At 35.3% G+C, this 883,720-nt stretch overlaps 2 protein-coding genes across 5 annotated transcripts; both read right to left on the bottom strand.

Moving 5' to 3' along the window:
- Positions 1-65,980: 65,980 nt before the first annotated feature.
- Positions 65,981-616,015, bottom strand: B3galt1 (beta-1,3-galactosyltransferase 1). 4 transcript variants are annotated; one of them, XM_040294415.2, is made up of 5 exons: positions 615,877-616,015; positions 427,772-427,875; positions 333,634-333,681; positions 203,144-203,200; positions 65,981-70,975 (listed from the first exon to the last, which is right to left on the bottom strand). In XM_040294415.2, exon 5 carries the CDS (start codon positions 70,744-70,746, stop codon positions 69,766-69,768), a length of 981 nt encoding a protein of 326 aa, XP_040150349.1. In that variant the 5' UTR covers positions 70,747-70,975; positions 203,144-203,200; positions 333,634-333,681; positions 427,772-427,875; positions 615,877-616,015; the 3' UTR covers positions 65,981-69,765. The 4 variants fall into 4 exon arrangements, with proteins under 4 accessions (XP_040150349.1, XP_005315752.1, XP_040150350.1 ...); XM_005315695.5 differs by lacking the exon at positions 333,634-333,681; XM_040294416.2 differs by lacking the exons at positions 203,144-203,200; positions 333,634-333,681.
- Positions 616,016-651,666: 35,651 nt separating this feature from the next.
- On the bottom strand, positions 651,667-701,233 carry Xirp2 (xin actin binding repeat containing 2). Its single transcript, XM_078017528.1, has 9 exons — positions 701,102-701,233; positions 696,086-696,223; positions 673,581-673,667; positions 673,140-673,212; positions 672,039-672,172; positions 666,096-671,380; positions 662,026-666,017; positions 659,566-659,683; positions 651,667-653,536 (listed from the first exon to the last, which is right to left on the bottom strand). Exons 1-9 carry the CDS (start codon positions 701,156-701,158, stop codon positions 652,039-652,041), a joined length of 11,382 nt encoding a protein of 3,793 aa, XP_077873654.1. The 5' UTR covers positions 701,159-701,233; the 3' UTR covers positions 651,667-652,038.
- Between the last annotated feature and the right edge of the window lie 182,487 nt (positions 701,234-883,720).

Below are 883,720 nucleotides of genomic sequence, written 5' to 3'. Positions count from 1 at the left end.
CTTTGACCCAAACAATTTGGTATTTAAAACAATTCTGACAGCAACATTTCAATGGGGTATATAATATAAAGTTCAAAACGAACATGTAATCAGAATAAAATTGAGCATATTTAGGTAAACTTTTTATATAAATCTTTTTCTCCTCCAAACTTTACAAGATTCTTTTTTAAAAAATGGAAATAGGTGCATCAAAATGAAATGGAGGAATGAAGAAAAGTACAAGTATGTGACATACTAAAATGACATACTGCTCATGCTTACTGGGAAAGCCTGAATTTGGATCCATCTCTCTTTATTGTTTATTCTAGAACATTAAATGAAGCATAGTTCTATATATTTTTTAGATTTGATTCACACAATAGTTCTATGGTAACATATAAGTGTACTGTCATAATTTAAGATCTATTTTTACTGTGAAGTATACCAAAAAGTTTGAAAACTACTGCTTTAAGCCATATTGATCTTCTATGTTTGTGTGTTGTTGTTTGGTTGTTGTTTGTGGCCCAAAGCAGTCAGTCACTCTGCAAAGCACTTTCTATCATCTCATTTAACTTTAAGCAACGCTGTCAGATTTTTATTACTCCCATCTTAAAGTTGAGAAAACAAAACCTTAGAAAAACTAAGCTGCTCAAGAAAACACAGTAAACATTGCAATATGAAGCAGGAATTTGAATGTGGGTATATTGGGGTCCAAAGGCAATAGTTTCAATCATCAAATCTACCTCCTAATACAATACAAGAAGCATTTGATTGCAGGTTTGTTCCAGGCATTAACCAAATGCTCTTCCCACATTACCCTGCTTAAGCTTCATAACAATTCCAGGAAATCAGTGTTTTTAGAAGCACTTTATCGGTGAGGAAAAGAGATGTATAGAGTTCTTAGGTAACTTATTCAAAGTCAGCCAGCTAGTTGGTAACAGAGGATTTGAACTCAAATCAGTGCCCAAAGCAATTCCCCTGTCCATGCTGCCTCTCTGAGTGTACCTCAGGATAGTGGCCCTGAAATTGAGACAATTTGGGATAAGGGACTCAAAGTTTCATGTACAAAATTGTGTGTACAGAATTAGGCATAGAGCGTTGGAAGAGGCTCTGAGGGCTCCCTGTTAACTCCACAGTGCGATAGGCACTGCCCTTGCTTTTCATTTCGTTGTTTGTAGTGTAACTTTTTATTCATCAGACTCGTGATCTAGCTTCTAAATCCAGAAAGGTAAGTCATTTTCCCCGAGATCAAAGAACCAGACAGCTCTATGAGAAGAGACAGTTTCAGCCTGATTTTTAATCTTAGCCTTAAAAAAAGAATTTTTAAATAGAAAATAAATGAATTGCAGTCCATGGTATTAATATATAATATCAAAACCAAAATGCCTTCCACTCCAGCCTCGCTGTCTGTGAGATGGACTCACTCAATTTCCGTTCCACTCCACTGAGGCACGGGGTACTTGTTTTTAGATTGAGAGGGATTAATTAGTTGATCATTAACTTCCTTTCCAGCAAGAACATTCTAGGGGCCTAATTGAGCAGAAGAAGGAATAAACTGGTTGCTGCTTGACTGAACTGGTCCATCCATTCCCTTTTACTAATTGAGCTGCTGTTGAATTAGATTCTAGAAATTCCAATGGGCTAATTTGGATGTTTTATAATAGCAAGGACCTACCTGGTGGAAGATGAGGCATGGTGGAGGGCCAGGGTTCTACTACACAGCTGGAGCCTTGTGGAGGGTCGGGGGCCAGAAGGGGACGTCCTCCTCTTCTCACTGCAGACATCATCAACAGCCTTGGGCTGTGAGCATAGAAGAAAGTGTTTCTCAGGATGGGGCTACCTCTGTGAATATTATTGGAAGCGTCATCCATCTTTCTTGCTTTGAGCTTTCCTGTTTGGGGTGTGACTGTGAGTTGGGGAGTGAATGGTCAAAATAAATCTTGGTCCAATTGTGGACAGGAGTGCTGAAGAAGAAGATGCCTGGTGAATGTTCCTGTTTTTGTTCTCTCCCACCACATTTTGTTCCCTGTTTCCCATTCAAAACCCTAATCTTGGAAACTGTATATTCCTAGTATTTCTAGCATTTTTAATTTAGTGAATTGTTAATAATAATTTGAATTATTAAAGAATATTATTAAAAACAGTAACAAGAGCACCTGCCACATTCCAGGTGCTTTTTCTATGTATTATATCCCTTAAAGCTAAGAATCAGGTAAGGTGGGTATGCCTGTGGCAAATTTGCAGATAAAAAAAAAAAAAAAAAACCTTCTCAGTGAAGTTAAGTAACTATCCATGACTGCACCACTAGTAAATGGAAGTACTGGAATTTGAACTCACATGTATCTTTCTAATCTTCTATTGCCTGCCAGTTAAATCTGTGCTTCCTCTTATCTGATTGCTTTTCAACACCACCAACAGAGTGTAAATTTATAGGAGTTGTTTCCAATGAAGCTTGGAGATGTTAAATGATTTGGTATAGACCTTGACTCAACATGTGTTGAAAAATCCAGTACGTATAACTGGCAAAACCAACCAGCTAAAACAAACAAAAAAACCATCAGGAGAAGCATATTGTAGAAAAAAAAAATGATTGCAATCAGACCAACAAAAATTCAGGATATAAAAATTGCAAATGATAGTTGCAGGCAGATCTAGAAAAGGACAGTCTGACTGGTGGTAATATTTTCAGCTGTTTCTCTGTAAAGGCAGCCTTTCAAAGCCAAAACAACTCTTAAATGCATTAGAAGGAAGAAGATTGCTATAGTACACAGTCAGTCATGCAAAATGAAAAGTGATTGACAGATCAGTAGACTTTAAGTAGCAAATTGCTGACAAGATCAGCCAGGAGCTGTGAGACATAGATGGATACTTTACTGTGGGTTAAAAAAAGAAAAGAGTTGATTTATCCATTTCTAGAGCCACCTTAGGTATCAGCCAATTTTTTCTTGAATTTTTTGGTACTAGCATGATAAAGAATAAGGTTAAACAGCTTTGCAAAATATCAACGGGACAATGCTCACTATCACAAGGGGATTGCCTGTGAATCTCAATTTTTAGACAAAGCTTTTTGCCTTCCATCGGGAAGACAAAGATCTTGTTTTGAAACAGTGATTGAGTTTCATGAAGTAGTTCATTGCTGCCTTTTCCAAAGTGTATCATTGATGTATGTGCTCCATTAATGCAGGAAAACTTTGAGCCCTCCCTAGATCCCACTATCCCACAGTTGAAGTGAACTTCATATATGTCTAATCAGTCACAGCTCTTACCTTCATTGGTTCTTAAGGTCTTTTTCAACCCAGCAACTCATACAACCCCAACCAATTAAAACTGGCACTTGTCAAGTACCTTAAAGACAAGAACCTCATATCTATTTTATCCATGACAATATACATATGACTTAGCTAATGGGAATTATGCAATAACTTTTGAATGAACAAATGAATGAATGAATGAATGAATGGTTATATCAATTCCCTCAAATTTAAACTCTTTTAACAGATTGCAGGATTTCAGAGATAATCCAATGAAATCTGGCCATCTTCCTTGGAACTCTTGACTTCTGACTCACAGACTTGTGTTTCTTATACTCTTCACAGAAGCAATTTCCCTACTGTTAAAGAAAGATCATGCAAATATGAGATCAGTTTTCCAAGTGGGGCCAAAGGTCATGGTTCTGAAGTTTTAATCACAGAGAAAAATATTTTAATGTAGAAGGATCCCCAAAATGTCATCCCAGAGATACCTGGTCTAGAATAAGCACATCAGTACACAAGCAGATACTTGACATATAAACTTAATGTTTTACTAAACCACCTTGAATCCCTCAGCTGCAGAATTAATTTTCAACAATGAGTCAGGAAACTTTGTCAACACCTGTGTTCTGTGTTGCATACTGTGAAGGGGAGGCTCTGTATCCATTTCTTGTCCTTGAGTTTACAATTGATGTCTACAAGGTAGCTATAGTTTTATAAAGTCAAGCCCTTTGACCAAGATCCACCTAAGATGAGGAAAGAAAGTCAACCACTCAACTATGATGACTTCATTCAACACAGTCTTCAAACCCATTGTCTACCTAGCTCAGAACACAGGTTGAGAATATAGTTTCTAATAACTTCTCCAACTACTTCTTGTTGGAATATGAAGCTATACATTAACTTTTATTGACTTTGAAAAAAGTGCAATAAGCCTATGAAAACTTCTTATGTGCAAGATGAATTCCCTGTCCTCTGTCCCCTTCTTGGCCTCTGTTGAGACCCTCTTCTCTGCTGGAAGTCAGGGTAGGGAACTGAAGACCCTTAAGTTGCCTTCTTGGTTCCTATCCTCCCTATTCCCTTCACCCCTGCCACTCTGCCTTCCTTGATGTTCCCACAGCACACCAGTGTGTTAGCCCTTCTTTCTTTGGAGAGTCCTTCCTACACATCTCCTTGGACAATTCCCTCTCCTTTGCACGAATGTCACTTCTTCAATGAGTCCTCCCTGGATCCCACAGTTGAAGTAACCTTGAGCCCATCTTTAACTCTCTAACCCTATTTCTCTTTTTCCCAAAGCCCTTACAACGTTCTAACAGCCTACACAATTTACTTGTCATGGCTACTACACCTTATCTCAGTTGTTCCCCAAAGTTGGAGAACTTTGTTCTATTTCCTGATACATTTGAGCTTCCAGAACTGTAAGGAGGATATCATAGGCTCTCAGTGAATAATGGTGGATGAATATGAAGAATTTCTTAAATAAAATGTGGGGAAGCTGTCAAGCTAAGAAAGATCTACCCTGGAGCTTTTTATTTCCCCTTGAAACACAGCCTAAAATTTCACCAGTTACCAATTTATTGAAGGAATTTTGTCCTTTAAAATATAAATGCTGCAGTAATGGTGCTATATCCGTTACTAACACAATACTGTGAATCCATGTGAGCTCATCATATTCTCCTCTGTAGAAACCAGCTTCCTGGTGAAAATGGGAATATCAGAGGGATTCTGAGATACTTTGGAATGCAGATTATTTTAGGGACCATGGAAATCCTGACTGGGAGCCAGAATGGGGAGGCTTAAAGCAGCATAGTAGGGCTCAGCTTGAAGAGATGGGGATGGTTTCACATTAATGTTTAGTTTCTGTGATGATGGTTTCAGAATCCCTCCAAGAGAAGCTTGTTTAGATCAATGACAGCTTCCCTTAAATCGTTAACATCTGTTGGCCAAATGTAGCCTACGTCCCCAAATGTGGCCAGCCGGAACTTGTTTGGAGGAGTAAATGGGTCTGGGATGGGTTTTTGATTTCTTGGATCGCCTGATGTGTCTCTTGCCAGGACAATGAAAATGCTTATCAGATTGGCTTCATCTAGAAAGAATGATTCTGTTTCCCATGCAGCTCACTATAGACTGGTCCAGCTGATTAGCTACCCAGATTTCACTACCCAACATTGTGCACTTCCATAATTTATTTGGCCACCATGAACAATGCCAATGTCACAGCCCACACAAACATCACTCTATGGCTATTTTGTGATTGTTGGATTGTTAATGGGTCAAGCTGGTTTTAGAGTCAACATAACCTACCGTAGAGTCCAGAGATTTCAGATACATCCAAGGCTTGAAACAAACAACTTTTAGGATAATGACGAGGAGCTGTGGAGTTGGTACGTTGAGGGGGCTCACCACATAATAAAGTTCGTGATCATTATAGTTATTCTCATTCCATAGAGAAATTTAACGTGAAATCATTTTCTCTCCTTTTCCCAGAAACCAAATTACTGTTTGTAAAATTATTTTGAGATTTCTGAGTAAACAAGGAGGAGAGAATAGAATGAGAAAGCCCATGAACTCTCAGGGCATTGTGTTCCTGTGAGCCAAACTGAGAGATGCTTTTGCAGAAATGCTGAAGATGGCCCTACAAATGAGTCTGGACTTTAAATCTTCTACAGTAAATAATACAACAAACTATACCATTTACTCAATGCTCACTCCTCGTTGAGCACTGTACTAGCAAGGCTGCATGTAATCCTCACAGTAGCTCCTACAGGTGGTGTTATCCTCGTTCTGCAGGTGAAAACGTTAACATTCAGCTAACTGCGTAACTGCTTAGGTTCCCAAAGTGAAGAAGGGGCTGGGTGAGAGTCCAAGCCAGTGACTGAGCTGACACTCCTGCCTTCTTCCACCTGGTCTCACGCATCACATGGACACCAGGTCCCCTGAGTCTCTGGGCTCTGTGGAGAGAGTGTTTCAAGAGATTATTTTGCCCCAGAAATCTCCCTCATGATAGCTTGGTATTCGGTTTGGGGGGTATATGTTTCACTAATATAGGAGAGTAAGAAAAACTTTTAATTAAAAAGAAATTTTTAATAAAATGTGTTTACTTTTAGCCTAAAGTAGACTGTCCATGATCAGGAAGGTGTGTCTGGCTTTGCCACCAAGAAATGAAATTCTTTTAAACATTCCCAGAGTTGCAGTTCTCCTCTCATTTAGCAAAGCGCCCCGATCCCCGGATCCCGCAGGCTTCAAGGGATAAAAGGCAATGCAGAAAAGACAAGATCTTGGTTTATTTCCTTCACGAAATGAACCAAATGTTTTCTCATTTAAAGCAGGAACTCAGAGAGCTGTCATTAGTTGGCAGCACTGATATGGGGATTGGGCAACTCCGCACTGCTTCCTGAAGTGTTTTTAAAATGGGTTAATGTGAACAAACGTTACGTTTTTGTTTGCCAAATGCCTTTGGGGATGTGAAAATGAATGATGTGGGAACAAAGTGGGAAAATGTCTGAGATAGAGGCTTCTCTTTGCTCGAACAGGGACAGGACACGAGAGCCCTAATGCTCTGTATTTTGGAGGGGCTTCTGGAAAAGAGCCACATGTTTAAAAAAATCCAAGTCTATGCTCAGCTTTGATGGTGAACATGGTGAGTACTTATGCCATTGGGTGTCCCAGGAGGGAAGATGAATGAGAAAGCCCACAAGACAACACATAATCAAGAGAAGAAAGAAAAAGTGTCCTCTTCATTTTCCCTTGACCCACTAAATTCCCTAGATCCACTGGATGACTTCTTGAAGAAGTTCCTTGCTCCATATGCCTCCCCTGGCACCACTGACACAGTGCAGCTGCCAGGGAATGCTTTGCTGCTACCAAAAACTGTCACTAAAAACAATCTGTAATGGTTTTGGTGGAAATAGTGTCACAAAATGAAAGGCCCACAACTCTAAAATGAAGCCTGTATTTTCCAACTATATTGATTTTTCTGAAAAGTCAACACACAAATACTATATTTTAAAACTCCATCAAATGGCAAACCTTTGAGATGTTAATGAATTACAGTTCTTTAGTGAAGAAATTAAGCCTGTCATCTACGCTACAATCCCAAAAATGTAACTTCTCTAATCCCACCTTATTCCTACAACCCTACCATACAATAATGTTCCAAATATATCTTAGCCAATAAATGCTCTTTTTATCTTGTGTGCATTACAAGGTGTCTAACTAACAATTGTTTTTATTATAGCATACAGACTGAGTACCAGGAATTATTGATGCTTAAAATGAAACCAATATGGGAAATACAAAATATAGTAAAACCATCAATTAAACGAAAAGGAACATAAAAGATGTGATTTTTTTCAGTTTGACTGAAAAGGGAGAAAAATAATTCCAAGCTCTACTAATTTTACCATGAACCAATTTATCTGCTCAAGGAATCTTTCTGATCCCATGTGAATATATCTAAAGCTAAACACACCGTTTCTTATCTGTGATAACAAGTACCAACACAGCACTCTGAAGATGAGGTAGATCCTTCCCATCGTCAGTGATCAAGTTTCCCTAAGTTGATTGTGGGCTAAACAGACACCTACCAAATATTTGTGAGTAAAAGAAGGAATGGAAAAACACAATTACCAAGTCAAACAAAGCTCTGACATTTTTCTTCCATTTCTTGGATCTTGAAATTAATGGACATAATAATGCCTGAGAACTTCTTTGCTAAGAGTCAGGGCAATATTCCAACAGCAGTTACATTTGGGAATTCAATTCCCAGTCATATCTTTTCACATATGAAGAAAGCGGAGACCAGAATAAAAGGAAACTCATTGTTCATGTCCCATACCATGTTAGCAGCAGAGCCAATATTAGAACCCATAACTACAGTCCAAGGGTGTCAGGCTTCATTGTGGTTACCCTTCCAATACTTTACCAGGGACTTGCTGAATTTCCATCTGGATTTCCATAAGTGCTAAATCAATCTGAGGAATTGCTAAAGACTTTAGGGATGCAAGCAATTATGCTTGATGTTGGGAATCTTCCAGAATCCTGAATGCCAGAAAGGCCATGGAATGGACCCCATCCAATTGACAGTCCACTTACAGTTTACCTGCTTTTGTAGCTGGCTACATGATAAACAGTGTCATGGTGGCAGATATTTTCCAAGTTTCAACTGCCCCCACCTTCAAATACCTTGTTAAGTATTGCTGATTACAGAGTGACAATGTGAAAGTAGCCAAAGAAAGAAACATGTAACTGGGTACATATTGATGTGGACAGTCCTTTTTACCCCCCTTTGGAAGCTCAGTTATGTTTCTTTAACATAATGTGTTTATAGTGAAACAGCAGTTAATATATGAGCCATTATATTCCTGACAGAGAATGGAACATAGATAAATATAACCTTAAAAAGACTTCTAATTTCTGCACTCACACTAAGTCTTGGAGCTAGAGGAAAAGCAAAATGATACACAGAATTGCAAAAATATTCAACTGGTGGTGGAGGGATCCTATGCTGCCTTAGTTGTTGTATTCTTTCTAGATATACATGACAGTACAGTATATTTTGACATATTATACATACATGGACTATAACTTATTCTAATTAGGGTCTCATTCTTGTGGCTGAACATAGGAAAGTTATGTCCAATTCATTTGACTATCTTTTGACATTAACAAAGCCTTTTGGTCTGGACACATGTAGATGTGGCAAACAGAACTTTTTTTTTTTTATAACATGGAAGATATACTGAAGATATATTAGAGTTCTCCAGAGAGAAATAATCAATGAGAGAGAAAGAAACAGAGGTTGTGAAGAAACAAAGGGATATTATAATATTCACTCATGCAATTACCAGTGCTGACAAGTCTCAAGATTTGTGTGGACAAGCTGGAGACCCAGGAGGGCAATGGTATAGTTCCCATCCTGAGAATCAGAAGAGTTGATGTATTTTTAAGTCTGGAGATCCAAAAGGCTCAAGGCTCAAGAAAAGCCAATACTTCAGTTTGAATTACAGGTTAGGAAAGACTGATGTCCCTGCTTAAAGACAGGCAGTGTTTTTTGTTTATTTTATTTTATTTTTAGGATTAGTTCTATTGGCCTCCCCGTATTTTTATTAGTTATAATCAGTTATACATGACAGTAGAAAGCTCTTTATTACACACAAAATTTTTTACTTCTCTGGTTGTGCATGAAGTAGAATCACAGCATACTATAGTGATGCAGCCACTTCAATATTTATAGCAGCTCATGGAAGCAACCTAGATGCCCTTCAATAGATGCATGGATAAAGAAACCGTGGTACATATACACAATGGAATATTACTCAGCATTAAAAGAGAATAAAAGTATGACATTTGCAGGTAAAATGGATGGAGTTGGAGAAAATCAGGCAGAGTTTTAGATAGCTTTCTGTTTCTGTGACTAAAAGACAGGCAGGAGCAATTTTAGAGGAAAAAAAGTTTATTTGAGGGCTAACAGTTTCTATTTTTATTTTTAAAGAGAGAGAGAATTTTATATATATATATATATATATATATATATATATATATATATATATATTTAGTTCTCGGAAGACATAACATATTTGTTTGTATGTGGTGCTGAGGATTGAACCCAGGTAGCACATATGCCAGGCGAGCGCGCTACTGCTTGAGCCACATCCCCAGCCCAAAGGGCTAACAGTTTCAAAGGTCTCAGTCCCTAGTCAGAAGCCTCCATTCCTCGGGGTTTAAAGTGAAGCAGAACATCAGGGTGGAAGAGTGTGATAGAGGGAAGCAGCTTACATGATAAGCAGGAAGCAGAGAGACTCCACTCACCAGATACAAAGTATATACCCCAAAGCCATTCACCCAGTGCCCCACCTCCTCCAGCACACCCTACCAAGCTTTAGTCACCACTCAGTTAATCCCTGTCAGGGGATTAATTAACTGATTAGGTTAAGGGTCTTATAACTCAATCATTCTATTCTAAACTTTCTTGCATTGTCTCACACATGTGCTTTGGGGGAACACCTCATATCCAAACCATAACAGGCAGAAAGTCTGAATTCTCCATTACTCCCCTTTTTTTTCTCTGGCCAAATTGGATGAGGCCAACCAACATTGAGAAATACAGTATGCTTTATTCAGCCTACCAATTCAAATGTTAATCTTCTCTAGAAATACATTCTCAGACACACCTATGATAGTGTTTGACCCAATGTCTGAGAGCCCCATGGCCCAGTCAAGCTGGCATAAAAATATCTTTTTGCATCAATTAATGTCTGCCAACGTATTTTTTGGGGAGATATATCTAAACACGTAATACCTTGTTTTAAAAAGATGTAATAATGATAATGAGGTCAAAATCATTTGTATAGTTAGCAATCTGGTAAAAACTATAAGTAGAATAAGCATATGACTGTTTACAGCAGGATGAATGTTAGGAATGTCACTGAGATAAGAGCAAAAATATGTCTGAAGCAAACTGGGTTGTATGTTTGCCTTGGTTATATGGATGAAATGTCAGGTGCAGGGCTGTTGAAAGTTTCCTTTTGCTGTCTAACCCTAACCCTATCTCAAAATCTGACTAGGCCTGGCCACCATCAATCATGATTCAGAATGGGGAGGTTTAGGGCAGCTCACAGCTTTAGCACCAGTATTGTTCAACCACGTGGTGGAATGTCCTGCTTCTGACCTCCCTGATCACATTAGGATTCCCCCACCTCTATGTTTTACTCTTATAGCTCTATCCTTCTTCTTAACATTATCAAGGTTGTAATTAGATAATTGTGTTTCTAGTCATTGAATATCTGACTTCTCCATTAGACCAGTAGTCCTCCTGAGGGCAAAGACTGTGTCTCCCCTTCCTCACTGTGTTCCCACAGTCCACATTACAGCAGTTAACATTAGACCTTAACCATAAATGTATCATCAATATATGTCAAGTGCCTAGGAATTATACCAGAGACCCTGCACCTAATACAGGAAAAAGTAGGCCCAATCTTCATCACGATGGATTAGGCCCTGGATTCCTTAATAAGACTTCTAAAGAGCAAGAAATATAATCAAGGACTAATAAATGGGATGGATTCAAACTCAAAAGCTTCTTCTCAGCAAAATAAACAATCAATGAGGTAAAGACAGAGCCTACATTTTGGGAGCAAATTTTTGCCATACTCATGTCAGATAGAGAACTAATCTCCAGGATATATAAAGAACTCAAGAAACTTAACACCAAAAAAATAAACAACCCAGTCAATAAATGGGCTAAGGAGCTGAACAGACATTTCTCAGAAGATACACATATGATCAACAAATAAATGAAAATATGTTCCACATCTCTAATAATTAGAGAAATGCAAATCAAAACTGTTCTAAGATTTCATCTCACTCCTGTCAGAATGGCAGTTATCAAGAATACAGACAACAATAAAAGTTGGCGAGAATGTGGGGGAAAAGGTACACTAATACATTGCTGGTGGGACTGCAAATTGGCGCAACCAATCTGGAAAGCAGTATGGAGATTTCTTAGAAAACTTGGAATAGAACCACCATTTGATCCAGCTATCCCACTCCTTGGTCTATACCCAAAGGACTTAAAGTCAGCATACTATAGTAACACAGCCACATCAATGTTCATAGCAGCTCAGCTCAATTCACAATAGCTAAACTGTGGAAGCAAACTAGATGTCCCTCAATAGATGAATAAAAAAAAACAACTGTGGTATATGTATACACAATGGAATAAATAAAATTATGGCATTTGCAGGTAAATGGATGAAGTTGGAGAATATCACACTAAGCAAAGTAAGCCAATCCCAAAGAATCAAAGGCTGAATGTTTTCTCTGATAATTAGATGCTGATCCATAATGGGGAGGGGGTAGGCATGGTAAAAATGGAGGAACTGTGATTAGGCCATGGGGAGGGAGGGTGGGGAAGGTGCATGGGGGCAGGAAAGATGGTAGAATGAGATGGACATCATTACCCTAGGTACATGTATGACTGCACTTATGGTATGATGCTGCATTGTGTACAACCACTAAAATGAAAAGTTGTGCTGCAATTGTGGTGTACAATGAACGAAAATGCATTCTGTTATCATATATACCTAATTAAAACAAATTAATTTAAAAATTCTGTTGAGTGAACATAAACCATATTTCTATGAATGCTTAATATATGATCATTAAATAAATAAATGAGAAACATCCACACCCACTGAAATGGACCTTGTTAGCTTAAACTTTCTTGTTATTATTTTTAATAACCTTTAGAATATGCCACTGTATACTCATGGTAGAATGGAATTTAAAGAGGGTCATACAATGATTATAAAAAACATTTTGATTTTTTACAAACCCTTAAGAGGGTTCTCAGGGGTTCCCAAGAGTCCATGGGCTACACTTTCAGAACCACGACTGAGGAAAGAGAGAGAAACCAGGATCCCTGTATGATCACCTGGAGCAGAACCCATTAACCCCTGCTCCTCCTATGAGCAGAGACCTTCATGTGAATGAGAAATACATCTATCTTGTATTAGTTTTGATCTCCCTTTAAACAACCAAATCAACATGCTAACTAATATAATTCTTTGGCTGGCAATGTTATTTTTTATATAGTGATGAGTAAAATGAGTTATTTTTCCTTAATGAAATATGGGAATCAACTACAGACCCAGTAGAGATTTTCTGGAAGGAAAAAGAGGTGATTACAACAGTGGTTGGTCATGAAGATCATCTGATTACTGTTGGGAAAGTGAAGTAGAAAAGAGAGAGGTCCACTTGGAAAGCTATGCAGTTGGGAGGCTGCTACCAGTAGATTCCATGAGAATTAATGAGAGTCTAGATTGGGTCCTAGGTGGGAGAAGTGGACTAATCAAAAAATATTGATGTCTTAATTTCTGCAATAGATAACAATAGCCATAATACAAAGTATACCCCCAACTCATCTCACAGACACTTTCTTAATATGATTTCAGAATCCCTTCTATTTTCTGGACCATTGGGAACATCAAGGATTCCTTTAAGCTTTTTCCAAAGAGCATAAAGGAAACCCCATTTTTGTTTTACCAGAGCCTACTTACCATTTGATGCTGAGGGCATATGGAACAGAGGACATGTGTGGACACATTTCACCACTCCATAGGTAGCAGAGGAAAGAGGTGACCCCCCCCCCAGGATGTCCACATTATAATCCTACCAAAAGGTGTGCTTTCCAGAGCCAGGGGAAAGGACAAGAGATTCATTATCCTGGGTATGTATCCAGGAAATCCTTGATGCTTCTTGGAACATGTATCTTATCCTACCTAAGTAATAGAATGAACTATGAGAAATAAAAAATTTGTGCATGGTGATAAGAAGGATAATAATAGCTAAGATTGCTAGATAGCTAGCTAGCTAGATAGATAGGAGACTGTTTATAATGTGCCATGTATACCTCTGAGTGATTTTATACAAATTAAACTATCTAATACTTATAATATCATTCCCATGTAATAGATATAGGAACTTTTGTACAGAGATGCCCAAGGTCATATGTCTAGTAACTAAAAGAACCGGAATTTGAACCAGGTCATCTGTCTTGAAAAGCCTGTAGTCTTATTTTACTATCTCAAATATAGTGCCAAGGATTCAAGTCTGGGTTCTGGATCCCCCAAAATGTGAGCAAGGGAAGGGTTGATTTTATACATCTATTCACAGCACCTGACCCCTATGCAAATAGAATTGGAGAAAAGTCAATCCAATTCTCCTTCTCTGCCTTTGCACCACATGCCCCAAACCATCAGGATCTCCTGGGCTGGAGACAGTGGAACTGAGTATAAATCTAAAGTGATCCATTTGGAGCCCTGCACTATCGGTTTGGAGTCTAATCAGGGAGAAACATATCTGGTTCTAGGTTGCTACTGGGTTTCCTACTACACATCACTCAGAAAAAAAGAATCTGTCACCAATGTTGATATTTTGGTGATTCAAGCCTTACCTATATGCTCAGAGGAAACCATCAAAGAGTTCCCCTCACTCCCCATTGGGGGCCTACCTGACAGTTGAATTCCTAGGATCTCCTAGGTTTGTTGAGGGAGACTTTGGCACAGTTGATCAAAAGCCATCCCTATGTTCTTCCTGTAGAGTGATTGTGAGTTACATTTGCTGGATTCACATCCATATTCTTTGCTCTTAGGCAATTAAAAAAAATTTAAACAAATATCTATTTAAACCTTACCAAATGTGACAACATTTTCTTTTCTGACAGGCACAATCACCTTCCTGGGACTTTGGTGATGCTTTGACCACAGTTTTAACACCTGCTAAACTACATTAAAATGGATTATGTATGGAATTGCTCTTCCACTAAATTATGAGCCTAAGAGAAGGACTGTGCTTTTTCTCTTCGGCCCTCTGCAACAAGTACTACTGACACATACTAGTTCTGTTTCCTATGACTGATGACAAAAAAGAAATGGAAAGTTAACAGCAGATAGTGGTAGGAACCACCTTTTTAAAAATTTTCCCCTGCTGGTCAAAGCTTTATTTCATAGGGCACAAATCTCCCTACTCTTCCATGATGGACATATTTGAGTGCAATAATTATTATATGAAAGTATCATTGGGTGTCCCTGGGCAGGAGGCAAAATCCTGCAGTGCTATCTGGCTGCACCTGCTTGCAAGCAGTCAGAACATACCCCAAGAGTGAGACATCTCAGTGGTAGCTTTTAAGGAAATAGATGGAACAAAGAACAGGAAGTATCACGTAAAAAGTACCAAAATACAGTTATACCCCTGGTACTGTCCAGGTCCTCTTTGCCCCACTATTATATCCAGTTCCCCAGGAAGAGAAACATTAGTCCAATCTGTTCCCTTTCAAGATCAAGGTCAGTCATTCTGGTTGAGGATGAGTAAAACAAACTTCAGTCCACATGATCTAGTTGGAGCTGAAGTCATAATTAAGATTTATCTCCAATCTCTTCCAATAGCCTGTATGTCCCTCACCATCAACCTGCACATTAGCTCTATGGGTTCATGTTCTGGTAGGGCTGTACAGACCTTCAGTTTTAGGGGGAAGTGCCCTTGTTTTCTTTGCTTTTAGTAGGACATCTTGTTGCAACACAACTATATGTCAACTTGACAATGTGTAACTATTGTCTCATTGGACATTGAAGCACCAAGATGCACACATATTATGAAACCCTTAGGTTCTACACAAGCTTCTCCCCATCTCCATTAGGTACAGCAGGCCTATCTCTTTAGGATAATCAAGGGCTATTACTTTCATGAGCAGAATTTTTTTAAATGAACAATCTTTTTGATAGTTACGATTTAAAATGTTCTGAACATCACACTCCTATTCCTAAATTGTTTTCCCTAGCTCTGCTTCTACTATAATCCAGGAGTTGTGAAATTGCAAACAACATGGAGAAAACAATTCTTCCTCAGCCCTTCTCTGTTAGTATAGGATGGAATAATTTATACAGAAAGTTTCAGGCAAGACAGGGATTGGCAAAGATTGGGATTTGGAGGTGTGAGTCCTAGCAAGGACCATAGACATTGCCTGGATAAGTAAAGGAAGGAAGGATAAAGAAAAAGGGTAATGGAATTACAAATTTCCTATGTCATAACTGTCTTAAGAAAAAACATATGATCATCCTGCATATTATCATGGGTGCATTTTTGGAGTCCTGGTGCTTATTTTAGTCTCAGGTTTCCATGTAGATTACTAAAGATTTAACAAGTAGTCTAATTTTTCTGGCAATGTGGGACCCAATGAACCAAAGTGTTGAAGTGGATAATTCAGTGTTTTCAAGGCCAAAGCAAATGCTGCACATTAAGCCTTCCTTTTTTTCCTGAATAAATTAACTAATCAGTCCATTGGATGAGCCTACATTTTCTTCGCACAGCCAAATCTCACATAATATGATAATGATTCTCCAGCCCCCAGTGGTAGTTGAACCTGGAATTGGTGTTCTATATGATTTGGTGGCTTAGCAAATTCCAGAGACCTCTCTGACTGCCTTAGACCTGGGAGAACAAACTGCCCTGAGCTCCCATGAGCTGTGGGTGTGAGGCTGCTATCTGCGGAGACTTTAGCCCTCCCTGTCCCTGACCACCACCTCTCTTTGTTCCTATTTGATTCCCCCTTCCCTGGCTGCCTCCCTCAGGGTCACTCACTCTTCCACAGCCACCTGCTCCTCGACTCTGAGTTCCCAGGTGCCAGCTCTCTGAGATTTGACCTTGGGAAGTGCCAACTCAGAACTGAGATGGCTTTTCCCATCTGCAGCAAAAGCCATTTCAAAAAGCAGAGAGAGAGAGAGAGAGAGAGAGAGAGAGAGAGAGAGAGAGAGAGAGAGAGAGAGAGAGAGAGAGAGAGCTGAGCTTCTCATATTTTCCTTGCTGGATGTGTTGGAGGCTGCAAAAACCAATTACTGAAGCTCAGCTGTAAGAAATAAAATGTATTTAGTCACAGGTAAAGTTCACGAACACAGTATTAGCTACAGAATGTGTGTGGTGGCATCTTTTACAAATGAATGCATATCCTATGTCCTGCTCCTTTTACAAATAAGCTATCTCCAGGGCAGTATTGATGGCAAAAACAGAAACAAGTCTAATGGGCAGGCAGTCTCAATGCTGCTCAGAATAACAAGCCGGGGCATACAGTGCTTTATCTTCATCAGGTTCTTCCCTTTGCTAGGTTAAAGTATCTGAAGGCTTCATATTCTCTTGGGATCAAAGGGGCTTGTAGCCCTGCAGGATAAACTCTTTCCTACACACCTGGGTTATTTGAAGTTGTTGCACTACCAGAAATTGTTGCATTGAGGAAAATCAGAAAGCAGTTGAAGGCACATATGGATACATTTTGGCTACCAGGACCACTCATGAGAATGACTATAGGCTCCCCTCCAATTGACCAACCACCATTTAGGAAATAAGGAACCAACCCACTGGATTTAGTTGTCTTGTTCACACTGGATACAATTTCAATAAATAAATATATGTATAAATATATGTGAGTGTGTGTGTGTGTGTGTGTGTGTGTGTGTGTGTGTGTGTGTGTGTGTGTATTATTGAAAGGGTAAGTTGCTTTTGAGGATTTTTAGTTCCATAAAGAGGTTAAACCTGGAAGACCCTCTAACATCCATATTATTCTGGGTGGTCATGGAAAACTTTCTAAACTCATAGATCTAAAGGACCACAAAGAGTCAGCTTTCCCAGGCTGTAGGCTTATTGTTCAAACCATCAGATGAAAGGTATTTGTATGGTTCACTTAGCTCTTTGATGGAGTCATGGCCTCTGCTGTAGGGGGCTCTCCTTGGTTTGCCTCCCAGTAGAATACACACAGACTTACCAGGTTGAGGGAAGATTTCTACTGCCAGCTCCCTTATCAGTACTGCTAGGTGGCACAAGGTTAATCCTGCCATATTTTCTGATTGCTTTCAAGTCGTTTTTGTTCTTTACTTTTTGCTTGAAGCCAAGATGGGAGGAAAAAACAAATGTCTGAAGGCATTTTAAATTCGAAAAAAAAAAAAGTTCAAATGATTCTTTGCAAATGCTTTCAGGGATCCCTTATCCACTCATCGTTTCTAACTTTGGGCCAATGACCTCATTGTTTTTTCACCAGTAGGACAAATGTAGGTTTTCTTGTTCTCCCTTCAGTCTCTTCAAAATTTCATCTTCATATGACTGTTCTCTCTCTCTCTCTCTCTTTCCATTTTGTGGTGTCTGGCTCTTCTTTCCCAGGCTGATTAGTCACCTGAGTTCTTAATCCCGTTTTTTCTCTCTTCCCCTGAGGGCTTTGCTCCTTGACATTTGCTCTTCCCTGGACCTTCAGTTTCTCCTCCCACTTTGGTCTCTTCCCAATTGCCTCCATATAGACACACACCTGTGTGTGCCTCTGCTTCTTCCTACCAAGGTCCCCCACCAATGCCACTCACCATCCACTTGTAATAATAATGATATCATTAAGAATGATGAATAACATTTGAGTCCCTGCTCTGAGTGAAACAATTTACATACATTGTCCTTCAGCCTCTCAGAATTCTATTATGTGGGTATGATGATGACCATTATTGTCCCCATTTTAAAAATGGGGGAAATGGAGGCATAAAGGAGTCAAACAGTTCCTATAGGTCACATAGCAGGCTTGCAGAAGACAAGGGATTGAGACCCAGGCAGTCTGATCTCTAGATCCACAGTGTGCACCACTATCATGTATGGTTTTTCTCTCCTGTCCTGTAACCAGCACCCCCCCATCCTGCCCCAGCATTCTGAACCCACATGCAGAAAGCACACTGACCTTGTGGGTGCTGAGTCTGTGGACATGATCAATTCCTCATTCTCATCTACCTTTCTGCAGTATCACTACAATTGATCTGTCCCTGCCATCTTTTTGACCCTCTCCTCTCCTTTGGCTTCCCAAGGGTATGCTACTGTTATTTACTATCCATTCTTTCTACCTTTCTTTTTTTTTTTTGTTTCACCTCCTCCATGTCCTTCTCTTAAAAAAATATGAGCATGGCCCAATCATCAGTCATTAGATTTTGCCACCCAGTAGTCTCAACCCTCGCCTCATGCTTTCAATTGTGTATCTGCTAATGAACCTTAGTTCTAAACCTCTGGTTCTGAGGGCCCTGCTGGTACCAGGTGGGAATTTCCAACTGCATCTAGTGGTGAATTTTCCACTAGATTATCTCACTGCACTTCAAATTCACTATAAATTTATGCCAATGAATCATATTTCCCCCAAATTGCTCAGGCATTGTTCTCAGCTTTTGTTCAGTGGTACTATTACTTCTCCAGCTATCCAGACTTCAAATGTGTACTTCGCCTCTAAAGGGCTCCCACACTGACACCAGTTAGAAGTACTTAATCAAAATAATATTTTTCCCCAGTTCTTTCTTCCATGTTTCTCACAAAATTCTCCCTTAGTTCATTTCCTTTCCCCTATTTGCACCCTATCAGTGCCCTTATTAGCTAATGCTTGACCTACAGCTTAAGCCCGTCTCTGACCTTCCTGCGTCTGTTGCTGACCCCAATCTATGTGGCTGGCTGCCAAAATGTCATCAGTGTAAAATGCTACTTCCATCATGCTATTACTCTGCCCATAAATCTAAAGAAGCTTCCTATGAACAAAACCCAAGCTCATTAGCTTGGCATTTAGTGCCTGCTCTAATCTGACCACAATTTATCTTTCTAGTTGTATGTCCTCTCCTCCAGGTGGGCTCTTGCTCACACCCAAACATTTTCAGCTCATCCCTTCACCCAACTCCTTTCCACAGGCTACTTACCTTGCAGGCTCTAGCTTCAGTTCTTATTTGTTCAATCAATATGTCATGACCACATTCCCCTAGAAACAATCTGCTTCCTCTGAATTCTGTAGTAATGACCATCAACTTAGCACTTAGCATTTCCTGCCTGTATTTTCATGTGATATATATTTCTTCCTCAACATTTTTTTAAATGAACAGGTGTTATAGTCTGGGCATTATATTAGGTACTTAAAAACCACCATATTTAATAATCATCTTGAGAAGTTGGTATTTTTTTTTAGTATTTTACTGCTTTGAGGGCAATAGTCCAATTTTTATATCTGCTGGTATATTCTCTGATACCCAGTACAGCTCTGGGTACAATAGAATATACATAGTTAGTGTTCAGAATATTGTTGATTAAAACATATGTAGACAAAATATAAAAGTCTCCAACCCAAAAAGCCATAGAATAAAATTGCAGGACAAATTATAAAATGGAAATCCTTATCATCATATTGAAAATGGAAATAGTTAACATCAGTAACATATGGGAAAGATTTTTTTTAGTAATAAATTCATTTACATAAATGTCCTTAGCCCCCCACACGTACACACACATACATGCACATAAAAATATTGAAATTCAAAAGTTTCAAAAGAGCATTATTTTAGTTGGGTTCTGGAGGTAAACAAAATCTAAGATTGAAATTTGCATATAAGAAATCAATGGGCAGAGCCTTAGGTATGTCCATCAGCCAGGGGATGAAGGAAACCTGGTTGGACAGAGGCAAAAGCTGAAATGTGATATAGTTAAAAACAAAGGCCTTAGTTGATAAAACCATCAGAGACCCATGAGGAGTTTTGGATAAAATGGCCCTTCAGATGTGTCCTGTCTCGAGGTATGGGGACCCATCATCTTTATTAAGGCAGGCTGTTCTAGCCAGCTGAGGGCAGTTCCCAGAGAAGGGCTTACCTGGGTAAGTGATGTGCATGGGAAGGCTCCCCAGAGCATTCACTGCAGACATACAATGAACCATGTCCTTTCTGCCTATGTCTCCCAGCCACCAAGTTGCCTTCTCAAGAGATAACCAACGTTATCATTTCTTTTGTTGCTGTCCAAAAATATTCCATAATATTAAGCAAACACATATAAATAATATTTTCCTTCTTTTTACTCTAATAGGACTACACTATAAATATTGTTTTGTTTTTTGTTATTTTCACTGAACTACACTGGTTCAGTGAAAATAACATGCCTATTTAAAAAAATTAGTTATTGATGGACCTTTATTTCATTCATTTATTTATATGTGGTGCTGTGAATTGAACCCAGTGCCTCATACATGTGAGGCAAGCACTCTACCACTGAGCCACAACCCTAGTCCATCATGCCTATTTTTCAAGGATGCATCTTCATTGAAAAATAATGTCTTACTTGAGCCATAAAACATGAAATATTGTCATTTGCAAAAAATGAGGGAATTGGAGATCTTATGTTAAGTAAAATTAGCCAGACACAGAAAGACAATCTCACTCATATGTGGAATCTAGAAAGAGCTGATCTTATAGAAGCTGAGAGAATGAATGTTAAAAGGTTGGGATAGGTAAGAGGAAGAGATAAAGGTTTACCAATGGGTACTAAGTTATGGTTAGAAAGGAGTTCTGGTGAACTAATGTACAGCAGGGCGACTATGGATAGTAACAATATACTATATATTTCAAAGGCTAGGAAAAAAAAAGGATTTGAAATGTTCCCCTGTGTAGAAATGATAAATGTTTGAGGAGAAAGAAATGTTTAACTTGATGTCAACATTATACAATGTAAACATTTTATTAAAATATCACGAGACACCCTATTAAGATACAAGTAAAAGATAAATTTAAGTTAATTTTTAAGGAATTCATTGTTTGTGTATATATAACAATTTATTTAATTCATTCCCTACTTGTAAATATTGAGGTTGTTTTTAATCAAATGCTATTGCAAACAGTGCTGTAACAAATAGCCTTGTACTTGTCTCATTTCATTTACATGCAGACATATTATACAATAAATTCCCTGAAAGAAAATGAGTAGTTTAATATATATATCTGTGACTTTTATACATATGGCAAAATTATCTTCCATGTAGTTTATCCATGTAGGAGAAAGAGGTCTGCCTGTTTCCTCACAGTTCCAACAACAATGCATTATTAATGGTTTAATCTTTGCATATGTGATAGGTAAGATAATGGCACAGCAGTATAAGTTCAATTTGCAATTATTTATTTCACCTTTATAATACTATATGACTCCTCAGAGCATGTGTTAGAACATTTCAGAACAATTTCACAAAGACCAACTCATTTAATCTTCCTAAGTATCTTAAAGAGGTGGGTTCTCCTCCAGTCCTCAGTTCATCCACATAAAACTGAGACATGATGACATCAGGTCTCTTGCATATGGTCAACAATTAGTCATCTGGATATTGTTCTCCATATCTCTTCATATATGATATGGTTTAGATGTAAGTTGCCTCCCAAAAGCTCATTTGTGAGACAATGCAAGAAAATTCAGAGATGAGATGATTAGATTATGAGAGCCTTAAACCCGATTAGTGAATTAATTCTCTGGTAGGGATTTGCTGAGTGATGACTGTAGGCTAGCAAGGTGTGGTTGGAGGAGGGGGATTATTAGGACATGCTTTGGGAGTATGTATTTTGTCCTTATTGAACGGAGCTCTCTTTCTCTGCTTTTTTTTTTTCTTTTTCTTTTTTTTTTGGTACTGGGCATCCAATTCAGGAGCACTTGACCATTGAGCCACATCCCAACCCTATTTTCTATTTTATTTAGAGACAGGGTCTCACTGGGTTGCTTAGTGCCTCGCCATTGCTGAGGCTGGCTTTGAACTCACGAGACTCCTGCCTCAGCCTCCCAAGCTGCTGGGATTACAGTCCGTGCCACTGTGCCCAGCTTCTGCTTCTTGGTGGTCATATCCAGAGCTGTTTTCCTCCACCACACTCTTCCGCCATAATGTTCTGTCACACCTTGAGCTCCGAGGAATGGAACTGCTTTGACAGACTGAGACCTCTGAAACCATGAGCCACCCGAAAAACTTTCCCTCCTCTAATTGCTCTTGTCATATTTTTGGTCACAGAATTGAAAAAGCTGACTAAAACAATATCCTTGTCATGTCCTTTAAAAATATATTTGTGACCTTGTCATTTAGAGGATTAGCTCTTTTTACCTGCTTTTGCAAGTTTATCTTTTGCCTTTTGCCTTTGCTTTTAGTAGTTCAATTGCTATGTACACAATTCTAATTATGCAGTCAAATTTATCAGTCTTTTGCCAGGTGCAGTGGTGCACACCTGTAATCCCAGTAGTTCTGGAGGCTGAGGAGAGGAGGATCACAAGCTCAAAACCAGCCTCAGAAAAAGCAAGGTGCTAAGCAATTCTATGAGACCCTGTCTCTAAATAAAATACAAAATAGGCTGGGGATGTGGCTCAGCGGTCGAACGCCCCTGAGTTCAATCCCCTATTCTCCCTCAAAATTATCAGTCTTGAAATTTTTGAGTATTTTCCCCCCATGGTGACAGGGATTGAACCCAGAGCCTCCTACATGCAAGAAGTTGCTCACCATTGAAACTCATCACAGCCCATAAAATTTGAGGTTTGTTTTATAATTAGAAAGGCCTATGCACTTATAAATTTTTTTTTTCTAAAAATTGTACTGTTTCTTGTAGTAGTTTTTATAACAGCTGTTTCTTCTTCTTTTCCTTCTCTTTCTTCTTCTCCTCTTTCACATCTTTGATGCACTTGAAATTTATAAACAGTATAAACTCCAGGGCCTATTGATTTTCAGATGGTTTATCAATTGCTTAATAAAAACTTTGTCCTTGGCTGATTTTTTTTAAGGGTTAGCTCTGTCACTCATCTCCTTAAAAAATTTATATGAAAATCCAGTCAAAACCAACAGGGTATCTCCTTTGAAATGTCATTTATATGGACTTCCAAGTAGACCACAGGACTGTGTACTGTCTCAGAATGTCCTCAGAAGGCTCTGCCATTGAACAGGTAACAGAGTTAAAAACCCCAGAGTCTTTTCTTTCAAATGGATGCGGGAAAGACAGGGACAGAAGAAACTATTCAGTTTTCATCTTCTTTCCTTGTGGCTGTGGTCTCCTCCTCCCCCTCAGCCTGCCCAGAAGCCTCCTCACTCCCTTTAGGATCTTGACTCAGTCCAAGGTAACTTTTTTCCCATCAATCTCACCATCTTCCAAGGCCTCTCTGCTGATTTAAAATGCCCTTTCTAATTTCATTTTGCTACACATGGATTTCCAGTTTTGCCAGTGCCATTTGTTGAATAGGGGATCTTTTCTCCAGTGAATGTTTTTGGCACCCTTGTCTAGTATGAGATAACCGAATATATGTGGGTTTGTCTCTGTGGCATTAACTTTTTTTATGCCTCTATTCTGTAATATTGGTCTAAAAGTCTGTTTTGGTGCCAATACAATGCCATTTTTGTTACTATGTGATGCAACCACATCAATGTTTATAGCAGCTCAATTCATAATAGCTAGACTATGGAACCAATCTAGGTGTCCCTCAGTAGATGAATGGATAAAGAAAATGTTGCATATGTACTCAATGGAATATTACTCAGCTTTAAAGGAGAGTGAAATTATGGCATTTGCCTGTCAATGGTTGGAGTTGGAGAGTATCATGCTGAGCGAAATAAGCCAATCCCACAAAACCAAAGGCCAAATGTTTTCTCTATTATGCAGGTGCTAATTCACAATAAGGCAGGAGACACTAGGAAAGAATAGCATTACCTTAGATTAGGTTGAAGGAAGTTATGGAAGGGGAGGGGAAGGAGATGTGCAGATAGGAAAGATAGTAGAATGAAACAGACATTATTCCTGTATGTATATATATGACTACATGACCAATGTGATTCTGCAACATGTACACTCAGAAAAATGAGAAATTATATCCCATCTATGTATGATATATCAAAATGCATAAATGCATTCTACTGTCATGTATAACTAATTAAAACAAAAAAATTAAAAAATAAATAAAATGCCCTTTCTAATAGATGAAATCTCCTTAAGTGCCCCAGTTTCTGGATTCTTGTCACTTGGATCTGACTGTCTGTGCATACCATAATGTTTTTGTTATTGTGGTTTTTGTGTCATGTGTTTGCTAGGTCTAGTCACCCTTCACTACTCTTTTGTAGTTTTCCCCCCAGAATTTTTCTTGATATTCTTGCTTGTTCACTTTCTATTAAAACTTGCGAAGAACTGATTCATTCCCTATTTTGCCCTCCCTCAAAGTGTATGTAGGTCCCATTAAATTTATTAATTAATTTAGAGAGAATAAATATCTTTATTTCTGATATTGAAAATTTTAGCAAAAAACTAGTTATATTTTTCCATTAGTACAAAATTTTATTTGGTTAATTTATGAAAATTTTCAAATTCCATTCATAGAAATTTTTATATTTTAAGTTATACATATTTTGTTTTTAATGGGGTCTTTATTTTCATTTGATTTTATACCTGCTTATTATCTGAGTGCTCTTAATTTCAAATATTTATTTTATGTCAGATACCTCAGTCAATCCTCATTGTTGGTAGTCAATTTTTAGTTGATTCTGTATTTTCTGAGTATAAATTACACCATTGATATTGTTTTTATCTGTATAGTTTTGTCTGATTTATTTCTCATTTCTAATTCCATTGTCTAATAACCCCCAAAATATAAAATAACAGTGATAACTATGAAAACATTTGTTTTATTTCTAAATTTAGTGGGGATGATGTGAATATTTCTCCATTTGCCTAATGATGAATATATTTCATTAAGTTATAAAAATATTTATCTATTTCTAATTAAGATTCTTTAACATCACAAATGGATTTGGTGAGTGTGGTAATATTTTATCTAGACATATTTTGAATGATAATCATAAGAGAGATTGACTTTTCTTTTTTATGCCAGGAATTGGTTGAACCAAGGGGCATTTACCTCTGAGTCATATCCCCAGCCCTTTCTATATTTTATTTTGAGACAAGGTCTCCCTAAGTTGCTGAGGCTGACTTTGAACTTGAGATTCTCCTGTCTCAGCCTCCTGAGCCACTGAGATTACAGGCGTGCATCGTCACACCTGGCCTTGTAATGACTTTGTTTTGAAAATGTGTTCTGAATTTTGGAATGAAGCTACTTTCTACTTCATAAAAGAAGATGTTGAAGTTTTTCCTCTTTCCCTATGCTACACAACTTGCTCTTTGAAGATCTGTAGAAATCCTCATAAAACCATTTGGTCTGTGTGTGTGTGTGTGTGTGTGTGTGTGTGTGTGTCTTTGCAAAGAGGGTGTGGAATAGGAAACGCTCTTTGAAACCATTCTCCACTTTTTCTATTTAATATGCTTATATATTTTACCTGTATATAGGTCTGTTTTGGTAAATTGTATTTACTGTAAAATTATCTACTTTATCTGGATTTTCAAATTTAATTGAATGAAATTGAGAAAAGTTATGTTGTAGGATTCCTTTAATTTTTCCTGCAAATATAATTGCTTGCTCGTATTTATTTCTTATTTTGTGTATTTGTGCTTCCTCCTTTTTTGATTACATTTGTTATGTGTTTATATGTCTTATTGTTTTTTAGTTCTATTATTTGTTTCTTAATTTGTTACTCCTTAAATCTTTATTAGTTTATTCTGCTTTCCTTCAGTTTTTTTTTACTCCTTTTCCAAGCCCTAATGTTGAATATTTAATGGACTTGTTTTTGTCCTTTATTTTCTGTGTTTTCTTCTGAGTCCTGCTTTACCCAATCACATAGATTCTGCCCTGTAGTATTCTTATTATTTTCAAGGTATTCTAAAATTTGTTTAACAGTTTCTCTTTGGTAATAGGGTTTGTTTTCTGGTTTTGTTATTAATTTCTAGTTTTAATGCATTGTCATCAGTGATTATACTGTGTCTACCCTTGGAACATAAAGAGTTTTTATGAGCATTTCTATAGATTCTTGAAAAGTAGAAATGTTTTCTCCTTCTAGTACACAGAATTTGATACCCATATTTATTGTTTTATCTACTTACTTGGTGGCTGCCCAAGAGTAAGGAGCTAAAGTTTCTTCTTATTAATGTATTTTTACCTTTTTCTCCTTAAATTCCTGAAACTTCTGATTTATGAATGTTGCTGCCAAGTTGCTTGCTTCGTAGATATTCATAGCTATTACAACCTCATTATGCACCTTTAATATTATAAGGTGCCCTTGTGCATTGCTTTTATTGCTTTTGGTCCTGAATTATACCTTTCCTGATATTAAGATCATGACCTCTGCTTTCTTTTTGTTTGTACTGCTTGGGTGGCTAAGCTCTTATCCATTTTCAGTCTGTTTAAATTACTTTTGTAAAAAAGAAATATCTCCTCAATCTTCAGCACAGAGTTGGGTTTAGCAATTCCAATCCAAATTATTTATCAGAAAAAAAATCAATATTTACAAAGATTCACATGTAAGAATAATTTTTAAAAAACTGGAGGTTGGTAGCAGAAACTATTCTATACTCAAAACATATAAACACATGAACATTAAAGTCAGATGGATTAAGTAAGAATACTTAATGTCTTAACAAAATGTTTGAAATAGAGGTGTTTTACATTCTATATAAAATGTTAAGTGACAAAGTTAGTTACAAAATAGATGGCACAGTTTGATCACATATCAATATCCATACTCATGTCTTTAATTATGGAGTTATCTAAATATGAATAAAAAGAGACCAGAATTTGTGTATAAAATATTAATAATTGCTATACCTAAGTTATAATTTTATTGGTGGTTTTGATTTTCTTCTTTGTGCTTTTCTATATTTTCTCAAGTTTTGGTAATTGCATGGTACTGTTTTTATAATCTCAAGAAATGATTTTTCTCCAAAAAATGAAAACACTGTGAAAAGGCTGTCATTATTGAGCAATCCTGGCATGAGCTGAGGATCAGGCTTATTATCACCTGCTGTACCCTAACCCTAACCCTAACCCTAACCCTAACCCTAACCCTAACCCTAACCCTAACCCTTAACCTAAAGATTCTGGCAGAGTTCTGGAGGGTACACAGTCTTCTGAGAGTCCAGTCATCAAGACTTTGGACTGCAGGGAGCCAGGTTGCTGTTTCCCTGTCCCCCACCAGGCTATGCCCGACTGCCTGGGATGGAGGTGTGGGGCTCACTCCTTTCCTTGGAGCCCCCTGTTTTCTTTCAGCACATGGCATAAGGCCTCATTTTACCTTCAGGTTTCTATGGCTGCTCATTTCCCAGTATTCCTCACAAAATAGTTCCTAGGAAAAATGGGCGTTCTTTTTTTTCTTTTCTTCTCTCACTACTCTTTGCTTACTTGGGAGACATGAGCCCTCCTTCAAATAAAAACCTGTTGATTTTGCTTTTCTATTCCTTCAATGGGTAATTTAACTGTCTCGTTAGTGTTTTAATGTATGAATTTTACTAGACTCCTCTGAGTTTTTGTTGTCCTTTTACCAGTTGATGTGGGGACACAAGCTATCATTATAAAATCTCTTAAAAAATTAAAACCATTTCTCTGAAATAATCTCAATAAAGAACTGCCAAGATGTGTGTCTTACATCTCAGGTGAGACTCCCCTTTGATTAGATTCTTTGTCAGTTTCTGAGGCTGAATTGAAATTTATTGGTGCTTTGATGTATTTCAAATTTGGGGGATGGGCATAAAACACTTGCAAATATGTCTTTTGTTTTTTAGTTTGTTTGCTGGCTGGGCTTTTTATCTCTTGCTTTGTTTGTGTTTCTAAAGATTTAGCTTTTCCCATAAAGGGTTGAGCAATTATAAACCAGTAAAGGAAAAAAAAAACTGTCTAAAAATGAAACCAGACCAAACAAAATGAAATGAAATCTTTCAAACCATTAATCTCAACTTCTCTCAGCATAATTTGGGGTTGGGGGGATATTCAGAGTTAAAACCTATAATTTTGTGGTGAGTGTAATACACTCTTTTCCTCCTGTGAAATTTCTACATCCAATCCCTTAGTGAGTTCTTAGAGCAAGGGCTATATTGATTAGGTTTTTATATCAAATCTGTGCTAGCTGAGATAAAAATGACCTAGCTGATAAGACAAATACGTCCTTCCTTTTGTCTCATAACTAGGACCATATCCAACAGTTACAGGATGCTCCGTGTCTCTTCTATTATTTTGGCTCTGCCTAGGGTCCCAGCAGTAAACGCAAAGCATCTGTGGATCCCTGTGTGAACCCTAAAGTTAGATTGCCCATAGGTTGCATTTGACTAACAAATATATTTTGTGTAGTCTGTACATTGGTAAACGTCACATCAAAATCCAAGCATACAGGATCTCCTGGAAGACTATAGGAAAAAAATTCGGTCTATAGGAATTACAGTGCAAAACAAGCCCTCACCCCAGTAGGCTGGGCAAATGCTCTTGCTCTCAGTTTTGCCACACTCTGCACTACTTCTTGCTGTTCCCTTTATGTTCACTCATTTATATAGCTTTTGTTATTGCTGCTGGCATTTGAATCTGTGTCCCCAGTCCTAAAGCAGAAATAGAGGAAGACTTAACTTTAAGGTTGTGGTTCTTAAACTCTAACATATATTAAAATCAGCTGGAGAGTTTGCTAAAACACGAAGGCCTTGGCGAATCCCCCAGAGTTTTTCCTCTCTAGTGTCCACCTATGAGAGAAAACATGCCCCTTATTTTTCTGAGTCTGGCTTATTTTGTTTAACATAATGTTATCAATTTACATCCATTTTTTCTTGCAAATGACATGATTTTATTTTTCTTTGTGGCTGAATAAAACTCGATTCTACATATATACCACATTTTCTTCACCCCTTCATCTATTAATGATGGACACCTAGACTGGTTCCATAGTTTGGCTATTGTAAATTGTGCTGCTATGAACATGCATGTATCAGTATAATATGATGGCTTTATTTCTTTGGGACAAATACTGAGGTATATATAGTATAGCTGGGTCATATGGTGGTTCTATTCTTAGTTTTTTGATGGCCTTCTGTACTGATTTCCATGGTGGTTGTACTAATTCACAATTTCACCAGTAGTCTATAAGTGAGAAACACTGCTTTACGGTATCACTCCTTTAAGGAATTGAAAAACCAGCCTCTACCTCAGAGCAAAGCCTGTCCAAGGAAGGGACATGACCTTAGTCCTTGGAAAAACCCACAGAGCACTCCTAAGCACATTCCCACCCTGCTAAGTTGTTTATCTACAAATAACAGGAGAGATCTGCTGGCCAGGTGTTCCTGACTCAGTCAGGCTAGGTGGGGATCCATAGCAGCCCCCTAGCAGCCACCAACCAGCATGAGACAGGGAAATACCTGGGATGCCAGATGACCCTCCCAGTGGTTTATGGTGGTTGATAACAAGTTGGGAAACCATGTAGTTCAGCATATACACCCCTCTTGGCTTAAACCAATCAGTTCAAATGAATACCCCTTTTGTACTGACCACTCACCCTACCCAACTTGTTCCTTCCCGCCAGTGAATGTGCTAATCATGTTTTAGAGTTGTTATTTGATTTTCCCGCAGTGTGTGATGATTTACTATGATGTATGTGAAGTCCCTGCCCTCTCCAAAAAACTGTATAAAACTACTGCAAACTCTGGGCTCGGGGCCTCTCAGTGTCACCAGTTGCTGTGTGTGCATGCGAAGGACCGAGCTAGCTCGAAATAAACACCTCTTTGCTGCTTGCATTGATCTTGGGTCTCTGGTGGTCTTTGGGGGTCCCAAATTCGAGCATAACAGAATATCTATACTTTCATTCATTCATTCATTCATTCACATGCTCAATATTTATTACAAGGTGCTGTGATCTACATTGAAGATTGAGTAGTGACCAAATACATATAGTTTTGTCCTTTGATGATCAGACCAAGTTAGGCAATTTTATTTTGTACCTAGAGGTATAACTGCAGCTGTGACCGTGCTGTGGAGAGAATTCAGGCATGTCTTTCTTAAGGAAGGACATTGGCCTAAGCTGTGATGGATAAGGAGGATGTGGTTATCCAGATCTGGGGCTTCCTAGGTCACAGGGAGAGTGTGTCCGAGGCTGGAATCTTGACAAATCACAAATGGATCTCTGATGAGATTACAGAGACAGTGGGAAGCATTTCTGGTTGGGGTGCTTCCCAGCCAATCATTCCAAGGAGCCAGGTGCCTATTTTGATGACTTCTGAGGAGAGGATAATTGTTTCCCTAACTGCAGTGTACAGAGCCAAGAGAGGAGCCATCAGTACCTGTAGTCTGATCCAACTGTCCTAATGAAGTGGGCTGCACAGGGGCCCTGGCAGAGAGGATTTGAACGCCTCCATTTTAAGGGAAAAGCCCAGTGGCATGCTGGCAACTGTTCCCAATTTCCCATTATTCCAGTTTCTGGGCTTCTGAGCATCCCAGAGGGTGGGGAAGACACCACACTGCTAGATGACATCCCTGCCATTTCAGGCTCAGTTCAACTGCGTCTCTTTCCTGCTTGTTGCTCTTTTCATTCTCCATCATAAACCATCCCAGCCAAAGTTCTCCTGGGACCTCACACCTCCAGTGTCCTCTTGTCCTCATCTGAACTGGAGACCTCCTTCGTCATCTGTGGATTCTCCTTCATACTATCTGAAATCACTGATTTTTACTTATTTGACCCAGAACACTTTTTCTTATTATTTGCAGTGTCTGAGTATAAAAAGGCCTTTGCTTTCATTTGCCCTCTGCTTTCTTTTTCTCTTTTTTTCCCTCACGATCTTTACAAAACTACTTGCTGTTTTTGAAAAAAAAAAAAAATCTGCACTTCCTTATTTATATTTTCTATTTATGCACATAATTAAATTCACTTGCAAATGAGGATATTTAATTCTTGCCTCTAACCTTTTGATATTACTCTTCCTGTTGAGAAAATAGAATGTTTTAGACATTACCAGCTTTTGTTGGCTATTTTAAAAGCTAATTTGTTTTCTGCCCCTTCATTATTTCTCATAGATGGTTTTGTCTTCATTTTTTTTTAAGAAAGAGTGAGAGAGAGAGAGAGAATTTTTTTTTTAATGTTTATTTTTTAGTTTTCGGCGGACACAACATCTTTGTTTGTATGTGGTGCTGAGGATCGAACCCGGGCTGCACGCATGCCAGGTGAACGCGCTACTACTTGAGCCACATCCCCAGCCCTGTCTTCATTTTCTAATAGAGTGTTAGTGTGGATGTTCCTTAAATTCTCATTTCTGAAATACTATACTTACAAAGACTTGCCTTCTCTTCCATATGAACTTTGAATTATTCACTTTTAATAAATGAATTTTGCTCATTTTTATAGCATCATCAGAAAAAGATTGTACCTTTCACTTTGTATCTTACAGCTTTTCTCTTACCTTGATAATTAATTATACCAAAGGTACTAGCCAGCTTCCTCTTATGTGGCTATAGTTTGGACTCTTAAAGCGCATGCCTAAAGATGTGTCCTCTCCTGAGAGTGTACCTTACAGTGATTTTACATATTTAACTTTGGGGGTTGATTTGGTGTCCATCCAGGCTTGTATCAAGGCAGTGGACTGGTTATGCCATATTGTATGAGGAAGCAGAGCAGAGACTTCAAACACCTTCTTTGTACCCACCCCAGAGTGCTGGGACCCAACCCAGGGCCTCAGGATGCCAGGCAAACCTTTTACCATGGAGCCTCATCCCCAACCTTCCTTCGCACATTTCTTTAGGGAGAATATGCATTTTGGCAATCTGATTTTATGCCCTTCCCAATTTGAATATGTACATTCTCTTTTCAATACAGACTTAATAGATCTTACAGTATCTGATTGATAAATCAAAAGTTTATCTAGGGGGCTGGGGATGTGGCTCAAGCCGTAGCTCGCTCGCCTGGCATGCGTGCGGCCGGGGTTCGATCCTCAGCACCACATACAAACAAGATGTTGTGTCCGCAGAAAACTAAAAAATAAATATTAAAATTCTCTCTCTCTCTCTCTCTCTCTCTCTCTCTCTCTCTCTCTCTCAAAAAAAAAAAAAAAGTTTATCTAGGAATAAGCTCCCTTGATTCCTCTTTACCTAATATGCATTTGGGAGACATGTAAGTCCCCAGTCCTGAGCCTTTTATATGAACTACATTTTTCTTAGTCTCCCTACTTAAGTATGACATTTGTCTTTTTCTTTCCTCCTGGCTTGATAGCATCAGCAGTTTTGAGCTTCCTCAACCTTTTTGTTTTATTTTTCCAGTTCGGTTGATTTTTATTTGTTTGAATAAGATTTCCTGTGACCTCACAGTTTTCTCCATACAGTTTACCTTAATATTTTCATTTTCTTGTTTGTTTGTTTTTTTTCAGTGCTCTTGCCTTTTTTTCTTCCTATAAGGATTTCAGGTGGAGATGCACTATTTTTCTCTGATAACTTGTGATGCATGCATACTAATTAAAAACTGTTACTACTAATCTTTATTATGAACATATTTTAACATACATATATATACATATGTATATGTGTTTGTGTGTGTGACACACACACTATTTATTTATTTTCAGCACTGGGAATTAAAACCAGGGTTTCACACCTGCTAGGCAAGTACTTTATCACTGAGTTATATCCCTGGCCCTTTTTATTTAAGATAGGGTCCTCCTAACTTGCTGAGGCTGGACTTGAACTTACAAACCTTCTGCCTCAGTCTCCTGAGTAGCTGGGATTATAAGCATATGCCACCATGCCTGGTTTGATTTTATATTTCTTGAATTGTCAAAAACAAGAAAGAAACAGAAAAAAAAAAGATTCTTTTTTCTACATAGGTTTTAGCAAATCTTTATTCAGCCAATCTTTATTTCTTCTCATATTTTTCAAATACATTCTAGTATTTGTTATATACTTTGTATAGTTTTTTCACTCAGATTATTTTGAAATCATTAATTTAATCTTGAGTCTTCTTTAATTTCTAATTTGGAAATATTTTAAATTATATAGCCATATCATAAAATTTATATTTATTTAATCTGTTTAAACACTTTTCATGCTAGCCACCAGTGGTAATCCAATCTGGAATTTAACATTTTTATTTATTCCTAGGTCAATAAGACCATATCTTTAAATTTTCAGAAAAATTCAGTTAAAATATCTGAAAGTCTCTTACTGGTAAGAAAAAAAAAACCTTAAAAATATGTATATTTTGGGGATACAAAATTTTGACCTTCATAACTTTTGTAAGTGCAAAGAGCACACTTTGTTCATTGACATGGTCTAGTGAACTAGATAGTGGTCCATCCACACAACAAAATACTAGAATAGTATTTTTAAAAGGAATTAGTGAAAAACTCTCTGTAGATGATGTTGGGAAAATCTCCAAATTACAATGATGAAATGAAAACATCAGCATATGATGGACCCACTCCCATAGCAGTGCTGTTGTCAATAGCCAAGAAGCGGAAGCAACACAAGTGTCCATCAAAGGATGAGTGGGTACATAAAAATGGTGGCATAAACATACAACAGTTTGTCAGCCTTCAAAAGGAATCCTGACACATGTTCCAACCTAGAGGAACCTGGAAGAGGTTATGCTAAATTAAATGTCATCACAGAAAGCAATACTGTATAGTTCCATCTATACAAAGTATTCAGAGTAGCCAAATTCATAGAATCAGAGAGCAGAATGATGGTTTCCTGGGGCTTTGTGGGGAGTTATTTAATGGGTAGTTTCAGTTTTTATAAGATGGAACATTCTGAAGATGAGTTGCACAATGGTGTGAATACACTTCACACTACTGATATGTACACTTAGAAATGGTTAAGTTGGTAAATTTTGTCATAAACATTTTCATTATAATAAAAATCATAGTACAGTGTATGAAAATTCTGGGATAATAAATGTGTTAAAATAGGTATGTTTTCCTTTCAATAATACCAAACAACTGTACTCAACATTTTAAAAAGAAGTTGTAAACCTTAAACCCTTCACAAATCTTAACTCACATGAAGTAGAGCACAGACCTGATGTAGAAAAAAAAAAAAAGCTATTAAACTCCTACAAGATATCACAACAGGAAATTTAGAGTAACTTGGTTTTAGTGATGACGTTTTAGTTGTAACTCCAAAGACAGGATCCTTGAAAGAATGAACTGATGAGCTGGACTTTCTTGAAATGAAAGATTTCTGTTCTGTGAAAGGCATTGTCAAGAGAATGAAAGACAAGTCACAAATTGAGAGAAAATATTTGTGAAAGACATCTGATGAAGGACTATTTTCCAAAATACACAAAGAACTCTTAAAACTCTACAGTAAGAATACAAGATTTTTGCAAAAGGTCAAAGACCTTAAAATTTATCTCACAAAAGAAGATCTATAGATGGCAAATAAGATGCTTTACATCATATTTCTCCACATTTCTCTACATCAGATAAATGCAAATTAAAACAATGATACCACTATGCATCTATTAGGATGGCCAGAATATAGGACACTGTCAAATGCTGGCAGTGACATGGAGCAAGAGAGATTCTCCTTCATTGTTGTCATGAATGCAAAAAGCCTGAGTCACTTTGAAAGATAATTGTTTTTTACAAAACTAAACATAGTCTTACTATATGATTCAGCAAACATGCTCCTTGGTTGAAAACTTATGTTTATACAAAAACCTTCATGTAGATGTTTATAGCAGTTTTATTCATGATTACCAATATTCAATAGTTCAATATTTGGAAGCAAACAGGATGTCCTTTGGTTGGTAAGTAGCCAGAGGATGGACAATTTATTGCTAAAACAAAATGAGTTCCAGTCACTAAAAGACATGGAAGAAACTTAAGTGCATGGTGCTAGTGAAAGAAGTCAACCTTATAGACTACATAGTCTAATTCCAACTAGATGACATCTGGGAAAAGCAAAACTATAAAGACAATTAAAAAAGATTAGTGGTTTCCAGGGGTTAGACTGGCAGGAGAGATAAATAAGGCAGAACACAAAGAATTTTGGAAGCAAGGAAATATTAAGTATGGCACTTTAATGGTGGACACATGTACACATGCATTTGTTAATATTCAGAATGTACAATATCAAGAGTGAACCCTAATGTAATCCTTGGACATGGGTGATTATGATGTGTCCCTGTCACTAATTATAACAACACAATCATTCTGGTAGTGGATGTTGATAATGAAGGAGACTATTCATGTAGGGAGGCAGGAGTTAATGGGATATATGTATACCTTTAGCTCAATTTTTTCCATGAACCTAAGACTTCTCTGAAAAAAATAAAAGCTAAAAAAATAGATAGATGTATTTGTAATTATTTGAATATGTATAAACAGTGAAGTGTACACAAGAATAAATCAATAGTAGCTGTATTTTTTTAACCATGAAAATGTATTACTAATTAATTAAAAGTCAACAAACCAAAAAAGTGAGTAAATGTTATTTATGTTCCCAGTAACCAATTTCCTACTTGCTAGGGAGAGAGGCTGTATATCTGATAGGAACCAGACACTTCATGAAAGCTTCATACCCAGAATTCAAAATTTCTTTTACTAAATACCTGTTTGTGGCTATCATGCCCCGCTCCCAGATGCTCCTTCTATAATATCTGGAACGTATATGTTATTTTCCATAGCAAAGGGGAACAAAGGCAGCAGATAGAATTAAGATTGCTAACCAGGTGACTCCAAGATATCCATGTCATTTTGCATTATCTGGTGGGCCTTCTAAAACCACAAGGACTCTTAAAAGTGGAAGAGGATGCAGAAAAGGAGGTCAGTGATTTAATATGCGAAGGACTCAACTTCGTAAGGGGCTGTGATCTCTGCAATACCATGGCCTCTAGAGCTTGAAAGAAAAAAAAAAAAAAGGTGAAGAGATCAATTCTGCTCCAGTCTCCAAAAGGGACGCAGACCTGCCAGCACCTTGATTTTAGCCCAATAATAACCAGCTAGGACTCCTGACCTTCAGAATTGTCATATAACAAATTTGTACTGACTTAAATTGTTATATTTTTTAGTAATTTGTTACAACAACAATAGGATTCAGTGTTGTGAAGAGGGCTGAGGAGATGACTGGGAAGAAAACAAACTCAACTAGTTTCTAAAAATTCAAGTGTGTACTCATCTTCTGAATGAGATCTGGATAAAGATGTTCCCTGCCCCCATCCCTCTCTCCCCATTCTGTTATGGGTTGAATGTGTGGTGTCCCCAAATAGCGAATGTGTGAAACAAGGTAAGAACTTTCAGAGGTGAAATGACTAGATTATGAGAGTTGTAACCTAATCAGTGGATTAATCCACTGATATGAATTAACTGGGTGATAACGCTAGGCAGGCAGGGTGTGGCTGGAAGAGGTAGCTCACTGGGGACGGGCCTTTGGGTTTATGTTTTGTCCCTGGTGAATACAGCTCTCTCTTGCTTTCCTCTGCCATGATGTTCTGCCTCACCTTGGGATCAGAGTTATGGAGCTGACCATCTAAAACCAGGAGCCAAGTAAACTTCTCCTTCAGTAATTGTTCTTATTGGGTCTTTTGCTCACAGTGGCGAACAAGCTGAGTTAATCTCTCTCCCTCCTTCCCTCTCTCTCTCTCCCCCACCCCATCTACTCCCCCATGGACCTGCTGTCTATCACATGTTGAAGCATTTGCCTTCTACTGCTATTTTTACCACATGGTCTCATCTGGGATTTGTTTTGTAGAAATTCCTTTCAGAGTGTCAAATCCTTGATAAATATTTCCAATTTTCTGTGCTGTCACACCTTTGTGACTCATGGTAGCCTTTTATTGTTATTGCTACAGGAATGTTGAATGGGGTGAGTCAGTACCATGATGGTAACCTGAAGTTCCTTCTGCAAGATGTCTGGGCTGTGTAGTGCTTCCTGGTTTTGTCCTCAGCCGGAGTCTTCAGCTCTCCATACTGCTTTTCATCCCTAGCTACTTACTTTATTTTCCTTTACCTCCAGCTTCTTGATTTTTTTTCCCCATTTCTTTCTGAAGCCGGCCTTGGCTATGTACTCTTGAAGCACCAAAGGCTTTCTGTGTTCTGTTGGGCAGCTGTTAATGTTTTCATTTGTCTTCAATTGTGGGCCCTGGTGGCCTGACTCCCATTTGGGACCTTGAACACTTTGCCTACATATGGCCCTCTTTTATCCTTAAGGCTGCATACAATGCCCCCTGACCTCCAGAGAGCCCAGCAGAGCTGTTTTCTCCAAACCTAACATGCTTTTCCTGACTGTAGGCTCTGCTCAGGTGATTTATTGAGTCTCATCTGTAATATGTCTTTGATTCCTTTATGCTGTCTGAGAACCTTCTGTATCCCTAAATGAAAAGCACTTGGCAGGTAGTTAACCTTATCTTCTTTTACCACAGTGCTATTTCATGCTGCTATCAATGAAACCAACTCCTAAACTGTTTGCTACTTTTATTGAAACTATCCATATGTCACAATCTATCCTTATGAAATCACAGATTCCTCGACCCTTAGTGTTAAAAAGGGTCTTATAAGTAACTCCATTATATATAATGACTTGAGAATGGCATGTTATAAAATTAAACAACTCATGATGTGAAACCATATATACACCATGCAGGTATGTGTATATTGTGTCCTGGAAAGGTGTATGCCACAATGTTAATTAGGCTGTCTTTGGATGGTAGATTTATTGATGGTTTTACTCTTCTTTCTTACACTTTTTCACCTTTTCCAAATTTTCTACAGTAAGTAATACTACCTTGTAAAGAAAAATGGTAAACTGCTTTTAAAATTCTAAAGGGGAGATTTTTCTGTGTAGAATTCTATATCAATTCAATTATTTGTTGGTGGCAGGATAGAATAATCACATGTATAGACATGAAACTACTCAGAAAAGTTTAAATTCACTTTGATTTTTTTTAGGAAGTCCAGGGAAGATGATTTACTATAAAACAAAGAAATAAGCTAATAAAGCAGAAGGCACATGATGGAGCAAACTCAACCCCAAAACCAAAGCAGTGCTTGAGGAAATTCTTAGTACAACAGGCATGCAGGAGCCGTGGAGAGCAATCACTTTAGCCTGGAAGAGAGGCTGACAGAAAAGCTAGTTTATTTCCCTTGAAAGAAATAATTAAGAAGAAACCGCTCTGATACATCCCTAAGTGTCAGCGCCCATGCAGTGTTATTCACACCTTCGTTCATCCAGGTGATTATTTATTAAGCATATATTTTGTGTCATTGCCGTGCTAAATGTTGGGGATACAACAGTGGACCAAAAATATGCTTTCTTTTTATAGAACAGAAAAAAAAATGTAATAGTGATTATCTTCTTTACTTTTCCCACAGCCCCAGTTTATAAACCAGGTATTCTTCCCATGTTACAAAGAAGAGGTCAAGTTCAGATGGCTACATAACTCCATCAAGGGTCGCCAATTAGCAAATGTCACAGCAGCAATTCAAACAAGGAGTTAAAGGCCACATATTTTTTGCTTCTGTTTAGTCTTTTCTTCATGGAGAAAAACATTTTTTTTTTTTTTGGCTAGGAAACCTGCTTTCTTAGAATTGTATACTTAGCAGAAATGGTGAGGAAAATAACTTTGAACATTCTCTTGGCTGGCCATCGTGCAGATGATGTGTCTTGGTAAATCTGCACCTGATGGTCTGTGACCATACAGCCCCATACAGATGGACGCTCAGAGATGGTGCTGCAGCGTGCCTCCTGAATTACTGCTGCACAGCCCAAAATGTCTTCTCAGCATAACCGCAAATTGAAAATAAACTTGTAAACCATTGTCAGTGATGTAGCTCGAAGACTTTATGTGCTGAAGTGTCTTCAAAGCTGTTTTTCATTACACTGTGCCCTTTTTCAGTGGGCAGAATTTATTTTCTTCATTTTAAGTGTGCTCAGTGAGGGGAAAATGGATCTGGAAAGGAATGCACGGGTCTGATTCTTCAGTGCCAGGTGTGAAATGCATCCATTTCTTCAAAGATGGGAATCCTCCTCTCCCCACCCCGCCAACTCTGACAGTCTGTCACTCTCAGACTAGCAGCTCTAGGGTCCTGAATCTCTGCATCCAATCAAAAGGTATTTACTGGGTGTGGACTGGCATCTGCTCCATACCCAGCCTCTGGGATGGTAGTAGGTTTGATGCAATCCCTACACCAACCTCAGGCTTGATGATTTCAGGCTTTGATTCTGCAACCAGCACCACCAGCCTCTAATCTCACATCTGCCTCTTACTAGATCTGTGACCTTGGACAAAGTGCTTACATTTTCTGTGCCTTGGTTTTCTGTAAAGTGGGGGAAATATGCATAGCTCCTATTTTTTTAGTGTGAACCCCGGCAAAAGGTTTGATTTGGGGGCTTTAAGGAATGATTTCCTCGTGGATTTTTTTTTTAAAACTATGCCTCTGGATCCTCAACACAATCTGCCCCTGGATTTTAAACAAAAGATTCCCAAAGGCAGGTGCAATCTGTCTACAGGTAATTGACTCTGGATTTGAAAAGCAATCCATTTTCTTCACCAATCTGTTCTCTCTCATCCGACACTGTTTCCCCTCAGGAAATACAGGCAATTCAGAAGCCACATATCTGTAGGTCCTCTTGCCTTGCTAGCATTCCATCCTTAGACTATGATATTCTTTCTCACAGGACAGCCGCACCTTTCTCTCCTGAAAGCTGTCTTTCCCCGTCACCTCACTGCTTTCTCATGATACCTGCTAACTCTGAAAATCTGATTCAGGATTCTGGCAAACACTGAATTGGTAACTTTCTCATCGTTGTACATTATGGGACTGCTAAAGGCAAAATGAGATTTTGAAAAAGAAAATATTCCCTCTCAAACTCAGAAAAGGCAATTAGTATTCTACATTAGCTGTACAGGTCATTCTAGCTTCCACCTTGGGCATGTCGTGTGATTCAGTGGTGAAGTATCTGTGCAATTCCAGTGCTGACTTAAGTTCCCTGTGGTTGGCTAATCAGGAATTAAGAACACAAGCGGCATCCAGGCTGGTCCTTACCTTCAAAGATTCTGAAACCAAAGCCATCAAAAACCTCTGAAGGAAGTGAAAGCCTTTCTTAAAGTTTGGTGATTCCCCAGGGTCTGGCACAAAAGACTCATCACTATCTCCCTTATTCACATCCATGGCTTTAAAGACCATCTCCAAATGTATAGATATTTGGGAGAGAAGTCTTCATATTCTTCTTATTGCTCACAAGGCCAACTGATGACTCCCTTTCAATGTAGGCAGAATCACTGCATGTCGAGGGATCAGATCACAAAGATGCTGCCTCCATTCATTACTTCCTTTCTCCTGACTTCAAAATTAAAGATCCAGGCTCAGGAGTTCACTAGAGCAGACTCTGCTGCCTCCCTGTATGTTCCCTCCAAACATGTGGTGGGCTGCTCCAATCTGCTGCATCCTGGCAGAACTGCTGCCTTCTGATTGCTGTTGGTTCTTCCTGGACTTATGGTTTTCTTTTCACCATGGTTGGTGTGATTAGGGCCAGGGCCCACTTTGCATGGAGTAGCAATTCAGCCTTGTATACCTTTCTCTCTCTTTTGCTTTCTCCCTCTCCTCCTTTTTCTCTTTCTCCCACATACCAGCTGAGCTATGGCAGCTTGTCTGATTAAGCAATAGGACTTGGGAACAAATGTAAAAGGTGCACTTAAAATTTTCTAAATTAAATTTTGTTTCCCTTTTCTATTTCTCCCTGAATATATTTTTAGTTTGATATCCATAAATACTTTTTACTGCTATGTCTTGCTCTCCTTCTGTAGCTGATGGATATTTTTACTAGCATTTTCCATGAAGCAAATTGAGATTTCTAAGCTTAGAAAAATAAGGTTGTAGTGGAGCTCTGTTCCTTTGCTGTTTTTACCTTCTAGGGCCCATTTACTCTTCTCTTGGAAATGATGACCCAGTTTATTTCTGGGACACTTCCTTTCTCTCTATCCTCAATTCATGCTCTTTGGATTTTCCTAGAGCATGTGACTCAGGTCTGACCATAGTGCTTCTTTCAGAGATCAGAAACCAACATGAATTTTCCTGGGCTATTAAGCACAAATACTGTTTTCCACTGGGTTTGTTTGATCTGGGAAGATGTGATGTGCACTCTGGAAGCCACCTTCTACTCACAAGGGGACAGACGGCTTGCCTGAGAATGAAGCCAGTGCACAGATGTGTTAAGATATGGTAGAAAGATCCCTGCTCCTGTGACATTGAACTACCAGATGAAGTATCCCTGAAGCCAGGCCACTCTGGAAGTTTTTCTTTATAACCAATAAATTCCCTCCTAAACCAGTTTGGACATGATCATCCGCTACTTAAAATGGAAAAGAACCAATTGATGAAGGCATGAGGTGGTGGTACAATTCTAGGCTCTCCAGTTCAGTTTGCTAGAATTTCAGATTTGGGGCTCTTATCAGGTTAATCATAAAATGCTGCTTTGATTTCTTTGACTACTTTTCCTTGTACTTTTATCTTCCTCTGGAAGCTACCAATGGGGGCAAGATTTGGGCATCTTTTGATTCCATGGGAATAGTGTTATAGTGGCACAAGTGAAATTTTTCAGGATTTGACAAGCCTTAAAACAATATCATCAGACTACAGTTTTAGCTCTTATATTTAAGTCTATGGTCCATTTTGAGTGTGGACCTTTTGTGTATGGTGTGAGGTAATAGTCCAAAATCTTCTTATTCCCATATTCATATCCAACTTTTACAGATAATTTGCTAAAATTCACATATTTTCCTCCAATGAATTGCCTGTCACTGTTGTTGAACATCAAGGAACCATAAAATTAAGGATTTATTTCTGAATCTCAATTCTATTCCATTGGACTATATTTCTGTCCTTACACTGGGACCACACTTAATTGATTTTGCACTGATTTTTATATTGGGTGATGTAAGTTCCCCAAGTTGTCTTTTAATTTTTTTCATTGTCTTGGCTAATCAGGGTTCCTAATATTTTCATAGGAATCTTAGGATCAGGCTGTTAATGAAGAAAGAATACACCTTAGGTTTTAACTATTGAACATTACCCATGTGTATGAAATGTTTCTGTTTATTTAGATTTTCTTTATTTAACTCAGTAATTTGTTATGGTATTGAGCATACAGATCTTTCACTGCTTTTGTTAAATTTATTCATAAGGATTTCATTCTTTTTTGACACTATATTAAATGAATTATTTTCTTAATTCCATTTTTAAGTTGTTCATTGCTAGTATAAAGAATTAAAACTGGGTGTGGTGTCACATGCTTCTAATCCCAGCAGCTTTGGAGGCTGAGACAGAAGGATAACCAGTTCAAAGCCAGGCTCAGCAATTTAGCAAGGTCCTTAGCAACTTGGCCACACCGTATCTCTAAATAAAATATGAGAAGGGCTGGGGAAGTTGTTTCCAGGTTAAGGCTCCTGGGTCTAACCCTACCAAAATTTTTTTTAAAATAATTTTTGTATGTTAATATTGTGTAATAAAACCTTTGCTAAACTCATTTGTAAGTTCTGGTAGCAGAAAAAAGTTGTTGGATTTTTGTTGTTATTTCTCTCCATTCTGTAATCTTTTAGTTTTTCTTTTCTTGCTCTATTGCACTGGTTAAAGCAACCAGGTACAAGTTAAACAGAAGTGGAGAGAGTAGAGGTCCTTGCCTTTTTAGGAGAAAAGTCATTTTTTTTTCTTGTTTGTTTGTTTATAGATGATCTTTATCAGATGGAGGAATTTGCTTCTATTCCTACTTTGTTGGAAGTGTTCTTTCTTGTTTGATTTTGTCAAATATTTTGTCTGAGAAAATCATGTAGTTTTTGTCCTTTATTTTATTAATATAATAAATTACATTAATTGATTTTCAAATGTTAAACTTACCTTAAATTTCTGAGATAAATTTTACCTGGTCATGATGTGCATGTTGCTTTTGGCTTGCTAATATACTCACATGTCAGTTCACAAGACAGCTATGTTCCAAGAAATGTGTCATTAGCAATTTTGTCCTTGTGAAAATATTGTAAGATTGCACATGCACAAATAAAGATGGTATAGCTTACCATACACCTTGGCTATATGGCATAACATATATAACATTGATTACAAGTATAGTTACATCATGTAACTATACTTATAATACCATAGGCAATTGTAACACAATAGAGTTTGTGTTTCAAAACATATCTAAAAAAGAAAATGAAAATAGACATAACCAAATGTTAAAAAAATGAAGTAAAAATACAATGTACAAGAAAAAAATGATACACCTTTGTATTTACCATGAGTGGCATTTGCATAATTGGTCCAGGTGAGTCACTGAGTGAGTGGTGGGTGAATGTGAAGGTCTGTGGACCACAAACACTTTACACTTTGGCTACACTAAGGTTATAAAAATATTTTTTTTTACGTTTCGATAATAGATTAGTCTTTGCTTATTATAACAATTTTTTCTTTGTAAACTAGCTTTTTAAAACCTTTTTGACTATTGCAAAACAGTTTGAAATACAATGTATCTGATGTATAAAAATTTACTGCTTTATATCCTTGTTTTATAAACTCTTTTCTATTCTAAAATTATTTATTTTACTTTTCAAACTTTTTGATAAAAATCAAGATGCAAACATACATGAACCTAGTCTGCACAGGGTGAGAGTCCTCAGTATCACTGTCTTCCACCTCCACATCTTGTCCTGCTGCAAAGTCTTCAAGGACAGAAACAGACATGCATCTGCCACATCCTGGGAGAGCAATGCCTCCTTCTGGAATTCCTTCTAAAGCACTTGCCTTAGGCTCTTCCTGATGAGGTGGCACTTTCTTCAGAAACATGTCCATGTGGGTTTTTCATTCATTTCTTTTTGCATCACAGACATGCTTGCAGATAGATAATGCACCATGACTGTTCCTCTGCACTAATAAAAGCCTTTCTGTGCTGGGATCCATGTTTTCAATCTTTATAAGGAGTTTGTTGAGGTCTGCAAATGCTTCTGCTGAACATTTTTCACTGTGAACATTTTTGGGGGGTTCTTCGTCTCCTAAAGTTGACTTTCTCTTGCCTCTTCTTCAGTGATATGTTCCCTAGGTGACAGAACTATTTTCACCCCCTTGTAATCCTGTACGTGGTCCCATCTCTCATGTACATGGTCCCATCATTGACTGCAACATAGTTATATGGCACATCACTATGTTTTTCTTCATTTTCTCTCTCTTCTCTTCTTGGGACTCCTATTGCATTTGTGCTAATATGCTTGTCCTACAAGCTTCGGAGGTACATTTTCTTCCATCTTTCTCTATATTCTTCAGTTTGTATAACTCTTATTAACCTATTTTAGTGTTCACTAATTCTTCTGTCATCTCCTTATTATAGTTTACATTTCTTTATTGAGTCTTCCTCTCATTAACCATTCTTTTCTATTAACTCCTTATATTTATTTATTTTTTTAGTTTTATTGATTTAATTTTTTTAAATACATGACAGCGGAATGCATTACAATTCTTATTACACATATAGAGTACAATTTTTCATATCTTTGTTTTAATTGCTACTTTGAATTATGTCAACAAAATCCAATACCTAATCCCACTCAGCATCAACTTCTGTTGGTTTCTTTTTCCTGATGGTAGCTAATACTTGAATGTTTCTTTTCATGTCTTAGAGATTTTTTTTTTTAAACTGGGCATTATAGATAATACTTTATAACAATTCTGAACTATGATTATTTTTTTCCCTGCCAGTTGTTAGTGGTAAAATTTTGTTTGGCACCTTAGTTTGTTTCTTCAGTGCTGGGGATTGAACCCAGCACATGCTAGGTAAGTACTGTACCACTGAACTACATCCCCAGACACAGCATCTTAGATTTAATATGTGGACTCTTTTTTTTTTCTATAATGTGTGACAACTAATGCCTCTACTCAGCTTATGTTTATTTTATTTTTCATCCATGATGCTTAGGGGAGTCACATCTGCTTCTGTATAACTTAATGGTCAGCTAATGACTTGTCAGAGATTGTGCTATAATTCTTATCACTCTGCTGATGGATCTGTATATGGATTGATGGTTTATGTTCGAATTTCAGGGAGTTGTCAAGTGTGCATCGACATTTGTTATATTGTAGGCCATCTCAGTTCTACAGTGTGAATCATGTGTGTTTCACTCCAGCCAGAGATGGGTGAAGAATTTCTATAGCCTCTCTACATCTCTCTTGTTTTCCAGAACTCCCTACTAATGTTCTAGATTGTCCTCTGGCACACTACTGTGCCCAATGGGGGCTGTAACTTCTGGCTAGCAGAGCTGCTGCCTTTGCCTTGGCAGGGCTGCTGATTATCAGCACTGGCACTAACAGCTTGGTGGGACATGGATTTCTATCTACTCCAAATCAGCTCCAACCAGCTTTTTGTGGTTAACCTCACCCTTGGTGTTATTATTTGGCAGATAGCAAAATGACCCTCTTGAATGGCCTAGGGGAAAGGAAGGAAGAACATGAACCACTTGGACAAGAAAGCCATAGACTCCCACTGTTGTCCCTCTGTTGGAGTTCTAGCCCTTTTTTGAATTAATGTTCCTTTATTTGTTGTTTTCTTTCAGTTTATCTCCAGAGCCCTGAAATAGTTATGGTAATTTCATTCAGTGTTATTGCTGTTTGGGGTGAGGAGAGGATTTGCCAACCTCTTCACTCTACCACAGCCAGTGGTTGGATGTTTTAAAATGCAAAAATGACAGTTACTTATGTATATATTCCTACCTTTTATTTTCTTTGACTATTTTGAGTCAATAAGAAATGTCTGTTTGTCAAAACCATTTCTTTGCAATTGTCTAAAGGCTTCACAGATTTGGTTAATCCCTATAATCATAATAGTCACCATGTTAAATTATAAATTGCTGTTATGGTTGGATATGAAGTGTCCCCCAAAAGCTCATGCATGAGACAATGCAAGAAGGCTTACAGGTGAAACAATTGGGTTATGAGAACCTTTACTGAATCAGTGCATTCATCCCCTGATAGGAATTAACTGGGTGACAACTGTAGACAGGTAGGGTGTGGCTGAAAGGGATGGGTCATTGGGGGTGTGCCTTTTGGGTATATGATTTGTGTCTGGTTAGTGGAGTCTCTCTCTCTGCTTCCTGGCATCAAGATCCCAGCTGCTTTCCTCTGCCACACTTATCTGCTGCAATGTACTGCAATGTTCACCTCAGACCCTGAGGAATGGAGCTAGTTGTCTGTGGACTGAGACATCTGAAACTGTGAGCCCCCAAATAAAACTTTTTCTCTTCTAAAATTGTTCTTGCCAGGTATTTTAGTCACAGCAGTGAAAAAGCTGACTAAAACAATTTTTACCAGTGTTTTATTCCTTAAATCCCACAAAACTGTGAACTCCACCAAGGCGGGGACCATTTCTTTTTTGTCATGAACTCTAGTCCTGAGACCTAGCGTAGTCTGCTATATCGAGTGGTGCTCAGACTTACTTACAAATATTTGCTGAATAATTTTTCCTGTCGTATCCCTTGTCCTAGGTAGGTGAATCTGTGCTGAGGTAAAAAGGGAAGGAATATTGACTAGAAATATGCTTTTATATTATTAGTCACCTGGGCCTTCTTTGTTCAGGAAAGCACAGCTTTGCTCTCAACCATCAATATTTTACTTGGCAACCCCTCAACTTGTTTTAGAAAGCCCTTACATGAATTATAGTTTTAGGTAGGCAGTGTAATAGGGCTGGAAATATTGCTGTAAGTAACCAGTCGAATATCATCCTATTTGGGTCTCCATTTTTCCATCTGAAGAATAATAAATTTGGACTACATTAGCTTTATTAGTTTTCAAACCTGGCTGCGTGGGTGAATAACCTCTGACAGTTGTCCTGTTGTTAGAATCCCAGGGTCAAGGAATAGTAGTTGGCGTTTTTTAAAAAGTTCCAGTGGTGTTTTGTAGTCAGCTGCACTGGCAAGTGGGTGGCACTGGAGAATTACTGGAATAGATGATCTCAAAGGCCCTTTTCAGTTCTGAGCTTATCCTTTCCCATTCTTCTTAAAAAAAAAAAAAAAAGCAAGAAACTTTTTTGGGTTATACACGCAGGGTCACCCCCAACCTCTGTGCTGAGAGAGAGTCTTTGAAGAAGTCGCTTATTTAGGCAAAGAAAAGACAGTTTCTGGGTTGTTTTTGTGTAGTCATGTAAAATTTGGGTTTCGTATGCTCCCCAGAGTGAAGAACATAATGAGAAATGGGAATGGGATGAAAGAAACTTACTTCTTTTTTTGGCTGACTGATAATTGGTATAGGTTGAGTACTGCTAATTATCTAATGAAGGAGGCTGACAATGTATTTGATCACTCTCTCCTTTCTGGATCTGCAAGTGAATGTCTGCTATTGTCTCTTTCCTTTCCTAAGCTTTAGAAAAAACAGCATGAGCTTATTTTAAAATAAATTGAATGAAATCTTGCATTCAAAGAGGGTACACTGGGACTCCCTTTTTAACAAACTTCACAGATTGATTTTCCTGGGAATAGAATGAAATAGACTTTGAGAAGCATGTCAGAGAGTTGCCTTGAGGGAAGTGTGGCTTCCAGACCAGTTGCATGTTTCTGCTCAGATGCAGGCATTTGATTCCTTTTGTCCATGAGAAATTAGGACCTACCTAGGTCTCTTAAGGGGAAGCTGAGATCAATTTGGTAGTCTGAAAATGCTAATGATCCTGGTGTTGCTGGAAGAGAATGCTTCTTCTGGACACCATTCTTTGCTTAGCTAGGCTGTCACCAGGTAAGCCTAGGGGACAACTTCAGGATGGCTGCTCCTAAGACACCAGTGTGTGCTCTGTTCTCCACGTGTGACTCTAGGCCACATCTGCTCTTGCAGAGGTCCTCCATTGAACTTGGTGTTATTATTTGGCAGATAGCAATCCTATTTGAAAGGCAGAAAAATCATAAATAGTTTAAATATAAAATTTCCTAACCCAGGGATTCAGTCTTCTTGGAATGATGACCCACATTTTTGGACAGTGATATCTGATAATGGTAGGTATTTTGATGAAATCATAATATTCATCCTTGCAGAAATATAACATATTCACTAATAATAATATTTACAAAGAGTAGAATAATGCATAAAACATGTCTTTAAAAACATATTCAAAATAATGTAGAAATACTACTAATATGTAAAAATAGACACAGGAAAATCATTTGAAGGGAATGTACAGAATAATAAATGCATTACCAGTAGATAACTATGATTGACCACAATTAGTTGAATATTTCAAAATTAGCTACTAAAGAGGATTTTGAATGTTCCCAACACAAAGAAATGATTAATGTCTGAGGTAATGGATACACCAGATACCCTGATCACACACTTGAGAGAAGTGAGGCCCCGATCATTACATTGTGTACATGTATTGAAAGGTCACATTCTAGTCCATATATATGTATTTTGTCTGGGACACTATAAAGGTAGTACTAAGAGGAAAGTTTATTGCATTGAGTGCATTCATTAAAAATATAAAAAGTCAACAAATAAATGACCTAACACTACATCTCAAAGCCCTAGAAAAAGAAGACTAAATCAACACCAAAAGCAGTAGAAGACAGTAAATAATTAAAATCAGAGCTGAAGTAAATGAAATTGAAGCAAAAGAAACAATTGAAAATTTTGACAAAACAAAAAGTTGGTTCTGTGAAAAAAATAAATGAAATAGATAAACCCCTGGCCATGCTAATGAAGAGAAAAAGAGAGAAAATTTAAATTACTAAAATACAAGATGAAGAAGGAATTCAAACAATGAACATGTTTGAAATACAGAAGATAATTAGAAACTATTTTGAAAATTCATACTCTGATAAAATAGAAAATACCAAAGATATCAACAAATTTCTAGAGATATATGAACTATCCAAACTGAATCAGGAGATCATACATGATTTAAACAGATCAATTTCAAGTAATGAAATAGAAAATGCCATCAAAATCTTATAACCAAGAAAAGCCCAGGAACGAATGGCTTCTCAGCTGAGTTCTACAAGACTTTCAAATAAGAATTAACACCAATGCTCCTCAAAGTATTCCATGAAATAGAAAAGGTGGGAACCCTTCCAAACTCATTCTATGAGGCTAATATCACCCTGATACCAAAACCAGACAAAGACACATCAAGGAAAGAAAACTTCAGACTGATATCCCTGATGAATATAGATGCAAAAATTCTCAATAAAATTCTGGCAAATCACATGCAAAAACATATTTAAAAGATAGTGCACCATGATCAAGTGAGATTCATCCCAGGGATGCTGGGTTGGTTCAACATATGGAAATCAATAAACATAATTCATCATATTAATAGACTTAAAAACAAAAAATCATATGATCACCTCAATAGATGCAGAAAAAGCATTTGAAAAAATACCTTTATGTTTAAAACATTAGAAAAACTAAGGATAGTAGGAATATACCTCAACAGTGCAAAGCTATAAATTCTAAAGACAAGGCCAGCATCATTCTAAATGGAGAAAAATTGAAAGCATTCCTGCTAAAAACTGGAACAAGATAAGGATGTCCTCTTTCACCACTTCTATTCAACATCATCCTTGAAACTCTAGCCAGAGCAATTAGACAAAAGAAAGAAATTAAAGGGATACATATAGGTAAAGAAGATCGCAAACTATCACTATTTACTGATGACATGATTTTATATCTAGAAGATCCAAAAAAATCCACCAGAAAACTTCTAGAACTAAAAAATGAATTTAATGAAGTAGCAGGATATAAAAATCAACACCAAAAAATCAAATGCACTGAAAAAGAAACTAAGAAAACTACTCAAAAAAAAAAAAAAAACAAAAAACAAAAACACATGGGAATCAATCTAACAAAAGAGAAAAAAAATCTGTACAATGACAACTACAGAACACTAAAGAAAGAAATTGAAGAAAATCTCAGAAGATGGAAAGATCTCCCATACTCCTGGATAAAAGAATTAATATCATCAAAATGGCCATACTACTGAAAGTGTTATACAAATTTAATGCAATTTAAAATCCCAATGACATTCTTCATAGAAATAAGAAAAGCAATCATGAGATTTATTTGGAAAATAAGAGACCCATAATAGCTAAAGCAATCCTTAGCAAGAAAAGTGAAGTAGGAGACACCACAATAGCAGATATTCAACTATATTACAGTGCTATAGTAATAAAAATGGCATGGTATTGGCACTAAAATAGACTTATAGACCAATGGTACAGAATAGAGGACACAGAGATAAACCCACATAAATATGGTTATGTCATACTAGACAAAGGTGCCAAAAACATTCGCTGGAGAAAAGATAGCCTATTCAAAAAATAGTGCTGGCAAAACTGAAAATCCAGTTTTGGATTAAATTAAAATCAAACCTCTATCTCTGACCCTGCACAAAAATCAACTCAAAGTTAATCAAAGACTTAGGCACTAGAACAGAGGCCCTGCACCTAATAGAAGACAAAATAGGCCCAAATCTTTACCATGTCCGTCTAGGATCTGATTTCCTTATGAAGACTCCTAAAGTGCAAGAAGTAAAATAAAGAATCAATAAATGGGATGGATTCAAATTCAAAAGATTTTTCTCAGAAAAGGGAAACAGTTAATAAAGTGAGGAGAGAGCCTACCAATTGGGAGAAAATCTTCACCACATACACCTCCAATAAAGCATTAATCTCTGGGATAGATAAAGAACTCAAAAAACTTAACATCAAAAATAAATAAATAAATAAATAGCCCAATCAATAAATGGGCTAAGGAGCTGAAAAGACCCTTCAAAGAAGAAGAAATACAATTGGTCAACAAATATATGAAAAAGTGTTCAACATCTCTAGCAATCAGAGAAATGCAAATCAAAACTACTCTAAGATTTCATCTCACTCCTGTCAAAATGGCAATCATCAAGAATATTGGCAACAATAAATGTTGGTGAGGATATGGTGTAAAAGGTACACTCATATAATGCTGATGGGACTGCAAATTGGTGCAGCCACTATGGAAAGCACTATGGAGATTCCTCAGAAAATTGGGAATGGAACCACCATTTGACCCACCAACCTACTCCTTGGTTTATACCCAAAGAACTGCAAATCAGTGTGCTATAGTGACACAGCCACATCAATGTTTATAACAGCTCAATTCACATGAGCTAGACTATGGAACCAACCTAGGTGTCCCTCAATAGATAAATAGATAAAGAAAATGTGGCATATATATATTCAATGGAATATTATTTAGCTTTAAAGAAGAGTAAAATTATGGCATTTGCCAGTCAATGGTTGGAATTGGAGAATATCTTGCTAAGAGAAATAAGTCAATCCCACAAAACCAAAGGTTGAATGTTGTCTCTATTATGCAGAAGCTAATTCACAATAAGGCTGGGGACACTAGGGAAGAATAGCATTACCTTAGGTTAGGTAGAGGGAAGTGATAGGAGGAGAGGGGAGGGGAGGTAGGGGTAGGAAACAGTAGAATGAAACAGACATTATTACTATGTGTATATATCTGACCAATATGATTCTGCAACATGTACACTCAGAAAAATGAGAAATTATATTCCATCTATATATGATATAACAAAGTGCATAAATGTACTCTACTGTCATGTATAACTAATTAAAACAAATTAAAAATTTAAAAAATAATTTGATATTTAAAACAAAAATAAATAAAAAATTTTAAAAATATGTTAAAAATAATGAGTACATTAGAATGGTGTGGTTTATGGGTCTTTTTAAAATTTTCATATTTTCTGTAAGGTGCTTTAAAAATTATCACTATGTTTAATTAAGGATGAATGTTAATGGAGTGAGGACCATCTCACAGCTTGAGCAGCCATCCCTACCTCTATCTTCTCTTTCCTCACATATTCCTTCATTCAAAGAGTAACAAAGAAGGTGCTGATACACAAGAAAGAGATTTAGAAGTTTGAATTGGCTGTCCTAAGGCGATTTTGGAGATTTTGGGGTGTTGGATCACTAAGCACACCCAGACCATTGTACTAGTTGAACTTTTTTTCTTTTTTCTTTTTTCTTTTTTTTTTTTGTACCAGGGATTGAACTCAGAAGCACTTGACCTCTGAGTCATATCCCAAGTACTATTTTGTATTTTATTTAGAGACAGGGTCTCACTGAGTTGCTTAGCACCTTGCTTTTGCTGAGGCTAGCTTTGAATTCAAGATCCTTCTGCCTCAGCCTCCGGAGCCATTGGGATTATAGGCCTGTACCACTGTGCCAGGATAGATCATTGTACTAAATATGAGATACTCTGTCTTACAAAGAATATTGACAAATTGTACTGACAAGGAAGAATTCTGGTAAAATGAATGATGAAAATGTTACTGCACCTGCCCCCTCAGTCCCGCACTTGGGTGGCTACCTAAACTTGCTTTACTTAAATCCAAATGACTCTTCAGTTACTGAAGAGTCTAATATCCACTGCTACTACCTTTAATACCCTAATGTCATTACCTACTCTGCTTTAAGACCTTTAAGTAACTCTACTCCCCATCTTCTGAAGCCACTCTGTTTCAGCCAAATAGAATGTCATGGCATTTTTATCTTTTCTGTCTTTGCTCACACTATTCTCTTTACCTGATATTATCTGCCCTCTTCCTTGAGAAGCTTTTAATCAGTTTATTTAGCTTAGAAGTCACCTATTCTATAGCACTTATAATAAAGCCACTATGTGATGACTTGCTTTCTCATCTCCTCCTCCCTCACATTCTTTTTAGATCCTTAATAGGTAAATAATCACACTGTATCATCAGGATTTACTTAAGGTTTGTTTCCTCTGTCCCAACACACTCATCTCCCCTGGGGAAAGAATGCTACCTTATTAATCTTACTATACACAGCACAGTGGTAAGTTTTTTGACACACAATGAATAATAAATATTTGTTAAATGAAAAAGCATTCATTCATCAGTTATTATATGAATTAATGAATGAATTAACAAGCTGTCAGCATCATTTTCTAGAATAGTGTAATAAGAACCTCTGAAAATCCACTCCACCATAAAAACAAGGAGAACACTTGCAAAAACTATCAGATGTCAAAATCAACATATTTGGAACTCTTCAAATTAACTAAAGACTTGCAACAATCTGAGGAGGAGGCTTACTTAAGAAATATGGCTCTGCCTTGATAGAAATAGCTGACTTTTGAGAGGTTTAATTTACCCAATCCCATCCACCTTTCTCTAGCTTTGCAGTAATCTTGAAAATCAATGTCCTCATAGCTAATTACAATAGTTAAAGAAACCAGCAGCCTAGAATGCACTGGAGGAGGCATAATGGGTTCAGAGCTTCCATAATAAATTACCAGAGAATTGTTACCATTTTCCCTGTCTGGTAGCTTTCCAGTCAGTTTCATTCTCAGGGTTTCCATTTGCTGATCCTGACAGAGATCTCAGTTTGTGCAAACAACCCTACCCACAGGAATTTGTTCAAAACAATCAGTGGCAACTGTTTAATAAAATGGCTGTCTTGTCAAGGCTACCAGTTTGGATTGACAAGAGTCTTACCAAAAATTTAAAAGGGAAATCTGGAGAATGAGATGTTTACAAGGAGAGTTTGAAAAACTCTAATAAATAAATATGTATATTTGTTATCATAATATATTATCTAAATTTTCCAATATCAACAAAAGTTACTTATTCCTTTATAAAGGAATAAGAAGTATTGCCCAGTTAGAGGAATGAAACCAGTCAATAAAAAAATGTCTTGAGGAAGTCCAGATATTGGACTTTTGCAAAAGACTTTAGATGAGCTATTGTAAATATGTGTTAGAAAAAGACAAAAGAATCTACTTCAAAAGAAGTAAAAGAAAATATTTAAACAAAATATGTCTTACCAAAAAGAGAAAATCAATAGAGAGAAACTATTTTTAAAAGAATTAAACAAAAATTCTTTTGAAGAGCCCTTTAAACAATTTCCAGGTTACACAATATGCTTGGCCATGAAACACAAATTGCAATAAGTTACAATAAGTGAAATAATTAAAATATATTTGCCAACCACATTTGCAATTTAATTAGAAAGAAGTAATAGAAAAAATACTAGAAGATCCTCAAATGTTTTAAAATTAAACAGCGCACTTCTAAACAATATGTGAGTCAATGAAAAATCATAAATGATATTTATTGGAAAATATTTTAGTTAAAACAAAAACACAATGTATAAAAAATTATGAGGTGTACTTAACAGAGTGCATATAGGCAATAGATAGCCCAAAGTAGCATACATTAGAAAAGAAGAGAGGTCTAAAATCAGTAAGTTAAACTTCACCTTCTGAGAATGTTTTTCAACCTCTGTGATCGGGGATAATGAAATCAGTTTATTGGTCTGTCAGCAAATTTCCTTTCTGAAATAAGAGGGTCTAGAATAGCTAAAGATAGAATGGATCAGAGAAAAAAGAATAGAATAGAATAGATACACCAGAAAGGTCTAAAATCAGTAAGTTAAACTTCACCATAAGAAATCAAAACAAACAAACAAGCAAAAAATTAAGCCAAAAGAAAGCTGAAGGGTTAAATGAAGGAGACAAACGTACAAATCTATATAATAGGGAAACAAAAGCAATAGGGGAAAAATTGAATCTTGTATCTGTGACAATTAATCAAATTGATAAAATTTTAAATTATTGACTATCAAGAGAAGGGAAGGGAAAGACAGAAATTACCAAAATCAATATTAAAAGGAGAAACATCACTATTAAAACTATGGAAATTATAAATGATTGTAGGGAATAACAAGAAAATCATACAAATGAGGTCGATTTATGCAGTGCATATTATTTAGTCACAAAACAATGAAGCTCTTTTACCTGTTACCACATGGATAAAACTTGAAATATTACAATAAGCACAGGAGAATTGTGAGTTCAAAGTCAGCTTCAGCAACTTAGTGAGGCCATAAGCAACTCAGCGGGACCCTATCTCTAAATAAAATATAGAAAGAGATTGGGGATGTGGCTCAGTGGTTAAGCACCCTTGGGTTCAGTCCCTGGTACCAAAGAACATACATACAAACACACAAACAAACAAACAAAAATAAAGGTCAGTCACATACTTCATTTTATTTATATGAAATGTTTAGAATGAGTAAAACTATAGAGAGTAAATAGATTAGTGATTGAAGTTCCAGTTGAAGAGGCAAGATCCTTCTATGGAGGATGAATTATGGGACTCAAAGAAATATGCATTAGCCAGTACCACAGAGTGCAGTTGTCCAGGGAAGAACTCAGAGACTGAAGGTAAACCTCTCAACACTGAGGAACAGTCCAGAGTGAATAACAGAAACACTGTAGGACCAAACTTTTCACTCTTATGTGTTAGAATGTTTCAAAAATAGGTTCGAGTAAAAAAGATGTTTTACTTTTCAATGCAGTGCTTATATGTATTTATATGAAAAATTGAAATAATTTCCCACAAAATAAAATCCTTACTACCTCTGGTATAACTATTCTATTCTATACTTTTTTTCCTTATCCATCCTATCTTTATCTATTCTAGTCTCTCTTATTTCATAAAGGAAATTCGCTGACAGAACCCAATAAATTGATTTCATTATCCCCTATCACAGAGGTTAAAAAACATTCTCATAAAGAGCCAGATGGTAAATATTTAAGCTTCATGGGGAGATGATCTTTGTTGTGACTACTCAGCTCTGAAGTTCTAGCATGAAAACATCTACCAATAATTGTAAAAAAAAAATAAGGGCATAGCTGAATTCTAGTAAAATATCTTCATAAAAACATGTGGTGGGCTGTATTTTGCTGACTTTTGCCCTCATGAAGACCTGAAATTCAAATTCAGGGTCTAAAACCCTCTGAAAAGGAGCTGATGTCTGAGGGTTTTGTTGTTGTTTGTTTTACGTACTTGGGGTTGAACTCAGGACTTGCGTTTTCTACGTATGTGCTCTGTCACTGAGCTACATCCTCAGACATTTTTTTTTAATTTTATTTTATCATTTTGAGACAGAGTCTTATTAAGTTAACCATGCTGGCCTTGAATTTGTTATTTTCCTGCCTTAGCTTCCCAAGTAGCTGGGATTACAGGCATGCGCCACCATATGTGGTTTGAAATCTGAGTGTTTAATATTTATTTACTCATGTGATTTACTACTTTTAAATTGGTCTGCTCCACTATGCCATAAGCTGTATGACAGGAAGGACTAAATTAATTTTTTTCAGCACTATATTCCTCGCTCTTCTCACAGAGCTAGGCACACTACAAATGTTCAGTATATATTTGTTGAATTAACAAATGAGTTAATGAGCATATGCTAACTGTCCAGCACTGTTCTAGGAACTGGCACTACTAAAATACATTGTTGCATGAATACTACAAAACTACATCAGCAGAGGTTTTTTTGGTCTATTTGTTGCTGTTTTCCCAGTGCCCAAAATAGTGTCTGGCACATAATTGGCGCCAGTAAATAATTATTGAATAAATGCATGACTAACAAAACAAATGAATGAAGGCAGGTGCAACTTCTTCCCTCATAGAGCTGTCTGGGTGGGAGATAAAGAGAGGTATGCAAGTGATAATTCTAAAGTGTGATCAACAGAGTTAGAAAGAGTGTTTTGCTAGCTTAGAGTGAGTTGGAGGGTATGTCAAGCAAGGCTTCCAGAGGGAGGTCTTCAGAACTGGGAACTGGGAACTAAGAAGCAGGTATAAAGGGAACAGGTAGGAGAGTGGAAGAAGGAAGGAGGCTATTTTGATTTGGAGACCAGGTGTTCCCCAAAAGCTCCTGTGTTAATGCTGGCTGCAAAATGATCAGATTATGAAAGATGACACCTAATCAATGGATTAATTTTTTTGATGGATTCATACTTTGAAAAGATTAGTGTATTAGGTAGTAACTATAAGAAGGCGGGGCATGGCTGGAGAAAGTGGATCATTGGGGGCACACCTTGAGGATTATGTATCTTGTCAATGGTTCCTTCTTCTCTCTCTATCTCTCCCTCCCACCCTCCATGCCCCTCTTACCCCACCTTTTCTTGGCCACCATGAGCTGGGCAGCTCTTCTTGGCCATGCTCTTCTGCCATGATGTTCTGCCTCACCCAAGGCCCAGAGCAACAGAGTTTGCCAACCACGGACTGAACCTCTAGGACTGTGAACCAAAGTAAACTTTTCTTACTCTAAGTTGTCCTTGTTAGGTATTTTGGTCACAGAGAGGAAAGGCTGACTAACACAAGCCAACTGATGAGAAGAGAGGATAATGTGAAAAGTGCAGAGTTGAGAGAGAGAGAGAACACTCAATAGGATCTGGACACAAAGGCGAAAGAGAGACATGTGAAAAAAAGGGCCAGCTCACCAAGACCAGGTCAACTCTGCTGAACCCTTTGTCCTTCCTTCTGCAGTCTCCCAGTTAAAAACAACAGGAGAAAATAACATGACAGAACAGAGTTTTTTTTTTTTTTTTTTTGTCTATTGTGTCTGAAGATTATTTTATCTTCACAGAAAGGGAATGTATGGCCCTAAGAATGAGTGAGCTCTCTGCATCTGGAGTGAAGTGAAAGGTGGAGAAACATGTATCTGGACATCGAAACTGTCAATTTAGATTTTTCTAGATAGTAGATTTTTTATACTATCATTTCGAAAGGACTGAATAAGTTAAAAAGAAAATAAGACTGAGGTAAAATTAGCTTTGTTTAGAGAACTATTTGGAATTTTCCTTGACATTATAGAAAACTTTGTTGAGTTAGCTATTCAGTAGATGCCTACTGAATACCTTCTTTGTCTGACTCCATGTTTGTTGCTGGACACAAAATGTGGACAAAACAGACATTGTCCTGTCTTTATGAAGATGGTAGTCTAGATGAATAGGTAGACTTTAAGAAAATAAATTCCCTAAAGATGAACAGTTATAAATATTGATACACATGAAGAGAAATAGCCAGGTACTGTGCAACTGAGTGACAAAGAGATTCGTTTCAGACAGGAGAATCGGGGAAGGTCTCTCTGAGATGATACCTATACGAGTTCTGGGTCGGGTGGGGTTATCAAAGAGTGATCAAAGTTCCTGGGGAGAGGGAACTGTGAGAGGTAAAACCACATGAACAGAGTAGAAGTAGGTTCTGAGGAAGAAGAGTGCTGACCAGGTTCTTGGAAAGGAGAGAAGGTCAGTGCAGCTGGCATGTGAAGAGGCACAAGGTGAGGTCTCAGATGTAGTCAGAGCTCCAAAGGACAGGTTTCTCCATTGAAAGTGAGTGGATAGCTCATCAGAAAAAGAATCATGCAAGACCTTTTGGCTACATTAAGGATTTTATATTTTAATCAAGGTACTCGGGGTGGGGATAAAATGGTCTGATTTTTTGTTTTCAGAAGGCCTTGCTGGATGCTTTGTGGGTAAGGGATTGGAGAAGGGATGGTAGATTAGAGAGATGAGCAATCAAGCTACTAAAATAGTAAAACCATATTAGAGGACCTGATAAGGGACTCTTTGGGAGAGAGGAAGCAGATGTCAAGGGGGATTCCCACAGTTCCTCGAGCAACTGGGACTTCAGGAAAAATTGGGGGTGGGAGAAATATCTGACAGAAGATCAATAATGTTTGCAAGGTCCAAGGTTGGTAATCATTGCTTTGGTCCATTCCAAAGGAACTCATCAGCTCTTTTAAACATAAAGGGAAATGATCCAGGAAATCCTTCTCTTACACTGCTGGATTGATACCAGGAAGTATTTGTGGCTTCAGCATTCTATCTGGTGAAATTCATATTTGGAGAGATTAAGTGGCATCATCAAATGCATTGAGAAGCCCCACAACCCTCATAATAGATTATTGATTTCCTCACCTGCATGCTTTCTTTGAGTGATAACGAGTACTAAAGAGCTTCATGAGTAGATAGCATTTGACTTAGGTTTTTAAGTGTGAGTGAAATGGAGATCTGGTGTGGGAGAGTCATCCCAGATCATGGAGCAGTTATGTGTATAGGGGAGATTTCTGAGGGGCTTTTAAACTTATTGAGTATTTATGTGGAGTTCAATAAAGTTAAGTAAGAGACGCCTGAGCCCTTGTGGGGCAATTGATGAATGATCTGGAGATTGCAACCCATGTCCAGGAGCACATTTATGGCTGTGTATGTAGATTGGATGTAACTTCCCACTCAGGGCAGGGAACTGGGACGTATCTGCTCCCCTAAAGCTTTTCATCAAAGACTATTTCCCATTGTGCAATATGCTTCTTTTAATGTCACAGATGTTTTTATTTTAAATTATTAAACCTACTTTGAATTCTCTGTAATCTTCCATTTGTTCAATGACACCTAAGTATCACCTCAAAATGTAAATTAAACTTACAGGGTCTTGGTTGTGGCTGGGCAATGAGAATGAGTTTAGGATCTGAGAGACTTAAATGTATAGGACTAAATATGCATTATCATGCTTCTTCTCTGGCCGACAGGCACCAATCTAACCCACATTCTAACCCATTAGGTTTATTCACAAAAACAAAAAACTGATTCCAAGAACAAAGTTACAAACAATTCTGGCTTGGTGAACCCAGATCACAAGTCTGATTAAGAATGAAACGTCACCTACAAAGACATCCAGGTACTGGGTAATTTGAAGAAGTACATTTTGATTTTGAATATTTTCACAAAGTAGTTTGAACTTTGAAACAAATATTGGACCATCAGTTCCTAAATATATGTATATATAGTACTTGGTGCTAACATTGTGTCTGGTCCTTGTCAGCCTGCAAAGAATATTTAATAGTAAACGGTTGACTGAATGACTAAGGCTCCATAGACTTCCATCAACATTCTGCCATCTATCCAAGGGTAATAAAGCAAAATGACAGGTTTCCCAATTGAAATTGATTTTATAGTTTATCAAAAACTAAATATGAATCTCATTATTTTGACTTTAAAGCTAGATTTTAAAGTGAGAATTGCTTTAGCTTGTAACTGCCTTCTAATGTAGCAGAGAGCAAAGTATCTAATAACACCCTTCTCCGCTTAAAATGCTAGAGATGTCAATGATTGTTTAGTCCATGTCCTTGGAAATCCAAGCAGGTCTAATCTCTAGGATCTAATCTACCAAACATCTGAAAAAAAATTAATGAAAGAAAATGTCATGTTTTTGATTTGGGCATCAGAATCAACTAAGTTTAATAAAGTAAAGAAAAACAAACAAATAAGCAAAAAATAAGCTGATAAATAAGAAAATATGACTTGATGAACATATTACCTTAGCAAAAGGCTTGGGTTTATATCTGCCTCAGGGAAACACCTCCTCCCATCCTTCTTCTAGTTAAAAGAGAACTTATGGGAAGTGGCTATGGCAGTACTGTGTCTATGGCAGACACTTTTCACAGTGGCAAAAGCTAAGGAATACTACCCAACATATTCCCCAAACAGCTGTGACTCTTGGCTCATCTTCCATCTCACCCTGTGTAATTGCTTTCTACTCCTACTTTCCTGTTCTCCCTGCTCCTCGCTCGTTTTCTCTTTTTAAAATTCTTTTGTCTCTCTTGCTTCCTTCTCCTTTGGTTACTTTAAAGTCATTTTTTTTTTCTTCCCTCTATCGCCTTGGAAATAAGAAGTTCACACAGAGCCACTGCAAAGTGTGTTTTATGTTTTGTTGAAAAGCACTTATTTATGGTTACATTTGATTGAGTTATTTCTAGATTCTAAAGCAGAGCGGTACAGTCCTCCCTCTGCCTGTAGCCTACCTAATTCATAGTGGTTAGAAGTATTCATGGATGAAAGCTCTGCCTGAAAAATCTGGTTCTCTGTGTTTTGCCACTTAATATTAAGTAACTCTGATAGATTTTCTGAATCTATTTCTCTGACTCTTACCTGACTTCTGACCCCATTGTCTTAGTTATTTGCATGTCCTTTGGGCCGCATGTGTGGACTCCAGGTCATTTTCTTTTTTTTTAATGCTGACTTTTCAAACTTGTCCCTTACTCTTAGCACTGACTGCCCATTTGACCTTGGATTTATTGCTGATTCTAACCTTTAGAGCCAGGTTTTTCTGGTACTTTGCTTCTAGAATTGCAAATGGAATAGAGAGCAGTACAATAAAATGGGAGGAAAAAGCATTGGACTCCAGTCAAATGGGGTTGAATACTATCTCTTCAGTTATCAATTTTTTACTTTTTATGCAGTATGAGGGATTGAACCCAGGGATTTCACACACTGAGCTATCCCCCAATTTTATTTTATCCCCCCAATGTTTTATTTTGAGACAGGGTCTCACTAAGTTTTCCAGATGGCTTTGAAGTTGTGGTCCTCCTACTTCAACCACCTGAGTGGCTGGGAATTCAGGTGTGCACCACCATACCCAGCTTCCAGTTATCATTTTTTTTTTTTTTTACATTAGAAAAGCCACTTCCCTGACTCTTGCATTCTTCAACCCCAAAACGGTGGTAATGATAAATGCTGAATAAATGCTGAATCCCTTTTTAGGGAGATACCACCTAGTTTTTTTTTCTTTTCTGATTATTATTATTATTATTATTATTATTTTAATGCTAAAAACAAGATTCCTTCCTATCTGGTCCTCTCACGTAGTCATATTTCTGATGTGGATGCCCACTTTCTTTCTGTGTGTTTGTTTGTATTTTAGTGCTGTGCATCAGAACCAAAGTCCTCATGTATGCTAGGCAAGCACTCCACCACTAAGCTATAGCCACAGTCCCTGAATGGCCATTTTCTGACAATTATTTGGCCGCTCTCATGGGGCATGTAACCATTTGCTAACAGGTGACATACTTGTATGATTATTTCTGCTGCCTTCCTTCCATGATCTGGAACCAGGGGCCCTATAATCTGGCTGTACATGTTTCCCTTCTTAATCTCTTTTGCCTGCTGTTTGGCCTGCCCACTCTGTGTCTTGATAAGTGTTTGGTAGTTGGTGGGAAGATGAAGTCATCAGGCTCGATGTTGACCTGAGCTAGTTTATGAGCTCCAACTTCATTTAACAAAGAATCCTGTACAATAAACTAGGTACTAGATCCTCAAAATAGTAGTGTGATATCTTGCTTCAGTGTTTTTGTTTTTTGGATGTATTTCTTCTTCTTAGGACCTTCTTTGAAGTCCTATGAGGTTGTAGGGACAACTATACATAAAAAATAAAAAGGTCAAGTTTGTACATAAAACTGTACTAGAGACTCAAGCTTCATCTTTATGTTTAATTACAACAGGATTTTGTGAATATTTAAAGAGGCAATGTATGCAAGAGCTTCTGGTATGGCTCCAAATAGATGCTTATCAAATGCAAGTACACCTGTCTAGAATTTAGCCTCGAGTCTTAGAGCCTTGTTACTCAAAGGGCAGGCCATGCACCAGCAACAGCAACTTTGCCTGGGGGTTTGTAAGAAAATAATCTGGGAACACAGAACTACCCTCAAAATTTTAACAAGATTTCCAGGCAATCTGCGAAGCATGCCAGAGCTTGTATATCCCTCATCCTGTCCTTTCTGCTCCAATATCCTGTTTTTCTTCCATGCATGCTACCTATGGTTTGGACTCCCACAAGGACAGAGAAGCATCTTTTTGCGCGTGGCATGCTTTCCCAGTTCACTCAGATGCTTCTCTCAGTGAAGTTTGAAGGGCACCACGTAATTGTGAAGTTGCCTTTTCCTAAGGGAATTGTGAACTAGCATATATTGAAGAAACTAATGGAACAGAGGCAAATCAGATATAGAGAGTTTGTCTGAGTGTAGTTTGACACAGATGTGGAGACAAATCGAGAGCGCAGAGAGGGCTGGCCTTTTTGATGAACTAGCTAGTGATGGATGCCTCTCCAGAGGATCCTTTGCTTCCAAGAGGGAAATAAAGCATAATTGAACTTATAGATTGTTTTCTCTACTGAAATGTGTGTGAGAACTCTGATGGATGGAAGCTCTAGTAAAGTTCCTAGTGAACTGAACTAACCTGGCTGAGTGGGGTAATGGATTTATGGCTTGCATGCCATCACACACTAGGCTTGTATATTCTTGAATCAATGGTGTTTTATTTTAAAATTCTGAATCTTTCACTGGTACTTACATGGGGTTTATTTTCTTTCTTTTTTTTTTTTTCATTTGCTAGACCTTTTCAGTTTTTCCATTTCTTTGGTTACTAAGAAATCACATGGATTGTCTATAGAAATTTTTTATTTACATTAAATAGATTATGTATGATAACTCCTGGAAAACATGCAAATGTCATGTAAAATAAACATTTAGAAAGAGAACAGTTATTGCTCAGGACAAGATGAGGGGGGTTGATTTTCAGGGGAACTGAGTAAATCTGGGGAAGTGATAGAACTCTTCCATATCTTGATTATGGTGGTGGTTATCCAAATGTATGCATTTGTCAATAGCTCACAGAACTGTGCACTTCAAAAGGATGAATTTCAATGCATATCAATTACAACTCAGTTTTATTTTTTAAGGAGATTAAATTTTCCATTTGAAAAACAAAATAAGAAGCACTGAGTTCCACAGGAACTAGGGTCTGGGATGGTTTGGTATTGTGAGGTATATATTTTTTTATTTTGGGGAGCAACATGCTGTATTGGTTAAGAACATGGCCTTTACAGCCAGAGGACCCAAATTCCCCATGTATATTCTCTGTGGCCTGTTTCTTAATCTGTCAGCTGGAGATAATAACAGAATATACTTCATGGGGCTGTTAGGATTAAACAATGTCAACTACAACACAGAGGAATGGGCACTGAAAGCTTAAGGCTTTTCGACGGGAGAATTCCCTAGCAGTTTTCCCCTCACCTCACATTTGCTAAGGTCATCCTTGCCTTAGTTTGAAAAATAGTCTTCATCACATACCATCCCCTCAATGTAACTCTGCCCAGCCTGCCATATCCCGCAGCCACTGCTGAGTAAATGCCCTGGAATAAACCTGAGAGAGAGAATAAATCACCTCTTGTGCCATGTTCCCTCCAGGTGAGGACTGAGGTCATTGCAAGAGGCATAACAAATAGTCAACATAATGCACCAAACTAATAGATTCTATAAGGAAAACTAAATGGAAAAATTTTCTTGAATGCTGGGCAACTCTGGCCGAAGAGACAGTGGAGCCAGCGTTATTATAGATGTTGTTGAATCAATAATACTTTTTCATTCATTTCTTTTTCATTTCACAAAACTGCCCATTTTAACCAGCAAAGAGGTGAGGAGATATTATCAAGGGCCATTTTTCATGTTCATATGGATTATATTCTGGGACACACTGCTCTCCTAAATAGCCCTATTTCTGTTATTTTTTTTTCTACTTAGAAATGTATTCAATTCTCTTCCAGCAGTGGGAGTTCATTTGGAAATCTATGACAATCAATTAAGCAAATGAGAAAATAGAATGCTTGTAATTATGATAATCAAGCGATATGAAACCCACCCTCTTAGGTCTGATACCCATGCATCTTTAAGCAATATATTAATTAAACTGTGGATAATTGTTACAATTAGAATCAAGCTTTTATCATTTTAAAAAATCGCCCTGAAAAAGAAAAAGGAAATATTTTAAAAATATATGCAGCTGTCAGTTTTTGATGTAATTCATTATCATGACTGCTTTGTCATTTCCTTAGCTACATGGAGAAATGATTTCAACATGCTTTATTGATGTGATTCCTTATTCATACCTGGAGACACTTTGTCTGTAACCCCATTTTCTCCTATTTCTCCTGGTCAGAGGTTGTCAAACTTTTCCTATAAAGGGCCCATAGTGAAGTCCTGAACTTTAGCATGCATAAGAATCACCTACCGGGCTTGTTAAAATAGATTTTTAGTAAGGACCAAAGTTTTTAGTAGGGACCAAAAATTCCTTGCATTTCTAGCAAGTACCCAGATGAATAAAGTGTTCCTGGTCTGGGGACTATATTTTTAGAACACTGCTTTTGATGTTAGTCCTTTAAAAAAGTCAAGTGGAATACAAATCTGTATACTTGTGTTTTTGTTGTTTAATCACATTATTTTTTTCTTACCTGATAGATTCTACCTTTTGGAAGTGCAAGGAACAGAAGGAATACATCTGAAGTTAAATTTCAGTTAATAAATGAGTACCTGCTTAACTAGATCAGAATTGGAAAGAAAAAACAAACAAACAATGAAGCACCATTTTGTTTCTTAAATAGCTTAATCTCTTGTTTATGGAGTTAGGTATTAGCAATGTCTACTTGTCTTTGGTTAAAGAATGTCTGAATAGTTATTTCCAATTCCATTAAACTTTAAGGGTGTAAGCAATATTCCAAAGGATATACGTGGTGTAAGAATGACATCTCTTTTGTTTTAGATTTGACATGCCCTAATTCACCAAGTATGTTATCAATATAATGCCATTGGAATTTGTCCTTAAAACAGAGGATAGTTAAAACGCCTCTGTGAGGCCATCAAGGACAAGGTAGATACCTGTTTCCTAAATCCAGAAGTGGATTTAGCCCAAATTCTACTTATAGGACCAAATGGTGTCCAAGCTGACTGTTGGAGTTGTTCTGGGCTCTTGGGGATGAGCTGTGATGGGGATGATTCATCACCTACACTGAGGTTAGGGAGACCTTGGTAAATTGTGGACATCAATTAATTTTCACAATCACATTTCTCCAAAGAGATTCATGCACAAAAACCCCAACAAAATGGGTTATGTTCTCCTTCTGTTTATTTGCCTCAATGTTTAAAAAAATCAGCTTTATGGAATTGTACTCTTCCTCAGGACAGATGGGCCTGTACATTAGCATCGTGCTTTCAATTAACAGTTTACATTTCAAGAGGAAGGTGAAGAAACTGAATGTAAAGACATCTTCAGCATCTATTTGTCATTTTTAGTTTTATAACATCGATACAAAAAAATAGTATTCTGATTAGCAGCTTGATTGGCAACCCATGTAACCCTAAATAGTACTACAAACCGGAGAGTGCACTTTTACAGACAATTACTTTTGGCGAAACCATATGTACAATTTTGAACAAATAAATACATAAATACAATCATTCATATATAACGATATACCTAAATGTCAATTATCAACAAGCGTTTCTAGTAAATTACTTCTTTCATTCACAAGTTACTTTGTTGCTTATAAAAACTATCTTCACCTTTACAGAAGAAATGACATAATCAATTCCCCCACTGAACCCACATATTAGGAAAGGTAGAAAATATCCCAGATGCTGTACGGAAATATTCCATTGTCTTTTGGTAGAAGAAATTTGATTGAAAAACTCCTTCCTTGGCTTCTCTGTAAAGAGTTTGTTTTCCCCATATCGTATCACACAAGGGGTTTTGTTCTTCTGAATTTATTCCAAATTGAAAATGATCTTCACTTTTTGATTCTGGTTATTTCAAAGTACATTATTGTGTATTGAAACTGCTCCAATATAAGAAGACACAAAGCCACGCAAACTAGCCACCAAAGATAAAACTTCTTTTCAAAAAATAAATTTGGAAAAAAACCCTTTAAGAACATAGACACTGATTATTGATACCCATTGTTATCTGGTGCATAATGAAAAACAGGTGGGGGAACAGTTTTGTAAAAACTGTCTGAATGACTCCTGGTGGAATACTGCCATTAGTTATTTATGTCTTTGCAGTGCTGGGGATGGAACCCAGGGCCTTGCACGTGGCTGGCAAGAGCTCTGCCACTGAGCTACATCCCTGGCCCCAGAATACTGCCATTATTATGAAACATTATTTTATGTCAAGGAAATGATAATAATGGATTCACAAATAATTGTGACAATTTGACCAGTGTCATGTCAAAAAGTTAACAAAAGTAGAAAGTTAAGAGTTTTTTCTTGATCACTTCAATATTTTTTTTTTGAACATTCAGAAAAGAAAAGGCAAACATGCTTAAGGCTATTGAAATACTGGACAAATGGCCTTGCCTCACCGAGCTCCATGCAGAAGAAAATGTTACATAGCAGGCAGAGTCTAGCTGTACATACAGTTGGGGAGAAGAAAATAATGGCTTTAAAATATATACATGTGATCTTTGATGAATATTTACATATTTGTCACATGGGCACTACCTAGCATAAAAAAGTTAGGAGACAGTTTTTAAGATGTATGATTTTCTGATATTTGCTCCTTTTCAAGATTAGGGCTTTATTCATACTCTATACACACCTGTATAAAATAATTCAGAGATGTACATATATAATGTTTATAATGTGTGATTTCTTGACATCAAAGGTGGCTTGGCTGAGCGTGGGGTTGATGCAAGGCAGTAGTATGAGACGTGGACTTGATTCAGCTGCATGGTTGGGAGGTGAATCAAGAATGAAGTCATGAGACTTCCCCAGTAACTGGAACTCACAGCAATTGAGGCTACAGGGTGGGAGGATGGTTCACCTTGTGCTGCTCCATTTCTCCCAAGCTCACTAACATTGTTCTGTAATCAAAATCATCAGTCTTGCTAAACAGAGATGAGATGTATTAAGGGACAGGAAGTCCTGTCTTATACTGGGAACTTTGGGGCTGGAGATGAGAGATCCAGTGTCATCAAGAGATAGGCCTTGACTTCTGTTTGTTCATTTTGTTTGCCATCGACTTCTATGGGGGCTCCCAAAGGTCAGGTTAAAAAATAATAAAATAAATTAAAAGGTGTACTCTTTCAGCTAGGGACTTTTTTTTTAAAAAACAATGAGTTTTCTAATGAATGGGAGATGTGCAATGTGTAGGTTCGCCAAGTGCCTGTTTTTCTGATAGAAGTGATTCTCCCTGTCCTCAACGCTCTTAAAGATAATTCAGGCAAAATGTTTCCTGAGACCTAAGTTGTCATGATGCGTTTTGCAAGTGTATGCTTCACTTACTGTAATAGACTCCCAGCCAATGCTTCCCCTAAAGAAAGAACAATGCCTTCACCTACAGCCCCTGGGGCTAGCAAAGAAACACATGGAAAAGACAGCTTACTCATTGAAAACAGAAGAGATGGCAGAGAAATTGAAGCTTCGCCAAACAACTAATTATAGCCAAGGAAAAATCAAAGTCTTGGAGGAATTAAGAACACTGATAGTTCATAGTTCATCTTTATTTTGGTAGATTTTATATTAAGATGATGTACTACTACTGATGACCATCATTATAGTTATAGGAATCATTTTAGCATTTGGCATAATGCATGATATATTGCATTATGTAGCACCTTTTAAACTAAGAATCTCAAAAATCTTAGCAAATGCAATTAGCTCTCACAGCACCTGTGAGGTAGGTGTTTTTTTTTTTTTTAAACAGCCATTTTACAAGTGAGAATATTGAAATACAGCAATGTTAAAAGGCCTGCTCATGTGATTTGGTGGCATTAATAGAATCTGAACCCAGGCTTCCCCACCCTTCCTTCCTATGGTACTCAATCACATAGCCCCGAGAACACCTTATAATAGCTTTGCTGTTGAAGGTACTTGGATATTTCTGGTGTTACTATCACTTCTATCAATGGTAGGGCCAAATCTTTCAATAATCTGGTACCTGTTATGCTTTGCAAATGTGTGGGAAGGGCATCTTATACTATTTCTAAGCTTATGTTAATTATAATGTATACCTAAATTCATATTTTCTCAATTTGATTCATTGTTCTCTGGCTTCCTACCAGCTTGTTTTCTACATATGGAGACATGTGCTTGCCTGATCCAGAAACTGAAAAGCATTTAGCAGCATTATGCAGAAGGAAGCAGGTGAGATTATTACATTTGGCAAAGTCTCCTTGGAGGCACCATGTAATGTTCCAAAAGAGCAGAAAAAAATTTTTTTGTTTAAGTAGCATTTTATACACATTCTACCTGCTGACCAGGTTTAATCCTCGGATGAGCAAGTAGAGTTGCCTTTCAAACACACAGACTATTTGATTCTCAATTTTAAGTTCCCATCCATTTCACTGCAGCCTCTCTGCCAGTGTTGGAACCACAAATACTGTACACATTACATGGCAACATATGTAAAAATTCAATGTAACAATAACACACACACACACACAGTATTAATAATCACATCCAGTGTGTCTTCCTGACTGTGCATCGTTTCTGAATTGTTTTTGAAAAAGTTATTTACTTATCTACTTATTTTTGCAGAGATGATGTGAAGATGTTTCTGTAAGTTTCAGTTTCCCAGAACCAGATTTTTATCTCAGATGCACAGTGCATAAATCCTAGGAGTTGTCTGGAAGTCACTTTTTTTTTTTTTTTGATAAATTGCATGTCTTAGGACCTGAGAATGAAATTTGGTCCTTCTAATTCATTTATTGTTTCTAAGACAGAAGCTTAGCATTTGTGAATTGGTAATCCAAGAAGGAGCTAGGAGTAGGAGGCAAAAATCTGTACAAAACCCCTTCACCAGTTCATTTCCCCTGGGGACACCTGTAATATACCAACACCTTAGGCCCCATTTCTTAAAAAAAGAAAAGAAACATATTTACATGGGTAAAAATTTTAACATCTGAGGTGTTTCTTGCTTGACATGTCATTCCAGATTCTGTGCATTTCTTCTGGAGAGATCTGATGCACAGTGATAACTCGGCGATACCGACACAAACTGTAGGCCATTTTCCAGTGATTGAAGCCACTGTTCTGGAAAGGATGTATGCCTAGCTTGCGGAGACACAGTCCCACATATACATCTTCAAGGTGAAGCAGCCTTGTGTGCAGTGAGGTCTTGTAAATGAGTTCTGCCACATCAGCTGAAAAGATGTAGCCAGTCCCAGAACAGAATGGTGGGTAGTTGCTATCAGGGTACAAATCTCTGGGCATATACCACTTACTGCGGACATCCCGGATGGGCCCTCCGTTGATGACATAGCCAGTGAAATACCTTCTTCTTGGCTTGGTGGAGGGTTTCAGGAGTTTATAAATTAGGTTGTCCATGTTTACAAAAATGTCACTGTCTGTTTTCATGACGTACTTGGCTTTTGAGCAGAAAGTGGCCACCCATCTCATCCCCATTAATGTTTTGAGAGTCAGGTTATGGTAGGAGTCAATGAAGTCCTCCACAATGATGTCGTGGAAGATCTGGCTCTCCTGCTCCACCATCTGATTCAGAACAGGGTCTGCATTCTTGCCCAGAAGGAAGAGGGTAGCTATCTTGATCCCTTTAAAGTTGTCCTCATCCCCCCACGTCTCCCGGATGGCCTGGCGGGCATCGAATTCCTTGTGGGTTGTGCTGATGAGGATAACAAGAAAAGGAATGTTTTTCTCACATTTGTTGGGCTCGTTTATTAGAAATTCAAAAGAATGTGGGTTTATAGGTCGAGTTCTTATGTTGCCAAATGTAAAGTTCTTCCTGGCAACTGTTAGGTGGCTGAATGGCTTGGAGCCAGTGTAGGATGAAGTAGGACGAGTCACGCTCAAGTACCAGAGAGCGCTGGCCCAGCACACGACCGTCAAAACATATAAGCAGGAGACCTTTGAAGCCATTGTCTTGAGAGCGTGTCTATTCCAAATATTGAAGAATATACCTTCTTGGCATTAGATTTTTTTTGCTTTGCAAAGGCAGCATATTATTAGTAAATCTTAAAGTTTGATAGAGAAGAGTGAGTTGTGGATTGTCCATGGGCCTTAGCAGCAGTCTAGCATCTCTGCATTCAACTTACTTTCTTCCAAACCAGCCGAAAGGTTCCAGGTGTCATAAATCTTCCTCTTAACTCTGAAAAATCAATAAAGTATAGTTTTTGTTCAGATTTATTTGTCATTTTTTACATCCTCAAGTAAACATAGTAAGGGTATAAGAAATAACCATGATGGTTAAAATAAACATGATCATTCATTTTCATAAGTCCTAAAAACTTCATGATATAACCACTCCTCTCCCTATAACAGAAGTTGTTTATGAATATATATACCCAATAAACAAATACTTAGACTATAAACTCTAGATGAATATGAGGTAAACATCATTAGAAAAATCTTAAAAATATCCCCTTCTTCACAAGAGGACTTCTTTGCAGTTGAATACTTTCTGGCACTAAAATCTTCTTTCAAACAGGAAAGAATCACACATGGCCTCAGATCTCATTCCCATTTTTTCATGTCTGAGCTTTTGTTTGCTTGATTCTGATGAAGGAATCAATTATCAGCATCTATTTGTTTTTTCAAACTCTACCTTTGACAATGTGTTGATCACCACTGGAAAGTCTCCTCTAATACTGAGTCTCTCCTGGAGAGAAAGAATTCCCAGCTGTTCCTTACTGTCTCCTTACTTTGGCTCTCACAACTCTTGGCTCATAACTCTGCTTCCTATGAGGCTTGCCATGGGGCCTATCCTATCCTTCATGCAAGGAAATCATTATTACCCAAGCACCCTTTTAGACAGCTGGCAGCATTCACCTTGAGGTTGGTCTAAGTTGCCTTTTATGGTTTGCAACAATTCACCCATATGTTCCCTGGATGAGATTATCCTGACCCCTTTTAATACTTTTTTATTTAGCTACACTTGCCTATAAACATTGCAGAAGTATAATGGGAGAGATAACTGAACTTGAGGGCTATAAATTCAATGACGATGTGGCCAAAGAGTAACTGGTGTTCAAATTAAGAAGCTGTCCTCAGGAACACTAATCCTTTCTAGAACTTTTTATATTTCCTAGAACTTTTACATTTTATTCCAGTTAAAAATATATGCCAGGTTACAAAGTTCATTCATATAAAAATTATTTCATCCTTCCCAGTTAGAGCAAAATATAGTAGCCCTGGAAAGTAGATAGAGTAGATGATAGATATCAATTTCAACAAAGCCTGCTTCAAAGAAATCTATGTTTAAATGTGAGCTATGTTGAAGGAATTTCACTAGGATTACAGATTGAAAATCAGGCTTCTAAGCACAATAGTCATAATGAAATAAAAAGACACAAGGGGCAATAGCAGAGACAAAGTACATACTCTTATCTTCGTGAAGAGCTAATTGTGAATGTGCGGTCCATATGAGAGCTGCAATAACTCAGTGTGGTTAGGTTCTAACTGAGTATTAGAGTGTCTTCCAGCAACATGACTACGGCCAAAGTCAGGCCCCATTTGGCCCATAGTAAGTACTCTGTAATTACATGATCTAGTATTTTTGGCCTTCTGGAAGAACTTTTTGCTCTAAGGAGCAGGAAAGCTGATAAAAAGGACATGACGAATGGCCTCAAGCAAAGAAGAAAATTTTGAAACGTGGGACAGTAAGAAAAGGGAAGTGAGAAAAACTAATAATAAAGAAGTTAGGAAAGGGCTTCGCAACTTGGGATATACAAATATTGTCTCCATTTCAATTCCAAGGGTTTGTGAGTCCCAAGATGGTACTAGGAAACCAACTTTGTCTCTAATTGTCTTAGCCTATATCTCATCCTGTTGCTCTTGTCCCCTTGCTTACTAACTAAACTGCAAGCAACCTGTGACTAAGATGTCAAGGAACTGTGAAACAGCCTCACCTGGAACAGGCTAGGGAATTTTTAGGAGGCATTAACTAAGTTACTAATGGAGGATTTATTTCTTCTACATTTTGATCTCCTAATTATTGTCTCTTTCCTGACCTTACAAAGTCAAGTTACTATCCTCACTTCTGTAGGTAATCCTTCATTTAACGCTTGAATTTACATAGTCATTTGTGAGTTCACTTATCCGCCAATCACCAATTAATCAAATATTTATTGAGTACCTATTATATGTGAAATAATGAGAAGAGAGATAGAACCCATATTCCAGCATCAAGAACTCCTACTCTAGGAGGAAAGATTTCAAATAAATTATGTAAAAATTTTTATCATTAGGTTATTGGAGTAGGTAGAAGCGGTAGGGTGGAGAACAGAACATAGGAGGACAAGGTGCAATCCTGGAGCCCATGCACAGGACAGCTTCGGGAAGCCACTATCCACATAGGCTGTGATGTACATCTCAATCCCCAACCCCATCCCAGAGTCAAATAACCAGGGAACCCCGGGGAGGATGGCATGGAAAATTGAAAAAAATGTGAGCTAAGCTAAATATTCAGGTATTCCTACCTAGGAATTATCTGGATGGAAGTTGGGCATTCTAGGCAACAGGAACATCATATATAAAGGTATAAAATGAGAGGGAGCATGATATGTACCTGGGTATGAACTGCTGAGAGAAGAAAGAGCATGGTGAGGAGGGTGGGTGTGTGAGAGGAGGTTACAAAGATGAGCAGGGTCAGATGGTAAGTGGTATCCAGAGACATTCTGCTTGGGGTAGCTGGTTACCCATTTGTACAAACTAAAGGGTATGAGGAAGAACTTTACCTTCCCCAAATTGCACCCACTGACTTTAATAACAATTCCTTCTTCCATGCCAGGGATGTCTTTCTCCTATAGCTCTATGTACTAGAAGAATAAGTGAGGATTTGATTTATTTTATACAATGCTGTGAGATTTTTCTGGGGGAAAGAACTACATAGATATAGGTATCTAAGAGGTTAGGAATGGGCTTGGAAAGGGAAAAATATGAGAAACAGGTGAGATCATGAAGAAAATATATGTATTTTTGCCAAACACTGAACATCCCTCCTGGACAACTAATAACCATAAGACTTCTTCCCATTATTATTGGTAGCTATCATTTTAAAAATGTATATAATGGACTAGGCACTATGCTATGTGCTGTGTTCTATGCTATTCTATCCTATTTTATAGAGCTTCATTCCTTAGAATGTTATAAGAGAAGTCTCATTTTCTCCATTTTACAGTTTAGAAAGTGGAAACTCAAAGGTATTATAGTTTGTTCAAGATCATGCAGCTAGTGGATAACCTGGAAATGGTCATTCCCAGCTTCCTAAGGCCTGTTCGGAACACAGGCATTGACTTGGGTGGGAAAACCATCCCAGGCCATTCAGGGAGCCTCTCAGCTTGCTGTTCTTCCAGTGATCCACACATTCATTTCCTTAGATATGTGTCCATTGTCTGGATTTTTTTCTAGTCTATTCTGTTTTTTTATACACTACACTATGCTACCACTGTAGGGATTCTTGGTCACTAGAAGTAATGATTTGCAAAAATCACATTAAGACTTGAAGATGCTGTGGGTGGGATGGAAAGGTTTTGAAGTGCTTTGCAGGTCCTCTTCTCTGTGAACCCCAAAGCCCGCACACATGCACGGAAAGAATCACCATTTCATTTGGTATTTTTTTCCTTTTTCCTTCAGAAATGAAAACAAAAATAGGTATTGCATTATATCTTAGTCAACACTAAATGGAAATTAGTATTTACCAAATCCTCTATTTAAAAAGTGACAACAGAGAATCAGAAAAGTGAAAAGGAACCAGTGTAGAATCTGAAGATTGGCTAAGGATAATGTGGACTTATGAACCTGAGTGTTTAAAAAAAAATAGCCTTTTTGCAGACAACAGAACAGATTTCTCAGATGATCAAAAAAAATACAAAAATACGCCTTTGGGCAGGAAGTAGTACTATAACTGATGAAAGAGCCACGTGATGCGTAGAACTCTAAAGATCTATTTCATGTGTGTTGAAGTTGGCGGCAATGGGCCAGCTGCTCTGGATTACTTTGAGTAATCCTATATTGTGATTTGGATTTTCTTTTTCTCAGTAGTCTTAAATATAAGGTAAGAGAGAGAATTTTTGTCTGCTTTATCTCCAAATACATTGGCTGTATTAATAACTCTATTGCCGGACCATTTGAGCTTCTGGGGAAGGTCTTCTATGCAGGCAGTATCAGGATACAAAGAGCAGGACCTAGTGGGGACGAGGGGATTACGACAGTTCATCAGTTCATCGTTTGGGATCCTGAGCACATGAATTGATAAATTCTACTAAATTAGTAGGATCACTATCAGTGTTTTATAGATATTTTTTTCACCCAGAGCTGGGAATCAAACCCCTGCCTTATGCACACTGGGGAATTGCTCTACCACCAAGTCACACCTCCCACCCCGTAGTACAGATTCTCCTGCTAGAGAAATCTTTTCTCCCCTTATAAAACTTACAGTCAAAGACCCAGTGGAAAACAGAACAAAACACCCATTCCCTCCCCCCTCACACACACACACATAAAATCAACTGAGAAGATCTAGAGAAGTCACTGAGTGTCACAAAGTAGAATCCTCTGGGGGGTTCTTTTAGTTTTACAAGATGTTTAAAAATTCCTTCTTAACAGACAAGTTAATTTATCAGTGAAATGGAAAGTTGCACATATAACATTTGTCACTCCTTTTAGCAGCTTTGCCACAACTGCAAGACACTGACGACACATTAACTTGTCATCCATTAAATACAAATCCCTCCAAATAGGAACATTGAGCTAGAATACTTGAAAGATTTCCCCCCCAGGGCCATACTGTATTACAGATTACCTCATTCACAGAACTCTCCAGTAAATATCCACCTTTACCTTTCAGGAAGTTAATGGGGCAGAATTTTCAATTTAAGAAGCACATGTTTCTCCTAGAAACTGTTAAGCTGTCTGCTATTTTGTATAATTCATTTTAAAAGACCCAAACCTTACTAAAATATTTTTTAATCCAGTCAGAGTTAAGGCCTAGGTACAACACTACACATGGGTAGTGTTGCTGGTGAATTGTGCATAATTGAGTATCCAGTTCCATCATGGTGCAAGCAATATGATGGTTAATTTTATGTATCAACTTGACTGGGTTGCGGGATGCCTGGACAGCTAGTAAAACATTATTTCTATGTGTGTCTGTGAGCGCATTTCTGGAAGAGATCAGTGTTTGAACTTTTAGCTACACTGGTGGGCACCATCCAGTCTGTTGAATATCTGAATAGAATGAAAGGGTGGAGGCAGAATAAACTTATTCTCTTGCTTGAACTGAGTCATTCATCTTCTCCCCTTGGAGATGGGCATTCCTGAACCCAGACTGAGATTTATAGAACTGGTTTCTCCTTTATTCTTAGGATTTTGGATTGAGATTGGAATTATACCATTAGCTTTCCTTGGCCTCCGGCTTGCAGACGATAGATCGTGGGACTTCCAACTCTCCATAATCTTGTGAGCTAATGTCTCCTAATAAATTTCTTTCTATATATCTCTTATGGTTTAAATAAAAGCTCACATGTTAGACAATGCAAGGATTTTCAGAGGTGAAATGATTAGATTATGAGACCACAACATAGTCAGTGGATTGATTTACTGATATAGATCAACTGAGCAGTAATTATAAGTAGGTAGGATGTAGCTGGAGGAAACAGGTCACTGGGGGCATGCTTCTGGGCTTTACATTTTGTCCCTAGTGAGTGGAGCTCTCTCTGCTTCCTGGTTGTCATGTTCTGAGCTGCCTTCCTCTGCTACACTCTTCTACCATGATATTCTGCCTCATCTTGGGCCCAGAGCTATGGTGTTGCCTGACTATGGACTGAGCCTCTGAAAGCATGAGGAAAAATCAACGTTTCCTCCTCTAATTGTTCTTGTCAGGTCTTTTGTTCACAAAAACACAAAGCTAACTTATCAATGTATTTTTATATATCATTGTTTCTATGTCTTTGAAAAATCCTAACTAGTACAATCAAGTACAACACTGACTTCCTATGTCTTGGTTACCACTTATCCTGAGTTAGCGTAGCTATGATTCCAACTTCCCCCACCCATACACAAGTTTACAGGAACCTCAACAAATGGCCTGCTTGTCTCCTCCAGTATCTCAAATAATATCTCTAGGTTCTGATTTCCTTTGCATTTTTAAATCTGCTTCACTTCATCTATCAAAGATGCACTGAACACCTACTAGGTGCCAGGCACTGAGCTGGTTGTTTATGTGGAAGCTTACTTTCCAGGAGTGGGAGGCAGGAAAATAATATAATATGTTACACAAATACAAGATTCATCCCAGGTAGTAAGAAATGCCATTAAGTAGATAAAGTAGAATAATGGGACAGAGACTAAACAATGGTGGGAAGGAGAGAGGCTACTGAAGATAAATTGGAGGGCTTGGGATGTCAGCAGTAGAACACTTGCTTAGCGTGTGCAAAGCCCTGGATTGGATGCCTTGCACCAGGAAATGAATGAATGAATAAATGAATAAGTAAATAAATAAATCAGTGACACTCTAAGGAATGGTTCAGTCTTTGAGAACTTTACAACGTTTTTGTCACCTTTGCTTGGCTCTTTGTGGTTAATGCCTCAGTAGGAGCATCTTTCTACTTCTGATCTCTGCCCTCCTGCTCTTTTGGATTTTGTTCTCTTTGTATTTCCCAGCTATGACCATTCTGCCTCCTCCTGCTTCTAGAGCTAAAGATGTCACCTGCTGTATTATTTTGCCAGAGCTGCCATTACAGAGTACTACAAATTGGGTAGCTTCACAACATAAATTTATTGTGTCCCAGTTCCAGAGGCTACAAGGTTGAGAGGGTGGCCAGATTGGTTCCTTCCCAGCGCTCTGAGGAGGAATCTGTTCTATGCCTCTCTTCCAGATTTTGCCATTCTTTGGCTTGTAAATGTGTCAACTTTATCTCTGCTTTCATCTGCATGTAGCATTCCACTGTGTGTATATCTTTTGTTCCTGAGTTTCCCCATTTTATAAGGACACCATATTGCCCACCTTAATGACCCTTTTGTAACTTTACTTGTTTATAGACTCTATTTCCAAATAGTGTCACATTCTGAGGTACAGGAGTCAAAGTCTTCAACACATCTCTTTTGCAGGGCACAATTCAACCTATTGAATCCACTTTCCTGGGTAGCAGTAATGAAATACGTTGCTCCACAGACATTTCTCCTTCACACTTTAATTTTTCCTGATTTAAGCTGGTAAACAAGCAAGTAAATTCTTGGTTGGTAAACTAAACTTTCAAAGGTTGAAAAACTTGTAATTAGCATTCAAAGAAGAGTAAAACATAAATGTGAAAAGGGACACAAAATTTGTTTTTTTTTTTTTTAGATTTAAAAAGAAAGAAAGAAAAGTCAGCTTATGACCATATGAAGTGTGTCATAGTTTTAAGTAGTCCTTTAGTCCTGCCACCTCCTTTTTCCTCTGACTCCTTTAAAAATTCACACTAGTGGAGAAAGACAATCCAGGACTGTGGCATTTCCTAGACCGACAGTTCCTGAGATACTGGCTTGGTATCTGGAGAAAACGACCATTCTCCTGTGTCATCTCAAATTACCAGCATTTCTATTATTGGGAGCCAATTTGGGATATTCATAGAGTACATGGCACTACAAAAGTGGCTTTAATAAAAATAAATTTGCATACTAACATTAAAAAAATGGTGAAGAGAGAGCAGTTGGGAAAAAGTAAAGTCACTGCAACCATTTCAAAGAGAGGCAAGACAGGAAAATGGGGCAAGAAAGCACTAACTACTTCGGCTTATGAGATGCTTTTTCAATGGGCGAGGCTCTGGTGATTCACAGTACCAAGTAAAATCCCTTCTGAAAAATGTTTTCATCTCTAATGACTTTCCTCAGAGCAGGTAGATGAGTGAAATCAAAGTATCTTCATTCTTTGGGGGAAACACAGGAATTCAGACTGCAACAGAACTAATTGATGAATGAGCCCCCTAAGCCAGAGCTTCTAGTAGGCTGCATTAATTTGGCATATGGTTATCCTGATGTGCCCAGATCTCTCCTTTTTTCCTGTTCTGGTAATTATGCTGTAAATAAGCACAGGAGAGAAAAAAGTAAAGTACAATTAACACTAGATAATGGTCCTTCAAGGAAGAATTTCATAAGCCACTACGTTATCCAGCTCGATAAGTTATCATCTTTCTGAGTGACAAGGGATGACTCTCTCCAGGCTTTCTTTTAAGCAAGTCCTCTGGCTATGTAAAGAGCCATGCCCATCTGCAGAAGTTGAAATCCCCGAGTGCCCTTAGGAGCAAAGATAGACACAGAGCTAATTTGTTCCTTTTAAAAATTTAATTATGAATCTTTTCAAAGAGACCCCATAATTGAACGTACCCAATAGATCTTGTGCAGCAGGAAGTGGCAAAAAGCAAATGGTAAGTTCATCATGACTTGGCAGCTGAAATCATTTCCCTCCCAAATCTAGAAGAAATGGTTTGAACCTTTCTCCTTTCCAACTAACATATCTTGACATTTATTCAAAAGATCTGTATAAATCCCTGCATTGGGAAGAATAGGGCCAACTTGAGAGAGAGGAGGGATGGGGTGTCTTCGTGTGGGCTCAGGGCTCTTGCTATTCTGAAAGCCACACTTTATTTCACGAGGAGAATGTGCACTTCAAATTAGAAGGGAAGATTATAGCTTTCTTCAAATCAATGTGTTGCCCTAGTTCTAGAATTCAGAGAATTTTTTTTTTTTTTAACATCGCTACAATCCTCTCAGGGAAAAATGAAAATGAGGATATCTCATTATTTTAAATAAATGCTTGGCTTCCTTTGCAGTGATGGATATTGTATCTTATATAAGACACGTTTTTAAAGACAGGAAGAGCAATCACTTATTTAATCATAGGCGCCTGGAAGCTTGGCAGTCAGATTGAGCCTCGGGTGGAGCTTCTCTATTGGGAAAGGAAATGCCAGTATTTTTTATTAGAAATGTGGAAGAGGATGAGAGGAAAGACATCTGACTAATATAAACAGCAGCTGGGAGAATTTTTAAATGATGAGCTATGTGATACCAAAAGAGTATTCATTTGTCCCATTATTATTATTTTTTTTTGTGGGGGGAGGCTGATACAAATGCCCATCTTTAGAGACCAGAAAAAAAAAATCACTGTGTTCATGCATTTACTGTCTAAAATGTAAAAGTCTAGGGAGATCTCTTAGTTCATTGCAGAGAGGTAATATTAAGTACTATTTCAAAAGAATAATATTAGTACTATGAAACAACTGATAACATAGGGAAGAGAATTTGGGATTTTTCCTTTCCTTCCTTTTTGTTTTCTAACTCAAATGCTCCCTTAACAATATCAGCTTATTAGAATCCCAAATAGCCCCAAATAATTTTATGTAGATGCTGCCAGTGGATATTATTTTGTAGGTAATCAATTCTATGTCATCAAAAGACCCAGACTCATCTCCCCAATTTTAGTCATCAGATCTGAAGCCCCTGAAAACCTATGCTTCTATTTCCTTATTGATCAAATGAGAATTTTAAAAACTGGTTGGGCTTTGCAGAGTCATTGTAAGGACCAAGTGAGATAGTATGCTTGGAAATACTTTACAAGCTGAATAGTGCTACATGAACGTAAAGCATTGTCACTATTCATATAAACATGATAAATAAAGTCAGAAAGGATTGCCTATAAAATGTTTCATGAGGAATGATCAACCAATGTATCTTGACTGATTAGTACAAAAGTGGTTTTCTTACTTGGCTATTGCTCAAAAAGAAAAAAAAAATAGCACTTGGTATCTCCAGTTGACTGTTTTCATAAGAAGCTTGCAATTTCATTTTTTATGTCTGGTATAAAAAGGCCTTGCACTTGTGTTGAGAAAAAAAAGAAGGGGCATGTAGGTTAGAGGAAATGTCATTATGTCTATTTATCATTAGCACTAAGTGACAAAACATTAGAATTTTTTTCTAATATAACTTCAGAATCAACAGTTGATAGAAAATATTCAATATGAAGTTCGGCAATGAAATCTTGGGGAATTTTTTTTTCCTTAAAATATTACTTAGGTTCAGAATTGCATGAACCCTCACTGATGAGGAATTCTGATGCTGGTACTTTCTTTGCAATCCCCCCCTGAAGAAAGACATCTTTCACATTTGGGATTTTTAGTCTCTTTATTTGCTAGCTCCTCCTTTGTTTCTAGAAATGCTGTCTTTCCTTTGCTTGGAAAAATGACCAAGACCAACCAGATCTTCTCTTGACCCTGACATTACCTTCAATTATTGTCAGTTTCCTTCTTGATTTCACACCACGGCAAAAATGAGTGCTCTCTCCTGTGTCTTCCTCATTTCCTTACCTATTTAACTCCTGAATCTCTCAGAATAAATGGCATTCTGAGGAAAGCGGGAAACTGTCCCAGTCTCTTCCTCCCTGGTGTCAACTGCCTTTGATACACTGGGACACTCTTCACTTCTGCACTCACACTCATCAGCACTCACACTCTTGAGTACATGGCTTCTGCTATTTTCTCTCCAACATTGTTTTTTGGGAAGATGGGTTGATGCACTCACATCCTTCCTATTTTTAGTTACGGCCCTTTTCCTTATACTGAAGGGAGAAGTTTTACTTCTATCTTGCTCCCCCTCTCTTTGGAAGATGGTATATTTCAGAGCACAGTGTTTTAACCCAAACACACTTCAATTCTCATTCTTTTGTTACTTTTCCAGAAAAACTGGGAAGTTTATCTCATGGACAAGCTAAACCAGTGTGTAAGACAGAGTCTGTTGAAGACCACAAAAAAGTAAAAATGAATGAATAAATAGATAAATGACATTATGTGTATCTATATAGACTCGAACTTTGTTTTTCTTCAATTTTGAGATGTCACGTTGTTACTAAAACTGCTAAAATGTAAAAATTATCATGCAGAGGATATTTTGCTTGGACCATTAGAGATGAATTTCTATGAAATTCTGAGGCTATTTTAAATTTAAAGACTGTATTTTAATAGTCTTTTATTCACCAAGACCTGCTCAGATGATTATAAGTGATTTTTCTAAGAAATTTTAAGTTATTTCATTTCTTTTTCTCTTAGCACATAATTTGAAAGTCCATCAGACAGTTTTCAAGTTCTGTAGATGGAGAATTTAAGAAAGGTCTCTAATAGTATAGTTAGAAACTGGTCAATTATAAAAGGAAATAGTCCTTTTTGAAAATACACATGACACCATACAAATGCAAAACCATCAGAAATTAAAGGAAAAAAAATGATCTCTTGCCATTCTTTCCTATTTCCCTTCAGTCAGAAGGGTAACCATTTTCATGACTGGGTACAATACTATAGCATGTAATCCCTAAGATGTGCTAAATCAAATTTACAACATTTAGTCATTAATTCTTTTGAAATACTACATTAAGCAATGGTTTCTCTTTAATGAATTCCTACTACTTTCTAGAATTATATAATATACTTTATAAGTAAAATGTTATGTTATGATTTGGATTTGCATTGTTCCCCAAAGGCTCATACATTGAAGGCTTTGTCCCCAGCAGCAGTGTTCAGAGGTGCGACCTTTAGGAAGGGCTTTGACCTCATCCGTGGTTCAGTTTAATGAGGCATCATGATTTGAACGGTTCATTGGGAGGTAGAAGAAAGTGTAGTTAATGGGAACTAGTAGAAAGGGACGGTTCCTTGGGGGAATGTCCTTAGGCACTTTATCTTGGCCCAGGCTTCCTCTTCTTTGTTTCTGATTCCCTGCTGCTGACTGCCATGAACTATGCAGTTTTTTTCTCCTCCACACCTTTTTGCCATCGTGTTCTGCCTCATCTCAGGTCTAGAACAATGGAGCCAGCTATGAAAACCTCTAAAAATATGAGTCAAAATACATCTTTCCTCCTTTAAGTTATTTGGCTCAGATATTTGTCCCAGCAATAGCTGTCTAACCTATCTTGCCAACAATATTTCTACTAAGAAGTAAATTGTCATGGTTCCCATCTTATAGAAGAAAGTAAGTCCAGAGAGATAAAGCAGTTTGTTCATCTTCATATAGATAATGAGTGATTAAGCCTGGATTTGAACATACATCTACTAAACTGTAATATGTGGGTCTTTATACCACAATGTGCATTTCACTTTTTGCCTAGTAGACAGGAAATATTTTTCATATGTCTTTTAATTATCCATGAAGTAATGTGAGAGGTAGGGAAAATGGATTCATAGCTTCAATGCATCTCAGCTTGGCTCTGAGCTTCTGTTTCATAGTATAGATGTGTCAGTATTTTTTATAGAGCTAAACACAAATTGAAGAACCCATCTCCATTAGCTGGGCAAGTCCCTTCCAAATATTGATATCTTGAAAGTCCAATCAGTAGAATGCTTGGAATTCATGGAATTCTACATTAAAAGGAAATAGTTGCTCTTAAGGTCTATTTTAGCTAAGCTCTGAAGGCCAGGTGAGCTACTCATCTCTACCATTACAAGGCACTCATTTATTTTGGGAAGACTATAAGATTTGGTACCAGAAGGCTCTGCCATTTAACAAGCTAAGTGACTGTGGTCAAGAAATTCTCCATTTATGGACAATTTACCAAGTTTTAGCAACTCAATTCTCATGCCAAAACCACTTTAATATTTATTCCTGGAAATGGAGCAATTGTAAAAGAAGCTGAAATCTACAATCTAGTTTCCCAGGCTCCTTTACAACTATGATAAAGTTGTATGATGTAGTTGCTACCATCAGATGCCTCCAGGCGAGACATAGCTGCAGGAGGGAGCAACACCAGGAGGCAACAGCTTTCTGACTCTTGGAATCTCCTAGGAAGCACTTGGGAGACAAGGGCATTTGATTTTTCTTGAATGAGCAGAGAAAGATTTACAGCCTCCACAAGCAAACATCATAGCTCTAAATCAAGGCACAGGAGGTGGTGGAGCGTCCCATGAAACAGTTCCAGAGAATGCAAGTACCTTTGCCCGCCTTGTCCTTGACCATGATGTTCTAGCTGGGTAGTTGCCAAATCTGGGTCTTACCTTCTCGGAAAGTCCCCTAGCTACCTAATGCCTTTTCTACCTGGCCTATTTACAATGAAGAATTCCTGCACCAAAATCATTATCTCTACTTCTTTAAGGATAAAATGAGACGATGATCATCTAATTTTCAGACTTTAAGGCAAATGTCACACTGTAAAATGGCATACAGAGTTTAATTTTTGTTAATGTTTATGTCTGGTCACTTTGGCATTGCCTGAGAGAACTACAAACCACCATGAAATAAACAAATTCCTACTGTACTCACCTCAGAAAATATTACGTAGCATTTCCATGTGAGGAGCAGCCCTTTGAACTGAGAAATAGATTTTAAGGCACTATTTTCTCTTTTCATGTTTTCTAAAGATGTATGGCATGTCTTTTGACAATGTCCCATGGCCCTCATGTGATCCTGCCCTGAATGACAACCATTATCTCTGCTAGGAAGCTGCTTCATTTTAAAATAGTCCTCCTTAAGTATACTCTGAAAAATTGCTGAAAATTCATTTGGTTCTTTTTATGATTTGCTAGTCTTACTTTATAATCATACATGTCAGCACACATGATCCTACTGGTGAATTTGGAGACAGGCTGACACTTATTATTCTCCACTCCCCCTCATCTTTTTGTACTGAAAATGAACCACTATGATTTTGTGTGTATTTGTCCATACATTACATTTGAGAATCCCACTGCTAAATTTTATTAACATTATACTAAATACAAAAACTAAAATGTAAATCCCCTATCTTTAAGGAGCTTAGAGATACATTAATTATATGTGGGGAAAATAAGTGGTAATTAGAGGTACTATTTACATGCTATTATAACTGAAACAATTCTTGATGGGGATGACTGGATGATTCTTGGGAGAGGTAGAATTTGGCTTGATACTAAAATTTAAAAATAAATAGAAGCAAGGCATAGTAGCATATTCCTGTAATTCTAGCTACTCTGGAGGCTGACGCAGGAGGATCTCAAGTTCAAGGTCAGCGTGGGCAACTAAGCAAGACCTTGTCTTTAAATAAAAACTAAAAACCACTGGGGTTATAGCTCAGTGGTAGGATGCCCCTGGGTTCAATCCCCAGTACTTTGCTAAATAACTAAATAGAATAAAAACGAATACAGAAAGCTCAGTAGGAGAAAAATTGGTTGTAGGGAATGGTAAAGAGAAAAGATTTGCAATGCATTTGCAAAGAGACAAAGGTTTTAAATTACTTGATTTATTTCAAGAATAAATTCTCTATTTCAAGAATAGAGAGCTGTCTAGCATGGGATCATGGTAAAATGTACTTGAAATTGAGAATGAAAGGGAGTCATTGCTCATGAGTTCACCTTTTCCTCCATTATACCTTATCACTTCTTCATCTTCAGTATACCTCCATCGATTGTATTTAAGTAGATCATTTTCTTATATCATATGGGAAGATGTTTTAATCAATAGGCTAATTTTCTGAGTTGCTTTTAACAGTGTCTCTTTGATAAACTATAATCTCTTTCAGGGCAATGATTTTTATCTTTTTCACTATTTCCCCCTTTCATTATTATGTCTTTATCACTATGCTTTAGCATAATAGCATAGTTCAAGGAGCATTGTAGTTGATAAATAAATAATTGGAGTAAATGACATCCAGTTGGCCATGAACAGTAATTTGTTATCTGATAATAGCATCAACAAGAGTCCTTTGATGAGATATTATAAATAAGTGTCTATGTGCTGGAAAAATACCTCAAAAGGTGCTCTACATTTGCAGTATGTGATATCTTCCCCCATGCCTGATTCTTTTCACAGTGCCATTCAAAGCAAATTTCTGCCTCTGATTTAATTCCTGAACAAATATCACTTCATTATAATGTTTCTAGATTAAAAATGGATTTAAAAATAGATTTTACGGCTAAAATATAAAGTTTCTGTGTTTAGGAAAATATTCCTTGTGGAAGATAACACACACACACACACACACACACACACCATGAACACAAGAGAAATTCAGGAAATATAATATAGCATCTGACCCTTCTCTGAGGTGAATATTTATCAGTTTTTCACAGGTTGTCAACTGTCAGATCTTCGAATTATTCTTTCCTGAATGTCTTTCTGAACTGCTTTTTTATATATTATCTGACTTGCTATTGTGGTGGGTCATTGGTGACTACATCCGTCTTGTCCAGCTACAGCAGCAGCATGTGTAAATTGCATCTCTGAGGAGTGATAAAGTGATGCAAATAGTATTTTTCACCTTGAGTTACCATAGCCACAGTCATTATCTGCAGTAGCCACTGTGCTGTGTTCTATGAATTCCCTTAACAAGATGCTTCACTCCATGTGACATCCAAACTACAAGGAAGAATATCTACACTGAAAAGTTTGAAGACAACATAACTTCACTGCCCAAACTGCCCTTCTAGGAAGTTACCTTCTGAACTATTGTTAAGTTGGTTTGAAAATTATTTTCAGAAGCCATTTACTGAAAAATATAAAAAGCTATTTACCGAAAAATACAAGAGAAAAAAAATTGCATTGGGGGGTAATAGAAATGGGGTGAAGAATAACACTCTAATGACTGGAAAGTTTTCAGGGCATCATGCACAAATGTAATAATGATTTCCATGGCTCCCCAGGCATATGTCAGTCCCAGAAGACAAATGGAGAAGTATCTTCGCTTCTGGGTCCCTAGAGAGCTCTAGAGCAGTGTTCTAAGTAACTGTCAGAAATTAGAATTATTACTTAATCTTATGATTGGGTTATAGAGCTAAGCATGTCAGTAAATGCACAGTAGGAGTAGTATATTTGTAGAGGCTTGGGACAAGATTTTCAAAGTGCTGCTATTACTTTGGATTGTGAGATGCTAATGGATGAAAACATGGGTTAAACAAAATTCATTAGATGAATTCACAGCAGGAGTGCTCAGAATCTTTAATATGATCTGTTCCCTTGAAGATCGTAAGACAGAACTCTAACATGGCCCACAGAACTTTCTTGGGAACGTGTTTGGGATGCCACACCAACTTGGCAGTTAACATACTCCATGACTTCCCTCTTGAAATTGTAAATGACTATCATCACTGTTTTGTTAATGTACTTTTTTGTTGTTTTTATAAAAGAGAGGGGAGGGATGGACATAGTCTTTTGTCTGCTTTAATGGTGAACATAATCCTGTTTGAGCATCAATTTTTTTTTTAAGTTTAAAAATCTGGCACCTTGTAGCTCTTGATTTGCTTTGTCTTTCTCTTGCTAGTATTTTAAGATGGTTGATTTTGAGAAAGCTTTTGTTTTAGTGTTACAAAACTGATACATGCACAAGACAAAAAACACAGAGTATAAAATTAAGCAAAAAGGAAAAGAAAAATCAACTGTAACCCTATCAAGCAGATATAAGCATTTCTGACAAGTAGATGTAGTTGTTTTCCCATTTGTATTTTGTAAGTATGCGATCATGTTGTCTGTGCACTTTCATGTGCGTTTTTCCCAGTTAACAAGCATCATCAATGCTCTTGCACGCTATAATGTACTCTCATGCCATTCATTTCCAGTGACTGCTATATTCCATTTATGTAATCATTCCTCCACAGTCGGATATTTAGTTTAACACTTTCCCCCAAGTCTATTAGCATTCTCAGAGACTGCAGTGATGTGACTATTAAAACAGATGAGAGTGTTCTTGGTTCTAGAAAGCCTTATCCTAGAGACAGCATAGGTCTCAATTGTGGAGTCTGAGAACAAAGGCACCAACAATGATCTGCTGTTTGGAGTTCCTGAAATCATATTCATGGCACTAGTGCCAGTCATAACTCCCAACCTGACTCATCAATCTGCAACTACAACTTATTCCCAGGCCACTAGTATTTCATAGAAATGATTCTGATCATTGAAACCTGTAGTTTATGGTTCAAGTCCACAGAACAGCACTAAGTCATTTTTTTCTGGTATTGAGATAAGAAGAGTATGGGATCTGGAATCTTTAGGGTGGCAGTGTAAAACAGTTCCCTGTTTCTTTTCGAAGTCTTCCAGGTCATTTATCAGAGGTTATCCTGAAATAAATGCCCACATCATTTACACCATAAATAGCATCTTCAGCATCAGAGGGGCAGTTATTATAAGGATGAGATCAGCAATACTGGTAGTAGTGATGAATCAAGTCCAATAATGATTTGATTGACAAGTACTGAGGATTCCTGTCTGGAGGTTCACTGTAAGAGTCCTCTGGGTATCTGTTCAAATGTGGCCTGATGTAGACTGGTGCACTAGATTTCCCTGGTCTAAATGAAACTTTGCCCCAGATGTATTATCTTACAGACATATCTTAATTTCCTCTCATCTTAGTTTACCTAACTATGAAGCATCTTGAAATAATAGTCATATAAAGGAAGTCAAATTGGATTAGATATACCTGGCTATTTCTTAGTGTCAAATGTTTATGAAAATTTGCAACTACACTTTTTACATTCTGAGATTTTAGATTCTTGTCAGAGGTTTTGAAAAGCATGTAAGGGTCTTACACCAGAATGCAGAACTGTGAAAGGTCAAAGTTGTAGATCATGTAGTCAGACAACCTGAGTTCAAATTCTGCTATTTGTTGGCTATAACATCACTCACCAATTATTTCCTCAGCTTTAACATGAGAAAAGTGTGCCTACTTCAGATTCATAAAAATAAAATAAATCTCAGGAAAGCACACAATACCAGTCTTGGCACACATTCATGCCAATTAATTAATTTTAGCATTTAAAGAAAATCATAAATACTTTTAAATATTTTAATGCAATTTATTAGCCGTTATGGATGTTGTTATTATTATTGTCCCTACTATGTGTATATAATTACTATCCTCTAAGGAGATGAAGTCTACAGAGTAGCCACTTAGGATTTATTGCAATGAAGTGTTGGGAGTGATGAAATAAATGTCATGACATGTGTGTGAGATATTGTGTGGGGTACACTGCTTTGTGCAGGCAGATTCTGGAATATTTCCTGGAGTCATATTGCATGTGCAATGAATTTTACTCACAGGCAGCAGGAAGTGTAACTGAAAGGCTGTGGTTTCTGCTTCCCTCCAGGATTTTAAACTCAGGCTCATATCTGAAGAACTGGAGACATCTCATGTGTTTTCATCTTGTTTTGACCACTGCCTTTTATTGTCTTAGAGAAGATGTGATAAAATAAACTATGTTTCCACCATTCTCTGTACAAAGAAACTTTTTATAATAACATGTATCTTTATGTATCCCAGGGAATAAATTTTATCCTCAGGAAATGAATTTTAATTCATTTGTTTTTTTTTCAGCTTTGTTAACATTTATGCTGAATCACATTTTATTCAAGTATTTAAAAACCAGGACAAAGTCAAGTCAATAGTGCCGGGTGTTTAATGAAGCAAAAACAAGTAAAAAGAAAAGACAATTATTATCTTAAAGGTAATATGTTATGATATAGACAGTTACTTAAATATGTTAGCCTTCCCATCCTTATTTTCTATGGTTAACTTTATCTTCACTCTCCCTGAAATATTCTCTTTACAAATACAAAGTCTCAAAACCTATACTCATTGTAACCATTCTGATTTCTTATACCTTTGTCTGGGGCAACTTTCCTAATTAGGAAGATGGCTCAGTAGCTGCTGGCTAAAAATCAGCTGGTGTGTGAGTCTCACTGTCTATTAGAAGGAGGTATCTGGGTGGGGCCCCTGATCCTCATCAGATGGTTGATAACATTTCATTTGTACTTTGCACAGAAGTGCTCAGGCAAGTGTGGTGATGCCATTTTGGTCAGGTTTGCTAATTAGGAAATGAGAAAGAGTGCCTCTATAATCTCGGTGTCTCTGGAGAATTTGCCAAATTGGAGGTTTAATCCTATTGCCTTTCTTGTCCTAAATGCACTATCCCTTCAGATAAAAATGGGGTTCACGATGACTAAATTCCAGATGTGAATGAAACAGAAAAGTTGACTTTCTTCCTGGAAGGGGAAAAGGAAAAGTGAGGATCTTGTGCCTACCTGTATTGTGCCCAATACTGGGTGGAAGATATTGCTCCTGAATAACTCTTTAAAATGGTCTGTTTCAAAAATCTTTTGGAGGAGGCTATGAGTCTCACATAGGCATGTTGATCAAGCTGTCATTCTCAGTCAAATTAATGACATGGCATTTGCAGGTAAATGGATGGAGTTGGAGAATATTGTGCCAAGTGAAGTGACTCAAACCCCCCAAACCAAAGGTTGAATGTTCTCTCTGACAAGTGGATGCTGATCCAAAACAGGGAGGGAGGAGGCAAAAAATGGAAAAAAAAAACTTTGATTGGGCAAGGGGGAAGGAGGGAGTGGAGGGGGCAAGGGGGCAGGAAAGATGGTGGAATGAGATGAACATCATTACCCTAGGTACCTATATGACTGCACATAGGGTGTGATGCTACATCGTATACAACTAGAGAATTGAAAAGTTGTGCTGCAATTGTGTACATTGAATCAAAATGCATTTTGCTGTCATAAATACCTACTTAAAATAAATAAATTAACAAACAACAACAACAAAAAAGATGTTAGATGGAGGAGGAGCTTCTTATCTTGCTTGAAAATGTCAGCCCTATCCTTAAGTGCTGGGTTTGAGTTAGGATGCCATCATGTTTATGAAACATGATTAATTCAGAAACTTCACGACTATATCTTATGGAAGAAGGATTAACTGTTTGGGACTTAAGTAAAAGAATCTGTGGAATCTAAGCTAAAGCACAAGTCTTTGATTGTACTATGAGATTTGCTGTCTTCTGGAAAAGAGATTCCACTATGGCTTCCAGGGACAGATGAATCGGGACAAGCCAATCTTTCTCCATCTTCCCGTGTTGTGCCCTTACAAAGGATGCGATCTATGGTTATCACTATTCACACATGACTGGCTTTTTACAAAGAAAAATTTAGGCTCCATTTGGGTGCCATCAAGCTTAAGTTTTCATTGTGGACAGATGGTTATATAAAGCATTATTATATGTACTAAGTCTTCATGATAAGAAGAAAGGAGATTTCTTTTCATCTGAGTATTTATAAAGATCATACGGCCATAAGAATACCATTGCCTTAACTTGACCAACATTAGAAAGTGTTTTTGAAATGGAAAATAACATACCCTATTTTGTGCGGCAAAGTTTTCTTTATAAAAATCCACTCTCCAATAGAGTTCAACTCCTCAGTGATATAGAAATGCAACCTTGAACTTGACTTTTTAAAAAACTCTGATTTTACCCTTAAAATCCAAATTTCAGGTTGCAAGTGGTTTTATGAGATGATTTAGGACTCCAGGGATTACCAGAACCTTTTGCAAAAAATGTATTTTAGGAACTACAGGGAAAAATTTTTCAGTATTTCCTTTGGGAATTTGTACCTGGATCGTATCAAGTTTACTTATATCATTTTTAACATGTGGAGAACCTGTTTGTATAATTTCAACAACTATCTTCTAGTTTTTCCTGGGACTTGGTCAATTAATGATTTTTTTATAGCACTTACATTAGGATGGACAGGTAACTTCCAATTTCTTGTTTCCACATTAATCCTTGGCTATTTCAGTGGTGGAGGAAAACAGACTTTACCCCACACTTCGTTCTCTTATTGCCCAGGGTTATTTCAATGAACAAATCAGGAAATAGTTACCTTCAGGTAGTGATTTTGATCTGATCTGTAATCACTGAAATATTTCTGAATCTCATTTGAGATACTCACTGCATGTTCTTCAAGAATCACTGGTCCCTCTATTTTTGTTTTGGTTAAATTAATTTCCTAGCCTGTGAGTTTCAGGTTCAAAACCTCTGTGGGAGACACTGCCATCTGCCATATAGCTTAGCCTCTGAGCTGTGGGTTTAGATGAAACCATATTTCAAAGACAAAGTAGTCAACGAGGGAAGGGGAACATGTCTATTTTTACTTTCCACAGACAACAGTGGGAGTGGATGTAAATTCTGGCAGGGAGACTATGTTAGGTGGCAAATTACTGCCATCATTTGCATAATGTGTAATCTAAGGTGTTGATTCATCTCTGGTAAACAGGCATGTTTAGTGAAGGGAGGCGAAATTACGCATTGCCCTCTGCCTGCCCCTTAAGAAACCTATCACATTCCTTCTCTCCATCAACTCCACAGATCAGGAAACTTTTCTGCTCCATTGAACTTGCTTCCTGTCTCTACTTAGCAAACTGACTAATAGCTCTGGCTCATTCCCTGCTGCCACCTCTAATGTTGCTGCTCACAGCTGCCATTTCCCCAAAGGAAAGAATTGATGTCCATGTGATGGACTGGTTTGGGGGGAATTCTCAGAAATATAATTACTACACTGCACTTATCCCACCCCACTACTAAAAAGGACTTTTTTTTGGGGGGGGACACCAGGGATTAAACTCAGAAGCATTTGGCTACTGAGCCACATCCCCAGCTGTATTTTGTATTTTATTGAGACACAGGGTCTCACTGAGTAGCTTAGCACTTCATTTTTGCTGAGGCTGGCTTTGAACTCATGATCCTCCTGTCTCAGCCTCCTGAGCCACTGGGATTACAGGAATGGGCCACCATACCTGGCTAGATAGAACTTTTGAATACTCTGGGAAACTTATTTATTAAGAAAGTGTTTTGCTGTTAAAACTGTAACCATATGATGTTAATTCAATTATAGAGTAACTGACTTTTAATAGGCTGTTCATTGAAGGTGGGTGTTCTGCATAAAACTTCAATTTAAAAACTTGTCACATGGGTCTGGGAGTGCAGCTCAGTGGTAGGGTACTTGTCTAGCATGCACAAAGCCCTGGTGGGTTCTGTCCCCATCAGCACACACATCAAATACATGTTTGCCTGGTTATAAAAACGCCTGTGCTTCAGCAAATGAGACCTCTCATTGTAGTAAGAGTCCTAACATTAACCATGGGTGAAGTTTGTATTTTTAAATAGATGATGGTCAAAAGTGAGACTCTTGTAGCTTCTGCTTCATTGTTTTTACTTTGTCCCTGTTCACATTGCACAGTAATAGTGTCCCTTCCTACATTCACTGTGGGAAGTTTCCACATCACTTCTGCCTTTGTTTACACAATAAGTAATAACAGAGCGATTACTGCTACTAATGTGTAGTAACTTTGTGTCAGATACTATCCATTTTCTCTAATTCTCACTTTTATAAATAATGAAACTGAAGGCCAGAATAGTTTAGAGACTTTTCTAATTCCATTTGTTGGAGACACCTACAGTTGTCATTTATGCAGCTTAAAAATGGTCGAATATCAGCAACTTTATATGGGCTTAACCCACTAACTACTCCCGAAAGCCAGTATTCTAACTCAGGCCAACCAAGACCTAATGTCAGCCTTCCATACCTTGTCTCATACTGCTGACTTATTTATATTCTGTCTTGTTTCCAGAGTAGAGATTGCATGTATTACACACTCAATATACTATGTGGTTAATAAATATTTGTTGATTGAGTTGTTTAAGTGATTTTGGAGAAAATACCACAGATTTGTCTTGTAACCAATTAGCAAAACACTGGTCTCAGACTGTAGCACTGTAACTCTAGTGGTCATCAAGTCCTATTAGATACTATCTCTTGAATCATTAAGCCCTCTACTTGACCTATAGAGCAGATTTCCAAAGCTTGAGTAGTTGTCACTAGTGATGGGCTTTTCCTGGGACAGGTGAAATCTTGCATTTCTGTTCTCTCTTCCTATTTCTCTGCTTTCTCCAACCAGAGACACTTAACAATTTCACAAGTTTTATGAGATGGCTGAGAAAACATTTAGAAATCCACCTCTAAAATATCCCTCCCAGTTTGTTCTCCTTCTATTAACACATTATTTCCACACTCTCATTTTTCCCCTCTTCACCACTTTCTTACTTCCAGAGATATTATTATCATCATCATCATCATCATCATCATCATCATCATCATCATCATTATTTTGGTTATAGCCATTTACATCAAATCTTTATTTTGACCATTTTAAGAACATGCTTGCCCATTTTGGAAGAACCTAGATGATTTTAACATAATGTTCAAAAATATGAATTTTGAGAGCAGACCAGTGACTATACAATTTAGGTTGTAATTACATAGTAATTACTCAATTTGCTCATGAATACTGAATCATCTCCATGGGTTTCAGACAGATGTCACAACAGATGCACCTCATAAAAATGAGAATTTCCATTAACTGCAACAGTAGTTGAGCTTATAATCTGCAGCAGTGCTGGATTAAATTGCTAACAGAGGGCACTATTGAAAACAATTAGGAAGTATGATTCAAACAAGAGAGAGACAGAAGTCAATAAGGAAATTCCCATATATAAGAGCATGAAATAAAGTGTTAACATTTCAAAGCCTTAATGAATAATTGGCTTTAGGGTTATCTGACAATTATCAATAGTAATAACTGGATTTTGAGGAGAACATTCCAGTGGACATACTTATTTTCTTTTACTTTATGTCATTTGATTACCATCAGAATCTAGGATGTAGATATGGGATCCTCAGAGGTTCACTCAAGTTCTCAGTGCTGGTGTGTAGCAGAGCCCCAGCCCAAGTGATGGCTGCCCAACTGCTAGGTCTTTTTTCTTACCATTACATCACCCTGGGGGATAGTAGAGGATAGGAAAGGCAGCAGAATACAACAGACACTAGTATGGCAATATGTAAATCAATGGAAGTGTAACTGATGTGATTCTGCAATCTGTATACGGGGTAAAAATGGGAGTTCATAACCCACTTGAATCAAAGTGTGAAATATGATATATCAAGAACTATGTAATGTTTTGAACGACCAACAATAAAAAAAAACAATTACATCACCCTGCTTCTTCATGGGAATAGGAAGTTCAGTTGCCAAATCAATTAACTGTGCATGTGTGTGTTTAATCAAATTGACTGACCTTCTGACTTGTTAATTTAAAATCAAAGTGATTAAATCATCTGTTTGTAAAAACAGGTGAAGAAGTGCTTGTTTATTTTTGCATCAAATCCTCACCCTCAATTTTGCTTTGATGTAAAAATATTTTTGATATATTCAAACGATTACAGTTTGAAATCAATTCTTTGTGCAACACAGGAAGTCACTGAACATGAACCACTTTTTTTTAAAAAAAGTAAATCCATATACACAGCATATATTTACACTTGGTAGCATTATCTGTAACTATGCAGCACAATGAACTCATCTGGATATTGGTGGCTCAAAATTGTGAACAAGTGTGAAATAAATGAGTGTGCAAACACTCCTCAGCTGAAATCTTGGGAACATTTACTGAAGGCTAGAAAACCTCGCATATCTCCTTGATTTTCCTTTGTGACCAAAGTCTTTATTTATTTATTTTATCATGAATGAAGTCACTGAAGCTGGCCTCAAATCTGAAATCCTCCTGCCTCATCCTCCAAGCCACTGGGATTACAGGCATGTGCCACCATGCCTGGCTAAAATTCAATTTTCAATAATGGATAGAAAAACAAGACAGAAGATCAACAAAACAATAGAGTGTATGAAAGACTGTAATTCAAATATAAGGACTAAATATATTATATATATATTTATATATATTTAGTCCTTATATTTCTATATACTTAGTCCTTAAGCACACCACCCAACTTTATTGTCTGCACCTCTGTGCACCTACTTGGTGTCTTTAAACATCCAAATCTGGACAACGGTATGCCTGCCTCACTGCCTGCCCACTTTGGCCTTGCTCCTGGGTCTGAGGAAAAGGGTTGGTCCCTGTGAAGCTTGCCACTCAGAAGTCTGCTCCAGTGTTAAGGGCTGGAGAGAATCTGATTTTGCTCCAACTTTGAAGACATTTCTCTGGGCCAGGACTTCCTGAGGCCGGTGATGGTTGCCGAGGATGACAAAAATGATACAGTCATCTGACATAGGACTCCCCCACATTGGAGCTTGACTGGGGAAAACGACTTTTTCTCCTTCTGGTGGTTCTCCTTCTTCATGAAAACTCATCAGTGCTCCCTACATATTTCTTTCCCCCTTTCCTCTCTTTCCTAAAGACTCTGTGGTGCTTATAGCCAGCCCCTTCTGCTGCCTGTCAATTTCCTCCTGGAGAGAGCTGGCTCCCTGACTGCACTACTGCTCACCTCCTGCCCCACCTGCTCATTCCCTTCCTTAACTGTACTTGGCCTTCTGTGCCCCTATTGGAGCCCTTACCCTCCTAGGGCTTCTCTTCCTAACAATTCTTCCTGACTCATCCTATGCACCTGTCTACTTTCTTCCTACACATCTCAGAGGACTGTTCCCCCACACTGACCACATCTCATGGTCCATTAGAAAGCCACAGCTCAATTCAGAGGAGGGGAGAGCTGGGGATGAGGCTGGTAGAGAAGGAAACTACCAGGAGGAAGAAAGGCCTCAGTGAAATGTGCAAAAATGGGGAAAGGAGAAATCAGAGGCCCAGGAGCCTGAGGACCAAGTTTTTAAGTGGTGTAGGTCTTGGTCTCCCACCTTCTATCCTGCTCCAGCTTCATATTTAATACTTTAGATATGTGTTATTATTAGAAATAATTTCAGCAAAATGTCTGACCTAGTGGGACTGGGATTGTGACTCAGTGGTAGAGTGCTTGCCTAGCATGCATGAGGCACTGGGTTTGATCCTCGGCACCACATAAAAATAAATAAAATAAAAGGATATTGTGTCCAACTACAACTAATTTTTTTTTTTTAAAAAATTGTCTGACCTAGTGAGTAGAACACAATAAATAGTCAACAAAAGATAGTTATTGTCACTTTTTAGAACCCAAAGTGACTCATACAAATATAGGAGAACTGGGTTTGAACCAGAGGGCAGCTTTGACAGCTTTGACAGAAGGAGCACGGTTTTTGTGATAACACATTCTTTATATTACCATGGGCTGATTGTGGCAGTCAGTTGTGAGGAACATCATGGATTATTTATAAATGTAATCGCCAAGTGCTGGAATTTGAGCATGAGATACATACAGTCTTGGAAACATTCAGGAACCTTTATACACCTGTCTTTTCTTGAAATCCATCACCCAGGGAACCATCTAGTTCCAATAGACTCATATGTGCAAAACTCACGGCATAAGGCATAACACACAGTAAACACTCAATTAATGCTATTCCTGGGATTATAGTTTTTAACATTACAGCAGATTCAAGTTTGTCTTTGTAGAATTACCAGTTTGACATATTTGCTCCTGGGTGACCAAAAAAGGGACATGGGTTAGCTCGCCTGTTAGGAGCATCTGACCCATGAGAGATTCATCCCATACATGGACTTTAGCAGGAAAAATATCAGTAACTACTATGGTGGTTTCTCTTCAACTATATGACCTCTGCCAGTCATGTTTCTGACTGTTGTGAATTCTCACAGAACATTTTCTACAGAGTGGTGTTCATTAATTCATGAGGCAGTCCATCAAATGCTAGACTCATTTCACTAGAGTCTGAAGGCTGTTTCGTGCTATTAGGAAAGATTAGAGAAGCCATTTGCAGGATGGCAGGTAGACTCCATTGGTAAAGGAAGAGTTTTGACTGTTTCTTGTTAGAGGACATTCTCCACCTCCTGGGATGACATACAGTTTATGTCAACTCATTTGGCCAAAATCTACTGAACATTGACTTCTTTTCAAACTTTGGATGCCAGGGAACCAAGGTACATTAAGCATAGTCATAGGATGATGAGAAGCAAGAGTTCTGGTTCACAGCTGAATAAATATTTGTTGAGGCACCTGGGAAATAAACCATTAGTTAATTCTAAGTATTGTTTGAGAGCTCAGAACATCCTGTGCTCAAAAGGTAGGGAGAGAGCACACTGCTATGGTCGTGGCAGGTTTACTGCCTGCAGAGGTCTTCCTTGTGCTTCCAGATCTCTCTGTGCTATCTCTTTAGCATTCTCTCCAGGATTCTGTGACATGTGCTGAGAATAGCTGTCACAGAGTCCCAGCAAAGACTATTGGATGTGGCCAAATCCTAACCCCAACAACCACTCTCGAGGGCTTTAAAATTTTTTAATTTTTTAAAAACTTTTTGTTTTTTTTAAGTTGTTGATGGACCTTTCTATGTTATTCATTTAATTATATGTAGTGCTGAGAATCAAACCCAGTGCCTCACACATGCAAGGCAAGTGCTCTACCCGTGAGCCACAACCCCAGCCCCAATGCCTTTAAAAATTTTAAACCTAGAAATTATGGATTAGTATGGCTTCCAATCCGGTTTGTTCAATGCCTGATATGTTTGGGAAGGACTTTGGTTATAGTGCACTCAAGGCTGTAAATAAACACACCATCAGAAAAGCAAACTGCTGGGCAGCGGCCAGCCAGTGCAGGAGAATTGCCATGCCCACAGCCAGAGAGAGGCACAGGCGAATATTATTTGCAGAGAACATGCCTGGCTTCCTGCTTCTTGGCCTTCTACTGCCCACTGCTGGAGGTGCTAAGCTTCATCTTGCTGGTTTGGTCTCACCCAGGTGCCAAGTACACCAATCCAGTTCCCTAGTCAGGGAGAATTTAGGGGGCTTGAAGTCAATAACACCATGGCTGAGAATCTCATCAGATTTCCACCTGATATTGGGCTCAGCCCATGGGAGCTGAACCAACTACATTTTGTTTTGTTCTTGGTGACTGAAATGGACCATCTTGAATGCTGTTTGCTGTAATTGGCACCTTTCTTGTTCTTTGTACCCTAATCTTTGGAACCATATTTCCTCAACTGGCTGGTGGATGGTGGATGTGTCAACTTACTCACAGGGCTGTCTTCCTTTCTTTTTCGGCTGTGCTGGGGATGGAACCCAGGACCTTGTGTGTGCTATGTAAGTGTCTACCACCAAGCTATACCCCCACTCTGCAGGGCTATACTGAGCAATAAAGGAGATGACCTATGAGGCAACTGACACGTAGAAGAGGTACCATTTGTGCTGAGTCTTAACTTTTGAGCATTTTGACACATTTGTATTTCGGGGGCCTGGGGTTTTGCCTCTGAACATGAAGCAGGATTATTTTGGTATGGAGAATATTTGGTAGCTCATAGGGAAAAAACATTTACTTATTAAAATGTGCCTCAGACAGTCTTGCTTCTCATCCCATCCCTGATCTTCATCCTTCCTCTTAGCCTCATTCAGTACTGACCACTGGCTCACCCCTGCCCTTACCCCTCTCCTGAAAGAGTGTCTCCTCACTGGTTTCCTTGAGAGTTTGGGCCTCAGAGACCTTTTCAGGGGTATGGAGAGGCAAATGTTTTACTAAGCCCATACCTGTCTTCTAGAGCATGGTGAGTTGAGTCTATTAAAGAATCTCCTGCTGACTCTTTTTTTTTTTTTCTCAGCACTGGCTCAGATGCTTGGGGAATTGTCCCAGAAGATGGCCCTGAGAAACCAAAGAGTACTGGAGTCCACCCTCCCTCTCAGCTCCTCTTCCTAAGGCTCTGAAAGTGTGAAGGGTGCGGGGAAGCCTGATCGATGCTGGTTTCTAGGCAGAAGTAGAATATGCCCCAGGAACTCAGGGCAGATTGGTGGTGGGGACAGAGCACAGGATTAGGATCAGGGGATCCTGCTCATTCCCACTGTGTGACTTAGGCCTACCTACATCAGGTAGCTTGAGGACAAGTAGCTGAGAAATGCAGAAACTAGATGCAGATGTGGCCTGCCACTCTTCTCAGCTGAAAAATGTCAAAAAGAGCTCACCTTGAGCAAAAATATATGGCATAGGACTCTATTGAGAATAAAAAGCAAAATTGGAATCAGAGGAGAACCATTTGAATAATTATCTCTAAGTTCATCATGGTCCAAGATCCTTATCAGTGTTTAATTTAAAAATAAAAATAAATCAACTTGCCAACTTCACAGAAGCTATTGAATGATGAGCTGAAAAAATTGTCCAACACCTTTGTAATGTGTAGAGAATTAAGAGGGCTATTGTATAGGCTCCCTGCCTGTTATGGTTTAGATATGAAGTTTCCCCCCAAAGCTCAAGACTTTTCTGAGGTGAAATGATTGGGTTATGAGAGATGTAACTTAATGAGTGGATTAATCCCCTGATATGAATTAATTGGGTGGTAACTCTAGGAAGGTAGAGTGTGGCTGGAGTGGCCTGTGGCTGAGGTCACTGGGAGTATGCCTTTGTACCCCAGGGGTTTATATTTTGTCCCTGGTGAACAGAGCTCACTCTCTGCTTCCTGATTACCATACCCTTCCGCCATGATGTCCTGCCTCACCTTGGACCCAGAGCTATGGAGAAAGCCAACCATGGACTAAGGCCTCTAAAACCTTCAGCCCCAACTAAACTTTTCTTCCTATACATTGTTCTTGTGAAGTCTTTTGTTCACAGCAATACAAAGTATTACTAAAACTCTTCCCCAAGCCCTGGACAAAGAACATCAAAAGCACATTCATAATTTCTCTAATTTCTTAAAGAGCTAAGGGAAAGATTGGTGTGATTTCTGAACAACTGCTCTGGATAGATCAGAGAAAAGGGGTGGATCCCCATTTCAGAGGCGAGAGTGAAAAGGGTACCCTAAGGGTAAAATTATTGATGGCATACTCTGTATGACAGTGTGAAATTAGCAAGAGAATTGTCTTCTATTGTTAGCCTATCTCTGAACAAATTACTTTGGCTTATTATAGGAGAAAAAAACCTTAAAATTAATACTTATTTAAAAGCACCATGTTGGGGGCATGAGACATGATGGAGAGTGTCCCATGGGGTAAACCCTGGGTAGGGGAAGCTTCAGGGTTCCTGCTGTCTACTGGCCTCTTCCTGCTACCCTCCCTGTTCCTTCCTTCCTTCCAACTTCATCTCCCACTGACTTCCTAACTACCAGGAGCTTCTTCAATCCTGCATTAAGTTTCAGCTGGAGAAGGGCCTCCAGAAAAGGAAGTCACATAAAACTGGGAGTGGTTGACACCAGTTGTCTCAAGTAGGAGTTGCATTTTAACCGGGAATCCTTTAGGGCCTTATCAGAAGAGAATGAAGAAGGAATTTACTTCCAAAGTGTCACAGCTCACTCATGAGGCAGGTGTCTTGGAACGGAGGTAGAAGATAAACAAGTGCAGAAGATACTCCCTCTATGCATCAGGCCCTTGTCTGAGAAGAGGTTAGGTGCCTCCGTGGAATTTCCTTCCTTGGCATGGTTCTGTGCTCCTCAGACCTTGCTGTCACCAGTCCTTAACTATGATGAATCTTGCCTATCTTAAGAATAAGAGCTAGCAGTTATTGAACACCTATTATGTTCAGTCAGTTTTCTAGGAGTTTTACATTCACTAATTTAATGCTTACAACCATCAGAGTGAGGCAAACTCTATCTCCATTTTACAGATGAGGCAAGGAGTTGTTGAATAATTTGCCTGAGGTCACAGGACAAATAAAAGGTGACATTAGAATTGAAACCCAGGCTGTCTGACTCTAGGGCTCTCTTTGAAAACTGTGGTATAAGTCGTTTCCCTAGTACCTATGGTACAGCCTGGGAAGCAGTCACTTTTCTGGGTTTTAGTTCATGTCTCTGTAATATTAACTTTATGAGTCAGCTTGGCTGGGTCACAGTACCCAGATATTTGGTCAAATATCATTCTGGATGCTTCTGTAAGGGTTTTGGGGTGAAATTTATATATAGACCAGAGAATATACTCAGATTGCCCCTGTATAATATGGGTAAGTCTTATCTAGTCAATTGAATGCCTGCATAGAACAAAAGGCTGACATTTCCTGAGAAGAAGGGTATTCTCCAGAGCACTGCCTTTTATGTTCATCTGCAACATCATTTCTTCCTGATTTTATAGCAGTTGTCTTTGGACCCAGACAACAATCCTCTCCAAGTCTCCAGTCTGCGAGACCGCCACACCAGATTTTGGACTCAGCAAGCCTGCACAATTTTGTGAGCTGATTCCTTAAAATAGATCTCTTCACCACACACACACACACACACACACACACACACACACTCACACACTCACACACACACACACACACACACACACTCACACACACCACCCTATTGGTTCTTTTTCTCTGGAGAAGTCTCATACAATCTTCTTTGCTAACAAGTTCCTCAAGGCTATGTCCTAGGACCTTCCCCACCACCCTGCAAGTTTTGCTGGTTTTCCGAAAGCAAGTATTTTCCTGTCAATGGCCTCAGTTGCCATCTGCATGGCAATAACTCTTGAATTGATACTCTCGCTCAGAGGTACTGATGGAATTCCAGGCCCATATAGCTGATTGTGTACTTGACTGTGTCCTTGGATATCCGAGGGGCACCTGAATGCAGGAGGCACAAAGGCAAATTCAGGACCCTGAAACCCTGCCCTTCAGGGTGCCCATCCCTGTGAAATGTGCCTCTGTCCATCAGAAAAATCAGCAGCCATTCTTAACAGCTGACATCTTTACTTCTTTACCCACATTATTAAAGCTTTAGGCCTAGTTCATCTCAACTCCTATGGTGACTTGTCAAGTGATCTATCTATTATTAGTCTCTAATCCTTTTTCTCAACGCTTTGGCTACAGTGATCTTTCCAAAAATCAAAGCTGAGTCATACCATCGGTGCCATCACCTTTTGGAAACCACTCAGTGATTTTCTGTTGTGCTTAGGAATTATGTTTTATTCTCAGAACAACTACATGGTGGTTCCCAAGGATCTGTCTCTCCTCCTGCAGCTTTAGCATGTTCTTCCTGTCTAAACTCTAGCTACCCTGACTTTTTCCCCCCACTTCCTCAAAATGCTTCCTCCCATCATAGGTTCCTTGTATATACTACTTTTTGGTTTATTTCACTTTTAAAAAATTGGAACATTCTTCCCCTATCTTTCAACTATTATATAAAGAGTCACTTTCAAGGGCACCTGTTGTGTTTCACACACTTCTCTCTCAGTATATTCAGATCCCATTATTGCACAAACCATAGTATTTACCTAAGTTAATATGAGTCTTAACAACGTTGATTTATCAACTTGTTAAACTGAAGTGTTAAGCACAGTGCTAAATACTTAATAATTATATTTAAACATTGTCTAATTAAAAATTACAACAAAATCTGAGAAGCAGGCAATACTATTATTTTTATTTTACAGAAAGGAACCTGATATCTTGAGTCATAAGCTAAGTATGAATTTAGTAGTGAGATAATTTAATAGATATTTGGCTTCCCCAGAGGACTGTGAACTTGGAGTGAGCTGGAGCCAAGGTATTATTGATCAACCCTGTTAGAGGATGACCTGGCATGTAGAATGTGTTTGGGATAGTTGTTTATTGAAATAATGAATATTTTAATGATTAATAAACTAAGACACATTTTTAATATGGAAACTAATAGGGTATTCCTTTTGTTCTCTAATCCAAATTAGTCACCTGTGAGATTGTTTACAAAATTCTAAACAGCTGCTTGCAAATGAGAAGATGTCATCCCAGTCCTGGAGATGCTTTAGAGCATCTTCCACTCTTAATTTTGATGACCATCTGCTCCATTTCAAATGAGGGATCAATTCAGTTTAATTTTACTCAGTTAAAGGTGATTTGTTTTTTTAGTCCTATTTCTTCTCAGGCTTCTAAAATAAAGGGAGTAACATTCACACAAACACAAACTTACTTGTGTTAGGTTAAGTATATACTCACAGCTGTAACAAAGAAGTCCTAAATTTACGAGACTTCATATAATAGATGGTTATTTTTAATTTACGTAACAGCCTAATAGGGTTTGTTACTTGGTGACACAGTTTCACATCTGGTGACTCAGGGGCCCAGATACCCTTCCTCCCATGGCTCCCCCACCTTAGGGCCTGAGTTCTCTCACTGATGGCAGCAGGATAAGAGACATGAGGAAGTAACATCTACTGCCTCCAAACCCTGTCCCCTCCCCCCGCAAAAGCCTATCATTTCCACACACTTCCCAATGCTAACGTTCATCATATGGTTATATCCAACTCTAAGGAAGGCAGGACAATGCTGACTGTTTATATGCCCAGAAAAAAAAAAAAAAAAAAGAAAGAAAGAAAATGTTTGAGTGAATCATCAACAGTTTCTGCCCCATTTTTAACCTCCTAATATAAGGCAGAGAGATGCTCTAAGATTAGTACAAAGCACCCTGGGGGATGGGAAGAGGGAGCTTAATTTTCATTGTGAACATCTGAAAAGGTCTGCCAATGAGGCAGTTTTGAGTGTGTCTTGAAGGATAAGTAGGTCCTTGACAGAGATTGTAGCAGGTACAGCTGAGATTGTGTCAGTGGAAAGGAGGTGTGAAGCCAGGTGGGAGCCAGAAAGGAGAAAAAGGTGTGTCCGTGTCTTGATCTATGTGCATGTGTTTCAGAGTCAAGTAGAAATTATTTTAATAATCTCTTTGTCTTGGTTTTCCTGTGCTCCTTTTGTAAGTAATTAAATAACAAACAAAATTCCACCCTTCACCATAAGTATCTTGGTCCCTAATGTGAAGATATGAAATAATTACACGTTGTGCTGTGCAAGAATTTTAATGTCATAGACAACTTCTATTTTCAAGACTGTGCTAATTATAGAGGATGAGGCTGAACAAAGGAAGATGCACAATTAGCAGAGCAGAGCTTATTACAAACCAGCTCTGTTTAGAAGCTCTTCTGATTCTCTATAATTAATAGATCAATAATGATCTAGTGTTTATCTTTTAGAGGAAACCTCTGGAGATTTTAGGAGTGTGAGATTTGGCCATTTTGTTTTTCTGTGGTGATGGTATTTTTACACTTTTACACTCTAGTCTAAATGATACAGAGGAAAGAGCAAAGTCTTCAGAAGGGTGGGTGGGGAACAAAACCCTTGTTGCTTTTGTGTTCTGCCATTCATGGGCTGTTTGACCATAAGCTCTCTCAGCTGCTTCCTCTACTGCATGGGGATAATAATGTATATGAAAGCATCTAGCACTAAGCCTATACCATATTAAAGACTCAATTTTAATTTTGGATACCTTTCCCTTTCCTTCTCCTACTTTCTTTTTCTAAAGCAGGATTTTATTCACCTCAAAAATCCTTAAGATTTTAAGAACCGTATAAGAATGACTGTAATATCAGATGGATGTTCTTCCTCTAAATCTACCAAACTTCAATAAAAGCAGTTATAATATCAGCAGCTCTATCTTAGCAGTGTCAAGGATGAAGCAGGGCCTTAGTTGTCTAATCCCCCGAAGGCTGACTCAGCACTTCTTTTCTTCCTAAGAGGATGAACTACATTCCATGCAGTTTACTCTTCCCTAAGGGGCTTCTTGTCTTGTTTTGTTTTGTTGGCAAACAAGAGCTTAGGTGCAAAAGACAAGCTCTGCTCCATGAACATTAAGGGGCAATGAAAAAGTCCAGAAAAGTTTGGGATTTTCCCTAGATTTTGTTGCCAGAATAATGAGAAATAGATATGAGAAGCTGAGAGCATAACATTACATGTTATTTACTGGAAAATGCTGTGGGTTGTCGATCCTGATCCTTAGCTCAGCTATGAAGGGCCTATACACCCAAGTGCATCCTGGTATTGACTGGAGGGCTAGAGGCATAAGGATTACATTACCATATCAATAGCCCACATGCAAAGTTCTTGATAAAAATGATCATAATCCAGAGGCATGAGATAAAATATGAGAGTTTGATTTGTGTAAACAAATCAAAGGCATTTAGAGTCAAGCTACTTAATCTGCCTTCAAGCATTGCCAGGAATATAAACATCAGAACCGCCTAAGAGCCCGTCAGCCTAGAGCAGAAGGGAACTCTGAAGATTGTTTGCTACTTTGTTCTGATTTACTGTAATCTAGCCATATTGGCCTTCTTTCAGGTTTGTAAACCAGCCAAGCTTAAGGCTTCTTTTGTCTAAAAACCTCTGTAAATCATCCGTCTGCCTCTTCAGAGATGCCTCTTGGCCTACTCAGGACAATCTTGGTTATCCTGCATTAACAAAAGCTTCCAGACCTTGGTAGCTTGGTTTGTTTGCTCACGCTACAAGTCCTTTGTGAATTGCTGGGGGAGGCACTTTGAGGTTATATAGGCTCCAGCTGAATGTGGAACTATATCTTGAGCCATCTTGTCAGCCAGAATGCCATGGGGAAGAGGAGCTAAAGGTCCTTGCAACAGCAATTAAATGTTCCAGCATGAAAGTGACACACAGCATTTCTATTCACAATTAACTCATTGGCCAGACCTTTCCCATGGCCCAAGAAACAGCTAAGAGAAAAAAAAGGCTCTACAATCCTATCATGTACCTGGAAGGAAGTGGCACCTCCCCTGACCACCCTGTCTAACATGTGGTCCTTTTATTCACTGTCTGAGCACTGTTTGTTTCCCAGAATGCTTATCACAGTTGCATATTTATTTATTTTCTGTTTTTAGTCTGTTTTCTCTACTGAGCTCTTAGAGTTTAAGAGAAAGGACCACACAGGCAGGATGATTGTATGCTCAATCTGCCTAACATATTTAACTACTGAATCAATTTGTTTTGAATTTGAGAATCATTATGGCTATAACCTTGTGTCCCTCAGTCTCTGACCATCCTTTTTTTCTCTGTGCTAAATCTGTTCCATTGTTCCTTATCATAGGGCCCAGGGCTGAAGACAGAGACAAACTAAGTGGACACTCCTTTAAATGCTGTCATGAAACGAAGGGGGAAAGATGATCAAATAAAACCTCATGGAAATCTACAAAGGCTGTGAAAACCAACACATTCAGTGCAAAATGCTGTTTTTAAATAAGGAGAAAGGACAAAGGAATTTGGCGAATTGGCATTTTGTTGAGTTTGCTCTTGGCAAATCAGCTTGCCGGGAATGAGCTCAGAGCTGTCTATCTTGCATCCTGTACTCCTGTTGTACTTCAGTGTCGACTTGAGCTTGGCATCTAAAAGGCACTTTGAAATAAGTGTTCATTTTGTGCACAAGGAAACAGTAGTTTAAAGAGGGTAGGTGGTCAGCCTCAGGTCACAGAGGGTGATAAGGGAAAGAAGAAATCATCCAAGTGTCCTCTTGCCAGGTCAGAGGGAGGGCCTCAATGACTTTTATTGATTTTACATGCTATTTAGGGTAGACAGCATGTAAAGTAACCTTCTGAGTATTTGTCTTGCTCTTTGTCACTTTCAATAAAAACATTTTAACAATTATTTATTTTAGATATTTATTTTCATGTTCTATACAAAATTCTATTATTTTCAACTGAAACAAGAAATGATTGAAGTTCAACTGCCTGAGAGACAAGGTTATTTCAGTAAAGAAGATTCAAGAATCAATGATTGAAGATCAATTGCCTTGGAGCAACGGATCTTAGATAGAATACTCTGGGGTCACCCGAAGCATAACTTTAGTCCCTAATAGTTCATCTTAAAAAAGGCCTGTGTTAAAACTAGTCAAAGGTTTCACAGACACTTGTAAATATGATTTTAAAAATCAACCCTTTCAAGCTATGGTTTTGTTTCTCCTGTGTCATTCAGGAATAAAGGTCTTATGACAAGAGTATTTTACATACTGTAGCAAATAAAAATTAATAAAAGAAAAAGGAACTAAGCTTTTCTATTCATTAGTCCTTAGATGTGGACTTGGGGATTTTTAGCATGGCTGTTATTTTCCCTCTGGGTGGGCTGTGTAATGAGTGGTGTTTTCCTGTCCTACCTGTTGGACCAAGTGTGCCGTGTTCTTCTTACTACAAGGTGCAGAGTATAAGTATGGTCTCCATCTGTGAGGAGAACTGAGGGACTCCTGGCAGGAGAAGTTCTGCTTAGCAAACTGAAGAATCCTAAGTGGACACCAAGAAGAGGAAAGACTTTAGAAATGATGAAAATTAGTTGGGTTTGGAGAAATGAAGACAGAATTCTGTGACTTAAAAAAAAAAAAGATGAGTTCTATTTAGTAAAATGGCATGCGGGTAAGCCTTGAATAGAGGTTCATTGAGTAGAAAAAAAGAGATTTAATAAACGAATAAATGAGCGTTTGAGGTGTCCTAGGAATGCAAACCTAAATGACTATGAGACTAGCCAAGTAGGATAAGGGAGAGCCACCTGGGAGTGAGACAATGGGGAATGGTAGGAACTGTGGTGATCTAGGGAGAACACGCCCCGCATGGAGCAGGCAGCCATGGCCCAGGTCTAGCTGATGACTTTCATTAATGCCATAAGTAAAAATAGGCCCAGTAATGTCACAACTTCAGATTTTCAGGGGAAAACAGAAGTACAGATCTTTATGTGAAATTTCTTGAGTTCTATGTTCTAGAATTTAAGAAACAAATCAAAACAAGTTGGAACCAAAGCCTACACAAGGGTCAGGGTTACTCCATGGTGGCCAGCTTTTGTCTGTGGTGCAGTGTCTTCACTTTCCAAGTGATGAAAAATGGGTCCAGAGCACCAAGGCCCCTCGGGTAAGGACACCCAACTCATATGTGGCAGAGCTGGGGTTGTAGGCATGAGTATTTCCCCTTCGACTTATGACCTTTCACTTTCACCAATGACTGCTCTAAAACCGGCTGAAGCTACAGGACCTGCTTAGATAGTAGGTTGGAGGCCAAGCAGAAGATGCCTTCTGTTGATCTGATATTTGGGTCTCAAGATGTACGTATATAAGGCTTCATAATGGAGGCATAATGTTCTATTCTCACAATTCATATTTTGGAAAGAATGCTGGGTGAAGTTGAGTGAAATGCGATGGTCCGTCACATGAACTAGTACTCTGGAAGCCAGGTAAAGTAGCCATGCCTATAATCCCAGTGACTCAGAAGGCTGAGGAAGAAGGATCACAATTTGAGACCAGCCTAAGCAACTTAGTGAGACCTTAAACAACTTAGAGAGACCCTTCTTTAAATAAATAAATAAATACATACATACATACATAAATACATAAATAAATAAATACATAAATAAATACATAAATAAATAAATAGGCTGGGGATGCAGCTCAATGGTAAAGTACCCCTGGTTTCAATCCCCCTACCACACACACACACATAAAAAATAAAAATAAAAAAAAAGCAAACAAGCAAGTAAGAAAATTATTACTCTGATTACAGGCCTCTAATTTAGAGTGTTATTTGGGGTTCTATTGGATACATTTGCTGGCTTCTTATATAAAAGCCTATGCTTTGTGATGTCTGTGTATGAATTGTGCTTAAATACGGATTCAGACACTGATTGTAACTTAACCTTTCTAGGTCCCCATATGCAAGAGAGAGATAATAACAGTGTCTAAGTCATGAAGTCATATCGAGGGTTAAATGATCTGTATATAGAAAGTGCTTAGCATGGCTCTTGCACAAGGTAGGCAAAAGTATTCACTATATTGTAAAAATAAATGTTAGCTATTGTAACAGGGTACTGTAACAATTGCTCACTTTTACTACTCTGTGCTAATTTGTTTACATTTGTTATCATCATCACCAAAATCCTTTTTGTTTTCACATAATCTGTACTTTAATGATGAGAAAATCACGACCTTTGGAAATCAGTGGTGTAGACTGCACAAATCTCTTGGTGTTGAGGACCAGTGTTGGAGCCTGAGTCTGCCCAGCTGCCCAGTCACTACCCCACTTCTCCAATGCCTTCTCAGTGTTCATCTGAAGGTACCTCCAGATCTTCAAAAGAGAGCAAATCAAATTTTATCCAACACCAAGTACTCATCAAGTCAAATATGAAAGCCAAGAAGTCCCTAAGCAAACAACCAAAAGCACTACAGTATGTGGAACAATTTTACTTTATTTAAAAAATGTATTATTCAGGTGGATGTGGTGGTATACACTTATCACCCCAGGAACCTGGGAGGCTGAAGCAGGAGGGCTGCAAGTTCTGAGACCAGCCTGGGAAAATTAGCAAGATCTTATCTCAAATTAAAAAATAAAAAGGACTGGGGATGTAGTTCATTGGTAGAGCATCCCTTAGTTCAATCCCCAGCTCCCCGCTACTCCACAAAAAAGTAATGGAAATGTCCCATGTGACTAAGAGCATTCGAGAAAACAATTTTAAGTCTGTATGACCCTCATTCTCTTTCTTCAAGAATGCTAAAATTCTGTAGTTCTTAATAGGTTATTTGCTTAATGTTGGTAAAATAATTTCCATGGAGGTTGCTTTTAAGAAATTATAAATATATTGAATGTTGAGTTTGGGGAAAGTAAAAGGAATATCTTACTGCAGCTTATTTTAAATACTTCCTTTGCTTTTGTAAAATTTTCTATGTAAAAAAAGAGTAGAGGGCTAGGGTTATGGCTCAGTGGTAGAGCATTTACCTAATATGTGTGAGGCTCTGGTTTCAATTCTCAGCACCACATATAAATAAATAAAATAAATGTCCATTGACAATTAAAAAAATTTTAAAAGAGTAGAATAAAATATAAACATTATTAAAGTGTATTAAGCATTAATATGGAGCATCTTATAGAAAGCAGTTTTAAATGAAGAAAAAGAAAGAAATGAGAAGTTATTGAATGAAACCATAGCTGTACCCTAGGTTAGATACTGACATTTTTTTAAATCTTGTTATTTATTTATTTATTTTAGATATTGTTATTTTTATCATAGCTTTCACTGAGTGAAAATAACCAAACCAGTACCAAAAAAAAAAAAAGTGTAGAGAATGTGTGTATAGCTACTTCAATATTTCCTAGGCAGATATTGCAGTTTAAATATCTTGAATCTTATTTACTTGTCCCTCAGATCTTGAATACTCATTCTCTTTGCATTTTTAAAAGATATCTTAAAAAATTAACTTTACCCAGACAAAAGCAAGGAAGGAAGTTCCTTTAAGCCAAAATGATTAGTTATCATCAATGCCAGGAAAATAGTAACTAGGAAATATATAGACTCAATTTTTCTCTGCCTTAGGATAAACTTAACATTTTCCTAAAAAAAATGACATTTATTCACAGCAATAATATTGAAAACAGGAATGTATTTTATGAGATGAGATGAAAAAATGCAGCTACTTTTTACATTCTGATTTCTAAGGTATAATTTCAGTATTTAAGTTGGAGGCATTATAACTGTAGAATATAAAGTACATCCACCTTCAAATGTTGGTTTTAGAATAAGAAACAATATTTCAAAGTCATATAGAAATGAATTTGTTCATTATCTACTCTTTTGGATAATTGCCATTATTACTATTTCTCCTTGAGCAGATAATTGAAAATTGACTATATAAATTGTTGTGTTTTTCTGGGGAAATAGCCTAGACTCAACATTTGTCTCCCTCATTTTAATCTAATTTACAATTTTACCAGGCCTAAAAATTATAGCTCTTCTAGTACATTATTATATTACATTCCATTAATAATTGTCCTTTCTTTTTAGCTTCTGCTGACAAAAAAAAAAAAAAAAGGAATTTTGCCAGTGCCATTTATGGGTAAGAAATCTATTCATTTTGTGAATTTACAAGGGTGAATTTTAGTGACATAATACGATAAATAGGATAGTAATAATATTTGGACATGAGATTTAATCTCCCAAGTTGTGTTACAGCCCTTTTTATGGCAACAAAGAAATTTGCACCATGATTCTTTAATGTTAGCCTCTGGCCACATTTGATCCTAGTTTGTGTGTGGTCTGAGGTAAAGATCTCAACACTAGAAAAACAATAGCATTTGAATAGAGACCAACAGGACAAAACCAAGCCCTTCTGAGTGGCCTACTTACTAAATTGTCAAGGTTTATTAGGTGACTTAATAGGAAACCAAGTAGAGGCCATAGTTGATCTCTTGTCTTCAGGAGAGAGAACTGGCGACTTCAGGAGAGACTACTGGCGACTTTCACTCTTAATTTCAATGACAATGAATTAAACTTTCCATTTCTCTTTTTCATAAGTGGCATCCTTGGGAAGACTTTGAGACTCTGCTAGTCCCATGCAGGAAGTTTACCAGGGCCTGTTCTTAGGAACAATTACCAGAGATGGAAAAGGCAAAGGGAGAAGCTCACTGTCATACAGGTCAACAGAGACCTGAGCTGAACCCCAGGAAGGCCTGGAGTTGGACAGCTCTGCAGAATCCAAGATGTGCTGGAATCCACTGCATGGTCCAGGCAGAGCTGGTGGTACACATGTCTTCCTAACTTCATGTTGGGAACATCATAGTACCTTGAAATTGTGCACAGGTATTTGCAGCAGAGTCATAAGCAAATGCTGGAAGTTAGTGCTATTCCCACTCTGCTCTGCCGAATCCTCCACCCCTGGAAAGCTGAGTTGTCAGGGAAGAATTGCCTCAATGTCTGTGCCCAAATCCACATCATGAATTCTTGATTGTATATGAGGCCATGGAAAAGGAGTTATGTACTATATTCCTGGGCCATGTATTTCTATAACTTCTCCAGGCCAAGTCCCCTGTTCTCAAGAGTATTATTCTAATTTTAGCATTTGAGTTTTGCTGTGTTTCCAGTGATATTTATTTTTTCCCTTCTGAAAGAGCAGCTAACCATCTCTCTAAGGCATAATTCTTTGTTATGCCCTCTAAAGTCTAATTGACAAAGTTATTAAAGAAGTAAGTATTGGCAATGATTGAACCACATCCTGGATTAAATATTTAGAAAATAAGCAAACCGAAGTGATTTGCTTGAAAACAAAGCCATTTCTTCAGTAGTAAATATGGCTACTCATACTAATGAATTTTAAAAAATAATTGTAGTATGTCTTTGTTTAATAAAGTGATAAAATATTTTTGGAGCTGGCTTAGCATGTGTATTATAAAGTGGGAGGAGATTTTAGATCTGTTATCTAAGCCACATAAATATTTTAGGTTAAAATTATTCCAGCTATTTTCAAAGTTAATTCCTGAGAGGACCAAGTAAGCCAAATGCTATATGTAACAAACAGTATCTTTAGGAAATTCAGAGAGTTGAGAAAAGAGTTCAAGGATAGCAGAGACTTGGAGGTAGGTTATTATGCACAAAGATACACATCTATTAAAGTTATTTCTTCTTCTCTTCCTGTCAAAATTACTTCCAAATTGTGAAACATCTTTTTGCCCTATCTAGTGTGAGGGGACAATAAAGGAAGACAAGAATTGACTGGCACAAGTTCTTTAGAAATTCCTCTCAGCTTTGCTCTGTCCCTCTTAAGATACCCATGCTAAATCTTGGTAATGTAGCAATTGCAAAACCACCAGGAAACATAATATGTAGAGGGGAACTGGCAAAATTTTTGAAATAGATATAATTCAACTAGTATAGTAATGGAGATATTATAGCAGAGGAAAAACCCTTAACTGTGTGTGTGAATGTATGTATTGGTATGTGATTAAATATATTTTTGTCTATCAAATGAGATATTCAGAATATCGATAAACCAATTTAGAAAAAACAGTAGGCATGGAATGGAGAAGATTTTATGAATTTTTTTGTATATGAGACAAGAATTAGGAAACTCAGTAAGATGTTTGGTTGATTCTGAAATTCATAACTAAAAAAGTGACTCAGAATTGATCCTAGTCTATCAGCTACCACTTTTCTGTTATAGGCATCAAAGAGGTCAGGAAGTAAGATTTCCAACAAATGTTCTTTCATAACTTAATATCATTGGGTGCAAATTATCTTGTACATTATAACGTAGCACAGACCTTGCACACAGTAGGGGCTCAGTCTGTCTCAATATATTCATACATCAATTGGTGAGATAAATCCAGGAGCACAATTGGATCCCATAATCAGTTTCTCAATTCCTTGCCTGTAATAGCTTTTATTTCATTCATTGAGCATTTTCTGAATTACCATATCTTATTAGAAGATGAAGCTATAAAGGAACTTGTATCCTCTTTTAAACAGAGATAAATCAGATAATAATGGAGATATCCAGGCATATAGGAAAAAGCTCTAATTGTGTGCATGCATGTATGTCTTAGTGTGTTATTAAATGTATTTTTAATTTTGAATGAAGCATTCAATATCATGTAGATAGTTAAGTGAAAACTCCCTTTTTCTGACTGAAAAATATGAATACAGTCAATATTTCTGTTTATCAAATAAGGGACATTGGTAAGATAAGGAATGTAGCCTAGGACCTAAAAATAATCTGGCCTGTTTTTCCTAATTTTAAGCTGAATATTTCCATTTTTCTTTGATATGTAATTCACATGGTAGGTCTTGAAGTCTTACTAAAGAAGAAATTCCAAATATCTGATATGCCATGAGTTTAAATTTTTTAAAAAATATAATTCCATGATACTTTTGGGAAATACAAATGTTTATAGCTACTTGCCAAACTTCAGTCTAGATTAAGTGAGTTATTTCCTAAATGATTTGGATAAACAAGAATTTACCTTCTTAACAAGCAAACAGAACAAGGTGATAGGATCTTATTCAGATTTGGCTCTCAGACTTTTTAGATGTAGCTTTAGGTCTCTATCTTTTTAGATGACAGTTAGCTCTTAGAATAAAATTATTATAAGGCATATGTGCAAAGAGTTTTGCAAAGCTTGAATATTGACTGAGTCCACAGCTGCCTACCTGAATTTCTTAGGTACTCAACATAGTTTGAAAATACTTTCATAGTAAATTATACCCTGTCCATTCATGGAATTTGAACATGACTTCTGATTTTTGACATAGACTCTCTGGATCCATCAGTTCTGTTGAGAATTGAGGCTGCACCCTCTCTAGGCAGTTGTTTTGCTTTTGTTTTTTGCTATTTTATTTTCTACGGGCATTTTGTTTAGATCAATCTTTTTATAAATGGATATGGCATCTGTCACTAGGGACAATGGATGAGACAACAGGTCAGCATCTGTACACATATATCACCACTGCTGAAAACAGCAAAGTAAAACCAACAGCTTAAAGCACATGCCCTACTGACAGCTGAAGCAGCAATAAATAGAATCTTAATTCAAAGGGTAGCTTCTTGACCTGACATGTGCCTGGAAAATGATCCTCTTCCTGATTTAAGTGGTTCCCCATACTAAGGTCCATCTGGTGTGGATGCTAGCAGTCACATTGACCTGAGGGAGGCATGACCAAGAACCTGCAGCAGCTCCCACGGAAGGGAGGGGCTTGGGAGCTGGGATTCACAGAGAGTTGTCTCTTTGCTCTTCTTGGATCATACTTAAGGGGGATTTCATTATTCTAAGATTAATGAGACTTGCTAAAGTTGTGGTCTGGCAAGCAGCAGGCCAGTACAGGACAGATGTGTTTTCCTGTGAAACAGAGCTTTTCTCTCACCCTAGCTTTTTACTAATGAGTACTTAGACTGAAAGGAAAATGCACACCTGTTAACTTCCATATTGGGCACGTTTTCCTCAGCAGGCCTAACTAAAGATTGGAGAGTTAAACCTGCAGCTGTGAAAGTGTTATTCACATTTCTAAAGTCAGTTTAGAAATGTCATGAATAAATAGACAAATGGTTAGAATCCTTTTATTTGCAAAACAAAGACAGCTGTAGCCCATAGACTAAAGGTCTCACAGAAGAACCACATCTGAATATCACATACCCAAGCAATAGACTCATAAGGGAAGGCTTATAATTGTTACTACAATTACAAATGAAATTTTATACTTATTTCAGTGCTTGGATGAATGCTATTGTTTTTCTAGTGCTGAGATCTAGAACCTCCTGTTTGCTAAGGATGTCTAAAGGCTGCTTACACCTTTCTACCTCTATAGTCCTGTGTCACCTGGGTTGCCTTGAGCCTCTCTGATGTTTAGCCAGCCAGCCCATTCCTCACTGAGAGCAAGTGAGTGAGCTGTGGCCTCATGCTTTCTCTTGTGTTATTATTTTTGCCTGATTTCTTACTGAGAGAACACTGTACATTTAACTGGGAAGATCTAAGGAGAAAGAACTATTTTTCTGCCAAGATTACAACTGACGACCTTGGGGAATATGTGGAGTTTTCTGAAACTCTATTAAAAGTTATCTGATAAGCTGTCTCTGGGTCTGAGCATTTTCTTTGTGTGTGGCAAGAAGTGGGGCCTAGGAGGCTTAGTAAGCTTAGCTGGATGCTACTTAAACTCTAGGTAGCAAACAATGATGTGCTTTGCAGTACACAGGTGCTACAGTGATCCTGTTAGAATTAAGTTCCATTAAGAGGTACCCGGTTCTACCTATATTCACCAAATGTAGTGCAATAGTAACTTCAGCTATGGTCCCTTAAGGAGACCATCTGTTCTCTCTATTAAAACCTTCTCAGTCTGGCTGCTAAATACCAATCAGTTAGTTCACTTTTCTCTTTCGGTGTTGAGGGCAGGGGGAGAAGTTTTTTAAGAAGAGTCACATATCAGGGCAAATGTGTGTGTATTCCTCGCAGTACATTTTCCTCTGGAAAAAGTGGTAATAAATGCAAGTGCACCTGAGAAATATAGCTGCATTAGATAAACATAGCCCTTTTTGTGGGGCTAAATTTGTACCCTAGAACTGCCATTACTTAGTGGGATGGTGATACATGTTGTGAGACATGAGTGTGGCTGCGTCAATGAGAGCACTTTATAAACAGAGTATACATTCCTTGAGAGGGTTGGGAGGGATGGGCAGAAAGTTCTTTCACTTATATTCAGGAAGCCACTGAAACCTAGTGTGCAGAGCAAAACCTTCTGCTAAAGGTCAAAAGATGCATGAGTAGCTACACACAACCCCTACTTGCAGAGTTTTCCAAAAAACAACACAGTTAAGCCTATTGTGAAATCTCAAGGACAATAGAAAGCACCACATATGTCCACATGATACCACCACCACAGTGGCAGTTTTTATTTTTGTAAAGCGATTATCAACTTACGTATAAATGATTACAGTATTTGAGATTCAAGATCCTTGGAAAATCTGATGTTGCAATCAAAACATAATTGAGCTATTTCAGAAGAGAAAGTCTGTTTGCTCTTCAAAACACATAAATATCTAAAAATTAAATGATGACCCATTTAGAACAAATGCTTTACTGAAAGTTTTTCATGATTTATTCTGTGTGAATTTCCCGGCTCAGGGAGAGTTTCTATAGTCTGATGCTGTTATGTCGCTGCCCAGGGTTGTGTGTTGCAGGTAGGTAGCTGTGGCCAGCAGTGGTTGATTCATTTCCTCAGGGGATCTGCATACCAGTAATTATTTGCAGCCTAAATAATGTCTCAAACATGTAGGTGTTATTACCTTTTCAAATGTGTCTATATATCTTTGTGATAAAAAAAATTCATTGAAAAATGTTGCTAAGTTCATTGTAAATTTTTGTTTTTATTATTTTTTAATCATTAGATCATAAAAGCATAACAACTACTGGTTGGCCACTACAGAATTTTAAATGTTAGGCAGGACTTGAGAGCAATATAGTGATACATGCCTGTAATCCTGCATCTGGGGTCATTTAGGCAGGAGGAGCATACATTTGAGGCCAGCCTGAGCAACTTAATGAGACCTTCAGTGACATAGATAGAAAGTGTCTAAAAAATAAAATAGGCTGCAGATGTGGCTCAGTGGTAAAGACCCTCAGGATTCAATCCCTAGTGCTGGGGGGGGGCAGGGGGAGGGCGGGACTTGTCCTTTTTGGATCAGATGCAACAACCTAATCAGTGCCAATGTATTAATGTATTTCAAGAATTACTGATAAAATAGTTCTAATAGGAGATACACACACACACACACACACACACACACACACACACATATATATAATGGGAAAATTATAAATGTAATGAATTTTTAAAATTCTGAATGAGTCCTATTATAAGAATCATTAAAACACTTGGTTATATTGAAATATTTAGGCTTAGCCCCCAAATAAAACACTTAGAAAACAATTAACAGGCATTAATTACCTCCAGAGAAAGGAGTGGAATTGGGTAATAGTTGGTGCAAAGGAATTTTTTTTGTTCTCTATACATCTTTATTGTTTGAATTCTTTACAAAAACATGCATTCAATAATATGTGCATTCAATATTTATATTTTTAAAATGGTGAAATGAAAAAAAGTCATATAAAATGAGTTTGACAACCTCTGTGGAGGCCTGAGAGATACTGACTCTAGCCCCTCTCTTCTACCTTTTCTCCCCCACTAGGCTCTACCACTTCTGTTTAGAAGCTGAGAATTGAATTCATTCCTTGTAAACTCAGAAGCTGCCCCAAATTGGCAACCATGGAGCCTGAATCCACAGAGATGACGGTAGTGCAAGTCTTTTTACTCCATTATGTCTTTGTGTGTGAAGGCTACTGAACTACAGTATATCCTGCTCTCCTGTCTCATGGCACATCTAGATATGGGTACAGAGAGAAAGACTGATTCTTGCCCCTGCCATCAAACATGTATTGGGACACTCCTGAGAGTACTTAGGAAATTTCACTTTGTCCTAAACAGGAGATTACAGCTGGCTGATCTATAGTGGCTTCTTTCCAAGATAATTCTGTGAAAGCTGGTATTCAGAGTTAGGATGCACAAGGATCACGTGATTTTTAATGCAGTTACACTCAAGAAGCTGTTACAAATTCCATGCAACACTTGCTTGTATGGTAAGTGAACCTGAAATACTTTAAATTCTTTTCCCCCCAATGCTGCCATGCTGAAGCACCCCAGGTTACATATTGTCATGGTGTATTATGGCATGGCATTCAGGTAGTTCATCATAGCACAAGAAAACATTTCTATCCTTTAAGGAAATTTCATGGAAAGCAGATGCACTATTTTTTCCTAAGGAATTTAGTCCAATTTTAGTAAAGCATAAGTGAAATGGATGAAAACATCACAAATATGACTCAGGTTTCATATTTTGTCCATAAACGAGACCTTTACACTTTTAGTCTTGGGGGAGATGAATTATTAAATCTAAGGCTCATATTTTCTCTTCCATCTTCCATATCTATAGTGATTTTCCTTCTTCCTTGAAAGGGAGAACAAAACAAGATGGGTGATTTTTTGGTTGATGGGTTCTTTAATTTAGGAACAATATTTATCAGCTTGTTTTGCTTTCACTATTGTCCCTAAGTACTTATGTCTTCAGGCCCTGATGTTTGCAGTAGAGTATTTGAGACTCTGTATATGGTCAGCAAATAGATTGCTCTTGCAATGGAGCCCAAGAGCAGGTTTTGTCAAATAGCCAATGTATCAACTCATTATTTTTGTGATTGATCGACTATTTCACCTGTCACTCTGTCTCACAGAAACAACCCTCAGTGGATATATTCAGAGAGTGACTCTTTTGAAATAGTTTTTTTTGTGTGTGTGTATGGTTTATAAACACAGGTCCAGAGAAAGTTTCCTTTCTATAAACACTTTCTCTGGACTCTGCCTCTCAAAGCTAACTGAACTTAGGGCCCCTAGCCTAGGACATAAAAGCTGTGCATCTAAGCTCTTCTTGGTGGTTTCTAAGGTTTCATTCAGACAATTGCCCTTCCCTAGGCACAAAGACAAGGACCAACAAACTCCCTCTGGTTCCTCAATAGCAACTTCTCTTTGAAGTTGAAAAAGTGAGTTCAAATAGTGTCAGGCCGAGTTGCTTTCAGAGGGCCTTAAGTGCTCAGAAGTAATTTTACAGTTTCAAAGATCCGTGCCTAGATAGGGAGGCTGAGTTGTAGATAATACTCTTAGTGTATATAGTATTTTCTTTTTAGGTTGGGACTGAATTATATTTGTATATCTTTATGTTTTGCTTAGATTTTGCTGCATTGGGGAGGATGACTGGAGGGAGGGATATGAGGCAAGGGTTTTAGGTGGAAGTTTTCTCTTCCTAAACACTTGATTTAAGGGTAAGAAAAAGCTGCTTGAACATAGAAATAAATAATCTTGAGTTTATGTATTTTAAGTGGCATCATACAAGGATGCTGAGCACTGACAGTCTGGGAACTAACTGCTTGTTATGGCCCATGATTTTCCTCCTGGGCTTCCAGTCCCAATGATTATATAGTTATAAGAGAAAATGATGGGAAAAATTTAATTGTACTGCAATAGAGCTAATAGTGAAATGCTAGCTTTCACTCAGCATGAACTTTTTATATTGATTCAGCAAATGTCTACAGAGAACAGGTTCATGTCAGGCACTATTTTCAGCACTATATTCTATTAACAGAACTTTTATTGAAGTCAGGTAAAAATTTGGTTAAAACTAACAACCTTCGTCTGTGGGTCTTGAACACATTTAAGATTTCACAATGCAATTAGCTTGCCCTTTAACATTTACTTTAAACTTTTCCCCTCATTTTTAATAGCTCAATAAGAACATGCACTAAGCAAAGAAATAAAACTAGGGAAAGCTGCTTAGAATATCCTAGAAAGCATCATTTCTCAACACTCAAAATCATGTTTAATGATTTGACTTGAAACAGTTTCTAAACTCTGTATTTGCTGGACAATCATTTTTAGCAAAAGTTAGTAAAAAAAAAAAAAGGAAGAAAAAGAAGAAGAAGAAAGATAAATTTTTCAAATTGATTCTATCAATTTTCTTTGGTTCTAAAAATGACAGCCTGTTTTTTCAGAGTTGATTTTGGTACATTTTATCAACAACAAATGCTTGGCTATGGGCTTCTTTTAATTTAATCATTTCCTGTCCACAAATGAAATTATTTCAAAATTAAGGAACTGTATGGAGAACCATGTTAAGGAAAGGTATCTATGGCAATACAAGATCAAAGTACACTCATCAAAATCATCAAATTGAAAAGCACCTTGTAATATTTTTTCTTCTTTTTCTTCCTCCTTCCCTGCCTCAGGACTGGGGATAGAATGCAGGGTCTCATGCATGCTAGGCAAGTGCTCTACCAGTCTGAGCTCTACCCCGGTCATTTGAAATGGTTCATAAGAGATGAATGTTTCTGAATATGTGAAAAATCATTTTGCATTCAAAATACTTATTGAAGGCCTACTATGGGTCAGATATTATGCTATCCACTGGGAATGACTAAATCATGGGTCATATTCTGAAGAGGCCAACAGCCAATTGAGGAGTCAGAAACAGACAATCTAAGTATGACTCTGTGCTATAATGATCACATATATAAGGGAATGTGAAAAAATTGCCAAACCTATCCTCAATTTCATGGCCTCTGGAAAATGTTCATTCTAGCTCATTGGAGAACACTTTCATTTTTCCTCATTGCTTTTTAATGTCTAGTATAATCCACCACGCTCATCTCTGTTTTTCAGAGAAAAAGATAAAATACCTAATTTGCAATTTCTTTAGAAACCCTATATTGCAATTTCTTTATAAACTAGTCATAGATTTTAAAATCAGAAAATTATTACACCAAAATAAGGAATATTTTAGTTGTTGAATTTACTTACATGCCATCTGTTTGCAACCAAAGATTTCATGAACATAAAGCAAAAGACTTAATCATAAAGCAAATCAAAAAGAAATCGAAAAACAGACCAAAATTATAAAAGAATCAGATAAGTTTGTCATGAGAGTTATTACTGTCACGAATAGCTGGAGATCTTTTATTTTTATTTTTAGATTTGCATTGAGCTTCCTGACAGCCAGTGTAAAGATAAGAAATGCAACAAGTTAGTTACATGTTTATATAATATAAAAATAATAACCATGCCATTTCTGAAGTTATGTTCGACGTTAGATTCTAGAATAAGTTTCACATGGAAAGGGGAGGACAAATTATATAATGAGCACTATCCAAATGCTGAAGCATATTTCATACAACCAGTTATTAAATGAACTCCAATAAAAGCCTAGGACAAATATTAAAACACAATTTAGTGAAGGCCATTCTGGAAGGAACCAGATCATTATGATGTGAGTACATGGCCCAAGACACAAATACATGGATAGATCAATTGTCCTCCACTTTCCCTCAAATCACTCTTTCTTCTGGCATTACACATATCTCTATCCCTGATAATTCAAGGTTAGCTCTCAGGAGAAAACCTTGGAGATCTAGTTTTCTATCATGCTGATTGTGGTGGATCTATACGTTTGGAATTTAAATCAATGGGTGTCACAGTTTACTTTAAGAATGAGAATGCCAGCCAACAGAGACCTCCTGTTCAGGGACTGGGGCCACCGATCTTAGCCAAAGACCTTATGGTGGATTCTAAGGCTGGAAGGAATATCCTGAATATCACCAGAGAACAGAGAAAAAATGGTTTTGTGGGAGATTTTTTTTTTTAATAGCAGGTACAAAATAACCAATTATTTTAGGAAATTTAGGCAAATAAAGGGCAGTTCTGAAAACAAACAAAACAAAACAAAAACAAACAAACAAACAACAAAAAAAAAAACAGCAGCAGAAGAAATGCAATGATGTAACACTCGGAGCAAAAAGTAACCAGGGCAAAAAGGAGCAAGTTACATGCAAAAGAAAGTTGTTTAGTGGCTTTTCAAAAATTCTCCTAATTAAAATTTTCAAAAGGGAGCATTAGTGTCATACGGTTCTAGAATATGCTTCCCTTTAGATTTCTGTTCTGGAATGAAATAATTTCAGAGTGACTGTATTTTTCCTTATAATTCTGCTCTCTTAATTCTCTTAACCATATACCTTATGCATAGATTATTGTGAAAATATAAGTCATTGTTTGTTAATAGAATCTTAAACTAAATAATCAAGGAGCAAAGGAAAGCTGAGTTTGATAGTGGAAAACTGCTCAGATCTCCCCATGCAGACATGGTTGCCCACTGAGACCACTCTGCAGCTGGGGAACCTCTCCTCCAAGTCAACTGTTTGGATTCATTTGCTCTTGTTCAGAACCTATTGTTTGAAAGAAGAAAGTCAGCAAGTACCTGAGGCTCTGAAATTTATTTTACATCAATCCATATATAATTTCAAAGGCAGAAAAGGAAAGCCATTTCTTTTTTTATCTTGATATTGGTAATTGGAGCTCTGCTTGACTGTTTACCTTCCATCTTCCATGGAGGCAGGGAGATTAAAGCAAGGTGGGAAACAGCTTAGGCTTTGATCAGTCTGACTTTGTGGATTGGGTGACCAGGATGAAAGTCAACAGTTTATCACATTAGTGCAATCCAACTTCAACTTTTTAAGACAGGAAATAAAAAGGATTTGTTCAACAAATAGCACGTTAGAAAAACAGTGACAATGAAGTTGACCTTTCTGTTACATCAAAGGGGCTTTACTAAATTCCTTGTGGATAAATTTCAGGGTTGAGGATGATAACTGACAGACAGGAAAGGCTTCTCGTCTTTTGGTGTGTTGGGCCAGCCAGGAAGGGTCAGCATTTTAAGCTATCAATTAAATTGGGTGTCTGAGAAATGAGGCAATTTTCTATGTATAACTTGCTTATTAAATGCTCTGGTTAATGTAATACAAACTCCAGCAAAGGATCTGGTACTCTTTGTTGTAAGGGTCAATTGACAAGAATACTTTTGTTCTTTTACTTCATGAAGTAAAGGGGCATGTCCTATGGTAGGCATTTCTTTATTAAAAACATCCAATTTAACCAGACTTATTCGAATAAAACACAGATTGATTAGGCTCGCTCTGAGGTTTTAGTTCATTCAGTGATAATAAAGCTGAAAAATAATTGAACCAGATGAGTGTTAAACCCAGAACAAGCTTGGGTTTTGGGAAATATTAAACATATTTTTAAGTGGATAGATATAGCCCTCCTGAATGTGATGAGGGTGAGGATGATGAAGATTTCCAAGGTGGATATAAGGATTTCAGCACCAAAAAGTGCATATGTCTGCTGAGACTCCTTCCTACTAATGTATCTGGTGGTGCAGAATCTCCCAAATGCCCCCCCCTTTGGAAAATTCTCATTTGAGAAAACGGACTGGTTTTGAAGTAAAGGCAAAGTCTCAGTTCTGATTTCTTAACCTGTCCCCTGTGAGGAGGGATTAAAGTGACCTTGTTTGAAAGAGGAAGAGTTCACACGATTTGTAGAGAAATAGTCTGTAGCTAGAGACATCTGAACAATTGAAAGGAGGCAATGAATATCTATCACTCAGATGTCTGCCAAGTATTAAGGGCTAGAGATGTATGATGCACATCAGCTTAGAGGGCTGAAATTTTTTATTGTTTTAAATAAAAACAATGGAAGATGTCTTCTTTATCCTTCTAGTCTCCCAAACACGGATCATTTAGGCTATTGGTACTGGGAAAACTTTACTTACCACCTCCGTTGGAGAGTTCTTCTCTGCCCATCCCATGTGCCTGGCCTCCACAGCCTGACTGTGGAGGAAAGATGGAACTCATGACCTCCCTGCAGCAGCCCAGGTCACTTCCTGTCTAGCTCCTGTTCTTCCCTGACCTTTTCTTGGTGATGGGATTTTGTTCCAGTCTACCTTGCCTTGAGGAAAGGCAGATGTCAACCCCAGGTATCCGCACAGTCAGCCTAATCTAAACTGCTCTGTGAGGACCTTATTTCCTCTGTTATTGGTTGCGTTTGGCAGGACATTTGACCCCATTCTGGCATGGAGGCTTGAGAGCAGAGCTACTGAGCGATTCCAGGAATGGCTCCCCTTATCTGAGAAAGATGTGCCCCTGTGTACCTCCTGTTTTCATGCCACACAGGTTGATGTGTCTGCATGTAACACTGAGACTCAGGAGCGCCATGCTGTCTCTGAGCTAGTGGGGAGAACGGAAAGATGGAAAGATGGAAGGAAAGGGAACCCAGGCTCTGGTGATCTGGGTTGAATCAACCAATCCCAGGCTTCTCTGACTTGTACACTTGTGGTGACCCCAGTGGCTAAAGTCTCATTTGGTTTATGTTGTTTTAGTTGAGTTTTCTGTTATTTGCTCCTGAAAGCACCTTAAGTGATTGATTTCTTTCCTAATCTCAGAGAATGACACTATGACACTATTTCCCACAAGCCATGTAAGTGAGTAGTCATCTTCCATTTTTCATCCCCCAATCCTAATTATTTTACCTCCTTCCCCGCCAGCTTTCTGTTCCTTTTTCTTAATTTTGTTCCTGGATGTCTCTCTTTGGGGGCTTTCAGAATGATATCAAATCTGATCTCCTTTCCTGCAGCTTGGACCTCTCTATCTACCTGGCAGCCTGCAATCATTGTGCCTCTTCTAGAAGACAAACTAAATCCCCTCATTCAACAGCTCAAATTCTTTAGTAGTGTCTAACTGTTGCAAATGGTGAACAAAGTCCAAATGGTGTTTTATCATCTTGTTCTTACCAAGTTTTCTATCTTAAAATGCTCTTTTTTTAGACATTTTTCAATTGTCTCCTACGTGTCCTACAATATCTTGCTAAAAAGAGATTCTCTCTGAGTTACTGCTGACCCATTCAGATCAACTGATCACCCTTTTCTTGCCAACTCAGTACCTTACAGGTAACTTGACCAGTACTTTTCTCATAATATTTCTTATATTTGTTTGCAAGCCTGCCTTCACTAAACTTCTTGCAGCCAGAGGTCAGGCTTTGTTTATTTCCAAATCTCTGGTGCTCAGTCTAGTGACCTATACATATTAGATGTTTAGCAGGTACAGTTGGTTGTGCTCTTGAAAGCTTACAGCCTCCCTCTGAAATTCCATATCTTGTGGAGAGACCACATAGAGAGACCATATGGAAGTATCCACTGGAAGGAAGGAGAACCCTCCAAAACAAAGACCCCAGCAACAGCAAGAACATGGCACTGCCTCTACAGCAGTGCCAAACAATTCCAGGCACCCTGCAGCAGTAGCACCAGACATGTGAATGGAAGAGGCTTTTTGAACTTCCCAATCCCCACACATGTGGTACTGAGGATTGAACCCAGTGCCTCATATATACTAAGCAAGGACTCCACCACTGAGCTACAGCCCCATCCCAGGATGCCTGTATTTCATGACTAAATCTGGAGAAAGACCTATAGGGCAAAAGTGAAAAAGTTTAAGTGAAGACAGTGTCATTGCCAGTGTGAGAAATGTATACAGCATCCCTGCTACCTCTACCTGATGCTATCAATCCTATGTCATGATAAGGTAAGATCAATACCACGATAATAACAATCCCATCAAAGAGATTACAGTAAATTGTTCTTTTTTTATTTGTACTTGTTTTGGAAAATCATTCTGGAGTTATTGATAAGTGGCCTCTTAGAAGTCATAAATTGCACTAAATAATGATCAAAGTATGAATTGTTCAATAGTTCAATCCATAAAGAAGTAGTTACTGCATGTCTATTACATGAACTGTATTTTTGATTTATTCTTTTTTTTTCTAGGAGCAGGTTAAATGACTAAATGTCTTTGTGAATTCTTTTGAGAAATATATAAAATAAATACAAGGTCCAATGATCCAAAGGTCAAAACAATGTAATTTTCATTCCCGTTTACAGGGAGAAAATACAATTTCAGTTAAGTGTGCACCACAATGCTCATAGGAATATGGCAGCCTTGATCTATGATCATACTGTGTGGAGATAATTTATGGCTTTCTCTGTAATTTACAAAATGGATTCATTACAGGACCCTCTGGGCACCTGTGTTCTGCATTAGTTAAAGGCCGGATCTAATAACTGTATTGATAGCAGAGTGAAGTGAGGAAGATTCTATAGTAAAACTTCCCTCTCATTCATCCTCAGAGACTACCCTGAATAGACCCAGACAAGCAGTAGGCAGGTAGTCTATTGTAGCTAGATTTTGGGTTTACAAATACTGCAATAAATTCAAGATCTGCCTATTTATGACATGAAAAAGCTACTTAGCCATTTAAAGATCAGTTTCTTTCCATACCTAAAAATGATGACAAAATTGCCTTCATCCGGCGTTTTCTTTTCTTTTCTTTCAGTGAGATAAAGAATGAGAAGTTGGTTTGTATAACAAACCCAGGCAGGATGGACTATTGGTAAAACAGGGTCTCCAGAGCAAAGCTGCCTGGGGATGAATCCTCCCACTCATTTTAGCTATGTGACTTTGGCTGGGTTACTCAACCTCTCTGGGCTTTTCCCCATGTGTACGTGGGAGATGATGATAATGCCTATCCAGGGCTGTCACGGGAATTAAATGTGCTGATGTTTATAAAACACTTAGAAAACTGCCTGGCACACAGGAAATGCGATGTAAGTGTTTGGTGGATAAACAGTAATTTGTATTCATCTCCTGACACAGTTCCAGCAAATAGAAATCTGAAGTGGAGATCCTTGAGTTTATGCCACATCTACATAAAAGGGCAACTAGAAGAAAGTAATGTAATAACATAACTAGACAAAAAGAGAGGCACCTTGTTTAAGAACTTAATTAGGTCAATACAAACTGTAATTTCAAAGCTTTGGCTGGGTGCTTATTACAGCTGAGGGGAACAGCCATTAAAAGGTAGAAAAATTGTTATTTAAAAAAAAATCTTATAAGAACAAGGATAGCACAATTAAACAGGAAAAGGGAGGAGAGGTTGATGGAAGGCTGTAACCCTGCTTTGCATAAGAACATGCTCCTGATGCCCTTGTGGGTGGTGCGTGAGAAGATGGGGCCTTTCATCTTTCCACGAGGGAAATGCTTTTCTTCCTCTGCCTCTGAGAGTCTTAGTGCTTGGGGAGTCTGTGGTTGCATGTCGGGGAGGGTGGGAGGGGATGGGGATGCAATGGGTGGCTCAGTCAACTGTGAGACACTCAGCAAGGGAGAGTGTGGCTACCGCCTCCTTAGGTGGAGTGGCCCAGGGTGGAACCAGGCTCAGCAGCAGTCCCTGTCCTGCCTCACGGTGCCTGGAGTGCAGACCACCAGCCTGCCTGTCCTGGGAAGCCCCTGTGGAGGGCAATTCTAGGCTGGAACATTCAGCCTTTGGAAAGTGCCTTCAGAAAAAGGAGCTCAAACTTGAGTGGAGACCCTCGCTAGACAGAGTGCGAGGTCTCAGGAGGTGGCTGGCAGGTTGCTGGTAGACATGTGGAAGGAGAGGTAGACACGTCTGGTTAGGGGAGCCAGCCTGGGAATGGAGGGTGGCAGGGAGGGACATGTTTCTTCTGGAACTTCACTGGACTAGGAGCTTCATTGAACTAAGATCACCTGACGCAATATGTGGTTTCAAAAGACCCTGTCTCTTCCAGAAGTCTCTTTGGTTATAGTGCTACCCCAGTGAGGTTTGACCTTGGGTTACTTGTCCCTCTTTTCATGGTGGTATTCATGTAGAAAAATAAAGGAATGAGGCCAAAGGGGTATGGGCTGACCCCACATCCACCCTTTCTGTTGTGGATCAGTGCAGGTTTGATATTGTGTCAAGGATCCTGGGTCGACAATTCCCAGAGTGATCCAGGAGGTGACAGCTGATTCGTGGTGTAGCTGAGAACTGTGGGGGAAGGACGGAATGTAGAGAAGCAGCAGAGAAGGATGGAAAATTCTGGAGAGATCTCTGATGACATTCCTCTTCCCCAATGTGTACTATAGAAAAATGTCTATTTGGTGTTGGTGTAAAAATACTTATTACCCAATAAACAAAGACACTGGATTTGGTAATATCATGTCAATAACAATGGTTATTATTGTAATACTGCAATCATCATTTCTGTGTAGAATCTTCCATTATGTAGCATTGGAGTGCCACACACTGTGACAAAGGCTTCATTTATACTGTTTATTCAATCCTTAAAGCAGTCCTACAAAGAAAATGCTATGCCCATTTTGTTGGCAAGAAAATCAAGGCCACAGGGGTTAAGAAACATATGGACATGGTGCCGCTAGTGACAGAGGCAGGATTCAATTCTAAATCAATCTGACGTCCAAGCTCAGTCTCCTAACTTTCTCTATATCCTAGTGTGTCTGGGGGCCCAGGACCACCATCAGGGGGAACAGGTTCGACAGCAACACCACAAACCTTCTGCTGGGGCTGCAGGAAGAACTAGAAAGAGAGGCATTGTCCTGTCTCCTGATGCGTCAAATTAAACAAGAATTAAACAAATGATGTGACACGTGAGCTTAATGGCTGGCACCAATTTTTAAAATGTCAGGAAAGGCTTTAGCTTGAAAGAAATCAAGGGAGCTACTAGCACGGTCTGTGTTGGAAGAGCTCTGGTGCCATTTCAAGTCACCTGTGCCCTGGGAATCTAGATGTAGCAAGGGAGCATTGGACCCTCTGTCCAGGACACAGACACAGGAACATGGTGTGGGCTGGACAAAGTAGATGCAGTCACAAACTAATTCACGTCCCTCGCCCCCTTCTGCCCTGGACCTGTTCTATTGTTTCCCCCCTCTTCTCCCTCCATCATTATCTTGGTTCATCCCATAGATTTTTCTGGTCACTATGCAGCATTAGAAGAGTCTCCTTTTCAAGTTATTGAAAAGTCAAGTGCCATCTAAATCAAAACTCAACTTTTCATCCAATTTGAAAAAACTTCATTTCCCAGCTCAGAGCCAGCCAGCAGTTCGACAGAGCTGAGGCATGGACTTTTGCCTCACTACTGTACTTTACTGTTCTGTTATTCTTCTCTTCCTGCACCCCACTCACCATGCTGCCTCCACCTCCTACCAGGGGTGGGAAGGAGGTGAGTGATGAGCAGACAGCAAGGCCCCACCGGAATGATGCTCCTGTAATCTGGAATCTATATTCTTGTTAATGGCAGATACCTAAATGGTTGCTTGCTTTTTGGCTCATAGGACAGGCATATCACTCTCTGCCTATTACCCACCCCACATTCCCAGGTCCTCTGCACACGTTCATTGCTGATACCTGTGATACGCTCTCCAGATGACCTACTCTCATCTTCTGATCTTTAGGCTAAGGCTTCTCTGTCCTTAAAAGAGTCCTCTTGGGAAGAATCCTTCATTTAGCAACTTGCCCTGCCTGGCATAGTGATGGAGTTGGGGTCACAGAATCAAGTTTGCTACATGCTGTTACGTCTTGAGTGAGTGAGGAAGTACCTCTTTTTAACATGTGATGGTACATGAGTCCCTAATGTGTCAGTTTTAAGGCTTTGGCAGAGACATAAGACAAAAGACAAGCCTGCATTTAATCTCTTTTTATTTCAAGAGAACTGTAATCAGATATCCTTTTGATGAGAAAGTTTTCATTTGACTTAGATAGTAAACCTTATTCCCTAAAGTTAGTGGCTGGAGCATTTTTCCATTTGCCAGCCAGGTCATAATCATGTCCCAAGTATTTCTAACCTTCTTAATTCAGTTTGCTCATGGATGAGGAAATAGAGCCTGGTTTGTTGCATCAAGTATCAATAGAGCCTTCATTTTTGAGAGCCTGTAGGCATATGTGTCTTGATATAAAGTTCACAGTGGTCCTATAAGTGTTGTTATCTCTATGTGACAGATGTGGACAGTGAGGTCAGATCACTCACTCTTGGTAACAGAACGGGGCAAATCTAGATTTCAGCTCAGGCTGGCAACAGAGTCATAGTGCCTTTTATGTCCACAGCTGAATTTAGTTATTGTGGATATGGATGGTCCTCTCTCTTTTCAAAAATATAGACTGGCCAGGGTATAATCACACCTGGTTAATCAGTCTTGGTTACACGGTTGAGACATGTGGGGAGCTTAAAAACAAAACAATACAAAAGCCAGATACATGAGCATGCACAAGCGCGCCCGCGCGCGCGCGGCACACACACACACACACACACACACACACACACACACACACATCTTTAGAGAGAGAGAAAGAGAGAGGGTGGGAGGGAGAAAAAGACATGGCTAATGGCTGATACCCACACCAAAACAATCAAGTGAGCTTCTGAGGCTGCGGATGGGCTTCTGCCTGGAGTGCACCAAGCTCCCTGGTATTTCTAATGCAACTGGTTAAGAACCATACCTTTCTTACTTTGAGTACTTGCCTGTATCAGAGGGATGCATTATGGTTCCTAAGAAAATAGTCAAAATGTTTTTTAAAGAGAAATACTAGGAGATATGTTCATACCATCAAAAGGAAAGTAACAAAATAGTGCAGACTTGGTTTTCATTTATAAATACTGTATTCCATGTCCCTAAGTGCCACTCTGTGCCATTATATGTGACAAAGGAATAAAGATGCATTCAGTTGTATTTGTTAGTGCCTATCATTTAACCTATTTCAAATTACCATTTAACTGACTAAAATACTTATTATAATGTAGAAGCAAAACCAAAAACAGGAGGAAGATTTTCTGGCAATAACCTGAAGTCATATGATTGAATAAGCACTAAACAAGGGTAATAAGAATGCAGCCAATGTAGAAGATGAACCCATGAGCTGCCACCGCATCACTCTCTTCAAAAGAGCCAAATGGTGCTGTACAGTTGAATTATTGTTTCCCCATAGTTATTTGATTTGACCTTCATCACAGTTCTGTTTTAAAAAAAAGTGATGCTATTATTCCTGTGTAACAGGTGAAGATTCAGAGATTCTGAGTAGTGAAAAATCTATCCAAGGTTTGAACTAAAGCTTAGTTCTTCTGAAAATTGTTCTGTTTGCACCACTTCATGCTAACAGGAAGGATCTAGATTTAAGAGATCTTTTGTGATTTTCAAACCTGACCCAAATTCTGAGCAAGAGGTGTCTGCCATTTGTATCTGTGTTGATTTAATAGCTATAGTGATTCAGAAAAGCTGACTAGTAGGAATGACTTGAAATGAGCAGTGGAAATTGCTTTCAATGTAGCACCCATGAATCAATGGTTCTTGCTGATTTGAACAGTTCTTAAGAGTTTACTGATATGAAATTGAAAAAGCCGTCGTGGAAAAGCCCTAAGGGTGAACAAAGCTTTGTCAACCTTCACAGAGGGCTTTTGACTTCTCTCATTTGACTTCATGAACAGTGAGCAGAGTGAAAATGAATGCTACTCCCTAAAGGAGAAGTCCTATACCAAGAGGGAAACCAGAGTTTGCCTGACCACTGGATTCATAAGGAAAGCCCTATATAAATAATTCTAGATCCCAACACCTCTGGTAAATGCCTAATAAAGTTCATCATTCAAGGATTTTTATATATTTTGGTCCAATTAGGCATGTGATTTATTCCACCCATAGAAAATAAAATACTGCTAATAATCACGATTTACACCAGTGCATCGTGATGTCCTTTACCGAAAATTGTAATGTTCCATTTGAATCTCAGAATTCACATGGCCTCTTCACTATCTTCCAACCTGACTGTAGTAGTGTGGACTGGTCACTTACAAGAAAACCTAAGTGTGGGTCCTGTTCGTGGGGTAGCTGGGTAGCTGTGGTACTATCCTCTGAAATTTTTTTTGTGAAAACAAGAATAAGGAGGATAAAAGCTGCTCCTGAGATAATCTGGTACAGAAAGCCCTTTGAGGGCTCTGCTTCTCCTTGGATTCTCTGGTTATCTTTGGGTTTGGTATTCTGTTCTTCTTCTACACCCCTACACCTTCCACCTCCCCCACAGACCCCTGTGCTTCTAACTCAGGTTTGCTATCCCAGCTCTGAGTTTCTCTCTGCTTGGTTTCTTGGCTATGGAATTTTTGACCTTGATTTATATCTTGAGTCAAGTGGTGAACGTTGCCAAAAGCAGAGTTAGCACTTACTTCTAGGGCAGGCCAGTTATCTGTTGTTTTAATTCATTGACTCCTCCAAGGGCACTACTTCATGCTGATTTCGTGGTATAAGTGAGAAGCACACAGTCACAAACAGGCAGACTAATATGTGCAAGTTTCAATGCTTTTTATATCACAGTGATGATAGTATTGTTAGATACTGTATTTTAAAACAGCTCTACAGTTTATGTAAAAACAATACCTTAAACTACCTTAAAAATACAAAGTCCTCATTTATACTGAACACCAAATACATACAGATTTGAGCATCCTTAAACCAGAAGTCCAAACTCCAAAATGTCCCCAAATCTGAAACTTTTTGAGTGCCAATGTCATGCCACAACTAGAAAATTTCAACCTGACCTCATGTGACTGATCAAAGTAAAAACATAGGCATACTAAAAATATTGTAAAATATTGTATAAAATTACCTCCAGGCTATGTTTAAAGATGTAAATGATTTTTTTGTCTAGACATGGGTCCCATCCCTAAGATATATTTATCCATGCAGATATTCCAAAATAAAAAAAAAATGAAATCCAAAATAGTTTTGGTCCTAAGCACTTCACATAGGGGATACACAACCTGTATAAGACTGTGGCCTCTTCTTATCATTGTTATGAAATGAGATTGACATGGTTTTAATCAAGTTCGTGATTTTATATTGTGCTTGGGATACTGTGCGGTCTCCGGTTTAATGCCACATTGTTTTATGCTGGCTTTCTGAGTATTCACATGGTCTAGAAATTCATCATTTTCATTGCCACAGACTTTATTACCGTATTAAAGTTTCAAAGTTTGCTTAATCACTCCCTAATTGTTGAGCATTTGGTCTGTTTCCAGTTAAGTGCTATTACAAATAAGGTGGCTATAAAGGCTTTGTACAAGCAGGCTTAAACGCTACTTTCTTTAGATGATTCCCCAAGGTGGGAATGCATTGCTCAAGGCCTTGCTCATTTTATTGAGCCCTTGCAGTGCCAGAATGCTCTCTAAAAATAACACTCTAATTAGCAGTGTCACTGTTAATGAAAGAGGGCACCTGGGCATCTCCATTTTTTAAAATTTTACCTCTGTGAATATTTATACTATCATGAAAAAAAAATGACATAGCTTCAAGTGTCTACAAAACAATAGGCTTTGGACAAGTTCTCAGCAGTCCAGTGCCAAAGGCTTTGCTGCAGTGTGTGTCTCCTGCTTGCTCATCATTTGGCCTTTGTGCTTGTCAGATGGCCTGGAATTCAATGCTCTGGGGACTGCCAAGTGGACAGACCCAGGGGCAATGGTTTGGAGTCTGAGAAGAAAACAGACTAGGTAAGATAGCTCAGAATTCTCCTGGTGTTCCCAGCTTCAAATTCCTCAATGCCATCTATTTCATAGCCATTTACTTTGCTGGTTCCTCCCCAGCCCCTCCACTGTCGCTGTTGCAAATGATCCTGTTTATTTCTGCTCTATGCAGACACCAGCTCTGGCTTCTGCCAGAGGTTACTGGCTTGGAAAAACTGCTTTTAAATCTAATGAAATGGGTATTGTTCTCAAGAAAGTTAATGACCACAGCAACTTCACCGAATTCTATTTCACCTGACTGGAGGACTTGGCATTTGAAATCAAGATTAGTTAGAGGGCCACATGGTCTCTTTGGCCTCTATTTCTGCTCTACCCTCCAGTCACTGGGGAACCAACATGCGCAGGATCCAAGTTTCCTCCCATTTTCCCACCCTGTTCTCAATATTCATCTTGCCCATTGTTACTACTTACTCTTAAAGCCATCAGCTAGTTCTGTTGGGAATAAGAAATAAATTTCCAACTAGCTTCAGGGTAAGAGAGTGTGGAGAAAATGACTGTACTTTCTTTCCCTTCAGCTTCCAGAAAACAACTCCCACTCTATCCATGGAAGCATCACACAGTGACTCAGAGTCAGGTGTGGGGTGGAGGTGTAAAGGGAGTAGAATGGATCTTGCACCTCACTTGGCTCATGAAAATAATGACTGCAGAAACTCTCAGCCTTTACCATCTTCTCCCTCACGGCCAGCAGCTGTCGTTGACACAAAGATAAATAGAAAAATGTCTCCCCCGGTGGGTCACAAACATTTGGTATTTCTTCCCTCCGTGTGACTCCTGTTGAGTTCAATGATTAAACCTCATCGAAAGAGACAACACTTTCTTTATACCCTCTTTATTCTTTCTAATCACTTTTACGTTTCTTTCTAACTTCACTTCATTGCAATGAAATCAGGGGCATCACAGAAAGCAGAAGTGGTAAATTTAAAATTGTCTCCCTTACTCCCCCATGAATGCAGAATTTGCAGTGGAGAGCCTGCTTTCTTGTTCTCTGCCTGACCACCATAAATTAAACATCCCACCAGACTCTCTGCCTGTTCATTTGGGAGAGCTCCCTAGTAATCACACGAATCATACAGCCAGCAGCTGTGTCTAGTATTTAATTTACAATGTTTATTTCTTATTATATTCTTATTATTCTCTTTCTTCTTCATCCTAAAATAATTTCATGACTTTATGAACACAGCTTTCAAAGGGACTTTGATACAGAATATAATTATACATATTTAGGAAGGTTTTACAACACATTCCATGTTTTTAGAAATTATGTCCAGAAAAATGTTTGCACATATTATTACTGAGAATCTTAACATGGATGCTCTTTTATCTCTTCCCACCCAGGAGCTTGGAAGGACATATCATTAGCTGTTTTACTTATGGAATAACTGATATAAATATACCACACTGATTTGGATGAGCAAATTCTTTTGTGGTATTGATGTACTAAAAACGGCAGGAGTTGATTCGTTTGGAAAGGATATTTGTAAGGTGGAATTCCTGTTGTGGGAGCATGTGTGTTTTCCCAGAGTTTGATTAAGAGTGGTGTCCCATCTCATCCGACAGCTGCTGACACGCCTGGATGCGACTTAGCAGATGCCAGGTCCGGGCCACTTTGCTGGGTCTGAGTTCCCCATGTCTATCCTACTTGGGCTTATTTAGATAGCCCTGCACACCCACAAGAACCATGCAGGGATGCTAAATAAGTCATCAGGTACATCATCATCCCTCCTCAGAATTCCTGAGGCCACTTTCATTTGCCTGCTCTGTGGCTGCTCTTTCATCTCAGCAACATCCTTAAGCTAGGACTCTCAGTGTAGCCCACGCAGGCCCCTGTCTCCTGGACCTTGCTTGAGACTTGCTATTCTAATATTCCATTTCAGCTGACTGTCAGAGACATAGCCTCTGGTCTCTTACTTTTCCCATCACAGTTATGCACAATAGGTAGACAATACCCCTCACAGCCCAGGGGTCTAGACCAGGAAAATTCCTGACCACATTGCATCCCCTACCTGGGACTGGAAGGGGTTATTGGAGGTTGAGTCAAAATCCATTTGATTTTTCAGGTACTTTGCATCTTCCTCTTCCTGTTTGGTCCCTGAAGGTGTATGTACAGATATAGCTTTCAGAAGAATGGCAATGTGCCTTATTACATGGACTACTGCACCCATTTGAGCAAACTTGAACTTAAAGCTTTGGGAAAGATCATGTAAAGAAATCAACTAGATTTTGCAGGGAATCAAGGATGCCACCATGTCTTCCAGGATCCCACTGCCCAAAATATTTAAATCCCCCAAATGGTCGATAATCACTGTCTTTATTTGCCTCTGAATTTAATTGTGTTTCAGAAACCCGAGTACTAAAAATTCTGAGCAGGACTAATTTATAGTCATTAATTTATTAGGATGACTGATAAACATTCTTATGCTTATTTAACAATTTAAAAGAAAAAAAATTGTATGTAACTTTAGTTATCCTGAGGGGTATTCTATGGGCTAGACTAGGTGGGTTCTGAACCCTCCCTAGTATTGTATTTCCCTGATTTTCAATGTGTTGAATCTTTTTAAATTGAGGTTAAATTCATAGAATCCACATAGTATAAAATTAAAGATGTTATAGTAGTGGGGTCCTGTAATATTAATTCCACTCAAACCCTCCCCATTTAGCCCAGGCCACGTGCTGGAGTGACTACCCCAGGGGGTTGAGAGAGCTGACAGCCCCCCACCCAGGCTGCGCTACTAGGGCCTGTCAAATTTGTTGGTTAAGTATGGTTTGTTGCTCTCACTAGTGGCCCAAAGGGTCCTGACACATTCACTACAAGGACTGTGTGTTGTTAAGAAATGAAGATCTGGTTTGCCCAAAAGTGAATCAAAAAAATTTTGGGCCTACTCTCTCCTCCCCACTTCAGCTTTGGAATTTCTGAGGGCCTCTGACAGAGGTGGAGGTAATAGGTGCTGTAATCTGCAACACGAAAGCTCCTTTGGTGAATTAAATTTTCTCATGTTGACTATTAAAAAAAAATAAAGATATTAAAGCCTTATGTGTTTGGCTTCTTTTACTTAGCAGGATGCTCTGAGATTCAGCCATGTTGTAGCAGTCTCAGGATTTCATTCCCACATATGTTTTTAATAGCACATGATTCCTAATTCTTTCTAGACACGGTTTGATAATCAACACAAAAATAACAAATCCATTGGATCATATTTCATGTTCAATTTCTAGAAAACCAGAGTACAATGGAATGTATAGGTGTATCCAAAAGCTACAGAATGCTTCTTTCCATCATGTAGTATCTGCATCAACTGAGCCAATCCTGGTGCTATTGAAAGAAACCAAGAGTCATACTCTGTTGGAGATCTTCAACTTTGAAATTTTTCTTTTATTTGAAAGAATTTTCTTCCTGTTTGTCTTCATCCCTGTGATTCACACACATAGATACAGTAACTTTTGTAGGTAACTCTGAAAAGCCTCTCTCTGGTCTCTCTTGGCGTATTCTGTCAAGGACTATAGAGACACCTCACACAATGACTCAGCCTGCCTGTCAGCTATAGTAATGCCTACAGAACTGCAATCAAGTTGAAGTTCATACCTTAAATTCAGCATGCATCACATCTCTGGTTTCAGAAAAGTAGCATTTTGGTAGTGTCAGGAAACAATTCAGGGGAACAACTATGTTTCTAAAATATAGTAATTTAGTCAATGAATAGAGCAAATTATCAACAAAGTGTGCATCTGTAAGAGTATGTCAAAGATGTGCCAACCAAAAGATGTGAAAGTCTCTAGAAGCTTTATGGGTAGAGCACTGTTGTTGAAATTAATGACCCATTTGAAAGTGCATGGTAACGGGTGGCTATGTAAAGATGCGGTCAAAATAGCTGCCTTCTCTTTGTTAGCAGGTTCTTAAAATTCTAGTGGGCCAGCGGTATGAATGTAGCATGTTAAAAACAGCACTCGGTACCATTCCATGCCCAACAGAAACACAAGAAATGATGTGAGAGCACATTGAGCTTACTGGTTAGAGCTGATTCTGTCTGGAGACAACTGGACCAGGGGTTCTGGCTACCCCGGCCCCTTAAGCCACTCTTAGGGCTCAGAGCTCAATATCTGAGCACACCATCTTGGAAGTTCTGATCTGAAGATTTTGTGTCATGCAGTATTTGTCATTCAGGATTCTCTTAGCCACATAAAGTCTGTGTTGTCAAAAACTGCTTTGGACTCTTGCTTAGCTGTCTGGGAGCACTTTGTAGAATATGATGGAGATTAACAGGAAAGATAAAATAGACTCTCATATTATGTTTCCTTGAATCTCTTTGAAACTTGCCTACGATTTTTGATACATGCCATAAGACAGATTTTGGCAATTAGCAATCAAATAATTTTTCTACTGTTCACATTGCCATTTTGAAAAATATTTTAAAAATGTTTAATTTTCTTAAGATATGTGATATTAAATGGAAGGGACCACATGGGCTAAGTTTTTTAGTAGTTTTCCACAACTCTCTGAGCAGATGGATAGAACTCTATCATCCAATAATTATTCTAACAACAGTTATGAGTTTGAGTGGCACAGTGAGAACAATACAATATGTGATGCTCCAGTTCTTACTGTTCTTTTTGATGTTGTTTTCATAAACAGACATTCAGGTCTGGCTCTGCATGCTAGACCCTGAACCACAAAAACCCTGGACCCCTGAAATGACCAGTACCTACAAATTAGTGAGAGCCACTAATAATCCTTCAGAGCATCCATCCTGGTTTGTATTTCAACTATCTCAGTGGAGTAGCTCTGATCAATAAATTTCAAACAATGAAAAAAAGAAAACCAAGCTTATTGATCAGGGGCTAACTGCATCAGAAAAACAGGAAGTGACTTGTGGATATATTTTATGCAATTCAGAACCCTTCTACAATGGGAAAGAAATGAATCTATCATAGCAGGTAACTTAAAGAAATCTGTGGGACTTAAAATATTTACCAGCCTGAAACATTTCCACTAGCTTTCTGATGAGCCTGTCATTCCCTTCTAATCATGCAGATCATTAAATTCAGATTATACCTACACATGGCAAGCAATTTCAAGTGGCTCCAAATGTCTTTCTCCTTCTGCATGGCTTGTATAAAAGGACTCCAAGAATGTGTGGAGAGAAAGAGAAAAAAATAACCTGACGTGCTATCCAAATGCTTCACTCATATCTGGCATATAGTAACAGTCAATAAATGAATGAAAACAAGTGAGCGAAGAAAAGAGAAATGTATTTCTGTTTGGTAAGCCTTTCTTAGTACTTTCCTGGGCTTTCTGGAATAGTCGATCTGCATAGAACCAGCCTCCTTCTGATTTTGTGGTCAGATCCTTGCATGCACTGTTATTGTTAAGAGGAAGCAGCTGATAGGTGTCACAGGAAAACCTTGTCATATCCTCATGGGAAGGTAAAGAGAAGATGCAAGTGAGACTCTGCATCTATCCACCCTGACCTTTCCAATGAGGGCTGAGCAGCTCTGTGTGGGCCCCTCTCCTCATCTCAGAAGAACATCCTAGGTGGGTAAAATGGATGGCTGTAACATTTTATCAGTCCCTAGAGAACTGTGAGCTAAAGGATTTGCCACCCACACCCATTTGTTCAAGTTGGTACTCCTTTATACATTCTCCTTCTTTTGTGTGTGTGAAATGTGCTCTTAAAAAACCCATAAGATTCTGCTTGTTAAAAGGACTAAGATACCTAAAAATCCTAAGTTTCTGAAAATACTAACATGAGGAGAGGATAGCCAAAGCATTCAAATAGTTGTTGGGTCACTTGGTCCTTGGTCCACTACAAGTAATCCTTGTTCTGTGCTTCCACAGTGTTTATGCTTTTATAGGGAAGAATGTTTAAATAATGTGATCTTAGAGATCCTTTAAAATTAATCCAAAACCAGAGATTAAAACAGGACAGTAATATGGAAAGTACAGGAGGGGAGAAATACAGAGTGGGTTGTAAGGAAACAAAAGAAAATTGACATGGGGGAGTTGATGGAAGGGAAAAGAAGGGGAAGGAGAGGAGAAAATAGAATATAGAAGAGATTGTAGGGAGTAGCAGTGAACCAATTCAGAGCTGAGGAGATACACCTTTTTACTATGTGATTCAATTATAAATGTTCATCCTCCCCAAATCTAAATTATTGGTGGTAGCTTGCATTGGGATTCACAACATGTGAAGTAAATGCATGGAAATGTTACAGATTGTCCCTAAGTTCATTATTGTGTTGGGCCAAGAGTTTTTTTAATCTCAGAGCTATTGATGTTGGGCTAGACGACTCTTTGTCATGGGGGCTCCATTGTAAGATGTTTAGCAGCAGCTCTGGCTTCTGCCTACCAGAAGCACTATGTTCCGTGTAAATTCTGACAACTAAAAATGTCTCCAGACATTGCTAAATGTCTCCTGAGGACAAAATTGCCACTGTTTGAGAACCCTGTCCTAGTCCTGATGCACACTGGAATATACTTATTTGGTGCTATGGAATGACTTGATAGTTATTAAACTGTGTAGGCACAAGGATAAAAATATGGTACAATGTACAATGTTTGTAATTGAGAAATCTTTGAAGTTAATTGGTCTCATGGGATTGTCAATGTCTTCCTTCGGAAGAATTCTGCTATAATAGTTATTTTTTGCAAAAAATTATTTATTGATAGACTATGATTATTAATAATAATCATTCAAAATAGATGGATTGGGGGGCTGGGACTGTGGCTCAGCAGTAGGGCACTTGACTGGCATGTGTGAGGCACTGGGTTTGATTCTCAGCACCACATATAAATACATAAATAAAAGATACAGTTTTATCAACAATTAAAAAATTATTTAAAATAAATAGATGGATTGGTAAATGTCATTGGGTGCCATTTCCATGTTAAATATATGATTGCTCATTTGCTTATTCCACAATTTTGTAAAATTGGAGATACAAAAAATTTTTTTATAAAAATTCTATTATATCCTGTTTTCCCCAAACTCTGTTAAACTGTGGTACTGTATATTTTTAGATTCAGGTTAAATCTGCTATGTTCCCAATACTCAGAAAAAGTAAACAGTGGCTTTGTCTCTTATTCCTCTTGTTCTCTCCAGTCACTAGGAAGTTACTAACATCTATTTTACTCCATACTACAAGATCATTTCTTGATCTTTTGTTTTTGTTTTTGTTGTTGAATTTTTGTTTGCATTTTTTGGTACCAGGGATTGAACCCAAGGGCGCTTAACCATTGAGCCACATCCCCAGCTCTTTCTAGTTTTTATTTTGAGATAGGGTCTCACTAAATTGCTTAGAGACTTACTAAATTGCTTAGAGACTTTCTAATTTGCTGAGGCTGGCTTTGAACTCAAGATACTCCTGTCCCAGCCTCCCAAGCAATTGGGATAACAGGCGTGCACCACCATACCTGGCCTGTTTTGTTTTATTTTTTTTTAGACCTTTATTTTATTTTATTTATTTATTTTTAATGTAGTGCTGAGGATTAAACCCAGTGCCTCACATACATTAGTCATGTGCTCTACTACTGAGCTACAACTGCAATTTCTCATTTCTTGAACTTAAAAACAAAACAAATTAAAAATGAAAAAATCCAGTCAAGAGTATACACACAGAAGTAACACACATAAGTGGAGACAAACACCAACTGAAAGTATTTGAAGAGAAAGATTTTTTCTTTCAAAGACAAAACAAAACCAAATAACACTAAATGCAAGACAAACAATTCTGAAATGTATTTAGAAAGGTTTTCTAAATATCTCTCCCAATTCTCTTACCATCTAAGTCATATTTGCTTCTAGAGTCTCTCAGATATTTAGAAGTAGAAATTAAAGTTATATAGTATTCTCATTTCATAGACCAGGAACCCAAGGCAGCTGAAGAAGATAAATTCTGTGACATGTGTATCAAAGAGGGTGCTAAATAAAGAGAAGAAATCAAAATTAGTTCTTGGCCTGTCCACCCTAGTTAATCCCTGTCTAGGCTCTGAATCTAATTCCAGGTAAACTTATCGACCATCTACTCTGGGTCAGCATGACCCCAGCTCATTCACTTGTTTTCTCTGATTTACTGTTCAGAAAACCCCATGTCATCAGTTCTGTAGTTCAAACGTGAGAGAAGAGACAGGTGTAAGTAATTTAGGAAACTCAGTGAGTGGCAGAACTGGGATGTGGACAGGGGTCTCTTAATTCTAAAGTCAGGCCTTTCCCTCTACACCTTGTGAATCTCAGGAGAAGGATGGTTTGGGGGGAAAGGCATGGGATTTCCCCCACTGACACTCCCCCACATGGTTCACATCTTCACAGTCCTTCATCACTCATGTGTATGTCAAGTCATGTGAACTACATAAATGCTCAAAGCTGGATGGAGAGACCACCTCCAGGTCTGGAGGTGCTGGGGGTCAGAAAGGTCTGCAAAGGTGACAGAACCTTTTAGATACATGTAATTGTTCCTGTGTGAACATAGTTGCATAATAATCTATGTATATAGGTACTTATAAATATTCTGATGTTCTTTTTACACCCAGGTCTCTTCCATCAATAACTGGTCCCTGAAGTGTAAGGACTTGGTTGATTACCTCTCTTGGGCTTTTGACAGTGCCTAGAGTACAGTTCTACAGTAGTGAAACCACATTTCCTATTATTGTTTGACTTATATAAAGACATTGCTGGTCATAAAATCAGTTTTTCCAGAAACTGGTGATACATGCCATATTATTTCTTCATACATTTGGCTACAGAGACAGCTGTTGAGGTTTCCATGTGTGTGTGTGTTTGCACCCATGTGTTTAGGTATACTTTAAAAAATAAATTAGAATCATACTTTTTATAATTTATACATTCATTTAACATTATATCATAAATATTTCTTCATTTTTAAACACAGATTTTGTTTTGTGAAGCATATGCTGTCATTTGCATGTACCATAATTTGTCTCAACAGTATATTTTATTATTCAGAAATCTTTATCTACCTCTTTATTTATTATCCTTCTTATAGAGTCCTATAAATCTGGTTATGGGGTCAAAAGGTGGAAACATTTCTAAGGCTTTCCAAGAGAGTTACATTCTTACTATAAGTTGAACATGAGAATGATTCTCTAAAGGTAACTTCATCAGCATTAAACATTATCATTTAAAAATTAATGCTTCTGCTCTGAGAGGCAAATGATAATATCCTATTGCTACTTTAATTTGCATTCCTTTGATTGTTAGTGAGTTTGATTTTTTAATACGTTTATTAATGTAATTAAGAAAACCCAGTTCATTAGCTTAAGTTCAAGCTGAAGAATAAACAGAAGGAAGCTCCAGAAGCAAATATCCAAAGGTTAGTGGCTCTTCTAGGTATACACGGGAAAGATTAAACTCTTGGAATGGCAAAGGCAAAGAAAACCGGTTCTTCAGCCTTACATATTTTCAATAATATTCACATTTTGACATGGGATATAGGTGCTGGCCAGAGTGAGTTTTAAGAAAGGTAAGAGACTTTGACTCTTATGTACATATTTATCTTAACAGAGACTAACAGTAAATATTCAAATGATAATTATTATAGAATTTGAACATGCGGTCTCATATGGTTGGTTTATTATAATGTGGAACTCTTGAACCAGAAAAGAAATTACTTTCTCAGTGATTTCATTATCACCTGCTTAACAGCCACATGGTAAATAAACAAGTGAACATCAGGCTATGAAAAAAGATGTTGCAAAGTTTAGGCGTAAACAATGGTATTTCAAATACCATAAAATGGAATATCTGAAGCATGGATCTTTAAATTGAGCATTCAGAATGACTAGCTATTGGCTTACCCTTTCCCTTAGCTCAATTATCAATATGTCCAGGCTTGGGGTTGGGCCTCTTCTTGGACAGGAGATAAAAATTTCATCCAGATTACTCAATTGGCAAGCATGAATGAACACTGGAGACTGATAATCATTGCTTCTCCATCGTTTTACTTTGAAGCCTGCTAAGAAGAGTTGGGAGATAAAAATATCATATGTGCTTTACATGGCCCCTATTCCCTTTGGGAGAAACACCAAAGTGTAGTTGAGTAGCTTCCAGGGAGTGAGAAATCTGCAAGGTCAAAGGAGCACAGAATGATTTGGCCACTGAATTTTAAGTCTTTTCCTGGGGAAAGTCATGTGAAATTGAAGGATCTAATCACTATCATTCGGACAGTGTCTTGCTCTTCTTTAGAGAATTTATATATATTTTTTTACTTATCTTTAGGCCTATATAAGGTGCCAAAACAAACACTATCCTGCTGTTTACGGCTTCTATTATTTCATGAATCTTTCATGCAGTTCTTCTGCAATGGTGATCTAGTTTATAGAAAGCCACTGAAAAATGTCAGTCATGGAGACACATCTATGAGTTATAAATATAGTATTATAAAAATGCAAAGTAAATTAGAGCAAGTTAAACCTGATATTTATGTTTTTCTTAACATATATGCATGATATATATTTATGATCTTACATTTAAATTATAGACAGTATCAAAATTGCTTCTTTTTACTTCTAAAATGTATTCTAAGTAGGTAAACTTGCTAAAATTTATAAGCAGAGTAATTATTTCTTTTATTGTCCACCCTAAAAACACTTATTGAGTTAAAGTTTGCCATTCATTCACCAGTACAACAAATATTTATTGGATCTCTCTTCAGATTGGTATACTGTGCCATGATAAATAATATATTGTTCTTTTCTGAAGAAGCTCCAGGAAATTTTTTATAACAGCAAATATTAGAGACTCCAAAAAAATCTTCTTCACCTAAAGGGTTAAGGGAATGTTTTCTTTTGACTGGAGAAATTCTGCATTTTGCAAATTAGGAAACATTTGGACAGCTCTGCTAAGTGATAATTACCTTTTGACAGGTATCAATAATGTTTAATCAGTATCACTGCATATGTTTAGATGATCTTGAGAAGAGTAACACACTTGGTATGTTAAGTATTTGAAAGTGCTAAAATGTTTTGGAGATTAATAAGGAAACAAAAAACTAGAGTGACCTTTAATCTTGTAATTGCAAATTGAAATATATGTGCACCTAATCAAGGGTCTCGTGCTGCATATCTAAAAGTTTGGAATATTCCTGACTTGCTGGGTCTCCAAAATTTAGGGTACATGTTTTAGAGAGCATTTCTACATGCTGTAAACCATGCAGCATAAGATGATAAAGGAAAGCAGTTAAAAACAGAGCCCTTCCTCCGCTAATACAACCTTGAGTTCAAATTCTGCATGAATCATTTTTTAGTAGTGTGACCTTGAGGCAGATATTTAACCTAAGCCTGCAATTTTTCTGTTCATGAAATAAGGAGTCTAATAATACCCACTTCACAGGATTGTTATGAGAACTAAATTAGGTAATATACAAAAAGCCTCAATGACACTAGCCAGCATTGAACAAGTGCTTAATAAATAGCACCATTAATCGAAAAATATCACTTTTCTTTCAGATAATTTTTCAAAAACATCCATTTTAAGAGCACCTCAAGACACTGAATTGCCCTATGCTTCTGAGCTAACTAATTTTGGGGATTACTTTGTAGCTTGTCAATCAAGCAACATGAAGATTTAGTTTACTTACCTTATTTCTGGGACCAGAAGCTATGCCAGCATTTTTGATTCCCTTGGTTAGTCATTAGTGAATACTGCTAACTGAGAAGAATCCTCTTAGCTCAAGAAAAAAAAATTCTGGGATTTTATAAGAAATTGTAACACAACATATAATGGTAATGATTTAGTACACAAAGCATAAGCAGAACCATTCTTCCCCAATTTGTATTTAATTATTAGTTAACAATTAGTTAAATATTAGTTAAAAATTAGTTTTCGTTGTCAGGTCCTGATTAAGACTCCTTGCCAAAATTCAATATATATGAGTAGGGATTCTCTCATGAATGCTTCACTCCAGGTTTTCTCTTTACATACTCTCCACACCAGCCTGGACCTTTCTCTTTCCCTCTGCATTTGTGCAATGTAAGGATAGTCCTAAGAAGAGAAGCTACTGAAAATAGGTACATCTAGCCATTTTAGTTCCCTTTACTAAAAATGCCACGAATATATGAAAGAAGATATTCAGTGAGAAAATATGGAATATGCCAATTCACAGTGAGGTAGTTTCAGTTATTCAGAACCAGAGCCACTGGACTCTTAAACACATATGTAGTTTAGGATTTGGGATGGGAAAAGGAAAGAGGGAGAACGCAACTCTTCATAGAATCCTAAAATATGCTAGGCACTACGAGAGGACACTCTTACATGTCCCCACACACGATCTTCAAAATAATTTTGAATTTATAACTAGTCCATAGTTTTAACTCAGGAAACACAGCCCAAAGAACTACAGTACCCTTCCCTCAAGGTCAGAGTGCCAGTGAGACATGAGGCTGACTATGAGCCTATCTTTGTTTTACTAACAATGCTAAAATAATAAGTTAGCTTATTTAAGGAAATTTATTAAATCCTAACAAGTATTTATTAAACATCTAGCTCTTCACAAGGTTGGGGACAGGACAAGTCACAGTGATGTCACTGTGAGATGTAGCCTTTTTGACTTCAAGGAGCTAAAAATTTCCCCGACACCTTACACTTTCTATTTCCATGTATAATACTCAGATTTCACAGAGTAGTTAACAGTGATATATTACAAAAACAACACTATAAACTTTTTAGAGGAAAACATAAAAGAAAATCTTTGCGATCTTGGGTTAGGTAAAGATTGCTTAGGTCTAACCTATGAAAGAAAAATAGTTGATAAAATAAAAGTAGATAAATTATATATCATGAAGATTACTTTTGTTTTCTCTGAGAAAGATATGGCTAACAGAATGAAAAGGACAGATGGAAAAAATATCTCCAAATCATATGTCTGACAAACGGCTTGATATCAAGAATATCTAAAGAATTTTCAAACCAACAACAAACAATCCAGTTAAAAAGTGGACAAAAGATATGAACAGATATTTTGCCAAAGAACATATATAAATGGAAAAGGCATAAAGTAATGCCTAATTTCATAAGCCTATAGGGAAATTAAAGATCCACAGAAAAGGATCACTGTACATCTAGTAGAATGGTTAAAATGAAAACTAAACAAGACAAACTAGTAAAGACAATAACTAACAATACCAGATACTGGGAAGTACACAGAGCAACTAGAAATCTCATACATTGCTGGGAATTGGTGGGAATTCCCATTGCAGGTGTAGAAAACATATAATGGTTTTTTACAAAGCGACTTATTATATGACTCTGAAATTTCACTTCTAGATATTTCAAATGAAATAAAAATCCAGATTTTTCACAAAACCCTGAATTTATAGTTCATATATGTCTAATTCTGGAACATTCCAATATCCCTCAGCCGAGAAATAGGTAAACAAACGATGGAACATCCACACATCAGAATACAACAATAAGAAGGAGCAAATTATTGATATATGAAAGAACGTGTCTGAAGCTCAAATGCATTAGAGATGCAAAAGAAACCATATGATCCCATTTATATGCCTGTGTTAATCTGCTTTTCATTACTGTAATAAAACACCTGACATAATCAACTTTAAAGGAGTAAAGGTTTATTTTGTTCATGGTTTCAGAGTTTTCAATCCATGGTTGCTTGGCCTGTTGCTTTGAGCCCATGGTACACAGTACATCATGGCAGGAATATGTGGTGGAGGAGGTCTATTCACTTCATGGCAGCTGGGATGCAGAGAGACAGTGAAGAGAGGAAGGGCCAGGGTCCTAATATTCCCTAGTAACTTAACTTCCTTCCATTTGGCCCCACCTCTTAAAGGTACCACTACCTCCCAGTAGTGTCGGGCTGAAGACCAAGCCTTCAACACATGGGATTTAGGGGTTATTCAATATCCAAGCTTCAGCAGTGATACTCTGGAAGTGACAGAACTACAGGATCAGAGAATACTTTTGTTCTTTTTAAGGGGAGAGGGAGGTTTTGATTAGAAAGAGGTAGCATGATGAATTGGGAGGCTATGGTGAAAGGATAGTTCTATACATTAATAGTGGCTGTTTCTATGCAATTCTATCCTTTGTTAAAATTCATAAATGCCTACACAAGGAAGTAAATTTGACTGAATGTAAACTTTAAAAAGAATGAAAATGAAAATCCCAAACCACAAGGAAACACTAAGATTTATGAAGTTCAGCAGAGGACTCTACTCCTTCTCACACAGCCTTGTGAAGCATGGAAGGCACTGGCGGGGCAGGGCTGTGGTCTGGCTGCAGGCACTTTTCTCACAGCATGGTATATCTTGTACACTCTAGGATGTGGGCAGTCTAAAGTTGCAGCTCTAAGGTCTCAGGGCGCAGAGATTCCTCTTGCCACTGCTGAGTTGGTGCAGGATCTCAGAGCTGCTGGTTTGCCTTGCCCAGGGCACTAGGTACCCGCAGGAGAATCCAACTAATTTAGTGCAATTTCAAACACATATTTTTTCTGCTTCTACCAGGTCCTTTAAAGACAGATTCAATAGAAAAATTTCTTATATTAGTCCTTTAAAGGTGAGAAAATTAGGTAATTTGAAAGTATATTACTTTTCCAAAATGACTAGGATCCTGTTAAGCAATACTTTCCTAAATGGAATAGCAAAAGATTCTAATTTATGATCAAGGCATTAGTAAAAGCAAATAAGATCCAAAGGCACCTTGTCTATTGTAAAATTCTTTACACATTCACTATCAAGCACAGTCAAACCTGGCAATCTCTAAATGTCTCTCATAAACTTCAGACAATTTTAAATGCATTTGAAAAGTATGAAAGTTTCAGGTGTCTAGGTGAGTTACTGGTGACAATATCAAGAAAAGATGGCTTTTTATGAACTTTTCAGAGGCAAATATCTCCATTGCACACTGGGAATGACCTTTGTTTTTCTCGATGTCAATTTGAGTATATAACATTTTAATTTGTGTTCAGATATCTTCAAGAATAAATATGCTCCTGTCATCAAAATAATTGCTTCTATTATCAAAGGAATTTGTAACTGCATGATCATTCTATAGCCTCTGAACTAGAGGAAATGTGCCACACAAGTTAACAGGCTTTTATCAGAGGGTAATGTCGTAGATACGAAGGGCAGAGATTTTTTTTTTCCCTACCATTTTTTTCAGGTCATGATGATTTTATTTTCTTTAAGGAAAATCCTCCCCGACAAACAAAAGCAAAGCCAGAAAAAGTCCAGGCAGATACAAATAAACCCAGTCCTACAATTCAGAGCAGAGAAAGATTTTGGATGTTGGAAAGCATGGAGCTATTCAGAAAATGCTTTCTATGATGGCTGATTTTACATGTCATCTCAACTGTGCCGAAGGATGCCAGATAACTGACCAAACATTATTTTAGAGTGTGTTTATGAGGGTGTTTCTGGCAGAGTCTAAATTCCAACAATTTGCCAGGTTTCTCTTCTACCTGGAAAGTTAGCAAATAAATGAGACTTTTCTACCTGGCTGAAGTTTCTACAGTTAAGATTTATTCCCCTGACTTATGTTTCATTTCCTAGAAGTAATGAATAGAAATAATGCTAGGAGATTCAAGTGTCATTGGTGAGTTCAGATCACTGAATTTTACATGAATCTCCTGTCATTCACAAATCCTTCTTTTGACACTGGCTTCAACTTTGATTTCCCATTGATAGGTTTGTCAGACCAAGTCACATGCACCTTTCTTCCTTGGATACGGAACCAAGTAGGTAGAAAGATCTTCAATGCATCAGTAGTCTAAGGCAGCCAGGTCACTTTATATTCTGCCTGTTACGGGTGAGGGAAGCATTCTTTTTAAATACCTTGGAATGTTTAGGAAAACTATGTCCAATAACCTCTGCCTGCCCTTACTGTTGAACAGAGGGGGCTGCCGAATGAGTTTGCTGCCTGGTAAAGGACATGTGTGTTTCCACTTTGTCACAAGGGTGTTATTCACTTCTCTGTATTAATAGATAGCAGCAGAGTTTGAATATTTGTGAAAGATCCTTAGCCAGAATATGAGGAAGATGTCAAGAGGCTTCATCAGTAAATAATGCACTTTAGAAAGTCAGTGTCCCCAGTTTGTTAGTTCTATCCTTATCCGATGAAGAAAATGCATTTTCTAAGATGTATCATCTGAGTTTAATCTTGGGTTTTAAGGAATCTTTTTATGTATGTATTATCTAGTCTTCAGATTCGATATCCTGTTACATTGGCATGAAAAAGTATTTCCTCCATATACTCATGATTTTCTTTTTAAATTTAGTTTCACTAAGGTAAGCCAAATAAGAAAAGAGTAATGCTCATTTGGGTCAGTAGACAAATTCTAGTTATAAAACCAATTATTTAGAAATAAAACTATTCAGAATTTACCTTGTATCAAGAACAAGAGATTTATTAAACATTTCTATTTTCCCTCAGCAACATGTCGTTTATTTCAACTGGTCTTGACATACTAACACCTGAAGGGCTCCCACTTCCTTTTGGACACACCCATTTTCTGGAGCTCCATGTGCAATGAGAGGGCTTCTGTTTCTAATTGTTCATCTTCCATTCACACACATGCAAATGACAATGTCCACAGTCAGTCAAGTAGTTAATCCCATGGGGAATTGTGAATTGCAATGCGGACCCACCGCTGGCAGCAATCACCCTCACACTCGGCTGGTTCTCTGAGGTGCACTGATAATTCAGCTATTTCCCAGGATAACTGAGTCTGGTGACCTCAGAACTGTATGGAGTACCTGTTCCTTTCAGAATGACAGTATGACTGGCTTTTGAAATGAATAAAGATTCCCCTCTCTACATTTTCTGGTGATGGGTCACTCAAAAGCAGAGGGTGCCAGCAATATCTAAAGAAATAATTTATACTATTCTGTCCCTAAATGGTTTTTTTCTGGCCTTTGTGAAGCAAGGCCCACCAAAACTTCTTGGTCCAAATAGTCAGTGTACCAGCATGGATCAAGTTTCAGTGCAGAAAGCCCTTAGTTATTTTCATATCCTCATGTTCTAATACATTTGGGGCTGAAGGAAAGCAGTATATGGAGTCTTTCCTTATTTGCATTCATTATTTGCTCTCTTATGTTTTAGGCCCTTTAGCTAATTTGGAATAAATCAGGGAATAATTGTTTTATGTGTTTTTTTTCCCCTCACAAAAAGTGTGTTTACCTAGGAGTGGAATTATAAAACTCATTAAACTCTCAAAATGTATTTATTTTACATATTTATAAAAGTGAATTCAAGATGCATAAATAAAAATGAGAGTTTTTTATTTATGCCAACCTAATTTAGACCTTTATAAAACAATAAGAAGGCAGGATTATTTGGGGAAATAACTCATTCATGTCTTTGGGCATCAGTATGCATCTGCATACCTAGCCCTGTGTATGCAACTCTCCCCCAGCTGTGTAGACAACTGCTACTCCATACCCTCTTATTATTAATAACTATAATAGAAAGTGTGCATTATACCATACAACTGAAAGGGGAAAATGAGAAGCCAGCTGTGGAGGATTGTAAAGTCTTTCAGATTAATTTCTGAATATGATAATGGTGACTAACATTGGTACCCAGTGAAGATTATTTGGAATTTAGGAACTTGAATAGATCAGGAGACTTTTGTGAAAAGAAAGGGGCACTATTTGGAGCCTTAAACCTAAAAAAAAAAAAAAAAAAAAAAAAAAAAGAGTAACATTTTTATTGCAACAAATCTTCCTGTTGAAAATTAAGGTAATTGTGTATTTAAATGCAGGCTGTACTTTCCCATAGCACTTAAAACCTGACACAAGTAGATGGCATGTCTTTTACCCATGCAGTGATTTCATTTCCTACAGCACCTCCTATCATTCCATGCAAATGTCTCCTGGCTGTGTTTTATTCCACGTTTAGCTCTGCATGAGCACCCATCAGAATCAGAGCCCCTTATCTTTAGGACATGATGCAGCTCAGGTTTTCCTTTGCTCTTCTTAAGACTATTTAGGATGTTTCTGAATGAACTGGAGATGAATCCAATGATTAAAACTTTCTGTTTTCAAAAACACAAAAACACTAGTTTCTGTTTTTCACACACCTGAACAGTTTTACCAGGGATCTTAAAATGACTCTGATGGACATAGAGTAGACTATAGGGAAGGAAAAGCAGACCACAACTTGTCTCCTCTATTGTGATCACAGATGTCATCCAGCTTCTGCTTGTATAACATGTGCAGCTGTTATGTACATTCCAAAATGTTTATTTAAGTTAATTGATAAACTTATTAAACCAAAGTTGTTCCTTTATGCCTGTCTAATCACTAGCAGTAGAGTCAGTTAAAGTTTATAAAAATGTTAATTTCTCCAATCTTCACTACCATAAAAATTTTCAGCATTTATTTTATAATTCAAGACAGAGAGTGGGACATGGTGGCACATGCCTGTGATCCCAGTGGCTCCGGAGGACTGCAAATTCAAAGCCAGCCCCAGCAACTTATTGAGGCCCTCAGCACTCAGCAAGACCCCGTCTCAAAGTAAAAAAAAATAAAAGACGGGCTGAGGATGTGGCTCAGTGGTTGAAAGCCTCTGGGTTCAATTCCTGGTACCCAAAGAAATAGATAAACAAACAAAAAAACGAGTCTGTATAATTATTCACTCAGCACTTTTGGAGTGCCTAGTATTCTATATACAATGTAGGTATTGATAAGTGTTCACTGTTTAAATTGCTTCTGACTATAAATACATTTTAATAATTATGGAATCCAGAGGTCACAGGGGAATGCATATTAGGATCCTCTATGAAGGAAGAATGCATTTATTAACAGATGCAATTTTCCTACACCGCTGATGAGTTTTAGGTTTATTCACTCTCTGGGCAAGAATGATAGCTACTGTTTTAAACTCTCAACTCTAAAAGAGTGCCTTTTGTGCTCTAAAGCAAGCAGTTTGGGGCAGAAATTAATTTTTATAGAATGATCTTTCCTGTGGGATTCTTATTGGTTTTTCCATTATTTAAACCTTAAGTTAGCTAAATGGCACCAGCTAAAAGCCTTTGCATACCTGTTAAACTCATTAAGTCCCAAGTTTACAGTTCTGTGAATATTTAAGTAAAAATGACATTGGTGCATTGAAATATACTAGAAATCATAATCTAGAGCTTATTTGTTTTATGTTAATTAACATTATTATAATATAACTATATAATTATGCATGACATACTTTATATTTATATTACATATTTCAGTTGCACAATGAAAAACCTAAATAGAGCAAAAATATGCTCTTTATGCTAACTCTGAAATACTATTTGATAGCCAAAGCAATTCTTAGCAAGATGAGTGAAGCAGGAGGCATCACAATATTAGACCTTAAACTATTCTACAGAGCTATAGTAACAAAAACAGCATGATATTGGCACCAAAATAGACATGTAGACCAATGGTACAGAATAGAAGACACAGAGACAAATCCACATAAATATAGTTATCTCATACTAGACAAAGGTGCAAAAATATACATTGGAGAAAAGATAGCCTCTTCAATAAATGATGCTGGGAAAATTTGAAATCCACACATAATAAAATGAAATTAGACCCCTGCACAAAATTCAACTCAAAGTGGATCAAGGACCTAGGAATTAGACCCTGTGCCCAATAGAAGAAAAAGTAGGCCCAAAACTTCATCAAGACAGCTTAGGACATGACTTCTTTAATAAGACTCCTAAAGCACAAGAAATAAAAATCAAGAATCAATAAATGTGATGGACTCAAACCAAAGGAAACAATCAATAACATGAAGAGAGAGCCTACAGAATGGGAGAAAAACTTAACCACATGCACATCAGATGGAAAACTAATCTCCAGGATATATTAAAAAACTTAACCCCCCCAAAAACCAAAAAAAAAAAACCAAAAAACAGAAAAACCCCACAAATAACCCAATCAATCAATGGGCAAAGGAACAGAACAGACACTTCATAGAAGAAGATACACAATTGATCAACAAATATATAAAAAATGTTCAACATCTCTAGCAATTAGAGAAATGCAAATCAAAACTACTCTACGATTTTATCTCACTCCAGACTGAATGGCAATTATCAAGAATATAAGCAACAATAAGTGTTGGTGAGGATGTTGGAGAAAGGTACACTCAAACATTGCTGTGGGACTGCAAATTGGTGCAACCACTATGGAAAGCAATATGGAGATTCCTTAGAAAACTTGGAATGGAACCACCATTTGACCCAGCTATCCCTCTCCTTGGTTTATATCCAAAGGACTTAAAATTAGCATACCACAGTAATACAGCCACATCAATGTTTATAGCAGCTCAGTTCCCAATAGCTAAACTATGGAACCAACCTAGATGCCCTTCAATAGGTGAGTGGATAAAGAAAATGTGATACATATACATAATGAATATTAATGAGTCTTAAAAATAATGAAATTATGGCATTTGCAGGTAAATGGATGAAGCTGGAAAATATTATGCTAAGTGAAGTAAGTCAATCCCTCAAAACCAAAGGCCAAATGTTTTCTCTGGTATGTGGATACTGATCCATAATGTGTGTGTGTGTGTGTGTGTGTGTGTGTGTGTGTGTGTGCGCGCGCGCTAGGGAAGAATGGAGAAACTTTAGATTGGACAGAGGGGAAGGTGTAGTGGGGAGAGGGTGTGGGGGTGGAAAAGATGGTGGACTGAGATGGACATTATTACCATAAACACGTTTGATTGTACAAATGGTGCGAAATGAGTTGAAATGTATTCTGTTTTTATGTATAACTAGTTAGAACAAAAAAAATTAAAAAGAACTAGGGTGGGAATTTTGACAAGTAAAAAAGGAAAAGAAGAAGAAATACTATTTAAATATTTATTATATTTCCAGGATTCTTAGTTCTTAATGGGTTAACCAAAATCTCTCTCCAAATTCTCATAAAAAATTTGGTGGATTTTTCTTCAGAAAGAAATCTGGACATAACCCAAAGTCTAATGTAGAAGGGCTTTCCCCTCATCAGCATCTAAGTAAACCACTGAGTAGAAATAGCTGTCTTCTTAAATTTTCTCTTCAGTTTATTAGTGTGTGTAAGTGTGTGTGTGTGTGTGTGTGTGTGTGTGTGTGTTTTAAATTGGTTTAGACTTCCTTTGCATGCACACATCCATTTCTTTCTTTAAAACTGTCCTACAGCTTCCAGGCCATTGGGTTGACCTGAGTAGACAGGATAAGAACCTGCTCCCAAGGAAGAAGACTCATTTTTATTCTTTTGGAATTTCTGAAGTTATAATCTCAGGCTTTGTATGGAGACGGTAAAACTTCTCTCCAATGGTATGTACAATTGAGCAGGGAATCACAGTACTCACTAGAAATGCCATATTCTTGATGTATTAAATTGAATTTCATTTATTGATATTATTTAATGAGTTTACATGAAAATATTTTTAAATTCATATTTTTATCTCAAGTATCAAATGACATGTCATAGTATTAAGCAGTTTAAGGGAATAAAAGTGAACCATTTGAAGCAAAATAAAGAGATTGAAATTACCAGGTGGTTGGTTATAGGGATGTTTGCTTTTTAATTTCTTGTTGAATGTGTATACAAATATGTGTGTGTGTGTGAGTGTGTGTGTATGTATGTATGTATTGCATTATTCTATGTGCACATTTATTTGAATTAGAAAAGGGAAAAAAAGGGTTGAATTCTTGGATAATTTCCCTTTCAAATCTGGGATTTCTCAATCCCTCAATTCAACTAACATTTATTTATTCATTTGTTTGTTTGTTTATCTATTTATTTATTTTTGTGGGGGTACCAGTGAACTCAGAGCGACTTGACCACTGAGCCACATCCCCAGCCCTATTTTGTATTTTATTTAGAGACAGGGTCTCACTGGGTTGCTTAGTGCTTCACTTTTGCTGCGGCTGGTTTTGAACTCATGATCCTCCTATCTCATCCTCCTGAGCCGCTGGGATTACAGGCATATGCCACTGTACCTGGCAACTAACATTTATTGTGTGTCTATTATGTGACAGGCATTGTGGTGGGGAATCAATAATGAACAAAAGGAAAGTTGTTTAGAACTTGGATAGGTACAAATATAGTCTATCAGACCCTGTACCCCCACCTTTTTTTTTTTTTTCAGAAGGGCCTCAATAAGTTGCCCAGGCTGGCCTCAAACCAGCAATACTCCTGCATCCTCTTCCTGAGTTGCTGGGAGTATAGGTGTGTGCCACACACTCAGCTTTCTTTAAATAATTTGGTTGAGTATATCCATAGGACTTTTTATTCTATGGAGATTTATTTATTTAAGCAGATTTCTATTTACTTATCTATTTATTTGATTGAGTATATCTGTGGAGTCCTTTTATTCTATGGAGATGTTGAAAGTGGGAAAGACTCTTATCTCTTTTATTTCCAGATGGTGAACTGCATTTCTTTGGAAATACTTGGACCTCTGAACAAAGAGCCAGAAGAAGAATGCTTATGAAATAGCAGGGGTTTGGGTGCTCAGTTAGTTACAGATCTATGAAGCATTGGCTCAGTGCCCTGGGTTTTCTTTCACACAATGTCACCTCCTTCCTTCAAATATCCAGCTGACAAATGTAAAAATACCTTGATTCACAGTATCACAAAACACTTCCATAAGGATGAACAGAATTAAGTAAATGAAAACATAGAGAAAAGGAAAATGCAGTGAATCTACTGACCTAATATGTATTGTTTCCAGGAAGAGGTGTTCATCCTATAATAGTATAAACCTATAAAAGTATTCTTTTTATACAAGGAATAAAAACGTATTCTTTTTATATAAGGAATACTCTCTTTTCATGAATGCCATTTCCCCAGAAAGGGAGGGTCTGATAACGGCAAGAGAAACAGTGTCCCCAGGGAGACAGTACTTTGTATCAATCCAGCATCATAATTTGAAAATCCGCCTTTTGTTCCAGAACCAAAAACTGCTACTGAGGTTCAAACTTGAACTTTTTAAAAAAATATTTATTTGTTTATTTGTATTTATTTGTTTTGTGTTATTACAAAAAAGATGCTGATGGTGGGGAAAACTATCACCATGTGATGACTTTTCAAATTTTTTTTTTTTTCAATTCCTCTTTCATTTGAAAGCATAAGGTAGAGCCTTGGAACCAAACTGCCAAAGAATGCAACTTAGTTCTCATGGAACTTAAGGTCAAAGACTCACACGTGATATTGAATTATAAGGCCCCCTGTTGCACTTTTTGTTCAAATATGCTGCATCTCAATTGCTGCCTCCAGTGTCAACTAGTAAAAGTGTTATAAACTCCACATGAACACCAATGACATGGGTGACATCTGTGTCCCCTTATTCTTCCTTTTGTAGAACTTTAAATCATTGTCCCATTTTATTCATTAAGCATCCTAATACACCTGTTACAAAAAAAAAAAAAGAGTTCTGTTTATTACGTAGCTTAACAAAGTAATGAAGTAGCCAAGGTCTTGCAACAGTTCTTCTTTGGATCTGTCTATATCTTAAGAAATGTCTAAGGTAAAGGGATTTTATATAATGGAAGATAGTTATTTATGCATAAAAGAAAGATGGTAAGAAGTACAAAAACATTTAGTATTTTTTATCTCAGAAAAATAAAATGGAGGAAGTGATGCCTGAGTTTTAGCTGATTCTTCTTGTCATTTTAATGCATTGCTCTGTCCCTGATCACCTACTTGCTCAGCATGTTGCAGGGAGTAGCTTGGCCTAACTAAGACAGAGGACAATTGCTGCCGTGACACCTAGCTTCTGGGCTCATCAAAACAATTTGTTTTCCCACACCCAGGGTCCTTATATTCTCGGTGATTCACAGAAGCCTCACTGCCATCGTGATTCTGGTCATGTTAACAGTACAAACTGTGGACCTCTCGTCAAAAATTAGTTCTGTTCATTTGTTATGAAAAAGGACACTTTACTTTATTCAGAAGTTTAAACAAGTGTAAGTTTTCACTATCTGGTCTCAGGAAATCACAGAGAAAAACCAAATCTTTGTGGCTATTAGTTTTGTGTTTAATTTTTCATGTGATGCAAACCAAGTGTGGCTGTGTCCTGAAATGAACTCTCCTCCTCTAACAACCTTCTTGGTTGATATTTAGACTTTCAAAGGAGTACCCTGAGTTGAGTCTCCAACAAGGAAGTAAAACTTGTGCTAAATAAATCCGAGAGCATAGTCATGTATTTTTCATACTGTGTTTTTCCCTAAGAGCAGTTAAACTTAAGTAAACAAACCCTCAAAATGGTGGCTCAGCAATAATAACACCCGGAAAGGCCTAGAAGAACACAAAATCAATGCAAATCTATAGAAACTCTTGAGTTCTCCCATTACAACAGGGGATGCACTTTGCAAGTATTGCAGCAGTTTACTACAGATGTGGATGCAGTTGCCCTTTAGCGCATGGCACACCTCTATGATTGCCTCTGGCTTCCAGTCAGATCCTGGGAGAGAAGCTGCTATAGCTTGGGATGCCACAGGGCAAAATCACATTTACTGTGCCCAGGGTTTTAGCCTCAACCCTGCCAACCAGTGGCTTGGTCCTAATAACTAGCTCCTGGGAGAGGCTTTTCTGACCCCCATTCTATCCTTTTTTTCCTTCCAAGGCACTTTATGGATACTTTCATTTTAACATTTAGGTTACCTTGGAAAACACATGGATGGTCTTCTGCAGCATCTTTCTGTGTTAAATGATTGATGTACAAATTTATATATCATAGCAGCATCCAAGTAAAGGATCATTGCTCCCATATTCTCATTCTCCATGAAGCACCAGGCTGTGTGGCTATGGAGTCCATTTCCTGGGTGCTATGGTTTGAATGTGTTCCCTCAAAGCTCATGTGTTGATGACTTAATTCCTAAACCCTGGCAGGGTTAGGAGTTGGGGCCTCATGGAAGGTTTTTGTTTGTTTTTGTTTGTTCTAATTAGTTATACATGACAGTAGAATGTATTTTGGAATATCATACATAAATTGAATACAACTTCTCATTCTTCTGGCTGTTCATGATGTAGAGTTACACAGGTTGTGCAATCATATACGTAAATAGGTTAATAATTTCCAATTCATTGTGCAATCCTTCCTACCCTCATATCCCCTCCCCTCTTCACTCCATCTGTCTAATCTTCTGTTCTTCCCTAGTCCCACTCCCTTGTTGTGAATTAGCATCTGCCTATCAGAGAAAACATTCAGCCTTTGAGTCTTTAGGATTGGATTATTCATTTAGCATGATATTCTCCAGTATCGAAGGATTTTGCTGGTGGGGCCTAAGCCCTCCTGAATAGATTGATGCCTTCCTTGTAGGAATGGGTTAGTTTTTGCAGGAGTATGGTACCCTTTTGTCCTTTGTGTTCATGCCCTCTCCCCATTTTTTGACTTCCACCATGGTATGAAGCAGCAAGAGGTCCTCACCAGCTACCTGATTTTAGACTTCCTGGGTTCCAGAACCGTGAGCCAAAATAAATCTTTCTTTTATAAATTACTCAGTCTTAGACATTTTATTATAGAAACAAAATTTATTAAGATGCTGTATTTTCCCAGCACTCCTTTAAAGATGAGGAAACTAAAGCCTAGGAAGGTTAAGATCACTTTGCTTGTAAGTAGAAAAATCCATGATTTGAATGGGTGTCCAAAGCCTATGCTCTTAGCTATTGTTATAGGCTGTTATTCCATGGACATCTAGCGATCAGGGGCACTATTTTATTCAATCACTCTTCTGTGTCTTGCAGTGTTGGCATTTAGCAGTTTTTTTTTTTGATTTGTGCATATTTTCCACAGAGGTCTTTTATTTGCATGCCAAAAGCAAAAGTGTAGCCTACAGCCAGTTGGCCATACAAGAGACATTTTGGAAAACTTCTTTTTTTTTTTTTTTTTTGCTGGAGGGAAAGTATTGCAAGGCTGAGAACCCACCATGCCCAAAGTTTCTCTTAGCACAGAGTACAATGCCCAAGAGGACTTATTTGGTTCAGGGAACACAGTTACCCTGGACCAGAGCTGACTGTGTCAGAGATATGGCCACCTATAGACCAATCAGTGGCTTCCAGGATGACTTGATATAGGTGCCTCTGTAATCATTAAACTAAGTATATTTCCTTCCTGAGAGATTGAATGTTAGACACACACAGAAGTTACTGATACCAAGAGATACACAGGAAACAAGTGTACTAAGCAGGCCAAGAGACAATAATGGAAGATGTGATGCAGTGGTTTTTGGGGCAGAGAGCAGAGCAATGGTAGGGACAGAAGCAGAGGCAGAAAAGTCACAGAGACTGGAATCACTGTTTCATCCACAGAGGTGCTAGAGTGTCCCCAGGAATGATTAGTTCTCCATGAAGTGCCAGGCTGCAAGCTGCTGTAGGTTCCTTCTGGACTCGTTTGCTTTCCATCCCCAGAACTAAGTTCATCTCAGAATGTCCCAGAGCTGGGGCAGGGGAGTGGTGGGAGCTGGTGGTGAAACAAAAAAAGTCATAGAAACACATGATCCCTCCTCTATGAGGAGCTGTGATCTAATGAGGCAGATGAGATGCTCACAGGTGATAATGATCTAGTACTGAGTTTGCTTGGGAACCGGGTGAATGATCTCTCTACGGGCTCTCTCAAAGGGACTCCTGGGACATTGTTATATGTTCTCGTTACGGTTTTATTGGATGGAGCTGGAAGTGGAGGAAAAGGGGAGGAAGGGAAAAGGTAGAATCTGGGAAGACTTAAGAAAAAAAAAAGAAACCTATTATAATTCTACTCCCATTTGAATTCATATATTTCAGTAATTGCCTGCAGTGCTAAAAGAGAAGCTAACCTTTTTCTTAATATCATGTTTAATAAAAACTACCTCTTAGTGTATTTTGAGTGAGTTCAGTGCTCATTAGAGTGAGGGACAAATAGCAAATGAGTTACAGCAGTGCATAATGAAGAGGCAACCTGTGAAGGCTGCTTCATCCTCAGCCAGGGAACTTGTTACTTGCCTTGACTTGGGGGGAATAGAATCCTACATAGAATCATCGGAGGCTGGCTGTACAATATGCAGCCCAGATAGTCCAGAGCTAACTCCAGCCCCGAGGTAAAAGGCAGATAGGAAATCAAATTAAATCAACCACAGGCTCATCTTTAAATATTACAAGACCTAGGCAAGAAAAGGGCCCCCATCATTTTTAGATTGTATTCAGTCCTGTCTTAGATTATGAGGGAGATGGTCATGTTCTTTCCTAAAGTTAACTTGTCATTCCCCCCACCCCCACCCATCCATAACCATGCTACCTTTACTGGGAGAAACCTGAGGTCACTGAAGGGCAGCTTTAAGGAACAGTGGATCTTGCCACCCTGGACCCCCAAGGTCACAGGAGATGCAGAGTTGGCCTGGAGTGTAATGATTTTGTCTGGGTAGGTAGACTAAGGTGCTATTATACGTAGCCCATTATTACACTGAACTGAACAGGCCACAAAATTATTTCCTTCAACCTAATAACAGCTTACACTTCGTGAATGCTTAAAGTGTGCCAGGCTCCTTCAGGAATGTCTTCTTCCTTATGGCTTTCTCTGAGGTAGTGGATGATAATAACTATTATTAGTCCCATATTACAGATGAGGAGAAGGATACTTGAGAGAATAAGGACCTTGTCCCAAAGTAGATGTCTGAAAAGTGGTGGTGAGATGGGATTTGAACCTGCTCATTTAGATTTGAGAAGCCCCTCTATTATTGCTCCAATCCACTCCCTCCTAACATCAGAAAGAGACACATTTCACTCTCTTACAAAGAGAATGGAGTGAAATCTCTAAGTGTTTAGTTTGTGCAGTAAATACCAGTCAAGTGGCCCGTCCTTCTGGTTGAATTTTACTCACACCCCCAGCTTGGACAGTCACATAGCTTCTTTCTCTTTCCGCCTCTTAAATCCTTCTCCTGCAGTGATTATGTTTTTTCCTCTCTGCAGAGCTTTCTGGTTGAAATACAACAACAGAGTGCACTGATGTGGAATGATTTCTTCCACCCACCCCCCAAAAGCTTCGCTTGTCAGTAGCTTAGTCCAAGGTAAAGTGATATATATTTCAAATTCCCTTCCCGGTATAGCTAAAGTCTGCTGTTTTCACCAGCAGAGCCAAAATTAATTAGAGATGATATCATAATAGAACAATATTGATTGTAGTATATCACTAAGAAGTGCTGGTCTGTGTTAATTAACATGATTCACCATAAACACTCAGTATATTTACATACAATCAGCATGGGTGTTTGTCTACCTAGGCCAATACATTTTTCGGTAGCAGCAGAACCGTTCAGAAATGATTCCTATGTTCTGTTGGTATATATCTCTATCCAGTCCTTGCTCACCACAAACATATTGGTGGTCTCATTGCTTCCATATTGGATGCTTCAAAACCTAATGCATAGTCTTTGCAAAATCTAGGCATTTGAAAGTGGAATAATAGAAGTTATTGGTACAAATGTGAGAAAGACAGCTCTGGAGAGGATTCCTAGGCAAATCTCACCTATTATCTCCCTTCCCCCGCAAAGAATCTGAATATTTCTTTTTAATATTCATGTAGTTCTAATATTATGCAGCATTGCTTACCATTTCAACAATTAGAGATTCACTTTTTAAAGATTATCAACCTATTTTAAAAGGCAAATATTACTTGTAAGGGTAGGGGGCTTTTGACCATTTACGTACTTAATCGAATTTGTCCCACTTTCTCTTCATTACATTTAGTTCAAACCAACTGCATTTAGGAATGTGAGTTTTAACGGGAAATGAAGGAAGACACAGTACATTTTGGAACATGGAATCCTCCAGAGGGAAAGGGAGGGCAAGTTTTAGGAGGGAGAGTACAGAAAGTTCAGGGAAGTAATGCTCCGGAGAATAAGCAATGCTATAGCAAAACCAGTTTTCTTCTATTCAAAATTCTGCCTGGGGTCATCCTTGAATCTAGGAAAGAGAAAAATTCTCTCCTTCTCCTCTTCCTCACGGCTCCATAGGGGCATTTTACTGCCAGATCTCAGCTGGGTGTTTTATTGCACACCCTACTCTGGCTATGGAACATGGTTTCCAGAGGAAGCCAGGCTCTGAATTATGAACATCAGATTACAGATCAAGTTGTACGACAGAATCTGTTTGGACCTGGGGAGTGCCTGTGCATGGTTCTAAGCTGTGCCATCACCCCACACCCTGCAACATGCTCATCAGACACTTCGATGTCATCCAAATGAAAGGCTTGAATGAATGGCATGCTCTGTAACCAGAGCTAGAACATCTGGGTGAATGGAAACTAAGTACACTAACCAGATGTTTTCTAAATACTTGGTAGGGCAGGCAACATATTTGTGTGACTGCATTTTTATTCCTTTATTTTATCTGGGCATTAAGTAGTCCTCATCTTTTATCTGCAGTGTTGCTTACTAAAACCTGCCTTTATTCCTGAGAAATGAAGAGTGTTGAACGCAGTGGGTGTGTTAGAGACTGCGGGGGATTAGTGCTGGGTTCTCTTGTGAGAGGCGGCCTCGGTGTGGATCAGGTGAAGGGGAGCAAGGTGAGTGGCCTGGCTATATAGATTTCTTTTTATCCTTTCCTCTCTTTTGGCACTCTGAACCAGAGGCTTGATCTCGGCTCTGATTTCAGCTATTTTAAGCCTCTTAACTTTCTGTCCTCTTTCTTATATGTGTCCTGTGAAACCTGATTCAAAAGCAGGAGGTACTCTGTTGCAGTTTTTCTCAAACTCTCATCAAGAGCCCTCAGGATAGAAGCACGTGGGCTATTTAGTCTAAATGCAGATTCATGTGCACTCCTATAACTTCTGAATCAGAATCACTGGAGGATAAGGTACGGGGAATCCTTTTTAAATAAGCTCCCCAGGTGAGTCTAATGCAACACAAGAACTGTTGCCTTACAGCTTTCTTCTGAGTCCAAAGTTTCACTTTTAAATTTTATTAACTTATAGATTCTAGAAATCAACAAACATAAGGAAAACTGTAAGTCTGAGTATCTGGGTGCTTCTGAAAATGTACTGTAAGCAAGTTAGAAACTTGATAACAATTCATCATAGATACTTGCTCTGGAATCTATTCTTAAGCATGTCAGGCATTTTTTCTATCTGAAATCTGATTTCCATAGAAGATCGATAAGGGAATACTTTGCCAATATGGTAGGCATTTATTATTTGACTTTTGCAAAATCCTTGCTCTAAGCAATTGGCATTCAGAATAAATCATTCTTTCATCAGCATAATAATACTTCATTGCCTTTGTTCTGAAGTATTCATTTCATTTCCATTATCCCTATTGTATAAAGCAGGCAGAAAACTAGCAAAGACCTGTTTATCACAGGGCAAATTGAGTGGAGAGGTGAAGTGGATGTGATCTGGTGGGTCTTCCCTGAGATTAGCAACCAGAAGAGTTTATTTTTCTCTAAAGTCCCCAAATTGGTCTGTGATGAAGCAGTTTGTGTGAGGAAGGGTCTGCAATATAGAATAATACTTTCAGAATCATTGCTAAGGTAATTTATTACCATGAAAATAGTTACTGATAAGGTTGTTTGGATTGGAGGCAAACCATTTGGTGAGTAAGCAAATCTCTGTATGTTTCATAGGAAAGGCAGAATCTCCAAAACATGTGGTCTCAGTGGAGATACAGGTGCTCCTGCAAATACAAAAGCTTTGCAAGGCCTGTTTGGGTGTCTGACTTCACCTCTCCACATGGAAAATGGGAGGATCAGTGAAGGTCAAGACCCTCAGAACCAAAACCAAGCTTTCTTTCCTCTGAAGATGGTGTGCTTGGGTTTCTCCTGCTGGTCAGAGATGCTCCTAGCTTTGCATGGCTTTAAACCAGGAGCCACCCCAGACTCACTTGTAGTTTCTACTGAGGAGTATGACTGGATGTGGGGGGGTTCATTCTGGACATGTGTGAGTGGCCTTTGCTATTACCTTCATTTTCCTATATTTTTCTTTATTTAAAATGATTGCTGCTCAGATCCCTAAATTTAAAGCTCATGTGTATTGTTGCATTTTGGATCTCAGTTTCCACAGCGTTGTGGTTTAGATGTGAGGTGTTTCCCAAAAGCCTTCAATGCAAGAAGGCTTAGAGGTGAAATGATTGGGTTATGAAAGCCTTAACCCACTCAATAAATTAATCCCCTTGACAAAAATTAACTGAGTGGTAACTGAAGACAGCTAGGGTGTGGCTGGGAGATGTGGGTCACTGGGGGAGTGCCTTTGGGGTATATATTTTGTACTGGTGAGTGTAGTCTATCATCTTGTGAGTTGCTTCCCTCCACTACACTCTTCTGCCCTGATGTTCAGCCTCACCTTGAGCCCCAAGGAGTGGAGCAGGCTGTTTATGAACTGAAACCTCTGAAACTGTGAGCCCCCAGATAAGCTTTTTCTCCTTAAAATTGTTCTTATCAGGTCCTTGGTCACAGCAGCAAAAAAGCTGACTAGAACACATGGCAATTGCCCCTCTCCAATGTTTTGCATGTACAGGGACCTTCACTAATGCTGGTGGGCTGCTCTGAATATGGTTATTTTCTAGAATCAACTTGGACCTGGAGGTAGATGTTCTAACCTGGCTCTTGTCCACATCCGCTCTTCACATGTAGATTTATTCGTGCTGTTGAGGTTGTTCAGTACAATCAGTGTTGTGAGCACTGAGCTAGCTACCTTGTCTCTCCTGGCTCACTTAGGAGATGTTACAATTCAATTTATCTCGAATTCAATTCCTCTACTTCTGCAGTTCAACAGCAGCTCCTCAAATGTGGTTGTCAGAGAGCCATGTGACTAAGGTGTCAGTTCTCTTGTTTCCACTATTATGGGAATCTAAGTTAAGGTGTGTGTGTGTGTGTGTGTGTGTGTGTATGTGTGTGTGTGTGTGTGTGTGTGTGTGTGTGTGTTTTCTGTTTAGAAATCTGTTCACCAAGGAGGTATTAATTTCTTGGAACCAGGGTACACTTTTCCTTCCTGGCAAATCTTATCTAGAGAAGCCACTAATTGTGATGTTAAAGGGGGCTATTATTCTGTAGGATGGGAAAGGCTGCATTTTATTAAAAAACAAATAGAGTATCTCTTTTTGGAAAGTCTACAATAAATCTATATTAATGGTGCCCACAGTCACATGGGTCTCCTTGTGGCTATAAAAGCATGCTTCACCTTCATATTGCCTTTATAAAATTAATATCAAGTATTCTCCTTTACTTTCCCTTGTCATAAAAAGTAGAAATGTTTTTTTGAGTGTTTAAATATACACATAAGGTTAAGAGTATTGTTCTCCTTATTTTAAAAGTAGTCTACATTACAATAATTCATCCTCACTTGCAACGTCTACTGTACATAATACCTTTTATGCTGTTCTTTGTTTCCACTTTTCATCTTGAAACTGCTTCAATTTCCAAGTTCAATTCTCACTGCATCTCTTAAACTCCTCACAATGTAAAAGTTCTTCATGTGTCAAAAAAAAAAAGTAGAGAATATGACTTTCCATACATAAGATTCTCATGGAACAATGCTGTATTAGGCAAAGTGTTTGATTTTCCTGTGGAGGTATAAGTGAGACTTTATCAAAAAAGAGTTCATTTCAGGCTCTCACAGTTTTGCCCTAGCTGAGCATAATGCCTTTAGCCCTAATTCAGTCAGCGCTACATGGTTCTTGGGTTTTGATCCTCTTCTCCAGTCCCTGCAGTGGACATGCTGGCAACTACCTCATCTGTTGATCAGTAACTAGTTCACATACTCCAGAGGTGCCTTAATTAAATCTTTCAGTACCCCAGGAATTGTGGTGCCTCGGGGAAACCTGAATGACTAAGTTAGCTGCTGATAACACAAGTTTTCAGTTTCCAGGTTTCTGAGTTACTCATCAATCAATCCTTGCATTCCTCTCATGCCTTGTCCTCCATCAGCTCTCCAGACTTCCTCCCACCTAACACACATCCCTTTATCAGTCCAAAGTGGTGCTTATTGAGCAGTCCAATGTTCCTGCTGGGATGGACTCTCTTCTCCCAACTGCCTACTAGGCCAGGGCCCAATTATCTCTCTAGCTCCTACTTCCCTAAGTTCCTGGATGGATTCTTATTTGGAATGAACATATTGGCAAAAGTCTGGAACTTCTACCACAGTTAGAGACTCCCTCCTCTACTCCCACTTCAATGCACTTAACCCCTTCACTTTTAATATTTGGGAGAACATAATGGTGTACAACTGTCTAGTCTCTTTGCCTGGATCTCTCTGGTCATCTTTGGCCCTTCCCTTAAGAACTTGTTGCCTAGGCTCCTGCAAACCTTGAGCAAAGTCTTGCTGGTGTCAGGACACACTTTATCTACTTATACCCTTACCAAAAAAAAAAAAAAAAGATGCAGGGTCTCTCTAAGTTGCTGAAGCTGGCCTCAAACTTGTGGTCCTCCTGCCTCAGCCTCCTGAGTAACTGGGATTATAGGTGTGTACCACTCACCTGGTTTTGGTACACTTTTTAAATACCTGTTCTGTATCCAGGAATTCTAATATTTTCTCTGTGTGAACGTAACAGGGTAACAGGAAAAAGTGTATTGTTACTATTTCTTTAGTAATGTGCCAAAATATAATCCTCAGAGGGCTGATATCTTTTACCAGGGGTCAGCAAACTATGGTGCACAGGCCTCATCTATTCTGCTCTCTGTTTTTCTAAATAAAGTTTTATTTGGACATAGCCATGCTTCTTTGCTCATGTTGTCTATACCTGTTTGCATGCTGCAACAGCAGAGTTGAGCAGTTGTGGCAGGGACCACATGGCTCACAAAACCAAACACATTTATCATCTGGCCCTTTCCTACTCACTCATGACTTCATCTGTCTCATTAATTTCATTAATTCCAAGTAGTCTCCTACCTGAGGGGTTAGTTCCAGGTACTCAGGTATTGACTTGGTTATACCTCAAATCATTTTCACTAAAGGGGATGAAAATTCTTTTCAAATTAGTAACATCTACTAAAGATGGCATTTGTAAAATGAACACAAAGTTAAGTTCTAGACTTCTAAAAGAAATGACTTTTAAAAATGCTGCTCAATATGTGACCCTTTTAGAACTCATTTACACTGACCACGCCCTGCTGCTAGACAGATTCATTCTTACTGTACTGGAGAGAGAACTGGCATGGATTTCTTCCCATGAAGCCAAATATTTCAACGGCATGCTTACAAATGTCAATTGTTCCAAATAGACAAGATAAGAAATTTTTCTTAGCCTCCTATGCTAAGTTGAACCTGATGGAAAGAAAGCAAAATTTCTTATGTAAATCAAATGATAAATGTGCTAACGGTTAATGCTGCAAAATAGTGATTTTTACCAGGATGCAAATAAAACTCCTAAAATTGAAAATGGCTAAAGGAAGGGCTTTTACACCGTATCATGCTAAGTTTTATTTTTTTCCTCAGCATTTATTAAAATAAAGGAGTCATCATTGTCAATGGGCAGAGCCCATCACATTGCTTTTATCAAATGCAAGGAGGTGTAAATACAAACTGTAAAACAGAAGAGAAAGATCATGACTCACCGTCTGACAGCAAAGCTATTAAACATAATCAAAGCCTGAGAGTGAACTCCTGTTGCCTTTCAACACATTGCTAAAGAACCCTTTTCATTGTAAAACTAGGATAGAATGCTACAATCTTGAAACCGCCACAGGAGAAACTTGGTTCACGGCATTTAAAACAACTTTTAAGATGTACTTACCATAGGACAAGTCACACTGCTTTTAATCTGGACACAGGGCTTCTCAAATTGTAATCAATAACTGATTAAAGTTGATCCTCTGGGACATTATCATCTGATATCTCGGGACAGTTACTGGTGATTAAAATATATACTCTATTGAATGAACGAAGCCTCACCTATGTTAACAACAAAATCAATGTTTGTTGTCTCTTATGAGATACAACGACAATGATTTATTCTCAGGAAGTTAGTTGGACTATGAGGTAAGATACACAGTTCTATATTGAGAGGTGAAAATCCTGCCCATGGCATAGGATTCTGGGGCTTGAGTGAAAAGAACAGATGGGCAGGAGGATGGGACACGTAGGTGTAAGAGGGCAGACACAACAATCTGAGAGTACCCAGAAGTTACCTGAAAAGGGCTTAGTGATTTTTTTGCTCAATAGTACTTTAAGGCGTTTATCCTCAAGGTTAAATTGTTATAAAACATCTGCCTCCGAAAGGGTTGTAAACCAAAGGACATTTGTGATTAATCGTATGAGTTCTGTGAGAGGCTTAGTCAGGACTATTTGAAAGTTGAGGCTAGTCTTCTAAGGTCAGCCCTTGGCCAGCCTAAGGAAAATAGGTGCAATTGAGCTGAGCCTGGACTATGTGTTACACTGCCCTTGGCTTCCATTTGAATTTCTGTGTACACTCAGCACAGAGCCTGGAACACATGTGTTGCTTAATAAATGTGTATGACATGAATGACTGTGAAAGTGATTCTCACTTATTACCAAGTCACACGAGGACACAAGGAGAGAGATGCTGACCAGTCCAAGGAAGACTGGTTTGTCTGGCAACATCCACTCAGTCGCTGGCCCAATAAATTTGACCTCTTACATCTCTCCTGAATACTCCATGAAAGCGAGTCTCAAGTTCGAACATTTATTGTGGGGTTGAATGTCACTTAACATAGAATCCGGGCTTTGTACTCTGACTTCAATACCTGCTTCTGACTCTTTCTCACCTGTGTTTCATTGAATTTCTTCTTCTGAAATTCTGAACCATGCCCTTCCATATAGTGGCCCCCTTTGAACCTTCTTTTAGCCTCGGTACCTTCTGCTACCTCCACTTAGATCTCGGCTCTAACCTCAAGCACTTTGGCATCTCTCAATCCCCAACCCTACTGTACCATGACAAGGAGCAATCCTGACTCAAAAGACATAATGTCGGAAAAAGCTTCAAAAGATATTTGAATTTCCACTTCCTTTTTTTTTTTTTAAAAAAATGCTTTAGGGACCTTTGGGAATTTCTAGCAGAGGTGGGAGCAGAAATTTTTGTTTTTGATTTTATTTTTAAATCAATTGTTAATTTCCAAGATTTTGAGTTATCTCTCCTCCTACAAGATAACTGATGGCTTTAGGTGATCTGCATGAAAGTAATTGACACTCCCAACTGCCAATCATTATGGCAATGGCTGAACATGTGATTTATAATTAAAAGGTTGAACACTATTTAAAACTCAGCATGCCGTATGTGCTTCATCTGTATTTCCCAGAGAGCTCACAGCATAGTCTTAACTGGCATTATATTTATTGTTTTATTTTCTTCTCACAGCCCTTTACTAGCTACTTGGGAACAGCTCTTTTGTATTTTTTATTCATTGTATTCCCCAGAACACTGGCAATGAACTTTGTACAAGTGAAAATACCAGAAATACTTACTAAATATAAGATGAGAACAAGGGAGCTTGTACAAAAATACCCAGTCCTAGTTTGGTGAGATGACTATTGAAACTCCAGATTGAAATAAGACTTTTGACCAATTTTGTGCTTAGTTTGAGTAGTCATGATCATAATTCCCCATGTGTCATAAAATCCTATAAATGCAGTGAACAACCTCTAGCTCACCCTGGACACTTTCACACTTTTGATCACCTCTGAGTTCATTTTCATGGGTGCTTTCTACTCTCCATGACTCTTGCCTAATAAAATCCCAGATGAAACTGTGCAGGAAACCATGTCCCCTAGGCTACATCCATAGGGTATTCAGGTAGCTATTGCTTTCTTCACTTTTTGAAAAGTTCACACTCAGAATCATGGATAAAAAACAAAACAAAACAAAACTGGGCATCGGATGAGTTTCTTCAACCTCTGGTTGCTTTTGCTTTCCCTCTTCTCTCTATGAAATGGTCCCCTACTGCTGCTTAGATGGTTAGCAACTTCTTACCGAGTCCTGAATCACTTTCAAATTGGACCTCTTTAGTTCTCTTTAAAAAATTACTCCCAGACTAATTTGTCTGGAAATGTTCCAATACATGTATTAGTTGAATGATGTTAATGAATGATAACAGCTTAAGGCAATTTTTTGGCCTAAAGGAATTTGCATTTTGATAAGGGGCAATGCCCTGGCCCAAAGGAATAAATCGCTAATGTTAGAATTTAAGTCTTCAGGGGAAGTATGCAGGGTCAGAAAACCTTCCAACTCCACAATACTGGCTGCCTACTTTGGTGGTACAGGGGTCCCAATTTCCACCACACTGTCTCCCTTTATCACTAAAGTAATCAAGAAATCATTTGGATAGAAGTCCTAAATGCTGACACTGCTAACACTAAGCACAGTGCTCCAAGTCATTTTTGGATTTGGCAGTGTAGGACTGGGGTATGAGGAGGGGGAAGGAAGGGAGGGAGAAAGGCAGCAACATGGGGACTGCAAGAATTATCTCTTTAATTGGAATTATTGCAATATATTAAAGATATAAAGAATTCATGTATTCTAAATATGTCTTCTGAGATCAAAATATGTATTAGTCTAATTTTTCTATACAACTTTGGGGAAAGGGAGACTGCAAATATACAATGTTTTAAAGGGCTAGACTACTAACTATGATGTTAAAATTTAAAAATTAATCTCTCAATGATAGCTTTGTATCTTAAGTTAGTATATAACAAAGAGTACTAACTTTTACAAATGGATGCCTCAGGGTTGTTTTGCAAATTATTATTTGCTACCGCTAACAACAGTGGAATAGTAGCTCTATAGTCACAAACTTCTGAAGAAAGTCAATAATAAAAGAATTTGTTTAATAGGAGGAAATTTCAGCAGCATTTGCTGAACTCATGATTGTTTGGAATTTTAAAAAATTATTTTATTTTACTGTTTTGGAAAACCACAAATAACACACAGAACATGGTGCTGGCCTTTGATTAGGTCACACAGACCATATTACAGATGGGAGGAATAGGTTCCAGGGGGCTTAAGAGTTTATCATACATCAAATAAATCATTGCAGTGAGCTTGCAAATCCATGTTACTGCATTAACTATTTAGCTTCTTTGCTGAATTTTGATATTTAATATAAATCTCATTTTATTTGTCTTTTTAAAAGATAAGACAAATGTTTTCACAGAAAACTTGGAAGAAAGTTAAAAAATTTTAAGTGAAAAGTTAATGGTATAGCATTAGTTTTATAGATATCCTATAAGAAACAGAGGAGTGTTGAGAGTGGTTATTATTGCATGTTACCTAGGAAGGGAATTAATGTCTCTTCTATTTTTGAAATGACTACCATTTCCTAAATCATCCTTCTTTCTACTTCTCCATTTCTGTGCATGATCAACAGGTCAGACTCAGAAAATTAGACATATTGAAGACTTAGATCTGATAAAAAAATGAAGACACAAAAAGATTAAAATTATCAGAGAGTAGTTAAAAGACATGGGGATAGACATAAGATATTAGTCATATACATGTAATTGAAATTATAGTAAGAGAGACTATAGATAATTAAGAAGAAGAAATATTTAAATTAAATATTTGAATTTTTTTCCAGAACTGAATAAAGATGGGAATCTATCTGGACATAGTGGTAGGCCTGTAATCCTTGTGACTTGGGAGGCTGAGGCAGGAGGATCACGAGTTCAAAGCCAGCCTCAGCAATCCAGTGAGGTGCTAGACAACTCAGTGAGACCCTGTCTCTAAATAAAATACAAAATAGGGTCAGATGTGGGTCAAAAAGGAAGAAAAAAAGAAAAAGATGCACCAGCAAGCCTGCAAATCCCAACTACTCAGGTGGCAGAGTGAGGAGAGTCACAAGTTCAAAGCCAGTCTGGGCAACTTAGTAAGAATCTGTCTCAAAATAAAAAATAAAAAGAACTGGGGATTAGATGAGTGATAAAGCTCCCTTGGGTTCCATCCCCAGGACAAAAACAGAAACAAACAACAACAACAAAAAACCCATGAAATCACTGATAATGGAAACACATAATGTTCCAGAAGGATCCATGTGAGAAATGAACATCTAGACATACTAGCTGAGATTGCAGAACAGCACAAATTCAGAGATGGTCCTCAACATAGCTAAAGAGAAAAGAAAGCCCAGCTAAAAGAGACAAAAATTTGATCACAAAATTCCCAACACTACCAGAGAAACCCATAAGCCAATAGAACAATGTCTTCAAAGTGCTAAGGAAAAACAATTGCAACATAAATGTCAAAACTATCTTTGAAGAACTAAAAGTAGAGACATTTCCCTAAAAAAATAAATAAAAATAAATAAAATAAAATAGGAGATCTAATAAGTAATCAGTAGAGGAATATCAAAGTTATATGCTTCTTAGAAGGAAAATGATCTCAAAGGAACAGTCTAAAAATGGGGGCTGGGGCTATAGCTCAGTGGTAGAGCACTTGCCTTACACATGTGAGGCACTGGATTTGATCCTCAGCACCTCATAAAGATAAATAAATAAAGATTTTTAAAAAAGAGAGAGAGAGAACAGTCTAAAATGAAAGAAGCAATGGTAAGAAAGAACTGTCTAGTGAGTAAATAACTAAAAAGTCAACGCTATCTGTGAGATACCTAAGCACAGCATTTCTAATTTAGGAAATTTTTCAAAAAAGGTAGATCACAAGGTGAACATTAGTAGAGGGGTTATTTCCTTGTACTCCTTGTACTTTTTTTTTTTTAAGCATGGGATTAATATATTGAGTGACAATAGATTTCACTTAGCATACAGGTTAAAATTTCTAGTGCAAATGAAGATGTTAGGAAAAAAAACTTCCAGTAAAGTAGAATAACACATATAATAAGGATAAATTTTTAAAAACAAGTAAAATAAATAGATTAAAATATATGGTCAACAAATTAGTTATTTCTTTGAAGAAATTATTAAAAAGTTCCAATAATGACAGATTAAAAGAAAAAGAGAGAAGATGCAAATTTTTAAAAATTGGAACATAAATTAGACCAAAAGCACAGATATATGAGATATTTAAAATATATTAAAGGAAATTACAGCAATAATCTGGAAATGTGGACAAAATGAACAGGAACCATTCTTATCAAAATTGATTTAAAATATAGAAAAGCAAGATAGATCTGTAATTACAAAAACATTTAAATAGAAGAATGGTAAAAGACAAAAACATACATACCTTAAAAGGGAAAAGTTATACTATACTAATAATCTAATAAAATAATAATCTCACAGGAATACATTTACTAATAATCTAATAAAATAATAATCGCATATGAATACATTTAAAATTACATTAACTATCAAGGGTATACAAATAAATACTAAAATAATAACCATTTTATTGTTTTCTTCCTTGGTTAAAGAAGACAAAAAGTTTGATAATACTAAAGGTTGGTGCTGATATGGTTCAATGTTGGTGGATATTTAAGTTGGTTTAATTACCACAGAAAAAAAGGTATACTATTTTGTATAGTTGAACCTCTATAAACCTAACTCCCGGTAATTTCTCTCCTAGGTTTACATCTGAGAAATTCTTGTTCATATGCACCAAGATATGTTGCTATAATAACCAAAAAGTGAAATGCCCTTTAGCAGCAGTGTAAATAAATAAATGTGGGATGTTCACATTGGCCTATCAGGTAGTAATGAAAATGAATGGCATATAGCTAAAGGCTTAAAAGAAACCATCACAGAAAAAGCAAGTAATTAAAGCTATATGTAGAATGATTCAATTTTTATAAAGTTCAGAATCAAGGAAAACCAAAGGACATATTGTTTAGGGCTATATAGATGATATTCTTTTTCATTCTAAATAGCAAAGAAATGATAAAACAATTCTTCACAGGTGAGGAGGAGGTAAGAAGCAGGTTGGAAGAAAAGCAAATTATATACACAATAGTATAAGAATAATAATAGTATAAGAATACTTTTGGTTGGGTGGTAGTATCATGGATATTAATCATTATTATTCATAATTTTACATAGATATTTAAAATACATTTTTTGAATGTTCAAATATTCTATGATACAGAATGAAAAATAGAATTATGCAATTTCTGCAATCTTCCTTTTTTAAATGGGTCCTTATTATTTACCAAATAAGGACCCCAGTAATTAGCATAAAGTTCTAGGTGCAGCTTCTTTCTTCTATGATAGGTCATCTTTGTGCAAAGTCAAAACAGATTTCTTTACCTCATCATATGGTGCCACACCCCCATATTTTAGCTTTGCTGCTTTATTCTGTTTTACTGAATATACTTTTTTTTTTTAATGTTCTTGTGTCTTAAACTATTCCCTTAGCTTTCAATACCTTCACTTTATTGAAGATTTTCTATGAAAATCATTCTTATCTGTCAGGGTCCAGCTATTCCTCATCTTTCCTGTAAGCACTGAATTCTCCAGCTCTGTCCACCACTGCATTACTTGTATCTACACTGCAGTGTATCCTGCATCCTTCAGTAGAAAACAGCCAAGTCATCATGGTCAAGTAACTGTCTTTCATACCACAATGGACAATGACCACACTTAAAGTAACCTTGGGGCAAGTGTCTTGCTGGAAAGTAAAAGTGAAAACACTTATAGAGGAGTGACCTTCCTATAAGGACTAGATTTCAGCCCAATGGAATATACCCAAAAGAGCATAATAGTTTAAGCCGTGTTAGCAGAACCTCCTAGAGTTATTTACATTCATTATAGAGTTTTTTTTAGCCACGTCTAATCTCCTTAGTAAAGACAAATTGGAAGCATATATCAGTTCTCCACTTTTTGACATTAATACTTTGTGGCATATAATTTTCCTTATCCTATGATATACCTTCAGATAGTTTCAATAAATTCCTCAGTTGCCCTTGTCCAGCACTGAAATACTCTTTTACCAATATTATAATAGCTAGAAAGCTCTACTACATTGTTGTAATCAACTTTTGGCTCTTCATCTGGCTAAAGTAGTATGTTTTAGGAGGTTTATTTCTGTAAAGTGTGAACTTTATGGTACAAAGATGTTGCTACGTGTTTTGAATAAGGGTCCCCCATGGTGGCTTTGTAAAAGGCTTGGTCCCCAGTGTTGTACCTATGGGAGGTAGTGAGCTGGGGCCTCGTGGGAAGTCTTTAGGTCATTGGTGACATGCCCTCAAAGGGAATTACCTTACTCTGGTCTCTTCCTTTTCCCTTTTGCTTCCTGGCTGATGAGGTGGGCAGTTTTTATCTGCCATACACTCTTGTCATGATGTGGGCCTCATCACAGGCCCAAAGCAAGGATGGATTAGAACCTCTACAACTCTGAGCCATAATAAACCTTTTCTTTTATAAGTTAATTATCTCAGGTGTTTTATAGTAATAGAAAGCTGACTAGCACAGATATTTAGTTTGATATTAAAGTAGTTATTTAAAAATGGTGTACAAGGTTCAGGGGATGAAGGCAGTAAGAACTGCCTACTCTGACAGGGAGAAGTATTTTTATCACTGACATTATTTAAAATTGGGTATGCATGGTGATAATAAAATTACTTACAGTTGTTGTTGTTGTTATTATTATTATTATTATTATTATTATTATTATTATTATTAAAAAGCTCTGTAGACAATGCACCCCCTTATCTCCTGAATTTTTGATGTGCCATCTCACTTCAGAATCACCACTCACCTTGGTATTTACTTTCTGGTGTTTCTCACAAGATTGTTACAACTTTGAGGACATGAAAGAGGTCTTAATTGTCTTTGGACCTCAAAGTCTAGCATTTAGTAGATGCTTAGAAAAATGTTTGTTGAAGAAAGGAATTTAATTTGTTAGGAATTTCTTGGTGGCAAGTAATCAAACATCCAATTTACATTGACATTTATGATAAAGCAGATAAATTGACACAGGCAAGAAGCTTGCTTCAGTGACTCAACCCTGTCATCAAACACCTACTTTCCTTTTTCTTCCTTCTGGAGTGGGGTATTACCTGCATAGACACTAAAACCAGCTGCCAAAAAATCCAGGGGCTATGTAAGTCCTCATCCATGACAGAGAGTGTGAGGGAGGGTAGAAGGGAGGAGGAGGGAAGGGAGTGGGAGAGAGGGAAGGAGGGAGGGAAGGAGGGAGAGAGAGAGAGAGAGAGAGAGAGAGAGAGAGAGAGAGAGAGAGAGAGAGAGAGAGAGAGAGAGAAATACAGTTTCAGATGCATCCTCAGAAGAGCAAGGAAGATTCTTTTCCAAACCTTGTTCTGTCTTCTCAATGTTTTGCCTGGGCTAGGTTCTTATCCCTGAATCAATAACATCTAGAGTCAGGGAAGGACATACCTCCTCTCAGAGACTGAAGGAAAACTACCATTTTTATCAGATGAAGTAGGAATGGAAGTTGAGAAGCCACTGCAGTGCCAATCAAATGACTGAAGTGTAATTGGTTGTATTGTGGGGTTTTAAGATTTTGACTTGAAAGAGAGATTTTGATGACATACTGGGCAAAATCTAAGAAGTGATCCAATATCTATGAACCATTCATAAAAATTCTTTTAATTTACATATTGGTTTATTTATATTGGTGATATTTTACTTTTTAGAGTGTTTGGATAAAAGTAATTTTATCTTCTCTTTGTTGTCATTTAGAGAGGTATCCAGGAATGATACTTTTACTTAGTACTGTTTTTACTCCAATTTACCATGTGGGCCATTTCTTAATGCTTTTTCAAAATTTCAAAAAGTATTTATTATCATCCTATAATAATATTGTTTTAGTTGTCACATATAACTTGATTAAAAGGAAGTCCACAAAGGAGTTTTATTTAGTATTATATTGGATCCAAGTCAAGAATGACAATAGGATGAACCATATCTTATTATAAGGTGACTTTACTGGTGTTCAAGTGAAACATGCCTAACATTTCTGGAAAGAAATAAGCTAAGTAGTTCTGAAAATCACAGTTTATATACTTAAGTGTATGCTTCACTTTCTGGCCTGAGATTGGAAACACTGTGTACCATCTGTCCTCACTATTGCAAAAAGTGGACCACTCAGAGATGCTATTAAATTTTTTTCATAGTTCCCCTAGTAGAACTGCTTTAAAACAATGTAAAATTTAATAAAACAGGCTCTCACCATTCATGCACCCTTTCATTTCACAAATATAGATAATCCCTGCCTTGTGATGGTGGCTTGACTTAACAATTTTTCAGCTTTATGATAGTACAAAAGTGAAATGTATTCAGTGAAAATCATACTTTGAGTTTTGAGTTTTGATTTTTTCCTGGGCTAGTCATGTGCTATGAGTGTCTCTTTTGATGAACCAATACTCTGTGATGTGCTGTGTGGCTAACTATGGTGTTTTATAAGTTAGGTGTATTAAATGTCTTTTGACTTATGATATTTTCAACTCAAAATAGGTGCATTAGGGACACAGCCCCACTGCAAGTGGAAAAGAATATGCATTTATTGAAATTCTACTTTGGGCTCATCTTTGAAATTATGGAGAGTTTACAGTCTAGTTATATAGAGGCTGATAATATAAATATATGTTAGTTGGAGAGCAATACTAAGGAGAAAATAAATTAGACTGGAATCAGAGGAGAGAAAAATGCAAGATTTCTAGAAAATATGTGGTTGAAGGGAACACATGCCATTTTTCTGTACTTTTCCAAATATGGGAAATAAAGCCATCTGGACTACAGTTCTCTTGATGGCAGCTTCCAGGAAGAGTCTTTGGCCTTGGCACTATGGACAGATGTCTTCTGATTCCCATCTTCACTCATTCTCCCTAAGGCTTCCCTTCTTTGAAACAAGGAAGCTGCTACATCTTATGGCTAGATTTCTGACCTATCATCTTAGGGATTACTTAAAATTTTCATCATTATACAAAGCTATCCCAAAAGTTATACCAGAGTCACATGTGAATCATAAATTTCAAAATTACTGTTGCTTGGAAAAAACATAGGAACAACAATTCAGTTTTAAAATATGCCCACTCAATGGGGTGTAGTTTTAAGAGATAATTTTTTTTTCTTCATCACATGACTCCAATTGTTATAGCCTTGGCAGCTGAAAGGATGATAATCTTCAGCAATAGAGGAGGGATGGAACCTGGACTGAAATTAATCAGAATGAAACTGAGAAATGCAGTAGAAGGAACACCCAAAACATAGTGAGATAGACATTTCATGTCCATAAAGAAATGATTTTTATACTACTGTCTAAAACAGTCATAGATTTCAACCCAGAACTGTCATGGGAAACCTGGAAAGATATGCATGTCAGAATATGGAAGACATCAAGGATACATGGAGTTCAATGTGCAATTGTTTCTTGCTTTTAAGTACAAGTAACAGTGGTCCCACAATAGAAAGTATATGAGCAACAAGACAATCAGAAAGGAGATTATGACTTTTCTCTGAAACATCTAGCTATTCTAAAAGGTTCAGAAATCTAGAGGTATTATTTGAAATCTCAGATAGAGGTTTGAGTTGGAACCCTGTCTCTCTGAGAAGGATCCTGAAGTGTGTGTGTGTGTGTGTGTGTGTGTGTGTGTGTGTGTGTGTACGCACGTGTGCATATATTTGTGCATCTGTGTGCATGTGTTTCACACAGAAGATGCTGGTTCGTTTGAAATCAAAAGAGGAAAAAAATGGAATGCTACTATGCTGCTCTTTTTAAGGAAAATATCCCTTCATCAAAGCGAGAGATGAAAATGATGCTGCCTTTAGGGTATTTCCTGAGTGGATCCTACCTTCTAGTTGCATTCATTGTGAAAGAAGACTTTACTGCACTTAAAAAATGAATTTGATCTTTCAATTAATTTGAAATTTTCACTCATTGACCCATTCCATATATACAGTGCATGATGACATTTAACCAAGAAAGTTTCCCTGTTAATTAAGACTGTTGCCTCTCTAACTTGTTAATATTCCCTATAATTTCAATGGATTTTTGTTCCACCCAAAACATTTTTCTATGGGTTATCTCATTAGTTCTTTTCTCACAACCCTGTCATTTTAGAACTCTACCACAGGACCTGAGTGTCTGATGTTATTGTCATACATCATTCCTCAGGTCTTTCAGGTAGAAGCTTCTTGGGAAGGGAAGAGAAGAGTAAACATGGGATCTCATACTCTGAGGACACTCAGCACATCACTGTGAGGGTTTGAAATCATGAAGCATTTATGTGTCAATTTATGGTTCTCAGATCCAGGAAAGACATCTAGCTTAATCAATCATTCCATATTTAAATTTCCTTCCTAAAATTCCTGCCAGGTGTTTTTCTGGGCTGTGTAAGATATTCTACTGCTGAGTTAAGTCTGAGGCACAACTGACATCATCAAATTGTTCTGGCAGAGAACTCTTTCCATGCTCAGCTACCACGTAGCTTCTGCTGGCTCTATCTCTCAAATTCATAAGGAACATGTCGGAATCATAGACTGTCAAAGAAGCATGGAGATGGACTTTTCCAGGCTTCTTATTCACAGGTTCACCTTGCTTTCTCCATCACAGCTCCTCAAATATCTCAAGACAGGACCACGTTGAGCTTTCTCTTCTCCAGGCTCAATGTTGATGGCTCCTGAGATTCCTTTTCAGCTGAAGTGGTTGTGGACCCTTTGCCCTTTACATTGTTCTTTTCTGAGTACACTCCAGTTTATGTATATTATGCTTAAACTACAGGATCAGAACTCAACAGAATATGCAGCCCTTCCCTGATGGCAGTGATCTATTTTAATCTACTTCTTCTGAATATAATGATTTGACCAGCTATGAATTCAATGAATGCTGATTAAGAGCTCAGGCTCTGCAGTCAGAAACATCTGGATTTGAAGCTGAGCTCTTTTTAGTGATGTGACACAAGATAATTAACAAACCTCATTAAGCCACGGTTTCCTCATCCTTTCAATAGAGATTAAACAAAATCTACCTCAAATAACCTACTAGAAGTAAAGTTCTTGGCACAATGCCTCCACATAGAATAAATACTCAATGAAGGGAAGTTTCTGTACCTCCCTACTTTCTTTACCTCCTTAAAACTGGCATAGAAAGAGGTAGGAAAATCTAAAGAGTTAATCAAGAAATATTTTTTTGTGAAAAAAAATAATCCTCAGTGCTTGGAAACAGAGTTTCAACAAAGAAAAGAATAGGCATCATTAATTGCTCCTGTAAAAGGAATTGATTATAATGAGTTAAGTGGTTTAATTCTGTCGAGAGACCTAACATCTGGAGTTTGTTCTAGCTGAGTTCTTGAAATCTTTTGAATTTATTAATCCAGTTCAAGAGCAATCTAATTCTGCATGAACAACAGTGTCAACTAGATTGCTGGCTTGTAAGTTTAGAATGTGATCTCCTTTCCCCAACCATCACCATCTAGAATCCCTAGTGCATACTGGAGAGTCCTACCTATGCTGTAGTTAAGACATAATGTTAAGGAATACTTTTCAGATATGGGGAGTTATCTCTTGACATAATCATCTCAGTATTTGGGCCACAATGACATACTAGTCATGAAAGAATCAATTTTCATTATAGTATATGTAAGGACCCAGTTTTCTTAAATATAGTAATAATATTTTTGCTGTTAAATTTCCATTTGAATGTCTCAAGTGCCATGCTAATATACTGAAAAGCATATGCATTTGGGCTTGGCACAGCAGAATCTGAAGTCAGTTGGCTGTGGTTTAAATCCCAGAGGTTTCATTCACTGGCTTTGTGACTCAGACACTTTATTTTCGTCTATGCTATCTTTTTGCCTTTCATCAGTAAATTAGAGATAATATTACTTATATTAGCGAGTTACTGTAAATGAGATAATGTATATTAAATGCTAAGTACAGGGTCTGGTTTAGTAAATATTAGTCTTCCTTCTTCTTATGTGATGGGTTCATTCATGGATAACTCTACCACTTACTGGGTTACCCTTAGCAGGTTATTTATTTAATCTTCTTGAAACTATTTTTCTACTGTTTTGAAAGGTATGTTTATATGTGCTTCATAGGAAAATTGTAAGTTTAATATATATACACACTTGGGACAGAGTAGGGCCAAATGAATCATCATGCTTTCTTCTTTTCCTCTTCCTCCAATCCCTTTCCGAGTGTTTACTGATATCTGTCTAAATCCATAGGAATATATGTAGAAGACATGCATGTTTCCCTATTTTTGTACAACTGGCTTTGAGCCCATTGAAAATGTTTCTTAAATATTATGCTACACATCATCAAACATAAGCAGTCTTGCTAAGACAGCAAGGAAGCATAGAAATAGATTAGAATTCACATGCTCATTGCTTTGGCTTCACGGCTGGCCCATTGAGATGTTTAGCTTCTGTAGGAGCAGGAGGTCTCTAAACAGTCTACCAGAATTTCATCTTGCCAAATGCTGGAGTTAGCAGGGACCTAGGAAATATATTAAAAAGGCTTGACTCCCAGAATTTATTGGCAAGTCCAAAGTAATAAAAAAGCAAAATTTGATATAACCAGGGGCTCTTCACACTATCATTTTTCACCTTTGCCACCTCCTCTCTAGCTGGCCTCAGCTATTTCTTAATGTGGTTTTGGAAATCGGAAGGGGGATTTAATGCCTTACTTGAGCATGCTTTCACTTGGCACAGGCTGATTTATATTTAAGATTGTATTCCTTCCTCCAGAGACAGTTGGAATATTGTTGAAGTGATTGTTTCAAAATATAAAACCATGTGTAAATTCAGTTACTTGGACAGGGAGTGAGATACTGGCAGCACAACCAGAAAGGGAAGAAAAATAAAAATACTGAACATATTAAAAATAAGAGAAAGGCAGGAAAATGGAAATTATGAATGGGGTATTTGAAATCCGTCAGAAATCAAAGATAGATAGAAGACCAAATAGATGAGAAAAACTGTAAGAATAAAAGAAAGGATATGGGAAAAATAAGTCACATGACTTGAAGCATCTCTCTTTCTCTCTCTCTCTCTCTCTCTCTCTCTCTCTCTCCCTCCCTCCCTCCCTCCCTCCCTCCCTCTTGTTAATATAATCTATTTTATTTAAAAGAAAAGCAGTCGAGGAATGATATCTGTGGAACTGGTGGTTAGCAAGAAAGACATTTTGAAATAGAAGCTTTCAAATTTATTTTCAGTTCTTTCAGATGCATATTTAAGAACTTTAAAAAGTTACCATGTGGCTGTTGAAACTGCCAGCACCTCCTTGGGTGCTCTCAGAAATCAATGGATCATGGTGCTGATTTCATGGCCAAGAATTCATATAGTGTGTGGAACTCTTTCTCATATCATTTGTTTTTTTGCTGTCGTAGTCTCTGAAGTGTTCCTGTACATACAAGCCATGTCCACAGCTACTGAAAATTTGCTATTGCCTTAAAGCAATAATGTCCTGGAAATTGCTTTAACTTGATGTTACTGTAGCAGCCACAAGCAAACAAACTTATAAACTGGTAGCAAATGAGACAAAGGACCACTGTCACTTTCTTCTGTCTTTACATTATGGTTTGGGTGAAGGGTGAATGGACCAACATATGTTTACTTCCTTACTGATTTGTTCTAAAATATATGACTAGGCTTTTTTTTTTCTCCAGAACACTCCCTGGACTCATGTTTCTGTAACTTTATAGCAACCAATAGTTTTTAGAAACCTGTAAATAGGACTCTCAGATGTCAACAAACACATTAGTTCAATGTCCTGCCTATGCACAGAGAAAGTGATATATTGCTTAGGGACTGAGCAGCCTGGGATCTATCTGCACTCTGATTCACCTTAAATTCATACTGCCTGCTTCTTACTTTCCTGCCTTTGAAAACTGGGTAATATGAGTTATGTAAAATCAGGAGATGGAAAAATGCCTGCTACTCTCAAATGAGAGTACTGTATTACAGGCCTTCACCTAGCACCTTGCAGGGTGACAGGATATCATGGATCTTGTCAATTATCTCAGAGGATTTCAAGAACACTACAGTCTGAGGAAGCATCCACACCAGTCTCATCTGTGAAAACCTGAGTCAGAGATTAACAATGGTTCTAAAGAATCTTCCATGATAAGTTCAATGCTCCCATGCTGTTAAAGAGTTTTCATGAGGACCACCAACAACTAACCTTGCATTCTTATCAGTCACCTGGAATCTCTTTGTGCCTCTGCTGTTAGTCTGTAAAAAGGAGATGGTATGTCTGACAGAATTGCTGCAGCATTCAAACTGTATTCAACTGCATTGGTGTTAGAAAGTTAGGAGCCACTTAAATCAAGAGTTAGGTACTGTGAAAGTAAAGAGCACACTAGAACCAAACATCCTGGGTGAGAAACACCAGGGTGTCATCAACAATGTAGGTGAATGTGTGGGTGCTATAGGCTCCCCTCATGTCCTTGACTCCAGAGATTCTGCTAATAAGAAAATCAGGTTCTCTTCCCACTCTCACCAATAACTCTACTAAAACTGCCCTCTCAGAGGTCACAGATAAAACCCCTCGGGGCAAGACTCTGCAGATTGTTTTAGTCTATCTGCCACTTCCCAGCTGTGTGAAATCGACTTGCCTCACTTTCTTTACGTGCAAAATGGGAATAAAGACACTTCTGTCTCATAGAATACTGTGAGGATTTAAGAAGGTAACATCTAAAGAATTTGCACCATCCCTGACACACAGTAAACACTCAAGAAGTGTTAGTTGTTAATATAATCATCCTAAGTCTACAAAAGAATATTTTTTACTATTTCCTTTTTCTTCCATTAATTATGTTAAAGAGAGTATAAAAATTACAGGCATAAGAAAAATGTGTCACAGTAGATTGGGTAGAGAGATATGATGGGAGGGGAGGGGAGGGGAGGGGGGATAGGGAGGGCAGCAGAATACAACAGACACGAGGATTGCTGTATGTATATTTGTGGCTGTATAACCAATGTGATCCTGCAATCTGTACACGTGAAAAAATGAGAATTCATACACCATTTGAATCAAATGTATGATATATCAAGATCATTGTGTTGTCTTGAGCAACTAATAAAAAAAATAAAGAGTATACATACATTTTTCTACTTATACAAAGTAAACAACCAAATCAGCAGATTCATTTGCCTCCCCCACCTCCATTCAATGACAGATTTCCCACCAGGTTGACCATGGCTGAAGCCTTATGCATGGACACCAGGACTTAACTATGGAAGCAGATTTTCTGCCAAAGTTACTGATAGGCCACAGTCAGATTCAGATTCAGCAGTTTCCATCCTCAAGCTTATTTCCAGGTGAAGCTAAATCCCTGCCAATGGTATATCTGACTGCATGTTGGCTCCAGTGATGACTTAATTCTGGCCATCTGCTAAAAGTTTAAAAATGTAATTGTCTGGAGTAAGCACTGTGAATCCAAATAGGTTCAACTCCTAATCAAGTGCGCATCTCACACTTGTATTGTTTTTTCAATATGGTGCCCCCAAATGAGGAAATCTGACAGAAAGTCTTAATATAATATCTTGTAGTATCAATAAAGCTTATCCACATGTCCAATTTACAATTTTATGCTTTTTAATGTGTTCTAATTTTGGCTACATTGGCTGTATGGAGTGAGTTTACAGAAATATTCAGATCATAAGACATCTGTTCTAATTAAAGGCATTTGAATTTGTTTTATTGCAATGGCATTAGATTTGACATTGAGCTTAGAGATTTCATTCTGGCCATATTCCTAGAGAAATGCAACAGACACCGCCATACTGTGTATAAAATGTTGCCTGTTGAAATGAGTCTTAACACAAGTGTTTCACCAAAGCACTGTAAATCAAAAGCAAAGTAAAAATCTGTCTGGTAAAGTCTAGGGGCTGATGAAGGAGAAAAATAAAGTCTTGCAGGAAGACAATTAATAGTTGGGGCAAGCGAGTCTGAAAACAAATGCACCCAGGTGCAGAGAGCCATCAAGAGCCATGCTCTGTCTCTAAGAGATTATTCCATGATCCAGTCTATCAGCAGAAAAGAAGATGGAGCAGAAAAAAGAGGTACCTTCAGATAAAGCCTCTGATTTTAAATTACAGAGTGTAAATGGGAGATGGCTGTAGTGAAAAGCGGTTTCTTTTATGCACAGACAGTGTGCTCAAACAGCCCAGAGAAATAACCAAATGAATTCAGGCATATTGAAGAAGAAGACATTGAGAAAGATGGAGTGGTAATAATACTGTAAAACAACAACAACAAAAAATGAACAGTTAAACACCCTCATCTGAAACAGCAGCGACCCACACCAGGCTGAAAATGAGTAACTGTGACTCTGTACAGTGAGAGAATGGTTCAAATACAGAAAATAAGAAAGAGTGCCTGGTTAGCCTTGGACTCTGTTGTGCAGAAGAGATGGATCTTCTAAAAACAAAGTGTTCAGATAAATAGTCCAGTACCCATAGCAGCTGCTCAATACATATTTGAGGTGAGTAATGTCAATAGAACACTAGCTGAAATTTACTGACTACAAATTAGGTGCTGATTTCTGAAACTTATTTAATAATTTCACAAACAGAAAAGCCAAACTTCAGGGAGATTAACTATTTCCTAAGATAATGCAATTAGTCAATGTGCAGAAGAAATTCTACTTAAGGTTGAATATAAAACCAGCTCTATTTTTTTTTTTTTGTAGTGGTGGTGGGGATTGAACCCAGGGCTTCTGTATGTGATGCAAGTGCTCTACCAACTGAGCTATATCCCCAGCCCAAACCATCTTAATTGCAATGGTTCAGTGGTTAATAGCATACTCAATGGAACCACATGTGCTGGGTTTAAGTCCCTACCACTTACATGCTGTAGTGACTTGCATGATCTCTTACAACTTTGATTCCTCATCTATAATATTAGTACTTTCTTTATACGTTTGTTATTAGATTAATTCAGCTAGTACTTGGAAAGCACTTCATAATGAGTAATATGCACCATAACACTTAATAAATGACAGTCATTTGCATCTTTTAAAACACCTGCCACTGTTTTGTGTGTCTTGCTTTCATGCAGACAAAAACATGAAAAAAGTATTTCTGACCAAAATCTATGGTCCAAATAGCCTTCTAGACATTGAGATTTGTCTCTTTTCCATTAAATAATAATTATATTTTCTGTCTATAACTTCTTGTGTGCAAATCAATGGTCAAGAAAGGAGGCATCATTGGGTTGTATAACGGCCATAGACTTTGGAGACAGATAACCAGTTTCAGTCTCCATTACTTGTAGTTGTGCAGTCTTTGACAAACCAATTAGTGTGTGTGTGTGTGTGGGGGGGTGTGTGCATGTGTGCATGTATGTGTGCAAGAGAGAGAGAGAGAGAGAGAGAGAGAGAGAGAGAGAGAGAGAGTGTGTGTGTGTGTGTGTCTGGGGATACAACCCATAGTCTCGGTAAAGAATGTTCCTAATAATACCTCCTTTCAGGAGATGATATGTTTGAGAATATTTTGTAAATTGTAAAGCACTATAAAAATATTAGTTACTATGCTAACACAGTGAAAAGGTTTGAACGCAGTAAGAAAACAACACATTGCTGGTGAAGTTTGGAGAGCTTTCTAATTTGGGAGTTGTTGTAGACACCACTAGGAATTGAGACACCACAGTGTACTATATTTAGTTTAAAGCAAACACACACATAAAAAATGAAATGCAGTTCAACTTTGTAAAAAACATAATTTGCTATACATGAGGAAAGGACTCTGAATTAGATTCAGGAAACCTAGAGAGCAACATTATGGATGAGTGACCCAGTGGTTATAGCAAGTCAGAAAATAGAGGGGAGTTTTTACAATTTCATGCAGCATTTTAAAAGGGCAGTTCTATTTTAAGCTTTTATAAAGAGACAATGGACTCTTTTCTTCCTTTGGAGTTGGGACAATGCTTGCTGAGCCCCCTTCTGGGCCCTGCAGGTCAGCTGTGAGGCCAGGATGCCTCTTCCACCACACACACCATCTCTTGCACTTTATCTACCAGGGATAAATGAGTCTAATTGGAGGGGGAAGACCTAGGGAGGGCAGGGACTTGCAGCCTTGCAGTCAACACAATGCCTCTTAGCTCTTTTTTTGTGCCTTTATCAGGGGTTTTGGCCATTTCACCTCGGTACATGACTCTTTTGGCTCTGCTTGAATCTAAGTATACAGAGAGAAGGTAGGAAAGAAGTGATCACTGGGGATATATTAGAAAGGGTAGAAGAATACATTGATTTATAGAATGGAATGATACAATTTGAAAAGGCAACATGTTGAAGAATAAACCCAGGCTTCATTTATTAAAGATTTAAATAAAAATCTTAAATAATAGGAAAAGGAAGAAACAGGTCAAATAGATAGATATGCTTTTCTCTCAACAGGTCCCGGCCTGTGTGTGAACCTCTATGTGTCAATCTGGACATAGTTCCAGGCTGTGACCTTTCTCCTATGCTTGTGAACACTTGGTCTCAGAGCTGGTGTTTCAGGAGCCAATATGCTGCCTTCACTTTCCCTAATTGCCTAATAATATCCTATTTGAACCTGCTCTTTAACAGAAGAGGATGGGTACTGTTAAGTGCATTAAATTACATAGGGTGATCAGGTGAATCCTTAGGGTTAATTAACAATTAGATATTATTTGACTTCCACCATCCTCCATCATTCTTGTTAGTACCTTTCCTCACCTGCCCACTCAACAAGCTCATCTGCTAGTGAATCTTAGGTGACTGTTTGATGGGCAAGGCTGCATTTCACTTATACTTACTCCCTCATGGTCCAGGTCTTTCCTATAACCTTCATTCCACACAACTCACCAGGGCCATTCTTTGCCAGGTCATTCTGATGCAATGAAATAGACAAGTGTATATAGGTAAGGTGGGGTTTTTTTTGTTGTTGTTGTTGTTGGTTTTTTGTTTTGTTTTGTTCTGTTTTTTTTTCCCTGCTGTGACTAAAGGACCTGACAAGAACAATTAGAGGAGAAAAAGTCTATTTGGGGACTCATGATTTCAAAGGCCTTAGACCATAGATGGCAGATTCCAGGTGAGGCAGAACATCATGGCAGAAGAGTGTGATGGAGAAAAGCAGCTGCAAGCATAGAACCCAGGAAACAGAGAAGAGAGTTCTGCTGAACAAGCACAGAATATAAATCCCAAAGGTATGCCCCCAAAGACCTACTTCCTCCAGCCACATCCTACCTGCCTAAAGTGACCCCTCAGTTAATTCCTAAAAAGAGATTAATTCACTGGTTGAGTTAAGGCTCTCATAACCCAATCATTTAATCTCTAAACCTTCTTGCATTGTCTCACTCATGAGTTCTTGGGGGAACATCTAACATCTAAATGTTCCTAATTGATAATGACTTAATAGGCTACCCAATCTATTCCAACAACAAAAAATATTGTTGGCAAGTTAAAATAAGAGCTAAGAAGAAAACAAACCAGAAATTGAGATTTTAAAAATGCATTATTAGTATTTACATATCAATCCAAGATATCTCCCAAGTTCATATTAAGTTGTCTTCTGAAATAAATATTAAAATATGTGAATAATATTTCATATGAAAGTACATATTGCAAACTCCAGTTAAAGAAATATTGGAAACAGACTTCATGTTTGATTAAAAAAAGGTACTGGGCTGGGGATGTGGCTCAAGCGGGTAGCACGCTCGCCTGGCATGTGCGGGGCGCTGGGTTGGATCCTCAGCACCACAAAAAAATAAAATAAAGATGTTGTGTCCACCGAAAACTAAAAAATAAATATTAAAAAATTCTCTCTCTCTCTCTCTCTCTAATCAAATAATGTGTAGCCATTAACTATGACATTATAAAAGACATTATATAGAAATAACTACATCATCTTAAGTCTGAGATCCACATAGCTTTTATTTTCACATTTCTGATGTTGGAAGATATCTCTTACCTACCTACAAAAAATTTAACAGTTATTAAGTAGATAAGTCAGTTGTGATCTAAGGTGTTTGCATGAGCCGTGTAGTTGTGTGTAGAGAAAGATTTCTGTTTATCTGTGTGTCACTTAGTTATTTGAAATGATACAACTGTATATGTTGAATTTTCATCCAAGTTTGTACATCTGATTATCAACTTAATTATCTTTTTATTTTTAATGTTTTTTAGTTTTAGTTGGACATAGTATCTTTATTTTATTTATTTACTTTTATGTAGTGCTGACAATCGAACCCAGCACCCTGCACATGCTAGGCAAGAGTTATACTGCTGAGCCACAAACCCAACCCATCAACTTAATTATCTTAACATACACTTTCATACAGCTTTGACTTGGAAAATGTTGTGTATACAGAAGCTTAATGCAATTAAAGGCAGCAGAAACAGTCAAATCTCCAGGAATAGATTACAGGAGTTTCAAAGCCAGGAGAAGCTAATGTGACTGATTAAGATAAAAGGATGGGCTCTCACTTCAGGCACCAACATATCAAACATTTCTGACTGACTTTGAAGAGGAGCTGTTTAACTTTCATCCATTTGTAATACAATGAAGCAGAAAACAAAACTGAATCTAGTCAATGAAAAAAAAAAAACTTCCTATGAGGTCTTTGGGAAGCTTTGATTTCCCTCAAAATTTTAAAACTAACCCTGAAGAGAAAATATCTAGAAAAAAAAAAACATGTGTTATGAGAAGTGACAAGGAGAGGAATTTTGCCCCAGGATGGAACATACTCAGCATCTAACCCATTCCTGATGTAGATGATTTAGATGAGAAATCTGTATTATTGGAGACTTCTGAGATAACGGTATTTAGATGAGACTTTCAGATGAGATTTAAATGGATCTTGAATTGATGCCGTAATAGGTTGAGATTTGGGGGTATGCCAGAATGGTGTAAATGTATTTTGCACGTGAGTGGATGTGATCTTTGGAGACAGAGGATGGACTGCAGTTGGCTGGAAGACATGTTCCTTCCTAAAGTATATTTTCTAATTCCCAGAGCTGTGTACTATGACTTTATATGGCAAACAATATGAGTAAGGGAAGGACCTGAGAGGGTGTGATTATCCTGTGTTACTACTAGCTGGTGGGTCAAGGAAGTGCTTAACCCAGAATTTGTTCTTGGAGCTCTGGAAATTTGAAATTAGAAGGGACTGATGATTGAATAAAACCAGAAAATGAACTCTAAACATGTAAAAAAAAAAAGCTAATGGAGATAACTACATCTGGCTCTCAAAGGACGAAGCTTAAACCCATCACTTGTGAAACTTTCCTTCATCCTGGCCATGGGGCATTATGGCATTAATGGTATTTCTCAGCTCAAACAATGTTAAAAGATTCCTTGTGCTGGTCAATGAGCTTCTGACCTAGAGCAAGTGGTTCTGATTCAATTGCCTGTCACCTGGTACAGAGAAAGGGGTTAGAGGTTTTTTTATGACATAGCTTTATACCTGCACTCCATCATTTCCTATCCATGGTCAAACATGAATGAACATGCATCAAAATGCAAAAGTGCTCAAATCAAAGAGATAGTAAAAGTCAAATGCCGTGTGTTGTTCACATGTAAATATTCATGAAATTAAGGATGCCTCAGGTTCTTTGAGACTATTCTTTAAGGAAGAATGTACTAGGTGAAATGAGACAGGCTTCAGTACGAGACTGCTTGTGCTATAATACTAGTTGTGTTAAATTGGACTGACTATTAACTTCTTTGAGCCTTGGTTCTCTCAACTGAAAACTGGAGATAATAATATTGATCTGATGGGGACATTGTGAATATTAATTAGACAAAGTTTCTAAACCCAGTGTTTAATCCAGTGCCCTATGTGAATTTAGTCACTATTGTTCTCTGATGCCACATTCTCAAATGGAAGTTTAGTCACATTGCAAGTCCAAAAAGAGCTGCTTTGGGGAAGGGCGGGAATTCATTCATCTTTAAATCATGTTTGCTAGTTACTCTTAGATTCATTCTTGGCCACTGTTATGTATTAAGCAGGGCTGTATGCCTAGACCAGTGGAATCTAGTCCAGGAATAGAAGCAGGTAGGCAGGTTCTTGACAAAGATGAAGCTAATACAATACAGGAGAGGAATAGATAGAAGGTAGGGCTGGCAATATTAACCTGCAGCGAAAAATTTCTGGGCATAAGAAACATAAGCCCCATTTCAAGAAATAATCATAGCAAGAATCACAAAAATGCTTGGTATTCGAGAAATATTTGGAAGAAAAGCAAACCTAAACTTGCAAGGCAGTTTGAAAAGTGAGTACCTAAGATAAGGACCATGGACAGCGCCACAGAAACCCATTTCTTCCTTCCAGAACAGACAGCAACTCAAAACTGATTTTATGCAGGAGGTGCTATAAAGGTGCTGACAGGACCAAAATTGATTAAGGCTTACTTGATCCTCAATACCTAAGGAAATTTTACCCATTGGATATTTCCAAACAGCTCAGGAATGGCATAATATCTGAACAGAACTGTTTTAAATTCTTTCTCCTAGTAGAGAAGGAAGTCTATTGTGTGACCTTCATTGGTTTTACTTGGTGTTGATCTTCATTCTTAGAGTGTCTCAAATAATTCACAGTTCTGTCAGGAAAGTCCTCATCTCCCTCAACATGACTCTGATATTGAGAATTAGGGTTAGTGTGGTCAACTGTGGAATGTTTCAAACAGGTTAAGTTGTGATTATGGGAGAGAGTTCTGAGTATGTTTTCCTAAAGCCATATTCATCCAGTTCAGTAGATTGTCTAACTCCACTGATGTTCTGTGTCCACAAAGGAGTGGATATGAATTTTGACATTCTTTCCATGTATGCTTTTAGTCCTTCTTAACTAGAAAATCTTAGGATCAGATACAAATTTTTATTATAAAAAATAAAGTAATTTGGAGTATTTGGTTGAAAATTATTATTTCAATGATGCCAGAGATAAACAATATATCCCTGAGGAAAAAGAACTATAAAAGTATATAGAGCCTGAAATCATCCAAGCATTTCCAAGACCACCAAATATTGAGGTGTTACTGAGAAGGGGATAAGAGAACCCTAGCAGTACACTTGTACACTGCTGGTGGGACTGCAAATTGGTAAGGCCAATTTGGAAAGCAGTATGGAGATACCTGGGAAAGCTGGGAATGGATCTACCATTTGACCCAGCTATTGCCCTCCTCGTACTATTCCCTGAGGATCTTAAAAGAGCGTACTATAGGGATACTGCCACATCAATAATCATAGCGGCACAATTCACAATAGCTAGAATGTGGAACCAACCTAGATGCCCTTCAATAGATGAATGGATAAAAAAAAATGTGGCATCTATACACAATGGAGTACTACACAGCAATAAAAAATGACAAAATCATAGAATTTGCAGGGAAATGGATGGCATTAGAGCAGATTATGCTAAGCGAAGCTAGCCAATCCTTAAAAAAAACAAATACCAAATGTCTTCTTTGATATAAAGAGAGCAACTAAGAACAGAACAGGGAGGAAGAGCATGAGGAAAAGATTAACATTAAACAAAGACGAGTGGGGGGAGAGAAAGGGAGAGAGAAGGGAAAGCATATGGAAATGGTAGGAGACCCTCAATGTTACACAAAATTACATAGAAGAGGATGTGAGGGGAAAGGGGGGGGAAACAAGGGAGATAATTGAACAACAGCAGATGAGGTAGAGAGGGATGATGGGAGGGGAGAGGAGGGGGGATAGTAAGGGATAGGAAAGGTAGCAGAATACAACAGTCACTAATATGCCATTATGTAAAAATGTGAGTGTGTAACCGATGTGATTCTGCAATTTGTATTTGGGATAAAATGGGAGTTCATAACCCAATTGAGTCAAATGTATGAAAGATGATATATCATGAGCTCTGTAATGTTTTGAATAACCAACAACAACAACAACAACAACAACAACAACAACAACAAAATATATATATATATATATATATATATATATATATATATAAAGAGAACCCTAGCAATGTGCTTTGTTGCAAAGAACCATGATGACTTAGAACTAGGGATCCTGTCAGGTCTGTTGGGCTGGGAATTGATAGATATACAGCTTTACATAAATGAGTTTGAATTGACAGTTGTCCTCCAAGTTTTAAGACTTCTAGAGGACAAAATACAGGGGTTCACACAGTTCAGAATGTCTGAAGAGCAGCACATCAGAATATAGGAGAGTTGTTGCGTAAGATATGCCTGCTCAGATACACAGGCTTTGGGTTATAGAAACCACTGTGAAAAAATGTGGCTGAGAAGCTTGTGTATTCTTCTGGGTAAAGGGTTCTCGTTTTCACTTCTGAGTAATGAATTGAGACTTCTCAGTGGTCATGTATTCCAACCACTGAAAGGAATAAAGCCTTGTATTTTCTGGAACAGTGATTCTCAAAGTGTGGCCCTTGGACCCTTGTGAGTCAATGATATTACTTTAGGAGGTTCACAATTTTCTGCCCTTTTCCAATTGTATGTCTTCACAAGTTCTACATTTCTACTTACACTTCAACCAAAGCAATGGATCACAACAGAGTGGTTACAAAAAAGGCTATGAGAATCCAGCTGTTTTCTAATGGGTCAGGTAGTAAAGAGATTGGCAAACGTATAGGTAATGCCATCTACTCCCTAATTTGTTTTGGAAAATGTAGTCATGTTCTTTTCAAAAAGATGCCACTCATTTAAATATATAGTTAATTGCTTCTTAAAATTAAATAAGTTTAACTCTTAGTTTTAATTCTGAATATGGTAAATACTGATAAATATAACCCACATAATAAAAAGCTCTTTGGGGTGGCCATGGTGATGCCTGTGATCCCAGGGATTCTGGAGGTTGAAGCAGAAGGATCACAAGTTCAAGGCCAGCCTCAGCAACTTACCAAGATTCTGTCTCAACATAAAAAAAGAAAAAGGGCTGGTTAGAGTACTTTTCAGTGGTAGAGCACCCCTGGATTCAATCCCCAGGATTGGGGTAAAGAAAAGCTCTGAAGAGTCTTTAAAATTTTTAAGAGTATAAAGGGTTCAGAGATCAAAATTTTGTGAACCATGATTATAGTGGTATCAGAATTCACGTTTCTTTGAATAAGTAACTAACCCTTAAATAACAAAGTAAAAGTGAACGAAATCACTTGGTTTCTGAGTTCTTAGGAGATATTAAGTTGTATGGAAGATGTAGGGGTGGCTCTTCAGATATTTAGATTTTTTTCACTTAATTTGATAAGGGCTGATCCATCTGGCATGTGAAGTTTCCCTTTCAGGGTTCTGTATTCCCCCTTGGGTTGGATTTTAGCTTTGGAGTAAGCCTTGACAAAGAATATGAATGGCTCTGTCACTATTCACCTACATTTCAGCCTCTAGAATAACCCAATGATCTAAGAAACTGTCCTGCAATAGACATGATTGAATCAAAGGAAGAAAAAATTAAGAGAAATGCAAGGAAAATCTCTCTATTGATATTGATGTGAAATATTACATTTTGAAATATTATCTCTATGTAAGTGGTTTAACTTTCATCACTTAGATATATCAAATGTAAAAATAGTTCTCAGTATTTCACAGGAGTGCAATTTTTAGGAAACAGTAAACAATACCATTAAGCTTTATCTTTGGAGCAAGCAGATTTATGAGTATAGACCAACCTCAGTCAACAAGGCCAATTGAAATGAAATCCAAAATAAATATAGTATGGTGATACTATAAATAGTATAGCTAGAACACTATAGTAACATATAGTAACATGGTAATACTTTCATATAAAACGTTAAAGGAAATGAAATCTTAATGTTTTGAAGCATATGTTGTATAGCCAGCTACTACATAGTTAAATATTTTAAAATATATGAATTACTGGATTTACTTAATAAAAGGAAAACTTGGGTTTGAGATTTTGAGCAAGTCATGTAGTCTCTCTCTTTTTAAATTTTTACATCTCCTAAATTAAGACATTACATCAATTATCTCCAGGCCTAACATTCATTCCTACGCAAGCCATAAGCAGAGTAGGTTTCTTGGGTATAGTCTATTCTCTCATGTAGTTTAAATTTGTCTCCTGCTGGGTTATAATTATTTTTGTTTACACTGTGAACTAAATTTGTTATGAAGTTCAAAAGCAATAGGTGTCACAACCTTAAATGGATAATCCAAAATAGGGAATAGTAATACCAAGCAAATGACATTTTACAGAGGACGTTAAGACAATCTTCAAAGAAAAATTTTCTTTGCTATGATTTAGATGTAAGGTGTCTCCCAAAAGCTCACGTGTGAGCCAATGCAAGATTCAGAGATGAAATAATTAGATTATGACATCTTTAACCTAAAAGATGGATTGATCCACTGATAGGGATTAAGTGGGATGATAAGGATGGTAAATGTAAGCAGATAGGAAGTATCTCAAAGAAGTAGATCAGAGAAGTAGAAGGTATGCGTTTGGGTTTTATATTTTGTCCTTGGTGAGCAGATATTTCTCTCTTTCTGCTTCCTGATTGCCAAGTCCTAAGCTGCTTTTCTCTATCATGCCCTTCAGCCATGATGTTCCGCCCCACCTCAGGGACAGAGGTATAGAGTTGGCTGATCATAGACTGAACCTTGGAAACTATGAGACAAAACACACTTTCCTCCTTTAATTGTTCTTGTTGGGTCTTTCGGTCACAGTAATGCAAATGTTGACTAAAACATAGTATTTTAAACAGAATAGAATTTTGTTCCTTAAGGATTTAGATTTTTAAAAATACAATAATTTTGGATTCACTTGCCCTTGAGTATTCTTTGTCCTTTATACTTCTAAAAGTTTATTGTATTGCAGGGGTACATGCCTGTAATTCCGAGAACTCTGGAGACTGAGGCAGGAGGATCACAAGTTCAAAGTCAGCAATTTAGTGAGGCCCTAAACAACTTAGTGAGCTCCCATCTCAAAATAAAAAAAATACAAAGAGCTGGGGATGTGGCTCAGGACTAAAGTGCCCCTGAGTTCAATCCCTGCTATAAAAAAAAATGTACATATGTATTATTTTAATTAAACATGTTTGTGGGTTCTAAGTAATGAGCAAATCAGGGTCATTAACCATTTCCATCTACTTAAACAGTTTCTTAAAAGTCCTTTACTTTTTTTTTTTTTTTTTTGCTGGGTTACCTTGGAAGTGGTGGAAGTGGAGTGGAGACAGAATGAAAAGAAGAAATCATTCTTGGACCAATTCATTTTTTCCCTCTGGTTCACTAAAGCTTGTGCCATTTGATTTGGGAATTTTAGTTTTCACTATTTCTGATTTTTGTCCAGTTCTAAACAACCCTGTCCAACAGCACATGATTCCCAAGGCATTGGAATAAAAATCTTATCAAAGACTATGCTAATTCAAAGCCATCAGCTTACAGCTTGTCTACCACACCACTGCATTTTAAGTAACCAATTATTATGTAAAATTCTGGCTTGTGGCATTAAGGATATGCAGGAGTCATGAACTCTGTATGATTATAAAAAACTTGAATCTTCATTAAAAGGACATAGAAAGTTAATTAAAAGATAATTAAAAGGAATGAGGATTTTTGGATATCTGATATTTTCTACTTATCCTTTATATCTGCAAAGCTGAAAATTGTGGTCAATGTCAGGTCAAAGACACGAAAGTCTTTCTCTTGAGGTATTTTCATCCTCTTGACTTTGTTTGAGAAGAGGAGTCAATTGTTTGTATAACATAATCTACTCACATCATATCAAAGAAGGAAGGAGCATTCAGTCTGAAATGTACTGCACAGATTCATTAACTTCAGAATGTCCGATAGGAAATTCTCTGCTACAAGGTATCTATATTTATATTATAGTACATTTAGACTGTAGCCTGCATTAGAGCTATACTAAGATTCCGAGTAAATAAGAACTGGTACTACAATTAATTTGAGAAGACTAATTAGTTGACTTTATCCCTTAACACAAAACATTTATTTTTCAACAAAAGCAACCAAAAGTGAACAGTGCAGTCAAAGGTAATATTTTTGAAAAAAAAAATCAAGATGAATAAAAAACAGTTTACACTAGAGAATATTTATCATTAGAAAAAGGTTGAGGCCAAATAAGCTCATTCCCAAAGAGGTCAGCTGTTGATAAGTAAATGATGGCACTATTAAGGCAAATGCCAGTCCGTGACATCTCTCAACCTCTGCTTTCCTACAGGAGCAGGTTTCTTCCTCGACAGGACCAGTCCTGCTCAGGTTCAGAGCCACTGCTGCCTGATGGTAGTGTGTAGGAGCTCTAGACAGCTGTGAATCCCTGAGACACGGCAGCCACAGCCGTGCCCCTGAGATTCTACCTTGGTTTCTTCTTCTCTCCTGAGCTGTATCTGTCTTGTTCTGGGACCTGGACTTAGGCTCTGTCACTTTACACATTTTCCCCAATTTCTTCCTCCCTTCCTCATTTTGAGGTCTAGTTCTTGTCCTAACAATTTGTAGCTGCTGCCTGGTTCTTGTTCCCTTAAGTTGCTCATCCACAAAACATAATACTGCTACGCTTCTCTCAAGATATATCTGCCGTTCTGTGACAGGGAAAAATTTCTCAATTGTACTGTTATTTTCTGCTTCTGTCCTTATTTGTCCATAAAGAAGAATTTCTACAACAGGAAATCATCAAAGGCAATGTAGGCAGTGAAGTACACAAGCTCTCCCTTCACTGCTTTAAATTTGCTAAATTCCTTCCTGCTGTCCTTAGTTGCTCTTGTTCCTATTGGAGTTGTGGTCAGACACCAAGACTTCCTGGTGGCATTAAACAAATTGTCTGTAACTGTGTATTTGCTCTGGCACATAAACTAAATTGTCTGTAACAGAGTGTATTTTAAATGATGAATAACACCTGCACAGCATTTTCTAGCTGAGATAAGAGAGAAGGGGGCTGGGGAGAGAGAGAGATTAGATGGAGGGAGGGAGGGAGAGAGGGAGAGGGAGAGGCAGAGGGAGAGGGAGAGGGAGAGGGAGGGAGGGAGGGAGGGAGAGGGAGAGGGAGAGGGGGGAGAGAGAGAGAGAGAGAGAGAGAGAGAGAGAGAGAGAGAGAGAGAGAGAAAGGGAAGGAGGGAGAGAGATTGAACAATAATAATACACATTAAATGTTAATCCTATAGGATGGTTCATGTGAAGTTCTCAATACATTTTCCAAATGGGTGATGTACTCTTTGAACCTCTTCTCTAGGGAAACTTTTAGAATGATATACTGTATTCTCGGTGCCTAAAAGACAGGGATCTGCCAGTCAGAAGGCCCCATGTAATATACTCTGTCAAAAATCAGCCAAATCATAAGTTCAATGCTTATAAGGAGGGTAAATGTGTGGCAGGAAAATTTTTCTTGGAGAAAATTTAAATATATCACACTCTAATGCACTTCCCAAACCAGAGTCTGGTCCAAAGTAGAAGCATTGCATATACTTATTGGATGACTTATAGAGTTGGTGTTTGGTGTCCTTACATGTCCTGTCCCTGGAAGCCTTTCCTGGTGACTATACTGATGTTTATTTATTTATTTATTTATTTTTATACTGATGTTTAGTAACCTTCTTTTGGTTGAATCCCCAACTGAGATCTACTTCATTGATGGTATGCAAGTTATATGGCCCTAATATTTTAATGCAAGCAGTCTTTATTGACAATGACCAAATTTGGTATGATTTCTAATCATTTGAACAGTTTGAGAACGATTTTCAGTGTCCAGATGTTTGGCATGATATAGGTGAAATATTCATATAATTGCATATTTAACTTCTACCCAAATGTCTCAGCTAGTATCTCCATATTATACCCTTTACCAGCAAAAACAAAATAAGCAAATAAATAGTAACATCAAACCACAAACTAAACAAGCAACAACAACCAAAAAAAGGAAAAGAAAAAAGAAACCTTTTGCACAAAAATGTCAACTTCTCAATAGAACATGTTGAGATAAAATTAGTACCTTTTTATAACATGTTCTGTAGGTTTATATTACCAAGAAAGCTCAGTGTAAGAAAAGTCACATTTTAACCACAATATAGGATGGAAAGGAAACTACAGCATAGGTTGCTAGAATTTTAGAGAGCAAATAACACTGCTCTTATTGATGGATGGATTTTAATAATGCAATTGTTTTAATAATGAAAGTCATATCATTAGGCAAACCAAAAAATAGAAATGCAACTCACTTTGCTGAAGAGTGGTAGCTACTTATTCCCATTCACTAAGGAAACTGCCACCCACCAAGCCTGGCTTTTAAAACTACTCTCATCTTTATCCTACTTCTTTCCCCTTTTCCCTTCTTTTTCGTACAGTCCTAGGGACTAATCCCAGGGGTGCTCTATCACTGAGTTATATCCCCAGCACATTTTCTTTTTTATTTTGAGGTAGGGTGTCATTGAGGTGCTGGGGTTGGGCCTCGAATTTGCAATCTGTGTGGTCTTATAATCTACTGCTCTGATAAACAAAATACCAAACTTTTAAAAGAATAGCTAAACTGTGGAACCAACCCAGATGCCCTTCAATAGATGAACAGATTAAGAAACGTGGTATATATACACAATGAAATATTACTCAGCCTTAAAAAGAATGAAATGATGGCATTTGTAGGTAAATGGATGGAGTTGGATATCATGCTGAGCGATGTAAGCCAATTCCTGAAAACCAAAAGCCAAATGTTTTTTTTCTGATAAGTGGATGCTGATCCATAATGGAAGGGGGGAGCAAGGGAAAAATGGAGGAACTTTTGATTAGGCAGAGGGGAGTGAGAGGAGGAGGGCATGGGGGTGGGAAAGATGGTGAAACGAGATGGACATTATTACCCTATGTACGTGTATGACTGCATGAATAACGTGACTCTGCACTGTGTACAACCAGAGAAATGAGAAATTGTGCTCCATTTGTCTACAGTGAGTCAAAATGTATTCTGCTGTTATGTATAACTAATTAAAACAAATAAAAGCATCAACGACAACAACAAAAAGAAGCAGTTGTATCTGGTGATTAGCCATTTTTTCCTCTGTAGGTATGAGTTGGGGATTAGGTTTCTGTTATAACAGATGGTAACCATGGACATGATATAGTATTTTCTACAGACTTGATAAGCTTTTATTGAATTATATTATGCCAAGTTTGGTACAAGTAAAGTATTTGCAATAAGTTATTATGTATTACTACTGTTAAAGTACATCAAAAACATATTCACTGAACCTTCCTGTACATAAAACATTATAGTATTTAACAAAATTTATAATTAAAGTAGCAAAACTTATATATGTTATTTTAAAAGATATCTCAAACACCAGCGCGCACACACACACACACACATACACACACACACACACACACACACACACCTGACACAAATAAATAGAAAATGAGTAAAATTAAATTGTTGTTATGAAACTTGGGATAAATTTCAGACTCTGAATAGGTGTGATGATGTACTTCGTAGTCAAACTTAACTTATGGTATCATTTTGTTTGACGTTGATTGCTAGAATAACTAAAGATATTTTTCAGGTTGTTTCATATATTGATAATAAACCTATTAATGAGAAGATGTGGCATTAATCAAATATCTTACCTAATTTAGTGTACATTAGCATATTGCAAACTAGAATTCTTGTTTAACTATTGATGGGGTTAGAACATTCTATCCCCAAATGTGGCACATTGCCCATAAACAGAAGTTTTTCCTTTCCCCACTCTTGTCTCTTAAAGCAGGCCTTGTTTACTCTGCCCTTGAAGACTTTCCTGTGATGAGTGTCAGACTTTCCAGATACCTGGAAAGAAGGAATGTCACACAGGAAGGTCACAAAGAACCTGAACTTAGAGACCTTGCTAAGTTGCCCCTAGTTTATTACCATCAGATCACGCCCTTGGTCCTCCAATTATACTTTTGCATGATTGTCCATAAAAATACACTGCTCTGCCATTTGTTTGGGTCTTCATTTCTGAAGGTTCTGATGTTACCTAAAATAAACACTAAGTTAATTTGTATGTATTTTTTCTGTTAATCTGTCTTTTTTTTTTTTTTTGTAGGGATCTCAGTCATGATTCTAATGATGGGTCAAAAAAGACATTACTTTTCTACTCTACATGATCCTATATTGACATTCTAAAGTAGTGCTTATTGAGAACACATTCAACAAAATGCAGAGAGATGCTAACATGTTTTTATACAAACTTTGTCATGAAGAATGAAGAACATACTTAGTTGTTTCATGACTCATAAAGAAAAAAGGAGCCCAGGCATAGTGGCACATGCCTGTAATCCCAGTGGCTCGGGAGGCTGAGGCAGGAGGATTGCAAATTCAAAGCCATCCTCAGCATTTTAGTGAGGCCCTAAGCAACTCAGTGAGACCCTGTCTCTAAATAAAATATAAAAAGGGCTGAAGATATGGCTCAGTGGTTAAGAGAGGAAACAGGATTTATTACTGTTTATGAAATGACTTGGATGAATCCTATTTAAGAATTACTAATATATATGTCTGAAAGAAGAAAAGAATACTTACATCATATTGTGGAAGTCGCTTTTTTTTTAATTTTGTGATTTGGTGACAGTTTGATTTGTGTCTTTAGTTTTTGTTCTTCTCTCTTTGAACTCAATAATCCAATCCAATTAACATCCTCTGCCTTTCTGCACCTGTTCCTTCATCAACCTGGATTTTTGGTGAAAAGACCCTTCTAACACAATGGGGAAAACTAATTTCCAAAAACAAACCCTCCATAGGGAAAAAAGAAATATTCCTTAACATGTTGAAATCATCTCACTAGTAATAACAGAAAGGGAAATTAAAGCATGAAAAAAATCATTGATAACCTTTTAGGTTGCAAAGACAAAAGATGGATCAATAATCTTGTTGTTGAGATTGAGGTGAATCTGGAATCCTCACATATCACTGGTGAAAGGATTAATTGTTTTGCCTTTTCAAAATATTATACTCAGAGCTGTAAAAATATTCAGAAGCATAGATCTGATAATCTGACTTTTGTAAATTTATCCTAAGGAAAAAAAAAACCCAAAGACCAGACATGGTGGTGCACATCTGTAGTCCTAGCTACTCAGGAAGCTCAGAGGGATTGTGAGTTTGAAGCCAGAATAAATAACTTAGTGAGACCCTGTCTCCAAAATGAAAAGAAAAAGGGTTGGGGGTGAAGCTCAGTGGTGGAGTGTCCCTAGGTTCAATCCTCTATCACAAGGAAGGAAGGAAGGAAGGAAGGAAGGAAGGAAGGAAGGAAGGAAGGAAGGAAGGAAGGAGGAAGGAAGGAAGGAGAGGGGGAAGACAAGAGAAGAGGGAAAGAAGGAAAGGAGGAAGGAACCAACCAAAGGAATAGGGGAAAAAACTTGACCTATAAAAATACCCATTTCTAATATTTTTGATGTTGAAAGAGACTTAAAACCCAAATACTGGTAGCAATATTAATTAAATTATATAGAGGTACTTGATAGAATATTCTGTTGCCAAGTAAAAATTGGTAATTGTGAGGACAAGTGTGGTAACAAAGGAAAAGGGAAATGTGTGTTTTCTTGTGTATTTTCCAAACATATTGTAATATTTTCACATGGTTTTAGAGTAATGATTAGTTACAATAATTGGAACTCATTTTTATCTCCCAATCCCTTCCAAGAAAGCTTTCATAATACCTTATTTACATTTTAGTTTTAGAATTTAAATATATTCTTGCACTATTGTTTTAAGTAAATTCATAGTAAGTCAATAAGCTGTGAAGTCAATTGGTCCTAGATTTTGGAAATGAGCACAAGAGTTTTATAAATGGACCCTGGGTTTCATTAGTAGTACGCATTGTGAGTAAAATTGTGAGATTCATCTACTCATTTGTCTGACCTGCTCAGAAGAGATAATTTCCATATGTGCATCTGAAAAATTCATGAGGCCTCTTTCTCCAATGGCCAATTATTATCTAATAGCCTCAAAGAGGAATTTTCTATTCTAAATGGTTACTGATCTCTTCCCTTTATATGGTATTTTTTCCCTATTGACAGCAGAAAAGCTAATCAATGCATCTATTTAAAAGAATTTTGCTTTGAACACATTGTATTTCCCATAATTTCTACTATTTGAAATGAGGGGTCCGTTAAAAGGAAGCAATACTTTCCCCTAGAGTCTGAAAGGAAGATGACTTCATCCCTCACCTCAGGCAATCTTCCTGGCTTCAAGAAGTTCATGGACAGTGGAATCCACAATAGGATCTAAAAGGAAAAGAGAGAAAGCATCTTGTTTCAAGTTCAAGTTCTCCCAAGTAAGCACAGAGTCATGCAATTTGCTAAAGATTTAGTCCACAATGTCTAGTGAAATTCAGAACAACAACAAAAAGGTAGGAGGCTGGGGCTGTCGCTCAGTGGTAGAGCATGCATGTGGCACTGGGTCTAATTCTCAGCACCGCATAAAAATAAATTAATAAAATAAAACTATTGTGTCCATCTACAACATATATACATATATGTGTGTGTGTGTGTGTGTGTGTGTGTGTGTGTGTGTGTGTATAAAAGAACCACAGAATTTAAGACTTAAAGAAGCATTATTGCAAGCACTTCTAGCATGGGCCAAGCTGAGGATCAGGCTTCTCGGAGGAAATGCTGGGTTTTGCTCTCCTAAAGAATGTTGGCTGGCTGGCCTGTGGCATGACTAGCTACTGGCAGGCTCTGAGAGTGCAATGCTATTTGCAGGCAGGTAGACTCAGTGGATCGCACATTATTTCTATTCTCACTTCTTCATCCCATGCTAATCACAGATGGGTTTGTACTTGGAAACCATCTGGTAGGCATTGTGGTTATTGCATTCTGCAGCATAGTTGGATTCTTTCTTGAAAATGCAAATAGTAAATTAATTCAAGGATGCAAAAATCAGGTTCAGGGTCATAGCTCCTTGATCACTGTCTTTTCCTACTGGCCCATTACTAAAAGTTTAGGTTAAAATTTGGTAATCAACCCATAACTGAAAGGCAGAAATATTAAGAAAGAATGCTTCTGAAAGCCTTAAAGAAATTAGGGAATGAAAGCCAAACAAACAAACAAACAAAACAAAACAAAACAAAAACACAAAAATCTGAATACAGTAGAGTTAACAAAGTTTTGCATTATATATTCAAGGAAATGGTGACTTTAAAAACTTTAGTTTTATTTACAAGATTTAGGATAGTTATATATAACTCATTGAGATAAGATATTCTATCACTTGAATTACAATAGCAGGTTCAGACCATGGAAACAGTACTGAGTGATTTCACTTTATCCCTTAACATTTGGTGTTCCAAGTCTCTTTCTCACATATTCTTGGCAGTCTACAAGCCCTTTCAGTGACTCAGCAGAACTTCTCATATCATCCTTGCTACTCATAGTGCCACTCCTTCATTCCTTCATTCGACACATATTTATTGAACATCTGCTCTTGTCATACTTTGATGCATGTGCTGGGATTACAAGGATAAGCCGGGTAAATAACACAGGAAGATATTAGATGCTACAATGAAAATAAAACTGAGTGATGTGATGGAGCGTGACTAGGGACCCTGTTTAGATTCAGTGGTTGGGGAAGGCATATTTGAGGGGGCAATGAATATGTAGAGATGTGACATGCAGTAATTCGCTATGAGAGACTTTGGTAGAAGAATATTCCAAACAGAAGCAGCATAGCACTAGGACTCTAAGATGGGAAAGGGCTGGGAGTGCTCAAGAAAGAGAATAAAGTTGAGTATGGCTGGAACGATAGGACCAAATAGATGGTGGGCAAGAGAGAGCTTGATGAGGCAGAAGGAGCCAGTTCACACAGGGTCTTAGAGGCAGTGTGAGGCATTTGGATATCATTCTCAATGCAGCAGAGAGCCTTGGAAGATTTTACACACATCTGCTAAATTGATCTACACTTAGAAGATCATGTCATTGTGAAAGACAAGATGAAGCCAGGAGACCAGCTGTGAAGCTTTTATCTTAGCTCAGGCACAAAATGATGGCATCTTGGAATAGTGGGGTTTTTTTCTGGGGGGGAGAGGTACTGGGGATTGGACTCAGGGGCACTCAACTACTGCACGACATCCCCAGCCCTATTTTGTATTTTATTTAGAGGCAGAGTCTCACTGAATTGCTTAGTGCATCGCTTTTATTGAGGCTGGTTTTGAACTCTTGAACCTCCTGCCTCAGCCTCTGGAGCCCCTGGGATTACAGGCATGTGCCACCGTGCCCAGGAGGGCATGTGTTTTCAAGGTAGCTTCAGCAGAGTTTGCTGGTTGATCTGATGGGGTGAGGAATAAAAGGCAAAGAAAAAAAATCAAGGATGATCATGTTTAATAGACCTTAAGACTCAGTAAAAATACTCCCAAGTTTCAAAATGAATGACAAACAGAGAGATGGATTTGACAAAATTCCAGTGAACTGACATCTATATTGCATTAGGTATATACATTTTATTTTAACCATTTATGTCTCAAGAGCTTGGTCTGTTGTCCACTTAGGAGGACCTGCAGACAACACATGGAGAAGCACAGTCGATTCTAAAAGGTAGACAGGGCAAGGGCCTAACCGAAACTTCCTCGACAGTTCCACCAGCCCTTGGGTAGATTGGGAGCACACCAGGAGTTTCCCTGTGGAAAAGCCACAGCCTCCTGTCTGTAATAAAAGTAGTTTTAAAGAACACGTTCTCTAAATTTTGTTTTTAATTTGAAATTTCTTTGTCTTAACACCCCACCTGGCCTATTCCAGGGCTCTTGAGTATATAAGCCATATGTAATAAGTAAGTTACAGTAATAAAGACCTCCAGATAGATTTTTTATTTATTAATGTTTCAATCCCACACTTAGTTCTGGATTAGTTTTTTTTTTTTTTTAAATCTTGGTTTAGTATTTATAATTCTTCCGAACTGACAGAAAGTAAATTGATTCTGCTTGAACACAGTCTATGCTTTATGCTTGGGGTAAACTATTTTCCTTAGAAGTACATAAACCCCAATTAAAATATTTGCCTTTATTGTCACAAGAAGGTTTTTTTCTTCTTCTTCTTCTTCTTCTTCTTCTTCTTCTTCTTCTTCTTCTTCTTCTTCTTCTTCTTCTTCTGGGTAACTACTTGCAGGGTCACCTTGCTTGAGTGGGAAATATGTACTATGCATATGTACATAAATATACAGTTAAACATGTTTGCCATTACTGAGCATGTACCATGGGTCACACAGTGGTGTGGAGATGAGGGATTTCTGTACATCAGCTTAACGAATCTTCACCATGAGAGGTGGCAGGCATGTTTACCTCATTTCATAAATGAGTCATCTGGATCTTAGCATGTTGTGGAGCTAGGATTGCAGCCCAGTTCTGCTGGAGTCCTTGACTAGATCTGTATCCTTGGAAATGGGAGAAAGATGCCTGCTTCTGCTGCTGGGAGAATTAAGCTGATGTGATGATAGGTGGAAATCACTCAGTGCACTCAGTGTCTCCCTAGCTGTTCCTGTAGCAGCCTGGTGTGCAGGCAGCACTACACCTTTTGTGCTATTTGAGGCTGTAGCCATTCTCATATTCTCAAATTATTCGTGTTACTGCCCCACCAAAAATTCCCATCGAAGCTTAATACATCTTACTAAACAAATATCAGCACGATTTTAGTATACTCCAACCTCACGACTTTTTAAGCCCCTGAGTCCTGGTGAGAACAGGAGTGTATGCCACACCTGTGACTGCTTCCTGAAAGGCCTCTTTCTTTCCCTAATCACCTTTGTTTCCCTCTTTCTCACGTCATCCAAAATTCAGCAGAAGTCCACAGGGCATGGGACTCAGAAAGTGTAATCTGGTTATTAGTTTTTAATTTTCCTTGGAAACTCTGCAGCACTCCTGTCGACTACGGATTACATCTGGGTTTGTTATCCTTTCTGCCTTTGGCGTCATGCTATCCCGGGCCAAGGCCAGATCCTGGCAAGAATGCATTTTTTTGATTCTCAGGCACTCATTAGAGGAACTTCACCCTGCTGATTAGCAGCCTCCTCAGTCTGCCTGCACTGCCTGCTTTTTGGTCTCTGGAATCCAGTAGAGGGCAAGTAGCACAGGAGCAAAACAACTCAGAAGAGCATTTATCCTAAGGTCTGCACATCCCTGAATCCACAGGATTCCCCAAATACCAAAGTTACATAGATTTTATTTATGTTCATGTAACTGGAGGGGAACTATATTTTAAAGCAAAATTGACATAACCCTTTTTACCTTCGGGAGGCGGAGTAGAGAGAGGTGGTGGCATTATTCACAGTAGTCTGGAAATAAATCTCTTGGTCTTCTGTCCCTTTCTCTTAAAGGGACACTGGTGGGGGAAAGAAAAATAAGAAATGGGGCACAGAAGTAAACTTTTGGGCCACAGGGGAGGGCTACAGCTGAGCTAGGGAATAGGGGATGAGGCCATAGAATGATCCCCTTTTCTTTTGTTTTGCTGTAGAAGAGATAGCAGAGCCTCGTGGGGCAGCTGGCTTGTAGCAGAACTGGTATTCTACCAGAATGTCTAAAGTGCAATTCTGAGTTGCTCTTGTTAGGCAGACCCCTTCCATCTCTGTGCACCTTTCACCAAATCTGTCTGCAGTTTTATCTTTTACTATATTTGGCTTGATTTAATTTGCTATTTTATGACAATCAAGGAAAAGAGAGGAACTATGAGACATAGTAACAGAACCCGGAAACTATATGTAGGATAGTGAGAAAATGCATGATCTTATGAATTTAGGAGACACCAGAGTATAACAATGGAGGTGACTAGGAACAATGGAAGTCATCCTCTCCCTCACTAGAATTCTCAGAATGACTAAGAAGAACGTAAAACTCACATTGTACCAGACCTGTGGACGAATTTCACTTATCTCAGTGGGTGGAGTGTTTTGGCTACTATCTATAGGCCATCGACCAATTCGACTGCTATTTTTCTATAGTAATGCAGATTTCATTTGTTCTTTCCCCTATTCATTGTGATGACAGATAGTGGTCCCACAAACATATCCATATCCTAAACCTTGGAACCTGGGGATATTGGGGATTACATGGAAATGGGTAGCAGATAGACATGAGCCCTAGGAATATGAAGTTAAAGGGACACTGTGTTGCCCCCACATGCTTTCTTTTCTTTTTTTAAATCTTATTTTCTTTTTAATTTATTGTTTTTAATTGTACATAATAGTAGAATCTAATTTGATATATTTATATATTTATATTTGTATATTTTAAATTTATTCCTCTTATTGTACATAATAGTAGAATCTATTTTGATATATCTATACAGTATATATTTATAAGTTATATTTATATAATATTATATATTATTATTACATATATACATGTACACTATATATATATGAAATATATCTTATTCTAATTAGAATACCAGTCTTGTGGATATACACGATGTTGAGATTCATTGTGGTGTATTCATATATGTAATTAGAAAGTTATGGTCAGATTCATTCTACTGTCTTTCCTATTCCTATCCCTCCTCTCTTCCCTTCATTCCCCTTTGTCTAATCCATAGAAGCTCATTCCCCTCCACCACCTTGTTGTGTGTTAGTATCCACATATCAGAAGAATACTGGACCTTTGTTTTTTTGGAGGGATTGGCTTATTTCATTTAGCATGATAGTCTTCAGGTCTATCCATATACGGGCAAATGTCATAAAGTCATTCTTTATGGCTGAGTAATATTCCACTATGTATATACCACAATTTCTTTATCTAATCAGCTGTTGATGGATATTTAGATTGGTTTCATAGTTTAGCCACAACATCAATGTGGCTGTGTCACTGTAGTATGCTCATTTTAACTCCTTTGGATATATACTGTGGAGTGGATAACTGTGTCAAATTGTGGTTTCATTCCTAATTTTTTGAGGAATCTCTATACTGTTTTCCAGAGTGGTTGTACTAATTTTCAGTCCACCAACAATGTATAAGTTTATCCTTTTCCTCACATCCTTGCCAACATTTGCTGTTACTTGTATTCTTGATAATTGCTATTCTGGTTGGAGTGAGGTAAAATCTTGGTGTAGTTTTAAGTTGCATTTTTCTCTAATTGCTAGAAATGATGAACATTTTTTCATATATTTGTTGACCATTTATATTTTTTTTGAGAAGTGTATGTTTTGTTCCTTTGCTCATTAATTGTTATTCGTTCTTTTTTGGGGCAGGGGTCAAACATTTTGAGTTCTTTGTATATCTTGGAGATTAACACTCTGAGGTACAGATGGTAAAGATTTTCTCCCATTTTGTGCTCTGGATTGTTTCCTTTTCTGTGAAGAAGTTTTTTAGTTTGATCCTATCCCATTTATTGATTTTTTATTTCATTTCTTGCTTTGAGGAGTCTTGTTGAAGAAGTTGGTTCCTAAGCCAACATGTTGGAGTGCTGGGCCTACATTTTCATTGAGTAGGTACAGAGTCTCTGGTGTAATAACTAGGTCTTTAATGCACTTTGAATTGAGTTTTGTGCCAGGTGAGAGGTAGGGGGGTTAAATTTCATTCTATGTTTTCAGATAGGCAGTATCAATATTGTCAAAATGCCCATGATACCAAAAGTGCCCTACAGATTTAACGTAATTTATTAAAATTCCAATGACATTCTTGATAGAAATAGAAAAAAAAACAATCATTAAATTCATTCATAAAAATAAAAGTCTCAGAATAGCCAAACCAATCCTTAGTGAGAAAAGCAAAGGAGGAAGGATCACAATACCAGAACTTAAATTATACTACAAAGCTATTATAATAAAAATAGCATGGTACTGGCACCAAAACAGGCATGAAGACCAATGGGATAGAATATAAGACACAGAGACAAATCCACACAAATGGGGTTCTCTTATACTAGACAAAGGTGCCAAAAACATAGTTTGGAGAAAAGATAGTGTCTTCAACAAATGGTGCTGGGAAAATTGGAAATCCGTGCTTTCTTTTAAAAAAGCAATTTGCCAAAGGTCATTCTGGTCCTGTTCTGTTCATTCCTCCACAAACAACCCATTATATTCCAGATTTTCTCTCAAGGTGAGGCTATTCTTTCAGGCTCCAGAAATTTAAGACTCTTCTTCTTCTTTTTTTTTTTTTGTTTTTGAATTATTTCTTACATACATGACAATAGTGGAGTGCATTACCTAAACTGTGGCATAAAGGTGTATTAAGACTCTTCTCTGCTGATAAAAACCCAAGTTACACTGAAGGGGAAATTTTTATGAACTTTACACAGACCAAAGATTCCAGACTCATAAAGACAGGATAATTTAAAACAAAACCATGAACCATGAACTCTGTAAGAACAAGTGTCAGGTAGAACTAGTAAGGGCAGGGCTGAGGTGACCTAGATTTCCTTTAGATATTTAGAGTATTATTATAATAATATCCTCCCTGTCATGGGTTTTGCTTGGGTAATTGTTGGTAAGGCCCTGCCCAGTAGGAACTCGTCAATCCTACTGTCAGTCAAAAGTCTAGAAGAGGTACCCAGGTGGGACTCTCTATTGACTTTCCCCAGACCTCCAGTAAACTGGGAAACAAAGGGGCCATGTTGTCACTCTCCTCTCTGAGAGGACTCCCCTCTCTCGATTGAATATCTTTTCCTCTTTTCTTTCATTTCTAATAAAATTTGCTATACTTTTTGCTAAGTCTCATGTCTCGCCTGAAATTTTCTCACCTAAGGGCAGAAGAGCTGAGAACACGTCGTAATCTCCAGGATCAACGTCATGGGAGATCTAAGGGTGAAGCTGGAATTAAGTTTGCTAGCCACACGTGTTTAAAGGACAGTTTGTTCTGGAATATATAAAGTGGAGTCAATTTAATCCTAAAGGTCCCTAAAAAAAGAGGGAGGCATAAAAAAAGGCCCTATATGATGCTATGAGAGAAAGACTTTGTGCCATTTCTGGTTTCCATAGGAGGAGAAGAGGCCAAGAGTCAAGGAATGTGGGCTGCCTCTAGAATCTAGATAAAAAGCAAGAAAGTGGGTTTTCATGAGGAAACTTTAGAATGGAAGTCAGCCTTGCCAACACCTTGACTGTAGCCCAGTGAGACTCAGGCTGACCTTCTAACTACAAAATGTTAAGATACAACATTTGTGCTGTTTTAAGCCACTACACTTGTTAATGGCAGCAAAAAGCATATCTGTATTAGTTATCTCTTACTACATTATACATTACCCCATTACTAGTGGCTTAATAGCAATAATCCCTTATTTTGGTCATGAATCTGCAATTTGGGCAGGGGTCAATAGGACAGTTTTTCTCATTACTATACACTATCAGCTTGGATGCTTCTTCTGGGGCCTGAAGAGTCTACTTTCAAGAAGGTGCACTCCTATGGCTGAAAGATTTGTACTAGCTTTTGGCTAGTCCCAGGTTGGCTGGGATTCAGCTGTGACTGTGGCCCTGGGAACTCATTTGCTTTCTAGACTACACATATCTCTTCACAGCCTATTGGGCTTTTTCATGATAGGGAATATATGGAAGACAGCAATAGGAACATGAGGTGAGGAGGAATAATTCTACAAACTGGGCCCAGTCTGCTTCCTCCCACATGATATTGAATGAACTTCTAGTTCTGAGTGGCTTAAACAATTTAAGAATCAATACTCATTACATAATGTGAAAGTGAAGAAGAATTTTTTGGAAACTAGATGAGCTGATAGTGGAGTAAAATTACTCACCAAAGCAAATCTTCAATATGGACCAGATCTCCTATAATGGTTAATTTGAATGGTCAACTTGATTGGAATTAAGAGATGCCAGGGATTAAGAGGCTTCTGGGTGTGTCCATGAGGGTGTAGCTAGGCATGATTGGCATGTGGGATAGCCAACCGAAGTGAAAACCCTCCCTAAGCATTGACAGCACTGTCCAATAGGATGGTGGCTTGGATGGAATAAAAGTTGGAAGAACAAGGAAGCAGCAACAGATACAAACTCCATTCTTCTTGAACAGTTTCTTGATTGCTCCTGCAATCATCTGAGGATATCGGCCTCTCACTTCTTCACTCTCCCAAAGCAGACTCTGTCAGTGATTCTCCAGGAAGTTTCTTGAAGACTTCAGTCTTGGATTGGGGTAGCACATCTCTTTTATTCTGGGGCTTCAGCCTCTTGGACTGTGCAGCTACTGGTTCTTCCAGCTCTCCAGCCTGCAGATGGCCATTGTGGACTATCCAGCTTCTGGTCACATAAGACAATCTAATAAATCCCTTTTGATAATCATACTTCCTGTTGATTCTGTTCCTCTAGAGAACCCTGACTAATACACCTCCATGACTTCCTATTCTGGAAACAGATATCTGAAAAGAGTTTCATCCATAGGAGGCCTGGTCAAGTCCAGGTTTCAAGGCTTTTAATGACAGAATGACAGTTTTGCTAGGGGACAGTTTTGCTTGTAGGCTCCATATTGTGGGCTCCAAACCTTTGTGAGTGGCACTAGGGTCTTTGAGCATATCAACACACACACGTTGCCAGTGTACTACAAGGGCAACCAGAAGTCATGACCTAGCTCCTCTTCCAAGATGCCATCCTGAACTTCTATGCTAGAGAAATGGAAAAGTGCTATCTGGACAATAACATACCTTTCCAGGGTTTTCTCATTGTTTATAATGCTACTATATATCTTTCTTTTCGTCTCTTGATCACAGTGGTGTTTTTCCTGCAATATAACACTATTTGAGCCAATGAATAAATGAAAGATTATCAGCAGCTTTTAAAATCTACTGCCTGAGGATAAACTTTCCCTGGGTCATTGCTACAACTGAAGCAGACACTGAGAAGACACTGATGCAATTCAGGAGGGATTATAATATCCATGATATTATCAAGAACCCTGCTTTATCTTGCGGTGATACCAATAAGGAGTGTGTGAGTGGCATCTGGGAAGAAGATACTTCTTCAGTTTCATCCATGACTTCAAAGGATTTGCCAAGGATGAAAAGGTTGCAAGTATCAACAAAGGTTAGTTGAGATGGCAAACAGCTTTAACCTGTGTGTGCAAGAGGGTAACAATGATGAGGTGGGTCTTGAGAAATTGACTAATGAGGAGTTGAAATTCAACAGCAATGCACAGATGAGGAAGAGGCAAGAGCAAAGGAAATTACAGGAGAAGGAGAAGGAGAAGGAGAAGGAGAAGGAGAAGGAGAAGAAGGCTGGGGTTGTAGCTCAGAGGTAGAGCGCTCGCCTACCAGGTTCCATCCTTAGCACCATATAAAAATAAATAACTAAAAACTAAATATTAAAAAAAGAAGAAGAAAAAAAAAGAAACAAGAAATTCTCAGTGAAAGATTACACAACAGTTTTTGCAGATCTCAACTCACTCTTTAGAAGTCTGAAAGCATGGAGCCCAATATCAAAAGCTTTTCATCAATAGGAATTTTCCTGGTGCATTATGTGATTACTGACAAGGCTATGACAAAAATAGAAGCAAACTGAGCAAACTACCATGGACATATTTCTGAAAAAAAGTGACATCTCCTGCAGAAGAGCCTCTGGCAAATCCTTTGGGAGGGATTCCAGAAGAAGGCATTGTTATCATAGGAGATGACAGCTCCATGTGTGCTAATGTCCCCGAAGACCTTCCAGTGGGACAAGATGTGCATGGGGAAGACAGTGACGCTAATGCTCCTGGCCCTGTGTAGGACTGAGCTAATGTGTGTGTGTGTGTGTGTCTTAGTGCCTAACAAAAAAGTTTAAACAGTAAAAACAAAAAGTAAATTTTAAAAGCAGAAAAATCTTGAAGAATGAGGATATAAAGAAAAAAATATTTTTTTACACTCTACAACATGTTTGTATTGTAAGCTAAGTATTATCAAAAAGTGTCATTTTTAAAAAATATATTTTTAGTTGTAGATGGACTCAATACCTTTATTTTGTTTAGTTTTTTTTTTTTTTTATGTAGTCTGAGGATCAAACCCAGTGCCTCATGCACATCAGGAAAGCGCTTTAACACTGAGCCACAAACCCAGCACAAAAAAGTTTCATTTTCTTAAGCCTAAAAAGGTTATGAAGTAAAATAGTTATAGAAAGCTAATATTTTTTCTTTATTTATTACTGCTTAAAGAAAAATAAATAAATTAATTTAGTCTATGGGTGTAGTGTTTGTAAAGTCTAAAATAGTACACAGTAACACCCTAGGCCTTCACATTCTCTCACCACTCACTCATTTACTAACTCACAGAGACCTAAGTTCAGGTCCTGCAAGCTCCATTTATGATAAGTGCCCTACACAGATGTACCATTTTTATTATCTTTTAAACTGTATTTTTTACTGTACCTCTTCTATATTTAGATATGTTCAGTTATAATTTTAGCCATATCACTGAACTGAACTCAAGAATTTAACTGGACTTTGGATTTATATCCTGAACACTTTAATTTTATGAGGTTGGATTCATTTATCAAAGACATAAATATGCAAATTATCATGTTGTCATGGAATTCATGGCTGGTTTTTACTAGAAAAGACATTCTTATTTTTCTTTGAGGCTCCCCAGGTCTTGCCTTGACATTGGCAAAGTCTGCCTCAGGCCTGTAATGTCTTTCTCCCAGTTTTTCCAATATGATGAATAGAGCTCAGAACATTGTAAAAGAGTTCTTCAGGGATTGAAATTGAGATAAGTTTTTCTTTTGGATCAGTTATAACTACTATAAATCAGCTACTGCAACAATAACACTATGTAACAAATTACCCTAAAACTCAGTGGCTCACAACCTAAAGAAGTATAGGTTGATTGAGTTCAGCTTATCTTAGCTGAGTACAGCTGAATTTGGCTCCTAGCTCCAGATCACTCAGGTCTGCTTGTCTCTGTGCTACAGTTTGGATCAAAGGTTTGTTTGCTACCTTGTGGTGCTGTTGGAAGGTGGAGCAACCTTTAGGAGATGCAGCCTAGTGGAAGGTCATTGGGGGTGCGCTCTTGAAGGGGATATTGGAACCCCCAACTGCTCCTCCCTCTTTTGAGCAGCTTTGTTTGATCATGTGCTCCCCACCATGATACTTTGCCTCCCTAGAGGCACAAAAAGCAATGAGGCCTAGCAACCAAGGACTGCAACCTCTGAACCATGAGCCAAAGTATATCACTCCCTCTTATAAGTTGATTATGTCAGGTATTTTGTCACAGTGATGAAAAGATGACTTATATACTCTGTCTCAGGATGTGTTCTGATAGAGATTTTAGATGCTCAAGCAAATCACATAGCCAACCCAAGGGTCAAAGAGTGAGAAAATACCCTTTTCCCACTAGAAGGTACGGATGATGTGGAACGCTACTATAGGAAAGTGAAGAAATAACACCAGTAGTTCAAAACATCATGACTATGCCAGTATCTCTCATTTTCTCTACCCTACTGCCTCTCCTTCCCTTATTCCCTTTATTTTCTGGAAGCTATAATGGAACCAATACTTAAAAACAAACAAAAACCATTTTCTATTCCTGTAAAGCAGATGCTCTGATGGTTCTTTTTTACTTTTTTTTCTTTGGAAAACTTTTTTTTTTTAATCACATTAAAAAAATTTAGTTGTAGATGGACACAATACCTTTATTTTATTTATTTATTTTTATGTGGTGCTGAGGATCAAACCCAGTGTGTCACATGTGCTAGGCAAGTACTCTAACAGTTGAACTACAGCACCAGTCCTTAAGTCATACTTTTTAATGGTAAATAGATGAGCTAATTTGGTTATCTGGAAATTATAAAATACTCACTGTGGTCTTTAATAACTTAGTTGATATTCCAAGGGAGGCAATGAAATAATTAGTCTCAATGCATTGATTGATTGTGTTACCTTTCCTCTCTTATAAAGTTTTTCATATTTATTTATTTAAAAACCCACTCGTTTAGCATTGGACTTTCTGAAGCTAATCCATTTGAGGCCTTACATTATCTTGCTAAAATAATCCCAGCTCAGTCCAAGCAAAGGTTTTAGAAGCTAAATCTTTAATACAAACGCTGCTTTGCTATCTTTTTTTTTTTTAAAAAAATAGGTTAAACAGTTGTGTGTGTGTGCATATTACTTACATAAATAAATATTTGTGATTGTTTTGTGTATGTGTGTGTGCATGTGTGAGTGTGTGTGTTCACAAGAATGAGGAAAGCTAGGTGACCCCTAGGAAATGATGGTGATGTGTCATTTTCACTTTATCCTTTGCAAACTATAATTATCTGAGGGTTACTCAGTAAGCAAGCATTATTTTAATAACACAAAGTTGTTAAAAATAAAAACTATCCATCATTATACTTTAAATATTTTGACAGGCTGTCATAGGTGGCAGGTGAGAAAGAAACTTCATGTTACCTTGACTTCCTAGTTTCTGATTGTGAATTTCCTTTTCAGAGTAGTAGAGAAAGACACAAAGGTGCTTTTGAGGGGTCAGTAGGAGTTTTTCAGGGTTCAACAGGAGATTTTATTTTGTATTGCTCTAGATCCAACTAAGTTTTTCTGTGCTCCTTCATTTCTAAATATGTGTTACTGAAATGATCTGCCCTTGCAGTCATTTCTAGGCATTCCAGATTTAGCTCATCTTCCCTTAAAGGGATGTCACTTACAGGAAAAGTGACCAAAAGTTTCTGCTTTCTTATGAAAGCTCTGTGGTCTCTGTAGCATCATTTTGTGTCATCTTAAAATGATTTGTAGTTAGGTGGCAGATGTCATCTCTTTTAACAGCACAAGCTGCTTTCTGCAATCCTCAAATACTCTTTTTTTCCTTAAACCTTAAGATAATATTAATCCATCCATACCAACTGTCAAAGAGAAAAAAAACCAACAAAACCTGAGTTTCCCAGGACCAGGTTCCTCCTGTGCACCTTAGCATGGGCCAGGGATTTGTAAGTCAAATTCATAGCCATTCATGGAAGTCAGTCTCCCTATTCCAACCATTTGTGTACTTTGTGGGAATCTAATGGAGACTGGAGTGGCCCAGTGAGCAGAGCAACCCCTTTTACTGCTGAGTTCAAAATGTGGCTCTTTGCATTACTATATTGTATGACATCTGGCAAGTCACTAAAGTCTTATTGAGCTTAATTTTTCTCTCCTGAAATGTGGGGATGAAAACAACCCCTACCTGTTTGGGTTCTGGGAGGATGAAATAAGAGAGCACATGGAATAATCTGGAGGAGTGTCTGACCCTATGGGCACTCAATAAACTTAATTAGTTATTCTCTTAATGCCTTGAAGGGTTAATACAAAAACCGCACAATGAACACTTACTTTCTAGAAATTAAGAGGATTAAGTATTTTATGAGAAAGCCCATAAGTGTCTGTGATCTAAACCAGATGTACTTACATATGAATATTTTATAGCCACAGCATGCTTAAAACTGAGGTTTACACTGGAACAAACTTAGGAGCACATCTGCTTTGTAATGTCTCTTGTAGCTTTTCTTATGTCATTATAGAGTATGTACAGGATTGGAGAGAAGGGGAGAAAGAATCTCTTGCTTTGACATAAAATTGCTTTTAAAGTTTGAATTAGGGGACTGTAAATCATGTAACAGTGTTCCAATTTTATTACAATGCACTTCAGGGAATGAATTTGATTTTCTGAAAAATTTCAACAGATATGGCTTTATTATTCACTTTCTAGGGTTCTAGCTATATTGAATTACACATCATCACATAATGTTACCAAATTTTATTTTCATGTTATGTATTATCCCTTTGAAATCAATATGTGGAACATTTAGTTCCTGTAAATGGGAATTTGCTTATTAAAAATGCATAGGATGTTAAACAAACCAATGACTCTTCCATCTATACTAAGCAATATCATCCTCTGCTCTTGAACATATATGCACATTATTTTAATCACACTCTCCCAGAAATTGAAGATGGAAGAATATTGCCTCATCAAGCAAAACATTTCTCAGAGAAATAATATTATATAGGGATAATGTATATTTGGTGGGTACAGGAATGAATCTAACTTAGGCTTGACTATGCAATATGAAAATATCTCTTGTGTCCTGTTGCTTTTTGTCAGAGTTGCTGGTGAATAACCAAGGAGGAATTTGGAGCTTGGGGCATCCTGAGACACAAAGTAGGGTAAGTTTCTCATGGAGCCACTAGGTGGGTGGACTTCTGGTAGAAAGAGACTGCATCATGTAAAGACACTATAAGCTACTGCTCTGGAGTTTAAAGAATTGTAGATCCCAATGTTATGAATGTCTAATGTTTATTTTGCAAAGGATTTCAAAGTCTCAACTCCTTTAAAACTCAATCATAACTCAGACTGGTAACTGACATGCTAAATTTTAGTGGGCATAATTTGAAATGGATGAGAAATTATCACAGGTGTTAACCGGTCTAAATGTGATGCAGTAGTAAAGCACCAGAGCGCTTACAAAGGACTCAAAAGAGGCTTGATGGAGTGTGTTGTTCCCTGCCAAACAGCATCTGTCCTCAAAATGCCTGGCCGAGAAACTTCATGCCAAATTTGAAAGCTTATCTGAATTTTCGTCAAAGAAAATGCCTTGCATACCGAGCGCTATTTGCAATTATCAAAGACCACAGATTTGTATTGTAACTAATTAAATTTTGATCAAGGACATCTGCTTCAGTAAAAACAAAGGAGCATAAAGAAGTCATAAGCTCTTAACACTTCTTCCCATTTAACAACCCTTAGGGGGAAAAATTGGGTCTGAGACATAACTTATTTTTATTGTTACTAAACCCAGCATTCATTACTCTGCAGATGCACTTACAAAGGAAACTTTATGACCATCATAGGTGTCCTCATAGGAAGTGGGTAGTTTTCATAAAGAACATATTGATGGACTTGGCCTCTGTTGGCTTTGGGGCCTGTGGCCTCTTTGCCCACAGGTAGTTAGACTGGAAACCTTTAGTTAGTCACCCCACCATACTTAGCCCCAAGGCTGTTCCTGGCCAACTCCCTTCAGTCCCCACACCAGGGTAATTCTACCCTGGCTGCAACAAGACTTTCTGCTTACTCTTTGCTTTGGACTCTCCTGAGAAACTAACATACTTTTTGAAACGTTGTGAGCTACAACAGTAAACAAGTGTTCTACTAATTTATTCCCTGTTTCTCTTTGAATAGATAAATGTTTATGATACCAATAAACTTTAGAAACTCATCCATTGAGAACTAGCCTTTAAATCTCAGAAAATGCACATTTTTTTTTCCTAGTCATTAGTTCCCAAAGTTGATCTTTCAAAGATTTTATCTCTTTTGTGAATGACAATGTACTTTTCCTTTGGAGTAATTTTTCTAGGTCATTTCTTTAGTGGAGAGAAATATAAATGAAGGAACCCTAAATGATCAAGAAAAGCTAACCCTTTCCATTTTTATTACTATACTGACTAGTGTTATACTTGATGAAATATCATGTAGTAATAGCTATATTAAAATTTGATTTAAAATTTGTCAAAATATATCAGTTCATGTTCTCGGCTTTGCAAGTTAAGTGTATTTTATGTTCCCTAATATTTTATTGATAACTATGATGATATGATGACTAAAAGTAATTTTTTGTGAAATTCAGTTGTACTTTTAAGCATTTAGACACAGTTATTATAGCAAATTAAATATGTACTTGTATTGTCACATCTGAGAAATTTGCTTTAATATTTGCAAAATTTTCTTACTCATCTTTTAATCATTTGCTCTTTCAATTAAAAACAGAGTAGATAATATTATGGATAATTGGGATTTTAGTCAATAGTTTTGTTTTTTCATGGTGGTGGGGATTGAACCCAGGGCTTCACCCATGCTAGCCAAGCACCCTCCCACTGAGCTTCACCCCTAACCCAGTGGACAGTTGTTGTTGTTTTAATTAGGAATAATGACAAAAAAATCCTGTAAAACCAATAAAAAAATCCTTCAAAACATGTGCATTGCCCATTATGTTGATGTTTACAAGTATTTTCATTTTCTATTAAATAATTATTTTTTAATCATGTGAAAAACATTAAAAATTTAGTTATTATCATGATATCACTAAAAACACAGTGAATGCTTTTATCTAAAAAAAATAAAGATATCTACATCTTTTAAAATTCACAAGAGCTTCATGGCATATTTTTTCCCCATTAATAAAAAAGGTAGGGATTCCCTTTTGACTCCTGATGGTTCTTTAAATATAGACTACTTTAAAATTATTTTAAACTAAGAACAGTTTTTTTCTTTTCTTTTCCTTTTTTTCCTTTCTTTCTCCTCCTCCTCCTCCTCCTCCTCCTTCCTCTTCTTTTTAAAGATTTCTTCATTCCTCTTCATTTCCATTCTTAACAGGAAAAAAAATTCCCTTTGGGGATAGAAATTCCATAAAGAATCTTCTGAAGATGTATTGTATATTCAAAGGTAAGGAGAGAAAAATACAGTGGTAACGAAAAGCTCCAAAGTCCTGCCTTAGAGCAAGTCATAGGCCTTTGAGGCAAAAATGCAAATACTAAACCTCTAAATAGCAAAGATTTCTTAAGCAGTAGTGTTTTCCTAGTGTATTATTTTATTATGTATAATTGGGCTCTAATAAACCTGTTTCCACAAGATTTTCTTGGAATGGTTTACCCTTGAATGAACTTGTCAAAACTCCAAGCTTTATGTAACTTCCAGAAACTCTAAAATAGAAGTCAATGAGTCTATTGTTTTACTTTTCATTTTGCCTCAGGAATAACGATTTGGGTTGGAGAAAAGACCTGTGGACAGGTAGCTGGGTGACCTCTGTGGTTTGGTTCTTGCCTCTGCCTGGACTGGGTAGGTCCCTTAACCTTGAATTGCTGTGATAATTTGTAACAGGAGGAACTTTGCAGGAGATCATCTCTAATACCTCATTTAAAATATCTTTTCATCTAAATCCATTTACACACTAATGGATTGCAGAATAGGAAGGAGATGACCTTAAAATAAGTGCTTTAAAAATCATTTTCTATTTTTTCCTCACTAAGTTTATCTCTTTTGAATTTGAAAGTATAGCTTAATGAGCAATAAATAAACCACAAACAAAACTTTTAGTTGCTTTTAAACAAAATATCCACAAAATATTGTGCTTATAAACCAAATCTCCACAAAACAAGATGTTTTGTCCAAGATGATTCAAAATATTTTTCTTCTTTCCATAAAACTACTAATTTACAAAACCACATTGTTAAGTAATGAAAATAACTCTCTATATAGTCAGACTGTCAAGCTTTCTGAGACTGGCCCAGAAGTCACACAACAGGCATAAATAAACATGGTTGTTTAAAATTCACAGTTATGAAGAACACTCACAACAATATCCAACAAATAAATATGTTTTCAATGCTACATAATTTAAAAATTTAAAAAGCTTTTCCTTAGGAGAAAAAGAAAACTGAAACTGCATAACTAAGTGTTTCTGAAGACTATGTATTGATGGGTGAGACATCAAGTGGCAAAACTGCATGCCTTCTTAATGAACAACTAGTTAACTTCTTTGTTTCCACTAAGTAACATAATCAATATTTTCATGTATCTGATTCTCCAGCTATGCTCTTCTGGAGACAATGTAGGGCAATTCATCTCTGATCTTTTTATTTCCCTCTCCAGACAGTACTGAGAAACTGATGTGACTCCATTTTTGAAAATAAATAAATAATAGCAGCTTCTACCTTGTCCTAAGGAAGGGGGTGTGACCCTTGTCCTTGGAAAAACCCACAGAGCCTTTCTAGGCACATACCCACCCTGCTGAGTTGTTTGTCTACAAATAACAGGAGAGATCGGTGGCACTAGGTTAGGCTAGGTGATTCAGTTAGGCTAGGTGAGGACCCATAGCAACCCGCTAGCAATCACCAATCAGCATGAGACAAGGAAAATACCTGGGATGCCAGATGACCTAGTAGTTTACGGTGGTTGATAACATGTTGGGAAACCATGTAGTTTAGCACGTACACCCCTCATGGCTTAAACCAATCAGTTCAAAGGAATCCCCCTTTTGTACTAACCAATCACCCCTACCCAACTTGTTCCTGCCAGTGAAAGTGCTAATCAGTGTCAAGAGTTGTTTGATTTTTCCCACAGTATGGAATGATTGCTGTGTGATGTTGTGACGCATAGAGTATCCTCCCCAAACCTATAAAATCTCACGGAACAAAGGACTGGGACTCACTCCCTGGGATTGCTACATTGGGAACGGTTGTGAGTCCAGACTCAAACTTGCAATACAGACTTGTGTGATTGCATTGGATTCGGCTCCTGGAGGTCTATTGGGGTCCCACAAATCTGGCATTACAGTACCTATCTCTATTATAACATCTAGGTCACTGTCTCATAATACTTGATTTTCTGGTTAACTCTCTCACCATTTATGAGCTTCTTCTTAGCTTTAATATCAAACAGAGGCTGTGTCATCAAGACAGGTAGATCCACTAGGACAGACTGAGGAATTTACTGTAAGTGATAGTAAGATGTGTTTGGAAGAATCTCCAATGTGGAGGATTAAACATGTGACTCAAATGGGAAACCAGAAACAGAGGGCTCTCTCATTGAATAGGATCCCAGATTGCCCAATCAGATTACAAACAACCATACAAGCTCAGATGTGGACTTTTGAGGCTCAGATTGAAGGGGCTGGTTCTTCCAAAATTGTATGGCTATTTTGAGATATGGTTTGCTTTTCCCAGGTGACTCATTCTGTCAGTCTTCTCTGTCAATCTTTCCCAGTCATTCTTCTAATTATAAATGGTCATATTTAAACTTTGAAAATGGTATGCAATTGTTAAAACCACTTAATTTTACAACATAGTTATTTCCATGTAATATAGTCAATGTTATTTGATCCAGGGAAATTCTCCAGGGCTTTGAAATGTATCACAACTGAGTCATTCCATCAAGGCCATCTGTGTCTTGAGAGCAATGCATGAAAAACAACATCAATAATAACAACTGCTCAATATTATTAAGTTCTCACTGAGTTCAAGAAACTGTGCAAAATAATATTCATGCATTATCTCATTTAGTCCACACAATAGTGTTAGGAATCACTCTACATGGTTTTGTAGATTAAAATAAACAGAGGCCCAAAGATTAAGTCCTTAGTCCACAATAATAATTATATTAATCTTAGATCAAATGTATCAAAAGTCATTGTTGCTAGAATTTATTTCTTGATAAAAGAGGCTGATAATTATTCTTGAAAATGCTAATAACTATAAAACCTGTGAAACAACACTGCTTTTATTTATGTTCCCATATTCAGCACAATTTCAACATGTTTCTCAAAATAATATGGAAAACTTATAATATGGATGATATTCTTGATCTTGATCTTAGCTTAAGGTTGTTTTACATTAACCTCAATTTTGAGGGCATTGGACCAAATATACCATTATCTTTGGGCTGATGAAGTCGACAAAGTCTATAGAACAAAAAATACGACATGGTTTCTGTTCATGGTTGGAAAGAAGAAGCAATACCCAGGAAACAGGGGCAGCCTTGTTACATGGCATGGAACTGGTTACTAAATGTTTGAAATTGTACTGAAGGACAAGGAATTCCCTGAGAGCTAAGGCAGTCAGCAAATTTTTAATGAAGGAAGAAATACAGTGTGATCACCATAATAATTACTGACCACCAACTCCTACATGTTGAGTGTAGTTCTAGCTGTTTTATATGCATTATTCCTCTCAATAACTTTGAAAAGCACATAGTATTTTTCAAATTTTAATTTAATTTCTTAAATTCTTAATTTCAATGAGATTAAGACATGTTAAATAATTTGCCTAAGATCTTATGACTAATAAAAAGTGGGACTGGGATTTGAATGTTTCTCTGTCCAATTCAAGGGTAGAAGATAGTTGAAATATAAACACAATAAATATGTGAGTGATGTGTTGCAGAGATAACTTTTTATTCCCCATGTCCATTTTCTTCTGGTTTAGCAATAGAATCCTCAAATTGTACTTGGGCACTTGGTTGACGGTTCAAGTGTACTTCCCTTTATGTTTCCTTCCAGCAAGCCATGTGCCTGCAATCTAACCCGTGGGACATAACCTAATAGATGTGAGCAACTTCTTCACAGAGAAAGTGCATGAACTTCATTTTCCTGCCCTTTCTCTCTCTGGTTGGAAAGTGGACTTGATGGTGGGAGCTACAATATCTATCTTGAATGAGAACTGTGTGCTGAGAATGCAGGTCGATGTCAGATTTCCAACACCAGGAGTGGAAAAGCCAGCCCTGGAATCAGTATCACTGTTTAAATAGGAAGAAATAGATTTCAACTTGCTTAAGTTGCTGTCATTTCAGATTTTAATATTCTAGCCTCACCTGTATCTTAATGAACTCATCAAGTGAAATAACAAAGGTTAAGAGGCAGGATCAGTAATAAAAATAATTGTATTGGGGAAAAAATTAAAGGCAAGGCTGCATTTGATGTGTAGCAGAAAGTATTCTTAGAAACAGAAGTCAGGTTATTAAGGAATTTCTTTGGTTGAGTCAAGGAGAACAGATTTGCATTTCAGTAAATAAGAACAATCAAAGGGATTTGAGCAAAAATCTGTACATGTATATTTATTAATTTGCTAACTTGCTTGTTCATCAAATATATGTTCCTAAATACTTTGAGTGATGTGATTTAAAATCTCTGTTTTTTAAAGATTTCAGATAACTAATATTTAAGGATTTGGTGGAATGATGAGTAACAAATATCCAGGATACAGGAATGTAAGTTTGATTATCCTATAATATAGATATAGGGTACTGATTTATAAATTAGAGACTTTCAGACTGAACTGTATTCAAAAATAAGAGATTGACGGCTGGGGTTGTAATCTGATGCAGAATCCATGTTTTGCATGCAATCCTTAGTGCAATCCATACACACACAATGGGAGGTTAACTGAAGTCTATAAGTAAAATTTTAGAAGAAGTGATGCTTGAGACCCAAAGGGAGATTAGAAGTAAATAAGATAAGAACACAGAAGTGACATGGTAGAAAATATTTGGGGCAGAGCTTGAATGAGAGAGCATTGCTCATTCCAAGATCAAAAGCCATCCAGAATTGTCAAACTAGAAAGTGTTTGGAGATAGGTGAGGAGCATTTTGATGATATTCTCTAAGCAAAGAATTTGGAAATGGAGAAGTAGAAGGCTAAAAATCCAAACCTTCAACAATAGAAACATTTATTGGTTGGGAAGACAAAGAGTAACAGATGAATATAATATATAAAGGGAGCTACAAATTCTTTGTCATTGCTCCCATTGAGAGAGGGGGGTCTATGCCACTTGAATCCTAGCTGTCCCTTGAATCTGGCAACCTGCTTTTAGCAATAGAACGTACTGGGAGTAACACTGGAGAATTTTCACACCTAAACCTTGGAAGGTCTTGTACCTTTCATTTCTGTGGTCTTAAAGGCCTATACCTTGTCAGACATAACTCTGAGAAGGCCTAGCCAACCTTAATCTCTTCCAGTAGCCATAACTTCTCCAAACTTATTAGACCACCTTGAATGCTAAGTCCCAGCTGAGCTCAATCAAGTTGCACATAAACTCCAGCCAGTATCACATGGAAAGAAGAACTACTCAGTTTATGCCAGCTAACCAATAGTATTGTGAGAAATATTCAGTTATATTTTTAAGCTTCTACGTTTTGGGGTGGTCGATAATGTAGAAATAGCTGACTGATATAGTGGGAGAAACAAAAATCTGAGCCAGCTGGGGAGGGATCAGAATCACAAAGTGTTAAGGAAGGATGTGGAAGACAGACTTTTAAGTAGTGACCAATCTACAGTATCAAATATTGTCAAAATGTCTGATAGCATGTCAAATTTAGAAGACAAAATTATTATGCAAAGAGCTGATGAGCAAATTGAAATATCTGTACATGTCAAGGGTATTCAGTTGGTGAAAGGGGCATTTTCTCTTTTTCCTATTTAATAAAGCATGACTATGAGAGTTTCTCCCCTTAAAATTATGGTTCTATCAGCCAAAGAACTTGTAGATTGAACATCCTGAAGCAGACATCCCTTTATTTACCATTCTTAATGAGGTTGGATGAAGCCTAATGTTCTATTGATTTCCTTGTGTATTGCAGCTTGTCCAAGCTCACAGCTGTGGTATGGATGTGTAAGTGTGTTTCCCAAAGTCTCATGTGTTGGACGCTTGGTCCCTAGTGTGGAGGTATTAAGAGGTGGTGGAACTTTTAAGAGGTGGGGATGAGTGGGACATCCTTAGGTCATTGGGGCTTGCCCTCAGAAGGGATTTATGTAGTTCTCCTTGTAGAACCCTAGTCTCCAAAATTCTTTTCTCACATGCAGTCCCTCCCATGATGCCATGATGCCACCCACCATGGTGTGACACAGGCAGGGGCCCTTTTTTCAGATCTAGTGCCATGCTGTTTGGACTATCAGCCTCCAAAACAATTAGCAATAAATATCTTTTCTTGGTAAGTTTCCCAGTTTCAAGTTCCATTTAGTACAAAATAGACTAATGTGCTCGCTCATAGTCTTCCAGTAAGGGGAAGGACTCAAAAATCTGTGCCTCTTAAATATCAGATTTCTGTTTCCCTGGCTCTTCAGAGAGGATGTCATGCTCATTAGCAGCTGGTACAACATCTACTACTATCTCTTTTTTGTTCTAACTCCCACTGATTTTCAAGTTGGTATTCAATTCAGTCTGGCTCTTAAAAAAGCCTCTTGAAATGACTGAAATTAGATAACCATTTACCCACACTCTACAGGGTATTACACCAGGACCCTGGGCACTCTTGTGTTGTGAATTCTCATTTGGCTTACCAACATCTCAATGCTCCCACTGAGAGCCCCAGAAGATTCAATCACACGTTCAGCAACCCCTTATGTTGCTCTTATTTCTTTAAGGGCTATCATTTCACTTAGCATGCTGTCAGTCTGAGTTCTTACAGTCTTCCTTCTTTTCTTGGCTCATCAAACTTGCTGGAAATTGGCCTGAATTGCATATCTGTGAAACTTGAAAGAAGAAGAGCCCATCTCATCAGTTTTCCCCTGGAAGACCCACAGGCCATACGGAGTTCACTGAGTTAAAATAGCAGAGCCATAAATGATTGAAATAATTAAGATAATATTTTCTTTTAGAATCACTTATTTATAGTTATGCTATCAAGTAGATGACACTTGGCATTTGATTTTTATGATCTGGAGTAATTTTCAAACTCTTGAGAAGTTCTATTATTCTTAAGTTATTTTTAATCAGAAAAAAATATCTGAGCCCATTAAAGTTAAAATATCTGTTTAAGTGCAGAGAAGGACATGAAATTTAAACTACAGGGCACTTACAAAGCTTGTAGCAAGTTAATAATAAGTGTACTTTAGTTCTCAGACTAACTCATTGAAAAGAAGAAAGGGAAATTGTGCTGAGTTCTAAAATTTCACAAAGTGAGTATGCTTGCTCTTCTTATTACAAAAGTAATACATATTTGCATATATAATAATTTCATGAAAATTATGCCATGTGGGATATGATGCAAGGTAGACTCTGAGTACATGATTAAGCAAATTACCCTAAAGGCCACGGAACTGAAAGGCTCACAGACTAAATTAAGATACTTTGAATCACTTGGTTCATTAAATCAATTTAAACGCATAGTAAGAGGAAAGAGGCAAGAGATGGGGCAGAAAAAGCTCCAGCAGAGCAGGAGGCTACTATTGGAGTTTTGGATGATGCAATGTTATGTTTTCTCTCCCTGTGATGATATGGTCATGAGGACCAAGGATACATTGTGAGTAGAGGGGCTTAGCCGATGGAAGGGACCTAGATCAATACACTTTATAAAATAGGTTAGTATGCCTGGCTACAGCTAGAGGTTACTATTAGCTTGATGAGAAGCAATAGGTTTTACTTTCTAGAATGTTATGTCATTAAAGGGTAGACAACTTGATACACTTCGATCTTGAGCATACCATGTATCCACACATATTTAGCATATGATGCAAATTAGGTACTGGAACATAATGCTCTAATTATTTTATGCATGATTAATTTGTCAAATAGATTATGAATGCATTTATTGTGAAGGTTAATTTTAGGTGTCAACTTGACTGGAGTAAGAAATACCTAGAGAACCTGCAAAACACAATTTTGGGGTATGTCTGCGAGGGGGTTTCCAGAGGAGATTTTGTGTGACTTAGTGGACTGCATGGGGAAGATCTGATCTCAGTATGGGCTGGCATCATCTAAGATGGGGGTGGGTAGATAGAAGAAAAAAGGCCGAGAAAAGATCTCCTCTTCTTTCCTGTAGCTGAAACACTTCTCCTTCCCTTGCACATCAGTACTCAAGGCTTAAGGCCTTTGGACTCCAGGACTTACACCAGAGACCCCACAGGTTCTCAGGCCTTTGATCTTGTACTGAGCGTCACTCTATTGGGTTCCCTGGTTCTGAGGCTTTAGAACTTGCCCTGGGACACACTACTGGCATCCCAGAATGTCCACCTTAGAGATCACCTGTCATGAGACTTCTCAGCCTCCATAATCATGTGAGCCAATTCCCCTAACAAACTGTTTAGATCTATATCTATATCTATATCTATCTATCTATCTATCTATCTACATTGGTTTGTCTTTCCGGAGAACTCTAATACACTTAAAATGACATGTAAGTTCTTCATCTGCTTTAAAAGCTGCTCACTTATTCACTATTTTTATGTAAAACAACTTATTAAGTTTGCCTATGCTGTATAAGATACTAAATTATTCATTATCTATACCTAACACATTTATTCTATATTCTTATATTCCATAGCAAAATTAATATTCTGAACTACAGCAAAACACATATTATACAAAACTTATTTATTAAGTATATATTGAATATCTTCTAAGCACAAGGCAAATTTAAGTGCTGAGACTATGTCAGAGACAAAGCAGACAAAAACATCTGACTTCCTAGAACTTCTAGTGAGTTCTGAATGGTCAAAACTTTCTTTAAATCTTTACGACATGCACCTCCGATAGAGCATTAAACTCCAGGATATATAAAGAACTCAAAAAACTTAACACCGAAAAGACAGACAAGCGAATCAATAAATGGGCTAAGGATCTGAACAGACACTTCACAGAAGAAATACAACCGATCAACAAATATATGAAAAAATATTCAACATCTCTAGCAATTAGAGAAATGCAAATCAAAACCATGGAGATTCCTCAGAAAAGTTGGAATAGCAGCACTATTTGACCTAGCTATCCCACTCCTCAGTTTATGCCCAAAGGACTTAAAATCAGCATATTATAATGATACAGCCACTTCAATGTTTACAGTAGCTCAATTCACAATAATCAAGCTATGGAATTAATCTATATGTCCTTCAACTGATGAATGGATAAAGGAAATGTGGTAGGTATACTTAATGGAATATTGCTTAGCCTTAAAGAAGAATGAAATTATGGCATTTGCAGGTAAATGGATAGAGCTGGAGAATATCATGCTAAGAAAAAATAAGCCAATTCCAAAACCCAGAGGCTGAATGTTTTCTCTGATATGCAGATGCTAATTCACAAAAAAGGGGAGTTACTAGGGAAGAATAGAGTTATTCTGATTAGGCAGAAGTGAGTGAAGAGCTGGAGGGGGTTTAGGGGTAAGAAAGATAGTAGAATAAATCTGACTTTATTACCCTATGTGCATATTTGATTACATGACCAGGGTGATTCTACAGTACAACCAGAAGAATAAGTTATACTCCATTTATGTATGATGTGTCCAACTGCATTCTACTGTCATGTATAAGTAATTAGAACAAATAAAAATAAAAAATGAAAGAACTTAGAGCTAAAAAAACAACTTTCCATTTATAATAATGATATAACATGTTTTTAAAAATTTTTTTCTTTTAATCATCTTTAGGTTTTTGTTCTTAATCTTTGATATTAAATCTGAAAAAAAAATCAGGCGATCCTATACTTATATTTTGAATATGTTCTCAAGATGAAAAAAAGTGATTACACAGTGAAAATAAAATGTCACTTTTTGATATTGGTCATAGGTAACAGAGACAAATTTAATACTTGCAGGTGGGAATGTATAACTGTGATTAAAAAGGCCTCATCCCATGTGGGAAGGAGTTAAAGCTGTTCAAAGTTCAAATTGAATACTCTTTGAAACAAAGGTCATATTGAGCAAACATAAAGGTAAGCTCTGGCTAACTCCAAATACGAAAGGAAGGCTAGAGAGAGAGAGGGAGAAAGGAAGAGGGAGAGAGATGGAAGAGGGGGTTAGAGGGAGAGAAAGAGAGAAATAGGAAAGCAATCTGTAACTACTTATGAGGATTTCATTTTTGAGAACTTAGTTATAATTTATTAGAAAATTTAATACACCAAATTTCTATAGTCAAATGTTCCACTATTTTAAAGAACCAAAATTTTTTATTTGTATTTGTGTGTGTGTGTATGTGTGTGTGTGTGTGTGTGTGTGTGTGTGTGTGTGGTGCTGGAGATTGAACCAGGGCCTCTTTCATGATTGGCAAGTGCTCAGCCATTAAGCTACATACTGAGACCTTCATTTGTTATTTAAGATTTTTAGAAAAATATGTGAATTTGAATTATGTTCATCTTATAATTTGGTCAGAAAGTTTCAAACTCATTAAAATTTTACATACACAGAGATGCACCTGCTTAGAAAGCATTCTGCATCTGAATAAATTTCAAAAGAAAAAGAACAATGAAAATTGATAGAGCAAAGCTTCAATTGCACAATTAATTCTTACTTTAGTTCAAAGACTTTCTGAAAAGTGGACTTTCCATCTGTAAGTGACGAAGCTAAGGGAAGATAAATTGGTAGTATATTCTTTGAAACACAAATTGCAGCTTTCAGTCAAAAACATTTCAGCTCTTGCTGAAATATAACAAAAAGTTGTTAAAAATGATCTCCAAACATATCAAATAAGACATGGAATAGTTTGAAAATGAAGGAGTAAAAGGAAGATAGTGGGAGTTGGTTCATAACAATGTCCTGACTCTTCCCTTTTAGATTCAGAAAGATTTTTTTTATAAGAGCTAGAATAAGTGCCACAAAAATACACTTGAAAATCAACAAAAGCCATCTTGGTATTTTTTTTTTAAGGATTTCAGTTTTGGGGAAAATAAATATTAGCCCACATTGTTTTCCTTAAAGGTTCAATTTCATTTATGTTTAACCTTGTGAGCAGTTTGTTACATTTGGACACTTTATTGTAATTATTTTTGTTGGAATGTTAAGGTATGCCAATCATTCTTTATTTTATAGTTAATTATTACTTGATGTTTTATAGTGTTTGTATTTTAATATATTTCATGTTTGTTTTAAATCATGATGTTACGGTTTAAATATGAGGTGCCTTCCAAAAGCTCCTGTGTGAGACAATGCCAGGATATTCAGGTAAATGCTTAGATGAGAGCTGTAAAATAACCAGTGGGTTAATCCACTGATGGATTACCTGGGTGGTAACTGGAGGCAGGTAGGGTGTGGCTGGAGTAACGAGGTCACTGGGGATGTCTCTTTGGGAATTATATTTTCTCACTGATAGGTGGAACTCGTTCTTTCTCTCCTCTTGGGCCCAGAGCTATGGAGTGCCACTGACCATGGAATGAACCCCTTTTTCCCTTTTCCTACAATTAATCCAACAGCAAATTTTGTTGACTCTATCTTAATGTCTATACAGAAACCGATCACTAATCTCCATCTCCCGAGACTCGCTGGTCTCCGTCCCTGTCGTCTCAGTCTGGGTTACCCTGATCCATCTTGCTGTTCTCACCTGGTGTCCTAGAGATCCTCTTAAATGCTGGGTGTGGTCACATCATTCCTCTACTCCAGATGCCTCCCATATCTTTTGAAGTCTAAAAGTTATAACAAAGTGACCAGCCCTCAGGCCTTGCTGAACACTCAAGAGCAAAAGAAAAGACTTTTATTCATGCACATTTTTGTTACCCTTTTTTTCTTCCTCCAGAATATCCCAAGATACCTCCTTTTATTATCTCCTTTGTATTTAGAGACACTCCTTGTTAGGGTTCGGATGTGAGGTATCCCCCAAAAGTTCATGTGTGAGACAATGCAAGAAGTTTTATAGAAGAAATAATTGGGTTACAGCCTTAACCTAATCAGTGAATTAATTCCTAATGGGACGAAATGAATGGTGAGTGAAGTGTAGGGAGTGGCTGGAGGATGTGGGGCATTGGGGGCAGGGCTTTGGGGTATTTTATATGTAGAGAGGTCTCTCTCTCTCTCTCTCTCTCTCTCTCTCTCTCTCTCTCTCTCTCTCCCCTTCCTCATCACCATGTGAGCTGTTTCTCTTCTCCCAATCTTCTGCCATGATGTTCTACTTCACCTCGAGCCCCAAGGAATGGATCCAATCTTCTATGGACTAAGACTTCTGAGACCATGAACCCCTAAATAAACCTTTCCTCCCCTACCATTGTTCTGGTCAGATCTTTTAGTGATAGCGGTGGAAAAGCTGACTAAAACACTCCTACAGCCATTCTTTTATGGTAAGTATGTTTGTTATAGGTTTTAATTTTTCTATACACTGAAGAAGTAATTTTTTTTTGGTTATGTTTGAGAAAATTCACCCATTATTATTTTCTAATTTTTTTTTCCAGTTTCACCCTCTTTTTTCAGCTCTTCTCACAGGAAGTTAGATTTTCTTTGTGTGAGTCTCACAGTTACCTGAGATTGTGTTCATTTCTTTTTCTTCTTCTTTTTCTTTGATTTCTTACTTTTTTATTTGTTCTAAGAAGTTATACATGATAGAATGCACTTTGACACATCATACATAATTGGGATAAAATTTCTCATTCTTCTGGTGGTAGATGGTGCAGCATTACACCAGTAATGTGGTTATATATATAAATAGGGTAATATTGCCTCCCTTTCCTCATACCCACACTACCTCCTTCACTCCTCTATACTTAACCTAAAGCAACTCTAGTCTTCCCTACTCCCCCTTCCTTATTGTGAATTAGCATCTGCATATCAGAGAAAACATTCAGCCTCTGGGTTTTTGGAATTGGCTTATTTCTCTTAGCATAACATTCTCCAGCTCCATCCATTTACCTGCAAATTCCATAATTTCATTCTTATTTAAGGCTGAGTGATATTCCATTGTATATATTTACCACATTTTCTTTATCCATTCATGACTGTTGAAGGACATGTAGATTGATTCCATAGCTTGACTATTGTGAATTGAGCTGCTATAAACATTGATGTGGTTATATCATTATAATATGCTGATTTTAAGTCCTTTGGGCATAAACTGAGGAGTGGGATAGCTAGGTCAAATGGTGGCGCTATTCCAGTTTTTCTGAGAAAACTTCATACTGCTTTCCATAATGATTGCATCAATTTGCAGTCCCACCAGCAATGTGTAAGTGTACCTTTCCCCTCACATCCTTGCCAACATTTATTGCTGCTTGTTTTCTTGCTAATTGCCATTCTCACTGGAGTTAGCATTTTTTAAAAGTTTATTTTCTCTATATCATTTCATATTAAGCAATTTGTACTATCCCATCATTAAGTTCACTGATTTTTATCCCTCTATTCTATTGTTAAGACTATCCAGTGATTTTTCAAATTTTTCACTTCTTTTTTATATTTTCTATTTCTTCACTGAGATTTTTCATTTTTGCTGAGACTCTATCTTTTCATTTAAGTGTGCTCATAATTGCTTGTTGAAGCATTTTTATGACAGCTTCTTTAAAATCTTTGGCAGATAATTCTGACATTTCTGTCAGGCCAGTTTTGGTGTCTACTGATTGTCTTTTTTCATTGTTTAATATCTTTCTGGTCTGACAATGATCCTTTGCCAGAGGTGATTTTCTTATGCCTTTTTTCCACATAAGAGAACTGGGGCTCAGATGAGCCCCAAAACAAATTTTTGGAAGCAGAACTGAGACTGAAACTAGAATACAAATGTGTCTGACAGAAATGCCAGGCTCTTAAGCTCTCAAATTACAGGCAAATACGTAGAGTGTAATTCTATTTTTATAGGAAAAAAATATATAGCTACATATGGATTTCTGGCATAGAAAAGAAGTTAAGAATAGATCTCAAAATGTTAGCTGATATTTTAATGAATATGACCTGGATGATTTCCAGTTTTTGTCTCTCTGTGTCTTAAATGATCTACAATAATCTCATTTAATCACCTGTCCATCTTATGATTTGGAATAAAGCAGTGAATATCTCGCATCTTTGTTGAAAATTGTTGAAAGTTGTGCTTCAAGGATTTTATTTCTTATATTAATATTCACAAATTATGTGCTTTAGAAGCAACTCATTTAAATGGTAAAAAATATAAAATTATTCTCCATATCTGGATTCTTACTTGCAGGAAGTCAACTTAGCACATTTTGTGTTTTGTATTTATTTCTCATGTTCTTTATTTTAACATCAAATTTGGTTTTAGTTAAATTTATCTAGAATTTAAATCATATTATTTTCAAATCAGCATTTTCTTAATAAAATTTAACTATATTCCTAAGCTCCTCTATCTTTTCGTCCTCTTCCTTCCCCTTCTGCAGTTCATATTTAAAAGTACAACAAAAACCTTTGGAATGATAATATATTTTTTTCTAATATACTTGAATGACATGGTATATTTTCACATCATGTTGCCATGACTACCAAACCCTTTAGCTCATCTTCACTTTAATATGCTCACTGTTAAATTAGAAACAAGACTTACGCAATTTGGGATACTCTGGAGTTTTTGTTTAAAACAGTGGTTATATGATAAATCTCAAGTTCACTCTTTCAATGAGAATAATTGCAAAAGATTTGCTGGCTATGGAATATGTATTCTAGTTTTCATAATTCATCCAAAGCTAGCTTTTTTTTTTTTGTCTCAACATCTAACAGAGCTTCTTTCCATGTTTTGTGTTGGAATTTGTCCCCATCCACAGCAAAATTTTTGTGTTGAGAAATAAATCTGAGAGTTTTTCCTCAATTCCAAGATGTCTGGGGTGATATTAAGTCTTCTTACAAAACACAGCCACCCATCCACGTTAGAAAATGCAAAAACCCTGAAATGACAATGAAATTCTCCTCCAAGTTGATTCAGAAAAGTCTCTGTAGATTCGGTCCCTTCATGCCCTGTGTGTGGGAAGGAAGCAGGTTGATTTGCTGCTCAGAGGGAGCTCCACAGAAGAGAACAGTCATCATCCGGGAGTCCCCCCAGGGGAAGCTCTGTTCTGCAAACCTTCCGCATAAGGGAACAAGGTGGGAATTGACTGTGTTTGCATGTACAGTCGCACAAGGGCAAGCAGAAAGAACACGCAATAGAATCAGTACTGGGGCAGTGAGCACTCCAGGTTGCTTTGATGCTCTTTTTTTTAAAAAAATAAATGGCTTTGAGGTCAGGTTATACTTTACTCAAATACTATCAATTGAAAATAAAGACCAAATCTCTAGGTAACAACACAACAAAGGAAAAAGAATTGGTTTGTTTTGATGACTCTTAGATTTGATCTTTAAAATAATATTCTTTCAAATATATCTAGATATCTCTGATAGCTAACATACTCTCCTCTAATAAGGTAAAAAATATATAAACAAATAAGTATTAATGAATTTTCTGATATTATGTTTTAACATCTATTAAAATATTCATTTAAATAGGTGAGATTTTTGCTTAGGTGAGAATTATAAAATTAGTTTTTTTTATTAAGTTTACTATAAAGTTCAATAAACAATTGTGGATAAATGTGTGGGACTGTTGGGATGATATGCAGGACATGTTTTTAATAGTACACCTAATTTTGCATAAAATATAAAAGCGTCTTATTAAAATCAGTTGTTCATAGATCCTAATGCACTGTCTAATCTTTCTGCCTCCAACTTTTCTCAAAACAGAACGTGCAAAATAATTACCACATATAAGTAAGGAAAAAAATTTTAATTATCCTTCATTTTGAATTCCAGGATCATAGACTGACACTCACTACTTATTGCAAATGACACCTGATCTTATTTTGGTTTGCAGTAAAGCAAACCAATAATAAATAAATTAAGAGTGACCTTTTCATTTAAGTGAAGTTTGGTAGAATAAAATATTAAACAGGTTTAAGAAAGCAAACAAAACAGTGAGTGTCCTTAGTTGATTTAAATTTCCCTGAGAGACTGCCTTTCTGCTTAGTCCTTTCCCCCAAAGGGAAAAAGGAGCTTAAAGAGTGGAAGTTTGGGTCACTGCTTTAGAATTCTCCACTGCTTAAAATAAAGCTCAACATTTTTTTTTTTTAAGGTAGGGTCTCCTTATGTTGCCCAGGCTGGCCTCAAATTCCTGGTTCAAGATCCTTCTGCCTCAGCCACCTGAGTAGCTGGGACTACAGGCATCTGCCACCATGCCCAGCTTATAGAAAACTCTTAACTTTGGTCCACAATACACTTATAAAGTCCAGCTTCATTCCTGCCTCAGAGCATTTGTATGTGCCAGGGATTCTCTTCATCAGATATTTGCAGTGCTCAATTCAAACCAAAGGTCGTTTCTGAGCTCCTCTTAGAAACTGTGAAGACAATTATTTGTTCATTTGTTTTCATATGTTCTTGTTTCCAGTTTACTCTCACTAGAAGAATGACTGAGCTTCTTTTAGAACCATGCTGAGAACTGTTTGACATATATCATGTGCTTAAGAAGTATTTAGACACTGACCACCTCGGAAGTTGTTTCAAAGGGAGGCTCCATGGCAGCTGGAATCTGTCTAAGAACTGTCAGTGGCAGAGTCATCTTGCAACTTACCAATATTTCACTGTGTAGTATCTTGTTATATCCTTAGACCCTTAGGCAATCTGAGAGGCAATTAAGGTAAAGAGATTATCCTTATTGCTACGGTTTAAGAAGTGGCCATGTTGTGACTCAGACCCGAACTTAAGAGGTTGTGGTTGTGGTTATTTTGATGCCTTTTGCTGTCATATGTCCACTTTTCATGAGCCCCAGATGGCTCTGATTAACTGATGGGATGGCAATACATGGACTACAGATGGCCATGTGGACTCTGCTAACCAATCCTCCCATATTTGGCACCAGTGCTGCCTGATCTGACCACCCAGCCATTGCCATCACTGCTGGGCACAGGTCATCTGTTCTTTCTCTCATATCAATTCTGCTTAGAATAAAGGGAAAAAGTTTCTATGTGGTTAAAGTCATTGTATTGAACCTGTGAGAACAATCAAGGCTTATACTTATCAGTGGAGCAGGTATTTTACCTGAAATGGGAAGATTTTATTTTTGAACTCACAGATTTTTTTTCCCTCTCAGTCTTTTCAGTTTATACAATTCATTCCTGTGTTGATATTAAATCAGACAGTGGGTAATGTTTCAGGGACAGGAGGCACAAAAACAATAACAAGAAAAATTTAATTTGTAGGATGTGACTATTCATTAATTTGTATCAAATGCATATAACCATTGATTCACTGGACAAATATGCACTCAATGCCTTTTTTATTGTAAGTTCTATTCTAGACACTGGGATACAGTAGAGAATATGATAAAATTTCTCCTTGTGAGAACCTGCAGTCCAATGGAGTGACCAACCAGTCAATGTGTGATTTTGATACACTGGGTTATGTGCAATGATAAAGATAAGCAAAGACACGTGGCAGTTTACCTGGGTGGAGGCAGACAGAAGGGTTTATTGGACAATATGTCTTCAAAGCTCATATCTGAAGGATGAGCAGAAAGAGCTGGGTGAAGAGGGAAATCATTCCAGGTAAATAGAAGAACGTGCAAGGTGATGGAGGTGTGTTAGTGTATCTTCTCATCCAAGAGGGTCAAAACAAAAAATAAGGTAACAGGCCTCTTTTCTTCTGCTCCTCTTAACCACAGCTCTTTGTGAGAATTACATATGGTACTTCAGTGACCAGATCACCTTGGATGTACTTTTATGTGGACTTTTACTTAATAACAAATCCAACACCCAAAGTGGGTTATAGAGAGAGCCCACTGGCTAGAACTGCAGAGGAGCAGAACTTTACAAATTTGAAGAAATCTAGGTTCATTTCATTTTGATCATTCCCCACCTTCCTTGAAAAGCCTTTGGTGCCTTCTGCCACATGCCATTTAAAGTAAAGAAGGATGCACTCTGCCTGACAATACCAATATGCTGCTCCAGAGGAGCAACATCATTCTATATCACTTAAAGCATTTAGGGAATCTGTGCCTTTGTAAATTAACAAGTTTAAAATTCAAAGCAAATGAATTGCTTTTCTAAAAATCTACATGCCTATGAATCACCTTGCCAATAATCATAATAGTCATAAATTAGAATTTCCTCCCCTAAGGAGATCCTGAAATAGTGTTAATCAGAACCAAAGCTGAATGCTCTGTATGCTTTCTTTTAATCTTTGAACAATTGATTCCCCACCCCCCTACACACACACACCTCTCTCTCTCTTTGTACTGGGGATTGAACCCAGGGGCACTTAATCACTGGGTCACATCCCCAACTCTTTTTTATATTTTATTCAAGTTTCTTAGGGCCTCGCTAAGTTGCTGAGGTTGGCTTTAAACATGCAACCCTCCTTCCTCAGCCTCCTGAGCTTCTGGGATTACAGGCATGCAATACTGCACCCAACAACTAACAGACTCTTTTCAGACAATTGTTAAAACCTCACAAGTTTCTAGTTTTATCAAATCAGATAATAACTTCAAGTAGTGCTTCCTTCTTTCATTAAAAAGTCGTTATGGAAACCATCGGTTTCCCAGTGGTTCCTGTTGGTGCTAGGGACATAGATTCCTACTTGTGGGACATTTATAGCAAGGGAAGAGAGGGAGAGACAAGGGAGATGGTAGAAGTAGATGCACTGCCAGGAAAGGGCATGAGGAAGGCCCACACAAGGGTGGTGGGTTGATTTCTTAGTTGCATCTCAGATCACTGATCAGAATCAGGTTCTCAGGAAGTTTGGCTTTGAGAATTTCAATTTTTAAGAAAAGTTTCTCAGGTTATTCTCACACATATTCAAATGTGAGAACCTTTTCTTTGGCAGTCAAAGGTTTTTGATGTTTTGGGGGCAAGAGAGTAGAATGAGAGGTTAAGTGTCTTGGAGAAGCACTCCACACACTGTGTGTGGGGAGGCAGGCATCTTAATTTTGCAATGTGAACTGGACCATTTTGATAATATGACAGCATAAATTATAGAATGAAAGACAGGAGATGCAAAGAGATGAAACAATATTTAGGACTTGGATGAAGAATTAGCTTCACACCTTATTTGATCAATTTAATTAGTTGAAAGTTTAATATTTTACTTATTTTATCTTATGTAAAAGCTTATTCCAATGGATTAAAATGTCATCGTAAAAATATCAGGTAACAAAAAAGACAATAAATTGGAGCTAGTCAAGAACAGAGAAAGTGTGTAATAGTGCAAGTGAAAGGTAAGGAGGATGGGAACTGAGGAGATGGTAACAGGATGGGGAGAGAGAAGCTACATAAAACCACAGGGAAAATTAAAGGATTTGGTCTCCAATTAAATGGAAAATACAAGGAGAAAAAAATAGCTGTGGCCTTTATTTAAAAGTAAAAAAAAATCATTATTTTGGAATTATTGGAATATAGAACTGATTCAATGTGATTTACTTAAATGAGATCACATCACAAAAATGGTCCAATGCAAAGCTGACCAAAAAAAAAGTACAGTTCAGTATAATTTCTTTCTTTATTTTTTACCATTCTGAAAACAAGCTGCACTAATGACCAAGAGTTTGTGTGTTATCTTTGGCTTTAAGGCTTGTTCTGCTTTGGGCCTCAGCACACTGTTGTAATTGTATGATTTTGTGTGAGTTTTGCCCTATGCTAGGAGCAGACAAGCTGTTTGATCCATATTCTTCTTACATTGCAAAAGTAATCTGCAGATAGTAGGCTCTCCATGCATGGCTTTGGAATATATAAATTGATCAGTTAATTGTGGTTCTGATTGGAAGTAGCACTTTCTGGTTGAAAATAACTCACCCAGAACTCTTAATACATGCCTCTGTTTTCAACTCAAGGTCATACCTAAATGTCCTGCAGAAATCTGTTGTCCTGTAGCAGTGTTCTTACACTTTTCACTGGAAAATCCAAGCGAAAGGTGCTCCAGTTCTTCACAGAGTTATTAGGACATTGTATGGCATTGCAGGGAATAGTTTGAGGCTGGGAGCCCCTGCGTGAACTGTAGCAGATGGCTTTCCAGATGTTTTTTCTGGTTGAAACAGCCATCAGTTTGACTTTGGAGAAATGACCTGGGTTTGTTGATGGTCTTGCAGATTAAATTCTGCAAAGCCATTTCATGAAAAGAGTGAAAGTATTGCTGTTTGAAAAGACAGCAGCTATATTTGCTTAACTGAGTCTTTGAAAGGGAATAGGAATTATAAAGGATTTGGATTTGCTTTACTTATAACATCCTCCCAATTCAAAATGTTTTTAGAATATAGAATTGAATGGGACCTGCAGGATGATTTCATCTCATTTCTCATAGGCTAGAAAACTCAGATTCATACAAGTCAGGTGATGTGTGAGGTCTCTGGCTGAGCAGGGCAAAACCAGTTTTAAAATCCAGTTCCTGCAGCACTATGCCCAGCATGCAAGGATTTTATTTGGGGTTTATTTTGCTTAAGGGCTTATTTGACTCTTTCACTTATACCTATTACCTATTTCTTTTTGGGGGGAGGGGGTACTGGGGATTGAACCATGGGATGTTTAACCACTGAGCCACATCTCTGGCTTTAAAAAACAATATTTTATTTAGAGACAGGTTCTCACTTAGTTGCTTAGGGCCTCCTTAATTTGCTGAAGCTAGCTGAATATGGATCAAACAGCTTGGCTGCTCCTAGCATAGGGCAAAACTCACACTCAATCATCTTGCCTCAGCCTCTTGAAGCCCTGGATTACAGGCACCTGCCACCACACATGGCTATTACCCATTTCTTTTAAAAAAAATTTCTTCTATTTCTGTGGTGCTCATCTTTTTTTTTTATCTTTGCCAAGATTTATGATTAATAAAATGTTGTCCAATGGCATTATCTAATATAAACCAGCAAGTATCCTTACTGGTTATTTGACGCACATCAAGTTCATTTCTACATAAATCATGATGCATAGTGAAGCTGAGAAAGAAACTTCTGTGCTAAATGAAGATAATTACTCAGCTGGTATGAACTTGAGTTAGAGAAAAACATTTGGTTCTCCTGTTTGTTTAAATATTAGCACTGTGCTAAGTCTTCCATAATATCACTGTATTTAATCCTTAGGGTAAACATATGAGGTAAGGTTATCTTTATACTTTAATAAATGGAGACTCAGAAATATAAATACCTTCTTTAAGGTCACACTACTAAAAAGTGACAGAGCTTGGAAGACATTCAGGAACCTGGATCTCTGACTCCACATCCCCTGCCCTGGCCATTTCTGTCAACAGTCATCTCAGAGAGGAGCATCATGGGGGCCTCTCAGGGGACTCATGGGCTGCCCTGGAAATCTTCTCTCAGAGGGTCCTTGAAAGGTGGTAGGAGGCATTTCACAGTTTCGCAGACTATTAAGGTCATTAAAGGGGAGATAAGGGAAAAAAATTAATTGACTCAAAAGTTTCTGCTTTACCCAGCAGAAAATGCCAATTTAAAACGGATTTGGGGGATAAATGGAAAAATATATCTGATGGCTGCAACTTTACTCCTTGAAAGGAAAATGCCATTGTACAGCTGATATTTCTACATCAGTGGCCCTCTTCCAAGCTGCATGTTAGCCACAGTGCGGCAGACATGATCAGCTTTCCACATTACTACACCATCCATTCTAAGTCTCTTTTTTATTTACCCAGGGCTTCTTATCATAGCCTTTGCTATCATGCTTTTTGCCTTTAATTACACAATAATACTAATTGTAACCACCTTGTAAGTATAAGTAGAAAATTAAATAAGTGACTTAGCTATAGAATTTTTAAATGACTAGAAAGCATTAGAAAAAACAAACAAACAAAAACTCTACTTCTATATAATAGATTAGATTTCTACGATATGTTCAACTTACTTTGTGTTATAATTAATCTTATTTTATATATTTTATTTTATGAGAAGTATAGTGAGAAAAAAATTTCTTAATGCTTTCACTTCTTTGAAAGAGTAAAATCTGCATCAGGAATTAGGGAGAATGTGAAAAATGTCTTTACGTCCTTATTCTAGCCCTGACTTCACATTTTTTGTGACCTTGGCTTAGAAAAATTCCTTAACTTTGGGATACAGACTTCACTCCCTAAAAACTATATGAATCACAAATACATAGCTTTCTCAGAATCTCTGGACTTAGAAAATGTTAGAAAAACAGTTTTAATATGTAAAACCATTGGATAAAAGTGATGGAAATAGGTTTTTATTGTACTATAGTTAAAAAATATTATCATCCAGTGTCAACTGCTTATAAAGTTTGGTTATTAAGTCATCTGAACATTAGAAAAGCTACTCTCTTACCCTGCATCATGTAGACCACTGGCAGATTTTGATATATGCTTGTGAATTCATACAAAGTATTATTATTACAACTTAACAGATTGACTTGTTAATAACTTTTTATGTATAAGCTTCCTTAGAAAATATCCCATAGAATTGAAAGGAAAGGAACCCTTCTAAACTTACTCTCTGGGCAAGTGATACTGTTATCAAAATCTGACAAGGACATATCAAATAAAACAAAACAAAACAAACAAAAACTACAGAACAATTTCCCTGATGAACACTGATACAAAAATTTTCAATAAAATACTAGCAAATCTAATTCAACAGCACATAAAAAGGACCATGGCACTATGACCAAGTTGGTCTCATTCCAAGGATGCAAGGATGGTTCAACAAAGGCAAATCAATAAGCATAAATATACATACCATAATAGTACGAAGGAATAAAATCAAAGAGAACCTCAATAGATACAGAGAAAGCATTTTATAAAATTCAACATCCTTTTTGATAAAAAGCTTGAACAGATTAAATATAGAAGAATCAGATTTTAACCTAGTGAAGGCTATATATTTATATATACATACATTCTGTTGTATATATAAATATCATACATAATAAATACATAATGTGTATACATAATTATATATATATTCATTATATATATATACACACACACACTATATATATATATATATATATATATATATATATATATATATATGTATATATCTCTTCCAGATCTAACATTGCATGGAATAGGGAAACACTGAAAGCATGTTATTTAAGATCAGGAAGAAGACAAGGGTATGAACACTCAGTGCTCTTATTCAATATTGTACTAGAAATTTTAGCTAGGGCAAGTAGGGCAAGAAAAAGAAATGAAAGGAAATAGGAAATCAGGAAGCCAAATTTGCAGATGATTCTATACATACAAAAACCAGGGTCCCCACAAAAGACTATTAGAATAAAAAAATGAATTCAGCAAAGTTGCAGGATACAAATTTAAAAATCTCAGTAACTTTTTGATGCACCAATAATGAGTTTGCTGAGAAAGAAATAATGAAAGCAAGCTAATTGTCTCTCTCTCTCTCTCTCTCTCTCTCTCTCTCTCTCTCTCTCTCACACACACACACACACACACACACACACACACACACACACACACACAAACTTCCTAAGGATAAGTTTAACAAAAAAAGCAAAAGACCTCTATAATGAAAATTTAAAAATACTTAAGAAGAGAAGAAGACACTAAGAGGCAGAATATTATTCGAATATTCATCGATTGGAATAATCACTATTATTAAAATGTCTGTAATATTTAAAGCAATCTGGAGATTCCATACTGTCCTCATGGAAACACCAATGACATCTGTAATAGAACTAAAAAAACCTCATAACCTAAAATTGCTATGGAAGCACATAGACCCCCAAATAGCTAAAACAATCTTGAGCAGAAAGAACAAAGCTAGAGGTATCACCATACTTGATTTGAAGACATGCTGCAGGACCGTAGTAACAAAAACAGCATGACACTGGCATAAAAACAGATACACAGACCAAAGGAACAGAATAGAGAACCCAGAGAGGGGAAAAAACCCTGAACCATCTACAACTAAGTAATTCCTGGCAATGGTGCCAAAAACATATACTGGAGAAGAATAGCCTCTTTAACCAACAATGCTGAAAAAAACACTGGATATTCAATGCAGAAGACTGAAACTTGAACCCCATCTTTGACCCTGTACAAAAAAATAAACTCAAAATGAATAAAAAAACTAAATATAAGACTTGAAATTATGAAAGTACTGGAGGAAAATACAAGAGAAGCACTTCAAAATACTGGTATAAGTCATGATTTTCTGAAAAGGACTTGAAAAGCACAGGAAACAATGGCAAAATTGACAAATGGGATTCTATCAAACTAAACAGCCCTCAACAGCAAAGGAAATAAGCAAAAGAGTGAAAAGTTAGTCCACAGAACTAGAGAAGGTATCTGTCAGCTGTTAATGTCCAGAGTATATAAGGAACTAAAAAAACTTAACAAACAAACAAGGATACATTTAATAAAAAATTAAATCTGAGCAAGTGATGTGAATAGACACTTCTTAAATGAAAGAATACAAATGGCTAACAAATACATGAAAAAAAAATGCTCAATGTTATGAGCCATCAGGGAAATTCAAACCAAAAGTATAATGAGATACAGTGTCACCCCAGTTAGAATGACTATTATTAAAAAAAAAAAAAGAAGGAATAACAAATGCTTGTAAGAATGTGGAGTCAAAGGAATCCTTACACTTTGTTGGTAGGAATGTAAGTTAGTACAGCTTCTGTGAAAACTGTATGAAAGTTCCACAAAATAATGAATACCCATTCCTGGGTACACATTCAAAGGAAAGGATGTTGGCATTCAGAAGAGATACCTGCATGCCCATGTTTGTTGTGGTGCCATTCACAATAGCCAAGATAGGGACTTAGTGTTGGCACCTGTCAAGAGATGAGTGGACAAAAAATATGATATTGTATGTATATGATATACTATTCAACACATTATGGAATATTATTCAACCATAAAGAAGAACGAAACTCTTGTCATTTGCAGCAAAATGTTCACAATTAGAAGACATCATGTTAAGCAAAATAAAACAAGGAAAGATAAGAATTGTATGTTCTCTTTCATATGTGGAAACAAAACAAAGAACTACCCTAAATTGACTGGAAAGGAGAAGATAGATTATGGTATTACTAGGGAATGAGAAGTGGTGCTGATAAGGGGAGTGAGGGTAAAATTGCTATGGAAGCACATAGGGGCATATTTTTATCTTAGGGTCAGAGGCTGCCCCTAAGATAGGCCCCTAAGATAGTGCAAAGCTAGAGATATCACCATACCTGATTTGGAAATACCACAGTACATCCCATTAATTTGTATGCTTAGTATATTAATAATGATAATAATAAAATAAATCTTAAAATGCCTCTGTTCCTTGGCTCTTGGTGGTGTTGTTGACTCTAAATCACTGAGCATATTTATACATCTGTTCTCTGCATCTAAAACAAAGGTTTAACTTTTTTTACGTGATATTTTCTGGTCACAAAATATTTATGTAGAACTAATCCTACATCAAACGTATGTGTCTGGAATGAATTACCAGAGTGAGAAAAGAAAGCAATTAGCATTTAGAAAATGCCAAGCTCCAAGGTTTCAATAAAGAGCAGTGAAAGAAAAGTAATTTAGACATTGATATGGTTTATTAAGTAGAAAGAACACATATGTTTATGAATTAGAAAGACCAATATCAGATAATAACTTATTCTATCAGTAAAGGGAAAGTAAGGAAGAAATATACGCTGCTGGCTACAGAGGAAGGGACAGAGGAGGTTCAGTTACTTTTGTACCTAATAGAACATTGAGATATTTGCTTTAAAAAAGCAGCTTCTGCCCCTAAGATAAACACAGAATTTAAAAGTAATTAACATTTACTGAGCACATACTACGAGCCAGATATTAAAGTCAATATTTTGAACACATTGAGATAGAGATAATTATTACTAATAAATCAAATGCATTTCTATACATCAGTGACGAATCCTCTGAAAGAGAAATTAGGGAAACTACCCCATTCACAATAGCCTAAAAACACAAAACAAAACAAAACAAAACAAACAAACAAAAAAACACCTGGGAGTCAACTTAAGAAAGAGGTTAAAGACCTTTACAATGAAAACTACAGAACACTAAAGAAAGAAATTGAAGAAGACCTTAGAAGATAGAAAGATCTCCCATGCTCTTGGATAGGCAAAATTAATATTGTCAAAATGTCCATACTTCCCAAAGCTCTATACAGATTCGATGTGACTCCAATTAAAATCCCATCATCACTCATTATAGAAATAGAAAAAGCAACCATGAAATTCACTTGGAAAAATAAGAGACCCAGAATAGTCAAAGCTATCCTTAGCAAGAGTGATGCAGGAGGCATCACCATACCAGAACTGAAACTATACAACGAAGCTATAGTAACAAAAATGGCATGATATTGGCTCAAAATAGACATGTAGACCAGTGATACAGAATGGAAGACACAGAGACAAATCTACATACATACAGTTATCTCATACTAGACAAAGTTGCCAAAAAACAGAGTGGAAAAAAGATAGCCTCTTCAACAAATGATGCTGGGAGAATGGGAAATCCATATGCAGCAAAATGAAAATAAACCCCTATCTCTCACCATGCACAAAACTCAGCTCAAAGTACAGCAAAAAGTAGGGCCAAATCTTCATCATGTTGGATTAGGCCCTGATTTCCTTAACAAGACTCCTAAAGTGTAAGAAATAAAATTAAGAATTAAGAAATGGGATGATTTCAAACTAAAAAGCTTCTTCTCAACAAAATAAATGATCAATGAGGTGAAGAGAGAGTCTACATTTGGGGAGCAAATTTTTGCCACACACACTTCAGATAGAGCACTAATCTCCAGGATGTATAAAGGACTCAAAAAATTTAACACACACACACACACACACACACACACACACACAGACACACACACACACACAAACAACAACAGACAAACCAATCAATAAGCGGGCTAAGGAGCCGAACAAACACTTCTCAGAAGAAGATATACATTCGAGCAACAAATATATGAAAAAATGTTTGACATCTCTAGTAATTAGATAAATGTAAATCGAAAATACTCTATGATTTCATCTCACTCTTGTCAGAATGGCAGTTATCAAGAATACAGACAACAATAAATGTTGGCGAAGATGTAGGGAAAAAGGCACACTTATACAATACTGGTGGGACTGCAAATTGGTGCAACCAATCTGGAAAGCAGTGTGGAGAGTCCTTAGAAACCTTGGAATGGAACCACCATTTGACCCAGCTATCCCACTCCTTGGTCTATACCCAAATAACTTAAAAACAGCATACTACAGTGACACAATCACATCAATGTTTATAGCAGCTCAATTCACAATAGCTAAACTGTGGAACCAACCTAGATGCCCTTCATTAGATGAATGGATAAAGAAACTGTGGTATAAACACAATGGAATATTACTCAGCATTAAATGAGAATAAAATCATGGCATTTTCAGGTAAATGGATGAAGCTGGAGAATATCATACTAAGTGAGGTAAGCCAATGCCAAAATATCAAAGGTCAAATGTTCTCTCTGATAAGTGAATGCTGATCCAAAATGGGAAGGGGGGGGCATGGGAAAAATGGAGGAACTTTGGGCAAAGGGGAGGGAGGGAGGGAAAGGTGCACGAGGGCAGGAAAGATGGTGGAATGAGATGGACATCATTACCCTAGGTACATGTAAGGCTGAACATAGAGTGTGAAACTACATCATATGCATCCAGAGAAATGAAAAGTTGTGCTGCAATTGTGTACAATGAGTGTACACAATTGTGTACAAAAATGCATTTTTCTGTCACATATACCTAATTAAAATAAATAAATAAAAGGACTAGTCAATATAACATTATATTCACACTTTATGAGATATATTTTATTGCCTAATAAATGACCAATTGTTCTAATTCAAAAAATAAAATTAAAAAAAGCAGCCTCTACCCCTAAGATAAACATAGAATTTAAAAGTAACTAACATTTATTGAGCACATACTATGGGCCAGATATTGAAGTAAGCATTTTGAAAACATTGAGGTAGAGATAATTATAACCCACTTTTATAGAAAAGAAAACTGATGCTCAGAGATTATGAGTACCTTTTTTTTAGTGTCATCCAGCTAATAAAAGACAGAGCTAGAGACTAATGGATTCTGAGACCCATAGTGTTAACTACTAGAGCTCCGAATTCTGAAAATCTGGAAAGTCTTAGAGTCCTCTACAATACCTTGAGTTGAGAAGATCTGTAATTGAAATGTAATTGAAATGAGGAGTCGCAAAGAATAGGTATAACAAGATGGAGAAATTCGAAATCATACACTGTTAATATATAACTAAGGGAAATTACAAATAGAAATAAATTCATTCCTTATTTTAAAATATCTTATAGGGAAAAATCCATTCAATATAAAAAGACAAAAATATATATTACATGAAGAGATTCTCATTTAATATATTAACATAAAGTTAATACAAAATCTACTATTGAATTTATTTTTACATATTTTCAATTTCTGTTCTATTTGCTGCAAACTGCTGTACTAGGATCGATCTAGATTTCTTAGTTCTATCAGTTTATAAGAAGGTGAAAATTAGAAAATGAGAAATTGCTATAGGAAAGTCAATAGACATTTTATGAATTTTTAAGTTAAAGTCCCTCACTGGGTTGAGCCATGAAGAAAGCACTAATTTTGATTCTTTTGAAGATGAATGAGATCTAACTGATGCTTCAAGGAATAGCATAGAAGTTAGCTGGTGTTGAAAGTAAGAAAAGCACAGCTGCCCCATCCAGCAGACTTCCTAAATTCAGATCATGGTGCTTCCACTTCTGAGTGATGAATAACCTTAACAATGAGGACATGTTCTGAGAGATGTATTGCCAGCCTATTGTTGCTGTGTGATCATACAGAGTCTAGTTATGTGGACCTAGATGGTTGACCGACTATACATCTAGGCTGTGTGTGCAACCTATTACTCCTGGGCTACAAACCTGCATGTATGTTACTGAACTGAATACTACAGACATAGTAACACAACATATCTAAACACAGAAAAGTATATATATATAAAAATATTAAGTGAGAGGGCTGGGGTTGTAGCTCAGTGATAGAGCACTTGCCTGGCATGTGTGGGGCACTGGGTCTGATCCTCAGCACAACATAAAAAATAAAGAAATAAAATAAAGTTATTGTGTCCATCTACAATGAAAAAAAAAAAGATTAGGTGATAGGAATTTTCAGGCTAAATTATACTCCCCAGCCCTTACATTATATTTCATAGCCCTTCTTTATCAGGGCTTTCTGGTTCTTTGAAAACTTAATTTTCTTTCATACACTTGTGATAACAAACTTTAAAAATATTTTGTGAAAAATATTTTTTTCACTATTTTGCATATAGGACATGGTAGTAATTATTTGTGGTCATCATTGACCAAAATGTTGTTAGGCAAACATGAGTATAGTGTGTTTTCATGTAAATGTTTTATTTGAAGAAAAAGATGTATTTATTTAAAATACTTTTAAAATAAATGTTATTGTGTGTATTTGAAATATACAACATAATATGAGATACATACACACGTGTGTGTGTGTGTGTGTGTGTGTGTGTGTGTGTAGTTGACATTAACATACCCGACATCTCACATACTCATCTTTCCAACTGTGGCAAGAACAGCTATAATGTACTCATTTAGCAAAACTCCTGAAGACCACACACTGTTATTACCCATAGTCCTCATGATATATCTTAGATAGTCACACTTATTCATCTTTCATTTCTGCTATTTTGTATCCTTTAACCTATACTCCATTTCCTCCCTCTCCACACAAACCCTACCCTGGTAATTACTATTTTATTCTCTATCTTTGTATACTTGGTCTTCTTAAAAATATTTGAATTTAAAATAAATATTCACTGAAGCTTTTGATCAAAAAAGATATCTCATACTTGAATTTTAGAACAATTTTGAGTACTTATTTAATTATTTAGCAAAGATTACATAGAGCTTACAACATGCCAGGAGTTGTTCTGAACATTTCATAAATATTAATTAATGGAAGTTAAATGGGAGGAGGTGAGAAAATAAGATGAGAAATTTCCTTAACAATTCATTAATGCATCTTTATCTCTGAAAACCTTTATTTATTCACTTATATATAAAAAAGACGCCCTTCTTTATCATTTCATTTTCCTTCATATTTTGTGAGAACAAACTTTAAAAATATTTTGGGAAAAATATTTTTTTTCACTATTTAGTATATTGGGCTTGGTAGTAATTATCTTGGTAGTAGAAAAGGGCTTTGGTAGAGAAGTATGCAGAACACAAGAAGAGGTAAAAGCATTGCATTCCACCAAGGCCTGCATAAGAGAGACCTGTGCAAATTCACAATAGCTAAATTGTGGATCCAGTCTAGATGCCGTTTAGTAGATGAATGGATAAAGAAAAATGTGTTATATGTACACAATGAAATATTACTCAGCATTAAAGAGAATAAAATCATGGCATTTTCAGGTAAATGGATGGAGTTGTAGAATATAATGCAAAGTGAAGTTAGCCAATCCCCAAACCAAGTGCTGATTGTCTTCTATAAGGATGCTGATTCATAATGGGGATCAGAGGGAGCATGGGAGGAATAGATGAACTTTAGATAGGGCAAAGGGGAGGGAGGGTAGCAGGGATATGGGGGTAGGAAAGATGGTGGAATGAGATGGACATCATTACCCTAAGTACATGTATGAAAACATGAATGGTGTGACTCTACTTTGTGTTCAACCAGAGACATGAAAAATTGTGCTCTATTTGTATAATATAAGTTGAATTGCATTTTGCTGTCATATATAATTAATTAGAATAAATAAAATAAAAAATTAAAAACAATAATAATTAATATGATTATTCAGATAATTGCTGTCAGAATTTAGAACTATAGAGATTAGCAAGGAACAATGAGCACAAAATAAGAATTATGGAAATAGGTTCAAGCTGACAAGAGTTGCCTTCAGTTTGCTTCACAAATCTGCCTGACCATGGAAGATACATTATGGTAGCCTGAAATTTGTTAATAAGTTTTTCTTGTGAAAACCTGTTGAAGTATTTCAAGTTTCTTTTTAATGTCAATAAAAAAGGATACACATGCCAAGAGAGAGGAAGAGAGAGAGAGAGAGAGAGAGAGAGAGAGAGAGAGAGAGAGAGAGAGAGAAAACACACACACACACACACACACACACACACACACACACATACACACACCCCTGTGTAGCCAAAAGGCTCATTCTGATAAGCAGGAGTTGATATGGGTGTGGTCTAGGCCATGGGAGCGCTAGGGTGGTGCCAAAGTGATGAGTGGTGAAGTGTCAAGCCAAGAACCAGGAATAGCTCTAGCAACCTCAATACCCTTCTGTGGGGGCTGTTTTGGAAATCTTTAAAGATGGTTTTGGTTGATATAAAAACAGGGTGCTCCTAGGAAGGGGCTAAGGATGGTAGACATTGCAATATTCAGAGTAGTACTCCTCCCCCAAGGCTTCCCTATATAGATGATGGTGAAAAATCTAGATGTAACTACATCTGGAGTATGAGTTTAATATATACTGAATTTCTCAGAAATGGAGCTGCTGTAAATGGAGGAAAGGCTATGTTTTGTTCAGGGTTTTGTTTGTCCACTTGTTTTTGTTTTTTTCAGGAGTTGTTCACTATTTTGAAAAATAACTACATGGTAGTACCACTGCCCATGGCATTTGAATTCCTAAGACAATCAGTTAAACTAATCTGTTTTCGCATCTGTCACGTTTACCATGAAACTACAGTGAGTCCACCTCTGCATAGATAAATGTATCTAATTACTTCATTATGTCACACACTGTAGTTCTGCTTCAGGGCATTTATATATTTCTCCTTTAGATTGCAGGTAGAGCATTGTATTTATTCCTCTGAAACAGTCTGCGTGGATAGTTTATCTTTGAATTTATTTTAGGAGAATAAAGATGTCTCATAAAATATTTTCTATAAAAATAGCGCTTGGAGTATGACAAGGTTGAGAGCCAATGTGTCAGAGTAACATAAAACTGTTTTCCAATCATTCAGTTTCTCTTCTACTATTGTGAATTGGGAATCAAGTTCACTTTTTGATTTGACTTTAACATTGCCAAGCAAATGCCATTTTTATTCACATACTGTAGAAAATGGAAGACAATAAAGTATACCAACAGCAAGAAGACCCATGAGCATCAGTGGCACACAAGGGCTCAGCCATCAAGGTGCAGAGGGGTGCAGTGGCAGGTACAGATCACAGTTCTGGGCAAGATGCTTGAGGCTATTATGTGTCTGTAATTTTGGAAAACGTACTTCCAGCACCAGATCCCATGCCAGCTGCTTGTCTTGAAGCCCAGTCAAAAGTAATTTCAGAAAGTGATATATTATCGCTTTGCCTTATGTTTTGGAGGAAAAATGGTTTTCAAATAATTTGATAAAATATTTAATGTAAAATTAATCACAGATAGGGAACTGTCCATTATATTTAATATCAAATTGCCCAGTAGTTGAAAAAATAGTCAAAATCTAAATTCTTTTTAAAATTAGTATTTCTTTAAAAACAGACAAATTATTTTTTTTCCTTGGGTCCTTTATTTCATTGCCACGATATTTTTATCAAGTAATGCCCAATTTATCAATAATGTACTTGCCAGGATCTTATTTACATACGTTCAAAGCAGGATGTTGTAGACTTTTTAGAGTTCAGCTGGTTCTATACCCTCTGAACAAATAAACTCCAGATTAACTATTTGCTTGATTCATTTGTTATCCTCTGAAGGCTCATATGTTTTCAGTTCAGATGTGGCTCCATGCCCATAAAATGGCCATTTAATGTTACAAGAACACTTCTAAGCATTAAGATTAGAACCTTGTTAAAATTTTTTTACAAGAAAATGAAGAATTACATTATTACATTTATTTTCTCTCTCTCTCTCTCTCTCTCTCTCTCTCTCTCTCTCTCTCTCTCTCTCTCTCTCTCTCTCTTCTCTCTCTGCTGGGATTGAACCCAAGACCAGTGTCTCCTGCCTGCTAGGCAAGGGTTGTACCATGAGCCACACTCGCAGAAGATACATATCTAGTAGATACATATCTGCAATGAGATAGGAAACAGCAACGGAGAGTCAAAGACTATCCTTTTGACTCATTAACTTTCCATTAATAAACTAAAATAAATTCTTGCTTTATAACTCTAATGGGTATTTCTGAACAAAGTGTTGGCAGGCACAATCTTAATAATAAGTATAAATAGTTGATTAACAGTCATGGGGTCCTGAATATGAATGCAGATTTCCTTCCTCTTTTAATTCCAATATTATTAATATTATATACTAAATCCTGGTAATTGGTAGTTCATGTAGATCCTGAGACCACTTATTGCTATTTACTATGGTTGTGTCTTTAATTAAAACAATAATTTCCATGGATGAATAAAATAACAAAGCTCAAGTTAGAACTAGTTTATATCTATTTTCCAGTTTATCTAACTATTAGGATTAATCATGCATAGCTAATGTTACCATAACCAGTTATTACTTCTTATCTTTGTTCAGGAATGTAATGAAGGGGACAGATATTTTGATTATTCAGAAGATCTTAGGAATAGTTCACCCCAAAAGATTTTCTCAATTAGCAAACTAGATAAGAATAACTACCTGTATTCGAAATGTATCCTAAACATCGAACTAGATAATTCTGAAGTAGATAATTCTTGTGTCTGTTGTCACAAATTGAACAATTTCTTGTTAACACCTTTTTTAAAAATAAATATTTGTTAGGCCCTTATAACATAAAGATTTTGTTGTTAATATTATAAATACTTATTTATTAACTATTTACTAAAGGCAAGGTATTGGGCAAGATGCTAATTTTGTTCAAGTTCATGCTTAAGTGCTTGGATCATTAGGAGTAAATGGGTGGAACTAGGATGTTTAAACTGAGTAACAGCAATTACTCTTTCCAAAGTCACAGAATCAAATAAGTAGCCCTTTGATTTCATGTGACGGTGTTAGTTCTTCTTATTTCAAGACCTCATTATGTTTTGCCAGGGATAACACTTATCCTCTCAATTGTTTTTAAGCCCCACATGAACAAGTACAGCGCTTTAGTTTGCCATTTATCATTTTCCTCTTCTCTTTGTACTCTATGCCATCACCTTCTTCACAAAACCTTTTCTGAGGTCTTTTAGTAGGAAGAGTTCTTCTCCTCTCCCATACTCCACGATTTCTTCCCATACCTAACAGGAATCACTATATTTTATTCAGTTCTCAAATTCTTTATGTATATGAGGTTCCCCAACTTCTAACTCTGTTAACTTTCTGAAGACTGGGATTTTATACAATTTGTGTCTTTATTAGACATTCCCCACCTAGATACCCAACACAGAAACACACACACACACACACACACACACACAAGATTATGCTTTATTGAGGTAGAATTGACAAACCAAAATTGTATAAATTAAAGGCATGAAGCCTGATGTTTTATATACATTTATGTCATGAAACAAGTACCACACTCAAGAAAATTAATCTATTCATTACTTCGCATAGTTGCCTTTTTGGATGCATGTGGTGAGAACACTCAAGATATTTCCAGTATAGAATACAGTAGGATTAATTATAGTTACTATGCAGTGCATTAATTATGTCTCCAGACATCAACATTGCCCCATCTTATCCACTCTCCCAGTCAATGGCAACCACAATTCTATTCCCTAATTTAGGATTTCAAAATTTTAGACTCCACATATAAGTGAGATCATACACTATTTGTCTTTCTGTGTCTGGCTCATTCACTTAGCATAATGTCCTTCAGGTTCACTGATGTTGTCAAATGGAGAAATTTCCTTTCTTAAAAATCTCAAATTATATTCCATTGTGCATGTATAGAGACATAAATATACACATTTTATTTATCAACTCTTCTGTCAATGGATATTTAGATTACTTTCATGTCTTGTCTATTGTGAATATGCTGCAGTGAACATGGGCACGTAGGTATAGCTTTGAGATACTGATTTTATTTTCTTTGGATACATACCTAGAAGTGGGATGCTAGGTCATATGGTAGCTGTATTTTTTAACATTTTGAGGAAATACATACTGTTTTCCAACATGGTTGTACCAATTTACATTATAGTATACCTTGGTGTTATGTTTTTCACCTCCTCACTAACAGCTGTTATCTTTTATCTTTTGGATAACACCGTTCTGACAGGAGAAAGGTGATATTTTTAATGGTTTTAATTCGTATTTCTCCAATGATTAGTGATGTTGAAAATTTTTCCTATGTGATGTTAATTGTTCATATGTCCTCTTTTGAAAAATATCTATTCAGGTCCTTTGACCATTTTTAAATTGAGCTATTTATTTTTATGTTGTTGTGCTCTTCCAAGTTTTGTGTATGTTGTGGATATTAACACCTTATCAGATGTATGATATTTTCTCATATTTCATAGGATCTTTCTTTGGTCTGTTAGCTGTTTCCTTTGGCATACAGAAGGTATTTAGTTTGAAGTAATCCTGCTTTGCTGAGGGCCATTACCAAGTAGGAATGACGCATCGAAATTTCCTTGCCAAGCGTACTCCATGCTGCTTAGAGGACATTTGATGGAACATTGCATGCATGCTTTAATAAGGTGACCTTGCTCAAGGACCAAGGCGGATCTGGGTTTAGAGCTGATCAGGTTTGAGGAAGTAACCGGCTCCTTGAGTTTAAGGCGTTGCCAGTTTAAGATAATGGGTTTTAGGGAAGTTGGCGGTTGAAGATTATTGCTGGGATTAGGGTGTTCCTGCTGCTTGTTCCCGTTGAGTTCTTGTGAGATTAAAATGGGATTTGGAGATAGCCTCGTGGAGTAGGTGATTGTGCGGGTAGACGGCAGAACGTGTTTGCCCCTGGACCTGTGTGGAGGCGGTGTGAGAGCGGGAATAAAGAATTGCTGTTTGAACCTACAAAGCTGTGAGTGCCTCGTGATTCTGGTGCCAAGCCGAGACATTGGCTTTGGCACTGCTTGTGTATTTTTGCTTCTGTTGTTCATGCTTTTGGGTCAAATCTGAAATTCAATGGTAAGAGAAATGGCCAGAAGTTTTTTCTGTAGGTTTTTCTCATTTAGTTTTTGAGGTCTTACATTTAAGTTTTCAGGTCTTACATTTAAGTCCTTCATTAATTTGAGTTGATTTTGTATACAACAGGAAAGAAGAGCTCAGTGTTAATATTTTCATGTGGATATCCAGTTTTCTCAACATAATTTATTAAAGACACTATCCTTTCCCTGGTGTATGGTCTTGGAACACTTGTTAAAGATCAGTTGACCATAAGTGAGGGTTTGTTTCTGGGCTCACTATTCAGTTCCCTTGGTCTGTTTATTGGTTTCCATGCCAGTATTGCATCTGTTGGATTACAGACGCTTCATATATTTTGGAATTAGCAAATATGATACTTCCATCTTTGTTCTTCTTGCTCAAGATAGCTTTAACTATTCAGGGTCTTTTTTTGGTTTCATATAAATTTCAGAATTTTTTTTTCTAGTTCTCTGAAGAATGTCATTGGAATTTTATAAGGAATTGCACTGAGTATGTAGATTGCTTTGGGGCGTCTAGACATTTTGACAATAATAATTCTTACAATTCATGAACACAGGTAATTTTATTTTTGTCCTCTAGAGTATTGTCCATTGATTTTTATAATTTTCATTGTATATATTTTTCACTTACTTGGTCAAATTTATTCCTAAGTATTTTGTTCTTTTTGATGCTATTATGAGTGAGATTGTCTTCTTAAGTTCTGTTTTTGGATAGTCCACTATTAATATGTAGAAATGTATCTGATTTTTTGTATGTTGATTTTTATGTCCTTATTTGTGGCAGATGGTGGCCCATACGGGGAGCCCAGGGACACTTGGGGGTAAGTGACGAAAAAAAAAAGCTGCCCGTCCCTAGATAGGACAGGAGCAAATCTGCTCATCCCTAGGCAGATAGGGCGAGACGAAAAATGGCCGTTTTGAGAAAATGGAGAAGATTGATACAGTATGTTTGTGTCTTGTTTTGTCTCAGTGTATTGTATTGTCTTTATGATGAAAATATGGGAGGGGTGTTAGGTAAATTACTAAGGGAAGGAGGCACCCCAGTGGAACCAAGAGCAGTTACGGCATGTGTTGATGGAAGCCCAGGAACTCTAGTCAGAAAGAAAAAGAAAGTTCAGAGATGGAAGGATTATCAGGAAGAAAGTTGCAGCAAAAGGCTACAACTTTCTTCCTGAGGAGGGTGCGTGAATTGGCGAGAATCCATGCGGCAGCTGCCACGTGCTGGAGCTGGTCAAGGTGCAGCAAGGACTTTCCAAGCATCCGCAGCAGGCTCTTCCCCGCCCCCTGCCCGGTGAGAGGGTCGCCACTGCAAGAGCCCAAATCCAAACCTGATCCGGAGGCACAGTCTCGCAGGCTCTTGCTCCCTGTGCTCAGTGGCAGTTTGAGTCCTGAACACTCCCCAGGGCCATCTGGGGCTGCCCAGGACGCTGCAGGCAGAAGACAGCCGGAATCCCTGAAGTTTGATCATTTCCAAGGCCAGTAACTACAAGGGTTCTCCCACACCTGGAAGCTAATGAGTAATGAGCACTATTAAGGCTTATTTCAAATGTAAAAAACCTTGAGATAATGTACTAAATTGTTCAGAAGGTTGTTTTCTTATTGCCTACTGGAATACTACAGGATTTTCTTTAGCATCATTGCCGGAGTTCCTGCCTTCATCCCAGTGCTGGTGAAAACGAGGGTGGAAAAATTTCCATTGTTGCTGAGAACCGGATGAGACTTCAGATAAAGCTAGCTGCCTGCAGAACTTACCTGAACTGTGATTTAAGCTAGCTGCCTGCAGAATTTACCTGGACTATGATTTACCTGGACTGTGAGTTAATCTGTTGAGACACTGCTTTACCTGGACTGAGACAACAAACTGTAATCTACAACAAATTGTAACTCGGTATCTTTGCTAACAGTGTCATTGCTAGTATAATTTTTCCAAGGGCTTCTTGCATGGAGCCATCAATTGGCTTGGTATTGTGGCATTTTGTATCTTCCCCTTCTGCTTGTAGCAGATTATTTATGGTGTTTGTGTAAAAACCACTATGGTCCTTATTTAAATTAAACAAAAGGGGGAAATGTTAGGGTCTATAAACAAGTCAAGATGGCGCCTGGCATTTTGCCAGAGGGAGTGGTTTGTGAAGTAACACCAGCAAGCCACTATGTGTGGAGCTTCCTTATTAGTTGACTGCTGTATCTAGTTTATGTTAATTAAGATAAACTGTGTGTAATGTATATATACCCTTCCTGTGCTACAATAAATGGCTCCTACTCCTGCTGTATCAATGTACACAAGTTGCTTGTCACCCCTGGGTTATTTTGCTGCAGCCAGATTGCGGCACTTATTAATTCTGCTTTTTGTGGCTCTTTTTGGAGTTTTCTACATATAATATTATATCATGTGGAAACAGAAAAATTTTTCTTCTTAGTTTGTTTTTCTTGCCTAATCATCCTAAGAATTTAATACTATGTTCAGTAAAAGTGGTGAGAGTGGTAATCTGCTATGCATCAAATATGTGTCTCCTCCAAAATTCATGTTGAAACCTAATCTTCTTTGTGGTGATATTAAGAGATAGGGTTCTTTGGGGGAAGGAACAACTGCCCTGATGAATGAATTCATGCCCTTATAATAAGGACTACAGAAACCTCTCTTGCTCTTTTGCTGCTTCTGCCAAGTGAGGACACAGAGTTCCTCCTCTCTTGAGGATGCAACAACAAGGTGCCATCTTAGAAGCAGAGACCAATACCTTGTGAGACACCAAATATACTTGCACCTTGATCTTGAGTTCCTAGCCTAAGGTACTGTGAGAAATAAATTTCTGGTCTTTATAAAATAACCAGTCTGTGGCATTTTTGTTACAGCAGCACAAATGGAAGGAGACACTATCATTGTCTTAATACTTAGAAGTAAAGCTTTTCACCACTGAGTATGTTAAAATTGAGCTTGTCATATATGGCCTTTGTTATGTTGAGCTGCATTCCTTGTATATCTAATTTGCTGACACTTTTTATCATTAAAGGATGTAGAAATTTGTCCAATGATTTTTCTATATCTATTCAGATGATGATATGTTTTTTGTCCTTTAGTTCATCTTGTCAGCATGGATCACTGGTGAGAACATACTTAGTTTTTCATAGAATGGGAGGTTGATAATGAGAGTGGTTGTGTATATGTGAGGACAGGAGATATATGGGATATCTCCACCATCCTCTCAATTTTAAAGAGAAATTAAAACTTCTTTTAAAAAAAATAAACTCTTGGAGAAAAAAAAAAACATTGCCAACTATGGCTTAACTACTGAATTACTAAAGAACAGACCATTGGTATGCAAAAAGGTGTACATATGGTATGCCTCCAGATGGAAATATTTTCATCTGGATGGGAAAATCACTAATGGGGCAGGGGTGATCTTATTAGAATAATATTTTTGTTGTTTTCTATTATTTTTTTATTCTCCATGTTGATAAAAAACTTGCAGGATTTTTTTTTAAATACCATCTGTTAAAAAAAAAATAGAGTGCCAAGATTCATTGAACACCGAAGAAGACTGAATAATGTGTTTTTGTAAGTTCCTTCACATTTTTGCAGCTTTAGTTTTTTCTTTGTAGAAAATACGTAAGAAAGAGGAAACAGATGCCACACTTCTGTCCTCAACCTCAGCCCTGACTAACCTATCCCATAGTAAGTTTGTGTTGTGATACTAAGTCCAGAACCTGAAAACATCTGTTTTGCTGATTTTAAGGCTTTTATATAAGCTTTGATAGCTCATCCACTGGCTTTACTGTTGATTAACACAATCATATGGTAACAGATTCTTAAAGCATGTGATATTTTCTAGAACTTCTCCATCCTGGCAATCTAGAATAATGGTTCTCAACCGGGACATTAGTCAATATCTGGAGTCATTTTTGATGGCAACTAGGGGCTAAGAAGGCTACCAAACACCTACACTGTACATGACAGCTCCCATCAGCATAGAATCATCTAGTCCCAAATGTCAACAATAGTAAGATAAGGAAAACCTGCTCTAGAACAATAGTTTAGAAGTCCTTGAATGGGATGGGTAGTATTCCAAGCAGACAGAACTTCCATTAATTTGAAGAAATTAATCTGTACAGATTGGTCTTCCTGGGGCTAGAGAGAGTTAATATTGCTCCATAATGGGCTTTTCCATAGAGTAGCTCAAGCAGCAGTTCAGCACTTGCCGTAGCATATTACGGAAATTGCTTTGGGGTTTAATGAAACACAAAGAGCTATAAAAGCATCTTCAATAAAATACTAACAAGATTTCACACTTTGTAATTGAGGGATAAGAGGGTGACAACATTGCTTTCCAGATTTAAAGGAATATTTTCCCATGTATTCAATTAATTTCTTTTGTAGACTGAGTGATGGTGATGACTGTCCATCCTGCATTAGGATTAAGCTCCCCTGCACTATGAACACAAACCAGAAACTATAGCATATTCTTTTTTTTCCTTTTCCTTTCAGTTGATCAAACACACATCTGAAGACTCCAAATTGCATTAACAATGACAAACTATCAGGGACAATTCTTCAAAGGCTATTTATCAAATTTGTAAATGTGATGTGACAATACAGGAAAAATTTCCTCATTTCCTTATTTCATTGATTTTTTTTTCAGCTGCACATATTTTCACTTTTTAACCTTTCTGAAACAAGGTTTATCTTGCAATGGAATACAACCGTACAATCACTGTCAGCTGGATAGCACCCTCGATGCAGTTATGTGAAACCATTTGATAAGATAAAGAAAATGTCAGCATCAGTGTATCTTATACTCAACAGTATGAGGTGGTTACCTAGAAGTCAGCTCACAGGATATCACCAACACCTTCTGCCAACAGAAAGATTCACATGTACCCTGGAAGGCAGGTCCAGACCCTCATAACTTGTATTTTGAAAGAGTCTTCACAGATATTAATTCCACAGTCCTTTCATGAATTATTCTAGAAGTAGTATGCAAGCAATTAAGATATGGAAAGTACTTGGGTTTCTGAGATCTGAAGAACCAAATCTTAACAATGGAAACTTTTCTCAATATACCTTTCCAATCTTAGTGAACACCAAGTGTGTTCCTTTTCCTGAATCTCCCTTGAATTCAACTACACTGAAGTTCTGCCCTGACTTACCAGACTGTTTCTGGACTCTTAAAATGCAGGACAAGAATACCTCATAGTTCCCATCAACATTCCCATTTCCAAACAGTGGAGAACCACACAAATAGGAAGAGGGCAAAACATTAGGCAGAGGCAGATACCTGCGGTAAATTTTAAGGTGCGAATTTTTGATACAGAAACATCTATAATAAGAGAGAGCTCTCAAAGCTCAGGTAGTAAAATCTACTTTCTGGAAATGTAGTAAAATCTTCATGTGAGTCTGCCAAAGAGCATTACTATGTCAGGAAATGTCAATTAGTTTACAAACAGGCACACCATCAACCTGGGCTTGGGCAGTGATGTGGGAAAGTTGTATGGTAATAGCACTTTGCAGGAATCAACTGTCTTGAAGAAGATCATATTCCATCAAGACCAAAAGACCTCCTAAAGCCAAAATAAAATAATTGGGTGCCAGTCAGTTCTGGCATTGAGGGAACCATTACTACAAGTCATTGTTCACTAGTAGGACTGGCTGGGGCTTTGCGTTCAGAGTAATAGTGGCATTTTTCCTCTACATTAAAAAAAAAAAAAAAAAGAAAAAAAGGCGGGGGCGAGGGAGAGACTATTCCTTTTTTAAAATGCCCTAAGACAGCTATTGCTGAGCTGGTATGGTAAGGATTTTTATAGTGACTCCCTAAAAAGAACCTTCACGTAAGCAAGCCACGTGCAACTACAGAAATACTGTACAACTGGAGTGACTAAAATGATCTCTTTACAAATGCTTCTCTGGCTTTGCCATGGAGAAAGAGAGATTCCACAGCAGGTGGACTTTTTAATTTCACACCCACTCTCCACAATCCATGTGAAACATTATTTTGCTTTACATTTCTTCATCTTGTTGGTACAATTTATCTAACTGAAGAATCAAGGTTGTCTAGACAGTGTTGAAGAAACAATAACTAAAATAAATAATCTGCAGAGAGTTGACCAAAATTTCTAACATGCATGCTGTCAATTTTAAAGTTTTCTTTATGTTTTCTTTTAGTAAAATTTCAGGGTTTTCATTTAAGAACACTTCAGTATTGAAATTTTCATTTGGCTGCTCACTTGCCAAAGCTTATGTCTAAGTATATTTACTGAACAACCCTGTAATCTTTGCATTGCAACTCTGAGCCAAAGAAATATAGCAAAACAACTGTTAGTAAAGGTCAACAATTAAACATCTTTTAAAAAGGATAAATTACAAACAAAACTACATAAAGTTAGCTCAGTTTTTCTAATTGAAGCTTTTATACCATTTTCACAATTTCAACTATTCAGATACATATCTCTTGCTCTATCTCTGACTTGATTCTTTTGTTTTTCTGAATTGAAATAGTTATACATCATAGAATTATAGACTTTTCAAAATGAAACTCAATGAGCAATTGAATAGTAGTGATAAACAACAAAAACTGGAAAAGTTTAAGGGACTTTATATTTACATCTGTGGGGAAAATGAAAAATAGTTTCAAAAGACAAAATGTGAATCCGAATTTGTTCATTCTTAGCAATTACTTTTATAATAAAATAATGTATTTTCAGAGTTGGGTAGTTTCTGGGATCATCTAGTTCCATCTTTTACTAGGCACATAAATCTATATGGTGTGTACATGGTATCCAATATCAATAGCCCTTCAGATTTCATATAAATGTCAAGAATCTCACATATACCACTATCCTGATGATCTTGTTTCATACTTCAAAGAAATTAATAGGTTATCATCAGGCAGGAAATGTCTTATCTTACTACAGTGGACAATGTCAACTTATTCTTTCATGTTGTCAGGGATGTGTTGGTAAGTGTTAAGAAAACAAATTAAAAAGTTTCTTCACAGCAAAGGAAGCAATCAAGAGCATGAAGAGAGAGTCTACAGAATGGGAGAAAATCTTTGCCACCCGCACCTCAGATAGGGCATTAGTATTCAGATTATACAAAGAACTCAAAAAACTTAACACCAAAAGCCAAATAACCCAATCAATAAATGGGCAAAGGAACTGAAAAGACTCTTCTCAAAAGAAGAAATATGAATGACCAACAAATATCTGAAAAAATGCTCAACATCTGTAGCAATTAGAGAAATGCAAATTAAAACAACACTGAGATGTAATCTTATTCCAGTCTGAATGGCAATTATCAAGAATATAAGTAACAATAAATGTTAACATGGATGTGGGGAAAAAGTACACTCATACATTGTTGGTGAGACTACAAATTGGTGTAAATACACTGGAAATCAGTACAGAGATTCCTCAGAAAACTAGGATGGACTCACCATTTCACCATTTTACCCAGTTATCCTACTCCTCAGTATATATTCAAAAGATTAAAATCAGCATATTACAATGACACAACTACATCAATGTTTATAGCAGCACAATTCACAATAGCTAAGCTATGGAACCAACCTAGGTGCCCTTCAACAGATGAATGGATAAAAAAAAATGTTATCTATATACAAAATGAAATGTTATTTAGCCATAAGAAGAATGGCTTTATGACATTTGCTGGTAAACAGATGAATGTGGAGACTATCACGCTTAAGTGAAATATGACAAACTCCAAAAACCAAAAGTTGAATGTTTTCACTGATATCATATATGTGGAAGCTAACCCACAATAAAGAGAAAAGGAAAAATACAAGTTCAGTGGAGTAGACAATAGGGATTGAAGGGAAGTGGGTGGGGATGGGAAAGGAAAAGACAGTGAAATGGATCTGACCTAACTTTCCTAAGTACATAGATGAATATACCACAGTGAATCTCACCATCAAGTTCACCTACAATAAATTAATTTAAAACACTGCTGTGGATAAATGGCAGATAGATCAATAGAAGGAAGGGAGCAAGGGGTTGGGGGAGGTGAGGGGAAGGAGAGTTATTTGGTCTGAACTAGAACATGGTATATTCTATGCCTTTATTATTGTTTTGTCAAAACAGATTCTACTGTCATGTATAAGTAAAAAGAGCCAATAAAAAACTTTACACATTCATAAATTATGATGTTCTTGTCAAAGCCAATCACTTATTTAAATAAAATTTTGTCTGAATTGAGGGGGAAAAAAAAACAGAAAAAGGTCCAAAACATAAAAGCTGATTTGTATCGTTTGCTGATTCCAATGGCATAAATACTGATTTGAGGCTCTCAATGTGAAATTTCTGAAAGCAAAGCCTGGGAGGGCTGTATACAATCTGTTCTCATTTTGTAAATAATCCATCCCTTTTGATACTATCATGAAGCCTCAATTTGAGATTTGGATCCAATCCATTCTTCTTCTCTAAAAACTTCACAACGACAATTAAACTTCCCTTTTGGGGGATGGTTATTGGGGATTGAACTCAGGAGCACTCAACTACTGAGCCACATCCCCAGCCCTATTTTGTATTTGATTTAGGGACAGGGTCTCACTGAGTTGCTTAGCACTTCACTTTTGCTGAGGCTGGCTTTGAAACTGTGATCCTCCTGCCTCAGCCTCACAAAGCCTCTGGGATTCCAGGGCTGTGCCATCATGCCCTGCTCAACTTTCTGGCTCTTACATCATCAATTTCTCCATTTTTGGAGACTTTTTTTCCTAGTAACATCTAACATGTTAAGTGTGATCACAGCATTTATTTTATTCTCTCAATAACTCTTAGAACTACCTGATAGTTGTTCTTGTATGTTTAAATTTTTGATCACATTTCTATTTTGTCCTTCAAGCTTAAAATGTGTAGGGGCCTCATCTATTTTCTTCATAGCATTTTCTCCAGAAAAAAACAGTAGTGCTAAGGATCTAGTATATCCTTAACAAATAGTCATTGATTTTTGGAAAAAAATAGAAAAGTTTTATTTTTGATAGAACTTGTTCTTAAAATTGTCTTCTTTATACTGGTGGGGATGGATCCTCTTTTAATTTTACCCATTGGTCTCAGATATGCCCTGGCTATTGAAAAAATGAATCAATTTGTGAGTCTTTCATCTATAGAGTAAATAATAACATAGTATGAATCATCAAAATACTTTAACCACTACTTAAGGGAATCATACCAATTTATATCTAATAAAATATGTGTTTGGGGATTTTTATTTTATAGATCCTTATATGTTGCATATTTTATTTGTGACATAATGTTATAATTTAACATGAAGTTAAACTGATGTTTATTGGTAAACATCCTGACCATCAATGTTCAGGAAGAATTAAACAAAAAACCTGATTACTTGTTTTTTTGGTTATAACATTTTGTTAATGAGTTATTATGTATTTTTCCAAATTTAATACATTATATATTTTGCACTAGACTCTAAATTTAGCCAATATTATTTTATATGAATTCAAAATGATGGTTTTCTTACACAGGCTGGTAATAGATGACTCATCATGGTAATCCTAGCTCTCTTCTTGCTGTGTAGACACACTGGTGCATATCTTTCATTATTAATATTATCCACTTTCAGGCGATTGTATAGGCTTTCCTACCCAAGTCCATCTCTAAAATGCTAGTGACCTTGCACTTTCTTTTCTACACTCTCTACTTTTTCACTTGCCCTACTCTGCCCTGCTGATCTCAGCCTAGTACTGAGGTTTCAATGACTCAAAGCTAACAATTCCTCAAATCTTATCTCCAATTCAAATATCTCTCTTGCAAACACAATTGTTCACCTGACATTTCCATTTGAATATTCTACAGATACCTCAAAGGAAAAATGTACAAATTGAGTAGGTCTTTTTCTACTCTGTTCAAATTACATTTCTGTTTCCCAATTTTGCCTACTTTAGAGAATGATACTACCATCCATCTAATGGGAAAACCACTTCTCCCCATCAGAGTCCTGCACCATGTTCCCTCTAAGTCACCTTCTTCCTGTTTCTCTCCCTCACCAGAAAGTGAGCTCCATCTTCTTCACTGTGGTCTCTCCAGAATGCAGCACTGTGAATAACAAATACAGGTTTTTAAGACTTGCTAAATGCTGCTCTTTCACTGAGGCATTAGAGAAAAGTCTATGGATCCTTTCAGGCTTTTGTTCTTCTTGAAAATCCACTACATCTACCAAGGAAGTGCCAAAATTGAGTATTTTTAAGTGAATATGGTCAAATTTGGTGTAGATTACACACTATAATCAGTTTTCTTTTTACTGCACCAACAAGAAGCTTTAGGATGGCTAATCCAGTATAAGTCACAACTTTCAAATATGCCAATTCATTGCCTGAATGCCTTGTCATTATTCTCATTTTTGATTCCTTTCTCTTTCCAATTACATGCTTGAAGCACAAGACACTGAAGTACAATTCTTCTTCCTTAATATCACAGTGATTTAAATTTAGATCCCTTAGAGTTCTAAGGCAAATGCGTATAAGAAGAGGATTGAAAAAGTTGTTAATATTTTTGCAGGAAAATTGAACTCTACTAAGGATAATTCTAAAATAAAAAAAGCCAGACTCTGAAATTTCTCTTCTCAACAATGAACTAACGTTGCTTAAATTTGTTGTGGTTACCTTTTTTTTTTTTTTGTTCTTTATCTTATACTTCCCATAGGTTCATTATGATTAGACCCAAGTGTTAAACCACAGAGAAGACCTAAGATTGAATAATACCTCAAAAGTGAAACTAGGTTCTACTAGAATCTTGGGAGGGTGAGGAGATACCATATGAATAGAGAAATTATGGGCAGGAGGGAGATTATAAAGTGGTTTTCAATGTCCTTGGGATGAAAAGAGGAAAATTGGGGTTATCTGAGTCTCTCTGGACCATCTGATACCTAATCTGACTGTGAGGCTAACTGTCTTTGTCATTGGAAGAAGAGTGTTCTCGTGTGGCTGGCCCAATGTATGGAGTAATCTGACACTATCTAAACTAAGCATGGTATTTATATAAATGAAAATGTTAGTGGTGAGTGAGCTTGGATATTTATACACTCAGGCATTTTCATTAGCTTGTTGACATTTGAACAGACATTTAAGTCTTTTGGAGGCACTACTAGCTCACAGAACTATATTGTCAATTTTCACAAGTACCAGACAATATAAAATCAGTTCTAATAACAGCTTTGACAGAATTTAATAAAGCACAAAAAGAAAACTGCAATTTGCACAGGCTAATTTACACATATGTATAACTGAGAAATGAATTTGGAAGATGTTAGCTTTCCATCTGTACCACACAGGAAAAAAAATGGGGAAAAATGATTTACCAACTGTCAATAAACAATTTTAAATGAATTCTCATCCCAAAATAAATTTCCAATGCCCAAAATATGTTTTCTGAGCTCCCTTGCTAGGGATGGTATTTAATTTCCATGTGATTCCATAATTCTATATATGTGTCACAATATGTTGACTTTCAGTCCTGAAATTATTTTCTAAGATGGCAAAATCAAATTTAGTCAGTGTTATTTGTGCTGAGGAACAAAGAAAAATGATTTGGAGTAGGTCAAATGTGTGGGTTATTACTTCAATTTTATTTTATTTTATTTTTTTTAAACTCTTCAATGTACACCTCCTTCCACTCAGTTAATTCCTGCTCTGCAAAGCTATGTTATGGAGTCACACTATACAGCAGCCTGCTCTGGGCTTAAATTGTGTTTGGGATTCTATGTTACACAGGTAAGCAGTCTTATTCTGATCTTACTTGTGTTAAGATCCAACCTAAAAGCATGTAGAGCCAATAATTTTCACCAGATGGGATTTGTGCATCTTAATGCATATGATAAATTTTTTCTTTAGGATTAAGTAGGTTTGAAAAAGATATTAGTATAAATCTCTAGGTAAGAAGTTGGTCCAAATTTTTATAACAGAATACTGTTTCAAAGAATATTAGTCAATTCCCTCTGTCTCTATCCACAAGTTGAATTTGTTGGTTAATTTTACCACAGAGGAATTATCTGTTCTCCCCTGATAGTAAGAGCCACTGGCTACTGAGGGAGTGGGAAGTTAGTTGGGATGGAAGCTATATAAATGGTTATCATAGAATCTGGAAGCCAAAAACGACAGTCTACAGTTAAAAATAAAAAAGAAGAAAAAAAAAAGAAAAAGTTGGTTTAGGTAGAAGAAAGGAAATTCTAATATAGACTGGCAGAGTAAAATTTTAGCTGTTCTTTCTCAGTCATTTCTGGGCTGGGAGACATAGAGAGCAGAAGGCTAGGAAAAGGGTAGGGTGAGATCTCAGCATTCAGCCTGAGCAGTGTACCACAGAGCAGAAGTTGGTAATAAAGAACTATGTACTTTGTTCATCTAAGTTCCATTTAAGGAGGTTAATAGTAGCTAGCACTACTGTTGAGTATATTCCAAGTACCATTGTTACGGTTTAGATGTGAGGCATGCCTGAAAGGCTCATGTGTGAGACCAAAATGCAAGAATTTTCAGAGGTGAAATGGTGAGGTTATGACAGCCTCAACCTAATCTGTGAACTGATCCACTATTTTGGATTAACTGGGTGGTAACTGTTGGCAGGTAAAGCATGGCTGGAGGAGGTCTGTTACTAAGGACATGATTTGGGGGTGTATATTTTGCCCCTGGAGAACAGAGCTCTCTCTGCCATGTTCCAATCTGCTTTTCTCTACCACGTCCTTCCACCATGAAGTTCTACCTCAGCCCCAGAGCTGTGGACTCTGTCATCCATGAATTGAACCTCTAAAACTGTGAGCCAAAATAAACTTTTCTTCCTCCTCTATGTGTTCTTGTCTGCTTTTGGTCACACTGAAAAAAAAAAAAAAACCTGATAAATAACCATAAAATCAGAGCAAATTGTAATTGTGAGTATTAACTGACTTAATCCTCAGAATAATCATTTTATGAAAAGGGAAACAAAGGCGATGAAATTAGATGCCCAGGGTCCCATAACTAATAAGAGTTGAAGCCAGGATGTCACCACCTAACCCAGCATGAGAGGCTATCTTTAACCACCACTCTCCTGCCCTTCAGAATGGTCCATTCACTATGCTTTTTTTTTGAGGGGGGCGGGTATCAGGGATTGAACTCAGGTGCACTCAACTACTGAGCCACATCCCCAGCCCTATTTTTTGTATTTTATTTAGAGACAGGGTCTCCCTGAGTTGCTTAGCATCTCACTTTTGCTGCGCTGGCTTTGAACTCAAGATCCTCTGCCTCAGACTCCAAAGCCGCTGGGATTACAGTGTATGCCACCATGCCCAGCAGGATGGTCCATTCAAATGCCAGCCTTTGTGTAGCTTACTTCTTGCTTAGCAAGAATAACATCAGGACTTTGCCTAACAATCTCCCATATCTAGATAGCTCTCACTTCAGTGACCCAGGATGATTTTCCATAAAAGCAAACAATGAAGGATGTGACTTTCAAGAGCTGGTGGTGGAGAAATAAACAAGGAGGCTCTAGGAGCCAACTGGGGAACTCTCACTCCTGGTGACACACACAAAGTTTACTGTTAATAGTTTGGATACTTCAATGATTGTGGTTTTAAGGAAACTCAAACATGGTCTCTCTATCCTGTATGCAGGCCCTGCTCAGCAGACAAGGATGCTATTAGGAGGCCGAGTCTGCAACATCTCCTCTGAATAAAACAGTAGAGGATTGCAGCATCTGAGGAGGGAAGTTGAGCCTGTTGACTTCTAAAGTCCCTTGCTTTTGAAGCATTCCTAATCCTGTGATTGCAGAGAAATATTGCTGTTCCTTCCACATTTTTTTATCTTTTAGCACTGGCAGCTCAAACAGTTTCTGAGATGCTGAAAGCTACTTATTAAAAAAATAATTAACAGTGAGATCATCACCGGCAAGGCTGTGAGCCTTCGTGAAAAAGCTCCTGGAACTTTCAGGGTTTTAAAACAGCTGTACGTGAGCCTGAAGACTGAAAATAGCAACAACGAATAGGCGACTCCTCACTGTGGCCAATGTCCACGTTGACCACGGCTGAGTCACTGCCTGCTGTTTCAAATCTTCATTTCTTTAGACATTTTGATATTAAATGCTTTTCAGGTCATAAATAGACAAATAGTTACCCAAATTAAATGGCCACTTTTCATTTTTGAGGCACAGAAGGAGTTTTCATATACTTTGACTATTTTTAACATTTAACATATAGAAATAACTTTAAAAATCCCATTTGCAGGTATGCTCTTCAATGAATAGAAAAGGTATTCTCTGCAAAGCCTTAGAATGTGTACATATCCAGTTTTTCATGGGTGAGGAAGTTTCTTTTTTTCCTATACACAAAAACGCACATCTAAATGCATGTGTGCATATTTGTGTGTAGGCACAGGAACAATTTTCTCAAGGTGTGACTTTTTCAAGTAAAAAAAATGTATAAAAATGTGGAATATAGTGATGAAGGAATGGAATACAGAATAGTAAGTATTTATTGAGTACTTACTGTGTACAAACTATGACAGTCACTGGGTTCAGAGATGAATGAGCATTGGTCTGGCCTTAAGGAGCACCTAAATGGAGCAGCAGGGTGCAGGAGATGTGAGGGAGACTGATACATATGTAATAAGGGCCTTAGAAGATATGCCACACTGAGACAGAAATAAACATACAAGCCATCTGTAAGGCAGGCATCCTGATTCAAAACTTGACTCTGAATAGCAGAAGACAGACTGGAACTTTAAGAACACTACCGAGGGATTCATTTGCGATGAAGGAAGAGCCTTCAGAAGAAGAGTCGCTGCCATATATTGAATGCCTACTTTACATTCATTTTCTCCAATTCTTGCAACCTTGTAAGCTTGTTTTACAGACAAAACATCTAAGCTTCAGAGAGGTTCAGTGGTTTACACAATGTCACAGCAGGAGAGTGGCAGAGCTGGAATACAATCCCAGGGCTGGCCACAATTCTATGCCACTACAACAAGAACAAGCTTGTCTGGCTTTGGCTCTGCAGAACCTCTTTTTTTTTTTTTTTTTTTTTTTTTTTTGTGGCCAGAACCACTCTTTTCCCAGGCTGTCTGTTCTGAGATTGGCTGCTTCCTTCTTTCTGCTCTCTTAGCTATTAGGAGATTATCTCACTCTTGGCTGTTGAGATTATGCCGGGGACAGTCTCTATCAATGGCTTCAAGGCTTTGCTTCTCCCCCATATGTTCAGCAAAATGTTGGCTTCCTGCTTTCCTTGTTAACCCCTGGTGTGGCTCTTGTTGGTTTGGTTGACCCTGCAGCCTTCTGTCTATTGTGAGCATTCTGCATTCTCTGCTGGATCAGCAGTGTGGGGCCTGCTGGGGCAAAGGGAAGATTTATTCTACTCTCTTTGGCAGGAAGAATTGCTTCTTTGTCAAGGTTAGAGTTGCAAACACATGCCCCATTGTATGGTGTCATAATACTTCCTGGGTAAGACCATTAACTGTTTCCTGGGCCGCAGAAGTTCTGGGGTCATTGTTGAATTACCCTTTAACTTTCACTGGTATGTGGGCCTTCATTTTTCTTTTCTTTTCTTTCTTTTTTTTTTTTTTGTTAAACTGCACTATTGAACTCTGCACGTGATGGAAGTCAAAGTCTCCTGAACTGAGTCTTTGACAAAAGGAATCATGAGCTGAATCTCTGACAAGAAACATCTGTTTTAATCACCATTGTGAACTCAAAATTCAACATAATGCATGCGTGGCACATAGGAGGTGTTCAATAAAAGTTTATTGAATGAATGAACTTGGAGACGCAGGTGTGTGTGTGTGTGTGTGTGTGTGTGAGTGTGTGTGAGAGAGAGAGAGAGAGAGAGAGAGAACACTTATCTCTTTTTCTTCTGAATGGAAAGGCATAATTATCTATGCTCACTGTATAGGCTAAAAGATAATTTGGTTGACTCAGATTATAAAAGGTAATGGATATATAGGGAAAGTAACAAAGATGCAGGTTAGATTGAAGGGCATTTTTGGTGTGTAATAGAGTAATATTATCTTGATGAAATTCTACCATTTTTCTTAGTAGTAATAATCACAAAGAATTTATTTTATACTCTCCATCTCTTTCTGTCTCTCTCTCTCTCTCTCTGTACTGTCCCTGAGCCCACACACCCTTTCTGCTCCCAGGATTTAGATATACATATAAAGCTGATACACCATTTCCAGGAGAGGGACTATGACCAGAGGATGGATTGAAGAAGTGTGTTCTGAATTCCCTACCAAAAGCTCACTGTACACTGAGTGCTTTTTACAACTAGACTCTCAGGACAATCTACCTTTCTTAAACAAAACAAAATCAAAAGGTCTAGAAAAGACAGTGGGAAGTCAAATCTAATACCTGTTTTCTTTAGGAATTTTGCTACAAGTACATATAATTAGGAGCCATTTATGATATGAAAGGAGGAAATAGTTTCTTATCTCGTTTGGTTTGTTTTGGTGAGAAAAACTGTCTTAGGTCTGTTAACATATTTCCATTTAGATTTACTTCCAAATGGGGAACATCTTTGGTCTGACTGTCAGCTTTATTTAACCTTTGAAAATGTAATGAAAATAAAATGTGATTAAGTGAACCTAGAAACACAGAAGGTACCCAACTTGTTTAAGAAAGAATAGAAAATCTGAACAGAAATAGAATTGATTGAATGAATAATCAAAAAGCTTCCAACAAAGAAAAGCCCTTGATTGATGACTTCATTGGTAGATTTTTTTTTTTTTTTTTTTTTACTATTTCTTAATTGGTGAGTAGGGTTGAATCTTGGCCTAGGACATGCTAGACAAGTGCTTTACCACTGAACTGCATCCCTAGTCCTTTTTAAATTTTTTATTTTTTCACAAGATCTCACTAAACTAATAGGCTGACTTCAACCTTGTGATTCTTCTGCTTCACTTTCTTGAACACTTGGGATTATAGGTCACTGGTAAATTCTTCTAGCAAACATTTAAAGAACAATAAACATTTTTTATCAAACTCTTCTGAAGGAGAAAGAGGAGTGGAAGGAGAGAGGAAACCTTTGTAACTTATTCTCTGAGGTCAGCCTCATCCCAATACTAAAGCCAGACAAAAACATCACAAGAACGGAAACTAAAGACCAATATTTTTCCTTTAAATAAAGATGTAACACTTCTCAATAAATTACTAGCAAACTGAATCCAGTAGCATGTTAAATGGATTATATATTCTAACCAAGAGGAATTTATCCCTGAAATGCAAGGGTGGTTTATCATAAGAAAACTAATCAGGGTAATATGACACATTAACAGAATAAAGAGGAAAAACAGGATCATATTGAATTATGCAGAAAAAGTGTGCAACAAAATCCAACATGGGTTCACAATAAAAACAGTCAACAAAGTCAATATAGAAGGGAATTTCCTTAGCCTGATTAAGAGCATTTATCAGAAATCCAGAGTTAACATCATCCTTGATGGTAAAAGACTAAAAACTCTTCTCCTGTTTAGGAACAAGACAAGGATGACTGCATCCATCACTCAACCCACCATAAACTGTAAATTCTAGCCAATTTAATTAGGCAAAGAAAGAATTTTTTTTTAAAAAAAGAATAAGGTAGAAGCAGAAGCAAAACTATTTGTCAATGATCTTATCTATGTAAAATACCAAAGCATCTACAAACAAACAAAAAACTATTGAAGCTAATAAACAAATTGGGTAAATTTACAGTATATAGGATTCACACACACACACACACACACAAAACAAATAAACAAACAATTGTGCTTATATACAAGAGCAATGGTCAATGGAAAAGTGAAATTTAAAAAATAATTCTACTGTGGTATATCCATACAATATAATATTAATCAGTCATTACAAGGAAACTACTGATACATGTCATGACATGGAAGTTCCTACAAAATGTGATGTTAATTGAAAGAGGGCAGACACAAAAATCATGTACTGTACCGTTCAGTTTATGTAAAATATTCAGATTCTGTAAATCCATAAACACAGAAATCTGATAGTGTTTGCCAGGAGTTAGAGGAAAGAGAAAAAGGGGGAGTGACTAATTGATACTGGCTTCTTTTGAGGATGAAAAAGTGTTTTAGAACTTGAAAGTAATGATTGCACAACATTGTGAATGTGCTGAATGCTATTAAATTACACATTTGAACATGGTTAATATTGTGTTGTGTGATTTTTGCCTCAATGAAAAGTAAAGAAGGAAATTCTGTACCATATTGGTTCCTCTTGTACTAGAGTCAATGCAAATAGGAGAATGCTGAACTTCGTCTTTAAAAAACTGACTCATATTTAAAAAGAAAATAAAATTGTTAAAAGAAATTTTAAAAAGAAGGTACTGTCTATGGATAGATTGAGGACACAGAGCTGGGTTGATAAGAAAATCTCTACTACTAGGCCTGATCAAACAACACATATATTTGCTTGAATGATGTCCATAGCATGCCATTATATTGTTTGAGCATTTGAAAGGCTATAAAATCTGCTCTCCTCCTCTGCAATCACTAATTTTGTTAAAGAGCTGACCATATGTCCAAAGCCTCTCCTGGACTGGCAGGAAGCAATACAGTTGACTCAGGAAGAGTATTCTGACCTGACTCAGGAAGGGAGAAGGGTTCATGGGGTTGGGGACAAATCATAAAGAAGAGAATGAAATCAAAAGCCAGGGAAAACATCTAGTTTTAGTCCAAGTAGATGAGCTCAAGCAGAGCATGAGCCAAAGCAATTATATTGAGTAATCAGACAAAATGGAGAGTTTTCACAAAAGAAGATAAATTAGTGGCATATGGAAAAAATACAGATAATTTAAAAACATTTTATAAATCACTTGTGGCTTTGGTTAAAGAAGGTGTCCCTGAGAGCACCCACTTAAGTTGAACAAGGAGTATACAGAAAGTTAAGAATTCCTTGTTAAGTTTTACATATCTTTCTCTAAAAACAAGGGGAATTAATGGATTAGTGTTGGGTAAAGATGGGTGAGCATATTTCATATGGTAAATGGGATTTATATTATATTCTAACAAATGTGCTAGAATGGGTCACAGATAGTAATGAACAGAAGTAGATGAATGTGGGAAAAGATCATATATGAGACAGGTCTTTGTTTAGTGTCACAGTTTATGTAGGACAAGAAAAGATACTAAGCTTGGACATGTAAGTATAGAACAGACAAAGTTCCCAATTGCTGAGAGTTTGGTCATTATCTATTTTCCTCCATGCAGATGAAATCCATTAGAAAGTTTTTTTTGAGCAATGCAGTTGACTCAGGAAGAGTATTCTGACCTGACTCAGGCAGGGAGAATATGATAAAAATTCATATTGAATCTTGGCCTAGGACATGCTAGACAAGTGCAAGGCACTTGATAAACATATGATAAGAAGCCAAATTTTTTGAAAATAAACTTAATAGTATTTAATATGAATTTAAAACATGGTACATCACAATAGAGAGATGACTGGTTAGGACATTTTGGTTGTTATCTAGCCAAGGTGATCAAGAGGCTAGAAAGGTCACAATGAGATTTAGAGAAAAGATTATACGGATATAAAATGTAGTGATGGAAAAAATACATATACTTTATACTAAGATCTTAAAAATGCTGTCAAAAGTCCATACAAATCTGTTAATATCACCTGCTTCTGAAACTCATTATCGGAGAAATGTTACATTTGGCTAACTAACAATCACAGACCAGCCTACCGCTATTATTTTCTTTTCCTTGCCATTTTTCTTTCTTTTTCTTCTTACAAGGCTGAGTGGGTCCTCACTCACGCTTAGTGAATGGATGTCTTCAGAACTGTGCTGATTCAGTGTTGCTAGATGAATGCATTTTTACAAGTATCTCATTTTCCACTGCTGTAGCCAAGAGTCTTAATTAGGTCATGTGACGGTGGCTGAGGGTGGGATGGGAAACAGAAAACCCAGCAACCAGAAACTCACCAAGAGTTGTTCAGCACTGTCAGCAGCTGTGTCGATGGGTGAGACAGAAAGACCTTGAGGTAGACAGGGATGGGGAGAAGGCAAGGGGGCGGAACAGCCTAATAATAAGGTTACCCCCTCCTGTGCCCCCAGACCCAGGAAAAGGGCTCCTTCCTATGGAGACCACTGAACCGAGGAGAGTTTGGCAGAAATCACAGGTCCTACCCATTAGTAAGCCAAAAGTCTGAAACAAGGAGGCCTTCTTTTTCTTTCCCCAACTTGCCTGGTTCACTTAGGGTGGCTCTCAGCTGTTAACTAGGCCAGTGGCTACACTTATTAAGGTTGCAGTTGCTGCTCACAGTTTAACTTCAGGAAATGCAGTTCACTATTTGTACCAAACTGTTTCTCTTCATTGAGCCTCCTTTCTGGAAAAGGAAGGGTCGAAAGAGATAACCTCTAATCATTTCTCTAACTTAAAATTCCAGGGTTTCAGAAAAGGAACAGAAAACAGTTCACCAGGAAATGGCTGTCAAGATGACACAATTTACCAAGCCACTGCTCCATTTTCTTTTTTTCTTTTTTTTTTTTCCCCACCAGAGAGGTTCCGCTTTATTACAAAAGGCTGTGTGTTTATATAGACCTAAGGAGAGGTGGCAGGGCCGTTTATTGGCAAGCTCTTCCATATGTCAGTTCCAAAGCCCAAGAAGTTAATTCTTTTTTTTTATTGGTTGTTCAAAACATTACATAGCTCATGACATATCATCTTTCATACATTTGATTCAAGTGGGTTATGAAATCCCATTTTTACCCCAAATACAAGTTGCAGAATCACATTGGTTACATATCCACATTTTTACATAATGCCATACTAGTGACTGTTGTATTCTGCTACCTTTCCTATCCCCTACTATCCCCCCTCCCCTTCCCTCCCATCTTCCCTCTTTACCCCATCTGCTGTTATTCAATTCTCTCCCTTGTTTTTTCCCCTTTCCCCTCACCATCTCTTATATGTAATTTTGTGTAACAATGAGGGTTTCCTTCCATTTCCATACAGTTTCCCTTCTCTCTCCCTTTCCCTCCCACCACTCATTACTGTTTAATGTTAGACTTTTCCTCATGCTCTTCCTCCCTGCTCTGTTCTTAGTTGCTCTCCTTATATCAAAGAAGACATTTGGCATTTGTTTTTAAGGATTGGCTAGCTTCACTTAGCATAATCTGCACTAATGCCATCCATTTCCCTGCAAATTCCATGATTTTGTCGTTTTTTAGTGCTGCGTAATACTCCATTGTGTATAAATGCCACATTTTTTTTTATCCATTCATCTATTGAAGGACATCTAGGTTGATTCCAGAGTCTAGCTATTGTGAATTGTGCTGCGATGATCATTGATCTGGCAGTGTCCCTATAGTATGCTCTTTTAAGGTCCTCAGGGAATAGTCCAAGAAGTGCAATAGCTGGGTCAAATAGTGGTTCCATTCCCAGCTTTCCCAGGAATCTCCATACTGCTTTCCATATTGGCTGCACAAATTTGCAGTCCCACCAGCAATGTACAAGTGTACCCTTTTCCCCACATCCTCGCCAGCACTTGTTGTTGTTTGACTTCATAATGGCTGCCAATCTTACTGGAGTGAGATGGTATCTTAGGGTGGTTTTGATTTGCATTTCTCTGACTGCTAGCGATGGTGAGCATTTTTTCATGTACTTATTGATTGATTGTATGTCCTCCTCTGAAAAGTGTCTGTTCAGGTTCATGGCCCATTTGTTGATTGGGTTATTTGTTATCATATTGTCTAATTTTTTGAGTTCTTTGTATATTCTGGATATTAGGGCTCTATCTGAAGTGTGAGGAGTAAAAATTTGTTCCCAGGATGTAGGTTCCCTATTTACCTCTCTTATTGTTTCTCTTGCTGAGAAAAAACTTTTTAGTTTAAGTAAGTCCCATTTGTTTATTCTTGTATTTAACTCTTGGGCTATGGGCGTCCTATTAAGGAATTTGGAGCCCGACCCCACAATATGTAGATCGGAGCCAACTTTTTCTTCTATCAGGCGCAGAGTCTCTGATTTGATATCAAGCTCTTTGATCCATTTTGAGTTAACTTTTCTGCATGGCAAGAGAAAGAGGTTCAGTGTCATTTTGTTGCATATGGATTTCCAGTTTTCCCAGCACCATTTGTTGAAGATGCTATCCTTCCTCCATTGCATGCTTTTAGCCCCTTTATCAAATATAAGAAAGTTGTAATTTTGTGGATTGGTCTCTGTGTCCTCTATTCTGTACCATTGGTCCACCTGCCTGTTTTGGTACCAGTACCATGCTGTTTTTGTTACTATTGCTTTGTAGTTCAGTTTGAACTCTGGTATCCATATACCTCCAGATTCACACTTCCTGCTTAGAATTGCTTTTGCTATTCTGGGTCTTTTGTTTTTCCATATGAATTTCATGATAGCTTTATCTATTTCTACAAGAAATTCCATTGGGATTTTGATTGGCATTGCATTGAACCTGTAGAGAACTTTTGGTAGTATCGCCATTTTGATGATATTGGTTCTGCCTATCCATGAACAGGGTACATTTTTCCATCTTCTAAGATCTTCTTCTATTTCTCTCTTTAGGGTTCTGTAGTTTTCATTGTATAAATCGTTAACCTCTTTTGTTAGGTTAATTCCCAAGTGTTTTATTTTTTTTGAGGACATTTTGAATGGGGTGGTTTTCCTCATTTCCATTTCAGAAGTTTTGTTGCTGATATATAGGAATGCCTTTGATTTATGTGTGTTGATTTTATATCCTGCCACTTTGTTGAATTCATTTATTAGTTCTAGTAGTTTCTTTGTAGAACCTTTTGGGTCTTCTAGGCATAGGATCATGTCGTCCGCAAATAGTGATATTTTAAGTTCTTCTTTTCCTATTTTTATGCCTTTAATTTCTTTTGTCTGTCTAATTGCTCTGGCTAGTATTTCAAGGACTAAATTGAATAGAAGTGGTGAGAGAGCATCCCTGTCTTGTTCCAGATTTTAGAGGGAATGCCTTCAGTTTTTCTCCATTTAGAATGATGCTAGCCTGAGGCTTAGCATATAGAACTTTCATAATGTTGAGGTAAGTTCCTGTTATCCCTAGGTTTTCTAGTGTTTTGAACATAAAGGGATGCTGTACTTTGTCGAATGCTTTTTCTGCATCTATCGAGATGATCATATGGTTCTTATCTTTAAGTCTATTGATGTGGTGAATAACATTTATTGATTTCCGTATATTGAACCAGCCTTGCATCCCGGGGATGAATCCTACTTGATCATGGTGCACAATTTTTTTGATATGCTTTTGTATTCAATTCGCCAGGATTTTATTGAGAATTTTTGCATCTAGGTTCATTAGAGATATTGGTCTGTAGTTTTCTTTCTTTGAAGTGTCTTTGTCTGGTTTTGGGATCAGGGTGATGTTGGCCTCATAGAATGAGTTTGGAAGAGCTCCTTCTTTTTCCATTTATTGAAATAGCTTGAAAAGTATTGGTATTAATTCTTCTTTGAAGGTTTTGTAAAACTCAGCTGTATACCCATCCGGTCCAGGGCTTTTCTTGGTTGGTAGTCTTTTGATGGCTTCTTCTATTTCTTCCTTTGTTATTGGTCTGTTTAAATTGTGTGTGTCTTCCTGACTCAATCTGGGCAGATCATATGACTTAAGAAATTTATCGATATCTTCACTGTCTTCTATTTTATTAGAATATAGGGTTTCAAATACTTTCTAATTATCTTCTGTATTTCTGTAGTATCTGTTGTGATATTGCCTTTTTCATCCCGTATGTTAGTAATTTGAGTTTTCTCTCTTCTCTTCCTTAGCATGGCTAAGGGTCTGTTGATCTTATTTATTTTTTCAAACAACCAACTTTTAGTTTTATCAATTTTTTCAATGTTTTTTTTTGTTTCAATTTCATTGATTTCTGCTCTGATTTTAATTATTTCTTGTCTTCTGTTATATTTGCTGTTGTTTTGCTCTTCCTTTTCTAGGGTTTTGAGATGTAGTGTGAGTTCATTTATTTGTTGTTTTTTTCTTTTTTTGAGGAATGAACTCCATCCAGGAAATGAATTTCCCTCTTAAAATTGCTTTCATTGTGTCCCATAGATTTTGGTGTGTTGTGTCTGTATTGTTGTTTATCTCTAAGAATTTTTTGATTTCCTCCTTTATGTCTTCTGTAACCCATTTATCATTCAGTAACATATTGTTTATTTTCCATGTGATGCAGGATTTTTTCTTCCTTCTTTTATCATTGATTTCCAGTTTCATTCCATTATGATCAGATATGGTGCATGGTATTATCTACACCCCTTTATATTTACTGAGGGTTGCCCTATGGAATAATATATGGTCTATTTTTGAGAAGGATCCATGTGCTGCTGAGAAAAAAGTATATCCACTTGATGAAAGTAAGCTTTCAATGAAAAGAGTTTTCTTTTTTGTTTTTTGTCTTCATTATCTGATGTTATGTCTTCTACTTGATCTAGTCTATTTGTAATATTCTCATTTGAATTTTTAATTTGGTTTATAGTTTCCTGCATTTCTAGGATTACTGTTTGATTTTTTTAAAGATCTCTATCTCCTGGTAAAGTTCCTTCTTTACCATTTGAATTTGTTTGTTTAATTCATTTTCAAAATATACTTTTATTGCTTGGACTTGCTGTCTCATGTCTTCTCTAATATTCCTTTCCATCTGAGTTAGGTATGCCTTGAGTTCTTTCCCTATCCATGCTTCTGATGCTTATAGGTCCTCCTGTAGATTTAAGTTGTCCTGCATTGTTTGTACTCCTTTTTTCCCTTGTTTTTTCATGATGTTCACGTTACTTTCCAGCTATGTTTGCTGTGTTTTTGCTTTCTCCTATAAATTTGTTTTGGCTTTGTATATCTCTGTTGTCTCTCCTTTGTGGTGGGAGATTATGCCTAGAGATGTTGGGCTTTATTGTACTTTAAAGCTGATTCATTCAATTTATAAATGGCTTCTGGATTCTGTATGCATATAGTGATTTGTTGTTTGTTCTTAGGACTTTATGTTTAGGTTAGGTGCTATGAAGGTATAAGGGTTTGTATGTCTTGGCTACTTTAGAAGGTTGCTCTACTGAAGGGGGATACTAACCGTCAACTGGATCAGGGTGTTGGTAGTAGCTAGGTATTTAGGAGCCCTATAGACAGCCTGGAAACATTCACCTATTTGCATTTAGACAATTACACGTAATGGAAGACGTAATGCTTGGGATGAAAGTTGGGGGGAAGGGGAAGGAAGGTGCTCTTAAAAAGAAAGAAGGAGAAGGAGATAGATAGCACAGTGGAGAATGGAAAGAACAACAAAACTTGAAAGGGGAAAGAAAGAAGGGAAAGGGGAGAGAAAAAATAGAATAAAATAAAATAAGAAATTAAATTAGGTCTTAGAGATCCAATTTCTTCTCTTCCCGTAGGCAGAGCTGTGCCCTCCGGGCTGAGTTTTGCCCTCTATGTGTCAACAGCAATCCCTGTAAGGCGGCTCCTGGGAGTCTCTCAATCCTGTTGGTCCAGAGCCATTTTACTTCTCTGGCCCCTCCTCCCCTTCCTCCTACCAGCCAGCCAGGTCCTGCTCACCGGAGGCTGTTCCCTAAGGATCTGGTCACACTTTCAGCCCCACTGCATGCCCTATTTCCCTATTGGCCCTTACGGTCACGCCCACGGAGAGATTTTTGAAGTTTCTTGGTTGTTTGTATCTGGTGTGGGTGGGAGTCACACACCTGCACTGAGCACTCTATCATTCATCTGAGCCCCAGTGCTGTGGAGCTGTGGTCTGGGAGTCAATAGTTTAATTTTTCCAGACCCATTTGTTGGGCACGCCCTTGGAAGCTGGCGGCTAAGACCTTGGGTGTGGCCACTGGTGGTAATGGGAGTTGGGGGTCGAGGATCCCCTCTGCTTCCCTCAGCCCCTACAATCACGACCACTCTGCTGGCGGTAGGAGGAGTTGGGGGTCTGGAGTGTCCTCTGTTTCCCTCCGCCCCTACCGCCACGCCCTCTCCGTTGGCAGTTGGGGGTGTTAGGGTGGGGAGTCTTCTCTGCTTCCCTCTGCCCCTACAGTCACACCCACGTCACTGGCAGTAGGGGGAGTTGGGGGTCAGGAGTCCCTTGGCCCTTACGGTCACGCCCACGGAGAGATTTTTGAAGTTTCTTGGTTGTTTGTATCTGGTGTGGGTGGGAGTCACACACCGGCAAAAGTAGATTCCGCTGGGAAGGAATCTTGTTGGTTGAACTCTGGTGACTTCCCCTCTCTGCTATGGTGGGTCCCTGGCTCCTTGCCGGAGTATCCGAAGGGAGGGGTGGGACTGGCTTGTCTCTGGTCTAACTCAATCTCTGGTTTTAGTTCTCATCTTGCTATTTCATAAAGGCTTGGTTAGAGTCCCTTCATGTCACCTCCTGAGCTGGGCGGGCGGGGCTGTTTGCAGAGCCGGGCAGGCAGCGGCCATTCGAACGTTCACTGCAACGGGCGGGCGGTGGCCGTTCAGCAGCGGCCGGTGGGACTGGACCCCTGTGCCGCATGGCCGAGATTCACTCATCTGGGACAAACTGACACCTCCAATAAACTTACTAATTCCCGGCAGGTCTCTTTTCAGCGGAATTTTGCTAAAAGTTTCTCAGCAGGTAGAATCTAGGCATATTAATGGGTCTCTCTTATCCCGTTACTGTGGAGGTACTGAAAGTGCTGCCTCCTCACCGGCCACCATGTTGGGTCTCCCACTGCTCCATTTTCATTCTCAGTCTTTCAAGCCAGTCTCTTGGTGGCAAAAATCACAGACATTTCACCACAGCTCCAAGTCCCCCTCTCACATCCCAATTATAAATTTTTATTGCAGTGGCAGAGGGTAGGATAAGTGTAAACACATCTAAAACCACTGAAGCATCATGAGATGTGTTGACAACTTCGCCTTCAGTGTACTAGTGTTTGTTATTCCTGATAATGTCCACAGCTCCCCACTTCTGAGTTCATAATTTGATAGTTAAATATTATATCTTGTCTGCACCACTTTGCTTTGCCAAAAAAGCTGTTAGTGCCTTTTTAGAGACAAATTTTATATTGCCAAGAAGTTTAAACATTATGTTTCATTATAGTAATTTGTGTGTGTGTGTGTGTGTGTGTGTGTGTGTGTGTGTGTGTATGTGTGTGTATTGCTAGGAAAGATCTGAAAACCATGAAAAGTAAATCAGGCTGGTGAGCATATGGTGGTCAGTTCTGCAGGCAGCCTTTCCTGAATAGCAGTGGATAGCTAAGTCCCATTCAAAAGCCAGCCCCTTAAGCCTTGCCTTCTCAATAGGAGTTTTGCTTAAAAAGATAAAAGTGGAATGGATTATGGAAAGAGATAAGAAAGCTTGGGTCGGTGCTCTTTGTGGTACTGTACTCAGCACCAATGGCAAACATTGAAAAGTATTCTGAAAGTGAGGTTTCAAACTTTCTCTAGTAAATATTCAGTTGCAATTAAGCACTGTAGGTCAACATGACTCTCTGAATGTTACCGAGGCTTACTTAGATAACAAACCCAATAGGGTACATTCTAGAAAGAAGGCTCCTTTTTGGAAGTGCAAAGGAAAATCTATTAGGAATATATTAGTTAGAATGAAAGCTGGTAAAATGTTTTATAGATCAGTTCAATAGGTGAGCTTGAAAGATGTTTCTTTAAATGTCTGGAGATACAGGGTTTTCAGAGCTTTTTATTGGAAAGTGACGTGAATCAAATCAATGGTGATACTTGTTTCAAGTTTTGTAGGAAACAGTTCTTCCCCATTTTAATTAACCCGATGATATGTCTTTTTGTTTTCTACTGGTGAGAATTTATCCTATGTCATCTGAAACATCTCAATTAACCTTGTTCATATGTGTTGTTGCTGTGGACTCTAAAACTGGCATTTCATTGGCTTCCAGTATTACAGAAATTCAGCATGATAGAAAAAGTAATTACTGCTAACAATTCTAAACACTTCCCTCAGAACTATGAACACTGGACTCTCAGTGCTATTTTGTGCTATTTTATTTTACTTAACTTTTTGACTATAGATTGGATTTTGTTCTTCTTCTTTGGTTTTGCTAATCCCATCCAATTGACAGACATTCACCATATCAATACATGAAAGAGAGACGGAGGCAATGACAAAAGAATTCAAAACAACTGCTTCAGGCCTCTAGTTCACTTTGTGCTAAGAGCTGTAACCATAGGTTTCCTGTTATGATAACAGCTAGGAGTACCACTGTTCCCACAGGCCTGTCTGCTTATGGTGACTGAAGTCCTGAGATCTGTCTGATCATATTGTCAGTTCACCTACACTACAATCATAAACAGACAAAGTTCAGTTTAAATGGACCTCATAAAGGAAAATTTGTTGGAAGAATGTGCTACATCTAGAGGTGGGTGTGGGGTCCCTTCCATTTAGCATGATAACTAAGCAGGGAGAGGATCTGGCATGCTTGTGTAAGTCTTGTATAATTTAGCATCTTTGCCTTTTTCTTTCTTTCTCTTTTTCTGTCTTCAGTGGCCTGGGCCAGCATCCCAAGTATAGGTTTCAGAATGATCATCCAATGCTTCATAGACTGCTTTGGCTTCACACTTTTTCTTTTCTTGCTTCTACCACTTCACAAGAGAAAAGTCCTAAGATCCCAAGTCATGTCAATGCACCTCCATGACCAGCAATGCCCATGATGTTATAAATCATGGATGTCATGGATTTTGATCCATTCCAATATGTATTACATGCCACTTATGAATGGGATCAATAGCAGCAGAGACAAAAATCCCATTTGTCTATTTTGCTTTGGTTTCCTATGTGCTTTTGGGAACCAAAAAAAATCATACCAGCAATTTGAAAGGCATCTGCTGTTTTCTTTCTAGTTGTTCAAGTACAGGTCTTACCTTTAAGTCTTTGATTCATTTTGAAGTACCATATTTTGAAGAGGCTGTCCTTTTTCCATTGTATGTTTTCAGCACCTTTGTTGAGCAACCTGTGTTGGCTGTAATATGTGTATTTGTTTCTGGTATCTCTATTCTGGCCCTTTGATCTATGTGTCTGTTTTATCCTATTTTGGTTACTATGGCCCTGAAGTATATCCTGAAATGAGATACTTTGATTCCCCCCTACATTTTTTTTGTTATTTTGTTCAAGAATATTTTGGCTATTTGGGTCTTTTGTGCCTCCATATGAATTTTAGAATTGCTTTTCCTGGTTTTGTGAAGAGTGTCACTGGTATTTTGATGGGGATTGCAAGTAGCTTTGGGTAGTATGGACATTTTAACAATATTAATTCTTCCAATCAATGATTATAGAAGTTCTTTTCCATTTTGGGGGGGAGTCTTCAATTTCTTTCACTAGAGTTTTGTAATTTTTACTGTAGAGGTCTTCCATTTACTTGGATAGAATTATCCCATTATCCCGAGGTATTTTATCTTTTTTTTTTTTTGGTAGTTATTTTAAATGGAATTGCTTTCATGATTTCTTTCAGTAAAATTGTTATGGGTATATAAAAATTGTTACTCTTTTTTATGTTGGTTTTGTATCCTCAAACTTTACTAAATTCATTACTCATTTCTAATGGTCTTTTGGTGAAATCTTTAGGTTATTCTCAATGTAGGATCATATCATTTTCTAACAGGGAAAATCTAACTTTCTCTCTTCTTTTTATGCCTTTTATTTCTTTCTCTTGCCTAATTCCTCTGAATAAAATTTCGAGTACTCTATTGAATAAAAACAGTGAAAGTGGATAACTTTATCTTGTTTCAGATCTTAGAGGAAACACTTTCAGCTTTTCTCCATTTAGTGTGATGTTGGTCATGGGTTTATTACACATAGTCTTTATGATGTTAAGGAATAATACTTTTATATCTATTTTTCAGGGTTTTTGTCATAAAAAGAAGTTGAATTTTATCAAATGCTTTTCTGTATCTATTGAGATGGTCACATGATGTTTATTGATATTTTTTGTTGATGTGATGTATTACCTTTCTTGGTCAGTGTATGTTGAACCATCCTTGAATCCCTGGGATAAATATCACAACAGCGGAAAACAATAAAGGAATGAAGAGATAACCTACAACATAGGAGGAAAGAGTTGCCAACTATTTGACAAAGGATTAGCATCCAGAATAGTAAGGAACTCATAAAACTTAACAACAAAAGGTAAATAATCTGACTAAAAATGGGTAAATGATCTGAAGAGACACTTCCCAAAAGAAGAAATACAAATGAACAAAAGTAAACAAAAAAAAACCACTCAGTATTATTATCCATAAGAGAGATGAAAATTAGAACTACTATGAGATATCATCTCACTTCTGATTAGATATTACCCCAAAAGGCAAAAACAAACAAACAAACAAATAAATGCTGGCCAGGATATGAGAAAATGACAGTCTTATATACTTTGGGTGGGAATGTAAATTAGTTCAGACATTATGGTAAATAGTATGGAGTTTTCTTAAAAAACTAAAAGTAGATCTACCATATGATCCAGCTATTTCACTTTGTGAATATATCCAAAGGAAATAAAATCAGCACAGCAAAGAGATGTCCATATTTATGGCAGTACTATTCACAATAGCTGAGATATTGAATCAACCTAGGTGTCCATGAAGTAATAAATAATTAAGGAATATGTGGAGTACATACACACTAGTTATTGTTTGGCCACTACAAATGAAATCCTCATTTGTACCAAAATAGATGCAAATGGGGGGGGATTATATTAAATGAATTAAGTAAAATGTAGAAACAAATAATTAATCTTCTCACTCACATGTGGGAGCTAAAAAAAGTTGACTTGAATATAAAATACTTATTACTAGAAGATGGGAAGTGGGGAGAAGTGATAGAGGGAGGCTGAATATTGGGTAGCAAAACAGCTAAAAGAAATATAAGTTCTAGTGTGCCTTAGCACAGTGGAAAGACTGTAGTTCACAGTAAGATTTTATATATTTTATGAAGATCTAGAACACTAGAATTCAAAGTCTCCAAATATAAAAAAAAAATGATAGACAGGGTAATGCTAATTAACCTGATTTGATCAGTGCATGCTGTTTTCATGTGTTTAGATTTTTCATTGTATCCCACTGATATGCACCATCAATACATGCTTATTTAACATTTAGAGCAATTTAATGATAAAAACCCTCAAAATCTATGAATAATCAACAAAATGCAAAGGAGAAGCTTTGAACTTCTCATTTTTTTTTTGTGGTACCAGGTATTGAATTCAGGGGTACTTGACTACTGAACTACATCCCCATCCCTATTTTGTATTTTATTTAGAGACAGGGTTTCACCAAATTGCTTAGCACCTCACTTTTGCTGAGGCTGGCTTTGAACTCAAGATCCTCCTGCCTCAGCCTCCCTAGCAGCTGGGATTACAGGTGTGTGCCACTGCACCCAGCTGAACTTTTCATTCTTAAGTAGTTACATCATTTTTCTGTAAAACTCAAAGACAGATTTATTGTACATTAGTTTGCCTTGTAATCGAGAATTTCGTAAATGTCATATAAATAAAACTTACTTACATGAAGAACCATCTTTTCATATTGAGACATAATCCTTCTATACATGATTTGTTAAGGGTTCTTAACCTGTAGTGTTCCTTACATTCTTACATATAACAATAAGCTTAGATTCTTGTGTGATAAAATGATGTAGGATGAGCTCTCTGAAAGCATATTCAGTACATTTTAAAACATTTTACACATCAATAGTGTTTATACACTTATATATTTCACACTTCATTACTGATGTTTAATAGGAGTCAATGATTTAGGTGCTGGGAATACAATAAGAACCTACAGTGTGAAGCCCTCTTCCTGCAGAGTTCGTATTTTTAAAGAGGAAGATAGGCAACAACAATAACAACTCGAATAACAGCTATGACAAACATTCCATAAATAAGCATATAATATCTTAGTAGAAAACTAAGGCTGGTTTTTAGTTTTATTTTTCCTTCTCCTCTCCTGAGTGAGCAGAGAGATGGGCTGTCATTTCACATAAGCTTATGAGGGAGAACCTCCCTATTGGTGTCATATATGAACAGAGATTTGAATGGAGATTGCAGGAAGGAGAAGTTTGAAAATCACTGAAAGAAGGCTTCATCTTATGATAGATTGTAGTTATACAATCCAAGAGGGCAATCAGAAAATAAAATTAAATCAACTAATTGGTTTAATGAACATGGACAAATGATTTGTAGTCTGAACTTTTCACTTTTATATTAGCTATCTTCATGGCACATGAATATAAACTAAACTATAGCTTTAGGTTCACTAGATTTTAAAGGCAAGATAGAAATCCCTGGCTGGAACCCCATGGTGAAAAACCTTCAGTGACCATCACCCATTCTTTTTCTAGAATTTTAGCAGCAAGTGATAACCCAGGAAGCAGTTGGAAAAAGCAATTGCTGTAGAACTCAGTCTCCCTACCTCTGCAGTGAAAGTAAGTAGCTGTCACCAGCAGCAATGTCAACAAACTACATGGTGCTCACAGCAATCAGTCAACCAGCAGAGATGCACTGAATGATTTGAAACTTAAAAAATCATTCTGCTCTTTTATGGAAAAAAGATCCTTGGGAGAAAGAGTCAAAATGGGAGAAACAAGCACATGAAGGAAATCAGGAATTCAAATTGCGGATGCCTGATGCCTGAGAAGGCACTTGATTATTCTAGTTTGGGCCTTAAGGAAAAATATTAAGGATGGAGACATCATTTGGCAGTTATGAAAGAATAAATGGGATATAAATCTATGAATTGAGTGTGGTAACTGTGGAGAGAGAGTAGGCAGAAATAGAAAGGGGACCATACCTAGCCCTGCAACACTTAACTTTTGCAGGTGTGACAAAAGAAGTAGCCAGAAAAAAACAAAACAAAACAACAACAAAATAAAGCCAGTAATATTATAGGGCAACCAGGAGAGTGTGATGTCAGGAAAAGGAAACCAAAAGACAAAAAAGTATTCTGCTGCAAAATATACCAGAAATGTAATAATAATAGTGACTAGACTGTGTTGTACCATTATTATCTGCCAAACATTGTTTTGAGGGTATAGATGGACTGTCTCCAACTTGATAGGTAGTATTTTCATCCAAATTTTACAAATGAGAAAATTGTGGGAGAGATATTAATAACTTGTTTTTGTCATACAATCCAACTGTTAATGTAGGAATTGGGGAAAACTGTTGACTGAGCTCTTTAGTTGACCAGTGTGGAATCTGGACTGGCTGAAGTGGTCTATGGGAAAATGGGAAGTAAGATTAGGATAAAGTTAATGGAAGAAATTCATGTGGAGATGCCTTTAAAGATAGGTAGGGTTTAAATAGATAAAAAGGCCAAGTATAATATTCCAAAGATGGTCAGACCATTACTGAGCTTAATATATAGAATTTTATGAAATGTTAAGGTCAGTAATTTGTACAAAATGTGCACTTATGGAATGATGGCTGTCTGTCTAAATTGGAGGTCCAAAGCTCAGAAGCCTACAGAGACCAGACTCAATAAAAATGAGGAAAATGAGCCAATTTAAAACTTTGGAATGAGAAGATTGGGGCATACTGGAGAAGAGCCAGAAGATGGAAATTTTTATGTAAAATCTTCCACATTTTCAAGTACTAGCATCTAATTCAATTGTTTTGATGATACTGTTTAATTTATACAGAACATGACTGTGAGATATATCCTGTTCAAGGACACTAGTTTATGACTTCTAGTCTGTATAATGTCAACTTAGTGAATTAAAAGAGTTGTTTTTAGGGGAAATACAAATCTATAGTAAAACAAGTGATTTAAGGACTTTTTGACATAGATTATCAGAATTTTAGACAGCAACTTATCGTTTAAAAATAAGTCATTGGAAAAAATATTCACATATACATATATATGCAAATACAAACACACACACACACATACATTTAAGGCTTTCAATGAGTGCAAAAAAGAAAAGCACAGGTAACCTACCATCATTAGTATTTAACTTAGAGCTGCCTGACAATTTCTGTGCTCCAAAGAAAACTCAAATGCATGCGATGGCTCTGAGGACCACCAAAATGTTTATGATTACTATACCTCTCACCCTGTCCCCATTCTGAGACAACTGTTGAGGTGACAGCCTTAAGTGGAATTCACAGAAATGGGAGGATATGAGGTAATCTTTTTCTAAGGGAAAAAGAATTTTTTATAGTTAGGTAAATATTTTATCATGACTTGGTATATCTCATAGGATACTGCTTAGATTAAAAGAATACATCTACAGAATTGTTATTTGGTACATCATTTTATGCAAAACTATTGCCTGCTGCAGTGCTGACAAATAATATTCCAATCTATCATTTAATCTTAAAATGAGACTTTTCAGGTCTCTTAGGCACCTCAAACCTCTTTTATCCACTTTTACATGACATTCCATTTCTGCTGGTGGGGTCTTTGGGGTTTGACATCAAGGGAGTGTGGAACTGAGGTGTTAACCACATGCAGGGACCATCCAGTGATTTGGAAGTCAACTAAATTATTTCTTTTGATCAACAATGACAGCAGAATACTTTTTTGTCTTGGTCTGTGCAATGACATATAATTTTCACACAGATTGACTCTATGTGAAAAATTATGTATCCAAAAAGGCAGTTTAGGGTTTTTAGTGTGTTAATATTGGAAAGTTATTTTATTATCATATGCATGTATTAGAGGGAAGTCAATTTACCATAATATGGTCCATCTTTCCCTTTGTTTGTCTATAAAATCTTTAATAATCACTTAATATGTGGTTCCTGGATTAAATTATGGTCATAACAGTATATAAAAATGTGGAAATTCATTTTTATCAAGAATGATGCATGAATATGAAAAAATTACCCAAATGAATAGACTTTCTTTTCTTAACGTGTTTGTTTTGACTAAATAATCTTTGCAGTTTTGTTATTTGATATTTAAAATTGAATAGTTTTAACATACTTCACTGTTTAAATTAAGAACACAAACTCATTACTAAAATGTAGATGAGTTCTTTACTCCCAGGTAAATCAGGTATATCTAGTATGGGGCAGTAAAAATAGTCAAAATTTGCAACATAATATTTCTTAGGTCTGATATTATCACAATGATTCACTCTGGTTTATAATAACCATAACTTTACATATCATTGATCTATCATGGTTTATAATATGTAACTTTCCATCATTATCTCTCTTGGAGATAGTATATGTCTCAGAATGGAAATTTCATATAGATATCTATGAATACTTTTCATCTCTAAGCATTTTTAAGCACAAGTAAAACATATCTTAATTGAAAGTTTAAACAGGTGAAAATATTAATTAAGCATATCTTCTTAGTTAATATTAACTAAGCATATCTTCTTAGGCAGGTCTGTGGAATTAAAAATAACATGTATTCACAGAAGGTTAGAATGCATTGTGAGACAAGAAAATCAACATTCAGCAAAATAACTTGCCAGATTTGCCCAGCTATTCAATGGCAGGGTTGCAAATAAAATCCTAGATTTTTTTCACTGTATTTTTTATTGTATTAATTATTCTTTTAACATTAAAAGCATGATATTTAAGAAAGACTTGAGAACTATAAGTAATATTTTAATTAAATTTTTTCTTATTAACTTTGGATACTTGTTCACCCTTTTCCTTGAAAAGAGAGACAAAAGAAACAATAAAACCATAGAACTTAGTGGATCCAGTATTAACTTCAAAATTATTGGTCAAAAGTCAAAAGTTCAGGATCCTAATATAAGTATTTATTGAAGGATGGCTAAACTATTTTACACTGAGCACTAACAGCCATATGTTGACCATGAGCCCATCAAGAATTTGTTCCCTCTTTTCTTTCCCTCTCTCTGACTTATGAGGTCTCAAATATAAATCTCATTGCATGGTACAGTGAAACATGGAACAAGACAGCTTGCTGACTATAGAAAGCCAAGGAGCGTGGCAGCTGGCTTTAAACAAGGTAATGCAGATTTGCTTTAAATTCATATAATGTCATTTCATTAAACTGCACTTTCATTTATAAAATATGACAGCCATGCCCATGCTATTTTATTTAGCAATGAAAAAAAAAATGTTTCTTTATCTTAAAACAGCACAGACGTATTTTAGCTTTATTTTGTTGAAATACTTATGAAATTATGGCTTTCCAAAGCTTAATTTGGGAATTGATTAGATAAAATCCAGTTAGTCTTTCATCTACAGTCTGGCAACACATCTACAGGTCTGAAATTTACAGATATGCCACTTATTGCTCTTATTTTGAAGCCGAAGAAGTATTATTAAGTTTCCTTCGCGTGATAACTACTTGTCGCAGGTTGATAATGGAAACAGATTGCCTGATTCTGACTTCCTTCCTTGTTTACCATTGCCACTATTATTGATTTATCATTCAAGTTACTTCCATTTTTGGCCCAGTGACTGTAGGCCAGGTATTTCAGAAGGGGGAAGTATAGTGTGTGTGTGTGTGTGTATAATATAAACATGCAAAACAGTAATGAATGGAAAGTGGAGGTGTTCTGTTGCTGCTCTGGGCATTAGTATGGTGGTGATGGCTCTGAGGCAGTGGGACATTGGTGATAGAAGAATCCCTGTAATGTCCTAAAGAATAGCAAACTTTCCAATAGCCTGGGCACTAATGAATCAGAGCAGTTGAGAATGGCTGTGGGGCATATTGCAGAATGTCCACCTTGTCACAGAACATCTCTTCAGCCTAGTGAAGAGGGTCCTTCCCAGTTCCTAGGAGGGACTGGGCTAAACCTCTGCATTTTGCTGCTCTCTGGAGCTGCTCTGTCATGCTTAGAGCAGGCAGGAGAAAGACCAGTAATGGGAAGTTAATATTACCCCAAGAGTCTTAATCTCCTCTGCTGCTGACAAAGTCGCTTTTAGTTTGCCCATTACTTCTTAGTTCAGTTCAATTTCTTTTTTAATCTCTTCAGGAAAAGAGAGGTAGGTAAGAGGGAGATGGGGAGAAAGGCTTGAGAAAACCTGTAGCTCTCCTACTCTAAAAAATCTGCCTTGTAACTCAGGCAGCCAAGAAAAATATACCACAAAAGACATTTTAAGAATGGCATTATCACAGTGAAAAAGGACATTTAAACAATCCTGAATTTTAAAAAAGACAAACTGAAGAAGCCATGAAAAAAGTATCTAGATATTTTTTTTCCTATTCAGATAAATGGCAAGTATGCAGCAAACACATTCTCTTCAACAGCAGTTGGGTTCTGGTGAACTCACATTTTCTTTAGGGCTGAATCTGGCAGTCTGCACGACTGCTTTGATTTCAGAGAGTGCCCTGTCATACTCAAGGGGAGATTCCAAGAGATATTAGTGTTCAGGGAAACAAATGTTTGGTTAAGGAGATAGTCATAATGAACTTAATTTTTTTGGTTGTGACTTAATTTAAGCACTGAAAAATAAATTTAAAGCAATATATAATATGGAAAAATATCAAACTATTTAAAAAATAAAATGAAAAGTAACATTTTCTTTCTTTTATCCCCTAATTGAAATTACTCTTCTAAAAAATAAACAAGGATTGAAAGTTTCCTGTTTGTTCTTCCTACATAAGAAACAAGAAGGAAGGAAGGAAGGAAGGAAGGAAGGAAGGAAGGAAGGAAGGAAGGAAGGAAGGAAGGAAGGGAGGGAGGAAAATGTGTACAATGAGATTATTCTGTATATTCCTTATCCTTTGCTTATTTTTCTCCTTAGTATTTCTGAAACTCTTTTCCTATCAATTCATTTAGAACATTTAAAAAATGTTTTTATCATGAAATTTTCAAATTTACAGAAAATTTGGTACTATGAGCATCTGCACCCATATACCTTCATCAGGATTAAATTCATTAAAAATTTTGCTCGATTTCCTTATTCTATACTTCATTCATTCTCTCTCTCTTTTGCTAAATCATTTTGAAGTAAACTGCAGATAACATTTCATATCTAATTCTCAAAACCAACAACATTATCTTACATAGCCATTTTTGTACCTAACTAATTAACAATAATTGACAAATATAATCTAATACCCAGTGACTATTAAAGTATATCTAAATATTTCCCAATTTTTATTAATTGATTTTTTCCTGGAACTTGTATTTAATTAAGAAGCACATCCTGAACTTGGATTTCTAGTCTTTTAATCTAGAAAAATGTTTCCCTTTACCTTCTTTAAAAAAAAAAAGACATTGACTTTATGAACAAATCAAACTTATTTGCCTATTTCCTCTGTTTGTTGCTTAATTTGATCCTTTACTCCCTCATATTCTGCATAATTAACAAATATACCTACATATCATGAATCATGGTAAGTTTATTTTATGCAGCTAATCTCTTTTAATCACTATAACAACCCACAGATGTTAATAATGCTAGCACATCAATTTTACTGATGAGAAATAAGAGGGAGGTTAACTTAACTGTCTAAGGTCACATACTATATGTTTTCTTCCCTTTTCTTTATATGTGTCTCACATATAGTTTTGCCTATCACTATAACATTAAGAGTTAGGAAATATTTAATTTTTAAATATAAAGAAAAAGAGAGACTCAGAGAGACCAGTTGTGTGATATGCCTAGTTATGTAATTACTTAGTACATCATTTCTAGCTGTGGATTGCATGTAATGAGGGGGTGTCACTGGGGAATGTCCACTGGCTTCTTACTGGTGGGTATCATTTGCAAAACTGTCAAGATACAGAGCAGCTCTTACAAAGTATGGTACTTAAGCCAATTTTAGGCCCATGCAATTTTAATTTTCATAGTTAATTATTTTTATACATCTTAGTGAAATGATATAATTGGCATAATAACCCCAGTTATTATTATTTAGTTTGAGGTTCAGCTAAAAACAAAGATGAGTTAATTTAGAGTCAATTTTAAGAAAAACATTAAGAAAATAATGATAGGGAGGGCATATAGTTTTGGGAAAAATCATGATGATGGAAGGGAATGATTCTCTAGAGGAGCTTTATATTTTAGGGTGAGCCCAAGTTAATGTAATTCCTGCATGAAACACACTAGAGTTTAAATTTACAAATTCATGATGAGAAATAAGAGCAGTTGTGTGTATTGGCACTTTCATCTGTGTGATGAGTAAATTATCTGCCTGAAGGCAGACCTTGAAATTAAAACAAGGAAAGTTATTTAAATGATTCTAAGGTTTAATAACCTCAGGCCAAGTATGTATAGTTCATTCATCACCAGAACAGTACTAGCCTTGCCAATCAGTGGGACCTTCACACTAAAGCTTCACTGTAAAAACTTTTCTACTGCTCAAACTTTGCAAGTTGACTGGTTCTCTCTTTTTCTTGATTAGTCATGTTCAGATTCAATATGGCTATTGAAAAGTCATGTCTGAGAAGATATTTTGGCTCTTTATAGAGTTATTACCCGTCTCTGCTCCTACCCCTCGTCTGTTGGATATATAACTCAGAGAGATTACTTTTACTTTTCTTATTGTTACAAATACTAACAGTTCTTACTAGTGACTTTGGCTTTTTGTCTCCTTACCTTATGCATTTTCTTCTATGCCACTTAGCAGTATGCAAGTCATTGTCTCAGAGCAAATAAAATCTTGCACATTAAGGGATCGGAAACCTATAATATACCTGATATGACAGATTACCATCTCACTGCTTTTGAATATATTTATAATAAGTAAAATATAGGGCCTACTGCTTATAGTTAATATAATGAGGATGGAACCATGGTAACTTGCCACCAAGGTCCCATAAAATTTGAATAATTAATCCTTAGCTATTTCTCTGTCCTCCATTGACTTGGTACATTTAAATAGTTTAGTGATACTAAAGATAGAAAAGGATTTGGGGTGAAATGTTACAACTATTTATATTCATTGAATGGATCTAAAAATAAGATTGTTAAATCCACTAACCAGTTTGACTTTCATTTTTACTATTTTACATAAATCCTGCTGGTGACTATGAATCATGAAACCTGGAGGCCAGGTATGACCATCTTCAAAGTTTTTATTTTCAGTGGTTGGCCACATACCCACTTATGGCTAAAATAGAGGTTAGAGATACAATTGGAGTTTTTGAGTAAGTGGTATCACAAGCCAAATTTCCAAATCATGGGAATGCTTATAGAAGCAACTACCACAACTCTGTCCCCCAAAATTAAAGTGAAATCAATAGGTATACTGCTACATAAAGAAAAATTATATGAGAAAAATATATTAGAAAAAGTACATGAGATAAAAATCACAATGCAAAACCGTAAAGAGAATGAAAACATCAATTACAATCTGAAAAAAAAAATTTACAAAACACATGTATGATAAAGGATTGCTTGTTACAAAATGTAAAGAACTCTCAAGTCTCAATAAGAAAACAATCATCCTTGTCTTTAAAAAAGGACAAGAGAAATTTCCAAAAAACAAACTTCACCAAAAAAATATGCAGATAGAAAATAAGGATATGAAAGTTATTCAAAATTATCAGTCATTAGATGCATGCAAACTCACAGCACATTGACATACCACTGCATACCTATTAGAATGTCTAAACAAACAAATAAACAAACAAAAAAATCCTGATGATTTCAAATGCTGACAAGGATGGAGATCAACTAACACTTTCATGCATTGCTGGTGGGAATAAAAATGGTACAGCTTCATTAGAAATGTGTTTCCTAGTTTATTTTAAAAGTTAAGCATGTCCTTATCATATGACCCAGACATTCCATTCCTAGGCATTTATCCAAGAGAGATGAAGACATAAGCCTTAATAAAACCCATACAGAAATGCTCATTTCAAAACTGCCAAGGACTAAAACCAATTTAAATATCATTAAAGGTAAAGAGACAGACAAATTGTGTCACATTTGTGCAATGGTACACCACGGTTCAGTAATAAAAAGGAACAAACTTTGGATATATGAAGCAACATGGATAATTCTCAAGTTCATTTTACTAGGACAAAGAAGCCAGAATCAAAAGGCTACCCATGACCAGTTCATCTATATGTCATTCTGGAAAGGGCAAGATATACTGGAGACCAATGTCAATGACTGTTGACTAGAGGGGATGGTGTAGGGTATCAAATAGGATTAAGTATAAAGGGGCATGAGGGAATTTTTCAGATTCATGGAAACATTTTATATTTTGATTGTAGTGAAGACTACACAACCAAATAGGTTTATTAAAGTTCACAGAATGATGGATTAAAAGGCAAACACATCAAATGTAAAGTATACCTAAAAAACACTTTCACACACACACACACCACTTCATAAATGGGACATGTTTGCATTATTGAGACCTGATGTCAACTGACCTCACACTTAGACTAGCAGCATCTACATCTGCTTCATGATGCTGGGGTCTGGAAATAAAATGATGAGGGAAAACAACAGGGTCCACACCTTCCTAGAGTACTCACCTAGAGGAGACATTAATTAAACCATGGCATAATTATGAAAACATATACTATAATAGTTGGCTTATGTTTTGAAAAAAACTATGAGTAAACTGTTCTTGATTAAGTCTGGGAGGGCTTATACATGGTAGCTATCATTTCTGCCTCCTCCCTGGCTCATTAGCATATTAACATATGCTAATAAGATGATAATTACATATTCATTATCATGTTAACATATTAAAGACCTCTAGAGAGTCTCCACAGTAGCTATAAATACATTTAATTAAATGTTTATAAATGTAGTTGACTGAAATAATTTGCTTATTAGCCTATCACAGAATACTATATGTAAAGAGAGACAGGAATAAATAACCATATCACTTTTTTTAAGTTATCTTAACTTTCGTAATTAGTTTGATAGTATAAAAAAATTAGAAGGCAAGCCAGAACAACTAAGAGGGGAAAAGAAATACAGTTTTATCTGTTTCTTCTGGTTTTCCATCTTAGAATGTGAGAATGAATTGGGAACTGAAAGAAACTTTGTGATCTCTCCAGATATATTTCAAATAAAATCTGCCTGTTTAGCAACATTTTAATCTTTAAAATATATTATCCAGACACCAAAATTATTGACATAGAACAATAAATAAATTTTGAATTTTACTTTCATGCTTATTTTGCAATATTGCAGGATGATGCAAATGGATGAATATATTGATATGGTTGAGGGCAACTGTTCTTCCTGTGCAGGAAGGTATACACACTTACTAGGGGGCAGCAGAGAAGAGCAATATGAGGTGGGTTTCGAATTTGGGCTATTATTATGGGGACCTATCACTTATAAATTTACTATTTAATTTAAAAGTTTTAAATATGTTTATATACTTAGGATCCACTGTTACTTTAACCATTTTTTTTTAAATAGCACTTTGTGTTTCTCTTTAGATCTTCTTGTTTTCTTTTTCCTAACTCCTTTATTGTAGTTTCAGTTGAGCTGAAAATTGTTCCCTTCAAAGTGAAATTGTTTTGGAGTTTTCAGCAAATATAGCAGTGGTATAGATTTTGAAACTCCTGATGTGAAAAAAACCGATATATATATATATATATATATATATATATATATATATATATATATATATATATATATATATATATAAAGAAGCCTAGATGTTGATTTTTCTGTCATCCAGGTGTTTCTAATTTATATTTGTGATGTTTTCTTCTGCTTCAAGCAGAAGAAAACATCACAAATATCTCTCTCTATATGACCTCTGCAGCTTCGTCTCAATTTGCCATACCCAGAGATAATTCTGAAGTCAATGGCAATCATTACATTAACTAAATGGAAGAAGGATATAAAAGCCAGTTGCTAAAGATTAAAAAGAAGAAAATTAATTACAAGCAAATTGCAGAGAAACTATAGTTTGGAATGAATCATGCCATAGGGTTAATTACAACACAAATCTGAAGTTCTCCTTTGACATGGAAAATAGTTGGGTGTTAGCGAATTTTTCCATCTGAATGTGAAAATACAAATCAGTGTGTGGGTGGCTTTGATTAGTGTTTAATATCCATTTTCTTCCTCTGATAGTTAGCCTTTTTATTTTTATTTTACTGATAAAATAATCATGTTATATAAGCACAGATATTTTACAATGCTCCATTAAATAACTATGTTTAGTGAAGATAAATTATTTAGTCTATTACATAATATTTAAAAGCACTACAAATAAAGGAATAAAAAGCTGATATAAATGGATTGAACTGGTGAAGGTCAGAAGAAGTATGGCTGGGTTAGTGCTGCCTGAAAGGTTAGTCATCCATTTTTATTTCTATGGCATTTTGTGGCCTTTGGAGTTGCAGACTTGTCTACATAAAAATAAAATAAAATAAAATAAAAAAGTACATGACTTGGATATTAAATTATTGAAAGAAAAAGATGGAAGGGTTCATACTTTTCTATTTCTCTTGCATTTGCGTCTGTAGACCTCCAAAATTTTTCTGAAGCTCAAGGTACCTCTGTGACAAGTTATTTGTAGAAAATATAATAAAATCTATATTCTTCATGATGCATGCCTGAGATTTATTCTCCAATTAGGCCTAGCCCTCTGTTCTTTATGGAATAAAATTTGGCTCAAGAGAATAGTAAATACTTTAAACTGATAGAAAATCACTAGCTGCTTGATCAGTTGGGATTGACCAATCTTTAGACAGCTATTCAGTAATTTTTTTAAAAATAAAATAGGTAATTATAGGCTATTTCCTAGTAATAAATACTAGATAGTTTCTCATAAACATTCTTCATATGGTTTAATGCAAATAGCACAGTAAAGGAAACAGGACTTTGCAAAAAGAGCAAATGAACTAAAAGCAAGAGAAAAATACTTCTAAAGCAACTCTCCAACATGGCAAAATGAAGAGATAATCTTACCAACTTAAAGCCATACTTGAAAAGAGATTGGGAGGTAGAATAACATAGTTGGTATAAATTTACATTTGGGGGTTAGTCAGATCTATAGTCAAATTTTAGCTCTTGCATATTAGTTGTTTCACCTTGGGCAAGATACTTAAACTCAGTTTTCTCAGAAATAAAATGACTAGGTCTCTGTCATAAGGTTGTTTTGAATACTAGATAAAGAAACATGTAGAATGTTTTGTCCAGAGCTGGTGTACAAAACAAGCGGCTGGGGTCTTGATTTTTATTGTAATTGCTATTATTGTGAATGTTTAGTTGCAGATTCCTTTCCAGTGCTGTACAGTGCTGTTCCTGTGTCCTGGAATAATTGTAAAGAAGTACATTAAAGAAACCCTAAGGTTCAGTTCTTGCTATTGAGGGATTTCTATATAAGTGGAAGAAGGAAGGTGATAATCATCAGGGCTCAAAAGTTAGAATGTAATTACTGTCTTTCTGGAAAACCTGGGAGAAGGAACTTGGTGGTGAGTGCACATCTAACTCAGGTTTACCTGCTGCTCACTCCATCTCCTGCTATTCTATCCATTTTATCACCTTCCTTTGTGGCCTCACTGTTCTGGGAAAACCTTCTGGCCATTGTAAGTTCTGATTTTGCTTGGACAACTTTCTTTGGAATATCCTTAATCTGCTGAATCTTGACCTCTTTAAATGTATACATGTTTCACAACTGAGCTCGACTGATTCTTCTCCTTGCAGACTTCGCATTACCCCTGAAAAGGATCATTTTGACTTCACTGTGTTCTGGTAGCAGTTAATAGTTAAAACTAAGATTGAAACACTGCTGTGCATTATAGTCACTTGTCTGCATGCCTTAGCTTCCCTAAAGTTTTATGAGTTAGTGCATTACATCCTTCATGCCCAGTGAAAACATCCTGCTATGCAATATTCACAGTTGGCATTCAATAATTTATGTTTAATTAATTAGACATGACTTTGTATTTGGAGAGTAAACAGTTTTTTTCAATAGAAGGAAAGGTGACCATATTAAAATATATTTGTGGAAAATCAAAAGATACTACGACCTATTTCATCTTGAGTCCATGACTATGGTTTGTACTCCATTGAAGTTTTTTGTAACTAATATAATGTGTGATGGATTTTCTTATTTTTTTAATCAAGTGAATATTGATTTCCTTATGTTCTATCAATGGGTAGATGGCTTAGTGTCACTGGGATGCCTTTGTTTAACATATGATTTTGTATAATGTTGAATGCTGTTATGGTTTGAATGTGAGGTGTCACCAAAAAATTCTTGTGTGAGACAATGCAAGAAGGTTTGGAGGAGAAATGTTTGGGTTATAGCCTTAAGCCAATCAGTGGATTAATCCTTGATGGTATTAACTCAGTGGTAACTAGAGGCAGATGGAGTATGGCTCTAGGAAATGGTTCACCAGGGGTATAGTGATGGGGTATATATTTTGTATCTAGAGAGATAAGTATCTCTCTCTGCTTCCTGATCATCATCATCATGTGAGCTGTTTCCCTCTGGCACAATCTTCTGGCATGATATTCTGCCTCATTTTGAGCACTGAGAAATGGAGCTGGCTGTTCTGCTGTCTATTGATTGAGATCTTTGAAACCGTGAGCTCCAAAATGAACTTTTATTCTCCTAAACTTGTTCTGGTCAGATCTTTTAGTCACAGCAATGAAAAGGATGACTAAAACAAATGCTAAACTTTGCAAGGAAAAAAATGCCTTAAGTTCATCAAATCAAAGATAATCTCAATGGCAAAATGAATCTCCTTTTCAGAGATATTAAAATGTTGAAATATGTGCATCTCACAATTGATAAAGTATAAAATAATAAAATCCTACACAGAGGTCTATATTAGGATGCTTTAAGTTGTGAGTGAGAGACACTTATATCAAAATGACTTCAATACTTAAAATAACAAGCTGCAGATAATAAAATTTCCTCTGTAAGTTTGGTTAATTAAAAAAAAACTCAGAGGAAGTGACATGATATATCAGGCATATATCCTGAGGGCTTTAAATGCTTGTGTTCTCATGCTCGAGCCATGATAAGTGTAAATGGCTTACACATATTCTGCAAACACTGTCCCAGATAGGCTCCCAGTCAGAAATGTGTCTCCTTTCACATACCTTTGTACGAGTTGACACTCTCTCTCAAAAGTTATCTCAGTGGTCTTCTCCTCATGGTGCAGAGTTGGTTCCTATGACTTTTCCTAAGTCAGTTGGTGGTAGAAGGGATGCAGGTATCTTCACTGGCTAAAGTGGCTCAAGTTCCAAATTTCTGGTCTAGGGAGGGAGGGGTTGTCTTTTCCAAGAACTTGAACATGTGGAGGAGACTACCTACACAATGCTGACCCACTGCTAACATGAAAGGAGTGGTGATCTGAGCAGGTAACCAGCAAGTCTCATCTATGTTTACCCATATCTATGTTTATGGATATATTTCAAAAGCTCATGTTTTGCTAAAGTAATGTGTTTTGCCTTTACTATTTAATTTTTGTTAACTGAAATGTCCTAGATTTTATTGAAAGTTTTAGTGGCAAAAAGATTCATCAATAACTATTTTTGTTTTAAGAAATCTCTCTGATCAAGAAATAAAGTCTTAAAGAAATTGATTAAAAATGTAAAAAAATGGGCACTTAATAGATACCACAATTGTAGCCAGGGTGAACTGTTTTGTATAATATACCAAACTCCCCATTATGGAAAAGAAAGCACCCTCAGGTTGATGATGGAGAGGAAATAACTTTTTTTTGAGGCTCTCTAGATAATGATAAGGCAAAAAAAAAAAAAAAAGAATCTTGCTTTTATAGGCTGATTAGTAGCAGTATTACAAATTGATGAAGACATTTCCTGACAGAGAAGGATTTAATAGCCATTGAAAGCTAACTAAATGTATATCAAAAGAATACATAAATTAAGACTACACTAACAATATCAATCATAGTCAATATAAAATGGTTAATATCAATACCATTCTTTGAGGACTCTTTAAAAATCATTTATACATTAGTTACACAGTTAAATTATAAGCATACCTCTAATTTTCCCATAACAGTTATATTCAGTGAACTTCCTTGGGAGAATGGGCTCTGGGCACCTGAAACTAAAAATCTGACGTGGGCAAAGGAGCCTAAAGAAACTTCATTCCAGGTACCTCCAGTACCTAGAGTCTTAAATTTGTCTGTTACCACCTATTCTCCACCATAATCCCAAGGGCCACATGCCATTTTGATATTTACCAGGGTTTCTACTCTTGTCCATACTGCAGGCAGGCTAATCTTTTAAGCATATGTAAGTGATTCTCATTATTTGCAGTAGTTATGTTTTACAAAATCACTATGAAGTGAAAAAAAAAAAAGAAAAAGAAAACAAAAAACAAAAAAACAGTGAACACTAGCCCTTAGAGGAAATTGTGAGCTTTGGTCCTTGTGTTTTTTCATTAACCCATCAATACATAACCTTATCTCTTTTTTTAATTCTCTTAAAGCATCTTATTTAATATGTATTGTTAGTTCATTAACATTGAACTCATGGCTGATAGCACTATAAATTCCTGTCTGAATAATGCTTATCGACACATGTGTTTTCTCTGTAAGGCACATCACAGCTTTCCAACATTCAGAAACCCTAGACAGTCCTTCAGCACTACTCTTGGGTGTTATTTTAAATAGCTACCTTATCAATAAAAGCACAAACATTTGAAAAAGTGTCCCTAAATAAACCAGCAAATGAGAGCAGAAATAAGAGGACATAGTGGCACCTTGTTCTACCATAGTTGGGAATGAGAGCATCAAGTGACTCAAGATTTTTGCTGCTCTGTAACCATGAAAGTGCCACAAGTATTAATTTGAGGGTTACAAGCAAATTTTAGCAAGTAAGTGAATCTGCAAACATGAAATAAGCAAACAAGGAGAATTGACTGTACTTGGAGACACATGATGTCTCTGCTTAAAATCACTGATGATTTTCCATTTTCCTTAGAAAAATAAGTACAACCCCAAATCCTTAACGCAGCTTAGGAGGATCTGCTTATTTCAACTCCTGCACCTTTTCCTCTTGCATACAGTGGATTGGCCCCTATCTATGGACATCCTAAGTTGACCCCATCTGTGGGCTCTCACATTTGAACTTGTTTTTACATTTGTACCTCCACTCTGTAAGGCTGTCTTCTCTTTTCCTTCTCTCTCTCTCTCTCTCTCTCACACACACACACACACATTTATTTTCTCTCTCTGTCTCTCTCCCTCCTCACACAGTTGATTCCTTCTTTTCCATCAGATCTCAGTTAAACTTTCCTTTTCTCAGGAAGTGACACAGAGTGCTCCCTCTCTCACTGTGCCATGGAAAGAATGGTGGGAAGGCAGTGTCCCCAGATAGTCAGAGGACCCTCCTCTATAACGAAATCTGCCAGTATCTCAATTTTGGACTTCCCAGCTTGTCAAATTGTGAGAAACAAATGTCTATTGTCTAAGCCAAATAAACCAAACAGAAGCAAAATCCCAAAATAAGCAAGCAATAGCAAACAAACAAGAAATCCAAAACTCTCCAAAAAACCCAAAACTACAAAAACACCAAACTCCCCAATTTCAAGTATGTCTTTCTTGCTTTGTGCATTTTTATAGCTTAATGTGATTATTAACTAGGTAGAGATTTATTTTTTAAATGCCTATCACTCTCACCAGATTTGAAGCATGATGATGATAGAGATGTACCTTTTTGATTGCCAATGTATACGTACCCTCATCGTTGTTTCTGGACTCTGAAGTCCCTAAATAAATATTGGCTGACTAACTGAATAATCTAATGAATGAATAATGCTTTAAAGGATTAATTACTTTTCACTACACAAAAATCTTCTTATAATTGACAATTAGTACCTGGGAAAAACACTTATGTGAGACTTAAATCATTCATCAATCCTGCACACAGCCCGGAAATCTGTGCTGGTGACAGCCATCTGCAGAATGCAATAGCATGACACAAACACTGCAGGCAGAAGATGGCACATACAACACTGGCTCAAGCCTGGGAAATAAGATGTTGAGCCAGTTGATATCAAATCAGAGACACGGCATCTGATACAAGAAAAAGTTGGCTACGATCTACATACTGTGGGGTCGGGCTCAAAATTCCTCAATAGGACACCCATAGCACAAGAGTTATTAACTAGAATCAACAAATGGGACTTACTCAAACTAAAAAGTTTTTTTCTCAGCAAAAGAAACAATAAGAGAGGTGAATAGAGAGCCTACATCCTGGGAACAAATCTTTACTCCTCACACTTCAGATAGAGCCCTAATATCCAGAGTATACAAATAACTCAAAAAATTAAACGATAAGAAAACGAATAACCCAATCAAAAATGGGCCAAAGACCTGAACAGACACTTCTAAGAGGAGGACATACAATCAATCAATAAGTACATAAAAAAATGCTCACCATCGCTAGCAGTCAGAGAAATGCAAATCAAAACCACCCTAAGATACCATCTCACTCCAGTAAGATTGGCAGCCATTATGAAGTCAAACAACAACAAGTGCTGGCGAGGATGTGGGGAAAAGGGTACACTTTTACATTGCTGGTGGGACTGCAAATTGGTGCAGCCAATTTGGAAAGCAGTATGGAGATTTCTTGGAAAGCTGGGAATGGAACCACCATTTGACCCAGCTATTCCCCTTCTCGGTCTATTCCCTAAAGACCTAAAAAGAGCATGCTACAGGGACACTGCTACATCCATGTTCATAGCAGCACAATTCACAATAGCAAGACTGTGGAACCAATTTAGATGCCCTTCAATAGATGAATGGATAAAAAAGTGGCATTTATACACAATGGAGTACTACTCTGCATTAAAAAAATGACAAAATCATAGAATTTGCAGAGAAATGGATGGCATTAGAACAGATTATGCTAAGTGAAGCTAGCCAATCCCTAAAAAACAAATGCCAAATGTTTTCTTTGATATAAGGAGAGTAACTAAGAACAGAGTTGGGAGGAAGAGCATGATAAGATGATTAACATTAAACAGGGGTAAGAGGTGGGAGGCAAAAGGAAAGAGAAGGGAAATTGCATGGAAATGGAAGGAGACCCTCATGGTTATACAAAATTACATACAAGAGGAAGTGAGGGGAAAAGGGGAAAAAAACAAGGGGGAGAAATGAATTACAGTAGATGGGGTAGAGAGAGAAGATGGGAGGGGAGGGGATGGGGGATAGTAGAGGATAGGAAAGGCAGCAAAATACAACAGACATTAGTATAGCAATATGTAAAATAGTTGATGTGTAACTGAAGTGATGCTGCAATCTGTATACAGGGTAAAAATGGGAGTTCATAACCCACTTGAATCAAAGTGTGAAATATGATATGTCAAGAACTATGTAATGTTTTTAACAACCAAGAATAAAAATTAAAGGAAAAAAAATAAAGACCATTTGCCAAGGGAAAAAAAAAAGATGTTGAGCCAGAACATGATAGAGCCAAGTGACCAGAAACCCAATGGCTGATGTGAAGGAAAACACACATATTTGCACCCCCACCTCCCCCCCACCCACTTATCCAACAAGTTTTTCAGCTAGATGAGCAAACAGCCATTGAACAAATAGTTCCTGAGCACCACCTCTTCCTAGAACTGGACATTGAGGATAATATATCAGGCAATAACATTACATTGTAACAGAATGAGAAACAATGCTATTATTTCTTTGTATTGGGGCTTCCACATTCAAATATGCATGGTAGAAATAAAATGTTTGAGAGATTCTCCCTTTTAAGATCAGGGAACCAGTTCAAATCACTTCCTAATCTGTCATACTAATTTTCTCTTTTTGATGACTATGCCAGGGGGAAGAAAGCATAGCACAATGTACAAGCAGGTTTAAGTCTTTGAAAACATTTTCAGACACAGAATCAGTCTTTCAAAAAAGCAGCTGCTATGGCCTGGCACTCAACTGGATGCTGAATGAGTGAGACCTGTTTTCTGCCCTCATGTATCTTAGCATCTAGTGCCTTTCAGTGTGAGGGTGATTCTACATGATTGCACATAATTACCTAATTGCAAATTGTGATAATTGCCAGCAAGTGAAGTGAAAGTGCTAAGTGGGCATTCAGTGGGGCAGGGGAAACCAAAGGTTTTTCTGAGTTGGGGTTAAACTTGTGAAAGTTGTTGAAATCCTGGTGTGTTTTAAAGCCCCTGAAGAGGGTAAGTTCTTAACACATTTAGAACACAGCAAAAACAATCAAAACCTCTAATACTCCAGAGAGTGGTTGCTAGGCATCTAGCAACTGAATTACATATTGTACTAAGGCCTAGTTCTAAAACTCCGTGAATATGTACATCACATAGAGAAGCAGAGAAGTCAGCCCTGCCCACCTTCAAGCAGAACTTTCACTCACCCCAGTTCTACATAGGTCTATAGATATATCTTTGGTAAATAGTATTAATTCACTAAGATTTTGAGGTTTTGCAATGAATCAGGCTGGGAGCCAAGTGTTCATCCTGTGGTCATGCTGTTTAGGATAGAGTTAGGTGCTCTACCCATGGAAGAACTTCACCATCTGGATGAGGACTCTGGAGGTTCAGCAATTTACCCTAAGGTCATTCAACCAGTAAAGGGCAGAGCTGGGATGCACACAGAAGTCAGCTTGAACGTTTCCACTGCCAAAATCTGGGAAATTTTGAGTGTCAAAATAATAATTATTCGCATACCTTACAGGGGGAAAAACAAATCTAGAAATCTATATTGATAAAAAAAAGTAAATAAATGGGAGAGAAGGGGAAGCTATTACTTACAGTAGAATGCCATTTTTTTTTCCTTTTTTGGCACTAGGGATAGAACCCAGAGCCCTTTACCATTGAGCTAAATCCCCAGCCTTTTTCATTTTTTGAGATACTGTCTCCCTAATTTTCTCAGGCTGGCCTTGAATTAGTGATCCTCCTGCCTCAGCCTCCCTAGTTGCTGGGATTGCAGGTGTGAGTCACTGTGCCCACCTGGTACAAAGGCCAACTAATAAATGTACTGCAAATAATGGAGTCAGGAAATTATTTGTCAGTCACCATAGGAATAATTATTGAAGTGGTGGATGTGATAGATGAGAAACAGAGCACACACATGGTCTCTATTTTCCAATATCACCTACAAAACGGAAAGAAACATTAGATAATTTTTAATAAAATGATTACCATTAACATCATCTATAAAGGAAAATTGTCATCGTTTTCTGTTTTTTATTACAAATTTATAGTTGTACATAGCAGTTGGGTTCCTCCCAATGAATTCATACATGTATGGAAATCAATTTCGGTTTTTTATCTCCCCTCTTCCTCCCCTTTCTCTCTCCCTCCCCTCTCCAGCTCTCCTTCCTCTACTCTACTAGACCTCCTCTCACTCACCTATTAATTTGCTTTTGATTGGTTCCTTATGTAATCCCATCCTTCCCTCCCCCTTTCCTTTATTTTACTCTAGCTTCTACATGTGAGACCAAACATTTGACCTTTGAATCTGTGGGTTTGGCTTATTTCATTTAGCATAATATTCTCCATTTCCACCCATTTTTACTTCCCTGATGTTTCTATAAACAATGTTTAATTTTAATCTGATTATAACTAACATAAGACAAACTAACTTTGAGAGATTCTACTAAACAAATGACTTGTACTCTCCCAAGAACAAAAAAGAGAAACTAAGAAATGCTCTAGATTAAAGGAGATTTAAAAGATATGAACATTTAAAAGATATGAACCTATGATTCTGGATTGCTCTCAATTATAATTTTTTAAGTACATTAATGGGAAAATTCATGAAATATAAATAAGGTTTGTAGATTAGATAGTAGAAATGCATCTCTGCAGCTGGGGCTATAGCTCAGTGGCAGAGTACTTGCCTAGCATGTGTGAGGCACTGGATTCAATCCTCAGCACCAGATAAAAAAAATAAATAAAGGCAGTCTGTCCATCTACAACTATAAAAAAAGGATTTTTAATAAAAAAGAAATGCATCTCTGTTCCTTCTTTACTTTGATTATTGTTTTGTGATTATACAAGAAAATGTCTTTCTTTTAGGAAATACATACTCAAGTAATCTAAAGGGATATTGTGTCTACACTTTTAAAAGGTTCAGAAAAATCTATGCACATAGATGTTACATTACTATATAATATATGGTAAAATAGAACATTTGATGCAGGTAACACTGAGGCAGAGTACATGGGAATTCCTTCTACTACTTCTGTAATATTTGTCTATATCTGAATTTAATAAAAAGTAAAGTATCGTATGGTCCAATATTTTTTTGGAAATTTTATGTAAAAAGTTATTGACTCATTAACCATTAAGAATTTGAAACTGAGGGTATAGAAGCAAGAATGAAGCAATTCAAGCAAGAATGTGAAAATGAAGTTCAAAGAAGAGCTTTTCACAGTGGGACAGGCATCAGGAAGGAAAAAGAAGTTCCAAAGTATTTTATAGTTTTGTTTCTGGTTGCTTTGTTTTTTAGCAAGGAAAAATTTGACAAATTTTCATTTGGATTTAATAAAGACTAAAATGAGTGAAAGCAAGGAGATATCTGATAAAAAAAATAAATGAGAAGCCCATTAAAACATTGCTTTTAATTACCTAGGATCAATCATGCCACAGGCAAGAACTGGGGAGGCCCTATATTGAAGAGGAAATCAGGAGGCTGGCCATGGCTCTTTAATTTGAGCTAAGTGATGTGGGTAGATTATAACCTTGCTGGACCCACTTTTCTCATTAGTTAATTAAGTGAATTAGACTGGTGATTTTTTAGGCCCCCTACGGTTATAAAGTTCCGTGATTCTGTATTTTCCAAATTACACATGATAAAAGTGTGGTTATTAGAAATGTAGGGTAGCCTATTTCTCCAATGAAAGGCTTACCAAGATTTTGTACTGTTTTGCTTTATTGCAGTAATGAAAACATTTGGGTCTTGTGGCAGACATTATTGGTGGCCTGCCAATAGCGTTCACCCTTTTTTTCATTACTAACAGAACCCTGATTTGCACAGATGAGAGCAAAGCAATGTGATATTCCTTAGCTGCAGTGATGATCTTACTCCAGCCCTCGCTGACTTGTAATTTTTCTAAGCACACAGTGGGATTCCCATGCCTATTTGTCAAAGGTAGGTTTAAGGTAGATATGGGAGTTTGGCCTATGATAATAAGGGGAAATTTGCTGAGAGAGTAACTCTGGGAAAGATTTCTTTTCAGATAAGAAGAAAGAAATTCACAAAGAAGAAACATCTATCCCCACCCTCACAATATTTATCTATCCTTTAATGTGGTTGTATGATGGATGTGATGGTCACAGCTGAGGCAGCCATTTTGTAATCATGAGATTTTGAATGCAAATTAGAAAACTCAACATGCTGATGAGGGAACATGGAGAAACAGAAAATTCCTGTTTATTTGATGATATTACTTAGATACTATAACAAATCTGGAGTCTCCTTCTAAGAGTCCAGTTATATAATGTAATCAAATCATGGTTTTGATCTTCGATGGAGATTTGAATTATCAAAACTAACTGTATTTTTCTACTTATATAAGAATTAAAACCCTACTTAAAAATATCTCAGGAAACATATAGATTCCCATCAATAAGAACCACCATTAACATTTTGTTGAATATCTTTCTTTAAGCATACATGCACACACACACACACACACACACACACACACACACACACACTCACTCACTCACTCACACCACACTTGCTAAATGATTTCTTCAGGGCAGTAATTACTGGGTCAAAGTATGTGATTAAAAATTTTTATACAGTTTTCAAAATTGCCCTATAGAAATGTTTTGTTCATTTACCAACATAAGGTTGTTTCCCCACATCTCATTCCTCAGGATATTCAATCAATATTTTAATCATTACTGGTCTGAAAAATAAGATATTTAATCCCCTTTCATTTTTTGCTCTTTGATAGCCATTAATGTTTAACATTTTCTAAGGGCTTATTGACTATAATATTTTCTTTTTTGAAAAAGTGACTTTTTAATCTTTTTTTTAATGTGATTTTTTTTTCTTAAGTGATGGTAACTCCAGTGTTGAGTGGCATATATCAGTAGAAAGGGAAGAGAACAGTCTCAAGATCCAGTCTCTCTGGGTTTGATTTCTGGCTCTACCACTTACCTATTGTCTAACTTTGGGCAACTAGACATTTTCCATATTTCAGTTTCTTTGCTTGCAAAATGAAGACAATATAGTATCTACCACAGGGATCTCTTTACTTTTTGTTGTGTTGGGAATTGAAGCCAGAGCCTCATGAATGCTAGGCAAGTGATGTTCTACTGAGCCACATCCCCAGTCTCTGGGACCTCTCCATAGGAGTGCATTGGTTAATAAATTAAAGCCCCTGAGAGCAGTGCAGGACACATGATTAACACTATATAAAAACTAGTTATTATTGTTATTTTTAAACAATATTTGCATTCCATCCTAAATTTCTATATTATTTCAACTTTTATTTATATTTAATTCACAAATAAATTTATGGTATAAAACATTAGGTTTTGATACATGCATACATTGTGGAATGCTATCTATCATGTGAAATACCTTTTTTTTGTGTGTGCTTAAATGTACTTTCCTAGCAAGTTTCAAATACATAACATATTATATGAGTCAACATGTTTACAATATATCTCATGAACTTCCATTTAACTGAAATTTTGTGCCTTTTACCTATCTCCCCATTCCCACACTTTCCCATTCCCTGGGCTCTGATAAGCACTATTATATTTTCTGCTTCTATGAGTGTGATCATGAAATATTTTTCTTTCTGTACCTGACTTATTTTACTTAACATAATAGCCTTTGGGCTTATTCATGCTATAGCAAATGACAGAATTTCCTGCTTTTTAAAGACTAAATAGTATTCCATTTTGTATCCATACCATGGTTTCTTTATACATTCATCCCTTGATTTCAACTTTTTATGATGTCATATGTGCTGGGCACAGTTGCACATGCTTGTAATTCCAGCTACTCAGGAGGCTGAGGCAGGAGAATCTCAAGGTTGATCCCAACCTAGGTAACTTAGTGAGATGGTCTCAAAATAAAAATAAAGAAACAAAGAAAGAAAGAAAAAGGGTGAGGGTGTAGCTTAGTGGTGGAGTATCTCTGGGTTCAATCCCCAGTACCTCCAGAAAAAAAAAAAAAGATTTCTATGTGACTCACAAAGTTTTACATTTTTATGAGATCAACCAAACATTTTTTTCCATTTATCTATCATTTCTTATTTTGGTACTATACTTGAGCAGTCAACTCATTCCAATATTTATTTTAAAACTCTTAGTTTTCTTTAGTATAGTTCATATTTTTTAGATTCATGTCAATCTGGAACTTACTTTATTTACGAGTAAGCTATGAATACAATCATCCATGTATCTATGTATTTATCCATCCGTTTATCCATTCAGCTATTAATTCATACATGCATCTGCTGTCTTTACTATGGGTCAGTTGCCTCTGACTTACTAATTATTTTATCCCTTTTAGTGTTAAAATATGTTTATCTCATTGCTAATTTGTGTTTGAACTTTGATCAGCTTCTAGGCATTGCATGAAATCCAACTGAAGGTATAAATTTCCTGAATATTTATCATTTCACACTGTTTTAAATATTAGTACTTCGGAATACACATCAACAAGCTCACTCGCATTAACTTTGTTTCCAAAGTGTTTTTAAATCTATTTAAGAATATAGTTTTTGCTAGATTCGTTTTAGATTTATATTTTTCTAAGATCTCTGTGTCCCTCAATCATTCCAAGAGGATTTGTTTACATTCACAAGTAGATTTAGGGAGAATTAATGATTCTGAAATACTTGAACTCTATACCTAGTTTTGTTTTTAACGTCTGTCCTCATGATATTGCCATTTATTGCAAATTAAAACTACACTGAGATGCCATCTCACCCCAGTTAGAATGACCAACCATCAAGAACAGAAAACAAGAAATGCTGGAGAGGCTGAGGAGGGAAAAGGAATCCTTCCTTTTGCACTGTTGGTAGAAATGTCAATCAGTATAGTCACTATGGAAATCAGTATGGGGGTTCCTCAAAAAACTAAAAATTTAATTAACGGTACTACCAAAGCAATAGAACTAACAGTACCATCAAAGAAATAGAAGTCAGCATACTATCTATACTATATACCTGCATACTCATGTACTGTGGCAAAATTCACAATAGCCAAGTTATGGAATCAGCCTAGGTCCTTGTCAACAAATGAATGGATGAAGAAAGTGTGGTTTGTAGACACAATGACATATATTCAGTCATAAAGAAGAATAAAATTCTATCATTTGCAGAAAAGATGGATGGAATTGGAGATCATTATGTTAAGTCAACCAAGTAAAGCAATATATTTTCTCTCTTATGTGGAATCAAGGGGGCAAAAAAGACAACAGCTATGTAAAAGGGGACTGAGAGAAAAGAAAGGGTATGAGCAGGAAGGGGAGGGGATGGGGGTGGATATGATAAGACTATGTTACATGCCTGTACAAGCATGCCACAATGAACCCCTTATCTTGCACAATTACTAGGCACTAATAAAATTGGTCATTTGTCTCACAGAGGTTATATCTCTTTCAAGTATATTCCTAGGTTTTTCATCTAATAGTTATTTTATGTATCTATTTCACTGACATCCTAACACAGGCCTCTAATAGTTATTTTAAGTGGAAAAGATTTTCTCCCATTCTCTGCTATGATTATGAATGGCACTGAATTTTTGAGTAATCAACAATAGCCAACTTAATATTTTTCATAAAGCCTTTACTTGCGCAGTGACCATTAATTACATATACAGATAATAAACATTTTCATAATTTTCTTTTTTTCTGAGTTCATATATATATTGTGATTATTTTATTTTATGTACTAGAGCTTCCTTAAAAATACTGAATGAGAAAAGTATTAGTGGAATATTAATTTTCTCTCAGCCTTTAATTATTCTGATATTAATATTTATTTCCTGGCTTCTGATAGAAATTCAATGTCAAGAAAAAAATCACCTCAATTTTAGTTTCCTAGAAAATTTTTTTAGAAAAGTATGTTGGTTCTTTTATGTTTAATCAAAATACACTTGATTAAATTTTTTTTAATATTCTTAGTACAAACAATATTTTCTTATAAGATCTGTTGTATATTATAAATATTTCAAAAAATAAAATAAAATCTACAGAGTATCTGGACAGTACAGAGGGTTTCACGGTATCTTAATCAGTTTTTATTTTGGTTCTTTTTAATTTTTTTTTAAATATTGGTTCTTAAAAGACAAAGCACTAAAAGAAATCAGTTAGTTGTCCATTTCCAATTCTATCAAATCTGGGTTTCCCTTCCAATGTATCTTGATAGACAACTTCAGAGAAAAAGTACATAAGAGTCTGTTGTAAACATCTTTTTATTTTTCCTTTGAGAAGTATCATGTGTCCATTAATTTAAAAATGGGAAACAAGACAAAAGAGAAACAAAAACTCCTACGTTTACAAATATGGGATTATTAATGAACAACATTAGGCATTTGTTCTTCACATATTTTCTTTCCTTTTCCTAATATATGTGTATAAAATTTTAAAAATATAAATATATTTTATTTCTTGTCCCTTTACTTAACAATATGGGCTGTGAATAGCTTTCTATGGTATTAAATGTTCAACTACAATTTCATGGCCCTCGCCTAACATTACACTAAGAATGAACTGTATTTTATATAATCATTTATCAGTTACTGGTTATTTTTATGTGAAAATTCTTGTATCATAAAAAAATCCTGTAATGAGAAACTTTGTTAATATTCATTTTTTAAGTTTATATTTTAAATTATTTACTTGGGATACAATTTGTAGAGGTTGAATTGCTGTCTGGAGGAAGGTGTGCATTTTAAAGATTTTTCTGTTGCATGCTAATGCTAGTTTACTTTTTTCCTCTCTCTTGGGTATCACATAGGCTCTTACTCTTTTTCCTTTACCTGTCTCCATTACTCTGGGGAAAACATCAGATGCCAATTCTCTATTTTCTCATATACAATAATTGTCTTTTTTCTTCTGTCAGGATTCTCTTTGTTTCTTTCAATAATTCTACACTTTCCAATCTAGGACCATTGGGGAAAAATTCTCCAGCACACGGCTTTTCAAGGTTGATGGTTGTTTTATCTTCTAATAGTCTCTTCTGAATGGTTACCTCTTTTAAGAAGTGGACATATAATAAAATATGTTATTGAAAATATTGCATTTATTTTCTACCTGAAATATAGAATTCTAATAATACAGCTTAGCAATAGTAATTAATTTTGAAAGACTCCTGAAACAGAATATATTTTTAAAATATTTAAATATTGCTTTTAAAAAAGACAAAATAGGTGTTATTATAGAAGTTGCTACCTATATAAACAATTGTATAGTTGTAGTTAACTACAATTCCTTAACAATATCTAATACAGCATACTGTAAAAAGAAGGTTTAGAATTCCTCAAGTTAGTAAATCTTGATAATTTCTCTTATGATTCACTGTTAGAGTGTGACCTTGTTGTTAATATGAACATGGTATTCTTAAATGCATAAATGATTTGAAAACATTTACATAGTTAGATTCACATAAATATATCATGGGATGTGAAAAATGATAAAATTATAAAAATTTTTGAAAGAAAATGATAGGAAGTTGTGATTTTCAACATCAGACTTAAAATTCAAAGGAAGCTGTATTACTTACTCCATATGAAACAAGTATAGAGCCTACTGTACTAAATGTTTTAATGAGAATTACAACAGAAAGGATTATTAGAAAATAGATTGATTTGCATTATGGAATTTTATGCATATACATCATGCAAAAACACAGTGATCAACTTGTATTAGATAACATACTTCACAACTACAAAAAATAAAATAATAAAAAAGCCCTAATAATACTGGCTAAAACCATTTGACTCTGGTTTCAGGCAAAAGCTTTTAAAAAGTTAATGTCTCATTTACTGCAAACATATTACCACGGGAGAGAAAATATTGAATTTTTTAGGTTCACTATTCATAAATTAACCATCTACTGATAGAATCCGCAGAGTAGATCACTCAAAGAAATTGCTCTTTAACAATGGAAGATAGATCTGCGTTCTGCTTTCTGATGAAGAAGGTTAATTCTTTTGTTTACCCACAGGCTATCACCAACCCCCTAAAAAATCCTATTGTTAATGATTATATATGAAGACATTTTTATCAGCTGTCTCCCAGTAATGTTAGGAACTAAAGCAATTCATCAATAGGACCCTTGTTCTCTTTTTCAAATTGAACAATATGTTAGATATTCATTTTCTTCAGAGAAAAAATATGACGGATTTTATTTCCCTGTACACTCTATTTGAATCTCCGTATCTGAAATGTTTCTGTTTCAACTCCACAAGGGGAAAAATGCTTTAATAAAGCAAAATCATCCTTAAAGTTAAAATATTGTGTTCCAGGTACACTAACCCAGTTGTACTACTGCAGCAATAGAACAGAATGAAAGGATATTAGATGCTCATTTTAGAAGCCATGGGTACCAAATGTGAAAATATTTGGCTTTTCTAGACCAAGCAAATTGTCTTGTGGTGCACTGCAGGTCTGTGATACTTTTGTTCATTTGTTTCCACAAAGCTTTATCTTGTTTGGCCAAGAGGGTCCTTTGAGACCCCAGGGCACTCCTTGCCCAACAGCTTGCTTGGCACAGGGAACTACTCTCAGATATCCCTCTTTCACTGGACACAGCAGGTACACCATTGCTTAACTGCAATTCCCTGAGAAAGTCTATTTATTTGCACCATAAATAATCCTTCTATGTATTTTTCTACAGAAAAGAGCTGTTTTGCCAGGTACTTAATGCAAAAATGATCTTTGTACCTTTTCAAGAGTTTCATAAGCAAAACTCCAACATGCAGCCTAGATTTGGCCGAAGGAGAATTTTGAGAAAATGAAAGAGGGCTCTAGGAAACCTTTAGAAAGGGCAGCTTGCTATACTTTAACAGGTATAAAATGTTAAAATATTATAAAAAGTCTAGTTATTTAAAAACAAATATATTCTGAGAAAGCATACATATACCTATGGTTATGCTACATAACTGATATGATAGGTGAAACACTTACATAGAAAAGCCAACACAATAAAAAAATTCACATAATTGGGTTCTCGACAGTAGACTTTTCTAATTTTCCAAATAGACCAGGAAGAGAATTTTCTGAATTATCTTGAAAACAATTTAGTTCTGCAACTGTTAATATCTGACAGTTTGCTTGTCTTGTGACTCAGATTTTTTGGTTCCTAGATTCTATGTGATTTCCTCTTTGGTCCCATCACTAGCCACAGATACTTGTTTCAAACCCAACTATCTATCCCTTTCCTGAGATTTTTGAGAACTGGGTTGGTTCAGAATTAAACTTGATGAGGCAGACACTCTGAGATGATCCCTGCAACCAGATACGGTTCCAGAACTTAACTGTGCCCAGACTTACTGACAGTTCCTCCTTGAACAGGGGAATCTGTCAGTCTCCTTGGCCTACATATTGACATGTTTGGATAGCAACTGCATACATTTTGGAACTAGTATCTGCACACAATTTTGATTATGAAATGATAAATGTCTTCTTAGAAACAGAAATCCAAAAGGGGATGTGGAGCTAGGTTTGTTACAAAAACCTTGGGTTTTTCAGTGTTTACAGTGGCTCATTTCAGCATATCACAAAGACAATATCTTGGTTTTCAGTTCAGATGAGTATCTCATTACCTGTGTTCTATTTGGGACAAACATCCAATATGTCAACCTACAGGTAGTTAAAACCTCCCATACAAACAAAAATACATCCACATAAACAGGAACAATCAGTGTTTTCCATGTCTAAACCTTACCCTAAATCACGAGTTAACACAAACACAAGATAGCACTGTCTCCTCATTTCATCTTATCCTCTTTACTACATTCTCATGTTACTCTCAAAAAATCAACTAATTTTTATTAACAAATACAAAGGGTTGTAAATATTTAGTAGTCTACTTTTAAGATAAAATAGTACTTACCTATTCTTGATTTATTATTTCTTTTCTTATTTTAATATCACCTTTGAAAAATTTATTTATTTACTCTCATTTGTTACATATGATAGCCGAATGTGTTTCAATTCAGAGTACACATATAGAGCACAATTTTTCATGTGTCTGCTTGTTCACAAAGCAGATACATACCATTTGTATCTTCATACATGTACTTAGGGTAATGATTTCCATCTCATTACACCATCTTTCCTATCCTCATTTTTCTTCTCTTCCCCCCATCTCTGCCCCATCTAAAGTTCCACCATTCCTTCCATGTTCCCCCCACCATGCTCATTATGGATCATCATCTACATCCCAAAGAGAATATTCGGCCTTTGTTTTTTTGGGGATTGGCTTACTTCACATAGCACAATATTCTCCAACTCCATCCATTTACCTGCAAATGCCATGATCTTATTCCCTTTTAATGCTGAGTAATATTCCATTGTGTATGTATACCATAGTTTTTTTTAATCCATTCATCTACTGAAAGGCATCTAGGTTGGTTTCACAGGTTAGCTATTTTGAATTGTGCTGCTATAAACTATGGCTGCATCACTGTAGTATACTGTTTTTAAGTCCTTTGAGTATAGAAATGCAAATCAAAACTACTCTATGATGTCATCTCCAGTCAGAATGGCAGCTATTAAGAATAAAAACAATAGTAAGTGCTGGTGAGGATGGAGGATGTGGGGGAAAAGGCTCACTCATACATTGCTGGTGGAACTTCAAATTGGTATAACCAATATGGAGAGCAGTGTGGAGATTCCTTGGAAAACTTGGAATAGAACCACCATTTGACCCAGCTATCCCATTCCTTGGTTTATATCCAAAGGAATTAACATCACTCTTTCACTTGGTTTGTATTTTTCTTTGGTAAGAGTGGTCTCTTATCTCCTAACACTTTCATTTCACACCTATTTCTCCATTCTATCCCTGCTTAGTTTCCTTGCACTTATTCTATCCAGTAAACAGTGCCACTGGTTAGTATCACAACATCCATTTCCTTACACAGGGGAGGCAAAAATTCAATTAGTTAAGATTATTTATAATTAGTCTTTAGGAGTTGTATCTTTTTTTGCTGTCAATCAGTTCAAGAATAGTGTTTGACACACTAATGGACCACAAGATGTAAGAGATACTTGTTGGTGACCTCTAAGAAAGCTCTTCCTAGCTCTTAGGAGAGAATAGTTGAATCTCAGTTCTCTCTCCTGCTCTTAACTTGAACAGGAAATAGGCAGCTGCCACTGGAAGTTGTCCTGAATCAAGGGAACCAGTGTCAGGATGAAGACAGTATTCTAAATGGTAGAGCAGAAAGAAAGAAGAATTCTAGGATCTTGAAGATTTTATGGAGCCACTGGGTTTACCCAATCTTATGCTCTGCTTCCTTACTGCTTACAAAGTTAGCTTTTCTATTATCATTTGTAGCTCAACGCCCAAGTGGACATGATTTCCTCTATCTATTACTGGTTGGAACAGTGAAAGTGGTTACATTGGTAAAGACTGTCCATAATGGGAACTAGGGATTTACTTCTTTATTGTTACCCTTTAAGTCTAAGTCATGAAAACAGAGAAGAAAATGAATTATTATTGGTCTTTCTATTTAAGTAGCTTGGATATCTAAAGATATTTATATGATCATGATAATTAGTGAGCTTCTAGCTATATTAAGAATAATAAACCAAATAGCAGCCACAAGTTTATAAAAATAAATTATGGGTTCTATACTCAGGAAGGAACAATTAGGATGGGGATGAATTCATCGATAAATATAATTTTTGCTTCTCCAATGATAAACTAGCCCAGGATCCTTATCAACCAATCCCATCACTGAGTCATTGAGGAACTTTTACCTGCCAGATAAGAACAAATCAATCTGATCCAATTCTGCAGTCACAGTATCATACAAACTTTTCAACTTCCCAAAATATGTCTTTCTAGAAAACCTAGCAGTTTCTCTTGAGAATTTTATTTAAAAGTAAAGATATTTGAGAAATTTATTTATATAAATAAAAAAGTTTCTCTTGGTCACTTGAATTTTTTAAATGCTTTTAATTTTGTTTTTATTGGTTCTTTTTAGTTATATTTGATACTAGAATTCATTTTGATAGACTGGTAAACATGGAATACATCTTATTCTAGTTAGGACCCCGTTCTTATGGATGTATATGATGGAGGGATTCAATATGGTATATTAATATAAGTACATAGGAAAATTGTTCCGGATACATTCCATTGTCTTTCCTTTTCTTATCATTTGAGGTTTAATGTAGACCTCCAAACATATGATTGATTGGGTTTCTATCACATTTGATGTTCTTCTTCCATCATATCAACAGTATAAAGATCAGGAAAAAAGGTAAACAGGGATCTTAAGAAGTACCTAATCAGCACTTCCTATACTTTTCTTTATTACTATATGCTAAAACATTATTTAACAGTAAATTCCTAGTGAATTCAGAGTCAGTGTTAGACACAGCATCTTTCAGCTTTTCCTACCAACACACACACACACACACACACACACACACACACACACACACAGTTTAGACATTTAAGATATCAAACCACTTTAAGAGAGAGAGATCAGAAATTCAATCTCAAATGCAAGAGTTTTTACTCTTTAAGTTAACCAAGGCACTTTGTAACTCTAATGCCAATTTAAATTTAAGAAATATTATGTTATAGGTTAAATATACCAGGTGAATATGTACTTTAGAGAAAACTTTCTATTCCTCTTATAGAAAGAAAAATAACATCTTGAATCTCCACACACTAAGCAACTCCTTGGGGTTATCCATTTTCATTTGTTTTATTTTGTAATAGATTAAAATCTAACGTTGTTAGTTCATCTTTCTTTTGTCTCAGGAAGCAGGTAATCATAATATTAACAATTTATATATTTGGCTACACCTTATTCAATTTACATGGGCAGTTAGACATATCAGCATGTTGGAATGCCTTCTTTTCATAATTTTTTCTACGGGAACACTGTTGCATAAATTGTCTGCACTAGAGGTAGCCATGGGTGAAATGGCCTTTCTTATTAAATGTCACAAGATTTAATGTCACAGTATAATTGGGATGGAAGGATAATTGCACTAAGCTCAACATGTCTTTTTCTGCTAACACATTATTAATCCACAGGAGTGTTAAAATATGTTTAATAAAGGTCCCATTCACATGGAAATTGTTGGCACTTGCTAAAAATTATATTATTTCATTGCTCAGCCCTAAGAATTTCTAGTGGAATTCACAGCAAGTTTGATTTTCAAATGAAATTATAGTAGAAGAAGTCTACCCTAAAAAAATTCAATGGTTTTCTCAACTGTGTTTTTAAAGGATTAAAAATGGTTTTATGCTTGAGGCACTAAGGCATTTTAGTATCACACCAGTAGTGCTGCAGCTCCTGCTTTGAAAGGATGTATTTGGATTTGTTCCCACATTTATTAGTCTTTCTTCTGCCTGCACAAGTCCTCCCACCACCCCCCACAGAACAAAACAAAACAAACAAACAAAAAAACACATACCCTACATTACTCTTGGCCAAGTGTGACACCTAGATCAGCAGTAAAAAGTCAGTCAGGTAGAGTCACATGACTGAGTTCTGACTAATGGAAGGCGAGCCGATGTCAGAAAAACCTTCCCCAAAAAATTTCATGCAAAATTCTCTTTGCATGAAACAGAAGACTCAAGAGAGGACTCCAAAACCTTATGGTTAAAAAAAAAAGAAAACAGGAGGGTTACATTCCTGAAAATGTAGGATTCATTGCAATAGAGTAAATTACCTTGAGGTCATTCTTTCTTTGCATCTTCTTTCCTTTTGCCTGCCCTTTATATTTTTATGTAGAATCTACCCTCCAAAGAATGAATGAAAAAATTACCTTCTTCGACTCTCACCTTTGATTCAGGGATCTTGATTAAGCTAATTAGCTCTATTAGATTTCATATTACCAATCATTGACCTAGGGCTTCATATCATAGGGTCTCATAAAATTATAACCTAAAGGACCTTTTGTAGGTTGACTCCTCCCTCTGCACACCTTCACAGAGAATCTGTCTCTCAATGTTTGTAAAGGCACTTATGGTAAAAGATTTCATATCCTTATTTGAAAGTTGAGTCCAGCATTTACAATATTCTCTTTGGTAAAATTTCTCTGTACAGACGTCTAGCCAACACTTATTTTCATTTCATTAATTCCCAGTTGTCTTTTTAATAGGACATACACGTTCTTCCTATTAGTGAAAACACTTTTTAGTTTTCCCCAACCTTTTTTCTCTATGATAAATGAAATTGCACCTGTCTTTTAATCTTTCCTTATGAATGAGTTTCAACACTTCAAACAGTTCCAACTTTTCTGTATCTCTATTTTATAAGACCTAGTGATATAATTGATCCATTTGGTAGAAAAGTAAAGTGCAGCAGAAAAATCCATCCCAACAGCTGTTTATATAGACAAAACTCTTCTAATTGGATGCTTCTTTCTTACATAGTTTTTTTTAATAGCCTTAAAGAACAAAATCTGGAACAGAGTACCCAAGGAAAATTGTAATGAAGGACTTTAAGGGAATAATTTTTTCATGGACTTAAAGTGTTATTTGTCTATGCATATTTTATAGTACAACTTGTTTGGATTTAATTTAGTCGTAATAATAGTTACTTTCAATTCAGCTAGGCACATTCCCCATAGGTTTCTTTCAATTAAGGATATTTGATCAGAGTAGAACAGAACATGATTGAAAAGCTTAGAGGCGTATGATTTGCCCTAACCTCTCTTTGTAATTCCATGAATGGCAGGAACTTAACACACCCATTTATTTGGAAGAAACAGAAGGGGCAAAGACAGCTAGTGCAGAAAATCATGCCACTGAAAATTTTAGACAATTTAATCAACTTAGCCTTATAAGCTTAAAATATAACTTTGTGATCTTAAGATGAGGAATGAGGGAAGGGACCATCTCACAGTCTGGGATCACTAGCAGAGCCATACAACTTACCTAATAAATGTATATGCCATTGCCATTCCTAAATTCTTTCTTTATGGCTTGTTTGGGCTATGGAGTCGAATAGGAATCCCATCTGATTCAATTTTTAACTCCATAATTTAGTATCACTGAGCATTAAGTTTTTAAATTGACAAACTGAGCACAGTTTTTGCTACTCCTTCCATCTAACAAGAGTCTTCTTCTAATCCTGTTGAACATGGACCTCTCCTGAGACTTGTCTTAACCAAAAACACATGGCAGAAATATCACCGTGTAACTTCCAAAGTCACCAGGCCATAAGAAATCTTTAGCTTTCACCCTGGTGCTGGGAGGGCTACTTATTTGAATCTGGTCACCAGGTCATGAGAAATGCATGCCATACACAGCAGCCATCTGGAAGAGACACAAGGAACTTGATTGGGAACCTCCTCCAAATGCTCAGCTATCAGTACCAACCCCTGATCAAGGCACTGAACTATCCTGGCCATACAAAAACAGTCAAAGCTCCAGAGAAATGCAGTCCTGACCAACAACACATGATAAAGAACCACCCAGAGGCACCTAGGCAACCCACAGACTCAGAAGAGATAATAATAGTTTTGTTTTCTGAAGCCACTAAGTTTAGGGCAGATTGTTACAAGAGTAAGAGATAACTAAAGCAGCACTCAATAAATGAAGCAATTGTCACTGTTTTCCCTAGAGATTAGGAGATATAGCATATATCCGTGCATTTTTTTTCTTTGTTCTACTGATAGACTTTAGTGTTTATATGTCCTCTCCTGCCACTCGATGCTAAGACATTTGAGGAAAAAAGTAGATGCTCTGCCAAAATAGAAGAAAAACCGAAAGGCAAGACCTACAGCAGGACTGGAGCTTTCCTTTGTAAGCACTACTGTAGTGAGCATCCATCTACTCATTATCTCACATGTACCAGTGAGTTCTTACATGACCCTAAACAGCAGGATGGAAAATAAATTTGCCCTAAAATAGGATACTACAACCTCTATAAAGGATATAGCTCTCAAAGGCTCACTCACTCCTCTTGCCTTCTACCCTCTCAGATTTATATTGTGTTTTGCAGATTCCTATCCCTATGGATATTTATTAACATCACAGAACCAACATCTATCTGTCCCCATTTCCTACCTTCATAGATTTCCTGTATCTTCCTATTAATACATTTTAAACTTCCTATGCTCTTCCCTCCCACACTTTGGCCTTGACTAGTTACCTCCCTAAATCTATAACATCTAATAGATGCTCTTTTCAGCTTCTAGTCTTTGCCTTTCTTTCTCTACCCTGAATTGTTCCTGCTCTGCCGAGAGTGACACTAGGCATACCTACTACCATGTTATTTTATTTATTTATTTTTAATTTTTATTTTTTTTTATAGTTGCTGATGGACAGCATGCCCTTCTTTGTTTAGTTTTTTTTATGCGGTGCTAAGGATTAAACCCAGTGCCTCACACATGCTAGGCAAGAGCTCTGCCACTGAGCTACAGCCCCAGCTCCTGCATGTTATTTTAATTTCAGGTGCAATGTGTACACATTTTTCCATAAGACACAAGTAAATAAATTGCAATAATCTCCAAAACAAAATGGTTGTGTAACACAATGTAAATTTCTTAACAGGGGTGATAGTAACAAAATATACAACTGCATATTCAGTAACTAATCATAACCTTTGTTTTTAATCTTTAGCCAAACCTCTGAATCCTTTGAAAGTTCCTTCTTCTGGGGGAGCAAATTCTTGCCATCTTTGGTGGGGTTTATAATCTAATGCAACAACTCAGGGCAGTTGGGCAATTCTTGTGGCATGCCAGTGCTGATACTTTAGTTTCTCTGCTTTGGGAGCTACCTCTTACCCAAAGTGGCCACAGTCAATTTAAAAATAGAGTAGTGACTGCATTTGCAATCTAAAGAAAATGATCACTATGGATTATAATGATTTAAGATTTTTAGTTTGAAATTATGTTCAGTTTAAGAAATTCCCTCTTAGACATAACAATTCTTTTTTTTAATCAGTCCATCACAATTACACATAATATTGGATTTCATTTTGACATAATCATAAAAGCATGGAATATAATTTGTTCCACTTCAGTTCCCAGTACTTCCTCAGTCCCTTGCCTCCTTCCTCCCTTGTTCCCTTTCCTCCACTCTGTGGTCTTCCTTCTATTTATTCATAGTATTTTTTTAAACTTAGTGCTTATAGATATAAATAAAGATTAAATCCACTGTGGTATATTCATATATGTCTATTATATAGTTTCATCAATTTCATTCCACTTTTTCTCTCTTCTCCCACCCCCTGCCTCCCCCTCAATCTCTTTCCATTTTTTCTTTCCATTTTTTATGCTTCAGCTCTCCCACCCCAGCTCTCCCTGCCTTATTTTGGTTTCTGCATATAAGAGAAAGTATTCCTTTACTTATTTCTTCTCTGGCAGTTTTCCTATAGAGATTTTCTTGTTCTGCTTTAATTGAGATAACAAAGCATGGAGATTTTAAGCTATTACAAATTGCAGTAGTTCTTGTTCTATATGAATTTGAAAAAAAACAACAACTTTATTTGAAAGATATCAGTTTGGAAAACTGTTTTACATGGTTACTCCTTGGATACATGTCTCGGCTATGTGCATTTATATGGCGGCAGTCTTTTACAATTTGCAATAGTAAAATTTCCCAGTGAAGATGATGCAAACTTTAAGTGAAAGGGAACTTGAAGTAAAATCCAGAAGAATCAAAGAGGTAAAGATCACAGTCGGAGGTAGCTGGACTTGAACAAGGAAGCAAAGCTTACAGTTTTAGCAACTTGTCATTATCCTGGGTAGCTATATATATAATGACCAGCTCATAAGAGTCACAGGTCCAAACAAAGAAGCCCAATGAGGTTCCCTTCATTTTTACATTACTATAGCAATGTTCAGCTTACAAAGAATTTCCACATCCTTTATTGTATTTGGTCCTCATAACAACTTTATTAGGAGATAATCTAAGGAATAGTTAATAGGAAAGGGGTAACATTTATTTCTTCTGACTTTGAGACTGAGGTCCTTCCTGGGGAAGGGAGCTGCATCATTCTGTAGCTCTATTCAATTTTGAGACGTGGGACAAGTTTAAAAGTCATATCAAAGATCACATCTGCTGATACTGATGAAGAACTAGCATGGGTTATCTTAATAGAACATATGCTTTGTTAAACATTTCATTATTAAAGTATAAATGGCATATGCATAGAAAATCACACTTGAGTGACATCCCTGTTTATTGCAGGGAGAGAGCCATGGAAGCTCTCCAGACAGGAAATTTGATAACTGTGCCATTTTACTTGATCATGTCAATTATTGTGTCATGTGATGGCCTCACTCATGTGGATGGAGTACATAGACAAACAAGAACAAATTCTGCAGAAGAAATAGACGGGGGTGCTGTTTATCTCATCTGCCTTCTTTGTGAAAACTGTCATTTGGGAAAACCCCATATAAATATTCACCTCTTTTACACTTTCTTTTTTAAAATTAGGGAGTCTGTAAAGGCAACAGAAAGATTAAGATAATAAATGATTGCTAATGAAAAACCTTTAAACACCTGTGGTTAATAGAATTATTTTTCACCAAGACCAGTATTAGTATTATTAGGCCTTTTTTCTTTATTATTGATCTCCTTTCTGCTTGTTGTGTTTCTACATTGATTTATTGTAAGAAGACCATTTCCTTATTTCAAAGCCTTTAATACCAGTTGCAGACAACCCTGCCAGTTTTTGTTTCCAAGTCTGCAGTTCATTGAAAACAGAGTCTTAGCCATATTTATACAGTGGTTTTAATTTCCTTCAACGTGTCCTACATGTTGACCATAATGAGCAGTTGAGTCCCCTTGAACTCTCCATTTGTGTGACACTGAGTTATGTCTCTTGCTACACACATTCATTCTCTCTCTCTCTCTCTCGTACAGGGGATTGAACTCAGGGGCACTCGACCACTGAGCCACATCCCCAGCCTTATTTTGTATTTTATTTAGAGACAAAGTCTCACTGAGTTGCTTAGCGCCTCATTGTTGCTGAGGCTGGCTTTGAACTTGTGATCCTCCTGCCTCAGCCTCCCCAGCCAATGGGATTACAACCATGCCTGGCTTGATGTGCTCTCTTTGCTGGGAGCTCATTTAGAACTGAAAAATGCTACTTGCAGCTCTTTGAACACTGTTGTTTCTCTAAGCTGCCCCCTAACTTTTACTTAGCTGCTTCATGCTCTTCAGGCAATGGGAAGGAATTTTTGTAGTGGATAACTTTCAGATCAGTCTGGTATCAAAAAAAAAAAATCTGCTCTAACTAAAGATACTTTCTTTATGCTAATGTTTTAAAAATTATGGTTGGAGACCCTTGGATCCTGGAATCTGCATCTGTGATTGAAAATTCTGGTTGTAAGTAATGATTTAGGTTTTGGTATATAATATTTCAACTTCTAATAAAAAGAACTCTGAAAGATGCTTGTCTCTGTTATTTAATGTAAAAAGCTAAGTATTCAAATGTTGGAAGATAGTGGAGAGTCACCTTTAAGATTTGCATGCTTACTGTTGGATGTGTCTGTGTTAAAGTGAAGACTGAAGCATTTCTATAGAAACAATTTACTGTTCAAGTACTTCTCAATACAGAACAGGTTGTGAGAATTATGCTGGCTGACCTTTGGTTTCTAATGGACCTCTACCATAACCTGAGCCTGTGGTTAAGCCACTTACTTTCTTTGAGCATCAGATCCCTTCTGTTTAATACTAAAATATTTAATACTATTTATCCCACATGGATGTTTTAGGGATTACAGAAATGTAGATGGGACACTCAGCATAGTACCTGCACATAGTAAGTGGAAACTATAATTTCTACAGTGAAAGTTGGTTCATCTGAACTATAAAAACAAGTAATGGAGATATTGGAGTAATTTCAGCCTATAAGGAATGTGACTAGAGCAATAGATTTTTAAAATCTAAAATATTTAGAGAATTGAAATTGTTAAATCTGAATTAAGGAAGCAATAATTTCATTTTCCATAAAACCTGAGAGACAGCTATAAAGGAGGATCTACTTGTTCCTCACAGAGGTCAAAACAAGGGAATCTGACAGTCAGAGGATCTAGTTAGGTTTAAAAATCATGGCATTTTAAAATTTGAAAGTGACTAATCAATTCAATAATTCCACTTCTTGGTGCCTACTCCAGAGAAATGAAAAAATATTCACACACCCATTTGTTAATGTGTTCACAGCATCCTTATTCATAATAAACCAAAGGTGGAAACAACCCAACATTCCTCAACTAACCAGTAAACAAAATATGGTGTATGCATACGATGGATTTTTTCAGCCATAAAAAGGAATGAAATACTGACACATTCTACAACCTGGATGGACCTTGAAAACATTATGCTTGGTGGAAGAGACAACACAAAAAATCTATACATTATATGATTCCATTATATGAAATATCCAGCATAAATAAATCTATAGACAGAAAATTGGATCAGTTGTTGCTTAGATCTGGAGAACAGGAGGAGGGGGGATTGAGGAGTGATAGTGAAGTGGTACAGGGTTCTTTTTCTTTTATGGGGGCACTGGGGTTTGAATTCAGGGGCACTTGACCACTGAGTCACATCCACAGCCCTATTTTGTATTTTATTTAGAGACAGGGTCTCACTGAGTTGCTTAGTGCCTCACTTTTTGCTGAGGCTGGCTTTGAACTTGAGATCCTCCTGCCTCAGCTTCCCCAGCAGCTGGGATTACAGATGTGTGCCATGCACCCAGCTACAGGTTTCTTTTTAAGGTCATGAGAACTATAAAAATGGATTGTGGTAATGGTTGCACAACTCTGAGAATAGGTTATAAATCACTAGATTGCATCATTGAGTTGGTGAATTCTATGGTATAGGAGTTATATTTTAATAAAATTCTTACAAAAAAAAAGATAGCTAAACATTGGAAAAGGCTACAAAAGCTAAGAAACTTTAATACTATCCTGGGCTACTGGCTTCTTTGAGTAACGGAGCAGCCTTAGAGTTACAAAAGAAGGGTAAGGCCCGATTCTGGCATATTTTCATTGTGGTTGTTTCTTAGGGTTTCTGCTGAATTTTTTCCTACTTTGCTCTTGAAGTCCATTTTAATCTTTATCTTACTTGTTGCAGTTTCCTCCTTTCAGTTATTTATTATTCTGAATTGCCTCTCTCCAATCAAAACAGAAATAAGAAATAAATAATGCATCCAGTAACAAAAGAGTAGATTGATAATAATGTATAATGGAAATTGCTTACAAAGGCAAGCTACATATGGTAGGCACATTTGTACAATAGAGATAAAAAAGCATGAGATAAATGTCCCATTTTCACATACTCATATCTTTTCCCATATGTATAATTAATGATCAAAAACCAAATGTTTAATACCCAGGTACAAATAACTTTTCCACAGAAATATGCAGGTAATGATGAGATAATCAAATGTCCAGTTGTTACCACAATAGAATTCTTCAATTCTATTGTAGGATTTTAATAAAAGCAGTATATGATGCGATAAATGTCTTAAATTTAGTTTATGTTTATCTAAAATTAGGAATATATGTTAGGGACATATAAGTTAGGAGTATTATGTAAAATGGTATGTTCTACCACCAACTGATATAAACTGACACACAGTTTGGTGACACATTACAAAAATATTGCATTTGGGTAAACTTTTATGACATTTAGGGAGAATACCCACAAAATCACAGCTTTCTACAACACATGAATCATGACAAATTTCCTGTCATTTGTCACCTATGCAATGTGAAGTCTGGTCTATGACAAAGCTAATAATGGGCTCTTAAATGTGATGTACAGATAGAGATCTTGAATAATGTCATTGGAAGCCACAAAAAGAAATGTGATCCCTTGGTTTTTGGATTTGTTATCTTCATAAAGTGAAATCTCATTATTTGTCACTTCTTTGATTATTTTATGTTTTATTATGATAAACTATACACTCGAAAAGTCACACAAAACATAATGAAAAAGAATGAAATCCTGTTCATCATAAAATATTATTAGTTACAGGGATTTCTGAATCAATGATAACTGTGTATTTTTCAGCTAACAGCCAGTACTGACAGCAAATGAGACAGAGGCGGTTGGTGTAATAGTTAGGATTCAGAACTGAGGGGCACTGATTCTATTTGTTGGTGGCTCACTTTGAGCAAGTCAGCACTTCAGGGCCTCAGTCTTCTCACTTACAGGAAAAAGGCAAGATGACTTCTACCTATGCAACATTGCTTTTAAACTCTGGAAGTCTATAATTCTGTGACATGGCACTTGATAGTCTAAAAGATAAATAGAGAAAATAGAATGCATCTTCTTCTAATACATTTTAATTAAGACCCTTTATAATTGAGTTTCTCTGCTAAGAGTCTTAAATTTTATGATTTTGGCCAATAAGAGTGGAACAATTGAACCATTTCAGGGACTATTACAAAGAGATCTGTTATATATGTGACAAATGCCTGGATCTGATAAAGAAAACCTTTTTCAATAAGACATTGCACACATAACCTCAGAACATGTTAGAGAAACCCAACTTACTCTAGTTTTTGGAGTAGGCTGTTAGTTACACATGTTTATATTTGAGTCTATGATATGTGATATTTTTCTAAACATTATTTTTGAGGATTTTTTGGAAGAATATTCTCTTTCTATTTTGAGTACTTCTTTAGAGTCACAATACCTAAATTCCACATAACAGCAACATTGAAGTTTATTCACAATGAATCTGCCATTTACAATAGCCATGTCTCCCTGATTTTTATAAATTAATAGTTTTATCTAGATAATACCTTGGGATAATAAAACAAATACATTTTTTATGTAGTATTAGATTCAAATATAATATGTAGTATTAGATAAACTATGTATTTAAAGCATACATGTATTTAATACACACACACACACATATACATATATGTGGTAGAGAAAGAAATCAGAATTTTTGGTTTGACCATACAGGTGATTTACATTATCTAACTGATCTGGCTCTCAATTTCTATTCATTTCAATAATGAAATAAGCTTTCATCTGTCAGGATTGTTTAGTTTAACATATACATATAAATTCCAGCAACAGGGCTGAGGGTATAGCTCAGTGGTACAGCACTTGTTTAGTATGTAGGAGGCACTGGGTTCAATCCTCCAAACAGCAACAACATCAATCAATCAATTAGTTCCAGAGATATACAGATTAACTAAATACCAAGGCTTTCTTCAGATCAGGGTCAGAGTGAATTTCCATTTTGTTAGTGTGTGTAAGCAGCTCTCAGGAAGCAGACCTATGATTTAACTGGCATCCTACCTCTTACCATTACATACTCTTTCATATAAATACCAAGAAATCCAATGATATATAAATTTCTGAAAATAACTTGGGGATGTTATTTTGTCCAAACCGTTGAGTATATTCATAGATGATAATACTGGAGTTTCATTTAACATGTTTTGTCCCAGGAGCAGAAAGAATGACCTCAAACAAATATCATATAATGGCTCCCTAAATTGGGAATTACTTTTTTTTCTCTTGAATGAAAGTATAAAACATAGGACTTTTGCTTCAACAATACTTTGTCCTAGTGCATGCGCCAGGCCAGGCAAGCTATGGTGGTAGATTTGTAAAGTGCGGCTAGATCATCAAGGATAAGTGATGCAATAAGATGGAAATCCCACAGCTCTGTTGTTTCTCTTAGACATCCCCAGACTCTCTGAAAAGTCCATAGCAGCACCACTTCATATTGATTTTACACATTCTGCCCTTGAATGATAGATATGGCAATGTGGTATTAGAGAACGAGAAGGTTTTGAAATGGCCCATTAAAACATGACAATGAATACACATTAGCAATCATAGTGAAAGGTACACTGGAACAGTGGTCCCTGCACCCAGGGTTTTGCTCTGTCATTCACTAATTGTATATACTCTTGGATAAGTCACAAGTTCTTTCTCACTGTTCACATCCTTAACATAGGGAATTGTATGAACTTTAAAGGGTATTCCAGGGCAAATTTGACATTTTTATAACCCTTCGTAGCTTGTGAAATATTTGTATTCATATCACTTAATTCATACACTGTTTGTTATTTATGCCATTCTTATTTAATTATATAATTACATGAGACCTCCCCTAAGAAAACCTTTTAGTAAACATGTTAAGATTCTTGCCTTTTTAAAAAAATTATTCAGCTATTCCAATGTGGTCATCTTAACACATTTTATTATTTAAGTAGTACATTTAAGGTTTTATGTAATTTTTTTATTTTTATATTACAGGGGCAAAACTAAGGAGCTGAAAAATTATGTGGATCTCCAGAATAATAACAATAAAAAATATCATTGAAAATTTACTACATTTCATATATACTATACCGGTACAAACACTTTAGTGCTCATTCAACTATCATTTGGTATGCATTAATATTATTTTTGTTTTGCAGATGAGAGCAAGGAGGCTAGGAGTTTAAATACATATTCAAAATTTGTGTTATGAGTAAGCAGCAGAGCCATGTTTGGAATTTAGATTAAAAAATGACTCGAAAACATGTATTGTTGCTTATATTTTTGATAGTTGCCATTCTGACTAGACAGAGGTGAAACCTCAATGTAGTTTTGATTTGTATTTCTCTAATTGCCAGAGATATTGAACATTTTTTCATATATTTGTTAACCATTCATATTTCTCCTTTTGAGAGAGGTCCGTTTAGTTCCTTTGCCCGTGTACTGATCGGGCTATTTGTTTTTTGGTGTTAAATTTCTTGAATTCTTTGTGTATCCTGGAAACTAATGCTTTATTTGAGGTATAGGTGGCAAAGATTTCTCTCCCATTCTGTAGGCTCTCTCTTCATGCTCTTGATTGTCTTCTGTGAAGAATATTTCTAGTTTGATGTCTTCCCATTTATTATTGATTTTACATCTCGCACCTTAAAGAGTCCTATTAAGAAAGTCAGTTCCTGAGTGGACATGTTAGAGTGTGGGGCCTACACTTCCATTCCATTCCCCTCCCCTGAACTAATGTTCTTCTAGTAGGTGCAGGGTTTATGGTCTAATGCCTCGGTCTCTTATCCCCTTTGAGTCAATTTTTGTGCAGAGTGAGAGAGAGAATGGGGTCCTAATTAGAATTTTAACAAAATAAATCTATTGTCATGAATAACTAAAAAGAATCAATAAAAAATGTCCCCAAGGTGGTATTCTCTAAACTGTGAGGCCACTGCCACTGTTTTCTTAATTGAATGAACAAGTATGTAGAAATGCAACTCTAGATAGAGTCCAATGTGAGCATCACAGGCACAGTTAAATAAGGTGTTGGACACCTCAGGTGTGTTCTGTTTTAACCTGCATGATTGACATATGACCTGCCATTCTCTGAACCGAGGTCCTTCCATTCCATTCCCCTCCCCTCAACTGATGTTCAAGGTGTTGCCCATAAGCATAAATTAGATGAAAACATACAAAAACACAGCAAAAAAAAAAAAAAAAACCAACCAACAAACAAAACCCACTATGCTCTTCTAAGCTAAGAGGAAGAAATTAAATTTCTCTCCTCAAGAGACCAAACTGCAAGTGCACAAACTAATTAACCATTACCAGCTGAGGATGGAGACCAGGGAGTCCTGCACAATTATCTCTTCTAGAAAGGCTCCCAGGACTGTTTCCTTTCTCTTACTGAACAGCAGCATTAGAAGGTAAGAAGATAAGTCGGGAGAATTGAAAAGCCTAAATCCCTCTAGAATAAATGAGAATAACCATTACATACCAGCACAAAAAGGGACAAAACAGCCTTCTTAATCTCTCTGGCATGGGTCTGTGAGATTAAACAGAAAAACAACTTTCATTTTTATTATACCAGAACACATAAGCTTATATTTTAATTCACACAAGTACTAAACTGCGTGGTAGTCACATTTTGGTGTGATTCATGTTGAAAATTATATTTCTAAAATGAATAAGTTAAACTGTTCATATGTCCCAATGATGAGGTCATCATTAAAAAAGATACTGGCCATTGCGAGAGTTCTCATGGTATTTTGAGTTTGGAAATCAAGCAATTGTCCAGTTTTCAGTTTACTTTTAAGACAGAATAATGTAGAATATTTTAAATAAATTTTTGGTGTACATATTCTCATACATGAATGAAGGTATAATATTTCAAAATAGTTTTGGACAATCTGAGGGTTTAACTAGCCTATGATTTATCATCCTTGCTTTAATTTCATTCCAAGAAGAATTATAATAACAAGACATATTAATGAATTAATGTAGGGTGTAGGTGGGTGGTCTACAGCAGTCTTATTTTTGTATATTTTGCCCTATAATTCCCAAAGAACTTCAGGGCCAGTTTTAATCTCTTAGTGTTGACCTTCTCATGATACTAATTATAAAGAAATTTGTGGAAATATATCCAGAGAAGGCAAACTCTGTGACTCACTGAGCAACGTGTGAGAGGGTCTGATGAATTGTCTCAGCTTAGGGAACTCCATATAAGCAGGAAGCAGGAAGCCTTGACCTTGAAGTCTGCACTGTGCAGCCTCCCACAGCCAAGCTCTCTCTACTTGGGGGTGGCCACGGATACTTGCATTCTCTTTGGGCTTTCTTATTCTTATCTTATAAGCCTATAATTAAATGACTTTTTTTTCTGAGCCAAGTACTAATGAGAATTCATTTTTTTTTCTAATAAATGTATAGATATGGTCAAAACAAAGCAAACAGAAACTATGTAAATATTTAGGCTTCTGCTTTGTTATGTGTATTTTTACCTCTATCTCTGGGTGATTCATCCCTTCTCCTGGTTGAAGTCCATCTGTTTCCGATAACTCTCCAATTTATATCTCTGATGCCTTCTGCCTTTACCTTCACTCAATTTTAGCTTTTTTTTTTTTCCTATTACTTTAAATCCACCATTCCTAAAACCTTCCTTTGGAAGCTTACCAAAGGGGCTTCTCTTCAGAGCTCACTGACTGTGAACCATACCCATCACCTAGACTGTGACCTTGGCACTGCCCTGGGCCCATCCCTCCATCTCCTTCTTCTTCACTCACATTACCTCATGCTATTGTATTTCTATTTCAAATGCTTCTTCTCTGTTTCTTCTTTTATATTATATTTATTTACCTTTGATCAATTTTTCATCTCATAGGCACACATAAATTCATTTTTTAAAAATTACAAAAAATTGTGCTGTGAATGGATGATTATGAATGTAAGGCACTCCACGATTGTCATATATTTAAGAAATAAATTTAAAAAAGAAAAAAATTCAAATTTATCAAAAAGCTGAAATCATTTTACTATTATCCACATTCTGTTTCATATTACACTCCTATGGTTATAAATTTTATGCATATACTTTCAGACTTAAGAAATTATTTTAAAATAAAAGCTTTATACCCAACAAAGTAATGAGGTATTATATGATCAAATGTATACATTTAATATAAATTATATTATTTTATATGTACATTTACATGACTTGTTTTACTCAATGATATCTTTGGATCCAGTTGCATTAATATATATAGAATTGATTCATTCCTTTTAACTGCTATATAATATCACATGAATACGGTGTATTTTACCTAGCCTCTCCTTTTTTATATGTATTTGTTTGCTATTTTTTCTATTACAAATAATGCTAGAAATATTTTTTTCACAAGCTCATTTGCATTTAGTGTACTTAAATACCTAAGAGGAAATACTAGAGTGTTATGGATGTTTTCATATTTCACATTCCCTGACAGTGTTATGCTTTATCAATAAAAATATGCAATATCTGTATCTTAGTGACTATTTTGCTCTCCCTTAAATCCCTCTTTCTGTCACTCTCTCAGTTACAAACTGTTTGATGGGTGAAAACGTTATCCTTACATTTATATTATTAGGCATGATATTGGCCATCTTCTAATTTTTCTGCTCCTTTTGCTGTGTACTCCTTGTTCTGCTCCTTTGCAGCATTCTCTACACAAGTTAAGGAAGTTATTAGTCATTTGCTGTCTATATGTTGCTAATGCCTTTTGCAGGGATTAACCATGCTTCTCCAGTGAAGCCTAGGGTTTAACTTGCCTAGAGTCAGAAACCAGGGTGGAAGCAAAGGCCTAGATGGAGACTATTAACATGCAGGCTGAAGGATAAAACAAAGGACATTTTTTTGTGTGCATGAAATAGATATTCATACAAATTATTCTACCTTCCAAAGCTATGCCTGTGCAAATTCTCTGACTTTGATAACTAGCCCATAGAATTCAGTGAATGAAAAGAGACTGAAAGATCTTTAAGCAACTGAGAGCACTGAAATTGCAGAAAATCACCAAGTCTGTTGAATCAGTTGGAACCTCCATTGCTACTCAATGAAATTTCCACATCCCAAACCTGAACCACTAGAAAGTGGGCTGATAGAGATATGCGGCACCTTGCTGCTGATCCCAGGTGTACTTTCTATAGTGCTTGTCTGATGGAGGGCAATGGATAAGAGAGATCCTTTTAGATTAGGTAGCTGGAGTTGACTGAGCATGGAAGTCATTCCATTGTTAGGGCAGGGAGTAACTGTCAATGGGATTTCCACGTAGCTTTAAGTACTATAAATATACTGAAATCCTCCAAATTCATCTTTTCAGCTCAGACCTCTATTCTGAATACTAGATGCATATATTCTACTGCATTAATATCTACACTGGATGTTCTCAATCTTTCCTTTTCAAACCTATATTTCCCATAGACTTCTCCATCCCAGGAACTTGGAGCACACTTTTATCTTAGGCCAGAATTTTGTCATGATCATTAGTTTCTCTCTTTCTCTCAAACCCTATAATGCCAAGTCATATTGGTTCTACCTTCAACATATATTCAGAATCTGACCACCTCTCAATACCTCCCCTGATATCATTCTAGTAAAAGCACAATCACTTCTCCTTGGGGTCACTGAAGTAACTTACCTAGTGGTTAATCTGCCTCTGATCTCTCTACTTACTCTCATCACATCAGCTATAATGATTCTGATAAAACATGGGTCAGATTAAGATGATACCACGCTCTATATAGCTCTGTAAGAGACATAACAATTCACAAGTCCCCCTCATTGTCGGTCTAAGCTCATTGTTTACCTCACTGTGTTTCATTTGATCTTTTTGGACAGCAAGACTTTGCTCACATATCATCTTCATAGTAAGATTTTCCCAGTCACCCTAAAATTTCTATTTTTCCACACACATACACTACCAATTTCCCAATTCTCTACTAAACTTAGCAACATTTTACTCATTCTAGTTTTCTATGTTTTAATTATATCTCCTCCTATAAGAAGGATGACTTCACAGAAACAAAGATTTTTGTTTCATTCACTGTGTAAATCCTGTGCTTATCAGTAACTGGCACTTAAGGAGTGAGATACATTTTATGAATGTGCAGAAAATGAATGAATGAATTCCTGTCGATCAGTTTATAGTATGTGGTATAGACCAGATGCCACTCTCTGTTGTTTCATATTCTCTCTTTTGTAAAAACTAATGGCAGCTATTCTGAAAACAAGAAATATGCTATAGACTTTGCGGGTGGTACTTTATTTTGGCATCAGCCTTCTAGACATTAACATTTTAATTTTGCTTATGTTTCTTCAAATAATGTCAGAGCCATTTAAATCATGTGTTTTAAAAGTAACTTCGTGTCAAGAAATTTGTGAAATTACATTCAATTTTGGCCACTATGAGATTCTTTAAATGGTGTAGAACAGTAGTTCTTCATCTTTACAGTTATAAATTATTTTGAGAATTTGTTGAAAGCTTTTATGTATACTTCTATGTCATTTTAAACAGGATGTAAAGTGCTTAGCAGACGTGAACACAATACAATTTTTAAAATAATCAAACTAGGGAACAGAAACTGGGAGAAAATAAAGATAGGAGAAAATGATGCAGTTCAGGATAGGGTTCATATACAAAATAAGTACCTGAAAGCTCTCCAGAATTTTTGAAGATGGATCAAAATTACTGTTGCTAAGATGCCAATTATTCACAGCATTAGAGCTTTAGATACGCCTGATATAAGAAGAGCTGGAATTCTCCATTTTATGCCATTGAAAAGCTGCCAGAGCTTTATTGTATCCATAATAAAATTACAAAGTAAGTTATAGTACATTTTATATTATTTCCAAAATAATCTATAATTTTAAGGTAGACTAGTAAAAATCTCAACAAGTAGTACTAGTGTCAGGAAAGGAAGATAGATTAGTGAAAATAAATAAAAGTTTAGAAATAGATTCAGTTATAATTAAAAAGTATGTTAACATGGGGATATAAGTTTTTAGGCAAAGTGTAGGTTATTTAGCAAATAATATTAGAATCAGTAGAAAGTTATTTCCAAATCAAAATAATTTTAATCTCCACTTTATCCCTTGTAACAAAATAAATTTTAGGCATGTTTTATTTTGAAAGTAAAAGTAAAATCACAAAACAGTTAGAAAAAATGCACATTTTTTTTTTTAAATCTTGGAGTATGGAAGGTTCTCCTAAACATAACCTTGAAAGCACAAACCATAATAGAAAAGACTGATAGGTTCAACCACTTAATGTCAAAATCATAAAAAGAAAAATATATAAAGGAAAAATGATAACATATTTATTAAGTGGTTATGTGTATATAAACGGACACATGTATAAATGGATGTGTGTGTGTGTGTGTGTGTGTGTGTGTGTGTGTGTGTGTGTGTGTAAAGAGAAAGAGAGCTCACAAATTTAAAAAAAAAAACTCTAAAAAATATAATGGAAAAAAATCAACAAATAACATAAAACTTTCTTTTCAAAAGATATTCAAATGTCAACAAATACATGGAAAACATTCAACTCTCTGTAATCAAGTAAATACAAAGTAAAATATTGAGATGCTATTTAATCTGGTAAAGCTAGAAAACTAATAAGCATTGTTGATATGGTTGTGAGAAACTGATGTTCTCATAGGCTACTGTGGGTGTTGTAAGTTAGTTCAAAATTTCAAGAAAGCAACTCAATAGTATGTATAAAATATCTTAAATGTGCATTGATTCCACCAAGTCTTTTAGTATTTAATACCCATAATTTGTCAATTATGCCAAATATGAGAACTTATGATAGTAACTTTATATTCTTTTACTTAAATTAATAAAAATATTTACTTTGTTTAGGAAAAAAGGACAAAAAGTACAGCTATCAGTGGTAATATGGATGTTTGATTGCAGGTGATTTAAATTAGGTTTCTATTTTTGTGTCCATATGTTTTTACCAGAAGTCCTGGAAACAGGCGTACATCTCTATGCATGATACTACTGATATGGCTATTTTCAGGAGTGGTGGGTTTCCTGAACACAATTAGTATATGGTCACAAAGAATAGCATTTTTTAAAGAAGTGCAATGGCTTTATCAGGATCAGTGAACAACTTCTTATTAGTGCTAACTTCTGGTCCTTAAATATTTAACAGTGCATTCTCCTTCCATTAAATGAACCTCTGTGATACAACATGGCAGCTATTTTCTCTGACTCCACAAGCTAAGGGACCTGAATTCAGTTCCCAAAGGATAATAAAATAATTAGTTAAGGTTCCTCTTCACTTATACTCACAAGGTTGTAAATTTTTTTCTAATATTAAATATATTGAAGTACTAAACTGGAGAATTTGAAAATAGAATAATTAGTAGTGAATAGTCCAATATTCATTGCAGACATTGAGATCCAAATTTTGATACTGTATTGAAAATAGTATACTGAAGAAAATACAAATTTATTATTTAATGAGAATGGACTTTAGGTCCCATAGCTTTTAAAGTAGTCTGGGGTGTAACTCAGCAGTAGAGTGCCTGACTTGCATGTGTGAGGCCCAGGCTTTGATCCTCAGAACTGCAATAATTAATTAAATAAAAATAAATAAATAAATAAATAAATAAATAAATGCCATAGCTTCTAAAGTAAAAAAAAAATTGCTATAATAAAGAAAAAAAACAGTAATCTTTCATAAAAAATTCTTTAGACTCTTGAACTTGAAAGATTCCTTTCCTACTTTGCTATGCTGGGATAGAAAACGAAATCAAGAGGAAATGTATACTAGACTTAGCAACTTAGGTCTGGAGCTGCTAAGTTGGAGCTGATAACAACTGCACTTATTTTGTGTAAGACTTCCCCCTGCTTCATCTCTATGCTTCAGTTATCTGATTTATGAATAAATATAATAGTAACAATTCATATGAAGTTTATAAGAATTAAATAAGGTAATATGTGGCATCCAAAAAGAACAAACAGTGTCTGAGAAGGTGCTCATTAAATGATAAAGAATCAACAAAGTGATAATGAGATTGATTGAAAATTATAAATAAATATATATTTAATAATATTACTCAGACATGACAAGGTTCCTAGGCATAGAGTAAAGTATTTCAAAGAAGAATAGCAATGCTTTATAAAAACATAACTGGTGCTGCACAGCATATAATATAATGAGGATCAATTAAGTGATAACAAATAATAACAGAGAAACTGGAGTTTAGAGACAAGAGTAGTAATTAAGACCTCTCAGAGAGGAGGGGGTGAAATGCCCAGGACCGTACAAGGGAAATAAGTAAGGTTCATTCTGGAGAGCAGATGTTACATGGGATATCACTCAGTAAACACTAATGAGCATGGAATTTTCTTGTAAAACAAGGTAGAAACTTGGTTTTGAACAGAATCCTTTTCCTTATTCCAGGAAGCAGAACCAAATTCACAATTCCTTTGAGATATTGTGCACAATACAAAACAGGCATATTTTCATAGATGTCTCTCTATGGAATCATTTGTGATCATAACTTCTTTTTGCTAAGTTTTTGTAGTCTTATGCTATCAATATCACTACGGGACAGATCAGAATATGAATATCCATTTTAGGGAGAAACAGATGATTATGCTTTCCATCTTGCAAAAAAGCTTATGAAAATTTCAAAAACACATACAGGTAGAAAAGTAGTATAATGAGTACCCATATTCCTATACTCACCTTAAAAATGGATATTAATATTCTGACATTGTCCCATGTGACATATTGATTAGCATATGACTTCAAAAACTTAGCTCTTTGTTATGATCAACTTTGTGCAGTTGAGAGCATCTATGAAAATATGCCTGTTTTGTATTGTGCACAATATCTCAAAGGGGAATTGTGAATTTTGTTCATCCCTGCTTCCTGGAATAAGGAAGGATTAAAGGATTCTGTTCAAAACACAAAGTCTCATATAAATTGAATAACTCTTTTTAAGCAATCTTCTAAAAAATGCTAGTATAGTAAAAGTATAGAAAAATTCATAAATAAAAGTACATGGCTTCATTAGTGTTTACTGAGTGAATATGCCCATGTAACAATCTGCTACTCCAAGAAATGACACTTACCTAGGTATTTCCCTTGTACTGTCCTGGGCATTTACCCCCTCCAGAATAACCACTATTTTGACCTTCTACCATAGACCAGTGTAGTCTGTCTTGAGTTCCATAAAAAATGGATTAATACAATGTGCATTTTTTAATTTATTATAATTATTCAATCTTGGGTATGCTTACATTCAAGAGAAGAATCCATGTCATTTTTATTGTTGTATATACTTTCATAGTATTTATTCTAAAATCTTCCATCTTCTAAAATTTAATTATTCTATTATTGATGGCCATTTGAATTGTTTCTAATTTTTAATATGCTTAATGCTGTTGTTAACTTTTTGTATCTGTCTTTTGGAGTTCGTATATTCATTTCTGTTGGGTCGGCTTGGAAAAGCTAAATATACATCCTCACTAATAATAGGTCAGTGTTCACTTGCTCCAAGTCCTTTGATTTGTCCTTTGTTTACATGTTAACCATTCTGGTGGGCATGTTCCTTTGTCTTATTTGGATTTAATTTTGAATTCTCCCATGACAAATGAAGTAATGAGTATGAGCATCTTTCCGTGTGTTCATTGACCATTTGGATAGCCTCTTTTGTGAAGTTTTTTTGTCAAATTAATTGCCTATTTATTAAAGAGGTTTAAATTATTTCTGGTTAATTAATTTGTAGGGCCTACCTATATGAATTCTGTATGCATTCTGAACATGAATTCTCTGAGCATCCTGATTTTGGACCTTGAAGTTTAATTTCCATTTGCTTAGAAAAATGATACTACTAAGAGCCCTGCTTTTAGCTTGGTGTAATCTTGTGAAATACACTGGGTCTTTGTACCTATGTTTTATGACATACAGATCCTAAAACCTTTGGAATATTCAGAGGGAAAAGAGTGTCTTTTGCATATTAAAGGTGGCTAGAAGCCCCTAGGTAGCTTCAGGATGTCAACTGGACATTGGAAAGACCAAGGCATTATTGGAGAGTGGGGATGAAAGTCTGGGGAGTGGAGAGAGGCTAAACAATGAGTTGCTCCCCAATGGTCAGTAATTCCATCAAACATGCCTATGTTATATAAGCTATTCTGTCATGGCTGGGAGATAACTGGACATGGGACTCATAACCTGGTATTATTTCTAAGATATAAGCAGTATTTTGTGAATGTGAAAATATTTGGAGAGTAGCAGAGAATTCATAATTGCCAGATTCTTTAATTTTTTTAATTTGTTCTTTTTAGATATACATGACAATAGAGTGTATTTTGACAGATTATACATACCTGGGGTATAACTTATTCTAATTATGCTATAACATTTTTAAAATTTAAGAATTATTGCTCTGAATATTTAAAGTGACTCTTTAAGATCTTGTAGATTAAGTATATGTGATCAATATCAAATATAGTTTCTCAAATGTACTGATATCAAGTTTTAAAGCATTTATATACTCCAAATGGTGTTCACACTATATGGAGAAGTATGGACTAGAATGAGGTATTGATATCTGAAGTTGGAGAGTGAAAGTAAACAGATATAACATTTGTAAGTATAAATGGTTGCATTGTAAGTTGCTTTTTAAAATAGATTACGTTAGCCTTCCGATACCCCAGAGAAGGGGCAGGTGTTTGACACTTTAGCAAGGGAAAAAAAAAGAAAGAAAGAAACTTGAAATGTAGGGGATTAAGGAGGGAGGAGGGAAGGAAAGAAAGGTAGGAGAATGAGTGTATTATATTTCATCACAGAAACAAGATCCTCTTATTATGAAAATGACAGGTCACAGATTGTTTTCTTATAATATAAAGAACATGTTCCTTTTGCAACTACATCATTGTGATGGTTAATTTGAATTATCAACTAGATTGGATTAAGAGATACCTATGATCAAGAGGCTTCTGGGTGTGTCAATGAGGGTGTGTCTAGAAATGATTGGCGTGTGGTATAGTCAACTGATATGGAGACCCTCCCTAAGTGTGGGCAGCACTGTTCAATAGGATCATGGCTTGGATGGAATAAAAGTTGGAAAAACAAGGAAGCTGCAGAAGACACAAGCTTGATTCTTCTTGAATGGGTTCTTGATTGCTGCTGTGATTCTCTGAGGATATCTGACTCTCACTTCTTCACTCTTCCAAAGTGGACTCTGCCAGTGATATTCCAGGGGTTCTCAGAAGCCTTTGGTCTTGGACTAGGGTAGAACCTTCAAGCCCTCTTGTTCTGGGGCTTCAGTCTCTTGTGCTGCACAGCTACTGGTGTTTCTAGCTCTCCGGCCTGCAGACAGCCATTATGGACTATCTAGCTTCTGGTCATGCAAGCCAACCTAATAAATCCCCGTTTTATAATTATACTTTCTCTTGATTCTGTTTCTCTAGAGAACTCTAACACAACCATGAATTGTGAGTTATTGAATAGAAAGAAGAAAAGACAAGGGACCTAAGAAGTCCAACCTTGGGTTACACTGGCATCTAAATTCCATCCCTGTGGAATACACAGGGAGGGACTGGATGAACCATTTATGTGTAGATAGACTCCCACCAGCACATTCCCAAGGATCAGCAAGGGGTTGGGAGATCCCTCCAGGCCAATGTCCTAGATCACCTAAGCACTCCCCACTGCCCACATACTACCTTAGGAAAGATCAAAATAATAAAGAGAATGGGAGTGATATCAAATAATTTTAAAAAGAAATAAGATTTAACAAGATTTTTAAAAGAGACTAAATTATTGGCCTCAGGCTGTGTTTTGAATGCATTTTAGTACTTTATTTCTATTCCTTAATGTGTGGAGGCTAGTGAAAGAGGTGAGAATGGTTTCAGAGAATAAAGACAATATATTTTCTTGGCTTATCTGAATATAATGTGAGTAAATTTATGATGTCATTGCAGTATTCACCATAAAGCCAGTTGCATAACACTTATTAGTATGAACAAAGCCATAGTATACCACACCTGGAAGTCGATGGCAGGTAATGGCACTCTCAATTAAGAACCATTTGAAATTTTTTGCTTTAGAGTGAATTTGGAGTGAATGAAATACCAATGTTGGCTAAAAGAAGAGGAATCTAGCCAGGTTTCAGGATAATTAAACTGGTCAACCAACTCCAAGATTATAACAGCTGGTGTTTTAATCACTAATGAGATAGTCAGTTTCTGTAATCTGGGAGATACCAAAAAACATGGGCTTGGTTTTCCTTTCATCGCAAATCAGTTCATTGGAGAAGAGCTATCCTTCTATCTTGTACTGTCACTCTGCAAACTGCTGATAACCTGTGGCAGAGAAAGAACACTGCAATATCACCAGAACACATGCACAGGAGACAGAGCACATCCAGGGAGACCGTTAATAACAAAACACCAACACAATGTAGACCTAGGAAATGATTTCTGGGCACTCTAATTTTCCAGGGCCATGTGACTCCCAGTAGACAAACACATAAATAAAAAGGGAAGCTACCTTCTGGAAATATTTGGAGTGTGGCTTCTCAATAATTTGCAAGCCACTTTATGGTTTTTCAAAAGTCTCTGCATTCCTGAAATTAATGTTCTGAATTTATGGACATTATGTTGGATGTGCAATATAGTTCCCTGTCAGTACTTGGTTATTCATGATTTTTACTTGATAGAAGTACATGAATGGCACAGGAGGCTTGCCAAGGCTGGGATCAGAAAACACTCAGTGCACAAAAACTCTATCAGATCTAGTAATGCCTAGACATATTTGTTTAAGAAATGTATTAAAGCAACCGAAGATGCACAGGTATATTTAGTCTATTTCAGTCGTATCCAAGTATACTCTTCAGTGTATAAAAATTATTATAGATTTTTATAATTTATAACAGTTGGAGAAGTATGAAATCAATGATTATTAGCAATTTAGCATTTCTAAAACATATCATTTAATGTTTTGTATGTATTCTTATATATACACATACATGCACATATACATATTATGTGCACACACACACACACACACAGAGAGAGAGAGAGAGAGAGAGAAATTATATAATGGTTTCCATTGTTAAATGCGAGCATGTTTTGGACAGGAATAGTTCTAAAAAACTTACTATAATAATGGCACTCCATCAATGCTGCAGAATGATAACAAATGATCCCTTACTCTGTAGGAAGCAAACCTTTAGCATCAAATTATATTGCCACTCAATAACTTTAGGAGATTACTAATTTGACATGTTTTGTAATAAGTAGAATATATTAAGTTTTTATAATGAATCTGGAATGGGGTGAAAAATAAAAGAGGTGAATGCAGTATATAAGAAACTGAAATAGAGACCACTCTGACTCTTTTTCACCAATTTTTGTGAGATATACAATGGTAGAAAGTATAGTGAAAATATATCGGTGTCTTTACAGACCTGCTTATTTAGTCTCTTGAAGCCTCCTTTTTCACATCACAGGGCCACTGTAAGGGTAGAAGGCCTTTAGAAAGATCCTTCATCTGGGACCCTTAGTACATCCTCCAAAGAGACTATAGAGATTTGATGAACAAAACCAATCTCTCACCAATGGTAGCAAGTAATTTTTATCAGTTAAATATAGAGGATTGAAAAGAAGTGAAATTGTCAAAAACTTATGAATACGTTGACATAGAGACAGGTCCCATACACAGTGGTCTGAATTTCTATAGGATGGTTGGATGAGCAGGTTTCAGGCCTTCTGTCTCATTGTGAAAGATTTCCTAGGCTGGAAATGGTCTAATAAAAGGGAATAATGGAGTTTGGTCTTTGTTTCTAAGATCAAGGAAAGGAAAAATAACAATATTTAAATTCTATACTTAAGAACATAAAAAATGTTTAATTAATGGAACACATTTAACAGTCAGGTTTTATTATAAGAACTAAAGCAAAGTGTGTTTTTATATGTATTTTTTTCTTCAATTTCATCATCTGAAAAGATTATAAATCTTAGTAACTGACTCAATCGAAGTAAAAGCACAAACATGCTTTAATAGTCATCCTTTTTAGGCCCATTTGTAGCTTATAAAATGAATCTGGCTGCAGAAGATACAGTATACTACCGAGGATCTTCATCCCAATATTTTTATTTCATCTACCACAATATTGTGAAAACAATGTATGAATGTATTTGGAATGAAGTGACCTAACTTTTCACTTGCAACAGCTTAAGTTCAGTTAAAACATTGAAACCCATCATTTACCAGTCACTTACTATCAATCACCTACATAAAGTTTATGAACTTGAAAAAAGACAACAACAACAACAACAACAAACAGAACAAGTCCCTACCTGCCATCTAGGAGTTGGCTTTGAACAATCTATTATGTAAAAGATGGGGACTTGAAAAGCAGAAACAAATAATAATACAATCCTGCTCCTGGGAGAGACAAAGGGGTACAGCAATTAACATAAGATAAATCTTCTATTATCAGGAAGGCATGGTGGTTTTCAATTCAGTTACACCACTGGTTTCTCAGCAGTGTGTCTCAGGCCAGTAGTGAAGCCTGGGTAAACCCTTTTCTGTTTTGGGACTGGACCCCAACAGTTTTCAAGCCTTATTGAATATTAGTTCCTCTGGGGATATTTTGTAAGGATACCTCCATATGGATGGCCCATGCTACAGATTACTAGGTGTTTGATTGTTCATGGGTAGAGACAAGGCTTCAGAATCAAAAAGGAAAACAAAATAAAATCCAATTTCCCAAATGATTCTGATGTATAATTAAAGTTGAGAACCATTTTCTTCTCCAAGTTTGTCTGGTTATTACACAAAATTTAAAAAGAAAATAGCAATGGTTAAGGGTAACAGCTACTATTTTTATTTTTTTATAAAACTTCATTTAAGGATAGGAAAGAATTGAAAAAGGGTACAGAAACCAAAATTGGGGTCATCAGGTTAAACAAATTCAGCACAGGACATATGACATTAGCAGAGAAAGGCAAAGTCAAGCTGAGAACTAAATTCTGTCTCTGAAGACTTATTAGTGGGCAAAGGAAGTCAATGAGCAATGTAAAAAATGATTTAAGCCCTGCCACTGCCATCCTATCTGGGGGCAAGCTCTGTCAAAGACTATTTAGTGCTTTCTCTTGTTACTACAAACTTATCACCATCTGTTCCTTTGTATCTTTCTCTTTTCTGCTGAAAGGAAATGCTTCCCGCTGTATTATTAGGTTTCCTATTATACACATTCTGTTCTATGGTTTGAATATCAGCATTTTGCAAGGAAAATAATATTTGCCCTCCAAATTCCCCCACCTCTCTCAGTACTTGTTAATTTCCAGGTCACCAATAACTCTCAGATCTGATATTTCCTTGAAATATGTTTAAATAAAAAAAAAAAGTTTATGTTAAAGAACACGAGCATCAAGTCATTGTCACCTAGGCTGATTTGTTTCTTCATTTCTATTAGGACAAGAAGTGTCTGTGTGAAGGGGTCAGAGGATGCTGGAAACAGAACTCAGAGCCTCAGGCATGCAAAGGAAGCCCTCTACCATTCAGCAGCAACATCCCCAGCTCAGGAAGGGACTGTCTTTCTTTGTTTTTCAGTAATGGGGATTGAACCCCAGGTCTTAGGAACTGAGAGACATCCCAGCTCTTAAAAAAAAGATATATGTAGGGGTGTATACATATATGTGTATATATGTCTCTATATAATGAATATGTATGTGTAAAAGTATATATAAATTTTATTTTATTGCAGTACTGCAGATAGGGCGCTCTACCATTCTTCTATGTTTTATTTTGAGGCAGTGTTTCTCTAAATTACATGACTTGAGATCCTCCTGCCTCACTCTCCTGAATAGGTGAAATTACAGGCATGTGCCACCATTCCTTGCCACTATTAGAATTTTAAGAAAACCTTATTACAATATTTCATTTCAGTTGCTCTGTTTCCTGGAAAAAAATACATTTATTAAAAATTGAATTTCACATTAGATTGGATAGAGAGAAAGGATAGGAGAAGAGGGAAGGAGTAGGAGGGATAGGAAGGGCAGCAGAATAGAACAGACATTATGATTGATGTATGTACATTCCATGTATGTATTATATATCAAAATACATTTTGCTGTCATGTATGACTAAAAAAATAAAAATAAATCGTATGGTTAAAAAAAAATTGAAGATACCAATACTTTATATTCAGAAGTGAGTTTTTTTTTTTCCTAACCTGGGAAGTCTTAAGGAGATTAAGTTTGAATATATTGATACAAAGAGGAGAAAGTGTGGCATGTTTATTTAGTCTTAATTCCAGAAGCATTTAAAATTTGTTTCTCATTAGTAAAGTAAGGCTAATGGATACAACGTGGGTCTGGGGAATCCACAGCCTTAACACAACCAATTGACACCATTGCCTTTTGACTTATTCTTGGAGAGTCTTAGAACTTTCCACTAACAAGTTTTTACATCTGCAATTGAGAAATATTTCCTCTGATTCCATTAAAATGATTTGGGTATGTTCTACTTGCCAGGGAGCTAGGCTAGGTGACATCTGAATGGCCTTCCAGGAATCAATGCAGTGCTTTCCAAGCACAAAAGAGTGATAGCTCACATGCCAACGTGATGCTGAGTACTCATAAAAAGAAAAAATAATAATAAAATTTATTCACTAACATTTCTGCTGCTTAAGGTTTTCAGAACACAATAAATTTCTGCATAGAATTATGTGGGGTAGGAAAAATTTTATGGCTTCATTTATACAAAATTTTATAATCATTTTCAGAGGACAACTTACAAGTTAAGTGTGTAACAGGGCCAGATTTGTGTAATGTTCTCTAGGAAACATCTTGCTTGACTTCTCTTAACCTTTTCCAATAAATTATTATGGGGAAGCTAAGTTAATTTTACTAATTAAGAATGTTCTTGAATGAAGTAACCTTAGCAGGCTGCTTGATATTTCTTCCAAAACATACTGCATGACCTGTAGGAAATTCATTTAAATGTTTATGATCCCTGAAGCAATATTCCTTTTTTTTTCTTTCGTTCACAGAATGAAATTGATTAGGGGCTTTCAGATATAAGCTGGTGTTGAGAGGCAGCAAGATAGGAAGACTCTTGCATACAGAGGCAGGATGAAGGGGCTCATATCCTAACCAAGACAAAAGTGGGCTGCAGCCAACTGAATGTACCTAGGCTTTCTCAAAAGACAGTCTGTGGCTGGCACAAAATGCCTGGCTTTCCTTCTATTCTTAGAATCATCATAAACAAGTGGGAGGGTGTGCCTCAACTGTAAAGAATGCAAGGGGGGGCACCACAGCATCCATTTCAGTGCACACTTTGTGCCACGGGATCCATTTGTTTTGTATATTACATTCTGGGAACAACAGCTCCTTCAGAATTCTGTTTAGTCATTTTTCTTGTGGAAACTTACAAGATAAAGGAAATGGGAGGAACTGTGTCCCTATGGGGTAGCTCATACAGAGGTTGCAAGCAGTCTTTCTTTTTGAGTACTATCCCAGATCCTCTCCCCCATAGTTGGTAACTTCTCAAGTAGTGTCTAGGCCTGAAACAATATTCTACACACACAAAAATGCCACTGTGTTATAGGCAAATCAGAAACATAATTGCATTAAAAGAGGAATAGAAACATTCATTATGAAAGGTAGCTGCAGCACTGATTAAATAATCAATTGATGCATCTGAATTGATTATTTGAAAGCAAGTGAAAGCCCCATCATTCTTAAGCATGTTGTTCTGCACTTTATCCACCATCAAAATGAAAATGAAGGTGCTCATTTTTTAATTGATGTATATGCCATTATTAACCTAGTCCCATCTTTCCATTTTATAAGTGAGTATCTTGAGGTACAAAAAAGAAACTTTTTAAATGTAATTGTTAGCACTAGAATTCCAATAACTGGTTTCAATTTAATTGTCTTCCCATTATATAAATCCTTCTATGGACAGGTACTCCTTAAACACCATGGTGCAGTGAAGAGAGTGCAGAAGCTGGAGAAGGAGACTTCATAATTGCCCGTTGAGGTTATTAAGATTTCATATTCAGTCATACTAAGATGTTATTTTTACAAGCTGTTCATATGACCAGTGGTTGCCTGTTCAAGAAGATAGTGCTTAATATATGAGGAAAGGAGCAGAAAAGAGAGAAGAACATTGTAATGAAGCCCTTCAATGTATTAATCATGGTGCTGCTGGAGGTCTAGATTAATGGCAGGTGAGAGAATTCAGAGGTGGGATTCTTTCATTCCTCAGGTCATGCAATGTTTTTATCTGTGGCATGCTCTCCTTACAAACTGTGAGAGTTGGAGTGTAAGGATAGGTCCTATCATGCAAGGATGACAAGGGATCAAGGCAGTGTGAATGTGATGATAAAGGAATTAATTTCCCTTTTCCCCTTACTCTTGAATAGATAGGGAACAGGCCGACTTGAATCAAATGGTATCAGTGCAAGTGGCGAACAAAGCCAAGGGAAATAGCCAAGACAGTCAACTGCTGACAAATACTGCTCCTTAATAAGTGATGCCCTGTCAATCCTTTATCCACTCCACAGACATTCTGTGGCTGCCTTTTCCAAGTGACTATGATTGGATCTAAAATCCTTTGCTAGGACTCCTGCCCTAAATTTTATCAACTATTACTCAGAGAATTGAAAAAAAAAAAAAAGTTACCATTCTAGTAAGCCTACTAAACCTGCCGTCCCTAAAAAAAATCTCCTTACACTGTGCCTTCTCGTGTATAATTGAGATCAGCAATTACCTAGTTAAGTCAATCAGAGCAGTCTAATTAAAGTTTGAAAGTGTACTGTTTTAATTGACATATTTCTATATACAATATTTATGTGATCAAGAAATTGTTTATAGGGTAAATTTTGACATATTAATTTTTAAAGTAATAGAAAAGCATGTTTATTACATGAATCTATAATGAATCATCTTTGGTAAGAGAAGGATGTTACTGAATGTCAATAAAAGACTTCCTTCAGTATTTAAATAAAGAGGCCTATGAACTTTTTGCAAAGTCACCTCGAATGAAAAACTAGATTCCTGGCCACATCAAAGCTTACTAAATTAGAAGTTGGAAAACTATGGTTCTAACTTATTTATCATATGTTGCATGCATGGATTTTCATTTATGGAGTTTATTAAAAATATAGGATTACTTAAAGATAATTAACATGGTTGAAGGAGCAACTGCAAAACAAAGAGATGTACCAAAACAGAAATATTTCATGTGAATCCTGCAACTCAGAAATATGAAGTGCTTATTTTTAAAATATTTTGAGAAGCCATGAAAGTCAGGTTAAAATGATGATAATAATAATTTTTTTATTGTTGGTTCAATCTCCTTTATTGGTTATTTGTGGAGGATATATAGAGAGTGAGATAATTGAGTGAGCCTACAGGATGCCTATATTAAACTTTAATTAAGAGGCGATTTGGAGTCAGACATTGTTAATTTTATAAAAATGTATTTCAGAAAGCCATTTCACAATATCTGTCAGGATATCCTCACACACAAGATAGATATGTGTGCACTGAATGATAAACTGGCTAAGCAAATGCAAAGCTGGTGGCACTACCTAAAAAAAGAGTGAGATTAATGGATCAGTTTCACCCTGGCAAGGAGACCCCTGCTGGTGTGCCAATGAGCTCTGTACTCAGCCATGTCTTGATGAACACTATTATGAATGACTTGTATGAAGATGTAGAAGACACTGCTGTCATATTTGCAGATCCTGCAGAGCTAAAAACTGTAAAATAGCATCAGGGTCCCAAAGCAAATTGACAGGCTAGAATGAGGTACTGAAATGGATGGGGATGCATCTGTGACTAAAGAAAGTTCAATTCCAGGCTTGAGCCAATATTGGGACGTCAGCAATGGAGAATCCAATCCCTCACATAAAAGGAATAAAATCATGGTAGGGCACTTGCCTAGCACTCCCAATACCCTGGGCTTGGTCCCCAGCACTGCCAATAAACAAACAACAAGGACTTTAGAATAAAATCCATACTAAGTTTTACTGTGATCAGATTTTAATATTCAGGAACACATCTACACATTTCCATTCATTACTTATCTAATCCTTAAAACAGGACAATGGCAGAGCCTGTTGTTCTCATTTCAAGATGACAAAACCAAGTCAAAGAGAAGTAATCTCTTCTCTATAAGTCATAGAGCCAGCAGGCAGAGCGAGGTAACAGAGCACAGGGCATTTAATTCTAGAGGAGCCACACCATAGGTTCTACATTTATATTCAACCATGACATTATGGCCTGCATCCTTAGGAGAGCCCAGGTTTATGAGGTATCAGTATTTCCAAGGTGATTCACAGTATCTCAAGCATCATTTGTGGAAGAAAGTCAGCTAGAATAAGAGGGAAAACACTTTCTATGTAGTTCCATCCACACTCTAATATTATGCTCCCCACATTTCCTGTGCTTACATTGACATTGATGAGATTCTTAATTTGATAACAAAGAAACAATAACATAAAATAAAGCATGGAATAATTTAAGCTCCATGGATGAAATTGTGAGAAAATTTGATAAGTTCAAAAAAGCCAGTTGATGAAGGCAGCAATTTAGATACAGTGAAGTTGCACCCTGTGACTTTGGATCAACTGGGTGATCTTCATATTTCTAAAATGGTCAGACCTTCTTTCAACATCCATTTAATTTGATCAAATAATCCAATTTCTTTTTCCTTCTTTTTAGTTGAATGGTGCTGGTACAATCATGAAAAAAACAAAGAATTGTACTTTGATTTGTAGGCTTCAATTTACTCTGAATTTACTTTTCAATTTGCTCCAAATATTCAGGATCAACAATATTATCAGATTTTAAATTTTAAATTCAGTTTTGAATTAGTGAATTCTCCAATACATTTTTAAAGGTTTTGTTTGAATGACAAAATGCTCTTGTAACCTATTTTCTTTATACAGTATTACAGAGGAAATGCACAGCTCATATTTTATGGCATTGAATTTGGAATTTGCTCTCTCATCGTGATAGAAAGTTGAATTCTATAAACAAGATAATTTTGGAAACAAATTCAAAGAGATTCTGGAAGCACACTTAAGTTCAGCTTTCCATCTTCTCAGCTAGGAAGTTGTATTGCATTCCATTTTGCTCTTTTAGATATCTCTGCTTTTATAAATTCATATGACAAATTATTTATATAATACAAAAGAAAAACTGCAACCGACCTTTGAGGCTATGCACAGGATGCACGAAATTTTTATGTCTTGACTTGAACATGGTCAGCTTTTTTAAAAAAAAAAAATCTCTTTTCACCTAGTAAGGCAATGGTCCTGCTCTGAACACTCCTAGGTTATTGTACCATTGTCATTTTTGTAGCATATTCCCTTATATAATAAACTTCAGAACCTATACATTAAGTGAAAAATTAAGTACAATAGCCTATTTTTAAACACAAAGACAATACTAATTACAATTCTCCAGATAAATATACATAATTATAGTAATTACAATTGAACAATAACTCACTGGTATTACTATTATAAACTCATAAACTATTATTCAATACCCTATAAAATTCAAAATCTAATTGAAACTGCTAGTTTAGCATAATTCCCAGAAGCCTTCATTCTTTAATATTCCAGAATGAATGAGGTTTTCGTTGAGCTATTAATTGATACTGACAAGCAATAACCACTGGAATGAAACTGCAATTATGAGTGGCAATTAATCACATTTGCTGTCATCTCTAGTGTCAAACAAAATCCAATAATCTTCTAAATAGTTTTTAAAAGTTTATAAATTTGTATGTTTTAATTCACTTAGTGGAATCCAAAAGTAGTTTCCAGGGATAATCATGTAACACTGAAATCATGTATTTCTGTAAATAAGAATATTGTATTCTTTAGTTAAAAGAGCTTTTACTTTTCTTCTGAAATTATTTTAAGGATAAATTTATCTTTTTTCCACGTGGGAAAAGCTCCTCATTTTGTCTCACACCTGCTTTATCTTTACACTCATCCTTTTGATTCATAGATCACCTTCTGACACAGCAAAAATTGCACATGTAAAAGAAACTCTTGGGAACAGGAACTGAATAAGTACCATTGGATTTGGGATAATTTGAGAGGGAACTTCTAGAAGCTTCAATTGATCAATGTCTCTCTGAATCAGGTAAAGGAGATCACAGTATTTAATTTGTTTCTTTAATTATTTCTTATAACAAGGCAACTAGCAATATTCCTTCCCTATAATCTACAGCATCAATATACTAGTGTACTTCACCCAACCACTGAGTCCCTTCAAAGGTCGTGGGTGGGCTCCTCTGGTATCTAAACTGTGGCCTTAGAACTAAAATGTATGAATGTAAAAATTGTAAAGGAAGCACAGCCACCTACTAGATGATCACATCAAGAATAAGATTAAAAACAAAAGGTCCAATCCCAGACAAAGCAATACTCTGCAAAGTGGAAGTAGTAGTCTCAATAGACAAATATGTTTCAGAGATGCAAACAGCCAGAGAGCTTTACTTAAATATTCATGAATTCCTATCTTTGTCTGGTAGGTGAGACATATGTAAAAAGACAAAGTCTTGTTTCATTTTATATGCTTATAGTTTGTAGCAAGCTTAATGCACTAGAATAGCTAATCCTCAATAAAATAAGAAAAGAAGTACAACATCTGTTTGCTCTACATCCCAAATCTGAAAAATGTTTTCTGGAAGAGTCTTCCCATAAAACTGAAAATGTCAATCTTTAAAAAGGGGATGCTTTATGGACAACAATTAAAAACTGGAATGGTCATTTCAGAGTTACTTACTTAGAAATATTTCTGAACACATAGCATTTATATATTTTTCATGGGCTGTTATTAAAGAGAAAGAACTTAAGAGCAACCAGACATTTAGAGAAGAAAAGAACATTATAATAATTGCCTTACTTATTAATAATGTAAATAGAATGTTCTTCATTTTAATTATTCTGTTTTCTCTTTACTTTTGTGTACTAAGTGCATACTGACTTCTAATAATGTAAAGAAGAAATGGTTAGTGCTTATATTCTTACTGATCTGAAATTGTCTCAGTATAAAATAGCTTTTCTGTCTTGTTGTTTTTAGTTCCCATGCAACTAGATTATGGCATATTTTCACTTGTTTCTGTCAAAAATTATGTACTTTCTATTCTAAATTTTGGATTCTTCCCTTTCTCTTCTTTTGCCCCCCTATTTTTTCCATATTTATAATTGCATATAATTTCAAATGTCTAAATTACTCAATTTAGCAGATCAATTATTTTCATTTCTCTGGAGTTGCATGTTTTGGTTAACTGATTTTGGCATGTGTACTGCAATCAAAAAGTTGCTTAAATTCAGATGTGCCTCAGGAATAGTACTATGACCTTTATGATTGATTATGTACTCCTGACCTTTGAGAAGTCCAGGTTATAAAAATCTTGTTCCATATATTGAATCTTTAGTTCATAACTTTAACCATAATACAGGTATCTGATCAGAGCCACGTGCTCCTAAGGAAACTTTGCAGCATGCCTTTGTCTGAGGGGCTCTGTGTAAGATCCAAGAAGGATTTCTCTTCCTTCCTAATTAAATGTCAGTCCTGCCCTGTTGCCCTATCTTCATGTTGGCCTTCAATTAGAAACACAGAATGTTCAAACACTATCATCTTCTATTTTTTCTCTCTAGATCTATTAAGTATTTGGCTGCCAGAAGTGGTATTTTAAAAAGATAGTTGAGGGACATATTCTTTCTAGATGGTGTGAGTTCAGCCTTGTGACAAATTACATGATTGGTGAGGGGCACATCTGTACTACAGAAGATCATCCTCTATAGAATCACCTATGCAGTATTACCTTTGAATGTGAATGCAGACATTAACTGAAGGCATATTTAAGACAAATTGTACAAGGAATTCTATGTTTTCTGTTGAAGTTTCTGTTGTTTTTCAATGACCTTGTAGAAGTCCCCTTTGGTCCCATGGTGAATTTCCTTTAGAATGTGGTACCTGGGAGAAGTGCATCCCTTGAAGACAGCTCTTTTCATTGGGATGAGAATTACATAACAGTTTGCAAAATCAAAATTCAAAAGTTAAAGAGATTTCTTTTATATTATGGCATATCCTGGACTTTTGATTTGCTAATGTGTGTCAAGAGTCTCCAAGGAGATTTAGTAACTTAACATATGATAGGACACTGCCCTTTGTTTTTAGAATACTGATTAATTTTTTTCTAAAGTACTAAAAAAACACTAACAAACATGGTTTGGAACACTATTTTTTTTTGCATTTCATTTTTTACTTAATTGCTTAGAAGCAAAAATTCAAATATATCACTGAAAGTATTCAATATCTATATTGAATATTCAATATTTGATATATCTAAATATATTGCTGAGAGAATTCAGTGTGTCTATTTAATACTCAATATTCAATATATTCTGCACAATGTATTAAAATTACATTATTTTAAAATTATGCCTTACAGTATTTTGAAAGCAAATAATATATAAACACAAGAAACCAAACAACATTTATAGCATTATTGGAAATACTATAATGCTATAAAAGATGTTATTTGCACAAATTTGATAACTAGATATACTGGATCCATTTCTTCAGAAGATACAATCTGCCAAAATTCAAACAGGCAGAAATAGACATATATCCATTAAATAATCACATTAGTAATTAATAACCTTCCCCAAAAGAAAGTAGCAGCCCTACATCGATTAACTGATGAATTCTGATATTTAAGGAAGAAATTATATCAATCATCTACAATATCTTTTGGAATGTAGAAGCAGAGGAATAGTTTCTAACTCATTCTGTGAGGTCAGCCATATTTATTACCAAAACCAAACATAACCATTACAAGAAAATAAAATTGTAGAGCAACATCTCTCATGAACATAGATGCTAAAATCCTCAATGACATAGTAACAAATTAAATTCAGCAATGTGTAGAGGGAATTATACCACAACCAAGTAGGGTTTATCCCAGGTTTACAAGATGGTTTAAAAATTTAAAAATCCATTAATGTAATTCATCATATGAGCAGACTGAAAAAGAAGAATTACATGATCATATCAATAAATGCAGAAAAAGCATTTGATAAATACAACACTTACTCATCATAAAAATCTCAATAAACTAGAACTGGAGGGGAACTTCCTCAACTTAAGGACATCCATAAGAAATCTCCTGCTATGATAATACTTAATGGTGAAGCTCATAGTTTTAGTACTAGATCAGGTACAAGGCAAAGATATGCCCTCCCCCCATTCCTTTGCAAGATCATTGAAAGGGATCAAGATCATTCAAGATCACAGGATATTCTAGCTAATGCAATTAAACAAGAAAGGAAACTAAACTAGAGAGATTGGGAAAGAAGAGGTAAAACCCACTTTGTTTCCAGATAATATTAATCACCTATGCAGGAAGTTCAAAAGAATTTACAAAAATTTTCTAGAGCTAATAAACAATCATATCAAGGCTATAGGATACAGGATTAAGTCAATTGCTGTTCTATATACCAATAATAAGAGGAAATGGAAATTAAAACATCATGCATTTACATTAGTACTCACTCCAAATAAAATACTTATATATAATATATATATAAAAGAAAAGAAAACCTGGATGAGAAAAATAGAAAAAATAATAAGATAGGTATTTCATGTTAATGGATATGGAGACTCAATATTATTATTAAAATGTCAGGTCTTCCACACTTTCTGTATAGATTCAATGCAATCATAATAAAAATCTCAGAAAGTTATTTCATGTATGTGGACAAATTTATTCTGAAGTTTATATGAAGTGGCAAATGATTCTCAATAGCCAATATAATACTGAAGAAGAATGAAGTTGGAGAAGTGACTGTATTTAACTTTATGACTTACTAAAAAGCTACAGTAATCAAGACAGTATGGTATTCACAAAAGAATTAACAAATAGACCAATGGAACTGAATATAGAACCCAGAAATAATCCTATATCAGTAAAAACTGACCATATAATGCAATGGAGTAAAGATAGTCTTTTCAACAAAGTATGCTAGAAGAACTGGATACTGGATACGTATGCAAAAAAAAAAATGCATCTAGTTGCAGACCTTGCACCTTTCACAAAAAGTAATTTAAGATGACTTACAGGTCTAAATATAAAAAAGGAAAAGTACAAAGCTCTTAGATATTAACACAGGAGAAAATATTGATGATCTTCGATATAGTATCAACTTTTTAGATAGAAGTCCAAAGACGATTCATGCAATGAACACTTGATAAGCTGTACTTCATAAAAATTAAAACAACTTCTGCTCTGTGAAAGTCAATGTCAAGATAAATTCATAATCCCAAGAAAATACTTACAAAAGATCCATTTTATGAAAAATCACTTCCCTAAATATACAAAAGAGCCCTTAAATTTCAATAATAAGAAAACAAACAACCTAATTTAAAAGTAGATCAAACACTTTAACATATACCTTACCAAAAAAGATATATAATGGAAAATAAATATATGAGTAGATGCTCCACATCATGTTCATCAGAACAATACAAACAAAAACCACAAGATATCACTACACGCCAGTTAGAATCACTGACTTCAAATGCTAGTAAGGTCTGGGGCAGTAAGAACTCTTGTTCTTTGTTATGCGGAATGAAAAATATTATAGGCATGTCTGAAGATAATTTGGCAATTTCTTTTTAAACTAATATATTCTCATCATACAGAGTGTTTATTGGAATTTACTAGCAGTCACGCTTATTGGTAATGACCCAAAGGAGCAGATAACTTATGTCCACATCAAAACCTGTGCATTGATGTATTTGTAAGCTTACTCACAATTACCAGAACTTGGAACCAACCAAGATGTCCCTCAGTAGGTGAATATATAAGGAAACTGTAGTACATTCACACAAGGAAATATTACTCAGTGCTTAAAAAAGATATGACCTGCAAGCCATGAAAAGATACAGAGGGAATGTTAAATGCAGACTATTAAATAAGATACACCAGTCTGAAAATTTACATGCTGTATGATAGATCAAAGATTGCCAAGGGTTGGTGGGTACCGTGGGAATGAATAAGAGGAGGAGAGAGGATTTTTAAGGCAATGAAACGACTATGTGGTACTACAGTGGGGACACATATCATTACAGATTTGTGCAAATCTGTACAATTCAAACCCCCAGAGTGAACCATAATATAAACTATGGACTTTGGGTGATTAAGATAGGTCAATGTAGTTTCAGTTTTAGTAAATGTATCACTCTGGTGGGAGATATGTTGCATGTGTAGGGGTAGAGATATGTAAAAAATCACTGAACCTGACTCTAAATTTTGCTAAAAAATTAAGGTCTAAAAAAATGAACCCATTAATTTAAAAATAAAATAAAAAGCACTACAATAAAACATTCACCAAAACATAAACAGTGACAGTAGATTTTTTTTCAAAAATCAGTTTCCTCATCACTGCCACTATCATTTCACTTTATTTAATATTCAAAACATCAAGAAGGATTTCTTCATTAAACTGGCACAGAGAGTTTAATACATCCTTGAGATGGCCTTGGATTATGAAAAGCAAATAAAAATTCCTTGCATAATAAAAGACAATTCCCATATTTAAGTCAAAGGATTACATTTATTTGAGCACCATTTGAAAAATAATCAAGTAGTATTATCCACAGTCTGCAGATTAATTCTATTTCTGATTTTTAAAAAAGATTTAAAATACAGTTTTCTAATCACCAAAGTCACTGTTCAATTTAATATAGCTACACTCTCTTCAGCTTGAAAAAAAAAAAAGATACATTCAGATCCTACGCAGGGAAAAGATCACTTCCCTCTAAAACTTAGCTTCTTCACTTTCTCAAACCTATGAACACGTGAATCACCAAAGACCTTTTTTAAGAATGCAGATTATCTGGGCTATTTCCCAGAGACTCTGATTCAGTAATACTGGGTGAAATACTAGAATTGCCAAATTTAATAAGTACCCACTAGGTGAGTCACAGGGTGGTTCATGATTCAATATTCCAAAATTAAAGTTAAAAAGTTAAGTTAAAAGCAAAAATCAATTTTAGTTTTATTTAAATTCAGTTCCCACTCCTAGAGAGCAAAAGCAGTAAGGTCCTGCTTGGGGAGGGATTGTGGGTTTCTCAGTTCAGCATAGAAAAGTCCACCCTTCCGTCCTTCATAAGCCCTTCTCTCCCACTCCATCCATACTCACCTGCACTTTGTTAAGCCTGGAATTGCAAGTTCCTGTTCCAGCAATGGAATTAACTAGTTACATGACCCAACTAGCAAACTTCTGAACTTCACTCAACCTCATGTAATTCAAATAAGGAGAATGAATTCTAGTACATTATTCCTAAAATCACAAATGGCTTCAAAATTCTGTTAATCTGGCATAAACTTGCTTTTTCTTTCACTTTTCTCTTCAAGTTATTTTACTTTAACTGTGTGTTTTCAAAGAAAGAGGTTACAGACAGTTTTCCTGATAACCTAAGGCTCATCTTTTTCACAGTATCACATATTGAATCCATTCTCTTCCAGAAATAAGACATAAACAATGCACAAAATTAGAGATCATCGTGACTTTAACGAGAACTCAAATGATTTCCTTTTAACTGCACTTGAATTTGTGAATGACCTGGGAAGGCCAACTGTCCAGAAGAAAGGTTTATGTTCTGAAGGAAAAAAAATAAAATAAACAGAAAAAAATGATGCAATGCATTTTTGAGTTTCCACTCATTTTCTGAACAGGGAAAGCAGTTAGAAGGTAGGTGCAATATCATAGTCCTCCAGGTTTAGAATGAATATATAAAGCTACTGTGAAAGTGTGGCCAGCAAATAGATTTGATTCTTCCCTTCCAGGATGAAATTTCAATAAAAACTCTCCTTAGTCCCAGTCAAGCCAATGATGTCTGTTTATGTGGAACAGAAAAGTATATAATATTCATTTGTTGGCAAGTTAAAGAAACAATACGTGCCTTTTGTCCACTAGCGCAGTTACCAAAGTGGAATGACAGATATCTTTTGGCTGGAGTTGAGAGTCCACCATCACCTTGACCAGCAGGGGCAGAGCTGGGGCTTCACCGCTCTTCATTCTGTCCTCTCAGATTAGGAAGAAAGAACATGTCCTGCCAAACACTGGTCTGTTGTTGAATCCAAGAAGTATGATTTGTCAGTTCTACTGAAATTTTTGAAGCCAAACAATTTAGATGTTAAATAATATATAACAAACATAAAATTTCAGTCTGATAGAGTGAACTCCCATTCTGTGGCCAATATTTTATTACTCATCAAAATGATACAGTTTTAGTTGAGAAGGTAAAAATATCTGTGACTTTCCTTTTAGAAAAAGTGACACTCTTGGCAACAAAGAATATCTGGTTGGTCAATTTGTAATTCATAAAGTATGCAAAATTAGATGTTTAAATGAAAATGTTATTGATCACACAACCCATCTCCAAGCCCACTTTAAAATTTGCTTTGAGGTATACAAACAGAATCGTTAAAGAGTGTGTGTTTGTATAGATATCTAACTTGTCTAGTTAGGTTTATCTTATTCTATAATGTAGAATGACCTACCATGTGTAGCAAATATTTCATTTCAAGGGACAGGTTCTAGAATTATGGAAATCCAGAATTGAACCCTGTCTGGACCTACGGGGCACATTTTCACCTCCCCAAATTTCAACTGTAAAACAGATATTACCTACCTCTTAGGATTATTTTGAGAACTAAATATAATAGTACCCTGCAGGAAGCTGCCACACAAGGAGGAATAAATCAGTTTTTACACAGAGGACAATTATCCCTAATGGCATGCTAAGTAAAGAAGAAGATGCAGAAGGTTCATTCCTCCATGAAGTTGCTATTAGGGAACATTTTCCAACTAAGGGCAACATTGACTAGTGAAGATGAAGGATGGAGAGTCTATTCAATATGCCAGTTTCTGCAATTCCTCTTCTTAAATATTCCTTCACTGTCTTAGCTTCAGACTTTAATGAAGTAGTGATACTTTTGAGTCTAAATATCTTGATCACAATACAAATTTTTCAAATGAAATTAAGAAGATAAATTTAACAAACAGGAATTTATGAAATATTCTAAAAAGTCTTCCTTTTGTCACGTTAATCTCTTCACAGTGTCCTTATATTACATTTTAATATGTCAGCTTGCTCAATTGACAATAATTATTTCCAGAAAATTGTACATTCTCATTATTCTGCTCTATAGATAGGGAGATAAGCAGAGCTTTTCCACATTAAAATATTTTTAAAGTCCTTCCTTCAGTTCTTACAAGAGTGTTTAGCCTCTTCTATTCCAATATCTCTTTTGTGCTAAGCTTTAAGTATCACGATTAAATCAGTATTCTTTTTTATTAAACCTCTGAGTAGGTGAATGCTCCATAATTATTATTTTAACATATCCTAAATAATGTTGCTGAAACCTTCCATAGAGAGATTTTTTTTTCATTTGTCCCTCTAATTACCAATGAACATGCTAAGCTTGGTTATAATTATAAAGACAGCAATTCACAAACAAGTAGCACTTGGCATGGGTTCCTTCCAAGCTGTCCCTGGGATTCATCAAATACTCCTGGGAGGTCCTATCCTGTTGAAATATTTCATATTTGACTGAAGTCAACAGCTAGAGAAGGGTGCGACACACATCCAGAGTCTCCTGTTTCATTATCCTTGTTGAGTCATTGTGCATGTTGGTATAATCAAAATCCATTCAGACTGAGATGATTATTCAATACATTTTTGAAGGATTCCATTCTCCTTTCATCCTTAGTACATTCCCCAAGGAAATGGGATATATTAACACACCATATGGTAAATGGAATTCTTTGTAGCACCACATTGTATCTTCTATCATATGCTCTTTCACAATGTGAGATGCTTGAGTTCTTTTCTAATGAAGACTGTAACTCCTAATATAGATTTGGCAATATCACTTGCTTTTCTTCCCCCTTCACAGTCATCCCTGTCATTGCCATTAGCCTATTTTTAAGTTTGAATAAAAGCCTGTGTTTCTTCCTGGAATGCAGCTTTTATAACAGTGCATAAAAGTAAAATGTAAGCAAAAAGCTGAAATAGCTCCAGATGTGGTAATTCATTGACAAGGAGTCGAGCTATATGCTGGTAAGAAGAAAATAGCCATAAAAGATTGAATTGTACTTTATCCCAGAAACATGGTATAAGGGAAAGTACTGGGACTTTGCAATTCTATCTCAGCTCTATGACTAGTTCTGTGACCTGTGGGAAAGTTACTTCTGAACTCAGAGAGATATAGACACTGCATGAGACTGGCCGAGAGTTATGCATGATGATATGTGCAAAATTCCCACAGATGCATGCCAGGCACAGAATTAAAATGAAGTATGTTCGATAACTGTCTGGGTCTATCTTCTATATCCTCATACCTCCCAGAGACTTCCCTAATAGATTGGAATGAGAACTATTACTTTGAAAAGTAAATCATATATACAGTATAAGTTTTTTTGTGCACTGTTTTGACTTAGTTCACTTTGTTGAAATGTAAGTCTATCACACAAATTTGGGTTTGTATATCATTTAGCACATCATGTCAGTTCTGTGTCATCTATTTTAAGATAGAAGACTCAGAAGATAGAGCCATGCTTTTTACCTAATGTTTCATTGCTCATATGTGATATATAAATGTTAAATGATGAGTTGTAGGACCTTTTTTTCTGGCAATCAAATGGAAAAATATGTAACAAATACTCTGAAAGAGCATACAGAATGAACTTTCTCAATTAAAGTCAGTAGGTGTCTTACAAGTCATTCAACAAATAATTTTGCTCAATTGAACTGGTAATGTAGTCTTACATTTTAGTAAGGAGAAAATAAAACACAGGCTTAAAGTAATTTTTAGATAAATAGGAAAAGCCTTTTGTGGAATATTTGCTATAAGCTTTTTTTTTTTTGGATTAGCAATGAAAATCAGGTGTGAGATCCAAATTGCTAAAATGCTCTTTATTCTCATTGCATTTATTCTCATAGAAGGGGGAATGGAGGATAAAACTAAGAGTATGGATGTTAGAGAAGGGTGATCGTGTAAGAGTGTTGGTTTTTACAATGCTTAGTGTTACTTTGGAAAGTTAACTGGCCATCTACCATTGGCTCACCCAACCCCTGCTTCCTGCGCTCACCCTCAGTGAGCTGGCACTGAGCAAGATGCTCTGTGCTGGGTGATGTCGTTGTCCTAACTAATCACTCTTCAATGTAGATAGGAGAAGATATTCAAAGTATTTAACAACTTGTACAGCACAGGAGCTAACTACTCAGAAAGTACATTTCTAAAGTGCTAACTACATATTGGGCATGATAGTAAATTAATCTAAATATACTACTTCTGTTTATTCTCTTAGCCACCATGAGGTAAGTATTGCCCTTATTCCCATTTCACATATCAGAGAATTAAAGTTTAGAAAAGTCATTGGATCAAAGTCATATAGTTTGCAGGTAGAAGAGTCAGAATTAGAATCTAGGCCAGTACACAGAGGTCATGATCTCAATTAGGTTATGCCGCTACTCTCCTAATAAACATAGATCCCCAGAGGCAAATCCATAGCATGGTGAGTCATGGGACAGTTGAAACACCTGATGGTGCCCTTATTTTTGACATTTTGCCTGTACAGTTGTTGACTAAATGTACCATGTAATTATGTCCCTTTTATCCATCCTTTTACCTTCTCTTCAATCACTAGGAAAAGTGATTGCGAAATTTGTTTTCTGAATTTCTGAAAATCACATCAACTTAAGTGTTTAGAAAAAAATGCCTTGATGATTAAGAGCATCACATTCATAGTTCCAAAATTACAAGTTTAAATTGTGTCAAAGAAAAAGATCTGGTTTCTATTACCAGGAAAAATGATCTATGGCAAGGAGTCAGAGAAAATTAGGTCTAAGAAAGTTTCTAAGCCCCTGTCTGGTTCAGGCTTATAGTGTTACAGATGGGAAGTCCAGAAGGTCCAGAAGGGTTTCTTGATTGAGCCCAGGGCACAACATTAGGTGGCACTGGTTGGAATGCAGCCATGGATTCTGCAGGTTTTCTTGGGAACTCAGAAGATAGAAAGAGATCCTGATTGTGGTCAGTGGTCTTCTAAGTTCACGTGGGCCCCTCAACCGATGTGATTTCTTGGGTGTTGCCAAGCCTCTCTGGACCTCAATCTCCTCATGTGAAAAGAACCCCTTCCTACTTGAGCTCTCAGTTTACTTCTAGGTCTAACATTTTATTAGCCACAGTTCCCTTACATCATGTCCTATTGGTTTACTTCAGGTAGACCCTGTTATTATTTATTCATGTTGAAGGCTATTACTCTTCCCATTCACTTTTATGATATGAATAGCTTTTAGATTAAGATCTAAGGGTTGACCTGGATTCAATTATCCTTGATGACTTTTTAAAAAATCTGAAATTCTTGTCTAAAATCAAGGTTCTTCTTTGCATGAGGATTAAATATTTTAACAATGATATACAATAAACATTTGGTGCTATGTTTAGATCATATAATCAGGGATAGAATAGTATCTTCCTGAAGATGTTTAACAACACATTCACCACTTAAGGCTTGATGAGGACTGATATTAAAGGATAAGAAATGAAAGAATATGAAATTAAGGCATAAGAAATGAAAGAATATGAAATGAGAAGATAAAGGTGACCAATGAAGATGCTGGTGGGACTGCAAATTGGTTCAGCCAATTTGGAAAGCAGTATGGAGATTTCTTGGAAAACTGGGAATGGAACCACCATTTGACCCAGCTATTCCCCTTCTCGGTCTATTCCCTAAAGACCTAATAAGAGCATGCTACAGGGACACTGCTACATCGATGTTCATAGCAGCACAATTCACGATAGCAAGATGGTGGAATCAGCCTAGATGCCCTTCAATAGATGAATGGATAAAAAAAAATGTGGCATTTATACACAATGGAGTATTACTCTTCATTAAAAAATGAAAAAATCATAGAATTTAGAGGGAAATGGATGGCATTAGAGCAGATTATGCTAAGTGAAGCTAGTCAATCTTTAAAAAACAAATACCAAATGACCCCTTTGATATAAGGGGAGTAAACAAGGACAGGGTAGGGACGAAGAGCTTGAGAAGAAGATTTACATTAAACAGGGATGAGAGGTGGGAGGGAAAGGGAGTGAGAAGGGAAATCGCATGGAAATGGAAGGCGATCCTCAGGGTTATACAAAATGATATATAAGAGGAAAGGAGGGGTAAGACAAGATAATACAAATGGAAGAAATGATTTACAGTAGAAGGGGTAGAGAGAGTAAAGGGGAGGGGAGGGGAGGGGAGGGGGGATAGAAGAGAATAGGACTGACAGCAGAATACATCAGACACTAGAAAGGCAATATGTCAATCAATGGAAGGGTAACTGATGTGATACAGCAATCTGTATATGGGGTAAAGTTGGGAGTTCATAACCCGCTTGAATCAAACTGTGAAATATGATGTATTAAGAACTATGTAATGTTTTGAACGACCAACAATTAAAAAAAAAGAAAAAAAAGTGACCAATGAAGAAATTCAAGGAGTAGAAATGTTTCATAGAATAACAAAATAAAATTCACTATTCAATTAAAGTGTAAAGATAATATATTGTTTGGAAATATACCACATTTGTATGCTTAGTCATTTCAATTGGTTTTCCCAAAGGAAAAAATGATTTCAGTAAAGGCTCATTGGTACCCTTAGAGAAGGCAACACCCAGAATAAAGGAACCTAAAAACGCATTCCAAACTCCACAAAAATTCAATTTTCATTTTGAAGTATTTTTTATTACAGTTGGACTCTTTATTGGATAATACTTGTTTCAGTGAGAAAAGAGTATTCCTAACAGGAAAATTATGACAATAATATATACCTCTAGTGTGTTTGCTATGTAATAAACACTGTTCTAAAACATGTAAGAGCATGCATTAAACTGTTATGAATTTATTTTTTTATTTGCTTTATATTTGTACTATTAAGTAAAATAATTTAGTACTTAGTACTACTAAGTAAAATATCTACTAAGTAAAAATATTAGTGTTACTAAGTATAATATCTTTGAAAATACACGTTTTAAAAGATATTTTACTTTTATTTTTGAAATAATTGGTTTTATTTCCATAAAAACTGATAAAGTTAAGGCTGTACATTTCTAGATTTTCTCAATTTTTACAAAAATACCTTTGTCTAAAGTGATATGATTGCTGTGTACCCTAGAATCTGAAAATGTCAGATCTGAAGGGGAAATTGATAATCAGGCACTCAAGGAATCATCAGTACTAGCAAAATGAAGGCATTCTGCAGCTGAGAAAATATAGACTCATAACCATGAAAAGACTCTAGTTAGGGACAAAGTTAGACCCACTTCTCCCTGCCTCAAATTCTGGGAATTTTCCCCTTGCAAGCAAAAATTGATGTATTTGCAAGCTCTTAGCAGTAGCAAGTAGTGAAGATAAGGGTTTAAGAACAATCTCCTTATACTAAGTCTTTAAAACCCTAGAACATGACAGAAATGTTCCATAGTCTGACTAATGTACTAGAAAAAAAAAAGAATTATTTTAAATGAAATAGCAGTATTATAATGTGAAGATCCGGCTCTGAGACGCTAGAAGCCTTTTCTCATGCCCCTTCCAGTGTGCTCCAGGATGTCCACCTGGGGGGTATACACTGGTGCTTCTCACACATCTGCTTTCACTGGTGCAAGTCACCCCTATTCTTGAACTGGGCTGCTGCCAGCCCATTTGGCCCCTTTGTGTGAGTTTCAGATAAAATACCTCCTCTTGGTGGTTGAATTAGAAAAAGGCTCCTCATCTGGTTGCAGTTCCTTAGACAGGAGATGACTTTGTGCAAGAAAAACACACTGTACATTCAGAGGATGCAGACCACTCCCAGAAGGAGCAGCCTAAAGGGAGAATATTGGGCGATTTTCATCCCTTCCAACTTTCTTGGCAGGACACTCTCGTGCAATAACCTAAACTGCACAATTCTGCAAGGTGATCTTGCTTTTGAATCTGCTGTTTGTCTCCCAAGAGCCCCAGGTGATTAGAATGCAATGTAGTGGTCATGGAGTCCTCAATTGGGTCCTTATTAGGTACCAGCACTTTACATTTCCTGTTCTCTAGACTTAAAGAATGGATTTTTCTACCCCTTCCTTTTCAAGATGTTTACACCCATGCCTTCTATTTCATTTCCTGTTAGCCAAAACAAATATCTTTTTATTTACTTTCACCTTTTCTTGGTATACTGACCCTTTTTGAATTTAGAATCATCCTATGGCAGAGGGTGCCCAGCTGTGCACCAATACTTTTCCCCTTTACTCTTGATACACAGGTAGGGAGGCCAGCAGGATAGAAGGGGACAGGGAGAGTGAGGAGAGGAGGTAGTAGCAGTTATAATAATAAGGAGTGACATTGTTCAATTTATGTTTTACACATGTAATTAATATGCACCAATAAAAATAAAATAAATTATATGCCTAAAAAAAAAAAAAGCATCACTAAACCCACTGCAAAGTGCACTATTCAAACATTTGGTAGGCTCCAGTGAAGAACTGAACAACCACTAGAGGCCGCTATTCCTATGTGGCTTAAGAAACTTGAGAACACATCATAACTCCTTTGTCTTCCTCCAAAGACATCAAGGCTAAAAAAAAAAAAAAAAAAAAAAAAAAAAAATGGAACTGTAGGTACAGCTTATCAAAATTTGGGAAATCATGCAATTTCTACTTTCTCACGTAGCTATAAAATAACTGACTTAGGTTTTTGGTCTTGAGATACCTTCACGGTTACTGGGGAATAACACATGTAATTTATTTTATCTTAGTCATACTGCCACTGGTCTATCTTTCAAACTAAGTTGCAGAGATTTGTCACACTTTAGATAAAAAATCCAGGGTGGATCCTTAAACTTTACGGGCTTTCTTCACAAGTATTCAGACTTTCATCTAAACAATAATAAATATAATCAAATTTTTTTAGAATGAACGGACTATATACAAAATTATCTGAGATGAACTTGCATGTTTCATTGTCTCTTCTCACTCCCTTAGAGAAGAGATGAGATGGAAAGGATGTTCATGTTTGAGATTAGGATCACCTGTTACACTTAATTTTGAGATGATAGTAAAATAAGTAGTTTCACTACAAAATAGAAAAAGGAAGGAAATACTCGTACAGATAATAAAGGACTAGAGTTACAAAATTGTGTACTGAAAACCAAACACCTTAAAATATTGTGGAGAATATCAAATTGCAAGATAGGTCTGGTACAGCTGTTTATCTGATCAAAGAGCAAGAATGAAGGATAATAACTTTGAAAGCACTTGCATTTTGGTATAATGTAATACAAACTCTAAAGGGGAAAATGCAATTATGAGCCTTTAATGGTAATAATGCTGGGGACCAAAATTAGATTGGGAGATGGCAGTAGTTTCTGTTAAGTTTCAGATGGAATGGACTCAGATTCCCTGAGTAGATAAAATACTTACTATGTGGCACCAAAGTGTGCTGCTGTGACACTCATCGAAACATTCATATGAGCTGGCCTTTAGAGCTAGATGGAACTCTTATGACTAGGTGACATCCCAAAACAGCTCCCAGAGATGATCTGCACTAGGGAAGAGGAAGCAGGCTTGTTGTGGACAGCAAAGCCATTGTTGACATGACCCTAGGGGATGTGGCTAACAGTAGAACAGAGCAAGGGAATGGGAGGATTATTTGCTAATATGAGGAAATTATGTTAATGGTTTTAATGATCAGCCTCTAGGTGTCAGGGACCCCATTTGAAGTATGCCATACAGGATGAAGAAAAGAGCATAAAGCTATTTGTGAATTTAAGGCAGCAGTGTGTAGCGGAAGCTCCATATGTATCTGAAGGCTGGGGTCTGGTTCAGGCTCTACCTCTGGGAGCATCCTGGGAAGGTTAGAATGCAGATTCTGAACCTCTGTGATTCTGTTTCTATATGGAGAGTATACTATCCTGCTTCACAAATTTGTCTCTGCTGCTTTAGACTGTTATAAATAACTTACATTGATAACAAACATTAATAATTAATAATACAATACCCTAAGTATTTACTGAGAGGTATGTGTTTTCAGGAATGAGAAAACATAAGTTATTCTAAGAGATAATTGGACCTTGGTCCCAAATAGATTTAACATGCAGTCATGTGTCAAATAACCAACCTTCAGTCAATGTTAGACTGAATCCCACAAGATAATATTGCCCAGTGACTTCCCAGGCATCTGAGTTTGCATTAAGCATGTTGTATGATGATTGTACAATGATGAAATCCCCTGTTGACATATTCCTCAGAACATGTCCCCTTGCTAAGCAATGCATGCCATTATTCGCAGATTCAAGACATGCTCAGAAAGCAACAAGTATTAGTATAAAATTATATGTTGATAAGGGGGAATGTGAGTTATATGATGAATAATACAAAATGAGAGAGGAAATGAATTGGATCAAACACATTCTTGAACAAGAAATTTTAACTATTAATTAATAAGCAAAAGATAAAAACAGAGATCACTCAGATTAAGTCCTTTTAGATTTACCTTACTTCTAGAAACTTAGTCAAATATGTTTGGTTGAATGTGACAGAAAATCTAAATAAAAGCAAACTCATTTTAGATTTAGGACAAGATTTCATTTCTCACAAATAGACAAACACATCTAGAGAGGCAATCCAGGGCTGGAATGGCATCTTCTTGCTGTCTAACCCCAAGTTTTCTATCTTGATGCTTCCATTTCCATTGTAACCTTGTTGTTCATAATGGCTGCTAAAGCTCCAGGAATATATCGGCATTCCAGGTAGGAGATGAAACTCACTCTGCCTCTTCTAAGACACTCTAGAAATAGCAAATTATATGTACTGCTGATTGTTAGAACTTAGTCATTTGGCTATACCAAAATTTAGGACCTTTGGAAACTGGAGTCTTTAATCATTTATTAGAGCAGATAGACATGAGTATTTTGTGGGACTGTAGAAGGGGGTCGAAAGTCTCTGACAAGATTGATTTGTATTTTTTTTTATTTCCTTCTCAAGGCAGAAAACTAAAACATTCCCATAGAAGATGATAGGAAAGGAAGAACCAGATCTAGACTCTCATTCTAATCTGGCTATTTTGCTTATTTGGTGAGGGTCTCCACTTCATTTTTCTCATTTGTAAAATGACAGCTAGATTCCCTTCATCGGATCTGAAACTCTACAATTCCATTCTGAGTAACAGAAGACTGGTAAAACTGAACCCAGTAACTTTATGAAATGGATAAGATTCAATAATTTAACATTTAAGTGATTAGATTAATAAATTAATTAGGTCTTTGAGCCAGACAGAGGCTTAGAGTCCAGAGTTATGAAGGCAGAGGTCCCCTTCCTTGGCAATATTGGTCTTGGTTTCCTCCCAGCTCAGGAAGTTGCCATTATTAGATACGATGCTTCACAAGCTTCTGCACACAGAAAATCTGATGCAATAAAGTCTGCTGGACCTAGTTTTTTTTTCTGGCAGGGAGCCTGGGCAAAGCAGACAAAGAAGACGGAATTTCTATGCTGGCTCATCCACTCACTGCCTCTGTAACTTTTTCCAAACTATTTAACTTCTTTGGGTCTCAGTTTTACTAAGTGCAATATTTTTTGTAGATATCCTAACAAAATAATGTACCACACAAGTCTCCTGCTTCATTAAGGGCTTTCACAAGTATTTCAATGTGCAGGTGAGCAGTAAACCAGCGGGCTAGCCATCTGAGAAATAAAATGACCACTGATCTGGTGAAACATATGGCTGTGCCCCAGGTGGAAGGTTCTATTAGTAGTAGCAGCAGCCACAGCAGGAGAGCATCTGTTGCAGAGCAACTCTTCATGGTATTGAGGAGACCAGGGATGTGCTGCTGTGACAGGACTGAGCCAGCACAGGTGATGGCTCATCTTCCCATGCTAGAGAGAGGTTCCTTCCAGGACCTGTGCCCAGCTCATGGGGGCAGAGCAGCAGAATCCAGGCTATGCTGTTGAATGCTGAGAGATGGCCAGGGGCAAGGTAGGGCAAAGGAAAAGCAAAAGAATGAGCATGCAAGATGCTTGAGTAGGTTTGGCTCAATGCAGACACACTGGTGAAAACAGCATTTATTTTCTGGTACTAAGAATTCTTCCCACACCTCTATGCTGGCAGTATTTTAAGAAGCTTGATTGCACCATTGGACAAGATGGAGCGGGAGGAAAAGTTTCAAAGTTAAAACACACACACACACACACACAGGATAGGGAATATGGAAAGGGATATTCTACATTAAGCAGGAACATCACACTATGAATTGGTGGGTGGTACATTTGGCTGCCAAAACTATGTGCAAGTATATCATATGTTACCAGTTCTTTTTGTATAGTAAACTATTAACTTTATCCAAAGACAGCTTAATCCAAAGACTGGGGGTAGTGATATCTAAGCCCCTGGAATGTCCTACCTGATGGGAGTAACTGCTTGCCAAAGGCTTTGGACACCCTAGTCTAACCATGTGATATCTGATCAGAGCTTAGGAACAGAATACATCAAATTAGACCTCTAGAGGAACTAGAAACTAAACTCTGAACCTCTGGGATGGAGGAGAGATCAGACATCAGTACACAGGCAGTATGTGACAGAGCCCACACCAAGGCTCAGGTGAGCTCCCCTGCTTGGCAGCCCTCTCTGAGTTGTGTCACACTTTATAGTCACCAGGAGGTGATGCTACACGAGAAGGTGGCTGCAGCTCTGTTTCTGGACTCTTCCATGACTTTGCCCTACTTGTCTCTTTCTTGGATTGGTTCTAGTTTGTTTCTTTTTACTGTAATTTAAACTAGAGAACTTTTGAGTTATGCAAGTTGTCCTAACAATTATTGAACCTGAGGAGGTCTGTAAGGAATCTATGTAGTTGAATGGTCTGATATATGGGTGGCCCTGGGTACCACTGGACTTGTGGCCCATATCTGAAGTGAGGGCAGTCTTGTGGAAGACTGTGTTCTCAGCCTTGCTATTTGGCAAATTCACTGCAGTTTGTGTCAGACAAACTTGGTGATTGGAGGGCTGTGCCTTTAACTTTGAGTTGAACTGTGGGTGCTCCTTATCTAAAATCTCCTTCTTCAGTAGGGGCTGTAAGATCCTTGTGGATGATGGTTAGTTGGGCATTGGAAATCCATTTTCCTTTTTCTGACAGCATTGTACCGATCTGAACCAGGTGTTGGATCAACTTTGGTCAAAGTCAGTGATGACAATTCCATTTTCTGTTCTTCCTTTAATCAAGGAGTCTCCATGTGATCCAGTTCTGGCTACTGAGTCCTCAATAGATTTCTTGTGGGAGTACATGTATTCTGGGTAAGCTTTGGCCTTCCTGATAAGACATGAATAGTTTTGCTTCTGTTGGTGGTTTGTTTGCCTTGAACGTGACATAATGCCTGGAGGACAATAATAAGATTGCAAACCAACTGCTAGGAGAGCTGGCTTGAGCCTGGGGCAGTAATGACATTCCTAAGCCACTGCATTAGCCTTAAGCTACCCATTTTCAAACTTCCTATTATATGATGAAAATAAAACTGCATATGTTTAAAGCCAATATATGTCTGATTCCCTGTTGTTGTAGCCAACTGTACTTAAAACAGGCAAAGTCCTCACAGAAGGAATAGAGAAAAGCAGCACCCACATTCATGGGTTGCACTAAAACTGCTTCATCTCCTGATTCCTACCCCAACACCTTTCCAATGTCCTCTTTTGGCCTAATTTTATTTCTAAATGACAACAAGCATAATGCCGTGTACATTATTCTTCAAACTTAATTAAGTTCATGTTACAGAAACTTTATATAAGTTATATACAGCTCAATGTTCCATTACCAGAACCTTAAAACAAAGATTTAACTTGGTTAACATTTTAACTTTTCATTTTCAAATAATTTTTATTTTCTTGTATTTTTAATACATCATTTTTTCTGGACATTTATCAACTCTCATCCCAACATACTGTATATATTCATAAGCAGTGCATAATATGTTATATGTATTTTTCCTTAAGTCCAGTTTATTCCATTTGCCAGACCATTAAGACTTCAAAGAATTTCAAAAAATGTATCACCTTGTGTGCATGTATGGATATGTAACAACAAATCTGGCCATTATGTACAACTATAATGCATAAATGTGGAAAAAAGTATCAATCTGATCTCAGCTACATGAGAGCATATAGGCAGTCCGTGCTCAAAATAAATTTCTTATTTGATTTTAAATAAATATTAAAATGATTGCATTTCTGATTATTAAATATATTTTATATTCTGTTTATATCTTTAAAAAGTCAGTCCTGTTCTAGAGGATAAGTCCCATCATTCTAATGCATATAGTCCATAAATTATAATTTCCCTCTGTTATTTACCCAGCTGCAAGCATAATTAGCATATAGTTTCCTCCAAAATGTCTGAACTAAATATCAAACTATGAACCAATCACTATTAAATCTGATTCCTTATTATTCATATTTACCTGGGAAATCTATGAGAGTATTTGAAGCTATGTTTTTACAAAAAGGGATTTAAGTTCACAGTTTAAAATATTCTACATGGAGAATTTTTTTAACACATATTGTAAATATGTGGAAAAGCCTTAATATAAAATACTACAAAGATCTGTAGGATATTGTAGTACTTAAAAGATTTTGCTCATCCTATGAAAACTATGCAATTTAAAAACCAGATAGAAGCAGCAGATTCCACTTTACGGACTTGTTTTCCATCAACATCCTGGGTATATTCTTAACCACTTTGAGCATAAAGTGCTTTTCAAACAATGAAATCAGTGTCATTCCAAATACTCCTTCCTTTCTTTGTAAAAGCATTCTGCTAGATTTATATCATATTATTTGGGGCATAAACACAAATAAAGTCTTCTAAATCACAATTTGTCCTTTTGTTTCTAGGCAGAAACTGTGCCTGAGTTTTTCTCCCCCTTTCAAATGTGGAGATTTCCAGGAGGAAATCAGAGGACCACATTTTAAACAGAACAAGCACAATGAAAACAGAACAAGAATACCATAAAGACTTCCACTTGGGTTAGAGAGTTGTGTTTTGTGGGATACCTCATAGAAGAATCACTTCTTAAGCTTTATTTTAAAACTGGAAACATCTTAGAAAAGAAAACTGGATACAACTGAGCAAAATTTTTCAAAACACAAAATGAATATAAATTATGAAGGGAAGATTCTTTCCTCTTTTATCAGAGCAGGCAGAAAAGTCATCTTACATCATTTCTAGAAAAGAGCAAGAGAAACATTTAAAAGGATGTGCAGAAAAATGGAGAAGGCTTAATAAAAGCAGTAGAAAACAGTTCGTAGTTTGGGCTTATTTAAACATTGGTTCAGAAGAACTTATAAAAAGCAGTTAATGTCTTCAACACAGCCCTCTAAGTTCAGTGTCAGTCCTAATCCTGCCACAGACATGTGGAGTTCAGGTAGCTTTTCCCAGACCCAAAGCCACCAGCAGCAGCTTCAGGGCCAAAAGCCTTGTGTTGTGACTTTGAATCCAATTCTGTTTCAGCTAGATGACTTCTTGTTTAAGGGAAGGTGTCATATTAAAGAAATGAACAAACTCTGGAAATTCAAGACAGGTTCATGAGGAACAATGAGTTAAATAATTGCGATCTATATAGCCACAATTGGAAGTTGGGGCTGAGCTAGGAGATAAACATGGAGGATGAGGTAATCACCACATATAAAAATCTAGAAGACAGGCTCTTAAATGTTCTGCTGGCACTACTGCAGTGATTCCAGAAAATTCTGTCTGTATGCAGATGAGCTGATAGTTGATTTCTAAATATTTTATACTTTTCTAATTCAGAATAGAATTATTGAGATTACTGTAAATCTTGAATTATTTCAAATGTTCATCATCTACTTCATTGATACACAGTTCAAATTCTTATGTAAGACATAAGAAAAGGGTGGGAAAATAAAGTCTACTCACAAAGATTTTCCAACTTCAATTTACCTATAAAGGATATTTAATTCTCATCTGATTTAGTTTAATATATAATTTAGTTGCTATAACATTAATTAGGGAGGAGGAAGGAGAATAGGAATAGAGGCTGGGCAAGAACTGTTATCTTTAGTCAAAGTGAGTCAGAGAAGCTAAAATTGACAATCGTCTTCATTATATAATGAGTAAAATCATAAGAGGAAAAACTGTTTTCTGTGTTAAAGAATACAATGGTAAGAAAGCAAAATGAGTAGCATATTTAAAACTAAGGCTCAGACTTACTCTTCAGGAAAAAGCATGAAGAGACTATTTAAATTAAAATAAGAATGAGCCATTAATTAGAAAAATGCTACAAGTTGGCTAGAACAAATAATTCTGTTTTAAAGTAATTTCAGAATTTCATTCAAATAAAGTATGCTTTTGTTTTAGATTATTTTAATGACTTTTTTAAAAAAATGTGTCATAACTTTAAAGTGAAAATTCCAGATATTTAATGTGAATATCCATTGTTGCCATTTGGTTGGTGGCTTGTTTGAATGAAATTGCCTTCATGTTCCCATTATTTCAATCTCCTTTTTTCACGTCTTGATAGGTAAAAAAATTTAATTCTCTAGCATTGGATTTCATGAGGATTGAGATAAAATATAAAAGTAGATTTAATAATACTTTAAAAAATTATGTGAGGTGAAATATCTAACAATCTGATAGAGCCAATGGCATGGCAATAATAATAATAATAATAATAATAATAATAATAATAATAATAATAATTCCCCACATAAGTAATTTCATATTAATTTAGTCTCTAAGAAATAACAGACAACAAGCTTTGCATTTTTAGCATAAATTGAACCAAAGGAGCATGATATGTATTTTCCAATACTTATAAGAAAACCCACAAGCCTTAGGGTTATTGCTAGGAAGAGGGCACACAGTGGCCAAGAGGGGCAGCTTACACAGGTTCACGTGAACAGGAATCACTATGAGATGTAAATTCTGATTCAGTTGCTCTGGGTTGGGGCCTGAGAATTTTGTTTCTTCTACAGGATTCAAGGAAACAAGATTGCTGCTGGTCCAGGAGCCACTTTCTGAGTATCAGGGTATTATTACACAAGGTAGAAACATGTGCAGGTGTGCTTTTTTGGTGCATGGGTTGAATGAACTAAGCCAGGACTGAGGCAATCTGGGCAACTTCTAGCTGAGATGGTTCTCCTTCCCACTGATGGCATCCTAGAATGACTATGCACTCAGAGGAGACAAATACAGATGGCAGGATTCCTTAGAGAAAAGAAAGATTACTAGTATTCTACCAAGCACAAGCCAAGGGAAATGATCATTTTGTAATCACTTTAAACTAATTAGTTCTAATGGATTCTACCTGTTCTTAATAAAGAAAATCTGAATCATATTCAATATACCTTTTCTTCTGTAAATAACAGAGGTGTTTTTCATCGTTGGAGAAAGAAAAAATTCACTATTGATTTGATGATTAGCCATGGTTTGGAAAACAATAATTAAAGGCATTAAAGAAAATCATTTCTATTTAATTTAACTCATATTAAAATTGTATCTAGTTATTTATTGTCTAATTAATATTTTGTGTAAACCAAATTGTATTATTTTTGCTTCATCTTACCTTCTAATAATCTCAAAAATAAAACTCTAGAAAACAGAATGAAGGCTATTTTTGGTTAACTATGAACAGATTTATATGAGAAAGATATGGTATAGCTCCAAAATGATTATATCAAAATTCTATTCTGCATCTTATATGACCTACAATTTATGCTGTAATGTCAAAGAATAATCAGCACTATCTTGTCATCTCCCAAATATATGAGTACCATAAATCATATCAGGTTGAGGTTCAAAGTATGTATCCCTTTGCTTAAAGAGGTCAATCAGTTTTTGCAAAGTAAAGCATGGTTCTTAGCTCCTTTAGGATAATGAAAAAGTTTGCCTGAACTTTGCTTTATGTCTATACCTTTATCCCTTTGAGAAATTATAAATATTAACAGTTTGAATTTTTGTGGGTCTCATTAGTCTGCATTGTACAGAGTCACAAAGATTTTTCATTGGCAAAGCTTACTTTGTCCTAGTCTAAATCCCCTTCAAATAGAAAAAGAAATGACTATATTTTACTAAAGCACTTTTTAAAAAATTCTAATCATGTTTATACTATAGAGGAAAGATTAGAGGCTGACAAAATTCATATGAGCTTAAAAAGATGAACCTATTTTCATTATTTTTGCTGCTCTGCTTTCATTTTTCATTAATTTTTAGCATAGTGTCTTTTAAGAGTTAACAGAAGTAGAATATTCACATTTTTTCCATTTGTACACTGCTAGAAACTGAGTGTCATCAGATCTGTTTCCTTTGGATTGTTTACAAGGAACAAGGTAATAACTTGTGGCACAAGGACCATCTTTCACATAGATATTAAGGTGCAATCATACCTGATATATAAATGATGCTTAAAAGTCTAGTATCAACTGTATTGCAGGTATAGGTTGTTTTTTTGTTTTGTTTTGTTTTGTTTTGTTTTGTTTTGCATGACAACTAAGAAAACTCAAATATTTCAAAGGAATTCCTACTAAAAACCTATCTTTCAGTTTCAATTCAATAGTGTGAATGATTTCAATAATGTTTCAAAATTCTATTTGGGTTATAGAAGGGTGAAATGGAGTTGTTCTCTTTTTTAACTTTTCAATTTGATGAGTAAAGTGAACCTAGTTTGGAGAATAATCCAAGCAGTCTGCTCTAAGCAGTGTGATATCCACTGTTCTACCCAAGGTGACTCAAAGGAGATGTGCTCACTAATGTTTTAAAGTCCACAGCAATGAAGTACACTAGAGAGCAGCAAAATAATAAAAGGAAGTGCACCAAGGTTAAACTGACACTCTTAATGTGCCATCATCATTTCAGATTTCATATCCCAACCAGCAAACTATTCTCAGGACTTTAAAAGTATATCCATACACACATCTACATGTATGTTGTATACAACTTGTATACAATATGTATACAATGATAATACACTTTAAAACATATATCTACAGATATTTATATTTGAATGCACCTGAGTGTACAGTTGACTCAGCAAAATCAAGTGTTTTATTTACACCTTAACAAATCTTTAGTTTAAGAATTCTCTAGTAATTCTCTAGTACAGCATAAATCTTAGCATATCTAAATCAGTATGATGTGGATCACAGGAAGCATTCAGCAAGGTAAGAACCCGGGGGCATAGACAACTTCTGAACAAGCATCCAGGAATTTAAAGGATAACATTTAGAAAGAGCTTTAATGATCACAGTGTGGAGTACCATAATAGGATTGGAAGCTGGGGGACAGTTTAGAAAGGTGGAAACAACAGGCCAGGAAGGTTTTTGAGGAAGAGTTCAGAGAATCTGCTGGTGAGGCAGGAGAGGGATTGAGAATGACCCCTGTGTGGGTGGGTTATTGTCCCATTTATAGTTTTAGAGGAGGGGGAACTGAAGGAATAGCACCTATCATCTGTGGCTCTTTTAGACTTTATCTTGATTGTATTCTTTCCTACTCTGTTTTCCTTTAATTCTTTTAGAGATGCTGCCTCTACAGACATTATACTTTTTTCCTGTCTTCTTCAGTACCACGTAGCATCAGAGTTTCATTGTCCAAGTATATGGGACATTTGGCAGGTTTTTAGAAATCCAAGTTGGACAAAGTATAGGCAGATCAAATCTGCCACCCCAAATACAGTGTCAGTAATGGAAGGAATGGCAGCTAAAACTTTTCATTAACTTCTGCAATTTACTGGGTCAGTTTCTAGCTTCTTGTTCAGTCCATTCCTCCACAAGTGGCAGGAGGCTCTTTCCTTTCAGCATGACTGTAGCCTGTTTCCTGGAAGTTGGGGTAGCAGAGTGTCCCTTCTACACCTGGAGTCCTCAGGGGTGCAAAACCCTGTATAAAATGTACCAGGCATTTATTTTTTTTCCCCTTTTCTTGCCCATTCTGCTTTCTCTTCTTCCTTCTCTCAACAGAAAACACATTTTAATGTCCAATAAAAGACTATTTTGGTTAATAGTCCAAGGGATAGGGAGGCAGAAAGAGAAGGGCAGTGAGTTACCCTAAGAAACGTTCAAATATAGGTTGGAAGATGTTATATATAGGATTGAAATGAGTGAGATTATGTATTTATTCTTCTTTTTGCACATTTACCATCTTAGGACAAATAAAGCAATATTATCCAATCAGTATTTTAAAAAAGAAATTATATAGTTTTTAGTGACATATGCCTCAATTTCTTCAATGTCATTGACAATTGGTGTGAGTGTTTTTGGATGACCTGGATTATAAAATTGAGAGCATGTTTTAAAAAAGTAATTCTTTACCATGGCCATCCCACTCACTTTTCTTTCCTTTGTCATCCCTCCCCTATCCTTCCCTTCTTTATTTCCTATCTTACCATCTCTTTCTCCTATCTTCTTTTCTCACTTCTTTTTTTTTTTTTTTTGACTAACATTTAAGAAACTGCATATCTAGCACAAATCGCAATATCTAATTGTAATAATGCTACACTGGACATATTTTGTTGAGTAAGGTTCTTTTGAAACTGGACCTTTAGACATTGTATACTAATTAAGTTCAAAATACAGTTTGACTCATAATGGCTTTCATTACTATATTCTCTATAATCAAAGTTATTCAGTAGAAATAATATGTACAGAATCTTTAATACAGAAAAAAGTGTCCTAATCTAATTACTTTGAAAATACAATTAATGCCAGTCATTTATTTCTAGGAAGTAATGTTAGCACTTTTTAAATTTGCAAGAATTACAGGGCCTGCCCCCCCTTCCTCTCTTTATGCTTTTTGTCTATTATTTTTGCCTTCTTTCTAGACTGAACAGAATCAAAGGATTAAGCTGCCTCTTTCTGCAGTTGAGCTGACTGCCAGTAAAATTTTGAAGCACTAGATTAACTCTGTCAGCTGACCAAGATTGATTTTCCCTGAGATTCAAGATCTCCATGTTTAAGGCATGTCATTAGACATATATCATGCCTAATGCAGAATGTCATAAATGCTTGATAAATATTAATTTCCTTCTCCCTTACATTTACTAGTACAAATTTGATTACTAAAATTATAGAAAAATATATACAAATAACTCTTCACAAATTTACCTAAGATCACCCAATTTAACTGTAGCTCTGCCTCCACCAATACAAAATTCAACGAAATATTATTTTCTCTAAAAGTGTTCATAGATTACTTGACAGAGAAATTAAAGGTCCTTTCAGTAGCACATGAGTTGGTTTAACTATGACCTTGGGATCTCCTTCTGGTTTATTCCCTATAATACTAACTGAATTTGTAACTTATCAATTCACAACAAGACTGTTGTTTATCTATAGCTTACAAAGGCTTTTCATTAAAAATGTTCACTCATGTATGTATTTCTGACTAATACATCTTGCATAAATCAAGACAAATCTTGAATGAATTATTTTCAGTTCTCTAATTTCAACATCTTTGCCCATTCTCTTTCCCATAAAACATTGTATTTTTAAAAAGCAATAAGTGAACTAAATGATAGACCTGAGGGAACTAACTAGTGCACAACAAAGAGAGAATAAAAGCACAATATAGGAAACTAAAGTTAAGAGATGTAGTGGATACAATATGAAGTTCCAACCTATATCTACTGGGCAGATCAAGAATGAAAGAAAGAGAGCAAAACTTTCAAAGATAAGGACTAAAAAGTGATGAAAGACCTGTATTCTGAGAATTGTAAGCCTTGAAACAAATAAATAAAAATCCATACCTCTGTCTTGTAGGGAAACTGTAAAATCTCAGACAAAGAATGGATTTAATATCAGTGATAAAAAGGCAAAATACACTACATGAATAATTATAAGAAAACAGACTTTTCAATAGTGACAATGAATTCAGAAGACAGAGAGATATCAACTTTAATGGGTTAAGAGAAAATATAAACTTTAATTTTCAATTGTATGCTGGCCTAACCAATCAAAAGAGAGACAGACATTTTTAGACAAATATAAAATAGAAAATACTGTCACCTACACACCTCACTAGAATGTTTAAAGAGTGTATTCCAGGAAGAAGAGAAATGATTGCAAAGGGAAGGACTGAAATGTAAGAAGGAAGAATGAGCAAAAAAATTGGTAAATATGTACCTAAATAATTGATTATCAAAAAACAATACCATCCAGTTTCAGAGGTTATAAAAAAACTAAAACACTAGACAATTACCTAATCATAAAAGAGGCATCAATAGAAAACAACAGATCTACATTTCTTATCAACGTAGATAAAACATTCTTAAAAAAATATTAGTAAAATGAACATAGCAAATTAAGAGAGGATAGTAGATCATGCCAACCGGAGTTCAACAATGTAATATAAGGTTGGTTTAATATCTGAAATTCAATATTTATTATAATATACCATATGTTTATCCATATGGATAAAATAAAGGAGAAAAAGCACATTGTCATACCAATAGATTCAGAAAGAGTATTTGATAAAATTCAACACTCATTTATGATAAAGTATTCAAAAATTAAGAAGAAAATAAGTAAAAATATGATGGAGTTGGAGAATATCATGCTAAGCGAAATAAGCCAATCCAAAAAACCAAAGGCCAAATGTTTTCTCTGATAATGCTGATGCTAATTCACAATGATGGTGGGGGGCAGAATTAGGGAAGAATAGAATTACTTTAGATTAGGGAGAGGGGAGTGAAGGGAAGGAGAGGATATGAGAATAGTAAGGATAGTAGAATGAAACAGACATTATTAAATTATGTACATACATGACTGTATGACTGATGTAATTCTACAACATGTACAATGAGAAATGATACCCCATTTATGTATAATATATCAAAGTGCATAAATGTATTCTACTGTCATGAGCATGTAATTAAAACAAATTAAAAAATAAGGAATATATGAGAATAATGTGCATGGAATATAAGGTTGAAAGACTCAATATAATGATGCCCACATTTACTGTAGACACTATGTGGGAATTTTTAGCCAGTACAATAAAGCAAGTAGATAATTAAAGGTATGTAGATTGGAAAAGATTAAGTAAACTGCTTCTCTTCATATATAGATATATGAAGACATAAGAAAGCCCTAAGAAATTTTCAAAACAGTTTACAAGTGAAATATACAAAAATGAATTATATAGATTAGTAACAAAAGTATCTGAAAATAAAATGAACTGTTGCCTATTTTTTTAAAAAAACATTAATATGTGCAGGTTTTACATGCATAACATGTATGTGAGTATGAATCCTATTTTGTTTTTCCCCTTTTCCCAACACTAAGGGAAAAAAACTAATGGTCAATAGTGAATGAATGACTATGTGTTGTGTGTGTGTGTGTGTGTGTGTGTATGTGTGTGTGTGTGTGAAGAACAGAGTGACGTAAGAAAATATGTGACAGTGTAGACAGAAAACAGCATTTTACTTGATTTGAAGTAATAACATGAAATAAACTAGTATTTATAGAACAATATTGCCTATAAATTAAATGATTTGTGTCATTTTACTTATAAAAACTTGGATATAGTCTAACAAAAGATATTTTCTAATATGTTAGGTGCTCCAAGATCTTGACATTTCTCTGTAGTACTAACACAAATTAAATAGCAAATAAATAAATAATAGATGGGAGAATAAATTTTCTTATCTTGTTGGGAGAAATTATTTATTGATGGATTCATGTTAATACTGTACCCAACAGGTGATTGTCATATTGTATGAAAATGTCCCCAAGGAAGAAACACAATGACTAAAAGAAGAAAATGTTTCACCACATTTATAGTAAAGATAAACAAATCAAAATAACCACATATTTAAATAAACAATTTTTAAAATTATGAGAAATGCACAAGGAAAACACACCCACTGCTCTTAAGACAAGTATTCAGACATCCAGATTCTTCTTCATTAAAAGGAACTTATAATTTTAAACTTTGTATGAAAATTAATGATGTTGAAGAAATATGAATGGCCAACAAATATACAAAAAATGTTCATCATGTCTAGCAATTAGAGAAATGAAAATTAAAACTACACTGAGACTAAATCTCACTAGAGTCAGAATGGCAATTTTGAAGAATACAAATAAAAATAAATGTTGGTGAGGATGTTGGAAAAAATGTATATTCATACATCGGTGATGGGACTGCAGATTGGTACTACAACCACTCTAGAAAGCAGTATGGAAAGTCCTAAAAAAACTCAGTTGGACTCACCATTTGACGCATTTAACCCACTCCTCAGCATATATCCAAATATTAAAATATATTAAAATCAAATACTACAGAGATACAGCCACATCAATGTTTATAGAAGGTCAACTCACAATAGCTAAGCTATAGAACCAACCTAGTTGCCCTTCAATAGATGAATGGATAAAGAAAATGTGTGTGTGCGTGTGTATGTGTCTGTGTTTATGTGCATACCAAATTTTGAAGTATCACTCAGCCATAAAGAATGACTTTACAGCATTTGCCTGTAAATGGATGGATCTGGAGACTATCATGCTAAGTGAAATAAGCCAATCCCCCCAAAACAAAGGTTGAAAGTTTTCACTAATATGTGGAAGCTAACCCACAATAACAAGGGAGGTATAAAAAAATCAGTGGAGTAGATAAGGGGGAATGAAGAGAAGGCAGAGAGGAGGTGAAAAGGAAAGACAGTGAAATGTATCTGACATAACTTTCCTATGTACATATATGAATGCACCACAGTGAATATCACCATCATGTGCATCCAAAAGAAATAATTTAAAAGAGTAACCATGGTTAAATGGCATAAAAATCATTATTGGAAAGAGAGCAGGCAGTGGGGGAAGGAAGAGGGAAAAGAGGTACTGGGGTCTGAATTATAACAAGATATATTCCATGCTTTTATAATTTTGTCAAAATGATTCTACTGTGATGTATAACTAAGAGGAAGCAATAAAAATAGAAAAAAAAAATTAATGATGTTTAATACTAGAAGTAACCAAAATATCTATATGTAAATGGCAAAATAATTAGACCTTTATAAATTTAAAAATGATATTATGCAATATTGAAATTACATATTTTTAAGGAACAGGCTTATATTTTCATATAAATTAAGTCATGATATACAGAGTATAATACCATATTCTCATTAAGATTTAAAAATATGTATAGAACAAAGACAAGAAGAAAGTGTGAAAATATTAATAATTAATCTATCTAGATGGTAGGTAGCCTTATGGTATTTTACTTTCCTTTTAAAATTTATGTATTTTTTTTCTTTTTTATAATAATGCATATAATTTTTACAAAATTAGAAGTAAGTTGTGTCCTACTTATAGAAAAAAATAATAGGACTAGATTTTCTATCATGGAGATATGCCTCTGTGACTAGCTTTAATAATAATGCAGTCCCACCATGGTACTTCCCCACCACTGCAGGCCCATGTGCAACATAGTGGATGTGTCATTTGATTCACTCTAACACATTATGCAGAAATAAATACGATCAGATTACAAAGCCGTGCCAACCTCCATTCAATCCTTTTCAATGAAACAAATGCCAATAATGATCCTCAATTTCCAGACATTATCATTCTTTCTCCTCTGTGGTCCTCCCTTTTCTCTCTGTTACCTTCGCCCCAACCCTCAGATTAATGCTGAGCACTTCCAGAAGCAAACAGAAGTGTATTATTTAAAACTATAACATGTCATTTAGATAAACTAATTATTACCTTGACACTCAACAACTTGAAATTAATATTTCAAAGTTAGTGTTGCTAGGTGAACTTTGGTATCTATGCTTTGGTGGAGAATGAAACAGAGTATTTAAAGTTAAAAAACAAACCAAATAGGTAAAAACAGGTTTCAAGATCAAAACCCTCAAGTTCTTGAAATAGTTAAAAATATTCTTTTCTGTCCACACACATAATTCATCCTACAAATGTAACAAGCAGCAGTGCCATTATTGCTAGCTACCCCTGTACTGAACATGCAAGCTGATCTCCCTGAGCATTTTGCATGCAGAATTTTCTATTTCCCCAGGAGATCAGCAAAAGAAATGAGCTTCAACTCTTCTGATCAAATATGATTTGACTTAAACATATGTGTTCAACTTCAAGAATAATTAAGTTTTGGAAAAGTATCCCCATAAATGTTGTGAAAGGTTGAAAGAGTCTTAAAGGATGACAAATATTCAATAAAGAAAGATGGTGGCCAGAGTGCTCTACCTACAGGAGGACAGCAGCTGATTCTGAAAAGTGTTTTGGTTCTCTTTCATCCTTATATTTCTAATCACTATTTCATGGTCCCATTTAGGACATATGAAAGAAGGTGGACCATTCAGTCCAATCCACTGCAAAGGAGGGGCAAAATTTGATTCAAGGAATTAGCATAGTGCGTCTATGTACTATAATTATAAAGATGTCATTTATTCTTTCATTCTTTCCTTGAGAAGATGTCTAATGAGCACTGATTTTGGAAGTGGGAAATGATAGAATGCCTATGCTTATAACAAAATTACATCCAACTGGGAGAAACAAAGATATAGCAGGTACTGAAAGAGTAATAGACACAAATACTCAGAAAAGAGAGAGGAGACATGAATACCATTTTAGTTAGCACAGGAGAGTAGAGTTGTGAAATATTTAAGAAGGCATCAGTTAAGCAGAAACTTGAATGAGGGTGTAAGATCAGCAAATATCTTAAGGAAGACCATTCAAAGCACAGATCAATGTCACAGATGAGATGAGCTTTTGTGTTCAAGGAAGGAATGGTCAAGGGGAGATTCCTAGGAAGTGAGTTCTGAGAAGTAAATGGGCTGGATCAAATAAAGTTTCATGGGCTAAAGTAAAGATTTTGGATATTATCTAAAATTAAATGGGATTGCACTTGAGCTGAAAGAAGATGATTTTTATAATTTAAAAGATTTGCTTTGGCTTCTGTATGAAGGATGGACTTGGAGGTACCGTTGGAGACAGGGAGGCCATTTAAGAGGCTATTGAAATATCCAAGGGAGAAGGGGTGATGGATTCCACCAGAGTGGTGGTAATAAAGTGCTGAAAATGGTAACTGGAAAGTAGGATGAGAAGTGGTTAGGTTCTGCAATATATCTTAAGATATTACCGAAAGTATTTGGTAAAAGATGGAACTTGAGCCATAATAAAAAGAGAGTAGACAAGTATTTTAGTGTGAGCTACTCAAAAGATGAATTTGCTTTCAATGGAGGTAGGGATAGCTATTGGTGGTACTTTTGTGGGAAGATAGTGGGAAGCTTTGCATATGCTGAGTTTGAGAGTTCTATCAGATGTCCTATTGGAAATATGAAGGTAAATGTCAAGGATGTGGCACCAGTGTAAGGTCCAGACTGGAGAAGTTAATTGGATGTTGTTAGTGTATAGACAGTATTTTAAAACTTTTGATAAAGAAATCACGTAGCAAGAGAATGTAGATACAGAAGGAATCAAAGGTTTAGCCTGGAAGTATTCCAGCATTTGGAGTTAGGGAGATGATGAGGAATTAGCAATAAAAGCTGAAAGGAAAGATAGAAAGAAACCCAGGAAGGTTTGTATCCTTGAAGCTAGGTAAAGAATTTCTTCAAGAAGGACCAAGTGATCAAAGTGTCAAATTCTGTTGTAAGTCGGGTGAAACAAAAACTGATAAATAATATGGGTTTCAATGAGGCAGAGACCACTGGAAATAATGAGTAAATCAGTGAATGGGAAGGAAAGAAAACCCAATTGGAATGGCATCAAAACATCAAAGAAAATGGCAGGGAGAGTAGAAAACCATGTGAGGAGTTTTACTATGAGAGGTGCACAAAAATGAGAAGATTACTGGTCAAGACCACAAAGGTGAAAGACAGGAAATCTCCTGGAAATCCTAAACATTTTAAGATTTCTGTTTTGAAAACAAAACAAAATAAAAACTTATTTTCATAATCACTGCCTTATTTCACATAAAATGGAAGAATTAATGAAACACCTGTATAAAGTACATAGCTCCAATTCATGTCAGGCTGTATCATTGAGGATATTTTATAAATGAGAAAAAGAAGGCACAAAGATGCTAAGTAGCTTGCATATTGTCATATAACCTTAAGCAGACAACTAGAGTTTGGCTAGAGAGTATATATACTTGACAGTAACCAATTTTGTCTTCCTTTAGGAGTGACAAAAGGTGACTGTTTTTTTTTTTTAGAATATTGAACTAATATTTGCATTGACAGGTAGAGACCAGATCATGTCCAGCCTTATCGATAAGAGTGAGTAATGTAGACTTTACCCTAAGTGCAGGTGAAAGATCATGTTTACTTGTTTGTGCTATCTTCTATGAAGAAAACACATGGCTCACCTCTGTGGAATATTGCAATGTACATTTTCTGTTCCATTTTCATTTCTCACTAAATTTTACGTTTTACACTTCTATATAATTTCTTCCTTTACTTATCAAAAAAAGAACAATTTATTGAATTATTTTTTTAAAAGAAAATCCAAAAATAACCTAATTCACTCAAATGACATTAAAAGCATTCTTTCTCAAGTTAGAACATGCAAATTTAAACCAGATATCACCATTACATAGGTAGCTAATCCTAGGAAAGCCACTTGAACTTTAAATGCCTCTATTGCTTCAACTCTAACAGAAAAACACAAGGATATAGGGAGATTGTATGAGATCATGAATGAAAAATAATTAAAAACATCATATACAAATGCACACTATTATGGTTCTTATTATGCCATAAAAAGTATGTAAAGTGGGGTCAAATACATTTTATGATTTATTTATTTATTTATTTAAAATAAGGAACATATTCAAGTTTTTCTTCTCATTAACAAAATAGTATAAAATGATTTACATAGCCTTTATCTTGTATTAGGTATTATAAGTAATCTAGAGATGATTAAAAAACATGGGAGGACTTACACAGGCTATATGTGAATATAGTGTTATATTATTTAAGGGACTTTATATACCCTTCACAGATTTGGGTATCCTTGGGTGTCCTGGATCCAAACCCTGTGTATTTGGAGGGATAACTGAAATTACATGTAGAAGAGAGCTTGAGAAATAAAAACTGTCAGATATTTTCCCTCTAAAGGTGAAACCATCTCACTACCTGTTTCGAGTTAGATTATCCATAGTTTGATCATACATATTTCTTTAATTTATGATATTTCTCCACAAATATCAATTGTTTAATTATAATAATGTGAAATAGACTGAGCTCTTGGAAGACTATAAGAGATGAGCAAATGTTTTTAAACCTCTGTGTGACTACATGAAATCCCCTGTGAGACTAAATTAATCATCAAGGAGGAAAAAAAATGTTCTGTAGAGATGCAGACACTAACTAGGTCAAGTTCTTTTAGAAATAGAGTCAATACAAATCAAAGTAAGAACTGAGTAAATACTAAATTTATGGACACATACATGAAAACCAAAGATTTAGTTGTATAGCACTGGGAAATCATCCTTAACATTATTGATTTTTTTAAAAAAAACATTATATGTACTTGTTTTGCCCAACCATACAGAAGACTGTATTAAACATGTCCTCCACATAGCAAAAAAATGAGTTAAATAAAAATACTTTTATTCAGTGATATATAAAAATCGCTATATTTAACTTCATAAAATAAAAGCATTTACATGGGTAAAAACTACATATAGTTAAATGACAAGCTGAAAAAATATGTGCTCACATCATAGATCAAAGGCTAGTTTACCTAACTTACAAATGAATAAAAACAGGATAATAAATCAACTTTCAAATGCACAAAGAATATAACAAATGCTTAAAAGAAAAGCAGAAATCAAATATTTCTTATATAAATGAAAAGATCACTCAATTTCTTGGATGATATGAAAAGAGCATTTTAGACTACAACAAAAATTTTAATTGTTAAAATTGTTTTTTCCTGGGGATACAGGTTAACAATTCTAAAACTGTTTTACATGTTTTTTGGAGTTGAATAAATAAGTCAATGTATGGTGGATGGAGAGGTTCATTATCCACACTGTCAGAGAGAAATGTTGTAAATAAATAGGAAAGGAAGACTAGAATGAACCTTGTGTGAATGGGTTAGAGTCAAAGAAATAAAATGGATCTCATGTTTGTATGATTGTGCATATGTATATACATACACACAGAGGATAGATATACAAATAATTACAGATAAATATATATATATACACACTAATTACTTATTATTATTTGCCCATAATGACATAAATAAATGATTAAATAATAAATATTAAGTATACTATCTTATTTCTATGAATTCAAAAGTATTCCCAAATGATGTTTAGTAAAATATTATTGATAAAAATATATAATAAATGGGGGAAATCCCTCATATTTTGCTAAGTGAACAAATCAGACTAAAAAATAAAACAGATAATATAATTCCAATTTAGAAAATCAAAAGGAAAGGGTTTTAAAAAGACAACAACAATAAGAAAACCAAATCCCCAAACAAAAACTACAGTAAAACACAATTTAATCCTCTAAAACTGACAAATTTCAAAATATTGATAGTATATTAGGTAGTTCAGGGTGTGGGAAATAGGCATTCTGATACAGAGGCATGTGTAGGAATGGATGTATAATTGACATGAAGTACCGATGAGGGCAATTCAACATCATGAAATTAACAGGAAATGCACCTACTTTTTTACCCAGGAATTCTCCTAATAATTTATCCCACAAATCCTGTTGTACATGGAGAAAATATCATGTTTACATGAAAATTCACTACAGCATTTTCACGATTTAGTTAATTGATGTTGCAAATAACCTAAAAGTCCACTATCATGTATTAGAATATACCTACTCTATATACCACATAACTGTTAAAAAGAATGATATGGCTTTATATATACTAATACAAAATTTGTCCAAAGTATATTACTGGGGGGGAATGAAAGTAAGGCACTGACAGTGTGAGTATTTGGTTTGATAACAATTTGTACTTGCTCATGCACACATGTGCGCATACACACACTCACACACACACACATACATACACACACACACACACACACACAGAGTCTTCTAGAACAGATAATTAAGTGTTGTCTTCTGGGAGAAAAACTGACTGGAGGTAGATCAAAGAGCATAGATGAGTTGTTTTCATGTACCCAATTCTGAATTTGAATTTTGTAGAATGCTAATGGATTATCTATTTCAAAAACAGAAAAAAAAAACAATGTTGCCAAAATGTAATTCATGTAATGAAGAAAATAAAATTTGATTTTATTCTGCTAAGCAGTTAAACAATTTCACACATTGTAGATATTTTCAAAAATCATTCAAAAGTGAAACTGGTTTTTAACCAATTACAAATATAAACTAGATTAACTTATCATTTTATAGATATTGGGAAAGGAATTGTTTGCAATGAAAAGAAAATGTTGAAAGAGTATTTTCATATCAAAAAGGAATTCACTAAACAGTGGTGAATCTGCTATGCACATTAGATCTACATTAACTAGGCAGTTAATGTTGATGACCTAGGTGGGTCATATAACTTTTTTTTAAGGTTACATAGATAAGACTAGTTACCAGTACTATTACTAGTATTAATGGAAAAATATGTATGATAGAATGAAGGAACCATCTCTGGAAAGCATTAAAAGCATTATGACTGTTCTAAAAATATGTATAATAAAAACTAATTCAACATCTAATAAAAAATTTACTTTTATAAACAAGATAAAATTTTTGCTCCTCCTTGGCAAAAATCAAAATGCTTTGGTGAACACTTGTTATAATCTCTATTGAGGGCAATGTGACACCATATTTTAAAAGTTTAGAAAATGTTTATATCCTATGATTAAGAAAATCTTTTGTGTACTCAAGAACTCATCTGCAATTTTGCTTTTAAAAGTTTACAAAGATCCTCCATATCCAGTAATAGTGACTGGTTAAATAAATGACAAAAATCTATCCAATGGACTATGTCCACTAAAGAGAATGAGGCAGCTCCATATGTACTAAAGTATATCACTGATATCGTTATATTTTAAAGAGCAAAGTACAGAGCATTATGTATATATTATGCTTATACAGTTGTGTAAAAATCATATGGAATTCACTTAAATGCTTACAAATGAGTGGGATAACTCTGGAGGAATATACAAGAAATTTCTAACAGTGGCTGCTCTTGAGAAGGGAAATGGCTTGCCTTGGGACAAGAGTGGTAGAGAAAATTACTTTTCATTTATTCACCCTGTTGTTCTTTTGGATTTTATAGTATTAAAATGTTATCAATATTTTTTGTGGTTACAAGTATTGGTCCAGTTCTCATTGTATAAATCATACTTTCTGAAAGCTTGAGGCAAATAATCTCAATTTTATTTGCAGGGAATTATGAATTAGATGAAAGTGGGGATAGAATTATGGCTGGGAAAAAAAATGAAAGCTATTGGGGGATGAATACTCCGGAGATAGCAGGTACCGTCGAGGGAGTTGTGGATTTTCCAAGTATCTAAGGGGAAAGAGTGCCATAAGATCATCAATATGGTGCTGGTTTCCACTGTGCTCCAGGGGACACCTAGACAGAAGTCTCTTTAAGGTACTTACAGGACTCTTCCTTACAGAAAGCACTTTCATGCTTTGCAGTACTTCTACACACTAAATTGGAACATATAAGCACAGATTAGATAATCAAAAAACAGTAGAAATCATTCAAATTTTCACACTGATAACAATTGATAGAAAAGTTTCATGTTGAATTTAGATAGCTTCGGTAGTGACTTAATCTGTGAACTATCCTGTTCAATGCACACTGTGGTTTTTATACTTCCGATTCTAAAATACTGTTTAAGTTTCATTTGAAAGGAAGTTAAAAGTTGTTAGTAGCAGTGTTTTTTAATTTATGAATACATGCACAGACAGTGGTGGAAAATATATTACTGTGGAATCTTTCTTCTGTCTAATTTAGTATGTCTTTGGCTAGTAAAAAAAAAAAATTGTCAAAGAATGAGACAGAGACTTTCACAGGTAGCTTAGACTTTGGTTAGGGAAAACTCTAGGGCACTGTGGAAAATTTGCAAACCTACTGATAACTAAGCCTGTTCAATGGAATATGATTTTAATTGTGACTGATACATTTGGCTAGAATGGGAATAACAGATGTAAGGGAAAAAATAGTAAAAGAACAAAGCTGGAGGAAGAGAAGGCAAAACATAGAAACATGTGAATGACTAACTCTAGAAAAGAATTTGTGCACTTCCTTTGCCCCTGAGTCTGAGTATTTAATAACTACACTTTATTAGAGATATTGAAAGTTGGTCTCATAGAAGTTAGGTTATTTCTTTTCTACAAATCTCCTGGCTAATGTCACATTGTAATCATTTTGTGGTTATAATGTTCATATTAATAACACTTATTTTGGCAGTGTTCAAAGAATTTTACCTTCTAAATGTCACAAATAGAGTGACTTTATGTTCATATGTATTAATTAATTTACAAAGACATATGATATTGCTTTGTAACTGGACTTGATCTTTGTAAATAATGTTACATGATTGTTATTATGAGCTAAAAATGCATGGACTTATATGTCTTTTACAAGATCAATTGGCCTAGAAATAAAAGCATTTATGGAAAACAAGTTCTAGGAACCCCATAAAATTATAGTATTTATGACTTTAAAATAATAATAGAAGAGGTCAAAAGACTATAAAGAACAGAGTGTGCCTATACTGGGACAGTGGCAGGACAAAAAAAAAAGGCAATTTCAGAGAAAGAAAAGAAATTTGCCAATAAAAGAGTTTAAATTATTTAAACCTTTTAACCTAACAATTTCATTACTAAGACTAAAGAAAAAATAAAAGTTTGAACAGGTTTGTAGATGTAAGAATATTTACTGCAGCATTATTTCTAATAATGAAATAAGATTTGGATAATAGTTAAATAAATCATAGTATGTACCTAAGGTGGAATATTATATAGATATTAAAGTGATATTTTTGAAGAACTAAGACAAAACAATTGTGGAATGGGGAAAAAATCGCATGTGTATTTGATTATATTTTTCATTTTAATGTTTTTTTCTTAGGAAGAAAGAAGAAACTCAAGGAATTATATTGACATAATTATGGTTACTGAATAGAATGATAAATACTTCATATTTTCATTTTATTCCTATTTTTATGAATTTTCCAGACTCCCCACAATGACCATGTATTTCTATTGAAAAATACTATAAACTTTTTACATAGAAAAAAATCAAGTGTTTAAAATGTAATTTAATACAGTCAATAAGCCAAAAATGAGTTTGTATTTTTAAACATTTAATACACCAACAATTGACTAATATGCAGAAAACATATATCATACATAAAATATACTTAATAAGATCTATGTCGCTTGCCATATTGGAAACAAAAAGGGTGAAATTGCATTCAATTTCATTGTTTACTATCTTATATGTATCTCATAGGAATATAAATACCTTCAAGTTGGCATTACTCAGTTTGATGGACCATTTACAGCAATTAAGGACTAATCTTTAGTAATTGTTATAGCAGGGGGTCATTTCTAAATTATTCTCTGCATTCTACAGCTCTGATCTATGCTCCCTATGCCCACTGATTCTAAGTGATTTCCAGTGGTGTGGAGCAAAGGAGAAATGAGCTGAGTCCATATTCTACTTAAGTGTCTATTTAAATGATAGTATGTAGTCTGATATAAAATGACATTAGTTAACCAGTTAATTGCATGCTTAAATGTTTTTTTAAAACAATTGCATTTGTGTTCTTTTACTCAAGAAGTAAAGCTTACTTTGGCACAAGCTCTTTTCAGTTCATTTCATCTTATCTCATAAGAATTTCACTGGGGATGCAAATTATGGTATTTGATTAGGTTTCTTCCACATAGGACTACTCTATATGGGAGTCAGACATGTCATTTCAATCTCATTAGCACCATGTTCCAACCAATTTAGCTGACTCCTGCTTACTTATTTCAAAATTGGTAAATGGAAAATTATTTTCTTAAGCTTAGTATAAATTAACACTATTCCTTCTATTCTTTCTAGCAAAAGATTTCTAATAATGAAAGACATTGAAGTCATCAGACCTTCCTTTACACAAGTAATTTAAAATATTACAAAAAATAAATGTAAAAAATGACTTAAAGAGTAACTCAATAAAAAAAGAAAAATCTTTGGGATGTTAGGATAACGTGAGAGAGTAAAAAAAAAATGTACTGAGAACTGAATATTTGCTCTGTCTAGGTAACAAAGTAAATGACTTAGTAAGAAATCAGCATTCTGTGGATGACACCAACATCATCTTGGAAACTTCTTTCACAATGTTTTATCTCTGTTTGAAAGATGTGTGTCTGTTCTAGTCAGATGAAAATCTAGAACACAATCTTGTGATCTGCAGTGTATCAGTCAACTTCTCATTCTCTATTTGTCAGGAGTTCCCAGGTGTGTCAATTGGCAGAAATGCATTGGAAGAAAAATAGTTAATGCCTGATCTCTCCTCTCACAGTCTTAACCTCTCCCCTTGCCCTGGGAACTTAATCTTTTCTCTGAAAGCCACTTATGATCAAAGTTCTATTGATGTAAGCACATTGCATCCTGTGACCAGAAAATCCATGGCAAGGAGAGTAGGCAGATACTAGAATCAAATGAGATTACACTGGTATAATAAAATAGTTTTAATAGACTCGAGTGCCACACAATCAGAGGTACAGCTCATAAAATTAAAGATAAGGATTCGTAGGATTCTTTAGGACAGAGCAATAGATTAACCCATGGGAACACCTGCTTTGCTCATGTAAATCCAGCATGGTGTCTGTGGAATTATTCATAAACCTGTCAAGGAATGTAACAGTGGATGATCATGGCAAATGGCAGAAGCTTATGTCCACTACAAAGCCAGTTTAAAGTTTCATTTTTAGTCATCTGCTGACTGTTGAATCTTTAAAGAAACTTCCAGTTCACCTTAATTAAATTAGATCATGCAATTGGTGGGTTGTTTCTGGATCATTGCTCTTCTCACTCTATTGGAAATCAATGAAGAAAAATAAGAGGCTTACATATAAAACAGGAAATAAAAAGTATATATAAAAAATCAGAAAACCAATTCTTGATTACATGGGCAGTTTACTAACTGGCTAGAATTGGTTAAAGTAGAAATTTCTTCAGCAATAGTATTTGCAATATTTTTAACACTTTCTTGACTGAAAACTATTTTGTTTTGAGAAGATTTTCTAACTCCTATAAACAAATAGATAAGTTCACAATATAGATGACCCAGGGTTGTTGCTAGTAATCTGTTAGTCCTAAAGGGAAATGCAGGTTCTGAGTGTTGGATTTCTTTCCAGATGCATAGAAAAAACTAGCAATGATACTATGCCAAAGTAGGAGTGATAACTACCTTTTTTTAATAAGAGAAAAATCCAGTTGAGAACAATTTGTATCTTTCCCTTCATTTTACAAAATATAATAATTGAAATATCTATCAAGCACATGCCAGACTCTCTTTTGCTAGAGGTATAGATTTAAGCAAATGAAAAAAAAAAAAAAAAAAAAACCTCACGACCACTCAGTTTCTATATTGAATGTAATTACACTCTTGTAATGCAGAAATTTAAGAAAATTAAATGTTATACTATGAAGAAATAATTCTACATCATCTGTGATGAGCAGTTTATCTATATGGGGAGGTAATGGGATTAAAAAAGAAATAAATGGTGAAGATCAAGTGAGAGAGACTAAGGAGTGTCTAAAATGTATGATCAGGTCATTACAGTTACAATATGTTTGTCCATGGGATGAATAGGGCTCAGACTTAAAAAACAAAACAAAACAATAAAGAAAAAGAACTGAAAAAGCAACAAAAATAAAACAGTGGAAAATTTCATTTAGTTTCTTCTTTGTGTCAGGCACAATGTAAGCATGTAACTTGCCTACCTATAGGCGCTGGGTCAGAGTTGACCATTATGGGGAAAGCCTCTTACGGTATGTCACCATGTGATATAGAAGCATGAAAGAGTTTTAGCAATAACAAAAACAAAACTCAGATTTATATTTTAGAGAACTCTCTTTTAAAATTTTTTATTTCTAATATACATGACAACAGTGGAATTCGTTACAATCATAATTACCCATTCACATCATAATTTTTGTTAACTCTGTATATAAAGTATGTTCACGCCAAATTACGCCATTATACATGAGCTCTCTTATTTTTTTTGCATTACAATTTTTAATACACCTTTATACCACAATTTATCATATCTCTTTGTATATAAGGTATGTTGACTCCAAATTCACATCTTCATACATGTATTTTGTATAATGATGAGGGTCTCCTTCCACCATCCATGCTATTCCCCTTCTCCCTCCCTTTCCCTCCCACACCTATTATCTATCTAGAGGTAATCTTCCTTCCATGCTCTCCCTCTGTATCCCATTTTGAGTCACCCCTCTTATATCAGAGAAGACATTCGGCATTTGTTTTTTGGGGATTCGCTAACTTCACTTAGCATAATCTCCTCTAATGCCATCATTTCCCTGCAAATGCCATGATCTTATTCTTTTTTAGTGCTGAATAATATTTCATTGTGTATAAATGCCACATATTTTTTTATCCATTCATCCACTGAAGGACATCTAGGTTGGCTCCACAGTTTAGCTATTGTGAATTATACTGCTATAAACATTAATGTGGCTGTGTCCCTGTAATATGCTGTTTTTAGGTCCTTTGGGTATAGTCCGGGAAGAGGAATAGCTGGGTCAAATGGTGGTTCCATTCCCAGCTTTCCAAGAAATCTCCATACTGCTTTCCAAATTGACTGCACCAATTTGCAGTCCCACCAGCAGTGTATGAGTGTACCTTTTTCCCCTCATCCTCACCAGCACTTGTTGTTGTTTGTCTTCATAATGGCTGACATTCTTACTGGAGTAAGATGATATCTTAGAGTAGTTTTAATTTGCATTTCTATGATTGCTAGAGATGATGAGCATTTTTTTCATATATTTGTTTATTGATTGTATATCCTCTTCTAAGAAGTGTGTGTTCAGGTCTTGGCCCATTTATTGACTGAATTATTTGCTTTTTTGGTGCTTATCTTGTTGATCTCTTTATATATCATAGAGATTAGAGCTCTATCTAATGTTTGAGGGGTAAAAATTTGTTCCCAGAATGTAGGCTCCCTATTCACCTCACATATTATTTCTTTTGCTGAGAAAAAAAACTTTTTAGTTAAATCCATCTCATTTGTTGATTCTTGGTTTTAATTCTTGTGCTATACGCGTCTTATTAAGGTAGTTGGGGCCTAGCCTCACATGATGGAGATTAGGGCCTACTTTTTCTCCTATTAGCAGAGTCTCTGGTTTAATTCCTAGATCCTTAATCCATTTTGAGTTAACTTTTGTGCATGGTGAGAAAGAGGGATTCAATTTCATTTTGTTGCATATAGATTTCCAGTTTTCCCAGCACCATTTGTTGAAGATGCTATCCATTCTCCATTGCATGCTTTTGGCACCTTTGTCTAATACAAGGTAGTTCTAGGTGGATATGTTGAGGAGAGCTTAGAAAGAAACAAGACATTGGCAGGGCATCATTAAAGACATTCTTGCACCAGTCCAAACAAGAAATAACAAGGTCTGGATAGAAGGCAGATGACAAATGTCCACTGGCCACTAATTTCTATTGTTAACCCCAAAATTCTATTAAATTTTTCAGCATAACAGAATATACTAGCTATGGACAGTATCACAGGGAGTTAAATAGAGGGTCTACAGAGGAAATATGTAGGAGGAAAGGAACAAATATAAAAGAATGAGAGAATTAATGGAAAGAAGAAGATAAAATCCATTTGACTTAACCTGTGCTTCAGAATAGACAGGCAGAGTGATATTCCATTGTGTATATGTACAACATTTCCCTCATACATTCATCTGTTGATAGGCATCTAGGGTAGTTCCATAGCTTAGCTATTGTGAATTGAGCTGCTACAAACATTGATGTGGCTGTATCACTGTAGTATGCCGATTTTAAGTAAGCCAATCCCTCAAAAAACAAAAACTGAATATTTTCTCTGATATGTGGATACAAACTCACAATAAAGGGTGGGTATGAATAGAAGTTCATTGGATGAATTAGACAAAGAGGAATGAAGGCAAGGAAGAGGGGATGAGAATAGGAAAGAACAGAATGAACCAGTCAAAATTTTCCCATGTTGCAGTATGAATGCACAACCAGTGAAACTCATCATCATGTAAAACCACAAGAATAAGATCCCGATTCAAGTAAATTATACTCCATGTATGTGTGTGTATAATATGTCAAAATATACTCTAATGCTTTTTGTATACCTAAAAAAAACAACAACCACAAAATGAATAAATAGGCAGGCCTAGAATTTAGGAAGATTTAATAAAACTCAGTTTTAAAAGTAATTGGGTTGGGGATGTAGTTCAGTGGCAGAGCTCTTGTCTAGCATTGTGAGGCACTGGGTTTGATCCTTAGCACCACATTAAAAAAAAAAAACCACAAATACAATAAAGGCATTCTGTACATCTACAAATATGAAAAAAATTAAAAAGGAATTGTTTGGCTAGAGTATTTGTAAGCTATGTAATATAAGGGTTACTTGATGATAAAAATATCTTGATTGCTCATAAAGTTGAGGAGATTCACTAGGTAAACATATCCTGAAAAAGGTTCAATATTGAAGTTATCACATTATGCATTTTAGAATAAAGTTTGTACTTGAACTTGCCTTATGATGCATTTAATTTCCTTAGGAAAATAAAGTAATTGAAGACAGTTTAAGATAAAAACAAAGTCAATATAAATATTTCACACTAATAAACAATGTTGGAGGTGGCTTTGTTCTCAGTGCAAAGACAAAGCAATAAATAGCTGCACATCATTCTTGAGGGAGTCATCTGTTCACAGACACACTTTCCAGCATTTTGATTTATGATTCACTGTAATTTTATGGCTTATGACTTGATGCTTAATCAGTAAGGCTATGTTAACTAACACCATTCTTTTGTAAACTCCAACATAAACATGAGGACAATTTGAAGTAAATACCTTCCTATTTCAAGTGTTCGGTTTTTAAAGTATGCTTGATTAGCCTTAAGCATGTTGAGTGCAATAATAAAATGTGAAATAGTTATGCACATCAATTCCACAAGTATCTTGCTGAAATTTACTTATTTCTTTACCCCTTGAGGAAAATCTTTAACTTTTTTTCCTCTGGATTTTCCAGGCTAGTTTAGGTTAATTCTGGTTGAAGCCTTTAATTACTTTTGTTGCTCAGTACTTTTTTGATGTTTAAATATAGCATCATCAAAGATGAAAACTTGTAAGATAAATATGCAAATAAAAATTACAAAAGTAGTCAAATTTAAGTCTAAATTAACAAAACATTCACATTCTTATGTTTAACTAAACTTTTGGATGATTTAAAGTAAAATATACAAATCATAATATGATAACAAGATTATTATGATAAGAAAATACAAAAATTTATATTAATTAACCAGGTACTATGGCTCAATTTACATTTCACCTTCTCTTCAGAACAACATTATGAAGTAGATATGATTATTATTATCATGTTATGGATGAAAAGACTGGATTGGAGAGTTTCAATAATTCACCCGTATTTCCTCAGTTAGGAGTCAAGATTAGCTGCTTTATTCCAAAGTCAACATTATTTATAATTACTCTATAAAGTTTACATTATTTAATTACAAATAAAATCTTATATTAGATTATATTTCACTGCATAAAATCAGAGACTTGAGTTTGCAATTATTATTATGTCTCATCTCCAAATATCCTCAGTTGTACTCAGTCAGCTCTGTGATGCTGTGGCTCTTTAAACTTTCTTTGTTGCCATTTGGCTGCCAATGAGATTTTTTTTTTGGATAGGGACAAAAAAGGGATTGGAACAAAGCAAGAAAAAAGAAAGAAAACCTGTGTACCTGTTTCCTTCCAGAATACTGTATATGGTTATGAACAATTATCTGATATTCAAAATTTTAACACTGAAATGATCTTTCTTATTCAGTTTCAAACATTTTATCTTTATTTTATTAAATGGGATAATTGATATCCTCTTTAAAATGTGGTTTAATGTCTAAAAAATGTAGCTCATCATTGATGCTGAAAATTTTCTTAAAGGTTAAAATAATCCACAAACCATGTATAGTACAAAAGAGCAGGAATATAAATTTATACCTGCAGAAGAAATGAGTTTGAAACAAATACTGTTTATCTGCAAACTAGCAATCATTTTTTCCTTAAAAAATTACCACTTTTCATGATAGACATTTTTTTTTACAAAAAATTAAAAACATTAGTATAATGGTACGTTACATAAAAACTCACTTCAGTAAGTTCAGTAATTTTGGTTCATTTATCCCCATTCCTACTTTTAATTTTACTTTATTTGTTTTAGTTATGAAGTGTTTTAATCACAGAAATCTTATTATTTTACTTGAAAACCCTCAATATATAATACTAAAAGATAATTTTTGGAACTGTAGTACCTTTATAATATTCAATAACTATAATTTCTTAATGTCTTCTAAGAGGCAATTGCTATTCAAATTTCCACACTATCTCAAAGATGCTTTAGCCATGAATTTGTTTAAATTAAAATTCAAAAATTCTCTATTCATATATTTGTTGTGTCTCTTAAGCCTTTACTCCTCTCTTTTCCTTGTTATTCTAAAGATTACCCACTATAATTTGAAATTATAATAGCAAACGTTCTTTTACCATGTTTCTCATATTAGATGGAAAGATTTCAATATCTTGCCATTAAATTAGATTAACAAATCAGGCAATTTACCTTTTAAAATTTCTGCTATTTTCTACAGTATCATTTCTGCTATTTTCATGTATCATTTAACTTATTCCTGAGTCTCCCATATTTTCTGGGATCCAGTAACTAAATTAGTTTAAATTTTAATTAGTTTAAAATTGTATATATAGTTCATAAATAGTGCTGTGAGTTCTCCCCAAAGGATGTTTGATATCATAGTACCTATTTCAAATTATACTTTTAATTCAAAGTGGATCATTAATATGGCAATTTGCCCTCTATACTGCTTAATTTTCTTCATAATATTCACCACTTCTTAATATGTAAAATAAAAGGCATATTTTATTTTATTTTATCTCTGTCATTGTCAGAATGTGAGTTCCATGAAGGAAGGATCTTCCCTCCATGAGGGGAGCATCTTTGTGTCTGGAATATGGTAGGTGCTTAGTAATAAATGTGTTTTGAATGAGTAAAACTAATAAGTTCTCAAATGTTCTTTTTATTAAAATTCAAACCCACTTTCTTAGCTATCATTATGTTTTTCACATAATGCATTTCCCTTTCTTTTCAGATGGCTTTTTTTCCTGAATATATAATTTATGTAAAAAACTTGGAAAATACAGAAAAGCAGAAAAAGAAAACCTACCACTCAGCAATAACTCTTTGGTAACATTTGTAAGAATTTTCTGATATGAAAAAAATATATATGCCTTGATATATGTAAATTAAGTGAACACTGGATTTAATTTACCTATTTTGTCCATGTTTTCTCCATTAGTTATTGGATGAATGAATAGCAGATGAAGCCAGTATAACCCTGAGACCAAAACCAGACAGAGATACATCAAGGAAAGGACAGAGCAGATTAATATCCCTGATAAACACAAATGCAAAAAAAATTTAATAAAATATTAGCAAACCACATTGAAAAATCACAAAGTACACCATAATCCAGCGAGTTTCACCCCAGGGTGCAAAATTGTTTCAACAAACACAAATCAATAAATGTAATTCAAAACATAAGTAGAAATCATGGGCAAGGACCATATGACAATCTCAAAAGATGAAGAAAGGACATTTGATAAAATTCAGCACCCATTCATGTTATAAATACTGGAGAAACTAGGGATAGAAGGAACTTACCTCAACATAATAAATGCTACACGTGATAGTCTCAAAGCCAACATCAGACAGAATGGAGAAAAACTGAAAGCATTTCCTCTAAAATCAGGGACAAGTCAAGGAGGCTCATTCCCCCCACTTTTATATAATATAGTTCTTGAAACTCTAGACAAAGTAGTCAGGCAAAAAAAGGAAATTAAATGGATACAAATAGAAAAAGAAGAAATCAAATAATTTGTTATTGACATGATCTTATATTTGCAAGATTCTAATATGACACCAGAAAACTTCTAGAGATGATAAACAAATTCTGCAAAGCAGCAGAATAAAAAAATCAACATTGATAAATCATTAGATTTCCTATACTTCAATAATGATCTAATGAGAAAGAAATTGAGAAAAATATCCCAACTACCTTGGGGAGTAATCTAACCAAGGAGGCAAAAGACCTCTGCAATGAAAACTATAAAACACTGAAGAAATAAAAATTTGAAGAAGACTTTAAAAGATGGAACAATGGCCATATTACCAAAAGTGTGATACAGACTCAACGTAATCTCCATCAAAATATTTTTTATTAAAATTCAAACCCACTTTCTTAGATATCATTATGTTTTTCACATAATGCATTTCCCTTTCTTTTCAGATGGCTTTTTTTCCCTGAATATATAATTTATGTAAAAAATTACATTCTTCATAGAACTAAAAAAAAGTCCTCAAATTAATCTAGAGGAATAAACGACCCGGAATAGCCAAAGCAATCTTGAGTGAGAAGAGGTAGTGATGTAGGTAGCATCATAATACCTGACCTCAAATTGTATTACAAAGCTAAAGTAAAAAAACAACATAGTATTGGCATCAAAATAGACATAAAGACAAATGTAACTGGACGAAAGACAGAGAGACAAGCCCGTATATTTAGTCTAAATAAGTCTAAAACTTAACAAATGTGCCAAAAATATGTGTTAGAGAAAAGAGCCTTTTCAACAAGCAGTGCTAGAAAAACTGGGTATACATATGTAGAAGAATGAAACTAGATCCCCATCTCTCAACCTGCACAAAGTAAAATCAAAGTAGAATTAGACCAGAAACATTGCAACCACTAGAAGAAAACAGAGTCAACATTGTAATATATTATTGTAAGCACTGTCTTCCTTAACAATATCCCCAAATACACAAAGTAAAACAAAGAATAGGTAAACGAAATAACTTCAAATTAAAAAAAAACAAGTGTGTGAAAAGAGAGATTATAGAATATGAGAAAATGTTTTCGAGCACCTCCTATGACAGGGCATTAATATCCTGAATATATAAAGAACTCAAAAGGCTTAACACCACATAAATAAATGAATCAATCAATCAATAAATAAAAATTAAAATAACCCAATCAAGAACTGGGTAAAACAACTAAACACATGGTTCTCAAAAGATGAAACATAAATGGCCAACCAATAGGAAAAAAGTATTCAACATTCATAGCATGGAAATGCAAATCAAAACTCCTCTGAAATTTCATCTTACTCCAATCAAAATGGTAATCAAGGACACAAACAATCATAAATGCTGGTGAGGATATGGGGGGAAAAGTACACTCACACATTGTTGAGGGGACTTAAAATTAGTACAATCACTCTGGAAAGTGGTATAGAGATTTCTCAAAAATCTAGGAATGAAACCACCCTATGACCCAGCTATCCAACTCAATATTTTCCCCAAAACTATTGTGGCACCACCACATGAATGCTTATAACCTTTCATCTCACAATAGCTAAGGTATGGAACAAGGCCAGGTCCTGTCAATAAAAAAAAAAAAAAAAAAAAAAAAGGATTAAGAATATATGATATATACACAATAGAGTTTTATTCAGCTATAAAGAAGAATGAAATTATGTCATTTGCTGGTAATTGGATGAAACTGAAGAACATCATGCTAAGTGAAGTAAGCCAGACTCAGGAAATCAATTGTCAAATGTTTTCTAGAGCAAAGTACAGGAAACAGAAGGTTCAGATTCTAATATCATAAAGACAGAAAGGAGGTCAGTGGAATAGAAGAAGGAAATAGAGAGGGAGGGAGGAGCGGACAGGAAAAGGGAGGGAATGCAGAATGAATTTGATACAATTACACTATGTGCGTGTATAAATATACCACAGTGAATTTTTACCTTTATGAATATCTATAAAGTACCAATTAAAATAAATAAATGAGTGGAAGGAAGACCAGTAAAATAGAGCCAGGGGAATAAGGAGAGGAAGGAAGTGAGGAACCTGGGGACTGAAAGGAAGTAAATTAAATCCCATGCCTGTATGATTATGCCAAAAAGAACCCAACTATTATGCACAACTATGATGCACTAATAAAAGAAAAATATGCAAAACTACATGCTTTTGGTGTATGTAAAATTAAGTGAACTTTGAATCTATTTTACTTGTTATTTCTATTTTCCATTAGAAAACTTATAAAACCCCAAATTTCTAAATGAAATTGTATGCATCTTTTAAGACTCATGATTTATAATATCTTATCCCTCCCTTTTTTATTTGTTCTGCTTCTATTTTAAGTTGTTTTCTTACTCCACATTCTCTTGATTATCACATCCTATCTCATGGCTTTAAATACTACTTATATGCTAATGATTCTCAAATTTATACCTACATTCCTGATTGTTCCTGAATTCCAGATGCATATAGCCAATTGTCTAACTGACATTTACACCTGAATGTCTAATTTGCATATAAAATTCAGACTGTTCAAAGCTGAGCTCCTACACTTTCACTCCACAGGGACTGCTCCTTACTGTCTTTCCTATCACAGTTAACAGAAACTTCGTTCTAGTTGTTCAGGTGAAAACTCTTAAATATCATTGGTTGTATAGGAAAGCAAGGGTTAGAAACAGCCTTGCAATCTGTCTTCCCCCTTTAACTCATCTGGGAAGGAACAGATGAATGTCCTAGTTAGATCCCTTTGTAAACATGCCAATGACAATCCTTTAGAAACACAAATAGTATTTACTAGTGAGTCCTTATCTGTGGAGTGCTTCTAGTGGGATGTATCTGGTGTATCAAGACTACTTTATGGTAAGACATACCAACAAAACAATAACACATGCCTATGGATTTACAAGATGTGGTTCCTTGAAAAAGATCACAGAAGTCATGTAATTAAAGAGATAAAGATGGTGAATTATAACTGAAATAACTTCTGTGCAAGCAGTACATCATATAAATTACTTAAATGTTTCAATCTGAACCAAAACCTATCTATACGTAAGAAAAGAACATGTAATAGAAAGCTACACATGGCAGTTTCACACCTTTCCAAGGGAAAAATGCTTAGTTTGTGTTTGACTATTACTTTTATTTATGATTTATCAGCAAAATGATTTATTGGCAAAACTGGCAAGATCTATAATTGATCTTGATTCTGCTTTGACAATCTAGCCCTTGATTTTATCTCATGTGAATGTGTGATGAGTTAGCACACCCTCCATTTAAAAATGTGTCTGCTATTCCCCTACTTACCTCCCATTCCCAGCATACTACCACCATCTCTTTCTTGGACTGTTTCATGGGTTTTCTGACTAACATTCCTAGGTCTGCTCTTGACCTCTTTCATTCTATTTTAGAGCAGCTGGAATACTTAATTCTTAAAAAATATAAGGAGATCATGTCAACCTTTTTTTCTAAATATTCCAAATCATTCCTATCCCCTTGAGTAAAAGCCAAGATCCTTTCAAAGATTTGCAAATCTAGGTGATTTGAATTCCATCTCCCCTTAACTTTTCCACTTCATCCTTCATTCCTCTCCCCCACCTCACACTACTCCAGCCACACTGGTCTTATTCATGGACCATGCCAGGCATTCTCTCTTATTAAGGTCTCTGCACTTGCTAATGTTTCTAGCTAGATTTATGCATGTTACTTAATTTCATTTTAAGTAAGACTTTACTTAAGTATCTCTTTCTGAGAAAGGTCTTCTGTGGTTGTCTTAATAAAATTCCAATTCCACCTCAAATATTTTCTATTCATCTTTTTTTCTGCTAATAATCTTCATTATTTAATATAACATCTTTTACTTATTTATTATATTTGTTATCTCTCTCCCTCCATTGCAATGTAAGCTTCAGGGATTTTAGTTATTTGTTGCTTGCTATTCATTATTTTCAGATTCTAGAAAAGTGCCTGGTATTTAGTATAAGTGTGGAGTAACTATGTGGTGCTTAATTTGAATTTATTATAAGGGAGGTTGAATTCTATATGACTTTTAGCTATTTTACTGTGTTCTAAATTAATTGTTTATAATTTAGCTCATTTTTCTTTGGGGGTGTTGATCTTTTTAGTTTTGATTTGCAGGAACTCTCTGCATGTGAATGCTATTAAATCTTTCTTAAGTTGCTATACATTTTTATCTCAAAAGAACTGCTCTTCACATTGTCTTCCTCATTTCATTTAAATACTATTCATCCTTCCAGGGCTTAAAGTAGGAGGAAAAAAAAAAAAAAAAAAAAAACCCTGAAAATTCACCTTTGACTCTCTGGGAATGGAAGGTTTAACAGTAAACCTGTAACTTGTTATCTCCCTTAATCCATCTGGGAAATATATATATAAAACCTCATTCAATCCCTATGTAAATATGTCAGGGACAATCCTTAAAATTGTGTTTTATTGAAATTGCATTTTATTGCTGTCATTTAGCTTTGAATCTATTTCAATGTACTTGGTATAAGAAAATTTAATGGGTGTTAACTAGATTCCACCAAACCTTTCCTTTGTGATTTCTTTAAGTTTAGAAAATAAATATTACCACGTTATCTTCCAGACATTTAGTAACTATTTTTATATTAAACTATTTAATGCTTTATACAATATATGCTGCCACATGTCAGTCATTTCCAAATTTTGAGCATTAGGAGCCCTGGAAAAAAAAAAAAAAGATTCTCTATAGAACACAACTTCTAATATCCACTGGTGGGAAAACATTATTAAAGAGCATCTCTAGTTCTCTCATTTAAGGAATATTTTGAATGAAAATGACTTTTATTATCATGGACTAAATGTTAGTATCTCCTCCAGCACATATCCTTGATTTAATCCGAACCTCCAATGTATTAGGCTATAGGGTTTTGGGGAGTTAATTAGCTCTTGAGTGTACAGCCTTCTCGAATGAGACTAGTAAACTTATAAAAAGGACCACAGAGATCTCTCTTGCTCTCACTGTCATGGGGAGAAAAGGAGAAGTTGGTAGTGTCAAGCTGAAAGGGTCTGATCATGCCCCTACTCCATCTGAGAAATCCAAACACTTGGGCTGTGAGAAATAAATTTCTGTTAATGATAATCCAATCAGTCTATGGTATCTTTTTTGTAAGCCTAAAATAAGATATCTTCTAACTATAATGTCATGTCATTAGTAAGATGATTGTAATCTGTATTATAATAATAAGACAAATGAAGTAATTCTGAATTACTTAATATTTACCATCACTAAACATAGAAATCAAAGGCTTTGTGTACATAGTTTTATGAACCCTTAAATATATTGGCCTCTGCTGGTGCTAGTTAGATACTATCTTATAAGATAGTAATGGAAGTTCTTCCCTAATAAATGTCTGATCTAGTAAGTTTTATCAATCCTCCTGTGTGTGTTTTTTAAATATTATCCTTAATTTATTCTATTGTTTAAAATTTGCCAAGGTATGTTATTGGAATTTCTCTTCTGTTCCACTGATGTTTCTGTTCTTAGGGCAGAACTATAGTCTTTTAATGACAAATTATTTTTCTTTAAGCAGTATGTGGCCATGTCTATCACTGTTCCTTTTTATGTTGAAATTATGAGTCTTGCTAAAGCACATTATAACCATGCCCCTCAATTACTAAAGGTTCTACATTTACTACTAAATACAGTCATAGTGTGATAGGAGGACATGTACACTTTCATTCTTGCCCTGCCTAATCATTCTAGGTTGATCTTCTACTCATTTTCTTTAGGCATTCCACACTCAGATCAAGGAAATCTGATGTTTCTGACATGGGCCAAGAACATAAGCCCTTGCACTTGTTCTCATTTGTCTACCTGGCATAGCCTTCTCCACAATCAAATCCAACCCATATTTTAAGGTCAAGAAATATGGCTTTTTTTTTATATTCCTATTTTGCCATGTTTCTTGTATTGTAGATATTTATTTGTATGATTATCTCCCATATTAAAAAATAAAGTCTTGGTAAATCACAAGTCTTATTCATCTACTAAAACCCCTAGCCCTTACATTCATGAATAATTCAGCATATATTGTGTCTACCATACCTCACACTGTATGGTCTTACATCTTTTCTCAACACATGAAGTTTCATTTGTTTAATTCCATCTTTTCCTTATCAGCTCATCAAATTTCTTACCTAATACTTTTCCCTAAGCATTTCTGAAATTTGATTTTCTTTTTTCTAATTTTTATTTTTGCTTTGAATCCTGGCAATTCATTTTCCAGAAAACCAAACTATATTTTAAATCTTTCTAGGCAATCTTTCATTTTGCCTAGTCTCCTCTTTCTTTCGAAATCATTCATTCATTTAACAAATATGAAATGGCTACACATTGCACGGTATCATATGCCACTGATATAAAGATGAAAAAGAAGACTTTTTGAGGATAGCAGTCATGGAAAAACAGACTTGCAGTTGGGCAGAAAGATCTGTCTAAAGGTTGAAACAGGTATGTGGTGCTTGCTATTGGTGTATGGAGGATGGAGAATCTATGTATGCTTATGGCTACTGGAAAAGACGTCATAGAGGGATACTCCTTAAATTGGTGTGTGAACTTTAGGAAAGAATAGAATTATTTTTTGTGTCCCTAAGATTTGCTCAGTAGAGATACAGTCTACTTGGGTTTTTTGTTCTAGCTGTATTCTTTTTATTTTTTGCCCAGTTGGACCTCATGAAAGAGAACTGGTGAGCTCTAAATGGAGCTTACTGTCATGACTCAAATATGTACTCACCTTGGCATATATTGGACACCTCACAATCAAGTGCATCAGCTGTACAAATGTCTATGCCAATGCTCTCCCATATATAATCAGGATATTTTATTCCATTGCTCTTTTCCTTGGAGTCACCAATCCCACTTCCGTAGTCCAACATAGAAAAACTTTTGAATGTCAGCAATATCAAGAATACGGTTTTGAAGATGATATTTTAGATTCTTATAGGCCTGATATGAAGTCTACTTCAGAAAACTTTCGTTGACTTCATCATACTTAAAAAGTTATTCCTTTCTTTTGTTCCTCCTCTTTTATTTTTAAGGATTTTTTTAGTAGCTAATATATTCACGTGGTTCAGAATTCAGAAGATACAAAGTGCACAAAGAATATTCAGTGAAAAGTTTCTTTCTCATCTTCATTTTAAAGATCTCCTCTCCCTTTGAAAAGCATCTAGAATAATCAGCCCATTTGATAATCTTCTCAACACATCCTTTTCTCATACACAGATCCCCCATTTTTCTTTTTACTTACATTTATACAGATAGTAGCACATAATACACATGATCTGCACCTTGTTTTGTTCACTCAATATGTTTTGGAGACCTGTCTATTTGTATATGTATACACACACACACACACACACACACACACACACACACACACAAACTTATTCTCTCTATGGTTGTATTATTATGTTGCATAGAAGCATAATTTAATTATTCAGCAATCAACAGAAATTGAAGGAAGTAATTTCCTTTCTGATAAGCCATTTTCTTTCAATTCTTTCTTTATCATTACTCTAAGAGAAGATAGGCATTTTTATCTACCAAATAGTCTTATAATTTGCTTTTCCATGTAAACCAATCACGATGGAAACATAAAAGTAGTTTATGTTTGAGATGATTTATTTTGAGATTCTGAAACTTGGCTAGTGTTTATTCTAATAATTGACATATAACTGCCTAAAATATCTAATACTGAGTTAGTTGTAACTAATTTTAGGATATAGACTTTTAAGCTAGAATTGTATCCATTCCAGTTCAATGATCCACATAGCCTCAGGAAATGATTATCCCTAAACAAATAGGGCAACTAAATAATAGTAGACATTCAATCTACAGACTTGACACAGAAGTTTAAAAAAAGATCTTCATTATGATTCAAAGTGTAGCTTCTCTGTTGTGAGAGAATTTTACCTTCTTCATGATTGGTGACAATTAATCTCTTATGGAATTGTACTGACTGTATATTAACTGAGGGAGCCAGGAAGTTCCTGGTGACTGTGCTGTGGTTCTGTGGCTTATGGTCCTTGATGTGTATGGCTAAGTCTGTGTTCTCTTTCATTAAGCTGGCAGCATGAATTAATTCAGCATTGAGAGCACTCTGACTTAAGCATTTAAAAACATGGTAGAAGCTGGGTAGCTGGGTGTCATGGCAGAGGCCTGTAATCTCAGCAGCTCAGCAGGCTGAGGAAAGAGTATCTCAAATTGCAAGCCAACCTCAGGAACTTAGTAAGGTCCTAAGCAATTTAGTGAAACCCTGTCTCAAATAAAGTATTGAAAGGGCTGGGGATGTGGCTCAGTGGTAAAAATCTCTACGTTCAATTCTAAGTGCAAACAAACAAATAAAAATGGTAGAATGATAAATTTGACACTTAGACTACTAGAATACAAGAAAATATATGGATCTACTGTGTAAATGGAACCTATGTACATAATAAGAAGAATAAAGTGCACTTGAAATTATAATGCACTGAAAACAACAACAGTTTCACACCAAGTGAAAGACATCCATTACCAAGTTGATGGACATCCAGGTATAGGGGATGGCATTAGAGAAACTGTATAATTTTTAAAATTGAAATTCAATTTCAGTAGTTAATATATTCATATGGTTCAGAATTTAGAAGATACAAAGTGTACAAAGTATATTTCAGTGAAAACAAGTGCACTTTGAAATGAGATGGCCAGTGATATCATGAAGACTGAATAGGTTTTTGAAGAAGAAAAATTGAGTGGACATTGTACTCTCTTAAAAAATGTTTTCATTAGTCCATTATGATTATACATATTAGTGGGATTATTGTTACATATTCATACATACATACATAGGTAGTTTGATCAAAGCCATACAAATTGTGTTGGATGGTAGTAGATGCTGCTGCTGAAAATGTAGGTTAGTGATCACTTTAAAGAGTTTTAAGGGACAAGTTACTCTATTTTGACATTATGTCACAAAGTACATCAGCTATAGGAGGCTTTAAAGAGTTTAATGTGATAAATTTTTTTTTCTTTTTGTCAAATGTTCAGGAACCAGTAGGAGCCTTCCTGATAGTCAAGTGGAGGGAAGAGGACACTCTGTAGGTCTTGACCTATCCATGCCCCTGAGCTTTTAACAAATAATCACCCCTAAATACTTTCTAGGCTCATGCACTGCTGGTGACAGCATCAGTGATAGTTCAGTCAGTCCATGATTGGTTACTAAGAAGAATTATGAAGAGAACATTTAAGGAGTTTTAGTGGGTAGTGTGCCAATACTCTTAACTTTCAAAGTATCATGAAATATTTTTTATGTCAAAAATTATGAATTAGTATCACATAAGACTACATTGTGGCTCTACTCTTTGTCAGGAAATATGAATATAGTCCTAGAACCACATGGGTTGTTTGTCCTGTGATATTTCTCTTAGCTTTACCTGCCTTTCCCAAGGAGATTCCTCAATCCTCTATGTTAGAGCACTGTGTTACATCAACACATCTAATTCTATTCTTTTCTGTTTATAACTTCTTATAATTGTAACTATGAAGATATTGGTGAAATGTTTTCTTTTTTTAAAAGAATGACATTGTATTCTATTTTTTAAAAATTTTTATTGTTGGTTCAAAACATTACATAGTTCCTGATATATCATATTTCACATTTTTATTCAAGTGGGTTATGAACTCCCATTTTTACCTCGTATACAGATTGCAGAATCACATCGGTTACACATCCACTGATTTCCATATTGCCATACGAAATGTTTTCTTTAATGTGTATCTTCCTTAGTAAAATGTAAGCCTTATGCCTAGCATGCAGAAGACTTCTAATAAATATTTGTTGAATGAATGAATGAACTGTCCATGGTCTTTTATCATTTGTTTCAATTGTAAACAGAGAGAAAAATGGAATGTAGAAGTAATGAGACATTTCATATCCACATATTTCAGTAAAATACATGAATTTCAGTAAAAATCTTAAAACTTCAAAGGTATTAACACTTTTATAGTTCAGGGTTTTCAGGATGGTGGAATAAAGATAGACACTTTCATATCTGCTTCCTGGGAAATCCAAGAAAGCAGATAAGCATTTTGTCAAAAAGACCAAGTCTACCTAAGCTCCCTCCAGGAGCTCCACCAACAGAATTTCCTCTCACACTCCAGCAACCCCACCTAACACTGCTGAGAAGGGCAGATGAAAATCTTGTGTATTCCTACAGAAACAATTCTTTTAACAATGAGATATTTTCTCTTCTAAACATTTTTTTCCCCTTTTTTCTTTTCTCTGTTCAATTTTGACCTGAAACATTCATGAACATGTATACTTATTAATATTTGTTTCTTCTTTATCATTTCTAATATTTTTTGAAGGCAGTTATTTTTCATGGATCAGTATTTGGAGGCTAAGATATTTAATTTGTATATTTTGGTTTTGTTCTTTATTCTTTTATTTTTATTTTAAATTTTTACTATATATTTATTTATATTTTCTCTCAGTAGTCTGTTTCCCTTGATTCTCCTTCTCTCTTTTCCTCTGCTAACAGTCAATCTTTATTGTTCTTTCATGCTTATTTTAATTTTTTACTTCTATTTGCTTATCCTCTCTTATAATAATCACATCCTACATCATTTCTATTCTCCCTGTCCTGTATATAAAATTATAAACCCTGTTGCATACTTACTATTATTACTGTGGGCAAGAAAAATTCACATCATTTATGTTTATTGTGACAATTAACATTGTAGATATCATAGCAGGAACTATTTAGTTCTAGGCTGTATTGTTTTCATTGAATGTTGTTATTATTTGTTTCCCCATAAATGGGAAGGTGGGAAGGTACTGGAAACCTTCAGGAATACTGTAAGTACACAGGGTAGAAACTCTATTCCCTCAGATCCATAGTGTTAGTTGGGTAGACATATAAAGAACAAAAAAAAATCAAGGGAACAAATCACCAGAAACAAACCAAAATAATTTTATATATATTCAACACCACAGTGGACTAAATGTAAGAAAAGGAGTTTAGAATGTGCATAAACTGATATGCAAGGAAAAGAATATGATGTAAGGAGTGAAACCAGAGAGAAAATCCAGGAAGTGAAAGATCATACCAACAGAGATTGAGATTCAGATAAAAAAAAAAAAAAGCAGAAATCCTCCAAATTAATTAATTAATAAACCAAAGTAAAAATTCATTGGAAAGCATCAGCAGCAGACTAGAACATGTGAAAGACAAGAGTTTCAGTTAAGAGACCATGAACAGACTTCCAAGAAATATGTGATAACACAAAAAGACCAAATTTAAGACTTATTGGGATAGATGAAGGCTCAGAGACACAAACCAAAGGAATGAACAATTTTTTCAATGAAATAATATCTGAAAATTTCCCAAACCATAAGAGTAAAATGGGAAATCAAATACAGGAGGCTTTCAGGACACCAAATATACAAAATTACATCATATTCATACTAAGGTTCATTACTATGAAATGACTATGAAAATGACTCACATATAAAATAAGGATAGGATTTTAAAGGCTACAATATAAAAATTACCAGTAGCATGTAGAGGGAAACCAATCTGGATCTCAGCTGATTTCTCAATCCAGAACCTCAAAACTAAAAGATCTAGGAAAAATATATATCAAGCTCTGAAAGAAAATGGATGTAAGCCAAGAACACCAAAAATTAAGCTTCAGAATTGATGATGAAAAAAAAAAAAGCTTTCCAAGATAAACAAAAGTTAAAAGAATTCTAGTTTTAAAAAACTAGAAACTCTGCACTATAAAACACACTCAATAAAATATTTCATGAAGAAGAAATGAAAAATAAAAGTGAACAAAAGCAAAGTGAGGAACTACATTAGAAGAATAGACAATCAAATGAGAAACTAATTCAAATTCAAAGCCATGAATAAATCAAAATGAAAGGGAATAAAAATCATTTCTCAATAATAACATCAAATATACAGGGCCTAAAAGGCATCTATCAAAAGATATGGACAGGCAGATTGGATTAAAAAACAAGACAGAACAATATGCTGTCTCCACGAAATTCACTTCATAGTTGAAGATATCCACAGACTGAAAATAAAAGGACTGAGAAATATATCATTCACATGGACCACATAAACAATCAGGGGTTTTGTTTTAGTCAGATTTTTCACTGCTGTGACTAAAAGACCTGAACAGAGCAATAGTAGAGAAAGAAAAATTTATATGGGACACATGGTTTCAGAGGTCACAGACCATAGACAGTCCGTTCCATTTCTGGGGCTTGAGGTGAGGCAGAACAACATGGCAGAAGAGTATGGTACAGTAAAGTAGCTCACATGATGATCAGAGAGCAGAGAGATTCCACTCACCAGATACCAAACATACACCCCAAAGGCACATCCCTAATGACCCAAATCCTCCAGCCACACCATATGTGCTTTCAATTACCACTCAGTTAATCCCAGCAGGATGATTCATTCACTGCTTGGATCAAGACACTCATAATCCAATAATTTCTCCTCTAAACCTTCTTGCATCGTCTCATACATGAGCTTTGGGGGATACCTCACAACCAAACCATAACATGTTTCTATCCTCAGATAAGATCAACTAGACTACAAGTCAAAGTTAGTCAGAAGGGACCAAGAAGGCATTTCATACTGCTGAAGAGAATTATACATCCTAACAATCATAAATATTTATGCCCCAAACAGTGGAGCATTACATACATCAAACAAACCCTGCTCAATTTCAAGAATCAAATAGACCACGGCACAATAATATTGGTGACTTTAACATGACTCTCTCATCACTGGATAGACTCTCCAAATAAAAACTAAATTAAAAATTATAGAAATAAAAATATAATTAATAATTTATGCTTAACATATATAGAATTTACATCTATCAATGACCAAACATCCTTTCTTCTCAGCAGCACATGGATCCTTCTCTAAAATAGACAATATCTTCAGCCACAAAGCAACTCTTAGCAAATACAAAAAATATAGAGATAATACCTTCCATTCTATCAGATCATAATTGAATAAAATTAGAAATCAATGAAAAAATTAAAAATAGAAGTTACCATACCACTTGGAGTCTAAATACTATGCTCTTGATTGTCCAATGGATAGTAGAAGAAATCAAGGTAGAAATTTAAAAAAAAAAAAAAACTTAAGAATTAAATGAGAATAGCAAAACAACTTATCAAAATCTCTGGTAAACTCTGAAAGCAGTTCTAAGAGGAAAGTTTATTGCATTGAAATCATTCATTAAAAGAATAGAAAGTTACCAAATAAGTAACCTACCATTACATCTGAAAGTTGCAGGGGAAAAAAAAAAGAAATCATCACCAGAAGCAGTAGAAAACATGAAATAATTAAAATGAGATCTGAAATCACTTCAAACAGAAAAAAAAAATCACAGCTGAAATTATTCCAAATAAACAAATAACAAAATTTTAAAAATCAAGAAAATAAAAACTTGGTTCTTTGAATAAATAAATAAAATCGATAAACCCTTAGCCAAGTTAACTTAGAAAGAGAAAAATCAATAAAATTTGTGATGAAAAAGGAAATATCAGAGAGTGGAAATAACAGAATTTCATTAGATTAGACAAATGGGAATGAAGGGAAGGAAGAGGAATCAGAGTTGGAAAGATAGTTGACTGAATCAATCATAATTTCCCTGTTCATTTATCAACATACCACCAGTGAAATTCTAATTAGAGTTATACTCTACGTATGTATAATATGTCAAAATACATCCTACTGTCATGTATATCTAAAAAGAACAAATTTTAAAGGGGGGGGTGGAGTTTAGAACAGAAATGACACTCTAATCTTGTCATAAATTGTCATATGCAATTCATTCATGTACTTGTCTCAAACTCAACCTTACTTTGAAAGCTAAATGTCAAAAAACTAAATAGGCACTAGGAGCTGTGGCACTTGCCTGTAATCCCAGTGGCTCAGGAGGCTAAGACAGAAGGATCTCAAGTTCAATACCAGCCTCAGCAAAAGCAAGGCACTAAGCAACTCAGTGAGACCGTATCTTTAAATAAAATACAAAATAGGGCTGGTGATGTGTCTCAGTGATGGAGTGCCCCTGAGTTCAATTCCTGGTAACCTGCAGCCATAAAAAAAAAAGGAAATAGGTACTAAAAGTAAAGTCCAAGATATTTAAATACTACAAATGCTGTCTGGTCATGACTCGGCCTCATCAATTTTCTTTTTTTTTTTGCAGTTACAGATATGTAATTAACATGTCTGAGTCCTATTTTCAGAAGCAAAAATTTTCAATATGTGGAAAAAAATCAAATTGATTTAATATTTACATTATAACTGCAAGGCAGATATAAAATGCTTCATATTATTTAAGCTCCTTTTTTCTTTTTATAAATAAAGTGTATTGATTATTTTTAATTTTGGTTTTGTGTTTTTCCTTTTAAGTTTAAACCAAAAACTAGAAAAAAATTTATTTGAACTCATTAGTGGAAAAAATGAAAACTTGAGAACTGAAAACCAGAAACAAACAAACATCATCATCATCATCATCATCATCATCATCATCATCATCATCATCAATTTGGCTTCAATAATGACAATAAAAATCAATAAGGAATTCAAAATATTCACTTTAGAGAGTTTTCTAATTTTGTAAATTCAAGTCTATTTCTGTTTATTTCTACAACACAATTTCTTATACAGTTAGTTAAAAAGATTCTCGTTTAACCTGATGGATATATTTTAACTTATTAACATATACCCTGAAACTGATTACCTCATTGGCTCCCAAAATGTCTATTTTTAACAGGTGCCCTGTTTTAGTCTATATTATCAGCAAACCTGTAATATACTCTGAATGATTCAAAGTTAAGGGTCTCACTGTCCCAGATAGCATGAAAGAACTGTTTTCAAAAAAGGACAATGGTTCTAACATCATCTTTAATTACACCATTGAGATCAATCTCTTTCCATGACTCATGTTTCAAAAGATATTGCTGCTCACCTCAGGAGGAAGTTAGTATCAGCAAGTGAATTAAAGTTCTAATGTCATTAGCCCAAAGATGGTCAGCTATATTTGTCTTTGTGTCCAGGTATTAGTGAGATATTTAAGAGTTAATGAGGCTTATAAAAATGTATAATGGGAAAACCCCTTTGCTGGAATATCAAGCATAATATGAGCATTTTTTTTTCTTCTGAAGAAAAGTACTATCTAAGTTCCTACCATAGCACAGAGTCTCTTTGATCCTTGTGGCTACTCTAGTGGAGGATAAAACCAGAAATTCCAGGTATGGACAAACTGAGAAGAGTGCTTGTACTGGTCTCAGGAATCAGAAGAAATACAAAGGAAGATAATTTGTTGAAAAGTTCATTTCAATGACACTCCAAGGGAATTCTTATTATCACATAACATGGTAAGGTAAAAGTGATCATATAGAACCCATTATTTTAAAAATCACCACTGAACAAAGGCAACCTGAAATTATCTAGTCATTATTTGATTAACATTTTCATAATTTCCAAAGAATTATTCTTGCCATCTCTTCTTTGCCACTGGTAGCTTGGTAGATAACACCCATCAGGTTTTCAATTACTTAAGATTGTTAGAGACTGAGAATGTCTTTGTGGGAAGGAAAAAAAAGAAAAACAACAACAACAATGCACCCAACATCCTGAGAGTCCTTAGAGGCTTTTAGCAGGAACAATTAAATTGTTCCTGTGAGGCTATTGTGACATTAAGTGGATGTTTTTCGCAGAAAAATTCAAATGCAAGAAGCTAAAATGATGTTTCCAAAGCAACAAAAGCCATTTTGCCTGTCTCTTGGACTGTCTCTTCTATGCAGAAACACACATGCGTGTGGACAGGCTCTCCCCATCCCAGGATTCTGCTGATTCTATTGGTAGAATAGATAATCAGGTTAAATTCACTATGGTATCCTCATATTGCAGACCAGCCACACACACTCATATGATTCACTTATTTCCTCCACCAAATTGTTCTTTTGTTGCTCTTTGCCAGGAAAGGGAACACATAATTTATTTCAGACTTTCATGTAGGACTTTGAGATGTTTGATAGATGTTTTTTCCTTCCTAAATCTGCTTCTGTAAAGCTTAAGATTTTGTAATAATGATGGAAAAAAACTCATGCATATTTCTGTACTTATAGAAATGAAGAATTCTGTTTCTGATGAAACTGCAATGAGTAATTGAAATAAAAAGCATTTAAAAAGTCTTTATTTTAAGTAACTGCTTCTAGTATTGCCAGATTTGTTGCCAGATACAATTCAAGTCTCTTCCTCTTAATATAATATGCAAATTTTTTTTAACAAAGATCTATTTTTACTGCTAAACCCTTAAGACTCATAATACTGAATATACTAGATTACTATCTTACTATCCTGATTGACATTTTCCTCCTTCTGATGAACTAAAACCAATACCCTTATTATAAAAAAAATCCTGAGACAATGCCTTCAAGGATAAAATGGTGATTTTTATCAGAATAAAAAAGCCTAGATCTTATTTTTTTTTTGCATTCAAAACATAATAATGGAAGTAGTAAATAGTAAAAACAGCATGCAACTAGTGCAGTTGGAGTTTTTCACTTGCTAATAAACACAGCAAAATAAATTGTGGAGCTGAGAAAGAAAAAAGCAGGTTAATTAAAAGCAATGAGAATCTCATCATGTTGTAATTATGGGAACTACACTGTTCCTTTAATGCAAAATGGAAGCAAAAATAAATATAAAAGTGCAACCACCAAATAAAAAATATAACCAATAAATTCCTCAGGTCTTGCATACAGACTGAGCAGCCTGTTTTATAATTATCCTAAATGGGGATACCACCCTCTTTCCCTGTTTAAAATGTAAATACTCTTTGGAGAAATAACGAACTGTTTTAAATTGTTACAGAGTTATGAAATTATAAAAGACTGATAGTGGGCCTTTTCTTGTCAGGGAGTTTTCTTAGGGATAGGATGATGATGGGGCTGTGAAGGAAAAAGCAAAGGGGAAAGGGCTTGACCTTGAATAAGAGTTTGATCTTCTTCAGATAGTTCCTTATGACCAACCCTGAAATTCCAAATAACTATTGCTGTCTATTCTTGTCAACCTGAACACGCTTTCTCAATTTGTTTCCCAGAAAAATAAGCCCATCCTTTTCTTATGTCGTCCCATTTTAAAAATATATAAACCCTTACTTCATTCAGAACACTTTTTCTGATAGGCTTGCTATATATCATAGAGAGATGTCATTTAAGTATAAATTCTAGGTCATAGAGACAGCAAAAACCACAGCTGAATGTACCGATTTTATAAATCCCTGATTTCCATATACCTTTTTATTAACATTCTAACGGGAATGTATTCAGTCATTACTTATTGCTGTGTCTTAATTCCCACCAACTTAAAAAAAAAAATCTAATAAGAAGCTATTGAGAAGACTATCAAATATTGACAGGCTGCACTCTTAATCCTATTATAACCGTGTTTCTTCAGGCTTTTTGAAGAAAAAAATTAACATGTCTTATAAAAAAGCTTCATGCATTAATAAAATGCAAGCTTTGGCTATACTTTAGGCCAAGGATTTTCTACAAACTGAGCAATACAGCAATATCACTCCACCAAGAACAGGGAGACCTCAGTTCTTGAGCGTGTCAATACTGTGCCTTGTTATGAAATCAGAGCAGAGGGGAAGAGGAAAGGGGAAGCAGGAGTTGCACACACCCCAGTCTGAAGCCTAACACATTTAATTTTAGTCTTTCAAACTTGTCAACACTTTTACCAAAGCCCGATTTCAAAATGTTATTAAAATATCTTTAATGTAAGTTAAAAACTAATACAGTTCTTGTCTAAAGTATGACTAATTCTTCAAGTTCATTCTATCTAGTATAGGAAATATGACTGTTGGATATTTCAGAATCCTATGCTCTCAACTAACTGAAACTGATCTCTATTATAGAGCCATTAATTGATAGGTAGCAGATTAGGAACATGAAGTTAAGGGGATAATTCTATAAACTAGCCTATGTGCTGGCCCTCTGCAATGTTTTCTTTTCAAAAGTTGTTTACCCAAAGTTATTATGGCCCTGTTTTGGTTTAAGTCAATAGGATATGTTACATTCCTGGACAAACATCTGTTATCTTCAGGACTGTTCTCTCAGGAATGTTAAGGAATGTTAAGGTCCCTCCCTGCTGATAAGAGCACAAATTACCCTGAAAGGGGACTTTTGTGACCTTCATACAGAACAAGTATTCCAAGATTCAGCAAGACAGGATAATTAAAACCAAACCTCCAAAAACATAAAAATGTATGAAAACAAGTTCTAATTACTCACCAAGAACTGCCTTTAGATCTTTATTATGACATTTTAATTGCACTGTATTAGTAAAATCTCCCCCACCCCCAATGGATTTTGCTATTCCTTGAGAATCTGTGGGAAAATTGCAAGCAGTATGGACTTAAAGCTACTGTGTGTCAAGAGTTGAGCTCCTACCTGGGGGAGTGGAAGTCTCTAGAAACTGCCCTAAGACTGATTTAAAAACTACTGAACAAAGGGGTGCATTGTTGCTGTACTCTTTGAGATGCCCCACCACCTCCCTTGAGGTCATTTTCCTTTCTCTCTCTTCTAGTAAACTTTACTATACTTTTCCTGTGTTTTGTGTCTTGCTTAAAATTTTCTGCAAGAACACAACAGCAGAGAGACACAACAGGATTGTGCACAGGTTCCTGGATGCCAGCTAACACAATGACCTTCATAACCTCAACCCTTGATTTCCCAGCCCCACTCTTATTTGTTTTTGAGCCTAGGGAAACTCTGACACTGAACTACATCTCAAGTCTTTTTATCTTTTATTTTGATACAGGGTCTCACTGAATGCCCGGGCTGGCCTCAAATTTGTGATCCTCTTGTCTCAGCCTCCTAAGTTACTGGAATTCCAGGCATGAGCCCCTATTGATTTTTCAATTCTCTCATCTTTATTTTCCTTAACCTTTTGCTGCATTTGAAACTCTGTATCCTCCTTTTCTTAGTCAAGTCTCTGGACATAGCTTCAAGGGCAGGTATGTTTTCTGATTTTTCCTGGCTTTCACATCTCCCCCACTTTCTCTAACTGACTTTATCTCTGGGTATGCCCTGAAGCTGACCTCTTAATTCAATCATCTTCTATCTCTTTTGTCCTTTAGAAATTGAATGACTGGCCTGAAGCAGAACTTCCAATGAAAAACTTTTCTTCCAGCAGGTAGTCTTCATTTCAGCATTCTGCAATTGGTATAATTGACCATTTTGGCCAGAAAAAGATTTTAAATTTAAAGTGAGGTTGTTCTTGGGCCATTATCACAAGCTTCTACAACAGCCTCTTGGTATTTCCTTTTCCTCCTGCCTGGAATATTCTCCCTAAGTGTACAAGCTCACTAGCTTACCTTCTCAAAGTTGAGCTATTTGCCCAGATCTCTCCTTCTCAGGTCTCTACTCATAGACCTACTCTGATCAAATCTGCATTTTTTTTTGTTAACATTTTCAAATTTCAACATATTATAAACGTTTTAGTTATGTTTATTATTTATTACTCTGTCCACTGAAGTAAGTGGCTTATAAATGACAGAAATCTATTTTTTATACAGTTCTGGAGATTGGAAGTCTGAGATCAGGTTCCAATAGATCAGGTTCTTCTGAGTTATAGAACACATGCCTTGCCTTGTACCCTCAAGTGGCAGAAGTGGCAGAAAAAGAGTGAGCTGGCTACCTGTCCTCTTCTTACTAGGGCATTATTCTCAATGTCTTGCAAAGGGCCCATCTCCTAATACCATCACATTGGAGATTAGGGCTTTGACATATTCATTCTAGGGGAAACACACACATTTAGTTCATAGCATGCTGATAGAATATATTCTGCCACTTGTTCATTAAAATGGCCTGGAATAATGACTAGCACTTAGTAGGTTATCAACCAGTATTGCCCTAATTGAGTTAGAAAAAAACAAAACAAAACAAACAAAAACTTTCTATTATCTGCTACCTCCTTTCCCTTTTCAGAGCCAAAAGCCTAGTCCACTTTTCTTCTCATGCTAATTAGCTAATTAGCATGCTAATTGCAATTCTTGCTCCTTGTCTCTTTACTCCTTTACTGTTATCTCCTTTACTGTTGGCTAATTTTCTACTTCAAAACCAAATTTTATCATCTTATTATCCTTCTTAGAACCCTTCATTGTAAGTCAAATTCCTTATTCTGGAATTTAAGGCATTGCTCAATATGGCTACCAGTCACATACAACCTTATCTGTCCATTCCTCAATTTTAACAAGCTGGTACAGTGGTTTGTTTTTCTGTTTTTGTTTTGTTTTGTTTTGTTTTGTTTTCATGTAAGAAATATTTGTTGACTTCCTGGTCCTAGGTCCTACTTGTGGTAAAAATAATTTATTGTGAGTTTAGACAACTTGAATTGAAAAAAAAAATGAAAAATTTAATAACACTTGTATTAAGAAACTTCTATCATAGAAGAAAGATATTTGGCTTATTTACTTAGGCATATATGATCCTGAGATAGGAATTTAGGGGTACAGAGAAAACACTGAGTCTCAAAAAAGAAATGTCCATGAACCACAGGAATGCAGGAAATTCCCATGAACCCCTGTCATGGAGATCCAGGAACTCCAGAGAACCATCCTAGCCTAAGTCCTTGCACCCCAGCACCTCATCCTCACCCAAGCTTGTGGATTGGCTGAAAAGCAATAACACTGCAAGGCATCTGGAGGGAATATTCCTTTTAGGAGTTTAAACATTAAAGACTTTGGCAAGTGAGAAATGACCCTAGCCTCAGCATAATAGTAAGATACACACCCCTGAATAGAGATGTAAGGTGCTAATGAAACACAGCAAGCAGGAAATACGCAATGATTCATGCAGGCAATGTTCAAATGCAAGGAACACAGGCCCCAAACTGTAAAGCCCCAGTGACTTTACCCTTAGTTAGCCCTGTAGGTACTATCCCAGTATAAAAATTAGGACCATGATTTAGATGCTTAATTCTCTTTATGATCACAGACAATCTCATTCTGGAGTATGTACCTTCCGTTTATAATAAACTTCTCTGCAATTTTACTCATGTGTCCTTAAATTCTTGTCTGTGGCAGATCAAGAATCTGGAAGGTCAGAGTAGAGAACCCTTCCATTCCTGGAGAACTCTTTGAACTCCCATTTAGTGACAGTTCCATTACTGAAATGCCTACTACATCCACTTTTAAGTTCCAAGCAAACAATTCATGTCTACATTTAAAGGTTCAAGTTTAATTTATTCTGGTTGATTCTATGCATTTTAAAGGGCACAATTCCTCTTAACCATCACAATTAACAAAGATTTTGTCTTTTTACAAATATTGTTTCCTTGTGGCTCTGGGGATTGAGTAGCAGGGGCAACATATCCCTAGTCCTTTTTATTTTTGAGATTTTGAGACAGGATCTCATTAAGTTGCTGAGGCTGGCCTCAAATTTGTGATCTTCTTGTCTCAGCTTCCTGAGTGACAATGATTTCAGACATGCAGCACCATGCCTACCTCTTTCCACAATATTCTGATGTGCCTTTCCTCATCTCCCTTCCTCTCAATATAAGAAACAAATAATATGTGTGTTACATGTGCCTTCTTATCCAAATTTCTGTGTGGCATCTTCTCCTAGGAGGTACCCCTTGCCTCAAAATCAGGGTTCAACTTGGATGAACAGCCTGGAAAAGAACCTGAGTCTGCAGAAGAGATGTGGGGTTTATACTTTTAATAAAAGCTGGCATTCCCAAATGGTACTACCCTTTTATACCACCACTAAATATTCTGAGGTGTCACTATCTCACCACTTCCAGTCTTATCATCATGGAGGTTGTTCAAATCTAAATGCAAAGAGATGAATGAATACAAGAAACTGAACACAAATCGCTTTCACACCCTCATAATGTGCAAAATTTATAAATTTAGCTAGTGTAAATAAGGGACTACTTGTACAAAAATTAGGAATGGCTAATTTGATGTGGCTTATATATAACAGTACTCCTGGCAGAAAACCAGCTTTGAACAGCATCAAACGTGGCTTATTTTCATATCATCTATAGAATGTGCACATTTCATTTTTAGAAACAAAAACAACTTCAATATGCTCTGTATGTTTTATTTCCATGACATACTATTAGGGGAATCATTGTCTATTATGACAGAAAAAAGTAGGTATATACACATATATACACACAGGTGTAACACATGCTTATTCCACAAAATCACCTTACAGTAATTGATACTGCCAGGGAAAAGTTCATATTTTTAGTCCAAGATATTACCAAAATTAAAACTCAAAGATATTATCAAATTTATTCTCAAGAAGCAGCTGGTATCTAAGAACCAGAGTTTTGGGGCTATTATGATTGTTTTAATATAATTGACTTATGATTAATTATATTATAACATAAGACAGGACTAGGGATATAGCTCCATGGTAGAGCACTTACCTAGCATGCATGAGGCCCTGTGTTCAATCCCCAACACCACAAAAATTAACATCATAAATAAATAAAAGGCAATGAAAAAACACTATTCATCTATTTGAATGACTAAAAGGAAAATATTGATCCAAATTTTTGTGGATGAAGAACAACAGGAAAATTCATTGGTAGAGGGAGTGTAAAATGTTATAGCCACTCTGAAATGTAGTTTGGCAGTTTCTTATTAGTATTCTTTCTACCTGAGCCAATAAACATGTTCCCTCCTTTACACACAACTGAGTTGAAAACTGATTTCCATACAAAAGTATATAGACAAGTTTATAGTGGTTTTTGAAGAAAAAATAATTCTTAAACTTGGAAGTAACCAAATAATTCAGTAAGTGAAGGGATGAACAAATTGTGGTATATCCATACAATAGAATATTATTCACTGACACAAAGAAATGAGCTACCAAACTGCCAAAAGACCCGGATGGACCTTAGAAGCATATTGTTAAGTGAAAGAAGCCAATCTAAAAAGGCTTTATCCAGTATGCTTCCAATCATGAAATTCTGGAAAAGCAAACTATGGAGGAAATAGAGTGGTCATAACCAGGACTTCAGCCAAGAGAGAAAGGGTGAATATGGGGAACAGAGGGAATTTTAAGAGAAGTAAAACTATTCTCCACGAAACAGTAATAATGGATCTTTATCACTATACATCTGTTAACACCCACAGAATATGCAACAGAGTGAACACTTAATGTAGCCATGGACTTTATAAGAACATATCAATATTGGGTCCTGAATACAATAAATGAACCACACCATACAGGGAGTTAATAATGGAGGAAACTGGGTGAGTTGGGAGAAAGCATTATAGAATGATTCTTTGTACTTTCCAATGAATTTTCCTGCAAACCTAAAACTGCTCTAAGAAAAGAGAATCTGTTAATAATAATAATAAAGCAAAATCCGAGAAACAAAATCTTGGAAAACCAAACCAATATAAGACAATTATCCTAGTAAGACAGAACAGTTTCTAGAATTGTGACAAGACAGCATTTTTGGCATCTTTCATGTTGACAGTGTGAGGCATCTCACTTGATACCTCTCATCTCTGAGATGGAACCTTCAACGATACTGGAATAATACACAGACAGAGGAAACACCAGCGTCCAGGCCCTACAAATCTGAAACCTACCATTCTGCAGTATTCAGTCAACATTGGAATAAGGCCTCAAATCTTTGAAGCTTTCATCAGTTTTTGAATGACTACAGAATCAGGACTCACCCAGGTTTACACAACTGTCAAAGAGAAGCCTAAGTGTCTAAGAGTACCTCAAATCACAAAATGTCTAAGGGTACCTCATATCTAGCTTCACAAGAAAATGTAGAATTCAAAGTATTATTCTTGTCCAAAATGCTCCCCTTAAACCAGACTTCAATCATAGAGATGCATAAAAAGCAGGAAATCCTGTGACGCTTTCAAAGAACAGCATCCACTGCTTCCCAAGAGAGCCTCCTCACACAATGGTTCATGGATATACTAAAGCCTGATCACTCCAGCATCCTGGAGATGCTCAGCAGTGCCGGGAATCTCTCCTTGCAAGCAACTTCTCTAGTGTATTATAGGAACATTATCATAATTTTTGCTAATGGTGCTTCTATTCCAAAGTGGCCAGATTGGTGTTCTGCAATTACCCTTGCTTCTGGATATTATCCTACTTCAAAGGTAAGAAGGATATTTGCTGAGCAATTATTGCTAAACATACTTCACATAAAAGGGGTAAGTCATGAAATACTATAAGACTAGAAACAAATGCAAAGTATACTTAATATTTCCTATAATATTGTCTATTTTATACCACAGTTTAATTCCATTTTGAAGACTATAAAACCAAAGGAAGGAATTGGCTGTTACCTTCTGAAGAAATCTTCTGCACTCCTCTCAAGGTAAAGAGTCCATGTGTTCACAGAACCCTTTCACTCCTGGATTGAGCAATTCTTGAAGTGTCTCTAACTGACCTAAGAAAGAAAAATATGTAAGTAACCCTGGAGAGCATCAGAGAATATTAGCACTTTGTTGCAAGTTGTCCAGTTGTTGTTGTTTTTGTGTGTGTGTGTGTCACTTTGTGAAATTTCCGCATATCTTGCATCAAACTATCTGTGCAAAATAATAAACATTTGTTAAACACATAGTTTGAACAGGAATTTTCTTCCTTTACATAATCTCCCGCTTATACACTTTTGATTGAATGGTGTCTTTACATGTTACAAAGTTAGTTTAAATATTTTCCACAATTATTTGCTTACTTTTCCTAGACATAATTTTATTCTGTGGTCTTGTTAATAATAGCAAGACATTCTGCAAGAGAAGTAGAATATGGTTAGGCTTATACAGTCCTTGTCTGTGGCTTTTCTAAGACTGTTTTATTGCTGTACTCTTCTACGAGATAAACGAACACATTTTAGTCCCTAATCTCCTATGCCTAACTTTTTTCTGACCTAAAAATCCCTACCAGAGCCCTAAGTACCCCATCAAGTCTATAATAATGCTGACCTAAGATAGTGAAAAACTGTGCTCTGCCAGCTTCTTCTATAAGATAGCCTTCCATCAACTCAAAGTTCCAGGTATCCTTTTTTTTTGGAACTAGCAAAGAAAATAAGCTGGTTTTGGCAGTCGATCACAGACTGCTCTAATTCAATGAATCCATTATCCACAGGCTTTCCTTAGCCAGCCTCTTTCCACTGCCTGCAAACTGACTACAGTTCTTTGTAAACCTCTTTAGCAATTCTACCCAAACATCACCATTTATACCCCCAAAGTTCTGTGCTATGGAAAATACAGCTTAAAGAAGACTTTCTGTGGAATACCTAATTTTGGAGCTCTTCCTTAAAACCTGTTACACATATGTCACCATCCACAGACGTGTCTGGAGGAAAAGGGATAACAATGGTGTAGGGATGCACCTAGCTGGAAAGGTCAGGAATCCCAGGCCATGACACCTGCTCTAAAGTGGCCACTCTTGATCTGCTTGGTTGGTAAAGTCCTCTACTTTTGGAGGCTTATAGTATAAGACGTGAGATTGATGGCCTTCCCAAACTCTACTAGGAATAATCATTCTGTTTATCTTTGGAGTAATTAAGAGCAAATTGTTGGAGACTGGGAAAGATGAGATCAATAAATCCTCCAAGAAGAAGTATAGCTTTTCTACCCTTTTAAATAAATAACATAGTCTTTCATTATAAATTGTGTTATTTGCAACATAGGTAATTTCTTGACTCTAATTAAATATCTATTAAATATACACCATATATAAACTCTAGAAAAGACAAAAATAAGCAATAATGATAATCAGAACATCAAAACAATAGCTACTGTAGGGAATTAACAGGAACACAATATAGAGAAAACTTTCTATCATAATGGAAAAATTCTGTATCTTACTGGTTATTTGGGTGCATTCACTGGACAAAAGTCATGGCACTATGTCCTTGAAATCTATACATTGTAGTGTAATTAGTTTATACCTCAGTTAAATGAACTCTAGATAGGGCAAAGGGGAAAAGGGGAGGGAGGGAAAGGAAGGGGGTATAGGGGTAGGAAAGTCGGCGGAATGAGATGATCATCATTACCCTAAGTACATGTATGAAGACATGAAGGATGTGACTCTACTTGGTGTACAACCAGAGGCATGAAAAATGGTGCTCTATATATGTAATATAAATTCTAATTCATTCTGTTGTCATATATAACAAATTAAAATTTTAAAAAAATTTAAAAATAAACAATGAGACTCAAAGGCACTTCTTGGTTTTTAGAATGATTTTCAATCATGAAGTCTTTACGTCCTTCCTGACCAGTGAAAATATATTTTTCATTTTTCATATATTCAGATATTTAAGATAGATTTCACTAAGTATAAATATAACTGGAATTAGCACAGGGACTGAGTGCTAGGGAAAGTAGTGGTAAACAAAACAAAAGTAGCCCCACGTTTGCAGATCAAGGAATCTGTTGGGGCAAAATATGCAACTGAAATGGGCAAAAACAGAGTTATGATGTCAGCCTTGAGAGAAGGCCCACATTTTAACCAAGAGCTTGAATCAAAAAAGAACTACTCTATTCTAAACCCCAAGCTAATCAGAGATAAAAACATGGCTGTTCACTGAGTCATGAAAAGCTGATATTCAGACCAAAGTAAAATAAAAAACACATTTCTATTAAACCAATCTTGTATATTCTATAAATGTAATGAATCAAAATATTTTGAATCAAATTTTATTCAGGGATTGATTTTTTTAAACAGAATTTAGGTTTTCTCCACTCATGGCAGCTGTCTATGGGGATAAAATGGTGTTAACTGACCTTCTTTCCCATGAGCAAGTCCCAGCTGGGAAGACAGGTGCATCTACTTTTGGTGAGTCTGCTGCCAATGAGGGATTTGTGCATCCTCCTAACAACAGCATTATGCATGTTTTCAATAAATCCAAGCTTGTAACAGTTGCAGTATTTGATATACAAACCAATTACAAATTTCTATAAACTAGCATTTCAATATAAAATACTTTCAGGTAAATACATCTTCTTTACCATCACCCAGGCCCACACTTTTAAATGAAATCTCTCTTCGGGCAAACCCACTTAGAAAGCACATGGAAAATTTCCACACCATAACTAGTCCCAAGAATTTGTTTCTTTTTTCAGTTTTATAACCTATTTGTTACAAATTAGAGGAGTCATTTAGAAGATTAAGCAGATAAAAGAATATAATTAAGGAGGGAAAAATTAAATAAGATGTGAACTATGTAATTAGGTTATGGAATTCCCAGTCCTCCTAAGGAAGGCTATTCTATTGTTTGTTTTGTGAAACTATCCAAAGGAAGCAAAATGATTGGTTAAAGAATGCCCTAAGAGACAAATTTGGTGGCTCATGCCTTCTTGGGAGGCCAAGACAAAAGGATCACAAGTTCCAGAACAGTCTGGGTAACTTAGCAAGACCCTGATGCTTGTACAAGGCCTGGGTTCAATACCCATTACTGCAAAAAAGAAGAAGGAGAAGAAGGAAAAGGAGAGATGGAAGCACATATTAGTAACAGGATGGTTCAAAAATTAGCTTTGGAGTTAGAAGCTTACTTTGAACAAAAGTCATATGGATAACAAATGTTGTCAATCAAATATTCACAGTATCACATTCTCATGGGTCTCTAATCATCTCCTCCATCTCTGACCAAACAGGGTTTTGTGTTACATTCTTCTCACCAGGCTGAGAATGGCCACTTGAACTCCAACAGAACTGGGACTCTAAATAACTATATCATGTCAGAGACCCATTCTACCCTCTCAGAAAATACTGTCAGATTTCAGTCCATACTGCAGAATCACACTTTACTTTCTCACTCTTTTTGGTGACAAGTTGAAATGAAGTTCTCTGTTTCCTATTAGGAATTACATTCCTTGTTTGTGTGTTTTGCATATTTAATACTGAAGAAAAAGTATAATAATTTGCACAAGTATCATTGTAAAAAAAAGAAAAAAAATCTGTTTTACTTGTCTTGTATAACCAGAGTTGATGGTTAGAAGACTTACTGGGTTGATAATTGTGCTACAAAATTCTGGATGATTTTTAATGATGTTTGGACAGTTAACAGATTTTTTTCTCTACTAATTCCCAGAGACATCACACCATGACCTTTACTCCACAGGGCTTCTATGCATACAGTAGGATAAGCCTTTCCTGTGTCTTTTAATTTTTTTTTTTTAATAGCTCCAACGTACTGAATCTATCCAGTACTAAAATCTGCTTAAAAGAAGTGAGCCCATTTTGAAAACAGAAATAGAACTTCAGAACTGGTGAGTGGGGACTGAATTTTCCCAGAGGTTAAAATTGTAGGGATCAACTTTCCTACATATTAATAAGTTAGGTAAACTCAAAAGTTTATATTGAGCTTTTACTATGTGCCATTTTTTTTTTTCCAGCAAGGACTGGAGACACACGTTTCTTCCTCTAAAGTAACTCATAGCATAGTCAATGAAAATAAAGAGACATAAACATGTACAAAGATAATTTAATGCCATTTGTCAAATGCTATGACAAATGTATAAACAGGGCTATGAAACATGTTGGCTAGTCACTCAATTTCTTACATGAAATATGAATGACTAGAATAGGTTCCATAAATACCAACTGAGCATGGGACTTTGGGAAAACAGCTTGTGTTATCAAAACCAGTTCTTATACTGTCCTGATTTTTACTGACAAATCTCATTCAATGCTCGTACACTTGGCTTTTCCTGTTTTTGTTTTAATAATATTGTCTTTAATACTTATCATATGGCTAGTTCAAGCATAATTTTTTCATCCATTAAATGTATACACTTATAGGATTATTGTGATATTAAATTAAATAATATCTATGAGGTGTTTAGTGCAGTACCTGGTATGTGGTTAATTATCTGTACCTTAGGAGGAAGGGAGGGAAAGAGGGAGGGAGGAAAGGAGGAGGGAAGGAAGGAAGCAGAGAGATAAGAAAGGAAGGAAGCAAGCAAGTTAGCTATTAAAGCCTTGGCTTATGTATATAATTATCTGTCCTTAGGCAAAATATTTTATGTATAAAGATCTGAGAATAGTTTTCCCAGTTCTTCTCTGAGAAATCATGAAACACACACAAATAGGTTCCTTGGTGCTTATATCTGAGGGGCAAACAACACATTCCTTTAAGACTAAGGGCTCTCATGGAACCCTTTTGTGTGCCTACAGGTCAGTTCTCAGGGAGACAACAGAACTGAGGGAGCTTTGCTGTCTGCAGTAGAGAGAAGGTGTTCACAGCTTCCATAGGGAAGCAGGTTCCATGTGTACATTCTGTGAGGTATGCATGTTCCTCTTAAATTTTAAGATACACAAATATGAAGATGATGAAATATGTCAAAAGAACACTGGTTATCTTCTTTGGAAAAGGACTTATGATTCTGGGTAAAAAGGAGCTACAATTCTATAAGGGCTGATTAAACTTTTTAATTGACTATAATTTGTGGATAACTAATAGGAATTTAAGTGAAACTTATCCAAAGACATGCAAATTCCTTCTGGTGGAAGGACAATTGATTTTTCTCCCCATTCCAACTTTAGGGGGATAATCCAGCTTCCCATCTACTTGTAAATTCATCTCAATAGTCCTAACCTTTCCATACACATATGTGCATTACTCTGAATCTTGTACTAAATCAGTTGAAAACATTGTACTAATTTCCTAATTAATGATTAAATAAAATGCTTAATAATTTTAAAATATTTATATCAAAACCTTGAGTTTCGGGGCTGTTGATATAGCTCAGTTGGTAGAATGCTTGCCTCACATGTACAAGGCCCTGGGGTCAATCCTCAGCACCACTAACAAAACAAAACAAAACAAAAACCCTTGTTTCTGTGTCTTTTGAAAATTATCCTTTATATTAATTTGGATTTGCCATAATAATTTAATCAAACACTGCCACATAAACTCAGTGTTCATGTTGTAGATATAATTATTTTGGTTTCAAGAAATATTAATAATAAGCTCTCTTATTGATGCCAATGATGATACCATGCAAAGAGACTCCCCAAACATTAGGAAAATTAACCTCTCAAAACACACTGTGCTGTAGTTAGTTTTTGTAGCAGGTATAAGTATAAAGTATTTATGCCTGTATTTTTCTGGTTTTTTTTTTTGGTTGTTGTTGTTCTTTTTGTTGTTGTTTTGGTACCAGGGATTGAACCCAGAACTGCTTTACCACTGAGCTACAATCCCAGACTTTTTTTTTTTTTTTATTTTGAGACAGAATCTCAGTAAGTTCCATAGGGCCTTACTAAGATGCAGAGGCTGGCCTGAACTTGTAATCTTCTTGCCTCAGCTTCCTGGTTATGCCTCATTTTATGTTTGCATATTTTTAACTAGTATTGTAATAACATTGATGTTACACTGTCTTACCCAGGAAAGTTTTTGTCTTTGTTTTATGCCTTTAAAAGACTGTACTTATTGTACAAAATTGAGAAACTGTAACCTAGAGGATTGTGAATAATGCATATTGCAAATTTTTGATTTATAAAGATTTGGTGCTTCAGATATAAAACTCTGGTGTTCTGAAGGAGTTAATTTATTTTAAATTCATTATTGTTTTTAATTTTAATTCATATTGGCTTCTCATGAGATCATGCTCTATAAGGATAAAGAAGGCTCAAAATAAATGTCATTGTTTTAAAAACATATACCTAATAGGACGTTGAAATCTCCCCAATACAGCTATAAAATAACATTCATTTCTTTATATTTTTGATGTATTATTAATTTGAGTTTAGTAATATTAGAGTCAGACTCTAAGATTATTTTACTAGCAAGTGACTTGAAGGAGACATGAATTTATGATGTATCCATTTAAAATCAATAAATCAAGAAGAAAGGATTTACACTGAATTCTTGTTGCTTAGGCTAAAGAAGTCATCTCCTGCTTTTAAAAAACAACTTGTATCTTGGAAAAAGTATAACTGTTAGGGTGGGAGTCTGCTTTAACTATGTTAAAAAGTCATATATATATATATATATATATATATATAAAACACATATATACATATATATAACATATATACATATATGCATATATGCATTTTATATATATATATATATATATATATATATATATATATATATATATATATGCATTTTTTTCTATTTAGAAGAGTAGAACCTGTCCTTAAAACTACATATCTTGAGATAGCTTTCTGGGGTATGTCACAGACTGCTCTTCTTAGTGGTAGAGAAAAAAATACAAATATACAGTTAACTACTATCAGACTGAACAAGTGAGGAATACTCCAGATGTGGTCCTGAACTTGTTGAAAAAGAAGATTTTAGGAAGTTGTACTGCCTGGGTGATGACTTTGCTTACAAACAAATTCTCACCAGTTAGTAGATTAGGGATATATATCCATTGTTAAATTTCACTTATTGGTACAAAGTACACAAATATTGTAAATTATGTTTATAGCTAGAGGGATTGAATTAAGACAGCACACTCATTTCAAAAGATTCTGAAAATCAAGCTCAGTGATAGTAGGTGCAGCTCTGCTATAGCAAAAACATTTGAGCAGTAATTGGAGAACATTACTTAAGGTAGTTTAGGGACAAATGTAACTATCACATTTTTTGGTTTCACATTATTTGAGCATATAGACAAATAGATAAATAGAGAGAAGACATATCATTTTATTCCACCATGGATTTTGCTCTTTACTGAGGTATTTCTATGTTAAAGTATGTGCTGATTTTTTTTCAATTTATTTTAGTTCTATTTTTCTATTATATTTAAGTAACAAAGAAGACTTTCTCTATGCCTCAGGGTAAGGTTGATTCAGAAAGAATAAAGAACCACATTTTTGGCCTTTGAGCAATTAATTTGACCTTTGTAAGTCAACAGTGCAGACAATAGACTTTAAAACCAAGGCTTTGAATTGCAAGTACCAGCTGTAAGAGAGAAAAAATATTACAAAGGCTTGGATTTAAATATCAAGAGCCAAATCCTAGAGGACTTAGAGCAAAGGGTTTAGTCCACAGTGAAAGGGGCAAAAATAAGAGATGGCAAAGAAGCAATTTTCCTACAACACAAGGGAAAGTGAATCAGGAAAAGGAAAACAAAAAGATTCAGGTCCTATTTCCTGAATCTTCTTTGGGGTTGAAACTCTAGGGAGTTGTATGACAAACCTTCCCCAGATATTGAATAACTCTTTCACAGAGGACTCTTCCCCTAGCTATTGGAGAAGATAACCTTGCTGGTTACCCTCCATCAATCTAAGTAACTGCAGCAGATAGTAATTGCATCAGCCAGACAGGTCTGGGTAAAAAGAGGCACTAAGTTGGGCCCTTGTCCTACACAAGATTTCTTCTGCTTCCACAAGTGTAGAGACAGTGGATAAGTTCTCAAGACCATGTGTGAGAAAAAAGGGGAGCTTAGAGTTGAGAATCAGCTCACTGGAAAAATCACTCAGCTTGATATAAGGGGACTGCAAACATAAGTAATGTGGTAGGATGGGCAGCCCTGGCTTTCAAGTGCTGCTTGACCTTTAAGGATCACAGGGTAGGTAAAAGTCAAGTAGGTGCTTAGGTCTGTAATGGCAGTACTCTAAGGTCCCTCAGAGTAGCCCCCATGGAAGCACTCCTATAGGACAGATGTCAAAGAACCACTAAGACTACAAAGGACAGACCAGACAGTTTGGGTTTTGGAAAACACATAAGAATTCAGTAGGAGGAAGAAAGCAGAGAGGAGAAAAAGTTGTAGTGAAAAATCTTGAAATAAATCCAAAGAGGGTCAGTGTGAGATAGGAGGTAACTAAGTTACAGAAACTTGAAAGACTTAATTTTCTGTTACTAATCAAAAAAGGACCAGACAGCTCACTACTTAGAAATGAGAATTGTGTTTCACCCATTTTAATCTGTGGCTTTTCATATTTCTTTATCAGTTTTAAAATCAAATCAAATATATATATAATATCGAATACACACACACACACACACACACAATACATGCTCTTTCGTAAGTACTTATTAATTCAATTTCAATAATCAGATAGTTAACAACAGAAGAGATTGTTCTGCAGCTGCTGGATCCCCAACACTTAAAATAATCAGTAATGTAAAACACACATAGACATTTTAAAATATGTAACTGAAGAACAATTAATCATTATCTGGATAAGAATATATCATAATAACAAATGCTAATACTATTGAACATTTTGTTGGTAACAAGTCTTCGCCTATACTACATTATTTAATCTTCATTTTCCTATGCAGTAGTATTATTATTCTTATTTTGGAGCACAAAGAAATGTGGATTGTGGGGCTAAGTGATCTTCCCCAGATCCCAAAAACAGAAGTAGAATATCTGAAGAGTGCACAATCCAAAATATTGAAATATTGAGTCTTAATTTTTAAAAAAAGTGCTTGAATATTTAAGAAAACTATGGAAATTTGGCTCCACAGTACCACTTGTTTTTATTTGTCCTTTAATGTCTTTATTTTAGTGCTCTCTTAGCATCATAACCTGGTAGATCTAGGAGGGACTTTATAGGTTGTCTGGTCCAGAATTTTCTTTAACAATTGGTGACACTGACTAATCCAAGGGCACATAGCTAGTGAATAGTACTTTGTTTAGGAGAAAACCTTCATGTTCTCTTTTCTCTTTAGTTTTTCTTTTTCCTCTTATTTTTTTTTACCCATGTTAGTAATTTTTAATAGTTATAAGGTGAAGAGTATTGGTATTTAGAAAAGTAAATAAGGGACTGGGAACAGAAGATCAATGAATGACGGTTGAGGGTAGAATTGTTAAAGTAATTCCCTTTGTATAAATGTACTAGTATAAACTCTTCCTGAGCTATGCTTTTTAAAATTATTAATGTTCTCCAAATAATTTCACTGGAAGGCAAGTCTTCATTAATTTGAAGACTTAACTTTGTATATAAGTCATTTTAATGTTCTGTGCTAACTTGCACAATGCCCAAACTGTAACAAAATATCAATCCTGTTTGAAACAACTAATAGACCTTTCAAATACCATTCACACATTGTTAGTATTTTCTCTTCTGTCATTCAAAATGTGTTTTTGTTGTTTTCAATTAGCTTACTGAAAGGCATCTGTGAACAAATAGGCGTACTCAAAATTGATGATTCAATGGAATATGTCTGAAGAGAAATAATATCTTTAAAATGTTGAATAGTTTCCACAACTACCCATTCTTTAAAACCACAAGACACCACGGTGCATTGACAAATGGGTCTAATAGTTTCTCTGCAGTGGTCATCACAGCAGAATTGGTAATGCACTCTATTATTTTGTTAGACATGCACTTCTAGTGACATTATGGTGCACATAAAATGGTCTGATAACTTACAATCAGGATGAAGCTGAAGTAATATATTACAGACTTAGTAAAAATGTTTCTTTGGAACTTACTTTCCCATTATGATAGAATCTCACTGCATCACTCTCCCTCTTTCTTTCATATTTCCTGTAATTTTCTTCTCCTTAGGTTTCTTAAACTGTTCTTATTGCTACATTTGGTTTGAAGACTCAGGTCTAATTGTCCTGTATGCTCAGTCACTACATAGTTTGGAGCAACAAATGGGCATCCAGGTCTATGGGGTGGGCACAAGGAGACAAAAGTGGGTACATTAGGCAGTGATGCCATTTTACTTGTACCTTAAGCTCTATTTGCTAATATTGCTCTCTTCCTCTCCCTTCTCCTTCTTCTCTTTCTTCTTCTTCCTTATAAACAACAGAAATTTACCTCTCTAATTTTAGGATGCTGAAAGTCAAGATCAAGGCCCGGTAGATCCAGTGTCTGGTGAGGGTTTTCTGGTTTATAAATGACACATGGCCAACATGGCTTTTAAAGCACTTTCAATTTATATCCTTCTTACGCTTTGCCCAAAAGGTTAAATTGTCAACCTCTCTCCAATGTACAAGGATTTAAATCAGTCCAACACCCAAAGCACCTAAGCTCATAAGTGGGAGGATCTTAAACAAAAGCATTTGCCAGGGTTTGAGCTTTGTATCTTCATTTTTAATTATGTAATAGGATCCTTTGATGACTCCTAAAGCTTAGATAATTAAGAAAAAACATGGATATGATCAAACAGTTTGAAAGTAATTGGCCAATCTGTTCCTTTTATATTCTGCAGACAGAATTATCTATGAGTTTATGATAACTGATTTAAGAAAGGCTTTCTGAAAAATCAAAAGATAGTGTTTTCTTTATATTGATGATCCTTTTTTTTCTTCTTTGCCTCTTCCTCCTTAATTTCTTTCTTGTTAATGATTCCATTTCATTTGTTAAAATTAATGTCTTGTTGGTGATTAAATTAATTGATTAATTTTGTTCGAAATTTTAAGAAAGCTACTATCTTAATGAGAGGTATACGGGATGGAATTCTTAAATTTTACTTCTAATGGGCTAGTTTTCATTGAGGGAGTAAACACCTATATAGCATGTTTCATTGAAGCAAAGGAAGGGGGAATGGGAAAGGAAAGACAGTAGAATGAATCTGACATAACTTTCCTACACACATATACGATTATACCATAGTGAATCTCTCCATTGTGTACATCCATAGAAATTAATTAAAAAAATAAGTAACTATGATTCAATGGCAGAAAAATCAAGAGTGAAGGGAAGAGTGTGGTAGGGAAGGGGAAGAAGTGGTATTAGGGACTGAATTAGAAGAAGATATATTCCATGCTTTTTAAAATTATGTCCAAATGGGTTCTAGTGTCATGTAAAAAGTACCAATTAAAAAAAAATAACAGAAGATATACACACCCAAAAATAATTCACAGAATTTCACAACTCACAACAGTGCTCCATCCTTGAAGGAAAAGTTCCCCAAATTGGAAAGCTTTTTGGCCACTGTGAACAAAATATATGACAAGAAGAATTTTAAAGGAGGAAAAGTTTATTTGGTACCCAGGGTTTCAGATGTCTCAGTCCATAGACTGCCAACTCCTTTGCTCTGGGCCCAAGATGAGACATAACATTAAGGTGGAAGGATTTGGAGGAACAAAGGACCTCAGGATGTGACAATCAGGAAGCAGAGACTCCCCTCACAATGGACAAATATATACCCCAAAAGCATGTCCCAAATATCCATGTCCTCCAGCCATACCCTACTGCCTAGAGTTACCACCCAGTTAATACCCATAAGTGGATTAACATACTTAGTTAAAGCTCTCATAACCCAATAATTGCACCTCTAAAATTTCCTACATTATCTCACACATGAGCTTTTGGGGGATACCTATAAAAACATAAGCTTTTGGTGGACAACTAAACCATTAACAGTTTAATAGGACATTATCTGAATCTTTCAACATCAGGTGACTTTTTAGTTTCCAATTGCAAGACCCAAAACTGATATGACTTGAGGCCACAACCAACTAGGCAAGATATGATATTTTCTGAGCTCTAGATCATAAAAATAATAAATACTTATAATGATGTCCAGTGACATTATAGAAATGTTCAATACTTTCAGCTGTCCTGAGTCTGGCTGTAGCTATGGATAATTAATGCCTAGATTGCTTGCTTGAATGTTAAGCACTGCATAGCAAGAGCAAGCCAAATGCATGGACATTGAGTGTTCTTCCTGCTTTTATGGCTGGAATTTTTGTCCCTACACCAAACTCATATATTGAAATACTAATCCCCAGTACTTCAGCATATGGCCTTCTATGGATATAAGATTGTCATCGATACAGTTAGTTAATATGAGGTCTTACTGGGGTAAGGCACACCTCCAATCCAATGTGACTGGGATCTTTGTAAAAAGGGAGATAGTAGACACAGACATATTCTCAGGGAGAACATCATGTGACAACCATGGCAGAGATCAGCATGATGTGGCAGTAGCCAAGGAACACCAAGGATCACCAGCAAACCACCACAAGGCAGAACAGTGCTTGGAATAGATTCTCTTTCATGGTCTGCCAAGGGAACCAACTCTGCCATTGCTTCAATCTTGAACTTTTATTTCCAAGAACCATGAGATGATAAATTTCTGCTAATTGAGTCACCTAGTTTTTGGTAGTTTGTTATGGCAGCTCTAGTGAGCTAATAACACTGTAGAATACTAGGGAAATATAGAATTAGATGTAATATTCACAATGCATAGCATGTATGTTGATTATTATGAGACAATAAAATCTTTAATCATTCAGAAATAATACCTGAATTAGCAACTCAGAAATTTTAGAATCGCTTTAGAAAAATGTTTATGTACTACCTTTAGAAAACAAACTACACTTTGAATAATTTTCAATTTAATATCTAAGTCAGTCATATAAAGTTTTAGAAGTCTAATAAATGGTGTAAAAAGAATCTAAAATGTGGCTTCAAGGACTGATTTAAGTACTCTTGACATCTATTTTAGCTTGTACAACATCTTTTGTATCAGAGATAAATGCAGGAGTAGAACCAGGTTCTATAAAGCCTGGATCTTACACAACTTTGTGATTCCTGTTTAGAAGTAGAATAAAAGATTATCTGTCATAAATGAGATTCATATAGAATGAGCCCATGTAAAAGATAGTTCCTGAAGCTTTGTCTTGATTACCTACTCCATAAATCCACCTCTGGAGAGAAGACAGCCACCCTACAACCCAGGAATAATGCAATTAGTTTCACAGGGATGAAGGGAAACTTATAACTACATGGTACAAGAGGAAAGATAGATGGCAATACCAAAAGCAAATTGCAAATGTTCTACATAGATCAATCCACTCTATTTTCATACTAGCATCTTTCTACAAGTAAGTAGGTAAGACTTTGCCAACAAGTCAATTCACCTAGCCAACCAATCTGGAAATTTAATGCAAACAGAAAATCAAAATAGCTACTGAAGTCATGGACTCATTTATTTACTGAAAATTTTCCATATTCCAAGTGAGTATTCCAGAGACATGGCTTCATCTACTAATGGCTCCATCCTTTGGAGACAGAATCACTCTCCTTATGTGCAGAAGTCAATTTCATACGTGGTACTTGTGCTATCAGGCTGTTCAGGTTGTATGCTATTCCTCTGCCTTCTCAGTAAATGTGTCCTCTCACCTTTCTGTACACCACATGGTTCAACCTAAGACCTCAAAGTAATGGCTTGAGCATATTTGTTTATATTATTCTACATTATTCCAGGACAGTTAAGTCCTTGAAGCCATAGATTGATATATAATCTAGAGGAACCACACTTTAATTTTCCACCTTTTTCTTCCATTTATTTTCCATTTGTTTTCCTCAAAATAGCAACCTTTATTCTCTTCTTTTTAAATTATCCACAAACTCCTCTGCAGCTCAGTTTACTCATGTATTCCTTTTCTTACCTCTCTTGATTTCATAATCAATGAGCTGATCAGCCAAATACAAAACCTTTCTAGGAGGGCTGTGGAGGGAAAGAAATTAAGGAGTACCTGTAGCTCCAGATGGAAGGTAAATGTTGATTATGTGTGTTCCTTATCTTTTGAAAACTCACTCTCAAATACACTAGGGAAACATCTCTAGTGAGCAGCTGCCACTTTTTTTTTTTTAAACAATTAAATGATTACTTTGTACCAGTAACAAGTTTATGTTATTGTTCTTATAATATGTTGAAATTATCCTTTAAATCTGTTTCTGCCAAAGATTGTGAGCTTTTCTTTTTTTATGAAGTCAAGGACTCTATATTCTCAGTAGATAGTCCAATGATGGATGTGGAACACATTCTCAGGTAATGTCTGTAAGAGAATGAAATATCTTCACAGGTTAATCCCAATCTTCCTATTCTTTCAGGTCATTTATAAAAGAATCTACATGAAAACTTGGAATTTGGGATGATATATATATATATATATATATATATATATATATGTATGTATGTATACGTGTATATATGTATATATATACATATATACACACACATACACACAGATATATTATATATTAATTGTTCGATAAATATTTATTGATTGAAAGAATGAATTCACAAGACTTGAACTTGTGAATCATTAACCTTTGCAAATAGACTTTAATGCCCTATATAGAAGTTACTGCAAATTTCTAAATACAAAATGTACTCAATACAGATTTTATTATTGATTATGTAATTAAGGGATTTTGGATATAGTTAAACAATAAAGCACTTTCCTATACTGGATGGGGCCCTGGGTGTGATCCCCAACACTGTAAGAAAAGGAAAAATGAAAAGAAAAAATAAAAGAAAAAGAATAAAAAAAATTGAAAAATTATATAATTAAAGGACCAAATTTAGGTTAAATTTTCTTTGGGAAGCTTTAATGTTCTACAGGAAAATTACTTAACATTCCTTCACTTTTTCATAAAAAATGGGAAGGACATTTAGAATACTCCCACATGGATATGACAATTTGTCATAAGGAATTTCAAACAAATGGAAATACTGATATCACTGCAGGTGGTTGCCATTTTTCACCATATTTTACTTAACGTTTGACAGCTCTGCTCCTTTGATGCTGCCAACGAAAGACTATATGTCAGTTATAAAAATGAAGAGTGAGGAAGAACAAGGCAAAAGCTCTGAGACAAGAGGAACATAGAACATTTCAGAAGAGAAAGAAGGCCTGAGTATTTTCCAGACAAGACAGAGGATTTGGTGGACAGGATGACTTTTGTAGGATATTTTAGATTAGGCTCAGAGATTTAAGCTTTATCCTAAAGTTTAATGGGTAGTTTATCAGGGTGTGAATCATCAGGATGGATCTGCTGGACTTAAGGGACAGAGCCCATGTAAGGTGAGATATTTTAGGGAACACTAGCTTAGACCCGCAAATTTGGAATGTCGGTAGAATGCTACAAAGATTTAGAAAGGTCAAATAAGCTTGAGGGCTATAATCTTTAGCACAGGGATTCCTGCTGATTCATTTTAACATCTCCTACTTACACTTTCATTCACACCCTTTGAAACACACACATTGGTACAGCAGAACTGAAAATTGAAAATGTGTATGTATGAATTTTGACTTGAAGTCCCACAACAGCATCTTATCGGCATCAACATGTAGAGATTGCCTCATTTGTATATCCTTATAAATCCTAAAGCCAGATGTGCAGAAAAGTACTGTCAAATATGTACTAATTATACTTAGGACCAACACATGGAAATGATCTTGCCATTATATAGCCATGGCAAAAAAAAAAAAAAAAAATTGCAAAACCATCAGGGAACCAATCACAGAGGGGAGTTCCTTGCTACTTGCTACATAGTGTACGAACCTGAATTTTCATAGCCCATTAGCACTTTCTTCTGGCACTACAGTGTTTCATGCAGTGGTTGGTGCTCTGATTTCCTACTACCTGGCGAAAGGCTCTAAGGACTCTCATTGAGAGCTCTTGAAGTGGATACCACCCACAGGATTGGCCTAGATAGGAATCATAAAGAAAGACCATTCAGAAGTTTATCGACCAATGGACCATGTAAGGCACCACCAAGAATTTAAGATACTATGAAGTATCTTAAAAGGAATATGTGTGTGATGTATGTATTAATAGGAAATATAATAATGCTAGATATTCTAAATATATCAATGATATTTTATTAAGTAGATTTTGATGATGTTGAATAATCCTATAAATAATTAGAAAGGCTAACTTGGTCAGTTTCCATGTGCCACCTGGAATCTGATTCACTATAGGTGTTAGACACCCTGTAGCTTTGATAGTAATCTACCCAAGTTCTATATCAGCTGGGTTTCCCCCAAATCTCATTAGTTTTTGACAGAGGCTGCCAAATTTTTAGTTTCTACATCTGCTCTCTTAAATCTTCAACTCCAAAACCCATCTTTCATTTTCAATGCAAGTAATTTAGAAGATGGGTTTCATTATATAGATTTGTATTCCTTTTCAGCTAACTTTGAAAGGATAAAACTATTCTATGAAAGAACAGTTTGTGTATACAAATGTGTCCTACCACCAAGTCTCAATTCTTTTTTTTTTTTAGAGAGAGAGAGAGAGAGAGAAAGAGAATTTTTTAATATTTATTTTTCAGTACTTGGCGGACACAATATCTTTGTTTGTATGTGGTGCTGAGGATAGAACCCGGGCCACATGCATGCCAGGAGAGCGCAATACCGCTTGAGCCACATCCCAGGCCCCTCAATTCTATTTATGTTAGAAATGAATCAAATGTGAATTTTATTTTTGAAGTACACATATGTTTAATATGTACTAATTAATTTGTAGGTCTTATTTACAAATAACAGGCCATGGAAGAAAAGAAATCTAAAGAAGAAAACAGATCTCCTCATTTTGTTTTTTTGTATTCTGCTTATCTATTTTGAGCCGATTCTTCCTCACTTTTCCCCATTGGATAGCATCAAGGAATTGGAACTTCATTATAATCAATCTCTTCAATCAGCCCACTCTCCTTCCTACCTGAATAACAAAATATCAAGCTGCCAAAATTCAAAAAGCATATTTTCTATGTAGAATAATGAATGCTTTGGACAGAGGCTATGACTACTCCATTATAATAGCCATGTAAAATTGATCAAGCCCTGTGGAAAAGTAAGTGTCTGTCTTATTTCTAATTTTTCAATTCCCCAATGCTTTAAATAGAAATTAGTTCCAAGAAACTACTCTATTGTATCTCATAAAGTAAATCTATACAAATGGTGAGCATAGTATGAACTATGTAATAGTCTTCAACATGCATCAAATGGATCATAATTGTGCAGTAGGGTACAAGTGGGCTGTAGAGATTATGGGGCAGGTCAAATATCAACTCACAAAGATGAGTTTCAGTCCTCTTTTTGTGTCAGAATAGCTCCAACTGCAATTTAGATGCCAAAATTAATCAAAATAGAACACTAAATATTGATTAGTTATTAAAATAGCCTCACAGCACTCTCTAAAGTATTACTTCAAATCCAAATCTTTACAATATTTTGATGAAATCAAAAAGATCTATATATCCCTACTTAGGATTTAATTTTAGGCTGTTGGACTTAAAATATATTTCCTGTGTAAAGAAATGTAAGATAGGACAGATAAAGGCCAATATTTTTATTTAATTTATAGTAGCTAGAACCTAGAAAAGTGAGTTAATAGAATTTTAGGGTTTCCTGAAAGTATCTGACAGCTGAAAGATTAATGGGACCATTCTTAAGGATTATTATATCAGTGAACTTGGTGAGCTTTAATGGAGTTATTAAATTGATGACATCAAACACATTCTCTTTGTGATATAGCATGGATCAAGTTGAAAAACATGGGGTTTGAAGTTGGTGAGATGTACTGCTGAGCCCTTGTTACCAGTTTATGAATACACATCAGGATTATAGTTCAAGGGAAGATTTTTTTGATGGCAGTTCATTTTTGAAAGTGGACGAACTGTGAGTGTTCAGAAACAAATGACAATTATATTCTTGAGAATCAACATTGTGGGAAACAGCCTTTTGTTGCAAACCTTATCAAATTTTATTATATAATTTGCTATTAGGAAATAGAGAATTACTAATGATTTGAAAAGATTAGAAGTATAAAATCTAGTTATTTCTTTAGTGTGAAAAACAGCCTTTTTTTACCTGCCATGAATTTTTAATAATCATATATATTAATTAAATCATGTGTTTATATTGGAAATATGAATGATAATTAAAAACTGCTTTCAATATAGTTTCATGTTTCTGGGATGACAATTATTGTTTGGCAGTATATAATCAAAGCCTTTTAAGTAGGAAGTACTTCTAACTTTTATTAAACAATGATAAGTATTTGTTAGATCATATCTTCAATGCTATTTCTAGTGATATAAGACTCATTTTATTAATATTTGAATGTGTTTTAATCTTGGACACATTTTTATACACATACTACTTATTGACTAGTACACATAGACAGCATAAAGAAAGAAAACCATTTAAATACTAAACCTAACAACTCAAATTCCATAGTTCAAATTGTGATTGATTTTCCAAAGTATTCTCTATTAAATAAATGTACACTAAACATATATCAGGTACTATTTTAAATGTTTTATTGGCATTAATTTATTATTTATAATAATCTTGGAAAATAGATACTTAGTCTCACTTCACAGATGAGAAACTGAAGCAAAGAAGGGAAGATTCCTAAAGTTACAAATGATAGGAATACACTTTAATTGGTTAAAATTGGTGTGTGTGTGTGTGTGTGTGTGTGTGTGTGTGTGTGTGTGTGTGCATGTGTCTGTTACTGGGGATTGAACCCAGGAGCTCATGCATGGTAGACATTTGCTCTGCCACTGAGCTACCACCCCCAAGCCAGCACAGGCTGAGGTTTTTGCACAGCAGTAAGTTTGGTCCAGAGTGCACAATTTCATCCATTACAAAGTGCTGCCTCTCAGGGTAAAACTAAGAAGTGCATTCAGATATTTGGCTTCTACAATTATCTTAGTTTTAGAATGAATGCTTCAGGCTATTTCAGGATTAGCAGTGCCATAAAAGAACTCCTCTTGTCTCCTGAAATCACAATTTCTTTCTTTTTTCCAAATAGATAATCATTATTCCAACTTATAAGATGAGAAATTAGTTAGGTTTTGAATTTTTCTTGGGGGGGCGGGGGTGGATTGGTATGAGGGATTAAATTCAGAGACACTTGACCAATGATCCACATCCCCAGCTCTATTTTGCATTTTATTTAGAGACAGGGTCTCACTGAATTGCTTAGCGCCTCACTGAGGCTGGCTTTGAACTCATGATCCTCATGCCTCAGCCTCCTGAGCTGCTGGGGTTACAGGCATGTACCACTGTACCCAGCACTAAATACTCTTCATGATCTAATTGTTTTTCTGCAGATTACTTTGATTTGTCTTCATATACAATGAATTATCTTTTTTCAAATCCTTTGATGTTTGAGTTTTTAAAATTTTACTCACCAATTAACTTCTCCAGCACAATGCTGGATAAAATTATCTGTGATGGTATCCTTGCCATGTTTCTGATCTTATAGAATATGTTTTAGTAATTCATACTTGATTGAAATATCAGAAGCTTTGTCAGATTTGGAAAATGCATTCTTGTTATTAACTTCACAGTTGGTTTTTAAATGATGAAAAAGTGCTAAATTGGAATTCATCCCTTTACTGTATTTGTTTAAATGAACATTCATTTCTTCTTTTGTTTTAAATATGTAGAAAGTTATGTTGTTTTTAATCTTTCATCAGAATAAGCCTAATTTGACTATCATGTGCTATTCTTTCTATATGCCACTGAACTTGGTTTGTAACATTTTGGGTAAGAGATTTTGCATTTATTTTGGGGGCAGATTTGCCTGGGATTATCTTTTCTTGTAATGTCCCTGTCAGATTTTGATTAGATTTAATTTAAAAAAAATGTTTAATAGCCTTTTCTCAAAAGTAATTATCTTGAAAAATTGTTACAGACATGAAGTCATAAGATCCTGCTCTATAACATTGTAATTCTTCAGATACTGCAAATGAGTAGTCCTTAGAATGTTCCCCAAATTGGCATCAGTTTGGAAGGACCTACTCTTCACAATTCCACAGCCTGTGAAGAGTCTCCTGCAGAACAACAAAAGGCACCACCTTGGGTCCCTTCCTATTCCCTTGCTATGTCTCATGCTTCTTCTAAGCATGGTCTCTGACTGACATTTAATGAATTTGGTTGTTCTACTTTCTTAGTCTCCTAGACTAGCTCCATAAAGTTAGGTTCCTAGTTTACTTCAATGTCTTAAACATTGCTTGTAATATACCAGACATTTTAGTATACATTTTTGAGTGAATGAATATATGAATATCATAACATATACTCCAAATCTTATCTATATGTGCATATGCTCTCAAGTTCATGAATTCATTTGCTTACTTGATTTTTTTCCAGTTGTGAAAGACAAATATTTTTGACAAACAAAATAAGCAAAATGGCCTTTTGATTTAAAAGCTGATTTCTTAATCTCCTCATTATCTTTCAACAGAATGGCTTTCTGCTCTTACCCTCAACAAGGAACACAACCCTGCCAGTCATTTGTCATCATGTCAGATCTGTCTGACAGGACAAAACAAAGAATCACCAGCCAACAATTTATAACATAGGGATTTCAAATACAAGGGGAAAATAACTCCAAGAAGTAAGGCAGCCTTCTTTTGAGAATGTAACATTCTTGTGCTTTGTTGTTTGTTCTACTAGGTGTTATTATAACTCAACATAGTTGCGGAAAAGTATTTGAGTTATCAAAAATAATGTCTGGGGAAGGTCCTACATGAAGTATTAAGCCAAAAGAATACTTGGTTTCTGTGATTTCGTTTTTACCTTTTCCTGGGAGAATTAAAAAAAAGAGTTACAGAAAAACTCAGATACAGATGTCTTGTATTAATGAGGCCCTGAGTGGATTAGTCACCTTTGCTCTTTTCTTTGCTAAGCACTCTGGCTTGCTCTTCCCTGCAATTTATTTTCATAGGCAGAAATGTGAATGCCTCCCATCCCTGAGCCATTAGGCTAAGAAGGGAAACTGTGGATGGATTTGTATCCACCCAAAAGCCTACTGGTACAGAGCAGTGAGGGGTGTCTTCTCTTTTTCTAAAAAAAAAACAAACAAAAAAAACCCCAAGAATATGATAAGTTAATAATTATATAAAAATGGTACTTAGCATACTAAGACCAAATTAGTAGCTTTTCTTCTTTTCATGGCTGTCCTGCTTAAGATATTCATAAATAGCATGCAAATTTCCTAATGTATGCTGAATATCCCTGCATTTGATCATCAAATTTGTTGCTTCTTTTTTTTTGATATCTTAGCATCTTATTTCTTCTCTTAAAAATATTCACAGTAAGAGTTGGCATGGCAATTTATAATAGAGTGAGCTTTCTGAAGACAGCACATTGGGGTCTGATTGGGAGCAATGTGTTTTCTTGTCTTAAAGCAAAACCTATGACTGACTTGGAAGCAGCAGATGATTTCTTCAGGCAATGTCATTGAACTTCTTTCAAAAAGGTCATTGTGAGAAACGTCCTTGGAGATGGAAAGAAATAACCTATTGAAGGGAAGAAAAAGAAATCCAGCCACATCTTTATTAAATTGTCCACCTTCGCTTCAGGCAATAAGTTATATTCTATCACATGGTGCCATTATGTTTTACATTTTAATCTCAATTACTGGAGAGTGTTTTAGATAATTATATGTCTATTTGCTTCTTGGGTTTCTTTTTGAAATACATTAGTGTGTTTGTTTATACACACACACACACACACACACACACACATACATAAGTGTATATATACACATACATAGCAGATACATATCGAAATGCGTTGTCCTTTCAAAACTCATACGTTGAAACTTCATCACCAATGCAGTAGTATTAAAAGGTAGGCCTTTAGGAGGTGATTAATTTGTGCAGGTTTAGCCCACTGAATGGAATTAATGGCCTTATAAAAAAATGTGTGAGAGAGCTATTTGCCTCTTCCGCCCCTTCTGCCATGTGAGGATACAGCAAGAAGGCACCATGTATGAAGTATAGTCAAATCTGCTGGGCCCTTGATGTTGAACTTTCCAGCCCCCAGAAATATGAGAGATAAATTTATTTCAAAATTACCTGGTGTAAGATACTTTGTTATATCAGCAGGAACACATAGAAACAGTCTTTGATATTTATATGAACACTTTAAGCAATATAAAAAATATAATCAAACAAGTTTAATTGACTGATCTTTCTCTTTCTTAAGTACTTTCCTCTTAATACTTAAATAACATTCATTGTTACACTATAGAATGAAAAAAAATTGGATTCATACAAAGGACTACAATAAAGCAATTAGTAGGTATTTCCAGAATAACATGAGAATGCCTTGTCTTGAAAAACAATGTATTTATTTACTTCTTTATTTATTAGAAGAGATTCTCTTTGAAGATATTTTAAGCTAGACTCTTATTTATCTTATCACATAAAAAATTGAACTAAATGGACCACAATGCCAAATACAAATTTCAAAAATGTTCTTGTGTTCAATTTTGTCGTGAATAATATATGAATGAAACACAGAATGTTGAGTTTATCTTATATCCTTGTAACTTTCATTTACCGCACTATTACATCCTGGATTTCTCACCAGGATTTTTTGAGTCAACATTTCCATTCATATCGACACTAGATTTATAAGTGAAAGACAGGCAATTTTGGTAACTGAAAGTCACTAAACTAATGATAAGGAAAACTGAACTCTTCATTTCAAATCATCTAACTTTAGTCCCCATGTTCATAATCACTGTGTTGTGTTGCTTTGCTCTGCTGTAGGCTGGATGAGTTCTGATTTTATTTATCTAATAGATAAGGACTGGTAATTATTAACATTCAACATATACACATATATTGTTTCTACAAATAGATTGGATAGATTTTTCTTCTTAATTGTAATATAAAACTTTTAAGTTGATGAAATAAATTCTGATGCAGAGAACAACAATTTTAACTTCACAAGAAAAAAAGTCAGCTTAAAATAGTAGAAACTCTACTCTTGTCTGAAAAGAACTTGCATTTCTATTGCCTCAGTTTCAATTACCCCTCTTTAAGAAATACCTGAGAATGCAATAAGAACATTATATAATTATACCCATGATGTTTGGGGGTCTTTCTTTCTTTTACAGTGCTCAGGGTCAAACCCAGGGCCTCACACATACTATGCAAGTGCTCTGCCACTGAGTTACCCACCGAGCCCCCAAAATCATTTTAAATAAAAATAGATTCTTTTAAAAAATTATCACACAGGGATTTTTGCTTTTTGTTTCTGGTAATGAATTTCTAATATAAATCCCTTAAATTAACTATGCTTTGTCAAAGACTCTTTCTTTCACATTGGCTTTCTGTAGAAATGAAATTACACATGGAATAATTTAGTTTCTCAGAGCTGAGTAAGCCAGAGGCTTGAAAGTTGGTTCAGTCCAAATATCTTAGCTCTTTAGTTCCAAAATGTCAGGTTTGACTTTACAAATGCTTCCTATCTTTATTATAATATTTTAGAGAATTACAGAACATTCATTGTTTCTCACTTTCTAAAAAGCTTGTTTCAACTGTCTATATTATTCTGAGTTTATCTCGTATCTATTCTTACATTTGGCTTAAGCTTAGCATTTTCATATCTTTTGCTTGGTTATTCTTGTATTATTTCTCAAAGTTTCATTTTGTTTTGTTGCTTTTTTGATATCAGGGATTGACCAGGGGTGCTTACCCACTGAGCCACATCTCCAGCCCTTTATTTTTTACTTTCAGACACAGACTTGCTAAATTATTGATGCTGGCTTTGAACTTGAGATCTTCCTGCCTCAGCCCCCCCCCCCCAAGAAGCCAAGGATTACAGGCATGTACCACAGAGCACAGCTGCTTCACAAACTTTCAATTCCAATTTTACACACTCTTAAGAAGACTGAAATTCATGAATGCTAGGAATTTTGTTGGGAGACATTTGAAATTTGCTGCTCTTGCTTAATCACATCTGCATGTGAAGTGATAGGATGATTAATTATGAGTCCAGATTTTAAAGCCAAACTATCTATATGCCAGTGAGTCATTTTATACACTGTGAGAATAAGATTTTTTTTCTATTACCTAAAGTTCATAATGAGAATAATGTGAAGAATCCATGTAAAATCTTAGAATAGTGCTCAATATTTAGCTAGCACTAAACAAAACAGGTGATTAATTTATTATTAATGGTATTGGGAGGATAACTGTATAGATTCATGGGCAGAACATTAAACTTCTTTTAGTAAACTCAGAAGGCACTGCACAGTATGATGCTCCCGATGCTGGAATGAGTGATGGGGGCCCAAAGTAAAAGATTCTGTTCTATTGGATCTTAAAATTTGGCTGAGGTAAAATGATAATGAGAGAGTAATAGAATTATAATTTTCACACACACACACACACACACACAAAGTATAATAGATAGCATAAAAAGTAAATAAACTAGGAAAAGTCATTAGAAAGATTTTCAAAGAAGATGAGTCTTAAGTTGTGCCTTGAGGGAAAAGCTCAGGCTCTTTTCTAGAAGCTGAAGTGGAAATTAAATTTCATTCACAAATAAATTCTTCTTTGTATTAGTATTCACGTGCTCAGAAACCTCTGAGGGAAAGTGCCACAGAACAAACTCATATGGCACTTATCCAGTTGCCAGATTTGAAATTTAATTCCTTGATTAAAGTGCTTCCTTTGATGTCCTTTACTACAATATTTGAGACATAATGTGGACAGAATGAGTACAATTCACATTGGCTTTTTAAACTATTTAATGCATTATAGTGAGCTAAAGGTTACAAGGAGATGAGTCTGTATTGAAGTAATCCTTAGAAGGGTGAAAGAGCACCATACTACCAAGGCCACTGCATGGGATTCTTATTCCTGTCTCCATTGAGCTAATGACACGAAATGACAGCATACTTCCCCTCAGTACCTAAATCCTGTCCATAGGTGTACTAGGAAAAAGATGGAGAGAGTTCACAATTTTTAGGGGGAAAATAATTTGATTATTGAAAAGATCAGTGGCTGGAAATCAGATTTTCTTCTTTTCTACTTATTTTTTTCTTTTTATTACAGTGCTCGGGGATCAGGCACAGGTCCTGGAGCGTCCCAGGCAAGTCATCTCCCACTAAAGTGTATCCCCATCTCTCAGATTTTCTTCTTCTAATAGAGAAGCTTGGGGAGTCCAGATAAAAAAAAGGATAAAGGTCCTGAAATGGTTTATTACATTTGTCATTTTCTCTCATAAATTTTGAGTCAGCAGCAAGGAGCATAGGGAATGGCCTAAATCAGTGACTTTCAAATTTTTTGGTGCAGTTCAACTGTGGGCTTGAGCTGGCTCATAGCAGCTCCTGGGACCTGGTTGTTAAATGTTCAAGAAGCCTGTGAGACAGTTTTTAAGGAAAGGCGATTATTAAGCATCACATACTTTTAAATGTAATAAATTATATTAAAAGTAAAAGTATGTAAACACTGAAAACCTGCCACATTATTTTTACATTTTATTAAATGCTCTTAAAGCTATTTGCATTTACTATGTGTTTATAGGTTTGCTGAACAAACATTACAAAATGGTGTCATGGTCTTCTTGCCTATCTCCCTCTTCAGTGCTGCCACATTGGTAGGTTGACATTTCCTGGAGAGGGGCAGATGATTTCCTCCATGGAAATTGGAAAACTATGTAACCCAGGGCATTTTGCGTCCAGATAGATAGTTGTTAAAAATTTATTTTGCAGTCTAGTAAAACATGTATATTCATACATTTAAATAAATATTTAAAGTGAAATACCACAATGTTATATACTATTTTATCCTTGTTTTTCTTTTATGTTGTGGTACCAGGGATTGAGTCCAGGGTCTCACATACTAGGTATGTGCACTGAGCTACATCCCCAGCCCTCTGTTTACTTTATTTTCTATTCCTCACATAAAATAATCATTTAATTAAAGTAATTCTAAAATCACCCAAAAGGACCACAGTTCCAAATCTGAATAACAATGATGTAAACCAGTCCAAATAAATGAGAATTTATCTTGTTTAAAATGTATTTCAAGAAATTATATTTTAAAGTTTATTTGATAAAACATGATGCTTTTGAAAAATTTATATGCTTTATGTGTGGTTGACTTTATGGTTCTATCTACAATACATTTCAACTCTTTATACTTAATTAGTTGCTCTGAAATTTGAGGGTTTTATTCCAGATCTAGATATGACTATGATATAAAAAGAAATGTATATTTGGCCTTTGTCTCTGGTTTCTACTTCACAGCCCCTAAACTCCTTGGGATTTCAGATGTTATGCTAGTGAGCTCACTGATAGTTGGGAGGTTCTAAATAGCTTCAGAATCAGAATGGGAGCTGGTCATGAGAAAGACCAAGGCATGATTAGAGAATTGGATCATTTAGCCCCACCCCCTGACGGCTAGGGAGAGTGAGGGGCTGAGACAGAGTTAACCACTAATATATCAATCATGCCTACATAATGAATCTTTCACAGTAAGCTCTAACCTACAGGGTTTGGAGAATACAGTACAGGTGAACATGTGGGTGTGTTTGGAAAGAGGTATTCCTAGTGAGGGCAAGGGGGCTCCACCTTTGGCCTCAATATCTTTCCCCATGCATCTCTTCTATTGGTGTTTTTTTTTTTTTTTAGTTGTATCCTTTGTAATAAATTGGTAATATTAAGCAAAGTGACTTCCCAAGTTCTGAGAGCGATTCAAAGCAATTACCATACCTGAGGGAGGGGTCAGGAAATCCCTGACTTTCTATCCAAGTCTAATGGATTCCTTAACTTCTATCCAAGAAGTGTGGATAACCTGGGACTTCTGAAATGGCAATAGTCTTGTGGGACTGACTGAGTCTTAAACCAGTGGAATTTGGCATTTATTTTAGGCAGTTAGTGTCAACATTGAATTGAATTGTAGGGACACTTTGTTAGCATCAAATAATTGGTTGGTATGGGGAAAGCCAGCCCCACACATGTGGTGCCAGAAATGTTGAGAATGAAAAACAGTTCAAATTGACACACAGAGAGAGCAGAAGCATAAAAACAACAGAGAAATGAATTTGCTCCCTGAACCACCTCCAGATGTATTCAGTGGAGAGCCCTAAAATTCTCAGTATTACTTAAGGATAATGTGATCTGAATTTTCTTTTTCTTACAGTACAAGCTTCTGACCTAATATATCTATGTTCTTCATAAAGCAAAGTATTCCTGGTCACATGTCTAAGACCATGTCTAAGACCATTTTGCTTTTAAAACTAATGTCTATAAACTAAGGCATTCCTGTGGTGACCCCTCATAATTAAATGCAAAACAATTTCAGTTTGTTTTATTGCCATTAAGGAAAACTATACACATTATATTCCAATCAGAAATGTACATTTTGTATATCAAGAAAATAGAAAAAATAACAAGGTTGTTTTCACTAGCTGAAGTCCTCAAAATAATTGAAAACTTAAATATTATAAACATTTTATAAATATTATAAACATTTAAACATTTTAACAAAATGACTTAACTCCTGACTTTTGTAATGCTAATTTCTGAAGACATTTCTTGAGCTTTGCAGACATGGCATTTATTTTAGAAAAGAGAAAATAATAATTGCCACTTTCCCACCATAAACACTCTGTCTACAAATTTGGTAGCCTTGGAAATTTTGTGGGTTTTTTATTTTTCCCCTTCCTATACTAGACATTATTATGTTTGATGAGTCAATCCTTCTAAAGTCTGAAGTGCTTTCAAAGGCTAAGTAAGGAAATGTCTCACTTTGTTGACAAAATGCTTTTGTCTGTCAGTCAGTCTTCCTTTCATTTACTCCATTTTCTAGACTAGGAGTCAGCTAACTATGGCCCAATAGCTCACCTTATCCATCTCTGTATGTATCTGTCTATGTATCTCTCATTTATCTATCTGTATATCTATCATCTCTCCTTCCTCCAGCATCTGCACTACCTTTTCACTCTCATAATTAGTGTTTTAATGAACTAAAGTTCTTAATCTTTTTATTCCTTTTTCATTCAGAATAATGATTCTTATGTAGGAAATCTGCACAGATGTTTTTGTATTTTCCCCAAAAACCTTTATGTTTTTTTTAAAAGCATCACATATAGATCTGAAACTATTTATAGTTAGTTTATATGTGTATGTTAGGGGTCATATTCATTTCTTTTATATCCACTTGACCACTTATTTAAATATCTCTTTCCCCCTATTATACTGAATGCATCTTCATCAGAAATATTATGACCATATAGGATGTGATTTCACACACACACATATGCATGCATGCACACACACACACACACACACACATACACACATATATATATATATGCACACACATATGTGATCATATATAGAGGTGGGGAAATAGCTTTCAGAGTGATCCTTTAGAACTAATGGGGAATTTTGCTTTAAGTTGATGGAATAATAGAATTTTTACTTTACTCCTCATCCTTCAAGTTTACCACAATCAACTACACATGTATGATATTGGGCATATTTTTGTCATCTATTTTGTGACAAAATGATTTTAGTTATATATTCTAAATCTGGTGAAACATGGATTCAAATCTAAGGATACACTAAAAGCCAAACTTAATCCAGTTACAGTTTTCCCTAAAGCAAATGTCATCTACCTGAAAGGTCCAATTTGTGAGAATATTTTTCAAAGGGTTTCAATCTAGGGTAATCATAGGGCATAGGACAAGTATGCACTGTCCCATGTCTGGAGCCACTTGAGTGGGTGAGTTTCAATTCAGAAATGCTGGACTTAGGTACATGAAATTCTTGCAAATGGAGTTGGTGATAAATTGAAAATAAAGGCTTGGCACTTTGAAACATGTTCTCCAGGAAGAGAATCCCTGAGATATTGATGTTCTTTATTTGGTGTTAGGCACAGGAATACAGAATCTGCAGGCCCCTGTGTGAACCTCTGGATATTCAGCAGTGGGTGAGGGTTGAACACTGCCTGTAAAGCAGCAGGCATTCAATATACGCATGTTAAATTACGTGTTTTTAGTATGATTAGGTCCACATTCATTGGCCCTAAGTTTCTCATATGAAAACATAGTATTACAGTAACAGCGGTCATCTTACCTCAAAGGAATATTCATTTTTGATACATGGGAAGTTTGTTTTTGTTATTTCTATAAAATTCTATTCACAATGGTTATTATTTCTAATATTACTTTCTTCTTTTAGTATATTCAATTTTCCAGGCAACAAGGTTGATATTTAAATAAGAAGATGAGATTTGCATGAGGCATAATCTGAACTACACCTTACCTGTAATATTGATTGTATTGGAGAAATATGACTGAACTTTTAAAATATGTATCCTGCCATACAGCTCTCCAGATGCCTCCTTTCTACCCATTTAGGAAGTGATGGGGTTGATTTTACGTCTTCCCAGGCCAGCAGAGAATGCAATGGAGGGACATTTGGGGAGAACTGAGGTAGAGGTGTGTTGGCTTCTCCAGGTCAGTCTCCAACCATGCTGATATTAAATATGCAGATTGTGCTTTATTCCTCTCTCATATTCTCTCTCTCTCTCTCTCCCTTCCTCCCTCCCTACCCCGCCCCCCCCCTCTCTCACACACACACACACACACACACACACTTGTTATTCATATATTTGATAATTGGTTCATCTGCCATGTGTGTAGATATTTACAAATATACATGGACATGGTTATACTATTTAAAAAAAAACTCTCAGTGCACAGATACAAAAAATGTTAGCTTTGGATAACACTCTGGTGTGGATAAATAAAACACTAAACATAAAAGATTCTATTCCTAAAAATCTGTAATTTGTATGCCAAACAAGTAGAAACTGAAACTCATTTAAAGTCAAGGTAAATTGCAGCTGTTACTTTAACTGATATATCAGTCCTATCATTCTGACAGAGAGGAAAATTCAATTAGTCTGACAGAACTTCACAAAGAAATTCTGATTGCTAATTCCTTCCTTTTACATGTCTTCAAAATGATCTGTTGTTAAAATTGCAACTGAGTTTGATTACAGTAAAAGTTCATCTGAAAAAAAAAATAAGAAATTCTTGGTCAATCATTTCCCCACTTAAAACAGAAAGTCAGTTAAACACTCTATTTGCACTTGTCCATTTTTCAGGTTGAAGTGTTTTTGTACAAAAAGTGCTTGTGTACACATAATTTCAATTTTATGTCATTTTTTTTCCTAAATAGCATAAAGTGTAGGATTATTTTCTGATCCTAAATAAAGATATCTTCTATATACCACATTTCAGGTTTGCTTTCAAATATTATGGCTCTTGCATTAGCCTTGCGAAAATTAGTAATATATTGTATACTATATAACATACACATATACATACATATAACATACACACATAAATATATAAATTTCATACATTTATCTAATTGATAGCAATAAATAATTTAGGAAGTACAAAGTCAGTAAGCCTATCTAACAAGTTAGAAATGAGTCTTAATCTCTTTAAGAAGAAATTTTAAAAGCAGGAAATAGAACAGAGTGCTATATATGGAAAGGAAAACCACCCTAAAACATGAACTATGAAGTGGAGTGTGGAAGAGATTTTTGAACATTTAAATTTCCATGTAGGAGACTAAGAATTTGAGGGAGCTGGAAAGAAATGATTAAAATAAACAGGACAAAGGGAATTACAATTTTTGTGTGAAAATATGTTTTAAAGAAGGAAAAAAATTAAAGGCAGGATTGTGCACTTCAGTGCGGAAAACTGGAGTTCAAGATGCAAGAAAGTATTGACTGGAGAAGGCCCTGCTGGGCCAGGATATTCTATGAGGCAGGTATTTGCATCAAGCTTGGTTAGGCCAGCCCCACAGATTACTAAATGCTCTGTCTTATGAGGTCATGTTCTTCAAGCAGTTCACCTATTTTATATTGGCTCCCTATATAGACATCATTTCAAGAAAAGAATGTGCTGGTTAGTTATTTAATCTACTTGGCATTATTCTGAACATAATTCAGTGATCCTTAATGTGGCTGCATTTCAAAATGACCCAGGGAATTTTAACACATACCGATGTCAGACCCTTCCAGACTAATTCAATCAGAATTCCCTGGAATTAGGCTTGAACGTTGACTTTCTGGAGGTGATTCTCATGACACCGAGGGATAAGATCCAGTGTCCTATTAAGCTGGCAAATGGAATTATACATCAATCAGCCTCTTGTCTCTGGTTGTTGTGTGCCATTTCTTTACGATCAAATTCTATATGAACTGGTAAAATTGGGACTTTCTGAATTTGCAAAGTGGAGAACTACTCTCTAGACATTTTTTAAATTTGAAGTGTGATCTCTGAATCAGCAGCATTGGCATTATCTGGGAGATTTTTTAGAAATTCAAAATCTCAAGACAGGTCCAAGAATTTGTATTTTACTGAAAAGAATCTTTATTTTTAAACAAGATATCTATTAGTTCTTTTGCCTATTAAAGTTTAGAAGCAGTAGGCACTAATGTTTCTCAAAATACAATTCCTGTACTTAAATATCTCAATGATGCTACAAAAGTACATGTTTGGGCCTTAAACCTAGACTGCAGACAAAGAGTCCCTCAGTATTCTGCTAGCCAGCTTTCAACTGAGACTACCTTCTCACATCCTTCTCTTTTGCCATCAAAAAGTACCATGAATAATCCTAAGAGACACAGAAACCATCGTCATGATGAGTTATTTATAAAAAATAAAATAATTTTAAATTAATTATCCAACGCAAAAATATGAGTGGAGTAGTAATTTTCTCTTTAATGAGTCTGTGAAGTTGTTTAGCCACTAAGAAACCAGTGTGACAACACAAGTAGTTACTAAAAAGGAATAGAGAAAAAAGTTTTTTTAAATATTTAAAGATATTTTATATTAAAAAATCTGTCATTGAGTTATGGTTATTTGTGCAGCTGACAAAAGCTCTATTCAGAAGAAAATTAACCATCCAGTATTCATGCAGAATTGGTCATTCCACTACAGAGCTCTGAATAATGTATGAGGGATCCAGGGAAGATTAATTTGAATGAAAGGATACTCTGAATAACTTTCACTTTTTAACTCACATCAAAATTGAAAACAATATTACTGCTAAATCATTCATTCATTTCTGTTTACATTCTGAAGGTTGCTTGGCTGGGAGGCTTTACCAAGGAGAGGACAAAGCACTTTTGCTTTGAAATTACCCAGTGCATATTCGTTTTTCTTTCTTTGGTAGATAACGAGTCCCTAAATGTTCATGCTCTTATAAAGCAAGAGAATGAAAAATCCTTCTGCCATTTTAAGGAAATGGTGAAAAACACCTGATCATCAAGGAATTCAGGCTCCTGACTCATGAAGTACCTCAGAAAGAAAGAGCTATAACTGGAGAACTATTTGAATGTGAGCTTTATAGGTATGATTCCCAAAATACATTGATTGATAACAGAATAATGGTGCATAGGATGCCATGCCATAACATTTTTTTCCCCCAGGAGAATTTGCACCTTAAATAATATGTTTAATATTGTTTGTTTTAATGAATTACAAAATGCAGATATGATACCATGGTTTGCTAAAGTTAACAAAAGAAGCATGATTCTTCCTCTCACACTCTGTGGATCTCCCTTATTTGGGAAGGCTGAAAAGTTTAATCTGAATTCAGGAAGCAAAGACAACTGATATTATTATGAGTATCTCTGCTTCTCAATTTGCTATCTTGGCAGATTTTCAAAATAAATCCCCAAATTAAGAAATATGAGAAAAAGAACTCAAATTAGCTAAATATCTTACATTAACTATTTATAAGTCTAACAGTTCAGAGAACTAGATACCAGAACTCCAAGGCTCTCAAATGCTTATTTTGCAAATATTATGATACATTTTATTTAAAAAGATACAGTTGCTTTTTTAATAATCAGATATCAAAGTGCAAAAATGCAGGTCATTAAAATCAGAGGGCATTGAATATATTTTTTCTCAAACTTAGCTGAAATGTTAGATATAAATAAATGTAAAAATAAATCTAGTAGAGTAATGGTTAAGGAGGAGGTTGCTAGCAAATCAAATCTTAAAGAATTTCCAGAAGATAATATGTACATAATATAGAACTGGTGGAAAACCCCTGCAAAATTAAGAACTCACAACAGTATAAAAACAGAACTGCCAAAAGGTGAGCTTTCTCAGATGTTTGCAATAAACTTTCAGACTTGAGGCAGCAGGAACAGGGAAAAAGACTAAAGGATGGGCAATCAGTGGATCCATTAATAAAAAGGCTCCGAAAAACTGTTTTGTTCCCCTGCTCTCAGAATTGCTGGCTCCAGAGTATGTACCAGCTACTGATGAAAAAACAGCTGTCTAAAGAAAGCAATTTTCCACCAAAGATCCATCCTGTTGTTGCTGGGACCAAAGCCAAAAGTGGATTCATGCCCAAGGCAACTTCTGGATCTCTTCATAAAAGTTGAGATTCAACTAGTCATACATACCCTACTAGAGTTCACTTTGTCAAAACATATTCTGCTAGAACAGGTGACATCCAGGGATCCTATAATCAGAATCTAGATACCCTGTCCCTGAAGACCATTAGAGATAGATAAATCCAGTCTAGAAATGAGTACAGATCAACATAGACTTTATCCTTTATCATGTTAATCAATAATCACATTAAATAAGAATTCTCAAAATTTAAATGTAATCATTATTTTTTTAAAAAATCAAAAGGAAGGATTAAAATTGAATAAAGATTATGGGGAAAAGATGGATCCAAAAAGAGCAAAAAATAAACTAACAATTTAGAAAATCAAAACAAAAAATATCTCAGAACATAATATTAAGGGAAAGAGAAAAGAAACTTATGAAAAATAAGATATGAGTCAGAAAGAATAACTTTATGATATCAAATATCTAACCAAAATGGCTTTATAAAGAAGGAGATAAAGAGTTATTGGGGATAAGAAATGAAGATAAAATAAAAAGCAATTTTGAGAACAAAGAGAACACTTAGATGTAGCTAAGTTAAATTAAGAACGAAAATAAAGAAATGTATTTTAAAAAACCATACAGGGAATAAAGATTGGTTATTTCCACAGGTATAGGAATTAAATTTGTATCAAACTTTTCATCTAAAACATTAAATTTTAGTAAAAACAAGGCAATACGTATAAGGCAGAAGGAAAGATTAATTCAAACCTTCATTCTTGTTCCCAGTTAAATGAGATTTTTAATTTATACTCATATTCACATTCATATATTTAAAGTTGCAAAATATGATGATTGATGGGCCTTTAAAACTATTCCTTACTAATATTTTTCAAAATAACAGAACAAAACAAAATTCCAAGGTATAGCAAAATAAAGGATAAAGGGAAGGTATCCAAGAGTTTAGGAAAAGGTGTATTTAACTTCAAATAGCCATTTATAAAGTAGCTGGGAAGTAGCCTGCTTTTATTACATAAGGATTCATGAAAGTGGAATAATGGGAAAATATCTTAGAAGATATTGGGACTAAATTTGTAAACAATTACTACAAAATCCAAAAGGCAAACAGACAGGAAGAAGAAATGGATAAAATGTGCTAAATGTCTTATGCACAGCAGAGATTATAGATATTTATTGGATGTTTTCTTAAACAGCAAATGAAACTAGACTGCCAATGTGTTTTGATGTTTGAAAAGTGGTAGAAGAAAGGAGCAGAGAACACTGGGCTAAGCTGAGTGATTAGCTGGAGTCAGTCGTTTAGTGCTGACTTGAACTCCTAAGTGTGCTTTGTGGGTTCCTTGAAGAATGCTCCTTACTTGAGATCTCACTGAAATTATTTGCTGCGCTTTCTGGTTTGTTGTTTATGCTGACTACTATCAGTAGCTTCAGATTTCATTTCTTAATAATCCATGCCCATCCAAGAGTTTCTCTTTTGCAATTCCATCAGATCTCCAGGTTGCACTGTTAGGAAATATCCAAATAAGACAAGGCCAAGTAATGTTCTCCCTGCTTGTATTCACAGAAAACAGGCACTTTTCATCACTCTTTTAGAAAACAGTTATTCTACAATCACAGTCGTCTCCTACTGCCATGAGCAACTTCAATTTCTTGCCCTGTTCTTCTGAGTCACGCCAGATGCCAGTCAACAGTGGACCACTCAAGCTTCTGGGAAAACATCTCGCTTTCGGAATGGTCTCTTAGAAACCTCCCTTTAATATACTTGAGGTTACAGGAGGCAAACTCCTTCCTCCTCTCGTGGTCTATGTGGGGATTTGACAAATCAGTCTAACAACTTTTTACAAAGAAGTTCTCTCTCCAATCTCTAATTCCACTTTATCCTTTCTGTCTTCTTTAAGAGGTGACCAGAAGCTAGCAGTTATACTCTTCCTTTGCTAGGCAAGTGTGGGTGACATGTTGCTTCAGAACAAGAGAACTGTCACTTGCTGTTTTTGATTCTTTTTTATCCTCATTAGAGGCTTAAATCCCATTTTAACACTTTATTCTGTTACATAATGATTTGGCACTGGGCACAATGGGTCCACCTAATGTGGACTTTAATCTTCCAGTATCCAGGGTAGATCAGAAATCAAAATGAAGATGCGAACATCTCTAGTTCAGGTGATGGAAAACTGTCTTCCATGACAGGCAAAGCAACCTGGAATCCAATGGCTGATTAAGACACTCTTGATGAAGGAATTGCTGAGAATTTGAAGATGTGGCTGCAAGGGACAAATATATGTCAATGGGGAAAATGTGCACTGCCTCCATCACTTCAGGTGATAAAAGAAAGAGTAAACTTTAAGCTGATCTATCAAATGTACCAGGTCCACTTCTGAACCCCCAAATGTAACTTAAACAGTAAGTTCATAAATAACGTTTGTTCTTTCAATTCAAGGTCAGAGGGTACAATTGACCTTAATTCACGAATACCTCCTTGATACTGAGAAAATTTTATATGATTTTGTATATCCCAATGGAGAAAGAACAATTTAGGCAGCAATTCTCCATCACCATCACCACACTGCACAAGTTATCAGATCCTAATGAAAAACTTGTGTCTGCTGCTTCTAGCAGAATGTTCTGCTCACAAAGAGTAACACAATTCAGAGAGCATTGGGATTAGTGTATATAGGTCTTTGTCCTTGAAATAGGGTAGCTAGAAATCATGGATGAATGTCACCTTTTAGGCCCAAGCTTATCCTATAGAAGATCAGTGGCATAAAACTAGTACTCAAAACAAACAAACAAACAAACAAACAAATAAAAAGCTGTGCTCAATCTGCCAGTCTACCTGCAGGATTTCCAGAAACCCTTAGTATAGAAAGTGCTCCACCTAGTGGAAGTTCAGAAATTAAGAACTACCACCTTTCATCTCCAGAGGCACCTTTGACAAGAGAAATTTAATGAAAATCTACCAAGAAAATGTGTGCATAGAGTGTTTCCCCCAAATGGCAGGGATGTTGGGGAAAAAGAACCCTTATACACTGTTGGCAGGAATGTAAATTAGTACAGCTTCTATGGGAAACATTATGGAGGTTCTGCTAATCTAAAAATAGAACTGCCATATCATTCAGCTATCCCACTCCTGAGTGTAAACCCAAAGGAAATGAAGTCAGCATACAAAACCAATGTCCATGTTTGTTGCAGCGCTATTCAAAATAGCCAAGAGATAGAACCAGCTTAGGTGCTTGTCAAGAGATGAAGGGGTAAAGAAAATATGGTACATAATACACAGTAGAGTATTATTCCACCACAGAGAAGAATGAGATCATTTCATTTCCAGGAAATGAATGGTTTTGAGTCATCATGTTAAGTGAAATAAGCCAGACACAGAAAAACAAGTATTGCATGTTTTTTTTTTTTTTCTCATTTGTGGAAGCTAACATTGACAACAACAAAAAAGTGAGAAATTACTACAAAAGGGGAGAGCATGGGGGAGAAGGAGTCAGGAAACCTAAGTGAGAGGAACAGAGAAAGTGGTACAATCAAAACATGACACATGGGGCTGGAGATGTCACTCCGTAGAGGAGCACTTGTCTGAGTGAGGCCCTGGGTTTGATCCCCAACATCATAAAAACATGAAAAAGTATGACCATATATGTATGGAAATATTAAAATCAAACCCATAAATTTGTAAAATTCATGTTTGTTAATATTTATAATAAATAAGTAAATGTAAAAAAAAGAGAAAATACCCCAGGAAGAAAGAAAGGAAAGAAGAATGGACAGACCTTGGGATATATTTCCTTCAAACTGCCACGATAACTGTGCAGTGACATACTCCCTGGTTTCACACCAGAAAAACACATTGTGAATTGTGCATTGATATCTATGTAATGTGTGTGATTGGGATTTTATATCCTAAAACCAGTATGAAGCTAACCTTGGGGACAAATTTCAGGAATAATTCTTCTATCAGCAGTAGTTGGGCTACTTAACTAATGGCACCCAGCTGAAGTGAATTGCTGCACTTCTTGGAGTTGAGAAATTGCAGGGTAAGAGTGAAGTGGATGCCTACTAACAAGTCACACCAAGTCTTCTATTAGGTCTACCTGTTAACAAAGTGTGAGATGAGAATAAAGAAGCAATTATTTTATTCAGCCAATGTGATGTTTTAAGAAGTGAAAATATAACAACATAGTTTACATTCAATGGAGGGAGGCAGATAATAATTAAAATTTATCAATGAATTAATAAATGTGTAGTGTTCCAGGTTCTGATGAAGAGCAATGAAGAAAATTAAATCATAGTGAAAGAACAAGTAGGTGTTATTTTTGTTTAGTTGGCCAAAGAAACACTCATTAATAAGGACAAGTATTAGTAGAGACCAGAGAGTAATGAGGGAGGAAATCTTACACATACCTGGTAAAGGTGAGATAGTGAAGTAGCAACATTAGCAAGAGTTCTGGTATGGGGTACTCTTGCCATACTGAAGGAAGAGCAAGGCCATCAGAATATGTAGAACAGAGAGAGAAGAAAAGTAGCAAAGTGGCCAGAATGCTTATCATTCTCGGTCTTGGAATTTTATTTTTGAGATGAACAGTTCTCATAAAGAATATAACATCAATCATTTTCTAAAATATTTTTCTGATTATGTAGATTACAAGGGGGTGGAAATTAGATTAATTGTAGTCAAAATGGGAGATAATGGTGATTTGGTGTTTTTTTTTTTTTTGTGTGTGTGTGTGTGTATGAATGACAGAGGTGGAGCAATGCAGAAAATATTCACACCCATCAAATAGAGACTATGTTTTCTTTTTCAAACAAGTACATCATATTTATAAAGTGAATCACTTACTAGGAAATTAATTAAAACTCAATTCTACAAAGTACAGTGGAAACAGGTAACAATTTTTAACCAAAATGAAACTAAACTTACAATGAACTATGTTAAACTGGGTGAAAAATTTAAGCCACTGAAGACATTTTATGTTCTCTATGTAATTATAAGCTTACTACCTGACAGTGCTTATTAAACTAGGACACAACCCTCTTATTTGCCCAGGCACAGAGTAAAGCTGCCAAACAAAGAGGCTTAAAAATTTCTCAGACATGTCAAAGAATAAAATTTACTTCTGTCTTGGCCTTATTGTGATTTCCCCTCACACTCCATCTCCCATTATTTTAAAAGCATACGACTTCTTTGGAAGCATATATTTTTGAAGTGTGCATCAATTGGTGAAGATTTTCTGCTTTCTTTCCTACTTTATTGTCATTGCAGATCACAGTTTGCACACAGGAGTCTGAAGCTTGATTGAAGCTCCTCCGCACTAAGAGCAGCACTGGAGCTGCTCTCCCACATGGACTTGCTTGTGTTCTTTAAAGGATAAATTATCAACACTACCTTCTTATAAGGATATAGACATAGTTTCTATACCCTCTGCTCTTTGGTTAATTCTCCGGCCTCAGTCTTTTCTACATTCATTATATTTAGAGTTTCCCTCTCTGTGTACTTTAGCTGGCATCAGTCTAGGTGCATGATGGAAGCTCTTTCTTCTCATTTATCGCATTTATAGGTTTTCTCTCCTGTGTGAAGTCTCTGATATTGTCTAAGGACAGAATGTGCAGAATAGACTTGTCCACATCAGTGACATTCATGTAATTTCTACCCAGTATAATTTTGCTCATGAATTTTAAAGGACAAATGTGATTGAAGGCTGTTGCAAAGAGACTGTACGTACACCCCATGAGTCCTCTGATCTGTATCAAGGTTACCATTGGGTTGAAGGCTCCTCTGTATTCAGCACATTTCTTCCTGTGTTCTAAAGACTTTACTATATAGATAAGACTCACATGGTTTCTCTCCAGTGTGACTTTACCCATGTTGCTTGAAAGATGAATGGCTACTAAAGTACCTTCCACAGTGATTATAGACACAGGTTTTCTCTCTTGTATGAGTTCTCTTTACCAGCAGAGGGAATCCACTTGCAGAACACAACCATATAGTTTATTTGGAGAAAAAATTTAATGCCATAAACACTGTAAATCTATTAGTCGTAGAGCAGCACTTGTAGGACACATAAGGACTCATACTTTATATAACACTCTCAGATGACTCAATAAGGAATGCATTTAATGACACATTCATTCCTCAGTATCGTTCCAAGGATAGAACATTCCTAAAATTAAAATGGAAAAGACAGTAGCTGGAGTTCTCATGAGTATATTCATACTAGGAAGAAACTTTTCAAAGAGTCCTTTAGTACTCAGTTGAGCAAAATACTTAGACTTTACTTGAATAATCTATTATTACAAAAAGATACTAGATAGAAAATATAATATTTTCAGAAATGTTGAGCCCAGAATTTAGTAATAAGAAATAAAGATTAAAGATAAATCTACTTCAATAGCTTAATTCTTGTGAAAAACCTAAATAAAAATGAACAAATATATATATATACATATTAAAATTTGCTATTAATCTGGGGATGTAGTTCATTTGCCTAGCAAATGCCAGGCCTTTGGTTTAATCTCCAACATCTCAAAATAAAATCTGCTTTCTTTTTATTAAATTCTGCTTTTTAAAATTGTTCACTTTAATAATTTACAAGAAATGTTTGACAACCTTTGGGGTAAAAAAAAAATAAGTTTAGTATAGTTTTCTCAAAATCATTGAGGATGAGAGACTCTCACATTCCTACATTATATGTCTTTGCTTTGTGGAACCACTCAGGATATTTGGACTCTATGTTGTAAGGTTTGTATTAATTTTTAAACTTATTTTCATTTCCAGTTGTATATCACAGCTTTTTCATTTTAAGATTCTTTATTTCCATATGTTTCATTGCTAGCTTTTCAGGAGATTTATATGGACAATACATATACTTTTCCTGAACAAACAGATGATTAGTTGACTAAACAACGAAATTTCAAATCATGATATTTTCTAGTAGAAACAACTTAATTTTTCAATAAATAAACTGTCAAGGAAATTCAATGGGAGAAGTATCATGTATATAATTTGTGAATGTATTTGGGATCCTGATTTGAACAAACTAAAAGTAAATATATAAGCCAGCAAAAATTTATACTCTGAGCTATTGAATGATAGTATTTTTATCATAAGTATTCATTTTTAGGTAATTTGCAGTTACATTTTCAAAAAAGATGTTTTATATTTTATAATATACATTGAAGAGTTTATAGATGTAGTGATGCATTATTTTGGAAATGCTAACAAGGTTGTGAGTGGAGGAGTGGGTGGAGATACAGAGGAAACCAGGTAGCAATAAGTAAATAAATGGTGAAACTAGGAATGGGGATATTTGGGTTTATAGATAAATCTCCCTATTTTTGTATAGATTTAAAAATGTCTGTAATGGAACAAGATACAAAATGGGCTGTTCATTTTTTCCTCGAACTATGAAAGAAAGAGCTAGAAATACAGCTTTGTTGGCAAGCAAAGTGCTATTTATTCAATATTTCCAGCCAGAAGGTGTGTTGGATTCCTTTTGATTAAATTTCAATATATCTTCTACATCTATGTCTTGATATTTTAAAATTAATGCTGTTTTGTTACATGCAAAATTATTTTTAGCTTTGAAACATTTCTTCTATTAAATGTTTTAATAAAACATTAATTAAATGTTTTAATGTCATTTTTGTTTAATTTGTACTGGTTTATTCAAGACTTCTGTTGTTTTCCATGTCATATCTTTTTTTTTCTGCTCAGTTAAAGGTTTATTATTATCATCTGCATTCTGAGATCAATAAAACTCAGTTTTCTGTCATACAGTTTCTGTGCTTAATTACTTTTAAAACATTTAAGATTTTGCCATGACTTCAGAGTCTTACCTGCTCACTGATCTCTTCAAATTTTTTTGCCTCTCAATTTAATTTTAACACTGTCTTATCTTTTCTTTTCTTTCCTATATAGTCTGTTTTCTTCCTTTGTCAAAAGGACAAAGAAAATAGAGTTTGCAATTTCCTGACCTATATTATTTTTTTCAAGAATATGTATTTGGATGTTTACAGCAACTTCTTTTCATAACTGCCAAAATTTTGAAATAACCACAATGTTCTTTGGTGATGGATGAACATACTGTGGCATATCCTGACAAGGAAATATTTTCCAGGGCTAAAAAGAAATGACCTAACAAGCCATAAAAGAAATGGGGGAAACTTAAATAAAAATTACTAAGTGAAAGAAGGCAATCTGAAAGAGTATATACTGGATGACGCAACTTTAGGACATTCTGGAAAAGGCAAATCTATGGAGATTGCAAAACAATCATTGGTTGCCAGAGGTTGGGAGGAGGAAGGGATGAACATGTGGGGCACAGACGATTTTTTGGACAGTGAAAATGCTGTGCATAATATAATGGTGAATATTTGTCACGGCATGTTTGTCTACATCCATAAAATATTCTACACTATGAGTGAGCCCTAATATAAAATATGGACTTTGAGTGATAATGATGCACTATCATGGGTTTATTAATTGTTACCTCTATTACACTCTGTTTTAAGATATTACTATTGGAGGAGGCTATGCATCTGTAGGGGCAGGATATAGGAAGACTATCTTGTGCTTAATTTTTCTGTTAACCCAAAATTTCCTTAAACCATAAAGTCTATTTAAAAATGTTTTCCTGTATCTTTTTTAAAAACTGTTTTTATTAGTGCATTATAGTTATACATAATATCAGGGTTCTTTTTGACATAGTCATACATGCATAGAATATAATTTGCTCTGTCTCTTGAATATTTTATGCTCTGTTGTATTGTAAAATCTTTTCAGAGTCTCTTCTTTGATATTTTTTTTTTCTTTTAAAAGTGGCAAGCATATCTTATGCCTGGTGTTTCCCCACCAAAAAAAAAAAAAAAAAAAAAAAAAAAAAAAGGGCAAGGGATTCTGCTTAGGCTTCCTCATTTTCTACTTGCATGCTGTTAGGGAAATTCTTTTAAAGCCCAGACTAGAGGGCTTTCTTCTAGTGTCCTGCCTAGTGACTAAGGGGAGGGGAGCTGCTAGGGCAATGAATGATCACAGTAGGCCAACTTCAGCTCTGAAAACTTTCTCTTGTCTTTGTAGAAATGTCTGGGTCAGTGGCTATACTTGTTGAGAATCAGCCTTTTCTTCCAGGTGTATCAATTGTTTTATTTATTTATTTTTTATAAGTCTTACTAATTTTCAGTCAACAAAACCTCCCACTGAGCATCAGAATACCACTCTTCCAGATCTACAGCTACTGGTGTCTTGATTCAGTTTCATCTTGGCAGTAGACTATGGTACCAACCTCTTGCCATCATCATTACTGCAGGCTTTCTGATCCTTTGCTAATCTGAGCTCCCAGTCCCAGTGCTCCCACAGTATGCAAGATTCACATGACTGCAGAGGGTCCTATGTAGCCTTTGTGTGATCAGTGTCAGGGTTCACTCCTCCATGTCCATGTCCAGGAAGGTTTGTGTTCTTCAAGATACCCACTGGGTAGTTCCTCTGAGACAATCCTCCTGGCTAGTCACTGAAGAGAAGATCCTTCTTTATTTATGTCCCATCTACCTTGATTCATGTAAAAGCACATTGAGTGAGCAGCAGTTTTATGATTTTATTCTCTAGTTGTCAGTGTTGTGTTGAAGATTTCTCCCTCTTTGTATATTTTCTAGATATTTTATTGGAATACAGGCAGTTGAACCCCCTAGAAAATTCTCAAGCTAGCTTCTTTTTCTAGAAGATTGAACAAATTTCTGATAATAATTTTAAGTAGTCTGAAATAGCAGTATCCTTTGCCCCTCATTTCTTTACATATATCCTAATGACCTGAACTGGCTTTGGACTATTTGCATGCTTGCATCTCTACCAGAGCAAATAGGACACTGCAAATGATCTAGATTTATTATCCCAAAGGAGTCTCAATAGACAACCAGATAAGATATCCAATTATTGTAAAAATATGTCTAAGAACTAATATTCTAGAAGCAAAAAAAAAAAGTTCTACTTGGAGGAAGTACTTCCAACACTAAATTGAATCATAACACTGTATAGAAGGTTAACCCACTTAGCTATTCAGACATGCATTTTTGCAATTTAATTAGTCCTAAAGAATTCATCAAGAAGTTATATTACTTTAAAATTAAAACTCTCATGCATCCATTATTGACATTTTTCTATGATGGGTGATTGGTAAAATTGCTTTGAAATTTTGCCAGGCTAACATTATTAGAGCAATGCTCCATGGAAAAATATTGCAGGGACTTGATTTTCCCACTTGCTTAAGTGTGTGTGTGTATTTTATTTTATTTATTTTTTTTTGTGAAAGTTATTTACTCCTGATCATTTGCTCCCTCACCTTCCTCTATGTAAAGGTGAGGTGATTAGCTATTCAACATAGACTCTTTGCTTTTCATTTCCAGTGCAGATAATTAATTGTACTGTCCACTCAATTGACTATCAATGCACCTGCATTCTCCCTAGGCAGTAGTATAAAGGACACCGTGGTTTCATGCCAAAGACGTATCTCTGTTGTTTAAATATCATCAAAATTGTAAGAAATAATAAGAAAGTTTGCCTGAAGGATAAGCAGTTCATTTCTCCTGTCCCCTAAATTCTATCCTTGCTTTGTGCAGACTATCAATAAGCAGCACTCTTAAACTGCATTCTCCAAATAACAGGTTAGGTGTATGTCATCACTTTGCTACAAGGAAAACAGGAATGATGACAATGCGGAATCCAATATTATTCTCACCCAAACTGGGAAAGATCATGCAGTTGGTATCAACCATATTCTTCCATTTGCTTAGACCAAAAGCTTTGGGTCATCACTGCTTCCTCTTTTCCTCTGATATCACATGTAGTCCTTCACCATAGCTTGTTACCTCTAACTATAAAAAATAAATTCAGGATGCTGAGTATTTTCCATCACTCCCACAGCTACCACCATGACTTAAATTAATATTGTACTCACCTGAACACAACCAAAAGCCTCTTGATTTCTTTTTACTCCCTTCTCCTCTCTACCATGCACAGCTAGTTCTCCAGAGAGAAATCAGATGATCCCATTAAAATATCATTTTGCTCAAACACTCACAAGTAGTCCACTGTTTTGACAGAGTATCAGGCCTACTCTCTTAACTGCTAACTCTAACCTCATTTACAAATTGACACTACCCACCCCTAGACACTGTACATCCTCATTCTTGCTCCCCCACCACACATGCTTATGGTATCCAACTGTATTATGCATTTATTTATAAATTTTGTCTGTTGTCTGCTGCTCCCTAGTTTAACTCAAACTATCATTGATTGAGATCTTTTTGTTCACAGCTGCATGTTCAGTATGTAGAACAGAACAGAGCATGCTCTAGCAGAATAGATAATGCTTGAATACAGCAAGTATTCAACAAATGTCAAACATTCAAGACAAACATAAATTGCCACTTGGCATTGGTCTGGTATCATTCTTTACAGGAATTATTTATACCTCCCATTGTTCTGAATTTGGTGCTGTTACTCTCCATGAGAGGAAACTGAGGCTGTCCTAGGGGGAAACTTATCTGGAGTCACTCATAGAAATGGAAGAGCTGAAATTCAAATTCCATTTCTTTATCATCAATGTCTCTGCTTACCTAATCACAAAACGGTAACTTGCTTTCATCAGAAACTCATAAGGCACTTGATGTGTTTATGGTTTTAAGCAGAAGGCATTTTTCACTATTTGAGATAATTTCTCCTCCATACAGGACCAGGGAATAAACTTCTTTCAAGTCTCCAGCTACATTTCGTTGATACTTCATTTTTTTTTTTATATATTTTGAACATCGTAAACTATGTAAATGTTTGTGTTTCCACATAGGTTCTTCACTAGGAAAGTCAGAGGGAAATTTTCAGCTGTTTTAGCATGCAGTCTTGGGTGTTCTTCTTTACTCTTGCCTTATTCAACTTTCTAAAAGCTTTTGCACCCACATGCACTCCAAGTTTTTCTTTCATTTATTTTATATTTTGCAGTGTTGTATTTTTGTAACTTCTTCAAATCCCCTTTGAAATGGGATGATAATATAGAAAGATATATTTATTGATTTAATACAGGGAGTTGTATTCTTGCCACAAATTATCTTGACCACTGTAAAATTTCTTTTTCCTCAATTGTCCTTTAGTGTTGTTCTTAGCTTCCATTGTGAGAGAGATACTATGAGGAGCAGCCAAGAAACAAAAATAAACACACACATAAACCCACATACACATACACACACACCAAATAAACTAAAGCTTTGTGTATATTCAATATGCACAAGGAATGCCATCCAGGGTGTTATCCACTCCAAATCAGTATTCCTTGAATGAAGAAGGACATTAAATTTTGGGGGTGCCACAGGCCTCTTAGTAAGTGCTAAACTTTTCTCTTATACACATGTATAGCTGTATGGTTTAATCATATTCAAAGCCCCATTTTCTGTTCATTTCTAATAGTTGTGGAAGATTTCATTTAAGCATTGACTTTGTTTCCAGAACCATATTCTTGGCCTCTCACAATTTTCACAACTTTGATCATTTACTCATTTTCTTTTTTTATCATATGGTATCACCTATATTTATGTGTGGTTGGAAGACATTTTAGTGGCAAACTGCCGCAGTCTGGCTGGGCACAAAAATAACTGGGAGGTCACGAGCCACTTGTAGGTTCAAACAGGAACGACTTTATTGCCTGAATCTGATGGGAATACTCCAGAACTCCACGGAAACTCCGCAAGAACCAAAAGTAGCGGGCACCCGAGGTAGCAGGAGCTGGACAGCAGAGGTCCACATACACAACTGAATACACAGCTTGTTTCAATTCAGCATCATCCAGTTACAGCAATCAATCATTATCTTAATAATTATACACAGCTTAACTTAATTATCATCATCTTAATGGCTCCCTGGCAAACTTCTCAAACGCTCCTTCTGGCAAAATGCCAGGCGCCATCTTGACTTGGTTGTGGCTCTCAATAGCAAACACTCACTTTTTCTGCAAAACTTTTCTGTTTCCCTTAGCCCCATTCTAGCAGGTGACACCTGTTCTCGATGGCCTCAGTGAAGACATGAAGAAGGCCATGAGGAGAAAGAGCTCCCAAGTACTTCTCGATTTTATCTTCCAGATGCCAATAGCTTTAATAGATTTAAAAAGAACATAGAAAGTTAGTTTTGTGTTTGTTTGTTTGTTTTTTGAAGAGGAAAAGGAAGAAAAAAAGGTATTTCAGTGTGAAAATTATGAGAAATTTGGCAAAAGGGAGGAATGAGAGAAAGCAGAGAATCGCTGATGGGACAGAAGAGCAGAGATGGGCCCTGCTCCTGGCACTAAATACCATGGCGAAGTAGCCAGATCCCAGAGAGGCTCTGTGAAGTGTCTAGGCAGGCTGGACCCCCCTGGCCTTACAGAAACCCTGGAGTCCCCAGGTGAGCTCTGAAGCAGCAGAGAGATGAGGGTTATTTATGTAGCCAAGGAGAACAGAGCTTCCCTACAGACACTTGTCTAGATGAAGACTTGAAAGGAATGGCCATGGCATTCTAAAAGACACTGGGGCTGGGCAATGATCTAAGGATGGGCAAGATTACAGTAAAGATGGACATTAATTTTTCCCAGCTTCTGAGGCTTCAAGGTCAGAAATAGAGTTGAGCCTTAGAAAACAATTTTTTTTTTTACGAAGTAACACTTTTGGAATCTGAGTTGGTGAAAAGAGATTCATATTCCCTACATGTATGTGAGCTGCTTCAAGTTCCTTTTGGGACTAAGCATGGCACAAAGTAAATAATAAACCAATACATATAAGAAGAAAACAAAATGATACAAATGGAAGATAAAGAATTTGAAATTAGAATGACATTATAGTGAAGGTTAAAAGTGTAATCTCTAAATGATACTCAAATTGCCTCATTATTGAGTACCCTGAAGGCAGAATTAATATCTACCCTATCAAAATTTTCTTTCCTGAAAGATACATCTTAATGCAGTTGTGAGGAACCACCAATAATTTAAGGCACGTAACTTTATTAACCTAAATAGTTGTTACTATATTAATTATGTTTTTTTCCTTCTGTATTCTGAATTGTGAAACATGATCCTTAAGCATCATTTCTTTCATTTGTTAATTTTTTGTTGTTTTATAGAGTTACAGCATATGGGAAACTGAAGAGTAATGATCACAATCACGTTCTAAGTTAATTCAAATTTTACTATCAAATACCTCTGCTCACATAATGTTACTCTCCTGTATGTGTAGGAAAAGTTGTTCTTACAAATAACTGTAGCTCTTTTTTAATTTTTTTTGTCCCAAGGATTTGAACCCAGGGGGACCTAACCTCTGAGCCACATCCCCAGTGCTTTTTATAATTTTATTTAGAGACAGGGTTTCTCTGAGTTGCTTAGGGCCTCTCTAATTGGCGAAGGCTAGCTCTGAACTCAGGATCCTCCTGTTTCAGGATCTTCCTGTTTCAGCCTCCTGAGCTGATGGGATTACAGGCATGCACCACTGCGCTTGGTGACTGTAGCTCTTTTTCAATATTTTTTTAGTTGTCAGTGGATCTTTTATTTGATTTATTTATATGTGGTGCTGAGGATTGAGCCCAGGGCCTCACACATGCCAGGCAAGTGTTCTACTACTGAGTTACAACTCCAGCCCCCTGTGGCTCTTTTTAATGTCTTTCCAACTCTACTCCTTGTATAATCCTGAGTGGTTACATCTAATAAATTTGGATGACTTCTGTAAAGAAGGAAGGGCAAACTTCTGGGACACAAGGTCTTGGATAAAACAAAATTTACTTTTCCTATAATTTCTGTCCCAAGGCCCCCTGGGAAATCTGCCATTGCTACTTGGGCTCTCTTTAAGGACATGAGATTGGAAAATGCAGGTACAGTGTCACTGCACTCTTGCGTATACTAGGAGTTCTCTTCCTATGAAACAGGTCTGTTGTCACTACACTTCTTAAAAATATCCTATGTTAATTTGTCATTGATGAAGCGTATTGGAATAGATAGTCTTTCAGGCAGAATTGATTATGACATTTTAAAATTTTCTTTTCTTTAAATATAAACCACTGACTAAAAAAAGTTAATGTTATATAAAAGCTATATAAAAATATCCAAAGTTGCTAAAAATTTTAGGCCCTCTCTTGATTATTAAGTTATTATGTTATTTATTTATGGTACTGGGGATTGAACCAAAGGACGCTTAACAACTGAGCCATAGTCTCAGCCCTTTTATTTTTCATTTTGAGTCATGGTATTATGGTTTGTAGGTGAGGTGTCCCCCAAAAGCACATGAGGGAGACAATGCAAGAAAGTTCAGAGGAGAAATGATGGGGTCATGAGAACCTTAACCTAACCAGTGCATTCATCCACTTGATGGATTAACGGGGTGGTGATTGCAGGCAGGTGTGGTATGGCTAGAGGAGGTGGGTCATTGGGTGGGGGTGCCTTTAGGATATATATTTTTATCTGGTGAGTAGAGTCTGCCTCTCTGCTTCCTGATTATGTAAGTTCCACCACACTCTTCCCTCATGATGTTCAGCCTCACTTCGAGCTCTAATGAATAGAGCCAGCTACCTATGGACTAAGATCTCTGAAACCATGAGCTCTCCAATAAACTTTTCCTCCTCTACAGTTGTTCTGGCCAGGTCTTTTAGTCACAGCAGTGAAAAAGCGACTAAAACACATGGTCTAAGTTCTTTAGGGTCTTGTTTAGTTGCTGAGGCTGGCCTTGAAATTGCAATCCTCCTGCCTCAGCCTTCCAATTTTCTGGGATTTCAGGCATGTGCCATAGTACTAGCTTACTTTTATAAGCTCCATTAGAGCTACTGAAGTGAAAATGACTTTTTTTTGTTTATAGTTTATATGGTATGCGCCATTTATAAATATTAACATATTATTATACCTTATTATATTTTTGAGATTAAAACATATAATTCAATAGTCACACTAAAAAAAGAAAAAGCTAACTTCTAGTTGAGCTAGATTAAAAACATATAACTCAATAGTCACACTAAAAAAAGAAAAAGCTAACTTCTAGTTGAGCTAATCTTATCAAAATATCTGGTACATTTTTAAATAACTTAGAGACAGAAACTTTGATTCATCCATAGTTCACTGATCTGTGAATTTCATGCCAACTAAACCCAGTTTGTATTTCCCTTGGGCCACAGCATCAGAATCTCATGAATCTTTGTTGATTCATGATGATCCTGGGTCGTAGGATCTAAACTCAAACTATCACTTCCAACCTTAAGCTTTTAGTAGTCTAATGGGATCAAGAACTTTTTCACCAATCTAAATTTGTTAGAGTCTGTAAACAAGTCAGGATGGCGCCTAGCAAATGTTAGAGTCTGTAAACAAGTCTGGATGGCGCCTGGCATATTGCCAGAGGGAGTGGTTTGTGAAGTAAAGCCAGAGAGCCATTAAGTGTGGAGATTCCTTATTGGTTGACTGCTGTCTTGAATTTATGTTAATTAAGATAAGCTGTGTGGAATGTATAAATACCGCTCCTGTCCTACAATAAACAGCTTCCAGTCCTGCTGTATCAATCTACACAAGTTGTTCGTCACCCCCCGGTTATTTTGCTGCAGCCGGACTGCAACACAATTTTTGGTCAAAATCTTCACTTGAACCCTTTTGTGCAAAAACACTGATGATTTATTTTGTATACCATTTAGCTCATCAGTAAATATGATAAAGTAATAGCCTTATCCCATCCATCCTTCTCTTACTAGACTATGGAAGAAGAAAATTCAAATGAAAAGTATAAGATGAATAGCCACAGGCCTTCAAAGTCACCTAGAATCAGACATAGAAAGAGAGAAGAAATTTTTCCAATAACTAATTCACAAAAAGGGAATTTAGGAAAAACATGGCACAAGAAGGTGACTATTTCTGGCCTTTAATACTCAAAAATTTATCTAAATTTAGCCATTTCTTTTAAGGATCAGTGGCTTTATCTAGCTAGTGACATAGAGAGTTGGACACTACTGGGTGTGGTGGTGCACACCTGTAATTCCAGTGGCTTGGGAGGCTGAGGCAGGAGGACTGTGAGTTCAAACCTAAACTCAGCAACTCAGTGATACCTGAAGCAACTTAGTAAGACCCCCACCTCAAAATAAAATAAAGAGGGCTGGGGATGTGACTCAGTGGCTAACCACCTCAGGGTTTAATCCCTAGCGCACACACACACACACACACACGCACACACACACAAAATAGTTGGATTACTTGACTTTTGACATCAATATTTTATGATTCTAACAGTTGAGGTGATCATGACCCGATAAGTGTAATGTTAATTACCAAGAGAAATTATTAGTGATCTGATATGTTTGGGCAACAATATGACAAATGTATTTTCTAACTGCTTTAGGTAATTCTGTTAAATATGATTGGATTGAATTTTCTGCTTTATTTACAAAAGAATATATAAAATCTTCATAGAAAGTTTAATCAAATATTTTAAAGTAGTCACTAGTGTGAAAATCAATCAGGTCAAAAACAGAACATCAATGATACTCTGGGCCTCCCTCCAGCCTGATCACAATACCATATCATAGAGGTATCTAACTGGTCATTGATTAGTTTCCTTGTTATGGTAATTATGCTGCCTTTGTGTAGCTTGCCTAAAAAATATAGTTTAGTTTTGCCTATTTTTGAGCTTTGTATAAATGTAATCACATTTTGTGTTCCTTTGTGCTTTTCAGCCTTGTTCAATGTAATGTTTGAAACTTTGAGTTGTAGTTGTTCTTTAATTTTAACTGCAACATAATATCCTATTCTATGACACCACACTTTATGTAAATATTCTGCTACTGGTTAAATCCAGCTTGAGTATAGATAAAACAAGGCTGCAAAAAATGAATCTGTCCAGGTATTCTCCAATACATGAGCATTTCTCTAGGATATATATCTAGGAGTAAAATGCAAAGTCACAGAGTGTGCATATCTTCAATTTCATTAGATAAAGCTGTGTCATTTTTGGTTTTGGCAGTATACATACTTTCCAGCAGCGTGTAAACATCCCTGACACTTCCTCACTACCTAATGGTAGATTTGTCAAGTTTCTTATATGACTATTCCTACACACTCATTTATCCAATAATTATTAAGAATATCTATATCCAAGGCACTCTCCTAGGGACTGGGAACACAAAGGTGAGAACAACACATACTGCTTCACTTTGTCCATTATAAACTGAAGGAATAATACACAAATTTCAAGCACCCCTCATGCTTCAGATACCCATCAATACTCTAGTGGGCCAATAAACTATGAATTTGATATTTCCAGAGACCTACTATATAGGCCAAGAATTGAATGCACAATGCTAGTAATAATTAGAGACCATGTTCAGCAGCAGCTCAAATTGCACTTCTCTTGGCAAAAAATATGTGTTGTTTATGTATAACATTTTCTCTTAAGTAACAAGCAATAATCCTGGAATTTATTTTTTTTGAAGGTGATAGGTTACATGTCTTTCCCTGACAAGTTGCTGATGGAATAAAGAAGAGGTACTTTTAAGCAGTAAAGAACGGTATGTCATATATGATGTTAAAATAATATTTAATCAGTTCAAATTTTCAGTAGGAATTCTGATTTCATTTAAATTCAATGGACAACACTCTTTCCTGAGTGCCTCTGGTTTTACCCATGCATTTAGTATGCTTATAATTATAAAATTATTGCATATACATTTTGTACAAATGCACTGAATAATTATAGCTTTGGTACAAAGACACAAATATACATTTTGTGTGCATAAATGCAAAATCAAAAGAAAATTAAAAAGTACCTGAGAAAATCTGGCACTGAATATCAAGGAAAAGACTGTGCAGCATAGTAATTCTCTTATTCCCATACTAATTTGCCAGAAGAGTTAATTCCAATAACCCAAGTCAGGCAATGGTCTGCACAGCACACAATTGGAAAATTATATGTCATCTGGAGATATATGAAAAAGTGATTTTTTTCTAAACTATATTATTGCAATGTTCTTAATCCATTAAACTAATATTATTTGAAATAAATGCTTCTTTTATATAGATGTTTTTCCCCCCTTTGGTAGGATTTATTCTTTAATATTCCATGGTGCAGAATCTCTTGATTATTTTATGCAACTTATAACTGAATTACTCCATGAAAAGTATGAGAAAAGAATGAGTCATGCACAAAATAACCATCAAAGAAGTTTTATTCTTCAAAACTGAAGTGGTAAATGGATAATGGCCAAAGGAATGCATGAAGTTCACATTTTTGGATTTGCACTCAATACAGAACACAAACAGCAGGGTTCTGTCTGCTATGGATGAAGGAAGACTGCAGACTTTGCCAAGTGCCCATCATCCAGAGAGGCTGCCAGCACTGTTTTCAGTCACAAATAGAAATTATTTACTGCTGCACATTAGGTAATAGGGTAGATTTATGGGAGCAGGGGAGGCTGATAAAACTACTGGCAAGATGTAGCTTGTAGAAGTAAACAAATTAACCAGAAGGAGCAGCTGGGGAAAGAAGTGCAGGCATATGTGTGTGCATTTGGTTAAAATGCAATGTTGACTTCGCAATCATGGGAAAAAGTTCTCTTTCTACTCCTATGCTTACCCCAAGGCATGGAATTCAAACAGGATACCTTTCAAATTTCATTGTCTGTTTGCTGCTGAAAATCAGGTGTAGTATATGTAAGTCTTCTGTTATTGCTATAACTCCATGATCCCTCAAAACAACCCCCTGAGCTATAAAAGGGAATGGCTGTTACAAAAGTATACATTCTCCTTGTCAGTTATAGAAAAAATGAGAGCAGAAGAGAGAGCTCTAGGATTTACGTACTTGTCTCAATCTAAATACGGGCTCACTAGCTATTTAGGCTTTATCTTTTTGGAAGGTGCTACTACTACTACTACAAATACACACACACACACACACATACACACACACACACACACACACACACACACGAGAACACTTCTAAAAGTTCCAAGTTGGAAAATGAAAAGCTCTTCCTTGGATTATATAATTTTAATTATGTTTCCTTCTGGCATTTGAGCAGGTGGCATTTCAGTGATCAATGAAGCCCCAGCATCTGCGCTTCCCTGTATATTATGCTAGTTGCCAGTCTACTGATCTAGAATTACATTACTGTCACCATCATTTATACATGCCTATAAAAACCAGGTATTCTGGAACCTTCCCTCATTTTGTAGCTTGAGAGTTATTCTAAAATCCCTTCTATTTATTCTGACGCAGATATCCCCCCCCCCCAAATTTCTTCCTGATTACTTCTTTGGTTTCTTTCAGAACCCTTTCCCTCATGGCACATGCAGTACTAGAGACAGACTGGAATGGGCATGTCAGAACAAACAACGCAACATACTGGGTACTTAATAAATTATAGCTGAATGATTAGAGGTGTCAAGTCTGACTGGAAAAGAGAGCATCTGGGCATTTCATATCAATTCCATCCTGTGTAATCATACTTTGTGTACCTTCTTTCTTTCTCTCCTCCACTTTTTAAAGATACTCTGAATCAGGTATTCAGAACCATTTCCCCAGTCTTCAGATGACTCAAGTCAAGTATGCTCAAGTCTTTTTGGATTGGACGTAAAACTTAAAGCATGTTGTCACATCTACAACCTCATGTGTAAGTATTTTGGAGAGTAATGCAACAAAGGCATCCATTCAATATCTGTTATCTCCTGAGCACCAGGTACTGTTATTGGCACTAGAAGTAGAAAGATAAATAGGAGGAAACTTTCTGCTTTATGGAGGTGGGGGGGCGGGCTTAAATTCTATAGGTTTTCATTCCAATCATCAAATGTGGCAACAGAGGTAGTAACAATTTAAGTTTGACCCCCTGGGTGCAGTTACAGAGACAAATCTAGTAATCAGCTCTTCTAGACCCTGCTCTTGTTTCCTGGGCTACTCAACAATCCTCTTTGGGTGGATACTAATTACAAGAAACACTGGCAACAAACCCTGAACTGAAATAATTACTTGCTAATTTGAATGGACATTCTTAGCCTAACAATATATCATGTTCATTTTTACAAGCTCTTTATACTAAACAACTTCAAATTATTCTTTGTACTGGGGAAAATGCTTTTGGTATATACATATGGTTGCATAGATTGGTCCTGGTGGATTGTAAGCAGAAAGCCAACGAATTCTTTCTCACCAAAGTCCTCTCACATAATTTCTGTAACTTCTTTCTTCCTCTCCTCCACTTTTTAAAGATACTCTGAATCAGGTATTCAGAACCATTTCTCCAGTCTTCAGATGACTTAAGTCAAGTATGCTCAAAGTTTCATTGTAATGGTCTCACTGGGCATAGAGTGAAGGTGAGAACCCTGCACTGAAAGATTATAAGGTGCAGCCTGATAATCAGCTTGTTTCCTAAGAAATTCTGTCTATCCTGCCATGTTTCATCAACTGTAAGTCAAAGGAGAGTTGTCTTACTCATCTCAGGATGCTAAAATGAAGTACTTTAAATGGGGCAACTTAAACAACAGACATTTATTTCTCAAGGTTCTAAAGGATGGAAACCCCAGGATCCAAGTGCCAACTGATTCACTTTCCCAGGAGGGCTCTCCTCCTGGTTTTAGACTGCCTTTCATTTTGCTAATGTCCTCACGTGGCAGAAGGAAAGAAAGTATTCTCTCAAGTTATTCCTCATAAGGGCACTGATTCCACCACAAGGACTCCACACTCATGAACTAATTGCCTCCCAAGGGTGGCTGATATAGACACCATCACACAGGGGTTAATGATTCAACATCTAAATTTTGGAGGGTTATAAAATTTAACCCATAGCAGAGGTCCATAGGCCAACACTCATTAAAAAAAATCTTTTTTTGACAACTTGTTTTGAGGAACTGCATATGCGATTTAGGAATTCTTTCTGGAGAGTTACTTCAATTCATTCTCATCATCTCTATAGATTTATTTAGTTGAAATTCTGACAGGGAACAGAAGCATCAGAACTTTTTCAATATGTGAATGCAAGAAAGCACTTATATTTGTAAGACTTATCTCATTTAAAAAAAATTTCCAACATTTGTCTTTGAAGGATGGAGTCTTTGAGAACAAACACTACATACAAAGAGGAATTATATTAAGCTCAGTAGCGCCTAAAAGTTTATTAACTAGTTTTATACTATGATATTAACTATTAATATTTGTGTGATTGATTTGTGTTCTCTGTCTTCTACATATGCAAAGAAACTACTTGGCCCTAGACTAATCCAACAGGTCTTATATAGTGATGCAGAGTTCCTTCTTGTCTAATAAAGTAGTCAACATTCACCCCCTGTGAATGCTACTGAGCAATTTAACTGTTGCAATTAAAGCTCAGAATTTCTAATTTTGTTTCATTCTAATTAATTAGAAGTTTACTTAAAAATTAAATAGCTGTAAGAGGTTAGTACTTACCATATCAGATAGAGCAGTACTAAATAATTAGCATCATGACCTCTAGTTCCTTTCCTCTATACATTATATCCATAATGATATCTTACTACTAGTATATTACATAATGCTATTCAATGAATATTGAATATCTCTAATCTCATCAATTTTACTTCAGCAAATAACACTTAAATATTTATCTCATTGATGATATTAGTACAGAAAACCTGTTCTTTGAAGCCACTTACTTTTTTTTAAATTTTTTATTTTTTTATTGGTTGTTCACAACATTACAAAGCTCTTGACATATCATATTTCATACATTAGATTGATGAAGCCACTTACTTTTGATACTATTCTAATACATATGATACTCCTTTCTATTTGATATCAGAACTATGTCTATGTCCTTTTACTTTGCACAATGAAGTAAGTTTAGAAAGTAAGATTTGGCACATGTATATTGTTTGTTCTTGGCACATGTATAATGTTTAGAAAATTGATTATACACATTCCGAGACCAAGTCTATGTGAACTTGATAGAAAAAATGAGAATATAATGGTTGGTGTGGTTCCTAAGGCCAATGAACATAGAAAGTATGGTGCATTCCTGTAGTCATGTTGGGCACAACGTAAACTAGAATTATTTCAAAATTCCCTAGTGATGCAATGGGAACATGCTTAAGTCATGCAGCGCTCACTCATCTCTTCTGGGGTTAATGACATGTATTGTGAGTCTTGAGATTTATTGATCTCCCATTGCTTTATGAAGAACACAATGAGTTGATACAAACAAAACCATACCACCTCTGGTAATTTTATGTTGAACAAGCTATTCCCAAGGCTTACTAAGAGACTCCACATCATTTTTGGTTCATAATAAGTTTATAATATTCATGCTTCTTGGGTTTGGGGGGTTTGTCATTGTGGTTTTGCTTTGTAGTTCCCATTTATTAGTTTGCCAACTCATCCACCTGGTCTCCATTTTTACCAGTTTACATGAAGAGTCATTGATATTGAGTATGTTATAAGCACATTCTGGGAGTTTGTTGGTTACTAATCCTGTCATTTGAAACTATAGAAGGCATAAAGAGAATATTCATGCCAATGTATAGAAATCATATGTAAATTTTGAGACATTTCTAAATTGGCAACATACACAGAACCTTAGACTGCTGCAAAATCCTCAGTTCATTCTAGAACTTCACTTTGAAGTGATGTTGCAAGGGATAGAAGGAAGCTAGAATCAATTTGCCAGAACTAATCTCTCTCTCTCTCTCTCTCTCTCTCTCTCTCTCTCTCTCTCTCTCTATATATATATATATATATATATATATATATATTTATATATATATATAAATATACACACACACACACATACATGCACACAAACAAAGAAGGTGCATCATGACATGATGACATGATTTAAATAGCTAACAAAATTAAAAACTATGTATTCTTTCAATTGGGGGTGGTTAAATTTTAACAGTTACAAAAAAGAACAATCATCAAGTTGATACATAATTATCTTTTAAATACTCATAACAAATTCCAAAGGAAGAAAATATGTTTAATTTAACACCAGCTACTCTGATTATAGCAGTGGGTTTAGTCCAGTCTGATAACATCATCTGATACCGGAATCTACTGGGAAATAACATTATTATTAGATCCACTGGTTTTGACACAATCAGGCCCAGGGGACTACTTCTGAATAAAGGTGGTGAAAAAAGTCAATACCCACTGCAAATAGAAAGCCCAATTATCTTTGTACATTTTCAGAGTTAAAGAGGTTACCAGATACATCTTGATGCATTAAAACACATCAATTTAGGTATGATTAACATTCTCAATTCTTTGTATGTGAATGGTAATATGAACAAAGGGATTCTGTCCTAGCTTCTCCTTGAAGACCATTGCAGTTTCTTTACCTCATATCACTCTTTTATATTTTCTAAATTCCTAGGCACTTGTTGCTATGATTCAATTTGGCAGTTTAACAATGTCTTCTATAATAGCCTTTCACATAAATATTCTGCTTATGGATAGGAGCAGCCCTCATACATTTATTATATGCTTCATAGTGCCTGGTATGGTGCTAGATAAATAGAAAACAGCTGCTAAAAGTTTTTGCATCAGTTTTATGTATAATGCCAAACATGCCTGGGAAGAAAGAACTAGAGTTTAAAGGGCATTATATTTTAAGGAAAGCGAATAAACTCTAAAACCTCACTCACTGATGATAAGTTACTCTATTCCTTAAATAATTTTGCAGTCCTTTCTGTGTGATCATATTTGAAAGTGCAGTAATTCTCAGTAGATGAAATTCTGAGGCTTATTTATTAGTTCTTTATTCGATAAGACGATGGATCTTCTTTTCATTTGGTTATAGTTTCCTGATCTATGGTCAAGCTGTTTTTATTTCCATGTAGCATTCTTAAACCAGAGGGCACAGAATAATTTTTCTAATGATCTTTTTCTGGCAGTAAGAAAAGCATTTAACACAGAGGACAATCTCATTCCTACAGTGAGACACTAATGGAAGCAACCTCTAACCTCAGGGCTAGCTAGTGTCTGGGTGCTGAGGTCACTGACCAAAGGCAGACACTCTGTACTCTCTAGTGCAGTAAGCGCCTTTCCAGCAAACCTCCTGTATCTCCCTGCTCAGATGGCAGAAAAGAGGAAAAAATAAAAAGAAGAAGAAAGGAAAGATTGGCAAAGTGGCTGATTCTATAGCCTTTGATAACATCACAGTGCTGGTTGTGAGGAAAGGTTCTGGACACATGACTGAGTATAAACTCACTTCTACAATTGCCTTTAGAGTTGTTGGATTTTATGGAAGCTCTGCAATCACATTTCAGACAATGGTAAATTGGTTTTCTATGGCACCAGGACTCCTATCGAGCTCCCTTGAAATACCCATAGGAAAACATAATTCTCATTTTTCATCATCTTCTCTCAACTCTCACACCTTCCACCCTATGTCTGCTTCCCCCAAGACAGAGGATAACACTAAGCTTTGCATCCAGCTGTTTTTCCTGTTTTATGCCTACATATAAAAGGATAAAGTGAAATAAACTAGGATAAGTCAGAAAGTTAATTCACAGATTTCCAAAGATCTGAGATTTCTGGAAGGGCTAGAAAAACACAGGAATTTGGAACTGTGTGTCATTTGGGGATTAGTGGCCTGATGAAAATAATAAAGATTCTTGAAATTGCTTTCAATCAAATGAACATGAAATGGCCCCAAGATAGAGGTCCAAGATGTAAGTAAGTCAAATGCAAGTGCTAAGTGAATATTTAAAATATGACCATTTTCAAGAGCTAAGAAATATTTGTGCTGCAGAGCACAATGAAAAATTTGCAACAGTATGTAAAGCTTAATATTAGAAGCTACCACTGTAATAGATTGAACTGATTATGTCATGAAATTCATTCCATGCAATTACCTGATAAAGTTCTGCATAATACTCATTATGGTACCTGAGTCACAACTAGAGAACTTAATATTCCTTTGAGAAGTCAATACCTTCAATGGCCATGACTGCTAGTTTGTAATGCACTGTGCTAATGGGTAAAATAAAATCATGAAATTATTCACTTGTAGACTAACCATTATTTCCGAAGCTATCTGTGAATGACAGGCCAATAAGATCCAGAAGTTTCCATGAAAACAATAAACAGTACTAGTTTCTTCAATTCTTAAGAGAGCATAGATCTTAACTTGGCAATTGACTAATCACATAAATCTGGACAAATGATGTAACAACACTGAGATGCAACTTCTTATGGGTAAAAGGAAGAATAATGTATATTTATCTCATTGAGTTGTTATAAAATTTTTAAAAATACGTGGAAAATGGCTAATAAACACTCAGTAAATATGATTTCTTCTCCCTTGAAAAGCATTAATGTATACTAACTTTGAAAAATGTTTGGTAAAAAATGAAAACATAAGTTTGGGCTGTGCATATGCTGTAAGAGAATCTGTCTACCAAAACTATTAATATAATTCTTAGAAATTCTAGTGAAAATGGAACCATATTTCAGTGAATCTATAGCACTGCCAACTTATTGTTGACACACAAAAAAAGTTGTTTACTGATGGTTTCTAATAGTGTCATAGTATAATCATTAGATTGAGTATAAGTTCAAGTATGCATTTGTTTCCAGTGCAATGAATCTTTAATACAACCTATGTTTGTAGTATTTTACAGTTTCTATGCTCAGCATGCACAAAGCCCTGAGTTCAATTTCTAGCGCGCACGCGCACACACACACACACACACACACAGATTCCACATTTCACAGAAATGGCTTTTATGGAAAAAACCTACTTTACTTTTTATTGAAATCTAGAATTCATTATCTTTAATTTTTGGTGAGTCTTATGAAAAGCACTCAACCAGAACAGGGGCAAATGGTTAATGATAGGTTACGTTAGGAGTGATGTAACACATAGTGAATAAAAATGACTGCTATAAAGTGAACATTATAACCTAATTGGTTATTTGTGCCTTATAAATTCGAGCTAATTAGAAAAAATGAAATTTTTGCATCTCAAAGTGTTTATGTGACTTGGTCAATATTACATGGTCAGACAATTGTATGTCAAGATATATGCTCAAGTCTTTTTGATTTTAAGGGAACATTTATTCCATTTATTGTGCTCTTTTAAAAAGCAGTTAGAGGGAGCAAGTGGTATTCAGTGTTTTCATGGAAATTTTAGCTCAGGGTTCCAAAATTGGGAAAGAAGAACTTGTCTTCACTATTTGTGTTATGAATAAGAAAAGCAAAGTTATTCTTGAAAATTTGAATCTTTTCCCCTTTCCTCAGTTTCCCTATATGATAAATACATGTTATATTTGACTTGTATCATGGGATATTGTAAAAATTAAGTTTGTAGAGCCAACCTTTATTTATTTATGTTATCAAAAGTGTTTTCTTTCTTTTTAATTTTTTTTCTCAGGGCTGAGGATTGAACCCAAGGTCTCTTGCATCCTCCCCAAGTGAGCTACTCTCCAGACTCTAATGAAAGTATTAAAAAATATGTGAATAGGAGTGCCTATCAATCAAAATACATTAGCAAATGTAGTACTTATCAATAAAAACTATATTTTTCAAGATTTTAATGGTGTTTCCAATTCCTAAAGACAGTGAATTATCTGTAGTGCAATAACCAATAATGAGAGGATTTTGTTAACTAATTAAATAATCTGTTTTCAGTGCTGGGGATTAAACATAGGGCTGCCTGCATTTTAGGCAAGTGCCGTACTACTGAGCTACACCCACAAACCTGACACATGATTTTAAAATGATGTTGCAAAATAAGAAATTGATGTAAACATAGTGCTTACATAACACTGGTAAATTTATAAGTCTGTTTTCATTAACATGACCTCCTAACATGGCCTCTTCCTTCCATTAACCATTACTGATGAGACAGAAGTAGGTTGGCTATTTCTTTCTGAATATCAGATGAGTGATATAGATTTCCTCCCAATAAATTGTAATTTTTTTTTAACCTTCAGATTGGAGATTGAACTCAGAATCTCACACATGCCAGGCGAGCATTCTACCATCTACCAGGTACCGCTCAGTTACATCTTCACCTCCTCCTGCTCCCCGTTTTTTTTTTTTCCTTAAAAGAAAACACAAGGCAAAACAATTTTAATGATTCTGTTTTTCCTTGGCATTTGTACTTTGACTTCATTGTCAAAGATTGGAATAATTTTTTTTTTTTTTTTAAATCTTGGTGTGTTCAGAACTTAGTTAGAAATGCAGTAGAGGGGCTGCTGAGGCATTCCTATTGTGGGTTTTATACTTGAATGCTCTTCAATCTTTCTGAGACCCACTCCCCACTAGGAGTGTGTCAAGGTTAATATCTGAATAAAAAAAGTCTTGGTAATATGCTGAAACAGAAATAAACTGAAGGCTTAAGAAAAGCATGGCAAACTTCCAAAAAGGCCTTGTAGATTACACTTGCGGCTCTCAATGCTTTTGATCATCAGCCAAAATACAAAGTACATTTCACATCTTAATCTAAAACATACATACATCAATTTTATATCAACAAACAATACTTCCCCTCAAATATTGAACTATTTTTCTTGGTAGAGGGAAAAAATGGATAGGGTTCAGTATAAGCTGTCCCCCCAAAACAGCATCTTGGGTTTGAAAAACATCAGAAGCAAGACAGTGGGCCTCACTTCCCTCTCACCTTTCTTACCTGAAGAAGGTTGTAAGACTTTTTCAAGAGGTGCTCTCACTACACCCAGAGAAATGGAGCCAAAGACAGAGGCACCAAGAAGACTCATGACAAACTTGCCTAGATTATCCTTTTTGGAAGTTGTGTCATAATTTCAGGTATTGCCTTCGGTTTGAAGCAAATAATGATGCATGGTGTCAACCTTTAAAATAGTGACACTTTTTAAAAATAACTTCAAAACAGACCTTAAACCTAGAAAGATAACCATCAAATTCAGTGTTCTTCATTTTGTTTTGTGTTTTGGCGGTATAGGGACGGAAACAGGGCTTCATGCACACTAGACAAGTGCTTACCACTCAGCTGCAACCCCACACCTTGGTGTTATTCTTTGAACACTAACATGCTGCAATGTTGGGCTGGGACTTGTTGAACCTCCACATGGCACAGGAGTCAGAAAGGGAAGCAAATCAGATCCTGGGCATCAGTCTTTTCAGCTGTAACAGGCATGGGTTTTGATCCAGGTCCCTGCTAAGATCTTTCCTTCTAGTTCTAATCTTTTCCTTTCCTGGAGAGTTTTATGCCATCCTGCTTGTAGTCAAGAAAGTGTACGGGGCACCCATTTTGAGTGATTACTTCTCCATATTTCAATTATGCTAATATTTTACAAAATGCAAATATTTCCCCACATACCATCCATCCCTACACAATAGCTGCTTTATTTCCTAATATTTCTTTCAAGTCTTTTTCTTTCTTTCTATTTACCTATCTATTCATGTTGACATACTTCATTTATTCAACCACATTTGTTGAATATAACTCTACTCTTTGAGTCCTTAACGTGTAGAATTCTCTATGGCTTTTTATTTTTTTTAGCTTCTCTGGATAATAGTCAAATTTGTTTATTTTATGATTCTCTATGGAGAAGTTCAATTTAAATCACAGCCAAAAGCAAACTAAGTTTTAAGATAAATGAAATTAAATAGAACCACGTACTATATTTAATATTTCATATTTCACATAAAAATGAAAGGTACAAGGGTTTCAATGATTAAGTAATTCCACAGCTTTAAACATATATACATGAAGAAAATGCTTTGTTTGATAATGGAATAAAGGGATTCAGATACTATCTTGATCTCATTTTGCCTCTACTGTGAACTTTCATATAATCTCCTTACAAGGAATAATAGCACCTCAGTTTCTAACCCTCCCAATAATAACACCCCAGGAAACTAGGCTCATCATAATAAAAAATGATTTCTAATAAGAATAGCATTCAGAAAATAATTATTGCATTGTAATAGTTAACATTAGCAACTCTCAGAAATTCAATATCCTTTAAACATTCCTAACATAAATTATGTATACTTAGGATTATGAAAGCCATTAGGAAAACATAGTCCTTTTAAATGATAACAATTATTTAATAAGGCTGATATGAATGAAATAGTTACTGTGGACATTACGGGCAGTTACTTTATACTTAACATTTAAATAAATGCATTTTTAAACTGGCTACACTTACAAGAAGTGTCAAGAACTTTTGCATAGAAACTATTGGGGGTAAGATGATGTTTATTCATCAGGGTTAAAATGATAGATTCCGGAAGGACAGTCACAAAAAGAGCCATCCTTCATGACTAAAAAAAAGAACAAATCTATCATCAGCAATAACTATGGGCACAAAATTATTATTATTATTTTTTTCAAATTAATATATTTTTTATTGATTGTTCAAAACATTACAGAGCTCAAGACATATCATCTTTCATACATTCGACTCAATTGGGTTTTGAACTCCCCAAATACATAATACAGACTCACTTCTGTTACATACTCACATTTTTACATAATGGCATATTAGTGACTGTTGTATTCTGCTACCTTTCCTATCCCCTACTATCCCCCCTCCCCTCCCCTCCCCTCCCATCTTCCCTCTCTACCTCCTCTGCTGTTGTTCAATTCTCTCCCCTTTTTTCCCCCCACCCCCTTGCCCCTCATAACCTCTTATAATTTTGGCACAAAATTATTAAAACATTGATTTACTGGCATTTTGAATTTTTTGTCTCTGCTCACAATAGCAAAAAATGAGTTTATGAATTACCTATGTATGTAACACACATGGTTTGAAAGCTGCCCTTTCGCTGCCACAACCAAGCAGAAATAAGCAGACAGCAATTAAACAAGAATGCTGATTATCATAAACTCTGAGGAATACATGTGCACCGTGCCAGGAGGCATTCATTCATTTTCATGCCAGGATGTGCTTTATTTTAGCCTAGTAGGAATCACCAAAGCACTTGAAATCTATACAAAAGTAAGGAACTTTCGTTAATGGAGATATCTTTGAGTGAAGTATACTAAGTGAAAAATGACTGTGTCATCTAACATAAATGTTTACAATGAAAAGAGAACTTATATTATAGTGAGCCTATTTATACCGATTGTGATGCATTTCACAATCTCATATCAGTAAAGTGAGCTTATCAGCCAAAAAGTCCCAAATTATATTGAAAAGTAAAGAAACAAAACAAAACAAAACAAAACAACCTGTTAATTAACTGAAATTTTCTCCAGCTTCATACACAAATGTTCTCTAATCCATAAGTAGTCCCTTTTACTTTTGTCAATTCTGACTATGACAAATGACTTGTTTATATGGCCCTTATATCCATCTGTTCTTGCTTCTTCAGATCAAGTAAAAACAAACACAAACACAAAAGCAAACAAAAGCCAAAGTCTCTTCATGAAGAGACTATATATTTTGTATATTAAAAAAAAAACATGTACTCCTCTTTCCTTTCCAAGGATATAGTTATTTCTTACCAACCGATTTCTAGTTCTTTCCATATAGAGTTTTCTCCCTTATGAAAATGTCAGTACTTCTGTACTTGTGTGCAGACTTCAGTCTCACCATATCAGTGCAGATTACAGTGGGGCCATTCCCCATCCCTTGTCCCTACCACTCTTCCATAAGCCCACCATGATTGTGTTGGCCATATTATGATACTGACCTCATAGCTCCAGGGTCTCAAACTGGACCAAAAGCCATATTTGCACAACCAAATATCTGATCCTTTCATTTTAAGCAAACTTTATTCCCTTACTATTCTAATTAGATAATCTTTCTGATTATTTAGAGGCAAATACATTTGTGTATGGGGGAAGATCTTTCTATTATTTCCATGTGCTTGTAAGAATTTTTTTTATATTATGTGCTTTATCAGTATTGTGTTATTGAAGAATTTCTGAAACCCTTCAAATCATCTTCTAAAATTTCATGAAATGGGAACACAATAAACTCTGGAACTTCAGAAATCTGACTTTATGGTCTCTATTTGTTGGTCAACAAATACTGTGCTAACTTCCATTGGCTTACAAGGGTCTGGTCATTTCCAGCAGCCTACTGATTAAGAACAGAGCTCTGGTACCAGCCAGTTTGATCTTTAATTCAAGTTCTGTTGTTTATAGGTTGTGTGATCTTCAGAAGTTATTTAGACTAATTATGTCCTATTTCTTTATCTGGGCAATGGAAATAATAATAATAATAATATGCATTACATATTTGGGTGAGGATTCAATCTAATTAAAATACCCTAATTATAAAGGAAGCCTGTAATATGTAACACACTTTAGTATAGACTTTGCTAAATACCTACTTAAATTTTTGCTGTCTGAATTTCTTAAAAGCCAGTTCATCGTCAGCTTTTACTTAGAACTTTCTACTCTAAATTAGTAAAACTGTCTCAAATCAGTTTCTGGCAAAAATGTCATCATTTTCATTTAATTCCTTGCTTCTAATGAGATTCTACTCCGTTTTCTACAGAATTAAAGTCTAAGTAGTCACAGTTTTCCAAAAGTTACTTAAACTTGAGTGATGAGTACTCCTTTATACTGTGTCCTAAGAAGTACTAATCTGTGCTCTTAAAATTTGATTCATCCTCTCTTGGTTTGGCTGAGCTGCTCAAGAACTAGGGCTGGAGCTAGGCAATTAATTCTGAGGGAAATCACCATGAATGGTGAAATCTGAGACAAAAATTTCTTTAAAGAGAACTGGTCTCAAAAATCTATCTTCTGAAAGGAAAGGTCCCAACAAAAAGGACAGCAAATTCTAAAGGATCTTTCAGAGAACTTGATGTCTGTTTTTGCAGTTTGGAATGCAAGAGGGTCATTGTAGAAAGTGGCCTCCCAGACTAAGAGTGGCTCAGTGGTAAGTGTCTCTTATGGTGCACTATACAGTGGAGAACAGGAGAAATCTGGCAAAGGGGAAGCAAAGTCCATCTAAAGAAACCAATGAGGGACTCTTCACAAAATTCACCAAAAGTTTTCACTGAGGAAAGTAGTTTTACAGGTTACTAAACTTCGAGAATGCAAGACCTTCTTTTTGTTTTTTTGCTTTGCACTAATTTCAAATGAGTTAAAAATTGGTGTTGTCCTATTGAGAGAAGAGGGGAAAAGAAAGATGGAAGACTAACTTTAAATAAAAATTGAAAGTTTTATATGTTATTTGGGGCCAAGTCATTTTAGTTATCTGAGTCTCAGAACTTAAAGTGGTTTGACCGAAGTTTTTCTAGAGACAGAAATCTACAGTCTCAATCAGATTTAAGGAAACAGTAGAAGACAAAAACAGTAATTATTTCCATCCGTATCCAATGAGACCTGCATACTCAATTTAGCTAATTACGTATCTATGCATGAAAATAGGAACTAAAAAATAGACTACTGAAGGAAAACAAAGTTGGCTAGATAATTCAGCTATTGGACTGAGAAGGAGAACTTCCTATTAAATTCATGTTTGCATAAGTCTAGGTTGTGGTTTCTGTTTCCTGTCTGTGATGGCAGTTCCTTTGGGATGTATTTCTTACACAAAGCCAGATTTTAGAGTAAGCTTCTCACTCAATTAAACTATTAAAAATGTGCATCCTATTCAGTTCAATATGTTCACATTGTTACACAGGTTCTTCCCCCAGCCCGTTCCAAACTCCACTGAATTGACAGTAAAGAGGAACAAGAAAAGCTCAAGTCTACACCAGTGAAGAAAACAGAACCCAGAAGGACATATTCAGTGAGTGAATTTGCAACATATTTCTAAAAGATAGATTCCTTCAGGATCTTGAAGAGGTCTGGGAACACACAGCCCTCCTGATTGAAAAAGCCTAAGCACTTAGCTGTTAGAGTGGATAGAAAGTGAACAGAGACGTGCTTATGGATAACAGGTAATGGAAGAATCTGTATAAAAATGAAAAATGAGACAGAAAATGTGAACAAAACCTACGAAGGAATGAAGTAAAGATCAGAGGTCAGAGACTTTTAAGAAACTTTTAAGAAAAGAAGGACAAAGGAAACACAGGGTAAGACACTATCAAAGATATGACCAAAAAATTACATATCACTCAAGAAAATAAGTCCTTAGATTGAAATGGCTCACCTAGTTTCAAGAAGAATGCATGAGGAAAGGTCTGGTTTCTCTCTTTCTCTCTCTCTCTCTCTCTCTCTCTCTCTCCCACACACACACACACACAAAAAAAAATTTCATAACTCTAAGGAGAAAGAGGAAATTCTACAGAGATTAAAAATCAGATTACCTGTAATAAAACAGTCTTGCATCAGACTTCTGACAAGCAAAAATGTTAAAAAAAAAACCACTCGAGTTATATGTTTAAATTATAGAGAAAAATGATTTTGGGTCTAGAACTTTATGCTTCACAAAGTTATTAAGCAAGGAAAAGCAGTATGATAAAGACAAGTTCTGGCAGGCAAATGCCATATGTTTACTTCCTTACTTTTCAATCTCTGCTTCTGAGAAAGTAACTTGAGGATATACTTTAGCAAAACGAGGGTAAAAACACGACTGAAAACGATATACATTCCAAGAAAACAGTGCCTGTAACACAAAAATACAGCCAAGAGAAGTCTCATAATGTGCAGCATATCCATAAAACAAATAAATTTTTACTACAGTAGGAGATAAAGGACTATCGGAGGGATCTCACTAAATTGAAAGGGGACTCCTCACATAGCATGACAGAAAAAAGTAAATAATCTGAATAATGGATTTAAAATACTGTATCTATGAGCCAGCAAAAACAAAAGCAACAGAAATATCTCAAGAAAAACTGAAAACAACACAATAAATGTAACTGAAAGAATTCTACAATATTTTTATATAATTGAAAGTAAAAGAAGAATTTAAAAATGAAATGAAAAAGAGAAAAATGAGTGCAAACTTTCATGCTATAAACTATAATTTGCAGTGGCAAAAGTGTCATTATATTACACTTACATTTGCTGCATTCAGACTTTATGGGAAAAATGAATTTTTTTTTTTAGAAAGAGTGAGAGAGAGAGAGAGAGAGAGAGAGAATTTTTTTAAATATTTATTTTTTAGTTATTGGCAGACACAACATCTCTGTTTGTATGTGGTGCTGAGGATCGAACCCAGGCGGCACGCATGCCAGGCGAGCGCGCTACCGCTTGAGCCACATCCCCAGCCCGAAAAATGAAATTTTTATTTTATTGCATTCATTTCTATTAATTATATAAATTAACAATTGTTTAGAGATCAAAGAAATAGATCACATTTAATGCATTCTAAGAGAAACCTGACATATATTTTGAAAATGATTCCTGGGGCAGGGACTGGTAACTCCCAACTTAATTACTGATGTTTCACCCTGCTAGCCCTGCATTTCTAGAAATTCAGAGGGCTGTGGTTGACTGCCTTCTGTTACACACCTAATCAAGCCACCTGCTCCATTGCTATCCAAGGCATCTCAATGAAATGAGAAGCCTGCTTTGTAATGACTGTAAAAATGTTTCTGCCAAACATTGTCAGGGCAATTTGCCATATGAAGAGCTTCTCCATCTTCCTGAGAGATGTGAATGCTGTAAGGTCTTGACACGTAAAGGTCTGTGCTGAGATGTCACCTTAGATATACTAGCATCAGAACAGAGATCTCTGGAGATGTAGCTCCAGCAGGGACATGCAAGATATTTTATAGGACACTGGCAGATGATGGTGGATGACAACTAAATTTTCCTTGCTTTGTAGCTACATCTACTGGTGCAACCCCTGATATTGAGTGGACACGAACATATACTTGATGAATGAAGGAATAAATTCATTGAATGATTAAGTAAATACATTTTTCTTATTTTCTATTTTTTAGTTATACATGACAGTAGCAACTGTTGATAAAGTATACATTCATAGATTATGTCTTATTGTAAATTAGGACCCCATTCTTTTGGATATATACGATGAGTGAATGATATTTTCACCAGTTGTTCTAGTTAGATCTATAAATGTAGTGAATATTTCTCTCATGAATATCCTTAGTACTTATTCTTCTCATTGAATGTCTAACACTCTAAAATATGTATTAAAGTTTATCTTTTGTAACATTTTAAAGTACAATAATTTCTTGGAGTTTTATTTCACCACACTTCCAAATCTAAGTAAGAATGATGAATGCAAGATTTACAGTTGGCACACAGAGCGTATTCAATAAAGATTTACCTATGATCAGCTATCATTTTAGAAGTTGGAGAATAAGAGATAAGTGATAAAGACAGAGACAGCTAGAAACATAAGCATAGCACTAGAATAAAGGGATGGGGGAGGGAAGAAGAAGAGATGAGAGGAGTAAAATCAAATCCAATCTTGTATCTCAATGTGATTTGTATGATTAGATCTAAACTGAGAGTGAGAAAAGCTTAGATTGACTATTTATTTATTTAAAATTTGCAACACTGAGGTGAAACCCAGGACCTTGTATATGCTAGAAATTACCGCTTAGCTACACTCTCAGCCCCTGCTTGTTTGTTGCAGAAGAATTTAAGGGGAAATAAAGGACATTCTACTCATTGCTCTCATGTCTTTAAGAATGACTTAGTTGTTCTTTGAATAGAATAAAAGTTAATCCCATTTACACACAGGACAAGAAATGCAGAACCTGATAGCACAAAAGTATATAGGAAGAAATAACTTTTCTTCCTATAGGTGACTATAATACCAAGAAAGGAAAAAAAAAAAGACACCATTCCATTTCTCACTACCTCCCTTGTTACACAATATGAAATATTAAATGGAAAATGGTTATTCTTATCAATTCTCTCCCATTCCCTTTCCTAACTGGCTAGGGATCTGGTTGCACTCAGGGCTGGAGAATGCAACTAGGGAGGCAGTTTCAAGATGGGTTTAAATTATATTAATGATATTTTAATGCAGCATCTTCTGAGTTGAGAGAGAGAAGATTTTTACCTCACCTTTTCAATGACATTAGGATCATCTAAATATAGTTTCTTCATAATTGCCCCAGAAAACTGGACTCAGCATTTAGATTCAAATGAATCTAAAAAAGAATCCTAAATAGAAAGGAATGACAGAGGAAGACATAGAAGGAAGGAAAGGAAATGAAGAAGAACAAAAACAGGGAGGAAAGAAAGAAGAAAGAAAAGAAAGAGGGAGGGAAAATGTAGGAAGAAGGAAGACAGGGAAGAGGAATAAATAATTGCAGGAAGAAATTTCAAACTAGATCAATGATAATGCAAAAAATAAAATTTCCCGGATACTGCCCCATCTTGGAACACGGCCGCCTTCATCTTGGGACACCGCCAGGGCCTTGAAGCCCAATATTAAGGGTTTGCAGGTTTGGTTGCACCTGAGGTCTTCCTGCTGGGTGTGCTAATAGCCACCATCTTGTTGCAGAGGCAGGAGAGAGCCAGTCCCTCCCCAGCTTTGCAAATCCTGAAGTGCAGGGGACAGATAGGGCTGGCTATAGACAGTCAGAAGGTTGGAAGAGGGTAGGCAAGCAGCTTGCTCTCAGTTCACCTAGGCAGTTGGTCTGGTACCCACCAGGTTCCCAGGACACACTTGGGCCAGCACTCTCTGAGCCTTAGCCCTAGTGCAGTCTGACATCCACCAATCCCCTGGTCACACCAGATCTGGCATCAGTTCAGCACCCAACAGGGCCCTCTGGTTGGGGAACCCCCAAACTCCCAATTCTTCCCTAGCCACCAACCCAGTCCAGTGCTCATAGCTACATGGCTGGCCCACAGTTTTCATTGCCTGGTCCTGATCTGCCTATCACAGAACAGCTCTCTGTGATAGGCACACAGCTTTCATTGCCTGGTTCTGATCTGCCTATCACAGAACAGCTCTCTGTGATAGGCACACAGGTATCTGCTTTGGGCCCTCAGGACTGCGTGGGAGAGATGTGCCTGATGTCTTAATAGATTCTTAGCAAAATATTTCATGAGGAGGAAATGAAAGAAAAATAGTGAAAAACAGCAAAGGGAGGAACTTCACTAAAGTAAAAGACAATCAAAGGAGAAACTAAGTCAAATTAAAAACCAGAAATAAACCAAAATGACCAGGAAAACAAATCATATCTCAATAATAACCCTGAATGTGAATGGCCTAAACTCATCAATCAAAAGACACAGACTGGTATAATGGATGAGAAAACAAGAACCAACAATATGCTTTCTTCAAGAAAATTACCTCATAGGCAAAGACATCCACAGACTGAAGGTGAAAGGATGGGTAAAAACATATCATGCACATGAACCACATAAATAAGCAGGGCATAGAAAATATAAGCAGATAATTTTCATGCAATGAAATATAAGACACAATCAAGAGCCTACCAATTAAGAAAACCCCAGGGCCAGAAGGATTCTCAGCTGAGTTCTCCCATACCTTCAAAGAAGAATTATCACCAATATCAAATTATTCCCTGAAATGGAAAAGGACCCTTCCAAACTCATTCTATGAGGCTAGCATCAAACTGATACCAAAACCAAAGACACATCAAGGAAACAAAACTTCACACCAATATCCCCAATAAAGAAAAATAAAAATTTTAAGAAAATATTGCCAAATCACATACAAAAACATATTAAAAAGATAGTGCACCACAATCAAGTGGGTTTCACCCCAGGGATGCAAAGTTGGTTCAATATACAGAAATCAATACACTTAACTCATCACATCAATAAACTTAAAGACAAGAATTGTATGATCATCTCAATAGGTGCAGAAAAATAATTTGACAAAATGCAACATCCATTCATGTTCAAAACACTAGAAAAACTAAGGATAGTAGGGACATACCTCAACATTGTACAAGCAATCTATGTTAAATCCAAGGCCAAAATCATTCTAAATGGAGAAACAATGAAAGAACTACCTCTAAAAACTGAAAGAAGACAAAGATTCCCTCTATCACCACTTCTACTCAAGATGATCCTAGAAACTCTAGCCAGAATAATTAGACAGATGAAAGAAATTAAAGGAATATGACTAGGAAAAGAAAAATTCAAACTATCACTATTTGCCAATGACATTAATTTATATTTAGAAGATCCAAAAAATTCCACCAGAAAACTTCTAGAACTAATAAATTAATTCATTGAAGTAGCAGTTTATAAAAATCAACACCCATAAATCAAACATGCTCCTATACATTAGTGATGCATCCACTGAAAGTGAAACTAGAAAACTACCCCATTCACAATAGTCACACACACAAACACACACACACACACAAACACAAACACACACACATCAAAACAAACAAACAAAAATGTTGGGAATCATTCTAACTAAATCAATCTAAAAGAGGTGAAAGCCTTCTACAATGAAAACTACAGAACACTAAAGAAAGAAATTAAAGAAGACCTTAGAAGATGGAAAGATCTTCAAAGCTCCTGGATAAGCAGAATGAATATTGTCAAAATGGCTATACTACCAAAAGCACTACACAATTATAATACAATTCCCATTAAAATCCCAATGACATTCTTCATAGAAATGGGAAAAGCGATCACGAAATTCATTTGGAAAAACAGGAGACCCAGAATAGCCAAAGCAATCCTTAGCAAGAAAACTAAAGCAGGAAGCATCACAATACCAGATCTTAAATTAGACTACAAAGCTAAAGTAACAAATATAGCATGGTTTTGGCACCAAAACAGACATGAAGACCAATGTAACAGAATAGAAGACACAGAGAGAAACCCACATAAATATAGTTATCTCATACAAGACAAAGACACCAAAATTCATTGGAGTAAAGATAGCCTCTTCAACAATGGTGCTGGGAAAACTGGAAATCCATATGTAGCAAAATGAAATTAAACCCCTACTTCTCAGTCTACACAAAAATCAACTCAAAGAGGATCAAGGATTTAAGTACTAGAATAGAAACTGTGCACCTAATAGAAGAAAAAGTAGACCCAAATCTTCACCATGTCGGCTTAGGAACTGACTTCCTTAATAAGACCCCTAAAATGCAATTAGTAAAATAAAGAATCAATAAATGGGATGAAATGAATCTATAAAGCTTCTTCTCAGCAAAGGAAACAATCAGTAACATGAATAGAGTGCCTACAAAATGGGAGAAAATCTTTAACCCATGCACCTCAGATAATGTATCAATCTCCAGGACATATGAGGAACTCAAAAAACTCAACACCAAAACCACAAATAACCTAATCAATAAATTGGCTAAGGAACTGAACAGATAACTTCACAGAAGAAGAAATATAATCGATCAACAAATATATGAAATAAATGTTCAATATCTCTAGCAATTAGAAAAATGCAAATCAAAACTTCTCTAAAATTTCATCTCTCATCTCACTCCAGTCAGCATGACAATTATCAAGAATACAAGCAACAATAAATGTTGGTGAGGATGAGGGGAAAAGGGTACACTCATGCACTGCTGGTGAGGCTGCAAATTGGTGTAACCATTATGGAAACTGGTATGGAGATTTATCAGAAAACTTAGAATAGAACCACCATTTGACCAGCTATCCCACTCCTCAGTTTATACCCAAAGAACTTAATAATAGCATACTACAGTGACACAGCCACATCAAGGTGCACAAGCAGCTCAATTCACCATAGCCAAACTATGGAACCAACCTAGGTGCCCTTCAACAGATAGATGGATAAAGAAAATATGGTACATTTGCACAATGAAATACTGCTCAGCCATGAAGAGAAATGAAATTATGGCATTTGCAAGTAAATGGATGGAACTGGAGAACATCATGCTAAGGAAAATAAGCCAATCCCATAAAACCAAAGGCCAAATGTTTTCTCTGCTATACAGATGCTAATTCACAATGGAGGGGAGGCAGGGTGGTTAGGGAAAAATAGAGGTACTCTGCATTAGGCAGAGGGGGGTGATAGCAGGGGAGGGTGTTTGAGGATAGCAAGGATAGTAGAATAAATTGGCCATTATTTACTCTGTGTACACATATCACTACATCACTGGTGTGATTCTACATTGCATACAATGAGAAGAATGAGAAGTTATATACCATTTATGTATGATGTGTCAAAATGCATTCTATTTTCATATATTACTAATTAGAATTAAGAAATCAAATTTCCCTAAAGATTGTAATAAATACAAATATTATTTTGAAATCATATTGCATTTAAGAAGTTATAATTTCAAAAAAAATTCAGTTCTTTTATTCAGACCTTACTACATTAGCCATTAGGAATATTATTTGAAAAATCCCTAGAAAGTGATTTTTGTAATAATCATGAGGAGGCTTCTCTGAGAATTTTATCCTCTGCATTTGTGTATGCCATTTTCTTTTTCTTTTTTAAAGACAGAGAGAGAGAGAGAGAGAGAGAGAGAGAAAATTTTAATATTTATTTTTTCGGTGGACACAACATCTTTGTTTGATTGTGGTGCTGAGGATCCAACCCGGGCCCCACGCATGCCAGGCGAGGCGAGCGTGCTACCGCTTGAGCCACATCCCCAGCCCTGTGTATGCCATTTTCATGAGGACTGTCTGAAGAAATTTCTTCATTTGGCAAGAACAAGGCCAGTTGCATTTTTTCCTTTTTTTTAAAATACCACATAAGTAGTATTATACATTTTTATACTAGATATGGGAAAGGTTACGGTTGTATCTGTCTTTTGAGCAAGTCTTAGACTTTATGTAATATAGGACTTACATAGTTCAACAGGCAGGGGATTTTGTGATTTTACTTGTTATTGCTAATTTGGTATCACTGAGGAAAGTTTAATTTTTAGTACATATATTGTTTAAAAATCACAATTAAGTTAGGTATGGTAGCACATGCCTGTAATCCCAGTGAACTGGGAGGATAAGGCAGGAGTTGGAGGCCAATTGAACAAGATGAGGCAAGATAACGGCAATTTAACAAGACTATGTTTCAAACAAAACAAAACAGTAAAGGATGGGGATGTAGGGCACTCCTGGGTTCAATCCCCAGCACTGGAAATAAAGCATAAATAAAAATGATTTGGGCTGGGGATATGGCTTAAGTGGTAACACGCTCATCTGGCATGTGCGGGGCACTGGGTTCCATCCTCAGGACCACATAAAAATAAAATAAAGATGTTGTATCCACTGAAAACTAAAAAATAAAAAATATTAAAAATTCTCTCTCTCTCTCTCTCTCTCTCTCTCTCTCTCTCTCTCTCTCTCTCTCTCTCTCAAAAAAATAATTTATACATCATAAGGCTTTCCAATAAAAAATGTTTTAAAAAACAAACACACACAACACACAAGTAGCTTAAACAAACATCAATGGAAAGAAGTGGGCACTCAGTGATTCATAGCTGCCAGTCACAGGAGCTCAGGGAAAGACTGGCCAACAGACACCCTTCCTAGCTGATGGAGACAGGTAATACCCCAGTGATATGCAGCCGGTAACGTGGAGGCTTCTGTGCTAGTTCTGCAGATGCCACCAAGCACTTAGGGCCCTTGCAAACAAATCCCAGCAGAGGGGAACAGGTGTTTAGTGAACCACACCAGCCAGCAACATCTCTGAGCCCTGCATCCTATTACCCCCACATCCACAGACATAGCCAGCAGACATAGCACCCCCTCAAGATGCAGATTTGGGCCTCTGTTCTGACCAACAGACATTGGCTTGGGAGAGAACCAACTGTAGCAACCATGGAAGCAGCTCCTATGACCCAGCACCTCTTGGAGGGTCCACAGTTGCAAGTCCCAGAGTTGCCACTTAAATCAATTTTCATTTAGATGCACACAGAAAGGCATTTTCTGAGGATAACCCTAAGCAGCCAGCAGAGAACCTTGTGTATACACAACACAGCATATTCCACAAAGGAGCTAATGCAGGAACATCCCATGGATACCAGGCTCCACCCCGTGTGCCCAGATTCAAGCCCACCAACCCGTTATCTGCAACTCCAGAGGCGGAAGACTTGCACCTCCTTTAAGCCACCCAACATCACATCAACCAGACCATAGTACCTCAACTTTAGACCACCATGCCTGGCACACTATGAAATACCTACAGGGGAGCTTTTCTTCAGGAGGGCACCTCTGAAGACTGCACCTACTAACATCCAGTAACCTGACTGCTAAGTCACATTTTCTCTGAATCATCAGAAATCTAGTGAGTACCTGTACAACCCTTAGGCTGTAGGAAGGTTCCTAAAATTGTATCAGAGGTAAGCTGGTGTGATAACTATCCCCACCTCCAACTTAGAGGTAAAGCCAAGGAATGGTGGGAATTTTCTAAAGGTCCCAAATCCTGATGAACTCTAAATCAGGAAAACTCAATAACAAATCTTCCCACCACAAATAGCTTGACATGGAATTTCATAAATAGCTGTGATGTCAGTTTTGCCTTTATAGATATTACTTTTCATATTGGATCAAAACTGTTCCCTTAAATTTGATATTACAATCTTTAACCCAACTGATTGTATATTTCTTCTACTGTTTTAAAACATTAACTGGAATCATTCATTCTAACTTTGCTGTCTTAGCGCAGATTTGTACTTGCCCATCTTAGTCTTTCTTTTTCACTCTCACATCATTTGCTCCTGTCTCAAATTCCACTCCCCATTTTTTTTCTTATTTTTTATCTTAGTTTGCATTATTTTTTTCTTTTTTTCTTCATCATCCCCAGTTTCCCTCTTTTCCCCGTGCTAACCCCTGAGAGCTTAATACTAATTTTATTGTCTTTAAAAACTAATTCCTCAACCTTTTCAAGAACATTACAGCAATTTTATTCTTGAATTAGAGGAATCTGGGAGAACATTTTTAATACATTCCCCAACCCCTCCATGTTTATCAATGGCTTTTCTCTGAAGTTATTGCAGTTAATAGCATCTAATATCTTCTCTCAAAGTGGTGCTGGATACTGGGCACAGCAGCCGGTATACTTCAGTGGGAGTATCAATACTGAGATATTCACCTAGCCAGGGGCACTTAAGATAAAGAAGCTCACTAAAGAAGTTCTTTGTATAAAAGTAGATAATAATCCCCACAAATGGACAGAAATACAAATAAGATGAAAAATCAAGGGAACAAGTCATCCCAAAGACTCCACAACACTTTAAAAATGGATTCTGTTAACACCACAATGGAGAAAATGTCACATAAAGAATTGTGAAGATTTGTAGTTAAAATTTCAATAAAATAAAAGAAGATGAATGAATTCCTAAGAGTGAAAATACAGGAAGTGAAGGAAATATAATAGTATATAAATAGTAGAAGTGGAAGTGGAAGCAAACAGAAATCCTGGAAATGAAAGAATCAATAAATCTAATTAAAAATTCAGTTGAAATCATCACCAACAGACCAGACTACATAGAAGACAGATTTTCAGGTCTTCAAGAAAAAGTATATAATCTTGAAAATAAAGTTATTAATAAAGAAAACATGTTAAGAGACCATGACCACAATTCAAGAAACCTGAGATAACATTAAAAGACTAAATCTAACAATCACTGGAGGAAAAAAAATGAACTAACATACAAACTAAAAGAATATGGAAACTTTTCAATGAAGGGCTATAAGAAAATTTTATAAACCTTAGGAATGAGATGAAAATCCAAATACAAGATGCATTTAGAACCCAAGCAGACAAGATTTTTTTAAAAAGATCCTCTCCAAGACATATTATAATTAAAATGTATAATATACAGAGCAAAAATGGAATTTTAGAAGTCACAAGAGAAAAATAGCAGTCCACATTTAGAGGTAACCCAATTAGAATTTCTTTGATTTCTCATCTCAGACTCCAAAAGCCAGGTGAAAGATAACACGTGCCAACAAAGTTTTCTATATCTAGCAAAACCACACTTTAGAAGTGAAGATTAAATAAAATCTTTGAAGGATAAGAAGAAACTAAAAGAATTCACAAATACAAAGCCCAAAACTGCAAAAAATTTCAATGAAATTAAAAATAAATTTAAGAGCCAGAGATGACGAAACTCACTAGAAGAATAGTCAATTAAAAGAGTCTGAATTAAGTATCAGGAATGAATCAAAATGACAGGAAATAAAAATCATCTCTCTTTAATAACACTGAATGTAAAAAGTTTAAACTCTTCAATCAAAAGATATAGTTTGGCAGAATGATCAAAAACCCAGACCTAATGATATGTTTTAAATAAAAGACTCATTCAAGGTGATAGGATTGAAAAAAATATACCATGCAAATGGAGGTTAAAAAGTAAAAGGCAAGAGTAGTTACTGTCATATCTGAAAAATGCCATGACTCAGAAATTCAGAATGTTTTTCTTGTATATGGAAGCTAAAGACAAAAAGGATTTTTTTAAAGGATCTCATGAAAATAGAAAAGAGAACAGTGGAATTCAGGAAAAGGGGATGGGATAGGGGGAAATAGGAGGGATGGGAATGGGGAAGAATGGCTGAATTTTTCCTAATTAAGCTTTGTGCATACATGAATATACCACAGTAAATTCTCTTTTTATGTATAACTATAATGGACAGATTAAAATCAATGCATTGATAGAACATCAATAGAGTAGAGATAGGGGATTAGTGGTTTGGAGAATGGGAAGAAATGAGCTACTGCAGGGGATTAAAAAGCAGCAAATTATGTCATAAGCATTCATGAATATGTCAAAATGAATCCCACAATAGTATAAAATCATAATGTACTAATAGAAACATTTTAAAATGAGGAAAAACCCTCACAACTACACAAAAGTATATGTAGGGATTTTCATTTAAAGAATTCTGTCCAGAAAATGTTCCAATTTAAAGATTTTTACTTTTCTGAGAGTTCCAGGTAGAAACTATTATTCTACTTAATGAAACAAGCCCCTTTGTTCCTTCTAAGGCTCACCCTATTTAATAAGCATTTCCACATAGTATAAAAAAACAGAAAATACATTTCAGTACAGAATTTTAGAAGGACATACTGCTTTTATACCATGACTAATCCAAAAATGAAGGAACTTTTGGGTTCATAATAACCAACTCTGTTTCCATTCAGCTGTTTTCCATACGGCGAAATTCAAATCAAATTATGCTAAGTAGCAATTAGTTATGAACCCTTCAGAGGAATTATTTGCTTTTATTTCCAGTAAAGCCAAGTCTTTATAAAAGCCATTAATTAGTGCATCTTTTGTCTCAGCAGGGAGACTAAGAATTGAAGCCCTTGAACTTGATTTAACCTTCAAAAGAGTCTCTGCAGGTCCAACTTGAAATCTTCTGGAAGGGTGAGACTGAAGTAAGAAATGGTTTGATGCAGTTTTTTGGAATAGAGTCAAAAAAACCTAGTCCAGCTGTAGAATTCCTCTTAGTTATGAACTAGCAATGTATACAATAGATATTCCTGACCTTTCCTTCATCTCAGTTTCCAAACCACATTACATAGTTTTTTGCTTTTACATTTTTAATTTTTTTTCAAGACACGAGTTAATATCCAAGGAGCATCAGTTTTCGACCAGAACCCATCACAAATTGTGGACCTCCTGCATTAGTTCCCCATTGCTGTTGTAATAAACTACTGACTTAAAACAACGTAAGTCTATTAGAATTCTGAAGGTCAGAAGTCTGAAATAAATTTCACTCTGAAGTTAATTGGTCAGTGGGCTGGATTCTTTCTGGAACTTGTAGGGTTGTCCAACTAGTAGGGGTCATCACACTCCTTGGCTTGTGGCTCCTGACCCCACCTTCATCCCAATTTCTGCCTTCAACACACATCACTTTCTCCTCTGATTCCTCCTGTGTCCATTTGTATGGACTACTGTGATTATATCAGGCCTCTCCAGGCAATCCAGGATAATCTCTCCACCTCATGATCCTTAACTTGATTACATTCAAAAGTTCTTTTAAGAGTAATCTTTCATAGGTGGGTGTGGTAGCACAAGTCTGTAATTCCAACCACTCAGGGAGGTTAAACTGGAGAATCACAAGTTTGAGGCCAGCCTCAGCGATTTAGGAGGTGCTAAGCAACTTAGTGAGAAGTCTCAAAAAAATAAGGTGTTGGGGATGTAGCTCAGTGGTAAAGTGCTTCTGGATTCAACCCCCAATTCCTAAAAAAAGGGGGGGGGAGGAGGAGAAACTTCACAAGTTGCAGGGACTAGGACACATATATCTCTGGAGAGCTACTATTCAGCCACCCTGTGACTCCCAACGATTATTATCCACCCAAATGAAAAGGCATTCATCTTCTAAAGTGTCTATCACAGCATCAATTCAAAGAAAAAAATTTCATGTATATATTGTCTACTGAAAAGGCCTAGTGTCATCAAGAAGACATAGAGCAGATGTATGATATTCTGGGTATGAGCCATCCTGAGGCAATAAGTCTGCTCTGCATAAGCAGACTTATGAAATTAGAGAATGAATGAACTCTTCCCCAAATTCCAGTGGTGAAACAGCATAGGATAATAGTTTCCAACATTCCCATCCTTAAGGGACAAAGTTGAAAGAAATAACTGTTCCTAAGCAATTTCAAATCCAATGGTCAAACTCAAACTCTACTAAGTTTCAGTGGCTGAGAGTAATACTCTTGAGAATTTCAGTTTTGTCTGCTGTGTCCTTATTCCACTCATAACCCACCTTTCCAGTTCTAATAGAGAGAAGTGGGGAGTACCAGAAAGAGTGTTCAGGGGTAGAGGGAAATGTCTGTTTTGCCTATCCCTTAGTAATGAAATGCTGAACAAAATGCTTTTTATAAAAAAAAATTTACATAAAAATGTCCTCACGTCAAATTGCTCCCAGTAAAAGGACCACTTCAAGGATCACCAACATAAAAAAAAGGGGCACAGCTTTACTAGTTTAGCATCAAAACTGCAACATCAAAATATCATGTACAAATCTGTAATAATATGTAAAAACTTCCATTGGTACAATGATCTGTTACTTCAGAAATACAGCAGAGTACATATTGTACAATTGAAAATTGGGATAGGGGAGTTTTGTTTCTGATAGAAGCACAATGATTACTTTGGAAACTCTTCTGCATAGATAACCAAAAATAAAGTGAATATATTGTCCAAAACTATGAATGTTCCAACTAGTGGAGGGAATACGTAGCATTAAAGTTTTTTTCTTATGTGTTTTATATAACTTCATTGAAAAATCTTCATACCCCAGAGGTAGATAGAGGTTTCATGGTTAAAAGGTACACACTAAGGCAGGAATTTATTTTGCTGTTTACTTTAGATTAATTTCACAGCTGAAATTGAGGATGAAGAATAGTTTGTTTATTTTAGATAAGAATTCTCATTGGAATAAAGTGATGTCTCTGGAATGTGAACCATCTCCACTTCTAATTCAACAAGTTAACTCTAAAAATGGAAGAAGAAATTTGTCCAGATAGTATATGCAGAGCAATACACTGAGAAATATTATTTAATTTAAATATAATAGTATTGGGCATTAATGTTTATACCATGTCCAATGACAAATAGAACAAGGTTCTAAAAGATGAGAAATGCACTGGTCTACTTATTGCCTTTAACTTCTGCCATAGGCGATGAGTATTAGGACATGACATATGTAGGACTTCAGTTGAAAAACTACATTATGTCGAAAGATTATGTTGAGATGACCTCCACAATGTCACATGGTAGAGAAGCATGTCATTGAAGGTAGAATATTTTCCCCAAGAGATAATAAAACTTTATTTCAAAAGGAGGAAAGTAGGAAGTCAAATTTATCATAATAATTAATCCTTTCAAAAGTATGCATAAATTTTATTTTATGAAAGAGAATTAAGAGGTTCACACATAGACCTTAGTTGTTCTGTGTTGTAACATACCTTTGTTTGAGGCTCTGTTTCTATTAGTGGAGACACATACTGCCCTAATTGCCCAACCTCTCTAACTCAGAATTGTTTCTATTGGCATCCACACTATCCCTGTACTTGACCATCTGGTGTTGCCCAATTACACTTTCACAAACCTTGGTGCTAAGGAGGGAATTTGTCAAATCACAAAACAATACACAACACTGGGAAGGAATGGTTGTCCTCTGCATGCTGATTGTGGGGATGACAACCTGAATCCTATACGTATTTCAATTTATAGGACTGAATTTCACAAAGATGGAAAGTAGAATCGTGGTTCCCAGGAACTGGAGAGAGAAAAAAAATCACTGCTTAATGTTATGGAGTTTCAGTTTGAGATGAAAAAAGCTTAGAAATTAATTGTGATGGTTGCACAACAAGGTGAATATACATTCCCTCTTCCTCCCTCTGACCCACTTCCTCTATTATATTGGTCTTATTTTTTGTATTTATTTTTAATTGGTCAATTATAATTTATAAAAAAGTATCCATTAACAGATGAATGGATAAAGAAAATGTGACATTTATACACCATAGAGTTCTACTCAGCCATAAAGAAGTATGAAATTATGTCAATTGCTGGTTAATGGGTACATCTGAAGATTATGCTAAGTGAAACAAGCCAGACTTAGAAAGTTAGGGTTGAATATTTTCTCTCATATGTAGAAATTAGAAATTAGGAATAAAAATGGGGATTAAAATACAAGGAAAAATAATAGAGAAAGGGATCGAGGAAGAAAAAGGAGAGGTAAAGAAAGAGAAGGAATGGTGGAATAAAATTGACTAAATCATGCTATGTGCATAAATGTGATTGCTTTCTTGATTTTTGTTTCAGAAATTCAGAATCAGCATATAGCAATGCAACCAAGTTTTGCTTGTTAATTTTGTTTCACGTAATTCTGATAAATTCATTAACTAGTTCAAATAGTTTTCCAGTTGATCTTTGAGTTTTCTACACATAAAATCATTTCATTTACTACTAGTAGTAACTTGACTTCTTTTCCTATTTGGATGTCCTTTATTTCTTTGTCTCCCCAATTGCTATGGCTAGGACTTCATTGAAGTAGTAAAACTGGGCATCCCTTTCTTGTTCTTCATGTTAAAGAAAAAGCTTGCAGAGCTGGGCATAGTGATGCCTGCCAATAAACACAGCTGCTCATGAGGCTGAGGAAGCAGGTTTGCAAATTTGAGCCCACCCTGGGCAAGTTAGTGAGATCTTGTCTCAAAATAACATAGAAAGGGCTGGAGATGGACCTTAGTGGTAGAATACTTGCTTAAAACATGTAAGGCCCTGGGCTCAATTCACAGTTCTACTAAAATATTAATAGTAGTAGTAATAATAATACTAATAATAGATTAATAAATATTTTTAAGTAAAAAGGCCTCAGCTTTTCTTCATTTAATATAATGTTATCTATTGCATTATTACATATGGCTTATTATATTGTGGCATATTTCTTCCATATCTTATTTTCTCAGAGTATTTTTATTATGAAGTAATGTTGGGTTTTCTCAAATTCATTTTCTGCTTCTGTAGAGATAATCAGATGGGTTTTCCCATCTTTTAGTAGATATGTTTTATTATGTTTATTGATTTGCTTATGTTGAGCTATCCTTACCCACCTAGGATGAATTATATTTGATCATGGTGAATAACCTTTTTACGATACTATTTGATTCAGTTTGCTAGTATTTTTTGAAGATTTTTGCATCTATGTTCCCCAAAGACACCGGCCTGTAGTCTTTGTGTGTGTGTATGTGTGTGTGTGTGTGTGTGTGTATGTGTGTGTATGTGTGTGTGTGTGTGTGTGTGTGTGTGTGTGTGTGTGTGTGTGTGTGTGTGTTGTGTTCTTGCCTAGTTTTATTATCAGGTAATGCTGCCTTAATAGAATGTGTTTGGAGGAATTTTCTGAAATTTTTTGGAAAAATTTATAAAGAATTTTTTTTTAAATAGAGGAAATGGTAGAGTCTTTGCTTCTTGGAACTCTGGACTGAAGTGGTCTAGTCCTGGACTTTATTTGATGGGGGACTTTTTATTACTAATTGATCTTGTTATTTGTTATCATCTGATCAGGTTTTCTATTTATTCATCATTCTTGGTATTATGCATCTTGGAGTATACTTGGTTGAGTTCAACTGTCAATTTTTGACCTTCCTGTACCTGCATACCTTGGTATTGTGTATATATCCAGGAATTTCTTCCAGGTAATCAAATTGGTTGGTGTATAGTTATTTATAATATTCTCTTATGATACTTAGTACTATGTGATATCGGATGTAAATGAGTTTCTTTTCATATCTGATTTTTGTATTTTTAATCTCTGTTTACTGTAATCTTTATTATTTCTTTCCATGTACTAATTTTGTGTTTGATCTGTTCTTGTTTTTGAGTTCCTAGAGTTGCAGGAAAAGGTTATTTGAGATCTATCTTTCTTTTCTTTTTTTTTTTTTTTTTTTTTTGATGTGGGCATTGACTGCTACTAACTTTCTCATAAGTACTGCTTTTGCTGAGTCTTTATAGGTCTTGTCATGTATCTCCATTTTTATTTGTTTCGAGAAATTTTTAAATTTTTGTCTTGATATCTCCCTAGATCCCTTGGTTGTTCAAAAGTAAGTTGTTCAATTTCCATATATTTGTAGTTTCTTGCCATTGAGTTCCTATTTATTTCACTGAGGTCAGAAGGAATTCTCAACTTCAATTCCTTAAATTTTTTGAGACATGTTTTGTGGCCTATCACATAATCTATACTGGAGAAAGTTCCACTTGCTGATAAGAAGAATGTATATTCTGCAGCTGTTGAATGAAATATTTGGCAGATGTCTACAAGGTCTTCCAGATCTAGGGTGCATTGTATCTTTTCTGTTCCTTTGTTGATTTTCTTTCTGGATGATCTGTATATTGCTGAAAATAAAGAGTTTAAGTACCCAACCATTATTGAATTAGAGACTCTCTTCCTTTAGATCTATTAATATTTGTTTTGCATATTTGTATGCTTGATCCTTAGACATATATTCAGAATTGCTGTTTCCACATGCTGAATTCACCTCTTTTTCACTATATAATGGCCTCCCTTGTCTCTTTTCACTGCTTTGGATTTAAAGTCTATTTTGTCTGATGTAAATATTGCTACTGTTTTCTTCTGGATTCCTGTTGCATGGAAGGTCTACTCTCTCCCTTCCCTTTCAGTCCATGCATAATCTTCATAGCCACTTCACTGCAGACCACTTTCTTTCTTTTATGCAAAATATAGTTGGGTCTTATTCTATCAATCAACAGAGTCACTTTATATCTTTTAATTGGACAATCTGCCCATTTTCACAACTCTTTATCAATCAAGTCTAACCATAACCATTTTGCAACTGTTTTCTAGTTTTATTGCAGTTCCTTTATTTGTTTATTTTTTTACCTCTTGTGCAGTCTTCCTTTGTGATTAAATGATCTGTCCTGGTAGTTTGTTTTAATTCCTTGCTGATTTTTTATGTATTTATATATATTTCAGACTTGTCCTTATTATGAGGCTTATAGGAAACATCTTTTGATGATAACAAGCTATTCTGAAATGATAGGATCATAAAGATAAACAAAGAAGTGGAGGGGGATGATATAGCCATTAAGAAACCCTATACTTCTACTTCATTCCTCCACAGGATTAGGTTTTTATATTTCATTTTACATTTTTCTATATCGCCTATCTCCTAACATATTAATGGAGTTGTTATTTTTATTTTTTAAGTCTTCATACTAAAGATATGAACAGTTAAAAGCAGCATGTTCACAATCTTAGAGCATTCTGAATTAATTGTCTGTATCAACTCTTACCAGGAAGAGTTCTACATTTTGATGTTTTCTCCTAAGTCATTAATATCTCTCTCAGTTTGATGAACTCCCTTTAGTATTTCTTTGGGGACAGGTCTGATGGAGATATAGTCTCTCCAATTTAATTTGTCTGGAAATGTCTTTTTCTATCATTCATTTCTCGAGGACAGGTTTGCTGGGTACAGTACTCTCAGCTGCCAGTTCTTTTCATTCAGTGCTCTGAAAATTGTTCTACTCTCTACTGGCCTGTAATGTTTCTGCTAAGAAGTCTGCTGTCAAGTGAATTGGGATACACTTATGTGTTGTTTCTTTTCTCTTGGTACCTGAGAATCTTCTTCATCTTTCTCCTTCCAAAGCTTGATTAAAATGCATTGTGGAGTAGCCTTGGATGAGTTCAACTGTCAATTTTTGACCTTCCTGTACCTGCATATCTGTATGATCCTCTAGGTTTGGGAGTTTTCTGTTATTATCTCTTTGAAAAAAATGTCTACGCCTCTGGTATTCTCAAATCTCACTTGATCCCCAATAACCTAAATACTTGTTCCTTTAATGCTCTTTCCAAGTTCCCATAGTTTTTCTTCATTCCTCTTTATTCCCCTTCATTTCTTCGTACTCTTCTTCCTTCTTTTCTAGTCATTTGACTGCATGTTTAAAAAAAAAAAACCTGTCTTTAAACTTACAGATAGCTTATTCTGTTTGATCTATGTGGCTATTTGAAGCCTTCTATGGCATTTTAAATTTCTTTAGTATATTTTTCATCCCAAGGATGTCTGTTTGATTTTTAAAAGTTGCTTCCATCTTTCTATTAAGTTACTCTAGTGTTGAATCACTTATCTGTGTTTTCTTGAAGCTTATTGAGTTTACTTAAACTCTCCATCTGAGAACTACCCACAAAAGGCCATTGTCTAGTTGTTCCTAGCACCTTTTTATTGACCATTAGATGAGATCACAGTGTCCTGAAAGCTCTTTATGCTTGTTGATGTGCCATGCTGTCTGGATATGGAAGGATTAGATTTTTACCTCAGTTTTTGCAATCTAGCTTTTTTCATGCATATCTTTCCAGAAATTCTAGGCAAGCCACTTATTTTCTTTGAGTCTCTTGTTACTTCCCTGCTTTAGCACTGGATAATGTCTAAGTCCAGGCTTGCTCTGATGATGTTATTAGCATGCTGCTACTGTTTCCCCTTGAGCAGGCAATCCAAACCCAAGTTTGTACTAAATCTGCAGTTGTATACGGTCAAATATGAACCTAAGGAGCAATTAAAGGGCCTGTCCTCAAAAGTTTCTCTTGGGTTGGGGTCGGCCCGGATGCCTCCTCCACAGACACTGGCCTATGGGTTGAGCACTGAAAAATTCTGCCTGGCTCTTGGAACAATCATTTTTATTCTGAGGGACCAGCCTTAGGCTCCTATGTCATGCCTCTGGACACCAAAGCTTCAGAGGTGTCCTATCCTGAAATCAGATTCCACCAAGAGTAGTGCAGCATTGGGGTAGGACCAAGGTCAACACTGCTATGGGCTATTGGCTGCTTAGGAGGATTTGTGCCCCATCTGCTGAAACTAGCTACACATGTGCTGGCTGATCTGGAAGTAATAACTGACTGCGGCTGTATCTCCCGAGTTTGAGGGCTGTTTCAGAGGTTGTGGATAGCTGTGCTGCTTGAGATTGAGGAGCAGGTGGTAAAGACTGTCTTTTGGCTACAAAGACTAAAGCTAAGCTGGCCCACACCTGAGTCCCACAGCCACAGAGACTTCAACAGTCTGGGGAGAGGAGAGGGCCAAAGCTGGCAATGATGCAAGCTAAAACTTGAGTTTGTCCTACTGCTACACAGGTCTCTGCCTGATCCTGGGATAGGTCTAGAGGCTCCGTCTGCTAACTCTGACGGCTAGCCTTTGTTTCCTGCCTAGTGCTGGGTCTTACCACTATGGGCCTGGCATTGAGCTTTAAGACAAAATTATGTGCTAGCAATCCTGCCCTGTTCCTTAGGTGATATAGCATTGCTCCCTGTTTGCTGGAGCTTAGGGGACAGGTGGCAGCAGTCTCTGCCACTTGGTTAATACAATCCCAGAAGCCAAGAGCCTGAAGGTAAGGGTCATGGGGCTCTGCCCAGTGCTGTTTTTCATTGTGGTGACCCGACCCTGTCTCTAAATATAACCTGGTTTTCCAGTGTAAGGCACAGGCTTAATTCCTCCTACCTCCCCCAAGCAGGAGGCCTCTCCCTCCATGCTGCTTGGAGTTGGGGAAGGGTGATACTAGCAACTCCCCTTTCTACGTTCTTTCTTCAATGCTTCTTTTCTTGTTATTATACCAGAACTAGGCACTATGGTTTCTTTCCTGACTTCCTTAGCTCTTGAAAGACAAATTGGTAGATGAGTAGCTGTCCAAACTGGTGTACCTGCAGGGAGATTATCAGAAGACTTTTCTCAGCCACTATCTAGCTCCACTTCCAAGAAATATTTTTAATAGTTCACTAATAACCAGAAATATGCAGCTTTTTCATAAATGTTCATTTTAAAGGAGAGTGTATTACAATATGTTTGTTAATATCAATTGCTCTTGGCATGACTGATTTTTGGGAATTAAAAGAGGCAATAATCCACTGAGACATGATATGATGTTAAATAATGCACTAAAACACTGTCTCTGCTATTGCCTTTAACTTTTAATATTCTTTTGTTTATTAACCAAGTAATTTTGATTATATTTTCCTTGATATTAAAAAGAATTCAACTTTGAAATGGTAATAACGCAGTTTAGCACTTCTGAAGACAAATTTCAAAAATTAAATCTATATTGATTCTGTTGACTCTAACCCTTCCTATCACAGATGATTCTGAAATCATTACATTTGTGTCTGTGCTATTTATAACATGGCTTTCTATCATGCAGCAATTTTAGGTATAATGTAGAGTATACTCTTTTGTCCATGAAATTAAGATTTATGAAAGAATCTAGAGAATAAATTAAAAAGTCTATAACCCTAAAATGTGAGACAATCCTATTTGGGGCACTGTTTTTTATTCTTTGTTTTTGGCTTATCTTTTTCTTCAGATTCTTTCATATTTCCAACATTGTGTCCTTGAAAGCAAACTTCCCATGTTCAATAATTATTAAAATTTATAAAAGTAATCTGAAGGAAGAGTTTGTAGTGTAGTGACCAAGAGATACTTCTTGTCTTATTTACTGGTAGGATTCAAAGGGAAGAGGAGAGGAATAAGAACACAAAAAAATAAAAGCTGAGATCCGCCTGCTTGGATACTGCCCAAGCCACTAGAGAACAATATAGACAGAATCAAGGGAGGCTGAAGACTCCTACAAAAGAGCAAATAGTCAAGTCCAGTACCGTCACAGGATAGATTCAACATTTGGTCAATTTCAAGGTGTGTACATTTGCAAATCAGATTTGCCTTCATCTCATGCAAAGTGGGTTATGCTGAAAGCATTTCCTTTAAAATCTGGGACAAGGCTGAGCATAGTGGCACACGCCTGTAATCCCAGAGGCTTGGGAGGCTAAGACAGGAGGATCGCAAGTTCAAAGTCAGCCTCAGCAACTTAGCAAGGCACTAAGCAACTCAGTGAGACCCTGTTTCTAAATAAAACACAAAACAGGGCTGGGGATATGGCTTAGTGGTTGGGTGCCCCTGAGTTCAATTCCCAATACAAAAAAAAAAAAAAAATGGGACAAGCCAAGGATGTCCACAATCACCACTCCTATTTAATATAATGCTAGAAATTCTAGCCTGAGCAATTAGGCAAGAGAAGAAAATAAAAGTGATAAAAATAGGAAAGGAAAAAGGCAAATTATCACTGTTTACAGATGATATGATCCTACACATTAGAAGATCCAAAAAATACTGCTAAAGCTAATAAACAAATTTGGCAAAGTAGCAAGTTACAAAATCAACATACAAAAATAAATAGCCTTCCTATATACCAACAAAGAATCTGCTGAGAAAAAAATCAAGAAAATAATTGAATTCATAATAGCCTCAAAAATAAATCAAACTACCTAGGAGGGGCTGGGGTTGTGGCTCAGTGGTACAGTGCTTGCCTTGAACATATGAGGCACTGGGTTCAATCCTCAACACTATGTAAAAATTAAATAAATAAAATTAAATTATTGTGTTCAACTACAACCAAAAATTATATATTAAAAAATACATAGGAATAAATCTAACCAAGGAGGTGAAACACCTCTACAATGAAAACAAAGTAACACTGAAGAAAGAAACTGAAGAAGATCTCAGAAGATGGAAATACCTCCCATGTTCATCAATAGAGAGAAATAAGATTGGTTAAATGGCTATGTTACCACAAGCACTATACAGATTCAATGTAATCCCTATCAAAATATCAATGACATTTTTCATAGAACTAGAAAAAAAATAGTCCAAAAATTCACTTGGAAGAATAAAAGACCTAGGATAGCCAAAACAATTCTAAGCCAACAAAGCAATACTGGTTGCATCATAATAACTGATTTCAAATTATACAGAGATATAGTAATAAAAACTGCAAAGTACTGGCATAGAAACAGATACATAAAACAATGGTACAGAATAGAAGACACAAAGATAAATCCACACATCTATAGTCATCTGAACCTTGACAAAGGAGCCACAAACTTACATTGGAGAAAACACAGCCTTTTTAACAAATGGTGTTGGCACACCTGGTTATCCATATGTAGAAGAAGGAAACTAGAGCTCTATCTGCCACACTGCACAAAAATCAACTCAAAATGGATCAAAAACTGAGAAATTAGACCAGACACTGCAACTCCTAGAATAAAACATAGGGTTAACACTCCAACATAGAGGCATAGGCAACAACTTTCTCAACAGGACCTCTAAGGCTCAGGAAATAGTACTACAAGTTAATAAATGGGATGGCACCAAATTAAAAAGCTTCTGCACAGCAAAGGAAATAATTAGAAATGTGAAGGGGTAACCTACAGAATGTAAGAAAATCATTGTTACCTACTCTTCTGGCAGAGGATTAATATCCAGAATATATAAAGAAATCAAAAAATTTTATGCCCCAAAATTAAATAATGCAAATAATAAATGGAAAAATGAATTAAATAGACATATCTCAAAAGAACAAATATAAATAGCCAACAAACACATGAAGGAATGTTCAACATCACTAGCAATTAAGGAAATGCAAATCAAAACTATGCTGAGATTTCATCTCAAACAAATCAAAATGGCAGTCCTTGAGAATACAAATGATAATAAATGCTGGAGAAGTTGTGGAGAAAAAGAAACACTTTTATACTGTTAGTGGGACTGTAAATTAGTACAACCACTCTGGAAATCAGAATGGAGGTTCCTCAAAAGACTAGACATAAAACTACCATATGACCCAGCTATACCACTTTTTGGTATTTATCCAGAAGAATTAGTTATCTTACTCCAGTGATACATGCATACCCATGTTTATAGTAGCAGGATTTACAGTAGCCAAACTATGGAACTAGCCTAGGTATTCATCAATGAATGAATGAATAAAGAAAAAGTGGTATATATACACAATGTAAGTTTATTCAACCATAAATAAAAAATGAAATTATGTCAATGTCAGGAAAATGGATGGAACTACAAAACATCATATTAAGTACAATAAGTCAAACTCAGAAGGTCAAAGGTCATATGTTTTGTCTCATATGCAGAAGTTAGAGAGGAAAAAGGAAAGGTAGGCATGGATCTCCTAAAAATCAAAGGGTGATCAGTAGAGGAAAAGGACCAAGAGATAGGAGACAAGGAGGAGGGGGGAAGTACTGGGGAGTGATATTACATTGTTACATTGTGTGTATGCATGAATCTTAATACGTACCAACAAATCCCATAACTATAAGGTACCAATAAAACAAAAAGTGGAAAAAATCCTCAAAATGGGTTGCATTATTTAACAATTCAACAGATATAACTGAGTACTCTATTTTCCCAGGCACTGCTTTGAAAGCAGGAGATGGAAAGTTGTGACAAAGTAGAGAACCTCTTTTCTGACAGAAGTTAAAGTCCACTCATAGTAGGAGGTAAAACAAACACACTGGAAGGGAAATGGTGATGTCGTTCTCATAGACAAGGAACAACAATAACAAAAAATTCTAATGATAATTGGGAGGAGAATCCTCACACATTATTGATCCTATAAAGCCAGGAAACTTTAAAAGCTCACATTTGCCATAAAAATCTATTACATTAGGTTAAACTCGATTGAGCTTTTGCAAAATTACACCTACCTAATGAGAGCTATCATTAAAGCAACCAGCAGTGGGTGTAAAAGCATTCATTTTTCTTTCATCAGTTATTCCCATGATTCATACAAGTGTACTTCATCACAGATTTATTAGGGCTAAAAATCCAATATTACAAGGTAATTCTAAGTCTTATCAAAGCAGTGAAACTGTTATGTAAAAGTTTCTGAATAACAAATGAGCTATAATAAAGGAACAAAAAACAAGCCTCAGGGAGCTCACGTAGTTAAAAAGTAATCATGATACAGTAACTATGGAACTATAATCAAAACCGCCACACAGTGTACTGTTATCCAGCTCACTCACTCATCTGCATAGTACTGCTGTGTTCTGAGGAGATAGAATTTCCATAATGCAATAAAAGTACTTAGTCCTGCCAAGGACAGTGGATGACAGGACTCAGGGTACATTTGTCATTTCAGGAATCAAAAAAACTAGAATCCCACATAATATCCATGTTCCTTTTCCTTTTGGTGAAAGAGAAAATTTTATTTCAGAGCAAACTTTATTGTATAGATTGAAATAAACCTGTTCTATTTTCCCTTATCTAGAGTCATTTCAATTGAGAATAATGGTCAAGATTTAACATAATTTAAAAATGAATAAAAAATCTTGGAGTGTCCTTTATGTTGTGATTGTTAACAGGAAGGATGATCAATGAATGTCTTGAATAAAACACCAAAAGGTAAGTTGATTGATAGACTGATTGATTCATTCATTTGTTCATTCACCCATGTATTCGCTAATGTCTCTTTTGATTAAGACACAGACACTCCCTCATAGAAATCAGAAGCTCAGCTTACATTCAAAAAGAAGATATGCTAAATAAATAATTAGAAGGATTATGAATGTTGTGGAACAAATATATAAAATAATAGCTTCCTGTGCTTCATTTAGTCTTCTGGATTGTAGGCCACATGATGGAAGAAGAGGACACCGAAGAATTTCAGGAAAATATGGACATAAGAGAGGGTAGCAATATGTTTCATTTGAAAAAGCTCCCTAGTTGGTGCTAGCCCATATACACCAATTGAGAACCTCTGCCTGGAGTCTAGTTCAAAGCCTGAGATTACTAAAAAGAATCCTCTTTTTCCCAGCATGTCCAGTGTTCTATCTCTACCAGCAATGGGGGAAAGTAGGAGAAGAAAAAGGAAATTCTTTTGGCAGATGAAAATGAGTTCTTTTTGTTGAAGAAATACGGTAAGTTCTGGATCAGGATAATGCATACTAGGAACAACCTCATAACTTCTTGCCTCATTTCTTGTGTATCTATCTGGACCCCCAGACTTGAATCAACAATTTAGTTTAACCTGCACACTAGTCCAGACCCTGGGATAAATTCTAGCTGAAACATCAGGCTTTTGAATCTCATTAGTCTCACCTACTGGAGCTTGGTCATTACCTATGGAGTTCAGCAAAGTTTCTATTTAGCTAGTAATTTTCTCCTCTTACCTTCACTATGGCCTAGTGTATGGTTCAAGTTTTGCATTTATTCTTCCTTCATACAGCTCATGGTCTTCTTAAAGAGGATCCATTTGCAGAAACTCTCTTCATTGAACTATTCTTTTGATAATTGATAATTTACCTGCCCATTTTCTTTTTCTGAAGGTGGCTGGACTTTGCTTCTCATACACTGGTTTCTGACTAGGGTACTTTATGAATAAACCAATTTCCTAAAACCACCATGCAATTCTAGTTCACTGTACAATGACCTAGAATCTCCCATTTCTGGGCTATGCTCCATGACTGGATATTTCTGGTACTTAGGCTGCCCTCTATTAAGCCTTAATGTACTTGGTTGACCTCACAGAAGGTAGTAGCATCAGCAAGCTGTAACTCAACTCATTCCATGGCAGGCACTCTTTTTAGGGGAGTTGGTTTCTAAAGGCATTCCAGATACTCAGACTGACACGAAGATAATTAAATGGCACCTAAACAATGACAGTCACTTGGTTCTTATCAGAGGTTGGTTCATTGACATTTTTATTTATTTTTTCTGCTTTCTACTGAATGAACCTACTGATGTCTATGCATCTGAATTCATTCTCTGACTTGCAAATAGAAGTATGATACTGAACACACATAAAATCTTTCAGCAACACTTTTGGCTATGGGGAAAACAGTAGCTAAAGCTTGGCTTTATTATCAAAAATATTCACGGGCACATAGGAATCACAGAATGCAGTCCATGACAAGATGTTCTTCTTATATAATATACTGGCTCTCTCTGTAACCAGATTGTGACTTCTTCCCATCAGCCAAAAAGCTGATATATTCTTGGAAATGTCTCTTCCAAAATTTAAAAAGAAAAGAGAAAGATGATTTACACTCTAGGAAATTATTTTGTCCACAAAAAGCACCCCGACCCCCCAAAAAAGATAAATTTTCCCTTAAGGATCAAGACCTCCATGTCTTTCATAGAAATCAAATTTGCTAAATATCATCGGATGATTTTATTAGAGACACGGCTCTTCCTTCTACAGGAAATATTACTCTTCTATTCTTGTTAGAAGTTCTCAGGGCTGGCTGCCTGTAAAATCACCTGCGGAGTTTTTAGAAACAGCCTTCCAATGCCTATGTGTAATCTCCTGGGGACTTCAATTTAATTGATCTGAGGTGGGACCTGGGAACTTTTTTTTTTTTAACCCCCAGAGCTCCCCAGGTGATTCTATTGTGCGACCCAGTTGAGAACCATAGCTACATGGTCAGTGTGACTTCACTTTTATTTTTCCCAGTTATTAAACCCAGAATTCTGTCTAACCGAATGAAATATTTATCTTGGGAGTGTTTACTTTCTATTTCTTGGCTGTTCCTTCCACGTCTGAAGAGGTTGGAATAGCCGATAAACTTGGATGAGTCCCTGAAGAGCATTATTCCAGTGACCATCTTCCTCTTCCTGAACCCCAGGATCCTTCCTAGGAGATTTCCTCAGTCTCCTCCTTGTGATGCTTTAGAACAGATGGTTTGTCTTAACAAAACATTTTTCTATTTTTAATTCCTTTGATGATTTGAGCCCAGATTCTTCCCTCAAATTGCACAATTGCACCAAAAGGAGATTTTAAGGCAATCTTAAATCCTACCACGTACAGCATACTGCACCCTTGTCAGTGGGTTGCACAGAGCAGCCCTGTGCTCTCTTTCTTTCGTGATACCTACATGCCTTACTATATCTTTCAATAAATGTAGGATTTAGCGTTGTAATGCTTCCAGTGGTTTTCTTCATCTAGAATGCTTCTTTTTTTAAAAAAATGATATTTGATGCTGCTGACAGGAAAACACTCTCTCTGCCCAAGGCCACCTGCCATTCAAAAATATTCAATATTTGTTTTAAATCTTTATTCAAGGTTTGCTCTTTAGGAAATGCCACTAGTGATGTAATAGATGGCATCCCATTAAGTTACATATGTTCCTTTCAAATACCCTTCAATGCCATTATGAAATAAATAAAGTCAAATTTTGAAATGCAATCTTCTGTATTGTGTCAGCTGAAGAAAATGAGTCACTTAAATCCTTTTGGGGGAGGGGGTTTGGCAGTAGTAATAACTATTTTTCTTTCCTGTTCAAACAAAATATACAACAATATTATATGGTTCAGAGTTATTAAAACTAAGTGAAAGTAAATTAACACATTTTATGACTTAACTAGTTACTAGATCATTTCAAATGATCTATGCATGTTTTTAAATTTTAACAAATCCAACTAAAGTTTTTAAGACAAGTCTCTCTGGAAACTTTGAAGGTAAGTCTAATAGTTACTAAAGTAAGGAAATAGCATTTGAGTTAAATGGTTTTCTTTACCATCATTTCATTTTGTAATGCTCCTTAAGTTTGTTGAGGCTAAAGGGAATGAGACTCAACTAACTTCTATATTTTGCTGTTGAATGTACAGAAAAGGAAACCCCATGAGATTTTATTTCCTCCCATAACATATTGCCTCTCTACACAGCCTTATCCAGATCCAATTTTACAAATTTGAAGCTTCATTATATTACTCTACTTAATTAACATAACATCTGATTTTATTAGATTTTTCCCAACTGACAAAATCAAATCATTCCTTTAATGAGATAATAAAACTAATTTAATTTTACATGTATTTTTCCTGTTTATTTTAGCAATCATAAATCCAAGTTTAGGAATGGCATATTGTTGATCAAAATATTAATGAGGACAATGGTAGCCCATTACATCTTTTAATGTCCTTTCTTGGCAGAAGTAAATACACCAATGTAAAGTACATTTTACAGGCAGTGAGGACCCTTTTATTTTTTTAACAATGATTCCCAAGGTCTGTGACTTCATTCCATTGGGTCTTGGTTTCCTCATCTGTGAAATGGGTTAGATTATCTGCCAGTGGTTATAATTGTGCCCTTTCAGCTCACAGACAATTGAGATGTTTCTCAAGAACCAGAGAAACTTAAAAGTAGTTGTGTAGTCCTCAGTTTACTCAATCCAACTCTTCATCTATTTTACAGTTAGGGTTATATTAATTGCAAAATAAATAATTAAATAAAAAGGAGGGTGTTGCTTCTAAAACTAATTTAGAACACCATTAAAATGAAGGTTGGCCAAGGTCTTGTCCATTTTTAGAATGTAAAAACATTGAACAATAGGATTTCAACTCCTATGCTTTGTGTTGTAAGCCTTTAACTGGAAATCTCAATTTACATGTCAGCAGAAATAAATTTTACATGTCTAAAGTGCAGAACTTTAATATTAGAGGATGGCTGTGTTAATAGTAACATGATTTGAGATTATCACCCCCATTTCAGTACACCACAATTACCTGAAATTTTCTGGGGGTAAAATCCAATACCTGGCAACATCCCAGGTATGCCAAGTCAAATGAGAGATGAGTGTGTCGGTATTCTAAAACAGGTTATCTTGCTTTTGTTGTTGTTGTCATTGTTGCTGTTCCTCAATTAAAAAAACATTATTTACAATACTGTCTTGTGTGTTTTAATTCCATAGTTTTCCGTTTTATTTTCCATGATAATTAATAGAGGTTGAATATGCCTAATCTGAAAATCTGAAATCTAACTTTTTGAGTACCAACGTGACACAAGTGGAGCACTTCTCATCTCATGGGGCAAGTCAGAGTCAAACTTCAGGCACACTGAAAGTAATGTATAAAATTATCTTCAGGCTATGTAGAGGAAGTATAAATGAAACAAATTAATTTCATGTTTAGACTTGAGTTTTATCCTTAAGATATTTCATTAGGACTAGGCAAATATTAAAAAATAAAATTTAAAATCTGAAACACTTCTCATCATAAGCACGTAAGATAAGAGATATTCAATGTGTGATTAGTATTGGTAGTAATCTAATCAACTATGGGAAGTAGAATTTTGTTTCCACACTTACTATTTTTTATAAAGAGGAAACAATACAGTCTTACACAAATTGTCCTGCTAGGGTACAGAGAATGCTCTCAAAACCCACCTGAACTTCATTAGCATCTAGTGTGAAACAGTTGTACTAGAATCCTGCAGGAGGAAAATAAAATAACCTGAATTCTCATTGTGCACATCCTTCAATTGTATCTATATAAATTAACAAAAGCCCCTAAATGCTTAATTAGGAAATCAACCTATTTTCACTTCACCACTGCAGCCTGCAAGACAAAGAAGAAAGGGTAGAATAGGTCCAAAAAAAAAAAAAAAAACCTGGCATTTGCTTTACTTGAAATATGTTTTCCACAAATATAAATGAAAGTTTATAAACAGCCCTCTTTCTAATCATCATTGTGTTCAGAAACTGGAAAATTGGGGAATTCTTTTAACAGTCATCCTCTAAGAACTCCGATTGGGCTGGAATACAAAATTCTATTTTCTCAAGGGGTTGCTTTGGACGATTTCCAAACCTTTGCTGATGGTGCACCTGAAAACAACCATCTTGATAGAGGAATGCTGTATCTCTGAAGTTATGCTGTTTCACTTCCATTCCCCATTTTGTTATTTCCCAGCAATGTAGCCTTTGAAAGCTTTCATAATCCCTCAGCCACTCAATTATCTTATTAACAAGTAATTAATGAATGTTAGTTATCATTACTTTCATTGCTCAAATCACTCCACCCCAGACCTGAATTTCCAGGCCAGAGAAAACCTATACAATACAGTAAACTCAGTAACTATTTATGGAACACATACTAAGTAACAGGTAGTGAATTAGTGCTGGAGATAAGCAAAAGGCATGGGGAGTGTTGGTGGTGATGAATAAGATAAAATTTAGTCTAAAAGAGCATGTAGGTAAATCATTATAAATTATTATAATGATAAGATTAAGTGTAGTTATGCTATTAGGAAGTGATTATTTCTTTGTGGGAGGGGGAGTTATTATAAGAAGAGTTCATGGGGATGGTGAAACTTTGGCATTACCTGAAAAGGGAGTGTTGAAAGTAGACAGGTAGAGGGGAGGCAAGAACATGTGGGGTAGAAAAAACAGCAGGGGCAAACAGAGGTGGGAGTAAGAATGCCTGTTCTTTGGGATCAGTGGCAAGTAAGTATTAAAAAGCTCTAAATCTGGGGTCCCATGGCCCAGAGTTGGAATACTATTTCCTGGATTTTAGTGAACTCCTCCCAAGCTTCAGTGTTCTCTTCTGCACCACCAATGCCCATGACTGTGGTAAAGATGACATGAGATGGCTGATTCTCAGAAGAGTGCTTGGCATATGGTCAGTTGCTGCTAGGGTGGTGGTGGGGATGATGCTGAGGACATTGCTGATGATTCAGAAGAAGATGGGGCTAAACATCTAGAAAGGGAGTCAACCTCCTTTGGGTGATTTTTGAAGCAAATTAGAGGAGATCAGGTTTTTAGTGGACAGAAACTGATACGATAGAGATTCTATAGATGGATGAGTGTTGTGATCACCAAAGAATATCACCAAGCAGCAGAATGGATAGCTGTGTAGACAGGAGAGACCAGATGACCAGAAGAATGCCCAGCTAGGGCTACAGCAATGGTGCAGGAGACACTGGCAGAGGTGGTAGGAACAACAAAGGCAAGAGGGTATGGCAAGCCTTTGGAAAGAATCTGGTGACCGACATCATGTAGGGAGGGAGGAAGAGGAGTCAGAAGTTTCTAGGTAACTTCATAATGATTTCTGCTAAATAAATCAGGGAAGATAGGAACTATGTTAGGGAATGAGTGGATGGGGTTCAGGAGAGCACTTCAAAAATTAGAGTTTAGAATTTAAGCTGCCCAAGTGTTCCATAGGATTCCCTGAACATCCTAAGGAGCACCAAAATTCAGCACATAATTTGTTAGGTTCCAGGGAGAAATGCAGTGTCAATAAGCAAGGTTTGTCTACCACATCTCTCTGCCATTCGGGAAAAAAAGAATGTTTTCTAGGACAGCTTTAAATCCTGAAGAATCCAGAAAAGGTAATCAGATGACACCATTTTACTAATAGTTAACACCTTCATCATTACAGTTCTTAAACTCTTCCAAATTCATTATCTCATGCAAGTTGTATCACATCATATCCATTAAAGGGATCAGTTTTTATGGATATTATTTCTAACTAAAATGGAAAAGTTTGCTCCAGTATAAACAGCTTGTTAAGGAAGTCCATATTGTTTCTAGCCCTACCTGTATTTTAACATTTATGTACAAGTATATAAACATATTTTACATTTAAAAAAGTATGGCATCAACTTTAGAAAATGTTATTGCATGTTATACTACATTTTAAAATGTGCAATAAAAGTTTTAACCATAAAATATAAAACTTTCATCTGAAAACTTTGAGCCTGGAAGAAGCTTCATTGGGAAAATATTGTGAGAAACTTAGACAATGTGGATGACTGAAAGCTTTTATTCCTGAGGGCATGTGAAATATGTATCTCACTAGTACTACGACAGCCACCTGCACAAGGAAACATGGATAGTTACTCCAGATATAAAAAGTAGATACCAGTAATTAAAGAAATTACTGAGCATTTACAACATGTTTCATACTTTCTTAGATGCTGGTGTTTCAGAGCTAAAACATATGATCCCTGATCCCAACTCAGTGGAGAAGTCAGAAAAGTATCTCAAGAAATTATAACACCACGTCTCTTGTTATGATGGAGAAATCTTCATCCTTCCTAGAGCTAAGGAAGGTAGGTGTCCCAAGACTGCAGGTGCTGCAGGAGTTAAGCAAGATGAAATTTGTACAAGCATATTTCAAACAGTGGAACAGTCAAGGGCCACGTCCCATTCCTTGCAAACTTCCTATTTCCAGAACTGATCTTTCATTTGACCCCTCATCTTGACTTTTGGAACTTCTTTCTTGAATAGCTATTTCTCTTATGATTAAAAACCACTCAGAATTGCACCATAGTTGCCTCCGGCCTTTGGAAGCAAATCTTGTTTAAAGGGTACTAAATATATTTCAGTCAAAACAAAACACTGCACATAGGATTATAAAATGCTAGATCAGGAAAGGAATTGAATCTAACCCTTTTAGTGAAAATATAAGGAACCAAGGAAGTATTTACAAATACCATATATAGTGAGCGTAGACTCTAAGGTCAAGATAGGTAAAATCCTCCCTGATGATAAAAGTAATATTTAGCACAAATGCAAGTTTGCAGATGTGACTTTCCATGCCTACCTCCCCTATTATCCTAACTTTTCCTTCATTTACTTCCCTTGCAAAGAAGGTCAACGAGTTTAATTTTATGGTATGTAATTTACTGCAGTTTCTTGGGTCTACTGTATTTCTAACAGTGATTGTTTTTGAAGGCAATAATTTCCATCCTAAGTTAAAAGGAAAATTAGTTTTTGAGTAATTCTCATAAGGAAGCACTTGAGAAGCATATGGGGAAGGTGGAGGAAAAAGAAAAGGGAGAAAGGGAGAGATTGAGGGAGGTCAGAAGGGAGACAAGGAGGGACCAAGTCCTCAAACAATTTTTTAACCATTATCAACATCATCAACTAAAGAAGTAATGAAAAAGTAATGAAGAGGGTAAGAGAGAATGTAAACCTTTAAGAAAGGAGAACAAAGGAACGAAGAACACATACCATGGGTTAAAATGGAAATGAGAAGATCTGTAATGCTAAAACTATGATTGGATCATCGATTCTAAACCAATGAAGTCTTGCCATGTGTGAGAAAAATTATTTAACAGTGAATCACTGACATATAAATGCAATTTTAAAGGAGGTTTGAAGGGACGATAAATGAAGACATGGGAAGATGACATCCTGAAACTATAAAGTGTATAGTCTCAATTTAAGCCCCATAACACGACTGCTAGTGTTGCTATAACCAGCCACCTTTGGCTCACACTAACCTCCAATAAAACACAACTGGAGGCACTGGTGACTGAAGTAATGGGCTATTCCCCTTGTATTTGATCCAAATTAAAGAGGATTCTGCTATCTACATCATCAGAGTAAGAAAGATAAGTTGTTCAAAACTTTAGGTAAAACAAGCCCTTAAATGAGATCTTGGTTGCCAATGTTGCAGCCTCAGTACCACAAAGGCTTTTTATAAAATTCTTGAAAGAACAGTCCCTCTCCAGTTAACTGTTGGTGGTATTGGTTCCCTATAGGTTTCTGTTGTATGACACCTAATGTCTTCATGAAGTTGGCAATGGTAATCCAGATTTTCATGGTTTATATTCATTGTGGTTTACATAATATTTCCTTAAACCTAGAGGAAGCAGTGTAACAGATCATGTAAATACCAGTTAGATTTTTTTTCCCCTCTAATGACTTGATCATGATTGCTATGAGGCTTATGCAGTCTGTAGAAAAGAGTAAGTTTGTACAAAATTAGTGTTATTTCTTCTTTAAAGATAATTAACCAATGAAAAAACCCAACATTTAAAGGAATATTTTTATTCTGAAATTATTTTCTATAATATTGTCAACAAATAGTAGAAACTCCAAATATATCATTCAGCCACATTTTTACAGCAGATTACTCTTAACTTTAAGAAAACTTATTGCAAATATATTTATAGTGAAAATGATACAGCTCTTTTATTTTATGTTAGCAAGTATTTTATAAAATACCTAATTTTACAAAAATTTCATGTTTGATTAGGAATTTTAAAATTAATGCAGAAAAATATTGTCTATATACTTATCTTCTTATTAGAGATTCAGAATTGAGTCATAAGAATATGAAAATCAACTCATTTTCTACACTACAAAATGTATAATTTGGTAACTGATAATTTCTTCCTTCCTGTTCTATTTCTTAATTTATGAAATAAAGGGAATATATTACATAGTCTCTAAGAATTCATCCAAACGCAATAACTTAATGATTCTAAGTTACATTACTACCTTCCTCAGATAAGGTGTTAAATGTTTTACCTAAAATCTGAATAAATTTAGTTTTCCAATAATCTTAATGCAATCTATTTTTGAGAGTTTGTAAAGTATTTCCTAAGAATATTTTAGGCACTTTTGAAATTTCTCATTATGTAGGACTTAAGATTCAGTATTATCTATTTAATCATATTGCTACTAATACCCAAGTTAGATCTTTAAGTTCTAAATGTAGCCCTTTTAATATATACACTCTTTAGTACAGGTGCATATTTATTAAACTTTCAAAAATTTAAAGATGTGTGACTAATAAAGATAATTCTATGACATACTGTGTCAATATTCATGAACTATTTTTGAGCACCCTATCTATAAGGAATTAGGAATTTAACAAAAATACACACATATGCCTTGCCCTCATAGAATCTTTTGCGAATACCAAGAAGAACATGACCACTAAATTAACTCTGATACCCCTGATTCACAGAAGTTTTGCAATAGCTGTTTCCATTGATTGCTATTCTTTCTTGTTTCTTCTAAGGATCAACTTCTACTACATCAGTGTGGCTCCTATTCCAGATAAGAATTTTAGGTGCCCATAATTTCAACTTTGTAATTCATGATTCATGATGTGATTTAAAAATTATTTTACACAATTGATCAAAAGGTCTTTTATTTTTAAAAGACAACAAACATCACAGAGACAGAACCCAAACAAATAATTAGAATATTACTACTTAATTACATACCTGAATTTTCTACTCCCTTCCTCCATTTTGATGGTCTTTCATCAAAAGTAGTCATCCTTTAACTCCCTAATTCATTCAGTGACTAATCTTTTCATCTTATAATCGTCAAAATGGAGCACAAGTCTGGGTACAGTCTACTGAGGGCAGGCATGATTCCTTATGTTTCTTTCTTTAGGGCCTAGTCCTGTATGTGTGACTGAAAGCATATGTTCAGCAAATATTTGTTCAATGAAATCGTTAAAGGAACTCTTGGCTTGTCATCCAGTCCTTGCTGATACTGCCATCAGGTATTTGTGTCACTGCAAGAAATGTGCTCAGCAAAATGATTCATTGTATATACAGGACCAGGAGATAAATGGACACAGTCTTGGCCTTTTAAGAGACTGGAATCCAAACTATACTCCTATGTAGGCACTGTAATGAAGTATTTGCATACTTATTGTAAAGTATATTAAAATCTCATAATACAAGCAATGAGAATGTGCTAACATTTGTATAGCAATAGAAACTTTGGCTTAAAAACCCACAAATAACTTGCTTTGCAGTTACTTTCAATTACAGTTAATTTCAACCATCACTGCATCCATTACTAAAAAACAGACAAACACAACTCAAATAAGGCAAAACCAAGTCTTAGTAATGGAACTAAGTTTCTTCTTTTTTATTTATTTATTTTGGTGCCAAAACCTGGGACCAAATGTATTTTTTAACTGAACTGAAACAATAAGAAAAGAACTTTAGCACCTTTCAAAAATAAATAAATGAATATAAAGAATTGCCTTGATGGGTCTTTTTTTTTTCTCCACACTATGCTGAATTTCACTTTGCTCCTTAGTCCAATGTGATCCTGCTAAGATGCTCTCTAAAACTTGGTTTTTATTTAATCATAACTACTATTGTACTTTATACCACATATCCATTTTAGTGTTGGCTGCAGCACATACTGTATTGAAGCTAAAAGCAATCTTCTTCCAGAAATACAAAATCACCCTAGCCTCATTTCCTCCACTTAATGTACTCCAATCTATGCTTGAATGGTTAAAACAAAATCGAGTGTTACTATCACAACCTTTGTAAGGTACACATTTTTGCTCAACTATTTCACAGCTCAGTTGATTTGGTAGTGAGTTGATGTAAAATATTTCTGATTCGTAGTTTACTCAATGCAATACTTCAAACTTTAATCTTGTCTGTTATCATTCAAAATAAAATATCTATGTTATAACCTCTTCCTGAAAAAAGAAATTTTCATCTTTTACACATCTGGTAAATAAAAATATTGCAAATCCTATCATTCTTAGCAACTTCTGCTTTGATAACACTATGGTTCAAAATCGTGGACTATTTTATCCCTTACTCTCTCCCACTATTCTGATGATGGAGAAGGTAAAAGGCAAGGCCTCCAAAACAGCTTCATCACTTTCTGTCAGGCACCCAGCAACACACAGAGGCTTCACTGTGTGCAAGGCCAGGACATACCTGATACATGATACATGTATACATGATACATGGATACATGAGTGATCCCTTCCTTACTCAAAAATATGGAACACACACAAATACACATGCTAACACACATGCATAAAGATATGAGTTTTACCTATAAAAATACAAAAATATTAATGTGTTGAAAAAGTAAATTTTTGTGATAAAATAGTCAAGATTATTACTAAATTAATGATTAAATTCCTTATTTTAAACCAGTTGCTTTTACATCCCATCTACCATCTTAGGAATACCAAGACATAGAGGAGGGAAAAGCAGTAGCTAATAGACACACTAAAATACTGCAGCATTTGCATTGAGACAGAGGAGTTGCATGGATGCTAAGATTTAAAAGAGCATGGATTCATAGGAAGTCTATCAAAGGTAGATTAAATTTAGAGACTTAATTGTGTATGGCATAAAGTCTTAATTAACATTCCCTAATGAGATGTTTCAGGTGAGCATGATTTCTCTCTATAAACTGCATAAAGTAATGAAACAGAAATACTAGATCTATACAAAACAAGGGTTGCACAGTAAGTGCTGGCTAAGAATTTCATTTTACTTACATAATCTTTGTATCACCATGAAGTGCTCACAGTAATCTTTGCAACTCCTGCTGTTGAGGGAACCAACCACAGGGAATAAGGACAAGGTACAAGGAAATTATGGGTAGGAGGCAGTGGGACTTAAGGTTTCCAAATTTTAAATATAACCCTCAGGATTTATGTCTCATCACAAGTAATGACTCAATAGAATTTTTCATACTAGTTTCTGGATTTAAACTACCCATTTCTTATTAAGTAAATGAATAAAAGAGAAAAAAAATTGGGTAAAACTTCAAGCCAACCAAGGACAAAACTTGAGTGAACTTGAGCACTCTGGTCACATACTCCAGAAGACAATTTTTCTCTCAAATTAGTTTTTTTCTTGGCTCCCATTTAAGTACTTCCAGAATCTCTACATTTTCTGGTCTATAGATTATTTGAGATGAAGGTGTCATACTTTTCTTATTCTTAGGGAAAAAAAAGTGTCCCTTATAGCTATTTGATCCTCTTGCTTTTTAGCCCAGCTGTAAAGGAAAAAGCATTCATAGCAGAGAGCCACAGTTTAGTGTGAACTGACAGAAATTCTCTTTCCTGCTCACAAGATTGGTAGAAGAATAAATGGGAAAATTCTTGCTTTTGAAGTCCTGCTATATTTGATTTGCCATGCCCTGAAACACTCCAGAGATTCTTATTTATGATTTAAAGAATGACTAGACAAGCATAAGGGGATATTAGCAAGGGAGATATAACACTTGATAAATATCTCATGAAGGAGGCTACTCTTGCTCATGGGAGAGAAGGGTGATTTTTTATTTAGTTTGCAAGTAATTGTTCAAATTCTTGATAATACTCCCTCAGGGTTCGTCTATATGTTTAAGTGAAAAGAACCTTGTTGCCAGATATTTTATAGCTTCTCATACACAAAATTGGTGACTATGGTTGATTTTTTTGATTCTTAATAGAATCACAGATTCCTCTTGCTGAATAGAGGTGAATACACATCACACAAACCTATATATCATTTCTAATGGATCTAATTAGTTAATAAGCTGATAGTCCTCAAAAATGTGTCCTCTATGAACTATAATTGATTTATCCAAGGTAATATAATAACATGAATGATAGACCATTCTCCTGGATTTCTATGCAGGAGAATTATCAGGGAACACTGAACATTATGCTAAAGAAGATCCAAAGGTAAGCAATGGATAATCCATCAGGCCCTCACTGAAAATATCTAGTTGAAGGTAGATAATCAAATTTTGCCTCTATTGCCGAAAGTTTAAAAGGAAAAGTGTAATTGCATTATTTTAGAACTCCTTTCAAATTACAGTAGAGACTTTTGATTCTTTTTCTAGGCTAATTAAAGGAAGTAAATAATATTTCTCATTAGATAAAATTTATCCTCATATATGTGACTTGTTGGGAAACTTTCAAAAGTGTATATTATGTCTGTCCTTCTTAATGTGAATATTTTAAGATTAATGTAATATACTGGTTTGTTACATCAGTGGCTTCCAACAGCCCCCACCTTCCATTTCTTCCCAATTGAGTACTTTACTCCCATGTCTGGATTATCCCTAACTAGCTTTAACCAATAGGCTGGTATGAACTTGACACTGCCAGGTCTATGCCTTAGACTTCGGACCTGGCAACTTTTGTCTTTGTGCTCCACCAGAAGACTGTAAAGAGTGCAATTTTCCTGAACTTCATGGAGAGTCCCATGATAAGGATGTCTGAAGTTTCTGACCAACATCCCTAATTGACCTCCCAGCCAACAGCCAGAGCTAAATTGGCCAAGTGAACCACCTTTTGAGTGGATCACCCATCCCAATTGAGCTGAGGCAGCTGATATGCCAGCTCATCTTGAGTAATCCCCAGACAAAAGAGAAAACAAATGATCATTATTGTTCTAAGCCACTATGTTTTAGGATATCAGACAACTGAAAGTGTACTTGATCACTGTTAATGATTCCTGATCCTCAGAGCTTTTGAAAAACATAAGAAACCTCCGGAAGACACAATTTATAGTTCCAGATTAACCACTCATGGTCTGGTTGCTCAGATACCCATCCCTCCATTTCCTCATAAACTACCACTACCCAATTATCACAGGGTTGTCACGTGGATTGAGTGACACAAAACACATTTCAGTGCTTTCAGACATTGGAGCCATAATATAAAGGTAAATTTTTAGAGCCAAAGAGGTATCTTTCTTGATTTTTGTGTATGTGATTTCAAGTCAGTGAGCCAGAATTAAATGCACTTAATAAACAAGGTGTTGGTATGCTGACTTGTACACACAGTGGGCCACTTTCAACTTTGGAGAAGCAATTATAGGCATTTCAAAGTCTCTCAAAATGTTTTTCTTAAATTTTACAATGCACCTTTGATAACACATTTCCCAATATTGTTCTCTGCAAACAATTCTGCTTTTAAAATTCTAATATTCTCCAAAACAGAGCACAGGTATCTTGCACTTGTGTAGTTTTTTGGCAGTCATTTAATCATGCTGAGACTCATTTTCATTCTATATAAATTAAAGATAACTACTTCTGCCTTGGTGTCCTACATATATATATTTGCTGTTGGAGTCACTACAAAGGCATTCAATGAATGGCAGTCAATAATTATCATCATTATTATCATCCTGATTTCTTTAATGTACTGTTTTAGTAGATATGTCTTCATTTTTCTGGTTTAGAGATTTTAGGACAATCTGATTATATATCCTCACTCACAAGAAATATAATGGAAGAAACCAAAAATTTTAAAAATAGCAAAAACGAGGCACTTTTTTTTCTCACTGAGAATTCAGGAAAGAACATTTCTCTCTCTCCTTCCCCCTCCTTCCCTCCCTCTCTCTCTCTCAGTCTCCTTCTCTCTCTCTCGAAGGAGACTGAGAGAGAGAGAGAGAGAGAGAGAGAGAGAGAGAGAGCAATTCTTTCTCTATTTATGTTTGTGTTCATGTATTTATATCTCTCTTATGAATGTGCTCCCTAAAGAAAGAGATAATGTCTTCTTATATCTTTTGTTCAGCATCTTGCAAACTAGAGGTGATTAAGAAAACTACAATATGATGGCAGCAGCAGTAACAAGAAGAACAGATATTCTCAAGCCAGTATCTTTGATTCTTTCACAGTGGAACAAGCTCTTCATATTTTAGTGAGAATAAATGGAACATAACCTGCAGTATATGCCTAGTTTTTGAAGCCAGATTTCCAGGCAGCTTTACCAAATGCTCAAACTGAAAGGGCAGGAAGAACATAATTCTTTCTGATCTTTTCCCATTCTGAGACTGTTCTTAGACTTCAGCTCCTGATCTATGAAGAGAAGTGGGCAAAGATCCTAAATGCAAGTCTGTAGTTTCATCTCCTAGACTATAATTCATTCTGTACCACTCAGGGAACTACTTGTAGTGTAGAAGACCCCAAACTGTTCTGGAGTCTGTTATTAAGCTAATACCAGTAAAAAGATAGAATGCAATGCCTATCAGAAAATGAGATTCCAAAGCACACATTTTTCTAGTTGTTGTTACATTCATATATTTAAAGTCCAGGGGAAATTTCCCACCTACTAACAAGTCATTCTTAAGAAGCACTTTAAGGCCCTCTATGTTGTTTATGAAAATAATACCTAATATCCCCGAAATTACAGTGGATTTTAGGAAAGTCTCATATGTATATTATGATTCTACCTATTCTAGCAATACTGGAAAAGACACAGTGAAATGAAGAGATGAGCTCATATCACATTATGCTCAATGTAAAAGCACAAGTTCTGTCCAAGTGTACCTGAGTGTGTGTGAAAACAGTACAAGAACAGCCAGCTGTGGGTGAACGTGGGCTCAGGCCTATGTTACCTTCACCTCAGCATCACTCTTGAAGTCTCAGCATAGATGTGCAGAAGAGCTAGAAACAGAGTAGGGTAGGGAGTCCTTCAGTTTTCACACTAAGCAAAATGATGGATTCAACAAGTGAGGGCCCCTTTCCCTTAGCAAAACTGTATTTGAGAACTTCAGCTGTGTACCAGGTACTAAGATGTGGGGAATCACAGATGGAAACCCTTCACATAAACACAGAGGAAACCAAGAATCAAGGAAACAAAAGCATGCAATAATAAATACCTAGGGCATATGGGGTGGGAAGACATCACATCAAAACTATGAGTGAGAAAAGGTGGTTAATTTGGTTCCATAAACACTTCAGTTCCTCTTGTGACCAGGTGCTGGGCATAGAAACCCCAGCATGGCACAGGGAAGGAGGGCCACTCCTTGTGAAGCTCCCCAAAACAAAGTAGGGATTTCTTCAACTTCAGATGAACTTGAGGATTTACCAGGTGAAATGCAGGCTTGAAATGAGAGAAGGAGAGGAAATTGAAAAATTCAGAAAATATATGACCAATGGTGCCTATTTTGTGTGTGTGTGAATCTACAGGCAGGCCATCTTTTAACAACAAGAAAGACTGATGTATGTCTTCTGCAAAGAAAATAAAATTTCCAAGTGTGAAAGAGAGATGAATAAAATGATTATCTCCAAGTATTGAGTGCTCAGTCAACGATGGAGGTGCTGTATCCAGAAAGCTAATGTCAGAAGTTATTAAGAATGCTGCTTTCTGAGTTGAATTTTGTGCATGGTGAGAGATAGGGGTTTAATTTCACTTGGATTTCCAGTTTTCCCAGCATCATTTGTTAGAGGCTTCTCCAATGCATGTTTTTGGTGCCTTTGTCTAATATAAGATAATTGTAATTCTGTGAGTTACTCTTTGTGTCCTCTATTCTGTACCATTGGTCTACGAGTCTGTTTTGGTGCCAATACCATGCTATTTTGAGACCTTGTGTCTAATAGAAGAAAAAGTAGGCCCTAATCTCCATCATATGTCTAATAGAAGAAAAAGTAGACCCCCAATTCCTGAATAAGACTCCTATGGCACAAGAATTAAAATCAAGAATCAATAAATGGGATGGACTCAAAGTAAAAAGTTTCTTCTAAGCAAAAAAAAAAAAAAAAAAAAAAAAACAAAAAAAAAAGACAACAATCTGTGAGGTGAATAGAGAGCCTACATCTTGGGAGCAAATCTTTACCCCTCACACATTAGATACAGCACTAATCTCTAGTATATATAAAGAATTCAAAAAGCTAAGCACACATACACACAAACACACATATAAAAAAAAAACAGTCAATAAATGGGTCAAGGACCTGAACAGACACTTCTGAGAACAAATATATGAAAAAATGTTCATCATTGCTAGCAATTAGAGAAATGCAAATCAAAACTAATCTGTCATCTCACTCCAGTCAGAATGACAGCTATTATGAATACAAATAACAGTAAATGTTGGCGAGGATGTAGGGGGAAAAGGTACACTCAAACATTGCTGGTGGGACTGCAAATTGGTGCAGCCAATATGGAAAGCAGTATGGAGATTTCTTGGAAAATTGGAAATGGAACCACCTTTTGACCCAGATATCCCTCTCCTCAGTCTATACCCAAGGGATTTAAAAATAGCATCTACAGGTACACAGCCACATTGATGTTTATAGCAGCACAATTCACAATAGCTAAACTGTGGAACCAACCTTGATGCCCTTCAATAGATAAATGGATAAAAAAAAATGTGGCATATATACACAATGGAATATTACTCAGCAATAAAAGATAATAAAATCATGGCATTTGCAGGTAAATGGATGGAGTTAGAAAGGATAATGCTAAGTAAAATTAGCCAATCCCCAAAAAACAAATGTCAAATGTTTTCTCTGATATAAGGAGGCTGATTCATGGTGGGGCAGGGAGGGGGAGTGTGGGAGGAATAGAGGAACTCTAGGTAGGGCAGGGTGGGAGGTGCTAAACAGTCAGAGGCTCTGACAAAGGAAAAGCAGGAGGTATGGGGTTAGAAATGATGGTGGAATGTGATGGACATTATTATCCAGAGTACATGTATAAAGACATGAATTGGTGTGAATATACTTTGTATACAACCAGAGATATGAAAAATTGTGCTCTATAGGTGGAATAAGAATTATAACACATTCCACTGTCATATATAAATTAAAAAAATATTAAACCTTTTTTTTAAAAAAAGAATGCTGCTTTCTCTGTGAGCAAGAACAGACCTTACTCATCTTGCTATGAAGAGTACTGTCGGAAGCTTTGCACACAATATGCATTTTGCTCAGAGCATTGACAATCTTATTGAAAAAGAGTGAAAAGAAGGCAAGTAAGAGAAAAAAATTAAGAAATAGAATTTTTTTTTTCCTCAGGAAGGTGAGAACAAAATACAGCAGTTAAGTTAGACCCAGCAGAAAGAGGGTAGTCTCCAGCAGGAAGAGACTAAAAGATGTAGATGAAAGAAGGGTATGAGAATAGTGAAGGTTGAGGAATTTTTTAAAAAAATGAACATGCAAATAAGTAAATGGAACAATGACTAAAAAAAGGATCTTATGCTTGAGACTTAGGGAAGCTGTTCTTATTCAAGCAGAAAAGTTTGAAAGGGTGGGGAGACTAAGGATACAAGATGAAGTGAAAATGGAAGATAACATCCCAGAGATAGAAGATATAAATGTGTAGAAAATCACAAACAAGGAAAGTGAGAAAAGTGAAAAAAGGTGCCCCCCCACATAGGAAAAGAGAGGGAAATATAGTTACATTTCATGGCACTATTTATATTTTATTAGTAATTTTATGCATCACCATATCTTTGTCATTTACAGAATGCCGGAAGGAGGACTTATTAAAGTCAAAAGTAAAAGAGATAAAAAAAAAAGCAATAAGGTGTTTCAGGAGGATTTAGCAAATATCATCTATCTTTGAAATGTGGAATATGTGTTTTTAAAAATATCTCTGCTACAGTGTGACAGGTAATTTTCTTAGAATCTAAAATTCTGATTTGGGACAAAGAAGGCTTTAGGATGAAAAGCAGAGGAGGGAGATAAACAAGGAAATAGGAATAAGTGTTGATTGGTGCTGGTTGTCAGCAGGCTGACAAGAAGGAAACAGATGAACAGTCACCAGGAATGCTAAGCAGTCAGAGGATCTGACAAAGGAAAAGCAGGGATTTTTCTTTTCCACTTATTCTTTTGAGTCTTTGTTCATGGATCCCAATCAGCTGTGTAATGCAATTGTGTGCAATTGTAATCGCCAGGACCTTGAGCAACACCTGACTTTCATCTTGGTTCTCTTCTCTCTGGTGGGTTCCACATTCCTGTGCATCAACAGCTTTTGCTGATTGTTTCCTTAAGAAGAATTTTCTCGGCATCATTAAGGAGAGATGACTCACTGGAGAATTTTCTTGCTTTCTTGAGGAACAACTGGTCATACAATCCCTTCATAAGTGATGCCTCTATTTATGCAGATCAGTAGTTTTCAAACTGAAAATAAATATGCATTAGAATCACCTTCAGGACTTGTTAAAAGATGAAAGCTGGACTTCAGCTACAGTTTCTGATTCAGTAACTCTGAATATGAGGACCAGGAATTTGCATTTCTGACAAGTTTAAAGGTGAAACTGAGGCTGCTGGTCGGAGGACTACACTTCAGGAAATACTGATGTGATCATTACTCCTAAGTAGATCTTTTCAAGGACTTAGTCCCTCTATTATAATGATGCTCTCTGCTCATATCCTTAATTGTAAAGCATGTTTGAAATAGTCACTGTCACTATTAATGGCAACATAGTTTTTAATACATACTTAATTATCTGGTAGAACACAATAATTTTTAAACTCCAAACTCCTATGTTGAAATATGTACATAAAAAATCAATAGTTTGTAACACATTTCTCCTTATATGATCCTCTTACATTCTAGTAAAATTTAAATAAGAAAAGACCTTTTATATGTTAAATATGAATTATTATCTGAATATTTTAGCCATTATTTCCTATTATGTATATTTTAAAGAAAACCAGATATAAACGGAGAAAGTAGACAGAAACTTTCTTTGAAATTTGATAGACAGTTTTTCTTCAGTGTTTCTTCAGTGATAGTTTCTTCAGTGATAGTACTTGATTGGGGTATCTTAATTCATTTCAAAATGTAAGGCTTTATTTTTCCCCTAATAAACATTTTAATACTAACAGTACTTATGCTTTTTAGCTGTGCTAAGGGTTTCTTCTTTCTTCCTCACTGCAATTAGGAGAAGGTAATATTTTCTTGGCCCAATTAGACAAGTGTTACAGTGAAAACAACGAAAACCAATAACTGTATTTGTTAAGATGGATTTAGCCAAATGCTTCTGGGAGTGCATGCAGATGTTCTTCCTGAAGGAGCGAAAGAACAAGGTGCTAAGCGTTCATCCCGAAGTTGCAAACTTCCCATCGTTAGCTACTAGGAGACACTGTTGGCACAGTCTATTGCCATCTGTAGGCAGTTCTGTGATGCTCTTCTCATAAGGTTCTCTGTGGATCTCCTATATGTAAAAAAATGTCTATTAATAAGACCTACCATACCAGGAATAGGCAATATTATACTATATCTGAGAGCTCACACCCTAAAATTTTAGAATCACAGTAGGTGTGAGTAATGCAAAAGGGAATAATATGCACCCGGTAATTTGTATTTGAGGAATGTGTTAAATACAAAACAACATAATCTTCTGTATTTTTTTTCCTTCATGCATGATAAGAAAGCACTCTACTACTGAACTACAGCCTAACCCTAATCAGATTAAAGTTTGCCCTCACATATTCTGAACTCTCTTATAAAGACCTAGCATGCCTTCAAAAACAACCAAACTTTCTGAGCTTTTATTTCTTTTCATTTACAAGGATGATATTTTCTAAAGATACCACATGTAGTATGTATTATAAAAATTTGATTATGGCTTTAAAAACTCCTCTTTGCCTTACATTGTTAACAAGAGTTAACAATGAGCATCTAATTAGATGAGAATGAACATCTCATCTACCATCTGAAATTAGCAATGCATACGGAAAATTTATAAAAATCTTGTCACATTATACTATATAGTGTTAATAAATCAAATGTTGTATATAGTATGCACTAATATTATATTACAACAAAGGATTATTAACATCAGTATTTAATGAATACAAGATGTAACAATTGAGTTTTTTGTAAAATACTCAAGTTATTAACTGAAAAGAAATTCACAAACATACTCTAAATATAGGATAGATTTTTTTAAAAAGCTTTATTTATATATAGAAAACTAATGAAAAAAATCTTTGTGTATAGCTGTTTCCAACAAGACAAAATAAGATCCATCAAATAGATCTACCAAATAGAGTGTGTCTGATGATCTACTGTTATGCCAACTTAATGTGTCCATTGCACTCTAATCAATAGCCCACGAAGGAAAATCTTGAACTTCAATGACATTCACTGAAAGCACCCAGGAGACTTCTTAATCTTTTTTTTTTTTTAAATGTACTTCTCCACACCCATGTTTCTATCTCTAGGATTTGGGTCTTATGGACTTTTGTTCTGCTTTGATCCTCAGCTCTATCTAAGGTAACTGGCTAATATTTGGTTTCTCGCCATCTTAATTCTAGTTGTTAGCATCAATCTAAGTAATCAGCACATCTGTAGGTTTCACCTCATCCTTTTCAAAAAGTGGTTGTTAGTAACTTTGAATAAAACAAGTAAAGTGGGCTTTTTAAAAACAGGCAACAATATTTTTAATCCTATTTTAAAAATACCCAAACTGTGAAAATATAACCAAACAGAACAAAATAGAAATTCACATTACCTCACATCCAAAATGCTCTTAGTTTGATGTTCCATGATTTTTGTAAATGTTAAAAATGAATCTTGAATTCAAATTAGCTTATAGTTTTACCTATCATTTATATTGCAGTTTAAAAAGATTAATGTGCAATGTTTTATTAAAAAGCTACGAACTGTGTCCAAACAGATATAAAGAAATGTTAAAATAAGTTTCATGTAGGAGAATGTATGGCTTTTATTTTCCGAATAGCAACTTCAATAAATTAAAGTGCTCAATATTGTACCAGCCAGTGTCAGAAATGAATAGTGAACCTGCCAGAAGAAATGTTTTCAATTTCTTAAGCACCATCTTGGTCCCTGACAGAATTGATTGGCTTTTTGACACAAAGTTATAGTGGCAGAGACTTTAAAAAGGAAGAAGAAAATTTCTCTTTAACAAACTATACAAATGACAAATTATATCCAAATGTAACTCAATATACCAAATGTTATATTCTTAGTAAAACTGACAAATAATCAGTACTACTATTTTTAGGTATTTTTGTGGTAATGATATCAAAAATACTGATATGGTCTTTCAATAGAATAAAAGTTTTAAGAATTAATTCAATGTGGCTTTATAATCATAGATTTCCCCCCTAGATTTGCAACATGAATTAATTAAACATTCCATGGCTATTTAACTTCAAAAAACTTATTATTATAAAAAATTAACTAAAAAAATTGGAAAAAATAAGAATGCCAAAAATTAAAATATATAGCTAAAATGGTATTAATATAATATGATTATGTTTGTTATACACTTAGAATCATTTTTATATAAAATATTTATTATACACTTTTTATACAACTTGTCTGCAATGCAAAGTGTTAGAACCACTAGAAAAATGATTCAGTATAGGTGTAGACTCACCTGTGTATGTACACCATCATACATACATATATGCACATAAACTGAGAATGCTATCACAAGTTTTGTTAAAAATAAGGTTAATAATTTGTCCATTTTATGTATTTTTGCAATTTCTTTGTTTACATTTAAATTATCGTTGAATGTCAGAGTTATTTGTTTTGCCCATAGCTCTGAACCAAAATACCACCCTAATGATGGATCAATTATTATTTGAAACTAGCAACATGTTGCCACCTAAATACATATGTATTTAATAACTATATGCATTTAACCATATACATAGGTATTTAAATTTTATTAAAACCAAATTTTAGGAATTACTTTAAAGCCAAGTTTGGAGCAAACATTTTAGAAAGGTCTGAAATTTTAGAACACACTAAATAAAACTTAAATCTTTAAATTATCTAAAATTTCATCCTAAAAAGGATATGCAACTAGCTTTCATTAAATATCCATGATCCAAAGTATATAGTGTTTGTTCATACTTGACAATTTATTCAGTGTTGCAGATGTAGAAATTGAAAATCAGAGTGATAGAAGCAAGAGACATAATTTAGCACAACTGTACTGCAACATTTTTATCTCTATGAAAAATAGTTCACCTTATGCTACAGTTTCAAGATAATGATACTTTAAAAAGTCAAATATATCACTCTAGTCTATTCCTTCATCCATCCTTCATTTTCCAACTTTTGGCCAAAGATACATATGTATTTTGAAGTCTATTTGATTTTCATTAATGTAGTCAGTTTTAAAGCAAAGTAAAAATAGGTACTGAGATACGTGCAAATATCTCCATTGCAGACATCACTATTCATAATGTATTATAAATGAGGTATTGACCTACCCCTCAAATCGAGAACAATTCCTGCAGTGTACAGAAGAGAGGAGTCAGGGCAGTAACTCTCTTGCCAGAGGAGATTTAACCAATCTTAGGCTTCACACTCCACCAGTTGTGCTTAGTTTCTCATTTTCCTTGAAGAAGTTGATATACTCAGTTGCTGTAAACATTACAGTGGAGCACTTGGAAACACTGTACTGTATGAATCATCTTTAGTACTAGAATTTGATCTCTTTCTTCCACACTAAAAACAGAAATATTCTCCCACCCTTTCTACCTCAATTGCACGTCTCAGGGTGTTAACTATTAATCATGTTTTTGAAGAAAAGGAAGGCTGTGGTGTTCACTTTTCTACATTTTAGTTAAAATGCCATCATCGACACAGAAAAACAGGCATGGAGCATAGGTTTTATGCCAGATCCTGTGCTACATGATCAGGATACAAATTGAAAAAGAGACACCACCTCTGCTTCGTAGGAACTTGCAGCACAATGGGAATGAAAGACCTGAACTGTATTGTATATGATGAGGATAGTACTCAAAAGATCACATGAACTGGATTACAAAACAGTGGAATAGAGGAAAGAGGCACTTCCCCCCTCCTCTGCTGTTTGGAATATAAATGGAAGGAAGATGGTTTCATGAAGAGTTTATGCCTTTGGGGAATGGAATAAATGATAAAGAGGAAGCCACACTATCACAGCAGCTTCCCAAGAGTGAATCAAAACAGCCATTCAGCACTGACAAATTGAGTCCACAAAGCTGAGAAGAGCAAAGAATCTCTTCACTTGAAAGGGGTTATCTGAATGCTGAGATTAGGAGCCTGCCTGACACTGGGAAGTGTGAGGCTGGGAACTGAGATCAATTAAATTAAAACCAAATCTGGTGATCCCTGATACTCTGAGGCATTCCACTGTTCTCCACCCTACACATAATTTGAGACTCCCAGAAAGAGGGAGGCATCAGAGCTGGCCAGCCAAGAAGGGAAACCCTGCAGTGAAACTCTGCACATGTACTCCTATTGCAAGTTTGACCACTTGAGAATGAACAAACTGCATAATAACTGAAACCCAGAAAGAAAACACTTTATTTCAAAAACCTGACCAAAAATAATAGATCAGTTGGCTGCTGAAGAACATTGTTAATAAGTCATCTAAAACATTTATTAGCAAAATGCTTTGTTCCAAAGTGGCTGTAACTTTCACATCTCCTCTCCATGTGGTGTTAGAGACTAGACATAGTAGTGAATTCAATTAAGTAAAAATATTGACACGAAGACATTGGCACAACCCAGGATATACACTAAAGAAAAAACAATTCGCTAAAAAGTCAGTCAGTCAAAAGTAGAAAGGACAATGATCTCAGAAGATGGGTAGAAGTACTATCAATATGAAAAATCAAGAGAACAACCCTCTCCAAATACCTCATAATACCACTGACCTATTAATTGACACCATTGTAGAGGATATGCCGGAGAAAGAATTTAGAAAATTGATAATTAAAATGTTTAGTGAACTGAAAAAAGACCTAAAGGATGAACTAAGAGAGAATATAAAGAAAGTGAAAGAACATTTTAGTAAATAAAGTTTCTGATACAGAACCAAACAGAAATCCTGGAAAGAGGGCTGGGGTTAGGGCTCAGTGGCAGAGTGATGGCCTAGCACCTGTGAGCCACTGGGTTCGATCCTCAGCACCAAATAAAAATAAATAAATAAAATAAAGATATAAAGATATGGATATAACTAAAAAAAAAATTTAAAAAGAAATCCTGGAAAGAAAAACCCAGAACATCAAAAGTTCAGTTGAAAGCACCACTAATAGAATAGACCCACTGAAGACATGCCTCAAAGACAAAGTATAAAATTTTGAAAATAAAGTAGACCATAAAGAGAATATGTTAAGAAACCAGGACTTGAATTCAATCTGAGAAAACATTAAGAGACCAAATGTAGGAAACCTTGGCATAGATGAAGTCCTAAAAATACAAACTAAAGAAATGCACAACTTTTTAAGCAAAAGAATACCACAAAAATTTCCAAACCTTAGAAATGAAGTACAAATTCAAATACAAAAGATATTGAGAAACCTAAATTATCAAAATTAGAAAAAAAACTCTCCAAGATACATTGTATTAAAATGCCTAATAAAATGCCTAATTTATAAAACAAAGACAGAATTCTGAAAGTTGCAAGAATACAATTAAAAGGTCAATTTAAAGGTGAGCCAGCTAGAATTTGTCCCAAAAATCTCAACCCAGACTCTAGCAAAGAGGGTTTGAAATAATATATACCAAGCCCTGTATGATTAGGGTTTCCAACCAAAATTGCTATCTCCATCAAAACTACCCTGCAGATTGATGAAATAAAAACTTTCCATGATAAGTAGAAACAAAAATAATTCATAATCACTAAGCCAGCACTACAAAATATTTAATGATATATTTCAGGCAGAAGAAATAAAAACAAACAGAGCCAATGTACAGATAAATCTCAATAGAAGAGTAGTTAAATAACAGAGAATCAAGTCCATACTAAACATTAGAAATGAATACAAATCATCACTCTATAATGACATTGAATATAGATGGTCTAAATTCTCCAATCAAAAGACACAGATTGGCAGTAATCAAAAAATAAGTCCCAACCATATGTTGTATACAGGATATTTACCTTCCAGGCAAATAAATTCACAGGCTGATGGTGAAGGATGAAAAAATATATACCATGCAAATGGAAACAGAAGGCAAGCAGGGAGAGGTATTCTCATATCTGACAAAGTGGTCTCAGACCAAAAATAATCAAGAGAGACAAGGAAGGTCACTTCTTACTGGTTAAAGAAATAAACCAGAAGATGTAATGATTTTAAATATTATGTAGGTGTTAGAACACCTACATTTATGAAACAAACCCTGCTTGATGACAAGAATCAAATATTCCTCCATATAATAATGATTTCAACATATCTCTTTCACCAATAGTTAGGTCATCCACATCTAAACTGACAGGCATTTATCAAATATTCCATTCATCAAAAACTGCATTAACTTTCTTCTCAACTTCACAAGGAACCTTTTCTAAAATAGGTTATTTTTAGAAAACACTGCAAATTTTAGCAAATACCAAAAAATGGAGATAACCTGTTGAATCTCGTCAGATAATAATTGAATAAAATTGAAAACAACAACAAAATAAAAACAAACTATTTTTGCATAAAAAGAATAAGCAATGTGCTTTTGAATGAGGAATGGATTACAGAAGAAATTAGGGGAAAAAACTAAAAAAAATCCTTAGAAACCATTGAGAACAGAGATACAACATTTCAAAATCGCTGGGACAATATGAGAGCAGTTCTAACAGGAAAGACTTACAGTATTGAGTGCCTTCATTAAAAAAAAAAAAGATCCCAAATAAATATCTAGTGTTATACTTCAAGGCCCTAAAATAGGAATAACAAAATAATTCACAAATCAGCAGAACATCAGAAATAATTAAGAGCCAAAATTAATGAAGTTGAGAATAAAAAACATACAAAAGTTCAATGCAACAGAATTCATTCTCTGAGAATATAAAGAATGTTGACAAATCCTACACCAAACTAACCAAGAGAGAAAAAAAAATCAAATTAACCAATTCAAAGAAGAAAAAGGATATATAACTAATAACATTTCTGAAATTCAGTGGATTATTAGAAATTATTTGAAAATGTATGAGCCAACAAACAGAAAAATGTAGAGGGTATTAACAAATTTCTGGACACATATGATTTACCCAAATTGAATAAAGAGAATAGAAAAAAAAACTCAGTACTCTATCTGATATGGTGTGGTAAAGATTTTTCTCCCATTCTATAGGCTCCTTCTTCCTGTTTTTGATTGTTTTCTTTGCTGAGAAGAAGCTTCTTAGTTTGAATCATGGGAGAAGATCTTGACCCCCGACATACATATCAGTTAGAGTGCTAATCTCCAGGATATATAAAGAACTCAAAAAACTTAACACCAAAAAAAAAAAAATGACTCAATCATTAAATGGGATAAGGAACTGAACAGAGACTTCACAGAAGAAAATATACAATTTATCAAAAAAAAAATCTAAAGAAAATTCAACATCTCTAGCAATTAGAGTAATGTAAATCAAAACTATTCTTAAGATTTCATCTCATTCCACTCAAAAGGGCAATTGTCAAGAATACAAGCAACAATAAATGTTGAAGAGGGTATGGGAGGAAATGTACAATCAAATATTGCTGGTAGGACTGAAAACTGGTGAACCGCTTTGAAAATCAATATAGAGATTCCTGAGAAAACTTGGAATGGAATCACCACTTGACCCAGCTACCCCACTCCTTGCTTTATACCCAAATGACTTAAAATTAGCATTCTACAGTGACATAGCCACATCAATGTTTATAGCAGCTCACTTCACAGTAGCTAAACAGATGAGTGGATAAAGAAAATGTTTTATATATATATATATATACACATACATACACATACACACACACACACACACACACACACACAAGTGAATATTACTCAGCCTTAAAGAAGAATGAAATTATGACATTGCTGGTAAATGCAGAGAGTTAAAGAATACCATTCTGCATGAAATAAGCCAATCCCCCCACAAATATAGGCCAAATATTTGCTCTGATAAGTGAATGCTTATCCATAATGGGGGGGGGGCGGCTTGGGAAGAATGGAGAAACTATGGATTGGGCAAAGGAGAGTGAGAGGAGGCGGGTGCAGGGGTAGGAAGGGTGGTGATATGAGACAGACATTATCACCCTATGTACATGTATGATTGCACAAACCATATGACTATGCATTGTGTACAGTCAGAAAAATGAGAAGTTGTGCTCCATTTATGTACAATGAATTGAAACGCATTCTGATGTCATGTGTAACTAATTAGAACAAAAAAACAGAACAAAACAAAACCTAAGTAGTCTATTATCAAGCAATGATATTGAAGTGACAATTAAAAGTACTCCAACAAAGAGAAATCTAGGACCAGATGGCTTTTCAGCTTTTTCTCTCAAACATTTAAAGAGCTCATGTTAATCTTCCTCAAATTGTTCCATGAAATAGAACAGAAACGAACAATACCAAATTCATTCAATGAAGCCAGTGTCACTCTGATACCAAAACCAGAGACAGACACATCAAGGAAAGAAAACTTTAGGCCAAGATATCTGATCAACATAGATGCAAAAATCTTTAATAAAATATTGTCAACCCACATTTAAAAACACATTAAGAAGACAATACCCCCATGATCAAATGGGTTTTATCACAGGGATGCAAGGTTGATTCAATATATGCAAATCAACAAACATCATTCACCACATGAATAAAATTAAGGACAAGAATCACATGATTATTTCAATAAATGCAGAAAAAGCCTTTCACAATAGCCAATAGATATTTATGTCAAAAACCTGGATAAACTATGGATAAAAAGAATTTATCTCAACATTATAAGACTAAGTATGATAATCTCAAAAGCCAACATCATACTGAACAGAGAAAATTTCCTTTAAAATCAGGAATAAGCTAAGGATGTCCACTTTCACCACTCCTATTCAATATAGTTATTGAGACTATCCAGAGCAATCAGGCAAAAGAAGAAAATTAAAGGAACACAAAGAGGAAAAGAAGAAGTCAAATTATTTCTGACTGCTGATGACATGATTCTGTATCTAGGAGACCACCAAAATTTCACAAGAAGACTTCTAGAGTTGATAAACAAACTCAGCTAAGTAGCAGGATACTAGATCAACATATAAAAATTAAGTTTTCTTATACTCCAAAAGTAAACCTTCTGAGAAAGAAATCAGGAAAACTATCCTGTTCACAATTACCTTTTGAAAAATAAAATATTTGGAAATAAATCTATAACCAAAGAGGTAAAAGAGCTCTACAATGAAAATGCTGGAACAATGAAAACAGAAGGAAAAAAAAACCTTAGAAAATAGAAAGACCTCCCATGTTCTTGAATAGGCAGATTAAATATTATCAAAATGACCATGCTACCTAAAGTGTTATACAGATTCAGTGAAATCCTTATTGAAATACCAATGACATTCTGCTCACAAATAAGAGACCCAGAATAACCAAAGCAATCTTGAGCAAGAAGAGCAATGCTAGAGGCATCAGAATACCAGACCTCAAAATATCGTATGGAGTTATAGTTACAAAAATAAGCATGGTATTAACAACAAAGCAGACATGAGACCAAAGGCATGGAATAGAAGATACAAGGAAAATCCACATAGATACAGTCATTTGATATTCAACAAGTTACCGAAAACACAATGGAGAAAAGATATCCATTTTAAGAAATAGTCCCGGAGAAACTGGAAATCTACAAGAAAGAAACTAGATTCCTATCTTACACCCTGCTTGAAAGTCAATTCAAAATGGATGAAAGATCTAGAAATTAGACCATAAACTTAGCAACTGTTAGAAGAAAACATAGGATCAACACTCTAACATACTCTTGCAGGCACCAATTTCCTATAAAACACACCTAAATCTCAAGAAATAATATCAAGAACCAATATGTGGGATCGCACCAAATTAAACAGCTTCAAAATAGCAAAGGAAACAACTAAGTACCATAAGAGAAAGTCAACAGAATGGTAGAAAATCTTTGCCAGTTACTCAAATAACAGGAGGTTAATATCCAGAATACATGCAGAACTCAAAATACCTAACACCAAAAAAAAAAAACCCCCACAAATAACCCAATCAATATATGATCAAAAGAACTGAATATATATTCCTCAAAAGAAGAAACACAAATGGCTAACAATTATATGGAAATATGTTCAACATCAATAGCAATCAGGGAAATGCAAATTAAAACTACATTGAGATTTTATCTCTGAATGGCAATCAACAAGAATAAAAATAATAATAAATGCTGGGGAGGATGTTGGAGAAAAAGCACACTCATATACTAATGATAGGACTACAATTTAGTACAACTACTTTGAAAAGCAGTATGGAGATTCTTCAAAGGACTCAGAATAGACACCATCATATGACCTAGCTACCTTACTCCTTGGTATTTATCCAAAATAACTAAAGTCAGCACACAACAGTGATACAGCTACATCAACATGTATAGCAGCACAATTCACAAAAACAAAATTATGGAACCAGCCCAGGTGACTGTCAACAGATGACTAGATAAAGAAAATGAGATATATAAGCAATGGAGTTTTACTCAGCCATTAAAAAAAAATGCTGTGTATGTTGAATATTGCCATAAAATGAATGGAAGGGGAGAACATTATATACCAAGTGAAATAAGCCAGACTCAGAAAGTCAAAAGTCAAATATTTTCTTTCATATGCAGAAGCTAGAGCAAATCAAGGGGAGAAAATGGGGCATGCAGTATGAAAATAGAAAAGGAGGTCAATGGAGGAGAGGGAGAAGATGGAGAAGGAGGAGGGACAAGAAAAGAGAGAAACTGTGGAATAAAATTGACCAAACCATCCTATGCACATATATGAATGTACCACAGTGAGTTAGACCTATGACACTTATAAAGCACCAAATAAAAAAAGAAAAAGAAAAGAAAGAAAGAAAACCAGTAGAGTAGAGGGAGGGAAAAGGAATAGATAGAGGAAAAACTGGGGACTGAAGTGGTATAAATTGTATTCCATGAATGTATGATGATGCATATGAACCACACTATAATATATAATGCACTAATAAAATTTTCCCAAAAAATTTTAAAAGTAAATAAAACAGAATGCCCATCACTGACATCTGGTATTCAGTAAAAATATTCAAATTAATTGCACACATCTCAAACTTAATAGTTGAGGAAATCAGTAATTTAGTATTAAAAAGAACCCACACTGGAAAAAGGCACACTCATACATTGCAGGTGGGACTACAAATTGGTGCAGCCAATATGAAAAGCAGTATGGAAGAAGAACATGGCTGCCAGCGAAGAGGCAGCACATACAATGCCTCCGTGGTAAGGGGATCAGAGAGACTCATTAATACACCCACATGCGTCCTGCTGGGAAACTTCAAGCAAATTTCCTCTGAAAGGAGACCTTCCTGGAACTAGTAAGTTTAATAGGAGGTGTCAGATTGTCACAAAATACTGAATCTCGGCAACCCAGAGCAGGGGCACAGTCCCGCCGGGGCCGCCGAATGGCCGCTGCCTACACATTGCAGTGAGCATAGGAGCGAACACTAACCGCCTGGAACCCCGCGGGCGGGCCCTGTGAACCCAAGCCGACTGCCGCCCACACGCTGCAGCGAGTTTAGGAGCAGGAGCGGCCTGCCTGGGTCCCCGCAGCCCGGCTTTGTGAACCGGCCACACGTAACATCGAACTTGCTGGCTGTCTGCCTGTCCCCCCCCCCCCCCCCCCGGCTGGCTTGGTGAACCTCAACCAGCCGCTGCTCACACAGCGCAGTGAACTTGGGAGCCGGCGCTGCCTGCTTGGCTACTTGGGCCCCCGCAGACCAGCTCTATGAACTGCCGCTGGCTACCGCCAAGCGGCCGCTGCCTACACCCTTGCAGTGAGTGGGGGAGCAGGCGCTGCCTGCCCGGCCCTGAGGGCCCGACTCTGTGAACCTCCTCTGGCGGTTTGGAGCTGCAGACGACCACCCTCCACCTGCCAACCCAGTGCTGCAAGCGACCCCTGACTAGCTCTGCAAAAGGTCCCGCCCACACAGCGAACAGCAGGAATGGAGACCCGCCCAATCCGGGAGGAAGTACCGCTGCACAGTGATTGACTCCCGCCTACTGAGAGGAGAAACTTGGCCCGGTGGGCATAGCTCCACCTACTGGAAGAGCAGTTAATCGAACTCTAGGACTGCATTTATAAATTTTTTTTTTTGCTGTCTTTTTAAATGTTTTTTAATCCATCTTATTTTATTCTATTTTTTAAATCTCATTTTCCATTTCTACTATTATTATTTTTCTTTAAATCCCTTTTAATCTTCTATTTTTTTTCTATCCTTCTTTTCTCCTGTCTTTACATCTCTTTTTAATTTTCTTATTCCCCCTTCCTTGAATTCTACCTGCTTTCTCTTATTCTCTTTAGTGACTTCTACCCATCCCTTCTAATACCTTTCCTCCCAAGCTTCAAATATATTTATAGGAGTAAACGGTAACTCAGCAGTCAAACAGAACAAGAAACAATATGAACAGCATGAAAAAGCAAGGAAGAAAAGGAGTGCAAACAATGCAGGGCAGCCTAACTATTCAGGAGGATATAGAATCACCAGAAAAATGGTCATATAAAGAACTCATGGAACACCTGAGACAGATGGAACGGAACCTTAAAGAGGATACAAGACAGCAAATTCAAGCAGCGAAAGAACACATTGAGAATGTATTACACAAACAGATAAAGGAAGAAGTTAAGCATCTTTATCAGGAGATAGAGACTATAAAAAAGAATCAAACCATAATCTTAGAAATGAAGGAAACTATAAACCAAATTAAAAACTCAAATGAGAGTATCATTTATAGAGTGGAGCAAGTAGAAGCTAGAACATCAGATAATGAAGACAAAATATATCATCTGGAAAAAAGGCTAGCCATCTCAGATAGGCTGGTTAAAAATCATGAGAGAAGCATACAAGAGATATGTGATAATATAAAAAAACCAAATTTAAGAGTCATTGGGATAGAGGAAGGGATAGAGATTCAAACAAGGGGAATGAGTAATCTACTAGATGAAATAATCACAGAAAACTTTCCAGAATTAAAAAAGGAAACAGATATACAAATTGTAGATGCATACAGGACACCGAACATACAAAATCACAGTAGACCAACGCCAAGACACATTGTTATGAAGATATCCAATATACAGAACAAAGAGAAAATATTAAAAGCTACAAGAGAAAAGAGAAAGATTACATTCAGGGGTAAACCAATAAGGTTAACAACGGACTTCTCAACTCAGACGCTGAAAGCGAGAAGATCCTGGAATAACGTATTTCAAACACTGAAAGACAATGGATGCCAACCAAGAATTCTGTACCCAGCAAAATTAAGCTTCAGATACGACAACGAAATAAAAATCTTTCACGATAAACAAAAACTAAAAGAATTTGCAGCCAGAAAACCAGCGTTGCAAAGCATCTTGAGCAAAACACTTCACGAGGAAGAAACGGAAAACAATAACCAAAGCCAACAGTGGGAAGTACCTCAGTAAAAACAGACGGAGGGGGGAAAACTAATCATGGTGAAACAAACGCAATTAAAAAAAAAAAAAACGAGATAAATAATCAAATATGGCTGGAAGTACAAACCATATATCAATAGTAACTCTAAACATTAATGGTTTAAACACTCCAATAAAGCGACATAGGCTGGTAACATGGATCAAAAAAACAAATCCAACAATATGCTGTCTCCAGGAGACTCACCTGACTGGAAAAGACATACACAGGCTGAAGGTGAAAGGTTGGGAAAAAATATACCACGCACACGCTCCTCGCAAGCAAGCAGGGGTGGCCATCCTCATATCGAATAAAATCGACTTCAAGACTAAGTTAATCCAAAGGAATAAGGAAGGACATTATATACTGTTAAAAGGAACCATTAAACAACAAGACATAACAATTATCAATATTTATGCACCAAATAATGGCGCTTCGAAGTTTATAAAACAAATTCTCCTCAAGTTCAAGAATCAAATAGACCACAATACAATAATTATGGGTGACTTCAACACACCTCTCTCACCATTGGACAGATCCTCCAAGCAAAAGTTGAATAAAGAAACTATAGACCTCAATACCACAATCAATAACCTAGACTTAACTGACATATATAGAATATACCAACCATCATCGAACGGATGTACTTTTTTCTCAGGAGCACATGGATCCTTCTCAAAAATAGACCATATATTATGCCATAGGGCAACCCTCAATAAATATAAAGGGGTAGAGATTATACCATGCATTTTATCTGATCATAATGGATTGAAACTGGAAATTAATGATAAAAGAAGGAAGGCAAAATCCAATATCACATGGAAAATGAACAATATGTTACTGAATGATCAAAGGGTTACAGAAGACATAAAGGAGGAAATCAAAAAATTCTTAGACATAAATGAAAATGAGAACACAACCTATCGGAATCTATGGGACACAATGAAAGCAGTTTTAAGAGGGAAATTCATCGCCTGGAGGTCATTCCCCAAAAAAAGGAAAAACCAACAAATAAATGAGCTCACACTTCATCTCAAAGCCCTAGAAAAGGAAGAGCAAAACAATAGCAAAGGCAGCAGAAAACAAGAAATAATTAAAATCAGAGCGGAAATCAATGAAATTGAAACAAAAGAAACTATCGAAAAAATTAACAAAACTAAAAGTTGGTTCTTTGAAAAAATAAACAAGATTGACAAACCTTTAGCCATGCTAACGAAGAGAAGAAGAGAGAGAACTCAAATTACTAATATAAGGGATGAAAAAGGCAATATCACAACAGACGCCACAGAAATACAGAAGACAATTAGAAACTATTTTGAAAACCTATATTCCAATAAAATAGAAGATAGTGAAGACATCAATAAATTTCTTAAGACATAGGATTTGCCCAGACTGAGTCAGGAGGACACACACGATTTGAACAGACCAATATCAATGGATGAAATTGAAGAAGTAATCAAAAGACTACCAACCAAGAAAAGCCCAGGACCGGATGGGTATACAGCGGAGTTTTACAAAACCTTTAAAGAAGAATTAATACCAATACTTTTCAAGTTATTCCAGGAAATAGAAAAAGAGGGAGTCCTTCCAAATTCATTCTATGAGGCCAACATCACATTGATTCCGAAACCAGACAAAGACACATCAAAGAAAGAAAACTACAGACCAATATCTCTGATGAACCTAGATGCAAAAATCCTCAATAAAATTCTGGCGAATCGGATACAAAGACACATCAAAAAAATTGTGCACCATGATCAAGTAGGATTCATCCCTGGGATGCAGGGATGGTTCAATATACGGAAATCAATAAATGTAATTCACCATATCAATAGACTTAAAGATAAGAACCATATGATCATCTCGATAGACGCAGAAAAAGCATTCGACAAAGTACAGCATCCCTTTATGTTCAAAACATTAGAAAAACTAGGGATAACAGGAACTTACCTTGACATTGTAAAAGCTATTTATGCTAAGCCCCAGGCTAGCATCATTCTGAATGAAGAAAAATTGAAGGCATTCCCCTTAAAATCAGGAACAAGACAGGGATGCCCTCTATCACCACTTCTATTCAATATAGTTCTCGAAACACTGGCCAGAGCAATTAGACAAACGAAAGAAATTAAAGGCATAAAAATTGGAAAGGAAGAACTTAAATTATCACTATTTGCAGATGACATGATTCTATACCTAGAAGACCCAAAATGGTCTACAAAAAACTACTAGAACTAATAAATGAATTCAGCAAAGTGGCAGGATATAAAATCAACACGCACAAATCAAAGACATTTCTGTATATCAGCAACAAAACCTCTGAAATGGAAATAAGGAAAACCACTCCATTCAAAATATCCTCAAAAAAAAAAATAAAATACTTGGGAATCAACCTAACAAAAGAGGTGAAAGATTTATACAATGAAAACTACAGATCCCTAAAAAGAGAAGTAGAAGAAGATCTTAGAAGATGGAAAGATATACCCTGTTCATGGATAGGCAGAACTAACATCATCAAAATGGCGATATTACCAAAAGTCCTCTATAGGTTTAATGCAATGCCAATCAAAATTCCAATGGCATTGCTTGTAGAAATAGATAAAGCAATCATGAAATTCATATGGAAAAATAAAAGACCCAGAATAGCAAAAGCAATTCTAAGCAGGAAGTGTGAATCAGGTGGTATAGCAATACCAGATTTCAAACTATACTACAGAGCAATAGTAACAAAAACAGAATGCTACTGGTACCAAAACAGGCGGGTGGACCAATGGTACAGAATAGAGGATACAGAGACTAATCCACAAAGTTACAACTATCTTATATTCGATAAAGGGGCTAAAAGCATGCAATGGAGGAAGGATAGCATTTTCAACAAATGGTGTTGGGAAAACTGGAATTCTGTATGCAACAAAATGAAACTGAATCCCCTCCTCTCACCATGCACAAAAATTAGCTCAAAATGGATCAAGGACCTTGATATCAAATCAGAGACTCTGCGTATGATAGAAGAAAAAGTTGGCTACGATCTACATATTGTGGGATCAGGCTCCAAATTCCTTAACAGGACACCCATAGCACAAGAGTTAATAGCAAGAATCAAGAAATGGGACTTACTTAAACTAAAAAGTTTTTTCACAGCAAGAGAAACAATAAGAGAAGTAAATCGGGAGCCTACATCATGGGAACAAATTTTTACCCCCCACACTTCAGATAGAGCCTTAATATCCAGAGTTTACAAAGAACTCAAAAAATTAGACAATAAGACAACAAATAACCCAATCAACAAATGGGCCAAGGACCTGAACAGACACTTCTCAGAGGAGGACATACAATCAATCAACAGATACATGAAAAAATGCTCACCATCTCTAGCAGTCAGAGAAATGCAAATCAAAACTACCCTAAGATACCATCTCACTCCAGTAAGATTGGCAGCCATTATGAAGTCAAACAATAACAAGTGCTGGAGAGGATGTGGGGAAAAGGGTACTCTTTTATATTGCTGGTGGGACTGCAAATTGGTTCGGCCAATTTGGAAAGCAGTATGGAGATTCCTGGGAAAGCTAGGAATGGAACCACCATTTGACCCAGTTATTGCCCTTCTTGGTCTATTCCCTGAAGACCTTAAAAGAGCGTACTACAGGGATACTGCCACATCGATGTTCACAGCAGCACAATTCACAATAGCTAGACTGTGGAACCAACCCAGATGCCCTTCAATGGATGAATGGATTAAAAAAATGTGGCATTTATACACTATGGAGTATTACGCAGCACTAAAAAATGACAAAATCATGGAATTTGCAGGGAAATGGATGGCATTAGAGCAGATTATGCTCAGTGAAGCTAGCCAATCCCTAAAAAACAAATACCAAATGTCTTCTTTGATATAATGAGAGCAACTAAGAACAGAGCAGGGAGGAAGAGCAGTAAGAAAAGACTGACATTAAACAGAGGCACGAGATGGGAGGGAAAGAGAGAGAAAAGTGGAATTGCATGGAAATGGAAAGAGACCCTCATTGTTATAAAAAACTACATAAAAGAGGTTGTGAGGGGAATTGGAAGAAAAATAAGGAGAGAAATGAATTACAGTAGATGGGATAGAAAGAGAAGATGGGGGGAGGGGGATAGTAGAGGATAGGAAAGGTAGCAGAATACATCAGTCACTAGTATGGCATTATGTAAAAATGTGAATGTGTAACCTATGTGATTCTGCAATCTGTATTTGGGGTAAAAATGGGAGTTCATAACTCACTTGAAACTATTGTTCGAAGTATGATATGTCAAGAGCTTTGTAATGTTGTGAACAACCAATAAAAAAAAAAAGCAGTATGGAGAATCCTTAGAAAACTGGGAATGGAATGATTGACCCGGCTATCCCACTCCTTGGTCTATACCCAAAGGACTAAAAACAGCATACTACAGGGACACAGCCACATCAATATTTGTAGCAGCACTATTCACAATAGATAAACTGCAGAACCAACCTAGATGCCCTTCATTAGATGATTGGATAGAGAAAATGTGGTATATATACATAATCCAGCACTAAAAGAGAATAAAATCATGGCATTTGCAGGTAAATGGATGAATTAAAGAATATTATGCTAAGTGAAGTTAGCCAATCCCCAAAAAACAAATGCCAGAATGTTTTCTCTGATTTAAGGATGCTGATTTATAATGTGGTTGCTGGCGGTGGGGGTGGGCATGGGAAGATAAGATGAACTCTAGCTAGGGCAAAGGGGAGGAAGAGGAAGGGATGGAGAATGGGGGTAGAAAATACAGTGGAATGAGATGGACTTCATTACATGTGAAGACACAAATGGTGTATAACCAGAGATATGAAAAATTCTGCTCTATATGTGTAGTATGAACTGTAGTGCATTCTGTTGTTATACATAACAAATTAAAATAAAAAAAGAAAGAACCCACATTGGATTTTTTAGAAGGTACTATTAATTTCAGAAATATAAAAGAGATGGACAAGAACTATTTTTAACAAATATGTCTCATGAAAGATAAAGACTGGAAGGCTAATATTGAACAACAAATCTAGGAGTGTATACACATAATGGCAATATGTTTAACTATCAATTTTTTTTTAAAGCAAAAGACTGATATTTCTAGAAAATATACTGTATTTATTAAACCTGTAAAGTTGTTAAATATATAGACACACTTTTGTATTTGAGAGTTACAGATCATATTCTGCTTTCTCAATCAGGATCACCAGCTTGGCCCATGAAAGCTCTGACACAGAATGCAGTTCTAATCAAACCAGGTTCCACACTAATGATCCAGAAAGGTTAGCTTTACTCTCTGTAGATTAACTGTAGATTAATTAAGTAACTTTCAAATTACTGTTAGGACTCTCAGAACATTCATGAAAGTTCATGAAATAGTTACTGTCAAGGTTAAGTTGGAAATACATCATCATTTTGAGATATGTTGAAAGAGGAAGAGGTAATGAAACTCGTGCTTATTAACCCCTTTCTAGGTAACAAATGCAACTGGTCTCCTACATTATTTTAATTAAAACCTATTGTGCTTGTTGCTTTTGTTGAGCCCTCAGTTATGGAGATGATAAAACTTGAACCTAGCTATGAAGGACTGGGAAGAATGGAGATATTTTAGGAAGAAGAGAAAGTTTAATGAGAAGTATGGTGGAATCAAGACTCTGTAATCCATGTAGTGAACCAATTTGCTAGGAACTGATGGTTGATGTGACACTAGAGTGACAAAAATGGAATAAATAAGAAGTATCGTGGGTAGGTTGACATTCTATGTGGTGTAAGCAATGGAAGATAGTTCAAAGATTTTCAGGCAGGGACTAACAATTTGTATTATTGTGATAGACTAAAGGATAAAGTCCCGTTCAAATGCTCTTAATAAACTGGGTAGCAAGTAATCAGGGTTTTGGCTTAAGCAGTATCAAAGGAAGTAGAAAGAAAAGGACATATGAAAGATTTACCAAAGGAAGATGCGACTATTCTTTTGGATACTGAAAGGCAAGGAAATAAGGAAAGGTGGCAACAACTTGAGCCGTCGGGTATTTTAGAGAGATCATGGCATTATACCTTGATTATAAGTCAAGAAAAGAATTATACAAACCTGAAAGCTATTCTATAACTTTGCAACCTGTGCAGGACATTGTTCTAGAATGTCCCTATCGGACAAAGAAGTTGACCCATCAGTAATGGAAAGGTTCTCCTAGCTCACAGCATACTGTAGGTAAGACAATGTGCCAAAATGGTAACATCTTCCCAAAACATGGAAAACTGTTATTAGTATCCACATTGCATGATTTATGAATTGTACTAAGTACTTACGATTTCACTAATATCACAGATAAACCATATTTATACAATTTATTACCACAGGAAATAAAAGGAAGAATGACACTTCATCACTCAAATTTCCAACATCAAGTTTCACCCCCAAACCTATAAGAGGTATCAGATAATTAACAAACATAGCACCTTTTACACAGGTATTAGGTAGTGCTAGTTATTCAGCCAGATACAATACAGTGAAAAATACATAGAATTGAAAAATCATGCAGTAATCTCCTAAACTGATCTCATTTCATTTATTTTATTCATTTCATTTACTTTATTTTAATCTGATTTTAGACTTTAACATAAATACTATACTATTATTTGTCTATGTTAGAAATTGACAATGATGTAAACTATAATAATAAAACATGCTATACCTCATGATACTTGTATTCTGTTAGCTGAGTAGTATTATATGGGTTAGAGACCCCAAGACCTTAAAAAATGTTCTACATAGCAATATTAAGGAATGTTCATGTATAAAATAGCAGCCAAGTGGCCATTTGAAATAAATTGTTATTTGAAAAGCTATGAAACAGTAAGTCATAGATCACTTAAATTAGGAATGGCTTGAATTGCAGTGGACACTATTAAATAAATTGTTGACTCTCCACTTGGAACCATGACTAATAATAATATTGCACTCAAAATACACTACCTGCAGACCTCAAATCACCAACCCCAAATAAAATTCTAGGAAATAATTGTTTCTCAGTCATCCAATATGCAATTGGTATTCTTTACCAATAGAAAAAGAAAACAAAGAAGGAGGAATCATTTCTGTCTTATTCCCATTTGAGTGACCCTCCAAAGTAAATCTAGTTATTTCATAGCTTGGTCAAAATAGAATAAACCAATGAAAATTAGACATACATAAAATAAAGACTATAGTGTCTATCTTTTCCACTTCCTCATTCTTAGGTTTTTTTTCCCCAGAGAACTTCTTTTAAAAAATTCTTTATTATCAATAATTCAATTTTGTGATGTTCAAAATTCCACCAGGTTTACTATTTACAGTATTATATCTCCTTATCAGAACAGGATATCGATGGCATAGATATTTATATTCTACTTCTGTGACTATAGTATAGATAATCCACCACTATCACCATTTTCTGACTCTCTTCTGAGTCTTGACCATGGACATTTATCATTCCATTAGTCTTTGTTCTCTGGACAATTTCCAGATATTCACAGAATAGACAGACAAACTTCATATACAGGACTATGCCACATAGAGAAAGAAACCACATATCACTTAATAATTGAGAATGCAGTGAAAATAAATAGCAATGGACTTTTAAAAGATCAAAAGCTTTTCATTTCATAGTTTTCAAATTAAAGGAGAAAGAAAAGTGGATCTTTCACATTCCTTAAAGCTTTTAGCCCCTTCAATCTCCATCTTATTTTCTTTCACAAGTTTATTGTTCATTACACATGCAAATTTCAGGAATTGCAAAAATATCACTAGACACTAAACAAATCTTGCGTCTTGACCATCTCTCCACACATATATTTGTGCTTTATTTAATTTGTCACACCCAATCTTTTTGCACAAAGCCTAATTTACATTCTGAGGCAGAAGAGCTTTTTGTTTTTTATTCTATAAATAAGAATTAATGCAAAATTATAAAATCTCATTTTTATTGTCATGAGAGACATTTTATTTTTGCTGTAGAGGAAACCATATGAGTACCATCTATATCTACAATATAATGATGAAGTTGTAACACAGACTAGAAAAACATATCCATTGTGACAAAACTGAAAATGATACCATTTCACTAGATGGTCAGGCTATGTTGTATGAGAGAATGTCAAGTGAGGTCAGGGAAGGCCATTCAGGAAAGGAACCAGTATATGATTCAAGATTGCTGAGAAAAGGCAACATGCCCAACAGGCCTGAGTGGTAGAGCATCTATTTAGAACAAGGGGAGAGAGAACATACAAGGTCCAGACACTTGAAATGGGTTGGCCTCTTTGCATGGCTAGTGAACCCCTGCAGGCCATGAGGATGTATGTATTTGCTTTCTCTTTTTTTGCATATACATATATTTATTATGTATATATACATATATACATACATATACATATATTTATTTTAATTTTTATTAGTTGCTCAAGACAATACAATGATCTTGACATATCATACATTTGATTCAAATAGGGTATGAATGCATCTGTTTTCTGTTACAGTTAAGTGACCTCAACACTTGACCTGTAGGGGCTGAATCACAGAATGCTGGTGAAAGAGAGGTGGCACCCCCAAACCATCAAAATGCATATGGCTAAAACATTTTCAAGAAAAGTTTATATGTGCCAGGTACAAAAGGAACAGGACTATGGTATCTGTGCCTTGGTATCTTTGCATGTAGATTTGAGGGATTTCCAGAACATCCTATACTCAGTACAAGGTTCTTCTTGGGAAGATGTTGGGCTCTGTGTGAACCCTTCTGGCAGATAAATGAACCATTTTTCTTAAAGATCTACAAACAAGCATTTTAATCAGTTCTAATGTTCATATTTCATAAGCAATTCAGAGATTAAAGTTCCCTTTGCTTATTTATATAATCACAGTTCATTTTTCCAGAAACACACAGTGTGAGCTATCCACGTGCTGTTATTCTCATTTTCAAATGATGATTGAACTGTAATTCAAAGAGATCTTGGGGTCTACCAAAAAACTCATTGTAAATGAGTGGTAGAATTACTTAACATAATATGATTCTGGTCAGTTTGAAAAGCACTTAAATATTGTTCAATTACCATATTTTACTTAAGATTTAAAGATTGAAAATAAAAAATATTTTTGCTCTTCCTGTGAAAAGGCTGATTAGTTCTTAATTGGCAACTAGAAATACAGAAATACTTTTACAATTCTTTGCATTGGTATCAGACCTTTTATAGAAGTATTTTATAATTGGAGTTCTATTTTTATATTCCATTTATAGTATGTGTGTATATATATATATTTGAAGATTGTGTTTTAATTGCAAATTTCAGTTCTCCAACATAACTTATAGAGGAAAATGAAAAAAATTATTCTTAAGTATAAACTGCTATGAACATGAGTATGCTCCATTGAACATTCCTATAGGAAGGAAATAGAAACTGCATTTTTTAGACTACTAAGTATATAATTATTTCTCTCATCACTTATCATTTAAATAGCTATTTCAGTACCAATATCCTGAACTGAAAAATGTGAATTTCAACCAATTTCACAACAAATATATATGGTTTGCTAGTAGATGCAAAACCCTCTGCTTACCACTGCAGAGACACAGACTGATTAAGCATGGATCACACTTTAAGGAGCTTTGAATACATTAGGCAAAATGAGATTTGGGTTATGATTATACTACATTAAGAAAAGCTAGATACTATAAAACCTTCACAGAGATAACACTGGGGTTCAGAGGAAAGGCAAGTGCTTTTAGCTAGAGAAATCTAAGAAGACTTCCTATACCAGGTAACTTAAGAATTATGTCTTTTAGAATGGAGATGTAAACATGTTGAGGAATGGAAATGCTTTGACAACCTAAATGAAAAAAAAACAAACTTATAATGTCAGAAAGTGAAGTTTGCCCTACACAAGAAGGAGTGAATTAGTAGAAGATAAGTTTGAAGCAGAACAATGAAACCAGCTCACAGAATACCTTGACAACAAGTTTGGATTTAGGTTCACTTAATCTGATTAAGTATCCCAAGTCCTATCAACTGCTTCATTTTTCTGGCAACTCTTAAGCCCTAAGATTTTCATCAATATAATTTCTTATGAAGTTCTATGTACGCATGAAAATAGTCCATGCAATTAAAGTTGGTAATATCTATTAAGAACATAAAGAAAATAGGGCTGGGGTTGTGGCTCAGGGGTAGAGTGTTTGCCTGGCATGTGTGGGGCACTGGGTTCAATCCTCAGCACCTCATAAAAATAAATAAATAACATAAAGGTATTGTGTCCATATACAACTGGAAAAAAATTTTTAAAAAAGAATATAAAGAAAATGAATGCATTGTGAAAACATGGCCTCAATAAAATTTCATGTTTCACGTAATATAGATGAAATAATAAAAAGTTTTGAAAAACTGACTAAATGTTAAGCATGCATGATAGATGAATTAAAACTTGTATTGACTGAAATTTTTTTGTTTAGAGTAATATTCTAAGAATCAATTTTCTCTGAATATATATTACATGCCAGGTGCTATGCTCAATTTGGGTTTGTATATACTATCTTTGACCCACAAAATAGTACTATAATTTGAGAATGACTATTCTACAGAAGATAAAACTAAGAATCAGAAAGATCCAAAGCCACACAGTAACTTTTGGATATGGAAGGATAACCCAGTTCAGCCAAACTACAAAACTAGGGTCTCTCTCTAAAGGTAAATGTTTTTCTGCTTTTGGAAGATATTAATACATTTAGGTTTCATAGAAACCAATTCAGCTTTTCTGGGTTAAGAAATTAAAATTATGTCTAAATGGAAAAGCAGAAAACCCATTGATACTGTTGCAAAGGCAAAACTGAAGACAGAATTGCAGATTTCTTAGGAATCCATCCAACTCACCTTATTATACAAACTCTAATGGCAGTGACTGAGATATTGAAAAATGTCAAGCCACTTCAAAGATAAGCAGTTCTAGTAAATCCTAAATTACATAGAGCCTGAAGGGGAATCCAGTGTGCATATAATTTAATTTTTCTACATTTTAGATAATAACAGAAACCTGCTGATGCAGGATCTCAAACACACTTTCTACAAACAAGGTGAAAATATAATCTGATAATCAGAGAGACAACACTGGTCATAAGATTCTGTGTCAAAGGACAATACTTGCAGAACTGAATTCAGTGATGGAATTCCTCAAAGCCATGAGGTAAAAGTGGTTTCACATGGTTTCATCTGGTTAGTTTCACCCCCTTCATTTATTGACATCAGCTACTCTAAGTCAGGACTAGTGAGTTATAAGTCCATTGGAGAGGACACTTGTGACCCAATACACAAGAGCTGAAGCTCATCAGTGAGATAATAACCTACACGAGATGGCTTTATGTCAGGTCCATGAGGCACCATCAAAAGTTGGTTAAATATTAAGGTCCTAAAGTATCTGCAGTACTTATGGAATCCATATGACTAGATTATCAAGTTCTTTTACTATCACAATTGTTTGACTAACATAATGAAAGACACATCAGGCCCTTACTCATAATGACTGATATATATCTGATCATTAATTTTGAGTTATGGAAAAAATATTGATTTCCTTTTCATATGTAAAATGATTTGGTTAAAGCAAATCCCAAAGTTGCATTTTTCTAAAAAAATACCTGAGTAATTAATGACAGCAAAGTTGATATTCTGTGTATAATCACGATTCTATGTACCCAAAGCAAATGAATCTTCAAGATATTTAATCAACTACAATAACCTTAATATTTCTTATCTCTGTGACTAATGAAGCAACATTTCAAAGAGTCTTAGTATTGTACAAATAAATTGCTTAATTCCAGAATCTCCCTAATTGTGCCTAATTCTTTCTACTAAAGGAGTTTAGAATTGTGTATTCAACTGACATGAAAGATCAGTTTAGAATTGGCTCTGCAAGTTGGGATCAGGTGATTCTTAAGGAACTGTGAGGAGAAAAAAAATGATGTTTTGGTTTGGGATCACTGTAAGTAAATCAGATGACAAGTACATTGTAGGCAATATAGTACACAAATGCAAACGCATAAGTGACTGAAAGCACCTATCCCACATTGATTTTTCTGAGCCCAAGGATGTCATGGTTAGAATGTGTGTATGTGGTGGAAGTCAATAGGAGAACTGAATTATAGTCAATTTTGCCTTTCATGAAATATACTCACTTGATAAATACTCCTTCCTCCCCACAAATCACAAATAGTTTTACTTTTGTATTGAAATTGTTGTGGAGGTGGGAGAACAAAACAAAGTATTTAGCTAAAATATCTACAGGAATTAATAATATTTTAAATATTATTGATGGGTTTTTAAAACAGAATTTGACATTTATTTATTTATTTATTTATTTATATGATACTGAGGATCAAATCCAATACCTCACCTATGCTAGGCAAGAGCTCTACCACTGAGCTACAACCCCAGCCCTCACAGATACATTTATGAAAACAAAAAATATCCATAAGCGTAGGTTAGTTATGGCTCTCTGCTTGTGTGCTAAATTAAGCTAGAAAAAAAAGGCCACAAATCAGGCTTCCGTCAATGAAAATATACAGAGACCATTTAACTTTCTTTTTAGAGATGATAAGGAGGGAAAACAAGTACAACATACATTGTTTTATAAGACTCCCCTCAGTGAAGCCATTTGCCAGGCAACTGGCATAATTGTACACATTCTCCTCTGCTGTTCTAAAGCCCTTAAGATATGTATTTATTATAGGAACTACCACAGTATACTACATTTTTACAGATAATGATTCTCTACCGGATGACTAATCAATCTATGAGACTACTGTATTTTATTTTCATCAACTGATATAATATCTAGCAAATATGTGTTCAATAAACATTTGCTAACTAACACTCAGGTCTTGCACTATAGGAATAATTCTTTCAAAATACGAAGACCCTGTGACTCTTCTAGGCAGGCTCTGGTAACTGAGTTCAAAACTTACCTGATTCATCAACAAAGATATTAAAAATAATTTTGTTACTTTTGGTCATTAAAACCTCAAAAATTCTATTTCAAGTAGTGGTCCTGATCTTACTGGAGTCAAGATGCTAATTAATTCTTGTTTTTCTTTATAAATGATTGTAGGAAGTATACCTCTTTTTGGACTAGAAACATACCAGGTGTATTTACTTGCTTATTCAATCAAAATTGCACCAGTTTTGTGGTTAATTAGCTTACTTCTAAGAATTTCAATGAAGTATCTTCTAAGAAAAGACATATTTTGACACACTATTATTATATCATTGCTTGTTGCTGTATTTTTTTTCACATTGGTGAAAAATTACATTACGGCCTTTGAGTTCATAAACCAAAATTAACAGTGTGCCAAGTTGTGTAAATTCTGCATAGTTCTTAGGTTATTTATCAATGTGGTCAGATACAGTCTCAGAAACTGGACTACTGCTTGTCATGTTGTCTGAAAACCTTCCAACATTTTTTAGATGCCTTGGATGCATTCCATCCCCATTATAAAATAGCAAGACAAACATTCCCCTTTGTGCTGAGGATATGATATTACAAAGATCAGAAAAAGAAGTGGACCAAAGAAACAACTGATCTATTTAATTTTAAATTTTCCAACCAAAATTTACTATAGAAACCATCTGTGTATCCAAATTTACTCCAAAAAGGAGAAACAGAGAAGGAGAAATGGTGAACTATAACTACCATTTAAGAAATTTGCAAGAAGTCAGATATAAAACAATACAAACAGCTTCAGTCAACTGAATCACATCTGGAAAGCACCATCTTAAAAACTCTTACATAGGACAGCTCAGTATCAACTTTGAAAAAAAAAAATCATTCCAAAATTCAAATTCAAACTGTCTATACAACTCTTCAGCAGTTCAATTCAATCAGTACTACCAGAGGAAATACATTTTGTGGCTGATTACTCCTGGTTGGCTCAATATGAGACAGTGATACTCAAAACCAAAAAATCCAGAGGAAAAATGGTATGATTATGTACTTCTTGCTGGGCCCCACCATGTTCGCCTCCAGGGTTTCAATCAAGCACTTATTCACACACTTGACTAGATCAAAATCTATTTTTTAGAAAATATCTTGGCTATCCTTTTAGGGTGGTTAGGACCAATCTCTGCTTAAAAGATGTTGCAATAATATGTATGAATATGGCTAATCTCAGATTTCAAGACTCACAAATGAAAATTAACCATGTCACCTAGACTTCATGTGTCCATACTGTTTAAATCTAGTATCCATCTGTAATGTAGAGTATCCTTGTTCTTGTAAGAATGCTAAACTTCATTCCTTATCAGTGACCCAACTTAAAGATACTTGTAAGGACAGATGCTTATAAGGACAGACAGTTCCTCCATCCTCAGAGTCAATTATTCTTGATTCATGACTGGTGACCTTCATTAACATCCCACAATTATTAGCACACAGAAAGTGTGAAATATATAAAAATTAAAATATTTCATTAGGATCATTAATTTCTCATCCTTTAGCAAAAGCCCATATTAGACATCTCCTGATTAAAAATATTTTATATTTGTATAAAACCAGTGCTGAAAATACTCACTTTTCTTCCTTAACATTATTAGCCCTCATAATCATATGATTGGAAAACAATTTTTAAAAAAAGAACTTGGCTCTGACACTGACTAGCAACATAGCCTTTGACTATGGTCTGATATTTCCTAAGTCTCACATGTATCATCACCCAAATAGGATAAAATGCAATCTTCTCTGCTTACTTAAAAGATTAAGGGAGATTGTGGAAGTGGGTCCCTTATGCTCTCCTCCCCACAGGCAGCCAATCAGTAACTCTCTCTCTCCTTTTTGGTGACTGTAAAATCAGGAAAATATTCTCCAATCCCAGAATCAGTATGGGTATTTTTATCATCAAATGTGATTTATGTCACTGATTATAGTGTCTATTTTTTTAAAAAAAATTTCAACTGTTAGAGACTTAAAGTAACTCTATGTATTGTTTTGGACATTTTTTTATTTTAACAAGTTATTTTTTAGTTGTTTTTTAGATCAAGATACAAAGTAGAACTAAGGAATTGATGACAGTTAATAGTGAATATATAAAATTATTCAGACAGTAAATACTATGTAGCAAAATAATTGCCCTTTTCCATAACCTTAGCACATTCTGATTTTCTGAAGAGCATGAAAAATATTCTCCTTCTCTGTCTACCTTTCATTACAGAGGTTCTCTTTTCCTTATTTCAGAGTCTATTTTTATATTTATTACAATATCCATGATGACACTATTTCTAAAAACTTGCTTTTTATTTTTAACATGGCATGTTTTTCTGCACCTACATAGATAATATCCCCAAGGAGAGTTTCTCAGTTGTCATTTCATTCATCCACCCAAAGCCCCATGTTTAATTTAATTTCAGAGTGTTTGATTAGCAAAAGAAGTGAGAAAGAAGATGTTGATTATGAGCATATGATCAAAATAAAATATCAGCATAACAGTATGTTAAATGAATTTAAATGACACAAACTATTTCTACAATTATGCAGCTTTACTTATCCTTTCTCTTCACTCTTAGAAGGGAAGACAAATCCATTTAGGGGAAAGTGGATAAGGTTCCTTTTAAAAATACAAGATGAAACTGTGACTCAATAACTCATCCCATTTTTGTAGGTAATATTCTATTTGTTTTATTTCAATTAAAGTCCTAAATTACTTTCTCCACGTGTTACATTTTTATTATTTATTCATTATATTCTTTAATCAGAATTTTATCTAGTATTTTTTCATGATTTAGAAATAAACAAGAAACAGATGGAAATAACTGGTAGTCATAAACTGTCCCAAACCACCCACTAATGCCTTTTCCCTTTTCTTCTATTGTACAGGGTACATTTGGAAATGCTATCCAGCTTTGGCTAATGCTAACTAAAGAGAAATCACAGAGTATATGTGGGGGTAGTATTTGGACAAACAGTTTTTAAAGCATATCTTCTTTCATCTTTTGCCTTTAAAATCATTTTATCTCCCCCATTTCTAATAAGTTTTTAAAGCATATCTTCTTTCATCTTTTGTCTTTAAGATCATTTTATCTCCCCCATTTCTAATTCAGCCCAAGGAAGAAAACTGACACCTGAAGACACAGAAGTCATCTTATAATCATAGTGATGAAAGCCGTGATGATGGCCATATACTCAAAATCTATATCGTATTTTCTTCCTTCTTTGATAATAAAAAAAATCCTGAAATTAAATTAAGGTTGGGGTTCTGGGAGATGAATATGAGGACAATGAAAACAATTTGGAGAGAGGTATTAACTTACATAGGTGAAGAGCAGACTGTCAGACTTAGTTGAAATAAAGCTTTTCCTTTCTCTACGATCATAAAAATAGCTGCTCAGGAAACAGAAGAAGTCCGATTCCTTCTGACACTGATGAGCCATCATATCCATCCAGGACTGCTTAAAATGAGTCCCTGTTTAATCTATTATTGACTATTTTCTGACATTCATAACCAAAGACATTTTATTATTGTTTCAGACTGCTAAACTTAGAACAACACATTAAAAGTGAAAAAATATTTTATTTAACATTGATTTTATCACTTTATTACTTTAAAATGAAAATAATCCTTTTAACTTTCATCAGAAGAAATAATTCTTAGCATGTTTCAAAAAATAATACAACTATATTAGCCCCAAGCTTGTGTAATATAAAGTAAGTTTCCTCTTTTGCTCCTTCACTGGAAGCGGATTCAATTTTTTACTGAATCTGTTTCACACTTCAAGTGTTTTGATTTATATATTATCTGGGAAAGGACTGAATCACTAAGAATTTTTGAATTTTACAATATGCACAGAAATTCAATTTCAGAAGCAAGACAAGAAACTTGTTTTGAGAAAGAACAATGAATGGATTCTGAATGCTCCCATGAGGTGGCATATGTTTGGGCCGCCATAAGAGCGCATTTGTGTTTTTTGGGTTTTTTTTTTGTTGTTGTTATTTTCTTTTGTTTTCTCCTTTGAGCAAATTTTTAAGAGCCCAGAAGCATAGTGGAAAAAAAATCAGTAAATGCAGGTGTTACACGCTGTGATAATGTCCACAGAAAAAGGTGTCCCTGTGACCAGTCACAGTCTTACCAGCATAAGTATACTCACTGAAGTTGGAAGTGCATTTAAAGGTTCATTTTTCAGAAAATTCAGAAGAAGGAGAAAAGGAGAAAGTAAATTATTCAGAAAATGCAACATGGACTCATTTTTAGCACCATTTTACAAGGTTTTTCATCTATTAAGGTACATAGCTTATTAAGAAGTATTGTTTCCAAAGTCTTTTGCCTTTACTTAGATATTTTCAAAATATATCTAGTTTGCTGTTTTTATTTAATTTTTACTTAATGCTATTTACTTTATTACCTCACGGAGCCTTCAGTTTTAAAGAATTTACTACTTATTTTATTGCTTAAAACACTATCTTCAGATGCTTTCAAAAACTTTTTCACTTTGATTATTTCAGTTATTTCAGGCAAGTTTTCATATAATTTTCATGTGACTTTACCACATAACACTGAATTTAAGATACATTGGCCAAGAGGTGATGATCTAGGCAGGCAAGCAATGTCCACCAATTTATTTAAAATTCCCCAAATTACTGGGTACGTAATATGAGGAAAACTGTAATTACCAGAATTACTCTGAAAGAATGCTCCATGTAGTTGAAATATCTTTAAAATTTTCATGTATAAAGAGTGAAATCAATAAAGTGAAATCAATACTCAGGTGAAAACAGAGATGGCTGAATAATTTGCTAAAGAAAGTGAGTCTGATGAAGGACATTTACAAGGCCAAGTGATGAATGCATATTTGGGGACAAAGCTCAATTGTTCACTGAAAGAGTAAAGGCATAGCAGAGATCCATGTTTTTATCTTTTTCTGGTATCACCCTATCTTCTAAAGAACAAACAAAAAAAGGTGAACAAACATTTGAAGTGCATGAGGTTCCAAGCCTAATCAGAATACCTTCACATCTTACTGAGGCCCTGCAGAAAAGCACTCTAGCAAGACTTTTTTTTTGCCTTAGATGAATAGTTTTGGGAAGTTGTCCTTGTCTTCATAGTCCAAATTGCCTTTGCTTTTTATCTGTGATGTAGTTTGGATATTTTCTATTGCCCTGTCTCAAACTGTGTGATTCTGTCTTCTGTTGCATTTTGTTAAATCCATAGAGTTTTTCTGTTTGTTTGTTGTTACTGGGGATTGAACTCAGAGGCTCTTGACCACTGAGCCACATCTCCAATCCTATTTTTGTATTTTATTCAGGAACAGGGTCTCACTGAGTTGCTTAATGCCTCACCATTGCTAAGGCTGGCTTTGAACTGGTGATCCTCCTGCCTCAGCCTGCTGAGCTGCTGGGATTACAGGTGTGCACCATCACACTGACCATCCATTGAGTTTTTAATGTCAATTTTCAGTTACAGTTTCCAAATGATATTCTTTATAGATTCCTCCTTTGAGTTATAGTTTTCCATCACTTCATTTCTCTCCTATTTTCCTCTGCTATCTTGAATATAATAATCATAGATATTTTTAAATGAATGTCCACCAACATCAACCATTGATAGCTAGAATTTTTTTCCTCCTCAAAATAAATTTCATGGTTCTCTTTCCTTTCCATAACTGTTAACTTTTGTTTGAATGGTAGCTGTTGTACATTTAAAATATCAAATGTTAGAGGTTCCAGAAGATGATATCATCAACTACAGAAGATTTGTGGTACTTTTTCTGCTTGGCAAGTCATGTAGGATAGATGTGAGGTAAGGATAAACTTAATGTAGTAATGTGGTGTATTATGTTAGGACAGGTGGCCACTTTGATAGGACTCAGCCTACTTCTCTCTTGCCTTTTTTCTTACAAGGAAAGAACCTTCATGACTCTTTGGAAATCCTTGTAAATTTGTTTCCTGAACACTGATGGACTGAAAATATTTAATATTTGTGAGACTTCTTTTGACCTTAGTTCTTGCCTCTAGTAAGTTCAGATTTTGACAAGTGTTTTGAGGGAAAGATTGCATGTAGCCAATCATGTCTCTGATTCTGTCATACTTGCCCTATTACACTTGCCCTATTATACTGCTTTTATCCTGTCCCACAGCCATGGTCTTCCCTCAAGTGTCAAGCTTAGAGTATTAGTTTCTTGTTATGTCCACCTATTTAAATAATTCTGGGGAAAGAGAGGTTGAGTATATCTTCAAGGTTAGTTTGCTACCCTCACAGGTAACTTTCAATTCTCAACTGATGTTCTCATGCACCTTTCCTTGTGCCCAAGGTGCTCAGGTGTTTGTTTCCTGAATACCACACGAGGTCGAACCTTATGAGTGTGGTGGAGGGAAGTGGCTCAAGACATCATACCAGGAAGCCGAGAGAGAGAGAGAGAGAGAGAGAGAGAGAGAGAGAGAGAGAGAGAGAGAGAGAGAGAGAGAGAGAGAGAGAGAGAGAGAGAGAGAGCGCGAGCGCAAGCGAGCTCTGTTCAACAAAGACAAAATACATAACCCCAAAGGCACACCCCCACGGACCTACCTCCTCCAGCCACACCCCACCTGCCTTCAATTACCACTAGGTTAATACCTTCAGGGATTAATTCACTGTTAGGTTAAGGCTCTCATTATGTGTGGGAACCTTCAAGTTTCATTCTCATTTCTCCAGCCTCTGGGGCTGTAAAGAGGTGTGCTTGCTTCTTTGTTCCTAGCAATGACCCTTTGTCTAGGCCTAGCCTACATTTATAACTTGTAGTCTGTGTACAGATTCAATAACTGCCCCCAGGCTGAGTAGATCATCAGCTCATTCTTGAACCTTTCTCTCTGATATTTTTGTAATTGTTTTCTCTGTTTGTTTTTAGTAAACCCCTTGGCCTACTGTGAACTATTTGATCCTTCTTGGAAAGGAGAGACTCCCACAGTTTTGGATTTCCAGCACATAACTGAAAATTTATTTGGTTATACAGTATTTGAGACCAGCAAAACACATAGATAAAATCATATAACAAACACCATTGTATCCTCCACATGCTTTAAAAAGCAAATGTTTGCAAATCATCCCACTTCCCAACTTAATAAACCACTATAAGTACACTGGGAACCCCTGAATATAAGTCCCTCACTGCAAATTATTGATTATCTTGAATTCAATATTTATCATTCTTATATACATCTTAAATTCTCATCCTCACCTCATCTCCACGTCTATGCACTTGGATTTATAGTTAACTATTTAGTGTTTTTATGTCTTCAAACTTTTTACAAATGATATTATACATTGTATGCCTTGTGCAACTGGCTTTTTAAAACTTCAACATTCTTATTTGAATCTTAATTGTGTTGATGCGTGTAGTTTTCATTACACACGTCCAAAGAGCATTTGAAAATTTTCAGTTCTTTTGCCTCTGCAGTCAATGATAGTGTGAATACCTTTATAGGAGTTTCTTTTCTCACATATGTAAGAATTTCTCTATTGTATTTATACAATAAATAGAATTGCTAGGGGAAATTATGTACATCTTCAATTTCAGCAAATTGCTAACAATATAATGCAATTTAAATGCTATCCACATTTTAAGGGAGTTTCTGTTCTTCTACAGTGTCCCTAATACTTACATTAATCAGCATTTATAATTTTGCCAATCTAATGATATTAACTGGTATCTCATTTTGTTATATTTTGGTATTTGATTTATTAAAGGATTTTTATACGTGCAAAATGTCTTGATTACATGTTGTTTTAGTCGGCTATTTTTGCTACTGTGACCAAAGGATCTGACCAGCACAACTGTAGAGGAAAAAATTTCTTTGAGGGCTCACGGTATGAGGTATAAGATAAGTATAATAAGTATCCTTTTTTCCCCCCTCCATTGATTTGTAATGTTACCTACATTGTGAGTTTTTAGATTTTTTTTCCTGGAAAATCTGTTCAATGTCATATCTAATTGTTCTTTCATTTTGTATCTACTTGTCTTCAAAATTATTATTGGCATTTTTTCTGATTTTCATATATTTGAACAGTTTTCTTAATCAAGATAGGCAAAGCTATGCTCAATAGTGATTTGGTTGTTAGGTTGATGCATTCACACCACAAACTTTGACAGTTTACCTAATATCTGCCAAGCTCTATATGCCACAGACCAAAAACTAACATGACTACAAATCTTTATTTAAGATTTTTTTATACCTTTACACATTAGAGAGCATAATCGATTGGTTTTGCTTGCTATGTATAATCATTTTCACCTTATTAAAATGTCCTAAAATTGGAAATTAGGCCACTTCTTTAAAAATATCTTGAAAATATGCAATCCTAATCATTTTTCAGTCCATCACATTCAGTGTTTCTTTCACTTAGGAGAATGTAATGAAATCGCAAGACCCATTCTCTGCTTGGGTTTCAGTTTCTTATGTGGCAGTAAAAGAAAGGCAGTGTATTCTTTAGAAAGCACTTCTAATTGGTTTCTGGGAATTCAGAGAATTCAGCCCAATGAGAGTAATAACACTGATTGTTCTTTATTATTAATAATTTGAGAAAACAAATGAATATGAACAATTGCTTCCTTAGTAGACTACTTTTCAATGCTTTTACCATAATAAATCCTAAAAAGTCATAGAATACAAAGGGATGTTAGTTTTATTTAACTGTAAATGAGTACCTAAAGCAGAGAATTTAAAAAACAGACATCCCATGCAGCAACTAAGGAAGTGGAAACATTATCTCAGGATAAATAACTAAGGGAAAGGACATTTGAAACTAAAGGGATACATTCTTTGTTATTTCCTAAGTTGTTAGGATGACAGCAAGTGAATACACAAATCTATTTCAGCAGTCAGAATTAATTATGCACACCAAATGCTAAAGTTATTGCTAGAAAATAAATTATACAGGAAACCCAGCTGGGCAGATATTTCTTCACAAAGCAGATGTATTTTAGGAAAAGTTTTCTTGTAGAGTGTGTGTATGAATATGTGTGTCTGGCTTGGGTGTGTGTATATTTGTGTGTGTGGAAAGTATAGTGAAGAAAAGAATGATAGATGAATACTCTCTCCAGAAACAATTTTATATACTAAAATTCTTACAGCATATAACCTATATTTACCTATATCTCCTGCTAAGTATTTGCTTTATATGGAGCCACAGATATTACTCACACACACACACACACACACACACACACACACACACACACAAATATAGATTTATGTGTGTGTATGTGTGTGTGTATGTATGTATATGTGTGTGTATATATATATATACATATATATATACATATCAAAAGATTATATATAGTCAAGGTAGTAGAGCTTATTTTGTAGTTAAAATTGAAGAACTGTTCAACATCCAACTGTAGTTTTCATCCAGAATTCATGGGAGAGTGTTATTCTGATCCAATTCTAACTAGTCCTGGCATTTCCACATGTCCTATCCATAGAAGGGATTTGAAGAAATAAGGAAGGGAGCAAACCATGGTGAGCTGAGGAAAACTGCAAGATTCAGCTCTACTGCCTGAGGAGGGAATGTCTAGGTGGAATGCTGACTCAGTTGTGGCTACAAACTGAATTCAAAACTGGCTGGACCTCTTGGGCCGATTTCAGGACAAAATTCTTAATTGTGAGCTCTTGAAGGAAAAGACTTAGAATAGAAAAGAAATTATTGCAGGTCATTTATTGCTTTAAGGGAAACTAAAATTACTATGTCATGAGCATCTACGAGTTTATGGATTTTGAGTAGACTAGTAAGGAGCTGAAAAATGGATATGATTAATAACAAATTATCTATACTTTAAAAGGAGATATAAAGAATTATCATGGAAATGAAAATACCTAAAAATTTCTATACCTGAAAAAAGGAAAGAGAATGATCAAATTATTTTACATGCATGGATGAATATGGCATAATGAGCTCCATTGTTATATGATTAAAATGCACCAATAAAATTTTTTGAAAAAAGGAATAGAAGAAATAATATATATATATACTTCCCTATTAACACATATACATACCTACATGCATGTGTCAAGAAGCTACATATCTTACATCATAGATCCCCAAGAGGGAATATAAATATGCTTTACTCTTAAATGCAATATACATGCATGAGCACGGGCATATAAGATATGTATATGTGTGCATAACAGTGAAGCACATTTATATGTATTTATATCCCAAAATATGTTTAGTTCAAAGCCAATTTCAGAGGGAATTAAAAACCTGAAAATCAGCTCATGACCTCCTTTAAAACTAACTCAAGAAATGACTGCTTCATGCTTCATCAACTGTCTTTAACCTAATGAATTATAAAGCATGATTAAATTACCTTGCAGGGATTATTTAAAAGTGAACATAGTGCCTTTAACTTTCCAACTTATTATTCCTCTTAGAAGACGATTAGGAAAAGATACCAGATGGTTAGTTGTCCATCCATACTAATCTTAAAAGCATTCCAATGCCTAATGGTCCATGCTCTCACTAAGTCCTTTTGTGTAGTGTATGAGTCATTTTTAAGGGTCACTAGTAAACTAACTATTATAAGTACCTGAATTTTTGAATCCCAGTGTTACATTTATTATCCAGTATAATCAGGGTCATGTGCTAAAGTGTATTCAAATATAATATAATATAATAATTGATGCTAATTGACACAAGTAATTTGAAAAGGACCCAAATAAAAGTTATAGTTAGATATTATCCGGAAGGTAAGAAAATGGTAAGAGAAAAATTGTAATGCTTTCACACTGCAAAGTTAAAAAAAAAAAAAAAAAAGAAAAAGTTCCTTAAATCCAAAAAGAAAAATTTCCAGGGCCACCAAACAATTCTAAGAAGAGGGGTTGTTTTTTCTTTAAGTCTTTTAAATTTGCCTTGTGATTTCATTTTCAGGAACTTCCCCTCAGTATGAGTGAGTCTAGTTTGATTCTTCCCTAATATCAAATCCTCTGTGATTTCCCCTATTACTAAGTCTGACCTACTATATTCCACAAACCCCTAACCCAGTAATTTCTCGAGGAATTGTCCACCTCCAAATATTGAATTGCCTTGTCCTATTTCCTCTGTAATGACCTTGTAGAACCATCCTGGGATATTGGCTAGATTCAATATGAGCAGCAACTAACTCAAACAAAATTCTAATGAAACTTCATCACTAATTAGCTCTGCAAGTTCAAGGATCTTAGACTCATCATGCAAATACCAGTGTGATTACTGTTAAATCTTGCCTCTCTGTACAGTGCTCTGGCAGGCAAAAGTAATATGAGAATTGGGGATTTAACTTACTGTAAAACAGAATTTTGACCAATTCTCCTGGTTTTAGCCCTACTTCATATCTGATTCCAAAGCTACCCCCCAAGAACTAACGGGGATCTATGATGTAAGTTATGAAGCTTCTTGGCTTTTAGTGTAATGAGATTTGACTTTTTGGGATATTTAGCTACTACTTGCCCATCCACATTTTGGTGCCCCAAATTGGATTGCTTTTGTTTCCTCTTGGTTTTTGTTCTTGTGAGTTTATGTCTTTGTAAATGTTCCCCTTAGTACCATTTTAACAGGTTTACAGAAAATAATGAAAGTAAATGCACACGTCCAATTTTGTATTATTAACCTAGGATTACTTTTACTTAAATGTGTTTCAGGAAAGGCATTCCATATAAACTAATTCTAACATATCTGGAACTGGCTTGAGCTGTGTTACTAAAACAAGAAATGTACCTGTCTAGCACTGACACCTTAGATTAAGACAAGAATTATACTGATTACAATGTTGCTTTGTAAGCATGGGTCCAAGTAGTTTGGGAAGTTTTGCACCAGCTAATCAGCATTTGCCTATTTATAAAGTGGTTTGGTGATTTCCATTTCCATTGTGATCTCCATGAGACCCCTAGAGGGTTTCCTGTAGGGCTGACTATGTAGCAAAGTCTGCCTATATAACCAGCAGTCATTTGGCCAGGACTCCATAGAACTCCACTTTTGGACCCCCAGTTCCAAGGTATATCATGTACATGCCTGTGGTTCCTGGTCTGAAAACATAAAAAGTATATCTAAAAGTAAAGCATAGTCTTTACTAATGAGGGTAACAGAAACTTGCTCCTCATTTTCATTGACCCCTTACTGTCAAATAGCATTAGATGTAATGCATATTTTTAATGAAATGCTGGTGCTATATTGTATCATATTTCAGGCAATGAACTATATAAATTTAGTCACATTGTCATTTGTGATCCCGAGTCGTCTTTAACAATCTAACACTTAACTGCCACCGTTACTACAATAGGTAACCACATAATTGTACATTTTCATAATATTGCTTCTAAGAAACTAGTGTATTATGAGATAAAAATCATTCTCATTATTTTCAGATCCCACTAAAATAAAAGCCCCAGGTATGATTAAAATACACTATTGAGTAATTTCAAAACAAAAACTTTTAAAACAATGACAAATCTAAGCTAGTACAAGGGAATGTATAAATATATTTTTCATGTGTACAACCTATAAATATTCATCAGTGTCAACCTGACACCCTATCATCTATTATAAAGTAATGTGCCTTGCACTGTGAATTGATGTCATAAATCGAGGTAGTTAAAATCTCAGAGATTTAGATTTTCCATCCACATACCTGGAAATTTTTTTCAGAAATATTATTGTCAATTTCACCTACTAGCTAATAAAAAAGAAAAAGCATTACAAGTATGTTAATTTTGGCCAATATCCTACAGGAATTTCAAAACCCATTTTGATAACTTGAATTGCACTTTGAAGCAATAGTACTGTTCACTCTGAAACAGAGTGCTGGTATATTTCCAGTCAACTGACAGTCAAATCTTGCACCTGCTGCAAGACCACTGGGCAATCAAGGCATCATATGCGCCTGTAACCAATAATCCACCATGAAGAGTGATGGTGGTCTAGATTGCATCTATCAAGCTCTTGCCAGCAAGACAATATGATTCACCAAATTTTTTAAAAGAAATCAGATAATGGAGCCAAAGTTAGGTTTCAGACTCAGTAACATTCAGAGCACTAGATCACAGATAACATAAGTATAAAACAAGTATAACTTCTCAAATTAAGAAAAAAGGGACCTTGAGTTTCTGAATGTCTACCAAACATGAAACACAAAGCTAGTAAATATTTTTCACATAAAACTTACTGAGAAAAAATATAACAATTCTTATTTTATGAATGAAAAACTAAGCCTCAGTTTTGTGAATGAGAAAAGAGGGAGTACAAGTGACTTACTGAAATGCTCAGCTCTCAATGTTGTAAGTAGAATCTGATCGCAGATGTGTATCACTGCAAAGTATGCTCTTTTTTCTGCATTAATTCTCTCCTAAAGTGTTCCATCACAATTCTATGCTCAGAGTATACATGCTCATTTTTAGTATCCTCTCTGCATTTTCTAAGATTAACATAGTTACCTTGCTTAGTTACTCAGTTTCCAAATAAGCTGAAATGTTAAAAAAAATTCATTCATTTGTTTAATCATACATTAAATAAACATTTTGCTGAAAATCAACCTACTCAAAGTGATTGAATAAGTCTGTCATTTGAACAAACAAAAATACACAGGCCTTGACCAAGGATTTTATAGTATAAAAACTGACTCGCATTTAGGATATACTTTATCATCAAAAATACATCTTTCAGGTATTTGAACAAGCATGTCACACAGAACCTAACATACTCACATGCTTGAATTTTCTTTCCTTTGCAAAATCATAACCTTATATCTTCAGCTAAGAAAAAGAAATATTTCAAGTGATGGAACACAGGGACTACCTGCCTTTCTGTTTTACATGGTGAAGATTTCATATAAAACACATTTTTATCTATGAGGCAATGATTGTTTGAGCAACCATAATAATGTTTTATTGTGCTTTGCCATCACTTTAGAGAAAAAAATGACCAGAAAATGGAAAATGAAAGTCATTGTTTTGGATATACTGCAATTGAGACAAAATGAAAATGATTAGTCATGCCAAAAGTGGATGGATCCTAAGCTGATTGGCTCTGTTTTTGATTATGAGGAAAAATAACACAATTTAAACTCATAAAAATAAAGTGCCAGATTTCTATCATTGAAGATTTTGTCTGAAAGCCCCTATTTAGTGATGAACAAAATAAGCTAGCATTTAAAATTGTAAGTTTTAAAATGTCTAGATCTAAAAGATCACTAGTAATTCAGATTCAGAGAGGGCATCATAGTGCCATAGCATAGTAGCTGCACTATTGATACTGAGAGAACACTTGGAACTCACATTTCTTTTGTCAAACTCTTCAAGGGAACCGATAGGAATTCATGGTAGTAATTATCAAGATCTCTTATTCTTTCCCTTGCAAAATTACCACTGAGTACTTCTCAACATACCAATCACTTTTTTTAATTTTCCTAAATATCACTCAGGTAAGCCGTATAATTTTCTAGTCCCTTATAGGAAAAATATATCACATTCATATTTGTTTGGAGAAATGCTCCTGGTAAAATATTACTTTAGACATGAATTTCTCTATATTTCATATTTAATATTTAAATCAACAGTAGATTTTCAAAGGATTATAAACCAGATATCATAAAATTTCAGTATTTGTAAAATGACTAGGAGTTTTATCTCTTTCTAATTTCCTGGGAATTGAATTCCATTGGTGATAGCATTATATTTTTTTTCCTCTCAAAAATTCAACTATTCATTATATATTCAGAAATATTTTAATTGAAAAGTAGGGATAGCTTGTGTCAGGATAATTCCTTTCAAAATATGTTATTAAAAAACATTTCCCAAGTATTTATTTTCACAGAAATTAGGCAATACGTTTAAGTGTAAGCTAATTTAAGTTTTAAAATAACATGAATCTAAGTTTTCTGAGAATATGTGCCCTCATTTCACATAAGTAACACACAAGAGGGGAAAGTCTCTCTTTATTACCTCACTAGGGTCAACTACGTCATTGCTAGTATTCTTGAAGCCATTCAAAATTTTAATATTTAAAAAATTAGACTATACATACTAATAAATAATTAATTCTCAAATGAGATATTCTTGGTGTAACCCTTATTCAACATTACTATTCTCTCATTAGATGTCTTATAAATATTAGATAACATATATTTTTGAACTTGTTAAATGCATTAAGTTATCCCCAAATAACTCAATCTAGTGGAATTCATTATGATTCTTTGTTACACTGAAGCCTTTGAAAGACATGCCTAGTTCCTTATGGATTGCTTCAGATAATCATCCTTTTTTAAAATATAACTTCTCAGGATTCAGAGTGTAGAGATACAAAGTAGATTTTTTTTAACTTAGTACAACAAAAGTTAAATTGAAACAATGCAATCTAAAGTTTAAAAAGTGAAAAATAAATAAATCATTCATTCTAAAATTGTTTTTTATTGTTTCTAAGTCTGTTCTAAGAAAAAATAATAGATATTAACATTAATAAATTAATTACTTTGCATGACAGCCCTCTTGCAGAAACTGTAATCTTATATTATGTTAACATTCTTCAACAACATAAATGCTTGCCATAAAAATATAAAAAGAGAAATAGAAGGACCATGTCCTTAGAAACACAAAGATACAACTTCAATTTTACATGTTTGATCTGTTGTTATTTCTTTAACCTTCTACAATCTAATCAATGTTAATGTGTATATAAACAATGTAAAATTATCTATCATATTACCAAAAAAAATAGAGCACATTGATTCATTTAAAATATTTTAAAGTCAGATTTTGAGTCAGATGCCCCATTTAAGACATGGTAAAGAAAAGGAAAGGCATTTTTTCCATGCTTCAAGGAACATGCAGGTCATAGTCCCAGAAAAGTACCTGCTTATGAGACATGCTCTTAAAGATCACTAGAATGACTGAATGAATGAACAAATGAAAATACATCTTATGCTGTATAAAGAATTGACAGTGGAAGAGAAGCCATAAAAAAAAAAAAAAAAAGAACTACCTGTGATTAAGTAACTAAATCCAAGGAGGAAAGCCAGGATAGTGCAGTGTCTAACACACCAAGGAAAAGTTTCTGAGTAAAGAAGTAGCCAAAGGTATTGAGTGCTGCCAAAATGTCAAGCAAATAAAATGAACCAACAAGTATCCAGTATATTAAGCCCCTGAGATGTTTCTAGTGACCTCACTGAAAGCATTTCATGGGAGTGATAAGCACAGAAGTTGGAATAGAACCGGTTGAGGAGAGAATGGGAGTTAGGAAAACAGACATGAGTTAAATTACCACTTTGACAAGTTGGCAACAGAAATGAAAGGGTGGACGTTAAAATGGTGTATGGAATAAAGAGGCAATTTTTCTTGGTTGTTTTTAAGATAAAAAGTAAATATGTAAAAGCATCTAAAGAAGTTCAAATGGAGAAGGATATAAAATTTCTGAGCAAATAAGAAGGGGAAAATCTTGGTAGCACAAAGTGAGAGATGTTTTCCCCACCTCAGTGTGGTTAAAGGATCAATGGGTTGGTGGAATGCAGGTGTCTCATTAGAGGTGATGCTTGTTTACTGAGGGAGCCCCTCTGATGCCTGAATTTTACTTTCTCTGTGCATTGACAGGAGATGTTATAAGGTGAGAATGGCAAAGAGATGGAATTCAAAGTTTTTTATGCAGGTGATACAGGAGAAAAGAATAACATCATATTTTGTAAATATTTAGCTTCATGACTTAAGACGAATAGTCTAATTGTTAGATTACATTTTAAAATCAATAACGTGGTAGAACTGTTTTTATATAAAATTAGTTACTGTATAAATGAAAATGTTCAAAGATTTACTTTCTCCAATAGCTTTTAAGTATTAAATTCTTGCATTTATGCATTTCATTTCAAAAAATATAATTTCTTAGTATTTTACTTTATGAGTATAATATAAAACAATAGATTTTGAGGGCCACATTATCATGTATGAACTAACACGGAAGAGTAAATATTACAAGAGAATAACACAGAGGCCTTGGCTTAACTTTATTGCTGTACTTTTGCTTTTTCTTAATTTCTAATGCATATAAACTTTTTGATTTAAGTTTATTTTTTTCAAACCTTCTTAATGATTTCCCTTCTGCTCCATTTACCAGAATTGCCTAAAAATATTTTACTTGGAATTGATTTGTTTAGCATATCTCAGGGGAAGGTAGCTTTGTCAAGGTGACTGAAGAAATTAAACTTAGAAATTTTCCTTTTAAATTAAAAATAGACATTAGGTGAGCATTTTTCTTAAAGAGTCAACTACAGTGTCCATTCCTGAAATTGTTTGAGTCTCACTTATTCACTTAAATGTTTTCAATTGACTTTTTTTTAAATAAAAACATGCCATATTCTAAAAATATAGCCAAATAGTATCAGTTTATAATCTATATCATAGACATTACTCAAAGTGCTTTGAAAATGGTTTTAGGCATCTGTGTGTTGGAGAGGGCATTGTGAGAGAGGAATATAAAAAAGATAACAGCAAACAATGGCTTTTACTCTTTTTCACACATGTATGGTAATGTCCAGTTCTATGATGAAAGCACATATCTAAAGCCCAAAGGCAGAGTCTCAAAAATAGCTCAGGGTATTGAGTTGCATAAATGGAGAAATGCTGAAAAAAAAACCTAACTGTAAAAAGCACATTATTATATTGCAAAAAGAAGACAGCAATTAATCACACCAACAGAGGATTCTAACAGATATGGGTTCAAACAATGTCTTCATCACTTTTAAGATGTGGAACCTGAGGTGTGTGGTAACTAAGGGCTTAACAATTGAGCCAGTGTTTTCCTCTGACAATGGAGCTAATGCTCTGGCCTATTGGGAAGATTCAGAGGGAGAATCAAAACAAAAGGATTAGCACAGGACCATGGAGAGGAGTAAACACTCAGTGGCATTAACTGCTTTTAATAATCATTGATAGGCTGTTTTGCTCATACTTAATAACCACATAACCACCTCTGAGTAATCACAGACATCATATACATTATAACATTTTATGCTTCTCTTTTAAAGTATGTAAGTGTGTGTTTGTGGGGTTTTTTTTTAATGTAAGGTCCAACTGAGGATAAAGTATTTTGCTTTATTTGTTGATTTTTCATGTCAAGAATTAACTAGGAATTGTAATGCAAAAAAAAAATTAACTAAGAATTGTAATGCAAAAAAAAAAATTCCTGTAAGAGGATTCTTAGAAAGTCCAACAAATAGCTCATAAAGTCTTCTCCATACTCTCCCACTTTGTGTTTAAATGCATAGGCCATCATTTATAGAAAGTTTGTCATCCCTTGCATCTTTGCTCAGGTATTTGACAACTAAAAGCCATTCCAAGCTTTTACTGAATTTGTGTGTGATTACCATCTCCAGACCACAAATGCGAAGCTTTACCTTAGGTTATCTGGAAAGAAACCTCAGCTATCAAGGAAGGAAAAAAAAGAACTAGACTGAGGAAAAATATGAAAAGATTTTAGAAGAGCTCCGTTAGAAATATAGAGATGATGAAGGTCTCTTTCACCATCCATGCTATTCCCCTTCTCCCTCCCTTTCCCTCTCACCTCTCTTCCCTATCTAGAGGTAATCTTCTTCTCATGCTCCCCCTCCTACACCACTTTGAGTCACCCCCTTTATATCAGAGAAGACATACAAACAGAGATGTGATAAATTGTGGCATAAAGGTGTATTAAGAATTGTAATGCAAAAAAAATAATAAGAGAGCTCATGTATAATAGCATAATTTGGCATGAACATACTTTATATACAGAGTCACGAAAAATTGTGCCGTGAATGGATAATTATGATTGTAATGCATTCCACTATTGCCATGTATATAAGAAATAAAAATAAATAAAATATATCTAAATAAAAAAAGAAATGTAGAGATGTTTTCACGTAGAGCTGCCTATTGAAATCAAGGACATGGAGATTAATGTTGGCTTCACTCCGAATGTGCTCTAAATGTGCATCATGAGCAAAAGGAGGTCAATCTTCAGCATGCCCTGGCCATTATTATTCTTCACAAAGAGTCCTAAAGCCATAACAGAGTAAGACAATGGCTTCTAATGCTGAAGTTCTCTAATGCCCATTTGACCTGTCTGTCTGGAAGTCAGCCTCTTTCTTCATGGCTATAAATAGAAGTGGCTGGGGTTCCTCTGAGAGCAAAAGTAAAAAACAAAAACAAACGAACAACAACAACAACAAAAAAAGCGTTCTGGATAGTCAAGGGCACCCTGAAGGCTCTCACCAGCTGGTCTCTCTGAGTTTCCTGGACCCTCCTGTCCTGTTTGCAACTGGCTTTCTGTGGCTGATTCTCAGCTTGTCAGAGAGACTTTTCTCAGCCTCTGTACACAACAGAGTCTACAGGCCACGACAGATGAGCCTTTCTCCCAGGGAGGCTGGCCAAAAGCCCAGGCATCTCAGGGAATCCAGGATGTTAGAGAAGTTTTTTCCTCTCCTTAGGCAAGGAGCACAGTTGGCTTACATTCCTGAACCCAGAGAGGGTAATTAAGATCAACAAAGTTCACCTTAAATAATTATGAAATCTTAATGAACTTTAAAAAATAACTTAACAACCTTAAATAAAAAAACAAGTACAGAAACATTAGCTGGATTTTTTTTTCCTCCCCTTGCTAAACATAAAATTTCCTAATTGGATATGGCCCTAATGATAGACAGCTATAGAAGATAGGAATTTTGCTCATTCATTGTCTTATGAAAATAATGATACACACATTTTATTTCACATCTAGGCAGCTTTAGGGAATGGAATTAGGTAAATGCTTGCTACTATTTGGACTTCAATAGTGTCATGGTTTAGATATGAGGTGTCCCTCGAAAGCTCAGGTGTGAGATAGTGCAAAAAGGCTTAGAAGTGAAATGATTGGGTTATGAGAGCCTTAACTCAATCTGAACTAGGCCCCCGATAGGGCTTAACTGGGTGGTAACTGAAGGCAGGTAGAGTGTGTCTGGAGGATATAGGGTCACTGAGGGCACGCCTTTGGGGTTTATATTTTGTCACAGTGAGGAGAGCTCTCTTGCTTCTTCCTGGTGTGGTATCCTGGGCCACTTTCCTTCACCACACTCTTCCACCGTCATGTTCTGCCTCACTTAGAGCCTTGAGGAATGATGTGGCTGTCTATGGACTGAGAGTTCTGAGAATGTGAGTCGCCAAATAAACTTTTCCTACTCTAAAATTGTCTGGTCAGGTCTTTTAGTCACAGCCTCAAAAAAAAAAAAAAAAGCTGACTAAAAACAACTAGTGTTTTGTTCATGAAAGCATCAGAACATTAAAGGTACACAAAATTCAATCACATGAATACTTTTGATGTTGGGTGTGCTAATTAACCAGCTGATATTTACACTAGCAAAAATTAAAAAATCAAAATTTGTTCATCTTGTAATAATGAATTCTATATTTTCATGTTAAAATTCATTCTATTTGCAATGTGAAAGCTCATCTTCCAAGAGTTCTGAAAGTAAATTCCATTCCCTGAGCAAGTGCCTGATTCCGTTAGAATCCAAACTAAGATACAGAATTTCCCCCACAACTTCCATTCCATTCACGCACCAGAAACAGCAACTTTTTGAGTAAATACCATATGAAACATTTATTCCTTTATAAGTTCTATGATGAAAGTTGTTCTTATTTATCTGAATTTTGATCTTTAAGGAAATATGTTAGATCATAAACAAGAAATATATGCCCACCTAAATTTGTGACCATGCTCCCATGGAAAACATAAAGGTTTCTTTTGGAAATCAAATAAGTGTGTTTGTAGGAAGCTCAGTGACCATCTTGTTCTGTATACTCTGAAAGTTCGCATGCCTTTATGTGTTTCCTAAAACTACCACAAAGAGAAAATGTGACTATATTGTGTTGGCAGAGTTAAAGCAAGCTGACGTTTCCTTCTCCAACCACTGAAGGCTGGCTGAATCCCATTAGCACACACTTCCCTTTAAAGCTTGAAATGATCACTCATGTCTGTTCCACTGCCACCTCAGGTAGCTGCACTGATTATCTGGATTCTCTAAGATCATCTGTAATGATCATGTGTTTTTCAATCAATTCTATCACAGCCCACATGCTTCAGTCCATCATCTGACATAAGCAAGTTATTTATGTAGCCCACTAAATTTCTTTTGTGCTTCACAATGAAATAATTAGAGCTGTTTTCATTACTATTTATTCCTTTCAATCTAACCTAATATTTGCACCACATTCAATTCTTAGTGGTCCAGGAAAGTGGAATAGCTACATTACCAACACTCAAAGTCTTGAAAAACATTGAAAACCATTTAGAAAACACATGCAAAACAAAACTTAGCCAGTAGATCCCATTGGTATGAGTACTGTGACTTCCCCCATGTAAGTCCCCTCAGAGTTGTGTGGAAGGAGTGCATCTTAATTCAAATTCTGCCAGAATCAGACATGGAGATGAGAATTTGAGTGCAAGAAGCTTATTCAGGAGCTGACCTCATCAAGCACCAATAAGTAATGTAAAAGGGAGAAGAAGAAGAAGAGTGGGAGACAATAAAGGGTGTTATTGAGTAAGTTACTGCTTTGGGCTTGTGTCTAGCTGGAGAAGGCAGGCATAGAGAATGTGCCTCAGAGTCACCCCAACTTGGAGTAAGGAAGCTGAATCTTTATCTTCAACTTCATCATGTTATTATGTAGTCACCTCTGAGGAACAGCCTTCTGATGGAGAGTGATAAGTCGTGCTGTAATAATATAATTATGACTTGGTCAATGTTAAGTGTGTTATAGGCAGACATAACATAAAAGGTGAGAATAGAGGACACAGAGACTAACCCACAAAACTACAATTATCTTATATTAGACAAAGGTGCCAAGAACATGCATTGGAGAAAAGATAGCCTCTTGAATAAATGGTGCTGGGAAAACTGGAAATCCATATGCAACAAAATGAAATTAATCCCCTATCTCTCACCATGCACAAAACTCAACCTAAAAAAGTGGATCAAGGACTTAAGAATACAACCAGAGACACTGAGTATAGTAGAAGAAAAAGTAAGTCCTAATCTCCATCATGTGGGATTAGGCCGCAGCTGTCTTAATAAGACTCCTGTGACACAAGAATTAAAATCAAGACTCAATAAATGGGATGGACTCAAAGTAAAAACTTTCTTCTCAGCAAAAGAAACAATCTGTGAGGTGAATAGAGAGCCTACATCTTGGGAGCAAATCTTTACCCCTCACACATCAGATAGAGCACTAATCACTTAGGTATATAAAGAACTAAAAATCTAGACACCAAAAAAACAAATAACCCAATCGGTAAATGGGCCAAGGACCTGAACAGACACTTCTCAGAAGATGATGTACAATCAACAAACACATGAAAAAATGTTCATTATCACTAGCAATTAGAGAAATGCAAATCAAAATCACTCTAAGATTTCATCTAAATGAAATGGCAGTCAGAGTGGCAGCTATTATGAAGGTAAACAACAATAAGTGATGGTGAGTATATGGGGAAAAAGGTGTACTTATACACTGCTCATGGGACTACAAATTAGTGCAGCCAATATAAAAAACAGTATGGAAATTTCTTGGAAATCTGGGAATGGAACCACCATTTGACCCAGCTATCCCTTTCCTAGGTCTACATCCAAAGGACTTAAAAACAGCATACTACAGGGACACAGCCACATCAATGTTTATAGCAGTACAATTCACAATAGCTAAACTGTGGAACCAACATAGATGACCTTCTATAGATGAATGGACAAAAAAATGTGACATATATACACAATGGAATATTACTCAGCAATAAAAGAGAATAAAATCATGGCATTTTCAGGTAAATGGATGGAGTTAGAGAAGTTAATGCTAAATGAAGTTAGCCAATCCCCAAAAAACAAATGCTGAGTGTTTTATTTGATATAAGGAAGCTGATTCATAGTGGGATAGGGAGGGGAAGCATGGGAGGAATAGACCAACTCTAGATAGGGCAGAGGGGTGGGAGGGGAAGAGAGGGGGCATGGGGTAATTAATGATGGTGGAATGTGATGATCATTATTATTCAAAGTACATGTATGAGGACATGAATTGGTATGAGTATACTATGTATACAACCAGAGATATGAGAAATTGAGCTCTATATATGTAATAAGAGTTGTAAAGCATTCCACTTTCATATATAAATAAAAAAATAGTTTGGAAAAAAAGTGGATACCTCAGAGTTGGTACACAGCAGGTATGGCACATCTGTGTTGGCTAGAAATCTGAAGCTATTCTTTAAATGAAATAAGCAAGAGCAATATTTATGCAATAATTATTTTGTAATTATCAGTTGCAGGTCATGAAACATGATGATATGTGAAAATCCTATGGTAAAGTTTTTTTTTTTTGTGAATAAAATGCCCACGTCCCACTGTAGTTTTGTTTTTCTCATAATACAAGCATTTTTATATATTAGGTGTTAGTTTCTTAGGATCTCCTACCAAGGAGGGAAAAGTTATAATGAAGTTGGTATGGCATCTTTTGCACAAAATAACCTAACTATTGTCTCCCCCATCTCTTTCAGTTCACAAAATGTTGGCAAAAAGCATAACTCTGATACAAATTCTTCAAAGTTTTAAAGTTTCATGTTCAAGTCCTGGTTAAACGTGAAAGAAGATACTTCTCATACTATGAAGAGTTATACAAATGTGTAAAGGACTGAATGTTAAAAAACATTTACAATCCTCAAAGAAAATAAGATACTTGGGAATCAACCTAACAAAAGAGGTGAAAGATTTATACAATGAAAACTACAGAACCCTAAAGAGAGAGATAGAAGAAGATCTCAGAAGATGGAAAAATGTACCCTGTTCATGGATAGGCAGAACTAACATCATCAAAATGGCGATATTACCCAAAGTTCTCTACAGGTTTAATGCGATGCCAATCAGAATCCCAAAGACATTTCTTGTAGAAATAGATAAAGCAATCATGAAATTCATATGGAAAAACAAAAGACCCAGAATAGCAAAAGCAATTCTAAGCAGGAAGTGTGAATCTGGAGGTATAGCAATACCAGAGCTCAAACTGTACTACAAAGCAATAGTAACAAAAACAGCATGGTACTGGTACCAAAACAGGCAGGTGGACCAATGGTACAGAATAGAGGACACAGAGACTAATCCACAAAGTTAAAACTATCTTATATTTGATAAAGGGGCTAAAAACATGCAATGGAGGAAGGATAGCATCTTCAACAAATGGTGTTGGGAAAATTGGAAATCCATATGCAACAAAATGAAACTGAATCCCTTTCTCTCGCCAGCCACAAAAGTTAACTCAAAATGGATCAAGGAGCTAGATATAAAAACAGAGACACTGCGTCTGATAGAAGGAAAAGTTGGCTATGATCTACATATTGTGGGGTCGGGCTCCAAATTCCATAATAGAACGCCCGTAGCCCAAGAGTTAATAACAAGAATAAACAAATGGGACCTACTTAAACTAAAAAGTTTTTTCTCAGCAAGAGAAACAGTAAAAGAGGCAAATAGAGAGCCTACATCCTGGGAACAAATTTTTACCCCTCACACCTCAGATAGAGCCCTAATATCCAGAATGTACAAAGAACTCAAAAAATTAAACAATAAGATAACAAATAATCCAATCAACAAATGGGCCAAGGACCTGAACAGACACTTCTCAGAGGAGGACATACAATCAATCCACAAGCACATGAGAAAATGCTCACCATCTCTAGCAATCAGAGAAATGCAAATCAAAACCACCCTAAGATACCATTTCACTCCTGTAAGATTGGCAGCCATTATGAAGTCAAACAACAATAAGTGTTGGCGAGGATGTGGGGAAAAGGGCACACTTGTTCACTGCTGGTGGGACTGCAAAATGGTGAGGCCAATTTGGAAAGCAGTATGGAGATTCCTGGGAAAGCTGGGAATGGATCCACCATTTGACCCAGCTATTGCCCTTCTTGGACTATTCCCTGAGGACCTTAAAAGAGCACACTATACGGATACGGCCACATCAATGATTATAGCAGCACAATTCACAATAGCTAGACTGTGGAACCAACCTAGATGCCCTTCAATAGATGAGTGGATAAAAAAATTGTGGCAGCTATACACAATGGAGTATTATGCAGCACTAAGAAATGACAAAATCATAGAATTTGCAGGGAAATGGATGGCATTAGAGCAGATTATGCTAAGTGAAGCTAGCCAAGCCCTAAAAAACAAATGTCAAATGTCTTCTTTGATATAAAGAGAGCCACTAAGAATAGAACAGGAAGGAAGAGCATGAGGAAAAGACTACCAGTAAACTAAGACGAATGGGGGGAGAGTAAGGAAGAGAGAAGGGAAAACATATGGAAATGGTAGGAGACCTTCAGTGATACACAAAATTATAAGAGGTTATGAGGGGCAAGGGGGTGGGGGGAAAAAAGGGGAGAGAATTGAACAACAGCAGAGGAGGTAGAGAGGGAAGATGGGAGGGGTGGGGAGGGGAGGGGGGATAGTAGGGGATAGGAAAGGTAGCAGAATACAACAGTCACTAATATGCCATTATGTAAAAATGTGAGTATGTAACAGAAGTGAGTCTGTATTATGTATTTGGGGAGTTCAAAACCCAATTGAGTCGAATGTATGAAAGATGATATGTCTTGAGCTCTGTAATGTTTTGAACAATCAATAAAAAAAACATTTACATTTTATCATTATATAAATTATATAAAATATACTTTGACACATGATATAATGGATAGAAATGCTTCAAAACATATCCTACCATGTTAGGCCAATTGGATCATTTTTCTACCTATGTGGAAGTAAAACTATCATTAGCTTTCCTCTTCTCCCAGCATAACTTGGTGCCTCAGAAGCAAACATGAAGACGGTGAAGTCAGGTCTGTGAGATGGAGTTAATTCTGCTCAGCTTGCCAAGTTAAATGGCATTATGTTTAGCAGCAGAGGCAGAAAAGGGGAAGGAAAGACATTTTGAATCCATAGTAATTATAAAGTATTCCATCACTCTAAGCTTTCAAGGTGCAGATATCTCATTTGACTCTTAAAGCTTCTCTGAGCCAGAGAAGGTCCTGCTTCCAGCCATTTTCCAGATAGAAATTTTTTTATGAACAGTGAAGATCTCCATGCTAGCCCTGAAAAGCATCAACTATAAAGCAGAGGGTGATGAAGCTGGAGACAGTTGATATTGCTTATCCTATCTTTGTCACAGAAAACCAAATATCATGGGCCACAGGTTAATGGACTCTTAAAGAGACCAACCCCACTGAAAAGATTCAGCGTTTTCCGTTGACATATAAATAAACATAATATGTCTAAAACAAATAAATTCTCACTTCATTTTGGCTCCACATTAACAACTCTCCCAGGAGCTTCTTCAATAATATGTGGAAATACACTTATGAGTCGACCTTGAGAAGAAGTTCATTTATTATTTGCTGGTTTACATTTTATTTTATAGAACAAGCTTCTCATTTTTTTAAAAAAAATTAACTATTAAATATTTCAATGAAGTGTCAAGAATCAAAAGAGATACATCACACTAAACTGTTATTTATAAATATGCATAACTTATTCTTATTAAGAGATATAGTTTATTTATTTATTTTTTTAAAGAGAGAGAGAGAAAGAGAATTTTTTTGATATTTATTTTTTTAGTTTTTGGTGGACACAACATCTTTATTTGATTTTTATGTGGTGCTGAGGATCAAACCCAGTGCCCCCGCGCATGCCAGGCGAGTGTGTTACCGCTTGAGCTACATCTCCAGCCTGAGATATAATTTATTAAGTGTTCCTGTTTTGGAGATATTTTGCAATCTAATGGACACACTTGAGTCATGAAACCGCTCTGTAATTAAAAATGGATAGTCAACATGTAACAACCCACTTATGCATATGTAAGAGAGTTTTATTAGGATATGAGCTTATATATTCATATAATTCATGCAAAATATCCTTTCTGTGGCCTTTATTTGTGAGAAGGAGGAAGTCCAGAATCTTGAAAGGCTCTAAGATACAATATATAACTATGATTTAGTCAACATAAATGTCCTAGAATATTTCAACAACCCAAATTAACAGCCTTTTCACTCAGGAAAAAAGCCTGGTACTACTCCAGAAGCTAAGGAAGGTGGATGGTAAGTTTGGGCAATTTATAGAGACCTTGTCTTGAAATAAAAAAATTAAAAGGGCTGGGGATGTAGCTCAGATGCAAAGCACCCCTGAGTTTCATTTCCAGTACTAAAAACTATTTTTTTTCCATAGAAAAATGTGTCCTGTTTATATGCAAACTGAGACAACATATGAATTTTAATAAAAATGCTGAGTTAAAATAGTAAATAAATAACTATTCACAGTTTTGAGTATTTTGGCTTTTGAAAACAACAAAATAAATCCATAGTTTGATTCCACACAAACAATTAATTTGGCAAAACCATGAGTAGTACATCAACTCCTGAACAAATTATGTCTTTATTAGAAGAACTAGTGAGCATATACAATCAGAGGAACATTTATTAAAGAACACAGTGGCACATACCAATTAGCTTAGAATGTTCATACAAGTCAAAGAAAAATTGCATATGCTAGTCACAGTGACTGGCTGAAGTGTGCTGCTGGTAGGAAGCCAGGTTAAATTATTATAGGGCAAAGATATCATTTGAGCAATTTTCTCTTCCTTCCCAAGACACTCTACTTTTTTAGCAGCTAGCCAAATTTCCTTTTTAAAAATTTCTTTTTTAAATATTTTAAATGTGGAAACAAGTACCCATCAGCATTTATATATACATGAGTACAGAACATTTTAAAACGTTCACTGTTAAACTCAGTTCAAAAGCCCCTTGCTCTAATATTGTTGACAATGTTTTTTGTGCATGAAGAATTAAGACCCTCCATCTCCTAGCCAGTGAAGCTCATAATACAATATAATAGGCTGAGCATGTTAACCTAATGACAAGCCACGTTACCATTAGTGAGTGCACAGTGAAAATAGATAACTCTAATATGGCAGCATTCAAACACTTCAATTAAGAGAAACAATGGGATAGAGTAAGTGAGGGCAAGTAACCTGGGCAGGTCTGCATAAGGAGGACATTTTCTGTTAGGAAAGCTAACTTCCTGTGTATCCATTAGAATCACAATGATGGAAAAGATAACTGATGAACAGAAATAGGACCAGAGATCACAGACAGACAGTCCCAAATCAAGTGAAGCCATATGACAGTACCCAAACAGTGGGCAGAGAAACAATTACATTTTATGTCATTATCAAACTTCTCTGTAGTTCCTGCCTTAACCAGGTCAAAATGCAAACTGGGTTGTCTGATCCCTGCAACTAGGGTCTTCAAAGGACCAGAGTGCACACAGTCCCCTTGAACTGGAAAATTCAGCTTGGATTTAGATACCCAAAATACCTTTAACCTTTCTGTATATTTAGCAATACATTTATGTTTAAATTAAAACTGTTTTATTAATCATTAACCATGTTGATCATAGTCAAGAATAGTCTGTCAATTTTTTTTTAGGTAAGATTATTTAAAACATGCTTAGTCATTTACTTAATGATGGATTAAGTATTGAGATATGAACATCAAAATATGCCTTTTTTTTCACTTTGTAAAAAAGTAGGGAAAAGGTAAGCAAAAATGTATAACAGGTCAGTCCAAGGGGAGGGTTAGTTCTAGAACTTATCCATAGAAAAGAGCCAAAGTGATGGTAACTGGCTTTTCCATGAATGAAAGGAAAATCAGAATGTGAAAAAGCCATGACATTTAGCAAACTAAATACTCTGCCAGATTATCGTAGTGAGAAACTGCCTAATGCAATTGAGTGCACTTTGAGAGAGTGAAAGAGAAGGGGAAAAAAAAAATTCAGACAAACAGAATAAAACTTCATAGAACTTCATTGTAAAATTACTCAATATATACTATGTGAACTAAATCTTACGTTTTATCACTACTGACATTAAAAATATTATACTGGCAGGTCATTTCTCTCTGATTTATGGTTTTGTAATCCTCCCAATTAATCATGTCTAAAATATTAAATATTTAAAATACTGCCAAATGCAATGTTTAACTTTAAACAAGAGCATTTAATCAGTTTACATTTTACGTAATTATCAACATAGTTGATTCCTATTAGTCTCTGTAGTTCTGCCTTACAGTTTCTCTCATAATTTTGGTCTATTTTTAGACTGAATATCATCTTGAATTTTAATATCAAATATTAAAAGGCATATTTTGATGTCCATATCCCAATTCTTAATCCATCACTAAGTAAATAACTAAGCATCATTAAATAATCTTACCTAAAAAAAAAAAAAACTGAAAGACTATTCTTGACTATGATCAACATGGTTATTAAAATTTGTCTAATTTTCTTTTTTATTTCTGTTTTTGAAATTTAAGTATGATGTACCTCAGTATACTTTGCTTTCGCTTTATTATTTTTAAATAAACTATGATTCTATGTACTTGTTAACTCTTTTGAATTTTTAAAAATAGTTCTGGTCATTTTTCAGGTATTATTCTCTCACACATTATTTCTGCCTCTTCCTTCCTCTCCTGAAACCTGAATTAATATCCTCTCACTGTTTCTTTACTTATTTTTGGTTTAGATGTTCATGCTACAATCATTGTTGTTCTGTCTGCCCCTCTTCCAGCTCACTAATTCTCTTTGCTATTGTGTCTAATTTGCTGTTAGTCATAGTTTCAATTATTGTATTTTAAATTTGGAATTTCAATATGATTCTTTTACAAAACTACTTGTTACTTTTATATATCAAATTTGGGTTTTACCCTCAATAAAAATGCTAAATATTTATTTTTATCATAGTTTATTATAGCTTACATCTGATAATTTCAATATTTTAAGTTTTAATGGGTCTATTTTTTCTTTTTAATTTATTATTTGGAAAAAATTCTAAATGATAAAAACTTTACAAGAGAACAATAGTAGATATAACATTTATATAACCTTTCCTTGTTCCAAATATTGTTAACACTTTCCCCTTTGGCTTTACCATTCTATTTATGGGCATTATATAGTAGGTATTATATTGCAAATAATATATATCTGAGAATTAAGTCAAGGAGAAGTAAGAAGAATATAGAAATTCAGGGTATCTGAATTTATCAGGTAATGATATAGGAGGTATCTCTCGAGATACCTCCTTGATCATTAGATTCTGATGAATATATACCTAAGCCCTTGATCCTAATATGCTTGAATGTACTCTGTGGATTGCCCAGCTTTGCAAACCAATACATTCTTCTAAGCTATTTTGAATTAGACTTCTATTTTTTGCCACTTGGATTCTGAACTGATCTAAAAGTATAAAACTCTGTAGACAAAAAAGTTCTGTGCATAATATATAGCATTTCTCTCCTTTCAATAGTTGCAGGCTAGCAAGCAATAATCAAATGAGGAAGAGAAGGGAAGGCATATAAAATGATAAATAGTAAAATCAGAATTAATTCTATGGAGAAAAGACAAGAAATGTTAATCAGCACATTTAATTTTTATGTAGTCAAATCTTTTAATATTTTAATTATTGATAAGTAGCCTTAGGAAAAGTAAAATGCACATACATGATAAATGCATAAAACTGCTTTTAAATGAGTCCACAGCACCTTGGCCTCTGCAATGTCCTTACATAAAGTGTTGTGTCAAAAGTGAGACATTAGCTAACAAAATAAATAACCTCCACAAGTGCTTGAACACAACTGAGAAGTTTTTAGCCCCAGCTTCCAAAGCTGCCACATCTCTCCTCAATGTATTTGAATATTCTAACTCATTTCCTAGAGGGAATTCCTTTCCTTTTCTCTGATTATCAATTCTACACATGGCAGCCAGAGAACACATCATTCCACCTTCCCATTCAGAGCCCTCCAACAGAACAAACACGAAATCCTTTCCATGGCCCACAAAGGGGCTCATTAGTGGGTTCAGGCTACCCACTAACTTTATCTCCTGCCACTAGTCCTCACTCATTCCATTCTGGGGATACTGGATGGCTCGAGGTGCCTGTAACATGCTAGAATGATCTCTTCTTAGCAACTATCTATAGAATTCATCCCCAGCTATTCACATGGCTTGACCCGCATTTAACCCCTGAGGTGTGGTCTTGTCTATCCATTGGTTGTCTCTCTCTGTCTTAGAATGTGAGTCCCAGGAGAGTAGGGGCTTTGGTTTTCTCAATGCTATGTCCCCAGACCCTAGAGTAGTACCTGATGTCTAAGGCACCAAGCAAATGATAGTTGAGTATTTAATTAATAATTAATTGAATTACAATAATAACTCAAAAGTATTGAATTCAAAAGGCAATACTTTTGATTTGGTTTTGTTTTTGTTCTTGCTTATGGTGTTAGGGATGGAACCAGGGCCTCCACTAGTCAAATGCTGTACCACTAGGTAACTCCCTAGCCCTTTTTTATTTTATTTTAAGAGAGCATCTCATTAAGTTGAGCATCTCACAAACTTGCCATCTTCCTGCCTCAGCCTCTTGAGAAGCTGGGATTTTAGGTGTATGTCACCACACACAACTTATTCTTAAGATAGACCAAATAAGCAATAAAACGACACTCTACAAGTGAAATACAAACTCAGCAGTACATGTATGTTACTCAGATAAAATCCCATTAAAATATACATATCACAATCAGGTGTGGTGGTGAACACCTGTAATCCCAGTGCTCGGGAGGCTGAGGCAGGAGGATCATGAGCTCAAAGCTAGCCTCAGCAAAACTGAGGCACTAAGCAACTCAGCAAGACATACACACACACACACACACACACACACACACACACACACATAAAATAAACAATATTACCTTGCTAAAAGAAAATAATATGCTTTTGATATCTACTCAGAAAATCTTTCATATATTCTTCTATATTCTTCTGTACTGCCTTTGTAGTAGGTACATATTTCTTATTAAAATTACTAATGTGTTGTATGCATGCAGTATCCAAATATTTGTTTTAATATTTATTAATTTAGTTGAGTTGTGACCTTTGCCTATTTTGGATATTATTTGCTGAAAAATAACACTGAAAAAAAAGGAGGAGCATTTTTAAATTTTGAAGGCCTATTTAAAAATAAAAATGTGTCATATTACTAGCTTTACTAAATACGTATTTTCCTAATTAAAATTTTCAAAATAATCCATGTAGTAAATTTTCTACAAATTATTTTTATCATTTTACCCTTAAATGTTACTGAAATGAGTTCTTGGATAATAACATAATTTCACAGATATAAGAAAATAGATGCTAAGTATTCTCTAACTAATTAGATGCCCAAAATTACCAAACACCCTCAATAATTATTAAGAATGAGATCAATGTAGCTATGGAACTCCATTAAGACATATAATTGTATGATGATCTAGGCAACAATGTCCCTAAAGGTCACAGCAGAGGGAAAAAGAAGTTTAGTACCACAAAAGCAAAACGGATTAACTAAATTGCATGTGTTCTCTGATGATAGTTCTGGTAACAAACACTGATTCTACCACACAGAGAAAAGTGTGTTCATGAATATAAAATAATACCAAAGAAGTGGCATGTAATTTTAAGGTTCATAAACTCTTTTTATCTTTTCTATATTCATATACTATTTCTTCATCCTCAGAAATTCTTAACTCTTACTAATTTTTTTGAATTTTGCAGTACATTAATTTAGCTTAGAGTGAGCAGTCAATCTATAAAAAGGAACTGGAAGAAAGCAAAGCAAATGTAGGGAAAGAAAAATTGAAGCAATAATGATTAATGCCAAATCTAACCTTTCTGCTCTGCAGCATCTAATGTCAAATTTAGACCAAGTAACTTTTAATAGTCTCTGCTATGATTTTCTTTAATCATAAGCTATGAGAAGTCAATTTCTTGAAATAAATCATTAATATGTTAGTTTAAAAAAAGTACTCATAATTGAGATTTATGCTGCCTTGTTAAGCCAGATATTACTGGCTAAATTAGTTTTGTAACTGGTAAAGTTGAAGATAAAAATATGACAAGGAATACAATTTTAAAATAACTAGGAACAAGTTTCCAGTATAAGCCTCCAGTTTAACTGAGTTAATCACTGAGATTCTGAATATCGGAATTCTGGCTTCAGATATTTTTGGTTATTTTTCAGTATTTCATACAGATAGAAAAGCTAAACCATCATAATTATAATTAAGAGGGAAAAACTACCAACATAAAATGAGCCCCTCCCCCACCAAAATCTATTACAAGAAATGTACCTAACTCCTCACCTCTCTTTTCTTCAAAAAAGCTTTGGTTTGCACCCAAATCTCTCAATTTCATTTTTAAACTGATTACATGGAAGGAATCTCTTTGAAAAGTTTGTCAAATTTGACTTTAAAATATCAGTTACTTTATTTCATAATTTTCAATTGTAATGTGAATTAACAGAATAGCATAGTATATGATGAAGATGAATATAGAAGACAAGAATAACACAGAAAGAAATTATAGCCAATGCCTGAGGGATATGAGATCTCCTTAATTATTTGATTGCTATTGGTCTGTGCTTTATAGTGATAGACTTGATATACATGTATCTATTCATACACATATGTGATCATGAGGAGTGTGTGTTTGTATTTGAAACATCTCCTTTATCAGATTTGTTTAGCAGAGTGGAAAAGAATGAAATCAATCACTCTATTCCAAAAGCAAACAAATGAGAGGAGTATACACTTTGACTGAGGTTTGGGTATTGGATTTTTAGAAATGTTATGTAACCCATTTCTTGTTCTCCATTTCAATATCTATAAAATGGAGCTACTAATAGTATTCGCCTCTAAATGTGTTGCTATATATTGGTAACACCTGTAAAATAACAATTCTATATCTAATACATGACACTATGACACTCTAAAAATTACTGTTATCATTATTATTCTCAATAAAAGCTTACAAAATAGGAATTGTCTTTCTGTTTATTAAAATGACATCTTAACTTCTTTTCAATTCTTTTGTAGTGCTAGGGATTAAAGCTAGGGCCTTGCACATGCTGGGCAAATTCTCAACCACTGAGCCACATCCTCACCTTTATCAAACTTTGTTATATTATCCCTACTCCTTATAATGAACTGAACACTGAACTATAAATGGAATTTTAAATGAATATGTTTCTATAACTTATAAAGCTGTTAAAAGTCTTTTTCTGTAGGTAAGTAAGGTACTAGGGATTGAACCCAGGGGTGCTGAGTCATATCCCAGCCCTTTTTATTTTTTATTTTGAGAAAGGGTCCTACCAAGTTGTTCAGGGTCTCACTCAATTGCTGAGGATGGTCTCGAAGCTGCAATCCTCCTGCCTGGGAGTATAGGCATGCAGCATGACATCAGACTTGTTAAAAATATTTTTAATGAAGATAGACTCACAACTATTTTAACTATCAACTAGTGTTGGTGCAGAATTTGGAACAGAAAAGAATGAAATTTTTGAGTTTGAATAGGAAAACAGGAGGGGAAGATGATCTTGGCAGTGATGTCCCTGGAGGACACAGCAGAGAAAGGGAGAAGTTTAGCACCCCATAAGCAAAATGGATTCTCTAAATTGAATGTGTTCTCTGATGTCAGTCCTGGTAAACCATGAACAAGGCTATGGCAGAAGCAAGTACTTGGAGCACAACCCCCACCTCCCACTCTGTCTTCCACCATGACTTCAAAATGAGCCCATCTACTTGTTAGCGCCCTGACTTGGAAAATAACATCTTTATTATGAGAATTTCAAAATTAATTCATTTGACAGGAAAGATAAGTACATAACACTGTAAAATATAGTGCTTCAAATAAGAAATGACACTCTTATTCTTATTGTATTCTCTTGGAAATTAACTGTGAACTTAATACTTTGAAGATAATGTGATAATCAACTGGAAAAGATAACAAGATAGACTATGCTATAAAATGCATTTCAATAAAAAGAGATAATGCCACCACATTCATTTCCCAGAATAGGTAGGGAAAGATACATATTTCTTACTGTTTCTTCCTATTTTACTATAAGTTAAACAAATTAACTCATATGTGAAAAAGGAAATTTTTCTCACTATATTTTAATTACTTGCTTTTCTTTTGTTCTTTATTAAGATATACTATGGAAGAGGAGACCCTCTGGTGGAGATGCATAGGTCCCTACCCTTGATTCTTATGTTCTTGCTGGAGAGGATTCCATGCAAAGACATAGACTTACTAATTTAGTAAAGAATAACAAAGTTCATTAGATGGGACAGGAAAAGGGAAAAAAGGGACACTCTCAAGGAAGAAAGTGGGTTCTGTCAGAGAGAAGGTTGGCCTGCTTTTCCTGCCCTCCAGCTTTACTGGGGGTCCCAGAGAACTTTTCAGAGTCCCCTGCAGGTCCACCTCTTGACTTTTAACTGACAGTAGGATTACTCCAATTTCAAAGTTCCCATGCTCATGGTTAAGGTCCAGGGAAACTCTAGGTCACTTTGGCCCATGCTTATGGGTTCTAATAGGAACTGGTTCTCACAGATTTTATGGTTAAGGGAATTATTTTTATCAACCTGAGTTCTGGATTCTGGTCTGGGTAAGGTCACAAAAATCGCCCCCTTCAGGGTAATCTGTATTCTTATAAGGCCTGTGGTTCTGCAGATTACAACTTGTTTGCTGAGGAATGTAACTTATTCTATTGACTTAAGCCAGGCAGGACTGCACGTGAATTGCTTTTTTAAAGGAAGCATGTGGGGGATCAGCACAGTGGGCCTAGTTTATAGAATTATTCCCTTAAACCAATGTCCACACAACTAAAGTCTGTCTGTCCCCTATTATTACTACTATCAGAGGTAATCTTATCTACTATGTATTTATTCTATAGGTTGGGTATATTATTATGCATGTTATTTTTCTATCTTATTAACATTTTCTGAGCTTAAATTAATGTAATATATAGAATTAAATAATTAGAAGATAGTCCAATTGGGTAATTGAATGAACCCTTTTTTTTAAAATTGTTCACAGTTGCCTTTTTTCTGCAAAGAATTTTTTCTGAGAATACCACTTCCTAGAGAATATCTCTTTAAAAAGTTAAAAACAAAAACATGAGATTCTGTTTTTGAAGAAACGATAGCTCAGCATGAAAGAGCTTGGTACACAAGGGAAGACTGTTAGAGTTATTTGAGAAGTGGGTAGGAAGCAAATTCAAGACTTGGAAATATTTGATTTTTGTTCTCAAGAGAACAGATATCATGAGGAATGTGATTAACAGGAAATTCATGATTAGGATGTCCTTTGATATACACAAAAAGGTGAGAGAGCACTTTTGAAAAACAAAGTTATGTTGCAAATTCTGGGGTGAACTTGGCTGTATAAAAAATTTTAAAAAGAAAAGATTAAAAACCTCACACCATTAAATAGTGGCAAAGAAATTGGAGCCACCAAGACCTAAGATCAATATTCAGTGCAAAAATATTAAAGACAAAATGGAAAAATCAAGGTATGGGTTTCTTTTCCTTTTTAAAATTTGAAAAGTCATAAAATATTCTAGAAACAGTAACTAGACAGATAAGGAAGGAATAATCTGTTTTCCTACCATTTCAGAGAACATTTATAATCACAGCTTTTATATGTATGTTTTACCTAGTTATAGTAGGACTTGCATATTTTTGTACCACATTTTGTACAAGAAACATTATAGCTTATGTATTTTATCTTATTTTAATCCTCATATTTACTTGCAATAGTTGTATATTATCCTCAAATGTATGTGTATAAGTATATTGTTGGCCATTTGTGTTACTTCTGATATTTTATTATACATAATATATCCATCAACATCTTCAAACATATGACCTTTTCTACATTTTGTACTATTTCTTTAGGATAGATTCCCAGAAGCAATACTAATAGATCAGAGAGGATGAATATTTTTATAGGTTTTCTTTCTCTATATGCTGCCAAATTGCTTTCCAAAAGGACTGTGCCAATTTTAATTGCAATGAACAGTGTCTGAAAGCACCAGATTCTCATACCCTTGCCAACATGGGACATGATTATTTTTAATATCATCATTTTTAGTAGGTGAATAACTAGTGCTCATATCTTTCATATTATTCATCTGGTCTAGTAAGTCATAGGAACAGAAAGGAGAATATCCAAAATTTAAAAAACAATTTAACAAATGCTCTCTACTTAAGTGGCTATCTTTGTGGTCAAAATGGTTAAATAAATGCTGGGAGATCATCAGATGATTTTATTTCACAATAAATTACATACACAGAAGGAATGTTGATAGATAAGTGCTATGTTGGGCAGAGGTTTCTAGGGAAAGGCCATGAAACCAGGTTTTTGGTCCTATTCACACAAATAATCATGCATCAAAAGTTAACGAAGGCAAGATAATCAAATGTGAAAATGAACAACTATACATTTCCATGTAAACAAGCACATATACATCTTAAATGAGTGATTCCTTTTCTAGGTCCAACATATTTTCATACAAGATTAGTCATCACAGCATTTGAATTTGTTCTTCTAAGAGAGAAGACTATATTTAGCAAATATTGGAAAAAATACAACTGTTCATTAGAAAAGGACCACCTAATAAATAAATTTTGGTATTTTAACAAATGGTATATAATGGAATTGTAAAAGTAAATTAGTAAGCTCATTATGTATAAACTTGGACATTTCTCCTAGGTTGTTGAGTTTTAACAGCAAGAAGCAAAGCATGTCTATATGTTGCTATCTGTATAAAAATTTGGGATGAGGGTGAAAACAGTATTCCGTAAGATAAAAGACCCTCTCTGGAAAGATATTATAATGCTTGATTTCATGTGTCAACTTTTGACTGAGCTAAAGGATGCCCAGATAGCTGATAAAATATTATTACTCAGTGTGCCTTTAAGATGTGTCTGTAAAAGATTAGAATTTGAATTCTACACTGAGTAAAGATAACCTTTCCCAATGTCATTAACCTTATCCAACTTTTGGAGGACAAGAACAAAAAACAAAGATGTAGAAAGGGTGAATTTGTTCTCCACTTAAATCAGACTCAGAACTGGACTTATGCCACTGAGTCTGAGACCTTCAATTCAAGTCTGGATTATATCATTGGTTTTCCCGGTTCTCCAGCTTGCAGATGGAAGAGCATCAGCCTCCATATTCATGTGAACCAGTTCTCAAAATAAATATCTATACGTATACTCATGTTTTATACATAGCTCTTACTTATATAGATTTTGGTACTAAGAGTGGATCTAGAGGAACAAAATTTTAAGAATGAGTTATTTAGATTGGTTCTTCGATTTCTGGAATTGATTCTATAATCTGATTAGATTTAAAATGTTAATGACTCTATTTCAAGAAGGAAAGAGAGTACTGATGTTCATGGCATAAAATCCAATAGAGATAATAACAAATATTTGTATTGGATAATTCTAATTAACCACTTATAGGAAATAAGGAGCTAAATGACTCTGTATATGATACTTCCAAACAATTCTTAAAAAACTAAGAAATACAATGGTGTTGGTTGGTTGCTCTTAATGTTTCAGGGAAAATTAGTGAAAGAAAAAGATGAGCTCCTAGATTTGAATTCCCAGATCAAACACCATGTAAAAGACCTAAAAACTTTTAGGTATGCCCTAAAGTAGAGCCTTATTTTCTGTGGTTGCAGAACTGAAATTGCTGAAAAATAAAACACACAACCTCATCCTGGGATTGGCTGAGTTACAACACAATTTAAATTTCCAAACTTGCCTGATGTCTACTGATAAAATGAGGGTATTAATTGGGAAAAGAATGGGAAGTTGTAATTTGGGATGAGGAAGTATAGGAAGACCCTGATGAAACTGGAAATACTGAGTTCCTAAAGTCTGAGTGTTCTTCTTTCCCAGTGGAAGCAGCCTCTCCATTCCCAGTGGTATTTTCTTTTTCATCTCCATCCAAGGGGTTAACTCTGCATTGCCTGAGAAAGTAGTGGCCTCTGCACATATATACAGGAGGATATATACATATATAGAAAGATGTCTGTATATATGTATATCTGCATATGTCTCAAAGAGAAGAGATTCATTATAGGCTTGGCTCATGCAATTATTAGGGGATGAAAAGCCCCATGATCTGCAACTTGCAATCTAGAAAATGACAAAAAATAAAAATTTAAAAAGCCAACTGTACAACTCACTGAAAGTCTAAAAGCTCCAAGAATTATAGGAGAGAGGACAATGTTTTAAGTCCTGAGTTCCAAAGCCTCAAATCTAGCAGAGCCTATGTCCAAGAGCAAGAGAAAATGGATTGTCTCAGCTCAAGCAAAGAGTAAATTTCCCTTCCCCTACATTTTTGTTCTGTTCAAGCTCTCAATGTATCAAGTGAGGCCCACTCACATTGGTGAGGGTGGTCTTCTTTACATAGTCTATCAATTCAAGTGTTAATCTCTTCTGGAGACACCCTCACAGCAATATTTTAGGCATCCCTTAGCCCAGTCAGATTGAAACATAAAATTAATCACCACAAATACCAAGAAACTATAAGAATGGTTGCCTATTTGAGGGGATGATACTGGTATATGGTACAGAGATAAAGGAAAAATAATTTTTGCTGTGTATTTTAGGTACCATGTATATATTACTTTTAAAAAATAAAATGTATTAATTTAACAAAGGAAAACATTAACAATACAATTTGCTCTAGGGTCTGTATACATTAAAATGAACTAGGTATCAGATTGCACATTCACACCTACAGGAAGACAATGGCTATAACAATGAACCAATGATCAAACAATATTCCTTTTTGTGTTCTAGTCATTTACAATAATTTCATTATTTATTCAACAATAGTTCATGAGATCATCAAAATCAAAATTATCCTGTGCAGAGTTCAGTCAATCTACATAAGTAAATTGTTGCTCAAAAATACATTACAAGAGGATTATGAAATACAGCTAAAGATACAGTAAAAAATGTTGAGTATTAATTACATGGTAACACAGACAACTGGCCCATATAAATCTGACTTGAATGTATTTGCTTAATTTAAGAACAAATTTTAATTTAGATACTATTATTAACTGTATACCCTTGATAATAGTAAATATTACATATGTTGACTTTTCTATGGGCATTTAGGTTGTAACTGAACTCAAATGAGCAGCATAAAATATACAAGAACAACACATTTATGCTCTTCAGATAATTCCACTCATCCCTATATCCAGAACCCTTTGGTGTTCTTTAGAAGTTATAATTTATGATCTATAAGTATGAACTGAAAGTAAAAAACATTCAAAATTTTAACTTATATTCAAAATCTTAATCTATATTTTTGAACTATAATAAAAATATGGTTTTCAGCTTTATAATAATCTAATTTAATGGAATTTTTATCTATATTTATTAAATAACAAAGCTAATAGTTTATGTTCTTAAGATATAATACCTGTTGGGCTCAGTGGCTAGGAATGATGAGACAGAAGGATAGTGAGTTCAAAGCCAGCCTTAGTAACTTAGGGAGCCCCTAAGCAACTCAATGAGACCCTGTCTCTGAAGAAAATATTAAAAAGGGCTGGTGATGTGGCTTAGTGACTAAGCCCCTCTGGGTTCAATCCCTGATACCAAAAAAAAGACATAATATCTCACACTGACTTAATAAAGCTTCAGATAGTGAAATTATCAGGGTAACTGATAAAACATGTATAATTATTTTTATTATTTTGCAAGACTTGCTATTTCAAAAAAAGACTTCTTTTTTGAGTTCCAAAATGCAAATACATTTTAAGTTAATTTGAGATAGACTTGAAAAGCAAAAACCAAAATTACTCCAGAAAAAGTATCCAACTAGGAAACCAGTCAAATTTCACTTGATATATAGTGATTTCATGTGGAATAAAAGAATTACTATTAGTTCTTTTTTTTTCTTAAATTAAATTTATTAGCCCAATGTTTTACTTCCAACATGGCTGTCTGGAAGCCCCAACCCACTATTATTTCTGCAATTATTCTTCTGTTTGTTTTAGTGTAGATTTTTATATGGCTATTAAAGTAATGTCATTCCTAGCAAAAGCATTTATATACTTAGCTCAGTGGTAGATCACCTCAAACACATGAGGCCCTGGGCTCAGTCCCAGTTCTGAAAAATAAAATGACATTTATGTACATATTCAGTACTTTTATTTTGTAAAGTTCTCCACATATTGACATTTATTGTAAATGTCCCTGACGAAAGTTTAGAGTTTTAATATGTTGGCTTACTATGACACAAAATTAGAAGAGTATGTCAGGCATCATTGAAATAATTTTAACATTTAAAATAAAAAGTTTATGTGTGTGTGTATGTGTGTGAAAAAAAAATATATATATATATGGAGAAAGAGAAGGAACCAACAAAGAAGGACTATTTTTAGCTGACTTCAAGCAATTTTAGGATTGTCCTATTTTGTATTTTAGTCAGCAACTTTTGAAACTAAGGATTGTCTTTCATTTTTTTTTTTTGATAAAGGAAATTAGGCCAAAATAATGACTAAATTTTATCTATGCCATCTATTGTTTGTTAATTGTTGCTTATTTTAAATATAGCACCTTGCCTATCTGTAGTTAAGTAGCTGTGTTCACTCAGAAAAATGACATATTACTTATATTCAATTCATCTAACTCCTCAAAAATTGGAAATGAAGCAATCAGTGATGCTACCAGCATTTTATAGACATGAACCTAAAGTAATGATGTGCTGTGATGCTTAATCTCCAGTCTATTGGCATAGATACATACAGAATTGAGGAAGCTTACTATTAGTTCATACTCCCTATTCATGAAGCCATGGTAATTTATATACATTTAACATGATGTTTTCAAATCTAGTAGCATCTAGATTTATAACTAACTATATACAAAGAAAAAAAAAAAACCTGCCTCTGGAAACTCTCCTTGACTGAGTGCTAGGACCCTGGAAAAATTTTCTAGAAGTCTTGTTCAGTGAGTAACTCTATATAGCCCTGATATCATCTACATGTGTTATAAAAGCACTTCATAGCTAAAGAATAAACAAAATGCTAATTACTCAAAACCAAGTGCAGTAAATTTTTAAGCCATCTCTTCAGGTAAATTTTTACATTTCATGACAATGATTTGCCTCTTCATTTCTATGCAGGAGGTGTATTCTGATGGAATGTAGCAATAGTTTTCCATTGAGTACCAAAAGAAAAGTTCTAGTTCTTTTAAATCTTTTCGTGATCTATATAGGTTTTTCCTCTCTGCTCTGATGATTCTTGCTCAGTGTGTATGTGTGTGTGAAGTTTGTGCTGTTTTATAAAATGAACCTAGAACAATAACTTTTAAGCCTTTCTTAATCATATTTCCTTATTCTAGAGCACTCAAGAACTATAAAAACTTGCAAATTGAGAATTTCTGGAGTCCCTGTAGCTCATCTATTATTCTCTTTGGATTAATTCTGTATACCTTAGGAAATAGGAAATTCTGGTTTAAAGATTTTAATCTATAGACTACATTCTATAGAATATATAGATACATCTCTCTGAATTATATGTGTCTATACACTATAGACATAAGAAATGTTTTACTTGCAAAGTTACCCCAGCCATATAAATCTTAAGACAGTATCTCTAAATGCATCCTCATTTATCTTTCTTTTGTTGTTTTTCTTCCAACCTAATACTAATACAGTGGAACACTATGTCAAATATTAAAAGAGTACATGCACAAATGGGTAGATGAAATCCTTTCTCCTTACACAACTATTTTACAAAATATAGATCTGTGTAATGAGTAAGTGGTAGCAGGTAAATGTATGTACTTAGCAGTTACAAACAGTGTTTTTAGACCTTGCTCCATGTTCAACTGACTTTAGGCAACTGATTTAACTTCCTGGAGTACTGTTTTTCCTTACACATAGAGGAAGTTGGGCCAATGACCTGATTCTTCCCAGTTCAGAACATCTGATTCCTGCTTAGCTCTTATCAATTTCATAATAAACCAGGGTTGTCCTTGTATGTTTTTGCTTAATTTAGTTGCTTTTCAAAACATTTTTTTTCCTAAAATTTTGCATTGGAGACACAAAAAGAAAAAAAATCAAGATTTAAAAAAAAGGCAAGAATTTAAGTGAGTGATTTATATATTCTTAACTCTAAAGAAATAAATTATTTAGATGACAGTGTCAGAAGGACTTCTTCATTTCTTAAGCCCCTACCGGATCACCACAATCTCAAGTCCTTTCTCGGATGATGGAAATTCATTCAGAAATGAGTCAGCATTGTGTGCCCTGTACATTAGCACATATACTTAGCAGTTATAAACACTGTTTTTAGACCTTGCTCCATGTTCAACTGTGCTAATCCTAGCACATTAGAATGTTCAAAATGGTTGATATTAATTTATTACATAGTAGAGCTTTTTGTTGGTATAATTTCAACTTTCCTGTAATATGAAAGTATCATTCACAAATTAGTTGTTGAAAATCAATACTAGGTTCCCATTCTTCATATGAGGCTGAGTAATATTTTTTTCTTCTTTTCCTTCTTCTTTTTCTCCTTATCTTTCTTCTTCTTGTGTTTATTTTTTGTTTTGTTTTGCTGTTGTTGTTGTTTAGTGGGAATTGAACCACCAAACTAAGTGCCTAGTCCTTTTTTGTTTCTTTGAGACAGATTCTCTCTAACTTGCTGAGGATCTTGCTAAATTGCTGAGGCTATCCTTGAACTTGTGATCCTCCTGTCTCAGCCTCTGGAGTTGCTGGGATTACAGGCATGCATGACTGCACCCCAGTAAAACTTCTTTTGATATGCAAGCTAAAGACCCTAAAGAAAATAAAGAAATAGAAGCAAAATAAAATTGAAACCATAATTGCAAAATTTTTATACATGGAAGAATAGAACCTAAGTAAAATTTTGCTAAGTTTTATTCATATTTGGACTGTCTGAATAACCATATTGATCTGTTTGCTTTTGATTTTGTTTTGTTTTGTTTTTGTGGTAGTTGGCATCTAACTCAAAACCTCCTACCCCTGAAAAACATCTCTGTTCCCTCTAATTAATATTTAACTAAAGACTAACTTAGTTGGAAAATTTGTGAATGTTATAGTATTTCTTATTAGAATATCAGATGGTAAATAACTTTCTGATGTATAAACTTTACAAAACTCTGACCTCAAGCACTAGGGGTTTTGATCAGCTTTTATAGAGGAACATTCATGAATGTGATACTTTCAATGTGGAAGAAGAAATATTTCTCAACTGAGTTATGCTTTTGAATTCATCCTTATTAATACTGACTCATCCATCCTTTGGATGAGGTTACATAATTGTGACCTTGGATAGTCATTAATAAATGCCTTTTAATATGTTGTTAACTTGAGAGAGATATGTTAAAGGATAAACACTTTCACCCTAGTTTCTCCAAAAAAAAACATTTTGATTTGATTTTGAAGATATTTTAAAGGGCAGTTACATTTTCATTTCATTGCTTAATCATTTTGGAATCCCTCCTTTTGCCTCATATCTCATGCAGTGTTTTCATGGTTCTCCTTAGAACTTTAGGAGCAACATGCTTTGGATTACCTTTGTGATTACTTTCAGTGCTTACATTAATTTGAGCATATTTGTGTAGCTGTATATGGATGGGTACACATTAGCTGGACAGAAAATGAGATGGAAAGAGATTGAGCCATGGGATAGAGGGTTTAGAAATAAATAGATTGATAGGAGATAAATATTCTATATTAGTTATAATTCCATTTTATTATTTATTTTACCAAAAGTAGAACATAAATCTCATAAGGGCAGGGTTCTTTGTCAGATTTATTCTGTGATATATAATAAGCAACTAGACCAGTGGCCTACACAGAATAGAAACACAGTACAAATTATTATATTTTAATTGAATAAGCCAGTATCATAATTAAGTAATAAATGATTACTAAGAACAATGAAATATTCCCCTATTATGGACACTTAACATTCAGAGTGGGATTGGAAATTGATTTCAAATGCACAAGTAGTTACTTTCTGGCTACATTCTGTGTGTGTGTGTGAGAGAGAGAGAGACAGGTAGGCAGGCAGAGAAAAGCAGATATTCAGAATGAATTTCTCATTTAATACTGGGTAAGGACTGTAATTCCCTTAAAATTGTTCTTTTTAGAATAAGAATGACTTCACCAAGAATAAAAACAAATTGCTGTAAAATAAAAACAAAACTCATCATCATATCTATTCATGTACAAACTCTAATTTGACAAGTAAATTCTATTTCAAAAGACAATGTTATCTATTGCATTGCTTTTCATATGAAGTATGATCTTTTTAGAAAAGTTGACCAGTAAGTACTGAAATTAAAATTTGGTATAGGTCAAAAAGCAAATTTAGTGACCTAGAGCCTTGACAAGTTGACATTTACTTGAGTTACTAAAATCCATCCAGGATATATGGCACTCTAAATTCATGGGCTGCCCTACAGCAAAACAAGTCAAAATTGAAAAGCATTAGTAGAACCAGCAGAACTTGAATTGCTTGTATAAACTAAGTGACTAGCACTATGCATTACCACCTATAAACCTATATCCCACCCTGACCCTCTCACATCCTGCATTATTTCTGCTTACACGTAGATATACCTCCTGTTTTTATCCCAATACTTATGCCAATTGACACATTTATCTACACTTCATTATATACATGAAAAATATACTTAATTATCTGCAAAAATTTTTTCTAAGAATTAAAGTTGCCTTAAAAAAAGATCACCTTAAAATGAGTACAAAGACTCATTCCCTTTTAGGACTTGTGGTTTATCCCAATACATAATGTAGTAGATTTATAAGGTGTTACCTGATATCAAAATGAAAAGCACTTCTTTAGCCAATTTGTTAAAATTTTCTTTAGAAGCTCCATTTTTAGTGTTGGCTGTTATTGGTAACTTAGTTTTGACTTAAGCCTTTTAAAAAAATTATTTATTAATAATGTATAGCACATCTTAATCTTATTTCCCCCATTAAAAACCCATAAGGGGATAGTTTTTGCCAGCCCATCGGACTGCATAAATGAAACACAAAACCAAAATCAACAGCTTAATGTGCTTAATAACCTTAACAATGTCCTAAACAACGTTTCAATAACTAAAATGTTGCTACAATAACAATATCATGTGAAAGAAGATCAATGTTATATGGAAACCTAACAACCTCTATACTTTAATTATATCAGAAAACCAGACTTTTTAGCCAGATATGATAAATGCTAAGAATGCAATGCGTTTAACTAAAATCATACTAAATATTACATTTACAGCTCATCAATTATCAATTAAGTGATTAAAAAACACTCAATAGTTTTCAGACACCAAACAAACATTACTGCTAGTTTACTATAAGTTATTTATCTGCTTTAGAATAACTTGGTTACTAAATTGGGAAAAACAGAATCTTTCCAATTAAACCAACAAACAAAACCATCGAAAAAGCCTGACATTTTGGACAGCTCCCTTCTGATTTTCTACAGTATTTCTATTAGGTGTCTTACTTTCATTTTCTCTTGTTTTCCCAAATCAAAAATGAGCCTAACCAAAGTGGTTCCTGTGGTTTAGGTTTAGGTGTTTTTGTTGTGTCGTGATTTGTTTTGTTTCCTGGACAAATGATTGCTCCAGTGAAAGAAATTAAGAGGCGATATAGGTAAAGTACTGTTCCCAGTTCAAGATCTGGCCAATTTTCGTTTTACCAGAACTGACAGGCAGTGAGCTGCCCTCTCCACCTCCATTCCTTCCTGCAACCCCATTGCCTTTGTGAAGGATGGAAGATTCTTCCCATCTGAGCCAGGAAGGGGACGGCTTCTTAGTATCAAGATATCGCAAGAAGTTTTCCTAGCAGAGATCCTACGGAGACAATAGGACCACATAGAAAATCATCCCAAGACCAAGTTTGTATGTCCTGAACCGGGATCCAGAAATCACTGCACTTAGCCACGGAGATCTGGACTTAGTCTGACAGCAAGATTCGTTAGCAGCAGCGCATAAACGTTGCCTTCTGCGGAAGGGGTTGCAGCGTAAGTGAAATTCCCACTGGCTTTATAAGATAAAATAATGTGATACGAAATAAAAACAAAATATCTCTGGAGGAAGGTGGGTACATAAACCGGGTTACCTATAGTGGTTAACGTGCTCTAAGTCTGGTTGCGGGTTTGAACTTTCTTGGAGGGTGGAGCTGCCCACCTGACATTTGACTGCTGCCGGAGTACTCCGGGCTGGTCTCAATCCGGGAGGGCACGGGGGTTAAGGCGGGCTGAGGGTGGGGGAGGGGGGCAGTGGTTCCACCTGGACACCTGGTCATCGCGTACCAAAGCCCCACTCCGCCTCTGAATTGTCCGGTCGCGGACACTTACGCCCTACGGCGCCACCGGGCGGGAGGAGCCTTTGCTAGTCCCTCAGTGCTGGATTCTTTCCACTCTTAAATCTGCGCTCCTGAAAGTGCAGTGAGCATCCAAGGAGAGGCTTCAGACACCTAAAACTCTCCACTCCCCAGGTCTAGACTGCTACCCCCCCCCCAATTTTTCTTTCCTCCTTTTCTTCAGCGAGACGAACCAACCGTTACTTTCCCTTTCTCCTCCCAAGTCCCCGGCGCAAAGTGGGACTTTGGGGAGCCTCGGTGAAAGCGCCTCTTCTGTGGCGCGCTAGATCCACAGCTCATTTTCATTAAGGCAATAAAGTTCAATTTGCCCGGATCTTTACGATCCACGGAAGACTGTTCGGTGGGCTTTGTGAATTCTTTCTCCCACTGAGCCAAGAGCATCCTATTCACTCCATCCCAACCTGGATCCTTGAAGGACATCGGTCCATGCAGAGGGGACCCACCTCTCTCCCTGCAAAGTGCCCCAAACCGCGTGTGTGCGCGCGCATACACATATACACATACATACACTCACACACAATGCCAGCCACGCGCTGTCAAAGTCTGTCAACGCGGAAGGGAGAACACACAAGCTGAAGCCACACGGGCACCGGCATCAGCCTCGCCTAACGTCGGGACTCGCTGTCCGGGTCCCAAACACCTTTCTCTGATGCCCCGGTCACTGCGAGTCTCGTAACCCTCAAAGATCACAGAAGCGGTCCTGGGGGCCGCACCTTACCCGCCCGGCGCGTGGTCTCTGGCCGCTGGACTGGCCCACGGGCCACAGGGACGCTGCAGCCAGGGTCCCGAAGATGCTGCTGCTCCGCTGCTTTTGCCCGGATCCCCGGCGCCAGCATCACTTCTCCGCCGCCTCCGCCTCCTCGTGCTCAGCTCTCTCGGCCGCCCCTCCCCGGCGGCCTCCTGCAAGACCGGCGGCTACGGCGGCGCGGCGGGGTGGGCAGCAGCGGAGGCGGCGGCGGAGGAGCCCGCGCGAGCTCGCTCAGCTGCACCAGTCGTGCAGCCGCGGCGGCAGCCGGAGCACCCGAGCCCGGCTGCGCTTCCCCGGCGATGGCTCTGGCCTCGGCGACTGACAACGCCCGGCAGCCAATCGCTGCCTAGCCCCGCGCGGCTGGGGGAGACCAATCAGAGCGGAAGGCCCAAGGTTTTCCTCCGCCTTTGCTCAGCAGGCTTGTTTCCGGGAGAGGCGGCGTTGTGCTGTTGGGGTTTGGGATGGGGGAGGAGCGGGAGAGGGGCGTCCTGAGGGGTTCTTGGCTCTGGAGCCTTAGGTGCGGTGAGAAAGCCCTGTCCGCCGAGCTGGGCCTGGGGCGCTCTCTGACAGCTAGCAGCGCGCGTCCTGGCAGGAAAGGGCGTCCTGGGGTAACGCTGTCCCCAGAGCCTCGGCCCGGAGATTCAGAGCTTTGGCATCGCTGTGTGGCGGTCTTGGGACGCGAGTACCAAAGGCGCTCTTGGAGAGCGAATCCCATGGGGTGGTCTCCTCCTTGAAGGAATCAAGCAGTCACTAGACAGCGCCCCCGTCCTCCCTTCGGCAGCAGAAAAGAGTGGTACTTCTCAGGCTTCCTCCTAGTAATAAACCCAGAAGTGTGCCCGAGCTTTGAAAGAAACCAGGGAAGCAATGTTCTTAGAGTTGTAGGTAGAGCCACGGACCTTCCTTATCTCCGCTCCAAATAAACTTCTGACAACTGCACCCCCCCCCCAGAACCAAAAAACAAAAACAAATCAATAAAAAAGAAACACAGTTTAAGCAACGTAATTAGTTTACTCTTATCTTTTTCTTTAGATAACTAAGTCTCAATGATACCATAGAATTTTTTTTTTGCATTTGTTTTGTTTGTAGTGTGTGTCTGACTCAACAGTAGCAAAGTTATGTTATTTAGCAAGAAAAGAAAAAAACAAAGTGACAAACTCTTCTCCCTTGCCACTCTCCTCAACACTGTAATGAACTTTCCTTGTAGGGCATTTTAAGTCCCTTCAGTGCAAATATGTGTGAATGATCCAGAGTTCCAAAAAGTCTATGTTCCACATTCTAGGGAGAAAAGTGAACAGAAATCCGGTTCTACATGAAGGTGTTAATGGACAAGGGGTCTTCCCCAAGTGACCCCCCACACACATGCCTCTTAAGTAGGGAGTCATATCCCCCTTACCAGGTTGATGTGAGGGTCAACAATCAAGTGTATAAATCAGCTACATAGTCTGGCAAGTAGTTGGAATTTAGTATTTTTTTAGCTATGCTGCTGCAGCTATTGCAATATATATATATATATATATATATATATATGCATATATATATATATATATATGATCTTTTCCTTTTTGTAATAATAACTTGACTAAAACACTTGACTAAATTTTTTAGCACTATAAAAAAACTGTTACTATGGAATATATATGTATATTGTCATGTTTTTACAGAACAAAAAATACATGTGTATCTTCATTGTTCTTTCTAGTTTTCTTGTGTTTTTCACTGTTTCAGTCATTTTGAATCTAGCTTTGGAACCAGACCATTTCTTCTTAAAAAACAACTCTACTTGGTCTGGGACTCAGTGGTAAAGTGCTTGCCCTGTACATATAAGGCACTGGGTTTGATCCTCAGCACCACATACAAATATATAAACAAAGTAAAGGTATTTGTCCATCTACAACTAAAAAATAAATATAAAAAACGAATAAACTCAAAGTTAAAAAATGTCTCTACTGATACAAATAATAAGTTCATCTTTAAAAGTTAAAAATAGAGATGTGGACCACACCTCTTTGAATTTTTAATCTGGAGAAGGTTTTACTATTGTTGTTTGCTCAGTTTTTTAAAATTATTTATACAATTCTTGCTAATATTGTGTAACTTGAAATAAAATCAACACAGTCATTGACCATATGAGGAAATCAATATAGGAATGACGTTTAAGTCTGGGAGAGAAAGATAAATGTAAGCTTTGTTCAAACTTCACAGGGGACGCTGTAGATATTTGTAAAATGTACAAATCTAAAAATTTAAATCTAAATATTGGAAAATTAAAATACAATGATACTTTAGAAATATCTCTGACAGAAGACAAATTTGGAATAATCTTCAAATGAAAGCTAATCTTGATATTAGAATGTTGCGAGAAACTTGCAGAAATGTCTATACACAAACACAAATATCTATATAATTTTTATAAGCCCAATGTGTTATTCTCCAGTATTTTTAAATACATTTACATTTTATTTGTTACAACAGTTATCCCTGAAAATAGATAGTCCTATTACAAACCATATTCCTTAGTGATTAAGATAATTGCTACCTTATAGAAGAAAGACCCTAATGAAAATCAACAGCTGATATATAGGTATAATGCTAATAACTCACACTATTGGCCCTATGTATGAGCAGCTCTGAGCAAAACAAATCTGTACAATTAACAACCTACTGACAGTGCAAAATTTGAAATATTTAAAAATAATTGAAGATGATAAAACATTTTAGAAGTAGCTGAAAAGATTGCATGTTGATGCTAGGTGATCATGCACTGTTAAGAATTTCATGGAATGGGCTGCACAGAAAGCCCAGTGTTATTTAATTATGTAACTATTTAGTGAAACAATTATATTTAATTAAATAACTATTTAATGTCTGTTTATTTTTTTCTACTTAGACACATCTCTTCTCCCTGTGTAGTGAGAAAACTCACTTCAATTGTTAGTAGAGGAAGAAATTTGCTTGGTCACTGTTTTTATCAATAACAACTAATCAAGAAAATGTCCAATAATTTTATATTAATTGATACAAGAAATCTATATTGATTAAGGATAGGAACTATGTTACTTCACTGGAGGCAGTTATGACAAAAGCTACATTCAGCAAGCAGAAAAAGAAATGAGTGAGAGAAATCAGCCAAGTTTCACTTCTGGTTATGTCTGGGTGAGTAATCTCAGACTGGTCATTTAACTTTCCCAGGATACCTTATCTGAAAAATAGAGATTAAAAACAAAATCAAACCTATACCTGCTTTTCTCAGATGTGAGGATTAACTTATAATTGGAATTGCAAGCTACAATGGGCTCTGGTAGCAGAGCCCTTCTAAAAAGGTGGAGAACTGGAATTTAATGATAATACTACCCTCTCTTGACTGTGAATTAATTTAATTCCCTCAAAGCCCTGTTCATTATGGTTAGCTAATATCTATTTCTATAGATGAAGCTATTCCAAAGAAGTTCTTTTGCCAGTTTTATGACAAATTGACTATCAGGTATATTTTATCTGTTTATGTTGTCCAGCTAGGATTTTTCTTCCCCTTAGTTCCTTCACTGTGCAAGTTCCAATATGATTGAAATTTGCAAGTTTAAAGGTTTGCATCTTAATTTAAATGAAGTACAAAACTTTTTAAAATTTAGTTTTATTTACAGCTTCAATAAATCTATTTTTTCCCAAATAATGTAACTACTCCAAACAGAAAATTTCATGTTTAAAACTCCAAAATATCTGTAACAATGGGTATTTCTTGTGCTTATAAGCTTGCTACTCAAGTTTTTGGTGTGCGTATGAAAAGAATAAAGCAAAATCAAAACAAGATGACAACAGAAACTAACAGAGAATTGGATTCTGCAGGTTATATGATAATTAGTTTTCTTTAAAATGTGCTTTATACTAGGATATGTGCACACATATACACGCTAATGAATAGGAGTCAAGTTTCTCATCAAAACTTTACAGGAAACAGGACTCCCAGAAGGCAAGTGTTCAGACTCCTCTCCCAAAACTCTTATCACCACATCATACTTGAGATTTGGTAACTATCAACAGAGAGAAGTCACAGAATCCAAGAGAAAGTAAAAGAATCCAAGGACAAAGTGTAGCAGAGAACAGGCCTGGGCGATCATTTATATTTGGGAGAAAGCAGGAATGGTATTAATTTTTGTGAGAGTGGAGGGTGATTAATCTGAAATTTAACAAAAAGTAATTTTTTATTGCAGAATAGAACAAAAAAAGAGCATAAGATTGTTGAAGCTCTGGAAGGTGAACAATATTAACTTAATTAACCATGTTGACTATAAGTATTGACCAGAGATCATGAGACTAGTGAGAAGACCTTTGGTTTCTTTTGAAAGAAGAATTGAGGTAGAAAAGATTAGGGTGAAAAGCATTTGATCCACATAGAATGAATAAAGGCTAATTCAAATGGGATTTTATTTCATATTAGAAAAGAGTGAGGTTATTTTAAGTTCATTGTTTTGAAACAGAGATGGAATAATGATTTATGTAGAAGAATGAATACCATACAAGAACTTTATCTGACCTAAAGTCTTTAATTCCTGACAGTCTTTACTGCTGCTATTATTAATGCAATACTTCAGTAAGTGTTTGTTTATAGTGTTACAGAAATCAAACCATTACCAATATTGCAACAAAGATGCTTCTTTGCCTTATTAGATTCCATCTTCTATTTTTACAATTAAGAATTAGGTTATTTGTTTAAAAGAATTCAAACTTGCTTTTATTCCTTTAGCCTTAATTTTTAAAATCGCCTGCTCATTACATTGATCCAATGTGAAGTGGAAAAGTGAAAGGAGACCGTGCATGCAGGAGAAGGGAGATTGAAGGAGATACAATAAGAGATGAGAAGGAGTAAGAAAGAGAAGTGTTTTCAAGTTATTTGTGCAGCCATTCCTTATGTTTATGAATCAATACTTGCTTCAGGAGCCATTTAAAACATTAATTTTAAAAATTAATTTTAAAAAATTAATGACTTCTGTATTACCATAACAGAATGCTACTTAAGTGCCTAGTATTGTGCTAGGAGCTCAATAAATGTTTGATCAAGGAAAAGTGAATTCATAAATGTTAAATAGGGTTTTGGAGGGAGGAGAGAGGTAAATGCTGCTAAAAGTTAAAACCAGCTGATAGCATTTAAATGCATTTTTGTAACTAACTATTTTAACTTTATACAGTTTAAATTTTAACATGTAAATTGTTTTCCAGGGGTTCCAGGATTGCTCACTAGATTACAAGGTCAGGTGCTTTCTCCCTTTAGACTGAATCTTCACTTTTCCTTAGCATCCCAGCCCCTCACCCAGTCTGGCCTTTAACTGATTCTCCAGGTGTTTTAGGGTGATTAGGAAGTATGCCTAGAGAAGGATCCTACTTGCCTTGGGAGAAAAATGCTAATGAAAGGTCAGAGCTAAGTTCCTAGGGACTGGGCCTGTTGCAGCTAATAGCATGAATCATCATTAGCTTTTACTGATGCCAAGTCATGCAAGTCTGTGAAGTTCATACAGAAAGAGAAATTTGGATCAATAGGACTTTATGCTGCCATGCAGCTTGATAATTACTTTCTAGATATTAAGTTTGCAAAGCTCTATTTTTTTTAAAACAATTTGCTCTGAATGCCTGCCTTAATATTTGTACCTGAAGTGAAAGATAAACCTATAGCATTCTCCTTTAGCAATTTCTTTTTGCTGTTGTTTTTCATATTGTTGGAAGTTGACTGCATGCCTATACTATATTCCATAAGCTGTACTGTCTATTTATCAACAGACTGATATTTTATAACAGGATTGATATTTTAAATCCACGTCTCTGAATATCTATAACACCAAGTTGCAAAAAATATTTCAGTAACCTTTTTGCAGTCTGCTAGTGTACTGACTGTTGACCTGGTGATGTTAGTGGGAAGTAAGCTGTGCTGTTTAGTTGGTAAGTGAAGCATGCAAAGCCATTGCTACTTTTGTTTTATTGCATGGTGACTACACAGATACGCAGGGAGAACCATGGAATACTTTTATGTTCACTAAGAAAAATGTAATAGACTTGCACATCTCCCTGTTGAAGCCCTAAAATAAAAACACCCAACAAAATATTTTATGCCCTTGCTATGTCAAGAATCTTTGAGGCTTTAAAATAAACTAGGAAGTTGAGAGCATGTTTATGAGCTTAATATCATATAATGTACCATTTGCCTCTGGCTGCTAGCAGAAAGGACTTTTAACTGTGATTAGAAGCAAAAGTGGGAGTAAATTTTTAAAAAGTGGCAGTAAAACCTAATTTTCTTAGTAATATTCATTTAATCATAAAGTGAAAATCTGCTTTCACATTTCAGAATTTTTTTTACATCTGACTTATGTGATTTAGAATATTGTAAATTTTATCACCCAGATCCTCATGTTCTAGTTTTACAATTCTGTCTGAAATTACTTACAGTTCTTTCTTTATAAATGATCTTTCTTTCTTTAAAGGTGTGAATTATTAATAGTTCCACATGAATATCTCCAAATACAAAACCCATTATTTCAAAAATTTCATTTTTCTAAAATTGCAATAGCAACTTTTATTTTTGTATTATTCAGTGTTTTGGTTGAAATATTTTATGTGTATTCACTGTATTCAGTTTTTTTCTTAATTATACTCAACAGTTAGACCTATATAGTACTTGATTCAAGTCAAGTACCTCATTCTTAGAAAAGCAATTCAGATTCTCATCAAGCACTTTTCAATTGAGACATTAATTATAAATATTTATAACAAGAACATTGTGAAATATGGCTGCATAGGGTAAAATAAGTCAGATTCTCAACATGATACATTTTTAAAACATCTTTATAGGCTTTAGATATTCTAGAAATATGTCACATTAGAATCAATCTTATTTTGTATGAGAAAACTAGATGGCAATGTATCTTTCTTGTATTGGACTGTATCTTGCCCCACCACCTCCTGCTTGATCAGCTCTTATAGAGCCACTGCCCTGTGGTTTTAAAGTCTTCAGTGGAAATCTCCCTGAGTAAATCCAGAACCAAGCCACATGTCATCTTAAGTCTTTCTAACAGCACCCCAGGGTCACAGCACCTGGTTAAGTATACCAAAAATGCTGTAATGGGAGTGTCTGTTAAACTCCATATAAGGTCTCAAGCAGTTGTGGCAACCTGGAAATCCTTTAATAATACACACTCAGAAATTTTAAGATAACTACTTCATATCTTTTTAGCCTTTGAAAAAAAATGTTATTTCTAAGAATGGAACCAGAATCCCTAAAATCTAAAAAACAATTCACCAAATTTGAGCTGGAAGATAATTTCCAACAGCTGGTATTGGCACTAGAACATAGATCCTCTTTGTTGGGCTTTAGCCTCTGGGGGCAAGAACATTATAATTTTCTAGAGAGTAACAAAATAATTATATGAAGCACAATTTCAGATCAGCCAAAAGGATTTGGGGGGGGGACCTAAAATGTGTGCAAGTACATTTTTGTGCTTGACTTCCCACAAGAAACAAATGAAAATTAGTCATCAAATCATTCGTGTGTTATGTCTATATTCACTGAAGTAGAGTGGCTAGTGTAAACTGATATAAATATAGATGAGATATTGTATTTTATCTATTTTGTGAATATTACTAAAAGTAGTGCATTGATACGAGTGCTGGTTTCAGTGATCAACTTAAACTATATTTAATGGAAGTATGATTTGGATCATTTTGGAACCCTCAACCTCAAGACCTCAACCATCATATAAACATTTTCATTTATATTCAATGGGTAATAGCAGGGAAATTTTAAACTGTTCAGCTTTCTAAACATGGAAATGAAATAAGCTCTATGAATTTAGGTTACTTTTGTATATCATTTAAAAATTTAAAAAATATAAATAATTAAAAAGAATGTGGATTTTGGGGACAGATATGAGTACAATTCTAAGTCTATATCACAAGAGATGTTAAACCAAGGCAAGTTACATACATCTCTGTCTTAGTTTGTTCACCTGTCAAATGGGTGTAACAATAAAGTTACTATAGTATCTTGAAGATAAATGCATAATATATTTACGTTATGTAGGCAATCACCATCATTATTAATTAATATAAGATCATGAATAATCATAAAGATGAGGTGGTTGACTTGCCTCAGTGTTTTTACATGCTTTCAAAGCTCAATTCTGTCTGAGGATTTTTGCTCATTTTTCCTGCTAATATGCATATGTTTCTTCATTGCAAGTGAAATTTAGGTTCTATTTCATTTTGTTGTTGTTGTTGTTGTTTTTCTGGAAAGTTTTTCTAAGGTATTTATTAGGGTGACCTATCTTGCAACAGAAGAATTCTAATATGCAATGTTTTAATACAATAGAAAACCATCTTCTTGCTTTGTTAGTGTAGTGATGAGGCAACAAGAGGGTTTGTTCCACATGGTCATTCAGACGCTTACATTTTCAACACACAGCTTTTAAACTCATCCTGAGAATGAAAGTACTGAGGAATGTAAGAAAGGTCACTCAGGTGTGACGTGTCATTTAGACTAGCTTTTTATTGGCTAGAACTCAATGACATCTCCACATCAACTAGACAGGAATCTGGAAATAGCAGGAGGAAAGAGAGAAACTTTCAATGAACAGCTCATCAGTTTCTTCTATAGTCTTCCCTTTCTTTTTTATTTCACTCAAAATCAAGATGTGCTGCACATCTCTATTATTATTCTCTACCAGATTTGATATGTCTCCTCAAACTATAAACTAAAAGACAATTCCTACACCTGCATACCCAAACAACAGCATGCATTGTACTAATTAAAAATGGTCTTCTTAGAAGTGACCATAGTGGGAGACACCAAGGAAACACTGTTCCATAACAATCAAGAAAACATTGTACAGTAGAGAAAACTCCCATCTTGAGTAAGGGAAAAATCCTTTATGAGATCCTATTCCACTTTCTGGGAGGAATTTTCTTCTATCCTTCCACTGAAAGAACATCTTCCTTGTAAATTATCTTCTGTAATCCTGTATGAGGCTGCTGATGAGGCATAAACTGTCTTTTTATAGCCTGTTTCTTACTGGTGCAAGTTTGGGAATTTGATGATTGTTTAAACTCTAGAGAGTCAAAGTTCTGTTGTTGTCATGGTTGTTCTAAAAACCCAAACATCTGATTTTTCTGACAGTGCAATTAGTCAAACATGTAGTATGCTTTTTTCTTGTTTCCACATGATCACATATGCCAGTCTTCACACTTGAAGTTCTCCTAGACATAATTCTTAAGCCTAGTTTATTTGTTTTTATCTTTACCCTTCTGGTCCTAACTTTCAACCCAGTGGAACTTCTTTAACATCAACAGAAATGAGTAGGGTAGATATAATCTGATTTAATTAACCAAGGTGCTGATGTGTTTCAAATTATAATCCTTAACATGTATGAACTAGAACGAGTGGTTTTTTTTAAACAGTTTACCTTTTTTGTTTCAACTTTTATTTATTCCTGATCCATACTGTTTAAAAGCCCACAATTCTTGACTGAATTTGTCCCTCTTTTTAACAATATCATGCTAATAATAGCAAGATTATGGAGCCAGCAGAGGTGTCCAACAACATATGAATGACTAAAGAAAATATGGTATATATACAGAATGGAGTTTTATTTAGCCATAAAGAGTAACAAAATCATATCATTTGCAGGAAAATGAATGGAACTTGAGAACATTATTTAGAGAACTAAGCCAAACTCAAAGATTCATAGTTCATATCTTTTCTTTCATAAATTGAAGCTAGAGAGAAAAAAAAGGGAAAAAAGTAGGAGATATCATGAGAATAGAGTAGAGGAAAGGGATCATTACAGTAGATGAAAGGGACTGGGGGAGAAAGGAGAGGAGGGAAAGGGGAGGCACAGGACAATGAAATCAGCCAAATTTTGTTGTGTGTATGCATGAATATATAACAATGAATCCTGATATTATGTATGATTATAATGCACCAATAAAAATTTATTTTAAAAAGAGTAAAAATTATCTTGCTAAGTTTACCTGTTAACAAATATTACAAACTATTAATAATTGCATTTACCAACTTCTCCTACTTCTAAAGTTTGGCAGGTACTTGGTATTATTCATTTTATTGCAGACAACAATTTTTCCAAACATTTTGCCCGTTCATGGTATCATTATATAATGTCCTAACTCATGTTACTAATTTTCTTGCAGCCTCCTGTTCCATATATTTTATATTTAAAATATGTCCACATATTTTAGGTTATTTTGTAGCACCCCACTTCTCGTATCAATTTATGTGTTAGTCAAGTAACAGTAGCAGATGTAACAGATAAATCTGGAAATATTATTAGCATGGCAGAGTGAAAGTGCCTTTCTTGTACTGATCTGATCAGGGGTTGGCAGCACTTACTATACTCAATATTCAAGGATATAGTCTGATAGAAGCACAGAGGAGGAAAGAGAGGGAGATCATCTAGGTGTTTTTTTTTATGGGTCAGGCCTGGAAATTACATGCAGTTATGGTCAGAATAACTAACTATAAGAGGCTGAATGTATTGTCCAGCTGTTCAGAAGGAAAGGAAATCAGCTTATTGAACAGATTACTACTTCTTCCTCCTGATTTATTTCAGTTCTGTCTGGCCTCTTCTTACACTTGCTATCACACCATATGATATGGTTCAAGTGTGTTTCCTGCCATACCAGGAGATATCTATGTGTCCCAACCAAATGAGGAATGTTTGTGTCAGAACCCTTGGTTCTTCATGATAAATATTTCTGTAAGGGTTGTTGAGAAAGCATGGGCTTTTCTACCAGTCAGGCCTGCATTCAAACCAAGGTCCACTATATTAGCTATTACGTCAGATCCCTGAATTTCCTGCAGCATCCATTTTCCTCAGTTGTAAAGTGGAGTAATATTAGTTCCTCCAAAGGGAAATTGTGAAGACGATAGGAAGTAATCGCACAGGCAAGGTATCTGTTTTTTGGGGGGTGCATATTTCATACTAATTTACTTGATTAACATTACCAGAAATGAAAAACAGTTTGTGTGCAAATTCCAGAGTGGAATAATAAATGCAAGCTTTAATTAGTAATAAGCTCCTTGTCCTGATTATTATCAATCAGGGGTGATCCAAAAGACTCAAACAACCCATAGTCTTGGATTTGATTTTAAATTTCATCTTTAAATTCAGTAATTCTATCATTCAGACTCACTTCCACACTCTCTTTTTCTCTCTAAAGTCTCATTGTTAGATTTAAAAGCTTTTTATTTTATATCACGGAGAACTAGGCTATCCTTTAAGTAGCCTAACCAAAGACATAGTGAAATTCTGATTTTCTTTAAACATCTGCAATGACAATTGTGACAATGGTAATACCAGGTCAGAAATTAATTTAAGAAAAAATAATCAGAAAAATATGGAAAATGTAAATTGTGTTTGAAATAACACATTTATTTATAAAATAGAAATTTTATAAAATTCTATTTTATAGAATAATTTTTTCACTTTTATACTAAATGTGCTCTAAAAGCATTCCATTCTTACTTAATTTTCACTGTGCCTGAAAGTATTTTTTTTCTGTTTTGTGGAAAGTAAAAATGCATATTTATTATTAGCAAGGGCTTATGTTTGAAACATATTGTTAAGAGAAAACATAAGATGAAATAAACAAACTTGATCCATGAAAGAGAAAAATTGATAAGTTGGACTTCATTAAAATTAAAATTTATGCTCTATAAATATCCACTAGAGAGAATGAGAAGACAAGCCATGTACTCAGAAAGAAGATTTGCCAGAGATATATTTGATAAAGGGCTTGTATCCAAAATATGCAAAGAACTCTTAAAACTGAATAGGCAAACAGATCAATTTTCAAATGAACAAAAGTTCCAAACAAAAGATCTCACCAAAGAAGATGCTTAGAGGGCAAAGAATCCCATGAAACATATTCAGCATAGTATGTCCTGAGGGAATTATGAATTAAAACAACAGTGAGATGTCATTGCACTCATGTTACAATGGCTTGAAATCCCAAACCCCACAGAACTGAGGACAGATGAAGATGTACTAGGCCTCACATTCACTGCTGGTGGGAATGCACTGGTGCAGCCACTGTGGAATGCACATTTGGCCATTTTTTTATCAAACTAAGCATAGTTTTAACATTTGACCTAGCAATTACACTCCTTGGCATCTATTATTCACCATGATAAAAGTGGAATTCATTCTGGGGATATGAGGTGGTTCAACATACACAAATCAATAAACATGACACAGCATAACAGCAGAGTAGAGGACAAAAGCCATCAATAGATGCACAAAATATGCTTGATAAAATTCAACATTCCTTCCTGATAAAAACACTGAACAAACTGAGTTGAAAAGTCATGCCTATATATGAATATCGTTAGTAAATTTACCCATAATCAAAAACTTAAAGTGACCAAAATGGCCTTGAATAAGTGAGTGCATTAAAAAAGCTATTATATCCCATAGAATGGAACATTATTCAGAAATGAAAAATAAAGATGATAAGCAAACAACCTAGAGGAGACATAGATAAATCTTAAATTCATATTGCTAACAAAAAGAAGCCAGTCTGCAAAAGAAGCCATATTTACCATGTTATTCCACATTTATGACATTCTAGAAAAGGAAAATGTATAGAAATAGTAAACAAACAGTGGTTGCCAGGGATTTAGGTTGGGATTGCTCAACACAGTACACTTTTTTAGGGCAGTGCAACTATTAGGAAATTACAATGTTGGTTACATGACATGATAAATTTTTCAAAACTCATATAGAGACATTTACAACAGAAAAAGTGAGACTTAATCTATGCAAACTAGAATGAAATCATTTATGAGTCTGGCCCATCTCAGAATGCAAATATGCATGTGTGTATGTGTGTGTGTGTGTGTGTGTGTGTGTGTGTATTTGTGTATGTGTCTATATATTTATATATGTATATGAAGAATATATAAAAGTTTTATTTATATATTATATAAGTCTGTACAGTTTTATGTATATATTACATATATAAAACTGCACATCATATATTATGCAATATATATAAATTATACACAAGATATGTGTATATATTTTATATATTCCTTACATATTTTGAAAGTGGCACTGATTATCTCTTGATGAAGAGATTACATTGACTTTTTAATGAAAATTATTCTAATTATTTCAAAATAAGATAAACAAGTATCCTTATCAAAATTCCAAATCCTGCTTGAAGCATTTCTTGGCCGACACAACTTCTACTACTCAAAACTCAGGAAGATTTTCCCCAACCCCCAAACACTCAAGTCTAACTCTTTTACCACCACGTCTTACTGGGATCAACACATTCAAAGTGACATTCCACAATCAGAGGCACAGCACACCTCTCATTTCTGACCAAATCTTCACAAGCAACAAACAGGAAGTGATCTTCTCCCTCCTCTGTTGCTCACTTTCCCTGCCTCATACCACTATCCTCCCCTCCAGCCTCCTAAGTACGTTCTTATTAGACTCCCAGCCTCCTCCTACTGCACAACAGCAAATGGCAGTTGCCAAGGCCATCTATGCTTTTGCTGGCGCCAGAGCTGCTGGATCTCTCTCTGCTCTGACCCATCCTGACTGCCCAGCAGCTTTTGGCAGAGGAGATCTCACTTAATCCTAAATGTCCTTTTAGCTTGGCTAGAAGATACTGGATATTCTTAGCTTTTGGACTCTTTTTTTCTTACTTCTTTAAAATGATGCAGATCTTGTCTTGGAATGTTAGAATACCCTCAACTATATTGAGGGATCTGTTACCCCAGAATCTCTCACCACCTCTTTAAGACTAAAATATTTTGGTGATTTTGATATATTTTATGTGTATGCTTCTAGAAACTAACTCACAAAAATATATTTGTCTTCGTGCTGCACCTAAATCCAGAGTCTTTCTTCCTTAATCTATGCAAACTATCCATTTGTTTGTTTTGTTCTGAAATAATTTTAAATGCCAAAAATATCCAGGGTTTCTATTAATAACACAAGAAAAAGAGAGTCAATGAACATTTGTCAGTTTTTAAATGTAAAATTAGTCTGGACAATATTCCTCTCTCTACTTCTCCTCAGTTACCTGTCAAAATCTGCTCATTGTTTTAATTCCATACCTTTTTATGGATATGTCTAGTATTATCAATATCCCTCAGCTAGAAATCACAAATTGACTCTTTTTGGTCTTCATACATGCTTTTTCTAGCCATTCAGTGTCTTACAACTGTTTAAAATGCTATTAGCAATAAAAAAATTTAAATTTCTGGCTTATCTCTTTTAAAAGTTGATTACCTGCCAAAACTGTTTCCAGTTTCTAAAAAGTAACAAAAATCTAGCACTGAAAAGAAGCTTCCCCTTTCCAATGACTTAAGACACAGGCTATGACACTCCCTTCTGCCCCTCTCCTGAAAGGTAAGCATTAGTTACCATTTAGGATCAAGCTTACATTCTTCTACCAAATCTTCTTTTCTTATTTAGAATCCATAATTGAGTTCATGGGCATTTTTATTTCCTCACCATAATGTGCATTTTCAGACATAAAAGGGAGAGGAAAGCAATGACTGACATTGATAGCAGTCTCTACATTCTTTGCCTCCTCAGGCACTCTATGCTGAAGTCTTAGATCCAAAATTTGAATGAAGGAAAATGTGTTCAAATTTCTCACATTCATTCAAAATGAAGAATGTATTTAGGAAAGGCATAATAATGGACAAATATCCAAATCACCCATTTGATTTTCTTTCTGCTGAGAAAATTCCTGAAAACTTGAAATAGTTTTTGCTTTTTAATCAAAAAGAAGTGTTCTAGACTAGTGGAAAGAACGCTTGATTTGTAGTTAGGAAACATGAGCAGACCAATAACAAGAAATGTGACTGAATTAGTAATAAAATCTCCCACCAAAGTAAAACTCAGGATCAGCTTCATGAGTTCTACTAAATATCTAAAAAAGAAACAATACCAATTCTTGTTAAATTATTCTAAAAAAAAAAGAAGAGAAAGGAATAGTTACAAGCACATTCTTTAAGATCATAATTATGTTGATACCAAAGCTACATAATGGAAAGAAAGAAAGGAAGGAAGGAAGGAAGGAAGGAAGGAAGGAAGGAAGGAAGGAGGGAGGAGAAAGAATGAAAATTGAAAATTACAGGACAATGTTCTTGATTAACATAGGTGCAAAATTTGTCAGTTAAATTCTATCAGACTGAATCTAACAGCACATCAAAAAGAGTGTTTGTCATGATCAAGTAGGATTTATCTGAGGGATATAAAGGTGATTTAAAATACACAAATTAATAAACATAATACAGCATATCAATAAACTGAAGGACAAAAACCATAGGTCATCTCAATAGGTGCACAGAAGGCATTTGTTGAATTGATAAAATTCAAATCATTTCATCATAAAAACACTGAACTAATTAGGAACAAATTAGGTATAGAACAAATTAGGTATACCTCAACATAACAAGGCTATTTATAAGCCAATATCTAACATCATATTGTGTGCAGAAAAGCTGAAAACTCTCCTTCTAAGATGTGAATCATTTTAAGGATTCCCACTTTCACCACTTTTATTTAATGCAGTGCTGGAAGTCCGAGCCAGAACAATCAACAAGAAAAATAAAGGGTATTCAAATTGAAAAAGAAGAAGTCAAATTCACTGTTTTCAGAAAACTGTTCAAACTAATAAGGTAATTCAGCAAAGCTGCAGGACACAAAATCAACAAAATCAGTAGCATTGCTATCTGCCAATAGTGAAGTGTTTGAAATATAAATCAAGAAAGCATTCTAATTTGCAATAGTTACCAAAAACTATCTAAATACATTTAACCAAAGTTGTAAAATATATGTACAAAGAAAGTTATAAAACATTGAAGAAAGAGTTTGAGTAGGACACAAAAATTAGGGAGACATCCCATGTTGATGAATTAGAAGAGTCATACTGTTAAAATGTCTATCTTATTCAAAATCTAAAGAATCAAAGCAATCTCTATCAAAACATTGTTGATATTCTTCAAAACATAAATTATATGGAACAACAAAAAAAGTTAAATCTACCTTGAGTGAGAAGGGCAAAGCAGGAGGCACTGCACTAGTAGACTGCAAAATATCCTACTGAGCTGTTGTAATCAAAACAGCATGATTTGGTCATAAGTACAGATATACACTCCTTGTTTATTTTCCCATTCCCCTCACAACCTCTTATATGTAATTTTGTATAGCAATGAGGGTCTCCCTTCATTTCCATGCAATTTCCCTTTTCTCTCCCTTTCCCTCCCATCTCATGACTCTGTTAAATGTTAGTCTTTTCTTCCTGCTCTTCCTCCTTGCTCTGTTCATAGTTGCTCTCATTATATCAAAGAAGACATTTGGTATTTGTTTTTTAGGGATTGAATAGCTTCACTAAGCATAATCTGCTCTAGTGCCATCCATTTCCCTGCAAATTCTATGATTTTGTCATTTTTTATTGCTGCATAGTACTCCATTGTGTATAGATGCCACATTTTTTTTTTTATCCATTCATCTATTGAAGGGCATCTGGGTTGGTTCCACAGTCTAGCTATTGTGAATTGTGCTGCTATGAACATCGATATGGCAGCATCCCTGTAGCATGCTCTTTTAAGGTCTTCAGGGAATAGTCCGAGAAGGGCAATAGCAGGGTCAAGTGGTGGTTCCATTCCCAGCTTTCCCAGGAATCTCCAAACTGCTTTCCAAATTGGCCATACCAATTTGCAGTCCCACCAGCAATGTACAAGAGTACCCTTTTCTCCACATCCTCGACAGCACTTCTTGTTGTTTGACTTCATAGTGGCTGCCAATCTTACTGGAGTGAAACAAGGAGAGTAATGAATTACAGTAGATGGGGTAGAGAGAGAAGAAGGGAGGAGAGGGGATGGGAGGGGGGATAGTAGGGGATAGGAAAGGTAGCAGAATACAACAATTACTAATTGGGCATTATGTAAAATTGTGGATGTATAACCGACGTGATTCTGCAATCTGCATTTGGGGTAAAATTGGGAGTTCATAACCCACTTCAATCTAATGTATGAAATATGATATGTCAAGAGCTTTGTAATGTTGTGAACAACCAATAAAAAATTAAAAAATTAAAAAAAAATAAGTACAGATATACAGACCAATAGAGCAGAATTCAGAACCTAGGAATGAGCCCATCTATAGACAACTGATTCTAGACAAAAGTGCTAAGAACATCCTTGGAGAAAGTACTGGCTTTTCAATAAGTGGTGCTGGGCCAACTGGATAGCCACATGTAGAAGAATGAATCTGGATTCCTTCTTCTCACCAGTTATAAAAATGAAGTCAAAATGAATCGACTTACATATATTACTAAAACTATGAAATTACTACAAGAAAACATAGAGGAAATGCTTTAGGACACTGGAATGGGAAAGTATCTTTTGGACAAAGACCAAAAGCACAAGAAACAAAAGCTAATATAAACAAATAGATGACACTGAGTTAAAAGTTTCTGCACACCAAAGGAAACCATCAACAAAGTAAAGGGACAAGCTATAGAATGAGAGTTTTTTTTCCAACTATACATCTGACAAACAGTTAAGAGCCATAACATGAGGGCTTAAGAAAACTCAATAGCAAAATACAAATAACCCAAATAGAAAATAGACACAGGACCTAATAGACATAAAAAAGAAGATATATGGTTGGGTGTGGTGGCCCAGGACTGGAACCCCAGCTACTCAGGAGGTTAAGGCAGGAGTGTTACTTGAGCCCAGGAGTTCAAGATCAGCCTAGGGAACATGATTAAAAAAAAAAAAACAATCAGAAGACATACATACAAATGACCAGCTAGTACATGAAAAAATACTCAACATTACTAGTCATCAGGAAAATACAAATCAAAACCATGACAAGATGTCACTTTATCCTAGTACGAATGGCTACTATCAAAAAGGCTGAAGACAATAAGTGCTAGTGAGGTTTTAAGAAAAGGGAGTGGGAAGCTTGTATCATTGGTGAGAAGTTAAATTAGTACAGCTACAAGGGATAATATTATTAAGGTTCCTCAAAAAACTAAAAGTAAAACTACCAAAGGATTCAGCAATCCCACTCCTAGTATATATCCAAGTGAAACGAGATCAGTATGTTGAAGAGAACTCTGTATTCCCTTGTTAGTTGCAACACTATTCAATGGAAACCACATAAATATCCGTCAGCTGATTAATAAATAAAGAAAATATGTAAATATACATACATTCAGCCTCAAAAGAATGAAATACTGTCCTTTTTGACAATGTGAGTGGGACTAACAATCATAATGTTCAGTTAAATAGGCTAGGCACAGAAAGACAAGCACCATATGATCTCACTGATATGTGGAACCTAAAAAAGTTGATCTCATGGAAATTTACAGTAGAATGGATCTTAGCAGAGACTGGGAAAAGCAGGGGTGTAGGGAGGATGGAGAAAAAATAATCAATAGGTGCTGAGTTACAGTTAGGAGCAAGAAGTTCTGATGTGCTCTTGCATAGTAAGGTGTTGATAGATAATGATTGTACATTTCAGAATACTAAAACAATGTTGAAAGTTTTCATCATAAATAATTTGAGGAGATAAATGTGTTTAAACTGATTGAAACATTATATAATGTATATACATATGGGCATATCACATGTTACCCCATTAATATGCATTGTTTTTATGTATCAGAAATCAATTTAAATCAAATAAAAAAGAAAACATGCCCTTGCATTTTAAGTCTGATATTCATAGTTGTGCACCTGAGCCAACCACTACTGTTATGAACACATGTGTAAACTCATGTAAAATGGAAATACTTCCCATTTCTGTTCATGAGTTATTTTAAAGCTGAAGTATGATTACTTGAATCCAAAAGTGAACATGTCTTAAAAAGCATGAAGCTCTTTGTGTGATTATTTTATTTTTAATTTATTTATTCTTTTTAGTTATACATGACAGTAGAATTTTTTTGACATATATCCATGAAGTATAACTTCCCATTTTTTGTGATTGTACATGATATGGAGTTACACTGATTGTGTGTTCATATATGAATGCAGGAAAGTTATGTCTGACTCATTCTACTGTCTTTCCTATTCTCATCTCCACTCCCTTTCCTGCATTCTTTTTTGTCTAATTCATTGACTTCTATTCTTACCTTCTTTAGCTTCCTTATTGTGTGCTAGCATCAACATATCAGAGAGAGCAAGAGAACATTCGGCCTTTGGTCATTTGGAATTGGCTAATTTTACTTAGCATGACAGTCTCCAGTTCCATCCATTTACCTTCAAATGCCATAATTTATTTCTTCTTTATGGGTTAGTAATGTACTGTTGTATATATGTACCACCTTTTCTTTAGCCATTCATCTGTTGAAAGGCATCTAGGCTGATTCCACAGCTTAGTTATTGTGAATTGAGCTGCTGTAAACATTGTATAGCCATATCACTATATTATGCTAGTTTTAACTCCTTTGAGTATATGTTGGGGAGTGGGATAACTGAGTCAAATGGTAGTTCCATTCCAAGTCTTCTGAGGAATCTCCACATTGCTTTTTAGAGTGGTTGCACCAATTTGCAATCCTACCATCATTGTATGAATGTACCCTTTTCCCCATATCCTCATCACCATTTATTGCTACTTGTATTCTTGATAATTACCATTATGACTGGAGTGAGATGAAATCTCAGTGTGGTTTTAATTTGCATTTCGCTAATTGCTTGGAGAAAAAAATTTTTTTCATATATTTGTTGACTATTTCTTCTGTGAAGTACCTGTTCAGTTCCTCTGCCCATGTATTGATTGGGTTATTTGTTTTTCTCTTCTCTTTTCTCTTCCCTCCTCCTCCTCCTCCTCCTCCTCCTCCTCCTCCTCCTCCTCCTCCTCCTCCTCCTCCCCCTCCTCCTCCTCTTCCTACTCCTCCTTCTTTGGTATTAGGTTTCTAGAGTTCTCTATATATTCTGGAGATTAATGCTCTGAGGTGCAGGTTAAGTTTTTCCTCCCACTCTGTAGCTGTCTCTTCACATTCTTGATTGTTTTCTTTGCTGTGAAGAATCTTTTTAATTTAACATCAGCCCATTTATTAATTCTTGATTTTACTTCTTGTGCTTTAAAAGTCTTGTTGTAGAATTTGGTTCCTAAGCTGACATGATGAAGAGTTGGACCTACTTTTTCTTCTAGTAGGCACAGGGTCTCTGGACTAATGCCTAGGTTCTTGATCCACTTTGAGTTGAGTTTTGTGTAAGGTGAGAGATAGGGGTCTAATTTCATGTCATTACATATGGATTTCCAGTTTTCCCAGCACCATTTGTTGAGGAGGCTATATTTTCTCCAAAATATGTTTATGGTGCATTTATCTAGAATGAGATAACTGTATGTATGTGGTTTTGTCTCTGTATCTTCTATTATGTACCATTGGTTTTCATGTCTGTTTTGGTGCTAATACAATGCCATTTTAGTTTCTATAGCTCTATAGTATAATTTAAGATCTGTATTGTGATGCTTCCTGTTTCATTTTTCTTGCTAACGATTGCTTTGTCTATTCTGAGTCTCTTATTTTTCTCAAAGAATTTCATGACTGCTTTTTTCTATTTCTCTAAAGAACATCATAAGATCTTTACCAGCAATCACACTGAATTTGTATAGTGCTTTGGGTAGTATGCCCATTTTGACAATATTAATTATGTCTATCCAAGAATGTAGATCGTTTCATCTTCTAAGGTCTTTTCCAATTTTTATCTTTTGTGTTCTGTAGTCTTCTTTGTAGAGGTCTTTCACCACTTTTCTTAATTTGATTCCCAAATATTTTTGTGGCTATTTTGAATGACATAGTTTTCTTAATTTCTCTTTCAGTTGATTCATCACTAATGTATAGAATGCAATTGAGTGTTAATTTCATATCCTGCTACTTCGCTCAATTCATTTATGAGTTCTAGAAGTTTTCAGGGTCCTCGAAATATAGAATCATGCCATTGGCAGATAGGTATATTTTGAGTTCTTTTTTTTTCCTATTCATTTCCCTTTAATTTCTTTCTTGTAATTCTCTGGCTACAATTTTCAGAAATATATTGAATAGAAATGATGAAAGAGGGCACCCCTGCCTTGTTCTAGTTTTTAGAGGGAATGCTTTCAATTTTTATCCATTTAGAATGATGTTGGCCTTGGGTTTAGCATGCTTTTACAATGCTGAAGTATATTCCTACTATCTTCAGTTTTTCTAGTGTTTTTTTTAACATGAATGAATGTTATATTGTGTCAAATGCCTTTTTTGGATCTATTGAGATAATCATATGATTCTTTGTCTTTTAGTCTACTGATGTGGTGAATTAGGTTTTTTGATTTCTGTATGTTGAACCAACCTGGCATCCCTGGAATGAACACCACTTGATCATGGTGCACTATTTTTCAATGTTTTTATATGTAATTTGCAAGTAATTTATTAAGAATTTTTGCATCTATGTTCATCAGGGATATTGGTCTTAAGTTTTCTGTCCTTGATTTGTCTTAGCTAACTCTTTTTATTCTTGATATCTGAATCATTACTCAAATCCTCCTTCTTATTTTATCAGCATGAAAGTAGAATAATCTCTAAAAGCCTTTTGGCTTCTCTTGTTATTTTTTTAACTTATATTTCCCGTTGAGCATGCATTTTCATGCTTCTGTTTTATTTGGTTGTGTCGTATATTTATTTTTCAGTGTTAAGTGATGTTTGTCTAAAATCAAAAGCTCATAGGTACCACAAAGAAAGTTCAGTAATTTAGCTTTTAAACCCAATACATTGCTGTGCTCGTTTACTCTTCTGATGATTTCGATCACCAGGCCTTGTATGTTCTGCCTAGGCAGTTTCCTCCCCATCCATATTGATTTTGTTTGGCTGAATCCTAGTTCTATGTCCCTTGCTTTCTATCCCTGACCTCCTTTAGTCTTGTAAGGGAAGATACAGACATGATAAATATACATGTTGAGCCTGACAATATTTGACAATTTTTAAAGAAGCTTAGCAGACAGGCATTAAGTCAGTCTAACTAGGGTGGGGGAAAATGTTTTCAAAATGAAGTGATGCTTTAATTGATGTTGAGAGGCACATGGGGTTTAAGTTAATTTAGTCAAAGAAAGAGAAAGGGCCTCCATGGAAAAAGGATAGCAGAGCAGCAGCAGCAGCAACAGCAAAGGGAGGCGGGGAGGGAGAGAGGCACAAGAGCAATACTGAATTTGTGGTTGTCTCATTCAATGAACACCCTTCAATATGCAGACATACAAACTTACAAGAGAGGGATGTCTGTGGAGAACACTTCAACATGCTGTGTTGTAAAGGATTAGAAACAAAGAATCTAAGCTCAGGATGAAGGTCCAGTCGCCAGAGCTAGAGACATGTCCATGGGGCTTAGCCACACAAGGTGAATATGGATGTGGATAAATTGTCCAGGAAGAATGCATAGTGACTGGAAGGGAGAGGGCTCAACAGAAAAGTCTGGGGAATAGACATTCCACAGAGGGGTAGAAGAGGAAGAGCACATGGGAAAAGAAGAGAATGGATATTTAGAGAGGAAACAGAACCCTCACTTTCTGTGTTGAATAGAAACCAAGGTAGAAAATATTTCAAGGTGCGAATAGTGAGGATGTCAGATATTGCAGAAAATAGAAATGAATGAACTGGGTCTGTTTCCATGTGTCTAGCTTTGAGAAGAATGTCCACAGTTTGAGGGACCATGTCATCGATTCAATCTACATGAAGAAATATGCCCTAAATGGAGAGGTAGAGTCAAAAACAAAACAAAACAACAACAACAACAACAAAACCCAAATACCAGGTCCAGGGAATTACTATATGAAAATAAAGTCCTAAAGCCAGGAGAACAAGGAAAAGCACTTTAGATAGGGTCTGAGTATTGATATTGTAGCTTACAGAGTCAGAACCAAGAAGGTTAAAATAGGATTGTTGGGTGCAGTAACTAGGATGTCATTAATAAACTGTTTTTTTTTCCAGTTAACAGTTGGTGAAGCTGTGTGTGAACAATGAATTAGAATCAACTGTAACTAAAAATGTTTTTGGGAAGCTTCACAGTAGAGTACCATGAGTATTTGATGGAGAAACTCTAAACAAGAGAGTGTGGTTTTCCTTTAAGAAACAAGAGAACATGATTTAAAAAATGCTGGTGGTGGAGTTGGTGGGGATGTTAAGGTGGTGGGAGGGGTCAGGTCAAAGTCCCAGGAGACAGAAAGCACAATTGATGAAGTAAAATTCAGGAAAAGGCAGAATGAAGGAAAGGCAGAAGAGATGAATAAAGTTTAGTCACAATTTAGCTTCAAAGTCTTTTGATTTAGGGAAAAGAGGAACTTCTACTTGCTTCATTTTGTCCATAATAATGATGAAACAAAATAAAATTTCACAGCACAGTATAAAAGCCTTGTTTCATCATTTAGAGAAGTTTATGCAAAGCACATATATATGTCTAAATACAGTGCAATAAAATGTTCAAAATAATAAGCTCATTTAGTGTGATAGATCAACGGTGCACTTTTAAAATCAGCACTGAAAAAGTCAACTCTATAATAAGGTGAGAACTGAATCTATTAATTCTATTAATTCTATTCCTGTTTAGTGCATCATAAATCACTCATTTATTTGATGGGAAAAATTAAAGCTCCCAATCCTCTTCTACAGGCAGATTTTTTTTCATTTATTTTCCCTAAACTCTTTTAACTTACTATTCATAGTAGGTTCTAGTCATTTTATATCTAATAGAATTGAATTAACTTGTTAGTTAATATGTTTGAAATGTATTTTAACAATGAGAATTCAAATAGGTTTTAGAAAACATCTGTGTCTAACTAGGCATCAAAGCCAGGTATCTCTATAAATATAACTACATTTAATACTTGAAAGAAAAATATAATTTAGTCATTTCTACTCTGTGTACCCAGGCTCTGAAAGAACATTTTTCTATTATTTTCACAGGAACAGAATATGTATCCTTCCATGTGCAAGAAGACATGGATTGAAACTAAAACCACACCTGCCAAAACATTCCCAGATTTTTCTATTTATAAAGCTTAAATAGGCAGCAAATTTCAAAAAACGGAAGAAAAAATATATAAGGGTACACACAGAGAAAAGTATAGGACTAACGTAAATTGTCTTAGACAGCAAAATATCCAGACGTGTTCCTGTAGAGGGAGGAGGGACAGACGCAGTGGAAGTGGTAATGCACGAACAACCTTATCTGACCCATGGGTCTGTCACATGTCATTGCCTGGCTCCAAATATGTGCAATTTCCCATCCTCTTCTGCAGCCAGGGGCAAAGGTCAAAGATAATGCAAAGCAGTAGATAATGCCCATGTTAGTCCATTCATGCCCAGCATGTTTGTCTGAAAACACTAGTAACCAACTTTGAAACGTGTCCCTTTTCGCCTCAGAATTTGAGGCTTTAGCTGTAGCTTTGTCAACCCATCCATAAGCTCTATTCTCATCACTGTTCAGCTTTCCCCATTCTTGTAGTAGTTTAGCAATAGTTAAGCAGTAGTTCTCCAGGCTGTGTCAGGACATTTTGAAAATTTCTTGACTGGGAGGAATAAGTAGCCAACTCAGTCACAACCCCAAGTCTCCAATTGGGGCATTGACTTCATCCAAGTTGCCACTACTCTTGCCTTGAATATCTAGCCCTGTGTGTCCCACCAGGCAGCCTACTAACCCTTCTACAATTAGGACCTTCTAGAAACTCAGATTTTATTGAAATCCCCCTGCCTGATCGCTCACCTTTGATTCTCTAGGTTAAAGTACCTGTATGCCCGGTCTCTACTGCACCAGTTTTAACTCCTAAAGCTGAGTTCTTCTGGTCTCCTAGAATATCCTCCAGGTGCATATTGCTTAACCTCCAAGATGTCACCTGAATGTCTGTTTTGAACTCACTTCATCCATGCATAGAAAAGGATTGCTAAATTAAAGACTTTGAACCATACAGTTGTAAATTTTAAACAATAATATTTGGTTAAAAGGCACTAAAAGATAAATGTGATTGGGCTGTCTAGGCATCCATTTCATTGTGGCAGAGGTTCATCCATGTGAATGTTTTATTTTCTTTCTGGGCCCAACTTTGAGCACATCTCCCAGTTTCCTGTAAAGATAAGTATGGCCATATCATTCTGGTCAATGAAATGTAGGCAAAAATGAGGAGCACCCTATGAGGCTTGGCTCATAGAAGCCTCACTCGGGTGAGCGTCATTCTTTTCCCTTCTGCCTATCCATTTGATGATTTTAGGGCCTCGGGGAGGGCAGGGCCACTACATGGAATGACTGAGTTCCGGAAGGACTGTAGGAGGTAGTCTCTTCTTAATTAATCCATCCTGGACCATGCCCTGAGAAAGAATGAGAAATTTCTTATCTTAAACCACAGGAATTTAGGGTTGACCTCTTATACCTGGGGTTACTGTCTCTATCCAGTACATTCCTTTAACTGTGTTCGTTTCTGAGGTTTCAGTCTGAGAATCTGAACCAATCTGTTTTTATTTGTTTTCACTGATAAAGTCCCAGTAATGTTGCTGCTTTACTTTCCCTCATTCATTCCCTTTCTCATTTAAATGAAAAAAAATGTATATACACTTTTTAAAAATGTATACTTTAAAGCTGTTTCATTAGACGACTTTCCCACATAGCTCTCTTCCCAAATCCCCAATATTAGGTTTAAGCATATTGATTTTTACCCAGTGCTATCACGGTCTCCCACAGCTCACTGGGATCTGCCACATTCTTGGTGGGTGACCTTGGGAAGGTGTTTTAACCTCTTCAAAACTTCACATTTTGGCTGGAGATAATATCTCAGAAGTATCTTGTCAAAACTAAATGAACAACAGTTACCTCAATTACAAAATTATACTAAAATATATCCTACATATTTTAACATAAGTATCAAATAAATATTGTTTTAGTTAGCAATTACCCTGCTGTGACTGAAAGACCCAACCAGAATAATTGTAGAGGAGTAAAAGTTTATTTGAGGGCTCATAGTTTCAGAGGTCTTAGTCCATAGACAGCAGAATACCAGGCTCCATTCTTCAGTGCTCAAGGTGAGGCAAAACCTCATGGCGGAAGAGTGTGGTGGAGGAGGGAAGCAGCTCACATGATGATCAGAAAGTAGAGAGACTGACTCCACTTGCCAGATACAAATGTATACCCCAATGTCCCACCTCCTCCAGCCGCACCCCCACCTGCCTGCAGTCAACACCCAGTTAATCCCATCAGGGATCAATTCATCCCTTCTGAACCCTTTTGCATTGTCTCACATGTGAGCTTTTGGGGGACATTTCTCATACGAACCATAACAAATATGAGTAGATTATTCTTTTAAGCAACTTGAGCTTTGGCAAAATGTAAGCATTCTAAAAGTATTGTTTCTCTCCCTTTCTTATTTATCCCCTTACTCTCTATTATTACCTGCATTGAGGGAGAAAGGACTGAAAATTTTTTGGCAAGGTGCCGCCATTTCTTTCCCACAAGAACCTAAGACATTCATTCATTCATCAATATTCATCGAGTACTTGTCATATGCTAGTGTTCAGGTAGCCAGAGGCAGAATGCCGGAATTAATGAGAAAAGCTGGAAAAGCTGGCATGGGAATAAGTGACCTCAGGGTCAGGAGAAAGCTGAAAAGGAGGACCATGGGGAAAGCATTTCTCTGGATCTTATAAAAGTCTACTGTTGACAGCAGGAGCAGCAGAAATCCAGGTGTGCCAGTTATTCTCACATCTCCCTTCCTTCTGCCTTGGAATAAAAATATCAGTGGAAATTATCCCATAAATGTGGCCATTATGTTTTACTTCTGTTAATACTGAAGTTCGTTCTTGTTCCCCGAGGACACCAGTGAAGGCAGAGGGAAGCAGTGGTCTGAACAGGATGGAGACGCCAGGCTGGAATTGAACATTTTCTGTAGGCAGTCTCTGCGTGGTAATTGAAAGTGGGCTCCTTGAAAAGCTAGTGATTTAATACTTTTCTTATGAATTAAAAAAGGCACATGCTCTTCCTTTCTTCTTAAAAAAAAAGTAGCCATTTAAACACCTTCCAGTGTTGGAAGTATTTCTTGCTTAAATATTTTATAACTTTTAAAATGAAAAGGTTTAGCTTTTAGGGCAAATAGTTCCTGTCCTGTTTCACATAACCAGGGCTGAAACCGTGAAAGTCCTGACATTTCCTGGCACAGGGACAACTGCTGCTGCCACGTTGTACAGCCTCATGGAAAGTGAGGTAATCACTAGCAGTGGAGGCATTGATGTCTTTCTCTGAGTTATTCACAGTCTTCACGTCCAACCTCTCCTGCTTCCTACCTGACATCCCTCTGCCACATTCAATTGCTTTTGCTAATTTCATTGATTTTAAAAGAGCAGTTCTGCTTTCTGCTTGCCTTTAAGGTAGACAGGAAGACTGATGTATTTCCTTCACATTCATTCTCAGTAGATGATGACATTCTGAATAAATGCTTCTTTTGTTCTCTACTTTGCATTCATTTAAAATATTTCTTTAGAATATATAGGCATAGGTATCTGGCTGTATCTACGGTCCATTAGGTTTGTATGGGCATGTGTGCATGTACAAACACATATGCACACAGATGAAGTTTCATATGTATGCAAATGCACAAAATGTGATGTATATATACATTATGTATGTGATTTCAGTATATTATATAAATATATGTATATATATATTTATAGACACACTACTTATGTATATTTATATTTATGCACACATGTGAGCATTTTGCATACATAATAGAGTTTAATATGCATAATAAAATGTTGAGATCATTTGTATATGGAAAAGCCATATTTCAGTGGATTTTTGGTCAGTTAGTCTGTGTCTTAGCACTTACAAGCTGAGTAAAGTTGTCAAGTAACTTAACCTACCTAATCTACAGACTCTCCACTAGGAATAATAAAACCTATCTCATACTACACCATGATGCTTGTCCTTGCTTTGTTTTTGGAACATAGAAAAAGATGAATACATGCTACTGATATATGTGTGCATGTGTATATGTATATCTGTATCCATAGTATATAAATGTGTATGTACTGGTGTATGTGTATGTGTGTGTGTGTAAGTATATATGTGAACTATGTAATATATGTGTGTGTGTATAATTATTTTTGTGAGACTAGGGATTCAACCCAAGGTTACATCTGTTAAGCAAGCACTCTACCATTGTACTTCTCTATCAGTTGACTTTATATTATTTTTATATGGACATGGATATTTATTTTCTAACTGCAATTGGTTCCCTGCTTTTGTGAAATCTCTGGTTAAACAATAGTTAATCCAGACCTTTTATTTTCCTTTTAAACACTTGTTCGTAATCTTTCTAAACCTATGCAGTACACGTTTTCTAATTTTATATGTGATTATGGAAATTTCAGAAATAAATTTCTATAGTCAATAAAATAATAGTGATTTACCACATAAATTCTTATACTTTAAAAAAAGTGAAAGAAGATTAGTTCCTTCAATAGTCCATCTATAACAGTATTTTATTTATATGTGGGCATATTTTTTCAAATGTGATCTCTAAGTCAAAAACTTACTATTCATCCAGTCTTTGGTACTCAGCTGAATGTTCTATACAAGTTAGTGTACAAAAATATTAATTTCAAATGCATGGGGGAAATGTTTACTTTAAAAGCTACTGTATGGGTATTAACACAGATTTCATACATGTTCATATGGGTATTATTTATTCTTAAATATTGTATTTATTCCATACATATTCATGTGAATATTGTTTATTCTTAAATATTGTATTTATTTTGGAAACCTTACAAATGTTTTCCTATGAAATCTGTGTATCCCTATTTGAAATAATAAAACTTACACATTCACCCACTGTTCTATGTATTATGTGTACTATGACTCGAATTTTTAGATTTATATGGTAGTTAAATTTTTCAACAAAATTTGTAAAGGCCTACCATATGCCAAAATGTGTAGGAATTGGGAAAATCTGGAGAGTAAAATTAGACCAAATCCTTCTAGCAAGTATGGAAGTAGGGGAAGTGTGACTGGTATAAATCAAACAATTTACAAAAATATGCAAAATGGCAAAAGTGATATGTGTCAGAACGGAAAAGTGAGAGTCTGAGAGGTATAATAAAAATTAAGTGGATTTGGCAAAAGATTTTAGTTAGGTATGGATGAAGGAAATAAGGGTGTAAAATATGACTCCTGATTTTCTGGTTGCAACAATTGGATGGATAATAGCGCCTGAAACAGAAATTGTTGGAAGATGAAAAAACGTGATGTTGAGAGTAAGAGATGCTTTGATTTTGACATGTTGAATTTAAGGTGCCATTGAAATATTCAAAAGAAACTATTAAGTAGGTGGATGTATAAATGATTCAGAGGAATTCAGATAAGAGATCAGAGAAGGTGATTTATATTTGGGAGCCACTGATATTAAGAAATTAATTGAAGCACAATAATAATTGAGAAAATAAAACAGATTAGAAAGACAATTTGAGCATATAGTATGGCTCTATATGAAACTATGTTAATGGATATGCATTTGCTTATAAGCCAAATAACTACAATTAAGAACAGCAAATCAATGCAGGTATTATCTGAGAGGACTAAAAAGGATAAGCTAAATATTAGCAATGAGTAACACAAAAATAGTATCCACTTGATAATATATATTTACCCATCTAATGTTTTTATTAATTTACAACAGAATTGTATTCACAGTTACTGACTTTGATGGCATGAAGTTTGAATGTGTTGAGTAGAAACAAGCTCAACATCATTTAAAATTGCTGATATTGATATTTTTATAATTTGCATATTAACTATTAAACACATACACACTCACGTTCACACTTATAAACATACATATGGTAATATAACTTAGGGATGAGGTTTTTAAAAGACCATGAGCTAGGGCATGGCATTTAATAAATTTTTTTCATTATTTATTCTTAAAGATTGTCAGTGTTAATCATGTTTTATATATCATCTCAATTACAAAATCATTGAAGCTTTTATTGAGCAATAAATATTTTAGGTTAGGTAGAGTCCAGGAAATAATGAATTATATTGGAATTTGCTTTTTAACTGTTTCAGGAAATCTCTAAATGTGCCAACAAAGACAATAAGAAAGATGTTTTCACCAGACAGTCCTTTTACCAGCCTGCCCTTCTCCTTAAGCAAATGATTCAATAGGAATGATAGGAACAGGATGAAATTTACAAATAAACATCTGCCACTCTCTTACAAAACATGCAGTGAATTACAGTAGAGATAATAATGGTCATTATCAATGAGTGTCTGTTTGAACCTTTTAAATCTTCATTTATATGAAAAGATTCTAAGTTAAAATAATAATTTGAGGGAAGGGTCTAAGTACAGCCAGATAACATCCCAAGAAGAACCTTGTGTTGAGTACGGGTCATGCTGGCAAGATCACAATTTGAGGGAAGAGCTACAGGAAGAACAGCTCAGAATAGCTTACTGGTTGCGGTGGGGGGGGGGAAGGGGCGGGGGAGGATGAAACTCACCTAGAGTAGAGCAGTCCCAGCTACAGAGCTCCTGCCAAGCACAGCCTGAGACACAGACAGAGCTCCCAAAAGACTAGCTGATGCTTGAGTGAAGCCAGCCAAGAAAGACTGAACAATGCATCTACAGAATATTTGAGCAAGAGTGTAGGTGATAACCCGTAACAAGGAGGAATGCTTTTGCAAGCTCAATAGGTTTAGAGGACTTTGTGGTTTCTTAATTTCGGTTGTATTGGTCAACTTATCTTCATTCATGTTCTGGATCCCATTCTTCTCCAAAAAAGTCCCTAATTTTGGTCAATAGTTTAACTTACCATGAGGCTCAGCTATTCTTACAATGAAATTGCACTCAGCTTTTAATTATTGATTAATCATGCTCAGCTTTGTTTTCATTTCTCTCCCATTGTTAAATAGGGTCTAACAATGTCCCCCCAATTCATTTTCCATGTAATTGCTATTTCCTCTACATGCCCCAAATATTTGATGCATGGTACCAGCTGGACATTTGTTTCTACCAGTGTAGACATCCTAGTGTACTCTTGCTAAGGATTTTAACAATTGCACTGCCACCTTGTGCCCATTTTCAGCCAGGCAGAAAATAATTTAGTTCCCAAAATAGTTCCTGCTTTTCTTGGGTTATTTCTAAACTAGCTGGTCCTGGATGCATTCTTCAAAAAGCAGATTGTGAGCTACAGATTAATGTGAAGGAGGTTTATTAGGGTGTGCTCTTGATATCAAGGAAATGAAAAGGATAAAAAAGAGGCAGGATTGAACTGAAGTTGAACTGATATAAAGTCTCAAGGGAGGTCCCAGCCAACTCTACAAGGAGTTTAGAGCTAGAGTAGCTCTTAATGTGCTGAGTTATCCTTCCACTGACCACAAATTGCATATAGTCCACCACAGAGAGGCAGACACAGCAATCCTTGTAGGGGCTGACAGTTGAGTTTCCTGTAGGCAGTATTTGTGCAAGTAAATCCTTCATTCTTAGAAGATGAATCTTGGCAGTGCATCATAGAGTCCACAGCCATGGGATTACAACTAAGTATGTTATGAGAAAATGAAGACTTTATTCAAAGCCAAACACTTTCTGCCTGTTTAGTCTATAGTCTTTCAATTTAACAGAACTATGAGTGGTGACACATTTTCCTGGGTATCTTGGGCCATATGGAACACTGAAAAGATTCTTTTAAAAACTTTTTTGAATGTCTTTTTCTAATTGGAGAGCTTTATATGAAAGATACCATGACTTATGCATATTGTTGTTATTCAGTCTGCCTACATAAACCTTGTAGCTCCATAAATGTCAGTGGGATGGCTATTGGCTGGTGATGCCGCAGTCAGGCCTTCTACCCATTCTCCGTTGATTTTTACTTACTATAAAAGGCACCATGTTAAGGATAATGACCATCCTGTGTACATTCTACTAGTATTTCCCTGACCACTTCATTTGCATGCAAACATCTACAATTTAAAAAATTTTTAATAATATTTTAAAGGGAAAACATTCACAGCAAATGGATTGTTAGGTGCCTTAAATAAACCTTGCCAAAGGATGGCATCCACACTGAGATTAAATTACTTTTAGATTATATTTATTCAAAAATATTTCTTGTCTTCCGTCAGAGTTAATTTCTGGAGGATTGAGGCTCAGCACTCTTCAGGAATACTCCAGTGTTCTCAGAGCTTTTATTTTGAATCCAAACCACATCTGTATCTTATTTTTAATGTCTATGTAAGTTGCTTTTTGAAGATGAGATTTCATATTATTGTTAATGCCTGCAGATTTCGAAAATTTTACATTAGGTTTGGAAATCATCCTGCTCCTCAGAAATGTTTCCAGAGAGAGGGAAAAAATGTATTGCATTTCTCTTTTGCTTCAACATCTGTGATTATCTTTTAAAGTTCATTTTCTTCAATTGCATAATAACCAGTAGTCAGTAACTAACAAAACACAGCGGAGCAAGTATTCTTTCCTATCTTCCAGTTCTTTGAAAAATTAATGTGCCTTTAGAAATTACTCTAGAGATGTTTGTAGAAAATTGTTAGTTTGGGGGGAATATGCCAGAAACATACTTTGGTTGTACATTTGGGAATGGGTGGCAGGTTTGCACTCTTCAGTTTTACTGCACTGTGGGAAAACCATTGTCCCAATTCCGAGAAAGTGTTGCCTAGAGCCCCAAATCTGTCACAAGGATTGATTGTGTAGAAGCTGCAAAAGACAATTCAGCACAATATTCTGGGAGACATAATGCTTTACAAGAATCACTGGAAGATCCAGTCTTGAATAAATAACGAAAAATCCCTTAAGTGCCAAACTCTACCATCACAGGCCCCTCTGGCATAGTATTTGGTCTATCATGGGCCCATCTTGATTGCTTTGTAAGATAATTTTGTTCCTGGAAATATAGTTTTTTGCACCATACATTTATTACATACCCCTGTGATGTAAATTTTAAGTGAAAAATTATTAGGAGTTATTTCAAAATAGTAATAGTAATGTATTTAAAACACTAAACATCAAATGTGATTAATATCTATTATGGGATGGACTGTGTCCTGTAAGATTTATATGCAGAAGCCCTAACCCACAGTACCTCAGAATGTGACACCATTTGGAAATGGGATTTTTAAAGAGGTAATTAGGATAAAATGAGCTCATTAGGGATGGTACTAACAACCAATTATGACTGGAATTATCATAGAAGAAAGTTGGGCACAGACACATGGGAAGACCTGTGATGATACAGGGAGAGGATGGCCTCTACTAGGCAAAGAGAGAGGTTCAGAACACACCAGCCCTGTTGACACTTTAATCTTGTACTTCTAGCCTCCAGAATTGTGAGAAAGTAGATTTCTCTTGGTTTAGTTATTCACTCTGTTACAATTCCTAAAGCTTGCTATTTAGCTAGCAGAGTTGTCATAATTAGAGTGAACACATTGTTAAATAAAATGTTGTTGAATATTTAAAACATTTTTGCATTTTTGTAAAATCCTACATGTTGTTTAAAAAGGTGATGCAATCAACAGTTATAATGCCATTTCTGATTTAGAAGATTAAGAAAAATACTTTGCTATTTAAATACATTAAACAGAAGAACAATGAATAGTTTCATTATTTTCCCTGATCTATACATTAGCTTATCTTAGTGCTAAGTTTTAATATAATTGAGTAAAGAACTGGGATGCTAAGATTTAAATGGTTAGAGTCCTAAGAGAGGAATTTTGTAAAGCAATAGTCTCTTTTGTAAAAGGATCACTGATATTAAGAAACTACACTTTAGGATGTTATGTCATGAATTTTCATAAATTATTTCTTCCAATATAGAAACCTTTGTGTTACTTAGCATAAATGATTGTAGAAATAATTCTGTGCCACTAAGAATACATGAAGAGTAGAGCAAGGTGTAGTAATTTAATTTAAATAAAAAACATTGCTGTTGTAGCCCCACGGTTTGCCATTTTCTTGGCAGACTTTCACGTATTCAATTATATTTGATAAAAATGAGTGTTATGAACTGAATTGAATCCTTAAAAAACTTTTAAGTTGAAGCTTTAATACTTAACATGACTGTTTGGAAATAGGGCCTTTATGAGGTAATTAACGCTAAATGAAATAATATGGGAGGTTTTATGGTTTAGATATGAGGTGTCTCCCAAAAGCTCATGTATGAGACAATGCTAAAATGTTTAGAGATGAAATAATTATAGTATCAGAGTTTTAACCTAATCAGAGGATTCATCCACTGATGTGGATTAACTGAGTGGTAATTGAAGTCATGTAGGGTGTGGCTGGAGGAAGGTACTGGGAGTGTGTCTTAGGGATTTATATTTTGTCCCTGGTGAGCAAAGTTCTGTTTCCTAATGGCCATGTCCTGAGCTGCTTTCCTCCATCATGCCCTTCCACCATATGTTCTGCCTCACCTCAGTCCCTGAGCTACAGAGTCAGCCAACCCTGTGGCCCAAATCCATGAGCCAAAACAAAATTTCTATGTTGTTCTCATCAGGTATCTTGGTCACAGTTATGCAAAAGTGACTAGAAAAGGTGTTTCATAGTCAAATACAAGTGGTGCCCTTTAAAGAAGAGGAAGAGACTAGGGTATGAATGCACAGGGTGGACTGCAGATAAGGCTGCAGGAGAGAAAGGTTATTTTGTTCTTGTCCCTTATTTTCCAGAGGTTTAGCATGTTCAATCAGTGATTCACCTCTAAATTCAGAGGATTCAGATGCTGTCACCTCAGGTGGCCATTTAGGTTTACTCATGAAAGAACATGTGAGAAGATAGCCACCTGTGAGTCCAGAAATTGGCCTCAGGGATGACCAACTCTGCCTCCACCTTGACCTTGGAAGTCTAGGTTACAGAGCCATGATGAAATATTCCTTTTTACCCATTCTGTGGTGTTTTGTTATGACAGCCTTAGTGAACTAATACAATGTAGATCTTAGATCTCTGTTGAGAATATTCTAACTCACAAGAAGGAATTTACTATACTTTCTAAAATGAAAGAGTTTTCAACACTGCATTTTGGTTTCATATTTATAGAAAGTAAACCATTTGTGTTTACATAGGAGAATATGGGATAGGGTCTGTTTCATACATGTGTACTTCAAATTTATGCAAAACCATACATTTATATTCATGCAGTTTTTTTTTTAATTTTTCTGTTAGAATCATCAAATGTATTTGAGGAAAGGCAAAATCATCAGATAATTTGGGAGCCAGATTTTTAAAAGAATGTTTTGTAAGAAAAAAACAACATTCATCAAATATGATTTTTAAACATTTGACAAATGGTAGTGATACAATTTTATACTAATTTATGCCATAGAGTAAGCAATAACATTGTTATATGCATAATTTATTTGAGTAAATTCTGAAAGCTTTTTAGTGTAGTTAATTTCTGAGCATGAACTCCATATTATTCTGGGGGAAAACATTTTTCTTTGTTTATAGACACATTCTTTGATAGTTCAATAGATGTAGTTACTTAAAGAACCGTAACAACCGTTTTAAAAATATAGAGCACAAAAGAGAATGAAAATTCTGGATTTCCTATAAACATCATGGCTTTGGTTTAGTGTTTTATTTTTTCCAAGACTGTTTATATGTGTATGGAGAGGATGTAAATCCCTGGCCCAAGACAAATATTTTTTAAATGTTGGAGGAAAGCATAATACTTAGAATGATAGCATGTATCATGGGAAAAAAGTCACAGAAGTATCTTGGTTTGCACCCCAGGTGATTCAGTTTTATTTCAGCAGAAATTGTAGAGAAGGTAGAGGAATTGTGATAAATCTCAGCAGTATAGACTCTCACCCATGATATGACAGAGGAAATCAGAGCGATATACGAAAGTGGCATTTGAGAGGAAAACATAGCCATATTGCTTTATCTCTTCATTCCATTCAGAACATAGAGTCAAATGAATTATGAAAAAAAGTTATGAAGTGTAATACAAGAAATATTCCATTGTGAAACATGAGATTTTTGAACATTGTGTTTACAACAAGTTTTCCAAAAGTCTAGCCAGTCTTATTTCAGAACGCCAGTGTCTCTCTGAACCTGAGTATGGATGGCAAAGGGCCAGTGCTGTTTCATTCCATGTCACTATAGCACCTGTTCCTTTTAATCTGCTCTTCCACTGTCAGCTGTTCAGACTGGCCCTCCGAGCTGGAGAGCTGCGGCTGTGCTGTACACTCATGGCTCGGAGCGTCAAAACTTGTGTTTCCATTACTGTGGGTTGCCGCCACTGCTTCCCCATGCCAACGATTAGCCTTCTTTCCAAATTCCCTTAAATACAAACAGGGCATGTTTTTCAGTTGATCCACAGAATCTATTAAATCACGCTCAAAAATGTTGTCATTTTTCTTGGAAAAAGCAGTGATTTTCACAGTGTTAGAAAAGAAAAAGTGTAAATTCTTGTTATGTGAATGGTTGCCTTTAATATTTAAGAGATTTGCATCAGAAGAGACCCTTGAACTTTTCCCCTTTGCAGTTAAGCGCCTCTGCTGGCCTGGGGTAGGAGCAGACTGCACAGGACTGCCAGCAGTCTCTCTGTCAGTCTGTTTCTGGAGGGCCAGCGCGAGTACATTCCTTGAATATATCTTTTCAGATTCAAATATCCCAAGTAACTCAGAAATTCTAGACGCATTTTCTAACTTTTTAATTTGGTATTCACTTGCAGTGTCATTCGACAGTGGTAATAGATTAGGAAATTCTAAAATAGATGTCTTCTGCCTGCAATTATTCAGATATGAGACTGCTACATAATTGTTATTATTATTCTTATTCAAATTCTCTTTGTGATTTTCCAGCACTATCTCATCATCGGTGTTAGCAACCTGTAAAACTTCTCCACTGTCAGGTTCATTCGTTTTTTCATTTTTCTCCTTTTCAGCCTTCTGCACAACCACATTATTGTTGTCATTGAGATCCATTTCACTTTTTCTCTTATCCCCTGCCTCTTCAGCCTCATTCAGCTTATCTTGCACATTCTTATTTCCTTCCTTCTTCTCCTCTTTTCTTGCTTCATACATTTTCATTTCTTTGATTCCTATATCATCCTCTGTCTGACACATATGGGTGGACTGCAGATAAGGCTGCAGGAGAGAAAGGTTATTTTGTTCTTGTCCCTTATTTTCCAGAGGTTTAGCATGTTCAATCAGTGATTCACCTCTAAATTCAGAGGATTCAGATGCTGTCACCTCAGGTGGCCATTTAGGTTTACTCATTTTGAGCTCTTCCTCAAGAGGGAAGATTTTCTTCGGCATCTCCCGGGAAGGAGGCCAAATTATTTTCAATTTTCCTCTCTCCCCTAACTTTCTCAAATCTTCCCTTTGCCATTCACCATTACCAGTATCTACATGTTTAGTCAGATCTCCAAGTATGAGGGTGTTTGCTGTAGTCATTTTACATATGTTTGGTTCTTCACTGGGAATATAGTCCACTGAGCTGCTTTGAATTTTGCAATTCCATCGGTCTTTATGCTGTTTGTGTCCAAAACCTTCATCATAATTTCCTTTAGATTTAAAAAGTTGTTTAAAATGAGGTTTGCAATATATTTGTCCATGAAGTGATGCATAATTTCCCAAACTGCCAAAAAGAGAGAAAAAAAACAACCTTAATGTTCTATATACTTACTGTAAATTCTTAGCAAATTAGAGAATTCTTTATTTTAACAGTGAGTCAGAGACTTAGTAAAATTAACTTACTACCAATAGAAGTGACCCTATTAATTGAACACATAGCTATTAGATAACACTGATCACTGGTACCCCTCAAGATATATATATATATATATATATATATATATATATATATATATATATATATATCCACAATTCTTAGAATTTGATGATGTATGTCAGGTTTGGGTATAATAGATATTACAGTGAAATTCATATGCAGTTATTGAATGACAGTACCAAACCTGTGTTAACTTAATGATTTATGTGAGGGGTTATGATTCTTAATAAATATTGAAGAGCACACACACATGATGAATCAACTATGTGAACTTCTTTGCTACCTAGATTTTGAGTGAATTGGAAAGTTTGCCTATGCCACCTTTTTAATCAGGTCTCTTTAGGGAGGTAAACAAATAGAGTGCTTGATAAAATTAGAATTGAATTTAGTTTGAGGCAACAGCATGGTTTTGACTATCTCTGAACTTACACATAAAAGCAGATACATAAACTAGATAGAAAAATCTTACACTTATGGGTAACATTCAAAACAAAACTAAGTAGGGACAATTTATTTATTTTATTTTTTAAAGAGAGAGAGAGAGAGAGAAAGAGAGAGAGAGAGAGAGAGAGAGAGAGAGAGAGAGAGAGAGAGAGAGAGAGAATTTTAATATTTATTTTTTGGTTTTCGGCAGACACAACACCTTTGTTTGTATGTGGTGCTGAGGATCAAACCCGGGCCACATGCATGCTAGGCGAGTGAGCTACTGCTTGAGCCACATCCCCAGCCCCTAAGTGACAATTTAGGGGCTTTGAATTAATCACCCTTAGGCAAGAGACCGGCATGATAGTCTCATCTATATGGGTGACAGCAGAGTGGTGAGGAAGGAGTTCAAAGGCCTGATGATATGAGACCACAAAGTATTTCTTGGAAAGTGACACAGTCAATGAGAGAATCACAGCTGAAACTGGGAGCCAGTGGCTACCAGGGTCCTGTGATAAGAAAGACTGAAGAGACTAGTTTAGCCAAATCCTCAAAACTGACCACTAGGATGCACTTTTAGAACAGAACCTCAAACTGAGAAAGATAATACAGAAGTGAGATCAAAATTGAGTGGGATAATGACAACAGATATGAAGGTGAAGGTCTGGACCAAGATCCGGAGAGGAGACAAGCCAGGAAAGTCCAGAAGCCTAGATACCTAGGAGTAGTGGAGTAGAGCTGGAAAAGCTGTCCTGAATTTCATCTCCTTCTCAGGATGGAAAACTAAGTTCTCACAAAAAATGAACCATAAAAATCTATTGAAGTAAAATTTTGTGCAGTTATTATAAGAAAATAAAGTGGTAATGGGTATTACATTATTCCTACAGACAACAAAAACATGCCAGAAGAACATGTTCTAAAGAGAGATTTAAAAAAATTAACCTAGTATTTAAAAATGATCTAAAAAACATTAAGATAGTGATAAAAGACCTGAAAGAACAACATACATCAGAATTAGAAAAACTCATAAATGATGTAAGAAATCAGATAAAAATAGAAATTAGGAAAATCAATAGAAGATTTAAAAAAAAAATCTCAGCAAAAAAAACCAAACAATTAGGGCTGGGGTTGTGACTCAGTGGTAGAGTGCTTATCTTGCATATGTGAGACACTGGATTTAATCCTCAGCACCACATAAAAAATAAATAAACAAAATAAACTTTCATATATATATATATACATATATATATATATATATATAATAGAAGACAAAGACAAATAACAGAAAGTTATTTGAGAAATATGAGAGTAAATGGTGAAATTTTCATTACTCAAAAAGAATAAAGAAAGAGATTTAAAAAAAGGATTTCAGAGAAGGAGACAAATATAAAAAAAAGAAAAAATATATTGCTAATGTAAGAATGAGGATGTAGCTCAGTGGTAGATTGCCTAGCATGTAGAATGTCCTGGATTCAATCCCTAGCACTTGAAAAAAAAAGTAGCCAATATATACGTAATGGGAATTCCTTCAGAAGAAAGCTAAAGTAATTTTCTTGATATAGAAAAGTATGTAATGGTATTTTGAAAGAGCACATTAGGTAATTAACACTATTGACCCAGAATGACCAAATTGTTTTAGTAAAATTACTGAACTTTAAATAAAAATGGAAGTACTTTGTATCTTAAAAAGAATACTATATCTTATAAGGAAAAGACAATTAGATTGTTATCAGACTATTCTACCACTTTATGCCAGAAAAATAAGAAAAATGCAATTAAGATACTCAGTGAAAGTAATTCTAAGTCAAGCATTTAATTTCAACAAAACTAGCTTTCCACTGTAAAGATCACAGATTGCTATCAGTAGATAAAAACATAGGGAAACTGTTTCCATGAGCCTTTTCTGAAGATATGGCTAGAAAACAAGCTTCAGTAACCAGAATAATTATAGAAATATTAACATCAGGATTGCTAGTAAGCATCAATATCCTCTTACTAACCAAGAGAAAGTGAAGGCAATGAGGGAAATAATATGGTATGTGTGGCTATGTGATCAGACACTGTATTACAACAGTATAACAAAAAATGAGGAGTGAGTAAATGAGAAAATCAATTGTAATTTTTAAAAAGTATTTGGAATATAATGTATTTTTAGTATATTTTTTTCTTATTCTAAGAGTGCCATACAAATGAACATGGAATAACTTAATTCTGTAGTCTCCATTGTCTTTGAGATCTAGGAGTCCTGAAGTGGAAGAAAGGAGATACAGAGGTAGTGGAGAAGAGGCCAAGTAGACAAGTACAATTTTGAATTTGATTTAGAAATATCACTATATATTTTTATATATGGTATACATAAGTATTTACTAGCTCTTTCCACTAAAAGAGTTGTTTAGAAATAATGACTAACCCAATAGAATGAGCATCAAGATTGTTGTCCTATAATAACATTTCTCATTAAAATAAACTAACGCTTGCTGAGATAACTAAATCTAGCCCTAGGACAGGACATTTTTGAGATATCCTGGAACATTTAGTCCTATTAGATGAGGAAGTTCTCACAGACTGCTTAGCTTGTGCAAAAGGACTCAGGAATAACTTAGGGAGCGATTTCAACTTCAGTAATGGTAATTCTTGTATTTGACTGAACAATTCCATTATACTGTTGAATAGATAGCCAATATATGAATTAGTAAATAAAAGATTCATGAACTTATTCTCTTTCTTCAACCAAATGTACCTCTGTATAAACAAAGAGCAGATGACAGGAAGTGTTTCCTTGTAAAAATATTCTAAAAAGTGAAAAAGAAAGAATGACTATAGATATTAAGTCTTAATATTTGCTATGATCATAAAAGGAGAGGCAATTAAATACTATGTGCTCACAGTACCCTTGGCAACACTACCTATATTCTTGTTAAAGGTGTCAAAAGTAAGCCCAATCCAGAATCTACACTGGCTGATTATGTGGGAACACAGAGGTGGAGGTGCATGTTGAACTGCACAAATCAGTAGTTTCAGACTGGACAAGTCTACAGGTTGAATGTCCTGGGTTCTTGACAAATTCTTCAATGAAGAAAATAAATGAAGGGGAAATATACCTTACAAAAAAATAATAAATATATAAATAAATAAAAGATAAGAAAAAGCTTTCAACACATATTAAACTTTAAAAAATGGATAGAAGTAAAGTATGGTGTCTAGGAAAGCACATTTGGATAACAAAACTATCAAAAAGCAAGAAGTGATTATTAAAGAGGATGCTATTTACTCATGGGAGAGAGTTAGTGAGTGAGCAGATTGTGCTCAGGACAGAGCACATGACAGGGGATACTTGAGTGGCTGGCAAACCTATATATCTTGACCTTGATAGTGATTGCAAAGTGTTCACTTATAACAAATTACTAACCACAGATTTATGTGAATTTTTGTATCTTTTTTAGTAAAATGTATATTTTTATATTTCAATGTATATTTTAGTCATTGACTCAATATTTTTGAGTCTTTATAATGTCACCTTTTACTTGATGTTGGGAAGACAAACAAAGTTTATACAGCTGGCTTTGGAGGGTGATTACATTAGCTTGTGTCAAGTGTGAAGGAGATGTTGTACCAGCTAACGGGAAGCTTACTTCACCCATCCATGAGGTCAAATCAAGCTTCATAGATGATATAGTCTTGGTTAAGGTCTGAAGAATGTGTGAACATTAATTAGCCTGGAATAGAGCCAGAGCAGGTGTGTGGGAAACTTCCTGTAGGAAGTGGGAATGACAATTTGAGGGAAACAAAAGAATTTCAGTCTGCATCAGAAAACAGTATGTAAATGGGACAAGCTGGAACAACAGATGTGTTAGAAAGAAGCAGGGCCAGATTCTGAATAGCTTTATAGTTGATGTTTCAATGTTAGATTTTTTATTTTGGATGGGGAAACCATTATATGTTTTAAATAATGAAGTGACATCAGATTTGCATTTTACCATACCACGGAACATGGGATGAGTTGTTGGTTGTGGTGGTAAGAAATATTGAAGGTAGGAAGATCAACTACTTGTATTAGTCCAGGTAAGAGAGGACATTCACTGAAAGATAACTAGGATATGGGGATGGAGAAAAGTATACAGCTCAAGAGATGCTTTTGAGAAAGCAGTTGGGGATGGCTTGAATGTAGCAAATGAGATAGGAAGGACTCAAAAATAAATTTGTGTACTGATTACTGAGTTACTATTAATGTCATTTACTAATACAGTGGCATACAGATCAGACCATAGAGTCTAAGAAGGATTTTGGTAGAAAAAAAGTGGGTTTTATTCAGTTTGCTGTTCTTGTGGAGAAATACCCTAATCATTGAGATAGAAGCATATGAAGCATAGAGGAGAAATCTGGACTAATGGTATAAATTTCAGAACCATTACCACATGGATGGATCATCACTTAAGTGATGGGAATGGATGTGATTCACCAGAAACAATAGTAACAGTGAGAAGAGCAAATTCCTATAATAGATTTCTGAAGAACTCTAACATACTGTTGATAGACAAAGAGTGAGTCACCCACACATGTGGCTGAGAAGGAACACTCAGGAAGTAGGGGTAAAACCATTATACTGTGTTGTCATGGGAGCCAAGGGAAAGAACATTACAATGAAGGTGTTTGACATTGTCAATTAAAGTCAGGAAAGCTATAATCTGAGAGATGCACATTAGATTCAGCAAAATAACTCCATTTTAGCATCTTAAATGAAAGTCTTAACAAATGTCACATTCATTTAACTGCATTAACTTCAAGAGTTTTAGAAAATGAGTGCATTTGTAACTGTGTCAATAAGGCACTCTATTGCTACAGAGACTAAACAGAGTTTTTCCCTGACCTGTCACTGCTATTATTCCAAATTCCATTTTTTAAACTTATATAGTCTTGGTTAATCATATACAAACTCTAACCCACCATCTGTTTTGATATATAGAATTTTATTGGAACACAACCAGGCTGATACAATTACAGATACACCTATTTGTTCAGCAACCAGTGGTTGCTCTTGCCTTCCAATAAAATTTTAGTGGCATGAAAATAGTATGGTCTGAGAAGTGGAAAATATTTGCTATCAGGCCCTTTATAGGAAACGCTTACTGATTCCTGATATAGAGTATAGATTTTAAAGAACTAACTTAAAAACATTGGGTTACACAATAACTTTTAGTATTTCTTACCTGTGTGATTTCCACCTTTGAAAAAAAAGTAATCCTTCTGATTTGATTTGGAAGGCAAAATTCCAAAAGGAAAAAGGTCACAGCCTACCTGAGCACTACATAAAGATCATGAGCACATCCCCTGAGGTGGTGGTGTTCACTGATGGCAGAAAGACCTGGAAAAATCTGCATTTTCCTACAGATACATGTTATACGTGTACTACAGGTTTTTTGAATATCTGTGCCAAAGACCTCAAAGCATCTTACCTCAGTTTACTGTTGCAGTGGCGGCATCGGAAGCAGGCCTTATGAAAACTCTGCTTGTCTGCCACTAAGCACTCCATTGGATATACTGTCTTTTGACAAAGTATACATATTTCCTTGTCTTGGAGCAGCAGCTTCTAAAAATAAAAATGTATAAAGGCTTAAATAGTATTACCTTCAATCAACTGTAGAAACATAACAAAATGCACAACAACATATGTGTTGGCCATGCAGTTAAGGTGGAAAACTATAAGACTTATCTTTATGTTGCTTCTGAACATAGTCTATGCTATCAACAGGTTCTAAGCTTTGGTACACTGAGCAACACCACTCTAATTCCTCCACTATTAATATGGGATGCAAATTGACTTCTATTATTTAAACACACTTATGTAAATAAAGTGTTTATTAACTTGAATATATTAGATATTTATAGTAAACTGTCATAGGGAGCCCTGAGAAAAGTTATCATTGCAGATAACTGAGCTTTCCATATATACAGAAGTTGATATCTAACTTGATCTAAAGTTTTTATTTTATTTTATGTGTGTGTGTGTGTGTGTGTGTGTGTGTGTGTGTGTGTGTGTGTGTGTGTGTTACTGGGGATTGAACCCTGGGGTACTTTACCACTGAGCTTTACCACACCTCCAGCCCTTTTTTATTTTGGAACAGAATCTTGCTAAATTACTAAGTCTGGCCTTGACCTTGTGAACCTCCCACTTCAGCCTACCTTTTTGCTGGAATTACAGCTGAGCACCACTTTGAGCATGGTTCAAAGTTTTTATTTTTTAAAGCATTCTGTATAGATCTCTAAAAATACATACATATTTTTAAAGCCAAGGACAATGTACAGTATTTGAATATTTTTTTTAACAACTTGGTGTTGACTATGACACCAACTCTTAACTGTATCGTAGTGAGACTTGAATTATTGAAATGCTCAGGGACATTTGTTCTTTACCTAAATGATTTTAGATTTTAGTGCTTTTTGGATTTTATGTCTACTTTTTGAAATTTTCCTACGTCTCTTACTCATTTCCTTCAGTCACTTTCTGAAACTTTCATGCATATGTTAATCCTTATAAATAATATGATTACATTATTAACTGGTGTTCATATAGGATACAGAAATTTTATTCTAGTGTTGCTTTTAATTCTCACAACAATCCTATGAGAGTAAGTTTTCACACTAGCTACATATAAGAGCAAATATGCTCAAGTTCCTTTATACAAAACAATGAAAAATAATCACTTTAGCACTTAGATGCTAAATCTGAGCCACTTAGAGGACTCCTATGCCTACTCGGTTCTGGCAGAGACAGATTTCTAGATTCAACACTAGTTTTCTTACATTTACTGTGCTTTTGAGCTGTATTATCAGAAATTGAGCATAATTTTGGCTTAATTATGCCAGAAGCAAGCAAATTAAGAAACCATATTAGCCTGATGAACTAGACACATATGTTGCGAATATGATAGAGGCATAATTATTAGTTTCAACAATTCTTATGTTTAAGCTTGCCATTTTTTAAAATCAATCTATCCAAAGGATGGACTACATTAATGATGCACATTAATTATGTGAAATCGTTTTATCATGAAACCTCATTTGCTGTGAAAATTAGGGAAACTATAATGAAATGAGCTGCTTTCTGATGTTAGAAAACATGCATTAAGTTCATATGATTTAAATTTTCCTGATTCCAAATGTAATCAATTTTAAAAAATTTATTGTTCATGCTCATCTGTGAAAGAGGTCAATTGAGCTATCATTTGGAGCAAATTTTCAGAAAGGTGAAAAAGCAGTTATAGAAAAATATGGCATCACAGAAAGCTAACTCTTTCAAGTGCAATAACAATAATTAAATAATTAAAAGGTCTAATTTCACACCTCCACTTTTATTAGAGTTATAGATTCAGGAAAATCCTTAAAGTCCATGTGAAGAGTCTAAAGTCTCCTGGATGATTACCAACCTATTTCAAATTCATTGTAAAGACCACTTAAGTATACTATTAAAGATTCATCAATTCAACATTAGTCCAAAGGATGCTTTCTAATATAATTTAAAACAATTGAACAAAATAATGTTAGGTAAGGAATTTTAACAATGTACTATGATCTGTAATTAACAAATATATAGCTATAGTAATACAATCACAATAATGATTATTATTGTATCTGTGACTTTATACAAAGCCTTATTTACCTTGACAAATATAGATTTCAGTAATCAATATATTTCTTATTTTCACACAGTGCAGGAGCATCACACTAAATTGTTTTGTAAACAAAAATTAGTAAAAAAAGCCATCATAGTAAGGAAGACTGCAGCGTACAGTGAAAGCTGTTAGTTTTAGCTTATATTATTTGGTTATTGCTCTTTTAACTTTAAATCATGTTGGCTTTGGAACACGTGCCTTTAACAAGGTTAATTTTTGTTCACACTTTTCAAGCTCATTTACCACTTATAAATGCAGATCCCTCCTGGAAGGTGGTCTCAGTCGCAGAAGCATCTGATGTTGCATATCCCAGACTTTGAAAAACTCTTTCACTCTCTTGCCATGTTTTTTGAAAATTCCTCCTGAGTTCTTTAGGTGAATCAGAGATGTCTAAAATATGACCGGCGATAACGTCTTCATAGGTCGGTGGGGCATGCTTGAAGCCAAAGCCAGATTTGCCAGCTTCTGAGCTATGTGAAGATGAAGCTGTCACCTTTGACCCAACAGCTTGACTCTCAAATGCATCCATGCCTGAGAAATGTTCGCTTATAGACCTTGTTTCAGAGCGTACTTTGGGCTGCTTAAGAGAAATTTTTTCTTGGAACTCTATGGGATATTTGTAAGAAAAGTCTGCAAAATTAGTGTTTCCTAAAGATGTTGATCCAAATTCCTCCTTACAAAATGTACTACTCTCTTGTTTTATATTATGGCTTGCTTCTCCATTTGCATAAACTCTTCTATCTGACTTGGCTTCAAAAATTGGGCCATCTTCAAATTCCCTGAACCACCTGTTTATTTCATTTTCATGGTCCTTCACAAAATTTTCAGCCATTTGAACTGCTCGATTGTTTGCTTCATATCTCTGCATGAGCTCTGAGCGGCATGGCACTTCTACCTTACGGATGATTTCAACTGCATCATAACTCTCGGTGTCTGGCCCTATGCCATTGATGGAATTCACTCCATCTTTATGAACATATGTCGCCCTTTTCTCCACTTTCCTAACTTCCTCTTGAGCTTCCATGGATTCTCTGAAGGAACCACCTCCAGCATGATTCACATGCACAGGTATTGTGATCGTCGGTGGAGAGCCTCTGTCACGACTTTCTATCTTTATTTGACGACGGAGTGTTGCTGGGGACCTGATGATTTCAGTCCTCTTCTCTACAATTGGAACCGGGGTTGCTGGAGGACAGGGAATGGTTCCTCTGGATAACTTTGCCGTCGTGTCTTTGAGTTTGACAAGTTGTTCAGAGCGACTCCTGGGTGGAGAAGGGGAGGTATTTGCTCTGCGAATTCCAGATGATTGTGGCACTGGCCCTCTTGGTGGAGGTTCAACACAACTGTCCTTTTTAGGGGACTGAGAAAGCTCATCCTTAGCTGAGGTTTCTGTTCTTCGGGCAATAGATTCAATTGTGATAAAAGTAGGTGACGGTGGTCGAGTTTTTAAAGAGGGAGGAAAGATCTTGCTGTCATCCAGCTTAATTTCCTCATGGGTTTTTGTGTGATTACGAATAGTAGCTTCCTGATGAGTTGCTTCTTGGTGGTGCACTATTTTTTCTTCTACAATTTTATTTTCTTTTTGTTCCATGTTTTTATTACAGCTGGTTTTAATATTAGACGCTTTTGAGGATGCTTCATTAAGACTGGTCATCTTATTTCCTTGCGTTCCTGTTTTGGAGGTTATCATGGCTGTCTGAATTTTATTTTCACAGTACACAAGCATATCCTCGGCTTGAGTCTTAATATGTGCTATTTCTTCTTTGACTTTTTCGAAATTATTCTCCATGGCAATGTGAACTCCATGTTGTCTTTTTTCTTCACTTATCAACCATACTGGAATAATATTTAACAGTGTCTGAAACGTTTTAAGGCCACTTGTATTTGGCTCTGCTTCAAACTGTTTTACTCTAGACAAAATCTGTTGAAGTTCTTCACGTTTTCTCAAGAATTCCAATATATTTACAACACATTTTCCATTATCCTGCTGGGATTCTTTCACAGAGGAAAATGAAGATTTGTTCTGTGTAATCTCTTGCTTTGAGTCTTTAGTATTGGAGGAGACTTGCTTCTGGTGGATGCCCTTGTCTCTGAGGCATGTTTTTTCCTGCAGACTTTCACATTGTTGGGACAATTTTTTATGTTCAACTGTACTTTCAGAAGTCTGTATTTGTGTTTGCTGAAAATTCTGAGTCTGTGAATCACAGTGTGCATCAATAATCTTCTGTTTGACTGCCTTTGGTGTTGACCTATTACTCAAATGTTCTTGTTTGCCTTCAACTATCAATCTCTCTTCTTTGGAACGCATCATTGATACCCCCTGATTTTTTTCTTCAGTCTCTAGAAGATTTCGTCTCACAGGTTCCCTAAATTCTCTTTGTTTCTCAGGAACAATCTTGGGCTTTCTTTCATGGTTTTTCTCTGAAAATCCTGTAGGCAGTTGAATTGTCACTCTTTTCTCCTTTTTAGGTAATTGGTGATATTTTTCACTCACAGATTGCTTATTACTGTACTCCGTACTTGCTTCAGTTTTCTCACTTTCCTGAAACTGCTGTTTGGTAATAGCTTGAACATCAACTTGAGAGTGCTTTAGGTGACTTTCATAGTTGGCACCTGTTTCTTTCACCCTGTGATCTACAGTGGGAAGTTTGATGGTTTTCGCTTTGAAACTAGGGGAACCTGGTTTGCTTTGGGGCAAGTCCAACTGCTCCAGGCACTTCTGCTGTGTTCGCTGTGTAGTACATTCTTGGTGACTCTGGTTCATTTCACAAGTGGATTTAGATTGTGTAATATCCCTAGAGCTCTGTAAGACATCTTTTTTCACATTAGTCTCTTCTGAGGCTGCTTGTGCAGGCTGGAGCCTTGTGGCTGAGACTGTCACTGCTGATGCCATTGAAAGCTGATCATCAGAGCGCGCTCTTGCAACTTGAACATTACTTAGAGAGTGCGGGTTGGGTTGGGCCACAGGAAGCTCTGAATCCATTTTGGGTAGGGGGACCTCCTTATTTCTTTTTCGTAAGAGTGTTTCCTTTTCCAGCTCTGACAGGTCTTCATTTTGACTTTCTGTTTTTACAATGTGGCAGTAAGACGTCTCTTTTCTCTGTTTTTCAAGCTCTTCCCTTTGTTGCCTATATTTTTCTTCAGCAATCATTAAAGGTGTCTTAAATTTTCTCATATATGGTTTTGGACTTTGTTGTTCCGAACCTGAGGGAAATGAGTGGGATTTTATGAGAGGTGCCATCTGCTTTCCCTTGAGTGTGGAAGTTTCAGGAACTGTCCGTGAGAGAGACTTTACAGAGTCAATAGAGAGCTGTTTCCTCTCATCAAGGCTCTTTCTGCATGTGTTCTGCTTTGTCTCTGTGTATTCACTGCTAGTTGCAGTCTCTACTCTTTTCTGATGCTTTAAGGGAGTAGTTTTATATTCCATGTCTGACAAAGAATCTTCCACTTTTGGGAAAAGCTGGTTCTTTTTATTTTCAATTATCTTGGGAAATTTGGGCTTGGGTAATGTAGGAGGTGGTGATTTTCCTTTTATGACTTTAGACTGAGAATGAATTTGCTGAGAGCTCAAGACATCTTTTTGGGAATATTGTTGTATGAATGCTTCACTGAGCTTTTCTGGAAGTGAGGAGGAAAGAAGATGGACTGGTTTTTGAGATGGAGCTGGAGGAGAGGGAGGTGGGAGAAATATTGATTGACATTCTTTTTCAGATTTCTCATCTGCTGGTGGTGGAGGAAGCGGGAGGCCTGGGAAGTTTTCAAATTCAGCCCTTATCTTCTCTGTGGACAGTGAGGGAGGAAACTCATTTTTTTCAGGCAATAGTATTAAAGGAGGTGGAGGAGGAAGAGGAAATTCAATTTCAGATGATGCATTGGAAAGTGGAGGAGGAGGTGGAGATGGAGGAGGAAGGGAGCCCTCACTTTCTTTTACATCATTCTCAGGGTTAAAGTTGATTGGATTAAGAGACCTTTCCATTGCCATCTTTAAGTCTTTGGAAGTATTTGTCTTCATTAGAAAGTCCTGGCTTTCCATATAACTATCAGTTTTCTGCTTTTTGTCAGTTGCCTTGAATTTATTGTGGTTTTTCTCAGAGACTTTCGCTCCTGTTATATTCGCTATGTCTTCATCTTTAGGCAAAGGCTGAAGGTTCATGCTATTTTTCTTTATATCCTTATTAGAATATTGCATCTCTTGCTTTAACACAGTTTGCTTCTGAAAGTCTCTTGTGACTTCATACATTTCTGCAGTTTGCATGTTGCCTGGTTGCTGGGTGGGACCAGGTTTGGATCTTTGTGCCTCTGTGGGTATTTTAACGTTTTGGGTCTTTTTAGGACTCTTTGCATGGAAAGCCTCAGTCTTCTGATGATCATTCTTCAATTCACAGGTTTGAGTCTGTTGCTTCTCGAGTGATCCAGCGGTTGATCGGGTGGAGTTGAGGACTTCATCCTTCTTTAGCTTGCTCACTGTCTCTGAATCTGTAGACTTTAGGTTTTCCTTCATTGACACAGTGGAAGTTAATTGTCTGCTCATGTACTTGTCACTGAGCTCCTGCTCTTTAGTAGCATCAGTCTGGACACCCTTTCTGCTGCCTGTTTCCATCACATTTGTTATAGCTTGGTGGTGTGAATTAGATAGTCTTCTGAGGCTTTTCTCAAGAGCATCATTGTTTTGTTCACGATCTATAACGATCTTTACTGTGCCTTTTGGGGCCTTTGGGAGAGTAATCTCGGATCTTTCTTCTATTAAAGTCCCATGATATGATTCACCTCTCATTGTACTGAGAGCATCTGCCCTCCCTTGCCAGCCGGCTTTCGGCTCAAATGCTCCTGGCCTTGGCTGAAGAACACTTTTCTTGTCCCTCTGCATAGCCACCTGATGGATCTCTGTTTCCTGCCTATCTGAGGATCCAACCATCCCAGCTTGGTTATCTTTTTTGATTATTCTCTCTTTGTTGACTTCTTTAAAACCTCTCTGTGCTTCTTTCAAAGACCTCAGGGATTTTTCTAGGTCATCTCGAATAAGCTCCTTTTTCAGGATTTCTGTCCTTGTGTTAGTAGCCTTTTCGAGGCACTCAATAGCTTGCTCAATATTACCTGGGATGGCACTTGGCTGTTGAGATTCTTTCCATCGGTGGCTTGACTCCTGAAGTGACCTGAGTGTGGCTAGCATGTCACCTTTTATAGTTTCTTCTGTTTTAGCCACTACTTTCTCTTTGATGGCCTGGCTGAGGGAATTCAGGGTTGATTTCAAATCTTCTTTTGCAATTCCTTCTTTGTGAGTCTCATAAGAGGAACTTTGAGGCTCTGCCATAAACAGTTTAACAGTGTTGTGCACATCTCCTGGAACGATGTCAGCTTCGCTAACAGTGCGTTCCACCTGAGACTGCCTTCTCTTTAGTAAAAGTTTTGTGCCCTCAACATCACCACCAATTATTTCCTCCTCTACTGGATTTTTAGCCATTAGTGTTTCATCAGACCCTGCCTGGAGTTGTTTGAGATAATCCAAAGCTCCGGTTTCTATGCACGTCGTAAAAAACTGAACATTTCCCCTCTCAGAAGCATCGATTTTAGCCCTTTCAGATATTTCACTATTTGATGAGGAAGACAACAGATTATGGATGGTACGCCTCACATCACCTCCTATGACTTCCTCACGCTGGATTGTGTCGCTGGCATTTTCATGAAGAAGACAATAGATCGTCATGTTGACATCTCCTCTTTCATCTTCTTGAATTAAAATGCCTCTCTTCGCAGGTCTTTCCTCTGACAACAGGTTTTTTATCGCTTGCTGTATATCACCTCTCACTATCTCTTCCTTTTCAGCATGAAATTCAGTTGATCTGTTTAATAATTGAGTTTTGGTGAAATTGACATTTCCCTTCTCCTCTTCACTAATGCAGATCTCTCTTTTGGTACAGTCTCTTTTGGAAAGTAAATTCATCATTATACTACTGAGATCCACCCTGACGATTTCTTCTTTCTGTATCTCGGGTGATGATTGGTTCATTAGCTTGTATTTTGCCATCCGGACATCTCCCACTTCATCCGATTCAATGATAATTCCAGGAGCCTCGATTACTTTTTGAGAGTAGAGATCTCTCAAGGTTTCTTTAATGCTCTTGCCAATAATTTCTACTTTTTCTATTCTATTTTCATTAAACTCATGAAGAGGTGTTGTTTCAAAGAGCCATGTAGTTGTCTTGACATCAGAAGGAGGGATTTCTTCCTTGGTCATTTTGGTGGGGCTTTCATCTGCCTCCTTAATAGAGTCCAAAGTTTGATTTTCAAAGAGCCACACTGCCTGCTTAACATCACCTTTCTGCACATCTTCCTGGGTGACTGTCTTGATATTTTCATATTCTGACCCTTCTCCTCTTAGCTCGTCTATTGTGTGAGTTTCAAATAGCCAAGTGGATGTTTTCACATTGCCCTTTTGTATTTCATTGACACTCACTGTCCTTATGTAATTGCTCTTCCCAGTATTTTCAGACTCAAAGAACTGCTTACTCGTCTTCACATTGCCACCTTGAATGCAGTCAACAGTGGGTACAACATTATGTGCCTCTTCTGAAATCTGGTCCAGTGGCTGGGTTTCAAATCTATATCTGACAGAACTAACATCTCCCTTGTGAATGTCTTCTTGTGTGACCGATTTAATCACATACACAGTTTGTGATTCATTAATTGAGTCTAATGGTCTTGTTTCGAAAAGCCACCTTGTTCCTCGTACATCTCCATGAATCACTTCTTCCTTTTTAACTGTTGTCACTTCATGATAATAACCTTCTCGATCCTGAATTGCATACAGAGGCTGGGTTTCAAAGAGCATTCTGTAGCTTTTTACATCACTCTTTATTACTTCTTCAGTAATCGTCTTCTTGGTGCTGGTAAAGTCAGATTCCTCTTTAATCTCGTCTAAAGAAAAAGTCTCAAAAATGAAGCACCCTTTTCTTACATCCCCACCTTGTATGTCTGTCACTGTCTTCACTGATCCACTGTCTTCTTGGCTTGCTTTTATCCTATCAATTGGTTGGTTTTCAAATAGCCACCTACAGTTTAAGACATTGCCTTTCTGAATATCTTCACTTTTTAGGGTTTTGATTTTTTTCAAAACTTCCTCTGAACTGGAACTTATAGAATCTAAGGATTGGTTTTCAAATTTATACCTCATGCTGGAGACATCGCCAGGTTGGATCTCCATTTCCATATGCTTGGTTTCTTTGCCCTCCTCTCCTTGTATGTTATCCAGGTTTTCTGTCTCAAAAAGAAAACATGCGGACCGAACATCCCCACCTTGGATCTCCTCCTGTTTGACAGTCTGTAACTTGACTGTTGTTTCAGAATCATCTCTTATGGTATCAAGTGGCTGGGTTTCAAAGAGCCAAGTACAGGTTTTGACATCTCCCTTATGAATTTCTTCACTGTCAGTCATTGATGAAACCTTTTCATAAAGGGACTCCATTGGCTGGGTTTCAAATAGCCATTTACAGGTTTTGACATCACCCTTAACAATCTCTGCAGTTTGTTCAGTTTTACTTTCTGTTTCTTCCACATTACTGAAATATTTAATGGAATCAAGAGGTTGGGTTTCAAACAACCATTTAGCAGATTTCACATTTCCAGCCTGTATTTCTTGAGCAGATATTCCTCTAATTATCTGAAATTTGTGAAGACTTTCATCAAACTGGTCAATGGGCCTTGTTTCAAAAAGCCAGCGACAGCTTCTTACGTCACCTCTTAGGATTTCTTCTTGCCGGACTGTCTTGACTTGATGGTATTTTCCAAGGTGATCTTGAATAGCATACAGTGGTGTTGTCTCAAAAAGAGATTTATTTAACTCCACGGCACCCCTCGTGATGCCTTCCACTTCTATTTTATGTGATGCATCAAGTTTCATTAGATTATTTGATTCAAAGATGTGCGTGTAATTCCTGACATCTCCTCTGTCGACTTCTTCAAGCTTCACAGTTCGCGTATACTCTTTTTTACCTTCTCGTATCTCTTCCAGTGGTTGGTTTTCAAAAATCCATTTCTGGAGCCTGACGTCACCTTTTTCTTCTTCAGAGGCAGTGATTTTTTGAAGCTTTCCGACATCAGGACTGTCTTTTAAGGCCTCCATTGGAAGCGTTTCAAATAGGTGCTTGGTGGTCTGTACATCGCCCCCTATGATCTCTTCAGGTGGCACAGGATCTGCATCAGGAACTTCTTTTAGAATGTCTAATGGCTGCGTTTCAAACATCCAACACTTTTTGGACACATCTGTGCCTATTATTGTTTCTCTTTCAGTGACGACCTCTTCTAACTCTTCTTTGATTTTTTCCAAAGGTTGGGTTTCAAATAACCACTTGGCCCTACTCACTCCGCCTTTGACATTTTCCTCCATGGATATTCCCCTGACAACTTTAATTTCGGTGATATCCTTGTTGATTGTGTCTAAGCGCTGTGTTTCAAACATCCAACGTGCTGTTCTCACATCCCCCTTTTCTACATCTTCTCTGTGAACGGTTTTAATTTCTAGCATTTGACCTGAACCATCTCTAATAACATATAATGGTTGAGTTTCAAAACATTTTATACTTCTCTTAACATTTCCCTTAATTTCTTTGAGCTCCGATCTGAGTTGCAGTAAGTTAGCCTCATCCACCGAATGAAGCTGCCCAAGTTGATCCAGATGTTGAGTCTCAAACATGTATCTCACAGTCTTGACATCTCCCCCGGTTATGTCCTTAATAACTGCTAATGACGATTCATCTTGACTTTGATGCATTTTATTCATGGAGTCTAATGGCCTTGTTTCAAACATCCACCGGGCTGTGTGGACATCTCCTCTGGCTAGCTCAGGCACTTTCTTGACATTTACATCAGTGACAGAAGAATGAACCCCTAGTGTATCTATGGGTTGGGTTTCAAACATCCATGTGGTATACTTCACATCACCACCAGCAATAATTTCTTGATCAGTGATGCCCTTGGAAGTGTCACCTCCATCTGGAGAGCCATGGTTGATAGAATCTAATGGTTGATTCTCAAAGATCCATCTCATGGACTGCACCTCCCCTTTCAGGATTTCATCCCATTCCAAGCACTCTCTTTCTGAGTTCAGATCTTTTTGAGAACTCTCATTTGTATTTTCAAAAACATACCGAGCATGCTGCACATCTGCTGAAACTGAGCTCCCTGAGTTTACTTGACTTCTAGTAACAATCTCAGAAACCTCACTGATATAATCTTTTTCTAAATTTTTCCTTAACTCAGGATGGATATGTTTATATAAGCGGTTTAATTCATACAAATTTCTTTGCTTAGAATATAAATCTTTGGGGATTGGTAGTCTCTTAGGAGGGCTGGAGACTTCAGGGGACTGGGAAAATGCTGTCACATCTATTGGGGTTTGAAGTACATCAGGTGGTGGAGGAGGAAACTCTTCCATCATTCCCAAAGGAGTGGCATTAACTTGTGCCAGAGTTGAGGAAGTGATACTGTGATCACTATATCTGGAAGCAGACGTTTCCTTCCTTTGGCTAGTTGAAGTGTAAGAGGAGGAAGAGGAACCCACAACAGATGATGGCTTTATAGAGTCTTCATATTTATAATCAATCTTTAGGGGAGAGAAAAACAAAACTTATAAAGAGTGGAGGCTCCCTCAGTGCTGACATTCACCCATCTGCAACCAGGACTCTGCTGTGACATCTCCACAAGAAAAAAAGGTGATCTACTCCACTTAAAGACACCCTTAGGAGTGATATTCAGTGCCTGTTACTATCGATCCTAGAATATGCTTTTACTTAGAAAGCTTCATTCTCCCCACCCAATGTATCAACAATCCAGTATTTTAATATTTACATATATTCTTGATTTTTCACCCTCTACTTAATGTGCTATGCAGAGCAATCCACAGGGAAATAGTGAAAGTCTTGAAGTACTTTTGAGAGTAGTTTTTGTTTTCCTTGGAATTTTAAACAGAAGAGAGTAAGTCTCTGACATTTAAAATGGACTTAATTACTTTACCTGCTCTTAGTTATAGACTTTAGAGCCTTATGTACTTTTTCTTCCCTCATTTGCTGTACCGGGAAAAGTTTTTACTCTGCCTCTCTTCTTGTGTAAATCAGTATTCTTCTTCTGGGACAGAATAAGAGCTACCTAGTTCAAGGTTGTTGTTTTTGAAAAACACCTTAAAAATCCAATAACTTGAAAACTTTATGCACTTAAATCTGATTTTACATTTTAAGTATCTCCATGTAGAGAAATTACCTTACCTTCATCTGCTTGGCAGGGGTTGTTGTCTCTTTGTCAGAATAAAGGACCTTTTCCTGGGCAGATTTTTCAAATTGCTCTTTTAGAAACTTAGTTGAAACCTTAGGAACTTCTTCATCCTCAGGTGTATCAATAACTACAAACAGACAAGAACATTAGGGATATTATATAATGAATAAGATTATATTAAAGAAAAAATTATAATGCTATGGGAAACATCACAATGTAAGACAAATAAAAAGATTCAAGGGATACATTTAGGCATATGCCATTGATTTTTTATATAATTTAGAAATATAGCAAGAAATATAGAAAGAAAATACAGGAAGAAAGATGTTGGAAGTTATATTTGGAAAGGATCATTTGGAAAGGATCTTGATCATTTTTTCTCATTTCCTGACTGCTATGGATTACCTCCTGAAAATAAGCAAGCAAACAAATTTCCAAATATTTTTTCAATAAGGTTTCACTTCTCTTCTTAGAAAAAATAGTAAAAGTTATAAGACAAAAGAAGATCAGAAGTTTTTTTTAAACTGAAAACCAAATTACAGATAGCCAAGCCATTGAAGTAATGTTTGGTTCACTGTTGGATTGAATTTCACTTTCACTTCTTCTGGGCTTTAAAAGTCTTTCCCCTAATATAAGCTGAAAAACTGTACTTTTCTTACATGAATAAAATTGTTCTAACCTCCTATTTGTACATTATAGGACTAGGCTTAGTAGTACTTAAATTTGTCACTAAAATGAACATATCACAGACAATTCTATTATCAGGGAACTTGATAGGCATCAAGTTGTATTCTAGATCTCAGAGGTAAAAAATAGAATTCAGAAGTGACTATCTTGTCACCTTTTGGCTTTAAGGATGAACCTTAAAGTTCAGGGGTAATGAGCAGTGAACTATTTTAAAAACATATTGCATCTATTACCACAGGCAAAATCTAATTATGTAGAAACACTACCCTGCCCACTTTAAGATCATGAGTCACAGTTACTAAAGTTACTCAGTAGGGAGAACTGGACTTTGGAAGTTCTCCATTCAAACTCATACACACACAACAATCAGAAAAAGATATATTGGGGCCAGTAATACAGGCCCTTACCTGTTTCTTGAACATACTGTTGAAACTGAGAAGCTTGTTTTAGTTCCTCGGTGTGCTTTTCAAGATGAGACACCTGTATTTAAAAATAATTTTTTTTTGTTTTTCAAGAGTCAGTGATTTTAATACTATGAATAATATTCTTCATTTTAGTGATTTTTATGTAAGACTTCAGTATAAATTGAGAGATGGTAATTAAGTTTCTATCATTTATTTTAATGAAAGAACTTGAGTTAGAAAAAATTTGAATCACTACCTAAAGTGCAATCATATTCTTATAAAAGAATTTCAACTTGAAAATAGAGAGACACTGATATATCAGTATCTATTTCTATTAAATACATAAAGGACAATAAAAGAAAAATTTACAACAAAAACAACAAAGTCAGAACTTGCACAGAGTTTTGGAAACTGTTTGAAAGTATTGTTTCTCTAAGTAGTTACCATTTCTGTTTGGAGAACATCAATTCCATGTGCTTTGGAAACTTCTTGATCATTTCTTCTCATTTCCTGACTGCTATGGATTACCTCCTGAAAATAAGCAAGCAAACAAACAGAAAAGCCTTAAGAAAAGTTTGAACATCTAAACTAATATAATTTCATTGACAGAGGATTCTATAAAAATATGAAGTTTCTGAAATTTGAATGGCTGCTATAACAAAGCAGTAAAAATTTAATTTTTTAAAACTGCATAATGTTGTTATTTTATATTTTGTAGTTTGGAAGTCTCAGCAGGTATCAGAAGACATGCATTCCTTCTGTAGACTTTAGAGGAGAATACATTCCCTTGCCTTCCACAGATTTTGGAAACTGCCCACCTTTCTAGGTTCTTGGCCCCTCATACCAGGCCAAGACCTTTTCCCACTGCTACCTTCTGTCTGATCCTTTCTTCCACTTTTAAGGGCATTTACGATTACATTGGACCAATTCAGATAATCAAGAATTGTATCCCTGTCATACCATCAGTTAATTAGCACTTTCATTCCTTCTGCAATCCCAATTTCCTTTTGCAAAATAATTTAATATATTCACATTCTGGATTAGAACATAGATCACAAATGTTAGTGGTGCATCAATATGAGAAAGATGGACTTCAAGAATAGAGATATTTAGAATTAGGTAGAGGGGAGTGAAGAGAGGGTAGGTAGTATAAGGGTAGGAAGGCTGGTAGAATGAATTGGACATTATTACCCTATGTGCATATATGACCATATGACTGGTGTAATTCCACATCATGTACAACCAGAAGAATGAGAAGTTACACTCTATGTATGAGGTGTCAAAATGCATTCAACTGTCTTGTGTAACTAATTAGAAAACTAAAAAAACTTAAAAAATAAAAGCAATAAATAAAAAGTGATACAGAATAAAAATTCTTGATGAAAAAGAAATATATTTTGTTGATCATAAATCACATTTTTATTTATCAAAAACACATTCTGTTCTTCAATTTGGCCATCCGATGTGATTACTCATTAAGAGTTCAATTAAAAACTGATTGCTCAATATAACCAATACACACAGGCCATGTTATGATAGTGTATATCTCATTACCTTTTTTCATGGAGCTACTTTTGATTTGGGTAAAGTTAAAACAGTTGACCCTAACTGAATTGAAAACTTTGAGCTTCTGATAATTTTGGTGATCCAGCCTTGCTTTCATTATAGAATATTATTCTGACATGAGTATAATATGGGTTGATATCACAAAGTACTTAGCATACTGGTACAAATCCTAACATAACAAAAAATAAGGATATAGACACCCTCTCTTTATAAGCACACATGTGTTTGAATGTATTTGAACCTTGAACTTTACTTTTATCTTGATATCTAAATGACTAACAAATATTATTTTTTGACATCTGATTTTAAAAAATCTGTTTTAGTAAAAAATAGTCAAGTGAGTTAAGGTATGTTATCATTATTAACTAAATAGGAACACTAAAGTTTGTTTTTCACTGTGAGTTAGTTTTAAACTATCACATTTTTTAAACCAAGAATAACTGTAAAATATTTAATTAATGAGATCTTGACCAGTACTTTTCTTGCTACTAAGAGCACATGACATTTGCTCCAAAAGTGTTTGGAATACAAGGTTAAGGGTCTAGTTAACCAAGGAGCAGTTCATTCTTTATTTAGAGATGTATCTTACAATCCAGCTTTATTATACTTCTCTAGGAAGGAGAATTAAGAAGCATAGTTAAGACAACTCCCAAGAGTTTTATAAGCAAATAAAGTAAAAATGTGGGCTTACACTTTAAAATTTAGGTTGTAATTTATTAAATTGAAGTACACTAAAGATTTTTTTCCTGAACATAACGTCTTCCTAGCTCTTGTTAGTGATCTACATATTTCAAATGATATTTGATAATATATTTGACCCACAACTGTGCTAAGGAAAAGTTCACATAATGAATAAATGAATGAATGAAACAGAACCTTCAATTAGTAAATTAATTCTGTTGAAACTTATCCTTTCCAAAGGTGGTCTAGAAACTGGGAACAGAATAATAAACAAAATGCTTTACTTTCTCGAGAAAGATTATAGATAGAAACTAAGCAATCCATGTTCTTTCCTTTAAGTTCAAAGGATCAGAATTCCATATAAGATGCCTTACATAATCAAGTTTTATTTAAGGGTGTTAATAGCATTGTGCTGGAGGGAACCATAAGAATCAGTGAATAAGGCAGATAGAAAAAAGGCTTGGGTACAAAGGACAACTCTTTTCAACAGTGACAAATCTTGTGCCTACAGAGATAGGGTGTAAATATCCCATGACTTATTCTGCAGACCCTGAGAAGTTGGAAGAGGAAATGAACAGACTGTGAAGCAGCAAAAGAGAATGAAAACCTGACCAGAGCCAAGGTCTTTACTGAGGGGCACCACAGATATTTTATTGAGGCATGTCTCTACCCAGAGGTCTATCTGCCATCTGTGTCCTGATGACATCTGCAAATGATCCACACTGTCATTTAAAAACGTTGGATTACTGAACACCTACAGAAATCAATATTTCTTCCTGCTTTTGAAAACTCTGACAATCTGACAACTGTAGGTTCATATTTCAATACAGAAGTATCTAGCTGAAACAAAGAGGGGCTGGTATATAGTTGACCAAAATATATATATTTTGGTCAGGTATATAGTTTTCGGGTCATCATCCCTATCACTTCCTAAAATTTAAAACCAAGTTGGTGTTTTTCTAAACCCTTTCTGATATCCACAGACATTTTAAGTTCCGATACCTTCCACCAATTGTCATACTGAGAGAATAAAGTGAAATGAATCTCTGTGTGGAGAAAAAAAAATGCAAAATAATCTGAGTAGAAAAACTATAAAGAAATGTATTTTTGTCATATATTTCAAAATTTATCATTTTCTGGAGCAAACACTTTGTACTTAGTATGCATCTAATCAGGTGAAAACAATCTATGCCTATCATCTCTAAACATATTTTCTTGTAGGATATGGCACAACATGAGCCATACAAACATACATAAATTTTGCTTATAGTTGTAAGTGTCTACTTCAGCATTTATGTTCTATTATTAAATAGAACTGTAATTGCTACCCTAGTTTGGTATGTTAGAATCATGGCATCAATTTTACTGCCCCCCTGGTTGTTTTAACTTACATGAAATCTGTCTTAAGATATTCTAAGATTTTGTTTCCATCATTTTTTTCTGTTTCCCAACTTTAATTTGGATTTTACATCTGACTTACTTTCTTCCCAATTTCTGGTGTCTATAGCGTGTAGAGTTAAGTAAAAGAATGAATCATTATAATGCTAAGGCAGAAATCAAATTACACAAATAAAATATAATAAAGAATTCTAGTCAGAACACCATAGATAAACTCACATGAAATGATTCATGAAATTGGTTGCTGAAAATTGAATTCAAATATAGACCAGGCTGCAAGACACAAAAATGCTATTTTGTTCACAGGTGGATTAACCAGTAACCAGGATTCAGGGATTAGTACTAACTCTTTCCTCAACTCGGTTTATTGTAATCTTGGACAAATAGCTAAATCACACTTAAATCCAGCTTTTTCATTTCAAGCATCCACTAAAGGAAAGAAAATAAATAATATATATGATCTAACTTTGGAATATAAAAGAGAAATTTTAACACAATTACAAAGCAATCCTATAATGTTTGCATGGCTCACATCAATCTGAAATTTGCTCATATATTAGCCAAGTATATTACAAAAAAAATATATTGTTGATATACACATCTTCAGAAGAGATTTTTCCAGCACAAAAAATAGTTTGTGTTCTGCCTACCCAACTTGTCATTGTTGTTATGAATATAGGAAAAGACATTGCAAACTTTTCCAATAAAAATGCAAACACATTTTGATGCAATGAGTGAGAAAAAAGAATTTTTAATGGTGGCTCACAATGATTGTTAGGAATATACCCAATAGAAAAAACAGTTAAGGAAAGACTGAAAGAATAGTAGATATCTGTCTCACCAGAGTGGAAAAAATAGAAGTTCAACCTCAATGCCAGTTATTCAACATTTTTTCCTGTACCTAATCTCATTTTTAGTAAAACTAGAAAGGGATATGATGTATTATCATTATTTACTTTTTTGTGCAAGACAGACCTAAACTACAAAAACATGCTAGTTACCATGCCAAATTGGCAGTGGAGTCAAAGTTCTTTTAAGTGATGAGTACAAAATCTGTGGTGGATACATTGTGCTTGTCTTAATTTGCATATACACACGTTTTCTTTTGCTTAAGTTTTCTCTATTTTTTGAAAACACGACACTAAAACTTACTATATACCATCTGACATCCTTTGGTTTTGTGCTAGAGTTTATCATATTCACTATAACCTTTTGAAAGCTTGGCTCAAAAATTATTTTGTTTTTGAAATTTTCCTTGACTTTTATTTACAGGGTTAGCTGTTTCTGCTTCTCCCTCATTTCTCTTTCTCTTCCTATGACTATCAGTACACATTTCTATTATTTTCCTCTCATGTTTCACAGTCATCACTTTCTAATATGACTCTCTCTTTTAACTGAAGTGAGTCTCACACTGGTCCTCAAATTGCAATGTTTAGCTTCTCAGTGCATAGGACATGCGAAATAAAATGTCAATAAATGAATGCAAGGGAAAATTGTCACTTTTTCTCCTTAGGGTGTGAAAATTTTATAGTTGGTTTTATCTTGCTTTAAAATTTGAGATTCTGGAATTTTCCATACAGCCCTATGGTTATTTTTTGGCATTTTGTCTTATAATCTTGTTATTGAATATTTTCATAATTGGTAGGTGAAGTTACTAAAGCAGATGTGTATAACAATAGTGTTCAATCACTTTACAGAGTGTGCTCAGAATGAGAGTGCTTGATAATAGTTCAAGGAATCAGAACATCTAAGGAAAAATGTGGCCAGTGCGATGATGCTGTATAAGGTAGTTGGCATCATCAGAGGAGAAGATTGCATTGGGAAGAATTACTACAATGTCAAAAACTACGTTGAGATATTTATGACCACAATGAAAAGCAATGCTTTATCCTTATTTTAAATTTGTATGAATGGACCGAGATTAGCTAACATAGTCTTGGGCAATAAAAGATAGCTTTTTTTTTAGCAAATGATGCTGGGAAAACTGGGTGAGCATGCATAGAAGAATGAAACTAGAACCCTATTTCTCAAACTGCATAAAAATCAACTCAAAGGGAATTAAAGAATTAGGATTAGACCAGAAATACTGTAACTGCTTGAAGATAACATAAGGTCAACATACTGGTGTGAGCATATTGGTGTAAGCACCACCTAATAAGACTCCTAAGCTCAATAAATAAAACCAAGGACAAACAAGTGGGATGGTGGGATGGCCTCAAGTTAAAAAGCTCCTGCACACCAAAGAAAATGATTTATACTTGAAGAGCAAGCCTACACAATGGAAGGAAAATCTTTGCCAGCTACTCTTCCAACAGGGAATTAATATCTGAGATCCATAAAGATCTCAAAAATTACCACCAAAGCCCCTCAATGAATAAATGGGCAAATGAACTAAGCAGACGTTTTTTAAAATAAGAAATGCAAATGGCCAATGAATATATGAAAATATGTTCAACATCCTTAGCAATGAGGGAAATGAAAATTGAATCTATACAGATTTTTCCTTACTCTGGTCAACTATACTGAGATTTCTCCTCACTCTGGTCAGAATGGCAGTCATTAAGAATAGAAATAATAATAAGTTCTGGTGAAGATGTAGGGAAAAAGATATACTCATGAATTTTTGGTGGGACTGCAAATTAGTACAAAAACTCTGAAAAACAGTTTGGAGAATCCTTTAAAGTCTAGAAATATAACCCCCATATTACCCAGCCATCCCACTTTTTAGGATTTATCCAAAAACTAAAATCAGTATACTATAGTGATATATGCAGACCAATGTCTATAGCAGTGCAATTCACAATAGGCAAATTGTGGAACCAACCTAGATACCTGTTAACAAGTAAGTGGATAAAGGAAGTGTGATATAAATGTACAATGGAGTTCTACTCAGTTATAAGAAGACGTAAATTATGTCATTTGTTGGTAAATGGATGAAACTGGAGAACATTAAGACTCAGAAAAATCAAGTATTGAATGTTTTCCCTCATTTACAGAACCCAGAGAGAAATAAGTTTTTAAAAAGGTAGATGTCTTAAAAGTAGAATAGAGAACAGTTTAGTAGAAGAAGGGGATCAAGGAAGAAGGAGGAGGGAAGGGACTGGGGAAAATACTGAACAAATTATGCACATGCATGTATGAATATAACACGTTTATGTATAACTCTCATGTATCAATTAAAAAGAACAATAAATATATAGAAATGAGACCAGCAGAGTAGAGAAAGGGTATTAGGATGGAGAGGAAGGGAGAAAAAAAGAGAAGTACTGGGAATTGAAATGAATCATTATGCTATATGCATTTATGAATATGTCAAAATGAACCCCATTATTATGTATGGAATAATACAACAATAGAAAAGCATTTAAACCCATCAATGGCAAAGGAGAGTCAAGGCAATTTTAAGTCCTAATTCTTTGTATGATAATAAACTCAGGAAAATGAGATATTATATCCCATCTGATTCAAATGTATGATATGTCAAGGTCATTGTACTGTCATGTGTAACTAATTAAAACAAAAAATAAAAATAAAAATAAAAAATAAACACAGAAGTGAAGCCTTTAGTTTTACTTGATTCAATAGCACTTCTGTCTATGATTTGGGGATTGCACTAGCTGTATTATTGGACCTAAACAGACTAATTTGATGCAAAACATCTGAAACAATTTAAGTAGTGACTTATTCCTTTGAGAACACTGCATCTTTAAATATGAATGACTCATATAGACTGACCTATGCATTTAATTATTCAACCAACAGTTATTGAACATTGGCTATTTCATGCATTATGCTAAATATTGTCAGCATTTTTAAATAAGTGAACATATCTTCATCTGCCTTTACATCTATGATGTGCATATACATATACACATATATTTAATGGTATAGGCTCAGTTAGCTTGATAGTCCCTTGAAACATGAATTCTAAATATATGTAGTTGATGAATTATGCAAGTTTATTGCATTAGTTTTTCAGAGAATTGTTTTTCAAATAATCACATCTCTTTTATGACTGATTCCTTAACAATTGAGATTTGGTCATATTTAACTATAAAGAGCAAATGTCATTTTTAATAAAGTTTACTTAGTTTATATTTTAGACAGCTTCTTCTCTGTCATGACAAAAAGAACTGACAAGAACAATTTTAGAGGAGGAAAACTTTGTTTGGTACTCAGTTTCAGAGATACAGACTCCATAGACATTCAACTCCACAGCTCTGGGCCCAAAGTGAGGCAGATCATCATGGTGGAAGGGTGTGGAGAAGGAATGCAGTTCAGGATATGAAAGTCAGGAAGCAGAGAAAGCATTTTTCACGAGGGACAAAATACATTCCTCAAAGTCACATTCCCAGTAACCCACCTCCTCCAACCACACCCTACCTACCTACAATTACCAGCCAGTTAATCCCTACCGGTGAATTAATGTACTGATTAGTTAAAGGCTCTCATAACCCAGTCATTTCACTTCATGAAAAGAACACATGAAAGATGTACTCTTAATCAGGTCCCCAAACATATCATATTAGTTATATACATGACAATATTTATTTGATCAACTAAAAAGAAGCTTACATAAAAACATTCTATTTACAATAAATGAAAGGTATTTTCTAGAAGTTTTATGTTGATGTATGTTAAATGTATATATATATTTCAATCCATTATAGAAATATATGTACTTTCAATTCACACATAAATACATATATAGATATGTATGTAAATATATATGTATATATATTTGTATATGTTTATATATACATAAGACTAGGATGTAAACATAAAAGTATAACAAATGAGAGCAAACTTTAAGAGTACACCTATGCTACTTAATGCTGTTTGTATGCCCCTTGAGCCAAGGCCTTCTTTGCCCTAGAGCTTCTGACCCTTTGAAGTCCTCAGATGTTTAACCTGGACTATTTTGATAGTCTCCTAATTTGTCTTCTTCCATCTAATCTTAACTTCCTTTATATCAACTCTATAATAGAGTCAGAATAATCTTACTTAAGGGCATATGTATTTAGTTTAGTTCTGTATTTCTTTGATGGCTCTTGATCTCCTGAGAATGCAGTAAAAATTCTTTAACATGGCATATACTTTTCTCTATAATCTGTTGCCTCATCTCCACCTACATGCTTCAATTCTTTCTCAATGTATTCACAAGTATATCAAAGAATTTTACCTTTTGTACCAGTTATCTCTTTGCCTAGAATACATTCTGTATTCCTAGAAAATTATTCCAAATTTCAGCTGAAGCATTTTTTTTTGCCTTTAGATGTCCTTCTTGATTATCTTTCACTCAGACTAAAGTTTATCATAGTGTCCATGTTTCCCAGCGAGCCTCATTTATATTTTCTATCATAGCATCTACCATACTGCATTTGTAATTATCTGTTTTATGTCTGTCTTTCTGATAGAGTAAGCTCCTTGAGGGCAAAATAATGTCATATTCATTATTGATTTGTTTGTTCTTGACATATGGTGAGTCCTTAGTGATAACCAGCTGAATAAAAATAAGTAAGTAAATGTACAGGACAGGTCTGGAATCAGCCTTCCAGGATGAGTATCACATTTGTGATACAGGACAGGTCTGGAATCAGCCTTCCAGGATGAGTATCACATTTGTTCGCATTCCTTGGGAACATTAGGTAGACCATCTACATCTATGTGTTTGTTTCTTGTTGGAAAAAAAAACCCAGGAAAAAATAATAGTACCTATCTTTGAAGGTTATTGTGAGGTGTAAATAAATTAGCATATACAAAACTCTGTCTAATGAATGCCACAGCCATATTTACTATCTTTACTTATTTATCACACACTTATTTACATCAAACATTTTTGTAATAGTTCAGTGTTCCCCCTGTAGTAAACAAAGTCAAAGGTGGGTGTGGGCAGAGATTTAATGAGAGTAAGGTAATGTCAATGAATCAGATAATCTCATGATATAATTCATTCCAGAAACTAAAAAGAAGCATTTCCTAATGCATGCATTTTTTTTCTGTATTAGAAAAGTAGTGAATCAGGGGTTTAAATAAAACAGAGAGAAGCAAAAAGAAGAATGTACATATTATGATCCTTCAAAACCATTCTGCTCTCTGGAGCATGGAAGTATTCCCTGGAGACATGGCTAAGTGTGGGTTCATGATCTCTATTTAGTTACTCTATGGTTCTTTTATGAACTAATACCTTGTGAATGGTCAGTTCATAGTTATTTAATCTACTATTGTATAATTCTTTCCATACTTACCCTTTTCCTAAAAGACACTATTATATGACTCTCATCTCAATAATAAAGAATGTTAACTTTGGTGTTAGATCTTTTTGATCAGTCACAACTTCTAGTTAGAAGCATTGGAATTTGACTAATTTAAACAAAAAAGGGATTTTATTGAAGAGATGTTGTAGTGCCTCTCAAAGATTTCCCAGGACTGGAGGGTTTGTAACCAGTAACAGTGCAGAATACAATTGTAAAACTATAAGGTGAGCCCACTCTTGCTACTGCCACATGAACCAGACCAGGCTCACTGCCAGCAACATTAATAGTGCATGCTGTGTCTTATTTCTGGAATTATTATTGGAATTGGATGTTGTGATTCTCTGCCACCGCCATCACCAAAACTGATTCTGTGGGGGGTCCCAGTTTCTAATCTCACTAATTTCTTATATATATTCTTAGCTGGAGGTGCCCTATTAGTGCAGTCTAGTTCACAGATCTGGATCCTAGATACCAGGAAGGCTAGGAGAGGAAGTGCCTATTTTCAGCTTCTAGTGGTGACTGATTCTGCCTCATTTGGTGGTGGAACAGAAGGAGGTTCAGGCATCAAAAATTAACCCTTGTTAAGAAAGTATCGGTCATGAACACTGACAGCTTTTTAACCAAATGGAGACCAGTTAAAAACACAAAATCAGTTCCCATCATTTTCAACAATTTATAACATAGTAGAAAGCACTTTCAATCTGATTTAGGCTTCTTTCTTATTTTTATTAGGTTAATATGAGTTTCATGTGATTATACAAAGACACATAGGAAGACTTTGAGGCAACACAATTTGCCTGCTAAGTGTCACAAGTTCTTATTATACAAGTGTGACTCCTTTTATTTTCTATCACTCTGAGTCTTTATGGCCTCAGTCTTTTTTGGGGGATGGGAGGGATGACATGTTTAATCCCTATATAAAATCCTAACAAGGAGGAAGAATAAATTAGATTTGGCTTTGATCTAAGCATTACAATGTTGTCTGTGCAAACAAGATATTTTAGGGAAAATCTTAACTATGACTAAAAATAAATAGTTTGATCAGTTAGTTTTTTTTAAAAAAAACAAGGAAATATGGGGATATCTAAAAGGGTACTAAGTTGTAATTTTATTGGCGAATGTATCTACAAGCAATTTGGGAACTGGAAAGTGATTAGTGAGGCAGACAGGAGTGTTGAGTGTTGGCTAGAATTTGTCATCAGTTAAAGTGAGATATCAGGTAAACAAGTCATAACTAATTTCAATCTCAGTGTCTTCATTGGTAAACTGCTGAGACAAAAGTTGGGGAAGCACCGAAAGAAACTGAAAAGGCTACATTGATTATTGATAATTATCGGAAAATATACAAGGCCCATTGCACTGAATAACATAAAATTTCTTTAAAATTTGACAACTAGCTTTTTACACATTGACTGCACAACAACATAACCAGTAAGAGGGGTTTAAGGAATAATGCTATCCATAATTTACAAAATAACATGATATGCCACGATCATAGTGTATTGACTAGAATCCCATCAATCAGATATTTGAACCAAGGTTTTTTTTTTTTTTTTTTAGAGCAGTAAGTGAGGTATTCAATATGTATTTTTCAGAATGTAGAATATAAGGTCAATGGTATACTTCCTCATAATCATAATCCCTACACAGTAAGGAAATGCTTACATTGTGAGGAAAAGAAGGGATTATACTCATGGGAGAAAGAGGAAAACTTTCTTGATTTTCAAATTAAAAAGGGAAGAGAGAAGAATATTAATTAAATTAATTAAAATTAATTAAATTTAGTAAAAGGAAAGAAAGAAAGGGAGGGAAGGAAGGAGGAGGGAGAGAATGAGAAAGGAAAGGAAAAGAAAGAAAAGAAAATATGATTTGGATGGCTTCTATTTGTTTCTATTTTTAGAATCATGTTATAAAGTGCTTAAGATAAAAGACTCATGAATAAAAACCCAGCCTAATACACTCCCCAAAATGTATCTAAACATTGCAAGATGTCAAATTGCTACCTCAGATTATGATAATTTGTACCCTAAAGACAAGGAATAAATTGCAGTGTATTATGTCTCCAGAGGGCCCTGGTATTTACCTTAGGATAAGAAAGGTCGATTGAGCACTTGGCTTCTCCTTTTGGTATCAATCTAGTGGCTGGTATATAAAGTGCCCAGTTCTCCTGATGGGGTGGGAAATGAAGTCACCTCCCCTCATTCATCATTCCTAAGGAGATGAACAATTCTCTCTTTATTATGTCCAGGTAGATCACTCAGGCAAGAAGGAGAAAGAATCAAGGAAGGGCAGTTAGAAGATATGATCTTGCTCATTGCCCTGTAGTGTTGAGTTTTGTGAAGAAGCTGGAAAAAATGAACAGTTTCTCAAACATCTCTCTATAATAGTGTGGTTCTAAGGACAGAACCTCTCAGTGTGGCTGCTTCCTTTTCTCAGGCCTTGTGTTCTTTCAGTTTTTTTTAGCATGCTAATTTGTTTGTAATTATGCAAATTAATAACCAAATGAACATCCAAAAGAATAGATGAGCTTGACTCAATCCAATCATTTTCAAAGACCTATGAGGAAGGAATTATTTTGAGAAATACAGACCCAGAAGAAGCGGAAAGAGCTAATAATATCCTCTGATGTCAAGTACTTACAGAAAATATCTATTTTCATAAAAGTAACTATATGGAAAAGACATTTTATAGATTTTACTAAGTTCTACTAGTGTAATGATTATATAATGTTAATGGTTTCTTTTGTTATGTATTTCCTCGATTCTCACAAATCACAAAATCTAAGAACAGAAAATTCTGTAGCTATTTGATTATAAAACTTGAAAATATAGTAAATTTAATTAGCATATTGGAAAATATTATCTATGCACTTGGGAATTATGTTCAATGTAATTATACAAAAATATTATTTATATTTCTAAGTTAATATGAACCTTTAGTCAGAAAGGGCAATGCAAAATTTTTTTCTTCTATTTAACTTTTTCTCAATGTTCACCCCTTCTTATAGAAGATACAAAATTCCATTATGTAAAAAAAAAATATGTATTTCACCTCTTTATCCACATGAAATACTTTTTAAAACCACCTGCACAAGTATGGAGGAATTGCTCTTCTCTGATCTTATTTCTTTGGGAAAGGAATTGGTTATCACTTCCTCAACAACTTGGCCCTAATATGAGAACACAACACTCCTTTCCTAAAGCAATCTCCATTCATTTTACTTTAAAGGAATGAAAGATATAAATGTAAGTGCATTGTCTTCTCTAAATGAAATTGAAAAGGTATTTTCTAAGAACAAATAGGTCTATGGAAACAGCAGACCCAAAAATACCATTAAGAAGAAGAGAGGTTGTTGTAATGGAGCTCCAATAACTGGGGTAAACCTTACTCCCACAAATTCTATTTTGGAGAATGAGTAAGATGAATTATAGGGGAAAAAATGCAACCAATCCAAGATGTTTTAAAAGCACTTGAAATAAGTCTTACTTATTGGTATTAGGACTATCCCCTGAGGCCCTGATTTCCTGAGGAACAGGGCCAGGACACTCTTCCTATGTTAATATTCCTAAATCCATTGAAGTCACCAAGAACATTAGTTCACTTAGTTTTATCAAAGCAGAAAAGGAACTGATGCTGAATCAATGTATTATACAGACTGCACTATTAACCAAGAAGATGAAATTTTCACAAAAGACCCAGGACAATGGTTGCCCTTGTCTGCACAGTGTGGGGTGGAAATGAGTTTCCCTTTATAATGATGTACTAGAATGGCCTGCAGTGTTCCTTCAGGGGAGGGAGGAGTGAACCCTCTATGCACCAGCAGAGTAACTCATAAGCCAACAGGTTCTGTAACAAGAAGCTGAAAGGGCAAATTGCAAAGGGACATGACTAAGACTTTATAGTCACACCTTAGCAGACAGTAAGCAATTACCACCAACTTCATTTGAGGACAGAAGAGGTTGAGAGTTACAGTGTGTGACCGTAAAGTAACGTGATTGATGTTAGTGGATAACAGAAGACAGTCTTACATTTTATGAGCACACCTTGTAACCCAGGGAAAGATCACACATTAGCTTAGTTATGTAAAGAGCCAGGTGGCTATGAGAATCTTTACTACATCATTTAATAAGGTTTTTCACTTTATAATTATGTAAAACTCTGTGTCTATCACAAAATATTATTGATAAAGAAATATCAAAGGTACAAGCAAGAGAAATTAAGTATATAGACTGTAAAATTCTATTAAAACAATTTTGAATTAAACTATTGCAAAATGAATGCATGAAATCTGTTTTAATTGATTACTGGAGTATCAATATAATAAACTAAAATATATCAATATCATTAGTTATTTTTATTCTAATTAGCTAGTTTATTATAATGTTTTAACATATATCTAGTTAATTTGAAGCAGTTAAATATTTAATTTATTTTTAATCTCCTAATATATAATATATATGTATAAATCCACTATTTCAACATAGTCTATCATTAATAAAAGTAACTGGAGTTTGGTATCCATGAAGTGATTGTTTGATTGATATTCATGATTTTCACTATGATTTCTTTAAGCCCCTGCTTTGTTAGTATTCTTCCCAGCCTTGTGCTCTATCTTTGATTGCACTATTCATCTCAAGAGAAATGACCACATGGCTGGGCATAGTGGTGCATGTCTGTAATCCCAGTACCTTAGGAGGCTGAAGCAGGAAGATTGCAAGTTCAAAGCTAGACTCAGCAAAAGCAAGGTGCTAAACAACTCAGTGAGACCCTGTCTCTAAATAAAATATAAAATAGGGCAGGGATGTGGCTCAGTGGTAAAGTGCCCCTGAGTTTAATCCCTGGTACCAAAAAAAAAAAAAAAAAAGGGAGAAATGACCACATAAACAAAGAAACCCTGCGGTGACAAGGACAGAGGGAGTTGCATAGGGGACAAGCCTCAGACCAGAACTAAGAGGGGAGTGGTCAGTTTGGGAGTAACAAATCTTAGCTCAGATTCACATTGCCATCTGTTGGAATAACTTTTGGTTCACAGCTAGTAGCTAGGAGCAGCTCAGAGTGCTAGGAAAACCTAGGACAAGACGGGGCACTCTGCTCTAGCAAGCCGTGGTCAGTGTTGCCAAACTACCAGACTACCAGGTCAGGAAACCCAGAGTCAAGTGCTTCAGGGCATGTAACCTCCCAACACAAAGCCCCCCTCCCTTAAGGACAAAGACCCTTCCAGACTACCTTCCATCACAACAGTAATATTTAGTGCTTCCTCATAGTGTGGTAACAATAGGCATAATCATTACAATAGGCATAAGATGATTGGCTTATAGATGTTAAGGTGCTTACATGTGATTGGCGGGCACGCCCTACCTGAATCCTATAATAGCTGTATGCATTCCAAAAATAAGGCTGCTTGCTTGGAGGTTGACTGAGGTTGTTACCTGCCAGCTCTCACCAGCTCCCGGTGTCCATGTGTTGATTTGACACCACGTCTCTAGCCCCCCACCCCGAGACTGAGGTAGCCGAGTGACCATCAACCACACCAGGGACGTAGGAACACATACAGCCATCATCATTGCTAAACATTAGAATCACCTGGAGAGCTTTAAAATTCCCTGCTCTCTGATCAATTAAACCAGAAATACCTGTGCTGCTCAGGTGGAAACAGACTTAGATACCCAGAGCTCCCACCCAGATTCCATGACCCAGCCCAATGGGAATGGGAACAATGATTTAATTCTAAATTCCTGCACTGTCAGGGTATGAGCAGGAGGAGATGTGTCAGGTAGTCTGAAAAGATGCCCTGCTTCTGGGCCTGAGAGATGTAGAAACCCAAAGACAGAACTCACTGGAACCCACTACCAATTTCCCTGTGTTTCAACCCTAGGGAACCTGCAGCAAAGGAGGTTGAAGGGTTTTGTAAGGAGGGTGAGCTGCATTTCTAGACAGATGAGTTCCATGTAGGCTAAGGGAAGAGTCTGTAGTTTGCTGATTTTGTAGAGAATGTCTTTTTACCTTTCATCATGAGAAATACAAGCTCTCATGGGGTTAGGTTTGTGGTTTTGCTTTTGTTTTCCCCACAGTAAGTGCAGCTAATTTGTTTCACAGCTCAAGCAAGGAAACTTTTCACAAAATATAATTCTGTGTATTCAATTTCTATAAAAATAATATGGGATTTTACCATATTATTTAATCCTGAAGAGCTATAGGAAGATGGATGTGGGTAAGAAGGCAGAGACACAGAGATTAAGGAAGCTAGAGACAACCAGCCTCAAAGTGTTCAGATAGCAGGATCATGAACACACATTTGAGAGGCAGTAGTGATGTGGGCCTTCATGATCACAACAGGGATAGTTCTGGATGTAAAAGTGGAAGAAAAAAAGTCAGTTCACCTAACATGCATCTACAAACCCACAAAGGTATCAGAGTTTGCATTTCTTTCTAAATTGAAAAAAAAAATTCAGAGAACCAGATGGTTAGCTCTGTGGCATAGTCAGGAACTGAAATGCTCAGTTAAACAAATTCAGTCAACTAAATTCTTCATCAAGCAGCCCCTACCAATCTGGTACCGAGTGTGTTGCAGATAATCATTGGCTGAGGCCATTGTGCTTTATTTAGCAAACTCTTTGAGTTCTGTTTCTGAGTCAGCATTAAAAAGTTAATCTTATTGTGTTCTTTTCATTGCCAAGGTCCACTCAGCCACAGGCACTGAAAAAGAGCTATGGAGGATAAACAGATTAAAGGACTGGGTCTGGGAGAAAAAAAAATGGTGAAAGATTGTTATTAGAGTTTTAATTTTTTACATAGTAAGCCTGTTATATGTAGCCTTATTTATGTGCCTCTTGAGGACAAGGGGTGTGCTGTTTCTGTTTTCCTGAGAAAGAGCTGCGACTGGCTCTGACCGATCTGGAGAAAGTTCAGGAAGATTCCCTTGCCTGTATCAAATGAAAAGAAACAGTTCTCTGGCAAATAGAAGCCCTTATGTCTTAGCATTTGTACATAATGGTCTTGTATATTGAACAAACGCTTGCTGTATTTTTTTAAAGACAATTGTAGAAATATATCTGTCTTCACTATTGCAACTGCACAAAGCATAAAATGTCATGAGGTAGTTTCTTCCCCTTACAAATTCTTTTCTTTTTCTTCCATACTTCAACTAAAATGTGCTGAGAAGCCACAATTCACCAGACACTAGCTTTAACACTAGTAGAAATAAATAAAAAATACCACTATCAACTCTTCCTCTTTTCCTCATTTATTGTATAGCCTCTTCTGCTTGATTCAGTTTATATATTAATTATGTTATTCTCAGTACATCTTGTTACAATACTATGGATAAAGCAGTCTGCAGAAGCAAATGCTGCATAATTCATATGCTTACACTTGAAAAACACAAACTTGCGTTCACAGTGGCAAACAGGACCCTGTATATCTGTGCAGTGTATGTTTATGCATATTCCTCTCCTCAACCTTCTTAAAGGTCCAACTCATCTTTTCATTCTTAGAGATGAAGTTAAGGATGTTTCCCTCAAAAGAAGACCTGCTATCATAATTTTTAAAATACGTACTAGTTACTGACTACTCCAGAGTGACCTATGTCTAAAGGTATGTTCATTTGAAGCAAATTTCTAATTATTTATGAAACTTCTAAGAAATTATTGTCTCCCAGAGCTAAAGAAAGAACTGGAAAGAATGCTAAGGTGTGAGGCACATAACAACGCAGTCCTTCTTTGTATTTTTACATATACATAAAGTGCCTGTGAATCATATTTTAACCTGAGAGTACGTACCACTTGATTATGTCCTTTCTTGATTTTCATGGCAATACTACTGATGACAATAGCCAGTGTTTGCTGAATAATTAATACATGCCAGATGTTATACTAAAAGTTTTCATGGACCGTATATTTTTATTAGCAAAGTGACCCTGTTGCTTCATCATTTTACAGAAGAGAATAGGTGGTGCCCTTGTTTGAATATTTGTCCCCACCAAACACATGTTGAATTTAACTGCCATCATGATGGCATTGGCAGATGGGACCTCCAGGAAGTGTTTAGCTCATAAAGGATTTACCTTTGTGAATGAAGTAGAGATATCTATCTATCTATCTATCTATCTATCTATCTATCTATCTATCCATCCATCTATCCATCTCTATCTCTATCTCCCATCCTTTCTGCCATGTTATAATACAGCATGAATAACCTAGTCAGAAGCTTGACATTGGACTTTCCCATTGCCAGAACTGTAAGCCAATAATTTTTTGTCTATTTTAAATTAGTCAGTCTGTGCTATTCTGTTATAGTACCACAAAACATACTAAGATAGGTGACTAACTCAGGCTGAGTGACTCTGGAACTAGAGGCCTAACCATTATTCTAGACTGACTCATTTTGAATGCTCTTCCTATAATTTATAATGGTAATTTTAAAACAGTGCACACAATCAACATACTATATAATCCATGAGATACTAGCTGTGGATTAGACACACTCTGGTTTGTAACTTGTGTGTTGATAGCAATCTATATCAGATTGGAACTGTTAATGGCAATATGTGACCTTGAACAGAGATGTGTGTGGCAGAACCTAAAGGTAGGTTTAAAATGCATATGAAAAACACTTTACAATTAGTTGATAAAATATATTTAGATTGCTAGAAAATAATTATAGGTCACCTTTAAAGAGTCTAAAACACACAGATGTCAGATTATATCTGTCACAAGCTGTCGAAAATGTTTTCTATCAACCTAAAATTGTCTAGGGATTGTTCCAAATCCACATAATCTTTCAGAGTACGAATGTTTACATTCGGATTTTTGTAACAGCAGATGCAGGTTAAAAGATACACATTGTCACCCAGCACATCAGTGTGGGCAGCAGGGGGAAGGTCAGGGATGCTTTCGACTCTTGACATGGATTCAGTGCAGCAATTTCACATGAAAGCAATTATCTAAGCGCTGGATTGCACTGATTACTTTCAAAATCTTTGGATCTCCATCTGCTCTTTCCTACTTAAGCCACTTAAAAAGAAAAAAAAAAGCAACTTCAGAAAAGAAGAGGCTGCCAGGGCTTCACAATTAATACGCAAAGAGCTCCTCAGTACTGCCTAAGGTTGGGGGAAGGAAATCCAAGAGAAAATTCACATAAGATGAGAGTCGAAACTTGTGTGTGAGAATAAGAAACAAAGAAAGTCCTAGACTACTAATGGGTTCAACGTTCCTTTTTTTGGGGGGGGGATAGAAATGTATTAAAAGTAGATTGTGATGACATTACAATTAGTATGTCAATCTTGGTATGGAAACACACTAAGAAGTCGAATTGTATTCATAAAGTAGGTGCATTTTATGGTGTGCAAATTGTATTTTAACAATGCTGCTAAATAAGGAAAAAGAAAAAAAGTCATAAATATACCAGATAGAAGCCACAGAGTGGGCAAGTGAAAATAAACTCAGGAAAGAGACAATGGGAGTTTTACATCCACAACACATTTATTCTAATATCTGCTCCAGGATATTTCAAGAGGCTCTGTTGAGACTGAAAGGATAGGATGGATGACTCAAGAATGTTCCTACCAAATGGAGTCAGCCATAGTGAGTGGTTAAAGAACACCCCTCTTAAGTGATCCTTTGCATTCCAGCATTAAAATTCTAGTTTTCACTGGCACAGAAGAGTGAGAATTCAATCCTAAGACAAAATAAAAACCAGTGCTAATATGATACTTTTAATCTAAATATCAACAGAAGACATATTGAGTACCTTAAAAAACTATTGGATATCACCCCTATCTACCAGAAGTAGTAATGGCTGTTTTGAAAAGCAAAGTATAAATTGCCAATACCAAAAAGTGCTAGTACTAAGCAGCAACCTAGTCAAGAGTCCCCCACCTAACCTTTTAAGAGACTGAATTGGTCCCACCACTTCCCCATCACTCCAGGGGTTCCAGCGTGGTTTCTATTATTACTAAATTATTACTAATTGTGACGTTAAGTGTTGTCAGAAATCCAAAACTTTCATACAGAAACTCCAAAGGCCAACAATGATACATACTGCTGGCTGTTAAAGAGGTGGTGCCATAAAGTGTAATCTAGAATGTATAAATGGTACATCTTTCTGCTTAAAATACCTGGCATAGGTGAAGATGCCTATGTCTTATATCCCCTCCCCTCTTTTAGAACCCCCTTACCTATAAGTATAAAACATTTGAACCATCAGCAAACAGAAGGGGCTTTCAATCTCAGAGATAGCTTAATTTTCAAACCTTGTTTAGGCCAATACTGATCTCCCAGACAACCTGTTACCAAATAGCCATCCAATTACCTTGAAACACCTGATTTCAATAAGTTAGGAAGGAATTAGATTAACTTAATTATTACAACTTATGAAATTATTACTAATTGTGACATTAATTGTTGTCAGAAATCCAAAACAAATGTTCTTTCTACTCAAACTTGACTTCCAAATTAATAACTATTACAGTATGTCAACAAAATTTACATATTTATATGTGCGTGCCAGGGTCAGAGTTAGAGAGAGAGAATGCAAGGACTTGAAATATAAAAAGAGATTGAAAACATTGCCAGAGTCAACAGCATCTTATGTAAGAACAGAAATAACTACCTATCTTTACTAGCAAACATCATGTCCTCAATCCCTGCTAATAAAACAAGCAATTTTTAGAATGCATTTAGATAGCTTAAAAAATCTGAGCAAATAATCAAAGACTATTTTTTTACACTCACTCATAAAATTTGGCATTTATCTCAAATTTTCAATAAGGATTATAAATTAAAGTTCTGTCTTAAAAATTCAAGTGACTCTTTTTCTTTCATTTTCTCACAGACTTCTGCATATAGTGTGCATTCAAGAAATGGTGCTTACCAGTTTAGGTGCAGCTATGATTCCTTTCTGTTGTATATATATTGCATTGCAGTATGGCTTAGATTCAATCAGTCATCAGGAAATTATCAGGTATAGATTTTTTTGTTGTTGTTGTTTGGCTTTGTTTTCCCCCATCATATATTTTTTGTTGACAAAGGTATGTGGAAAATTTCTTCTTAGGTAAACAAGATGCAGAAGTCTAAACCAATTAGCACACTCTGGTCATAGGAGTTTGTTCAAGAATGAGCATATGTGTTCCATTCAGAGCCTGTTAGATGTTCTAAGCTTTTACTATGAAAAGGACACAATCTTTCTTTGCATTCCACTATTTCAAAATAGCTATGTGAGAATAGGGTCAATCCAGGGGAATTATGATTGGGAAGCTAAGAAGAAGAAATCATATGATTTGCAAAATTCCCCAATTTAATTGAAAAGGTCCAAGAGAGCTGATTCACCACTGGGGATTCAATCCAATCTCCCATAAGATTGCATTTTTATGAACTTTTGTTCACGTTGCATTGTCTGTTTACATTGTGAACAATGTTCCTTTTTAACTTAAAGCACTTTTCCTGAGATTTTTCTGTCTTTTGCACTATTAAAGAGTCTTTATTGATAACAAGCTTCAAAGATAATGAGATACTTTCACATAAGTTTCTCTGTGCCATATTAGATCCCGTGACAGCCAATGTGATTGGTAAATCACTGATCAACTTCCCTCTCTAACTTATCTGAAACTGAGGCTTGAGTGGGTTATGAATTAGGTCCATGCAATATTGGCTATGTAATTTGCCAGATTCAGTGCAAAATGAGCATGTGGTATCCTGAGTTCAAAAGTTATTGAGGAATTTCAAGATGGAAACAGTTGAGTGTTAAAGTAAGGGAAGGCCTTTCTAAGCACGGAAGGCTATGCAACTGCAAATAACCCATATCCATGAGTGATCTGGATCTATGTACTTGGCAGGCAAGTGGCCAGAGATATTGGTAGAAGTCAGATTCCAAATACCATAGTTCTGGAGTCTATAACACTGCTTCCCTATAGAGTAAAGGATTTGTCAATACATTACTGATACTTCTATAGAGAATTTGTTAGTTAAACTGTGAACATAATTATATTTTGTATTATTGATCAATTTAGAGTACTCAGACACCTCTACAACTGATTCACTCCAACACTCCTGTGTTGTAGCAGGTAGGTAGTAGATTACAGGGAGGCCCACTCTGACTTTCTTATGTATATTATGTTTCCAACATTACAAAGAAATATGGTCACAAATTTATTGAGCTAGCAATACTGCACACATTTCACTTTCCAAACAAAGCTAGAACAAGAAAACAAATAGTAGTTCACATGTTAAGTTCTTAATCAGTCTACCTGAAGCAGTCTCCTCCCTCTCCACCCACACCACCCAACTGCTTCACTTTTAAACATTTGGGCAACTCTATATTTACTGCGGATTTTAAAAAGGAAAATATAGCCATTATGAAATTTCATATCCCAGTTATTTCCTTCCTCATGGAAAATGCAGGCCTGAGTACAGCTGTTTATAGTGAAATTACAATTTTTTCCAAGTGCCGAGCTCTGTCTGATGAGTTTTATTATTTAGATTCTCACATTCAAAAATCATTATGTCACATGAAAATATTTGGTGATATATGATAATGAAGTAATGAAATGGGAAAAATTTATATAAAATAACATTTAGAAGTAGCATTGAGGTTTTATGTAACATCTGGGTTCAACTACTCAATTTTTGATGATTTTAAAGAAAACAAAAAATTCCCCATAATAAATAGCTGAATAATGCTTTAGTTTTAGTCTACGCAAACAACTGGCAGATAGTTTGTCATGAATTATAACCTAGAAGCAGGGGCTTAATACAAAAACTGCTCTCAACAGTTCTGTTTACTTGTCACCAATCTGGGCTGTTTAATCTACATTTATGTTTGAGATGTGAGAGTCTTAAGGGGGAATGTTTCAGCATGGTTCATGTGGCAAAATGATTAAAATAACTAAATCAATACATTTATATACTTTAAAGATGATTTTCTAAAACATTTTAAAATAACAATTTTTTAATGAGTTATAAAAATAAACCAGTCACCAAGAATGAGGGGTTCCTGCCTTGGTAAGAGCAATTTAAGCACACATGATGTAATCACCACCCACAGTGGCATTACCTTCTCGGATCTGTTCTGGTGTTGATACTGGTACTGAGAAAAGGTATTACAGGAAGAAGAAATTTTGTCCTTCTCAAATTGTTTCTTCACCTTGGCCAAACCACCAGGCACTGTGCACATTTCTGATTCTTCCATCAGCTAGGATGAGAAAAAAAAAAAAAGGCAAATTCAGCTTTCTATCTGGGATGCTTTTGTTTTAAATAGTTGACAAGTATCGAAGGGTGGTATATTAAAAAGATATTAGCACACAATTATTTTAGCAGGCTTTTACTTAAAACCTCAATACAAATAGTCACAGTCTAAGTTGTTTTCTCATTGATCAGTCTTGGTATATAGTTGGAACACTTTTCAAAGTATGGAGTTAATTCTCCTTCTTTCAGATAAATTTTAATGTCTGGAGGTTAGCCTTGTTTTATTTCCCTAGGAGTACAATCCAGGGCCTTGTGCATGCTAGGTAAGTGCTCTACCACTAAGCTACACCCAACCCCTTGGCCTATAAGAATGTATTTCTTTAATAATACATAGTGTAGTGGATATTAGTATAATGAATTCAATTTTGATCAAAATAAGCTTTTCATTAAAACCCCAAATACCTGTATAGGTGACACGTTATTCTGAATAATTATTAAAATCATTTTTCCTTAGCGCAAATTTTTAAAAAATTATCAAGTATGAACAGAACAAAGAGACTTAGATTATGTCTTATGTAAAAATATTATCATCATTAATAATAAAAACTGCTAAGTCATAGCACTAGGATGCCTTTTCTGTATCTTCATATGTATTCTGTCAGTTAATGCTTCTCAATATTCTGTGAGATACAGACACCTATTATCCACATTTTAAAATAAGTAAATTGTGGTTTGGGGAAATAAAACAGCTTGTTAAATTCTCTCAGCTAGGAAAAGAATGTTAGCACTGACATTTGAATCACATCTGCCTGTCTTACTCACTAGCCTTAAAGAACAGGCAGAAAAACAGCAGAATTGGCACGTCCCAGGTCTCAGCAACAAGCACTGGTGTGTCAGGATCAGGGGGCTTTCATAATAGAAGGGTTTTGGTCTATTCTTGCCATTCCACAGATGAGAGAACAGATTCCAATACATATTACTGGATGTAACTCAAAAAGCACTAAAGGGTCCTGTTGGGTCTTCACCCTCATCAGGAAGTACAGAAGTAGATCAGAGTCTTTGGTTTTGATGACTCAACACACTCCAGAGCCCAGAAGGTACTCAAACCCAGATGGGATGACTACTTTCCAGCAAACAGACCTCATGCCAACCCTCCTCCAGGAAGCTTCCAGTTCTGCTTGCAGCTGAGAGGAGACTCAGCAACACTTCAAACTAGAGCAGGTCTTCTGAGGTCTGGTCCAGTCCTGACATGACCCTGAAAGCCTTAAGACCTTGAAATTGGAGCCTGGGGAGCTGAGGTTCTCATACTATGGACCTCTGGATTCCTGGAATCTTAACCCAACTATACAGCTTCTCAATACTAAAAACACAGCATCTATCTTGGGTTTGCGTTTCCCATATTCCAGAATGTTGGAGAATTAACTAGTTAATATTTAGTATTATCTGAATTAGCATAAAATACTCAAGTGGTTGCATTGCTGAGTTAATAACATGTCCCCACTTTCATGACCTATCATGTATTTCAGAATACAGTTAGAAGAAGAGATATGATTTTACATTTCTATGTACTAGATATTTATGCTGTCAAATTCTGTGACAAATTTTTAAATGTTAGTTCTAATCAATTACTTCTGTTTGATACACACAAAAGTAGTGAGAAGGTATGTCATCTCTTTTGAAATTTAAAAGAAATAGGAAAGTGTGAGTCAAGGTCACAATATTTCTTTGACCCCCACCTGCTATTTAATTTACATACATGGCTTTTCTGCATAGATCATATACAAGTAATATATTAGTATTAAATTATAGAAATTCAGGTAATTATTATCAAGAAGGACATTACTGTTTCAAGTAACTATAAACAGTGTACAAATCATGTGTAAATTAGTCTGACTTTAGTATTTATGTGAATGCATGGATATTCTCCCACTAAATGCATTAAAAAAATTTTCAGTACCTAACCAGATAGGTTGCCTCCTATCTGCCAAATAAAATAAAGATCTATATGCACTCATTTTTTTTCCTTTCAGCATTGTGCATTGGACTTAGACCATGCAAAAGTACAATTAGCTGATGATTTTTTATTAGAAGTATTCTCCCTACCCTTGTTGGCCCAGGAACTCATATGACACAACTGCAGCTTCTCATTCACCCAAGTGAGATGAAGCCTCTGAGATGTGGATAGTATGCTGCTAAGGTTTCCTTGATCATAGTTTATAGAGGAAGGTTCACACATATGAGATATTTGAAGGTCTCTGTGGCTGTACATGGAGTGGCACTTCCTTGCTCAACTGAGGATCACTCCTGTAACTTTGCCTTGTTTAGCACCATGTTCTAAATATCCTCTCTAACCCATGTTATTATTAATGACCACATAACAAAGACTTCTCTGTGTTGAAATTGTTTAGGTTTAAAATTTTTCCATGTTTCTTATTCTTTGGCTTGGAGTTCACATATGGAATCTTATAGCTATGTCAATAATAAGAAGTTAATTTAAATATGTGACACTCAAACCCAGAGAAATATACTAGATAGCTATCAAATTTGTTTACAAAGAACGGTCTATAGGTTATAGAATCTGATAGAAATGACATAATTTTAGGAGTTGGACAGTGAGTCTAACCCTACTCCTGACAAAACTTGGGATTAAAATTCCTGAACCTTTAAAAAAAAACTGGACATAGCAATATATTTCTCACAGATTTGTTTTGAGTGTTAAAATAGAAAAGAGAAATAAAACCACACAGCATAGAATCTGGCATTTTAATCCATTTCTCAACAAACATTACTTCCCCGTTCTTTTCTAGGTGTTTCTGCAGACCACACATGACTCTCATTTAAGTCTCAGAAAATGCCATTTTACTTAGTGTAAGACAAAGGGAAACTGATTATTGCTACCTATCTAAGCATGAGTGAAATGCATAGGATTCAGTCTGGGTCTGAATCTATGACTTCCAGATTTTACACTTAAAATATTTGAGTATTGTGTAGACATTAGTCATGGGCAGTTTTCATGATTTTTCCTTTCCTTTTTTTTTTAATTTTTTTGGTGGGGGGGATATGTATAAGGGATTGAGCAAGCATATAATGCAACTGAATAAGCAAGGCAGCTATTTTGCTTTTCTTTACATATTTATCAGGTTTCCTTTAAGGCTAAGTATGTACCCTTCTCATAACAATATTTGATAATAGGGTATTTTGGGGGCAAAGAAAATATATATATATATTATAACAGAAGGAGAAAGTTGAATTTAATTAAAAGCACCAGATTCAAGAATTAACAAACTGACCTTGGCTTCCTTACTTCCTAACTGCATAATATCCTAAAAAAAAATTCAGCCAGTATTTTGGCATGTAAAATATGAAGAGAAGATGAATATTGAATTTCTTATGCATAGACAACTTTCAGATTGTTGCTAATTTTTTATTGTTGTATTAATAATAGACCAATTTACCTGTGTGTCCCCCATTTAAAAAAATATATTTTTAGTTGTCAACGGACTTCATTTATTTATATATGGTGCTGAGAATCAAACTCAGTGCCTCACACATGCTAGGCAAGCGCTCTACCATTGAGGCACAACCCCAGCCCCCTATGCGCCCCTTTTTAACATTCTCTTTTTAGCACCAGAAAAAAATACAAATAATGCATGATTCCAATTTATTTTATCTGAGTACCTGGAAGTATTAAAATCTTCATAAATAAAAGGTTGATTACTAAATTATCAGTCTTTAACCAGGTGCTTCCAAGATCCACTGTTTCCCCAAGAATCATTTCTCCAATTTAGACTATTTGCATGGAAGTTCTGAATATCCAGCAGGGGGCGCCCTCTAAGAAGACTGGTAGGAAGCATTGTAATGCTACTATTTGTTTTGGAAGCCAACTAGTTACTTATGTCATTTCTGAACAGTCATTCCAAATATATGCTGTGTCTAAAATGTATTTTAATGACTATGTAAAAACTTAAATGTCATCTAGAATTGCAATATTGTTAATGAGCTTGGCACAGTCAGCCTTGTATCTAAATAATTTGTAAAGAATGTTAAGAGTAGCTATTTTAAAATACTACTTTTGGAATTAATCTCTCTCTCTCTCTCTCTCTCTCTCTCTCTCACACACACACACACACACACACACACACACACACAACTTGGCTAATTTGGAGATTATAATTATAAAAGAACATTCTTATATTCCATTAAGCTGAAGAGTAAAGAATTCAGAATCTAACAAATTCTTTTGACTATGGCTTTATTATGTGTTGGCTCTAAAAATTGGTGGTCTTACTGAATCCTGCAGTTTCCTATAATCATAATTGGTTTAACAGAGTGCCTACATTGCTAATCTCTCTCATTTCTATGTTGATTAAGCCTCTCCTAATGGATTTAGTGCATACAGAGAAAAGCAAAAGAAATTATACAGCCAGAGAATTTAAATGAACTGTATATGAGACCAAGGAGGGCAGCATGCAAACCCACATTATTAAAATTTGAAATTAATTCCCAACCTTCCTGAGGAGAATAGCTATAGGTTAAGTGATAATGATGACAATAATAACACATTTATACAGTGCCTTCTGGCTTACACATAAATTATCTCCTTGATTTCTCACTAAGACCCTATGTGGTAGATGATTATTCCCATTCTCCAGTTAAGGAAACTGAAGCTCAAAAAGGGGTTAAAATAGTAGTTCAAGTTCATGCAACCAATATATAGCAGAACTGAAGCTTTAATTCAGATGATCTGAATTTGATTTGCAGTGTATTTGTCTTCTTTGGACTTTATTCCACTGCCTAATGGTATTCTTGCCTTGCAAATGTAAGAAGAGGGTTTGGACCAATGACAAGCACATTTTCTAATACAGATTCAAGAAAAGCAGCTTACATTAGCTGAGAAGCTGCGGCAGTCACCCCTGGAAACAGCTGCCTGGTACTTCGCCATCCTCTCCTTTAGGGAGACCACCTCCTGCAGATCCGAAACACCCTCACTCCCCTCAGCACGGTCTTCTGCAGGCTTAGTAGGGCCAACAGTCACTGAAAACAAATGTAGAATCCTTAGTTATGTGTCAGGCTTGAAAAGAACATAGCATTACCTTACAAACAGTGAAGGCATTTAAAATACTTGGCTTCACGAAACACATTGCAATGTCACAATATTTTTGATATTTCATGGTCAACCTCTTTACTTCAAGTTTCAAGCAATGCTACAAAATGCCTGAATAGTAGGATATGCTTTTATAAGCATAAAGAAATACTACCCCTTCCTCCTTCTCCTGTATTTATTTTGAAGACAAGTGTGTGTGTGTGTGTGTGTGTGTGTGTATTTAATAATTGATGTTTCTCCAGCACTGTGTTGTTCTTATGCTAAATGCTATAAGAGCATTATCTCGTTTACTCCTCTAATGACCTAGTGAGGTAAGTGCTATTATTTTCTAAAATTTATATATGAGAAAACAGAATTTTATAGCAGTTAAAAAACTTTCCTAGGATCACATTATTCATAAGTGGCAGACTTGAAGATGTTTAGACTAAATCTTTAGCAAGTCTAAAAATTGCTCTTTGCTTCTGTCCTCACCCCTCAACCCTCAAGGAGATACATCTAGCTAAAATATGCACGTGCTGTGAGAATTATAGACTGTAGGCTTTTTTTATTCATAGAGAAGTGTGTTACATAAGAAAAAAAGTAATAGTATCATTAAAAATAGCTTTGTCTGTCACCCATATCAGAGTCTGATATTTTCCCACGGCTTAATGCAGGGCAGTAGCAATCACACAACTGGAAACAGCACAAGACTGATGGCAGGACCACAGAATGACAGGTGAGAGAAACAGAAAGATCTAGAGATCAGCTGGTCGAACTGAATCTAACCAAATCCTTTTAGGCATAAGGAAACATCTACCTAAATATTTCCTTAAGTGAAAGGCACATGAAGACCCTCATATTTGGCATATGTGCCAGAGCTGGTCTTATTGGATCTAGTGCTCTTGGCTATGCTGATACCCTGCTTGATGGTTTATTATTTATTCTTAGGTGCTTTTGATTTCAAAACCATTTCAAGGGCTCTTTTTGAGACTAGTGAACTGAATGAGGTATATAAATGTGTACATGCACATATGCGCCTGTATATGGTATGTATGTACATATATACACATATGGGTGCATGTTCTGTGTTTATGTATATTCATCTCTCATTTATGCAGCCCTTCCTTTTACTCTGAGGACTGGAAGCTTCTGGGACTCAACAGGAGGGGCTTTTTGATGTACTTCATTATTTTTGTTGGTTTGATGTCATGATGAACCAAGGTTAAACAACCTCAGATAACAGCAAAGCTAATCTTTCCTTTCCCTGTTTCTCCTTAGCCTTTGGTTTTCATATTGATGCATCTGCATGGGCTCTCTCTTGTCCAGTGAGTAAGGTCCACAGAACAGGGTAGAGGAGAGTGTGGCTGTGGAGTTGCTAATCAAGACCTCCAGAGACCAAGCAGGAAGCAGGTCTGATTTTATTGTGTAGTAACCATGTATATATTCTCAGGCAGTAGCTAAGCAGATTACAGGAAGCCACCAATGCAATTTCTGCTAATTGTCCTTGCAGGGCCAATTAAGGAGTGGGCTGTGGAGCAAGTGCAGGGACTGCTCCACATGGCCTCATGCCCAGGGCTATGCTTATGGGGTAAGTGGCCTGCTGCTCAGAGGCCTAACATGAGGGGAGTGGCCTGCCACTCTGATGCCCTTAACACATGCCATGAATGCAGTACTCCATGCACTTGTCTCCATACCCATCTTGTTGAATTTTTAATCCTTTTAATTGGTGGCTTCAAGGTTTAGGTAGACAGTGGTGGTTAAAATAGCTCCTATGGCTCAGAAAAAATAAAAACATAATTTGAGGTTTGACTCCCTGAGTATTTGGTGTTCTCTAGAGACTTCTTAGTTAAATAAGCATTTTCATGTTTTAATTAAAATTGTAGAAATATATTTAACATGCTATCAAAATACAAAATATAAAGGAATAACAAGTTCTATTATATCAATATTGTTCATATAATATAAAACTGATATGTTCATAAAATTGTCAGCTGTCTTTGAAATTCACCTGTTATCTAAATCCTCATATTCAAATGCAAGTCCATTCCTCCAGTCAATTCTGATTAAAAAGAAATTCCTACCAATTGCTGAAAGTCTTTTATATACTAAAGGAAAAAGTATCATGATTATCCCCATGTGGATTATTTGTCTGCACAGATGCATTCAGTTTATGAATGTACTGTACTATTTTTACTTCATTGAGAATGAACACTATGAAATTTTTTTCACATTAAATATACATCACTTTGTATACTATTTACATATGTTGTCATTCTTTTATTATTAATAGAAACTCAACCTATTTGTTTTTGGTAAAATTTATAGATAGTACTTAATTTTCAAGTGTTCAATTCTTTTTTTTTAAAGAGAGAGAGAGAGAGAATTTTTAACATTTATTTTTTAGTTTTCGGTGGACACAACATCTTTATTTTATTTTTATGTGGTGCTGAGGATCGAACCCAGGACCTGGCACATGCCAGGTGAGCGAGCTACTGCTTGAGCCACATCCCCAGCCCCAACTATTCAATTCTTATCACATTTCAACCTACTGAAATATTCCCAAGGTTATTGTTCAAGAAATTGGTGGCATGAGTATTAAGAGATTTAGATTCCATTGTTCAATACCTTTTCATGCAGATCATGAAATAGACACTTCATTCTCTCTCTCTCTGTCACTCTTTCCCACATCAGTAACAACATACTCAGGTAGGGGCGTGTAGTAGAAAAATCACTGTGAGTCAATTGGCTGTATTCCAGGTTGTTTTCTGAGTCTCCTCAGTCAACGTCTGTCAATATTTTATTGGGAAAACAAGGCGATGCTTCTTGCTTAGTATATGATAATGCATTGCACCCATTCACTCCTAACTTGGTGCTGATAACACCTGATATAAATTTCCAGGGTTGGCAAGACATCCAGACACCCTTTTCCTTAGGGATGTGTGGGGAAGAAGAGAGTGGCAGGCAGCATCTGAACTCATAATACCTTATTTCAAAAGACTTTATGCAATTGAATTTGGAGAGCAGTATAAAATGAGTTCTGAATATTTTTTTAAGGAGAAAGGAGACAGATGAACAAATAAAGATGCTTGTTGTCATATCGCATTCCTGGAAAAATAGGCAATGAGGAAACTGATCAGTATGCAGATAGGACAGGGAAGGAACAGACTGCAAGGCTAAAGTGCTCTATGAAAAAGAGAAAGGGAAAAGTAAAATTTCAGATGTCTGTTTCTATTAGAAAGCATTATAAATATTAATATCACAAAATGATTTTGTTAGAAGGTTTCTGTCCCTGGGGTTTACAGGTAATTCATTGTGAAGATGAGTAAACAAAAATCCAAGAAGTGTAGTGAATCTTCCTGAATCTCCAGAGTTAATGGCATAGCTGTGCTTGGAATTAATCACACACTAAATAAAGAAAGCTTTTATTTGTTTGCTTATGTAAACATAATTGCCAATCCCCAAAACATATTAATTCTTTGTGTAATAAAATAAATCCAATAAAGGAGAAATAGCATAAAGAGAAGTACTTTGAAAGAAGTACTGAATAAGGTGTATACATATTTACATAATAAAAGTACAATCTGTTATCATGACTACTATTAGATAAGGAATATAGCAATGTCTTCTATAAGGCTTCTGAGATTCTTAGGGAAAAAAAGTTTACATTGTAATTTTTATAGTATAAAAATTATGTAACAGATAAATCCCACTTATGTCTATATTATTTTCTGAAATCACAAGACACTGCAGGACACTGTAGGACTAGAGTTGTGTTTTCTAAAGTCCCAAATATATGATTTTCTTCTATAGTTTTTGAAAACAAACTAAATCAAACAATACATTTGACCAATATTACAGAAATTTGTTATGCCTTCCTGTATTCTATTTTTTATCAAGAGTTCATGTTTAAAGCATCCTCAAAAAATACAGTGGTACAATGTTTATAAGCAAAATACTCTTTCTTTCTTGACCAATTGTTCACATATCTTCAATCTGCCACAGAAGAGACTGTGTGGTCACTTTTATGTGTTTCCTTGGAAGTGATAAATAGCTCTTAGACATTAGAGACAGAAAACAATGAGGAATAATCAATGTAATCAATGTACCCTGAAATTTTCTCCAGCTTTTACAAGTTCTATTACCAAAGAAAGAAAATTTAGGAGTATACAATGATGCATATTAGGAGACCTTTTAAAAGGGACAGTCATGTATCTATTAATAACCACCCTAATCTAGCTGTTCAGGAGATTCGGAATTTAGTAGTTTATAAAAATGACATGCTCATACCAATATTAAGCAATAACAAGCCTATTTGTATATCACATCCAACAACTATCTAAAAACATGAAATCAATTATAAATATGATTTTAAAATTTTTGGAATCACAGTTTGGAAATCAAAGTCAATAGCTTGATACATGGAGGTAAGGTCAGTGTATTGCCCCCCAAATACTGTCAGAGGCATAAAAATGTCCAAGCAGAAGATATCTAATATGGCAAGGTTCATGAGGCCAAGTGGTTTGTCACTCTATAACTTTTAAGTTAGTTTTCATCTCAGCACATTTTCTAAATGCAAATATTTCTTATTGCTTTTAGACTGTGGGAGGCACATTTCCAAACTATATATCTGGATAAAGTTATATGAAAAGAATGACTATATAACAACCCAATGGATGTTATTGGTTGAAAGATAAATATTCAATACTAGGTGGTTTAAAACTGGCTTACTCAAATAATGTTTAAATTTTTGTGAATAACCTCATTTCTTTCCCGGTTTCCTTCTGAATGTTGACTATGCAAAAGTCTAAAAAATAAAGTAGAAAGTACTTTGAGCTTTTTATTTTATTAAGAGAAGACTTGCAGTGTCTGACTGAGGAAGTTGATGTTAACTGTCTCTTATTTATAGAAGAGAACTAGCTGAGGTATAATCAGAGGATGAGAGCTGTGGAGATGAGAAAAGAACTAGGGACAGTAAGATATTTACAAGAATTAAAATGCATATGGAAGGTAGAGAACAGAACAAAGTCCAGGCTACAAGCATTTCAATGTGAGAGGAAGTGGACAGAACAAATACGATTATGACAAAAGAAATATATTGTTGAAAATGATTCTTTATAGATTGAAATTGTTTATCATAATCCAGAAATAAAGTTAAATAATGTAAGTAAATGAACTTAAATATTCAATGGCAAGTCCTGGTGAATATTTCAAGTTCAAAATAATAAATTCTACAATTATCTAGCAAATGAAGAGTACTGTGATGAGGAAACAAAATCCAGACATTCCTAGACACTTCCTTTACAACACTGAACACTAAAGGTAATTAGAGAACCAGGTATTGGTTACTTAAATTTGAATTCTGTGAAGCACAGAGTTTATATGAATCCAAATAGACCTCCTTAAGAGAAGGCAACAAAAATGTTGAGAGCCACAGCCAGTCAGTCGGGGTGGTGCCTAGCATATTGCCAAAAGGAATGGTTGAGAGGTGATGCCAGCAAGCCATTAAGATGATGGTAATTAAGTTAAGCTGTGTATAATTACTGTGACTGGATAATGCTGGATTAAAACAGGCTGTGTATTTAGTTGTATATAGACCCCTGCTGTCTGGCAATAGGGTGGCTCCTGTTGCCTTGAGCACCTGCTACTTTTGAGTTCTCTAGGGAGTTCCCATTGAGTTCCGGTGGAGCCCCGGTGGAGAGCAGAGAGAGTTCCTGGGGAGTACGGAGTGCAGGTGGAGTTTGGGCAATAAAGGAGTTCCTGTTTAAACCTACAAGTGCCTCTTGGCTGCTCGGTTATTTTTTGCCCAGCCAGACTGCGGCACAAAAAGTCAAACACAGGCCATGTAATAGCAAAACAGGCAAAAAGAAAAAAAAAGGCTCTTAAAATATAATATTTCAACATGAAGGTCGATCCTAAAACAAATGTGTTTGCTAACCGTAGTGATCATAGGCCAAACTTCCCATACTATATGATATGGGCAAGAAAAAAGGTCTAAATCACAGAATTTTAAAAGGAAATATTGGGAGAAAGTACCAGGCAAACTGTCTCTGCTTCCTGATTATCATGCCCTGAGCTGCTTTCCTCCATCATACTCTTCCACCATGATATTCTACCTCATCTCTGGCACAGAGCAATGGTCGCGGCTGTCTATGGACTGAGACCTCTGAAAATGTGAGCACCAAATAGACTTTCCCTCTTCTAAAATTGTTCTGGTCAGGTCTTTTGATTGCAGCATTGGAAAAGCTGACTAAAACAATTACAACTTTCCAGGGGAAAGTTCCCCAAATCGTTCTCTGTTCATGTAGAAAATAAACCCAAAGAAGCTCCAGTATCAAGACTATTACTTCATGTGACCCTGGCTCCAAGTGTTGCTTTAAAAACCCATTAGTTACTGGCTCATACTGATACTGAAAATATAAAAGAAACAAATAAAATTGGGAAGTTAAAAAATTATCAGGAAAATATAAATGAAGAAAAGTCATCATGGCAATATTCTTTTCAGGCCAAGTATTTTTTTTTAATATCTATTTTTTAGTTTTCAGTGGACACAACATCTTTTGCTTGTGTGTGGTGCTGAGGATCGAACCTGGGCCGCATGCATGCCAGGCGAGCGCGCTACCACTTGAGCCACATCCCCAGGCCAAGTAATTATATATAAAAAAATTATTAAATGATATAGGAGGGCATTCTACTGCAAACAGATACCATTTTACTATGAAGATGTAGCAATGGTAGACCACTACATGCTAATTAGTGCAGTACAGAAACAGAATGATCATTAGCAATAGAGAAAAAATTTGTGGGTGACTAACATCTCGTTCCATTTTTCCAGATAAACTTTTCCAAAATAAATGATGGAGATTTTGTAATTAATATGATTTATTTAATATATTTATTCTTTCTAATTAAACAAACATTGTAAAAAAATAACCCATAAGACATATTCACTGTCCTCCAGAGTTTTTAGCTGAGCTGGAGGGAAACAGGCAGTTATAGACCAATATGTTTCTGGGTTCAGACCCTGTGAGTTGGGAGTCTACAGGGAGGACACAATCCCTCTGGGATGTCAGTAGGGCAGGTGTCAGGGAAAGCATCCTGAAAGATGAGACATCTGCATTGAATCATGGAGTTGGCTATGTGAATATGTATGTGTAAGAGCAAAAGATGCAGAAAGGATGAAATTGCAGCATTACCAAGAAATTGGATAGGGAAAATTGGGTAATGATTTTAAGGAAAAGATTAAGAGATATATGAGCAAATGGAGTTGCTCATGGATAGTACATTGCAAATGTAGGAAAAGGGGAGGGAAATTGATGAAAATCTTACAAAAATATTTAAATATATATTTATAATCATAGAATATGAGTAGTTGATAAAACTATTTCAACTAGGCTTTCTTACTATAAAAATTCAAAATAGAAGTGCTTTTATTTTTAAAAAAAAAACAAAATAGGAGAAAAGGAAAACTGGAAGAAAACAATTATAATAAATAGGCGTAAATGTTAATTTTCCATGGACACTGACAGATCAGAAAAAATACTAACATTATGGAAATATGGATAATGGACTTGAAAGAATGATTTATAAGTGAAAAATCATAGCAAATGTGTATGAAGTCCTTTCTATGTGTCAGACATTAATCCATTTAATGATCTCAATCACCGTATGAGTTAGAGACTATTTTGACTTTTCATCTTCACTTTACAATTAAGAAACAGAGATGCTGTCCCAACTCAGGTGACTGCTGAGCCTCAGACCCAGAAAGGAAAGTCAGGCAGTCTGGCTCCAGGTGCTATGGCTTAACCACCATTCTATGCTACCTCTAAAGAAGCACAAGTACCACCCTCCGCCCACCCCCCTGCCAAAAAAAATCACCCTCCACAGTTAACAAATGAAGGAAAATTCAGACAAAAAAGAGATGCCTTTTTCTGTTGTGAACTGACTCAAATTATATATGCTATGAAAAATTTAAATTCCTAAATGGCTAATCCAGTGTATAATTATGACTCAAAAGAAATTCTAAGTTTTAATGGCAATATAAGCTGTTTGGCAGAATAACTATGATTTATTTCTTCTTTCAAATTTGCTGAAAGCAATTCAAGAAACCTTTATTTAGTCCCAGTTAAGAAACAGGCAGAAAGCACTGGCAAGCCCTATGGGATCCTGCAAAACTGAAGAAAGCCTAGATGTCATTTTCAGGAAGGCAAGCCCACTTTCAGTGACACAGCAACAGCCTTGCTATTTTATTCTGGATGTGTTATGAAGAAGTCAACGGTTTGGTACTCAGAAAATTGATTTAGAATTAAATTGGGAGAGAGATGAATTAAATTTTATCAAACCTAAATATATGACCTATGTTTGGATTTGTGTGCAGGCTATCATACCAACAGACATATCATAGGCTCAGAGCCATTAGCAGGAATAATTTTTTTTCCTATAATTCTTAATATTTGCATATCCCTCAGCTAATAAGTAGATTCATTCCTTTTAAACATTCAAAGTGTTGCTGCCAAGTCAAATTTGTAATCAATTTGAGTTTTATATATTCTTATCCTCATTCGAATATTATAAAACCAAGAAATAGATGGAGAATAAAATGAAAGAGCAAATGCACAGCACAGTCTTTGCATAATTCACAAACCTTAAAAACATGGAGAGGAAGGACAAAGGAACAAAAGGGGTGGAAGGGAATGCCATCATAGTGCAACAGCTATTTTGTGGCATCCTCCAGCATAGGATCAGAGTCTGTTTCTTAAACTGACCTCCCCATGATCCTTTCCCTGCAAAGTATTGTGTCACCATGTGTGCATGTACCACCTGTCACTATCCCCAAATTCATTCATTCATCTGATTACTGTGCTATGCTTTCTTCATTAATAAAGCATATCTCTCATGGTAAAAAGAATTAGTTGTTGCTTCTTTATTCTTTCCTAGCAGGAACTCTTCCAGTTAACCAGATACTAGAAGAGATTCTATATATTCAATTGCCTAGATTCAGCATTGTGGTAGACAGAAAATCAGTTCCCCAAAAGATGATTATATCCTAAATCCTGGAACCTATGAGTGTTACCTTATATGGCAAAACGGATTTTGAAGATATGAAGAAGTTAAGCATTTTGAGATGGATTTTCCAGGTGGGCTCACTGTAATCACTGGGTCCTCATAAATGAAAGAGAGAGGCAGGACAAGTAGACAGTGAGGATGGGAAAATGATGACAGAAGTAGGAGAAAGGTGTATTCTATACTGCTGGGCTTAAAGGTAGAAGTAATTCTGGAATCTTCTGGGAGCTAGAAAAGGCAAGGTGACAGATTCTTCTGTAGAGCTGGAAAGAGCACGGCCCAGACAGCATCTTAATTTTGGTATAGTAAAAACCCAGATTTGATTTTGACCCTCCCAAGCTGTAGTATAAATTTGTGTTGATTTAATCTTCTGTGTTTGTGGTAAATTGCTGTGGTCGCAAATAGGAAACTGACATAAGCACTATCTGTACACATCCAGTAGCTGCCCAAGTCGGAAATCACAACACACTAGGTTCTACTTAAGGCATATTTTAGTTCTAGCTCTTGCAAATCACACAGACACATGTACAGTAACTACTGGATGATGAAACATCTTTGAAGTTACTCTTTGTGCCTGAAAGAAGAAATATCCACCTATTTATATAAATAAGATTGAAGTTAAGTGTCCATTTAGGTTCTAATCTAACAGAATTGCCATTCTGAATTGTAATTAGTTCTTGTTGTATAGACTTGTCATCTGTTATCATCTCACAGGAAGTACTTCTGGTGATAGTGCAGTAATGAATGAAAGGATTTTAATCAGAAATTTGATTATCATTAGTATAAAAATATTGCCAATTTGGACATACTTGGAAATTTAATCAGACTGCTATTAAATGGTTTTATTAATTGCTTAGGCTGGAGAATTGGCCAATTTAAAAAAATCAATAATTGAATAAAAAGATTTAAGTTTCATTGAATTAGTCAAATAAATTAGAACCATTAAATGCCTGTAGGTGATGCATATTTTTATAGCATAAGTCTCTTCTTGGCCATTTCCCTATATAATCAGACATATCACACTATAATAATTATAGCTATCAGTTAATGAGTATCTATTATTCATTAATAATTTTACATGTATTATACCATTTATTCTCATAACTACCATATCTGGGAGGTGGTACATTCCCATTTTACTGATGAAGACGTAATGATCAAAAGATAAAATCAAATAGAAAGTATCTATAACGGACTAATTAAAATACTATAAATAAAAGGAAGATGGTTACAATAGAGGAAGATGAACAGGGAGAGTACTGGGAACTGAAGTAGAGCAAATTATATTGCATGCTTGTATAATTATGTCAAAATGAGCCCCAATATTATATAAATATAGTTCATTAATAAAAAATATAAAAAAGAAAGTGACAGTCTGAAGGTATTTCTGCATACAAGTTAATTTAGCTCCACAAGTCTCTTATATTTTCACTAAAATCTAACATTTCTATTTACGAGTAACATTTTAATTAAGGTCATGAATTCTCCTTTCTGCTTCCTAAATATCTGCATATAAATCCTTCCTAGACATTGATTTCAGTGAAATCTAATGATACATCAAATGGAAACCAATTCAGTGAACTTCTATAGCTCTAAGTGGTCCTTTTTTTATTCTTATAAGCTTGAGTTTAGAGTTAGAAATCAAAGTAAATTGTTCAGCTCTATTGCTTTTGTCATTATAGAGATCAAACTTTTAAAAGGGTAAGTTATAGATCCAAGTGAACAGAGAAAGGAATGAACTTTACTGCAAGAATGGAAAATGCAAGATCAGAGCTACTGCTCTCATGTGCTAGTGATCTTGTCTTCTCATCAGCTTGGGAAGTGGTAACATGCTTCCATCAAGTTACCCTGGTATAAATCTGCCCCTGGTATACACTCTTCTCTTAAGGCTTTAGTGATACATTCAGCCAACATCTACTTTCCACTAGATGGCTAGTGACCGTGCTCAGAGCCAGGGACAATTTAATCACCATTATAATAATTCAGTCATGTTCCACTTAAAAAGGGGAGGGAAAAAAGTATCAGAGATCCTCCAGAAATATGGTATACTAAGAAGTATTGATCTGGCCTTATCTCTAAAACCAGAATTAAAACATTTTGTATGATTTTAATTCTGACTTCCCATCCAAATTAGTTCCTAGATGGCTGCTCTTCTAAGGGAGCCAGCTGCTCTGAAGGCAATGCAACTGGGACTGTATGCATGTGGGGTATCTTGAGGAACTTGGTGGCACACACTGCACCTCCCTTCTGTCCCCTCAAACTACACTTATTTGCATAAGGATGAAAACAGGTTAAATGAATAAAGCCCCATCACACACTAAGGAATTAAAATGTGGCATGTAGCCTAACAGTGGCTAAATTTTTTTCTCTAGTTTTCCTCATTTAACCCAGGCAGTGAATAGTTCCCTCTGCTGTTTCCCCCAACATGTAAAAATTATTTTAATTTTTAAAATATTTTAAATTCTAAATTATTTTAAAATTATTTAAAAATTGAGTAATATGCTTTCTAATTAGAAATTATAAGTAATATTATTTCTAACACAAATAAATTGTTGCCTGTGAAGAATGTAGGAAATCTCATGAGAGTAAAGAGCTATACATAGTAAGTGGCACAAAGCAAGAAATGTGTGCTTTCACCAACTTCCAACCCTCCTTTAGGTGTTATGGGGCACTGTATCTATTTTTATGCAGAGAAAAATGTCATGGATGGGGAATCTGAAAATAAGAAAAGTTGTGATATTTCTCCAAATCTCAAAACTAGTAAGCATCAAAGGTAAGACTTGACTCTGATCCATCTGAACTTAGAACCTTCTCTCCTCTAAAGAGTCTCTTCCTAAGCCAACTTTCCAACATAATGTCTGGAAGAAGGAGAACACAGCATGAAACAACAAATAATTTCTAAATGAGATGGGAGCAAGGAAGTTGGCCTACTCCTACCCATGTGGCTGTGGTATTGAGAAAAAGAAAAGAGGAAAAAAATACTAAACCAACATATTTGATATTTAAAATGTTGTTTTAATGGTGGTTTGGCACTTGACAATGAACCACCAGTTTTTCAAGAGCAAGCAACAGGAGAGTCCTCTGAAAGGGTGAAGTATGAAATTGCCTGATGACACCACATTTTAGGGATGGACAGATCTTTTCTTTTTTCCTCCAAATGATTCTTCATGTTTTCTCCTGCTTAGTGTACTTTAGGTTCAAACATAAAACTATCACTCAAAAAAAAAAATTATTCTTTTTTTTTTCCTCTGGAGCCTTTGATCAGGGTCTTGGTACAATAAGCCTTTTCCTGAACCAGTCCAGGTAATGATGACTGGGCACTCCTCCAAGTCTCTGCTGTCCCCCTGACTACTTACCAAAGAGAAAAAGAAGGAATCTGCATCCCTCATTTATGATCTTGAGCACTGGTTACCCATGTGCTGCAAACTTCATGTTGTAAAGAAAATATACTCCTAAATAAAGAGGTGATACATTTGGCTAGTTTTTAATTGTGTTCTTTCTATTTGCAGTTTTTAATTTAAATTGATTTATATCATGTTCTTTGTCTAAAGTCGCTAATTCTAGAAATCCCAAAATTTCATATCCATCTATATTAGTCTACGATTTGTTGAATTGCTGCCTTTTTAGTATAATTTCTTTTTCTCCCCTTGGTTTCTGAAAATATTGCTTTGCTTTGCTTTCTTTTTCCTTCTTCCTTCCTTCCTTCCGTCTTTCCCAGTGCTTCATTTCTGCTTTTCCCCAATTTCCCTGCGATTCTCAGACCTCCAAATGCTCCTTTCTGTATGTCATAGTTTCTAAGGGGCATTGCCTTGAGGGGAGAATTCCATCTTATTTCTGTTTCCCAACCTTGGCTATGAAGACTTGAGCATGAGGAAGCAAACATGCTCACTCCCTCAGCGATGGAGAGACCACTGGCAAGGTTAATTTAAGACCAATAGCAAATGTGCATGCTTCTGAAAGACTGGACAAAATGCTTACCAACATGCCTAAAGTCCCCAGGGCTTCCAGAATACACAAAAAGTGATCTCATTGTGAGACAGGATCAAGCCATTGGCAGATGGAAATAACCCATGTATATTAGCTTATAGAACCTTCGCTCTGTCTTTTCCTAAAATGGTCAGCTTTTGTCTTTCATAGACTTTGTCAAGTTTCATATAAAACTAGTTCATGTGTACTGAACTGCTTTGTTCAGTTTAAAGCATGCTGTTAGAATTTAACACATCAGAAATAAGTATTAGTTATGTAATTGAGATGAACCTTTAATAATTTGCAGCTTTGAAAAATAGCTTCCTGGCATGCCCATCTTTAAGTTGTTGAAGTGTAGGCAGAAGTAGGAAAGCTAATTATTTACTGATATTACTTTAAATAATTTCTGCTCTGGAAGCATTCTGGAGCAGCCAGAATTTGGATTTGTTTCTCAGTTTCCCAGTTCTTCACTCTCTTCCAAACTTTCACCTCTCTGTTAGCATCAGAAATTTATTCTGACAAAAGGATATTAAAAGAAAGCCCCAGTCCTCTGATTCTCTCACCAACTTAGACAAAGAGGCAGCAGCAGCAGCTTTTCTTCTGCTGATCACACTTTTCCTTTGAATAATAAATGTATTTAAATCAATCCAATTTTGTCTTAGAGAAAACCAGTTCCTGAATTTGAACAAATTCTTTTAATGATCTTAAGTAACTCTTAAAATGTTTTCTCTGCCTAAGTCCCCAAACTGCATTTTTACTTTGATATTTCTTTTCTTTTGAACATAATAGCTAGTAGGCTTAGTCAAAGAAGGGAAACCATAGGAATTCCACATACTTTACTGAACACTATCTGGAAAAACTAAGCTAATCAAGGAGAAAAGTAGATCCTTACATAATGCACATTACTTGGTAAACAACTGACTCTTTTGGAAGTAAATTTATTCTTTCAAGGTGGAGATAAACTTTGAAAAATTATACACAAAGCCTTAATCACATTCAAAACAATACCATCTTTAACCATTCAATTTCAGGTGCTAAAACTACTAATGGCAAGAAGAAATATTAAGCTCATTGTGGGGCACTATTTTTCTTACCCAAATTGTAGGTTTCTTCTACTATATTCCAAAATAAAAAATAATTGGCATTTTATTTAAATGTTTGTATGGTCAAGATAGCTTTCTGATTACTGTCGCCAATCATTAGAAGAGACACTAGATAGCATTATATATGTTACAAACAAGACTTTTAAGTTTTAGACCAAGGATGTTTATAAATTAAACCTGTAATAATTTTAATGTATCAAAACTGAATAAATCAGGTCTGGGTGACTCTCCTTGCCACCATTAACATGACCTAAATATCCTTTGCATAAAAATACAGCATGTAATTTCAAAGGAAAGAGATGATGTCAGATTCCTAATGATATCTGGTACTAGAAATAGTCCAAAGAGTGGAAGTAATTTAATAGTCTTCCCTGCTTATGATATCCATGGACTGGATGGTTAGTAAGCACCATCCCTAAATGTATTTACAGTTATTTATCTTTAAAAATGTGGCCTTGGCATATGTTTCTTTTGCCTCAAATCCAAAACCTAATCTTGTAAGTTTATGTTGCTTATTCCATTCCTGTTTTTAAAGGGTGAAATGTAAAAATCAGCCTTTGAAGTTAAGCATCTTTTTATTTGTCTTTGAAGTTATTTTAAAAAGTTTAGACATTTAATTATAACTACAGATTATTGGCTAATTTCCAGTGACTCAGCATTAGTGAGTTTCTATCTCCAGATCAAGGAGCCTTCACGGGAATGTATGAATCAATGGTTTCAGACAAGGTGTATCTCAGGGTCATCATTTTACATGATGGCAACACACACCTGAGGTTGGCCAATACATAGTGGCCAGAGAGTCTCCTATAGGCCCTCAGGTGAGGGTGGGAGAAATACAAAGCTTTTCTAAGAACTACATGTGCATAGTTGCCCTACTAGGGATAGGGAGAGCCTTCCCTGATATTTTTGCACAACTGGTTATTAAATTTTTATTATTTACCTAGAACTAAAATTCCTAAATTTCCAAGAAGCAAATTGATATTTTAGATTAAAGTGGCCAGATTCAAGAGCAGTTAACACTTAACAAAATGATGACTTATACATAGTGGGTGTCCATTAAATATTTATTGAATGAATTTGTTTTCAAATAATATTGGAAAATCCAAAATCCATATTTTAATGGTTCCCGTTGACATATTTTCTTAACTTCTCTCTTCTAGTCTTTTTTTTTTTTTGGTAAAGAGTAGAAAACAAATTTTAAATTCTGCAACAGAATTTATTAAGTAACACAGAGAAGTTATTTGAAAGTTGGAATTAGAGCTTCCAGGAGACAGCAAAAATAACTGCCTTGACTGTGAACCTGTGAGTTTCCCACAATGAAAACCAGCTCATCACCCAAAATGATCAGCAGGACACCACATGAGCAGGTAAAAATTAGAACTGTGCAAAAATGTTTGCTTGGAAAGTGAACCAGTCAACTTTAGGCTTTCTGCCAAGTTTAATTTCTGCCAGAAATTCTCCTGTTATTACATAGTTACAGAATTCAATTAGAAAAGTGTTATAGGTAAAAAATTTCAAATACATTCTTGACCTCATCATATTTTAGTGCAAAAAAAGTTCACTTGCCTCCTCAGCCCAGTTTTCTGATACACACAGAAAACATAAGCACTAGTACATGCATAGAATTACACACACACACACACACACACACACACACACACACACACATTTTTCTTTGGAAGACTATGCAATCAGAAGCAGTGTCCCTCTTGTTTTGTGAGACCTCAATAGGTTTTCAGTGTGTCCCCACACACTCTTGAGTTGGAAGCCTGCCAAGGAGTGGTATAAAGCCCTAGGTCCCATTTGCCAGCAGTGAAGGGCCTCAGGAAAGTGTCATAAACCTCACCAAACTGACACTTGGTTGCCAGAAGACAGGGCATCACAGAGGGAGGAATTCAAAATGCTGATGCTTTGTAGCACTGTCTGCAGGAATCCTTACAATATCTTTACCCTGTGTTTGGAGTTGGTGAGTGGCTGAGACCAGACACAACACACATCTATTGTGACTGGCCTTCTGAAACACACAACTCCTGGTACCCAACCATGAATAGTCCCTGGGGCTGCATCCTCAGTGTTGCTTTTCATTTTATAGCACGTATTCCATCGGCTCTGTTTCATCCACCCAAGTGTATATTTCTGGTAGCTTGGTGTTAATCTTATGGTGTGAGAACTTTTAAAATTCAACATGAATTGTTTTTCTTAATATAGGCGGCAAACACATTTTTCATTCTCAAATTTCTCATTTGTCTATTAAAATAGAGAACATCTGGAGTTGTCAGGAATAATGAGAATATTACAATATGAGTCACTTAAAAAAGAAGAAAATGATCGCTGTGTGCTGAGTGCCCACATAGGTGCAAACCTGTGAACCTTTTCCAACACATGTGCAGCAGCAGCTGAGAATGGAACAACAATAGCATAGCATGGGAAAAGATTGAATTGGTGTTTAGTGAGGTGAATTTAGCCCAAAATGTGAGGGCAATGGAGACAGGGTCAATGGAAATGATGCTGTTGTTGCTGACAGTCAAGCCCAGGCAGAGTGGGCATGGGGTCTAGCACAGTTCTTTTAAGCTCCCCAAACCACCCCTGAAATCTGAAGTAAAAAATTTCCAAGACATCTGAATGGATCTTGGCCTCCTTTGGGAGATGGATGCCCTAGTCTACTACAGGTTCCATCATACCTTGTCCCTTTACTTGGGATCTTGTGTTTTGTGTTCTTATTTACCATTTATCTTCATCCCAGAACCTTGACCATTGTACCATCTCAATGGCTCATTATCATTTGCTTTCTCTTCAACTTATGGATTCTTCTTTGCCTTTTCTACTTTAGGTCCTCATGATAAAGTCTGGTCCACTAGCCTCATGGGTCAGGGCCTGCTTCCTAGTGAGAGTCAGCTCCATGTTCACTGGGCCACTATGAGTAGATTCAAGACAGAGCAAGATGAGGCAGACAGTGGTGGAAGGGGCTGCAGGCCCATGCTGTGAATGTAGAGAGAATACTGAGGGCAAGGAACACTTTCCATTAGAAAGGAAGAATGGAAGACATATTAAGAAGAAAAGCTGTGATCAGATGGCAAGAGCTAGGTCAAAGTAGGGACAAGGTCCAAAATGAGGCTGTGAGCAAAGATAAGAGACTAGAGTCATTAGGGTTGAGGTGGTTGAAGAATTCAGTTTCTTGAGATAATGTGATGCAGACAACGTCAAGAGGAACTGAAAGTTCACATGTTTAAAGTGCTTTCTATTACTCCAAAGAGGACAGAAATTTAGTCTGAGTGAAGAGGGAATCTATTAAAGGTAAGGATGCCTTTAACAACAGAACAAAATGTTAAATCAGAATTGCAATTTTCTTTCCTACATAGTTTTTCATGTATTGGTATTTTGAATGTTCAGCATACAGAGTAACTTCGTACTTTATAGTCTTATCTTGTGCCTGGCAATACATTAATAATGCAGGTCACTTTAACTTCATGTAATAATTACATAATATTAGTGATATAAACAAAATATTATTATTATTATTATTCTATTACATAGAACTTACTATGTGCCAGGTACTAAAGTTTAGTCACCTTACAAATTGCAAATTTATTTAATCCTATGAAAACAACCCTATGAGATAAACACTATTAATGTTTCTATTTTCACATGAGGAAATAAGGCAGTTTTTCATTTTCCCAAGGTCAACAAGTAGGTAAGTGTAAGAGCCAAAATTCAGACTCAGGCAGCTGCTTCCAAAGTCTGTTCCACCCATTAGTGTTAACCTGACAGCATCACTGGCTTCCCAGTGAAGTGTATGTGGAGCCTATCTGGAAACTCTTCTGGCCCTGGGAGATGATGTTTTTGTGATTCTGGTAAGCTAAAAGAGCTTCATATATTTCAACATGGTTATATTTCTGGGCTCAGGGAAGATATTCCAGAGGTCTTTCATAGAAATGAAATAAAAACGAAGGAAATTTTAGAAAGAAAGGAAAGGAGAGAGGGGAAGAGAGAATAAGAGGTAGGGAAGGGGGAAACACAGTACATCATTTATGAAATTCTTCAAATTTCCAGGATTTCTCCAAATGTAAAGATGGCATCAGTAACAAAATTTTAGACTTCAATCCTGGAACTCCTTTAAGACATCTACCCCTAGAAAAAGGAAACTTTTTACTATTAATATTATTGATATTTAGCTTTTTAATTTCTCAATACAAATATTTACAAAATTTTTTGTAAAGTTTTCTATTCATAATAACATGAAAGAATAAAAGCAGGGTCACTATGATTAATACTGTGGATATTGGCTGTTATTTGAGGACCACCATCATTCTTTGAATATCCAAATGAACCTTGAGAATAGGAAATTATATGAATGCTTCAGTCATGCTAAGCTTTATAGGAAGGCCAATGCACATGCACATGTAGGCACACTTAAACATACATATCTGTGTGTATATGTGAGAACAATTGATCATGACTGGAATAAATGGTGTGTGATGACATAGTCTAGAAGCTGTACACAGTTGGGTTGAAATGATGAGGTAAGTGAAAGAGGTAAGAATTAAAGCTTTGAGTTAATGTGTTGCTTCTATTTAGAGGATGCAGTATTGGCAATTATAAAGAAATATTTTTGAATTGACAACTGCAGTAGGCCTACTAGATCTTTTGAAAAATAAAAGGGTATATCTTGGATACAACAACGTGACCCATCATCCCTAAAGAAAGTGGGCACAGTCAAACAGCATGTCCCTGATTGCCATCTTTCTGTTTCCAAAAATGGAGCCAAGTTAAGAGAACAATAAGAGCAGGCCAGGGCCAGAAAATCTAGATACACATTAGCTTGTATGCTTCCTCCATGCACACTGGGAACTAGCGCAGGTCAGTGGTATCTGTATAAAGCTTCTTTCTTGCATGTACAAGGACAGTTGCTCTTTGGGATGTTGGTCATGTAAGCAAACTAAGCAAGCTGTTGCTGAGATGTCACTGCTCCTGCAGCCTAACATAAAATGCCTCTCTGAGTTTTGAAGGGTGCAAAGTTGAGGGCACTGTGGAAAGGTTATGTGTCACTTATTTAGCCCATCACAAGTGGACAAAATGTCATGAGGGAGAGGAGGAGATGCTTGGCAAAGTACTTTGAGGGACAGAGGTGCTACCTGTTCAGCTTATTGCCACTGCACTCTTCTTGGAGCACTGGCTGATCTCTTGTAAGCTTTCCCCAGTGAATCATGACTTGCATGCTGTTTCCAGACACTTTCTTTGGCCTTTTGCAACCTCCTCTACTACCCTGTCACAACTGGGCTGTTGGATGTGACACGTATCTTCCAAACTTCATATCTCTGAAATTTTACAGAGGTAAAAATGTGGGTGTTATCTAACTCTGGATGATGAGGGGATGATGAATCTTGAAAGTATTTCCACTCTCTATGAGTCAGTGATTGACAGCATACTTGTACAGTTCCATTCCTAAAAATAAATATTTCTGAGTCTTCCTAGGGCCCAGAGGAATAGCATATTTCCTATTACAGAAGTCAAGCCCTAATGAAGTCTCATTTCCACTCTGGCACCCTGGGATGGTGCAAGAGGAAAGAAGGAGGTGATCAAGTTGCTGACTGATGCCAGTTGCTTTCCTCCGTAAGTCCCTTGCCCTGTCCCCTATGGTTCAATTGGTGATCGATGCTGGACTTTATCCCAGAACAAAACAGCGATTTTGGTTCTATATAGTGCTCAGGAAAATGGATACAAAATAAGCAGAGGCAATGGATTTTAAATAAAGCTTGTAGTTGAAATCGACGCCCTTGAATAATGTCAACAAACTCACTTTATTCTGTTCTTTCCCCAGAACATTGCAACTTGATACTATACCTTAATTAGACATTCAAAAATTCCAACATACAACATAGATAAATCAATGTATGATCCTTAGCTTTACAAAAAGATTTTTCATTCTTTCCCTGGAGCACTTAATTATTGTAGTTGTTTACAAACTTCTAATTATTTATCTAAATGACTTACTAGTTAGATAACATAAATCTGAATTCTTATTATGACAGTACTGACTAAAAATAAACAAAAACCAACAACAAAGTATTGATAAATTACCCATGAAATTATAATGTAATTAACTGGTTTAAATGTGAATCTACTTTTCAAAATTCAATGTTCATAGCACAAGTTCCAAAAACACAAGTGCTTTATAATGTGAGGTGTATTCTCAATTTATTGCAATATAATTAAGTTCCTATGAATTAAAATTAAAATAATATCATTATTTGAACATTATGTTCAGTCCACAATTTATCAAACTTAATGAAAAACATTGAGTATGTGATTTGAAGCCATTTATAATGTCAAATTGTGGTTTGTTTTTGAGCACATTTAAAAATAATATTTTTTTAGTTTTTCTATGTTTGTAACCAGTTAACTCATTTAGAGATACACATGCTGCTATATTCAGATTTAGTGAAGGGAAGATGCCATTGGATCTTTGACCAAGAGAAATTTCTCAAAATGAGCTATTTTAGCATTGCACTTATTTTAAGTCATACGTATGCCTGCAGTAATTTGGCAATTATTTTCTTTTGTACAATCAAAGATAGTTAAAGTATTTGGTTTTCTAGGCAACAAGGAAATATCCTGTATACAACTAGAAAAACTGGAAGGCAAATATCTACTTGAAAATCTTCCACAAAGTGCAGTGAAAAATGACAAATGACCAGTGACGAGACACTAGGACTGAGGGGCAGATCTCATCTAACAGAAGACAAACACTGATGTGTAGTGAAATTAAAAAATGAACCCATCATTGCCTTTGGAATTTTAAAAGACTATGTGGATCAGGTTCCCTTTTACATAGTTTGTCCTAATTTTAAAAGAAGCATGAAATGTGAAATAAAAAGCAAGAAAAGGCTGGGGTTGGAAAAATAAAGCTTTGTTAAGACACACCTGGAAATGGATTCCAGGTCCTAGGCATGGAGAGGGTGTTGTGGCACAAAGACTCCCAGAACTGAAATGTCAGTCAAGAGACATGGTTTCTATTCTCTATGCTTAAACTTGGTATGAGTTAGTTGGTGTTCTGGTGTGTTTACTTACTGTAGAACTTAAAGGAGGTATATGCCACACAGTCATTGAGGTTCTTCATCTTAACCACATAAGAAGTTCCTTTTATCCTTAGCAGTATTTTAAGAAGTACAGCTACTATAGCAAGAATTTGGATTACGTACTGTGATGTTCACTGCCAGATTATTTTCATGCCATCACTTAGGCCCACAAAATCCAAAGAGTCATTTAATATAGACTTACTGTCATTTCTTGAATTGCAGCTAAGACAAACAATTGATTGAATTTGCTGATCTTGCTTTGACAAAAGAAAATCTTTGCTCTTTTCCTTGACTAATTGACATAGCATGTTCTTTAAAATGTTCTTACTGATGGTGTTATACAAATGGAAGGATGTTCAGGTTAATTAAATTTGCAAAGATGGACTCCAACAATTAGGAAAATAAATAGTACTAAATTTTGAAGCAGGGATTTACAGGTAGTGTTTCAGAGAAGAAGACCATATTGCAAATATGTGGTATATCAAAAAACAGATATTTGGTCTGTGTCCCCAGTTCCTGGTGCAGACACCCTACAGTTTCCTGAGTGACAGTTTTTCTGGTATTAACAGGGTGACTCATGGCAAGTAGGGGCGAGCAGTGGGGAGGTAGCTTCAGAATGGGGGCTGGTTGCCAGAAAATCCAGTCAAGAGATGAGAGAATTAGAACTTTAGCTTCACTCCCCACCCCTGAGAAGGGGAGAAGGACTACAGGGTGAGTTCCTCCTTAAAACACCTTAAATGACAGAGTTCAGTGAATTTCTGGGTAGGTGATGATAAGAGAAAAATTCTGAGTTATCCTAAATTAAAAGAGCCGCAAGATGAAAGATGGGCTAGAAAGGGAAAGGTCATCAGTTAATAGCTATATAATCAACCAACAGAGGACTTTTCCACATTTCTGAACGCACTTTAAAATCTTGACTCAAAAACCCAGGCTGCTGACTCCCTAGGTACCACTCACCTGCCCTGCAGTCCCAAGTAATACAGAAATGACCACCACTTTTTATGAGCTGCTCTCCTATCCCCCAATTTTTTCTGCCTCATGTCATTCTACTTTTTCTATAGCCAATTCAGGTTCAGTGTAAACAACTTATACTTCTCCTTTGCTAAATTTTCAATATAAAAGTGTTCTAGGTTTAAGGGACATCTTTTTCAGCTGATATTTAGCCTGAGGCTGGCAGTGGAGAAACTTATCTTAGGACCTGACCTTTTTTTTCTAGCTAGCACCTGGAGCAACTCAATAGACCCTTTCTTTATCTCAGAGGTCCCTGGGTCCCAAAAGCTGTGGTTAAATAATGAACACATCGCAGAGGGTCAGAGCGGGCACAGTTGCTCTGCTTCTGCCCTTCCCCATGCTGTGTCCCATGCATTTGTTCTAGTTTGCTTTTGCTGGATAGCATGCTTTGTAACCCAGCAGTAATGGTCAGCAGAGCACCCTTCTGAGTTCTGTGAGCAGTTCTACTGAATTATCAAACTGGAGGAGGGGGCTTTGGAAACTCCTGAATCAGTGGTAGTCTGGGTTGAAGTGTTGGTGGACTAGTCCTCCATTTGTGGCTGGTGTCTAAGTAGTTTTGTGTGACGGAGACTATAACCCATGGGGTCTTGAGGAGTCTTGAGAGTTATTGTCAGAACTGAATTGAATGGCAGGACACCTGTTGGTATTGGAGAATTGAATTGCTTGTTGTTGACAAAGACACAAACTGTGGTGTCAGAAGTAGTGTCAGGAAACATGGAGTACAACATCCCACCTGGTCTTATTAAAAGACTGAGCACCTCCGTGGAATAGAGCTGTGTTCTAAAAACGTCGTTTCTGAATTAGAAAAGGCTGAAGCTGCCACTCGGCAAGGAGTGAAACTGTGATTTGAATGCACAAGTGTGTGCTTCAGAAATAGGAAAAAACAAATTACAAATTTAATTAAATTTCAAAGTGTAACTCGAGTACTTTAAAAAGAGGGGATAGGAAGCAAATAAAAAGGAAAACTTATTGCCAATTAAGTTCTGTCCCCCCACAGTTTGTTCTATCAAAAATCATGCAATTACATTGTCAGGCACTTATTAAGTGTCTACCCTGCTCTATAAATTATAGAATCTAGACATGACTCCTAGTTTTCAATCAGAACGTACAGGATGATCTCTTTAAATACCCAGAGTTGAGAGTGTGTGTATGAGAGAGAGAGGAGAGAATGGGGGAGAGAGAGGAGACAGATAGAAAATATCAATTCATAGAACTAAAGTTGTCAGAAAACTCTTGACTCCAAATTCTGCCATCTAAGTAGTATTTTCCTGTTAAGTAAAAAGAGCACTGATGTCCTGAAGTTTTTTGAATGTGGCAAATGTGGCAGAATGCAGACTGATTAGTGGGCAGTTATCTCTGTAAATAAATAAATTATCCATGAACTTTGTGGGGATTTGCCCACAAGCACCCCTGAAGAAAGGTAGCATTCCTCTACCTCTCCAATCACAGGATACAGGAGGCCTGAGCTGGTGTTTTAGCAGAACATGTTCTAAAGTAAAGCTCTCCATGATCATTAAAGAATGCCTATTGTCATTTTTCAGGTGGCTGAGGAAACCTGTATTCAGCTATAGATGAAACAGAAGCAGTCAGTTGGGTCTCCAGACTACATTGTCCCCATATTTTCGGCACTTTGCCATTTTGGAGACATCTGAAATGTTGACTGACTTTTACAAATGGATCCAGTTGCTAGTTTACGTGTTGATTAGAGAAAAAGGAAAAAAAAATATTCACAGACTAGGCAGAGGAGCAGGAAAACATTCAAATGCAAAATTCAGGACTTTCTTGCTTCCTCCCCAACATTTTTTTTTTTTTTTTTTGCCATGCACTAGTAATATCATTCTGACTCTAAACAGGTGCTCTTTCATATTAAAATTCATGGGCTCTGAATGTAGTTGAGGTAAATATTTTACTTGTCCTTTGGCACCTTGTACATAAAATTTTAAAATAATTCAAACAACCTACAGCTCGTCAGTGACCAAATAGAGCTCTGGTAAAAATAAAATATCTTTCAGTGCAGCACCAGCTGGCTAAATTTAAACCTAGCATTATGTAATCTTAAAGTGTCCTTGCTTTTAGATGGTGTCTTAGGTGATTCTGTAATAATGTCCCTCCCAAATCACTTCTGTCTCTTAACATCTACACACTTAAGGCACAACAGGTCCAAATTAAGGTGTTCCCAGGCAATCGGAGACAGAAAAAATCCATTTGAAATAGTATATAGGGCACGATACCTTTAAAGTACAATCTCAGTCTTCTCTATTTAAGTTTGTAGTTACTATAATTAGGGCTGGCAGATCCAACTGGCAGTGCTTTTCTTAATTCTGCAAAACATGTAAGAACCTGATTCTTTAATCCTTACTCCAGTAAAACTCCCAGAGGAGATAGTCCATGTCTGTAGCAATAACTACAAAATCAAAGTAAGACTGGGAAAGAATAATTTTCCTCCATTTCTCTAAGCAAATGACAACAGCTGAAAATATTTCAAACCCTTCCTTTCTCTTACCAAATTCCAAAAAATACAGTTTATATTTCTTAGTGGATTTATTCAATTAACACTCATAAAAGACAACCTCATTTTTTACCCATTTTAAACTGTAAGTCGTGGTACAATTTTAGCTCATAGTTGTTTATTCAGATGGGCTTATTATTCTTCAATATTCAGTATAAAAATGCATTTTTGTTGCAAAAGATAAATATATGAAGTCCTAAATTTCGTAATATAAAGCAATGCTAAATACTATCATAAAACAAAATCCAGCTGCAAATTTTCTTTTATGTTGATTACAACTTGACCTATGGTCTCCATGGATCTTCAGGAACCAGCCAGAACATTTTACAACCTTGGAAGCACACATGTATCAATGACTCTGTTACACATACCTTTTGTGACAGTTGGACTTAACCTCAGTTTCGAGGAAATGTCGTCTTTCTAGTCCTTTACTGAGTAGTTTCCTCCTTTGTTTCCTGTACAGCAAATTTCCCAGTCCCCTGAAGGCAACCAGCAGAGTGGAGGCCAGCTCCACTGAAGGGTCTATCAAGCAAGTGGATAGGACGGCTGAATTTATTTTAGCCGTGAGTCTAAAGGATGCAACTTAGTACCTATTTTTAGGAACTGAGCTCTGTATAGGTGGGGCCTGAGTCAAGCACTCTTTTCAGAAGTATGTCTCTGAGGGCAGGCTGCCTCATAGTGTCCCTAGTAATGTATGCATGGCTCTAACACATGTGCAGTCAATCAAAATCCCTTTCCCAGCCATGACCACCAGCCAGCTCAGAACTTCCCAATGAAGTCTAAAATATGATCAGCACGGAAGAGGAAGTAGAGGGGTCAAGGTCTTGGATTACTTGCATGTTTCAAATAATTTTAATCATTTAAAAGTAAAGAATATGAAAATAAAGCAGGTAGAAGAAAGTTCCAACTTATTCTGGTGAAATAATTAAAAAGGGTTCTTGGGAAGAAGAAACATTGCTCTCATTTCATGAAATGTTCTTAGATATGTAAAACATTAGCTTGCTTTGTGAGACTTCACTTATAAAGTGAAACTCTAGTTTTAGTAAAGAAAGTGCTTTTTTGGTTAAAAAAAGTCAAGGAAAAGGGGTGAGAAGACATTCTGGGGGAGAATAAAGAATACATTTAAATCCTGATTCCTGCTCATTAATATGAACTTTAAAATACTCTAGATGAGGAAGAACAGGCAGGAAAAAGCAGTCACCTCATATGCTCCTGAGAGAATCATATTAAATACCCTTTGCTGCCACCCTCCTTACTCAGCACTCTGCCATCCTGACTCCGAAGAAGGGAGGGGAACCCATCTAGAATTGCCACTCAGCTGCACAAGCCAACATTGAACACCTTCTAGGTAGATAAAAGGCAACCAGCTCCCTCAAACTTCTTCTACTATAATTTTCCTCATGTGGTGGTGAGTGTGTATACAGCTGGGCTTCTAACCCAGATAAAGAGCAAACTGTCTTTCAATGGAAGGGAAGTATAGTGTTTATACACTCTGTATTTTATATAAAATACTTATAAGTAAGGTATTTACAATATTATTTACTAAGAAAAAACAGCATAAGCTCATGCTTTGGTGCATGCCTGTACTCCAGGGACTTGGGAGGCTGAAGCATAAGGCAAGTTTGAAACCAACTTCAGCAATGGAGGGAGACCCTGTCTCAAAATAGAAAATAAATAGAAAGGACTTGAGATGTAGCTCAGTGGTAGAGCACCCCTGGGCTCAATTCCCAGTTCTGCAACAAAACAAAACAAAACACAACAATCAGTAGATATATTTTTACATATGTAATTTGGTTTCTATTAAAAAGTAGATCAAAGAGTGATATTCCACTCTATTAACTATGAAAAAATTTCTACAATGATCTTCCTGAATATTCCACAAGGTTTTTTAGGGCCAGGAACTGGCAAGCTCTAACAACTTAGTGATATTCTGCCAAGTATAGTAGCTATTAGGCACATGTGACTGTTTAAATTTTAATTGATTAAAATAAAATGAAACAGTCCCTCAGTTTCAGTAACCACATTTCGAGTATGCGGAGGACAACACAGACACAGAGGACCATTGCAGGAAGTCCTGTTGGATAATGCTGATTAGTACAGGGTTTCAATGCAGCCTTGGCACCAACTGTTCTCTGTGATCTGTGCATGTTTCGTATACAGATGAAGCTCTGCTTTAGTCATCTCAGACTAAATAGGACTGTTTCAACTTTAAATGCTGGTTGTATATTAAATAAGATAGTGGAAGTAAAAGAATTATTATGATAGTAATTATGCCAATACAATACCTACTTAGTAAATTATTATTATTTTATTTTGTTGCAAACACAAAGAAATGGAAACTTGTAGTTTAGATTATGAGGTTGATCTTATAAATAAGGTCCTTTTTATTTGTGTGTTTGCATATGGTTGCAGTGATACTTAGGGTAGTTTTGCTCTCTCAGAATTTGGTTAATTACTCAAAGATTTGACTTCTGGCTTCCTCATATTTCCTACTTATTTAAACTCTGATATCTCCCTGTTAGTTTTTCAATTGTTTTTTAAATTTCACTTCTGGTAATCTTTTTTCAAATTTTGTTTTTTGACTTTTCAGGAAGAAAATGTCTTTGATTTAGACTTATACATATGAAAAATCATGTTCTCACATTTTCCTCATACATTTTCCATGTTTATAGTAGCCCCGAAACCCCAATGACTACACACTGATAAAAGAAAAAATATTTTACAGTAAAAAAATACCCTTGGTGTAATATTATGAAACAATTGGTAGTGGAGTAAGAGAAAAAAATGTTGTATCTATAGTAGTACATATAAAGTACTCTAAAATTAATTATGAAGTTAATTAGCTATCATATAATTTGGTTTATTCAGCTCAGCCACAAAGACAATATTATTAACTAGATCCAAACCACACATTATTTCCCTGTTTTCAGACACTGAATTTCAGTTTTCATTTAATAATAATCTAATCCAGTACCATAAAATGACTATGAAAGCAAGGTGGATATATGATAGAGAGAGAAGTACATAGGTAGAAAGATCCATAAGGAGATGATGTATGAAATATCTTATCGCTGAGGTGGAAACCTTTACTCTCAATTCAAATCATAGACATGCTTCATTCAATCTGATGGTGCCTTGACTCACCTCCACCTGTTAAAGCCTGCGCAGTACCCTCTTGAGAACTACATGAGATTTTCTTGCAGCATGGAGTAATTAGTATCAGGCTGATGATCTCACAGAGAAAAATTAGAAACCCTGGATCACTCACGAAGACAATATAGAAAAGGTATCAGAGATCAGCCAAACTAAGGACCTAAGAGAATACATACACTTCAAAAAAGACAAGAGCCTTATGAATATTAGATAAGGATTTGAGGATGACCCAGGAAATATTTGTCAATTTTGTTTGCAACTAGAAGCTGGGGATCTGGGCTTGGCCCAGGGAGAGGTTTTCTGCGAGAGGACAGAAAAACTAGAACTTTTGGTGGTTACATGGGTCTGAAGTGATAAAATTGGAGAGTAGAGGGAACTTGGATTCTTTTTTCTCTCCAATATATTCAATAAGTTCTAAAATTTCACTGGATAGCAGGATGCAATTCTGAACCCAAGCACAGAATGTGGAATGGCCCACATTTTTATGATGCTTAGCAAATAAGTGTGCATGAGGAGGACAGGTCACAAAAATTCCTCAAATGAAAAGGGAAGTCATTCAGAAACCATCTTCAACAGCTGCCTGATCCCTGAAGTCACTCACAGTCTGGGTTTGTGGAGGAAATAAACCAGCAAAGATTTTGGCCCTTCATCAGGCTGAGGATTGTAAAGTGGATAACTGGAGTTCTCAAACACAGCCAATATCCCCATCCAGACAAGTGCCAAGATCTGAATCTTCACTGAACATGAGAGCAGATATCTAAGCTCAGGACCTTGAAAATGTTGAGCAGGGATTCCTATAGTATCAGTGCTAGGGAGAAAATGATCTCACAGATTTTCAATGAAACACTGAATTAAGGTGGGCAACCCCTCTGTTCACTCCATTCTATCTGCCTAGCAGGGGAAAGAACTTTCCTGATGACTTTGATATCATCTAGAGCTTTCTTAGTTTTGTTTTTGAATATTCAATGCTTGACAATGAATTATAAAATAGTATTCATGCAAAGACAAGGAACATTGTCATGATAACCAACAAAAACAGAGAATGGAAGCAAAATACTATACATATTTGAATTAGCAGACAACTTTAAATTGATCATGATTAATATGCAGTATTTTAGAGAATACAGGAATCACAAAAATATGAAAAGATGAAAACACAAAAATATGAAAAGGGAATTTCATGAGAAAATTAAAATTCAGTGTTACACCAAGGGTATTTTTTATTTTACAACATTTTTTACTTACACAAAATAAGAAAGAAATGAATATTCTACAATTGAAAAACAACATCAGAAATTAAAGATTCAAAGGAAAATTTAACAGCAGATGAGAGACAGCAAAAGGTGAGATTAGTAATTCAGAAGATAGATAAGAAATAGATTATTTCAGATATTTTATGTTGAATATTGAAAAGTATTTACTCAATCTTCTAGCAATATGACATTATTAATCATATATCTATAATATATCAAAATTCAAGTAATTTTGAAAATGATACTGATAAACCACATCTATATTCTTTTGTATTTGTGTAATTTATGTCTAAGTGAATGCCAATAGTGACATCCATCATTCCAGCTTGCCTTTACAATCTAGGTATTCTCTTTATAAGTTGTAATCCATACCTTATCTAAGTCTATAATAAAAAAAATTAACAACTTGCCATATACAAAGTTATACTACTGCTAAAGAACTCCTTCTAAGAAAACACTGATATATGATTGTAGTTCCATGTTTATAGGTATTCTTGATAACTTGAAATAAAATTTAACTTATCAGGGAATTTCAAAATTCTATATGTATCTTTAATAGGTCATCAGTCATTATGAACTTATTCCATTTTCTACTTTTCTTGGTGCTATCATTTGTAGGCTGATGCTATTTTCCTGACATAAAAGTCATCCAGGCCAGGTGGTGTACACCTGTAATCTCAGCAAGATGAGAGCCTAAAGCAGAAGGACTGCAAGTTTGTGGCCAGGCTTGGAACTTAGCAAGACCCTCAGCAACTTAGTGAGGACCTATGTCAAGATAAAATAAAAAGAACTGGAGATGTAGATCCATGGTAAGGTATTCATTGGTTCAATACAGGTACATTAAAAATTCACTAGGTTTATTTTCTTTTGTTGTTGCTCATTAATACATACATATATGAAAACACTAAATGATACATGGTAAATGTAATAATTTTTATTTTTAAATTATACCTTAATAACTCTGGGTGCAGGGACACAAAAAAATAAAACTTTCCACTAGAACTGGGTATCTAGATTCAAATACATGAAGTTAGATATAGATTTTATATCCTTCACAAAATAACTTAAAAATGAATCATTTCCCTAAATGAAAAAACACAAATCTATAAAACTCTTAGCAGATAATGTAGGACAAAATCTATAGTGTTTGGTCATGACTTTTTAGATAAGCATCAAAGGTATGAATTAAGAAAGAATTGATAAGCACTTCATTAAAATTAAAAATTAAAAATTAAAAATTTCTTTTCTGTGAAAGGAATGACAAAAGAATAAAAAGCTAAGCCATAAACTAGGAGAAAGAGTTGCAAAACACAAATCTGATAAATGGCTATTATCCAAAAATATACAAAGATGTCTTAAAATTTAATAATAAAATAAGGGATCCATTTTAAAAATGGTCTAGCTAACAAGGGTGTGGAAAATGGAAACAATCAATGATTGTTGGGAATGTAAATTAGTAAATCCATTATGGAAAACATTGTGGAGTTTCCTGAAACAATTAAAAACAGAACTGCCAAGTGATCTAGCATCCTGCTCCTAGGTACATATGCAAAGAAGATGAAATTCGTATTTTTAAGAGACATCTTCACTACCATGTTTACTGTAGCACTAGTCACAAAAGCTAATAGTTGGACACAATCTAACTGTCCATAAGCTAAATAAATGGATAAAGAAAATATGGTACATATACACAATGGAATAATATCAATCCATGAAAAATGAAATCTTGGAACTGGAGATCAATCATTATGTCAAGTAAAATAAGCCAGGCCCTGAAAGATAAGTGCCACATAATCTCATTCATATATGGAATCTAAAAAAAGTTAATTTCATAAAATTGAGACTCTAATGGAGGTTACCAGAAGCTGAGAAAAGTAGGAGACAGGGACAGATGGAGAAAAGGTTAATCAATGGGTACTTTGTTTTAATTGAACAGAAGCAAGATGTTTTAGCGTGCTGTTGTACAGTAGGATGACTATAGATAACAATTTTCTGTGCATTTCAGAAACCTAGAATGAAGAATTTTGAGTTTTCACAATAAAGGAATGATAGATGATTAAGGAGATGGATATGTTTGACATGATTTAAACATTATGCATTGTATATGTGAGTGGAAATATCACATGGTACCCCATTAATATGTATATTTTGTGTTTCCATTTATAAATTAAAAATAAATTTAACTAAAAATAAAAAGAATAGATCCAAGACCTTAATAAACACCTCACTAAAGAAGGTACACAGATAACTAATAAGCAAATGAAAAGATGTTCTACATCAACTGTCATCAAGGAAATGCAAATTAAAACAAGAATGTGGTCCTAGGACAACTTGTTAAACAGGCTGACATCCAGAACATTTACAACACCAAGTGCTGATGAGGATGTTGTGCAATGGAAACACTAATTCATTGCTGATGGGAATGCAAAATTGGAACCAATTTTGGAAGACAGCTTGGTACTTTCTAATAAAACCAAACATACTTTTGCTATCTGATCCATCAATCAAGCCCCTTGGTATTTACCCAAAGGAACTGAAAACTTTTGTTCACAGAAACACCTGCACATAGATATACATAGCAGTTTTATTCATACTTGCCACAACTTAGAATTAACCAAGCTGTCCTTGAGTAGATAAATGGGCCAATAAACTCTGGTACAATTAGAAAATGGAATAATATTCAGTGCTACAAGGAAATGAACTATCAAATCATGAAAAGACATAGAGAAAACTTAAATTCATATTAAAACCAGTCCCCTACTGATTACTACTATATGATTCCAAGTCTTTGACATTTTGGAAAAGGAAAAAAAAATGAACACAGTAAAAAATAAGTGGTTTTCAAGGATTAAGGGAGAGAAAGGGATAAATATGCAGAACACAGAGGATTTTTAGGGCAGTAAAACTACTCTGTATGGTAATTTACCCTTATGATAATCCATAATGGTGGATTCATGTGATTATACTTTTGCCAGACCCATATAAAATACAGTGTAAAGAGTGAACCCCAATGTAAGCTATGAACCTTATGTGATTACAATGGGCCAATGTAGGTTCATCAATTTAAATATATGTGCCAATATGTGGACTATTGGTAATACATGCTGTAAAGTTAAAGCTCTTCTAAAAATAAAAAAAATGTCTATTAAAAGACTTTTTAAGAAAATAAGTGAATCTTTCTTTATCTTTTAATTTTTAGTAATAATATCTGGGCTTCATAAAAGAATTATAATAAGATTTTGTTAGTTGATTTACATTTAGTTTCTCTTACTCTGACAGAAACTCCAAGATATTGGAGCTTTAACTATTTTTTTTTAGGAAGAAAACTGAGTTTGAGTGAAATTAAGTAACTTTTCTAAAGACAAAATTTAATAATAAGCAAATACGGTGCTGATTCTAAAGCTTTGGATTATTTGAGGCATTAGTTATTCTGACCCTGATTTTAAAAGTCCCATCCATGATTATGTGTGCTGGGTGATCAGTTTTGAGGGGGATCAACTCTTTTGCATATGAATAAATACAAAGGTTAAGGCATTGTGTATTCCTGTGATAGGCAGGCTCTTAGTGCATGGTAGAAAAGTGACTGACTCCTGAGACACATGGTTTGGGGGTTTAAAGTCATCTGATATCTAATCTCTGGACCAAAGAGGCCCATCCAAGATTTTTAGAATTAAAGATCAAATATATAAATGCTCTAATTTTACACTGTTAGCTAGCATATATAAAATAGTGGCCTACTGCTGGGTTTGGTGGGACATGTCTATAAAGCTAACAACTAGGAAGACTGAGGCAGGAGTAGCACAATTTGAGGCCTGTCTCAGCAAAGGGTGAGACCCTGTCTCAAAAAAAGGGCAGGGGGCTAGAAATGTAGCTCAGTGATAAAGTACCCCTGGATTAAATCTCCAATAAAAAAAAAGTAAAATAAAAAAATACTAGCCTGCCACTTAAGAGTTAGCAATCTGCTTGGTGGCATGATCCTTTCAATTGTCTTTTCAATTGTCACTGTATTTAATTAACTATTATTTTCACCTGTTCAAGTTTAATCCCATTAAAATTACATTACAATATTAGGAAAGTATGAATAAGGCCATTATACATATATGACTCATTTAAATCATATCTCATAGTCCTATGTAGGGTAATGATGTAATGTAGTATGAAAACCAAGCAACTTTAGGGAATGAAAACAGCACTATTAATAACTATGCCAACACACAGCATAAGCCGAGATTGTCTGGAGTGAGGAGGGTTGTACAAACACCTGACTAATAAGCCAAAAGCAGACCCTTTGACTCAGCCTGGGAATGCATGTTGAGGGGCATTTCAAATGACCTAGCTCTCAATTTGAAAAATAGAAAAATGTAAACATTCTTTACAGGATACTTTAGTTTAGATCATCTTGTTCCTATAAACATAAAATGGATTACACAAGAACCTTATAAGAAAGAGTGAGATGAATGAAATAACGCTTAACATATATGTAAAATTTTATCCAGAAAAAAACAGGTAACTTCATAATGATAGAGATTCTTGGTTAAAAACTAGCAGGGGGAGCATGGACATTTCTGATAGATTCTCATTGATTTTCCATAACAAAAGTAAAAATAAAAGCACAAAATGTCATGGGTTGCTAATAATGAGTGAGTGTATATATATATATATATATATATATGTATGTGTGTATGTAAAGATAAAAAGCACAAAAAATATGAAAAAGACGACTAAGAGAAGATATGCTGAGATTTGTGCAGAATTTCCAATAGTGGATATCACTGGGAATAACATGAATTGTGCTTCTGGATGACATACTACAAAGAGCATCCTCTGAATCACAATGAGACAAATAGTTTTATTTTTTGTTTTATTGTCATGATATTGGGGACTCAACCTAGGATCTTGTACATCTTAGGCAAGTGATCTCATCTTGAGCTACATTTCCAGCCCTTTTTGTAATTATTTTATTTTATTTTAGCTTAGTTTAGTTTAAGACAGGGTATCTCTCAGTTGCCATAGCTGGTCCTGAATTTACAATCTATCTGCATCAGTCCTGGGTAGCTAGGATTACAGCCATGTGTCACCATGCTCAGCAGAACAAATAACAGAGAAAGGCTTTGATTAACCCCATCACCTCATAGTCTTACACTGATATGACCAAAATCAGGTAGCATTTCTCCAAATCCATTCGAAAATCCCTTTGGACCATCCCAAACTACATTTCTGATTCATCCCTACCCTACTTCTTTCTGGACAGAAGGGAACAGATAAGATGGAGCTGCATTCTTTAAGAACTGCTTTAAAGAATTCCTGGTGGCAATCCATAGTGATTCATGATTTGCACCATACAAAGGGAAGTGTACATATTGTGTTTGAAAACCTAAAGTACAGGGTTCAAAGTTTCAACTTCTGTTAGCAAATTTGTATAGGATCACAATATTTTAGTGTAGTTTAAGGAGATAAATTAAAATATATATATATATTAATAAATATGTATACATATATACATACATACATATACATATGTATATATATATATATGTATACATATACACATACATATGTGTGTGTGTGAATTTATAAGATGTAAGTATTCAGTGACAGTAAAATAAAACAACAATTATCCACCCTATCAGAAAAAAAATGCCAGGTATGAATCAATCAAAAATGCCAGGTCTAAACCCAATGAAGAGAGTAAATAAATGAAGATATCATGAAAAGACACTGTTGGGCAAAGATAAAGGGTGCTGACTTGATGAAGTAAAGCAATGGCAAAACTCTTAAATCAGTTTATGCTTAAGTTGAGAGTAGAGTGGTGGTTACCAGAGACTGTAGAGGGATCAAGAAAGGTTGATCAACATGTTTGATAGTTAGGAGGAGGAAGTTCTGTTGTGCGACCCCACAGCAGGCTGACCATGGATGACCATAATGAACTATTCATTTGAAAAAGCTAAAAGGAAGTGCATTGAACGTTTTATCACAAAAATGACAGATGTCTAGGGAGATAATATATTTTTACCTGATTTCAACATTATGTCTACATGATTTGAAAACTTTATAGGATACTCCACTAATGTGTACAATTTTTAATATTTCCATATCAGTTAAACGCATTTAATTTAAATTTACAAAAGAATGTGAAAGAGCTAAAAAAAAAACCCTTACAAGTTATAAATATTTATGTGCTCAAAGAGATTCAGGAGAAGAAGCTTCTATGAAAATGGAGTAAGTATTTCTAAGGGAATAATTGGATTAAATGAAAAAAAAAAAAAAGGAAAGTATGAAGGCCAAAATAGAACTAAGAAATTCAATACAAAAATTCAATAGAAAAATTAAAATGGCATTTGAGAAGATAGTAAAGAGCACATATAAAAACTGAACTCACTCAATGAAATGTGGAAATATTTGAATTTTTTCCATATTGCAGGAACAAAAATCAATGAGACAAAAAAGATGACCTAGATAATGATGGGTAGGAAGGACAGAAATATGATCAAAGAAGCAAAACTGTTTCTGAGGAAGAAAGCAAAAATGGCAAAGAAATAAATAATTAAATCTGAAAGAAATGAAAGTTTTTGAGCTGAAGAAAGATCTGAGATGAGAAAATAAAAGGTTCATCAACATACCTGGATATGCCCTTATAAATTTTTCAGCTTTAAAAATAAAACATTGTGAATGAGAAAGAAAAGAAAAACTGTTCTCAGAGTTTTTTACTATGATATCACATACCATGATACAGTTGAATATTGTGCATAAAGTGTTTTTATTTTGTTTATGCAACAGATATAGTTTTGAATGAGGAATTCTATATAAAGAGAAGCTTCTGATACCTATATATAAGGATTACAGAGACACATCTTGCAATATATTGAAAAACTCTTAGGTGAAGAAAATGATGAATGTATCCTTTATGAAAAAAACAACTAAAATATATTTGCAAGCCTGCAAAAAGTAATTCAAAATTTATAACCAAAATATAGGAAATCTACTGTATAAAAATACCTTATTTGATGAAAATTAAACAAATATTGTATATACAGTTATTGAGTACAAAAACTGAAAAAAGTATGTGAAAAAGAATATATATTAGTATTTATAACTTCCAAATATTATATTAGAAATGTAATAATTCAGGACTCTAATTAAGTTTAAAATAAATTTGGTGAAATTAAATATTATGAGTAGAAAAAAAGGAAAACAAAATCAAGATGGAGTTTTTTCTGCATGGAAGGGATTTGATGAAGCTATTCAATCAAGCATTTATTAAGTCATCAAATATTAATTGAGCACCTGTGTGTCAATTTCTGCACTAGATAGGTATGTATAAAATGAACAAAACATACAATGGCCCTACTAAACATGTGACTAGATATTTGTAAAATGGAATACATTCATGAAAAAGAAGTCAATGACATGAGAAAGAAAACTCTTTAATTGAATGATAATATTAAAGTGGTAATTAAATTTTAAATTTTATCAGAAGAACAAATTTGAAATAAAACAGTAATAAAAAGAAATGAGATTTTAAAGAGAGAGAGAGAGAGAGAGAGAGAGAGAGAGACCCTAATATAATAATAATAGGTGACTTCAATACCACAGTCTCACAAATAGATAGGTTATCTAGATAAAAATCAAGATAGGAACAATAGCATTAAACTGAACTATAGATGCCTCCAGAATGCTCTACCAGATAACAACATTGTACACAATCTTTTTAGAAGTTCATGGAATTTTCTCCAAAATAGATTTATATTTTTGCATCAAAAAGCAAGACTTAACAAATGCCAAAACAAACAAACAAACACCCTGAAAAATTTCTTGCATCTTATCAGACCCTCAAAGAATGAAATTAGAAATCAATCAATGGTAAGAAACACATAGAAACTGTACAAATGGAGATTAAACACTTTTGAATGATCAATGGGCCACTGATGAAAATGGAAGGGGAAAGTTATAAAGCTTTCAGAATCTCATGAAAATGGAAACACAACATACCAGAATCTTTGGGTACAGCAAAAGCAGTTCTAATAGAAAAGTTTATGAATAACTACATTAAAAAGTCTAGGGATCTTAAATAACTTACCTAATGTTACATCTCAAGGTCTTAGTAAAACAAGAGCAAACCAAACCCAAACAACTATAAGGGAAAATATAATGAATAACAGAGCTGAAAGTAATGGAATAGAGACTAAAAGAATAAAGGAGAGCTGAAACAAAGAGCTCTTTGAAAATAAGAACAAGATTTGTAAGTCCATAATACAAACAACAAAAGAAGGAAAGAGAAAACTCAAATTAATAAAGTTAGAGACAAAGAGGGGATAGTACAACAGATTCCAGTAAAATACAGAGGATTATTGAGACAATTTTCAAAACCTTATTCTAATAAATTGAAAAAATCTAGAAGAAATAGATAAATTTCTAGACTTATCTGACCTACCAAAATTGAACTAAGAGAATATTAAAAACAACCAGACAAACCAATAAGAAATAAGGAGATTGAAGTAGTAATAAGCTGTCACCCCTCCACCCCCGAAAAAAAATGCTCAGAACCAGATTGATCCACTTATGAAATTTGCCAGACCTTTAAAGAAGAACTAACACCAATGTTATTCAACTTTTCCAGGAAACTGAAAGGAGTGCTTCCAAAGTAGTTCTATAAAGTCAGCATCACCCTAATGCCAAAAGAGATAAGGACACAAAAAAAGAAAACTATAGACCAATATTGGTCATGACCATAGATGCTAAAATCCATAATAAATACTTGCAAATTTAATTGAACAACACATTAAAAAGTCATACACTGTGCTCAAGTTGATTTCATTCTGGGGATGCAGGTCAACATTTGCAAACAATAAATACAATACATCACAAATACAAAATCAAGGACAATAATCACATTATCATCTTACTAGATGCACTAAACAAAATTCAACATCTGCTTATGATAAGAGCCCTGAAGAAAATAGGTATAGAAGGATCTTATCTCAACATCATAAAGGCTACATACAACAAACCCAAAGCCAACATCATACTTAATGGTGAAAAACAAAGCATTTCCTCTAAAAACACATACAAAACAAGGAGACACGGATATCCACTCTCATCACTCTTATTCAATAAGGTACTTGAAATTTTAGCTTGAGCAATTAGTAAGAGAAATGAAAGAATACAAATAGGAAAGGAAAAAATCAAATTATCTCTATTTACAGATGAAGTGATTATATGCTTAAAAGACTGTAAAAAGAAGACTTTTAGATCTGATAAAAATTTTCAGCCAAGTAGCAGAATATAAAATCAACATACAAAAATCAGTAGCTTTTCTGCATACCTATAATGAAACTGTTGAAAAAGAAATCAGGAAAATTGTATTCACAATAGTTTTAAAAGAAAAGCTAAAATATCTAGGGATAAACCTAACCAAGGAGGTGAAAGAATTCTACAATGAAAATTAAAGAACACAGAAGAAAGAAATTGAAAAGGATACTAGAAGGTGGAAAGATGCCTCATATTCATGAATTGGCAGAATTAAAATTATTAAAATGACCACATTACCAAAATATCTACAGATTCAATGCAATCACTATCAAAATATCAATGACATTTGTCACAGAATTATAAAAAAAAATCCTAAAACTCATGCAAAAGTAAAAAAAAGATCCCAAACAGCCAAACCAATTTTGAACACAATGAGCAATACTGAAGATATCAAAATATAAATTTCAAATTATATAAAGCCATAGTAACAAAACAGCATGGTATGCACATAATAACAAACAGGCTGGAGCTGTAGCTCAGTGGCAGAGCACTTGTCTAGTGCACATGAGGCACTGGGTTGGATCCTCAGCACTGCATAAAAATAAATACATAAAATAAAAGTAGTGTGTCCATCCACAACATATATAAATCAGACAGGTAGACCAATGGAATAGCATAGTGGATACAGAACTATTTTTTTCTAACAGAGACTTAGCATCCAGATTCTATAAATAATTCAAAAACTTAACACAAACTCCCCAAATAATCCAACAGATCAATAGACACATGAACTAAGATTTTGCTTAGAAAAAGTACTAATGGCCAGCAATTATATGAAAAAAATCTTCAAATTCTTCAGCTATCAGGGAAATACAATTGAAAACTACAATGACATTATTTTACCCCAGTTATAATGGCTATCATCAAGAATGCGAATTTTAATAAGCACTGGTGAGGATGCAGAGAAAAAGGAACACCTACACTTTTGGTAGGAATGTATATTTGTACAGTCATGATGAAAGTCAATATCGTGGTTCCTCAAAAAACTAAAACATAGAATTATAGAACTACCTTATCATCAATAAACCATTCCTTAGTATATATTAAAAGGAATTGAACTCAGCATACTACAGAGATACCTGCATACCCATGTTTATTATTCACAATAACCACAATATGAAATCAGGGTATCTGTCAGTGGATGAATGGGTAAAGAAAATATGGTATATATACCCAAAAAGTATTATCTAGCCATAAAGAAGAACAAACTCATATCCCTTGCAGGAAAATGAATGAAACTAAAGTTTATCATGTTAATTAAAATAAGCCAACTCAGAAAGACAGGTATCCTTTTCTTTCATGCATGGAATTTAAATAGAAAAAACCAAACAAACATGAGTATAGAAGATAAAACATTAGAAAAGAGCAAGGGGATTTGGGGAAAGAGGAAGATTAGAGGAGATTATGAAGGTTAAAATGGTCAAAGTATGTTATATGCTTATATGAATATGTCTTATTATATTCTGTATAACTGACATGCACTAATACAAACTAAATTTAAAAGGACAAAAATTACACACATATTTCCTTAGAGGGGCGAAAAAAGCTTGATAAACCTATATAGCCCACTATTCTTTCCCAAAATTACAATTTACAAAACCATATTATTTTAAATGCTGTGGAATCAGCAGACACATCTAAATTATTTTAATGGAATAAATTAACAATTATGAAACAATGAGTTAAGAATAATAAAATGAAATACATTTCCTAAAACAGTATTTGGAAATCCAACTAAATAATTGAAAAAAAATTGTTCTGAAGCTCTGAATTATACTTTATCTCAAAGTGTACTTCATGCTAGTGATTTCTGTGCTTTTCATGTATACTGAAATGTTCTCCACTTATAAAGCATGTGTTTATATATGTATGATGTATGTATATGGTTATATGTATATATGAGAAACAAAACTCTATAAGAATGACAGTGCTACATATCCACATTTTAATGGAGTTTGCATACTTATCCATTTTAATGTTTTTTTCAGTATTTAAGTTTTTATAAACATGTAATACTTGTAAATATTAATGGGGTTCAACATGACATTTCAACACATGTATATAGTGTGCATGGAGGTCAAATCAGGTCAATCAGTATTTCCTTCTATTATTTCTTCATTTAGAGCCCTTGAGCTCCTCTCTTATATTTCTTCATAAAATATATAATAAGTTAATGTGAATTAAACTCTCCCCACTATGCTGGAGAACTCCAGAATTATTTCTCCTATTTAACCATGTTTTGGCATCTGTTATCCACATTTGCTTGCTTTTAAGAGAACAATTTCCATCAGTATATGAAAATCTAGATAATCTTAGTGATTTCTTGGTATTTTCCTGTATGGTTATAGTGATTCCATTTAGTTTCCCATTTGTGGTTGTGTAGGTGGCTTCCAGAATTTTTCTATTATCAAAAATGATGCAATAAATAATCTTAGACACATGTTTGCTACATATTAAGGGGCACTTGACTTGAATGAACATGATAGACATGGTCAAATTTTCTTCCAAAGGCCAAAATTATTAACAATTAACAATTTAGGTTGCCATCATTTGGTGTACATGAATACTGTCAAACACATAGATATTTTGCAATTTTATAGGTAAATTTAATGTCTCATTTAAATTAGTATAATAATTTGCATCAAGGCAAAGGCACACAAGAGTATTTAACTGATTTTTAAAAGACAATCTCAGCATTTTCATAAGGGTAAAACTTAAGCTATCTAAATGTCTACAAATTGCAGATGTGTTCAGTAAATTAATATACATCTGCAGAATGGGTTATTTAGTGGGCATTTAAAAATATTTTCAAAAAATACTTAATAACATGGGAAAAGGCTCACATTAAAATGTCCATGAAACTTCTCACTGCCCCTACTGAGCAGGAAGTTATAAAACAATAACAGCAAGTTGGATACTACAAAATCACATTTTAAAGTCCATCTAAGAAATGAAGGAACAGACAAAAACAAACACCAAAAAAAACTTTACTGAGCTAAAACTTACAAAGTGAAAAGCCCTGGCTGAGAGAGTAGGGCCCACTAATGTTTTCATCTTTGGGAAGAGGAAGCTCCTACCCATGGTGATAGGTTAAATGAAAACAGCCAAACTATTAATTATGCTTCAAAATGGAGTTTGGGCTAGGGTGGAATTTTTATGTTCTCTGTAAGTCCCAGGCACAATGTGAGTCTTCACCAATTTACTAACTACTTCCATAGAAATTCCATACTTTGCAAGGAGGTCCATTGGGGAAGGGACTAAAGATAGAAATCACACTGTACTCAGGACTCTCAAACTAAGTATAAGGAAGTGACCTTATAGAAATGAAAACGGGTCAGAAGAGCAGACAGACAAACCTCTTCCCAACTGCATGTAATGAAGTTTATCAGAGAGAAACTATTCTGTATGATACCATAATGATGGTCATTCTGGACATCATGGATGACATTTGTTCAAACCTATAGAATGTACAACAGCAATAGTGAACTCTAATGAAATTAGGAAATATGTTTATTTATTTATTTTTAATAAAGGTATTGTGTATAACTACAACTAAAAATATACATATATATATATAATAAATATTTGGGAAGAAAAATAAAAGTAAAGGTCAGAATGATTCTCTTTTGCCTAGTCTTCCTAATTGTGGAACTCTGTTAGGAGCATTTGCAGAAAAACATTTGGAAGCTAGTAATTTTGTACTCCCCATTCAATAATGTAAAATGAAATAACTGTGTGCATTTTCTAAGTTAGTACTGTAACTTTTCAATAGTAGATCATATTTTTATATTTAAAAATTATTTTAATTATATATATTTATGGGGTTCAGTGTGATAATTTGATATATGTACTTAATGTATAATGAGAATGTATAATGAGAGGGTAATTTGCATTTCCATCTTCTTGAAAATTTACATATTTTTTAAAAAGTATGTTTTGTACAAAAAAGGATTGTATTTTATATCAGAAAAAATAATGAGTAAAAAACAAAAATAAAAACAACAATAACAAAAAGAAATTAGGAAATTTAGGTGATTCACATATATCAGTGTGCTCATCAACTGCAAGAACATGCACCACTCTGGTAGGGAATGTTGCAAATCAGGGAAGCTATACAGGTGTGAAGGCAGGGGTTTATGAGAAATCTCTCTGGCTTCTGCTCAACTTTGCTGTTGAACTTAAAATTTATCTAAAACACAAGGTTTATTAGAACTATGAAAGCATAAAATCCTTGGCATTAGTATTATTAAAATACATGAGTGACCTCTCCACTGAAAACTATAAAGAATTTATGAGGCAGATTTTGGCATCCTAAATAAATGAAAAGGTAAACCTTGTTAAAATAATCAATACCCTAAGTACATGTATGAAGACATGAATGGTGTGAAAATACTTTGTGTACAGTGACTTGAGAAATTGTGCTCTACGTGTGTAATATGAAATGAATTGCATTCTGCCATCATGTATAACAAATTAGAATAAATACATAATTTAATTAAAAATATGGGAAGACTCACTGTTCTAAAAGTGACAGGTCTCCTTACGTTGTTGTATCTTATCAGTAACATTATAAGTAAAACCTCAGTTTTCTTATTTTCCTAAAATATTGACAAAATAATTTCTTTTAGAATTAGATGGGACACAATACACATATATACCCAAAACAATCTTGAAAAAAAAAGAAGATCAAACTTGAAAGAAATATTCTACATGATTTTAATGTCTGTAACAATGCTATTAGTAATTAAGACAATGTGGTGTTAGTGAGAGAATGACAAAAAGAAAAAGATCCATGAAACAGAATAATGCATCCAGAATCACATGGTGAAACTATGTAAAAAAGAGCACTAAAGCAATTATGTAGGAAAGGAAAGTCTTTTCAACACGTTGTGTTGGAACAAGTGGTTATCCATATTGGAGTAAAAGAACCTAAGATTCATATTATACTGTAGACACAAATTAATTCAAGATAGATTATAGATTTACATGTAAATCCCCAAATGATAACACTTCTAGAGGAAAACATAGAAATGGCTTTGCAATCCTGGAGTAAGAAGAGATTTAAAGATCACAGAGAGCTCTAACCACAAAATAAAATATGATAAATTAGATTTGAGAGAGATTGACAAGTTCTGCTCATTAAACCACATCAATAAAATAAGAAAGAAATTTGCAATAAAGATGAAGTATTTGACACAGGAACTAACAAAAAAACCTGTGCTCTTAATATATAAGGAATATCTATGAGATAAAAAGATGATAAAACAACTAGGAAATAGAAAACATAATTAAACAGACACTTTTTAAAATATATTAAAGTGTCTGAAACTCATGAAAAATATTCAACCTCATTAATCGGGAAAATGCTAATTAAAACTACAACAAAATATGACTAGTTCACTAGAATAGCTACATTGAAAAAGCAATGATTACATGCTATGTGGAAGATGTAGAGTAACCCAAACTCTCATGCTCTGAGTGCAAATGGTGAAAACACTTTGGGAAACAATTTGGTGCTTTCTTAAACATTTAATCATTGACCTATCATATGTCCACCCCTAGTTATGTATCTAGTAGTGAAAATATATGTCCATGAAATGTCTATGCAAGATAACTGGGAGCAAATTTGCTGTTAATATCCCCAAACTAGAAACAGCATAGATATCCATGAACAAGAGAATGGTTATATCAATTATGACTGTTCACATAACAAAATATTATTCAGCAATGAAAAGGTGGCGGCTACTGACACAAACAGCAACATTTCTTCCCATGGATGAATCTCTGAAATATGCTGAATAAAAGAAGAGTGTAAGCCAGGCATGATGGTGCTCATCTGTAATTCCATTGTCATCCAGCTACTTGGGAGGCTCAGGTTGTAGAATTGTGGGTTTCAGATCCCATCTCAAAAAAGAAAAGAAAAGAATAAAGAAGAAGAGAAGACATACTGGATGAAATTCTTTAATAAACCAAAGATATATATACATACATACAACACACACATATATATATATATATGTATATATATATTCTAAGTATATATGTACACATATATATATACATTCCAAGTATATAAATATATATATATATACACATATATACATATATATAAATGTTTAAAATTAGCTCAGATTATGTTGACTTCTAGATTTCGGTGATTAAATGGGAATGGACGCAAGATAACACTCTGACATTCTGAACTGATGGACAGTAAAACTGATGAAATCATACACTTAAGAGTTGTTCATTTTATTCTATGCAAATTATACCTCAATAAAAGTGGATGAGAAATGGGGTTGTGGCTTAGTGGTAGCACACTCGTCTGGCATGAGTGAGGCTGGGATTGATCCTCAGCACCACATAAAAATAAATAAATAAATAAATATGAATGAAATATAAATTCATTTAACAAGTAGAACATAAAACCAGTAAGTCAATATTGTACCAGTTTTAAAGGACATAGACTTCTATATGCTTAGATGTATGTATATACAAAGAGAAAAAACTAGGAGGGGTTGAGCCTGTATTTCTCTCTGGGTATGATAAACAGAAATTTTTTACATTCTTTAAACTTTTTTTCTATTTTTTTAATAGAAAACTCTCATGCAATTAGCCCTCTGTATTTGCATATTCAACCAACCACAGATCAAAAATATTCTGAAATAAATTGCATCTATACTGTGTATATATGGACTTTATTCTTATTATCACTCCTCAAAATGCAGCATAACTACTATTTCTACACAGAATTTACCTGTTAGTAGGTATTATAAGTAATCTAGAGATGATTTTAAGTATTTAGAATGATGTGCCATTTTCTAAAGGAACATGAGCTCCTGTAGATTTTCACATTGTGGTGAAACCTGGAACAAATCCCCCACAAGTACCAAAGAATCATACATTTGTTTCATAACAAAGAAAATAGAACAAGCATCACAAGAATATTTTTTAAATTAGAGATACTTGGTTATTTGTCACCAGATGATACACATTTAGATGAACTTCAGGACAGACATTTATATATATATATATATATATATATATATATATATATATATATATATATATATATATTTTTTTTTTTTTCTATTTTCTGTATGTGCATGAAATAAGGATGTAGAATTATTCATTAGTAGTATCCTTTTCCCAAACCAGCACATCAATCTATTATTTTGCATTGCATATGTTGGAGAATTCCTGTGAGTACAGGTTGACTTGTTCTGCTTTGTATGTGCCTGATTTTCTTCCCAAGATGTGTTTTGCTTTTTCAATTCTTTATCCTAGATATTTAAGATTTCTAATGAAAGAAATAACTCAATAATATAGAACAAAACAATAATGCAGAAATGAGCATTATGAGTATTATGTTTGTGTCAGTTATATTACAATCATATTGAAATCATCATCTAATATAAACTTCATGAGAAATCTATAAGGTAATAAATGAGTGAGTCCTGTTTTTATGTTTGTTTTCTTAATGAAGAAACAGACATACGGGAATGTCAAATATTTTTCCTTACCCATATATTGTGCAAAGTGTCAGAGTTAAAAATTGTTTCCAAATACTCTGGTGCCAAATTTAATTCTTTCAATTATCAGATTGTAAATTTTATTCTTTGGAGTAATAGGCAAAGCATTTAATGTTATATATCTTTCAGAATAGTTACATGAAATTATTTTTAAATTACTTCATTCATAATAAGAATAAAATGCATTCTGATAATGTAATTGTGACAAATAAATGATATAATGCATCTAAATATTCTTGATATACCAAAGTGCCAGTTATCATTCCACTCCTCTCAGCTCCAAAGCTACCCTCTGTAGTGCTGCTTGCAATATTGGAACATTTCTTCCTTGCTAGCTGGCAAAATGATAAGCTCCATCAAGAAAGTACAGGACCCTGGAGGAGCACCAAAAGAGAAACAGTTCTTGGCTTCTGGTGAATCATTACTCCTCACAGGCTCCTGCAGTGCATTGTGACCAGTAGCATATGGCACCTCTCCATGGTCCCTCCCTCAGCATCCCAGAGGATGATTTCCTAGTCCATTTCCCCAGCAACTTCTCCTTGAACTTCTGCAACATCCATTGGGCCATGATAGGACCTGTTCCAATGAGGTCTGTATTGCAGCCTTGGAAAAGGAGTTCATTGCCAGGTTCTTTTCTTTCTTGAGTATTCCGTGTTACTCTTAGAGGTAGTGGCTGCTCCTGTATCTGCTATTTCTATATTCCTCAGAGTTTTATTTACCCCTTCACAGCCAATCACCAATTACTCCAAATTTCTGTTATAGTTAGTAATTAAAAAAAAAAAAACATTGTTCTCTTTTCAAATTGCTATATGGTTCCTGCCTCCCAATTGGAAACTTACTAAAAAAAAAAAATCATTAAGAACAACAAAATTGAAATGGTTGTTTTTGTGGCTGAATATCCTGCATGTGTACTGGGAGTTATCTCTGAAAATCCTAATCTTGAAAAATTCAAAGTTTCAATAATTTCACTTACATGCTAGAAATAATAACGACTATTGCAAAGAATAAGTCATGGATAACACAATGCACATGAAAATGTTTTGCATATGGTCAAAACCTTACATGAAAAATAATGGAAAATATGGATTAAAATCAGAGGATTCAGACATAAAAATTTAGTGTTGTATTGGCTATTCCACTTGCACTTTTTGTAAGGATTGTTACAATTTGTAACCAGAAAAATCGTACAATTGGTTACAATTCTTCTTTAGTTGTCTTTAAATGCAAACTATTCTGATGGCAAACTCTGTTTATGTTATAGCATAACTAGAACATTCTTTTAAAGCATGTTAATTTGACAAATAGCTACATATTTCAAGTGATTTGTTTTTACTGGAGAAAAGAAACAGCTATCAAGATCATTTTTCCCACTTAATAGTTTCTCCCACAATGGTTTCACCGAAAGTCCTAGACTGATACCAAACTAACGTATGCTACTATTGCCAAGATGAAACTGCACAATATTTTCTTTTTGCATCAATACCTGGGTTTATATACTCATAAAATTCTTTTTTTTTCCTATTACAACATTTTCATAACAATCCCTGGTATACCTAACAAGGATCTTTATTGTTTCTTTTAAAGTGAATTAAATTAATAATACTACATACCCTGCTTTGATTGTGAGAGAGGAAAAGAAAGGGAAAGAATTCTGGATTTCCAAAACTTTTTCTAAAATCTTGGAACAACTACTTATTTTTAGTGTAGTGTAGTGTGTGTGTGTGTGTGTGTGTGTGTGTGTGTGTGTGTTGATGTTTCTACAATAAAATGGAGACAGAGGACAGCTCACAAGCTGTTATGCATGCATATTTATACAGTGTTATATATTCGTAGGCCCCTTCCCTTTACTTCATGTAAATGAAGAACAACATCTGTATAAATTAGACACTGACTTTGAGATACAGGAACATTCCAGTGAGCATACTAGATTAAATGATGTATTTGAAGAATGATGAATTTTGTCAAAAGCACACCTGAAGCATATCATTATTTATGGACTACAGATTAAAAATGTAGATCAATAGATAAGTAAATCAATTAATACAAACTGGTTTACTTAATTCCTGAAAGTTGAGAGGATGTGACATAAAGATTACCGGTGCATAACTGAGAGCACTAGGCTCTCTTAACCACTTTTTCAAGACCATCATTTGAATGTCATAAACTGCTTTTCAGGTCTATAGACAGCAACTCTTTCTGTGTTTCTAATGCACTCGATGCATTTTGTTGTAAATTTTAAAAAGGCATGGTAAATATTTCTAAGAAATATTTGGTTGTCTTGTATTAAGAATTGGAAAAATGTACAAAAATAGTTTAAGATGAGTGCCTTCAAGCTGAATTGAAAAAAAAAAAACAGGTAATGAGAAAATAAGAGTCAAAAGGGTTGCAACAAAGTTGGAAGAGGGAAACCGAGAAGAGTCAACTTCATTATTTTGAACACTTAGCTCAGGAGTATCTATTTCCTCATCCATTTTATTAACTACCCAAAGAGCCATTCACATTTTATTGCAATTGTCCTTTCAGGTTGATAAGTCACTTTCTCATACTTTTCAAGTCTCAGTCATTTAAAAAAGTTATTCTGTCGAAAGATCATAAAAATACAGATATGGTACTCTATTTGGTACAATGTTTTACAGATCATATTATTTAAATTTATTCCCGTAAAGCACAATCCATAGTCAGACACATTTTGTCAAAATTGGGAAGATCATCTGTTATCCAAATGATACGACATTCACTCAATATACTCTAGGCACTGAGTGTGCACAGCAACTAGACTCACACAGATAAAAATTTGTCAATTTAAAGAACTTGGATACATCTTAGATACTTCAAAAGAGTTCACCACGATTACAGATATATCGTATAGAACTTTTCCAAGAATGCACTTTCCTTAGCTGGCAAACTAAAACTATATTTTAATTTGATACTAAAACTAGTACCAAGCAGTGTGATAAGTCATGTTCATGCAGTATCCTAATTAATACAATGTGCCTTTGAGGTAGTCATGACTGAAACTAACAGTGGTTAAGTTACTTTTTAAAGGTTGCACAAATTTAACTACATTCAATGATTTTTAGTATTTCTCTTCTGTGGGAAAACTCATTCATTCAATCAATCAACAAATATTTTGAACATATAATCCCTATAGATAAAATATTATTTATGAATGAGATAAACAAATGAATAAAAAAGTATAAAAATGCTAGAATCATATAGATGCAAACAATGTGGGAACAGGGGTTGCATCTGAAGCAATTGAAGATTTTATGAGTTCATTTTATCTGTTACTTTAATGCAATAGCCCAGGACATCAACTTCTTGAAACATGTAAGCACTGCCTATTTTGAAAAATCTTCTGTTTCTTAAATTGATTAAGAGGGGGACAATAAAGTCGTGAGCAATTCTCCATAGACCACTTTCTCTTAATGAAATAGCTATCCACATAAATAGAGCTGAGGTTTCTATTCCACTCTTTTTCAAGTCCTGATTAATTATGATATTAATTATGATAACTCATCTTCTTGCTTTTCAAGTCCAGGGTATGACAAATATAAAGACACATCAAATTTATTGTCTTGAGAAAGGCAAAAGATGAATGAGATGTAGCAGAGGAAAAGATTCGTTTTCCTTCTACTTACTGTAGGTTCATGGTTGGGGCCTCTATAACAAAAGACAGATTAATAAGAAAAAACTACATACATCGATTTAATTTTTACTTGACACAAGAGATTTTATAAAGAAATTAAGGTCTCAAAGAACTGGTACAACCTGTTTTGTTTCTTATTATTTTTAGTTGTAGATGGACACAATGCCTATATTTTATTTATTTGTATGTGGTGCTGAGGATCGGACCCAGTCTCTCACACGTAGGAGGCAAGCATTCAATCACTGAGTTATAGCCGCAGCCCTCAACCTGAATATTTTTTTGCTTGGTTTGAGGAGGAGTAGAAAATCCTGGAGAACATGATGGCACAAGGAATGAACTAAGTGTGGTGACTGAAGTAAACTTAGCAAAGACTGTTCATTCAGATTCTCTGTGTCCCTTAGGAGAAAAGGGATACTCCTTTCCTTTGGGTATAGAGAAGGCATCCTTTATGTGAAGTCCTATTCTTGATTCAGGGAAAGGTTAGTACACACTTCTTGCACATTTTGAAGTTCTTGCACATGAGGCTTCTGAAATTCCTTCCTTTTAAAATACTCAAAATGCCAAGATGTACATTTTGGGATAGCGTGTCCTGAACACATCAAAGACAAAAGTAACCAATTGGGACATTTCTCTCACAGAACTGTCAGTCACATACAGCTACTTCAGAAACTGCTGAAGTTGATTTACAAATATGACAACAGGGAAAGTGAGTTGATCTCATGCTATGATTACTTGACAGTAAACTAACATATAAACAGCTCAGAAAATGTCTTGGCAGACACAAGATTTAATTCCTTTGAAACCTGGTAAGAAATTGAATATTTTAAAATATGGTAAAATGGTCCTTTTCCCCTTGTAATTCCAAAGCAGCCTCCATGCACCGAGTTTTCTTTCTTCACTCCCTCAGTTTGAAATTGCCTATTTTGATATGGATTTATGTACCTATTGCCCACATTCGCTGCCTGCATGTAAGCCCCATATGGTCAGAAACCATGTGTTTTTTTTTAAGTTTTATTAATTTTTGATTGACCTTTATTTATTTATATGTGGTGCTAAGAATCAAACTCAGTGCTTTGCACTTGCTAGGCAAGCGCTCTACCACTGAGTCACAACCCCAGCCCAAGAACCGTGTTTTTAAAGTTGTTAAAGAATGCACTAAGAGATCTGCATGTTAAAGGATGATTTGAGAAACTCTGAGCCAGACCATAAGACTGCGCACTCAGAGAGAATGTTTTATGCATCCTTACATTGCCTGACAAATAATTGGTGTTAACATCCCTCCTTAAAATGGAGATGCCAGTGCTCCTTAGAGGAGATGCCAGTGCTCCTTAGAGAATCTGTTTTCCCATTATCTCCGTTTTTTTTTTTTTGTTGTTGTTGACCTTTTTTCTGCCCCGGATTCATTTCCTATTATCTCTCATTCTGTTTCAAGGTCTGGCCTCAATAGAAATTCATCCCATTGGCTAACATTTAATGAGAGCCTCCTTTATGCCATTAACAGCTTCCAGTGTCACTTAAGATACCTGAGTTCTCTATTATGAGCCAGTTAAAATGCAAACAATTTAGGCAAAGTCCTATGGCCACTAGGATTCAATCCAGATTGCTCAGTAGTAAATTAACAAGTACTAAATTCATCACTTTATAAACTTGCAAAATAATCTACATTTTGTTTTGCAGGTGATGAAATGCTATAAATTAAGCTTTGTCCAAAAACAGGTTTCAAATTATATGATTTTATATTAACCTGTCCACAAATTCTTTATCCATAATTATTTTTTTAAACTTGCATGCATCAAAAAAAAAGTTTTTACCACATTGAAAAGAAATCAAAACAACAGTAGTTCTTATAAAATGTGGAATTGTAACAGTGGTTTCTACTTTATGCTTCCAATATAGCTCTTGCTGCTCTGCCACTCCACTTTATTTTTAAAATAAACATGTTTCTCTCTCTTCCTCTTTCCCTTCTTCTCCTTAATCTCTCTCCCTCTCTAATTTTAGGAGAAACAGGATTATCTTTCTTGCAGGTTTTAGGCAGAGTTATCTGTCCTTAAGCACACACCCACCAGAGGAACAAAGTAATTCAGACTTGGCAAGTCACCAAAAGATCTGAAATATCTGTTTCCCAAATTAACAAGTGAATAACAACTCCAGACAGACCCTGTGGCATGTAGCCTTTGATTCACTCTTTTAATGCCCCCCTGTTCCTACTGATGGGCAGAATCACAGTCTCTGGGACAGGAATCCCCTGTGTTTCTCCTTTGCTAACAAAGCAACAAATTTTCTTTTTCCTTTTTCTCTAAACCATATCTCTGTTATTGAATTGGCAATGGGGACAAGGATTGAGCTTTCTGTAACACTGTCAAGCAAAGTTGAAGTTTTACTCCCTGACTGATCATATTTAGTGTGATAGTGTTTGTTTATATTGCTTTTACAAAACTGAAACCTAACTTTCTACAACTTAGCAAATTCTTAAGCACACTAGTGTAGTCACATTACTATGAAAATTTTATTGTCTTAACTTTACTCAATCCAAAAGTTGCCCGCTGTCTTAGGTATTTTTTTCATTATTTCTAAAAATTGTACAAGTAATAACTGAACAATGCTTTTCTCTGTAAACAATTAAAACAATACAATAACCTAACATTACTTCTATGTTATAACTATTGAACTTTCTCATTCTTTTTAATTTTATGTACTGTTTTGTGGGATAAACCATAATTTTTCAATCATTCCCTGATATTATAGACATGTCATATTTAAAATTTTTCCTAATAAAAATAAATATTGCAATAAATAGCCTTCTTCATTGACGGTTGTACACAGTTGCACTATTTCATTTAGATAGAGAGGTAAGAGTTGATGTGGAATTGTTTGGTGATATTTTGAATTTTAATTAACACTTAAAATGTCTGCCTAAGAGATGGTACTATTTTGATTAACATACATTGCTGAATTTTAAATTTGGTTATTTCTTCCTTTGTTGGATGCTTCCTATGTATCTGATAGTATTTGTTGCTGATTGTATGAATGGTAAATATTTTCTACTTTCTCAATTCTTTTAAAATTAGCTAACATATTATTTCAGGATTGATGCGAGACTATTTTTTTTTTATAATTTTGAATCTCTTAGATCTTTTTCACTTAGGCTTCTCTTTCTAGTGATTCTTTTATATTTTTTCCCTAGTTGGAGTTATAATATTGCCTGAATTTTTATACTTCTAGTTCAATGTTTTTAAGATTTTATACTTAGTTTTAAGAAATAAATTTGAACGTAATGAAAGGCTCTAATTTTTTTTTCTAATGACAGAAAATAATAACTCAATACTAGTTCACTGTTTCCAATTGACAAAAAAGGCCACATATTTCAGGAACTAAATTCCCATAATGTACAGAGTTCATTTTCTATTTCATCTCTGACATACATGTGGATAGAATTCTGCTGTTTTATTTACCTGATTCTTATATAGCCTTGTTTCTTGTGTACATTGTGAATTTTTTATTGTGAGTTCATGTTCATTGAAGTTACATTTTAGGACTTTACTGAGATCCTACCTGAAGGTGCACCCTTTAGAGAGGATTTATGTTTTGCTTCTGTCATGAACTTATTGGATCCATTATAAATTAAGTTGTTGGATTTATGTTTTTGGGTTCTCATATGTGAATTTATATCTCAAATCTGAGTGGTGTTCTATTGGGAACCACAAATTCTTGAGTTAGGAATGAATTCCTGGGAGGTACAATTATTTTCTAACTATTCAGGTGAAAGCTTGAAGTAAACATACTTTTAGTTTATCCTTCCATTCATTATAGCAGGTTGCAGTTTTCAGCTTTGTAAGTAATCACTGATCCTATTCCCCAAACTGCATGAGTCCAGGGCACAGCATCCTGAATCAATTGCATGCTTACATTTATGAAATTAAAGTTCTAGCCATCCTGATCAGTTTCAGGGCTTGCTTAGCTCCATAGGATTGCGATTTCACTTTCTTCCTGTCTTGGTAGACTTCACTTTCCTAAAAGATTAGCTCTACACATTTCAATTAGTACTTTCGGTGTTTCTTAATTGGATAATTTCAAAAACTCCAACTCATGTTATTTTCAGAAAAGAAACATCTTTAAGACTATTTTAAAGGACTTAACAGCCGTTACACTTTTTAAACTAGCAATCTTAACTGCTATATGCTCTGTATGATATCGTGTATTTAAAAATTTGGGAGACTTATTTCATAGCTGGTAACAATGGTTTTTAACGTGGTCTAGGCCCACAGCATTAGCTTTACTTGGGAACTTGGTAGAAATAAAACTCAGATTTTATTTCAGAGAAGTTAAATATTTTATGCGGAGCAGGGACCAGCACAACAGGCTTGTCAGGTGATTTTGGTATAACCTACAGTTTGAGAATCACTAACCTAGTATATGCCAATTTTAATAAATGTCCTATGTGTACTGAAAAGAAAACTCTATTCTCTAACTGTGGGAGAAAGAATCCTATATAAGTTTAAAGGGATAAAATGGTTAACTGTGTTGCTGCAGAATTTGATGTCTTCATTTCATTGATTATACTATTTATTCAAAGTAAGTCTCAAAATCTCCCATTGTCATAATTATTTTTTTATTCAGTTTTCCAGTTCTGTCAGTTTCTTATTGGTCTTATATATTTGTGTTTGCTCTATTATATAGAAACAAGTTGAAAATTGCAGTAGTTTTCTGTTTATTTTTTCTTTTCATTGTTATATTGCAAACCTTGTGTTTAGGGCTTAAGTCTATTTGTCTTCAAAGAATAAGATAGAAATATTGACTTTCTTCTTAATTAATATTTGCTTGTTAAATCTTTACCCCTCTGTACTATGCTTCAAAATTTTATGAGCATCTTTTGTAAACTGTATATGCCTAATTTTTTATAAAAGTTCAATATGACAATCTTTCTTTCCAATTGAGAATTGGGGCATTTACATTTACAAAGTTTACTAAAACAATTTAATTTATTTCAATGATATATTTTTTTTGTGACTCCCATTACCCTAACTATACTATACTTTTTTTTTCCTCTTTACCTATTTCCTTTTGGATTGCTTACAGTTTCTCATTTAGTGCTTGTGATTTAAAAATCATTCATTGTATTTTTTTCATTAATTTTAAAACTTTATAGAACTCTTAGTCATCAAGTTGAAGGCTATTTTATTTTAAAGAGCAATACAAAAACTTAAGCATGGTTCCATCATCCCTGTCCTTCTGCATTAATATGCTCTCATCATTTGAAGTTTATTTCTAACCATTTTAAAATACCCTTATTGGGAGTCTTCTAGATTACCCTTAGATTACTTACTCATTGGGACTGACAGAACTCACAGAGATGCTATTGTTCTCACAGTTATACTTTAATATATCGAAAGCATGCAGATTAAAAGTAGCAAATTTAAAAAGTACATTGAACAGAGTCTAAGAAAAAACACCATGAAATTGTAGATGTCCTCTCCCAATGGAGTCTTGTGGAGAGAGCATAATTCTCTCACCAGTTATGGGTAGCAAAAGCCATTGAAGTGTGGCCAACAAGGGATATTCATTTAAGCCTGGAGGTCACAGTTTTTATTGGGGCTTGGCCACAAAAGTGTGGGGCATCTAAGATCTCTGTGGCAGGAATTAATTACTCAGTCTCCTTTCCCCTCTCCCATCCCTCAGAGATATAATTGATGCAGCATGTCCTATGGCCCTCACCATAATCATGTTGAACCAACTGGCCAGGACCAATGCCCAGGTGGCCTTACACACTTTCACTAGGCCAGATACTGCAAAGGTGCTGAGGCTTTTTTCTAGGAGATGGACAAAGGTCACTCTTTGGATCTGCAAGGTTTGAATTAACCTTTGCCTTCCCATCCACTAAGTAAGTGATGACTGTTTTATGGAGGTGGTGTTTGTTCAGATTTACCCATATGTTGAAGGATTGCATTGGTTAGCATTTTTTTCTTGTTCTTGAAATATACTGGGATAGTATTTCTTTTTCCTTAACTGTGTCTAAAATTTTATTTAATGAGGGTTTACTAGTGGTAACATCTACCTATTTGGGTTCATCTTAAAATGTATGCATTTTGTCCTCATTCTTGTTCTCTAAAATTTAGCTTGATATAAAATTTGAAGTATGTAATTATTTTTTTCACTATAATAAAGATGTAATTTCTAGATTTAGTTTTGTTATTGAGCTGTCAGTTATCAGTTTACTTGTGCATTTTCAAAGACAAGTTCCCTTCTCAGTCTACATTTGTGCTTCTGTTTTTCTATAATTTTGTAATGTCATGCAGTTTGCCACATGTTGAAAGGTATAGATTATTTTTGCTTATTTTGTGTTATGGTTTGGATGTGAGGTGTCCCCCAAAAGCTCATGTGTGAGATAATGCAAGAAGGTTTAGAGGAGAAATGATTGGGTTATGAGAGCCTTAACTCAATCAATGACCCTGATGTGAATTACTGAGTGGAACTGAAGGTGGGTGGGGAGGCAGGAGGAGGTTGCTACTGGGGGAGATTCTTTGGGGTATATATTTTGTATCTGGTGAGTAAAGTCTCCCTCCCTGTTGTCTAATCATCATGTGAGCTTCTTCCTTTACAACACTTGTATTCCATGATATTCTGCCTCATCTTGAGCTCCAGGAATGGAGCTGGCTTTCTATAGACTAAGATCTCTGAAACCATGAGCCCCTAAATAAACTTTCCTTTCCCTAAAATTGTTCTGGTCGGGTCTTTTACACAGTTGTGAAAAATCTGACTAAAACATCTTGATAATTCTCCATTTTGTTACTTGGTTCTTTAATGATTTTACAAGGTTTTCAGTCCTTAACACCTCAACTATTTTCTCTCTTTAATTTTCTTATTTTCTGATTTTAGTTAAGTTTACCTTAGACTACTCCTTGTGCTGCTCATGTCTCTTAATCTCTCTTTCATTTTTTTCACCTCCTCATTGCTCTTATTTATATCTTCTATAATTTCCTCAGATTTGTTTTCTAGGTCATGAAGCTTCCCTTCAGCAATATATAATTACACAAAATATCTGTGCAAGTTTTCATGATACCTTTATCTTTTTAATCACATTCAATATCCTATTCCTGCTAATTTTATCACCTGAATTTCTTGGAAGTTTATTTTGTGTTTGAATTTTTTTATTGATTCTCACTTACAGTGGATTTTTTTATATATTTTTAAATTCAGGAATTTGAGGTTATGATCAAACCTTGACCATGGCAACCGTGAAATGTGAAAATGGTTTGTTTTATTTCTGTCATATATTTCTGCAGCATAGAAATCTGCAATAATTTTAGGTTAATTTCTCAGTTTGGGGGTTATTGGATATTTCTGGAAGGGTAATTGTATGTGAATCTATAGACATGAGACTTTAAGGAGACTTTTTGCTCTGCTTTCTTCTAGCATCCAGAGTTACCCAAATAATGTTTGATGCCAATCTGACACTCATTTCTTTTTTTGAAGCATGCCCTGTTTTCATATCTGGAAGTTCCTGGGATTTCCCATTCCTGAGTAGATCAATGAAGGATTACCTTCTACAGTCTCACCATCTTATGTGTACATGTATTGCTACTTAGTTCACTAGAACACTGAGGTCCTTAAAATTTTAAGACTCCTCCACTTTTTAGCTCTGGGATATTTCTTTTTCAATGACTTATTTGATAATTCCACATTCTCTTTTCTTTCCATTCATTCCTCAGTCATTTCTATTGACTTATACCTTTTAGCAATTTCTCAAATGCTCTGTTCTGTCAATTGTACTCTTTCATAAAATCCACCATTGCCTTTCCTTTGTTTTGTTTTTATTTTTATTTTTGTCGATTCTGTCTTCTACCTTTGCTTTGAAACTAACATTGACTACAAAAACATATTCATTGTAGGGGCAAGGGTTATAGGCAACCAAACTACACAAATGATAGAGTATTTTCATGTTTTACACTCATACTGACAGAAAACATAATTGTATATAGTGTTCTTTGTTATTGTTCTACAAAAAATAGTATTATTTAGAAATGAATAGAATAGATTATTCTAGTATATGGAAGAATAAAAATATGTCAAGAATAAGCCATGATAAAGTAATCTGTTGATGCAGAGAAAGGATAGGTATTAAAATATCCAGAGCAAAATGTAAAAAAAAAATTCAAAATGAAATATTTATTTAGACTCATTAGAATTCTCAATTTTATTCATTAAAAAGTATCATCATCAGAACTTCCACTCATTTTCTAAGTTTTTAACCTGAATTACTGCAAGCAGAATATAAGGACACTAAAATTCCTTAAATGTTTCCTATTTCTAATATAACAAAAAGCTATGGGCTGCATGGTCTCACACTGTCTTCCCACTGGGCCATCTGTCATTATTGGGAGGGAGAGTAAAAATAAGTAAATAAACAATGAGTCAGAAGTATGTGAAGTGATGATATAAAATAAGTTTGAAAGTGGTGTATCAAATTCTTCCCTGAGGATTATGAAAAGCAATGGGTCTTACCTAGTCACTGGAGAATGATTACACATCCCATAATAAATCTGAACTATCTAGAAGGACAAGTGCTGAAATATTACACCAAATAAACTATTAACCGAAGAAGTTTCCTGTTGTGTCTGTCAGGATCTGATTTAAAAAAAAAATGTTTATCTTCATAAAATGACTGGTATTTGATCTTGGAAAATATGGAGATATGTGGCATTCTTCAAGAATTCCTGAGACCCTCTGGCTAGGACTTTGTGTACTCTTCTAATTGAGATCTCATGCTATTTCATAAGCTTGTATGTTACAAATAAAGAATCATAACTTTGACATTCAGAACTTTATTCATAGAACATTATTTTAGCCCTAACCTCATATTTATAGATGTAGAAGAAGAGCCAGTTATAGACACATGCAACTCTTTGCAAATGTAACTTCACAAAGAGACAGGTTTATATGCTATTATTATTTGTATTTTATGTTTGTTATTAATAAGTTATTATTCTTATAACAAATTTTAAACACTATATATTTTAAAGGCCACGTGAAGCTGCATAAAAAGAAATAAGATATCTTATTCAAAAATTAAATTTTTATGATTTGCTTTGATTAAAATGAACAAGATATTTTTAATAGTAAATGTCCATGCCATATTACCTGGAGAAAATAGATATTTTAATAAAAGTATTTGACTTAACTCTTTAAAATATAAATGCATTCAAAATTTAAAATACTTTTGAAATTAAATTTAAAAAGCAACATTCTTTAGCTCACATACATAGTGGATTTTTTCCCACTCCCTATGGCTGAAATATCTGGAATTTAGGACTGCCTCTAGAACATTAGTGTTTTTTTTTTGTTTGTTTGTTTGTTTTTTAACCATATGTGAAACAGTCAAAATCCTACTTTCAATTTGTAAAAATTAAAAATTACACTATATCAATGAACATTTCAACCAATTTAGAAAGCACAAAAATATAGTCTTCCCTTAACACTCAAATCAGTCTTATTAATTTGGCAGCTAAGTTTAAATAAATGTCAACCTAAATTGTTTCACCCCTAGCTTGGAATCTACCACTCACTCCCAGATCATGAGGATTTATTGACATATACTGAAATGAGTTGCTAAGGCTCCAACACATGGGTGTGTTCCAATTCCCATCAAATTCCTCACTTTTGATGCCCCTGCATGATTTTCTGATTCTAGTTAGAATTTTCATTGTTCCTCCTATTCTTTTACCCTCATCCATCCCTTCTTTCTCTTTTTGGTCAGTTCTCACTCATAGTTCAAAATCACCTGAAAAAAAAATCAGGATTTCTATTGAGCATCTCTGTTTCCAGGGAGAGAAATAGTTGCTGCTTGTGTGTGTGTCCTACTATAGCATACACTGCTTGCTATTTTTCAAGAGCCTGCCACCTTCCTTAAACCATGAACTACTCAACAAAAGGGTCAATGTCTTCCCACACCGGCCTCACCAATTCCAAGCACAGGGGCAGGTCCATAAGACATATTCAGTGAAAGCCTGCTGAATTTACGGATGTGCTAGAGGATGCATCCTGTGTTTCTTTCTGACACCAAAACAATTCTAAATTTTAGTTATTTCTTAAAAGCTTTGCATGATGGATTTATTTTTCTGTTCTTTTCTTCTTCCATTCTTATTGCTGTCTCTCTGTATCTTTTGATCTTTTTTTTCCCCTACCTTCCTTCTTCTTACTTTCCTTCTTTTCATTTTTTGGAAATCACTGCCTCATAGTAGTGAATTTTCTGAGCTATGCTCTAGTCCTCAGTGACTCCGTTTCTTACTTTTTAAGCCTGGCCTTTCTAAGATTGCATCACCAGTGTATATCATTAAGCTTATCTGTGCAGAGGGACCACACTGGTGAATCTCTAAAGATGTCTTCCTTTTGGAACACTGACAGTCACATGAGCCATGCCAACCTGCCTAGTCACATGGAGTCATACACTCTGTTCTTAGGGGTTCTTATGTTTCACCTTTGTACTGACATTCTAATTTCAAAACTATTAGGTAATATGATCCCTTTGTACCTTCCCTAGAATAACTGATTCCTGATTTGGTTCCCATGTGCAAACTCCAAATCATCAGCCAGTCCTGTTATTCTGCCTGAGCTCCCTGCCCTCAGCTGTCCTGCCTATGCCTGTTCTCTGTATACCAGAGTAGAACAATACCCCAAATGCACCAGATGCAGATGCAGGTGAAAAGCCAGGGAAGGAGCAGTTCCACAAACTTTGTGTTGCTAATAATATTCTCTATTAGGATTTCACTTCCATTCATTTTTCCTCTACCCCCAAGCAACTATATAGAATCGAGCAAATACTCATTCCAATAGTGGAGCATGGGATCATTCAGACAATAGTGATCTTCCTCAAATCTTGTCTTTTTAGCAAAATCTGTAATTTATGTTTACTTTTTAAAATTAAGAAAACCAAAAATACTTTATTAAAGTCTTTGCTTAAATGCCACTTTCTAAATACGACTGATTCTAACTGAAATTATAAATATTCTAACTGAAATATGGATACCTACCATACCCTATCTGGTCTGTATTCTCTGACACTTATATATCATTTACTTAAATATAGTTTATTTCTTCCTTATTTTTTATTGCCCATTGTGTATACCTGCCTGTTAGCATCCAAGCTGCCTATGGGTAGGTGTTTGTTTGTTTGTTTTATTTTTAATTCTTTTATTGTCTGTTTTAGTCATCCAGGTCTACAGGCACCTATACTAGTACTTGGCACATATAGGCACTCAATAACCATTAACTGGAGGAATAAGTAAATGAACAAATGACAACATCAGCTCAAAAACATTCTTTAGAAATAGATACACATTTTTGACCTTCTACAATCAGAATATTTAAAAGTCATATTTAGTTCTTTCCAGTTTCAAGGGAGTAAGATGAATGCACTGTTTTAAAGAGGGTTATTTATATTTGTTGTTCTCTTTCTTTGATGGCATCATGTTTTAAAATTAAGTATGACCATGCACAAAGTCCAAATGAGTTCTGGGATTTTGTTATTAATCAATGGAAGTTTTCCAGCATTCCAAGGTGCTGACTTACAGTTACCATGTGAACAACTTCATGAATAGACCTTTCATTACATATTTCTCAGAATAGCAATCTCCCAGCTCCCCTTCCTACTGGGCCCATGATTTAACTCTGGAATTTGTTTTGACTCGCTGACTATAATAGCGACTAAAAAGAACATGCGATAGCTATTGAAAAACTGCAGGTGAACTCTGCAGTTAAGAAGGCAAAAAACTGGCTAGGCATGGTGGTGCTTGCTTTCAATCCCAGTAATGTGGGAGATAAGGCAGGTGGGTCACAAGTTTGAAGTTATCCTCAGCAACTTAGTGAGACCCTGTCCTAAAACAAATTAATATATGTGAATATAGACCAGAGGGATTAAAGAAAAAGAAAAACTGGGGTACACTGATCAATTACAGCTGACTGCTGATATGAAAAAGAAATTCCTTACAAAGTGTGCCACTAAAGGATTTTTGTAAAAGATGATCCACTAGAAATATGTTCCCTAATAAAATAGCATGGATGTTTTACAGGAAATTGAGGCATGAAATAAGGTATGGGCAGAGGCGGAAGCAAGTCTAGAAGCAGGAGACAGTATGGGGGTGCTGGGTCCACCATGCTGTGTCTGAAGATTAGGTTGCAAAACCTCTCCTCTGAGTGTCATTGGAGGGAACAAGCCAGAGCAGGTACATGGTGTTAGTGATCTTTGCTGAAGTTTCTCATGACTAAATTTATTTATAAGTTTCCAAATGAAGACTTTTTCAATAAAGGAATGATGTTATTAATTTTAAAGTATCCTGTTACTTCATTTCATTTAAGTTTGTTGACCTTAGGTAGTTAGAGAATTATTTGCTTCATGGCCTGAGAGGATTCAGAGATCCAAGACAATTAAACTGTAGAATAGATGGTACAGAAAAATGCAGAACCTCATAGGAGATAGTCCTTTTTGTATGATAAAACCACTGCTTTTCAGTGCATTGAAAATAAAATCAGGTAATTTTATTTTTTTTCTTAAATTTATCATTAGAAAATATTACAGAGAAAAGACTGTCAATAGCTCTTTAAGGCAAGTTTTGATATGTGAATTATTATCACTTATTTGTTTATGTGTTTTACTGAAGTGAATTTTCTTTGCACTTATTCATATATACTTTGATAAAGGTAAATTTGCAGGTAAAGGATAGCTTAAAATGATTAACTAGCATATAAATCACTTCCTATGAGAAGGGTAGACAATGAGTTCCTTGGAGAAATGTCGTCTGAGTCATCCAACACAATGCTATTTACATGAACACTAACAAAAATTCTATGGAATTAACAATTATATTGGTTAGTGCACTAGCCATGTTTCAACTGCTTAAGAGTCACATGTGGCTAGTGGTCACCTGCTGGATAGCACAGACACAGAACACTTCTAGTATCATTATTGGAGAAATTTATACAGGAAAGTATAACACTAAAATATCTGATTTTAAATTAAAAATAAGATCTATAAATAAAAAGCACTTACACAAAACCATATATTACATATACTTCACTATTTAAGAAACATTACTAACTGGAAGGATCCAGCTACGTGAAAAGTAGTAGAAAATTGAGAATATACATACAGCAATAATAATGTCTATTTTATTATGTATATATGACCAATGTGATTCTGCAACCTGTACAATCAGAAAAAATAATATTTTATACCCCATTTGATTCAAATGTATGGTATGTCAAGATCATTGTACTGTCATGTGTAACTAATAAAAAAAGAAAGAAAATTGAGAATAGAATTTTCTGTTTTGTAAAATCTTTCAGAGGAGATAAATGGTCATTATTAGAATAAAGAATGAATTTAGCTTTAAGGGAGCAGATTAAAAGGCGAAATACAATGAATAAATTCCAAGGTTTATTATATAAGCTGTGAATGAATGACTTTGAATATGTATTTTATCTGTCAGCATTTCACATATTGATGACTTAAAAAATTAAAATTATGGTATAATGAATAAAAATGCAAATCAGTGAATTTTCTTTCTCTTAAAGGTAGTGATATGTAAGAGTTAGAGTTCTGCAATGTGCAGTGGAGAGATAAAAATAAAAACTGTCATATAAATAAACCCAAGTAATATAAACTTGATGAACATTATCCAATTACCTATGCTATTTGAATTATCCCTAGAACTGGAGTTTTTCAATAGAAAAAAAATATTTTTTTAAGATGGTGTTGCTCAGGCTGACTCTAACTTCAAGTTCCAAGTAATCCTCCTGCCTCAGCCCCCCAACTAGCTAAGTGTACCTTTCTGAATAATTTGGGATCTGAAGTGCTTTGGATTTTAGACTTTTTCAGATTTTGGAATATTTTCTTATACATAATTAGATATCTTCATTTATATTTTATATATACTTTATTAACATAGGCTGAAAGTAATTTTATATAATACAGTGCACCTGTATCTTGATTGCAACCTATCACCAGAGGTCAGGTGTGGAATTATCCACTTAAAGTATCATATTGACACTCAAATATTTTAAATTGTAGAGCATTTTGGATTTTTGGATTAGGGATACTCAACCTGTACTGCTAGTCAAAATCATTTTAGTGATATATTTGTTTTCTCACATATGCATTATGTCAGCCAAATTTGTCAAATAATGGATTTGCCACCTTTGACATATCAATTTCTATTAGCCAAGTCTTCTTAGAATCATTGGCACAAACTGTTAATATCTATCCCAAAGGATATGTGCATGGAATTCACCAATAAGCACATGGAAGTACTATGCTTTATTGGACACCAATGTGGAAGTAAAGAAAGTGGAACAAATGTTGGAGAAATTAAACTCAACCTGGGAATCTAGGAGTGCCCCATCCGGCATGGAAAGGAAGGCTGGGGTAAATCAGTACTGCTAGTTCCACCCTGGACCTGAGATTGGGATAAGGGTGGAAAATATATCAAAATGCATTTGGTAGTTCTGGGATGAAATTATCAATTTACTTTGTTTACTAGATTCTAAAAATGCAGGAATAGAGCTGCTTTTTAATGCTCTACAATGAGTATATATTTTTTTAAAATTCTATGCTTTATGAAGGAGTAATAAGAAGTATTGCCTCAAGTATAAAAGTCTTGGGGCTAGTAGGTGTTTAACTAGTATGAAAGGCCCTCTCCTCACTTGTATAATCAGAAAAACTCTGAAATCTTTAAGATATATCACTTTATTCAGACACATATTTATCTTCTTGGAATAAAATAAATTCTTGTGGCAGGACAGCATTATATTGATATTGCTTTGGTTGTGTAGATTTTGTCACTCTTATACAAAGTTTGCCCAGTTAAACTGAGTTAAGTACTAAAACATGAGAAGTAGAAATTTGGGGCAACAGGAGAGAATTCAAAGGATCATATAATGAATTTTCTTTCTCTTAAAAGTAGTGATATATAAGAGTTAGAGTTCTGCAATGTGCAGTGGAGAGATAAAATTAAATTAACTGCTATGTTCATCCTTAGCATAATTTTCCTCTCTATGTTTTAATGTTTAGCTCTTGAAATTTTGAATGTATCTGGAAATTAAAACCTAAAAATTTAAGTTACATCTTTTTTTTTCCTTCAATACTAGTGTTCAGACCCAGAGGTGTTCTACCACTGAGCTACATCCCCAGTCTTTACTAACTTTTTTAAAAATTTTGAGACAGGGTCTCATAAAGTCATTAAAGTTGATCTCAAACTTGAAACCCTTCTGCCTCAACCTCCAAAGTCACTGGAACAAAGGTATGCCCACTGCCAATGCTTAAATCAGATTTTTAAAAATTAAATAATGATTATTTTCCAGAATACTTTTTCAAAGTTTGTACAATAAAGAAGTTTTAAAAACCTTTACATATAAGTCAGAAAAAACAATGATAAACAGTAATAAGATGTGATAAGTACACTTAATTATCATGAAATTTGATCAGTTTGCAACCTAAATTTTGCAATGTTAATAATCTGCATAGGCAAGCATCAACAGAATACAAATCATTCCCTAAAGCTTCTCTTTTTGGGGCCTCTGTTGATCTAACTCTTTTACATTCAACCAAGTACACTTAAAATATAATCACAAGCCAAAAATTTGTGGAGTCTTCCTCGAGACTGATGCTAATCATATTAGGATATCAATTGGGCATAGAATAATGAACTAAAAATGAAAAACAGAGATTGAGGTACCAATTTACAAGCATTTAAAAATCTATACCCAGCCTATCATTAGCAAACTCCCTTTTACTTTTCCCACGCCCACCTCCCACTCCAAATTATGTACTTAGACAAATGGACTCAGTATGGGCTGAGCCATATGTAAATTACCCTGAAGATCAGTCTGTACTGTCATGAAGAATAGCTTCTCAAACTTTAATGTGCACATGAATCATGGGAGGATCTTGTTAGAATGCAGATTGGGGTTCAGTAGGACTGATGTGGAGACCAAGGTTCTGCATTTCTAATAGGCCTCCAGGTGATGCTGACATTCCCATCCACAGATGACACTTTGAATACCAAAGTTTTAAGGCAGAGTAACATTTGCTTTCCAAAACTGTAAAATGTAATATTCCACAGACTTATGCACATTGCTCATGTTGACTGGCAACTTGGCATTTTGTTATATATATTCCAAATGATAACCCCAAAACTGTCCTAATTATGATCTTTAATAAACATTGCAAATACTATAATATGCATTACTTGATTAAAATGGAAAAATCCCCAGTATGTGACTAATCAGAACTGATTAATGATATCTGTATTTTCTAATAAATTACTTATACTTTGCACTTCTGTCATTGTTGAAAATTATATTGATAGTGAAATTTCTAACATATGAGCTACTAACTTTTTAATGACATTTGTAAAACATTAATCAAATTTATAATGTTTCTCCCTAAAAGTATGATGCTCTCATGTGACTTTTTATTTCAAATTCATTAAGCACATTTAGTTTAATTGCTTAAAAGGAGTTGCTCAACACATTTTTGCTTATTGTTTTATTTTACTACTGACAGTTACTTATATTTTACCCTTTTATTATCCACTACAGACAAATATGATTATTTTTGCAAAAGGATGAGTCAGATAATATTCAAATGTATGGTTTTGAATGCTGAAAATGTATGTTGTACTGGTTTATAGTAAATTAGAATATATTTTATGTAGTTTTAAAAATCAAAGTCAAATATAATAGAATTGAAGCATTTAAAGATACCAGTTTTCCTTAAATTGTGTTTCCTAAGCAATAAGTTATCATCATTTTCTCAACAATTTTTAAACGAACCCCTCATACATTTTACTTATTAACCACTCTTGTTGTGCAAGGTAGGATCTTAAGAAATCACATCAAGATCTTATGCTAACCTTCAAAGATGTGGCCATGACCACTCTCAGGTGACATCTTGTCCAAAGATGTTTCTGTGCCTTTCTTGTCTGAATCTTTCACAACATCATCTGACTGGCTCCCAGGGTGACTCTTAAATGTTGGTGAACACAAACTTCGCTCAATTTCCACTTCCTGTTAGAAGACATTAAAGGGAAGCGTGTTAAAAGCTATCAGTGGGAAACAGATGTGGTTTTCAGGGGTTTAGAAGGCAAGAGTGAGAGAGGGAGGGGGGTTTCTATCATGAGTGATGTTTTCCAATATGCTTCGGGGAAAATTTTGATAACTTTGCCAAGAACTGCAAACACACATCTGACGCTTAGTTTACTTCTCTGCCACTGGTTCCACTTCTGAATTAGCTTTTCTTTCATGTGTGTTTTCCCCCCTCATAAAAGAGAGAAAGTGGAAATAAGGGTCACAATACAAGGTAATATATGTTAATAGATGCAACTCCCTAGGCCTGAGAAATGTCAATGAGGGATTTTCAGAAAAGAGCAATATATCAACATTATATGCTAAAGACAGAAGGAAATGGGTTTTTTAATGTTATGCTCACCCTACGATGATAATCTTAGCAATTATAGAGCTCCAAAATTACAAGCCCCTGCAACTACCATATAGTGAATACAGTTTGTCAATTTATAAAGATGATGAAATTACTTCTTTGAGATAGTAATCAAAAATGGAGAAATAAAAGTTATCCCAAACCAAAGAAGCATAAAGAATATTTAAAATATACTATCTAGCCTTCTATACTTTGCAGGTTGAGTAAAATAATGAATCAAGCCAAGCCAATAATATTAAATATTTTGAATAAAAATTATAAAATGCAAGTAAATGAGCCAAGACAGCTCAAAATGCCAAAGAATGTCTTTTTAAGAAATCAAGTGATATGCTGAAAATATTTTCAATAGCTAATCATAAGCGTTATATTTTTGCACAGGAGGCTATATTTTCTAAACAATAGCCATTCAGACAATGATGTAATTGCTTTTTACTTTTGAAATACATTGGCATGAGAGAGTCAAGTGTGACAGATAGTTAAAAGCTTTAAAACATTCTTAGAATAGCTATATTTTCTGTCTATAATATTGTTTGGAAAAGGAAAACCTCCTGCAAAAATAACTCCTTAGCAGGTATATATATATATGTGTGTGTGTGTGTGTGTGTGTGTGTGTGTGTGTGTGTGTGTGAGTGTGTGTGTGTATTATATATAATTATATTTAATATGCTTATTATACATGTGTGCATATTTTCATTATAGAACTACCATTGGTATCGACTTATTCACTTTCTACATACTCCCCAAATATATGATATGTACTCTCTTCATCACTGTGTCCCCCTTTAAGCAGAATGAAAACACAGGAGAAAATAGGAAAAGAAGTTGTTACAGTTTGGATAGACAGTGTCCCTGAAAACTTCCTGTGTTAATGCTGGAATTAAAATGATGAGATTATGACAGCTGTAACCTAATCCATTTGGTGGATTAATAATTTGAATGGTCTAACTGGGTGCTGACTGTAAACTGGTGAGGTGTGGCTGAAGGAAGTAGGTCACTGGGAAGTGCCCTTAGAGATTATATCTTATCCCTGGCACCCAGGGTTCTCTTACTACTTTCTGTCTGTCAGGAACAACATAGCTCTCTTCCACCATTCCCTTCCACCATAATCTTCTGCCTCATTCAGGCCTAGAACAGTGCAGTAGGCCAATTATGGAGTTAATCTCTGAAACCATAAACCAGAATAAACATTTCCTCCTCTTAGTTATTCTGGTCAGGTATTTTACTCACAATAATGAAAGAGGGACTAATATAGAAGTTTCCATTTTTTTAACACTGTTTTTTTTTTAATTTTCATTTTTTTATTGATTGTTCAAAACATTACAGAGCTCATGATATATCATCTTTCATACATTTGACTCAATTGGGTTTTGAACTCCCCAAATACATATTGCAGACTCACTTCTGTTACATACTCACATTTTTACATAATGGCATATTAGTGACTGTTGTATTCTGCTACCTTTCATTTTTCAAGGCATTGCCTTTAACATCTACCTCTCTTATCAAAACCCCAAGGTTCCTAACATGTCGTGATGTATTATGCTGATGAGATGGAATGTGTGACCTGTCATGAACTCCTTGGTTAGTGAAGAAGCATAGCCTCCTCCTGTCATTCCATTCTCGTTCCTGTCCCACTGCCATGGAACATGGCTGCAATGTTATGATACAGTGTATTGGTCTGTTTATGTTTCCCCAATTTAATACAACTTCTAGAACTGGCAAAACCAAAATAAATAAAGAGAAAATAAAGATGCCTAAAAAGTCATGATTCTGTTCAGACAATTTTTACTTTGGTAAAGATAAAAATACTGAACATGATACATGGACGAAGACTGATGACATGAAAAAAGGTTTCCATTTCATATAGAAAATTGTTAATTTGATTTAGCAAAATTGCTTAAGTGAATATTTAAGCCAGTTTTGATGTTAATATATACTGTATTGGTATTTGCAATCTGGAATTTGTAAATATCAAGAGTTCATGTAGGGGGCTGGGGTTGTAGCTCAGTGGTGGAGCACTTGCCTGGCATGTGTGAGGCACTGGCTTCGTTCCTCAGCACCACATAAAAATAAAAAAAATAAGGTATTGTGTCCATCTACAATTAAAAATTTTTAAAAAAGAGTTCATATATGTTGAGACAGTAAGAAATGCCATAAACAATTCATAACTGAATGTAGTGGACTGTTTCCAGGCCTCGATTATCTGATCCAAGTTCTTCAGGGCCCTGGAAAAGGGTATGGAGGATCATATAAGGAAACATAAAGAGCTTCAGAGATGAGGTTGAATTGAGTGGTGTCCAATCAGAGAAGTGATCTGCTTTAGTCTCTTTTAATCTGTTTTATATACTGTACTTCTACAAAAGATTTAGTTTGAGTTAAAATCTACGGGCTTAAAATACCAGTTTAGAAAGAATAAATGTAGCACTAGATAATGGGAAAATTAGATTTATGCCTTGTCTTGGCTACTAATTAGCTATGTAACCTAAATTAAGTCACTTGATATTTGTGTGAATAACTACTGAACTGTCCAACAGTTGTTGGACACAACTGACTATTTGTAATCTAATTTTATTTAAAATAAAGAAAAAAAAATATTATTCACTTTTTGTGGCTTCCAGTCAAATATAATAAAACGCACAGTACACCATAAATATAAAATTAGATTTAATTTTTTGGGAACTACTTCCCAGGAAGAAGACCTAATAAACTAACTCTGAATGTCTAAATAGAGGAATTAGTTTAATGGGGAAGTCATATAAAGTTGTCCAGGCAAAAAGATCTTCAGCTGATATTTGAAGAATAAATGGGGCTTCATTAGGTGAGGAATTTTGCAGATATAAGAAACGACAATGTGCCAGATGTCCTGAGCTAGCAGGAAGTAGTGGATAGAAATGTGGTTGGAGGGAGCCTGGGAGAGAACATGGTGCAGGAGGACCTACAGAGGCAGGTGGAGGCAGGGTCAGGAAGGACCTGGAGGGTCAGATTTTCCATTCTGGTCCCAGCCACAGGGGAAGTTGCTGAAGGTTTTTGAGAGGGTTTGTGAATGTGTGTGTGTGTGTGTGTATGTGTGTGTGTGTGTGTGTGTGTGTGTATGTGTGTGTGTGTACAGATAACACACACAACAATCAGGTCTGCAGTGTGAGGAGCTCAGAGCAGGGTTTCTCAGCCCTTGCACTTGGTATTTTGAATCACATAATTCTTTATTTGGGCCCATTTTCTGCTCCTCAGTTGTAGCAATTAAAGTGTATTTAGACACTGCCAAATCTTCCATGGGGAGCCAAGGTACCCATGGTAGAAAGCAACCATTCTAGAGTAGGCTAGATTGGAGAAAAGTCAAAATATATATGGAAATATATATGGAAGATTACTTAGGATCCTTAGTGTGATAGTACACATGCCCTTTGGTATGTGTTGGGAATTAATTCTAGAACCTCCCAGACAATACCAAAACCCACATCTGCTCACAAACCTTATAGAAATGGTATAATATTTGCATAGAATAAATGCACATCCTACTCTGTATTTTAAGCCACCCTAGACTATTCTTGTCTCAGCCACATGGGAAGTTACTTATAATACCTTCCACAATGTAAGTACTATATAAATAGGGGTTATATTGTATTTGTTAATTGACTTATATTTATTGATTTTTCCATATATATTTAAAAATATATTTTATATATATAATATATATATTAATATTAATCTGTGGTTAGTTGAATTCTCAGATGTAAACACAAGGATACAGAGGACTGACTATATTCCAGGAAAGTGAGGACAATATTTGGGTGCTGATAGAGGTGGAAAGAAGTGAATTAATTTGAAAGTTATTTAGGATGTAAAACTGACAAGCTATGTAATGGATTGAATCTGAGGAGAGACAGAGGGAATGAGAAAGAATACCATTTTCATTCTGGTGTATACAACTAAATGGAATGTGATACCATTAAGTGAAGAGGGCTGGTTTGGGAGGGAAGAAAAGTATCAACAAGCCAGAGGTCTTGGTCAGTTTAAAGAAACTATGTAGTGCAAATGTTTGGATAAGTGATTTGTTACAAGGGTGACCAAGATGTTGGCTTTAGTGCAGCCACACTTGTGAAGATCCAGTTGTGACCAGGAAGATGAAAGCTGGAGTTGAGTAAAGGAAAAGAAAGTCACTAAGAGAAGAAAATCTGGGAATCGGGAGGCTACGACAGTGTCCCAGGTAATGCAAGTGCCTGCACTGCATAGAGAGGCTGCCAGTTAAGAGTCCATATCCCTGATGAACCAGAGAAGATTAACTGAAATTCAGTAAGAGTGATTTGGAGTAGTGGGTATGGGGTGGGAGGTGCACCTTCCTGAGGCAGTGAGCCTCGTGGGAAAAGGGTGTAAAGAAGGGAGTGGTCAGGAAGAAAACCGACCTCAGGTCACTGCAGGAGGATCCAAAGAGAGTGGTTTTGGGGGAAGTATCTTCTCTGTTAAGGCAAGAAGCTGAGGGAGACTTTGGAGAAGGGGTTGAGGGTACAGAGGAGATGCCAATTATGCAGAGTCAGTTCCCGAGACACTGGTGGAAGCTCTGGCTTATATAATATGAAATAAATAAAGTCCCTCTTGATGTCTACAATATTTTCCAGTTTCTAGAATATTTGAATGAAAACAGGTAAAATTTAGAATAAGATACATCTTTGTTATTTATGTACATTTATTTCTTTAATAGAATGTGTAATTATAACCTTAGAAGATTAAATATCTATTTTTAAATGCAACAGTGAGAAATACCAACCTTTACTACAATCAAAGTCTATATCACAAGATATCGTGGACATAGGTCTACCAAAGACTGTCAGAACATCCCAACGATTTGAAAAAAGATTGGGTCACCTTACTGCTTTATATGTTTCCCTATCAGTGTGGGCCCAGGAGTAAAAGTTCATTAGGAAAAGAAAGATGCACCTGGATGGATAAGAAGAAAGTGTTTAGACTTGTCTGTATTTTCAGTGCTTAACTAGCTTGTATCATCCCCCGGACTCAGTAGGTTTTCGCTTTTAGAGAAATGAAAATATTGAAATAAACATAAATGTACTTTATACAGACATGAAGAGGAAAATGGAAATAACCAAAATATAAGGGAAGGGAACAAACCTTCTCATATAAATTTCATTGGATTGTCTTTCCTGCTTTCAACAAATCCTACTGTTCATTCACATCTTTGAATTTTTATCATTCCTTTACAGATCCCTTTTCTTGGAAGGCTTTACCTCTTTCCCTGTGTATTAAAAGTATTTATTTTTTCATAAATCAGTGCAATGTCCTCTATGAAGCCTCTATGACTATTCTACTCTACATTCACCTTTCATTAATTCAAAGTATTTTAAATAAGAAGTGTCCTAGGAACCAAGAATACAAAGAAGCAAGTTGTGTCCTCAAGTAGCTTGAAGAATAATGACAGGGAGAGAGATATCAACAGAGAGTTGTTACAAAAAGCACTGTGTGATCAGAAGCAAAGGTGGGCCTCCTGGACACAGGGGAGGGTTCTCAGAAGGTGAGGTTAGAACAGGCTTCCTGCAGCAGGTGTGCTAGAGCTGAATCATGAGCAACTGCTGAATTCAATCCTGCACGTAATAAGAATCTTTGAAAGCAAGCTGAATAGAGGTGACAAGGTCAGATTTATACTTTACAAGGATGTATCTGTCAGCTGTGTCAAAATATAAAATAGTAGAATAAGATGGTACCATCTTACATTGTATAGTAAGGAGTATATTAAAATTTCCAGGCGAGAGATAGAAAACACCAGGATAGTGAGGAGGTGAGTAAAGAGAATACATTTTAATAACTAGGCACAAAATTAGTAGTTCTTAGGATAAATATAGTACAAGAAGCTTGAACAACTTTAGGAGGTCATTTACATGTAGATCAGGGCCATTGGCAGGAATCAATAATCAAGATATCCTATAGGCCACCATTTCTTGAGTACCACTTCATGCCATGTGCTGTGCTCCACATACCTCCTTTTTGTCTACTGCATTGAATAATGCTAACAAGGCAGCTAATTCTATCATACAGTGAGGACAGAGTGTTTAGGAGCTTAAATAACTTGCCCAGGGGCACACAGGTAGGAAGTGGTACACCTATTTCAGTCAGATTTTAAGTTGATATATTTAATCCTATATCCTGAGTATAATTTATTTATCGATAATATAGTATATAATGGGATGGAATGGGACGCCAATAAAGTGTCAGCTCTTGAGTAGTTATATTTCTCGCCCTCCTTATGCTTATTGCAAATTATGCCACATACGCTGCAGGCACTTAATAAATATTGAGTTGAATTTTCAAAGTCTCATGACATTTTAAATTCACATACAATGTAAAAACAGAAGCAAGAAAAATAGGAAGATTCAATAATTGGATGGAGAAAGCATCTTGATTGTCACAACAGGATCATATTCTACCACACACATCAGTCTAAAAGGGCCAAAAGAAACCATCTGGCTTGCTCCTAACTTAGCCACACTTTGGAAAAGGATTCAGGTGTTAGGTTTAGTAGTTGGTAACTCAGCTGCTTGACTCCCCAATAACTTTTCAATACATTGACACTCAGAAGCATTTAACATGATTCGACTGGGTCTGACAGCCCATATTGGGGGGTTCTTCAAGATATCTCAAAGGGACAACACTTGGTGTCCCCTGATCACCTGTGCACTTTCTGCTTCTCCATCTGTATTCATAAAGTGTGTGTCTAAAGAACACCCTCTGGTGTGCCTCCAGTTGCAAACTTTTTCTATAGAAATTCTAACTGTCCTTCTTATTTTAGAAAGCTTCTGTGGATGGTCTCACTAAAGTAAGCATGCCTGTGTCAGAGTCCTTCCAGTATTTGCAGTCTTAAGTATCATTTTTTTCCCATTCTGCTTTGTACCCTAATCATTTTTTATAAACTTCATTTCCCCATTGCTCTGTTAGTCCAGGACATTCTTTGTGCATCTTTACTGCCCATCTGGAATCTAACATGCTCCTTTCTTTGAACTTCATAGTTACTAACTAAATGTTTATTAACTGGACTTAAATGTACTGTGAGTCTTATACTCACATAAATATTCAGAGGAAAATGTACTCCTGAAACATCCAAGGATGGTGAAGACATAGAATCAAATGAGGCAGTCAGAGAGAACAGGCTATCTGCCTGGGGGAGGATGGAAAACATTTCTATCCTTACACATGATGAACCAAAGCTTTACGGCTAATAGTTTAAAAACCTTCCTTTATATAGAAATCAGCACCTAAATTTTCTGAAAATTCCAGGGTACATGAGCGAAGTAATAAGAGTGCTAAAGTTATTGTCTATAAGGAGGAAGACATGTTTTTTCCCCCCATATTAAAAAAGTTCTTTTTTTTTAATAGAACATCAATTCTCATGAAATTTCTTCTATTCCTTCTAAAATGGATTTAAATATTAAATACCAATACAAAAGTTATCATTTCTTCAAGGGAAGAAAGAGTATCAATTCTTTTTATGGCTTTCCAACTGCTATTATCAGTCCTGACTGACTGCCATCTAGTCACCAGCACCCATGTCACTCTGTGGGTGTCTGTTCCTGGGCATCACAGCCTCCTGTTCTACTCCCAAGCCCTCAGATAGCACATCATCCAGGTTAATTCATTCATTTCACTGACTACTTCTGTGGGCTGAATTGTGAATTCCCAGATTGCTAATCCCTAGGACCTTAGATGGGCCTGTGTGATTAGACTGGTGGTCCGGTTAAAAAGAAGCCATTTGGGTGACAAGGCTGACAGGTTTCTTTATGTGAAGAACCCAGCGTGACTGGTATTCTTATAAGAAAATTAATTTGGACACATAAAGAGATATCAGCGATATGCCTAGGTAGATGAATGACACATGAAGTGAGAGGAACAGGACAATCCTCTTCACGCCATAGTGGAGAGGCCTGGAATAGGTCCTATGGCTGCAGAGGGAGTCAACCTGCTGACACCTTCATCCTGTGTTTCCAGTCTGCAGAACTGTGAGAGCATCGATTCCTATTGTTTAAGCCACCCAGTCTCTGGTATTTTATTTTGTCAACCCTAAAAAACTAATATACTACATTAAAATCTTGGGGAAGAAGATATAACTGGCTATTAAACATATCTATAAAATTAAGTCCATCAGTAGCTTAAAAATAATAGATTTATTTAACTAGTTGTGTCTCTACTAGTTTTGTCTACATAGGCAGAGAACTTCTTAGTAACTATCACTTCCCTTCCCTTCCCCTAATAGGGGAATTAAATCAAGTAACCATAAAAATAGCTATATACTCATGTAATATTTGAATGCCTATTTGCATCACTACATTTGTTTTCTGTTGGGTGTAAGGCTTTCATGTGACACAAGGTATGCTGGCTCTACATTTGAGACAAGCCACCACACCCTGCTGCACTCCAGTCAACTCTATTAAATCCTGACAGATTTTTAGGTCCTAAGCTGAAAAGAATGCAAGCCCTATCTGCTTTTGACACATCAGCACAAAGTAAGGGACAGAGTCCCTCAAAAGTCCCTGGCATAAAGACCCAAAACAATAAACAAACTTTAAAAGATGTAATGGCATTGACCCTCAAGGTCACTCTCTATATTATATTTTATATTACATTTAACTTATTTACTTATTCACCATCTGAGGTCCTTCCTCTCCTTGACATGAGTTCTGTGACGACATAAAGATAAGCTGCTATTTTATCCGTTTGGCACATTATCCCTAAACCTGAGATGGGCACCACTGTTTTCCGTGACATTACTTCAGAACTCCTGAAATAGATACTATGGTTGTCAGGAAAAAGGTGATGTCTCCTCTGTCTTCTGCTTTCCCTCTTAGGGCTCTGTAGATGGCGAGGAATGGGAAGGAATGCACCATAAGAGTTCTTAAAATAAAAGACCATTTCTTGAGTTTCTAGATTGTTCCATGAGAGACATCTATGAATCAAAGAACTTGATAAATGTTTTCACTCAGAGCCCTTATGCTCACAAATGCAGCTAGTGGGCAACCACGAGCTCTGGTCCTCATGGAGCTCAGCCAGGGGGCTCTCAGTTTTCCAGTTAGCAGAATCAAGTCCCTCAGGTGATATTGTCTGGTACCTGTGCTCTGCCAGAGAGCAACAGTGGCTGGACTTCCAAGTCAGTGCTGCCACACGTTCTTCAGTCCTAGATCTGTAAACCATGTCACTGTCAACTAAGAGTAGACCTTCAAAGTTTCCATGCCTGTTATTTCTCTGCAGAATATGCAAATGGGGTAGAAAATAATTGAAAACACATTCACCTTCTGGATGCAAAAATCTTATGTTTTTTCCTAAATTGTCAATTAGATTTTATAGGTGAAGGAAGCTAAGCATAGATAAGTTATACTTCTAGTCTTCTTTCAGACCCCATTTTTGGTTGGGTCCAATGTTAAAAATTGTATGTCTAAACATTTTAAAGAAAAATATTCTACATGAGTGTGTGTGTGTGCATCACTATTTAATATTCTCAGAAGAAAGACACTTCCATGTGGAAAAGCTTGATTCAGTGATTGTGGGCATGTTGCCTAATTTCCTTAGATTTAATGATTTCATTCAGAACCTGGGCATGTGCATGATTACTTTGCTATTTGTTACTGACTTAACTGAAAGAATGCTGTGAAATTGAAGGAAGGATGGCTTGAATTCACTATGGCTTGAAGTTTGCACTTTGTGTAAAACTGCATGTTGCTATTTGAGTTTTGATCAAAAGATATTATTATGCCCCTTAATCATTATGTCCATAATGATATTGGAAGGTATCATTATGCCACCTCCTTATAAGCCAGGCTCATTTGATTTTGCTGTGTATCCAATACAACCTGTAGTTTTTTATGCTCAGGGAATACTAAATACAAATTCCCCATGAGATGCAGATTTTTTTTCACTTCCATGTACCCTTATTTTCATGCTGGCACCACATTTAGGCAGTTAATTTTCTACATAAAGCAGAAATACTGCCTTCTTTTCCTTCTCAGTCAAGAATAAAATTCTGCAACTTGCCTCAGTCACTCTCATTTTCTTAAATAGGGCCCTAAAGAATTTTATGATTATCTTTATTAGTTGGAGACTATATCCAGTCTTAAAAGAATTCCAGTGAAAAGAAAACTTCTATTAAAATATTTTAAGTAGTTTCAATTGACCATATTATTGGCAATGGAAAAAAAAAACTCTAATGGCTAAACCTTTTAAAGCTAATCTGCTTTAATACATTTTAAAGCTGATGTGCCATTTGAGATTTAGGTGTTGGCATGTAAAGTGTTTTCTTTCTCTATTCTTACATCCAATTTTTATTTCATTTCCCTTAACTTTTTGGAAATGAGATAACCCAATGATATTCCCTAGAGAAGCATAAATAAGGAAAAAACAAATTTCTGCATTCAAACTATCATAGTAAAATATGCAAAAGGATAAAGTGAAATATATATGTATATATTGGTATGAATGGTGATCTACGAATACTGAGGTAGAAAGTGCTGACTCTCTGAGGAACTTAAAGTTCTTAACAGAATATTCACACATCGTGTTGTATCCACACAACACGAGGTGAAAACAGCTAGAAACTGGTCACATCTGGGTTTAATCCTGGATTCACCATTTTGCCGCTCTGTGAACATGACAGATATTTCACTTCAATTGGATTCTATTTCTTTACCTCTAAAATTGTAATGATAGTTTTCAAGTGATATTAAATATGACATTTGTTAATGTAGGAATTCAATACCTGATAGTGACTCCATAGATGTTTCAATACAGAGTTGTAACAATCATCAATTAAATTCTAAGATGGGAAGAATTTGCCAAATTCAAAGAGACACTTTAAAGATTCCTTGAGTAGTGTATTTGATTTCTGGCTAGGAACTCTCTACTTGACACTACATTGAATATTCAGGCAAAATGTGAACCTTCTAAGGTATGAATATTTATATTCATGAGCTAATTATGCCTTGCTGAGATTCTGTTAAAAGCCTGAGATACACGATCTTATGAAGTTCTGATCGTCCATGTTTTATAGAAGATAGTCTTCTAGTTATTAAAAAAAGGGGACTTTTATCTGCTTTCATCTCTCAGGAGTTATGAGGACATGGATATATCATAAATTCCACAGAACTCCTTTCCTCTGCCATGAATTGAGGGTAATGATAATTCAGACTTACTATAGAGATAGTAAGAATAATTATTTTAAACGATGCCCGTACAATGCCATAAATGTCCTGAAGGTCACATGCTATCATTCAGTCAGAATTGTTAGGAATCAAGAGGTAGAAATACAGAGACTGTGAGGGTACTGCACATTCTGATGCAGTTATTTGGTGCTCTTACAGGACATAACACTCAATGCCACAGAGGAACATCTGGCAAGGAAAGCTTGCTCGAATCCTTTCTCCTTGGGGATTGTGCTTTTTGCTAGAAATAACAATGTGGAGCTTTAGCAAGCCAGATATGGCCCCCAAGAGAAGAAGTTCATGGAGTGGCACTGAAGAAGTGAATCTTCTTAAGCTTTTCCTGAGAGAGTACCTGTTTCTGCATTACTGGACTGTAGACAGTCAAAATATTGATGGACATCAGCCCCTCTGTGACTGGGGGGAATTCTTGCAAAGGCTCAGTGAAAAGTGGAAGTACTAGCCCTGTATGATTTCTCTTCTCTCAGGAACTCATATTATAAATCCCCATGAACAAAACAACAAGCTATTTTAAATATAGTAGCACAGAAGGGGAGCCTCTAAGTGGATGACCATATAACATCTTTATGATACTGAAAGGGAAGAGGACTGTTCTTCTAGGCCAATTAGATCAGCACTTTGCATGCGTGACAGACTGATGTTTAACATTTGCAGCAATGAGGGAGAGGAGCAGGAACAAAATCGTCCTATAAATAAACTGCTGAACTTTAGCATGTGCCATATTAAGAAAATTTCAATCTTCTTAACTCTGAAAACTATGTTCTTTGAATTGTAATTATTTCTGTGGCCATTGGAACAATTGTGGGCATAAACCATAATCCATTTGTTTATATAGAAAACTTTATAGTACCTATCAAATGCTGGATACTATCAAATAATGAAATTTGAAAGAGATGAACAATCAAGAGCTTGTCCATCAAGAGCTAGTGGAAACACCTGCAGGCTATCACAATGGTTCTCAGAGGCTAATGAGTCATGAGATCATGTTCAAGTGATAAAGTTTGCAAAGGAGTCACATATATTCTTTTTTGTTGAGTTGCATGGTGATTCCTATCATTTTTCATTCATGTTTGCTTGCATTTCAGAATATCTTAATTGAGAAAGGAGTACAAATTCAACCACTGCAGCAAAAAACCATGAGAACACTTTGTTGTTCTATGACTGCTATCTATCACATGCATTTAGAAATCAGCCTACAGAATCTACCAAGTTTCACATCAAAGAGATGAAGCAATCATATGTCAGTGGACATTTCACTTTCAATACTGGCTGTTGTTTAAGAATCGATGTTTGTAAAATGGAGAACACTGAAGGTAAATGAAAGAGGGTGAATTTCACAGCTAAGATTCTATGAAGACTACAAGATTTATCTTTAAATATTGTTCTTATCCAAGTGAGTAAGGAAACTAAAAAGGAGAGGTAATTATGCTCACCCCAATTCATGTGTAAATCCAGTCCATAGAAATTGCATATTCAACATCACTGAGTTCCTCACAACTAGGTCAAGTGTGACAGGAGACATTCTAATATTTCTTTCAACTCTATAAGCTTGCATCAGTGGGCCATCCTTTCTCCTTTTATTTAGACTAAGAGGTATCCTTTTCTCTAAGATCAATTCTCTTTCTCTTCTGATTCCCACACTCTCCTGCTGGTGTCCCATACTTCACTAATTAATTTTGAATCCCTCTCTCCCAGAGAATTCCCTTTTACAGCCCAGGAAAGAACAGTGTCTTCTTAGGCACCTTACTCTACAGTTATCCAATATCTCTCTCATACATTATCAGAAAGATTACTGAAAACTAGAAAATATAGAAAAAAAGGAGGGTGACACATTCTTTTAATATCCAATGGGAGCTGAAACCACATAAGCCTTTTCTTGGTGAATGTACTTACTTCATTTTCGATGTTTACTACTGAATTGGGGTGCAAATTATAAGATTTGGGAAGACTTAGATGTTGGTGGGTAGGATTTTTTTTTTCCAGTAGAAATGCAAAGAATGTCTGACTGGTGAAACTGATAACCCCAGTGATTTATAGTCTGTTGGGGAGTAACAGATTTTACATCTAACCACTAGCCTTATTCTAATATATCTTTGTTGAATTGCCTATGATTATCTTAGCTTCTCAGATGCTACAGAAAAAAGTCATAATATTATACTGCTTTGCTCATTAATTAATGACTTAGATAAAATATTTTATATTTGTATTTGTATTTGAGAGATGTGATTTATTTGTGAAAATTACACTTTAAGCACTTTTAACTTCTTCCCAGTTTCTGGATTCTTCCCAAAGGAAGGATATTCCAAGATGTCAATGTTTATCTAATGTGAAATATAAGAAAAAAAAAATCCCCAGTATAGTTTACTTACTAAAACTTCCTATTGATTTATAAAATCCCTATGTACATGAAATAGAATGTTAAATGGGCTCAGAATTTTGGTCAAGATTCCAAAGCTGAGAAGAAAGTGTGTAAGAAACAATACACACACATATATCCAAATGTTTCAGACCGTTTATGCAGAACTTGGGTAGAGGATAACAAAAACATAAAATTGTCCTCCACACCTTAGCAGATGACTTATCTAATATGAAATGAAATCAGGATTTTATGATAAAAATTTATAAGGCAGGAAAGGTAAAAGCTTGCTAGAGTACTGTATCCTAAATGCATACATAGAAGAATAGGGAGGTACTTGTCTCATCACTCCATGGTGTAGAAGGAAGTCTGCAATTGAATCATCTCAGCTAAGTGTGGGCTACACTGCAGAATACCACAGCTCCATGTGATGTGAAGTCACCCCCAGAGAGTTTAGGAAGATTCTTGAGAGATGATAACATTACCTCCTCAGATTTACAAAGCACAGGGACTGAGTTTGCTTAAAGAAATCAGAATACAAGCAGTTCTATAAGATTACAATCTAGGTATCCTCAGAAGGGAAGATTAGGATTGTAATTTTTCCTGTGGACTAAAGGAAGATTGTGTTTGAGTTTTCTTTAAGCAAATCTTAAACAGTTTTCTGCAAATAATAAAATATTCCAAGGAAAAGAGGCTGAAATACAGAACCAGATGTGGAAACATATTGTTTATGTGTGTTCTGTGCATGTATGTGGAAAGGGTACAGGAAAGTCATAAATGCCCAACTAGAGATTTTATTGCCTGAACTAGGGAATGAGGAAGTGGGGGATATTCAAGCAACAGGAAAAATTACCTTATAAAACACAGAGTATTTAGCCACCTGTCTTGCCAAGTGATTAATATAATTATATTACAGCTCTATCAAACAGGTAATGACTTTCCTGTCTTACTTTTATTTAATTCTCCTCAGTTCTAACCCAAATTATTTCTAGATATATTCTTTTACTCCAATCATTTAATAGCCCTGGATAAGAAGTTATAGGACTAGTGTAGTTTTGGCAAGGGAATTATATATTTTCTTTTGTGTACTAAATCACCTTTCTCTTAAGCAAAGACCACTTATATGCATTTTGTTAGATCGATGCCCAAAATCTCCTACATAAAACATGGTAATGTTTGGCCATATAATGGCCATGGCACTGTGAATCTTCATGGTTCATTGACTAATTTCTAATACACTTAACTCTTCTGCTGACACAACTTAAATTGTATCCTCTCCAAAAGACTATTATTTATTTACAAACTAAATATATCATACTTAGATCACAACCCAACTCTATGCTATCTCTGAGAAAATTACTTTGAGTATAATGACGTAGGTAGGCTGAAAGAAAAGAATGAAAATGGTACAGTATATAAACTTGCAGTATTTTATTAGATAAAGTAGACTTTGGATCAAAAAGTATTACCAGAGGTGGAGAAGGATATTATATTACCATATAAAGGGTCCAATACATTAAGAGGATTTAGCAATACCATATCTGTATATATAAAATAACAGAGATGAAAACTATGTAAAGCAACAACTAATAGAAATCAATAGAGAAATTGACAAATTCACAATTATAATTAAAGACCATAAATACCCCTTTCTTTCTTTGTATTGGTATATAATAATCATATATAATAGTGGGATTAATTGAGATATATTCATGCTTGGACATAACATAATTTGTTACATTTATTCCCTAGTATTTCTCCTTAACTTCCTATTCTCACATCTGTTGATACCCTACATCTAGTGTAGTGGTTTACCTTCTATTTCCATGAGATCCTTTTTCTTCTCTAGCTTTCACAAATGAGAAAAAAAATACAATCCTTGATTTTCTGAGTTAAAGTTATTTAGCTTAATATGCTACTCTTGAATTCAATTTTCCTGTAAATGAAACATTGTTTCATTGTTTTTTATGCCTAAATAAAATTCCATATATATCACATTTTTTATCCACATTTTTATCTATTGGTGAGCACTCAGTCTGGTTCCATGTATTTGATATTTTGAATTGTGCCATGATAAACATAGGTAAGAACCTATGGCTATAGTGCAATGACTTTAATTCTTTTGGATAAATACCAAGGAGAGGCATTGCTGGGTTAAACATTTTTTTTTCTTGGTACTAGAGGTACTGGGAATTTAGCCCAGGGTTGCTTTAATGATAAGTCACATCACCAGCCCTTTTTTTCCCCCCAGACAGGGTTACACTAAATTTCTTAGGCCCTCCCTAAATTGCTGAGGCTGGCCTTGAATTTGTGACCCTTCTTCCACAGCCTTCCAAGCTGCTGGGATTACAGGCATGCTCCACCACACCCAGCTTCATAGGGTGGGTTTATTCCCAGTCTTTTGAGCAACATTCACACTCATTTCTATAATGGTTAGCACCTCTATTTCAACAATAGATAGAATAATTAGGCTGAAAAAAATTAAGGATATAGAAGAACTCATTCACACCATCTACCAACAACATCTAATTTGCATATCAAGGATATCTGACCCAATAGGAGCAGAGTAAACATTCTTTTCAAGTTTTCTTGGAACATATAACAAGATAGACAAGATTATAGGCCATAAAAAAGCCTCAAAAATGTAAAAGAAATATATCACACAGAGTATGATTTCATGAACACAGTGGAATCCATCTGGAGATCAAGACCAGAAAGATAGCAGGAAAATCTGCAAATACTTGGGAACCAAACAATATAAATCAAAACAATCTTTGAATCCAAAATTACACTGAACTGAATGAACAAACTGAATGAAAATGGATCCATAACATATCAAGAACACATATAAGATGTCTCAAGAGAAAAGTTTATAACATTGGTTGATTATTAGAAGAGAAAACTTAAATCAATACTTTAATCTCACCAAATCCTACTAAATTAAAGAACAAATAAACTCAGATCAAACAGAAGGAAGAAGATAATATAGATAAGAAAAGAATTCTATAAAGTTGAAACAGATAAATGGTGAGCCAAAAAGCCTGGCTGGTTGTAAGGATAGTAAAATTGACAAACTTCTACCATGATTGATAATGAAAAAGAAGATACAAAATTACCAATAAAGGAAATGAGCAAAGTATATCATTACATACCTTGCAGACACTGAAAGGATAAGAAAGGAATGTTGTGAACCTTTTTTGCACATTATGAGAGAGCTTGGATGAAAAGGACTGATTCCTGGAAATGCAATTAACACAAAAACTCATGCAATATGTGGTAGATAATTTGCAAGACCCTATAAGCCATTAAGAAAATCACATCTGTAATTTAAAAATGCCCAAAAGGATATATTCAAACACAAATTCTTTCACTAGAGAATTCTACCAAATATTTTCAGAATAATTACCACAAATGTTACAGAATTTCTCCCAGAAAAAAATAATAGGGACTAACACACTCCAATTAGTTTTATGAAGTAGGTAGTACACTGATACCAAACCTAGACAAAAATAGTACTAAACAAAACAAAACCAAAAACATTTTTTTAAAAAAACTTATAAACAAATATCCTTTATAAAACTGAGGCAAAAACTCATAACAAAGTGTTAACAAATAGAATTTTTGCATATAAAAATCATGAACAAATGGGGTTTATTACAGGAAAGCAAGGCTAGATCAAGATTTCAAAATCATTAAATGAAACCCACTATACTAGAAGGAGAAAGAAGAAAGATCATAGGATCATAGGATTTCCTATAGAAAAGTAGTGGATGAAATTTAGCTGTAATGTACGACAAAATGTCTCTGAAAGGTGTAATTGAAGGGAATATCCTCAACTTGATACACATCTAACATGATCCTTAATGGCAGTCTGAACATTTCTCCCATAAAATTTGGGACAAAGCAAGGATGTCCATTCTAATCAGTCATTCCATACTGAAATAACTTTCAGGACTGAAAGGTAGAGCCAGTGCAACAACAAAAGGAAAGGATGCAAAAGCATACATATTAGAATGGAAGAAAGAAAACTTCCTATTTACAGGTGACATGATTGTACTCTTAAAAACTTCTGAGTAATCTACAATGCACTTCCTAGAATGAACAAAGGTGTTCAACAATGTCAAAGGATGTAAAATAATTCCTTTATGCTAACAGTAAACATATGAACACTGGGACATATTAAAACATATTCATAATTGCTTTTAAAATATAATACTAATGTATACATATTAAATAATAAATATCACATTTGTTTCTGTCCTATGCAGAAGCTAAAAAAAGTGGACTTAGTAGAATAATGGTCAGTAGAAACTCAGAAGTGTGTGTGGGGGAAATAGAGTTTGGTGATTGGGTACAATTAGTAAGAGGGGTAAGGGTTAGAGTTTTATAACATGCTAGGGTGACTATAGTTAACAACAACTTATATATTTAAGAGAGAACTGGAGAGAAGATTTTGATACCTTCCAAACAAAGAAATGGTAGATGTTTAAGGGGATGTAAATGTTATTTACTCTGATTTGAGCATTATACATTGTATGCATGAATCAAATTATAACTGTCTTCATTAAAATGTATATAATGAAATATATACAAATTTTTTAAGTCTATAAAATACCATTTTTGTAGGTTTAAACAAGATTTTTCAAAATTTATATGGAAAGCAAATGAATTAGAATAGCTTAAATATTTTGTAAAAATCAACATGGGAGGAATAAATCAATCCAATTTTAATAATTACTACACAGCTACAATTTCAAGACTCTGGGGAATTAAGTCTATGATTGAGAACATGGTACCTGAAAAAAAGATTTTTAACAAAAATACAAAAGCAATTCAGTGAAGAGTCGTATTCCTTTAGTTTTTTTCAACAATCCCTAGGGAATTTGACATCTATTGGCAAAACAAACAAAAAATACTCAACGTAAACCAAACACAAAAAATAATTCAAAATGGATTACAGGCTTAAGTATAAACTGTAAAACTATAAAACTCTTAGGAAAGAGCACAGGATGATTCTTCATTACCTAGAGTTAGGTATTTTTTAAAAAATATTTTTAATTGTAGATGGACACAATACCTTTATTTTAATTAATTTTTTTTTAATGTGGTGCTGGGGATTGAACCCAGTGCCTCACACATGTTAGACAAGTGTTCTACCACTGGGCCACAACTCCACGCCTAGAGTTACGTATCTTGATGGTTATCAATATTCAACATTAGTTGTGGTATTATCTTTAGCTTTGCAAGGTGTTACCAATGGGGTGAAAGAGTGCATGGGGTTTCTATCATTTCTTACAAATCTGTGTGAATCTGAAATTATCTCAAAATCAAAGTTTTGATGAAAAAAAAACCAAACCTACTAATCCATTCACTAATTTTTAATCACAAGTAGATTTTACCCTTCAGTATATTAATTCAACTTTTAATTCATAATCAATTTAGAATAAAAGCAATTTTGTTTGAGAACTTGGTTTTACTTTTAGAAAACATTTACATTAGATGATCTGATCTTCTGAATGAGCATCTCAAATGTAAATAAAAGGAATGTGCAGAATGAGGAAATTGGACATTATTATTAACAGATATTGTGAGTGATCCAGAAAGCAAATTGCAAGAAGCTTTGCTGATCCAAAGCTGTCAAGTCTATGGCTGTGGATCATCTGATTTCATTCTCATGTGTCTAACACTCCTAATGATAGGAAAAGAAAAACACTAAACAGCTCAGTTTTACACAAGAAGAAATAAAACAAACAGTACTGAAATAAAGATACTATGTGTAATTTATTCAGAGGTTTCTTATTCGGCAGCTATAACCCTTGAGAATAAAAAAGCACATAAAACAAATAACTCCTTCTAAGAAGTAAAGAAGTATCACTAATATCACTTTCATGTAATAAAGCATAAGCATTCAGTTTAGATCTTATTTTATTTAATTTTAAAGAAAAAGATTCAAATACTTTGGTTATTCAATGTGTTAGAAATGGAAAATTCAAACTTGTGAGGGCAATTTGAGAATATTCTGTGGGGTTAGTGATTATCTGAGGGGATGAGATCAAATTCCTATGTAGGGTTCATGGGAGTACAAAGGGAAACTTAAAGTTTTATTGGATATATGTTGGCACCTTCACATTTTTTTAATTACTTGTTTCCTTTTTATTTAGACAAGAAATAAATGGGAAATAGAAATGCAACATGAAAAATATTTGATAAATGCTATTACAAAGACATGATTATGCTAACCAAGTATAAAACTAAAATCCTTCATGAGAAAAACCAAGAGAATAAAAGACAGTAATTTCTTGTTAAGGAGAATTAATCATAGAAGAGCGCTGGCTCATATCACTCTTATACACTAGTAGCTAAGTTTTTGTTCTCACACAAAACCTGAGTGAACGCTTTGCTAAGAGCAATTCTAAAGGAGCCTAATAGCAACTGCAGAGTGCAAGTCCTCACTGAGATTGACGGCCAGCACTTCCAACGTAATAAGTAGAGATTGGGAGAGAGAAACAAATCATTGGTGCTGGCAATAAATGCAGTAGCTTAATAAGCATAGTGATAAAAGTAGCTGCATTTAAAATTAGTTATTGTTTGGCTTTGGTATCTTACCCACTCCCCCTATAAAGAGAAGACTTAAGCATGGGTTTTCACAATGTGGGCAAAGTCACACCAGCTAGTGTTTGACTCCATTTAGCTAAAGTATTTTCTAACAATCAGATTTCTTTTTTTTTTCCTTAGGTATAACTACTTTATAAAAGGTTTCTGTAGAACCAAAATGTAAAGAGTAATCTATTTTTCAACTCTGTAACAACATTTGGTCAAATAACAACAGCTTTCCTCTAGCCCCAAGCTTTGCTGTAATATTGGCTAAGTCAGTTTGCTGGGCTTGGACATCATAAACTTCCTGGAAGCAGTGGTGATTTCCTAAATCTTGAGATGTGCAGGAATAGTTGCTGTGGGTCACTGTGAAAGATCAAAAAAAGCCAAACTCAAAGATCAGTGGCTAGGAAAAGAAACCAAAGCAAGGTTTGTTGGTGGTAGGCCATGATCCTCATGGAAAATCATAGCTAAAGCTTGTCAGTTTGGGAGAGAAAAAAATGCTAATTCTCCAAGAAAGAAACAATTTGTTTTTTTGTAAATACTACTATTGCTATCACTGCTACTAATATTATTACTGCTAGTACGACTACCATTGATAAAGTTAGTCTGGTAGATTGCATTAGGAAGATGTAAAAAGTTGTGTTTATTCACAGGAATTAATCTCTTGTCTGACAGGTAAGAAAAAAATATATTTTGATAAGATTTCCCAAGAGAAAAGAATAAGAGCTAAATCTCAAAGGAAAAAAAAATAGTCACTTGGAAACTACCTGGTGATAGAACTAAAAATCTGCAACCAATGAAGTATCCCTACCCCATAGGGAGATAGAAAATAGGGAGAACAAAGGTGACACTACAAACTGATAAGACCATGTGCAGATGCAAGCTATGTATGCAGTGAAATCTGAGCTTATGATCTCTACAGCTTTTGATCTTTCTGAAGGCAGTTCTTTGATGAAGATTAATGAGAACATATATTACAATGTTTGTTCTATTTAAAAACAATGTATAATAACCATTTTAAATGCTATATTTACAGTGAAACTTCATAGCAAAATATCTAGGTTAGCAATTTAGTAAATGTAAGTTTTCAGAGTGTTTTCAAATATAATTCCTAAGTGTCTTGAAACTAATTGCTTTTCTACAATGTTCACTTGTACGTTGATTTGGTTATATGAAAGCCAATATGCATATTTTGCATTTATTTTCAACATAAAATGGCTAGCACAGGCGATGTTAAGGCCTGTAAAGATGGCCAGTGAGAAAGGATGAGATTTACAAGTCACAAACCCAAGTTCCTTTTTGTGTAGGTAGGTGATTTTGCTTCAGGACTTTAATTATACCTGTCTGCACCAACAATCTGGAATGCTTCTCCTGGTCTTCTGTTCTGACAACCCTGTCTCCATAATCTATAGATTGTTCCTTGTAAATTGGTGTCCTTGATCATCCAAATCAAGCAGCTGTCATCAATGTCGAAACAAATTCTCTAGGGACAGCCACATAATCTCCGATGCTTGCAATTAAACTTCAATTGAAGACCACTAGGCACTAGGGAAACCTGGACAGGCAGTGTGACATTTGTCTTGGTTGGAAGGTTCCTCACTGAACTTTCTGTGACATCCACATTGTCTCCCCTTTTAGCTATGCCCTGAAATGTCACTGGCTCCCCTGCTCCCCACACTCCTTCCTGACAGAAGCTCAAGTTTAATTTGGTAATATGTTTTAGAGGTTAAACCAGTCATGATTCTGGGATGAATGTGAGGGTGTATGTGTATCCTATAGAGTCACACTTTGAGAAACCATGAATTGTGTCACTTTAAATTTTAGTTGAAATTACCTTGACCATATACTAAAATTTTTGAATGGTACAAAGGCGTGTGTGAATAACAATTCTCTCTTCTTTTTAAATTTGTTTTTATTTACATATAACAGTGGAATGCATTACAATTCTTATTACACAAATAGAGCACAATTTTTCATATCTCTGGTTGTCTACACAATATATTCACACCAATTGATGTCTTTATACATGTACTTTGGATAATAGTGATACTCACATTCCACAATCATTAATAACCCCATGGCCACTCTCTTCTCCTCCAACAACTCTGCCCTATCTAGAGTTCATCTATTCCTCCCATGCTCCCGTTTTCTATCCCACTATGAATCAGCCTCCTTATATCAAAGAAAACATTTGGCATTTTTTTGGGGGGGACTGGCTAACTTCACTTAGCATTATCTTCTCTAACTCCATCCATTTACCTGCAAATGACATGATTTTATTCTCTTTTATTGCTGAATAATATTCCATTGTGTATATATGCCACATTTTTTAATCCATTCATCTATTGAAGGGCACCTAGATTGGTTCCACAGTTTAGCTATTGTGAATTGTGCTGCTATAAACATTGAAGTAGCTGTGTGCCTATAGTATGGTGTTTTTAAGTCCTTTGTGTATAGACAAAGGAGAGAGATAGCTGGGTCTAATGGTGGTTCCATTCTCAATTTTCCAAGAAATCTCCGTTTCTTCTCAGCAAAAAAAAAAAAAAAAAAAAAAAAAAATCTGTGAGGTGAATAGAGAGCCTACATCTTGGGAGCAAATCTTTACCATTCACACATCAGATAGAGCACTAGTCTCTAGGGCATATAAAGAACTCAAAAAGCTAAACACCAAAAACAAAAACAAAACAAAACAAAACAAAAAACAGCCCAATCAATAAATGGGCTAAGGACCTTAGAGATACTTCTCAGAAGATGATGCACAATCAATCAACAAATACATGAAAAAATGTTCATCATCACTAGCAATTAGAGAAATGCAAATAAAAACCACTCTAAGATTTCATCTCACTCCAGTCAGAATGGCAGCTATTATGCATACAAACAACAATAAGTGTTGGTGAGGATGTGGGGGAAAAAGATGCACTCATACACTGCTGGTGAGACTGCAAAGTGGTGCAGCAAATTCTCTTCTTAAGGAGAAAAATGAGAAAATATTCTCTTGTATTTATCGTCCCACTAATAGTCAATTTATAGAAAACACATATAGCCATTAAAATAATTTCTCTATTTTATAAGTATGATTAGCTCTTATATATGGTCCTATACTTTAATTTTTACTTAATACATCTTATAAATCGTGATATCATCACACTACTCTTCTCTTCCACAACTGAATATTATTTCAATATATGAAATATAAAATATTTTTTGCATTGTGCGTTCAGAATTAGTGTAAAAGGAGGAAATGAGTAAGATAAATCTCAGATTTGTAAACTTACAAGGTCAAAGGGTTCAAAGGATTTTTTTTTCTCTTAGTACTCAAGTAACCTTGAGCACATGGGTAAAGAGATTAGGAAAAGAGCATCAAGAAAAACAACAAAGGTGAAAAATAAAGTAGGAAAAGAAATCCTTTTCTACATTTGACACTTTACAATGTACACTTCTGCTTTTTGCTTTCAATAACATTCTGTGGCAAGTAATGAGGAGATTTGTTAAAGCATGACTCCATCCAGAGACTTGGGAGCTGGGAATTACTAGTGGTAGAAGGAGTAGTGGGGACATAGTGGCCAGAAGATCCTAGTAAAACAGGAGACCAGACAAGAGAAAGTACTCTGATTTTATGTCAATCAGCGTTTCCTGAGTGATTACTTCAGGCAAGATGCTTACTTACTTTTAATCTGGAAGGACAAATGCTAATTCCACACAACACAAACTCAGTCCCACATGTGATCCTAGACTGGAATTGCTAAAGATGTGCACTGAAAATATTAACAATATGGGTAGCTTCTCTCCTGGCTAAGGGGAGTACTACTTAGATTTCAGTGATCTGCTTGTATGGAGAGAAATTGGTGGTACTGGATGACAAAGCATCTCCCTAGGACACTGATCTAATATAGCGTTTGTCTCAATTTCTATGAAAAGGTTATATTATTTACTACCCATGTAGATGTTGAACTCTGCAATTTTATGCAACCTGAAAAATGATATGAAAGAATTCTAAAGAAGTAAACATTTATCAAACAATGTTTTACTAGTAAATCATTATAGACATAACCAAAAGCCATGAAAAAAATATTGTGTAACTTATGCATGCTTAGAATGCTCACATCATATTCAAGTTTTTTTTTAAATTAGACTACAGTATAGTGGAAATTGCACAGTTTAGAATATCAGATTATCTTGGATTCATATCTCAATTCTCTATTCACTGGTTCAGCTATTTCTGCAAGTTTCTCTTGGTTTCAGTTTTTCTCAGTGTTCTTTTAAGGAGTAAATGGCATAATCTAGACAAGAGTTTTGTTTGCGTTAAAAAAACTAATTCACATACATCTTGACATATAAGAACAAATGTATATTTAATATCTATTATTTATTTAATACTGTTATTAATTAATATTTTTTGTTATACACATCAATTGTACTATATTGTTATACTAATTAAAAGGCAGAATTGATAATATATCTAATGTCAAAAATTCTGGAATTAGTTAAGTTAGTGTACTAGATCCAGAAAACTTTTTCATTTTCATACCTATTTTGATAAATATGTTTTTATTTAATATCTGTCATACAATCACATTACTGAGAGAAGTTTAAAAATCATTTAATCCTGGTTACTTTTATAGGTAATATGTAAAATTATTTTTTCTTTTCTTTCTTTTAATTTGCTGTTGTTTTATTTTTTAATATTTCAGTTTAAGTTCACTTTTTTTTCAGTAATGGGACTATTCTTTGTAGAATTTGGAAGGTAAATCTCTGTCTGCAAATCATAATAACTATCATATTCTGCTACTATGTTTATTTCTCAAAGCCAATCCCTGAATAAACCACAGCGGGCCTCTGACTTTGGCAGATTGGATTTACCTGTGTAATTTATACATGATGTAGTCAAAACAGTCTGTATGGTAATTGGCAAGATCTATTGCAATGTTCAAGAAATGATACATTTAAGAATGTATTGTTAGATTAAAAATGGAAACTAAATTCAGCATGAAACACTGGTCATAGTATGCTGCAAAGCTTCCTAGGAAGAGGAAGAGGATTGAGTAAGGAAGGAGGATGGAAAAGAAAGGAGAGCTCCAAGTGAATGAAATTGACAGAACTACGCAATGTGTGTGTATGAACACATCACAATGAATTTCACTAGTATGTATGATTATAATGCACTGATGAAAACATAATAAAAAATCTTTCTCCTAAATACTGCATTACTTCATAGGATGTCTTTTAAAAGATGTTTTGTTTACAGTATTGCTGTTGTGCAGCTCTGAGTAACCAGAATCAGGGTACTCTAGAAATAGAGAAGTTTAATTGCGAAAACTTTGCAATTATCATGATTTTGAAACAGAACAAATTAAAATATTTTAGGATATGATCTGTGCATTGTGTAAAGAGTGTACAAAGTGAACAAAATAATTGTGAGACACAGAGTGGGCTGTGTGACACAGATCTACCAATTCAGAAGTTACTTTCAGAAGTTTAATAGTAAACTAGGTGGTTATGTTCAACTCTCCAAGCAGTAACAATTTCAAAGTTTGATAAGGTAATTAAAGGTTGTTTGAAGACACTGGAGAATTTTAAAAGTAGTGCTGTCTTATAGGTACAAGATCCAAGAGAAGACAGGGACCCAAATGGTGAACCTCACCTTTTCTCCTGGAGTTAACTCTTGGTCCCTGGAGACTGTGAAATGGAGAGGAACCATTAACAGAATGTGGAGGTAAGAAACAATTAATTGGAATTAACATTTCCCTGAGTACAGAGAATATGATAAATACTGCAGGCTTTGAGATTGGACCCTGTTCTGCCATACCCCCAAAGGAATGTGAACCAACAACTGACAGGTCTTGAAAATGAAAGGGTACCAGGTTCAAATGATTTCAGTCTCTGACAGGGTCATGATGGTCTGGGACACCTAACATATCCAGTAGTCTTCCAGGAGTAATTGCCAATTCATTCTTGCAAATGAAAACATCCTTACCTGTATCTCCATTATTTTTCATATGCAATGCTCAATATAATGTCAAATACATCTAACACTCGAAAGAAACAGAAACATGAGGCTATATAGCTACAACATCAAGAGGGCAAGAGGCAATAGAAATTTTAGCATATTAGATATAGACTTCAAACTATTATTTAAATATCTTCAAGAAAAATTAAAAAAAAAGATTAAAAATTCAGGAGAGGGCTGGGCATGGAGTGGTGCGAGCCTATAATCCCAGTGGCTCAGGAAGAAGGGCAGGAGGATAATGAGTTCAAAGCCAGCTTCAGCAACTTAGCAAGGCCATAAGTAACTCAGGGAGACTTTGTCTCTAAATAAAATACTTTTGAAAAAGGCTGAGGATGTGACTCAATGGTTAAGTGCCCCTGGGTAAAAAAATCACTGGTACAAAAAAAATTCAGGAGATAAGTTTACATTTTTATAAATGAGCCAAATAGAAATCATAGAAAAATGCTGTACTTATAGTTAAAAATTTAATATAGTGGTTTAAATTATATTAGAAACATTTACATAGGAAATTAATGGATTGTAAGTCATAAAATATATAAAACTGAAATACAGACAACAGCTTTCTATAGTTAATTTCTCATTCTTGTGAAGTCAGATAAGTAAAGGAGGGACACTATGATTTGTCTCTAATATGTACAACTGGAGTCACAGAAAGGGAAGGGAGAAGGAGGAAAACAAAAACAGTTTAAACAGATAATTGATCAATTTTTCCAAACTAATAAAGAAATCATGTCACAGGTGCAAACAAATTACATAATACCAACAGTGATAAATATAAGGAAAAATGGTACTTAGAAGCAATCATATAAAAATGACTAGAAGTCAATGACAAAGAAGAATCAGTTGAACACATTCAAAGGAATACTAATAAGACTTTCAGTTAACTTCTCATCAGAACCCATGCTAGCCAACCAACAATGGAATAACATCTAGGGATTAAAAGGTTTTATTTCAGAAATATCATTTCTTTCAGAAATGATGATATCATTCTTTGTCCAGAAAAGTAACTTTGTTCAACATGAAAGTAAAATAAAAATATTTTCAAACAAATAAAAACTAAAAGCATATATCACTATCACTTACAGATAAGTTAAGATACTATAAAATATCCTTTAGGGGAAATGGCAAGTGATCCATGACAGAAGTTTTAAGAGGCAGGAAACAACATTTGAAGAGATAATTGGATAATAATAACTTCTTTACATAAAAATAATAATGTGTTGTAGGGTTTAAGTGTAAAGAGAATCTGCATAATTCAAGATGTTATAAATTATGAACAGACTAGGTAGAATTAAAGAATTCTAAACTTTTAGCATTGTCTGAAAGATTTAAAACTATAATTTATCTTAGATTTTGAGATTATGCATATCATAATCTTGAGAGCTGTTTTCAAAGTGATGCCCACGAGTCTAAGGGGTTCCCAAGACTCTTGCAGTGAATTCTAAAAACAGAACTATTTTCTTAGTAACATTAAGGCACTAATGACCTTTTCACAGAACTGGCCCTTGATCTGATTATGCAGAGGCCCTGGTGAGCAAAACCACTGAGTTGTTTGCCAAAATCAAAGCATTACCCTAAACTATACTAGCTGGAGTCAGTATTTCTGTTTTTTTTTTTTAAATATATATAAAGGTCTAGATAGGGAATATTTTGTAGTTTGGAGGCCATAAATTCTCTGTATTAACTATGAAATTCTGCATTTGAAGAGTAAATACATGTAGATACAACACATTAATAAATGGGCATGTCTGTGTTCCAGTAAAATTTTATTTGAAAAAATATGTCTGCAGGATAGAGTTGACCTTTGAGCTACAGTTTGCTGATTCCTTCCTATGTCAGAAACTTAGAGTAAAAACACATGGAGATATACTTTACTTAAAAATGCACTGGCTGATGGGGCTGAGGTTGTGACTCAGTGGTAGAGTGCTCATCTAACATGTGAGGTGCTGAGTTTGATGCTAAGCACCACACATAAATAAACAAGTAAAATTAAGGTACTGTGTCAACTACAACTAAAAAATGCACTGGCTGAAGCTGTTGAATTATTAACTTTACTAAATGTTGACCCTTAAGAATACATTTTATTGTATTCTTTGTGTTAAGTTTAGATATTAGGTGTCCCCCAAAATCTTATGTGTGAGACAATGCAAGAAATTTTAGAGATGAAAAGACTGGGTTATGAGAGCCTTAATCTAATCAGTATATTAATCCCTGATGGGGGTTAACTGGGTTGTACCTATAGGCAGGTATAGTGTGCCTGGAGGAGGTGGGTTATTAGGGGCATGCCTTTAGACTGTATATTTTATCCATGGTGCGGGGAGTCTCTCTCTTTTTCTGCTTCCTGGTGTGGTGTCCTGAGCTGCTTTCCTCCATTACATTCTTCCATCGTGATGTTCTGCTTTACCTCAAGCCCCCACGAAAGAAATCAGCCATCTATAGAATGAGACCTCTGAAACCATGAGCCCCCAAATAAATATTTCCTCCTTAAAATGATCAGGTCTTTTGGTTAAAGCAGTGAAAAACTGACTAAAACCCTTTGTGACATAATGGAAAGTAATCTCAAAGCATTGTGTTGGCCTACCCTACTGAAGTATTGTGATTGTCTTGAGGAAATACACTGATGTGATTGTGTTGGTCATGAGCTGAATTAATTACTTCTTCATGAAACATGAAAGAATGTAACATGAAAGAATAACTAACAGATGGACTATGGTTATTCAGATTTTGAAATTTGGTATACCAGTCAATAAGACATGAAAGGAAAGCTAATAAGGGGTTATGGGAAACTTTTCACCCTAGATGATACCATGCTGGTATACTAAGATGATAGCACAAGAGTTATTACTCAATTTTTATGAGATCATTAATTTATCCATTTATTTATCAATATTCAGACAGCTGAAAATGGTGGAGTCCCTCATCTCTGAGATGTTAAAGTGTAATAGAAAAGACACAGAATGAATTTGTAACTACAGGCATGAGGAAAACTCAGAGCACTATGGAAATGTGTTCTATTCTTGGGGGTGTCGTGAATGCTTTTTTTAAGAGAACGTGAAGTATAAGCTAAAGCTGAAGCATGAGTAAGATCTTGTTGGCTAGGATAAAGGATGGGGAAGAGTGTCCAGAAAGATGACTAATGTGAATGAGCTGCAGCTATGAGGAAGCAAGAAACACATACTAAGAATGAAGGAAGCCAGTATCCTGGAGCACAGAGAACAAGGGGTGGCAGCCTAGAGCATAGAGAAGTGCTTGGTTTCCATAAGGGCTGGAGAATGTTAGGAGCAACATTAGGGATTTTGAACTTTATCCTAAAATAATGCAAATGTATTGAGGCTTCAAAGCTGGGCTTGATCATGTTTAGATGAACATTTAAAATAAAATCATCTTGTCTGAAATTAGAAAGTTGATTACATTTAGAACAAATGGGAAGCCAGAATGTCAGACAGGATGTGGGAAAAAAGGCACACTCATACACTGCTGGTGGGAATGCAAATTGGTGCAGCCAGGATGGAAAGCAGTATGGAAATTCCTTGGAAAATTGGGAATGTGACCACCATTTGACTCAGTTATTCCTCTTCTTGGTCTATACCCAAAAGACTTAAAACAGCATACTACAGGGACACAGCCACATCAACGTTTATAGCAGCACAATTCACAATAGCTACACTGTGGAATCAACCTAGATGCCCTTCAATAGATGAATGGATAAAAAAAGGTGGTATGTGTGGTATGTATATATATGTATATATATGTATGTGTATATATATATATATATATATATATACAATGTATATATATGCAATGGAATATTACTCAGCAATAAAAGAGAATAAAATCATGGCATTTGCAGGTAAATGGATGGAGCTAGAAAAGATAATGCTAAGTGAAGTTAGCCAATCCCCCCAAAACAAATGCCAAATGTTTTCCTTGACATAGGAGGCTGATTTATAATGGGATTGGGAGAGGGAACATCGGAGGAATAGATGAACTCTAGATAGGGCAGAGGGGTGGGAATGGAAGGGAGGGGGCATGAGGTTAAAAATGATGGTGGAATGTGATGGTCATTATTATCCAAAGTACATGTATGAAGATATGAAATGGTGTGAATATACTTTGTATATAACCAGAGATATGAAAAATTGTGCTCTATATGTGTATAAGAATTGTAATGCATTCAGCTGTCATTAAATAAATAAATAAATAAGCTCTAAAAAAAGCCTTAAAATCATGGAAAACCAAAGTGGAAATTTTTGTGATAAATCTTCCATAGCCCCTTGAGCTGCTAGGATTAGAGGCGTGTACCACCATGCGGTGCATATTTATTTTATGGTTTCTGATTTCTAGCCCTGTAATTGCAGGACTCTTAATTCATCTCAGACAATAACAAAAGGTAATTTTCTGAGTCTCAGAAGCTGAAACAATCATTGTGAAAATAGTCTTCAATGGTCCTATTTTCCCAACTGAAGACAATGTCTTACTGAAAGTAAGCACGTAATACACATTTCAACTCCTTTTAACTGGAAGTAATGAAGCTCTCTCGTCTAATTTTAACAATATTAAGTGATCATAATTATATGTAGCTATTCATTTAGAAATTTAAATATTTTCTCCTTATATAAATTTAAAAAGTAGATTTAATAGCAAATCTTATATAATTTCTTGTATAAATTAACTTATTTTATTTAAAAATAATAAAATTGAACAATACATACTTAGATTAGAATAATATGTCACATATTATTCTTCCAAAACCTTCAAAATTGTCATATGCAATATTTTAAAATTATAAAACATTTCCAAAGTATCATATTAAACTAAATATCATGTTAGTTAAAATGTTAAGTAAATAAGAGTTAAAATTTTTTTTGATCACTGAAATAGCCATATTTTCCTGAGAAATTTTTTTTCATATAGGGAAAATTTTCATTGGAATTCTAATTTAGAGGAAGAAATTATTTCTTCCCAGAACTCCAAAGTTTCAACTAATATCCATATGATAAACAAAATCATGAGTTAATCCTTTTAGTTAAAAATGTATATTTATTTTTAACACCTCAAGTGAGACTTGGGATTATCCACCTTCCTTTTTTCTCTGTTATGCTTCATCCCCTGGGAGTGAGAGGCGTTGAATTTACTTCTGGGCCAAGTTTATAGTATTAGGCCTAGGTAAAAATATGTCTAGAGTAATATGCCTGGGTTCTACTAATTATGTGCATTATCCCATTTTACTCTAGTCTTTTAATGCTCCTGGCATTAGTTTCTACCCTGTGCTTGGGAGTCCATCACCATGTCAGGTGGTCTCACTGTCCCCACACATGCCCTGAGCCAAAGCAATATAAATGGCCTGTTTCAAGTCTTGAGGATTTTGCTTTCTCTGAGGACTTATTCTGAAATTCCTCACTATCTGGCCAGTTCTTAGTACCTTCTATGAAATGATTTTTTTTTCCTTTTTCTCCCACATTCTTGTTTTTGAATGGTTCTAAATAACCAAGGCCCTGATTACAGCAAAAACCATCATAGCCCAAATTTAGCCTCTTTGTACCTTTTCCCCCAAAACTATCACCTTGGTCTAAGCTAGTGTCTTGTTTTGCCAAGATTATGGCAATAGCCTCCTAACTGACCTACTTTTTGTTGCTCTTGGACAGCAACATTCCATTTTTGACAGGACATCAAATCTGAAAATAGATTGTTACTTCCCTATTCAAGACTTTTCATAGCTTCCCTTTCACTTTGGACAAAAGCCAATCTCTGAGTGTGGCCCACAGGTCCTTCCTCTGGTACCTCAAGCATGCCTCTCCCTTTAGGCCTCAGCAATTGCTTCTCTGTGTCACTGAACCACTCTTTTCCCAGTGCCCACATGGCTTCCTCCTCACAGTTTCAGATATTTGTTTAGCTATATGTCATAACTTTTTGCATCATGCTCCTTAAAGTAACCATCCTTCACTAATTCCTCCAGTTCCTATGCCCTTTCCTTTCAATGTTCTTTCTTTATGGCACTTAGGGAATTCTGTGTATGTGTTTATTGATTTTATGTCTCTCCACATAGAAATCAGCTGTTAAATTGTGGGAATTTGGCCTTTATTTTTACTTTTCCTCCTTCAGTGTCTGCACTAATAGTTGCTACATATTAGATGTTTGTTGGATAAATTATCCAATATAGACACCAAGAAAGAGAGATAATTATTGTAACACTAGAAAAGCATACACTTCCCTGGAAATGATTGAAATATCAGCTTTTAAAAATAACTGGGCAAAAGTCTCCTAAATAATGTAGAAAAACAAAACAAAAATAAACAAATAACCATGGCAGTGGTTCCTGAAGTTGGAAAAACATTTTCTCAGCACTCTTCTTCCCTGCAAAATCAATATAAATATACTAAATTCTTATCAACACAGTGGATTCCATAAAAAATTTTCCCCAATTTGTACATGTAACTAATTCACATAGAACAGTCAACCTAAATTCTAACAAACTATTATAAAGAAAGAATATTTCTGAAGTTTCTAACAGCAATTAAGGAAGAGGATGTTTATCTCGAAGAAAGTCTTCCTTTTCCAGCCTGCATTCATTTTCCTGTGTGTTAGTTGTCTCTTTCTTTTCTTGATTCATTTTATAAATTCATGTTCTTAATTATTTTCTCATGTAATATTTTCTGAAAATTCATCATTTTTAATAAGTATTTATTTCCTCCCTTTGTTGTGTTATTCTAACTTCAATAGCAACTGAAAGGCTTTCGGTTAGAGGTATCAGAATTAAAATACAAGATTGAATATACCATGGAGGAGAAATTGCCTGGATACCATATACATCTCTTCTAAATTTCTTTGGAAATGTTGCCTTAACTTTCACCTAATAATTTAAGATTATTTATATTTCTGAAAAATGGAAGTTAGAGAAGGTGCCATCATATTCTGTCATAGTTAGCAAACATCTGTCACCCACTCTGGTGACACCATGCTTTGCATGTAATGAAGTTTGCATTCTGGGAACCCATTGTCCCTTTGGAGGGAACTCCACTAAAGGACTGTCCATTCTGCAAGATGGGTGAATCAGATATTCACTTAATCTTACTGAAAGACCAAGTCTTTCTAAAAGAGAACAGAATTCATAAACATCTTTAGAAATTTTGGCCCTAAATTATATTATCTCTTTAAACAACGGACCAAGAAAATAAAACAGTAAGAAACAAAACCTTTAGCTATTCAACAAAATTTTGGTTATTGCTTAGAAATTATGGCAAAACCTAGATCAAACAGCTATGAAATGGTTAGAAATGATGCACCTTGATGTAAATTAATTGTTCCATATGTAAGGAAAAGGGACTAAATTGGAAAAAGCAAATAGCTGCCCAAATCTTCCTTTGACATTATTTGCCTAAGTGAAAGTCCTAGAAAACAGGCAAGAGTCTTTGTTATGCAAGATTTCAAAACACACTTTCCTTCTTATTCCTTCTTTCCTTCATCCCTCCCTCCCTCCCTCCTTTTTTCCTTCTTTCTTACCTATTCTCCTTTCTTCTCCCGCCTTTTCTGCATTTTTCTCCTCTCTTCTTTAATAAACAAATAATATATGCATTTTCACTAGGGACCAGAGAGTGTTCTATGCTCTAAAAGTAAAAAATGATTAACAGGATTTATATTGAGTAAACATACACACACATACACACACACACACACACACACACACAGTAGTCATTAAAGCTTGGAGCAAACTTGATGATAATTTATGCAGGATATATTTTATAGTTGATGGTTTTAAGCCTCTTAAAATTAAATGTTTATGGGATGGAGGTATAGCTTGGTAGCAGAGAGCATGCTTAGCATTTACAAGGATTTGAATCCAATCCCCAGTACCAAAAACTTAAAAAGTATCTGAGATCATTCTTTGAATTATATGATGAATATGTGATAATTGAAATTAGGACTTATGATGCCTGGTCTAATCCATTTTCTTCTAAATCATGTTGACTTTCATAAAAATGGTTCCTTGTGATTTAAAAATATACAAATGCAGCAAGCAATTTGTGATCGTTTTTAAAACTGGATGACTTCATTAATGAAAAATTGAGCCAAGAATGTTATGTAAGGAAAATAACTCTACATTATTCATTACTGAATATACACATCAGGAGATTCTGATTTTCAAGCATTCTTTAAAGTCAGTGAAATGATTGACTACAAAAAATGAATGAAAGACAGAATCAACCCTGTAGACAGATAAAATAATGATTGCTACTAAATGAATATATATTGTATGTCACACATATTTCTCGTTCAATCCCCAGACATTATGAGGTAAGTATTGATAAGTCAGACTTATGGAAAAGGAAATAAAGACAGAAAAGTTAATTACTTGCCAAAGTCCACTCTCTAGAAAAGGTAAAATCAATATATAAATTCAGACCTGTATGACTCCAATGCTTTTCCTCCCTGCCTAACTGATTCTACCTCAAGTTTCTGCAGTCAGTACAACAGGATCTAATGGAGTATCAAACACATATTTGTGAGACAAGAACAAAGCTTTTAACTAAATGGCTAAATGCAAGCTTACAGTGAAGAAACAATTTTAAAGCCCCTGAACTGAAACACGATTAAAAACTTAGACTTGCTTTGACATTCAAAGATGAGGTTCTAAATCTAAGGTGTTTGCTATTCACACTTTTATGTTTTGTTTCTGCTTCACATGAAAGACATTATTTAGTTTTAGAAATACAACAGAAAACAGGCCCCTCTAGTTAGGGCTCCATTGACATCAAAGTAGTTTCTATTTATGAAAATTAGGAGATTTTGACTGATAGGTTCAAGTGAAGAATTTTCTAAATTTAATTCACCGACTTGTTCCTTACTCCAGCCTCTAATTCCACCAGTAGGTTTAGGCAGTAGACATTTTCAGAAAGGAACGATTGAATCTTAACGAGGCACTAAATAATAAATGTGACGACACTGATATCTGGTTGCCAAGACTTCAAAGCTCTAGACAAAGACTGAAATAAAGGTAAGCGACAGACCTCAAAAAGTAGATCAAAAGGACAAGTAAAAATCAAAAGGTGTCTGTCAGATTTTCTTACAAAACAGGGACATGCTTTTTACATGGATGCAAGTCTATATGTTTAATAGTATTTCCACTATGTAATAGAAGGTAAAATAAATGATTGTTATTTATATTCAAAAGGATTTTTTTTCACATTTTAAAAAGATCTCATGCCTTAGACCTTTTAAGTATTGTCTTATCAAGTAATTACTTGCTAGAGAAATTGTAGGATAGAAAAACTTGAAGAGCAAAGGTCAAGTATGAAACATAATTGAATATGATTCAGGGAAAAAGATAAACCATTTTTGAACGAAAAACTCAAATTCAAAACGTTGGAATAAATGATTATTTGAAAGGCATTTAAAAGAACTTGTTCTAACAATCTTTAATTCATCTTCAAAATAATTATTTTAGCTGACTGAAAGAATCATGATTGTTTTGAAGATTTTTCTTTTATCTTTTTCATTTTGGTTAGCAGGTAAAATAAAATAGAACATGCAGAATGTTTCAAAGAATTTCTGCTTAAAATCATACTAAGAAAAGTACAATTTATACAGAATACATGACCCTCTTGTGGCTTAACTGAGGAGGCTTGGGAGTGGTTTGTTGATTCCATGAATTTTTCCTTTGTGCACATATGATGGAAAAATTTAACCTGAGCTTAAACATTTTCATTCAAACAATAATGTTCATAATATAAATACTGATTAAAAAGGTGACCCAATAACCAGATTAGTATATTGTTAAATACTACTATGAAGGAAGCTTTGTTAGGGAGATCTCAGAATTCAAAGGTTCTTGATGACCCTGCTTGGGCTGAGAATAAAGAATAACATATAATCATAGTATATATGTTGAATAATATGACACAGGTCTTGTCAAACTAAAAGTGTGCCATCATTGATATGACAAAGGAAATAAGAGCACCAGAGGATCCTACAGCACAGAGACTGATGTAGCCTGTACAACAGAGAAGGCCATGTTAACAAAGTACATTCAGCTAGGCAGAAAGGACAATCTAATAAAGGACTGCATATTTATTAATTTAATATCATAAATTTGGGCCCATAATTTTTGTTTAGAACATTATATGAAACACAGTAATAGCTAGATATGGTGGTGCATGCCTATAATCCCAGTGGCTTAGGAAGCTGTGGCAGGAGGATCTAGAGTTCAAAGCCAGCCTTAGCAAAAGTGAGATACTAAGCAATTCAGTGAGACCTTATCCCATAAATAAAATACTAAATAGGGCTGGGGATGTGGCTGAATCATCGAGTGCCCCTGAATTCAATCCCCAGTACAAAAACCAAGACTCCCAAAACAACAACAAAAAACCACAATATGTAAATGACTGATATATGTGTATATATACTTTATACATAAATATATAAGTATATATATTAGTGTATATATATATTAGTATATATATTTGTATATATATTAGTATATATGTATATATTTATATACTTTCTTATAAAATATTCTATACATAAAACAATTTTTAAGCAGCAAAATTACTTTCTATGTATAGGAAAATACGTACCTATGTAGTCAAACATGCACACACACATTTATACCACATATTGTATACATATATAATACATTCACATTACATATATCTATATTATATATTTAAACAATAACTCCCTCACTATATTCTCACATTAAATGGCCATTATTTTAAACACTGCATTCTGTGTGTGGTTTATAGTATGAGCTACAAAGGTCCTGCTGATCATTTCTAAGATTAATACTTCTCATGTAAAATTGAGTAAGGTCCCTTACCAGCTTATGGTGTTGAAAGTTCTGCATGTGGTACCCACTTACGATGTTGATGTCCCCGCCTCAAATCCTATATCCATTGAGAATAGCTGAGGGTTCATTTTCTCCTGAGACTCCTACCAAAACCTGACACTAGCCAAATGCTGTACTTAGCAGCTGCCCTGACTCAGAAGGCCCACTGGCTCCACCAGAAACAGGGTGGATAGGTCATATTACTCTCCTACTTTTTATCTTTCTTATATTTTGTTTTGCTGCCTTACACAGTTCAATAGCTATTTTAAATTTTACTTACAGATGGAGATAGGTGAGAAAGTCAGTCAGGAAATAAATCTGGATGACAGAATATATTCTATCACCTCTGTCACAGAATCACTTTACCTTTAGAGAATTTTAACCTTAGACCAAGCTTCCCCAACAAATTTGCTCCCATAATATGGTTTAGTTCTGAAGGAAAATAAGCTAACAGCATTCTCTCCTATTAACCTGGGTGTACTTGCTCAGGTATGTTGAGACTATAACAGAATACTACATGAGGCTTCTCCTGGAATTCTTTTATTTTTGATTTATATTGCTTCCTAATAATGATCTTTTCTGAGTGGAGACAGTTTCAATAAAATGTTTAAATTTTGTTAACTTCTATCTAAGTTTTTCTAAATAACATATTGCCATTAAGACCAGTTTATAGTCAAGGTTAATTCATACTCTGTTAATTGAATACAGTTCCAAAATTTAAGTCATACATGTTCACACTATATTTATTTTGACTTCTATTGAAATAGATCATTATTGGTGACGTTTACTATTTTTATTGAGAACTAATAACATCTACAGTTAAATGCATAGACTTTGGAATTCAAACAGAAGTTGATAAAACCATCATCCTGACATCATTTAGATATTTACCTTGGGCAGACTACTTAAATTTTTAGGACTCAATGACAAAATGAGGATGATAATAGTACCTACCTCATAATGTTGTGAATTTTAAATGCAATACAATCTGTAGGGGCTGAGGGTATAACTCAGAGGGAGAGCACTTGCCTTGTCTAGCATGTGTGAGGCTCTGGGTTCAATTCCCAGTGGCATAAAATAATAAGAATTAATAACAATAATGATAGGCAAATAATAATAATAATCTGTAAAAATGCTTGCTACAATGATGTAAGCACTCAATGAGCAATACTTGCTTCTGCACATTGTTTCTATAACATATCTATTCCTTCTAAATCAGTTTAACAAAAGGCATCAAGATGAATTTGTAGCTTAAAGAAATATGCCCAAATCATGGTCTGGATAAAACCACCTTCCCTGTACCTCACTGGCCCCAGTGTAAATATAATGGTGGGCTTTATGTCAACAGACATATTGTTAGATTCTATAACAAAAACTCATAAAACAAAAGAACAGATAAAAAAGGATAAGAAGGACTATTTTTATTGAGTGATAAGAGTCATCTGGGGTCCTATGTTTATTTTAAAGAATGATGCATCTGAGTATTAAATTCCAAACTGTACTCAGTCATTAAATTCAGAATATGGGAAAGATAAAGATTTCAATTTCACTAGCTTGTTCAGTGACTAAAATTCATTTAGATGTCAGTGTTTTGTTTATATGGCTCTATATGGCTCACCTGAAGGTCAAGTAGCTTGGAATTTGTTGTTTTGCCAGGAAAAACCTAACTAATAAAAGACTTATCTGGAACTGAATTTTCCTAGATTAGGAGGTCACATAAAAAGGCAAAGGGTGCCAAACTAAGATCATCAAATATTTATTGGGTTCCTGCTATTTGTAAAGCCCTCAGCTATGATACATGGGGAATGGAAATCCAAGAAAATCTCAGTCCATAATATCAAGTAGCATCTGACAGTGGAGAAGAGTTAAATAGATCTAACTTCTATAAGTAAAGAGACAAGGTGAAGGAATTTCAGGCTGAATGCTGAGAAAATATTTGAAGGATTCAACAAATTATGACTGAATCATTAAATTCACTAGGGAATGTGGTTGGAATGTGATTAGGTATGGGTTTAGATCAGATTGTGGAGGTTCAGCTGGTAAATTTTTACTTAATTATTAAACCGTTTTTATGAAATCTGTCTTCAGTGGATTAAGGTAGTCATCAGAACAACAGTCCTTCCTAGAAAAACTGAGAAAGTTAAATAAAATATGGAGATCATCTTTTCAAAGAACATTAAAAATTATATAAGTAGTAAAAAATAGCAAGGCTAAAAATACAAAAAGTGAATTAAGCTAAATTTTTCCACCTTATGTTTTTCAATAAGACAGTTCTGAGCATGGGCAGCAAATCGAGGATACAAGTCAAAGCATGAAGAGAATATGTGTGTATGCATGTGTGCATGTGTTTGTGTGCATATGTGTGTGCTCAGGGAGTGGGGGGACTATAGAGTGTGGGAGACAGCAAATACTATACAGGGCTAGTATTTTCCGCAGACTTTCCAAATGCTGCAGATGAATGGAATGGGAGACTAAAAATATGAGTAGAAAGTGTCTGAGGAGCAGAGAAGAACTTTTGGAATTCTAATAAAACAAAAGTCAAAGTGTGGGACAAGTAGATATACAGTTTACAAATGTTCTTGATTTAAAAGGAGGCTGATTCATAGGTGGATCGGGAGAGAGAACATGGGAGGAATTGAACAACTCTAGATACAGCAGAGGGGTTGGAGGGGAAAGGAGTGGGGCATGGGGTTAGAAATGATGTTGGAATGTGATGATCATTATTATCCAAAATATATGTATGAAGACACGATTGTTGTGAATATACTTTGTATACAACCAGAGATATGAAAAAATTGTGCTCTATATGTGTAATAAGAATTGGAATGCATTCCACTCCCATATATAAATAAAAAAATAATAAACAAACAAACAAATAAATAATTAAATAAAGTGCTATAGGGAGGATCACAGATAAAGCAGAGAGAAAGCATGGTAGGGTTGATCACCAGCTTCTAGGTGATCAACTACCACTCTACCAAACAACTAGAAGGGAAAATCTGGTATAATAGAAGGTAAGCCCTTATAGAACAAAGATCTATATTTTTCCCAGACAAAAGCATCTAAAGAAAAATTTGAAAGTGAACATCTCAATTAAGACATTTTCAAGTAATTTAAGCAACATATTAAGATAGTATTAGTGAATTGTATCATAGGATATAAGAATATGCAAATTGGGACTGGGGATGTAGCTCAGTGCTAGAGTGATTGCCTATCATGTGACATGATATGCAAATTTCATTTTAAAGAGGAAACAAATGGAAAAAGAAGAAGAGTGTTTGAGACAGGTAGAAAAAAGTTAAAAAGACCATATAACTTAGAGTGAATTCTCAGACCCAGTAGAGAGAGAATTGGCAGCATGAAACTAAGAAATATTAGCTGTGAATTTTCCAAACTTATGAGAACAGTGCTCTGGAAAGCACATAGAGAATTCCAGAGATATGCAAAAAGTCTTTCAAGTCCTTGGCTGAGTTATGATCTGCACATGAATAAAGAAAACTAACAACTACAAGGCCTGAGAATGAATCCCTAAAAACAATTCGTAGACATTGAAGTAGTTACTTACTATAAATGTGTCTTCATTGTTTCATAACATATATTGAACATACCTGTATCTTTAAGATAGTAGAGGAAAACCTGAGTTCAAGAAAGAGAAATGGAAGAAAGAAAATTTTATCAATAAAAAATGTAACATAAAATAAAAAATACACTGATTGGTAGTAACAGCACATTAATCATTATATGAACAATAAAAGATCAGTGAACCTGGAGACATAGTAATAGGAGATATTAAAAATAAATCAATGGAGAACAAATCATGGGAAAAATAAGTAGGCTATCAGGTAATTTGGAACTATAAAGCAATCAAAGATACATGTTATTGAAGTCTCAGAAAAGAACATAAATGAAGGAAGGTGGAACACCTATTTGAAGAAACAATGGCTAAAAATTTAAATTTATAAAAACTATAAAGTTATACATTGAATGAACTCAATGATGTTCAACAGATTAAACATATTAAAACTGCCACAAAGTATATCATCATAAAATTGCTAAAATCCAGCAATTAAAAAAAAGGAGCCAGAGGAACAGAGATATATTATCAACCAAGAACAAAGTCAAGTATTTTCACAGATTTCTTATCATCTTCTGTTTATGACTGGATTATTTCAGTTTATATAGTGTCTCTAGGCTCATTCATATTGTCACATATAGCAGGATTTTCTTATTTTTTAATGCTCAGTAATATTTCATTGTGTATTGTGATCACTAATCAGAATTCCAAATTGATTGGATTAAGAAATGCATAAAATTAGGGAACTACTTCAGAAGGTTGATCAGGGTGTTTCCAAAATTGCATGACAGGAGCTACAGTAAATGGAGTGAGGAGACTTTCTATGAATGGAGACATGGATGGGACTCCATTCTTCTTGACAGCAAATGGAGTGAGGAGACTTTCTATGTATGGGGACAGGGATGGGACTCCATTCTTCTTGACTTGATGCCTCTATTACTGCTGTGATCAGCTGAGGATACTGGACTCCAGCTCCTTCACTCTTCCAAAGCAGACTCTGACCAGCAATTCTACAGGGATATTCTAAGCCTTCAATCCTAGACTGGGGCTACATCATTGGTTCTTCTGAGACTTCAACTTTTTGGAATAGGCAGCTAGTGATTCTACTGATTCTCCAGGCTGCAGATAGACATTGTGGGACAATCCTGTTTCTGATCTTGTCAACAATCTAATAAATCCCCTTTTAATAATTATACTTATAAATGTATCTTATTGACTCTGTTTTCTGGAGGACCATTATATATATCCACCTTTTCTTTCTCATTTATTCATTGGTAGATATTTAAGTTATTTATACATCTTGGCTATTTTGTGTAATGATGCAATGAACTTGGGAGTGCAGACCCATTTCCTTGATCTGCACCCAGGTTTTTTTGGAGGTATAACCAAAGTGGGATTGCTGAATCACAAAATAATTCAAAGATCTACTTTTTTAGGAACTGCTATACTATTTTCCTTAGCAGTAGCTCTATTTTACTTTCCCACCAAAAGTATACAGGATTCCAATTTCTCTACATCCTTGGCAACATTTACCTTTTGTTTTTTGGACAGTAGCCATTTCAACAGTAGGGGATATTTCATTGTAGTTGATGGTTTTTCCCTTATAACTTGTCATTTTGAGCACATTTTCGTATACCAATTGACCATTTTGGTCTTCATTGGAAAAATATTTATGATTCTACTTACATGAGCTATCTAAAATAATTGTAGAAGCTAAGAATAGAACATTATTGAGTGGGAATGGGGAAAGGAAAGTGAGATGTTGTTGCACAGTGAGTATAAAGTTTAAGATATACTAGATAAATAAATTCTGGAGACCCGAAGAACAAATTAGTGCCTATAGTTTTTGTACTGTATCGTTTCTTTATTGCTACCAAAACAGACATGAAGACCAATGGAGCATAATAGAGGACACAGATGCAAACCTACAGAAATACAATTAACTCAGATTAGTCAATGGTGCCATAAACATACTTTGGAAAGGAGATAGCCTCTTCAACAAATGGTGCTGGGAAAACTGGAGATCCATATATAGCAGAATGAAATTTGACCCTTATCTCTCACTCTGCACAAAAATCAATTCAGAGTAGATGAAAGATATAGGGGCAATAGACCAGAAACCCTATACCTTCTAGAAGAAAATATAGGCCCAATACTCCATTATGTCAGCTTAAGAATTGACTTCCCCAACGGGACTCCTAAACTGCAAGAAGTAAAATCAAGAATCAATAAATCGGATGGTATCAAACTAAAAATTTTCTTCACAGCAAAGGAAACAGTCAAGACCATGAAGAGAGAGCCTACAAAATGGGAGGAAATCTTTGCCACCTGTACCTCAGAGAGAGCATTAATCTCCAGGATATATAAAGAATTCCAAAAACTCAAAAGAAAACAAACAAACAAAAAAACCCCCAAATAACCCAATAAATAAATGGTCAAAGAAACTGAACAGACACTTCACAGAAGAAATATGAATGGTCAACAAATACATGAAAAAACGTTCAACATCTCTAGCAATTAGAGAAATGCAAATTAAAACTACACTGAGACTTTCTCTCTTTCCAATGAGGAAGGCAACAATAAAAAATACAGGTAACAAAAAATGTTGGCCAGGATGTGGGGAAAACAGTATACTCACATTTTGTTGGTGGGAATGCCAATTGGTGCAACGGCTCTGGAAAGCAATATGGAGATCCCTCAAAAAACTTGGAATGGACTACCGTTTGAACAAGTTATACCACTCCTCAGCTATATCCAAGGGAGTTAAAATCAGCTTATTATTCTAATTAGAATATTTATAGCAATATTTATAGCATCTTAATTCGTAATAGCTAAGCTATGGAACAAACCTAGGTGCCCTTCAACAGATAAATGTTACAGAAAATGGTGTTATGTGCACAATGGGTGTTTTAGTCAGGTGTTCTTTTTTTTTTTTTTTTCCATTGTGACTAAAAGTCCTGACCAGAACAATTGTAGATGAGGAAAATTTTATTTGAGCGCTCGTGGTTTCAGAGTCTCAGTCCATAGAAGTCATCTCCATTTCTTAGGGCTCCAGGGGTGGCTGAACACCATGGTGGAGTATGGCGAGGGAAGCAGCCCACATGATGATCAGGAAGGAGAGAGAGAGAGAGAGAGAGAGAGAGAGAGAGAGAGAGAGAGAGAGAGAGAGAGAGATATCTCCATTTGCCAGATATAAATATATATCACAAATACACACCCCCAATGCCCCATCTTTTCCACCCACATCCCACCTGCTTTCAGTTGCCACTCAATCAGGGGATTAATTCACTGATTGGGTTAAGGCTCTCATTACCCAATTATTTCTTCTCTGAAGCTTCTTGCATTGTCTGGCACATGAGCTTTTGGGAGACACCTCACATCCAAACCATAAAATAGGATATTACTCAGCCAGAAAAAAGAATGAATTTATGACATTTGTTGGTAAATGATGGATCTGGAGACTGTTATGTTAAACAAAATAAGACAAGTCCCCAAAATAAAAGTCAAATGTTCACTATGATATGTGGATGCTGACACAAAACAAGAGGGAGGGGGAGAATAGTTCAGCAGATTATAAAAAGGGGACTAAAGGAAGGAGAAGAGGGTCAAGAAAAGGAAGGACAGTGAGATAAATCTGACACAACTTTTCCTATGTACATATATGAATAAACCACAGTGACTCTCCACATCATGTATAACCACAAGATTCTAATTAGGATAAGTTGTACTCCATGTGTACTCTACTGTCATGTATAACTAAAAGAACAAATAAAAAAATTAAGAAGTTAAGTCTTATATTTACTGTTCTTATCCAAAAAAGAAAATAATACCCACAAAGTTTTGGCTGTAATGAATATGTTTATTATTATAATCATGGTGATAATTGCATGGTTCAAACTCATTAACTTACATATGCCAAATATATGCTGACTTTATATATTAATTATGCCTCAATGAAACTATATTTTTTGAAAATCAAAAAATGTACCATGTCACTAGAATAAAGAATACAAATTAAATAATCATTTAAATAGATGCAGGAAAAGCAGTTTACAGAATTCAACAATACTTCATGATAAAAGCCCTCAACATATCAGGAATATCAGGAAAACACTGCAAATAAAAAAGGACCACATATGAAAACTCCAGTTAGCATCATTGTCAAAGGTAAAAATCCGTTAAATTTCCTCTCAAATCAGGAAAAAGCAAGGGTCCACATTTATGGCATTTCTATTGCCCATTGTAAAGAAGTCCTAGACAGATTTTTTAGACAAGAAAAAGGAATAAATTTCATCCAATTTAGAGAGGAAGAAGAGTAAATTTGTCCATGTTAGCTGAGAACACTGTTATATTAAGAAAAACCCAAAGACTAATTAAATAGCAAAATATAATAAATATTGTAATGTTGTCTCTCATATGCCAAAGTTAGAGTGAAGTGAAATATTAAACAACAACAACAGCAACAACAAAAAAGTAAGCTATCAAAAAAATCGTAACTAGTAGAGTAGGGTAGAGTAAGGTGATCAGGGGTAGAAGGAGGGAGGGAAAGGGAAAATATCAGGGAATGAGATAAAACAAATTATATAATGTACCTATATAAATATGTCACAATAAACCACACTATTATGTATTATTATAAATCACTAATAAAAACAAGATAGGTCCAACTTAATCAATTTTGTATAAGGATATAGAGTTTTTCCAGCATTTGTTGAAGAGGCTATTTTCTCCCCACTTCCTATTCTTGGCATCCTTATCAAAGACATCTTTTCATTTGTTTGCATCTTATTGAATCTTTCTTCAATATTTTGTAGTTTTCAGCATGTATATATTTTTTACCTTTGGTTATGTTTACAACTGACAATGTTATTATTTTTCATGCTATTGTAAATGGGATTATTTTCCTCATTTCCTTTGAGATAGTTCACAGTTATTGTATACAAAAGCAATTATTTAATGTATGTCAATACACCTATTTAAATATTGGGAATGTGAGACACAGTGGAGAAATATTGTTAATGTACTGAAGAAAACAAGTAAACAAACCTGTTGGCATTGATTCCTTTAACCAGTGAAAACGGCTTCCAAAAATAATGAAAAATGGAATCACTTTGAGCCCTCTAAAAGCTCAGAAAATGCATTATCTGGGAGAATGCATAAGAAAAAAAAATGCTATAATCAGTTCTTTAGACAAAACAAAACAAAACAAAAAACAGCAGATGGAAATTTTGTTCAACATAAAGAAAAAATGAGTCCAAAGAATAAATTTGTGGTTAAGCACAAAAACCATTTGTTGCATTTAAAAGACTTTTGACAAGATAATGAGTATGACATTGGATTTGCCTATGACACCAAAATCATGACCAATAACAACTACAAAAATATAAAAATTGGGCTAATTTGGATTTAAGAAGTATTTTGATGCATTAAAGAACACAATAAAATGAACATTCACCACATGGAATGTTAGAAAATATTTGCAAATCATTTGACAAGTGATAAATACCCAATATGATTAAAGAATCATTAAAACTAAATAATGACAATAGCAACCAAAAGAAGTCAATGCATTTTTTTCATGCAAATTTTGGCCATTTGCATTTCTTCTTTTGAGAAATGTCTGTATTGATTGGGTTATTTGTGTTTTTTGGTGTTAAGCTTTTTCTGTTCTTCTATATTTGGGATATTAATTCCCTGTCAGAGGAGTAGCTGGCAAGGATTTACTTCCTTTCTGTAGGCTCTCTCTTTGTGCTCTTATCTTTTTGCTGTGCAAAAGCTTTTATATTTGATGCTATCTTGTTTATTGATTATTGGATTTATTTCTTGAGCTTCAGGAGTTTTATTAAGGAAGTTACTGCCTGCACCAATGTGTTGGAGTGTTGACCATACATTTATTTTTAGCAATTGCAATTTCTGTTCTAATTCCTAGTTTTCGATTCATTTTGAGTTGATGTTTATGCTGGGTGAGAGATAGAGCTTGGTTCAGTTTACACCTGTATATCCAGTTTTTCCAGTACCATTTGTTAAAAAGGCTATCATTTCTCCAACATGTTTCTGGTGACTCTATCCAGAACCAGATGAGAGTGTCTGTGCAGGTTTGCCTTTGTGTCTTCTGTTTTTTCCATTGGTCTTCATGTTTGTTTTTAGGTATCATACTGGTTTCGTTTTATTACTATAGCTCTGTAGTAAAACTTGAGGTTCAGTATTATGATGCCTCCAGCATTTTTCTTATTGCTCAGGATTACTTTGGCTATTTGGGGGCTTTAATTCTTCCATATAAATTGTAGGCTTAGTTTTTTCTAGGTCTATGAAGAATGTCATTGGTATTTTGATGGGATTTGCATTGAGTCTGTGGATTTCTTTTGGCAGTATAATTATTTTTTTTAAAGAGAAAGAGAGAGAGAGAGAGAGAGAGAGAGAGAGAGAGAGAGAGAGAGAGAGAGAATTTTTAATATTTATTTATTTAGTTAGTTAGTTTTCGGAGGACACATCTTTTTTTAATTTTATTTTTATGTGGTGCTGAGGATCGAACCCAGCACCCCACACATGCCAGGCAAGTGTGCTACAGCTTGAGCCACATACCAAGCCCAGTATAACTATTTTGACAATACTAATTCTTTCTAACCAAGAACAATGGAAGTCTTTCCATTTTATAATGTCCTCTTCAATTTCTTTCTTCAATGACCTGAACTATAATTTTTGTTGTAGACGTCCTTTGACTCCTTGATTAGATATATTTCCAGGTACTTTATGTTTTTAATAAGGCTATTGTGAAGGAAATTGTTTTCCTGACTTCTTTTTCTTTGGGTTAATTATTGAAATATAGAAAAGCTATTGATGTTTTAATTTTGATTTTATATTCTGCTATTTTGCTGAATTTGTTTACCAGCTCTATAAGTCCTGTGGTATACTTTTTATAACTTCAAAGTGGAGATTCTAATAATCTACAAATAGACATAATTTGACTTCTTTTCCTATTTGTATCCCTTTAATTATCTTCTCTTGACTAAATGCTCACTAAGTTAGTGAAGACCTTGCTAAGTTGCTGAGGTTGGCCTTGAACTTGGAATCCTCTCACCTGAATCTTTCAAGTCACTGCAATTAGAGGTATGTGCTACTGTGCCCGGCATTAAACAACAATTTGAGGATAAAGACTAATACAAGAAAAATAGAAAATATTTTGAATATTGAAAATAAAAATATTATTTTATATTATAGCTAGAGTAATTTTTAAGTGAAATGCAGATCAATAAATGCTTATATTTGAATAAGTTTGGTCTTGAATTGATGTTGGAAGTATTTATCTACAAAGTAGAAAAAGAAGATAAATTTAAATTCAAAATAAGGAAAATGAAAAACAGTGGTGATAAGAGCAAAAATCAATTAAATGAAAAGAACACAAATCAATTCAATGAAAATTAATAAATTCAAAAGAGCTTTAAAAAGATCAATAAAGTGGATAAATCTGGCCAGACTGATCAAGAAAATAAAAAGACAATGCCAATTATGAAAATATCAATATCTCTCTGTTAGGCATTATTCAGGACTTGTGTGTCCATGAATTCAAGTGAAATTAAATGCATGGATTTTATGAATGTCACCAACTACAAACTCACACAAGAGGAAAAGATAAAGAATTAAAGAATAGAAGATGCCTTCAATTTTTCTCCATTTAGAATGATGTTGTCCTGGAGCTTAGCATAGATAGCTTTTACAATGTTGAGATATGTTCCTGTTATCCCTAATTTTTCTAGTGTTTTGAACATGAAGGGTGCTGTATTTTGTCAAATGCTTTTCCTGCATCTATTGAGGTGATCATATGATTCTTAACTTTGAGTCTATTGATGTAATGAATTACATTTATTGATTTCCATATGGTGAACCAACTTTGCATCCCTGGGATGAATCCCACTTGATTGTGGTGCACGACCTTTTTGATATGTTTCTGTATTTGATTTGCCAGAATTTTATTGAAAATCTCTGCATCTGTGTTCATTAGAGATATTGGTCTGAAGTTTTCTTTCTTTGATGTGTCTGCCTAGTTTTGGAATCAGGGTGATATTAGACTTATAGAATGTGTTTGGAAGAATAGACAAACTCTAGATAGGGCAGAGGGCTGGGAGGAAAAAGGAAGGGGCAGGGGGTTAGAAATGATGGTGGAATGTGATGGACATTATTATCCAAAGTACATGGATACAGATATGATTTGGTGTGAATATATTTGTATACAACCAGAGATATGAAAAATTGTGCTGTATATGAATAATAAGAATTGTAATGCATTCTACTGTCATATATGAATAAAAAAATTTTAAAAAGAATGTGTTTGAAAGTGCTCCCTCTTTTTCTATTTGTTGAAATAAATTGAAGAGTATTGGTATTAGTTCTTCTTTAAAGGTCTTGTAGAACTCAGCTGTGTATCCATATAGTCGGCTTTTCTTGGTTTGTAGGCTATTGATGGCATCTTCTATTTCATCACTTGATATTAGTCTGTTTAAATTGTATATATAATCCTGACTTAATTTGTGCAAATCATATGACTTAAGAAATTTACTGATGCCTTCAATATCTTCTATTTTATTGGAGTATAAGTTTTCAAAATAATTTCTAATTATCCTCTGTATTTCTGTAGTGTTTGTTTTGGTATTACCTATTTTTTTTATCATGTATGTTAGTAACTTGACTTTTCTCTCTCCTTCTCTTCATTAGCATAGTTAAGGGTCTGTCAATTTTATTTATTTTGTTTTTTTTGTTTTATCAATTTTTTCAAATGTTTCTTTTGTTTTGAATTCATTGATTTTAGCTCTAATTTTAATTATTTTCTGCCTTCTACTGCTTTTGGTGTTGATTTGTTTTTCTTATCTACGGCTTTGATATGAACTGTTTAGGTCATTCATTTGTTGACTTTTTCTTCTTTTAAGGAATGAACTCCATGCAATGAACTTTCCTCTTGGTTCTGCTTTCATGGTGTCCCAGAGATTTTGATATATTATATCTATGTTCTCATTTACCTCTAAGAATTTTTTCATCTCCTCTTTCATGTCTTTTGCAACCTATTGTTCATTCAGTGCATCTTGTTGAATCTCCAGGTGTTGGGGCAGATTTCATTTTTTATTTTGTCATTAATTTCTAATTTCATTCCATTATGATCTGATAAAATGCAGGGTAGTATATCTACTTTTTTGTATTTGCTAAGAGTTGCTTTGTGGCATATGATATGGTCTATTTTAGAGAAGGAGCAATGTGCTACTGAGAAGGAAGTGCATTTGCTTGATGAAGAATGAAATATTCTATATATGTCAGTTAAGTCAAAGTTATTAATTGTATTATTGAGATCTATAGTTTCTTTATTCAACTTTACTTTGGAAGATCTATCCAGTAGTGAGAAATGTATGTTAAAGTCACCCAAGATTATTGTGTTGTGGTCAATTTGACTCTTGAACTTGAGAAGAATTTGTTTTATGAACATAGTTGCTCCATTGTTTGGGGCATATATATTTATAATTGTTATGTCTTGTTGGTTTATGGTTCCCTTGAACAGTATGTAATGTTCATTTTTATCCCTTCTGATTAATTTTGGCTTGAATTAATTCAAGCCAAAATTTATTTGACATGAGGATGGAAACCCCTGCTTGCTTCCCTGGGAATGGTATGATTTTTCCCAACCTTTCACCTTCAGTCTGTTTATGTCTTTTCCTATGAGATGAATCTCCTGAAGGCAGCATATTGTTGAGTCATTTTTTGAGACAATCTGCTAGCAGAGTTTGATAAATGTTTTTTCAGGATCTTTCAGCTTTCGGGGTCTGTGTTGAAAAATCTTCCATTATCCTAATTGGTTTCCCCCATATGTAATTTGATTCCTTTCTCTCATGGCTTTTAATTTCTCTGCTTATTCTGTATGTTAGGCATTTTCATTATAATGTGCCTTGATGTGGATCTGTTGTGATTTTTGTATATTCAGCATCCTGAAGCTTTTTTGAATTTGGTTTTCCAATTCATGTTTGAAAAGTTTTTTGATATTGTTTCATTAAATATATTGTTAATTCTTTGGTTTAGAACTCTAAGTTTTCCTCTATCCCAATAAATTTGGTCTTTTTATGCTATTTCATATTTCTTGAATGTTCTGCTTATGGTTTCTTACCATTTTCACTGTTCACCACTTCCAGTTAACATAGTTCTTGAAATGCTGGCCAGAGCATTTAGACAGATGAAAGAAATTAAAGGGACACACATAGGAAAAGAAGAACTTAAATTAGCACTATTTGCTGATGATATGATTCTATAACTAGAAGACCCAAAAAGTTCCTTGAGAAAACTTCTGGAAATAGTAAATGGATTCAGCAAAATAGCAGGATTTAAAATCAAAACCATAAATCAAAGGCATTTCTGTATATCAGTGACAAATCCTCATAAAATGAAATGAGGAAAACTACCACATTCTCAATAGCCACACACACACACACACAAACAAAACAAACAAAACAAAAAAAAATATACAAAATAAAAAAAAAAAAACAAACCTTGGGAATCAACTTAATGAAAGAGGTGAAAGATCTATACAATGAAAACTATAGAACCGTAAAGAAAGAAATCAAAGAAGACCTTAGAAGTTGGAAAGGTCTACCTTTCTCTTGAATACGTAGAATTCATATAATCAAAATGACCATACTTCCAAAGCCACTATACTAATTTAATGCAATTCTGATCAATATCCTAGTGACGTTCCTCTTAGAAATACAAAAAGCAATCATGAAATTCATCTGGATAAATAACAGACCTAGAATAGTTAAGCAATCCTTAGCAGGAAGAGTGAAGCAGGTGGCATCGCTAAACCACACCTTAAACTATACTACAGAGCAATAGTAACAAAAATAGCAGGGTATTGACACCAAAATAGACTGGTAGACCAATGGTACAGAATAGAGGACACAGAGATTAACCCACAAAATTACAGTTATATTAGACAAAGATGCTAAAAACATGCATTGAAGAAAATATAGCCTCTTCAACAAATGGTGCTAGGAAAACTGGAAATCCATATGCAACAAAATGAAATTAAACTCCTATCACTCACCATGCAAAAAAACTCGACACAAAGTTTATCAAGTACCTAGGAATTAAACCAGAGACCCTTCATCTAATAGAAGAAAAGGTAGGCCCAAATCTTTATTATGTTGGATTAGGCCCTACTTTTTTAATAAGACTACTATAGCTCAAGAATTAAAATAAAAAATCAATAAATATGGTGGATTCAAACTAAAAAGTTTTTATTTTTTTTCTCAGCAAAAGAAACAATCTGTCAGGTGAATAGATAGCCTACATCTTGGGAGCAAATCTTCACCCCTTCAAACATCAGATAAAGCACTAATCTCTAGGATATATAAAGAACTAAAAAAGCTGAACACCAAAAGAAAAGAATGACAACAACAACAACAACAACAACAACAACAACAAAACCCAAACAATAAATTGACCAAGGACCTGCACAGACACTTCTCAGAAGAGGATATACAATCAATCAACTAATACATGAAAAAATGTTCATCATCACTAGCAATTAGAAAAATGCAAATTAAAATCACTCTAAGATTTCATCTCATTCCAGTCAGAATGGCAAATGAAGACAAATAACAATAAGTGTTGGCGAGAATGTGGGGAAAAAGGTACACTCATACATTCTGGTGGGACTGCAAATTGATGCAGCCAATATGGAAAGTAATATTGAGATTTCTTGGAAAACTTGGAATGGAACTACCATTTGACCCAGCTATCCCTCTCCTTGGTCTATACCCAAAGGACTTAAAAACAGCATACTACAGGAACACAGCTATATCAATGTTTATAGCAGCACAATTCACAATAGCCAAACTGTAGAACCAACCTAGATGCCCTTCAGTAGATAAAGGGGAAAAAATGTGGCCTACATACACAATGGAATATTACTCAGCTGTAAAAGAGAATAAAATCATGGCATTTGCTGGTAAATGAATGGCTTTGGAGAAGATAATGCTAACTAAAGTTAGTGGATCCTATCTCTCACCAACACCTCTCTCACCATGCACAAAACCAATTCTATCTCTCACCAACTCTATCTCTTACCATGCACAAACACTGAATGTTTTCTCTGATATAAAGATTCTGATTCATAGTGGGGGTTGGAAGGGGGCGCATGAGAGGAATAGACGAACTCTAGATAGGGAAGAGGGCTGGGAGGGAAAGGGAGAGGGCATGGGATTAGAAATGATGGTAGAATGTGATGGTCATCATTATCCAAAGTACATGGATGAAGACACAAATTGGTGTGAATACACTTTATATAGAACCAGAGATAAGAAAAAATGTCCTCAAAAAAGAGCAATATGAATTGTAATGCTTTCTGCTGTCAAATATTTAAAAATCAATAAAAAATAATTAAAGAATACATGTGTTGGCAAACAATTCCCCCTGACACACACAATAAACATACAAAAACAAAACCTTAAGGCCCAGAGGTCGTCACTGGAGAAATACTGCAAATATTTAAGTTAGAAATAATATCAATTTTATACAATCTTCTCCAGAAATTCAAGAAGAAGCATTCCCATTTTATATTATAATTCCTATATTACTTGTTATCAAAACCAGACAATTAAATAACAGTCATACTGTAGTATAATATCCCTCAAGAACAAGGAAAACAAACAAAACTCCTTAACAAAATCAGAGCAAATAAATTTCAGAAAATATAAAATGAATAGTACATCATGACTGAGATTCCCAGAGATGCTAAGTTGATTAAACAGAGAGGTGTGCTGTTAAATGTTTAACAACTGGCTCCAGGGAGAGGGGTAAGAAAGACTTGTCTTGCAAACCTCTTCAATTTCTCTGGTCTTGGTATTTCTATTCTATTTCTCCTGGTATTTCTCTGGTCTTGCCAATTCTGTTCTACCCATCACTATTCAGATCACTGAATGCAGAGTTGGAAAATGATGTATGCAATTAGCATAGGACTAGCTTAAAAATTTAAAATCAGTTTAAAAATCAGTTCAAGTAATTCAATCTATTATCAGGTCATAAAAGAAGAAAATATAATACTCTCAATAGATTAATGAGGTTTTATCACAAAATTGAGTATATATGTTTTCTGGGGCTGCCATAACAAATGGCAACCTGAGTAGCTTAATACAACATAAGTTTGTTGTTTTAGTATTTTGGAAGTTAGAAACCCAAAGTAAAGTTTTTGACCCAGGCACTGGTCTCTTTGAGGCTCTAAGGGAAACTATTCTTTTCCTGTCCCTGACATTGTTTTGGTGGCTGCCAGAGATCCTTGACATCATTCGGCTCATAGATGTAGCGCTCCAATTTCTGCTTTCATCTGCAAGTGGACTTCCCAAGTTTTATATCTGTCCCTTTCTTTTAAAAAGATATCAACATTATTGGAATAAAGTCCACCTTAATCCAGAATGACCTTATCTTAACTTGATTGCAACTATAAAGACCCTATTTCTAAACAAGACTACATCTACAGATGCTGGGGATGAGAATTTCAACCTATCTTTTGGGGGATGCAATTCAAAACAAATGAGGTAAATGGCATGTACAATAATATTACAATTAATCATAATGCTAGGTGCTTTCTCCCTAAAATCAGAAAAAAAGGCAAGATTTCTTGATCCATTACCTTTATCACACATTCTGTTGGATATCAAACCTCAGGTAAAGGCAAAACAAATAAAAGGAATACAGATCAGAGAAAAAAATGGCATTCTGTTTATTCACAAATAACATAATTGTTCATCTAGTAAATCTTTAGTTCATGAAATATCTACAAAGCTGATTTATGAGTTAAGTATGATCTCAAGATATAAGATCAGTATACAAAAAACAATTTTATTTCTATACACAATAAATATTAAAAATATTCTCTCTCTTTCTCTCTGTCTTTAAAAAAATAAATAAATTTTGATAAAAGACTTAAACACTGATTTCAAAAAGTTCCTAAGTTCATATATGAATACACCACAGTGAACCTCTACACTATGTAAAACCACAGAATGGAATCCTAATTGGAATAAGACATATTCTCTCTCTCTCTCTCTCTCTCTCTCTCTCTATATATATATATATATATATATATATATATATATATATATATATATATGTATATTATGTCAAAATACATTCTACTGTCATGTATAACTAAGAAAAACAAATAAAAAATTTTAAAAAAGAATTAAAATATTGCTGTAACTCTTCAGTAATTGAGGCAGTGTTATATTGGCATGAAGATAAGCATAGATCAATAGATCAATAAACAGAATAGATTCCAATAAGAGAATCACACTTTTATGGTCAATAGATTTTTGAAAAGTTCCAAGAAAATTAGATGCAGATTTCCAACAAATGGTGCCTTGCAAGTTGGATATTTTCATAAAAGAATGGATTTCACTGTGTAGATACAAAATATGTCTCCAAATAAATCACAAATGTAAGAAGTAAAAGAACAAAACATCTAGAAGAAAACATAGGAGAAAATGCTTTCCTTTTTTGGTGGCTTGCTTGTCGGAGGCAAGAGTTGTGAGAAGAATGCTTTTTAACTGTGGAATTAAGGCATGGAAATACCACTCTTAGCAAATTGTCACCTAATAAAGATGGTGGGTATTTTAATATTTTTACCTAATAGATACAAGTTACCTTTGTCTGCTTTTCTTTTATACCCTACCCCATGTATGTGTCATATATATGGAATTACATAAATTTATGGTTGCTTTATCCTCTAGTCATGTTTTTTACTTATCTACTACTCTGTAGCAAGTAATCTCAAGTTTTAGTGATTAATAAAAAAGCATATATTTTCTAGAAATTTTATAATTTGGGCAGAATTTGGTAGCTTGTTTGTTTCAATGTGAGCTGGGATCACTCATTTGGGCACATTTAGCTGACAGTTCAGCTGTGAGGGAAATATCTAAGATCTTCACTAATTCTCCAAGGCTTTTCTCTACATGTTTACTTATCATTCGATACTGATAACCAGAGGTCTTTACATGGCAGCAGGGTCCTAACAGAAACTTTCTGCTTGCTGATGTCTCATTGAGCAAGCATAACAACACAGATGAGGTCAGATTCAGTGGAGAGGTGTGAATTCCTGGGGATTTTTCATAGGAGGTCTCCACTGTAACAATCTACCACATAGTGGGATCCCTCAGTATATGGTCCCCCTTGTCAAAATGCCACTGCTGCCTGTTGCTTATTCCATTTGGGTTTTATGTAGGCGAGAGAGGATATTTTTTCATTAACATTGTCCTCAAAATTAATTCTGTTAATATTGTTTGTTCTTTTGGAATCTGGTTTTATGGAATTTCCTTTGCAGAGAGCTGTTTCCATGTCTTTTGAATATAGTTTTCTCCATAAGTCAGTCTAACCCTATTCAGAGTTATACCTTCTAGTTAAGTTCTATTAACTTTAAAATTCACAGTTATTTTCCCTTTGTATAATGAATTTTTTTGTTGTTATATTTTCAAATATCTTTTTCATCATTTTCTGGGATTGTTGAAACTAAGGTAAATGCATAAACTCTGTCAACCAAAGGTTGCTGCAGTGATGAAATTAAATGACTCTAGCTGGTTCTAACTTTAAATCAATTCTATTAGAACCAACTAATTCCCCTGTTCCTAATATTTCCATATGTCATGCCTCCTGGTATTTATGATTTTCTCACATGAATTCTAGGCTTGGACACATGACTCGCTTTGGTCAATGGGAAATTACCCTCAGGATTCAAGTAGAGGGATGTTTTATATTTTTGCATTGAAACTTATATGTTTGAAGTGATTCTTCTTGGAACCAAGAGGCCCAGCTGTAAAACATTCCAAGCTATTCTACTGGACAGAGGTCACAGGAACAGGCATTGGAGGATAAGACTCCACAAGTTGAGAAGGAGAAATGAACACTCTAGCTGGGCTCCCAAAAGAACACAGACATCTCACTCACTCCAGCCAAAAACATGTGAATCAGAGGATATGACCAGTCAGCCTACTGAATTACAAGATATTTTTATGCAGCAACAAATAACTGAAATATGTATAAAAGAAAGTCTTGCTCCAAGATAATTTGATCTATTCATATTTCTTACATAGTATTTTTCATTTTGTTTTCTTTCCTATGGTTTACTCATGTTTTTATTTATTTCTGTAATATGAATTCCCTTCTGCACATTGAAATCCTACACATCCTTCAAGATGTTGAGTATTGAGCAAAGTGATAAAGGTACCCTGCATTTCTAATATGTTTTGGCTTATATTTCTTTGCTTCTGATCAAGCAGAAAATCACCCAGGATTTATGATTCTCTCTATTTTCATTAACTAGCCAGAACTACAACACTGTATTATTATTTTAAGCCCAAGTGATTGTAAACTGTGGATGTGCCAAGAAAACTGCTATTGTAAATGACTGAAGCTGTTTCAGGAGTACATTTTTCCCCTCAGCTGCCTGGGCCTTGCAATAAGTAGAAAATGGACCCAATGATAATACTTACAGTCATGGTTTACTGAAAGCTCACTGCACTGTGTTAAGGCTCACGTGCCAGACTTTTGCATTGTGTGCCCATCAAAGACAGCCATCTGGAGAAGGCAAGGTGACATTTCTGTTTTTGCTCCCCTTATTTATGCCTGTGCATATAAATCCACTTTATACAATGGGGATGCTGTCTCCCAGTGGTCCCAGAGACTCCTTGGTTTGGGGTGTCCAAACATTGCAGGAAAAACAGCTTCCTACCCAATTCCTTTTCTTGCCTTTTTCTGAGTCCAGAAACGGATCAATCTGTCCAGAGATTCTCAGAGATGATACTGATGACAACATTAAGGAATATTTAGTAACGGTTGGCCATGTGCTTTACTTTCTATCTATACTTTTCATTTAATACACACTGAGATAGTACTACGATCATGACTTCACAGATGGGAAAACAAAAGGTTAAACTGCCCAAGATCAAACAAATTTCCAAGAAAATTAAATCGATTTTTGTTCACTCTTCCATTCACAGGAGCACAAGTCTAGATCAAGGGGCTTGATGAGTATCATGGCCCTGTCTATTGGCTTACCCAGGTCTGAGTGCCATCAGGTATTTTTCATCCATCCTCAATTAGGCATCCAAATCTCTCTTCCCTTTATGAAAAAATGAAAGCAGGCAGGAAGGATCTTAAGGAACTGTCTTCATGATGAATATGTATCCTACTCATTTAGCCAAACATGGTTACACCTATATTATCTTTCTATTCTAAACAAACAGATGTATGTGATGGTCTTGTTGCTATTATTCTTATATAGGTTAGGAAACACATCCAGTAGTATTAAGCAGCTGACCCGAGTTCACAAAGGTTTCATATGATTATAAGCAAAGTGATTATGAGTGGAGACTGGAGTCAAATCACTGTTATAGTATCTCCCGGAAAAGGTTGTAGACGAGTGAAATGTAGAGAAAACCGAGTTTACGTTAACTGGTAATTTCTAACATTTATTTAGAAAGAAACTTCGTCTCTCATACTATCAATTTAAAGTTTAAATTTAAATTTCACTATCTAGAGATATGTATTGGGACTTTCAATATATTGAGAGATAACACAGAAATGAACAAGTAACCACTTAAATCAATCAATAGAAATGTATCCATAAAAAAGTAATTTCACATTTATGTTCCAGCATTGATTTTATAACTTCAGGCTTCTAGCAGGAAATGAGAAGATTGCCCTCTTTTATTTCTCCCCTGTGAGTTCTAAGTCCATGCCCAGCAACAAATCCTGCGCTCAGTTCCGTACTCAATTTCTTTCATAAATGCCACCCTAGCTGCTGCTTACATTTCATATCAAAATACTTCTAATCCAGTTAAGATTTGTGCTGTCTATAAGGAGAACTTTACTAATTTTTATTATGTCCATATTAAGAAATATCTTGCCTTTTTAAAAATGAAAGTTGGTAAGGAAAAATAAATTAAGATGAAAGAAAACATATTTATTGAGTTTGATATATGTATGAAGAAATGGCCTGTGGTAGACAGTATAATTATAAAATTAGGTCTAATTTGAATTTGTAAATGTTTGATGTGTTAATGCATTCTACGTAAAATTGAATCCTAGAGTGTCTAGGATAAGCTGGTGGGTAAAATTTTATGTTATTCCCTACAAAATATATATGGAAAACAAGAATATGACTACAGTCTAGTGTGATGTCAGTTTGTGATTTTTGGATTATAAATTAACCACTTTTTCCCCTTTGGTTTCTTTTCTTTTCCTTCCTTCTTTCTTTCTTTCTTTTTTTTTACTAAAATTGTTCCTTTTCATCCCCATACATTTATTTAGCTAACTAAAATTGCATTTTGGATCTGTTCATTTTGTTGGATTTCCTAATATTAGATACAATATGTAGATTTGTAACTGAGCATACACCATTGCTTTATATTTTTAGCCAGAAAGGGTATATTTTTACTCGCTGATGCAAACAGCTTTTCAGTATCACATCTGATAATTTCCAGCAAATGAAATATAAATTCTCCTACATTTATATCTATGAAAATGAATATTATGTTATAATTTTATTAAATGAAGTGATCTATACAATATCCTTGATAAAATTCCTTTTAGAGGGATAACCTCTTTCATTAAGCAAACATAAAAAGTTTTTAATGTTTTACCTCCAGAAGGACAATCACCAGGTAGGGAGAAGCAGTTGGGGTGAATTACTCCACATCTGTTCCTCCTGAATCCTAATGTCTACAATTTTATGTACTCCCTAGTGTTTTATTTTTTGTTTTGTTTTCATTTTTACTCATTAATATTTTTACAGTTCTCATCCAAAATGAACAGAGAGTTTGTCTTTGTTGTTTGCAGCATGGTTAAGAAAGAGATTTCAAAACAAAACATATAAAGTATGATGAAAAGGACATAAAAATAGAAGTTACCTAAAGCTTAAAAGCATTTCAGACTCTACTATAACTACTCTCCTCTCAGGATAGGCAGATCCATGAATGAAACCAGCTGAGCTGAGACATAAGAAGAACTCTACAGCTAACTCCAATCAAAATTCTAATGCACAGGATTGTGAGCTAAATAAATGGCTGCTGTTTTAATAACAAGGTTTGGAATGGTTTTCTATGCAACAAAACCTACTGTAACATGGCTCATAATAATGTATTTTAATGAATGGATAAGTTCAGATAATTTTATTTTGAGATTACATAAGCACAAAAATATGAGGAGAGAGAGAGACTTTTTTAACTGGCACTAACAAATCACATGCATTATCTTGCCATTAGAAGTTACTTTATGGTAAAGTAAATCAAAATTTCAATAAAATTTGGTTCTGATTTCATTGACCTCAAAATATGTTAACCACTAGGGGGTCAGTTTCTTTTTCTAATAATTGCCTTTGTAAGGTATTTAGATGCTTAGAGCCTTCCTTCAAAGAATTATCAATGATCAAAAACTTCAAGACATCTATTGAAATTAATGTAAAAAATCAACTATGTTAGAATAGAGGCACAGTTTACATAGTTGTCTGCAAACTGTATATTTTAAGGTGAACTTGCAATAAAATATGCTTGTGTAATTTTGAAGGCAGTCAATGCATAATATTGTGTTGGCCATCTGATCAAACTTTAAGAGGACATTTTATTATTGAATTTTAGTCTCACGACTAAATTAGTCTTACAATTGAATGTATAAAATATTGCAACAGTATTCCCAATACATTTAGGAAAGTTTCTAAAGAAAAAAAAACATAATTCTTGAGCCATAATATAGACCATTACAGACTGAAGTATTATTTCAAGAAACTATTCAAAATATCAAAGCTTTTAATGTCTCTTCACTTAGCCTGCTCCTTGCCAAGAACATTTGATGCTTCTAAATTGTTATCATTATGAACATGTCTTGAGCAAAATGCACTTTTGCTGATTGATATTTTGAGAGCTAAGACAAATTTAAGATGTCAAAAGGCAGTAATTGAAAGTTACAAATTAAATGTTTAATGATCCTTTTACCCTGCAGAATTACTTTGAGTAAAACATGACAAATTATCAAAATTGGTTTGAGGTACCCGTGCATAATGAAATAAGCAAGTGTTTTGGTACAAAACTTTCCCCCCTACATTGCATATAACAAAAGAAAGATTTGTATCTAAAGGTATAATTTAACTTAGTTTGCAGACACATAGAAGTCACCATTCTATTTCTATTAGATACTTATGTCATAGTTGGCTTTGTGCAAGATACTTATATAGAGAGATTAATAAAAACAAATGACTTGGACCCTGTCCTCAGGAAGATTAGACTTAAAAGAATACCAATAAGGAAAGACCTAGATGTCAAATGATGAATTGAAACATTAAATATCATATGTAACCACCATATATTGTCAAATGAAGAAGAATAAAGTTATGTATGAAACACACAGCACATGCATACAAATAAACACACAGATAAACAGAATGAAAGTAAATAATCATGTTGGTTATTAAAAGTTCAGTATGCTCATGTTACATTAAGGTTTGAATTCCTGCCACTTTTATAGTTGAAATAGGAGGCATGGTATAGAAAAAAAATTATAACTTAAAAATGAGAGTTAGATGCATAAAAGTATTTCAATGATATAAATACAATAATAATTAATTAACAGAAACCGGAGGAGTAGGAATAGGTGAGGTAGTGTGTTGTCAGAGCAGGAATATTGAGGTCAGCATTTCTTTCTGAGCCACGCATTAATCACCCTGTTTCATCTGAGTGTTCCACAAAGAATCTCAGTGTGTTACTAGGTAGGGCAGAACACTGCCTAAAGAAAGTTTGTTCTTATTTTTGAACACCTATCCCCACATGAAATTTACTAAGCTTAAATTAAAGGGAGACATTTTATGTCAGATCTTTTAAGAATAGTTTTATCTGATCCATTTTTCATCTCTGATGAACAGGTAATGTGGGTTTCAGAGTAGAAACAATGATTTTATTTTTTTAGGACTGAAGAAAAAAAATCTAGTTTCCACTATCAATAATTCAAGAATGGCTTTTTGATCAAAGTGCTTATTTTGTTTTATTAGTGGTGTATGTGCCTTCCCTGTCTGCATCTCTCCCAATTTATTCTAATTTCCTGTCTGGATTTGCTATTCATAAATAAATAAAGAGCCCTTTTACAAATTCAAAAGTACTATGATATAGTAGATTCACAAAAGGAAATGGTAAGTACTATTGTACAAAAAGTGATCTTGTAGACTCACTGGTTCACATTAATCCTTTTGGACATTTGGATTGAATAGATGTTGCGTGAGTCAGTCACATGACACAGTGAATTAATGGCATAAAAGACATCTTTATTTCCTACCCTACCTGTATACTATGCTATCAGAGAAATGCATTTAATAAATAAAACATAAAATTAATAGATTTTAATTGGATTAGACAGAGATGAAGTACCATCTCTCTCCAACAAAAATTTACCTGTGATAAATTTCTACATACTAATAACAAGTTAAAGTAGAAGAAACTCTATCAGTAATTTTTTAATAGAGAACAAGGAAGCAGATTTTGAGAGGTTCAATTTTCTTAGTACATAAAAGGAGAATATGAACAGTTAGTCTCCAGGGCTGCTTTTGCGATGAACTGTGATACCCCATTGTAGTTTAATTTAGTAATTTTCTCTACTAGAAAGTAGTATCCTTGAGGGAAGGGTTTATGTCTTGCTTGTCTTTTTTTCCAAAGTGACTTTGTATTCTTAGCTTATAGCAGTCACCCTAGTTTTCATTTCTTAGCAATAAAATGATAACCTCAAGTTTTCCTAAACACTTAACGAGAAAATACAATCAAATAAAAAGGATCTCTTTACCGTAAGAGGCTGTTATAACAACTTTTCCAGAAATCGATTCTAACCTGAGAGTTTTGTCAACATTTCCTTCCCAAAGGCAAATTACAGAGAAAGACTGTACTATCTACCTAATCATCCAGAGGGTCATCAAAAAAAAAAAAAAAAGAAAAGAAAAAATAGTGTCTCACAAGTTTTAAGAAGTGACAGATGTTTTCTGGCTAGAGTGAGATAGAAAAATGCTCACTGGTAGATGAGCGTAGATGAGGTAAGATTTGAATTGGGACTAAAAAGGGGACAAGGACATGAATGTGTGAAGAGAAAAGGAATGAACAGTTTAAGATAGATGTGGTTTCAAGAGAGGAGGGCACTAGAAATTTTCCCTGAACAGATTAAACAGTGCAGTTTGGTTTATGGCGAGGGAGTGTGATGATGAATTGTGAAAATTTTGGGAAAAAATCCTTGTGTATATATTGGGGAGGTTTGAATTCCAAATTATGTATTAGAACCTATTATTAGAAGCAATGGAAGGCCATTCTTGTGACTCCTGTATATTTTCTTTGAGCTTCTTACCCTCTGACAGAAGCAAAAACAGTCATACCAAAAAAAAAAAAATCTATCTGTCAGATGCTGAATGTTCATAATAAAATTCCTGACCCATTCCACTTTTCCTGTTTGCAGGACTTATTGCTATTTCCCTCTTTTTTTTCCTTCTGGTTTCATTAAAATTTGCTCTTTCCTTATCTTTGGTTTATCACACAGGTCCCCAAGTTTTCTCTGGTAAAATGACCTATCGGAAGCAAATCAAGTTCTTCTCTTCCTTTAGACTACCACCCCTTGTTTGGTGTTATCAAGTCCATATTAACCATTCCAAAAATTCTATGCCTAAATAATATTTGACTTACATCATTTTGACTTGTTGTGGCTTCCTAGGAACATAATTTACTTTTCATATTTTGAGTTTTCCCATCATGTTGGTTTCCTTTGGAGATAATTGCATTTATTATGCTTAAAACCTTCAAGTGTATATTAATTATAGTCCCCATGCTCATAGATTTCATATAACTATCATTTAAGTCTGCAATAACCATGCATTCTGGAGACCCTGGTGGGATGATTACTAAAATCCCATCTAAATCATTGGATTATGCATAGCCTTATTCAGCAGCTAAAACACACCTTCTTTAAAACAATAGTCCAGGTTTTCAGTAGTTATGTGATCCATAGTCACATTAAGAACCATAAGAAAGCAAAAACTCAAGTCGATAGGCCACTGGCTTCCAAAGCAAGTAATGTACTGTCTTGGATGAGTAAGACAGATGCTGTTGAAATTTCAAGTGTTGAAGTGGAAGAAAAGTTCCATATAACCATAATGTGTGACAACTCAGCCAGCATTCAAAACTCATTCCTGAGATAGTCTCTCCCAAATCAAAGCCTGAGGAAATGTGAAATCTTAAATCCTTCATCTTGTAAATAGCAGCTGTAGCTGAAGCAAAACTGACTACTATGTTCATCAGGGACTCCCAGCAGGACACTTTCTACAGTAAAGTTTCCATCACTACTTTTACTTTAATTCACACTCTCATTTTTCATTTGGCTTCTAACTGTGGTTCTTTCTTCCGTTAAAAGCTACTGGTACTTTGAAGAGATTTAGGCTTTCTAAAAACAATTTTCCATTATAAATATCAGAGTGCAAAACGAATTCAAATATTCTGATTTTCTTTATTGCAGATGTGAAAAGGTGGTGCCTTTGCTAAGGATTTTTAGTATATGGACAAAGAGACTATATACTTAGGATTCATGAAAAAGTTTTAATAGATTTTGAATTGAGTAAAGAGCGAGCAAAATTATGAATTTCTTAGTTGTGCGCATTTATTTTTCTGGTTAACACTCCATTATTTGTAAATTAGATTCACAAAACAGACAAATTGCTCAAGAAATACAAACTATTGTATTCTCTTCCTTAACACACTTTTAATAATCCATAAGTAACAGATATCTAGTAATTTTCATCACTAAAGAAAACTTTTGGCTTTCATTCATTAGTCAACTAAATATAAAAAAGAATTAAAAATAAAACACGTGGTTGGGATGTTGGTCAGTGGTAGAGTGCTTTCCTATTATACAGGAAGCCCTGGGTTCAATTCCTAGCATTACAAAAAAACAAACACATTTACAACTCAAAAGCACTTCAGTTTTGGAACAAGATGGCAGAGCTTTCCCCAGTAAGTATAATTACTTAGAACAATCAAGAGATCTTGATTTTTTTTAAAGGTCCATATTGAAGACCCCACAGCTTCCAAACAGGTAGAAGAGAGGAGAAAAAGCTGGAAAGAGAGAAAGAAAACAAAATTCATTGAGAAGAGCCCAAAAGTTTGCATGCTACCTTCTCCCTACAAGTACATGCCCAGTATTAGATTGAGACAAAAATCCAGCAATATAGAGTAAGACCAGTGGGATTTCAGCAATTTTTTTAATATTAAAGAGGAAAGAAATAGGGTCCAGGAACACCAAAACAAACAGAATTTCATGCCAAAATCATGGGAGGAAAAGAATGATAAACAGGAAAAGTAAGATAAACATGAGTAAGTTTAACTTTATCTTCCAGCTTTTGTATTGATTATTATTATTCTTTGACTTTTCAATTTTATTTTGAATAGTTTCAGGCCTACAGAAATTAAAAAAACATACTACAAAAAGTTTTGGTCATACTTCACCAAGATCCAGCAATTTTTTAAACATCACTACGCCTGCTTTCCTTTCTTATCCTTTTATGCAGTCAACTCAAGTCATAAAATTTTTTGGTAATATTTATTTTTTAATTGTAGTTGGACACAATACTTTTATTTTATTTATTTATTTTTAATGTGGTGCTGAGGATGGAACTCAAGATCTCAAACCTGCTAGGCAAGCCCTCTACAGCTGAGCCACAATCCTAGCCCTAAAGTCATAAATTTTTGCAATGCTTCATTAGCATCATGTGACTTTCTCAGTTTATTGCATTAGGAGCACATGAGATCAGCTTGTACCATTACTGGTGCTTATAATTTTGAGACTCAAAGTGTCCTGCATTATGCCAAAGGAATCTCCCTTAGGCTCAAGCTTTCCAGAAGAAAACATGGAGAGCCAAGTTTGTTGATCTATTATAGTATTAATTAGGTAGTAATTTGATTTCAAGACACAGAATGAGGATTGAAATCCCACCCAAGGCTTTAATGAATGATCTAATGAGATTAACTTTTTCTTTTCCTACCTGCTGAAGAATAGAGAATCCTCTCTGAACTAAGACAACCTCACTCAGAAACACTATGATTTTTCTAATAAGATGTCCAAAATTCAATAAAACATAAGGAAATATCGAGCAAAACTATAAGGAGAAGGAAAACAACCATATCATAGAAATAGACATGAGTGATCTAGATGTTATAATAGTAAAATCATCAGACTAAAATATAAAATAATTATTTTAACTCAAAATTCAAAAGAAAATTGGCATCTATATAAAGAAATTAAATGGAAGTTCTATAACACGACAACATATTAACTGAATTTAAGAACTCAAATAGAATATTTGATAGTATTGAAGTTTTGCTGAAAAAATATGGAATAATAGAAAATCATCTGAATGAGGCACAGAGAATATAACTAACAGAAGTGTAGAATATCTCTTAAGCACAGTCTATGTCTATCATTTATGTAACTGAAACACAATGTTGTAAATTGAAAGTACCTCCTCCCCTGCAGATTCACCTATTGTGATCTAATACCTAATGTGATAATATTTGGAGTTGGGGGCCTGTGGGAGATAATTAAATCATGATTATTGAGCCTTCATGACTGGGAAAAGAAGAGTCCAGAGAACCTACTTCACTTTTTCTCTATGCAAGGATACAAGTAATATCAAAATAATACTAGTGAAAACCAAAGGCAAATTTTAAATTAAGCTAGAGAAGAAAAAAAAATCTTACTTTTAAAGACTAAGCAGAAAGTTTGGAGCTAACCTCAACAAAACAATAAAACTAGAAATCAATGGAATAATATCTTTAAAGTGCTGAAAGAAAATAATATACCACCCTAGAATTCAATATAAAGGAAGAATATTTTTCAAAACAGAAGGAAAATTTTTAAAAAATCTCCAAAAAGTCCCTCCCAGGAAAAAAAATTTATTAGAATTTTTAACTCTCAGTCAACATCACAATAATACTAAGAGGAATTCTTCAGGTTAATGAAAATTGTTGCAGACAGAAACATGCGAATTCAAGAAGATATGGAAAGTAAAGCCAAGGCTACTATTACTTACAGGGAAACAAAAAGAATACTTAGTCTTTAACCAATGAAAATAGTGAGTAGGATAAAAATGTGTATATGCTAAAATATACTTTAAAAATAATAACTACTCCTAAATAAAGATTATTAGGGGAATCATATGGTAATTTAACATTAAAATATTATTCATTATAGAGGATAAAATTTATGAGATAAAAAGAAAATTGTGTGTTTTTATTTTTTTAAAAAAACTTAGCCCCATTTATATTATAAGATTTAGCAAGGGAAATTGAATAACCTACCAACATAAGTTAATTGAGAGTATTTACAAGAAAATCCATCACAACTGCCATATTTAATGGTAAAATATTGAACCCTCTTGTGAGCTCAGGAGTAAGATATATATACAGATCATTGCTACATCAATATGATATAATACTTGGGCTTCTAATCAGCACCTTCAGGTAAAAAATATGTATTTTTTACATGGATAAAAATATAATATTTTATAGAAAATGACATTGTATTTGTAAAAATATAAACAAAACTATATATAAAATTCTAGAATTTAGGAATTTCCCTAGATATGCCAAACATCAATATACTATATACTAACAATTTCCAAACAATTAGAAGATGAAATTTACATTTACATCAATTGACATTGGCATTAAAACCACTGAATACATTGAAATAAATCTAGCAAAGGTGTGTGAGAAACAGAAAGCTCCATTGGAATTACTGAATCCCTAAATATAAGAAGATGTATAACAAGTTCATATTGTGGAAGACACAATATTATAAAAGTGTCAATTCTCAAAATTGAACAAAAGATTTAATATAAAAATTCGCCCAACAGGTTGCCTGGTTGTATATTTGTTTTTTGAGAGAGACAGAAAGATAGAAATACATAACAAGGAAGGAATAATACTTTTTTAAAAATGATCACTATTGTAATCCATGCATGTAGGTAATTTGTTACCCAGATAGAAAACTAATATCAAAATAAAGCTCAAACTTTGCCACTTAATACTTACTAAAGTAATACTAAATTGATATTAATACTTTTGTAAATTTAGAAAAACCATTTAAAATTTCTGGTGCTTCTTAACCTATAAACCAACTTGCCCAAAGTCTCTTTCTAAAAATGCTGTCATTTTTAGATAAATGTGTAGAAATTCTGAGGGATTACAGAAGCTGATTTTTTTAAAGAAGAAAAATATATTTTATACATTTTATTTTTCTATTTATTTTTATGTGATGCTGTGGAGCAAACTCAGGGCATCGCATGTGTGAGGCGAGTGCTCTACCATTGAGCCACAACCCCAGCCCTCAAGAAGCTGAAGTTTTGAATCCTGTATTGCTGAGACTTCTTTCTCTTTAAGCTTCTTTTCTTTTTCTTTTTTTCTCCTTAATGTTTGTAGGCAGGCAGACCAAATCAGGAGACTTTTTTATTTTTGTTTCCATACCTAATCATGTATTTTTGATAAGCATATTTTTTTTTTCCTAGAGAGAGTGGAGTCCTGAGTGTTTCAAGTATTCTGTCTGAGTAACTATAGTACATGGCTAAGAGTCCTTACTGAAATGACTCAGGGACTTGTTTTCTAAGGTCATTTATTTATACTATAAGGATCAAGATCTTCCTTTCCTTTTTTTCCCAACTTCATTGGCATACAAAGAATCTTTCTGCAATAAATACACCGAATTACATACCTGGGTCAGTCTATGAACACTGCATCATGCTCTGTCTTATGTAACTCTTCTAATGTGTACATTTTCTCTTGAATTATATGATATTTGAGAGTAAGGACCAAACTTTCTGTGACTTTGTATCTTTTATATCACTTAGCAGGGTACTACTTGCATAGAAGTTGCTTAATAAAATAATTTAATGATGAATTAATTTTCCATTAGTGATTAATAGAATATCTGAAAGTTGACTATTATTGTAAGTATTGGCTTCACAATTTACATTGCATTTGCTTCATAAAAATTAAATCAATTTGTAGATGAAAGCTAAGCAAATGTGTATTTTGTTTACAAGGATACATTCTCAAAAGCATTTAGTATCTCTAACTATTATAAATAAATTCAATTTCTGGAAGTCATACTTTCTCAGCTAGAGATCTGCTAATTTAGGAATTAACAAAAGGCAAGTGAAATATCTTTAAGAAATTGTAGCATGAAGAGCCATAGTTTTAAGCAATGTTATGGTTTTGAGTCTATCACAGTGGTAAAACCATAGTAAGGTGGGTTTTGTTTGAGTACTTAGGAGTAAGAAAATTAGATTGACTTTAAAAGTGATTAAACAAAAGAACAATTCTAGACATGGTGGATTTTTTAGGTTTACATCTATGTAATCCCCAAATTCTCCATGCTCTGCTGCCTTCATTATTGTGCTTGATAGGAGTAAATATATTTGCAATGTTCAAAATCATCTTGGTACAGATATAAACCAATCAAAATAGATGTGTGAGGAACAGAAACAGATATAAGCCATAAAAACTCCCACTATCTTGCTGATTTCTATTATCAGCTCTGTGGTATAATAAATATTAATATATGATAGGATATTTCTGATATTTTTAAATAGAATTGCTTAGAAATATATACATATGGTTTTGAGCTTCTATTTTTTAGTAACTTATAGGCCCTCAAAATCATATCTAAATTTTTATTTAGATCATAATGAACTTATAATTTTATTAGTAAATAATTGACATTTGTACCTAATCCAGAACTGAGCACATCTCTCCATTTTATTCAGATTATCTTTTTATCCTTGACATATTTGAATTCTAAATTTTTTTCACAGAAATCCTGTGTAATATATTCTAGTTGAAATTAATTACTAGATACTTTATAGGTTTTTTGTTTTGTGAACATCTTTTTATTATGTATTTTCTTATTGTTTATAGCTTCCATAGAGAAAATATATTATAGATTGATATTGTAAATAGAAATTTTGTTGAACTCTTACTAGTTGTATTGGTTTACTTGTTGAGCCTACTGATATTTTTAATTATATGAACAGGTCATCAGGAAATAATAGTCTTTTCATTTATTTCTAATTCTTACTGTGGATTTATGTTTCTTACTCTATAAGATCAGTGAATAAGTTTACACTACTATATTAAGTAGCAGACAAGGCAGCATATTATTTTCCACCTCTTATAGGTATTTTATTTAATATTCATCATCAAGGAAAATATTTGCTTTAGTTTTTATTATACCATGTTATAGAAATTTAGAAAAGTCTTTTCTGTTCAGTTGGCTTAATTATAGAAATATTAAATTTCGATTGGATACTACAAAATGCTTTTCAAATATATTGAAACAAACGTGGTAATCCTTTAGTCTAATTCATTGCTATACATAGCAATCCATTTTATAGGACATATCATTTCATATCTATCATTCACTTATTGATAAATATTTAAATTGTTTCCAATGCCATTATTATAAAGGTTATTAAGTATGTATATTGAAGCTTTGTGGCTCATTAATTTCTAGTGTATATTTGTGCATATGTGAAATCAGTTGGTGATAAGCCTATTTAATTTAAATACGTATTATTAAATCACCTTCTAATATTGGTACAATTTAAAATTAGCAGGTATATAAGCATGTAAATTCCAATATAATACAGAAATTTTTTTCTTCCTTCCTTCTGTTTCTTTTTTCTAGTACGAGGGATTGAATCCAGGGGTGCCTAATCACTGAGCTACATCCCAAATCTGTTTTAGTTTTTAAGACAGGGTGTCACAATGTTGCTTAGGGCCTCACTAAATTGCTGAGTCTGGCCTTGAACTTGCGATTCTCCTGCCTCAGCCTCCCAAGTCACTGAGATTATAAATTTGCATTACCACATCTGGCTTTTCTTTTTTTCTTTCTCTTAATCACCTACAAGAGAAAAAAAAGCACAAGCATTGTGACATTGTACAAGTTTCCTGAAAGTCTTCCTGGTCTGTGAATTTCAACTTTTACCATTTCTACTCCTTCCCTTCTCCAATTCTCTGCATGGCACAATTGTTTTGTGTGTGTGAGATTTTTTTCCCCCCATATTGCTCTATTTGTTTGAAATACTCCTACATCAACCATTTAACAAAAAGAATGACAAGTCATCCTTGATTCCCTCTACATATGCCACATTGTTCTTTTCTCTGTAAATTACCACGTCTCTCAGCGCATAATTACTTGTTTCCTTGAGATGGTTGCCTCTGAATCCAGTGTTCTAAGGTTCTCTGCCTTCTTAACCTGTGTTCCTAGCAGAGTGCAGGGCCTATGTCAAACTCTGTTAAATGAATGAGTAATAACTGAACAAATGAAAAGGTGACCAAAGGAAAAATACAGTGTTTTATAAACAAGGAAAATATAGCCACTGAGGAAAATACATTTTTTCTCATAGTCCAAAAGTAAGGTTGTACCTTGCCAAAATTAAATTCATTGCAGCTCTAAAGAGTTGTCTTTATTTTATGACAGGCCCTTCTTCTAGAGAGTGTAGGTGGCTGTGTGTACATCTTCCAAATTGGATTTTTGTCAAGCTTAAATCAAATAATACACCAAATGATGCCTTGAAAAGTATTACATAAAAGCGGTTTAAAGAATTAACGCATCTGTGCTGAATACAATTTTTGTTAGGGAAACCATTTGGTGTTTTGTTTCAATCTCCAGTTATGAATAGAAATTTGATTATACCTGTCAGTACATTTGGTGTGTTTTATTTGTAGTAATTTAACTAAACTACTTTATTAAATGGTCCCTATATAAATTTATTCAGTGTTTATATAGAACTGTACCCACAATTCTTTAATGATTATTGATGCTTTTAATCTTCTGGATTTCACTACTAGAATAGTCAAGGCTAAAACATTTAGATTCATGAGTATTATACCTCTAACAAATATCCATAAATCACTAAGATTGCAGTGCAGAACATTAGTATAAAGATAGTGAGGACTATATATTTAACATTTAAATGATAAATAATATTTATTATTCTTTATTTACTATTTGTAAAATGAAAGATAAAGAAAAGCAAGAAGGGATTTTTTTCTCATTGATAATTATATTCTGCTTCAATAGTGGAAAAAAATATTTTAAGACTAACTTTGCCCTGAAAAGAATTTGGGGGCAAAAAAATTTAATATAAAAATGTAGGATAATGCAAATATCCACAATTCATGAACTTTAATGGTTATTTAAGTAATTATAATCTTTATAGATATTGATGAGAACAAGATACACATAAAGCATATATCAAAAAGTTTATACTCACTTTTAAGCAAAGCATACTCAATTTTTAAGGCCTTTTTGTAGTTTATTAACAATTGGGAAAATGATAATGATGATAAGGTGATTTCATTGAAACATAATCCTCAGTCAAGAAATGTATAAATAGGAGAACATTTTAACAATGCAGTTAGCAAAGCAACAAATTCAAATTTTTCACTTAACACTTCATTCTGTTTCATAAGAAATTGTCAAACCTTGTGTAGCTGACTCATTAATTATTTGGGATTCAGAAAATAAGGGGAAAGAGTATTTAAATTATTTCTATACACAAAACAAAATTGTTTGGGATACTTTCCTTATTTTTCTAACATTCACTTTTTCATTCATTGAAAATTTTACTTCATTACCTGCTATTTTTCTGCCATAAATAGATAAAACTCATTGAAAAAACACTGAAACAAAAATATTAGGTAATACAAGAGATGTCATCGATAATCTCAACATTTAGAAATAGTAATGCCTAATAATATTTTGGTATAATTGCAAGTTCAGCAATTGTAGTCATTACAGATTATCTTATAATTTCTTAGACTTAAGATAATTCCTTATGTTCAATCTCATATCATGAATAAGAACATTCATAATATTTTCCTATGTCATTGACATTTTAAAGGTTTTCTGATAACACACTATCTTGAGGTGTAAGTGGCTTATCTGCACTTATTAATAAGATACATGTTTGTGTTGAGAAATTAATAAGAGATGGCAAGTAATACAAGGTTTATATAGAGTACATATCAATTTACTGTTGGATATTTGTTATTTTAAAGCCTGATACTTTAAATAGAACTATTTTGAATAGATTTTTATTATAATATTCAATATACTTATACTGGTATAGTTGATGTAAGAGTATAAAAGCATTTTTAAGTATCAAAAGACTTTCCAGCAAAGTTTTTTACCAGTTCATTCTCCTATCACCTATATATGAGAACTCATTTCACTATTTGCCACCATTGAACATCATTATTTTTGATATTTGTTAGAAATATTTCAAGAAAAAGATACTGATATTTTAACTCATAATTATTTGAGTTAAAGGAGGCATTTACTAGTTAAAGGAGGCATTTTCCACCGATCTAATAGTCATTTATTTTTTAGTCTCTTCCTAGGATTTATCTGTTTATAATTTTTTTAAGTTTATCTTTTTGGAGGACTCATTATGATTCCTGAGTGGTAGGATTGTGCCATGGTTAAGAAATAATCAACTGAAGCCAGCACATGTTGATTCAAACTCCTGCTATGTTGCTTATTTGCTGCATAATTTGGGGTGGTTCAACTATTTTAAGATTCAGTTTTCTTATCTATAAAAATGGAAGCATCTTGTCACTTAATATATGTTTTTGGCTAATAAAATAAATTAATATATAAAATAACACTAAACACTTTTTAATAAAGTATTTCACATATATACAAATATTATTCTCAGTTCATCTGCTTTCATTTGTTGTGATATTGTATTATTCATTTTACATGAAAAGTTTTAAAAAAAACCACATGGAGTCCAAATTCCTTACATGAAGAATAGGTTTATGTGCTTGCCTCAGTAACCCCAAATATGCATGCCCCCACAATTTTATATATTATTATTCTGATATTCATAGAAATAATCCACTTTAAGAGGAAGGAGAATAGGAGAGGGGAGAAAAGATGGGTGGGAAAGGGGGATCATGTACTGAAACTGATTTCCATGCATGTATGAATTTGTCAGTATGAACCCAACTACTACATATAACCATAAATCTCTAGTAATAAAAAAAGAAAATGGGAAACTTGAAGTTTAAATGGAATAAAGAATAACAGAGAAGGAGCAAGGATTTGAAAAATGGAAGGAGGAAAGTTAGGAAAGATGAAAAGGATATTCATCTCTTCCATGAAAGTCTCTTTGCTCTCTTTTGCTCTGTCATTTTGGTGGATTCTTGCTTTCTGTCCTTTTTTTTTTTTAAAAAAAAAAACACTTTATTTTAGTATTCTTAAAACTTCAAATTGACATGCATGCAAAAACTTTCTATATGTTGGAGTAGAGTGTGATATTTTTATCCAAGCTTATGATGTATATTAATCAAATCAAGGTATTTGCATATCTATGAACCTCAAACATTTATTGTGTCTTTGTCAAGAACATGTAAAATGCTTTTGTTGATATTTTATAATATACAATAAATTATTGATAACTGCAAAATTAAAATATGCTACTTCAATATGTTTTAAGAGAATAAAATGAAGGGGCTATGTTAAAACCATGATAATGGGATGTTAGAATTGCTTTGAAAAATTCTTCAAGCATTGCAAACTACTCTAGTGGTCATTAATATCTTAACAGTGATTAAGTTATTAACAGTTTATTTTTTGGGGCTGGGGATGTGGCTCAAGCGGTAGTGCGCTGCTCTCTTGGCATGCGTGTGGCCTGGGTTTGATCCTCAGCACTACATACAAACAAAGATGTTATGTCTGCCGAAAACTAAAAAATGAAAAGTTAAAAATTTTCTCTCTCTCTTAAAAAAGAAAGTTTATTTTTTATCATATATTTAAACCTTTCATTTGTACGGATAATAACTTTCAAAATTAAAAGGTATTAATATGACATACAGAAAAATAAATCTGAAAAATAAGGTTTATGCTAATTGTGCAGATATATTCATATAATTATTCTTAAAATGTCAAGAATTTTTTTTACTTCATTTACAGCAAGTTTAATAGATATTTCATAACTAGATCAAAACCATTTCATCTATACAACAGTAATGTTGTGTTACCCCTTGACATTCAATATAAGAAAAGCATTTCAAGTATCCCATTTTACATAAAGCATCCATTTCTAGTAAAGAACTAATATATGTAATCTAAAGACAGAATTAATTGCAGTATCTGTCATTTGTGTTTATTTTCCTCAATTGTCTAGTGATTTTTGGCTGGTGATGAAAATGGATCAGAAGCTTGTGAGTGAAACTTGGACCTGTAAGTTTACTGTAGGGTGAAAAAGAGGTACCTTGGTGTTAAGTATGGGCTTCCACTGGATGTTTTTCATGGTTGGACTTTTTTCTTTTGAACAAGGTCTTTTAGTCTGTCCTGAGACTGGTGCAGTTTTCTGCTTGCAGTCTCAAAGTGGCTGCTGATACTCAATTAGAATGTATAATGGCTGAGGATTCCATTATTTAGTATGTGAATTTTCATTTGAATGCTTGTCTTCAGCCCCTAATGCTTATTCCCACTCCCATTCAGGTTTAGTGAAGGTGACATTGTGGTTGTAGCTCAGTAGTAGAGTGCCTGCCCAGCCTGTGTGAGGTTCTGGGTTCCATCCTTAGCCCCATATAAAAGTAAATAAATAAAATAAAGGTATTGTGTCAGTTTAAAAAAAAAATTTTCAAGAAATTTTAGAAACAATCCATTTAAAAATAAAAGGAAATGGAACTTGAAAGTAATTTTACAAAAGTAAGACTTTTAAAGTTTAATATGACTAATAATAAATTTTGCAAGTACAGTGATATTATTAAATTAATATCACCCTTTGGGAACACAGGTATCAGAATATAACTGGAAAATAGTTATAACACCAATATTTTTTCAAATACTATATTTGTTTTCAGAAGTTATTTACAAAGGAATTGCATTTCAAATAGAGCAATAAAGGTTAACATTCAACTTTCTTTGCAGTGGGACTACTTATTCAAACAAACTCTTGTAAGTAATCTCATTATATAACCCATCTGAAAGCACAGCTTTTCTAAAATGATGGATGCCAAATGATTACGCATAAGAATCACATATAAAGTTCTAAAAACAAGGATTAGATCTCCTCACAGAAAATTAAAAATAATTATCTTCCCAGTTGTTCTGACTTGTAGCCTGGAGTGAGTCCCAAAGTGCTAGAAGAAGTAAAGAAGACCTGGAGATCTATTAACATGATCCTCCTCTGCCAACCAACTCCAAGAAACACATTTCGAAGACCAGTGTAATGACGTATTTTTCTAATTACTAATTAATAACTGTATTTTGAAATAAGATTTTATATATAAGTTAAAGTATAGAAATTCTATTAGTTTTTATTTTAAATATTTATATTTTTAGTTGTAGTTGGACATAATACCTTTATTTTGTTTATTTTATTTTTATATGGTGCTGAGGATCAAACCCGGGGGCTCATATGTGCTAGGCGAGTGGTCTACCGCTGAGCCAAAACCCCAGCCCTAGTTTTTTGAGTAAAACAGTCTGAGATCACATTAAATATATCACAGAGTGAAAAATAATTATGAAGTAAGACAGGAAGCCATAAAATATAAAGAAAAAAGAAATACTTGGAACTATACATTTCAAAATAGACTTGATTCCCACCAGCAAGAAATCATAATAAAAAAAGAACCTTCCAGTTAGAATACATAATACAAAAATTATATGTTTCATATTGTATATAAAAGGTAATATACAGCATATACATATACACGCATCTTAGTTCATTTTTAAATGATTAGATAGTGATCCAGGGTCTTTATTAATGGTAGAAGGAAATAAACTTAGACTATATTTTATTCATAAGTGGTTTATTATTTATGTTGCAGTATTATTTGAATGCTTAAACACTGTGTAAACATATTATTATTTACTATTTAAGAAATTACAATTTCCATTAATCCACTTTGGTCTGAAATATCCAGATCACTGAGATAAATTTCCTTCCCCATCCTGGGTTTCTCTTTTCACTTTCAATTTTCACAAACTTCATGAAAATCTTTGGATTGGAACAAATGCTCTAATTTAGATGGAAACAAGTTGAACAGAGCACACAGTTTTTGATTATGGTCTTGATTATGACTGAAAGAATGACTGACATTACCATTCAACTCCTAAAAGATAATGTTACATTTGAGTCATACTCTAAGCTTAATGAAAACTAGAAAATAAAAATATAAGCTTTTAAAGAATCATCTTGCTACAAATAAAAGCACTTAGGCTAGCAATACAGATGACTGCTATAAAATGTATCTAAGGTTTTAATGTGTTCATAAAAATGTGACATTTTTTCAGAAAGGGAAAGTGTAATAACTTTAGGAATTCATAACCCTGGGAGTATCTAACTCATTTCCTGATATTTTTACCAAATGTTTTATTAATAAAAATGCAAGAGTATGGAAATCTTTTTGAAATTAAACTTGCTTTAATCAATAAAAAATCCTCTGACCACATTGCTACCTCTGAGTAAAACAATGAATGCAAATACTGCAAATCTTAAGTTGAAATTCCAGACTGAAGGTCTTAACCCTAGCTAGCTAATTAGGTATGTATGACATTTACTTTATTGCCTTGTTCTTTTTCAGTTTGATTTTCTTCTTTAATGAAGACAAAATTCTTGACAATCATACTATGCCAGAGATTAGATTTATAGCAAAGAGGTCAAGTCTCTTTATATTTATATTTCTCTTAAATTCATACCCTTCAAAATGACAATATCCATTCTTTACCCTCTCTGTTATAATTTATTTCATCTGCTGACCTTTTTCATTCATAGTATTATTATTGGTGTCACTTCCTCGAATAAGAATGCACAATGTGTTATTAAAGTACAATTTTAAAAGGTTGACTCTCAAATTTCATTAACAGCAGGGATTGAATGACACCTGAGTTGTTGTCTACCTCTTACAAAGTTTTAAATCTCTAAACTATCCCACTGAGTTCATTTTGGTGCATATTCACAGTGTGATATTCGTTTTCTTGGTTCTTTGTTTCATTGCTATGGTATGTAAGTTTTTCAACCTAAGTAGACCTCCTCTGGTCTCTTGGGCATGCATTTATTCATTCAGCAAACGCTTGTTCAGCATTTACTATGTCCTTTAGAACTGTACTAAGCAGTCAGAACTTGAAGATTAAAAAAGGGAAAAAAAATCCCTGCCTTCCAGGTGCTCATATCAAAGATGAAAGCAAGCAGACATTTGGTATACATTGAGATCCTGGGGGATGGATTAAAGTTTTGCATGTTATAAGGATACAGAAAAGGGATAGGAAGTGGGGAGGGATGTTTTCCCAATGGAAATAAACACTAAGCTAAATTTTAAACTATCCGCAAATGTCAGCAAGTGATGGGAACGGCCCTTTAGGTCTCTGTTGGCTAAGAAAATATGCTGCTTAGATATTTTGCTGCACAAAGGAGTTGACTGACAGCTCCAATATCAACCCTGTCGACCACCTCTGCAATTGCAGGAAGACCAGCCATGATTCTTTGACCTTGCTTCAAGCTCTAATCTGAGTACGACTGGGGTACTGACTTGGGCCCATTCCTATGGGGTGTGAGACTCTTCTAATGCGCACCTTTAGCTCTGATTTTTATTGTCCTGGTTGAAAGTTTTACTTCTCTCTGAAAATTTTCATTCCATATCCTTCTCTTCCATTTTCTTTCCTCGGGTTTCAAATTTCATATCATTAAATGGTGTCTGTATTTTTCCTTCCTCCCCTCTGTCCTTCACATTTGTTTTCCCCCAAATATCTCTTTTATAATCTCTGCATTGATATCTGATTCTCAGAGAAACTAAACTAATATAGGTGATATTAAAGGTATTGTGAGGAAAATGGGGTTTGAGGAAGGCTTATTTGTTTTCCAGCAAGTAAAGAGAGTGACAACCTGAGTAATATTTGAGTATGAACAGCCTCTGGCAAAGTTAGTGGCCCAATTGCTGAATATTTCATTGGAAGTAACACAATAAAATGTTCTAGTACAGAGAAACTCCCATGCAGATGAGAGGATTGAAGAATTGTAAACATCTTGTGCAGCAATGACTACAAGACTGCAGTTGGCTGGTTATTGTCACATTGAATCAGCTTCTTGCAGAGGATCATGATATTCAGGGATATTATCAGGCAATAAAAGGCTAAGTGTGAGAACCAAATGTTCTTTATGGCAGCTTACAGAGGCATGTGTTTCTCCTGCATGGAAGAGTGGACCCGGCTGAGGCAATAACTGTGGCTTGATATTTAGATTCATAAAGCCTCACAGAAGCTCAAATGTTGTGCCAAAAGCAAGCCCTTTTTGTGAAGGTAAGGGCTCTACCTGGGAAAACCTGGGACTCTTTAATGTGTAATGAACACATCTGGATTAATGTCCTTGAGGATGTTGGCACTGAAGAATCTTCTGAATCATCAGAGCTTACAGAGATGACTCCTCTTCTTAGTAATAGGTAAGACTTCTGTTGTCCTCTTTGCTTCTCCTCTTCTTAATTATTAAGAAGAGGAGAAGTTATTAAGTTATTAAGTATTATTATGTATTAAGTTACCTATGGTAAGATACTGTAGAGGTATCCCCACAAGACAACAGGTACAATTTCTAGGGGCTGTTTTCACTTTACTTTTCAGTTGACAACTAGAGTTGAATACCAACACCATCCAGGTGAAGATATGACTCAAGGAAGAAAGATATACACTGAGAGATATGTAGCATTAGTTAGTGTGCACTAAAAGGAACAAAGAGAATAAATTCAGGATGAAGGCTCTCATTGTTATACAAAATTACATATAGGATGGTGTGAGGGGGGAAGAGAGAGAGAGAGAAAGACAGACAGAGAGAGAGAGAGAGAGAGAGAGAGAGAGAGAGAGAGAAATGTGTCACAGTAGATTGGGTAGAGAGAGGTGATGGGAGAGGGGGGATAGAAAGGGCAGCAGAATACAACAGACACTAGTATTGCTGTATGTATAAACGTGGCTATATAACCAATGTGATCCTGCAAGGTGTACACGTGGAAAAATAAGAATTCATACCCCATTTGAATCAAATGTATGGTATGTCAAGATCATTGTATTGTCTTGAGCAACTAATAAAAAAAAGGAATTTTGCTTAGACCTTGATAAATACTGAAAAATATTTTTTGAATAATAAAAACTAAATAATAAAAAAATAAATCCAGGATTGAATTTAAAATGATTAATTGATGAGAGGAAATTGTAAGTTTAGGTATTCAAGAATTAATTTGGATGGGGTACTGATTTAGAGAATAGAATTTCTTAGAGAATCCTGACATTATTTCAGAGGACAAGGCAATTTAACTGCTGGGTGGCCCTAAAAGGCCTAAGAAATAGATGCCATATGTTGAGCAAAGAGGAAAGTTTGTTTCACCTGTAGACAGTAAAGAATGAGTAAAGAGGCTTGGTGCATTAACATGTTGAAATAGACAAATTGTATGTGTTCAAAAGATACAACAGAGAATTTCTTTTTCTACATTCCTGGAGGACTCAGAATTCCCCTAAACCACAAGAATGCCTTAGATAGCCTAGAAAAGGGTTTAATCATAACTTTGTTCTGCAGCCCAGGGATAATGATAAGAGAGACAGTCACAGAGCTGGGATCATTAACATCCCTGGGGATAATCCTTTTTTTTTCCTGTAATAGAAAGTAGGTAGTACATAACTGTCAGATTTGGGGAGTCAGCCATTACTATAATGAATTGCAATGGCAAAAAGACATTTGACTCAAAGGAGTGCTGGAGATGTTCAATAGAGCAAATGCATTTGGGACAAAATAGACAGGCAACTAAAATGAATGATAATGAATATCTACAACAACAACAACAAAGGCAAGAATGGAAGAGCATGGATTGAGGGCAATCACCTTAAGAAAATAAGTCAATGTTACTGAATTTCCAGGTTAAAGGAAATTTTTAGACCTGAAACTCATTGATTAAAGAAGGAATATGTTCATAAGTGGAAATATTCTGCTGGGCTGTGGTGATACATATGCTTGATTCCACCCATTCTTCCTTCAAAGGAAACTATGCCCATTTAGTTGGGTAGCTATATGTTAGAAACAGGGCAATTTTCTACATTTCAAAGGACTGCTGAAGAAATTGTCTGAGTTGACATTTACCTGGAGACTCAAAATATGACCAAGGATCTCTTGTCATAATGTGTCATTACAGGGGCTAGAAAATGCGTACAGCACTGGTTTAAATAGCCCCACTATGTCCATGGACTGTCAAGTGCAATTTCCCTAGTGTCCAAGCATATAATTTGGATTAACATGATATCCAATTGGAGTCACTTCCACTCTGGGTTCCTGGCCTGTTATGTATCTGAAGAAGTTTGGAATAACTGATTTGTTTGGCACAAAGTTTCATATAATAAAACATCTCAACATGGACTTAATTTACAACAAAGGAGGTGGCACAGTGATGATGGTATCAATTTGTTGTACCACAAAGTGCTCCAATCATTATCATTCATTGATCAGTGGGCTTCAGAGCCCAAGAGTGTCTTCTAAAGCATAATTGAAGTGACAGGTTGGTAGAAGTATACCAAAACATATGATAACATCATTCAGGATTTGGCTCATAAATGTAATCAGAACCTTTTATGTGCTGTTTATCTCTAATAGAACTTATGCACAGGTCTAGGACTCAAGAGGTAGAAACAGGAATGAACACACTTAATATCATTCCCAATGATGGGTCACTTTATTCTTTTATTCATAATTCTTATTTTTTCAGGGCTGTAAGATGTTTTATTCCAGAAAGTTACTTGTTGAACTTCAACATTTGTATCCTTCTAAGACATGATAGACTCCTTGGATATAGAGACCAGCAGGAGAGAAGGATAACTGTCCTAGCAGGGGTAATTGACTGATTACAAATGAGGTAATAGGCTCTTTTATACAATGTGGACAGGGAAGAATACATAGGGACCCTATGTGATTCATTTGGACTTTCTCAGACCCTCAGAAATAATCATTTTGGGCCATGCAACCATGTGAACTAACAAGATCTGCTCAGGGAATTTAGAATAGCTCTGAAGGAAGGAATCAATATCAGTTGTAGACTTGTGATTAACTTCAGTAATAGTGGCTTGAATTTGTCCCACTAATCTTCCACTTCAGAGTTCTCTTAATGAAAAACCATGGATCCATGGAAGTAATGAAAGAAGAATTGAGGAGCTAACTCCTAAATCATTAGGTGAAATAGTATATAATATAAGTCACTTACTGTGGCAGCCATACAATGCTTATATTCCACTGCTGAATATACTTGACCGATAGTCCAGCTGGTCCCTGATGGATCAACCTTCATGTTCCCACCAAGACTGCACTTTACCTATCTTATTCCCAGACAATCAATGAGAACAACATGGTTATGAATGTATTTTCATTCTCAATAGTCTCCAGACTACTCTAAGAGATGTCTTTGGATCAAGGCCTGCCCACTGGCTTTAAGTTGAAAAATGACTGAACTGTGCTGTGGGCCAAGAATCTTCAGGTTCAATTCTTCTTCCTTAATATTTTTATTCCTCAGATTTCAGATCTAGTTACTCTCTCCATGCATACTATTCTTGCTTCTTGTCCTTTATACTTCATAGCATTTCCTCCACTGAGTATCTTTTTATCTCAGTCTACCTTGGTAACTAGTTCTCAGAGAATCTAAACTAACACAGGAACCCAAGAGGTAAAAGCACTGCCTGCTTGAATAATCCAATCTTTTCTATAACAAAGGATACAAGTGTGTACACTGGAGCACCTAGGATTATAGAGTGATGTCTAGCAAAGTGTAGGGAGGAGGTGACTGAATTATGATGTTTCGTTTTGTCTGCCTTCTGAGGAGTTTTGTCTGTGTTTTTAGGACTGAAGAGTCATCGTAAGACTTTTGTATAACATTTGTATTTTAGAAGAGTCCCTCTCAGTTTCTGCAAGAAATAAACAGATGAATTACCTTTAAGACAGAAAACAGTCTACATCTAGAACATTTTACTTTTAAAATGGGAATAAATGAACAAATTAGGATATATTAAGTGATAATCAATGAAGATTGTTATTTGATTGATTCTGCAATATGAGGAGAAGGGGGAAAGAGAAAGAGAATGAAGAGATCAACAAAGATTAAATGTAGATTTCTTTTATCAAAGAACAGTGTTTCACATGAATATTGTGGATTTGGAGGTTTGGAGTGAAAGATGAAGGATACCAAATATGATAAGTATGGGAATATGTGAAAAATACAAGTAGTTATGCAAGAGATGGGTGGCTCTATGGGCTAAAGGTCAGAGGTGAGAGGTAGTAGAGATAAACATATGATAAACCTTAACAAATATAATAAGAGATCTGAGAGTGGTAAAGATAATCGAGAGAAGCAAGAGAAAAGACAACTGAAGAAAGAACAATTTATATCACCCCTACTTAAAAAGAGGTACAAATGATCATCTGTTTCTTCCAGGGTAAATAGCATTATCTACAGTCTTTCCTTCAAGCTTCTGTTTCTAGTCCTCCACCTAATGTTGAGATATTCATATAACAAGAAATATCACCTTACTGGAGGCAATAACAACTATTGCTCAAAGAGTAGAAGTTGGAGTAATTTATAACTGGGATGACTTTAGAAAACTTATTTGACTAAAGTTTCAATTTCTTTATGTATAAAATGGAGGTGTAATGAAATCTACATTATACTGGATAATGATGAGATTAAATTTTATAGATTTATATATAAAAAATAAACATAGAAATTAGCATCTTGGCTGGTATAACAGGAACTCAATAAATATTAACTATTTCTGTTATGATACAAAGAAAAAAACCATTCTAGAACTAGATCCTAGAATATTGAAGTTCCAAGTAGAGATGACATTCTTTACTGTTTTTATGAGCTAGTAGTAATATGGACTTTGAAATGTTTAATAAATACTTTGGTAATCTATAAATTGTCAAAAGTATCAATCATAAAAATGACAAAAATTATTTAAACTTGAGACCATGGTATATACTGTGGCTCTTATGGACTATGTGTGACTGACTAGCTTGTAGACAGATGAAGGAGGGCATTATTATTATTATTATTATTATTATTATTATTATCATCATCATCATTATCATTTTCATCATCATTATTATTGGTGCTGGGGATTGAACCCAGGGCCTTGTGCATGCAAAGCAAGCACTCTACCAACTGAGCCATATCTCCAGCCCAAAGGAGGGCCTTATTAAAGAACTCATTTCACAGAAAACATGGACCAAGATCTGTTTTGGCTTGAGCCAATATGAACGCTTTAGTTTTCCATGGGAACTCATGATATACAAAATTATGGTTAACTAGACAATCTACATAGAATGTAAGATTAGGCAACAAATTACTTTTTACTGATGTGTTCTGAATGTAGTATAAATCCCAACTGTATTCCTTATTAGCCATGAAACCTTGAGGAAATGATTTAACCTCTATAAGACTCAGTTTTTTTTATTAGAATATAGGACTTAACAATTGGCACCAAAATGGCGAACAATAAATATCTAGTGGATCTTTGCTATTATTATCACTGTTACAACATTCATTATGCTGAATATTTTATGGGTGCTTTCCTTCTGAAGACAACTTCAGTAGCTTTGTCTCTAGGATACTAAAATCTATGTTTCCCTTTTGTTTTGCTGCTTATTTTTTATTGGATTGATGTATGTTTCATCTTGTCTTTTATATTTTCCACTTCTTTATGTTTTACTTTTTTGCTCTGAAAGATTTCTTTAAACTTTATGCTGTGGTTGTTTTGCAGTTTTTTAAAATATAGAATCATATTACAAATTTCTAAGCATTTTCACTTTCTGTCATTTTTTCTCTTTGTATAATCATATTCATGTTTTGTGAAAGCAATATCTTCTTGATTTTCCCTGATATTATATCTAGATCATTTCATATCTACCTGTCAAGCTTACTTGTTATTCTCATATTCCCTGACACATCTATTTCTTCTCAGCTGAGGTGTTGTCTTTATTTTGGCCTTTTATTTTATTCTATAGGCTTTCCTTACATATCTGATAATTTTTGACTGTCTTTTAAAATGCTTTTCTGACTGTGACTTAGCTTGTTCTTTCTGTCTTCCCTGAAATGGGAATCTGATTGGGCTAGCAGTGGACACCAATGGTAAACCAATGAAAAGAGTGAATGTAGAATTGTGATTTCTATGCAATAATAAATAATTACCAAAACACACTATTGCTGGATTAATTGTTAATGAGACAATTATAAAAACGAATATCCAGAACAGTTTGCATTCCATTTTCCTTTAAGTTTTTAATCCTCTTTAAAGAAATGGATTAAATATTTAATTGATAGCTTAGGGTGTAGTTGAGTAAGAAAGAATAGGGGAATGCTAACTACCTAATACACACACACACACACACACACACACACACACACACACAAATCCTTGGACCTTCATGAAAATATTGCCTGTATATGCATATATAAGTTTAAAGCTAAAATTAAAGATTTAAGATATTCAGGTGTCATTTTTGTAATTTCTAGCATTCAAATACTTTTTGATCTATTGATCAAATAGTAACATCAATATGTTAGAAGTGTGTATCAATTTGGAACAAATTTGTCCTTGGCACATAAAAAAACCAATGTCATAATTTGTATATTCCTCTAAATTTTTAGGGTAAACTTTATGTTATTTTAGAGTTTTAGTGTAATCATTGTATTTAATATACATCCAGTAATATGAAGAAGAGCCTTTGTACAAAAAACAGTTCTATGACCCAAGAGCACCAAAACCACCTTGAAACATGTTAGAAATGCAGTATATCAGCCCCTTTCTGATCTACTGAATTAGACTCAGCATTTTAAGATCTCCATTTGATTCCATAACTCACTACATTCTGCACCATTAGATAGAAAAGTGGATCAAATTGAGATTTGCTGTTCCTCATTCTAGAAGTGGCTTTTAGCAGGATGATAACATACTCTATATTTCAGAAACCTAGAGGAAATAATTTTGGATATTTTTACCATAATGAAATGATAAATGAGGATAGATATATTTGCTCTGATTTAAACATTATAAAATATAAACATATTGTTATATTATATTGTAAACATCACATGCAAGCCCAATCATTTTATATTTTTATGTATCAGCTTAAAAAATAAAGTTAATTAAAATTTAGCAAAGGGCTGAGACTGCAGTTCATTGCTAGAGTGCTTGCCTAGGATGTGCGAGGCTCTGGGTTCAATTCTTAGTATATTATAGGAAAATAGTAAGTTAAATTTTTAAAATTAGAAATTAGAATTCACTAAAGCAAAAACATAGACAGTGAAAGTTCAGAAACACAGTTTCAGTAACCAGATGATTACAGTTCATTGTAAGCAGTAACCAAAATAGCACCAAGCACATAGATGCTTGCTTCAACTTCCTTTTCAATACTTAAATCTGCAAAACAGGAATGGTACTGAAATGTTTTCTACTCCTCAACTGAAGAATGATAAATAGATCACACTAGAATCAACAATATCTTTCCAAAACACCAAAAGTGTTTTTCCTCCATATATTTTGTGTTGAAAATCATACTCAAAAATTTTAGAAGCATTAGCACAGTAGATGTCTAGGAAAAGTCTATGAAAGAACTTTGGGTAGCATTTTATGACACGTGTTTTCATGAAAGTCCATTTACATGAAAACAGAAATGAATTGACAAATTGGTAAAAATAAAGGCAAAGAAAAGATAACTTCTATGATCATATTAGAACTGAATTAGATCAGAGAGAAGTATAGTTCAGGGAAATTTTTATCAGGGAAATAGTTTCTAGATAATTTACTGTTAAAGCAGGACAGCTGATAAATTTTTCATTCTAATTAATGGGTTCATGTCAATTTTACCACCAAGAAGGAAGAACAAATGACAAGAAGTTTTATTACTACTGCTCTAATTTTTATCTTTATGGAAGAACCAATTGATGGATGAATTGGAAATAATAGGGCACTGGAGAATTATAGTTAGCTATTTTAGGGCTATGGAAATGAGGGTAATCTAAACACAGACACATTGGCAGCCTAGATTGTGGGAAGCTAGATTTTAAAACATAGGCAGAACATAGGGCGCATTCTTGGCCCAAGTCTCTAAATGAAAGGCAGTTAAAGGAGAAGCACTCGGTGGAATCACATGTGAGTCCTAAGACAGCTGTAGCTACAAGCACATCGGGCTGATCAGGAATCTGCAGAAAGAGACAAGAAGAAACATGAAGAGAGATGCACATATGACCTGCTTATTTTGGAAAAATGCCAGGAAACTGCAAACCCAGAAAGACAGAGGCCCATAAGTGTATATTATTTTGTGAAGCACATGTTATATTGCTTACAGCCTTCGGAAAGAAGCCAGATAACTCAACTCCTGCTTTTCTTCTTTTTTTATGTGTCATCATTTGCTTTACATCTGTCTTCCTTGCTAAATCGAAGACAGAAATCTACTCTGATTCATTTTGATGTTACCAGAGTATAGTATAAAAAGCAGAAACTCATTAAGCCTCCATTGAATCAATGAAAAGAAGGAATATCGGAGTAGCAACACTGTCATAAAAAATAGATTTCTTAAAATATATATGCTTTAAAATGCTTTTGCGATTATTACATAATTTTTAAAATAATATTTTAGAAAATTCTAAAGTAGGTGAAAAGGAAATTTCATTGAACTCAGAAAGGAGAGATTAAATATAACACACTTGTCTTGATTGAATGTAATTGAAGTGCTTAAGAAAACTTGAAGAATTAAATTTCAAATTGCCATTTTTCTATGCATTTTCCAATTTTTTGATAGATATTACATGAATATAGTTAAAAAATCAAATGTACAAAATATATAATTAATATGTACTTGTTAAATTTCATGTTTTTGATTACTTTTTAACTATTCTCACATTTCCAAAATTGTTCATGTCAAAAATTTACTATTTATTTTCTATTTTTGTGACATAAATAAAATTCATGTTATATATATAAAAGCCTCTAGATTTTGGTCTTCCATTTGCAAACTTCTGAATTGTTCTTCATGTTAGCTGATTGGTGCTATTAGGATTTTATGTAATCTTCCACAGTTTATTTACATTTCTGTACATTAATGCCAATTTACATTGTTTTCTTTACTTTTCTTGTAAAATTTGTAACATACCATAGTACACTTTTCTCCTAATTGTCCCATCCAAGTCCATTCTGTTTTCTAATCTTTACACACACACACACACACACACACACACACACACACACAATGAGATTTCTTATTTGTATTTTGCATTTTGGTATGAAATTTTTCAAAACAAATTAAATGACCATTACACAATTTTCTGCCATTCTTGTTTTATATACTCTGCACTTTAATTTTTCTTGAACTACTTTAAAACAAATCAGGTATTTTACTTCACCAATAAATAGTTTTGGTATATATTGCTAATGGAAAAGAATAATATATGCATATATATGTAAATATATATTATATATGCATAACCACAATACCATTATCACACCTAGCTAAATTAATAAATAACTCATATAAAATCTAAAACTCAGGTCCTACTCAAGAACCTCCTTACTTTTGTTCAAAATTAATCTTACAGCTTGTTTACTTGAATCACTATTCAAAGAGATCTACATTTTGCATTGGCTGAAGTGTCTCTGTCTAATCTATAGCATCTCTACTTTTCTTTGCACCATGACTTTATTTAAAAAAGAAATTTTATTTGTTTAAAAAATATTATTATCTTGTGTGCGTGTCATTTTTTTAACCAATATATTGATAAGCATCTTGATTACTTCTAATTTTCAGCTAGTGCACGTTCACTGTAATAAATGACCCCAGGTATATTGTTTATCACATGCAAATACATGCTTAGAATAACTTCCCAAGGTAATGATGTCCATCTCATTCCACTGTCTTCCCTACCCTCACCCCCTTACCACTCCCTTCCCTTTGCCCTATCTAAAATTTGTCTACTCCTCCCATGACCCCCTGCCCCAATCCATTATGAAACAGCATCCTTATATCAGAGAAAACATTGGCATTTGTTTTTTTTTTTTTGAGATTGGCTTACTTCACTCAGTATTATATTCTCTAGCTCCATCCATTTACCTGCAAATGTCAAGATTTTATTCTCTTTTAATGCTGAGTAATATTCCATTGTATATATATGCCACATTTTCTTTATCCATTCATCTACTGAAGGACATCTAGGTTGGTTTCACAATTTAGCTATTGTGAATTGTGCTGCTATAAACTTTGATATGGCTGTATATGTATGTATGAAAACACGAATGGTGTGACTCTACTTTGTGTATAACCAGAGACATGAAAAATTGTGCTCTATATGTGTAACATGAATTGAATCACATTCTGCTGTCATATATAATGAATTAGAATACATAAAACTAAAAATAAAAGAAATTCTTGAGGCAACTATAAAGTTACATAGTCATAAAACATCATAGATTGAGTTTACATTTAAAAATACATGTCATGTTTTAGGTATTCAATAATTTCACTTTAAAGAAATGAAGGCATTCAAACAAAATAAATACATATTTTAAAAATACAATTAGGATTAACAGTCTATAATATGTTTCATATGTTTTTTTCATGCCTTTTCTATGCTTTTAGAGACATCTACCCCCAATAAATATTTTTGTTAGGTTTAAAAAATAGGATCAATAACACACAAGTTGTGATTTCATCACATAAAAAATCCTAAGAATAGCCCTCTTGAATTAGGTTAATATGTATCTAATTCCTTCCTTAAATATTTTCTTTATGTTTCATAGTAAATGCATATACTTTCATAGTTATTCAAGTTCTTTCAATTTTTTTTATTTTTTTACCCTTTACTTTTGGTACACTAATAAACCTTGAAACATAAAAAAAGAATAATTTCCCCAGAGTATAATCACTAACTACAATAACATACACATTTTTAATTTTGTAGAACATTGCCAATTGCCCCACATAGAAGTTGTACCTGTTTAATGTTCCTTGACAGATTCACAAGAAAGCATGTTTACCCTATGACTGTGCCAAAATAATATATTACCAGACTTTTGGGTCCTTCCTCTCAGTAAAACTGGCAAAATAGTTATTAAATACAATATACAAATTCAATTATATTATTCAAGTGATTCTGAACATTTTTGTATATTTAAATTAAATGAAATATGTTTCCTTTTTTCTGAACTCTTTATATACTTTATTTTTATTTGATTAGTGTTTTCTTCAATATGCAGATGTCCAGAATCTCTAAAAATTAGGATGATCATCCTTTGACCTTTGACATGTGTTGAAAACATTTAAATTTTTTTTTTTAAATATATATATTGACTTTGCTTCTGTGCTTTTTACAATATAGGGGTTTTGGTTCTAAACTAGTTGAAATTTTAGCTACAGTTATGAAGAATTTCCACCATCTAAGTTTATGGAGGAATCTTTGCAGTTTCCTATAGAACTAGACATTTGTGTCTTTGATTCACTTGGAATTCATTCTGTGTCGGTATGATAAAATTCCAATTCACTTTTTAAAGATAGTTACACATATACTCTTCCTTAAATAGTTGTTTTTCTCTCACAAAGTTTATACCAATTTCCTGGATGTCTTGGCATGTATTTCTAAGCTTCTTACTCCATTTCAATTTTTTTGTTTATTCACACATAAGAAGTACACTGAAGAGTTTCAGAACTTTATGGTATGTTTTAATATGTGTAGAACAAGCACAAGTGTTAATGGTGTTTATGGATTTTTAGTGTTCCTATTATTTTGTGTAAATATTAAAATAAACTTATTTAGTTCTAAAATAATTTTTATTGAGATTAGATTTATTTTTAATTAACTCACAGCATATTATTACTTTTACCAGGCCAATCTTCCTTTTCAAAGTGCATGGCAGTCTTCATTTTAAAAATCTTTTCTAGTTCTTAAACATTTCCTCATGTGGGATTTGCATAGTGCTAGGTATTCCTAAACATTTTATCTTTTTGTTATTTAAAAGAAAGCTGATTTTGGTAGTTTACCTGTGTTTTGGAGATTGTACATATACGTGCCTGCTACTTTTACCCAAATAAAAATTACAGTTTTATTTTATAAATTTTCTTGTTTCATTTAGATGATTTTCTAGAAAAACAAAGTATTGGTGAACAATTATTTTGTGTGAAAGTCTACCAATTACTTTTATTAACCACTTTGGAAAATGGTGAAAGTGGCCTAAACAGAAAGAACTGATGTGAAAATATGAATGCCAAATATATTAATGGGTCTGAGATTTAACCTGTTCATAAGCTACCATGTTCCTCTGTCAGAGTTTCTTGCATGTTTCATGGGTCAAAGACAAAAGACTTGGTTACAACACAAGGTATGCCCAGCTAAGTTTCCCAAGGTGCATTTTCAAAGGCAGTGATGAAAATGCAGCTTGATGGACATGATTCACACAGTGAGTTATGTTACATGGGAGGACCCTGAGCTTACAGAAACTACTCTATAGTACCCATCAACCAAGCCTGCTCTTTGTCCCAGAAGACATCACCTCATCCATTAGAGTTGCTTGCCACACACATGAACATACCCTGAGAGCAGTTATGACCTTATATTTTCATATACTCAACCTCAGCAAGATCTCTAAATGAGTTTATTCTAACAAATCCATTCTAATATTCAAATTCTGAAAGAAGTTTAAATATTTAAATACAAAAACATGGAGAAATGTGAATCCAATTGCATATCACATTATTTAAATTATTTTGTAAGCACTCAGGAAAAAAAAGATTACTGAGAACCAAACTGACTTATCAAAAGAAGCTTTGTTTTATACCTAAAGAACTTTAAGTCAGCATACTACACTAAGGCAGTCACATCAATGTTTATAGCAGCTCAATAGCTAAACTTGGAACCAACTTAGGCGCCCTTCAACAGATGAATGGATAAAGAAAATGTGATATATATATATATATATGTATATATATATATATATATATATATATATATATATAAAATGGAATTTTACTCACCCATAAAGAAGAATGAAATTATGGCATTTGCCAGTAAGTGGATGGAACTGGAGGATATCATGCTAAGCAAAATAAGCCAATACCAAAAAACAAATGCTGAATGCTTTCTCTGCTGGGCAGATGCTAATTTCACAATAACCTATAAAAAAATAACCCTCTTTGTATGCTTTAGGAACTTATTTTAGCATCACAAAACTTATTACAAATGTTTTTGAAGAGTCAAGGGATTAACAAATTCTAGAAATATGATGTAATTTACATAATTAATCATTGCTTCTCACAATAAAGTTGTTTCAGTTTAGTTTTTCTTTAGTATACATATCCAAATGTTTTAATTTGCAATCCACTAAAAGTCTTCTTCATTTTCCCTATATGTTTTAATAGATCACTTTAGTGAAAGGTGAATAGCTTTAAAGCTATTAGTTGTGTAAAAATGAGAAAGATGAGGCCATGAGATGGATTAGCAGGTAAAACATTCTAGGCTTTAATCTTTACAATAGCCACAGAATTATTTAAAGAAAAAAATTGCAAGCAAAAGATATTCACTGGTATGTGTGAATTTTAATGATGTTTCCTATTCACCCATAGGATTTTTCACTCTACTACTGACAGAAAGCTATGTGTCTTGCTGGGATGCTTGTTCTCCTTAGCACCCAGAGGATTTTCTATATTCTACTTTGTTTGTGAATCAGAAGGCTTTATTTCTGACCTCAGAAGGGACCATCTTGCCATCAGCCAGTTGAACACCTCCATGGTGATATCATGTAGTGCATCTTAGAAACAGAAATGACACAAGCACATTCTATTTCCAGAGAAGAACATTCCTCAACTTTAAATAGGTGACAAGGGTAACTTTTTTTCTCCCAAAGGAAATGCTACCTTTTTTTATATATAAACTTCTTTTAACCAGAAAATATTGGACTTTTTCCCCTCCTTGGCAAAGACTTTGGCTCCTCTACACTCTAAACTCATTTTTTTCTATGAAATTATGGGTTCCATTTCCATCTGCAACATCATTTACCATCCTTTAAAGCTCCCAGGGGGAGGGAAAAAAAACCCTGACAGCTCCAAAAAATCACTTAGAATTTGTATAAAAGAAAAGTGGAAGGCTTTTTAATATTTTCATTTCTTTCTATCTTACACACAGCTCCCCAAATGTGTGTGCGCTCTCTTGCATGCATGCCCTGTTTTAACCTTATCTTAATTCAGTCATTTAAAAACAACATTGAAAATCCAAAACATTTTTTTTCAATAGTAGGTTCTGGAGTAGGTTGAGGAATAAACTCAATGCAGTATCTAGCCTCAGGAATTTTACATTTTCAAGGGAAGACAGACATGAAATATGTTATCATATAACTACTTCTAAAGTTAACAATTGTGACAAGTCATGACTTTGATGAAGACATGCACCAGACAAAATAGATTTGAAACACATCCACTACCCTCTTGCACATATCAACTCTGAGCCAGAATAAAAGAGCAGTTTATAAGTTGATTCCAATTTTGGCTCAGCCAATAGCCATTTCAGCAAATGCTTAGATCATCCAATGAAGAGATTCTTTGTGCCATACAGAAAACTTGACCAGTACTCTCCAAGAGACTTATATTTTGTCTTTCATGTCAAAAGACTTTAAGTTTCTCTTGCTTCATTCTAATTTGTTATATTGATAATGGTTATATCTTCTTTTAAGTAATTCCCACACCTATAAATTATGAGGACATTTATCCTATAGTCTTCTCTATTATACTTTGAATAATCACCAAATCTTTACAATCATTTAAAAGTTTTTCAGTTATTCTAAATTCACAGTTGTCCTAAATAGACTTCAATCTCTTGGCAGTTCTATTCCTTTTGTATATGATGATTGTAAACTACAATATTATGAATTACTAGGAAGAATATGTGTTCATGGGATAGAAAGTGTTCCGCTTTATTGTATTTATAATATTGAATTTACAGGGGAACTTTGCTGTATTTGCAGGGGAACTTTCAGACAACTGAGAAAAGCTCAGAAACGTACTTTAACTTGTTATGTACAAAGGTATCATACCAAAGAGCTAGGAAAAAAAATCTTCTCTCATGGCATTTTAAAATTTTATAATATTTTATTTGCTTTTTTGAAAAATATTATATCTTAACCTTCATTTTCCATCTGTCTGATGCATAATTTCATCCATACCAGGGGATGATAAGAGTTACTTTAATTAACTTGGGGAGCACATTGGTGCGTTGTACTAGAGGACAGTTGTAAATGGAGATATTCATGGAGACCTAACGTTAGGGCCAGTGATGAAAGCTCCATATCTATGAGAATCTATCCATATTTTTATCCCAGATGGACAGTGAACCAATAGTTTCTGTACTGCACTTCTTTGCCCTCCTGTTGTCTTTGACCACTGATTTGACTGTGGAGAGTGAGTTTTGCATTATATGAATTTGGATTTGGTGCCCTAGATTCTGCTTGTACACATTCACAACTTGCCCCACATGAACACCATATATGTTACATATCAGTATTTCAATAGCTTCTGGCCTTCCAGTGTGCCATCTTGTTTATTTTATTACTTCAACAGCAAACAGTTCCGATGCCTTATTCTGTTTCAGAGCTGAGAATCTTTCATTTATATGTTGTACTGTTCCTATGCAGTCTGTGGTCTAATATCTCACAGTTCTCTACTTTTTGACTCATCAAAAAACTACACATAGCAGATCAAATTAAGAATGTTTTGCAAATACAGTTAATATTTAAAACCTATTTATTTATGTAATTTGCTTTTGAAGTGAAATGGCTCTGTCACTAACTACTGTGATGAACTTGGGAAAGATACTAAACTCCTCTTGACCTTAGATTTCACAGACTTAACAAGAATTAATGGAATTATATGTATAAATTTTTCTAAAGATATATGACTCATACACAATAGGCTATAGAGTGATAATAGCCTTTGTCTATTTATATTGGCAATAATATCTTCATAGATGAAAAATTTTTTCCATTTCCTCATATGCTCCACAAACAAAGTAATCCCACAGGCATTTTTCCTTTTATCACATGGGTTTAAATTGAGGAATTTAATATTAGAATGAAAAATATATAATCATTTCCTGTCAGTAATTAAAAATTATTACTATTTATAATAATTATTATTATTCTGAGACACTATGGGTAGAAACCATAGGAGCTCTACCACTGAGGTACATCTTCAGCCTTATACTTTTTCTTTTGAGACAGGCTCTTTCTATGTTGCTGGGGCTTAATTTGAACTTGTGATTCTCTTGCCTAGGCTCTGGAGTTGCTGAGATTATAGACATTCATCACCATGCCCAGCTATAAATTATAAATCTTTTAACATCATAAAAGTCTTCCAATTTAAGCCTTTTATCCTAGTGAATCAAATTTATAATTATTTGTGATTTATTTAATTTTGGTTTTCCAGTGTGGATGAAGGTGTTATTAGAAACACGAGTTATTAAGATGAGGCCATGATGTTTGTTGAAATATATTCTTTTATTTTCACTTTTGTTTTTAGAATCAAGTGAATGTACTGATATAAACACAAATTTCATATGTCATTTACCACTTGAAAATCTGTAACAGCTTTCCATAGCTTTGACAATAAAATTTTACAGTCCCTTTTAAGTCTTTTTCTCTGACACTTTTCTTTTTCTTTTTTAAAAAATATTTATTTTTTAGTTATAGGCGGACACAATACTTTTATTTTATTTATTTATTTTTATGTGGTGCTGAGGATCAAACCCAGGGCTTTGCATGAGCTAGGCAAGTGCTCTACTGCTGACACACAACCCCAGCCCTTCCTGACACTTTTCTAGATCACTTTCTTTTGGAGGAAATTAGTCTAAAATATCTTTATTTATAATTGATACCCCCACCATCTTGTTTTAGTCAGCTTTTTTTACTGCTATGACCATAAGACCTTACAAGAACAATTAGAGGTGGAAAGGTTTATTTGGGGACTCATGGTTTCAGAGGTCTTAGTCCATAGATGGCCAACTCCATTAATCAGGACCCAAGATGAGGCAGAGCACCATGGTAGAAGGGTGTGGCAAAGAAAAGCAACTGGTTATATGGCTCTAGGAAGCAGAGAGAAATAGCTCTCCTCACTACAACAAAATATAAACCCCAAAGTAGTGCCCCCAATGATCCACTCTCTCCAGCCACACCCTACCTGCTGTCAGTTACCACTCAGTTAATCTCTATCAGGGGATTCATTCACTGATCAGGTTAACCCTCTTACAACCTGGTCATTTCATCTCTAAACTTCTTGCATTGCTTCATCTCACACATGAGCTTTTTGGATACCCCTAATGTCTAAACTATAACACATACTAATGACACCCTTTTCCCCAATTTCTTAACGCTTCATCTTCTCATAAATTTGCATTTCTGCTCTCTGTATCTGGAATCCCACGCAGTGTCTTCACACACAGAGACTTTGTTAGGTAGGAGTTTCAGGGATGCCAACATGGCAGAGGCAGGGTACAAGAAAAATGCTGCTGGAGGACAAGATATGGATGAATCATAATGTCCTCATTTACAATAAGTCCTATTTGTTACCATGACAACTCCCACACTGAGAACTTATTGCCCATGATAACAGCCACAGGTTTGGTATTTAAAATGACCAATGTTGGTAAAGTGGATGATATTCTAATTGGGTATCATAAAATAACAAGTGGGGGAAATTGGACAGTACTTTAATCAGATGTCATAATGAAAAAAATGGAAGTAAATGGAGTAAGGTCTTCAAACAAGTGCTTACATGGATCAGATCTTCTAAAAGCTCAGCAAATAAGAAAATAATTTTTGTACCCAGAGCCTGGAGCGTCTCTCTCACTTGGTCCGCTCTGCTCTACCTTAGAGTGCTACCTTCACCTTCACTTTCAAGAAATCTTTACTTTGCTTTTATGTGTCTTGCTTGATTCTTCTTTCAGGACGTCAAGGACCTGAACCCTAAGTGGAATCCCCAACGACGCCAACTTCACAGGTGAAACGTTATATGTTAACCATCAGTTTGGATATTACCTCTTTGAAATTCCTGCCTCTGCATGTTTTTATTTTTTTAAGTATCCTCCATTCTTCTCAGTATTCCTTCTGCACTTTTCATATAAGGACCTCTTGACCAAGCTTATTTAATTTATCATACTGCTTTTGTTTTTATGTTTTCTATCTTCTACCTTCATGCTAAGAATCTTTCAAGAAATATGTTCACTTTTTCATTATGTTTTTCTGCCACACAAGTGTTTGTGGACTGAATACATGAAGTTCATTTCTACATAATACTCACCTGCAATTAGTGGGTATTACAGATATTTTGATTATCAAATGACATCTCTATTTTCTTGTCTTTCTAATGTAGACATATTTTTATTCTCTTTTGGTACTTCTACTTCAAAGCTACTTGTTTATTTATGAATTATTCAATAGAAGAAACATAAGAAACAATAGTTTGAGGAATATGCAAATACATTAGTGACTTTTTCAAATTTCATAAACTACAAGGTTAATAAACCATGAACATCTGACAATCTAAGCATCAAATGGGATGCATAACATGTTCTGAGAAACATTAATATCACATTTAGTGCATTTGAATACTTAAAGAGCTATTTACCAGATAAAAGATAATATTATCATCTTTCTTCATACTGACACAATTCCATTAATTAATTTTTCATCCATTCAACAATATTTACTAAATGTGAAAGCCATATTTATTGGACCTAATGCTTTTGGAAATTTAACTTACTCTCAAAAAATTTAAATTTTCGGTGACATAAGACATACTTATAAGAAAGCCAGACACTGACGTGAGGTAAAAACAAAATGCAAGAAAGATTTAATGTAAAAAATATATATAATTTTCTTATAGAAATGGGGGGGAAATTTTAAGATGCACCTTAAAAAAACAAATAGAATTAGTACCTGGACATGTGATATGATGGAAAATTACAAACCTGCCAAGTTTTCAATATTTTTCTTTTTAAAATTCTTGGTGGAAAGGATTTAAAAAAAACCCAAAACCCAAAACCAACTACAATCATTTTCCACATAGTTAAATTAAAATAAAAACAACATTATAACTGACATCAGAATGACAATGACAGTTTGAGTTCCAAATATTGAACCAAAATCTAATTCCATTGTCTAAATGGTGGATTATTAAAACTAGATTTTTAACAGTTTTACCCAGAATCTTACTGATCTGTTGTCTAGTTGGAGCTTTTTAATTATTTTGTTTGGATATGATATAACTAGAACCTAATAAAAATCACAGGAAAATAATATTGTCATATACACATCCAATTATATTTTGGCCACATTTAATCTGATATAAACCATCTAAACTTAGAAATTCATTTTAGAATTATTGTATTGCTTTCTAATAAATGGCATGATTTTTAAAAAATTAAAGTATTATTTTAGTGAACAAGTATGATGATAATTTTTCAAAAAATACTTTATTTCAAATGAAAATAAAATGTTTAAAATACAGTAGTTAGAATTAAAGTATAATTTTTAGTATGGCTAATTGACACAAACAGGTAAAATAAAGTACATAAGAACATCAAAGTACCACATGACATCCTTAGACCCATTAAAAAGAATAGTCTCCCCTGTCTCTCTCACTTTGTTTCTTTTATCTATAATTGAATAATTATAGATAAAAGAAACAAAGGGGATTATAAATTTGAGAAGATAACATCACAAACAAAAATAAATAAAGCCAAATAGGCATAAGTATATTTGCAGGAATAACTTTAATTTAATTTTTTTTTTTTTTTCTGTCTGTAATCAGTTTCTTAGAAGGCTGAGACAGTAAAATCACAGGCTCAAGCAGCCTCAGAAACTTGGCAAAATAACCGGGAGGGTGACGAGGAACTTGTGTACACATTGATACAGCAGGAGTGGAAGCTGTTTATTGTAGGACAGGAGGAATATATACATACATTCCACACAGCTTATCTTAATTAACCTAAACTAGATACAGCAGTCAACCAATAAGGAATCTCCACACTTAATGGCTCGCTGGCGCCACCTCACAAACCACTCCCTCTGGCAAAATGCCAGGCGCCATCCTGACTTGTTTACAGACTCTAACATGTAGTGTGGTGATACACTGATTTTCTGGCATGTGCAATCCCTGAGTCCATCCCCAGTACTGCCCACCACCCAAAAATCAACATAATAAGTATTGAAACATATATGTATAAATTCAAAAGTTCTTAGTTGTACAAAAAATAGTATTTGTAAGTTGATTAATTACTGTCACAAAATACTTCATAAAAATTCCCCCTGAAATCGGTGGATTAAAATAATATTTATTCTTGTTGTTGTTGTTACCAGGGATTGAACCCAGGGTGCTTAACCACTGAGCAAACAACCCCAGCCCTTTTGATTTTTTATTTAGAGACAGAATCTTGCTAAGTTGCTTCACTAAGTTGCTGAGGCTGGCTTTCAACATGCAATCCTCCTGCCTCAGCCTCTCTGGCCCTTGGGATTTCAGGTGTGCACCACCATGCCTGGCTCTTATTCTTTCTCATATGGATGTAATGGCCCTGCCTGGACTTGTTTCTAGGTTGTAAGCTGTGTTATGGCTTTCACATTTTTCTCAGCTGTCTTGGATTAGTAGATTTCTTTGGGCATGTTCTTCTTATGATGATGGTCAAAATGAAATAAAAAAAAACCCAACTGTGCAAATATATTAAATGCCATTGCTTTTTAAGTTTTGTTGATACTAGAGAGGGAAAAGGACACACGTGGTTAGATTCAAAGCTAAAGGAGTGGGAGAAAACACTTTGTCCTTATTGGGAAAAATGTCAAAAGTTACATGGCAAAAAATCATGAGTGCCTGGAAGTGGAAGAATAGGGGCCAAAGATCACCTCTGCCATAATGAAAATGGAGGGATGCTGGAGAAATGCTCATTATTTGGAAAAAAATGGTAAATAAAGAGAAAGAGCCAAGTATCATTTAGCTTTTTTATATGAACTATATCTCTGAGAGGTAGATAAAGGAAAAGGTGTATTTATAATCAACTTTTTGACTCAGTGAATTCATGGATCTGAACTTCCATGGTCACTAACATGCACTTATGAAGTAGTATTTTCCATAAAATAAAATACAAGAACACATAGATCCAATTATTTGTTAGAGAACATTCAGATGTTAAAAGAATGTAGTGATGCAATTGGGTAAAGTAACAACTAGGAATACTCTATAGGAAACTTTTCTAGTTTTCTTAAAAAATAATACACAAACATTCCATGAGCTCTCTCTTCACTATCTTGATTGTTCCCTTTGCTGGGAAGAAGAAAGCTTTTTAGTTTGATTCCATCCTATTTGTTGGTTCTTGATTTTATTTCTTGCACTTTAGGGGTCTTTTTAAGGAAGTCAGATCCTAAAGTGACATGATGGAGATTTGGGGTACTTTTTGTTCTATTAGGTGCAGTGTGGCATTTACAAATTATGGCATTTGCTGGTAAATGGATGGAATTGGAGAATATCATGCTCAGTGTAATAAGCCAATTCCAAAGAACCAAAGTCCCAAAGTCCAATGTTCTCTTTGATATGTAGATACTAACTCACAATAAGGGGGCAGGGGGAAGGAAGAATAGAAGTTCAGTGGACTAGACAAAGGGAAATAAAGGGAAGGAAGGGGGATGGGAATAGAAAATAGTAGAATGAACTGGACATTACTTTCCTCTATGCATATATGAATAAATGACCAATGTAATTCTTCATCATGTACAACCAGAAGAATAGGAATTTATACTCCATAAATGTATAATATGTCAAAATACATTTTAGTCTCATGCATAACTAATAAGAAGAAATAAAAATAAAATCTAGACTAGAAAGGAAAAAATTATATGCAAACAACAAGAGGTTAAAAGTGTGTTATGAATCCCATTAAAAAATCTAATATGTGAATCTTGATTTAAAAAAAATTTGAAATAATTTTTGGATCTTGATTTAAAAAAAATTTGAAATAATTTTCTTTCTCTTTTCTAAAAAAACATAAATTAACAAAGATGCCAAAAGCAATGCTTCTAATTTTATCAATGATGTTTCTCTAATATGTTTTCTAATATTCCTTAGGAAATATTATTTTTACTTTTTCATAACTGGAACACCCTCATATTTTTGATAGAAACAAAGTAAGAAATTTGAGGTATACACTATTGTCAGAGTAGTGTTTTGTATAATCACACATTTCAAATGGTAATTAATTATCTAACACATTTGCCTACTTCGTACCACCCGTTCTATTTTAAGTTAATGTAAAATAACATATCACTCTCCTTGAACTCTCAATAATACAAACATTTTTCTTAAAATAATTTCCTTCTGGCTACCAGGAATGAAATAACAACTTTAAGAACAGCACTAAGTTCAGAGAAAATAGTCATCGTTCTGTATAGGATTATACTGGAATTTCTTGAAATGCTCCTAAAATTTCAGTTGCCTATGCTGGGAAGAGAAGTACTCTTAATAACCTAATTAACCCTTCCTTACTATACTTTATCAGATATTTTCGGTGTAACTATAGATTTTTAATTATTTATTTTAAGAAAGAAGCAAAGATTGTATAAATGAATGACAGTCTAAAATAATGAATTGGATGGAAACAGAACTGCTCCTTGAATAAATTGTGAAAGGGTCTGAAATTTGAATTCCACACATCATTCAGAATTAAATGAAAAAGTAGACTTTATCATAACAATTTGGATATACATTGCAAATATTTTGCCAATTGTTTGTTGTTGTTGTTGTTGTTGTTGTTGTTGTTGTTGTTGTTATTGGCCACAGTTGAAAGAGACCAGAACCTAAACACAGCTATATGTGTGGTCTACATTTCTCTTTTGCCTTTCTGAAATTTTACATCATTTTTTTAAATTAGAAAAAGAATACATACTCAAATTAAAAAAGTAAGAAGCAAAGAAAAGTATGTACAAGAAAATAAAGATTAGACTTTTTACTCAGCCAGCCATGATTTATATTGGGATCTATTTTCCATATTAACAAAATATAAACACAAAGTAGAAATTATCTCTAAACTGCTTTTTCTTGGTATTAAAACTTGAATGTATTAAGTATTCTTTCATTTAATAAAAATGAATCCATATAATTTTAAATATATATATGTGTATATATATATACATATATGTATATATCTTCTATTGTATTGTACTACAATATTTTAACAAATTATGTAATTAGGACATTTTGAAAGCTGTGATGGATATGCTGCAATGCACATACTTCCATGAATGTCTATTAGTTTTTAGCAGTAAATAGTCTAGACCATGAGTTACATTTTTAAAAACAATTTTGAGCTCTCTGTAGAGGCATGTACCCATATTCTCACCTACTTGGAAGTCTGAGGAAGAAGCGTTGGTGGAGCCCACAAGTTTGAAGCCTGGATAAAACAATAAGTCCCTGTCTCTAAATAAATAAATAAATAGATAGATATGTAGATAGATAGATAGATAGATAGATAGATAGATAGATAGATAGATAGATAGATAGATAAGATCATGACAAAACATGTCCAAACAGTGCTCCGATTTTTTTCTTGAAGTTCATACCGCCTTACAAGGGGTATGTGAATATTGCATTTTCTTTTTCTCTTATGATATACTAGGTATTAGAATTCTACTTTATTTCTCTCTCTTATGAGTAATAGAATTAATATCAAGAATATATTAAGAACTAAAAAACTGAACAATAAATAAATCTATTAGAAAATGGTGAAAAGAACTAAAAAGATACTTGTCAAAAGAAGGAACAGCAAATATATATAAAAAAAGTGTTAAACCTCTCTAGCAATAAGGGAAATGGAAATCAAAACAACATTGAGATTTCATCTCACTCCAGTCAGAATGGCCATCATCAAGAATACAAATAATAAATGCAGGCAAGATTTTGGGAAAAAAAAATGTGCTCATATGTTGTTAGTGGAACTGCAAATTAGGACAACCACTCTGGAAGTGGTGTGAAGATGCCTCAAAATAAACAAACAAGAACAGCAACCACAAAAATAATGGAACCATCATATAACCCAGCTATCCCACTCCTTGGTATTTATCCAAAGAATGTAAATCAAGATATTTTACGGATACTGCCACCTTAATGCTTCTAGCAGCACAATTCACTATAGCCAAGATATGGAACCAGTTCAGGTGACTGTCAACAGATGAAATGATAAAGAAAATGTAGTCTCTATTTACAAGTTTTACTAACATAAAGACAATAGAATTTTGGCTTTTCCTGGTAAATGTAGGGAACTAAAGAACAACACAGTAATTGAAACGAGTCAAACTCAGAGTCAAATGTTTTCTCTCATAGTCAGCAGCTAGACTAAAATAAGGAAATGGGAGGGGTGAGAATCTCATAAAAATAGGAGTAGAGGAAGGGGATTTGAAAGGGAGACAGGAGGCTCTAGAAAAGGGAGGAAGTGGGGAATGAAATTGACCAAACTATCTATGCACATACATGAATATACCACAGTGAATTTTACCTTTATTTACATCTATAAAACAATAATTTAATGAAAAATAAATAGAAGAAAGACCAGTAGATAAGAGGAAAAGGAAAGGGGAAATACTGGGAAATATTACTTAAGGATTTCTTCCTTCCTTTAAACTTATTTTAAGTATTCTCTTTATCATGTAATAAATTTTCAATATGCTTAGATGTATTTATGAATTGCATATTGTTCCTTTGATCTGTCTGATTATTCCAGTAAAAATGCCTTTCTGTTTTAACCATCTTGCCCTTATAATACACTATATACACACACACACACACACACACACACATATATATATATATATATATACACACACACACACACACACACACATATATATGGTATATATACATGTATATATGTGAAGTATATATAAATATAAAGTATATATAAGTATTTATATATATTAATATAAATATATGTATATATATATAGGTCCCCTGTGTATCATTCTCTTTTATTCAATACATTTCTGACTTCTTAATTTTTTCTAAATGAAATTAGACATTATTATATTAATTGTTACGATTTATTTTTAGTCTTAATTTAATATTGATAATTTATACACTAATTTGCAGAGATCTGAGTTTATTGCTATGTTGCAACAACTTTCCCAGGGCCATAATTATTATTTTTCTTATTTCAAGTCTTTTCAGGATATTATTTATTTAACTTAATAACATTTTTCATATATACTATGCATTTATTTTTATTTCTATTCTTATATACTTTCCTATATTTGGGGATAGAATTTTTTATTTACATTTATAAAAAATCATCTTTAGTCCCTATAAAATGGTGTGTGTGTGTGTGTGTGTGTGTGTGTGTGTGTGTGTTTATTATGGCTGAAAGTAAAAGTGATACTCAATAAATCTTTCCTGGATCCCAGACGTTCTCTAAGGGTCAGCTTCCCATGTGGGTATGAATATGAATTGATCTGCAAGCATCAAAGCAGAGTAATAAACAACAGCTATAATAATATTGGATCTAAGAAATAACAAGCTGATAGTATTCTTAGAAACATAGAAAAGAAAATGCAAGGTATATTTGGATACACCCATCCATCCCCCCACCACACACACACACATACAGACACACCATTTTATAGGGTATCTTAGAAAGAAAATATTCCCAATTCAGTTGCCTCAGTATTCCTGAGATTGAATTCAGTGGAATATTATCTTACTATAAAAACTACTAAGTAAAACATGAAACAAGCTACTATAAGTTGGAACAACCAAAATAACAGTAATAAATCTATATCTTCATTGATTTCAAACACTAGAATTTGACATAGAATATAAAATAATATATCTGTATTTTATATAGTACCTAAATAAAATGCTGCTAAAAACTATATTATATATAGTTATACTGCTCTCTCATGTTTAATATATTCACTTGATTCTCCTGTAATTACAGGTACAGAATCATTAAATTTATTGATAATAACATTACTTACTGCTATGAATTATCCTATGAGTTTCTGACAAATTTTAGGATGAATGGCCCATCTTAAAATATACAAATTATTATTTAGGTTGAACCAAGAATTTATATTTAAAATTGATTAGCTTTAAAATTTATTTCTAGTTTTATTGCTTGTATGTTTCTCATGTATTCTTTACGGGGGGTGTATGTGAGAGCAAATACTTTCAGCAATTTAAAAAATATTTTCTTAAGTGAAAAGAGGCAGTGTTGGTTAAAATACACAGTCAATTATTTATCAATTAAATTTATGCTCTCTCTCTCTCTCTCTCTCTCTATATATATATATATATATAAATAATATATATATGATTTTTAACCCTTTAACTTTTGTTTGTTACTAGCTTCATCGCCCATGGAATGATTGAGGCATCTTAAAATTGCTTTTTATAATATTCTTTTATTATTTTCTCCTTAATTTTTTGTATATTTTTATGTATTTTGATGTTAATCCACCATCTTGATTGGTACACTTCACTGATATAAAATGATGATTCTTGTTATATTAACTTTTTTTGTTTATATCAGATTTGCTAGTATTAATATTACTCTACTTTTCTACATTTTATTTTTACATAGCTATATTTCAAGCCACAAGTAAGGTTAAGAATGTGATAAATAATAAAATGTGTTTTGGAAAAGTAGAAATTAATCAAAGTCCTATGAAAATTAGGTTTAATATTTTAAAATACATTGGCAGTAAATGTGTCTGGAATCACCAATGATGTAGAGATGTATTTAAGTAAGGGGAGATCCTCTTTTATAGTATATAATATATCTTCTTTTATTCATTTTTACATTATATTGGAAAATTTTCTTTTCAGTATATTTTTATTTAAATCCTCTAGATTAAGATGAAAATGTTATCTGCAAGGCACAGATACTATTCCTTCCCTGAAATAATTAAGTCAGTGCTTTAGGAATGGCAATAAGTAAGTAATATTGGAAATGTAGATGGAATCTGGGCAGAAGATGGGTTCCTGAATTTGAGAGTGGAGTCTGTATGTGTGTATATGTGTGTGGGTGTAGGTGTGGGTATGTGGTATATGTATACAAACTGTATGTATATACACAAGCATGCCTTCCGGTGAATTGGGGTGGTGGCAAGAAGTGCTACCAAATCAAGTTCAGTAATGCTTGTTGCTTCAGCCTTTTTGCATTACATTGATACACAGAATTCTGAAATATACTAAAAAAAATGCTCAAATAGGCATTTTAGAATTTCCCTTATGTTAACAAATTTGATGAATTTTTACTCTTGGCTGGTTTACTCTTTCCTGAATTTTAATCCTGTTTCTATTTTCCTGCTATTCACTCATTGCTAATTCATTTCTTGTAGAGAATCAATGTATTATCTGCTATGTGCTAGGCACTCTCTTTTGTAAAATATTTTTTTTTATTTTTTTGTTTTTGTTATACGTGATAATAGGGTATATTTTGACATATTATACATACATAGAGTGCAACCTATTAAAATTTTAATCCCATTCTTATGGTTGAACATGATGTGGAGTTATACTGGTCATGCATTCACATAAAACATTGCAAAGTAATGTCTGATTCATTCTACTGTCTTTCGTATTCCCATTCTCCCTCCATTCCTTTCATTCCCCTTTGTTGTATCCAGTGAACATTTATACTTTCTCTCCCTACCCTTCCTTGTTTTGGGTTAACATCCATATGCCAGAGAGAAAGAACATTTAGCCTTTGATTTTTAGGGATTTTCTTATATCACTTAGCATGATAGTCTCCAGCTCCATTCATTTACTGGTAAAGGTAATAATTTCATTCTTCTTTATAACTAAGTAATATTCCATTGCATATATACACCACATTTTCTTTATCCATTCATCTGTTGAAGGGCACCTAAACTGGTTACATAGTTTATTTATTGTGAATTGAACTGCTATAAACATTTATATAGCTGTGTCTCTATAGTATGTATACTGATTTTAAGTCCTTTGAGTATAACTGAGGGACAATTGGGTCAAATGGTGTTTCCATTCCAAGTTCTCTGCACAGTCTCCATACTGCTTTCCAGAGTGGTTGCACCAATTTGTAGTGTCACCAGCAATGTGTGAGTGAACTTATTTCCCACACTTCACCAATACTTATTGTTACTTATATTCTTGATAATTCCCATTCTGACTGGGAGTGAGATGGAATCTCAGTGTAGTTTTAATTTGTATTTGTCTAATTGCTAGAAATGTTGAACCTTTTATTCATAAATTTTCTCGCCATTCATATTTCTTCTTCTGTGAAGTGGCTATTTAATTCCTTTGCCCATGTATTGATTGGGTTATTTGCTTTTGTTTTTGTTTTTTGGCATTAAGTTTTGAGTTCTTTGTATATCCTGAAGATTAATGCTGTTTTTGAGGTATAGGTTGTAAAGATTTTCTTATATTCTATAGGATCTGTGTTTATGTTCTTATTTTTTTCCCTGTGCAGAAACTTTTTAGTTTGATGCCATCCTAATTATTGATTCTTTATTTTATTTCATGTACTTTACGAGTCTTATTGAGGAAGTCTGTTCCTGAGCCAACATGATGGAGAATTTGGCCTACTCTTTGTATTATTGGTACCAGGGTCTCTGGTCTGTTGCCAAGGTCCTTGATCCACATTGAGTTTTCTGTGGGGTAAGATATAGTGGTTCTATTTCAGTCTACTACTTATGGATTTTGCAGTTTTCCTAGCACCGTTTGTTGATGGTTTTGAGGCTATCTTTTCTCTAATGTATGTTTTTGTGCATATGTCTAATATAACTATATATATGTGGGTATGTCTTTGTGTCTTCTATTCTGTTTCATTGGTCTTCATGTCTCTTTTGGTGCCAGTACCATGTTGTTTTTGTTACTTGAGCTCTGTAGTATAAATTTAAGATCTGGCATTATGATACCTCCCGGATTACTTTTCTCCCTAAGGATTTCTTTAGCTATTCTGGGCCTTTTATTTTTCCCAATGAATTTCATGATTACTTTTTCTATTTCTATGAAGAACATCACTGGAATTTTAGTGGGAATTGTATTAAATCTGTATCGTGCTTTTGGTAGTATGGTCATTTTGACAATATTAATACTGCCTATCCAAGAACATGAGAGATCTTTCCATCTTCTAAGGTTTTATACATTTTTTTTGTATTCTGTAGTTTCCATTGTAGAGGAATGTGAAAGATGTCTTTCACATCTTTTGTTAGATAGATTATTTTTAGGCTATTTTCAATTGGATAGTTTTCCCAATTTCTTTTTTTAGCTGATTTGTCATTGGAGTATAGGAATGCAAATTATTTATGAGTGTCAATTTTATATCCCACTAATTTTCTGGATTCATTTATTAGTTAAAGAAGATTTTTGGTAGGATTTTTTTTTGGATCTTCTAATTATAGAATCATGTTGTTGGCAAACAGGGATAGTTGGATCCATTTTCTTATTCATTTCCCTTTAATTTCTTTCTTTTTTCTAATTGCTCTGGCTAGGGTTTCAAAGACTATGTTGAATAGAAGTGGTGAAACAGGGTATCCATGTCTTGTTCCAGTTTTTAGAGGGAAGGTTTTTATTTTTTTTTTCTCTTTAGAAGGATGTTGGCCTTGGGTTATATATAGCTTTTATAATATTAAGATATATTCGTTCTATCTATAGTTTTTCTAATGTTTTGAATATGAATGGATGTAGAATTTTATCAAATGCCTTTTCTGTATCTGTTGAGATAATTATGTGATTCTTGTCTTTAAGTCTATTGATTGATGAATTATATCTATTGATTTCCATATATTGAACCAACTTTGCATTCCTGGAATGAACTCCACTTGATTATGGTGCACTTATCTTTTTAATGGGTTTATGTGATTTTCTAGGACTTTATTAAAATTTTTGCAACTATGTTCATCTGGGATACTGGTCTGAAGTTTTCTTTCCATGATGTGTCTTTGTCTGATTTCAGTATCAGGATGAAACTATTTTCATAGAATGAGGTGGAAGGGCTCTCACCTTTTCTATTTTATGAAATAATTTGAAGAGTATTGGTGTAAGTTCTTCTTTGAGTGTTTGGTAGAACAAGGCTGAGAATCCATGTGGTCGTGGGCTTTTCTTTGTTGGTAGGCTTTTGATGGCATCTTCAATTTCATTGCTTGAAATCAATCTGTTTAAATTTTCTATATTCTCTTTGGTTAGGTCATAGGACTGTAGGAATTTGTCAATGTCATAATGATTCTCTACTTTATTGGATATAGATTTTCAAAGTAATTTCTAATTATCTTCTGTATTTCAATAATATCCATGGTGATATTACCTATCTCATCATGAATTTTAGTGATTTGAGTTTTTCTCTCCTTTTCTTTATTAGATTGACTAAGGATTTATCAATTTCATTTAATTTTTCAAGAAAAAACTTATGTCAATTTTTAATTATTTCTTTTATTTCCATGTCATTGATTTTGGCTTTGATTGTAATTATTTCCTGAATTCTTCTGCTTTTGGTGTTGATTTGTTCTTCTTCTAGGACTTTGAGATGTAATGTTACATTATTTATTTGGTTTCTTTCTATTATTTTAAAGAATGTACTCAGTGCAATGAACTTTCCTCTTAGAACTGCCTTCATAGTGTCCCAGAGATTTTTGATAAGTCATGTCACAATTCTCATTTACCTCTAAGTATTTTTTTAAATTTCATCCCTGAATTTTTTTCCTATCCATTGGTCATTCAATAGCATATAATTTAGTCTCCAGGTGTTAGAGTAAATAACTTCTATTTCTAATCTTATCATTGAGTTCTCATATCATTCTGTTATGATATGGTGGAATGCAAGGTATTATCTCTATTTTTTTATATTTGCTAAGTTGCTTTGTGATCCAAATATAATCTATTTTAGAAAAGGATCCATGTGCAGCTGAGAAGAAAGTGTATTCAGACCTTGATGGATAAAATATTTTATATATGTCGGTTAAGTCTAAATTGTTAATTATATTCATTAGCTCTATAGCTTCTGTTTTAAGTTTTTCTTTGGAGGATCTCTCTAGTGATAAGAAAGGCATGTTAAAGTCAACCAATATTATTGTGTTATGATCTATTTGATTCTTAAAGTTGAGGTATTGTTTGATGTACATTGGTACTCCATAAATATTTATGATTGATATGTCTTATTGTTATATAATTCCCCATAAGCAGTATGATATGGCCTTGGTACCTTCTGATTAACTTTGGCTTGAAGTCCACTTTATCTGATATGAAGATAGAAACTCCAGCTTGTTTATGAGATTCATGTGAATGATATATTTTTTAACCATTCTTCTACCTTCACTCTGTAGATGTCTTTGTCTATAAGGTGAATCTCTTGAAGATAGCATATTGTTGGGTCTTGTTTTTTAATCTAATCTGCCAGTCTATATGTTTTAATTAATGAGTTAGGCCATTTACATTCAATGTTATTATTGAGATATGATTTCTATTCCTCATCATTTTGAGTTATTTCTGATTTTTAATTTGAATTAGTTTCTCCTTTGATAATTTTTTCTAGTGTAATTACTCAATTTTCTAGTGTAATTTTGTTTTTCATTTGTTCCTCTGTAGTGCAGTCTTTATAGTTGTGAATTCTTTTAACTTTTGTTTATCATGAAGGGATCTCTTTTAAATCATATATTCTGAAGCTTTATTTGGTTGGCATATTTTTCTTGGCTGGCATCCATTTTATTTCAGAGCTTGTTATATATTATTCCAAGTCTTCCTAGCTTTGAAGGTCTGGATTAAAAAGTCAGCCGAGATCTGGATTGTTTTCCCTCTAAATGTTTTATCCTGTATGTTATTGTGTATGTTAAGCATTTATTTATTAATTATTATTTATTTATTCTGTATGGTAGCCATTTTCAAAATAATTTGCCTTGGTTGGGCCTGTTGTAACTTTGTATATTTGGGGTCCCATAAGCCTCCTGTATTTGGTTTCTCATTTCATTCTTAAGCTTAGGAAAATTTTATATATTATTTCATTGAAAAGATTTCTTTCTTTCTTTCTTTCTTTTGCTGTGGATCAATCCCAGGACCTTGTGCATGTAAAGCAAGCACTCTACCAGCTGAGCTATATTCCCATCCCCCATTCCTTTGGTTTTTATCTCTCAGCCTTCATCTATCCCACTTAATCTCAAGTTTGTTCTTTTCATATTATCCCATATTTCTTAGAAGTTCTGTTCATGGGCTCTTAACATCATTTCCCCGTGATCCACTTTATTTTCTAGATTTTATATTTTTCCTGAAACTTTCTTCCAGATGGTCTGGTCTATTTGTGATGTTTTCCATTGGATATTTAATTTGGTTTATTGATTCCTTAATTTTGAGGATTTCTGATTGATTCTTCTTCAGGATTTCTATACACTTGAGTAAATGATCTTCCACTTCTTTTATTTTGTCTCTGATTCCATTTCTTGTTATGTTTTAACTTGTAGATCAGTTTAACCATGAACTTTCTGAATTTTACTTTTGACATTTCTTCCATTGTAATGTCAATAGAGTCTAATATTGAGGTATCCTGTGTTATTTGGGATGGTATGTTTCCTTGCTTTTTCATACTGTTTGTGTGTCTACCCACCTATCTCAATAGATGTGATACTGTAGAATTTCTAATTTATGAGTTTATAGTGTCCCTTTATGTTAATAGTACCTCACAGAATGGGGGGGGCCAATGATAGCAACAATGTATACAAACAATATATGGGAGTGGACTAGGTCCTCAGCTCCTATTTTGATATCTAGTATTAACTGGTATGATATGTAGGGATCAGCAATTTTAATCAGTAAAACCAGTAAATAATCATGTATTGTATCTGGCTTAAACTTAAACAATAGGTACTATCTTTGACTTCTGCTGTATTAATTATTTCTGCAGTGTTGGTGGTAGTGGTAGATGTTGTATACCTCAATTAGTGTTAAGGAATGTTAACAATAGAGTATGTGAAAAGAAAAAGAGATAGAAAGGTAGAAGAGTGCTTGCAATTTCAAAGTGTTCATAGGGCAGATGCAGTGGTAACTTAGGATATATTGTTAATTTGAAAGGGGAAAAAATAGAATATAAAGGAGGGAAAATAGAATGGAATTTGGTGTCAGGAATAGAGAAAAAAGAGAGAAAGGGAGACAAAGGAGACAGAGTAGTGATAAAGATGATATAAAACTAAATGAAAATAAGCTAATCAGAAGCCCTAACCTTCAAAATACACAGCTTGGGAAAATAACACCTTCAAAAAAAACCCCAAACCAAACAAACAAAAAGAAACTACAAGAACAATAACAACAAAAAGAATGAAAGAAAAAGGAAATAGAGAAAAAAGAAAGGAAAAAAGTACAAAAATGAGGAAAGAGAAACAAATATAAGTATGTGTAGGAGTCCCTGAATCAGTCAGTACACACACACACACACACACACACACACACACACACACACAATCCAATATGAAAACCCCTAAAGCGAGACAAAATAGAACTACTACCACAACAAACAAGTGAAAACAGCAACCACCACCACCACAACAAAAATCTTGATGAGATATAAGGAAATTAAGGAGTTGTAGCCCCTATGATAGACAAAATACTGAGTGTACGTGGTCACTGTCTCTGCCCATCTGGCTTTCTTTTTTTCTTCTTCTTGGGTATGATCTAGGCGTGGGAATATGGACTGTGAATCGTGTGTCCTTTCTTTTCTTTTGCTCACCCTATTGAACATTAAGGTTTAAGATTTCCCAATTTCCCTTCTTCAGAGATTAGTGTGGGTGGGCTGGGCTGTGGGCCTGGAGGTATGTGGGGGAAGCTGGGTTGTGGTGGGAGGCAAAGCAGCTGATCATGCTCAAGGTGGGGCAGTGGGCAGGAGGATGAGGGTCTGGTGCTGGATCCTGAGGGCCAGTTGCTAGGCTGTGTGCTGGACGGGGCAGATCTGGCAGCAAAGCTGTTAGTGGGCAAGTTGAGGCCCTGGCATGTCAGGGCCCAGCTGCTCTGCATCAGTTGGGTAATGGGAAGTGTTGGATTCTGCCTGCAGGGAAGCCGTGTGCTGGAGTGGGAAGGTCTATTGGTCATGCAGTATGAGGGCCATGGTGGGGGCCCAGCTGGCCTGTGGTGGGTCAGGGCCAGGCACTGGGTCCTGTGGGCTGGCTATGAAGCTGTTTGCTGGAAGGGAAAAGTCTGGCAGTGAAGCCGAGGCTTGGCATGCAGGGCTATGGGCTGGTGGCTACACTGTGGGCCTGTTCAGTGGAGCAGTGGGCCAGGTCAAGGACTGGGGTTGGGGGACTGGGGATTAGGGTGCCAGAGGCCCTGGTGGGTGCCAGACTAGTGCCAGACCTGGTGAGTCCCAGGGAACAGTGTGGATGCTGGATTTGGGATGAAGCCAGGGATCAGATTGATTCTGGCACCCAGCAAGTGCAGGCCCAGGTGGGCTCCAGGAAGCTGGTGGGTGCTGGACTGCTGAGTGGGTGAGCTGAGAGCAAAATTCCCTCATACCCTCTCTTCCAACCTTCAGATCCATCAGTTTCTGCAAGCCACAGGACTCATGGAGCTAGGAAGAGCCAGGTTCTCTTGAGCCTCACTACCCTGCATTCTCCTGGTCAAAATCCTCCCAGTTTCTTAGTTTCCCCAGGTTTGCTATGCTCAGACAGATGCACCCAGACCTAGCTGCAAACTCATGGGACTGGGTTTCCAGTTTCCATAGGCTCCACTGTGCTGCAGTCCCAAAATGGCTCCTGGATCTGCTCTCCATTGATGATTAATAAACTCTGGAGTAAAGGTTTATTTTAGATCCGATTAATGAGTCAAACAGCCTCTGGTTCAGCTAGGGAAGACTGCTGCTCCAGTCTCAGGATTTTTCACTATGAGCTTTGGGAAGACTTAGTACTTCTGCTGTTTGAGTTCTGAGTAGCCAAACTAAGAGAAATTCTGTTTAATCTGCCATCTTGTTCTCCTTGCTAGGCTCTTGTGAGGACTAGGGATAGGAAAAGTGTAAGACCTAGCCCTCACCTGCAAGGGACTTACAACAGTGGAGATCTGGAGACAGTAAGTGATGAATATAAAACACTGTGATTGTTCTCTCCACCATACTTTCCAAGAGGCATTAAACAGCAGGGGCAAGAGAGCTAGAAGAGGGAGCAATCAAGCAGTGCTAGTGAGGATGATGAATCCTGAAAAGGGAAAGATGATTTAAGTGCAGTGAAAACAGGAAAGGAGATCTCAGCACTGTGTAAGCACACGTTCAGAGGTGAAAAGTGGCGTTCCATGACTAGGAAGGAGAGCTAGAAACTCACAAGTCTCTCCAAGGAAACAGCTAAAGGCAAGGAATTTCCTAGTTTTCAATGTACTGCAAATTTCATAACAGCTAAAAAGGTCAGTACAGTGCCTTCTAGGAAATTTATATTTGAAAATCACTTTCACGACAAAATTGCTCTATGGTAATTGTTTTTATTACTTCTTTTATCTCCATGTTATAAAAGATGAGGAAATTGAATGGTCTATCTTTAATTTTATAGTGGACACGAAAGGGACCTTTTCTCAATGTCTTTAAAGTTGAGAACAAGAGAACAAATATTATCAAGAATCTCTTACAGGAGTGACAAATTTCACAGAAAAAAAAAGGATCTTACTGATATTGCATCTTTAAAGTCGCATTACAACTGATCATTAACCCTAGTTGATCCTGTCCAATATTTCCCTAATGCACCTCCATAAATTTAGACAGTATTCTTCGGAAGTGTCAAGTCCTAAAAGAGAGTCTGAACTTTTATAGACTGAGAAGATAGAGCAATTGATAAAGGTCTGAGGACACTGGACAATATCTTCAAGATCATAAGTCATTTAGAATGTCTCACTACCCCACTATGGGAGGGAACTCAAAGCCCTCCTCTGCTCATTCCAGAGTATATCATAAAGCAACCTAATCAGCTAAACATACAAAGTTGTGTCTTTATTCTCACAATGTCTCCTGTCACATGTAGATACTACCAGTGCAGCTGGGTGTCCTGCATGCTGTAATTCACTTCCTGGTGCAGCTGGGAAGAAGACAGACTGTGGCTTTCCAGCTTCATCAGTGTCCTTCTGTCAAGGCACATTACTGCTCCATCACCTGACCAAGTATATTTTCTTCCCAAATCACTAGGTTACTTGATTTAGGGACTATGAGGCTTCCTTCTGTTGGGTTCTGAATCCTGAGAGCATCATCACTATTGTTTTTAGAGTTGAGTAATCAGAAATTCCTAACATCATCCCACACCTAGACCAACAATAAAATAGGTAAAGCTACTATAGTAATTATAGTAATTAAGTAGTAATCCTAAATAAACAGTTTGGTAATGTTAACCAGTGAGTTAAAAATGACATTTGGAGTATATACACATGCTTGCAAGTTCCCTTGACTGTCTAGATTACTTTCCTTTTCTTATCTCTTTCTCTCTGACCTACCAGTTAGCTGGGGTCATTTGGTTGTACTTGTAATTGCTTTAATTGCGATTCTAATTGATTTCCATTTTTAATGAAGACAAAGGGGAAAAAAAGAGTTGTGCCATGCGTTTAGAATTACTCCAATCACTGCTTATTAATGACCAAATTTTGTGCAAGATGTTG

This window comes from Ictidomys tridecemlineatus, chromosome 7 (assembly GCF_052094955.1).
Source record: "Ictidomys tridecemlineatus isolate mIctTri1 chromosome 7, mIctTri1.hap1, whole genome shotgun sequence".
NCBI classification, from domain to species: Eukaryota; Metazoa; Chordata; class Mammalia; order Rodentia; family Sciuridae; genus Ictidomys; species Ictidomys tridecemlineatus.
Note: the sequence above shows the minus strand (reverse complement) of the source record. Positions and strands in the feature narration are given on the sequence as shown.

Coding starts and splice junctions, on each gene's coding strand:
- B3galt1 (XM_040294415.2), bottom strand. CDS start 70,746: ATGGCTTCAAAGGTCTCCTGCTTATATGTTTTGACGGTCGTGTGCTGG.
- Xirp2 (XM_078017528.1), bottom strand. CDS start 701,158: ATGGCGAAGTACCAGGCAGCTGTTTCCAGGGGTGACTGCCGCAGCTTC. Junction 696,224..701,101: donor GCCGCAGCTTCTCAGCTAAT/GTAAGCTGCTTT, acceptor TTCTCATCCTAG/CTGATGGAAGAATCAGAAAT. Junction 673,213..673,580: donor ATGTTCTCCAAACAGAAATG/GTAACTACTTAG, acceptor TTTTAAATACAG/GTGTCTCATCTTGAAAAGCA.